This window comes from Ornithodoros turicata, chromosome 2 (genome assembly GCF_037126465.1).
Source record: "Ornithodoros turicata isolate Travis chromosome 2, ASM3712646v1, whole genome shotgun sequence".
NCBI classification, from domain to species: Eukaryota; Metazoa; Arthropoda; class Arachnida; order Ixodida; family Argasidae; genus Ornithodoros; species Ornithodoros turicata.
Genome location: NC_088202.1, coordinates 143342180 through 144495612, shown reverse-complemented (window position 1 = coordinate 144495612; position 1153433 = coordinate 143342180). Strand labels below are relative to the sequence as shown.

General features: G+C 45.8%; 7 protein-coding genes, 9 long non-coding RNA genes and 4 other non-coding genes across 20 annotated transcripts in view; 11 read left to right on the top strand and 9 right to left on the bottom strand.

Moving 5' to 3' along the window:
- Window positions 1–16423: 16423 nt before the first annotated feature.
- Window positions 16424–18101, top strand: LOC135385115 (uncharacterized). Its single transcript, XM_064614291.1, has 4 exons — window positions 16424–16741; window positions 16859–17208; window positions 17332–17413; window positions 17649–18101. Exons 1-4 carry the CDS (start codon window positions 16424–16426, stop codon window positions 18099–18101), a joined length of 1203 nt encoding a protein of 400 aa, XP_064470361.1.
- A 40116-nt stretch (window positions 18102–58217) lies between these two features.
- Trnaa-agc (transfer RNA alanine (anticodon AGC)) lies at window positions 58218–58290 on the bottom strand. The gene has a single exon. It is a non-coding gene; the product is annotated as a tRNA-Ala (tRNA).
- A 71467-nt stretch (window positions 58291–129757) lies between these two features.
- Window positions 129758–129830, top strand: Trnat-ggu (transfer RNA threonine (anticodon GGU)). The gene has a single exon. It is a non-coding gene; the product is annotated as a tRNA-Thr (tRNA).
- A 47093-nt stretch (window positions 129831–176923) lies between these two features.
- On the bottom strand, window positions 176924–179542 carry LOC135385114 (neprilysin-2-like). The gene has a single exon (XM_064614290.1). It carries the CDS (start codon window positions 179540–179542, stop codon window positions 176924–176926), a length of 2619 nt encoding a protein of 872 aa, XP_064470360.1.
- Window positions 179543–186801: 7259 nt separating this feature from the next.
- On the bottom strand, window positions 186802–189507 carry LOC135384202 (neprilysin-2-like). Its single transcript, XM_064613419.1, has one exon. It carries the CDS (start codon window positions 189447–189449, stop codon window positions 186855–186857), a length of 2595 nt encoding a protein of 864 aa, XP_064469489.1. The 5' UTR covers window positions 189450–189507; the 3' UTR covers window positions 186802–186854.
- Window positions 189508–196663: 7156 nt separating this feature from the next.
- LOC135385113 (neprilysin-2-like) lies at window positions 196664–199282 on the bottom strand. The gene has a single exon (XM_064614289.1). It carries the CDS (start codon window positions 199280–199282, stop codon window positions 196664–196666), a length of 2619 nt encoding a protein of 872 aa, XP_064470359.1.
- Window positions 199283–242549: 43267 nt separating this feature from the next.
- On the top strand, window positions 242550–454487 carry LOC135386285 (hemicentin-2-like). Its single transcript, XM_064616110.1, has 12 exons — window positions 242550–242695; window positions 352705–353055; window positions 412138–412245; window positions 421802–422011; window positions 424272–424561; window positions 426691–426979; window positions 433601–434061; window positions 435787–436030; window positions 437851–437881; window positions 437941–438013; window positions 448612–448747; window positions 454321–454487. Exons 1-11 carry the CDS (start codon window positions 242566–242568, stop codon window positions 448621–448623), a joined length of 2199 nt encoding a protein of 732 aa, XP_064472180.1. The 5' UTR covers window positions 242550–242565; the 3' UTR covers window positions 448624–448747; window positions 454321–454487.
- Window positions 454488–459472: 4985 nt separating this feature from the next.
- Window positions 459473–792067, bottom strand: LOC135384201 (hemicentin-2-like). Its single transcript, XM_064613418.1, has 13 exons — window positions 791958–792067; window positions 505472–505650; window positions 500253–500508; window positions 493908–494117; window positions 493083–493361; window positions 489286–489576; window positions 479053–479510; window positions 473420–473555; window positions 471453–471587; window positions 471335–471359; window positions 468419–468486; window positions 462995–463123; window positions 459473–460703 (listed from the first exon to the last, which is right to left on the bottom strand). The coding sequence occupies exons 1-12, from the start codon at window positions 792049–792051 to the stop codon at window positions 463044–463046; spliced, it is 2211 nt and encodes a 736-aa protein (XP_064469488.1). The 5' UTR covers window positions 792052–792067; the 3' UTR covers window positions 459473–460703; window positions 462995–463043.
- On the bottom strand, window positions 709751–714612 carry LOC135386284 (uncharacterized). The gene is made up of 3 exons (XR_010420653.1): window positions 714571–714612; window positions 709908–710316; window positions 709751–709837 (listed from the first exon to the last, which is right to left on the bottom strand). It is a non-coding gene; the product is annotated as an uncharacterized LOC135386284 (long non-coding RNA).
- A 57475-nt stretch (window positions 792068–849542) lies between the features above and the next one.
- On the top strand, window positions 849543–852392 carry LOC135384200 (neprilysin-2-like). The gene is made up of 2 exons (XM_064613417.1): window positions 849543–850040; window positions 850200–852392. Exons 1-2 carry the CDS (start codon window positions 849620–849622, stop codon window positions 852284–852286), a joined length of 2508 nt encoding a protein of 835 aa, XP_064469487.1. The 5' UTR covers window positions 849543–849619; the 3' UTR covers window positions 852287–852392.
- Window positions 852393–852881: 489 nt separating this feature from the next.
- On the bottom strand, window positions 852882–852954 carry Trnaa-ggc (transfer RNA alanine (anticodon GGC)). Its single transcript has one exon. It is a non-coding gene; the product is annotated as a tRNA-Ala (tRNA).
- A 175517-nt stretch (window positions 852955–1028471) lies between these two features.
- On the top strand, window positions 1028472–1031682 carry LOC135384199 (uncharacterized). Its single transcript, XR_010420285.1, has 3 exons — window positions 1028472–1028555; window positions 1029276–1029389; window positions 1031553–1031682. It is a non-coding gene; the product is annotated as an uncharacterized LOC135384199 (long non-coding RNA).
- A 6724-nt stretch (window positions 1031683–1038406) lies between these two features.
- Window positions 1038407–1049061, top strand: LOC135386283 (uncharacterized). The gene is made up of 3 exons (XR_010420652.1): window positions 1038407–1038496; window positions 1040238–1040405; window positions 1048919–1049061. It is a non-coding gene; the product is annotated as an uncharacterized LOC135386283 (long non-coding RNA).
- A 6333-nt stretch (window positions 1049062–1055394) lies between these two features.
- On the top strand, window positions 1055395–1063478 carry LOC135384198 (uncharacterized). The gene is made up of 3 exons (XR_010420284.1): window positions 1055395–1055502; window positions 1060600–1060713; window positions 1063366–1063478. It is a non-coding gene; the product is annotated as an uncharacterized LOC135384198 (long non-coding RNA).
- A 9219-nt stretch (window positions 1063479–1072697) lies between these two features.
- Trnaa-ggc (transfer RNA alanine (anticodon GGC)) lies at window positions 1072698–1072770 on the top strand. The gene has a single exon. It is a non-coding gene; the product is annotated as a tRNA-Ala (tRNA).
- A 994-nt stretch (window positions 1072771–1073764) lies between these two features.
- LOC135384197 (uncharacterized) lies at window positions 1073765–1074538 on the top strand. Its single transcript, XR_010420283.1, has 3 exons — window positions 1073765–1073865; window positions 1073952–1074093; window positions 1074193–1074538. It is a non-coding gene; the product is annotated as an uncharacterized LOC135384197 (long non-coding RNA).
- A 602-nt stretch (window positions 1074539–1075140) lies between these two features.
- On the top strand, window positions 1075141–1083104 carry LOC135386282 (uncharacterized). The gene is made up of 3 exons (XR_010420651.1): window positions 1075141–1075241; window positions 1079079–1079192; window positions 1082947–1083104. It is a non-coding gene; the product is annotated as an uncharacterized LOC135386282 (long non-coding RNA).
- A 10399-nt stretch (window positions 1083105–1093503) lies between these two features.
- LOC135386281 (uncharacterized) lies at window positions 1093504–1101224 on the top strand. The gene is made up of 3 exons (XR_010420650.1): window positions 1093504–1093610; window positions 1095440–1095556; window positions 1101078–1101224. It is a non-coding gene; the product is annotated as an uncharacterized LOC135386281 (long non-coding RNA).
- Window positions 1101225–1129436: 28212 nt separating this feature from the next.
- Window positions 1129437–1133947, bottom strand: LOC135384196 (uncharacterized). Its single transcript, XR_010420282.1, has 3 exons — window positions 1133916–1133947; window positions 1131155–1131280; window positions 1129437–1129581 (listed from the first exon to the last, which is right to left on the bottom strand). It is a non-coding gene; the product is annotated as an uncharacterized LOC135384196 (long non-coding RNA).
- An 11726-nt stretch (window positions 1133948–1145673) lies between these two features.
- Window positions 1145674–1153433, bottom strand: part of LOC135384195 (uncharacterized) — a 15575-nt gene continuing 7815 nt past the window's right edge. Inside the window, exon 3 of the long non-coding RNA XR_010420281.1 lies at window positions 1145674–1145854. This is a non-coding gene — a long non-coding RNA (uncharacterized LOC135384195). The remainder of the gene's footprint in view (window positions 1145855–1153433) is intronic.

Below are 1153433 nucleotides of genomic sequence, written 5' to 3'. Positions count from 1 at the left end.
GCATTGTTGACTACAAGTCGCTGGTTTCGGCCATCATCGAGCCGACATCGCCAACTTTAGCGGGATATCTGTCGCAAGAAAGGCATTGTCGGCACCATGTCGCCGCGAACCTGGAGGAAGAGGTAGTATACGCGCAAATTGATCGAAGACTGCATCCTGTCAGAAGGCGCAAGACACCACGGCCTCCCATCTGACAAGGTAGGGGTGGGGTACGATGCGACGGCATCGGCTTAAATGCCTTCCAAGTCATGTGGATAAATATAACAACAACAACAACAACAAATAAATTAATGATAATGAATGGGGAAATTCGCCACATAAGGTGCGGCCCACTACCCCAAGGCACAATGGGCAGGATGAGATGTGTCCTGATGAGGAGGTGATGAACGATGCTAAATAGGGATAGTCAGTGGAGTCAGTAAGACATCAGAACGGTAGGCAAAACCACAGCACACAAAAACACACACACACAGCACACAGGTACGCAGGCAGATCATAGGGTAGAGAGGAAACCAGTGTCCCGGAGAAAAAATCTTGAAATATACTCAAGAGCTTGGCGATGGTCGATCTGGTTAGATCAAGGGCCGAGAATGGTTGTCAATGTGTGATAAATATAAGGTGGTATATGTAGTGTGCAATTCTTAGCAAAAAAAAAAAAAAAAACGGACGATTCTGATGCTCTCGGGTGTTGTCGAATAAGACGAAAAGAATGCTTTAGTAAACATCGCTTCGGGGCACACTTTCTTCCTCCCAGTGGCGTATCTAGAGCTACCTGCGCCCATGGCAACATGGTTAACATGATGTCCTTGGGGATGCGTTTTCGTGTGGTCCGCACTAGGTTTCACGCTACAACCTCTCTAATGGCGGGTGCTTTAGATCATTTATGAATGTGCCAGGTTGAGTGCCCGACCTGGCACATTCACACCCGACCACATAATGGCGCCCCTGTTCACCTGGCGCCCATGGCACCTGTCCACACCTGCCACACCCTAGATACGCCACTGCTTCCTCCAAGCGTGCACGAATATGCACGTGTGTTTTCTATACCGATTCCGTTACGAAACTTTCAACGTTGTACTGTCATAGTCGGATTCATTGCCACCTTATGGGGCGCAGAAAGTGCTGCTGGCTATAATGCTTCTGTGGCTCCTTTAATGTCTTTGAGTAGTAAGATATTAATAAATAGAAAAATTGGGTTCCACTGGGTTCATACAGGAACGGCCTCGCGGGGGTATTCATCGGATTTAGTATTGGGTTCTACCTAAACAGATCATAATTCTGCGATCCCAAAGGAATGACATTTCCCCCATTTATTATGCGTGCCTTCCAAGGGGCTGAAGCTTATGGATTTTCCCACCTAAATTATCAGGTCGTAGAAATTGGCGCACGATGTCCTCCGTGGCAACCGCCTCCAGAATATAACTCCTCATTAACTCGATATAAAGAGCGCGATACTCCTCAAATTGTTCTCCAACAGGAATTTTATTCGTTAAAAGAACGTCTTGGAAAACATGTGGCATTCTTTACTGATGGATCGAAGACAGACATAGGCGTCTCGTGCGCAATGATGACAGAGGCCTGTACACAGACACGTCGTTTAGAGAACATCCTGTCTATCTTCAGTGCAGAAATGTATGGGGTAAGCCCTGCGCTTAATTACATACTGTGACATCACATAAAGTCATCGGTGATTTACACTGACTGCCTAAGCTCTATACAAGCCATCTGCACCTTAAGAAAAACCAAAAATGTCTTCGTCTTGAGGCCACGATGCTTTATCAGCAGTACAATAAACAAATGCCCTTAGGTTACCCTTAAATAAACAACAAGTATTTGTCCTTGTCAAATAAACAACAAGCTTCGACTGGTCAAAAGTAGTATAGGGAATGTAATGCAAAAGTCTAAAAATCGCATGCACGAAGTTAACCTATCTTGCCTGAGATAATGAGCCCCTTCACAATAAGTCCTATGGTATCCAGAAAGGTGAAGAGAGCTTTGAAGGGAGAGCGTTGGTGTGCTGGATGTTGTCAGGGACCAAGCAATTTTGAGAGAGAGAGAGAGAGAGAGAGATCGGGCGAGAGAGTCTAGCGAGCGGAGAGTACGGTTCGGGAAGGTTGGTAGTGTGAGTAATGGAGAAGAATGTGCTCCAGATCTTCAACAGCAGCGCAGTGACTGCAGTGGGCAGAGTCAACCACCACCAGTGTTGTGCGTAGCGGAGCTACTTGTAGCGGCACTACTTTTAATCGCTACTTTTTTTCAGTAGCGGAGGTGTAACTCCGCTACATTTGTTATTTGTAGCCGGGAAAGTAATTTCCTCTACGATTTTGAGTAGCGGAACCGCCTCCGCTACTGCTAGTTTTGAGGGAGAAAATAAAATACAGGGTGTTCCCCTATAAAAGTCTACCCGCGCCGGCATGCCGTGCTCGCCAATTACTCAATGCAGGCGGTACAATGTGTTGCCTACGTATAAAACTCATAAGGACATTTCATCATGGTAAATATAGAAGTGATTGAGCACCGTAACGCAAAGTTATAGCGCGAAACGTGAGATTCCCGTAGTCAAAACAGCCAAGATGGCGCCTGTCAGTTAGCTGACGACATCCCTTTTGGGTGTCGTCTGCTGAGTATGCGTCGGCATTTTTCGTTCCTCACGTTGCTTACTTCTGAGCGAAATACGACAGTTACACGAAAGCGAAATGAAAACTGCAGTTCCATCCGGCTGGCAGGATATGCGACACGTTGTCATGTGGGGAGCAGCATGTCAAGTGCTCTTCTCAACGCCGCCATCTTGTTTGTTTTGACTATGGGAATTGCACGTTTTGAGTTATAACTTCGTGCTGCGGCACTCAATCACTTTGAAATTTACCAAGATTAAATGTCCTTATGAGCTTTATATAAAGATCGCACAATATGCCACCTGCATTGAGTAATTCGCGAATACGGCATGGCGGCACGGGTAGACTTTTATAGGGTAACACCCTGTACATTAGACTCTAGAGTACAGCCACTGAACTCGCTGTCAGATCATGTAAGCCCGACTCAAAGAAGTCGAGCCGCGGTCGCGTCGCTGAGCCCTGAATCTGCCTGGCGTATATATGGCACATATTCATAGGCCATCGGCGAAAAAGTAGCGGAAGGGTAATTGCGCTACATATTTTTGGTAGCGGTATCGCGCTACAGTCGTAAATTTGTAGCGCCGCTAGTATCGCGCTACTTTTAAATAGGGTAGCGGGTAGCGGAATTTCGCTACCTAAATTGAGTAGCGGGCTCAACACTGACCACCACCAATGCACTGTCAGCAATGGTGCAATGGTGTAGAGCATCGCCCCTGGCGATGAAACTCCACAGTCATCATCTTGTAATAACGTCGTTCTTTTATCTTGCCTAAGGATTGGACATACTCATCTGACACACCGCCTCTTACTTCGCACTTAAGAGCCACCCCAATGTACCCATTGTGCGTACCGCACAATGGGTACATGGGGTACATGGGCCTGTCCTCGCTGCGCGTCCTTTATCCCGTGTCTTTCATATGAACCCCACCGGTGTCGCCACTTTTACGAATTTTACTACACTGATATTTACCAGAGTCGTACGTAACGAGTTACTAGTAATTGCGTTACTAGTAATCAATTCATTTTTCAGTAATTTTTTAACGTAATCAATTAATTTGGTGAGCAAGTAATTTTCCAAGTAATCTGATTACAATTTTCGGTAATCAATTACTGAGTAATCGATTACTTTTTTAACCTTCTGTCAACAATGGCAACACCTTTTCAGCGAACCAATCTGTTCTTCTGTTCCACCACGAGTTCGACTGAAGCAATGACGCAGAGGTCACTGTGACGTCACTGAGGTCACTGTCACTGTGAGGTCACTGTGACACCCGTCTCTAGTCCACACGTGTTCTATGCACAGCACAGTAATATGATAATCCCTTAAAACCGCGACCTACTGGAGCAACAGTAAAATAGGTGACTGTATTTATAAATTGTGCGGGCTGAACATAACAATAGTAACAAAACGAAGCGGATGTTTCGATGTTGTTTTAAATGTGTATATAAATCTGTAATAAACGCGTGTATGCGTTTTGTATGTTGCTTTCAAATGTATTTGTGAATTTCACTTATCATGTATGTTGGTGTCTCATATTAGAATTTGCAACAGGAGCTGGATGGTTGTATTCACTGCAGGCAGGCTTGCTATATGGCTCACAATTTAAAAGTAGCGGGAAAAGAAACGTGTTACATTTTTAATCGGTAACGTATTACATTTTTGATGAAGTAATTTGTACCGGTAAAGAATTACTTTTTGCGCTCTAGTAACAGTAATTGTAATCAATTAATTTTGTTGTAGTAACGTGTACAACTGTGATATTTACTGATATAACCTGCCACTTCACCCAGCACTATTGCTGGAATCCCTTTTGCCCTTTAGTAGAGTTCTAAGCTTTGTACGGATATTGGTTTTATAAGTGCCTTGTAATTATTCAAGCTCTCGCACAACTCTTTTTATTGTATCATTCGCTTTGTTTTTACCCTTCACAATTAGTCTTACTCAGGGATGGGCATAAATACATTTTTTTTAGTATTTAAATATAAATACAAAATACTTTGTTGACAGGGGTATTTAAATACTTTCATAAATAGTTTTCAACATGAGTATTTAAATACAAAATATAAATACTGTATTTAAATACCGTAACTACTACCATAAATACTGTGAGGAAGATGTCATCTGGAATTATAGAAATAATTATGATCATAAGGACAAATCAGCAAGATAGAATTGCATTTATTTGTTAGATTATCGTGGCAATTTTAATATTAGAAATTTCTCGAAGACTGCTTCTTTTAGGCATCTTCTGTTCGGCCGTACAATCAGATTCGCAAAGGAGAACAGCATCTCCACAGGTGCGGATGAACAAATGCTTGTATTAAATTTAACGAAGATGCTTCGTAGAACAATGTAATCGGGTAGTCACGACCGTTGTCCGCAACAACAGTGAAAAACTCGCCATCTAAAATGGTTTGTCGCATGCGCATGCTAGCGCAAACCCGGCATAATTACGCCCCAAACTCGCCCTTCTTCCCGAAAGGTCAAATGCAGGGCAACTTTAAGATATCAGTCAGTATATTCTGTATTTAAGAGTATTTATAAAGTATTTACAAGAATAAATACCCGAAAATTGGTATTTAAATATAATTATAAATACATTTTTCTAGTCTGTATTTGAATACAAAATATAAATACGTGTATTTATATTTTAAATAGTATTTTAATTACAATGTATTTAAATACTGCCCATCCCTGGTCTTACTCCCCACGGTCTTAATTGTCCATGGTGGAGCCCTGTATAACCTTGTACTGAAGATGCGTGATTAGAAAAGCCGACTTAAGCCCCAGGACGTCTTAACCGACCCTTCCACCCCGATGCCCCGAAACACACACGCCCATCTCATTCATTACTTCCATAGAGTTGTATATAATCGCCATGGTCATTCATACTTTCTTTTTGTCCTTCGCCGGTGATGTGGTATTTTTAACTCTAGTCTCGCGTTGCTCTTGCTTCGTATACGCGTTTGGCATTTCATTTGTCTGTCACCTTTTTTTTTTTCTTCCAATAGGGACTTTAGACCTCCTCGCCTGAGGTAAGTTGTATATTCGATACAGATAAAATGGGTAAACAGATAAAAACAGATGGGTAAACAGATAAAATTTTTGAGACTTTGTGTTGTGTCGTCTGTTTTTCGTCTTTTTCCCAGTCTCGGGTTTTCGTCATGGATTGTATATTCGATGTTCACGACATCTGTGCTAAGCGTAGTTTCTACGCAAAAGCTTGTATATTAAATATTAATTTCAATTTCATGATGTTGCGTTCTTAATCTGTACATTGCTATGCGCCATAAGCTAGATAGTTAATTTCTTTTCATCGGTGAACTTATCTTGAATAGTCAGCCACGGAACAGCGTATTTGCACAAAAAGAATCTCTTTGTAATTTAATGAACATCACAATTAACAGCTAATAACTATTGCGTTTCCGAGCAAGTGCCCTGATGAACGTAATAACATTGCGATGCTGTGCTATGCTTCCGACGTTGATTACCCAACGCTGCAAATTGTTTTACCCTCACAGCGGGCTAGACAATCATTGTTAAACTATTTAAAAAAAAACACGACTATTAAATAGTTATAGTTGCATCGCGTACGCTCACCACGTTACGCAACCACCTTTATGCGGCCAAAGCTGCGATGGCTCAGAGGAGATCAATCGCGAAGCAAAGTTACAGATTAGCAACATTAATGCGCATAATTTATGATCACATTCATATGCAGCAAAGAAGTCGGTTTTCCAATTCATTTCGATGTCATGTTATCTGGTAATACCCTCTCTCGTACATGCTATTAGCCGGCGTCAATAACCTGGCGGCGGGAGTTGAAATGATGCCTTAATCTCCAATCACAGAATGCAGGCAACGTCGGCGTCTTTGATCTGCATTGATGACATTTCGATTCCTGTGAAATGTGCAATCGTCTACACAGCGTGCCGCATGCGTCCGTCGGTGTTCATCTGCATAAATTCGTTTGATGTAATATTCGTTGCGTTGTTGCCGGAATGCACGCTGATACAGCGTGCAAATTTAAAGTGGTTGTGACATTTCGCCGCGTGCCACGCCCGAAAAATGTAAGAGGCGGTAATTTATATTGAGGTGAACCTGAATTCCAGGTTGCATGTATTTGACGAGCTACCCGTCGAAAAGAACTCGTTACGAGTTAAGTCACCGTGAAAAAAAATGTAACTAAGTTAATAACGAAGTTCTTCAGCCTGAAATGTAACTCGCAGTTACTGAGTTACTTAGAAAACAAGAACGAGTTACTGTAACTCAGTTCCTTTTTTTTTGTAACTTGTAACTTAACTCGTTATTTTTGCGCCGTGGTAACATTCAGAGGAACTCATTTTTTTTCGTAACTTTGCCAAAGTAATTTAAGTTCCAAGTTACTTTCAATTCGCTTTTCACTCACGTGCATAGATTGAGAAGTTACCCGTCAAAAAGAACTCGTTACAAGTTAAGTTACCGCGTGCTAAATGTAACTAAGTTAATAACGAAGTTCTTCAGCCTGAAATGTAACTCGCAGTTACTGAGTTACTTAGAGAGAAAGAACGAGTTACTTCCAAGTTACTTCGGACACAAAATAGCATTACGCAGGTGCAGCGCGCGTGAGCAGTTGAGTTAGACCTTCAGTTGCCTGCGAAGGAGTGCAAAACGCTTAGATCGTTTCCGTTTATGTCCAACAATAGACCTCTCCCTGTTTGTAAACAAATGAAGTCATCGTGTTCGACAGCGCCACAAATTTGGTACAGTTGAACTACGGTTGAAGATATACAGGTGAACAAGGTCGCGCCCGAAAGCCACGGTCTTGGGGGGGGGGGGGGGGTTACGACGGTCCCTGAAAGGGAGGCGACCTTCGGTCCTACTTTTCTTTCAGTGGGAGGCAGCGAACAAGTGCCCGGTCGTGGAACCAAGCCCTGTCCTTCCGAGTTCTTTCGGTTTCAGTCTGACTACCAAGGTCATGATGACGTCTCTCTGGTAGAGGTTTATTCGAACGCTTTTCATCTTACTCCCTGTGGGCGCACAATGGTTCAGCTTCATTTCAATTTGAATATCACGTTTTATGGCAAAAAATGCCATGAAGGAACCGGAGAGAACGCAAGAAAATATGTACACGTGAGTGAAAAGCGAATTAAAAGTAACTTTGAACTTAAGTTACTTTGGCAAAGTTACGAAAAAAAAACGAGTTCCTCTGAATGTTACCACGGCGCAAAAATAACGAGTTAAGTTACAAGTTACCAAAAAAAAGGAACTTAGTTACAGTAACGAGTTACCTCGAACTCTGCCAGGTTGTACAGCAAAGCGGGTAATAGACGTGCAGTAAGCCTGCACCGCGAATACCGAAACTATAATGCAGCACACAGATTTCGGAAGTTTTCACCTACGTCACGTTGTGACGTGGCATGCTCGTAAGCTCCTCCCACTGGTGGTCACTTTTCGTACTAGCGGTATTGAAAAATGACAAACTGCGCTATTTTTCAATGTGACCACCACAGTTTTCGTAAAAGAAAATGTGGGAACGACAGTGACGACGTGTCTACGGGATAAAAGAAGGGTACGAGCGTGACCGTATTTCAAAACACCATTCAAGGCTTCGGTTTCGAGCAAATGCTATATAATCTCGGCAGCTCAGCTCCACAGAAAAGTGACCACCACCATGGCGGCCAAAGGCGTTCGTTTGACGTCATGTGAAGACACCCTATAGGTAGGACCTGACTTTTTCGGGTTTTATTTTTGGCCAAATTCGGGGGGTAAATATCGGGTGATACTTTTCATTTGAAAATTCGGGTGTATTCGGGTTAAATCCCGTTACGGCATATTCTGTCGTCAGGAATTCGGGTGTATTCGGGTGATTTTTTTTTTTTATAAAAATTTGTCTTAACATGGAACCAATGTTTAGCAATGTTATCAAACTTTATTTTAATGCGCGCTTATGAGTGTGCCACGCGACCCGGATGTTTTCGGGTAGATTCGGGTTAAACCCGAATTTTACAGATTTCGTTCGGGGGGTAAATATCGGGCGGATACGGGTTTAACCCTAAAAAGTCAGGCCCTACCTATAGGTTATATCGGCGGCGTAGATTAACACATTGTTGCTTGTCAAGTTATGCACGTGACAGGGAACGCTAAATATATTTAACTTGCGAGTAAGACTGGGGTTAAGCCGACTCAGGGCGACGTCTGGTGGGAAACAATCGCAATTTTGTTGAGCAACTGTGATGTATTGTTCGCGACTGACTTTAGGTGTCATATCTCTTCTCACTTTTCGGAGATTTCTCTTCTTCGACTTTTTCAGACAATTTCCCTTTCGTTGCAGTGCGATTGCATGTGTTTCTCACATTACAATGTGCGTGTGCGCTCTTTTCTCGTTTTCAATTCAAGTCATGTATTTTTTTCTTTTCTTCATGTACAGTCTACAGTCTCTTTTGTTTTTGTTTTTGTGTGACCGCGTAGATCGTGTCTTGCTGTTAGTGCATACTGTATTACTGTATTTGTATGTATATTGTGTCCATATGTAGTGCATTGTATTGTATTTGTGTGCGCCAACATTAGGGTCGTCACGACCGTTCTTGGGCACCAATAAAACATTATTATTATTATTATCCCCCCCCCCCTGGTGTTCCCGAAATCCCAGTACACGGCATATCGTGTTTAACGTCCCCCGCGGAAAACGGCGTGCCAAAAAGCAACTTCTACCCAGGCAACAAGTTCCTGGCGTCCTCGGCTGGGTTCCAACTTGCTGTACACGTTACTTGACAATAACGCAGCAATACAGAGACAGGGACGAGAAGAAGCACACAGGACAGGGGCATACTCAAAGCTCGTTAAAATTTATTTATCCGGTGTCGTCACATTCGCACTGCAACGGTGGCGAGCGCCCTCATTGGCCGGCACGTCGGAGCTCACGTGATTTAGAAGACGACGGCACAGTCGGCACAGTTCCCTTAGAAGTCGGCCCAGGACGCACATTCCCCCAGGGCGTGAGTCGTGACGTTGCCCACATACGTGAGGCCGACAACGGCAAGCCCTATCACCACCACCACCACCACCTAGAAGACGACGGAGCCCGAATAAGCTATAGGGCGACCGTGATGGTCCTGCCGTGTTGCAAACGAACTAAAACCGCTAGGTTCCTGGCACTCATGTTCGGGTGGCAACGGTCACGTGATTCAGCTCGGGTGCCAACCCAGCAATTTCCGAGCGCTATAGGACGTGTTGCCATGAAATGAACACCTAAATTCGACATTTGTCTCAGTTCGCCGTTGGCAGTGTTCCGCGCGCGAGACCGTGCGTTTTATAGTGAGATAACATTTATTTACAGTAGCATATATGTTACAACGCGGGGTACACCCTGAGTAAGATGCCCAGCATTTATAGACGTAGAAAAAGAAGATACAATGCGCGGATCTCCATCTCCTCCGCATTCAACAGAGTATAGAATGCAACGAACTGAATTTCTAGCTTCTTTTTGAGGGGGATTTTCCAAATTTTGATAACAGACAGACAGACACGCACGCACGCACGCACGCACGCACGCACGCACAAAAAAGAAACACATAACGTCAACTAAAAAAAAAAAGGTATGAAATAAAATCTCATCGTGTACGGACGTATACCATCGTAAAACCAGGGATGGGCAGTAATAGTAATACTTTGTATTATAATACTATTACTGTAATACTTTTGAGTATTTGTATTATGTATTATAATACTCATTTTTGAAATGTATTTGTATCTGTATTATAATACACAAAACGAGGTATTACATGTATTATAATACTTTTGAAGGTGTAATACTTTCCCAGAGGTCGTAAGTTCGACCTGCAAAGTGTCACCCGTGCACTTTATCAGTAATTTTTCGGGTCCCACAAACATTTGAACACGAACAAGGCTCCTATTACAGTGTTCCCCTGCCCCAAATTATCCCAAAGCGAGTGACTTTGGGGCCAGAGGTGGAGGAGGAGGGTCGTTGTGAGGAACCCGAGAGGTCTGCCTGCCTGATTAGGCGGCATGTTTCTCGGGAAGGGAAAGGTGCTGGAGAGGAGGAGAGGAAAGGGTGAAGTGGAAGGGGGGAGGATAGCTGCGTCCATGGGCCGACTTCAGGGGAACTGTGCCGGCATACGCCTATTACACATCTGAGGGAAACCCAGGAAAAACCCCAGACGGCACAGCCGGCCCGCGGATTCGAACCGCGGACCTCCCAGTCTCCAAGCGCACGCGTTACCGCTGCGCCACCGGAGCTGGTGGGCCAGAGGTTACTGGTGGTTGGTTTCCTCGCATTCCTTCTACTTCAGAATCCGTAAGGATGAGTCATACCAGTACAAGCCCTTTGTCTTATGAAAGAGTGCGTGCAGCCAGTCACCCCTGTACGTGGTTGCACTATGGGCAGTCACAGGTTTTTGAACGGCCCACATTTTATCGTCCAGAGTGGATGAAATCAGGGCTCTGCCACAGTGAGAGCAAGTTGTTCACAGCGATCGAATTGATCAGCGCTATCTGATCTTATTCGGAAAGATCAGGCCATGTGCAAAAATGTAAGCGTGAATAAAACGTCATTGGAGAATGATTGTCTCGACAAGTAATGGGTATATATCTAAGTAATTCTTCTGTTCTTTTCCTTTTTTTCTTCCCAAGTTAAGTATATTACAAGCGTATTACAAGTATTACTCGTGTAATACACAGAAGTATTAGTATTATGTATTATAATACTCATTTTTGGAAATGTATTTGTATCTGTATTATAATACCGATTTCTAGGAAGTATTATGTATTAGTATTATAATACAAAATATGAGTATTACTGCCCATCCCTGCGTAAAACAATGTCATTTGTTCGTATCCAAATTCTCACGTACAGTGGCAGTTTCAAAAAATTATGAGTAAACGCGCTGTTCAGAACTGAAGAGAAGGGACATGATATAGTAGTCTTCGCATGGTGGCACCCGAATTTATGTTTGGGTTTTCTGAAGGCTTTCTAGACGAATGTTGCACAGTTCCCCTTGAAGTCGGCCCAGGACGCATATTAACCCCCCCCCCTGTCCCCCACTCCTTCCTGCTGTCCTCTCTCCATCTGTCACATCTGTACGCCCCCTCATAGCCACAGTTTCTTCGCGGCGCTGACGCAGAATCAAAGAAAAATTATGTTGTAAATGAGTATACCAAATAATAGATCAGTATAGTCTTTCGATGCCAAATCAAACTGAGCACCTGTTCTGTCCGCATGAAAAAAAAAAGAAGAAAAAAAAAAAGAAAGAACATATCACGTGTTAATCACCGAACTAGATTTGTCCGTAATGTAGATGCTTGCAACAGACGCCTATACAGGACGCACTGCTATACTCGAGTAAGGTTAAGATTCGGGCATATAGACCTGTTGCTCTGGGCAGACTTGTACGTATTTGGAGTATTGTATTTAAAATACGGTATTTTAAATACAATTTGCGGTATTTTGGTACTCTTCTCAATACTTTTTGTTTTGTGTATTTGTACTCTATTTAAAATACATTTTATGGTATTTTATACTCAATACTCTAATTACATATTTTGGGTCTCCCTCTCAAACTTGCTGTGTCTCGTCTTTACATTATCTTGCTTGTTCAGTGGAAATTTCCTGAGTCCCTCGGACTTGACCTGGACATTGGCCCTTCGTGGAAGTCTGCATTTAGAGATCCTGCCCCGTGTGTCTTAATCCTCTGCCAGTGAGGGTCCTATTATGTGTACCCTGACGCGGTGACGCCGAATTCTGACCTCGCCGAGCGGGGACCTGCTAGAATTTTGCTTTGTTCTGGGTCACATATACTTATTGGAGTTATGTGGTACCTCTTTGTCATCTTTTTGGGACTTGTGTTTAGATGACTCCTGCCACACAGCGGCGGCTTGCGCTAGTGCGCAGGGTTTTGGTGATTCATCTCACACAGCGACAATTTGCCGCATTGACCAGTGACCGGTGACTTTTTGCGTTCAAGGATAAATAGTATCTTAACTGTATTTCAAATACTTTTTGAAGTATTTTGTACTCTATCTTAATTACTTTAATGTTCATGTATTTATACTCTATCTTAATTACATTCTAACGTTAGTATTTATTATCTTATCTTAAATACATTTTTGAGTATCTTGTACATGTCTGGCTCTGGGCCAGGTGGCCCGAGTGAGCACCTTGTCAGCGCCCCAAGTTATTACAACACTCGGTAGTCTAGCAGACGACGCGGCACTTTCAAATACACAGTCTCAAGTTGTTCGCACTTTTCAAGAGGCACCGCTTTTTCTGTGGATTTCCTACAGCCTTTGTATAGCTTCCTTGGCATATCATACCGTTTGAAACACCATGCAAAACACGTTGATGAAACGACCTACTCTTGGGATCTGTAGCCGTTTGGGCCCGAAATGGCACTGTGCAAACTTCACCCCCCCCCCCCGCCGCCCCTGCAACAGCCCTCAGCTTCTCAGCCATACAATATTCAGCCGTATCAACCGCGGAAATCCCCCTGGCACAGAGCACACACACAAATTAGGTTTGCCACATGGTTCCTGCAGCATTCCAGTCCGACTGTGACAGATAACAACACGAAGGAAGGGTTGCGTCATATTGGTGTGGATAGTAGAACCTGTTTGCGTTATCGCATCATGGGAAACGAAAAGGGATGGAGAAGAAACACTGTCTGACGGTAAAGCGCTGTGCAGGTTTGTTGAATGGCGGCGATCTGATTTTGTGCGTGGACGTTTCGTTGGCAGTTCACGTTTTTGAGACTTTTTTTGCTTGTGCCTTTCTGGACGTGGCGCTCAGCAAGCCGAGGATATGCGTTGAAGGGTAGACAATCCTGTGAACGGGTAAGAAAATGTTAAAGGAAGTGCGTCCGGACGTTCGTTTTTTTCTTCAAACTATGGTAAGCTTCTCCCGTTTCCTTGCTGCGATTATTTCCTCGTTTTTGCCATGATAGTACTACAATAACGTTTATTTTATCGGCTTTCCTCGACATGGTATAACACATGGTACAAAATCTTTGGCACTAAGGTAATTTTCATGGGCGTTGCTGAACAGCTTTGGGGGTTAGTGATGGTGACCAATGCGTGGGGAAGATCATTCCAAAATAAAAATTAACCCATGGAAAGAGAGTATATAAGTTGAGCTCGGAAATACAGAGTATACGATTGATCTTCTGGGGGTGATCAACCCTGTGTGCATATATATGGGTATATGGGGTGGATTTTCCCCTTATTTTCCTCCACCAAATGCACTTCCAAAGGTACTATTTCGGAGGGTTTGAACACCCATAACTCCCCCCCCCCCCTCATCGGCTACTCCAACGCACTCAATATCACACAAAGCTAAGTTATCAGCATATTTTTAGAGCAGAATGCTTACTTCATATAACTATACGTGGTGCTTGAAAAAGGTATGTTCACACTACTATAACAGTCGTATAGATTCAACAATAAATGAAATACGAGCAAAGCGCTAGACCTAAAGCGCCTGTCTGCCGGAGCTTTTACGAAACTCCTTTACGCTTATAAATTTGAAACTGTCGACATTCAAAAAAAAGAAAACATGCACATCCCGAAAGAATGCCTTTTACTGAGAATGCCAATGGACTCTATAGGATCGACTTTGAGACGGCGATTACAAAATTCCGCTTATGGAATCCAGACTGTTATTCGTCCTTTGCAGCTTATTATGCTTTTTCCTGGCCCGAGGCGTTCTTCATACATATTTCACTTTTCACTCAAGTTATCGCTCACTTAGAGAAAATGCAGGCTCTTTTGATGTTACGATATAGACCCCGTGGGAGTTGTTGACAGTAAGTGGTTCGACGAAGCGTCATTTTATCGAGGCTGCTGATTATAATGCTCATGGTTGCGCACTTCACTGTGCCTGGTCAGACGAAAAAAAAGAAGAGAAAAGAAAAGAGGCCTTTCAGAAACAGGACACCTTTTTCCTCACGGTTTAATCTTTTTTGTTTCTTTCCTCTGTTTCGCGTGATGCTTCGATATTTCCTGTTTTTCTTTGCGCTTTGTATATTACGTTCGACGTGCTCGCTCTCGAACTACTCAAGGCAACGGTAATAGAAGAGATAACCTGATAGATAGATAACCTAATAGATAGATAACCTGAAGAAGTGCAGTCTCTTGCACGAAAGTTCTTGTTCGAATAAATATTAGTTGCTCGTAACCGTTTTTCATGTTACGTGTGTAATAGAATAGAATAGAATAGAAATAGAAAGAAAAAAATGGAAAGTACGTCGCGCCGGTGCGACCAGCTGTTCTAGGACGCTTGACGCGTGGAAGCACTGAATTAACTAAAAGATCATATCAGCACGCAGCAAGGCAACGGTAAATTGGCAGTCTGTTAGCGTGTTCTACCTGCGCACACATATATTTCTTAAAGTGCCACTATACGTGTAGTGTCGTCAGCTGAAGAAGCTGAAGACACGCAGCTGTGCTAGGCCCCACGTGGCAGCTGATTAAGCCCGGATGCCGTCATTCGGAAACCGGAGCCGTTCTGAGAACCACGCATGTACATACTTAGGTTGATTAAACGTCTTGTTTTCTGGGACTCCGCTACGCTGGCGACGAGGATTGTAAAAGATCCGTCTTCAAGCATTGCCTCGACGTTTCGGCAATCATATCCGATGTCGACAAAAGCAATACCCTGATTGCGCTTTTGGGAGCGTGGACTTTCAAGATATTGCACTCGTCAGCCCAAACCGACAACATCACCGATGCGCCTGTCGTCGACCTCCTGAAGAAGCTAGACGACCATTTCTCACCGAAGCGCTTCGAGGAGTTCGAACGTGCGAAGCTGTTCTCCGCGCACACGGAGGAGCACGAGTGACCGACGACATTCCTTACAAGGCTTAGGTCCATCATATCATTTTGCGAGTATGAAAAATAATTTGACCCACGGGCCTGTTCCTTACTCACTGCGTTCATTGTTGGTCTGCGGGACCCACGTATTAGAGCAGGCTTAGTACAGGAAACTGACCTCGACATCAACAAAGCATGGAGGATTTCTGAAAGCTGTCTGAGGGCCGAACAGGAATCTCGTCAGCTGGATGGGAAGAAGTCAGCTTTGTCGACCTTAGGCACCGTTAGCAAAGTGCGAAGTGGCGGCAACTGACCGCAAGAAAGGTGTTTCCGCTGCGGTAACACTAACCATGCAGAAGCGTCCTGTCGTTTCAACAAAGAGCGGTGCAGGGCTTGCAACCGAATGGGTCATATCCGCGAAGAAGAGACAGACTGCTCGAACAGTTTCTTCCCGACGCTCTCTGAAAACAGTTACAAGTGTCTTGGCTGTTGGACACGAGCAGGAGGCCTTAACATGTATCATCGACGGAATACCGATTCAGGTACGAGTGGACACTGGCTCCTATTACACGGTCTTGAGTGAAGACGATTGGCTCAAGCTGGGAAAGCATAAATTTGATTCAGCTCCTCAGAAACTAAAGGTGCTCACCGACTACAGGATACCGTTGAAAGGCATTCATCCAACGTCATTTCTAGTGAGCACTGTGAATCTATTGTTTTGTATTGGTTGTACATCTGTTGCAATATTTTTGCTATTTGTCTGTTTTTTTTTTTACATGCTTTGTTTCCTTGTCTTTTTCCTTGCCCCTCCGTTGTGTGATACCCCCTTGGGGGTCCTCAACGTATGTAAATAAATAAATAAATAAAGGCCAACGTTTGGTGAACGTAACCGTTGCCGGAGAAACGCAAGACCTTCAAGCACTTTTCACCCCTTCAAGCTCTTTTCGAGGACGTTTGTTTACTCGGTAGAGAATTGATTCGAATACGAAGGCCCGATCTCAATGCCATGTTTGCTGGACAAATTCAAACGCCCTCCCGAGATTTGCCACACATTCTTCACAACTACGAAGACCTCATTGAGGAAGGGTTAGTCCGTTGTTCTAAGGTCAAAGTGCAGCTGCAGTTCCAGGCTGAAGCAAGGCCCAAATTTTGTAAGGCAATACCTATCCCGTTTGCTCTTCGTGCAGCCGTCGAAAAGGATCTCGAGAGACAAGTCAATAATGGAGTCTTGACACCAGTCGAAGTTTCTCACTGGGCTACACCGATGGCGGCAGTACCAGAACCGAACGGACCAGTTCGTGACTGCGGCGACTGCAACGTCACTGTAAACCCTCAGCTTGACGTCGCGCAGTAGCCCCCGCCTCGCCCGGAATAATTATTTGCAAAGTTGAACGGAGGGAAACACTTCTCGAAATTGAACCTGTCAGAAGCGTACTTGCAGTTGGAACTCGATGAACAAGCCAAGGAAGTACTGGTTGTAAATACCCATACGGGGGAAACGGGGTCTGTTCCGTTTCAACAGGATGCCTTTTGGGACTTCCTCAGCTCCTGCGATCTTCCAGAGGAACAGGTTACTGCTGGTTTAAATGGAGTAGCCTGTTATCTTGATGATATCATTGTCACCGGAAACACGGATGCTGAACATCTCGCTCATCTGGACGCAGTACTGCAAAGGCTTCGAGAGTATGGATTCCGGCTCAAGCAACAAAAGTGCGGATTTCTTAAACCCGAAGTGGAATACCTCGGTCAAGTGATATCGGCAGAGGGTTTCAAGCCATCACCCAAGAAAGTGTAAGCTCTCCTGGGAATGCCAGAACCGTCGAACGTCGGAGAGCTTCGGGCCTTCCTTGGTGCTGTCCAGTATTACGGCAGGTACGCCAAAGCACTCGCCGTTCTGTGTGCACCTCTTAACAGGCAGCTACGGAAAGATGTAGCGTGGGAAGGGTCAACGCCATGCATCCATGCCTTTGAAAAGATCAAACGTCGGATAGACTCTGTGAGTTCTCTGACTCATTTCGACCCGAGCCAGACTATTTACCTCGCGTTTACCTGATGCATCAGCGATTGGCGTCAGCTTTGACTTTAACGCCTGCCCAACAGAAGTACGCTCAGATTGAGAAGGAGGCTTTGGCAATAATATTCGGTGTGAAAAAGTTCCAGCAATATCTCTGGGGAGAAAGTTTGTGTTATTCACCGACCATAAGCCGTTAAGAGCCCTTTTGGAATCAAAGAAAGGAATACCGGTCACGGCAGCAAACAGAATGCAGCGTTGGGCTCTGACTCTTCTTGGTCACGCCTTCGATATTCTGTACAAGCCAACAGCTCAATTTGAGAATGCAGACGGTCTTTCCAGACTCCCAGTTGCACCAGATTCTGACTTCGACGCGGCTATGTCGGACGTCCCCTTCGTCGGGGGAATTGGGCCTTTGCAGGTCTCCTCTGTCCTGTCAATGGCTATAGAGAAAGTTCCTGTGAAGGCGTCAGAAATCGCCAAGGCCACTGCAACAGACCGTGTTCTTTCCCGAGTGTACCGCTGTACGTCGTGGAAGGCCGGCCTTGTCACGAAAGAGATCCAGAGTTACAAGCATTTCACGCAAGGAAATCGGAGCAAACAAAAGAGAAAGGATGCATCGTATGGGGTATGCGAGTTGTCATACCTTCCCAGCAGCGCGACGTTGTCCTGAGCCTCAGTGCATGATGGTCATATCGGTCAGACCACAATGAAGATGTTGGCGCAGTCATATGTATGGTGGGCGGGAATGGACAAGGATATTGAACTGGCTTGTCGCTCATGTGGAGTGTGCCCGCTTCAGCAGATCACCAGGTGCCAGTTCCTCTGCATCAGTGGGAAGTTCCAACACAGCCGTGGTGCCGGATACACGCCGATTTCGCGGCCTTCGATGGGAAAAGCTATCTCGTGGTTGTCGACGCCTACAGCAAGTGGCCCGAGGTGAAGCTTATCACGTCGACCAAATCTACTGCTGCCATGTACTCAGTGATATCTTCGCTGCCCAGGGACTTCCCGTTCAACTCGTCACCGATAACGGTCCGCAGTTTACCTAATCCGTTTTCACGGGATTATTGAATGGCCTTGGCATCAAGCGTATCCTATCGCCGCCTTATCACCCCAAATCTGACGGGCAAGCGAAGAATCTCGTCCGCTCCTTTAAGCAGTTTCTTCGTCGGCAGAAGGGACGGAGGAACCAGGCAACGGGAGTTCGCCTTGCGTCGGAACGGGGGCTCGGTCTTGCTGAAGTACAGGGTAACACCGCACGCCACAACGGAACAGCCGCCATGCGAGCTGCCCAACAAAAGATACTTCCGCACAGAACTCGACCTCCTTCGCCCATACCATCCGAATACTTCAACTACAGCGAGGGATCGGTAAAAGCGTAATTACGATTCCCAACACCAGGGACCGAAGCTTTGCTGAGCGTGAGGAGGTCTGGGTTAAGGACAAGACACGAAGGAATCACTGGCTCCGGGGCACTGTCATCCGCTCGTTAGGGGGCGCAACATATCTTGTTACCACTGGGGATAAGAAAGAGCACAGGGTGCATGCGGATGATATCAAGATTCGCCTGCGGGATCTATACTAGACTTCGGTACATCACCCGACGAGTGTAGTTCCTGGCAATTCCGACCTTGATGGTGATGCTCATTCCGAAGACGTACCTCAACCCCGAAGGTACTCTGTCGGGGATCTTCGTCCTCCCCAGCGGTTCGGCTCAGCTTAGACGGGAGGAATGCAGTGGCGTCAGCTGAAGAAGGTGAAGACACGCAGCTATGGTGGGACACGTGACAGCTGCCGTCATTCGGAAACTGGAGCCGTTCTGGGAAGCACGCATGTAGATACTTAGGTAGGTTAAACGTCTTGACTAAACAGACCAAATCACGAGTCTTCAGAATCCTACCAAAGTTATGTTACTGAAACCTTCTTGCCTCACTTTACATTCCTGCAAAACATTTTGGCTCTACGTGGCGCGAAAGTTAGAGATAAGTAATTTTTATTTTTGAGAACTGTGACGTCATGTTAGGCTCCGACGGAGCGCCCGGCTCTCATCTCGCAACGTTGTTGCCCTTCGGGTCTTCCGGGGGGCTCACACTTTGCACTCCGTTAGCGGAGCCCCACGTGACATGTCCTCCGACCGCTTCGACCTTCGAGAAAACGCATGGAGGGGAAAACACTTCTCCCTTTTTCCCCCTCTTTCTATCAGCGTCACGTGACTTCTCCACCACGTGACCCTCCCATGACGCCGTCGTCGTTGCAAGGAGACCAGTGCCCTCGCCAGAACATGACATCATGGCAGTTTGTGGGCAAGACATGACGTCATGTGCTCCTCACGGCATCGAAAGTCGTGGAGGTCAGCAGATCTTCAAAAATTGATAGAAATGACAACGCTTTCAAACAGGATTGAAATTTCGCGTAGAGAATCATTGAGGTACATTGTTTTCATGGATTAGATAAGATAAACGCCGTTTTCCGACTCCGGAGTAGCACTTTAAGTCACAGAAATGTCTCTAGTTATCTGCTGGCTTCTTTGCACACGTTTAACAAATTTTAATACTTAGGTCGATAATTCCAGTTCAACATTAAATAAAGCTACCACCAGCCGAGCAGCAAGACAGTGACCGTCTTAGTGAATAATTTTTGCTTACCTCAAAGCCACATGAAGGAGCAATGCAACTACATTTCGGAGTACTCAAAACCCTATCGAGAAGCCTATGAAAAACGGCAATGCTGTACATTTCCTCTGAACTTTTGTGTTTCCTTTGCCTTTTTACAACAACTTTCCGAGCTCAGTTCTTAAAACTAAGAGGATAAAGTTGAAACTTCTTGGTATTCATAGTCGCAAACCCTAGTAAGAACAAATACCGCTAACCGCATGCCCCCTAGGTGGCGTGGACGTTTTATAATTTTGTGACGTGGTCGCTGTGACACCCTGTATAGAAACATGACGGCAGCAACGTTGGCGCCAACTCGTGGCGAATGCCTCTGGTCATTTTCGTGTAATGCAGTGTAGTGCGCTGGTGAAGGTTGAGTGTAGATGGTGGTGTTGACGAGACTGTCTCGCCGTTGTTGGCCTTACTCTTGTATAGGCAGCGTCGCGTCACAACTGTAGCCAAGATGAGATGGTATATGTGAAACGAGCGATGGAAGAGGCGCGGAAGCACAAATGAAACATCGCGCACATTGCACTGAAGGAACCAGTGTGGCATGCGCACTCAAGTCAGCAGAAGAATATTTTCTGGACTACAACGACCTGTTGGGATTCTGGTAAAGTTGTGGGGGATACAGAAAGGGAAACGAAAGACAATATTGATACACCAAAACAAAGGTCAATACACTTCCTGCACAGCGCTTCGTCGACATCCGACAGAGATAACATAGCGACGACGTTGCCTGACCCACCTTCTCTTCTTAATGTGTGCTTAGTCAGCACTTCACTTTACATGAATGTAACGACCCTCATCGATAATTCATGCCGCTGCAAGAAACGCTCTCTCAGCGCATCCGCCTTCGTCTGGCTTATGCCACTGTATTATTCATTTTCAGTGCCAGCAGACGGCCCAAGCAGGAGGGATTGTGCAATGAAAGGAGACGAAGTGGCATAGATGCCAGGGTTTCCGGTTTTCGGTGCTTATTTGTTCTAGAGAAACGGTGAAAAAAAAAAAAAAAAACGGTGGTTATTCCGCTCACCTCGAAGCGGTGGCTTTCGATTGAAATATTTTAAACATCGAGACACTCGGTGAAAATCGGCATGAAACGACACTGGCGCTAGCTATACGTACAGTAACAAAGCACTTTATTTTCAGGTTTACAAGAGTTATAACGGTTATGGCCTGAATTTATTGTAATAGATGGCCAGGTGCATGTTAAGAGACTCGGCAGACATCGCACACCGCTCTTTTCGCTGCAGAAATGCTAGGTGTGAGAACGCGCGTTGTACATTTTGCACTTGATACCAGAAGTGCATGCAAGTGCAACGCTGCGGCCGATATATAGCACCGGCCACTGTTCCTTGTGCGCCGTCCGGAAGCCGGCAATAGAAAAGTCACTTGTTGGGGTCACAGTCACCAAGAGATATTCAGCCAGTTCATGCTGGAGTTGTGGCAGGTCACTGGATGACACGACACACTTAAACGCGTGAAGAATGTGCTCAGCGCTACCGCCTACACTGTAAACTGGAAAACACCCTTATGGGTGTAAATGGCTTGTCCTATAACTGACACCTCTTTTTACACCGTACATGGTCTGGAACAACCTTTTTAGAGGGTGTATTCCGCGTAAATCACCCCTGGAAAGGGTGCTTTTCCTTGAAAATGCCGTCTTTTGCACCCTTTATACGCCTTTTTAGGAGGGTGTTTAACGATCTTACACCCTCCTAAAAGGGTGTTTAAAGGGTGCAAAAGAGGGCATTTTCAAAGAAAAGCGCCCTTTCCAGGGGTGATTTACACGGAATACACCCTCTAAAAAGGGTGTTCCAGACCATGTACGGTGTAAAAAGAGGTGTCAGTTATAGGACAAGTCATTTACACCCATAAGGGTGTTTTTCAGTTTACAGTGTACTTCGGACTTGTTGGTGGAATCAATAACCCTGACTTTGTACCAGAAGGAGTCGTCTGAAATGTCCATGGTGAGAGAAAGGTTCCTTTCCCTTGCAGAGATCCACTTTGTGCGCACGGTCTCGTAAAATCTACTGAATGCTGTCACGCACTGCTCCGGATGTAACTCCGCCATCGTCACCTAGAAGGGTTGTTGTTCTTGTTCCAAAATCCGAACACGGTGTTGCTTCACACCACGTCTGCAGTTTCGCTTCCAATCGTACACTCTAAAAAAAAAAAAGGAGCAAAACGGGGAGTAATTGCAGCTTCTACTCCCCTAGTCCGCAATTACTCCCCATTTTAGTCCCCTAACCCGACGTTTACTCCCCAGGACTGTGACAAATTGTCACTGAACCTCGAGAATGGTCTCTTGAATGCAACAGTCTACGTAAATATGTGCCCGTTGTCAATCTGAACGACATAAGGCTGTGTAACTCAGACAACGTAGCAATTTTTCAGCCACACAGAGTAAGAAACAGTTAGCGCATCTTTCTTCGCAAATTGTGCCCTAGTATGCCGCAAGAGTTTATATCACTCGATATATCACGGTTGACGGTTTGCTTCAAAGTATTTTCATGCATGCACACCAATTATGTTCCTGGGACTCTTACACCAGCGCCTGAAATGCGGTCTCCACTCTGTGACATTCATTTACTCCCGTGCATTTACTCCCGAAAGGGACTATTTTTTGTGGCAATGCAGTTAGTCCCCAAAAGGAGTAAAAGTACTCCTTTTTTTCTTAGAGTGTAGTCCAAGCACGTAGAAGACATCGGTTGCTATTGTATACGCTCTGACTCAATCAGTTTCATGATTTCGACAAGAATGCTTGAGGTTTCTGACAGAAAGGTAACCTTAGCATACCGTACTGCAGAGTCTCCCAACATCAGGTTCCTCATTTTCTCCGCTTTCTTGCCTTTGAGGGAAGTGGAGTTCATCAGTTACTCGAGTGCGATTCCCTTCTTTGGTGCAAAACCGAGCAGCCTGAGAAGGTCATCTACGGTGGCTATCGGTGCAAAATCTGTTTCCACCGAACATGAGAAAATTTTACCGGCGTACGTTTATCGGTGCTTTTCGGTAACTACCGAAAACCGGATACCCTATAAGGCACCGTAAAGTAGTAGAGGTGCCATCTCAGAAGATCCACCCATTCGGTAACCTGAGCCCTCAATGCTCTTACGGTGGATCACGCTGGATCATGCGCTGGATCATGCGCTGGATCACGTGACCTTTGCCACTCGGACGTGAGTGCCAGGAATCTAGCGGTTTTTGTCGCTTGGATCAAACTAATGTCACCGCGATCGCTCGTTTTCATGTTCCGTCGTCGGCAAACCCATGCGAACTGCGACGTGCGGGCCAATGAGGGCCCTCGCCACCCTCGTGATGCGAATGACGATACCGCTGCCCGGCCGCTTCGGCTCCGGGCGGAAAAAGTGCTAGCTGGCAAATTCATGGCGCTCGGAAAGCGCCACGCGAACATACGATATTGTTATGTTTTGACCGTTCGAACATAGTTGCTCAGAATCTGTTTTGAAAAAATCTGCCAGCAAATAATGACCACGCAAATTCGCCAATAGATCGCTATTGCTTGACGAATTGGGGGGATTATTTGTCACCAGCCGTCGCCTCGAGCCGTTTCATAGTTCAATTTTTAAGCAAATGAAAAATATTAAGCATTCTCTGTCAACTTGTTCGGTGGGTTTACGAAGCTTTTAACTGTCAGCTGTTTACTACGCCGTCAACATAAAATGCCTGTGTGCTGCGTCACGGCAGGGCAGTTATAGTAATGCTCGGCAACGAAAAGGAGACTTAGAAAATACTCTCGCAGAAACACTAAACGTGAGTCTACATATGAGAGCTTACTGCGAATAAAACCCGGTACAAGGAGTACAGACAAATTCTCGTTACACAGCAACAAGTTTAATGGAAGCAGACCTTATATACTCGAAAACCTCCTGAGAGGAGACAAAGAAATAAATGAGGGATTACTGACACAATTCCCTCGTCTGGCAATCTGCATTGACCAGTGCAGTTTGCTCAATCACCGTGAAGCCACATAAATGCATCGGTATTGCGTTTTATCGCAATTGAGAAATATTTCTGTGTGGTCCGATTATATATATATATATATATATTTTTACACACGGCGAAAAAAAAAAAAGGAAAGACGCAGATACTAAAAGACGTATACCAGACACGACCGTTCTACATGCAATATGTATGAGTTCTCATAAAATCAAGACTTATTAGAGAGTTTTAGGAAACCGTAGATGTTTTACGATAACGCTTCCGAAAACATAAGCCAATTGTCTGATTTCTTTTGGAGTGGGTGACGTCACGTTGATGATATCTGATTGACTGACAGCGACTCAGAATGGGAGGGCGCCTACGATTTCCTGAAACTCTCTAGTGTTCATAAGAGTAAAGTGCTTTCAAAGCTTTCTGCCATTGCGATGCCTAGGTGATGTGTTTGTTGCTGCCTTTGTTAATCAACTTCTGCCACCTGCATACGTTTTGCTTCCAACTGAGATACTCACCGTTTCTGTGAGTCCCAGCATGCTTAGGAAAAAAATAGGTGAGGATGTGGAGAGGCTGTACATGGGTTCTTGTATGTCAGCAAAGCTTAGCATGCTGACGAGGAGGCCACGCAACGAGACCATGCAAGAACGGTTTAAATCTGGCATCTCTGACCTAAAGCAACGTGAGCTCGAGTAACCGGCGTGCACATCCGCCTTGTCGACCGCTGTTCTGATGCAGACATTTCGTGAAAGCTAGAGTCACTAAATAAGCTTCGCTTCAGAGTATCGACACTGAGTTCCAAGAGCGAGCATGCGCCATCTTGTTTCCCCGCCACGGTAGCCACGATGCCCTCTATCGTGCGCGGGTGAAATGTTCCTTTCTCTTGCAAGCAGCTCATCAAGGTTGACGGTTTTGGGCTCACTTTGACGTCCTCGGGACACTCTGGCGGACAATATGTACATGGATTATCGCACAATAATCATACACGCTTCTCTATTCCAGCTGTCTTTGAGCCTCAACTGCATGGGGATGGTATACCGGTGTGGTGCGGAAACAAAATGGATTCCTGCTCTCCCTTGGACCTCAGTGTCGATACTCTGAAGCGAAGCTTATTTAGTGACTCTAGTGAAAGCTATCACATTTTCTGGTACATAATGCGCGCGCCCCAGAAAATTAGCAGAAAAAAAAGTGTTCGATGGGTACACCAACCAGCACTAGCAACCGACACCGGCTGTACTGCATTGGTGTTTTGCCCGGGAGTTTGCTCAGACGTTGTAAGGGAAATGTCGACACTGTTATCTACGAAGCCTGCCCGGGCATACGATCCGTCCGAGCAAAATGCCGCCATATGGGTAGGCGGATGGCTCGTCAATAAAACATCACCTGCCCAGCAACCAAAGGAAGCATGTCGACTCTGAGTATACTTTTTATTACATGACGCATGTTCACTCAGTGACTCAACGTTCATCCGAAGCCGTCAAAGTCTGACCTGACGGAGCCAGTGTCGTAGCAGACGTCACACTCCTTGTCGCTCTCTGTGTCTCATTGTCTCTGTGTCTCTGTGTGCATCTCTCAACAAGACTAGTCTTCTGAAACGAGTTCAGGATCAAGGACACCTCGACCACCTCATCCCATCGCTTCCTTGCTACAATGCTACCTCGCTTTGCTACATCAGCATCCTTGACGCGTCTGCCCGTTCTTCGTGTACGCGTGCTCACCACCTATCCTTCGCCTTTTTTCGCTTTTTACCGAACATGGCATTTAAACAAACGACGCACGTCCATGCAAGCAGTTTGTCCAAGACCTGAGGCTAGAGGTTTGCATGGTGTTCAGAACGGTTCCTTCGGGAGAATTTTCCAATGCGTAACACGAACTCCACTTCGCGCGAGTTGCACGCCGCAAAATACGGTAACACTTTCGAACAATACAAACCCACAAACGCGATTTGGAGTAGCCAGTCCTGACATGGTCGGAACTAACATCTCCATATATATATTTTTTTTTTCATATCGAATTTCATACAGTAAAAATGAGTTACGGCGTAGAACTTTCGCATCCTTTCTTTCCTTCCTTTTTTTCTTTCTTTCTTTTTTTTTTTTTAGGTGTACGTCGTAACCATCACGTGAACGTAACGTTACCGTAGTCACGTCTCCGTTCCATGTAATAGGGTTCCGTGTTTTCGGTTTTAATCGAAAAACACCGAAAAACATACGCCGGGTAAATTTTCCCTCATTCGGTTTTAATCGAAAAGCATCGAATACAGAGGGACATTCCAGGAACCACGACGAATAAATTGCTGCACATGCCCAGCTTAAGATTCCAACCAAGGGTGGGCAGTATTTAACTACATTGTAATTAACATACTATTTCAAATATAAATACACGTATTTATATTCTGTATTTAAATACAGACTGGAAAAATGTATTTCTAATTATATTTAAATACCAATTTTGTTGTATTTATTCTTTTAAATACTTTATAAATACTCCTAAATGCTGTATACACTGACTCATATCTTAAAGGTGCCTTGCATTTGACCTTTCGGGAAAAAGGGAGAGTTTGGGGCGCAGTTATGCCGTGTTTTGCGCTAGCATGCGACAAACTAATTAGATAGCAAGTTTTTCACTGTTGTTGCGGACAACAGTAGCAACTACCCAATTGCCTTGTTGTACGCAGCATCTTCGTCAAATCTAATACAAGCATTTGTTGATCGGCACCTGTGGAGATGCTGTTCTCCTTTGCGAATCCGATTCGACGGCCGACAAGAAGATGCCTGAAAGATGCAGACTTCGAGAAATTTCGAATATTAAAATCTCCATGATAATCTAACACACAAATGCTATTGTTCGTTCCTGACTTGTTATGATCATCGTTATTTCTGAAATTCCAGATGATGTTTTCTTCGCAGATTTTGTATTTAAATGCTCACGTCGAAAAGTAGTTATGAAGAGTATTTAAATACCCGTTTCAATAAGGTATTTTTGTATTTATATTTAAATACTCAAAAAATGTATTTATGCCCATCCCTGACTCCAACATACCAAGCAGGCTTTCCTTTATTACTCTTCTTTTCTTGGTATTTGCTATGGTTGGATGACCAACGACCGCATTGAGTGTTCCAGGGTCGATCCTTTTATCCACGGATCGTGCGCGTTGGTCAGAATCTTATTTTACTGCCATGGTAGGTGCTCCACCGCGCTTGTGAACCTTTTAGGGACGTGACGTCAAGTACAATCTCGGTCACCGGTCTTTAGTTGTTTAGCGGAGAGATTACGACAGTACATACAGCTCCACTTTCTACGTACGGCGGTCCTGTCTTACCGCGGCACCCAAGATTGGGAAGAAAAAGGAAGAGGGCCTCGGAAGGAGTGAGTGTGTGGAGGCGGGGTAGTTGGTGTACATTCATCGTGATTAAGCCTCGGACTACGTTTGCGAAAATCAAGATTTTGAACTCTCAGGCAAGGAGGATGTTGTCGTATGCAAGTATTGTCGCGTGACAGTTAATGTGGGCTGTGGAAGAGGCGCGGCGCGCGTATCGGGGCACGTGCAATCGGGGCGCCACGTGAATCTGAAGAATCCTCGTAACAAACAAAGATGAGCAAACACCTTCCGGTCGTTTCTTGCAGCACTTATAGAACTCGAACTGGTACTTCGTAAAACAGGTAATTCGCATAGGTTGTTGTTAAGGCTGCGTTAGACGCGCACAGCCCTGAAATTACACGCCAGGAAAAACATGGAAAAATTCCGATTTCGCGAAATTCAATAAACATCGAAAAACATACGCCGAATCCACCGAAAAATAAACATCGAAAACGCGAAACCCTCAAGTCCGGCCTGTGCGGCGTTTATTCGGACGAAATGACGCCACTTAACAAATACATTTACAAGTTATCTGCGCCAGGTTTACGCGAAATATTCTGTGAATAGCATTTGAAATAGGGTTAGCCTGTTTCCACGGGCCGCAAAAATGGCCGCTCATTGGTGGTGGGTTCGAACCCTATACCACCCGGACTGTGCTCTCTGAGGTTTTAACTGGTTATTCGGCAGACTTGTGGACGAATGTGCGCACAGTTCCGAAGTCGACCCTGGACGCATACTAACCCCCCTTTCCTCGGCTCCTTCCTGCAGTCCTCTCTCTATCTGTCCCCGTCCGTGCAGCACATCTGTGTCACTCATACCCACGGTTGCTTCGCGGCGTTAAAGCAGAATACTAAAAAAAAAAAAAAAACACAAAAAAAAAATGGACGCATTTTCCCGAGGACAAATTGTTCCCTAATTCAAATCGACTCGTGAACGGATGCTATACTCAACAACAGATTGCGACACTCTACTGTCGAAGAACGAACTTCTTCACAGCTTTGAGGCCCTTCTCTTTGTATACGGAGGCCATCAAACTTGCGGTCAGTGAATTTCGAAGTTACTCGAAAGCGCAGGCTGGCTGGTAAAAGAGGGTTGCCTTTCATTATTTTCCGATCGGTGCAGCAGCAGCAGTTCCTGCGCTGACAAGATTCCAGCGGCAGCTGCGGCATCCATCCCATGTGGGACCCTAATGCGAGGAGAACGGACAACGCATCCTGGTTGCCATACGGTAATGGAGGGATATTTCCATCCCCTAACGCCTTGCCGTTAGAAAAGAAAGACGAAAACCGTGAGTGAAGTTACCCTTGCCTGACTGTAAGGAATCCAACAAAAAAAAAGAGGTAAAATGATTTACACACTAAAAGCAGGACTATTAGAAGGCGCTCGACGACGACGACAACAGCTTTATTTTGTGGAAATAATCGTGTTACTCGAAAGGATCCTCTTGAAAGGGTTTGTCTTGGATGGTGGGAAAGGATGGGAGAAGATATCAGGCAGGTTGTAGCAAACCGTTAGTAAAGTTATCGTGCCTATATCGGAACCAATCGCAGTCTTGTGTAAACTCCGAATCTTATCCACGGATTGGTTCCGGTCGATGCGGTTCGCCGCAAGCCACGTTATCAACGGTTATCTAAAATTCTCTATTAGGCAGCTGTTTCACACGACCGTGTTTGTCTTCCGTATGCGTCAAAAATATATAGAACCAAATTGCATTTGAGCGGCGTAGAATCCAATGGGCCTGTTTTGGCTCCGTCAGAAACACCGGCGAGAAAGCTCGTTGAGGTGGTGGGTTCGTACCCTACCACCGGCTGTGCGGTCTGAGGTTTTCCCTGGGTTTTCCGAAGGCTTTCCAGACGAATGTCGGCTCAGTTTCCCCCCGAAGTCGGCCCAGGACGCACACTAAACCTCTTGTACCCCCACTTCTTCCCAGTGTCCTGTCTCCATCCATAGCGGTGCTTCCGGAGTACACTCTAAGAAAAGACAGGAGCAAAATGGGGAGTAATTGCAGCTTCTACTCACTTACACTGCAATTACTCTCCATTTTAGTCCCCTAACCTGACATTTAGTCCCGACATTTACTCCCCAGGACTGCAGATTGTCATTGAATTTCGCGAATGGTCTCCTGAATGCTACAGTCTACATAAATACGTGCCCTTGGTGAATTTGAACGGCATAAGGTTGTATAACTCAACAAACTTAGCAATTTTCCCGCCACACACAGTAAGAAACAGTTAGCGCATCTTTCTTCGCGAATTGTGCCCTATGTATGGCGCAAGATTTTATATAACTCGATATATATCACGGCTGACGGTTTGCTTCAAAGTATTTTCATGCATGCTCACTAATTATGTACCTGGGACTCTTACAACAGCGCGTGAAATGCAGTCTCCACTCTGTGACATTCATTTACTCCCATGCATTTACTCCCGAAAGAGACTATTTTTTTTGTGGCAATGCATTTAGTCCCCAAAAGGAGTAAAAGTACTCCTTGTTTTTCTTAGAGTGTACCCAATCAACGGATAAGATTCTGAGTCACCCTCGCTGCCATTGGTTCCTGTAAGTACGATAGATTCACGGTGACGTTATCAGCGACCTACCGACACACTCACCTCTGTGAGGCCGACGAGTTCTTTCATTAGCAACACCACCACCTATACTAACGCACTCTTTTTCTGGACCGGAGGCATGGTCCCGCGAAGCCATCGCCTCCTAACGTTGCAACAGTCTTGTAAGCAGTGGCGCGCCACACCCTAAAACAAAAATAAAGAATTTAAGGAGCAATTACGACTTCTAAACTAAAGTTGCGCTGTGGGGTAATTAGTAGGTGGTACAACGTAATGTTAAAGCGGGACCTTGGGCCTATAGATACAAAGACCACGAGCAGTTGCGTTGTCACATTATATCTGTCTGCGTCTAAGATGCTGCTTTCACATTATGTTGTACAACTTCTATAGTTCCCTAGATTGGAATTACTCTTCATTTAATCCCCCTTCACCGTGAAATTTATATCGGCACTACCGTAAACATTCCCTTAGGAACGTATCAACTTCCGTGTATTTAGTTCCGAAAGGATAATAGTTGTGTTTTGGCTTTTTAAATTTTTTTTTTAAGATCGATAGATTTTAGCGCTCTCCGACGGAAGTGGCGGTCACGTATGTATCGTCACTTGAACTTCTTCTTTTTCCTCTCTCGCTTTCTGTTCTAGCTTTTCGCGACAAACATGGTGTATGTACACCTTACTTCACCTCCAATTTTCGGATCAAAATAGCGCTCGATTTCTTTCAATTTGAGAAAAGCATTCAACCCGAAACTGCGTCGCATTGCATACTTCTATACGTGCATTTTTAGAACGTCGAACAAAGAGCCCGTATCGATAACACGGACACACAGAAAGCGCCTGGAATACGTTTTGTTGTGCGAGAACGTAGCGATATTCTTTTCCATCTGTTTCATTGGGCATTGTTGTTCGGACAGCGAGGAACGGACCAGAAACCGACGCGGCCATATAAGCAGCTGCGTTCCTTTTCTTCCGCATTTTCTTTCCCGAGTCATTGAAGGGAATACAACTGTTGTTCGCTTTTCCAGAGTTCCGCTTCAACTCACAGACTCGAAAGGAAAATGAGAACAGAGAAAGAAAAAATGGGAGAAAGGCCAACTAAAATTTAGCTAGGTGTGGGCACCGGGCGTAAAATTGAAGTTCAAAGCGTTTCTGACATTTAGCCCAAAGCTATGCCATATAAATGTGAAAGACGGTCACTTTAGTTAACCGCCGAAAACCCTGAATCCTGAAACTAGTCCTGCTGTGACATCGCGGCCGACATTACCGACATTCAGTGCATGAAAGTTGTCCAAGTAAGTAATTTCATGTTGTATCAGGGTGACGTGAAGGCTGTATGAAACATCCACCAGAGCCCTGTATAAAAGAGAGTCTGGCCATTAGGAGGAGCCGAAAAAAGAGGCTCGACCTGTCAATCAAACTTAAGCGCATTTCATAGGGTTGCTGTTTTCTATGGGGGCCGCAACGACACCAGAATTTCCCGAAGATAGCCTCGTGGCTTGGAACGGCCAAGCGAGAATTTCGTGACAGTTTTTTTCTCGCAAATTACTTAATTTAATTCTGCACGTTTATGTTCTTTTGTAGCCATCTTGAAAATCACCTTGAAATTACGCCCCAGTGTCGATATTTACGTGAAAAGAAAGCGTGTATGAAAAGAGGCCGTTGCAGCGGGCACACTTTCGCATTGAAGTGGGTGCCCGGACACGTCGGCATCAGCGGTAATGAAGAAGCAGACAGAGCCGCCTTGAGCGCCCATCAGCATGCAGCTTTTGCCCCGATAATGATGTCTGCGGGCGACCGAAGACACCTCCTTTCCACACTCATCAGCCCCAACATGCAGGCTCAGCGGCAACACGACATAGCTGACTCCCTTCTCTCGGATGTAGACCCCACGCTTCAGGCTGAGACACATGTACGACGAAATGTGCGGCCCGTCGTGCGACGCGTCGCAGCGCAAAGCATCCTGGGACGGATTCTGGAGAAATAGGTCGTCGCAGCAGCGCTGTGCGACAAGTCGCTGCGCGACAAAACTGCTCGGATATCTCCGCTCCCGCCGGTGGGTTGTCGTGCGGATGTAGTGACGTCATGAACCAAGCAGCCAATGATGCTGCCTCTCTGGTAGATGCGATGGATCCGAGAAAAAATGGCGGACAGTGTGTGTTCTGAATGCAAACAGTGGCTGATTTCGTTGTGTTGCGCCTTGAAAGACACGTGAAATAAGGAATGAATTGTTCTCGTTTACTGTGTTTTACAAGTGAGCACATTTGGTTATGTTAAATAAAGTGTAAGCGAGTGTATCTCTGGCCGCGCTGTTCTAGCAACACGGCGGTCCAGAGCGACATGTCGTAAGGATGTCGCCACCCATGTGTCTGCTGATGCAGCACGCGACAACTCGTGACACGAAACTGTGCGACTCGTCGCACGACGGGTCGTGCATTTTGTCGTACATGTGTTTCGCCCTTTCCTCTCGAAATTCCTCCGCGACAACCGCGCCCCTTTACTGCACTCTTCCACCGCACGAGGCTCAACGTTGCCTTTACACCTGTCTTTAAAAACCGTCACGGCTCCACCTCGTCTTCCTTCTGCCCCACTTATGGAGTGCACGGCGACCTCTGCCACGTCATCTTGGCTTGTGGGTTAATATGACCACCAGCGTGCACCGGTGGAAGTTTCTACGCAACGTATTGACAAGCGACCGTTCAACCTATAACGAAGACCCTCGTCCCGTTGTCGAACGCTGCCCACCAGATGAAAGGCCTTCGTCTTCTTGCGGGAGCACTTGCGCTCCACCGGTCTGGTGTCGGATCTTTGAAAGTGCTCCCCTCCCCATCATCATTCCCTCATCCGTTCCCAATGTGCAATAGGGCAGTGGTGCCCAATAGGGCAGGGCCTTAGCGGCGGTGAATCGCCCACCTCATCGTCATCATCAAATCTGTGCGTGTGTGTGTGTGTTTGTGAAAACAATGTTTCGTGGTCGTCGTTATGGTCTTATGCAGTAAAAATCGCGATCTCAAGAAAATCGTAAGAAAAACTGAACCGATGCGTAAAATTTCGCGTTGTACTACTGAATTTTATTTATATACACATGCGCAACACATATACATAGCTATACGCATATGGCATACACATATATGGCACTATACACATGGCTACTGCGTGACGTTGCTTCAAGTGCATGGCGCTTGCGTTTTGGATTGTGGTCAGGAAACCCTATTATAGAACACCCTCGCGCTAGCTTCGTCCGCGTCCGCTGCCACGTTCATTGGGTACGTAGAAATCTCGTCCCCTCTTCTAAAACGACCTCAGAATGGTAAAATTCTTGCCGCAGTTGCTCAACATGGTGGATATTGTCTGTACGAGATGGTTTATGTCCGACACCATAGCTTTTTGTTAGATTGCCATATCCGTTTCGTTTGTCGTTCTTTATCATGTTTGGCTGTTTGTCCTGTATCATCCACTCATAGCCAGCGTAGTTCTAAGTAAACTGTGCCGACATATATCTGAGAGCGTCTGAGCGCCTTAGAAGTCGGCCCAGGACGCACATTCCCCCAGGGCGTCAGTCGTGACGTTGCCCACATACGTGAGGCCGTCTACGGCAAGCCCTTTCACCACCACCACCACCACCACCACCACCACCACCACCACCACCAGCGTAGTTCGGTTCTCATGACAACATCGCTTCAGGTGTTGCGGAGTTGGCAGAAAGTACAGGCACAGATGTATCAACATAAATAGGAGACCTTCCGTGTAGCTCACACCGTGGTATAGCTGCAATGTGCCTCTTGCACTAAAGTTTCGTCCGGCGACCGCAGCGACAACTCCCTCCTCGTTTGCAGAGCGCCCTTACTAGACAGTCGTGTCCGGCTTGCTCCTTGCCTTAGTGCTGTACCGAGAACGAACTTTCTTGTGTGGAAATTATTGCGCCACATTTTTTCAGAGCCGCAGTGCAGGTGATACGTGCCTGTGTATACGGACAAAACCTCCGGCTACACGACCACAATTGGCGCCGCAGAAATGCAGAATACAGTTCGGGGCGCCCGCAAACGCCGAGCAACATGCCCATACACAAACCATGGATATAGAGGAAGGATGAAAAAGAGGCGCCATTCGAGAGAAGAGAAAAGTGGGGGGCAAGTGACATATGGACAGAGGGTGGGTTTTAACCTTGCTGAAGGCCCAGTAAGGGTCACGTCACCCGAGCACGCCAATGAGGAACCTCTGCGCACGCCACTCTGGGGGCCACTTCGACACGCTACGATCACACTTCTCCAGAATTCCGAAACTATTCAATGCACGCGACTGAAAAACCGAAACTGTGAGACTATAGCAGCGACGACGTACAGCTGGTCCTGAAGCCATTTGCAAAAGTTCCAGGGAGCAGAGCGCGCCCTGGAAGGACATGCCGGGAAATGCTGTGCAAAACGACAGCGACGGTACATACACCCGTACGACGACGACGACGACGATCGTACACGATAGCAAATCGCTGCGGTTTTCCACAGTATTTCCCTGCACGCCCTGCCAGAGCGCGCGCTACTCCCTGGAACTTTTTCAAATGGCTTGAGAGCCAGCTATTGGCCAGCTTCTGCGGGGCAGGGCGCCTCCTCTTATTCCTTACGGCGTGCCCTTTCTGCCCTTTCACCACCACCTCTTATTCCTTCCTCCATGACACCAACAAACCGTTTTTAACTTCCCCTCACATACGACAAGCTTCCTCAGTAGAGCCCTAGGCCACGCGAATGCAAAATCTCGCGAATGATAAATATTTTTATAGCAATATTTTAATGTTTTCCTTTCGGCAATGATGGAAAGCTAAAAAAAAACAGTTGTCTCAGATGTACGTATTTGCTACAGTGCTCTGATTCGTTTAAGTGAAAGCAGAAGACCTGTACTTGGCTATACGTCTTTGGATCTAGCTTGTTGCTCTTCTTCGCCGTCGGCTTTTCGAAGTGCCACCGTCTTCTCTGTGGCAACAGCACAAACAACGTCATGGTTTTCAGATGAAAAAGGAGCTGGGGGAGTCGCGCCGGATAAATGGTCCCGTGCCTTTTTATGTGTGGAGCTTCTTGCGGGCAAGTTTGCCTTTGCAATCAATAAAGGGTACGTTGAAAGGGCCCGCTAAGGCCAGGACAAATGTCCAGCGATCATGGCGCTCTCCTTCGGACACTTTTGTAAAGATGAGCCGAGATGACTTTCTCTGTTACGCGGAAAGATGTCCAGGTTCCAAAGCCAGTTACATTTGAAATGCTGTTGTCCACACGTGGTCGCAGTGCGCATCGAGCTGCGACAGATTGGATACTGTCATTTTTCGCAGGCACATTTTTCATTTGCGAAAGTTTATTGGAGCTTCGGTATTGAAGCTTTGTTATTGAAAAAAAAAACACACAAAAAAGCCCAAAGAGCGAGTATTTTTAATAGTTTGATCCGCTAGACATCCTCTTCTACGTAAATACCCGGTGACGACCAGGACAGCGTCATTCTGATGATGGGACTCGAATGGGACCCGAAACGTTAACTGTATTTTGTTATGTTTGTTGAAAGCCGGTGCGGTTCAAACTATTAAAGATATCTACTCCCGGCAATTGGACTATATTCAGAGCGAGTATTTCCAGATTCCCATGACGTTGTGAACGAGGTGTGTTATATTCTGTGCACCTTACAAATATTCAACGTTGGTTTGAGACAACGTAAAATCAAATTTGTGGTCACTGTAAATCAACCAACTTGGTAAATCCGCACGAGTAAATCTCCTGCTACACTGCTCGGAAGCCTGCAGGACTTCGGGACGTCTGACCGCTATAGCCAGGAACCCGGGACCTTCGCCAAGTCAGAAGGTCTGCTGTCCAGTGGGGTCAGGGGTGCCTTCAGGTGCTCTTGATGCTGATAATATTCCCGCACATTATGCGGTTAGAGGATTCCGCCTTCCTAGGTCTCTAGGTCTCTTCTAGGCAGGGGCGGATCCAGGGAAGATCCTCGGGGGGGGGGGGGGGGCACTAAAAAAAAGAGAGAAGACGGGGGGGGGGGTCGCCATGTAGCAGAAAAATTCGCCGTGGGGCAGGAAAATCTGCCGGAATGGGGGGTAGAGGTATGTCTCGGGGGGGGGGGGGCAGGGCCCCCCCCTGGATCCGCCCCTGCTTCTAGGGCACACCACTGGCTCTTCCACCTTATGGTGCGGCATGCGCAAAACGTTCTTGTTTTCGTTTAACTGTTGGAAAACGTTTCCGAAAACTCTCGAACGGTGCCTCATGTCCGTTCACCACGCCTTCCGGTTATCGAGTACGCTAACGTAGCACTCCCTACAGTAAACATCCAGGCTGTTCTTCTTGCATATAAGAAAAATCTGCGTGCAGACGACATCGTAGAGCTGCCGAACGAGATAGCGAAAACGTGGAGTCCTTGCAGAATGTTTAGGGAGCCGTAGTGGGTCCAAGAATGTACGCCTTCCTGATTCTTGTTGCCGAGTACAGGTATTATATCAGAGCTGCGACGCAGGAATAATTTCGTTTCTGCCGCGACACACCTGTCATGCTGCTGTGCCCAAATAACATGCAACGCGATTCTTCCACCAGGTGGTCTGTCGCATTTGCCACGCATCAGCTGCATGAATGCTTTGTCTAGGCGTATTGTGAGGACGCAAACTTCGTGATTATGTAGTTAGAGACAATATTCCATTTGTTTCGTAGCGAGACCGTAGACAAACAGTGCAGGAATAGTTGGTGTTTGCAGAGAGTGGAGGATACGGTCGATGGTGGCGCCTTCAATCGGAGAGGAAACGAGAGGAGAAAGAAAGGAGTACTGTGGTGACACGGCACGAGAGAATTGGTATTGAACAGGCATTGCAACACGTGGCACTCAAAAGTTTCTCTGAAGCCCGTAGCCGCCTGTAATATGTGACGGCAGCCCTGGCGTATTGGTCTATATACGCTTATTGGTGTAAATTGGAGGCTCAAAAGAGTGTCTCCTCACTCCCTCAAGGGAGTAGCATAACACCTTCTCCCTGCCTGGGAGTAACATTACTCTCCAGTAGGAAGAAAGGTGTTATGCTACTCCCTTGATGGAGTGAGGAGACACCCCTTTGAGCGTAATTGTACTCTCCAAAAGGGTGTTATATATGTGGCAAAAAAAGGAGTTAAAGTACACCTTTTTTTTAAAGAGTGCATGCTATGCCTGACGTATTCAAAGGCGATAGCGCACGATGCACTAAAACCTCTCTACCATCTTAACGAACTTGTCGACTATCGAATATTCCTATACAGTGAACCCTCGTTAATATGACCCCCCGATTCTGGTCTGATGAACAGCCTGTGAACTCAGTCGTGAAATCTCATTCTTCTTCTGTGATTCATCTCATCATTCCTTCACCGTTTATTAGTCATCTTTTTTTTTTGTCATCTTTGTCATTAATCTACCTCATCCTTCTTTGATCATCTGTTAGTTTTTCGTTATTTCCAAATTCCTTTTCTTTATTTCTTATTTCTTAATTTTCTTCCTTTAATTCTTTCTTATTCCTTCCTATTTCTTTCTTTCTTTAATTCTTATCTTTTCTTTTTATTTATTTATTATTATTTCTTATTTCTGGAATAGCAAGCCGACGTCCCGTTTGGCTGACCTTTCCCCGTTTTTTTTTCCTTTTCGTCTAATAAATATATCCCCCCCCCCCGATAATATGACATACTCACTTTATAACCGTTTTTTTCTTGGGAACCGTTCCGCCGCCATGTAAATCCATCTCGTTAGTATGACAATCCGCTTATCCAAACTATGACTGAGATTTTTGTCACAAGTAGGGTCAAATGCAGGTATTATCTTCTCGTTATTATGACCACGTCACATGGCCCGCAAAGTAAGGCCCCAGGGAGAGGCTACACACATACCTCGGGCAGAGGGTGACACGCGTTGAAGTAGGGCGCCAAGGCTTCTCAAATCTCTCTCTAAAACGGTGATGTATTTTTTTTTTTCAATTCCGTCTTAGCGCCGCGAAGCAACTGCGGCTATGAGCGGCGTACAGACGGAGACAGATGAAGAGAGGACAGCAGGAAGGAGTGGGAGCGACAGAGTGGTTAGTATGCGTGCTGGGAAGACTTCAGGAGGGAACTGTGGCGACATTCGTCTGGGAAGTCTTCGGAAAACCCAGGGAAAACCTCAGACAACACAGCCGGTGACAGGATTCGAACCCGTGTCACCTCCCAGTCTCTCGGCGTGGAAAGCGATCATCCTATAGACATTATGCCACGGGAGCTGGTATAGAACGGTGATGTCACGGCCGACAAGGGTATGTGTCCTTCCACGTCACCTCTTTTACAACACTTCGCGCCTGCTTGTGTTCACCGAGACGCAGGAAATGTCTCGGAGAATTATTTGTCCCCATATGTGGGCACGAACCTGCCTTATCGCCTCGGTACCAATACACGAGCGTCATTGTACGAGAATTGTATTGCATTGCGAGCTGTTGCATAGTAACAACAACAGCAACAACAAATAAATCATGACTATATGGCCTGGGGTGATACACCGCTTGAGAGGAGTACACTACCCCATTACACGAGAAACGTATGAAATGTGAAATATATGAAAATGAAGTTATGTGCAAGTACAATTCTTGAACTCCCGTCCTCTGGTTGCGCAACGTCACACAGAAGGAAGAAGCACATGAAAGAAGCGCCAATGGTCCTTGAGATGCAGGGGAGGACCCTACAGCGTCTGGAGCAAGCCGGTAGCCAAGAGGAACTCCAAGAACATCAGAAGACCTCGACGGTGTTGCACATGGCTCTGACATGGGCCAAGAACTGCAGACTGTTGCGTAGCAAGCGATTGTAGGCATTGGTAAAGGCACTTGCACTTGGTAAAGGCATTGGCACAGCGGCTCTCCTAAAAAATGACCAGTTCAATATGAGAAAGCAGACGGAAAGCATCGCAGTAAGGTATTAGGCGTCTTGGTACGAATCTAATATAAACGCTGTATTGTCTCCTTCTCGTCCGCTACCTTCGTAATGCTATACAGTCAAACCTCGCTTTACGAACACCCTTCGTTTCTCAGAAAATCGTTCGTAAATCGAGGTATTCGTAAATCGAGGTCCGAGGTGTGCAGTGCACAAGTACCTCACAAAACCATAGGAAATTGATTTGAATAAGTTTTATTTTTGAAAATACTGCGCAATTGTGCTTTGCGCCATACTTTCTGCAGGGTCTATCCTGTTTAGAAGAGATGACAGAAGTCTGACACTTGACTCATCCACCCGGTCCTCAAAGTACCGTATCGCGCGCGGATGAGACTGTTTCCAACGGCAAATATCACGCTTGTCACCGGCTGTCAGGACTGAAGGCCTTCTTTTGGAATGGCAAGATGTTTCCATCTCGGAGACCTGGTCCAAACTCACAACCGTTCGGCTGTAAACGTCCGAATTATTCTTTCAGGAAATGGTGAATCATGTTTATGGAACGTAGTGGCCATTGGGACATTGTATGTTTGACCTTGGCAGCATGTATTGAGGAACTTTCGTTATCCTCCGGTCCATTGGCCTGTCCTCTGTACGTTCATAACGCCCGTTCGTATATCGAGGTCAGAATGGCTTGGCTACTTTGGGTCCGTTCCCTAATAATCCGTTCATAGTTCGTATATCGAGGGTTCATAAAACGAGGTCCGACTGTAGCTAGATAAGCAAGTTCGGAAGAGTGCTCGGGGTTGTTACAGTTACACCAGGTAAATAAATGTAAACGAAGAAACGATGCGGGATGCTTCGCTAGATGTTACTTTCGTGAGGGTTACCGTTCTTGTGGGAAAGCGCGCTAGTTTCGTGTGCAGGCGTATTCTAATAACTTAAATTAAAGAGGCTGAATCAATGACTAGGACGAACGTAACATTTAAGAAAGAATGAAAGATTGAAACATGGCAGCTGTTGAAAAAGTCAGACGGCGGCAGGGATTGAACCACACACGTACTTTCTGATCGCCGGTCAGCACCACACACACACACTGGACATCGTTCGTTGGCCCGTGGCTTCCTGGCCAACTGCTCGACAGCATTTGGTCCTTTGCCTGGCGGATACTTCTGCGTACTGCATGCGTGGGACATCACATCAACTGAGGCCTGCCCGTACTGCGGCAGGGCAGAAACAAACTACCACGTGCTATTGCACGTGTGGCGCATTTCCCTCATCTTCTGGCACCCGCATCTTCAAACGGGAAACACCCTTCCTGCTGGTTCGTCAACTGCGCATTCTCGTGACTAATAGCTTGCAACAAGAACGCTTTGCACTCGGCGGCGACGAGTTTCTGCAGCGGTGGCGGTTCCACCCTTCGCTTTTGGTGCATGGGGGCTCCGTACCTCCTCCAAGGTGTCCCTCCGTGAACAGTACCCCTCCCATCACTCGTATCCCTCTTGTATCATGAAGCGTAGCAATGTATATATCGCCCCTCATAGCCTCATAGCTCATAAATTGTAAATATTGTTTTGAGGCGCTGTCCATGTACTGACCGTTCCACGTCGTATTAAATTTTCCTACAACAACACACACACTTTTATTTTTATTTTTTTTCGCTACACAGACATCGCGCTGTCGTAAACACATTGAGTCCTCATTCCAGAAAACACGACAACACATTCAGTCTGATCACATTTTATCTCACATATTGCTTCAGATTGTTTCCTCTGTGCGTGAATGTGAGAGTGGATGGAGAGATCACGGATATACTCGATATCAGCGCGGATCCGGTTGCGGATCCTAGAAGCACGAGTACATTTCGGTTGCGGTTACTGTCAATGTTATCGGGGTTTTTATTCCCCGCCACTTAAGTCACCAGGTTAATTTTGCTTGCCGTCGTCCTCATACATTTGACACGACGATCGACATGGATCCTCTAAATCTACGTGACATCAACATAAAGTATTCGGTCGAAAAGTCTTCGAGCGCGCCACTGAGTCTTCGTCGAAAGAAATTCGGGCTCGGCTCGCCCATATATTATTCCGCGCATTAACGAAGCTAAACTGAAAGGCCTCATCCTATAGAATTGGCCATTCAAGCACGCGTGTAACATCCGTGGCTCCCTAGCGCAGGTTTCAGTAATTATAAGCCCATATAGCCGTTCTTTCTTGCATAATTTACGAGATCGTCTGTCCCTTCAAAAGCCTTAAGAATCCCAGGTTGGAGATGGAGTAATTAAGGGTTAAGTATAGTTTAATGCTTACTTCCTGATTAAGCGAGTGCTTCTTTATCTTTCTTCTTAACTTGCGTTCGTCATGAGCGGGTACGCTTGTAATATTCAACGCGAGGTGACACTTATGAGTATTGGAGCCGTGCAAGAACCAGCAGTTTGATGTGGGTTAATTATGCTAGAACGTTTTGCTTTTGTGTGTCTAACTGATCAGGCTATATGGTCATCGCTTCGAAGTCAGTGAGCACGGGGAGTTTCCCAGCAGCCATCCCATCCCATACGGGACACCAGCAGTCCCCAGATATGAAAATCCCTGGGTGAGGGGGTGGTAACCACATTACGTTGTACTGATAATTTCGCCAAGTGTTGTACCCGCTACCAAAAGGAAGTAACGGAATAATTTACCCGCTACTCCACAAAAAAAAAAGTAGCGTAAATACTAGCGTCGCTACAAATGTGAAAACGTAACGCGGTACCGCTATCGCTACCAAATAAAAGTAACGTGAACACTATGCCGTTACTTTTCACCCTTGTCCAGGCAACACCTTACCGTATAGGCATCCTGTTGCCGCATGTTTCTAAAGACTTTTCAATATCTATGTTCCCTTACATAGCCGGGGGGGGGGGGGGCTATGTTTATTGTATAAAAAGATAGGAAGGAAAGGTTAGCCTGCGCTACCGGGGCTTCTATTTCCAGGAACGAAAGGAAAAAAAAAAGAAAGAAGAAAGACAAACAAAAAGAGAAACAAAGCCAGCATGTGCCATAAGGTATACCACTACTTACAGCATATTAAATAACAATATATAATATAATATAATAATAACATAATAGTATAATATATAACAATATAATAAATAATAATATAAAACATATTATTACACATTGATCTAGACCTTGAGATGATGCGCATTTGAGACACAAATCAATGCACATAGCGCAAATGTGGATGTAATAATCTTCCCGTCAATGCTTTTCTTCTTCTTTTTTTTACAATTTTTATGGAAATTCACTATTCTGTTCACTAAAACATTCGCCTATCCCAACCTCAAACGTTTCAGTCTGCTTGTACTGTCGACGGATTGATCAGTTTTCCTCCTGGTCAAGTGGCGCAACTGCCATCACAAGCGACCACTCGTCGAGTCGTCAGTAAGTAAGCTGCCAGGTGATGAAAATACCAAATGAATGGCATAATGTTTGCTCGAGCTTTCGCCAGGGCCAACGCCTCCACGAAGAACAAACAGCCTTCTGAGTGCTCTTGCCAAACTGCATCTTAGCTTATATAGGTCTCACAGGAGTTAGGGGCTACTGGAGTTGGACGGACTAAAAGTAATACGGAGAGGTTGAACTTGTCACCTGACAAGTTCTGCTACTCCGAGAAAAAGCAACGGTTACTAGGAAAAGCTAGGGTTACTGTTGTCGCCTATACCCCCTGCTTACAGCGGAAATACAGAAACGCTCGTTAAAGATCTATATGCCGTTCCGAAGTTTTAGACAACATTCGGGCGCGTGTTTAACTGGACGACAAATTTCACTACCAAATCATGCTCATCAGCGTGTCCCTTCCTATACAGCGGCACAGGCGAGGTATACACAGCGGTTCAGACATATATCTGTCTGAACACCATGAGGTCAAAACTGTTTATCTCGGGGTAGATATTGCAATGGCTTCTGAACAAAATTCATCAAATTTAATTCTCGAGCAATTGAATATTCTCAATTGATCTCAAAAATCTTCCGAGCCTCCTCACGTTTTTTTTTGTATTTTTTGTTTTTGTTTTTTGACAAACAGAAAGCTCATATCGGATTTTTTTTCTTTCTCAGAGTGTGTCAGAGCGGTCGTAACTTTGCGCGAACTGTCACAAACGTTTCAAATAATTAACGTATACATACTCAACTTATCTAACAAAGTACTACTAGAACCGCAGACGCCTCCGTGCTAGTAAACAAGGCAACATGAGGTGAAACTGCAATATCAGTAGCGGAATGTGAGCACACAGGAATGCAGATGAAGTTTCGGTTCGTTTGTCACTAGGCAAGCGCCAGCCGATTTTGTCGAGCGAGCACACGTCGAAAACAGCGGCGGACGAGTTCTTTGCATAAAACATGTCTTGACTAATAGACAGAAGCGGGGGCCTAAATTGCGTGACAAATTAATGAGAGAGCGCGCCGAGGTTTCCACACCTCCGTTAGTTGGAGGGCTTTCTTGAACGCCAACTTCCTCGTGGCGCGTAGCCGAGCGACACTTGAAGGATCTGAAAAAATCGCGGTTTTTTTTTTAGTTTCGGTAATGGTGTTTTATGTGTTCGGGCCATGAGGGTAAGAAATGTGACGTTCTTCTGCTGGACCACCCGTAAAGAGATTATTTATTTGATTTATCGTTTCTGAAACTCAAAGCTCCGCTTTCGGCCAAGCTGAGCTTTTGTCAAGTGGGGAACCATCGGAATATTATCAGAGATGGATAGTAGTTATCTACATGCATAGTTAAACTAAGGTTCAATAACTGATAAGCTCAATAACTTACTTACCAGACTGTTTATTGTCGGGTAACTCCCCGTGTGTTCCTTAGTAACTTATCGGTGTGTTAGTTGTCGGGTACCTTTACCCATGTACCTTTATTTTTACTTTTTTTTTAAAAATCGTATAACGATTTAAGAATATCTTATCACAACTAAACTGTATCTTTTAGGTGTTAATTCTTGAACTGTGTTGGGACTGCACTACTGGGACTGTACTTCACAATCCCGCTTGGTGTACATTTTTGCAACATAGACTAAATAAAGATTACCAAGGATTAAAGAACGTATATGGTAGCTAAGAAGTAGTTACATACCATTTGGGGGAATGTGTTTACGAACTACTATTGTTACTGTCGAAGAGAGAAAAAGTACACGAGCGAGCTGGTGTAACGTAGAAGTAGGAGGCATCACCTCGAGCATGAGGAGAACGAGCCAACCCTCAATGACCCTAACCCCCTCTCTCGGTGAACATCCTTTTCCCAACCTGATTTTGGTACTGCTAATGAACTGTTCACTTGCTGGTTCTAGTGTCACTAAATAAGCTACGCTTCAGAGTATCGACACTGAGTTCCAAGAGCGAGCATGCGCCATCTTGTTTCCACGCCACGCTACCCACGCGCACTGCGCACTGCGCACGTTAGCGCACGATGCCATCTATCGTGCGCTGGTAAAATGTTCCTTTCGTTTGCAAGCAGCAGTTGACGGCAGGTCCCCCAAACTCACCTCGGAAAAGCGTGCAACGAAGAAGGCCGCCACTAGATACCCCGCTGTTGCCGTTCCGGATCACTTCAGCGCGCTAAGTTTAGCGGCAAAATGTTTTTGTTGTTTCTGCGAATGAATCTAGCCTCTATATGTCCAAATAAAACGCGTATAACAACTTTCTGTGTCGTGTTTCACGTTTTGGTCCCGTTTTTAAACGTGTTGAGCGATCGGAAGGATCTAGTGCACGGCTGCGTGCATCACATAGCGTACCTGTCGTACCAGGCGCCGCAGGCGCAGTCGTCCATTTCTCCTTCGGTGACTTGGCCTGGCTTGGACTGTGCTTCAACTGGATCTTTAGCGCGCTACAATCAAACGCAAGCCAACGTCTGGTAACAATGGGGTATCTAAGGGCGGCCTCCGGCATTGCACGCATCGGGATAGGAACAAATACATGGGAAAATCGCGACCTTGGGGGACCTAGTTGACGGCCTTGAGCTCACCTTGACATTCTCGGGGCGCTCTGGTGGGCAATACATGGATTATCGCACAACAATCATACACGCTTCTCTACCTCACAGGGAGCATTATGTTAGCCGTCTTTGATCCTCAACTGGGGATGGTTACCGGTGTGGTGCGGAAACAAGATGTCGCTCCTGCTCTCCCTTGGAGACATGAGTGTCGATACTCTGAAGCGAAGCTTATTTAATTACTCTAGCTGGCTCGTGAGCCTCCTGTATATACTTCGTTCTCCTCATGCTCAAGGCGATGCTTCCTATACTTCGATCTTTACTGAACTTCTTGTAGTTCACTTAATGTGAACAGAAACTCCCAATTTAGGACACGTCTCGTTTTACGGTCGTCGTCCCGCTGTCCCACTAGCCTGCTACCATACGGCTGGCAAAAATGTTGCACATAAAGAAGTTTTTTCTACTTCCTTACATCATACGTAACATACATCACACATCTACTTTTTTACATCATACATAACACACATCCTCCATCTACTTCTTTAAATCATGCTGTAATCTAGTCAACGAGACGTTATGATGTGCTGGCTAACAAGCCATTCCCAGAGTCAATACTTTGTTCGTAGAAAGAAAACATCGGCTGCACACGCTCTTCGCTAAGCTGCTAAGCTGCTCCGGTGGGAGCAACGTCTCGGTATATAATGAAGCATCGCAGCACTGAAGATAGTGCCGAAATGGAAGCGCAAGTTCAACGAGTTCGGAACGAGATTTTCCGTTCATATCCGTAAGGACACACTAAACAGAATACACTTTGGTCAAAGTATCTGGTGCGCGCATTAGGCAGTACGTAAACTGCAAATAAATAAAATTATAAATTGAAAATCAATAAAAAATTAACAGCATTAGGTACGGGTAGCTTGGAAAACTACCTCAGCGTGAAAAAACGTTACCAACAATTCAACCCGTTGCCATCAAGCAGTGCAGTCGTGGAATGCCTGTCACCGTTGCCGGACAGATTTTGACATTACGCAGATGCAGGATGTCACATAGAATTTTTGAAAGTATGGTTGTTCTGAGAGCTTATTTTACTATCTTCCAATAGCAAGAATATGGAAGACGGGTGCGCTCGCCAGCAGCGAGCGCCGTGGTACTGGAGCAAGCAGTAGACGTATATGAAATGCAAACAAGTACACAGAATAGTGCTGAGCACGCTTGAAACATTTTCTTCTTTAAAGGTACTGTAAATCAGCACCGATCAAATGTCATTTAGTGTGGCTATTCGATAGTCCAAACCACCAGGACAAAAACTGCGCAAGTTTCATTCCAATCGACGGTGCAATTCATTAGAAAATTACAATTAAAGATTACGGGCAACACTGTACTAGGTATTTGAAATGAATCCGTACTCCTGACACATACGCCGGCAACCACATTGCATGCGTATAACACTGGGCCCGACATAACAATCCACCACAATCCACCATAAAATCCGCCCCTGCCCACACAACAATCCACATCTGAGGATAAACGGATAAGCGAACTGAAATGAAATGCTGAGCGGTTGAAAAAAATGTGTCAGACGTTCAAGAAGCCAAACAGCGTCGGGACTTGTTTGTTCACATAGGTTCACAGAGAGAGTTTGTTCGTTCGAAAGAGGCCGCGAGCAGAAGGAGCGCGCATGCGCAGCAGAGAAGTAGGAAGAGCCTCAATCGAACAGCGGCCAGCGCTGTGTTACTTCGCAAAAAAAAAAAAAAAAGAAAAAAAACATACAATAAAAAAAACACTGTAAACAGTGGTTACAGAATGCATAGGTAAACAGGGCAACTAATAATATGGCTACTAAAATAGCGAAGTTCCGATGTAATAGTGTGTAATACCAATGTTCAGTGTTGCCCGCTGTACAGGGGGTGGTTTGACACCAGGCGTCGCACCGCCCCACTACGCCGCACCTTTCTTGGCAAATTAAAAATATTTATGGCGCGTTGTCGGCCGTATGGTTCCGCATATGGTAGTTAGAAGCAACAAAGTCTCTAGTCACATCACCGGCATATCATGCTTGTCTACTGCTTTACAGAACCTTTAAAGGGACGGTCTCGTACAGCCGGGGCGATTCCGAAACTTAGCCAAAACTAGTTTCACGAGTACTGTACACATACAACCGTCAAAGTTTCATTCGGAATAACCAAGTCGTTTTCGAGGAATTTGTCGAAACGTGCCGTAAGAGCAGTCGACGAAAGCTGCGCTTCTCTCATGCATACGTCACGTATGACGTCGGCCTGCGGGTGCGTCGTCGTTGTCATGGTAATTGTAACTTGCAGAAACACCTTGGTTTGAGTAATCCCCTTTGCTCTCGAAATGGGGACACTCAGGCATATACCTCCGCGAGCGGAGAAGCCCGAGTAGTCCGAGCATTGACTGTGGGGTCTCCCATAATGTGGCGCACAATCGGATACGTGGAAGCTAAGTCACGTGTTTTCTTTCCGCGAGTATTTAATGCGATTTTTAAATAAACACGTTCACCTTCTCCATGTACGTCGTCAGCGACACTTCATTTCGAAGCATGATCAGTGTACAACGGGGAGTGTAATGGAAGCGCGTGTAATATATTTTTGGTCGGAGCTGTAATGCGACCGCGCGCGCCGATGGCCTGCGACTTCAGATTTGTGATTGTGGATGGGGTTGTTCTGCGACTTTTAACTTGTTTCTGAGGATTAACATAGTTGTTCTGAACCACCATGCTTGCCACTACTTAGAATGCACGTTTTTCACCAGAGAACTGAAAGAAAATGTACGAGAGTTGCCGCGGTGCCCAGTAACTTCTGAAAGTCGTCTGCTCTTGCCGATGCACTAGCACGCGCAAAAGCAGACGATTTCTGTATCCTATCACGGACTTACCCGGCAGGGCGACGTGGCCGTTCTTATTGTTGCCAACACAGATCGCGGCGTGCTCTGCAATCTTTATCAATTTAATTCGGTTATTTAATAACTGTGCCGTGTTTTGTCGGGTAAATTAGCAGTATTCCATTTTCAACAAAGGGCAATCGAGTGTTACACTTTATGAAAGGGGCAGGGGGTACGAGACCGTCCCTTTAAGTGTACGATTCTACGAAGGTGTCGTGTGCCGAACTCTTTTGGTAGGATCTTGTAGAGGATATGTGTCCCCTTATATCAGTCCTAATCGGCGGTGATAGAATATCACAGGGGCCCAGATGTGCTGGGGAGGAACTCAACACGTCAGCACGTGACACTTCACTCCAGGATGTTTCCGATAGAACGGAAACATTGTCCCGCCTCCCCCACCTCCTCAGACGCGGAGCAGCGCTTGCAGTTGTGGTCTGCGTCGATACGATGAAGAAGAGAATGAGGACGACACGTGGTTGAGGTACGGAAACAGCTCGGTACACGGCTTGGCATTGCAGTGGATGCAGCATCAATATAATGGGGTGGACAAGTGCAACTGGGTCATTCCACAATTACCGTCCCAAAATCGTGGCCCGACTCCCACGGTCTTTGACTTTTTTTTTTTTTTCACTGCTTCGTATCATCGAAATATGAATGTCAGAAAAATATTTCAGCGGAATTCCACGCGGCTTTCACGCAAGGCGGCGCCAAAGTCTGCGGGAGGGCCAAAAAGTAGTAGGGTTCGTTTACTGGCTTCTCTGCAGGGAACCCCGCAAGCTATTTGAGGTTTGTCACTTCCAGACTAATCAGGAAGCTCTGCCCCTTAGTTCTAAGCGAAAAAATTCGGATGACAACGTGTATTTAAGGCGCGCTACAGGCTATAATTGTTGCGTTTTTGTCGCATGTTTGCCATTTTTTCCCAATTAACTGGAAGCACGCACAAGTATGAAATTTGGTGTCCTGATAGATGTGGACATGGTTAACATGTAGAAAAAAATTCATTTCTTCAGCTAAAGGAGAATGCCGCGAAATATTGCGGACAATATGCAAATTTTCGAAAATTGCCAATATTGGAAGGCATAAAAAGTGAAATTGCCATCGTGACAGCGACATGCCGTCAGCGCTAAAATGAAGCTCAGCCTGTCAAACTTCAAAATATTAAAAAAATCTGCAGGGTACTTTTTTTTTATTTATTTTTGTAATAATTTTTCAAATCTCTGTCCCAGATGCAAGCGTGCGCACGCTCGGCGCGCCCACCCTCTTCAACTTGTAAGGCTTGAAACGCTACCGGTGTTTGTTTATTTGTCCGAGACGCGCTGATTTTGATATTGTCTGAGCATGTGGGTAGAAATTCTTAATGCGACACGGAAATTGCCTCCCCTCAATAAAGCAGCAAAAGGGTAATAAAATCGGGTACGCTTTTGCGCTGCCTCTCTTTCTCTCTCTCTCTCTCAGAATAAGCACGCAAACTGTGACAGATTCAAAGTAATCTTGATATAATATGGGACACAGAACACACACAGCGTTATGTCACACACAAAATACTCGGAAAACATTGACATTTGCATATACACAGTTAATGGTCAACCAGCACGTGTGATATAGTCTTTCCTGACATGCTAAGGTGCGCTCGCTTGTACTTGGCGTAGTGAAGTGTGAAGTTTTCTTCGGTGGATGCTGATATCACACGTACCTTCACTGTTTCAGTTGAGACGGCTTCAAAGTAATGAAGTTCTCGCGTTCCAGGAATGGCTCGAGCCATTTCATAGCGATCCTGCAACGCCGATACATCTCCAAAGGACACCCATATGGTCAATATGTTCTGAAGGCTTTCTTCAGCCCAAAGGAATAACTCCCGTGGATTTAATATCTGACGGACAAAATGGCCTCTGCAGACTCGCCTTTCCCGCCAGCCGCTAACAGTTCCACCAATCCAATCGCATGCACCTTTCCCGTGGGACGTACCAAAAAAGTTCCATGTTGCCGATATTCCAAAATCCTCTTCATGAAAACAAAGGTTCACAATATTATTTTTGTTCTTATATTGAGAAGGAGCGCCGTCCGAGAAATAGTGCAACTTTTTTATGTGTGCGTGAGCGGGTAGGAAATGCTGGAGGAACTTCTTTTGGTACAAGTCTATAGAAGCGTTGTCGTGAGTCAGGGATTCGGAAATAATGACGTAAGACAAATGCTGCAGGGTTGGGTCAGATTGGCAGCGAAAATACACCACTAGATGGCATGCACAATTGCCTGGGAAGTATCCCAGTAGAACGACTGTGGTGAATTTTGTACCAGAAAGGAGTAGTGTTCTGAATAATCCAGTTGAACAAGTCGCTTCACTGACAGGAAGGTCAGCCTTGAGCTGTCGCAAGTAAGCCGACTGCGACGAGCTGACGAAGTGATGTCTCGTTAGTGAATTTAGTTGAAGAATCAGCTTCTCGGAAAATTCCTCTATGGGAAGAAGTACTGTTTGAAGTGATGCTCTATCGCCAGGTACCCACTGCTGAAATGTGATGGTGTCCTGAAGCTCATCAGCATGGCCGAGCTTATCAGTGAGTTTGGCGCGTTGGGGTTCCAACCTCGGGCACTGGGTGCATCGTCCTAGCATGCACTCTTCCTTGTCGATGGCACAGACCATTAGCTGCAAAAGGTCTTTGTAGTTTTCCTGGATTCCCGCAGCATGTAGCATCTTCTTCACGTTTTGATGATAAGAGCACACACAGACTGAATGCGTTCCTGGGTCTCCAGAAAAGCACGCACCTCAAGGATGCAAATGTAGGAAATCCAGCTTCTAGAGCTGGGTTGCTTGCCTTCCATATGAGAAAAGCTTCCTTCAAGCCCGTAAGCATGAGCCTCTTCTGATGACCCTTGAGAACATCCTTTTGTCCTGGCATGCAATAGGATACGAAGTCATCTTGGTAAAACTTCTCAATTGATTCCTTGGTCACAAGGGACAACGGAGCCCTTCCTCTCGCTGAAGATGGCTCGTTCAGGACGCCCATCGTGTTTCTCGTGCTCGGCGATCAAGATGTTCTGAAGCTCCACACAACTGCATTGTTTGTTGCCTCGACCACGACGATGGGGCCAACGTTAGGATCATGACCTTTTTTGATTGGCTCTGTTCAGCCGAATATTTCTTCCTCAGCTCCTGAAGCAGGGATTCATAATCTTCCGCGGTGATAGGACATGACTCCCATGAAGTGGAAGCCATCGGTATGCTCAACGAAGTTTCCAGGGCTTTCCTGGCTTTGCACTCTATCCTACGGAGCTTCTCCTATGGGTACTTCTGTCTCTGGGGCAGAGCCCTTTTCAGTCTCAACGAAGTTTCACCAAGAAGTTCGGTGACCGATCAGGTGACCGACGGGACCAGATGTCTTCATTGGGACAACTTCATAGCTTTTATATTTAAAAAGTTAATTATTGTAAGTTAATTAAGACATTGCCTTAGGAGTTTGCTAATGCCCTCCTAAGGAGCGCCCTTCAACATATGCTATATTGCAATTGATTTGATCTTGGAAAAAGTGATATATATATATATTTTAAAAATATGTTCGCATTTAGCTGGGACACCCTGTATATAGTTAAACTACTAAAAATTAGTTACTGCCCATCTCTGGATAGTTGCAGCGCAATATGAGCGATGTCGGTAACAGGACGCAAGTACGATCCATAATTTGACAGTCAGTATGGTCATAATGTTATTAGGAAACCGTATAAAGAAAATTTGAAGGACGATTAATGTAAGCAATGCGCCGGAAATGCGTTAGCATTAGAGGTATTCTCATATGTGCCCGCAAGGGCGTTGGGGTAAAATCAATCAATAAATAAATATGTAACTGACGACGGTCGCGCACCGACTGCTCCGGCCCACAACCCACACTTTCATGTCCGCACTTTCATGTTGTGAATGTTTTGATTTCGCTCAATCTCATCCCCTGTCAAACGGAAGTCTCGATGGCCAATGAAGGCACTATCGATCAGTCTTGGGTAGTAACTGAGTTACTTTTAACTTGTAACTGTAACTCGTTACTTTTGGGGTTAACTAGTTACAGTAACTAGTTACATTTCCAGAAAAGTAGCTTTCAACTGTAACTAGTTACTATTTCTGTGAATGTAACTGCAAAATGTAACTAGTTACTCGAATAAATGTCGATCCTTGTTGACGTACGTACACATGTCGTATTTTTCCCAGTGGGGGAGCCACATATTGACTTATATAGCTTCTGGTTAAGTGCAATAATACTTTTCTCGCGCTTAAGTAAATGTAAATAAATGTATGTTTTTAACGATTGTATCACCCTCTCATTGTCATTTTTATAAAAAGTAACTGTAATGTAACTAAGTTACTTTCTCTCAGTCACTGTAACTCTAACCAGTTACTTGACTGAGAAACTAACTATAACTGCAACCCAGTTACTTTTTAGAAGTAACTTACCCAAGACTGCTATCGATTGACTCAGTTGGTGTTTAACGTTGTCGGACAGGGGCGGTTCGAATCACATCGGTTCACCGTGTGTTCAGAGAGAGAGGGGTCATTGAGAGAAGCCCGAAGAAGGATGAGACATGAGCGCCTTTCTATGGCAGGCGCCATGACACCAAAATTTCCCCATCACGAAGCTGGGCAATTCCCCAACAACGGAGCGGGGATTTCGTGACGTGATTTCGTGACTATCTGCAAGATCAGCTTCAACTTTCCCTCTGACATCATTATTTAAGCGCAAACGGTACATTTCGTCGCTGACGTAAGGCCTAGTGAGGCCCGTGATCCCAACAAAATAGCAGGAAAAACGCCACTGATGCGTAGAGCTTTGCATTGTGTTCTGAAATCGTATATATATATATATATATATGTATATATATATATATAAATACGATTTCAGAACACAAATCGTATCGAACTGAAATCATATATATATATATATATATATATACGATTTCAGAACACAATGCAAAGCTCTACGCATCAGTGGCGTTTTTCCTGCTATTTTGTTTATTTTGGTTTGGTTTGGTTTGGTTTGTTTTGTTGTATTGGTTTGCCAATCCCGAACGATGCGCAGCTACCCAGGGCCGACGAGCCGCAAACACGGCGAAACACGTGTCCTCTGGTGCTGTCGCATCGTTCAATGAGTATCTGTTTCTCTACGTGCAGCCATAGAAGCCATTTTAATCTGTAAGTTTGAATTTCAAACACGTCTAGCATCATTTACTTATTTTTCTAATGGCTTTTCCCCCCTCTCTATATATATATATATATATATATATATACAGTCAAACTCCTTTATAGCGAACAGCTTTTTAACGAAAATACCACTACAGCAAATTTTTTTTGCGGTCCCGCTGGAGCCTATAGGTCCAATAATGGGCATCCTTTTTAATGAAAATACCTTTACTGCGAATTTTTTTTTTGCTGTCCCCTGAGCTTCGTTGTAAAGGAGTTTGACTGTATATATATATATACATTTATGTCCATTTTTGAGTGTATCCGCTCATGTTGCGTGATTAAAAGTTCATACCGGCAGCCGTCTGTATACACAGAAGCGGTTCTGTGGTTCCCCCGGTCAGTCAGTTGTGCCAGCAGCCATGGCTGTAGTTCCACGTCTTCAGAACATGCCTCTCTCCATCCAGATGGCGTTGCTCCAACGAACAACAACCATCCGCAAAACCCATCGTTTTGGCACGTTGCTAAAGGGTATCCGTTTCAATCCAAACCAATCCAGTTTCCCCAGCATGGTGGCGCCAAGTAAATATGGGCGAAATATAACTATGGATAGCCTGCAATGATACGTAACAGAATTTCGACCGGTGATAGGCCAGACACCTGAAAGCTCCAGGTATAGGCAAGTCCTATTGATGACCAGACCCCCGTTTCTTATACACGCACTGTAAACTGAAAAACACCCTTATGGGTGTAAATGGCTTGTCCTATAACTGACACCTCATTTTACACCATATGGTCTGGAACACCGTTTTTAGAGGGCATATTCTGTGTAAAACACCCTTTGAAAGGGTGCTTTTCCTTGAAAATGCCTTCTGTTGCACCATTTACACACCCTTTTAGGAGGGTGTACAATTGTTTATCACCCACCTCAAGCGTGTATAAAGGGTGCAAAAGGCGGCAGCTTCAAGGAAAAGCACCCTTTCAAAGGGTGTTTTACACAGAATACACCCTCTACAAACGGTGTTCCAGACCATATGGTGTAAAAAGAGGTGTCAGTTATAGGACAAGCCATTTACACCCATAAGGGTGTTTTTCAGGTTACAGTGCGGCTCTGCATCGGTTCAGCTGTTTATGGTTCCATCGGTTCAACTGTCTTCTCTACTGTTCTTCTAGCTCATCAAGTTGTGAGTACACACTATCTCTCCACTCCATTTACAGAACGTACAACAACTTTATTTGAATGATGATCAGTGGGGAGTTTCATCGCCAGGGGCGATGCTCTACCGTGGTAATAAGTACGAGTCTTTCACCTTTTACAGAATGTATCTTCTTCACGTATGAGTACAAAAGGTTTGTTTACATCCCCATTTTTTTTCTTCTTTATCACATCACATCACGTCACATCACTGTGGAATGAAATTGCTATGGTCGATTTAAATGAAAATCTGGGCAAAATCCCCACGCAAACTCACTGTCGTTGCCATGGACATCTTCGTACTCTGTTTTCTGTAGTCTTAAGGTTTGATTTAATTTGATTTGAAGATAAAAATAAACTGAAGATTTTGACTTCATATTTCTCAAGTAAGTGCAATTGGAGTTCTTCCCGCGTATGATAGTGCAACGAAGACACTACAATCCACGCTGTTTTAGTTCAGCGATGAAAGATGAAAGTCACTGAAAAGGTTAGCCAGCTGTAGGGATCGAACCCACATCTTCTGGATTGCCGGTCCATGGCTCTACCAATTGAGCTAAGCTAACTTTTTTTTTTCCACCTTTTATTAACAAAACACACAAGTGCACACAACTACAGGTACGTCACACGGTCGCAACGCCGTGGGCTATTACAAAACGTCTAAAGAGGAAACTGAAGACCTTTTGAATTTGTACATACGATTTTACAAGTGCGTAAGGGCATCAGACAATGTTTCTAACCAATCAGGCAGCTCTAAACATCGCATAAGGCACAGCTTAAGTTGGGATATTTCTATCTTAAAGTATTTCATAGGAGGCATTAACGGTTCTTCGTTCCTGTCAGCCATACGAAGTTTCCACAGACAGTACAAGGCTATAAGCATGACAATATCGTACCTGACTGTTTCCCTCGGGTGTAATGGGAGAAACCGTATGGTGTGTGGGTTAAGCCGAAGTCGAGTTTTGAAAACTTTATACTGGAGATCGTCCCAGAAGAACTGGGCTTCTGTGCAGTCTAAGAAAAGGTGATCATGCGTTTCAGGAACTTTGCAGAACCTGCAGTCTGCCGACCAGGGCACGTATATGCCCTTCTGCGCGAGCCATGCCTTGACAGGTAGTGTTGACGTATGAAGTTTGTAAAAGAATGTCTTCATGTTTGGTTTGATTGGCATCCTTTGGACTCGAACCAAAACATCCTTGCCTGGCCAAGTGGGTGGAATATCTCGATAGACAGGCACAGGGAACAATGTATCGATCAAGTGGGCCGCCAGCGTTTTCTTGTTGACAGACAAGAGGTATTCAAGGGTAAACCTGGCTTTCAAAAACTGCATGCACTCAACGACCTCCTTGAAAAAGCCTGTTAACCGCATCGTTCCCTCTGTGAACGTGACGTGTAACTCCGGGATGTAATTATATGTAAGGATGCGTTTTACTCCCTCGAGAACTGGATGCAGCTCCTCACGAATGAACCAGAGTCTCATGACCAGTTGTTTGACAAAGAGGTGCTGTAGGCCGAGGCCTCCATCGCGAAGTTTTCGAAAAAGATAGTCGCGACGCATCCTCTCAAATGTAGAGCACCAGATTGTGGTGGCAAAAATCCTGTGACAGGCGTGCACTACTTTGCGCGGGCATTGCAAGACTTGCAAAAGGTAAACCAGTTTAGCAGCTAGAAACACGTTGCATATTGCCGCTCGCTGAAAAATTGAAAGGTCTTTCTTCCTCCAGATGAAAGCGTGTTTCCTTATGTTGTCGAGCCTCTGGGACCACATTCTACTCGGGTTCCTGGTTTCTTGCAACGGGACACCAAGATAACGAGGGTTTTGTTCCTGCCACGGAATTCCGCAAAAAGCTCCAGGTGTTGTCGCCCAGTGGCCGCACCAAACGCCTAAGGACTTCTCTTTGTTCACACGCGCTCCAGACGCTTGGCCAAACAAATCAACTTGTTCCATGACATTCACTACGCTAGGTTTGTCCTTGACAAGGAATGCAAGATCATCAGCATATGCGGCCACCTTGATCACAGTACCGGCCAGTTCGAATCCCTGGATATCATTCAGACGGATGACTCGCCGACACAGCGGCTCCAGGTACAAGTCAAAGAGCAGTGGTGACAGGGGACAGCCCTGTCGAACCGAGGATCGCAGCATTATCGGTGCGGCAAGAGTGTTGTTAATGATGAGGCTCGTGGCAACTTGCTCGTAACAAAGCTTGATGCGGCCGACAAAGCGAGCTCCCACGTTGACGTATTCCAGCAACGCAAACAAATATGTGTGACATACGCGGTCAAAAGCCTTAGAAAGGTCCAGCTGCAACACGGCCACATGGTCCCCCTCGTACCGACACCAATCCAGAATGGTACGCACCACATGGATATTCGTCAGTATAGTCCTACCCCTTATTCCGCACGTTTGGTGATCACCTATCAATTGAGGTAACACAAGTTGTAGTCGAGCAGCCATAACTTTGGCGTATATTTTGTAATCGACATTGCATAGGGTAATTGGCCTGTAATCAGTAACCTTTGCCGTCGAACCTTCTGCAACTTTTTTAAGAACCAGCACGGTGTGCGATCGCCGGAAACTGCCGGAAAAAATCCCGTTTTCTTCAGCCTCGGCGTATACATCCAGCAAAATAGGCACGAGATAAGCGGAAAACTTCTTGTAGAACTCGGCACATAGACCGTCCGGTCCAGGGGAACGATTTAAGTTCAGTGATGCAATTGCGTCGCTGATTTCTTGTTCTGTGAGCGGCGACGCTAACACTTCTTTATCCGGTTCCCCGAGCTTAGGCATTTCAGAGAGGAAAGCCTGGATACAACCCTGGTTGGCAGTGATAGCTGCCGTCCCAAACAAACTTGTGTAATATTGCACAAAATGGGTCTTTATGTCCTCGAGGTCAGTCACCACTTTCCCCTCACTTTCCAAGCACGTGATGAGCCGACCACCCGTGTGCTTACGCTCCTCTGCGATGCTGCTTTTCGTGGGAACTTCACCAGCAAGGAATCGTTTGGATCTGGACCTAACTCTTGCGCCTTCGTACCTGTTATGGTCGAGGAGTTCTAGACGAAGCTTAATGTCGCTTATCTCCTCTAAATACGATCCAGGGTTTCCTGCTTCCAACTGCAGTAGAGCTTGGTACGCCTCTTTCAACTTGTTCTCTTCATACATGCGTTGATAGGACAATACGTTACTTCGCTCAATTGCAAATGATCTGACCTCCTGCTTAAAGTACTCCCATTGCGCCGCCCCACATCTCGTGTCAGAGCTGATGTTGGCCAGCCTATCCACAACATATTCCACAAACGGCACGTCATCAAGGAGCATTGCATTCATTTTCCACAACTTCCAAGACCTTGAATCGCCCACGCCGCGAGCTCGATTTCCGACGGTGACGATCACGAGGCAGTGATCAGTAAAGTACACCGGATGAACTTCATACCGAGACACATCTTTGCGCTGATTTTGGCCTCGGGAAAAATATATCCGATCCAACCTTGCATGTGAGCTGCCCTGAAAGTGTGTGTACTTGATGGTTGCCTGCGTACTGAGCTCAGCAGCGTCCCTAAAACCGTATGCCTCTACTATGCGTTTAAGGCACTCAGCACTAGGGTCTTCTATCCCCCGGGGCGTGCTGCGGTCATTCGCTGACAGAACACAATTAAAATCCCCTAAGAAAACCATGTTACAATTTGCGTTGAAGTATTGCTCCGATGATTCAAAGAACGCACACCGCTGATTTACGTCGTTAGGCGCATAAACAACTAAAATCCTCCAAAGCTCTCCTTCAATGAGGGCATCAAGCATAGCTGCCCTACCCTCACTGTCTACCGCATGGTACACACAAGTATAGGAAAGACGCTTTCGTACGAAAAGCATAACTCCAGCCGAGTGACCTAAGCTAAGCTAAGCTAACACGCCTCTCCAGCGACTTTCGGGGTGCGTCATCTGAAGGGACGACAAACCAACCACTCACTCTCACTCACCCTCCTTTCACTCTTACATTTTTGCTCACTCATACACACATTCATACGACGGAAATCGACGCAAGCGGCACCTGTTGAAAAGAGATAAACTGATGTTCTGAGGCTGGAACAACATAGAAGGGATTGAAACAAACAAAGCCTCAAATTGCCTAAGAAATCAACGATGAAAGATGAAAGTCACTGAAAAGGTTAGCCAGCTGTAGGGATCGAACCCACATCTTCTGGATTGCTGGTCCAGGGCTCTACCAATTGAGCTAAGCTAACACGCCTCTCCAGCGACTTTCGGGGTGCATCATCTGAAGGGACGACAAACCAACCACTCTTGTTTTAGTTCAGTTTCGTTCTTTCGCAAAACGTAATGCAGCTCCGATAACCAGCAGGCTGGACTGCATGGAAGTAGAAGAACATGCTCGTATACTATACCAAGTAGCGACCTGCTATGTTGGTACTGCGCTAAACTACGCGTATAAGCAGATGGCTGGTGTAAGACCTATTGCCTATATCCCGTACGCGAGTTCACGCAATCGAAGCAATGCTCTTCACGATAACATTTATCTATTTGGCATACGATACATACATTTTGTAACGTAGGCAGCCTAAGACTCGCTCGTTTATAGGTGTTGCAGTTTGTGTAAGCCAGCAGCACGTTTAAAGGGGCAGTGAAATGACATGCCCGACAGATCGCAAAGTGAATGGCTACAACACAAATTCGCGAAAGAGGTTGTTCGCCTTCGGTACTTCTCATCGAGTGTGCAGATACATATTCGCGGGGACTTAAAGTTGCGACTTTTGTGGAGCACGCGAAAAAAAAAAGGTAAATAAATAAATAAGCGAGAAACAGTTTCACACAAAATAAAGAAAAGAAAAGGAGAGACTTCTACTGTATCAATTATTCATACTCTTTATACTAGTGTCAGTAATGAGAAAGATAAGCCGAAACGTTTTTTGTTATTTTATTTGTTATTTCCAAACTCTTTCCTCATCCCATATATCACCGTTCGCCCATTTGACGTCTCCATGAAAAATTAGCGGACACCATTACATGAAAGCGCCTTTAATGACGCGAGTAGAATATCACTCTCAGTGAATTTCAGGAGCAGTAGTTCCGGTAAAAGTACTATAAGGTACGGTATGTTGGATAATGGTTCTACCGAGTCATTCGTCACGCTGTCCTGCAAGAGAGATAATGGTTTTTCATTCTGCTCTCAAACGTAGGAGAAATCGTGTACATGCCTTGCCTTGCGACTTCAATAGCCCCTAATACGCTTTGAAACGGCAGTAGTGCGTTGTTTTGTTTGTTTTTTTTTGTACTTTCTCGCTTTCTAGATCATGTCGCGCACAGTACATGATGGTAATTAACCAAACTGGGGTTAGCACAAAAAAAAAAAAAAAAAAGAAATCAGGCCTTCTCGCAACCCACGTGCAAAGACGTAACAGCGGTAGCTGTATCGTGCACGCGCAATAAGTGCAAGATGAGGCTCACGGTTGTTGATTGATTGATTGATTGATTATTTAAAAGAAAACCAGGGATAAATTGAACTTGTCTCCTGACTAGTTCTGCTACTCCCAAAACAAAACAACAAAAAAAAAACAACCCCAAACAAAAGTACATTCCTCATCCCCAACAATAATGAACCTCTGTATGCAATAAGGGGATAAGTCGAAAAATCCCAAACCGAGAAAAGGGGCCTGATCTGATTGTCCGTCCCATTGACAAACATGCATTTCCCGTTTTTTACCGTCCTGTAGCGGGCCAATAAATTGCAATACAGTCCTTAATTTTCATTGACAGGTGCATACTGCATGGTATGTAGATGTCATTGCAGCAAAAATAGTAAAAAGGGGATAAGTCAGCTTATCCCCTTATTGCATACAGAGGTTCAATTAGTGTGTTAGTACATTAGGTGCAAGTGAATAAATATCGCTGGTTGTATTGTGCACGCTCATGGAGTTTTTTTTTTTCTTTTCTTCCTTTCTTAGAGTTTTCCGCACATTCTGCCGTGAACTCCCTGGCCGACAGTTGGCGGTGGTGGTGGTGGTGGTGATAGGGCTTGCCGTTGTCGGCCTCACGTATGTGGGCAACGTCACGACTCACACCCTGGGGGAATGTGCGTCCTGGGCCGACTTCTAAGGGAACTGTGCCGACATATGTCTGAAAGCGTCTGAGGAAAACCCAGGAAAAACCCCAGATAGCACAGCCGGCACCGGGATTCGAACCCGGGTACCTCCCAGTCGTTGGCGGTGGTGCCCCACGTCGGTGCGAAGCCACAGCCTATCACAAACATGTCCAAACTCGTTTTTCAAAAAAAGAAAGAATAAGAAAAAAACTGCCCTGCAAAATCAGCGCACTGGCTTCGGGTGCACACGTCTTGGACAGTTTACGTCTCTTGACCTGGGCCTCGCGTTCCCTAACATTCGGGTCTTCCCGCCTTCGTCTCATCGCAGTCGCTTTGCGCGTTCCCTCGCTGCTGGGTACTTGTCGTCGTCGTGCAGCCAATGCGCGTCTGATGGTTGCTTGTCCCCTGTCTGATGGTGTGCTATACCGATTGCGTTCTACAGCTGCGTGCCTATAGCCCTGCACTCCCTATCTGCAGACGCCTTACGCACTACTTTTCGTGGCCGCCACATGCACTGTAAACTGAAAAACACCCTTATGCATGAGGGTGTTTTTCAGTTTACAGTGCTTGTGAGTTATGGGACAAGCCATTTACACCCTTGAGTGTAAATGGCTTGTCCCATAACTCACATCACTTTTTACACCGTATGGTCTGGAACGCCCTTTTTTAGAGGGTGTATTCTGTGTAAAACACCCTTTGAAATGGTGCTTTTCCTTGAAAATGCCGTCTTTTGCACCATTTATACACCCTTTTAGGAGGGTGCTTAACAATCTTACGCCATCCTATAAAAGGGTGCTTAAAGGGTGCAAAAGAAGTCATTTTCATGGAAAAGCATCCCTTCAAAGGGTGTTTTACACAGAATACACCCTCTAAAAAGGGCGTACTACTGGGGGGGATAATCTACTGAAAGAATCACGTTTGGTTTTATTTAACGCCTAATCTCCGTGAAATGCATTGCGCAGCATTATAAAAAAAAATCGAGATCGCAGATTAAGAAAGGGAACCTCAGAAGGATAACTTATGTAACAGAAGAGAATATATCAAACAAGAAAAGTGTAAAGGAAGAGTAATAGTTGCCGACTCGGAATCTTCACCGAGAGTATCGTTTACGCTCTTGCATGTGTAACGGGGATTTTGGCAGAGAAAATCCACGCCACATGATTGGCGGTAATTAAACAGTGCACGTTCGATTCCCACCGCTGTCTGTCGTCTGCCTCGTTCTACGTACATGTCTGTGTGTTTGAGAAAAGTTGCTCATACTGTAGCGGCACTCCTAATATATCGCCGCTATAGGGGACAACCCTGATCCCTGTCTGTGTAGCATTCAGCTCATCCCCATCCAAAAATGCGACTCCTTGTCTTATGATCAGGGTGTCGGAGCGCGCCGAAAACCAAAACCGAAAAAAAAAAAAAAAACACGCTGTTTTGGTGCGAACCGGAACAGAATCGAAACCGTATACGTTTTTTTTTCGCTTTGGACTGAAACCGAAAAATTAATTTAACGGTTTTCGGTTCCAGAAAAAACTTTGGACTACGAATAGGCGAATGAGACTGACGTCACGTGTGTTCTGAAGTCATATCACGGATACTTTGCGAGGGATAGGTTACGGTGGAATGGATGTCGATATACGAATGGACGTCGTCCTTCCAATGGACATTCCACGTCGAGAAAGCCTATTTGAACAGACAGTCTTTCTTTGTTTCAGGATTGTTTTTCTTTCAAAGTTCTTAACTGGAGCCAGGAGCTACCAACTTCTCAGCTGCCTATTAATATTAAATACAATGTATGCAGAATAAACGCTTTTACATTTTGCAACATTGATTTTTTTTTTTTTTTTGCTGGGATGCATATGCCCACTAGGGGTGGAACCAGTTAAAACCGGTATGAACCGTTGTTTTTTTTTTTTTTTTTTTGCTCTGGAGCAGAACCGGCACCGAACCATTTATGATAGAACCGGAACGAAAAACGTTTCGGATCGACACCCTGCGATGTACTGCTCGCGACACGGTTGACTGAAATCTCCAGCCTGTGTGGCTGAGCGGTGCCCTATCGGCGGTGTCGCACACGAAGGAACTATACCAATACAGTCTCCTAGGGGAGGCCGCTAGCCCTCTCTCTCACTCTCTTGCTAGCAGACGACACCCGGGCATCCGAGGGTTACCTCTCCCGACAGGTGGCGACTGAGAGCGACCTCCCCTCGGAGTCGGTATTGGTATAGTTCCTTCGAGCGCGAAGCCGCCCATAGGGGACCGCTCCGCCAGAGGGCTGGAGATTTCAGACAACGGTGTCGCGAGCAGTACTTGTCCTGCTATAGGATATTGTACGCCCTCTGGGTCACGAGGAAATACTTGACGCTGATTACTGAATTGTAGGGTCATGGGATAGGCAAAGGCGAGTTGCCCGAGACCGGGATGGCCGCCTTACCGCCTGTCAGAAGGTTGTTGGGAAAGTAGGTTTTCGTCTTTAAAATGTTTAGCTGTGTTGGAGAACTTGTCGTACTTGTGCTTTTTTCCCTCTGTGTGTCGTGTTACTCGCCTTTGTGATCTACCGGCTCACCTGCGATCAGAGCTCGAGGTAACTCGTTACAAGTAACTCGTTACTGTATAACTAAGTTCCTTCTTTTGGTAACTTGTAACTTAACTCGGTACTTTTACGCCGTGGTAACTTTCAGAGGAACTCGTTCCTTTTTCAGGTAACTTTGCCAAAGTAACTTAAGTTAAGTTCCAAATTACTTTTAACTCGCTTTTCACTCACGTCCACATATTTTCTTGCTTTCTCTCCGGTTCCTTCATGGCATTTTTTTGCCATAAAACGTGATATTCAATCAATGACAGTATTTTATGCAGGAAGTATAAACCGCTACGATTGAAATGAAGCTGAACCATTGTGCGCCCACAGGGGGTAAGATACAAAGCGTTCGAATAGACTTCTACCAGAGAAACGTCATCATGACATTGGTAGACAGACTGAAACCGAAACAAATCGGAAGGAGAGGGCTTGGTTCCACGAACGGGCACGTGTTCGCTGCCTCCCATTGAAAGAAAAGCAGGACCGATGGTCGCGTCCTTTTAAGGGGCCATATCGTAATCCCCTCAAGACCGTGACTTTCGTGCGCGACCTTCACCTCTAGCTTCGAGCGTTGTTCAATTCTACCAAATTTGTGGCGCTGTCGAACACTATGACGTCATTTGTTTACAAACAGGGAGGAGGTCTATTGTTGGACATAAACGAAAACGATCTAAGCGTGTTGCACTCCTCCGCAGCCAACTCAAGGTCTAACTCAACTGCATCCTCACGCGCGCTGCACCTGCGTAATCCTATTTTGTGTCCGAAGTAACTTGGAAGTAACTCGTTCTTTTTTTTAAAGTAACTCAGTAACTGCGAGTTACATTTCAGGCTAAAGAACTTCGTTATTAACTTAGTTACATTTTCCACACGGTAACTTAACTTGTAACGAGTTCTTTTTTAGGGGTAACTTCTCAATCTATGCCTGCGATTTAGTTATTTTGCCGTTATGTGGTATATTTCGTAGAATGCATATATTCTCTCTACATGCATGGTACTTTCAGAGGGGTGGTGGTGGTGGTGGTGGTGATAGGGCTTGCCGTTGTCGGCCTCACGTATGTAGGCAACGTCACGACTCACGCCCTGGGGGAATGTGCGTCCTGGGCCGACTTCTAAGGGAACTGTGCAGACATATGTCGGTACTTTCAGAGGGGAATGCGCAGGGGCAGCGCAAACTCGTACTGGGCCTGCTTGATGACATGCCTCTCATAGCTCTTGCGGATCCAAGCCCTATAGCTGCGATACGAGAGGGTATTAGGATCTTACAATCAATGCCCGAAACGCCCAATAAAAACGTTCGGACCTTTCATTGTATTCTGCCAAACTCCGTTCAGCACAGTTATATTGTGCACTCTAAGAAAAAAAGGAGTAAAACGGGGAGTAATTGCAGCTTCTACTCCCCTAGTCTGCAATTACTCCTCATTTTAGTCCCCTAACCCAACATTTAGTCCCGACATTTGCTCCCCGGGACTGAAAATTGTCACTTAACTTCGCGAATGGTCTCCTGAATGCAACAGTCTACGTAAATATGTGCCCTTGGTGAATTTGAACGACATAAGGCTGTATAACTCAGCCAACGTAGCAATTTTCCAACCACACAGAGTAAGAAACAGTTAGCGCATCTTTCTTCGCAAATTGTGCCCTAGTATGGCGCAAGATTTTATATCACTCGATATATCATGGTTGACGGTTTGCTTCAAAGTATTTTCATGCATGCGCACCAATTATGTACCTGGGACTCTTACAACAGCGCGTGAAATGCGGTCTTCACTCTGTGACATTCATTTACTCCCGTGCATTTACTCCCGAAAGGGACTATTTTTTGTGGCAATGCAATTACTCCCCGAAAGGAGTAAAAGTACTCCTTTTTTTCTTAGAGTGTGCTATGTGTTCCACAATTCGTCGATTTTTCAATAACACCTCCGTACCAGCGCAGCACGTATACGTTTTCGCGTGTTATTACACATGGAAGGAACAGTTTTTTTGTTCCGTTTAACAAAGGGAGCAGTTTTTCTCTTTCTTTTTTTTTTTCTGTACGCCACAGTCAATCCACATTCCCCCATTGTCGAGCAGAGACCTGTCTATTATACCTCCTTGCTTTTTTCGGGCCATAATGTCACAAAATATGGTGTTTTTCAAGCAATGGATTTCAGGGAGGGAACTGTTGAAATCCAACACGAATCGATGAACCCCCTTCGTTCCCGAGCATGACCCACACGCTTATAGAAGACGGAGAATCATATCTTCTTGCCGCCGAATGCTCAAAATTCCCTCGGGGTTTTCGATCCGAAGGAAGAAAGGAGGTGAAAGAAATGAAAAAAAAAAAGGATGGCACAAAAGAAAGTATGACACATTCGGTTTAGACCCGTGCGAATAGTGGTTTGAAAATCGAAGCGAATACGAAGCGAATAATTGAAAAATTTCCAAAATCGCGAACGATTTGCACGCGTAGGCTGCCTGGAAATAAAGTGCAGACGTACAGGAGCTGTAAGCAGAGGAAAGATTTAATTTAAAGATTTAATTAAATTTTAATTTCCAGTGGTATACGAGCGCCAAATATCTGTCAGTATGCATTCAGAAGGTCCAGTGCATTTGAGGACGAAACAGAGCTCGGCGCCACCTTGGCTTAAGGAAATACCTCGGCGCCACCTTGGCTTGTTGGCTTAAGGAAATGGACAGGACGAGACCACTAATGCACTTAAACAGTGTCTCTGGCGGTTTCGCTGCAGAATAATTGTTTGTTCTGGCGTGGCTTTTGCGCGGCAACTATCCGAATACAGGGTGTTCAAAATTAAGCTTTCACGAGCGCTACGCAAACACAGCGATGACAGGAAACCGGAGGATAACTTTACTCTACTGTAAGAAACAGGTGCTGCTAATAACTGGCACCTGTTTCTTACCCAAAGAACAGAAAAAGTAGCACCAGTTTTCTTTTGTTCGCCTATTTATAAAGTGCTAGTGAAAGCTTAAGTTTGAACACCCTGTATATTCGGAATCGAAAGAGGCATTTGATTTAATTCGCAATTCGAATACCGAAATTCGTATTCGGTTGTGAATCGGAATGGAACATATAAGTATTTGCTTCGATATTCGAAAAATTCCAATATTAGCACGGCACTAATTCCGTGGAAACCTTCTCCCCCCCCCCCCCCTCACCGAAGGAATTTTAAGGTATGCTCTCTAAACTTTTTGTTCACAATAACACCTTTGACTGTTCTAAAAACTGTTAGAGGTCACGTATCCGTCTGCCCAGCAATTCATTGTACACAGACATGTGGCACCATATCTCCTTTCCCCTTCCCTTTCTTTGTACAGCAGTGTGTTTAGTCGTGTATATGTCTATACTATATATACTTATGTGTGTCACCACTTTACTTTGTACCTGAGGAAGCGTGGACCTCCACGCGAAAGCTTGTACAAATTAAAATTAAACAAAAATCTTCAGTGTCGGTTTCTGTATTTTGTTTAAACAATAAACTGACTAAAAGGGCAAGTGTTGTACCGTTTGCACACCGTTCGAAGTCTGTTTTGCTTCGCCGTGCCAACACGGAATATTTTCCCCCGTACACACGAATTGCTATATTCAGACTCCGAGAAACTCCATTGACTTCCCTGCGCGCAAACACAGAAGTGCAGAAAGTGAAAGTCTGATGCGCGAGCACAACGTGTCTTTCACGCAGCATTTCAAGCTTTCTGTCTCTCTGTCTGTCTTTCTGTGATCTGTCTCTTATTTTATTATAATTCCCACGTTCTCGCTCTTTTATGTCTTGTAAAGAATACCAGGACACACGTGTCGTCTTCGCTCCAAGCGAATCATCATCTTAAGATATGGGGCGAGTCGTAAGAGAATAGTCGGACGCAGTAAAAATGGAAATTGAGTACAGGGAGCACTCGAAGACGCAGCTGCCACCTGGGGGAAACGGGACCAGTCTTTCGAAGGCCATTCGACGAGGCCGTGCCGTTCTGGATTGCGGAGAATTTTACGAATGTACTGTACCCTTCTTTTTTTTTTTTTTGTTCTCCTTCTTCTCTCTTTCGAGTGTCTTTCTTTATTTTATTGTTATTACAACTCGTTTCTTCTCTCGCCCAGCTTTATTAGATGTAGAAGACAGTGTCTTCGTTGTTAGGTTTCTGCCGTAACCGCGCGTACGATCCTGAATGAGCGTAGAAAGACTGGATTGGCATATTAGTGCTAGGCTCGCTACAAAAAGGTTGTACGGATAAAACGAAGTTTCAGAAGAGGGTACTTGAGCACGGGGGACCCAGAACGCAAGCGCTATAATCCACCCAGCCACCTTTTTTTTTCCCCGCGCAAGGCTAATCGAATAAGGTTTTGTAACGCGAAGCGGTGCGTTGTGTTCGATGCTTGCAGCGTTCCTCATTCCTCCGAAACATATGTCGTTACCTTGAAACACAAAAGGAACAGGGTTGATCCGTTGCCGCGTTCGTGATTCGTGCGAACGCAACCGTAATGGACCATTTCCATCATTTCCATGTACGCGTCGCCCCTAGCGGCAGAATGGTAAACGTCGTATTTTATCCCCAAATAAACATGGCGACGCCCTTCAGACAGGCACGTCTAGAGATGCGAAGCCCCGGAAAAAAAGCTTTTTTCGGTTTTTTTCTTCGTCTCCGAAAAAATTTCCCAAAATTTTCAAGCGACAAAATTCAAAAATGTAAATTTTCGATTCGTTCCAACCCGCCAAGAGTGCCTTGGTTGCCTCTAATCCGCCAACAACCACCAACTTAGAGCTCAGTCTGGCTGCTGCAAGCGATCGCCATCGCGTTCACATAATGTCGGAGTTCTGGTCGGAGTGGACGGGTTGTTCCAACTACCTATCGCTCAGTAGACAGCAGTCTCATGGGATGCTCTGCTCTGTCTTTATGCCTCGAGCGTGAACACTAGCTAGCACTTTCTAGCTCATTGTTTGCTGTGGCTTGGCCGGCAATGCTTCGACTCAGCAGTAACCGCGTTTGTTTCCATTTTTTTCCAATTTTTCCGAAACCCCCCCCCCCCCCCAAAAGAAAAAAAAAACCTTTTTTTCGAGCGATTCAAAATTTCCGGAAATTTTGCATCTCTAGGCACGTCGCGTAGGAAAGCAGCAAGAGAATATTGCGAGAAGAATTCGGAAAGAGCGAAAGCGCATTGCAGTGAGAGTACAAATAATAATAATTGGGCGTTTACGTCGCCAGGCAACTGAACACGTGCAGAGTACAAAGCGTCGTCAAGTGTCCTTCCTCAAACGGCCACGTAACCTTGAGACCAATTATCTCCCCCCAAACTAACATGGCAGCCGCCTGCAGATGAATGCGCATGCGCATACGCTTGCTCGGGAAATGTCCATGTACACTTTCCCTCTTCCTCTCCTTCTCAAGAAGCGCGACGAAGCGGCGTCCCATTGGTTGCCTCAAACACTAGAAGTAGTTTCCTCAAAGCCCCGAGGCCGGCTGTGCTGTCTGGAGTTTTTCCTGGGTTTTCCTCGGACGCTTTCAGACGTATGTCGGCACAGTTCCCTTAGAAGCCGGCCCAGGACGCACATTCCCCCACCGCGTTAGTCGTGACGTTGCCCACCTGTGTGAGGCGGACAACGGCGTGCCCTTTCACCAGCTCCAGCACCACCACCTCAAAGCTTCCGTGCAGTCGCGTCTTGGTAATGAAAGAGTACACTGGGGCAAGCATGTGATTAACTACACTTGTGCGGTATACAAGTGCTGAAATAATGTTTTTGAGAGAACCTGTACGAGGGGCGTTCAAGTCAAACCGGGACTTTTCATTTTTCGCAAAAGTAAAATGAACTTACAGGCGAGAAATTAGTTTTATTTTTCAACGTAATCTCGAGCTGCACTAATGCACTTGTCCCAGCGTTTCACGAGGGCTTGGATGCCAGCAGCATAGAAATCCTTACCGACGCGTAGCAGTCATGATCCGACCGCATTCTTGACCTCGTCGTCGCAGCTGAAGTGGCGGCTTCCAAGGAACGCCTTCAGTGGCCCGAAGAGATGGAAATCGCTGGGGGCGAGGTCAGGGGCTCAATCTTGATGTGCACATAGCGATCGTTATAGCTATTTTTCAAAATTTGCGCGCTCATTCCGTCACGCGCATTGGCCGTCAACCGGGGAGCACGAGCGTTTAGCAAGCGTTACGGGATAGCGAAAAGTTCAAGATCTAGCCCCTGGACTGTAAGGGGGATGTGGCAGCAATTCCCAGCCAAGTTCCTGTAAGATGCGTGTCGTGAGATGCGCGGTATGCGGGCGTGCATTGTCCTGTAGGAGGAGGACCCCTTTGGTGATGAGGCCCGGCTTTCCGAAACTGGATGTGTTCATGAATGATAGTGTTCAACGTTCCCACAGAAAGGTCCGTGTTTCGAGCCAGTTCGAGACATGTTATCCGTCGATCCTTGAGGATCAGGCGCTCCACAAGTTGGATGTTCTCAGGAACTCTGACACTGGGCTCTGAGCTGCCCCGGCCGGGATCGTCCTGCACTGACGTACGGCCGTCTCGGAACCGTTTGCACCACTCAAACGCTTTGCTGCGGCTAAGTGTATCGTGGCCATACTGAGCCTGAAGTCTTCAGTGGATTTCAGATGACTTTACTCCTCCATTCACGAGAAACTTCATGACAATTCGCTGTTCGATGTGCGCGCTCACCTCGTTGTCGGCCATCTCGTCCAGCACGTGTCTTCTGTTTTGCACGAACTTTGGACCACCACGTGGTGAACGCGGAGGCCTGTCGCGTGTGAAAATGGTGAAAAAGAAGTAGCGGGAGCCATTTGTATACTCAGGAGACAGAAAGTCCCGGTTTGACTTGAACGCCCCTCGTATTTACTTGGCCTTCAGCAGATTGACGTTGGAGTTCTTGGACCAAGTTTATCATTTTACGCTTATTTTTTGCCTTCCTTCCTTATTGCTGTTTCTGTTTGCTGAGAGTAAACACTGTATCTTTTCCCGCTTACCTAGTAGAAGCTTTATATCAGGTATATATCTTTCTACCCAGGATGCAAGCACTGTGCACTGAACGAATGGTATTTGTTGCGTTTTATACGTTGCGTCGAAATGGGAGACAAAACAAAAACAAACAAACACTGTCAATGAGCCCGCGATGAGGGAATCACAAACGTGCCACTAGGTTTACTAAGAGCACAACTAGGAGCAACTAAGGTTTATTTGAACGAGAACTTTCGTGCAAGTGGCTGGACTTCTTCAAGTAAAGAAGTGCGATAAGTGGTAAGCGCTATCACGGAACGCGATATTTTGTAATGTATTGCATAAGTAATGTATAAGTAATGTATAAGTAATGTATAAGTAATGTATAAGTAATGTATAAGTAATGTATAAGTAATGTATAAGTAATGTATAAGTAATGCATAAGTAATGTATAAAGGAACTGATAGGGCTTGACAGGTTTCGATTTCTCGAATAGAAATGTGAAGTCACTGCACGAGCTGAGCGGCGCAGGTGCCTTCGCCGACCGCGTCTCCGCGGTCGGCCTGGCAGGACGGCCACCTGTTCTCGGAAGGCATACACACCACGGTATATGTAAACTGGCAGCGTAAGCTAGCGACAATACCAAGTCAGACCTATCGACACGGATATCTTCATGATGCGCGAGCGATTCTGGGTGTTGGGTATGGCGGGCTAGTGTTGGTACGGGAAGTATCTAGAAGTAAGAAGTATGCGTTGGGCAAGACCACCTTCGAGCGGCTGTGGTGTTCGCATCCCTCCGTTCGTGTCGTTGATGGATGTGTCATCGTGGAAGGCGCTCCTCCTTAACTGTACATATTGTAATTCATAAGATGCTGTTTATAATCCTTATTTTGTAGTAATTACCTGATCTTTCTGTTGCGGTTTTGCGCATACTTGGGCTAGCTTATGCCTTAATGTTGTACATAATGTACTTTCCTTTTGTTGGTGTCGCTGTATATATTTTCAGGCTTGCTGTTGCATGTTCTGTTGAGGTTTTACTACACATTGTTGGGTCAATGCCTTGCTGCTGTACATTCTCTATTCCTTTTGTGTGAGAGGTTTTGTTGTAAATATTCTGCTGTTTTGTTGTTGCACGTCGCTTGCCGAGATGTTGCGTGTAATGAACTGTATATAGTCTGATTTTACTGACTTGTGTTCTTTGTAGTTGTGGGTTTTTCTGTATGTATTGCTGTATGTATGTATTGCTGTTTGTTTGCTGTACTAATTGTCGTATTCACACTTGTATGCATTACCACGTTATATTAAATTTTCCTCCAACAAGAAGTAAGATCGTAAACAAAAAATGTAGTGTATTGTGTGTATACTAATAGTTTATAAATAATTTCCATGTAGGGAAACCCGTTTCGCAACTAATATGTATAGAACATGAATCATGAAGAGAACGAGCTCTTCCATATCCCGCTCCTTTGCGCATGTGGCATGTATCCACATGCTGTATGCTCATGCTCATGTATCCATGCGTCCGTGCACGCTGTTGGTTATTGTCACATGACAATTCAAGATGCAGACAGATATCACTAGGTGGCGTTCACAGCCCTGAGCACGACGGGCATCGTGATGGCCACACGAAAACTATGAAGGTTTACTTAAGGTCCATTTCTCACTTAGAGCTGAATAGTATACACGTAGAAGTCAGCCGTTTGCATTTTGCGAATGAGTGTATGGGTTTATGGCGAAAACATGACACCATGCAACGCGATATATATTTCCCTCATCTGTTCATACCAGGTATTCCTGGCCTACAGCTCCGAGAGACGTGAGCCTCGCCTCCTGTTAACAAAACGCAACGTTGCTATGGAACGATCCGTGGAGTTCCGACGCTCGGATAGCTTATGCACAGCGACGGTGGTTTTTTTTTTTTTTTTTGCTTTTTTTTTTCTTTTTGTTTTTTTTTTTGTTGTTTTTTCATCGTACCATTCTAAATCCACCGTTTTTCTTTTTATGTAGAGCGTTTCGAAAAAAAAAAAAAAAAAGTCATACTTAATGCCCCTGGTGGGATCTCCTAATGGTCGGAGAAGGTGATTCAAGACCGGTTAGCCCGAGACGACCATTATTTGACTTTTGTGTCCGTGATATAAAGAATACGTTGTCGGAGAGTTTAACGTCGAGTTTGAATGTGGCTGAACTGTACAAATCTGCGGTTAGTTTCGACCGCAATTGAATACAGGTTCCGCAAAAACGTGCGACAGACCTAGGGAAAAGTGAAGAGCACAAAGAAAGACACCCGACATCTTGCGGAGGCTCTCCATATTTTTCCTCTTTGTTCTAATATTAGACGAAGCGTATTCCTGCTTCGTGAGAAATGTGAGACTTTCTGGGAAACGTCGCGACATCCGTTTAGATGTATATCTGCTTGTTAAGGTTCTTCACCATTTGGTAGGGAACGACGAATCACGTGAATGATTTCTCGGTTGATAATTGCTCTGTTTTTCTACCGATTTCTTTCCTGTCTCTGTTCTTAAGCACTATCTATGATTTTCGGCTAACGTAGCTACCTAACCCAAACGCAACTCGCGCGCCTGCGCACGTCATATTCGCGCGTGACACAGTCTTTTTTCTTATTTTAAATTTTAAATAACATCGTTCTGTCCCTTCATTGGCTGCCATGATCTCACAGCTTTGTCTTCTCTTTCGATAACTCATTCAACACAAAAGAAATCTGGCAAGAATGTGTATTGTCTGAAACAGGAAAAATTGGTCTCAGAAGAGCGCGGAGGCAGTCGGGATCCCAGGGGCGAGGACGAAAAGGAAGAGGCGAAGAGAGCGGCGGATGGATTGCCTATATAGTGTATGTGCTTGTACTCGCAACTGTTCAAGACCAGCTCCCGTGGCTCAGTGGTTAGCGTGCTGGCCATGTCACGTCGAGACTGGGAAGTACCCGGGTTCGAATCCCGGTGCCGGCTGTGCTGTCTGGGGTTTTTCCTGGGTTTTCCTCAGACGCTCTCAGACATATGTCTGCACAGTTCCCTTGGAAGTCGGCCCAGGACGCACATTCCCCCAGGGCGTCAGTCGTGACGTTGCCCACATACGTGAGGCCGACAACGGCAAGCCCTTTCACCACCACCACCACCACCAACTGTTCAAGATCGGCTCCAGGGAGGACCCCAGTTGCGGTCACTGTAATCATCCGGAGACTATCGCGCATATCCTGACAGAATGCCGTGCATACCATATACTATGCGGGAAACTCATCTTCCCCGCGCCAGGCCTGGCATACTAACGGACGTCCTCTTCCCCGAAGGTTCTTATGCGGAACGACTTTCAAAATAACGCTTTCAAAATGCTTGCTTTCGCGCTAATGCTTTCAAAAACGCGCGGCCTCGTGCGCTTTCTTCAGGAAACGGGCCTCGCAGAACGACCATTCTAGTGCACCTCTCACCTACAGCCTGTATTGGCATCGGAGCGGAAGACCAGCCACCAGGTCCCCCAAGGTCGCCATCTTCCCATGTATTTGTTCCTATCCCGATGCGTGCAATGCCGGAGGCCGCCCTTAGATACCCCATTGTTACCAGACGTTGGCTTGCGTTGGATTGTAGCACGCTAAAGATCCAGTTGAAGCACAATCCAAGCCAGGCCAAGTCGCCGAAGGAGACATGGACGACTGCGCCTGGTACGACAGGTACGCTATGTTATGCACGCAGCTGTGCACTAGATCCTTCCCATCGCTCAACACGTTTAAAAACGGGACCGAAAAGTGAAACACGACACAGAAAGTTGTTATACGCGTTTTATTTGGACATATAAAGACTAGATTCATTCGCAGAAACAACAAAAACATTTTGCCGCTAAACTTAGTGCGCTGAAATGATCCGGAACGGCAACAGCGGGGTATCTAGTGGCGGCCTTCTTCGTTGCACGCTTTTCCGAAGTGAGTTTGGGGGACCTGCCAGCCACACAGACTGGCTCCCTCTAACGTTTCACACGGACTAAACTAAGGCTACGTAGATGCCAACTCTAGAGCAATATGATCTCTAGATTAATATCTGTGCTGGACGTTACCATGCAACGAACGAATACTCGCGGAAAGTTGCGAACGTGACAACGGCACACTCTGATTGGCCGCCTAAAAGTGAAGCACATACGTACCTACACCTACAGTGTGCCTCCGTTCCATCAGTATCGGTCATTCTGCCTATGCCTCGCTTTGAAATCGTCAACTCGCCCTCTCTCCCTTCTTGTTTTTTTTTCTTTTTGGCTATAGTCGTGACGATGCCCACTTGAGTGCGGCCAATAACGGCAAGCTACCTCGACCCCCCCCCCCCCCGTGCATTTTTGAATCAGTTATACCAGTCATAGAGTTGTCATACCAGTCATGAAAACCGTTCAAATACCCCAGTGCTGGGTAGAGGCATTTAAAAAGAATGAATATGCACCAACTTGAAAAAAAAAAATTAAAGAAAGCTCTTAATATGTACCAACCAGCCCAATTCATTACCCTTACTCATACCGTTTGCGTCGCTCGAAATAAACTATTGATTGACCATCGACGTACCGTTCGCGTCAAGCCCGACAACTCTATAGAGTTTGAGAACAGTTGTAGGGATTATCCTTATAGCGATATCCGCTTGTCTTACGACTTGCGGCCGTGTCAGTACAACACCCACTCCAAGATTATAATGGAGACTGGGAGGTGGTGAGTTCGAATCTTAGTAACGGCCTTATTGGTTTAGGTTTCCCCTGGTCCTCCGGCAGATTTTTAGACTGATGCCGACACAGGCGCCACGCCGCTCAACTCGACCAATGAAGCATAGTAACGCCCTGTCTTCCACTCGCTCTTGCTGTCCTGTCCTTAACTTGCCCACGTCTGCACACGGCTCGCAGTCACAGTTGCTTCCCGATGCTAACACGGTATACTTGTGGTACAGCTTGGGACGAAAGTTTACGGAACACGGCACCTGCGTATTTCTTCATCGGAGCGCTTCCCTGCTAGCTATCACGAAGCTATCGAATAGGAAACGGGTGGCGGGCTATTCTATCCATCTCTCAGTATGTATGTCCACTCCTTTTTGCTGCTAGGTTGTCGCTCCATTGGTGAAATGCGACACCCCGCTGTTCCGTAAACTTTTGTCCCAAGCTGTACGTGGCGTATTCCGCACCAAAAGGACCGCAGAAGAGGACGTCAGACCATGCATCGGTATTGATTAATGACGAGCAAGAGGAGGACTGGGACACGCGTCGACGCAAAACAGATTCAGTACAAGACACACTTTGCATTGCTGTGTTGCTAATGCAGACGGCTACATTTTCCGAGTTCGGTCCGTCTGATATCCTCAGACGGACGACACGCTAAATGTCAGTTTTGTAACTGTTGGGATAAAAAGGACCTTTGTGTCCGTTTCACACGGCAGAGGAAATGGCCTTTAGCAATAGCTGCATCATCGGCTAACGCTGTTCAGCGCTGTTGAGCGCGAACGATCTCCATTTGTATTTTGCTTACGCCCTACGTTCGCTTAGCTTTGTTTGTTGTTTTACATTTCTGTAGACATTATTTTCCAATACATTACAAGTATTATTTCCTTGTACTTATAAATAATTGTGCTGCATAGGGTTGAAGTGTTTAACGTGCTGAAGTACGAGGCAGGTTCCGATGATTGTTCGTTGCTGCGACACTGTTCTTACTGCAGGCCGTAATTCCCCAGAATGCCCACGCATAGCCTCCTATATACTGATATAGGAGGCTATATAGGAGGCTATATAGGAGGCGGATATAGGAGGCTCAGTATATAGGAGGCTATGGCCCACGCTGCTTCCCCTTTACATTAAAATATACCGCTGCGATGGAGGTCAAGAAGGATTAAAACTCTCTCTATGTACATCTTCTCTTGACGTGGACTGTCCACCTTGCATGCGAAGAGACTGTTTGGTAATCGGTATATGATCATCCAGGAATGTCAGTTAAAGTGTCTGACAGGTGTCAACCGTAAAGTAGAATCAACTAACACAAATTCGAGTTTACTGCTTGACATTTAATTCGCCGTCCTACAGGAGTATTAGACGAGGTCGCAAACATCTTTGTCAGATGGTATATACCGCTTGCTTGGGCACGTCGTTCTTCGTGAAAGACGAAGGATATGCGAGGTGTCGTGTGCTACGATTTCACCGCACGGTTAAAGAATCTTCGGAGGGAATTGATCCGCTGACGGTGATGCACGCTGATGAGAACGGCTGTCTGCCGACGCAATTTCCCCGAAATCCCATTTCGAAATCCCTATATGCTCTTCTTTTCCCTCCTTCCCTATTTTCCCCGTCCGCCCATCGCCCGCCGTGATGACACCAACAGGAAGAACAGCGTCTTACGGAGAAATTCTTCTACTCCGTATCGTGTCTTGTCGCAGACTATGTGGAATAATTACTTTTTTTTAAAACCACAGGAAGTACAAGCAAGCCATTCCTTTTCTTTTCTCCTTGCTTTCCTCTTCTTTATCTTGTTCCTGAAACCGCTCTACCTGTTCTGAATGAATCTAAATCTCTGTTAATATTTGAAATATCACATATTGAAGCATTTATTCTTGGAACCAGGGAAGGATAACGGACGTATTTTCGTTACCGTTACCGTTTCCGTTTTCGTTACTGCTATATTTTTGTTTCCGTTATCCGTTTCTAATACCAGCTTTTAGTTTCGTTTTCGTTACGTTTCCGTCACTGTTTCCGGTAATGGAAAGGCTGTCACAGAGCTGCGGGAGGACAGCAGGTCACGCACTGTCATCACCCTGTTTTGCCCAAGTGTTGCTTCGGTGTCACGCGTACACACTACACGAGTAATTTTACGTTGTTGGGATGCGCACACCTTGCAAGGTTTTTAAAGAAGTGTATAGGAACATGTCTTCAGTCACTCTGAGTCCAGCAACCCAAGATGGGCGTAACCTTCATCCAATGTCGCATTCATAAGGGGACGCTCTCAGTAGCACACAATACTGTCATATAGCCACGGTGAAATGAAGAAAGTAAAAAAATAAAAAATAAAAATAAAAAATCATATGCTGTCATGCTCGTGCTATATGGTGGAGTAGCGTGCGTGGAGTCTATGTAGTGTAAGTCTCATGTCTTGGTATTGTGTAGGTAGGTAATGTCACGAGTAGCCAAGCGAGTGATGCACCCTCGATATCCAATACTGCGCTTTGTTTCCATGCTCCCGTGTAGTATTTGGAGTATTACAGCGAATGGAGTCATTAAAATACAAAAATGAAATGAAAAGTCACTGAAATGTCATCGCACAACAGTGATAGCCATAACCCGAATTCGATTTTGTTTCCGTTTCTGTTTCCGGTTCTCTTTCCGGTAATGGAGAACGGTGGTATGCGTTTCCGGTTCTGTTATGGTTACCATCTCCAATTTCGGTAATATACCGTTTCTGTTTCCGTTACCATTATCGTTACCCTTCCCTGCTTGGAACCTATCGAAACGGTTAAAAAATGACATCTGCTACAATAACAGCTCCTTTCGGACATTCCGTTTTATAGGACGCTACTGCACGGCTGCAGCACCTGTTGCGTGCTCGAATCACCTTCGGCGTCCCAGTGCTGCCAGACCCATTTGGGCAGTATCCGTATATCTGTATCACAAGCGGGGAATAGTGCCGACTCATGTGCTGTGATTTTTAGCCCCCCTTTTCGCATCACTGTCATGTGGGGCTTACCAGTGGTGGCCACTAACTACTTCTGCAGTAGTTTAACTACTAACTACTTTGTGATTGAGTAGTTTAACTAGTAGTTCAACTACTTTTCAGGGGAGTAGTTAAAACTACTTTTTTAACTACTGCAATGTAGTTTAACTACATCTATAACTACTTAACGTTGTCCACCAACACCAATCCCTCGTAGTGTTATTTGGCCTTAGTCGCCCTTGTGCCATAAAGCACCAAAACACCAACACCAAAACACCTCGTAGTGTTCTTGGACACCTAAATATGAATCACAAGCAATAATAACCTTTGGCTCGAGCCATTGCTACGATCGTCAAATACAAAGCTTGCCGCGGGATTCTTTCTGTGCCCACGCGATAAACTAAGTTGCAGAATTATTTCGCAGCAAATGAGGCTTCACTAGGCAAGCATTAAAAGTGAAGATTTAGTACACATGCACAACACAATTGCTCTGCACCTCCGTTCTCACCAAACAAGTAGCTCAAGGTAAAAGTCAGAAGCACAATCGTGCCGTAAAGCAAGCGGCACAATCGGAAGTAGTTGGCGCCTTCAGTAACCTAACTACTGTAGTTAACTACTTAAAATAGTAGTTTAACTAGTAGTTGCCACTACATTTCTGCAAGTAGTTGATGACTACTTTTTAACTATAATCAGGTAATTTAACTACATGTAGTTAACTACTGACCATCACTGGTGCTCACACTAGGGTGTAGATGACAGCCTTGGGTGTACATGACATTATATGACATCCTTTGGCCAGGCGACAAGCTCTTGAGGCGGCTCTGCATCAGAACACCAGCTCCCACGGCATAGTGGTTACGGTGATGGCATTCCACGCCCGTACTGGAAGGTGACCCGGGTTTGAATCCGGGCGCCGGCTGAGCCGTCTGGGCTGTGTTTTCCCAGGGCTTTCCTCAGACATTTTAAGACAAATGTTGGCACACAGTTCCATATGAAGTTGGCCCAGGACGCACTGTCCCCCCTGACAAAGTTTTTGTTGTATTCAGCTAGTATCTGAGTACGTACGTCCTCCGAATAGGGATGTATGTTTGCTACATCTCTGTGGAACTCTTCTAATCAGTCCCATGGGTTCGGACCAGAATCTCGTTGATAAGCGTTCAAGTACTTGACCATGTCAACAATACAAAAAATGACGCGAAAATTCGCGCTCTAATAGTCACTGTTACGAGTTACGAGCGATGAAGTATAACTCCACGGGAGAGAGTCCTGAGGGTACCTTTTCTCCGGGGATGTTTTCTCCGGGGACGTTTTCTCCGGGGACCTTTTCTCGGGTTCCCTTGCGTTAGCATTACGCGCGCCACTTCAGTGCAACCTTATCCCTATTACCTTGTTGTTGGATATTGGTATTGTCAAGTTTATTTAATGCAGTCGGCGAATCGTCGTTTATGGGACGCTGCTGCTGCTGCTGATCTCGCTATCACCGAGCTCTTTGCCTGTCTGATATGGCGGCAAGCTGTTTAAGGGGGATTATGCATCCTGGGCCGACTTCATAGGGAAGTGCGCCGACATGCGTGCGTGAAGAACCTGAGAAAAATGCAGGAAAAACACGTGGACAGCACAACCGGCGCCTGGATTCCAAACCAGGCTGCCTTCCAGTCTGGTTGCGCAAGGCGGTTATGCTAACCAATCAGCAGCCTGAACTCTGATTTTTTAAAAATGTTTTTTCCGCGTTAGCCCCGCGAAGAAACTGTGCCCATTAGCGGCGGAGTCAGTAAGCCTCCTGGGTCGACTTCAAGGGGAATTACATCGACATCAGTCTTGCAAGTCTCAAACAAACTCAGAAAAACAATTTGTTTTCAGTGAAAAAGTGCAATCTGGCTTTTCGATTTTCACACGTTTTACCGGCGCAGGGATAATTCTGATCGCTGCACGCGCTGTGCGCGAGCCAACGCTTTCGCGGCGATCGTTATATCGATTGTCATTTCTATATCTACTTCAATGGGTGAGCTGACGGGAAACAGCAACTTGATCGTAGTATCAGAGTTATCGTTATATCGAAGATCGTAATAAATGGACTCGACGGTATAGAATTCTACTTCTTGCATCGTTCATTCAGGCTACTCTCTTGCGTCTGTCACATGGAGCTGTCTTGCCCCAGCACAACCCGTAGCAGAACCGGCATAGAGCAATACCAAAGCTTCTATATTTGCCCACGTGACCTCCACCCCGCGCCGGATATCGTGTATCGAATTTGTATGCGCGGAATCGAAACCGGGACCGAACTTTTTCTTCCGTGCATCATCGCATGGTACCGAACTGCAAGCCGAAGTTCGACCGCAAACTTCTCCTCCTATGAGTGCATGGATTATCTTATCTTACTGAGCTGGATGCTTGAAAAGGCATGTGGCATGCCTTTTCAAGCATCCAACTCAGTAAGATAAGATAATCCATGCACTCATAGGAGGAGAAGTCGCACACACGGCAACAGTCGACCCGGTTTGTACGTCACTGTTCCATATGGTTCTCCTTCCGGCTGAATAGTCATTCGATGCTTTCTACTTTTTCCGATTTCGGAAGCAAGTTTTTTTTTTTTTCGGACCAAAGCAGGTTTGACTGTTTTCATTTTTTTCATTTTCATTTATTGGAACATTTGTAAAAACCTGTACATCACAGGGTGGCCAAAAAGCAGCAAAAAAGCTGCTTGACTAGGGCACGACCCTTTATCACTCATCATTGATAGTTATATCAAAATCTAGCCGTAGAAAAACATATAAAGGAACATATACCCGAAATGCATGCACTGCACATTGGAAACAAGTCAGCATAATCAGCTACACAATGCACCACGTATGCTTAGTGTCCTTAGGAAGGACAATGACACATCATTAACGTGCAAATTCAGTGCGGAAAACCTGTTTAGTATAGGTTAGCGACTGGCGTCCGTAATCTGTCCTCAACTTAGGAATCTTCCATCTTGCAGTGTGGCGCGTACGCCCGGTGAAAGATTGAAGTGAAAGAAGCGATAGAAAAAAGGTATTATTTTGTTTTACAGCAGTTACATAGGTTTTTAACAAAAAGTAACTATATAGGTTTGTTGCCTTGATGATGTTAAGTGTACTTTCTTGAGCGATTCAGGTCTTATGAACAGCCTGTGAACTCCAGTCGTGCAATGTCACTCTTCAGTGCTCCACTTTCACCCTCAACGCATTAACCTGATGCTTTTCCTTATAAAGTCATCTTCTGTAATCCATCTCATCATTCTTTCACTGTTTGTTAATCATCTTTTGTTTTGTCGTCTTTATCTTTAACCCGTCTCATCCTTCTTTCAGAGTTTGTTGGTCTATCCTTTACTTCCCTGTTCTTTTCTTTTTTATTTATTTTATTCTTCTTTCTTCATCTTCATTCTTCTTCTTTTCTTTCTTCTTCATTCTTTTCTTTTTATTTATTTTATTCTTTGTCTTCATCTTCATTCTTCTTCTTTTCCTTTTCATATATTTTGTTCTTCTTTCTTCATCATCTTTACTTCCCCGTTCTTTTCTTTTCTTTTTTATTTTTCTTCTTCTCTCTTCATCTTCATTAATTTTCTTTTTGTTGCGAAATAACAACGTCCCGTTTGGCTGACATTTCCCTCGTTTTTTTTCCCTTTCGTCTAATAAATATATCCCCCCCCCTCCCCACCCCCGATTTCGGAACATTTCCGAATTCGGAATTTCGGAATTTGGAAGATATCTTGCAATTTCGAAATTTTTCCGATTGCTGCAAACTTCGCCAGATCCGACCGAGTTCGGCACGAATCTTCGGTCGCTGAAAAAAAAAAACCTGTCCCCATTTCGGTTCGGAAAAAAATTCGGACGGTTTTCATGCTGTGGCGGTTCACGCTTAAGAAGGACTCGCGCTGCGCTAAGCATTACAGGTGAGCCATATTTTCTCCCGCATATATAAAGGGCTGGAATTGAGAGTCCGCGGAGAAGTCTCATTAGCTGGGCAGCGGTTTCGGATTTGCCGGTTCAGCTTCGCCGCACTCCCATATATCCACATTAAGTGGGATCGCACGTGGACCGAGGACGCGCGGAATAACTTTAAAGATAAGCGCGCTGGATAATGCGAAGCCGTACAGCTGTCTTATCCAGGCGGACTTACATATATACTTGTATATCTGATAGTGCAACCATATTGAAAAGTTTGTAAAGTAGTACCAGTAATATTAAAGCTATATACATATAAAGTGATAAACTAAAAATATAATAAATAGAGCTAATATTTAGGTAAGATTATTTGACGACGACAGAAAAATAGGCTATGTCAAGTTGCCGGTGATGAGTAGATCAAACAGTGATATTAAACGGTAGCACCAACTTATTTATTTACACATGGTAACAAGACTTTCGTGCACGAGACTGTACTTCTTCAAGTTACAAAAATATGGTTAACTTTTGGTAACCTTTGTTTGGTAACCTTGGTTAACCTTTAAAATATAAGTTTAAGGGGTGGGTCTGATTGGTAAATTCGTGTGTATTGTCATCAAGCAAGATAACTACCTATTGGAGGTAGCCTCTTTTACCCAAACTCTATCTTACATACCAGATAACAACGCTCCAAATTGGAGATTGCTTTTTGTACGTGCCATACCCTGCGAACAATCCTGAAACTCCGGAAGAGTCGCTACGGGGGAGCAGTACAGTCCTAGTGGGCTTACTAGAACTTGATATGCCACTCACCTTGATCATAATCAAAGAGCCGAGTCGCTGTAAGCCAGCGGCGACAGCACTCCACAGACCCAAGTAATGACTGCTCACGGGTAATATGTGCACGCAGCCCGGCTCTCACTGCCTGAAAAATAGCCTGGCAAATTCGTCGAGCGCGGTAAAAGAGAGTGAAGTACTTCGACCAATTTGCTCATTGTATGTGTGCGTGTGTGTGTTTTTGTCAGAAATACAAAAATCGTGATGTGCAAAAAAAAAAAAAAAAAAAAAAAAGAAAGAAAAGACGTTGTCCGAGGCAGGGTTCCACAAAAGTAGGTGGGCTGTTTCAGGGCAGGGTTGAGAGCGCAGTGCGCGGTTGGGCTGTCACGTGATACTTTGTTCTTATTTCGCAAGCTTTCTTTTTAGACAGAAAAAAGAAAAAGAAAAGGCAAAGCTACACAAAGCGTATACATTTTTGGAGACAACCCAATCGGGAGTTTCTTACGCGCTATACAACTTTCCACTCTCCTCTTCTGGCCCTTAAACCAGTATTGTGAAAGTTTGCTATTTGTCTTATCTAATCAATTAATCTTGTACAAGAGAAAAAAAATACCGCTGACCACGATACACGACGGCTAACAACATTCCGCTCGTTTCATTCATTTGTTTTGGGAGTAGCAGAACTAGTCAGGAGACAAGTTCAATTTCTCCCTGGTTTTCTTTTAAATAATCAATCAATCAATCAATCAATCAATCATTGGCGTAGAATGCCGGATCTTTTCTTAAATCTTCATCCTAGTTAGGAAACCGTCACACGTATAGTTATCAGCTCCTCAGCAGTAGACGCAGACGTCTGCATATTTTTCTTACTATACACATAACGGTAACCAGGTTCAGCGCACTGTGGAAAGCGCTTGATCCTCAATTAAAAGTTTCGCTCGTCGTTTCGACTCAGTTTTAGCCCGGCGCTGAGTAACGAGCTCGACGAAAGTAATGGGAAACTATACAGGCAACAGTAATTTCTGAAGCAAATGGAAAGTTTTTAATGAGAAGCTGTCCGGGACGATGTGACGTCTTCTCTTCTTTTTAAGCGTGAAGAGACGTCTTCGTCGGAGTAAAAGAAAGCGAAGACTGCCAGGTAGATTTCGCGCAGATAATTCCGTCCACCGGCAGTATGTCTGGGGAAGGAGACATTTCGAGCTTTTAGGACGTGTTGGTGGTTACCGGTGTAAATACTTTCGTGGAAAACGCTTCTGTTCTATAGATGAGCTGAAAACTGCAAATAACTCGAGACAGTTCACAGTTTACATTTAGGGGGACACTGACTAGACACACTTATTAGATCCTGCATACACTGCACACAAGACCCTGCGGACGTCCCCAACGGAGAGAGCCCATTATTTTTTCGTCTTTTCTTTTTTGTGAGTGGAATAGCGAGACGAACGATGCCTTTAAATAATCCTTCCTATACTTCTTCGTTACGTACATACTTATTAGATCACCTAACGTGTCACAAGTAGAGATGCAAAGCCACGAAAAAAAAAGGAAATTTTGGGGGGAAAAGTTTTTTTCGGGTTTTTTCATCGTCTCCGGAAAAATAGCCCAAAATTTCCAGGCGACAAAATTCAAAAGTGTAAATTTTCGTGCCTTTCATGCGTTCCAACCCGCCAACAGTGCCTTAGGTGCCTCTAATCCGCCAACAACCACCAACTTAGAGCTCCGTCTGGCCGCTCCAAGCAATCGCCATCGCTTTCACATAATGTCGGAGTTCTGGCCGGAGTGGACAGGTTGTTCCAATTACCTATCGCTGAGTAGATAGCAGTCTCATCGAATGCTCTGCTCTGCATTTATGCCTAGAGGATGAACACTACTAAAGCTTCTAGCTCATTGTATGCTGCGGTTTGGCCGGCAGTGCTTCGAATCAGCAGTAACCACATTTATTTCCTTTTTTTTTCAATTTTAGTGAGAAAAAAAAAAGAACAGAAGAAAAACGGTCTTTTTCGAGCGAAAGATGAAAGTCACTGAAAAGGTTAGCCAGCTGTAGGACTCGAACCCACATCTTCGGGATTACCGGTCCAGGGCTCTACCAGTTGAGCTAAGCTTACACGCCTCATCAGCGACTTCCAGGGTGCGTCATCTGAAGGGACAAATCAGCCACTCTCTCTCACTCATCCTCCTTTCACTCTTACATTTTTGCACACTCATACACACATTCATACGACGGGATCGACGCAGGCGGCAACTGTTGAACATGAAAGAACTGTTGTCCCTTCTATGTTGTTCCAGCCTCAGGACATCAGTTCTTTCATGTTTTTCGAGCCATTCAAAATTTGCGGAAATTTTGCATCTTTAGCCCCAAGTTGTTGTATGTAATTCATTTTTGCAGTCCATTGGTACGAGGATGGACTTTGTAATAAGCACGGATAATGGAGTCACGGATAAATTAAACAAACAAATAATCGACTTAATATTAGTTAATAATGAAGACGTTAAAACTAAGCGAGCAAGACTAGTTACTTAATTAAAATTGAGTAAACTAAATACCGCGCACAAGACCCTGCGGACCTCCCCAACGGAGAGAGGCCGCTATTTTTATTTCTATCTTTTATATTTTTCAATGTAATAGCGCGTCGAATAATCCTCCCTATATACGTACCTTTCGCATAAATACATACCTCTTGCTCAAGGCGGCTTCATCATTCTCGATGCGGAACAATAGCTGATGCGGTTTTTCCTGTCAGTATCAGCCGTAGTGAGTGCGTATCTTTTATTTGCATACCTGCATGAGGCGATGTACGAAACTCCGTAGCTGGGGTTATTGAGTAAAACCCCGTACTAAAACACAGCGACTCCGTTATAACGGCACTCGGCAGTTTCAAGAGGACGCTGTCAGACTGAACGACCATCTCGTCGATGGATTTCGTTGCCACACACCACTGCTCGCGTCAAGAAACGTCCATTCTACACCGACTACGCCTTAATGCCGCCAGGACACCTCTACTTCTCTGTAAAATGGGTCTTCTCCAGTCGCCCAAATGCCCCACTTGCGCCGTTGAAGCTGATGTGCCACACCTTCTTCCCGACTGTCACAGATTCGACACCCCTCGAGCCAGGTTAAGACGACGCCTACTCGAGCTGCGGTGCACGGACTTTTCTCTGGCCACTCTGCTCGGCCCAGTACGAGATCACACACACAGCGGTCTGTGACCAAAGCAGTTCTGACTTTCTTGAGAGATTCAGGTCTGATGAACAGCCTGTGAACTCAGTCGTGAAATCTCATTCTTCTTCTGTGATTCATCTCATCATTCCTTCACCGTTTGTTAGTCATCTTTTCTTTTGTCATCTTTGTCATTAATCTACCTCATCCTTCTTTCATCATCTGTTAGTTTTTCGTTATTTCCCAAATTCTTTTTCTTTCTTTCTTATTTCTTAATTTTCTTCCTTTATTTCTTTCTTGTTCCTTCCTATTTCTTTATTATTCCTTCCTATTTCTTTATTACTCCTTCCTATTTCTTTCTTTCTTTAATTCTTATCTTTTCTTTTTATTTATTTATTATTATTTCTTATTTCTGGAATAGCAAGCCGACGTCCCGTTTAGCTGACCTTTCCCCGTTTTTTTTTCCTTTTCGTCTAATAAATATATCCCCCCCCCGTACTAAAAATAGCCACAGGCGAACAGATAAACCGTTCACTTCGTAGAGAAATAGGCTGTGAAACGCGGAAAGAAGTTATTATTGCGTTATGGGCGACTGGAGACAATAATTGCGTTAGCAACGATTTTAACAAATCTATAAAAAAAATAAAAAATTCTGGAATTCTGCAGATAAGATGCAAACGTTGCTCGGACGAGTACGTCTGGTTCCTTTCATTTCTGTTGCTTTTAGTTTCTCTCGGTGAATTTCCGCAGGTGTTCTATATACTCTTAAAAAAAAAGGGGTGTACTTTAACTCCTTTCCTTGCCACATATACCGGGTGTTTCAGTTAAATCCCCGGGCTAAATAATTCGCGAACCGGTGCACCAATCGAATAACTTTCTTTTTTACAAGTATCTGTCCAATACCGCCTACAAGATGCGCACCGCGTGAATGAGCGGGAGGCGCTCATTATTTAAATAAAAATGCAAATGAGTTTCGTAAAAACTAAAAACTTCTAAAAAATGGGTACTACCCCTTTTGGGACGTATTTTTGTCGCGGCTGGTCGCGGCGAAGCGCAAAAAGACGCTCTTTCACTCCCTTATCCATCAATGAATTACGTCCTTACACCAATGAATTACACCAATGAATTACGTCCTTTTGCGCTTCGCCGCGACCAGCCGCGACAAAAATACGTAAACCGAAACCAATTAATTACTGCAACAAATGACTTGCTTCGGTGGCAGATTTTTCTTTGAAAGGTGTCCACTGAAGGTCCCAAAAGGGGTAGTACCCATTTTAATACCGACAGCGCCCTGCTTTAGAAGTTACGCTTTTTTACGAAACTCATTTGCATTTTTATTTAAATAATGAGCGCCTCCCGCTCATTCACGCGGTGCGCATCTTGTAGGCGGTATTGGACAGATACTTGTAAAAAAGAAAGTTATTCGATTGGTGCACCGGTTCGCGAATTATTTAGCCCGGGGATTTAACTGAAGCACCCTGTATAACACCCTTTTGGAGAGTACAATTACGCTCAAAAGGGTGTCTCCTCACTCCCTCAAGGGAGTAGCATAACACCTTTCTCCCTACTGGAGAGTAATATTACTCCCCGGCAGGGAGAAGGTGTTATGCTACTCCCTTGAGGGAGTGAGGAGACACCCTTTTGAGCGTAATCGTACTCTCCAAAAGGGTGTTATATATGTGGCAAAAAAATGAGTCAAAGCACACCCTTTTTTTAAAGAATGATACAACATATCCATATTTTCTTATGAAGCTTGAAATACAACAACGATAGATACTCCCTTAATTCTGCAGCTTTTAGAATTCTCGTTTTCAACGTCAATGAGGCTTGCTTAACACGACCGTACTTGTCGTCTGTCGGCTTCAAAAATAGAACCATAAAGGCAGTCGAGCTTCGCGGGTTCCAGTGGGTCAGTTTTGGCTCTGTTTAAAACACGAATCAGAAGAACGTTTCTGTGAAACCAGCCTTATTGCTGTTGACAGGCCGTCATGCCCCTCAGTGAGGAGGTCATAGTCGTTCCGGAGTTAGTAGCCGTTCGCGTTCTGCTGGTGCTTCTACATTAAAACCTCGTTTTGTGGTACAATTTGTACGGTAAAAGGTAGAGACACCTCGATTAGGTAGCAAAGTAAGTAAGAGAAATGATAACACTCTTGCGTGACACCTGCAATTAAAAGTTAGTCTGTAGTACAACATTATGAAGAATTTCATCCGCAGATCTGGGTCAAAATTTTCATCAGCAGAACTAGGTGACGCGTGCTATATTCATTTTCGGGGAGGAGAGGCGAAAGCGAGGCAAAAGAAAAAAATAAATAAATTGAAGGTCGATTAATGTAATTAATATGGCGGAAATGCGTTAGCATTAGAGGTATTCTCTACGTATAGCTATACACAACCTCTATCCCCCTGTATCCACTCCTAACTATTACTATCACTAATCACTATCATCACTACTCATCATTCATAAAGGGCCTGACTTTTTAGGGTTAAACCCGTATCCGCCCGATATTTACCCCCCGAACGAAATGTGTAAAATTCGGGTTTACCCCGAATCTACCCGAAAACATCCGGGTCGCGTGGCACACTCATAAGCGTGCATTAAAATAAAGTTTGATAACATTGCTAAACATTAGTTCCACGTTAAGACAAATTTCTATTAAACAATAAAAAATCACCCGAATACACCCGAATTCCTGACGACAGAATATGCCGTAACGGGATTTAACCCGAATACACCCGAATTTTCCAATGAAAAATATCGCCCGATATTTACCCCCGAATTTGGCCAAAAATAAAACCCGAAAAAGTCAGGCCCTATTCATAATTAATCACCAATTATCACTCACCACTAATTATCATTTATCACTATCACCACTACATTACTACTATCTCCAAACTATCTACCCCCCCTACTGTACCCACTATCTACTTCCCTTCTCAAATCGAACACCCTATGTCTCAACTCGAGGCTTCACACATCCGTCAGACGGTCACGATTTTCCACCTTGGGGGGTACAGTGAACCCTCGTTAATATGACCGCCTCCGTTCCCGCAGATTTTGGTCATAAAGCGAATTGTCATAGTAACGAGAAAGCGGTCCAGTGGGGACCACAAGGCATGCACGGCAGAACAAAACGTACGCATGATGCTGTACAACAATTTATTTAATAAAAAAGTCTCTCAGCAATGACTGCTTGGAGTAGCTTGCAGTGACCAGCTTTTCTAACTGTACAACAGTATTATCGATCACGCAAACATTATTAATGTCATTGTATTGCTCAAAAAACAATAAGGCAACCTTCAGCGCTTCACTGCTTTAGCAATCCTAGAAGAGGTATGAGTAATCTCGAGGTCAACAACGCCTTGAGTCACCCTAATCCTTTGCGCCCCACTTTAACTGTGCCACTTTGTTCCTGAGAAACTTAAGCAGCCACTCAAAGGGGTGCGTGACACGGTCATAATAACGGGAGGATAATACGTGCCTTTGACCCCAGCTGTGCCCAAAAATCTCGGTCATAGTCCGATAAGCGGAATGTCATATTAACGGGAAGGACTTACATGGGGAAAAAACCGTTCCCCAGGAATTCGGTCATAAAGCGTGAATGTCAGATTAACGGGGGTCATAATAACGAGGGTTCACTGTATATACTAATGCTAACGCATTAAAAATTCGCTGCGTGAGGCAAAACTTTTGGACCCACAAATTTACGTGGGTTGCCATGGGGCAAAAGGAGCGAAGCGGGAGAACAGTCTTCAATGACCATTGAAGTCAATGGTCATTGAACATGCGCATAACGTCACTACATAGAATACAATTAACATGTAAATAAAAAATTGTAAAGAAAGGAAGCTTTAAACAACTGTAACCTTTGCTATACAGTCAAACCTCGCTTTACCAACACCCTTCGTTTCTCAGAAAATCGTTCGTAAATCGAGGTCCGAGGTGTGCAGTGCACAGATACCTCACAAAAACACAGGAAATTGATTTGAATAAGTTTTATTTTTGAAAATACTCCGTAATTGTGCTTTGCACCATACTTTCTGCAGGGTCTACCCTGTTTAGAAGAGATGACAGAAGTCTGACACAGTGACACTTGACTCATCCAGCCGGTCCTCAAAGTACCGTATCGCGCGCGGATGAGACTGTTTCCAACGACAAATATCACGCTTGTCACCGGCTGTCGGGACTGAACGCCTTCTCTTGGAACAGCAAGAGGTTTCCATCTCGGAGACCTGGTCCAAACTGACAACCGCTCGGCTGTAAACGTCCGAATTATTCTTTCAGGAAATGGTGAATCATGTTTGTGGAACGTAGCGACGTTGGAACATTGTATGTTTGACCTTGGCAGCATGTACTGAGGAACTTTCATTATCCTCCGGTCCATTGGCCTGTCCTCTGTACGTTCATAACGCCCGTTCGTATATCGAGGTCAGAATGGCTTGGCTACTTTGGGTCCGTTCCCTAATAATCCGTTCATAGTTCGGATATCGAGGGTTCGTAAAACGAGGTCAAAATACACAGAAAAAGTTTGGTTCCCTATGGAGCCGTTCGTAAGTTGAGGGAATTCGTATATCGAGGGTTCATAAAGCGAGGTCCGACTGTACTTCACGGGTATTTAATGCAATAGCTCTCTCCCCTTTTTTCCTGGGAATAGCAAGCCGCCATACCGGTGGCTAACCTTTCCCTCTTATTTTTTTATATATAATAAACATATTCCCCCCCTCCCTCTCTCCCTGGAAGTGTATCCCACTCTCTCAGTTTGGAAAAGGAAAACTTCAAACAAAGTTAATCGGCGCACCCTTGTTCATTATTAAACAAATGCAGTGGCAACACTATACTAAAGCGGCTTTTTACTAAAGCGGCATTAGCACCCTGTAGCATTTACTAAATTACGGTGCCGTTCGCGTATTTTTACTGGAGGTTTTACCTTGATGAGTGCACAGCATATTCAGCTCGTGGCTGTCTCAGTCTGTTCGCATGAATATTGGATTTGGCGGGTTCTTTCTTCACGTGGGGCCCTCTCTCTTTTTCCTTGGTCACTTGACCTCGTTAAGCCAGTCTTATCTTTGTTCTAACCGGATCTTCTTTGGCTATGGAAATTTTCTACGCCTGGAATATTTTGCTTTTTTCGATCCTTCATTTCATTCCTTTCTTTGTGGCTGTTTTTGCCCCCATGTATCTTTTTTTTTTATTGCACATTCTTTCGGTATGGACGCTTTTGCTGCATGAATCTCTTTTTATGATTCTTTCCCGTTGGACGTGCTTTCTTTCTAGAACGTGACTTCCGTCGATCTCCTTTCTGTCCTGACAAATTCATTGACATGTTGTGAACTTCACAAGAAGAATATCCAGGACCAAATCGCATATTTAAACTATAACTTGTTCGATCCTTACGCATACTTCGTTGTCAATCCGCTTTACACGCTTTCCACACGACATCATCATGATGCAGATGGACACGTTGTCGATGAACCTCTCAGCGTTTCTTAGACTTGCAATCGCGGAACCCGATGGCCACTACCTGGTGGCGCTACATGCAAACTTCCACTGGTTCCGTTCTTCAGGCGTAAAGAGTTCTTTGTCACAACCTGCGGATACTCCATGAACGCTCCAGCTATGCGCATGATAACACGATGTACTGAGCCCCAGCGTCTGCAGGGCATCATGTCGCGGCACCTGTACAGAATTTATGTTCAGTAAGAGCAGCCAATAGTATTCGGAGCAAACGTCCTATCGGAATAGGACAGTCGAAGGCCCTAATCTGTGCTATGCCCAGCTGGAAGCAACAGGCCAATCTGCGCTCCATCCGGCATCCTCGGGGACAAAACAACAACTTCATTACAAGATGGCTGACTGGGGAGTTTCATCACCAGGGACGATACTCTACCCCATTGCTGGCGGTAATGTGATGAAATGGAATAATGAGTCATCTCCCCAGTGAAGACTGAAGTCCTACGGTGTCCAAAAGTTTAGAAGTGCTTCTATTCAGTGATTTATCCAGATCACCCTACACAACCCTAACACCCCCCAAATGTTCAGCGACACCCCCCTAACTTTGTCACCTGTGTACCCCCTACAGGGGGATGCCCTTGCGATATGAGCTTTAGACATATGTCGATAATGACATGTTAAGCTGTAATGACATAACTATAATAATGACCCCCCCCCCATTTTTTTCTCACACCCCTCCATGCTTGGTATTCTGGATAAGCCACTGCTTTTACGGCAGAGCGTTGATGGGTTGGATTTGGCCATGGACCAAGCGATTTTGACATATAGTGAAAAGGTGAGAGTCCATCTGATTTAGAGGCACTGAGAGTGTGGATCTGAATGGTTGGCAGTGCTGGCAATGGAGAAGGATGTGCTCAAGATTTTCCAGGTCACCGCGGTGAGATCATCTAGAAGAGTCGCCTTGTATGGCAAGCGGTAACGCCACATGGTCTGTAAAATCCACATACGCTATACGAGAGTACGTCTCTGCGCATGAGAGAAAGAGAAGGGTTGGAGAAAGCACGTGACAAAGCGTCTGTCCACTCAGAAAGCGACAATAAGGAGGTATTCGCAGACGGGCAGCAACACTATGGTGTAAAAGATGAAGCAACGTGGTGGTGGTGGTGAAAGAGCTCGTCATTGTCGGCCTCACAGATGTGGACAACGTTACGACTGACGCCCTGGGGGAATGTGCGTCCTGGGCCGACTTCTAAGGTAACGGTGCGGACATATGTCTGAAAGCGTCTGAGGAAAACCCAGGGAAAACCCCAGACAGCACAGCCGGCACCGGCATTCAAGCTCGGGTACCTCCCAGTCTCGACGTGACGTGGCCTGCACGCTAACCACTGAGCCACGCGAGCTGGTGAAGCAAGGTAGACCTCACGTGCAGTTGTTGTGATACTTTAGTTGAGAGCGATCCAATGAGACCGTTCTACGTGCGCGAGAGGAAAGGGAAAAGCTGAGGCGTTTCGTGGGCACCCGGAAAGCGAGGGTTGGATCAACTCTTGGAAGCATCGATGAGGGGACAATGTCAGTTCCTAATTGGTGGGAAGCCAGGGGTGTTAAGTGTGTGGTCAAGTTTTCGGTGTCCTGCACCAAACCATGAAGCACACACACACACGCACGCACGCACGCACGCACACACACACACACACACACACACACACAGACAGACAGACAGACAGACAGACAGACAGACAGACACAGACAGACAGACACAGACAGACAGACACAGACAGACAGACACAGACAGACAGACACAGACAGACAGACACAGACAGACAGACAGACAGACAGACAGACAGACAAAGCACGACCTCTAATGAATTTAGTTTAGCTCCCCCAAGTGTCAGCGTGGGATTCGTTTCGCGATTTCCACGAAACCTCATTCTTTCCGCATCGCTCTTTGAATGCAAGAAGACAAAGCCTTCTTCGACTTGAAAGGTTTTTAGCAGAAGCTCTCTCCTGTTCACATAGCATCAAAAAAAAAAAAAAGAAAAAGAAGGAAGTCGGAATGACGAACGGCGTTCTCAAGATTCCTTGAGAGACGATATCTCCGGAGAGGACACGATGAGTTTACGAATTGAGTGGTCCTGGAGAATTGGAGGGGAGGAAAGAAAAAAAAAAGTCGTGAGAGAGTGAGGACTGTGGAGACACTAAGGAGAAATGAGTAAGGAGACGATAGGTAAGATTGAGGATCAGGCGACGTAGACGATAAGGAGGGGACGGGAAATGATTCAGGCAGGAGTAGAACTGTAAGTGCGTAACGAACACATCTTTTCTGGGGCGAAAACTGAAATGACATTTTCACGTAATGTTTTGTTGAGCTCTTGTTCTTGTGTTGGTTTGGAGTTAGGGAGATCAGTGACGGGTAGACTCTGTTGGTTGTTTGGAATAAAATAAACGAACAAGAAACCCTTACGCTTTAGCTGAGGACCAGCTGGTTCGCTGTAAACGACCCTGTCAAAAGTTTAGTTAAACCTTTCAAAAACGCCTTTCAAAAGTTCATCACTAATAGACGAAGTACTTTGCAAGTCCCATTTGTTCAGTACTATGGATTTCATGAAAAAACTTGAGAGTGTACGGCATTCACTGTGGTCAGTTACATCAAAGTTGTTAATGTTTGTCGTCTACGAAGCCTGAGTGGCTTTTTGCTCTCTCTGTTCCACCCAAAAAGGAAATAAATTGAATTCAAATTCAAGTATACGTTGTTTAGAACAATGCCGTACTGCGGATAGTTACATGGAATTGCTTGTTACTTGTAGTGTTAATGAACTGGTGAAAATCAAAACAGGATATGGCAACCTTGCTACTATCATTGATGACTTTATGTAGTCTTCCCTTTAGTTATTTCGTTTTCCCCACGACTGACTTTACCATTTGCTGTTGTGTCTACTGTATTTGATGTGTAGCTTCTTTATATTTATGCGTATTTGTGTTTGTCTTTGTTTTTTTTTGAATTTATTCATGTTTGGTGCACCATTTCCCAGACCTTCGGGTTGTTTATGGCACCTTATAAAAATAAATTATTATTCTTATTATTCTTATTGATTACTTGAGGAATAATTTACGGGGAGGGAATGTTCCTCCGATGCTATACGGTAACTACGCATCGTGAAAATGTCTTTATCTCTGCTAAAGCCGATCGTATGGCCATCGATTGCGAATGAACACACATTGAAAATGATATCTGATTCCCTTCCTACATTGCATTAACGCACTCCAGACCCCATGCCGTGTTACACGGAGAAAGCACAGCGGTATATTCCTACGTACCAGCGGGATGGCCGAGCGGATTAAGGCGCTTCCGGTCAAGAGATCCAACGAGTCAAGAGATCCAACGAGTCAAGAGATCCAACGAGTCAAGAGATCCATCGAGTCAAGAGATCCATCGAGTCAAGAGATCCATCGAGTCAAGAGATCCATCTCGAGTCAGGAGATCCGACCGGTCACGTGACAGGCGAGTCAAAAGATCCAAAGCGTCAAGAGATCCACCGAGTCGATGTCGATCTCTTGACTCGTTGGACCTCTTGACGTGGAATGCGCTCGTTGGTGGGAGATAAGGTCGTGCTGAAGACTGGGAGAGGTGGTAGGTTCGAATCCTACCACCGGCTGTGCCGCCTGAGGTTTTTCCCTGGGTTTTCCGAAGACTTTCCAGACGAATGTCGCCGCAGTTCCCCCTGAAGTCGGCCCAGGACCGCATACTAACCCCCCTGTACACCCCCACTCCTTCCTGCTGTCATCTCTTCATCTGTCCACGTCTGTGCGTAGCTCATTGCTACAGTTGCTTCGCGGCGCAAACAGGGAATAGTGAACCCGTCACAGGCAATTGACATTGACATTTTGACATTTGTTTTATTTAAATGCGCACATAACGGCATCGAGCCTCGTAATGTTACACATTGTAAACAAGAAGCATCCCAATAAAAACAACGTCAAACATTATAGAATCACTCTAATATAGCTCTCCTGAATCGAGCTCAGAATCAGAATCAGAACCTGAATCAGAACTCCTGAATCGAGAAAATGTGTTAAAACTATCAACATCGTGTGACATTATGGTTGTAAGTAATTTGTAACCTGGATGATGGCAAAAGCTTCAATTGATTTAATGGATAAAATAGCGAAATCTGTCGGGAACGTCTAGTCGGCACATGGAATGCTAGAGCACCAAGGAAGTCCCTATACAAAATAAGGCACCATTAACAACTTTAAACAAAAAGAGAATATCCCGTTCGTGTCTGCGGCTAAACAGTGAATAAATACCAAGCTTCCAACCAACAAAGTTTCATAATTATAATAACATGTACGCCCCCAAATATATGTCGTAAACAATGCGGACAAAGCGTGTCTCAACATTTTCAATTTTTAACAAATTTTAACGAATTTAAATTTTGGGGAGACAGTTCCATACCACCGAATGAACCCCACAACGTCGTCACAGGCTCACGTCCGGTTTCCGCTTCACGGGGACGTGAACATGACCTCCTAAGTAGTGGCTGGACGTCACGAGGATGTGAGACCAGTGCTAGAGGTCTGTTTTGAGGTACGATAAAACGTAATGAGGAAGTTTTGGTCTCAAATCGGAGACTTCCTTGCTTGGCGGAACAAAAACCGGAAGCTAGGGACACTGACGTCACGCCAGTCGAAGTGATAGCTTTAAAATTAATTCATAAATAATTAGCGGCGAATTTCATCGAAATATTGAGCACGATGACTCTCAATACAGGAGAAACCATGTGACATTCTTGTTTTAGCTTTGGTGTTGATTTGTCGCGTTAAGCGTTGTGCTTGTCTGTTTGTCTGTGCTGGGCTCGTCTTGGCTATCTTTCATCATTTTCCTGCTTCTCTTTGGTCTGCTTCTTCTTCTTCTTCTTCGTCTTTCTCTTTCATTTGCTATCCTCCTCTTCTCTTCCTTCTTCCCCGTTCTAATCACCTACTGTAGTGTCGAGGGAGGCTCTTAGCAACTTCCCTCGGAGCTAATGTAATTTCTCCAATTGGACTGGTCACGCACTAGGGGAAGAACAAGATTGAATGCTTTCGAGACGCCGTGATCAGATGAGCCTACGCCGGGAGCCATCGGTGTCAGTGGTGGTACCTTACCAGTAAGATTTTCTGTCTTGATCAGACGGAATGCAGAACTAGTCCTTGTACTGCGGATGGCTTTATACGAAGAGGATCATCGTAATAATTTATGGTTTAACAGAGGATGCAGCTATAGGATCATAAGCGACGATCTGTGCATCTATTTGAACCACACTGACTGCTCCTTATCCTGCGCCGATACCTCGCCACAGGGCGCGCCGTATTTCACGTCCCTCACTCAAGATGGCGTCACTAAGCAACTTGTACCCTGCCACCAGGTTGCTGGCATCCTCAACCGAGTTCGAATCCGCCGAAACCTTCTGGTTGGGTAGACGGGAACTGTACAAACTAATCAACCGATGCCGGTGAATGGGATGACTTCTCGAACTTACTGGTTCCCCGAGCATGGTAAAACCTCCGTTCCCTCTATTCTTTTTGTCTCGAATATTTCTGCGTGCGTTCTTTTTCTGAAAGTCAAACGCATGTTAATTGCGGTAGAAATACAGGGTGTGCGCAGAAAAACATGACCCGCATTTTTACATGTAACTCGTTGTCTACTTAGCCGAGGAACTTCCGGTGGCGCACGATGGCGCATTTATGCGTGCGAAATCTGTAGAAAAATTGTGGAAGCCATACCCAGCTTAAAAAATAAACGGAACAACGAAAACGTCGGCTTCCGTGCATCAGAATAGGGCAACATGGTGGACAATAGGGTGTATGTGAAAGGGCAACGTGGTGCACGTAGGAGAGTTGTGTTCAAGTACCGCTAGGGGAGCTATCGGTGCATAAATCGAAACGATGTCCCACATGGATGCTCATCGGCAGTACCCCTAGCGGTGCCTGCACATAACTCTCATGAGACCGAAATGCACTACCATGCACTGTCATGACCGCCCTATTCTAATGCATGGAAGCCCATGTTTTCGCGCTCAGTTAATTTTTTTACACTGAGTATGGCTTCCAGGATTTTTTTGTAGCTTTCGCACGCATAAATACGCCGTCGTCCGCCACCGGAAGTTCCTCGGCTAAGTAGACAACGAGTTACATGTAAAAATGCGGGTCATGTTTTTCTGCACACACCCTGTATATGCATCAGATTGTTGAAGGCCTAGGTGGATTGGTTGGTGGCGTGTCCGGCTTCTGATCAAGGTTGTGGGTTTCGAACCCAACGGAAGACTCCGGCAACTTGGTACACCGTCTTCTGCGAGGGCAGTTAAATACGATGTATCACGCGCTGAGATTTCTGCGCACGTGAAAGAAACCCTCAACTGGCCAAAATTAAGCCGCGGACCGACAATGTGGCGTCGGTAGTTGTCTCGGGAAGTAAAGCCACGGATTTTATTATTTTACTTCTGTTATTGTATTTTATTTTATTTATGACATTGGCTTTTTATTTATTATTTATTTATTTGCATTTATTTTCTGCGCTCACCAACAGCTAAAGCCTCTGTGGCCTCATTACGCATCCTTGCCAAATCCGGTGCTCGAGAAAACAACGTTACTGAACGTTAATGAAACGAAACGTTATTGAAACGCTTTCAAGAAATGGAGCAGCAGACCCCCGATGGGTGTCACTGGGCTCCAATGTCTGTAAATAAACAAGTATTCCTCTCTCAGTGTGACAGGAGGCATACGTTCTCAGTATATTCGGTACGTGCACGATGTATTAAATAGTATAGAGCCCGCATAAGGTGTTTTACTCAATTCTGCGGCACTACATAAGAGGATGCGAGAATACGAATCAAAGTCGTCCACAAAACAAGGCCACGAAGCAACACAACATGAATTGAGAGGGCTTAGCTAACAAAGAGTGTGAGGCTCATCAATAATAGGGACCTTTTCGGACAAACAACATAGCTCGGCTTTATGAGGATATAGAAGGAGTACCGTAAGAGTGAAATCCTTTGATTGCGTGTTACCGCTACTGCTTGCATCACCTCTTGCACGGAAAAGCCACGATGGGTTTGTTGTTCTTTTGAACAAGCGCGCTGACTTTGGAAGAAGGAGAACAAATAAGGTCAACATAGGGAGAACGGGGTTAAAACTTCACTGTAACGTATATCACTTCGATATGAGAAACACGTTAAAAAAAAACAAAAATGTTGGGAAAGTACTTTATATCTGCTTTGAAAATTCTGAGCTATACGTGGAAGGAGAACCTGCTATGAAAGCAGCAACGATGGACGAGATTGATCAGTTTCCAAACGCGTAAATCTTTATGTGCTATGACAGTCTGGCTCTGCTCATGAGATGAGCTGAACAGACACAAGGCACGTGACAAAGTCAAGTCAACAAGCAGTCATTGTTTCGATATATCTATCGCTTCTTTGGCTTTGGCTCGTTTTGTTGTCAACGCTGCCGCCATGCCAGATACCATGCCAGCCTAAGCTTGTTTCGTCCTTACTTGAAGCACAAATTGCGAGACCTTCGCAAACGGGCAAATGCGGATGCTTGAGGGATGCGCATTTTCTTAGCATAGCTATATCCTAAGCAAGCAAAATGACTTGTAAATCGCACAAGAAATCTGTGTTGCCTCCACTAGGATGTTTTTCTGAGTTTTTTATATGTTCTGAGGAATCTGTCATAAATTTCGTGTTTGTTTTAGTTTTTTTTTGTTTGTTTTTCCTCTTGTTTGGAGTTCGTCGTCTTTCAGTCATAATAACTCTGGCAAAAAATAGGCAATGTCCAGTTGCCGGTGGTGTGTAAATCAAAGAGTGATACATGGTAAACAAGACCTTCGTGCACGAGACTGCACTTCTTCAGGTTACAAAAATAGGAACATGGTACAACCTTGTATATATTTATAGACAGAACCATGTTCATATTTTCGTTACCCGAATAAGCGCAGTCTCGTGGACGAAAGTCTTGTTTACCATGTGTAAATAAATAAGTTGCTCCTACCGTTTAATATCACTCTAGTATATATATCTGTTAACATTCGAAGTTCAGAGATAAAACGCTGCAGCTGCGCAACGACATATTCACAAAAACGACGAGACGCTCCCCAACCCCACCCCACCCCCACCAAAATAAATAACTATATATATATAAAAAAAAAACGCTCGCTGTCACACTGCCGGACTTGCAGACAACGACGTCTATGCCACGATCATCCGGCGGCCTGAACGTTCAGAATTCTAATACGTATTCCTCTACATAATCGTTGGGCAACTTTCGCTTGCGTTCGATCATGCTGTCAGTGTCGCAACGTCGTGCTGCCCTGTCATGAAGACGTTTTCTATGCCGTCTGTGTTTCGTTAGCTACCTTGAGGGGAAAAGCTCTATGCGCTAGATGTTTTCCAGACCTGGGAAGCGGCTTAAATAACCTTAAAAAGAAATGCCCTAATGTCGAAAAGTGTCAGTTAATAAAGTGTCTTATCGAGTGACTCTAATGGCGAATTACCTCTAGGCAAGGATTGACTTCACCGCATTGCACGGATGTTTCGCGCGTTGCTTCGCGGGGATGCCTGGCGAAAGACAGCCTGCACGGTTTAACAGAGCCACCCTTCCTCGTGGCAGGAATTGGTAACCAGCGATGTGAGGTTATCTCCACAGCAAAGGGAACGATCCAAGTCAACCAATCATCAAGGCATGGAACACACAAATGCGGAGATTTTCGGAAAAATCCGAAGTGCTTCAAATTTTACCTGAGTCGGTTTTTCGGATAAATCTGATAACCCGGAACAAATTACAATAAATACTACGTTATGCTCTTAGGGACGAAGGACATCAAGAGAACACAGGAACACAAACAAGGATAACCGAAAGCGCTTTATCAACTGAAACTTTTTTTTTTTACAATTTTCTTTCATTTTACAGTTTTCTTTTTATCGCAAAAAAAACGGTGACGAAAAAAAAAAAAGCCAGACCTTTGAAAATTTCCACATGTTCCCACAGGTACAAGAATGTTCGAAATACATTTATATCATTCGGCATTTTTCATCAGGTAAGCCAAGAGTCGATGAATGTGTTACTGACACATTCATCGTGTTCCGCGTTTTTGACATAATACGCCTCGAGGAGTTCTGGCTCTAGCTTGCCTTTTGCGCCATGAAAAAGAGCCATGTTTGCGAACACCGGCTACAACCGCGGCTTGTGGTATATGCGTTTAGGTGTGCCTGAACAGATGATGATGATGATGATGTTGCAGCGTTCTGTCCTCGTGGACAGTGGACAAACGGAGACCTATTTTGGGTTGCACATGCGTAGGTTCTTGGTAAGTTGATCAGGGGCATCACCGAAGACAACTTATATTCGATAGCCCAAAACGCGCCGGCAGCTCCTTCACGCGTCTGGGCTACCCAAATAGCTATATGGAGGCACGAAGGAGATTTGGAAAAAAAGCAGGAGGCCAGCGGTCATTTCTTATGTTTATGGGGTATCCCATGCGGTTAAGAAGCTTTTCTCACTCACCCTTCTTTGGCCTTAAAAGAAAGGGATTCTTCTGTATAAATAGTTTCATTTGGTTGGTTGCAGAGTTGTGCCTAACTCGTTACTTGGTAACGGTAACTTTTTTTTTTTTGGTTACGAAGTAACGATTCAGTTACTTTTTAAAACATGGTAATAGTAACGGAATCAGTTACAAAAATTGGTACCTCGTTACTGACGTTACACGATCCTTTTCTTCAGCGCGGGGGAGCACATTTCGGCACTCCGTGTGGCGCAATACGTGGCCTGCGTGACCCACGATCACGTGTGACTCAAAGTATTATTGCCGTCCCTCGCTGGATGTGTTGTTGACGTGCTGAAACGTCTTAAACGAAGACCATTGTCTTTTCTCTTGTTTCCGTAATCTCCGACCATCACTCCTTCCCAATAATGGGCACCAATTGTGCTATGGCTACAAAAAAACGCGTTTCGACTTCTAGCCTTTCCTTGTCTTTGCTAAGCTGAGCTTGCTGAGCGCCCTAAATTATGACGCAGCCCCTCATCTGTTTTTGGGAACCGTTGGTGATCGGTGGCACGAAAACCGGTCTCTTTTCTTGTATTTTCATAATCTCCGATCACCCCCACTTCGGCAACAGATGTCTTCACACGAAAGAGAACGAAGATCACTGATGTAAATTTCGAGTATCAGCTTCTTGTGATGTGCAATTTCTCATTACTCATGAGTTGAAGGCGAGTGACGGCATGTTTGTTGGCTCCTTTAACTATGCGGCGGTAACGTAAAAGTAACTCGTTACCTGTGAGTACCGAGAACTCGTTACTTTTGTATGTTGGTAACGAGTAACGTATTCAGTTACTTTTTTTCTGAAGTAACGGGTAACGGTATTTAGTTCCTATTTTTTCGTAACGGGCACAAGTCTGGTTGGTTGGTTGGTTAAACAAAAAAGAAAAGTATAGAGATATTGGACCAACTCTACGATGGGTCGGCTACTCCAACGCTTCAGTTGATAGTGAGCTCATGCGCTTCGTTCTTAGGATGTCTTACCGACTCCCTCAGCTCACGTTTTGACAAAGTCATACGCTACTGAGTATAAGACATATAACTATAGCGTACACTTCTATGCTCTAAAGTCGCAGCAGATACTTCTACTTGGTGCAGTTCCCTGGTAATTGTGTTAGTTGAACATGTTACGCGGGATGTTGCTTAATTCATTACACATTTCTTATGCGGAGCTCCTAATTTCACGAAAGCTCCTAATTAGAGAGTTGATCGATGAATTATCGGTATATTCTTCTAGTACGTACATATTTTTTTTTAATACAAGCATGCGACGAATAAAAAAGAACACATTCTACGTCTGAGATACTGAACCTGACACCTCGTCATGGTGGAACCGGCAAAGTGCTCTGCGTAATAGATATATTATTCCGCGAGGAGTGAAACTAAAGCGGGAGGAGATTAATATTCATCACTTCTCATCCTTCCACTACTCCGTCTACTGGTCCCCAGATATCTTCCTCACACGAAAGCCAACCATCCATCTGCCGGGATAAAGCGATGCCCATTCTTTGCTTTCTGAATGCAGACGACTTCCTGCTGCCACTCGATATACGTCTTCTAAGATGGCTTCTCCTTGTTCCGGTTGTTGGCTTGCAGACTGTCACAACAGAGCCGTCTCCTTCACGCTATTGAGTACGTACTCTGCGGTATTTTCTGTAAACAAAGGCCTTTCTCCTCATGGGCTGTCTAACAATGTCGACAGGCGGGTATATGCATGCTGGCATGACGATATTGGTGTGTTTATAACAGTCTTGAAAGGTAACTTAGTTGTAAGGCAATTAACCAATAACTGTAATTAATAGCTCTCTCTCTCTCTCAGGCAGCAACTTTCATGTAGAGAGCGTTGTTGTCAGCATGTTGCCAACAGCAATTAAGTATTCGTCAGCAATGTTGCATTGCGAACAAAACACATAAATATATATGTAACTGTCTCTCGCACATTTCCTCTCAAGGCAAGTAAAGAAACATTTGATGTCTGACAGGCACAACAACATGACGATGGGATGAGGTGGTTTTGGCATGCAGGGATTTGGATAGACTACATAAATGAATGTAGGCTAATGTATGAGTGACAGGTACATCATTTATGAGCACACGTGACAACAGCAACAATAAATGGAGAAGTGGCATGTGAATATAAGTACGTACATCGTGAATCTGCGTCAGGTTACGCTACGCAGTCCTTGTTTCCCAATTTTTTTCGTTCCTTGGTGACCTCGGAACGCGTGGTGAACTACAGTTGCTGCGTTCCCAAGTGACTGGAAATTCCGTGCTGGAAGCGAACTCGCAACGAGCACTGCAGCGTTGCTTGTTGCGTGATTGGAACACTGATATTGGTCAGAGATACTGAAGGGAGCCCCCAATGACATCAGACCTTGCGGGGCTTCTTCGTGGAGGAGTAGGAAATATCTGTCTATTTCCAAACATTGGAGGTAGGTGACACCAATCAGGGGTCGATGCTGCTCCATTTCTTGGAACCATCTCAATGAGGCAAGAGTAAAATAATAAAGCTACAAACAGAAAACAGATACCCACGCAACAAATCACAAACAGGAAAAGTCTACAAGACTTGGGTGGGGGGGGGGGGGGGAATATTTATAAGACGAAAAGGAAAAAAAAACGGGGGAAAGGTCAGCTAAACGAGACGTCGGCTTGCTATTCCAGAAATAAATAAAGAAAGAAAGAAAGAAAATTAAGAAATAATAAATAAATAAAAAGAAAAGAAAACAATTAAAGAAAGAAAGAAGACAAGACTTGGGATGTGAGGATCACCCCGTGCTGAGGCGATTTAATTTGTTTACGTGCTAGTAACACGTGATAATGCGGACGTTGTTTAAATAGTGGCATACTGATGTGTGTATGTGTGTAATAGTCAATTGTAAGAAGGAAGCGCGCTGATCACAGCCCCATCCTGAGACAGAAAGATGTTGAATAGCAGAGAGCTGAATTTTGGCTTCAATGGTCTTAATGTACGAGTCCATGACAACGCCAAGGAAGCGATGGAAACATACAGGCGCAAGGTTCTTGGCACCGATCCACAGAGGGAAATTTGTCATAGCGTTGCGTGTGAATGCGAGCTCGACGCACTTCTCTGCGAAAAATCCATCCCAAGTCGCGTGAGGTACTTGTGGATGTTATTTAAAGCCAGCTGCAGGCGGCGCTGAATGGCAGGTCGTGGTTTTCCTGCTGTCCAAAGGGCAACATCATCTGCATCAGACTTGTGGGTAACGCGTTACTAGTAATTGCGTTACTTGTAATCAATTACATTTTTGAGTAAATTTTTCGAGTAATCAGTTACTTTTTGGAGTAATCGATTACTCAGTAATTGATTACTCTTCCGGCAGAGATTAACTTATCTTTCAGATGTTCTGCCCTAAGTCAAACCCCTCGTGCCGTCAGCCTTTGTTGGATCGTTCTACTATAGCAAGCGCAGGTCATTGTAATAACGTTCTGGAATTTCAGGGTCTCTCTTTCTAATTTCTTCCTACACCAATGTGGTGGTACCTGAAGCTTTGGAGGTTCAGTGAGTCATGGGGAAGTTCCAGGCAATGTTCTTGCACAATCGGGTCGACGTCTTCCCTGGCGATAAATACAGTAGACGTCGAGATCTACCTGTCCTACGCGTTTTTGTTTTTTGTGTTATTTCAGCTGTTCTGCTGTTGAACTTTTTTTTTCTGAGGCACACAAAGACTGGTATAATTTGCGTGAATGCAGAGTAACGACCGGAGTAACGCGTTACTTTTTTACTCGTTACTCGATTACATTTGGAGTCGAGTAATTGGTAACGGTAATCAATTACTTTTTGCGTAGAGGTAACGGTAATCAATTACTTTTTTTCAGTAACGGGCACAAGTCTGATCTGCATACACACAGAGCGCCACCCATGTATATAGACATGCCAAGATGTATTATAGACATCAAGAAGAGCTTGGAATGATCGCCAGTCGATGTTTCACAGTGCGGCATAGGTTTTTTTTTATCGGGTCCCGCGGACGAAAGCACGTTCACAACGCTGTCTCTAGCTCGGTTACAATGAAGTCACGGTCCATAAACACCGGTGGCCTGGGCGAGGCTCGGTGAATTTCAGCCGTGAAACTCTGCACAAAACTATTGTGTATCGGAGTCGCCGAGGCGTTCACCGGTGTCATTCACACCGCAGTGATGGTGTTCTGCGGTCCCCAACAACAACAACAACATAGATGAATGGATGATGATGATGTGGGATGTTTCCCTGCGTTGAGTGCAGGACCCTACCTCATTCCAAAGAGGTTCATAGGAGAGGATGAAGAGGGAAGGAAATCCCTACAGTTCGTGAAGGAGGCCGGTGGCCCTCAGAAAGGAAAGAAAAGCGCCAAGTGCACGGCACTGATGTCCATGGTTACTCCATGGGCCGAGAACTTTGCAGATGTTGAATGGCCTCTGATCGAGCATTTCAAGTTGACAGATGGGATGGGAGTGCAGGAAATTATTGTGCGTTTGTAGCAGACGTGAAAGTCACAGTACCACTCCTGAGAGTGTGAGACTGAGGTTGTAGTATCCTTTCTTGGTGTCTTTTGGTAGCGGCGGTCTTCACAGGACACAAGGAACAGGATACGGGATGCTGGATTTACACTTTGCACACTTTGGCTCTCTTTTAGAAGCTCAATGTCGAAGCAATGTCTAATGCAATCTTAAGATGTTTAGAGCGGTGGAACTGGATCCATCGACGATAGCGGGTTCGTTCCCAGAAAACGACCGTAGCAATGTGTGGGAAGCAATGTGTTGCTTCCAGCACCGTGCTTTTCGAGATTTCCGGCGCACGTTACAGAACCGCGGCTCATCGAAATTATCCGTAGTCTTACCTCCGCGGCACGTGTAGGATGACCGAACATTCAGAAACTGACTCATCCTATACCTATACACCAACTCCAAATCGAGCAACCGTAGGTCATAAATGAGAGGTTGAAAGTGTTAGGCCGGTATATATACAGTTTTTTTTAAATATAATTTACATATTTTTTATTGAAAAAGCTACGAGAATAGCATATATGTCGTTCTTGCAGTTGAGTTACACGGAGAGGCAGACATTCTTTCGAAGTACGGACAGGTAAGGTACAGGATAATACATTACCTAAAATTCATGAAAGGTTTTTGTTTAGGGGATTTCGGGGGAAAAAAGTGGGATAGAAGAATGGGAGACAGTTCCCGTCGAAAGCCATTCCACTTTTTCGATACCCACACGAGAACGTGCGTTGAAATACTCATCGCGGAATTTCGCTACGCAAATGAACCGAAACGGCGCCGATCAGGAGCGCAGGGAGGGCGCAGAACTCATTCCACGTCAGAAAGGCCACGTGCTTTGGAGCGATGAATATGATTGGAGCAGGTGCTCATCTGCTTGTCTGGTCAACTGGTTTGCGGCCCATATATTGCGGCCTCCGTCAGCTAAGGCCATGCGCTCCTGAGGCGCGCGGTTTTGGTTTCATAGGGCATTTGCGTAGCGAAAATTTGGTGATGAATGGCGCACCCTTCAGGATACTTACACGATAGAATGGCTTTCAACGAGGGTTGTCTGCCGTTTTGACGTCCCCAGATTTCCTAGATGGATGTCTGGACAGTTCGCACTGAAGTTGGCCCAGGATTCACATTGACCGCCTTCCTGCTGTCGTTCTGCATCTGTCAACGTCTGTATGTTGCTGATAATAACTCACAGTTGGTAGCTGCGCTGACGTCTTTTTTTTTTTTTTTGAGGAAGGTCTAAACCATCAATACCGCAGTCTCGCGACGTAAACACCCAATTATATATTATTATTATAAATATCAATACCACACTGTTTCAATATCACTTTATAGGACGCTCCAGGTGCTGCGTGGGTCAAGACCTATAGGTTCTATGTCGTAGTATGTAGTACCCATGTAGTACCCAGTATAGGTTCTATGTGGTAGTATGTAGTACCCATGAAGTACCGAGATAGTACCCATGGAATCCTACATGAACCCATTGGAGACCTATAGGTCCGACTGTAGGAGTATGTGGGAAAGCCTATGGGTACCTGCGGGGCCCATAGGGATCCACAGCTACCTACAGCACCCCATTGAAACCCATAGGAAATTTCTATGGGTATTTGGACCAGGATCCCCTAATTAAACAGTTAGAGGGGCTGGGACACTTTCATACGTGTGGTCCATTACATCATGGACGCATTGTACTGCATGCCAGAATACTGATTAAAACAAGAATTATTCTTCTACGTATATTACTTAGCGAGATACAAGCCCTCGAACACACTCTCAAGTGAAGCGCAGACGTCACAGAGCTCTGAGCTACGCCAATTCCCATTGGCAGCCGTAAGCACGTGACTTCGCGTGCGCTGCCTCACTGGCGGCGGGGAGCGCTGTGACGTCAGAGGCGCATCAGTTTCGGTATTCGCGGTGCCCATTTTCTCCGCTCCTATTACTCTTTTCGCCGTGAAACTTTCATTGCAGGTTCACATCGATGCAAGGAACCGTCTTTTACGTTTGCCTGAGATAACCTGGGGATGACCTGGCTTATCCCCTTTAATTAATACATTACATTCAAATTTGGCACCTATGCTGCTCTCATAGCTTTTTATAGAAAATCTGTAATACATAAAGAAAACGCAAACATGAAATGTAAAGCAATGAAACCGCTTTTAGGCGTCCCTTGCACCAAACTTGACCTCAGTTAACCAGTGCATACGGCGTTGCTAGAAGGCAATACACTAACACTGACTGTCTACTGCGTGGCTCCTCGCGAGTGCATCTCCCGTGAGAAGTTGCGGTCATTCAGCATGGCTAACGACAGCTGTGAAAGATATTGATCGGTGTCATTCCTTTAAGGCAGCACGCCCCCTTTCCTATCTAAGCGGCATAGACAGCTTTCTTACTAGGCAACACCCTTCTCTCCTCCGTCCACAACTACAGCAGGGATGAAGTGATGTTTAAAGAAAGATATGAAGATGTCAGCTCAGCAATATATATGGATCTGGCTACTCCGTAACACTTCAAGCTGGCTACTCAGCGACCCCTTGAGATCGAAGGGAGCACAACAACAACAACAACAACAATAAATGATGACGATGAGATGGGGTGTTTCACCGCGGTGGTACGGTACCCTACCCCATTGCACGGGGGAGGGGGGGATATGTTTATTAAGAAAAAAAGAAAGGAAAGGTTAGCCAGGCAAAGAGCCGGCTTGCTATTCCAAACAAAAAAAAGGCAAAGAAGGGAAGAAGGAAAGAAAAGGGGAAGAAAGAAGGAGAAAAGGGGGAAGAAAATAAAAATAAGAGAAGAAAAGGGAAGAAAGAAGGAGGAATGTTCCCATTGCACGGGAACATTATGTGACGATGATGAAGGAAGGATGAAAACACAAGAAAGAACTCAAGGCGTCTGGAGCAATCCAGTGGATGACAGGAGGTCCATGAACAGGTGAAGGACCCGACGATGGAGCGCAGGAAGGGGAGAAAAATTGGGATGTCACGAAGAAATAAGTTAGAAAGAAAAAAGTGCACAGCTACACTCATGTATCGTGTATTTTTTTTTTTCATAGGTTCACCCTGTATTGGGATCTTTGAAGGGAGCGCCGTATTGGCGGTTTCTCATCGCCAATCACGTCCCGGCACGATACTTATCCAAATTATGCAGAGCTCTTGCTCTTTGAGGAATCGAATCACACGTTATGAAACTGGTGGCGTAGAGTGTGGAGGTTGAGACTCCCTCCAATCAGGGAAGGGTAACGGTAATGGTAACGGAAACAGAAACGGTATATTACCGAAATTGGAGATGGCAGCGATAACGGAAACGAAAAAAAACGCATGCCACTGTCCTCCATTACCGGAAACGGAAACAGAAACGAAAATTATCATCCGGTATTCAATTCGGGTAATGGCTATTACTGTTGTGCGATGACATTTTAGTGACTTTTCATTTTCTTTTTGTATTTTGATGACTCAGTTGATGAGTGAATGAAGACTGAAGATATGTTCCTACATTTCTTTACGAAATCTAGCAAGATGCGCGCATCTCAACGACGTAAAATTATTGGTGTACTGTGCACTCGTGACACCGAAGCAGCACTTGGGCAAAACAGGGTGCTGACAGAGCCAGACGGGCTGTCCTCCCGCAGCTCTGTAACAGCCGTTCAGTTACCGGAAACAGTAACGGAAACGTAACGGAAACGAAAATTAAAAGCTGGTATAAGAAACGGATAACGGTAACGAAAATATAGCATTAACGAAAATAGAAACGGCAACGAAACCGTTATCCTTCCTGCCTCCAGTAGCTTCCCTTTATGTATTATCTAAAGTGAACATTATAACGTGGAAGATGCAGGGTCAGCTCGGAACAAGAACGTAACTCAGTTTTTTAGTCTATTGGATTGGATTGGATTGGAAAAGAAAGAAAAATATGGAGAGGTTAGTCCCGACCCAGTCTATGTTTAGTCTATGTTATCAACCTCTTAACTTACTTCCACGTTAAAGTGGTTGTTGTTACTTCCACGATGTACCTGAGGAGGCCGTTAGATTTGAGGAGTGAGGCTACATGCAATAAAATCAACGAGAAAGTGAACAAAATAGGCGCTACTCGGTGGTAGAGACTCATTTGCATGGAACCATGAACACAACATATACAACCACGAAAATTGCAAATTCAAGGAAAACGCTCGCAGCGGGAAACGTTGAACAGTATTGTCTGGTACGCTATTCTGAAAGCACGTGCATTATGCATTGCGGAGGGTTGTTAGCATATCAAAGCTAATAAGCACTTGGTTCCCGTCTATGCCAGCGTGATTTTGAGTACGCCCCACAATCTCTATTTTTCCACTTCCCTTTCCCTATTTCATGTTTGTCTACTTGTACGCACTTTCTACGTACAACTTCGTAGGAAAACAGTAAAGCAGAAACAGATTGGTCAGCACATTTGTCTGTAAACAGAACGGTACCTCCTTTTTCGACTTCATTCTACTTCCTAGTAAAACTAAATAGTGTCTTCCACAGCCGACGTGTTATACACCGATCCACGTCCTTTCCGTGACACCTCTTCATTTCCAGTGATGGCCAGTAGTTAACTACATGTAGTTAAACTACTAGTTAAACTACCAGATTGTAGTTAAAAAGTAGTTATCAACTACTTGCAGAAATGTAGTGGCAACTACTAGTTAAACTACTATTTTAAGTAGTTAACTACAGTAGTTAGGTTACTGAAGGCGCCAACTACTTCCGACTTTGCCGCAAGCTTTACGGCACGATTGTGCTTCCGACTTTTACCTTGAGCTACTTGTTTGATGAGAAGGGAGGTGCAGAGCAATTGTGTCGTGCATGTGTACTAAATCTTCACTTTTAATGCTTGTCTCGTGAAGCCTCATTTGCTGTGAAATAATTCTGCAACTTAGGCACAGAAAGAATCCCGTTGCAAGCTTTGTATTTGACTGTCGTAGCAGTGGCTTGAACCAAAGTTTATCATTCCGTGTGATTCATATTTAGGTGTCCAAGAACACTACAAGGAATTGGTGTTGATGGACAACGTTAAGTAGTTACAGATGTAGTTAAACTACATTGCAGTAGTTAAAGAAGTAGTTTTAACTACTCCCCTGAAAAGTAGTTGAACTACTAGTTAAACTACTCCATCGCGAAGTAGTTAGTAGTTATAGTTAAACTACTGTAGAAGTAGTTAGTGGCCATCACTGTTCATTTCATCTAGCCTCTATGCCCTCACGACAGCTGTTTTCGAAACGATTCTCTGTCAACAATGGTGCTGTCTTTCCTATAGAACAAGGACGAATGGAATGTTCCAGAATGTGGCTCACGGACGACCGGCACGTGGTGTACTTGCACCGACTGTGACGTCACTTATCGAACCTAATTAAGCAATGTGCAACCCCTGTATCCTTTTGTCCTGACGAAGACAGTGCCACTGTCGAAACGTTCTTTTAAACGCTTCGGCGTATATTATAATCTTTGTGTTAGATTACACACTAATTAAACTAGTTTTTGTTAACTTTCCTGTAATCTGTCGTCCGGGTCCTATTATTTTACTTATATTACTTTTATTTACGCGAGCTCAACGCCGTCAGCCTTGCTTGCAAGTGAAAGGAACATTTCACCCCCGCACGATAGATGGCGTCGTCCGCTGAAATGCGCGTGCGTGTCGCTACCGTGTCCCGGAAGCAAGGTGGCGCATGCTCGCTTTTGGAACCCGGCGTTGACACTCTGAAGCGAAGCTCATTTAGTGACTCTAGAGCAGACTAAGTCACACAATCGTTTTTGGAAAAACACACATTTATAAGTAATTAACATCGAAATACCCACCTATATGCGATCATTAGTTGAACACGAGAGAGGGATGTTGACTGAGAGTACTGTAGTTTCGGACAAACAACAACAACAACTTTATTGTGAGATGATGAATAGAGAGTTTCGTCCCGAGGGGGCGATACTCTACCCCATTGGCTGGTGGTGATGCTGGGACTGAAATAATGATCCCCTTCACACTAGGCATCGAAGTCCTACGGTACCCAAAAAGTTCGAGAGAGCAAGTTTCTGACGTTGCACAAGGACGACATACAAAGAATAAGAACATAACAAACTTGCGGTCAACTTGCGGGAAACGAGTACACGTATTTACAAAGCGGAGAGGAGGAACGCGACCATGGAGAGGTCAACAGCGATGTTCACACAACCGGTACGCGACAGGCTTTCACAACAGGACCCGCACATCGGCTAAGAGTAACTGGTTTACAGTGCCCAGAATGCGGAGTTGCGATATGTGTAATTTTTTTTTTTTTTTTGCATACTCGAGTGACTCAGGAAAGCACCAAGAAGGTCGGGCGTCTAACGTTTTTTGAAGAGCACGATAAATAAGCTCGCTACACTGTAAACTGAAAAACACCCTTATGGGTGTAAATCGCTTGTCCTATAATTGACTCCTCTTTTTACACCGTATATGGTCTGGAACACCCTTTTTAGAGGGTGTATCCCGTGTAAAACGCCCTTTGAAAGGGTGCTTTTCCTTGAAAATGCCGTCTTTTGCACCCTTTATACACCTTTTTAGGAGGGTGTTTAACGATCTTACACCCTCCTAAAAGGGTGTTTAAAGGGTGCGAAAGAGGGCATTTTCAAAGAAAAGCGCCCTTTGCAGGGGTGATTTGCACGGAATACACCCTCCAAAAAGGGTGTTTCAGATCATATACGGTGTAAAAATAGGTGTCAGTTATAGGACAAGCCATTTACACCCATAAGGGTGTTTTCCAGTTTACAGTGTAGCTGCATACTCGGATGGTCTGGGCTACGTTTTTTTTTTTTTTTTGTGGATCATAACCGGAAAATATTCGGCGAGCCATTTGGTGTCCCTTTAATGAGATATTGCTAGGGGGTGTGCTGCTTAAATGACCTCTATAGACTGTACTTTTCGACTGCCCCAACCTATTGCACTTAGTAATTCATTCCACTCTGAGCCCTCATTGAGAATTTCCCGAGCGCAACACAAGACAACCCATGCAAAACCTTCGTCTCCACTTGAGCCCATTCGAAGAGCTCTCCACTAAGGACATAATGTGTGGTCGCAAAGAGAATCTCATTGTTTAGAGAGTTCGATTATTTCAACGGTTTCCCTATTTCGGATATTATAGATAACTCACGTACACTCTAAGAAAAAAAGGAGTAATTTTACTCCTTTTGGGGAGTAATTGCATTGCCACAAAAAATAGTCCCTTTCGGGAGTAAATGCACGGGAGTAAATGAATGTCACAGAGTGAAGACCGCATTTCACGCGCTGTTGTAAGAGTCCCAGGTACATAATTGGTGCGCATGCATGAAAATACTTTGAAGCAAACCGTCAACGGTGATATATCGAGTGATATAAAATCTTGCGCCATACTAGAGCACAATTTGCGAAGAAAGATGCGCTAACTGTTTCTTACTCTGTGTGGTTGGAAAATTGCTACGTTGTCTGAGTTATACAGCCTTATGTCGTTCAAATTGACCAAGGGCACATATTTACGTAGCCTGTCGCATTCAGGAGACCATTCGCGAAGTTTAGTGACAATTTTCAGTCCTGGGGGTAAATGTCGGGACTAAATGTTGGGTTAGGGGACTAAAATGGGGAGTAATTGCAGACTAGGGGAGTAGAAGCTGCAATTACTCCCCGTTTTACTCCTTTTTTTCTTAGAGTGTAAGAGCATTTTCTCTTTGGTTGGAGCCTCGGTACCACTGTTTCAAGGACAAAGTCGCCAATCCACTTCTGCCACCTCTGCCTCCAGACAGTTGAGCAGTTTGTGCGTGATGTCTTCTCAATAAACAGCTCTACAATCATCGCAGATTATTTTTATAATATTATCTTTATTATTGATCTATGATTGTATTTCTATATACCTAAACACTAGTAAATGTAAAGTTCTCCATTTTAACCGCACTAGCCGCACGAGAACACATTCGTAAGTAATAGGATCTGTGCCTCTTTTTCTGAGAAATGAATACAAATACTGGGGTGTTTTATTCCAGTCTAACTTAGACTGGGAGGGTCACATTAATCAGGTTGTGTCCAAGGCAAGTCGTACTTTGTTTTTCCTTAGACGCATATTTTATATAATCCCCAGCAGGAATATTTACAGAAAAGGATTAAGGGGGTACAGAATATGGCAGCGAGGTTCGTGTCGGGCGATTATTCTTTTTTTATCCGCTCGCATAAACTTATTGCTGACTTAGGGCGAGACAACTTAAAAAATCGAAGGCGATATAATCGGTCGAAACTGCTGTACGATATTCATAGCGGAGACAGTGCTCTAAACAAGAATGATTCTCTTCTGCCACCTGTGTATGTATCGGCCAGGATGGATCACTCTAAAAAGATTGAACCACTCCGTTTTTCAACGAGTGTTTTTAGGCAATATTTCTTTTGTTCTACCATTCCAGAGTGGAATTCTCTGCCCCAAGAAGCTGTTAATGCTGCCAATAACTCTTTATTTATGGTTACGATTAGGTCTCTTATGCATTGATTCTTAGTTGTTGTTTTTTGTTATTCTTTTTTTGCAATAATGTTCAAATTCAGTTCAGTTCAAATGTTTTATTTTATAGCTTGTACAGAGGTAATGCCATACAAAATGGGTTAAAGAAATTGAATGCATTATACGGTACGAATTAGAAGGATCAAACGCCATAGGCGTGGAATTGATCCAATATTGTATGCATACAACTGAAGCTGACACACAACAGTGATCGCTAGGAAACACACACACACAAAAAATAATAATAATTAGTATTACAAACGACTCATACAGGACCAGGACCTTTCCATCAAAGAAGAAAACACCAATATCAACAACATGAAGAGTCAACACCTGATATGTAAAGCACCAACGACAATTACACAGTGTGTTTGACCTGCTGAAATTGATGCAAGTAGCATCCCTATTGTACGAGGGCGTTGAAGTCAAACCGGGACATTTCATTTTTCGCAAAAGTAAAATGAACTTACAGGCGGAAAACTAGTTTTATTTTTCAACGTAATCTCCAGCTGCACTAATGCACTTGTCCAAGCGTTTCACCAGGGCTTGAATGCCTGCAGCCTAGAAATCCTTACCGACTCGTAGCAGCCATGATCGGGCCGCATTCTTGACCTCGTCGGCGCAGCTGAAGTGGCGGCCCCCAAGGAACGCTTTCAGTGGCCCGAAGAGATGGAAATCGCTGGGGGCGAGGTCTGGACTGTAAGGGGGATGTGGCAGCAACTCCCAGCCATGTTCCTGTAAGGTGCGTGTCGTGAGATGCGCGGTATGCGGGCGTGCATTGTCCTGTAAGAGGAGGACTCCTTTGGTGATGAGGCCCGGCTTTCCGAAACTGGAGGTGTTCATGAATGATAGTGTTCAACGTTCCCGCAGAAAGGTCCGTCTTTCGAGCCAGTTCGAGACATGTTATCCGTCGGTCCTTGAGGATCAGGTCGCTCCACAAGTTGGATGTTCTCAGGAACTCGGACACTGGGCTCTGCGCCGCCCCGGCCAGGATCGTCCTGCACCAATGTACGGCCGTCTCGTAACCGTTTGCACCACTCAAACGCTTTGCTGCGGCTATGTGTATCGTGGCCATACTGAGCCTGAAGTCTTCTGTGAATTTCAGATGACTTTACGCCTTCATTCACGAGAAACTTCATGCCAATTCGCTGTTCGATGTGCGCGCTCACCTCGTTGTCGGCCATCTTGTCTAGCACGTGTCTTCTGTTTTGCACAAACTTAGTACCACTACGTGGTGAACGCGGAGGCCTGTCGCGTGTGAAAATGATGAGAAAGAAGTACCGGGAGCCATTTCTACACTCAGGAGACAGGAAGTCCCGGTTTGAGTTGAACTCCCCTCGTATTACCTCCAGAGATGGCCATTAACTACTTCTACAGTAGTTTAACTATAACTACTAACTACTTTGCAATCGAGTAGTTTAACTAGTAGTTCAACTTCTTTTCAGGGGAGGTAGTTAATACTACTTCTTTAACTACTGCAATGTATTTTAACTACATCTCTAACTACTTAACGTTATCCATCAACACGAATCCCATTCTATAGTGTTCTTGGACACCTAAATATGAATCACGAGCAGCGATAAAAGTGAAGATTTAGTACACATGCACGACACAATTGCTCTGCACCTCCGTTCTCATCAAACGAGTAGCTCAAGGTAAAAGTCGGAAGCACAATCGTGCCGTAAAGCTTGCGGCAAAGTCGGAAGTAGTTGGCGCCTGCAGTAACCTAACTACTGTAGTTAACTACTCAAAATAGTAGTTTAACTGGTAATTGCACACTAAATTTCTGCAAGTAGTTAACTACTTTTTAACTACTTATATATACTATATATACTATATATACTTATGTGTGTCACCACTTCACTTTGTACCTGAGGAAGCGTGGACCTCCACGCGAAAGCTTGTACAAATTAAACTTAAACAAAAATCTTCAGTGTCGGCTTCTGTATTTTGTTTATGTGATCTACAGGACTTGACTTCCCTCTTCGTATACGCATCTACAATCAGGTAGTTTAACTAGTAGTTTAACTACATGTAGTCAACTACTGGCCATCACTGATTACCTCACTCCTCTGGTGTAATGCCTTACGGCGCTGCATGCAGAGCTCTCTGAATAAATAAATAAATATACGATTATATTTAGCGTATTAGGAGGATCGCTCCATCGCTTTCAGATGAAACGCGATCGGTTGGGCCTTTAATTAAGTGTGTGCCCCACATATCGCTGTGTTATGTTGTACCAAAAATAAAACCCGGTGCTCATGCTCAATTACCACACTCAGTGCCCCTTCTCAGCGAGGGAAACCGATATCCCCGATCGCCTCGTCTCACGGAATAAATGAGGGTGCTAAGCCTTGGCCGTGAATCTCCGCAAGCTGCTTGCATGGGGAGTCCGATAATGTGCCGCCGTGGCTCCCATTGCCATTACCCCAGAGATTAGTTGCTCGTCACCGAAATCCCTAACCGAAACCCCTAATCCGACATCCCCTAATTCGAATCCCCAAAAGGCCACCGGCTACCAGGAGGTAATGACGTCGTCTCTTCTTTCATCTCTCAACCTGGTTAGAGGTTAGGAGGTAACTGACAGTTTTTTTCTCTCTATCTCTGTGTAGCGTGCTTCCATCCACTGTTAAACCCTTGTTTTCCGAAAGGTTACCGCAAATATTTCATTTTGCAGCGGTCCAGAACTCATAAAGAAGTGTTTCTTTTTCTTTTAGAACGTATCCCACTTTCGATTAGATTGTATTGGGAATATCAAAATAGCGAGACGTTGGCCTCAGTTATTATACTCTTATGGCAAACAACCCTTAAATAACACAGCTCTAAGCACAGCACATTAAGAGCTCTAAAGAACTACTGAACCAAAGTACAGAGCGTTCACCTGTCTAAACGTTGTCCAGCGTGATAAACTCCCTTCGTTCGAGTTGTTTGTTTTGTCCGTTTGTTCTGTTGGGCGTCAACGGTTTCTAAGTTTAGCAGCCAAGCAGACTGCCATGCTTGCATCACTATATAGTTTTAAAGCTGTCGACACGTGGAAAACCCAGAGGTCAGATGTAGGTACATCAAAGGAAGGGTATATTGGCTTTGATATATTGGTTTCAATATTGGAAGCCGCCGATATTTCAATACACTCCATTCAATATTCGGTGATAATAAACAATGTACTTTTGCCCCCGGATATTTTAATGTCAGCGAAAAGATCGCTTATCTTTCATGGTCAACCGATTTTACCGTTTAGGAAAAGAGTTCTTTTTTTTTTTTTTTTTCTAAGCAGCTTTTTTCCTGCATTCTCTAGTCATGTTCCTCAATTTATATATGCTTAGTGGATGTATAGAATGATTAGGAAAAGTGCTAAACACACTTCTATTTTACCAACCACCAACCAACCAACCAACACTTGTAGAACAACTAAAATTTATCAAGGGAGAAAAGTAGTAAAATTAACTAAAGCTAAAATTTAGTAAACTGAGCAAAAGTACTTTTTCTCGTGTATTTATTCTTTTTTTTTCGCTTTCTGTGCTGTCGTTACGATTCTGCGATTTCCGTTTTTTCTCGTCTATACTTCCATTCGACTGCCCCCTTCGTTGCTAACTCTCCAGGTCACCGACATGGAAAAACTACATGAACTTACGTCCCGAAGTATCTCGGCCTCTCTGTTTCGACCGTTCTGAAACTGAGTGCCGTCATCCTACCTCTTTTTCGCGCTTTCACTCGTTCTGCGTTTGGTGGTTTCACCTTTGCAGTGGAAGTCAATTTTCCGCTTCTGTGGCTTCAGATATTTGTGCCTCGATGTGAAACAAAACATTTCCGCCACTTCCAAGTAAATAAAGAAGTAAATAAGGAAAAGCAGAACAACTTACAAGATCAGACCGCATTGATGGCATTGAAGGCCTGGTTGTCGTAGACAAACTGTGAAATTTTACTTTTTACTACTTAGTAAAAAGTAAAATTTCACAGTTTTCCTAAACCAATCAGGCCTTCAATGCCATCTCCAGACATTCTGTGCAATGCCTGGATTTGACACTTCACCCGTAACATAACGACCGTTGCGCAAGCCCCATGTGTTCTGCAAGCCACAAGTTCCGTACTGTAACATAATAAAAAAATAATAATTGTAGCAGCGGTTTGATCTCGTACGTTGTTCTACTTTTCTTTACTAACTTGGAAGTGGCGGAAATGTTTTGTTTCACATCGAGGCACAAAAATCTGGAACCACAGAAGTGGAAAATTGACTTCCACTGCAAAGGTGAAAACACCAAAGGCAGAACGAGTGAAAGCGCGAAAAAAAAAAAAAAAAAAGGTATGATGACGGGACCCAGTTTCAGAACTCTCGAACCGAGAGGCATAGATACTTCGGGACGTAAGTTCGTGTGGTTTTTCCATGCCAGTGACCTGGAGAGCTGGCAACGAAGGGACCAGTCGGATGGAAGAATAGACGACAAAAACGGAAATCACAGAATCGTAACAACAGCGCAGAATAAAAGCAAAAAAAAAAAAAAATAATTATACGAGAAAAGTCAACAGAACAGAAGTATAGAATCGAGGAGCAGCATGGAGAAAATAGAGGCTATGGTGGAAACAGTAACGAAATTGCAGTGTAGAATAGGAGCAAGAAGATGGAAGAAAACAAGAGAAGGAATCGAATGCAGTGGAAAAACTTTAAACGGGATATTTATCTGTTGGGGAAGTCTATCGTTGAAGCTGGGTCAAACTTTTACTCCGGGAACGTGTAAAAATTGTTTCATTGGCAGAACCAAGTCGGTTGCCGAATGTTCCATTGCGGGAGGAAAGGCAGAACGCTTCCTCCTCGGGGCAATGCTTTTCGATCCACCAATTGGTATGGGGAAAATTCACCTCGGGAGAGGAGCTCCTTCTAATCGGCGCGTGCGACGTTTTCGTGACGTGTCCTGATGCTCTCCCACACGTCAAACTTGCGTATTCTCCGCACCGGAAAGCATAGAATTCTGCAACGCGAGAGAAGGAACGCCCACATCTCCTCGCTCTGACGCCGCCACACGTGATTCTTTTGCGCGAGTTTCAAAGCATCTCGACTCCAATTATTTACAATGCCGATAATAGATTGCGCAGCTCGAATCGGCGAGCGGTGAAGCAGGGAACACTCTCTCTGTGGAAACGACGCGATGGCGATGGGATTTCTGCGACTAAACAAGTCCGATGCAATGTCCTAAACACGCCCATTTACGTCACAAACGCGAGCAAAAACATGTTGTTCCACGACGTATAGCAAAAGCTTTTGGTCTGCTCTGCTCATTTGTAAGCCGAGAATTGTTTTCCCGCTAACTTTGACGGTATCCTTCACGATTACTTGTCGGTTAATGAGCGGAGCGATTACGACGCTTCCTATAACCGATTGGCGCGTGTCATTAGCAGACGACAGAGCTGTGACTTACTCCATTCGTGTATTCGCTTTGCTGTATTGTTGTCCCAGCTATCACGAAAATGCTTAGAGTGTGCTGGCGTTCTAGTGTTGCCAAACGAAGGGACGAAATATATTTATCAGCACGAAGATACGACTAAGGTAACTTTAGCCATGTCACGGTGTTTCACGTTTTCAGGGTCGGTCGCGTACTGTGTGGCATGGTGTAATATAAGAGGTAATTCTTTGGTGATGAGCAGCTGTATTATCTATAAGATTATTCACGCAAATTATACGTGTACACAGTATGTTGTCTTGCTCAATCTTTGCACACGAATAGAGTTTTTGTTGTTGTTTCCCTAAAACTTCGATTCTCTGCTGTTACGCGAAATTAGCACACACATTTATTGTTACAGTCAAACTTCGTTAATATGACACTCATTAATACGACATCCCCGCTTTGTGACCGTTTTTCTCGGGAACCGTTCCTTCCCAACGGACTCCGCATATAACATTTGTTTGTTAATGTGACATTTCGTTTATACGACAATGACCTGTATTTTCTGCACTACTATGTGCGAACACGTGTACTTTACCCTCATTACTATGACCATTGGTCACTGAACCGGCGGTTCTCATGACCTACGTCGGCCGAACCGCGGGCCCGCTTTCGGGGTGCGTCATCATGCCCCTATCTGACGTGATCCCTCCGTGACGTGACGTGACGTGACGTGACGTGAGTGTCCTCCGTGATATGGTCATAGTGACCTGCTGCAGCCATACGGCATTCATCGTCCAGTCTGAGAAGAAGCGCAAACGAACAGAGCCGATTGCCGGAATAAAGAAGCGAATACGCGTCAGATTGAGAGGTACACTAAGCAAATGTCTTTGTGGACTTTTAAAAAAAAATAAAGTGTCATTAATTCAAATGCCTTATTATTCATATTCTTTCACCAGCTTACGTAATTTTCTACTTTTCGAAGCTTACGTAAACGCTATGGTATACGATTCGTAACACGTGATATTCGTTAATATAACAATTCGCTTTATGACTAAAATCCGTAGGAACGGCCGTGGTCATATTAACGAGTTTCGACTGTATATCGTCCTTGGTTCGTTTACAGAGTATATTGACACGAAACAGTGTTGTCGTCTGGTACATCTTCCCATGACTGCCACGTGCTGCGACGTATTCAGTTGGGAAGAGTTTCGGGAATTACGCTTGGTTTCGTCACTTAGTTGTGATAGTATTAACAATAAAAAGAAGAAGAAGAAAAAAAAATGCAGACGGTTGAATAGCTTGGCATGAACAGTTCTATCATATGAACGTGGTGTCACTCACAATGTTTCTTCGATTTCATTTGTTCATAAAAGATCCTAAAAAAAAGTTGTAACCGAACTGCATGAACATCAACATACGTGTGAAAACTGCATGTGGAAACCGTTCGCATTCAGCAGAGCGCTAAATGTAACGTTCATGGCTATTTCGGTACACACTTTTAACCCTTACATGCTTTATGACACTGCTTCTACGCCGAAAGACATTTTCTGTTGTCGTCTGCTTTCTACAAAGGCGCTGTGATATCATTTTCTCGCGAAGTTACATGTACAAGTTCAATCGCACACCAAGAGCTCTACGAACGAGCACTCACAAGCTGTCAGTAATTGCATTGACCCCATCTGTCTCAGTAGCCTTAGCTAAGTGCTTCTAGAAATATGCACTTTGTCTCAGCAGAATAATAGATGTCGCAGTTGGCTCTGTCGTCTGCTACGAGGCATACCGTGTTGAAGTGCAGGCCGGGCATCGTGCCTTTCTCTACACTCTTAAAAAAGGGTGTACTTTAACTCCTTTCCTTGCCACATATACAACACCCTTTTGGAGTGTACAATTACGCTCAAAAGGGTGTCTCCTCACTCTCTTAAGGGAGTAGCAGAACACCTTCTCCTTGCCGGGGAGTAATATTACTCTCCAGTAGGGAGAACGGTGTTATGCTACTCCCTTGAGGGAGTGAGGAGACACCCTTTTGAGCGTAATTGTACACTCCAAAAGGGTGTTATATATGTGGCAAAAAAAGGAGTGAAAGTACACCCTTTTTTAAGAGTGTAGGCGCCTTCTGCTTTCGAAATAGGTTTTCTACAGGTGCCTTTCTTGTAGTGGAGTGTAAGTACTAGTATATAAATGGGTTAAATGAAATCAGGTGCATGAGTGTTGCAACATGAGCGCTTGTTCCTACAGCGAAAAGGGTTTAACTCTGGCCCTGGAGAACTATTTATTAGGTCTTTGGAAATTGACACCTATGCAGGCCTCCATGTATTACATCAGACCTGAACGATTCGTGATTCTCCCATTGCATTGTTTTCTTTCTTTTTTTCCTTTTTTTGTGTGTTTTGCAGAACTTAGTTTACTTACCTACCGCAACGAAACTCGGTATATGGCCAGAATGATTGTATGGAGCATATTGTAAAATGGAATATGTCTAGGAGTAATAAAACAGCGTCTTACAGCGTGCATTTTCAAGAATTTGAATATGGCGATTACACGAATATCTATGCGCATATAATACAGGGTCTTACCCTATATAAGTGTACCCGCGCCGGCACGCCGTGCTCGATAATTACTCAATGCAGAGGGCATATTGTGTGGTCTACATATTAAGCTCATAAGGACATTCAATCATGGTAAATCTCCAAGTGATTAAGCAACGCAGCGCGAAGTTATAACGCAAAACGTGCAATTCCCGTAGGCAAAGCAATCAAGGTGGCGGTGTTGCGAAGAGGAGTTGACATGCTGCTCCCCAGGTGGAGACGTGTCGCATATCCTGCCATTCGGATGGAACTGCGGTTTTCAATTCGCTTTCGCGTAACTGTCGTACATATTTTGCTTCTGAAGTGAGCAACGTGAGGAACGAAATTGGCAACGTAGTTAGCAGACGACAACCAAAAAGGGATGTCGTCTGCTTATACTGGAAGGCAGTGGAATAACATTACGCGGCAACGCCTCTGCATGCTAAAGCGACACGTCGCCGTCTTAAGCCCGAATCCCATAACAAGCGACACGCGGCAGATACACGCGAGAAGCGACAAAATCGACGTCACTGCCGCCACACGAGCGTCAAAAAAGCTCAGTCGCGGCTGAATATTTCTGCATCTACTCCCAGTAGCACAGGGGTGGCATCCAGTGTATTGCTCCGTAGACGAAAGCGTGCTGGGCGAACGCAATGCATCCTGGACAGGTCCTGGTCGCACGTCACAGCAAACGTCGAGGCACACGTGACCTTAAAGATGGCGGCGCCCGTGATCGGCGGCCAAACCGTTTGTAAACAATGCGGTTGTTGTTTCTGGACGATGTTTTGGCTGTTTTTAGATTACGGTAATTATTTTTATCCGATAATCTCGCAATAAAACGCGCAGTTTTACATATAAAGCCTCGTATTGTTGACAACTTCCAAAGATGTGATGACGACCACGCGTTAAGACTTACCGAGCCGATGCGATGTACTTAAACTAAGGTGAAATGGACTACCATGTTGCGGAAGAAGCACCGCATAGTTTACGCTGGCAAAATACGGTCATCCGTTGGTGTTACGGTGAAAATATGTCGGTAAGCGGCAAAACGACATGTAAACAAAGTCACATGACCTCAAAATGACGTTTCCTATGACGTGCGACCAGGACAAGATGGCAGTTTTGCCAAAAGCACCCGCTTGAGGGTAGTTACAACAATGGCGGGTTTGTGTCACCCCTGTGCCCAGTAGATATTTGTAGCATGTCGCTGAGTTCGTTGCCTGTTGTTTGACAAAACCAGCTAGATTTGACGGCGTGAAACAAGAACTGAACGCGTGGGCAAGGGAAATGGTGGAGAGGGCAACCAACAAAAGTAGCAGACGAAGAAGTGGGCGGGGCGTTGGGAACTTCAACCGCAGCGCCACTGCGTTACGGCGAATATTACATAGCACCTTCATTACAAGTTCTCCTCGTTTTGACGAATGAAATACTATTTTTGGTATATTTATGGCAATTTACAACTTAGCTCGAATAAAATAAGCAATGCTTCTCCAAAAACATCATTTCTCGGCGACGAAATGTCGCTGCTCAAATGGACCAGGAAGTCGCGCCATGACCAGACGCGACAGCGACAAATTCTGCAGCGCGTCGCGTGTCGCTTGTTATGGGGTCCGCGCTTTAGGAGCTGCGTCACAACTGCGCTTCGCAACGCCGCCATCTTGGCTGTTTTGACTAGGGGAATCGCACATTTTGCGCTATAACTTTGTGTTGCGGGGCTCAACCACTTCGATATTTACCACGATTGAATGTCCTCGTGAGTTTTATACGTAGGCAACACAATGTACCACCTGCATTGAGTAATTGGCCAGCACGGCATGCCAACGCGGGTGGTCTTTTATAGGGTAACACCCTGTAGAAAATGTGCGTCGTCGGAAATGTGCGTCGTCTGATCCACAGGCGTATAGAAAGTGCCGACCGTCGGCTAGCATTTAAATTACTCCCAATTTGTATTGTATCTAAAATTTCAAGAGATATAACGTGTAAAACCACAGCAGTAACGAATTACGCGTCTATATGGTGCACACAACGCTTTAAACCCAATTGAGGGGAAGATGCAGCGCATAGTTGCCAGGGGCGGAAGGGAGGTACCCTCTCGTATCTGATCGCGCTCTGGTTAACGACTTTTTTTTGGGCCATGTAGGCAGCGCCAATGTGACCAGTAAGTGAACTAAGTGTGGTACAGCCTTTTCTTGGGAGCTTTCTGACCCGGTGATGGAGGCCTAACACGTACTGTATGTTATTCATAGGTTATCCGATACATGCGCAGTTTTTTTTGTACACGCGTGCACACTGAAAGGGTAGGCCTCTCTATGCCATTTACATTTTGTTGTTGTATATAGCGGTTCCGGAAGCGCTGCTTTATTCCACTAGCAATTGAACTCATGCGTAACGGCCAAATGCCCATAAACTTACATTAATTTCCGTCTGCATGGTCGAGATGTCAAAAACAGGACCAATCGTAGAAACCGTTGAACATAACTTTTGCCGAGAAAGCGTATCGGTTTCTCTACACATGCTCAATATTAATTCGAGTTACGTAGTAACGAGGTCGTACAGATGCACAGTCTGTAAAGTTTGTTTTGCCACCAAAAGAGTCCTGACGTGGGAAAGCACGCTTTACAGGAGAGTGCTCTGTGCACGCGAACGTAGCGGGTGAATTGCGGGTGAATAGTTTTAGAAATGGAGTGTGCTGGTACACCGAAGTAGCAGCTCCAGTATGCTGAGTATTGACATCACCTGGATGTCGCTTGTGCTGAGTGGCAAATACTTCATTGTGCGTTCATTTGCAGTATTCGTTTCAGTCGAGCTCCGCTTTCGTTGTTGGTACGTACAAAGAAGGGAAAAAATGCTTCCTGACAATCGACAAGGAATTGGTGTCTTTAGAGCACGCATAAACAACGTTTTAAAGGAGCACTGAACGCATCCTTCATAATTGTTTCGTTGTGTGTTTCGGAAGATTGTACAACAAATAACATGCGCTCTTTCCCAAGAAGAATGAAGCGTACCTGATACCTGACCTCTAAGGCGCGAGAGAGGTCATTGATCTGCAGACCTTCTGGAGGAGAGGAGAGCCCGTAGGATGAATGAGGTTATGTTGTCGTCATTCCGTGACGTACAGACAATGCCACAAGAGCATCACGCCGTGTCGGCAGAATAAGACACAACGTCACACTGGTCTCATTACATAACGTCAGGGGTGTTGTCGGGCCTTAAATGTCACGACGCGCGCAGTTCATGACTGGGCTTTTGAGTGCGTTTTTTTTTTCTTTTTCATTGTTACCTATCATCACTTTACCTATCACGTTTTGACACATAAGCTGACATGGCGCATAGTACGAGACGATACTTAACCACCATGCAGTAACCACCGTGCGCGAAAAGGCGATCACGAAGTCTATACAGTTTCTGTCCCCTCAGTCGACGCGCGGCAAGTTCATGATATATATATATATATTTTTTTGTCTTTGTAAGTACACGTACGACGATATTGGCGAAAATTCGCTCCATCGATGCATGCAACAGTAAGGGTTTTGCAAACGCAATTTCAGCCTGGATAACATGTCTCCGTATCACAGCCAATGGAATATTGATCGGCTGAGTTGTGCACGTCGTGTGTTTCTGTATTAGAACAGAAAGGAAAAAAAAAAACGAAGAAGACGACGAAGAAAATGAGGGAGGAACGGCGCTGGTGGGCCACTTTGATGTAAATTGAAGGAGGATCACAGAAGGAATGACACGCCCGTCCTTTGGATAGTGTCACCCAATCTCGCAAAAAACGGCTCGTTCGGGGCTCCGCCGCGTGGGGACGCCAGTATCCGAGGATGGACGGAACCACTATACGTATTGGAGAACGGGTAGAGCGTCTGCCAGATGACCAAGTCGCCGCAGTTCCCCCGTGAAGTATGCCAAGGACGCACACTATAACCCTCTTGTCCCCTATACTCCTTCCTGCTGTCCTCTCTCCATCTGTCTACGTCCGTACACCGCTCATACGCACAGTTGCTTCGTGGCGCTAACAGGGAAAGAAAAAAAATGGCTGCCTGGAAAAGGACATAAATTCTGTATATTTTTGTTTTTTTCTTTCTTGATAACCTTTACTGGGCAGCATCAACGTATTAATAGTATTCTAAGATCGATAAAACCTCAGTGCTGGGTAAGAAAGGGACAAAGGACGGGTACGAGTAAGGACAAATAATGACTCCACTGATCTGCACTAACCGCGCTGTATGACTAGAATAGCTCGCGTAATGCATAGACGTATTTGTATTACGTATTTATATACCCCAGAGTCAGGGTGTTACTTATTAGCATTCTTATTAGTATTAGAATATTGTTTCTGGTAAGTTTTGAGAATTCGTATTATAAAACAACATATATAAGCATTATTGCCTATCCCTGAATCGTATTTGGCACGAATGAAAGGAACGTCAGAAGGGTAATCGTCTCGAAGCTTGCCGTCCTTCGCTATAACGGCATCAGGTGAATCATTTCTATGTCGTAATGTTACGCAAAGCAGTTCTGATGGGGGGGGGGGGGGGGGTGCACCCGCGCCGGACGGTGGGCCCCGAGAGCTAGGTTGGACAATAAAACGAGAATCAAATGAATTTTGAGCTCAGTACTATATATGAGCTTTTTCTTCCTTTTTGTTTACACGGCGTCTAGTTGGTGTGTGTGCGTGTTGTGGGGGGTGGGGGGCACCTCGCGTAGTCGTGCCCCATGCGGAAGGTCGCCATAGGAGGGTTCTGCTGTTACGTCATCGGAAAGTGATGAGTTTCAACAATGGCAAATGCTCGCTAAAATGGTTGAATAAAGGTGAAACCAGCTCCGGTGGCGCAGCGGTAACGCGTGCGCTTGGAGACTGGGAGGTCCGCGGTTCGAATCCGCGGGCCGGCTGTGCCGTCTGGGGTTTTTCCTGGGTTTCCCTCAGATGTGTAATAGGCGTATGCCGGCACAGTTCCCCTGAAGTCGGCCCATGGACGCAGCTATCCTCCCCCCGAGCGGATTCCGCTCGGTCTTCCACTTCACCCTTTCCTCTCCTCCTCTCCACCACCTTTCCCTTCCCGAGAAACATGCCGCCTAATCAGGAAGGCAGACCTCTCGGGTTCCTCCCAACGACACTCCTCCTCCTCCTCCATAAAGGTGAAGTGGTGGTGGCGTTGATGGACCTATTTGCCGTAGTCTGCCACACTCAGGCTGGCAACGTGACTCACGACTATCGCAGGGGGAAGGGGGCTCCTGCGTCTTGGGCCGGCTTCACAGGGACCTGTGCCGACATTTGTCTCAGAGTGTCCGAGGGAAACACCCAGAGAGCACAGCAGCCGGCGTCGGAATTTGATCCAGGGTCAAAGATGAAGTGCTACTGTTCGAAACCGAGTAAGGACCAATAAAAGCTAATGACGTCTGTCTGCCCAAGCAGCAAAATGCACTGAAAGTCGAGTGCAATAGGGGTGGACGGGTAGGTGAAAGGCCTTGAACAGATTCGTGAAACTAAAGGACATTGATAAGACACATACCGTCCACCCCTATTGCACTTGACTTTCAGTACATTGTGCTGCTTGGGTGGGTTGGTCCAGAGCCGCTATATTTAGCGCTACAGTCTGACGAAACCTGGTCTGTCGATAACAGCGGATGTCTGTCGCAATCAATTGGACGAAATTATGAGGGTGCTTGCGGTGAAGCAGTCAAAGATTTTTTAATACAAACAGGCCAATCATCTTCCAAGACAACGCTCGGCCACATGTCGCAAAAAACACGCTGCTCATACTACAGGACCATGACTCGATATCCACTGAAGATGAATCATGAACTTGTGTGAACACGAAGGAACAAAAGACAAAACACAAAATAGCCCAAACGAGCTAACGACTTTTTGCTTAGCACACGACACGAATTATATACGAGTACAAATTGTGGAAGAAAAAGATGAAGGAAAGTCAGAAAAGTGGTGCAGCCGGAAAGACAGGCCGCCACGCAGAAAAAAACAAAAAAAACAGGGCGGGCGAACCACAACTGATTTCTCACTGACGCAGTGCCCAGGCTACTGAATGGCTATAGATTTCTTTAGCAGACGTCTCTTTTTCACTTGTTGTCTGTCGATAACAGAAGTTTCATTTCAAAGAGGTTCACAGTTTTGGCATGACTTTAAGTGAACAGCTATAAGCTCGAATCCAGTTTTTGTTTTTTATACACTGGCCGCCCAACGTCCCGTTTAAACACTGAAGGTTTGTCCTATGTATATATAAAGCCACGCTTTAAAGGAACTAGCTGTATTCTTGACGCACGGAACAAAGTTTAAAGTTTTGTGATTCTTGCCGCAGCCCGAGTGCGAATTGAAAAACGGATTTAACCTCTATACAGGTAATGCATTTCTGATACAAGGTCTGATAACATGCTTATCAAAAATTAACTTTAAATTATGGACACATTATGAAAGAAAGGGCCTACGATGTTACGTTTTGACTCCTGTAAGCGTTTCGGCCAACAAGGAAGCTCGGAAATTAAATTTCTGATAACAAATTTTAAGAATATCTCGCATATTGATCCATCTCAAGGCCTGCTTAGAAAAAGCAACGGAAATATGACAAGACAACAACGTTTCCTCAAGACTATCTGCAATAAATTATCTATACTAAACTTAAAGGTACTGTAAAGCAGTAGACAAGCATGATATGCCGGTGATGTGATTAGAGGCTTTGACGGCTTAGATGACGGATTAGAGGCTACGACCAACACTGCAACACTGAAAATTGGTATTACACACTATTACATCGGAACTTCGTTATTTTAGTAACCATGTTATTAGTTTTCCTGTTTACCTATGCATTCTGAAACGTCTGTTAACAGTGTTTTTTTGCGAAATATCCCAGCGCTGGCCGCTGTTCGATGGAGGCTCTCCCTACTTCTCTGCTGCGCCTGCGCGCTCCTTCTGTTCGCGGCCTCTTTGGAACGAACAAACTCTTTCTGTGAACCTCTGTGAACAAACAAGTCCCGACGCTGTCTGGCTTCTTGAACGTCTGACACGTTTTTTTTTTCAACGGCCCAGCATTTCATTTCATTTCGATTATCCGTTTATCCTCAGACGCGTGTGTGGATTGCAGGAGCGGATTTCACGGTGGATTGAGGTGAATTGTTATGTCGGGCCCAGTGTTATACGCGTGCAATGTGGTTGCCACCGTATGTGGCAGGAGTACGGATTCATTTCGAATACCTAGTACAGTGTTGCCCGTAATCTTTAATTGTAATTTTCTAATTAATTGCACCGTCGATTGGAATGAAACTTGCGCAGTGTTTGTCCTGGTGGCTTGGACTATCGACTAGCCACGCTAAATGACATTTGATCGGTGCTGCTTTACAGTACCTTTAACCACTTTCGAATCATAACTTCTGGAAGAGAGGATTTAAAATGGCCCTCCCGTGTTCCCATAGACCAGGTACGGAATGCAAGGTTACATCCAAAAACTGCAGCGTTCGTATAGTCGGGCGCTCGACAGTGTAGGTCGACTCCAGTGCTGACGAGCGAATTTAGTGCTCAAGTAAGGACATGGACGAGGGCTACAATGATGAAATCGTCTATATAACGACATACAAACGCGGAGCTGTGACAACTTTCTGCCACCCAGTGTATCCATCAGACCTTGCACCAAATGAGCACCATTTTTTTTTCAGGCATTGAACTACTTCTTACTAGAAAAAAAGTATTTTCAACAGTCTGTAGAAAACACCCTTCATCGTTGCTACCGTTAAGAAGGCAAAAACTGTGTCGATAGTTTAGGTGAACACTCTGATGAATTGTAGTTATTTTTTATAGATATAATAAACCAAACTTTTGAATACAAAACGGGCATTTCATATTTAATGACCATAGCATGACCCCATGACCCCTTTAGTTTTTAACTTCTTTGATCCCATTACACCGTGGTCTGGCGTATTAAAGCTTAAGTTGCTTTTGCACTACTAAAGCTCAAGTCAAACCAACCCCCCCCCCAAAAAAAAAAACAATGAGCTACTAATTTAGACTATACAGTACTTTACAAACCTTCGAAGCATTACAGCAACCATCAGCAGCACGTCAGCTAGCGATAACAGCTTATCAAACAGAAAAAGAAAATAATAAGAAAACATCTGGATGAACGTTCTCCAGGTCTTCACATCATCTTAGCGAACTACTTCCCTGTCCCCATGGGAGACTAGATCAAAAATTCATTTTTCTACGACCATCTAACGTCTTGTGCCCGTGTGTAGTTTGCCGGCATCCATCACTGCTGCGAGGAAAGAGCCAGAAAGTCCAGGCGGTTATCGGAGGTCGCCAGGCAACAGTGTGCGCAGCGTCAGCTTCGGCTTCCAACCGCAGACTTCTGAGACGTGCTCGACTGCGTGTTTTTTTCTTTTCTTTCCTTCTTTCTTTCTTTCTTTCCTCGTGTTAGAGGCTTTGAATAAAAGAAGAGATGTTAAAGAGCCTTGACACCTCAATGTTACGTGTCCCAGTTGGGATGGGATTATCCGAAACAATGAGCATTCGTGTGCCGATCGAGAAGGATTAATATTAATGGAGGGGAAATGAATGAGCAAAAATGTAAGAGTGAAAGGAGGGTGAGTGAGAGCGAGTGGCTGGTTTGTCGTCCCTTCAGATGACGCACACCGAAAGTCGCTGGAGAGGCGTGTTAGCTTAGCTCAATTGGTAGAGCCCTGGACCGGTAATCCAGAAGACGTGGGTTCGATCCCTACAGCTGGCTAACCTTTTCAGTGACTTTCATCCTTCATCGTTGATTTCTTAGGCAATTTGAGGCTTTGTTTGTGTCTGTCCCTTCTATGTGTTCCAGCCTCAGAACACCAGTTTCTCTCTTGTTCAAAGAGGAACTCCTTCCGTCTTTTTAGGAGACTGCGTGGTAGTACATGTGGTATATGTGTGCGCATAGAGCGTAGCGTGGTTGCCTAAGTGCAAAAGATTTCACGCTAAAGACGAGCAGGGAAAAGCTCCCTCTATACATTTTTTCATTCTTGGCTGCGGTGGATCGTCTAACAAATAACAGAGAGCGTTAGTACACCGCTGATAACATCGCCGTGAAGCTACCCCCAACGACACCGGATATCCTCTGGATGTACGAATAATGTCCTAATGAATTCGTACGTCCCATGGATGTCCCTCGGATATCCATCGGACGTACGAATCTGTATTGGATATTTGTACATCCAGAGGATATTCGGTGTTGTTGGGGACAGTATCTACAGGAATTTTGCCATGACTGAAAATCTTATCTGTTGATTGGTTACGGTAGACAGGGTAGCTGAGAAGTTGCGGTATCACCGGTCTACTAACTCTCGCCAAACACCGCGGCAGACCTCTGGATAAAACGCTGGAGAAAAGGATCATGCGGTTGGGCCTTAGTTATCCTTTTTTTTATTTTTCTAGCCTCCAGTTAATATGACCAGACGCCCCGATATAGGGGAGGGTGCAGGTCCAGCATTTACGACCGTAGTCCCACTGTCCCACCAGAGTGCTTGCGGGGCAGCGTTTTGTCCAGCCTTTCGCTTCAACGACGACCGAATGAAAAAAAAAAAAGTAGAAGAAATCGGGCTGAATAGCGGAAGGACCTTCGGGCGCGTTAAGTAGCAGCTCCGGAGCGTGCCACTGTTTATGAACTCGTACTCTCCAACTTGCTCGGGGCGCGTAAGTTATGCTATGCTCCTTGACGTATGAAGGAGGGGGCAACTGGGAGACCAATGAACGGCCTTGGAGCCTTCGCCCGGGCGCGTATCGCATTCGTGGCTCTGACAGGCTGTTTAGTAGACGCACCGGAGTACGAAGGACTATGTATACCGAGCGCGTTGGAGCCTCTACTTAACGCGCCCTTTAACTTCTTCGCGCTCTCGCTCTCCCGGCTTGCATCACTGCACAGTCTAGTGCAGGGGTCTGAAACACGCTGCCCGAGAAGAGCTATTCTGTGGCCTGCGGGCCCTTGACCACCAAAGAGAACGAAGTTGCACTCTCCAAGAATTTAGTGAAAAATTTGGAATAAAACCAGGTTTTTCAGGGACTATTTTTAGCCCTGCCCGGCATATACAGGGTGTTCAAAACTAAGCTTTCACTAGCACTTTATAAATAGGCGAACAAAAGCAAAACTGGTGCTATTTTTCTGTTCCTTGAGTAAGAAGCACGTGCTACATAATAAGCAGAACCTGTTTCTTACACAAGTTGCGTAAAGTTATCATCCGGTTTCCTGTCATCGCTGTGTTTGCGTAGCGCTCGTGAAAGCTTCATTTTGAGCACCCTGTATATAGCTACCCTTCTCCATGTTAGTCAGAATATGCACACGTGTGTATCTCTAATGGCTCAGGAATCTCGCTAAGTTACGGACATACTAAAGTCGTCGCCGCGTGCACTTTGGTAAAGTTTCCATCGTAAAGTAATATGAAGATAAGATGAGCTCATCTTAATTCTCACACTAAGTCAAATAGTGACAGATAAAAAAAAATGTAGAGACGGAACAGCTATGTACAAAAGACATTCTACGTTTATCGTGGGGAGTCATTAAGGTAGCAAAGCGGTAGCAATCCATTGTCGATAATGTCAGCCTGCTGTTTCTCTCATATGTTTTCATTTATTTTTGCAACTTGAAACTGTAAGCAAAGACAACAACAGAGTGCTAGAAGGAGATAATTTGAGTGCACCTGAACACTCTCATCATCATTTGTAAAGGATTACATATTTTTCTCGAATCGTTTTTCATATTTTCAGTACCTGGTTTGAAACGCATTGGGGTATAGTGGGTCACAACCCAGATGGTGAATCTCCCCATTTATCATCATCAGCGTATTTGTTGTTGTTTTTGAAGGGCGGCTTATTGATTTCTCTTGGTGTGTCTAGTGAAGTTGTTCAGTAATGAATTTTGCACACACCGTCAGGCTATAGAGTAACTACCCTGCTCCTGCGTTTTATTCTTTTATATATATATATATACTTTTAAGTTATGATATATCCGCGTATTTTGCATGGTGGCATTTACCGTCACTTCTTTTGTGTGTGGCCCTCCATGATGTGGTCTGAGGTCAATGTGACCCGCGGCTCAATTTGAGTTTCAGGCCCCTGATCTAGCCAATGGAACGTTCTGACGAGCTGGCATTCGAAACACTTCGAGGGTCAATAATTTCTCTTAAGCAAAGCTCGCGTGCGCACACTTTGCTCATCGTGCTGTCTCGGTGGGTGCACGGTCTTGATATTAATTATCGATTATCGTATAGCGCTGACGAAAATGATAGCATTGATCTGCGTGTTCAGCGAGTTTGGGCTGAGATTTTTTTCCTTATTTCATGTCTGCAAGAATAAAGACACACTAAACCGAATACGTTCTGGATAAAGTATTTGATGTGCGTGATAGGTTACGTCAAAATGCGAAAAAGCGAATCAATAAACTAATATAAAGTGAAAATAAATCAATGAAATACCGGCATTAGGTCCCGCATTTGGGGCCAGAGGAATATGAAGCCTCCTCCTTTACGTACCATCCTCTTCTTCATTTATTCTAGTTCTTGTTAACGGATGTCAACGTAACGTGTTACGTTTGTAACATGTATGTATCAGTACCGCTTCTCGGGTTGCAGAATTCGCGATATGTCTTGTTTCCATCATTGCAAGTGCATGGGCTCCGTTCTCCCGGCGTAGTGCCTCAAGGGACTTGGGGTACAAAAGTAAATAAATAACGAAACAAACCTCCAGTTGCAGTACAGTGGATGAGACATAGTTTTATAATTCTTCTGATTCCTCACAAAGAGGAGACTCTTCCGTTGTTAATGAGGCTGCAATGAAGGGCTTCCTTGCATGCGTGTTATTTGCAACCTCTTCTTTTTTTGAATAACTTCGTGGTTTCGGGAGCTATGTGTTCTCCCTGGTGGGCACCTGCACCTCCATTTTTTTTAAGCTTTAGCGTAGGTGCGAAGACGTCTCTTGAACGTACGACGCTCTGAGGTGAGCGTAACTGTTTCCTTATTTCTCTCATTTTCATATCAGCGTGAGAGCGGCTTAATAGCGGTTGACGATGCCGCTGTCTTTTAAGAATGCGCAGAGGGATCTCATTACTTTCACTTGCTGCTTTTTGTAGCGCCAGTAACCAAATCATTTGCGGAAGCTGAAAGGTCGGGATTCAAGCCTATCGAGCACAACCTGAAGTCGCTCTCTGCGGGTTTTCTAAAATGGACACTGCATGATCATGTGAAGTCTGTCTTCCGGAGTGTTGCAGGTGCGACGTAACGAAGTTGATGTGAGCTACATTCTATTATGTATGTATGTATGTATGCCTTTTATTTCATTTCCATTGGAAACGAGGATCAGGTACAAAAGGGAGAAACCCTGATAGTAACGAAAATCGATCGGACACTATATACCGCGGCCGAAAGATCGCCCACCGAAAGAAAAAAGCACAACGTGTAGTCTATAAAATTCCATGCATCAAATGCAGCGCATCATATATGGGCGAGACAAAGAACTTCCCCGAAAGGCTACGGCAACACAAGAATGATGTACGGAAGTCGGACATCGAACGAAGCGCTCTCGCTGAACACTGTCAAGTTCGAGACCATCCTGTCGACTTTCAAAACGACTGCATCATCGACCTTGAGTGTAATCAGATCAAAAGAATGTTTGTAGAGTCCTGGCATATACAATCCACACCTGGGAACCTTAACCGAACTGTTGGAGCGTTGCCCAGCGTATACGTCAGCGGCCTCCGTCACGTGACTGAAAAACAATCCGGCGAATCACGAAATTCGAACCACGGCAAGAACGCTGCTGCCAACGGCCACTGGAGTCACCCCTGAGGAAGGCGCCGAACTGACTCCGAAACGTCGGTTATCCCCGTCCTGTACCTTGGTTGGAGATTTTCGTTACTATCACATAGTTCTCACCCAACAAGACACACTTGTGTCGAATATGTTCACTTTCGAGCTACATTCTGTACATTGCTGTGAATAAAGCTGACCTTAGGCGGATTCTGTGGATGCCTCTTTGCGGTTGGTCTCTCCAGGCTTCTTGGGACGGTAGCTGTCAAATTGGGATCGATGAAAGAGAGATAATCAGAGATAATCACCGGGGCACCCAGACCATTCCATTCCCATTCCTAGGACAGTTTCCGCCATTTCAATTCCATTCCGGGCTCTGTTAAATTTGGAATAATTCTGGAATCATTCCAACTCCGGAGTGGCAACACCGTAACTCTGGTGGGGACAACTATATTCCTGGCATAGGACTCTGGCACCACAAGAGTTGTCACAGCGACGTTGGCTAGGCTCCTGAGCGCCAGAAGGGCTTTGGCAGCGGGCGGCGACGCAATAGATATAAAAATACTGCCCTCCTTCGCAATACGGTGGCTATTGATTTGCTCATGAGTGGCCCGTAATACGTCCTTTGCAAGCTTGTTGGGATTTACACTGATGAAAGGCTCATTAAGGTTGACTGGACCTATAGTATGACAGGTATTCCAGCCTTTCGGTTCTTCCTGTGCACCACTGCGGTGAAGTCATCTCGTTATTTATGAGCCCGTTGGTATATGGCACATTCGGCAGCAAACACTTCCTAACATTCTCGATCTGCCAGGATATTTCCGGTTCCGAAAGAAACAAAATTTTTGACGACGCCCTGTATGTGGCCCTGTATATGGTCAGAATTCTGACATCAGACATCAGTTACACGAAATGGAGCCTTCTAGGTAGAGAAACCAGCCCTTAACGGAAATGTTGCGGAACAATGGGAGTAGTCACATAAAGTTGCGCAAGTAATTCCCAGTGGGAACACTTTCTCCTGTGGACGCCCGAAGTAGATCCCAATACCCACATCCGGTAATAAATGTCAGTCAGACATCTCTCGCGACTGCTTCAAGGATTGTCCGAATGAGGTCCCGGACGGGATGTCACATGGAGAATTTCTTGAGAGAGAGAGAGAGAGAGATACGCGCGTTCGTGTAGCACTAGGAGAGTTCGACTTTCGATGGAATTACTTCACGCTATTTACCACTTCAGTATTGTTTGTGCACGTCATCCAATTTAACTTCGACACGTTGCCTTTCGTTTTGAATCAGAGGCGAGCAAGTCTCTCCAATTTGCCGAATATCACAGAATAAGCAATATATAGTATATTTTCTGTTTTGAAGGCAATATGCCACTGGTGCACTTGCCACTGGTGAAGTGAGCTTTTTTTGGGTCCTGGGAGCTTTCATATTTCCCTTCTTTTTATTCGTAAAACGATGAAACGCCACGTTGTTGTCCATTGCGGAGAATACGAGGAACAAAACAATTAAGGTTTACAAATTTTTGGCGGCAGTACGTATCTTTAAAGGTGATGCATTTATTAAACCGAAACAGTTGAAAATTTGCATCTGCCTTTTGAAAACCACATAAACCAAACAATCATTGATGCACCTTACGTGTTCCGCATAAGGTGCCGTACACATCCACGAGGTATCCTTAAGGATTATTACAGGATGTGGACAAAATTCAAGAAATGCGGCCACCTGGATGTCCTCAGAATGTCCTGTGGACGAGCGCATTCGAAAACCATCAAGTCCCACAGACATCCCGATCTCGCAACGATATATATGTGGGATGTCCTATGGACTGCTTTGTTCCCTCTGGGAAACACTTTCATGTTCCACGTTTCTCTATGGTGTTGAGGAGCACAGCGCAGAGGAGATACGCCACTGTACGTGCTGTACGTGGCCATGAAAGTCATGCGCCGCAGGAGCATCTCAGGAGCAGGAGCAGTCCCTCCATGGCTGTGTTCTTCCGCAACACGGACACCTCGAAAGCCATCACGCGGGAGCAGTTGTCCTGCGAAAGCTTCCTTGAGGACCCCGTGCAACGCGATATGGCGTTCATGCACGACTTCCCCGACGCGGTCCTGTACTGGCACATCCGAAAGAAAAACTTCTTCGCCATGATCAGGAAACGAATCAGGCAAGAAGGAATTAAAGGCTTATGTATAACTCATTTCCAAAGGAGGAGGAAGCGAGTTGCCTCAGGACAGAAGCCGCCGATATTTCGAACAGAGACTGTTCTTCTTCTTCTGTTCTTCTTTAACGTTCCTGGTCACAATTTTGACAACATTAAACTATATATTCTAGAAACCGGGTTTAGATCCACACGTGACAGACGTGATAGGGAGTCTTATCTCATATACAAGTTCAACGCCCTTCACCCGTCCGGTATCAACAAATCACAAGGCACCCTAGAAACAGAAAGAAAAAAAAATATGCTTTTCCCTTCTACCTCCATTATCATCTGTTATGTTCTGCATGGCCACTGCTTTCTACTTCCTTTATTGCATGCCGCAACTTTGTATTACAAATATTAAAAAAAAAACTTTGCTCGTTCTGGAATTTTCCCCACGTAACCACTAACCTCCTTATCTTTCGCTATGCTTGCCAATTCTTGCCTGTTGTCCCGTTTCGTCCACGTGTTCGTGAACCTTCCATTTTTCTGTAGCCGGTCTGTAGCCTAGATCACTACCTTCACATAATCCCCTCCACACTCTAACAAAGCAGCCATTGACTCCGGCCGTAGAAACCCGTACGGAACCTTTCTTCCCTCCGGGCTGTTGACGCACAATACGCATGAACCTTTAAACACGTCACACCTAACCCTTTAAATACCATGCCAATGATGAGGACGGTGCCCAGTAGAAGAACAGTCTCTATTCGAAATATCGGCGGCTTCTGTCGTGAGGCAACTCCCTTCCTACATCTCTACCGGTTCGCTGGATTTCTACCCATCTACCTCATTTCCAAAGGGTTCACCAAGGGATCTTCTTGATTTATTCATGCTCATGACGCCAGTCCGTTCTTTTCTGGTACTGAAGCTTATGAAGTAATTATGAGGCCTAATACAATTCTCTCTGCTTTGTACAGGGCTCGCAACCTGCAACCAATCTCCCGTTAGCGTGACCTCGCTCCGATAAGCGCCCAACTGGCGGGAAACGTCGCAATTGGCACCGGGTCTGGCCCATGGTCTTTAAGGGGTGGCAGGATGTTTACATGCTGTCGCTTGTTGTCAACATGTGTGGAAACAGACACGGCAAAAAACAAAATTGGTATTATTGGCGGGGGGGGGGGGGGGGGGAGTAATCGGCTCGCCGTTGTGGGCCACACAGAAGCGGGCGTCGTCACTTGGTGGTGGCGGTGGTGGTGACGACAACCGGCTTGCCGTTGTTGGCCTCACGTATGTGGGCTGCGTCACGACTGTAGCCAGGATGAGATGAGATGGTGTGATAACAGATGAAGGAATGATGACGGCCGAAAGACCTAGGGCAGTCACTGCGGAGTTGGTGAGAAGTCCGAGCAGCTACTCACAGCCTTTGAGCGAGGCCAGATTCCCGGAGAAAGCAGACGAGGCTGCGAATTTTGGAGTGTCTTTTCGCGAAAGAGCCTCTGAGATGTAGGACATCATCCACCACACAGTTCCTGCAACGGCCAAGTTATTTCTCTCGCACCGCAGCGTATGCACAGCAATGGTGTGGGATGTGTACGGTAGTTTCAATTTGCTGACAATGTACGCCCTTGCGTTATCTAGAGAGCCAATCTTGAATAATTGTGATTTAGTGAGAGCGCTTCTTGTCCGCAACCTGAAGAGCAGAGCTTGTGTACTGCGGGAAAGTCCTTTCAGCGGGATATCAAGTCGATGAATTTTCCAGGATGTCTCGGATCCCAGGGTGCTGCATAAGGGTGCGTCGTCACTTGACCAGAGAACATTCCAGGGCCTGTCCCAATGAGAACCCTCTCCGAGAATTACGTCATGACGGCACATGTCATACCCGTGACACTGGCTGACACTGTCTGGCTGACCTTTCCCTTTTCCTCTTCTTTGTTATCATTAAACATATCCCCCCCAGCACGTGACACTTGGGCACTCCGAACGCCCTTTCGGGACAACTCTGCTAATAAGAATCTCTTTTTGGATAGCGGTCCGTTTTAAAGACACATCGACCTTCTGGTTTCGGACCGAAAAGTCGTAGCCTCGAACGCAGCGCCAGGCGATGATTGCCAGTTCACGACTCCCTAAAGGAAAATTGTATTCTTTCAAGATTTTAGTAGTTGCTAAAACAGTTTCCTAAGCTTATGAGAGCCCCATGGGCCCCTACGACGAGCAATTTCAGTTTAATTCACGAAGGTATTTGGCAGGTCCCCCAAGGTCGCCATTTTCCCATGTATTTGTTCCTATCCCGATGCGTGCAATGCCGGTGGCCGCCCTTAGATACCCCATTGTTACCAGACGTTGGCTTGCGTGGATTGTAGCGCGCTAAAGATCCACTTGAAGCACAATCCAAGCCAGGCCAAGTCACCGAAGGAGAAATGGACGACTGCAGCGCCTGCGGCGCCTGGTACGACAGGTACGCTATGTGATGCACGCAGCCGTGCACTAGATCCTTCCAATCGCTCAACACGTTTAAAAACGGACCAAAAAGTGAAACACGACAAAGAAAGTTGTTATACGCGTTTTATTTGGACATATAAAGACTAGATTCATTCGCAGAAACAACAAAAACATTTTGCCGCTAAACGTAGCGCGCTGAAGTGATCCGGAACGGCAACAGTGGGGTATCTAGTGGCGGCCTTCTTCGTTGCACGCTTTTCCGAGGTGAGTTTGGGGGACCTGGTATTCGGTGCACACCGCGAGACGAGACACGCCATTGCTGCGAATTACTTCCTAGCAGATGCGGTTCTGAGTTGTGTTTCCCTGCGTCGTCTACAACGTTCGCCAGTATGTGTTTCTGCTGTCCCACTACTTGTTTGAACAACGAATGTCGCAATTTCCTTCGGCGTTCTCTCTGAGAAACGCTCAAAGGAGATGGGCTCTGCGGCGTGTCGACGGCACGAGCCCTTTTCAACGAGGAGCCCTTCAAAGTCGTCGAGGACACTGGCTCAAAGGAGCTATATCGTCTGTCAAAGGGTGAGAGTGTTCGTCCCGAAGAAGGCTTACATTTCCCAGCAGCGTTCCTGTTAACCTCCCATTAACCGTTGCAAAAGGCTCCAGCCAGCACGTGGAAACAGCTGTTCTGGGTAATGAACCAACCTGAATTCGTTATGGAGTGGGAATGTCAAAGTGAGATGAGGTCGAACAGACAGGCCGTTGTATCTTCATCCAGGCTAAAAATGACATATCATAAAATAATATATTATATAATGATAATATAATATGATATGACAATCATAATAATATGACTAGTGATAATAGCATAATACAATATGACATGATAGATGATACGGTATGATATGGTAAGTAAAAACAACATACTGATGAGAACGGCCCACGCTGCCGAGTAATTGTCGTATCATCTCGTACATATCAGAATGGATCGGTTCTAAATGACAGATCGTATGTTATAGACCATCATTGGTGTCACGTAGTTTAGTTGCTTTTAATATAATACTATTATATGCGCATTTGTCACTGATATTTTTTGCAATGTACAAAGGATTGTAAACCGAGCCTTTAACCCTGAATTTTCTTAACAACTTGCTGATTCAGTTTGTTTGGGAGAAGTAACAAAGACACAAACTGATTAAGAAGATCAACGCAGGCATGGTATAGCTGTACTCACATGCGGTTACTAGCGCTAAACAGGCCACGACGAAATTTATAATATGTTTCACCTAAACGGATCAAGTTCATGTTCTTGAGTATTCATTCAGCTCCTGCCTCATTCCAGAAATACAAACTTTCACACAAGCTGTACACAGCTGTAAGTGTGTCAGGAGAATGTGAATATCTCAGCACTCTGTGCTCGGTGCTGAGTTTCTAATAGCGTACGCTGGAATATTGCGCCACAGCGCGGAACGTGTTCGAACTAATTACGGGAACACGGTAACGGGTCTCAAGACAAATAGAGATGATGCGGAACCCTCCTTCCAAAAAAATATTTTGCGCAAGTCAATGACGTAATCTCTGGAACACCTTTCACTCTCCCCCTTTCGTCGCTTCCTCGTTAATGGCAATATCTCACGACTTCCGGAAAGAAGATCCTCAAGCAGGTTTCCTTACGGTGATTCTTGGGACTGTAATTGATGCCATAAATAAATAAACACACATTAAATAAGGGGAAATAAGTAGTAGTGCGGGGAAGTTCACACGTTTTCTAATTTTACACCCGGCCTGTTCTCGTCTAATTACAGAGCCAATTAGGCCAATTAAAAATCTTACATTGACTTTTTCGTTTTAAAAGTTCATAAACCAACAGGAATGCAATTTTCAGTTATGGATTTCAATCAATTTCAATTCATTGTAATTAGAGAGAGCCCAAGTCAGAGCCCGTGGGCCCTTTCTGGGAAAATCGTACAGCAAGGGAACACACATACACGGAATGCACTTTGGAGACTAATTTAATTGTTAATAACTCATCAAAATCATAAAGCAAGAGCACCATCACTCTTTCCCCACAACTCTCGTCATCGGGGTGCCATTTTGGTGAACTCTTCTTCGTCCTCATGTGATATTTTTTCCCTTATATATTGCCTTTAAAAGCAGCATTACATATTGCTTGTCTTAAATCCAATCAACCTCACCCGACTTATTTGTTCCTGCAGTCTTCATTTTTGTTGTCTAGTTAACCTTGTTTTCTCTCCTTTATTGTACTCTTTCAAATATCGCCCGAAATATTGCGCTTTTGCAGTCTCTTCCCTATCAGTTTGTTATTATGTCCCCCATATATTTTTCATCTGTATGTATACTATATGTTCTTTTAACCTTCTAGTGCCTTGCATTAGTGCCTTCCTGCCATTTCCTTTATATCATTAACGTGTGTTGCTGTGTATATGTGCGCTACTGTAATTTGATAGTGCGCCAACACCTGGGCTCTTGCGGCCGTTCTTGCGCACAATAAACTCGTTCATTCGTTCATTCATCGTCAGGAGATGCCCGCACCCTCGCGAACATTGCCGCCAGAGGTCAGGACAAAAACGGCACTGCTCAAACAAAGAACACATCGAATCGCATGAAGTCAAAATAGAGAATGACTACGAACGTTCTCAATGTTCAACCTGCTTGTTGCTATAGGCGTGACATAAAAGGAAACCATGCACAAAGGAAACGCTCATGATCCCGCTCAACTCACTGCTAGAACGGAACTAGCATGAAGGAAATGTCAAAAGGTCCATACGAACCAGCTGAGCAAACCAAACACGACTTGAGGACGTCCTCAGAACGTTCAGCTCGGGACAATAACACTAGGTCATCCTCTATCGTCTCTGGGACGTCTCTGGCATGACCTGCTAATTGCCAAAGTCACATCCCCTTTAATACTGCAAACCCAACCAATACGGCATTTTACGGACCTGAAATGGGGCTCTTTCGTCGAGCAATGAGCGCAGCGCTTTATAGTGCAAAAACGGGAGGGAGACCATCAAGACGACACAGCTCACAAAGAGTAGGAAAATCTTTTGCATAGAGCAGTACTACGAGCAATACTACCGTTCGGTCGTATTCTAAGACACGGTCCATTATACACAGACATAGTACATATATAGACATAGTCAACAATTTTTTGCGGCATACCGCCAATACATTATTAGTGATCATTTCAGTGTATGGTAACAATATTAAATATATTGTCATGGTTTGGTTGTTAAAGGTTTGTAATCTCCAGCTTACACTCCTGTAAGAGCTTTTGAAAATTATGTATTTTGTGAATTTTCTACTTTCAGTACACGATGATAATCTTGTGTTTATAGTCTCATGCTTGTAAACATACATTTTTTCCCCTACTGTTCATGTGAGGCGTTACTGTATTACTCTTTTATTTTTTCTCTTCTTTTTTTGGGTGCAACTAATTCCTGAGACTATCTGCCCGGCTGCCTTTACCGCACTACGTATGAATTTAGTGGACCCGTCACTAGCATCAGCTAAGGGACCACACAGTTTCTTTTTTTTTTTTGCAATTGTAATGCAAACCTGAGGAAGCGTGGACCTCCACGCGAAAGCTCGTACAAATTAAACTTAAACAAAAATCTTCAGTGTCGGCTTCTGTATTTTGTTTATGTGATCTACAGGGACTTGACTCCCCTCTACGTATACGCTTCACTTGTAATATGGTGAAATAAATAAATAAATAAAGAAGGAACGCAGACCACATTAGCAAAGATGCTCTCAAACTAAGCAGGGGAAGGCTCACTTCTGCCTCGCCCAACCCCTCCACCACGTAAATACTCGGAGTTGAAGGGAGACCTCAGCTCATAAGAGCTGATGGTTAGTGGGCCGCACCTTATGTGGCGAATTTCTCCATTCATCACCATTAATTTATTTGTTGTTGTTGTTGTTGTTGTTGAGGACACAACGAACTTCCTTCGGGAAAGACACATTATGCACATTGCTGGCAAAGTGCTGTTCTAGTGCTGGCATGACGTTTCAGCAACAAACACACGCTACACATTGTTTGTCTCGCTATTTTCCACAAATTTGAGAGGCCTCTTCGCCTGCGAACCAACATGAAGGGTAAGGTGTCTAATTAGTCTAATTCAATTGCGAACACAAACAACACTGAAATGAGGAAATGCTCGGCATATTAGGTCACCATGAATATGACCTGTTTCTTACTGTTTTCGGTTTGAGACACTCAGTTGGTCCATAGGAAGTCAAACCTGCGCATTGCAAAACGATCCGCGTTTCTCTCACTCTCACTTGAAGTAATTGAACCATGTAACATCTCGTGAGGGATCTGATTGGGACTATTGATGATATAGCCGCAACGGACATCCTATGATTATACGGCTAGGGACGTCCATCAATGAAGCTCCCATAGCTGTCTATCGGACATCCATTTCTGAATATGGACATTGGGATGTATTGCAGGCCTCCACAGGAGAAAGTGTTTTGTCTACTTTCGCGCTTGTACTTGCAACATGTCATATTGCAAGGTAGCAGTGACCAAACTAGCCGCCTGTTAAACGAAATGCAGTCATAGTGTTTCAAATCTTACCCACGTCTGTTTTATGTTGTTCTGTTTTAAAACAGGCTCAGCACAGCAGTAATTAATGCATTATTCATCGCGAGGGTGAAAAAAACTCAATGTTTACACAAAATATGCTCGTATTTTTACTCCAAGTCTACCTCCGAGTTGGGTGTAATTTAAAATCCCAGTGACATCCCGATCAGACAACACTGGGACATTACTATCGACATTTTATGCACATCCTTCAGACGTCCCTGAAGAGTCAGGACGTCGGGATCATTTCAGGATGTCCTTGGAACATCGGTGGTTGTATGGGAGGAAGGGCACAAGGAAAACACTTCACGGCTTTACACAAGAATGCATTTTGCAAATTAATTTTATTGTAAAATGACACATCAGCATTAGAAAAACAGCAGCATCGTAGGCGCCATACCAGTGCCTTTCCTGTCTACGTGTGTCTGTGCATCCCCTACGTTCACGCCATAGCCCACAATATAAAAAACGTCGCCAGTAGGCATGGCGTTCCCGTCGTCATGTCAGCACCCGTCAAGTTTAGTTCCCTGTGCGCCAAGGTCAACCGACCGAAGAATAAACAAGGGTGTGCCATCCAACATAGGAACCCACATGTAGAATGCCAACAACGAGTGGTCTACCGGATCCCACTGCAGTGCGGACGCGTTTATATAGGGCAAACCGGAAGATGTCTTAACGTCAGACTTCAAGAACATGGGGCATCCATTAAGAAAACACCATCCGGGCACCTCGCTTTGCACTGTCGTGACTGTGGGTGCAAACCAGACCTCGCGCGAACAGATGTACTATCAGTACACAATGAGCAGCTAACGAGGGAAATAGTAGAGGCATTTTTTATTACGAAACAGGACGATGATGAATGCGTAAGCGCTCCGTCACTGAGCCTCTCCCCCGCGGAAATAAGTTATCTCGGGAACACGTTGCGGTGTAACCCGATGGTGTCATGTGACTAAGAGCAGGCACCAACCTTTCTTTTGTGTATAAACATGCTTTGTTTAGTAAAATCTGCCAGTTGAGAGTTAGCAGTCGTCCTGTCTTCCTTCTTTGTCCGCGTCTTTGTGCTGCTTTATCACGATGAATGTACACCAACTACCCCGCCTTCACACACTCCTTTCCTGTCTCTTCTCTGGCTCTTTCCTGTGGGCCGCCACCAACATCAGTTCGTAGCCTGAGAACACTTGTGAGCAGAACAGGGAACAGCAGCAGAGGAAACAGAACACTCATGAGCACGCGTAAGGCTCCACATTTCCTGTCATAACAACAAAGAAAAACATGCACAGCAGAAGCACTCATGAGCGGACTCAAGAATCTCAAGTAATTGCTAAAACAGAACCAAAGCTAAGCCCAAAGGAAACGACAAAAGGTTCGGACATTGTGGGGACCCAGTAAACCACAAACGTCTATTAGACATACGAGAAACATCCAGACATCTCAGACATTTGGGATGTCTAGTAGATATCCAGATATGTCCACAATTACATTCAATGGATGTTCCGTGGATCGTCGGAAGCTCGTCCGTAACTGTATAAATGCATGTCCTCTGGATGTACCTGCTGGACATTTGTCACGTCCAGTGGACGTGTTTGTGAGGCATTGCGACGTCTAATATTTATATACATTTATATATATATATAACAAATATATTATATATATATATATATATATATATATAACAAATATGACAGGCAGAGTATCACAGATTTTTAAAAAAAATGCAACTCATCCCTCTCTTAGAAAATCGAAGAAAAATACAGAGACTCTCATTCGTGTATCGGACATCCTATTTGCAAATGGTCATCACTCCTCAAGTCGAGTTGATCATTTACGTAAACTGCAAGCAGCTTTTGGCTACACTAATTACTTTTATTACTCCCCAATGCAAACATCCATTCGTGAGTGGAATGCCCTCCCTGCGAATGTTGTAGCTTCAGCATCTCACCATGAACATTTTGTGAAGCAGTGTCAAATGTTGTATTTGTTACGATTTGTTTCTTAACTGTTTGCGTGCTGCTTGTCTCATGTTCGTTTCTGTTACTATTTATTCCCTCTTTTGTCTGTTAACCCCCCCTCATGTAATACCTCTTGGCATTTGAGGTATATAAATAAATAAATAAATATACGTATATATACACTTATATGCATTTATATACAGTTATGGACGCGTTTCCGACGATCCATGGAACATCTATGGAATGTAACGTGGACATATCTGGATATCTACTAGATCCCAAATGTCCACTCTGTACCATCCTCTGGATGTTCATTAGACGTTTTTGGTTTACTGGGAAATCACGAGCAAAGCTCTGGACTGCTGCACAAAGCAAGCACTATAAGGAACAGATATGCTCATCCCCCAGTTACGTCGATCCTCCGAAGTATTTCCGCACAGAGAGTCTTTTTCAGCACCGTCCACAGCACGCAATCCAAAACAGACCACGCTTGTGTCGTCTAGCGGCTCATCATGAAATCTAGAGGGCCCGTCCGAGGAGGGCAGCCACATCATGACCGAATGAAGACGCTCACTGATTTTCCCGCAAAAGTCTTGAGACCTCCGCGTAGTGCTTGCTCATGGCGTTACCAGTTACGTGACACCATCCCTTTTAATGGTCGTTGTCGCTTGCAAGATAAGGGGATGTGTCCAGACTTAACAGTCCGTCTAAACAGTGCCGCATAAACAGTCTCGACTAGCACTCGACTTAACAGTCCGTCTAAACAGTGCCGCATAAACAGTCTCGACTAGAACTTGTCTCAGTTGTTGACTCAAGGATAGAAATAGGCAAGATACGAATAACAAGTGGGGTAACATGCGGGATAAATGGTTAGGGAAAGTTTAGGAAGATGAGCACGCAATCTTCTGTGGCTCATCTCATAGAGTCAACAATACAACGACTAGCACGGAAATCCGCATTATTTTTGCTCACAAACAATTATCCAACAAAAAAGAAGAAGCAAAAAATAAATAAACTGCGCATATGACACACATGCGCCGCTTCTTTCTCCTTGTTTTTCTTGCGAAGTTCGTTGCAGGCATCATTGACGCAATGATGCCTGCAGCAATTGAACTTTTCACCGGACGAAAGGACACTGCTGCGGCAGCCGACGCCGCGGCGAGACGAAACAAGAAAGGACTGTAGGAATGGGCGTTGATCGTGCGTACAACAAGACATCGGTCAAAGACATGGTCAAGACATGGTCGAATTAAGCCACTTGTAAAAAAGCCAAGTCTTTCTTCTCACTTTTCGGTTTGAGCTTTGTTCACTGAAAGCTTCCCCACTGAAACCTGTTTAAACTGAAGGTTCTTTGGGCTTCGATTTCAAGAGTCAGCCGTCCTGTGTAAGTGTTGTTTCTGTTTCTGTTTCTGCTACATAGCGGCTAGGACGCTACGAATGCACTCTGATACCCCTGTCAGGCGGACAAATTGAGTGTCACTTTCAACGAGTGACACTTGCATTTAGTGTCACTCGTGTGCTGTCACACGAAATCTTTTAGTGACACTCTGCAGAAAGTGTACTAACGATTTAGTGAGTTCCCCAAACTCACTTCACTTCTCTTTGGCTGATAGAGTGTGTAGCCTCGACGGCAGGCTTTGTGGCGAGGGGCCCAAACATCACAATATTTCTAAACAAACGTATTTTCAACAGCGCGTTTATTTTATTTTAGTAAGGTGTGACATTGTGCCGGAAAACATGTCATTATTAGAAAAGCGATAAAAGCCGATAAAAGCCGGCCAAGGCCGACGTAATCAACGAAGAGCTCGAAAGAACTTCTTTCGAAGAATCGGAACTTTCGAGGTTCGCCCAATTCGCGGGAAACGGCGTGACTGTTATGGGAAAGAGACACCTGGAACACTTTGTTGCTCGTAATGAAGTAGCCAATTTTGGTTGCCATTTCAAGTAAAGTGTAAACAGATGGAGAACAGTTGCGAAGGTGCTTTTGTATGTCTCAGGCATTTAGTAAACCTATTAACGAAACACTTTGTGAGGTGAACATGCTTAATGGTTACGTCGAGATGCCGCTCATCTACAGGGTGTCCCAGAAAACGTGTCATTGAATTATAACAAAAAAACTATGCCACCTAGAATCATGGGGCGAATGACATTTGTTTTTATTTGGTTTTTGCCACCGCCTGATGTGAATGTCATGTATCGTAAGTTTAACTATGTAAATATTTGCGAACTGAACTCGGAAATTTGCCAAGTAAAGGTCGCTTTTTGACCCCACCAATATGAAGAGCGCGCCCATTTCACTCAAATTCATGATAATTGACAGTGATATTCACGAGCTATCCCATCGGAAAAAATAGCCGAATATCATGCTTTTCGGGGCACCGGACCACAATGCGCGATGACTTTTTGTGCGCAATCGCTCTCAGTGCGACGAAAGGAGGTTCCGAAACCAGCCCACAGAGTGATACTAGAAAACAGTTCCGAAAATTGGGAGAGGGAAAGCATTATCCCAGCGAAAGTCGGACGTGATAAGCCGTGCCTGTTTTATCTCTTTGTGCGGTTGCGGGATGGGCTGGGTTTCCAACCTCCTTTCGTCGGACTGACAAAGATTGCCCTGAAAAATTCATCGTGCACTATCCTGTGGGAGCTCCGTACAGCATGATATTCGGCTACTTTTTCCGATGGGATAGCTCCTGAATGTCCCTGTCAATTACCATTAATTTCAGTAAATTAGACACGCTCTTCACATTGGTGGAGTAAAAAAGTGACCTTTACTTGGCAAATTTCCAACTTAAGCTCGCAAAAATTTACATAATTAAACTTACGTTACACAACATTCACATCAGGAGGTGGCAAAAACCCAGTAAGAACGAATGCCCTTGACCGCATGACTCTAGGTGGCGTAGTTTTTTTTTATTATAATTCAATTACACGTTTTCTGGGACACCCTGTATATTTCTGAGCTCTAACAGATGTATGTGTGTACTTTATTATTATTTTACACAGTGGCGGTTTCAATAAAGGGCGAACGTTTCTTATACATTCCTACGTCCCCAGTTCTACATGTTCTGAAACTGCTCGATGACTCTGTTGCACGGTGTTAGTGTGTACCCCGGAAGATTTGCAGTGTTGTTACGAACTTTCGAAGAATCGAAAAGAAAAGAAAAGAAAAAGAACTATAAGAAGGTTATTTTTTATTGTGGCTGCCTTGGCTCCCACCAGGGGGCGTTGTACGCAGTACTGTACCAGAGCCGTTTATGAAGAGAGTTTGGCCATTCTGGGATCTTTCGCCGCACGCAGGTGGGGAGCCGCCGTGACGTCAGACCCGTCATCGCTCCGCCCACTTGCCCTAGATGAAAGGCGAGCTACGGCGGCACGTGGAGATTTAAGGCTGGTCCTCTGCTCGAAAATGGCGGAATGGGAGATTGCAAGGCGATAGCTCTGATCTAAAATAATGCCACTGGCCTTGGCGCCGCCCGTCGTGTGACGTCAGGCGGTGGGCTTCGAGACAGGCCCCTCCCAATTGCCAAACTCTCGTAATAAACGGCTCTGTACTGTACATAAGCGTGTGTCTGATGCATTAAAGGTACTGTAAAGCAGTAAACAAGCATGATATGCCGGTGATGTGACTACAGGCTTTATTGCTTCTAAATACCATATGCGGAAGCGTACGACCGACAACGCGCTAAAAATATTTTTAATTTGCCATGAAAGATGCGGCGTAGTGGAGCGGTGCGACGCCTGGTGTCAAACAACCCCCTCTACAGCGGCGGGCAACACTGAAAATTGGTATTACACACTATTACATCTGAACTTCGTTAGTTTAGTAACCATATTATTCGTTTTCTTGTTTACCTATGCATTCTGAAACCCCTGTTAACAGTGTCTTTTTTTTTGTGTTTTTTTTTTGCGAAATATCCCAGCGCTGGCCGCTGTTCGGTAGAGGCTCTCCTTACTTATCTGCTGCGCCTGCGCGCTCCTTCTGTTCACGGCCTCTTTCGAAAGAACAAACACTCTCTGTGAACCTCTGTGAACAAACAAGTCCCGACGCTGTCTGGCATCTTGAACGTTTGACACATTTTTTTCAACGGCTCAGCATTTCATTTCAGTTCGCTTATCCGTTTATCCTCAGATGTGGATCGTTGTGTGGATTGCATGGGCAGACTTTATGGTGGGTAGTGGTGGATTGTTATGTCGGGCCCAGTGTTATACGCATAAAATGTGGTTGCCGCCGTATGTGTCATGAGTACGGATTCATTTCGAATACCTAGTACAGTGTTGCCCGTAATCTTTAATTGTAATTTTCTAATTAATTGCACCGTCGCTTGGAATGAAACTTGCGCAGCGTTTGTCCTGGTGGCTTGGACTATCGAATAGCCACGCTAAATGACATTTGATCGGTGCTGCTTTACAGTACCTTTAAAGTCTGTTATAGTCAGTTCAGTACCTCGCGTTTGTCTCGTCCCTTCGTGCGCTGGGTTCTTATCGCTTTTAAAATGTCATTACTGTCGTTTTCAGCTTGTGAGAACTTCGCTGTCTTTCCGATTCGGCGGCGGCCGTTTTTGTTGGGGCGCATGTCTGAGGTCAATCTCTTTCGTGTCAGAAGAATATGTGCAGGGGGTGCTTCTAAACTAAAGGAAAACATTCTGAGGAAGGTATTGTGGCGCACGCCTGAAAATTTCGTCGGCGTTTATAGTACTTATCTATCGTAATTGTCATCATCGCTTAAGTGACACTTACTGAAGCCGTGTAGCAAGCACGTAGTGAAAGTGACATTCGCTTGGTTGGAGTGCACATCAAGAATTCGGTTACTTTTTCAAAATGTACACTACCCAGTTGCTAATGAGATGTGTTCCCATGAGAGCTTGCGACGTATGTAGCTAAAAATTTCATAGGAGCAATTTACACAACGCGATGGCGTAGTCTAAAAAGCTGACTAGAAGCACGTCACATCACCGTTTTGGTTAGTCATGTGGCAAAGCTTCTGTGCTCTTCACAAAAACGACACTAAATTGGCCCGTGTGACAGTACGGGTTCCCTTTCCTGCCGAGAATGGTATTCACGAGGGGGAGGTACATACTCTTTGCTAGAGATGCTAAGCCTCGAAAAAAAAACAGGTAATTTTGGGAAAAAAAAACATTTTTTCGGTTTTTCTCCTCGTCTCCGGAAAAATTGCCCAAAATTTCCAAGTGACAAAATTCAAAAATGTAAATTTTCGTGCCTTCGATGCGTTCAACCCGCCAACAGTGCCTTGGGTGCCTCTAATCCGCAACCAACAACCACCAACTTAGAGCTCCGTCTGGCTGCTCCAAGCGATCGCCATCGCGTTCACATAATGTCGGAGTTCTGGTCGGAGTGGACGGGTTGTTCCGATTACCAATCGCTGAGTAGACAGCAGTCTCATGGGATGCTCCGCTCTGCATTTATGCCTAGAGGATGAACTGTACTAAAGTTCCTAGCTCATTGTACGCTGTGGCTTGGCCGGCAATACTTCGACTCCGTAATAACCACGTTTGTTTCCATTTTCCAAAATTTTCGAAAAAAAAACAAACAAAAATAACGTGTTTTTTTTTTTTTCGAGCGATTCAAAATTTCCGGAAATTTTGCATCTGAACTCCTTGCGTCCAGTGTCTTATATAAAAATGGAATCTCCCCATTATTAGACCTAACCATACCTGGATCTCCACCGATATCTTGAGGTGACTGGACAATCAAAATACAGATCCGTGTTATTACAAGCTACCCAAAGTTATATTTCGACTCTATTTACTGGTCGCCACCATGTTGGGGAATCTGGATTGGTTCGGATTGACACGGATATCCGTAGTGACTCACCAAAACAAAGGATCTTGCGGCCAGTTTTGTCAACGTCATCTGGATGGAAAGAGGCATGTCGGGAAGACGCAGAACTAATTGGCCGAGGCAGCGATAGACCCTCCTTCTTCGTACTCAAATTCGTACACCGACGGCTGCCGGTATGAGCTTTTAATCACGGATCATTAGCAGATGGAATCAGAAATAGACAAAGATGTTTTTGTAAATGAAATTCAATAATACCATTAAACATTGTATGCATATGTGGCGTCCGTCTTGCTATTTTCTTGGGATCGCGGTCCTCACAACACCTAACATCGGCGACGAAACATATGATATCCGCGTAAATAACGAGAGCGGAGCGAAATTTTGTGCTGATTTTCTAGGTAGCTACAAGAGGGTACTCGCAGAATGAAATTAAACTAGTTTATGACATTTTTTTTTTGTCACGAAATCCCCGGGTTCGTCGTTCCCACGATCAGGAACTGTTAGTGTCATGGCGGCCCCCATAAAAAGACATCAACCAATGAAATGCGTGCAAGTTCAAACGTCCATTTGCAAGCAATCGCTGGTCCACCTACCAGGAGCCCTTGAGTGTCCCGAGTGCGCTTCAGTCCAATCAGACGACTGCGATGACATTGCTGTTGAGTTTGTGGGATGTGCCTCTAGGTCGAAACAACAGTACCTCTAGGTCGAGTGAAGGCAATCAGACTGTACAATAAGAGAGGGCCACGGACCAGCTCCCATAGCATGGTGGTTAGGATGATCGCTTTCCACGCCGAGACTGGGACGTGAGACGGGTTCGAATCCTGTCACCTGCTGTGCTGTATGAGGTTCTCACTGAGTTTTCCGAAGACTTTCCATACGAATATCGGCACAGTTCCTCCTGAAGTCTGCCCAGGACGCATATACTAACCACCCCCCTGTCCCCCACTCCTTCCTGCTCTCCTCTGTCCATCTGTCGTCGTCCGTACGCCGCTCATAGCCAAGCGAATTTTAAAAGAAAGAGGGCCCCTGAAACGCACTAGACTCTAGCACAAGTAGCACAACATCTTGGCCCAATATTGGCACAGTATCGGTCCAATATTGGGCCGGTATTGCCAATATTGGTCCAATATTGGGCCAAGATCTTGTGCTACTTGGGAGGGATCCCTGAGGGTGGACCGAGGGCTCAGCGGCAGGAATACGACATCTTTTACAATACACAGAATGAAGGCAGTCTACTGAAAAATTAACTGCCAGGAGGACTATACAGTATAGGTAATACATATCGTGTTATTGTTCCGCACTGACGGAGAGAGCTAACTCTTGCACCTCTTTGTCTAAAACCTACCTCGAATGAAAGCACGGCTCGTGAAACAGGATACGATGTAGAAAGAAAGAGTGAAGCGTGTGGAAACACGCAGACATTGCGACAAGGCAAAAAGGGAACGAGACAGACGCCGATGGGATTACACGTGTCAAAAGTGAGGCACCGCAGAAAATACGCGTTCCTGGAAATTCAAAACAGGGCCGCTGCCTTCGAGTGATGTCTGCGTGCACACATGTGGAAACTATTTCAGCGTGCATGAGTATAAAAGCAGTATGTTCATGATGACGAAATAAATGCAGACGTGCCTTGCGTGTTATCCTGAACACTGGAAGGATCAAGAAAGAATAGCTGGAACGAAAACACTTCCCATTATGTAGGATCTCGCTGCTTGTTAGAGATTCGCTCTTGGAGACGGGAGGAGTTCCTTTGCTGTCTCGCAGATCATGTTTGATATCCTAGAGATAAGAAACATCTGACAACCGTTGTACAGCGATAGTGAGAGAGCGAGTTACGTCAGCTAACGGTTTTTACGATTCAGTTCCAGTTACTTCCTTGCATGGTTTTTCTCTCTTTTTTTCTTTCATACAGTTGAAGTGGAAGCTGACATGAGGAATGCAATACGTTGTTGATTTCTTTTGTACGTTACTGCATTTGAGAAGGCACAGGAGAGATATGTCTCATCGTCTTTGTCAGCGGCGCCAAATGACATGGAAACATTGCGAGAGCGCAGGAAGGCACGCTGAGCTCCGAGATCGAGCAGTGTCGGCGCGCTGCGGAGAAACGATGAAGTACCATTGTGTGGACGCGTCGTCTGCTTTTACACGTTTATTCAGCGTTCACTGCAGTAGGTGGAGCATTGGGGAACCGGAGAGTATCGTACCAGTGATTTTCCGGTGAATATATACTAGAATTAAAGGAAAAGAACTATCAATTCCGAACATTGGCCCACGTGTTATCCACACTAGAAGGGTGAGTGTTTCGCCCCCTATTGGTCGATCTCGCAGCGAATAGCTATCCTTGACGAAATGTGGGAGAATACGACGCGCATACGATAAACAATAGCTAGCACAGCTCACGCCTCAAAGCAGTGGTGTCGCGTCAGTGGTCAGCGTGCTGGCCATGTCACGTCGTGACTGGGAGGTACCCGGGTTCGAATCCCGGTGCCGGCTGTGCTGTCTGGGGTTTTTCCTGGATTTTCGTCAGACGCTTTCAGACATATGTCTGCACAGCTCCCTTAGAAGTCGGTCCAGGACCCACATCCACCCCCCCCCCCCCCCCCCAGGGCGTCAGTCGTGACGTTGGCGGCCACTGTGAGGCCAACAACGGCGATGCCCTTTCACCACCACCATCACCACCAGGTGTCGCGAAATTCCATACCCTATATATAACGTCTTTGGATCTCTAAAAGGGTAACGATGCCAATTAAATAAATAAACGATTTTACGAGACATGAAAATGTTCTCAATAAAAATTAAATAGCATTTACCACCAACGATGCGAAAGCTACCTGATTTGAACGCGTTCGGCACAATGCCCAAAGATGCATCAATTTTTTTTTCTCTTTTTTTTCTCAGTATGCCGTCGTCTTTTTGCTTTCTCCACTTTTCGCACGTCAAAAGCTTTGGCTGTGGCATACCAATAAACAAATAAAAATGTGCAAATGAAGAATGAGGACCGTTGGCGCAGAGTGACTGTAACCGGCGTATTCTGAACGAGCTGTTACTTAAACCGTATCCTTAAAGGCACCTAGCAGGCAGCTAATTGAATAGGGCACGAAGACCTCCTTGGCAAAGAAAACTATATATACTTGCCAGCAGAGGACAGCACAGGAAGCACCTCTGAGACACGAGCACGATATAATGTCATTTGCCAACAGAGCCCCCTATTTCAGCATGAGTGTCACAATAGCGTTGCGTCTGCCAGGTCAAACACGTCCAAACAGTCGCCATTTTGAGTTGCACCCGCGTCAACAAACACTCCGTACCTCCTTCTCGTTGACGCCGCGTTGCGTCCTTTTATGCCAATAGGATTGCGTCTGACATCCGCTCAAGGAGTTTTGAAATGATGCCTCCTGAAGGCGCGTTATTTTGTGTGTTGCACTAAGGTTATTTGTTTTATTCAAAGTGTCGTTTTCAATGTAACGCTTCCGAAGTGTTTGTGCAAATAGTATATAGCGAAGGTGATGTTATCCTTTCGGATCTCATAGCATATTCCGCCAATATTTGTACAAGACTTCGAGACATTCCACGACACGTTCTACGTGACTGCTGTCTCTACAGGGTCTTCAAAAATTAAGCTTTCACGAGCGCTACGCAAACACAGCGATGACAGGAAACCGGATGATAACTTTACGCTATACTTGTGTAAGAAACAGGTGCTGCTAATTATGTAGCACCTGTTTCTTACTCAAGGAACAGAAAAAGTAGCACGAGTTTTCTTTTGTTCGCCTATTTATAAAGTGCTGGTCAAAGCTTAATTTTGAACACCCTGTATTTACGTATTTGTCTCGAATTTCCCTAGTGTTTCCCGAGTATACGCGCAACGACGCGACTTAATAACAGCGTGAATCTCGTTCTTTGCACGATTTTCTTTGCTGCGTTACTTGTTGCGACATCGTAACGTTAATTCACAGGAAGAGAAGTTATTACCCGGGACAGGGGGAACAAGACCTGTCGCACTGGTGACGTCAGCAGACTAACGGTGACGGGAAAGAGAAGTTCATGCTGTACTATGTATGGCGTAAAACCACGTCAACATGTGCAGACGCAAGGTACAGGCGTGCCGACAGGTTCCCAGTGAAGTCTGCCCAGGACGCACAATTCCTCCCCCCGCCCCCACCTCTAAGATAACAACAACAACAACAACATATATATTGTGATGATGAAGTGGGGAGATTTTCCACTCTAGGAGTGGAACGCTACCCCATAGCTAGGGGTCTAATATGAGTGGTGACAATGATCAGTGATGACGATGAGAGATGACGGGAATGATCGAAGTGGCGATGACGATGCTGGACGTGATCGTGGTGGTGGGAGTGCCCGAGGGCGCTGCTGGGGTCATAGTGAGTCCTTTAGGCCTGTCGCCTCAAAGAAGTCAACCACGTGACGTAAGGGGATTCCTCCGCCGAGATCTTCCTGCCTCGTCGTGCCTCTTCCACAGACGTGACCAAGTCGAGGACAGAGTCTATCGAACTGCGGTGCCGTCGAAACCCAGCATGCCCTCTAAGATAAAGCCGTGACGTTCCCCCTCCAGTTCCATCACCAGCATGAGCTCGGCCCGATTGCACGAGCGTTGAAGAAATTCCTCAGCGGAGTCTTCAGTAGCCTTAGCAGTGCTTTATACGGACGAACATCTGTGAGGACTGTAGCGCGTGCAGGAAGCACTGATGGCGCCACCGAGGAATCCCGTCATCGTTCGTGAAAGCCAGCTGGTTCCAGGTGCTGTGCCCTAACTTTGCGTAAGGGGTAGTGAGATCTTGACGAATGTAGTTGCACGTACTGTTCATATTGCACGAAGATCATCGAGAAAGAATGAAACAAAACAATTATGCGCGTCGCTACAAAAGAATCGACGCAAACCAATGAACAAACTTCTACCTCGATGATGAAAGATGAAAGATGCAAGTAACACTGAAAAGGTTAGCAAGCTGTAGGAGTCGAACCCACATCTTCTGGATTACCGGTCCAGGGCTCTACCAATTGAGCTAAGGTAACACACCCACCCGGCGACTTCCAAGGGCGCGTCATCTGAAGGGACGCATCAACCACTCTTTCTCACTCATCCCCCTTTCGCTCTTGCATTTTTTTTTCTCACTCATACACACATTCATACGACGAGATCGACGCAAGCGGCATCAGTTGAAGATGAGATAATTGATGTTCTGGGGCTGGAACACATATAGAAGGACAAATACATACAGAGCCTCAAATGCGTAAGAAATTAAGTATGAAAGATGGAAGTCACTAAAAGATGGAAGTTATAGCTCAATTGGCAGAGCCCTGGGCCGGTAATCCACAAGATGTGGGTTCGTGTCGTACAGCTGGCTAACCTTTTCAGTGACTTCCATCTTTCATGATGAATTTCTTAGGCATTTGAGGCTTTGTATGTATCTGTCCTTTTATTTGTGTTCCAGCCTCAGAGCATCAATTGTCTCATGTTCTCCCTCGAGCTCTGACGTCAGAAGAACGAAAGCACCCACCATTCCTATTGGTTGCCGTAAGCGCGTGACCCCTGACAGGCAGACGCCTCACTCTTAATTTTTTTACACCCTTTAGGGTGTATAAAGGGTGTAAAAAAATTAAGAGTGCTCAGTGGCGGAGATGCTGTCGCGTGTGACGTCAGAGCCGAAATGAGTTGCAGTACTCGATGTGCCGATTTTCGACGCCAGTTATTACCTCCTTTGCTGCAAAACTTAATTGGAATGCAAATTTAAGGTCTTTATGATACACGTCATACGCCCTATAGTAAAATCGCCACAACCTTGTTTTTAACCTTGTACATACATCCTGTGATACGCATAAAAGACGTAAATAACATTAAACATAATATAAACCAAAATGAGCCAAGAACAAAAAGTACGGTGGGAGAAATGTCGATATATTTCTTGGGGATCATCCCATTGAGGTTGTGAAGTCAATGAAAGTACTAGGAGTACATTTTTCAGAAAATTTGTCCTGGGACTATCATACATCTTATGTTAGAGCAGAAATTTCTAAACCCATTGGGCTCTTGAATCGGCTCCGCGTTGCTCTGCCAAAAAGGATTAACTTGATCATTTACAAATCATTGATATTTTCCGTACTGCGTTACGGCCTGTCGGTTTGGGGTACGGGAACCCAGGTTTCCATTAACAGTTTGTTCATAGCACAAAAGCGCGCTGTTAGAATTATAGCTGATGTACCTTTCGACAGTCACACTGACGAACTGTTCATTACACTTAACATCACCAAGGCAACAGACCTATATAGCTATTTTTTGTTAAAAACCTATATGTAACTGCTGTAAAGCAAAATAATACCCTTTTCTATCGCTTTTTTCACTTCATTCTTTCACCGAGCGTACGCGTCACACTGCAAGATGGAAGATTCCTAAGTTGAGGACAGATTACGGACGCCAGTCGCTAACCTATAGCCTTCCACATATACTAAACAGGTTTTCCGCATTGAATTTGCACGTTAATGATGTGTCATTGTCCTTCCTAAGGACACTAAGCATACCTGGTGCATTGTGTAGCTGATTATACTGAATTGTTGTCTCCTATGTGCCGTGCCTGCATTTCGTGTATATGTTCCTTTATATGTTTTCTCTTTATCTAGATTTCTGATATAACTATCAGTGATGAGTGACAAAGGGTCGTGTCCTAGTCAAGCAGCTTTTTTGCTACAGGTTTCTAAAAATGTTTCCAATAAATAAAATGAAATGAAATGAAATAAAACGACTCCACGTAAAAAAAAAACGTAAAATACAATTGATTATAACCGTTGAGCACATTGAAACTTATAGTGAATACTGAAACTAAGGCGCAGAACACACATCATCTGTCTAGGAGGGTAGGTTGTTGCTATTTCAAAATGAGAAAGGTTAGTTAAATAATATAATAAATTATGTTAAATATACGCGATCGAGAAATAGTTCCACGCCTTGGTGCCCAAATAAGCCACAGAATTCGTGCTTTCAAGCTTTGCTTTACGAATATAGATGCACATGCACCTCGAACCGTCTGTGAGGAATCCTGCACGTTCCGAACTATGTCGAAAGCCTCCACGAGAGCCAAGTTTGCAGACTTCAACTTTGTGACGGAAGCGGGAACAAACGAGAAATTAGCTTCAATTAGCTTTTAACTTAGCTTACAAACGAGAAATTAGCTTTTCTTTGTACTTGTACCGTACCATTTCTAAGCAATAATAAATAAATAAATAAATAAATAAATAAATAAATAGTTGCTATTCTATTCTTCACGCTAGCGTCTTAAAAGGGTCGCCGCGCCGAACGAATGCTTGCGGCGTCCTTTCTTTCTCTCTCTCTCTCTCTCTTTTATTATTATTATTTTTTATATTTTTTTTTGCTGAGCTTGCTGACCACATATGCATAGTTAGGTATGTATAGTTTTAAATCGTGTCTATATACCTTGTATTCCGTGGCACGACGTTGCAAAAAATCGGTCCTCCAAGTAAAGCTCATCACAGACGTGACTAATGAGTAGCTTGTTAAGGAGAGTGATTAAGTTTCATAGACGAGGTCCGGACCTTTTAATTAAACTCCCGAGATAAAACGCCTTTGTCACTCTCATCACTTAATTAGAAAATTGCTGCATTCTTTAAATTGGTACAGCTTCTCACGTATGTGATTAGTCCTTCGCACTTTGTTGCTCTTTTCCTGTCAGTGACAAAGCTTTCGTGTTTGCCAAAGCGTGACATGAGAAACTCACGCACTCACATAGGAATACTGTGGGTGTACGCGCAGACTACATGCTCCGCAGGTAGATTTCTATGCAATATCAACAACAGGACAACAAGGAGGTTAGGTTGGGCTAGGGGTTACTGGGGCGTTGTTAGATTCCTTCTGGGTAGGAAGGCACTTATATACCGTGCCACACCAGCCTTCTACATGTAGAGGGGATGTAACAACACCAAGCAGTTATGCAACTTTCTGGAGGGAAATCTGCCTCGTTTGAATAGGAAACGTGCACGGGCATGTTCCGATGTGGTTGTTCTTGAACTCCCTTCGGGAGTTAGGCAAGTACTCAGCTTTTATTGATCGCTCGTTGTAAAACCAGTCCTCGTCGGTCGAGGAGGTTGATAATTGCTAGTGGGTACAGCTTCTTGTCATATTCATTGAGCATTGGACACGTCTTCCAGCGTTACCTGTACATTCTGTGCTCGAAGGCCTCGTCTCACGACAGGTGTGCGGTAGACGGGTAGATGGTGGCTACCACCTGTGTATTGGCATTGAGGCACCTGTGGCACGCAAGGTATCCAGGGAACTTCTATCGCCTTCGAGTTATTACGAGACGGCCAGAGGCGGAGGTAGAAGAAGAACAACAACATCCCCGGTGTGCACAGCAACAGCATCAGCCGGGGTAGCCGGGGGAAACCATAACCGAAGCAGACGACGGAGCAGTGTCCCTTAAGTTCCCATGCTGCTTTGCGGCGCGCGCTTGGTGGCGCGAGCATCTTTTTAAAGTCGTCTATTCTTCTTTGGTATATGTCTGTCTAGCAGGTTATAGCTATAGGTTATTCACAAAGTGAGATATAAGGAAATAAACCTTGTTCTTCGTTCTGTAGTTGATGTGTTCCAGTTCTTCGAGGTTGTATACGGAGGGTCGGATTTGAAACCACCCCGGCCGTGGATCCCACAAAACTTACAGACACATACTATCTTCTTGACACCAGTTGTCACGCGGTGCCAACACGAGATAAAAAGAAAACAGTTTCGCTGTGCCTTCGGTATAGCGTGTACCGATATACTGCATGCCCAACTCGATGCGTATTTGTTTCCATTAGTTGTGTGACGCAGCAGAAACACAGGTCAGGACCAGTATGAATTCGTTGTTTCCGCTAAAGCGCACGTCAGTGTGATTGATATTTTACCGATGACCCTTTATTTAACTCACGCGTTTGAGCCTCGGTGGAGCTGTCGCGTCAGTGGAGAGGGGCCCCTTCACTCTCGCGATACGCAGTCTCTCTCTCTCTCTCTCTCCCCCCTCCCACTCCTTTATTCTTTATATGCTCGGCAAGTAACCGAGCGTTCTGCGCATATCTCCTCTCCCAGTTACTCCACTCCGAAAGCCCCATTGGCTACGGCGGCGCCCTCCCTCTTCCCTCTCACTGCCTCCTCTCATGCGCAGAGACGCACTTGCGCAGCGTATTGCCCGCCTCGACTGAGAAGAAACGTTTCCGCGGACGGGGATTCAGCAGCTTGGAAGGTCATTACGATAGCTGTTCTTAAACCATCATAAGCCAAACACGTTATTCCTTTCAAGCGGCTGACATAATATTGTGGACCTTCGGTTTTGACGACTTCCTTCATTGTATCGACCTTCCTGTACTGTATTGACTTTTATTGTACCGTTCGCGTCGAGCGTTTGCGATCTGCTGAAACTTCGTAGTGTCTGCACGGCTACGTTTCGTGCAATGTAGTCAATGTCGTCCGACACCACGGGTGCCGCGGAGTTACAGGTTTAGGCGACGTGCTGCGGGGCATTCGTGCATCGCCGGAATTGAAGACCACCCAGACGGAATCGTCCCAGTGATGGCGTAATGTGCCACGCATACGCACACATGTCATACACGTAACGCTCATGGTCTTAGGAATAAGTATAGGGAATCTGCTGAAGATTGGGTACGGGGTTGCGGAATGGGGGCCATCAATTCCATTCCAATTGCATTCCGAGGAATGGAGATTTATGATAATTCCATTCCGTTCCATTCCTCGGAATGAAAAGGTATGACCAATTCCCACTCCTGGAATGAGCTTGGCAACCCCATTCCATTCCGTTAATTCCATCAATAAAAAGAAATGGGACCGGTAACCGTACTGTAACCCAGTACCCCGTAACCCAGCAGCCACCGGGGCGTCCAGACCATTCCATTCCAATTCCATTCCTGCGAAAGACTGCCTGCTTTCATTCCCATTCCGTTCCTAGGACAGTTTCCACCGTTCCATTCCGATACCATTCCGGGCTCTGATAAATCTGGAATAATTCCGGAATCATTCCAACTCCGGAGTGACAACTCCGCAACCCTGATGGGGTGGTTCATAACACTTCGGAAAACGTGAAACGCCTGATTCCTTCGAAGTGTCTGACATCGGGTTGCTGATCTTTGATTTGACAGCTTCCTTTACCGTTCCGTAGAGTGCTTCCGATCTGCTAAAACTCCAGAAATATGTGCATCTATCGCATCCGATATGGAATCGTTGTCCTTCGTCTGCCGTAATACTATCGCATTTCATACGTGCTTTGCAGTGCGCCAAAGAGTACACGCATTTTTTTTCGTTCGACCGGTACTTTCATTACTGGACCACTTCCGACAACGCGTATGCGCATGCCCAGCACTTGAGTCCGCCATCTTTGAGTGGAAAACGTCGCTACGGAACTTTTCCGAGTAAGCGTACGGGCATGCGCTGCCACCTGCGGGCGAGTGTCATGTTCATTGAGGAGAGATAATCGGTTTCAAGGTTACGCGCGGGCGTTTGAGGTCTACATTTGACAACTCTATTCTACTGGTAATGAGCACAATGCGCTTTCACTCTTTCCGCATTCTTCTTCCCAATCTTCTCTTACTACTTTCCCACGCACCGCGCCAGTCCGAAAAGGGTCATCATTGTTTATTGGGGGGAAAAGACACGACGTTCGACATTCCGCCGCCAGAGGCGACGCCAATATGGAAATGGTCCATTAACTTCGTCTTCACGCCAGATAGCAGCATGGATCCTACGTCGCTGTTTCATTTGAAAAGCATTCTAAGAAGTTTTGCTGATACTATTTTTGCAGTCATTCGCGAATGAATGGTAACAGCTAAGTTTTGCGAGGAATATGCACCGTGACGCAGATGATAATCAAATCACATGTTTGTAGCTCACCAAGACGCGCGGTGACCTCGACGCTGCTTGTGTGCGGCCTCAATAAACGCCATTGTCCGTGGCGTGCGTAACAATGGGCCCTCGCCGCGAAATATTTCGGTGTTCCGGGATCCGAATTCTGTGTCAATATGCAGATCAGCTCCACATCTGAGGCACATGCCCTGTGTTGTTTGCGTACATCGCTGCGCCGTCGACGGTGTTCTGTGTATTACTGAAAGGGCTGAGAAAAGGGTGACTGTGCGCCCAGCTTAGAGTCATGTACTTCAACACGAGTGTGCGCTCTGACAATAAGGAAGAAGTGATGTAAGAGCACTTTGCTTTTGTGCTTTTGATGAGGCAATTTTAGGGATGTATTGGGCTACGAAATTCAGAAACGAATGTCGGCCGCAGCTTAGGTGTCATCGTTTTAAGATATAATACGTAAGCGTAACACCTCATGCTTAAAGGGGCGCATAGAACCAGAGTCCGAGGTAACTCGTTACTGTAACTAAGTTCCTTTTTTTTGGTAACTTGTAACTTAACTCGGTACTTCAGCGCCGTGTTAATTAACTTGCTAATTAACGTGTTAATTAGCTAATTAACTTTCAGAGGAACTGGTTTCTTTTCAGGTAACTTTGCCAAAGCAACTTCAGCTAAGTTCCAAGTTACTTTTAATTCGATTTTCACTCAGTCCCCTTATTTTATTGCTTTCTCTCCGGTTCTTTTATGGCATTTTATGCCACAGAACGTGATATTCAGTCAATGACGGTATTCTATTCAAGAAGTAAGAGCCGCTGCCATATTGAAATGAAGCTGAATCATTGTGGGCCCACCATGGAGTAAGATGCAAAGCGTTCAAATTGTCGGACATAAGCGAAAACTACCTAAGCGTGTTGCACTCCTCCGCAGGCAACTCAAGGTTTAACTCAACTGCTCACGCGCGCTGCACTCGTGTAGCGCTATTTTGGGTTGAAAGTAACTTGGAAGTAACTCTTCTTTTTTTTTAAGTAACTCCTTAACTGCGAGTTACATTTCAGGCTGAAGAACTTCGTTATTAACTTATCACATTTTTCATTTTTCATGGTAACTTAACTCGTAACGAGTTTCAGTCGCATATATCCAGTCTACATTATCTCTTCGTAATAGACGACTTCAGAAAATCCCAGTGTTCTTCGCGTACGAATTGCATGCTGGGCGATTGCTGAGTGGGGGAACGCAGAATCATCCCTCACGAGAGAACTGATGTTCTGAGGCTGGAACAACATAGAAGGGACTGTCACAACACCTCAAGGTGCCTAAGAAATTAACGAAGAAAGATGAAAGTCACTGAAAAGGTTAGCCACCTGTAGGACTCGAACCCACATCTTCTGGAGTACCGGATAGATAGTGATCGTCCCAATTCTATGTTGTTCCAACCTCAGAACATCAGTTCTCTCATGTTCAACATTTGCCGCTTGCGTCGATCCCTGTCGTATGAATGTGTGTATGAGTGGGCAAAAATGTATGAGTGAAAGGAGGATGAGTGAGAGAGAGTGACTGGTTTGTCCCTTCCGATGACGCACCCTGGAAGTCGCTGAGAAGGCGTGTTAGCTTAGCTCAATTGGAAAGAGTCCTGAATCGGTAATTCAGAAGATGTGGGTTCGAGTCCTACAGGTGGCTAACCTTTTCAGTGACTTTCACCTTTCATCGTTCATCCCTCACGTTTCGCTTTCGCTGACCTTGACACGTCGTGGACAATGGACCGGTGGGGCAGACATCGAAACAGCCAGGAGGTCACCCGTTTCTTTCGTATTAGCAAACTCCCACAGTTCAAAGCGGCGCTAATCACTTTGGGATTTGCTGAACTCGTCTATTGAACTCAAACCTGTGCGACTGAATGTTTAATACACCGTCTTCGACCGGATGCACCTGTCGGTCGTGTTGCAGCTGTAATATATGTACTTGCTAAATAATAACAATAACTTAATAATAACTTTATTTTTGTTATGGTACCCAAAAGCAAAGCCAGGGAGGACAACGTCCCTTTGCCCCCCTCCCCTCCCCTCCCCCATGACGGCGTACATGTCTACCATTCATACCTCGTAGATGGGTTCACAAGCGGAGCATGATACAACCTCTTCTTTCACAAGTCGAGGTTTGACCGCATATTGAAAGTGCTCTGATGTAAGATGCAAGTATGGCACTAAGCAGAATTAACGCGATTAGTACTCCGTGACGCCACTTAATTAAGAAACTGCTTAGCAAAGTAGTTGAAGATATCGGCGAAACACGACATCAACAAGGTGCGTCATAGAGCGAGCTGTCCATGGAGTACGGCGCTTTACATATTGGATTACTTATGTACGTAGTCGCGCATTCGCTTGACGGATTAGCTTAAGCTCTTTCAAGAGCGCGTTGTAAGCGTCTTATGCCATTAAGCGCTCTCTTGTTGAGTGCATTTGCGGGCTTGTCGCTGAGTCGAGCACGGAGGTAGAACGACCGAGCCATTCCCTTCAAACTTTCGAGACACTATCATACTTTTTTTTCTTTCTGTGTTGCAGATTATACTCAATTCACAGGCTGGCTGGCTTAGTCCTTAACGGGCATGCAGTTGCGTTGCGTTGTAGTGCGTCTATTTTTTTTTCTCATTTTCTATTTCCTACACTCTAAATCTTTTCACACCTTTAAAGGTGTAACAACGTGCATTGGGCACGCCTTTTTAGGTGTAATTTTGGTAACATCATAATGGAGCACGGTTTCGCACAAATTTTCTTTACTCGAGTGTTGTCTGTCCTCCAAAAATTCAGTCTTGCAACATCTACACATTGTTCAACAGTATTGTAGACACTTGCGCGTGCTCGATTATCGATAGCGATGCATATATGGATTAGCTCGTACCTACGATATCCAAGACATAATGAAAGCAAGATTTGCACTGACACTTGACCTTTAGTAATGCTTTCCAAATTTTGTAAAATATCATCCTGGAGATGCAATGTTACGCAACCAGGTTGAATGTTCATAGCGCACACCTTTAAAGGTGTGAAAAAGTTTACAGTGTAGAAAGGCGAAAGTATGTGTTAAACACCTCAAGTATCATCACGAAAACAACAAGTATGTTTTTACAATACCTATAGGTACGAGATGCAGAGCAAAGGCGAAGACTTGGTGCGCACTAGAGGGAAACTGTGACAGACGGAAACCGCAAGCTGCTGCCCTTGTGGTAGATCCTAAAAGAGAAAAACTGACAGTTCCCCGAGCATGGGCAGAATAATAATAATAATAATAATGATAATACATGACGGATGGAAAATGCACCTCGACGGGACGCATATTCTGCGGTAGCGGCAGCCAGAAAAAAAAACATTGCGAATGGGGTTGCCACAAGGCCGGTATTATACCGGCAAGGCCGGTTATTTGCTCGCTCTGACGGTTGCCGGTAGGAAGGTGGTACCGGCAGGCTTTTGCTGGTACTTGCGGCCCACGATCTTTCATAGGGGCTTTTGCAGGGTTTTCCCTTCAACATGAATCCACTGCAACTTGAATAAATCTGGAGCACAGACCCAACTCTGCAGTCACCAGTCGTTTTCTTCGTTATTCATTATTATTATTATTATTCGTTGTTATTGTCAGCGTTCATGCCTGTTTATACAGGGTGTTTCAGTTAAATCCCCGGGCTAAATAATTCGCGAACCGGTGCACCAATCGAATAACTTTCTTTTTTACAAGTATCTGTCCAATACCGCCTACAAGATGCGCACCGCGTGAATGAGCGGGAGGCGCTCATTATTTAAATAAAAATGCAAATGAGTTTCGTAAAAAAGCGTAACTTCTAAAGCAGGGCGCTGTCGGTATTAAAATGGGTACTACCCCTTTTGGGACCTTCAGTGGACACCTTTCAGAGAAAAATCTGCCACCGAAGCGGGTCATTTGTTGCAGTAATTAATTGGTTTCGGTTTACGTATTTTTGTCGCGGCTGGTCGCGGCGAAGCGCAAAAAGACGCTCTTTCACTCCCTTATCCATCAATGAATTATGTCCTTACACCAATGAATTACACCAATGAATTACACCATGAATTACACCAATGAATTACGTCCTTTTGCGCTTCGCCGCGACCAGCCGCGACAAAAATACGTAAACCGAAACCAATTAATTACTGCAACAAATGGCCCGCTTCGGTGGCAGATTTTTCTCTGAAAGGTGTCCACTGAAGGTCCCAAAAGGGGTAGTACCCATTTTAATACCGACAGCGCCCTGCTTTAGAAGTTACGCCTTTTTACGAAACTCATTTGCATTTTTATTTAAATAATGAGCGCCTCCCGCTCATTCACGCGGTGCGCATCTTGTAGGCGGTATTGGACAGATACTTGTAAAAAAGAAAGTTATTCGATTGGTGCACCGGTTCGCGAATTATTTAGCCCGGGGATTTAACTGAAACACCCTGTATAGCAATTTCTAGTATCAATGATCCAGCCACACACAGGAACATGTGTTTCCTCGTATTATCTTGAGCGAGCACGCCCGCTCTTTTTCTCTCTCTCTCTCTCTCCCTGTGCTCGTCCAACCCTCACTTGCTTCTCCTCTCCTGTGAGTCTTTCCTCCTCTCTCTCTATTCCGCCTCCTCTCCTTAGGCCGGTATTTTTCACTGGGAAAGTTGGCAACCCTAATGTCTGCGAATCGCGAGCGCAGCAGTGCAGATCAGACTGCAGATGCGTGCACAGAAGAAGCTACAGCACTTTTGGGACTGTAATAAATAGCATTGGGTTGATCACCCAGCATAGCATGCTGTGCGCTTTTCAATAGGGTGCCGGGATTGAGGCACCCTAATTCTCAAGTTAATCTTTCGTATTGTATTTGTATGTTTCTATGTATATGTACGTTTTTCTCAACCTCAATATTGTCGCTCTTGAGCGAAGGAATGTATACGTGCCACATTGTATCTGACTCAACGCCGGATAAAATGAAGGTGGTTGTTACGTACATTCCCCGGCGGTTCCTGGAAATTTTTGTCGCGATCCAGAAACTAATGCCAGCATAAATGAAGGCGAATTGCGTGGACTGAAAACCAGGGAAAGGTAACAGAAACGGAAACGGGTATTATACCTGAAATACAGCAGGTAACGGATATCGCACGCACACAACACCAGAAACAGAAACGAAAACCAAAATAATTAACGGTAATAATTCGGGTACTGCAATATCATTTACGGTGTCACTTCGATAAATTTATGAAATTAAGCTGAATGAAGCGAACTACAATAAACCGAGGAAGTAAAGCTAAAATTAACTACCAAACTGTAGCGTATAAGTAAGTATAGTATATAGTAAACATAGTTCTTACACGCTTATGGTGACTTGCATGTTGCCAGCCTGAGCAACATTCGTGGAAACCATGTGCGTGCATATTAGCTGTTCAAAGAAACCACGCACTATATTTTTGGAATAAAAAAGGGTGTCCCTTTTGTGCACGTATACCTAGATTCCTCAAAATATTAAATTGTGACGGTATCCCAGCTTACCAAGAAGAAGAAGAAAAAAAAATGAGGGAAACAACAAACTGTTCGGCACCGAAAACCGAAACGTAGCGGAAACGAAAATAACAATGGTGCTAACGGAAACAGAAACGCGTATTGGCCGCTTCCCCTGCTGACATCTGTCGCGAGGCTGCGTGTAACAAGGACCGGGCAGGTCGGTACATATTGCTGACTGTACACAACCAGGTTGTTTATCCGGATAAGTGAAGCCCGGATGAACGAGGGTACGACTGTAAAGCATAGCACTAAACATCGAATATGCTTTCGTAATGATGAGGAATCATGGGAGATTAACCTAACACGCGCGCTAGTAACAAAAACACGTTCCACTTAATCCTCACGACTTCGACGTCTGTAGACATTGCGCAATTCCCATTCCAATTACAGCTGCGAAGGGCTCACAAAAGTTCACGTGGAGAAGCTTATTGCTACAGAAAAAAAAAGAAAGAAAGAAAGAAAAGGGATAGTGTAAGTAAACAAAGCGTCATTAATGCGTAACAGCCGCGTTTAACAGCGGCGGTCTAATTATGTGCGCGTGTATTTTGTTGGTGCATGATGGAGAATAAAGCCTTCGGAGCTTCTCGTTAGCTGTACCGCTTAGAGGGATGTGGGGTCCCAGTATAGAGAGTTTTAGGCCTTTCTTTTTCCTTTTATGTTCCAGGTCTTCCTTACACTCTAAAAAAACTGAACTTCACCGCATAGCACGCTCCTAGCCAACCATCATCTCGAATGATATCGTTTTGTCCCCTAATTTGTTGAAAAACGGGAGGCGTACGCCTTTTTTGTGACACTTATGAAGAGCATCAGTGTCACAAAAAAGGCGTCCGCCAAATGACGTCGACAAATGACGTAAACAAATGACGTCACAATGCTCGACAGCGCCACGAATTTGGTAGAGTTGAACTACGTTTAAAGCTAGTAGCGGACAAGGTCGCGCCCGAAAGCCACGGTCTTGAGGGGATTACGATGGTCTCTGAAAAGGACGCGACCTTCGGTCCTAAAAACAACGGCGAACAAATGCCCGTTCGTGGAACCCAGCTCTCCCCTTCCGATCTGTTTCGGTTTCGGTTTCGGTCTGTCTACCAACGCCACGATGACGTTTGTCGGGTAGAGGTTTATACAATTTTTTTTCCCATCACCTTACAAATTCAGCTGGTCAAGCTGATATGCCTGAAGGATGCGAGATCCCTGGGAGACTTTCCTGGCTTCAGCAGAGTTGTAACTTTGGAGACTATCCAGCTTGGATAGATATAGGATAGGATGGATAGGATATCCAACCTGCCCTCGTTCCAGCCCTTATTGATGATGCGTACTAAGGCCATCTGCGCGGTAACGTCCAGACTAGTGATGTGTTTGTATGTGATGCAGTCGGGACCCGCGCTAGGTTCTGTGATGGAAAAGGTCAGCGTCAAAAGACCTAGGGATAGAACGATATCGATATTCTTATCGATATTATCGATATTTTATGCCTGCGATGGGTTATCGATACTTTTAAAAGATCGATATTTATCGATAAAAATATTGATATTCACGTCCATAAAGATATTTCCTGCACGTTAGGGAAAAACTTTGTTAGTTACTAGAAGTTCGTAGATCGTCCGAGGCTGCATTTCGTGCCGAACAACCCATTGGAATGTGCAGAACGCATTCACGGAGCGCGCACCGTACCCGGCAGTCGAAAAAGAAAATTTTCTGTTGCTGGCGTGGATCCGTATTCGCAAAACATCCACCGCTCGAGGAACAAAGAAGGAGAAGCAGGTAAGCCGGTGCGGATCAGAAGAGGGTAACATCTTCTGCTCTCACTCTAAATAATTATTCCACGGTCTTTCTGACACGATAAATGAGGACGTCCAGTACAGGCTGCATACAAAAAATAAAAATAAAAAAATAAAAAAGGCTGCGTTACAACTGCAATACAACTTGGCGTTGTTCACGATAGGGACGCCCGTATGAAGTGAGTCTATTTATAAACATGCACGAAATACATATATGCCATAGAATGGTGCTGTCAGCAAAGTACTAGTTCATTTGGCGCCTTTTTGTGGTGCTTGTACCAGCTGAAGCTGCGTTGGTCTACGTCATGAGCCAGGTGCCAGGACAGATGGCTACGTCGCGACGTATCCTCAATCTTCCCTCATCCTAGGATACGCTCTTTCTAAGAGTGGAGTATTTCTGAAAGATGTGCGGAACAGACGCCTCGCGCGTGCCCTGCAGTGTATCCGTCGTTCCTTCGTAGGGGCTCGTTTTATTCGTTTTACTGAACATGCCGCAGCCTAGAAAAAAAAAGAAAAAAGAAAAAAAAATCCTGAGCATTATCGCAGCTTTAAATTACACGTCATATAGAGTTCGCCCACCAACCTGTCTCTTCTCACGTTCCTCTTCGCTTTCCTAGATCAGCCACACGTACAAAACCCATTTCGGGGACCGAGCACAGAATGGCTTCATTTAGCCTCGCCTAATGAATAGCACGTCAGGACTAACATACCCGAGATTTTATTTTTCGTTGTAATCTAATCTGACGGACTGCAAACGCGTGTGCAGAGCATGGACGCAGGAAACCAATCTTTGAACACTTTGTCTTACACAGAGCTCCATATTCCAACGAAAAATATGCTTGAAAAAACTGAAGGATGAGCTGAAGACAGCTATTTGCGTTTTTGCTGACGTGACCTCGTAAAAGTTATACGAACACACAGTTTTAACTTTCCTGTCAGAGTCATTCCATTTAGGCGACATTTGTATATGCGTAGGTCGGTAACTTCAGTCTTCAAACCATTTTTCCAGGGTTTTGTTGCACGATACACGTTAAGGTTCCTAAAGTAATGAGGCTCATAACGCAAGTAACGTCAGTGTCATTTCGGCAACGTGATCGTAATAACGTTTTGTACGATAGTTGTTTTTAACAGTGTTCCTTCCTACTGTCGCGCATACTATTCTTCTTCGAAATGAACAAGACACGTCCTGCTGAATACGAAAGACCACCAGCTGTGTTTCAGTGCGTCTCGCTTGGCAGGACTCGAAGAAGAAGACGAAGAAGAAGAAGAACAAATAGACATAGAAAGGAGAAGTAAAAATTAAGACTAGAAGGCCCTTGGATATATATTCGCACAGAATGTATGACAGCAGTGCGCGTGAGAGCTTTCAATCTCGCGAATCAGAAATGCTGCCAGTCGGCGCTTGGTCAAGTCAATCACGTAAAGGCGCGCGTCTTCTTTGTCCCTTCTTTCCTTTTGCAGTTGCATTTCGTGCCGCCTGTCCCCCTGGTGGTGGTGGTGGAAGGGCACAGAGGTGGGCAACGTCACGACTGACGCCCTGGGGGAATGTGCGTCCTGGGCCGACTTCTAAGGGAACTGTGTCGACATATGTCTGAAAGCGTCCAAGGGAAAGCCCAGGAAAAACCCTAGACCAAGCCGGCACCGGGATTCGAACCCGGGTACCTCCCAGTCTCGGCATGACATGGCCAGCACGCTAACCACTGAGCCCGTCCCCCGTCTTGACTGGTCGCTTTCACTAGCCAACAATCGGCAGCCAATAAAAAGTGCTGGCGGACTTGACGTCACCACACGCCAACCTAGCACGGGCGAGGCCGTCGCCGCTGTGCGCATTCTTGTAAATTTTCTCGGTGAATTCGCACTTCCCAAATGGAATATCTTGCGTAACGGTTCCTAAAGGTAGTATGTTCATATCACGTGGTAAAATAATATATGTTCCAAGTGCCTTCAAGGCTCCTTTAATTAAAGGGGCTGTGGTACTTTGATAGATGTGGTCAAAGCATCCTGCACGCGTTGTACGACACGCAAGAGCATCGAAGAAAAAAAAAAAAATTTTTCTACGTGCCGTTGGTTTTGTAAGATGGAAACTCACGAACGAAGTTTTTTTTTGTCAAGCTCCCAATTTAGAACAGCGAAACCTTCGGACATATCCATTGGTTCTCGAAACCACGTGATCTCATCCGTGAACCGCCTCACTGGCGGGGATGCGAGCCAAGAGATCTCTGTACCGGATAAGTTTCGGGATTCGCCCTGCCTACATTCTTCCGACTCCATCGTCCCCTTCGCCGTAAAACTTCGAATGAAACTTCTGTGTCAAATTTCACACCGGCTTGTACATTTATTCGGCACAAAGGCCCGTTCCGTCATACAGCGCTTTGCTCCAGAGCACTGGAGAACAGCGCTGTTTTCCCTCCTCTCCCGGCTGCGACTCGATGGAAAACAGCGCTTGGCGAAGTTGAGCTTCGGTGGACTTTCCCATCGCTGTCTCCCAGCGATAGGCTCCCTGAACCAGGTCCCCCAAACTCACCTCGGAAAAGCGTGCAATGAAGAAGGCCGCGACTAGATACCCCACTGTTGCCGTTCCGGATCACTGCAGCGCGCTAAGTTTAGCGGCAAAATGTTTTTGTTGTTTCTGCGAATGAATCTAGTCTTTATATGTCCAAATAAAACGCGTATAACAACTTTCTCTGTCGTGTTTCACTTTTTGGTCCGTTTTTAAACGTGTTGAGCGATCGGAAGGATCTAGTGCACGGCTGCGTGCATCACAAAGCGTACCTGTCGTACCAGGCGCCGCAGGCGCTGCAGTCGTCCATTTCTCCTTCGGTGACTTGGCCTGGCTTGGATTGTGCTTCAACTGGATCTTTAGCGCGCTACAATCCACGCAAGCCAACGTCTGGTAACAATGGGGTACCTAAGGGCGGCCTCCGGCATTGCACGCATCGGGATAGGAACAAATACATGGGAAAATGGCGACCTTGGGGGACCTGCCCTGAACCAATGAGAACGCGGCGCCGCGTTCACGTGACGGTACGATCACGTGAGATCACCAAGTACCGCGCTGGGACAAGCGCTGCAAGTGCGAACCCCACAGTGGAAATACAGCGCTGTTTTGCAGTGCTGTGGTGCAGCGCTGTGGAGCAAAGCGCTATATGTCGGAACGGGCCTTAACTTGCAGAAAAGCGTCTTATTTCCTTTCACCTTATTGGACGTATCAGTTACGTTTCCCTATCGGTGACAAGCTCGTGGATGAAATACATGCTTACATGCTGTCGAAAGCGCCGGCTTGTTGTTTATGTGAGGGGAACATTTCGCACGCTGTATCGGGTCACCACACTTCAGCTTTCACGCGTATACCAGTAAACAGGCAAAAGAAAAAGAAGACAAACGAACAGACACCCGAAAATCCTGCCGAAAGTAAAATTCAATGCGACAGGAAAGAAAAGGAATTGAATTGCACCACCTTCGCTAGTTCCCCTTTTTTTCTTTCTTGTTGTGTCCTTTTTTTCTTCTTTCTTGCAGTCACCGTTACTCCTCCTTTCTTGCTATGGGGCCATTTCCGTTTAGGACTGTGTCGAGTTGGGGGGGGGGGGGGGGCGGCAGAGGAAGTCGCAGCTTCAGCGGATCCACTATCTCTATTTTTCTTTTTCTTATCGTTAGGTGCTTTGCGTGCCATTTAGGAAGATTTGTAACATAACGCCAAGTGCCTCTCAAGTATTTGGCACCTTTCGTATAATACCGCAGATATACGGGAAATTGAGTTTCATTTCCAGCGAATGACATTCACACGGAAAATCCATTCGTTCGCGCTGCGTAGAAGTACACAGCGAAATGAAATGCCGTTCGCAAATGATGGCAGCGATGATCCATAAAGTATCAGTATACCAGATAATTATAGTCGCCGGTTTATAATCCAGTTTTTGTCCTTTTAAGAAAAAAGAGTTAGTAACATCGATAATACTAATTTTTCAGCCATATCTAATAGCGACGATATGCAGGTTGAAAGCAAGCTCAACAAATAAGTATGGCCGACATGAAACTCGGTGCTAAAGTCGACAAGGAACAAGAGTAGCTCTCTAGAAATTGTGAAGGCGTCCTTTTTTATGTAGAACATAAAATAAATAAGCTGGTAAACACCTTCAGGCTGATGACTTCAAGTTTACATTTTTGACTGCACCCCTGCCATCGAGGGTACTCCCTTGGTGCCAGAGCAAAAGCGAACCAACTCCGCAAACTGATTCGATCAGCGGATGTCATTACATGTTCCCGTATGGAGGCAAACTAATGGCATTTAGGGTGAATGTCATTCAAAATGTCCCGTGTGAGAAACAGGTATAAATGTCGTCTTTCTGCATGCACCTGCAGTATGCCAGTGTTGCAAAGGCTTGTAGTCACGAAGATGAGCAAGCGAAATGAGCAACATGCTCACATGCTTGCTCACTCCTGGTATCTATAAAATTCGTTCTCCTACAACAAGAATCAAAATCTACAACGCAAATGAGCAATAAAGGTGACACTGACTCGCATCCGATGAATCAACGCAGACGAGGTACAGTGAAGCCTCGTTATTATGACCATGGTCGTTCCCGACAAATTTGGTCATAATGCGGAATTGTCATATTAACGGGGGCACTTGCAGAGGTTTCTCTAAATTGTTCCCCAGGAGTGCGGTCGCAGAGCGCGTATGTCAGATTATCGGGGGTCATATTAACGAGGGTTCACTGTATATTTCGTAGCGTCCGGAGAGCGAGAGCTGGATCACTTCACGCAAGGATATATGTGGAAGAAATGTCAGTTGCCCAGTGACAACTGACACATAATAATAATAATAAAGAGTACATTTACACGTGCGACAACTGTCACAATTGCACTGGCTTAATTACTTGTACTTATATGCCTGCAACCACTGGTCACGCGCAATGTCCAGAATCCAGAATCCGTCTTGACCAAAATCCATTTTCAACTACGGGACTGAAAAACAAGTTTAAAAAAAACATATTAGCAACATTGCTAACTTAGAGGAGCAGTGAAAAGCCCCTCCTGTTTTTAGTTTTTGCTGCGGCGCATTGTGCGAGGAAAAAAAAAAAAAATCATACGAAGTGCGTCTCCCGCAGCAACGGCTGTACATTTTACTTCTCCTGACATTTTATTATTTATTGAGTGTTTTTGTTCCATGCTCCTTTAGATGCAAATGACGCCATTGCACCCGGCCACGTGTTCAGAAATGCGCACCAAAAGGTACAGTGACTTTAACAGGAACTGAACGCGTTTACAGGTGACACCGTGTCTTTGTACGAGGCCCATGGCATCCTGTGGCCAGGTCTGCCGTTGAGACGCATGTAAATCCAGCGCTTACAACACACGCACCATCGTCTGCTGGCTGCAATGCTATAGCATTTCGTTTTCGTACGCGAGCACAGCAGTAGATGGGAGGTGCACAGCATTGCATGTGCAATTTACGATAGATTAATGTTTGCGGCTGCTGCCATCAGAATATCACTTTCATGTTTCAATTTAACAAAAGCTTGCACATTGCGTCCACGGACGCTCCTTCTGATATTGAGGGATTTGTCGCAATATACCAGCAAGGTATGACGCGCAGCAGCAATTTCAGCGTCAAAACTCTCATAGTGAAACATTAATATTTATAGTCTGTAAAAAAAATCTGCATGTATACAAAAAAATCAGGCAGGAAATGACTCACATGTACGTGCGGCTCAAGTTCTCAATTTTGGAATGCACTATCGCTTTTGTCTTGTTTATGCCGCACTCTACCAGAGATGCAGTAATGGCCCCGTTTCGACAGCGTTGACAGCATTTTCAATAAAGTAGAAACATTGCCGCTACGCTTTTTATCGCGCAACTCCTTTAAATAATCTTGCCGCATGCATGTTAAGCCGGCGTTCACACGGGGCACCTTTTCCCAGCAACTCGAAGCAACTCAAACCAACGTCTTTTGAGCAATTTCGAGTCCGCGTTCACACGCAGCAACTCTGTAGCTCCACCCACAAGCAACCTTATGGAGACCGGACAATGTGGGTTCGAATCGAACTTGTGGAATCTTTTCTTTAGCTGCTGTTTATCAACTTTCAGTCAGTTTTATTGCTCCAATAGATCATTATTGCCGTCCAGAAGTGGCAACTGATATGTTTCCGTGAAGTTCGTAAAAAAGAAAAAGTTATTTTTTAGCTGCACCTCCAGGATTTGAACCTATGAACCCACGAACGAAATCCACAACGCCATCGGGAGTCACGTGGCAATGCTTCCCTCTCTGATTGGCCGATGCACGAGCAACTTCTCAAGTTTTCGGTCCGGGAGCGATTCGCAGCAACTCGGAGCAACTCGAGTTGCTGGAGGTTGCCGGCTAACAGCAACTCCAAAGTTGCTCATAGTTGCTGCAAAAAGTTGCCCCGTGTGAGCGCTGCCTAAGGCAGTTGTCTTCTCGTTGGTCCAGCTTGTTGGTCTCGCCTCGTCCATCGTGTGTTTGGTTACACAAACAATACGTTCCAACATGGGAGCTCGTCCCTGCATTCACCGTAGGATGTAAACTCAGAAAATATAACTGCGTCTGATTCAAGAGCTTTTTACTTCTGTCGGTGAACATTTCCAACCACTCGAGTGTCTCCCTCATCAGAAGATATTTGTCTAAGGTCATGATTATGAAACAATTTTGTACGGCACAGTAGGATGTGGTTTCATGCAATCTAAAATTGTTGCGCGATTGATAACACAAAATGAGAGCGAGATTAGGTATTTCATGGGTTGAGTTTTAGCGAGCCCAATGAGCCGAGCCCAGTGTGCTGAGAATGTCATCAAGACCGTCCATGTGACATCGCACGAATGACATTAAATTTGGCACATTAGCCATGTATTGTTTGTATGTAAGAAAAAAAAACAAGGAGAAATTGAACTCGTCTCCCGACTTGTTCTGCTACTCCTAACAAAAATTATCACCCTACCCCACCCCCCAAAACTACTTCCCAGGTCCTCTACTCTCGAGTTCGCTATTCACTGTTCAGAAGTCCACTATCCACATGTTCACTAGAAGTCCACAATTAAACACTATTCACAATTATCCCAAGATCATGCACACAGGATGCTAGAAGGTTGTATCCATCCCACAGCTCTGGACAAATTTCACAAGTACCGCCAAGGCAGCATCCCTCGTGTTCGGTGCCCAAAGTCCCAACACCTTCACCATATCGAAGACCCTGCTGTCTAGCCATGTATTGTTATTTTTCGTGCTCGTGTGGCATGATTATATCTTCAGCGCATGACATACGAAATAATAATGTGCTGCTTTTATAACGCGTAAAAAAAGATATTCGTGTCTCGAGTGAGGAGAGAGTGGAGAGAGAGAGAGAGAGAAGGGTATGGGAGAGGGGACGGAGTCGTCCCTCAGGCGCCCTTCATTACAGCAGTCTTGGGTAGTATAACTAATTTACAAGCAACTTGTAATTGTAACTATAGTTACTTTTTCGCAGTGACTAGTTACATTTCTACAAAAGTAACTTCCAACTGCCGCAGGCTGTCGCTTTTGGTTAAAATAACTGTAACTGTAACTGTAACATTTTCCACGTCTCAGTTCCCTAGCGTCGTTTTGCCAAGGCTTTAAGTACACTGCCGTTTTTACCGACCAGGAACTCAACAGATTTTTATCATCTCATACGCAGCCACCATCAGGGGCGGATAAACACCCTGTCCTCGGGGGAGGGGGCAGTTTCTTTGTCGGGCAGTGCTCTCCCAGAAGTAAGCAGAGGGCGTATACTAACCCCTTTCAGTTGTCCACTAGCTTTTGTCACGCCCCCCGGTACCAGAGCAATGAACCAATCCCTCACAATGCATGAGATAAGCTATGGCCTTCACGTTGCAAGCAAAGCGTAATACGAACACAATTTCCAGTTAAAAGTTGATTTATTGCGTCGATATCCTTCAAAACCACTCGCTATATTTTTCACCAGAACGGACAAGAACGCTTCGAATTCATGCGTGCCCCAAGCACACAGTCGAATACCTTCCCGAACGTCCTGAATTTCTTCAGCGGCCCGTTGACCCTTAGCTTTCCGGGGACAGATGTCTTGTATCGAAGCTGCTTCTTTACATATACTTCGCTGCGAACAGGCTCACAAAACGTCGACGCATAGTTGATGAAAAAAGCCTTCATCATGTTCACGGGGCTTGGAAGTGGGACCAGGCTCAGCGCGTCATCTTTATGCACCAACCTGAGAAAGATATTGTACAACGGGTGCAAGACCGCGATGTCCGCTACGTTCTCGTACAGAAACAACGATTCCTCGAGAGCGTTCTTGATATACTTTCTTCCACTCTTGATGAAGGTTCCCTGAATGCAAGAGGAAAGCGACAGGAACATGGACTGCGATGGCGGTGACAATAATTTACGCACAGCTCCGTCGGCACCAACGATGCTTCCACGGGGGTCGAGTGTGGAGAACATTCCACGAACTAACGGGGTTAAAAGGAAAGGTATGGAAGTCGCCTGGAGGCGGTTGGAAATGTTGGCAGCGAAGATGACGGTAGCCGGCGACAGAGTTAAAACGTTTCGCTGCGGATCGTACGAGAATCCCGGTTGAAATACAGATCCCGTTTGCGTCATCGGTTCTTGAAAGTATGTTGGATCCCCAGACGTCCAATATTTAGTGCGCATGAAGCGAACGAGATTGTAGTAGGTCATAAGCAGTGATCCTTGTCGTGGAGGTATATGTGAGAACGATGCAGGTGGCAGAGTCCGTTCTTCTTTCATTGGCAGTATTTCAATCCTCATTCGTTCTATCTTGGCGACTGCCATGCGAGATTCATTCTTTTTTAACCATGTAGCTGAAAGGGCGGCTGTTTTCATTTCCGACCGCGCGTCGTCCTGTACCATTTTGAAATCGTCTGCGAGGCTATCCAAGTTGGAGGAGAAAGTCTTGTTTATTGCTTCCCAGGTCAACACTCGAACGCCAAATGGATATAACCGTTCAAGCATGAACATGCAGCTTACGAGTCGAGCTGAAACACCGTTCGTTACTAGTACGGGATGACTCACTGAAAGCACGAACTCTGCCTTGCGAGCTGGAAGCAGAGGAGACATGTAGATGAGCACACGGTAGCCGATGTAGTTGATCAGGGTTCGACGATTAGCTTCGGCTAAGATGACCGCTAGTTGATCAATGTAGTTGCGATCGAGAATTACGATGTCCCTCAAGTCAATGCTCGGCGCTCCTTCGACGAAGTGGGAGAAGTACCGAAGCCAGTTCCAGTTCCGCAGTATCTTGAACTCGCCTAACGGTCTAGAAATATGGACAACAGGAACGCTTCGAGCCGACGGAGCTGCTGCCTCAGACATCATCTCCTCCAGCCTTACAATGTCAGACGCAAGACCGCGAGCGTTACGGGGAACCTTCTTCCGAAGCCATAACACCTTGTACACGAAATCTCTGTAGGTCCGGAGACCTGCAACTGGCCCGAGCGCCTCGAAACGCCGCAGAAAAATGGGTGGTGAGTCAACGTGAAGCTGCAGTTCCTTGTCCCATGTTCGCTGACGAAGCATCAGCGTCACGAACGTCGACGTTCCCAGCATCTTATCAGCGACCTTGGCAACGTCGTGTGGATCTACATCGGGTACATCACTATGGTAAGGCCACTTGGGTATGCCCAGGTCAGAAAAAATGGTGAGAAGTCTAGCCCATTTCTTGTCCTTCTGCCGTCCTTCTACGCAACCACGCGCGACGTATGCTGCCTGGTTCAGAAACGATGTTGAAGAAGCGTTTGCACTGTTTCTGCTCAGGTATTCCCACAGGCCTCGAAGGACAGCACCGGCCGCCTGGGATACGTACGCGGCTGCAGTCGAGTTATCCTGATACCAGTTAGAAGAACATACGTGCGAATAAAAATCGCTGCAAGGGTCCACTGAGTAGTTGAGGTTTCTATCCAAGTATTGACCTTCCCACCGACAGGTGTCGGATGTGCATGTAGTGAAGACATCCTTCGTAAATTGAGTTCTGTTGTCAATGCGGTCCATGTTTGACTGTTTGGGCAACGTCCTGAGCAATAAGAACAGGTTTCCATCTCCGTGTTCTTCCGCTGGTTCATGTACCATGAGTGCACCGGAGATTCCGAGCATCAGAAAAATAACAACTAGGATTAGGGAGAACAAGAGGAAGACCAAGCCTAGAGCACCGCATTTCAATCCAGGACTCTCCATCTGAGATTCTAGGTTGCTTTCTTCGACCGGGATGCTTGGCTCTGTGTCTTGTACAAGAGGCTCTTCCATCACGTCCGCCGTTGGTGATGAAGACAACGGGGACGCCTCTCGGAAATTTCTTCTGCTTGGAGCAACGGAACGCAGAATTGGACGGTAGTAACGTGGAACGGGGAAGAGGTACCTTGATGGTTGAGGCAGGAACGGTGGTGGTACAGAGTAGAATGATCGCGTACCGTACGGAGGCAGTGAGAGAGCCTGCTGTGATGGAATTGTCGTGTACGCCGGAGATTCCTGAATGTACGGCCCAGACTCGGCGACGAAGTACTGTTTCTCATCCGTGAGCCGTGCAGTCGACGAGATATCTGCCATGATTCCAGATCCGCCAAGATCCGCGGTGGTTTGATTCTGCCGCGTGCCACGCGGTCGCTGTGCACGTCGTAGTCGTCTTTCACTGCGGCATCTTGCCTAATCGGAAGCGACTTTTTGGCCCTTTTTTGAACGCGTCACAGCTGAAAGTAGCACAGAAGTCCTTTTAACACCCAGTTTTCTTGATATAAAACTGTTAAGTTTGCCATTAAGATGCACCATGCGAAGTAATTTACACCACAGAGTCATATTTATCGCGGAAATTGAATATAAAATACACCGCAAAAAGCGACCGTGCGCAACGGTGGTGAAGAGCAGTACCAGCCTGTGATCTGCCTGGAACCTCGCGCTGACGCTATAAGGAGAACGCTCGCTGATTGGCCTAGAGAAATGTTGTCTGCTACTCCGCTGTCGTCTGCTACTCGGCTGTTCGGGGTTCTGATAAAGCATTTCTCCTTGCCTCGGTAATGCTTCGGCTGCTCCTTCTATCCCCAATTCTCCGGGAAAACTGACAAAACAGGTTTATGGCGGCAAAGGGACAAGGCGCTGACCCCCACTGACCGGCGAACCAGAACGAGTCTCCTTATGCCGTCATCGGTGACGTGCCATCATACCTCCTCATCCTCGTTATAGCTGGAGTGGCGAGTTAAGGGTGAAGGCGCGGAGCTATGTTTATGTGAGTTTTTTTCTGGGAAACAAATTGCACGCATCAAAACCTTTTGCGCTATTCGGTATAATGACACACACACTTTCATCAGATGTCTTAATCTGAATTTTTTTTGATGGCCCTCAGTACTCCTTTAAAAGTAGTCCGCCGGCAGACTGTAAAACACAATTATGCATTTGTGTTTAAAGGTGCACTCTGTGGACTTTAATACTATACTCTATATTTTATTGGGTTTCGTAAGTGAACCTGGCTCGAAGAATCGACACACAAAATACAAAATACTGCTAGTGGACAACACCCACTTCCACGAACTTTTTAAATATCCAGCAGAATTTCGTAGTTCGTGATTCTCCCCGAGTAGATGACGTTACCATCCGGCGTCTACAGACCTTGTCCCGTTACTCTCAAACCACTAGTCTCCGTGCGCTCCTTAGCCTCGTTCCCAGCGACGACACAACAGGGATGGACTGCCAAATCGCTCTTCCTATTGGAAGGAATACTGGTGGCCGCCGTCTTTAATGAGTACGACTGACGATAGCGTAACATTCCATATAACTAGTGATACGATAAACATCAGAGTACCGTACCGACTTTCGAAAGATCAAGGAAAAAGAAGATTGCTTGCTTCCGCGTGCGATTGTTGCACAGTTGTTCACGTGAGCAGTGCTGGCCGGGGGTAGTATCTGTTCTACACCGGTTCCCGAGCGGGAGAAGATGAACCGGCACCCAGAGAACACGAACTGACACGAAACCCAAGCAGCACAATGTACTGAAAGTCGAGTGCAATAGGGGTGGCCGGCATGTGTCTTATCAATGTTCTTTAGTTTCACAACTCCATTCAAGGCCTTCCACCTACCCGTCCACCCCTATTGCACTCGACTTTCAGTACATTGTGCTGCTTGGGAAATGAACGAAGGCACACACGGGGGAAAAATGAAGAACTCGGCAAACAGCAGTCCACACGTGCACAGTTCGAACACAGAAACTCTGTGTTGAAGTCGACGAGGGACAAGAGTGGCCCTCTGCAAATTGTGCTCGTCCTTCTTGATGGAGAATATAAAATAAATAAACTGCTAAAGAGCTATAGGCCGATGACTGCGAGTTTGCGTTTTTGACTGCATCCCTGCCACTGATAGTACGCACCTGGTGTCAGAGCAAAGGCGAACCAGCTCCGCAAACTGATTCGATACGTCCCTTTGTCCGAATTGTCCCAAGATCGAATCAGAGTCTCACGTGTTCGACGACTGCGTTGTTGCAAGAACGTTTTGGACTCTCGTTTGCCGGGTTTTCCCGTTCCGCTATCATTTAGGGTACCGGATCAGGGACAGGTTTGTTCTTCTGCTCGTTGCAGTGGCAAGGTACGTCCCGTGGAAGAACAGATGCAGAGCGGTAGCTCAAGGCAGGCGCCTCCGCGTTCGGTAACCCTCTCCTCATGTCGCTCCACAAGCAGGTATAGTCATTTTCTTGGAGATCCAGTTTGTTACACTTGGAGAGAGAGAGTTCCTCCGAAGGTGGTCGACGCGGTACATTATATAGTGTCCACCGCGGATGTGTCTTCTTGAATTGACACCGGCTCCCTTAGTGGCGTTCTTTTGTGGGTTTCTTTGAGAATATTACGCGTCTTTTATAGTTTGTTTGGCTAGTGGAGTGTGACTTCTGTTGTGTAAGCATTTTGTGTATTTAGTTTGTGCTACATTATATTGAAACTGTATTGAATTCTATCGAACTTGTTACTTGGTTATATTCAATATCCTGATCAGAATTTCGTACGCGAGCACATTAGTAGATGGGAGGTGCACAGCATCGCATGTGCACTTTACGGTAGATTAATGTTTGTGGCTACTGCCATCAGAATATAACTTTGATGTTTCAATTCAACGAAAGCTTGCATTTTGCTCCTTCTGACATTGAGGGATTTGTCGCAATATTCCAGCACGGTATGACGCGAAACAGCGATTTCAGCGTCAAAACTCTCGTTCCGAAACATGAATCTTGACATCAGGAAAATAATACCTGCATGTATACAAAAAAATCATGAGACAGAAAATGACTCACCTGTACGTGGGGATCAAGTTCTCAATTTTGGAACATGCACTATAGCCTTTGTCTCGTTTATGCCTCACTCTATACTAGGGACGAAGTAATGCCCGCGTTTTGACAGCGTTGACAGCATTTTCAATGAAGTATAGGTACATTGCCGCTACGCTTCTCGTCGCGCAACTCGTCGAAACAATCTTGCCGTACAAGCTCCCGTGGCGTATAGTGGTTAGGATGATCGCTTTCCACGCCGAGACTGGGAGGTGACACGGGTTCGAACCCTGTCACCGCGGCTGTGCTGTCTGAGGTTTTTCCTGGGTTTTCCGAAGACCTCCCAGACGTATGTCGGCACAGTTTCCCCCTGAAGTCGGCCCAGGACGCATATACTAACCCCCTGTCCCTCCCACTCCTTGCTGCTGTCCTCTCTCCATCTGTCCACGTCTGTACGCCGCTCATGGCCACAGTTGCTTCGCGGCGCTAACACGTCGTTTGTCCACCTTGTTGGTTCAGCTTCCTCCATCGTTTGTTTGCTTACATAAACAATACGTCCCAACTGCGAGCTGGTGCAAACTATCACCGTATAGGCTGCTAACTCAGAAAGTATAACCGCGTCAGTCAGACGGACTAATTTAGTGTCACTTCCAGCGAGTGACGCTTGCACTTATGGAGTCATTCCTATGCTGTCACACGACATCTTCTAGTGACACTCGCCAGAAAGTGCACTAACGATTTAGTGAGTTCCCCAAACGTACTTCACTTGTCTTCGGCTGACAGAGCGTGTACCCTCGACGGCAGGCTTTGTGGCACAGGTAAAAATATTGAGAAAAAGCGAGGGGCCCCCGACACCACAATATTTTTAAACAAGCATTTTCAACATCGTGTTTATTTCACTTAAGTACAGTGGGAGATGGTGCAAAAAAACACACAAAAAGAAACGTGTGTTTACTCTCGTTAACAGACTGTGACAACTTCGCGGTCTCAGCAATCCAGCGGCGGCCATTTTTGTTGTGGCACATGTTTGAGGTCAGTTTGTTTAACGTTTCAAGAAAATTAACAGGACGTGTTTCTAAATCAAAGAAAACATTCTGAGGAAGGTACTATGGCGCACGCCTGAAAATTTTGCCGCCGTTTATTCTTCTCTATCATAATTGCCATCACTACATAAGTGATTAAGCGAATATCGCATCCGGGAACGTATGTATGATAACGATAGGATAACGTTCGTCACCGTTTGAGAGTCAACTTTGCCAAATTTCTCTTCCGAAAACAGCTTAGATATTAAGTCAACGAGTTTTAAAGGTCCGCATTCCATATGCAGCCAACATGATGATGACGTGAGCCAGGCACACGAATAAGAGCGCAGCGCGGGCGAACTAAAGCAAACTAAAATCGTTGCGCCATTGATAACGCAAATTGTGGGTGAGATTAGGGCATTTCATGAGTTGAGATGTAGCGAGTCCAGTGAGCCGAGCCCAGTGTGCAGAGAATGTAATCAAAACCGTCCGTGTGACATCGCGCGAATTACATTAAAATTTGACGCATAGGATATTTATTGCTATTTTTCGTGCTCGCGTGAAGTGGGTATAACTTCAGCACAAAATGTTGATGTTGATGCTGATGTTGAAGACATAGCAAATAATATGGCGCTTCTTCTAAAAAAGTACAAACATTCTTAATATCTCTAATGAGAAGTCAGTTGAATCCACTTAGAATAACGCAGAAAGAAATGGAACCCGGGATCCGACCTTGACATGTTCAGCATGGAAAGTTTATTGGCACGAACTCCCGATAGAAATGGATTTCTTTTAAATAAATACACCTCGTATAAGCCGCCTTGGGAATTGACACATCGTCATGCAAACAGGGGGTACTTTCTTAATGTTGCACTATATTATGCTCCCTACCGCGTGATATTTTCTATTTTTACGTCTGGTCCGAGGATATTTTCTTTGTCACGTAGCAGCGTTTGAGTAGACTGAATTAATCCTGCTGGGCGTCTCTCGGGGAATGGAGACGTCCCTCAGGCGCCCTTCGTTACATCACTCTTGGTAATAACTAAGTTACAAGCAACTTGTAAGAGTAACTATAGTTACTTTTCTACAGAAGTAACTGTAACAGGTTACCGCTTGTGGTTAAAATAACTGCACAATGTAACTGAGTTACTCAGGTACGGCAATATTTTCAACGTCTCAGTTCCCTTGCGTCGTACACTGCCGTTTTTCCCAACCAGGAATTCCACAGTTTTTACCATCTTATACGCAACTACGATCGGGAAGGGGGGGGGGGTCGGTTTCCTTGTCGGGACGCGTAGTGGGAGAGGGGAGAGAGGGAAATCCTATGCATAACCGCCACCGGGTTCCGCCACTGGCCCCGATGGCCTTAGGCTAACTCCAACCGTACCTTTAAGGCCTATGCGGCCTCTGTTTATAACCATGGTTATAATGACGTTCTAACCATGGCAACATAGTACGAGTGCTAAAATGACATTGATGAGATTTACGTTTACTCGGACTTTTCTACGCAGAAGTAGGTAACTGCAAAGTAGCTAAGGTAGTTTAACTTTGGAACTATCTGTATAGCCGGTGACATTTCAAACAGAGTATCTATTCCTAACTAACTCGCTTATTATTTCTGCAGGCCAACTGTGGCTGAAACTTAGTTACTTTTTGGAGTAACTTACTCACGAGTGCATTGCAGTGAGCCGTGCAGGGCGTTATTCGATGCTGTTTCTCATCTCTTTCCGTCCTGTGTCCGTCGATGTTATTTACTTTGGGTAATTAATTTATTTGGGTATTTGTTGTAAATCCCCCTGGGGACTGATTACGGTCCGGTTAAGGAACGCGGTGTTCGCGAGAATTGATAAAGGGATGGGTTGAACCAGAGTTCCCCGCACGGAAAAAAAAGAAAGAAAGAAAGTTCTGGGTGTTATTCTGCACACATGGAAAGGTTTCTAAGCTTGCTTGTTCCTACACTCTAAGAAAAAAAGGAGTAAAATGGGGAGTAATTGCAGCTTCTACTCCCCTAGTCTGCAATTACTCCCCATTTTAGTCCCCTAACCCAACATTTAGTCATTTACCCGACATTTACTCCTCAGGACTGCAAATTGTCACTGAACTTCACGAATGGTCTCCTGAATGCAACAGTCTACGTCAATATGTGCCCTTGGTCAATTTGAACGACATAAGGCCGTATAACTCAGACAACGTAGCAATTTTCCAGCCACACAGAGTAAGAAACAGTTAGCGCATCTTTCTTCGCAAATTGTGCCCTAGTATGGTGCAAGATTTTATATCACTCGATATATCACGGTTGACGGTTTGCTTCAAAGTATTTCCATGCATGCGCACCAGTTATGTACCTGGGGCTCTTACAACAGCGCGTGAAATGCGGTCTTCACTCTGTGACATTCATTTACTCCCGTGCATTTACTCGCGAAAGGGACTATTTTTTGTGGCAATGCAATTACTCCCCAAAAGGAGTAAAAGTACTCCTTTTTTTCTTAGAGTGTAGCAAGCGATCGTAGTCATCGCTGAAACATGAAGAAGAGGATACATGAAGTACTGTAGAACATTATCTAAGAGTGATATTAAACGGTATAGGAGCAACGTATTTATTTACACATTGTAACAAGTATTTCGTACACGAGACTGCACTTCTTCGGGTTACCTGAAGAAGTGCAGCATGGTTCATTCAGCATGGTTACCTTCAGGTTACCTGAAGGTAACCTGAAGCAGTGCAGTCTCGTGCACGAAGGACTTGTTACCGTGTGTAAATAAATAAGTTGCTCCTACCGTTTAATATCGCTCTTTGATCTACTCATCACCGGCAACTTGACATCGCCTATTTTTTCTGCCTTCGAACATTATCTACGTTAAGAAGAATTAACCATACACGATGCGATTTAGGATTCGCATCGAACAGTGATGTCTACCGTAAGTTCAACAGCGTGGATCACTAAGTGAGAAACTGCAAGAAATGGGGGCTGAGTTCATAGCGTTATAACTCTTTCGCCATGTGTCATCGTTTTTCTTTAGCTGGCGCAACTGTGCTCAGAATATGTTTATAAGTCCCAAACGTCGCCACACCAGCAATGGACAGCTGTTTCGGCCTTATTGGGCCTTCATCAGCAATGCGTAGGTGGGCGACGTTTGAGCGAGTGGCGTCGGAAGGTCACGTGGAACGTGATGTCCTCCCGTCAGGGTGAGTGGCTCACCTCTGAAAGCGGCAGCTTTAGTACAGCTTTAGTGCACGGTGCATATCACGCATCCCATTGCCATGCGTTGCTTGGTGAAAGCTCCATAGTCATGGTAAACACTGGGAGGTAGTAGGTTCGAATCCGGCCACCGGCTGCGTTGTCCGGCAGACGTTCTCCAGATGACTTTAAAACGTCATCCCAGGACGTACACTAACCCCCATGACTCAAACCCCTTTTCCGCTGTCCACCGACTTCTGCCAGAGCGCTCCCCTGTGCTATAACAACGAACCAATCCCTCACAATGCATCAGACAAGCTGTCGCTTTCACGCTGCAAGCAAAGCATACTACGAACACAATTTCCAGTTAAAAGTTCATTTATTGCGTCGATATCCTTCAAAACCACTCGCTATATTTTTCACCAGAACGGACAAGAACGCTTCGAATTCATGCGTGCCCCAGGCACACAGTCGAATACCTTCCCGAACGTCCGGAATTTCTTCAGCGGCCCGTTGAGCCTTAGTTTTCCGGGGACAGATGTCTTGTATCGAAGCTGCTTCTTTACATATATTTCGCTGCGAACAGGCTCACAAAACGTCGACGCATAGTTGATGAAGAAAGCCTTCATCATGTTCACGGGGCTTGGAAGAGGGACCAGGCTCAGCGCGTCATCTTTATGCACCAACCTGAGAAAGATATTGTACAACGGGTGCAAGACCGCGATGTCCGCTACGTTCTCGTACAGAAACAACGATTCCTCGAGAGCGTTCTTGATGTACTTTCTTCCACTCTTGATGAAGGTTCCCTGAATGCAAGAGGAAAGCGACAGGAACATGGACTGCGACGGCGGTGACAATAATTTACGCACAGCTCCGTCGGCACCAACGATGCTTCCGCGGGGGTCGAGTGTGGAGAACATTCCACGAACTAACGGGGTTACAAGGAAAGGTATGGAAGTCGCCTGGAGACGGTTGGAAATGTTGGCAGCGAAGATGACGGTAGCCGGCGACAGAGTTAAAACGTTTCGCTGCGGATCGTACGAGAATCCCGGTTGAAATACAGATTCTCTTTGCGTCATCGGTTCTTGAAAGTATGTTGGATCCCCAGACGTCCAATATTTTGTGCGCATGAAGCGAACGAGATTGTAGTAGGTCATAAGCAGTGATCCTTGTCGTGGAGGTATATTTGGGAAGGATGCAAGTGGCAGAGTTCGTTCTTCTTTCAGGGGCATCACTTCAATCACCATTCGTCCTATCTTGGCGACTGCCATGCGAGATTCATTCTTTTTTAACCATGTAGCTGAAAGGGCGGCTGTTTTCATTTCGGACCGCGCGTCGTCCTGCACCATTTTGAAATCGTCTGCGAGGCTATCCAAGTTGGAGGAGAAAGTCTTGTTTATTGCTTCCCACGTCAACACTCGAACGCCAAATGGATATAACCGTTCAAGCATGAACATGCAGCTTACGAGTCGAGCTGAAACACCGTTCGTTACTAGTACGGGATGACTCACTGAAAGCACGAACTCTGCCTTGCGAGCTGGAAGCAGAGGAGACATGTAGATGAGCACACGGTAGCCGATGTAGTTGATCAGGGTTCGACGATTAGCTTCGGCTAAGATGACCGCTAGTTGATCAATGTAGTTGCGATCGAGAATTACGATGTTCCTCAAATCAATGCTCGGCGCTCCTTCGACGAAATGGGAGAAGTACCGAAGCCAGTTCCAGTTCCGCAGCATCTTGAACTCGCCTAACGGTCTAGAAATATGGACAACGGGAACGCTTCGAGCCGACGGAGCTGCTGCCTCAGACATCATCTCCTCCAGCCTTACAATGTCAGACGCAAGACCGCGAGCGTTACGGGGAACCTTCTTCCGAAGCCATAACACCTTGTACACGAAATCTCTGTACGTCCGGAGACCTGCAACTGGCCCGAGCGCCTCGAAACGCCGCAGAAAAATGGGTGGTGAGTCAACGTGAAGCTGCAGTTCCTTGTCCCATGTTCGCTGACGAAGCATCAGCGTCACGAACGTCGACGTTCCCAGCATCTTATCAGCGACCTTGGCGACGTCGTGTGGATCTACATCGGGTACATCACTATGGTAAGGCCACTTGGGTATGCCCAGGTCTGAAAAAATGGTGAGAAGTCTAGCCCATTTCTTGTCCTTCTGCCGTCCTTCTACGCAACCACGCGCGACGTATGCTGCCTGGTTCAGAAACGACGTTGAAGAAGCGTTTGCACTGTTTCTGCTCAGGTGTTCCCAAAGAGCTCGAAGGACTGCACCGGCCGCCTGGGATACGTACGCGGCTGCAGTCGAGTTATCCTGATACCAGTTAGAAGAACATACGTGCGCATAAAAATCGCTGCAAGGATCCACTGAGTAGTTGAGGTTTCTATCCAGGTATTGACCTTCCCACCGACAGGTGTCGGATGTGCATGTAGTGGCGACATCCTTCGTAAATTGAGTTCTGTTGTCGATGCGGTCCATGTTTGACTGTTTGGGCAACGTCCTGAGCAATAAGAACAGGTTTCCATCTCCGTGTTCTTCCGCTGGTTCATGTACCATGATTGCACCGGAGATTCCGAGCATCAGAAAAATAACAACCAGGATTAGGGAGAACAAAAGGAAGACCAAGCCTAGAGCACCGCATTTCAATCCAGGACTCTCCATCTGAGATTCTAGGTTGCTTTCTTCGACCGGGATGCTTGGCTCTGTGTCTTGTACAAGAGGCTCTTCCATCACGTCCGCCGTTGGTGATGAAGACAACGGGGACTCCTCTCGGAAATTTCTTCTGCTTGGAGCAACGGAACGCAGAATTGGACGGTAGTAACGTGGAACGGGGAAGAGGCACCTTGATGGTTGAGGCAGGAACGGTGGTGGTACAGAGTAGAATGATCGAATATCGTACGGAGGCCGTGAGAGGTACGCCGGAGATTCCTGAATGTACGGCCCAGACTCGGCGACGAAGTACTGTTTCTCATCCGTGAGCCGTGCAGTCGACGAGATATCTGCCATGATTCCAGTTACGACGGTCGGTGTCGTGAAATAACCGCGATGGTTTGATTCTGCCGCGTGCCACGCGGTCGCTGTGCACGTCGTAGTCGTCTTTCACTGCGGCATCTTGCCTAATCGGAAGCGACTTTTTGACCCTTTTTTGAACGCGTCACAGCTTAAGTAGTCTGCCGGCAGACTGTAAAACACAATGATGCATTTGTGTTTAAAGGTGCACTCTGTGGACTTTAATACTATACTGCATGTATATTTTATTGGGTTTCATAAATGAACCTGGCTCGAAGAATCGACATACAAAATACAAAATACTGCTAGTGGACAACACCCACTTCCACGAACTTTTTTAAATATCCAGCAGAATTTCGTAGTTCGTGATTCTCCCCGAGTAGATGACGTTACCATCCGGCGTCTACAGACCTTGTCCTGTTACTCTCAAACCGCTAGTCTCCGTGCGCTCCTTAGCCTCGTTCCCAGCGACGACACAACAGGGATGGACTGCCAAATCGCTCTTCCTGTTGGAAGGAATACTGGTGGCCGCCGTCTTTAATGAGTACGACTGACGATAGCGTAACATTCCATATAACTAGTCATACGGTAAACATCTGAGTAGCGTACCGGCTTTCGAAAGATCAAGGAAAAAGAAGATTGCTTGCTTCCGCGTGCGATTGTTGCACAGTTGTTCACGTGAGCAGTGCTGGCCGGGGGTAGTATCTGTTCTACACCGGTTCCCGAGCGGGAGAAGATGAACCGGCACCAGGAGAACATGAACTGACACGAAAATGAACCGAAGGCACACACGGGGGAAAAATGGAGAACTCGGCAAACGGCAGTACACACGTGCACAGTTCGAACACAGAAACTCTGCGTTGTAGTCGACAAGGAACAAGGATAGCCCTCTGCAAATTGTGCTCGTCCTTTTTGATGGAGAATATAAAACAAATAAACTGGTAAAGAGCTATAGGCCGATGACTGGGAGCTTGCGTTTTTAACTGCATCCCTGCCACTGATAGTACGCACCTGGTGTCAGAGCAAAGGCGAACCAGATCCGCCATCTCATTCGATACGTCCCTTAGTCCGAATTGTCCCAAGATCGAATCAGAGTCTCACGTGTTCGACGACTGCGTTGTAGCAAGAACGTTTTGGACTCTCGTTTGCCGGGTTTTCCCGTTCCGCTATCATTTAGGGTACCGGATCAGGGACAGGTTTGTTCTTCTGCTCGTTGCAGTGGCAAGGTACGTCCTGTGGAAGAACAGATGCAGAGCGGTAGCTCAAGGCAGGCGCCTTCGCGTTCGGTACCCTCTCTTCTCATGTCGCTCCACAAGCAGGTATAGTCATTTTCTTGGGGATCCAGTTTGTTATACTTGGGGATCCAGTTTGTTATACTTGGAGATCCAGTTTGTTATACTTGGAGATCCAGTTTGTTATACTTGGAGATCCAGTTTGTTATACTTGGATATCCAGTTTGTTATACTTGGATATCCAGTTTGTTATACTTGGAGAGAGAGAGTTCCTCCGAAGGTGGTCGACGCGGTACATTATATAGTGTCCACCGCGGATGTGTCTTCTTGAATTGACACTGGCTCCCTTAGTGGCGTTCTTTTGTGGGTTTCTTTGAGAATATTACGCGTCTTTTATAGTTTGTTTGGCTAGTGGACTGTGACTTCTGTTGTGTAAGCATTTTGTGTATTTAGTTTGTGCTACATTATATTGAAACTGTATTGAATTCTATCCAACTTGTTACTTGGTTATATTCAATATCCTGATCAGAATTTCGTACGCGAGCACATTAGTAGATGGGAGGTGCACAGCATCGCATGTGCACTTTACGGTAGATCAATGTTTGTGGCTACTGCCATCAGAATATCACTTTGATGTTTCAATTCAACGAAAGCTTGCATTTTGCTCCTTCTGACATTGAGTGATTTGTCGCAATATTCCAGCACGGTATGACGCGCAACAGCAATTTCAGCGTCAAAACTCTCGTTCCGAAACATGAATCTTTGACATCCGGAAAATAATATCCGCATGTATATAAAAAAATCAAGAGACAGGAAATGACTCACCTGTACGTGGGGATCAAGTTCTCAATTTTGAAACATGCACTATAGCCTTTGTCTCGTTTATGCCTCACTCTATACCAGGGACGAAGTAATGCCAGCGTTTTGACAGCGTTGACAGCATTTTCGATTAAGTATAGGTACATTGCCGCTACGCTTCTCATCGCGCAACTCGTTGAAACAATCTTGCCGTACAAGCTCTCGTGGCGTGTAGTGGTTAGGATGATCGCTTTCCACGCCGAGACTGGGAGGTGACACGGGTTCGAACCCTGTCACCGCGGCTGTGCTGTCTGAGGTTTTTCCCTGGGTTTTCCGAAGACCTTCCAGACGAATGTCGGCACAGTTTCCCCCTGAAGTCGGCCCAGGACGCATACTAGCCCCCCACCCTGTCCCCCACTCCTTGCTGCTGTCCTCTCTCCATCTGTCCACGTCTGTACACCGCTCATAGCCACAGTTGCTCCGCGGCGCTAACACGTCGTTTGTCCACCTTGTTGGTTCAGCTTCCTCCATCGTCTGTTTGCTTACATAAACAATACGTCCCAACTGCGAGCTGGTGCAAACTACCACCGTAGGCTGCTAACTCAGAAAGTATAACCGCGTCAGTCAGACTTAATAATAATAATAATAATAATAATAATAATAATAATAATAATAATAATAATAATAATAATAATTTAGTGTCACTTCCAGCGAGTGACACTTGCACTTATAGTGTCATTCCTATGCTGTCACACGACATCTTTTAGTGACACTCGCCAGAAAGTGCACTAACGATTTAGTGAGTTCCCCAAACATACTTCACTTGTCTTCGGCTGACAGAGCGTGTACCCTCGACGGCATGCTTTGTGGCACAGGTAAACATATATAGAGAAAAAGCGAGGGGCCCCCGACACCACAGTATTTTTAAACAAGCATTTTCAACATCATGTTTATTTCACTTAAGTACAGTGGGAGATGGTGCAAAAATACAACAAAAAAACGTGTCATTACTCTCGTTAACAGACTACTGACAACTTCGCGGGCTCAGCAATCCAGCGGCGGTCATTTTTGTTGTGGCACAATGTTTGAGGCCAATTTGTTTAACGTTTTAAGAAAATTAACAGAAAATGTTTCGAAATTAAAGAAAACATTCTGAGGAAGGTACTATGGCGCACGCCTGGAAATTTTGCCGCCGTTTATTCTTCTCTATCGTAATTGCCATGACTACATAAGTGACACTTACTTAAGTCGTGTAGCAAGCACGTAGTGAAAGTGACATTCACTGGTTGGAGTGCACTATACGAAAATGACACTAAACCATCCCGTGTGACTGGACAAGTCTTCTGGACTGGACTGGACTGGACAAGTGACTGGACAAGAGCCTTTTGCTTCTGTCGATGAACATTTCTAACCACTCGAGTGTCTATTTCATCGGGAGATATTTGTCTGGGCTCAAGATTATGAAACCATTTTGTACTGCACGGTAAGATGTGGTTTCAAGCAAACTAAAATTGTCGCGTCATCGATAACGCAAATTGTGGGTGAGATTAGGGCATTTCATGAGTTGAGATGTAGTGAGTTCAGTGAGCCGATCCCAGTGTGCACAGAATGTAATTAAAAGAGTCCGTGTGACATGGCGCGAATGATATTAAAATTTGACGCATTGGACATTTATGGCTATTTTTCGTGCTCGCGTGACATAGGTATAGCGCACAATGTTGATGTTGATGTTGAAGACGTAGCAAATAATATGGCACTTCTTCTAAAAACAATGAGAAGTCAGTTGAATCCAGTTAGAATAACGCAGACAAAAATGAAACCCGGGATCCTACCTTGATATTTTCAGCATGGAAAATTTCTTGATACGAATTCCCGATAGAAATCGATTTATTTTAAATAAGCACATCACGTATAAGCCGAATTATTGGGAATTAAGGTCTTGTCATGCAAATAGATGGTACTTTCTAAATGTTGTACTTTATTATGCTCCCCACCGCGTGATATATATATATATATATATATATATATTTACTTTTACGTCTGGTCCGAGGATATTTTCTTTGTTGTAGCAGCGTCTGGGTAGAGTGGCTTAAGGGGGGATCAGTTCTGCGCTAGACAATAGAGAAAGTTTGTTCGCACACCGCTAGCAAACGGCGTAAAATATCGTAAAAACAGATGTACTGGCATGTTCTCCTTGCTTTACCCTCGTCAGTGACACATTTTGTAGAAATCCAGGACTATCCGTCGATTTGTATTGAGCCCGAATTCGCAAATATTTTAGTGCGCGACACTCTATCGAGATGGCAGCATATGTTCGAGACGCACCAAACTTTAAGCAATTAGAAATCAACAGCTCATCCTTGTCCTCTAAAAAATACGTCATTGACTAGAGAAAAGCTAAGAGAACGCGCCAGTACCAATCTCATGATGATAGTTTAGAGCGCTCACTTGTCTTGTGCGAACGAAAATAGCGCGTAGATTTCTGAAGAAGGGCGTCTCCCGGGTGTATGGAGACATCCCTCAGGCGCCCTTCATTACAGCAGTCTTGGGTAATAACTAAGTTACAAGCAACTTGTAAGAGTAACTATAGTTACTTTTCTACAAAAGTAACTGAATCAGGTTACCGCTTTTGGTTAAAATAACTGTTCAATGTAACTAACTTACTCAGGTACGGCAATATTTTCAACGTCTCAGTTCCCTTGCGTCGTACACTGCCGGAATTCCCAACCAGGAATTCCACAGTTTTTACCACGTTATACGCAACTACGATCAGGAGGGAATGGGGGCGTCGGTTTCTTTGTCGGAGCGTGTAGTGGGAGAGGGGAGAGGGGGAAACGCCACAGGCACCGATGGCCTTAGGGTAACCCCAGCCGTAACCGGCAAGGCCTCTGCGACCTCTGTTTATAACCATAGTTATAATGACGTTGTAACCATGGCAAGATAGTACAAGTGCTAAAACGACATTGATGAGATTTACGTTTACTCGGCCTTTTCTACGCAGAAGTAGGTAACTGCAAAGTAGCTAAGGTAGTTTAACGTTGGAATTTTCTATAGTCGGTGACATTTCAAACAGAGTATCTATTCCTAACTAACTCGCTTACTATTTCTGCAAGCAACTGTGGCTGTTAGTTACTTTTTGGAGTAACTTACTCACGAGTGCATTGCAGTGAGCCGTGCAGGGCGTTATTCGATGCTGCTGCTCTTCCCTTTCCGTCCTGTGTCCGTCGATGTTATTTATTTTGCGTTGTTGTAAAACCCTCTGGGGACTGATTACGGTCCGGTTAAGGAACGCGGTGTTCGCGAGAATTGATAAAGGGATGGGTTGAGCCAGAGTTCCCCGCACGAAAAAAAAAAAAAAAGAAAGTTCTGGATGTTATTCTGCACACATGGAAAAGTTTCTAAGCTTGCTTGTTCCCACACTCTAAGAAAAAAAGGAGTAAAATGGGGAGTAATTGCAGCTTCTACTCCCCTAGTCTGCAATTACTCCCCATTTTAGTCCCCTAACCAAAACATAATCATTTACTCCTCAGGACTGCAAATTGTCACTGAACTTCGCGAATGGTCTCCTGAATGCGACAGTCTACGTCAATATGTGCCCTTGGTCAATTTGAACGACATAAGGCCGTATAACTCAGACAGCGTAGCAATTTTCCAGCCACACAGAGTATAAGAAACAGTTAGCGCATCTTTCTTCGCAAATTGTGCCCTAGTATGGCGCAAGATTTTATATCACTCGATATATCACGGTTGAAGGTTTGCTTCAAAGTATTTTCATGCATGCGCACCAGTTATGTACCTGGGGCTCTTACAACAGCGCGTGAAATGCAGTTTCCACTCTGTAACATTCATTTACTCCCGTGCATTTACTCCCGAAAGGGACTATTTTTTGTGGCAATGCATTTAGTCCACAAAAGGAGTAAAAGTACTCCTTTTTGTTCTTAGAGTGTTGCAGTAACGGCCGATGTCGACGGGTGGGGGATATGTTTATTAAAAATAAAGGAAAGGGGGAAAGGTCGACGGCCTTGGTGATGTAATGGCGCTGTTCGCGCAAGCCACCTCCCCTTTCTTTAACGTCTAGAACGTTCTTCAGCAGTGAGTGGTACCTCGTTACATCCCATAGAGTCTACGACACTCTGTGACATTCATTTACTCCCGTGCATTTACTCCCGAAAGGGACTATTTTTTGTGGCAATGCAATTACTCCCCAAAAGGAGTAAAAGTACTCCTTTTTTTCTTAGAGTGTAGCAAGCGATCGTAGTCATCGCTGAAACATGAAGAAGAGGATACATGAAGTACTGAAGAACATTATCTAAGAGTGATATTAAACGGTAGGAGCAACTTGTTTATTTACACATTGTAACAAGTATTTCGTACACGAGACTGCACTCCTTCAGGTTACCTGAAGAATGCAGCATGGTTCATTCAGCATGGTTACCTTCAGGTTACCTGAGGGTAACCTGAAGCAGTGCAGTCTCGTGCACGAAAGACTTGTTACCGTGAGTAAATAAATAAGTTACTCCTACCGTTTAATATCACTCTTTGATCTACTCATCATCGGCAACTTGACATCGCATATTTTTCTGCCTTCGAACATTATCTACGTTAAGAAGAATTAACAATACACGATGCGATTTAGTGTTCGCATCGAACAGTGATGTTTACCGTAAATTCAACAGCGTGGATCACCAAGTGAGAAACTGCAAGAAATGTGGGCTGAGTTCATAGCGTTATAACTGTTTCGCCATGTGTCATCGTTTTTCTTTAGCTGGCGCAACTGTGCTCAGAATAAGGGCGGCAGCTTTAGTACAGCTTTAGTGCACGGTGCATACCACGCATCGCATTGCCATGCGTTGCTCGGTGAAAGCTCCATAGTCATGGTAAACACTGGGAGGTGGTAGGTTCGAATCCGGCCACCGGCTGCGTTGTCCGGCAGACGTTCTCCAGATGACTTTAAAACGTCATCCCAGGACGTACACTAACCCCCATGACTCTAACCCCTTTTCCGCTGTCCACCGATTTCTGCCAGAGCGCTCCCCTGTGCTATAACAACGAACCAATCCCTCACAATGCATCAGACAAGCTGTCGCTTTCACGCTGCAAGCAAAGCGTAATACGAACACAATTTCCAGTTAAAAGTTGCTTTATTGCGTCGATATCCTTCGAAACTACTCGCTATATTTTTCACCAGAACGGACAAGAACGCTTCGAATTCATGCGTGCCCCAGGCACACAGTCGAATACCTTCCCGAACGTCCGGAATTTCTTCAGCGGCCCGTTGACCCTTAGCTTTCCGGGGACAGATGTCTTGTATCGAAGCTGCTTCTTTACATATATTTCGCTGCGAACAGGATCACAAAACGTCGACGCATAGTTGATGAAAAAAGCCTTCATCATGTTCACGGGGCTTGGAAGTGGGACCAGGCTCATCGCGTCATCTTTATGCACCAACCTGAGAAAGATATTGTACAACGGGTGCAAGACCGCGATGTCCGCTACGTTCTCGTACAGAAACAACGATTCCTCGAGAGCGTTCTTGATATACTTTCTTCCACTCTTGATGAAGGTTCCCTGAATGCAAGAGGAAAGCGACAGGAACATGGACTGCGACGGCGGTGACAATAATTTACGCACAGCTCCGTCGGCACCAGAGATGCTCCCGCGGGGGTCGAGTGTGGAGAACATTCCACGAACTAACGGGGTTAAAAGGAAAGGTATGGAAGTCGCCTGGAGGCGGTTGGAAATGTTGGCAGCGAAGATGACGGTAGCCGGCGACAGAGTTAAAACGTTTCGCTGTGGATCGTACGAGAATCCCGGTTGAAATACAGATTCTGTTTGCGTCATCGGTTCTTGAAAGTATGTTGGATCCCCAGACGTCCAATATTTTGTGCGCATGAAGCGAACGAGATTGTAGTAGGTCATAAGCAGTGATCCTTGTCGTGGAGGTATATTTGGGAACGATGCAGGTGGCAGAGTTCGTTCTTCTTTCAGGGGCATCACTTCAATCACCATTCGTCCTATCTTGGCGACTGCCATGCGAGATTCATTCTTTTTTAACCATGTAGCTGAAAGGGCGGCTGTTTTCATTTCGGACCGCGCGTCGTCCTGTACCATTTTGAAATCGTCTGCGAGGCTATCAAAGTTGGAGGAGAAAGTCTTGTTTATTGCTTCCCACGTCAACACTCGAACGCCAAATGGATATAACCGTTCAAGCATGAACATGCAGCTTACGAGTCGAGCTGAAACACCATTCGCTACTAGTACGGGATGACTGACTGAAAGCGCGAACTCTGCCTTGCGAGCTGGAAGCAGAGGAGACATGTAGATGAGCACACGGTAGCCGATGTAGTTGATCAGAGTTCGCCTATTAGCTTCGGCTAAGATGAACGCTAGTTGATCAATGTAGTTGCGATCGAGAATTACGATGTTCCTCAAATCAATGCTCGGCGCTCCTTCGACGAAGTGGGAGAAGTACCGAAGCCAGTTCCAGTTTCGCAGTATCTTGAACTCACCTAACGGTCTAGAAATATGGACAACGGGAACGCTTCGAGCCGACGGAGCCGCTGCCTCAGACATCATCTCCTCCAGCCTTACAATGTCAGACGCAAGACCGCGAGCGTTACGGGGAACCTTCTTGCGAAGGAATAACACCTCGTACACGAAATCTCTGTAGGTCCGGAGACCTGCAACCGGCCCGAGAGCCTCGAAACGCCGCAGAAAAATGGGTGGTGAGTCAACGTGAAGCTGCAGTTCCTTGTCCCATGTTCGCTGACGAAGCAACAGCGTCACGAAAGTCGACGTTCCCAGCATCTTATCAGCGACCTTGGCAATGTCGTGTGGATCTACATCGGGTACATCACTATGGTAAGGCCACTTGGGTATGCCCAGGTCAGAAAAAATGGTGATAAGTCTAGCCCATTTCTTGTCCTTCTGCCGTCCTTCTACGCAACCGCGCGCGACATATGCTGCCTGGTTCAGAAACGACGTTGAAGAAACGTTTGCACTATTTCTGCTCAGGTATTCCCAAAGAGCTCGAAGGACAGCGCCGGCCGCCTGGGATACGTACGCGGCTGCAGTCGAGTTATCCTGATACCAGTTAGAAGAACATACGTGCGAATAAAAATCGCTGCAAGGGTCCACTGAGTAGTTGAGGTTTCTATCCAAGTATTGACCTTCCCACCGACAGGTGTCGGATGTGCATGTAATGGCGACGTCCTTCGTAAATTGAGTTCTGTTGTCAATGCGGTCCATGTTTGACTGTTTGGGCAACGTCCTGAGCAATAAGAACAAGTTTCCATCTCCGTGTTCTTCTGCTGGTTCGTGGACCATGATTGCACCGGAGATTCCGAGCATCAGAAAAATAACAACTAGGATTAGGGAGAACAAAAGGAAGACCAAGCCTAGAGCACCGCATTTCAATCCAGGACTCTCCATCTGAGATTCTAGGTTGCTTTCTTCGACCGGGATGCTTGGCTCTGTGTCTTGTACAAGAGGCTCTTCCATCACGTCGGCCGTTGGTGAAGAAGACAACGGGGACGCCTCTCGGAAATTTCTTGTGCTCGGAGCAACGGAAAGCAGAATTGGACGGTAGTAACGTGGAACGGGGAAGAGGTACCTTGATGGTTGAGGCAGGAACGGTGGTGGTACAGAGTAGAATGATCGAATACCGTACGGGGGCCGTGAGAGGACCTGCTGTGATGGAATTGTCGTGTACGCCGGAGGTTCCTGAATGTACGGCCCAGACTCGGCGACGAAGTACTGTTTCTCATCCGTGAGCCGTGCAGTCGACGAGATATCTGCCATGATTCCAGTAACGACGGTCGGTGTCGTCAAAGATTCGCGATGGTTTGATTCTGCCGCGTGCCACGTGGTCGCTGTGCACGCCGTAGTCGTCTTTCACTGCGGCATCCAAATCGAAAGCGTCTTTTTTACCCTTCTTGAACGCGTCACAGCCTAAGTAGTCCGCGGACACACTGTAAAACGCAATGATGCATTTATGTTTAAACGTGCACTCTGTGGACTTTAATACTATACTGTATATTTTATTGGGTTTCATAAGTGAACCTGGCTCGAAGAATCGACACAAAATAAAAATGCTGCTCGTGTACAACGCGCACATCCACGAATTTTTAAAATACCTGGATAAAATAGACTGGGAGGTACCAGGGTTCGAATCCCGGTGCCTGCTGTGCTGCACATATAAATCCAGGTCTGGTAATATATGATTGACAGGAGTAGAAGGGTGCTGACTATAGCTGGTGCATTACTGCGAAGAGGACGATACCCGAGACAAGGAAGAAACGGTCGTACACGCACACGACTGCGTAAGCAAACCTTCCCTTATTCCTGTGCTGTCTGGGGTTTTTCCTGGGTTTTCCTCAGACGCTTTCAGACATATGTCGGCACAGTTCCCTTACAAGTCGGCCCAGGACGCACATTCCCCTAGGGCGTGAGTCGTGACGTTGCCCACATACGTGAGGCCGACAACGGCAAGCCCTGTCACCACCACCACCACCACCACCACCACCATCATCCCTTATTCCTCTTCCCCCGCTACGGAGGTTTTCGAATAGGCTATATAAGTGTTTCTACTACTACACAGCGTCACGTACGATGTTTCTCGTCGACTGTGGTTTGCAGACTGTAGCCATAACCTGAACGTTCTACGACAGATGGATGGATCCCAACTTAAGATTGTTCATGCCTCGCGGCTTACTTTATCTGCTCAGACTCTTATTCACCGTCTTCGAGCTGGCGTCCCGTTCTGCCGTTCTCTACTGCAGAGCAGACTTGTGCCCGTTACTCGAAAAAAGTAATTGATTACCGTTACCGTTACTTCTGCTCAAAAAGTAATTGATTACCGTTACCAATTACTCGACTCAAAATGTAATTGAGTAACGAGTAAAAAAGTAACGCGTTACTCCGATCGTTACTCTGCATTCCCGCAAATTATGCCCGTCTTTGTGTGCCTCAGATAAAAAAAAGGTTCAACAGCGAAACAGCTGAAATAAAACGGGAAAACAAAAACGCGTAGGACAGGTAGATCTCTACATCTACTGTGTTTGTCTATTTGTCGCCACAGGGAAGACGTTGACCCGATTGTGGAAGAACATTGCCTGGAACTTCCCCATGACTCAGTAAACCTCCAGAGCTTCAGGTACCACCACACTGGCGTAGGAAGAGATTAGGGAGAGAGACCCTGAAATTCCAGAACGTTACAATGACCCGCGCTTGCTATAGTAGAACGATCCAAGTTAATGCTGACGGCACGAGGGGCTTGACTTGGAGCAGAACATCTGAAAGATAAGTTAATCTCTGCCAGAAATGTAATCAATTACTGAGTAATCGATTACTCCAACAAGTAATTGATTACTCGAAAAATTACTTTCGCAGTAAAGTAACTGATTACTCGAAAAATTACTCAAAAAGTAATTGATTACAAGTAACGCAATTACTAGTAACGCGTTACGCACAAGTCTACTGCAGAGGATGGGTCTGGTTGAGTCTCCGTTGTGCCCCGAGTTTGATGTGGTGGATGACGGCGGTCACGTCTTGCTGGAGTGCCGCCGCTTCAGATCTGAGAGACAGTCACTCCTTGCCGGCATTTTACGCATGGCGCACTGCCCAGTGGAACTGATTCATTTATTGGGTCCTCGGGATACTCCGCGCAATCAACGTAAGGCAATGTGTCCGCTGGTAGCCTCCCTCAGTGAGACCGGTCTCACAACTCTCTATTGTGAACAATAAGTGCGAACTCCCTTTTAGTGTGAACTCCTGACACCGTTTTCTGTAGATCTGTAGTGTGCCATTTTGTTTTCCCGCTCTATTCATTGAGTGCCCGTGAGTATGTGAGGGATCTCGCTGTGATTCAGGCTTTTGATTCAAAGTGTGTAATAGCTATACAGCTTTTGCGATGGAGCAGGTAGCACCCCTGGTGGGTTGCTCAAAGCTCCAAGGTTTACTTTATTTTACTAACTTACTAACTAAGGATTTCTCGTTCATTAAATTTTGTGTGCGTGTATGAGTGTTTCTTCCTTGTCTCGGGTATCGTCCTCTTCGCAGTCATGCACCAGCTAGTCAGTACCCTTCTACTCCTGTCAACCCCCTGAGGTCTCCTTGTTTCTCTGCTCCTGTCTTAAGGACGGCGTATGATGAGGGCCATTGCTGTATTACGTTCACCTGAACTCTTATTTCATTTACTCGACTCATTCATCAAGTGGACACTTCTTTCTGTCTTTTTTTTTTCATGCCTGTTGGTCATCTTGAGGTTGGTTTTTTTACTTTCTTTTCTATTCTTCTTTTATATTCACGAGTTCTGGAGTAGCCTGACCCGACTTTGTCGGGTCTCACTTCTCCATATTTTTGATATCTCAATCAACCTCGTTGTCATTCGTCAATATAAGTGCAACACGCGTGAGCTCTCGGTGCGATGGCAGCCTAGTCGGTATCATTCTTCTGCGTCCATGTGGAGGCAACACCCCGTCCATTGCTTATGGCAGTGTCCAACCTAGAGTGAGCCACAATGAGCTGGTTCACGCTTTGGTACCCTACGACGACGTATCTGTTTCTGCGTACCTGGGATCTACGTGCACCCGTTTGTATGCGTTTTAAGGATGTCGATGTTGTTTGTCTTTTTCAGGGTTGTACTTCTGTCATTACAAAGAAAAGGTTGGAGATCCGAGGTAACATCAAACTGTTGCAAGGTATGAAAGTGGAGGGATTCATCACCTTGAACACGAGGAAACGACTAGGAACAACACACAAGACGAGACTCTGAATCAGCAATGAAATTTTTATTTGTTCCGAGTGCTTCACACCAGCTCCCTTGCCTTGATATTCTTTCTTCGTATGAAAGTCGATGATGGCGGAGCAGTGCACATTCGAACTGGGAGATCTTCTTCGTCATTGAATCCTTCCGCGTACCGCCTATCCCGATCGTCTTCTTCTAAGGTGAAATTACTGGACGGGTGCTTGAACAAGTCAGTAGTTGACTGGACTGTAAATTTTCTAACAAGAAAGCTCGTTCTCTCGCGGTTATCGCCGGGTATTAGGAAATGAAGGATTAAAAATTATATTCGTTGTGCAACCTAGCTCCCGGGAGCTCAGCGCCCCTCTTGCGAAGATGACCGTGGCGGCTGCCCCGCTCGCCCCCGTCGGAACGGTCCTGGTCAAAGAGCTTTCGTAACGAAAAAGTAACTCGCTACTAACGGATAGCGAGAACGCGTTCCTCTTCGCGCAGTGAGTAGCGGGTAACATGCACACGCTGTAAACATGCACACGCTCTATTGCTATTTGTGTATTCAAAAAGCGTCCGTGAAAATAACACGTCATTTCTAGAACTATGTCAGTTAACAACGCTGACATCTACGTATTCTTTTCGACATAGGATTTGGTGTGTCCCATTGCATCGAACAAACTACGGCAAGCAGTCATTGACGTATATGTCACCATTTATTTTTAATCAGTTTGTTGGTACGTCGCCGGACCCATTGTTGATGTCAAAAGGAATGCTCTGTCGCTTTATGTTGGGTGTTTAACTGTTAATTGAGTCAATTTTGAACTGTTAGTTGATTTGTTTGTATCATAGGCATTATATTTCTTCTTTCCATTTTTCTCACTTGCTTATTGTTACAATATTGTTTTCTTTTTTTCTGTACGCTATGATCGTTACTGTATTGTTGCTGTAAATAGTGAACTTTGGGGGAGGAGCCCGTGTCAAGCCTCATGGGCTTTTTGCTACTCTCCCAACCGCAAGGAAATAAATTGAAATTGAAATTGAACATATTTCGTTGCTTTCCCGCGGTAACGAGTAACGCTGTCCGATTCATCCTTTTTTTTTTTTTCGGTTACGTTTGCAAGCCTGCCCCATCGTGGGACAAGGTTTTCCTTTTCAATGGGGTTTCGTCATTACCTGACTACCTCGTAATCCGGTAAAAGACTCCCTTTGCCATTTTGCGAGTGAAGCAACCAAACAACCAACCAACGGACGAGCATGAAGCGGATGACATCGTGTTACGAAATAACCTTTTACATCCCAAGAGGGGCTGCATGTCTGCCTGCGTGTCGCAGGAGGAACTGACAGGCAGGAAAGTGGGCCCAATGCATTTGGACGACAGATAACATGGATGTTATCGAACGGGTCTCGGCTTTCTCCCTCCCTCCATTGCGGGTCTGGCTTTCGACACACAGAGTGCGAGGCTTTTATTCCATCCTGTATTGAGAAGAGCCCCCATAGGAGAGGAGAATGTTTACATTGGTTGAGGCGTTCTCACGTGCTTGGACGTTTTCCTTGCGGGCACGTAGTTTGCTGGCGTTCGGTTAACCGTGCGACATGATTGTTTTAGTGCTGGTGAGGTCGGTGTATCAGAACAACTGAACACCTCTCTGTTTTCGTTTTGGAGATGTAGTTCGTTACCGGAACCACTGCGTTTTTGTAACAAAAAGAAAAATAACCAGGTAAATGATGGAAGGAAGGGAGTTGCCTCAGGACAGAAGCCGCCGATATTTCGAACAGAGACTGTTCTTCTTCTGGGCCCAGAAGAAGAACAGTCTCTGTTCGAAATATCGGCGGCTTCTGTCCTGAGGCAACTCCCTTCCTACATTCTACCGGTTCGCTGGATTTCTACCCAGGTAAATGATATGTTTTTACCTGAAGCAGGAGCAAATTAGTAAAACGAAATTAAACAGGAATGACCGTCGTATATTGCGTGACACGTATGAAAATTAAATTTTATCGCCCGTTTCTTGAAGGCGATCCGCCATCTTTACTGAGGGCCTTCTGACCCAACCCGATGCACAGTCTCGACGCCCGCACCGCCTAGTGCGTGCCTGGAGGGGAGAAGGGGTGCACCCCTCCCCCCCAACAGACCCGCCCAATCTGTAAAACCTAACCTAGACTAACCTCACTAAAGTGAGGTGATTTAGTCCAATTGAACGAGTCTACCTCTTGCAAGATGGCAAGTTTCCAGTCCGTTAGGCTTAACATTTCCGTGTTTCTCCTGCGCTAAAAGTGGATGAGATGGCGGTTGTTGAAATGCATATAAAAAAAAACTTCTAGTTCACAGAATTTTATAATTCTTAGATTTTTAGATTCAGTACGTGACCTTCTTCCACTTCTATGCGGTATTTACCCCTTTCAAACGCTTTCACATTTTTTTTAAAAAACGTGTGGTCCCGGTAACGAAATATACAGCCCATCTTGGTTGGCTGAATCAGCTAACAATACCATAAATCCAACTCACCATACCACTCACCAGTACCAACTCACCATAAATAGTGAGTAGCAGTATTTAATTTTCTCAACCTGATCATCATCTCTGCATAGCACTTTTTTTTTTCACAACGAACTAAGAATGCCTACACGAATACATTGTATAAACGCGCAGGGATTTAAAAGATGTTTTCAACTTCCTCGTGTCCCCCCCCCCCTTTTCGACACCACTTAGATACGGGAAGCCTGCTTACTCGTCGGCGTGACGTAACACCTAAGAGTCAGCCAATCAGAACTCTGTTTTCAACGGCCGTAACCAATCACGCACGTGCTTTCAGCGGTCGTAGCCACCGTTTGTCGCACGGGCAGCCACTGTCCTCTGCTAGTGGTGAATGTCCTCGCGTACCAAATGGGAAAACAAAATTAAGCACAATACTGTCCCATATTTTTCTCAAGACTAATTTTCTGGAAAGCGCGTTGCACCTTTAGTCTACGGGTTCAAATCTGCGAGGATAGCGGCAATCATTTGCGAGTTCTTGAATTCGCGGAATGGCGCATCGCCGAAGCAGACGATGTCTCACATTATGTGACCACGTAGCGCAGGGGGCAGAGGAGGCAGACCGTCCACAGGGGTGACACAAACCAGCCATATTGCTGCTGAGCGCTATAAAGTCGAGGACATACACTCTAAGAAAAAAAGGAGTAAAACGGGGAGTGATTGCAGCTTCTACTCCCCTAGTCTGCAATTACTCCCCATTTTAGTCCCCTAACCCAACATTTAGTCCCGACATTTACTCCCCAGGACGGCAAATTGTCACTAAACTTTGCGAATGGTCTCCTGAATGCGACAGTCTACGTAAATATGTGGCCCTGGTCAATTTGAACGACATAAGGCTGTATAACTCAGACAAAGTAGCAATGTTCCAGCCACACAGAGTAAGAAACAGTTAGCGCATCTTTCTTCGCAAATTGTGCCCTGGTATGGCGCAAGATTTTATATCACTCGATATGTCACGGTTGACGGTTTGCTTCAAAGTATTTTCATGCATGCGCACCAATTATGTACCTGGGACTCTTACAACAGCGCGTGAAATGCGGTCTTCACTCTGTGACGTTCACATACTCCCGTGCATTTACTCCCGAAAGGGACTATTTTTTGTGGCAATGCAATTACTCCCCAAAAGGAGTAAAAGTACTCCTTTTTTTCTTAGAGTGTAGAGGATTGTTGTGACTACCCTCAAGCGGTTGCCTCGAACTCGCGGGGGAACTCGGCAACGCACTGCTACTACCACAACCTGCCCAACCAGTTCGCCGCCGCATTGTTTCGGCTCCACACGTATAAAAGAGGTATAACGAAGGGTATAAATCAGGGCTACACTACCATATTTATGCCTCGTTACCACCGTCTATACCCCGTTTAATCCGTCTGGAAGGTATACATCATCGATGCTATACCTTCCACGGCAGCTGAGGGCATAATGAGGTACTTCCTTCTTACGTTTATACCTTCGGCGTTTTGTATAAATTTAGCTGTGCAACGCGTGGTACCACAGTAATATGCGGTGGAGACATTATCATCTCGGTTAAGCAGTAATTTAACTAATAAATACGCTCAGTAATGCAGTAGCATCTTAATTAATAGAGGGATCGAGTGATTTATAGCCGCGTGCTATTCCTGAAATGAGCAAATCTCACGGGCCCTCACTCATAGAGGCGTTTCCCTGGCGAAGGCGGCTCAACATTTTACGAGCGACGGTGTATTATATCTGTTGAGCGGCAGTAAACACGAAAGCGACGACACGTCAGAGTGAACAGGAACTTTACTAATAAGAATAGTGTGCGTGTGTAAGCACGCGTGTGTAGGTGCAGGTTTTTACTCCTGCTGTTGTTGTCGTCAGTCCAATAATATCTCTATCTGTTCTCTACCAAATACCAAACCCTCCCACGTTCCTTCTTGCGTGGAGAGTAATGTGCGCGAGCTCTCCTCTCCGGTTTATACCTGCACTTTGTGAATATGAGTTTGTGCGTAAGTTTGTGTTCGTGCGTATCCGGGTATTTTCTTCCTCTTTTTTCTTCTCGCGGTAGTTGTTGTTATGAAAGCACATGTCGTTCAGTATTATTTTGTTCTGGTTTGTTACAAGCTCGGTTAGGGGGTGGGGAAGCGACGCTCTGATATAGGGCTGAAATGAATCGAATACTCCCGTTTTCCAAGATTATATCTCGGTTTTAAACATACACCTTCGGGACATACTTCGTATGTTCATACCCTGAGGTGCAAACAATGTACATTCAGGGAGTTATAAAGTTACTATACGTTGAAGTAGGTATAGCATTTAGTTTTTATAGCGTTTCCATATACTTCCAGAGCTCTGGGAAAATATGGAAAACGAGTTTTTCACATTTTTGCCGGAAATTAATCGATTTTACGGAGTTTTGAAACCGATGTACCGCTATGTAAAGCCGCCAGGTTGCACTGCAAGCGCAACTGGCGGCGGCGCCACAGAAGCGGGTGGCGCCAGGCGGCGCGTAAACGGCGTGGCTCTTAGCTCTAGCTCGGCGTCTCTCCTCTCAGAACGCCGGATATGATCGTCTACTTCCGCCGCTTGCAAGCGACTTCGCGTCAGGCTTCATGAAGTGGGAACTGGGCATTACTCTAGGTGTGGACACTCTCGCCGTTCTCCATTTGCAGTTCCCCGCTCCGACAGCGCCAGCACGGCAGTGGGACTTAGCTGAAAGGGAGACTTCGCAAATATTCGCGGGACAAAAATAGGTGAATCTCATAGCGAATACGAACCACCCTTTCGATACCGAATGTAGACTTGACGGCCATTTTGCGCGAGTAATTCATTCGCAAATGGTGATAGTAGTCGAACCGAAACGGAATTGCGGAGAGCAGAAACCGGAGCTTACTGCGGTGGTTCGTCAGGAGGAGGATACCGGTGACGTCACCCGCGCCGTGACCGCGGCGCCCTCTGCTTAGAAACCTGCATTCTCCCTCGCGTTTTCAACAAAACAAAAAGGACATTCCACGTAGTTGCAATTTCCGTCGTGTAGCGAGATCTCTTTCCGCAACCACTGATGCAGCCTATTGAACCAACCATTATGGTGTCGATTACCGACGGGACAGGAACGAATTCTTCTAAAACACAAGCAGGAAAAAAAGAAGCAGTGTCGGAAGGGGCGCCGGGTGATGTCAGCCCAGTGTTGTTTTCAGTGATCTCTCGCGTCACAGAACCGGTGCGCCCGCTTCTTAATAAATTGGTTCGAATAAAATGTGCGCTGTTCTGGAGGGCGCTATTTCGTACACATGTTTCTGACAGCTGCAAGATTTCAAACATACCACAACCTTTCTGATGATTTTGCGGCCAAGTCGCACTTTAGAGACTGACTGTGTAAGTGTGCTCTTGAATTCGAAAGCTGAATCTATACTTGTGGAGTGGTATCGAGCTCTCCAGTGTGAATTGTTTTTCGAATTTCGTGTTAGCGCCGCGAATCAAATGTGGCTGTATGAGTGCCCTACAGACATGGACGGGTGGAACGCGGACAGCAGCAAGGAGTGAGGGACAGGGGAGGTTAGTATGCGTCCTGGGCCGGCTTCACGGGGAACTGCGCAGACATTCGTTCGGAGAGTCTGCCGGAGTACCCAGGGAAAACCTCTGACAGTACAGCCGGTGGTCGGATTCGTACCCCTCGTACCACCCCCCCAGTCTTCGGTACGAACTTATGGGTACCACCAACAAGTACCCGCTTTTACGGGCTCGGTCATGCTGCTGGCGTGATTATGTTTTTTTTTTCACGGCAATAGAAGACAATCTATTTCTTTAATGTGATGCTCCACCTGGTACCCGGAGACCTCCTTCTTGTCTCATGGCGAACTTTTTACTCCCACTGAGCGGTTGCGCGTCAAAACCAGCAATGTAACGTGAAACGCGAACACGAAATTGCTCACTTCCGTAATTTTATCGCAGGGAATATCATCTTGATTGATTGATTGATTGATTTTGATTGATTGATTTTATTTAAAGTGCGCACAAACAGCCGTGGCCTTTAGTGTGGTGCACGAAACACAATACATATTCTATATACAAGAGGGAACTACACATGCATAATGATGGCTAATTAAAGGTTCCGGGATGACTAAATTAAGAGAAAGATATACTATCGAAATGTGGCACGATCAGAACCATATTCATTATAAACTTTCAGTAACCGAGACAAAGGAGAAGCAACGTCTGAATGACTAATGTGGAACAAATTTATCTTCCCTCAGCAACCCTTTTCGTAAAACTCCATCTCACTCCTTTGAGAGCATTGCCCTCTGCCGAGGGAATAAAAGTAAAACGTCGTCATTCAGCATATGTTTACGAGCCCGAAAAAATATATAGAAAAATAAATTCCAAATAAATAAACGCAACATATCGGGAAGGGCAGCTCGGCGAATACTTACTACCTATACAGGCTGATAAATAACGAAGTGTGACGCACATACAGCATCGTTATAACCGGATAATTTGTTATACGAAGTTGCGCACTGTGGATTCAGCAGAACTGTATGAAGATGCTGCAGCTGTGTTTATTATTTTATTTATTATTATGTTATTTTTGATTTGTCATATATTTACCCTCATTATATAAAATGCCACGTTTTGCGGGTCACAAAGAAGATTCGTTAGCTTGATCTAGCTTAGGCTACGTTTTAAGAGTGAGAGTTGTAGGAAAGATATATTACCTCAACGTATATTAGGCTATAGCTCATTAACTCATCTCGGTCATAGCTACAGTTGCTTCGCGCCGCTAACACATATTAACTACGCATCGTGTAAACGCAAAACATGTCTAGGGTACATTGAGGGACCTGCCTAAGGTAGACCTTCGCTTATGAGCACGCTATGTCCTACACTGTAAACTGAAAAACACCCTTATGGGTGTAAATCGCTTGTCCTATAATTGACTACTCTTTTTACATCGTATGGTCTGGAACACCCTTTTTAGAGGGTGTATCCCGTGTAAAACGCCCTTTGAAAGGGTGCTTTTTCTTGAAAATGCCGTCTTTTGCACCCTTTATACACCTTTTTAGGAGGGTGTTTAACGATCTTACACCCTCCTAAAAGGGTGTTTAAAGGGTGCAAAAGAGGGCATTTTCAAAGAAAAGCGCCCTTTCCAGGGGTGATTTACACGGAATACACCCTCTAAAAAGGGTGTTCCAGACCATGTACGGTGTAAAAAGAGGTGTCAGTTATAGGACAAGCCATTTACACCCATAAGGGTGTTTTCCAGTTTACAGTGTACGGGGCGCTGAACTGAGGACAGCGTCCTGTTCGTTGCCCAAGATGCAAAATGCCGTGAAACCTTTCCCTCGGAACACTCCTTGGCCACGTGCAGCGAGTTAGCCAGCGGACTGTCACAAAGGCAGTGCTCCGGTTTCTGTGTGATTCGGGCCTCTTGGGCTCCCTGTGAGACGGGTCTTTTTTTAGGTAATAGCAAGCCGGCGTGCTGCCTGGCTGCTCACAGGTAGATAACAGACCTGAACTCTACTCCATTGCTTGGTCGTCGTAGTGAGGACTGAAGTTCAATGTTGTCCAGAATGGTTATTCGTGTTTTGGGGGCTGGATTTGACTATCAACCAAGTAATTTTATTAATCATCAAGAAAAAAACTGGCGTCTTGTAGAACTTGGAGCGTGATCTGCTGTGCATATGAAGTGCAGGAATCATGGTAGGCACGTTCTTTCGCATATGAGGTTATCGACTGCGGATTACTGTTTCATAGAAGTTCATTTATGTTACGTACATGTGAATTCGTATTTGGCTTGGCATTATAACACATATGTATTTTTTTAGTGTTGTTGTTGTTGTTGTTGTGTTCGCTATTCCTTCTCTGCGCTAAGAGTTACCGTTGCATATTCCCCAGCATGATTGGCGAGGATCATTATACCATCACACAGCGTCGCGTTGCTCTTTTGCCGTGTTCGATATTCTCATTCTGGATACTATTTTCTCCTGTCTCTCATAGCATCATCGATATGGTGTTTATCGAGAATGATGTTGTCGCGTACAGGCAAACGCAAAACCAAATCGTCGCGAAATCGTGTTTTGTGCGGAACTGGAAATCTCTAATCAACAGGAAAAGAAACGTCGCAACGTTGAACTTCCGCAAAGAAAATAAGATGCAGTGCTCAGCGAAGATGCGCGCGAACAGCAATGCTAAGGAAAACGCAACTCCCACAGTGCACCGCGCGATGTCTCGCTAATTGGCGGGATTTATGCCACTCATGCATTGCTTTTCCGAGTGGAATCTTGCAAGTTACGCCATAGGAGAATTCTAATGCGAAGAAAGCCCCGTGTAGTTAAAATAATAGAGCAAGACGTAGCTGTAAAACAGAATAAATAATAAAAAAAAAGAAAAAACACAAGGCAGACACTGAAAGATGGCCTCTGCTTTCATCCCTGTACTTACTGCCCTTCCACGCGATGACAAATAATCAAAAAAGGCAGCTGGAAGCCCGTGAAAACAGTCGCTTGGGGGATTCAGCTCATTTGGGATTCGTCCTCTACGAGGCTCTGCTACGGCCTTTCAAGCACTGGAGGAAAAAAAATGGCATCACGGAGCATACGTCACTGGCGGAGCATATAATGAATGGTACAATACTAGGTGGGAAGCATAAAATAGTTTTACACACTTAGGGTATAGTGAGAAACGTTAAAGCGCTCTAAATCTATGACACGCAGTATTTGTGCAGATTTGTGGACGTCAGCAACTTGACGCCAGGGTACCGGTGCCGTCGGAAGTTTACGGAACGCGCAAGCGGCTTACTCTTTCTTCAGCGCGACGCCCTAGCGGCCTGGGAAGCGGGCGTGCTCACTGCTTCAGTGGGGTGGACCTGGTGTAGCGACACACTGCGATAGCTTCGGTATTACGTCATCACTTGAACGAAAACTGCCGCCGTGTGTCGCTATGAGCGCCGCAGTCGTCCACGCCGTTGAACGGATGAAGGAGCCTCGCTTGCATCCGTCGCTAGGATGTCGGGCTGAAGAAAAAGTATGCGTCTCGTGCGCTCCGCAAACAGGATTGTGTGTGTGTGTGCGTGTGTGTGGTCGGGGGGGGGGGGGGTGTTTAGTAACAAAAAAGAAAGGAAAGGTCAGTTAGACTGAGGTCGGCTTGCTATTCAAAAAAAGAAGAAGATAAGGGGGAAAAAACGAAAGGAAAGAAAAAGTAAGAACAACAACAACAACAACAAAACACACACAAAAAAAAAAAACTAAAACTGAAAAATCGCACACCCGGTCACACCATCACAAGGCGTTGACAAGGTTCGAAGCGTGGAGAAAGTGGCGGAGCGCAGTGGTGACGGCCCACTGGGTCGGCCGAAGAACGGGGACCCAGTAAGGTAGCCAGCAGGTCCCCCAAGGTCGCCATTTTCCCATGTATTTGTTCCTATCCCGATGCGTGCAATGCCGGAGGCCGCCCTTAGATACCCCATTGTTACCAGACGTTGGCTTGCGTTTGATTGTAGCGCGCTAAAGATCCAGTTGAAGCACAATCCAAGCCAGGCCAAGTCACCGAAGGAGAAATGGACGACTGCGCCTGCGGCGCCTGGTACGACAGGTACGCTATGTGGTGCACGCAGCCGTGCACTAGATCCTTCCGATCGCTCAACACGTTTAAAAACGGGACCAAAAAGTGAAACACGACACAGAAAGTTGCTATACGCGTTTTATTTGGACATATAAAGACTAGATTCATTCGCAGAAACAACAAAAAACATTTTGCCGCTAAACTTAGCGCGCTGAAGTGATCCGGAACGGCAACAGTGGGGTATCTAGTGGCGGCCTTCTTCGTTGCACGCTTTTCCGAGGTGAGTTTGGGGGACCTGGTAGCCAGTGTTATAGTGCCGTAGCCAAGTTGCGAGACTCGACGACAGAGGGCGTCAAAGTGCAGAAGGTGTTGTCGGCAGTGTAGGATGCTGTGGGGAATATCAGAATCGTGGCTGTAAATAGCCAACTTTGGCTATGCTTTCGGATTTAGCTGGTGCCATAATATCGGAGTTGGCTATTTGGCTATCCTCCAAGGAGCTATTGAGGAATACTGTGGAGTGCAAAGAAAAAAAGAGATGCATTATATTTCACCTGGGGTTCAGTGTCTTGCCCTTCTATGAATCAGCGTTGTAGCGTGCATAATCTTACCCCCGTGAGGCATGGTCTGCGTATATTATGGCGAAACAGAATTTCTTCGTTCGTAGAATAACATTAGTTTCATGCGGTGTCTGGCACCTTCGCTCACGTATTTCCTTGTCAGGAACGATAGCAACAACTCTGTTTTGAGGACAAGAATGTGATCCTGCCGAGAATTGGGTAAATATTTGCTTAAATCTAGTGCTGACACTGGCGCTTGGTCGGTATATATGGTACTTTTTTTCCTGCGTCTCCTCCTAATTTTTTTCAGCTAATTTTTTTTTTAGATACCATCACAAAGTAAAGCTGCTGCGGGAAGGGGAGATGAGAAAATGTACATGATAAAGGCTTGGCTATTTTTCTTTCTTTGTCGTTTTTTTTTCCTTTCTTTTTTCTTTTTTTGCTACAGAGAGCCCTGCTTAGGTTGCCTTGCTATATTTTTTGCTACGTGGGATGCGAGACCGGCTACGTGCGGCTTTTGCTATCTGGCAACCCTCTACGTAAACTGTTATCTGGGGCTGTAGAAGTTGGTTAGAAGTCGTTCATGAGCGACGCTAAATACTGCGCGCCCTGTGTCGAGGTTTCGAAAAATTAATCCCCCAAACCGATCCTTATGGCTTGTCCCATGGTCATAATTGTCTCGCGGAGTAGTATTGGATTGGATTGGATTTGAAAAAGAAAGAAAAATATGGAAAGGTTATAGTCCAGACCCAGTCAGAACTGGCTACTACAAAACGCGTTTGTGGGTGAGAAAAAAAAAGATGAGCTAGGAAAAAGAGAAGCACAAACAAACAAGCAACCAAAAACAGGAAAGGGTGTGGAAAGGGTGTGTGTAGCAGGATAAAGCAGGAGTAAAGCCACGTGTTATCATGCATTGTTATCATGCGGCGCCGTTCCCGGAAAGATGTTCTCTAAAATCTTGCGTTATCATTTTTGTGTAATGCGTTTGAAACCGCAGCATGGGAAATGTTTTCCGTTCCGACCATTTCACACATATTATTACCCGCATTATACTGTTACCTGTATTGCTAACTGAAGGATGGGACACGTATACGCTCGATTTCTTCGCATGTTCAATGGATTGATTGTGTTGTCGTCAATGCAATATACTCAAGAATGGGGATGGCGTACCGACGAATGTTCTTCATAGTCTAAAGTGTGCTTGGGCACGTTGCTAGTCGACTGAAGTCATCATTACTTTTTTTTTTTTCTGTGTCGCGTAGTCGTTCTTTTTGTCCACCTTTTTAGCGCTTGACTTCAGTCTTCAGAGTGGTCCGCCTTTTTGTCCGTCTTTTTAGCTCTTTTAATGATGACATTTGTCTTTACAGTTGTTTGCTACTTAGGCATAGCGTCGTAGTTCATTTGTTTTTGTGCGTTTGGGAAAGGGAGACTCAGCGTGGCAGAATTCGTCGGGTGACAAGTTCGATTCTTAATTTATTTTGCCAATTTCCCTTATTAATGCAATCCAGTCATTGTAAACATGATCGATTGAAACATGACTCACTTTCGAATTCTACACTTACGTTTCGCACACAGTATGTTCCATATAAACCAGCCTGCTTTTTAAAAAAAAATCAACTATACGAGAAGAAGAGTTTCAAGCGCTACGTGCTCTAGTACTTAGCTAGCACTCGTCGGGGTGCTCTTTTGTAGCTCCTTCCGCTGTTTCGCGAAGCCACAAAGACAATGTGTGTTTCTCAAAAACGCGGACGCATTTTAGCGAGATTAAACATTTTTCATCGATCAGTACGAGTGGTTCCAGAAGATGCCATTGTAGGGGCCTGCTCAATTGTCCGTAAAAACGGCTTTGTCTGAAAACGAGGGCTTTATAAATGCACAACCATGCACTTATGCTAATTATATTTCGCGCGTAGTAGCGAAAGGATGCATGGGAACAAAAGCGATGTATTAGCAACGGTTCTCTACTGGACGACTCTGTGAGGTAATTAGTCGTAAAAATATCATTATAGCATATAATGACTAGATAAGGGACAATAAAGAAGTCGGACTACGCTAGCAAAGGAGCTATGACACTGAACCCCAAGCTATGTAGGATAAGTGTAAATGACATAATTTATATTCGTCGATTTCAGGTTTTACAGCAAAGCGGGTAGCAGACACGAAGACAAACCAGTACGCAAATGCAGAAGGTTATTCGGCTGTAACGTCACGCGTGACATCTCCGCTGTGAGGTGGACGCCGGACAATTAACTCACGTGCTTTCGAGAAATAATGGAAATGACGAAGCTTGCGCCCCTCTGAGGTCAGAGCATGACACAGCAGTTTGTTACACGGTTTCTACCTCGTCAACAGCACATATAAAAAAGAAATAACAATTTTTTCGTCATTACTCTACCTTGTGTCATGCATGCATGCATAATGTAATGAACCGCATCTACATAAAACTGTCACAGCCCCTTCAAGAGAAACGTTTAACTGTGTTCTGCTCTCTCATTCTCTATCCGGATAACTCCTGATAAGATACGGCATGATTCTCGTCTCGCCGGGTATTTCCCGCTCTATTTGCGGTAGTTTATTTGTGGCAGAGCAACTGTGGTGTGACAAAAAGGGCGTAGGAATTAATGAACTAGCCTAATGCCAATCTAGTGTTTATTTCGGACTACACTTGAACTTCATACAATTATTGTAAATGTCGAAAATAATTTGTCATGGCGTATCTAAACGGAAAAGGCGAATAAACCGTGCGTTAACATGGATGCCTCGTCAACGTATACCTGCGCGCTTCAGAATTGTGACCCAGATAGTCTTAAAGGGACTATTGCATCCGTCCCGGTCGATTCCGAAATTATAGTGCAGTTTCACTACGCGTTCATCACTGATGATAATGCCGAAAATCCGGCGTCAATTGGTGGCGTTGTTCCTGTGCAGTTTGATGTTACACATGGCAGGAGCTGAAGACGCGTATAGAGAGTGTTCCGGGATTCCCTCTCTAGAAACGTCACCCGCACAAGGCCAATCAGTGAGCGCCCTTTCGCGCGGACGGGGCCAATCAGGCAGCAGCTGGATGGACATTGGTAGCCTTGGCGACCGACTGCCCGACGGGCGGGCGGGCGGGTGAGCCGGAATACTAGGATACGGCGTCTGCTCTGTGATCGGCTTGCGGGATGTTGTTTCTCGTTAGCCTCAGACGTGTACGTACTGCCAGGAGCGTAACACCGTGTTCCGCGCAACGTGGTCACGTCATAACCCACACTGGTATGCGAAAGTCGGTGTTTTTGCCGATGACTTTTCACTTTGTGTATTGCGATGCGAACGCCAAGCAGACGACCTCGGAGACAATCGCCTGCGCCGCGCTCCAATTCGTGTGCCTGGATTACGTCATCGTGGTGTTAGCTGTAGAGGGAATCCTTGTGGGAGGGTGAGGGAATCCTGTGAATCCTTAAAACTTCCTTTATTTAACATGTAAGCTGTTTTCGGAAGGGAAACTTGGCCAATGTGAAGCGGTGACGAACATTACGGTAGCGGTCTCATAGCGATTTTTGCACGCGAAAATGCGTCGGGCGACAAACTCGAGCGAAGATATTCGCGCATCCAACCAGAGAAAAACGTCGTGCGCGGCGTTCTCCCAGTGTTGCACGAACGTCAAGGGGGCACCGATGTCACATCTCAAAATATAACAAGACGATCACTAAAGTAATAAATGCGTATTTAAAGTGAACGTGTAGTTGATAGTCAACGTGGCACTTATTGATTGATTGATTGACTATTACAGTCTTGATATACGCTACACTAATGTTCTTGCTAATTAAATGTTCTCTGTAACTAAACCACATCCAATGTCCGGGTTAGCATTTTTGTGCTCGCCGGTACGGACGTCACAAAGCATTCGTTTTGTTACGACGGGAATAAAGCAGGAACACAGAAGAACAGGGAACGCAATCGCGGCGAAAAACCGGCGTGTTTTTCTTCATCAGTCCATCCGTCAGCAATCGCCGGCGTGCCTAGGCTCCCTCTCGCAATCGCGCGATTGCTCCGCGAGCTCTTACTGGCGAAATTCCCTCCAAACTTTCGGCAGCGTCGTGACTTCCGATCGTTTTTTAACCTAGCTCTCCTTGATTGCGGATACGGATACACGGGAAAATCTGCGCATGCGCGTCAAAACTTCATCGCGCCGACGCCGACGCGCGCGAATCGCGAGCAAAATGGCCCCATGAGGGTTGGCCTTTACTGACCAGCCGGTTTGTAAGACGTCTAGAAGATCACGGTGGTCCCAAAGTAAATCGCCATAGGACGTGTTCATCCATTGCTTCTTCCCGTTCGCTCTGCTCTAGCTTATGTGTCCATCCGTTCCGTCAGCTACCCATCACTCTTAAAAAAGGGTGTACTTTAACTCCTTTTTTGCCACATATATAACACCCGTTTGGAGAGTACAATTACGCTCAAAAGGGTGTCTCCTCACTCCCTCAGGGGAGTAGCATAACACCTTTCTCTACCTACTGGAGAGTAATATTACTTCCCGGCAGGGAGAAGGTGTTATGCTACTCCCTTCTGGGAGTGAATAGACCAGTCTTGGGTAGTAAGTAAGTTGCTTTTAACTTGTAACTGTAACTAGTTACTTTTGGGGTTAACTAGTTACAGTAACTAGTTACATTTCCAGAAAAGTAGCTTTTAACTGTAACTAGTTACTATTTCTGTGAATGTAACTGCAAAATATAACTAGTTACTCGAACAAATGTCGAACTCGAACTTTTTTTACGTACATACACACGTCGTATTTTTCCATGTGGGAGAGCCACATATTGACTTATACAGCTTCAGGTTAAGTGCAATAATACTTTTATCGCACTTAAGTAAATGCAAATAAATGCACGTTTTTTAACGATTGTATCACCCTCTCATGGTCGTTTTTATAAAAAGTAACTGTAATGTAACTAAGTTACTTTCTCTCAGTCACTGTAACTGTAAGTAGTTACTTGAACAAGAAAGTAACGATGTAACTGTAACTTAGTTACTTAACCAAGAAAGTAACTATAACTGTAACTCAGTTACTTTTTAGAAGTAACTTACCCAAGAGTGGAATAGACACCCTTTTGAGCGTAATTGTACTGTCCAAAAGGGTGTTATATATGTGGCAAGGAAAGGAGTTAAAGTGCACCTTTTTTTTTAAAAAAAGAGAGTGCTTCAGAGGTGTGGATCCAGGATTTTTCATAGGGGGAGGAGGACAGTCCTGCCTCGAACAGCATCGTACTGCACTACCTGAGGTCAATTGAAGCGCTGTGTAACGACAGAAATTTATGGGGGTCAGGACATCAAGACCTCCCTCCCCTTAGATCTGCCCCTGCACCTACCTCTCCTCCGCTCTTATTATACTGCACAAACTGCTCAGTACTTTCCTACCAATAACTTTCTTTCCTTCTTGTTCGTGTCTGTTTCTCCTCTGTAAATGGCATGTGCAGCTAAATTAGCCCCACATTGGCGCACGCAACGCGAATTGGCGGGGCAACTTCCGGTTCTGCACGACGACCCATTTCTGTTATCAAAACCACGAACAAATCGTGGTAAACCAAACTCTGCGAAAAAAAAATACCGTAATTTCACGCGTATAAGCCGCAGGACGCGTTTTTTTGGGACGTTTTGAAAATTTTCTGGCAGATAAGCCGCACCCGCAGATAAGCCGCGGGCAATACGAGACGACTGATTTGTGCGACAAAGGAGACCATAGAGAAGGCCATAAACCCTGTGGTCCATACTCCGGGATCGGCACAGTGTACAACAGAGGACGTCAGTTCTGGAGTTCTACCAAGATAGGATTGTGCCCTTGTCGGGTGTTTTTCGTGGACTGATGGGTCAGTGATCTTCCAGAAGACGTGAATCACTGTCAATACTTTCCTTAAAGCTGCTTGGGGGAATGCACCACGAAGATCAATCTACTCGAATGTGGACCCGTCCCTGTTACGCACTGTTCGTGCATCGGCAGGGCAGTGCTGTTCCAGAGACACTGTCTGCCCTTTCGTTAAGATTGTTAAAAAAATGTTAAAATTAATTTCGTTAATATGCGGAAAATACCAGGAAAAAATAGTCATCAGATAAGCCGCACCGGTGGATAAGCCGCAGGGCGCCCGTGAGAGAAAAAAAATCGCGCATAAGCCGCGGCTAATACGCGTGAAAATACGGTACACACAAACTTTGTTCCCTGTGCATTTCGAATGGCGCACGACAGCATGAAGCGTATAGTTCCATCAAGCTACAGCAAAAGGTGTCGCACTATCACGGGTATTTCATTCCCTGATTTATGGAATCCCTCGTCACTATTCGCAGTCTTGCGCGGTATAATTTATTAGCGGATTTAAAAACCATTGCATTCACACGGTTTGATGCTTCCGCGAAGACAGACGATTGCGCAGCAACAGTGTGACGACATTCTGGCGACACGTGTGAGCTCCGTCCACACTCTAAGAAAAAAAGGAGTAAAACGGGGAGTAATTGCAGCTTCTACACCCCTAGTCTGCAATTACTCCCCATTTTAGTCCCCTAACGCAACATTTAGTCCCGACATTTACTCCCCAGGACTGCAAATTATCACTAAACTTCGCGAATGGTCTCCTGAATGCGACAGTCTACGTAAATATGTGCCCTTGGTCAATTTGAAGGACATAAGGCTGTATAACTCCGACAACGTAGCAATTTTCCAGCCACACAGAGTAAGTAACAGTTAGCGCATCTTTCTTCGCAAATTGTGCCCTAGTATGGCGCAAGATTTTATGTCACTCGATATATCACGGTTGACGGTTTGCTTCAAAGTATTTTTTATGCATGCGCACCAATTATGTACCTAGGACTCTTACAACAGCGCGTGAAATGTGGTCTTCACTCTGTGACATTCATTTACTCCCGTGCATTTACTCCCGAAAGGGACTATTTTTTGTGGCAATGCAATTACTCCCCAAAAGGAGTAAAAGTACTCCTTTTTTTCTTAGAGTGCGTCTGCAAGAGAACACGCGTGGAGAAGGTGCAGGAGAGGACGCTGACATGTGACCGTTCTGGTAGAAAGTCACTGTAACGTCACGAGGACGTACGAGGAGACACCCCTGCTTTTCTGGTCCCTGTGAGCCGTGGGCGCGGGTTCTCATGACGAAATACGCATACGTCTGGAAATACGTCGATTACGAGCGACAGGGCTTTCCGGGGAGTTGCTCGCAGTCAAACGCTCCTGTGAGACATATTTTTATTGTGCTAGGGAGTGAACTTTCCCCCGGGGTGTAAGAAGCTTCTGACGTAATTGTGATTGGACAACGCAAGCGCAAAAATAAAGCTCTTGAAAGTTTCTGGGAGGTACCCGGGTTCGAATCCCGGTGCCGGCTGTGCTGTCTGGGGTTTTTCCTGGGTTTTCCTCAGACGCTTTCAGACATATGTCGGCACAGTTCCCCTTGAAGTCGGCCCAGGACGCACATTTCCCCAGGGCGTCAGTCGTGACGTTGCCCACATACGTGAGGCCGACAACGGCAAGCCCTTTCAACATCACCACCACCACCACCTCTTGAAAGTTTCACTTGAGCCGGCTTTTGCTTCTTAACGGTAAAGCCTACGGTAATGCTGTTTTAAACAACAACAACAATAAATTATACTTCGAAAAGAAAAGAAGAAATATAATATATGTAACTATAACTTAGTTACTACTTCGAGTAACTTAACCATGACAGGTCTATCTCAATGTATCCCCGCATCAAAGCACTCTTCGCTACGACGCTCGCCTCGGAAAATGCGGGAGAATTCGCCTCCCCACCCCATCAATCTCACTCTTTCATGCTCAACATATGCTGTTCATTGTTTCTCAGAAGACCAACCGGTTCACGCTAGAATGTGGCGCGTGAGCCCGTTAGTCTCTCCTCCTTTTTTTTTTATTCACGACTGGAGTTCCCGGAACGAGAAAAAGAAAGATTACGAGCGAGACGGCTTCCCAGCACGTCTCCAAAGTCTGCGGTCGGACGCCGGAAGTAACCATGAGCACAATGTTGCCCGGTGAACTCCAGCAGCGCCGGAACTTCCTGTGTCTTTTCTCGTGGCCGTGATGGATACCCGACAAACCGCTCGAGGCTCCGAGATGGTTGTGGGAGAAGGAATTTTTTATCCGTTCTCTCGCAGGGGAGTAGAAGTCATTTTCTAGATTGCTGGGAAGACGCGGAAACAGAAGCGCAGAGTATAATGACAATATTTTTTTATTGCTGTTCGAAAAGTTGAGATTAGTAGCAGGTTGGTGAGTGTGATTGATAACGCACTGTTGCTTGACAGACACGTAACACTCCGGCACGGAAACTTTTTAAGACATGCATGTGTATATTTTTTTTTTATTTTCGACAAAATCAAATTATCCACCACACGCGTCAAGGTCGAGCGGTTACAGCACGATGGATTGGTTGGGAGGAAAAGAAGTAATATGAAGATATGGTATGACGACGACATTGCATTTGAGTTTGGGGAATAGTTACAAGAAGACACACAATAACGGGAGAAGACGACACGAGACTCAAACAGTTCGATCTCTTGTGTAGAAACCGGCCGCTGTAGAGGACATTCAATCGATAGCGACGCCACAGTGTTTCCACGGACCGCGGGGGGGGGGGGGGATATGTTTATTAAGAAAAAGAAAGGAAAGGTCAGCCAGACGAAGGTCGGCTTGCTATTCCAAATAAAAAAAAGGAAAAGAAGGGAAGAAGGAAAGAAAAGGGGACGAAAAGAAAAGGAAAATAAGAAAAGAAAAGGGAAGCCGGGCCGGGATAGCAATCCATATACCACAAAGGTCTCATCCTCAGAAAGAATGTTTTTCTTGCAGTTGCAATGTTTTTTTTTCCTTGCTTTTTGTTTGTTTTTTTGTTTTGTTTGTGTTGTTTTGTTTTGTTTTGCAGTTTGTTTTTGCAATGTTTTTCTTGCTGTTTTCCTTGCAGTCACTGCGTGACTTGGCTCCATCCTCTAAAGGGACGGCCACATCCAGGAACCAATCTATGAAACGTTTACCTCCATGTTCTGCATCAACCGACAATCTACTTCACTATTTTTTTCGTCTGAAAAGAGCTTCGATATTAACTAAATATCGGCGCTGGTTCCGCGGCCGGGGATGCTACGGTGACAACGACATCTGCGTTACGTCACTTCCTAAGAGGAGGAAAGAGAGAGGGCCTCGCTCAGAGGGAGAAAGGCGCCGTCCACACCAACGCCACCTAGATACAGAAGGCATGCTTAATGCCTCCTCTCCCACCTCCGTTACGTGCGCACATATAGTCAGAATTCGTCTGCGACCGCCGATTGGCCGTTCCGCGAATTGAAGAACTCGCAAATGATTGCAACGAACTTCTCATATTTGAACCTGTAGACTAAAAGTGCAACGCATTTCCGGAAAATCAGTCTTGAGAAAAATATGGGACCGTTTTGCGCTTATTATTTATTTTGTTTTCCCATTTAGTACGAGGGGACGTTGACTCAGGTCCCCCAAGGTCGCCATTTTCCCATGTATTTGTTCCTATTCCGATGCGTGCAATGCCGGAGGCCGCCCTTAGATACCCCATTGTTACCAGACGTTGGCTTGCACGGATTGTAGCGCGCTAAAGATCCACTTGAAGCACAATCCAAGGCAGGCCAAGTCACCGAAGGAGAAATGGACGACTGCAGCGCCTGCGGCGCCTGGTACGACAGGTACGCTATGGGATGCACGCAGCCGTGCACTAGATCCTTCCGATCGCTCAACACGTTTAAAAACGGGACCAAAAAGTGAAACACGACAAAGAAAGTTGTTATACGCGTTTTATTTGGACATATAAAGACTAGATTCATTCGCAGAAACAACAAAAACATTTTGCCGCTAAACTTAACGCGCTGAAGTGATCCGGAACGGCAACAGTGGGGTATCTAGTGGCGGCCTTCTTCGTTGCACGCTTTTCCGAGGTGAGTTTGGGGGACCTGCGTTGACTACTCGCGGACGACAGTGGCCGCCCATCCGGCTGACCCATGTGGCTCGTCTCCATGGTTACGACCGCTTAAAGGCCGTTCGTGATTGGCTACTGCCGTTGAAACACGATTCTAATTGGCTGACTCTTACTTGTTACGTCAGGTCGACGAGTAATCAGGCATCCTCTATCTACACTCTTAAAAAAAAGGGTGTACTGTAACTCCTTTTCCTTGCCACATATATCACTCCCTTTTGGAGAGTACAATTACTCCCAAAAAGGAGTCTCCTCACTCCCGTTAGGGAGTGAGATTACGCTCTAACTCCCTACTGGAGAGTAATATTACTCTCCCTTAGAAAGTACGGGATACGGGTTACTCCCTTGAGGGAGTGAGGTGACTGACTCCTTTTTGAGAGTAATTGTACTCACTAGAAGGGATATATAAACAAAATACAGAAGCCGACAAGAGTGGGAGTGATATATGTGGCAAGAAAAAGGAGTTAAGGTACAGTGAACCCTCGTTATTATGACCATGGTCGTTCCCGAAAATTTTGGTCATAATGCGGAATTGTCATATTAACGGGGGGATTTGCAGGGGTTTCACTAAATTGTTCCCCAGGAGTATGGTCGTAAAGCGCGTATGTCATATTATCGGGGGTCATATTAACGAGGATTCACTGTACACCCCTTTTTTTAAGAGTGTAGGTGGTGTTGGTCCAGACGCAGCATCGCCACGGCATCTCCTTTCTCAAGGCTGTGCTCTGATTGGTGGTGTAGGGAATGACGTTTTCGCCTTTTTCCGGAGAGGGAATTCCGGGAGCCTCTCAACATCCGGCGTCTGCTCCCGCCATGTGTTCCGTCGGATAGCAGTCGCTATTTCGCGTGGGATTTTCGATGTCGTGGTTTCCGGTCAACCAGGAATAACATGACGTCAGAGCTTGGAAATCGACTGGAACGGATGCGACTGGTCCCTGTAAAGTGATGACGTGTTTGTCAACGAGCGTCCACCAGAGCAACGACATGCGCCCGATGTTGGTGTCTCCAACCTCACGCCATAGACTGGGAAGCGATATGTTCGAATCCTATCACCGACTGTGTGAATTATTTTGTCGTACCTTTTCAACCCAGTTTGCAGACGGGTGTCGGCAAGGTTTCCCGTGTAGCCGGCCCACGAAGCCGTACTCGTCCTCGGTCTCCCACTCCTCGTTCCTTCACGTGACTTCGTCTTACACCACTTCTAGCTATGATTGCCTCGCGGTGCTTGGACGGAAGTAGAAAAAAAAATATATTTGCTGTGTACGCCATCAAGCGTAGCGTACACAGCTAACAGTTAACATAAAAATATTAAGTATCTATGTTATTCAGGCTTTACTTCGACAGGAAATTGCAGGCTGCCACAGTGAGTACTCCTATACTTTGGGACAGGCCAACTTCTACGGATCAGCTCCTCCCATGGGTCTTCGATTGGCTTAAACGGGCGCGTGATACCTCCGAGTCACAACGTAGTGCGCCTGCATGCTTCAGACTTTTGCTGATACACCAATGACGCTCGTCAGACACGACGTACATAGACCACATTTGCGTGATTTTATACCGAACATCATCCGCAATATTTCGCGTGTTATTACAAATACATCAAATTTACAGACACATATACATAAACGAACATAAACACAGGCACATACAGACAAATATACATCAATTTCGGCCTCCAACGGTCTCCTCGGACTCCGTACCAAAAACGTATTCAGCTAAAGGAGCGACATCAATCCGTGCCGTATGATATTTCAGGAAGATACAATTTCTCATCCCCGAGTGGCACAGATGATTAGAAAATGAATATTTTCCTTCGAGTGATTAGGCGTTCCTCCACGGAAAACCAGTCCAGCAACACTGGGCTTCACCTCACCGGTATTCCTCGTGTATGGCTTTCTGTAGGTTTTGCTTTTACCGCTGGCGAATATTGAAGAAGGAAATCGAAGAAGCAGATGACTCGTCATCCATGTGGCACGAAGAAATTTCGAAGTGTGTTCCCGAAAAACAGCCGGTGGCCCACACGAGACTACCGGTGACGTCACGCATGGTACAGAAGGTAGGAAAGGGAACCCGCCGAAGTTTCGGTTTCGTTTTGAGCTTCCCAGCTCTTTTGGCAACTAACGAGTCTCCGACTGCCAAAACGACTTTATTTCTCGTTTCGGAAGCATGCATCGAACTTAGTTACACAGCCATTATAATAGTTTCGGATTGTACCGGAGTCTCCCTTTAACGCGAACCTTTGGAAGGATATTGTGTCAGTCATCATATTCAGTTCTTTCTGATGCAGCAATGCTGTGTTCTTTTTCCCCCTTCTTCCCCCCTGCCTCTTTGCGTTTCATTGATTTATATTTGATTGTACCTGATAAAGCCTTATTGTTGATTGTCAGTCCATCTCGTCTTGGTCCGTAACGGACCAGAAACTCACGGCGGTGCTGCCGTCGTCGCGATATAAAGTATTCGCGTAACCAAAACTTATATTCTGCTGGGAATTACTTGTTCTGTTTTCCATGCACTTTCCGCGTCTTCCATGTTCTGTGTTTTCATTTTGTGTACTGAATAAATAGGGTATGTTAAGTTGCGAGACTAAAATAGTCATGACACAATACGTGGGAGTAAGCTTTCAAATACGCCGAAACATCTGTTAGTATTTAAATAGTAGACATCAGAAGTTAGATAGTAGCTCAAGCGTTGGGGGCGCCACTGCAGTAACGCGCTTGCGCAAGCACACTGTTCTCGATAGAAAATTGAAAGTTGTTCAAAAATGTAGACTTCGTTGTGTTTGTCCCCCTTCTCTGTGCCCGTCGTCTCGGCGTTCTTCAGTACGGACACTGTTCTTGTTAGTAAAGGCCTGTTCAGCCATGCAGAAGTTTGCGGCAGCCGAAGCTGACAGACAGGAACTACCGGACGTGGAAGTTCAAAATCAAGACGCTGCTGGGACGGGAGGTACCTTAGGCGTACGTGGAGCAAGCGCGTCCGGAAACCCCGACGGCAGGCTGAATTGCAGGTGATAACAAAGCGCAGAGTACAATCTGTCTGAGCAGCGAGGATGGCCAGATTGTCCGCGTCTGCAACTGTAAGGCGGCACGAGAGATGCGGGGACAGCTCCGGAAAGTACCCGAGCGGGCAAACCTCAGCAACAAGCTCTACCTACCGAGCAAATTATATCAGTCACATCTCGGTACAGAGGAGGACGTGCATAAAATTACATCTGGCGTACCTTAGAACGGGTGGAACGCCTCAGAGGGATCGGACAGGAGACCACAGATCTCCAGGTAGCTACTTTGCTCTTTAGTGGTCTGCCCGAGACCCACGAGATACTCGTGACAGCTGTTGACGCTCGTCTGGATGTGGATCTAACACTCGAGTACGGGAAAGGCAAGCTCTCGGACGAGTGCAAAAGAAAACAGGAGGCCTTGGTCGCAATATCCAATCCTGAGACACTGCGCTCCGAACCGAGGCGCGAGGGGCGCAGAGGGCTCCGGGTGCTGGCAGGGAGTGCTAGTATTGCGAGAAGTTGGGTCATGTCAAGAGAGACTGTCTCGCACACAGAAACGCAAAAGGGTCGTCTCCCTAACAGTCCACTAGGCAAAGGATGAGAGTTGTTACGTCAGGTGACTTGTCTTCCTCTGACGTTGCTTTCCTACGAGAACGAAGACCGCATGGTATATTGACTCAGGCGCTACGAGTCACATGTGCAACGACCGGAATTGTTTCACCAAACGTTCGTCCGAGAAGGTAGAGGAGGTCGCCTTGGCCAATGGTCAGTACATACCTCTTGCGGGTGCCTCTACTACGAGTCAGGGGACATATGGAAAAAGGTTCGCATTGCAAATAGCCTGTACGTCCCGTCTCTAGGAAGCAGTTTCCTTTCCGTCCAGAAGATATGACACAAATGGGAAATGTTGTGGCTTCTGCACTTGAGGAATCTTATTGCTTCCGACAACGAAAGTAAAACGTCAAGTTACACGTACTGTACAACATGACTAACTGAGCGGGAACTTACACGGGACCGTGAGTCCACAGCTATACGCTTCGGTTGGGTTGCAGATTAGGACCTTAAGTAGATGGTTGTCGAGCGGAAGTGTTGAACTGACGGCAAAAACAGTGTAGAGGAGGTGGTGTTCCTCTACATGAGTCCCGACCGGCGATGATGGTATGCCACTGAGAGGCGATGACGGTGGCCTATCTCCATGGCCGCGCCGGTGGAACTGAGGCAGGTGCTCCAGGCGCGTGACGATCTTCGTCGTTGTCCACCGGCCGCTACATCGCTCCCCCCTCAGACGCGGAGCGGCGATAAAGCAGATGATGTCAGCGACTTCATTGGAGGAGGGCAGCGAGGGCGACCGTGGTTAGCATGCACGGTTGAACAGGATGATGGCATGGCAGACGGTGGCGAAGCATCACAGCTGATGAGTAATCAGATCCGGTAGCCCGAGAAGAGCGAGGAAAAGAGTGAGGCGCTGGGGAAGTGGAGGTCCTGGGGTGCCGCTACCGGCACGGGAGCCGAAGCTCTGAGAGTCCCAGAGGAGGAGAGGATGAGGCTGTGGGAGTCGTTGAGAGAAGCCGAGACGCCGGCTGAAGCGTGCCGTGGCGTCGGCTGCCGCGACTGCCGCGATCGGTAGGTGAGCGCGAAGCTCGGGTGTCGCGGCCGGCAGTGAAGGAGCGCCGGGGTGCGGTGAGCATCGGGCTGAAGCGAAGGGTAATGAAGCTGTGAGGCGCGTGTGTATCGGTTTGTCGTGCTTTGTAGGAAGGAGTCAGTAGGTCAGTATGCAGCTGTCCGCTTGCCGAGCCCAGGAAGCAATTCCGGAATGAGCGGAGGGTGCTGAGTGCAAGGCACAGATGAGAGTCGTGGCAGCGGGTCTGGACAGTTGAGGTTGAGGATACCGCCGTGCCACGGAGCTACCGTACTGGTCGGATAGGTAGTAGTAGAGAGGCTTCCAGGCTGCGCGGCAGCGTGCATCGGTGCTGGACATGCGGGAAGGTTCCAAATTTGGGATGGAAAAAGGGCCGAATTACATCGAACTTGATGTTCATAGTTCGGGTCACCAAATATAGAGGAGGTGGAGTTCCCCTACATGAGTCCCGACTGGCGATGACGGTGGCCTATCTCCATGGCCGCGCCGGTGGAACTGAGGCAGATGCTCCAGGCGCGTGGCCATCTTCGCTTTAGTTCATCCGCACTCGCGCGCTTTCGCACGCACACTGTTCTTGTTAGTGAATACCTGTTAAGTCTCACGTGTACTCGCTTCCGTTCATTGCTGCCGCTGAACATAAAGAACACTCATGTGGTCAAAATTGATCCGTGAACTGAACACCGATGCACTGCTCATGATCATGGTTTTCCCTCGTCGCGTAAAACCTCGAATCATCCATTTTCCAATCCAATCCAATCCAAGTAAATCCAATTCGTTTAGTCTTTGTTAGAACTCGATGCAGTTTATCTGCAAGGTTCATGCAATCATGCCTGTAGCCGTTAACTAACTTATTGCTAACGAAGATTAAGGTCATTTCCCATTTACCAGCTTCACTCTTTCATGTTTAATTGTTACTTTTCCTTATTTACTATATCAGTGAACGTTCCTTTTCTTCTTCGCAAGTCGCGAAAGAACCTTTTCCTGGGTGTTCCTGTTGGTAGCGATTAGAAAACACCATTAACGAGAGGAACCAGAGAGTGCGAAAGAAAAGTAGCAGAAATTGCGCATTTGTATCCATGAAAGTTTCTACCGTAGACGGGCGCTTCACTTAATCCTCATTTTGCGTCGCACTAATTATCGGGTTGGTGTAATTAGTTTAAGCACGTACCGCACTGAAACACTCTATTGTAGCACACATGACAGCTGCTTATGGGGAGAGTTTGGACATTCTTTGATATTTTGCCGCCTTCTCTGCGCAGCATCTGCTGACGCTAGTTTCGTCACAAAGCCGGCGGCTGACATTGTCTCGACGCCATTTTGGAGAGGCCCGTCAGCCGTGTTCACGTAGTTGTTTGTTTGTGACGGCCGCACCCTTACTCACTTGATAATTCATACATCCTGCCGTACACTAAGTATACAAAAAAAAAAAAAAAAAACGTGCTGCGCAAGAGAAGGTGAGATTGTCGTTACGCTAACGCACAAAGTACCATGACTTGAAAACCCGAGACGAGGTAGGGACAAAGACAGACAACCACAAACACGGCCTGCTGAGTTTGAGACCGTGTTTGTGGTTGTCTGTTATCGTCCCTATCGTCTGTGTCGTCTGTTATCGTCCCTAACACTCTAAGAAAAAAAGGAGTACTTTTACTCCTTTTGGGGAGTAATTGCATTGCCACAAAAAATAGTCCCTTTCAGGAGTAAATGCACGGGAGTAAATGAATGTCACAGAGTGAAGACCGCATTTCACGCGCTGTTGTAAGAGTCCAAGGTGCATAATTGGTGCGTATGCATGAAAATACCTCGAAGCAAACCGTCAACCGTGATATATCGAGTGATATAAAATCTTGCGCCATACATATGGCACAATCTGCGAAAAAAAGATGCTCTAACTGTTTCTTACTCTGTGTGGCTAGAAAATTGCTACGTTGGCTGAGTTATACAGCTTTATGTCGTTCAAATCGACCAAGGGCGCATATTTACGTAGACTGTTGCATTCAGGAGACCATTCGCGAAGTTTAGGGACAATTTGCAGTCTTGGGGAGTAAATGTCGGGACTAAATGTTGGGTTAGGGGACTAAAATGGGGAGTAATTGCAATCTGGGGGAGTAGAAGCTGCAATTACTCCCCGTTTTACTCCTTTTTTTCTTAGAGTGTACCTCGTCTCGGGTTTTCAAGTCATGGATCGTCACCACCAGCTCGCTTGCTACCTAACTTTCCTTTCGTGCGCACAAAGTACTGTGAGAAACTGCATCTGTCTGCTGGGTAAAAGGCTCGATCCGGAACGGCGATGCCGCAAGTACGGGACCTTGTTGGGCCACCAGTCGTGTGACGTAAAATGGTGCGCTTTCAAATAAGTCACTTCAACTCACTTCATGAACGGCTGTGGCACACGCGACTAGAAATTGAACCACACGAGTGAACAACGTTTACGTCAATGAAAGAATGGCTAGGAAGCAAGCGAGCTGGTGAAGATGGTGCATAATGTAAAAAGCCCGAGACTAGGGAACACGAAGGGACAGACACAACACGAAGTCTTCGTGTTGTGTCTGTCCCTTCGTGTTCCCTAGTCTCGGGGTTTTTACATTCTGCACAACGTTTACGTGCTCTTACGCTTCCAGTTTCGTGGAACTCGTTATAATACTAACAATAATAGTAACTAGGACGACGCGGTGACACAGAAAAAGCGTTACTCTGAATTACCGTGGAGATGAGGCTGTGATCGTGATCCCTCTCGGAGGGCAGCGGATTTCCGCCAACGACAGTTTTTGTTGCGTCAGAAAGAAGGTATAACTTGAAGTGGAACTAGTTAAACAGGGACGGAAAGGAAGAACCAACACTATACACTGTAAACCAGGTAACACATATGTAACGGTTAGGTACCGCTTGGCCAAGACGTACATTTTTTAAAAAGTGTACCTCCTAGATTTAAGAGGTACACGCGTCCTCACATGCGGTACATGCAACGCATATTTAGGCCTACCCGTCAGGGTGTTTCCCCTCCTCTACGGTATATTAACAGCCCCAGGAAACTACGCTGTACGGTAAATATCACAAACAAATACCGTTATTCGAAAATTACATCCCTTTCAGGGGTGGATGGGGTTCGGTGGGGTTCGGTGATGGGGGATCGGTATACGGATGGGGTTTCGGAGCCCTTGGACCGCTTGAATTTCGCTGTGGTCGCGAACTGTACCTGCTGGTTGAGGACCGTACCTCATGTGCACCGCTTGGCCCAGGTGCGGGTCCTCTTTCATGCGGTACATATCGGGTGCCGGATTTAGAGTGTACGTTTATCAAAGACGATAGAATTCAAGTTCTTCTCACGCTTCACGGGCCAAGCGTGAGTATATGTGTATGATGTGTTTCCTGTATGATTCCTGTATGTTTCCTGTATACATATGTATGATGTGTTTCCTGTGAAATGCTGCGCGGCTATGGTGTGACTAAAACCGCTCACCTGTCTGATGTCGATCTGGAGACATCGAAGGCAAATTCAAGTTCCGGTTTTCAGGAGACATGTATTTCATTCTGGATGAAGCGGAGGCGTAGTTTAAAGGCAATTGTGGTCTGTGTAGATCGTGAACCGACCGTAAAGACTTGTCGTCGTCTGCTGTTGACGCTTCCGTTTCCCTGAGAGGATCACGGTATCTGGCAACTGCGAACTCGATTACCAAAGGTGCTGTGGCCCCAGCACTCGTCGAATTATCTTTCTGGGGACGGGGAAAAGGGCTGTGGCGTCCATTGCGGCGTGAGGGCTACTACGCCTTGAACTCCGCGGCCAGTTCAACCAGAGCTTCGGCGTCATCGACTCAAAACGGAAGGACCTTAAGATATCAATGATGATGAAGCCTGAGCTTTGGCCCAACAACTACAATGACGTAACGTGACAACACAACGTTACGTCATTGCAGTAGTTGTGCCCAAGCTCATGCTTCATCGTCATGGATATCGCCCACCAGCTTGCCTGCATATACAGTATTTAATCGATCTTAAGAGACACCTCTTGAAGTCCTGGCGTTGTAGTTGCAGATGGGGGTGCGTCTCGAACCGGAAGCTGTCCCGTGTTTTCTGGATCGGCGCCATGCTGTGAACTGTGCACTGCATACTGTGTTGCACCGCACGTACGGGATCAAGAATACGATGCGATCAGTGGGAGAAGGATGGGGAAGACCTTCATGGTCGGAGGAACAGGTATCGACTCCTTTGTTGCTGTGACCCGCATCGCCCCTGAGTCGGCACGCTCTGCCGCCACGCGGCACCAAACAGAGGTGCTGGAGGCACCACACTTGCTATAGCTGTCATGGGAGTACCATGGCCCTGATAGATAGGCCCTGATCAATCCCCCTTGTGGACAAGAAGATGTCGACGGAGAAAGATGAAGGGAAACGGGTGTGGCACCGGGGTCTATTATACCGTTGTATATTCAAAAGCGCAACCACACACGGACACAGGGAGAGAGACACTGGCGCTACTTACAACAGTTTAACAGCGAAAGAGCAAATCATTAAAAGAGAAACCAATAGAGAAACCGCCGCCGGGCGCTATCTACGTATTACGTGACCTCAAGAATGTATTGTCATCAAGCAGGAGAGCTACCTATGGAGGTAGGCTCCTTTACACTAGACGCGCACTATATGCTGAAAGGCAGGATAACAACGCTCCTAGGGAGATTGCTTACCTCAAGAAGGTTATGTCATTTTCCAACACGGCCACGGAGGGCGCACTGATATACACGCATCATCACACTTGTTTATCTCGTATGCCTCGATAATTTCCCTGGTGACTTTCGCTGTGCCTCGCAACGACTTTCTCTCTTTGTCCGTGTGTGGTTGCGCTTTTGAATCAACAATGGAATACCAACAAGCCCAGCACTCTACTCTTTTATACCGACATTCTGTTTTCTTCTTAGTTCAATTTGCCTTACTTTTTCTCCAAAGTGCACGTCAGAAACTTTTCGATGGTTCTCGACGGCAATCAGAGACGTTGCTTGCCATTTGAGCAACTTGTCCCGTTGTACTTTTTCTTCATATTTTTCTTTTTGGTCGGTAGCTGAGCTGTTATTGCTGAGCCGGCTGCCTGCTGTTCGCTCATTATTGCAAAAGCCTGGGTAGAACTCAATTTATTCAGGATTTGCCCGCGGGCGCACAACGAAGTTGGTCTTATACTACGTTAAGAAGAGAAAGGAGGAAACGTCGAACCGGAGACAGTTTAATATGAAGCCGAGAGGTAATCGAAGCTGAGAATTGAAAGTCAAAAGGTATTAGAGCTTCGTATGGTTTGTGTGCACTTGGATTAGGCTCTACGAGCATTGAAGTTCTATATGGCGCATATGTCCGTTAGAGCAAAACTCTTCAAGGAACACTGAACACGTACGAGAGGTGCACTTTTTTTTTGTTGTTGCACTGTGTTACGTTTCCTATGGTGAAAGTTTTCCAAAATTATTGGCTCTAACAAGTGCAGACCGCCAGCAAGTGTGCCCCGTTAAACAGACACAATGAAGGACGCTTATGCAATTTTTTTTTTTTTTTTGCAGTATCGAGCAGCGAGGTGATTTCCAAAACATTCTTCCGCATACTGCAAACCTATTTTTATTCGCGATGTATTAATTTTCGCGAATAGCATTTGGGAAATTTTCGGTATTTTTTTTTGTTTGTTTTTCGGTATTTTGGGTATTTAATTTCGCGATTCCAGGTCTGTTTCCTTTCGTGGGATCAATGTCAAGCCGTGTTCGGGAGTACAATTTTTCGCGATTTTTTAGCAAAAGCGAAATTTTCAGCGAAAATTTTAGCGAAATTCGCGAAAATTAATGAATCGCGAGTAAAAATACGTTTGCAGTAGATCCCGTAAGTCCGCAAGTTCCGACCGTGCCAAAGGCCCCTCAATGTTTCATTTTACACGCCCGCTATACTTTCATCGCTGTATTGCTCCGCATGAGGAGATGAATGTCCGACAATGCCTGCGAGCGGAACACTCAACGCCACAGCTTGTCACAACAGGGTTCGCTCATGGGCTGGGAGTCCGAAACGTCACTGATTTCTAGCGCCTGGAATGGAGCATTGCGATACGTGGGAGTTTCGTGATGTAGCCCAATCGCGCTGGGAAGGAAACAGATACCGTGTATTCACACGAGCGACATACTCAGGGAATATTCCAGCGGAAGAAAAAGCGAAACTACCGAAAGCGAAAATAGTTCCGTCCCGTGATGTGTTGAGCATTCACACGGTGCGGACTACCGGGAGTGGCGTATTGCGCATTTAGCAGACGACACTTAGCAGACGACGCCGTCAGCGTCTTTTCCTGTCGTCTGCTACGGAACATCTTGTGGCTGTGGCGCAGGATATTCCCCACGGTTAGCAGTGACAGCAGAAAGCTATGACGTTTTTCGCATCTGTTCGATTGTTTACTGTTCCTCTGAGGTAAGATAAGAAAGCGTGTAACAGCCAAGGTTCTCAGACGGGCTTACGTTGTCTGAAAAATAAACACGCTCAGTGTCGCTGCTGTCTCTTCCGTGCGTACAGCGCTGTTACAGTTATGGTTAACACGTACGGACTAAATGTCCTGCATCAAAAACGCGTCAGTTATTTACTTATTTGATGTACCTGATGTGTTTATTTCGCTAATTTAGTCCTTAATTTTGCGGCTAAGTGTTTATGTATTTACGCTATGCCTTTTTTTTTTGGCTTCCTTTGGCTCGCAGTATCCCAAAATAAATGCACACTTAGTTGCCGCTTTAGTGATATATGCTACATTACGCTAAACGTTATGAAATAATTTGTCATGAATGCACATACTGAAGTTTTGAAATCAAGAAGAATGAACTCCAATGCGACAGGTATTCGAAGCCTTACATTGTTAAAGGGATCTGAACACAATATTTCTAATGCGCTGCATTTCTTTTATACCCTCTTTCTTTCTTTTTTTTTCTTTCATTTATTTCCTTTATATTTCTTTTATAACTCTGTATTGTCCCTTGTATAATCCCTTCCTTAGTGGAGTACTCTCGAGTCTCCGTTGGTCAACTGTCTCTATGTAAGCTCCTTAGAAGGCGTTCTTCGTCCAGCAGTTGGAGCGCCACAACAGATATTCACATAAGCTTAACCTGCCACGCTGCCAACTTGCAGCTGTATCTCCTTGGATATTTGCCCTTTCCTGCATGAAACACATCTAAGGGACTTCTTTCCTTTTTACTACATTTTCCTTCACTTGTTTCGCCTCTGCGTTTACGACGGTGACCCAAAGGGAACAGAATGGCTGTGGTCAGGAAGAACAGTTTCCTTCTCTCTCTCTTTTTTTTAATTTTTTGCTGGGCTTTGAAGGAGCATAGTTTGAGGAGAGAGATTAGCAAAAATCTTCTGACCGTTGTAATTAAACCAAAAGGATAAATGGAGAGAGTACACTGCGTCACATTACGTGGCGACCTGCTCTTGTGCTTATTGAATCAATATGTTCCAGTTCAGAAGGGGAGACCGGGAAGGATTGTCACACGTTCTTTTTTTTTTACTTCCGGTTTCTCTATGGTGGAAGTACCCATACTAGGCTGCTGAAACCACTGCTGAAGTTGAGCGGGATCTCCTTGCTATACATCACATATTAAACGAGGGTTAGGTCAAACATTATGCAAAAAATACTTCGCGTGGAGGTTGTCGAGTGTGACTATACGTCTCACACGCAGAGAGGCTGGGGCAAGTCGTCTCATGTCCCTTGTGGTGTTCATTTTGGACACGTACCGAATATAACGCTTATTTGCAGTGCATATAAAAAAGAAACTAAATAAAGGGGACCTATTATCTTATGGTTTACATGCTGTTCGGGACTGTCCTAGCTGTAGTGTTTTCATGGGCACACTGCAAGCTGGTCGTTTTTGTTTGTAGGCCCGCAATGCACATGTAGAAGACGGACGAGAATGTTATAGGGTCCCTAAGGTGTCTTAGCACTTAGTCACTGAAGAAGTTTCTTCGGGGGACAGTTTGCAGTACTCATCGCTGTCCCAGTTCAAACACCCGGCGACTTACACCATCAGAAATTGAATAACCCACCCTGACAAAACGTAGACTACCTTTACTTAACCAGGTGGACGTATCTAACGTGTTCTTCCGCGGGATGAATAATTATTACAGTTTCTCCTCGGTGCTCTGTCTCGACATTGTTCAAGAAGTCGCAACAACCTAATGCTTCTCATTCGTTTTTCTTTGAGTCTTCTTCTTTTTTTTTTATATGCGACCCTGTTTGCAGAAAAATTAACGAGGCGTTGTTACGTTCTCCTTAACTAAGAGGCTTATTTTTGTTCGCAGTCGTGACATGTTGCGCCAATCGATTCATTTCACACTAACAGAAAAGACGAAACGAATCAACAAAACAAAACGGAATCACTGAAGTATCAAAACCTCTAAAGCAACGCAGAGTGAATTTCCCCGGCTGTTTAACGTTAAAGAAAAGCCTGGCTTTCGAAACTCCGGATGGTTTATTTGCTAAGCGACCATGGTTTACGTTGCGTTGAAGGAGATGTTAGTGGAGACTAGAGTCACTAAATAAGCTACGCTTCAGACTATCGACACTCAGTTCCAACAGCGAGCATGCGCCATCTTGTTTGCGCGCCACGCTACCCACGCACACTGCGGATTTTAGCACACGATGCCATCTATCGTGCGCGGGTGAAATGTTCCTTTCGTTTGCAAGCAGCAGTTGACGGCCTCGAGCTCACCTTGACATCCTCGGGATGCTGTTGTTGGCAATACATGGATTATCGCACAACAGTCATACACGCTTCTCCATCCCACAGTGAGCATTATGTGAGCCGTCTTTGATCCTCAACTTGGGACGGTACCGGTCAGGTCCCCCAAACTCCCCTCGGAAAAGCGTGCAACGAAGAAGGCCGCCACTAGATACCCCACTGTTGCCGTTCCGGATCACTTCAGCGCGCTAAGTTTACCGACAAAATGTTTTTTGTTGTTTCTGCGAATGAATCTAGTCTTTATATGTCCAAATAAAACGCGTATAACAACTTTCTGTGTCGTGTTTCACTTTTTGGCCCCGTTTTTAAACGTGTTGAGCGATCGGAAGGATCTAGTCCACTGCTGCGTGCATCACATAGCGTACCTGTCGTACCAGGCGCCGCAGGCGCAGTCGTCCATTTCTCCTTCGGTGACTTGGCCTGGCTAGGATTGTGCTTCAACTGGATCTTTAGCGCGCTACAATTCAACGCAAGCCAACGTCTGGTAACAATGGGGTATCTAAGGGCGGCGTCCGGCATTGCACTCATCGGGATAGGAACAAATACATGGGAAAATGGCGACCTTGGGGGACCTGGTACCGGTTTGGTGCGGAAACAAGATGGAGCTTCTGCTCTCCCTTGGACCTCAGTGTCCATACTCTGAAGCGAAGCTTATTTAGTGACTCTAGTGGAGACCTTTCACAGAGGCCCTAAGAGTTTTGAGCATATTGCCACTCCTTCTGTACTTAGGACCCCGGCGAGAACTGTTATCACACTCGGGTTGTACCGACTAACTTCTGCGGCAAGTTCGGCGGTATAACTTCTGGTTATGCGTTATACAGGGTGCGTGCAGATAAACCTAGGTGGCATTTGTACACGTGGCCTTGTTGTCTACTTAAAGTGCCACTCTGGACTCGCAAAAACAGCGTTCATTTTGTTTAGTACATAAAAAGAAGGTGCGTCAAGGAGTCTATACGCGAAATCTCAATCCTGTTTACGAGCGCTGTGCATATTTCGGTCTTTTTTTTTTTTGTAGATCCGCTGAGCCTCCACAAGTTTCGATGACGCAAACTTCGGGTGACGTAATCATGAGCCCACGAATTGCAATGATGTCATGTTCTGGAAAGGGCAGTCGTCTCCTAGCAATGACGCTGCCGACCGGGAGGGTCGCGTGGAAGAGAAGTCACGTGACGGTGATCGAAAGAGGGGAAAATGGGGCAGATGGCTTCTCCCTCCTTGTGTTTCTTCGAAGATCGTAGCGGTCGGTTGGGTATATGTCACGTGGGGCTCCGCTAACGGAGTGCAAAAAGTGAGCCCTTCCGGAAGACGCGAAGGGCAACAACGTTGCCAGATGAGAGCCGCGCGCTCCGTCGGAGCCTAAGATGACGTCACTGTTCTAAAAATAATAATAATAATTTACCTTAGCTTTCGCATTACGCACTGCCAAAATATTTCGCAGGAATGTAAAGTGAGACAAGGAGATTTCAGTGACATAACCTTGGTAGGATTCCGAGATTTAGTCCGTAGTGGAACTTTAACTGACGAACTTCCAGTGGCGCATGATGACATCTTTATGCGTTCGAAAGCTGTAGAAAAACCTTGGAAGCCATGGCGGTATCAGGAGAGTTGTGTGTAAGTACCGCTAGGGGAGCTATCAGAGAGGACACAAAAACGATGTCCCATATGTGGATGTTGATCGGTAGTGCTCCTAGCGGCACCTGCGCTCAACTCTGCTCAGGCAGCCATGTTGTGCTATTCTTATGCGCGCCCAAGCAGCACAACATCTTGGCCCTATATTGGACCAATATCGGCAATACTGGCCCAATATTGGACCAATACCAGCAATACTGGCCCGATATTGGTCCAATCTTGGTCCTATATTGGGCCGACATTGCCAATGTTGGTCCAATATTGGCCCAAGATGTTGTGCTGCTTGGGCGGAAACCGACGTTTTAGTCGCTCTATTTCTTTTTTTTTTACGCCGAGTTTGACTTCCACGATTTTTTCTGTAGCTTCGCACGCATAAATACGCACCACCGGAAGTTCGTCAGTTAAGTACAAGACGGGTTACGTGTGCAAATGCCACTTAGGCTTATCTGCACACACTCGATCTGTTCGTTCATCGTATACAATAACTAACCGCTTCGATCACCAAAAATACACGTATGCCGTTCCGCTCTTGTGCATCAGCTAACACAGCTGGTTTGCAGTTCCCTTCTCAATCCCAAAATCCCGAGATTTTTCCGAAACAGACCCGCGCGGGATTGGTAAAGCTCTGCGAAATCCTCCCACATAAGTTTTATCCCGTATCACGCATTATCCCCGAACAACATGAATAATTTTGTGTAGTTCACTCCATTAATCCCACCCTTTCACAGTCAGCATAAATTGTTTCGGAAAATCCCAAGTGGGCCACGCAAGATTGCGGTGCCGACGCCTTTTAATCCCATTTCTGTTATTCGAAGCTGGAGCCCATGCGACGAGGAAAAAGAATAAGGAACAGGCTGCGAAGTCGTCTCGAAAGTATGCGGTTGGAAGCCGGAAAGTCTCGCTGCGCACAGTGTTGCCTAGCGATATCCCATAGTTCGCCGGTATTTCTTACGCTTTTCTCTTGGCAGTGATGAATGTCTCATGAATTACAGGAGGAGAGAAAATGCTCTGCGGTTGCACGAAGGGGGATTCTTTGTCGACCACCCGGGTAAGGTGTCCAAGTAATTTTTTCAAATTGCAGCGAAGGTTCTGGGGGCATAAGGGCTCAGGTTACCTTTTGCTGCAGCTATAATTGACAGCTGATGTGTTTTTTAGAGGTTGGTGTCCTGAATATTTAGGATAATCGCTATCGTCATTTATGTATTAAATCAGGAAGCATAATTGAAGCGTGCAACGCGTGAAAAAAAAAACTATGAGTGGTTGCGGATAATGAACGTCTTTCCTTTACGGGCTGCTAGCGATTATTCTGCGACAGTTATTAACAGCAAATGCGGCCGACTAGAACCTAGATTCAGTTTATCCAGCTGTGTCCTTGATCCTTAGGATCCATCCATGCCCCAAGCGCACAGTCAAGCAGCTTCGTGCAATATCTTTTCAGCGAACTATTCAGCGCTCAACCTAGTGTTTCTCAAACATATTTTTAGTGTTCACTGCACAGTCAGACTGACAAACTGAGGTTGTTATGGATAGAAAAATAATGACAACGTCCTCGTCAAGTACCGTGTAGTCGTATTTTTAGAAAATTACGGCATCTACTCCCTCAGAGTGCATGCAGTTACTGCTTATGTTATCGTCTCACCGTAGAATTTGTTCATCAACACTTCATTAGTGTTTTGACAATAAATTTTCCTTCGTCGTCAGCAGTACAAATAGTCCCTAAGGTTCGCGCAAGTGGAACAACCCATAAAAATATCAACACATAAAAATATCAAGCTCATCTATATTCATTGTTTAACCATGTGTTTCAGAATAACAAGCACTTGCAAAAAATTACTTTTTTTTTCAGATAGTATATTCACATATAGGTCGTCTAAAAGAAATCTTCCCTTATTTGTATAACTAGTCCTCTCCTGCAACATATTGAAAATCTAGAGGTTTATTTTTCTTTAAGAAAAATTTAAAAAAATTGTCACCATAATGTGCTGCAGCTTGTTCCTCAGTTGAGGCCATCTAGGAAGCAAAAAAAAAATACATACAGCGTTACAGCGTTACACTCAAGTGCAAAAGCAATGGGGCAGAGTTTTAGAACTGGCCTCAGTTGTTGACTTGGTTGGGGAAAATAAAGCAAATCAGTAAATTAAGGATATAGGGAGTGGTAGGCTAAAAGATAAGGAAGATGGGCTCACTAATTTTGTGACTCATCTAATCAGTCAATAATACAAGAACCCAGTGCCTTACGCCCGATACGCTGTGGCACAAAGTTGAAGTCCTGTTCGGAGTGCCACGCATTCGGTGGGCTGTCATTCAAACGCTCTTTCAGCCTCCCGTCCCGCATCGCGATAGGAAACAGTTCCTCCTTCTGGCAGTTGAGATTAACTATCAGGTGTGGATTTCTCGCTGCATTGCAGCACAGGGTGGCCGCATCCCTAGTGTAGCAGAGGTGCTAAATCTTGTTCGAGCAGGGGTTCGTTGCGCTCTTCGTAGAGAGAGAGAGAGAGCTGTGCTGGGATCTGTGCACTTTGCGAGACGATGGCAGACATCTTCGGTCCTCTTTGAAGATGATAGAGGTACGTATGTGCTTCATTTTTAGGTGGCGAAGTACAGTGTGCCGTTGTCACGTTCGCAACTTTCCGCGAGTATTCGTTCGTTGCATGGTGACGTTCAGCACACATATTAATCTAGAGATCATATTGCTCTAGTGTTGGCATCTACGTAGCCTTAGTTTAGTCCGTGTGAAACGTTAGAGGGAGCCAGTCAGTGTGGCTGGTCTTCCGCTCCGATGCCAATACACTGGAACAAGCAGTTGGAACAACTAGGTAGGGCAGAGTTTTTAGAAGTGGCCTCAGTTGTTGACTTTGTTGGGGTAAATAAAGCGAATCAGTAAATTAAGGATATAGGGAATGGAAGGCTAAAACGATAAGGAAGATGGATTCACTAATTCCGTGACGCATCTAATCGGTCAACGATACAAAAAAAAAAAAAAAAAAAAAAAACAAGCAGCTCAAAGGCTAAACGGTAAAGAAAAGTTTAGCAAGATGGGTAGACAATCTTCTGTGGCTCATCTCATAGAGTCAACAATACAAACAAGCAGCGGTGCAAGCACAAGCAATACAGGCAGAGACGAAGCAGTAAGTGTCTGCCCTTCTTTTTTAGGACAAAGCAGCACTTTTTTAGAAACGCGATGTGGGTAAGCATTGCACTTGTCCTATCCTGCAGTTTGCACTACAAACACGCAGCAAAGAAGACAAAGACGTGAGAGGACTTCTCCTGTCTTTATCGTGCATGCTGCTTGTTGCACTCAATATGAACCATTGGGAACTGCCCCCCCCCCCCCTGTTGGTGGTGGTGATGGTGAACAAGCTCGCCGATGTCGGCCTCACAGAGGTGGGCAACGCCCTGAGGGAATGTGCATCCTGGGCCGACTTCTAAGGGAACTGTGCCAATATATGCAGTGATGACCAGTAGTTAACCACACGTAGTTATACTACTAGTTAAACTACCTGAGTGTAGTTAAAAAGTAGTTCTCAACTACTTGTAGAAATGTAGTGTGCAACTACTAGTTAAACTACTATTTCGAGTAGTTAACTACAGTAGTTACGTTACTGCAGACGCCAACTACTTCCGATTTTGCCGAAGCTTTACGGCACGATTGTGCTTCCAACTTTTACCTCGAGCTACGTGCTTGATGAGAACGGAGGTGCAGAGCAATCGTGCCGTGCACGTGTACTAAATCTTCACTTTCATTACTGCTAGTGATTCATATTTAGGTGTCCAAGAACACTACAGAATGGAATTGGTGTTGACGGACGACGTTAAGTAGTTAGACATGTAGTTAAAATACATTGCAGTAGTTAAAGGAGTAGTTTTAACTACCTCCCCTGAAACGTAGTTGAACTACTAGTTAAACTACTCCATCGCGAAGTAGTTAGTAGCTATAGTTAAACTACTGTAGAAGTAGTTAGTGGCCATCACTGGATATATGTCTGAAAGCGCCTGAGAACCGTCCCCCCCCCCCCCAAGAAAAAAAAACATACGTCGAGACTGGGAGATACCCGGGTTCGAATCCCAGTGCTGGCTATGCTCCCTCCTGCATACTTTAGTTCCTACAGGGGCTATTTTATTTTTTTGCGCACTAGCAAGTCGACATACCTATGGCTGAGCTTTCATCCTTTTCCTGCTTTTTTTTTAAATATCTGTTCTAATAAATTTGCAGTTCGCAATACACAGACTTCCGCGGATTTAGACCAGAAACAGAATAACAATTATCACAAGCGTGTAATCCCCAAAATGACTCATTTTTCCTCATTTTCCTCCTTTTTTTTTATATCTGTTCTAATAAATTTGCAGTTCGCAATACACAAACTTCCGCGGATTTAGACCAGAAACAGAATAACGATTATCACAAGCGTGCAATCCCCAAAATGACTCATTTTTCCTCATTTTCCTCCTTTTTTTTATATCTGTTCTAATAAATTTGCAGTTCGCAATACACAGACTTCCGCGGATTTAGACCAGAATAACAGAATAACGATTATCACAAGCGTGTAATCCCCAAAATGACTCATTTTTCCTCATTTTCCTCATTTTTTTTCCTTAGTGTAGCGTTGTTTCTGAAGGTGAGCGAACCCAATCCTCGCGCGCTTTCCCTAATACCGCCTGGCGTCCCCGTATGGCGCTCCAGCGCCGAGGGGGTGCGCAGCCGCGCTTGTTACTCGCTAAGAGGAGAATGAAAAGGCTCGGTATCTCTCGGACCGGCTCCGTGTCCGTGGTCGGAGAAATGCAACGTGCTCCCCGTATGTGTCTTGTGTGGGCCACGCCGAGGATAGTGCGTTGGACATGGATGTTTTCGGTGTGCGCATTCTGGATCAGTTTTGTACTTATGTCGCCCGTGCCGGAATCTTCTCCGGGTAAGTGGCGCCTTTCACTGTACAGTGCGTAAAAGAAGTTGTTGCCACGTTGTGGATAGCGGCTGCAGCAGGTGTAGCACGAAATCAATCAATCAATCAATAAATCAATCAATCAATCAATTAATCAATAGGACAGGAAGAATGCAGAAACAGCATGCGTACGGAGCAAATAGAACACACTGACGTGGACTTTGAAGAATGTCAAGAGTACCACTTGCATGACGCCTTAAACGAAGCAGAAGCTTTTTGTGTCGGTTTCAGAACGTGTTCCCATTAAATAGGTCGGTTCATTAGAGAGCTTTCGCATATTCCGTAACAACCTACGACAACGATACGATAAATGAAGCTGTGAAATAAAAAATCAGCAACGTGGTGTCATCCGCTTGAAAGAAATAATGCGACTGGCTTTTCATGTTTTCGGAACCCTTATGGTGGGCACCTCCTAATTTACTAAGACGCGCCATTGTCATATTTTATACTAACGGAGTAGTCTCAATAAAACGCAATTCTGGGAAGTTTGATCTCGTATAAACGAACACTCATATCGCAATCGTATGTCGGCCAGAAGACTTCTGCTGTGTTCCTTCTGAGCGTTTCGATGTTCCACATAACAGCAGGACACAAAGATGGATTCATGTGTCCTCGCTCTGAAAAACGCATACTGTCCTGGGAAAGCGTACACTCAGGTTGTCCTGCATGTGTTGGTGTATTTTGCATGCTCTTGACGTTTGTTCCGTCTGGTTGGCAAATCGACAACACGAATGAACTCATGTAACATACTTTCCGCGCATGCGGCGACTGAGTACAGATAAAGATCAGAACACGGGGGAACTGATGTTCTCAGGTTGGAACAACATAGAAAGGACAAATACATACAAAGCGCCTATGTCCTACTGCTACTATAGCCTATGTGCCTACTGTCCTTTCTATGTTGTTCCAGCCTCAGAACACCAGTTCTCTCATGTTCAACATCTGCTGCTTGCGTCGATCCCGTCGTATGAATGTGTGTATGAGTGAGCAAAAATGTAAGAGTGAAAGGAGGATGAGTGAGAGAGAGTGGCTGGTTTGTCCCTTCAGATGACGCAACCTTGGAAGTCGCTGGGGAGGTTTGTTAAGCTTAGCTCAATTGGTAAGAGCCCTGGAGAGCCGGTAAGCCGGTAAGCCTAAGAGCCGGTCATCCAGAAGATGTGGGTTCAAATCCTACAGCTAGATAACCTTTTCAGTGACTTTCATCTTTCAAAGATCAGGAAACAAGATCCAAAAGACAACGGTACTCAACTTTCTGTACTTCTCGTTTTTTTTAACTACGTCCTATTAGCAGGAATATTCTGCGACTCGCAAACGAAGATCAGAGCTCATTAATTCCGACTTAAGGATATTAACGACATTATATAAATATTTTTACGGGGGATCTAAGCATACTTAGTTGTAATGAAATCAAGACATTCGAGAACCGCTATCAGACTCAATGAAAAGACTACTTTGATTTTGATACACGTAATGTTTCAAAAATAAAACACACGGCAATGAATCGACGACTCGCTAAGCGAAACATATTAATCTTATCTAAGCTTGATCCATGTAACGTTGTTTGATCCTTCATATTGAAATTTAGTATTTTCTTAGGAATTTCTTGTTATGGTGGTGATAGTGTAACAACTTGCCATTGTTACCCTCAGAACTGTGGGCAGCGTCACGGCTGTAGCTGGAAGATGAGATGAGATGATGAGGGTGAGAGGAAGATGAAGGGAGATTAGGGGCGATGGATGGTAAACTCTCAGCTAGTTTAATCTATGATAGGTCCTAAGACTTGTCACAGCACATCATAAAGGCCTAAACGCATGGAGCGTTTTCCCGACGTTTTTAGGACGCGCGCGCGTGCTCGGCGTGCGCGTGACCTCGAAAAAAAAAAAACTGTTTCTCAACGCGCGCGGAAGGCCTACGCCGGAATCTGTCGACTACAGATATTCGCGCGCGTCTGTGGGCGCGTTTTCTGAGAAGTCGACAGAACGATGACCGCCGTGCGGGTGACAAGGTTGCGTATAAGTAGCTCGCATAAATTTTTGAGACATCATCCACCACACTTAATTTTTTTTAAATTCCGTGCACACTAAATTTACTTGTACCTTTTAATGATACGTGGAATGAATGAATGAATGCAGGCACCACCGGAAAGATGAGCATCGGCACGTTCTAACAGATATTAGTTGTCGACGAATACAGAAACGGTGGCGCGCGTCCTATGCGTTTCGGGTGGTCGCCTAGCGGGCGTTTCTTCGCCGCGTTTGCAAGGCCATGGCGTGCGCGCGACGTTTTGACGCTGGAAACGTCCCATGCTTTTCGGGCTTAAAGGTTTCCAGGCCAGTCCCATTTCAGGAAGGAAATGAGCCAGAGTCTGAGATCATGTGCGTCTCTCGGAGAGCGTGCCTATGATGTGCACCACGTCGTCCAGTCAACCGTTCCGGCAACCCACTAAATGTTATCGACAAGCGCCATTATAAGCGCAGCAGTCGCTTATACTAAGTATGGAATGATTTCAGGCTAACCACAGTGCTTGCAATTTGCCTCATCCGCAAAGCCGATTTTGTGGAGCAGCGAGCTGGTGACGCTGACACGGTTTGCAACCTATTTCCTTGGACATCTGTCATTCGTATCGGTATAGCAGACGATTTAACGTAATATGCCGAATTCTGAGGTGGTATGTTTTAAGTGTTCTCGGATGACAATTCGTTTACACTCAGGCATCGCCTAACTGGTTTACGTATAAAGTGTAACTAGGATTCCGGGTTTACGGGTTTAGCTTTAAAAAAAATCCGAAAACATAAACAGTAAAATTTAAATCAATTCGGATGTATCCGAAAAACTAAAACGCTTTATGGTTCGAGTACCGAGATCTCAGCAAGAAAATCCATCCACTGGCGACTGTCTGACGAAGTTCGCTTCCTTCTGTGTCGAGATTACCACAAGGCCCCCACGACAGGGAAGGGTGGTTGACTCTCTTGAAAAAAATCCACTGTGCAGCAGTCTTTCACTTAGCTATGAACTATTCATCCGTGTAATGCGGGAGGCCTTTATCATCAGGAGTCATCAGGAGGCATCAGGAACTCGGTCCGGGTATTTAGATATAAAGAGTGAGACTGATATTGAGACTATAATCGTACTCGTGGAGGTATTCAATTTTCAGTGCGACAGGGCCATGTGGCCCCTGATTTTCCGTGTTTCCGCCGTCACACGGCAAATTGAATGGCATTTCCAGCGAATGGCATTCGCAGTGAATGACACACGTTCCATGTCAGACGGTGAAACCAAATGGCAGTAGGTGCGAATGGCTTTCTCGGATGGTGGTTCCAGATGATGGTTCTCATTTCGCGAATGGTGTTCGGTATGATGCTCACCTTTTTCTTTTTTTTTTTCGCGAATCCTTGCGAAGTCTCCCTTTAAGCCTTGGGTCATTAGGTTGACGCAATAGACCAACTACTGACCAGTGGCATGACTGAGCGGGTTAATGCGTCGCGCTCATTGGTGGTTGCCAAGGTCGTGCTGAACACTATGAGGTCGTGGGTTCGCATCCTATCACCGGCTGTGCTGTCTGAGGCTTTTCCCTGCGTTTTCCGCCAGACTTTCCGGATGTATTTCGGCACAGTTCCCTTTGAAGTCGGCCCAGGGTGCACACTAGCCCCCCTCCCCCCCTGTCCCCCACTCCTTCTTACTGTCCTTCCTCTATCCTGCCCACGTCTGTACGTCGCTCATAGCCACAGTCGCTTCGTTGCGTTCTAACACGGAATCAAAATAAGTACAGTGAACCCTCGTTAATATGACCCCCGATAATCTGACATACGCGCTTTACGACCATACTCCTGGGGAACAATGCAGTGCAAACCTCTGCAAATCCCCCCCGTTAATATGACAATTCCGCATTATGACAAAAATTTTCGGGAATGACCATGGTCATAATAACGAGGGTTCACTGTATACTACGGACGCTCTCTACAAAGCCGAGAAAAGGCGACGTGAAAGACGTTCGCTGCGCTGCTGTTCGCTATTTTGAGAAACGGCGTGTAGATAGTTGTTGGACAAAATAACCGAGGAATAAGGAATAATACCCGGTTTTGATCTCTTCTATCTCACCACTTTTAGCCTCTTCCCCTTACTGTTTCTCTCTGTTACTCTTCCTGGCGGTCATCTTTCGTTTTACAATAGGGGAGGCGGAGGCGGGGTTATCTTTCGCTCGACGAGCCCTCGGGAGCCCTCTATGAAAGGGAGAAAGAGGAAATCCAGGAGGACATCGCAATGAGGATACCTGTATCTATACTGCAGAGCAGGACAATACAGTAGTAGCAGAAGATCGGAGAGATTTTTCGCATTTCGACTCTTTTCCGTGACGAAAGTACATAGTATATTAGGCTGCTGATACCTCTACTGGCGCCCAGTGGGATCTTTTCGCTGCACATGATATATATTAAACGAGGGTCATATGAACAAACAAGCATATTAAAACCACATTCCGCGGAGCTTGTCCAATGTGTTCATGTGCTGTCTAGACAGGGTGCATTCACCAGATTAAAAAAACAAACAAGAAAACTATGAGAACAGCATAAATACCGTTGCTGTATATATCCCTTCAGTTGCTTGTACTTGTTGATTTCCTTTTTTTTTCTTGTGTATTTATCTTATTTACTTTATTTATTTATTGTATGTATTTCTCACGTGTATTTAATCCTGGGTGGCCCCTCCTCTAGCTCTGCTACGGGGCCCCCGTTGCTGCCATTGTACCTCGTATTTGTAACGAACAAACAAACAAACGAACGAACCGTTTATGCAGTTTACCTATATGGCAGGGCGGGCATCCTCTTCAAGAGAGTATGTAATTACTAGATGACTAATTACTTAAATTCTTTATTTAATTAAGGGTTTCGTGCAAAAGTGGGGTAGGAGAATTCCGCTATCTCAGTTTTGCTCGAAAATCCGTAATTAACGAATTTCAGGTAATTAGTCACGTAGTTGTTACGTACTCTCCTCGAGAGGGTGCCTGTCTGACCTTATATTTCCACAGCAAGAACACTGTCTGTGTTGTCCTTATAGCTTTTTAAAATATCCGCAACGGGAATCAGAGGTACACCGAAGTGCAAAGTGGAAGTGAAGATTTGTGCCTTCCGTTTCCGTGAAAATACAGAAGGGACCGCTCCTTCTTTAATCCTGCTGTATTTCGTTGACAAGCGAAGGCTAATGAGCACCTCCGGATTTGTTTTCAAGCATTCGTCAACAGCATCTGTCATACACTCTCAGACAGAACACCATCTCCTACGGACGTCCGAAATAGATCCCAATGTCCATATCCGAAAATGGACCTCCGTGGGATTCCCTTGGGATATTTATGGAGAAATATCCGTAGCCGTACATCCGTTTGAAGTCCTGTAGAGGCTGTTTCACGGATTGTCCGAATCAGCTCCGTGATGGGACGTTGTATGGATCATGTATTGCAAAAGAGAGAGAGAGAGAAACGCGGGACGATGTGCTTGTCCTCGCGCTTCACCTGTCCCCAAGTAGGCCTAGACGGATCCGCGGCTAGAATAAGTTTCCCGTCTTTCGGAAACAATTGAAATATGACAGTCATCGAAAAAGCCATACATCGACGGGACTTGAACTACGCATCTCTCGATTACCATTCGAGTGCCAATGACCAATTCGATCACGGGAACAACGTAGAGCGTGTTCATTGTGAAACATATACTGTGGCCGAACGCAAGGTGAGACAGCCAACAAAGTGAGCAGCAAGTCTGTCACCCCTTGAGAGAATGAAGTCACCTTCCTTCGTAAGGATTTGGGGGCCAGCCTTGGTATTGAGGGTTGTCTTTGTGATAAACGTCAGTTGATGTTTGACGCTGCGTTTGTGCTGTCTGTCAGTGTGTCGTAAGTTCAAGAAACACTCTGTCCTCTCGTTACCGAAAGGAAGTCGACAACAGGTTGTAGCACAGTCAGGAGACACTTCACTGCATGTAAATTTTTTCTTGTCGAAAATCAACCTTCAATCGCAAAACAACCGCTAAATGAACGTCAGGAACTCCAACAGGACGAACAATATGCGTCACTTCCGTTGTCTGCTACGGTGGCGCGGCGACGCTCACCTGGGGGCTCAGAGCCCTCCCGCGGCCGAATTTTACATCGCGAGCATGGCGGCATTTCCGCGAATATACGTAAATCTCAGTCGAATTCTGCATTTTTTGGTACACATAGCAATATGAGATAAACAGCTTTGCAGCTTATTTTCGCTTCCGTCGTGCTTTAAACTACGCAAAACACTCCGCCTGTGAAGAAGACGACATGTCTTCAACTTGTACATCAAGCAGCCAATCAGCGTCACTCTTTCCTTATACCTCTCCTTGCCTCTCTCTCTCTTTTCTTTTCTCTTTTTTTTGTGTGTCTAGTACGTAAACACAGCGTATGCGTCTAGGCAGATCAATATTTCGTCGTCCACACGACAGGGACAATTTATTCTGTCCCCATATTGTATTTGCAAAATGTGTTCTCGGCGTGGGGCGATTCGGCAAATTCGCTCCTATAAAGAAACAAAACAAACATGTAAATAGGAAAACGTTTTGTGTGCGTCGAAGGAGCGGGCTCAATTTGTCGACTTTGTAATTCGTTTTCTCTCTCTTTTTTTCTTGCTGTCCCGAGATATTATGCTATACTCAGATACATTATGCACTAGGTAAGCTCTGCGACGAATATCGACCACCTGAAATTCCATAACATTCGACGGAAAGCGCGGGAACTAACCCGCAATTTTGAGCTGGTAGGCGAAACTGTAACCAATCTGGTTGACTGTGAGATATCTAGGTGCACAAATGTCACACCTGGAGGTAGTTCCAAGGCCGTGGTAAAGACTGGGACGTGGCGAATTCGAAGCTGCACCATCGACTCTGCTGTCTGAAGGTTCTCCTGCGTCTTTCGGAAGGCTTTTCCACACTGGTATTTGCACATTTCGTTCCAAGGTCATTCCGGGACGTGTGCTAGCACCCCTCTTCCCCCTCTCCACCCTTTACTGCTACACTCTCTACCTCTATCCGTATCTGTGCATCGCTCGTATAGCTCTAGTTGCGCCGCAGTGCTAACGTATATATGACGTTTGCTTGTGAAAAGGGCCGCGTCCGCTGAATTCACTTACCGTATGTTGATTGTGAACCCTGGGTCTACTTCATGGGGAATGTTTCCGACAGTCGGTGCCACAATTGAAACCTGGGATCCTCGGATCCCGCTTCCCTATCTCGGGTTACCCGCCTGGTCACCTCATAGTCTCGCTGTTCTGTGTAGACAACAACAACAACAACAACAACAACATAGATGAATGGATGATGATGATGATGGTGTGGGATGTTTCTCTGCGTTGGGTGCAGGACCCTACCCCATTCCAAAAAGGTTCACGTGAAAGGATGCGTGTGTTGACTGTGTAGACAGTAGGTAATGAACAAGTGCCATAATAATACTGCATGGAGCAAGCCGACAGAATAGTCATAGCGTATACGCTACGTTTGCCACGCGTACTCTCGCTTAAGCTTTCTCTTTTTTTGGCTTTTTGTACTTTTACGACTTGTTGCGATACTAAAAGAGACGGCGAGGCAGACGACTTCCTCTCCCCTGATTGGATGGAATTCCTTGGACGGGCAGTAATTCTTCGGAATGGAGACTCCTTAATGGAGAAGGGAGCGTATTTTTTCCTTTTTTTTCCCGAAGGGGTGTTGTTGAAGGAAGATGAGAACCTTTCTCGTTGTAGTTGAGTTGAATACATATATAAAAAAAAACGGGGGGGGGGGAGAAATTGAACCTTTCTCGTGAAATTGAGTAGGTCAACGATTTAGGTCTGCAGTTTTACGTTTCTTCTTTTCTGGAAGAGAAATCGTTGCGGGCCGCGGAGCTTAATCTGCGAAAAGCCCGCCGCCGTAGAGGGACGACATTTACTGAGCGACGTGAGAGGCATTAAAGAAATATATAGCCCTCCAATAACTGTCGAGAGCATTTTCATATGAGCGATGTATCGTCAAAGTTATTGCCGCGCGGATCAAACGTGGAACGCTTCTACTTTAAACGGCAGGAAATATTTAACGGTTAGTGCTTCCTTAAACGGGAGGAATTTTTTGACATTTTTTTTTTTTCGCGTAACAAAATGCGCGACGTTATGATTAATTTCGTTGAACTGCGTGACACTCATCTCTAGTGCTATATATATGAGATCGGCTGACGTGTCACGAAGGCGGTGCTCGCTTGCCTCGGCGAATAATAATGGTACCGCGATGTCACATGTAAGGTTTGTCTGCCGCAGGCTATAGGACTGCGGATAATTTCGACCATCTGCACTCTAAGAAAAAAAAAGGGAGTAAAACGGGGAGCCGTTGCAGCTTCTACTCCCCCTAGTCTGCAATTACTCCCCATTTTAGTCCCCTAACCCGACATTTAGTCCCGACATTTACTCCCCAGGACTGCAAATTGTCACCGAACCTCGCGAATGGTCTCCTGAATGCAACAGTCTACGTAAACATGTGCCCTTGGTCAATTTGAACGGCATAAGGCTTTATAACTCAGCCAACGTAGCAATTTTCCATCCGCAGAGAGTAAGAAACAGTTAGAGCATCTTTCTTCGCAAATTGTGCACTATGTAAGGCGCAAGATTTTATGTCACTCGATATATCACGGTTGACGGTTTGCTTCAAAGTATTTTCATGCAGGCACACGAATTATTTACTTGGGACTCTTACAACAGCGCGTGAAATGCAGTCTCCACTCTGTGACATTCATTTACTCCCGTGCATTTACTCCCGAAAGGGACTATTTTTTTGTGGCAACGCATTTAGTCCCCCAATGGAGTAAAAGTACTCCTTTTTTCCTTAGAGTGTGCTATGCAGGGTGTCCCAGCTAACTGTGAACATATTTAAAAAAAATATGTATAGCACTTTTTCCAAGATGAAATCAATTGCAATATAGTATATGCTGAAGGGCACTCCCTAGGAGGGCATTAGCAAAGTTCAAGGGCAATGTCTTAACTTTCATTAATTAACTTTTTAATTATAAAAGCTACAAAGTTGTCCCAATGAGAACATCTGTTCCTTTCGGTCACCTGATATCATGGCCGTTTTCAGAACAAAAATCCATTCGATAGATCGCCCGCAAAAAATTAGTAAAGGAACGCCATTTTTTTCTTTATTTTGTTCATTGCGCTTCTTAGAAGACGCGTCTTTCCTTCACCCCCAATGTGAGAGGGAGAAAGAGCACACTATCGCCTCTCGCGTCCCGGAAAAAGATTAAAAGGAAACAGAAAATGCAACCCAAGATAAGGCCAGTTCCGATAGAGTCACCCGATACGTTTGTTTTTGTTTTGTTTCCGCAAGTTAAAGCTCATCTTCGACGCATGAGGCGGCACTGTACTCCTTTCCCCTCTCACGTTGGAGATGAAGGAAATACGCGTCTTCTAAGAAGCGCAATGAACAAAATAAAGAAAAAAATGGCGTTCCTTCACTAATTTTTTGCGGGCGATGTATCGAACGGATTTTTGTTCTGAAAACGGCTACGATATCAGGTGACCGCAAGGAACAGATGTTCTCATTGGGACAACTTTGTAGCTTTTATAATTAAAAAGTTTATTCATGAAAGTTAATTAAGACATTGCCTTTGGACTTTGCTAATGCCCTCCTACGGAGTGCCCTTCAGCATATGCCATATTGCAATTGATTTCATCTTGGAAAAAGTGTTACATATATTTTTAAAAAACATGTTCACAGTTAGCTGGGACACCCTGCATATCAAATCGGCTAACGTGTCACGAAGACGGTGTTCGCCTGCCTCTGCGAATAATAATGGCACCGTGACGTCACACGTAAGGTTTGTCTGCCCAGTGTGGCGACATGTTGCACGTGCCGCAGGGTATAGGACTGCGGGTAATTTCGACCATCTGGGATTCTTCTGACGTGGGCCTCATATCGCCGACACACAGTGCTGGAAGACAATGTTGATGTCCTTCAGCTCAACAAGCCAACACGTTACCGACTGAGCATTCAAGATCGCGTGTTCGATCCCCGTCGAGGACGGTAGCAATGTGGGGGAGGGGGAGGCAAACATTACTTCCAGCAGTGTGTCGAAGATTTCGTCGCAGCGCACGTAAAAAGAACCCCTCGTGGTCGAAATTATCCGCATTCCTACCTTACAGCATGTCGCCACAGTAGACGGACCAGACACGTACGCTTCAATCTACTCCCAATTATTAAAGGGACTATGAAACGATTTTTTTCTTCGTTTCGTTCGAAAGAAGACATTTTTCTGAGTCTAGAACCGAAATTTTACTTTCGTCGCGCGAGCGGATTTCTCGGGAGCGAATTTAAACGGAGCGGCGAAGGGAGGACAGCTAGCGCCGCGCCGTGGCGAGCTGCCGAGCGGAGACACAACGGGCAACTTGACGCGACCACGGCCGGCTCAGCAACACGTCATCGTGACGTGTCGCCGAGCCGAGGAATCCCGCCAGGAGCATGCGCCGTAGGATCCCGCGTATGCGTTCATCGGGAGTGGAAAACTCCATGACAGCAGCTTTCGCGTGATCGGCAGATTTCGGCAGTGGCGGCAGCCACAGCGCGAGCTCGCGGCATTACTTGCCATTGTGCAACACCGGTGACGTAACGGGGAACCGAAGTGCGGTCCGTACAGTTACACCATCGGCAGGGAAATATGCGCGGGAGAGGAGGAACGCGGAAGAGACATTTCCAGCGCGCGCTCCTCGCAGAGTGGAGCGATTTCGTCCGGAAAATATTGTGGCATATTAGTTTATCTGCGGGAAGAACAGTTTCCATCGAAAAAAAAGTATGGGGGTTCGGGAAATTTCATAGTCCCTTTAAGACATTGAGCAACACGAGTAGCGTATATGAACGAGGCGTAGACCGTAGTATCTGTGAAACCAGAAAATAAGTGCTAGCCAATGACAGAGGCGGCATGTAAATTCTAATAATTACCACGTAAGACAATTTTGCGTATTCTACGCTAACTCCATATCACTCATAGATGATGTAATTTGTGACATTACAACCTAAGGCAGCTGTGATCAGGATCAATTGATGGATCAATGGATTAATTTGTTGTTCATCCGAGGGCTGCTTAACACGCGCTGAAATGTCAGAACGTCCCTTGCAGATGTGGGCTGTCTAAGCAACTTGTATAGCGTGAGAGAACTGATGTTCTGAGGCTGGAAAAACAAAGAAGGGACAAATACATACAAAGCCTCAATTTGCCTAAGAAATTAACGATGAAAGATGGAAGTCACTGAAAAGGTTAGCCAGCTGGAGGAGTAGAACCGTGTTGAACCGGCAATCCAGAAGATGTGGGTTCGACTCCTACAGCCTGCTAACCTTTTCAGTGACTTTCATCTTTCATCGTTAATTTCTTAGGCAAATTAAGGCTTTGTATGTATTTGTCTCTTCTTTGTTGTTCCAGCCTCAGAACATCAGTTCTCTCATGTTCAACAGTTGCCGCCTGCGTCGATCCCGTCGTATGAATGTGTGTATGAGTGAGCAAAAATGTAAGAGTGAAAGGAGGATGAGTGAGAGAGTGGCTGGTTTGTCCCTTCAGACGACGCACCCTGGAAGTCGCTGAAAAGGCGTGTTAGCTTAGCGCAATTGGTAGAGCCCTAGAACGGCAATCCAGAAGATGTGGGTTCGACTCCTACAGCTGGCTAACCTTTTCTATGACTTTCATCTTTCATTGTATAGCGTGTCATCAGTTACCTTCCTTGGGATCAGTTGTCAGACAAGACACCCAGAATAATACATTTTCCTCCGCTTTCCTAACCAGGCTATCTGCATCACGTTTAACTTTCAATGGCTTCTGCAGAGGATGACTCCCCACGATAATTAATTGGAGAAAGCATATTTTTTTTTTGTATTACACACACTTTTCAAGTGACCGCGATGTTACATGTACTCTACTAATTTAACCTTGAGGACACCTCACCGCTTTGTGCTTTCATGATTTCTCTGGGTTGTTTCTTGTTCAGTGCTGAGAGTAAAATCCATTTCATTCATTCAGCGGCTTCGCAAACTCGTACAAACTGCAAAAAGCTTTCATATCTCTTCAGTGCTTTGAGGAATCGCGGAGCTGCACATGACGCTTCAACTTTTTTTTTTCCTTTTTTCTTTTTCTGAACACAAGAGAAAACACGTGTATCTCGAAGAGGAAAGCACGGGAATACATTCTCGACGGAAAGCGAACGTGTATAATCTGGAATAAGAAACGAAGCCTTTCTGCGGTGCCTGGACATTTTTCAAAAGGAGATGCAAGGCTCTGAGGATTTATATAACACCGTCTGAAGATGACACTGATAAAATGCAAAAAAAACAAGAAAAAAAAAACAAGAGGCGTGTTGTTCACGTCTCTCCCGTGTCGTCTTTCGTGTCGTCTTTGGTCATCGTCTCACCGTCTCTCCCGCAAGACGAAAGCCGGAGGACCGTGAGCAACATGTGTGATTGCGCATGGTCACGAAATGGTGTTCATGGTCACGGTGTTCACGAGAATGTCGCGATGATTCACTCTCCCTGACTCCTTCGTCAGCAAAAAAAAGGCACATAGTTTCGCCATATTTCCTCGATGTGACTAAGCTGACGACGAAAGACGGAAACTCTTGCGTCTCACGCTTTGCGTCTCCTCGCGACGAGCAATTAGTCACGGCATGACCATGGCAGAGTGGCGAGCAAGCGGCCTCTTAGCGGAAGAGACGAACGGCCCCACGTGACTGCGCCGTTAGCATGGCAACGGAGACCAAAGACGACGCGGGGTTGCAGTGAACAACGCGCCCAAGGACTGTTGAATAACAGATGTTCAGGAATGATACAAGGGAGAGGACAAAGTGTTGAGATGGACTGTGACAAATGACTATACGTGAATACAACAACAACATAGATGAATGGATGATGATGAATACAATAGATACTGAAAACCGTGAATTTTGTACTGCCGTGTCATGATACATTGGGACTCAGAAAAATTTTCACACCTCTCAAAACCCGGTATGATGTTCTTCCGTGGTGCTGCGTTATTTTGCAGGGCTCGTGGAGGATGGAAGAGCACCTCTTCAAAAAGTGCATATTTACCAATTTTATCAAACGTACCAGTAGATTGAAATAAAACGTTCTGTCCGCATGCACAACGTAGTCGTCTGTAAAGCGTGCTTTACCACACGATGTGTCGCCTTGCGGCAGAGCTAACTGCACGCGGATGAGCAGGAGTCATTTAAGAAATCAGTATGCGCGATGTTAGATATTTCCCCCGAAATTAAAATAATCTTATAATAATAATCTTCTATCAATGCAGAAATATCAATTATTATTTCGGCTAACTAATAATTTATGCGGTGCCCAGTGTGCATTTCTATGCGAAACTAATTTTGATGGTATTGCAAGTAAATTTCCACCTACAAGCTCAGATGGTGTACAAAGCAGGTTTACAATTTCCCCGACTATTATTTCAAAATAACTATCAAAACTTCAACTATCAAAAGAATATGGGCACGTATTCCATTAAGTACTTCAAGCTTCAGTACAGAGCTGAAAGTGATGGCTTTCATTGCGAGATTCTGTGTAGTTGCAAAGCAAGCATATAGCAAGGCTGATGATGTAGTACTAAGAATAGATACTAATAATACAGAATGAATCAAATAAGTAAATGAAGACAATGTGCATAATAACAATAATAAATAATAACGAAATAATCGGAATCGGTAGCAGTAACGAAAAAAAAAAAAAAGAAAACACACAAAGGTTGTGGTCTTGATAAGGAAGCACCAAACACAGTGTACGTACAAAATTGAAATTTGACGTAAAGTAAAAGAAACGCGCTTGACAATTTTATATTGCGCGTAATGGGTTTTTGAGATATCGGTAAAATGTTGGAGCACAACTGCAAAGAGTTATGACGTAATGCTATAGAGAGGATAACACGCTGTTGGGATTGGCACGAATAAAAAGAAAATGCGGGGATTATTTAACATTATTCCCGCACTTCGTGTCACAAGATGGAAACTCAAGGAAATGTCGCCTCCACAGAACGTTCCGTTCCGAGGTCAACGGTACTGCACCACATGGACAATGTAAAATTGCCCACAAAAGCCGTTCGGAACATGCAGAATGAATATTATGTACCGTATTCCCACGACATGTGGGAAAGTGTACATATATAGGACTGAGGGGGGGGGGGGATGGGGCGCTGCCTAAACACACGAGACCTCTCTGGAAGGCCTCTGGAAACAGTACCCCAGCAGGACTCCCCCTCCTCGACACCTTGTCGGGATTGTGGGTGCAACCCCATTTTCAGAGGAAACACTACCGAAGGCAATAAAATCATTCTTTCCGCGAACGATGGTAGGGGGGGGGGGATATGTTTATTGAGAAAAAAAAACAACAAAAAAAGAACAAGGAAAGGTTAGTCAGGCAAAGGCCGACTTGCTATTCCTTTCGTAAAGAGGAACGGAAAAGGAAAGGGGACGAAAAGATAGGAAGAAAACGAAAAAGGGAAAGAAGGCGGCAAGAAAGAAAACGAAAAAAAACGAAAGAAAGAAAGCGAAAAAAAGGGAGAAAACGAAATAGAGGAAAGAAAACGAAAAAATAGAGAGAAAACGAAAAAAAGGAAAGAAGAGAAAAATAAGAAAGAAACGAAAAAAAAGGGAAAGAAACGAAAAAGAGGAAAGAAAACGGAAAAAGGAAAAAAAGGAAAGAAACGAAAAAAAAGGTAGGTTGGAATGCTTTATCAGGCGATGCTGTGTCCGTGGATTTCGTAAACCTGTTTGCGACAATGAGTCAGAACCACTTATGATACATTTGTGACTTGTGATTTGTATATGCTCGTAGTTCGCACGATTCCTTTTCTTTTTCTCGTTTTGTACCACTCCTACTTGGGCCTCTCGGAGGCTAGTAGTATCCGTAAATAAATAAATAAATGAAATAAAATTAAAATAAAAAGGCCAGGGAAGAGCTAGAAGGCAGCCCTTATCACTGGGCCTCCGGGTCGACAATGCTGCTTCATCAATAATTTCAGTTCTTACAAGAGTGACTGATAGTTGTAAATACCAACGTAAGGTTGACGTCAAAGAGTTTCAACTTAGATAACAGAATGGGAATCCTGTGGGAAATCTGTTTATTGCACGTCTACATACAGGATGTTTCAACCAACGTGATAAAAACTCGTATTAAAAAAACTACTTCTCTGAACATCATGGCGTCAACGCTGCGTATCTCGGGGGAGATTTTGCCAATACTGCTGAGCACTTTTATCAAATTTATTTCCCGTGAAACTGAATTTTCCCAATTGATCTCCGAAATTTGGGAAGTCAACCTCACGTCCTTTTCGCAGAAACAAACTGCGCACGTCAGACTTACCCCATTGCATTGGAAAAAAAGAAATAAAAATAAAAATAAGAAATAAAAATAAAGTAGAAAGAAGTAAAAAGAAATAAAAAAGAAATAAAAATAAAGTACCCGACGCGAGGGATACGGAAAAGGGGGACAAACACATAGAAGTCCGCACATTCTACTGTCAATACGTTCAGTACCGATACAGTACTACATTAGTAGTAATACATTACTAGTACTACATTCAGTACATTCCCTACTACTTTGATTACACTTAAAAAAAATGCGCAAACTGTCGTTTCGATGCGCGCAAATTGTCGATCGATTCCAGACCCTGAAATTCCAGAACGTTATTACAATGACCTCGGCTTGCTGTAGTTGAACGGCCCAACAAAGGTTGACGGCACGAGGGGCTTGTCTTGGGGCAGAACATCTGAAAGATAAGTTAATCTCTGCCTGAAAAGTAATCAATTACTGAGTTATCGATTATTCCGAAAAGTAATTGATTACTCGAAAAATTACTCAAAAAGTAATTGATTACAAGTAACGCAATTACTAGCAAAGCGTTACGCACAAGTCTGGTCGCTTGTTTCAGAGGTCAGAGCACGGCCGGCAACTTCCGCGCCTCGAAGCCACGGTTTTCGCAATTTTTGTCCGGCTGCTACCATTGTAGTAGCGAATGTATTTTGCAATAGACCGGGGTAAATCCGATGTGCGCCTTCTGGTTCTGTCAGAAAGCATGGGTTGACTTGGAAACTTTCAGAGTTCAATTGGAAAATTTCAGGTGCTCAGAAGTCATGTCAAAATCTCCCCCGAGATTTCAGTCGCGAGGCCCTTTAGATGACGACAAAGGCAGAAGAGGCGACGGTTCTTTCCTCTGCTTCGTGTACGGTTGAGAAAAATACGCATAATTCGATGCGCATCTTCCTCGACATGGAGGGAACGCACCAGGACAATGCAATCACTGGGAGTCGCTGAGTGCAGTTGCCCGTACAGACACAGCTGTAGCAAAGAAATTGTCCTCGCCATTCTTGCTTTGTGAGAAAATGACATTATTCAGGTTTTATGAGGAGCAGACGACAGTAGAAACCGGGTCTTTCAGCCAAGTTCCGTGGAGTACGTGAGCATTGCGAAGGCAGTAGCAATAGGTCTGCAGCTTATCTTTCTCGTTCTTGCACGGAAGCTTGAGCCAAGTCGTAAATAGAAATACAATACAATGTCTTATGAAACTCACATGCTTGTCTTGTTGTTTGTGTGATTGTCTGTCGTGAAGTGTATGTAAGGCCAAAAGACATTTTTCACCGCATCTCGTTTAATGCCTGCTTCACTTTCCCCAGTACATATTAGATGAACTTGGTAACTCATGAGAGAACTGATGTTCTGAGGCTGTAGCAACATGGAAAGGACAAATACTCCATTTTTCATCGTTACAATCTTTCATTGGTAACTCAAATTGATTTTTTTTTAAATGTACCTCTTAGCCAAGCGGTACACATGCGTTACCTGGTTTAGAGCGTACTCGTGTGTCAAAACAGAGCCTGAAATAACTGTAACGAACCCGCGAGAAACACACTACTAATGTGCAACGTCCTGCCAGGTAAAGGCTGTCTATTATCAGGAACAAAATATGTATCGTTGTTGTTACGTTCTTGTTACGGATGAAAACAGACGAGCGAGACGGCGAATAATCGGCGAACGCTTCATTCTAGCTGCTCAGCTCGCTAGCACAAGAGCGGTAGCTCTTAGACAGAACTAAGGTTAAAGAATGCTCCGACTGGGAGCTCACAAGCTTTTATACAGAGCGATGAACATTGTAGAAAACACGTGCCGGTGGAGAGAAGGAAATACAGAAGCCTCTCCAAGGTCGTCGGTCCGTCCTTGAGATTGATGCGAGCGAAGGAGCAGATGCTTCCAGAAGGATCGCTTGCCATGTAGCGCGACGTGTCGCGAGCCCCAGTCGTTCGACGCCTCGTTGCCTGTTGTTGTTGTTGCATGTGGTCGCCCCAAAGACGATACGTGGCAATATGTTAATCACCTTCGCAATACTACCGCTATTCAGATCAATAAAAATCAACCTCGACACTGTCCTTCCGTACGCCAGACATTCCTGCATATCGGTCCATTTTCATTGCTCCGTTGTATAAAGGAAAGGAAAAGCCTGAACTCGAGGAGGTTGTCTATCCTCGTGGCAACCTCCATCGTCGGAAGCTCATCCAAGGGGCTCTTCCGGACTTTTTCAAGGTCGTCGACTCACAAGGGCAACTGTAGGAACACGTGATGCATAGCAGCAGGTCCCCCAAGGTCGCCATTTTCCCATGTATTTGTTACTATCCCGATGCGTGCAATGCCGGAGGCCGCCCTTAGATACCCCATCGTTACCAGACGTTGGCTTGCGTTTGATTGTAGCGCACTAAAGATCCAGTTGAAGCACAATCCAAGCCAGGCCAAGTCACCGAAGGAGAAATGGACGACTGCGCCTGCGGCGCCTGGTACGACAGGTACGCAATGTGATGCACGCAGCCGTGCACTAGATCCTTCCGATCGCTCAACACGTTTAAAAACGGGACCGAAAAGTGAAACACGACACAGAAAGTTGTTATACGCGTTTTATTTGGACATATAAAGACTAGATTCATTCGCAGAAACAACAAAAACATTTTTCCGCTAAACTTAGCGCACTGAAGTGATCCGGAACGGCAACAGTGGGGTATCTAGTGGCGGCCTTCTTCGTTGCACGCTTTTCCGAGGTAAGTTTGGGGGACCTGCATAGCAGCAAATGTAATGTAACTGTTCTCCCTTTCCCCTCCCTCTCTTTTCCCTCCCCCCCCTGAGCAGCATGCCGCCAGCTAGGCAGGCAGACCGCTCGTCTACCCGACGTTACTCCCCCCTCCTCCCCCGTTGTGTGTTGACGTTGCGAAGTAAATGCGGCTGTACCGGAGAACACATCCATAAAACATGATTTTCTAAAACATTAATACGTATATTCCGTGAGATCTTCAAATCTCGTGTAGTAGCTGACGCCGATCGTGAAGCCTGTTAACTCGCTTTTCACTCACGTCCACATGTTTTTTTTTCTTTCTCTCCGGTTCCTTTATGGCATTTTTCGCCATAAAGCGTGATATTCAATCAATTAAGTATTTTATTCAGGAAGACGTGGCTTTGGGTGGTGGGTGCTACACCCATCCGTAACTGGTGGGTGTAGTTCCTTCAACAGTAACTTAGTGGTAACTCTTCAGTATCTCATTATGTTGCAAAAATTTATTTACATTGGTTTCGAGACTATCTAACCGGCCAAAGACAAGCCGACGGATACGGAGAGGACAACATGAAGGAATGGGAGAGAAAGAGGCGGAATATGTGTTTATTAAGAAAAAAAGTCAGGAAAGGTTAGCCAGGCAAAGAGCCGGCTTGCTATTCAAAAAAAAAAGGAAAAAACAAAAAGGGGAATCAAAAAGGAAAAGGAAGGAAAAAGAAAAAGGAAAGAAAGGGGAAATCCAAAGAAAGGAAGGAAAGAAAAAAGAAAAACGGGAGAATCAAAAAAAAGGAAGGAAAGAAAAACAAAAAGCAACAAAAAGAAAGGAAAAGGGAAGATAAAGAAAGAAGAGAATAAACACTAGCACAGCGTTACATGCAGTTCACGAGTCCTCCTGAGACTCGGAGAAAACCGAGGAGGGAAGAGGAGTGCTTAATATGAGAGGGGGGGGGGGGGCGTCCTAGGCAGACTTCAGGGAGAACCGTGCCGACATTCGACTGGGAAGTCCGCAACTCGGGAAAACCTCATGCAGCACACCTGGCGGTACAGGATGTCCAACACGCCTGAGTCTAGGGCACGCGCTTGGCGCTATACCAGACCTGCATCCGCTCGGTCATGCCGCTGCATACATATGAGCACATATAAAAGGGCGAGTAGCACTCAAAGCATTGGAGCCATAACTCTGGACGAGAATATCGCGAAGCGAAACGCCGATACAGCTAACTGGCTGCTCGTCGTCTGATAATGAGATACGCCAATCAGTTGCGTAGAAGGTATCCTAATAGCTGCGCTCATTAATCGACGGGAACGCTTCACGAAGAGCACGTACGCCCATCAAAGTTAGCCGGAAAACAGCAGCTCCGACTTACTAATGAACAGATCAAAGCTGCGTAAGTATCATGGCACATCAAAGGGCTCGGCTCGGACTCGCTTTTCGGCGCAGATAACACACACATTCTTCGTCATATGAATGCACATGTTTTGGACTTTGCAGAACGCTCGCTGTATTGGGCTTCGCCACATTGCGCCCTCATCACGTAAAGCAGACACACACAAAATTGATTGCGACTTTGGGCGTTCATCCAAATGCGGTTAAATGCAGTATCCTTGTAGGGCCTAGAGCCCTGCGCGGATGGGATTTTTGGCATCCGCACCCGACCCGCATCCGCGCACACGTTATCCGCATCCGATCCGCATCCGCACCATACACAACAGTTTACATCCGCATCCGATCCGCTGAGCAAAACGCATCATCCGCATCCGATCCGCAAAATCCGCACGTTTCGAAAGACGCGTAAAGACCGCCGGAAGCATGTTGGTATAATTTCGGATGCCTCCATGCTGTCACGGAAGGACTCAGTCATGACGACAAGCAAAGGTAAACCTATCAACAAACGCGATATGAAGAGACTTCTGGAACGCGTGGAACGCTACCTCGTCGGTGCTCGCGCGGTTCGAGACGCCAGAATGCCTCCTCTCCCGTCTTGCCGCCGTGCATGGTCAAAGGTGAACCCGAACATGCGCTCGCTGTCGGCTGTCGGCGCGCAATACAAATAAATTGCTGGTAGAAAAATGACAGCACGCGGTATATCCGCATCCGATCCGCTGCCTTCGTATCCGCATCCGATCCGCATCCGACCTCGCGCCATCCGCATCCGATTCGCACACCGCAGAAAATGCTAAATCTTCGTCCGAATCCGCAAGTATCTTGCGGATATCCGCGGATATCCGCTTCCATCCGCGGATGGTGCAGGGCTCTAGTAGGGCCCTCTTCTGCTCCTGGTCTTCATGCGCTCCCATTCATTTCGATCCCATTATACCGGGCGTTTCAGGTAAGTCCCCGGGCTAAGTAACTCGCGAACGGGTGCACCAATCGACGAACTTTCCTTCTTACAAGTATCTGTCCGATACCACGTACAAGCTGCGCACCGTGTGAATGAGTGGGAGGCGCTGATATTTAAAGTAAAATTCATATGAATTTCGTAAAATAACATAACTTCTTAAGCAGGCCGCTGTCGGCATTAAAATGGGTAGTACCCCTTTTGGGACCTTCCGCGGACAGCTTTTTGAGAAAAATCAGCCACTGAAGCGGGCGGGTCATTTGTTGCTGTAATTAATTCGTTTCGGTTTACATATTTTTGTCGCGGCTGGTCGCAGTGAAGCGAAAAAAAAAAAAGGGGGGTCGAAGTAGCTTGCCGTTGTTGGCCGCATTCAAGTGGGCATCTCATAAATATAGCAAAAAAAAGGAAAAAGAAAAAACGAACGCGAAAGTACGCTCTTCCACTCCCTTATCCACGAATGAATTATGTCCTTACAGCAATGAATTACACCAATGAGTTGCGTCCTTTTGCGTTTCACCGCGACCAGCCGCGACACAATATGTAAAACGAAACCAATTAATGGCAGCAACAAATGACCCGCTTCGGTGGCAGATTTTTCTCTAAAAGGTGTCCACTGAAGGCCCCAAAAGGCGTAGTACCCATTTTAATGCCGACAGTGCCCTGCTTTAGAAGTTACGTTTTATTTTAACACAAAACTCATTTGAATTTGTTCCCGGTGGCGGCTTACCTTTTTTGATGTCATCCTCGTAATATGTAAAAACTGCAGATAAATTGTCGAGTTTCATAAATACCACGTGCCATGTAAATAAACGCGCCCATGTAATAGTAATATATGAGCATTTTCCAATTTTCTTTTCGTGCGCATGAATAATTCTGCCCTCTACACGTAGGGAGCCTCAGAGTGACACGTGCGTAAACTAATTACCGCAACTTGATAATTACTTCTTGACTTCGTCTAATTACTCCTTAAATAAATGAAGATAAAGTGTGGCGCTCTCCCGAGACAAATCTTCCCTGGAGGTCAAAGGGGTACTCCTTGCAACTTGCTTTCCTCTCTTCCTCTTTTTCTCTCTCTCTCTCTCTCTCTCCTACCGCTCTTCTTTCGTTCACAGCTTTCTCTAACCATTCCCAGAAACGACGTCGGAAAATGCTCAGCTACGGGAAGTCAGCCTTCTCTTCAGGGTTGTAGGAAGACTGGGCCTGATGTGGGGATTCGCGAACTGTGTCAACGACTCCCTGAAGTAGCAAAAATCAACGGTGTCGTAGTCTAAAGGGGCCAAAACATGCACTCGGGAACAACATCAATCTTCATTAGATAAGAAATAAAACTGGGAACTTAGTGATCTGCTCAATATAGCGGGGAACGCTACGGGCCGTCCTCTCTACCCGCCCTCCAGCATGCCTTAAAGGTAACTGTAAAGCAGCAGGCAAGCTGTTAATATTGGCAGCGGCACTTGAAAGCTTATGCCGAAACAAACCCACAGTGCAAATTTTATGTGCGACAGAGAATTCTAAATGTTCTTAATCACTTCCGAAATTGCGCTGAAACAGAGCCGTTTATAGGGAGAGTTTGGCCGTTCTGTGATCTTTTGCCGCACGGAGATGGGGGAGCCGCCGTGACGTCACAGACGTCATCGCTCCGCCCACTTGACCGGGATGAGAGGCGACCCGCGGCGGCACGGGGGAATTTGAAGGCTGCGCCTCTGCTCCAAAATGGCGGAATGGGAGATTTCGACGCGATAGCTCTAATCCAAAATGGTGCCACTGGCCTTGGCGCCGCCCATCGTGTGACGTCAAACGGCGCGCTTTGGAAAAGGCTCCTCCCAATGGCCAAACTCTCTTAATAAACGGCTCTGCGGTGAAAGGACGCGGTGCGACGCCTGGTGGGAAACAATCGCCTATTCGTCGAGCAACAGTGTTACATGTTCCCAACCCTCTATCGGCTAAGTCATAGGCTAAGTAGCCGGCTTCGTGAACTTTCTTTTAAAAGTTTGTTCAAAAGAGGTAGTTCCTGTCTATCAAAATGCAAGAACATTGGTACATCGTGTAAATGAGTAACAACCTGCCAGCCGAATCACCATGAAAACCACCTACGCAAAACTGCACCACGTCCGGCAAGCCGGTGTGCTGATGGTAGCGGTCCACAGATGTCGCTGTACGCTCCATTGTTCTTTGCATGTTTATGTCGGCCGCCCTACATGGCGGGAACTGCGGAGTTCGTGTCGGGTCTTAGACACAGAGTTGCCCGTACTATTAAAACTTAATTTTCTAAAGAACTATGGGGTGGATTTGAACGAAATTTGTGGCGTTTGTCTACTGAGCACCCAGGCTGTCAAATGAGCCAACGATATAAAATTGTATGCCTTCTGCTTTACAGTACCCTTAAGCCAGGTGCGTTTCAAAGGGCCATCCCTTATTATTTCGGTCATGCAACTGTCTCCGTTGCTTCAATTGAATAATGGCACTTGAATAGAAGGCATCAGCAGTGGGACCTACTCATCTACTATTAGGTGCCTCATCTACTACTGCGTTTCTTTCTCCGTTGTGCAATCGCACCGGCCTCTCTTAACCTAACGACGTAGCCCGCAAAGTGAACAGGAATGTCGCCAGACTTTACGTTAACCATTAGGAGTAATTTCGTCATTAGTACAGCTCGCATCAGAGTTAATTTGAACCCCATTCTGGCCTACGGACCCTGCTCGTGCTTAGTATACAACAAATGGCGGAGGGTGTTTTGAACATCTGTTTAGAGGGGGCGGCCATCGTTATGAAGGCGTTGTTTTCTGCTCGGCGTTGCTAGGGTGGCCCTCTTCCCACTACACAGGCTGGAGCGGTGTTCAAGTTAAATTTGATGCGAGCCGTACTATAGGCTACTTGTTGAGTCGTTTTGCGAGCAGTTGATAAGTTTTTGCAAGCAAGCAATTTTTCGAGTACCGTAATTTCACGCGTATAAGCCGCACTCGCAGATAAGCCGCGGTAAATACGAGACGACTGATTTGTGCGACAAACGACACCATAGAGAAGGCCATAAACCCTGCGGCACAGTTCCCTTAGAAGTCAGCCCAGGACGCACATTCCCCCAGGGCGTCAGTCGTGACGTTGCCCACCTACGTGAGGCCGACAACGGCAAGCCCGTTCACCACCCACCACCACCACCCCACCACCGCCATAAACCCTGTGGCCCATACTCCGGGGTCGGCATAGTGTACAACAAAAAATATTTGTGTCCTTGTTGGGCGTTTTTCGTGGATTGATGGGTCAGTGGTCTTCCAGAAGACGTGAATCACTGTCACCACTTTCGTTAAAGTTGCATGGGGGAGTGCACCAGCAAGATCAATCTACTCGAATGTGGATCCGTCCATGTTACGCACTGTTCCTGCATCGGCAGGGGACTGCTGTTCCAGAAACACTGCCGGCCCATTCGTTAAAACCGACGTATGGGGAAAATACCAGGAAAAAAATAGTCATCAGATAAGCCGCACCAGTGGATAAGCCGCAGAGCGCCCCCGTGAGAAAAAAAAAATCGCGCATAAGCCGCGGCTAATACGCGTGAAATTACGGTAATCTGATGAGAATTTTGGGTGACCGATTACCGGGTAATCGATTACTTTGCGAGTAGAGGATTGTTAAAACAGAGAGAGGACGCTGACAAGCTGGTGCATACTTGAAGAAGGAGGAACCAGAGACACGGAGGAGATAGGGACGGACACAAAAATTCTCATTGGATTGGATTCTCATTGGATTCTCATTGGTGGATTGTTCATAGACAAAGCCAACCCACAGGCTTCGTCCTAGCCTTTCCTATCTGCTATGGTCCGCTGTTCCACTCCAATAAGTGGAGGCTACTGTAATAGCATTTCACACTTGCACTTCAATTCCTGGCTCCCGTAACCTACTCTTACAGTACTTTAACGCTTCGAACATGGTGGGCCACTCCTGAAATTACAACCAGATATTTAAGGTTATAGCGCGGCCGAGTCCTTACTATTGTGGAGGCCTTGTCACCGCCCCTCCTCCCTTGAGGGGGCAGGAGATCCACAGAGAAGGGGGGGTATGTTTATTACAAAAAAAAAAGGCAAGCAGAAAGGAAAGGTCAGCCAGACAGAAGTCGACAGAGAGGTAGCGCAAAACACCGAGTTCGTAGCTGCGATTGCCCTTCCTCGTCTTCGACGCTGAAATCTTGCTGGGTTCTGCAGGGGGTGTATTCATGAAGGGAAACGTTAGGTCTACACGAGTCGGCTTGCCATTCCCTTAAAAGTTCTGATTTACTGCAATAATTACAGTTTTCGGAGAAATCCTTAGTGATGGAGAGAAAAGTCGAAAACAAATTGTTGTTTAAATGCAGGAAACGGGCTTTCTTTTATGTAGACATGTCGTCTACATAAAAGAAAGCCCGTTTCCTGTTCAGAGGCGACGAACGCTCAGAAGGCGCGTCAAGCTGTGTGTAACTTGATGATATTTTCCCCACCTCTATGCATTATTATTACCGAAAGTAACCAGCTAAGTGCGCGTTACTGTTTAGCCATTACGTGATTCCATATCTTGCCGAGTTATTTGCAACTGTAAAAAAACACACACACACTTTAGCCACGAGCGTAACCGTAACGGTAACCAATTCCCTTTCCCGAAACATGTACAACTGTGAATGCCGTCACAGTAGTCCGCTCTGGTTGTATCTCATTCAGGACGCTCAAGGGCAGCTCCACCACGCACTTGAAGGGGAAAATCGGTAAGGGGTACGGTAGCATGCCGTACGGTACAGACTTTGATTTGGTAAACAATGAGAGAGTCATGAGCAGTGGCGTATCTAGAGTTACCTGCGCCCATGGCAACATGGTTAACATGATGTCCTTGGGGATGCGTTCTCGTGTGGTCCGCACTAGGTTTCACACTATAACCTCTCTAATGGCGGGTGTTTTAGACCATTTATGAGTGTGCCAGGTTAAGTCCCCGACCTGGCACATTCACAACCGACCACATAATGGCGCCCCTGTTCACCTGGCGCCCATGGCACCTGTCCACACCTGCCACACCCTATGTACGCCACTGGTCATGAGATACAGTCATGTGAATCATTGAAGATTTTAAGACGGCTCATGACTCATGAGCCGTCTGTAAGTCTTCCCCTGATCACGAGCATTCGCACCTGTCAGTTTGTCGACTACAGAACGGACACGCTTCGTTCCAGCTGCGTTCGTGTTTCTGTTCAAATCTCCCGGCATCCGACGCCGTCACTCGTCAGTATCTGTGCCTGGAGCACAGGATATCCGCTGCCCCCGTCTGACGGTGCGGAGCCCAAGAAAAAATGACGCGACCGAAATTCGCGGGTCAGGTGCAGTGACAAAGCAATGACGTGCTCCGCCGACTGACCGTCAGCCGTCAGAAAACTAACCCGTGTGAATACACAGTCACTGTCTGTATCTTCCACTTTTTGTTGTGCTAAGCAATCGAGCCGCCCATTCGAGCAAAACTTGCCGATTCCGTTTTAGCCGAAGCAGCCCCGCATCATCGTTATCTGAGTCGCACATCCTTAGGACGCTCGCCATGGCGCAGGGGGTGGTGTGGGGGGTGGGGGGTATGTTTAATAGAAAGAAAAGAAAAGAAAGAAAACTGGAAATGCCAGTCTATTCCAAATAAAAAAAAAGTAAGACACTCAAAATAAACATAACAAAAGAACGAAAAACAGCCAGTGCAGCACAGGCACAACATGGCGCGAGAAATACCGGTCACGAAGCGGGGCAGGGCTGTGGTGACGGTCCACTGGGTAGGCCGAGGGACGGGGCCAAGAAGGGTGGACATTGTGCTGCACCCAGGCTGCATTAGACGGCGACGGAGAGCTTGCCGTTGGGGAAGGTGCCGCTGGCAGTGGCACCTTAAAACGGAAATCGGATATGAACGTGTGCTTCATTGTTCCCGATTATCTCACACACTACGATGGCGTAATCGATGAAATTTTGCACATGATACCTACGCGCGACGTTCAGCGGAACATAATTATAATCAGTCAACAGGTCCAGACTGTCCCTTTTAAGTCTTACTCAGGGGCGCATCTAGACAGAGATCCGGATGTCCTGACCCCCGCCTCAATTTGTGTCTTCACATAGTGAATAATTTGCCCTAGATCGTGTGACTAGCATGCTCTCCATGGCTGGACCCCCCCCCCCCTCTTCAGAAAAATCCTGGATCGCATCTGTTCGCACTCAATGTTGCCGGGCTTCTTTGGCCACAACGAAGAAGACATCAGCTCTGCCATACCAATTCTGAACGACATCCTGCGAAGGAAACGGGATATATTGAAGGTGACAGATTCTATAGACGTCGATTCAGACTATCGCTTTCTGCTCGGATGCTGCCCCGTCGGCAGAGCGTCCAGTGTGATAACGGGGTTCCGTTAAAAGACATTCCTTTCAAACTGTCTGTGGAATGCTCCGTGATGTGTGTTATCGTGTGATAAGGGAAGCCCTCCTTTGCGTGGCCCCCTTCCGCATGTAATGCCGTGTTTTCACTCGAGCAGACATATCATTCAGTTAGATTAGTTAAATTAGGGTCGAAATGTCAGGATGACCCATCTAGTTCCACGCCACAGTGTGTGTCGGGTGACTTGGGCACATGTTAATGTCACCGTTAATCCTTAACGGTCTGCATACTTAAAGGGCTTCGGGCACTTCGATGTATGCGGTTCGTTGCAGTATTCACGTACTGTGCTGCAGGACGCCTTTTGTGGAAAAATGGAACGCGTTTTGTGAAATGGTTGGCAATATTCGAAGGAAAAAAACGCCGTTTTAGGCATTTGCCTCAAAATAGGCGCAAACACCGAAATAGACATTTATAGGCATAATAAAATCCATGATGCCGCGTTTCTCAACGCTCAATTCGTTTCCCCGTACTGAAAAGACGCTATTAGGACTACAGAAAAAAAAAAAAGTAGGCATTTGCCTAGAAATCCGGGGTCTACTATTGCGTACAGGCGTACATAAGGTTAGGTTACTAACGAGCGTCTCTGAAAGCGTTTTGCCGCGCAGGTATAATGTGGAACATATAAAAACGAAAAGCAGAAGAAAAAAAAAGAAAGAAAGAAAGGAGAACGTGCACAATTATGGCCATATGCAGAGCCGTTTATAGGGAGAGTTTGGCCATTATTTGATCTTATGCCGCCTCGTGGGTGTAGCCTATTTTGACGTCAAAGTCGTCGTTGCGCCGCCCAAAAAGCCTGAATCCATGCAGAATCCGCTTATCAGCCATCTGGTGCGCGACATATTGATGCTGTCCGTCAGCTTTGTTGTCGCAATGAATGCAATCTACAGGAATAACCCGCTTATGACCCACAGCCGCCTGTGATAAGAGGGGGGCTTTGTTGCCAAACTGAAACAGTTCAAGGACGAAGGGCTTTCGAAGGACAATGTACGCACGTGTCCTTCCACCTTCCATCGTAAACAACGATCAGCATCAATATGGCGTCGGCGAACGGCTGTCAACGGGACAACAATAGAGCACGGCGAGGGAGGTGGCTTAGCCGTGACGTCGCATATGACGCGCTCCAAGTTAGGCTCCTCCTAATGGCCAAACTCTCCCTAGAAACGGCTCTGGCCATACGGCCACATGAGCGACATCAAGTGTGCACTGTCGGAGCTCATGTCTTCGTCCTCCGCTTGACAATGTTCTTTCGTGGCAAGCATGCGATGGGACGAACGAACGGTTCCGCGTGGCTATCGGTCGAAAGAACAAGGGTGATGGAGATAGAAAGTGGACTGCGTTCGATAAGATGTCGTCATCGCGGTGTCCTCGATCGGCACGTACGTCCCATTCTTTCCTCTGTAACCCGAATATCGAACATTTTCTCCTTTTCCTGGGTTACAAAAGTTATTAAGAAAAGCGACGTCCGCGGCGCGAGATTTCATTACTCTTACACGACCACTTATCCGGAACGTTTTCAGCTACTTTTGCTTTTTAATACGTGTCTGCCTGGTAAGGGGGTATCTTTATGTGTCCTTGCTTCACCTTCGTCAAACCGCTTAGGGAGGGTCATTACTTGAGTGAGAGGAAAGTCTAGTAAGCGATAGGGAAGATTAAATGGATGGATGAGAGAGGCATTAGATGGATCACATGCTTTTTTTTTTAAATAATATTATCGGTAAAGGTTAAGACAGGTTTTTCTCTGTTTCGTTTTCTTTTCTTCATAGCGCGTATCTCAAGCTGTGCTATAGATTCAAAATTGATGTGCGTAGCTGGTTGTGATGTTTGGTTTGGTGTGATGAAAATACAATGGAGAATATGTGGCGCCCGTGAAGAGAGCCGGCTCATCCAGTTCGATTAAATATCCAGTAAAGTAAATAAATGATATTCTCATAAGCGCATTGTTTGTTTGTTTCAATTCAAGTGACTTGATTCTGTGTTAGCACCGCGAAGCAGCAGTGGCTATGAGCTCAAAGAAAACCACAGGTGGGCACGAAAACCCTCGCTGTGAGCATATCAGATGCCTATCAAGCAAGAAGAAGAAATAAAGTGCGAGATCGAGCGCAACAACCGCAAAAAAAAAAACATGCATAATCTGTGTGCGTTCGTAAAGTGACCATGAAATTCACCGAACACTCAATAAAATATTTGCTGAAGCCGGTTCCTCCTGTCGAGAAACTCTTCCATGAGAAATTTATCGTGATTAAAGCGCGCCGTTCTTTATCCACGCGCGGTTGCAATCGCCCTCGGGACCTCTCCACCACGGTCCTGCTTCCTGTCGTGTTGCTCTTCTCGCTTTTACGTGCGTGGTTGCGCTAGAAGTGTGCGCCGATAGAACTTTGACCGGCGGCGTCATGCCTATTTTACCGGCGGTGGCGTTAGCGGCACGAACAAACACAACTCAAAAATTAAAGTCCCTGGATTGGGAAGAGTAGCGACACCTTTTTCCCTTTCTCGCCTAGACCTGGGATCTTTAATGGCAGCCACAGCATAGGATTGCGTGGTACGACCACGACCTACTCTATAAGAACACGACCATGACACTTGCGCCTCTCTCCAGCGCCGGAGAAAATGTTTCTCTTAGTGGCCGCAGCAAGGTCGCGGCGCCACAAGTAACCCCCACAGCAGACGCCGCTTCACGTGTTGATACGGTAGTTTTCGTTCCTGACTTGGGTGCCTCTTTCTACCGTGTGAAGTTCTGGTTAGTCGCACGTAGTCCATTGAGTAGGTCGTGGATACGACAGCCATATGAAAGGTCCAACGACGAGGCGCGGCAAGATCAAGGGATGGCGGTACTTTTCACAATTCAGGGACGTTATCAAAAAGAGCACAAAACTGCCGCCTACCGTCATCGCGATTAGTAAATCGGCGAATACGTGCGTGAACGAGATGTATTTACGTCGTCTTTGAATTTCAACAGCTTCCCTGCCGTTAAAGCACACAAAAGGAAATCCAACCTCGCGAGATGGCTGCAATGCGCGACTTCGCGTCCGAAAACAGGTGCGAAGAGGCCCTCGGCGCGCTGGTTTGGAAACGGCGACAACGGCGGCGTACCGAAAGTTACCGGCGGCGGCGTAGCGCGGTGGCGATGATGAAAGGGCTCACCGTTGTCGCCCTCACCGAGGCGGGCAACGTCACGACTGACGCCCTGGGACGACTTCTAAGGGAACTGTGCCGACATATGTCTGAAAGCGTCTGAGGAAAACCCAGGAAAAACCCCGGAGAGCACAGCCGGCACCGGCATTCGAACCCGGGTACCTCCCAGTCTCGACGTGCCTTATGGCCAGCACGCTAACCACTGAGCCACGGGAGCTGGTGCGTACATGCTGTGGGCGCCTCCTTATGTTGTACTTGCACACGGCTCGCGGACAAGGGCATCGACCAATCATGGGCCTACCGTGCGGTAGGTGATGACGTCGTCGGTCGGTGGCCTAATCGGGCACAGCAGTCACAGAGTAAAGTTTCCCTGCACAACACTCCTGATGGCCGCTCGCCGTGGCGCGGCCATCCAGGTGCAGATACGGAGAGTTATACATTACATTTCGCTAATGAGTAATGCTAATGCTTAGCTTCAGCTAAGGTAAATGAGCAGGAAGGAGCCATATAACAGAACTTTAGCAGGCATTTGATAAAAGTAAGTAAACAAAACTGTAATAACGAGACTTCAACAGAAAGTCAATAAGAGGTCATGTTACCAGAGTATGTTGACAGTGCATAAGAAGTCAACAGCAGACTACACAGACATTCTGTAGAGAAACGTCTACAGAAAGTTGAGGGCCATAAGTCAACAAGAAGTAAACATATGCTGTCAACACGATGTCTACAGAAACTCTGAAGAGAGTTTGCTTCCCATGTTGACTGGGGTATGTAGAAAGTAAACAGAAACTAAACACCCATTTTCATAAGGGATATCTAACGGCATTACATTATGTTGCGATTTGTTCCCGAAACAGACGTCGAAAATCCCCAGTTTGACTTTTCCCACGCCTTTGTCACCGAGCAGGTCATCAAGAACGAAGACAGAATCCAAGTGACAAGTCTTTGAGGACCAACTTCTTCTGTCTTGCAATTAATATTACCTATACCCGATCATTTTATGCATATACCGTCCACATCTCTCGATGAAATCATGCATGTGTAGCGATTTTGCAGGTACTCTAATTACTGTCACCGGTATGATGCTTTATATTCCGTGTTAGCACCGCGAAACAACAGTGGCTATGGGTGGCATCAGAGGTGGATAGATTGAGAGAGTGTAGGACAGGGGACGTAGTGTGCGTCCTGGGCCACCTTCATGGGAAACCCAGGGAAAATCTCAGACGGCACAGCCGGTGGTTATCGGACGAACCACCTCACAGTCTTCAGTACGGCTTCGGCTAACCGGTAATCTGTATCGGATGCTTTGTTTCGGAAAGTCTTGTTCAAGCTAAGAACGGCACCTTAAAACCCCGCCCTACGCCTTTTTCCTATTGACTGCAATAGCTAGACGCATCACCCTACGTCGCGACAATCAGTGCGCCGATACCTAAACTATAGGAACTATAGGAGGCACAAGGTTGCGCTGCTGTATAAATTTCTTCGGCGGAGTAACGTTGTTGTGGATGACGGGCTACGTTTCGTGCAGTTCGGTAAAATCACGTCTCCTTACGGTACGCACTTCGAATACCACGTAGGACTGTGCTAAAGTCTTCTGGGAAGTGTTATGCCAAAGTAATGGGACTACTTGACGAAAGTAATAGCGTCAGCAATGGATTACTAAGAACCTCACCATCAGCATCAGAATGGATTACCAACCTCATCTCATCGTCATTCATGCAGTAGAAGTAGTAGTTGTTACTAAGAACCAAAAATAATGAGTAATATAATGCATTATTACAAAAAGTAATTTCCTCAACTCTTGTCCATGTGTGTGAGCCCCGCATAACTTGTGTGCTTCGTTTAAACCTTTTTGAAACTATTATTTGCCGAACGTAAAATTTCGGTTTTGTGTTTTCCCAAACATCTCTTCTGACAAATGAAAACCACGCATTTCGGCCTCAATCGCGAAGAAGCAATGGTGCGCATTGTTTTCACGGCTGTGTTCGCCACACACGCCGTGAAACTGTGAAAACACACCCTGAAAACGTGCGCGCGTGTTTGACACTGCGAGAGCGTGTGAAAGTGTGTGTGCGTGTGCGGCTTCTCATTGGGCTTCACTTTGTGCACGACGCCGCTCACGAGCAACAGCAGCGCGCTCCGCTATCCACTCTCGCTGTTCAGATGGGGTGCGCAGCCACAGGTTTATTCCCCCTTCCTGCGCTGCGATTGACTACAGCGTCGGCCAAAGGCGGTGCTGCAGGTGGTGTGATGTCATATGCGTCTGATGTCATTGGTAGCTTCCACTGTACCAAGCGATGTTGTGGCGTCATGGCGTCGTGACGTCATTTCGTTTCTGCTGCGCTCGCTATAATCACCGTCAGCGCCGCAAAACCTCCCTGATACAGCTGTCGCTGTAAAACAAGAAAAGAATAATTTCATAGTCCCTGTACGAACCAGCAATGGTAGTCCGGAAGAGCAGCTATGTGTTTCGTGATGGCAACTAATTCCACCGGATGTCGCGAGCGGGTTGAGCCGGGATCGAGAGCGAAGAGCTTTACGAAAGAATTGCTACGGAGCTTTTCTGCTGACGGAAATTTGCGGCTCTGTTTTCGTCCTGTTCGGAAATCGTTGAAGCTCGAACGCACGTCTGTAGTGATCCCCGGCCTTTTTTCTGCAGGCAATTTGTTCGAAGGGATTCTCGGAAGACATCGTCTGCTTGTTATTTGAGAAACGGGTGTTCCCTCGACGCCCTTCAAATTGCGCTCTCCGAGAATTTGGCATTACACGTGATCCCTGCCGATTTGCGTCGACGCTGAGAGGGTCACGTTCACGCTCTGTTTCTTTTTGCTTGACAAAGTAATCTCGTTTCGATAGGTTCGAGAATAATTCGACGTGCACCGACGTCTATTGCGAACACAGACATGTTTTTTCTTCTAGGTTCTCGTTTGTTTAACGACAGGTAAAACAGAAGCTCGCGCAAGACAACGGCGAACGTGGCGTGCCAGTGAACAATGTACCTGTTGGTGTGGGCCTGCGTGAATGTTCAAATTATTTAACCCATAAATATCGTTTCTCGCAAAAAATAGAATAAAACAATGATAAACACACATACACACACAAACTGTAAAAACAACTCTCCATTTTTCTTTCCATATTCTCTTCGTTTGACTGTCTCCTGAGACCCCCACCTCTGTCTTCACGTTCTCATGGTCCACTGGTCACCTTTGTCCTCATTCCGTCGACATAACCGCCTTTTTATCCCTAATTCCTGGAACGTCACCTACATGCGTTCTCGTCTCCTGTGTAATCCCTTGGACTCGTGTTATGTTACGCTTCTGATATCCCTGCGTTTGTATTTGTGTTCTTTTCATTTTTACCTGTATTTGCATCCTTTCCATCACCCTGTTACCCTCTGATGCCAAAACTCCCCAGTCAACTGTATATATGTTCCTGTATATGTTCCTGTTCCTGTTCATATTTTTGTAATTTGATGAAGTGCAGTCTCGTTCACGAAAGTCTCGTTACCATGTGTAAATAAATAAGTTGCTCCTACCGTTTAATATCACTCTTTGATTTACTCACCACCGGCAACTTGACATCGCCTATTTTTCTGCCTTCGTAAAATTTCATTAGGTAGATGCGAATGTATTTCCTTTCCAAATACAACGATATCTGGAAGCTGTTCTGGATACACTACTACTAACAAGATATATGTCCGCTCCCGCTTGAGCGGTTGATCGCCTTCGTTCCAATCAACTTGGAAATTATCGTGCCATTTTGCTCCTCGTTGACTACTAACCAGTTTATCGAAAATCCAACTCGAAATAGTGGCGTAGTTCGACTGCTATTCGGTGGAGGACATGATAAGAGGAGATGCATGATATTGAGAGCATGCCAGAATCCCCTCTATGAAAAAAGAAAAAAAAAAAGAAAAATCCGAGTAGCTGTGCAACCTTTGGTACCCGCAGCTGAAGTACAGCGAAACCTACTTGCAGCGGCGCCAAGACAAAGGAGAGCCCGGAGCACCGAAGAGGAGAGGGCACGGCAAGATAAGGCAGATCAGCGTAGAAGAGCTCATAAATAAATAAATATATGTATATATATCCAGATGAGTGTAGAAGACAAGGCTCGACATGCAGACGCGGAAAGAGAATCATCCCAACAACATCCCAATCAATCATCCCAATCAATATCCCAAATGAGCGAAGAACAAAAAGCACAACGAGACAGAAACGACGAGAAGGAGAAAGTGATATCTGCAGCGGACAGCGCACGCACGCTATCAGGTGCTCAACTCCGCATACAGCTGTCGCTGTAAACGGCGAAAACGTCATTCCCTACACCACCGATCAGAGCACGGCCTTGAGGGAAGGGATGCTGCGACTGTGCGGACGTCGGGACAGCGCCTTTCTCCTTGAGCGAGGCCCTCTCACTCCTCCTGTTAGAGAGTGACGTCACACGATTCCAATGAACTACAGGTGGCGCCCCGAAACTTTCAAGATGGCGGACGTATGAAGGACTCCGAGGACTCCTGAGCAAAGCGAGCGTAGGGAATGCAGTGTTGACCGAATTATGTTCATCTGTTAACAGTCTTTAATACTCACAAATTGACATGTTTCACGAAAACGGAATTAATTTTGTCTGCTGTTCGTCTCACACTGTGCATTTCAACTCAGAGAAGAGGCAAAAAGTTTCCGTCGTCAGAGTTTGTTTACATACGTCGGGAGTCGAGCGAACGAAGGAGGCACTTTAGGATCGAAGAACGCCAAGCAGGGATTAGTTGCTGAAAAGAGTGACATAGCATGTGTTTTGGAATGTGGATTAGTAGTTTTGAAGCAGTTCCATGTTTGAGATTCTCCTCCGACAGTCCCGTAGTATTTTCATGTGAGTGTTGCAAGAGATCAACAGCTCCGTTGGAAGTGTAGCGTCTCTAGAAATTAGATAGTTTTTGTCGAAACTTTGAGAAACAAGCAATCATAAAAAATTCTAATGCGCAAGTTAACTTTCACATCGGCATTGCCAAGAGAACACTTCTTCGTTTTCTGTGGTGATCACAAAACGTGCTCATATGACGTTAGCTCTGACCCTGATGTTTGCAGAGCTCTGTGACTGTATGTCAAACGTACCAGGACAATGCAAAAATTGAAAATCCTTGGCACACACGCGTATATGTGACACCTTGTCTTAACACAATACATGTGTAACTATTTAACAAGCCGTGTGCTGTGCGGCGAACATCTAGATAATCAAGATGAACAAGAGATGCTCTGGCAAAGTGAAGTATTCGTTTTCTGAACTGCTTTTCGTATTCACATACAACTTGGTGGGATATTTTTATCTTTGCGAGTCATTCGTTGATACGTGTACGGCACCAGACACAAGCTTTCTGTCCCAGAGACCAAACATAGTGAATGCTTGCGTCTACGCCGCATTACTACGATGATATTGTGTACTTCGCCTGAGGTCTGAAAATGCATACTTGTCAACGCGACAAATAAATGCCGGTTCCTCGTTCTGTATTACTAAAAATAATATTAAGATAAAATCGTGGCGACCGAGTTGATCGGGAAACGCGTGCGATGGGTCGACACATGGGACTTTGGTTCCGTTCTTCTTGATTATAGGAAACTATTAAAAGAAAGCGTGGGATATTTCGAACAGCCTGAGAAGAAATTACCGTAATTTCACGCGTATTAGCCGCGGCTTATGCGCGATCTTTGTTTTTCACCGGCGCTCTGCGGCTTATCCACCGGTGCGGCTTATCTGATGACTATTCTTTTCTTGGCATTTCCCCCATACAACGATTTTAACGAAAGAGTCGACAGTGTCTCTGGAACAGCCCTGCCCTGCCTATGGGCGAACAGTGCGTAAAAGTGACGCTCCTTTGTTGTACACTATGCCGACTCAGGAGTATGCATGGACCACAGGGTCTATGGCCTTCTCTATATGGTCTCCTTTGTCGTATTGGTCTCGTATTGCCCGCGGCTTATCTGCGAGTGCGGCTTATATCTGACAGAAAATTTTCAAAACGTTACTAAAAACGCGTCCTGCGGCTTATCTGCCGTGCGGCTTATACGCGTGAAATTATGGTAGTAGTGCCACTTTCCTCTTTTCGATTTCGATACATTCGTTGTTGCCTGCATACTGCCCATAAGCAAGAGAAACGTCGCTTCGCTGTCCGGACACGCTCTCGGACCTCCACTCGCAGCTTTTCGAAATAGCCGCCAGGTGGCCACGGCTTCGCTGGAATCGCGAACACCCAGGACATTCCGATGAGGTCGCGCGCTCGAAAGTTATTGCGCACCGGAAGTACGACACTGCGAAAGAGGCGTTTTTGCTCTCTCCCTTTCTCTCTCTCTCTCGTTCTCTCTCTCTCTCCACACAAATATAATACACATTGGCGCAGAAAAAACGACACGCTCTTCTCTTCATGGGAAACTGTGATGATGGGAAACTGTGATGTGTGCCTGTTTCGATACCACTAATCGACTAGTTATCCGCGGGAAAGTTACCCGTTTAGCGTCGTGCTATCTCTAACGATCTTTGGAAAGCACACCCCCTTTCTAACTATTTTTCGAATGTGCTCAGAACGTCAGTATGGATTTATGTAGCGAACATATATGAACGACAATATTCCGGGGGGGGGGGGGGTATATGTTTATTATGAAAAAAAGAAAGGAAAGGTTAGCCAGGCAAAGAGCCGGCTTGCTATTCCGAAAAAAAGGGGGAAGGGGCAAACGAAAAAGAAAAGGAAGGAAAAAGAAAAAAGGGGGATCGAAACAGAGGAAAGAAATAAAAACAAAAAGCAACAGAAAGAAAGGAAAGGGAAAGAAAACAAGAAACAGAACGAAAGGGAAGGAAAAGAAAAGAGAAACAAAAAGAAAGGAAAGGGAAAGAAAACAAGAAACGAAAGGAAAGAAAGGAGAAACACAAAGAAAGAAAAGCGGAACAACAAGAAAGAAAAGAGAAACAGAAAGAAATAAAAGAGAAACAAAAAGAAAGAAGAGAATAAACACTAGCACAATGTTACATGCAGTTCACGAGTCCTGAGACTCGGAGAAAACCGAGGAGAGCGGCGGTGACAGCCCACTGGTTGGGGTGCAAGACGGGGCCAAGAAGAGCGGCCAACCAATATTCCGGACAGCCCATTACACACACGCGGTTAGATATATGTGTCCGAACCCCATATCAAACCAGCTCCCGTGACATAGGGGTTAGGATGATCTCTTCCCACGCCGAGACTGGGTGGTGACACGGGTTCGAATCCTGTCACCGTCTGTGCTGTCTGAGTTAGTTTTTCCCTGGGTTTTCAAGACGAATGTTGGCACAGTTCCCCCCGAAGTCGGCCCAGGACGCATATACTAACCCCCCTGTCCCCCCCACTCCTTCATGCTGTCCTCTCTTCATCTGTCTACGTCTGTACGCCGCTCATAGCCACAGTTGCTTCGCGGCACTAACACAATTAAAAGAAATCAAAAAGGTCAAAATCATAGATTTACACGCGGAACCTAAGCACTTACCAACCAAGTCACCAACCATCCCCATTGTCTTTTCACCATAGCTTTGGCGCACTATGACCTCAGTTGTCCGTGCGCCATAAAAACCTGAATAATCATCATCCTAAGCACTTATCAAGCTGTCGGAAAATGCCCCAATCTCAAACACCTGTCTCTATGTGCAAACCTTCCTGATAGAAACCCATGAGCGATTCAGGTCTTATGAACAGCCTGTGAACTCAGTCGTGCAATCTCATTCTTCTGTGCCCTACTCTCACCTTCAACGCATTAAGTTCAAGCTTTCCTTTTAAAGTCATCTTCTGTGATCCACCTCATCATTCTTTCACCGTTTGTTAGTCATCTTTTCTATTCTTTTTTGTCATCTTTTTCTTTAATCCACCGCATCCTTCTTTCATCCTTTGTTAGTTTACCCTTTATTTCCTAATTCCTTTTCTTTTCATTTATTCCTTATTTTGAATTTTTGAATTATTTCCGGAATAGCAAGCCAACGTCCCGTTTGGCTGACCTTTCCCCCGTTTTTTTTCCATTTTCGTCTAATAAACATACCCCCCCCCCCCACCCCCACCCCCATGAACGAAGATACGCCAGCATACGTCCGTTTTGCGGAACGGCTGAGAGCGTGGCGGGACGCTCGGAGTAGGTTGGACAGGCCGAGGAGGCGTCCAACGGTTTCCGTACTACGGCGGACGAGTAGGTGGCACCTGTCTCAGGGCGGTGGCGTAGGTTGGTCTCGGTACTTCGGCGTCGGGGTTGACGGTTGACGACGTCTGGGTTGCCTGCGGAACCTCGTCCTTGATGATGGCACCGATCGAAGACAAAGGGTCTTGGGCCGTCTCTGGACAGAGGAGAGCGCGTACTTCGCGTACCAGCTCTCGAATCAGTTGTCTGAGCGATCCGACGTCGAGGCCAGCCGTCGTGGAGAAAGCCTCGTAGCCCTGGTGTCGTTGGTCGACAGTAGCGCGAGAGAGCAGGGCCCTCTCAATGCGGGCGGCTTCGTCCAAAAAAGCGTTGGTCGTGGCGGGTGGATTCCGGGACAGGGCGCGAAAAATTTCTTCTTTTACGCCCCTCATAAGTCGCTGAACCTTCTTCTCCTCGGATGCTTTGGGGTCAGCTCGCGGGAAGAGCCGCAACACATCTTCGACGAAGCCAGTAACGCTTTCATTTGGCAGCTGGATCCGTCTCTGGAGCAGTTATTCAGCGCGTTCAGCTCGTTGTTGAAAAGCGAACGCCTCGCGGAGTTTGCTTTTGGAGACGTCCCAGGACGTGAGCGAAGTCTCCCGGTTCTCGAACCATGTCTTCGCGGTGCCTTCCAGGGAGAAATAGACGTTGACGAGCTTCTGGCCGTCACTCCAGTTGTTGAACCTGGCGATCCGCTCGTAGTGGTCGACCCAATCGTCCACGTCGTCGTAAGACTCCCCGCTGAATGTCTTCGGTGACCGTGCAGGGGCTATGGGCGTGGCAACAGGTTGCGCCACTTGTGTGCTGGTCTACGCAGTCATCTTCTTCTTGCGTTTAGGGGGTTCCAATGGGCCGAATTCTGCAGGCAGGCCAAGCTGTCTTCTGCTTCGTCGCAGTTGGTCTTCCAGGCCGTTGAACAAAGGATGCCCCGCACCTCCACCAGAAATGTCACGAAGCGAAATGGGCCGGCGAGTCGTCGAATAAACAGCAAACGGTTTATTAAACTACTTGGTAGCAAAAGCACAAGAGTGATAGCTCTCTGAACATAACTGAGTCCAAAGAAAGAATGTTGCAGCCTGGAGCGCACAAGCATTTAAGCGTCGCGACGGAAAGTCAGCAGGTGCGTTTGCCAGAGAGCAGGCGATGTGTCTGGAAGCTTCTTTTCCTCTTCTTCAGCACGCGCCGGGATGAGATGTACCGTTTCGTGCCTGCCCTGGATGTTTCTCGAAGATGATTCCTGGCAATATCTGCATAGTCGAACTACTCTATAAACGAGTGTGCATAATCTGCAAGAACCACATTGAAGACAGAGATAGAAAAAATAAAGTTGTTGCTGTTCTTCGTTTATTATCAATACAGCGAAGTGGGCCGTGGGATATATAAGCGTCTGCCAGGGTTATGAGAGTCCGGCAGTCCGAAGGGAGAACGGTCATCGTAAAAGACGAACCCACAATGGAGGGAGGAAATCGTCTGCATTGCGAGAGTAGAACGAAAAGCATCGCTTTATCCTGACAGATGGATGGTTGGTTCTCCGTGTGCCTGGAGACAGTAAACACGTGAGGACAGTGGGACGAATATTAATCTTCCACAGCGTGCATTCTGGGATAATGTTTTAACCTAGCAAGGAACGTCGGCAGGTGACCTCTTGTGTTGTCTTGCGGTGTCCCATTCTTTTTTTGTCGTCAACGAGGCGAGCGAAGCTACAGTTAAGGTTCCGCGTTTGTGCTTTAAATAAAAACAAACAAACAAACCAGGCAAAATAGACATACTTCGATAAATGTTTCGCATATTTGGTTTTAAAAGAAAGACCGATTTCACATGCAAGTGGCTATCCAATATGAACGGATTAAAAAAGAAATTCCTTAGTTTCCGAAATGCCGGTAAAGTGAAGGACAGAGTAATCCCATCCCACTAGAACGGTAGATTTGTTTCGCGCTGTTTTTGTTGGGGTTGAAACACTTGAAGTGATCATGAATTTGTTTTTCGTGCTCCTTACGTGCGGCGCTAGCACTCGCTTACATTCTCGTTGTTACACGCTACAGCGCGGCATTTATCTTCGCGATATGACTTGACTATTGTAGCATTAAAGGGGCACTCAACTGGAAAAACAACTTGTTTCGACGTGAGGGTTCAAGTTTCAACAAACAACAACAGATAAACCGTGACCATGACATACAGTGATTCACCGCTGGAGAGCAGTACCCTCTCCCTTTACACGCGTAACGTTCGGTGTGAGATATGAGTAAGTAAGCAGTAAGTTTCACTAAGTAGAACTAGGAAGAAATCAATATTACTTGGAGCTGCTGTTTGTCATGAAAACATGAACGAAAAGCGCCATCGTTGACGGGTCAGGGAGCTCAAGAGGAGGGACTCAAGGGACAGAAACGGCGGCAGCCAATCGGGCAACAGAACGCGCGCTCGCTATCCTATAGACCTCTCCCCGTTTGTAAACAAATGACGTCATAGTGTTCGACAGCGCCACCAATTTGGTAGAGTTGAACTACGCCGGAAGCTATGAGGCGAACAAGGTAGCGCTCGAAAGCCATGGTCTTGAGGGGATTACGATTGTCCCTGAAAGGAACGCGACCTTCCGTCCTACTTTTCTTTGAGTGGGAGGCCGCGAACAAGTACCCATTCGTGGACCCCAGCCCTCCCCTTCCGATTTGTTTCGGTTTCAGTCTGTCTACCAACGTCATGATGACGTTTCTCTGGTAGAGGTCTATTGTATACTTTTGGGTCATTCCAGCTCAAACGTCCCAATCGCGTGGCTCGACCATACGACGTACGGTATTCCTGTGCATTCGGACCTCAGAAGTGCATAACAGACCAGGAAAGACCATTCCTCAATTTTTCGGAGCTTCAGGAAGACGAACAGTTAATTATACCAAACATCACGACGTGATGTGTAAACTATCACCAGCATATGCAAGTACCATTACGACCTGTATTTTGGCAAGTACACTCATTCTGTGGCGTCAAGAAATTGTGCTGACCACTTTTCTTCCCCTGGAAGAACGTAGAGGGAACAAAGTACAGTGAACCCTCGTTATTATGACCATGGTTGTTCCTGAAAATTTTGGTCATAACGCGGAATTGTCATATTAACGGGAGGGGGGGATTTGCAGAGGTTTCGCTGCATTGTTCCCCAAGAGTATGGTCGTAAAGCGCGTATGTCAGATTATCGGGGGTCATATTAACGAGGGTTCACTGTATAGATCTCAGTCACCTTGGCCCGAAGACTGACGTCGCGGGGCATGGCGCCTGGTGATCGCTTTTGTCCAAAGTGCTACATGAAGTGCTTGCACTTGAAAGATGAGGGGTCTTCTGCGAATGTTGAAATCAAAAGTTCTTTGACTTCGACCAGCCCTGATGATGATGAGTCTTTCCATTTTAAACGCTTCACTTGAGGTACTGGGCAGACACCAGTTAAAAAGAAGACGTCAATGGCGCAACGTGAAATAAATAAACAAATAAAAAGAAACGGAAATCGGCAACATGCTCAGTTTCGTACGAGAGGGTTAACAGAGATAAGCGCTCCGCAGCTTTGGAACGGCCGGGTTAAGCGCCAAAGCCCCTTTTATGAGGGCCACAAATGGGTGTTGGGGAAACCTTGCTTGCTTTATTATTATTTCCTGGCCAGGACCCTCGTCAGTGTCATAAATGCTTAAGCGTGCATCAGAGTTGAGTAACTGCTTGAAATTTGTCAAGGCCAGTGTTTCTGCGCTGACTTTTGTGCGGAATGAGGAGGGTGCCGCAAAGGAAGTCCATCTCGTGCGTCGCGTCGCGAGAGGCGCACCAGGGTGAACTTAAAAATTCGTCGCGCTCGTATAACAAAAAAACACCCTGGATAATTTTTTTTTACTTATAACTGGGAAGCTGTGCTACATTTGTGAGGGAAATTTCGTTCCTTTAGCGCGTCCGCCAATGCCACTTTTTCTTCGGCGAAGTTTTCAATTTTTCCTAAAACTACCGACTTCCGCATTTTTTTTACAGCCTAACGGTTTAATTTTCTGGCGTCAAACTTTTTCGGTGGAATGTACAGGTCCCGACAAAAGTTTACGGAACACTGGAATGGTGTATATAGTCATCCGAGCGACACGGTTGCTTCAAACAGGAGCAGATAGACTTAGAAACGGGTGACGGGGTACTCGGCGCACCTCTCAGTAAGTGTGTCCACTCCCGTTCGCCGCTGGGGCGTCGCTCCGATCGAGAAACACGTAGCCCTGTTGTTCCGTAAACTGTTGTCGGGATCTGTACTGGTAGGCCCCTACAAATAAAAAAATATAACTTAGCAATTTCTGGTCATGGTGTTGTTTTAGAAAAATGTTAAATTCGTTCGATTTTACGCCTCTTTCGCGGAAGCGTAACTCGCTATTTCTCCACTCGCGATGACTGCAAATCTGATGATAACTAGTCTTAACTTTTCGGAAATGCGTCCCGTTTGCATTTTTCAGATATGTAAAGCCGTTCACCCTCTGCGCCTGTTCAAACGCATTGCGGTTTTGGGTTCGGAGCGAAAGTTCGAAGCCCCCTAACGGCGATTCCGTGCGGATCCCGAAAGAAATATTTCACACAGAATTTATGTACGTCAGTGAGAAAGACATATATTTTTTTTCACGAAAATCGGAGATGGTCGAGCCACGCGATTGGGACGTTTGAGCTGGAAATACCCTTTTGCGTTTCGAACGTAGTCCTCCCGTGGTCTCCTCCTGGCCATGTCACGTCGAGACTGGGAGGTACCCGGGTTCGAATCCCGGTGCCGGCTGTGCTGTCTGGGGTTTTCCCTGGGTTTTCCTCAGACGCTTTCAGACATATGTCGGCACAGTTCCCCTAGAAGTCGGCCCAGGACGCACATTTCCCCAGGGCGTCAGTCGTGACGTTGCCCACATACGTGAGGCCGACAACGGCAAGCCCTTTCACCATCACCACCACCACCACCACATCCCGTGGTCTTGTGCGCGTTCCTGCATTCTGAACAATGACTTAATTTAGTTGCCGTCGGTAATAATAATGAGAAATGCGCCGATGCAGCGATGCAGCGTATTATCCGAGAATTTCTCCAGCATCTACCAGCGACCGATACGTTTTTACTTTACATGTCACACTATTCCTTTAAAGAGACACCACTCCGCAGTGGAGCACGCACGTCCGGCAGCGCAACTTCCAGATACACGAAGTGAACCCACGGTCGCGGAGTGGTTGCCGAGTTAAGGAAGAATTAGATTGAATTTGAAACGAAAATAAAATGGAGATTTCCGCTTCACTAGTGTCAGGCCAGCAACTCCACGTCACTTACACCAGTTACAATGACGAACGATATAGGGTAAGGTGGGGGGAGGGGGGGGATATGTTTATTGAAAAAACAAAAAAAAAATGCGGTGAAAGGTTAGTCAGGCAAAGGCCGACTTGCTATTCCAGCAGATGAGATGAATGAAGAAAGAAGGGAGTCACTGAAGAGGTAAGCCAGCTGCAGGACTCGAACCCACATCTTCCGGATTGCCGGGCCAGGGCTCTACCGAAGAGCCCTGGTAGAGCCCTGGACCGGCAACCTGGACTGGCAAGCCCTGGACCGGTCCAGAAGATGTTGATTCGAGTCCTGCAGCTGACTAACCTTTTCAGCGACTTCCTTCTTTCTTCATTCATTCACTGTTCTTAGGCTTTTGAGGCTTTGTGTGTTTGTCATTTCTTCTGTGTTCGAGCCTTAAAACCTTCATCCTTCATAGAGCCTTGGTTATCTTCCGAACGATTCAGAGCTCACTATAGTGCTTGTTGTATGCAGTACACCTGATGTATACAGGGTGTCCCAGAAAACGTGTCATTGAATTATAATAAAAAAACTACGCCACCTAGAATCATGCGGTCAACAGCATTTGTTGTTATTAGGTTTTTGCCACCTCCTAACGTGAATGTCATGTACTCCAAGTTTAATTATGTAAATATTTGAGACTGAACTCGGAAATTTGCCAAGTAAAGGTCACTTTTTTAACCCACCAATATGAAGAGCGTGCCGAATTCACTCAAATTAATGATAATTGACAGTGATATTCACGAGCTATCCCATCGAAAAAAATAGCCGAATATCATGCTTTTCGGGGCACTGGACCATAACGCGCGATGACTTTTTGAGCGCAATCGCTCCCAGTGCGACGAAAGGAGGTTCCGAAGCCAGCCCACAGAGTGATAGTAGAAAAAGTAACAGTTCCTAAAATTGGGAGAGGGAAAGCATTATCCCAGCGAAGGTCGGACGTGATAAGCCGTACCTGTTTTATCTCTTTCTGCGATGTCGGGGAAGGCTGGGTTTCCAACCTCCTTTCGTCGGACTGACAAAGATTGCGCTGAAAAATTCATTGTTCGCTATTCTGTGCGACCTCCGTAGAGCATGATGTTCGGGTATTTTTTCCGATGGGGTAGCTTCTGAATATCCCTCTCAATTACCATTAATTTGACTAAATTAGACACGCTCTTCACATTGCTGGGCCAAAAAAGTGACCTTTACTAGGCAAATTTCCGACTTAATCTCGCAAAAATTTACATAATTAAATTTACGTTACACAACATTCACACGAGGAGGTGGCAAAAACCCAGTAAGAACAAATGCCATTGACCGCATGACTCTAGGTGGTGTAGTTTTTTTATTATAATTCAATGACACGTTTTCTGGGACACCCTGTATATGTATCGTTAGGAAACAGTAATACTCTTGTCTACAATTCATATTGCTGTAAATAGTCACTGATTGCTACTTGTTTTATTCATTTTCGCTTGCATGTTGTGTCGGTCCAGCTGCCTTGTCAGGCTTCTGCCTTCAGCAGTTGGTCCACATTTCTGTAAGACCCGAAATGGAATATAGTAATAAAGAAAGAATTTCCACCGTGTTATCTCTCATACAACGCGGATGACGTTCTAGACTACGCCGTGCACGCCAGGAAAGAAATCAATTTAATAAGTTCATGAATTAGGAGCGGATGTTCTTTCTTCGCGTTGAAGGCGGAATGCTTGCTTCATACCTTCCGACAACGCCCCAGACACGTAAGTAATGGATTTCCTTGTTTGTGCTAGGGAATCGTGATTTTTTCTTCCAACAAACCAATCAACCTAGTAAATATAAGATTACAAAAGAGAAGGTGAGAGGGAATAATCAAACGTATCTGGGCCGCACTTTTTCTCAGTCCAAAGGAGAATGCGGAATAATAACTCTGCTCCAGAACAATGCAAACACTGCGAGAGAAGATGAACTTCACTGCTGAGTTTGAACGCGCGCAAAGCGTTATAAATGCGATATTTATACTTTCTCCGCTCGAATCCACTTGTCCAATTTTGGATATGAAAAATGTGCTGCTAGTTTTCACCTGTACTTGATGGCAAGGTTGTGTGTTCTCGTATTAAACAAAGTGGCGGTAGGGATAATTAACGGTCTTCCTGCTGATGGAACGAAGAGTAATGCGATATCAATCGTGGAACTTCTAGGGAAAATATCGGGATGATTTTAATTAGCTCGTAATGGTTTGGAGACATGGGTCACATGTAGAAGAACATCTGTTCTGAGTTATAATGTAACGCTAGGAAGGATAACGCGCTGTGGGGTTTGGCGTGAATAAAAAGAAAATGCGGGGATCATTTTAAATTGCGCGTAAGGCGCGGTCAAATGTAGGAGCAATGACTTACGATGTAATGCTAGAAAGGATAACGCTGATGGGTTTGGCGTGAAGAAAAACTTTTTTTGGTCGCCCCAAGAGTACCTTAAGGCGGACTCATGCGATCTAGTTACAGTTCGCTTCCGGAGGGTGTTTGCTGCACCGTCCCAAAGTAGTTTTCTTCGTTTTGCTTTTCTATAGCGCTCTAATGAAGAATAATTGGCGCCAGCGTGCAGAACATGCTAGCAAACGACAAAGGCATTATTTTCATTCGCAGGGATCTGCAAAACCGCAGCAAGCTTGTCGAATTTGTTGATTGCAATCAATTCCCAGACCGCTACTCTAGGGAATGACATCATTTTGGCCCAAATATGAAGGGCGGAGGGTCGCTCAATGAGTTTGAAGGTCGCACAACAAGGCAACCGTCCACCTTCCTCCTCGTATCCTTATAGGGGGACATAAACGAGATTCCTGCGTGTGACCTATGGGCGTGTCGCCCATGTTAAGGCGGACTGACTTCTTAAGAAGTGTATGGGGAATTTTTGTTCGCAGGGTTCTCGTAAGCCTCGCTAAATTTCTACACGAAACGGGTACAGGCGTGTTCCCCCGGAGTTTATCTAGGGAATGACGTATTTTTTTAACGTTTGACGCGAATCACTGATTTTTAGAGAATTAAAGTTTGTCAAATTTTCAATACATGGGAGTCTATGGGAGATGCAACAAAATCGCTTCTCACGGCACGCCCGTCCGCGATATTTAGGCCAGAAGGATGTCGCGCCCTACAGTAACAGTCGGGGAATTGATTTCAATCAACAAAATTTACAAATCAATCAATCAATCAACAAATTCGACAAGCTTACTATAGTTTTTCAGACCTCTGCGAATGGAAATAATGGCTTTGTCGTTTGCTGTAATGTTCTGCACGCTGGCGCCGATGACATTACATCGTAAAGCGCAGGAGGTAAACAAAGCGAAGAAAACAATTTTGCGACGGTACAGCCAACTCTCTCCGGAAGCGAGCGTCAACCGGACCGCGGGACTCTGCCTTAACTACAGAAACTGGTTCATTTTGTTTCCTAACAGCGGCCAGGATGACCTGTGCTCGTACCAAAGTAATACTATTGCATACTATTTCCGGTATACTTTACAGAATCGGTACGTTTCAGCGGGTCAAGTTCACACTCAACCTCACAGCCCATTGTCGTACCGTTGCCGGTAGCAAACACCTCCAGTGAATGATGAACACTTTTTTTTCTTGCCCTGTATTTCGAGAGCCATTGATCTTAATGATCTGCAGCATTCACATGAAACTAGCGGCGATGACGGCAGGCCTAACTGTAATGACTTATTGCAACGCGCCTACTACTACTACTACTACTACTAAATCATGACTATGGCCTGGGGTGATTCACCGCTTGAGAGTAGTACACTACCCCATTACACGAGAAGCGTGAGATGTGAAATATGAAAATGAAGTTATGTGCAAGTACAACTCTTGCACTCCCGTCCTCTGGTTGCGCAACGCTACGTCACACAAAAGGAAGAAGCACATGAAAGAAGCGCCAATGGTCCTTGAGATGCAGGGGAGGCCCCTACAGCGTCTACACAAAGGCCATCAACATGGGATGTCCGTGAACGGCAGGTTGTTCATGTCGGCAGGCCGACGCCACGACGCAGCAGGACGTCGCTCTCCGGGCTTGACGGTCTCGCTTGTAAGGTGTAACACAACGTAGCCTTCCAATGTCCGAAACTGCCTCGTGATAATCTCACCTGGCAGACACGCCTGGTGCTATGCTTTAGGCTTTGCTACGCACTCCTAAAGCCTCCAGCGAGCTGTATATTGGGAAAGGGGAAGAGTCATAAACTTGTCCGCGCGCATCGTTCCCGTTGCGCCATCTATCGTCCGAGCAAAGTTTTCAGCTCGGAGACATGGCAGTTTCTGAGGAGCTAGGGCAATAATGATATCGCATTATACATACATGTGCAGTAGTTTATTTTACGTGGTATTGCTATTATTATTATTGTTGTTGTTCTTATTTTTGTTGTTCTTGTATTTCGTAGGCTTTATTTTTAGACCGTAAAAAACACACACACACACACAAAGCGTATTTTGTTGGAAACGCCTGAATTGGAATGTTTCTCAAGACGCTATAAAACTTTGCAGTTGACACTTCGGCCCTTAAATAATTTCTGTGTGAGTGTTTCTTCCTTGTCTCGGGTATCGTCCCCTTCCCAGTCATGCAGCAGCTGGTCAGCACCCTTCTACTTCTTTCACTCCTTTCAAACAGTCTTGTCTAACTTTAAAAAAAATAAATAAATCGATATAATGACAGAAATACTGGCGACCAGGGTAGACGGTTACTTTAATAACGTCCCTTTGGTTTCGCTCTCGTCGAGCGCTCCGTCTGTTCTTTCTAATCTTGGTGATGCGTGTTAGTTGGGATACCCCGCGTAACATTCACTAAAGCCGGAACAACGAAGTCACGAAACATAATATACGAAGTTCCTCTCGTAACTATACGGGAATCCACGTTACACGAAACGCGCTTGTCTAGACGGTCTCTCTAAACATCCTCCGCGATTAATGCAATTAAGCCAGTCTTTTCGGGAGCTTCTCGGGCGCTTCTCAGGAGTGCACCATGGGTTTCCAGCAAAAGACGCGGAGGAGGTTCGGCAAAGACGACGGGGACAAATATAATGTTTCTTTGAAACAGCGCCCCCTATTGTAACACATGACACGTTAAATCCCGGCGGAGTGCCTGCGAGAACAAACATTTACCCAAGGAAGCCATTTTTTTTACGAGGACCCGTGTCAATAAACTGTGCGTCTTGTTCTTGTTAAGGTCGAACTCGCTGGGTTCCTTTGTTTTTCTCTGGCTTTGTTTTTTGCGCCAATTCTGTGTGGCTGCTCATTCAAAGGTTCCGGAGGTGCTTTCTTTTAAACACACAACATTAAACTGTCTGCTGTTCATTTACTTACGTTATGCAAGGTGACGTTGTCGGTGTGATGCTTCGATCTGTTTGTGTGAACAGTAATTACGAAAGTGTTGTGAAAGTGATATTCACTTATAACTTATGATTATACTTAGGGCCTGACTTTTTCGGGTTTTATTTTTGGCCAAATTCGGGGGGTAAATATCGGGTGATATTTTTCATTTGAAAATTCGGGTGTATTCGGGTTAAATCCCGTTACGGCATATTCTGTCGTCAGGAATTCGGGTGATTTTTTTTGTTTAATAACAATTTGTCTTAACATGGAACTAATGTTTAGCAATGTTATCAAACTTTATTTTAATGCACGCTTATGAGTGTGCCACGCGACCCGGATGTTTTCGGGTAGATTCGGGTTAAACCCGAATTTTACAGATTTCGTTCGGGGGGTAAATATCGGGCGGATACGGGTTTAACCCTAAAAAGTCAGGCCCTAATTATACTGTATACGTAAATATATGTTAATGCTGTCTCGCAGATATTAGTTTTCTTTTGAGAGATGTGCGTTTGTGCAAGAGGGTGCATTTTCTATCTTGATTATCTCACCTTTTGTTTTTCACGCTTGTCTTTCTGGTTTTCTAACAACTAAGTATGGATCAATTTTGATGGGAGTAGATTAATTTAAAGAGCTGATAAATATGTTCGGCATAGAACATTGCTCTTTAATTAACCATTCAGTCTACCGAATAACGAACAATTAGAATACCGAACGTATGCGAACATTGCAAAAACGAGGCATTTGAACGTTCATTCATTTAGTTGCAGACAGTGGAGGCTCCAGTGAAGCCCCCCCCCCCCAAGAATGACTATACATTGCAAACCAGTTCCTGTCAAAGACCTACACCTGTAACAGAATAACAGCGCAATGACACACTGAGCGAAGCTACTTAACGCGTCTTTTTTTTAACATACCCTATCCATTACTTAGATGGGTAGAAATCCAGCGAACCGGTAGAGATGTAGGAAGGGAGTTGCCTCAGGACAGAAGCCGACGATACTTCGAACAGAGACTGTTCTTCTTCTGGGCACCGTCCTCATCATTGGCATGGTATTTAAAGGGTTATGTGTGACGTGTTTAAAGGTTCATGCGAATGGTGGGTCAGCAGCCCGGAGGGAAGAAAGGTTCCGTACGGGTTTCTACGGCCGGAGTGAATGGCTGCTTTGTTAGAGTGTGGAGGGAATTATGTGAACGTAGTGAGATCACTACGTTCCCATAGTGAGATCACTACGTTCACATAATCCCTTTCACACTCTAACAAAGCAGCCATTCACTCCGGCCGTAGAAACCCGTACGGAACCTTTCTTCCCTCCGGGCTGTTGACCCACAATTCGCATGAACCTTTAAACACGTCACACCTAACCCTTTAAATACCATGCCAATGATGAGGACGGTGCCCAGAAGAAGAACAGTCTCTGTTCGAAATATCGGCGGCTTCTGTCCTGAGGCAACTCCCTCCCTATCCATTACTATTCGTCAGTAGTGCACACTTAACTCGAAACAACATTAAAAACGCCCGATGTCCAGTGGGGATCAAAAACCGCGTACTCGGCACAAGCGGATTTCCCCCTCACTTCCTCCGCGGATGCCGCGCACTTTGTGCGATGTGCGCATAAAATACACACATGATGTGACTAACGATCTCGGGGACATGAAAGATCGTGTGGGTTGGATAAAACTTCACTGGTAACGAAAATTGTGCTCTATCATAGCACGAGCCTGCATAGTTTTTTTTTTAGTTCCTTGCCGGCGAAAGGGATGTATACGGGTCCCCCATATTTGACTCCCCTTGAGAATTAACCAGTTTGTGATACTTGGCTCGCTGAAAAAGTAACACGCTGTATATACGCTCTTTCTTTTGTTGATGTAGGGTATCGGTACAAAGTGTCATAAATATTCATCGTATGAAGGCAGTGATGTTGACTAGTCAGATGGGCGGAAAATTGCTTCGAGGGAGGTATATTATGTGTACGCTCTCCTGTTTTTTAACGAGTAGCATGGGTGAAGCTTTAAAGATGGGGTGAGGTAGCTTTGAATTGCCTGCATTTATCGCGAGTACCGTATTTTGCGGTGTACAACGCGCAACGGAGTGTCACGTGCACCCTCGAAAATTAGCGGAATGCGATGTGTAGCGCACGCTGCGGAAGTGCATGAGGAGCCTGATTCTTGACATCTTCTCCTACATCCAACCACTGGCCCCTAGGACTAACAACAACAACAAATACATTAATGATAATGAATGGGGAAATTCGCCACGTAAGGTGCGACCCACTATCCCAAAGCACAATGGGGCAGGATGAGATGTGTCCTGACGATGAGGTAATGAACGATGCTAAATAGGGTCGATAGTCAGTGGAGTCAGTAAGGCATCAGGACGGTAGGCAAAACCACAGCACGCAAAAACGCACACAGGTACGCAGGCAGATCATAGGGTGGAGAGGAGACCAGTGTCAAGGAGAAAAATCTTGAAAACGACGATAAAAAACCAGAGACACGGAACAGAAAAAGACAACACGACACGAATCTTGAAATCTTGAAATACTCAAGAGCTCGGCGATGGTTGATCTGGTTAGACCAAGGGCCGAGAATAGTTGCCAATGTGAATGGTGCGGCCGTGATCGATTGCAGGCGACACTGCAGAGCTGCTCTTTGGTAGGTGTAAAGATGGCAGTCCAGGAGCACATGCTTGGTATCCGTCTAGGACTAAGGTTGTTCAACGCATAGTCTCAGATTCGATATTTGGTTGGCTATTTTCGTCGGCGCGAGGGTGGACTGACGATGCCTACGGTGCTTTAACCCATACTCCCCCAATCCTTCAAACCCATAGCCAATGATGAGGATGGCGCCCAGTACAGGAACAGACCCTGTTCGAAATATCGGCGGCTGCCCGCATGAGGCTTTCGCTTCAACCTGCCCTCACGGGAATCCAATTTTTTCTATTGATTGATTAAGAAATAAAAAAAAATCGGCTTTTCCATATATCTGATAGTTTTTGTGTTCTCATCGATGGTGTGATCTACACACGCTCATGCTTGTGCTCTGCTGATCTGTCTGCTTGCAGTAGCAATAAATCATAGAATACAATTGTGTTTTTATGTCATAAGTTTCTTGGGCGAATTGCGTTGTTATTGGTCTATATACACAGAGTGATGGCAGACGAGCATTGCGCCAGCTCTCACGGAGCCTCACGGAGACGTCTGATGCAGCTAGCGTGGCTCAGTGGTTAGCGTGCTGGCCATGTCACGTCGCGACTGGGAGGTACCCGGGTTCAAATCCCCGTGCCGGCTGTGCTGTCTGGGGTTTTTCCTCGGGTTTTCCTCAGACGCTTTCAGAGATATGTCTGGCACAGTTCCCTTAGAAGTCGGCCCAGGACGCACATTCCCCTAGGGCGCCAGTCGTGACGTTGCCCACCTCTGTGAGGCCGACAACGGCAAGCCCTTTCACCATCACCACCACCACTACCTTTCCTAGCTGAATGAGGAATAACAGACGTAGTCTACGAATAAAAAAAAAAGTCAACCAGGAAACGAAGACACAGTTTGCCGAGATGAGCGACGAAGAGGTTTAACTTTCCCTCTTTCAGAGCTTTCCTTCTCTCCTTTTCTCACAGAGACACTCTTCGGGGGGGGGGGGGGGGGGCGAGGAGGGTACCATATCGATCGCCGAGGCCGATTCACGCGACGTGAACCATGAATAACATGGGTTGCAATCTAATAAAATGCGGGAAGGCAAACGCATTCTTGAGTGCGCGGCGAACATTGATTGGCCCTCCCATTGAAAACTTCGCGGTGAAAACCTCGCTGAGCTTTACTGGAATCTGGACGTTCGTATACCATTGTAAGTTGCTTCACCATATACCTGAATAACAGCAGCAACAGGTACAACAACAACTTTATTTGAGATGGAGAGTGGGGAGGTTCATCGCTAGAGGTGATACTCTAACCGATTGCTGGTGGGGATGTGGGGAATAAAATAATGAGCCCCTTCACAATAACGATCGGAGTCCGATGGTGTCGAGAAATGTCAAAAGAGCTTTGAGCGCAGAGCGTTGCTGGGCTGGATTGGGCCAGGGACCAAGCAATTTCGATAGGGAGAAAGGGCGAGAGTCCAGCTGACTAAGGGACTCGGAGAGTGCGGTTCGGGAAGGTTGATAGTGAGGGCAATGAAGAAGAATGTGCTCCAGATCCTCAAGAGCACCACAGTGGCAGCAGGAGGGAGAGTCAAGTAACTTGTCTCAAGCAGTAACGCCACTGAGCGGTAAAGGCCACATCGAGTCGCATTCGGTGGATTAATGCAGCATCTTGACGGGAGGTGTTTCGTGGCATGCGGAAAGCGAGCGTTGGATCAACTCTGCTCAACATAGAGGGGGGGGGGGAGAATGTCGGTTGTCCATTGGCGGGAAGCCAGGGGTGTCACGAGGCGTCGCAGAATGGAACGCCGGTCTCCTCTCAGCACAACAATACTGGTCCGTTTCCAGCAACACGTACATGATAACAGTGCGAATGAATAAGCAGACATAATATAATAAATAGACATTGTTTGGGCAGGAGGTGTACTAGGTCACGTGCCAAAGGATAAGTTATAGCCTGCTACAGGAGAATGGAGATGGTTGCCCCTGAAATTGAGCGGCCTGCTATTCCAAACCGCTCAAAAGAAAGAATGAATGTGTTCATGTTTGCATGGTGGGTGCATGTACGTATGAAGGAGAGAGGGAAAATAATAATATTGATATATGTAGAGAAAGCCAGTATCTCTGCAAGGCTCTGGTTGCTCGTGAGCAGTAAAGCAAGGCGCGTTTTGTGTTTACCATACCATAGATATACAGTGAAATCGGTTCATTATGAAACAAATGTACCAAACTATTATTTTGAATTCTTTTATGAACTACAGGAGCCGTTTACGGTGTCGTTACGACGCATCCGTCGTCATGCATATTCATACGTCAATTCATAGCCCCGTAGTAAGCGGCATGGTACAAGTAGAGCTTAGACAAAAGTTACAAGAACGACAACTTTATTTTGAGATGATGAAGGGGGGGGGGATATGTTTAATGCAAAGTAAAAGAAAAAAGAAAAATAATGGGGAAAAGATCAATGGGGAGTTTCATCATCAGGGGCGATACGCAATTTTGAAGGATTAAGAAAACACTTAAGCCTCACAATGTCCGGTTGCAAGTGGCCTGTGTGAGCTCCATTAACTGGCATGTTTTGTACTCCTGTGTTTCGTTGGCTGCCAGCATTACTGCCTTACTTGAGAAAAAATTCCACCCGCCACGAGAGTGTTAATCTGTGTCAATGTCAAAGTGACTGGAAAACAATGTGTTCACAATGCGTGTCCCCGTATTTCTTAGCATGGCATACTATGTTGATGAGAGGTGCGCTATCAATAGGCGCTGTGCGGGGACTATAGAGGCGCTGTTGCTCCTCCTCCTGGCGGAGGAAGTCGGCAACCGCATTGTGAGGAATAGCAGACGACGGCGCGCTCTTCGTATCCTCAATGGCTACAACATCGCCGAGTGTTGTCAACATTTCTGTTGGATTCCCGCGAATAGTTTATACGAAGAATGACATATCCGACCGACCGTAATGGAGGATGGGAAGCCACGATAGGCGGCCGGCACGTGGAAGAAGTGAAGTGTCATTTCGATGATGACATCATCGTCGTAGTCGGCAAGTGCATCCCACAAACAAGTTTGAAGAAGTCCTCGTACGGTAGTACTATAAATGTAAATTCTGATGTCTGTTTTACGTGATTTATATGCGGCATACAGAGGTATGTGTACGAGTTAGATGTGTCAGTAGTGCCGTCGTGAAAAACGTGCGGCATTTTATCGAACGCAGTTGAAAGTACGCGCATGTGTGGCCGAACTAATTTCGTCCGCTGCATTCGAAACGAAGCGGTTTCTGGCGGGTTACGTGTGCAAATAAAAGTACATGCAGCATGTTTTGTCATGTGCTTCCAGGTAGACAGGGCTACATCGGCATTCAAGAACGCCACATGTTCGTTCAGAAACGGGCCCTGCGGTTGCTGCAAGCATATTGCGCCCGTTCTCTGCTATGTCAACGATGAAGACTACAGTTCTTGCACATCTAGAGAGCAGGCATGGAACAGACCATCTGTGAAGCAGCTCAACCTGTATAAGTAGAAGATACCCCATCTTGTTTATTTGTTTTCTGGTGCTACGCAAAAGGGAACCAAATCCCTGTCTAGGCGAGAACACCAGGACAATATCACAAGGTTACACGCGAAGTAACACAAAGTAAAACGCAAAAAAAACAGTAAAGATGCACAAGGAGGGAATAAAAAAAGAGTAATGTGATCATTGCATCAACGTCCGCATTATGTTTTTCTTGAACACAGCAAGAGAAACATTAGAAAATTGGTTACAATATTCATTGTAATACTTAGCTACTAACACACTTATCTTATCATGAGAGTAGTTAGTACGGCCAGTGGGAACTCGTAATTTATATGAATGTCGGAGAAGATAAGGCACAGAGTGAGCACTCAAACTGAAGGATGAAAAAAAGGATTCTCGATTAGGATTCTCGAAGTAGTGTGCAAGGGTGGAAAACATCCTGGCGGGCATAGACGCAATTCATGGTGCAACACCTCTACGAGTGAGAAAAGTGTTCCCCCCAAGACGTTCTGCAAACAGTGCCAAAAGAGATTCTGGAACTCAACTCCCCATTCAGTCATCTGCTGAATGCGGAGTCGTCTGATGCACAAGATGAGGAAAACGTTCCTCCATCACCACCACCGCCACCACCCACACCCAACGTTAGACTGGGACATCTGAGCAGTGAAAATTTGTACTCAAGTTGCAAGGACCTCTTGTCGACATTGTAGACCGATGCACTACTCTACTACCGAAATAACGTCGAGTGCAGTGTAGATGATATTACACGTATCATGAACTGGACAACAACAGATACGGTGCTATGGCATAAAGTTAGGTTGACGCGGCTGTCAGCGAGTGAGCCTCAAAAGATCAGGACAAGCAGGAAACCACACAGGCTTCTCGCGGAGGATATGCTTACAACGAAGGACGTGTGTACAGGGGCAATGATGTATGGTCGTGCCACACAGAGAATGGCTATTAAGACACTCACGCAACAAACCTGCAAGCACGTGGAACACATACAGGTAATACAGATGCAGTGATTCTCAGAGAGCAACCTTGGCTGTGCTGCACACCAGACGGACTCTATGAGGATGGCTTGCTTGAGGTCAAGTGCCCGGCATCACGTAAAGCATCCATTATTATTGACCATGATAGTAAGATGTCAACGCTTCCCTGTCTTGTGTATGGAGACAACGAAGTTCATCTGAGGCGACCTTGCAAGTACTATACGCAAATTCAAATCTCACTGTATGTTCTCGGGATGGAAAAAGGTCACTTTTACGTATATTCCTCGGTGCAGCAGGTACACACTTTTGACAGTGATTTTGTGACCGCAATGATACCGAAACTGGAGGAGTTCTATTTCGAGCATTTTCTGTCGTTACTAATTCGGCCAAGGGATATCGGTATTGATTAAGAGCAGCTACGATGGTGTTATTTTGCAGGACACATATATAGTACAAATGTTAAGCGAGTAGCTTGCAAGCAGCGTAAATGAAACGACAAGTCATTTATGCTTGTTTTATTCACAACACTTCAACTATCATCCAACCGAACATATCTGTACACTTTGCTAACCAAGCTTCAAAGCATGCACTGTGCATTTCACATACTCAAGTGGTCTTTATTATAGTCGCTTTGAGGTTGGCAAGTACGGCACAAACATGAATCAGTTTGTCAGTGTGTGGAAGCATATCGGCGGACAATTTTTCTGACAGTATGCGCTACAATTTTATTCTTCGAATGCACCGTTCCACATGAATTCGTACCTTCGCTATGTGGTACGTTTTATCCAGACCTTCAAATGAGAATGGCTCATTGGGCTTAGCAAATGGAGGCATCTCGCACAAAATACCATTGGCCTGCAGCTCAGTACGTATTTGAGGAAATCCCCTGTCAGCAAGGGTTAAATCATCCGCCTTAGGAACCCAGAATCAACAGTGATGGCACAGTCAGATGAACGCAGAGTTCGAGTTAACTCGTTACAAGTAACTCGTTACTGTAACTAAGTTCATTTTTTTGGTTACTTGTAGCTTAACTCGGTACTTTTGCGCCGTGGTAACTTTCAGAGGAACTCGTTTCTTTTTCAGGTAACTTTACCAAAGTAACTTAAGTGAAGTTCAAAGTTACTTTTAACTCGCTTTTCACTCATATCCACATATTTTCTTGCCTTCTCTCCGGTTCCTTCATGGCATTTTTTGCCATAAAACATGATATTCAATCAATGACAGTATTTTATTCAGGAAGTAAGAACCGCTGCCATTGAAATGAAGCTGAACCATTGTGCGCCCACAGGGAGTAAGATGAGATGCAAAGCGTTCGAATAGACCTCTACCAGAGAAACGACATCATGACGTTGGTAGACAGAGTGAAACCGAAACAAATCGTAAGGAGAGGGCTGGGTTCCACGAACGGGCACTTGTTCGCTGCCTCCCATTGAAAGAAAAAAAGTATGACCTAGAGTCGCGTCCCTTTAAAGTGGGACTCCGCAACAAAATCACCACAAAGATTGTGACATAGCAGTAACCCTTGGGGTATCAGGAACATACATACGAAAAATGGCGTTCCCAAGGTGCGCAGGTTTTATTCGAACGAATTATTACGAAGTGAGCGCTTCGCCTCTGTGACGCAAGAGGGCGCCGAAAGCAACACTGCTGACGTCATCCGGCATCGAAGAATGCAAGCTTCGTAGCAGACGACAATGCTGGGTGACGTCACAGTATCTTCCTCAGCGCGAACCGCTGCGCACTTTGCATTTTGGTTTCGGTTTGGTATTGTCATCATTTACGAATTAATTACTCGCACAACATGAACACAAATGTTGTATTCTGTATCAAGGGAGCGGTCCGTATTCGGTATGATGCTCACCTATTTTTTTTTTTTTTTAATCCTTGCAAAGTCTCCCTTTAAGGGACCATATCGTAATCCCCTCAAGACCGTGGCTTTCAGATCCGACCTTGTTCACCTCTAGCTTCGAGCGTAGTTCAATTCTACCAAATTTTTGGCGCTGTCGAACACTATGACGTCATTTGTTTACAAACGGAGAGCTCTATTGTTGGACATAAATGAAAACAATCTAAGCGTGTTGTTGCACTCCTCCGCAGGCAACTCAAGGTCTAACTCAACTGCTCATGCGCGCTGCACCTGCGTAATGTTATTTTATGTCGGAAGTAACTTGGAACTAGCTCGTTCTTTTTTTAAGTAACTCAGTAACTGCGAGCTGCATTTCAGGCTGAAGAACTTCGTTATTAACTTAGTTACATTTTTCACACGGTAACTTAACTTGCAACGAGTTCTTTTTGACGGGTAACTGCTCAATCTATGGATGAACGTCCCCCATATGCCTTCGACACAAAAGTCACACAACCATTTGGTGACACTGCAACAAGGAATTTAACCGTGTAATCGCCCTTGTAGTGAGAGTACATTAGTGCTTTTTCGTGTGGTGCATTTGGTGCAGCGCAGTGTACTCCAGAACAGTCAATGATTGCATTATACAATTGGGGTAGTCAAGCAAAAAGCACTCTGGAAGCGTTGATCTTCGAGATGGCCAGTATATCCAGCTGCTTGTTTCTTAATGCACAGAATTCAGAACTTCCGCAAAGTACCGTTAAGATGTGGTTCTATGAATCGAGAATATGATTGCTAGAGCAGAATAGGAAACGCTTAGCTTGACCTTCATAAGAAAGATTAAGAGCTTATTACAGCAAAGCTTTACTGCATCATGGTTGGGATTTGGCAGACAGCTCACCAGAATATGTTTTAGGCTCTCAAACACAGAATGCGTAACCCCGGCAATGCTTCTTAACACCTTTGTCTTTGATTCATCTTCCAAGCCCTGGATGCTTTCATAACCACGGAACCCAGTAGGTGGCCGAAGTAACTCCACGTTGACCGGGTCACAAGCTGCATCCATCCTGTCGAATGATGTCCCACGTGACACTTCTTTCGTGGGCAATGGAAGACTTGGAAGCCTGGAACGATAAGAACAAAAGGAAGACAGGGAAAATGAAGGGTGTCCATTTCAAGGCCTTCTGGGCTTTTTGGTAACATCAATGCAGAGATACAACCGTGAAAAAAAAAAAAAAGCAGCGAGCTATTAGTACTGCACAAAATTAATGCAGGGCATGTGTTTTACCACCGGGAGGGCTTTCCCAACAGTACTGCACAAATTATTGTCCCTGTTCGGGCATTATGTTAGGAGGCAGGCATATGGAGTGCAGAAACAAGGACGAAGAAAGGGGCATAGAGTCTTGCACAGCCATATTTCAGTGGGAGAATGAGTGTAATGGGCAAGTCCATTTGTTGCTAAATAGCACAAGAGGGAGTTTATCGTCTAAATCCCGAAAAACTTTGGCACAGCACGAAACGTGCAACAGTGTAAAATGGTATACCTCAGCTTCTGCGTTTCCTTAACTTAAAAAGCATGTAAAAACTTGGAACGTGGTAACATAAGGCACGGTATCCAAGTCCACTTGAGACGCAACCTGTATGAAAATATATGATCTCCATAACGAATACTAAGACTCGGAGAAAACAATGAACACGAGTCTAATATATATGTGGCGAAATGTATGCCTTAAAAGGAAGAGAAACATAATATTGAAACGGTTATATTGAACTGCTCTGCATAAGAGGAGGGGGAAATATGTTTATTAAGACAAAAGAAAGGAAAGGTCAGCCAGACGGAGGTCGGCTTGCTATTTAAAAAAAATGGAAAATGAGGGAAGAAAAGAAAAGGAAAAGAAAAAGAAGAAAGGAAAAGGAGAAGAAGGAAGAAAAGGGGAAAGAAAGGGGGAAGACAAAGAAGAGAAGAAAAGAAAAGGAAAGGACAAAGAAGAGAAGAAAAGCAAAGGAAGAACACAAAAGTAAAACTGAAAAGTCACACACACGGTCACACAATCACAAGGGTACTACATAAGGGCACTCTGTTGACGACATAGAGAGTAGAATAACTTACATCTCTAAACCTTGGGGCCTCTCTCAATGGCGATGTATCGACCACCTGATCTTCTTCAATATCACTAGCCAAATGTTCCACGTAGCTTTCATGGGGCGCCGTGGATTTCCTCGTGAGCAGGCTGACAGTGCAGAAAAATTAAGTTGACGTAAGGATTAAGCACGGTCGTTTACCTGTTTGGAGCTTCGAGACATTAGCAAATCAACAAACCGTTTATGGCGACTGTCGGCCGTTTTGCTCAGACGCCTGTATGCGGAAGGGAACAACGCAGGAACGTATAGGATAAGCTTCCTTCGTCTTCAGATTTGGCTCCGCCAACGAAATGCGCACTGCACACCTTCGACCACTTGGATGGCTTCCATGGTTTCCCTTCTGGACTGAACAAAGCATCAGCTGCTACAGTGAACACATCAGCCCGCAGGAAATCTACAGTTTTTAATGACTGACTTACTCAAGTGGGGTACCTGACAAGCAAAGGCGCGTTAATTGTTTTTGTTCCCACGAATCAGCACTGCTACTCAACACGGCTCTAATGTAGGCTACAATGTACGGATCCTATTTTCCGAATGGACCTGATTCACACGGGAGAAAAGGCGATGAAAGCACCATTGACGCTTTACCGCGGCGATCCATTTTTGCCGTCTCCCGTGCTCCCATGGCTTCTTTCCGGAAAAAGAATAGAAATGCATTCCCGGCGGCGCATTCCTGTAGGTGTTCTTACATCCAAACACACAACAATTCGTGTTGGACCCGGACATCAGTGCCACAAACTCGCAAGAACAGCCCGACTACAAGCAAACAAAGCGCACTTCCAGCCAAATTCCTCACAACCACTTTGCGCGATTTGCCCGCGGGGCGGCGCAGCAGTCGGCCTGCACACCGCCTATAGCATCTCTAATTGGAAATTGTAAGGTTTTCTCTGTTTGTTCGTTTGTAAGGAGAGAAAAAAGAGAGGAGAAATAGAACTCGTTCCAGTCCCACTGCTTGTGCCGTTTCGCCAACCGCCATTTTTTTAATAGCTCAGAGACGCCGGCTTTCGTGAGGGACGTTAAATACGGTTCCGCGTGCGCTGAGGTCTCTTCGCTGGTTAATTAACCCTCGGGAGGGCAAAAATTAATCCGCGGACCGTTGACCGATACGATGAGCAGGCGTAATCCGGTGGCTTACTGGGGGAACGCAGCCTCAGCTTATCTCGCAATGTCGTACAATGATTTACGCTATCATTATGATCCGATATAATGGATGCAGCCAGGTATCGATTGGCGAGTAGCGTTGGTGCGGTGTGGTGTCACCGCTGTTACGCTACCGCATCGGCAGGCAAATAGTTCGGAAAGTGAACGTCACACCCACGATAATCGGCTATGTCACTTGGCCGTATGGTTCTTCATTTACCTTTCGGGAAAGAACGCGTGTGCTTATGGCGTTCCTTCAGCCAGGCCATGTCCACCGCATCACACCTGCTAGTACAATCTCAAAGACCGTCTCTATACATTCTGTCGAGTGCTTCTTATGAAACTGTGACACCGACTTGCCTGCTTTTTAGTCGTTGTTTCAATAAAAAAAAAAAGAAGTGCTTCATTGTAAAGCTCAACGAGCGGTTCTCCGGTACGTCGCTTACACCTCGCATGCGTAAAAAAAATGCTGCAACCAATAAACGAAAGTTTGCAATTACACCAACATCGGCTCACGCAATGGCAATTTTAATGCAAGAGGATCTGATTTGATCCTCACAGAATGCAAAAAATACTGTATACTCCTAAACAGAGCGACCGCATATTGCTGGCATGAGCTCTTCTTCAAAATATTATTTCGCACGACTCATTCAATCTGCCCACTAACATAAAGAAAACGGGAAATGTCCTATTTGCCTGACCGCTGCAACAAGGCCAATCCTGTTGTCTGTGCCTTCACGATTTGCGTTGCCCACTTCCGTAACTGCTATATGCATTGAGCTATGGAGGATGCGGAGCATATCCTAGTTGTCAGTGAAAGTTAATCTCGCCGTTGATCCCTCTCGTTAATCTCGAAAGTTAGGCTCGCCGCCGCTCAAACGGAGTTGGCAGCACAGGATGACTGTTCTTACAGTGTCGCCATAATTATAGGACCGTGGAACTCGCATGGCAGGCAACGGACGTTCTGCGCTCTAGTCCAATATTTCTAACACACTGAGGTAGGCACGAAGACTTAGATCTTATGGATAATTCCAACTCATTTCAAGAGTTGAAAAGCACCGCGTATTCTGGGACCACAGCATACTAAGCCAAACACAAGCTAGCCCTGATGCGGCTCGAGTTAAGCATGCCGTTTTGATTACGAGGGCGTCAGCGCAGTTTATCGAGACCGTCACAGAAAACAAATGACATGTTGACTATCAACGATAAGCTCATGTTGAATATGCAGTTATGCTTTAACGATCGCTTTTCTATATATCTCACCAGTAACATGGATCTATGCTGTTGAAGGAACGCGCCGACGGCGGCGCTTTTTAGTCTCGCTGCACGCGGGAGCATATTCGCTGGCGTCGGCGACCAAGTCTGTCGCGAGCCGTGTGAAAAAACTGATGCATGTGTGTCCGGCTCAAAGACGACGTTAAATCGCGGTATAAAAATAAATCATGGTCGATCCTTCGGTAGATCCGAGGGAAATACGTTAGCATTGAAACTTGAGAACCCTTTGCGAACTCCCCTTCACAACGCTACACAACCCTTCAACGACCCCTCACAACGCTAACGCAACACAGCATTCGCAGCCTAACGAGCGTTAAGGGCTTACTCCGATTCAGCTTGGCGGCGCCGCTTCTTTTGCCGCCGCTCCTTCGCACAGCTTTCATAACTTAGGGCGCGCCCATGCAGACGCGTCTGAACCTGTCGACCACCACAGCTGCACTGCCGAGTGCCGATGCGTCGGCGCCGCGTCGCACTCTCCACACGCCCTCCCCTTCCCGCTCCACTTACCGTGTATGCACGCCCCACCGTGGTTACGGACAGACCACGACGCGGTTCTTGCGTAGCGACGACTATAAGGCTATAACGCATTAAAAACAATATCTGGGCGTGTAAGAAACCAAATCACTTCGCGAGTCAACTGCTGTGGCGTCGCTCATCATCATAATTATGGTCTCGCGGTGGGCCCACCAATTATCAGTGGCCAGGCGTGTTCTTGGACTCTAAATGAGTTTAGGAACATCCCAACAGCACTATGTGGACTGTCAACTCAAGCGTGATTCGCTTGCGAGAAGCCTGGCCTGGCCCTGTTGTATCGCATCTATTTCTGCGGAGCACAACATATGTATAGTCTAGCTGGCCGTGTTGTGTTGGACCACGTAGTCGCGTTGTTGCTGCGAGACAGTCTGGGACGCGTTCCAGACAACGCTGTACACTGCAATAAATAGCGCATCCGTTAGAGCTAGCTTTGCAGATATGAGATAAAGAACGTTTGTATCCTGAAACCCTAATTATCCATTTCTAATGAACAAGTGGCTCGCCTCATGTGTGCTCCGTAATAAGCAGAACTTCGCCGTATAACATGCTCCTAGGCAACCATCATTTCGAATGACATCACCCTCCTTTTCTCTCCCCTGATTTCTCGAAAACCGGAGGTGCACGTCTTTGAACAAGATGGCAATCGGTGGGAAGAGTGAGAGAGTGGTGCTTTGTCCCTTCAGATGACACTCCCCGCTTTTGGGAAGTTCAACTAAAATGTAAGGACGTTTACGCGAAGTTTAGGAATCTTTGCTGTACTGCTGAGTAAGCCTCAGGATCAGGGGATTAAAACGGGGAGTAGTTGCGATCTAGGGGGTCAGAAGCTGTTCTTTTTAATTCCGTGCTATAGGGCCGCGAAGCAACTCTGGCTACGAGCTGCGTACAGATGTAGAGTGAGGACAGCAGGAAGGAGTGGGGGACAGGGGGGGGTTAGTATGCGTCCTGGGCCGACTTCACGGGGAACTGTGCAGACATTCGTCTGGAAAGTCTTCGAGAAACCCAAGGAAAACCTCACAGACAGCACAGCCGTTGATGGGATTCGAACCCACCACCTCGCAGTCTTCAGCACGACCCTCTCGGCCATGCCGCTGGTATCAGAAGCTGTAATAACTGCCACAATTTGTACTTTTTCTTCTTAGAGCGTGCTCTTTTTTTAACCTTACGTGCAACCCTACTTCTAATGTTATTACCTTACTACCCGGAGAAAACGAATAGACCTCTACGGAAGGAACGTCACCGTGACGTAATCATGACGTTGGTAGACACTGCGAAACCGAAAAAGCGCGGACGGAGAACACCGCCGTTTCACAAAGTCGTATTCCTTCACGAAGGTCAAGGGTCACTTCTTTGTATTAAGGTACACGAAAATGGGGCCACATTTTTAGTCGCTTTGGTGTCTGCATTCGCGTTCCCATACCACCCAATGCCACCTATATACCTGAAGGCCTGCTCATTGCCTCCTTTCCCTCCTTCCCTGCTTTGACCGCAAGCACTTCTTCTGTGTGCCACTATAACTTTTCCATGTGTAGCAAAATATTTATCAGTTAATTTTACGTCAAAATTTAACACGGACTAACGAAACGCCCGCTAAGACGCCACCGTCCGCCGCAGTGGAAATCTGTGCATGCGGTTCGTCCCTCCGTTTTTCCGTCGAGTTGTCGTGCTGATGGGAAAGTGGGCCTTGGTCGAGAAATCGTCGTATACGGTTACCGCTTAACTGGCGGCGGACAGTGGCGCCCTAGCGGGAGTTTCGTTAGTCCGTGTTAAATTTTGACTTCAAATTAACTGATAAATATTTTGCTACACATGGAAAAGTTAGAGTGGCACACAGAAGAAGTTCTCGCGGTCAAAGCAAATTCGCGAAGCAAGCGCTACCAAAGTGCCCTCAGACAGCAGCGGGCGGGCGACAGCGTGCTTCTCAGTTCCCAGGTTGGTCATACGGGCATCCGAAATGCCCGCCACGTCCGCTCGTGGAACGATAGCGCGTCGAGCGGTCCTATTGGCTGCCGTCGAGCGGCCGCTTCCGCTCTTTTCCGCTCTCCGGATTTTTCCGCTTCTCCGGTCCTCTCCTCTTTTCCGCTCTCCGGAGCTTCCGCTCTCCGGATTTTTCTGTCCACCGCTGTCGTCGAGAAATCGGTGAAGTTCCTATTGCTCGCGTCGGCTCACCGGAAAAACGGTGACGGTGGCCGGTTTTCCGTCGAGAATTCGTCGTATGCGGTCAGAATTCGTCTGCTACTGCGATTCACCGTTCTGTGAATTGAAGAAACCGCAAATCACTGCGGCTCACCTGGAACCTGCAGTCCTAAATATTTAGACAAAAGTGCAAGACGCTTTCCGGAAAATCAGTTTTGAGAAAGATTGAGACGGTTTTTGCGCTTTATTTCAAAGTTTTCCAATTTAGTACGCGGGGTCGTTCAATCACAACTCGCAGACGACGGTGGTTCGTCTTCATGGCCACGACCGCTGAAAGCACGTTCGTGGTTGGCTGACGCCGTTGAAAATACGGTCCTGATTGGCTCACTCTTAATTGTTACGTCACGTCGACGAGTATAAGCAGGCTTTCTCTGTCTAGGTGGTGTTGTGCCAGTGCGGAAAGAATAGAAGGTTCCGGCCAATGGTTGGTTGCATCGTCTTGAAAGTCCGTGTTATAATCCTGTGCGGGATGTGGTTTGTTATTACGACTTAGTTCGCGCTTACTTTGTATAGAGACAGCACGTGCACTCCGAGAGCAATTCGTGCCCTTCAAGTCCCTGAAGATGAAAAAGCCCGGTAGCCATCTTTAGAAAGGGCTACCGAAAAGATAAGGCTACCAGTAGAATGAAGCAGAACAAGTCCAATCCAATCCAATCCAATCCAACGCCATACTATGTAATGAATTACATAAAAACCTTACAATTTGAAAAGCTATATTTAAACGTGGCTTTCTTGTGACGTACTGATTTTTTTGCAATACTATAGTTGCAGTTTATCAAGTTGGTGGCGCTGTTGTACAATCTGACGTCATTTGTTTGTAAACAGGGAGAGGTCTATTCCGTCAATCTGTCTAGAGGACGCCTTTCCCTATCTTTCTTATCTATGTACCCGTCTCCCAGGCAGCACAATGCACTGAAAGTCGAGTGCAATAGGGGTGGACGGTATGTGTCTTATCAATGTTCTTTAGTTTCACGAGTCTGTTCAAGGCCTTCCACCTACCCGTCCACCCCTATTGCACTCGACTTTCAGTACATCGTGCTGCTTGGGCTGTTTCTTTTCGTTTTTGGGAGTGTAAAACGTCTCCTTCACTTCCAAAAATAGAAATCAATGAAACCGGAAGCGGGACGCCCTGTTCCATCTCGTTCACCTTTCTCATGCTAATTGGAAAAGAGACCGAACAAACCACGAGAAAGAAATGAAGAAAGGCGGGTAGGAGGTTTTCTTTCCTATCGAATTCCGTACGTCGTTTTTATTCGCAAAAGGGGGCGCTCCGCAGTCGACAAAGCTTCGAGAGGGCAATCAAATAGTTCATTGTAGACTGCCTTCTTCCTGTCGCTGGAACTTATAAGCTGGAAGGATTAGTGAACACGCCACCTCATTATTCAGCCTTTCCAGCTTCTACTATTCCATAAGCCGGTGAAAATTACGGGGCGGTGCTTCAGATATGACTGTTGGTCAATCGAAAGCGGCGTCATTCCGTCCTCGATATTGCATATGCATGAGCAATCGTCTTGCCCGTACATTCACTGATTGGTCCACTCCGTCAAACGTCAACGTCATGTTTCTCCTGGTGTTGTGGAAGGGAGGTGTTCAATGTGCCCAACATCCACGGCTTGCTACACAGTGTTGTAGCCACTGCCGAAGCAACAACAACAAATCAACTTTCCCAGACTGACTTTCCCAGATTCGGGGGGGGGGGGGGGGCGCTATTTTTAAATCTGTAATTCGGGGAGAAATCGGGCGATAATTGTGCCTTCGGGTGTTCGGGTATTTTTGTTTCTCCTCTTGTCTATGAAGTCCTTTCCTAATCTCTCCTTTTGCCACTTGCATCACAGTGGGTCACAGGAGTGACAAGGGGGGATGGTGGGCATGGGGCAGCAGGCTTCATATACGCAGGGCTACTGTTATGGTGGTCACGTGAAATTATTACCTACATAGCGTTCAAGGTGTTTTTGAGAAACATCGGATCCTGAAAATACATAATTTATACATCCACAGACATTAGCGTCGACATATAGCTGATAGCGTTGCCCTCACCCGTTCACTACGGTTCAAAATGCGCCGCGTCACATCTCCCACTTGCCCCTGCTGCGCCGCAGAAGACGATATCTCCCATCAGCTCCTCCATTGTCAGCGTCATCGCCATCATCGTGCTCTGGCAGCACCTCTCACAGCTTGGATGCACGGACGGACGGACGGACGGACGGACAGATGTTTCTCTAGCAACGCTAGTTGGCCCCGTGTGCGAGCTACTCCACTGGAGTGTCACAAAAGCGGTGCTCTGCACAAAAGCGGTGCGCTTTCTGCGTGATCTGGCGCCCTGGGCTCCCTGTGAGCCTAGTGTCTTTTTCCTTTTTTCTTCTTGTTTTTATTGAATTATTTATTTATTTATTTATGTCTCTTTGTTATTTATATTTATTTCTTATTTATGTTTCTTTTTATTTTTCTTGTCTTTTTTTTGTTTAGGGAATAGCAAGCCGGCTTGCTGCATGGCTCACCTTTCTCCTTCCTTTTTATTTTCTTGCCCCTTTCTGCCTTTTTATCTTCTTCCCCCCCCCCCGTTGACATATAGAGCAGCCGTTAAAAATCAGGTGGCTGGATTTCTAGGCATGACAAACATACAACGCAAGACCCCCTACTACTATACTTATCGGGCATACCCCAGCAGTGTAGAAGATGTTGCGGTTTTCAGGCGCTCCAATATCATCTTTCGAAACCAGTTAATAGCACAAATGAACTACTATATGCAATGTGTCTATACCCGAACTTTTAAATCACTACCTCCGTCTAGACTACCTTCTTTTATGATATTCGGTGTTTTAGGAATAGTAGGCTACGTTTTCTTTTTCTTTTTTGAGTTTCTTTTTTCTTTATTGACGATGTCCCTTTTAATTACCCATTACGGAATGAACTGCGCGTTTGAGTGCTTGAGTTATATGCATTTCGTGTGTTCGAGTTATGTATACGTTTCGCTGTAATATTGGTGCTACAGAAGGCTTTAGCGTCTGTCATGTCCCTTAGAAGTCGGCCCAGGACGCACATTCCCCCAGGGCGTCAGTCGTGACGTTGCCCACATACGTGAGGCCGACAAGGGCAAGCCCTATCGCCATCACCACCACCACCACCACCACCACCATGTCCAGTGGACGTTTTGCTCACCCCCCCCCCCCCCTTCAAGAGTGTGTGTGAAGCAAATACAGTCAACGCTCGATTTATGAACCTTCGATTTATGAATTCCCCCGTTTTATGAACACGAGCACGAGGAACCAAACTTTTTACATGCATTCTACCATCGTTTTATGAACCTCGATATGCGAATAATAAATGGAATTTCTGGGAACCAACTAGGATTTGCCCACCGTTTTTGCCCTCAATTTATGAACGGATCGTTCCGAGGTCAACAGAAACCTTCAAAGGGATTATTCCGTGGTCTTATGAATGACACATGAATGGACAAAACGTTTTCCAGGTATTGCCAGGGTGTCGAACCGAAACGTTTTTCGTTCCGGTTTTCGTTCCGGTTCTATCACAAACGGTCCGGCACCGGTTCTGCTCCGGAGCAAAAAATAACGGTTCATACCGGTTTTGAACCCGTTCCGCTTCTTGTGGGCAAATTCATTCCCAGAAAAAAAAAAAAAATCAATGTTGCAAAATGTAAACCCGTTTATTCCGCACACATGGTATTTAATATTAATAGGCAGCTGTGAAATTGGTAGCTCCTGTTCCTGTAGGTGACTGTCTGTTCAAATAGGCTTTCCCCTTTCTTGAAGCGCATGATACAGACGGACTTCTTTGTCGTGATGTCATACGTAAAGTACTTTCTTGCTGGATTGGTGCGATCGCGTCCCATCCGAATGTCTGTTGCTGCTTCCTAGCCAGCAAGCACCACCGCACGAGTACGACGCAAATCGATGAACACCTTCACTCATAAACGCGCTCGACGGCTCCGTCTTCTTTTCTTCGTGTCCTGTCCACAAAAGAGGCACCACTTCGTACGCGCTTGCCCTCGCGGATACCTAAACGTATTAAACTTCGCTGTTCTCAAAGAAGGGACGCGTTGCGCGACATTACCGATAGAGCATTACGCTACCAGAACATTACGCAGCCCCCTTTGGTCGTGTTTAGTTCAGGAGGGTTTGAGCGGATGAAATTAAAATGAACACTACGGCACATTGGTAGAGAGTCACAACCGGTCACATGTACCTGAAAGTCTATGTGCACGAGGGGTTAAACGTTACCAAGGGGTCATAGTATACCGACATACATTCCACCGTAACCGTAACCCTCGTAAAGTATCCGTGACATGACTTCAGAACACACGACGTCAGTTTCATTCGCTCATTCGTAGTCCAAACCGGCAAAGCTTTTTCTTGGACCGAAAACGTTAAATAAATTTTTCGGTTTCCCTGCTGAGCAAAAAAAAAAAAAAAAACGTATACGGTTTCGATTCCGTTCCGGTTCGCACCAAAATAGCGTTTTTTTCGGTTTTCGGTTCTGGTTTTCGGTTCGCTCCGACACCCTGGGTATTGCACCCTCGGTTCTTAACCCCTCGAAATCCGAACAACAAACGGGTTTTCCGGGGTCGCACAAGGGGCGACCAAGTGTTTCTGACCTCAACTGATGAATAAGGTGGCCGCTGTCACTCGGAGATTAATACGTAAACTGATGTTAAAAAATCCCGGAGGAAATCCGACACCAGTCGAGTGCGAATGTGCTAAAGTCTGTTCTTTGTGAGATTGATACAGCAGAAGGCGTGGTCGGAAGCAAACTTACACAATACAGTGAACCCTCGTTAATATGACCCCCTTTAATCTGACATACACGCTTTATGACCATACTCCTGGGGAACAATGCAGTGTAACCCCTGCAAATCCCCTCCGTTAATATGACAATTCCGCATTATGACCAAAATTTTCGGGAACGACCATGGTCATAATAACGAGGGTTCACTGTATATTACATTATAAACACAATCCCAACTCGGAAATACTGTGCCATCTGCTCGATAGTACTCACTTCACGGATTTTTCGATTTATGAATCCCTCGATTTATGAACAATTTTTCGGGGAACCGAGGGTGTTCGTAAATCGAGGGTTGACTGTACTAGTAATTAAAAACTTGTCGATGAACTAGTCTTTGAAGTTTCTGTTGAAAAGCAATCGAGCCAGTTAACCATTAAAAGTTGTAATGTGTAATTATTAACACAGTTTAATTAACCGCGATTAATAACCACAGCACAAAACGTGCGTCTGCTCTGTCCGCTCTCCTACCTGCGTCCGCGTACATCAACTCCATGAAACCACGTTCAGATATTGGTGCCACTCCCTAAGCTCCACGGACAACACCCCTAAGCAAATGATTTAATCCTGTAACAACGTTTTCCACCCTTTGCAGGATACATGCGAAACAATACAAGCAGAAGAGTTAAGCCAGTTACCGGTTCATTTTGACGCCACAGATTACACAAAAACCGAAAAGCTCGAAAACACTCAGACACACACACACACACAAAAAAGAATCCCGAAGGATGCTTTTATATCTCAATTTCCATTAACAATGGACAGGCAACTTGCATCTTTCTATTACTCGCTGTAGGTACGTCTTCACGTTCCTTAGGTACGAGCATGTCCAAGAATTTGGAACAAAACGTAAAACAGGCTTCATATTTTACGTCTCCCATAGAGACATTAGGAATATAAAAGCGTGTGCAACACATTCCGCTGAGTGCGCTTTCCATTCGTACGCTAGGGGCACGTTGCCTCTGTGACGGCGAAGCTATCTGGTTAAATATCGGAACTTTCAAGATTCCATCGAGATTACATTGTCACCTTCCTTGCGAAGGAATTAAAGTCGCTCTTCCTGATGGGTTTATCGTTTAAATATCTTGTATACTCCAGTATTAAGACAACAAAGGAACACACAACAACTTTATTTTATGATGATGGTGATCATGATGACGATTGATATGATGAAAGGTCATTTAAAGGAGGAGACAGCTTTTGTAACCTGGTGGTCTTGGCGCATTATGGTCGTAGTTACCGCTGCGCCATTAAAACACGAATCATCATCATCATCATTTCTAACGTGGTAGAACGACCGCTTTCCAGGAGAATCTTGCAGCAATGCACATGTGTGGTCTTGCGGTTGCTGCCGCATTTACTTCGTTATTCACTTATCAGTGTTATCAATCGCGGGAGTTGGTTGCTGTCAAGCATCATCTTTCTTCAGGGGTTCGTATATCAATAAATTAATCGTGACATTTATTAGCCTGGATATCCGACATGTAGAGAGAGTTTATTAAGGTTGGCGTCTGACTGCGCAAATATGCTTGGTCGTATGCTTGCGCTCTCCGCCTCCTCGACCCAGTTGCTTCGTGACGCTTAGAGTCAACAAAGAAAAGTATTCTTGCACTCATTGGAATCTTCATATTACTAACCTTCAAGAGATTTCACGTACTGATTTGCGTTTTGAAACTCATGAAGGTTCGTAGTTCGAGTAGTGCTGGGTAGAGGAAGACCCTCCTACATTTCTACTTAATGAAGCGTGAGTCACGCTGCCGCCTTAGTGTGGCATGAAACAGTTAGGCATGGTCTCGCGGCGGGAATTCAGGTAGATTGGCTAAAATATTTATATAAAGCTGCATTATTAGGCGATGATGAATTGTTGGGCGGGTTCGCGCGAGCTAGTTTCCTAACACGAATGCCATTGATTTATTGATTAATATTATTTACTAACTTTAATAGATTTATGGGGCCCACCGACGTCGACAGCTGGGTAGGTCCGTTACCGGTTGTGGGAGAGAAGAAGAGAAGGACTAACAACGGCGCCGAAAAGGAACACTCGAACGTCAGGAACGGAACGTGACCGAAAACAGATGTACCACATTTAAACGCATTCAGCAGGTTGGTCAGATATGCAGCCAAGTTTTCTTATTTACACAGTTGTTGCGTGAAGTCCAGCTTTCCTCTAGTGAAGACAATTGCCCGAAGATCTTTGCGCTTTGCAGTGTAATTCTATAGACAGATTATGGTAGGTTGAATTACGACTTCCTTATTTCGTTACGAACGTGCTTTCATGAAGATTTAACCACGATCTATACTACGACACTCTATAGAGACAGACGTACGGCAATCGCCTATGGGAGAGCCAGGACAGGGGCTAGTTACGTTAGTGGCCGCTAGAAGCGCCACTTAGCATTATTATAGCATTATTGGGGAGAGGAAATGACATGCACATGTTTACTGCCGACGTCGTTCGAGAACCACCACCGTGTGTGTGTCGGAGATTTCCGACGCACATCAAATGAACACCAGGTGGTCGAAATTGTCCGCAGTCCTATACCCTGCGGCACGTGCAACATGCCGCCACACTGGGCAGACTAACCTTACATGTAACATCACGGTACCGTTACCATTATTACCGCCGTCCTTCGTCTGCTACACAGCCTTGTTGCTATGCACGCGCTACCCTCTTCCATATACCGTGTATTCACACGAGCGACATTCCCCCGGAAGCGGAAGATGCGAAAAGCGTCATTGCTTTCTGGTGTCACGTGAGCGCAAGCGCTCAACGTCGTGTCTTCACGTACACTGCTAACCGTGGGAAATATCCTGCTACGCAGCCACAAGATGTTCCCGTAGCAGACGACAGGAAATCACGCTGACGGTGTCGTCTGCTAAGTGTCGTCTGCGAAATGCGCAGTATGCCACACCCGATATTCCGCACCGTGTGAATGCTCAAAATAGCAGGGGACGGAACTTCGGCTCTGTAAGCAGTGTTTTCGCTTTTTCTTCCACAAGAATATTCCGTAAGGATGTCGCTCGTGTGAATACACAAATAGCATCTTCGTCGTCGAGACGACGGTGGTGGTGGTGGTGGTGATGGTCAAGGGGCTTGCCGTTGTCGACGTCACAGAGGTGGGCAACGTCACGACTGACGCTGCCCTGGGGGAATGTGCGTCCTGGGCCGACTTCTAAGGGAACTGTGCCGGCATATATGTCTGAAAGCGTCTGAGGAACACCCCAGACAGCACACCCGGCACCGGGATTCGAACCGGGGTACCTCCCAGTCTCGACGCGCCCAGTCCCAGTCGCGGCCATGTGTGGTGGGCCATCTCGACCTGGCCATGTCACGTGGAGACGGCCCACCACACATTGCCGCGGATTCGGCAAATCACATGGAACCAGCAGCGTCCCGCGTCAAGCTCGGTGGTTATAGCCAAGGTCGTGCTGAGGACTGGGAGGTAGTGGGTTCGAATCCTATACCACCGGCTGTGCTGTCTGAGGTTTTCCCTGGGTTTTCCGCAGACTTTCCAGACGAGTGTCGGCGCAGTTCCCCCTGAAGTCGGCCCAGGACGCATACTAATCCCCCTGTCCCCCACTCCTTCCTGTTGTCCTCTCTCCATCTGTCCACATCTGTATGACGCTCATAGCCACACTTGCTTCGCGGCGTTAACACGCAATGAAAAAAAAAATCACGTGATAACGAATAGTGCTAGCTAGCGCCAAATAGCATAACCAAGCGGAAACCGCGAGAACTACTACCGCACTGCTGGGAGTTTGGCGCTAAGTGACTTTGCTTTGCGCACGTTCAGGTCTCTAGTATAGTAGTTGGTCGTGGATTTAACTTTCCGGTAGTTTCTGTAGTCGAGCCAGTCACTAATCTCGCACACAACGCGTAAAGAACTATAGTAGAGATGAACAAAGGGGGAATCCGAAAACGTCGCTTCATCTCTCGCTCCAGAAGGCAGATGATTGATACGTAGTTCCCCTATCATGACATTCCTTATCTAACTACGGTGTCTGACTCTCCATCCTTGCCTATTCTGTCCGACAGAGGATGACAAAGTCCTTTTCTTCCTCTCCAATTCCCCTGAACGACTCAATTCCAAAGCTCGTCGTGTCGTCTGAGGAGATATCGTCTCTCAAGGAATCTTGAGCACGTCGTTCATCATTCCAATTTATTTAATGTTGATCGTGTTTGAAAAGGAGGGAGAAGTAAGGCGTTCCTAAGAGCCTCCCAAGTCAATGTCTTTGTCTTCTTGCACTCAAGGAACAGCACGGGAAGAATGGGGAGAATGGGGATCTCTTGGAAATCGAAAATCGAAAAACGTGTCCCACGTCGACCAGCCCGAACAAAACTTTAATTAGTTTTGATTTCCTTTTTTCTTTATAACGTGGTATAGTGCATGACAAGCGAATATGCGCTGCGCCGGGTGAAAGGATTTTCAGTCTTACCTTCGCTTCTCATCGCGGTGGAAACGCAAATACCCAGACAACACACAACAGACAGTATTATTATGGGTGTTGGCGTTTCCGCCGCCTTCATTATAATTTTGTACCAACCTGCTCAACTAGTCTTCAGTATTTACCTATGCTTCCCCTTGCCTTTGTTTGCCACGCATTCAGCTCATTTACAGTCAGCCCAGCCCTGAGGCGTAACACACGGCTGCGCGATGCTATGTGACGTCATACCCACTCCAGTCAGCGACAACTTTATGTATGGGATCCTGTGAGTGGGCACTCTGCCTCATTGCTCTCGATAATTTAGTGAAGACATAGTGGTGAGCTTCACTTTGAGGACTGAAGCCATGAAGAGTTCAGAAAGGTAAACAGTTCTTTTAGGGCATAGCGCGGGATGCGGGTAAACTGGATTTGACCACGGACCATGGAATTTTGGTCATTGCGAAAGGACGAGCGTACGGCTTCTTTAAAGACACTGTAAGTGTAGCCCCTAATGGATAGAAGTACAGTCAACCCTCGATTTATGAATTCCCTCGTTTTATGAAGAGCACGAGGAACCAAACTTTTTACATGAGTTTTTCCCTCGTTTTATGAACCTCGATATCCGAATAATGAATGGAATTTCTGGGAACCAACTAGGAGTTGCCCAGCGTTTTTGCTCTCAATTTATGAACGGATCGTTCCGAGGTCAACAGAAACCTTCAAAGGGATTATTCCATGGTCTTATGAATGACGCCGGAACGGACGAAACTTTTTCCAGGTATTGCACCCTGGGTTTTTAAACCCTCGAAATCCGGACAACAAACGGGTTTTCCAGGGGCGCATTAGGGGGGCCAAGTGTTCCTGGCCACAATTTATGAATAAGGTGGCCGCAGGTCGGAAGGATTTCAGATCATACTAGTGACGTGGTCCCCATCGATGTCAGCTATTGTGCGAATTATATGTTGCATTATAAACGCAATCCCAACTCTCAAATACTGCTCGATAGTACGCACCTAACGGAATTTTCGATTTATGAATCCCTCGATTTATGAACAATTTTTCAGGAAACCGAGGGCGTTCATAAATCGAGGGTTGACTGTATACCGGCAATGGAGGAGAATGATGGCAGTTGAAGAAAAGGCACCAACTGCCATCATTCAATTTGAGGTGTGCTACTGGGCTTTGTGAGGCTTACGCCTGTCCTTTTAGGTTTAGTTGCCTCATCCACTACAATGAAGAATGGTAAAGGAGGTTGTGTTCGGAATTCCCGTTCAAGCCACTAAAGTAGCAGCAACTTGAAGAGTCCACTTGTCGCAAGCCATAACGCAACTGAACAGTACAAGTCGCAACATAAAACATTAAAATCGAAGATAAAGCCTTGGTTGCCTATACGTACATTTTATTTCCGTGGAATTACAGATACTTAGGATGCAGGCGTTTTCGAAGTTCCTGGTCCACGCTAGAAGCAGGTCTGTTGCAGCGTCTAGTGCAGACTAGTACAGACTACAGGGTTATTCTAGCAAACGTTACACATTTCGATCGCACTGTAAAAATAGAAGACTAGGTTTGAGCCATGCGAAACTCTGCAGACTGATAGCCACTTATCTGAAGTTTCATTCTAATTTTTTGTAAGCGCTATTGTCATGTAGGCAGAAAATTAAAAATAAATCAAAATCTCGCTCCATGCGTTTTCAATGGCCTATCCCCCACAAACACCGCCAGTTTTTCTTGTGTCTGCTTCACGTTCACATCACTTCACACAGGTAGCGCTGCCTACAACAATGTGACATGCCGATTCTGACGTTATGCACCAATCCTCTTGTTCCAGTCTTGTTCTCTATGCTGATGCCACCTGTGTGTGGTGAAATGAAAATGAAGCGCACACAGCAGAAAATGGCGGCTTTTCAGTGAGATAGGCCATAGAAAATGCATAGAGTGAAATCTTGCTCGATTTTTAATTTTTCTTCTACAGGACCATAATGCTCAGAAAAAATTCCAACAAAACTTCAGACAAATGGCTACCAGTCTGCAAAGTTTGGTGTTGGATAAACCCAGTCTTCTATTTTTACGATGCGATCAAAATGTGTAACGTTTACGAGACTAACCCTGTAGTGACACTAGTGCAGCGTCTGTTGGTGTACACTCATCGTGACTACGCAGCACAAGGACGCGGACAATGAACGAAGACAGGACGACTCCTGTCTTCGTTCTTTGTCCGCGTCCTTGTGCTACGTATAGTTAAGATGATTGTGGAAATATCGTGCAGAGCTGCTATGCTCTTCGCGCCTGCGCTCTCTCACGTTTCCGCTCTGTTTTCTGGAAGACTCTCCACACGGGTGTCGGCACAGTTGTCCGTGTAGTCGACCGCTGACGCGCGCTGACACCGTTGTGTCCCGCTCCTTCTTGCTGCCCTTGCCCTGTCTGCCAGCGCGTCTCTGCAACGCTCATAGCCGAAGCTCCTTCGCGGTGCTATCACTCTAAGAAAAAAAAGGAGTAAAACGGGGGGAGTAATTGCAGCTTCTACTCCCCTAGTCTGCAATTACTCCCAATTTTAGTCCCCTAACCCAACATTTAGTCCCGACCTTTACTCCCCAGGACTGCAAATTGTCACTAAACTTCGCGAATGGTCTCCTGAATGCAAAAGTCTACGTAAATATGTGCCCTTGGTCAATTTGAACGACATAAGGCTGTATAACTCACACAACGTAGCAATTTTCCAGCCACACAGAATAAGAAACAGCGCATCTTTCTTCGCAAATTGTGCCCTAGTATGGCGCAAGATTTTATATCACTCGATATATCACGGTTGACGGTTTGCTTCAAAGTATCTTCATGCATGCGCACCAATTATGTACCTGAGACTCTTACAACAGCGCGTGAAATGCTGCATTTACTCCCGAAAGGGACTATTTTTTGTGGCAATGCAATTACTCCCCAAAAGGAGTAAAACTACTCCTTTTTTTCTTAGAGTGTAGAACGGAATAAAAGAAAACGTTAGTGCTCCTGGAACATCATGCAAACGACAGATACAAAGCTACGTTCCCATAATCGTTCTTCACACTGTGCTGATACCGTAGTACCTGAGGGAGACTATAATGCTGTCTTTGCATTGTGACAGGTTAAGGTAGGGGAATAGCCACTCCGTGCTAACCGCTATATCCTCAGCAGGCTAGCTGATCGTGACATTTTTAAAAAGAAGGAAACGTTTTAGAGTGGCTCCTTTCTGAGCACGTAGCGCGGTAAGGCGGTGATGAAATTATTCTTCATCCACGAAATGCGAAGGCCCAAACGTAGTGTCAAGGCAGTAAGATATCTTTACATTCCGACATTTTACACTCTCTTGATTGAAACTTTTGGAGTACTTGTTGAACTCCATCACTTTAACTCGTTGTTCTGTTCGTAATTTCTGTGTGTAAGTGTCCTGGGGTAGCCAGTTCGACTGCGTCGTGACTTACATCCCCTGTTCACATGACACACTCACATCACAGGTTCTTCTTGGGCTCCAATAAAACACTCTCTTATAAAAAAAACACTCTCTTATTTTCCTGAATCACATCACCATCACATCTTTACGTACTATAGAGGTGCTTTCGCATCTGTGCCATTCCTTACGAAACTTACGGAGCGATAAGGACATCCTAAACGGTCATAGTTTCTATTTTGTTCGAATCCAATGAAACGGTAGGGGGAGAGGCAAAAGGAAAACTGGGGGAGAGAGAGAAATGAGGGAAAGCAGTGGAGCTGTAAAGAGGCGATGCCCTCTCCCAGCGTGCAAAGTCCGGTAGCAACCATGATGGATTCGGCCCCACGAGCCTTCAACTCCCGAACGCCACTTCTCCTCACGATGCGGGGTATTCGATCGAATCCAAGACATGTTTTTCGTTTGTGCTGGCTCCATGTGTGCGATGAGCGTCTGTCTTGTCTGCTGTCATCGGGTGTACTTGGGTTCCTTCCTATTCCTTAAGGAAGGATGCGGCTTCTACCGTGAGAATGGCTTAACGTAACTTGTAGGAACTACCGTTCGTAACTCGTTAGGGCTACTGTATATATCAAGGCGGCTCAGTTTCTGAAATGTCCCCTATTCACCACCTCGGTTTCCAGATATTATGAGGGCTATACGGTTCGAATCGGGCTGTACGAATACTGAAGCGAACGAGGGCACCAAAGAAACAGAACGGTCAATATATTCCTCAACAAGGATAATGATAACTTCAAATACTAACTGTTGCATGTCTCCTCTACTTCTCAATTCATCTACAGCAGTGTTTCTCTACCGGAGTTCCGCGGAACCTAGGGGTTCCGCAAGTCTTATCTTGAGATTCCGCGAACACGATTCTGTTTAGCGCCCGTGAGTGTTAACTTGTCCGACTAGGCTCGCTCTGGAAAAGCCATGTCATTGGACACTGTTCGACATTTGACCGTTCACATTGGAATTGACATCGAGATAGTAGCACCGGACTGCCGCAGCTGACGCTCATTGCAAAGTGTAGAGCGAGCAGCTATCCCCAATAGTTTGTCGGCAGCACGGTCTTTTGTGTTTCGAAGGCATTTGAAGTACTTGGAAGGTCGGAGCTACTTCGGAGAAACTTCTGAGCTACGCTCCTGCCTAGATTAACTTGGGATTTGCAAGCATCAATGGCAACCCAGATTGCGTTATCTGCGGGTAAGTATTGTGAAACAGTTGAATGAATCCGGCAAACCGAAGGCGACATCTTGCGGCGAAAAAATAAATGATTAAATAAATTATACTTAAATAATTAAATAATCCGTTACACAGAGTAAACATTTGGTACTTGTACGGCGTCTAGTTCGTCTCACCTAGCTCTACACAGGTACCCCAGCGTCGTAGGTTCCATAAAGTCGCACTGGAACGCTGATTTGTGTGAAGTGGGTCAAGGTTTTTGAAACGTAGATTCTACGTTTCAAAACCCATCACAAACAGTGTAGCCGAGAGAGTCAGGTCTGATGAACAGCCTGTGAACTCAGTCGTGAAATCTCATACTTCTTCTGTGCCCCACTCTCACCCTCAACGCATTAACCTCATGCTTTCTTTTTAAAGTCATCTTCTGTGATTCATCTCATCATTCTTTCACCGTTTGTTAGTCATCTTTTTTGTCATCTTTGTCTTTAATCTACCTCATCCTCCTTTCATCATCTGTTAGTTTTTCGTTTTTTCCCCCCTACTTCTTTTTCTTTTTTCTTTATTTCTTATTTCTTAATTTTCTTTCTTTATTTATTTCTTACTCCTTCCCATTTCTTTCTTTCTTTAATTCTTATCTTTTCTTTTTATTTATTTATTATTATTTCTTATTTCTGGAATAGCAAGCCGACGTCCCGTTTCGCTGACCTTTCCCCGTTTTTTTTTTTTCTTTTTCGTCTAATAAACATATCCCCCCCCCCCCCCGTAATACCGTCAGCCACAAACCGCCGCGTGCCAGCACACATATTTTTCGACGTATAATCCTGCCGGCAGCAAATTCATGTTTGCGAAACCAAGTTTCCAAGCTTTACCTTCTTTCAGCCGTCAACAAATTTGTCACCTACCACGACAACACGTTACTGTTTCGCAACAACCGACGCGAGTCCCCAAATTTACTCTTCCATGCTTCCGCATAGCTGAACACGACTCTCTCTAAGCTCGCTTCATGCTTCGTTAAAACAGAGGCGTAACGGGAGGAAGTTTTAATGTACGAGCAAAGCAGTTTACTAGAAACGCTGTAGAACAACGAGGAACTGTGTGGCAGCTGTCTGCGCTGGGGCCGCTTGAAAGAGATGTACCACAAATTTCTCTGTTGTCGTCGCAGTTGAAATTCTCTGCCTGCCATGTTTCATCTCGCCTGGCAGGTCCGCGTAAATGGAACGTACTCTGTGAAAAACAAGCGAGATAAATTGAGCACGGGCTTGTTCGGAGATATGCGCTGTATGAAATTGCCAATCTCCGAGGAACTTCATTCAAGCATTTCTTTCGTAACGCAGTTAATAACGTTTTGCTTGTACACGGTCTGGAAACAATGAATAGCCTAGCGACGTAATGCTTGAAACTATACGAGATCGTTATCACTAACTTGCGCGTATTTTATTGGTGCGCTACAGCATCGTGTGACCTTCATAAGAACGTGCAAGTAGTACTTTTTGCAGATTTCGCCGTGGGTACACTGGGCAAGTACACTCTAAGAAAAGAAAGGAGTAAAATGGGGAGTAATTGCAGCTTCTACTCCCCTAGACTGCAATTACTCCCCATTTTAGTCCCGTAACCCGACATTTAGTCCCCCGACATTTACTCCCCAGGACTGCAGATTGTCATTGAACTTCGCGAATGGTCTCCTGAATGCAACAGTCTACATAAATACGTGCCCTCGGTGAATTTGATGGCATGAGGCTGTATAACTCAACCAGCTTAGCAATTTTCCAGCCGCACACAGTAGGAAAGAGTTAGCGCATCTTTCTTCGCGAGTTGTGCCCTATGTATGCCGTAAGATTTTATATAACTCGATATATCCCGGCTGACGGTTTGCTTCATAGTATTTTCATGCATGCTCACTAATTATGTACCTGGGACTCTTACAACAGCGCGTGAAATGCAGTCTCCACTCTATGACATTCATTTACTCCCATGCATTTACTCCCGAAAGGGACTATTTTTTGTGGCAACGCATTTAGTCCCCAAAAGGAGTAAAAGTACTCCTTGTTTCTCTTAGAGTGTAGGTTTCGTATGTGTACACTAAACGGTAGCTGACGGTGTCTTCGAGGCCATACAGAGTATTGTGAAGTAGTGTGTCCGAACCCCACAGCCGGACGAGCTGTTACATGTTTCCCCTGCATTTTTGGACAGACTGTCCTGCGGGTACGTGTGGGCATACGTCTTCTCGAACTCAACCTACACTCGAAGAGAAAAAAAGGAGTAAAATGGGGATTAATTGCAGCTTCTAGTCCCCTAGACTGCAATTACTCCCCATTTTAGTTCCCTAACCCCGACATTTACTCCCCGCCAGGAGTGCAAATTGTCACTGAACTTCACAAATGGTCTTCCGAATGCAACAGTCTATGTAAATCTGTGTGCTCTTGGTCAATTTGATGGCATAAGGCTGTATTACTCAGCCAAGTTAGCAATTTTTGACTCCTACAGAGTAAGAAACAGTTAGGGCACAATTTGCGAAGAAAGAAGTGCTATGTATATGTCGTAAAATTTTATATCACTCGACATATCACTGATGACTGTTTGATTCGAAGTATTTTCATGCATGCACACTAATTTTGTTCCAGTGCTACTCTTAGAACAGAGCATGAAATGCAGTCTCCACTCTGTGACATTCATTTACTCCCGTGCATTTACTCCCGAAAGGGACTATTTTTGGTGGCAATGCATTTACTCCCCAAAAGCAGTAAAATTACTCCTTTTTTTTTCTTAGAGTGTAGTCGGTATGCTAAGCGCCCTGTCTCTTGTTCCTTCCTGCTGTGCTAATCCATATGTCCACGATTGTGTGCTCCTCGTTGCTACACTCACTTCGTGGTGCTAGTACGGAAAAGGGGGAAAAAGATGAAGGATACTACCTGGCAATATAAAGACGCCTCACGCCTCTTGGCGCAGAGGTGCTGCGTCACACTCTCTTGTACACTGATAGCAAGTAACTGGGATAACAACAAATTGGGGATTATGTCTAATAGCCCTGCGAGACTGGCGCACTTACGGCCTTAACAGTTACGGCCTTAAGTGCGTACGGTCATTAACTTCTTGCAAGACGGTCAGCCATACGGTCTTTGCGACGAAGCTGAGATGTAAGGGCAACGGAATTCCCACAAGACTCTTTGCGGCGTTCCCTCAAAACTGCCAAGGCCTCCTCACCAGACGCGAGATAAAGTTTGAGATAAAATGTTTTTATTTTCAAAATAAAATAAAAAAATGCGGCGTGTTCTGCAACGAATAAAATGAGCTTCTGGAAAAAGAACGACGAATGCAGCGGGGAGGGGGGGGGGAATATACATTTATTAGAAGGCAAAGAGAGGAAGTGTGGTGCACGAGAGGACGAGGGCGAAGGGAATAAAATCATTCTTTTGTTCAAATTTTTCTGTTCAGATTTGTTCTGGGTCACATGTGCTTAGTGGTGTTATGTGGTATCTCTTTGTCATCTTTTTGGGACTTGGTGTTTAGATGACTCCTATCACACAGGGGCGGCTTGCGTTGCACGCGGCCTTTAGGTGATTCATGTCCAGACTTTTACGTATCTTGAGTACGTACTCAAAATACAGTATTTTAAATACTTTTTCCGGTATTTTGGTACTCTACTCAATACTTTTTTGCGACAGGTATTTTTAATGCATTTAAAATACTTTTTTCGGTATTTGCTACTCAGTACTCAAAATACTTTCCTTCCTCGTCAACCCATATCCAGCACGCTTCCCGCCGTGCCGAGATTTTCAGCTCACTGGAATTTAATCCCCTTTTTCTTCTTTTTCCTTTTTCGGGAATTCGCGAATCTGTCATATATCCTCTTGTACAATAGGCTGGTCCCAAGCCTGGCCTTGCTTGTCAATAGCCAACTTCATCATAAAACCGTTCCTATTCATATTGCCAGGTGAATCACCAGGGGATTAGGTACAAGATAATCCCGGCATTTATTTCCTTGGTCATCAAAGCAATAAACATGTGCCAGAGGTTGAAAAACAGGAACCGACACACAGGACGGATTACGAAGTTTTGGTTCAGAACATATCAACAAAGTTACTTGGGTTCACCAACATTACTTGACACCAAGACGTTGCAAATGAAAGATATGCATGGCTGATGAAGTTTATTCCCTGCATTTGTAAGGCCACGTTCAGAATACGCGTTTCACTTACTGCTAATACTAAAGTACTTTAAAGAGTATCTTAAATACTTCTTACAGTATTTAGTACTCTACTCAAGTTACTTTCAGTTTTGAGTATTTTGTACTCTATTTTAAATACTTTTTCCGTAGAGTATTTAGTATCTTATTTTAAATACTTTTGCGCAGTATTTTGTACAAGTCTGTTCATGTCACATAGCGGCGACTTGCCGCATTGTCCAGTGACCGGTGACGTTTTGCGTTCAAGGATAAATAGTATCTTAATTGTATTTCAAATACTTTTTGAAGTATTTCGTACTCTATCTTAATTACTTTAATTTCCATGTATTTATACTCTATCTTAAAAATTACATTCTAACGTCAGTATTTATTATCTTATCTTAAACACATTTTTGAGTATCTTGTACATGTCCCCAAGCAGCACAATGTACTGAAGGTCGAGTGCAATAGGGGTGGACGGGTAGAGGGAAGGCCTTGAACAGGCTCGTGCAACTAAAGAACATTGATAAGACACATACCGTCCACCCCTATTGCACTCGACTTTCGGTACATTGTGCTGCTTGGGTCTGCGTACGATGCACTAAAGCTCACTAATATCGGCAGTAATACTGCGATAGCATACCTTCACGGTATCGAGCGTTTTATCCTCACGCCCTCATCTTTGTTTTCTCATCATCTTGTTGTCAAACACTTTTAACGCACACGATAAAGTTCAAACACGTGCCACCACGCTTTCGTATATCTGCGACAGCAACGTTTTCTCAACCTACTACAATGAAACGAAATTATCTTTCTGTGAAACCTTAAAAAAAAAAAAAAAAAAAAAAGCAGGTAAGGAAGAAGCAAGGCATGGTCGCTTGCACTTCTTTCAAACGGAACTATTTGAATGCCACACCTCTACTCCTGTCAATTGAACGGATCTATAGAGAGGATAGGCAGGAAAAAGAGCGCGACAAACGCGATAGGAGCACATGCCGACCGTGGTTTTATGAGGAGGGAAAAAAAAAAGCGAGACGAGGAATCGATTGCTTGTTGTTTTCTGCGGGGAAAAAAAGTACCAGAGAAATCAACAACAAGACAGGCAACGCGGCGGAGGGGCTTTTTCGGGAAGGCGTCGTTCTTCTTCTTCTTCATTGTGTCATCATAAAGGCTGATGAAAGAATGCGGAAAACAGGGAAAGGAGATAGCGGAAAGACGACGGATGGCGAACAAGAGGGAAAGGACACAGGAAAGGATGCAATGGAGTTAATTAATGAACTTAGTTATTGGCGATCGATATTCGTCGAGCAATGTAGCATGCTCATAAACTGTTCTTACAAGCTAAACATCAACTCCAGAAACTGGCTTTCAGTACAACGACATACGTGTATTTCTTGGCGTTTTCGTGCACCTAACTCAGCGAATACTATTCATTACAGGCACCGAGAACATTTACATTCCTTTGCACGTGGTAGCTATTTGCAAATGTAATCTGTACAGATACAAATAAGCGAAGTTTAGCTTTCGGGAAAGTTTGTAGAGTATGAATATCGAGCCGAAGGAAAGCTGAACGAAAGTTTGTCTCTTCACAAATATTAGCCTTGAGATGTTATCCGCACAGAGCTGGTACCAAACCGTCAAATCACATTGAAATGATCTCGAATGCGACAGCTCTTCCCATGTTTTTTTTTTCTTTTTTTTTCTTTTTTTTGTCGTATTGACAAAGGCCAAAGTCAGGGAATCGAATAATCGTCGTCTCGAAACTCCGGTCTTGAATCTTCCTCTCCTACCATTAGGGGGATTCACTAGAAGCATTAAAAGCAACATTTTCGACAAGCGCTGTGCACAGAAAAAAAAAAAAAAAAGGACTGGTTTAGAATAGAAGGACGGGAGAAATATGGTCGCTGTGCATAATAAGCTAGACGAGCGTCGGAACTCCACGGCTCGTTTCGTGTAGGAGCGATGCTTTTCGGAAGCCGTCAAGCGTGCAGTCATCATGCGGGCGCGGTCGGTGCAAAAGTTTCTGCTTTTTCTCTTCGGTCTCTCCGACTGTCACATCTGTAACGCATCGCCGGGAATCGGACATTCGCTGTGGGGTGACGGAGACGTCGGGTAGACAATGGAGATTAAAAGAATGGTAGTCCACAAAGAGTGGCACCAGCAGTAGGAAACGAACCTACATAATCAGATTTACGTGCCGTTATTTAATTGAAATACTGTATACAACTGGGCCTTGTGACTGTCCTTCTTTGTTTCATTGCCTGAGCTACTATTATGTTAGGCTGGATAAATTCGCCTTCTCTTATGACTCGAAAATATGGTGCACACCGCAAAATATGGCCACGTTATGTTTATCGAGGTGTTTATATGTTTTACATATAACGAACCCTAAATAACGCGTCCTGGAGTAGCCACCTCCGAGTAGCCGCTTCCAGTTTGCGACTATCATCTCCATTTCTCTTTTATCAATGAACGAACGAAACGAAGGAACGGAACGAAACGAAACGAAACGAAACGGAACGAAACGAAACGAAACGAAACGAAACGAAACGAAACGAAACGAAACGAAACGAAACGAAACGAAACGAAACGAAACGAAACGAAACGAAACGAAACGAAACGAAACGAAACGAAACGAAACGAAACGAAACGAACGTGTGCGTGTGTTCTGCTTGCTGTTTGTTTTCGGGCCAATCGAGCTAAAATGCGTCAAATGTGCAATAAAGCGGTTAGGCTTTGAAATAAAGTATTGATGGCGAGCATTTGGTGCACATTGTGCTTACGTTGCCTCATTTATAATGACGCCTCTAAAACGTGCCCAGCTTCGCGGCTGAGCGATAAAGGCAGCCTCCTACAACAGTCGCCTACAATCAATCGACCCCTCGATGGACTTCTTTATTACGTGTCGCTGCGCTCGCCACCAGGAATCGCTCCTTCACCTCCTCCGTCTGAACGTCGCCCGCACACCGCTGCTTCTATTCAAAATGGGTCAATCCTAGCACTCCCCTCTGCACGAGCTGTGGCGTGGTGGCTGATATTCCCCATTGCATCTGTACGGGTTGTACAGCTACAGCGGGGGCGACAGTGGACGCTCGAGAGTTCGAAGAAAACCTCATTACCCCCCGGCAGACACGTACAAGATACTCAAAAATGTATTTAAGATAAGATAATAAATACTGGCGTTAGAATGTAATTAAGATAGAGTATAAATACATGAAAATTAAAGTAATTAAGATAGAGTACGAAATACTTCAAAAAGTATTTGAAATACAATTAAGATACTATTTATCCTTGAACTCAAAAAGTCACCAGTCACTGGTCAATGCGGCGAGTCGCCGCTATGTGACATGAATAACCTGAAACCCGCGTACTATGCAAGCCGTCCCTGTATGATAGGAGTCATCTAAACAGAAGTCCCAAAAAGATGACGAAGGAATATCATTTAACTCCACTAAGTATATGTGACCCAGAACAAATCAAACTCCTAGCAGGTCCCTGCTCGGCGAGGTCAGAATTCGGCGTTACCACATTAGGGCACACATAATAGAACCTTCATCCGCAAAGGATTAGTACATACGGGCCAAGATCTCTAAATGGAGACTTCCAAGAAGGGCCAATGTCCGGGTCAAGTCCGAGGGACTCAGGAAATTTCCACTGAACACGCAAGATAATGGAAAGACGAGACACAGAAGGTTTGAGAGGGAGATCCAAAATATGTAATTAGAGTATTGAGTAGAAAATACCATAAAATGTATTTTAAATATAGTACAAATACACAAAACAAAAGGTATTGAGTAGAGTACCAAAATACCGCAAATTGTATTTAAAATACAGTATTTTAAATACAATACTCCAAATACGTACAAGTCTGCCCCCCGGCACTAAATCAGGGAAGTGACGCCCGGATTTTGCACTGCTCAACGTTACGAGGTTGCACGGTTTGACAGCCGCGACCGTTGGCAGTAAATTTGGACCAGAGGGCGGGGGATTACGAGGTGACGCTCCTGTCAAATGTTTTAAAACAGTCCAATTAGGGCTTGAAACACTTTGAACCCCGGGGCAGTCGATTGGTGGTCCTGGGTTAAGGTTGTGGCCGAAACATGACCCTTTTAAGAAGGTGTCGGGGCCCGAAGACGGAGAGAAAACACTTGCCAAGGGTCTGGGACCCGTGTGAATTTTGACTCCAGCCTAGAGAGTTTTGTATGTATGTCGAAAGCCTTATACGTTTGTAGTGTACATAAGTGTAAATAAACCTAGTCGTTGCTGAGCTCCTTGTCCGTCAGACGTCTTCATGGAAACCAGTTCCCGGTCATCGGACGTCACTTCGAACCGACCCTCCAGCTAGAGCAGCAAGTGGAGGAAGAAATCTTACTGCATCATAGACTGCTGGCAACACCTTCTACACCGTGAAGCCCTCTGTCGTCGTGTGTCCCAACTTGGCCACAGCTAGAGATGCAAAATTTCCGGAAATTTTTAATCGCTCGAAAAAAGACGTTTTTTTTTCAGATTCTTTTCCAAAAAATTGGATAAAATGGAAACAAACGCGGTTACTGCTGAGTCGAAGCATTGCCGGCCAAGCCACAGCATACAATGAGCTAGAAACTTTAGTAGTGTTCACCTTCTAGGCATAAATGCAGAGCAGAGCATCCCATGAGACTGCTGTCTACTCAGCGATAGGTAATTGGAACAACCCGTCCACTCCGACCAGAACTCCGACATTGTGTGAACGCGATGGCGATCGCTTGGAGCAGCCAGACGGAGCTCTAAGTTGGTGGTTGTTAGCGGATTAGAGGCACCTAAGGCTCTGTTGGCGGTTTGGAACGGGCACGAAAATTTACATTTTTGAATTTTGTTGCCTGGAAATTTTGGGCAATTTTTCCGGAGACGAGGCAACAAACCTAAAAAAACTGTTTTTTCCCCAAAAAATTTCAGTTTATTTTTCAGGGCTTCGCATCCCTAGCCACAGCACCCAAACATTGGCTACCTAGCTAGGTCCCGTTCCTCAGCCAACCCAGCAGGCCGTCACCACTGCGCTCCTCTGCATACTCCACGCTTCGGACCTTATCAACGCCCTGTGACAGTGTGTGCGATTTTTCATTTCTTCTTCTTCTTCTTCTCCGACTTGCTTTACATGTCGCTGAGAACATTCTGTTTCTTCTGAAGGCGACGCGTGTATATTACGGATCACATTATTTGCAATAGAAGTGCGCGGATGTCTGAGAAGTATGTTGGACGTTACACGGATAAATATTGGCGTTGCCGGCGCACGGAGTACATCTTCTTTCCTCCTTGTGTTCGCCTCACCGAACGCGATGCTGTAAATCCGGGCGCAGCAGTCGTGTTTACGCAGCAAATATGGTGGCGCGGAGGCAGCCGACGCCGACGACGTTCGGAACTTTTCATTCCTTTATCTACTCCACGCGGAACACGACAAACACCACATATATAGCAGAGGGTTGGTCGAGACTCTTCACCGCTGCCCGGCGCTAGCTTCGCGACACGCGTTTCTGTTCTCGTAACTGATTTTAAGCATCGTCATCTAGATATATTCTCTTGTTTTTCCGCTTCTTTTTCGTTTCCGTCTTTCGTTTTCTTGCAAACTTTTGCTTTTAGTCTGTCCTGAGTGTCATTTTGGTCATGTATTGTTTGTATTGCGTGTTCTTTGTTTCCGAAGTTGCTCCACCCCGTGGGCGTTTCGTGCTGGTGGGCACGAGCTGATAGATGAATAAAAAAAACGAATAAATACGACATACGAAGGACAGAACGCGAGTGTTGCTGGGTCCTGGTTGCAAGGATCCTAAATAAGCAGCATGGGTTTGTAAGCGCAAGCTTCCCCATTCATCCTCATAAAAATAAAGTTGTTGTTGTTGTCTGCGACCCTGTAAATCGTCATTATTATTCATTACCCACGTCATTATTCACTCTACGTATAGATGTATTGTGGTGCAAAATTACTTGATTCTTCACGTTAAATGTAGGGGGCTTGTTCGCAGATTGTAGGTGCCTTTGGCGTTCTTTACGACACCGTGCGTCCAGTAAGACGATAGCCAGTTACTTGAGTACACTTTAATTTGGCAAGCTTTCCACTTTATAGACTATAGGTCACGAATATTACGGAACATTCCGATTGGTGGTAGGGGTCTTAAACTCTTCACGATAGAGGTGTTTGCAATATGGCTCATATGATGCTGGTGGGCTTCACCCCAGCGCTTCAGTGCAGGAAATGAAGCCTCTTTTACATGTTGAAAAAATTTGGAACCTAAATGGACCCTCGAAGATCCCGATATTCACCCGAGGAAATTGCATGACAAGTTTCGCCCTGCCACAGGAAACCTGCCACAAGAACGAGTGCAGAGCGCTGTCAGCGGAGTGTGTTGAACGCGCTTTGAGATTTCTAGTTTTGTAATTTCTAATTTAGGGGACGTAAACAGCTGAAGCCCGCTTTACGTTTTGTCCGGACTTCTTTCGCATGATCCTTTCCATCAGTGCACCCAGTCGGCACTCTTGAGCAGGCACACCGCACCTTCCCCACACGTCATCACCTCCCTTCCCCTCAGCGGGTTCGATCGGTGCCGAATTGAGGTTGCATTGCACTAGAGTCACTAAATAAGCTACGCTTCAGAGTACCGACACTCAGTTCCAAGAGCGAGCATGCGCCATCTTGTTTCCGCGCCACGCTATCCACGCGCACTTCAGCGCACGCTGCCATCTGTCGTACACGGGTGAAATGTTCCTTCCGTTTTTCAAGCAGCTCATCAAGGTTGACGTCCTTGAGCTCACCTCGACATCCTCGGGACGCTGTGGTTTGACAATACATAGATTATCGTGCAACAACCATACACGCTTCTCTATCGCACAGGGGGCATTATGCTATCCGTCTTTGACCCTCAACTAGGAATAGTACCGGTGTGGTGCGGAAACAAAATGGCGCTCCTGCTCAACCTTGGCCCTCAGTGTCGATACTCTGAAGCGAAGCTTGTTTAGTGATGCATAATGTAAAACCCCAAGACTAGGGAACACAAAAGGACAGACATTCCTCCTCCTATTGTTCTCCTCCTGACTCCTATTGTTCTGTCTGTCCGAGGTCCCCCAAGGTCGCCATTTTCCCATGTATTTGTTCCTATCCCGATGCGTGCAATGCCGGAGGCCGCCCTTAGATACCCCATTGTTACCAGACGTTGGCTTGCGTTAGATTGTAGCGCGCTAAAGATCCAGTTGAAGCACAATCCAAGCCAGGCCAAGTCACCGAAGGAGAAATGGACGACTGCGCCTGCGGCGTTTGGTACGACAGGTACGCTGTGTGATGCACGCAGCCGTGCACTAGATCCTTCCGATCGCTCAACACGTTTAAAAACGGGACCAAAAAGTGAAACACGACACAGAAAGTTGTTGTACGCGTTTTATTTGGACATATAAAGACTAGATTCATTCGCAGAAACAACAAAAACATTTTGCCGCTAAACTTAGCGCGCTGAAGTGATCCGGAACGGCAACAGTGGGGTATCTAGTGGCGGCCTTCTTCGTTGCACGCTTTTCCGAGGTGAGTTTGGGGGACCTGGTCTGTCCTTTCATGTTCCCTAGTCTCGGGGTTTAACATCATGCATCATCTTCACCAGCTCGCTTGCTTCCTAGCCATTTTTTCATTATTTAGTGACTCTACATCACGACCTACTCTATACTAGAGACCTGGACAACTGGCGATCGCCTATGGGAGAGCCGGGTCATGGGATAGTTACGGTAGTGGCCACTGCAAGCGCCACATAGCATTATTGGGGAGAGGGAATGACACTGTCACTCTTGCCACCATCTTTCGTGCTACACAGGCTGTTGCTAAGCAGGCGCTACACTTATTGCTTCGTCGTCGTCAACACAGCCTACCATGTATTGCCGCGGTTTCGGCAAGTCACGTGGTAACGAATAGTGCGAGCTAGCGTCCAAATCCCATAGCCAAGCGGCGATTGTCAGAACTACTACCCCGGTGCTGGTAGCTCTGCGGATGGCCAGGTCTCTAGTATACTAGTAGGTCGTGCTCTACATTGCACATATATCATAGGTACAGCTAGCTCGCAGTGCACTTTCAATCGGCTCTTTCCCACCAACTTAATATTGACTGTTATACCCCTGTCACACGGGCATTTTCGATCCTGCTCGACCGAACCTGCTTGAACCCAATGCAGATCGGATGGTGCTACACGGCCGCTTCCAAGCAGGATCGAACTTTGATCCTGCTTGACTCAAGACAGTTCCCATAACAGGATTGAGAATTTCAAGACGGCTCGACGGCCGCCATTTGCATCCTCGACCCCGGTGAACTGTCATAACTTAAGACGGACATGCGCGCGAAGCTACAAATGATGCTTACATCGGTATACGATAAATTACCACTAATATCGCTGTTATATAGGAAACGCGAAATTAACGAGTTCCGTTTATTCATTTGCACAGGTCAACCATTCAATGCGCATTGAAAGTGGCAGTGTAGCAGCGTCAAAACTCCAGCGTGCTCGGGAAGTTCGATGCAGATCGGATTCGAGAAGGATCGAAATGCCCGTGTGACAGGGGTATTAGATAACTGGTGCCGAAAGCATCACGTCGGCATGTGAAATTTAAACTTGGAACCTCCACTATCCTCCGTGGAACGTGCGTTAGAGAATGGAATTTGAAGTGAGACGGGAGAAAGGAAGCTCATTTGGTCTGCCTTGATTGGCCCACCAGCACTTACCTCGCCAACCCCCGTATGACTAACGACGCGATCGCACGGCCCGAAACTAATCGTAGCCTCCGAGGCCCCATTTTAGACCTCCACCTCCTCCTCCTGCGCTCATCAGTTTTAACGAAGTGGAAAGGAAATCATCACTCCGATGATGAAAGCGCCCCCAGACGGCAAACCTTCCGCTTGTCTGCACTTCACAGCGCGAAGGGGAAAGGTTTCGCAGTTCTACCGAGACGAGCGGCTGTCTTTATGAGGGTACCAAACGTACTTAGTTTGGGTATAGAGCGTTGTACCCTACACGAAGCATCAATACGCGGTTAAAGTGGTTTCGTTAGGCACATAGAAATATCGTTTGACGGATGCCTAAACATCACTCTATAACCGCGTGTAGTCATGCGTGCGTATGGTTTCCACCAGAGCGTCGAACCGAAACGGAAGCGAAACCGAAAACCGTAATTCACCGTAATTTTTAGCTGGAACTGAACCGCAACTGAACCGTAATAAACCTCTACCCGAGAAACGTCATCATGACGTCGCTAGACAGACTGAAACCGAAACAATGGACCATTTCCGACAACGCGTATGCGCATGCCCAGCCCTTGAGTCCGCCATCTTTGAGCGGAAAACATCGCCACGGAGCCACCTGCCGGCGACTGTCATGTTTATTGTGGGGAGATAATCGGTTTCAAGGTTACGCGGACGTTTGAGGTCTTGTAATGAGTACAATGCGCTTTCACCTCTTTCCGCATTTTTCTTCCAATCTTCTCTTGCTACTTTCCCACGCAACGTACGTGCCAGTTCGTAAAGCGTCACCATTATTGAAGGGAAAGACGCGACGTTCGACATTCGACCGCCAGGGTCGATGCGAATATGGAAAAGGTGGAGGTGGTGGTGATAGGGCTTGCCGTTGTCGGCCTCACGTACGTGGGCAACGTGGGCAATATGGAAAAGGTCCATTTGGAAAGGGAGTGCTGGGTTCCACGAATGGACACTCGTTCGCTGCCTCCTATTGAAAGAAAAGTAGAACCGAAGGTCGCGTCCCTTTCAGGGACCATCGTAGTCCCCTCAAGACCGTGGTTTTCGTGCGTGACCTTGTTCTCCCCATAGCTTCGAGCATAGTTTAACTCTACAAGACTGGTGGCGCTGTCGAACACTATGACGTCATTTGTTTACAAACAGGGAGAGGTCTATTACTAGCGCCATCTTGGAGCTGAAGCGGAACCGAACCGATCTAAAAAATTCGGTTACCGCTGCGGTTCGGCTCGGTGTGTGGTGGTCGTGGTGGTGGTGGGGGGTGGGGGTGGGGGTGGTGATGTGGGGATTCGAGGGGTCTGCCTGCCTAGATTGGCGGCACCTTGCTCGGGGAAGGGATGAAACGGGGTCCAGTTGGTCAAGAAACAGAAATAAATGCATAAAAAAACGTAACTGAGAGATCTTGTATCATTTTTAGTGACCACCTCTGATTTTGTAGCATATTAGAAACTCGAACCGGCCAAGAGACGAAGGTGGAAGAGCGAACAACGAGAGGGTCCGTGCTGGAGCTTTTCGCGTCTACTACTGAACAGGCACCACAACTCCATACCGCCGAAACAGGGAATCTCAGTTTCGGCGAGACAAGACCGTGTCAACACCTTACCACTACGGTATCTCGCATACGATTGGAAAAGTTGCGGCACAGCGCGAAATCATTGTGGTCTTCAACTGGGCGAACAAGCTGTCCCGGCTACACAGGAAAGTCGATTCCCCGAAAAAAAAAAAACGTGTGAAACGAAGTGCCGTATCTTATCATGCAGGCAGAACATGACAGGCAGGAAGCCAAAACACCAACTACTTTATTTCATGGTTCCTTTCCTTTTATACCCAACGAAACACCTCCAAGTGGTGGGTGAAGCAACAACTTGCAGTACAAAATACGACAAGAAGAATGCAATCGTATACTCTTGCCGCGTTCGAATACCTCGCGCCCGCGAAGCCGCCTGACTAGGCAGCTGAGTAGACCCCTTTGCTTGTCACTATTGGAACAGGCTTGCCTAGCCGAGGCGCCTGTGGCGCCATCTCGTTGCTCACGCAAGAAATGCGTACGGCGCAAGCCCAGCAGGACTCTAATGCGCTAAGTTTGTAGGACATCGTGCATAAACTGTCACCTTCACAACTAAACATGTGTTGCAACTCTCTACGCAGTTTTAAAAAAGAACATACCACTATGTGCAACTTTACATTTAAAGCCAGCAAAAACAGCGGGCACGCCGGTACCGTCAACGCGCGTCTCCATCCCGGCAGTCAGGCGTATAACTAGGCTGCATCGATGCGCACTAGGCGGTAGCCGACTGAATAGCGGACATGGCGAGATTTGGAACGAGACTTAACATGGCGGCACTTCCGGTTAGACCGCTAGGCAGTCGACTAACCGGGGTATTGGAACGCAGCCTCTGAATGGTCAAGCGGCATTCGTGTACGAAATCCATATATGGTGCGGCAATGTTTACATCCGCCAAATGTAGCACAGATGGAAAAATTGTTCTGAGGCTGGAGCGTACAAAGGGACAAGCACAACAGAAGTAGTGCAGATGACACGCCCGAGCCTCACTGGCTTCATAGCTAACGACGTAACACCGCAGGGAGCCCCTTGGACTGTACCAGTCCCACCCATCTTCGTGAGTTTTCCGGATCGTCCGGAACGACGAGACGAAATCCCCCCTCCCTAAGTCCTTACAGCTCATATACAGGGTGTCCCAGCTAACTGCTAACATATTTTAAAAATATATATATATATAAAACACTTTTTCCAAGATGAAGTCAATTGCCATATAGCATATACTGAAGGGCACTCCTTAGGAGGGCATTCGCAAAGTCCTAAGGCAATGTCTTAATTAATTTTCATTAATTACCTTTTTAATCATAAAAGCTACGAAGTTGTCCCAATGAGAACATCTGTTCCTTTCGGTCACCTGATATCGTAGCCGTTTTCAGAACAAAAATCCCTCCGATAGATCGCCCGCAAAAAAAATCGCGAAGGAAAACTTTTTTTTCTTCTTTATTTTGTTCATTTCGCTTCTTAGAAGACGCGTCTTTTCTTCACCCCCAATGTGAGACGGAGAAAGAGCACACTATCGCCTCTGGCTTCTTGGGAAAAGATTAAAAGGAAACGTAAAATACAACCCAAGATAAGGCCAGTTCCGATAGAGTCAGCCGATAAATTTGTTTTTGTTTTGTTTCCGCAAGTTAGAGCTCATCTTCGACGCATGAGGCGGCAATGTGCTCCTTGCCCCAGCCTGTATTTATGATGAGGTAGAAGAGAAATTTTCCATTTCTGCAGCAATATACGCCGATGACGCTTCCAGAAATGGCAAGTCTGTATCGGCGTTTTAATACCATCTGCACCTCTTTCGCATCCAACCTCATCACAGCTGTAGAACTCTATGCCATTGTATTCTTTCAACAGCACATGTAGTTGATTTTTGACCGCGAGAATGGACAATGTTCACCGACTCCAAATCTGTACTGCAAGCCATTGACAACACAGGCATACAAGGCTCCTCCGCACCCTTAGTGACGGATGTGTTAATGTCTTAACCAGCATACGTACCAAGCAGGACATAGGCTAGTTCTCCAGTGGGTTCCAGCCCGTTGTGCAGAATGAACAGACTGACAGCTCCGCAGAAGCAGCTCTCTCATCTAGGTGACGAACGAGTATTGCACTTCCGAGAGGAGACCGTCGTTCCATTCTTTGACGTCTAGTGGCAACTCTGGCTTCCCGCCAATTGACAGCCGACGTTCTCCCCATCTATGCTTGCAAGAGTTGATCCAGAGCTCGCTTTCCGGATGCCACGAAACACCTCTCGTCAAGACGCTGCATTAATTCATCGGATGCGACTCAATGTGGCTTTTGCAGCTCAATGGCGTTACCGCTTGCAACAAGTTCACTCTCCTAGATGCCGTCGCTCCGATGATTTGGAAGATGTAGAGCACATCCTTCTTCACTACAGGCACTGTCCTTTCATACCCGCACTTTTTGCGTATCTAATGTTGATCTAGCTAATGAAATATCATTGAAATATCGGATATGGAGCGCTTCCGGAGCAAGTGTTGCTGCTCCGCCGGGAGCAAGTCTGTTCTATTGGTGGTGGTCGTGGTGCCTGGGAAAGGGCCCGCCGTTGTCGGCCTCACAGAGGTGGGGCTACGTCACGACTGACTCCCTGGGGGAGTGTGCGTCCTGGGCCGACTTCTATGGGTACTGTGCTGACATATGTCTGAAAGTATCCGAAGAAAACCCAGCAAAAACCCCAGACAGCAAAGCCAGCACCAGGATTCGAACCCGCGTACCTCCCACTTTCGACGTGACATGGCCAGCACGCTAACCACTCAGCCACGGGAGCCGGTGACTATCCTCTACTATGCGCCTCGTTCGTACGACCTCGCAAAAGCTTTCACAACCGCAAACTCACCCATTATAGGAGCAACAGTAATTTATGTTCAGCCTATTTATCGTTCCGAAAACTCCAGGGGGGGGGGAGAAGAAGCATCGATCCTTGTCAGCCTCCCTCTTCCATTCTGCTTCCATCCTCCACCCGGTCATCTTTTATTTTTTTTCGATCGAAATCACCGAGCGAATTTTGAGCCTTTGGCTACAAAGAAGATTCTCGCACGGAGAGTCTTCTTCGCAACATCGATTGCCGACGCACAGAAGAGGACGAAGAAAGGAGGTTCAGCTGTATCGATTGTATCGTATTGGGTTTCCACAATTGTCTCAGTGAAAACTGTTATGGGAAGAACGTTGTACGTTTTTTTTACTTCATGGGGCGGAAGTAAAGATGTGGCGATCGGGTTTCTACGAGACAATGTGTCAGTATGGATGAAGTAGATAGTTCGAAAGCTGTTTTCTTCGGAGGGACACAAAGAGTGCGCTACATCACAATACGGGGAGGTGTCTGTTACGCTCTTATGGGAATTTAAAACCCTGAATTTGAGCAGTATTGTTCTGCAAGGTTACGGTAAGGCATGTAATGAAGGGTCTTGAAAGGGGCGTTTCCTTTGGAAATTTCCTGAGCTGCTGAAAGCCGATGAGGTTGTTCGCATCTCTCATTGTCTGAGATTTCAAAGTTGCCAGCATGCAGGTGCAAGCCAGCGGCAAGAACTCTCAAGTAAAACAAAAGGAAGAGCCGAAGAGCGGCGGATAGATGGATAGTTGAAGGAAACTACGGATATGGTAGTATGTAGTCAGTATATAGTTATATATATATATAGATACTCATTACTAGAGGACACGTGTCCTCTGGTGCTGTCGCATTGTTCAATGAGTATCTGTTTCTCTACGTGCAGCCATAGAAGCCATTTTAATCTGTAAGTTTGAATTTCAAACACGTCTAGCATCATTTACTTATTTTTTTAATGACTTTTCCCCCCTCGTTATATATATATATATATATATATATATATATTAATTGAAGAAAAATAGTATAGGTTCTTTGGCTGCACGTTGAACATATGTTTATCAGTCCCAAACGTCGCCACACCAGCATTGGACAGCTGTTTCGGCCTTAACAGGCCGAAACAAGGCCGAAACAGCTGTCCAATGCTGGTGTGGCGACGTTTGGGACTTATAAACATATATATATATATATATATATATATATATATATATATATATATATCATTCTTTGGAATTGTCTTGCATCACCATAGTATCCCATGCCTGTTGAAGACAGCGCTGCTGTCGAAACGTCGAATACCCCCTCTTAGTTTTTAATAAAGTTCCCGTTTTGTTCCTTGTCCTGTAGAAGCACTGTCTCCACTTCTGATCCTTATTGAATAGCTTTATTTTTCGTGGTCAACCGCATTCGTTCATTTCAACTTATATGTTCAACGGATGTTCCAGTTTCAACGGATGTTCCAGTGTTCATCACATATATATATATATATATATATATGTGATGAACACTGGAGCATCCGTCCCGAGCAATATCAGTTTAATGAATAATCCTGCCCATGCACGAGCGTGAGTTCCGTCTCTTCGTCGTTACGTCACATATATATATGGTAGTTCCACAGCTGTGGATGCTCTTGCTCGGTAACACTTCAAGCGGACTCTTCAAGTACCGCTAAGGATTGAAGAAGGAAAATTGGAACCTGAAGCAGAGATACGATGGAAAGAGTAGGTAAAGAAAGAGTACAACTTGTGTATTTGTCTTGTCGTCGAACCTGTTTATTACATTTTTGTTCACTTTTCCGTATTGTGAGATGAGCTATGAGTCATAACTCATTTCACAATACTTAAAACTGAACAAAAATGTAATAAATGTAAAAAATAATAATAATCAACCTCATGTATCAATGTATGATAACGTATGACACAGTGATCCATATTACAGTTTTTTGCATATTGCTCTGCACGCGAAGGTATTAAAGAAAAAGAAAGACAGAGATTTGAACACCCTTTTCCACACTAGCACATCACGAACAATATCCAGGTTCCACGGTTGGTGATATCGCTCAAATCGATCGCGAAACTTCGCACCATGTTACACTTGATGTTAACGGTTATTTGCGTCGACGTTGCATGATGTGATTATGGCTGCGTTCCAATACCCCGGTTAGTCGACTGCCTAGCGGTCTAACCGGAAGTGCCGCCACGTTAAGTCTCGTTCCAAATCTCGCGAAGTCCGCTATTCGGTCGGCTACCGCCTAGTGCGCGTCACCATCTGACAGCCTGACCATCTGACAGCCGGGATGGAGACGCACGTTAACGATACCAGCGTGCCCGCTGTTTCTGCTGGCTTTAAATGTAATTTTTAAAACTGCGTATACAGTTGCAACACATGTTTAGTTGCAGTTTATGCACGATGTCCTACAAACTTAGTGCATTACAGTCCTGCTGCGCTTGCGCCGTAAGCATTTCTTGCGTGAGCAACGAGATGGCGCCACAGGCGCCTCGGCTAGGCAAGCCTGTTCCAATAGTGACAAGCAAAGGGGTCTACTCAGCTGCCTAATCAGGCGGCTTCGCGGCAGCGACGTATTGGAACGCAGCCTATGTGAAACCGGCGAGTTACAGTACAGGGGTCCACGGACGCGTAGAGTATGGGCAACGTGATTAACGAAACTCTTTTGGCTGTGACATCACGGAAGGTATTTCTGCCAGTGATGCTGCCGGGGTAGAGGTCTCGTGCTCATGACAAGCAATAGGAATTGCTGAGGCTTTCCCTCCTCTGACGTCAAAACTGCACCAGGAAGTGTCTTCAAATATATCGGAAATATGTTTCTTTCGCCTACATGCTGGAACTATCTACTTCATCCATACTGGCACACTGCCCCGTAGAAATGCGATCACCACAGGAACCGAAGTCATTTTTAACACCCTGTTTTCTTCCTATAAAACTGTAAAGTAGGCCAGTAAGACGCGCCATGCGAAGTAATTCACACGACAGAGTCATAATTATCGCGGAAATTGAATTTAAAGTACGCCGCAAAAAAGCGACCGTGCGCAACGGTGGTGAAGAGCAGTACCAGCCTGCGATCTGCCTGGAACCTCCCGCTGACGCTATAAGGAGGACGCTCGCTGATTGGTCTAGAGAAATGTTGTCTACTACTCCTCTGTCGTCTGCTACTCGGCTATTCGGGGTTCTGAAAACGCCTTTCTCCTGGTTCGGCAGTGATTTGGCTGCTCCTTCTATCCCCAATTCTCCTGGAGAACTGGCAAAACTGGTTTACAGCGGCAAAGGGACAAGGCGCTGACCCCCACTGACCGGCGAACCAGAACAAGTTCTCATTATAACGTCATCGGCGATGTGCCATTATGCCCTCTCCTCCTCGTTATACCCGGAGTGGCGAGTTAAGGGTGAAAGTGCGGAGCTATGTTTATGTGAGTTTTTTTTTCTGGGAAACAAATTGCACACATCAAAACCTTTATCGCTATTACTTTCATCACACGTCTTAATCTGAAATTTTTTTGGATGGCCCTCTGTACTCCTTCGAGCGATGTCCGCAACCGTGAGAATGGAATATTGTTCGCGATATGCTAGTGTGCAAAAGATATTCCCCTTAGTTTACAATAGTTTCCCAAAAGTTTACCGAGCCAATTAGTAGACAGCGCTTTTACTCCAATCACGATGTTTCCATACCAAATCTGTCGTACGGTGCCCTCTTATATCTCTTATGTTGCACTTGCACTCTTGCACTACATACCTAGAACAAAACAATCCATGAGACATCCCACAGATATCGTGTTGGGAGATAGGGATGTCCATGGGACATAATTGTTTTAGAACACTTTCGTCTACAGGACATCCTGAGGACATCCATGTGGCGGCATTTGTTCAATTTGGTGGATATCCTGTAATAATCCTTACGGATAGCTTGCGGATGTGTATGGGACCTTATGTGAAGCCCGTATGGTACATCAATGATTGCTTGGTTTATGTGATTTCCAAACAGAAATAATCGATTTTCAACTATTTTAGTGGCAAAGAACAATGAGACAAGGCAAAGAACATGGAGATATAAAGGGATCTAGGACAATTAGGTGGCACATCCTTCGAAAGAGGAAACAGATATGTTCCTTCGTTCATGATCTTCCGCAAATTAAAGAGACTTGCTCGCCTCTGAGTAAAAATGAAGGGTGACGTGTTTAGGTTCAATTGGATTACGTACACAAACAACACTGAAGGCAGGAATTGCTTCGAGTAATAATTCTCTATCAGGGTGATGTCTGTGTTTCTTACTGCTTTTACTGATCTTGGTTTGAGACATTCAGTAGGTCCATCGAACTCGAGCAGTGCTACACGAACGCACGTCTATCTCTCTCTCTCTCCCTCTCCCTCTCAAGAAATTCTGCATGTGACATCCCGTCCGGGACGTCGTTCGCAGAATCCTTGAAACAGCCGCGAGAGATGTCCGATGGACATCCATTTCCGGACATGGACATTGGGATCTATTTCGCACGTCCACAGGAGAAAGTGTTCATTTTTATCCTTTACATAATTTTTATAATCAAAGTATGAGAGCTACCTAGATTATGTTTTCACAGGCGAGTTATGCGGCCAGAAGGACACCATGTTGTAAAGCGCATGTAACTACCTCAAAATATTCGTTAATTAACCATTTAAATACATGTTTTCGCTAAAATGCGAGGCAGCAGAATTGGAGGCCATCATTATTTGAATCCGCCGTCCTTTTTAAACATCGTGAGGCACGTACTTTGAGCTATAAATCACCAAATTTTCATATCCGAAATGCCATATCCAAATCCAAATCCAAATGCCAATGTGATCTAAAGGTGTATGAGCCAAAATGAGCCATAGTGGGTATATGTGTAAACGCTGCAGATAGCTCCATGGCCGTCCACTGCACGTGTGAGGGAAAGGAGCCATAAGCCACCCAAGCAGCGCAATGTACTGAAAGTCGAGTGCAATAGGGGTGGCCCGTATTCGTCTTATCAGAGTACTTCAGTTTCACGAGCCTGTTCAAGGCCATCCACCTACCCGTCCACCCCTATTGCACTGGACTTTCAGTACATTTTGCTGCTTGGGCATGTACCAGTCTCCCCGAATTACAAAAACACGATTCCATTATTATTGTCACTCAACATAATAAAATCTGATAAGTAAGTTATTTGCCGATTCATACTTATCACCACATGATTAGATAGTGCTCGCGCACTATCGTTCACTTCTATATGTTCGCGCCGCGAATGACTGCCGATGCCAGAACCAAAAACAATGTGACTCCACAGTCGGCCAAACTGTCATCAACGCGCAGATCATGATTGATCAGATTGATCAGATTGAAAAAACATGCCAAGTGATAAAATTTGGATTTATCGCTATGGTTCTGCGATATGCATAAGAGCGTCTAGTTTTCACTGCCTTACAGCCAACAATGGGGTATCGCCACTGGCAATAAACCTCCCCACCCATCATCATTTAAGTAAAGCTGTTTCTTCTGTTCAGCAGGTAAAGGACGACGAGAAAACTACACAAACATCCCTAGCGGCCAAATGTATTCTGAAGTCAAGTGTCTAGAGTTCTGTTCTGATAAAGTAGGTGATACGAGGGTGAGAAGAAAGACAAACATGGTGAGTTATCGCTAGGAAAACAATCGCAGAAGCACCAATCGCAAGGAGACGTGAAATATTAGGGGGGCATCAATAAAAGATGAAATGTATCTTTACGGCCGACTCAGTTGACGTTGTGTCCTCGTACTCAGTACAGGGTTTTTTTTTTACCCTACTTTTTTTAGTAGTAGTTTAGTGTTAACCCTACACGGTCCCTAGTTTAATCGCTATTCCTATTCCTAAGCGGGTTTCACTTCAGAAGATACTACCCCACGTCATAGTCACGACCTATTTGTTGTTGTTGTTGCACAATTTAATGCGTTGCGACACTTCGTCCCAGGTTATACCAGACAAACGTAAGAGGCGGGTATTTGCGTAGAAGTCAACCGTGCATTCCAAGTTTTGCACCAATCGGAGTAATAGACGCATACGTGCGAAATTGGAACTGCGAGTACGGAAACTTATTCGTTCGGACGTCACTGCACCTGTCTCCGCCAGTGACGCGGCGCGCGCGAGGTCACGTGCTTTTGACCACCAATAGGAATGGCCGTTGCTCTCGTTCCTCTAACGTCAGAGCATCACACGTACTAGATGTGTTCACGGGTTTATATCTCGCCAAGTGTGACACGTAGAAGGTTAATTATTCCTCAATAATTCATAATTACTAGAGTCTTCAATAATCCTCTCTTAATAATAGTTACTCACGAATAATCGGGCAATAAGTACAATGTCTCCATGATGTAATGAAAAAGATTTTATCAAAGAGTCAGAAGCCCTTTCACAACCGAAGACATTGTCCTGAGAGTTATTGTTTTAAAGTAAAGGCTTTACCTACCTCCTGTCTGGGCCCCATTTTTCAATGCGTTAGCACGAGAGTCCTTGGTACGCAAGAATCGTGGCGTGGTCTGTCTGTAGCCCTGGCGCGGCGCTCATGCCCGGTGAGTGGAGAGGGGAGGAGAAAAGGAAAGGGCGCGTGTAGAGCGCGACAAGGTGCGAGGCGTGGCACGGGCAATCGGCAGCGCAGCTGTGGCTGTGGTGGTCGACAGGTTCAGACATGAATGCATGGGCACGCCATAGGTTATGAAAGCTGTGCTGAGGGGCAGCGGCGAAAGAAGGCTGACTGCGACACGGCGCCGTCAAGCTGAATCGGAAGAAGTCCGAAAGAGGCTGAGGATGCTATCTTGTGTTAGCGTTGTGTAGGGTCGTGTGAAGGGTCGTTGAAGGGCTGCGTAGCGTTATGAAGGGGAGTTCCTAAAACGTTTTCAAGTTTTAGCGGTAACGCATTTTCGTCGGATCCACCAATGGATGACCATGATTTTGTTGTTGTGTCGTTGTTCTTTTGTTCGTTCTTTCCTTCATCGTGTTCTCTTATTCTTGCTTTGTATGTCTGTCTTATTTTAACGAGGCCTTCGAATTCGTATTGTTCACATTTATTTTGTGAAGTTGGAGTAACCCAATAATATTGAAGTAGCCCACCCAGTACGCGTTTGTACAAGCATCTTCATATATTTCTTTTACATATCCGGTCTAATGCGACTAGCGATAAATTGATAAGGTATTAACAAACAATACGGACTTATTGCGTTCTTCGATAGCAATAAGTGGTACCCACTAACGTTGTCGTGGATGAGGGAAAGAAACACACAAGGACGAACACAATACGGGCCTCAGAACATCCAGTTGAATAATTTAATTAGACGGTGCGGGTTCGAATACCACTGCTGGTGTCTTGTCTTCAACTCCCGACATTCAATTGAGGTATATCTATCCCATTGTTTTTCCTATGGGGTGGCTGCCTTGAAAAGCCAGTAGTATATGTAAGTAGCTGTCAAAGTGCGATGATTTCGACACAGAGAAAATCGCCAAAGAACGGTCCGAAGTCAGATATACGAAGCGACTAAGCTAAAAAAGAAGCCCCGTTTGGAAAACGTCATGGGCTATTGAAGTCATGACGGGAGTCCTTTCTTCATTCCACTGCGCGTTTGAGACCCAAATGGAAAACCATTATCCCCATTGCAGCACAGAGTGACGAATGACTCCGGGAGATCATTGTGGTACTGTACCTTATGGAATTTTCGCGAGAACTACGGTCTAATTCAGTGGGAGCTTTTGTTCAACTTGCGATATCGGAGAAGCTTTCATGCAGTGATGTGATCCTCATTAATGTTTCATGGAGACGTCAACCAAAGGGGGGTGGGGGGACGTGAGGTAGATGGCGTCAGGAAAACTGGCAAAATAGTGCTCTATGGCAAAATGGTTTTCGATTATATTGCCTTGCGGGATCGAATTCCGTCGAGGATACGCCAGGAACATAGCGGCGGTTGTTCACAACGTGACGTGGCGTGGCGTCGAAACAAAAGGGGCGGTCTACCTGCTAGAACGGCGGCAATGTTCCCTAAAACAAAGCAAGACAAAAAGAATAAAACAAAACACATACACACAACACACACATGGAAAGGCCCCGTACGGCAGTGAAGTATTCACATGTTCACACGTTAACTTGTTCTGCAAGTACTCTTTCGAACAGGTGACATATTTCGATACGACATCCCCATCTAGAAAGACACTCAAAATGGCGACACTGGTTGTTTCGGATATTTTACGGCAATTTTGCGATCGCTGGTCTGTATGACGACGAATTTGGAATGGTTTGCACGATGCATGAAGCGCACGGAGGTCTCTAGGACGAACACGGGTAGAAACCACAAGGACAGACGCTGACTCGCAACAAAGTTTATTCGTGAAGTTATTTGCCACGGTAAATAAAAGGAACGGTTAGAAGCATCAATATAGTTTAATTTGACAAGCTTTCGAATGGAGTCCGTCCTTCATCATTTGCGATACATTTGGCAGGTGGTGCACATATTTATAGAAAGGAGATGGTGGGGACGAAATAGGAAATCTTGTGCGAGAATATTGAAGGCGCGAAAAAACTAATAAACCAAAGAGCGCGATGTACAGAATACAGCGCGAGATACTGGAAGCATTCTTAATCCGAGAATGCAGACCGGAACTTTGCGTCGGTGCCCCATCCCTGCATTTACAAAAAAAAAGAAAAGAAAAAGGTGGATTATTTTAGACTTTATAACCGGCTTCCTTCAGCCCCACATAGAACTTAAACGTGCTATGTCTTCTCGTCCTAATAAACTTAGTGTTGCGAGTCAGTCTGTCCTCGTCGTTTCTATCAGTGTTCGTCAACAATAAGCTGCAACAACTCCAAACGGATTCAGATGACTTGGGGTGACTTCAGACGTCTTCAAGTGACTTCAGTCGTATTCACGTAACTTCAAGTGACTTCATGCGTCTTCAGGTGACTTCAGACATATTTGGGTAACTCCCTGTGACTCCAGACGTCTTCGGGTGACTTTAGATGTCTTCAGGTGACTCCAAATGTTTTCATGTGACTTGAGACGTCTTCAGATGACTTCAGACGACTTCTGATGACTCGAAACATCTTCAGGTGATTGAAAGTGACTTCAGACGTCTTCAGGTGATTCCAGACGTCTTCATGTGGCTTCAGGAGACTTTAGACGCCTTCATGTGACTCCAAAGGGCTTCAGATGGCTTGAGGTGACTTCAGACGTCTTCATGTGACCCCAGACGTGTCTGGGTGACTCCATGTGGCTCCAGACATCTTCAGGTGACTTCAGACACACGGTTCCATTACTACTGTTGGTATTGGGTTCGTCCTAGATCGTGCGCTGCATCCATCCTGCAAGACTTACACCAACTGTACCCCGTTCTCTGTGTTAGTAATGGTGATAAAATGTGAGGCCTTCGAGGAGCAAAAGTCTGTGAGGCACCACTGCGTCCTCCGTGGAACACTTGGCAGCTGTGGAGTAGACATAATCTCTTTCGTGTCCGCTATGCGTCAGTTTCGTTCGGGAACATCCGAGGGAGAACGATTGGGAAGTGAACCGACCCCCCATCCTGAAGCGGTCCGACCATCCCCGCGCGGGAAGTCCATATCCTTCTCTCCCAACCGATCCCACGGGGTGGACAACCGGTTCCCGAAAACTTCCCAAGGGCTATCGTCTGAGATAACAACAACAACAATAACGGGAGTACGTGCAGCAAGAGGAAAGAACGTTGCATGAATCACCAAAACATCCTAATCTTTCCCAGAAGTTCGGCCACAGTCAAAGTGCACCTGCGACCCTGACGCAAGATCACTTTGCTCGCATGCCACGTTATATATATATATTTACGTGTACGTGTATACACACAAGGAAACAAGTTCGCCGAGGGAACAGTAAGGACTCTGTAAGATAAATGTGAGTGTCAGAGAATATCAAGTGGGAAACATCGCGTCCTCATTGGAAAACTAATTTTTTTCGGGACTACGAGTGAATGTGAACGGAATAACAGATGTCCAGAATTGTATTTTCAGGAGAAAAAAGGAAAAAGAAAGGGAGCGTAGGATCTCATAAATTGAAAAGAAATAAATAAAACGATTTTTATGCTTGCGTGAAGGGACACAGTTGTAGTGGAACACACGATATGGACGGTCACTTGGTCCTAGACAACAAATACGAAGTTTTTATAGGTGTTCACGGCAGCGGTTCCCAGAACACCATATGCCAGTCGCACTACTCGTACGAAGTAGCTGAACAACAACTTGTTTCAATAGCTGCGGTTACATGAATGCGACACTAGTCGACTGAACTGAATATGTCGATGGATCCTTCGATGCAGCCATACAGGAAGAAAGGCAAACACGAGAGACACGCCACACTTTCAACCAGGTTTATTACATACACAATAAAGGTGGAAGATCTTCATAGGCACAAAACGTGTGATATCCGGTTACCCGATGGCTATCCGTACCAGGCTCCTGAGTTGATAAGGGCACGTTGCTTATCTGTAAGAAGCGCTGTTGACTTGCTCACGCAGTTGTCCCCTTCTTGCGCTATCGTTTTTGTTTCAGCCGCGTGGCGTGTGTGCAGATCTTTAGGAGGTTTGATTGCGTGCAAATCAACGGCGCTTCTTAGAGATAAGCAACGTGCCCTTCTCAACTCAGGAATCCGGTACGGATAGCGCTGCCATTGGATAACCGGATATCACATGCATCACATCTTCCACCTTTATTGTGTATGCAATAAACCTAGTTGAAAGTGTAGCGTGTCTCTTGTGTTTGCCTTTGTTCCTGTTTCGCTGCATCAAAGGATCATGTACCATCCTGCCCATCTACTAACGAAAGTCGATGTAAGCTGGTCTATATCGACTTAAAAGAGAAGTGGACATAGTACAGATAAGCCGCTCGGCTTGGGTAGTTCACACGACAAATACCGGCTGGACTCCGCTGTGTAAACCGGTCAGTCCACTTATTCAGCCACTTCGTCAGCCACGTCACTGCCGGATGCCCCGTCCTCCTTCACCTCAAAATAGAATAGGAGTATGACGGCTAGAGACGGAGGAAGAAGAAGAAGAAGAATAGCTGGCGGCATACTGGCGGCGCAGTACGTCTACGGACGTTTATGTTTATTCGCTCGGAGGCGCTCCGAGCCGTGTATTCGCTATGAGACCGAGCGCCTCCGAGCGAATAAACATGAATGCCCTATGGCGGGCTAGGAGGCCCATTCTAGTTTGCCATAGCACGTCCAAAGGAATACAAGTGACGGGCTTCTGGTTATGAAGAGACTGACGTGGCCGAAAGGCCGCAAAAGTATTTGGAAGTAAGAATTCACGCGGTGACAAAGTTGGGTGTAACGAATCTGAATTGCAGGTCGAAGATCAGTTGACTGAATTCTGCAGAGCACAATATCCTCGTCTACATGAACCCCATAGGAGCGGATCGAGTCCAACCCGACCCGACGCTGTTTAACTCGTTCCATTATGGCTTAAGTTGCTGATGCGCCACAAAAACACCAATTATCATCATCATCATGAACTCGTTCCAACCGGAGGCGATCGTAGCGGCTCCTAGCGAGTCGAGCGTCGAGCCTAGCACGATAATGTCGAGTCGAGTCAATCTACCCCCTGCTGTCGGGTTGACTCGACTCGACGCGACGTGGGGTCAACACGACCTGCCGGGAGTTTACATGAGCGAGTCGAACCCGACAGCCCAGCTCGACCCGCTTTTGTTGAGTTCTTCACAGTCGACAGTCATGTAAACCGTCGCCAGTCGACCTTAACCATCAGTTGACTGGGGCCTTCAGTCGGCATCTTCGTCCTTGTAAACGCAGCTTGATTGAGGAGTTTCATCGCTTGAAGAGACTCACATCAGGTTGTTGAGCTTGAATTTGACAACTTTATCTAATCGTTTTCTACTGTGCTGCCCATCTATTGAAACCCTCTAATGTGTCATAAGATATTACGTGCAACGCCAAAACTACCGTAATGGTGGGGTTGGCCAACAGGTGCCTCCTTTGGAACTCAGATAACGTATACCATGAGGAGGGACTAATGAAGGAAATGGCGGTCTACAGACGTCAGGAAAACAGAGTAGCTTTTCTGGTGCTGCCGTAATTGCTGCTGCGAACGCGTTGCTCCTTGCTTGCGAGGGGATGGATCTATTCATTTAGCAGGAAAAGCCAGCCAGAAAGAGACGACTTGCTACTCGTTAGTGAAAAGATTCCTTAGCAATCAAGCTCCAGGGGCAGTCAAAGTCATTCACCGAGAAGACGTTGGTCACTGATCTTCCGTCGTTCCATCCACGATTCCGCAGACTGCTGAGGAGAGTCCGACCTTTCCCAAATAAACGTATATCCATTACCATAACCAGGCATACGTGTTCCCACACGTCTCTGTACAAACACGTGACTTACGCCCTGCATATCCTTACTGAACTGCGTTAGTGTCGAGATACCTCTTCCGGTACACGTGCTGTGGTATACGTACGGGATATACGGTATACCCTGCATTCGTGTCTTCATATACGACCTCATATGGCGTGCCTGGTGGAACGTTCAGTCCCCACCTACTTCAGTATATAGTCCTGCCTGGTGAGCAGCTTAAAGGGGTTGCGACACATCACACACTGTACCTAAACGGAAGCGATGGTTATCTGCATCGATGTGAACCTGCAATCTAAGTTTTACAGCAAAGGTGGTACCGCAGACTAGTAGAAAAAAGGCACTGTGAATACGGAAACACATCGGGCTCCGACATCACTGTATAGGCATCTTCTCCAGTGAGTCAGCGACAGAAAGGTCACGTGTTCAATACTACCAAGTGACCGCAGCTTCTCGCGTGTGTGTGTGTTCAAGGGCTTATATCTCGTGATTAATTTTCTTTTCCTGAATACTGTGACATGCGTACAATGTGGGCAAGATGTAATGAACACCCTCTATGGATGTGTCACAACCAGACTTGTGCGTAACGCGTTACTAGTAATTACGTTACTTGTAATCAATTACTTTGTTGAATAATTTTTCGAGTATTCAGTTACTGTACTGTCAAAGTAATTTTTCGAGCAATCAGTTACTACTTTTCTAAGTAATCGATTACTCAGTAACTGATTACTTTTCCGGCAGCGATTAACTTAGCTTTCACATGTTCTGTCCCAAGTCAAGCCCCTCGTGCCGTCAGCCTTTGTTGGGCCGTTCTATTATAGCAAGCGGAGGTCATTGTAATAATGTTCTGGAATTTCGGGGTCTCTCTCTCCCTAATCTCTTCGTACACCAGTGTGGTGGTATCTGAAGCTTTGGACGTTTAGTGAGTCTTGGGGAAGTTCCACGCAATGCTCTTCCACAATCGGATCAACGTCTTCCCGGGCGATAAATACAGTAGGCGTACTTGTCCTTGTCTACTTGTCCTACGTGTGTTTGTTTTTCGTGTTATTTCAGCTGTTTCGCTGTTGAACTCTTTTTTTCTTCTTTTCTGAGGCACACGAAGACGGGTATAATTTGCGTGAATGCAGAGTAATGACAGAAGGAACCCTTTACTTTTCTATTCGATGTCCAATTACATTTGGAGTCGAGTAACTGATAACAATAATCAATTACTTTTTCCGTAGAAGTAACGATAACGCTAATCAATTACCTTTTTTGGAGTAACGGGCACAAGCCTGGTCACAACCCCTCTAGCGCAGCGTGGCCGGCAGAGCTCTTTCATATTTATTGCTGTTATAGCAGTGCAATATTTCAGATTCAGTGGTACGTTGCTGGATAATGTTTAGGGCTGATGATCCAACATCTCTACTTCTGCAGGCCCAGGTGTCCTACACGTAACAGGCGTAGACGGATCTCGCGTCACTGTTCCCTGCGCCGCAGCGAGCAACACTGCAGAGGACGAACCAGCCTTAGTGCTCTGGTACAGGGAGGGAGACGGCGCTGAAGCTACCCCGCGATACAGCGTGGATGCTCGCCGAGGTCCCGGAGGTCTTGCTGGGGGCAGACACGCAATGGCGGACGGCTGGGCGGGAAGGGCATACTTTAGTGCCGTCGCTCGGGTCTTAGAACTGGATCCAGCTGGACTGCAAGATGAAGGCCGCTACAGGTGTCGAGTGGATTTTCGTCGGGGACGTACCAGAACATCGCATGTTATGCTTACATTAATCGGTAAGACTTTCTTTCGTATTTTCCTTCTTCTTTTCTTTTTTTTACCGTCATCCCTTCCGATGAGGTTCACCACGCTCTCCCACCGGTTTCGCCGAAATGTGCCCTACAGCACACAGCTGCTATATGGGCTCCAGTTGTGTCTCCTCTAACTGCCGAATGTGTGGGTCGATTGAGGACACAGAGCATACCTTGCTGACTTGCCGACGATAACATGAGCATCGAAAGCATCCACAGGCAGCGTGTGGACAGCAGACCACTTCTGTTGACGAAGGTTCTGGGTCCTTGGCCTACGATGATGCCTTACAGACACCGCGATTCATGTTTGGTTCTTGACAATGGACCAAAATAGTTTGATTCGTTGAAGTTTATTCCTGGTTGTTAGGGAAGAAAGACCTGTTTCCAGTAAGAGATCCGTGGAGACGGGAATATCTATTGTAGACAAAGCAAATATAGCTATATGTCTTATGGCCGTCACAATTTCGGGAAAACCAAATTACTGCTGCATGCTCCAATACTGAGCGAACAAGTGTTTTGTATATTCGTGGAGTTTAGTGTTGCTGTCAGCATCTTTTAGGGTTCTTCTTAAATGGGACAACCTAGAATTTGCTTTCCCGATAGCCGTAGATATTTACTGATCCCAACACAGATTATTTTTATGTGTTTCCCCCAGGTATTTGTGTTCTTTAACAACAGTTAGTACTGCGCCATCAACTTTGTACGGGTAACCGAAGCACGATTTCTTGCAGGTGACACTCTTTTTGACGCTTTTCGTAGCATTGATAGACGTTTGCCAGCTTCGACACCAAGCGAGAACAGAATCTGAGGACTTTTGGAGATCAAGTCGATCAACTTGTGAAGAAATTTCCGAGTACACAATACAATCGTCAGCCAATAATTAACAATAACGTGGTATTCTCGATTACGTCGTTGATACCTATGTCAGAAACAATAGAGGCCCAATAACAGACTCCTGCGGGACTCCTGAGGTGACCGGTAATGTGGAGGAGTTTTTTTTTTTTTTTCTTTGGAATGACTAACAAACTGATATAACAAGAAAAAAAATGGCCAGGAAGCAACCGAGCTGGTGAAGATGATGCATAATGTAAAACCCCGAGACTAGGGATTGATAATGTAAAACCCCGGGACTGATATACATGATTTAAGTATACGATGCTAAGCATGAAATCCGACATGAATTTTGCAACAGAGCTCGCAGTTTTACTGGTAATAGTTTTGCGCGTGACTCCTTGTGGAACGCCTTTTCTGGGTGAAGAAATATCACATCCACTTGCTTACTTTTATTAAGGCACAGAAAAGTAATGTATAAACTCAACCAATAACAGAACAGTGGAAGAGCCTTTTCTGAAACCATACTGAGCCTTACTGATAAGGTTGTGCTGCGTGAAAAAAAAAAAAAAAACTGACAGGTGAGATTGCAGTACATGTTCGAAAACCTTGCAACAAAGCCACAGCAACAAGATCGGGAGGCGTGGTTCTCGACTGTGGTTAGATTGGGTTTCTTTGGCATGGGAATACCAAAGAAATCCGAGGTGCATATTTTCGTAAATTATAAGTTATAACAGTAAGCATTACTTTTACGTATACCGCTTTTTGTGACATAATGGCAGCGTTACACGCAAACTGTGAAACAAGTTATCGAACATGAGATAACTGAAGTTCTGAGTTCTGCTTCTAACTGAAGTTCTGCGTCGTTCCCTGTCGTAGGAATGTGTGTATGAGTGTGCAAAAATGTAAGAGTGAAAGGAGGATGAGTGAGAGAGAGTGACTGGTTTGTCCCTTCAGATGACTCACCCTGGAAGTGGTTGAGAAGGCCTGTTAGCTTAGCTCAATTGGTAGAGCCCTGGACCGGTAATCCAGAAGATGTGGGTTCGAGTCCTACAGCTGGCTAACCTTTTCAGTGACTTTCATCATCACAAGTTATCGAGTCTGCAGCAACAATATCAACACAATGTATCACGCCCACACTGATGCATGTTCTCCATGTCGACTAGCTACCTGTTCCCAGACTCCCAAAAAAACCATTCTACAGACTCACTTATAATTTTGTAATTTAATGTAACATGGATGAGTCATAAGACTCCCGTCCGCTCCACAAATCCCAACACTCATTTGCAGCAGCGTATCTGAACCACTGCACTTTCCTATAGACTAATGAATTTAATTAATTTTATTCTCTCATCCTACCGTGCAACTCTTCTCGGCAGAGCTGAACACCATGCATCATAATTCGGCAATCATCACACAGCCGCCTTATTGTATGCACACGCGTGAGAGCGTACATTAGTAAGGAAAATGATCATTTTATCGTGCCGTCATAAATCTCACGCCAAGATATCGACCTTATTGCACACAGAGATTATGGCGGCATCTTACGAATGTACCGCACGAGAAAAACAAAAGTTTTCGTTCGCGTGCTAATAGCTTCGCGTGCGACTCGTAATAAGGAATCGGAATCGGAAATGAGCTAATGGAGGATACGCACGCGATCGGGATGAATAGGGAAAACTTGCATATATATCGGGAGACATATAAGCTTTGTTATCGTGGTCTCTGTTGAAAGTATAGCCAGCGCAAGTGAGCGCAGTTTGCTAAACTTATCCTTCTCTTACACTCTTAAAAATGAACTTCATCACATAGAACGCTCCTAGCCAACTATCATCTCGAATGATATCGTTATCAGCCCTGATTTGTTGAAAACGGGAGTCGTACGCCTTTTTTGTGACACTTATGCTGTTCATAATTGTCACAAAAAAAAAGGTGTACGCCTCCCGTTTTCAACAAATCAGGGAGCTTAATCGCTTCATCGTCGTTACCGTCGTTACAAGGTAACGAGTGGGGGAAATTCAAAAGGGCGGGCGGGAAATTGAAAAAGGTGGGCACGTGATAAAACACGTGCATGGCGCTCTTCGCGTGATACGTGAAGGTCGTGGTACACGTCACGTGCAATGTGTCACGTGCCCACCTTTTTGAATTTCCCGCCACTCGTTAGCTTGTAACGACCGTAACGACGATGAAGCGATTAAGCCCTCAGGGCTGATAACGATATCATTCGGGATGATGGTTGGCTAGGAGCGTGCCATGTGGTGAAGTTCATTTCTAAGAGTGTAGACAGTTGGAGAGAGGACAGAGGGAAGGAGAGGGATACATGAGGGGTTAATATATGCGTCATGGGCCGACTTCACGGGGAACTGTGCCGACATCCGTTCTTGAAAATATGGAAAGGAAACCCAGGCAAGTCCTCAGATAGCACAACTAGCCTGTGGTAGAATTCGAACCCATCTCCTACCGGCCTTTAGCGTCACCTGGGAGATATTGCCAACGAACAGACAATACAGCGTTCTTGATGTATCCATTTGACCACGTGGCAGTTCTTCTGAACCACGATTGACGGACGAAATGCAACGGTGGATCCGCGTTTCACATCCGCCATTACGAGTTAACACATGTGCTCGCAGAATAGACGAAAAGTGTGTGCGAAAGCTAGACTACAGATGCAATTTCTTTGTAAGCACTGTTGAGTACATAATACAGGATGGGTATTAAACAGCAGAAGTACAGAGTAAGTCATAAAGTAGTAGTAAGTACATCAGCAGACAAAAAACGTGGAGGAAAGCTTGTGTACCTATGTGCCTTCACATGAGTCCTGATCGTAGGTGATGGAATATCCCTGTTGGGGAGCTTCTCATTTCGGGGCTGCCTCATTCCTGGCGTACGTCGGTAGAATTGAGCAGCTGATGCATTGGTCCTCGGCGGTATAGTAGCGCGTCGTCGTTGTCCACGGGCCGCAACCTCCCACCCCTCTCCCGGCGTCGATACAGGCCGCGTTGTCCGTGTCGGACGAGTAGCAGAGGCTGCATTATTATGGCTGCAGATATCGCCCACCGGAACAAAATGGCAGCGTGTATGACTCAAAATCTTATGCAGTGATTGGGTGCGGTAGATACGGTACTTCGCAAGCAAACTTATCAACAGTCTCTAATGCTTTGTATTATTTATTCATATTATCTAACCTAAATCTGAACCTGACTCGTCAGGGCATTCGACTGCTCTGCAGGAAGGACTGCCGTTTCCGCCATTTTCCTGCCATTTTGAGTCATTACGCGCTGCGAGCTCACATTATAGTTCCTACTGAGCTCGCTGGTTCATCGTTGAATAGTGCCACGAATCATCATCGCGAAACTTCCAGGGCAGGCACGAAACGCTACATCTGATCCCGGCGCATGCTGAAGAAGAAGGAAGAAGCTTCCAGACACATCGCCTGCTCTCTGGCAAAAGCACGTGCTGTTTCTAGACTTTTCGGCGCGACGCTTAAATGCTTGTGCGCTCCAAGCTGGAGCATTCATTCTTTGGACTCAGTTGTGTTCAGAGAGCTATCACACTTGTGTTTTGCTACCAAGTAGTCTAAGAAACCGCTCGCTATTTATTCGACGACTCGCCGACCCATTTCGCTTCGTGACAATAGCATGAAGATCAGAGTAGGTCGAACATATACCGTGCCTTTCAGGAAGGTTCCCCGGCTGAATAATTTGTAAACGGACGGCGCTATCAAATAACTTTCTTTTTGGTAAAGATCCTTGGGACATCGGCCATGAACTGAGTAGTGAGTGGCTCATTTGCATACGCTAACTAATTCAATAAACATCCTATTTTTTTTATTTTACTTTGCGCGCTTTCGGAACCACCGTTTTACATATCGGGACCTTCAGTTAACAATATACATACAATAATATTCGAAGAAAACAACCGGGTCTCCACTTAGTGATTTTGTCGACTAGTTCATCGGTTTCGGTTTTCATATTTCGTGCGCGGAGCTCTTTGGATCAGCTATCCGGCTTTCAATTTCGTGTTCATCCGCCTGGTTCACGCACGGGGGCGACGGAAGATAAGGAACAGCCGCAAACGCTTTGGCATTCGCGACTGGTAAACAGCGCGGGTGGTTCTTAAAGGGGCCATGAAATGATTTCCGCGAATTCCGAGTACTCTGCCGGAAAAGGTTCTCATGATCCCTCATTATCATACACACATCAACCTTTAACCGTATTCAGTGCACGGGGGTCGCAATTACCACGCAAAAACAGTAGGGCATGACCGCCGGATACATCTCTTCGAAGCGGGCTTACGTCATCAACGTCGAGACCTCTCGGCTAATTGTGGACTACCGGGAGCACAGACCCCGTGGGACCACGTGGGTGCATGGTTTCGGTTTGGACAGCAGCGACGTCGTATATCTGTCGTCGAAATCAATAGAAATATGGCGAAACGCAAATTGTCACCGATGGAGGAAGATATTATGCGACGGACACAGCGTCTGGGGATCGTTCCGTACGCAGCACCTCCCAAAAGGCCACTTACCGGAGGGGTGACACAAACCGGACATTGCTGTAACTACTGTCAAGCGGGTGCTTTTGGCAAAACTGCCACCTTGTCCTGGGGGCTTAATCGCTTCATCGTCGTTACGGTCGTTACAAGCTAACGAGTGGCGCGAAATTCAAAAAGGCGGGGGGGGGGAATTTAAGAAGATGGGCACGTGATAAAACACGTGCACGGCGCTCTTCGCGCGATACGTGAAGGCCGTGGTATAGCCGTGGTACACGTCACGCGCAATCCCTACGTGAGGCCGACAACGGCAAGCCCTTCCACCACCACCACCACCACCACCATCATGCGCAATGTGTCACGTGCCCACCTTTTTGAATTTCCCGCCGCTCGTTAGCTTGTAACGACCGTAACGACGATGAAGCGATTAAGCCCCCTGGTCGCACGTCATAGAAAACGTCATTTTCAGGTCATGTGACTTTGTTTACATGTCGTTTTGCCGCTTACAGACATATTTCCGTCGTCATAACGCCAAGAGATCAACTTATTTTGCCAGCATAAACTATGCGGTGCTTCTTCCGCAACGTTGTAGCCCATTTCTCCTTAGTTTAAGTACATATCGCATCGGCTCAGTGAGTCTTAACGCGCGGTCGTCATCACATCTTTGGAAGTCGTCAATAATACGAGGCTTTATGTGCAAAACTGCGCGTTTTATCGCGAGATTATCGGATAAAAATAATTACCGTGATTGAAAGACATCCAAAACGGTGCGCAGGAAGAACAACCGCATTGTTTACAAACGGTTTGGCCGCCGATCATGGGCCCCGCCATCTTTAAGGTCACGTGTGCCTTGAAGTTTGCTGTGACGTGCGACCAGGACCTGTCCAGGATGCATTGCGTTCGCCCAGGACGCTTTCGTCTACGGAGCAATACAGTAGATGCCACTCCTTTGCCACCGACGGAGACATTTTCTGACGAAGAAGAAGCTCGGAAAGGAAAACGTGCTCCTTGCTGCATTACAGTGTTACATTACGGCTACATTACACCTCTGGTAGGATTCTGTGTCGAGGATTATATACGATCTTAGCGCCAGGTCACATTAGAACATATTTCATGGCGAAGTTTGCTAGCTTACTCGCAGATTTTGCAAATTTGCTCGCAAAAGGCCTTCCGCAAATCGGCAACATCCGCTGTGATTGACGTCACGGGCAGTTCGCCTCGTATGCGGCCCGTATGCGGGTTATGGCAGCCGTCGTTCACGGCCGTGGTTAATGATGATGATGATGATTGGGAGTTTAGTGGCGTAACGACAACAAAGCGCCGTGGTAATATCGACTATTTTCGCTACTTGAACGATTTTCAACTTCATATTTCGGAGGATATATAGCGTGGCCTTATGATATATGATGACGAGTGCACCGCTGGCGCTGTGTCAACACCACCTAGAGAGAGAAAGACTGCTTCCTCGTCAACGTGACGTAAAAACTAAGAATCAGCCAATCAGGATCTTGTTTTCAACGGCCGCAGCCAATCACAAACGTGCTTGCAGCGGTCGTCGCCATGGAGACGGGCCACCGTCACCACTGTGTGCCAACGAGGCGGATGAACACGAAATTGACAGCCAGATAGCTTACCCAAAAAGCGCATTAGTGCACTGCTCCACGCAAGAAATATGTAGAGCGAAACCGATTAATTATTCGAAAAAACCATCAAGTGTCGACGCGTTTTTTTATTTTTTTTGTGTGTATGTTTTTTTTTTTCTCGCTCTCTCTCTCTCTCTCGGAATATTTTTCGCTGAAGTTCCCGGTACGTAAAACATTGGTTCCGAAAGCGTGCGATGTAAATTTTCAAAGTTAGGATATTTATTTAATTAGTGAGCCTATGAAAATGAGCCACTCACTACTCAGTTCATGGCCGATGAAGGATATTTACCAAAAAGAAACTTCTTCGGTGGCGTCACCTGTTTGGGAATTATAAAGCCGGGGACATTCATGAAACACCCGGTATACACTACGCTGTGCAAGTGCGTCTCTGCGCATGAGAGGAGGCAGTGAGAGGGAAGAGGGAGGGCGACGCCTTAGCCAATGGGGCTTCCCGATTGGAGTAACCGGGAGAGGAGATATGCGCGGAACGCTCGGTTACTTGCAGAGCGTATACGCTCTGTGGCAGCACGTGTTTGACAATAAACAGAACTTGTAGGTGAAGCGTGTATCCCATGCACTCCATCCTCCTATGCTCGTGCCTTTCAGTGGTTTTTATGTAATTCAGAAACCGTACATTAAATGACAGCAAGCTTATGGCTATACAGGTCTTGAAGAAAGAGGACCTACCCCGTTCCATGTTCAGAAGCAGTCATGGCGGGTGTGACCAGCATTGTTTCTATGCCGGACACTCTCCTAAAATCGGTACAATTCGATGAAATAAGAGCTGAGAGAGTTTCCCGTAACTAATCGGATTAAAGTTAAGCTTTTACGAAACCGTCGTCTTGTGAGCTGCGTTTGTCTTGGTTATCGTCTTCCGCCACAGTATCATGGGGTGTATACCTTTACTTTAAGGAAGTGTTTTGGCGCTCATTTGCCGTCTGCGGCGAAGAGCATTACGGGGCTCGTTGTTATACGCCCAAATAGCACCAGTTATATATTATACCAATATTATAAGCATCAAATAAACACAAATAGAGCAGACTTTACGCTAAGCTTAGCACAAAGGCGCACAACGTGCCAATCCAAACTTTCATGTTGCATTCCACGTTATTGTCTGGAGGAATTCTGTCACTATTAGCTAACTTAAAGTACGCGGTTGCTTCTTGTAGCGTATCGAAATATAACTGCAACATTCAATAAGAATTATTCTCAAGGAATTGCACGTGACACATTATCTCGTACATTGGAGAAAAAAGAAAAAAAAAGAAACCACGGCTCATCGCTGTCGTTATTGCACGGATTACTGTTGACCGCCTTGCCTTGGCTATACTTTGAGCTTCCGTAGCCTTCATCTAGACGAGTGTCGGTGTCTACGGGGCGAGGGGAGGCAATTGCCCCCCCCCCCCCCCCGTGAGTTCGCCTGGAGGGTCAACAAAAAGTTACCTTTCGGGCAGGAAGCAGACATGGAAAATCAAGAATATATGATGAGGGGGGGGGGGGAGGCAAAATTTCCACTTGTCCCGCAGAAGGCGAAATGTGGACGCCGGGACTGATCTGGACAGCACTGTACATTACCATTGTAGAACAACAACAATAAATGGGTGAAGGAAACGTGATGATGACATCAGGTTCTTCCTCGCGGTTCGCCCCTAGCCTGTCCTGAGAATATTTTTCCTTTGAGTGGGGTAGTCGCCAGCCCTTTACCAGGCGCCTGGGACTGGAGCAACGCATGAAGAACACAGGAGTGACTGACGGTGCCATACACCCGTCTGACATACAAGAAGACAGCCATCACTATTTGCCACCGCGCTTTCGCTTCCTCAACGGCATAGACTAAATCCATCACCTAATCCATGGAACTACGATGCCTGCAGAAGCCTGACATTTCAAGAAGGAAAACGACAGCAAATTCTTGTTGTTTCTGTAGAGCATTCGTTCGCATCCGGAGAGCGCGTGTTCAGTATTGGGGGTAACGTGTTTTTTTTTTCTCTTTCTTTTTTAAATCCGCTGCAGACTATCAGATAGTAATTTTGAAAAGCAATTATTCCTGCGAACTAATATGGCTTTTTGGTAACGCCATTTTCAACTGCACGCTCTTCGTGTTTCTTTGATAGTGAATTCCAACGGTGACGTCAAAGTATCTTGAAAGTAACGAGCTACTTCTAAGAGCATTGAGTACTTATCTATCGTATATACTTTTCAAGATTGGGTATTTAGTACTCTACTCAGTTACATTTTTTGCCCGGTACTCAGTAACCTAACTTTTTTGCGAGCATCTTGTACAAGCCTGTGTTGTCTGCAGACAACTTTTGTATAAGGAAGGGTCGTGGTGTGAAAGTAAATATCACTTGAGAGTTGCAGCAGGCCGTGTGTCTTGTGTACCAACTATACACCACACAGCCGTTACCGTGAAACGGTGATGGAGCGTTTATTTTGCATAGCGTATATATGACACCTACAGAGAGAGTTGCTGCTATGCTCAATGAGTTGCTAATTGTACCACGACGAAATGAAATTCCTATCTTTGTAGAACTGCATGGGTATGCTACCACCGAGTGATCTGACTGTAGGAGCAAACCCTCGTTTGAGAGAACAGGAAAGCTTTCTGCTGCAGCGCCATTTAACCACCTAAAAAAGAATGTTGATCATCGTAACACTTCCATGAGCAAGGGCGCAGCAGCTACTTTCGACTTCAACACTCCATCACCAGTTTCGGTGCCGTGCCACTTTCGTCACCCGCACGACGAAGGTAGACCTCCGTTCCGTTACTCGGATAATATCGATTAATTGATCGACAGATAATGCGTGTCTAACAGAGGATGACCATGATATAGGGCTGAGAATTAAGATGAGTCGCCCTGTTAGAGGAACCAGAGGAAGATACGATAGATCGATAGAAAGGAATCGTAGTATCACAGATACGTTCATGAGCTCAAGAATTAAGTTCCCGCCTTTTATCGGTCCCTCCAAAGCACGATAACCTTCCCACAGCCTTCTTTCTTTTTCTAGCTTTTCGGTTTTTCGTCATAAGTGCGCTCACCGCACTTAAGTTGGATTGTCTCTGCTAAAGCCAATACGACGTACTTATCTTTAACAATTCGATTAAAAAACTGTTCTGCAACGTGAGGTATGCGGTCTGCTGACTTCTACAGCTTCTTTCGTTCCCGTGCTTAAAAATTTATTCTTAGAGATCTAGCACCTGGATATCCGCGAGATGTAACAGATATGACAGATATAAAAATTAGAGCTGATGCTTGCTTAAAGAAGCCTGAGAATATATCGTATCAGTAGTATCTGACAACGCAGGACAAGCTGCTGTTTGTTAGAGCAGTTGGGATATGTATGGAATACCGGGTCATTTTCAGTCCTGTGATTCCGGGATACCTACCGGGATTAAGATGAAACAGAGACAGCGTGTAGAGGCAGCTGTAGTGTGGTAACTGAAGTTTCCCATGCGCGTTTTGTGCCTGTCTCCTCGGCACGCTGTCCCTACATGTCAACTTCGTCGTTACTTAATGTTTCCATAACTTAACGCTTCCACTATTGTTCAATATGCGACGCAGTTTGCAGATCGAACTGACCGCTGCCTTTTTCACGTCCTCCTGAAGTGACAAGTTTAGTTTTATTCGCGGTCGCCACGAGTAGCGGCCATCGATTTATTTTACATCGCAAGCCAGAGCGAAACCGAGCTGACAAGCACCGGAAAGTGAAAGCTGATGTTATGAAGAAACGTCTGTCTTTCGAAACTCTATATGATTTGTTTGCCAAGCGAGTGGTCCATGTTGTGCTGAAGGAGATGTGTGTGGATACCTTACGTAGAGTACTCAAAACTTTCCAATATTTTGTCACATCTTCTGCGCTTGGCGACCAGTCCATTTTCGGCACGCAAGAAGTAAAGCTGCAGGCTGTTGGCTCGCTTAACTTTTCCGGGAAGTCGCTTTGCTTGGTTTGCCTGTTCATCGTAAAAGTTAAACGGACTCCTCCGATGACTAGCCATCGATGGCATCGATAGCATTATTGGGCTGCCCCATCACAAATTCCTTTGGTCTGCGCCAAAAACTCATCTCGGACGATAGATGACGCCACGGGAACCGTGGGCGGAGAAGCGTTCATGACAAACTGCCAAGGCGGAAGAGCGACCTCATGTTTCTTCGTGGCGTGGGCCTGCCGCCATGAAGAAACGTACGTCTTAAGACTTCCCACGTTGGTACATAGGCGCCGACTTCGTGGGGGCTTGGGCGCCTGAACCCACCCTCCCGCAGGAGCTTTCCCATGGGGGCCATGCCCCCTCCTAGAAGTCTACCCAGCTGACACCCAGGATGAACATTTCGAGGAATATCCTGAGTATCGCGTAAGTTTCATGCGAGTGAACGTGAAAATCTTGTAAGATTTTGCTTCACAACGTCACAGCACGGAATCCCGGAAACACGCCTACCCGACCTCTGTGTATGAAGGGGGAGGGGGCGTTGTGCCTCTGCTCCCTCCGGGAGATTGAAAATTATCCGCCTATGTGTTGGTGGCCGCTGTCTGCGCGTTGCAATAAATCTGGTTAGGCCCGTCGTCATCCCCACAGGTTTCCTGTAAATGCTTCAGGTCATTAAAATCAATGGCTCTCAGACTCCACGAAAAAAAAAGTAAAAATAAAATAAATAGGATCATTGTATCATTTATACATAATTCACTCGAGGTGTCTGCCATCGGCAACGGCACGACAATCGACTTTGAGTTTTATTGTGAACTTGGCACGCTGAAACGTACCAATTCTGTAAAGCATATCAGCACTTATTTGCACGCAATAGTATTACACTGGTACGAGTACAAGTTCTCCAGTGACGAATTCAATATCTTCCCTTTTATATATATATATATATATAATCAAACTCAATCTCAAGTCCTCCAGGCCGCTGTAAGATTTAAAAAAAAAACAGAAGAAACTTCAGTAGTCTCTAATTGCGTCCAGGGGTCCCGCGCAGGAAGCTCGTTTATGGCCCCCTAAAAGGGCATTCAGGCAGAAACTTGCCGTTGCAGCGGAAGACAGGTGGTTGCCGTGTTGTGTGACCTTCAAACTCATTGAGGGCCAACTGTGCGCTTCCTTCACTCTCACATCGGGCGACTATTTCTTGACAAACGGAAAAGAACGCAAAAGTGAAAAGAGAAGAACACAAGCGAGCTGGTCTAACGTCGAGGTGGGAAGCATGACCTTGAGCTTGAGGGAAGCCTCCTGTTTACTTGTTTCCCTCAAGTTCAAAGTGACGCTTCCCACTTTCCGACTATTTCTTCACGCTAAACCCCACAGTGCATTATCCTCTCTAGCATTACATCATAACTCATTGCAGTTCTGCTCCTGCATTTGCCCCATATCTGCGAACCATTACGCGCAATTTTAAATTATCCCCTCATTTTCTTAGTAGTTCAACGATCGCTATCGCTATCGTTAAAAATAAATCTTTTCAGAATCCCCCCAAATCCACCCTACAGTTGCTAGAGTCATGTGGTATGGCCCAAATCAAGGTGAACTGCAAGCAAGGGGCTTAACCTAACCTCACAGGACCAAACTAGCCTAAACTATCCCAAACTAACCGAAACCAAACTAAACTAACCTAACATAACATGATATAACCCGGCGTAAATTGCAATCACCTCCTCCGTGCCAGATGGTGAGGGGATTTTGAAACAGTTTATTTTTAATGGTGGATTATTAAACGGTGATCTCTAAGCGGGGATATTAAACGGTTTATTTTAGGAGATATATTTTTAACCGTGTATTTTTTAAGCGGATTATTCTTGAATGTTTTATTCTTAAACGTTTATTCTTAATGGTGGATTTCGGGGACCCCCCAGAAGTAACATGATCCTCGTTGCATCGGCAGAGAGACCGCTCATTTTCTTCTCTCGCTTTTGCTGTTCCTCACCTGCTCGGCGCTGCAGTCGGCTCGACGCCGCCGATGCCTCTCGAAAGGGCAAAACAATGCACAAATCTTCGGCTCGTGCGTCGTCACAGACGCGAACAACCGAGTCCTGCTCACCGGCACCGCGCAAGGGATGAAATAGGCGTACGCTGTTAGGTTACATGAAAGGCACCTAACGAATTGTAGCCAATGCAAACCAGTGCTAGAAATTTAACAACTTATTCTTGTTCCAGAGTTCTTCGTGACGACTGTGCCAAAGGCATGGTTAATGTGCAGTACTCCCCTCGAGTACAGAAATTGAGGGAATTTTATTTGATAGAAAATCCCGGGATTGCGGTACGTGAAGAACAGCCGGGATTCTGGGATACGGGATATTTCGGACCCGACACTAGTTATGACGCTTTGCTATTGGTGGCTAATCACGTGGCGTGACACATTGTAATTTGTCCCAAGTTAATCACCAAGAAATAATTGAAACGCTGTGGATGGCGATAGTGGGGAGGTTCTGTTCTCTCTCTCTCTCACTTCCCTCCCCCCCGCTTTTTTTAGGGAGTAGCCGAATTCGTCGTGTGACTAATTGAATCTCTCCCTTTTAGTTCTTCACAGGGGCATCTGTATCGGCTCAGTTAAGCATCGCATAGCGTGCGTGTGCCGTGTTGTCCTAGATATCGCGGCGCGATGAGTCACGGAAAAAGCGCGCTGCGAACGTGGCGTGGTACGACGGGGGGGGGTATCACGTGGGGTGTGGTGATGCAGGTGGCGGGAGTGGAAAGCGAAATACACCAGGCCTCTCGCTAGGATTGCTCTGCGAGAATGGCTCTTAGCGACGGTTCTTGCTTGCAATACGAACTCGTTCAGAAAATATTGTAAAGTTATGGACCTGTTCAGATGTTTAGGAATCTAAAACCCGAAACAGCGCGAAACCGAAAAGCGAAACAGCTTGGGCGGAGAACCCCTTCCTTTCACAGAGCCGTATTACTTTACGAAGGTCATGAGTGTGTGTGTGTGTGTGTCGGGCGGGTAGGGGGAGGATAGGTTCAGGTTCAGGTTCAGGTTCAGGTTGCCTAAACCCTTCGGAATCAGGGCGGGCTCCGCACGCGAGCCACAGGATAAGGACAACACAGAAACAACATAAAAAATGGAGTCACTGTTCCACAGGATTCCACCTAGCTGGTAAACATCCTTCGTCTTCTAGGCGTCGTTGTGCGTTGTGTTTCGAGGCTCCGTCGATAGATGTCATTGGCTCTGATCGTTTGTCGCCCCTGGGCTGGGTGAGCGTTATCGGCGCGTTGTGGGATTCCTTTTCGTTCTGGTCGCTTGGGGCGTTGCCTGTCGTCGCAATTTCCCTCTGCCGCTGTGGATTGACTGAGATGGTGTGTTGGTCCGCGTTTGTTTGGTGATCTTCGGGGTTAGTGTTGGTCTGGTCGTGTGTTCTGGTCCGTTCTGGTCAGGATATGTTTATTAAGAAGAAAAAAAAGGAAAGGTCAGCCCGGTCATGGGTGGCTTCTTTGTATTAGTGGTCCACACAAATGAGGTCTCGTATTCAGTCACTTTCGTGTGTTCATTTGCATTCCCAGTCCACCGCGAAAAAGAAAAGGAGGCTTCATCCCAAGAGTTGCATCGTCTCGAACGTCAATATCGTAATCCTGTCCGGAACGTGGTTCGTTGTTACGGCTTAGTTCGCGCTTGCTTTGTATAGAAACACCACGTGGACTCGAAGAGATACTCGTGCTCTTCAGGTTTCAGAAGGTGGAAGAGCACGGTAGCCATCTTTAGAAAGGGCTACCGAAAAGATAAGACTGCCGATAGAGTGGAGCTGAACAAGGCCACACACCTAATAAGATGTAAGGAATTACGTAAAAAATCTTACGATACGAGAAGCCACATTTAAAGGTGGCTTTCGTGTGACTTATTCATTTTTTTTGCTACTGTATTGGCGCCGAGAAGTTTGGGAGTCGCCCCCTGGTGTTCACTGAACGAACCTTGTCGTGGGGATGTCCCCGGGCAGTATTCTCACATTGCATTCCGTATAAAGACATAGCAGGTGTTAAGGGCTGTCCAGCATTGATATTTCCTGGTGATTCATGAAGAAAACGACATATGTGTTCCAAGTAAATCGCATTTTTATTCCAATATGACAGTTTTTACTGTAAGTAACAGAAACGAAACCGAAACGGGGATCCCCACCAAGAGACGGCACAGTGGCGCCCCTAGTGAGGGTCTCGCCGCCAATAGTTCCAGTCTACCAAGTAGGCGGCGCTGTTCTACCACCTGACGTCATTTGTTTGTAAACAGGGATATGTCTATAGACGATTTCAGAAAATCCAAGTGAGCTTATAGCACCGCTTAGCACCGCAATAAAGTTGTTCTTGCTGTCGCTTATCAGAAAGGAGGAGAAGGTCTCCAAACTGTTTCGATTGTTCTCCCCCCCCCTCGACCCATTGTCCACGAAGCGTCACAGTCAGCGAAAACGAACCGTGAAGGACAGTTCTCCTTTCTTCGCGGCACTAATCTCCCAGGATGCAATGCGTGTGCGAGGGCCACTGGGATCGTCTATTACACGGTTGTTCCAGTCAAACCAAAGGGATATCCTCCCCTGTCTTCTCCGGTGCTCATCAGCGTCACTGAATATTGCGAAAGTACACACTTCGAATTACCGCCAAAGAACAGCAACCTATAAATTAATGATATACGAATAGGAGAATGCGCCTTTTTTAGGTATACTCTGGAAGAGGTAACTTGGGGTAAGCATTAAACTGTACTTGGCCCTTAATCACTCGAACTGGGCTTCGAAAGGACTTAGGACCTTTGAAAGGATAGACGAAGAAGATGGTCGTAAAATATTCAAGACGGCGCGGCTAAGTGCTTATATAATTACCGAGACCTGCACTAAGGGGATCAAGCATACGGCTATTACGCGTGTCATTCAAAGGCTAATTCTACTTAGAGGTCTTTCATTAAGGCTTTGGAAACGTTGGGGAATAATATAAGTTTTAAGCTGAGACAGTCACGCTACGTTGGAAGGATTGGTTTTGATGTCGCTACCTGTATATGAAGAGTTAGAACAGAGTTGCACATGCGGCTCGCTAATATGGTTTAAACGTGGGTTCGCGCTGTTAAGTGTGTTTGTGTGCGAATGCCTGCGGGCCTACATACGCGATATAACTAGAGGCGTTGCGCAGGTGCGGGTATACCGGGATGTTTCACGAAGGACCTCCGGCTGAATAATTCGTAATCAGGTGGACCATAGAAGAACTTTCTTTTCTGGTAAATATCCTTGGGACATCGGCCATGAACTGAGAAGCGAGCGGCTCATTAACATACGCTCACTACTTAAATAAAAATCCTAATTTTTCAATTTTACTTGTTTTACGTATCGGGACCCACAACACTAAAACTGTACCACGATTTTTTTATTTTTATTTTTTGTTGTTGTTAGTTTCAGTTGGTGGGTGGCTTGTTATACCAAGCGATCTGCTATACCTATGTCGGCACGGTTCCCTTAGAAGTCAGCCACACGGGATGTGGGCGAATTTACGCTTGTCCCATCCTACGGTTGGCAATACAAAGAAAAAAAGAAATAAACGAAAGAAGAATAAAATAAGTAAAAGACAAGAAAATAATTAGGAACTAAGTATAAACTAACAAAGGTGAAAGAAGGATAAGATAGATTAATGCGTTGAGGAGTGAGAGTGGAGAACCGAAGAACGGGACGGCACGACTTCAGTTCACAGGCTGTTCATGAGACTTGTGTAGCTCAGGAACGTCGCAACGCTGCTTTGGTCACAGACCGCTGTGTGAGATGTCGTACTGGGCCGATGGTCTCGTAATGCTTCAAAGTGCTCTAAGTTCCCATGAGCCCTTGCGTGCCATAGGTGAGGTGCCACTTGCTTTCCTAAAAAGGTGTATTAGAAACAAGACGAACATCTAATGCTAACTCGTTGTTATCGCATTAATTACATTAATCGTCCTCAAGATGTTATATATATATATATAACATCTTGAGGACGATTATTGTAATTAATGTAAAATTAATTACAATTAATTAATTACAGTTACTTACAAGTAATGTGTAATTAATGTAATATATATATATATATATACACTTGGTGAATGGGGTTCGGACGACCGCGAATATATGTAGCTGAAATGAAAATTGAAACGCAGACTACGAAGGTACGGGAAGTAAGAAAAAAGGGATAATTTATTTACATTTAAGATACTTGGAATGCTAAAAGGGTTGTCTACGTTACGGCGGAAGCTCCGCCTTCGTCAGGTCCTGACGAAGGTCGAAGCTCGTCGTCCTTCGAAGCTCGAAGGTCGAAGCCTTCGTCAGGTCCTGGTACCTGACGAAGGCGGAAGCTCCGCCTTCGTCAGGTTCTGACAAAGCCGGAGCTTCCGCCGTAACGTAGACAACCCTTTTAGCATTCCAAGTATCTTAAATGTAAATAAATTATCCTTTTTTTCTTACTTCCCGTACCTTCGTAGTCTGTGTTTCAATTTTCATTTCAGCTATATATATATATTTTTTTTTCTTTTTTCCATACTGACCCTGTCTTATACCGCAGCCAATCAAAGTCCCGTGTGCGTACGGAAAGAAAAATTTGACTTGATGCTGTAAGTGCTTCAGCAACGGGGGTAGTATTCTGTTACGACTGTCGATCAACTACCCGTGGCAACTTCAGCCTTGAACCTTGTTTGGCAACCTTGGAGTACCATGCAACGTCTTTAGTTGCCCGCCAAGGCTGGTTTCAGCCGATCCATCTGATATTGCTAGAGCCATATATTGTCTTTATGCGCCTACAATATAAAGTGCACTGATACAAATTCCATTTTTGCTTCAAGTTCTTCGTCTATCTCGTACCGGTTTATTTCGCCAACCTGGGAATCCTTTCTAAGCGTTTTATTTCTCACTGAATCGCTTCTTCTTCTTTATTTCATTTCCTGTTTTTTGTCCCGCCGATCATGATTTAGAGACAGCTGCTTCCCCGAACAAAGCAGTCTGTCGACGTGAAAATATGAAGACATATAGCTATTTGTACCGGAATAAAGGCTGTGCCCGGCCCATCTACGAATAAAGGATTCTTCGCACAAAATGTATCCTACACGTGTAGAGCAAAAGTGTTACGTACAACAGAAGCAAAATGGACGAAAACAGGACTTTGGTCCCAGCGGGGCGTCACCGTTTAGAAGGCAGACGTCGAAGACTATCAATATTTTACAACGTCGTCGTAAAAATAGCCGTTCGTAATAGCGGCTTTTACTCTACGCGCACTAGGCCATGAAAGTGGAAGTTGTAACACTCACGGAGCATGAAATATTTCCTTCGACCTTTCGTAGCGGTACTACGAATTCCGAGTACTCGAGGATGTAATTAAAATATGAAAGAGCGCGACATGAATTCAGAACACTATCACAAAAGTATTGTAGGCTGTAAAAACGTTCGATATAAGACCGTCGTAAAATTGTGTACGATTGTTTTCGTGTTAAATCTGTCTTGAAGCGTTTCATAGTCTTACGCTTAGCGCTGTTTGACGAGTCTGTGAATTTCCCGAAACCGACAGGATTGAATCTTTTCAACTTCATTGAATTGGGGACATTGCGTTGACTTCTTGACGTTTCCTGAGGGGGAAGTCATATATCCCGATGTATCACCCGATATTTACCAGGGTTCGTTACCGAAAATAATAATTGTTTCCGGTAACTGAAAAACTCGGCTTTTCGTTTCCGTTTCTGCAGCGTTAGCGGTTTCTGTTTCCGTTTCCGTTTAAGAATTTCGTTTCCGTTTCTGAGGTAATTTCGGTACTGGGTTCTGTTTCTCATCCGGAACTCGTACTGTCTGGTTTTGGCTTTTTCATGTCAGATATTCTAGTTACAGTAATAGATGCAAAAGGAGAGCCACACGAAACACAAACACTAAAGACTTTAATGCAAAGTTCGTCACGAGTCCATCTATCCATTCATCGAATCCATTCATCTATGTTGTTGTTGTTGTCGTCACGAATCTTATACACCGCAAGTAGATGCCTCTCTAGGTTTCGGAAATACGTGCCTTTATGTTTCAGTTGTCAATACAAGGTCTATTCATCCTACTGCTGGTGATACAAGGTCTATTCACTACGCACTCGCATTGCAGACTAATGAGCAAAAACCATATGTAGCCACCTCCCGAGGCTTATAGTGACTAATATGATTTCCTTCTACGTGGACACTGGGAAGTGACCCCTGCTCGGGTGTGTTGTCTGAGTGTTTTCCCTGGGTTTTCGTCGCGCGCTGCAAGGCACAGTTCCCAGCGAAGTCGACCTGGATCCCCCCAGCAACACGCTGTCACGCTGGCGGGCAGACCGCTCAGCAATATTGTGCCACCAATCAGAGGACAGAAAAACAAAAGAGAAAAAAAGAAACAGTATTAGAATTAAAGTATCGCTTCTAGTAGTAAGATTGTGTAAATGGGCTAATCTGACATGTCCCAAAGAAAGATATGCCGATCATGAGTTTTTGCTTAGAGTTGAGTCGAGTTGAGTTAATAGGAAAAAATGGAGTAATAGACACTCATTACGAGAGCCGGCTACTCCAGATCACTTAGAAAGACAAAAATGGCTAACCACAATAAGAACAATGAGTGACAAGTGCACTCAGTCAGTCACTCACACACACTGTCCACATACACACTTAGAAGGTTGCCCATGTGGAGGACATTGCATTACATGTCACCAGTGATGGCCAGTAGTTAACTACGTGAAGTTAAACTACTAGTTAAACTACCTGATTGTAGTTCAACTACTTGCAGAAATGTAGTGTGCAACTACTAGTTAAACTATGTTATTTCGAATAGTTAACTACATACGTTAGGTTAGTGCAGGCGCCATCTACTTCTGATTTTGCCGCAAGCTTTGCGGCACGATTGTGCTTCCGACTTTTACCTTGAGCTACTTGTTTGGTGAGAACAGAGGTGCAGAGCAATTGTGCCGTGCATGTGTACTAAATCTTCACTTTTATCGCTCCTTATCATACATATTTAGCTGTCCAAGAACACTATATAGAATGGGATTGGTGTTGATGGAGAACGTTAAGTAGTTAGAGACGTAGTTAAAATACATTGCAGTAGTCAATGAAGTATAGTTTTAGCTACCTCCCCTGAAAAGTAGTTGAACTACTAGTTAAACTACTCCATCGCGAAGTAGTTAGTATAGTTATTGTTAAACCAGAGTTGTACACGTTACTCGAAAAAAGTAATTGATTACAATTACTGTTACTACTGCGCGAAAAGTAATTCTTTACCGTTACAAATTACTTCATCAAAAATGTAATACGTTACCGATTAGAAATGTAACGCGTTACCTTTCCCGTTACTTTTAAATTGTCTCGCCTCCTGTCCCAGATGAGGACCACCGTATAGGCGTTGAAAAATCCGCTTCGTTTTGTTACTATTGTTACTGTTGCTCCAGTAGGTCGCGGTTGTAAGGAATTATCGTATTACTGTGCGTCCTCTGTGGACCTCTGCGTCATTGCTTCAGTCGAAGATCGGGCTTGCTGAAAAGTGTTGCCATTGTTGACAGAAGGTTAAAAAAGTAATCGATTACTCAGTAATTGATTACCAAAAATTGTAATCAGATTACTTGGAAAATTACTTGCTCACAAAATTAATTGATTACGTTAAAAGTTACTGAAAAAAGTAATTGATTACTAGTAACGCAATTACTAGTAACGCGTTACGTACAACTCTGAGTTAAACTACTGTAGAAGTAGTTAGTGGCCATCACTGCACGTCACACTGTTGCACACAACTACGTTCCATTTACGTACCACGCTATAAACTCTAACGTCATGGCGTCTAACAATATGTGACCTACTCTAGCTCACATGCACAACTTACTAAATCAACAAACAGCGTGCGATGCGCGACAGCCTGAGGGGCCGCAATTTAATTTCGGATGCAGGGCGCGTCGCATACGTGTGTGATACACAAACATCGCTACTGCTTCGCGCTGCCAATGCAGCTTTATATAGAGTGAAGTGGCTGGGTAGTAGTGTCTGTTTAGTGCGCATTCACATCCATTCGCTCGCCTCGGAACGGTGTTGATGCACATCACGATGGTGTGCGAGTGAACAACGTATAGCTCATCGCACAATGCCTCGGATGACTATTTACCATGATTTTTTTGTTTTGCTTTTTTCAAATTCAGTGCAGAGTTCCCAAACTTCGACGAATAAGCCTCTCACTGTTTTGCAAACAAGTGACAACTGCGCGGACAGAATGATAAAAGATGGTGCAGCAGCGAGCGCAGTCAGAATTGAACTGCTGGTGGACTTGAACTATTTTAGGTTTATAAAGGAAGGAAGTAACAAGAAGGCCACATTAAACTATAAGTCCCAAACGTCGGCACACCAGCACTGGACGGCTGTTTCGGCCTTACAAAATCAACGTCAGAGCTGAACGATCAAAGCAAAACGTCATAGCTCTCCGGTGCTGGTGTGGCGACGTTTTGGACTTGATAGTTTAATGTGGCCTTCTTGTTACTTTCTTCCTTTATAAACCTAATAGTTCAAGTCCACCAGCAGTTCAATTCTGACTGCGCTCGCTGCTGCACCATCTTTTATCATGTTCTACATGTTCTACGAGCCGCCAAAGAGCTTCGACTACTTTTCCGAACCCACATTAAAATATAGCATGTGATATGCTAAGAATTTGATGTGATTTCTTACATATTATTACTCGTATGGCCTTGTTTTTCTCCGCTTCACCAATAGCCCCGTTTTTTTTTTTTTTTTACAGTTTTTCGGAGGATGACTGCAGGGCTTCTCCAATGATCGGATGGCGCGAACTAGCTCGTATTAAAATGACGTTCGCATCTTACCCAGTCGATTTCGAAGCTATAGTGTCATTTAATTCCTCGCGGTCCACTGACCATCGTATCGAAAATCCCACGCGAAATACTGGAATAGTTGCACTGTTATTCGATGGAATATGTGACAAGAGCAAACCCCGGACGCTGAGAGTATGCCGGAATCTCCTCTCTGGAAAATTCGCCAAAACGTCATTCAGTAACCGGCCAATGATGGCACTCCTTTTAGAGAAGGAGTGCCGCCGCCGTGCTGGCGTCTCATTCAGTTACGGGGCATCTGGGCGGGCGCCTTTCCTCCTCTCACTCGCGCCGCCCTCTCACTCCTTCGCTTACGAAGTGACGTCATGCGGCTCAACTTCTGCAGCCCGCGGAGGCAGCGCTGATCTTTAGTTCATATCTATGCAGTTTTTTCGACTCTGACACCACGGCAGGCATCGCTGTCCGAAGAGACAGTCGCTTTCGCTAACCAGTAGGAATGGCTGAGATTCTCGCTGAAAAAAAAATATATCTCTCTATACCTCGCGATAATTATTTTTACCTAATCTATATCTAATCATAATCTGATATACGGGGTTAGTTTAGCAAACGTTACACATTTCAACTGCATCGTAAAAATAGAGGACGGGGCTTAGCCATCCACAAATTTCGCAGGATGTCTTGTTCCAGTTTTTTGTGACCGTTATGGTCCTGTAGGAGAAAAATTAAAAATCGAGCAGAATCTCACTCTATGCATTTTCTATGGCCTATCTCCACTCAAAAGCAGCCATTTTCTCCTGTGTGCGCTTCAATTTCATTTCACCACACACAGATGGCGCCAACGTACACTCTTAAAAATGAACTTCACCGCATAGCACGCTCCTAGCCAACAGTCATTTGGAATGATATCGTTATCTGCCCTGATTTGTTGAAAACGGGAGGCGTACGCCTTTTTGTGACACTTATGCTGTTCATAATTGTCACAAAAAAGGTGTACGCCTCCCGTTTTCAACAAATCAGGGCAGATAACGATATCATTCGAGGTTATGGTTGGCTAGGAGCGTGCTATGCGGTGAAGTTCATTTTTAAGAGTGTACAGAGGAAAAGGATTAGTGCATAACATGGGCACGTCACATCACTAGGCAGCGGTAGGCAGCGCCGCCTGTGTGAGGTGATGTGAATGTGAAGCAGACACAGGAAAAAAATGAGGTTTTTGCGTGAGATAGGCCATTGAAAATGCATAGAGCGAGATTTTGCTTGATCTATAATTTTCTTTCTACATAAACGTAGCGCTTACAAAAAAATCCAATAAAACTTCAGACAAATCACTATCAGTCTTCAAAGTTTGGAGTAGGCTAAACCCGGTCTTCTATTTTTACGATGCGATTGAAACGTGTAACGCTTGCTAGACCAACCCTGTAGTACAGCTTGGGACAAAAGTTTACGGAACACGGCACTGGCATATTTCTTCATCAGAGTGGCTCCCTGCTGGCTACCAGGAACACATCGAATAAGAAACAGGTGACCGGCAGTTCTATCCACCTTTCAGTATGTGTCTCAGCTCCTGTTTGCTTTTAGGGTGTCGCTCCAATGGAGAAATGTGACACCCCGGTGTTCCGTAAACTTTTGTCCCAAGCTGTACAAGACGTGCATAATGTAATAAGACGCATCTACCAAAGCATCACAACGTCACAATGTATATATATCACAAGTTTATTCTTTGGTGATTAATCTAGCACAAAGTACCAAATGCGTCGTTCATTAATCCCTTCATAGAAGAAAACATGAACGGATTGCGTAATTTTTCCTCTATACACAAGGCTAAAGAATTCTTCCCCATATCATGGCACTGATTCTGTCTGTAAACTCTTGCGATCGATAGTCGTAGTTCCGCGTACTCGTTATATATATATAGGATCCGAGGTTCCGCGAATATACTGTGTTGACACTTTTACACAACATCTGTTTCGTCACTTGCACTAGGTGGGATTTCCGCGTAAGTTTCGTTTCACGCGCGAAACGCAGCTTAATGGGCCGTTCACTCTGTAATACCTGCGATACTAAGCGCGAGAGATTTTGTAATGGCCTTTTTGCGGTGGATAGTCGCTGAAAGCACGTAATTATGAGAGCGCTTCGCACGCGTCGGTCGAACGGGTCTAGATTTTTTTTTGCTCGTTCTTCTAACACATTCGTTATGAACTTTTGATATTCAAGTTAGGACTCTTTAGGTGCGCATCCACGCAATTAAAGTAGTTTCCTACACAGAAGAAATTTTATGAACAACAACAACAACAAGTAAATCATGGCTATGGCATGGGGTGATTCACCGCTTGAGAACAGTACACTACCCCATTACACGCGAAACATGAGATGTGAGATATGACAATGAAGTTATGTGCAAGTACAACAACTTGAACTCCCCTCCACTGCTTGCGCACCGCTACGTCACACAAAAGGAAGAAAGAAACACATGAAAGAAGCGCCAATAGTCCTTGAGATGCAGGGGAGGACCCTACAGCGTCTGAAGCAAACCGGTAGCCAAGAGGAACTCCAAGAACATCAGAAGAAAGAAAGAAACACAAGAAGGAAGCGCCAATAGTCCTTGAGATGCAGGGGAGGACCTTACAGCGTCTGGAGCCAACCGGTAGCCAAGAGGAACTCCAAGAACATCAGAAGAAAGAAAGAAACACAAGAAGGAAGCGCCAATAGTCCTTGAGATGCAGGGGAGGACCTTACAGCGTCTGGAGCAAACCGGTAGCCAAGGCGAACTCCAAGAACATCAGAAGAAAGAAAGAAACACAAGAAGGAAGCGCCAATAGTCCTTGAGATGCAGGGGAGGACCCTACAGCGTCTGAAGCAAACCGGTAGCCAAGAGGAACTCCAAGAACATCAGAAGAAAGAAAGAAACACAAGAAGGAAGCGCCAATAGTCCTTGAGATGCAGGGGAGGACCTTACAGCGTCTGGAGCAAACCGGTAGCCAAGGCGAACTCCAAGAACATCAGAATAAAGAAAGAAACACATGAAAGAAGCGCCAGTAGTCCTTGAGATGCAGGGGAGGACCCTACAGCGTCTGAAGCAAACCGGTAGCCAAGAGGAACTCCAAGAACATCAGAAGAAAGAAAGAAACACAAGAAGGAAGCGCCAATAGTCCTTGAGATGCAGGGGAGGACCTTACAGCGTCTGGAGCCAACCGGTAGCCAAGAGGAACTCCAAGAACATCAGAAGAAAGAAAGAAACACAAGAAGGAAGCGCCAATAGTCCTTGAGATGCAGGGGAGGACCTTACAGCGTCTGGAGCAAACCGGTAGCCAAGGCGAACTCCAAGAACATCAGAAGAAAGAAAGAAACACAAGAAGGAAGCGCCAATAGTCCTTGAGATGCAGGGGAGGACCCTACAGCGTCTGAAGCAAACCGGTAGCCAAGAGGAACTCCAAGAACATCAGAAGAAAGAAAGAAACACAAGAAGGAAGCGCCAATAGTCCTTGAGATGCAGGGGAGGACCTTACAGCGTCTGGAGCAAACCGGTAGCCAAGGCGAACTCCAAGAACATCAGAATAAAGAAAGAAACACATGAAAGAAGCGCCAGTAGTCCTTGAGATGCAGGGGAGGACCCTACAGCGTCTGGAGCAAACCGGTAGCCAAGATGAACTCCAAGAACATCAGAATAAAGAAAGAAACACAAGGAAGAAGCGCCAATAGTCCTTGAGATGCAGGGGAGGACCCTACAGCGTCTGGAGCCCACCGGTAGCCAAGAGGAACTCCAAGAACATCAGAAGACCTCGATGGTGTTGCACATGGCTCTGACATGGGCCAAGAACTGCAGCCAGGATGAACGTCTGTCAGCTAGCACCACTCAGCTGAGCAGAGAGTTGCCGCCTCTCCGTTTCGTAGAGCTTACATTATGTTGGGACGTGCTCAATGTTCGCTACGACGCCACATTTGTAGCATTGGCTGCTGTCGCAGTATCCGATTCGATACTTGAATTGGGGAGTGAAGGCTACATTGAGACGAAGCCTGTGCAGGATGAGCGTAAAATAGCGTGGTAGACGGTCAGGAACTGATAAGGTTGGATCCACCGAATACATGAGAGACCTGTCAGTGATTTTACGTACAGATACATGTGGACATTATGAGTTTCAAAGGAGGAAGCGAAAGGATTCAAAAGTAATATTTTTGTTGGTGACGGGGAAGTCGAAAAAGAGTGAATCTATACCCATGTTCGACCCAGCAACGGCACGATGTGTAGTCCGTCGACACCACAGTTGCTTTACCAGAGAAAGTGTACCGCACCGCCACTAGGTGCCGCATGTAGAGTTTCTATAGTTTCGGCGTCGGCGCACGGCATGACGCGAGGCAGAGTGATGCGGCTATCTGTACTGCAAATAGGAACAAACGTAGAACCGTGCGTAAACAATCCCACCATCTTTGGTTGAGCACGGCTACGGAATATAAGCTTCATTTGAACATTTGGCGAGGCCATTGCAGCTGGTATGCCTTTAACTATGTGCCGCTTGAAGCATATTTAACACCGGAGCTGGAGCAGAACCACCCCAGCGACACTTGGAAAAGATAAAGGTTGCTAGTGTTCGGGAATTGTGACTTGCGAGTACGAAACGTGAAAAGCCCACGCTTAGTTAATTAGATACACTGGCTCACTCCAATGAATATAACTGCGGAAGCGCGGAAACTCGAACGGCAAACTTTTTCACCGTCGCTGCCTCTCAATTTGCATGGCGGGCTGAGCAGAAAGTGTTCCTTTGTTTCACGAACATAACGGGGTATACGGATTTCCGACTTCTTTTCTTGACTGTTTGTTCGGAACACACCGGGAAACACATCGAATAACAATTCTTGTTTGTTCGACTCTCGGGAGCTGCAAACAGAGACTCCAAACATAGCAAGCAGGCTTCGAATATGGTGGATAGAGATTCTAGCTATCTAGCCACCGTAGTTTCAAAGGTGGGAAGAGAAACAACGAGATGTTAATTCGGTGCTGAGAGAAAGGGCATTGTTAGAGGAAAGTGGGGTAGAAATGTGGGGTAGTTGGAACTTGCACAACATAGTATAGGATCGAGGTAGTTTAGGCGCGTTGGTTAGAATAAGCTATGATTGCGAGCGGGGAGGAACTGGGACAGAAAGGACTAGATACGGACAGGCACTCGCTTCAAGCAAAATTTAATGTGCAAAAACACCCCAAGCAGCACAATGTACTGAAGGTCGAGTGCAATAGGGGTGGACGGGTAGGTGGATGGCCTTGAACAGACTAGTGAAACTAAAGAACATTGAAAAGACACATCTCGAGCAGCACAATGTACTGAAAGTCGAGTGCAATAGGGGTGGACGGGTATGTGGAAGCCCTTGAACAGACTCGTGACACTAAAAAAACATTCATAAGACATGTACCGTCCACCCCTATTGCACTCGACTTTCAGTACATTGTGCTGCTTGGGATACCGTCCACCCCTATTGCACTCAACTTTCAGTACATTGTGCTGCTTGGGACGCTTCATATACGTGTATTGACACACGCGCCCATAGAGCGCTTCCAATATTATCAAGTTCTCTGTCAGTCATACAGATTAATTCCGTACTGAGACGATTTTCTGAATCCTTAATCGCCGTGACTTCGACAAGCTCTCCTTTTATCACATCAGATGACAGATGCAGAATTTCACAGTCCTCAAAGTCGGGTTTACAACCACTACAGCAACCAGCGGAATTACAGAAACACGTTATACACCGTTTTCCAGTGGACGCCGTCATACTGAAGGTGCAGCGCCGTCCAGCCGGGGAAGCACGTGGAAGACTGCTTACCGCCCAAGCCAGACAGAAGAAAAGCTCACGTGTCGTGTGCTTCCTCCCTGGTATCGATTTCCACCTTTCTGGCTTGGGCAGTACACAGGGCCTGCAAAAGCGGTTGGTGTGAGACCGTGTGGAAAACGGTGTAGGAACTACTGAAACTAATTACTTTATTTTACAATCACGTGATTTTCGCTGTATGCCCGGAAACTGTTTATTAACCATTTAACTGCAAACTATTTGTTAACTATGAACTATTCTTCAAGACGAATAATATGGCACAGTTCTTCCTGGAGTTGAACCAGGACGCACACTAACGCTTCGTTTCTCGCTCTCCACTCTTCACGTCTGCGTATGTGTGTGCTCGTTTGACGTCATGAATCACGTGTTGACAACCGTTTCCACCGACGGCAAAGCCCCAATACCCCGTTAGTATAATGATGCCGCGATTCGTCTCCTAGGCTCGTCACGGAAGGCTATGACGCTAGCGACTCAGCCACGGGAACTTCTGAAATAACCCGTCCTTCCGGAGCTCTGCGTCGTGTATCCATGCAGCTGCCACACAGTTGCCAACGTTCGGAAAATAAGCTTTCATATTGAGATCTCTAACAAACTTAAACCCACGTACCGACAAAACACCGGATCAGATAAGAGTAGGTACAGAGCCATGAACAAATTCCTATTAACTGGAAAAAGTCAGCTCTGCTCCTGAGTAGAAGACCGCCCGCAAGGGAGTGCTTTGATTGGTGGACCTTTCTCCTCGCCCTAGTTGGCCCTTCCAGTGTGTATCTTTTATTGATTGCGAAAGAAAATCTGAAGGAAAAAAAAAAAAGAACACACCATAAAAGGCACTCACCCGTTCATCCGAGGAGGCTACTTCGATCCTTTTTCTTCTGAGAATCACGACCTTGTTTGTTCGGCCGCAAAAAAGGGACGAACAACCATGACACTATGAGAGCCCAAATAAAACAAAGGTATACGAGAGCGAAAAGAAAGGAGGAAATTCATGAAGTTATCCTTGCCCTCAATAACGTCCCCATGCAGAAGCTGTCGTAGCAGCTGCAGAAGGCATGCACTATTTATCCAGCGACCTGCGTATGTCGTAGTTCACTCCTCTTTCCATCCAACACAGTGTTTTCCATTCATCCATTTTTTTTTCAACACGCATAACCCCTCACCCCAACATAGCAGATTTACTATCCAGTCCGATCTAGTATGTTTGGGTGGAATCAGCCGAAGACGAACAACTACATGTGGCCTCACTTCAAGCAGTAGAAGCATTCAGTGGCGCCCGCTTGTTTTTGCTAGCAACACACAACTAAAGAATGAAACAATGGTTAACTAACTGTGGAACCCACGCACTGATACACGGATACGGATATAAGATTTTCACCGATGGGTCGATGAAGGACACTCTGTCTACCTGTGCATTTGTCACGCAAACCAGTACGCAACAACTTGTCTGCATGTCACACAGAGCGACGGCTGCTGAACACCTGTGTATTGGTGAAGAAGATAATACACGACGACAGGTTAATTTTCAGGGATTTAGAAAACAGCTTTAATGGACTTCGTGGAGCTCAGAGGACAGGTAGGCTTGCAGTTAATCTACAGGACGTCATTACCATGGCGTATACAATGCAGGCGTTATACAAAGGGCTACACCATGAGCTTCCCGCGAATCCATGGTTATATCAACATCGGCGGAATGACGTAACTGATGGATGAACATTCCACGCGTCATCACTGGATGTTGCACCCCTATTGAGTGTGCTTTTATTATCCTCGTTGTACTCCGTTCCGCGGTGAGGGTCGACCAGCGCTGCTCTCCATAGATGCATGGAGGACTGCCCTTCACAGTCCTGGTGAATATTTCATCCCGTCCCCGACTTCATTAGAGGTGATCGAGCGTGTCTCGACGTAAGTGGAAGACCGAAGAGCAGACCGTAGAAAACACGAGAGTGAAGTATTTATTTCGAAGTACAGAAGAAGTCGCTCTCACGCCTTGCGCGCGACTGGCCTCGTCGTCCCTGCCTCTGACACCCCTTCTCCATTGGAGAAGTGCACTAAACCTATTTACACTTTATGGTCTGTGCCGTGCAGATGTGCTCGCAGTTACTCTGCAGCAACTTCATGTCGTTAGGGTTCCTTTACGGTCCTCCATGACCTCGTTTGCAGTATACTGACTGACCGAAACCCCTTCTCCATTGGAGAAGTGCACTAAACCTATTTACACTTTGTGATCTGTACCGTGCAGATGTGCTCGCAGTTACTCTGCAGCAACTTCATGTCGTTAGGGTTTCTTTACGGTCCTCCATGACCTCGTTTGCAGTATACTGACTGACCGAAACCCCTTCTCCATTGGAGAAGTGCACTGAACCTATTTACACTTTGTGATCTGTACCGTGCAGATGTGCTCGAAGTTACTCTGCAGCAACTTCATGTCGTTAGTGTTCCTTTACGGTCCTCCATGACCTCGTTTGCAGTATACTGACTGACCGAAACCCCTTCTGCATTGGAGAAGTGCACTAAACCTATTTACACTTTGTGATCTGTACCGTGCAGATGTGCTCGCAGTTACTCTGCAGCAACTTCATGTCGTTAGGGTTCCTTTACGGTCCTCCGTGACCTCGTTTGCAGTATACTGACTGACCGGAACCCCTTCTCCATTGGAGAAGTGCACTAAACCTATTTACACTTTGTGATCTGTACCGTGCAGATGTGCTTGCAGTTACTCAGCAGCAACTTCATGTCGTTAGGGTTCCTTTACGGTCCTCCATGACCACGTTTGCAGCATACTGACTGACCGAAACCAGTTCTCCATTGGAGAAGTGCACTAAACCTATTTACACTTTGTGATCTATACCGTGCAGACGTGCTCACAGTTACTCTGCAGCAACATCATGTCGTTAGTGCTTCTTTACGGTCCTCCATGACTTCGTTTGCAGTATACTGACTGACCGTCATGAGGCGACTGGGTTAGACCTCTCCATAATGCTCTGGTCGCGGTGTGATTGAGAGGTTGCAGGTAGCCGTCGCGGGGAGTATCAACCTTCACTCTGGTCTCCCTTCATAATACTTTTGCGGGATACCTTTGCGGGATAGCTTTAGATCTATTCACACGGTGCAACTTTACTGGCGCGCAGCTGGGTTGTGCAGCTAGGTAGCGTCGTGTGACCTGGTTGAGTAACCCGGTTTCAAGAGTAGCAGGACGAATCGCCCCACGAGTGATTCTTCTTGCAACCTGCCCCTTACTTGGCATCGCCTCCGATGTGGCTCATTCGCAATGGCTGGCTGTCGCGGCGTCACTTCCGAGACGAAATTCCACATTGCAGCTGGCGCGGGTTCAAAAGAAGAGAGTAGCAGCATGGAAGTTTCCCCAGGTGGTTCATGTAAAATATTTCGCGAGAATATGTTCTTGAATATGTCGTTGCAACGTTAACACTATTTTCAGTCTTCGCTCGTTCCCTCAGAAGTCGGCCCAGGACGCACATTCCCCCATGGCGTCAGTCGTGACGTTGCCACCTATGTGAGGCCGACAACGGCAATCCCTTTCCCCACCACCACCACCACCACCAGTCCTCGCTCTCGTGCGATTGCACGAAGAAGATGATGATGATGACATTTTCACGCGCCATCACACGAGTTCGTTGAACACTGCGATGCGCCGAGTTGCTCACCGTGTAAAAGGGGCTTTCCTCTGCAACTTCAATTGCGCGCAACCGTTACGAGAGCAAAGTTGCGGCAAAAGGTGCATCGTGTGAATGGACCATCATTTCGTTTCCATCGGGTCTGCAGGAACCACGTCCTAATACACGTGTTTAATAGCTGGGGAGGCGGGGTATGTAACCACATAACCGGTGCTCCCATTCGATCAAGTGTTCCATCGCACCTATATTAGAACCGCCGTGTGAGGAGACTCCTTCGGATGTCGCAATCAGTGGTTTAACCAGACCCCCCCCCCAACACCCCCGTCCCCTAACAACCCCCCCCCCCAATGTTTGGCAAGACCACCAATTTTTTTTCCTGCGTACCAGTGCACCCCCTTTTTTTGCAAACCCCACCCCCACCCCGAGCTTGCGCGGTCCTGGATAAACTGCTGGTCGCAACCTTGCCACAGGCGAGCGCAAGCAGTTGTCTGAGGAGAAATTCTCCAGCGCAAGCTCAAGCATACACAAAGCTCGTTTTCTATTATCCTATAGCCTCCCGTTGATGCCGATAAGCTGAGTATTCAATCTGGTTAAGCGGACCGCCAAAATTTCCCGCTTGGTTTCGAAGGCCTTTTCTAACCTCGTGTAGCACGACAGCGTCCATTTTCGTTTCCTTCCTACGCGTTTTAAATCCCAGTGTTTCCAGGCCATGCATTTCACTTCGCTATGACCGTCAACATCGATGGACGTAAAAGCCGAGCGCGGTCGTCCCGTTTGACCCGTCCCATTAGCACTCTAAAAGCGAGTAGCCGGCGACAAATTTTCGATGTCCCAGTTTAGAGTGCGAGGGTGCGGTACTTTCTGTGTCGAACATTCAAAAGATTCGCAGGAGGTGGCTTTGTGGCCGTTGTACGTTGGCTGTACGCGCGTTGCACTTCATATATTTGGCCACCTAACACTGTATCAGCCTTTGCTGCTCGTGGAGCGTCACCAATATTGCTTTGTTTCATCTCATAGCGTAGTCCGACGATACAGAGAGCTCTTACGGATTACTCCTTTCAGTGTGCAGGACAAGCTGTTTTTGCACACGACCCCCTCTTTTTTTTTATTCAGCATAGGGTCAAGTTAGAGGTGCAGTGTTGGAAATGGTGTGTGCAGAACACACAACTGAAATAGTGTTTCCAACAACTTTATTTTGAGATGTTGAACGGGGAGTTTTATCGCCAGGGGGCGATACTCTACACCATTTCTGGTGGTGATGTAGGCAATGAAATAACGAACCCCTTCACAATAAGGATTGAAGTCCTATGATGTCCCGAAAGGGCAAAATAACTTTGAGGGCTCTCCAGCTGATTAAGAGATCCGGAGAGCGCGGTTCGGGAAGGTTGGTAGTGTGGGCAATAAAGAAAAATGTGCTCTCAGATCTTCTAGAGCACCGCAGTGAAAGCATCTGGGAAAGCCGACTTGTATCAAGCGGTAACGGCACTGGGCTGTAAAAGCGACATCGAGTCGCCTTCGATGAATTAATGCAGCATCTTGACGAGAGGTGTTTCGTGGCATGCGGAAAGCGAGCGTTGAATCAACTATGCTCGGCATAGATGTGAGGAGAATGTCAGTTGTCCATTGGCGGGAAGCCAGGGGTTGGAACACATCTACAAGATAGGACACGTTCAGATCTAACCCTGCGAACGAGGCTTAGACGGAAGCGCAGCTGGTGCCCTGCGACGGTTAATCGTTTCGCACGCCGCAACGCTTCTGCCATTGCGCACCGACCTAACGGACGGCGTAACGGACGGATAAGTAACCTCACCTCACTTGGAAATTTACGAATAACAGCGTAATTCATTACTAGCGTACGCGCGACTTCCGGTTGGCCTGGTTCCCAGGGTCAAGGTGGCGGCCTGCCCCATCTTGAATATGTATGATTTTCGAAGCCATGGGTGGCACTAGGCGTCGAAGAATGGATCCACGGTCTCCTCTCAGCAGCTCAATTCGCGTCCGTCTCCGAGAGGAGAGAGCTGCTTCGGCCTGTTCATTCCCCACGACACCACAATAGTCTGGGACCCACTGGAGAACTAGCCTACGTCCTGCTTCGTATACACAAGGGGGGTAAGCCATTAACACATCCGTCACTAGGGGCGTGGATAGCCTTGTATGCCAGAGTTTTCAATAGCTTGCCGTGCAGATTTTGAGTCAGTGAACACTGCCCATTCCCGCGGGATAAAATCAACGATGTGCTCCAGAAAGAAAAGGATGGCAGAGAGTTCTGTAGCTGTTGATGAGGTTGGATGCGAAAGGCGTCGTTGCAGACGTAGAAAACTTCTCATCTACCACAGCATAAAAATGGGCCCGAAGGACTTGAAGAGGAACCTGTTCGGGGAGGGGGGGGGGGGGTGATTACAGAAGAAATATCGTTTTAAATGCAATAGGAACCCCCTGCAACTGTTCCCTCTAGCATATACGGTTTCAAATTGTGCTTTTTGTTGAACATACCACTTACCGTGTATTCACACGAGCGACATCCTCACGGAATATTCTGGTGGAAGAAAAAACGAAAACACTGCCTCACAGAGCCAAAGTTCCGTCCCGTGTTATGTTGAGCATTCACACGGTGCAGAATACAGTGAGTGGCGTATACTGCGCGTTTAGCAGACGACACTTAGCAGACGACACCATCAGCGTGTTTTCCTGTCGTCTGCTACGGAATATCTTGTGGTTGCGTCGCAGGATATTCCCTACGGTTATCAGTGTAGGTGAAGACACGACGTTGAGCGCTCGCGCTCAAGTGACAGTAGAAAGCTATATGACACTTTTCGCATCTTACGCTTCTGGTAGAATGTCGCTCGTGTGAACGCACGGTTAGAAGGATTTCTTCCACAACCCACTTCTGTATCGTGCGACACCTACACCATAATGGTGTGCGCTATAGAGGAAGACATTTTACACCCGAGAGACGTAAAAAAAGATTACTCTGTACTATCATGCAAGGACACGCTGCTATGCACTATTGGCAGACATAGAGACAGACTGGCAGACCCGGATAAAAAAAAAAGTACGTTGTGTGTTCTCCGTGGCAGTACAAGCAAATCCTCAATTGTAGCAAAGCAAATCCTTTCTTGGTGAGTTCTCTGAAACAATTTAAATGGTGGCCGTTGGGCGACATGACCGTCTCCGGTAGACGGCCATATCGTACAATGCTAGTAATAATAATAATTGGGGGGTTTACGTCGCGAGACAACTGAGATCATGAGCGACGCCACAGCGGCCGGTCTGTGGCTTGCTTTTGCTCACCTGAGGGTTCTTTAACGTGCGATGAAAGCTCATCCCACACGGCACCCCGTATTTAACGTCCCTCGCGAAAAACAGCGTGTCTAAGCAGCTTGTACCCTGCCACCAAGTTGCTGGCGCCCTCCTCCGGGTTCGAACCCGCGATCTCGGAATCAGAAGGCGAACACGCCACCGACTGAGCCACAGAGGCCGGTACACTGCTAGCAGACGTCATCGTGCTTTTTCTGTCATAGGAGCGTGTAAATTGGCGTCATGCCCCAATTGTTGAAATAATTAAATTCTCCAAACAGGCGTGCCATAAACTGTGATAGCATCGCACTGCGCCATCCATCGACAACCCCACCATTCGGGGAGAGGTGGGGGGGGGGGGGGGGGTTCGAGCGGGGCCCTGCATCGAGCACTATTACGTAATTGAATAACGTCCTGCACAAAGCTTTCTATAGGAGGAATGGTGAAGCTTCATGGCCTTTTGTAATACATGAGGATGGAGATATGATACTCAGTTCACTTACAGTGTGAGCTGGAATTACACCAGAACTATTGAGTGGCCTACACACAACAGCTAGCTCACAGTTTACAACAACAATGCAGATACATGAACAATACGGATACCTTGTAGCAGCGCCGAGCGGCGTTATTATCCAGGATCCTTTTGTTCTGCAGTTGCTACCCAAGCAGCACAATGTACTGGAAGTCGAGTGCATTAGGGGTGGACGGTATGTGTCTTATCAATGTTCTGTAGTTTCATGAATCTGTTCAAGGCCTTTCGTCTACCCGTCCACCCCTATTGCACTCGACTTTCAGTGCATTTTGCTGCTTGGGTATGAACGTACCTACCCAAGCAGCAAAATGTACTGAAAGTCGGGTGCAGTAGGGGTGGACGGGTAGGTGGAAGGCCTTGAACAGACTCGTGAAACTAAGGAACATCGATAAGACACATACCGTCCACCCCTATTGCACTCGACTTTCAGTACATTGTGCTGCTTGGGTAAGTATAACGCAATTACGAAATGAGGGGAACGTAATCAACGTCACAGTGCTGTGTTTGTCTGTCCTTCGTCCTTTTTGTTGTCCCCTCGCACTGGGGTTTTTTTATCGCTTTTAATACGTAATCAACACCCCCCGGGAGACACGTTTATTTTGTTTTTCATGTGCGATAACATTTATGAGCGAACCTTACACAGTTTATGTGAGGCGAGGTATGTAACCACATAACGCGGTTGTATGTATGGGTGAATCCTGCGCACTTTGTGCCCCGTGTCGCGATGTATCAATTGGTTGATGAGTTGGGTAGTTAATTAATTAATAGTTGATGCGGAATTATTTAGCTAATTAGTTAATTAATAACAAAATAGCTAGGTTACGAACGGTTGACCCATTATCTAATTAATGATGAAAATTAGGTGTTTATTAATGAGACTCCAAATTTCTTACAAATTAGCCGATTCATTACCTATTTACTAATTACTTAGCTAAATAATTACTAGATCACTAAATAAACGATTATTTATTGCGCATAAGCAGTTAGATCACCCATTGATTGGTCGATTGATGTATATAGATGCGGTTTCATACGTTACCTCCCACGAAGAAATATCCGACCCGTGTTTTCCCAGAAACAGCCGTTGAAATGCGAAAAACGGAGAATATCTATCATTTCATTGCGGAGGCTAAAACCGCGGTGATGAAACATGAATGGGCGACCACTTCCCAATCTTCAGCACGACCAATGAGGCTTGTGCAGTGGTGTCACGTTTGGTCACGTGACGTGGGAAAACATATTGCCCCAACCGGAGTCACAGTAGGAGGGCATGCGTGACTCGTTGCGGTATGCGCGCAGTGAACCATTTCTGGATACGCGTATGCGCATGCCCAGCCACTTCTGGCGGCCGCCATATTTGCTGGCACGAACACATGCTGTAGGCTGTGACACGAGTTGGCGAGAAGCTTTTTCTCGCAATGCCTACAATGGGTGCGTTTTCTTATTCAATTCGAGTAGCCAGGAGTTGGGTAACGACGTCAGAGCCTTTATCATCATGTGACTCCAGAGTAGCCACCTTTGGCCGTAATTTTGCGAACGGCTAGAGTTACTCTGCGCTCAAAATGGCGCACTGACCTGACGGGCGAGACGATGTGGAAGTGCTGGCAAACACTCTGTTTAACAACTTAACGCAGATGCGTGCACTCCAGCAGATTTTGCAAATGCTCGACAGTTTTTAACCAGTCCTACATTGCGAAATTGAACACCACCCATATTGTCTGTCAACAGGACGGTTGGTAGCAGACGACGCATCGTCGTCTGCTAGCTTGTGTGTGACGTCAGAACGACGGCTACTCTTCTTCAGAGCAGAGTAGAGTAGAGTAGAGTAGAGTCACTAAATAAGCTACGCTTCAGAGTAGCGACACTGAGCCGCCATGTTGTTTCGGATGACCTCCAGCCCCACCTCTATTTTGGCAGTAGAAATAGATGAAGGTGAAGTTCAGCAGTGGAAGAAGACGACACTTCGAAGAGCGCTAAATGGATGGCGCTGGAGGTCATCCGAAACAACATGGCGGCACAGTGTCGCTACTCTGAAGCGTAGCTTATTTAGTGACTCTAGAGTAGAGTTGTCACTCCCTGGCTACTCTGGCTAATTTTCGCCGCAGAGTTATGACGTCATTTCCGCTAATCTGGCTACTTTGGCTATGTTTCGCCGGCTGAGAGTAACTCGGAGTTGCCAGAGTTGAATAAGAAAACGCACCCAATGTGTCAACTGCCGAAACATGAAAGGCATAAATGTCGGTGTATGCTTCTTCCGTTTCCCGTCGTAAAAGCATCGCCGAACGAAGCGGGAGCTTTCCATTCGCGCTGTTGGACGCATGAAGAAAGATGGTTCCTAGTGGATGACGACTATAGCCCGCCATAATGACGACCAAGAACTCACGTGGTTAGCGTGCTGGCCATGTCACGAGACTGGGAGGTACCCGGGTTCGAATCCCGGTGCCGGCTGTGCTGTCTGGGGTTTTTCCTGGGTTTTCCTCAGACGCTTTCAGACATATGTCGGCACAGTTCCCTTAAAAGTCGGCCCAGGACGCACATTCCCCCAGGGCGTGAGTCGTGACGTTGCCCACATACGTGAGGCCGACAACGGCAAGCCCTATCACCACCACCACCACCACCACCACCAAGAACTCACGTGTCACGCTCTCTGTCCCCAACATCTTTCTCTTTGCCGGTGTTGGCGCATGCGCTTTGAAGCCGCTCGCAATGACTTTGATGAGTTGCGTCGAACTGCACGAGCGTTGCCATGGTGGTTGGCATGAAAACATGGCGTGTTATGAATATGCCTAAACAAGTTTTCGTGTTTGTGTGTGTGTGTGTGTGTGTGTGCATCACGTGTTGTGTGCTTCCAGAGGAGCAAGCTATACCATTCAAAACGAATGTTATCCTGCTATATCCTAAAAAAAATGCCAGCTACGCCTACGTGGTATTAATTTGTCAACATTGCTTCGTCGTCGTCTCATCATGTAGTCTCTCGCCACCAGGAGCGACGCGTACATGGAAACGGTCCATTACGAGAGGAAATTGTAAAGACACACGCTGCTGACTCGTTTGGCACATCCCCATGTTTTCTCCTGTCACGTGGCTCAAAGGATGCGCGTGACGTCATTTGCACGAGCCTCATTGGCTACCATGGAGGAGCGGATGCTTTTTAACCAATCAGCCGTGCCGCTGGCAAAATTTGGATTGAAATATGTGTATGAAGTGTACGGTATCAAAGTATAGGGTTCATCAACCAGTTCACTATTACACTGTGCACACATGCATGTCAAGCAAACGTAAAGATAACATCATCACCCATGAAGAAGACCGAAAGACACGGACACAGAAGGTGTGTGTGTGTGGGGGGGGGGGGGACTACACACGTAGGTTCTCAGACGCAGCAATACATTTATTGCTGTGTCTGTTCATCTCAACTTAAAGTTTTAAGTTGAGATGAACCAATAAATTTATTGCTGTGTCTGAGAACCTACGTGTGTCGTCCCCTTCCCCATTTCTGTGTCCGTGTCTCTCGGTCTTCTTCGTGGATAGCTAGCTTGGATAGCCTTGGATAGCTTGGATAGCATGGATAGCCAGCTAGCCTGCACGTACCTTTCCCTTGTTTCTTTAATACATCATCACGTTCTCGTGCTTGTGTAACACACGTTTAAAACGTTTGTGCCAGAGTGCATTTTCCCGAGCAGGTGCAGATAATATAATTTCTTGCAAGAAAACCTTTCTAACTGCTCCGCGTGTAAAAGACGATGATGTTCGCTTTTCCATTAGCCCTCGGAGTCGGGCAGGAGTGCGTGCGCTGCGGCACTCGTTTCGTTTCGTTCAACGAGGGAGCGATAGAAAATGGAAAGTGAACCGCTGCTACCATTTGGCAACGAGGAGCGCAGCCCGTTCTTTTCGCATTAGAGCCCCGCATGGGATGGTGGCGCTGCTGCAGCTGTAATCTCATCAGCGTACGAACATCTGCCTCGACGCCGATCGGAAAACAATGGTCGGGGTTTCCTTTATTGCCAGCCGAAGGGGACTTTCTCGGAACTCGGCTATTTCTTGACCAAACCGTTCATTACCTTCGTAAGAAGAGAAGAAGACCGCCTATAAAAGCCTTAAAGGGACTATCGCATCCGGGAACGTATGTATGATACCGATAGGATAATGTCCGTCACCGTTTCAGAGTCAAGTTTGCCAAATTTCTCTTCCGAAAACAACTTAAATATTAAGTAATCGAGTTTTAAAGGTCCGCATTCCATCTGCAGCCAACAAGATGATGACGTAAGCCAGGCACACGAATAGGAGCGCAGCGCAGGCGATTGTCTCCGAGATCGTCTGCTTGGCGTTCGCATCGCACTATACTAAGTGAAAACTCCTTGGTAAATACGCAGGCTTTCGCTTACCAGTGTGAGTGCAGACGTAACCATGTTACGTGAAACAAGGCGTTACGCTCCTGACTGTACGAACACGTTCGACACTAACCAGAAACAACGTTCCGCGAGCCGGTAACAGAGAAGACGCCGTTCCCTAGCATTCCGCCTCGCTCGCCCGCCCGGCCGCCTGTCTGTCGGTTGCCAAGGCTACCAAGGTCCCTCCGGCCGCTCCGTGATTGGTATTCTCCATGTCATAGGGCGCGCAGTGATTGGCCTCGTCCGTGTGACGTTTCCGGAGAGGGAACCCCGGAATGCGTCGTCTGCTCTTGCGAAGTTTTATATCAAACTACACAGGAACAACGCTGCCAATTCGCGTCGGGTTTTCGGCGTTATTATCAGTGATGAACGCGGAGTAAAACGGCACTACAGTTTCGGAATCGACTGAGATGGATGCGATAGTCCCTTTAAAAGAGATTCGTCGTTCTTCCGTACGACGTCCCACTCAGTCTGTGCACGGGACCATCTTCAGGGGTAATCTGGCCCCTCACAGATGCGTGTAAGAAGAGTATCACGTTACTTCCGAGGCTATAGGTGAGCACCGCACCCGATACCATAGGATGGTAGCGGGTGACTTCGAATTTCGAAACGGGAACTTTGAACGGCAAAAAGAAAAACTGAAGCGCCATTTTCCCTCGAATAGAGGCTGCACCTGGCCCAGAGTCATGCACAACTATTACCCCTGCCTCACGTGCACTCTTCAATTATCGTTGAGACCAACCGTCATAAAACAGGCGCGTGGCGCCATCTAGGGTGGTACGTGTCAACCTTTCAGGGAACATTGAATCCGATGCTTTTTGCGAAGTTGACACGTTATACGCTTGGTGGTGCCACGCGCGTGTTCAATGACCATTAAATTCAATGATCATTGAAAACTGCCCATGTTGCAGGGGTATATGTCAAGCGTCTGGATACAAGAAAGTCAAGAGAGTATGTTGGCCGATAGGTTGTGGCTGTCCATTGGCGAGCGATTTAAGTTGCTCCCGGAAGACTTAGCCTCATGGACCGACTTTATAGGGAATTGTACCGACATTTGCCTCGGAGCGTTTGACTTTAACCAGGGCAAGACACCCAGAGAGTACAGCAAGTGTTTCATAAGTTGTGATCATCGTTTCGCCAGGGAAGTCACTGAATAAGTCACAAACATATATGTGAGATGGCTGAAAGTCGTCACGAGCAGCTCATAAGAATGTCAATACGAGCCAGCACAATGCGATATTCACGAGGTGTTTCCTGTTTACGGAGAGAAGTATATGTCTCGTACATGGTGGTACACCATTGGGTCGACGAATTTTGTCAAGGGCGGTCAAAAGCTGCTGATGAGCTTCGACTTTGTCGTACTGTTCAGATTGCGACGGTAACCACTGTGCGGCGAGTGGAGGAAATGATCCGAGCTGACACTTCCAGAAACGAGGTGAAGATGTATGAATGCTGTCTCGTGCTGTGAAGCTGTGATGCTCTGGGCCGCATGTCGTAGGAAACATTCAGGCCTACTGAATAGAGGAGTACTCCTTAATTAATCTAGTTAACTACTAGTTAATTAATGAATTTTAGGTAATTAGTCATCCAGTAGTTACATGACCTTTACGACAGGATGTTTGCCTGGCCACATAATCCACCCGTGAAAACCGCGTGTGGCTAGCTCTCATAGACTTATCACAAACATCTTAGACTTATCCCAAGCAGCACGCCAATATTGGTCCAATATTGGACTCATATGGGCTGCTCAAACTGGGCAATATGGGGCCCATATTGCCCAGTTTCAGCCAACATGAGGGAATCTTGGCGAAACGGGCCCCATATTGGACTCGTATTGCGAATGGCCAGCCAATATGGGCCCAATATAGTGTGTCGCTTGGGATCACACCTATCACAGAGCCACCTGTCCGGTTATACATCCCAGACGACCGATTTACGGTTGCCTTTACTAGTGTCAGTCGACGCGTTATATGTACCCGTAGTAGAAAACACAAGCAATATATAACACACGGAGCACAGCAGCAAAATTATAACACAATCAGTAAAGACTGCTCCTACTTCGCAGTTGCGTGATTATCTAATCTGTCCTCCTGAAAACACAAGCTATGTAGGCCAATCGTAATCATCTGCGGCAATGAAATGAGGCTTCAACCGAGCACTTACTGTCAACAGGTCCTAGTAAATTTACGTTTACATCAACGACGCGTTCTTTGAGATAGAAATGAAGTTAAAATTGAAATATGCGCGAACATCTCCTGAGGGGCCAGGAAACGGCAGAGGAGGCTGCAGAGGAAGAACGTCTTTTATTAATGTCTTCGACAAGGTTTTACGACCCAGCAGTCAGTATACTTCCAGTGAAAAAAAAAATTCCGCCTCGAAGATATGTGCACTTTTGAAAGTCAACAACTTACAATTTATAAGGGTACGCGAAGTCGGAAAAAGCATTTGGGGGCAGCCCTTCCGTGACGCGCGTTTTAAGTCGAGAGCTTTGCCTGTATTTCATTCCGGGGCATGATTTATACGGGCGTTATAGTATTTGGAACTTAGAATTTCCCGTTTGTAGGACCCAAGCACTTCCTCTTAGATTTTCCTGTTCACCATGTTCTTGGTTATCCGTGAGTCATGTATGCTACCCTCGAGGCTTTTAGGTCTGGCTGACCTCTCCTTGCGTGGACGCCACCTCCTGCTTATTAAACTTATATATACCCCCCCCCCCCTCGAGGCTTTCGAGCTTGGAAAATTCTTTTGCAGCGAATATCTAGAGGAGGAAAGGGGCGTTAAAACACTTGTCTCATTACAATACACTTGTCTCATTACAATCATGTCTGGGGGAATATGTTTATTAAGAAAAAGAAAGGAAAGGTCAGCCAGACGAAGGTCGGCTTGCTATTCCAAACAAAAAGGAAAAGAAGGAAAGAAAAGGGGACGAAAAGAAAAGGAAAAGAAGAAAAGGGAAGGAAAAGGGGAAGAAAAGGGAGAAACGGGGGAAGAAAAGAAAGATAAGAAAAGGGAAGGAAAGGGGAGTAAAGAAAAGGGAAGTAAAGAAAAAGGAAAGGAAAAGAAGAAAAGGGGAAGAAAAGGGGAGTAAAGGAAAGGGAAGTAAAGGAAAATAAGAAAAGAAAAGGAAAATAAGAAAAGAAAGGATAGCACGGGAAGATAACGTAGCTGATTGTGAGCTAAGATAAGATCATTGCCTTAACAACAAAGAACGCACTTGAAAGCAAGCGATACATGCACGATTTATTTTTTTCAAGAATGCACATTTCCGTGCACGATGAGAATTCGGTTCCTTTCCTTAGCTGTTATGTTTTATTTCATTTTCATTTTGGTCTTTTCCTTCTCCAACGTTCTCTCTTTCGTCGAATCTAGATCATAGGGCTCTCAAGAAGAATGAAGGAAACCTACTTCCGTGGTTCCGCCTCTTTGTGCTTCAGTGGAAATCAATGCGGTTACATTCCCGGCCTGTTCGTTTCCGTTCTATGAATGTGGAGTAGGTTTCAAGTCCAATGTGTTTAATGTAAAAAAAAATGAGGCTGTACCCACCTCAAGGACAGCGGAAACTCTGCTCGTAGAGCGGAGAGGTAACGTAAAGTGGGTTTGACACATTGATGAATGTGATCCATTGCAACCTGCACGCGTTGTAGTACCGCATGGCACAATATTGGGGAAGATAGGATGATTTTTCTAACGTGTGGTAGTCGACGAGATAGAAACTCCTGGACGCACTTCAGTGCCGACGTCTGACGTCGGAGTGCCGAGCTCTGACGTCGGAGTGCCTCGGTCATTCAGATTGGTTCTTGTGAGCACGTGACCTGTCCCGCTGCTTCGTCGCTGCGGCAAAGCTCGCCGTGACGTCTAGATGAGTTTCGGCATTCGAGGTGGTGATTTGCTACGCGTTGTCATCAACGCGTCCCTCCAGGACTGGCAAGACAGAACAAATTATCAGAGGCGAGGCTCTTATTCTGCATCAACGATGCTGGACGAAATACACTCCTCAAAGAACACTAGGTCCGGCTTGCAAAAACGTTGAGGAGATCCCTCAGTACGTGGCTTCTGTTGTACTTCGAGCTCGCTTTACTGCATTAGCACTGCTCGTGCGTAAAGCATTGCCAAAAGTGCTGAGGACACCGCTGAGGAATCTCCTCAGCATTCGTGCAAGCGGACCGTGATCTGAACGCTCGCTCCCGCTTTCCCTAGAGTCACTAAATAAGCTTCGCTTCAGAGTATCGACACAGGTCAAAGGGAGAGCAGGAGCGCCATCTTGCACCGCGCCACACCGGTACCCTCCCGAACAACAACAACAAATAAGTTAATGATAATGAATGGGGAAATTCGCCACGTAAGGTGCGGCCCACTACCCCAAGGCACAATGGGGCAGGATTAGATGTGTCCTGATGACGAAGTGATGAACGATGCTAAATAGGGTCGATAGTCAGTGGAGTCAGTAAGACATCAGAACGGTAGGCAAAACCACAGCACACAAAAACACACACACAGCACACAGGTACGCAGGCAGATCATAGGGTAGAGAGGAGACCAGTGTCCCAGAGACAAATCTTGAAATACTCAAGAACTTGGTGGTGATCAATCTGGTTAGACCAAGGGCCGAGAATGGTTGCCAATGTGAATGGTGCGGCCGTGATCGACTGCAGGAGACACTGTAGGAGCTGCTCTTTGGGAGGTGTACAGATGGCAGTCGAGGAGCACATGCTTGGTATCCGCCAAAACAGCACAGCGAGAGCAGAGCATCGAGTCAGAGCGGCCGATCAGATGCTTGAAATGGTGGGGTGAATGCAACCCCAAGACGAAGCCTGTGTATCAGCGACGCAAAATGGCGAGGTGAAGAAGGCATGGTGAAGCCAAAGTCGGGGTCCACTTCACGCATCAGAACTCTTGATGGAACGTCCCGAGACCATTGCGCATGTGCGAGAGGCCTCACCACATCATTTAGGAAGGTTCGCCTGTCGCCTTTGGGGAGGGTAATCCGCACGCTTAATCGGGAATGATACGCAGCTGCTGCAGCCCCGTCAGCCTCTTCATTGCCGCGGATGCCGCAGTGTGCAGGAACCCACTGGAAGTAGATAGAGTGCCCGCTGATCTCAAGACGGCTTAGTTCCTCCAGTATGTCCACCACCACAGGCGCAAGTGATCCACGAATGAACCCATGTTCGCTATACACAGGAGAGCTGCCATGGAGTCGCAGTATATCACCCAGCTGCTGATAGCGGCGGATGCAATGTGCTTGAGGAAGAACAAAATGTCATGCAACTCTGCAGATGTGGATGAGGTGCGGTGCGAGAGACGGTATGCGTGGCACGACGACATAGTCGGGATTGTAAAGGCAGCAGTGGAGCAGTGTAAGTTGGTCGACTCTCCCGAATAGAGGATCAAAGACGGCTTGCTCCCTGTGGGATAGAGAAGCATGTGTCACTGTTGCGCGATAATCCATGTATCGTCAACCAGAGCGTCCTGAGGATGTCAAGGTGAGCTCAAGGCCGGCAACTGCTGCTCGTAAACGAAAGGAACATTTCACCCGCGCGCGATGTAGATGGCATCGTGCTCCAACGTGCGCAGTGCGCCTGCGCGTGGGCAACGCGGCGCGGTAACAAGATGGCGCATGCTCGCTCTTGGAACTCAGTGTCGTTCCTCTGAAGCGTAGCTTATTTAGTGACTTTAGCTTTCCCTAGATTCAGGGGCCTCCTGATGCTCATAACTTGGCTTGTACTTGGCTCATACAACGGCTTGTTACGTTGTCGGTGCCAATGGTGACGGGGCATGACATAACATCATCCATTATCCTCTTTACTGCAAAACTGTGAATTCATATTCGCATGCCCCAAGAACGCTCGCGATACTCATGACGTCCTCAAAGTGTCATCGCGTCCTCGTCCGTGATGGGATGTCCGGAGGAGATCCGGAGAGTGTCATCATGGGATCTTCCAGTGATAGTCATTTGCATACATCCTGCGGCCGACAGATACAGGAAAGTAAATTAGTTTAATAATACGATGTACATTTCTATGCCTGCGCTCATCAATTAGTGTTTCCGTTGTCCGTCATGGAAAAACGATCAAAAAGGAGAGACGGAAAATGACAAGCTGGTGGCCGATGCTGAAACCTACGAGAGGGAGTCCGTTTCCACTGTAAACGTCTGCTCACTTCTAAAAGTGAGAAATGAAAGCAGATTTACTGAAGGATTTTACATGATCCTATAGCGCTCCTGAGAGTATCCCAGTCTTGTCCCCAGCTGTTGTCCTTAGAACCATCTCTGGAGTCTCATTCTAACACTTTTCTAACAACTTGAGGATCATGTGGGGATATTCCCAGGATGTCACTGCTGTCCCGCAATGACATCCTCATGATGAGTGAGGGATGTCAGCGTGTTCTTAGGGTGGATGCAAACAATCGCCGTTTGGAAAACAAACACTTATTCGGCACGTGTCGCAATTTATCCGGTGGAATGTCGCAGCCCCCTTAACGAAATAACGCGAGTCTATGGGGAGAGAGTGCACACACAAAAGTGAGCGCGCGTGGCGCCTGCAGCCTCGCTGTATGTTTGCGCGTGGACGGAACGTGGAAATGAGGTGTCGTAAATCTTATATCTGCGTCTCTGACATTTATATAATACTACGCGTCTGTGTACTGTTGAGTATGTCCCGGCTAACATGCACTATGACTTGCGAAATGATGAAGCGAAGAATCCGAAATGTTACATCGTTAGCAGACTTGTGTCGCCCGAGAGATAAAATTATAGAATAACGCGTGACAAGGCACTCTCTGCAATCGCGGCGTGAGGGTGCGTTGTGACGTGGTATTTCTCTGTACGCATAGCGAACGTGGCAAGTGCACTCTGGATGAGCTAGACATCATTTTGCGAGTCAATAATTTGATTTATCTCAGTCATAATTCGCCGTAAATACGTGATATTTTTCATCAGACAAGATCTTCACTGAGCTAGGTAACAAAGAAAGTATATACCTACATATACGAAAGCATATACGAAACGGATGTTACGATACTGCATAGTGTTCAAAGCAGATTTTTGGCTCAAAAGGAGGCTGTAGATTTGACGTAGCACGGTGGATATTGCAGAACTATGCTGCAATACATAACCAGATTAAACTACAGTCAACCCTCGATTTATGAACACCCTCGGTTCCCCGAAAAATCGTTCATAAATCGAGGGATTCATAAATCGAAAATTCCTTTAAGTGAGTACTATCGAGCAAATGGAACAGTATTTCCGAGTTGGTATTGTGTTTATAATGCAATATATTGTGTAATTTTGTTTTCGACCATGCCTTCTGCTGTATCAATCTCACAAAGCACAGATGTTAGCGCATTCACACTCTGTTTATTATGCAATACTAAATAGTTTAATTTTGCTTTGGACGATGCCTTCCGCTGTGTCAATCTTGGAAAGAGGAGGTGTCAGCATATTCGCGCTCAACTGGTCTCGGATTTCCTCTGGGGATTTTAACCTACGTTTATTAATCTCCGGGTGACAGCGGACACCTTATTCATGAATTGAGGTCAGGAACACTTCTGCAAAAACCCGTTTGTTGTTCGGATTTCGAGGGGTTAAGAACCGAGGGTGCAATACCTGGAAAACGTTTTGTCTGTTCAGGCGTCATTCATAAGACCACGAATAATCCCTTTGAAGGTTTTTGTTGGCCTCGGTACGATCCGTTCATAAATTGAGGGCAAAAACGCTGGGCAACTCCTAGTTGGTTCCCAGAAATTCCATTCATTATTCGAATATCGAGGTTCATAAAACGAGGGAAAAATGCATGTAAAAAGTTTGGTTCCTTGTGCTAGTGTTCATAAAACGAGGGAATTCATAAATCGAAGGTTCATAAATCGAGGGTTGACTGTATAATGTAAACGTAAAAGAAGCGCATGAAATATGGAACAATGCATGCGCGTTAAACTAACTCAATAAATGCTGCGTAGAATTCTCAAGGTATATTTAAACAGGTAGCGCAACTCCCATAGGCCTCTGTGTCTTCAGAATGACGCCATGATTGAGACGGTCAGCGCCATCCATCCGTTGCGCGGACTACTACGATTGTAAATAAATGACGTCAGAGATGACGTCACTAGTATGAATAATAAGTAGTGCATAATTAGCCATGCACGTTTACATTGGCCCACTTCGCTTGCTTTGTATTCCCTTTTCAGCGCCCAGTCAACAATACCAGACGAGAACACAGAAAAATAAAGCATATCAGGTTTAATGAATCATATCAATTCCAAATACATACGGTTATCACAGATTTTGACAACTCCAAACAGAAAGGCATCGTGATGACCATACAGAAATTAGGAAGGCTCACGTAAGGCCCATTTCTCACCTAGAGCTATACGTACACCTAGTGATTAGACATTTGCATTTATTCAATGAGTGGCCGTTATAAGTCCATTGCAACAAAACACGACATCGTTGGTGCACAGTTGGTTCCTGCTAACACTCACACTATCATGGCCACTCGTCCCATGACGAAATCTTTTTTTTCGCGGGCCCAGCAACAGGGGATGCATTGTATTCACCTGTTTACACGTGTTAATCTTGGTCTACACTACGGAGATGTGAACGTCGATTCCTGTTTAACCCAAAGAGTGTACGAACTCCGTATTACAATGCACGGACACACGGTACGGATACAGAGACGCACGGATAAACACCCCCTACTGTGGCACATGCGCAAAGGAGCAGGATACGGAAATGTACTCGAGTGGTAGATGATCTCGTATATGTGCACGAGCGGGGCAACAGAAAGCTTTTTCTACATTGAAATTATGAATAACCTATTAGTACACACACAAGCGACGCCCATGTTGCAAAGTTTTTCTGTTTACAACAGTACCTCTACTGTCAACACCCAGGATCGCTCGCGCCTCTTGCTGGTGGCCTTGCCGATGGGTCTGATTTGGTATTTTCGCTAATTTTCGCTACCAGTTTAGATATACCTTGGAATTCTTCTACCGATCGCTGTCTCCAGTAGTATATGAGTAAGGCCTCTACGCGGGAGGCCCTTGACTGTTTTGTCTTGGCTACGGTCTTAGCTACTGCACCCTCCACCTGGATAGCATTTTAGACTTCCAAATGGTGGTGGGGTAAACTATTTAAATATTTTACCCAGCATATCTGACAACAACATATTGGCAGTGATGGCATATTAAGGCGCTATCGTATCGGAAAAATAGCCGAACATCATGCTTTTCGGAGCACCGGACCATAACGCGCGATGACTTTTTGAGCGCAATCGCGCTCAGTCCGACGAAAGGAGGTTCCAAAGCCAGCAAAAAGAGGGATAGCAGAAAAAGTAACAGTTCCTAAAATTGGGAGAGGGAAAGCATTATCCCAGCTAAAGTCATACGCGATAAGCCATGTATACGTTATCTCTTTCTGCTCTGCTTTCTGCTCGATGACTCTGTTGCACCGTGTTAGTGTGTACACCGCAAGAGTTGCAGTGTCGTTAAGAGCTTTCGAAGAACCGAAAAGAAAAGAAGAAAAAAGAAAGAAGAAAAAAGAACTACAAGAAGGTACTTTTTTGATCACGGTGCCGGCCTCGGCTCCCACCGGGGGGCGTTGTACGCGCTATTTTTTTCCGATGGGATAGCTCCTGAATATCCCTGTCAATTATCATTAATTTGAGTAAATTATACACGCTCTTCACATTAGTGGGGTAAAAAGTTACCTTTACTTGGCAAATTTCCGACTTAGGCTCGCAAAAATTTACATAATTAAACTTACCTTACACGACATTCCCATTAAGAGGTGGCAAAAACCCAGTAAGAACAAATGCCGTTCACCTCAGGACTCTAGGTGGTGTAGTTTTTTTTTTATTATAAATCAATGACACGTTTTCTGGGATACCCTGTATATTGCGCACCAGCTCCCGTAGCATGGTGGTTAGGATGATCGCTTTCCACGCCGAGACTTGGAGGTGGCACGGGTTCGAATCCTGGCACCGGCTGTGCTGTCTGAGGTTTTCCCCGGGTTTTCCGAAGACTTTCCAGGTGACTATCGGCACAGTTTCCCCCCGAAGTCGGCCCAGGACGCATACTAAACCCCGTATCCCCTACTCCTTCCTGCTGTCCCCTCCCCATCTGTGCACGTATGTCCACCGCAAATAGCCACAGTTGCTTTGGATGCTATAACACGGAATCTAAAAGAATCAATAAAAAATAAACATATTGCACTAGTAAAAAAAAAAGAATAGTTAAAAATAGTATAATTGATATCATGTTTAGTGTGACGTCACGAGACAACGAAACGAAGCCACAGAGGTCGGTCCGTGGATTAATGTTGCTCTCCTGAGGGTTCCTAAACTTGTGCAAAAATTTTAAACACACGGCACCCCGTATATAACGATCCTCACGACAATGATGTGTCAAAGCAACTTGCACCCTGCCGCCAAGTTGTTGGCATCCTCGACGGGGTTCGAACCCCCGACCTTGGTAGCAGTAGGTCGCAAGAGAGAGAGAGAGAAAGAAAAAGAAGATCCCTTATAGTCCTTTTGTTGTTGCCGATGGCGATGACAAAGAAAAGAAAAAAACAAGGGAACGGAATTCTTCACAAAGCCATGCTGACTTCCCCGGTACACCTGCACACAGTTGGTTTAAAAAAAGAAGAATGCGTACACACAAACAAACAAAAAAAGAGAGAAAATGAACAGGGAAAGGAGATGGCGATATAGACCCCTTGAGTTGGATTACGTTACGGTGCTCACGTTACTAAAGCTGGACTCTGAAGCCAAAAGAGACAAAAGCCGTTACGCGATACCAGAACTAAAACTGACAGTCAAAACACCCTGGAATCGCCTTTAGGGGAGCTATTTCCACCGCTATTCACCGCTATTCCGCTCACCGCTACAACGCCACATTAAAACGGCACGGCGCTTCCTCGGCTGGAATAACTGATATCCTCGCCGGATAGTAGAACTCCAAAAGCACGGTGCTGTAGCGAACAACACACGTCTTGATCAAAGCTTATACTTCCAGTAATGGCGTCATAAAGTGAGCAGACGACACTGTTCTGGCCATGATCACGAAGCGTCGGTCGTTCTTCTCACTCCCCACTTTGCAGCCATATACGTTAGCCGTGCTTTGTCCCCTTTCGTTTGAGTGTGATGGGAGCTGTAGCCGCAGTGGTCGTAAACCCCGCTGCGGAGCCAAATCTATTGAGTATCTTTCGATGAGCTGCTTATACGACGGGTAGTTAGGAAACGACCAGAAGGAAGGTCGTTCGCCCATGCTTACCGTGTTGGTTACTATGGTTACTATGCTGGTTAACCGTGTACTGTTCGTATGCGGTGTAGGAACCATGTAATGAGGGGCACTGTGTAAACGTGACTTCGTGGTTGAACTATGCCATGGATTTAGGAAACACAGGAGCGGCCGTTCCGAGCAGATTTCCGTGGGACCCCTCTGGCGGTCGCTTCTGTCAAAACCGCCATTACTTCCTGTCCACCACGTGATCCTCTCTAAAGTTTCGGTTTAGCAACGCTTTGTTGCTCGCGCTTCTTTCCGTGCTTGTATGCTTTACCAAGTCATTACTCTTAAAATTGATGAGGATTGATAAAATGAAAACCATTGAGGAAAAAAAGTTTTGTTAACGTGTTCTTACCGCGATTGCGGCTGTCGTTCAACAGAAAGCAGCTCTGTCACGGGAATAACGCTTCATTCGTAAGTACGTATACTTGATCGGTTGTTTCGTACCCCTGTCTATGAGAGAGTCATCTTGAATCGTTCGTTTTGCAAGCTGGCGCTGTGCTACAGCTGCAGATTCATTTGATTTCCTCCACAGTTGTACAAGTTTGATCACTGCATGGGCATGCTTTACCACTTCGGCAACGAACACACAAACGTGGCCACGTCGTCACACAAACGTCGCTGCCACGAATGATGTTTCTAGTCCTGCGTGCTTGTCCTACAGGCCGATATAGATCTTGTAGTAGAAGGGTAAAGTACACCTCCGAACACACACAAATAAAACTGGACGCGCGGCGTTCATCACAATGCAGATATATGAACTGCAAGACAATCACCACTCCACTCCGTCGTCCGTTTTGGAAGGTGGCCTGCGCATGCTCTGGGGTCACGTGAGCGGTCACATGGTAGACTGGAGCATCCCAGAATGCAATGCGAAGTCTAGCACGCCCGTCCCAATGGCAAAAAAGTTGGAAAGGCGGCCTCCTGTGTTTCCTTTCTCCATGAACTATCCGTTCTGTAGCAATTTCTTCCGTGTCTCAGATTTCCTGAAGACACAGAATATGAGAGAAGTACCTGTTGGTTGGTTGGTTGGTTGGTAGCATTTCATTGCCGTGTGGACGCCTGCTCAGCACATCCTGTACTTACCTAACCCCGAAACTTTCACCCTGCACCCCGTTCCGACGACAGTCGTCACGTGGGACCATCAACCGCAACGCAATTTCGACATTAACCCCCACCCCCTACCCCCCGCTGCTTTTTTTTTTAAGTTATTCCGCGAACAAAGACGAATGAAGGCGGCGCCTTCCCTCAACAACGGCAAAGTATGGATGACATCGTGCGGTGTATTTCAATTAATATTTTCTTCATTTATAATACACTGTGCAGAAGAAAGCTACAAAACTGAATACGTATACAGTAAGAGGACCCGTAATATTAAAATTATACTCAAATGACCATGAAGTTAATCAATTAGAACCAACATCGAATCTGAGAGACTGTGGTAACCCGTAGTGTATTTGCGTCACTTGCGAGAACACTGATTTGGAAGTTCGATGTCGTAGTGGGCTGAATTATCTTCCAGTCAAATGTCATGAACAGGATGTAAGGTGGTATACTGGTAGGGTACACCTTGCTGCAATTAGGTCAAATGAGCAGCACTTAAAAAGCACGGGATGCAAATTGCAATGTCGTATGACTGTCTGAGTCGAGCCTCCACCTCCATGTAATTTCTGCTATCATTATCATCATCATTATCATTTAAGCCATGTAAACTTGCCGTCTAGGGTTCATACTAAACGACACGCGCACTAAACCCGCGGGAAATGGCGTCAGCTGTTTACGAGGTGCCGTGAAATGGAAATTAACTCATCGTCGTAAATGACACGTGCGAATTACGGACAGGATGTGCATTCATGAAGACAGTTTTGATGGCCTTAGCTACAGTAAACCAGAAAGTTCTAGTACACTATAGCCTTAACTATGGATGACGTAAATGGAGTTGACGACCATAAACATAAAATATGGCGTGTGACCTCATAGCCATGCATCGCCGGTTCCTAGCGTCCTACAGTACGTCCCAAGTAAAGTGCACCGCGATTTTAACGGGAGACTGCGGAAGGCAGGTCCCCCAAGGTCGTCATTTTCCCATGTATTTGTTCCTATCCCGATGCGTGCAATGCCGGAGGCCGCCCTTAGATACCCCATTGTTACCAGAACGTTGGCTTGCGTGGATTGTAGCGCGCTAAAGATCCAGTTGAAGCACAATCCAAGCCAGGCCAAGTCACCGAAGGAGAAATGGACGACTGCAGCGCCTGTGGCGCCTGGTACGACAGGTACGCTATGTGATGCACGCAGCCGTGCACTAGATCCTTCCGATCGCTCAACACGTTTAAAAACGGGAACAAAAAGTGAAACACGACAGAGAAAGTTGTTATACGCGTTTTATTTGGACATATAAAGACTAGATTCATTCGCAGAAACAACAAAAACATTTTGCCGCTAAACTTAGCGCGCTGAAGTGATCCGGAACGGCAACAGTGGGGTATCTAGTGGCGGCCTTCTTCGTTGCACGCTTTTCCGAGGTGAGTTTGGGGGACCTGGCGGAAGGATTCGAAAAAAAATATGTGAGCATCATACCGAACGCGGATCGCTCCCTTGATACCGAATACAACATTCGCACTCATTTTGTGCGAGTACTTAATTCGTAAACGATGACAATACCAAACCGAAACCAACATGCAAAGCGCACAGCGGTTCGCCAGGAGGAGGATACTGTGACGTCACCCGGCATTGTCGTCTGCAACCAAGCTCGCATTCTTTTATGCAGGATGACGTCGGCAGTGCTGCTTTCAGCGCCCTCTTGCTTCACAGAGCTGAAGCGCTCACTTCGTAATAATTCGGTCGAATAAAATCTGCGCAGTTTGGGAACGCCATATTTCGTACGTATGTTCCTGACACCGCAAAGACGTCACTCGGCCATACCGCTAGTACAGCTTGGGACAAAACTTTGCGGAACACGGCACTGGCGTATTTCTTCATTTGAGCGGCCCTCTCCTAGATATCAGGAAGAGATGGAATTAGAGACGGGTGAAAGGCCATTCTATTCTATGCACCTTATGAAGGGTACATTTGTATGAGCTAATACATCGTCCGCCACTCATTTGTTCCATCATCAATTGTTCAAATCCATCCATCACGTCAAATGTTTCCGCGTTCGTTTCACCCGCATAAGCAGGTAGCCACCCAAAAGGTCACCGTTGACCAAGTCCCATAAAAAAGATTGCGAAGCGTCCTAATCATTACAGCCGCAAGAGCGAGTTATTTTTTTAATGGTATCCGTATATAAATTCCTTTGTGTCCACACCGTGGTTGCAAGCGAGAAGGCACTTTAAAATGTGCTTCCTTCGCTCATGGTGATAGATTTGCTTGTTTATGAATGAATGACCGAAACAGTAATATATTTTATTCTATACGCCCAGAATTCTAACACATAAACCTCAAAACTTATCATTTACCGTTCCATACCACGTATATTCTCAAAGACATGCAGTGGAATCCCAGTAGGTTTTATCAACCAAGCACAGCCGTCGGTGCTCAAAAAAAAAAGAAAAAGAAAGAAAAGTACAGCAGCGCTTCTAAACGTGCGTTGCAAATTGATCCACGGATCTGCATTGAAAGAAATACAAAAGAGTAAAACGTTATAAGGTAAAAGATTTCACTTACTCGTCCTTTTACTCTCCTGACCGTGAGGGTTACTCCCCAGTTAGGGCAGTAATCTGCGAAAGTTGGTATATATAGTGCACCTCTATGTAGGCTCACGCTGTTGGCGGGCACGTGAAACTAATAAATAAATAAATAAATAAATAGCTTAAATGGAGAAAAACAGTACAAAAAGAAAAGGAAAACGGTGGGGAACAGCAGGGGGCACCTGTCTCCTGTCACATCTCCTGTCACCTGTTTCGTCCCGTTAAGTTACTCCCTGCCACTGCAAATAGTCCAAAACTTTGGAGAGAGTTATTTCGTAGCCACGAAAAGTTAATGAAACGGTTAGAAGCACCAATATAGTTTAATTTTTAAATTACATTTTCAAATTGAACTGCATTGATGCTTCTAACCGTTTACATTTATTTTTCGTGGCTATTCCTTCCTGGACTTGACATCGTTTTTATTTTAATTTTTATTTTTTACTTCGCCATTCAATAAAGTTTCGTACTAAAAATGGAGTATAATGGCTGTGGCAATGACTCCGCCTTCCTTAGAATATGAACGTCAAAACGCAATTTACGAAGTTGGAAAAAGCTCCAGTTTACAAATTACGCGTCCGCTTTCTATCACTGTTGCTCCTGCGTTTTTTTTTTTTTTTCTCTCTCTCTCCCCTTTTTTTCACGATGCGACTTTTTATCAGATCCCGCACAATCCGCTTTTTCGGGCATCCGCTTGCGCTCGGGCTTCGAATGGAACTCGCTGCTGTTTCAATACTCCGAATTCCTCTTTTCCCGAAACGGCGCAAAACCGAAAAGAAGAGAATCGCCGCGCGAGTTTAAAAAAATAGAAAATATCATCAGTGCCATTTGGTGGTAGCGAGCGGAGGCAGTCGTTTTCGCATTAGGGGACGCGCTTTAATCTGTTGAAGCACTTTGCTGCCTCGCATCGGGAGACAAGGAAAGAATGGAAAAGTGAAGCATTTGGGTGGTCCGCAATATCTTTTACTCGTTTCCTTAGCCGCCTCCGTTGACCGGGACCGATTAAATTTACAGCAGCATCTCGGAACGTGCACCAGGGGTCGCTAATGCGATCAGCTTTCTTTTGATGCTGAGCGCGTTCGATATGCGCACACTCGTCTTGCTGTTACGCTATAATTTTTGTCCTGTTATTCATCTGGTTTGACGTAATGGTAGTCAAACTCATTTATAGCGAACACATTTTTTAACGAAAATACCACAACAACAAATTTCTTTGCGGTCCCGCTGGAGCCCTATAGGTCCAATAATGGACATCCTTTTTAACGAAAATACCTTTGTTGCGATTTTTTTTTTTTTTTGCTGTCCCCTGAGTTTCGTTGTAAAGGAGTTTGACTGTATTAACTGTAAAAAAAGAAATAAAATAAGGTCATAAAAAATCTTACTTAAGGATGGAAGACGTCCCAATTTCGGCGTGACCAGTCCCGCTTTCCGTCGTTCCATTTTTTTACGGCCTTTAGTCCCCCATCGGCTGCAACGAAACACGAATCGTCAAAAGATGGCGGCTAATCAACGGGAAGCCCGTGACCCTCTCCCGGCTTGCGCCTTCGCTGGATCCAGCCAATGTAGATTATCGAGCACTTAATTTGTTGGCTAACGAGCCATTCTTATAGTCAAGCTTATAGTCGTATACACAAAGCTCGCTTGAGCACGATTCGTTCAAATAGTCGCCTCGGCGGGAGCATGGACTAAGAATGATCATTCATCGCGGCACCGATGCTGGATGTGCTGTCTGAGTCTCTCTTTTCTTTCTTTTTTTTGTGGTGGTGGTGGTGGGGGGGGTCCCTGTGCAGTCGGTCGAGGATGCGTGGTCCCTCCTGCGATATAGTCGTGACGTTGCCCGCAAAAGCGTGGACGACTATACGGCAAGTAGTTCCACCATCGTCACCGGAACTGGCTCCCCCAAACACGCTAATATGAGAACACTCTGAAGAGTATTGGATAAACAGAAAAAGGTATAAGACGTATGCGTTTTAAAAACGAGTGGTGATCGACGGCGCCCTCCTCCACACGGATAGGAAATTGCTCTCTCAATCTCACCACATCTGAAAAAAATATTAAAATTTTATAAACACAATAAATTTCGACGCATCTAAAAAAAAAAAAAAACACAGAAAGGCATACGAAATTACCGAGAGATGCACTCAGAATCCAGTCGACTAACTGTCAGGCATTTGGCGCATGTCACTTTCAGTATACATGGTCCTGGCATCAGATGTAAGTGTCGTGCAATGTGCAGAATGGAACTAAATTAAAATTACTAATTTAGTAATTACTGTTACGAATTCTTCATCCCTCGCATATCTCGACTCGGGTATGACCTCCCCGGTGAGTGTGTTACCCTGACTGACCCAATTCATTTTAAGCAACAACCACAACAATTTTATTTGAATGATAATGAGTGGGGAGTTTCATCGCCAGGGGGCGATACTCTACCCCATTGCTGGTGGTGATGCGGGGAATGAAATTATGAGCCCCTTCACAATAAGGATCGAAGTGTCCTACTAGGTCCTTGCGCTAACTGGTAGTTAAGGTTTTGTATTTTGCGATATTATCCTCACTTTTGAGTTACTGCATCCTTGTATCTCTAGCTGTTGTGTATTCCGTTTATATGTGTATACCTTATAGCATCTTCTACGTTTTGTTTTTCTGCATCTTGTCAAATATCCATTTTATCATGCACTCTGTTTCTTCGATGAAAGATCAAAGTCACTGAAAAGGTTAGCCAGCTGTAGGGATCGAACCCACATCTTCTGGATTACCGGTCCAGGGCTCTACCAATTGAGCTAAGCTAACACGCCTCTCCAGCGACTTTCGGGGTGCGTCATCTGAAGGGACGACAAACCAGCCACTCACCTGGGTAGAGCCCTGGACCGGTAATCCAGAAGATGTGGGTTCGATCCCTACAGCTGGCTAACCTTTTCAGTGACTTTCATCTTTCATCGTTGATTTCTTAGGCAATTTGAGGCTTTGTTTGTATCTGTCCCTTCTATGTTTGTTCCAGCCTCAGTCCATCAGTTTCTCTCTGTTTCTTCTTCATTTTTTCTGTATCCCTACCGTGTGCCTTCCTCCCTAACCTCCGTTATGTAATGCCTTCGGGCTTTTCACGCATCAACAATAAATGAAGTAATAAATTGAAGTACGATGAACGCCTGACTTTCAGGCAAGCCAGATGCTATATTTGCGAAGCGTATATAGGATCAAATATACGGTCAATATTACGTTCGAGATGATGGAAGTAGCACAGAGCTAGGTGGGGCATATGGACAGAACCAAAATGGGTTCCTCAGCTGCTTTCACAAATTACATCACACGTACTTCGTGTCCAATATTATATATAGCGGTATGTGCACGACGACGCTGCGTCACAATCGCCGCGTATATATACGGTCGGTTCTATCGACGAAGTCCTGGGGCGACAACACGGGTTGAGAAGTTCCCAAGCATATCCAGCCCTCCGGGACATGCCTTTATCACCGGTCAGGACACAAATAGAGGTACAGGAACGCCGCCTCCTCTTGCTCCGTCGGAAACGCCATGCAATATATGCGCCGTGAAGATAGACATGCAGGAGAGAGCTGCGATGGCAATTGCTGCAAACCCCGGAAGAGTTGATATCCGCTAATACTGTCCACAGTGCGGGGTTGACAACATGTTCCACCGCAAACATCGCGCGAATAGGAAGAGTATTTTGCATTTTTGCGCAACATTTGCAAGGTCTGCGTTGTAAAGTGTGGTTTTCAGGTGGAACAAAACGATACTCTTTATAGGGCCTGACTTTTTCGGGTTTTATTTTTGGCCAAATTCGGGGGGTAAATATCGGGTGATATTTTTCATTTGAAAATTCGGGTGTATTCGGGTTAAATCCCGTTACGGCATATTCTGTCGTCAGGAATTCGGGTGTATCCGGGTGATTTTTTTTTGTTTAATAAAAATTTGTCTTAGCTCGGAACTAATGTTTAGCAATGTTATCAAACTTTATTTTAATGCACGCTTATGAGTGTGCCACGCGACCAGGATGTTTTCGGGTAGATTCGGGTTAAACCCGAATTTTACAGATTTCGTTCGGGGGGTAAATATCGGGCGGATACGGGTTTAACCCTAAAAAGTCAGGCCCTATTTATAATGCAGTGGTAGTACAACCATGTGGTACAGTTCCGTGTGTTTATTTCCTTTTATGTCGGGAGTTCATGTGATCTTAGCGGTTGGCCTGGAAGGGTTCTTCTTCACATTTTTTTTTTCAGACTTTACTGCATGATTACAGTAAACAAACAAAGCAGAGTAGCCACAGCTGCATATCTCATGTAACTGCAAAAGGGTATACTTACTGAACGAGGTAATATCGACTAATATGTGAGAAAAAGGGGTTTCTTGGTAAGTGTGCCGCACGAAGAACGTCGAAGGGTGGCATTCAGGTTGAGTCCTGCCCCGGAAGCTAATTTTTGGGACTTGCATGATATTGCAACTTTACGGAAACACCGGTGGCCGATGTTCACGGAGAAGCGAGCTAATGTTGAAGCAAGTTGTGGGGTAAAAAAAAGTTAAGAGCTTAAATTGCTTTTGATGCCACCGAACCGTCATACGTGTGACATTTCTTCTTTCTCTCCTCGCCTCTCTCTTGCTCGTGATCTAACTTATGAAGCCTGAAGTATTTATACTAAGCAGATTATACTTTCTACATTATATTTGTACAACGTTTAGAGATTTTAGCTTTCTTAAACCTTAGGTTTCTCTTATATATGCAGTGCCTCCTCACAACCTGACAATCACGGACGGAGGCGGAAATCGACTACAGAGCCTCATCGGACCTTACAACGAAGGAGATTCCGTTCGCTTCGTCTGTTCCGCCCAGGGTAAGGAACTTAAATACGACCTAGTCCCGAGATGTCCTCGCCGATGAAACGCCAAGCATGTGCCGGGATAACGCCGTACGCAATGGCAACAAACCAAAGTGGCGCCATTGTTGCTTCGTTCCGAATACTGGAGTTGCCGCCGTCGTCGCGTGCTGCAATGTATGCATCATGGAGCCCTCTAGCGTATAAACATGGAACCTAGAAACCACTGTGTCAAAAGCACGTCACGTCTGCTTCAGCCAATCACCGCGCCGGCAATTTAAAACGCAGGCTTTGTGTGGCTAGACTGCCAGCGTCTGCCCATGTGACTCATTGCAACGTGCCTCCATAAATACGGCCTCCAAACGCAATGGTAGTGGCAGGCGGATTCAATGACTATACGCCATGCCGTTCAAGCTTAGGCTTTCATTGTCTAGGTGGCATTGGTCACACCTATGCCTCCCTCTCGTATCGTCTTCTGAAGCAGACGACACCGTGCCTCCAGTCCACGTAAGAGGGAGAGGGGAGGCTCTCAAGCAGGGGCCTCCTTTATTCTAAACTCCGTTTGCTACGGCATGCTCGATTACGACCAAAAACCCCTTGCGGAGTAACCGAGCTCCGTGTAACAACTGTAACTGCAACAATAACTTATTGTAATTGTAGTCGCCTAGTGATCCCGAGGCTGCGGATCCGATTCCGGTCAAGAACGTCAGCAACTTCAAGGTACAAGTTGCACAGATACGTGGACGCCAAATACGGAGATTTCCGCGCGAGTTACAGCACCTGCAAAATTAATCCGCATCGTGGCGTCGCTCACGATCATAGTTTTCTCGCTCTGAATTATCATCGTGAAGCTGATGTTTGTGAAATTCGATAAAGACATTCGTTCCAGGATTTAGCAGGCTTTTCAGCGTGTGTTGCCTGATGAAAACTTACTGACGACAACTTCGAAAAACAAGTACCGTTTTAGAAGAGCACTGAGGCGACCCCCCAAAAAGTTTTTTTAAATTATTTTTGGCTGTGGCGTGTTCTGCATCGAATAAAATGAACTCCTGCGGAAGAACTACCGGCGCAGGTGATCTGCAGCGCGCGGGAAAGGCCTCTGTTCCGGACACCTTCCGCAAATCCTCCACTCTTGGAGAGAGAGCGTATTAGAGAATGAGGGAACGTCGTGACGTAGCATGGTCTCCTGGCACGTGACTCGTGACGTACACTGGCGCGGCTCAAGCGGGTCTACGCAGCGCGTGAGATGCGAAAGGCACGCACGGGGCCTTTTCGACGTCACGCGTGGATCGTCTCTGCGGCTGCTTTCTCCGGCTGCTTTCTCCGGCGGTTTTTGTAAATCTGATTGCGCAGTGACAATACACCGCACAGCGAAAATCTTTTGCATGTTGACTCCTGATGTTTGACATATGAGTTTGACAGATAAGATAGGGTTAATTAACGCGTAACGGCGTTATGCGTTACTGCGTGTTCGGGAACATTGCTTCGTCGTCTAAACTTGAAAGCTTGAACGTGCCTGCAGAATCCGGGAAAATCCCCGATTTTTTATTTTTTTTTCTATTCATCTCCAACATTGACAAGAAGGTCACATCGGCACCCACGAAGAACGCAAAAGAACGATTATTGATCTATCCTGGTTGAGATGTCACCTTTGTTTACCACTTCTATTTTTCACTCCCTTTGATATTTTTCGGACGAATGGGGCAAAAGCGAAAGAAAAATAGCCTCTACCCACTGAACAAGTAACAGAGTACCAAGGAATTTGCTGTTTGGATTTCTACTGTGTGAGATAGAAGGTCACCGTCTCTATCAATCTTGACAAGGAGCACTCAGTGGTCATTAGGTGTCCTCTCAGCCAAACGGGCGAAGCTCACAGATGAAATTTTTGAACATCAACTACTTCTGCGTTGCAATAAATCGTACATGTAAGTTGTGTTCATGCGTCACCCTTGTTTGTGCCCGACGTTACTAGTATTGATTTGTGGGGATGCACTTATGTGACTCAACCAAAAATGGTACATAATGTAAGGACATCATGATGAAGTAATGCAAAAGTAACAGCATTACTTATCAGAAGTAACGGCGTTAGTAACGCGTTACCTACTACCACAACAGTAACGAATAACATAACGCGTTACTTTTTGAAAAAAAAAGTAGCGAGTAACGTTAGTGCACTGCAAAATAAAAGTAACTTCCCCACCTATGCAAATCTGACATCATCGCTCCTTTAACGAAACAAGTATTGCCGTTGGGCGGTTCATGGAAATGCTGAAATGAAGTTTCAGAGAGAGTCACGTTTGTTCGGTCGGATTTTGCTTCTTATAAATGTAACGGTGCAGTAGCGAGATTACTTTGACGTGGTAACCGTAGGTGTAACTATAGACATTCCGGAAAAATGTGGAAAGTGTCTCTGCATCTCAGTTACTATTTTCACCAGTGATGGCCAGTAGTTAACTACATGTAGTTAAACTACTAGTTAAACTACCTGATTGTAGTTAAAAAGTAGTTATCAACTACTTGCAGAATTGTAGTGGCAACTACTAGTTAAACTACTATTTTAAGTAGTTCACTGCAGTAGTTAGGTTACTGAAGGCACCAACTACTTCCGATTTTGCCGCAAGCTTTACGGCACGACTGTGCTTCCGACTTTTACCTTGAACTACTTGTATGATGGGAACGGAGGTGCAGAGCAATTGTGTCGTGCATGTGTACTAAATCTTCCCTTTTAATGCTTGTCTAGTGAAGCCTGTGAAATAATTCTGCAACTTAGTTTATTGCGTAGGCACAGAAAGAATCCCGCCGCAAGCTTTGTATTTAACGATCATAGCAATGGCTTGAGCCAAAGTTTATCATTGGTTGTGATTCATATTTAGGTGTCCAAGAACACTACGAGGGATTGGTGTTGACGGACAACGTTAAGTAGTGATAGATGTAGTTAAACTACATTGCAGTAGTTAAAGAAGTAGTTTTAACTGCTCCCCTGAAAAGTAGTTGAACTACTAGTTAAACTACTCAGTGGCAAAGTAGTTAGTAGTTATAGTTAAACTACTGTAGAAGTAGTTAGTGGCCATCACTGATTTTCACTAGTCAGGGTTGAAAAAAAATCCGGATATTTTTAAAAAGATCCTCTCCAGTGGGCTTTTTTGGATAAAACCCGGATATTTTTGGAGAATATATATCCAAGCCTAGAAATGTGACACAGAGTAAAAACAAATGTGTTTTACTGTTCTTCTTGATTTCGGGTGACCTCTCATAGTTTCGGTTTATGAAACTGCCTGTCCCAGTAACATTGAATGAGTTTCTATTGTTTTCTGAAAGGTAAAGTCCCGTGCACGCGTGGGTGAATGGTGTAGATGCTACACGCCTTGATTAGCTGTCGTACTTGAGTTACAATGCCTCCATGAAGCAGAAGAAAGCCTCTCCCTGAATGGGCAGAAGTATTAGAAGAAAACGGGAAAAAAAAGTTAAATCTGAAAATTTGAAAAAGTCAAGGTAAAAAGTTAAAAACGTTAGAAGATGTTGCACGTACCTGGGCTTTTGTAAACAGCCAAACTACAATAAAATAAAGTGGGAGTTTTCCGATTGAGGTTGAATTATGATTGTTTTTCACATCACATCTGGCCAAAATCTATAAAAATACTGGATTAAATTGTGTGGATAAAATAGAAAAAAGTCCAGCGGATAAAATCCATGTGGATTAAATCCAAACAACCCTGTCACTAGTACTTCTGTCACGCAGTTACTTTTTAATGTAACTTCACCCATAACGAGGGTTATCACCCCAGCGCGCATGGACAACAGTGGAGCGGATATCGCGTAGCCATTTCGCTCTGCGTCGCCTGAAAAAGAAGACTTGAGGCGAGACTTTGAAATCGATCGTCTGGAGGCCGAGCCATTGAGGTACGCCGGCACTTTAAACTTGCACGTATAACACAATCGTCGGATAACTTTGAGAATAGTTGATAGAGAACCATTAAGAGGGTCATTAATGCAAAGCAGACAAAAGATCATAGGCTGTGCACAAAGGAAGAAGGGTCATATGCAAATTCGTTGATGACCATATAAGAGCTGGAACGAGAAGTATGTTTAAAAGTGAGCCTTTGGGTTCTTTCATAATGCTTTGCGCGGATTCCCCAGTTATTGTGTCGGACCGCACTTTTAAGTTATGTGCGATACCTCAAAAGAAGAAGCTATTTTTGTAATGCGATTTACAAACTGTTCCGTAATAAGCTCGTTCTTTCTGTGAAATGTACGAGTAGCAATCATATTTCGGTGGTATTATCGCACTTTTTATTTTCGTTATAACATGACAATGCCACTAGCCGTTGCTATCATTATTATGATTTTCGTAATGATTATTTATATTAATTTAATTACCGTCGCGATCGAAAGGGACAGTGGACTACCAGCTTAAAGGTGCAGTGAAAGCTGCATCCATGTTTTTGTTTCTTTCTCTCTCTTTTTTTTTTTTAGCGGACTGTGCAACAAATAGCATACTCTATTGGCCGGGAACTATGGTCATAGCTCACCTCCACCGCAAGAAGGAAGTATTTGATAAGAATTATCTCTTGTCTCTCTCCCCTCAACTTATTTGGAGAATCCGTAAGTAATTGAGTGATGTTAAAGGGACCATGAAGTGATTTTCGCGAATTCCGAGTACTCTGCAGGAAACCCTTCCCGTGATGCCTCACTATCGACGTTTAACCGTATTCAGTACAACGGGGGCGCAGTTACCATCCAGGCAAAGATAGCGGGGGCGTGAGCACCGGATACATGCCTTCCAAGCGGGCCTAGCTACGTCATCGCCATCCAATCCTCTCAGCCAACTGTGAACGAGGAGGAGGACACACCCCGCGGGACAACGTGGGTATACGTGGTTTCCGTTTGGACAACAACGACGTCGTATATCTCCAGTCAAAATCGGTTGAAATGTGGCGAAACGCAAATTGTCAGCGATGGAGGAAGAGGTTGTGCGACACACACAGCGTCTAGGAGTAGTTCGGTACGCATCAGCAGCTCGTACAAGGTCACCGACAGACATTTTCTGACGAAGAAGAAGTTCAGAGAGGAAAACTTGCTCCGGAAACCATGCTGACAGTAGCCGTGTTTACATGAATGCGACACAAGCGTATCGAATCGAGTCGAAACCGGAGAGAAGACGATACGCCACCGTTTACATGAATGCGCATCGAGCCCAGACCGGAGGTGGCGCCACGCCGTGTCATATCGGAAAGTTAGAGGCGCACTTCCGCAAATACTGCCGTTTCCGGTGTCCCACTACCTTCGCACCGAACGCTGAAACGTCGAAAACGTAGCATCTACGCCCCATTTTCAAGCGTACTTCAGAATGAATTCTGTTATACGGCTACAAGCCCTGCTGCTTCTGTTAGTGTAGACTATAAGCTACATATCCAAAACGGAGCGTGGCTGGCTGTGAACTCCCTAATATCATCATTTTGTGATCCCGACTAGGAGTAGCAGACGACGCAACTAGCCCGCAGCCGAACGCCGCTTCCCACAATCCTCTCTTCTTGTCTTGATGCGCATCGTCTGTATACATGCACAGTCTGAATGCGCATCCACCGTCTCGATCCACCTCTGTTTAGCGAATTGAATACGATACGCTCTCCTAGCGAATTGACGCGTTTACATGGGTGGATTCGATTCGACAACTGGATACGATACGCTAGTGTCGTATTCATGTAAACGCGGCTAGTCATGGGCTATATTGCATTTCTCGTAGGATTCTGCGGTTAGATACAATCTTGTCTCCAGATCAAATTAAAACATATTTCATGGTGACGTATGCCAGTTTGTTTGCAAATTTTGCAATTTGCTCGCAAAAGGCCATCCTCGAATCGATGTCGCGGGCGGCCAGTTCGCCTCGGAGGCCGGTCGTATAGCTTCTGCTGCTCACGTCCGTGGTTAATATAGAATATTTTCGCTATTTGAACTTTGAATTGAATTTTCAATTTCATATTTCACAGAGTGTATTCTTTAGTACGGAGGAACTAAATGAATATGATCATAGGCTCGTAAATATCATTTCATGGTCCCTTTAACAAAACATGCTGACGCCAAAAAGTACAAAGATAACCGCCCTAAGGCCTCTTTCGCAGGTAGTTCACTTTACTTAACGTGCCAACGCAAAGCAGCAGATAGATCGAGTGCTGTTGCAGTGCTGTGAATTGAAACGTTGCACTGATAATTCACCTGCCACCCCTTATTCACTATGGTCTCCTAAGGCCTCTGTACTGGCGCGCTGTTAGTGGTTAACTACGCTGATTGGCTCAAGTGAAACGGCTGCGATATTCTAAAAATGCACATCGAACTATCTCCAAAAAGCACCTTCATTCTCTGAGCTCCAGCTATTTTGCCAGGTGAACAAAAAAAAAACCTCCGAAAAGCAGCTTCACCCTCTCAGCTCCAGCTATTTTGCCACGTGAATAAAAAGAAAAGCTCCAAAACGCACCTTCACCCTCTCAGCTCCAGCTATTTTGCCACGTGAACAAAAAAAAACCCAAAAAGCACCTTCACCCTCTCAGCTCCATCTATTCTGCCACGTGAACAAAAAAAATCTCCAAAAAGCACCTTCACCCTCTCAGCTTCAGCTATTTTGCCACGTGAACAAAAAAAAAGAAATTCCCAAAAAGCACCTTCACCTTCTCAGCTCCATCTATTTTGCCACGTGAACAAAAAAAACTCCAAAAAGCACCTTCACCCTCTCAGCTTCAGCTATTTTGCCACGTGAACAAAAAAAAAGGAACCCCCAAAAAGCACCTTCACCTTCTCAGCTCCAGCTATTTTGCCACGTGAAAAAAGAAAAAAAGTGGTGGCTCGCTGAGACTTCCTTCCACTGCAAGGCATTGTTAAAAAAGACAAAAGTTATATCCCACGTTTTGCAGTCTTTGAACTTCTTCGTTCCGCGACTCGACAAGATGACCTGATCGACCTTGGTTTAAAACACAGCACGATAAACCTTTAACAAAAAAAAAAAAAAAAGCAGAAGCACGAAAAAAGCGAGCGGGCACGTTGGCAGATTAATAAAAAGGGACAACGCATCGAAGCAGACGAGGCGAAACTATTAGAAACTTTCAACGTGAAGGAGACGCCGCCAAAAAAATAACGGGTCTAGAGACGGAAAATTGAGAGCGAGAAGGAAAACTGCTGATGGTGGCTCCCTCTCCCACTCATGTCTTCGCGCGTGTGCGGAAAGCCTTTTTACTCTTGGGTGTTGTATGAGGATACTGAAAGTGGGACGTGCGCAAAAAGCAAGAGTTCCAGAAAGAGTCTGGTATGTGATAATGCTTTCTGGCAACCACAAAAAAAAAAAAAAAAATGAAATATGTACAGCGAGAATATTTTAATTGGATAATCTCTCGGCTGCTCGTGTTGTATTCTCGGGCTTTGGGGCCTGCAACTAGCGGCTCAATTGATTTTTCTCTCCGCCATTTTTTTTTTCGTTGGCGTTGCATAAAAGACTCTGGAGACGCGTAACGAGGTGAGTTGCTGCACATAATGGTTGCTACTGCCTATAGAGAAACTGTGTTGCAGCTTAAACGCGGTCTACGAAGAAACTAGTAGGTTTCAACGGCGTGGGAAAATAAACATCGGCGCAGCGTAGCGCGACCGCTGTCGCAAGCATCTTTGGGATAGACTGAAAGAACTTCATGACGGCAGGTAATCTACGGAGCACTTGTCCGTTCGAATCCGTTGCTCCCGGCTATAATTTAGGGAGACCGGGATGACATGCGCTGTTTCCGGAGTCGCGTTATGGGAGCGAATATTAAATTCTAAAGTACGCTGGGCACCCGTTCATCAAACTTGAAAGTTGACCCGCAGTTCGATACAGACGAAGAAATGCGGAGCACAGCGATTGTCACGTCAACAGCCATGGTCCACGCAAGGCTTACAAGACGCAGGACACGGTACTGGGCAGGATACACAGAAAAATTACTTCAATTTTTAGGCAATTGTTATTTCATATTCTATTCTATAATATTTTTTTTCTGTTAATGACTTCTAAGTATTTTCTACGGTAATAAACTTGTGGTTCCCTGTTGCAATTTATTGCAATTAATTAATTCTGAAAATTATTTTTGTATTCTTGTACTTATCTCGGTTGCGTCAATAATATTTCGTTATGCGGGACGAGTCATCTTTTAGATAGAACGAGGAGAAAGTAGGCGAGGTGGTGGTTAAAGACACCCATACTTAAAACCCTGATAATCAAGGACGTCCTTTTGAAAAGGTGTTTGTGGGAGAGACAACCAGGATCTGCAGTTACGGGAATGTCATTACCAAACTTTCCCCTGCTTACACTTTGCAGGTCGAAAACATTCCCCCTCTCCTACTCCAGCTCCAGTTGTGTTTGAGATTCGCGACCTGTTCATCTTATTTGCCCGCATACCCAAGGTTTCAACAATGGATGTTCGAGCTATGTTATTCATGAACATTAGTAGAAGATGCATGCCAAAAAGCCAGCTGGTGTGAACTTGAAGAGAGCAGTCTTTCTTTGAGTTTGTGAAACTAGGAAGATGAGCGGTGAGCTGGTATGACAAGGACGGACGGACGGACGGACGAAACGGACTCGGCAAAACAAACAAAAGTCATTGATGGCTTTGACAGTTCTCCAATTTTTGGAGGAATCATGTTGATTATGTGGGGATTCTTCTACCAAATATACAACATAAATTCGTATACTGATACGATCCCGCGTTTGGAAGTTAGGGCCACACAGAAGCATCTGGGCACTGCGAGAAGAGGCGCTTTCGTTCTCTCACCCAGTCCCCACGTTACCTGCGCGAGTCATTACGGGAAGATGCGAGTCGTACCTGCTCCCTTGGAACCGTCTGCTCCTCCGCCGGAAAATTGTGCGTTCGGCGTTGGGGGGCGCTCAGTCAATCCAGCTTTGGAATACGCGTGTTCTTTTTTTCTTCTTTTTTTTGTTATAACAAAAGCAGGGTGCTCAGGCGACATATATGGCATTCTCTATGGCACAAATGGACTACAACTTACAAACAGTGCACAATACCCCTGACACACGGGATAACTCCTTTGCGGTGGGAGTCCTTTACTGCTTTGAAGAAGGCCTTGCTAAAAGGAGTATGCGCCGGTGACACAAGACAGCGTCGATCTCCCTTTCGCTAAGTACCGCCATCAGAAATGTGTGACGAGAGTACTGCATTCATGAGCCTGCGCGAGGTGTTTATAAATTTCAGTTATTAAATTAGCTGCAAAATGACTTTCTAACTTCATCCGTAAAATAATTAAAATCTTCAAGTCGCGCATTCTTAATTTGGTGGTCTAACAATCGTCCACTGACCCTGTGTTCAAGGCTATACGCCTTTTCGCCCGTAAAGGAGACAATCAATCTCCTCTTCCGCAAACTGCTGTTTGCGAAAGGGAGTATTTCCGTTACCGTGTATTGGAAGCAAACGCCGTTCGGAAGGGTGTCCTTCTCTGGAAAGGCCTTTATGTTGCCCGTGTGGCAGGGGTATGAAACAGATGCGGTTAGAGATGGCTTCTCAACCTCTTTAAATGTCTTGCATTTGACCCATCCCACTCTATGCAGGTCGTCCTCCACCTATAGTGACATGGTGGCGAGACGCAGTGCTACTAGAAGACAGGTACGTGTCGTCTCCACCAGGCGGCGTTGAAGGAACGTCCCACAACGAACTCATCATTCCTCGCCTGGAAAGGCACCACCTGATGGCCCTGGTCACCTGCAGTGCCCGATGCGGGGACCTGGAAACCATGAGTTCCATCACATTGGATATGAACTGTGAGACGTGATATCAACATTGGACATATTTCCCTCACTAACGAAACTGACTTTTACGCGACAAAGCGACAGCCTGGGGCCTGTCAAAATGATTTTAAGACTAGAGTCGCATTCGACTGCAACTTCCGTATAGATGCCAAACGTCAAATTTGATGCAACAGGAGCGTCGGAGTGTGTGAGATAAACCAGAAAAGCGAACGGCATGTTGACATGTAGTTCCGGTTTCACTCTGACGTAGCATGAGCTGTCGACGGCCGCCACAAGCGTGTGCAACCGAGGTAACAAAAGATATAGGACTGGTTTGAAATACGTTACCATAGGTAGTTTTTCCACGAATAGTGTGGCACAAAAGAAACCGGAAGTTACTGACAGTGACTTCACGTGGGCGACAGTGCATGATATTTTGAATGGTGACTCCGAGTATCATCAGAACGCATGTGACAGCGCTTGTTTAGCTTTAGTTTGCGCACAAAATGGGGCTTTAAGTGAGTTTCGGACGATTGCAGTGCTCGTGCAGTACAAACTGCGCTACTTCATTCAATGAAGTAGCGCAGTTTGTACTGCACGAGCACTGCAATCGTCGCAACACATCGCACGCAACAGAACGCACTAGTCTGAACCATGCTTTACAATGAACTTCATTGTAAAGCATGGTTCAGACTAGTGCGTTCTGTTGCGTGCGTATGCGTGCGTTGTAAACAATTCGTTCCGCTGTTTACATACCTGTGCCGAATGCGTGCGTCACGAAACCGTAAGCCAATGAGCGCCGAGCGTGATTCCACACCTGTGGCCGCCATGTTGAAAACAGTCTCGCAGAGAGAAACTTACTGCGCCATGTTCGGAAGGCGGCCTCGCGATTCGTTCTCCGCTTGCGGGCTGCTGCGTGCGTCGGAAAAAGTTGCGCTCGGGCGTCATGGAGGAAGAAAACACAGGAGCGGCCGTTTCAAACAGATTTCCGTGGGACCCCTCTGGCGGTCGCCCCTGTCAAAACCGCCATTACTTCCTGTCCACCACGTGATCCTCTCTAAAGTTTTGGTTTAGCAACGCTTTGTAGCTCGCGCTGCCTGGCGCTGCTTTCCGTGCTTTTCCAAAGTCATTTACTCTTAAAATGTGAGCACCATTGCGGAAATAACATTTCGTTAACGTGTTATTACCACGGTTGCAGCTGTGGTTCAACCGACAGCAGCTCTGTCACGGGAATAACGCTTCATTCGTAAGTAGGTACTTGATCGGTTTGTTTCGTATCCCTGTCTGTGAGAGTGTCATCTTGAATCGTTCGTTTGCAAGCTAGCGCTGTGCTACAGCTGCAGATTCATCTGATTTCCTTCATTGTTGTACAAGTTTGATTACTGGCATGCTTTACCACTTCAGCAACAAACACAAAACGTGGCCACGTCGTCACACAAACGTCACTGCCACGAATGATGTTTCTGGTACTGCCTGCTTGTCCTGCAGACCGTGACCGGTCTTGTAGTAGAAGGGTAAACCGAGAGTAAACGTCCGAACACACAGAAATAAAACAGGACGCGCGGCGCTCATCACGTACAAGGCAGATACCTGAGCGTCTGAGCTGCAATCACGACTCCCGTCGTCTGCTTAGGGAGCTGGCCTGCGCATGCTCTTGTGGTCAGGTGAGCGGTCACATGGTAGACAGGAGCATCCCAGAGTGCAATGCGAGGCTGGCACGCCAGTCCCCATGGCAAAAACTTGGAAGGGCCGCTTCTGTGTTTCCTTCCTCCATGTCGGGCGTACTCCTTGCGTTCTGCTGCGGGAGGCCGCGCACGTATTTGTTGCCACGGTAACCAGCGCCCACACGCAGCCGAACGCAGCAGAAAGCATGGTTCACACTAGTGCGTTCTGCTGCGTGCGGGCGCCTGCGTGCGTATGCGTGCGTTGTAAGCGATCCGTACCGCTGTTCACATACCTGTGTCCGAATGCGTGCGTCACCAAACCGCAAGCCAATGAGCGCCGCCAACGCCTTCCGCTCCGGTGGCCGCCATGTTGAAAACAGTCTCGCAGAGAGAAACTTACTGCGCCACGCTCGGAAGGCGGCCTCGCGGTTTGTTCTCCGCTTGCGGGCTGCTGCGTGCGTCGGAAAAGGTTGAGCTCGGGCGTACTCCTTGCGTTCTGCTGCGGGAGGTCGCGCACGTATTTGTTGCCACGGTAACCAGCGCACGCACGCATCCGCACGCAGCAGAACGCGCTAGTGTGAACCATGCTTAATCAGTCCGCGCTTTCAAGTGATTCGTTCTCTTTCTAGTCCGTCCAATGGGGGTCCTAATCCGACGGAGGGATACCCCGCTTGTAGCCGAAACGTCGGCGCACATCGAGTGTGAGTCTTGGGGATCCCGTCCTCCGCCTTCGATCGCCTGGTGGAAAGGCTCCCAGAGCATGACGCGTTCCTGGGATCGCTTGTCGGTCGACGGGAACCTGACCACGAGCGTCCTGGCCTTCACGCCTGCAAGCGACGACCACGGAAGGCGTCTTCGTTGCGTCGCCTCTAACCCACATATCCCTGGCAGTACTCTAGAAGACCACGTCATTTTACAAGTATGTTTGACTTTCCTACAACAAAGTTAACAAGTAAGATGTCATCATCAATGTCGCATCTGGTGACCTGGTCAACAGAGGCTATACGCAAAAGAGAACGATCATTGCTATCGCTAGTAAGGTACGCCATCTCGTGGACGATCCCCTCTGACCTGCCTTAGCTATGGTGCGTGCTAGTACAATAAACCAATGATGTGAATAAATCAATGTATCAAAGAATGAATGAAGTAAATGAAAGTAAATACATTTTATATATTAATTTTGAACGTTATATTCTTTTTTCTCCTTATTTACTTATTTTTATTTTTGGGTCTTGACGTACAACTTAGCGCGCACATCAAACATACTTTGATCAAGTCAGTGAGTATATACAAATGAGCTTAGCTTGTCTTCATATTTGCAGACACGAAAAGAAAATCTCAGCCCAAACTGGATGAACTTGCGGTTCAATCTCTTTTTTCTTTGTTTTTTTTTTTGTTTTGTTTTTTTCATTATCGTCAGCACCACGGTGACTGATCATTGTACTAAGACCATGCTCCCACCGAGGCAGCTTGATGAGCAAAGCGTGCCAAATAGCGAGCCAAAATATATGAATTGGCTGGGCCATGGAAAGATGCGGCGAGTCCAAGCGACAGTCAGCGTTCTGTCAGTGGCAGTGGGACAGCGTGACTACGAGCGCAAAAGTGGGATCTTTCTCGTTCTAAATCGGGGTGTCTGTTCGTAACGACCTTCATGTGAACAGCATTGTGGACTCCCAACCGCAGATTGCATACATAGAGAAATATAACCATTCTTCGAGAGTTCCTCATAGTACGAGAATCTTTCTCCTAACTTTTCTGATATTCGAGAACGAAAAGTAGGCTAAGGATCTCCTTAAGAGCGATAAAAAAAAACCAGTGCCGTTGTGAGACAAGGACGCCAGAAAGGAAGGACATACTGTCTCCAAACGAAGGATCTCCTGGCGTCCATGTTTTTGAAGAACCTGCTAAAGGTGAAAGCTGAACTTCTTTCTCGAACGATTATTTTTCTGTGTGCACACGCTCTAAGTGCTTTGCCTGACATCGCTGACGTCAACGTAGTAACTTTTACCCATCAGAAGCAGATAAGGGAAAAGCAAGACACAATTAACAAACTTCCTGACGGACCTCGACTTGAGTTTATTAAAAATAGGTTCGCAAAGGTGGCGCTTTCGTTCTGCTACAATGCGTCTGGTGATCCAAAAATCGGATAAATTTCCTAAACAAAGGAAATATTTGATACTTCGTGCCTTTTCGTCGTGAGACAACCTTGGAATCAGTAGGGGACACACTACCAAGTGATCCACCGAGGACGGTAACGAAGTACTGAGCTATTGTGAAGGAAAACATAACCAGTTATAATCATAAAATCTAAAACGTCATCATCAGCGACTTTAATTTTATTTGTGAGCGTGTGGCCCGTAGTCACCCTGCTACGGGCACGCGCTACCAGCATCGGCTCCAATTGTATCGGCAACGTTTTGGAGTGGAGAAGAATATGTAATGTGACATATGTGTGACAGACATATGTCGCAAAGCGTGTGAGGAAAACCCAGGAAAAACCCCAGACAGCACACCCGGCACCGGGATTCGAACCCGGGTACCTCCCAGTCTCGACGTGACACGGCAAGCACGCTAACCACTGAGCCACGCGAGCTGGTGCATCACTTCGGCACGTGATTCGCCACGTGCACTTGCGCGAGCCAATCAAAGCGGCTTTGGAGCGCGCGAACTTTAAATATAACGATAACGATCGCTATGTGAAACTTCAAGATCGGGGTCCAGGACTCTTGTAGAGGAACATTACCTCTACAAGCGAATGCAAATGAGCCACTCTGTGGTTAGCCATCGGCCATCCTTGTGTCACAGCTTCCTGTGAAGTCGTCCCAGGATGCACGATCCCCCTGCGACAGTCGTGAGGTTGTGCGACTGAGCGTTGTCAGCAACACAGCCAGCAGTTCCACCACCGCCACCAAAAGGAAAGGTCTTCGGTAGCGTCATTGTCTAAGGACGTGTGCTTGAGATTCGTATTCGATTTGGATCGAAAACTGTACGCTTGTCCTGCGAAAGCCTCGGCTCATTACCATGTCTGTTGTGCTGTTACTCTTCTAGGTTGATTTCACACCTCTGGTGAGCATCCGCCTCGAAGGAGGAGGTTCTACCGTGACAGAAGGCGCCAGGGCCATTCTGCACTGTTCCATCCGTGCACAACCACCTGCCGAGGGTCCACCAGAGTGGCTCCGAGACGGCCGTCCGATCAGACCGGGTCGAACGGAGCTCCTGGACAGCGGGTCCTTGCTCATTCGCAAAGTCAACCGTAGGGACTCCGGAGTGTACACGTGCTCAGCACAGAATGTGCACGGCAGCTCACAGAGTCCTCCACTTCGAATGACCGTCCTCTGTAAGTGTTTGTACGAAAATATACCGTTTTAAATAAGTTCCGAGGTATATATAAACAGGTAGCGAAACTCATATAGGGCCCTGCGTCTTCAGATGGCGCCATGATAGAGAATGTCAGCGCCATCCATCCGTTGCGCGGACTACTACTCTTGTAAATAAATGGTGTCGCATATGACGTCAGCAGCATGAATAATAAGTAGTGCATAATTAGCCATGGCACATACGTTTGCATTCGCCTACTTCGTTTGCGTTGTATACCCTTCCCCTTTTCCTTGCCGAACCATATAGTCACCCAGGACAGCAATACCAGACGAGAACAGATAAGAATAAAGCACATCAGGTTTAATGACTCATATCAGTTCGAAATACACAGAGTTATCACAGGTTTTGACGAAGGGTACGTGGTAACCGCAAATTAACAGGAAGTGTTACTTAATGTCCATTCCTAACCTAGACCTACACGTACACGTAGTGATTAGCTGTTTGTATTTCTTCAACGAGTGGTCATAATGGGACCGTTGCAAAAGACATGGCATCGTTGGTGCACAGCTGATTCGCTAACACTCACGCTATCATGGCCGGTCTTGCCACGACGAAACCTTTTTTTTCTCTCGGGGCCAGCAACACGGGATGCATATAGCACTCATCTGTTCACACGTGTTAATCTTGGCCTACAGCTTCGAAATGTGAACGTGACTTCCTGCTTAATCCAAAAAAGTGTACGAACTCCGCATTAGAATGCACGGGTACACGGCACGGATAAAAGAATGCACGGACAAACGAGCGTACTGCTACGCATGCGCAGTGGAGCAGGATACGGAAACGTACTCAGGTATTAGATGATTTCGTATATGTGTACTAGTGGTGCAACAGATAGCTTTTCCTATACTTGAATTATGAATAAGCTATTAGTTTATACAAGACCCATGCGCGCGTCGTAAATATTTTTTGTTTACGACCGTACCTGTGCTACCAACACCTAGGATCGCTCCAGTTACGGAGATGACAGTGTTGCCGGGTCAGATTTTTTTTTCCTCGCTTTCGCTACCTGGGTAAATTTACCTTGTAAGTTCCCTAGGGACCTTCGGTGCCAGTATAAGAATTAACTGATTTCTTCACTGCTAATGAATGAATGGACCGCAAAAAGCAAGTTGGCTCCGCATTTCTGGAAAGTCCACCCAGCTGATATGTTCAGATAGCCACGAAACGTTCGAATCGTTGTGAAAGCACCGCCTTAAAGGACCAGTGATATATGCCAGTCTCTCAATTTTTGCGTTTTTGGTTGCGGCGTGTTGTGCAACACAAAGCGTAACCCCTTTCGAAGCAAGGACGAGAGAGAGGCCTTTGATCTGTTGCGCCCTCTAGAAACCCTCCACTCTTTCAATTAACACGTAAGTGAACGAGGGAAGTCGGCTTCACTTCGTAACGCTCAGAGTCCCGATGGGAGGCCCCACCAAATGACTCCACGTTGCCCACAGCGACCGATACGTTGCAGCAGACGCATTTTCCATGGCCCTTGAGAGTTGACGGCTGCTCCACACGCCTGCCTGATGCCACGCGGGTCTCCTGACGTCAATGGAAGATATCTGATCAGGCCAGTAGCTGCTTTCTGTGGGAGTTTCTCCAAATTTGATCGAGCAGTGACAATACACCGCCCACCTAAAACATTTATTTATTTATTTGAGAAGGGTAATTGGGGAGGGGATATGGTTATTAGACGAAAAGGGGAAAAAAACGGGGAAACGTCAGCCAAACGGGACGTCGGCTTACTATTCCAGAAATAAGAAATAATAATAAATAAATAAAAAGAAAAGAGAATAAATAAAGAAAGAAAGAATGAAATAGGAAGGAATAAGAAATAAATAAATAAATAAAGAAAATTAAGAAATAAGAAATAAAGAAAAAGAAAAAGAAGTAGGAAAAAACGAAAAACTACCAGATGATGAAAGAAGGATGAGGTAGGTTAAAGACAAAGATGACTAACAAACGGTGAAAGAATGATGAGATGAATCACAGAAGATGACTTTAAAAAGAAAGCATGAGGTTAATGCGGTGAAGGTGAGAGTGGGGCACAGAAGAAGAATGAGATTTCGCGACTGAGTTAACAGGCTGTTCAGGCTGGGGTAGACCTACACGTAACGTATATCAGCCTATTTCTGTGGCGACTTGCTGCAAGTCCCGGTCGGCACGGCTGCGGATAATTTCGACCACCTGGGATGGTCATTTATTTCAGAGCACCGTTTGTCCCACACATGCGGACCGAAATTGCGCACGGTGGTTGCATGCTATAGATTGCATGATGAATGAAACAATGACTCGAGACATGTAAAATGTCACTTGCTAGCTCTTGTAAGGCTTATTGTGTAACAATATCAATACTGCTACCAGATGTTTTCAGTGTTAGGCTTACAGAGACAGCAGCGAAGGCGTCCCTCTCTCTATGAAATTCAAGTACCGTAATTTCACGCGTATAAGCCGCACCGCAGATAAGCCGCAGGACGCGTTTTTTGGGACGTTTTGAAAATTTTCTGGCAGATAAGCCGCGGGCAATACGAGACGACTGATTTGTGCGACAAAGGAGACCATAGAGAAGGCCATAAACCCTGTGGTCCATACTCCGGGATCGGCACAGTGTACAACAGAGGAGGTCAGTTCTGGAGTTCTACCAAGATCGGATTGTGCCCTTGTCGGATGTTTTTCGTGGGCTGATGGGTCAGTGATCTTCCAGAAGACGTGAATCACTGTCACCACTTTCCTTAAAGCTGCTTGGGGGAATGCACCATGAAGATCAATCTACTCGAATGTGGACCCGTCCCTGTTACGCACTGTTCGTGCATCGGCGGGGCAGTGCTGTTCCAGAGACACTGTTGGCCCTTTCGTTAAAATCGCCGTATGCGGAAAATACCAGGAAAAAATAGTCATCAGATAAGCCGCACCGGTGGATAAGCCGCAGGGTGCCCGTGAGAAAAAAAAATCGCGCATAAGCTGCGACTAATACGCGTGAAAATACGGTAACTCAGGAAATAACTCTTCTCTCTAGATCTTTCCAGTTATCAGCCACCCTTGCCCTGATTAGCATATCTTTATTCGTGTTTCCATCAGGTTGTGGAGTAATTAACAGACACAACTGGACAAGTTTGTGAAAAGCATTTCGTTGAATAAAGGGCTGTCCACGCTAGCTTTAGTGGCACTGTTGCTAACAATACTATACGCTACCTCGCGCGCTCGTTTTTCGTGGAGGGCGTCAACATCTAAAAGAGTGCACATTGCGGAACAAATGCACTAATTGGGGAGTGCACTTTGGGCACACAAAGCAATTATGCAAATTGCTAATTCCAAATAGCGGCCGTATAGATTTTATTTGGGTGTTAAATCAGCACTCCAAAGACGCCTTCGTATATTTTTGTTCTGTGGCGCAACAGCTGGTTTGACTTGAAAAAAATATTTTCCTGGTACGAAAATTCGCTCGGTTAAATGAGACTTGCTTTCAGAACATGGCGGTGAGACAGCAGTGATAAGTTTGAAACACAAATGTCTGGTAAACATACGCTCGCGGATGGGCATTACTGTGTGCGTCTGCACGTCACCCCCTCAATGGATGCGTCATCACTCAGTTCCTTTTCTCTCTATCCCGCGCCTTCTCGTTGCAGCTCTGCGCGAACTGGGCCATGGGGGTAATAGTCGCGAGAGTCTCGGATGAGATTCATTCCCGACGAGAGGTTTGCGCTCCCGTGCGCTGTCCAAGTCAAGGCTGCATACGAAATGTACGTTATGCAGTGCACATCTCGTGGCTCTTATACAGGAGCTGTTCACTGCAGGATGTTTTGATTTCGTTGCGGCCACACTGTAAACTTTTTCACACCTTTAAAGGTGTGCGCTATGCACATTCAATCTGGTTGCGTATCATTGCATCTCCAGGATGATATTTTACAAAATTCGGAAAGCATTATTAAAGATTAAGTGTCAGTGCAAATCTTGCTTTCATTACGTCTTGGATATCGTAGGTGCGAGCTAATGCATATATGCATCGCTATCGATAATCGAGCACGCGCAAGTGTCTACAATACTGTTGAACAATGTTGAGATGTTGCAAGACTGAATTTTTGGAGGACAGACAACACTCGAGTAAAGAAAATTTGTGCGAAACCGTGCTCCATTATGATGTTACCAAAATTACACCTAAAAAGGCGTGCGCCATGCACGCTATTACACCTTTAAAGGTGTGAAAAGATTTAGAGTGCATGCTAGTGTGAAGCGGTGAGAATTTGCTACAAATGGCATCGGAATGAACGGGAAAGTTCAGGAAGGGGAACACCAAGACATTTTTAACGGGCACTGAGAAAATGATAATACAGAGCAGGGGACCTTGCCGTTTCCAGCGAAAATGTCCGTGTAGCGAGAGACCGGATAAATGAAACTCCAGACAAGATGCTGCGCTTAAACTCTGCTCTTAAGAACTTAAACTCTCTGCTTAAAAATACACGGTTACAAATATATCTCATAAAATAAACCGCTTACTATCGCCGCTTAGAGATCAGCGTTTAATAATCCACCATTAAAAATAAACTGTTTCAAAATCCCCTCACCATCTAGCACGGAAGCGGACTGATTGCAATTTGCGCCGGGTTAGATAAGGTTATGTTAGGTTAGTTTAGTTTGGCTTTCGGTTAGTTTGGGATTAGTTTAGGCTAGTTTGGTCCTGTGGTGTTAGTTTAAACCCCTTGCTTGCAGTTCACCTTGATTTGGGCCATACCACATGACTCGAGCAACTGTATGGTGGATTTGGGGGGATTCTGAAACGATTTATTTTTAACCACATATTCTTAACCGTGGATTCCTTAGCGCTTTTATTTAAACGGGACATTACTCATTACTTTTAACAAAAGAATCGACTGTGTGTTCTGTGTTGGCACTTGGCAGAAAGAGAGTTGCCGACTGGCGAGTTAAAAGGATTCCAGCGCCCACTATGAACGGCGACGCACGCAATCGGCGCAGATTAAAAGATGTCTTGTTTTTACAACGTAGTGCTGGCTGACAATGAATTTCCACATCCTCAATATCATTACGATTAAACTCACAGTAATGACTTTGTAATGTCATTACTTTTTTGTAGTAATTCTAATGTAATTTCATTACATTTCAGTTGCAGTAATGAGTAATGTAATTTAATTACATTTTAGAAGTAATTTACCCAGGTACGGCTGTCGTGTACAGCCGACAAGACATCGACATCGCCACGAAACCGGCCCTGGGACGGCCGCATCGGAAAGGTCCCAAGATGGCGTGAGGCAGCCGCTTATACCTGAAACGATCGCTTGGATATAAACACCTTTGTCGCAGAAAACTAAACGGCAAGCAGGTTGGATACGTCTAAAAGCGGTATTGTCGCTCTTGTGCTCCGCCCCCGTTGTCAAAGGCTGGTGCCCTGTTTACAATTAGAAAGTAATAATATTTTCTCAAACCCCGTTAAATACTGTCTTGGTCTTCACCTTCCTCAACTTGCCCCTTCATTCCGTTGGTATATACATAACTACGTTGCCTAGATGGGCGCATGGGCGTGATTATTTTACAACTTATAAGCTATTACTTTGAACGCTAACCTATTTCTTGCTGACGCGTTACACTTTTGTATAACTCGTACACTTTTACACTTATACACTTTTGCGTATAACTTTTTTGCTGCTCTAAATTTAAATCAGTTGTAGGGAAAGGACCAGGGTTCCCAACAAAGCTCTTCTGCATCAAAGCTTTGTTGGGAACCCTGGTCTTTTTCCTACATTACTATGTCACCGCTTGTGATGAAGAAATGAAAGTCTGGAAAACATAGGAGATGGAAATAGACAAGCTTGATAGATATCCAAGCACAAACCAATGACAAATCACGTTACACCAGTCGCAGCAGCAGCAACAACAACAACTTTATTTTGAGATGTTCGTCGCAGTTTACTTGTGTGTCCCTGAATTACACGTTACGTGGTTTCATCACGGGCTACACGGATGTCGTTAGCATAGAAATCGTAAGGAGAGGCTAGAAGAAAAGCTAGGAGAGAGAGTGATGGGGGAGAGCAAAGGAGTTGTACGAGGGCAAGTCCCTCTCCCAATGCCCAAGTCAGGGAGGCGCCATGATCGATATTGTGGATTCGGTCGGATTTGCCACAGCCTTTCCACGTGTGAAGACTGGGTGCGTTCGCTGCAATGGTATCCAATCCAATCCAAGCTTCCGCTTCCGCTGGGCCATAGCCTCCTATATACTGTATATCAGTATATACTGTATACTATACTGTATATACTGTATATACCTATATACTGTATATACCTATATACTGTATATACCTATATCAGTATATAGGAGGCTATGGCTGGGCTCCGTGTGCCTTGCTGTCTGCGAAGTGTGTTTGTTTTGTCTGCCATCATCTGTGCGCTTGGATTCCCCAGGGAATGAGCATTGTACGGTTTAAACCTTGTGCTGCGACACGAAAGAACGGCGTACGGAACTCGCAGGCGACACCGTTCGTAAGACTCTAGGCCTACCGCATTGATCATGGCGGCTCCCATGTTGAGATGCCCCCTCTTCGCTGGTTTGGTTTCTATAATTATTATGAGAATCATATGGTCGTTACAGATGCGCCAGTCTGCGCACCCGGTCAGACGACGGAATACTTCGCTGCCCTGCACGAACCCGTGTACGTTCAGTGCAAGATGAATGCCGAGCCCCAGGAATCGTCTTTCTCGTGGAGATTCAATAACAGCCGCGGGGAACTCCTGGCCCTGGTGTCCTTCAACTCTACTGGGAGTGACAGCACATCGCGTTACGTTCCACGATCTCCCCTGGACTATGGGACTCTTCTCTGTTACGCCACAAACCGCGTCGGAGCAACGACGGACCCGTGTGTGTTCCGTGTGAGCGCGAGGGACGACGCAGTGTACGTGCCTGAGCCACCGCTCTGTCGGACGGTGCTGCGGGTGGGACCGGGATTCCGGGTCCTCTGCGAGGCCGGGAGGGCCCGGGGATTTGTGTTGGAGGTTAGGGACTCTCAAGGTGCTTTGAGGAGGAGTCTAGCGGCGGATGCGCCTTCTTTTGAAGTAAGTGTTTCTGGTTGCACTAAAAGGCCACACGTAACGCTTATGCATGACTCATACTTTGTGCGAATGCGACACTGGGTACTGACGTAACAGCGGCACTATATCTTTAATGCGTGGAGAGCGAATACATATTAAAGCTGCAGCAGTCTGCCAGAGGCTAACAAAAACTGACTGCGCACTCTTAACAATGAGTAGGAGCCTCCACATGCCTCCACATAGGAGGAGGAGGAGGAGTGTCGTTGGGAGGAACCCGAGAGGTCTGCCTGCCTGATTAGGCGGCATGTTTCTCGGGAAGGGAAGGTGGTGGAGAGGAAAGGGTGAAGTGGAAGACCGGGGGGAGGATAGCTGCGTCCATGGGCCGACTTCAGGATAACTGTGCCGGCATACGCCTATTACACATCTGAGGGAAACCCAGGAAAAACCCCAGACGGCACAGCCGGCCCGCGGATTCGAACCGCGGACCTCCCAGTCTCCAAGCGCACGCGTTACCGCTGCGCCACCGGAGCTGGTACCACATAGCACGCTCCTAGCCAACCATCATTCCGAATGACAACGTTCTCGTCCCTGATTTGTTGAAAACGTGGGGTGGAGCCTATTTGGCGACACTTATGCTGTTCATAATTGTCAAAAAAAAAAGGCGTACGGCTCCCGTTTTCAGCAAATCAGGGAAGATAACGATATCATTCGAGATATGGTTGGCAAGGCGCATTCCCGAACTTCGTAAAGGTTATTCTTTACAATACATTAATACGGTCCCACCTTACCTATTGTCACCTCGTGTGGGGTACGACATCTAAGACTAACATTACTAAACTTTATCTATTACAAAAAAGGGCAGTAAGATTGATTGCAGGCGTTCCTTTTGATCATCACACAGCAAATCTTTTTGATGGCCTAAAAATTATGAAGGTACAAAATATTTACGATTTCCTCCTGCTAAAAACATACCTTAAGGCTGTAAAATATAACAATACGTTAATCTTGTCAATATGCAATCTACAACGTCAAATAGTTAGCAAAACACGTCAAGATCTATTTTGGAAAGTCCCAAGGACGCGAACAATATGCGGAGATCAGTCGCTACCCCATAACATCGCCAAGCTGTTGAATTCTTATTTAAAGAAGGGAATTAATCTTAACTCCATGTCGGCTGTTGCACTACGGGCCATGTTTATGCTCTAGTGTTATGTTCATTGTTCTAGTTAATGATGTCTCTTATTTTGCTTTTTTTTTCTATTATGATGTCGTATATATGTATTTATTCCGTTTCCTTGCTACACTATAGTATTTTTCACGACTAATATTGATGTTCACAATTAGTATATTCCGCTTGCTGTTGCTGCACTAAATCAGGGGGATGCGCCCTCGTCAAACAGCATGATGCTGTTTTTTGGCCACCCCTATGTAACTCTGACTTGTATTGAAATAAAGATGAATTGAATTGAAAATTGAATTGAAAGGAGCGTGCTATGCGGTGAAGTTCATTTCTAAGAGTGCATTTCTGAGCGTTATGCCAAACACGTTTAAATGGGCTAGCTTGATAGGGCTGTCGCTGGCAATGGTTGTTGGCGTCGTTGGTACGCGGTGGATGGGTCTCTCAAGCTATGGCTTTAAAATGCAAAAACAGAAGGTCATATGACTCATTGTGACACTGTGTGGCATCAATTTTTAAAGTTTCGTTTTTCCTGGACTGCTCGTACAACTCACTTGTCTTTGTGTACTCAGATACATGGTTTGCCTCCGGGTACGTCCTTCGTAGCCCGCGCATTCGCCGTGGGTGCCCGGGGCCTAAGTGCTCCTTCAGAGCCTCTGGAGCTTCCTCCCGTGCCTTCGTCCCCGTCTAGCCCGGGAGCCCGGACTAGTCCATGGAGACGACCTGATATTTGGGGAGGGGCCATCGCAGGACTTTCGCTACTACTGCTCACAACCACGTCAGCGGCGGTTTTCGTAGCCAGGAGAAAACGGTCCGGTAAGTGGAACGACAGCGTGACGTCGCAGTAAAAAGACGGCGGCACGGAGCGCTCGATACGCGCGTTAGGAATTACGTCGTTTAACTAGAAGGGTCGTTCAAGGTTGCCCGATACTTTTGTTTCTTTAAATACAATGAAAAATTCTGCGAGCACCAAACTACGTCAGTTTTTCAGTATATTCACAGTGCGCATCTAGACACCGCTGGCATCGCTGTGGTAACTCCTTGATGCCCTTGGCGTGAATGCCCTGATGCTCTTCATGCCCCATGGCATGGATGCCCTGCCTTTGATGCTGCTCTCGTAGCCACTGCACCACATCTTTCTGGAGGGCTTCATCTGTGTGGAACGTCTTTCCTCCAAAGTGCTCTTTAAGGGGCCCAAACAAATGATAATTGCATGGGGTTAAATGTGCGCTTTAAGGGGGTTGGGGCAGAACTTCCCAGCACATTTCGGCCAGGGTTGCTACTGTCAAATTCGCCGTGTGTGAGGCCGGCCATTGTCATGAAGGAAAACGACCCTACTGTACAACATCCCAGGCCTTTCATTTATTTCATTCTTCTTTCTTCATTAATTTTCTTTTTGCTGCGGAATAGCAAGCCGACGTCCCGTTCGGATGACCTTTCCCCCGTTTTCTTTTTTTCGTCTAATAAATATATCCCCCTTCACCCCCCCCCCAGACCTCTTCTTGCGCATTGCGTTTCGCACGGAACCCTTTATCAACGGTGAGTAATAATGGGCATTAATCGTGACCCCTTGCTCCGTGAAGTCCACATAGGTGACATACCGCATGTCCCAGCCGACAGTGACAATGATGCACCCAGGTTTTATCACATGTGATGACTGATTGCAAAAATTCGTCCCTCTCGGACTGAAATCAGTTCAGCAGCTGCTCAGAGACCGCCATGCGCGCGCCCCTTCTGGTCACAAGTGGAGTGTTGGGAGAACCCATCTTGCACATACTTTGCGGAACAATAAGTGCTCGTGAATGATTGTCCCAACGCTGTGAACACTAATATTACGCTGGGCTGCAATGTCCCGAACTGTTACTCACCGGTTCTCAAGCATGGCTTGCTCATCGCCTGGGATGTTCACTGGGGTGACTGCCAGTCAGACGAACGTGTCCATGTGGTTCATTCGTCACCATATCCCGTGCTTAACCGAACTGCCTGTACCATTTCATACACTGTTCGCCTTGACAACGTTCGCTCCCCATTCTGCGTCTGCACTCTTTGCAAAATCTCAGCCAATGAAAATCACAAACTTGAATGGAAGCTTCCGACGTACACAGACGTGCAGGAGCATTTCGGTGCACATCAGCGCGCTAGGCAGGCTCCTCTAGGCTAGGTTAAGTTAGGTTAGGTTAGGTTGGGTTGGGTTGGGTAGGGTAGGGTTTGGTTGGTTTGGGTAAGGTTGAGTAAGGTTGGGTTAGGTTAGGTTAGGTTAGGTTAGGTTAGGTTAGGTTGGGTTGGGTTGGGTTGGGTTAGGCTGTATGAGCGGCACATCATGGCGGCGTACAGGTCTAGCGTCACCAAACACATCATCCCGCAAGGTGCGTAGCGCCATGCTGCACACACTAAATGAAATGAAAGTTTTCGGATGGCTAAGTAGAGACCCTGGAGAAAAAAAGTGCGCCTTAGCCAGGGTCGTCGCTACATCCTCCACCACCGGAGGGGGGGGGGGGGGCGTACATGCTCCTTGTCTATGTTTTTTTTTTTTTTTGAACGCCCTGGAATTTCTGAACTTGCACGATTCAGCTCGATACCTGGAGAAAGCTCTCCTTTGAAGCTACTGACACTGATCCCGTTTCTAATCTTTCCAGCTCCCTATCTGAAGAGCAAAGAAGCTGAATCGTAAGTCGTTGTCTTGCTGCCTACATTATGTTTACATTGAAGTATAGAATACAACGCAGGCCCAGCGATGAAGATAAGGCATGCGCAGACGTGAAAGGCCCTGACGTCGTGCCAGGTACAACGTCCTTACAGGTTGGTACAGGACCCCTGGGTCAATAACCTCAACCATCTATATTATCTTGGCGTATTCTTAGTTGGTATCACATTTCGGCTGTTGTCGCTAATAGCTGTGTTTATGTGAAAGCGACACAAGTCGACCTAACTGAATAAGTCGATCTATTGTCTGCATGTAAACCAGTCTATATCGATTTAATGAGTTGTCAGGAGCACCGCTGCGTCAAGAGCGTTTGCGGAAACAGCCTAGCACACTAAAAGCTCTGTCGGACGTTGAACGGGAGGTGTCTTATCATAGCCTACGCTAAACGGTAGTGGCGTACTGTCCAGTGAAACTCTTTTATATCGGCGCTTGTTGTGTGTTCGTGCCTCTTCTCTCCGTCCAGTTGTTCCCGCTGTTTTTCCCTGTACTCCATCTTCCCCTAAAAACAGTCCAAGTACCGGGGGTAGACATTTACGAAAATACGAAGGCCACACCGGCAGCACAACAGGATAAAAACATGACTTAAAATATAAACTAAGCGTTAACGTTTCGGGGCCTATTCAGGCCTCATCTTCAGAATGAGGTTCATCCGTCACGCGTCAGCGATTTAAACAGGGGGGCGTAAATATCGGGAAGCGGACCCGGATGTTTGTTGATGCAATTTGGACTTGTTTTGATGTGCCAGGATTCTAGATTTTTCCTTATACTCCCCAGCGACCTTCACGAGCTAGAATATCGGCGGTATCTAGGTTAACCGCATGCCCGGTCTTTTCAACATGCTCGCATAACTCTGTTCGTTTGTTCGCGTTTCTTTCTATGTCATATTTATGCTCCTTCATTCTCGTGTTTACCTTTCGACCTGTTTCCCCTATATACGTTGCGGTGCAATCCCGGCATGCAATACGATAAACAACATCTCGCCTATCAGGCAAGTCCACACTATCTTTTGGGTGACTTAGCAAACTCTTAAGAGTAATCTTGCGTTTGAATGCTGTTTTCATGTTTACCGCAGCCAAGTATCCGTCTTATTGGCTCTGAAACGCCCTTTATGTACGGAAGGGTGACAAACGGATTTCTACTTTCTTCTCTTTCTTCCTGAAGCGTTTTCTTTTTTATCTGGTTGTGCACGTCATTCAAGAACGGTTCGGGGTATGGCCTGCGCTACAGATTCTCCATTACCACTTCCATCTCGGCCTGCATTGCACTCGGGTTCGAGGGTATATTACATGATCTCGAAATTAGCGAACGGGCTGTTGCCCTTTTATGTTCTAATGTGTGCGCAGACTCAATCTTCCCCTCCGAATGCTTTAGGAATACCTCGATATCCGGAAAGGATGTGACCAGCGTCCGCTCACGTAGTGACTGAAACTGATCGCGTATGATGCAAATTCGTTAGTGTAAAGTTTAGTGCAACCCATTTCAGCTTGAGTGAGGTGTAGTACTCTACATTGGTTCGATCTTCTTCTTTTTTTCTTTTTTTTACGGCGGAGTCTACACGAGGACAACGTGCCGCATTTGACAGCCCATTTTAGCAGGATGGTCCAGTCTGCAATGACGTTGTTTTTTTTTAAGATAAAGAATAACAATGTAAGTAACACTTGTATTTAAACAGCTTGGGTCAAAGTCATATTTCTCAGTGTATTTCGAGTACGTTTTGCGAGAACTTCCTCGCTGTGATAAATTTATGTGTTCTAATGGCTCGATAGATACCTCATTGTTAGGGATCGAACAAAGTGTTTACACACGTCGTACGTTAAGCCGACGTGCTACGAACAAGAACAGACTCTAATGAGTCTGACGGGAATGCTACCGAGAGTACATATCAAAAGAAAAAGCTGATCGGTTTTCTCTCTTTTTTTGCTAGTTCCTTAATTTTCCTAACGCCTTCACGATTCCAAATAATTCAGCCGTAATCGGGAATGGACCATGCCAGAAGCTTACATGAAAATATTTTCCTATCAGGATTACGCTTCCTTTTGCCGTTCTCTTTCAATAATGTTTGCCTTGTCCAATACACTCCTTATAAGATTGTCCCATGCTTGATCCACAACACTTTGGTTCACGATACGCTCATGATGGTATTAACTGGCCGGGACTATTTTTGCCAAGTGCACTGCGCCACAAAAAAAAGAAAAAGAAAGAAAGAAAAAAAAACTGTTTACACAGTAACACCGCGCGCTCAGAAGTTTTGTCATGATACAAAATCATTCACTTTAAATATGTTGCGAAAATTCGTATCAAGTGGTCAAGGATAAATGTAAAATACAATTGCCTCTGATGCGCCTCTGACATCACGGCAGGCGTCTCCGCCAGTGAGGAAGCGCGAGAGAGGTCACGTCCTTACAGCCACCAATGGGAAAGGCCGGAGCTCCGATGTCAGAACTTGACGAGTACGTGTCTTCAAGGCTTCATATCTCGCAAAGTACAACAAGTAGAAAAATAATTCTTGTTCCGTCGGTACTCTAGAGTGTAATGCACTGTGTTCATGATGTAATGAACATAGATTGAGAAGCTACTGGTCAAAAAGAACTCGTTACAAGTTAAGTTACCGTGTGAAAAATGTAAATAAGTTAGTAACGAAGTTGTTCGGTCTGAAATGTAACTCGCGATTGCTGAGTTACTTTAAAAAAATGAACGAGTTACTTCCAAGCTACTTCAGACACAAAATAGCATTTCACAGGTGCAGCTCGCGTGAGCAGTTGAGTTAGACCTTCAGTTGCCTGCGGAGGAGCGCGACACGCTCAGATCGTTTCCGTTTATGTCCAACAACAGACCTCTCCCTGTTTGTAAACAAATGACGTCATGGTGTTCGGCAGCGCCAAAATTTGGTAGAATTGAACTACGCTCGAAGCTAGAGGTGAACAAGGTCGCACCCGATAGCCACGGTATTGAGGAGATTACGATATGGTCCCTTAAAGGGACGCGACCCTCGGTCCTACTTTTCTTTCAATGGAAGTCAGCGAACAAGTGCTCGTTCGTGGAACCCAGCCCTCTCCTTCCGATTTGTTTCGGTTTCAGTCTGTCTACCAATGTCATAATGACGTTTCTTTGATAGAGGTCTATTCGGACGCTATGCATCTTACTCCCTGTGGGCGCACAATGATTCAGCTTCATTTCAATGGCAGCAGTTTTTACTTCCTGAATAAAATACTGTCATTGATTGAATATCACGTTTTATGGCAAAAAATGCCACGAAAGAAACAGGAAAGAAAGCAAGAAAATATGTGGACGTGAGTGAAAAGCCAGTTAAAAGTAACTTGGAGCTTAACTTAAGTTACTTTGGCAAAGTTACCTGAAAAAGGAACGAGTTCCTCTGAAAGTTACTACGGCGCAAAAGTACCGAGTTAAGTTACGAGTTACCAAAAAAAGGAATTTAGTTACAGTAACGGGTTACCTCGAACTCTGGTAATGAACCACATCTATGAAAACGTCACAACCCCTTCAACAGTTCAATTTCAGTTACGATTCAAACTTACCGTAGCAATGTTTAAACTCATTAAATGATCACTAGCTCGGTTCTTTTCAAAATCGCATCGTAACCCCCGGTCAGCTAATTAAATTTTCTCGTTATAGCGCGACAGCTATCAAAAATCACCGCGAAAACGAAACCGAAAAACTAAATGTCTCCAGACGAATTCTGCAGAGCGGCGCCTCTCTCTCTTGAAGCGGAAACGCGTAACGAGATTCGGTTGCCTTTTTTTTTTACTTCGCAAACGAGGCTCCGAACTCCAAGGTTTCTAAGCTGAAGACGCAACAAAAAGCACGAACACACGAAACTGTATACGTGAATGATGAAGGCTGTAATGAGGAGAGAATGCATTTGCCGCGGAAAACGGTAATGAATGCCGAAACGCAAATTAGCGTTTCCGACATGTGGGAATTAGCGGAGGACAAGATTCATTTCCTTCTTTTCCTGCGGGCGCCTCCTTTTGTACCGGCTTTGGGTTAATCCTGGCGCAGCAACTGCGTTCATGCCACTGCACTTCTGGGAAGGGCTATGCTTTATGCGCCACCCTCGTGTTTTCTTGTGTGTGTGAGTGAGAGAGAGAGAGAGAGTGGCTTTTCTCGTGTCCGTTGTTACAACGTAGAAGGAGCGTTAATGACCATCTTCCTCGTGTTTGTTCGTGTGGGTCGCTTTGTTGGTTAGATGACTGGGGAAAGTCGAAACGGTCTTTGAATGCATTGGGGGAAAGGTTGATTGATTGATTGATTTTATTTAAAGTGCCCACAAACAGCCGTGGCCTTTAGTGTGGTGCACGAAACACAATACATACTCTATATACAACAGGGAACTACACGTGCATAATGCTGGCTAATTAAAGATTCTGGGATAACTAAATTAAGAGAAAGATATACTATCGAAATGTCGCACGATCGGAACCATAATCATTATACACTTTCAGTAACCGAGACAAAGGAGAAGCAACGTCTGAATGACTTTTGAACTTTGACTATGACTTGACTTTGACTTTGACTTGACTTGACTTTGACTAATGTAGAACAAATTTCGTGCCCTTGTCCTCGTTGTACACAGAAAATTAACGGATGATAACGACATGGGACAGTCGATTTCACCGTTAATTACTTTTTCCAAAAATCGCAAATCAATACATAGTCTTCGACACGACAATAACGGAAGTCCTATATAATCAAGAATGCGTTCATAGTCATCGTATAACCTCCTACCAATATATCTGTCATAAACAGTAGTAACCAACTTACGTTGTACACGTTCGATTTGGTCTGACTGCGTTTTAGTCAAACGGTTCCAAACAATACTGCAATGTTCGAGTCTGCTCCTGACATGGCTCATATACAGCACTAACAAGCACCGAGGTCCAGTGAAGCCACGAGTAAATCGCAATCGTAAGGCGGGTGGGTATAGAGTGATCTAAAGTAACGGTCCCTGAGGTTCAAGACACACAAGAGACGTGTTTGAGAAGGGGTTGAGGATTTGGCTAGTATGGTAATGAGACATCCGTGTTCCTTGCGCTTTCAGTTCAGAAGAGACGCAAGAGACGAACACAACATAAGCATCAAGGTGTCTGAGAACATGAACGATTGAAACGCGGCAGCCGTCGAAAAAGCCAGACAGCGGCGGAAATCGAAATATGCACCTCCCGATTGCGTGCGCTGACCAATTACGCTACGCCGGCATCTGCTTTTCAAAGACTTGCCAAGGGACATCATCCAACTAATTGCGGCACGCAGTCACTCTCTTCACATTATCTCGAACATTCTTTCCCATACACGCACACACATATACGCGCGCGCACACGCACACACACACACACACACATATATAACATGAGTACGAGGCAGCGGCATCTAGTGGGCATGATGGAAAGTAACAGTTCTGCGGCTGAAACACACACCAGACGAGCACAACAGAAGCATAAAGGTGCCTAAGACCAGGAACAAGGACGAATAATACGTGTCTGAACGTCGTGGAATGAGCAGGCTAGCGGCCCACAAATATACAGGGTGTTTCACGAAAATCGCCCGGCTAAATAATTCGAAAACGGCGCCACCTGTCAGGAACTTTTTTTTTTTTTTTTTTGTGGTTAGCATGATTGTGACACAACCGTCTCTTGATCACGCTGTATATCATGAAAATAATCAGCATCATCAGCATAATGGTGATTACAAAGCTCAACAATAATTAAGTACACGGTACTCACATGATTATTTGATTTTCGATTTTAATGTCATTACATGCGTATTCCCCTCAGAACTCTCGAAACCACGGTTGTCAAGCTCGGTTTTCCATAACCGCGGTTAGCGGCGTACCCTCCGTTCGGTCGGCCATGTGATTGCTCCGAACCGTGGCAGAATACAATAACCGCTGTTGCCTTAACCTCGGTTAAGGCCTTAACCTTATATAACCGTATACCGTATATACCCGTATAACCTTAACACGAGCGACATTCCCCCAGAAGCGGAAGATGCCAAAAGCGCCATAGCTTTCTGCTGTCACGTGATCATGAGCGCTCAACGTCGTGTCTTCACCTACACTGCTAACCGTGGGGAATATCTTGCTACCCAGCCACAAGATAGTCCGTAGCAGACGACAGGAAAACACGCTGGCGGTGTCGTCTGCTAAGTGTCGTCTGCTAAATGCGCAGTACGCCGCACCCGATATTCCGCACCGTGTGAATGCTCAACATCACACGGGTAGGAACTTGGTCTATGTGAGCTGTGTTTTCGCTTTCTCTTCCACTAGAATATTCCGTAAGGATGTCGCTCGTCTGAATACACGGTAAGAAGACCACCTGCACCGCGCTTGGCAACGTGACGACTGGAAACGAGGGTAGCTCTCCGAAAAACAGTGTTTAGCCCGCGACCTACTAGATTATAACGACCATGTCACAATCAGAAAACCCTACGAGGAGCCTGTCCGCACGATCCGCCAGGGGCGCTACTGATCGGCACAACACGATTGGACGATGGAAATTTGAATTCTGAACGCGCAGAAGCGTGTGCACGACTACCGTAGCAGACGACAGCGATAGCCTTATGAAAACGCGTAGAATGATGATGATAATCAACCTCAGAATGAAACATCTGTGGAACGTCCACCGCTTGTACAGAAATACTAAGGTAAGCTGAAGTACAAAGTAGTGTAGAAGTTGAGGAAGCAATAACTGGGACGATCAGAAGCGCCACCGCTACCTTCCAAAAATGCGGCGCACAGAAGGGGTGCGCCTGACATGGTCGTTATAATCTAGTAGGTCGTGGTTCAGCCTTCCCTCCTTCGTGTCAAAACTTGTCGAATTCGTGACGAAATATTGGAGTGCAACTTTTCATTCGTCGTTCATTTCTTCAAACGGTTTATGATCGTTGTTTTCGCCACTTTTGCCACTCTACTGCGGGCGTAAGCTGTCGGTGCGAGAGCGAAAAGCGAAAGAGTTCCCCGAAAGTTCGCTAGGAATGATGTTTAGCTTGCCGTGCCACAGGGGTATTAGTTCATACATTTATTAGTACGTTGAAAATACTACTTTACTCCTTTGGAACACTTAAATGGTTACAAAAAAAGTCCGATTATGGGTGGCGTTAAATGTGGAGAAACATCACGCACTTGTCGGGCCCACTTATTGTACAAGATTTGGTGTTGCAGATGACTCCTGACGTCATCATTTCTTCCCTTCTGGTTTCTAGCGAATATTCTAGTGCTTTCTGAAGGGTCGTGTTCTCCATCCTGGCACGTTTGGAGTTCGATGGTTTGCGACGAGCACGCGTAGATGACATGTAGGCCTGTCAGTTTGAAAACATGTTTACATTGACCTTGTCTTTCAACATTTGACTGTGTCAATGACACTTGCTAATCGCAGGCATGATGTGCAACCCATTCTGACAGTATATAAAGAACTGCCCAGTAAGTGTTGCCTTGTGCACGGCACATTTGGCTACATGACTCCAATTGTTTATTGCTCAAAATTATGACGACAGAGAAAGAAAAAAAAAGAAAGAAAAACAACAGGCGCTCACAAAAACCTAGGTTGTCAGATTTTATCTGTCTCTCTGTGTTTATGGAAATTTTCCTCCGTAGGAAAGTCAGTTTTCACGTGCGTATATCTATTCATGGGATCGCAAAGAAATAGCGTAATCGACAAGTATGGAGTCAGACTAGTCAGACTATGTATAAGCGACGGAACGCATGGTCTTTGCAATTCAATTGGAAGTCAATAGATAATCTTTTGATATTCCTCATTAGAAATACGATTAGGAAAATCATATGAAATTCTTTTGACTCGCTATGGAGGAAACTCATTAGGACCCTATTTTCTATTGAGTTTCTATAGACTCAATAAAAATACATTTGGCTCTCTATAGGTACTCATTTGGCATTTTTGTAAGGGAATTGAAGGCTCAGCACTTAGCACCAGCCGTAGTCGATCGCTTTCGACTTCAGTCTTGTTCCGAGTGGCCCCATCGCTGTGCGTGAGTTTGGTGACAGATCCGATTGCTGAAAAATGCAGTTCGCAGACCTGTGGGGAGTATTAGGATGACCGTATTACAATCAACATCCCAAAGCGCATTCCTGATGCAGTGGTTTCAAGTTTACTCACGTGCCTTTGGAACGAATGCTCGGTTTAAATTCTGCGCGTGGAATCGCCTTCAGCTATGATTCCTTGAGAGCCTCATCGTTTGGAAACGAGAACACATGCACCTTTTGGGTCCCCGTCGTAGTTGCCTCGACAGGGAGGAACTAAGCACCGGCCCCTTGTGGAACTGAATCACCAGCATTGTTTCAGTTAACGGGCACTGCATGGCTGTACATACAGCTTTCCAAAAGACGGGAAACCTACCAATGCATTACGCGTCGCGCAGGCTAAAAAAACTCGCTTGAAACAGACACTAGAAGCATCAGGTCCCCCAAGGTCGCCATTTTCCCATGTATTTGTTCCTATCCCGATGCGTGCAATGTCGGAGGCCGCCCTTAGATACCCCATTGTTACCAGACGTTGGCTTGCGTGGATTGTAGCGCGCTAAAGATCCAGTTGAAGCACAATCCAAGCCAGGCCAAGTCACCGAAGGAGAAATGGACGACTGCAGCGCCTGCAGCGCCTGGTACGACAGGTACGCTATCTGATGCACGCAGCCGTGCACTAGATCCTTCCGATCGCTCAACACGTTTAAAAACGGACCAAAAAGTGCAACACGACAGAGAAAGTTGTTATACGCGTTTTATTTGGATACATAAAGACTAGATTCATTCGTAGAAACAACAAAAACATTTTGCCGCTAAACTTAGCGCGCTGAAGTGATCCGGAACGGCAACAGTGGGGTATCTAGTGGCGGCCTTCTTCGTTGCACGCTTTTCCGAGGTGAGTTTGGGGGACCTGAGAAGCATGGTGAGATGACCGGCAAGTTGGACAACGCTCGCATCAGCATGAATCAAGTCATCGAGCTCGGGCTCAGGCTCTGGCACCTACCGTTATGTCACACTCAGGTAGAAGGAAGCATGAAGAGGCCTTGTGTTATCTAGATGGTGTTGGGTGAAGAGACGGAAATCGACATTGGAGGAGCAACGTTGCCAGACGCCTGAGTAGATTCCATTGACGTCATAATTTCCTCAATCAGAAATTAATGTTTTGATACAGGGGCATCGCACAAAGAAACAATGTTTTGGGAGACACATGGATTCCGATGGCATATACATTCGCTGCGATTCTGAAGGCGCGCAGTGGCACTTTAAAGGAGCAGTGGAATTTCCTTCTATAAATTTTTCGCTTTTTGCTGCGGCGAATAGGGCTGATCCAGCAAAGTTTGCACAGCGCCATTTCGGGCCCAAGCGGCCACGGATCCAAACAGTAGGGAGTTCCATCAGCGGGTTCTGCTTGCTGTTTCACGGGGCATGCGCCAAGGAGAGCTACAACACCTGTAGGAAATCCGCAGAAAAAGCGGTGCATCTTGCCAAGTGCAAACAACTCAAGACGGCGTATTTGAAACTGCCGCGTCGTCTGCTAAACTAACACGCGTTGAATATTTTGGGGCGCCGATGTTGCTCTCACTGGCGCCACCTGGCCCACAGAAACAGCTCTATTGTGCATGCAAATAACGCGATATCTCTTTCACCTGTATGTCCTCTATAGGAAGCCCTCAACTTCTGAGAGCCCACAAGTGAACGAGTGATGCTGACGTCACTATGCGACGTACAGAGTGCACGTCAGCGCCACGTAGCGTACACGTCAGTACAGCGCCATGTCTGTAACGGGCGAATTTTCAGTAGAAAATCAGACTTCGCGGCTGCCCGCTACGCTGATGCTACGGTAGATGATGGGGCCGGGCTTAGCAGGGCACGCCGCGGTCTTCGTGACATGCTTCCGAGGTTACTTTTGTAAATAAAATTGTGCAGTGACGGGGCATCGTTCACAGAAAATATTTTGCAAGGTGGTTTCGGATAGAGCCCTGCGCGGATGAGGTTTTTGGCATCCGCATCCGACCCGCACCGCGCACACGTTATCCGCATCCGACCGCATCCGCACCATACACAACAGTTTACATCCGCATCCGATCCGCTGAGCAAAACGCACCATCCGCATCCGATCCGCAAAAATCCGCAAGTTTCGAAAGACGCGTAAAGACCGCCGGAAGCATGTTGGTATAATTTCGGATGCCTCCATGCTGTCACGGAAGGACTCAGTCATGACGACAAGCAAAGGTAAACCTTTCAACAAACGCGATATGGAGAGACTTCTGGAACGCGTGGAACGCTACCTCGTCGGTGCTCGCGCGGTTCGAGACGCCTGAATGCCTCCTCTCCCGTCTTGGCGCCGTGCATGGTCAAAGGTGAACCAGAGCATGCGCTCGCTGTCGGCTGTCGGCGCGCAATACAAATAAATTGCGGGTGGAAAAATGACAGCAAGCGGTATATCCGCATCCGATGCGCTACCGATCCGCTGCCTTCGTATCCGCATCCGATCCGCATCGGACCTCGAGCCATCCGCATCCGATCCGCACACCGCAGAAAGTGCTAAATTTTCATCCGAATCCGCAAGTACATTGCGGATATCCGCTTCCACCCGCGGATGGTGCAGGGCTCTAGTTTCGGACACACAGGTTGATGAATGAATCGGGGCTTCCAGAAATTCTAAGTGCCATTTCTTTGTCTCCTCGACAATTTCTGCAGGACTCCCTCTAGCATTCGGCTGTGTCAGCAGATATTTGCTGAGCTCGTCTACGAATCCCTTTCGGCGCTCTGCCAAATTTCTGCTCAAGTCGTGAGGGTCGCCACATCACCGGAAGCCGACCTCGTTGCCATGCAGGTAAGGAGGCTTCGTCCACGCTTACCTTGTTGGAACACCAAAAACATTTGCTGAATATAATCCAACCGTTGTTTAGACAAATGTTGAGATTCATATATGTAAAAAAAAAGAAAAAGAAAACATTGATATTGATTGTTGTCCATTGGTGGTAGTTGTGACCAGTTTTGGTCAATGCTTTGGACGACCTCCCAGTCTCGACGTGCTGGCCATGTCACGTCGAGACTGGGAGGTACCCGGGTTCGAATCCCGGTGCCGGCTGTGCTGTCTGGGGTTTTTCCTGGGTTTTCCTCAGACGCTTTCAGACATATGTCGGCACAGTTCCCTTAGAAGTCGGCCCAGGACGCATATTCCCCCAGGGCGTGAGTCGTGACGTTGCCCACATACGTGAGGCCGACAACGGGAAGCCCTTATCACCACCACCACCACCACCACCACCACCACCACCTTTGGACGAAGATGACGAGTGGGCACCAGATGAACTGCAGTAACCATGATGATATGCTACCAGTGATGGCCAGTAGATAACTAGATGTAGTTAAACTACTAGTTAAACTAGCTGATCGTAGTTAAAAAGTAGTTATCAACTACTTGCAGAAATGTAGCGGCAACTACTAGTTGAACTACTACTTCGAGTAGTTAACAACAGTAGTTAGGTTACTGCAGGCGCCTTACTACTTCCTATTTTGCCGCAGGCTTTACGGCACGATTGTGCTTCCGACTTTTACCTTCAGCTACTTGTTTGGTGAGAACAGAGGTGCAGAGCAATTGTGCCGTGCATGTGTACTAAATCTTCACGTTTATCACTGCTTTATATTTAGGTGTCCTATATAGAATGGGATTGGTGTTGGTGGACAACGTTAAGTAGTTGCAGAGGTAGTTAAAATACATTGCAGTAGTTAAAGATGTAGTTTTAACTATCTCCCCTGAAAAGTAGTTAAACTACTACTAGTTAAACTACTCCATCGCGAGGTATTTAGTAGTTATAGTTAAACTACTGTAGAAGTAGTTAGTGGCCATCACTGTAACCTAGTGCTATGCACGGTCAGCCTGCTCTGAAGTGACGGCTCGGTGCACCACCCAGGGGAAGGAGAAGAGGGGGAGGGTGAAAGAGGAAGGGGAGTGATGATGGTGGCACAGGAGAGGGAGGGCTGTGCTAACCCTCTCGCTCTGGGATTAGGGTAGTCCAAGAGGACTATACCCACCACAGAAAACATGCGAGCATCCCTCAGTAGTCATCATTGGGATGCTCTTTGTACCACGGTAACGGCCAGGATTATCGCGAAGTTACCCTCATGCCTCTCTTCGCTCTGCGTGCGAAATCGTGCCAGAGGAAGAAGCTACCCAGACATCCCGGTCTCTTCCTTTTTTTTTTTTATTTCGTTGGGAGAGGAGAAAGAGCCATCGTTGAGTCCGCGTCGCGGTCGTCTGGGAGCCCAGCTTCTCTTCCCTCTCTGTCCTTGGCTGAGCACTGGTAATGTCTGTCTCTGTTGCCGGAAGGGATAAGTAGAAACCCTTCCCCCGCAGCTAAAAGCTGTTGGAGTTCTCGCCAGATACACACAAACACGGTCATATCGATGAAAGATGAAAGTCACCGAAAAAAGGTTAGCCAGCTGTAGGACTCGAACCCACATCTTCTGGATTTCCGGTCAAGGGCTCTATACCTCGGTAATCCAGAAGATGTGGGTTCGAGTCCTACAGCTGACCTTACCTTTTCAGTGATTTTCATCTTTCATCGTTAGTTTCTTAGGCAATTGAGGCTTTGTACGTATTTGTCCCTTCTATGTTGTTCCAGCCTCAGAACCTCAGTTCTCTCACAGTCACATCGCCAAGCCATAAAGCTTGTATGGCGCGCACTCTGTTAAGTCCCTTAAGTGCATTCCTCCTGGCATTGAAAGGGGGGGAACCGGAAAAAAATGTTCCCGGAAAAAATGTTCCCGGAAAAAATGTTCCCGGAAGAAATGTCCCCTGGAAAATATGTCCCCCGGAAAAAATGTCCCCTCGAGAAACATCCACTCTTGGTACGCGTGGAATTTTTGCGAAATCCCCGGTTGCGATATTGCAGGTCTTGAAGTCCTCCGGCTCAATATAAATACTAAAATTCTTAACCACTTACTAAGGGTTTTTACTTTGAAGCTCGACCAACTTTCACTTACGATTTCTCGTAGGGAATACAATTTCACGTTCGTTGATACAACGTGACACGGGTTCGAATCCTGTCACCAGGTGTCCTCTCTGAGGTTTTCCCTGGGTTTTCCGTCGGACTTTCCTGATGAATGTCGGCTCACTTAGCCCTGAAGTCGGCCCAGGACGCATACTAACCCCCTGTCACCCTCCCTCCTGCTGTCCTCTGTCCACGCCTGTACACCGCGTACAGCAATAGTTGCTTCGCGGCGCTAATACGGAAAAACATTTTCTCTGCTAATTAGCACAAATGTGAACTGTCACAGAGAGTAGTACGCCGTCCAGTTTCAACAAATCAGGAGAGAAGACGTCATTCGGATTGACCAGGAGCATGTCAAATTCTTTTTTAGAAGTGTGCAGATCGACGTGCACGGTGATGTGTAAAGAGGAAAATAAAATGCGGGGGGAAAGCAACAAAATTGACAGACAAAAATATATTTCAATATGTCTAGCGATATCACATCTCGGGAGCACAATGACTGTACAGGCCGCATTGTTGCAAGACACAATGAAGTAAATTCACCAAAATTGACGCACAGCGACTACCTAGGCAAAGAAATGCTATGTGTGAATAGTCATTTTAAAATGGAATTGAATACGAATAAATCAAGTGACTCGTTGAATAACCGTAATTGGATACATATACAACATATATTGGAATACAAACATGTACGGTACGTATATGTATGCGTAAGTATAGCGCTTACTCTTTTTTTTTTGTTGTTGTTCTCCATGTGCCGGGTCTCTTCAAATATATTCAGTTTAGTAGAAGCATCAATTCGATTTGGAATTCGAACATTGAATTCCATATTTGATTAGGAAATGGAATAGGATATATGATTACTCGCTTCGGTGCTCAAAAATCCAAACATTCACACCGTCCTATATAGTAAAAAGTCAACGTCCGAAGTCAACCAGTCCACGCGTACCAAAAGTGAATTTTCCTCAGGGGACATTTTTTCCGGGGACGTTTCTTCCAGGGAACATTTCTTCTGGGGACAATTTTTCCGGGGGCATTTCTTCCGGGGACATTTCTTCCTGGACCCGAAAGGGGGAGGCAGCAGGTGTCTATTTGCTTGCCCCTTTGTTCGTCGCCGGACGCTCCTCGCATGCTTCCATACGATCGAGCAGCGACGTTTGGCCCAGCTGGTCGGGAGACGCCTGGTTGAGCGTCACAGTTTTACCAACTTCTTGAAACCTCCTCAGCGCAGTGCGTACCGCGCTTTGGAGACGAAACAGCGGATGGCGTAGCATACCATGCGCTTGCCTTCACCCTACGCTGAGGGAGCTAGAATTCAGGAACACTATAGGTCTCTTCGATTAGGCTGCACTCCTTGAACCTTGTTGAGTGGGTGCAGGACCTTCGTATTGGTTTCGCGAGTGTCGCGCGCTCTCTCTGCACTCTCGTATTCGTTTTGTGATGGTGCAGTACTAGTTCTGCACGAGTTCACGGCCGACCTGCACTTGATGGATAGGAAGCGCAGTACGAGTGCACGCGGAGCAGACGACATGGGTCCGCGGCAGCGGCATGGATGTTGGTAGGATGTTGGATGTTGATGGATGTTGATGTTGGTAGACTTCATGCAGCAACAGTGGCCATGTATGCCAGACAGCGGTCCAATGAAGTTGCATGGTGGCGATGAATACACGAGATAATTCGGGTATATTTTGAGACTTAACCTAACGAATTGCTCGAATTCTCGACTGCACGGGGTATAGTTATTACGCTTGTCTTCACTGTGCCGACAAATAACGCCAGCTTCGGAGCGGCTGGGAATAACTTTTTTTTAACAAGAATATACACAGTAGAAGGACCAAGTAGGAAAAACCAGGAAGAACTCGTGTTCGTAGTATCTGCCACAATGTTCTCGTGATAGCCAAGAACACGATTGCGAAAGTTCTGAACCTACACTTGCACTGACTCAGTCGGCGGCGCACGCGCGCTTGCACCACATCGGCACTCCCCTGAACTGGTGCTGGAGGTGCAGGCCGAATCGAAGAGAGCTACTATCTCCAACAGACAAGTAGCGCTCCTAGCAGCTACTATTCCAAATAGCGTTCAAAGCCCCAAATTCCCGCATACGATAGGAACCGTGCTCCGGCCTGTGGGTGTCATATATAGGCCCTCCATCATCTTCGATCGCATCCGCCTAAGACTTGTACGAGCATACGCGCGTCAATCTGCAAGAGTATTCCATTTCCAGAGTGGACAACTCAGAAGCGAAAGGGTCGTGCCATGCCACCGCCCTTTCACTTCCAACCTCCTTTCACTTGGGTAGGACGGCGGAAAACCTCTGACCTCTGACCCCACATCGCCTTACTTTAACTACACCAAGAATACCCACTAAGGAATTACTTAACGAAGAATAGCAAGCCGTCCTTTCTCGCTGACTTTTCCTGTCAAGATAAATAGATCCCTCCCCCCTATTTAACGATTTGTCGTCTGGAAAATTGGTGCCTCCCTCCAGCGAGCGTGGAGCAAGACAGTCCCAGCGCGCGTAATGCCTGCCCTTTTTGAATGAGGCGCTTCTCCGAAAACGCTCGCGTTCGGAGCTTTAAAAGAAGCGATATAGTTTCTAACTTTCACTTAACCTAACCCAACCTAACCTAACCTAATCTAACCCAACCCAACCTAAACCAAACCAAGCCAAGCCAAGCCAACCCAACCCAACCCTTACAACATCGTATCTGCAATGGTACGATGAGGCATCACGACCATTCTTCGCATTGTACGCCAACAAGAATTCTTCGCTGTGTACTTGCAACGTTTGTTGAGTCTTTAGTGGCAACAACTTGCGTTGTTTTTACATTGCAAGTGGTTTATTGAAAAAAAAAAAAGATTGAAAGTAGTGCATCACGTTTTTTTGTTATGTGCACGTCATGTCATCATCGCTGTCCATTCATTGATTGTCGTTGTTGCTAGTGGCGGTTTCTCACAAGGAGAGTGGAAGGATTCGTCAGAAGATATAGATATTAGGATTGCAAGACCTGGGATACATATTCGCGAAGAAAGTACGACTGCAGTGCGCAATTCTGGTGCGCAACCAAGCATTCAATGAGGCTCAGGAAGCCTGATTCCCTCGGCTGCCAGTCTACGACGTCATGTCCTCTGCGCTCAATAGCGGGTCTTCTCTTTCCTTTTGCTGTGGAAATAAGATAATACACTTACTTTACACTGACGCACCAAGATGCGAAGGTGCGCACTGAGAGTAACGGGATTTATCTAAACTATCGATTGCTCTCTGCTTTTTTCTTTTTTTTTGTTTGTATAACAGTAGCCAGAACGGCACTGTTCATGTGAGCATTATTGATATTTGCACAAACCGATTTTTTTTTCTAAAATTCCAGGTTAGCACCGCTAACGAACTAATAATTATTATCTTTCATTTCAGCGGGGTCGTTTAGCGGACATCTCATCTGGCCACCTGTACACTGAAACGGGCGTCCATTTCAATCGCTGTGATAAGCACAACATCAAATCAACGGGCGGATCTCTTGCCTCATCTATATATATATATACAGTTCCATATTTTCTGGCATCATCAGTGCATTCATTCAATCTTCACTTTATTACGGAGAATGCCAATACAACTACTAATAAAATATTTGTACAGTACCTGTTTCTTCCTCGAAGTTATACGGAGCTCGTTATGCTCAAAAATACGACCCTTGGCTGCACCATACCTTACCTGTCTGTTAGCTGCGATAGGAGAACGTGGGCAGTTACTTGGCTCTCGTTAGAGCTCTACGAGATTTCGCAGAGCTAGGGTGCCCAGAGTCGTGCATATAATGCCGAGTCTGGCCATTAGGAGGATCCTTAAAAGAGGCTAGACCTGTCAGTCAAACTTGAGTACATTTCATTGGTTCTTGTTTTCTGTCGGGGCCGCCATGATAGAAAAATTTCCCCCAATATGGATTACTACTCCGAATACCAATTTTTTTTATTACCTTCCCTATCTTGGAGGGCTTGCTTGGTGATGTGATGTGATGATTTCGTGACGAAAAAAAAAATCACGAACTACTTTAATTTCATTCTGTGAGTATATATCCGCACGTATACCTATCTGCAAAATCAGCTTCAGCTTTCGCTCCGCCATCATTATTTACTTAAAAATGATAAGTTTCCTCGCTGACGTTAGGGGTATAGTGATAGCCGCGATCCCACGAAAATAGCAGGATAAACGCCACTGATGCGTAAAATTTTGCATGCTTTGTTGAATTTGATTTATATATACTCTATACACCATTTTCTGTTTCTGATTCCATCTACTAATGTTACGCCGCGGGAACGCGAAGACCCCGACCAGGATAAAATATCCACACTGCCTCCTTGGCGCAGAGCCAGGTTCACAAAACACCATCAGGAGGACAAGCTAAACGTGTAAACCAAACTCATTCCGTAGTAATCAGTTAGTATGGTATCCACCAGGGTCGTGGAATGGCGTCAACCATTCCATTCCAGTTCCATTCCGACGAATGGACATTTGTGATAATTCCATTCCTCTCAATTCCTTGGAATGAAAAGGTATGGTCAGTTCCCACTCCTGGAATGGCTTGGCAACCCTATTCCGTTCCTTTAATTCCACCAATGAAAGAAAAAGGACTGGTAACTGTGCCGGGTAGCCTAGCAGTGCTAGAGGAGACTGACATTACCCAGCACGGAAAAAGCACAAAGACAATGTTATTTCAGGGCAGAAGGGGACAGAAACAACCGGGTTGAAACCAAAACCATTCCATCCCAACTCCATTCCTGCCAAAAATGCCTAATTCCATTCCCATTCCATCCCTACGACGGTTTCAGCCATTCCATTCCAACTCCATTCCAGGCTTTGATAAATCTGGAATGATTCCGCAATCATTCCAACTCCGGGGTGGCAACTCCGCAACCCTGGTGTCCAACAAATGTCACCACTTGTCCATATCTGCTTTGGAGACCGAGTAGCGCCGGTCGAAAACCGTCGATCACCGGTGATCGACGCTCTATGGGCGCGGTAAGGAAAGTATTACAACTGTGATGAGCCGACGTCACAACGTGGCAGAAGGAGCTGGGAGTCTTCGTCATCGCTGCGGGCATTCTTTTCAACTAATTAACTCAGTAAATGCGCCAAGGAGATATATCACGTGACAGATGCTGAAGGTTGAATGTTCATGTCATACGTCAAAAAAATATACATGTTCAAGCTGCCCTCCGTGCTCCCTTAAAAGAGCAGTGACGTGACCCCCAATTTACTTGTTTCCCCCCCCCTCTGGCTGCAGCGTTTTCTGCGACGAATAAAATGAGCGAAACCTGCGAAAGAATGGGACGCGTTAAGTGGCTGCTCCGGAGTGCGAGTGGTTGCCACTTCTACCGTTAAGTGGCTATGCTGAGTCTCGTGCGCGAGCGCTCTCTTCACCAACCTGCTTTTGGTGGGTGCACGAAAATGAGGTATCATGCTCCGTCACGTGACCTCTTCCCTTATAGTATAATAAAGAGATAGTAGAATAAAGAGAGAAAGAGAGAAACGGCGGCACAGCGAGCGTGTTCGAGCGTCCAAGTGCCGTTTAATAGCTACTCCAGGAGCATGAAACTCGGAGCGCCCGAGAAGGAGCAAGAGAGCACCTACTTAAGGCGCCCAATGAGTACAGGTAGTCTACAGAGCGCGCATGAGGCCTCTCTACCGCACACTTTTACAAAATTGTCGACCCGTGAAAAGAGCGTCAAGAGAACGAATGAACGTCATGACGGAAGGTGGTGACGTAAGGCGGTGACGTAAGGCCCGGTGACCCGGACACGTGACTCCTAGAGCGGCACAGCTCCAGTAGGTATAAGCGGCGCGTGAGCTGAGAAGAAAGAAACAGGCACAGGGACCTAAATACGTCACGGAAGGATCGTGTCGGCCGTTCGCGACTGCTTTCTCCGGCTGTTGTAAATTTGATTGCGCAGTTATAATACACCGCAGACCGAAAATATTTTGCACGGTGGCTCCTGATGGACAGCTTGACGAATGAAACAGGGTTTCGGGTTGCGTTAAATATCGCGTCATGATTGATTGATTGATAGATTGCACCTTTAAGGTCATAGAGGAGGAGGTCTCATTTAAAGGTTTTACCAGGAAGATATGTACCGGTAATTAATCGCTCTCGAGTAGGCTGTCCCAAGCTATGTAATGCCTATCGCTTTTTATTTCATCAATATGGCCATCATAACAGAGACGAAGAAAATCAACGCAATTATGAAAGACAGTTCTTTCTTGAATATGTAGTGGGTAACATGAAGGCACCCGAGGCCACACGAACAAAAAGACAGTTTTATATGTACAAAAATGTACTGTATAATACAACAGCACTTCGAGAGGGCGCTGCAAAAACCACGGAGTCTTCGTGGAGACAACTGACACGAGCTTTCTTCAGCCACTATTTCACTGGCGTAGTTCAGAGCTCCGGGCTCCTCATGCACAAAGGTGACAATGGTAAGATGAAAATATTTTACAGGCAGTAAGTTGTCGATGAACCGTGTCGATGCACACCCTAAGAAAATATAGAAAGCTATGCGAAATGTACCTCGAAGTCTGAAGTGATAAGAGCTCTGTCTATACGATGCTGCCGTCTGCTCGGGCTTCGAAGACAGGTTCACTTCCAGAGCCTTGACCACAGAAATATATGCGATGAAACGATCCTGGACGATTAATTTTTCTTCTCTCCATGAAGAAAATCCTACTCAGTGAGCAAACACAACTCACGCTTGCGATTTCGCTGAACACCATTCGAGACGGCGCAGCAGCGCCACCTATGAAACACGTGTCTTTATGTCTGTACAGCCAGCGTGATGCGCGCGAGTTTGATGATGTCAGAACGTCGACTAGTGTGTCTCTTCTTCTAGTCATAAAGCACCACTACTTGAGCTCAACCACCAGTCATAAATTAGAAAAAGGAAGAGGCATTTGAGATTCAGAGGTTTGAGAGTGTTAAAAAAAAGATGAGTTAACTTATTCAGTTGCGTTGCTGTTCACGGCATCAGAAAGGTATTGAGATCTGGGGAGCCAAGGGCAGTATTACAATATTGCCCACTTCACTTGTTGAGACGCACAACGAAGGGTACGCTCAACGAGACCTGGCGTGTCCAAAGAACGGCATATTTCGTAAAGATTTGGTTTTAAACCAGTCTTGGGTCAGTTGCTTTCAAACAGCAACTAAGGTACTGTTGCGGCTACGTTGGAAGAACGTAAAATGAGCTACAGCTACGTTTTCTGAAATGTAACTACACTGTTACTACGTTTAAGTTACTTTGTTACTTTTCAGTTACTCTTAAAGTAAAAAAAAGTCTGAGTATACATAACTCTTGAAAACCCTACGTTTCATTTTAGCACTTGTACTGTTCCAATCGCAATTACATCGCATACGCGTTACACTTAAGCAGTAGTAGTGCTTATTTCGACTTGATATAGCAGAAACGACCTATCAGGGTCAGGTTGACACATGCACTGTATCACATGGCGGAGAAACATGATGTGAAAAATAATCAATGCCAAAATAAACTTTTATGATAAAATTGTAGTTGGGAAGAGCAAAAGTTGGAAAAGGAGCGAGAAAAAACATTGCAATGAGCGAGCTGAAAATTCAAAATAAATAAATAAACAGATTAGCGGATGAGAAACGGCAACAACACAAGTAAACACAGATCTGGGCCCCGATCTTGAAATCTGACATTGCAAGCGCTCTCGTTATATTTAAAGTCCGCGCGCTCCAAAGCCGTTTCGATAGGCTGCCGCAAGAGCTCGTGGCGAATCACGGGCAAAGTGACGCGTTTAACGCGCTTTGTGGGGGTAACGGCGAGTCCAAGATCGGGCTCGTTGTAGTACAGATATTTCTCACACCGGCATGAGTGTGCATCAGGGTTGTGGAATGGGATCACCCATTCCATTCCCATTCCATTCCAATTCCATTCCAAGGAATAAAGATTTGCGATAATTCCATTCCTTTCAATTCCTCGGAATGAAAAGGTATGGTCAATTCCCACTCCCGGAATGGCTTGGCAACCCCATTCCATTCCTTTAATTCCACCAATAAAAGAATTAGGAGCGGTAACCGTACTAGCTAGCCCAGCAGTGCCATAGAGGAGATTGACATTACCCAGCACGGAAAAAAGCACAAAGACAAGGTTATTTCGCCCTCCTCCTCTCCTCCTCCTCTTCATTGGCATCATCATTACAAGAGTTTTTCACTAAAGTAACTGGTGCAAGTGATAAATGAAGAAAAATAGCATACGCTCTTTGGCTGCACGTTGAACATATGTTTATAAGTCCCAAACGTCGCCACACCAGCATTGGACAGCTGTTTCGGCCTTATTGGGCCTTCATCAGCAATGCGTAGGACGCTTGACGCGTAGGGCGACGTTTGAGCGAGTGGCGTCGGAAGGTCACGTGGAAGGCCACGTGACCTTCAGACGCCACTCGCTCAAACGTCGCCCACCTACGCATTGCTGATGAAGGCCCAATAAGGCCGAAACAGCTGTCCAATGCTGGTGTGGCGACGTTTGGGACTTATAAACATATGGTGCAAGCGATGTGGGGTTGCGGGCCTCACACTAGTGAAGCCAAAACCTCCATTTTATTTTTTCTTAAAACCAAACTAAACCATCGCCCTTGACCGTGTGGCACTCAGACCATTACATTCCAATGCCATTCCGCCTGCGAAGAAAAAAAGCCTAATTCCATTCCCATTCCCATTCCCAGGAAAGTTTCCGCCATTCCATTCCGATTTCATTCCGGGCTCTGATAAATCTGGAATGATTCCGGAATCATTCCAACCCCGGAGTGGTAAATCCGCAACCGTGGTGTGCATGTCACACTGGTCGCTTCAGTACGTAGTAGGCACGAAAACGACCGGCAGAATTCGTCATAAACGAGATGAGGAAAGTCAAGTAGCGATTAATAAAAAAAGCACAAGAGTCGTGGCAGGACGTTTGGAGTGACGTCATTTTTGTCGTGCCAGGGGGCGGCGAAATAGATTAGTCCGTACTGAAGGCAGAGCAAAAACACGAAAACAACAACGGACAAGATCATGTGAGAGTGGGTCCACTGTTGTTTTCGCTTTCCGCTCAGTATGTAGGGCAACAAACTAGCCCAACTTTCCACTCTGAGTTTATGTATTGTATGATATATCTTAGTTGGAGACGGCGAAGACAGTTAAATAACGGGGTACACCAGTAAAGAGGGCAAAACTGAAGGCAGTCGTGCACCTTGTATAGGTGTTCCACAAGAGCTTACAACGGAAACTCGGCATGTTTCTTTACATCTGCTGGAGAAAGAAGCCATCGCGTTTTTTTTTTGTTTTTTTTTCTTAAGGTATAGCAAGGGTTATGGAGTAATATAAAAGCAATTTTCACTCTCAAACCTCCGAACTTAATGCCAGAAGGGGATATCTTCTGGTAGCACCTGCCTATCTCGGCACCTCTTATCGTCTGAGGCTCTGTTCACTTTAACCGCTCACACCATCCGCCACCTGCCACTAGGGCCACACCTCACCACCACGAAGATACACCTCGAGGACCGGGCTTCCCACCTCGCTTCCATGGCGCTATAACTCTTCTACGACCGAAGAACATGATTTCACCACCAACACCACAGCGGTCTTCTGTAGAGGACCTATTTCGAAGCTTTCTGTTCCAATAGTGGCTGCTTTGCGGTTGTGGAAGCCTAGGGTTGAGCAGCAGGTACACATCGTCCCTGCCACGCGGCGTCCGTTCGAAGCACCAGATGTTGCTTGCAACAGTCGTACAGGGCTTGACTTGGGAAGCCTGCATAGAAAAAAAGTAGATAATATTTTTTATTTATTTATTTATGCTTGTTACGCTACATCGCCTTGAGGCATAGAGTAGCGGGGGTACAAAAACAAACAAATGAACATGAGCATAACACAGTGGCGTAGCCACGGGGGGGCTAGGGGGGGCTCGAGCCCCCTCTACCTGCCACGGACCGACCCACACAAATCGTGCAAATCCGAGAACATAATATATGTGGGGGGGGGGGGGGGGGACCAGTGTGACGATCGCGAAAGTTCTTGCAGTTCATGGCGTCTGTCTAAGAAGCACTCTTGAATGGTTTTCAAAGTATGAGCTTTTCAAAGTACTTCCAATCTCGTGACACCACCTCATTGGTCATGACAGCCTACACATGTAATCGTACTGTGAACGTCTAAATCAACTATTTTCGTTCCTTTTTTTTTTAATCCTCAGTTTGCAGTGTGCACAAGTATGTGTGTGTTGTCGACACAGAATCAGCGGGGGGGGCGAGTTTTCGTATCGAGCCCCCCCTATCTTGGAGGTCTGGCTACGCCACTGGCATAATATTACAGCAATCACAGCAATATCACACGCGTCGAGGCTGAGAAAACCAAACTAAAACTGATACACTTCACTGCCGAACACAGTTTTCATTAACCCAATCAGTACTCTTTGCATTATTAAAAGTAAAAATATGTCTTTTGTATGTGTGTGAACGAGGAGAGAAGTTTAGTCTACACTGTAATTCCAGTCGTATATAGTTTTCGGAAAAAATTAATGCTTAAAAGCGTCTGTTTTACAATGATAGGGCCTCAACTTCCTGTGGTGGTCTAATCTTGGTGAGATAAATGTAGGAGGACTCAGATACAAATCCTTAGAAATACCAGAGTTGTCATTTACGATATCCCCCAAAAACTTAAGTCGCAGTTGCCTTCTTCTCAGTGATAAGGTATCCCACCCCAACTTTGCCTTTAATTCAGTCACACTATTTGGGGCACCCATACAGTTGAATACCATTCTTGCAGCTATGTTTTGGACCCTTTCAAGTTTTTGAATCAATGTAACAATGTAACCATACTGTACAGGCGTATTCTAAAATCGGCCTGATCATTGTAGTATAAGAATCGCTTTTAGCCTTGAAATTAGCCTGCCTGATGTTGCGATAAACAAAATGTAGCATTTTTATAGCTGGAAGGAAGAAGGAGGTAATAATACAGAGCAAGTAACGTGACCTTTTGATTGGATGCGAAAATAGGGAGTCTTAGAATAGGGTACGCAAATGCAGAGTGCCCGGTAAACGGGTACGCCAAGAAAGGCAACGCGAGAGAGGTTTGAAATAGGGTGTTGTAGACTTGAATTACCGAAAAGCAATTAAGGGTAGAGGACGAGGACTCCATGGTACACATTGAGCTGTATTTCTGCTCCTTTGTTTTTGTTTCGATTGTGTTCTATTACGTCTCACGTGTGAGAGAGAATCAATTTCGAGGGTCTGAAACTTAGACATACAGAACAGTGCAGCTTCAGTTATTATTCAACAGAATGGAAATTTACATTTCCACAATAAACCGAAACTCGGTCGCTGGCGCCGAAACTCGGGTCCGATTGCACTGCATATTCACCATCGAGTTTCCTTTGAAGAATAAGCACGGTCCGTCTGAATATTCCTTTATGCATTCGCTATATCCAAGTTGCCACGGCCGTGTGATACCGCACCCAGGAAGTCCCTCGCATTTTTCAGACCTACACCCGCAAAATACTATACTTCGCACGTTTTACTGCACATCTTGTATAGCATGCGAGGTACACAGTGTATGGTACACGACCTGCTGGATTATAGAGACCATGTCACTTGCGACCGTTCCCAGCGCCACATTTGGACCCTAGCGGTGGCTCTACTCATTAGCACATTTATTGCTTCCGCAATTGCTGTAATACCTCGTGCTTCAGCTTACCTGAGGATTTTTGTACAAGTGGTGCACGTACTAAACGGAGATGCGTTATTGCTGAGGTTGTAAATTGGTTATCATAACCATTCCACGAAGTTTCGTGCGAAGCGTTGATGTCGTCTGCTACCGTCGTATGTCTGCTTCTGCACGTTCAAAATTCAAATTTCCATTATCCAATCATGATGGGGGGCCAGTGAGTAGCGCCCCTAGCGGATAGTGCGGACGGGCTTCAGCATAGGAGTTGCCGACTATGACATGGTCGCTATAAACATAGTAAGTCGCGGTACAGTAGCGATCACCCAATAGGCAACATACACGCATCCCCCAGCTGATACATGACAGCTTCAAGAAAGTGCATACCGGAGTACTGGAAATCACAGAAGTCGGCGTCTACCGCAAACCGCCTTGCTCACCGCGGCATGAGGGTATTGACCACACAGTGCTCCGGATCCAACGTTGCCAGGCAGAGGCCTTTGCCCTCTGGAAACGCTATAACGCAGGAATAAATATTAGTATCCTATAACAACATCGCCGGCTGTCTTTTACGACAGTGTAGCAACATATCTTCTATTATTTTTCGACCTGCTTCGTTCTCCCGTGAAAAGAGGAGAGGCCTCCGGAACGGAGATCATGCAAGAAGCATCGAAGTCGTAAAAACCGCGCTGCGCAGGCATAACATAAATCATGGGCTCGACGGCGATGCGAGTTATATTGTCGGCAGATGCAGCCGGCATGAGGAAGTAGGACACCCGCATACGTTTCGAAAGACGATTTTCCATTTCCTCGAGACTTCTGGTGGCGTGCTTTCGGGGTCTTTCAGAAATGCGAAACGTGCTTTACTGTTCCTTTTATGGGGTTGCTGGATGTTTGAAAGTGTTCCTAGCAAGAGGAACATCTATAGATTCACGTATGTGTATGTATATATTCATGTATGTATTCATGTACGGAGTAGCGAGCGCACGACATTGGCATTTAAAGGAGGTAAGCACTCCTTATCTGCAGGCATTTAGTTACTGGTGTAGTAGGTGTAATATTGTTCTTTTACGCGTAATTCTATTTACAATTTACTGTTCAATGCTTCTCCTTCATAACGTTGTGCAGAGTTAATACAGAAACTCACTTTTTTTTTCGGATACGGGCGAGCAGACGTGCCGCCATCCAGGTACCTCTATCCATTGTTACGTCATTTGAAGAATGACATCAAAGTAAAAAAACGGGCATGTTGGTGTTGATCTTGCATGATGAGCTCGCACATGGGAAGCCCTCTCCTGTCGTCTCTTCTCTCTGTTCCGTTCCCAGTGCTAGTTCATCATGCAACGTCATTTGAAGAATTGTAGCACCCAATCAGACGCCAACGCTGAGGCATACACAACGTTCCGCTCTACACTCTTAAAGGGAGGGTCCGCAACGGTTGTGCCCAAAATTAAGTGAAAGTTGATTTCAGCAGAGACCACCCCCCAGATGCTGACAACAGCCTCCGTTTCATATAAACGTGCGCGTATAATTTACAAACAGCGAAAACGATAAAGCGAAACCGAAACTATGAGAGCAGGCGGTGGCATCGGAATCGAGGAGCGCCACGCCGTGACGTCAGTCGCGAGATTCGTCTGCCGTGATTCCCATGTGTTGTATTGCATTGAAGACGCCAGGAAGCAAGTTACGCTCAACGTGCAGTCATGGAAACCGACTCCGCATCAGAATAGAACTCCACGGGACTTCAGCCCGATTCAGACGTGTATTCTAATGAGGAGAATGACTTCACCGCCACCATAAACCACAACGACTCGCCGTATTCGACGGACCTTGTACCAGTGCGCGCGTCGGTTGAAACCGAGGCCTCGGACCCATACACTGAAGACTGTCGAACTCGGAGTAACTAATGATGAGTTTCTAATAGGTTGTCGCACATTCTTATACAGGGTGTCCCAGAAAACGTGTCATTGAATTATAATAAAAAAACTACACCAACTAGAGTCATGCGGTCAATGGCATTTGTTCTTACTGGGTTTTTGCCACCTCCTCATATGAATGTCGTGTAACGTAAGTTTAATTATGTAAATTTTTGCGAGCTTAAGTCGGAAATTTGCCTAGTAAAGGTAACTTTGTAACCCCGCCAATGTGAAGAGCGTGTCTAATTTAGTCAAATTAATGATAATTGACAGGGATATTCAGGAGCTATCCCATCGGAGAAAATAGCCGAACATCATACTCTACGGAGGTCGCACAGAATAGCGCACGATGAATTTTTCAGCGCAATCGTTGTCAGTCCGACGAAAGGAGGTTGGAAACCCAGCCCTCCCCGACATCGCAGAAAGAGATAAAACAGGCACGGCTTATCATGTCCGACTTTCGCTGGGATTTTGCTTTCCCTCTCCCAATTTTAGAAACTGTTACTTTTTCTACTATCACTCTGTGGGCTGGCTTCGGAACCTCCTTTCGTCGCACTGAGAGCGATTGCGCTCAAAACGTCATCGCGCGCTATTGTCCGGTGCTCCGAAAAGCATGATATTCGGCTATTTTTTCCGATGGAATAGCTCGTGAATATCACTGCGAATTATCATGAATTTGAGTGTATTCGGCACGCTCTTCATATTGGTGGGGTAAAACAACAACAACAACTTTATTTGCGGCCTTGGAGAGTGGGGAGTTTCATCGCAACAGGCGATACTCTACCCCAGTGCTTGGTGGAATGGGGGGAATAAAATAACGTGTCCCTTTACAATAACGACCGAAGTCCGATGGTGTCCAGAAATGTCAGAAGAGCTTTGAGCGCAGAGCGTTGCTGGGCTGGATTGGTAAAAAAGTTCACAAATTCAACAGTTACAAAAAACAGTTCGCAAATATTTACATAATTAAACATGGAGTAATGGCATTCACATTAGGAGGTGGCAAAAACTAATAAGAACAAATGCTGTTGACCGCATGATTCTAGGTGGCGTAGTTTTTTTTATTATAATTCAATGACACGTTTTCTGGGACACCCTGTATAAGTGCCACGGGTGCACGCGTAATATGAAACATGTTGCAGGTGCACATGCGGTCGGTGCCTCCCGCAGGTGCCCGCAGGTGCCACTCCGAGTTCCCGCATGAGCCGTCTTTTCGTGTCGAACATTCCTGGCTCAAAATGATGAGAACATATCGTCCTCGAGCTGGTCTTCCTCCACTTGATTTTGCGCAGCGCCATTTCCCACTCCAAACGACGTTGTTTGGCCGTCGGAAACTGGAAATATGCTCCGTCTGTTGTTGTATCCGACCTGTTGCCACAACTGATTATACAGCATGTCTTACCGGCCATCGTGGTGGGTGTAAGATCAGTGTGCGACGTAACGAACACAATTGCTACGGAAAATTTCCTTCGTCAAAACTGCCAAAACACACAGCAAAGCAAGGCGGACGGCGCGGGATATCTCGCGACTTACATCACGCTCGATGTTGCTTGCAGAAAAGCGCTCGTGGCTCGCACTACCCTGTCACCGAGCGCGTCATAGAAGAAAATCATTTTTATCAAGTTTGACTCAGTTTTCGAAGGAGATATTTTACAGGCATGGTCGTTGATGGCTAAAGGTGACGAATATTCGAAAATCTCGGAAGGGACCTTATGCGGATTCTCCCTTTAAAAATGAACTTTACCGCACAGCACGCTCCTAGCCAACCATAATCCCCAATGACAACGTTCTCGTCCCTCATTTGTTGAAAAACGAGAGGCGGAGCCTATTTTGTAGACATAATGGATACATAATAGGCTCCGCCTCCCATTATCAGCAAATCAGGAGCCAGAACGTTGTCACTGGGCATGATGGTTGGCTAGCAGCGTGCTATATGAGGCGAAGGTACGGACCTATCAGATTCATGTATGCAAAAAGGTGTCACAGCCAACAAGTTAAAAGTTTGTAAAAGCCAACAAGTGTGTAAAAGCCAACAAGTCGCCGTTTGGAACCGACACAGTCGGCGGGCTAGCTTGGTAGAGTTCATAGCTCCTTTAAAGGGTGCTGTAACGACCCTGCCCTCAGCTTCCTCAACATGGGAATCACCGCAAGTCTCATGGGTATCGTCAGTGTGCCACGAGGAAGGTGGAACACCTGGTGGCGATAAAAGGAACCGGCGTCTGGCAAGCCGGGTCTTTCTGCTCCGGCTTTTGATGTTGCTGCCTCAGGGCTTTGATTAAACGTCTCACTTTTGTAGAGGTTGTCGTCATGCTTGCCCTGGAGGGTCACTACAGTGCGTAGTGCACAGTTGTACACTATAAGTTTCCCCGCGTGAATTTCACCATACACCACAATGAATGCCAACTCTTATGCCGTAACACTCCTGATTCGTCGAAAGAGCGGGGTGGTACACATTATTAGATTTTCTTTTTTTTTTCTACCAATTAATACAACGTCTACATGAGTGTTTTGACAAAGGGGGCACACCTCATGTTTTCAAGACATCAGGGAAGGGAACGACTCCATTCAGGATGATGGCTAGCTATATCAGTGTATTATGAGAGGAAGTTCTGCTGGAATAATCACAACCAACTGATTTAAGAGTGCGTGGTGGACGTCTCTACGACAATTCTTCCAGCAGAGCTGTTCGCCCTGTTCTGCAATGTTCTTTTTCGTGTTTTTTTTGTTTTGTTTTTTGTTGCTAACTTGGACTTGTGTGCTAAAGACCACGAGCTTTCGGGTACCCAGCCCTGATCACGTCCTCATCACGCCAGAACAATACTGGATCAGACGCCCAACTGGGTGATCCATCTTAGCCCTATCGTGTTCCTTTGATAGAAGAGTACAGTTGTAGAATTCGCCTTGCGATGTTGCTTGGACGTTGGACACATACTACACAAGGATATTGTTGACCATGTTGAAGTTGAAGGAATATATCTGACAACCATAGAAGGAAAGTCAGTATAATATTTCTCCAGACAGTATTCGCACGTTGCGAACAACAAAGGGCGATAACTACATGACTTTCAATATCTCGTCTTCTGAAGTACAACCTAAAGACAGAACTTGCACCATTGCGCCGAATGATGTTTGAGGAGAGAGCGAGGCATACGGATTTTTGTGGGAGTTCATGTATGTTGACACATTACCACAAAAAGGCGCACGCCTGCCGTTTTTTCAATAAATTAGGGAAAGGTACAATATCATTCAGAGCGACGGCTGGTTCTTATCGTGTTATCGGGTGAAGTATATTGTTTTTAGAGTGTAGAGGTGGCTACAATGCGTCATCCTGAAAATACGACCCGGAGAGAATCGACGCGCGAGATCGGGATGGCCTTTCCAGTGACGAGACGACAGGTTGGATATAAATAGCTCAGAAATTAATTAAAGCGACCAAAGGTGGAATTATTCTGTGTTTCCTCTAGTTTCTCTCTCTCTCTATTTTTTAATACTTTGTGCGAAATTGGTCCTAACCAGTTTTGGGAAGTAACTTAGTTACAAGTAACTAGTTACAAAAAATGTAATTATTGACTGTAACTTGTAACTTTAACTTAACTAGCTACTATTTTCGCGATGTAACTGTAGCTTTAACTTAACTACGTTTTCGCTCGGGTAATTGTAACTATAACTAGTTACTTTTCAAAGTAACTTTTCCCAAGACTGTCTGAAAGTAACTGTAATTTGGAACTCTAACTACTAACTGTAACTTAACTAGTTACTATTTTCGCGATGTAACTGTAGCTATAACTTAACTACGTTTTGGCTCGGGTAATCGTAACTATAACTAGTTACTTTCCAAAGTAACTTTTCCCAAGCCTGGTCCTAACAACGAGATGATTAGATTCAATCGGGAACTCACTCGCAAGTTCGCTCGCTTCTTCTCTGGAAATTGCTCTGTCAACAACATCCGGTGCTGGGCCCCACGTCCTGCAATAGATGATTCATAAACTCAGATGTAGGAAGAATATCCGTCTTCCAAGTGCCACTACGTAATAAAATCATTATATTATTGTACTTCGTCTTATAAATCAAGCTCGCGCAAACACTCAGTACGCAAAATACAAATGGCGTTCCTGAACGTGCTTCGGCGCATTTTTTGAGAGAACCTACAAAATTTCGTGATTTCAGATTTTCAACACTAGGTGACGTCACCACGAGCTCATAGCAATATCACGCGCAGCTTCCCGGTCTCAGGGGGCGTTCACACGCGCCAACTTTGTCCACCAACTATGACCAACTTTGGAGTTCGTCCGAGTCGGCCGACACCACCAACCACGACCAACTCGAGTTGGTCTGAATCGATCGCCGACCGAAAACTTGGGAGAGTTGGTGGTGATCTAGCCAATCAACGTGAGAAGCATTCCCACGTGACCCTGGACGGCGTCAAGCGATTTCGTTCCTGCCTTACAACCTGGCATTGGTTCAAATCCTACAGGGGTACTTGAGATTTTCTTCTTTTTTTTTTACTAGCGCCATACAAACATATCAATAAGCATTTTATGGAGATACTGGCGATCTTCTGTCGAAATAAAATGACTTCGCTTGCATTAATGAATTGATTTGAAAACAAAGTCACCAGCAGTTGGATTTGAACTCATACACTCCGATTACCGAGTTAGTACGTGCGAACACGGACCGTCTTGAAGTTGGTCGTAAGGCGTCGGTTCGAGTTGGTGCAGAAAGTTGGCCCGTGTGAACGCCGCCTCAGCTCACCGCACCACGTTGGAGGTCTCCCAGCATCTGTGGTGGCTGGTGAGGACATGGAGGAAGGAAACACGGGAGCGACCCCTCGCATAGTTTTCAATGGAGAGCCGACGTAGCCACCGCCCGCCCACCGGCGCATAGGACTGTGGGATACTCCTGTCTACAACGCGATCGCACACGTGACCCAAACCACTTGGCGACCTCCGTGGACGAAAAGGGGTCCGGGTGAATCTTGTGTTGTCCGGAGGTCAATATTTGAGGAATATGCTTATAAAAGGTGACATAGAATTAATAACGCGGACACGGACACACGCAACAAAGCGACGCAAACCGAAACCGAAAAGAAAGTCACGTGGTGGTCACGAAGTAAAGACGGTTTTGGCTCGAGCGCCCGCCAGAGGCGTCCCACGCACATCTGTGGCAGAGCCGTATATTAAAAGGGAGTCTGGCTATTAATGGGTCATGCCTATACCTGAAGCTCCACCCACTTTTTCAGCTTTCCGACCAATGAAGTCTTGAAATATGGGGCGCTATCAATCAGCCTATCCTCACTATTTGCCCCCCCCCCCCCTATCCAACACGGGCAGCGCCATTTTGGGTGGCAAGTGGATTGGATGGGATTGAAATGGATACCTCTCGCAATCTGCAGAAGTAGTGGATTGTTGGTGCAAATTTGATAAGCGCCACCTAGGGAGCTTAAGGCACGTCGGGAATTGTCGTCTGCTTCCGTCGTTTTACCGCTGCCGGCAGAACCACCTGCTGTGACACATTCTGTTGTCGGTATGATTTTTAAACAAATCTACATGAATAGTTGGAATATAAGAGGCAGGAATGTTTATATCCATGAAATCCATCTGTTAAATATAACATTGTACGGCACAGCGCCGTTTTTGTTACGATTTCGCTGTGATCGCCGTGTTCACCATGCCTAACATCGGCGACAAAACGTATTATTTTCGGTTAGATATCGATGGATGAGCGTACGTTGAAACTGATTTCCAAGAAACGTATTTGAAAATGTACATTTGCAGCGTAAAATTAGAGTAGTCCGAGAAAATTTTTTGTCGCGAAATCTCCGCTTCACCACTGTTTGTTTTAGTCGCCATTTTGGGTGGCAGTAAGGTGTCATGGCGACCCCCTCGGTAAACAGTAACCCAATTAGAGGAGCGAAACTGTGACTGACAGGTCGAGCTTCTTTTTGTGACTCCTCCCAATGGCCAGACTCCCTTTTAATATACGGCTCTGATCTGTGGCACACCGCCGCTCCTGCACTCTAAGACAGAAAAGAAGAGAAAGAGAAGGAGTAATTTTACTCCTTTTGAGGACTAAACGCATTGCCACAAAAATGAGTCGCTTTAGGGAGTAAATTCATGGCACTAAATGAATGTCACTAAGTGTGGACTGCATTTCACGCTCTGTTCTAAGAGTCCCAGGTACATAATTCGTGTGGATGCATGAAAATACTTTGAATTATACCGTCAGCCGTGATACGTCGAGTGATATAAAATCTTCCGACATATACATAGGGCATAATTTGGGAACAAAGAAGAGCTACCTGTTTCCTACTCTGTGTGGGTGAAAAATTGCTAAGTTGGCTAAGTTATAAAGCCTTACGGCATAAAATTGAGCAAGAGCACATATTTACGAAGACTGTTGCATTCTGAAGACCATTTGCGACGTTCAATGACAATTTGTAGTTCCGGGGAGTAAACTTCTGGGTTAGGGAACTAAAATGGGGAGTAACTGCAATCTAGGGGACTAGAGGCTGCTATTACTCTACATCTTGCTCCTCTTTTTCTTAGAGCGTGTGTTTCCTTCCTACATGGTTGAGGAGATAGGAATCGAGACCTTGGAGGAGCAATGTTGCCAGATGGATGCAGATTGCGCATACTGTGACGTCATACTCCTCCAAACCGGAAGTTAGTTTTTGTTATTATTATTATTCGACGTTACGCAGAAAAACTGCGTTTGGAAGAATACATGACATAAATAAGGTAGGATTATGAAGACTCGAGATTTAGAGCTTAGTGTCACTTCGAAAGTCCACTGAACTATAAAGGAAATTACGTACCTTTCACCCGGGCTGCTCTTGCTCGCTGTAGAAGGGCGAAGCAAATAGGAGGACGAGTAAGGACACACACTTGACATCTCAAGGATATGAGTCGCGAAGGAAGCTGGAGGCGACTTACGCGAGTCCTTGTGGAAGCCCTTTTGTGTCCAGAGCCTGACAGAGACGACGACAACGAAGGCGAGCAGCGCGAAGCCTAACACGACGGTCAGGAGCACAGCCAGCACTGGACTGAAGCTTAGCTGCCAGCCTGAATCTACCGAAACAGAGGTACACAAGTTAATGCACAAATGCAGAATATGTGATACATACATACATTAGAAACTGAGCGGGAAATATTTTTTTCCTTTTGCCGAATTTAAAATAAAAAAACTAATCAGCTCTGGTTAAGTGTGCGACAGAAGTCATCTGGTACTTTAGAGATTCGGTAATGTGATACGTCGAAAAATACCAAAAATCAATCATCAAACATATTTCTTTTATGCCGCAAAACAGCATACTGGGGCAGTTCGCCAAAAGGCAGTAGAAGCAGCTTGACTAAATAAAAAAAATTGAAACAAAACAATAAAACATTTGAACTGAACTGAACTGAAACTGACTATAGGGCAGCACCATTTTATACTTGGCGGAAACAATGACAAAGGATAATATCTAATCAAGGAAAACGATACGTATTATGTGTAATAATAAAAGCTCATAGAAGATGCTCTTGCGAGTGAGAACAAAAAAAACCTAACAGGAAACCTTACAAAAAAAAAAACATATTACGAATATTTTGGGGGATAATGAGAATATTTCTACTCAGGAAATATTTACAATTTAATTCCGTGTTTGCACCGCGAAGCAACTGTGGTTGTGAGCGGCGTACAGACGTGGACGGATGGAGAGAGGACAGCAGGAAGGAGTGAGGGGAGAGGGGGTTAGTATGCGTCCTGGGCCGACTTCAAGGGGGAAGTGTGCTGACATTCGTCTGGAAAGTGTGCCGGAGAACACAGGGAAGCCGGCCCAGACAGCGCAGGCGGCGCGCGGGCGTTCGAACCCGCCTCACCTCCCTGTCTCGGCGTGGAAACGTGGAAAACTAAGATATTTGTAATCATTGTTTTTGTACGTGTCAAAGGTTGTTTACCAGTACCAGAATTAATTCTACAAGAAGGTTACTGAACAACCAGCGAAATATTTTTTTACGTTGACGTGCAGCCGTTAGGTATGAGCGAGTTTACAAGTATAGTTATTATTCGCGGTCCTCATTAAAATTTTGCTGAAAAACGACAGCACACTTAGAGAAAAATTAACAGGATTTTTACGAAAGGACAGCGTGTCCTCGTATTCGCATTGCATACGTGTTTAGTCATTAAACGAACAGTGAAGTTCAATTTTACATGGCTCTAAACGCTGGCTCAATAAGGTCGCTCAATACTGCGCAAGCAATAACAACAATAACAACTTTATTGTGAGATGATGAATGATGGGGAGTTTCATCGCCAGAGACGATACTTTAACCCATTACTGGTGGTAATGTGGGAGATGAAATAATGAGTAAATTTGCTCAAGCAACTTTACAAAGAACACACTGGAAAAGCATGCTTGAAAGGAATAGGGTGGCGTTGCGTCTCCGTAGCAAGCAAACACTCGCGGAGCAGGCAGATCGCTGCGTTTCAAATAGCTTTGTTGTGTCATGGCGTCTTACGTTACATGTATCATCTCAACTCGATCTACGTCCTGAACAGCGACACTGGTGAGTATCTACAGCGTTATCTCAACAGCATTTAAGCATCATATGAAGTCAGCAGCAAGAGGAACACGACGCGGAAACGTAGAAGGAACACAGGGTTGCTTCCGACTATGTTTAAAGTTAGCACTTGTTCTGTATTCTTTCTACGCACGTTCCAGACTGGGAGGTGTTCGAGTTCTTGGGCGCTCTGTGCTATCCGAGGATTTCTCTGTGTCTCCTGGTAGAGTTTGAAATGTTTCTTGGCACAGTGATCCCTGAAGTCAGCCCAGGAGACATACCAACCCCCCTGTCCAGTCCCCAACATCTTTCTCCGCCTGTACGCCGCTCGCCGGATATAGTGTATAAGTGTGTCTTACCATCACCCTGCCTTAGTAGGCTTTCTGCGGCAGCTGGTAAAGTGCCAGCAGTTAGGAGGACAGGCGGACTCCTGCCCTTGGCGTTAGCAGCGTAAACCACCAGCACGAACTCAGTGCCAGCTGGAAGGTCAGTTACCTGCAAAGAATATCCATCGTTCATAGGTACTCGTGCGTAACAAGTAGACAGCATCAGATAATGGACTATACACTTACTTAAAATTACTTAGAGCTTCTTTATCTTTCCTGTCAATCTTTCAGTGTGACAAAATTACTTCGCCCAAAAGTACGTGGCGTAGTGGCAATCTTAGAGTATTTCAGAGATGCTTCTGAGATTGTCACTAAACCAAGTAGCGTCAGTGAACCCTCTAAGTTAACTTAACCTAACCCAACCTAACCTAACCTAACCCCCTTTAGCTTCCCGTGTTTTCACACCGCTGTAAGTCTACAGCTGAGTAGGTTCTCCTTTCCACCGACAGATATTGTATACTTTAGTTCTCTTCTATTTTATTGATTTTGCAATCAGTCAATCAATCGTTTCAGTCGCTGACGGCCTCCTCTTTGCTTCGTTTCCCTTAGCGGGAACCAGTGGACAAATTGTGTATCATGAATCACTTTCAGTTCCTTGTGAGACGGTAATGCAGCTGTCCCTTTCCTCCATTTAACCCTCCCTTGCCGCTTTCCCTTTTACGTATTTGTACCGGATGCATTAAAGTCGTATTGTTGGTTTCGAGTCTGCCTCGTCCTGTTCTTCAGTGGTTCCTCGTCCATTTCGTCTTTGTTCTGGAATTCCGCAAAAGCAGGATGCTACCGCTGACGCTACTCACCATTCTGCTGTGCAACGTAGGGATTCTCCCTGAGACGCTTCTGATTATATTTTCATGGAACTACATATTGCAATGGAGTACAACATAATCTATCATCATGAAACACCCAATTAATAATTACTACAAAAACAAAAATCATGGTCGATCCATCGGTGGATCCGTCGGAAATGTGTTAGCACTAAAACTTGACAACCCTTTGGGAACTCACCGTTACAAACGCTATACAACCCTTCATACGACCCTACACAGCGACAGCATTCACAGCCAAACGAGCCTTTCGGGGCTTGCCGGCGCCGTCTCGCACCCTCCTTTCGCCGCCGCTCCTTCGCACAGGTTTCATAACCAATGGCGCGCCCACGCAGACACGTCTGACCACTACACCACTGCCAATGACGCGACCACTACAGCTGCACTACCGAGTGCCGGCGCCGTTGGCGCGTCGAGCGTTGCACTCTCTCCGCGCCCTCCCCTCTCCTCTCACCGCGCACGCGCGCCGCGCCGTGGCTACAGACAGACCACGCCGCGATTCTTGCATAGCGAGGACTATGATGCTGACGCGTTAATCAAATGCTTAGAAACCGCCAGTCAGAATTCTACGCTGAGCTTTACGTTCGTATCAGGTGCAGCACCGATATACACTGCATATCGATGTTAGATAATTGTATTCTTATTTGTCCTATCCAACGCTTCGCGGTCTACTGCTAAAGCCAACCCCACGGCGTAGTCATGCCTCTACTTCCTCCAGGAAACGCGACTCGCCCGAAGGATCTAACCCAGCGTTTACTTACTCACGGGACTTGTCAACGATCTTAACAGTCAGCGGTCTAGTCATTAATTTTCCACCTTCATCCTTTCCTCTCATTTCTTATCATGTTATCTCACCCTGGCTAAATCGTGACGCTCGACCGCATGGGTAAGGCTAAAATCGGCACCGCGATCTAAAGGCCAAGCCAGTGAACGCCGGAGAAGACAACAGCAAATTATGATAATGCCGCAGAAGACGCTCCTAATGCATATTCCGGATTTTCTTTGTACAATAATGTCCCGGTCGCACTGGCGCAGGATCCAGATAGCGCACAAACGTCGTTTGTCTGCGATCGTGATCTCACCCGCATGGGTACCAACAACACGGATCTCAGCGCGGTAACTCTAGAGCGCTGACATTGGTCACCCGTACGTTCAGCTATAATATGCATGAGCGATGGGTACCCGGGAGGTACCCGGGTTCGAATCCCGGTGCCGGCTGTGCTGCCTGGGGTTTTTCCTGGGCTTTCCTTAGACGCATTCAGACATATGTCGGCACAGTTCCCTTAGAAGTCGGCCCAGGACGCACATTCCCCCAGGGCGTGAGTCGTGACGTTGCCCACATACGTGAGGCCGACAACGGCAAGCCCTATCACCACCACCACCACCACCACCACCGCATGAGTGATGGCTTCCGTGGGATCTCATAGGCGGTCTTGAAGATGTTGTGAATTTTGGGACGATGAAGGGCCGAATTCTTTGGCGAAATGTGATGTTCGTTGTCCGGGTCATCACACTGTTTTGCAAGTGAAGAGGCGACTAGGCTCTACAACATAAATGCTATTCAATAGCTGCTTTTGATGCTGCGACGATCGGCACCGCCTGGTTACAATCATGATATGGTGTGCATGAGATGCAGAGGTAGCGGATTGGCTACAAGGCTCTCCAGAATGGGACTCGTATCCTCTGGCTTGTATCTGAACCACATTCAGATACAAACGATGGCCCGGCAAGAAGACTCTTCAGATATCGCGAGTGGGTGCCTTAACCAGAACGGTACCTCAGCTAACGAGAGTCGGTTGGGTTACACACTCAGTGTTTCCGTTGTTCAATGGTACTAACAACGCTTTGGATTCCGACAAACGGGGTCTGAATACACGTACCTACGCTTAATATGTATTATTCTCTTTGTAATGGGGATTACACGTTGCTTGCTCTTTCGGGCGCTTGCAACATATTTCGTGTAGTGAAGTCGAGGGAGAGTTGTCACAGTTTTTACTTCTGATTGTGCTGTGACGAAAGTACATTTGTCAAGCTGATGAAACCAAAGTTGACCGCTAGTGCGATCTTTTGGCTACACAAAACGAATATTAAACTAAATCTGGCTTCAAAAATAGGATATAAAAACATTTGCTCGGGGGTCGTCAAGTGTGACAATACGCCCCAGTAGCCGGGCAGGTTGTCACACGGGCTGGAGCAGGTTGCCTCAGCTGCATTTTCTCGTAGTCTTTATTTTGGAGGTGCACCGAATGGAATACCAATTGGAAGTGCATCTAGAAAACAAACTAAACGAGCGGAAAAGAACCTATTATCTTAATGCTTGGTTCACACTGTTGCATTTTCATGCGTTACGGATACGGCGCGACACGGTTGTCATGACAACGAAGCACGACACTCCGAAAAGCACACGCACCGCAAGAGTTGAGCTCGACCGAACTCCATGCGGTACGGGCTACCTGCGGAGATGCAGCTGACCAATGAGCGAACGCGCTCCGCGCAACCTCCCCGTGCACGGCACGTTCCTGTAGTATTTGGCGAACCCACTGTCGTCGTCATTTTTTCCTTCTTTTCAGCAGAAGCGCTGCTGCTGCCATTTGAACAACAAGTGGCCAGTTTACGCGCTCTGTATGACGCAGATACGCTTCAATACACCTCAAAGTTTCGCCGACCACATCACGTTGCCCGTTCATGGCTGCCTGTGGAATGGAGACGTGGTGGAGTGGAGACGTGATTGGTCAACCACAAGCATTTGACGTATCAAGAACGCATATGTCTGAACAGCGTGTCGTACGACAGCCGCCTCCGCACTGGATCCGCACCGTAACCGCAACGGAGAGAAGTTGTAGTGTGAACCACGCATTAGCCTTGCATTTGCAGAATGTACACGTCTGTCCTAGCTGTACAGGATTCATGGGTGCACTGCAGCCTATCCATTACTGGCCGTAGGCCAGCATTGTCAATTGTAAAAAGCGGCACTAAATTATTACACGACCTCTAAGATGTACTGAAAAAGCTACTGAACCACATTCTCGTTTGCGCGGTCCGTCGCTTTACCAGTTGAAGTACGTGACAACTTACCCCACCAGATATGGGACAACCGACCCTTGCGACCCCCACAGTGACTTTACCTCAGCAGTGGACGTAACCATGGAAAGTATTCCGCTGAAGATTCGTGAAAATATTTCCGAAAGCTGAATAAATATTACGAACACGTGCACTGTTTAGAGCTTTAGTGTGCGTCGTACAAATTTTGAAAATTGCGTGAACGGAAAATTTTACTTTACTCGTCACTGAAACAAGTCTTTCGCTGTGTGCAGCTGTCCATACTTTCCATGACAATGAAGGTGTCCTCAGTTAGTGGTTGCTCGTGCCGATAACAAACAGCGGGAAAATGGCTAACCTGCTCTGCTTCGTTTTTCTTTAAGTAGCGAGTGTGACAACTGACAACTCTCCCTCCCTTCTTACTAATTCCTTTATCTCTATGTTTCTAATTTCTCATTTCTTTTTATTTCTGACCCTCTATACGTTCTCCTTTACTCCCCTTTTCCCCTTCCCCCTTCACAAAGGAGTGAAACTTGCGGCCTTTTCTGAGCAGGCAGACCTCACACCATCATACCACCACCACCACCACCACATCTCTTCCCTGTCTCCCCTACCCCTAATTGTTGTGTCATATGCATCACTACTGCTAGATTTGTTGTCTTCCTTTCTTTCAATAAATTTGATATGATTTGGGTTTTTCTGGCGCATTAGCTACCAAGGCCATAATGCTCCAAATACTAGTGTAAGTTTCATCTGGGTAAAATTTGTGCATTTACTAAAACAGTGTTGAGTGCTGGGTTAGTAATTAAAATCACAGATCCTTTAAAAACCCGGTATCTCTAAAAAAACCTATAGATCTTTTCAAAGGGTGTGAAACTTTCATCGCCCGGCAAAAGCGCCGGGTGGAGTGGTAAAAAGTTGCAATAAAATAAAACAAAATGACGTTCACGAAGATGCTGATACGCTCGGCATACAATGAGGATATGGAGGATTGAGAGTTGTTCCCCACAGTGACTGCATTCAGGAGCGTCTTCTTCCCGTAAGAGATATCCACGTGTTAAGTATGTGTGTCCCAAGCGGAGCCGACAAGGTAGCACCTCATGCAGTCTATTGGATACAGATCATACCTGGGTAAATTACTTCTCAAATGTTAATTAAATTACATTACTCATTACTCCAGGTAGAATTTAATTTAATTACATTACTCATTACTACAATTGAAATGTAATGAAATTGCATTAGCATTACTACAAAAAGAGTAATGACATTACAAAGTCATTACTGGGAGTTTAATCGTAATGTCATTGAGGATGTGGAAATTCATTGTCAGACAACACTACGTTGCACAAACGAGATATATTTTATTCTGTGCCGATTGAGGGCGTCACCGTTCATAGTGGGTGTTGGAATTCTTTCAAATCGCCAGTCGGCAACTCTGTTTTTGCCAAGTGCCAACACAGAACACACAGTGGATTAGTTTGCAAAAAGTAATGAGTAATGTCATTAAAATTACTGTACAAATGTAATGAAATTACATAACCAATTACATAATATTAAAAGTAATGCATGACATTACAAATTACTAGAAAAAGTAATTTATTACTGTAATCTCATTACAGTAATGACATTACTACCCAGGTATGATACAGATGCAGGAGGGCCTATCCTGGCTTTTATGATATGTAATTTGTTGCTTGTCTGTTTGTTGCCTTCTTTCAATAGAGGAAATATATAATATCTCACCTGAAAAGCAGGTAGCGACCCACTAAGGTTCGCCCTACATCGTCCACCTGCACTGTCGTGCAACTCCAACACAAAATGCTGTCTTAATCCACCGTGATGTCCTTCACTGCAGAGTATAACGAAGGAGTCCTCTGTCTGGTTGGAGACGGCGCAGTCGGCGGGCGACTCCGGTGGCCCAGCGGGCACCAGGGCGAACATACACGGCTGCCTCTGGGTTCCCACGGAGTTGCGAGCCCAGCAAGCCAACGCACCGTAGTCAGCTTCAGAACGTGCAACCACCGTGGCAATGGATCGGACGCCGGCCGACGAGTGGGGTGGGGCTTCAGCTGCCGAGCCGTTCAGCCGCCATTCAAAGCCCACGGTTGCTGGGTCAGCGCTCACTTCGCAGCTCACTTGAACGGCTTCGTGTCGGGCCGCACCGTACACTTGCTGTTGGCCTTCTACGCATACTGGGGCATCTGTAATATGCAGAGATTATGCGCTGCAGAATTCATCCTATTTATCGGTGGTACGAATTAGTAAACCTTTGTGTTTTTCACGTTTTATGTTTTTTTTTTTTTAAATGGGGGTAAAAATCGGGTTTCGCAAAAGAGGGTGCAATCAGGTGATAAAATGTGAAAAAGCAGATTTTGCCAGTATTTAGTCGTCCAAGAGGACGAAACCCACTTCGCAATTATGCAGCAGCTAGTCAGCACACTTCGAGTCCTATCGATGTTAGTCAATCCTCATCCGTGCCTGTATATAAGTAGCTGAATTTCCGCTTTGGCGATTTCGGTGTATTCGGGATCTTCTGGGTTTTACTCGGAGTGACAGTGATGCAAACCTGGGGTAAACATAGGAGAGGGGTAATCGCTTTTATCCCTGAAACAGTACGATTCATGAACTAATAAGGATTCAACCACCTTCCTTCACGCGGCAAGCGACGCCTGTCCTACATAGGCTACGGCTCAATTCAGCGCACAGCGCACGTCTTCTCTTCAAACTGGGAAAGCGAGACTCTCCGAACTGTAGTGAGTGTGGCGTTGAGTAGAGGACGGTAGAACACGTCCTTCTCAGGTGTCGGAAATACGTTGATGCTCGAAGGGTATTTGAGGCGAGCCTCTCTCGTGTGGACTCCCGAGCCTTCGACATCGCGAAACTGTTAGGTCCTCCGTCGTCCGACAAGGCGCTGAGGGAGCTTGGATGTTTTCTACGTACAACCGGGCTTATGGATATTCTATGACTCGCTGAATGTCTGCTGTGTGTGCCCCAAGCAATTCCGACATTTTACACTCACTTGGTCGAAACTTTTGAACTACATGTTGAACTCCATCATCATCTCTGTTCATCTCTGTTCATCATCTCTCATCTGTTTGTACTTTCTGTGTGTAAGCGTACTGGGGTAGCCAGTTCAACATCGTCGAAACTCACATCCCCATTTTTTTTTTCTTTATCACATCACCGTCATCATCACCCTTGGCTGGAAATCAGCTCACGATATCTTTTTTTATAGATCTGCCTTACTAGTAACTAGCCCTTCTTCTTTAACATCCTCTTCATGTTCTCGCGACTCCGAGTTGGCTAAGGGTATAACACTGTGTATAACAAACACTCCAGGCCTACGCCGTAATATAAAGCCCGAACACTTCAAAACACCACGATGTTTGCGTTGCGAACACATGTCGTAAATACCTCACTCTCTTGAGGGAGCTCTAAAGCTGTCTCAATACGCCCTCGCTTCGCAAGCTCGGTGAATACACGGCCCAAGCAGCTATAGGATGGCAGTCGTTATTTCTGGCAACGTAGCGCAGGAGAATGAAACCCATGAAACACCTCGAGTGCTTTGATAATCTGGGAGCTCACACAATTTATTAATAGTGCCGAAATTAGTTATTCGAATAAATATGTATCTGCCACCCACGTAGCAGAGTATAAGGTCCAAGTAGCATTTATGTGGCAAACGGATATGTCGTCGGATATTTGTTTGCTGTTGACGTAATATTGCAAGTTATTGCTGAAACGTGTAGAACGCCACTCTACTTCATAATCAGCCGCTCCACACGCCCTTCCGAAAGAGATCATCCCTAGCTATAGTCGCATGCAGAACAGGAACGGTGGATGTCAAAAGACCCAACGCCCCGAAGCGTGTCACTCAGGTATATGACTGATAGCTTTTTAGGAATAACCATCGTGTAGCTTTGTCCGTTGCTTTATGGCGCCAGTTTACACCGCGTGAGGGCGCCATCATGGCGTGAACCTCAGAGTGCATTTTTTTCGGTACACTGAAATAGTGTAACCGCCATAGTATCAATCGAACCAAATTAAACGATTTCACAAAACGTTAAAAAGCTTCCAATAGCAGTTTAATAGCATGTCAAAAAATTACGATGATTACGACACCTGTAACGCGAATTGCAGTGTCAGCTGTGTCTGGTTGAGTGAGGACGCATTGAAGTTTGTACACAAAGTGTTTATTTGAGTGTGATGACCACTGCTTTGTGGTCGTTCAAATGGTTGGCGAGATGTCTTGAACGAAGTGGGTGTTTTCAATGACCGAGTCTATCCACTATCCGAGTCTGATGGTGGGTTGGTGGACGTCGGTGCGTAGCGTGAGGTCTAGTGGATGAGGCATGTTTTCTGGAAACGCCACGTTCTTGCCCGCTGAAACGTCCACGTGGAAGTCCCCGACGAGGAGGAGCTTGTTAGTGCGGTAAGCTGTGAGTGCGCCGTAAACTATATAGCCACGCATCCGTTAGGTCGTGGCGCGAGACGAGATGTAACATACGGCTATCACCAGTCCCCTGGGCATTTGCACTGCATAAATCTCTCCAATGTTATCTTCACAGACGGGCACTTCGAGTGTTGTAGCGGCCCCAGCTTGTACTGAAGGAGGATGCACAGCGCAATGGGTTTTTCGACGACAGACTCCAGTAACGTGAATTCCAGCGTCCGCACGCCGGCATGATGGCCTCCTCTCCACGCGCCCTCGCTCAATCCGCTTTTTTTCCGCTTTCCTTTTCCGTCGCGGCTGTCGCCGTTTTGTGCGGAGCACGCAGGTCAGGGAACTAGCAGTAGGTCTTCACATAACAACTGCCGATGCAAAAGAATTTCGCCAAAAGATCACCGCCAGTAACTGTCCTATCAAGCTGTAGTATTTGAACGCGTTTGGCACAAAGCCCAAAGACCTCCTATCCCCCACAGTCCTTTCATCTGCCCTCTCTCCATCCCGTCCACGCATGTACGCCGCTCATAGCCATAGTTGATTCGCTGTGCCAACACGAAATTAAAAATCAAAATCCCAAAGATTAGGCATTTTTGTTTCTGTTTTCTGCTTCTCCGTTTTCTTGTCCAAGATCTGCCCCTATGCCGTAAGATGAGGCATCCACAGAAAGTGTCACTGGTCTTCCTGGGACGTAATAAGCTGAAGTTGGCGGTTTCTTCAAGTCATGCTTTATATTGTCAGAGGCTTCTGGCTGCCAGTTTCTCCAGAACAAACAGGACTTACTTTTCAGGAGCTTTCTGAGGGGCGTTGCTTTTTCAGCAAAGCCTGGTAGAAACTTCATCAAATGGTTTACCATCCCCAAAAATGATTTCAGTTCTCGTATGCCCTGCGAAGGGGGAAAATCCGTCACTTCTTTGTCTTGCTCGAGTCGATCGTAATTCTATCACGACTCAAAATGTCCCTCAAAACTTCACTGAAGTTTCCTTGATTTCGCCTCTTTTCTTATTCAGGGTTATTCCAGCCTCTTGAAGTCGACATAGTTCCTCGAAAAGCCTACGATCGTGCTCCTCGTCGTTTTTCGCAAGGACGAGGTTCTCCGAAGACTTTCGCTTTTGCTTTTCGTTTTCCTTTTTTTCGAAGACGAACGCTTTTCTTCAGTACCACCATGGGCGCGCACCACCGGGCAGCAGTGTGGACCTTTCGATTACGCCTAGCCGTTCCATGTGTCGGAGGCTTTTTTTTTTTTACTTGACCTTTTGGTAGTGGTGGTAGGGGCACGCGTCTTGGACACGATTGTGTGGAGCGCTTGGCTGCTGGTGCCAGCTTAGTAGTGTATGCTGTTTTCATTTGTCCTACCGGACGGAAGAGAGAAGGAAACCTCGCAGAACAGTTCTAGCTGTACAGTATTCCTAAGGCCCGTATAGCCAGTTTTCCTAGAAGCGGGTTTTGCAGTCCACCAACAAGGGATACTTTCATGTAGGTCGTTCCTCTGTATGCCTGCCTCTATTTTCCCTCATGTCCTTATGGGTCTGTATAGCTGTTTCCAGGTTTTCTTGGCCGGCCCCACTGTTTTTCTGCCGTAGACAGAGGTAGAGACAAGAGCGACACCTATCCCTGTATCGACCATGAAATGCACTAGCATCTGGTATGCACTGGTATTGACGAGATTCAGAGACTTCGCCAATGTACATTTTCTCCACAGCAATGCGGTTTCGCTTAAAAGGGTTGCCGGCTCAGGTTCTCCGATGCAGTTCCGATGCAGGCATGCAGACCATTGCGAAATGACCAAGCTTGTTGCAGTTCCCACAGCGTTTCCCATGCGCAGGACACTCGGTCCTTGGATGTTCTACGAGTTGCCCACGCCACCTGCGTGGACCCGTTTGATGAAATCTTTGGTCCCTAGGCGAGCCCCTTGTGTGCTTAGCATTCAGCGTTATTCGCCTAGAAGTTCGAACCGCGACGACGTCTGGCGTCGAAGCACTATTACTAGATTTTTGCGTAAGACCTTCTGCTGGCTGTTGACGGACCCAGCGTTTCTTACCGCACTGACAGCTGTTCGCATGGCAAGCTCCCGGTGATCCACAGATTGACTCACAGCCCTGTCGCAGAGCCCAACCATAAGCTTGTCCTGGACGAGCTCATTCTCCTACGTTCCAAAGTCGCACGTGTCTGAAAGCTTGTTCACGGTTTCGTGCACGGGGTGATGCCGCTGATTGAAGACTGCCCGTTCGTATATCATATTCCGGCGTAGAATGAAATATTGGTGAAAGGTTTCTGTTACCGTCTTGTAATCCTTCCAACCTGCGTCAGACAAGTCCAGAGACATAAGGACGTGTTTTCCGATTCTTGGTGAGTTCATGAATTTGTTTCTTGGTGGATTCATTGGGATTCATGCTAAGAAGTGTTCACGTGAGTGTCTTGCTCGATTAGTCCTGAGGTGACGCGGAAGGTTTTCCATCTCACGGGTGCCGGAAGTTCACCTTCCCGTGACAGCTTAGTCCAGAAGGGATTGAAAACCGTCACCACGTGCGGTATAGATGTCGTAGCGATGAGGGTCCCCTTAAAGGCATCGAAGTATTCCAACCGTAAGCCAGCGGTTCTGTTGTCGCCGCGCCGCCTTGTGGACGGTTTCAGTCTGGAGTCACCCCAGCTGCCACCACGTGGTGTCCGACCAAACTTTACTGCCGCGAAGACCAGGATAGAATAGCCAAAATCTAGAATTCAACAACCCGCAAACCTCGGCTCCCGTCGACCAATCAATCATATGCACGAGACATCGCAGTCATTACAGGGGCTGTCTCGGACAGCCCCAATCCTTTTCTGAAACTAGTTGCGTTCGATTGCAGTTTAACTGTAATGGGACGTATTATATACAAAACGTCACTTCGCAAAACCTTAGCTTATAGTCCTGAGAAAGTGAATAAAACTGCCGACATCCGCTTTCGGTTTTTCCTCTCGCATGTTTCTCGCCCAACTCCTTCTTCTGTACGTTACAGGTGACGTGAATATGACGACCCCCAGAGGAGCATGGCGTTTCTGTGCACAGGGCTTTGGCGCTTTGGCACGGTGGCTGCCGCTTGTGGGCGCCTGCAGCTCTAATTCTTTTCTAGGGGCTTATGGGGACCCGAGGTTGCTTGAGTCAATAGCGCTTACAGATATTTAAAGACGGTACTATGTTGCCAATAAATTCTTTTGTTGGAAGTCTAGCACCTGTCCTGTCGTCTCCTCTCTCTGTCCCGTTCCCAGTGCTAGTTCGTCCTGCAAGAGCGCTTATAGAAGACAGCTGTCGCTTTAAAAGGCACAGAGTGTCCCCTTAGTGCCTTCATTTTCTTCTTTCTACGTCGGCCACCTTCCCATGACCTTGTACTTGTCCCTTGACATATTCCTTGACACTTGTTTCGCGTTTTCTCCGGTCTAAACACAAAGTCTGCCAAATACAAAGGTAAAGTAAAACATGTGACAGCGTGCGCTGCAATTCCTGCACACGTGCACGCTTTTGCCTTTTGTGTGCTTCTATACTCTAAGAAAAAAAGGAGTAAAACGGGGAGTAATTGCACCTTCTACTCCCCTAGTCTGCAATTACTCCCCATTTTAGTCCCCTAACCCGACATTTAGTCCCGACATTTACTCCCCAGGACTGCAAATTGTCACTAAACTTCGCGAATGGTCTCCTGAATGCGACAGTCTACGTAAATATGTGCCCTTGGTCAATTTGAACGACATAAGGCTGTATAACTCAGACAACGTAGCAATTTTCCAGCCAAACAGAGTAAGAAACCGTTAGCGCATCTTTCTTCGCAAATTGTGCCCTAGTATGGCGCAAGATTTTATATCACTCGATATATCACGGTTGACGGTTTGCTTCAAAGTATTTTCATGCATGCGCACCAATCATGTACCTGGGACTCTTACAACAGCGCGTGAAATGCGGTCTTCACTCTGTGACATTCATTTACTCCCGTGCATTTACTCCCGAAAGGGACTATTTTTTGTGGCAATGCAATTACTCCCCAAAAGGAGTAAAAGTACTCCCTTTTTTCTTAGAGTGTAGGAACCCTCCTGCGTATGGATCCATCGCAAGCTCAACCATTATCTTCTTGCGCACTTTATTGCATTGCACCGAATATAATGCGCCGTATTCGGGGAAGTACGCGTACATTATATGTGCCCCAAACGTCTCAGGAACAAGTTTCGAAGTACTACGAGGCATCGGTATATGCATACGTTCCATTGTCGTTAGTTTCCAGGATCTTGCTGCCTCCCGAACAAAAAAAAAAAAAAAGAAAAAAAAATATGAAAATAAAAATAAAAAGTATTATCCAGGGAATTCTTTTCGACGGAGCCCCCGAGGAACGCGTAATTATTCCACGCTTCTATTCGATGTATCTTTCTTTGCCCCTGTCGAGAATCTAAACAAAAATTACTTTTGAATGAAGTTTGATATTCTCGCACGCGGCGAGATTCTTTCGTTCGGCGGGTGTCCGCTTCCAAATTAGGGTCGGTAATTCACTTTGAAATTGGGAATAAAATGTGGAGTTGAAAAAAAAAAGTCAGGCATATTTTTATACTTCGATATTTAGCGAGCTCACGTTCAAAGAGAATATTAGCTATCCCGGAAATAAAGCCACGCTCTACTGCTTTAATCAAGTATGTAAAAGAAACCGCGTGTTTCAAACGCGGTAACCTCATCTAACCATGTGAGATGAAGATGTGAGTCATGTATACATAGAGCACATTCCTATTTACGGTCATACGGAAAGATCTTTTGAATGGTGCTGAGCATACCTGGGTAGTAATGTCATTACTGTAATGAAATTACAGTAATAAAATACTTTTTCTGGCAATTTGTACTGTAATGCGTTACTTTTGATATTATGTAAGTTGTAATGTAATTTAATTACATTTTGGCAGTAATTTTAATTACATTACTCATTACTTTTTACAAAAGAATCGACTGTGTGTTCTGTGTTGGCACCTGGCGGAGGAGGACGAGGAGGAGTGTCGTTGGGAGGAACCCGAGAGGTCTGCCTGCCTGATTAGGCGGCATGTTTCTCGGGAAGGGAAAGGTGGTGGAGAGGAGGAGAGGAAAGGGTGAAGTGGAAGACCGAGCGGAATCAGCTCGGGGGGAGGATAGCTGCGTCCATGGGCCGACTTCAGGGGAACTGTGCCGGCATACGCCTATTACACATCTGAGGGAAACCCAGGAAAAACCCCAGACGGCACAGGCAGCCCGCGGATTCGAACCGCGGACCTCCCAGTCTCCAAGCGCACGCGTTACCGCTGCGCCACCGGAGCTGGTGCGGCACCTGGCAGAAAGATAGAAGAAAGAATTCCAACGCCCCCTATGAACGGTGACGCACTCAATCGGCACAGAATAAAATACGACTTGTTTTTACAACGTAGTGTTGTCTGAAAACGATTGATTGATTGATTGATTTGTAAAAGAAAAAAATGGAGATGTCTGACAATGAATTTCCACATCCTCAATATCGTTACAATTAAACTCGCAGTAATGACCTTGTAATGTCATTACTTTTTCGTAGTAAGTGTAATGTAATTTCATTACATTTCAATTGCAGTAATCAGTAATATAACTTCATTAAATTCTAACTGGAGTAATGAGTAATGTAATTTAATTACATTTCAGAAGTAATTTACCCAGGTATGGTGCTGAGGATGAAACGGGCGAACATGAGAAGGACGTGGGTAGGTCTAAATGATTTAAAACCAGCAATGGGGTAGAGTACCGCCCCCTGACGATGAAGCTCCCACCATCATTAAGTAAAGTTGTTGTTATGTGGCCGAACACCTAATTTGAATGGCAAAGGAATGAAGACCCGTTTCTGTTAAACGTTCCTATAGATGTAGTGGTCGCCAGTTCGTGCGAGAATTTTAACAACTTTTACGGGATATTAATAATTAATAACGAATTTTCTTTCTTTCTTCTTCTTTTTTTTGCGTATGTCTAGATCGATCAGTATCGTCAAACTGCAATCAACAACAACAGCAACAACAACAACAATAAATGGAGCAGGAGGAGGAGAAGGAAGGAGTACGAAGCGATTTAGGAATTCAACATGTCTCTATTATGGAGGACACTTACGAAACACGCTCGATTTCCGGAATAGTTCGAGTGTAATGAGAGTAGTTGTAATTGCGAAACGCTATATTCGTTTTGAGCGTTTGGATGACGACCTTTCGGGTCACCGACTGCTTAACTGGCAGGCTTTTGCGGCAGATGGTTGAGCGGGTTGTCTATTACAGGGACCATGAAAAGATATTTGACAAACCCACGATCATTGTTAATTAGTTCCCCTGTCCTAAAGTATTCACTCTGTGAAATATGAAGTTGAAAATCGTACAAATAGCGAAAATATTGTATATTTACCACAGGCGTGAACGGCAGCTGCTACGGCCCACCTCCGAGGCGAACTGGCCGTGACATCATACACAGAACATGTTGCCGATTCGCGGACAGGCTTTTGCGAGCAAAGTGTAAATTTTTCAAACAAGCTTGCATACTTTGTCATGAAATATGTTTTAATTTGACTTGGAGACAAGATTGTACCTAACCGTTGACACAGAATCCTACGAGAAATGTAATATAGCCGTTGACTGTCAGCATGGTTACCGGAGCCCGTTTTCCTCTTTGAACTTCTTCTTCGTCACATACCTTCGTCGGTGACATTCTACGAGCTGCTGCGTACCGAACGATCCATAGACGCTGTATGTGTCACATAACCTCTTCCTCCATTGCTGATAATTTGCCTTTCGCCATATTTCAAGTGATTTCGACGGGAGATGTACAACGTCGTTGTTGTCCAAACCGAAACCATGCACCCACGTGGTCCGGCGGGGTGTGTCCTCCTCGTCGTTCCCAGTTGGCTGAGAGGATTGGATAGCCATGACGTAAGCCCACTTCGAAGGCATATATCCAGGCCACGTGAGGCCGACAACGGCAAGCCCTATCACCACCACCACCACCATATATCCAGCGGTCACGCCCTGCTATTTTTGTCTGATAACTGCGCCCCCGTTGTACTGAATACGGTTAGAAGTCGATGTGTGTACGATAGTGATGGATCATGAGAACGGTTTCGTGCAGAGTACTCGGAATTCTCGAAAATCATTTCATGGTCCCTTTAATGATTAGTATGTGTAACTACCTTGAGTTCAGAATAATTCACAGAATAATAACAATAATTCAGATTAGTAGTAAATGACATATTTCGGTTTCAGACTGTCCTCTCTGGAACGGTCCCTGAGTAAGCGTAGCTCAATGACGTCCCACTGCAACGTGGCTCATGATCATTATTGTCCCGCAATAGAACACGCCAAATTCTTATCATTCAAACATTAAATCCAGTATAATAAAGTTCCTTGCTATCTCTCACTTAAACGTAATCAACCTCCCCTCCCTCTCCATATGTAGCTCCCTGTCCCAAAATATTATTTTCAGTACTGATTCTTCAAATACAGTTCACATACGCATAGACACACATATGAACGAATAACAAAACATATCAACATACACTGCACCCGCAGAAAAAGAGGTCGGCTAGTGGCTCTTCCGAGGAAGTTGGCAGCCGTGCAGGAGTATTCGCCTCGTGCTGCCCTCTGCACCTTCTGAAGCACGAGGGATCGGTTGCTGACGATGAGCCCAGCAGAGGTATTGGTGTGCAAGTCCTGACCCTCAAAGCGCCATCCCACCTCGGCCACGGGAGGGTTGGCGGAGACCGAGCACTCCAGGTACACGTCTTGCTGCTCCACGATGCCGTCCTCGCGAAGGCGGTTGCCCAGCCGAACGTGAAGTTCCGGAGCGTCTGCAAAAATGGGACAAAGTTTGGGGGAGGCAATTTGCTGAAGGTGTCTGGCAACGTTGTGCGACGAAACGAGCGCGGTCAACCCGTCGAATGCAATCGAGTCAAATGTCATATAGGTTTGTTTGTTCTTCCCTTTTTTGGGGCTCATTCTTTTTCACCCACAAACGCGTTTTGGAGTAGCCAGTTCCGACTGGGTCGGGCCTAAGGTCTCCATATTTTTATTTCTTTTTCCAATCCAATCTAATCCAATCACATCACATAGAACCCTCGAAATAACCGTTCAGGAGTAACATTCCGTCTAAATTTCGTCTATTCTATTCGCGCAATTTGAATTCAATCCAATCCAATCCAATCCTACAGCAAACTCGAAATAACCATTCAGGAGTAACATTCCAAGTTCCGTCAATTCTATACGCGCAATTTGAATCCTGTTTACGAGCGCTGTGCACTTCTGTCAATTTTGGAAGATCTGCTGAGCCTCCGCAAGTTTCGATGACGCGAGGAGCGGGTGACGTAATCATAAGCCCACAAATTGCAATGATGTCATGATCTGGAGCAGGCACTCTTCTCCTAGCAACAACGCCGGCATCCGGATAGGGTCACGTGGTAGAGAAGTCACGTGACACTAATCGAAAGAGAGATAAATCGGAGAGACGTCTTCTACCTCCTTTCTGTTTTCTCGAAGGTCGGAGCGATCGGATGATATGTCACGTGGGGCTTCGCTAACGAAGTGCAAAAAGTGAGCCTCCCGGAAGACACGATGGGCAACAACGTTGCCAGATGAGAGCCGGGCGCTCCGTCGGTGCCTAACATGACGTCACAGTTCTCGAAAATTAAAAAAAATATATTTTCTCCAGCTTTCGCGTCACGTAGAGTCAAAATATTTTACAGGAATGTAAAGTGAGGCAGAAAGAGTCCAGTAACATAACTTTGGTAGGATTCTGAAGACACGAGATTTAGTCCTTAGTGGCACTTTAAGGCAGTTGCGACACTTAACCAGAAGTTATCCTACACAAAATGTAAACGACCAGCTCGCGTTGCACATTGGTTAGGATTCATAATGTAAAAACCCCTTCTTTGGTTAGGATGTCCACTTTCCACGCCGAGACTGGTAGGTGAAACGGGTTCGGATCCCCGCACCGGCTGTGCTGCCTGGGGTTTTCCTCAGTGACGGCCACTAACTACTTCTACAGTAGTTTAACATTAACTACTAACTACTTCGCGATGGAGTAGTTAAAACTACTTCTTTAACTACTGCAATGTATTTTAACTACATCTATAACTACTTGACGTTGTCCATCAACACCAATCCCTTGTAGTGTTCTTGGACACCGAAATATGAATCACAAGCAACGATAAACTTTGGCTCAAGGCATTGCTACGATCGTCAAATACAAAGTTTGCGGCGGTACTCTTTCTGTGCCTACGCGGTAAACTAACTTGCAGTATTACTTCGCAGCAAATGAGGCTTCACTAGACGAGCATTAAAGGTGAAGATTTAGTACACATGCACGACACAATTGCTCTGCACTTCCGTTCTCATCAAACAAGTAGATCGAGGTAAAAGTCGGAACCACAATCGTGCCGTAAAGCTTGCGGCAAAATCGGAAGTAGTTGGCGCCTGCAGTAACCTAACTACTGTAGTTAACTACTTGAAATAGTAGTTTAACTAGTAGTTACCACTACATTTCTGCAAGTAGTTGATAACTCCGTTTTAACTAGAATCAGGTAGTTTAACTAGTAGTTTAACTACTGGCCATCACTGGTTTTCCATGGGTTTTACGACAGACTTTTCAGATGAATGTCGGCGCAGTTCCCCCTGAAGTCGGCCCAGGACGCACACTAACCCCTCTGTCCCCCACTCCTTCCTGCTGTCCTCTCTCCATCTGTCCACATCTGTAGGTCGATCATAGACGCAGTTGCTTCGCGGCGCTAACACAGAATATTTAAAAAAATGTAAAAGACTGTTTTTCCTAAGAGGTGTGCGTGGGTGCGGTAATCCGCGCTACGTCGTGGTTTGGAGAAAAAAAAAATCTAACGTTTCGAAATCCGCGTGGATAAAGTTAGGATAAAAAAGGGGAACCTCTGCCGTTCGCGCGGATTTCAGAATTTTATCTGCAAATGAGCATTAGTGTCTCTATCGATGTCCCCCTGGCGGAGCCATAACTGACGCAAAGAATACAAAGCGTGTCGAAGTGTCTTTGTATTGCCGTCTAACTGCATGTGATTGGACAATTCTAGACGATAGCATAATATTTCCAGAGTGGATTGCACGCTGAAAAATGAAAATGTGTCTAAGATAACGGTTTCGGCGTGTGAACATTTTCCTGCAAATACAGTGCGGATATACTTAATATCCGCGCGGGTGCGGATGCGGATACACCTATGCGAACTAGCGCGGTTGCGGTCGCGGATACTGTCAATGTTATCCGCGTTCATCTCTTGATGCCAACCTGCCTTCCAAGTTCTGCAGCAAAGGGAGTGACAGACACGCAGCAAGTCTGCACCGTGAATACCCAAACTGAACCGACTGTGACATCGCAGCAGACGCCTCACCCAGTGCGGCGGCCACGAGAACGGTCACGAGCTTGCGAGGACCAATAGGAATGCATCTCGCTCGCCTTATATCAAAGGGCGCGTTAAGTAGCGGCTCCGGAGCGCAGGGAGCGCGCTCCTTTTTACTACACGGTGTAACTCCTTTTCCAGATCGTGGTGCTCTTCATTAACTCTCCGGACTCTCCGCTGCAGCTTGGCAGGCCGGAGCGCGTAAGTGCTGCTTTGGCTCCGTGACGTATGGAGGAAGGGGAGGCCGGGAAACCAATGAGCACCCTTGGAAACTTCGCCGGGGCGCATATCGCGCTCGAGGCTGTGAAAGACTGTTTAGTAGAGGCACCGGCGTGCGAGGGACAGAGTGCACCGAGCGCGTTGGGTAGAGCCGCTACTTAACGCGCCCAAAGCTGGCCGCAGAAGTCTGTCCGAGGTATCGTATCTGACCAATGGTGGCGGGTACAAATTTGTTTTTCCTCAGTACTGAAGCGTGCATTCGAATCTGCGCGTGATGATAGACACCTGTTCAGACATAATTAAAAGGGCCTCGACGAAGGAATGTCCCGAAATGTAACGTCAATGAACGGAAGATGTCTATGATGAAGGAAGATGTCTACGTATGCGGTGCACGGACATGTGCTGTAGCTCTTGTGCGTGCTCATGCACAACGTCTGTCGTATGCACGTATTCTGATTTTACATCTACAACATAAAAAGAGCTAAAAAAAGAAAAACGTCGCCTATAATTTTTTTCGCTACAGCCGCCCGTTCCTCTCCATCACAGCGGTAGTAGTTAGCGTGAATAAATAGAGCGCGTAACCAAGTTTTAACGACACAGGAATACGTTTCGCGTGCAATTAGCCTTAAAAAAACTCGGACAGCGCGGGCAGCAAATTGGCGAATATCGTGCAAATCTCGCACGCAGCGTGCCCCGCACGGAAAGTAGAGAGATGCACCTACAGTGTACTTGTAGCGTGACGGCGTCCTCGAGGGCATCGTGTGCCAGACGCGGGTTGTGCGCCCTGCACGCCAAGCGGCGCCCGTGGTCGGCGCTCGTCGGAACCAGAGTAGCGGTGCTGGCAGAGTTGTTGGAGGTAGACGCCGGGAGGCGCTCGCTGTCTTTCCACCAGCTCAACTCAACCGTCGGGCGGGATCCGGTTGAGACGCAGGAGAGCTGAGCAGGACGACCAGCGTGCAAGGGCTCCATGCCGCCGATGATGAAAACACTGGTGGGGGCCACTGAAAAGCAGAATGGCGTTGTTGTTTTCATGTGCATGGTTGAAAGCGTATGTGTACACACCGCTTGATCTTATTCGACACGCAGAAAAGGTACAAGCACAAACCTCAGAACCTGAACACATAATTTCGTAAGTTTTACGTCTGACGACCTCCACGTATGTGTCGCTCCTAGTGGCGGAATGTCGGATGTCACGTGTTACTTTCGGTTGCACTTCCGCAGTGGCGTGTCGTATGGCAAAGTAACGGAAAAGTCATTCACGAAGTGTGAAAGCGACTATTAGACAGTGTCAGCCTAAAACATGCACGTAACCATGGGGGCTAAGAGAGACTTCGTCTCCTCCCAACGTGGCGACCGCCAGCAGGATTGCTGCGTAGGCCTATAAGCGAACTCATCAATTATCAATTCAATTATTCATTTGAATTCATTTTTCCATCAATTTATCCATGATTGTATGACTTGTGCCGATGTTGCGCCGATGTTCACACAGCTTAGATGCAGTGTGACACCCCAGTTCATCTGAGAAGTGGGATATGCAGAATACTCACAGTTGAGATCTAAAACCACCGTTGTTGAAAGTGGCTCCGAGACGTTGTTGTTTTGCGCTTGGCAGGTGACTTTGGTGAGGAGATCAGCCCTGGTGAGAGGACCGAAACGGATGCGGCTCACCACTCCGTCCCCACTCGATGTCGACGCTGATGGCGAAGACTGCACCAGTTCACCGTCTCGCCACCAGGAGAGCCTCGGTCGTGGTCGACCTTATGGCGAAATGTTACGTTATGGTCCAGGACGTGTCTGAGACTAAGGTCACAATGGGTGAATGCGACACGGTTTATGCCATGTTGTGTCATGTGAAGAAGGTCCATGTGACGCAATACAACAGCATGCATTAATACGGTATGTCTAGAGTCACTAAATAAGCTTTGGTTCAGGGTATCGACACTGGGGTCCAAGGGAGAGCATGAGCGCCATCTTGTTCCTGCAGCACACCGGTACCATCCCCAGTTGAGGATCAAAGACGGCTAACATAATACTCCCTGTGCGATAGATAGGTGTGTATGATTGTTGTATAATCGATGATGATGATAATGGTGGTGAAGATGGTGATGATGATTGTGTATAATCCATGTATTGTCCGCCAGAGCGTCCCGAGGATGTCAATCTGAGCTCAAGGCCGTCAGACTTGATGAGCTGAACGGAACATTCCTCCCGCGCACGATAGATGGCATCGTGCGCTAAAGTGCGCGTGCGCGTAGCTAGCGTGGCGCGCAAACAAGATGGCGCATGCTCGCTCTTGGAACGCAGTGTCTCTACTCTGAAGCGAGGCTTATTTAGTGACTTAATGTATGTCCACATTTCGTACATGAACAACTCAGACTTTTGCTTTACTATGTCTAGCTGCTCGTAATGCCGCTTGCACCGCTATGGCCTTGAACTACTGTCCTCCAACTAAGGTATAAGCAACATAACCACATCTCATTCAATTTCTCTTACGCCTAATGTTAAAGCAGCAACTTAGGAGCAGACACACAGACAACAAAACTGCTATTCTTTGTATCTCAGTCTAAGTTGCTTCCTGCTTTAACATTATATGTCGCACCGATACCAGTTCACAACTTTAGTTATCTTACAGGCTGCCCGCTTAATCACACAATAGGGAGTCTTCGTTAACCCTGCGTTATTATTTCGTGCAACGTCCGATGGAACAAGATCACCCCCCCCCCATTTCAAGATACCCACCCACAATCTCTTTCCACAAACGCTCTCTCCGCAAGAGTCTCGGCGAAACAGTCGTCTCCAATGACAGCTGCGAAATGGAACAACTGACAATACTCTATTAACCGAATTTAGTTTTGTAATCGTTTGCAATTATATTTTCGATTTCGCACCGTTGCCGTCGCGTGCTTCGAACCGCTTTCGAGCTTACTGCTGCGTCGCCTCCATGTTTATTCTCGAACAAGTCAGCACCCTGCGAAATGCTGTCGGAAAAATGTGTACCGTACGCACGCTATTAATGAATCCTCAAGAGTAGCGTGTACCCATATGGTGTCCTTGCCTATACGCCGCAGCGGCGCATACGTAATGGTGGCAACGTTATCTTATAGCGCACGCAAAGCAATAGCGTGCGATGCACAAAAACACTCCATTAGCATACGACACATTCGAATCTCGCAAGTACTGACAACGAAATGTTACATCCCTTCCATTCAGCACTGTGTTCAGTCATGTGCTGTCAGTAGATTTCTCTTTCGGCCCTCTACGTATGCTAGCGGTGTGCTGAACAGTCGAATAGAGGGTTTTACTTTCGTTCCGGGTGCACACTCAGACAATCTGCAAATGCTTCAAATATTGAAATCGAGCAGTTTCCGAAAAAAGCCAAACACCGGCAAGATCCGATCCTCCTGATCGCCAGTCAAGTGCTCTACCGATTACGCCCCACTGGCAGCACTCTCCGACGTTCTCTGAAGAGGGTGAGCGGGTGTCCTGTCCAACGGAAAGAGGGCACTTTGCGTGTCCTCGGGAAGTCGGTAGCACACTTAACCGACAACGTAAAAGTACGGGGTCGAGCCCTGCCGCCGTCTAGCTTTTTTGGACACCATCGGTCCTATTTCAATATTTCAGTGCGTTTAGGCATTAGGGTGGTTGTTCGTTTATCTATCTCAAGTTGGTTAATTACCATCACGAACAAATCTTTTACATTCGCTAACATCAATCTTAGCCAATCCATAATTCCCGTTGCCGTTATCTGCGTGGCTAGTAATGCGACCGATGGCCAATACTTTGTATATTGCAACGCCGCCATTGAAGCCACACACTAGAGCAAATTCATCATGGCTGACGTAGATTACCGTTCAACTTTCAGTTGTTGATTTGTCGGAGCGGGGCTATGCTTAGGAGACAATGTCCACATTTGACGGTGTACATTATTATTATTATTAATCTCTATCTATTAAAATATCAGTAAAATCTATATTAAAATCTATATTAAATCTATACAAATCTATACAACGTGAATGATGGAGGGTCAGATTGGATACTTTATGCGGGCATCGCTATATTGGTTAAAATAGGCTTAAATGGGCTTTAGGCTGTTGGTAGACACATATAAATAAATAAATAAATAAATAATAAATAAAATCAATTTAATTGCGACGTCCACATCGTCGTCTGCAAAAAAAGTTGATTACTTAGTTACAAAACGTTCATGGTTTAAAATGGTTTAAAATTCCCTGCACATATACAATGTGTAACGTTTTTCAAATTGCCGGCTTTTTTTTCAAAGCAAATCTTATTTCAAATTAAAACGGCTCGAACGACTGCGCTCCATTTGCAATGACCCGCCAGAGCGACAAATAAAAAAAGCTCCAAAACAACTTTATAAGGTGATGTTGTCAATTGAAGAATAGCTTTATAGGGCGAAACAGCACGTGACTGTCACCTTCGTTGCAACCTATGACCACGTAACGTGGACACGTCATATGGACACCTGGCGGCCCTATAAATCTCCCGCACTTTAATGAGTTTGTCAAAATGTCCAAAAATACAGGCAATCTTTTATACTAATTTTACTCTCCCGCTCGTATTCCTTCCACGAAATTACCCCGCCAAACGTAACGCTAATAGGTCGTCGAGTGGAAGACAGATGGCAGTTAGTTTCGCCCGCAAGCTGGTCATTATTGCAACGCTCATTACAAACATTTATTTACAGCTGACTCGTCCAATTTTCGAATATCTCCTTTACTACACCTCAATTCTATTAGCGCTTCGTTAACCCATCATTTTGTGCTGACCCTCATCCGGAGAGAATGCGCTCGCTTTTAACGCAGTATCCAACCCACAATTACGCTCCCTCGTAAAGCGGGCTTTCCCTCCATAAGGGTCTTAAAAAGGCAGAGCACCCTTTACAGGAGCTATACAGTCCGATAAACATCGAGGGAAGCGAAAGCGGCAGGTCTGGACGCACAGGGTTGTAACGTTTTGAACGTGTGTTGAAGCTGCGTTATGGGAAGTGACGACAGCTCTCTCGGATGATGTTCACCGCGTTGAAGCTGTCAACGGGTGTTGCCGTTAAACTAAAAGACGCGCGATGCGTGTTTTTGCGTTTCGACATGAACAGTGAAGGGGTCTTAAAGTAGGCTTAAAACGCTTCGCGTTTTTCTCTGCCACTAACATAGCGCGTGCGTTGACCGAGTTGGTGGACTGTCCGTGTTTTTGCCCTCTTGAATACCGTAAAGTTTTCAGAGTATTTGCATATGCCGGGTCGCCGTTGTTCCCTGTTGTTCTAAATGGTAATTTCCTCCAACGGCAAGAGAACAAGTTTTTGTTTTGTTTTTTTGTTGGTGTTGTTGTTCACCTTGCACGTTATGAACCACAGCGTGAATGTCTTGCGGAACAGCTTACAAATACCAGAGCCTGCTTCCATGAACGTTGAGGAAATTACGTGCCGACCTCAGTAGCTTTGCCAGTGACCTGCGAACGAGCAGCGAACAGAGTACGTGGCAGCGTGTGCTCGAAGCGCCACCGAAGCTATTGAGGACGCCACTGATGGAGTCCCACAACGTTAGTGCAAGCGGGCCTCCACTTGTAGCTGCATAGGTTGCCCCATTTAAAAAAAAGGGCGGAGCGCTTAACGCGAACGAAACCACCTGAATGTCTGCTAGCAGTCGTGAAACGAAAGTTGACAGTATTGTTTTCATTGTGCATAATTAATTAATTATACGAGAGTAATTACCTAACTAAAAAAATATTAGTGTTAAGGTCGAGATGTGAACTGCAAAGATGTAGATTGCCTCGAGAGACACCCAACCGAGCTGCTTCCAATAAGATAAAGCTTTGTGCGCATTATTTTGCCTAAAAAGGAAACCAGACAAAGTGTTCTTTTTGCGGAAACATCTCGGTCGTGTACTTGTCAAGATAATCTACATTTGTCCAGTGACACGTCAACCTTTAAACCAATAGACGACCTGCACTCCTAGGTCATTGATTACGTAACTCCACCGCGCAATTGCGCAATGCTTTGAAGCATGCGGGCGGGCCCTATCAGCTTTATCAGACTATCAGCCGACGTGTTTTTCTGGCTCCTTGCCAACCTGAGCAAAATATAACCTCGAACCGGTCTTCTCGTGATGCCACGTGTTTGTAAACAGAAAGTCGTCTATATTTTGCATGTTTGGTAATTAGTTTTGTATAATTATTTAATTACGCACAACGCAAAAAAAAAAAAAATAATGGTGACGACTATACACGGCAACTACTAGACGTTCAGTTCGCGTAAAGTGTACAGCCCTTTTTACTCCGGCAGCTGTTAACGGGAAGGTCTCGGGAAATCGCTGTGGCTGTATTTCACAAAACCCTCCGCTTCTTCTCTATTATACTTCTTCTTCTTCTCTGTCTCCTTCTATCTACCTTCTTCTTCTGTCTGTTGACTGTCGGTTTCGGTGATGCAAAACAGGTTAAAACAATCGAAAGCAAATAAAAGCAGTTTTGACATACTGAGAAATGGGTACGTTGTCACGGAAAGTGTCCCGATTTTGTCCCGATTTCAGTAATATTTTTATCCCGCTAATCCCAGCTCTACACATCTCCACTCACTTCACAGATCACAAGGCAGTACTCGTCACTCTATAGCAGTTGTGCATATATCAGCAATAAAAGTGTCAACATCCACACACATCAGCTACCGTTGAAATTCGCGTTCCACAATCATAATCGTCCAGTATGTTTCCTTTTTCTTTTCTTTTTTTTCTACAGCTTGGTGCACGCTATTTGCGACACCCTGTATGCTTAACACAAAGCACACTACGCAGGACAGCAACATGGTACCGCTCCAAATCCTGAAATACTGATGAAAGATGAAAGTCACTGAAAAGGTTAGCCAGCTGCAGGGATCGAACCCACGTCTTCTGGATTGCCGGTCCAGGGCTCTACCAATAGAGCTAAGCGAACACGCCTCCCCAGCGCCTTTCGGGGTGCGTCATCTAAAGGGACGACAAACCAGCCACTCACACTCACTCACGCTCCTTTCACTCTTACATTTTTGCTCACTCATACACACATTCATACGACGGAAATCGACGCAAGCGACACCTGTTGAACAAGAGATAAACTGATGTTCTGAGGCTGGGAACAACATCCAGAAGATGTAGGTTCGATCCCTGCAGCTGGCTAACCTTTTCAGTGACTTTCATCTTTCATCGTTGATTTCTTAGGCAATTTGAGGCTTTGTTTGTATCTGTCAGTGATGGCCACTAACTACTTCTACAGTAGTTTAACTATAACTACTAACTACTTCATGATGGAGTAGTTTAACTAGTAGTTCAACTACTTTTCAGGGGAGGTAGTTAAAACTACTTCTTTAACTACTGCAATGTATTTTAACTACATCTCTAACTACTTAACATTCTCCGTCGACACCAATCCCATTCTATAGTGTTCTTGGACACCTAAATATGAGCAACAAGCCGCGATAAAAGTGAAGATTTAGTACACATGCACGGCACAATTGCTCTGCACCTCCGTTCTCATCAAACAATCAAGGTACCAAGGTAATCAATCATCAATCAAGGTAAAAGTCGGAAGCAGAATCATGCCGTAAAGCTTGCGGCAAAATCGGAAGTAGTTGGCGCCTGCAGTAACCTAACTACTGTAGTTAACTACTTGAAATAGTAGTTTAACTAGTAGTTGCACACTACATTTCTGCAAGTAGTTGATAAATACTTTTTAACTACAATCAGGTAGTTTAACTAGTAGTTTAACTACATGTAGTTAACTACTGGCCATCACTGGTATCTGTCCCCTCTATGTTGTTCCCAGCCTCAGAACATCAGTTTATCTCTGAAATACTGGTTCCACTCCGAAAATACGCGCGATTTTTTTCGTTGGTGACTTCTTACCTCCTCGTGTTTCACACAGAAGATGCACGACGTCTCCACGGTTGAAAGTAGCGGTGCCGTTCAAGGCTTGCCCCGTCCGACCTCTAATGACGGGGTGCGAGGGCGGCACCACGACGAGCAGACGAACCATGCGGTTTGTCGTCTGCGCCTGCCGGAAGTCCACGCGGCAGACGTAAGTGCCGGCGTGTTCCGGCTTCACGTCTCCCAGCAGCAACGCCGGGGGGTTTAAGGTGAATCGGGCGTCCCATGCATCGTCCTTGCGGAAGAAAGTCAAAGGAGAAGGGCGACATTTTTAGTATTGTTATTTTTATATTTATTTGCAAATAATACACGCCCCTGTTTGGGGATGGAACAGGAGTCAGCTGCATAAAGACCACATAGGGAAATAAATGCGTAAGTGCAATGTGTATTCCACATCAAGAGGGCACATGGCCCTGAATCCCCACAAGAAACTACTCAACTTTTGTCGTTGAGTGTCAAAGTATATCTAATAGTACATTAAAGGAGCAGCACTATGCACTATGGTGAGCTAGCACTAGCACTATGGTGAACGCTATATATATGTGTATATACAAATGAAAAATAGCCGAAGCTCTGTAGCTGCACGTTGAGCATATGGTTTGTAATTCGATCGTGCACTCCCAGCCGCGGACAGCTGTTTCACTCTACTTGGAGCTCTTCAGCCCGGCGCAGGGAAGTGACACGATCTTGGGTTGGCGCTGATAGTGTGCCTCGGCGAGGCATCAATGTTCCACGGTGACGGCGCCACACCGCGCCGCCGCGGCCTCCACCTGTGGAGGCCGCAGTGCAAGACAGCAAGTACATATCCAATATACGTATATGTACTTGCTGTCTTCCACTGCGGCCCCCACAGGTGGCGCCGTCACCGTGGAACATTGATGCCTCGCCGAGGCGCACAGTCAGCGCCGACCGAAGATCGTGTCACTTCCCTGCACCGGGCTGAAGAGCTCGAAGAGAAAACGCGCCACTAAATAATAATAATAATAGAAAACTGCGCCACCAAGTTGGAGTTGGAATTAAAAAGAAAATTATGGAGGTGATGACTCCTACGAAACACAGGAGCCGGCTACTCCAAAACCTAGAATCACACGCTAAACGGCATCTGTTCTTGCTAGGATTTTGCCACCTCCAGATGTGGAAGTCATCTAACTTAAGTTTTATTATGTCAGTTTTTACGAACTGAACTCGAAAACTTGCCAAGTAAGGGTTCTTTTATTTTTATTTTTTTTTTCTCTCCACCAATGTGAAGCGCGTCTCGACTTTATCCAAGTTCGTAGTAATTGACAGAGATAATGAGGAGCTATCCCAACGGAAAATATAGCCGAACATCAGGCGTTTCGGATAACCCTAGAGCGTAGCGCTCGACAACTTTTTGCGCGCCCTTGCTCTCAGTCAGACGAAAAGATTTGCTAAACCCAGCCCACGCAGGGATAGTAGAAAAAGTGATTTTATTCACTTGCGTCTGTACAGGTTGGGACAAAAGTTTTTTCGGAACACGCGAGCGACGTGCTTTTTCTTCGGTGCGACACCCTAGCGGCTGGTGGTGGAAGCGGGTGAGTTCACTGCTTAGGAGGGGTGGAAGGTTGCGCTGGTAGCGACACACAGCAGTTGTGTCGCTTGGGAGTGCTTGGGAAGCACAGGGGTGGCATCGAACGTATTGCTCCGTAGACGAAAGCGTGCTGGGCGAACGCAATGCATCCTGGACAGGTCCTGGTCGCACGTCACAGCAAACGTCAATGCACACGTGACTTTAAAGATGGCGGCGCCCGTGATCGGTGGCCAAACCGTTTGTAAACAATGCGGTTGTTGTTTCGGGACGACGTTTTGGATGTTTTTCGATCACGGTAATTATTTTTATCCGATAATCTCGCAGTAAAACGCGCAGTTTTACACATAAAGCCTCTTATTGTTGGCAACTTCCAAAGATGTGATGACGACCGCGCGTTAAGACTTACCGAGCCGATGCGATGTACTTAAACTAAGGTGAAATGGGCTACCATGTTGCGGAAGAAGCACCGCATAGTTTACGCTGGCAAGATACGGTCATCTCTTGGTGTTATGACGGAGAAAATATGTCGGTAAGCGGCAAAACGACATGTAAACAAAGTCACATGACCTGAAAATGACGTTTTCTAAGACGTGCCACCAGGACAAGATGGCAGTTTTGCCAAAAGCACCCGCCTGATGGTAGTTACAACAATGGCGGGCTTGTGTCACCCCTGTGCTGGGAAGTGGACGCTACCGCTCTCTGTCTCTAACAGCGCACCCTTCCACCCCTCCGAGACAGTGAACTCACCCGCTTCCTCCAGCTGCTAGGGTGTCGCACGGAAGAAAAAGTACGTCGCGCGCGTGTTCTATAAACTTTTGTCCCAACGTGTACCAGGTAGGTCAGGCATGGCTTATCGCACGCGCGGCTTCCGCTGGGATCATGCCTTCACTCTTCCCATTTCAAGAACACTCACTTTTTCTGCTACCGTTTTATGGGCTGGATTGAGCAACCTCTTTTCGTCGGAGTCAAAGCAAGGGGGGTACAAAAAGTGGTCGGTTCTGGGCGCTCCGAAAGGCATGGTGTTCGGCTATTTTTTCGTTATCCGTGTAAATTATCACGAGCTTAAGTAAATTCGGCACGCGCTCCACATTGGTGGGGTAGGAAAGGGGCCTTTATTTGGCAAATTTCCGAGATCAGTTCGCGAAAGGTGACATAATAAAAGTTAAAACACACGAGGAGATGGCAAAGACCTATGCCATTGACCGCGTACAGTGAATCCTCGTTATTATGACCATGGTCGTTCCCGAAAATTTTGGTCATAATGCGGAATTGTCATATTAACGGGGGGATTTGCAGAGGTTTCACTGCATTGTTCCCCAGGAGCATGGTCGTAAAGCGCGTATGTCAGATTATCGGGGGTCATATTAACGAGGGTTCACTGTAATTCTATAGGTGGTGTAGTTTTTAGTTATAATTTCATGACACGTTTCCTGGGACACCCTGTATATCTCGGACGTTACCTTAGGCTCAGACGGTAATTTGCCAAGGTAGTACAGTGAACCCTCGTTAATATGACCCCCGATAATCTGACATACGCGCTTTACGACCATGCTCCTGGGGAACAATGCAGTGAAACCTCTGCAAATCCCCCCGTTAATATGACAATTCCGCATTATGACCAAAATTTTCGGGAACGACCATGGTCATAATAACGAGGGTTCACTGTATTCAACGTTCGGCTAGCGTATCGACATTGATGCCTATCATATCACGATTCGATACGGTAGATCTCTCTGTACATGTGCGACTTCTGACGCAGGAAAATGAGAGTAAAATATTCAGTATCAACGGGCGACAGATACATCAGTAATACATAGAGCAGTACATCAACAAGTGGAACAACAAACAACAAACGGGCGAACAGGCGCAACAGAAATGTGTTGCCCTGGATTTACCTCCCGAGACGTCTTCGAGGAACACTGCAGCCGTGCACTGCATCTTTAATGCACAGCGCAGGGCCGGAACGGAACTCAAAGGGCATACACGTGTTGCTTATTATTCATTCACTATATACGCTTGCATCAGGGACTGCGAACATCTCTGTTCATTCACGAGGAAAATAACGACGGCGATATACAGGGTGTCTCACGTGAAACGTGTGAAAAAAATATATATTTAAAAAACTACACGTCGGAAAATTATGGGGTCAATGGTATTCGCCTTCAGAGGGTCTTCTCAATCGTGTGAGGACACTTTGATGAATTTTTCGCCATGAGAAATTTAATTTTCCGAATTAAAGTCTGGAAATTGCGTAGTCAACCTAACTTTTTTTTTCGACAGATTCGGGAATTACGTGGCGGGTTTAGCAAAGCACGGAAACACGCGTGCGCTTGGAGACTGGGAGGTCCGCGGTTCGAATCCGCGGGCCGGCTGTGCCGTCTGGGGTTTTTCCTGGGTTTCCCTCAGATGTGTAATAGGCGTATGCCGGCACAGTTCCCCTGAAGTCGGCCCATGGACGCAGCTATCCTCCCCCCGAGCGGATTCCGCTCGGTCTTCCACTTCACCCTTTCGTCTCCTCCTCTCCACCACCTTTCCCTTCCTGAGAAAGCATGCCGCCTAATAAGGCAGGCAGACCTCTCGGGTTCCTCCCAACGACACTCCTCCTCCTCCTCCTCCTCGGTCTTCCGAAAGGGGCCTCAACATTGTGCGCTGAAATTTGAAAGCAGGTTAAAGAAAAAATCGCAGATGGGCAAACCACAGAACAACCACTGTGAACTAGGTCGGAAGAAAAGGTGGACTGGTCAGATCAGTCGATCGTCGAAGTCGTTGGGCTAATGCCGGTGGAGGACGCTAACAGTGCGTGCGAGGCATTGCTTTTTGCACTGTGTGTTCGATATTACCGGTGCAAGTTAAAGAACACTGGGTGTTCGAAGTCATCTGCCATCTTACTCGGCGGCATGTCGTGCATGTCGCCACACAAATGTAGGCTTAGTTACCTTAGGTATGAATCTACTCCCAATTATTAGTGGCGGCGGCCACGATCATAATTGGCCACAGTGACGGAATAGCAATTAAGGATTATTATTATTATTATTATTATTATTATTATTGGTCACAGGAATTTAGGAATTATCGCTCAAGTTGCTATGCCACTAGATCTTCAGATTTATATTATGTTCCCAGAATTTATACAAATTACGGGGAGGGTTATCGTCGTTATTATGTGCCGACCATATTCAACTTGTTACCTCAGGATGCTTTAAACTTTAATACTATCAGTGATGTTAAACAAGCACTTCATTCTTTGAAGTATAAGGACGTTATGAACCAAGCTGATAATTTTAATATCTAGATCGTTACTGCGTTGCTGTTTGGAAGTATTTCAGTCTGTGTTTTTTCAGTGTGTTTGTTTTGTCTCGCTAGTGCATAGTGTTTTGCCACTTGACCGCGAGGTTCTGCCCACAAGCCTATCGGTTTAGGCGGGGCCTGTATTATTGTCTATATTTAATATATTGCAATAAAAGTTCCAATTCCAATTCCAGTTCCAATTATTATTATTATTATTAGTAGTAGTAGTATTATCTCTTGCGTACTTGCTAAGAAGTGCACGTTACACATTTTGGTAACTTATACCCGACTGTACGCGCCTATAGTACGACGGCATGTGAAAAACAGAAGACAGACAGTATACGTGTCGTGAAATTCCTACCTTCCAGACCCGTGCCCGTGATAGTCCTCCTCCTCGTCGTGCGTCGGCGCTTAGGAGTGGAGTAGGGAATCCTTCTCGGAACCATAGCACCAGCAGGGGCTCGTCGTCTATCGGTTCACCCACCGCTGGACGCAAGTCGCACGGGAGGGACACTTCCCGTCCTGCAACCCCTGTCACTTCTGCGATGAACAGAAACAGACGCGGAAGCTTAACCACGGTGTGTACCACGAAAAAAAATATAAAAGAAGAAGCAACAACAACAACTATATCTTACTATATATAACTATATATATACAGGGTGTCCACGCTAAGTGTGAATAGATTTCTTAAAAATATATATAACACTTTTTCCAAAATGAAATCAATTGCAATATAGCATATGCTGAAGGGCACTCCCTAGCAGGGCATTAGCAAAGTACAAAGGCAATGTCTTAATTAACTTTCATTAACAAACTTTTTAATTGTAAAAGCTACAAAGTTGTCCCAATGAGAACATCTGTTGCTTTCGGTCACCTGATATCGTAGCCGTTTTCACAACAAAAATCCGCTCGATAGATCGGCCGCAAAAAATTCGTGAAGGAACGCCATTTTTTGCTTTATTTTGTTCGTTGCGCTTCTAGAAGACGCGTCCACAACGGGAGAGGGGGAAGGAGCATAGTGCCGCCTCATGCGTCGAAGATGAGCTTTAACTTGCGGAAACAAAACAAAAACAAATGTATCGGGTGACTCTATCGGAACTGGCCTTATCTTGGGTTGCATTTTCTGTTTCCTTTTAATCTTTTTCCAGGACGCGAGAGGCGATAGTGTGCTCTTTCTGCCTCTCACATTGGGGGTGAAAGAAAGACGCGTCTTCTAAGAAGCGCAATTAACAAAATAAAGAAAAAATGGCGTTGCTTCACGAATTTTTTGCGGGCGATCTATCGAACGGATTTTTGTTCTGAAAACGGCTACGATATCAGGTGACCGAAAGGAACAGATTGGGACACATTGGGATTCATTGGGACAACTTTGTAGCTTTTATAATTAAAAAGTTAATTAATGAAAGTTAATTAAGACATTGCCTTTGGACTTTGCTAATGTCCTGCTAGGGAGTGCCCTTTAGCATATGCTATATTGCAATTGATTTCATCTTGGAAAAAGTGTTGTATATATTTTTAAAAAATCTGTTCACACTTAGCGTGGACACCCTGTATAACTGCTATATATAACAACAACTATATATAACTACTCTGCTGAGAGGAGACCGCCGTTCCATTCTGCGACGCCTCGTGACACCCATGGCTTCCCGCCAATGGACAACCGACATTCTTCCCCCCCCCCTCTATGTTGAGCAGAGTCGATCCAACGCTCGCTTTCCGCATGCCACGAAACACCTCTCGTCAAGATGCTGCATTAATCCACCGAATGCGCCTCGATGTGGCTTTCACAGCTCAGTGGCGTTACCGCTTGAGACAAGTTGACTCTCCCACCTGCTGCCACTGTGGTGCTCTTGAGGATCTGGAGCATATTCTTCTTCATTGCCCCTACTACCAACCTTCCCGAACCGCACTCTCCGAGTCTCTTCGTCAGCTGGACTCTCGCCCCTTCTCCCTATCGATATTGCTTGGTCCCTGGCCCAATCCAGCCCAGCAACGCTCTGCGCTCAAAGCTCTTTTGACATTTCTGGACACCATCGCACTTCGATCGTTACTGTGAAGGGGCTCGTTATTTTATTCCCCTTATTCCAACCAGCAACGGGGTAGAATATCGCCTGTGGCGATGAACCTCCCCACTTTCCAAAGTCAAAATAAAGTTCCTCTTTAACTATATCTTCCGGGTGGGGTATCGAAAGATATATAAAAAGATAAGAAGGAGGGGGCGGTCTGCCGGACGAGCCGGGTGGCAAGACACACCAACAAGACACACGACACACAGCAACGATCCGTTCAGTGCAAAGTTCGATGGCTGTACCATCTGGTGGTCACCTTCGGCCTTAGTATTGGGGAAAAAAATGAACAATGGCTGCGTAGAGGTCCGGTGTGTGGAGCCTACAATCCAGTTGGCGAGAAAAGATATCGGAAGTACGTAAATTTGATACCTCACAGATTACCCATAAGTTCAACGTCATCTACGCAGCGCCCAATTCACGCCCTCACCCTTTAACAGGTTTCGCTCCAAATAGTTGAACTTTCGTGTTGAAATTGGAACACATCTATATTGCCATCTCTCATGTATTGCCCAAACTTAAGTTGCAAGCGATGTCCTGTGATGCCACAAGATATTTGGATATTGTCTATTATCCTTTCGGGACCACGTGTCCCACCATAGAGGGCGTCTTCTTGTTTTTTAATCCCTTACAGAGTGCTTATGATAAAACTAGGAGAGCTACAGAGATGCGGTATTCACAAGTGGGTTACATGGCCACGCGGACATCCTCTCGGAAGCTTACGTAACTACTGGACGACTAATTACCAGTGATGGCCAGTAGTTAACTATATGTAGTTAAACTACTAGTTAAACTACCTGATTGTAATTAAAAAGTAGTTATCAACCACTTGCAGACCAGCGGCATGGCCGAGTGGGCTAAGGCGTCCGCTCGTTGGTGGTAACCAAGGTCGTGCTGAAGACTGGGAGGTGGTGGGTTCGAATCCTACCGCCGGCTGTGCTGTCTGAGGTTTTCCCTGGGTTTTCCGAAGACTTTCCAGACGAATGTCGGCACAGTTCCCCCTGAAGTCGGCCCAGGACGCATACTAACCCCACTGTCCCCCACTCCTTCCTGCTATCCTCTCTCCGTCTGTCCACGTCTGTACGTCGCTCATAGCCACAGTTGCTTCGCGGCGCTAACACCCAATCAAAAAAAAAAAAAAACCACTTGCAGAAATGTAGTGCGCAACTACTACTTAAACTACTATTTCGAGTAGTTAACTACAGTAGTTAGGTTACTCCAGGTTACTCCAACGACTTCCAATTTTGCCGCGAGCTTTACGGCACGATTGTGCTTCCGACTTTTACCTCGAGCAACTTGTTTGATGAGAACGGAGGTGCAGAGCAATTGTGCCGTGCATGCGTACTCAATCTTCATTTTTATCGCTGCTTGTGATTCGTATTTAGGTGTCCAAGAACACTATAGAATGTGATTGGTGTGAATCGACAACGTTAAGTAGTTATAGATGTAGTTAAAATACATTGCAGCAGTTAAAGAAGTAGTTTTAACTACCTTCCCTGAAAAGTAGTTGAACGACTAGTTAAGCTACTCCATCGCGAAGTAGTTAGTAGTTATAGTTAAACTACTGTAGAAGTAGTTAGTGGCCATCACTGCTAATTACCGTATTTCAAATTCGTTAATTAACTTATTAGTTAGATGTTTTCGGGGGCAATGCGAAGTAGAAGATTCGGAGCCAGCCATTGTTCAAATCCACCCTCTTTATTTTTTTTTGTCAAACTGTCCTGAAACTAACACATACTTTGAGATATAAGCCGCCAAACTTGGCTATGCAAATGAGCCAAAACCGCGCACTCCTCGACCAACGGGCGTTCGCGCCGAAGAGCCACGTGTTTCGTAGAGACGGAGCTGATTGGAGTAGGCGTTGATCTGATGCCCAGATAGACTGCTTTCCCACCCAGATAAACCAACGCGATGTCATTTCTGCGCTCCAGAAGTGCGCAGTTCTGGTTTCGCCCCATTTGCATACCAAAGTTTGGAGATTTATTTCTCAAAGTACGAACTCGTTTCAAGCTTTTGAAAAAAAAAAAAGAGGATGGATTAAAATATTGATTGCCTCCAATTCTGCTGTCTCACATTTTCCCGAAACCATCCAACTAAAAAGTTACTTAATGAATTTGAGGTAGTTATTAGCGTCCAGTAGTTGTATGCGCTTTTTCACAGGATGTCTACCTGGCCGCGTAAGCCGCTCGCAAAAACGACATCAGTGATGCTCTCACAGCATGCACACCATGGACACCACCACCACCGCCACCAGCATGCACACCACGACCGCAGTGCAAGACAGGCCTGCACTGCCTGCACAAGCCTGTACACGCAGGCGTGCACTGCGGCCTCCACAGGTGGCGCTGTCACCGTGGAACATTCATGTTTCGCCGAGACACATTGTTGTTGCGGACCCAAGATCTTGGCACTTCCTTGCGCCGCGCCGATGCGTCCCAAGTGGGACGAAACGGCCACCCACGGCTGGGAGTGCACGATTCACTAGTAAACATATACCTGGTGTTTCAGTTAAATCCCCGGGCTAGCTAATTCGCGAACGGGTGCACCAATCCACGAACTTTCTTTTTTACAGGGATCTGTCCGATACCACCTACAAGCTGCACACCGTGTGAATGAGTGTGAGACGCTCATTATTAAAATAAAAATGCAAATGAGTTTCGCAAAAAAGCGTAACTTCTAAAGCAGGGCGCTGTCGGCATTAAAATGGGTACTACCCGTTTTGGGACCTTCAGTGGACACCTTTTAGAGAAAAATCTGCCACCGAAGCGGGTCATTTGTTGCACTAATTAATTGGTTTCGGTTTACGTATTTTTGTCGCGGCTGGTCTTGTAAAAAAGATACTTGATACTTGTGATACTTGTAAAAAAGAAAGTTCGTGGATTGGTGCACCCATTCGCGAATTAGTTAGCCCGGGGATTTAACTGAAACACCCGGTATATTGTCGGGGATTAAGAGGGAGCAACTCAGCGGGGCAATCGAGAGGTTTATTCTGACCGGCAAGAAGAGCCAGGCACGCGCGATCATTCAGATGCGAGCTTGATCAGGGCATCGTCTTCATTATCTTTATACATGTTTGTAAGTTCTCAAACGTCGCCACGCCTGTACTGGACAGCTGTTTCGGCCTTATTGGGCCATCATCAGCAGTACGCTGGCAGGCAACGTTTGAACGGATAGCGTCAGAAGGTCACGTAGCACGTGATTCCTCCCGTCAGGGTATGCTAACTCACCACTGAAAGCCCAGTGGAAAGCCAGTGAACTATATTAGGGTAAAAAATAGACAGAGCAGCACGCATAGCATATAACATTATATGTATATATAAAGAAGAAGAAAACAAAACACTCGAAAAAAAATCTGCAGCATAACCAACCGAGGAGAAAAAATTCATAAAATTAATAAAGACAACCTCACACACCATAAAACTACAGGGTGTATGCTATAAAAGGTCAGTCACATTTTCGCGGGTGGCGCGATAGCTACTCGACAGATAGACCTCCGCTGCCGCAGAGTGAAGAAGTTACGGCAGGAAACCCTACAAAAAAATCGTCGATATCAGGCACTGCGTAACAAAATAGATACGGCCACGCAAACTTTCGTCTTCATGCATTTCCTATGCGCTATACCGACGTAAACACGCCAGTCTGTTGATAGTTGTTTGTAGCTTCTGCATGGGGCGCTAGTGACGTTGAATCCGAAACAAACTCATGTGGGCGCATATTTCTGTTATGCACGGTACGTACCCGTGGTACTCATTGAGATTTACGTTTAACGAAGCTTGATACGATTTGTTTTAGATGTTTTCTGCACATGTTGCGGCTCCTAGCGAAACATTTCTGCTTCGTCTCTTAGCAGACGACAGTCTGTTTGCGATTGCTTTGTTGCGAGAACGACACTTTTAGCCGCCCTTCTAACGTTTTTATTTCATTCATTTTGTGTCTCTATATACTTTCATTGGACTCTATTATTCCTGTTATTATATTTGTTCGTGTTCCATTTGTTTCTGTCGTATTATGTATCCTTTGTGCCTTGCTGTGCACCAGTTGACAGTTCAGGAGCGTAAACCTGTGGATTCAACGTCACTAGCGCCCCATGCGGAAGCTACAAACAACTATCGATAGACTGGCGTGTTTACGTCGGTATAGCGCATAGGAAATGCATGAAGACGAAAGTTTGCGTGGCCGTACTTATTTTGTTACGCAGTGCCTGATATCGACGATTTTTTTGTAGCGTTTCCTGCCGTAACTTCTTCACTCTGCGGCAGCGGAAGTCTGTCTGTCAAGTAGGTATCGCGCCACGCGCGAAAATGTGACTGATCTTTTATAGCATACACCCTGTATATTCAGATAACATCTCACAATTTCCGACAAAGTACAATCGATAACACGTCCACGATTTTATAACCACGACTTTCGCGTATATATATATATATGAATATCATCCCGACTCCAGGCAAAGTTTTCAACAAACTCAAACGTCACACTCAATTACAGCCTCCGGGCAAAACGTCGCGGTAAAGAGCTCGACGTTGGGCCTAATTCACAGCAGACGTCGTCTTCTCTAGGTTGGTGAATCGCGACCGCGGCGCCGCCTATGAGAGGAACATGATATCAGCCAAAGTCAGATGGGAGGGTAAGAAAGCTGAGTCGGAAATTAGCTCGGTTTGCATCTCAAGACCCGGGATGCCGTGGCGGTTTCTCCCTAATTGCGTTTCTAAAGACGCTGCATAAATGTGTCTCGCGCGGCACAGGGAAGCAGTCAGAGCCGACCGCAGCTTGACGGTCAGCGGCTGTCCTTTAATTGCAGTGTCTCATAACCGGAGCAGCTGTGAGGTGCCAACTTGCCCGTTCATAACATTCTGGACGTATTAATGCTTTCGATGTGAGAATGAAACTAACGTTTTCAATTTTTGGGTAGCTAAATGTGGCAGTCAGCTAGGGCACATTAGTCAGCGAGTAATCGCGGAATATGTGCTCTAATCTACATGGGCGCACAGTGGCAGAGAAATTTAACCGATTTCGGTGGATCACTTTGTAGAGTGTTCACTTACAGCCAAAAAAAATGGGAAAAGCCTAGCACTCGCAAGTGAATAAAATATGTATTTAAAGAGATTGAAACATTTATTTTACTGAAAAACAAGCTTTCGGACGGAGTCCGTCCTTCATCAGGTGCGAGGATCTGATGAAGGACGCACTGCGTCCGAAAGCTTGTTTTTCAGTAACATAAATGTTTCAATCTCTTTAAATAGTTATAGTGTTCACTTACTAAAACCAACGTTGCGAGTTCGATCACGCCACTCTCAGAAAAAAAAAAGGAGCAACGGGGGAGTAACTTCCCACATTTACTCCATTTCAACTCCCCCTGTCAGTCACTTACTCCCTCTTTCTTCCTGCATTTACCGTGTAACTCCATCACTCCAAAACTCCTCCACTCCACCACTGTCAGCAAAAAACGAGTAATGGAGGAGTAACTTCCCACATTTACTCCATTTCCACTCCCCCTGTCAGTCGCTTACTCCCTCTTTCTTCCTGCATTTACCGTGTAACTCCACCACTCCTCCACTCCACCACACTGTCAGCAAAAAAGGAGTAATGGAGGAGTAACTTCCCACATTTACTCCATTTCCACTCCCCCTGTCAGTCACTTACTCCCTCTTTCTTCCTGCATTTACCGTGTAACTCCATCACTCCACCACTCCTCCACTCCACCGCTCTCAGCAAAAAAGGAGTAACGGAGGAATAACTTCCCACATTTACTCCATTTCCACTCCCCCTGTCCAGTCGCTTACTCCCTCTTTCTTCCCCGTGTAACTCCATTACCGGAAGTAGGTACTCCTCCTGCCGGTCAAATTTTAGTGGACAAATGACGTGTGACGTCATCCTCCTCCGCGTGCGGTGACTTTCGAGTTATAAACTTGAGTGCTATTGTGGAGCCATACATATATTGCATCATTTTTTGTTATATATTTCATGGTTTTGCACTAAGACTCTCAGTTGGTGAAGTCCTCACCGTTACGTGAGGACGCATCGTGAAACGTGACCGCACGTGACATTGTCGCGTCAGAACTCTCCTATTCGTGTGCCTGGCTTACGTCATCATGCTGTTACTATCGCTGGGGCTTCCATAGCCGCACAGCGAGTGCGAATCTTTGAAACTCGTTTATTTAATATGTAAGCCGTTTTCGGGATAGAAACTTGGCCAAGTTGGCTGTGAAGAGGTACCAAACAATACCGTATACAATACCGTACCGGTCTCGTACACACGTTTCCGGATAGGATATTTCATTTAAATAACTCTCAGGTTCAGGCAATGGTTGTCTCGAGACGTAGCGCTAATTATGTGTACAGAAAACGACCTGACCGCCGTTGTGGTAAATGGACGTCACTCTTTGAAACAGGCCCAGGATAAAGGTCCATCTTGTGCATCATCAGCTCTGAAGGTCCGTGGCTGCAACACTATCGTGTAAGGAGTGCGTTCAAGCAGGGACTTCCCTACACCCTCCTCCTAGTGGGGAGGAGCGTATACACCCCCTCTGGGTTTTTAACAACACCCCCTCCTGAATTTTTCTCAGATTGCACAATACAGCTCGATTGCCAATGCTCATAAACATGTGTCCATATACATGTACCCCTCGCCCACTAGGAAGCTCGGCACCCCCGGAGAGGTCGATTTCCGGGGAAATTACTGCAATTACTGCGTTCATGTCGCATACCATGTTCCTCAAAGGAGTGGCCAATGTTTCTGTGCATCAGCTTTCCGTGCCAGCCGTAGCGAGCACATCTTCATACCCATTAACTTCCCCTGATTCCAGGGCTACTTCCGACAAGGCGGAACGTAACGCCTCAGATTTAACTACGGGTACGAACAGACGGTTTTAGCTGACGGTGTTTACATTTCAGAGACACTTCCCCAATCATCGTCATTAAAACAAACTGGTTGTTTCAGAACCGAGCTCAAGCGGAGCGGTGCGCAGGAGGCCTGCTGCTACTGGCCAACCTCTTCCCAAGCCCCTAAACAAACAAACAAGCAAACAAACGAGTTTTAGCAAAGCGGGCATCCGCTCGAGCGTATCCCTGAAACGGGCGCCCGCAGACGGCGCCCTTTGTAGTTTGTAGTTTTGGATTAACCAAAACTACAGAACGTAAAAAAAAAAGAAAGAATATTTGAATCAAAGCTTTCGCTTCCGAATCAAGTAAACATGAGCCATATTTCATTCCCACTTACAGAGTCTTACATGAAAGCACCCCGTAGTTGTTCCTCATTAATTCGTGCGTTGACAGCACATCATCATCATCAGACAGTTCATCGAGCGAGCCAATAAAGCAGCAGGAAAAAAAAAGGGACATCGCCTGTAGCCTGGTGCAAGGATGTCGTTTAAGGAGCCGAGTAATTGACAGGATAATAACAAGATGTGATTGTTTACGTACTTTAGCGCCGTGCCAGAACCTAACATTGTATCGTTGTCGGCATAAATGAAGGTTAGGTAAGACAAGCAATACGTCATCTATTATTATCCTCGATACTCCGGAGTCAGGGGCCCCGTTTATAACGACCGTTCCCTCATAAAGAGAAGCGCGCATGATAAGTAGCTTGCACTTCCATTATGTGATGAACCTCATCGTCAGTGCATGCAAAAGCGAACTGCATGATGATCGGTCATAGGCACAGCGGCATGAAGGCGCGAGGCATAACTGGTCAGAGCTAGTTACCACGTTAGAAGTTGAGTACGAATAACTTAAGTGCGGTGTAGTTACTTTTATGGGTATGGGCACAAACATGCGCGAGCTCACCTCAAGTGCAAATCTACTCTGAAATATTATTACTATTATTTACAGAGATAGATTTACATCCGACAGAGGTCGATAGTTTTCAACTGAAAAGCTTTGCCTCCTTCTTTCATGCGAGGCCGAACAGAAAGGGCGTTGGAATTCCTGGCAAGCTGGGGTTAAAAACGTGTCATTTAATGAGGCAGAGATATTTCTTCTATCTCTATCGTCCGAGCAGTATTCCTTATCTTTATTGGCCCATTTCAATCCTACTCGTTTTAGCGCAAATAATGGAAAAACATATCGTAAAAGTAGTCACTGCCTTTTTGGATAAATTTGGCCTTTTGTCTGCATCTCAGTATAGGTTTTTGAGAAATAGGAGCCCTATTTGTCTGCTTGAAGATCTTGCCGATAATATTTACAGTGCCTTAGACAAAAATCTGGTAGCAATTGCTCTATCGCTGGATCTGTCGAAAGCTTTTGACACAATCAATCATACCTGTCTCTTTGCTCTTTGGGGTCCACAGGTTGCTTCTACAGTTGCTTTTGTAGGGACTTGAAGGAGCGCTCTCAAAGGGTCGTAGTGGATGGTGTCTTTAGCAGCAGCACAGTACTTCAGGGTTCTTGTTTGGCGCCACTTTTATTCAATATTTACGTCAATGACTTAGGAGGTGTGGTCGAGAAGTAGTTTAATATTTCAATATGCCGACGATGCCCTACTACTTTCAATCTATGTTTATCACCACGATAATATTGAATCTCTACAGAAAGATGCGGATCGACTCTTGGACTTTTTCACGACAATTCTACTGCTGTTAATCCGACAAAATCAAAGTTAATAGTGTTTTTGCAATCCCTTAACACGCTTGTCTAGTGATGTGCCATTTTACTTTCACATGTCTGACTGTTCGAACTGTTCATGTGTACCTCCATGAACCTGTTTCATCTATTAAATATCTTGGGCTTCATTTCAATTCTTATATGAAATGGGAAACCCATTTGTGTCAGGTTTTAATTAAATTGCGTGGAGCTGCTCGACTCCTATTTAACATTAAAACTTTTACCCCGTACATACGGTTCGTAGGCAAATATTGTAGTCACTGGGTTACTCGATCTTGAGGTACGGTTTAATTGTGTTCTTTAATTGTTCTTCTTCGTGGAAGAATAGAATCGACCGTATGCTCAACGCAGCACCCAAAGGGGTTTCCTTCGGAAGGTTTGCTCACTCGCAAAATTTATTTGTTGTAAATAAGCTACCTACGTTTAACAGCCTTTTAATGCGTTAGCATTGGAGTCCTCGCTACGAAAAAATCACGGCGTGGTCTGTGTGTGGCCATCGCGCGGTGAGCGGAGAGGAAGTGTGGAGAGCGCGGCGCCGGCGCGTCGGCAGTGCAGCTGTGGTGGCCGCCAGGTTCAGGCGTGTCTGCGTTGGTGCGCCATGGGTTATGAAAGCTGTGCGGAGGAGCGGCGGCGGAAGAAGGCCGAGGCTGCAAGACGGCGCGGCCAAGCTGAATCAGAGGAAGCCCAAAAGGCTCGTTTGGATGCGGATGCTCTCTGCGTTAGCGTTCTGTAGGGACGTGTGAAGTGTCGTTGAACGGTTGTGTAGCATTGAGAAGAGGAGTTCCCAAAGGCTTTTCAAGTTTTAATGCTAACGCATTTCTGTCGGATCCATCTATGGATTAACGATGTTTTTTTTTTGTCAGACAGTGGTGCTTAGGTATTATTGGACTGAGGACAACAAAATCGCACGTTCTTGTCCTAGAGTCCTAGGGAAAGGTCTGCGTTGCTATTATGTTCCTACAGTGTTTAACTTCCTATCGGCTGATCTTGCTGATGTTTTGTCTATTACTTCGCTAAAACTGATGCTTCATTCAATGTTTTATAAGTGATGTTTTCAATACATCTTAGCTCTTGCTTCCTATTATCAGTACCTACGTAATCTTTTACGCTCACTTGCCATTTATTGAAGTCTTTATACACATTCTGCTTTCCAGGGTTTCGCCTTAGAGTAGTATTTATTGCTTATTTTTGTCTTTCAGGTATTTATTATTGCCCAATGTGTCCATTTACATTTTTCTCCGTTTTGTAATTCATTTCTTACCTGTGTAAATTGGATTCACACAGACTGGCTTGCCCTACCGATAAGCTTGTTAGCTTCGGTGGGCCATCATTCTGTTTTACTGTATTCCTTGAACTAAAATAACAATGACAATAATAATAATGATAATTATTATTATTATTATTATTATTCGCACATTGCATTGCGTATCAAGACATTGCACGTGTAAGAGGCTCTCCAGCGTTCGTATATTTCCTCGTGCTTCATGACGAAAACGACATATGTGTTCCAAGTAACTCGCATTTTCATTCCAGTATGACAGTTTTTACTGCAAGTAACAGAAACGAAACTGAGACGAGTATCCCCCACCAAGAGGCGGTACAGCGGCGTCCCTAGTGAGCCAAAGCCGTAGCCGTAGCCGTAGTATGAAGCCGAAGACAGATCAGGACATCCACAACCGAGGAAAATGTTGAAAGAGTCAGTGAAATTATTCGATCAAACCGCCGGGAAATTTCCGAAGATCTGGGCATTTCTTACGGGTCCCTTCAACACATTTTGACCGCAGAGTTGAAGGTGAGGCGAGTGACTGTTAATTTCGTTCCACGTGTTTTCGCCGTTGAACAGGAATATCGCCGCCTATCAGGGGGCGCGTTGCTGCGTCGACTGAAGCATCGGAGCATCGTTAACGCCGTCCGTGCTCGTGCAATGAGCGGCGTTACGATGCCAGCAACGCGCCCCAGAGGTTCCTCGGAGTTGCGCGATTGCGCTGCTTCAGGAGCATCATCGTGACCACTAGAGATGAAACCTGGAAATACCTCCGTAACTTAAAAACCGGAGACTAGGGGGACAAAAAACGACAACACAGACAAGGTCTCAAACACAGCTGAAAGTTTACTGAACAGCACCAACAATATAAGGGGTTCAAGTTGGGTGAGAAGGAAGGGTGAGGAGAACGCAAGAACATCCTCAAAATCAACTGGAAGGTCAGGGAAGGTTTGCTGACACAGTTCCCAGCCTTCCCTGACCTTCCCGTTTTTTTGGGGGGATGTTTTTACCTCCTCCTCAGTCTTCTGTCTCACCCACTGGAACTGCTTTTATGTTTGTGTTGTTGAGTAAACTTTCAGTTGTGTTTGAGACCTTGTCTGCGTTGTCGTTTTTTGACCCCTTAGTCTCGGGTTTTTTTAAGTTATGCATCTATAGCGCCAGCTCACTTGCTACCTCTCTATCCTCTGGAAATACTGAAACAAAGGTTCAATGTTCTCAATGGAAGTGAGCGAGTTCTCAGCATGCGAAGAAAGCGTGTCAGCTCAGATCCACCATCAAGGTTATGCTGATCGTTTTCTTTGGCATTGACGGAATTGTGCGAGCCGGGTTTGTTCCCAGGAACACAAAGGTTTAAGAAACGATGTGGGCAGGAAGAGACCCGATCAATAGGAAAACTATTCCATCCTGCATCATGACAACGCGGCCTGTCACACGTCGCTTCAAACCCGGAATTTTATCCCGAATAAGAACATTATAGTGTGCCCTCATCCACCTTATTCCACCGATTTGGCACCGAGCGACTTCTGATTGTTCCCGAAAATCAAGTAGACCATGTAAGGGGAACGTTTCGCGTCAATTCGCGACATCGAGGCAGCTCTAAAGAAACAAGGGAAAGGGTGCAGGCTAGCTGGTATAGATCCATGAAGAAGACCGAGAGACACGGACACAGAAGAGAACCTGAGAACCTACGTGTGTCGTCTTCTGTGTCCGTGTCTCTCGGTCTTCTTCATGGATCGAGGCAGCCACACGGCAGCGTGGCTACACTCTTAAAAAAGGGGTACTTTGACTCCTTTTTCTTGCCACAAATATCACTCCCTTTTGGAGAGTACAATTACTCCCAAAAAGGAGTATCTTCACTCCTCCTAGGGAGTGGGGTTACGCTCTAACCCCCTGCTGGAGAGTAGCATTAATCTCCAACAGGGAGTATGGAGTAATGTTGCTCCATCCTGGGAATGAGGAGACTCCTTTTTGAGAGTAATTGTCTCCAGAAGAGAGTAATATATGTGGCGCACTCTCAAAAAGGTCTACTTTAAGGGTGTACTTTAAAAGGGTGTACTTTAACTCCTTTTTCTTGCCACATATATGACTCCCTTTTGGAGAGTAAAATTACTCTCAGAAAAGAGTCCTCTTTAAGGAGCCGCTCTAACTCCTACGGGAGAGTAATATTACTCTCCGGTGGGCAGCAAGGGAGTAATGTTACTTCCTTGAGGGAGTGAGGAGACTCCTTTTTGAGAGTAATTGTACTCTCCAGAAGGGAGTAATATATGTGGCACACTCTTTTAAAAAAGGGTGAACTTTAACTCCTTTTTCTTGCCACATATATAACTCCCTTTCGGAGAGTAAAATTACTCTCAGAAAGGAGTCCTCTTTAAGGAGCCGCTCTAACTCCTACGGGAGAGTAATATTACTCTCCGGTAAGGAGCAAGGGAGTAATGTTACTCCCTTGAGGGAGTGAGGAGACTCCTTTTTGAGAGTAATTGTACTCTCCAGAAGGAAGTAATATATGTGGCACACTCTTTAAAAAAAGGGGTGAACTTTAACTCCTTTTTCTTGCCACATATATGACTCCCTTTCGAAGACTAAATTACTCTCAGAAAGGAGTCCTCTTTAAGGAGCCGCTCTAACTCCTACGGGAGAGTAATATTACTCTCCGGTAAGGAGCAAGGGAGTAATGTTACTCCCTTGAGGGAGTGAGGAGACTCCTTTTTGAGAGTAATTGTACTCTCCAGAAGGAAGTAATATATGTGGCACACTCTTTAAAAAAAGGTGTACTTTAACTCCTTTTTCTTGCCACATATATGACTCCCTTTCGGAGAGTAAAATTACTCTCAGAAAGGAGTCCTCTTTAAGGAGCCGCTCTAAGTCCTACGGGAGAGTAATATTACTCTCCGGTAGGGAGCAAGGGAGTAATGTCACTCCCTTGAGGGAGTGAGGAGATTCCTTTTTGAGAGTAATTGTACTCTCCAGAAGGGACTAATACATGTGGCACACTCTTTAAAAAAAGGGTGAACTTTAACTCCTTTTTCTTGCCACATATATGACTCCCTTTCGAAGAGTAAAATTACTCTCAGAAAGGAGTCCTCTTCAAGGAGCCGCTCTAACTCCTACGGGAGAGTAATATTACTCTCCGGTAGGGAGCAAGGGAGTAATGTTACTCCCTTGAGGGAGTGAGGAGACTCCTTTTTGAGAGTAATTGTACTCTCCAGAAGGGAGTAATATATGTGGCCCACTCTTTAAAAAAAGGGGTGAACTTTAACTCCTTTTTCGTGCCACGTACTCTCTTGCCACATACTCTCCACAGACTCCTTTGTTGAGAGTACTCTCCAAAAGGGAGTAATATATGTAGCAAGAAAAAGGAGTTAAAGTACACCTTTTTTTTAAGAGTGTAGAGGCACTCACAAAAAGAAGGCTTTCGGTTCTGCTTCAGGAAGTGTCGGCAACGGTGGGACAAGTGTGCTCGAAGCAGCGGGTACTATTTCGAACGGGACTAATTTGAACTTGCCTCTTAAAATAATAAACGTCTTTGTACGTACACATGCACCGTACACTTTGATCACCCCTCGTACACGTAAAGTTTGTGATAAAACCCTTCATCTGTAACTCTATCCCGCATCGTCTACAGTGTCCTCGACGAAACGCATCGATTTCGATTCCAGCAGGCTGCTCCGTAAAAAAAAAAAAAAAAAAAGAAAAAAAAAAAAAACGATTGTTATCTTACACACAGAACACTTCCCGCTCAGATGCCGCTGCATACGAAGACGCACGAGCAAAAGACATCGTGCTCTGAAGAAGCAGATGTCGTTAGACGGACACAAAACACGCCATGAACAGTTGTACAAACAAAGAGGAGGATAAAGACTTGCCTGACGTTCGAAAATATTATCCCAGTAACGTAACATGAAACTTTTTCTCTCCGCAAACATCCTAAAGAGCTCTTAAATTTGTAACCCTGTCCGGAAATTAGAGACAACATCACCGAGGAAATGATTGAAACCTTCCTTTTATCGTCGACAGCGTCTTCCGAGTTACCCGTCTACCAAGAGAGCTTTGTGACGCGGAAACTAAGTTACCCACTGGTTGGAAGTGTTAGAAGAACTCCTTTCGAGTCGTCTTAATGTGGACAGCGGGCCGTCGGTACCACTTCCGAGAACCGGATGCACTTTTGCTCAATGGATGAACAACAAGGAAAAGAGAAACGATCTTGATCTAGCCGGCAGGTCTAGCTGCCAGGGAGGGATCACTCTTACACCGCTAACATATAGACTTGTGTGTTGCAACTGTGTTTGCCGCAACTACTAACTGAATTGTGAAAGACAGTCACAAATGGCCACAGTAATACGAACAAAAATAGGTTGCAGTGATGTGTCATGTGACACCAAAAGTACTGTAACGGCGTTAGGAGAGCCGTGACATTCAATCGAGTGGTAGCGACGCGAACAATAACGCGACTTGCAAAATGAGAGATCAGAGACAGGCGAACCGCACACGTAAATGTTGTTCAACTGTACAAGGTGTTTCAGTACTTACTTTACAACTTTCTAAGCTAACAGAAGTTTATTTAAAATATTCACGGCACTAGTTATGAGTCGGTTTTTAGCAAAACGCATCAGCCCCTACTGACGAAACTGATGGTTTAGTGATGTCTGGTATGAAGTTAATCATGTGTCAGGTCATAGTGTATGCACCTAACCTATGATAATCCAAAAACCGAAAAGGGCTTGGATGGTTACACTTCAATGGGTTGATTGGGAAAGGGAAGAAGAAGGCAGAAGAGCGCACTACTTGCAGCTAAAAAGTTCCCATGTCCTGATCCTGTTCACAGCCGCCCTTTCGTGTATATCAGATACATGACGCACTATGCTCTACAGAACGTTAGTTGCGAGGTTGCCAACCATTGTGCTGGCGAGCTCTTTCAGCAGCACTACCACCGCCACCACCTCTACAGCCAAGGTAAATCCCCATTTTATATGTGAATGGCAGTTGACCTCACCGCTGCACAGGCCTCGGGCTTGTAGCAGACGACACAGATGGCGTGCGCCGTGCGCACAGTGTCGTCTGCTGTCGTCTGCTGCAGTTCAGTGTCGTCTGCTACAGGCTCATACATGAACTGCAGAGGTGATGTGTGCAAAGAGGGGCGGGTGTTGAGAACGACTTCTTACCACCTTGGAAACAAAAGCTACTCACAACAAAATCAAAGAACAGCTGTGCACTAAACAAAAGAAGAAACACGGATACCAAAGTAAGCGAAAGAAAAACAATTACGCAGCGAATATGACCAACTCGATGAAATCATAAAACGCAAAATGCAGTTCATCGTTTGAGACGGAGGCCACTGCTGTGCGGAACGAAAGAAAAACAAAGCTTTCGGGCCGGGTTTTGATAGAGCAGCTTTGAAGAATTCACCTTTGGCGTTTTGTTTGCTTTATGGTCCGGCATCGTTAACTCGTTTTTTTTTTTTTTTTTTTGCTTTTCGCGTTTTCCCGAAAACGCAGGCGTTCCATTTCGACACACAAAGCCTCGAGGGGTTTAGTAATAAGACCCTTTGTACAAACACACTGATCTTCATTTTGACTTTGCGTCATGGCACTTTATTTCTGTCTCTGCAGCTGTCGTTTTGTGTCGTATACCCGGTCGTATTACCGGAAACGCGATCTGAAGTTTTCAGGCCCATCGTGGCAATACGAGACTTGCTTTTGCGGGTAGCGTTTTTTCATTCCATGTTAACACAGTGAAAGAAGATTGGCTGTCAGTGGTGCAGCGACACAGCATAGATAACGGAGCAGCAAATAAGACCATAGGGGGCAAGCACCGAAGGAGACGGACAAGATGTCAGCTCGTGTCCCTAGCCTTATATCCCTGCCACACGTGCACTCTTCAATGATCGTTGAAACCAATCGTCATTGAACACGCGCGTGGCGCCACCAGGCGATAACGTGTCAATTACGCAAAAAAGCATTGCATCCAGTGCTCCCTGAAATGTTGACACGTTACACCCTAAATGGCGCCACGCGCGTGTTCAATGACGATTGGTTTCAATGATCATTGAAGAGTGCACGTGTGGCAGGGGTATTATTTGCTGTTCCATGTCTACGCCGTCACGTTACCAACTACCCCCACTGCTGCAACGACACGGGACGGATGGAGAGAAGGCAGCAGGAAGGACTAGAAGATGCGGGTGATTAATATGCCTCCTGGGCCGACTTCAGAAGGAAACTGTGCCGACATTCGCCTGAAAGGTCCATGGGGTATCGTAGAGCATAACCGGCGGAGGGATTCGAACCCATCACCTCCCAATGTTCACCATCACCTTGGATAGTTCAGTGTTAAGTACCGTAATGTATTCTTGATACGTATATCCCTGTGAAAACACACGCAGTACAAGCACGATTAGAACATATAGCGGTGAGTCTTGGAATAGGGTTTCAAGTGCGTTGGAGCTGAATCCAACCCCTGTTACATCGGCAAGCGGGTGTTGTGCACCCCGCGGTCACCGTGCAGGTTTGAGGATATAGGATTTTTTTATAACAAGGGTCCGGAACGACTGAGAACGACCATAATCCTTTTCACGAGGAACACCTAGTATTTTACTTTATACCTACTTCATAAGCGTTCTCACGAGGATGATTTCCTTCATCCAGTCCGACTTCGCATGCGAAATGAAGCACGCTACCCATGAAGCAACAAAATATGAAAGGACATTGTGCGTGCCATTGTGAGCTCCTAACGACGCATACGTGCACTTAAGTATTGTGAATGCAGCAATACTATACCGCCCAGTCTCGAGCCATAAGGTACAAACTGAGTTTTACTTCAAACACTCAGCAGAAGTGGAGTATACCAGTTACAGTTAGCAACCACCAATAACAACGTTGTAGTACATGAGGCAATTAAACATAGAAGGATAAACACAATACAAGCCTCACAACGCAGAGTTGCATACGTCCATTGAATCCGTGGAACTATCAATGACAAGACGTCACCTATATTTCGAAATACTGACCTTACTACGTACACACCGGCATCAAGTATAGCGATACTAAACTTTAAAAAAAAATCTAAAACTTCCTTTAGGAAGGTAACTTTCCTGCGCTAATCATGTACTTAGTGCTAAATCTCGCGATTAAAATGTCTCAGACCCGGCCTCTGCTTACCATCTCGTTCACTAAACGCGTTCTTCGACAACTCCCCAATCCCACCGACTGTGTTTCTCCACAAACATTCACTTAGCAGTTAATCTCCTCAAAAGAGACCAGCAGTCCTCCCCAATAGTCGGGGACTTAACGATTCTGGCGTCCCCAACCGCCCAGCCCGGGCGACACCGGCATAAATGTGATGGCGCAGTCTGGTCTGGATGCCGCATTAGGGAAGGAACGTCCGAAGGGAAAATGGGGAAACAAGTCCTAGGATGAGACGACCACTAGCTCATAAATAAGGATGAGGATTCTTCTTCAGAAGGAAAAGGAACCAGCACTGCTACAATCGATGGCTCGGAAAAGCGGTCAGACAGAGTGCATGCGTGGGGGGGGGGGGGAAGATAGAGGGAGAAGGGAAGCATGGGGGGAGAAAGGGGGAAGTTGAGGCAGAGCAAGGGGTAGAAGCGGACGGCGCTCCTGAATTAAGAGACGGGCGTTTGGACGTGGAAAAGTGATTACCCAAAACATAGTGTACATAGCAGAGGTGCGGTCTTGTCATTTATTACGCTTCGCTGTTTGTAAGGGTGCCATGCCGTGGGGATGGTTGTGTTTGCTTCGCCTCGAGAGGCGCAACGTGACGTCTATCGAATAAATTTACCGTATATTGGAAAGTAACTCGGCTGTCGGATACTTTCTTCCGAAGCCGATGGCATGAAAGAGAGGAGGATTTACGAACATTATGTCGCACGGAGGGGTCACGATGTAAAGCTGCTTCTTTGAAGCCAGGAAGTCTTTTTGCTCGTCTAAGAAATAGAATTAGCGCGCGAGGTAGCATTAGTGCCAGAGTAGCTGGTACTGACCGGCTCGGGGAGGTTCCCATCTTTACCAAGTAGAAACGAGATGATGCTGTAGGCAGACGGCCACGCCGTAGAGAACATGTAACCCTAGGAACACACGCAATCCATACGCGTATCTGATATGTCAGGTTTCGAAGCAATAGAGGAGGCATTTGGAAATACATTATTTTCTAGCAAGCTTTCAGACAACACCGCTCGTTGACCTCTGCCACAATAATGTCAGTCGAATGATACCTTCCCCTAACACCGAATATCCTCTGAATGTACAAATGTCCTAACAGATTCGTACGTCCGGTGTATATCCGAGGGATATCCATGGGATGTACGAATTCGTAAGGACATTATTCGCACATCCAGATGACATTCGGTGTTGTTGGGGTTGCCCCTTGTGCTGGGATGGATGATTGCTTATGGTGTCTAATATAACTCAAATATATAACTAGAACCTGGAATGTTTTCGAGACACTGACTTCAAACCATTGAGAATTTTGTTGTCGCACTTCTCAGAAGAATAATCGAGTCCCTGGGTTTGCACTAGCACTTTCGTTGGCTCTAACAGATGAACGCGAGTGTGTTTACGCGCTGCTACATAGCGCAACGCTTTATTAATGCCCCGATAGAGCAGTTTAATTTGCCTAAAACGACATTAGGGTAACTTCGTTATACTGGTGTTAAATACTGATAACGCAGCTGCCTAGATTCACAAATACTCTGGACGGAGGCCCATTAAGCGTTCTAACGCGAACGATTGGAGGAAGGGAATGCTGTACTGATCGATAACAAGCAACAGCAATCTAGTAATATCCTGCAGAGAGCTACGTTAAGTTGGCTACAAACTCTATAACACCTACTTGGTTACTTGGTGGTAAACTATAAGTGTCATCCGTGCAGGGCCGATTTTTCTCTAAACCAGGACATGTCAAATGACTTACTAGATATTTGGAAGGTGGAATCTCGCTAAGAATGTAAGGTCACTTAACAGTACTAGAGTGGTCAATACAAGCGAAGTACCTCAACTGTTTACTGAACAAAATTATGCAAGACATTTGTGCACATGTAAGTGTGTGATACTTCCAGACGCATTAACAACTAGCACAAACCAGTGCATTACTATTAGTACACATTTGACGGAGGAAGGATTCTGCGATAATACCCGGATGACACGTCAGGTTTACCACGTTTTGTTTCTCGAGTCCGTCTGTCCATTTTTTTTTTCGACGAAAGTTATAGTGAACTGATAACTCTAACTCTTGGTCCTTTTTAATGCTATTCAACAAGCATTCGGGAACGCGGCATGAATTTGAGTACGCTGAGTACGTGCGACTCAAAATTTACGGAGTGGCACACATTTTCGAGTAGTTCAAATGTCCATAAACGTGGTACAAAATGTACGAACATGGTATGAGCAATGAGCAGTGACCGAGCAAGGCGGTCGACACATTTTGGCTTCCGTCGCCTCTAAAATGTCAAGCTTTGATACTGTTACTTCAGTTTCATCAATGCGGCTCGAATATGGCTCGAAGGAACCACCTACGTCAAAAAGCAGACGCCAACCTGTTTTCCCTAAGTGTAAGTTGGGCTCATGCATTATCCTGTTTACTCTTGCCGCGCAGAGCATCGTCGCCACGTGGCGTGTAACAAATGAGTGCATAATTACGCAAAGACAGTCTACATTATTCTGTGTCCCAAATAAAGTGGATCTACAGAAAGACGTGTGAGAGGAAAATTACATGATCAGAAGTGCTGAATACGAGCACATCCTTTTGTTTGTGGGCCTTTACCGAGTACGCGTATGCGCGTGCGAGGCCGCCATGTTAGGTTGCACGAACCAATCTGCTTCAAGGTTACGTGAGGCCGAGACTTGACGATCCTGTGCACTCATAATCTCCGAATGCGCTTTCGGCTCGTTCTGCCTTTCTCGTTCAATTTAAAACCGTTAAAACGGTGCTGGGTATGACGAGACGAAAAAGACACGACGACACAAACACTGAACTTCAACCAGGGTGCTTTCAGTGCTTTCAGTTTGTTCAGTTCAGTGTTTGAGTCGTCGTATCTTTTTCGTCTCGTCCCGTTCGTACGCAGCACTGGTATTTAACGATTTTGAACAATATATCAACCGACCTAATTTATGTTACTTCTCTTTCAAGTTTGCGGCACGGTCGCCATGATTACTTGGAATGATGGAATTGATGGAAGGAACTACTTGAAATTACATGATGGCACGGAAACGCGACGTTCGACATTCCACCGCTAGGGGCGACTTGAACGTCCCTCTTCTCTTAGATTTGAAACCAGGCTTTTCAGCTGGGGAACACAAGGAGACAAGTTGGGAAACAAACCGACCACTTCTACGTAACTTCATCGCGTGTGCGGACCTCCTTCGCCGGATGATAAATACCTGTTCTCCGGACATCATCACATAGCCATGACGTCTCTGAGTTTTAAATTTTAATTTAAAAATTTTAAAAAAAATTTAAAAATAAAAAAATTAAATTTAAAAATTTAAATACGCTTTCACGCTCTTTCCTCTTACTACTTTTACATTCCATCATGTAGTTTAAGCGTAACCGAAAACATTAGCATCCCCGCTGTGTCCTACTCCTTCCTGTTGGTCCTCTTTCCATCTATCCACGTCTGTATACCGCTCATAGCCGCAGTTGCTTCGCAGCGCTAACACGCAATTAAAAAAAAACAGTAGCGGATCAATGAAACGCAGTTACGACCGCAAGGATGCGTAGCCCCGGAGCCGTCCTTACATTAGCCAATGAGTGTGGGTGGGTTTTCTGGCTTTCCCCCTCGGGGAAAGCTCATTGGATTTGGCCCGTGCGCCGCTGTCGCCGAAAAGCGAGACAATGTGCCGCGAAACGGTACAACGGCAGAGTGGCTGTCGTCATGGAAACGTCACGTGCGCTGTTTCCGCTTTAAAGTGCATCTGGGTGCCAGAGTAGGATGTCGTTTCGTCTGCTACGAAGCCCGAATGACAAACAGGAAGCGGTTTGGAGATAGAAGTGGCCGCTTTCCTAAAAAACTCCTTGCCAAACACGCCTGTTCCTGCTATGGGTAATACCGAAGACGCAGACGGCTACATGCTTAGCTTTTCTTTCTGAACACCTTTTATTCGTGTCTTTCTTTCTTCTTTTTTTTTTACAGAGCTACGTTTTAGAAAAATGTAATAACGCGAAAGGGACGTATCTGTTGTTTGCGACGTGAAACGGAAAAGTGCGAAATGTATTTTAAACTCGAAGCGTTCCTCTGCAGATATGCCTTTCTTGTGTCAGCATGAAATGGCTGAGTGTTCCCAACGAAATAAACAATCTACCAAAAATCGGCTAGCAAAGTTTGAGCTAGGCAACCGTAGGTATGTCTGGCACTCACAGCGATAACAGTGATGCAAGGAGGGTAGAAAACGGTGATAAGAAACACGGTTAAAGCCTTCCATACATTTTCAGAGGAGTACGGCCTCCGACCACCAGTCGTGCAGACGCGCTGGTCGGTGCAATTACTTCGGCATCTATGTAACGTGATGTTTGCTCGCGTCATCAATTCTGTGGCGTTATTAAACATTCATATTTCAACGGTGAGCAAAAAAAAACAGCTTCAATAACCCCGTACCCGTCACGTTCCTGTTGCGAGCAGAGACAGAGACAGAGACATTCCTGTTGCGAGCAGATATTGTGGGACTTACTCTGTGGGACAGGTCATGTCGGTGACAACCTTGCACATCGAAATGCTATCTTTTTTTAATGTTTAAGTTTTAATGTATTAATGATTTTTAATGCGTTTCAAGGAAAAGTGTTGGTGTCGATCTGCGGTCAAAACGTGGAGAGGGAAGGACGCCGCGTGAGAGGGGAGGAGGGTAGAAAGGAAGGGAAATTACGTCACGGAGCGAAAGCCAATGTACGCGCGCCGTGACGTGCGACGCCACGGAGAGGAGCACGTATGCGGAAGCGGTCTTGGCGGCGTCCCAGATACCGCGGGCTAGTCTGAACTTGCGGTTGTGTAAGGCGCGTATGTGCCGAATTCAAGTACACAATTTTAGTGTGAAACGAGTACGAGTGCCGGCGCAAGTAGGCGCCAAAAGGAGAGTGATTGTGAGCGAAGGCGACGAGCTGCCGAAACCGACGAACAACGCGAGTAACGTCAGCCAGCGGATGCCGCTGCTTTTCGCCGAAAGAGGACGAACGAGATGGGGGAAGAGCAGGTCCCCCAAGGTCGCCATTTTCCCATGTATTTGTTCCTATCCCGATGCGTGCAATGCCGGAGGCCGCCCTCAGATACCCCATTGTTACCAGACGTTGGCTTGCGTGGATTGTAGCGCGCTAAAGATCCAGTTGAAGCACAATCCAAGCCAGGCCAAGTCACTGAAGGAGAAATGGACGACTGCAGCGCCTGCGGCGCCTGGTACGACAGGTACGCTATGTGATGCACGCAGCCGTGCACTAGATCCTTCCGATCGCTCAACACGTTTAAAAACGGGACCAAAAAGTGAAACACGACAGAGAAAGTTGTTATACGCGTTTTATTTGGACATATAAAGACTAGATTCATTCGCAGAAACAACAAAAACATTTTGCCGCTAAACTTAGCGCGCTGAAGTGATCCGGAACGGCAACAGTGGGGTATCTAGTGGCGGCCTTCTTCGATGCACGCTTTTCCGAGGTGAGTTTGGGGGACCTGGGGAAGAGCGAAAGCAAAATACGCTGCCGGCGTGGGTAAGAAGCCTTGCGCCACTGTTGTGGCTGTGTAATTACCATTACAGGTATTACAGGTATCTCGCGACATAAAGCCACGAAACATATTATTGCGTTCGTCTTTCAGTTACTCCACCTTAACAACAAAAAGGCAACGAAAACAACAAAGAGAAAGATGGCCGAGAAAGAAAACGTGATATTGTTAATTATCACTCAGGTCCCCCAAACTCACCTCGGAAAAGCGTGCAACGAAGAAGGCCGCCACTAGATACCCCACTGTTGCCCTTTCGGATCACTTCAGCGCGCTAAGTTTAGCGACAAAACGTTTTTGTTGTTTCTGCGAATGAATCTAGTCTTTATATGTCCAAATAAAACGCGTATAACAACTTTCTCTGTCGTGTTTCACTTTTTGGTCCCGTTTTTAGACGTGTTGAGCGATCGGAAGGATCTAGTGCACGGCTGCGTGCATCACATAGCGTACCTGTCGTACCAGGCGCCGCAGGCGTTGCAGTCGTCCATTTCTCCTTCGGTGACTTGGCCTGGCTTGGATTGTGCTTCAACTGGATCTTTAGCGCGCTACAATCCACGCAAGCCAACGTCTGGTAACAATGGGGTATCTTAGGGCGGCCTCCGGCATTGCACGCATCAGGATACGAACAAATACATGGGAAAATGGCGACCTTGGGGGACCTGTTATCACTACTGGAAGCAGCGCGAGCTAATACCGACATGCAGGAAACAAACGAGGTAAAATACGGAAGCTGGTGCAACTTATAAGCTACAATAAAGACGTCGAGAAAGTTATTGAAGGCTGTGACATTTTGGTATAGGCAGTTTGTTCATAATACACATGCGTTTTGCTTTTCTAGAGATGGTACGCAATAACAACTGTGTGTGACGTGCTTTATCACAACCCTAGGCCCCCCGTGCTGGTTTATCCTACCTTGACCTTAACAACACTTGAAGCGACACGCCGGACACTCTGTTTGAAAACGTTCCAGGCAACAATCTCCGGTAACTCGAAAATTATCCCTGAACATTGTTTACACTTAGATGGTACTTCCTCACTATGGAGCTGACATAGAATAAATATTGTTCCTTATATAGCTATAGGGTTTAATGTTTTAAGTACAGCTTTTTTTTTCCTCGTTGTGTTTGTGAATGGAATAAGATCGATGTCCATATGTTCGTGAGTTAATTACCTTCATCACAGTTCCTTCACTCCTGCTATAGCCTCAATTGAGGCTGCAGTATATGAAAATATCAAATAGTAAGATTTATAACACAGTTAGGGATTTGTGCAGATAATAAACCTAGACATATATTTAATCAAGATCACTACAAGCTATCAGAACCCCCCCCCTCTTTATCCCCCCATTCCATCCTTCAGGCGTCGCGATGGTCTTCAAATCACTACCCTTCTACATCTAATATTAACGCTGTAGCACCCGCGTGGCTCAAACGAGGGCTCCGGGACATTGGTTCCTTCTCTTACGGAGCCGATGGTGGTGCTGCTAACAAACACGGAATGCCCACGTCAATTCCTTTCCCGCCGGGCATAATTTTATCCCTCACATCCCTAAGAGAACGGGGGGGCATAAGGTAAAGGCAGAAAATGGAGAGAAAGCTCTTTTCCAGCCCATTTCGACGGGACTAAGACCAATTATTCATGAAAGCGAAAGCGAACTTTTTTTTTTCTTCTTCTTCTTTTTGGAAAGTATTTCTCCCGCGCACACCTGATATATATTCCGTACACCCTAAATTGCACCGAGGAATATCTTGAGGCATCGCTCGGGAGAGCTCATCTGTTCTCTTCATGTCAGCTGTCAGCAGAAAAGAGGGGTTGACTTTTGTTTTCTAGCCTTTTTTTTATGGCGACAACTTCTTCTCGAAGTAAGTTTTCGACTTGAAGGTTGTTATTGAGTTGCTACGGCATCAAGAAGAGCGTATATAGAAAGGTGCAGGAAGAAAACGGATCAGTCGGTGAAACTGAAGGTGAAGTCAGTCAGTGAAGTCAGTCGGTGAAGTCAGTTGTTCGACGGGTTATTAGTAATAATATAGCGGCTGAGGTCAATAAAACAGTGGAGGATGAACAGCAGACTTAAAGGTACTATAAAGCAGTCGAGGTCGAACCTATGCAATCAGCATAACGTGAGAATGATAGTTCAAAGGTTCAGCACAACAAGTAATATGCGCAGGAGTTTACTCTAAGTATTTTTAATTGGCAAATAAAAGCGCAGTCAAGAATGTCGGGGCGACGCCTGGTGGGAAGAAGTCCTCAATTTGTCAAGCAACCCTGTAAACAAGGAGACCGATAAACAGATGGCTTTCCTATTGGGATTTACAAATACTACCTTTTGAGAAAATGTAATTTGCGTGAAAGAAAATAAACAAAAGCCGAATCTTGCACTCAGTAGCTAAACGTCTATACCTGGGCCTTGTTTCAGCACCGTGGCGCTGCTATCGTACGTCGTTCTGTTTGGCCCAGAGTCGTGCGCATGAGACATTTTCGCCGCTGTACTTGGCGGAGTTGGCGTTTCGTCGGTCTTCTTCGCCACAGTGTTGCCAGTAGATTTAAATTTGCATTTTTTCGGGAGTTATAACGTCTATGTGAGAAAATTTTGCGGCATTTTACTCCTGAGCGCGTACGCAACTCAGGGCACACAAAACATGAGGTTGCACCTCGACTGCTTTATAGTACCTTTAAAAGGGGGAATCGCTTCTTCAGAAATCTATGGGTGATTTTCGTTCGCACACGACACGTGAACGTTCTAAACTATCATCAGAAGATTGGTACTGGCGTGTTCTCTTAGCTTTTCTCTAGTCAATGACGTATTTTTTTTAGAGGACAAGTTTGAGCCGTTGATTTTTAATAAATTAAAGTTTGGTGCGTCTCGAACATGTGCTGCCATGCATCTCGATAGAGTGTCGCACACCAAAATATTTGCGAACTCGGGCTCAATACAAATCAACGGACAGTCCTGGAATCCTACAAAATGTGTCGTTGACAAGGGCAAAGCAAGGAGAACACCAGCCAGTGCTTCTGTTTCGACGCTATTTTACGCCGTTTCTGAGCGCTGTGCGAACAAACGTTCTCTCCTGTCTTGCGCAGAAGTGTGTGTGTGTGGGGGGGGGGATATGTTTATCAGGAAAAAAGGAAAGGAAAGGTTAGCCAGGCAAAGAGCCGGCTTGCTATTCCGAAGAAAAAAAAATAAAAAGGGGGAAGGCGCAGAAGTGATTCCCCCTTAAGAGGACAAACTTGGACAAACGATTGACAAATTTGGCTCCGCCTATCGGTAAATAATGGACCGATAATCACACTTGTTCGATAGCCTTTGGAAATTCAAACTAAATAAACGGTGAGAACCAACATGGACGACACAAACACATAGGTCACCAACGCCCAAGAATAAATGAAATACCTCTCTCCTCAGCTATTTGAATTTCACATTGAATGTTTGTACCAAATAACTAGTATTTTTTTTTTCAAATTCACATGTCTTACATCGTTAAAGAAGTGCAGGAAAACCGCCAATCTTTGACACTGGTGTGAAGCACACTACTCATTTTTTTTTTATTGAACTGACAACATCGTAATATACATGGTAAGGCACTATATACCAGTCGGATCATAGCTACAAGCTAGTGCGATCCGATAATATTTTTCAACGTTTAGTTATTCAAACGCGGCAGTTACATTAAGAAAAAGATTGGCTGAGGAAACACACATTTATACAAGCGCTAAGATTACACAATAACAAAAATATAAATATATATCATCAATCCTTCTTACTGACATCACTATAACGATATATTCAACAAGAATCGAACAGAAACCTCCGGACGGCTAATTTGAAGTGTTTGGCTACAACGACATCAAGGGGCAAGGAGTTCCACTTTATGACCCCTTGGTGTTGGAGAAGGCGCTTACCATATATGTTTGAGAAACACTGTACAATAAAGTGATGTTCCAATACAGTACGGCTTGTGCGAGTAACTGAAAATAACTTGATACCATCAATTATTCCCTCATTTCAATTCCCTCATCATTATCATTCCCTCATCAATCCCTCATCATCATCATCATTCCCTCATCAATTATTCCCTCAAAAGCTAGGAACTAGCAATAGGAACGCCTCCATGTCGTCCCAGTGACGTCGCACGAGCAAGCAACAACAGCACTTATAGGTGGTGCGGTCCTTATTTATCCAAACGAAACATTTTCCGATCAAGCGAGGGCGCGGTTCTTGCGTTGGTCCTGTCTTTGCGAGAAACTGCTGAAATTGCGCCGACGTTACAAGCCTCGATACTCTCAGACTTTCCCCAGGGAGAATGATGCACAACCGTTTCGCGTACTCTGCGAGTAATACCCTTTTCGCCGTTCGGTAATTTGTTTCGAATTTTTGTACATCTGCCATTCCTTTATTTTTTTTATATTTTTTTTGTCGTCGCACATTTTCTGTCCACTCTCTTCTTTCTGCTCAACAAGAGCGTAAGCGCGGTAAGCATGTTTGGCACTGTACTTACTCAATTACTGAGCTGACCGATTTTCCCGAATACTGCGATTGTGATGAAACGGTGGACAACAACAACAACAAACGGAAGAATGTTTGTTTCTTGAACATATCTTTTGCAAGGGGAGACCACACGTTTTTCCCTAACACTTCAGAACACTATTCAAACTATTCAGATCATTTACCATTAACTGAAAAACAAAAAAAGATGGCGCTAGTGTCTCGCGCGACCTCTGCGGCATTTCATGAGAAGTTAAATAGCTTTTTATGCACGAAATTAAAGTGTGTTTTTTCGTAGCTCTATCCAGGACACTTGGTCCGGCGGTGACTGCGATTCAAAAATGTCACGCCCATACCCGTAAGCGGACATCCTATTGAGTCTTGGTTAAGAGTGTGTGTACAAAGAAACACGTGACGGTGTTAGTCCCAGCATTGTCGGGACTAGCTATACTCCGATACTTGAAGCTTGGGAGAAATCTATACGTTAAGAAACAAACAAAGAAAAAAAATATGAGCGATAAACCTCGCAAGAACACAGGCGCACAAAGCCAAATGATCATAATAAATCATAAAGGATGAGGGATACATAATGGAGATGTAAGAAAAACGAAACTAGAAATCGGTATAAAGCAAATCGGACGCCTCCTGTCGTTCCTGTGAACCGCATGCACAGTAGCTTTGCCTCAGCCTTTGCACAGCATGACTGTCACATTGTTTTCATTCGTAAATGTATTTTGCTTCCCCCCCCTGGACCCTTTGAAGTTATTCTTTCGAGTGACGCTGCGTATTTTGATAGCCTTCATCGTGTGTCTTTACATAGTTCACGCGTGGTTAGTGGAATGCAAGAAATGTGCGGCTCACGAAAGAGAACACGAACCTACATGTCGCTTCCCTAAGTAATGCTGGAAAAGAGTCACAGCGTTGAAACACGATCACGTGTACCTCGTCGTGCCTTTCTTATCCCGTTGCAGATTACGTTTTCCCTATTTTCCCATCTATTGGTAGGCGACGCTCGTAACAGAGGTCTTTTCTATTTTGTTTTTGTTCTCTGTCTATAGTTACTTCGTGTATTAAGCCTTCCACGATTCCGGCATGCATCCACATCATGTCACACGCTTCTTGCATCACTCGTCAAAGTCTTCCTATTAAAGCCTCGAGGCTTGTTCAATCCAATCCAATCCAATCCAATCCTTGAGTATTGTTCCGTAGCTTGCAATTGCCTCGGTTCTGTTCTTTCTTACACATTGAAAGGGTGTTGGAGGCTTAAGTGTTCGTGCCTCGGCTAATTCCTCTTATTAACGCTGATTTATATACAGGCTTTGTTTTGACAGGTATACGTAGGACGGCTGTACTACTATGAATGCAAATTAATTCCCAATTGGTGTAAAATTGAAACCTTCAAACCCAGGCGTAACAAGCGTGACCTCACATTCTTGTGCAAATTTACAGATGAATTATTAAATTGCCCAGATTTGGTCGGATGTCTTGTCTTTCCTGTACATCCCTCTGTTGTAAAGTGTGTGGCAGTCTTTTAGTACAAATAACCTGTCAAAGGACTGCGGTTACAGTTATTGATATATTTGCTTCTTTTAAGATTGTAAGATCAACGTTAGATGACATTATGTATATTATATACTTCAGGCGATGTTCCGACTTTGGTGTTTTTAGATGTTTGTCGCGCCATACAAGTACGCCTCGTGCTGTGTGTAGGTGACCAATATAAAATAAATAAATGAAAGCAATTTTTAACGGCTAATCAGAAGACAAGCACCTCTCTGAGCCTAATTGCGTTCATGCGTAGACAGAATTTCAACAAATGCGTAACTACTGAAACGGTAACTTATCTGAGGCGTGTTCAGGCACGCATCGATGGGATACGACACGAATAGCGATGAAATCGTTTTGATTTCCTCTTACCTTCGTGCGTTGCTGTTTAAAGAATAGTTAAAAAGAAACCTCTTGCTGCCCATTGCTGTCTCTGAAAGAAGAAGGTCCACAGCAGGCATTCCCCCATAAAGATACAAACTTAATACCATACTCCCGTAACCGTATCATCAAAACATCAGCACGTGGAAGTATTCCATGCTCAGGGCGCCGTAAATAAGTCCTCCGAAACCACCGTTTCCATCCCCCTCGTTCTGATTCCATCCCTCAGTCTCTCTCTCCCCCCCTCCACCACACCCTCGTCTTCCAATCCATCCCTAAGCGAATCTTACACAATAGGGCTTCTCCCGCCCCTCTTTTGTGCCTTTGTCTTCCCCATTCCACTCTCCTTCTCGTTTCACCCTCCCTGACTGTTGTTTGTAGCAGCGCGCCCTATAGTATATTTGAGCTACAGTTGAAGTTGCTAGAAACCGATTTTCACATGACTTATGGCTGCTGTAAAGAAAGAAACACAGAGCAGTACAACCTAAAGCAAGGTTGTGCTGTGATTGCGTTGCGCAGACCCATAAATCGTTGCTTCGCATGCAAACATGTCCGTTTCCCTCTCCTTTTATTCCTTTTTCCTTTCATCTTCTCCCACCAACCAACGTCCTCTTTGCGTTTAACTGTTCACCGTCCGAGGTCCCAGACTTTCCTTTTTTTTTAAATGAGAATAAATAACGGCGAATGCTACCTTCTTTTTCTTTCTTTATTTATTTATTTATTTTTGATGCCACCGTCTGCGGAGAAGGTTCGCCGCTTGTTTGGTGTGCCCCTCAGGTTATAAGAGCTTCACGCACTTTTAGATGTTTTCAATCCAATCCAATCCAATAGACGATTTTACATGCAGCAGCGCCGCGAGTGTCCGCGGCAAGGTATTGTGGGATATTTGAGGAAGAACCCGCCCAGTCGTTCAGCCGATAGTTTCAGTGACTGCCACGTGTTTTGCTACAGCCTATGCCAAGACAAAGAAAGACGGCAGGCGACCGTGCTGCATGCCGAAATGCACATTTGAGCTCCGCGACTTCGCACGTGTACTGTCACACGGCACTGATTCGACCCTCAAGATACCCACAGTGCCTTGCGCGGCTCACTTGAGGGCGCGCGCAACTTCGTAAAATCGTCTCCGAAAGTATCACGATAGAACAAGTAGAGGTATATGTCATCCTCCAAAGCTAGATTGGAAAGACTCTTGAAAGTACCGTTTTCTGTCAAAGTTTGTTGTGCTAACGTCACAATCGATACAAGTACAACGGTTTGCCCTTTGTGTTACTAAGAAGAAAATTATGAACAATTCTGTCGTGATCGTGCTGATAGAAATGCCAGCCAACTAGACGCTCGACGCATACATAATTCACACGCAAACGTTATCAAATCGTTAGAATACCGCGAAGCGAATATAATTGTGTCTTCGATGTAAATTGAAACAGAACATGGACTTGTATGTTCAAATTTCGAATTGAAGGAAAGTATCTTGTCAGACGGAATATATTCCAACGGTTCGAAGCTAAGTTCGCACGCGTAAGTTCGAAAACGAACAGAAAAGGCTATGAATGCTGCTTCATGCGAAGATCGCTTTGCATATATCATGTTTATATGCTGCATGCGGTTGGCTCTGATGCTGGTCCTGTCTATTCAGGATGTGGCTATCCCTATATTGGCTATCCCTATATATTGGGTGGGTGCTGGGAATCTTCACCCTTTTGGATTCATGGCTTCTTATAAGATTACTTATGAAGTCTAATGCATTCTAAGAAAAAAATGAGTACTTTTACTCCATTTGAGGACTAAATGCATTGCCACAAAAAATAGTCCCTTTCGGGAGTAAATGAATGTCACAGAGTGGAGACTGCATTTTATTGCGCTGTTGTAAGAGTCCCAAGTACATAATTCGTGTGCATGCATGAAAATAGTTTGAAGCAAACCGTCAACTGTGATGTATATGGAGTGACATAAAACCTTGCGCCATACGTAGGGCATAATTTGCGAAGAAAGATGCGCTAACTGTTTCTTACTCTGTGTGGCTGGAAAATTGCTACGTTGGCTGGGTTATACAGCCTTATGCCGCTCAAATTGACAAAGGGGCACATCTTTACTTAGACTGTTGCATTCAGGAGACCATTCGCGAAGTTCAGTGACAATCTGCAGTCCTGGGGAGCAAATGTCGGAACCAAATGTCGGGGTTAGGGGACTAAAATGGGGAGTAATTGCAGTCTAGGGGAGAAGAAGCTGCAATAGCTCCCTGTTTTACTCCTTTTTTTTTTCCTTAGAATGTGGAAGTATCTGTGATGATAATGGTTTGCGTTTCTATGACACCCAGACAATTATACAAGGGCCATAGAGAACCATCTCTTTTGCTCGTCGCGTCGACAGTGCTGCCGCTGAAGGATCCTTTTTGTTTCCTTACCCCACACGCCAACTCCAGCAAAGAGTTAATGAATAAGCTCGTCTCTGCCGTGTATTACCCTGCTCATTAATTAAAACCCTCGGAGGAGAACAAGCAACTATGTACAACGCCTATCTTGACACCGCAAAGCGTGGGAGGACAGGATAGATAACACCTGTCTCGACAGCAAAAGCAGTCGTGACGAGTAGCAGACACACCGACATGTTTCGCGCCTCGTCGCGTGGGGTCCGACCAGGGTCATTACGGTCGGCTACGCTTTGTGAGAGGCGCCCGAGGACGGCGGTGTGCTGCAGGAACCCATCGCCATGCACGGGGCGTCCGGAGGACGTGCCCGGGATTTTACGACGGCGCTCGTTTTTGGCCATGCAAAGCACGCGTGGACACAGCGGGGGGATTGCAAAGCCTCGGTTAAAGCGCTGTGGTTATCAGTAGTGAAAGAGGCAGAATGTGAGCTGGATACATCATAGTGGGTTTAAATTTTTAAACATTTGAGGGTGGTAATAATAGGTGACAAAAAGTATAGCGGCTGGGGAGGGAAAAGCCGACGTGGTGTGATTTGATGGGGGGCCAACAGGGAAGGAAAAGGATATTAGGGTATGGAGGGAGAATAATTCGTTCGAGGGGATAGGCCGGGAGGAGGTTGTAAAGCTCTGAGATACTGGGATGATAATGGATTGGCGCTGAAACATTATGTGGTACAGGCAGGCATCAATAGTGGACAGAACATCCATCAGTCTAGTGTGAGTTGGTACAGTCAATAACACGGGAGAAATGGGCATTTTGAACGCGGGACTTGCACCATATTGGGACGTATTTCTGCTAATATGAAACATTGAACGCCTTTCGATAAAAAAAGAAAAACGAAGTGCACGTTTTTACGTCTTACCGCTGTATTCCAGCTTAGCTAGAGATGCAAAATTTCCGCAAATTTTTAATCGCTAGAAAAAAAAAACCTTTCTTTTGGGGATTTTTCCCCCGAAAAATTGGAAAGAAATGGGAAGGAACGTGGTTACTGCTTGCCGGCCAAACCACAGCATACAACGAGGTATAGAAGCTTTAGTAATGTTCATCCTCTAGGCATAAATGCAGAGCAGAGCATCCCATGAGACTGCTGTCTACTCAGCGATAGGTAATTAGAACAACCCGTACAGTCCGACATTATGTGAACGCGATGGCGATCGCTCTGAGTTGCCAGACGGAGCACTAAGTTGGTGGTTGTTGGCGGATTAGAGGCACCTAAGGCACTGTTAGCGAGTTGGAACGCATCAAAGGCACGAAAATTTACATTTTTGAATTTTGTCACCTGGATATTTTTGGCTATTTTTCCGGAGAAGAGCAAAAAAAAACAAAAAGAAAACTGTTTTCCCCAAAAAATTTCCGGGTTTTTTCCTGGGCTTCGCAACTCTAAGCTTAGCCCTCAGGATCCCTAAGGCCACGTGTGTTTCAAAGGACCCTCTCTTATCGCTTCAGTCACAGAACTGTCTCCGTTGCGCAGTCTCACTATTTTATCTTAACTTAACGATCTATCCCACGAAGTAAACAAGATCGTCGGCGCAGTCATTCGCTGTGTTTGAAACTCACTCGGGGTAATGACTCACTTTCACGTACTGACTCACTCGGGACACACAAGGTGGTCGAGGTAGCATGGCTGACCTCATACGTCTTTCCTCAGTGATTCCATCTGCTTCGAAGTGGAGATTCACGCGGTCCAAGCCTTCGGCGTATTCGGATCGAACGGCTCGATGAGTCCCAGGTACATGACCGTAGCTCGAACGCCTTGAGACATGGAATCTCCGGCGGCATCAGAGAGAATCTTCTGTATTTCAATGGCCGCTTTGTCGCTCGTTGCGAACGGAATTGACCGACATTTCTTGAAAGCTGGCGTTGCCTCCTCTTCGATGTCCACAGAAACTTGTGGTCCCGTAAGCTTCAGCAGTCATTCCCCAAACACTGGGTTGCGCTCAACCCTGATCTTTTCTTTTCGATGATGGCGTGAAACCCCTTCCAGCTGAAAACCAATGTTTTCGAACCATGAACGCCTAAGCAAACAAGGTCCGTCACCAGGTGCTACTAGAATCGACTGTAGAGTCTTCACATTCTAGAATTGCTCGTCGACGTCGAGTGGCCCCAAGATGGGTATCTGCTGATGAGCCCACGTTCGTGGAATCGTCGATGATGGCTGCAGATTAGGAGGTCGACTCCACAGTTTTCTGTATGCGAACTCGCTGAGGATTGAAGGAAGAACTCCCGTATCCACCTCAATGGTTACGGAAGCTCCGCCTTTAGTTCAACGTCGACTTCAATAGGTTCTCAGTGTCTGGTAGACTGTGGCGGACCTAAATGATACATACTGTCCATCTCAGGCACATTGTCCTGCAGATGATGCACTGGAATTTGTGGTGAAGCTCTCACAGCAACGTTGTTTTTCTTGAAACATACTTGCTCCAAGTGTACCATTTCTTTTTGCGGAAGGTGCATGTTACATTTTTGAAACGACAGCTCTGGGCTTCGTGGCGCTGTCCACAGCGGGTACTGGTGTTCCCTGTCTTGTCCAGAAGTCGAAGCCTGGACTTCTGCGGCTCGCTTGCTCCGGCTTTCATGTGACCCGAAGTGTATAGTTGATTTGTCTCGTAGATTCCTTGAGCTCGGAAAAGATTCTTGTTAGCAGCCTCTGCAGCTAGGGCTAACTCCAAAGGAGACTTGAGTGTCAAACGACGTTCCGCGGATAAACGTTTATGAACCGCTCGATACCTGATGCCGCAGACCAGACGATCTCGAAGCGTGTTATCTAAATCGGTGAAATTATAGAACTCACTGAGTCTTGCGAATTTCGCCTACGCATTTCGCTATGTCGACGATTTCGAAATCGTCGAAGAATTTCCCAGGGTTGCCCGGTGAAATGTTATGCATTGATGGCCAGTAGTTAACTACATGTAGTTAAACTACTAGTTAAACTACCTGATTATAGTTAAAAAGTAGTTATCAACTATTGCAGAAATGTAGTGTGCAAATACTAGCTAAACTACTATTTCGTGTAGTTAACTACAGTAGTTAGGTTACTGCAGGCGCCAACTACTTCCGATTTTGCCGCAAGCTTTACGGCACGATTGTGCTTCCGACTTTTACCTTGAGCTACTTGTTTGATGAGAACGGAGGTGCAGAGCAATTGTGCCGTGCATGTGTACTAAATCTTCACGTTTATCACTGCTTGTGATTCATATTTAGGTGTCCAAGAACACTATAGAATGTGATTGGTGTTGATGGACAACGTTAAGTATTTAGAGATGTAGTTAAAATACATTGCAGTAGTTAAAGAAGTAGTTTTAACTACCTCCCCTGAAAAGTAGTTGAACTACTAGTTAAACTACTCCACCGCGAAGTAGTTAGTAGTTATAGCTAAACTACTGTAGAAGTAGTTAGTGGCCATCACTGATGTTATGTAAGTGCCCTGTGCACCTCGCTCTACGAGCATTCCTACAATTTCCGTGGAAGTCTGAGGTCCACACAGAGTTAAAAACACTGACATCTTACGACCTTTCTGCGTGATTCCATTCGCTTCGAAGTAGAGATACACGTGCCACAAGTATCGAGCATGTTTGGGTCGAACGGCTCGATGTGTCCCGACTCTATAATACTGTGGCTCGAACGCCAATCGACATGGAATCTCCGGCGGCATCAGTGGTCATCGTCGATAGTAACTCCGGATCCGTCGTCGCCGGCTGACCAGGTGCCCAGCAGGAGTCCAACTAGCAACCAATCGACCTTTATTAATAGGCCAATTGAAAAAGTTCCAGGGAGCCGCGCGGGTCCTGGCAGGGCGTGCCGGATAATGCGGTGCAAACGACAGCGACGGCGACGTGATCGGAGACGATAGGAAGAGCAAGAGGCACGCATGTTTTCCTTGACAACTCCCAACCAGGGTTGCCACCAGGCCGGTATTATACCGGCACGGCCGGTTATTTGCTCGCTGTGCCCGGTAGGAAGGTGGTACCGGCAGCCTTTTGCCGGTATTTGTGGCTCAAGACCCTTCATAGGGGCTTCTGAGGGCTTTCAGTTCAACATTCCACTCTAGCTTGAATAAACCTGCAGCACAGACCCAACTCCGCAGTCACCAGTCGTTTTCTTAGCTATTTATTATTATCGTTATTCATTAATTATTCATCGTTAAAATTATATATAAAATATATAAAATAATTATCATCGTTATTCTTGTGTTCGGAGGGGATAAGATCAGTGGCTGTGCAAAGCTGCTGGTGGTTGTGTCGAGCCAGCTAGAACTAAGGCCGTATACAACCATCATGAGAGCTCCGCCTCTAAGGGTTTGTCTGCGTCGATGCCTATTTCAAAGCAAGTGGCAGACCAGTCCGGTTGCTCCAATACGATCCAGTGTAGCGTTCATGCATGTGTATAGCAATTTGTAACATAAATGATCCTGCCACATACAGGGTTATCTTGAGTGAGCACGCTCACTCTTTCTCTCTCTGTGCTCATCCCCCCCTCGCTCACTTTCCCTTTCCCGCGAGCATTTCCTCCTTTCCCTCAATTCCACCTCCTCTCCCTCGGCCGGTATTTTTCACTACGAAAGATGGCAACCGTACTCCCAACCTGTACCGTGACGTGCGCAGTGATGACGCGTCTTCTTAACAAACACGTCTGACGCGTCGATGAACGCGTCGTAAAAAACGCGTCGATGACGCGTCTTCTTTGTTGTTCCAGCCTCAGAACATCAGTTCTCTCATGTTCAACATTTGCCGCTTGCGACGATCCCTGTCGTATGAATGTGTGTATGCGTGTGCAAAAATGTAAGAGTGAAAGGAGGATGAGTGAGAGAGAGTGACTGGTTTGTCCCTTCAGATGACGTACCCTGGAAGTCGCTGAGAAGGCGAGTTGATGATGATGATGATTGAAAGAGAAAAAAAATGAGGATGAAGGCGAGTTAACTTAGCTCAATTAGTAGAGCCCTGGACCGGTAATCCAGAAGATGTGGGTTCGAGTCATACAGCAGGTTAATCTTTTCAGTGACTTTCATCTTTCACCGTTAATTTCTTAGGCAACTTGAGGCCTTGTTTCTGATTGTCCCTTCTATGTTATTCCAGCCTCAGAACATCAGTTCTCTCATGTTAAAAAAAATCGTCTGTCGTCTCCGATCGTCGTCGTCGTCTTCGTCGTGCTAGTGTATGCGCCGTCGCTGTCGTCTTGCACAGCATTTCCCGGCATGACCTGCCAGGTAGCGCACTGCTCCCCGGAACTTTTTCAAATGGCCTATTCCTGAACGAAAGTAATTCTCCAAATCGCGCACGCCACACACGCGCTTGCTACCGCTCCTGCGGTGTTAAACCGCGGAATGTTTGAACACATACAGGGTGGTTGCCATAAAAGGTCGGTCACATTTTCGCGCGCGGCTCGACACCTACTTCACAGACGGACTTCCGCTACCACAGAATGCATAATTTGTGCCAGGAGAGCCTCCAAAAAAATGGTGGTTACTAGGCACTACATAACAAAGTAAATGCGACCACGCAAACTTTCGTCACCATGCATTTCCTATGCGCTATAACAATGTGAACACGGCGGTCTGCAAATTGTTGCGTATAGCATCCGCTGAGGGTCGCTAGCCGACGCGAATTTGTTTTCGCTTCTGACGCCGCAAGCGCCCCTAGGCGGAACCTGCACTCAACTAGTGGCACACCGCCGTGCTTATATCGGTATAGCGCATAAGAAATGCATGAAGACGAAAGCCTGCGTGGTCGTATTTACTTTGTTATGCAGTGCCTGGTAACCACGATTTTTTTTTTTCGGGGGCTTTTCTGGCACAAATTATGCACTCTGTGGTAGCGGAAATCTGTCTGTCAAGCAGGTATCGCGCCACGCGCGAAAACGTGACTGACCTTTTATAGCACCCACCCTGTACATAACAGCACCCTTGAATGGAAAGAACGACAAAAGAAGGCAGTGAAAGTTGGCACTGCTCTAAGCACACTTGACTCTGAGGGCCTCCGACGGTGAAGCGAGAATATACCGGTTAATAAACCCGAGATAGCCCGCAATCTTAGCACTGGAAAACATTTTTTTTTTCGACCTTGCTGTTTGATAATTTCATTTCGAAACACAGTCAACATTAAATAAAGTGTCGGACGCTAATCGTTGCAAGCAACATACATATGCCCTCCATTATCCACTATTCAACCAATTGAGAATTACAGAAGTGCCAGCAACGGCCTTCACACACACAATGCGGCACATTGCCATTAAAACGCGTATGTAGCTTCAACGATCGCAGCGCTACCTGGCTCGTTCCGGTTCCATTACTAAATAATGGCTGCGCGCGAGAAATTTGCCGACACAAAGAGCAGTTCTGACAATTACCAGATTATAGTGCGCTAACATGAAATACGGGTCCGTCTCGAACACCACCCACCCATTGCGAGCGACGAGCGCGGGAATGGAGCCAGATGTGTCGGCAGTGCTCGATAGAGAGAACGAACCGTAAAGCCAGGTAACATTGCATGAAAGTATACCAAGAACGGCGTCGTTTCAGATACATCAGCGCGAATGGCTGGAGAGTTACATGGCCATTGTGGAATGGAATGGGACACGCGAAAAGGGAGGGTGACACTTTCTGCATAGCGCTTCGGGGCCGTGTGAAGAGAGTTAGACCGAGGGAGGGTCCGGGAATTGTAACTCTATAATTCGTAAGTTGTCAGCACCTTCATATGTTTTTTTTAATATTATGAATATAAAAATATTTTTGAAACACGTTTCATTTGAGCTTTTCGGACCCTAATGATAGTTGCCTATTAGGCGGGTCTAAGGAGTATTTTATTTATTTATTTATTTATGACAATACCTCACGTGCCCTCGTGGGGGCGTTGTGTGAGGGGGAGGTTATATCAGCAAGTATATGATACAGAACACAAGCAATTGAACACTTTGCAAAAAAAAAAAAAAAAACACTTATGTGAAAACGTTATGAAAACATATGCGATGATAGGGAAATTAGACACCAAAACTGGCAGCTAGCTGGCTGCGAAAAACTGAAAAGTCGGAATTAGCTACGATAGACTGGGGAGGGTCGTTCCAAGCACTGATGGTTTTGGGGAAGAAAGAAAATTGGAAATGAGATGTACGACATGGAGTGTGGTCGATTTTATGGGCATGATCGATCCTAGAGGTCGTAGAGGTACAAAATATCGAAAATTCTTTGAACTTTGAACTTCGAATACTTTAAAAGTCGATAAATGTGGATATTTGAAACATTATGTCGATAAGCATCGATTAAAATGCCGCTTAAAAATATTGATACTTTACTAAATATGGCGATATTTACCAGTATAATAGGGATATTCTGTCGATGCGCAATAGCCAATAAAAATCAACAAATCAATAAAAATTGTTATTTATACCTATATACTTATATCTATGGTTATAAATCACATCGTTATACGATACGCGCGTCCATATACAACGTAATGCTTTAGAACACTGATAACATCGATTCGCAAAACTATCGATATTGCTTCATCTCTGCTATGAAGGGGATCTGACTACATTTAAAAGACTGCGCGTTTCATTTTCATCAGCATGTTTATGATATCTAAAATACGGCATTGCGTGTTCTTGGTTTTATATCTCGATATTACTAGATATTACCAGTCCCATCCGCGTTATCAAGTTGTGCAAGGCACTTGCTCGTAGCAGACTGGTGTTTTCTTCCGTGATATGGAACTCGCTGACCCTAATTCAGGTTTCGTGTGTTGAGAGAGTGAAGAAGAAGCTTATTGCCATTTCGTATGACAGGTACTTTCGTCGTACTCGCTGCTAAATGATTTTACAGTTATCTAATAACCCTGTCACACGGGCTGCCTTCAACGACCATTGAAAATGCACGTAGCGCCATCAAGCGTGTAACGCGTCCACTTCTCAAAGAGCATTGGATCCAATGTTTCCTGACAGGTTGACACATTACACGCTAGGTGGTGCTACCTGCATTTTCAATGGTCATTCATCTCAATGGTCCTTGAAGACTGTCCGTGTGACAAGGATATTAGCTTGCTTGACAGGATAAAGATACCCGTCCCGAGAAAAGGTGGTGCGTAATTTCCTATTTCTGCCCAATATTATTCATGGTACAATTGACTGTACTGCACTCTAAAAACAGAGCTTCACCGCATAGCACTCTGTGCGCCAACCATTGCCACGAATGATAGGGTTATCGCTTCTGATTCGAAGAGAGAGAGGAAGCGTACGCCTTTTTGTGACAATTTGAATATATGGTAATTGTCACAAAAAGGCGTACGCTTCCCCGTCTCTTCGAATCAGAAGCGATAACCCTACCGTTCGCGACAATGATTGGCGCATGCTATGCGGTGAAGTTCTGTTTTTAGAGTGCAGGTACTGGGAGGTACCCGGGTTCAAATCCCGGTGCCGGCTGTGCTGTCTGGGGTTTTTCCTGGTTTTTCCTCAGACACTTTCAGACATATGTCGGCACAGTTCCCCTAGAAGCCGGCCCAGGACGCACATTTCCCCAGGGCGTCAGTCGTGACGTTGCCCACATACGTGAGGCCGACAACGGCAAGCCCTTTCACCATCACCACCACCACCACCATCTGTTTTTAGAGTGTGGAGTCTGAGTCGGCTGCCAAATATCTCGTATATATGGAACGTGTTTAATGTTGCGTGCGTGCAACCCGCCATTTGCGAGAAGATGACGACGCATGCGCGTGACGGGTAGCAGATGTTAGCGGGAATTTGAAGAAGCAAAGTGGTAGGCACGTGAAGCAGAAGCTAGCATTCGAAGTAGGCCTAGTGCAGCGCTGCATCGACGAAACGATATCGCAACAAAACAGACAAAATGGCCTTTTCTCGTGTACTGACACGGAACACACGCACCTTTGTTTACCAGCTGCCCCGTCCTTTTTTCCCTGTGATTGAAAACTGCCGTGCACAACCGCAATCATGCAATGCCAAGAACCAAGAATGTCGAACAACATTTATCCCCAACGTTGGTAAACCGCCGTAAAAATCGTCGTGCACTGTCTAACGTCACTCCTTTGACATCTGAATGGCAACATACGGTTAATGCTGTTCCTCATCGGTGTCAGGCATAAAATGCGGCAAGTGCTTTAGAAAGTCGCGCATTACTGTTATCTGGCAGCTCGCTGACATGAATGCTGCAAACGTATTCCACCGTCGTAAGTGGAAATCTCTTCTTCGCTTGCCGTGAAAGTGGCATGTCCGAAGCGCGCAAGAAGTCCTGAATTTGCTCGGGGCTGGGCCACAAAAAAAAAAAAAAAAAACTGCTTACGATCTTCCTCGAGCTTGTGACGAAAGAATGAGTGTCCTAAGCGGATGATGTTGCTTCCTGGGGCTCCACGGGCTTGATATTAGAACCAATATAGCCTTCCATGTCCATCGTGGATACGGAGAGTGCCAACCACTTTGTTTCGCGGGTTGGCCGCACGGCGGCGCCAATCTTTTCTCAAACGGGGGATTGCTGCGGTGAAACATCTAATCCCATCGTAAGTCATGCGGTTGTTGTTGCTGAGTTTAATGCAACTTTTTCCGATGACAGTAAGGACATTTCTCGGCCTTTGTACATGTCTGAATAGACGAATTCAGAAAATCCCAGAGTGATTTGCGCAGCTTTGAACTGTGGGAGTTTACTAATACGAAAGAAACGGGTGGCCTCCAAACTGTTCCAATTTCTCCCCTGCCGGTCCATTGGCCACGACGTGTCAAGGTCAACGATTGGATTGGATTGGATTGGAAAAGAAAGAAAAAAAGAAAAAAGGAAAAAGGTGAACGAAAGCGAAATGTGAAGGATTATTCTCCGTTCCCCCGCTCAGCAAGCGCCCAGAATGCAATGCGCGCGCAAAGAGTACTGGGATTTTCTAAAGTCGTCTATTGGGCTTGTGCAGATTTCTGGTGGAGCAGGCTCGGGATGCGGAGTACTATCTGATCTTGTGCCTACAACATTTTATCTTTTGTTGATACTGAATTATGAGTCAGTGCATCACCTAGTAGGATATACTTCCTTTGCAGCCGCCTTCCCAAGCCGTTTTCTGAGTGATCCATTCTCACTTCAATGATTCATTTGCACAGAGCTAGGGCGAAGGAATCACCAAGTATAACGTGAGACAGCATAGTCTATAGGGAGTGACTTTTTCGGGTTAAATGCCTTTTTCAGATTCGGGTGGTAAAAATCGGACGCTATTTTTAAATCTGTAATTCAGGGAGAAATCGGGCGATAATTGTGCCTCCGGGTGTTATCGGGTGTTTTTGTTTCTCCTCTTGTCTATTAAGTCCTTTCCTAATCTCTTTTTTTTTTTTGCGGGATCGTGATTTTCCAGCGGTAATCCCCGAAGGCATAGACAGTGGTGACACACATGGGTGCATTGCTGGGAAAGTAAGCGACCCATTCTTACATGTGTTACGCGTAGCGACCTTTGTTTGTCTTCAGTGGAAACGCCACTTGAGGATTTCATAGTGACTGGAATTCGGGGAGAAATCGGGTTTAACCCGAAAAAGTCAGTCCCTATGCATAGACGACGTGAAGTTCTTTGACCTTTCAGCAGCTCATGAGAATGAAGTTTATATCAGTACTAAAAACGATGTCGTCCTCTGCGCGACATGGGGCTGAAGTGAGGAATGTGCGCCGGTCTCTAGGTGATGGCCGCGAAATTGCGGACAAACCCGTGAGGAATGCCGGAACTTCGGCTGACTTCACTTCACTTCTGAAAGCTCAAAACATTAATATGCAAAATTATGCCGGGTATATTGTCCTCCGTGGTCAAGAAGGCACGTCGGGGGTACATGGACGTCGTCAAGAAATATGCCGGACGATTTTCCTTGCTCTTGGCATCTTGTCGGACGCCAGGGCGTCCGATCTGAAACTTAATTAAGTGCCGTATGACCTGAGCCGTATAAAGGCCTGACGTGAGAATTAATCCCCAAGTGCGCGATGGAAGTGCAGCCATGTGCGGCGTGCAGGTGTGGAGAGTGTGGGGAACAGCAGGGTTGACTTGTGTCCTGGGCAGACTTCATGAGGAACGGTGTCGACGTCCGTCCCGGAAGTCTGACGGAAGACCATGGACAACGCTCAGGCAGCAGAGCCGGTGGTAGTACTCGAACGCAGCACCTGTCAGACTTTACGTTCATCATGGGGGTCGTATTTTCCCCGTACGACCTTGGGGGAAAATGCTAACGAACGGAGAATGTACCCACTCAGTCATGACGCTTCTTCAATGCAATTCAATCCAATCAATCAATCAATCAGTTTTCCCGCGAAGTCAAACCACGAATTATTATCACGAAGCCGATCTTGTCTCGCTCCCCAGTTGTGACTCCCTCCCCCAACAACGCCCTCCCCCCCTCCGCTTATTTTTGATAACTATTCTTTTGAATTTTGAATTTCTTTCTAATTTGATTCTTATTTATCATCGGGGCCTACTAAGCTACATTCCCTTACGGTCGCAAAAAAAAAAAAAAAAGAGAAATGAACTCTGCATTCGGTTTTCCTCAACTCACTTTCCTCAACTCACTTTGCTCAAGTGTTATCATAGCGCCCGAGTAAAGTGAGCTGCTCGCACTTTGCGGCGTACGCGTTCTAACGCAAGGTAAGCAATCCACGTCCAATGACTGAGATTGGCAGGTTGATGAAAACCAATAAGAGCGCGGTTGGGCAACGAGAGAAAAGGACAAGTGGAAGCGTTCGCCATCAGCTGAAAAATTTACTATGGCACATCACCCTGTTAACGAACTGAAAGTTCGAGGAAGGGCGGTATTGGGGAAGGCAGTTCCTCATGAATTTATGAACTGGTTGGGGGGGGGGGTATGAACTAGGAATGCTCGAAACGCAATTCTACCAGGCGGCATTCCTAATCTGATAATCCCATCCAAGGCTCAGAAACACATCCATCCTGACCTGCTTTTTTTTCGTATGATAGACGTTGAGAAATTCCCACTGAAGGCAACAACAACAAGTTTACGTTATGTAATTAATTTTATATCGACCCCAAAAGTGCGGTACTTGCGAATATCGCAGTAACCAATCTGGTTACTGCTCTGGTTCAGTTCAAGAAGTGCTTTAGAATTCGCGTATAGCTCATTCTGTGCAAAGGCAAATGTTACAAAAGTAACGGCGCAATTGTAAAATGCTGGCAGTATACCATGGTTTGAAATCGGACAATGATAAAATAATTATAATTCAAATAATGCCTGAAAAACGGTAAAAAGGAAACGATATGCTGTTAAGGCTGCATATATTTATAGGTATTCACACGTAGGGGAGAAAATTTGTACCTTTTTACAAAATATGCCGTTCTACGCATTTCTCTGAAAAACACATTTTTTCCTCTACGTGCTTGTACGTGCCTGTAGTTGCTTGTACGTGCTTGTACTTGCCGCTATGCTTTTTACAAAATATGCCGTTCTAGGCTGAACATCTTAGCTGTGTTTGAGATGACGTTTGTTCGTTCCCAGTACTGGGATCTTTGCTACACGGATAAATATTTCCATATTTTCCATTGCAAATGTCGATTGCCAGTGTCGACGTACAAAGTACAAAGCCCACAGAGAGAACGAGCTTTTAAACGGTACTCTGCTAAAATGAGGAGAGAGAGGTAAAAAAAAAAAAGAAAGCTCATTAACCACCCTCATATCTCGGTCTGATTAGGGCTGCACAAACGCAAGAAACGCGCAGAACTTACAGAGACCCTTTCAAAAACACTCAGCGCCCCAAACGCATTCTGTCGACCATAAGTTCAGCAAAACAGAAACTGCAGAAGAAATTCGTAAAGTTTTTTTTTTACTGCCCCATAACCGTTTCATGTCCCTGTAACGCGCTGTAAAACACAAAATTTTTTAACAAACGTGCAGTTCATTATTGAATATTACTCAATCTTAATGCACTCATAGCAGGTGCTCTTGAAGGCCTCAGCTTCACAATGGTTCGCTCGCCTATATTTAGGGGAGGTTCCTTCGATGCACTAAAAACATGAGTCGCCTCGCAGTTTCTGCCGGCGACTTCTTTTGTGCCTCCCCGCGATTTCTCCTCTCCCAATACCGAGTAAAAAGAGCGAGGACAAAATGCACGGTGATTAAGGCACTAATCGAGAAATCGATAGAGCTATTGATTCATTTCCCAGTCCTAATGACAGTGTGCGGTTCACTTTTTGGAACGACATCCTCCTATACGCTGACGACTCCCTGCCGTGACTTAGTTAATAATAACTAGTGCTCTCATCAACTACAGACAGCAGTGCGGGTGTGGCGAATTACAGGCTTCATGTAACAGACTAAAAATAGACGAGGAACGCGCTGATGTGATATTGGGTATAAAAGGGGTGCCCCGCTCATTTTTCAGTGTCACCGAGAAGTTTTCGCATAAAAAGCTATGAAACCACAGACTTATACGCAACGCGCGTTACAAGTGTGTGCTGTGCTGTGTTCCTTTTTGCTCCCTGTCTCCTTCAAGCAAGGGAATAGCAAACTGGCGTGCTGCATGGCTGACTTTTCCCTTTTTATCTTTCTTTTTCCTTTTTTTTTCTGCAAATAAATTCCCCCTCCCCCCTCTCTCCTCCCCTGGATTTCCTCCTTTTTGCGTTACAAGTAATTGCGTTACTAGTAATCAATTACTCTTGAGTAATTTTGCGAGTAATCGATTAGTTTTGTGAACAAATATTTAATCCTTTTTGCTCCCTGTCTCCTTCAAGCAAGGGAATAGCAAGCTGGCGTGCTGCATGGCTGACTTTTCCCCTTTTATCTTTCTTTTTCCTTTTTATTTTTTTCTGCAAATAACCCCCCCCCCCTGTCTCCTCCCCTGGATTTCCTCCTTTTGCGTTACAAGTAATTGCGTTACTAGTAATCAATTACTCTTGAGTAATTTTGCGAGTAATCGATTAGTTTTGCGAACAAATATTTAGTCTGATTACAATTTTGGGTAATGGATTCCTCTTCCACGAAGCTTAATTCGTAAAGGAAACCAACCCACAGCCTCCAGCACAGCCTTTCCTATCTGCTTTGCTTTCTACGAAAATAAGCGGAGGTCATTGTAATAGCATTCCGCGCATGTATTTTGAGTCTCTGGTGACGGCTTAATTTCTTCCTACCGCAACCTGCTGTATGTACAGTAGGCCCTACCATGTCGACTAGCTCTCCTGATTTATCGCAATGGCTTCAGCTTTTCGGAAATGCTTATGGTAATGGGGAGAAAAAACGAAAACAATGTTGTTTAAATCCATAATTGTGTTTACATATACAGATCCAATTCAAGACAACACCATTGTACAACAACACCATACAAGTTCATTGTACAATGGTAAATAAACGAATTTGAATTTGAATTTGAAAAGCTCCTATCCTGTACAAAGGCGACGAACTCCGATCTCAGAAAGCGGGTCAAGGTACGCGCACGTGTAGTTTCACGAACTTCAATTAGTCATATGACTTATTATTGTCGCAAGTAACGGTCAAAGTAGCGCGTTATTTTTTAATCGTTACTCGATTAAAATTTTAGCGGAGTAATTTTTAACGATAAAAAATTATAGTTTTGTCACCAGAATAATAGTAACGGCAAATCAATTACCTTTTTCGAGTAAGTGCATGCATACAGGTCTGCTCGAAACGAACTCCAGGGCATACATCAACCACCGAATTTTGTACCCAAATTAGTTTTGCGCTTCTTCGAATGGAACCCATTCGAAACGACACAGAAATCGCAGAAGAGTGACCAGCAGAAAAAACGGGGAAGAGGGGAGAATTGGGGGAATATAAATTATTCGTAAGAAGGAGATGCCATTTTTCACCAATCAACCTGTTCAGAAGCCGCAATAGTGTGCGCATTGTCATTATGTTAAAAAAAAAAGAAAAAAAAAGGAACTGCCTGTGGAGCTCATGGAGACGAACCACCGTCACCTGCGAGTAGCGTTTGAACCAGGGATCGGAACCGTTTTTTTTTTTCGATCCGGTTCGGGTTTAGCTCCGCTGAACCGAAATTATCAGCTTGAACCGGAATTCGTGTTCTGTCGGTCTGTCTGTTGTCAGGAACACGATGTTCTTCAGGAATATCGTGTCGGTTCTTGGTTCGGCTCAGGGAGACCCCCCTCCCCCCGCACATACACAGACAAACAAACAAAAAGTCGGTCAGCGGTCGGGACATTTACAGGGATTGGAACCGTTACTTTTTTCGGTTCCGGTTTAACCGGTTCATAAGCAGTAATTTTGCTACGTAAAAGCGAGCTTACGCTCCCAGTACCCGGTTGAGAAAGGTGTGAGATAACCGTTTCAGGTGAGTAAAAAAAAAAAAAAGTCGGTCAGTAGTAGAATTATTTCACCTGTGAACCGATTCCCGAACCGGTAACCGTATGAATGTTTTTCGGTTCAGTTCCGGTGGTTCCGTTCAGGACAAGCAAAAAAATTGTTCTGGTTCGGTTCGGGTTCGTCAGAAAATAACGTTTTTTTTTTTTTTTTTTCGGTGTTCGGTTCGGGTTGAGTTTCTGTTCCTATCCCTGGTTTGAACGACCCCACGTTCTAAATGAGAAATCCTTAAAATATAAAGCGGAAAACGGTCCAATATTTCTTTCTCGATATCTTTGAGTCCTAGGACTGATTTTGATTGATTTGGAGATGTTAGTCTCGAGTCACTCGGGACTGGCTACTCCAGGACGCGTTATTAAGAAAGGGAAAGGGCTGATTTTATGGAAAGCGTGTCGCATTCTTTGTCCACGTATTCAGGTCTAAACAGGTTCCAAGTTAGTTGCAATCATTTGCGAGTTCTTGAATTCGCAGAACTGACGAATAGCAGTAGCAGACGAATCTTGACTTTATATGTCCACGTAGCGGAGGGGGGAGAGGAGACAATGCGCAGGCCTTCTGTGTCCGGGTTATGTTGGCAGAATCCGTGCAGCATGAGGTCTCGGGCATGGCACATGCTCCACCTCTATTGAAGCGGATGTTCTCGTTACCTGAAGAAGCATATATCATTGTGCCCGTTACTCCAAGAAAGTAATTGATTACCGTTACCCTTCTAGCAAAAGTAATTGATTTTCGTTCCAAATTACTCGACCCAAAATGTAACTGAGTAAAGAATATACAAGTGACGCGTTACTTGGGCCGTTACTTTCAGTCCATGCAAAAATTTACGCCCCTGTGTGCTTCGAAAAAAATATAAAAAAAAAAGCAAGCAAATAGCAATACCATTTTTTTCCGCTCATCACAGTAGAATAGCCCAACAAAGCCACAGAAAATTTGTCACGGAACATTATTTTGAGTCAGACTCTACTTCAAAAGTAATTGATTACTCGGTAATCGATTACTCAAAATTGGAATCGAATTACTTGAAAAATGACTTGTTCAAAAATATAATTGATTACTAGAAAAATTACTAGATATTGATTACAAGTAACGCAATTACTTGTAACGCCTTACGTACAAGTCTGCATTGTAGCAGCGCCCTCAATCACAACATCAACTGCTTACAGCGATAGCACGTGAAGTCCTGAAGTAATGCTCACAGAAAGATTCAGTGTCGTCTTGTTGTATAGCACGTGTACTCATAACACATCAGCGCTCGAAAACATGAAAACGTCGACGTAATTTATCTTTCCTGCCTTCTGCGTGTCTGCGCTCTTACAGCCCTAAAGCAAACTACATCGAATCTTCTTCAAGACACAGGGCGAATCCCCCTAATGTGGTTATGTTACACCTCTCTTTTGCGCCACACTTCCTGATTAATTGAACGAGTTACCAAAGAAACATTAATAAGTTGCGCAAAATCTGCCTGCAGTTAGAAGACAGCGAGATTAGCGCTCGGTAGTAATTCCTCGCTGTCATGCGAGCCACTTGGCACGATAGCTGATTAACCCCAGCCAATGAAACGCACGTGTCAGAGTGTCACTGATAGCAAAGGCCCCGCTGTCCTTCGGATGTCGGGAGACTGTTGACGTGACAAAGCTTGCTTGCAAGCTGTTGCTAAGTTGCCAGACGAGCATCTTTTCTTTGTCGTTGCTCTTCTATCTTTTCCGTTGGACACAACTCAAGCTCCCGTGACACGTGTGCAGTGTTGCATCAATACCAAAAGCAACTACGTGGGTTGCGTCGGATCTACCGTATACTCAAGCAGCTCAACGTACTGAAAGTCAAGTGCAATGGGGATGGACGGTATGCTTGTCAATGTCCCTTAGTTTCACGGGTCTGTTTGAGGTCTTTCATCTACCCGCCCACCCCCATTGCACTCGACTTTCAGTACGTTGTGCTGCTTGGGTACACTGCAGTGCTAAAAGAAAACACAGGCGACAGAAAACACATGAAGTACCGATGATTTTTTTTTAAATTCCGCACTGGCGCTGCGAAGCAACCGCGGTTATTAGGGGCGTACATGGAGAGAGTATAGATGGAGAGAGGGAGAGAGTACAGATGGAGAGAGGGAGAGAGGACAGATGGAGAGAGGGAGAGCGATAGAGACAGGGGTCTGGTATGCGTCCTCGGCCGATCAACTGAAACTATCAATCAATTGAATCAATCTATTTATGGATCGATCGGATTGAACTATCGATCATGCCTCACGAAAGTCTGCCGGAAAACCCAGGGAAAACCTCAGACAGCAAGACCAGCGGGAGAATTGGAACCCGCCATCTCGCGGTCTACAGCACGACCTTGGAGTTATCCATAAAGCAGTGACGAAATTTAGGGCTTGTTTGTTTGTTTGTTTGTAAGAAAAAAAAAGCAAGGAGAAATTGAACTCGTCTCCAGACTTGTTCTGCTACTCCTAACAAAAATTCTCACCCCACCCCACCCCCAAAAACTACTTCTCAGGTGGTCTACTCGCAAGTTCGCTATTCACTATTCAGAAGTCCACTTTTGGCTGGAAGTCCACTATCCACATGTTCGCTAGAAGTCCCCAATTAAATACTATTCACAATTATCCCAAGATCATGCACAGAGGATGCTACAATGTTGTATCTATCCCACAGCTCTGGACAAATTTCACAAGTGCCGCCAAGGCAGCATCCCTCGTGTTCGGTGCCCAAAGTCCCAACACCTTCACAATATTGAAGACCCTGCTGTCTAGCCGAGCAAGTGTAGCTTTCAGTGTAGCTCTTTGAGATGCATACCTAGTGCAGTGCATTATAATACGCTCACTATCCTCCACTGTTGCACAAACTGAACAATTCGATGAGTCGGCTCTTCGAACAAATTTAGGGCTATTTAACCCCGTATATGTGCATGTGCATGTATACAGCTCTCTGTATAGGCATCTGCAAGTTTTACCACACACTGTGGTTCTGCATTTTAAACGGGTGATGAACACATTTGCAAAGACAACACATATCGAGCGAGTGGAAGGCTAATAAATGAAAAAGCAGAAATATTATATTGTTCAGTTCTATCTGAGAAAAGATTATGCCGAGTGAAGGGCTGGCGCGCAAATGCATTTAGATGTTCAATTTGTTCCTCTTCTGTTGCAAATGCTCACAGGTACCAAATGAGCGCATTTAGTTCTTGTTTGTATAGTTAATAATAATCAAGAGATGTTTATTTCACGAGCCCAAGGGCAGCACACGGCCCTATTGAGCATAGTGAGTTGATGAAGTCGTTCCGAAAATTTGCGTCGACAATATTTTCGAGAAACACAACGTTGTTTTCCTCCCTCTTTGCGAGCTGTTTTCTTTTTTTTTCTTTTTTTCTGGTTTATTTTCCTTTCGGTTCTCTTCGTTATTTGTGTTTCTCATTACGCGCAAGGAGCGACACATAAGCATGCTGGATTCTTCAGCGGCCTCCAATTTAGCTTCGATTTCATGTCGATAACTGCCCTGCAAAGAAATGCAGCTGTTAACTCTCGAGAGGAAAACCTATCTCGTTCTCAGATGCAAAACTTTTTTTTATGTATACCTATACAAAAGGCTGAATCGTACGCACTGCAGCATGCTGAATTCGGAGTGTTCTTGAGAGGCGTTATACCCCTGTCAGACGGGCAGGCTTAAAGGGGCCGTAAACAGGTACAAAAGGTGCACATTTCTTTGTGTTACATTATTGAAACTTATGCAGTGAAAACTCCTTGCAATTACTAACGCTCAAAAACAAAAGGCGCTTGCATACGGATGAAATATTCACTGCACTCTTTTGCATTTTAGCTCCGCCCCGCGCTCTAACTTTACGTCATTTTGACGTAGCGCTTTCCTCACCAATTACGATCGAGTGTTCCACGTATGATTTTATTTCAAATGCGGAATTGGACTAGATGAACGTGAATCCTCTTCTATTCAAAATCTAAACAGTTACAGCATCAAACTGAAAAAGCCCTAAAACGCTGAGGCCGTAAAAGAAAACAAAAAAAGAACTGAGACTGAAGCCATGCCAGGCGGCAGCGATAAGGCCTTCGGAAAAGAGACGGAGATCCCACAACTCCGTAACCTACAAACTTCGACTCTCGCAAGCAGAAAGAAACGAGCTACCACAGGGGAAAACCTGAGGGGAAAACCTCAGAGAGCGAGACCGGTGGGAGGACTGGAACCCGACACCTCCAACTCCACGTTCACTTAGGATCGAACTCGCTCAAACTCACGCGGAGGTTGATGAGTATGGGTTTGTACAATGTGCGAAATACGGTTGATACTGTCGTCTGTGAACATATCTCAGTTTGATGAAGTAGGACAAATCATAACTACACCAGGGCCAGAAGATGCGCCGCGAAAGATGAGGTCGCTGAAAAGACACGGTAAATGAAGACGACGAATTGCACGTGCACTTTTCTCGGATCCAATACGCTATGCCAGTATGGAATTGAATTGAAACTTTATTTCACATTGTAGCAAGTACAATGTGGGAGGCCCAGTGCAAAAAACTGCAAGAAGCAGCTCAGCAGTAGGTGAGCCTTTCGCGCTGCCCATGTCACGCCGAGACTGGGATGTACCCGGGTTCGAATCCCGGTGCCGGCTGTCCTAGTTGAGGGTTTTCCTGTTTTTTTCTGTGACGCTTTCAGACATATGTTGGTACAGTTCCCTTAGAAGTCGGCCCAGGACGCACATTCCCCAGGGCGCCCTTCATGGCGTTCCCGTCCATGTTGCTTCATCATTTTCATCATAGTGCTGTGGCCAGTCCACAACAATAACTTTATTTTGAGATGATGAACGCGGAGTTCCATCGCCAGGGGGCGATAATCTACCCCAATGCTGGTGGTGATGTGGGAAATGAAATAGCGAGCCCTTTCGCAACAAGGCCCCGTCTTCGAATGCCCCCTTATTCCTGCTTTCTGAGTGGGCAGGCGCTTTGTCACGTGCTTTCTCCAACATTTTCTTTCTCTCGTGCGCAGAGACGTACTGTCGTAGCCTATATGCTGTTTGAAAGATTTGCTAAGACTTGCAGCGCACGTTCGCGACCGCTACCGTCTATACTGTACTATGCCAGCCATATCAAAATCTATGACTCCTACGGGAGACATGTCGACGTATTCCGCTAGAGGCGCTGTATATCGGTCCACGCCATCTACACCGCTATTGGGCAGTTGAAATATGAAATTTTTGAATGCCATAAATCGAGCAAACCGTCCAATACGCCGCCATCTACGAGAATTAATATTTATCTACCTGGAAATATAATCCGCTATTCAGAAACTATGGTGGTTTGGAATTTAAATATACACCACTGTTTACGTCTAAGGACGTTGATACGGGTATCGAGAAGTAGCAATATCCGTAACCAGCCTGCCTGCGTCTACGCAATTTTATCTAGCAATATCCACTCTCAAGAACGCGTCGAGTTTTCATGTCATGCGGTAGCTGTTTTCGGTAGTTTGATGTTTATGAAACTTACAGCAGCAGCATATAAGTGATGTAGTCAAAGGCCCTCCCTACGGCATCTGCATCTGACAAGCCTTCACTTAACCGGAAGCACGACGATCAAGTATACCTCTGCTGTATACGCCAGGCGCAGCATGACTGGCGTTGTTTGCATTGACGTGAAGCTTGTTAATTACCTCTACCAGGTGTCGTGGCGTCCCCGCTGTTTGTGCAACTATTTCATTTTGCGAATTTACGAATAGTGTATGGCATACTCTTAGTAGGTTTCAAACGTCGCCAAATTACCGGGTGACTTGGCGAAACTGAATATATTACATTCTTAGTGAGAAAATACTGTTCGACGTCTGGCCTTACAGCAGACTTGTACGTATTTGGAGTATTGTATTTAAAATACGGTATTTTAAATACAATTTGCGGTATTTTGGTACTCTACTCAATACTTTTTCTTTTGTGTATTTGTACTCTATTTAAAATACATTTTATGGTATTTTCTACTCAATACTCTAATTACATATTTTGGATCTCCCTCTCAAACTTTCTGTCTTGTCTTTCCATTATCTTGCTTGTTCAGTGGAAATTCCCTGAGTCCCTCGGACTTGACCCGGACATTGGCCCTTCTTGGTAGTCTCCATTTAGAGATCTTACCCCGTGTGTACTAATCCTTGGCGAGTGAGGGTTTTAATATGTGTGCCCTGACGGGGTGACGCCGAATTCTGACCTCGCCCAGCAGGCACCTGCTAGAAGTTTGCTTTGTTCTGGGTCACATATACTTAGTGGAGTTATGTGGTATCTCTTCGTCATCTTTTTGGGACTTATGTTTAGATGACTCCTATCACACAGCGGCGGCTTGCGTAGTGCGCGGGGTTTAGATGATTCATGTCACATAGCGGCGACTAGCCGCATTGACGAGTGACCGGTGACTTTTTGCGTTCAAGGATCAATAGTATCTTAATTGTGTTCCAAATACTTTTTGAAGAATTTTGTACTCTATCTTAATTACTTTAATTTTCATGTGTTTATACTGTATCTTAATTACGTTCTAACGTTAGTATTTATTATCTTATCTTGAATACATTTTTTGAGTATCTTGTACATGTCTGCCTTACAGTAAGTTCTAAGCTAGGTGTTCTCTAACATTGAGTACGTGTTATGAGTGGAGAGCGGATTTCCAGGCACACGCCCTTTCGCCGGGAGACGTAAAGGTTTCTGCCTTTCAATGTTCGAAGCACGAATCAAATGCAAGGGGACCCACTAGTACCCTAATGTTAGTGTCATACTTTGCAATAAGTGCCCTTTCAAAAATAGGCGCCGATAAGTACTGTCTAGTACTGATGTCATAGTTTTTGCGACGGAAAAACAAAGTTCATAAGAGCCGAGGACACGCTTCGCTGCGCTACATCACAGAATGTAAGTGAATTCTTTTTTGCCTGCATTTCTTGCACACGGTGCAACACCATGTCTGTCCTTGCAGCTGTGCTTAGTGGTGACCACAGCTGTATAAGTGTGAAGTGAATGGACCTTATTCACATACGTGTCGTATCCTAGCGGCTGTCCAGCGAACTACGCTCGGAGCGCATGAAAACAACTCCAAGTGGGTATTCGCCTCTCCAACTACCTATAGAGGCGCTCGCGTCGTCCTCAAGATGGCGCAGAAAAGAATGATTGCCGATGAACAAATCACTCTGCTTCATGCCTTCTTCCACGAGACAGGCTTTAAAAATTGTCCAAATAACATAACTTGCGCGCGGTTTCCTGCTGTCTTCGTTGTTTTCGTTCACGCCCCTTTGAGAGTATCTTTTTCCTCTTCCTCTTGCCGACATTTAATATTCTTCTCCGCAGTAGTTTTGCACCGCGAAATTGAGCAGTTCTATTGCTGTTTGAGTTCTGTAAGCCGGGACACTCCATCGCACATGAAGGGAAGTTGCGGCAGTTTCGGGTCAGCGCGAAATATACCTGTCGTCTGCTGTTACTATCGTTCATTGAGTGCTTCTGTTGGGGTCCGCTAGGTGGCGAGCAGCCTGCTGGAGAGGCGAATATCATAAATGACGAAAACCGGCCCCGGAGTGGGACTGGCGAGCCGGCGCCTTTCGTGCGGTCTCCCCACTGGTCTCCACTTCTGTCGTCCCCGTACTGCGCCATCTAGTGAAGACGGAGGTAACCCTCTCTGGCGCCTCAAGGTCATGCGCATGCGCATAGGCCATCGACGGGCCGCTCAGTGAGAGTGTCCTTCAACGAACGAAGTCCGTCCCATTCAAAAGGCAAAAGAATGCCCCCGGATTACCCAAATTTTGGGTCACGAGCTAGGACCCGGGACCCTGAACACTCTTTAAAAGCGGCGGCCGCAGATGGACAGTGAGGAGTGCCCAGGAGAATCTCTGCCAGTCAATCTAGCGCTGTGAAATCTGCGAGCGAATGCACGGATTCCGGGACCTGCACTACAACCGTCGGCCAAGATGAAACGCAAGCCCGCCGACCAAGGAGCTACCCGGCCGGAGAGACTAAGCGAGCGCACCGATCCACAAAGGGATCCTCACGAGGTCGCGTGGACACCGTACTCGCCGAGATCGTCTTCTTTCCCTGTTCCAGGGCACGCGAGAGCCCAACAAGCGATGCGTTTATATGAATACGACACTACCGTATCCTATCCAGTTGTCGAATCGAATCCACCCATGTAAACGCGTCAATTGGCTAGGAGAGCGTATCGCATTCAATTCGCTAAACAGAGTGTGGATCGAGACGGTGGATGCGCATTCAGACTGTGCATGTAAACAGACGACGCCCATCAAGGCAAGAAGAGAGGATTATGGGAAGCGGCGTTTCGGCTGCGGGCTAGTTGCGTCGTCTGCTACTCCTAGTCGGGATCAGAAAATGATGATACTAGGGAGTTCGCAGCCACGCTTCGTTTTGGATATGCAGCTTATAGTCTACACTAACAGAATCAGCTGGGCTTGCAGCCGTAGAGCAGATTTCATTCTGAAGTACGCTTGAAAATCGGGCGTAGATGATACGTTTTCAACGTTTCAGCGTTCGGTGCGAAGGTAGCGGAACACCGGAAACGGCAGTATTTCCGGAAGTGCGCTCTAACTTTCCAATATGACACGGCGTGGCGCCACCTCCGGTCTGGGCTCGATGCGCATTCATGGAAACGGTGGCGTATCGTCTTCTCTCCGGTTTCGACTCGATTCGATACCCTGGTGTCGTATTCATGTAAACACGACTCATTGTAAACGAGGCTTACGAATATTTTCGCTTCTTCTTGTTCTATTTCTGCCATTTCAATGAAGTGTCAAAACACATCTTTGTTGTGTACTTTTTATTGTGTTATGACGCGAGAGTAACGCATAAAAACGATGTCAATCTTGTTGTTGGTGGCGATAGTGCTGGTGGTGTTTGTAATCTCGAAATTGTCTCACCGTTGTAAATTGCATCCGATGCACTTGGCCGGCAAATTGAATCCAAACAATGTCATCGTCTGCTTTCTTCCTGTTCCCAATGTGACTGTTAAGTGGTGCGACGGGATGATCAAACTAAAGTGATCCACGTTGAAGACTGTTACGTCGCGCAGCCTGCGTGTAGCGTAGTATAATACTGATAACAACAGCAGGTAGATTTATGGTGATAATGAACGTTGCATTCCATAGACTGGTCAAATGCGTGATTTACGGCGCCGTGCTTTTCCTCAGATCGCAGAGCCAAAATCTGGGCACAGCTGCGTATCAAATTTTTTTTTCCAGCAGCCCACCTTCATACACATTCCTCTAAAGATTTCCAAATATTCCCAAATTGTCCTTATATCAATCTCTTTTTTGTGTGTGACTGTACGTGGCAGTAATCTGTTGATACAAATGTCATACAGCCCTAAAGCTATCCAACCCCTGTTCCTTGTGATGTTCACCCAGAACACCATATCAGCATGTCCCTATACTGGCAGACAAACAGCTATGTACACGCCGAAACCGCGGCCCAGAGCGCTTGTTTAAAGTATATTTAGGCATCACAGTGGAGCTCAAAGTTATGTGTCCAAAGCTCAAGGTTATGTGAGGCATCATTCTATATTTTCTTTCTTGCTACGCAGCTACAAGATGCATGCCCCCCCCCCCCCCTGCGTGACCCACATTCTCCTATAGGCAGCTCACCTTTTAGGAACGTTTCATGAAATCGATTAAACGAAGGAACAATGGCGTGATGAGACGTCCTGTCCCTTTACTGCGACACATAAAATAGTTCTCCCGTTTTATTTTCATTACGCACACATTCGATGAAACAGAACAAAGAAAATAAAGCAGTGCAATTCCTCAAACATGTTGCCGTTGACACACGCGAGTCCAACCGCCTCACGCCCCCTTGCGGGTCCTAAAGGGGGTAGAAGCCAGCGTCAGCACACGTTGTAAAAGGTCGTTCTGTGTAAACTTGGCTCGTCGCTAAACTCTGACGGTGCCCGGTTTAACGGTTCTATGGCCGCCACCCCCCTGAGAGAGAGAGCCAATAAATAAGCGATTACATTTGCATGAGGCGCGGGTAGCCCATAATGCAACAGGCGACGCCAGACGTTTGTGGACTTTGTACGGACGTCTAATTACGGCCATAAAAGAACCCGGAGGAAAATTTAGAGCGTTGGGAATACGAAACAGCAGGAAAGGAGTAATTTGCTGAAAAGATGAGGGTCTTAAAGGTACCAGAAGCGGCATTTCTCGTGATGTTTGATAAGAGTGATCTTAAACGGTAGGAGCAACCTATTTATTTACACATGGTAACTTAAGTCTTTCGTGCACGAGACTGCACTTCTTCAGTTGCTCCTACCGTTTAATATCACTCTTTGATCTACTCATCACCAGCAACTTGACATCGCCTATTTTTCTGCCTTCGTATCTTGATGTTTTGATAGTTGAGATGAGCATTAAGAATATGCTTATAGTGAACAAAATTGGACGATGTTCAGACCCTCCCATGTCTACTTAGTTTTAAGAAATGAATGAAGAAAAACAATCTTCCGCGATTGAATGTTTTATTGGTGTTAATCTGCATGAACTTAATCTGCATGTTAATCTCCATGATGTTAAGCTGCATGTTAATCTGCACGTTCACCTGATGTTCATCTGCATGATGTTAATCTGCATGATGAAAAAGTCGTGCACACCACGCAAACGCATGGTGAAAATATGGCGCTCTCTCAGTAACTTAATTAGAGTTACAGCTGCCAATTACTTTAACCGAAATGATAACGGCGTTGTCACAAGTTACTTTCCGGGAAAAGTGACTCGTTTATTTATCTACCAAAAAGTATCCAGCTACAGGGTCAAGTAACTCAGTACTATTCGAGATTGCCCTACCCCATTCATTGTGAGATCATATATAGATGAGTGATACGTAAACTAAGCAGGAATAAGTTAAGTGCTGCACAGAACAGTTTGTGTGTCCGCAGGTTGCTACGCGGTACATCTTAAGAAAAATGTAGCACAACCAACTGTGTTGTCAGTGTAAAATATTCGTCACTGAGATCACTCACATGTAGCGTAAAAGTTTACACCTTTTTTCTCGAAAGCGTAAATCTTACACTGCCGTCCCTTTTTCGCTGGGGACTTCGTCCCTATTGTCACTGGGGACTTTCAACGCGGCGTGACGCCAGATCGAATGAGAGAGGAAAGCCTCGCGACTTGTAACTATTATCAAGACGGATGCTATAATATGCATGCAACATTACAATACCGTCAGTCTATTGCATCATACTTAGTCTTTGAACTTATTGAGCGCCTAAGCGTAGGTAGCCTAAGTGAGCGTTAGTGTCCCTGAGGCGCTCATGAACGAACTCAAATTTCTTAGTCATCGTTTTTTAAAGCCATCTTTTTCTTTAATCTATCTCATCCTTGTTTCACCGTCTGTTAGAGTTTATCCTTTATTTCCTAATTATTTTATTTGCTTTTTGTTTATTTTATTCTTCTTTCATTTATTTTTCTCTTTTTTTTGCGGAATAGCAAGCCTACGTCCCGTTTGGCTGACTTTTACTTCTTTTTTTTTTTCTTTGTTCTAATAAATATACCCCCCCTCCCCTTCCCGAGGCGTTCTCTAGATGAAGCCACAATGGACCTTTTTCACCACTCCTTACGAGCATGAGTTGCGGCGCCGATGACTTGGGTGCGCCGGACATGGTTACCTCCGTGTCCAATAGATGGCACTGGATGGGGACGACAGAAGTGGGAAACAGTGGGGACACGGCGCGAGCGAACGCCTCGGACCTACTCCAACGCCGGTTTTGGTTTGGTCCTTTGTGCTATACCCTCTTGGGTTTGTTTTGGCGCGCGCTGAGGGTGGTTCGCTGGAGACCCGCTAGGGTACGACGCGTATGTGAAAAAGGTCCAATCCAAAACGACGTGTTGAAGTGTGTCATCCGTCACGCTGTTCTGCATTCAACTGGTATCACTGGAAAGTGCGGATAATATCATGTCCCTGAGCCGTTTGTAAGCTCACAAGCAAAATCATTCGTCACCAATGCAGACACACCTATTTCAAGCAACGCGGTTGCGGGTACTATGACGGATCAGGCAAGGGTGGATTCCGTGCAGATGCCGATACTGTCACGATTGCCTTCGCTGCCCTCAGTGTATTACAATACGCCATTCCTTTGCATCGAGTCCTTTCTCACTGCAAGAAGAACGTGTTTCGTATGAAAGATGAAAGTCACTGAAAAGGTTAGCCAGCTGTAGGGATCGAACCCACATCTTCTGGATTGCATCTGTCTTCTTAGGCAATTTGAGGCTTTGTTTGTATCTGTCCCTTCTATGTTGTTCCAGCCTCAGAACATCAGTTTATCTCGTGTTTCGTATGTTTTCAGGACAAACAAGCCATGGGCCCTTCCGCCTTGCCGAACAAATTTCGGTTTTCAACGCGTTTCCTATGAACTCCCGCATTTATTAAATCATCTAGTTACCATGAACATTGACGTTACCACTGCAACACTCTCAAGTGTGATAACACTGTTTTTGTCTTAACTCGTTGTTTCTATTTTTTTTTATCACTAGTGCTTGCAAAGTTATGCATACAAATGTTATTTCACGTCATTTGAATTGTTGCTGTCTCTATCATGTTATATATATATTATACTGTTTGCTTGTCCCTTTATCTGTTTTATTTTTTTTATCGTTTTTATATGTGCTGTTCACCCTGCTGTCAGTAACAGGAGCTGAGGCCTAGTCAAGCCTTTCGCCTTTTTTGCCTCTGTTCCTCTCACACCTTCGAGCGAAATAAAACGTATGTAACATTTGTCGAGGACGTAAGGGGGAAAAGGGGAAAAACCACCAAGAGAACTCACACCACGGTATCGACCTTTGGCAGCCGACCCTGCAATCTTAATATTAAACAACAACATCAACAAAGCCCCCCCACCCCCGTAAACAACGAACAAAAGCTTCTCTCGCAGAACGCGGATTCAGGAATTGAGTTTCGTCCCCAACAAAAGAGTTATACGAACCGCAGCAAAACCAAGCGTCGCGAGCATTATCTTTCAAGTAGAAAGGAATCTTTTCTGTCTCTCGCATTTTTCACCTCAGCCGCCATTGTTTATTTCTCAGAAACGCCGCGCAATGGAAAGTCGAGCATTATTCCCAGCCCCAGCTTAATCTTTGTGAGTGTCAAAATGGCGAAGTCGTTCTTTCGAGATTCTGACGTCCGCTTTTCAAAAATTTTCCGCACGCAGTCGTTGTTCCCTTTAATTCCAACGAATATCCGTCTTGCGACATTCTCGGGACCTCGTTGTGATAGCGGTTTGCTATACGGAGGCAATTTATCTGGAATGAAATGTGGTAGTTGCGGAATGGGGGGAAGAACTCCGCGTTGTGAGACGAAACATTATAGCGTGTTTCTATATACGTGACGCTAATGCTAATGAGGGAGATTTCTAAGGCGTCCCCTGTGGGTCACAATGTGTGCATAATGAGTGGTTGGCAGTAACTCGAGCGTCATTCTGAAGACTGGCAGGTGGTGGGCTCGGGTGCTATACCACGGGCTGTTCTGTATGAGGTTAGTCTGCGGTACCTGCTCGAGGTACCCGCATCACTCGCGCAGTGATGTACTTGTACGTGCATTATCTGTTCTTCTACGGCATTATAGCAAGATAGCGTAAATATTTCGCTGTTTCTTTCTCAAATTCTACGTGTTTTTGCCGCAATGACATCCTTGCCTCGACCTGCTTCATATCTTAGCACGGAGAATGAGCAGGATTTGAAAAAAAAAACAAATACAGTGAACCCTCGTTAATATGACCCCCGATAATCTGACATACGCGCTTTACCACCATGCTCCTGGGGAACAATGCAGTGAAACCTCTGCAAATCCCCCCCCCCCGTTAATATGACAATTCCGCATTATGACCAAAATTTTCGGGAACGACCATGGTCATAATAACGAGGGTTCACTGTAGTCCTATATGTAAAACGGGCGTCGATGAATAAGGCGCGCACTGCAGTGGCGAAAATACTGACGCTAACATTATACAGAAATTGTGACCTTAGCCCATCGTCCTTAGTGTCCACAGCTTTGAAAGCCTTTGTGACTATGCGTAGTCTATGTCGCAGTATAGTCATCAGTCTCCCTTGCCCCCTCGGTGTCACACTCGTTCTCAACGATGTCATTCTTTTCAATCGGGATCGCTGACACCCCGAATGATGTCTGATGTCAAATCAATCTCGGGGGTCCGCTTGGCCTACCTCTGCGTACAATGCTTCCGTCCGGTGCACTGATGCGTGTGCTCACAGTCTGTCATCTACTCCTGACACAACACTGTGGAAGACACACACACTGTGGAGCTTGGCACAAACGACTCAAGCCAATGTGACGCGGCGGACGAAGACGTTACGCCAGAGGAACTTCGTCGCGGTCGTCCTCGTCTTCGGGAACGTCTTCGTCCCATTCGTAAGGACGCCCCGCCGGATAACGCGTGCTGCCTCTTCCGGACATCTTTTTACCACGCAGAACGCGCGCGTTTTATATCGGAAAACACGAAGTACCGTGTACATATCATGTTCCATTGCACGTTCAAAGAAGCACATCGTCTTTTTTCTTTGTTTCTCTCTGCCTGGTTCGGCCTGTCAGTATATACGCGCGTGCGTGTCTGTACGCGGCCGCGTATATATATACTCCTATCACGGTATGTCCGGGTTGCAAAGTAGAAATGACAACTGGCGTCCAATGTCCGACACGTTCTTGTTATCGATTTTTCGCCAAGCGCCGACTTCCCTCTGTCATTTTTCATTACGTTTTTCTTTTTTTTTTTTTCGCCGCCTCTTCTGCGACAACTTTGTTCGGCGACAACAACCTGCGGGCGTGTGGATGCCACGAAAAGCGAACAGCGTCAAGAGCAAGATGTGAAATGTCAAAAGTTGGAAACCTCAAGGAGACGCCTCCCTCAACGTTTTAGCTTTTGGTTTAGAAACGCCAACTGTGATGAAACGAAAGGAAGAATTGACTTAACTTCACTGCAGGGAAAATTTCGCTTCTTTTTTTTTTTGGGGGGGGGGGGGGGGGGTTTCTGCGAAGCAACTGCACTGTAAACTGAAAAACACCCTTATGGGTGTAAATGGCTTGTCCTATAACTGACACCTCTTTTTACACCATATGGTCTTAGAACACCCTTTTCAGAGGGTGTATTCTGTGTAAGACACCCTTTGAAAGGGTGCTTTTCCTTGAAAATGCCTTCTTTTGCACCCTTTAAACACCCTTTTAGGAGGGTGTTTAACAACTTTACACCCTCCTAGAAGGGTGTTTAAAGGGTGCAAAAGAAAGCATTTTCAAGGAAAAGCACCCTTTAAAAGGGTGTCTTACACAGAATACACCCTCTGAAAAGGGTGTTCTAAGACCATATGGTGTAAAAAGAGGTGTCAGTTATAGGACAAGCCATTTACACCCATAAGGGTGTTTTTCAGTTTACAGTGTGTGGCTATATGTGCGATGTACAGACGTGGACAGATGGAGAGAGGACAGCATGAAGGAGTGGGGGACATGGGGGGGGGTTAGTATGCGTGCTGGGGCCGACTTCAAGGGGAACTGTGCCGACATTCGAGAGGAAAGTCTCCGGAAAACCCAGGGAAAACGTCAGACTGTACACAGCCCCGGTGATGACAGGATTCGAACCCGTGTCACCTCCCTGTCTCGGAGTGGTAAGCGATCACCCTAACCACTATGCCACGGGAGCTGGTAGGAGAAGGAAAGTCGGGAAGAGAGAGCTACCATACAGGGAAGCGGAAAAGGCGCGAATGGGAGATTAATTAAGAAGGTGTTCGAGATAAAGCTTTGTGCGCAAAACAAAGTGAAAACTAACACGGAAAGCAACGAAAAAAATTAACGATCTCCCTGCTGATGCAAGGAGGAGCAAAGCGACAGCAACCGCTGAGCTCCTAAGAAAATTTAATGCGGGGATAATTTTAAACTGAGAGTAATGGTTTTGCAGATATGGACCACATGTAGGAGTAGAACTGCAATGAGTTGATGCTGTAATGCGACAGGGGATAACGCCCCGTGTGGTTTCCCGCACTATGAGTACCTTAATGATTGATTGATTGATTATTTAAAAGAAAACCAGGAAGATATGAGTACCTTAAGTAGTGCGCAGAACCATCTCGTTACATAGTTACCCGTTGTGAAAGTGAGCGCGAGCCCGCAGTTGGTCCTTCAAAGAGTTTGTAGGTCGCGCAACACGGGGACCTTCCAAGTTCCACCTGCATGTCCTTTTACCTTGTATTCACAGGAGCGACATTTCCCCCGGAAGCGAAAGATGGGAAAAGCGTCATAGCTTTCTGCTGTCACGTGAGCACGAGCGCTCAACGTCGTGTCTTCACGTTACACTGCTAACCGTGGGGAATATCCTGCTACACAGCCACAAGATATTCCGTAGCAGACGACAGGAAAACACGCTGACGGTGTCGTCTGCTAAGTGTCGTCTGCTAAACGCGCAGTAGGCCACTACCGATGTTCCGCAACGTGTGAATGCTCAACATAACACGAGACGGAACTTCGACAATGTGAGCAGTGTTTTCGCTTTTCTTCCACTAGAATGTTCCGTGAGGATGTCGCTCGTGTGAATGAACACCGTAAGGGGACCATATACCAGCTTCCTGCGCGGGTCCAGTGGACGCTATGTGACTAATGAAGTTTTTTTTTTCCTTCTTCTTCTTCTTTTCTTGTTCTTACAGCGGTCAAAGGACCTGTGCTCGTACCAGAGTAATATTACTATTGCATAAAAATAGCTGTTGATACATTTTACAGAATCGGGTTTTCCTCAGACGCTGTGATACATATGTCGGCAGAGTTGCCTGAGAAGTCGGCCCAGGACGCACATTTTCCCAGAGCGTTAGTTGTGACGTTCCCACATCTGTGAGGCCGATAACGGCGAGCTCTCTCATTAGCACCACCATCACCACCACCACAGAATCGTTACGTTTCAGCATGGCGAGTTCACAAACAAACTCAAGGTCGATTGTCGTGCTGTTGCCGGTGGGAAGACACCTCGAGTGAATGACGGACACTAAATCTTTTCGCCATGTATTTCGAGAGCCATTGATTTTAATTGTCTGAAGCATTCACACGAAACTTCTGGGGAGGATGACAGGTCTGAATGGAATTAGTGCAACGATTAGACGACGGCCACCAACACATAGGCAGGGGGTATTCTATGCCGAAGTGGACTGGGGCACAACGCTCTCCTCTTTCATATGATGACGATGATGATGATTAGTGTTTCGATGGCGCAGCAGCGACGAAGGCTATAATGCGCTAAAACGTTGTTAAAAGTGTCATCAGATCCCCTTTCATACACAGAGGTCGTGTAGGATGTCGGGGACTTCGTGTTATGACGTTGTGATGCGAATGTTTGCAGGATTTGTCATGTTCACTCTTACGAAACAGGGCGATTCTTAGGATATCCCTCGAAACGTTCATCTTGAGTATCAGCTGGGTAGATTCGCCGAAGGGACACGGCCTCCTGGGAAAGTTCCGTGGGAGGGGCTCGGGCCCCAACGCAGCCGGCACCTATGCACCGACATGGGAAGTACGAGAACGGCAGTTTGGTCACGTCGGCAGGCCCACGCCACGGTGAAGAAAGACATTCGCTCTCCCGCGTTAGCAGTCCGCCATAAACGGAGCTGCAGTCACGGATCTCGTGTCGCCACCTATCGTCCGAACTGATTTGCAGCGCAGACCACAGGAATTTCCGAGGAGGTGGCGCAATAATGCTATCACATTAATGGGTGACTAACGGCAGGATGAGGAGAGCTAGCTGCTTTATACGTGAATAGGGCATCATTTAATTGAGTTTGAGGCAAACAAGAAGACATGTGTCCTGTGACTTCGTAGTGTCTGTCGTCTTCTTGTCTGCCTCAAACTCAAAGAAGTAAAGTATCCTCATTATACACTCAGACGGTTAGTGACTGTTGAAGATGAGACAGGACAGAGAGGGATGACGATGTGTTTATTCCGTTAGAAGGAACTAGAAGGAGCGCGATGTCTGTCACGCGAGTGTCACAGACAATGAGTCATCATCTTCTTTGTTGACAGTAGAATGTTGACATAACATTCAACAGTGACTTTACAAACTTGGTCTTCAAACAGAAGAATACGTAAATAAATAATAACTAAAATGAAGTGATCATAAGAAAAAAAGGAAGACGAGAAAAAGAAAGGGAATACTTCAGGAAGGGCAAATGCGATTGCGAAAAGTTCGCGAATAGAAGAAGGACCGAGAAAATGAAGTAATAAAGAAAAAGTAGGGGCAGCCCTTGTAAAGTGCCATAACCATTATAGCCCATCGAAGAGCAAAGTCCGTTTAATACGATGGACTGGAGGCGAAAAATTGCACTTGGTACGCTTTATTGAATCATATATTGGGACATCGCGTGATCAAGCCGTCAATGTGCGCTAAGCGTGTTAAGCGTTATTTCGTTTAAATTGTAATCAGGATTTCCGTGCGTAGCAACGAACAATGTCCCAGTGCTATCCATACTCAGCGCTCCAAAGTGCGAAATAAGCTGGAGAACCTGGTAGATGTGGTTCATTGCATCATGCACGTGTTGCAGTACACGCCGGAGTACTGAGGAAAAAAAAGTATTTTCTAGCTAGGGCCATTCCCATTCGTAGAGGTAAGCGCGTGACCAGTCTCGCGCTTCCTCACCTGCGGAGACGCCTGCAGTGATAGCACAGCCAGATAAGCCCCGGTATTCACCCGCTGCCGATTTTCTAAGTCCATCGCCCTATCTGCTGTAAAACTTCGAACGCACACGGATCGCATTGATACAAATAACTGCCTTTGAATTAGTTTAACTGGAGTAACATGGACGGAGTGTCGAAACAAGTGCTGCAACCGTACCGATAGTATGATTGAAGCTTAATTTATAACTATGTCTCTCTCTTCTCTAGTACTCGTCTCACGTGCTTAAGGAATTTGCACAATGCCACGTAAGTGCTGGTGCCCTCAGCCATGTTTGAACACGGAACCCTGGCGTCAACAAGTAACCAGACGCTCTGGCCGTGCTCACTACCGCGATGTGATTCACATCTGTCCGATAGCTGCGAAATACCTAACCTAACCCAACCCAACCTAACCTAACCTAACCTAACCGAACCTAACATAACACAGCGCTTTTTATCCAAAACTCTAAAAACGAGCACACTTTGTCGCTTCCAACCTCAAAACTGCTTGAAAAACGAAACAGTTGTACAATGCATCGCCATGGCTAAGAAACCTCGTCGATCTATGCCTACCTTATCCAATTCTGCCAGAGGAAAAGCCTGGACAATTTTTTTTTGTATTCTCGCGAATTCACGAACCATCTGGCGTCATCTTACGAAGCTTCTGTGTACACCATTATGCAGACCTAATGGAACATGAACGGAACATGGAACATCCTCCCGTTCATTTTGCGCAGCTATATCGAACAATCAGCGTACGGTTTTGTTGAGACATTGACTGAGGATCTGTTTTGCGATTGGCACATGTCATTACACTGAGGGAAGGTAAAAGGGGTAGCAACAGTTTATTACAATTAACATGAACAAGACTTTCGTGCAGCGCCTGCGCTTCATAAGGTTAAAGAGCATAGCCTAACCCAACCTAACCTAACCTAACATAACACAGCGCTTTTTATCCAAAACTCTAAAAACGAGCTCACCGTGCTGGTGAACAGTATTGGTACATGTCGCTAAGTTGCTGTCAGATTTACGATACGGAACGCTTAAACCGCCATCCAGTCCGTGTTTAGTCGACTATATAATGCTGTCCGGATTGTAGTAGCTCGGACCGTAGCCGGAACAGCCAGTACATGGCGTATTACTGCCGATATGGGTTGTGCCATTTTGCGTAGCACCTACACTGCACCCCATTCCCATTAGCGAATCTGTATAGCCAGAATTCGTATACGTCCAACCCAAGGTTTCCCACCATTCACTTCTAATTCCAGTTTCCCCATACCCACGCCACATTCGACGTATCACCGTCATCATCATCATCACGGCAACTCAATTGCGCCGGAACTTCGTGTTCTACACAGCACGTTGCGCATCAAAAATTCAGAGTCGGTCCACCGTTGGCCAAGAGTGATCGATCTTGGTCAATGCAAATTAGAGCCCACACACTTACATGCTCAGGGAAGCCGACAATTCCCTAATTTCCTGTCTTATGCTAATTACCTGAGCGCGTTCTGCGTATAGCATAATTTGCTGAACCAGCCCGCTCGCGCGATTAGAATCATAATGACCCGTATTGGTTTTCAATGTGCGTGCTTACGCTAACAATAAGGGAAGCTGTTCGTGGCCTTTGATCGTGTACCGAGTGTCAGTCATGTGCCAGTTATTCGCCTCGAGATCGAACGGTGTCGCCACAGCGCGGCTTCTCCGTGAACTGCCCTTAGTGGGGATGCGCGGCTTGAGCCTGTGCTTGCGCTGTGGACATCGTGCTCGAAAACGTGTTTGGGGAGGTGTCGTTTATCGAAAGAAAAAAAAAGAAAGAAAGAGAAGGCAGTCTGCCTGCCGAGACGGGCGGCAAGTTGTCACAGAGGGATAAAAAAGGGGAAAAGAAAAAAAAGGAAAAAAAACGGGACACAGCAACAAGACGTGCTTGGAAGGCTCACTTTCTGGACATTTTAGTTTTTCAAATCACTTCAAAATAAGTGAAAATGACTTCACTTTTTCAACTTGTCTAGTTCCCATCACAAGCGTGCTTAGCAGGGAAGAAAACCTACAGAACGTGCATATGTTCCAGTATGCGGATTCTACTCGGCCTTTGTCATATAGTTGTCACTGTCTTCCTGTGTGTCAAACAGTTACCTAAAGCTAAGGTCAATGTTGCAAGATAAGTATAACGATGTCACAGTTATTTATAGAACGGTTTCTGTGCTAGCAGTTGGATCTTACTTCATAATGCCCAGTTATGATATTCTACGCGCGCTAAACACAAGTTGTGTCGGATGTATCGACGCTAACCGGGTCATTCTTGAAGCTGCTGTAATAGGCTCTGACAATGCTTGCGTCAGTCAGCCCTCGGTCATTCTCCCTGAGGCCCTTTGTAACCTCCTCTCCCTCTCCTGAATCTTTTGCCCGTTGCAATAAATATTTCATTGCTCGTTTGGAGCTTCGTCCTGTTAACTTCTTTGTGTCTCCTCTCGTTTCCTCAAGCTCAAGGTATGCTACCGTCGTCGAATACGAGGATGTCAGATTCTGTGTATTCGGTGCCGTCTTGTCATAGCAGGTACAAGCAAAGATACGCAAAATATATTTAATGATTTAAGTTCACAGTTGCGTGCCTATTTCTGGAGCCTTTAGTACACAATTATGCGCACTTTAGTGAATAAACTGTGTACACGGTATTAAAAACTGTGTTGCAAACAAACGCAAACCAATAAGAGAGCAGACACTAAGCAATCTTTGTGGGATACACTTTTAAGGGTATACATATACAGGGTGTCTCATGTAACGTGTCAATAAATTTTATTTAAAGAGAGCAATTAAAGAAAAAACGACCGTTACTTTCTGCTACTTGAGTTACAAACAGGTGATACTTTTGATGTAGCACCTGTTTGTAACTGAAGTAGCAGAAAAATAGCGGGTATTTTTCTTTTATTGCTCTCTATGTACAGTGCTGAACAAAAGTTTACGGAACACATGGCACTAGGCACATGTCTATAAGTCAGTGCGATCTCATCCGCTACTTGCGCGTCACTCTCCGTGTATTCACACGAGGGACATCCTCACGGAATATTCTAGTGGAAGAAAAAGAGGTAACACTGCTCACAGAGGCGAAGCTCCGTCCCGTGTTATGTTTAGCGTTCACACAGCGCGGAACATCGGCAGTTGCGTACTGCACAGTTAGCAGACGACACTTAGCAGACGACACCGTCAGGCGCTTCCCTGTCGTCTGCTACGGAATATCTTGTGGCTGCGTAGCAGTGTAAGTGATGACACGATGCTGAGCGCTCGCGCTCTCGTGACAGCAGAAAGCTATGACGCTTTTCGCATCGTGCGAATGTTGCATGAAATTGTGAATGTTGCATGTGAATGTTGCATGCGTGAAATGTCGCATGAAGGAATGTTGCTCGTGTGAATACAAAGTCTCAGGAAGGAATGCGCCAGTACCTGTTCCGTAAACTTTTGTCCAGCACGCTACAAATCTGCAAAGTACAGCGATTCCATGACGACAAATTGAAGCAGAAACTATACAGGTCGACAGCTGCCTATATTACCAACAGAGCCATTTTTTCTGGCGAGCTGTGCGCCATATTGTCTGACAATCAGGCGATGTACGCCACGTTATGTACGATGAAAGATGAAAGTCACCCTGAAAGAGCCCTGGACCGGCAATCCAGAAGATGTGGGTTCGATCCCTACAGCTGGCAGGCCTTTTCAGTGACTTTCATCTTTCATCGTTGATTTCTTAGGCAATTTGAGGCTTTGTTTGTATCTGTCCCTTCTATGTTGTTCCAGCCTCAGAACATCAGTTTATCTCTTGTTCAACAGGTGCCGCTTGCGTCGATTTCCGTCGTATGAATGTGTGTATGAGTGAGCAAAAATGTAAGAGTGAAAGGAGGGTGAGTGAGAGTGAGTGGCTGGTTTGTCGTCCCTTCAGATGACGCACCCCGAAAGTCGCTGGAGAGGCGTGTTAGCTTAGCTCAATTGGTAGAGCCCTGGACCGGCAATCCAGAAGATGTGGGTTCGATCCCTACAGCTGGCTAGCCTTTTCAGTGACTTTCATCTTTCATCGTTGATTTCTTAGGCAATTTGAGGCTTTGTTTGTATCTGTCCCTTCTATGTTGTTCCAGCCTCAGAACATCAGTTTATCTCACGTTATGTAGTTACGTAATCATTATTTCACGTCTGATCCTAACACGGACGTTATACCACACGCATAACTGCAAATCTATCTCGTACCTTTTTATGCCCGATATTGTACGTCTGATAATGCGCGCAGACAAGCCGTCCGCCCGCGCGCGGGTCCTCTCTCAAAGCCTCTAAACAATAGCTAATGGCCTGAGTAGCTCAACAACAGCGACTTCGCGTTACTGTTATGCAGCCTGCTGTCACAGCGCTTTTGCCGGCTTTTGTTCTGATGATGATGATGTGAGTGCGAGGCTGTACATATACGGCCGTTTTATGTGTTTTGTCAGCGCCCTGTTTGTTAGAGGGATGTCGCTCATAAAGCGGGCTTTGAGGATCTCGGTCATGTAGTGGGAGATGCTAAGTCGTTCGCTCGACGATAATGGGCGGTTTCAGCGGATGTGTCGTTTCTTTGCGGGGTTTGGTGGTCTGTTGCGGGGTTCTTTATTCATGGTTAAAGGCTTTCTCTTCTTTCCGAGGTGCTGATCGAATGTTGGAAGACGGAATATATCGGCTTGTGGTCGATATAGTATTGTTTTGCGTTTTGTTAGTAAGTTTTGTTAGTTAGTTTAGTAAGTTTTGTTCGTTAGTTAGTTTTGTTGTTTGTTAACGTACGATTTTTTCCAGTAACGTAATAATCGGAAATGACAACTGTTGTGCAGCAATCGACAGCTGCCGCTATTGCGCTGTCGTTCCGACAATATTCCGGTATCGACGCCAGAGAAAATGGGGATGTGTCACGCACACCTCATAGGATTTTGCTTCGTTTGGTTTATTTTATCTTCTTTTGTTTTTGGCATTCCAACGTTGGTAACCTATACTCTGCTTGAATTCTTTTTTGATTGGAGGTTTTCCCCTAATTCGATTGCGTCACGCACGAATAACCATTGGCGGTGCAATGTTTCAAGTCAGTTATCAATGACATAACGAACACGTAACGATATTGCATCTCGCTTCTTGGTGATTACAAACAGAACACTATGTTGGTCCTGGTCACCACTTTCGCTCAGTTCTCAGCTCGATCACGTGATACATGTCTCTTAAGCATTTCGTCCTTCGCGGGGGACGCCAAAGACCGATCGCTTAAAGGAGCAGTGAGAGCCGTCTCCATTTTTTTTTGTCGTTTCATTTTTGGCTGCGACTGATTTTGCAACGAATATCGTCCGTTCTTGAACAAGAGGTCGTACCTGACCTCTAGAGCGCGAGAGAGGTCATTGACCACCTAGAAACCCCTCAAGTCCTCGAGAGAGTTCGTAAATGATGTTGACGTCGCTCAGTCACGTATATAGAGTACGTCGCAGGGCGTCGCGTCCGTAGCGGGCGAGGAGAATTTGCGGGCCGACACGGCTACGCTGTACCCTTGATGGCACCATTTGGACGGCGCTTTCGCAAAATAAGTTCCGCAGTGATCAGACACGGTTGAGTCAAATTATTTTGCATTGTGGCTCCTGGTGGAATGAACGAAGCAGGGCTGTTTGCCATGGTCATTTCATTGGTCCTTTAATAACCGAGATTTCAGGGCTCGTTGAAGAAACCTGAAGCGTGTCACAGGAATCCACAAACACGTCACTATTGGATCGCCCACGGGCATGGTTTCCTCGTGACTTAAAAACCAACCCTTTTCCATGTGGTTGTAAGTGACTTCGGTATAACAACCGCGGCTGCGAGGGTTAGTTTAGAGAGAGAGATAATATCTGTTTATTTACAAACATTCGAGCTGAGTGACACCCATCAGGGGTCTGCTGCTTCATTTCTTGAAAGCGTTTCAATAACGCATGAAGTCCTGAGCTTGATAGCGCATACATGTATAAAATGCTCGATCAAGATTTGCACGTGTCCTTAAGACTAAAACGCCTGCCCAGGTTCGTACCAAGCCATAAAGATGCCTTCGCACGATTCCGTCGGACGTTTAAAATAATGATAGAAAATACTGAACCTAACATTTTCTCTTGTCAGCGAGCGGCTTTCGCGTTTAGCGAGACTCCAGAATGATACTCCAACTTCCCTCTCTGCCGAGCAACGTGCTGTCAGTCTAGGAAGGCAGACTGCTCGTCAGCCCAACGTTACGCCCCCCCCCCCCCACACACACACACTCCAGAATCATAGATTTCGGTATAAAGTGTAGGATACGGTAGTGTGGGATATAATGTGTAGGAGACTCTAAAAAATATTCACCTGAAGTGTCCATTTCGGCCTCATCTCCTGTGGCACGCGGCAAAGTGTACAGGATAATATCAGCGTCAGTTCAGGAAACTAAATGTTCCTATCCGACATTACTGCGAATTACTGAATGAAATGTTGCGGCCAGTTTTTCCGTATGACTTCCAACCTAACCCAACTCTAACCTTATCAACACGACGGCGTCTTATACGCAGTGATGGCCAGTAGTTAACTACATGTAGTTAAACTACTAGTTAAACTACCTGATTGTAGTTAAAAAGTAGTTATCAACTACTTGCAGAAATTTAGTGGCAACTACTAGTTAAACTACTATTTTAAGTAGTTAACTGCAGTAGTTAGGTTACTGAAGGCGCCAACTACTTCCGATTTTGCCGCAAGCTTCACGGCACGATTGTGCTTCCGACTTTTACCTTCAGCTACTTGTTTGATGAGAACGGAGGTGCAGAGCAATTGTGTCGTGCATGTGTACTAAATCTTCACTTTTAATGCTCGTCTAATGTAGCCTCATTTGCTGCGAATTAATTCTGCAACTTAGTTTATCGCGTAAGCACAAAGAATCCCGCCGCAAGCTTTGTATTTGACGATCGTAGCAATGGCTTGAGCCAAAGTTTACTATTGCTTGTGATTCATATTTAGGTGTCGAAGAACACTACAAGAGATTGGTGTTGGTGGACGACGTTAAGTAGTTATAGATGTAGTTAAACTACATTGCAGTAGTTAAAAAAGTAGTTTTAACTACTCCCCGGAAAAGAAGTTGAACTAATAGTTAAACTACTCAATCACAAAGTAGTTAGTAGTTATAGTTAAACTACTGTAGAAGTACTTAGTGGCCATCACTGCTTATACGTCCTCATTTTAGAGGTCACATAAAGGGCACGCGTCGTTCAGCCATATTTACGATGTATACCACAAGCGGATGGATGCAGTTATCCTAATATCGACCTACTTGAGTCCCCACTTTATCATGAACGCCATCTTTCATCTGGAAACGCTGCCCCGCACACACTTTGTTAACGCCGAGTCCTCCGATCAATTAATTAATGGCGCTATATTCGAAAGTTTCCAAGATTGGAAAACCCTCGCCTTCGAAGTCTCGGACCCGTTCCACTCGGCCGCAGGGGCGATCTTTAGCCTGCTGGCTCGCGGAGGCCCTCGCAATTGAGGGCCCCAATATAAAAGGGCCTGATGAATGGCGCACTCTCTGTCTTCCACTAATTGGGCCGGGAGAAGTAAAACCGGAAGAAAGTCCAGAATCAGAGCGTCCTGGAATTCGAGGGGATATATGGAAAGAGGAAAGTATATAGAAAGTATATAGGAAGTAATCTCGGCCTGTGTCCCTGTCCCTGTTTGCGGATGACAGCCGTAAATAATACATTTCGGTGATAAAGAACCGCGGAAGGAGATTTAGAAACGCAGTTATGAAGACGGCGAATGGGAGGGATCTTTACTTTATTTACCGTTTATTTACTGCGTGCTTGCGTGTTGCATTGCCTCGCAGCCCGGCACATGAGTAACCTCATCCCGTGGGGGGGGGGGGGGGGGGAATATGTTTATTAAGAAAAAAGAAAGGAAAGGTCAGCCAGACGAGGGTCGGCTTGCTATTCCAAACAAAAGGGAAGGGGAAGGAAAGAAAAATAAGAAAAGAAAAGGGGAGGAGGGAGGAGAAAAGGGGAAGAAAAGAAAAATAAGAAAAGAAACAGGAAGAAAAGGAGAAGAACAAAGCAAAGGAAAAGGAAAGGAGAAGAAATGAAAAGAAAAGGAAAAGAAGAAAGAAAAAGAAGAGAAGAAAAGGAAAAGAAGAAAGAAAAAGAAGAGAAGAAAAGGAAAAGAAAAACTGAACTAAAATACAAAACTAAAACTGAAAAGTCACACACACAGTCACACAATCACAAGGCGTTGACAAGGTTCGAAGGAGGAGTGTGATTTATGTCTCAGCACTTGCAGTAGTATAAGTCTCGCGCGAACAAGTTAATTAGGTAATAAGGTTAGGTTAATAAGGTTAATTATACAATAGAAAATTGTGAAATGTTAACAGTAGTGAACGATAAATTACTTTTTTTGTGTTATGTACCGCCCGCCGAACGTAGGTAATTTTATAACGTCTGTTGGAAAACTTTTATCTTTTGCGGAAGATAATGACGATAGGATATTTCTTGCCGGTGATTCGAACTTGGACCAAAATGTTACATCCTTATTACACGATCGTTTTAAACAAATGATCCTTTCCTACAATATTTTCAACACTGTTACGCTCCCCACACGAATCACTGCTTTGTCTTCAACCTCGATTGGTGTTATATTTATTTATTTATTTATTTATTTTTATTTATAAAATACTACAAACCCTGAAAGGGTCCAAGTAGGAGGGGCACAGAAAGTCCAAAATAATTTACAACAAGACACATATGTCACATCATGTAACTGCGTTTAAGCCTTTCACAAATGCCGTGACAGAGCGGTGTGAGACCTGAGCAGATGACAGAGAATTCCATTCTTCGACGGTTCGAGGAAAGAACGAATATTTAAAGCAGTCAGTCCTGCACTGGAATGGTTTGACTGTGCGCTGATGGCTTAGCCGTGTTGATCTGGGTGCGTGTGGAGTGATATAGTCCTGATGATTGATTCGAAATTGACCATTGAGTAAATGAAAAAGAAACTGGAGCCTATGAGTCTTTCTACGTTCTTCCAGCGGTATTAAGCCACTCCGTGCGTAAAGAGGAGTAACTGAGGTGAGACGATGGTAAGACTTAAAAATAAAACGTAACGCTCTCCTTTGTACGGATTCAAGAAGTCGAATATTCGCAATAGTGTACGGGTCCCAAACAATATCACTATATTCCAGAATAGGACGGACTAATGTTTTGAATGCCGTTAACTTAGTATGAGCTGTGCATTCACGAAAATGACGTTTTAAGAACCATAATTTCTTGTTAGCCTTCTTTGTTATGTACTGGATGTGCTTATTCCAGCGCAGGTGTGATTCGGAGACCCTTGAGAGATTCACTGAGTTAATACAATAATTGAAGGTGAGCGGTTTCGAATATATTCATGCCATATTAACGAATGCTATTACGAAAATCCGTTTGGCTGGTACTATGATGACTGATGTCTATGACCACTTACCTGTGTATTTAATATGTAACCTGAAAGTACATAGAGAGAGGTACATAGGATGCGGTGTTTAACAACAAGAAATAAATTAATGATAATGAATGGGGAAATTCGCCACGTAAGCTGCGGTGTTTAACGAAAATGACGTTAACCGGTGATATTCAGTCTTTAGTGAAAAATTCGTAAGTATCTATGAAAGACATTTTCCTTTTGTTAAAAGAACTATACAAAAAACATTAGAAAGCCTTGGATAGCCCCAGATTTGCATAGCATGGTAAAAGAGAAATCCCGGATGTTTCATGATTTTCTTAAAACATGTGAAAGCGAAAAAAGTACAAAGATATCGTCGTTTCCGGAATAAAGTTACCTCTACTCTAACAAAGGCAAAGACGGATTACTACTTGCAAAAATTTAACGAGGCGTCGAAACGCAGTGATCTAGTGTGGAAAACCCTAAATGATATTTTAAATGCAAAGCGCCATGAACAATGCGGTAACATTGAGCTTAATGGTAGGACTTTGTCTGGTGAAGAAATGGCTAATTCGTCTAATTATTATTTTTGTGAATTTATTTACGGGAAGTCCAAAGACCGGCGTAATGATTTCTCAAGAAATTATGTTAATGGATCGATTTTTCTGTATCCGACAGATACTATGGAAAATGCATTATTGAACAATGCGAAAAGGCGAAAAGCTGTGATATTGCTGATCTTCAAATACAGCCCATCAAATATGTCATTGATGTAATATCTCCAGTTCCTGCCTTCATTTATAATTTGTCATTGCAGAGTGACATTTTCCCTACAGAGTTGAAACGGGCTGAAGTTTCAATAATCCATAAAAGTGGCGATAAGAAAGAAATATCAAATTACCGCCTAATATCAGTCCTCCAGCGTTTTCTAAAGGCCTGGAGAAAATAATATATGTTCGCTAGACGAAATTTCTAGACAGACATATTGTAATAGTCGATCAGAAATATGGTTTCCTTGAAAAATAAATCAACAGAAATAGCCTTGCTAAAACAAGAAGAAATAATCATTAGAAATTCTGAGACAAAGCGCCTAACCTTAGGCGTCTTTGTATATTTCCGAAAAGCATTCCACTGGATGGATCATAATGTATTGGCCAATAAGCAAGAATGGTACGACATTCATGGTATTCCACTAAATCTAATAGAATCCTAGTTAAGCTTGCGTGAGCAGGCAGCTATAATAAATAATATCACGTCTAACCTCGCATGTGTCAAGTCAGGGGCTCCACAAGGCAGCATATTAGGCACTTTACTTTTTAATATATGCATTAATAACATAGCAACCGTGATGCAACCACCAACATTCTTCCAATTATTCATGGCGCTTCCAGATTGGATATTATTACATACGTGGACGATACAACATTACTTTTTTGGGGCAATCAATAACAGAAACCGAAGCATTAGCAAGTAACGCGCTGCAGAATTTGAACGCGTGGTCGGATTGTAATTCATTACGTATCAATACAACAACAACAAAAAAAAAAAACTTTTTCGCCCGAAAAATAAAGTTGTTAGCGATACACTCTACTACGATAATCGGAAGCTCGAGACAGTATCTTCCCTTTAAAAATTTGGGGGTGATATTTTCAGGCAATTTAACTTGGAACATGCACGTAAAATACACTACAACGAAACTAGCTGGCGTAAATGAAATATTAAGCAGATACCGTTATTTTTTTTTACCAGAAAACGTAAATTTCCAGATATATAATTCCTTTTCTTTTTTCTTTTTTTTTTTCGAGATATTTTGCTTCCTCGTTTTGGGTAAAACTACTACCGGAAATATAGGTGAAATGCAAGCTGTGCAAAAGAGAGCCTTGAGAGTGGTTGCTTGCATCGGTTCTTTACGTAATCAAGATTTTTTTCAAATATTACAGTGTGATTCCTATATCTAACTTCTATAAGTACAGATTAGCACTGATGCACACAGCATGCACTCGTTATTATTACGAGTGCATGATGAAGTGTTAACTTGAGCTTCTTAAAGTTACGTAATTTAAAGAAACGAGTATCTTCTTATTCATTTCGTACTGAGCAGTGGTGTACAACTACGTGTAGAATGAACTACGGCAAACAATCACTACAATATGCGTCCGCTTCAATCTTTAATCAGTGTGTTAGAATTACGACGGATCCTTTATTAATGACCAAAATGAACTTCACTAGCTTCATTCTAAACATGGTCTAATCAGTTCATCCTAATTGTGCATTTAATTTTGTTACTTTGTATCCTGCTACTTTCTTATTTTTTAATTTGTTACTTTGTATATTGTTACTTCCTATTTTGTTACTCTGTCATTTTCCACTGCCGCTGCACGGTGTACATTGGGAGGGTAGCCTTAGTCAAGCCTACTCGGCTTCCTTTTCCTTTCGTTTTGTTTCTTTTTGTTTCTTGTTTTCTTTCCCTTTCCTTTCTTTTTGTTGCTTTTTATTTTCTTTCCTTCCTGTGTTTCGATTCCCCCTTTTTCTTTTTCCTTCCTTTTCTTTTTTGATTCCCCTTTTTGTTTTTTTGTTTTTTCCTTCCTTTTCTTTTTTGATTCCCCTTTTTGTTTTTCTTTTTCCTTCCTTTTCTTTTTTTGATTCCCCTTTTTGTGTTTTTCTTTTTCCTTCCTTTTCTTTTTCGTTTTCCCCTTCCCCTTTTTTGCCTTTTTTTTGAATAGCAAGCCGGCTCTTTGCCTGGCTAACCTTTCCTTTCTTAATAAACATATTCCCCCCTACTCGGCTTTATGCTTCCCCTTCCAACCGAAAGGAAAATAAAATATTGAATTGAAAAAAAAATTGAATTAAGGTCTGACAGAAAAAATGTCCGCAGATTGGCACTCGGACGTTGCGGGTGTAATGTTGTCACCGTCACTTAGACGTTTCAGTGCCTGACATAGCTACAAGCCGCTCGGGGTGCAATCTAACGTCCCGTGCCGACTTCATAGGGAACTGAGCCGACATTTCCCCCTTATGGCGTCTCAACTCTGAACAACGCACGGTGGATATCTTTACCGAGTGAGAAGGAAATATTAGCTATAGAGCGGACCGGCTGACTCCCGTAGATGTGGCTCACCCGCATAAGTTCTCACTGTGAGGCAGAGTACTCTTTACAGGAGCAAGGTTCGCGTTACTAACATTCTGTGGATCAGAACAGAAAGGTGTGGATTCTAGCAAGTTAGGTGAGCGCGGCGATTTGCTCGAGCTAGTTTTTTAAAACTACAAACACAGTCTCCAGTTCAGCAATGCGCCTCCTTCGAAAGAGCAGTTTATTGCTTCAAGGCGGCAAAACGCCCTTCGGATTCAGACGCCCTTGCCATCACCTTTTGAGTCCACTGCCACCTGATCTTATACTACTAAAATTCCTCAATACTACATGGATCATTTTTACACGTTGGATGTGTCACTCAGTAAGTGATGTATATTGACCGGTAATTGCAACCGTATACGTAATTTATACTATGACAACTGACCAAACGAGCTAACGAATCCGGTCTGACAGCCAGGATGCAGAAAACGCAATAGGGAGTTTTAATGCATCGTACGCTATCGTCTTTGCGTACGTAAGAAATAGCGTTGCTAGTTATGCGCACACGCAAAGCATAAAGAGAGCTTCGCGCAGTGCGCGGAACCGATACGCTATCCCTTACGTACGCTAAGGCGATATCGTACGGTACAATTAAAACCCACTATCGTCTCAGAGTAAGACTTGCTTCGCGTACGCTACTTTTAAAGCGATAGTTTTCTAGGGCCTAGCAACCGTTTAGGTGCGTCCCAGTTGGACCAACCACCATCATACTGACGCCCAATGACCACGTGAATGCTTGATAAATCGAGCTTATCTAGATATGGTTGGGACAACATCCACGATGCCGCAAATAGCTTTAAAGATAATGTCGTTTCCACGATAAGTGACTGGTTAAGTGCAGCAATTGGTGCTTGCAAATGTATCCGCGCTTTATCTGTTTTCCACCAGCAAACTAGCTGAATCCGACTCATTCGGACGGAAACAAGCAAACAAGACGCGCAACAAGGCTGCCTTTTTTATGGTTTCTCTTTTGACACACTTGCGTGGCTCATTCTTTATGCCGCGCATCCTCAACCCATCTGCGTTGCTGCACAAAGAATCTCCCCTTTTTAAAGGCGTCGCGTTGCCCGTTTTATGGTACGAAAGCGACTGAAAAAGAAGAAAAGAAAAACAAGTGAGCATCTTTGAAATCTGGATGTTTCCGTCGTGTGTGCCGTCAGTGACTGCTAAAGCGCTGTCTGGGGTCTATCGATCCCCTTGGCGGTGATAAGCCCCTCTTTCCTCGATTCATCCACGATGCCTTTCCCCATCGGTCCGTTCAAGGCAGCTCCGCTTAGTCTGCTGGGCGATGTTTTGCAACAGCGATGTTAATAATGTGTTTCACTGCAGCGACCCGGAAGGAGGTGTGTGAGCTTGTGAAGTTTTTGCGTCATTGAAGAAGTTTTTTTTAAGAAACCGCGGAATAATTGGAATGCGTGTGCCGCGAAATGATATTGCACGCGTTCGGTTGTGAGCTGCGTAGAAGGTGAATTTGCGGCTGTGCTTCTTGTACCGAGTCTGATGCAAAGGAACGAAGGGTCAGTCGATGGCGATAATTTGTCGACTGACGCTGGGAAAGAAAAAAAGTAAAAGGGAAAATATCGCATTCATGAATTCGAGTGATTATGGACAACAACTACAACAAATAAATCATGACTATGACCTGGGTTGATTCACCACTGAAGGGCAGTACACTACCCCGTTACACGCGAAACATTAGACGTGAGATATGAGAATAAAGTTAAAGTTACGTGCAAGTACAACAATTGAGCTCTCCTCCACTGGCTGCGCTACCCTACAAAAAAGGAATGAAAAACAAAAGAACATGAAGGAAACAGCAACGGTCATTGAGGTAGTACGACTCTACAGCGTCTGGAGCAATCCGGTAGACAAGAGGAACTCCAAGAACATAATTGATTGATTGATTGCAATGTATTGGAGAAGACGTCGACGCTTTTGCACGTGGCTGTGACATGGGCCAAGAATTGCAGCCAGGTTGAACGTCTGTCGGCTAGCAGGACTCAACTGTGCCCAGAGTTGCCGCCTCTTCTTTTCGTGATTTTGAGGTCAGAATGCTAGTGCCGTAAGCTCGTATCTGGTTCGAATATACGTAATCTACTTTGCAATTTACTGCAAGTTTGCTTACACCTCGAATATGTGAAAGCTTTTCCCCGTGACCTTGAGAGCTTCTGTCATTCCTCGCCCATCTCGATCACGCACCAACAGATAATCAGAGTCGCGACATGAGCCACAAACCGAAGACACGAACGCTGTCCTCGCTTTCCTTTGACCGAAAAAAAAAAATTAAAGAAATATGCGCACACGGCTGCGGGCTTAATGCCCCCGTCACACGCCGCATTAAAACTCAATATTATGCGCGAGAGCCTTCTCAATCGAATAACCGAAAATAAAAGATTCAGCAGGAGGAGGGATGAAGCCGTCACATCGTTTCGCTATAAAATATGTTGTAGCTCGGTTCGTGAACGTCAGAAGCAGTTATCGCGTTTTTTTTTTTTACAGTTAAGTTATGAATATGTGGCAGGAAGTCTCGCTCTCTTGAAACCCCTCTCTGAAAAGGGCCTCTTCAGTGAGCAATTTAGTTTAGACAAACTCCCTCAAAAAGCAGCGTTGTACTGTGCGGCGTGACCTCTGCTGCATGGCTCGATCTCCTGGGGTGACGTCAGTTTGACGTAGCATCAGCGTAGCGAGCAGTGACGTGGTCTTACTGCCAAGTGAAAATTTGTCTGCTACCGGTACGGCGTATTCTGTACGTGATGGGTAGTGACGTCACTAGGGTGCGCGTCACCTGGTGCGGGAACTGCTTGCGGCACTCCCACCTCCTCCTTATCGTGGATCGCTTTCCATACTAGGTGATACACGATTTTTTTAAAAAATCACTATACCCTTTGGTTCGCACGTAAATTCGCGGTCTACGAGATGCGGTAGCATTGCAGCAGATGAAGGACGGTCCCTGCACTGTTACAGTACATGGTTACGTTACTGTTACAGTACATGTTACAGTACAGTTACAGTACAGCGCATGTTACAGTACAGTACATGTTACAGTACAGTACATGTTACAGTACAGTACAGTAGATTTACAGTACGATTTGCGAGCGGTGCAACGGTAAACCCGGCCATAGGTCTTTATTTCTTTATTTATTTTTTTATGACAAAAACCTCGAATGCCCTCATGTGACGATTCCGTTCCTAATTTTCGGTCCCCAAGTCTGCATCTCCCGCAGCAGAGTCACCGGCACACCTGGGAACTCAAAACGTGTGCGAATGCTCCGCAGCACACCGCCTACGCTGTAACTTCGTTCGTGTTGCCAGACGACATGGACGGCATAACGTAAGAGGCGCTGCGCAGACACTGAGCGACCGGCGCCGTGGCCCAGTTGTTAAGAGCGTCCGCTCGTTGGTCGGAGCCTAGCTCGTGCGGAAGATTACGAGGTAGTGGGTTCGAATCCCCGCACCGGCTGCGCTGTCTAAGGATTCCCTGGATTTTCCAGCAGTCTTTCTAGTCAGATGTCGTGCACAGCTTCCCCTGAAGTCGGCCAAGGATGCACACCAACCCCCCCTCCTCCTCCACCCACTCCTTCCTGTTGTAGTCTCGCCCTCTGTCCACGCCTGGACGCATCTCATACCCATGGTTGCCTCGTGGCGCTGACACTGAATCAAAAAGAAGTACACACGAGGGAGTTCCAGCACATCGGAAACGCTCTACGAAAACAATAAGGAAGCTGTCAAATCTAAGATCAACAACGTGATGTGAGCCACTTCGAAGGAATCGGGTGCTTGGCGTACCATATTTTTGGATAACGAGAGGATGGAGAGGTAGCAAGCGAGCTGGTGGGTATTGATCCATAACTAAAACTAGGTTTACCCGAGTCTCGGGTTTTTAAGTTACGGATTTTTTTTTTAATCGTTGTCGTAAAGACCTTCCAATCCGCTAAAGCGCTTCTAATCCTTCCCATCCTTCTAAGTCTTTCCACTGAACCGTCGGCGCGATGAAGAAACACACAAGGGGAAGCCGCGAGACGCGACACGGAGACCGAGGCCCCAAAATTGCGTTAAAGGAATGCTATCGCATTTACAACGCTATTATACCACACGCAGAAAAAAAGAAAGAAGGAAAGAAATCACGTGCTCGCCAAGGGTTCCTCACGTTGTCATCGCGCCGCAGCGAAACACGGGAGGTCTGGTGCGGACCGCACCCCTCGCACCCCTCCCCTGCCTCTTAGCGACGCCACTGGTCACGAGTTCTCTGAAGGAGTTGATGGGATCCAGTGGTTGAGGGTGTGCAGATGAAAGGTATATCGTGTGCGTTAGAAGTCAGCTACAATCATCATTCTTGCGCAAGTGCACGTGTTACACATGTTGCATAATCCGCCGCAGCGACACGGGGAAAAAAATATGGAGGGGGATTTCACTGCTCCTTTAAGCATTCAATATTCACAATACAATACAATTCACATTTGTGGTTGCCGTTATTTTACGTGTCACATAAGGTGATGAAGGATATAGACAGTGATGGCCCGCTGGTGGTGGTGCTTCTGAAATAGTTCGCTGCAGTCGGCCTCACTGATGTGGGGTACGACTAGTGCGTGCTGGGCCGGCTTCTAAGAAAACTGTGCCGACATATATCTGACAGTGTCTGGGGCAAAAACCACAGACAACACAGCCGGCACCGGGATTCGAACCCGGGTACCTCCCAGTCTCGACGTGACATGGCCAGCCCGCAAGTTCCACGCGGCATCGCCGCTTCCCACGCTCTTTGACGAGAATCTACGCACACTTCTACAGCTTGGGACAAAAGTTTACGGAACACGGCACTCGCGTCTTTCTTCATGGGAGCGTTCCCCTGATACATATCAATAAGCTATCGAATAAGAAACGGGTGCTCGGCTATTCTGTCCATCTCTCAATGTGTGCGTCCACCTCTGTTTGCTGCTAGGGTGTCGCTCAAATGGAGAAATGTGACAGCCCCGTGTTCCGTAAACTTTTGTCCCAAGCTGTACGCATTAGGAATAGGAAGTAAAAACCAGAGAGCCACATGTCAGACACCACTTCAGCATGCTACCGCCCGATGAGGCTACACCTGACTAAATATGCATGCCGATAAAGCAGTAGGTGATTGCCCTCCGTAATCCGGTCGTGAGCTAAGAGCTTCGTGATACATGACACTGGCCGAACGGATCGTGTAATCCTATTAGCCGGGGTCTGGGGAAACTTTTAAACCGATTACACAGGCGACGCTGCCGTATAAAGTGGTACCAGGAAGACGTTTCGTGTGGGGGCCCTCTCGTCCCATTATCGAATTAGAAAAGGGTTTCTCCGAGACGCTGAAACTAGATCTGGATCTTAGATGGAACGGGATGGAAGGAGAAGAAGCGAAAGCATTGGTGGTGGCCACGATTAGAGAATGGCGGAGGCGCCATCCCGCTGCACATATGAATTAATGGCCGACCTGTATGGTTAATCGGATAACCTGACCCATTAATTTCTTGGGTGGTACTCTAACTATTTTTAGAGCATGTTAACCGGTGTGTTGAGACGGGCGGTGAACTTCGTTCGCTCGACTTAACTTGTTGTCTGGGATACGATATCGAGTATACGTTGATGCCATTCGTACAATACCTCACGTTTGAATGTAAATGGGATGTATCTCTTAACGGTCCTTGTTTCGACCGTGACGTGACGCCGTGAATGGGAAAGCCATATAGCAGGCGAGCTAGTTGTGAAAGGTCTGAAAACTTTTCTGTCGAGACGAATGCATTATAGAAATAAAGACTGCGTACTTGGCAAATACTCATACTTGTAGTTCAGCCCAAAAGGCACGGATGGAGGCAAAGACACTACCAGAGTATGTCATTGGTACTGTCCTTGTCTTCGTCTGTTTCTTTTGGGCCGCGCTACAATATGAGTACTTACAAACTACACCGCCTTGGTAGAGTCCTTGTCTTCGTCTGTGTCCTTTGGGCAACGCTACAAGCATGAGTATTTACCAGCTGCACCGCCTTGGTAGAGTCCTTGTCTTCGTCCGTGCCTTTTGGACTGCGCTACAAGTATGAGTATTTACCAACTGCACCGCCTTCGTAGAGTCCTTGTCTTCGTCTCTGTCCTTTGGGCCGCGTTACAAGTATGAGTATTTACCAACTACGCCGCCTTGCTAGTGTCCTTGTCTTCGTCTGTCTCTTTTGGGCCGCGCTACAAGTATCAGTATTTACCAGCTACACCGCCTCGGTAGAGTCCTTGTCTTCGTTCCTGTCTTTTGGGCCGCGCTACAAGTATGAGGTGGATGCAACAGATAACATTGTAGTGCATGCTGCTGCTTTAGGCTATACAGTGAATGGTGTCCATTAACCAATAATAATTAATTTGCGTAGTGAGTCAACTCTGACCTTAAGCGACGTTATATTGTGTTTTCTCTTGGTTAATTTCCTACCTGAAGGCTTCTCAACGTTTGCTGAATATTAACGCACACGCTACGTAAAAGGAGGCTCCGCACCAGAAATGTGTTGAAGTAACAGTGCGACATCAATCCACACCGTATGATGTTTCAGTGGACGGAATTTCTCGTCCCCAGGTGGCGCAGATAATTAGGAAACGACTATTTTCCTTTGGGTGATTCGGCGCTCCTTCCACGGAAGAGCGACATCCTCACGGAATATTCTAGTAGAAGAAGATGCGAAACCACTGCTCACACAGCCGAAGTTCCGAGCCGAGCATTCACACGGTGCGGAATATCGGGAGTGGCGAACTGCGCATTTAGCAGACGACACCGTCAGCATGTTTTTCTGTCGTCTGCTATAGAGCCATATAGAGCTATATATCTTGTGGCTGTGTAGCACGACATTCCCCACGGTTAGCAGTGTACGTGAACACATGACGTTGAGCCGCTTTTGACGACGTTTACGCTTTTCGCATCTTCCGCTTCTGCGGGAATGTCGCTCGTGTGAATACACTGTTTGGGGATACATTGGGGATATGTTGAGAGCGTCTATAGGTTGGGGAAGCTGATATTGCTGCTCACTCGCGCCACCTGTCCCGCAGAAACAGGTCGACTTATTCAAAACTGACTTTGGATTCGGCTACGGGGCGGCAAAATAGCCACCCAACTAGAAAAATCTGACAACTATTCACCACCTTCGTCTTCACCACCCAGTCCCTACCTCTACATCTACAGATATCCACTGGCCAGTAGAGGTTACACACGCAAACGCGACGGTGGGTCCTCAATTATGATCCGTTTCCGGGCAAACGGCTTCGCACAAGCTCTCGACTGAGTAGGCAACGTGAAAACTAGAGCCAACTTGTGGTAACGCGACCAAACTTTTACTGCTGACGTGCCTTGCATAATAAACAAAATCTACCGTTTTCAAGAATAACATACAATCGTGTGAAGTTTTGTTAACCATTTCCTCCTCCGTCTTCTTCTTCTTCTTCTGTTGTAGCAGTGGAAATTACACTTTCCAACGAAATCGAGGAATCACGTGACTCGTAATCAATCTCGTACGAATAAGTTACCAACAGCGTGGCTGAAACCAAGTAAACAGCCGACGTCACTTGCGAGACTACCTGTGACGTCACGCAGGGTTTCAGGAGGTTGGAGAGAGGAGCCTTCAGGAGTTTCGGTTTCGATATAAGCTTCCCAGCTCTTTTGGCAACTCACGAGCCACTGATCGCCAAACCAACTTTGTTTCACATTTCTGAAGAATGTACCGAACTTATTTACACAGTCATAAAAATTTCAAATTGTCCCGAAATCTCCCTTTAACGTCCCACTCAGGACTACGTGTCTACTTAACTGTGGCGTGCCACCAATTGAACATGAGACAGTTGATGTTCTGAGGCTGGAACACATATATAGAAGGGACAAATACATACAGAGCCTGAAATGACACCAAGTCGCTTTCAACCGGTTTCAAACTCGCACTGTTGGTGACGAGGTAGCATTGAGGCTCACATTTCGCTTATCCAGGATTTTCTAGGTCATGTGAACATTACGCGCATTGCCTTGAACAAACTGTAGTTGCCAGCATTTAGTTCAACAGGCATTTCCTGCTTTCCATTACGAACGATACGAGGAATGCAGTTTTCCGGTATGTTATAAACAGTTTTGAAGATTGTGCCATTCTTTCGCTGGAGACCATCCAGTCCTCAGATTTAATGGCAAATATGTTTTTTTAATACATCCTAAAACGTGAAGGCTGAAGTTATGCTAGCTATTTCAATCACATTTTAGAATATCAGCGTATTCAAGAGCAAGGTTTTGATTGCGTATGCTGTTACCGGGGTATACTGTGTAATTTGTTCAGTTTGTATTCGCGTTGCGTTGTCCTGTCTACAGTACTGCGTTGTTTTGCTGTACATTTTACTGTACTACGTTGTTTACTGGGGGGTTTATGATCTTTTTCTTTTTATGATGGTAAAAGAAAATAAACCTCCTCATTCCTTCCGCATTATTGTAAATGAAAGAGGCAATTGGGAAAATGTCCTCTGTGGGTGCTAGAACTGGCTACTGGATACTTTTATTGGATACCTTTAGCTCAACGTTCCTTTTGGCTCGATCATGTTTTTAAAGTAATTTATCCCACCCATTAATGTATTCCTTACCGACAGTTTTGCGCATCTTGGCCTAGATTCTTTTGCATTTTGAAAGGCCAAAGTGTCATCATTATCACTAAAGCTACAGTTAGCGTTACTCCATTGTAATGCGTGCTGAATTTTGCAATCTTTATTTGTTCATTTATTTTTCTTATCTCCCAAACCAGGCAAATATCCTGCCTCTTAAACTTCACGAAAAAAAAAAAGTAAGGAAATACCACTGCCGGATATTCTTTCCATCATGGCCATTACTATTTACATCAAAGGAATATCACTTGAACAAGAGAAAGAACTGATCCTTTCGGAGAAACGCACCGTATATCCCAGAGAGGGCGTACCGTCTTTCTTTCTTTCTCCTCACAGAGACAGCCATAAATTGGTGCCCGTTACCAGTGATATATCTATGATGGCTCGTTCCCTGGCGTGCTGCAAATTAGGACAAAGAAGAACAAACACCATCAGGAAGATCCACAGGCGAATGGGACAGAGAAGAAAGGAACATACCGACACGTTTGGCAGCAATAAAAGGGGGAAGAAAATGTCGAAAACGGGATGCAATTACGCCAGTCTTCGTTAGTAGTACTTGCTTGGAATTTTGGCTTAGGATTATTCTTTAGAACTGGGAACCAGGTGAAAATGTTCATAACTGGGGACATTCGTATTGTCGATTACAAGAACATTCCTGTTCCAATCACCATGACTTTGTAGGGTCGTCGATATATATATATTTAAGTAAAATAATAAAACGTGGACGACAGACTACAGGAAAGCTAACAAAAACTAGCTTATTTAACCGGTAATTTAACACATAGATTATAAAAGAACGGTCGACGTTTCGACAGTGGCACTGTCTTGTACCTCTTTTGTCCTGACGAAGACAGTGCCACTGTTGAACCGTCGACCGTTCTTTTATAATCTATGTGTTAAATTACCGGTTAAATAAGTTGGTTTTTGTTAACTTTCCTGTAATCTGTCGTCCACGTCTTATTATTTTACTTTTATTCAACTTCGTAGCCGTCTGGTGTATTAACCTCTTTGACCTATATATATAAAGCTTTGAGCAATAGATCACGAGTAACTTATATGGCCAAGTGATTACGGTACTGATGACGGCCTGTTAAAGGGGCTGTCACATCCGGGAACCCATCTATGGAACCGATACCACTATATGTCCGACATCGGCCGAAAATCTACTTTTTTTTGCGTCCGAAAAGTGCTTAGATATTAAGAAAGAGAATTTTAAAGATCAGTGATGGTTCCGCAGAGGCTCAGAGCTGCAGAGGCTCCGGCGTCGTGACGTCAATCCCTAACCGGAAGATTGAGAGGGCGGCGCTCAGAGGAGAAAGGAGAGTTGTACAGACGTCTTGTAGCTCTGTGAGACGCCCGCGAGACTCCTGTTCTCAAGGACACGACCTGATTGGTTTCTGAGGGAGTGACACTTTCTCGTTTTCCCAGAGAGGGAATACACGACTTCAGAAAATTCCCAGAGAGCTTAGCGCCGCTTTGAACTACGGGTACTTGCTTATCAGAAAGGAGAAGGTCTCCAACCTGTTTCAATAGGGGATGTGGAAAATTGTTGGATATCTGATCTGGCAACAGTGGACTTTGTCGGCCATGTTGGTTATGTCAAGTGGGGGATGCAACACGCATGTGAAAGCGGAGCAGCATGGAAGGGGGAAGTTTTCCCGCTTCAGACCATGACATGTAGAGAAAATATTTCAGCGTGTTACCACTGCTGTCGGATAACAGGTTTGGAACCTGTGTGAGTCGACGGCGCCCTCCATTCGAGGTGTACAGAGCCGTATATTAAAAGGGAGTCTGGCCATTGGGAGGAGTCACAAAAAGAGGCTCGACCTGTCAATCACAGTTTCGTTCCTCTGATTGGTTTGCTTTTTACCAAGGGGGTCGCCATGACACCATACTGCCACCCAAAATGGCGACGAAAACACAGTGAAGCGGGGATTTCGTGACAAAAAATTTTCACAGACTAACCTGATTTTACGCTGCAAATGTACATCCCAATATAAATTTCTCAGAAATCAGTTTCAACTTATGCTCATCCATCAATATCTAACTGAAAATAATACGTTTTGTCGCCGGTGTTAGGCCTAGTGAACACGGCGATCGCTGCGATCACAACGAAATCATAACAAAAACGGCGCTGTGCTGTACAATCTTATTTTTAACAGCTGGATTTCATGGATATAAACATTCTTGCCTCTTATATTCCAACTATTCATGTAGATTTGTTTAAAAATCATACCGACAACAGAATGTGACCCAGCTGGTGGTTCTGCAGGCAGCGGTACAACGACGGAAGCAGACGACAATTCCCGACGTGCCTTACGCTCCCTAGGTGGCGCTTATCAAATTTGCACAAACAATCCACTAGTTTTGCGTTTTCAATCCCATCCAATCCACTTGCCACCCAGAATGGCGCTGCCCGTGTTGGATAGGGGGGCAAATAGTGAGGATAGGCTGATTGATAGCGCCCCATATTTCAGGACTTCATTGGTCGCAAAGCTGAAAAAGTGGGTGGAGCTTCAGGTATAGGCATGACCCATTAATGGCCAGACTCCCTTTTAATATACGGCTCTGGAGGTGTACACTAACCGTACACTATGCTTTCATCAGTCTACGCTGTACCAGTGTCGCAGTGTCGTATTGCACCTGAGAATGGCACGTTTACATGAAAAAAATCTAGACTTAGCATGCAAGAGGGGCTGTGCTAGTGACGAAGTTGGATGGGCGCGGTGCATGTACTTCGCGCGTGTGGTTGCAGACACGCGATGTTCGTTGCTAGTTGTTGCTCGAGCTTGCGCCAAATACATAGCGAAGCTGTGGCCGCAAGAACCTCTACCACGGTGCTGGGAGCTTTGAGTGTGTCCTAGAACATCGTGCTCCAGGTCCATGACTAAGGTCGGGACATGGTAGGCTCTAATCCTACCACACGGTAGTCTATCTGAAGACTTCCTCGTGTTTCTCGGTAGAGTTTCCGAACGAATGTAGGCACAGTTTACCCCTGAAGACAGCTCAGGAGGCATACCGACACTTCTGCCTCCCATTCCATCTTCCTGTCCTCTCTGCCCGCGTCTATGCACACTGTTCGTAGACACAGGTGGTGGTGGTGGTGGTGGTGGTGGTGGTGATAGGGCTTGCCGTTGTCGGCCTCACGTATGTGGGCAACGTCACGACTCACGCCCTGGGGGAATGTGCGTCCTGGGCCGACTTCTAAGGGAACTGTGCCGACATATGTCTGAAAGCGTCTGAGGAAAACCCAGGAAAAACCCCAGACAGCACAGCCGGCACCGGGATTCGAACCCGGGTACCTCCCAGTCGCTTCGTGGTGCTAGCACATAACAAAATCTCGTATCCAATCATGCCGTGTTATTCGTGTGCAGCGCGGTGCTGTCCGTACTTTGAAAGGAAGGCAGGTGCTCATGGCAGGAAACCGGGACATCTGGAAATCCGTACAATGTCGTCGTCTTGCATGAGCGACGCGGCCAGCGGTCGAAGCACCGTAATAACACTCCGCCATCGCAACTGAATCGCGTTTATTCTTTCTTCTTCTTCTTCTTCTTCTTCTCGATTCTTATCCTGGCTCCTTGAGTGCAAAGCGAGGAATGTCAGGGATTCTGCTTCCGCCGTGATATTTCTTCAGATGCGGTCGATGCCTCTGGATGCTTGCAGGAAAAACCGATTCTTTCAGTGCGCCTTTGTGTGAAGGTTGCCAGATTAGATTGATTCTCCCCTGTGTTACTTAGTTTTCATGCTTCTGTATAGACCGCTTCCGAGGGAGGTTACTTTTCTTTTGTATGACCGTTCGCTTGAACGGATTTAAGCTTACGAAGCAATCGCGGACGAGTTTAGAAACCATCGTTTCTTTCCTGGCAACGGTGATAGAAAAAATGTTGCGTTATAAGTGCGGTGCGAATTTCTCGGAGGAAGCGCACAGTGTTGAATTGAGATCTGGGTTCGGTTTTTCGTTTGCTGAAGGAATTTTAAGCGCAGTACTTGTAAGCAGCGAGGGATGGTACAGGGTATAATGCACGTGGAGGCCCCTGTGGAGGAAGAGAGACTTGCCGCTAGGAAAGTAGTTGTGGCTTCTATCCGCAGACATTACACTCTGCAATGGAACTGAACGCTAGATAAGGAAGGGAGTTGCCCTTGAGGGGGCTGTTCACAGCCATTCACTCCGGCCGTAGAAGCCCGTACGGAACCTTTCTTCCCTCCGGGCTGTTGACCCTCAATTCGCATGAACCTTTAAACACGTCACACCTAACCCTTTAAATACCATGCCCATGATGAGGACGGTGCCCAGAAGAAGAACAGTCTCTGTTCGAAATATCGGCGGCTTCTGTCCTGAGGCAACTCCCTTCCTACATCTCTACCGGTTCGCTGGATTTCTACCCATCTATGAACGCTAGATAAGTACTACGACATTTTTTTTTTTTTTTTGTCACCCGCTTCACCCTGACAGCATTTCGTAGGTTAAGCTGATTCGTAGCGCGTTCAAATTCGTCTTCTAGGTTTCATCAAAGTGAATGCCAGTGTATTCATAGTAGATGCTAATCAGGAGCTACATGTTAACTTTAGGTACTAGATGTTATCGGCTTACGCATGCAAATAGTGGCGAAAGATTACAGCTTCCTTCTACTGGTTGTAGTGTCCAGCGGTCACGCCTCTTTCACACCCAGTAATAACGTCGTGCGTTGCTAACGCATCCATGTGGCGAGCCACCTGAAACTGATTCGTTTTCTGTTTCATTTACAACCTAATGACGACCACGGTTTCAGCTACACGCGTATGAAATGCACAGCTTGTATAGCTACTTGCTTCTTTGTCACATTTGAAATATATGTGGGGATGAGTGAACTCAGTCATTCACACGTCACGCCGTAAAACCATCGCGTGTTATCGCGTCGTAAAACCCTTGCTTGTTAACATGTTAGGGTTTTACGAGGTTTTACGTCTGTGGTCATGCGATCTGTGGATACATTTTCACCCACACTTGGGAGTAGGGTTCGGAGCCCGGGATCCCGAAATCCCGGGATTTCAGCATAATTTCATGTCCCGATATCTCGGGATTTCGCAAGGCCAAATCCCGGAATTTCGAGATTATAAATTTCGGCTTTTTTGACAACAAATATTCGGTTGTACGAGTGAAAGGGGAAAGAACGGTGTCCAACCGACTTTTTGCTTCGAGCGTTCCTTCCCCGAAAAATATCATTTGCAATCCGAAACCGACCCAACCTTATCGTCCACGACACATGACAACGACATGAGCTGCTGACTCATGTGAACTACGCAAACCATAGCGGAGAACAGCCCTCAAGTGGCATAAAGCTCCCATGAAATCAGAAGGAGTCTTCCGATCCTATATACAACAAGAAATATTGCAGAATATCGATCTCTTTCTCTCTCTCTCTCTGCAGAATCTCTCTTTTTGCTGTTTTGATCCTCACGAATGCGTTTATTTGAAACGTCACAAACGTTGAGAGTAAAAAGATAAAATGGAGACAGCCTTTTCCGAAAATTATAGACTCGGCTGCTGCAGACTAGAACACAACAGTCACTGTGGATGAATGAAAGGCAAGACGAGCAAACCGCATTATTCCATGTATTCACACAAGCGACATTCCCCAGAATACTCCAGCGGATGATGCGAAATACGACATTGATTTTAGCGGCTGCGTATGTAGAATTGCTGTATACGTCATAAGCATGTATCTTCTCGCGCACTGCTAACTGCGGGAAATAGTCTGGGGCGCAGCCAGAAGATATATTCCGTATATCAGACGACAAGAAGAGAGGCATTTCAGTTGAGATTCTGGCACGGTGCGAATCTCCAATGTAATACGCAGGTTTTGCCCCGTGAGCAGTTTTTTTTTTTTTCTTCTGACTAGAATGTTCCGTGGGGATGACAGAAGACGCGAACTGTATCGCAATTTTGCTGGGTGATGAGGCTATCGTCCCTTTTAACAGCATTTTTAACTTCTTGAAAGACACCGGGTATAGTCAATTTCTTGTAATTTTATATAGCTGTTTTATGCATTTGTAAAGAAGCTTTTACTGGACGTCGCATAGAAGTTTAACTGATCACAAATTTAATTAGTCATAATTTCACCACAGTTTTGGCGCACTATGACCTTAGTTGTCTGTGTGCCATAAAAACCAGAATCATCATCATCATCATCATCATCATCGTATCGCAATTTGTGATAGCATGGTTATGCAAGTGGATACAGTCCTACACGACATCCTGGGTATAGTTGCGAAAAAATCTCGATCCCGTCCCGGGATCCACATTTCGAAATCCCGAAATCCCCGGAATTGTAAAACCGGCTCGGGATTCCGAACCCTTACTGGGGAGATCCTTAACAAGCGGCAGCTTTGACAGGACAGGACAGGCTTTGTTCTCGCTGTCCCACACCTATCATGTGTATCTAAAGCTCCAAATAAAAATATTTTGATTTGATTTGATTTGATTTGATACCTAAGCACACGGCCCGCGGTATCTAACGGACCTGGCGAACGACGACGTGCGTACCAAACTCGTAGCACACCAACAAATTGAGGTCCCGCAACGCTGGCATCACTAAGTGGAAACGTTGGAAACTGCGACAGCCGACGCCGGTGTGTGTTCCATCGAGTAAAACAGAACTCTCAATCAATAAATGAAACAGTCTTCGGTTACTGAATAACGCGACCCTTTCTAGTCATTGGCGTCCCCTTTTTACGTTATGAAAAACACAAATCACAAACCGCGCTGGCCGCCTTTAACTTCGAACAATCAGATATTACCAATAACGAAAAGTCTAGCTGCTGTCCACACGCAACACTCTACCCTCCTAAATGAACGAGGCTTTGAAATCCAGACAAGACGAGTCGCTGGTCAAGGAAGTGTCTCGATACTTCCGCTTTTGTGCAGTATTGGCACAGAAGAGAGAGGGATAAAAAAAAAGTTCTCTTTGCGAGACCATCCGTGGCGTCCAATGAGAGGCGACAAATGGGTCGTATCGGCGATGAAGCGATAGGGGATATAATGTTCCGTGTGCTGCTAACACTTTTTTTTTTTCCTTTTCATCGTTCCAAGGCTCCTCTATCGCTGTAAGAGGTTTTCGTCCATACGCGGAAACGACGTTTAGGACTGCTATTACGAATTAGAGCCGTCTTCTGGAAGCTCTGGTATCGAGAATATATCACCTAACGCGTTATTATTCTGAAGAAATTAAACGTAGGATTGTGAGCAGTCTTGGAGTTGCCAAATCTATGAATTAAATTTCTTACGAAATGTATTTTCGCTTTCCTTCTTTCATTTTCTTTTTTTGGCAAGGCGGTCATCACGTACACAAGACTTGACGCACATACAAGGAAGTAGAATGGGAGTCCTCGCGGAAACACAAGACTAACTGCATCTACAGATTCTTTTTTTTCTTTTTTTTTGTTCTTCAGCATGAGTTATACTAGTAATATTTACGTCGAAAAGGGGGAAAAAAATAAAACACTGTCAAGGAGCCCGCGAAGAGGGAATCACACACGTAACATGAAAAACGTAGTAATATTTAAGAAGAATTAGCAAGCTGGACTAATAAATGTAATCAGTAACAAAGGATACGTTTTGTCCTTAGTCGACTTCACGTCGCCCTTCGAGCATCATCACAAACTTTGGATATGTTGGCTGACATGTACCGTGCCAGTCAGCGTTTCCGAATAGGGGTCAGAGTTTTAGTGTGCCCAATAACCGGGACGTCCGGCAGTCGCAAATTCAGCCAACGCGGGAGTAATAGGTTTTACCATGCGTGCAACCCAAAAAGGCCAGCACCATGGGCTTGCAGCGCCTTTAAGCGGTAGCCACATCATTCATTTTGTGTAAGAAATAAATTCAATTTGAGAAATACAACTTTTGGTCCCAAATACTGTTGTTCAGTTTACTTTCTCTTTTACTTTTCCCTGGCTGTAGATCCCTCGAAAGATTTTGCGTCGCGCGATGTCGACGCAAGTTCACTTTGGGGGGAGTGACGCTGTGTTACGAAAATAACGTGCTCCTTCCAAGCTTAAAACAGAGATTGCGTCCTGGGCACGCTCGAAGTCGACGTCAAATTTGATTAGAGCCGCAAAGCCCTTGGGTACTCTATAGTCTAAAATTCTCTAGTATGACTATATGATAGAAGAGATAAGATAAGTTAGATAGGTAATGGGCTTTGGCAACTATTTACTCCACTCTCTTAGTAATCCCTGCGACAGGAGACTTTTTCGTTGAATATATTTATTCCAGAAAAAAAGAGGACGATCCGCTTTTCTTCCCTCACTAGTTCGCTGCGGTGTCCAGAATTCCATAGCTCTTCCATTTTCACTTGCGTGTTTTCGCAGTGGCTTCAATCACAGACATACAGACGAAACACACCCCGACGTATCATATATATCTATGTGGCTCGAGTAAACACCATTACCATATGTACGTCACTCATACTAAAACGACGACCCCTCATGCATAGAAGGAAAAACGAGGAACAGATGCCGTTCCTCCACGAGGACTATGATAGACGACCTCAACATCACGCATTCCCCATTCTTTCCCACTTCCCCATTTTTCTTTGCCATGCAGCCCTCATGTTGAGCCACTGCTTGCATGGCTTCTGTATACGGCAAAAGCAAACACCTTCTTGAGAACAGCCTGTATTTGCGTGTGCCTCGGGCCGAGTCACTGCATTTGTTCTTTGCTCTTACGCAGCCTCGACACACAAACGCTTGCTATCGCGTTGATTCCGTTTCGTTCGTTTATTATTTTGTTCTGACATCTTTTATTCGTAGCAAACATCTTGGCGAAAGTTCCAGTAACGCTGCGGCGTATTTCTCTTACATACCGGATGTGTGCAGAAGGAGCAGAATACCCTTTCGTGGCTGACTAAGGGATTCGTATGGTTTGAGCAAGGAAGATTTCGTAGCTGACTTTGATCCAGGGCTTCTGCACGCGCAATCTCATCCTATTCAACACACGTTGTGTTCTATAGGCTTAGGAGCTCAGGTTGAAAAAACAAAAAACAACAAAAAAACATTGACTTCCATTCTACAGTTTCTTTTGCACAGCAGCTGACAAAAGATTGGTTTCTGTTGTGTTCGTCATGTAGTTTCAAAAACGAAACAGGGTAACGCCGTTGTGAATGAGTTTGCGTCAGATGCAGTATTTTTGTAGTAAATGTAGTATTTTGTTATCTATTTTCATTAGATGCAGTTTGCTGCTCTTCGGCTTAGGCTGCTATTTAACCTAATCTGCGACTGAACACGTGATCAATTCATTCGGTTATTACCGACTAGATTTCTGGAGATGGTTTGGCAAAACGTGGTGCAACAGCATGGCGATATGCAGTATAACGTAGTACCCTTTTTATCCTTTATCAACTTTTCATGTACATTAGTTGCTTAAATAATGGTTTCGCATGATGGGCTCCGTAGCGAAGCTTGTACCTGTTCGAGTACATTGGAGCTGGAATCAGAATTAAAATAGACAGCAGCGGAGAGATACACTACCAGCAAATACTGATTGTTTTTCAGTTAAAACTTCAAATAGATGTATACCAATACAACGAAAATCTGTGCTCTGTGGAGCTTCTTTCGGAGTCACACCAAGACTGCGAAATCCAACCGCTATACCGACAGTCCTGCATTCTCCGCGATTATTTTCAGACTTCCATTAGCAGGATTTCCTACACGAGGCATGGGTACATGAAGCCGCAAGCATGTCGCAGTTATGCAGGTACACAACTTATATAGAGAGAGAGATAACAAGAAGGGAGCGCATGTCGCTTCCTCCGTCTTAAAAAAAAAGAAAAAAAGAAATGCTTGTAAGGATACCCTTAAGGCTCATTCACACATGCGTTTCAAAATGCGGCACAGCCTAAGCGTTCGCGGCGCAGTCGAGAGAGGCCTACACGCATAGCCGAGCCGCCACCCCGCAAACGCGCTTCGTTGTTATTGTTGCTACGTCAAGATCGTACCGACACTTCCAACGCTCTTTTCCTCCAAATTTATATTGTGAAGCATGTTATCTATTTCACCATTATTGCGAAGCATTTCTGATGCAATCATCAATCGTTGGGACGACACACGTGACAATACAGCACCGATGCAGAGAAGGAACGCCTGAAGAAGCGAGACACATGTTTACCTACCCACGACCAACATACGGTCACACACAAGTCGTATTTATTTTCGTCGATTCCGTGGTTTCTGCAAATTCTAAGCTCACCTTTGACAGCTCCGACCGCAAAAAAAACTATTGGTGACAAATAATTTACTCACGCGGTAGCACACAACACACACACACACACAGGACAAAAGATCTCAGCGCGGTATCGGGAGGCCCGCCGGCGCGAAAAGGAAGCCACTTCCAACCCTCCGAGCGCTCCGATTGGCTGAACGAAACAGCGCTCGTGGAATAGCGCTGCGAAGATGCAGCACGAAGCGGTTCTCGGAACGCCGCGCGACCGCTGCCTCGCAGTCTCAGAGTGCGCGGCGCCGCCTCAAGAAACGCATGTGTGAATGAGCCTTTAGCGTGGCAGAGGAATTTGTCGCTGAACCTCCTAATTATGGTGTACCCGAAAAGTAGCGTTAATATTCCCTAGTGCAACCCTATCAGTACCGAGACCACACAAACACGGGCCCTGTAGTATATCCAAATAAATAAATAATAAATAAAATACAAATATTCACGACAAAATACCTCAGAGGGAATACAACACGACTGCATATTACAATATATTGGTGGCTAATAAATTACTGAGTAATTCTTCTCCCTAGTATTATTATTTTTCGTCAACATCAACATAGACTGGGCAATTCTTATGCGTTTCTTATGTGTACAAAGTCGGCACTCATACTAACCATAATCGCTAGCAAAAGGCAACATTTCATCGCTCTGAGAGGTCTGACTTGCTGATGATGATGACGATGATGATGGGAACACACACACACACACATAAAATAATAAGGGTGTAAGTAGCTGTAGGGTAGGGCTGGCTACTACTTCAGTCTGAATTTTGCTGAGGTTGATGTTGGCGAACAGAAATAATAGGGAGAAGTTGAAGTCGTCAAACGACAAATTCGGCTACTCCCATAAACAGACCCCACCCCCTCCCAAAGAAAACAAGAAAAAAGGAAGAAACGCCGTTCAGTCCGCGCGCGCGTGAATTTTTGAGTTTGAGTTTGAGTTTGATTATAGAAAAAAAAACCGGGAGATATTGAATTCGTCACTGACGAATTCTGCTACTCTCACAAGGAGAAAGAAAAGGAGAAAAGGAGAAAGAAAAGAAAAGGTGAAAAGCTAAAAATAGAAACACATCACCCCTCCCAATCACCGAACTGTACGTGCATATGCGTAGCTACATCCCCTACAAGTGAGCTGAAGTGCATGAAACAAAACTGCAACGGGGAACTCGACGACACATGCCTAGCATGCGGTCCTAAAATACAGATTCCATCTCACTGCTCACTATGAATTTGACAAGCGCTGACAATGCCGCATCTCTCTTCCCGGGTTCCCATACACCCAGCACCTTGACTATATCGAAGGTTCTATTGTCCAAGCGGTCTAGAGCAAACTTCAATGTAGCCCTTTGGGATGCATATCTTGTGCAGTGCATAACGATGTGTTCCGTGTTTTCCACAGATGCACACACTAGACAGTTTGCTGAACTAGCCCTGCCGACTTTATGGAGAAACTGTTGACCGTACGGAACGTTAAGGCGAAACCGATGCAAGAGTGTTTGTATAGGTCGCGGTATGCTGGACGGAACACGGAATTTCAGATCCGGGTCAATCTGATGAAGCAAGGATGACCGCCTGTCGACTTGTAACCATTGCCTTCTGCAAATGTCTTCTGTCAGCAATTTTAACATGTGCTTCACATCTGACGTGGAATATATCACCCTGAATTTTGTTCTTCCGTATGTGAACCATCGTTTTAGGTGGTTTGAGCGGTCATACATTTATGGATGCCAGGCCTTTATTCGATGCCAGGCATCAGCACAAGGCTACGTCTGCATTCTATTCGACATACTGCTTCGATGTTATCGGATGAACAATGAAAAGCTCTGGCGTCCATTCATGTTTCGAAATCAATATTTGGAATTTCTCGTCAGAGCCAACCTTCCCTCTGTTTGATACTATCTGTTTCGGAACCATCATAGATACACTGCCGTCTGCGTTTCAGGGAGGGATAAGTGCATTGTAAATGTTTCGATCTGGACGCATTGAACCCGTCAATATTGACCGCGCTTCATGTGAACTGGTATCTCCGAATAACAGGAACCAGGAACGAAGGCCAGATACGAGAGATGGCGTACCAGGGTCCCTTTGTTCCTGTTTCTGCGTTACTGGGAGGCGATAAACAAACTCGAACAAATATCTATTCTGTTCTAAAGTTATCTGTTACATGTATTTGCACAACGTCAGCTTCGTATTGCGAAGAGATTTCTTCGCAGTGTCTGTATATGGATATGGATTTGATTACTTTTGTGTTACTCTTGCGTGAAAATACTGCGTTCCGCGTTTCGACCGGGGAAGATAAATCGCCCAGTAGGGGAGACTGGGGAGATTTGTCACAGTTTTTACTTCTGATGTGGCTGTGACGTTAGTACGTTCGTCAGGCTGATGAAACTAACGCTGGATTTTAGTGCGATCTTTTGGCTACACAACGCACATATTAAAGCTGGCTTCAAAAACAGCATATATATATATAAAACACATTTGCGCGGAGGTCGTCAAGTGTGACAATACGCCCCACTAGCGGGGCAGGTTGTCGCACGGCCTGGGGCAGGTTGCCTCTCAGCGGCATTTTCTCGTAATATTTATTGTGGATGTGTACCGAATGAAATACCAATTGGAAGAGTATATGGAAGACAAACTAAGTAAACAAGCAGAAAAGAACCTATTATCTTAAGCCTTAAATTTGCAGATTGTACGCGTCTGTCCTAACTGTACAGGATTCATGGGTACACTGCAAGCTAGCCATTACTGGATGTGGACCGTAAATGTAAATGTAAAAAGCGGCACTAAATTATTACACGATCTCTAAGGTGTACTAAAAAAGCTACTGAAACTCTCTCTCGCTGGGATAGTTTGCGCTGTCAGACGCTCTACCAGTTGAAACACGTGACAACTTACGCCACCAGATGTGGGACAACTGACCCCTACGACACCCACAGTGACTTTACCTCAGCAGTTTCATTTCATTTCATATTCATTTATATTTCCTGAAAGCGCCCTTGGGGCATTACATCAGGGAGGGGCGTGAAAGACTTGAAGAGTACAGCGAAAAATGTAATACAGGTATAGCATAACGTGATACAAAAAATACAACATAACATTTACATATATATAACTATATAAATACTATAATAATATATAATAAATAACTATTTGAATATATTCGGTTCCAAAGCTATACATTCTTTCTTTCTATTCAAAATTTGAATATATGATTATATGTCCGATTCGGAAGTTTTAGCGAGTACGTGATTATATGCTTCGGTCCTTGGAGAACACAGCCTGAGCATTGGGCAGCAAACGAATATGCTTCATAATTCGAAAAATCTTCATATTGTGGTGGAGCCCTGTTTGCGTCCCGTTAACGACCTCCCACGATTTCTCACTTCGCGATCATCAGCACCGACGTTACGAAAACAATTGGAATAGCGGCCACGTGTTCCTCCAAATTTCTCGCCAGCTGTCAGCTTTTCTTTCTCCTCATTGTCGGAATTGAATTTACGCTGTACATAATTACGTTCCGTGTAAAAGCACCCCGCTTTCACGTATCGATTATCTCCAATTTGCACGCCATTGCACAGGGTACTTCCTTTCTCTTATCACGGTGGAATCTCTGAATAAGAATACCAGCAGTCCCCTTTTTCTTTTGTTCCATCGAGGAACAATCGATTGTCGTCCATTTGGTTCGTCTCGGTACCGCCCCCCTCACCCACCCCTCTTTCTTCTAATTCTTGCGATGACTTCGTCGTCCGAATTGATGTTCGTACATCCCAATTGGATCCAAGGACCTCCTAAATATAGTTGCCTTACTTTGGTTTTTATCGGCGTCTCATTGCAAGCCTTTTTCCATTACACGACCCGCCATTGGGAGCCTCCCGTCTTTCGCCAGGGTAACCGGATATGGAACGGATATTTTCGGAGTATTTAGGGGAGAATAGACACATAGATTTAAAGTAGCGCAGAAGTCATTTTTAATACCCTGTTTTATTTTCTATAAAACTGTTAAGAAGGCCAGTAAGGTGCACCATGAGAAGTAATTCACCCCACAGAGTCATAATTATCGCAGAAATTGGATTTAAAGTTCACCGCAGAAAGCGACCGTGCGCAAAGGGTGGTGGAGAGCAGTGCCAGCCTGTGATCTGCCTGTGACATCGCTCTGACGCTACAGAGTCCCCGCTCGCTGATTGGTTCAGAGAAATGTCGTCTGCTACTCAGCTGTTCGGGGCTCTGAAAAAGCATTGCTCCTGGCGCGGTCATGTGTCGACCGCTCCTTCTATCCCCATCGTCGCTTATGCGCCAGGAAAACCTGAATCATCATCATCAACCTGAATCATCATCATCATCCTTCTATCCCCAGTTCTTCGGGGAACTTGCCAGACCGGTTTACGGCGGCAAAGGGACGGGGCGCTGACACCCCCGTTGACCAGCGAAGGAGAACGCGCGGACTGTGTAACGTCATCGGTGACGTGCATCATGCTCCTCCTCTTCCTTACTCCCGGGATTCCAGGTTAAGGGTGAATACGCAAATATATGTTTGTGTGTTTTTCTTTTTTTCTTTTTTCTGGAAGACAAATCGCACGCATCTAAACATTTCGTGCTATTCGGTAAATGGACCATTTTTTCTGAGATGTGGCGCCCTCTCGAATGTCGTCTGCTACTGGCTGAAAACAAATGCACACGAGGAGCGCTGCGGTTTCTGTGTCTTTTGTTCCAGCATACTTCGTGGATTCACTTTTTGAGTATCCATCTTAGGCTTCGAGGCCTATTCCTGCTGCTTCTCCCTGTACAAAGTGTAAGTGTCCGTTTGATGTATGCAACATGACCCTGGAGCAAATCCGTGTCCGTGTCATTCCATGCCAGACCAATAAGCTGTGCACAACTGTTTTGAAGAACAGGAAGCAGAAGATTCTTGCGCTTGTTGAGTGCAGTTATACCATAGTGCAGTGCAGTCATCCAGCACTAAAGCTATTCGTTATCGTTCCTGGGTCCTATCATACATTTCTGATGTCGAGAAGCGTAGCCTCACTCATTGACGGAAGCAATCCAGGGACGGGAAAACGGTGTATAGCAGCGTCAACGTAGTAATGGCTACGGCTGTTTTCAGCTATGGTTTCACCTATGGTTCCATTGTTTTCAACCAGAAGAGCAGAAGACGCGGGATTGCTCATGTGCACAGCGATCGCGTGAAAATGGCGGATTGACACACACACACACTTTCATCAGGCGTCTTAATCTCAGCATAGTCAAAGCCTCCTTGAACGCAGAAGGCCTGTTTGGTGTCCAACGTGACGTCACTCCTGGGGTGACCAGCTCGCGTGGCGTATAGTGGTTAGGATGATCGCCTTCCACGTCGGGACTTGCTGGTGACACGGGTTCGAATCCCAGCACCCGCTGTGCTGTCTGAGGTTTTCCCTGGGTTTTCCGGCACACTTTTTCGAGACGAATGTCGGCACAGTTCTCCCTAAAGTCAGCCTAGGAAGCGTTACAACCCTCCCTGTTTACCCCACTCCTCCCTGCTGTCCTTTCTCTATCCGTCCACGTCTGTACACTGCTTATAGCCACAGTTGCATCGCGGCGCTCACGCGGAACTCAAAGCAAAGCTGCTAGTGTGCAGCTTTCTTTTGTACCGTGCCAAACGATCGCGAAAATCGAAACATATGCACCAACATACAAGAGCACACTCGAGCCGGACACCGTTTTATGAACATCACTGCGTAGGAACTGTGGCTATGTTATATCCTGGCTAAATGGGAAAACCACAAGGCTTCTTGACAACGGCACGGTAAAAACTGCAGCTTCCCTCCTCCCCTTCTTCTCTAGGGGATGCCATCCTCACTCCATTACGAAATCAGTTTTGTCCATGGCCAAGTAGAGATGTCGTAGATACGAGCGCGTACGTATTGTCATCAAGTGTGGGAACTCCCTATGGAGGAGAACCACCCTTTAGACTGATAGAAGAAGAAGAACTGGGGAAATACAGCTCGTCGCGCGTACACGCACAGCGGTTAATCTCCGACTGTCAGCGAGGGTCCGATACTCTCTGTACGCTGCAAAGAAGGACCGCGAACATTTGTGGGTACCTTGCGCTTCGTACTGCTTTGACACTGAGTCTGTTACAACATCCGCTGGTTAGTTGTAGGTCCAAAATCATGAAGAGGTGATGGGCACGCGTGTCTGAGGCTTCTTCTGCCTTTACAAACAGATGTTTCACAGCAGATGTTGTGATAGCTGGCTTTCCTACAGGCATGCTGAACGAACTCTGGGACGTCACCCCGACACGTTCGCGTGCGTCTCAGGATAACTCATCAAACCACATTACCGCACGTGCACTATAGGGGTAGGATACCACAGCCAAAGCGGGGAAACACTGCATGGTATCATCATTCATAATTCAACCGTTGTTGTTCCCCCATGGAGTTAGTCCAGGACGCATTCTAACCAATCTGTATTCCACTTGTTTATATATACGGCCGGCCCTCGATGGACGGGTTGGTAGCGTGTCCTGTCTACTGATCCCACTGCGGGTTCGATCCTGGCCGAGGACGCCAGCAAAGTGGTGGCAGGGTACAGGTTGCTTAGACACCTCGTCTTCCACGAGGAGACGTTAAATACGGTGGCTGTGTGCTGAGCTTTTCCATGTATTCAGACGAGCGACATTCCCCCAGAAGCGGAAGATTCGAAAAGCGCCATAGCTTTCTGCTCTCACGTGAGCGCGAGCGCTCAACGTCGTGTCTTCACGTACACTGCTAACCGTGGGGAATATCCTGCTACACAGCCACACACATATTCCGTAGCAGACGACAGGAAAACACGCTTACGGTGTCGTCTGCTAAGTGTCGTCTGCTAAGTGCGCAGTACGCCACTCCCGATATTCCGCGCCGTGTGAATGCTGAACATAACACGGGACGGAACTTCGGCTCTGTAAGCAGTGTTTTCGCTTTTTCTTCCACTAGAATATTCCGTGAGGATGTCGCTCGTGTGTATACACGGTTCGGCGCACGTTAAAAAAGTCTCGGGTGGGTAAAAAAGTAATCTACACACTGTGGTGTCGCGTATGATTATACGTGTAGTTTTCTCGAGACGTAAAGCCACGAATTATTGATTAACAACTTGTGTCTGCTGTTGTCTCTCTATCAGTCTGCGTCTCCAGACCGGACATAGCCAGCGTTGTTCCGCACTGCTATACCATCGAATAAAAAGGGAACTCCTACTTTCTCCATAACCAGGCTGTACACATGGGCAACCTTCAGTGATGGTGGTGATCGTGAAAGAGCTCGCCGTTGTCGGCCTCACAGAGATGGGCAACATCACGACTGACGCCCTGGGGGAATGTGCGTCCTGGGCCGACTTCTAAGGGAACTGTGCCGCGCATATGTCTGAAAGCGTCTGAGGGAAACCGAGGAAAAACTCCAAACAGCACAGCCGGCACCGGGATTCGAACCCGGGTACCTCCCAGTCTCGACGCGACAAATCTTCAATGATTGAAACCAATGGGCAATTGAACATGTGCGGAGCCCCACCATGCGTGTTATGTGTCAACCTGCCAGGCAGCACTGGACCTAATGCGCTTTCAGAAGTTGACGCGTTAGACGCTAGATGGCTCTACGCGCATGTTCAATGCCCATCGGTTTCAAATATTGTTGAAAACTGCCCATCCGTGTGACAGGGGTACTAGTCAGACAGTTTACGTAGTTTACAAAGGAATAAATAAACAAACAAACAAATAAACTGGTAAATAGGATAAAGGCCAGCTTTGTTCCATTCCGCTTTCGCAGATTAATGTAATGTCGATCTGATTTCCACGAACTCGTAATATAAATGCACGACCCTCTCTGCCTTTGTTTATCTCCGATGCGTTTTATTTTATTTATTTATTTATCTTTTCTGCGCCATTCGGACCCCGCTTTTGCTGCAATGTCGAAATGTGGCAAGAAATACGCTGAGCTTGCCACCTGCTGCGTGGTTTCGTAGGAGGCAAATATTTTATTCCGAGAGTCGGTGCTCCATCACATTGTTCTGGCAGCCGTAGACGGAGGGTTTACTCTCGACGACAGGAGCCCGTTTTAAACCATTCATCCCAGCGTGATGGATACGTAGGCGTTATTTGACAGCAAATAACGACTCAGCACGATCTACATATCGTAGTGTCCCCAAGAAGCGCAGTGGGAACTAGGCTCTTGTTATCCCAGCAGTGATGTACTTATTACGGGAACCAGTGACATCTATATACAACGCGGGCTGCGTACACGGCGCTCTATATATTCAGAGGAGAGGAGTGAAGCCATTTTTCTAGAAGGAAAGCTTCTTCCAAGTGGTTATCGACGAAGTGGTCGCATTGAGGTGACGTCACGTCCTGGTGTACATATCGTCTGCTCTACTTTCGTGGTGGCTGGCCCTTGTTCGGTCGATTCCTTGATGGTCGGTTCCCCACGCTTTTGATGGTGAGTGCACCCTGGTGCACTGGTGGGTTACAAGTGGTTTACGAAACAATTTGTATTCGGAGCCGCTTTGGACCACTCTGTACGTAAGTGGCTTAAAGTGACGATTCTTTCATAAAACATTTGTGATTACAGACATTTATCACCTGGGATGGGGTTGCTGTTCTGTACCTGATGTTGGCTGCTGGTCATCTGCTGTAAATGCGTCTATTTTCGGTTTATCCAATTTGTCGCCATCTGTCGGCCGCTGTCTCCGCTCACGTGCGTCGTATCGAGGAAGCAGACGACAACTACTACCAACGGAAGCCCACCTAGTCGTACTTTCGTCGAGAGAGCTGACCTCAGCCCACTTGGTCCAAGTCACTGGCGTGAAAGTTCGAAGTTTAAGGAAACGGGACCTCGCAATTGTTACCACCAATATCAAACACCAATTATCAAAGCGCATCAAATTCAGTACGCCGATGAACGGGGGCGTGCAGTGTAACCAGCTCTTATGGACGCCTACAGTGCCACAACTCCCGTTTTCAATTTCCTGTGCAGGCCGTAAAAGGACAGGGACCGTGTCTCATCAATAGACCTCTACTTGTTTGTAAACAAATGACGTCATAGTGTTCGACAGCGCCACGAATTTGGTAGAGTTGAACTACGTTCAAAGCTAGTGGCGAACAAGGTAGCGCACGAAAGCCACGGTCTTGGGACGGATTACGATGGTGTATGAAAGGGACGCGACCTTCGGTCCTAGTTTTCTTTCAATAGGAGGCAGCGAACAAATGCTCATTCGTGGAACCCAGCTCTCCCCTTCCGATCTGTTTCGGTTTCAGTCGGTCTACCAACGTCATGATAACGTTTCTCGGGTAGAGGTTTATTCTACGATTGCTCTGTATAACCTAGCCCGTATCATTGCATCGCAGTCCATGTTCTAACACAGAAGTTTCTTTCTTCCTAATGGGATTAAAGGGGCATTCAAATGCAAAAACAAGTTGACTTCAAATTAATGTTAATTTCGTACTTGTTATCATATATTCGAAACTTTGATTCCGTTACGGAGCTACAATCGAAATTATACTGGGGCCCGTTCCTGGGGCCCGATGTTCAACTTGTCGTTATCCAATAGCGTTTATAGCCCTAGTAGCTTTTGCGCCAAAAAAACTTGAATCATCATCATCATCATCGTTATCTCATAACGAGCGTTAAATGCATCGCTTCGGCCCGTGATTCGCCACGGCCTCTTGCCCTAGCCTATCACAGCGGCTTTGGAGCGCGGCAGCTTTAAATATCACGACAACGATTGGTTCAGCATCGGGCCCCTGAAAGCGCGTGAGCGCCGTAGCATCGTAGTGCCGGTCATTGCAAAAGCACGGTCTGCGCAACGATGCTACGGTGCTCACGCGCTGCTAAGGCACACGCTCCTGAACTCTTTCTTGCGTCGGCGCTAAGCAGTAAACATAGAAATCATAAGTAGAAAGGCTAGAAGAAAAGCTGGGAGAGAGAGAGTGATGGGAGAGAGCAAAGGAGTTGCACCGAGGCAAGACCCTCTCCCAATGTCCAAGTCCGGGAGGCGCCATGATCGATATTTTGGATTGGGCCGGATTCCGCCACAGCCCTTTCCACGTGTGAAGACCAGGCACGTTCGGCGCAATGGTATCCAATCCAATGCAAGTCGCATCCGCTTCCGCTCTGCTCCGCGTGCCATGCCGTGTGCGAAGTGTGTTTGTTTCGTCTGCCATCGCCTGTGGGCTTGGATTCTCTACGGAACGAGTATCGTACGGTTTAAACCTTGTGGTGCAACACGAAACAGCAGCGCAGGGAACTCGTAGGGGCCACCGTTCGTAACACGCTAGGCCTACCGTATTGATCATGGCGGCGTGCATGTTGAGATCACGACCTACTAGATTATAACGACCATGTCGCAATCAGCAAGCCCTATGAGGAGCCCGTCCGCACCATCCGCCAGGGGCGCTATTAATCGGCACGCCACGATTGGACGATGGAAATTTGAATTCTGAACGCGCAGAAGCGTATGTACGACTACCGTATAGCAGACGACAGCGATAGCTCCTATGAAAACGCGTAGAATGATGATGATAATCAAACTCAGAATGAAACATCGGTGGAACGTCCACCGCTTGTACAGAAATACTAAGGTAAGCTGAAGTACAAAGTATCGTAGAAGTTGAGGAAGCAATAACTGGGACGATGAGAAGCGCCACGGCTAGCTTCCAAAAATGCGGCACTGAAGAGGGGGGTGCCCACGACATGGTCGTTATAATCTAGTAGGTTGTGGTTGAGATGCTCCTCTTCGCTGGCTTGGTTTCTTGTTATTATGAGAGTGCTATGGCAGTAAACGTCGTTTCAGCTCGTGCATCGGTGTTTTTAGTCCATGCTGTGCAGGTCCCCCAAGGTCGCCATTTTCCCATGTATTTGTTCCTATCCCGATGCGTGCAATGCCGGAGGCCGCCCTTAGATACCCCATTGTTACCAGACGTTGGCTTGCGTGGATTGTAGCGCGCTAAAGATCCAGTTGAAGCACAATCCAAGCCAGGCCAAGTCACCGAAGGAGAAATGGACGACTGCAGCGCCTGCGGCGCCTGGTACGACAGGTACGCTATGTGATGCACGCAGCCGTGCACTAGATCCTTCCGATCGCTCAACACGTTTAAAAACGGACCAAAAAGTGAAACACGACAGAGAAAGTTGTTATACGCGTTTTATTTGGACATATAAAGACTAGATTCATTCGCAGAAACAACAAAAACATTTTGCCGCTAAACTTAGCGCGCTGAAGTGATCCGGAACGGCAACAGTGGGGTATCTAGTGGCGGCCTTCTTCGTTGCACGCTTTTCCAAGGTGAGTTTGGGGGACCTGATGCTGCGCGTGCACGCGCGTGCCATGCCATGGAACAGTCGGGGTGGAAAAACATAGTACGCATTGCGAAGCGGACTGGCGTCGTTGTCCGAAGGACGTGAAGATAAATGTTGGCAGTGGAACATTCGCGAGAACTGTCGTGAGCTACAGTTAGTGAATAGGTATTGAAAAATGCAGCACTGCGCATCATGCCGCGCATATACGGAACACAACGAACGCACCCGTTCCAAATCCACACGCCCACACTCTAAGAAAAAAAGGAGTAAAACGGGGAGTAATTGCAGCTTCTACTCCCCTAGTGTGCAATTACTCCCCATTTTAGTCCCCTAACCCAACATTTAGTCCCGACATTTACTCCCTAGGACTGCAAATTGTCACTAAACTTCGCGAATGGTCTCCTGAATGCAACAGTCACCGTAAATATGTGCCCTTGGTCAATTTGAAGGGCATAAGGCTGTATAACTCAGACAACGTAGCAATTTTCCAGCCACACAGAGTAAGAAACAGTTAGCGCATCTGTCTTCGCAAATTGTGCCCTAGTATGGCGCAAGATTTTATATCGCCCGATATATCACGGTTGACGGTTTGCTTCAAAGTATTTTCATGCATGCGCACCAATTATGTACCTGGGACTCTTACGACAGCGCGTGAAATACGGTCTTCACTCTGTGACATTCATTTACTCCCGTGCATTTACTCCCGAAAGGGACTATTTTTGTGGCAATGCAATTACTCCCCAAAAGGAGCAAAAGTACTCCTTTTTTTCTTAGAGTGCACGATAGCTATTCGCGCACTTCTCCTGTGCTGTCTCATTGGATGCCGCCAATCTTTGCTTCCTGGGGATTCCATTCGTTGCCGCCAAAGGTGGTTCTCTTTTCATTGCGTTTTTCTTCTAAACGGTAGCGCTGTGTGAACACATTTTTGCTCGCATTATGCTAACTGAAACACGGACTTTCATTTGAAAGCAAGTTGATTTTCCATTTTAGTGCCCCTTTAAGAAACACGTGGTTCCAAGAAGGTAGATTCTTAAACGGAAATGTCACTGAAGTGGCCGTCAGGGATCGCTGACCATTGCGTGGTATTTTCTGGCCTGAGGTTCTCCTAGCATGATCGTCTTCGTTTCTAAGAAGTTTTATCGCAATTCACCATTAGTCTGGCGCACTGTAGCCTTAGGTGCTTTTGCGTCGTTGAAACTGAAACTGAAATCATCATTATCATAGTCTTAGGAGAGAGCTCGACCTTAAAGGTACTATAAAGCAGTCGAGGTGCAACCTCATGTTTTGTGTGCCCTGAATTGTGTACGTCCTCCAGGAGTAAAATGCCGCAAAATTTTCTCACATAGACGTTATAGCTCCCGAAAAAATGCAAATTTAAATCTACTGACAACACTGTGGCGAAGCAGACCGACGAAACGCCAACTCCGCCAAGTACGGCGGCGAAAATGTCTCATGCGCACGACTCTGGGCCAAACAGAGCGACGTACGATAGCAGCGCCACGGTGCTGAAACAAGGCCCAGGTATAGACGTTTAGCTACTGAGTGCAAGATTCGGCTTTTGTGTATTTTCTTTCACACAAATTACATTTTCTCAAAAGGCAGTATTTGCAAATCCCAACAGGAAAGCCATCTGTTTGTCGGTCTCCTTGTTTATACAGGGTTGCTTGACAAATTGAGGACTTCTTCCCACCAGGCGTCGCCCCGACATACTTGACTGCGTTTTTATTTACCAATTAAAAATACTTAGAGTAAACTCCTGCTCATATTATTTGTTGTGCTGAACCTTTGAGTCTAGCACTCTGACGTCATGCTGATGGCATAGGTTCCACCTCGACTGCTTTATAGTACCTTTAAATATCGTCTGCCCACCAAAAAAAAATGTTTGTTCATCACCTCCGCCTTCTCGCCTCCCTATTCAATGCCTCATCTGAGGGAAGAGCGACATGCGCATTTTTTCTCGTGTATATATTCGGGTATAGATGATGGATGCACTTTGAATTTGGCAAGCGGGCAAGGAAGGAACGGAGCAGCTGGTTCGCATAGATAGGAGTTCGGAGAAGGGAGACTAATGATGCGAATAAGGAACATTGTCCTAAAAAGTAGCTTTCCCCACGTCCCCAAAGATTATGAGGAAAAAAGGGCACGCATCGAATTAAAGAAGACACGCCGACAGAAGACTTTTCGTGGTACCGGCACCTGTGCCTGGAAGGAAGCGCAAGAAAAATGACGTTAAAAAAGTTAGAGCGGACGCGCGGAAAAAAATGAAGCAACAAACTTAGAAGTAGTACGGATAAAGGTAGAGTTAATGAGTATTGGTAGTGTTCAATGGGGTTCTCAGTACGACGTTGTTTTTGAGTGGGCCGAGAAGCAGTTTTAAGTCATTTATGAATGCAGTGATATATCTAACCATTTTTAGTTTTTGTGTGTCTATACGTTGTTGATTCTTCTTTATCGTATGTTAGTGGAGCGTTCAATTCTTTAGCACTATCGTTTAATTTCTTTTATATCGATTATGGCTTAGGAAGGGGCAGTGAATGCTACAAAGAGAAGCCAGTATATTATAGAAGTGCAAACAACATTGAAAGTTCAGAAGAAAAAAAAAAACAGGAGACGAAAAATTAATTTCTGCTGTCGGCAGGCTCCTGCGATTCTCAGTATTACCTTTGTCGTTGGTTTGGTTTGGTGGATAGGGAAAAATAATAGGGAGAATGTCGCGCTCACGAAGAGAGCCGGCAAGTCCAGTTCAGTTATATATCCAGTTAAGTAAAGAAAATGATAGTTGAGGCTTGAAAATGACAGGAAAAAAAAATTACGTGACGGCTACGACTCGTGTAACGCTAAATTCAGCATCCGCTGTGCGTGTAGTGAAATGCCGGATGAAAGTGTGTAGACAAATTTATTTAAGCGTGATGAGTATTGATTTGTGGCAGTGTTGTGCGTAGCGGCGCTACAAGTAGCGCCGCTTCTATAATCGCTACTTTTTTCAGTAGCGGAGGTGTAATTCCGCTTCATTTCTTATTTGTAGCGGGAAAGTAATTTCCGCTACAATTTTGAGTAGCGGAACCGCCTCCGCTACCGCTACTTTTGAGGGAGAAAATAAAATAAATTAGACGCTAGACTCTAGCGCCTAAAGGTGATTTTACTACAGGTACATGCTCCGTCTCGTATTCGACTGCGAAACAGGTAACGATACATGGTATTCACTTTAGGTTCGACCGATTAATGTCACACCAGAGCCTTCAAATCGCTGCTGTCTTAGTTCCGAGGTTCAAGCACTCATGGCTCAGGGATGAAAACCCACGAAAGGAAGTAACCAGGCTTAACCGTAAACTAAATGTTAAGGTGTTCGGTCGCCTCAAGTGCGTGCGCCGAGGAATCCACGAGCGAGCTCCATGCAGATGATTTCTTATCTTTTGGGGAATCAACTTCTACAGCAGATCAAGCTGATCGTGAGCTTACTCAGTACATCTATGTGCCAGATAACTTTAATTTGACATCGCTAAAGCAGGGTTATCCTAGAGTGCACGAGGGGTTCCTCAGGCTGAATACCGCCGTTCCGTCAAGTGCGTCTGCCGAACGACTTTTCAGTATTTGCGCCGATACGTTCGCCAAGAAACGTGTTAGGCTCAGTGACGGGAACTTTGAGCGGCAACTGCTCTTGAAGTTGAATGCAAGTGTGTAATGACTTTTTCAGAAAGTACTGATCGCAAGAAATAAAGTATCAGCAAGAGCACATATCTTTGAATGTATCGAATCGCCTATTCATAGGCCTTCGACGAGAAAGTAGCGGAAGGGTAATTGCGCTGCATTTTTTTGGTAGCGGTATGGCGCTACGTTCGTAAATTTGTAGCGCCGCTAGTATCGCGCTACTTTTAAATAGGGTAGCGGGTAGCGGTATTTCGCTACCTAAATTGAGTAGCGGGCACAACACTGATTTATGTTCGCGGAAATGGTTGGCGAGGTGAGTGGTGTCCTGAATGTGGGGGCTGTTCTGGAACACCAAGTGTATGCATGAGCCATCTCTAGTTGTGGGACGTACTGCGGGATCTTGCAGCTGACGGTTCTTTGCTGCTTGGCAGTTAGCGAGCAAAAAGACACGAACAGCACATGACGAGCTTAGTCGGTCCAGTTCGATGGAGGAACACATGGGGACACAAGGGGACACACACGGTGACAAATAAAGGTGAGGACAAGAAATAAACGAACTTAACGTGGAGAGATGGGCTAGTTGGTAAGAGGACATGGCGACAAGAGAGCAAAAAAGACACGAACAACACAGGAGCTAGTCCTGTGCTGTTCGTGTCTTTTTGCTCGCTTATCGCCATGTCGTCTTACCAACTAGCCCACCTATCAACGTTAAGCTTCGCTGCTGCCTATAGGCAGCTCGTACTGTGGGATCTTGACGCCGTTCACGCTTCGCTGCTGCCTCGGCGGTACAACAACAACAACAACAAATAAGTTAATGATAATGAATGGGGAAATTCGCCACTTAAGGTGCGGCCCACTACCCCAAGGCACAATGGGGCAGGATGTGATGTGTCCTGATGATGAGGTGATGAACGATGCTAAATAGGGATAGTCAGTGGAGTCAGTATGACATCACAACGGTAGGCAAAACCACAGCACACAAAAATACACACACAGCACACAGGTACGCAGGCAGATTATAGGGTAGAAAGGAGACCAGTGTCCCGGAGAAACATCTTGAAATACTCAAGAACTTGACGATGGTCAGTCTGGTTAGACCCAGGGCCGAGAATGGTTGCCAATGTGAGTGGTGCGGCCGTGATCGACTGCAGGCGACACTGTAGAGCTGCTCTTTGGGAGGTGTATAGATGGCAGTCGAGGAGCACATGCTTGGTGTCTGCCAAAACAGCACAGCGAGAGCAGAGCATCGAGTCAGAGCGGCCGATCAGATGCTTGAAATGGGGGGTGAATGCAACCCCAAGACGAAGCCTGTGTATCAGCGACGCAAAATGGCGTGGCACACGAGAAGGCATGGTGAAGCCAAAGTCAGGGTCCAAACGGGGGTACAAACCGGCGGTAGAAACCGTTTCATCGTCACGCCGACGCTTTGGTTTTTCTATCTCACTTTCCATGGATAGCGGTTGTAAACTGACGGGATTCTCCTCCTTACTCTCAGCGCTGAGCACACATGCGATAAGAGTTTTATGCGGACATGCGAATGCCGACGACGCCGACGCGGTCTCGGGAAAGTCTCCACTATATAGCTGACGCTGTAATAGCACTCCCGTGTTACATTACTTCACATGATTGTCACAGTGAAGTCACAGTACATCCACCAGCTTAGTGTCTGTGGAAAACAGCACGAACGCCCGCAGGGCTTGGAATCGTTTGGTCGGGGGCCAAGGACCCAGGAACTTCATTGCATCAAAAGGGCGGCTGCGCAGTTGAGCTAAGGTGGTCCTCAGACGCTGCAACTGCTACTGATAGCGTCGACAGAACTGTATGGCAGAACTCTATGGCAGAGCAGTGCCCTCTACCAGACCTACACATGGAGCAGTTAGGGGAGTCTCCTAAGTCTCTGTGTCCCCTGGCGACGGATCTCTGAAAGAGCTTCTAAAAGCATCATCCCCTCATTCTTTCCCAATGTGCAATAGGGCAGTGTACCGCCAGAGTGGCGGTGAGTCGCCCACGTCATCATCATCATCAAATGCATGTGTGTGTGTGTCCACTAGAGGGCGCGTTTTAGCGAAGTCGGTGAACCAAGGTGGCACACGTTCATCGGCATAGAGATACAATCAATATATTTTCGCATTTCTTTAACACGTATCCAAATTCACTAAAATGACTTCGGTGTTGTGTCAATGATTGGGACGAGTACAACACCACACATCGCATGAGCTCCCTCAAGAACAAAGAACGTTTTTTGAGAAGCCTGAAGAAGAAAGAGAGGAGGGCAAAGAAGGAAGTTTCTGCTAAAACCTTTAACGTCCTTTCTTTTCAGATAGCCACAGGTCATATTCCTATGTCCCACATATACACGTTTGCTTCATTAACATGTTTAGACCATTCGCTTCATTTGCTTCATTAACATTAAGATTTTTAGAGATATTGAGGAAATCCGAACTGAACGAAATCATTCTGTTAGTTTAATGCAAGGATTTTGTTCACTTAACATTCTCCCATTTCCGCAATGGTGGCTGTTATCGCGCTGGGAAGTGAGACCGAACTTTTTTCCAGTGTTATTGTTAAGGTTGACCGTAGCTGTACCAGTCGTTCATAAGATGCCCTCGTGGGCATCTAAGAGAAATGTTTTCGTTTCCTTCCCCTTACTATACACTTTCACTCCTTCAAACAGAAGAATAAGAATTTAAAAAAAAAGTTTAATGTCACGAAACAGCTATACGCAGCACCATGCAGCACGACGATATTGAAAGAGAAGTGCCTCAATACTAACTAACACAACAGAGTGGGCCAGTTGGTACGTCATTCTTAGAACAGATGGAGCTCACACACGGCAGACGAGGACAACAACAACACGGAAGACACCACACCGCTCCATACTATCAACTGCTTTATTGCAGGAACCAGAGCCGTTTATAGAGAGAGTCTGGCCATTAGGAGGAGCCTAACTTAAAGCGCGTCATGCGACGTCACGGCTAAACGACCTCCCTCGTCGTGCTCCATTGTTATCCAGTCGTCAATCGGTCGCCGACGCCATATTGATGCTGATCATTGTTTACATTCCAAGGAGAGAATACACGAGCGTACCTCTTGCTTGGAAAGCCTTTCGTCCTTGAACTCTCTCAGTTCGGACACAAATCCCCCCACCCCTTATCACTGGCGCGAGTGGGTCATAAGCCGGTTATTCCTGTAGATTACATTCAATGCGACCACGAAGCTGTCGACCAGATGGCGGACAGCATCAATATGGCGCGGACTAGATGGCTGATAAGGGGATTCCGCTCGGATTCATGCGTTTTGGGCGGCGCAACGACGACTCTGACGTCAAAATAAGCTCCTCCCATAAGGCGGCAAAAGATCAAAGAATCGCCAAACTCTCCATATAAATGGCTCTGGCAGGAACACACCACTAGCTCCATCTGCACAGGGAGCTAGTATTCAGGTACCCTATCTAAAAGACTATCGCAGCCGCTCAAAACGCGGCAGTGAAGGAAGAAAAACATGCTCTGGTGCGGGACGAAGAAGCAAATCCATTGATTTCAGCAATATTTCCCGTTTTGCTGCACTTTCATGCGTGAAAGAGAGCGTGGCGTTACATGGTTCGCCCCCGAGGCAACGTTAAATGTACCAGACGTTGAAAAAAAAAAAGAAGAAAAAAAGAATCCTAACCACGACGCGTTCGAGCTCTCCCGGCCTTTCACTTATTCGTATTTGCTGCTGGAAACTGATTGGCAAGAAGATAAAAACACGATGGAAATCGCTTCTGAGTGGATTGAGCGTTAGGAAACGCAACCAGCCTGCCCTCTCTAGACTGCCACTTTACGCCGCTGGAGAAACCGTGTTTTTTTTTTTCTTTTCGTTCGTGTGTTTTTCAGAAACAGCGATAAGCGAAGGACGTCTGGAGTATAACGCTAGTTAGTGTACGTGGTCGACGGCGTGATTGCGTAAAGAGGTTCACGTCACGACTCGCACGAAGAACGTAATCAGTTATGATGCCACGCTTAAGTGTGTTCTTTTCTGGTATGCTCCGTTTTGGATATGCTGTATACTGCACTTTCGTAGGATCAGGTTCAGTTCGTACAGGTGCTGCAGCTCTAGCGGCACTCAGACGTACTTAGACGGTTTCGCTATGTACAGTTTTATTTTTACTTTCCGCAAATTAGAATAATCAAAGAATGTACGATGCTCTTATGCATTCAGACCGTTTCTGTCCGTTTTTTTTTTTTTTTCGTTTTCTTGGAAAATCGGTTATCTCGTGTTACGAAATTCGCTGACATCAGTGCATTATTATTTTTATTTTTTTATTTTCTCTCAGTGCAAATAATAGTGTGAAAAGCTGGTTAAAAGTATATAGAAGTATACGATGGAGCTGCCATCTTGAACAGTCGGCCTATACGCAAAGGCGAATGTCCTGCTTCCTATACGGGATACCGAGCCTGTCTGAGTTCTTTTGCATATAAACTAAGAAGGACAGGCTCAGAGTTTGCATATAGCAAGCGTTGCAATGAGTGACAGCCCACGGAACCGAGGAATCCCGGTAACGTCTAGATAGAACGGCCTTTTTCAAACGCAAGCAAGAGGTGCAGACAACTACTTCTCAAGACATCGCAAATTTCAAGTGCTCTCCCATAATTTTCCGGCAAGCGACAGTCCGCGAGACTGCTTCTGCACCAGCTCAGGGTTGCTGCGGATTCTTGTTGTAGAAAAAAAAAAAAAAAAAATCTGAGGAAGAGAGTGAGAGAGCGAGAAGAGGAGAGCGTTTGAAAACTTGCGACTATTAAAAAAAATGCTGTAGTGTATATACGTATTTTTCCGTATTTTTTCATAATTCTGTATATTCTGTATTTTTCATTTCTGACTTTTTTCCGTATTTTTTCATAATTCTGTATATTCTGTATTTCTCATTTCTGATTTCTTTTCTGTATTTTTTTATAATTTCTGTATTTGTTCTGTATTTCTTCTGAATTTTTTGCTGTTATTCTTTGTATTTCCTGTATTTTTCTGTATTTTTTTCATAATTTTCTGTGTCTCAGCTGGTTTTATCCCCCTTTGTTTGCTTGATAGCTTTTGGGAATCGCAAGCCTACACCGTGGCTAACCTTCCCCTTCCCTTTAGTTTTTACTTTGCGTTAAGCATATCCCCCCCCCCCCCCCCCTCTCCAAGTGCTGTAGCAAGGCTCCTACGTCGTGTCTGGAAGTGGCGCAGGTGCGAATGCCGCCACCATTTATTCTTTCTGCCTTATTTCGTCTGGGTTTTCCTCCTGTTCCGCATTCGCAGGACACACGTTCACCTGTGAAGCCGGCCCAGGAAGCACGGTTCCATCGAGCAACGTGCCGTCACACCAGCATGCTGATCGCGAGGCAGTTATCGCCGCTACTCCTGTCCATCTTTCCAATCAATAATTCTCTAAGCGATACTACATCTTCGTTCTGCAAATAATACTGTACTTCCATGGTGCTTCTACGCATTCAGGCTGTGTATTTTAAAACTCCCATCTCAACTCTCCTAATTTCCATCGATCCTTAGCTATCAGGCGAGTCTGTGTCCAGTAGATGCCTAGTAGAGCGGTACACGTCCGACTTTACGCTTGTGAAGCCTCATTGTTTTTATACAGCCGTTCGCTCGTGCTAAGCACAAAGCTTGTTCACTGAGCGTAACCATTATCGAACAGCGCAGCAAGGAACACCGACACGGAAAGACGGAAAACATATATACGGTCACAGAACCGCCTTTTGTCCTTTAACTATCGTTTGGTCTTTCTCTTTTTTTTTCTTTTTTTTTTTGCCAGTGGCGCACGTGCGCCAACATTGGGGTCAACCTACTTCTTCCTCGCAGTCTCTCAAGAAGCCATTGAGAATAATGATGTTCAGGTGCCACAGGAGAGGCAGGATCATTACAGCCCTGATCGAGGAAGCCAATAGGACCGATCTATCGATTTCCATGATATGGGCCATGAGCAAGAAACAAAAAAAAAAAAAGAAAAAGGAAGAGACATCCACAAGCAGTGAGAGGCTTTACGAATGTTTTTTAGCCATTCATCGTCATCATTATAATTGCTATTTTTTTTAAGGAATGCTAATTAAATCAGACCTTTGTGGTAGCTGACTGACAAGCAATTTGTAACTAACTCAATGGGGCCAGTAGTTGCTTCTCAGGAAAGAATAATGGTGCCAAGTTGCCATTTTTAATTAAAGTAGCAGTACAATCAATGCAACTCTAGTATCAGTTTGTCAACGTCGTTTTATCCGTTCTTGTGAACGTTATAGCTAGAAAGTCATGGCGTCTTGAGCCTTATTGAGCGACTTTTTTTGCTGTGGGAGGGTCATTTGCGATTTCTAAACAAGTCACTGTAAATCAGTCCCTATTTCCATAAGTTACCTGTAACTAAAAAGTTAGTTACCTTTAAGCTAACTTGGTCATGACCGTGCTAAACGCCAGTATTTGGCAATTTCAATTAAATGAATATTTCATTCTCCTGGTACCAATTTATGAGCTTTTGATGCCACAGGTAGCACCGTATACAACGAAACCATGCGGTGTGCTCTTCTACCATTTTCACTTGTATGCGAGAGACAATTTCACGATGCATCAGTGTTTGAAACCTCTGCCCATCTTACACATTCTCATCTCATGCCCATCTTATAACAGATACCGCAAACATCATTTCAGCGAGTTTTACAAGTACTTTTTACCTTTACACCAAGCGCTCTTGTTGGGTGACTACGCTATTGTCAGTCAGTCAGTTATTTATTGATGTCAATTAAAAAATACAAGGTTCAATTGGATCGTGAGGGCAAGCCCCGTGATACGGTCCTGTCGCACCAAGAACACAATCATGTACACATAAAAGAAAGAAAGAAAAAAAGGGAAAGAAAAAGAAACGTGCGATAAACGTACGCTTTTAGACCCGGGTTTCAACGTTGTTATCACTATTAGACTCACTTGTTGTCGTTGTTATCACTAGTTCCTTTTAATGCAGTATTTAATTTCATGAGAGACATCGGAATTCTTAAACTGTTGTAATTTTAGAATGATGATTTTATGCATTCTTGAGATATTTTTACTAAACATGGGGTGTTTTCTTTTAGCTATAGCCATTCTTATCATTGCTGTGGCGCATTATGACCGTAGTTGTCAATGCGCAAAAAAAAACAAAAAAAACGAATCATTATCATCATCATCATCATCATCATGAGTGTTTAAAAGTTCCATGTTTCTGTGTAGGTGTTCCTATGGGTGTGACGCTTTTTGAATGTCAAATTTTTCTGTGGTGTCACCGTCAGAAAGGCTGAAATAACCCAAAAAGTGCGAAAAAAAATCGCATTAGAAGGTTGCCTGCTCGACACTCCTTTTGCGAATGCAGCAGCGCCGATTTCACATGCTGCATTTCCTGGGAAGGACTTCTCACGCAATCAGTTCAGCTTCTCTTTGCTGGTAGTAGTAAACTCTAGCATTCTAGCGCTCTAAACGATAGCCTAATTAAATGACTGCGTCTCAACTCGACACCCCGGACGCGAACTAAAGCTAAACAAACGTTGTCACACACCTTCTTACGATGATTCACCTTGCGAAATAATTTAATTCTATTTCGCAGCCAATATGAATGTGCAGTTCGCTTTATTTATTTATTTCCAAAACTGCAACGCTCCTCTGGACGGAATTCCATATTTAGCATCTGCACGTAGCTTGCACTCGAAGACGTCTCTGATCTTAAAAATCAGTCGACGGCTCCAGACTGCCCCCGCAAACGAGCGGGCCGTACACGCAGCAAACGCATGACTGGTTCGAATTTTCCATGCAGACACCGCGTTTTCTGTAGACACCTTCTTGTACTTTGTGCCACTTTTGTGGAAAGGGTGTGCGCAGCCAGATAATAACCCCCGAGACTTAATGAAACCCTCAAAAAGGCGGTAAGTGCTGCTCCTCGAGGCAGTCTGAAGAGCATAAAAGAGAACGCGAACGCGACTCCAAAGTAAGATAGAGAAAGAAATTGCGATAGAAAATATAAAATGGGCTGGAGGAGACCAACTTCGAAAAATGGATTAATGAGGATGAAAGTGCATGAAATATAATTTTTGTTCGCGTTTAAAAAAAAAAAAAAAAAACGAAGCAGCCGTGAGGACTCTTTCCTTTGACGTGGTAATTGGCTGCGTCAGCTTTTTGTCTCCTTCTTCTTCTTCTTCGTCTTCTTCTTTTTTCTTTGTGTGTGTGTGTGTGTGTGTGTGTGTGCGCGCGTGTGGGGCGGGGCGGGGGGTACGTTAGTTTCGAAATTTCTCGTGTGCCGCGCTAGGGAACGTCTAATGACATGAATCAGAAGCAGTTTTCACTTGCAGTATGTTTCTAGTTTGTAGTTGTTCGGTTGGAGATGTTTGATATGCTTCCAATATTTCATATTCGCTTCGCTCTGCAAGAGTATCGACATTTTTGAAGCTATGACTTATGCCTCATTTGAAATTCAATTACGTCGATAATGAATTATCCTATCGGGCAAAAAAATGTAAAAATATAACGTTGAGTAATGCCACTGCGAATCACTTAATTCGTCATTAATTGCGAATACATACGGTACTTCCAAAAGCTTAGAGAGCGAGCAACATGTGACGGCGCAACGGGCCCTGAAAATGCGTAGCGTTTTCTCCCTTCCAGTGGAGAGTTTTGAATACCCGATTGCTTTTGGAGCCCAAAGAGTAAGGAATTGTTATTACGCATTGTTGGATTCCGCGTTTGCGCAGCGACGCCCTTTATTACTTTGGGGACCGAAAGCGCTGAGATACCCTATTTTAAAACTGCCTAACAGGCATTTTTAGAACAGAGTACCCAATTCTTCGGGACCGCAATGGGTCGTCACTATACGCATGCTTTTAGGACAATTCGTGTTTTGCAGTTTCGGTGCGCACGCTTAGTTTCCGGAAATTGCGTGGTACGCAAACTGGCCCGAGAGTGACATTCACACTGCATGGCGTTCGCTGCCACGCGGGAAACACATCATGGCATTACACGAGAATGGCATTGGCTTACTAAATCAGTTGGTGAAACTCATTCACCTCTGCTCTCGCACGGAGGCAGTTCTCCCGATATCAGAGGGTTAATATGAAACAGCGACGTCAAATAGCGATAATAAGAAAATGTTTTCGGCCGATATGTGTTTTACACGTATATTTATTTTTAGCATTAAGAAGGACGGTTTCACGCAATTTTCGTACACCTGACCTCGATCGCAGTCAAATTCGCGGCCCTAGTTTCCGTCATATATATTTGTTGAAGGCAGGTCCCCCAAGGTCGCCATTTTCCCATGTATTTGTTCCTATCCCGATGCGTGCAATGCAGGAGGCCGCCCTTAGATACCCCATTGTTACCCACGTTGGCTTGCGTTTGATTGTAGCGGGCTAAAGATCCAGTTGAAGCACAATCCAAGCCAGGCCTAGTCACCGAAGGCGAAATGGACGACTGCGCCTGCGGCGCCTGGTACGACAGGTACGCTATGTGATGCACGCAGCCGTGCACTAGATCCTTCCGATCGCTCAACACGTTTAAAAACGGGACCAAAAAGTGAAACATGACACAGAAAGTTGTTATACGCGTTTTATTTGGACATATAAAGACTAGATTCATTCGCAGAAACAACAAAAACATTTTGCCGCTAAACTTAGCGGGCTGAAGTGATCTGGAATGGCAACAGTGGGGTATCTAGTGGCGGCCTTCTTCGTTGCACGCTTTTCCGAGGTGAGTTTGGGGGACCTGGTTGAAGGTGTTTTTAACCTGCATGTCACCGCGAGCGGTTGTGATGGCTATGAATTTTTACGTCCACATTGTTTCGGGTGGTTTTTAAAGAGAGAGAGAGAGAGAGAAGCAAGAAGGGAATGGACGATGATAGCGTGCTATAATGCGGCGTGATACTTCGATCGTCATTCCTATCATCTGCGATTCTTTTTTTTTTTCCGCTGCGTCGCTCTACTTAGCATGAACTGCCTCAGTATCACTCAGTCCGCTGACATAGAAAACGTTCAGCGACGCTTCATCTTTGTTTTTCATCTTCGTCATCTTGGCTGCAGCACTTACTATAACTACGATCATATACTGAACAAACTCTCGATCCCCACACTATCTCATCGCAGAACGATTCGTGACTGTCATTTCTTGTATAAGCTCATACATTCTGTCATCGCCTGCCCCGAACTACTATCGTGCATCAACTTTCGAGTGCCCTCACGTTCTCTGAGGTCTCATCTTCTTTTCTATCCTCACTCTTTTGCAAAGCTTCATCCAATCAATCGTTTACAACTAATGTTTAACTCCGCCTTACAACACCATGACATCGACATTTTCGCTCCTTCTCGTGATTTTCTTACTAGTATTAGTGCCATTGTTTCTATTTAACTTCGTTTGTTTCCCCGTTAACCTTGTTGGCTTTTTGTATATTTTACTGTCGTATTTTACTGTCGTTTTGTATATTTTACTTTCTTTTCTCACATGTATAACCTTAGTGGTGCACCAATTAGTAGACCCTAGTGGTTGTTTTTGGGTACCTTAACAAAAATAAAGTTATTATTATTATTATTATGAAAGAATAACGTTTCTTCCGAATGTCATTCACAGGAAATGACATTCAATTTCCCGTGAGACTGGTTTATGAGCCCTTACGTATGAACGTCTGATCGGTTCTTGATCACATTGACTCGCTCTTTTAGACAGCCTGTGCTCAGCGATTTCATCATCGTACAGAAACAACTGGTGGAAACAAAAGAAACAAGAAAATCGCAACCCCGCCACGGAAACCCCTCGCGCCCGGGGGCTTCCAACTTGATGGGGGGGGGGGGGCACAGTGCACCGCAGCGGCCAATCCAATCACTGCTGATTCGAAGTTCCTGACATCTGTTCAAGACCGAGATTGATCTCTTCCTCCGTTCGCGACAGAAAACAGCGTCCCGCTCTCAAGCGAATTAAACGCAAACTCCTCGTTTAATAAAAAAAACAGGGAAGTCTGCTCCCTCTCGCGTTTCCACGGTACGATGCCCGCATTAAAGACTGCCCGACACTCCAAGCGGCCGCTATTTACTTGGGTCACTTAGCTTCGTTTGAGGCACGTTCGCACGTACGTAGACGACAAGCCATTCCTCAGGTGATCCCCCTTCGCTTCCAGGCGACTGGATCGTTCGACCACGCCAATTAATTTCTACAGAGTCTCATTGGCCGGCCGATGTTTGCTCTCCGACCGATTTAATCTTGCCCTCCGTTAGCGGAGAATATTTATCTTTTCTCCGCAGATAACGTCGCAGGCGAATTAAACCGATGAGAGATAGAAGAGGAAGGCTGTTGCGCGTGGGTGCATTTGCCAAATTAGATTAGGTTGTGAGAGTATCGTTTTTTTTTTTCTCACTCTTTATTTACTTTTTCCCTCGCTCTGCTCGCGAATATAGGTGTAGAGGCTGTAAGTAATTAAGGGTGCAGGGCTGTCGTAATGAGAAGGGTTCTGTCACTTCGCCGCGAGTTCTGCCCAGATAAATGTAAGATAGAGTTATTCGCATCGATGTCGATGCGGTGCTGTATTACAGCAAACGTGGAGACACGAGTAGAAAGTCTGTAAGCGAATACCGAAACTCCGGTAGCCATGCTGACAGTCAACGGCTATATTACATTTCTCATAGGATTCTGTGTCAACGGTTAGGTACAGTCTTGCCTCCAGATCAAATTAAAACATATTTCATGACGTAGTATGCAAGCCTGCTTGCAAATTTTGCAATTTGCTCGCAAAAGCCCGTCCGCGAATCGGCAACATCGCTGTGTAAGATGTCACTGCTAGTTCGCCTAAGAGGCAGGTCGTAGCAGCTGACGTTCACGCCCGTGGTTAATATGGAATATTTTCGTTATTTGAATCATTTTCAACATCATATTTCACAGCGTGAATGCTTTAAATAGGCCTTGTATCGCCAACTGTAGGATGGGCCTCTTTGTATTGTTGACTCTATGAGATGAGCCACAGAAGATTGTGTACTCATCTTCCTAAGCTTTCCCTAACCCGTTTACCCCGCTTTACCATTTATCCCGCTTGTTACCCCATTATTCGTATCTCGCCTATTTCTATCCTTGAGTCAACAACTGAGACAAGTTCTAAAACATTGCCACATTGCTATCGCACTGAAGTGCAGCATCCCATCGTATACTCTCGAGGAGTGCCAACACCACTGTGCTTCACATTTAAACCGCCCCGCATATCTTACCAATTCCCTCCCCTGGAAAGCTTTCAAATGCTCGGGAAACATAATTTCATTCATACTTACTCGCTCAAGTGGAACTTGATGATCCCGTCCACCACTCTGAAGCCTTTGCACTGCCACTGTTTGAAGAAATTTCGCTGCCCCAAACGTAACCTTTCCCTCCCAAGCCACATGCGGACATAATAGCTCACAATATTTCTAAATTTCGCCTTGCTCCAACAATCACCTCCATGAACAACCCTACACCTATTAAGCCACACTTGATAGACAATTTCTGCGGCGACCAATAGATAGAAGCTCTGCTGCTTCTTAACTACTTGCCCGATATGGATCCCCACAGCTTGTTCAAACGTAAGACTACTTAATCCAAAATATTTTTTGAAGCATAACCACAGGTATGCAGGCACTTTACACTCAAAAATTGCATGTTTTACTGTTTCTGTGCGACTACAAAGCGCGCAGTTCCGTCTACTGGTCTTACCCCATAAATAGAATCTGTCTTTCACAGGTAGTACTCCATGCCCTATTCTCCACAACAACGATTTCCTTTTACTATCCAACCAGAAGCTATTCAGTCTTTTCCATCCCTCTCGTGTTATCTGGGAAGAGGAGTTCTCAACAAATTCTTTCCTCAAGTCTTTGTAGATTTCCACGACCTTGCAATCGCCATAGTCCTTATTATTGTTCAACTTTTTCAGCTGTACAAGAGCCTGTTTCGCTACTTTGTATAGTCTTGGCTGGTTTTCAGACATTGGGACTCTATGATCAATGCTTTCTTGCCTAAAAAGTTTTATGTTAGTGCCCAGCCAAAATCTCGATAAAAGTTTCCCGGAACCTTCCTGAGCTAGCATCCTGTAAGCTCCATGTACCGCGTATGCCTGTGCTAAATGTCGAAAGTCCGGAATTTGCAGGCCACCATCCTCTATTGGAAGCTTTAATCTTTCTTGCGCCACCCACTGAGTCTTTCCACTCCAAATGAAGCTAAAACAACATTTCTCTATTCCTCGGCATACATCCCGAGATGGGTGAATGACCGAGAACAAGTATGTGTACTTTGGCACCACGATCGCTTTGATGACCTGTGCTCTAGCCATCAGTGACATTGCAGGCTCGTCGTGATCGTTCATAATCTTTTCGACTGTTGCCTTCAAGTAGGACCAATTCTTGCAAGACGCTCCATGCTTATCAAATAGGATACCTAAAATTTTTACTTCATCAACAACTCTCAGCCCTAGATCTCTCCTTGGGTACTCGCCCCCCATGTACAGCATTTTCGATTTCTCTTTGTTAATTTTCGCTCCACTCCTTGTCCCATATTCTTCTAAAACCTGCAATGTGTTCTCCACGTCCTTTTCACTCTGAACAATCATTGACAAGTCGTCTGCATAGGCGACTATTGTCTTTGTCTGTGCTGAGCCAGGTATTCCCACTCCCTTGATTGATGAACACTCATAGAGCTCTCGCAAGAGGCGATCAAATGCCAGGACGTACAAAAGAGGAGAAAGAGGGCAACCCTGCCTTACACCTCTTCGAATAGTAAATTCCTTCCCTAGACTACCGTTGATGAGCAACCTGCTCTTGCATCCTCTATACATAGCTCCTATAGTGCTTACTATTTCATTTTCTGCTTCGACTTGTTCTAGCGTTTCCCTCAAAAACGCATGTTTCAACATATCAAAGGCCTTTTCTTGATCAAAGGCCATTAAAATACTACGTACGTCCCTCTCCGCTAACCACTGTATTACATCCCTGATTTCCCAAAGTTTATCCTGTATTTTTCGACCACCGACTGCTGCCCCCTGAAATGGCGATATCCAGTTTTTCATGTTTTTTTGTAGCCTCTTTACTAGAACCTTTGCTAGAATTTTGTAATCTACGTTTAAAAGTGTTATCGGCCTCCATGCTCCCAACTGCTCCTTTCGCTGGGGGTCCTTGCATAACAAAGTAACGGTTCCCTCCATAAACTCGTCTGGTAGTGATCCCTGTTTTAGAGAGTAATTAAGCACCTTAACCAGAGAGGGACCCAGGAGGTTCCAATACTGCTTGTAGAACTCAGCAGGCAACCCATCGGGTCCAGGTGCTTTTCTGTTTTTCAGGCTACGGACAACCTGAACAACCTCCTCGCAGTTCAGTTCAACACCCCTGCGGGTGTAATCGGAACTGAAACGGTCCGACTCTGTGAGGTCTCCCCCGTACAAGTCTGAGAAGAACTCTCTGGCCATTTCAGCTATTTGTCTCTGACCAGTGATTCTGCTGCCGTTTTTCATTAGAGCCTCCATTGGTGGCTGAGCTGAAGAAAGATGTTTGGAGAGGAGCCTTCGGGAGCACCAGGCTTCCTTCTCAATTTTATTTTTCGCCGCCAAGTACCTTACTGCCTCCCACCGCTCCTCCCTCAGGAGTGCCAGGTGATCGTTGGCAGAAGGAAATGTCACACCGGAAAGAAACCCAGTGCCAGTTTGTTGAAGTTGGCGCAGATGTGCCTGAAGTCTGCATGTCAAAGCACGCTTCTCATGGGCCTTTTTCCGGCCCCAGGCTCTCAGACAGTTCCTGATGTCATCTTTGAGTTTTACCCACCAAGCAAATGTACTGTCACTCTCCCGGACCGCTCTCTCAATTAAGGTCTGTATGTCCGCATGAATTTCTGGACACTGCAGTAATTTGGTGTTCATGCGCCAGGGGTGTCGGGAGCCTGGAAAACCCACTTTTGTCAATTCAACTAAAACTCCCTTATGATCAGAGATGTCAATGGTCTCAATCGTCTGAATATTTTCTACATTACACAACAAGTGACTTGACACATAAATTCTGTCTAGTCTACTTCCCCCCAATTTATTTAGTCGTGTGAACCCATTTCCTCCTCCTCTAGCAAGTGTCCAAGCGTCTGCCAAGTTAAAAGCATCTATAGCCTGCCGCAACTCTGCAGCTCCAGAAACGTTTTTATGTACACCCGATGCTGTATCTTTTGCGTCAATTACACAGTTGAAATCACCTCCCACAATGAAGCTGTAAGCTCCAATGAAATAGTAAGGAAGCTCATCTCTATAAAACTCCCCCGACTCATTTGCTTTATTTGGCCCATATATATTGATCAGTCTAAGCAACGTGCCATCATTATCTATGTCTACGGTTACTATTCTCCCGTGCAGGTCTTTCTCAAACTTGATAACTTTGACCTCTCTTGGTTTTAAGAAGATAATGCCGACCCCTCGTGAGTTATGAGTTCCGTAGCTCCAATAAGACAATGTGTTGAAACATCTGTCAAATTCTTTTGCCTCCAGCTGTTTGTGCCAATGCGATTCTTGAATGAATATACAATTCACGCCTAAAAACCTTGCTAGGTCTATGACTTCGTTTTGCTTCACTCTACTTCTAAATCCCCTTACATTAAACGTTAATAATTTGAAAGTCATTGACGAAGTCGGGGAAGGGTTCAAGAAAAACACGCCGGAGAACAGCAATCTCATCTAGACACGCACCTTAGGCGCATTTACCCGCCCTCTTCCTTCTCTTCGATATCCTCCTCCTTTTCAGAGTCATACCCCTATCATTCCTTTCACTACTGTCACTCACACGCCCTTCACTTTCAGATACCAGAGTAGCTACGCTCTCTCCACTATCCGACCCCTCGTTATTTGACCCAGGAGACGCACAAAGCGTTGGGGTGGTTGATGCGTCCGACACATTCGCTGGGTCACCACTAGAGCGATATTCGAGCACCTCAACTTCCTTTATGTCCACCCTACTACACCCTTCTACATCCGCCGGCTCCTCCGTACCCTGGCTTTCGTCATCCTCAGCATCTTGCTTGTTCTGATGCTGAAGCTGATGAACCACTGCACTTTCCTCCTGAAGTGCGCGCTGATTTCCTTTATCTTCTTTTCCCGCGATATTTTCCTGCATTTCTACCGAATTTTCACCGCCATCATCCACATCTACCGAATTTTCCACATCCTGAGCGACACCATTGTTCCCCTCCTTGTCCTTGTCCGTGTTTCCCAAACAAGGAAAATTCTCGTCGGAAATCCACGGAGTGTGAACAGGATCAGGAACTCCTCCCCACACCGAATCTCTAACGTCGGCTGGGACGTTCCGTTTCCTCTCCTTTGCTGCCTTACACTTCCCACATTCTCCTTCATAGAAGGAGCTACACCACCGGCATCTAAGGGCCTTACAGTCACGAGCTAAATGGTCTGTCGCGTCACATTTAGCACACCTTCGAGTAACCCCGTGGTACAGACATTCAACACGGGTCCCTCTCACCGTCAAAAAGTTGGGAAGTTCCCCTCTAAGCTCCATGAGAACGAAACGCGTACCCGTCTCGCAGTCGTCGTGGTCACCACCGTACTTCTCCCTCTGTGTCTTAATTACAACACCGTAGTTCCCAAGTTCCTTCTCTAAGTCTGTGTCAGGATAATCAATCGGGTACCTGAACACCGTGACCCTCCTCATCTTTGCTCCCAAATAAAACGCATCAACTTTTTTTCCCCCAATCACAACCGATCCCTCCTCCTTAAGCAACCTCACTCCTTCCAAATCATTCATTACCACCTCATAATAACCATACCCTTGATTCTGCGCACCACGAACTCTACCAGGCGCGACACGTTTACAAGCATCCAACACATCTTTTCCGAAATAACCCTGCGGGGCTCGCACTTTGAACACCAAGATGCGGTCATCTTGGTTGTACATTTTAGCTTAGCCGGTGTCTCAACCGGGAGACACGGCTTCGCAACAACAACCACAAAGTGCCAGTTACAAGCAACGAAAAGTGAAAAAAAATTATAAAGGAAAGAATTCGGTTAGGCCTAACAACAACAGAGCAGCAACAGTGCACGTCTTACCACCTCGTCGTCTTCCTCCTCTTTTGGGCCTCTTTACAAAAAACAAGCGCTGTGGTACGCTAAGCATCATGGGAACGTAGAGCGCCTTAGAGCATTACGAGACAGCCAGAGGCGGAGGTAGAAGAAGAACAACAACACTCCCGGTGTGCGCAACAGCAGCGTCAGCCGGGGTAATCCAAAGCAGACGACAGAGCAGTGTCCCTCAAAGTTCCCATGCTGCTTTGCGCCGCGCCCTTGATGGCGCTCGCATCGTTTTTCAAATCGTCTATTGAAAATGATCATAGGTTTGTTAAATATCCTTTCATGATCCCTTAGATTGGTCTCCTTGGTGACGTGATAGTGATACAAAAATGTCCCTCACCCTCAGCCCTCGGTCTTGTACCCTTACTAGACTACCGTATGCGTACATTGGAGTATACAATATGCATACGATGAAGAGATCACGGCCTGTTACAGGAAGCATGCTCGAATACAATACAAATACTAATGATGTTTCTAGTTTTAGCAATAGCAGCTGATAAACTTTCGCGTTAAATTTTAATGAGTAACGATACCTGGATTACGTTACTGTAAAAATTATGCAATATCGGCATTTTATTACATTTTGCTTAAGTAACGAGTATCGGTATCACGTTACATTATCTTGGTAACAGGAATAACTCTGGTGTTCTAAGATTCTTCGGAGAGGGGGCAGTGTTTGGGTGGGGATGCCAGAAAGGTCCCTGTCGTTGATGATGTCTGCAAGACGGACGCCACCTAAACAACCAAACCTCATGGCTTGTAGTACGTGATGATGATGATGATGGTTCAGGTTTTAATGGTGCATCAGGTACTCAGGCAATAATGCGCCAAAACGGTGGTGGAAAATGTAATTGTAGTCAGTTACAAATAACTGATTATGCTTAAAAAACGTGAGTATTAAAAGTCAGCCAATGATGAAAGTGCGTCTGGAAGCCGTAGCTATGGTGATGAGCCGCAGTAATCCGCATCCGTAGCCACTGGTAGCCACGGAACGGCCGTACCTCAAACGCGCGGCGATTGGTTGGGCATCCCGATGTTGCATGTCACCATGGTGGCCAGCGTGCTGGCCATGTCACGTCGAGACTGGGAGGTACCCGGGTTCGAATCCCGGTGCCGGCTGTGCTGTCTGGGGTTTTTCCTGGGTTTTCCTCAGACGCTTTCAGACATATGTCGGCGCAGTTCCCTTAGAAGTCGGCCCAGGACGCACATTCCCCCAGGGCGTGAGTCGTGACGTTGCCCACATACGTGAGGCCGACAACGGCAAGCCCTATCACCACCACCACCACCTGGTGGATGTGTCAGTGGAGGGAGGTGGGGGGGGGGGGCGTCTATTTATTTTGGCAGGAAAAGTCGGACGGAAAAGGCGGCTCGCTAGTCCTTAGTATAAAGAATTCCTCAATGGGTAATCAAGTTCGTGGGGTAGTCAGAGTCAGGCGATGTGGAGTCACAGGTCTTCCGACGTCCCCAACTCATGACGTCACAGGCTGCTGAGCAGAGCGGTATCCCGCAGGTAGTTCAAGAAGCGCTGCGATTATACCACCGCTGCGTGTGCCAAGTAATGTTGGGTTCGAGTTTCCGAGGCTCGTCATGCGAGGGTTGATCGCGTCGCGGAAGGTCCTGCAAAAGGCGGCAATCGAGAAGGTGTCCAATGTCGAAAAAGCGATAGAAACCGGGCGGTTTTGTGGTACATTTTAAAAGCGATGAAACTCCAGTGTAGGGGGACACGAGAAAGACGAAACACACACGACGTACACGCACTGACTGACAAACAAACCTTTAATGGAAGAGACAACGCTTAAGTGCACCACTGCTCCCAGCCGACCCCTAGTGGAAGCCAAGGCCAACATGCTGTAATCAAAAACCGTTATCACACAAACAACGCTGGGGGGTGTTTGCCTGGTTGCTCTTGTTTGTGTGATAACGGTTTGTGATAACAGCATGAATTGGCCTTGGCTTCCACTAGGAGTAGGCTGGGAGCAGTGGCGTACTTAAGCGTTGTCTCTTCCATTGAAGATTTGTTTGTCAGTCAGTGCTTCGTGTGTGTGTTTCGTCTTTTCGTGTCCCCTGCAGTGGGGTTTTATCGCTTTTAAAATGTCCAATGTCGTCCCCAACATTGCAGGTACAACATAAGGGGGTGGCTTGCTAGTTCATTTTTTAACAGCAGTGGCGGAGTACGGGCGACGTTAAGGCGGAGCCGATGGAGGACTGATTCTTGCCTCCTAACAGACACGAGTGAAGACACTATACTCAGCTTCGTGCTGACAGTAAGGAAGCGGCGTACTCGCAGATGGCAGGCGGATGTAGAGGTGTGTATTCCACCAACCGGCTCTAACGCACGGGCTCGTTTCGCCGCAGTATCTGGCATGATTGCCGACATGGCTCGTGACCCATCGAAACCACACAGTGTTGTCCGAGGGCAGAAGGCCACTGCACTGCGAGTGGAGGCATTGAGCAGGCTTTTTGTATCTAGGTGCCGTAGGCATAACCCACGTAGCATCCGGCTCTCAAAATATCCGAAACATGAAGAACGTCCATGTACGCCTAAAGATGTGCGCAGGAAGTTTGAGGTTGAGCCTACAGCACATTTTATGGAAGACAAGAGGCAAACCCCGAGAGGAGCCCCAACCTCGTCAAAGCTCTCCATGAAAACATTATACGGAACATTGTACCGCAATACCACTGAAACAGCGCCTTAGTCACGCTCGTCAGGGACACCGGAAGCGATCGGCTCGCCTATACGAACGACTCTGCAAGAGAACACCGAGAGGGCGCAGAGAAGGTAAGCATTTCCGCCGAAAAAGTTCTCATCAGCGTATTGCTGCTCTATACACTGGAAAGGAACAGTCTGGAAAAGTACCGAGTAACGTGTCCCGGTCATGATCACGTACCCCTGTGCACATCTCTATAACCCTCTACGGCAGTCACGTATCACAAACGGTGCCCCATTAAGGTTTCTCAGCAACCGGGGTCCCGACCCTAACGACCCGCTTCCGCCTGACGCTAATGACAACGAAGCCACCAACTGAACCGTTTTTTACGAGGCCGTAAAGCCAGCTCTGCCGATTCGAATATCCCAGGGAAAGCCGCTTGTGAAGCTCATAAGGACGTTCACCTGCGGCGAAGGCAGAATCGTTGGCACGTACTGATTAGAGAAGCTCGCCTGGACGGATTCGTCGAGTACGGGGTTGGTTCTGCTGGGAAGGTTTCCGGCTATACGACGTCGGATTAGATGCGTGCGTGGGTAGATACGCGGGGGAAAAATTATGCAATCGTCGGACGATGCTTTACTGTAAGTGGCTAATATGAATGTGCTGTAGGATGACGATTTCTAGTTGTTGTTTTTTTAGCATATCACTTCCTCAATGCGACATTCGCCCTCCTTCCGTTCCAACCATGTCCTCTTTGCCAAGTGTAGACCCAACGCTGTCGTACCGGCTGCCTGCATAGCTTCCTTGTCCCCTGAAGTTGTTCATCCATAGGCTGCGTCTGAGCGTGGCCTTCACTCCGTTCTATCGCTACCAGCTAGGCTTAGCCCTATTTGCAGCGAGTGTGGCGCACTTGCCAACGTAGAGCACATACTCCTCCGCTGTCAGACTTGTATCAACGAGAGGCGTACCCTGCAATCAAAGCTTGCCACCCTTGGTAGCCGCCCCTTCAACTTGTCGTGCATCTTCGGCCCTTGGGACACCGCGGCCCACTCCAGGGCGGCCTTACGTCATGTAGTTTTTTTTTTTTTGTTTAGGTGACTGACCTAAAGGACTCATTGTGACCCCGACAGCTCCCTCGGACAGTCCCACCATCACGATCAGGATCGCCATCGCCACTCCGATCATCATAGCCATCTCTCATCATCGTCATCGCTCATAATAGACGCCCTATCTATGGGGTAGCGTTCCACTCCTAGAGTGGAAAACCTCCCCACTTCATCGTCACAATATAATTGTTGTCGTTGTTCGCCCTCCTCCCAACCGCTTATGTACCAGCTCACGCGCATAGAGGCTGGGAGGGTTAGAGATGCGAAGCCCCGGAAAAAAAAAATCGTGAAAAAAAAAACAGTTTATTTCGGTTTTTTCCGAAGAGCGGGTCCTTTGAAACACACGTGGCCTTAGGGATCCCTGAGAGCTAAGCTTAGAGATGCGAAGCCCCGGAAAAAACCCGGAAATTTTTCGGGGAAAAAACTTTTTTGTTTTTGTTTTTTTGCTCGTCTCCGGAAAAATAGCCCAAAATTTCCAGGCGACAAAATTCAAAAATGCAAATTTTCGTGCCTTGGATGAGTTCCAACCCGCCAACAGTGCCTTAGGTGCCTCTAATCCTCCAACAACCACCAGCTTAGTGCTCCCTCTGGCCACTCCAAGCGATCGCCATCGCGTTCACATAATGTCGGAGTTCTGGTCGGAGTGGACGGGTTGTTCCAAATTACCTATCGCTGAGTATAGACAGCAGTCTCATGGGGTGCTCTGCTCTGCGTTTATGCCCAGAGGATGAACACTACTAAAGCTTCTACCTCATTGTACGCTGTGACTTGGCCGGCAATGCTTCGACTCAGCAGTAACCACGGTTGTTTCCATTTTTTCCAATTTTTCGAAAAAAACTTTTTTTTTTTCGAGCGATTAAAAATTTCCGAAAATTTTGCATCTCTAGGGAGGTGACGCGTGTTCGAATCCCTGCACCGGCTGAGGTTTTCCCTGGGTTTTCCGAAGACTTTCCAGACGAATGTCGGCACAGTTCCCCCTTGAGGTCGTTCGAGGTCGCATACTAACCTTCCCCCCCCCCCCTAGTCCCCCACTTCTCCCTGCTGTCCTCTCTCCATCTGTCCACGTCTGTACGCCGCTAATAGCCACAGTTGCTTCGCGGCGTTAACCAGGATTTTTTTTTTAAAAAATCGGTCAACGATCACAGCACATGGCCACAGTTGTTCAGCAGTGCTAATGAGAAATGCTCAATAAAAAACACTTCCTGTTTCCATTTTAATGCGTACCTAGTTTGCTGGCAAACCACACCACAACCTGCTGAGTAGTCCGGCGAATGGTAATCTCTGCATAAAATTTTTTCGCTTATCTGATTTGATTTGCAACTTTTTTTTTTCTTTTCTTGCTTCGTTCTTCTAAAACGGCGGCAACATACGAGAGGGTCGGAATAATGACGTCCTTCTACAATTTCGCTGCCAAAAAGTAAAAATGCGGCAAAATTTGCTCGAGATCGAGATTTCCTGGGCTCCTATACACTGACGCACCGGCACCAGGTACCGTGGCAGGCTATCCCCGTAGCCTTGACTCCTCGGACAAAAGGGCCCAATCAGCGGGTCCCCCATCCGATCCATAGCGTGAGCCATCGACTGATTTCTCGTGGGTGCCCCAGAAGTTGATTAAAAGGGCCCGGAGGCCCTGATGAAGCCTTCTTCTTCTTCAGGGGCCCCGCCACCACCTCAGACCATCGTCCCTCCGAGAGACATTGTGCAACACTGCTTGGAATCGACTCACGCGGAAGTGCTTCGGTTCATTAGGGCGATTCATGCCTTCGTGCCGTTGATGAAATAGCGCTAATGTTGTTTCGGACAGAATGAAGGAGGTGGAGAGAGTAGCTTCCTGTTCATTGCAGGTTTGGAGGAGGGAAGGGATTGTTCGAAATCGTACACCCTGTTGCCCTTTGAAACATTTTCTCAAACAAGTTAGCGGAGAGGTTGGCTGTGTGCGTATATGGCAGGGATGCATATCGGCATATTATTTGTAAATAAATTATTGAACTGGATTATTAATACAGTTGGATTACTAAACTCACCATCGGTGTTTTGTCCATTCGTCTTTTCAATAAACCTCTCACTATTTACGAAAAAAATGACGTCAGATAGTACAACAGCGACGCCTATTTGGTAGAAAAGAACTACTGTACTAAAAAATCAATGAATGACGCGAAAGCCACATTAAAATATAACTTTTCATATTCTAAGAATGTTATGTGCAATTTCTTACATATTATTTATTGTATGGCCTTGTCTTGCTGCAGTCTACCGCGGTAGTCCTATGTTTTCGGTAGCTCTTTCTAAAGGTGCTACCAGGCTCAACCATGCTCAAGAGTCTGAGAAGTACGCGTTTCTTTGGGAGCACACGTAGTGTGAATCTGCAGAGGGAGTAAGAAACCGCAGTCCGCACATGATTACGACATTGACGTTTGAGACGATGCAGCCTTTGGGTGGAACCTCCTTTCTTTCCGCGGGGGAATGGGAACATGAAACGCATGCTGGTGAAGACACCAAGACGACTCAAAACGTGACTTCATTTGCGTGTATCATTAATGCGAAGAAGCGACATTCGAGAAGGAATACGGCATGAGTGAAACGACGGCGTTCTCCGTCGGCGTTGTCTCGGTTTCACTATGTCTACCAACGTCATGACTACGTCACGGTGACATTTCTTGGGTAGAGATCTATTGGCTCGTAGACCTGCACCTGTTTTGAGAGCGCGGACACATCCGGTGCTTACAGGAACTGTGCTCTGAATGGCAGCAGTTGACGACACTTTGGTAGAGGTGGATCATCAGGTTGCAGAGGAACAGTAATCACGTCGTCGGCAGCATTCGTCATGTAGATGTGTGCGCCGATGGAACGTTGACCGGCAGCGGCGGCGGCAGTGGCACGAACAAACACAAGTCAACAACAGCACAAAGCCGCAACCTACCGTCATCGGCATCAACAAAAACAATTTCGACTTCGCGAGAGGGCTGCAATTGCGCATTTTCGCGTCCGAAAACAGATGTGAAGGAGCCCTCAGCGCGCCGGTCTGGAAACGGCATCGGCGTCGGCGTACCGAAAATTACCGGCGGCGGCAGTGTGGCGCGCATTCCCAAGCGCGTGACTTCTCTCGTGGTGTGTCACGGCCGGCAGTGATGCCAACGCCGCACGAGTTCCAGTATTCGATGTGTCGATTTTCTACATGTCTATTATATGCAATAGTTCATATTCACAATTCATATCGATTCATATCATATTCACAATTCATGTCGATCGTCTTTCACATTTATTTGCCATAATTTAATGATTATTGGAGTTATCACGTCATGAGACAACTATGGCCCCAAGCGACGCCACAGCGAACAGTTTGTGGATTAACTTGCCTTTCATGAGGGCCTTTTGACATCGTGTAGGAGAAGTGGTCCTCGGAGAAAATGACGCTGAAATGTATATACAGGGTGTTCAAAATTAAGCTTTCACGAGCGCTACGCAAACACAGCGATGATAGTAAACCGGATGATAACTTTACGCTACTTGTCTAAGAAACAGGTGCTGCTAATTATGTAGTACCTGTTTTTTTACTCAAGGAACAGAGAAAGTAGCACCAGTTTTTTTTTTGTTCGCCTATTTATGAAGTGCTAGTGAAAGCTTAATTTTGAACACCCTGTATATATACATATAAAAGTGAAATAATAAGACGTCGACTACAGATTACAGGAACGTTAACAAAAACTAATTTATTTAATTTAACACATAGATTAAAAAAAGAATGGTCGACGTTTCGACAGTGGCACTGTCTTCGTCAGGACAAAAAGGGCAAAGTATACACATATATATGTATGCTGGAAGAAAGAGGTACGGGCGACCGCGAAATTAAATAGGCACTAACAAAACCTGAGGCATACAACGAAGATGTGGGAAGTAGGAAAAGTGGGAGTTATTTATTTACTAGTGGAAAGTTAAAGGGGAAAGTCAACGTTGCGGCGGAAGCTCCACCTTCGTCAAGACTGAAGAATGACAAATCCTCAGTCCTGACGAAGGCGGAGCATCTGCCGCAACGTTGACTTCCCCCTTAACTTTCCACTAGTAAATAAATAACCTCCGCTTTTCCTACTTCCTACATCTTCGTTGTCTGCCTCAGATTTTGTTAGTACCTATACAGTCAACCCTCGATTTATGAACACCCTCGGTTCCCCGAAAAATCGTTCATAAATTGAGGGATTCATAAATCGAAAGTTCAGTTAACTGAGTACTATCGAGCAAATGCAACAGGATTTCTGAGTTGGGATTGTGTTTATAATGCCATATATTGTGTAATTTTGCTTTGGACCATGCCTTCCGCTGTGTCAATCTTGGAAATAAGAGATGTCACCACATTCGCACTGGACTGGTCTCGGATTTCCTCCGGGACTTTTAACCTCCGTTTATTAATCTCCGGGTGACAGCGACCACCTTATTCATCAACTGAGGTCAGAAACACTTGGTCGCACCTTGTGCAACCCCGGAAAACCCGTTTGTTGTTCGGATTTCGAGGGGTTAAGAACCGAGGGTGCAATACCTGGAAAACGTTTTGTCCGTTCAGGCGTCATTCATAAGACCACGGAATTATCCCTTCTGTTAACCTCGGAACGATCCGTTCATAAATTGAGGGCAAGAACGCTGGGCAACTCCTAGTTGGTTCCCCAAAATTCCGTTCATTATTCGAATATCGAGGTTCATAAAACGAGGGAAAAATGAATGGAAAAAGTTTGGTTCCCCGTGCTCGTGTTCATAAAACGAGGGAATTCATAAATCGAAGGTTCATAAATCGAGGGTTGACTGTATATATATATATGTCGCGCGTAACGTGTCAATAAATTTTATTTGAAGCATGTTTATTTGTTTTGAACTACCCCAACTGAACCAGAGAGGGAGGAAATTAATAAACTAATCGATGCTATCGACATCGTCATGATGTTATCGATCATCGTCGAAAGATTGACACGAGAAGCACTGCAGATCCCCCAACAGTTGCAAAAAGTTCCGTGTCACGAACTAGCGGTACTAAAAAACTAGCTGATGTCCGCATGTAGTGCTTTGCGCAATTTCAAGTATCACACAAAATTATCGTAAAAAAAACAGACATTCGCACTGATGATGTTGATAATGCCGGCACTGATAAGTTTACGAGCGTAAGACAGTGAGTACAGCAATGACTATGAGTTCTGTAAAACAGAGGACGTGTCTGTACTTTTCCAATATACGAGTATACCATCAAAACATCAATATAGAGGATGTGACGGCACACTTGGGAATTCAAATGTATCAAAGTGGAACTAGTCCGGCTTCGCTGCTCTATATTATAGTATCGCACATTCATGCAACAGTAATTTCACTCTCCCTTTAATATTTCCTTTGATCATTCTTCTTATTTGCATTCCAGATTTTCCGCGCTTCAGTCTCGCGGTCCTCTAACTGTTATGGAATAGCAGTACATAATATATATAATCTATCTATCCATCTATAATGTATACAGTCAACCCTCGATTTATGAACACCCTCGGTTCCCCGAAAAATCGTTCATAAATCGAGGGATTCATAAATCGGAAATTCAGTTAACTGAGTACTATCGAGCAAATGGAACAGTATTTCCGAGTTGGGATTGTGTTTATAATGCCATATATTGTGCAATTTTGCTTTTGACCATGCCTTCTGCTGTATCAATCTCACAAAGAACAGACGTTAGCGCATTCACACTCTGTTTATTATGCAATACTAAATTGTTTAATTTTGCTTTGGACCATGCCTTCCGCTGTGTCAATCTTGGAAATAAGAGATGTCACCACATTCGCACTGGACTGGTCTCGGATTTCCTCCGGGATTTTTAACCTCCGTTTATTAATCTCCGGGTGACAGCGACCACCTTATTCATCAACTGAGGTCAGAAACACTTGGTCGCACCTTGTGCGACCCCGGAAAACCCGTTTGTTGTTCGGATTTCGAGGGGTTAAGAACCGAGGGTGCAATACCTGGAAAACGTTTTGTCCGTTCAGGCGTCATGCATAAGATCACGGAATTATCCCTTTGAAGGTTACTGTTGACCTCGGAACGATCCGTTCATAAATTGAGGGCAAAACCGCTGGGCAACTCCTAGTTGGTTCCCAGAAATTCCGTTCATTATTCGAATATCGAGGTTCATAAAACGAGGGAAAAATGAATGGAAAAAGTTTCGTTCCCCGTGCTCGTGTTCATAAAACGAGGGAATTCATAAATCGAAGGTTCATAAATCGAGGGTTGACTGTATATAATACTCTCTCGCTATTTCTTTTTTTTTTATCAACTCCTCGAAATCTTTGCGGCAGCGCCACGTGTTTAAGGACTGGTTGGTGTCGAAAGTGGTACAGATACACAAGACTGGAAACAAGATCTTAGTCTCAAATAGTCTTGGAACACGTACGTTATAGCTTCTGAAATAATGAACTACTTAGAATCAGACCAGGTACTCGTTCCCTATCAACACGGTTTTAGACAAAAAAAAAAAAAAACTTATCTACTGTTAGTCAGCTGTCAACTGTTATACATGACTTTTCACTTGGAATTAATGCCCGATTACAAATTGACGCTATTTTTCTCGATCTATCAAAAGCGTTTGACCGAATGTCGCATGATCTACTTTTACTTAAGCTGAAGAACGTTGACATTGTCCCTAGTCTTGTGTGTTACACAGAGCCATATATCTGACCAATAGGAAACAGTATGCAGAAATCAGTGGTTGTCGTTCAGAGTTTGTTGACGTTTCACCTGGTGTAGCCCCAGGGCTCCGTACTGGGGTAATTACTGTTTCTCAATTCGATTTTTTTCTCTATATATCAAAGTTTCTCTATATCAATGATGTCGCCTCTGAACTTACCGGGTTGAGAGAGGTAATCCCAAGTTAAGTGGTGATGCGCTTTGTAAACTCTCGGAGTGGTGTTCACGGTGGTCAGTGGCTATTAACTTTGGCAAAACAGTTGCACTTCATTTCACCAATAAAAAAAACAGCTGATGACATTTCAGTGCTCCGTGGGCAACACATGTGTGCAAACCGGAACGAAAGTATAAAAGACCTGGACCTCATAATAACCACTAATTTTCATTGGGACCGCCACATTGAATATATTTGTGCTAAGGCTTTCAAAAAGCTATGTCTTCTGCGTTAACTGTCTAAAACTACACGAACTGTATAACTAAACGCCCATAGGAAACTAGTGAAGCCCATATTCTTGAGTATACGCCTCAGAGACCCTAAAAAAATTTAGAACATATCATAAACTGAAAGAATTCAGCGTTTATCAGCCCGTTTCGTAACCAGTGACTATCGTCGTATCATCCGTCACACAAATGTATAATCAACTTTAGAACCACACGGCGTAAAATTGCACGACTAAAATTTCAGTTCTCTCTATACAATGGGCATTTACAAGTAGATAAACACCAGTATCTTTTACCTCCCAGTATCTCCTGTTTTTTTTTCCTATAATCAAACTGAAACTCATCTTTTACTTCCTTCACACCATGCTAGGTTAAATCATTCCAAATGCAACCATTCCAGCCATTCATCCTACGTGTTGATCTGTTTAAATATTCTTTCTCTGCGCGTACTACCGAGGAGCGCAATTGCTGATGATGATGATGATGAGCATCATCAATTGCACTCCTCGGTGGTATCCGAGGTGTGCAATTGATTACCCTCCGATTGTGTGTTATCCTCCAATATAAGTGCATTTCAGCGGAACCGCAAGGACATTTTAATTTGTAAATCCTCTCCTGCTTGTACGGCAGCTGCCGTTTGCAGTATTCGTAAAATAAAATAAAATAAATATAATATAAATATAAGTCGAACTACCACCTCCATATTTTTATTTTCTATCATGTAGTACACTGTAATCTAGAGTACTAAGCGTGGTATTTGCATTCTATATCATCATTGCTTCTATTTCAGCGTTTACTGTCGAGATTATCAACAGCTTTCCGTATTACATGGTGCTATAATCTGCCGACCACCAATGTTACGCATGTATGCTACAAATAGGTGTATTTCGAATTGGTGTGTCATATTAAAGGTAGTTGTACTTAAAGCTCCAAGTCCAATTTTTCTTTCCGTACGTACAGAAGATTTTGGTTGGCTGCGGTATGAGAGAAGGGTCAGTAAATCAAAATAACAACAAAATGAGAGGGCGCTACGGGCCGGCCTTTACCCATCTTGGAATGACACAGCAGGGCGTTCATCGTCGACGTCCTGCAAAGACACCGTTCTGACGAACTCTGTTCACTCGGATTACTCTTACCCGGATCTGCTGTCACACACCATTGTTTGCACAACTTGCTCTTCAAGCTGTTTGCATTGTCAACGTGAAACTATGTTGATCTTGTGTAAAGAGCTTCCGATCGCTCACAGCGTTCTCGCCAGAACGGTGCCTGTGCAGGTCGTCGACGACGAACGTGCTGCTGTGCCATTCCAAGATAGACAACCTCGCGGCGATAACTATTAGCGAATTCAGCTGGTCGTTCGAGTGCAGGCCAGTCTAGTGCGCCGGTGTAGGGCCTGTGCAGGAAAACCGCGCCAGTGCTGCTTACACCGATCCGCACAGCCGATCATGCAAGACGGTGCCAGTGTCAGCCGAAAATGCGAAACCGCCTTGAACCATCGCTAAGCCGCACTGACAACACCGGCAGCGGGGGGACTCCTGCAACTGATGTACAAGATGGAGCCGCAGGACAACCGCTTTGATAACCACTTTAAACATAAACTGCATGGTAATGCCAGAACCCACATTCACAACCAACATTCATAACCAAAAACCATGCACATTATGCGTCATCGTCCAAGTAGCACGGAACATAGTCCGCAACGTATAGTTCTCCGCCTTTCGACGCTTCGCCCGTGGACAATAAAATATGTGGAACGCCTCAGCATAAAGCGAGGTGTAACTGAACTTGCTGAACTGAACTGAACTGAACTGAACTGAACTGAAAGGTGCTACTTTAAGCTGTGAACGCGACGAACTTGACTCATCCAAAGCATCCACACATCTCCAGTAGGTCTGCCGGTTCCATGGCGGCCATGTTGAGCAAGTGTAAACAATGAAAAGGACGGTGAGAAGGAGCGGAAAGCGGAACTTGAGAGCTCGTGTTCCGGTCCACACCGCCGACATCCTCAGAGTGGCCTGACCCGCACAGATTCTCAGTGCTCGCGAGCACCACCAGCGGAACATATTACGTGTTGCCCTGAAACCACCAGCAGAACATGCTCTGTCGAGCTAGCGCAACTTTTTCTGCACGAAAACGACCAGCTGAATTCGCTATATGGTTCCCTCCAAGGAGGCGGTCTCGTAGCGCTCTCTCATTTTTTTTTATTTATTTTTTTTTTTTTGGTCATACTGACCCCTCTCTCATACCGCAGCCAACCAAAATCTTCAGTACGTACGGAAAGTAAACTTGGACTTGCGGCGGCTTTAAGTACGAAACTACTTATGTTTTAATGTCCTTCTGATTTCCTCGCTGAAAAGGAACGCAAAGAAGGAAAGACAGACTACCGTCGCGACAGTCATAACAACGAATTTCACTACGATGGACGACGAAAAAGTTCACTAGCTATCTTCCATACATTCTCAAAAGTGAACCGAGCTTTCCCAGAGGAGAGCACTATCTTAACCCTTCTCATCACCGCACTACAAGACGACCAGAAACAACGCAGGCATGAGCAGGTGGGACCATAATGCGGAGCCTGCTCCCAATCCACTCTTTTTGAGCGGCACATTGGCCATTAGCCCCGGCGCGTTATCATGCGGGCTTTGCGAAAGAACTCGTGCCGCAGAGACGGAGCTCGGCAAAAACAAAGATACGGGGGAGGGGGACAAATGGTTGTCGACGCGCAAGAATACAGCGTGCCTGGCATTCCGGGCGCTTTCTCTGAGTGGTCGGTCTGACAGTGCTACGAGCTGGGAGATATATGTCCCTAAACGGAGGAATAAAAGGGGCGGGAGGAGTGTGGGGTAAGGCTTCGAGCGTTTATATAGGTTCACAGTTTTTGAACGCGTTCGGCGTGTGCCGGGAGCAGATATGGGGGGAGCACGAAGGTTGTTTTGGAGCCATCTTTTTCATTGTGAGGTTGTTGATTAGGTTTACTTCTCCTCTCTAGTTCTAGTCAGTGATAATTTTTGCTGTTTACATTCAATGGTGGCGCCGCGTGAATAGGGATAATAAAAATGAACTTTGAACAGGAATGAGTGCTTATAGCGGGAACGTAAATTCTTAGTGTGCAGAGCATGAACAAGTTTGAGGAAGGAATGTCGAAAATAAAATTATGAAAACCTTCTTTTATGCAACATTTGAGTTTGTGTGTGAATGTAAAAAAAAAAGTGAGGGAAATTGAATTCGTCACCCGAGAGAGTTCTCTTACTCCCAAAATGAACCGCTAAACGAATGAACGTCAAGCACTTCTCATTCCTCGAGCCACTGATCCTGTGTTTAAGCCGTCCAAGTGCCACGCAAAGGAACCGGGTTCGACTCCTGGCTTGTTCAATAGTGAGACCATTAGTGATGTTAATACAGTTATCAATGACCATATTGTTATCAAGCGTGAGATCACTCATTATCAATCATCCAATGACGTCACTGATTAGGTGACGTGAGAGTTGACGTCGTTATCTTATCTTTGGCTTTAATATTAGTCTACTCTACTACTGCACATGCATATCTCCCAAGCAGCACAATGTACCGAAAGTCGAGTGCAAGGGGGGTGGACGGTACGTGTCTTATCAGTGCTCCTTAGTTTCACGGGTCTGTTCAAGGCCTTCCACCTACCCGTCCACCCCTATTGCACTCGACTTTCAGTACATTATGCTGCTTGGGCTGCATCGCCTAGAAGTGCCAAGCCGACGTCCCGTTTGGCTGACCTTTTCCCCGTTTTTTTCCCCCTTTCGTCTAATACATATACCTCCCCCCTCCCCCCTAGAAGTGAACGGAATCGCGACAATGTAGAACGAGGAACTCTGCCAAACATGCCTTGCACGCGGCCCTAAAAGACGCTCTCGATATAACACTCACTATAAAGTTTACAAGTGCTGACAACGCTGCATCTCTTTTCTTGGGTTCTCTACACCCAGCACCTTGACTATATCGAAGGTTCTATTGTTCAAGCGATCGAGAGCTGATTTCAATGTAGCTCTTTGGAGAGCATATCTTGTGCAACAACAACAACAAATAAGTTAATGATAATGAATGGGGAAATTTGCCACGTAAGGTGCGGCCCACTACCCCAAGGCACAATGGGGCAGGATGTGATGTGTCCTGATGATGACGTGAGGAACGATGGTAAATAGGGATAGTCAGTGGAGTCAGTAAGACATCAGAACGGTAGGCAAAACCACAGCACACAAAAACACACACACAGCACACAGGTACGCAGGCAGAGCGTAGGGTAGAGAGAAGACCAGCGTCCCGGAGAAAAATCTTGAAATACTCAAGAACTTGACGATGGTCAGTCTGGTTAGACCAAGGCATTTTGTGCAGTGCGTGACGATGTGCTCCGTGTTTAGGCAACGTAAAAAGACCTTTGTCATTCGGAACGTATGTCAGTCACGATGGTTCATGCAGGCCGCAATGTCAATTTCTTCTCTCCATGCAGAAACGTTTGAAGTACCAGGTTTCGATGTCTTCTATGTCTAAAAGAGCTGCAGCCCTGGCTCCCACTTTACAGACGAGGCATGGCTGTCATAGTGAGGGAGCTGTCTTTATTATGTTTTTTTTTTTCTTGGCTGGTCATTTGCCTGCCTTAGCATTTTAGTCCACATCCAGATCTCTGGCAAGACAAGCTTTTCCCTTTTGTTCCGCTGAGCGCGCTGATTCGTGCAAGCCTTGGGGTGGGCTGCTGGGCAAGCCAAGATGGGCTGCGTGAAGGCGACGTAGTGTTGCTGAGGGAAAATAGTCTTCCTAGTCATATGTGGAAAATGGCCCGAGTGACTGAAACCTACAAGGGTAGAGATGGTAAGGTTAGATCGTAGTGGTGGCCGGTACCGGGGAGCTGAGACCAGGGATATTCAGGTATTCAAGAAAGGTGGTACGTAATGAACATACGAACATTGAATACGAAGAACAGTGAGCTTGACATGCGATGGAATGTGTCGAGACAAACACAAATGATGACAGAATGTACGCATTGATTGCTAGCCGTAATGTCATGTCAACACACAAAAAAAACTATGTCTGACGTATAGTTCATCAAACTGGGAACCGCGTATAGCTCCTGCAACGTCGTACACTGTAAACTTTTTCACACCTTTAAAGGTGTGCGCTATGAACATTCAACCTGGTTGCGTAACATTGCATCTCCAGGAAGATATTTTAAAAAATTTGGAAAGCATTACTAAAGATCAAGTGTCAGTGCAAATCTTGCTTTAATTATGTCTTGGATGTCGTAGGTACGAGCTAATGTATATATGCATCGCTATCGATAATCGAGCACGCGCAAGTGTCTACAATAGTGTTGAACAACGTTGAGATGTTGCAAGACTGAATTTTTGGAGGACAGACAACACTCGAGTAAAGAAAATTCGTGCGAAACCGTGCTCCATTATGATGTTACCAAAATTACACCTAAAAAGGCGTGCGCCATGCACGTTGTTACACCTTTAAAGGTGTGAAGAGATTTAGAGTGTAGCTTATTAAACTCTGCACTGCTTGGTGAATTAGGTTTTCGCTATGTTATACAGTCAACCCTCGATTTATGAACACCCTCGGTTCCCCGAAAAATCGTTCATAAACCGAGGGATTCATAAATCGAAAATTCAGTTAACTGGGTACTATCGAGCAAATGCAACAGTATTTCCGAGTTGTGATTGTGTTTATAATGCCATATATTGTGTAATTTTGCTTTTGACCATGCCTTCTGCTGTATCAATCTCACAAAGAACAGACGTCAGCGCATTCACACTCTGTTTATTATGCAATACTAAATTGTTTAATTTTGCTTTGGACCATGCCTTCCGCTGTGTCAATCTTGGAAATAAGAGATGTCACCACATTCGCACTGGACTGGTCTCGGATTTCCTCCGGGATTTTTAACCTCCGTTTATTAATCTCCGAGTGACAGCGACCACCTTATTCATCAACTGAGGTCAGGAACACTTGGCCCCTGAAAACCCGTTTGTTGTTCGGATTTCGAGGGGTTAAGAACCGAGGGTGCAATACCTGGAAAACGTTTTGTCCGTTCAGGCGTCATTCATAAGACCACGGAATTATCCCTTTGAAGGTTTCTGTTGACCTCGGAACGATCCGTTCATAAATTGAGGGCAAAAACGCTGGGCAACTCCTAGTTGGTTCCCAGAAATTCCGTTCATTATTCGAATATCGAGGTTCATAAAACGAGGGAATTCATAAATCGAAGGTTCATAAATCGAGGGTTGACTGTATTCCTAAGCATTACAAAACGCAATCACATCGAACAATGAGTCATGTCCGGAGAGCGCGCGCCTTCACCAATGGACCATGCCGAGGCGCCCGCAGTGCCGTGAGAAAATGTCCCGCATCGTGGCGCGACAGTCGCCACAAAATGAGTACGAAGTGGGTACGGCGCGAATTCTGGTCCATAATCACTAACGTTGTTTACAACACGCAACCGCGTGTACCGATCGACTAGGCGGCCTTGACATGCAATCGCGCGTTCCGCGCACGGGAGTATTTTCCCTGCCATCCCAGCTAGTTAAAAATGGATGAGAAGCGACGTTGTACAACGGCAGCAATAAAGCACCGTTCCCCACCAGTATCGAGGCCTAGTTTTAGGAAGCAAAGCGACGCAATGAGGTCAGAAGACGCGTAGGGGTGATTTGCAACGTGCAGAAAGCAGGCGGCGCAGTTATTGCAGACATGTACAAGATACTCAGAAATGTATTTAAGATAAGATAATAAATACTAACGTTAGAATGTAATTAAGATAGAGTATAAATACATGAAAATCAAAGTAAGTAAGATAGAGTACAAAATACTTCAAAAAGTATTTGAAATACAATTAAGATACTATTTATCCTTGAACGCAAAAAGTCACCGGTCACTCGTCAATGCGGCTAGTCGCCGCTATGTGACATGAATCACCTAAACCTCGCGCACTAAGCAAGCCGCCGCTGTGTGATAGGAGTCATCTAAACATAAGTCGCCGAAAGATGACAAAGAGATGCCACGTAACTCCACTAAGTATGTGTGACCCAGAACAAAGCAAACTTCTAGCAGATGCCTGCTGGGCGAGGTCAGAATTCCGCGTCACAACGTCAGGGCACACATATTAGAACCCTCATTAGAACCGGATTAGTACACACAGGGCAAGATCTCTAAATGGAGACTACCAAGAAGGGCCAATGTCCGGGTCAAGTCCGAGGGACTCAGGGAATTTCCACTGAACAAGCAAGATAATGGAAACACAAGACACAGAAGTTTGAGAGGGAGATCCAAAATATGTCATTAGGGTATTGAATAGAAAATACCATAAAATGTATTTTAAATAAAATACAAGTCCACAAAACAAAAAGTATAGAGTACCAAAATACCACAAATTGTATTTAAAATACAGTATTTTAAATACAATACTCCAAATACGTACAAGTCTGAGTTATTGGACACAAGGTATCAGAACTGAGGAGACAGGCATTAAAGGGACATACCCCCGTTCTTCTCGTAAAGTGCACTATTTGGTTGCCCATTGTTGAAAATGGAATGCGGCGAATTTGCCCTATAAAGTACGTTACGGTTATTAAATAAACGAACTCAATTGATAAGGATTGCACAGCTTACCGCGATCTGTGTTGGCAACAATGAGAACGGCTATGTCGCCCTGCGGGAAAGTCCGCGATTGGATGCAGAAATCGTCTGCTTTTTGCGCGCGCTAGTGCGCCGGCGTGAGCAGACGGCTTTCCGAAGTGACTGGCGGCTGTGGGAATTCTCGTACATTTTCTTTCTTCTCAAGCGAAAGACGCATATTCTAAGAAGTGGCCTACCTGCTGATTTTAAACATCTGTGTCAATCCTCAAAGACAAGTTAAAAGCCGCAGGCCAACCCCACCCACAAGTCTCAAATCGTCTGTCATTGGCGCGCGCGCGCTCGCATTACAGCTCCCACAAAAAAATATGTTACGCGCGCGTCCATTACCCTCTCCGTTATACACTGATCATGTTTCGAAATAAAGTATCGCTGAATGAAGTGCACGCAGAAGGAGTGCGTGTTTACATTTAAAAAAAACGCATTAAATACTCTTAGAAAAAAAAAAAAACACGTGACTTAGCTTCCACGACTGCTTAAATCCTCGGCTCGCGGAGATATACACTCTAAGAAAAAAAGGAGTAAAACGGGGAGTAATTGCAGCTTCTACTCCCCTAGATTGCGATTACTCCCCATTTTAGTCCCCTAACCCATACATTTAGTCCCGACATTTACTCCCCAGGACTGCAAATTGTCCCTAAACTTCGCGAATGGTCTCCTGAATACAACAGTCTACGTAAATATGTGCCCTTGGTCAATTTGAACGACGTAAGGCTGTTTAACTCAGCCAACGTAGCAATTTTCCAGCCACACAGAGTGAGAAACAGTTAGAGCATCTTTTTTTCGCAGATTGTGCCATATGTATGGCGCAAGATTTTGTATCACTCGATATATCACGGTTGACGGTTTGCTTCAAAGTGTTTTCATGCATGCGCACCAATTATGTACCTGGGACTCTTACAACAGCGCGTGAAATGCGGTCTTCACTCTGTGACATTCATTTACTCCCGTGCATTTACTCCCGAAAGGGACTATTTTTTGTGGCAATGCGATTACTCCCCAAAAGGAGTAAAAGTACTCCTTTTGTTCTTAGAGTGTACGTCTGTGGTTCAAGTTCTTATATGTTGTCTCTAAGCGTTCCCATTTCGAGAGCAAAAGGGGAGCTTATGGAGATGACTCATCCCACGATCCTTCTAAAAGTCGCAACTGCCATGGCAACGGCCGCAACTGCAAACAGCTGCTTTGCTTTTCGCTCAGCCAATGGGCGCCTTACCCGCGCGCCGATGTCATGCGTGACGTTGCATGAGAGTGAAGTGCAGGTTTCGTCGTCCGCTATTATGGCACGTTTCGACACATTCCTCGAAAACGACTTCGCTATTCTGAATGAAACTTTGACGGTCGTATGTCTACAGCACTCGCGAATATAGTTTTGGCTAAGTTTAGGAATCGCCCCTGCTGTACGAGACCGTCCCTTTAAAAATAAAGTTTGGTCACTGTTTTCTAGAAGAAGTATGTCGTCCCTTTCTTTCTTTTTTTTTCCACCGCGAGGCAACTACAGCTATAAGTGCCGTATACGGACCTCGACAGATGGAGAGAAGTAAACAGGAAGGAGAGAGTCATGGAGAGTCAGTATGTGGTATGGGCGGTCCTTACGGCTAAATGTCCCGATGTCTGCCTATACAAGGTCTGCTGGAAACCACAGGGAAAACCGCAGAGAGCAGAATTCGATTCCAGCGCCACCACCTCGTTTTCGCCATTACCTTCTAGTTACCACAAACGAGTTGTAACAACTTTTTTATTATAGCCGTTTGAATGCCTTAGAAAATGTCTCTGACGGTGCAGAAAATTGGCCTAAGATGAGGGCGTGAAATAGAAGAAACGCGGCGAAATATACAGTTTAACGACGTTACGCTCCTACAAAACAATGCAAGCCCTCATACGAACGACGTTTTAGCGGGCGGCCACTGGAAATGTTACCAGAGCAGCGGCCTTTTTCACGACTTTCCAGAAAGAAAAAAAAAAGGAACGGACCACGTGATTTTTATTTCATTTTTATGTGAAATTTTATGCGTCTTCCAACACGTGATTTACCTTAAGATGTTTATCTTGGGAAGGCCAGTATATATATATACCTCCCTAACACTGCGAACATTCTCCCGGAATCTGATAGATCTGCTGCGAGAAAAGCCTGTCCAAAGCTGAACTTTAACTTGGTGGAAAACAGCCTTGCGCTAGCCGGTGCTCTATATGTCACTCGCTCCGCTTCTGATTACCGCAGTGTGACGAACAACGCATCTTTGTCGTGACAGAGCAATAGATAGTGGAATTCGAACTTCAGAATCGCCGTTCATTTTTTGTGTATTCTTCGCTGTGTGTGAGGATCTGAGCACACGGCGACACATCACATTTGAACTCCTCGGCAAGGAAGGCGCCGGGTCCGAGCGACCTGTACCCTGAGTTGTACACGTTACTCGAAAAATGTAATTGATTACAATTACTGTTACTACTGCGCGAAAAGTAATTCTTTACCGTTACAAATTACTTCATCAAAAATGTAATTCGTTACCGATTAGAAATGTAACGCGTTACATTTCCCGTTACTTTTAAATTGTCTCGCCTCCTGTCCCAGATGAGGACGATCGTATAGGCGTTGAAACATCCGCTTCGTTTTGTTACTATTGTTATGTTGCTCCAGTAGGTCGCGGTTGTAAGGAATTATCGTATTTCTGTGGTCTGCATGGAACACGTGAGGACTAGAGACGGCCGTCACAGTGGCCTCTGCGTCATTGCTTCAGTCGAAGTAATGCTTGCTGAAAAGTGTTGCCATTGTTGACAGAAGGTTAAAAAAAGTAATCGATTACTCAGTAATTGATTACCGAAAATTGTAATCAGATTACTTGGAAAATTACTTGCTCACAAAATTAATTGATTACGTTAAAATTTACTGAAGAAAGTAATTGATTACTAGTACCGCAATTACTAGTAACGCGTTACGTACAACTCTGCCTGTACCGTACCATCAAGTTGTTGCTTCCGTCCTTGACCGGGATTAAACTGGCAGCCTCGGGAACATTTTTTTTTTTTTTTGAAATTCGTCTCTCCTCGCGGCTTTGAAACACTTTACATAGCTCTCATAACAGCGTACCATATGCGCATCCGCATACCTAAATATTTCCAACTTGGACGAGCTCAAGATTCATTAAAGCGCTAAAGATTAAAGGAATAAAAAAGCTAAACCGCGTAAAATGACGACAGAATCCAATTTGCATACGTCCGCAATTTTCAACGCCGACGACGTGACCTCCTCGCATATTTTTCTTCTTCCCTTTTCATCCTCTTTTGCTCCTCAACGACTTTTCATTCCACTCGCCAGCTTCCACTTCACTGGGTTCACTTAACTTGACTTTTTCCTCATTTGCTCTTTCCTTACTTTTTTTTTTTTTACTTGCAGCCTCTGCTCACACTCTCCGTGCCTCTTCCTGGTGGCAATTTTCGAGTTGAAGAAATTACTCTTCGAGCCCGTCAAAAGAGAAAAAAAAAAGGAAACAAAGACTAAACAAGCAGAAGCTGAAGCAGAAGGAGAGCCGTTCACACCGCCTAACCGTTAGGACCACATGCAACACTATCTAGTCTGAGAAGTTTTTTTTTTCCCAAGTTAGAGTGCCATAATGCTAAGATAATTACAAGAAAATTCACTGTACTCTTTGGTGCACTGCCAAACCGGGGGGGGGGGGATATTTAATGCAAAGTTAAAAAAAAAACAAGAGAAGAGAAAGGTTAGCCTCGATGTGAGCTTGCTATTCCCTAAAGCTTTCAAGCAAACAAAAGAAGATACAAACAGCTAGGATACAGAAAATTATGAAAAAAAATACAGAAGAAACAGCTCCTTCACTAATCGTTGCGCATAGGACGTATCAGAGAATGCCCAGGAGATTAGATTCCCGAAGGAATCGTGTCAGCGCAGACGTGACTTCAGCGTGCTGGGTAGGGCCAAGTAGCACCGCGAGGGGGGAAAGCTCTCGGTAGCCTAGATGAGCAAGGCGGCGCCGGAGACTCGATCGGTGATCTTCGTACCGCTGGCAGGCAATAGAGAATTTTAGCAGACCGTTGATAACGTGGCTTGCGTTGAATCGTATCAACCGGAACCAATCAGTGGGTAAGATTCTGAGTCACGCACCACTGCGATTGGTTCAGATAGGCACGATAACCTTATCAACGGTATACTAAAACTCACTAATGAGCCAAACGGGTACGAAATGCCATAGCATTGCAGAAGAAGAAGGATGGTCTCTGCGCTGTTACCGTGCATGATTTGCGTGCGGCGCAACAGCAAACCGGACCATAGGTTGCCATATGGGCCTCGCGGAGAAACACGGGTTTCGCATGCAACGCGTTCACTTTCTGTTAAGATGACTGTACTCTTTGGTGCGCGTTTCGCAACATCTGATCGAGTGTAATGGCAGCACGCTTTGTCACATGCCGCGTCCTTGCGTTATCAGCCGCACGCCGCTTGCGTTCCTCATTTTCGGCGATCGCGTCCGCATCTCACACAGCAATGGCGGCACATCAGCGAACTCTACGTGTACTTGCGCGAATGATCCGCAGCACACCAGCTACGCTGTAACTAGACGGCGTTCAAGTTACCAGACGACGTGGACGACATCACTCGAGACGTGTAGAGATGCGAAGCCCCGAAAACAAACCGGAAATTTTGGGGAAAAAAACTTTTTTTTCGTTTTTTTTCCTAGTCTCCGGAAAAATTGCCCAAAATTTCCAGGCGACAAAATTCAAAAATGTAAATTTTCGTGCCTTGGATGCGTTCCAGAAGAGGAACGAGGGAAAGGTCAGCCAGACATGGTGTCGGCTTGCTATTCCCCTCCCCCCCCCCCCCAAAAAAAAAAACAACACAGAGAGTACCCAGGCGGGCACTGTCCGGTTCACAGGGCGACCAGTAGGTCGGTTGCAGCGAGGTAACGGAGGAGCAGTCTGGTGAGGGTATATATGGGTATATGGGTATATTCAGGTATATCGGCTCAGGGAGAAGACCCCCCTCCCGCACATACACAGAAAAAAAAAATTCGGTCGGCGGTCGGGACATTTACAGGGATTGAAACAGTTACTTTTTTCGGTCCCGGTTTAACCGGTTCATGGGCAGTAATTTTACTACATGGTAGCGAGCTTACGCTCACCGTTCACGGTTGTAAGAGAATGGTGTGAGACAACCGTTTCAGGTGAGTCAAAAAAAAAAAAAAAGGTCGGTCAGTAGTACAATTATTTCAATTCTGAACCGATTCCCGAACTGGCAACCGTGCGAATTTTTTTCGGTTCAGTTCCGGCTCGGTTCAGTACAAGCAAAAAATTGTTCGGGCTCGTTTCGGTTCGGGTTTGTCAGAAAATAACGTTTTTTCCGGTTTTTGGTTTCAGTTCCGGTTCCGATCCCTGATTCCCACTAGTCACTTTTTTCATTTTCGTTTTTAGGAAATCGTTTCCGACGACTGGATGTGTAGCAGCAGGTGGTTCTGCCGGCAGCGGAACACCGACGGATGGAGACGGCAATTCTCAACGTGCCCAGCGTCGTCTAGGTAGCGTTCACCAGCTTCGCACAGATATCTACTAGTTTTGCAAATCGCGCCCGTCCAATCCACCTGCAGCGCAAAATGGTGCTGCCCGGGTAGGGTAGTCGGACAGACAGTGATGATAGGCTGTTTGATAGTGCACGGTATCTCAAGACGCCATTGGTCACGCAGCTCACAAAGTGGGTGGAGATTCAGGTATATAGGCATGTCCCACGAATGGCCAGACTCGGCTCGGCCAATAATACGAAGTAGCGTCTTATAATGACCATTACCGTAACCAACCCATAACGCAGAGTGCTGCCGGATGCAACCCGTAGAGTGCTGCCGGATGTCCAAACTCTATTCAGAGTAGCGGGCCGTGTCTAGAAGACCCTGTAATCAAAACCACGTTTGTGGAGGCCGTATAGTCATGGCGACTTGCCACATTTAGCCGCAGCCACTCGTAGCCAAAGGCTTTTTATTGGTTTTAGCCAAAGGATCTTTTGCGTTTGAAATCGTCCGCAGGGTTTTGGTGAGGCAAACGATACTGCAGTTCTGTGCGCCGACGGAAGAGGGCGCAAGTACACTCCAATTACGTCATGGAGGAGGGCGCAGACCTTGTTGGCGTCGGACAGAGCTACGACACCGTCTGCCGCACAGCTCAACGTGTGCCCCTTAGTGACTTAAAGCTCTAAATTACTCCCCAACAAAAATTATAAATAAAAAGTAAAAAAAAAAACAAGAGGAAAGGGACCGAGATGAAATGTGCTGTGACAGAAGGTTTCAGATTTCTCTTTTCGTCCACGTCTCCGTCTAGCTCGCTCGTTAAAAACGCATTAAAGGGGAAAAAATAAAACTTTCTCGCCCAAGTTCGAGAATTTGAGTTCGATTTACTAGTGGACATTGCGACAACTTGCGTTGATGTCCTCAGTTGGACGCGAGCAAGATTGGTAAGTTTCTGGGCGATTCCCCAAGCCGCTTTGATTTGTTTGAGATTTGAGTCGAGCTTGACACATGTAACCTTGAAGAAGACAAGAGGATAATGGCGCAAAAAGAAAGAGTTTTGCGGACGACCATGGGCTGTAACATAGCACTGTGAAGTGGACAGGACGTTTTGTCTTGTCCCCTTAGCCTCAAACTCAGGGAAAGAAACTCAGAGTTTGACGTGATCGCTCGGAAATTTGGTACACTGGAGCAGTGAAAACCCCTCCTCATCTTACTTCATTCTTTTGTGCCGTCGTTTTTTTTTTTTTTTTTTTCATTTGCGGTTGCTGCGACCGACTGGCCCTTCCAACTGTGATCGTAGCTGACCTTTTAGTGCACGAGAGAGGCTTTTGATCCGCATCACGTGTGGAAACCCCTGGACACGGGAGGAAGTTAGTAAATGAGTACCGTCGACGTCACCCGGAAACGCACAGAGTACGTTGATGATGATGATGATGATTGGGAGTTTAGTGGCGCATTGACAACAAAGATCATAATGCGCCATAAACTGAGGTATGGCCGAGACAGTGGTGATGTTATGGTTATTTAAGAGTAAACACGATGACTAATAAAAGATAAGTTTATATGTTAAGACTACAAAAGGCTAATAACGCCAACGTCTCTCAGGGAATCCAAGGCGCTTGTAAAAGGGACGAGAGCCTCGCCACCTAGCAATAGGGCTGGGTGAAGAGGTAAGAAGTGTTTATAAAATTCCTTGAAGTGATGTTTGCGATGGATTTCATGATGTGTGCGTGTGATGAGAATGTGTACAACAGACAGGAGCTGACCACAGTGCGCACACTGAGGTGGCTCCTCTCCCCGAAGTAAGAACCCAAGTGTAAAGTACGCATGGCCTATAAACGTAACCTTGTTCGTAAGGCTCGTGAAGGATGCCCAACATACAGTTCTATGTCGGTTCCAGTGGTTTCGGTTCGGTTTCCGAGCCGCACGAGCACTTTTTTCTGACCCGTCTGATTTTGACGACGCCAGGGCCGAAAGGGTTAACTGGCAGCCGCCCACACGCTCACGGCTCAGCTGTTTGGCCACGGTACTAAAGTTACTGTCTAGTTACTCTAGCTAGGCCTCTTGGAATCCTAACACACTACTGCGTTCACCATTTAGCTTGCGTAATACGTCCGCTGACAGCGAATCACTGCAACGGAACATCCTTCCGGATGGAACGAAGGTACACGTAAAACGCTCTGCAGTAATGTGTATCAGGCTTCAGAGTTACCAAACATCTGCTGTGTTTCGCAACTGGACTGCTTTTGCCCAACGGGCTCAGCGAATCTTTTTTTCTTTTTTTTGTCGCTGTCACTGTCGCTTCGCTTTCCCTATGATGTCATACGAACTACGAATACGGCGACATCAAAAACCAAAAATACGCGTACCACGCAGGGACCTCGGAGATCATTTATCTATATACGCTAATTGCCGGATATATTATTCTCATTACCGAAGTCTCTTTAATTAAGGCCCGAGTTACTCAAGACCCCGGCTGTCTAATTAGGGAGATATTGAAATCAGACGGGACTAGCGAGTAGGCCAAGCACAAAATCTCCCGCCCGCGAAGCATCGAACGTTAAAAGGGAAGTCGCGCAGAGTAAGACCGTTGGGCTTCGCACGCTTTTTCTCCATTCCAATCACGCCATCGCGGAGTTTTCTTTTTTTTTTTTGCTCTGTCTCCTCCGGGATGGCTTCGTTTATTTCGGATGCTTTGAATTCAAGCTTCGAGCACGAGAACGCCGATGCGAGAAAACACAAATAAAAAGAAAAAAAGGTGAACCCTTCAGGCATGGGGCTTCGTCCGATGGAATAATGAGGCCGTATTATGCTGCGAGCGAGTGCAGAGCAAATAAAGTTTCTTTCTCAAAGTGGAGCTCGGTAAATTTGTTTGTTTATTTTGCCGTTACGCGCCCCACAGGCCTCCCGACGTTACGTGGACAAAATACAGCACCCGAGGAGGAAAATGCAACATATTGGAAAGCGTTAACAGTTAAGTAGTGTGAATGATTAATAATAGCAGTATAATATTCTGGAAACAAGGCTAATACGAGCGTATCCAAAAATGAAGCGTACAATAATAACGGTAACTTTAATCGGAGTGGCTGAATGTGTCCGTGTATTGTCGAACGAGGCCCCGGTACGAAACGCGAAAGAAGACGGGAAACCAAAGTGGTTACAGCAACAAGAACAAAAAATATATATATATATATGTAGTGATGATGCAGTGGAGTGGGATATTTTTTCCGCTGAGGCCACACCCTATCCCATTGCTTGAGAGGGTGAAGATGGTGAATGATGATGAATGTTCACAGTTCACGCAGGACTACAGATGCAAAATTTCCGGAAATTTTGGATCGCTCGAAAAAAAAAACGGTTTCTTCGTTTTTTTTTTCTTAAAAATTGGAAAACATTGAAATAAACGCGGCTACTGCTGAGTCGAAGCATTGCCGGCCAAGTCACAGCATACAATAAGCTAGAAACTTTAGTAGTGTTCACCCTCTAAACATAAATGCGGAGCAAAGCATCCCATGAGACTGCTGTCTATTCAACGATAGGTAATTGGAACAACCCGTTCATTCCGACCAGAACTCCGACATTACGTGAACGCGATGGCGATCGCTTGGTGCAGCCAGACGGAGCTCTAAGTTGGTGGTTGTTGGCGGATTAGAAGCACCTAAGGCACTGTTGGCGGGTTGGGACGCATCGAAGGCACAAAAATTAACATTTTTGAATTTTGTCGCCCGGAAATTTTGGGCAGTTTTTCATGGGACGTGGAAAAAAACAAAAAATAATTATTTTCCCCCAAAATTTCCGATTTTTTCCGGGGCTTCGCATCTCTACGCAGGAGCTCTGTTGCTGCTAAGAAAGTGATGAGGGCTTGAAGAAAACGTAGCTGATGCGCTGGGTTGGTAGGAAGGGCAAGTGAGCGTGAAGTGAGGGTGGACGGTGCTTCAGATGAATGCTTCAGATGTGAATGACTTGGTGCTATTGGGCGGTGAAGTCCCCATTCATCATCCCCAAATAAAAATCGTTGTAGTAGCTGTTGTTGGTGCTCTCGAAAGAACTGGGTGCCATGCGAGCATATTATTCGGTGGTACTGGGCAGAGTCAAAAATCGAAGAGTGCTATTAAGCGGTCTAAATGGGTTCGCTTCCTCATTGTTGTGCACGTACATACCCAAGCAGCACAACATCTTGGCCCAATATTGGACCAATATTGGCAATGTCGGCCAAATACTGGACCAATATATTGGTCCAATATTGGGCCAACATTGGCCCAATTCCCCCTCTCCCTTTACACGTGAAACATTAGATGGGAGATATGAGAATGAAGTTAAAGCTACCGAAGGGCAGCACAACATCTTGGCCCAATATTAGACCAATATTGGCCCAATATTGGACCAATATTGGCATTGTCGGCCAAATACTGGACCAATATATTGATCCAATATTGGGCCAATATTGGGCCAATATTTGTCCAATATTGGGCCAATATATTGGTCCAATATTGGGCCAAGATGTTGTGCTGCCCTTCGGTAGCTTTAACTTCATTCTCATATCTCCCATCTAATGTTTCGAGTGTAAAGGGGGGAGTGTACTGCTATTAAGCGGTGAATCACGCTATGTCATATTCGCGATTTATTTGTTGTTGTAGTTCCTTTGTTACAGTTCTGTTTCCGCACGTTGTAGTGAATCGCGAGCATCAGTGAATCATTTTTATTCAGACGGTTCGGAAACAGTTTTGCTCTTGCCCAACCACGTGGTTAGGTTCTGGATATTTTCCCTTTTCCATTGGTCAGTCGAGATACCGTTCGCGTACCGCTTTAGCGCAGACGGTTCACTAAAACTCACTAATATTGTTACTACGGTGTGAGCTTTTGAAGTATGACACGATCGCCAGTATACAACCCAGCTGCACTCTTAAAAATGAACTTCACCGCATAGCACGCAACTAGCCAACCATCACCTCGAATGATATCGTTATCAGCCCTGATTTGTTGGAAACGAGAGGCGTACGCTTTTCTGTGACACTTATGCCGAATGATATCGTTATCTGCCCTGATTTGTTGGAAACGAGAGGCGTACGCTTTTCTGTGACACTTATGCTGTTCATAATTGTCACAGAAAAGGCGTACGCCTCGCGTTTTCAGCAAATCAGGGCGGATAACGATATCATTCGAGATGATGGTTGGCCAGTTGCGTGCTATGCGCTGAAGTTCATTTTTAAGAGTGTAGCTTATGTATCTACCACCAGTTGCAATTAATGGGCTCTAAAGGGGTTCGTGTTTTGTTGGGCTCATACACTCTTAAAAATGAACTTCACCACATAGCACGCTCCTAGCCAACCATCATCCCGAATGACAACGTTCTCGCCCCTGATTTGTTGTAAACGGGAGGCGGAGCCTAATTTGTGTCATTATGCACGGCACAGAATGGGCTCCGCCTCCCGTTTTCACCAAATCGGGGCGATAACGTTGTCATTCGGGACCATGGTTGGCTAGAAGCGTGCTATGTGGTGAAGTTCATTTTTAAGAGTGTAGGCCACAGGATGCAGGTATCGTCAGTACTCAATGCTCATTATTCCGAACACACTCGCAATGAAACGCAAGAAGAATAACAAGTGCGCGCTATTTCGCGATGCGCGCTGATTGTGAGCTTTGTGTAATGAGGAGTTTCACTATAGGTATAGCTTCACGTCAAAATCACGAATGGATACGTCGTAATGACGAAATGTTCCATCTGCCAATGAAGATATAACGTGTGGATTTTTGTCAATAATTGTCTCACTAGAAACCGCATTTTTTATTTTATTTTGTCTGGAATAGCATTGTGGAACGTACAATACAAAAGATGGACTTCATAATCGCATAAATAACGGCGTTATTATAACCATTCCAGCACTGCTCTATAGCTTCTGCTGCGCACGCATCTGCAATCTGATCCATACAGTCTCCGGCATCGACGTTGGTACACTCTTAAAAATGAACTTCACCACATAGCACGCTCCTAGCCGACCACCATCCCGAATGACAACGTTCACGCCCCTGATTTGTTGAAAACGGGAGGAGGAGCCTATTTTGTGCCGTGCATAATGGGCACAAAATAGGCTCCTCCTCCCGTTTTCAACAAATCTAGGGCGAGAACGTTGTCATTCGGGGTGATGGTTGGCTAGGAGCGTGCTATGTGGTGAAGTTCATTTTTAAGAGTGTAGGGCTAGAGTCACTGAATAGGCTTCGCTTCAGAGTATCGACACTCATGTCTCCAAGGGAGAGTAGGACCGCCATCTTGTTTCCGCACCACACCGGTATCAGCCCCATTTGAGGATCAAAGACGGCTAACATAATGCTCTCTGTGGGACAGAGAAGCGTGTGTGATCGTTGTGCGATAGTCCACGTATTGTCCACCAGAGCGTCCCGAGGATGTCAAGGTGAGCTCAAGGCCGCGAACTCGTGCTTGCAAACGAAAGGAACATTTCACCCGCGCACGACAGATGGCATCGTGCGCTAACGTGCGCATTGCGCGTGCGTGTGGGTAGCGTGGTGCCGAAACAAGATGGCGCATGCTCGCTCTTGGAGCTCAGTGTCGATACTCTGAAGCGTAGCTTGTTTAGTGACTCTAGGTAGGACTTCTCACGGTGACTGTGTGGGGCTCCGTTTCCATTAATTTTTGTTTTTTTGTTTGTTTGTTTGTTTTAGTTTTCAGTTTAGTTTTTCGAGCGTTGGCTATGATTTGTGTGTTTCATCACGTTGATGCACTTGACGGTTTTAGCGAAAGCTTGCGCTACTACAGGATATGCGTCCCGGCGAGGCAACTCCGGAAATATATTTCACTTGACAATTGAATGCTCTGAGGTCACGTGACCTTGACGTTTTGCGCCGATTCCTTGGAAGGAAAGAGGAACCTCCAAACTGGCTACTTTATTCACGTTTTAATTACAAACGGCGCAACGGGTGAATCGCGTTCCTTTTGCATTATTGTCATGATGACGGAATCTTTCATATCGCGTAGAGAAACTTTTGCACTTTAGTGCCCCTTTAATGCCACCTCTAAATCCTTAATAGACGAAATACTACGAAGGAAATCGCGTGTCACAAGCGCGGCGAACATAAAAGTAGGATGCAGATTCGAAAAAGGTATCATTACCCCCATAGTTTCAAGGAAAGCTATTTTCTTGTCCAGTGTAGTTCGTGTTCCAACTTGCTTTCTTCTTTCCCGCAGTCTCCAGCAAATGTTACTTTCTACAGACATCGATCACTGATTGGGCATCGACGAACATGATGTTTTGTCCGCAGCCTCCATATTGGCACAAATTTATCAAGACCGAACGGTGCAATTTCAATATGGACAGTATAATTTCATCGATTTTCAAACCTATAGAGACAATATCTGCGCGCCTTCTCCTCTACACTTCAGCGAAGCGGAACGCAATCAATGCTAACAGGAGGAGGGCCGCCGCGTTTCCCACTTGCATGCAACTGCTGGAACTGCAGCAAATCAACAGCACCGTCGCGGGGAATTGGGCGGAATGCAAATTTTACTATGGCGGTCGCGGCCGAGATTCGGATGGGTACCGGCAACCGGCGTGTATGATTGATCGCTTTCCTCTCTCGGTGATGCATCGACGAAACGGCAGCGTCTGGTGCTACTACTTTGTCGAGTGACGCTTTTCAAGGGCATACGGCTGCAACGCGATGTTAGTCCTCGATGTCATACAATGGCAGCAGATGGCATAAACCTGAGACCAGGTCCCCCAAACTCACCTCGGAAAAGCGTGCAATGAAGAAGGCCGCCACTAGATACCCCACTGTTGCCGTTCCGGATCACTGCAGCGCGCTAAGTTTAGCGGCAAAATGTTTTTGTTGTTTCTGCGAATGAATCTAGTCTTTATATGTCCAAATAAAACGCGTACAACAACCTTCTCTGTCGTGTTTCACTGTTTGGTCCGTTTTTAAACGTGTTGAGCGATCGGAAGGATCTAGTGCACGGCTGCGTGCATCACATAACGTACCTGTCGTACCAGTCGCCGCAGGCGCTGCAGTCGTCCATTTCTCCTTCGGTGACTTGGCCTGGCTTGGATTGTGCTTCAACTGGATCTTTAGCGCACTACAATCCATGCAAGCCAACGTCTGGTAACAATGGGGTATCTAAGGGCGGCCTCCGGCATTGCACGCATCCGGATAGGAACAAATACATGGGAAAATGGCGACCTTGGGGGACCTGCCTGAGACAGATCATGTTTTCTGTCACGCCAATTCCAGGATCTGCATCGCCGAGAGAACCAGTTAGCGTGTCAGTATGAAATATTCGAAGGACGACACCGTGAGGACTAATACCACTACCACGTGGGCAGTGTTCAATGATGATTCAAACCAATGACCATTGAACATACGCGTAGCGCCACCAAGCGTGCAACGTCTCAACCTGTCAGCCAATATTGAATCCAGTGCTCCCTGACAGGTTGGCACGATACACGCTTGATGGCGCTACGCTCATGTTCAATGGTCATTGGTTTCAATCATCATTGGACACTGCCCGTGTTGACTGGGGTGCAAGAACCGTTCAGAAGGAACTTGTACAGAAAAGTGTCAGCACGGTAGTACGTTTTCTTCCTAAACGTCAACCTATTTGCCGACTGTTCCCAGATAAGTTGACTTTCGTGCAGTGCTATATGCTGTCATTGCTATTGCCTGTCCTTGATCTTCTGGGATTAAGCACCATCTTCTCGGTTCCATTTTCGTCCGCATAAGAGATATCAAAGTATCAGAGAATGTCAGAGAAGAGAAGCACAAGTAAAAGTATCAGAGAATCAGCGAAGCACATTGTGCATGTGCTGCATCAAAATGGTGGCCTTATGTCGAAACGACTTCTTTATCCCATGTTTCCTTGCGAATGACGCTGACTGCTCCATCACGAATGAATTTCTCTAAGGCACATCGCACTCGTACCACATGGAACTAGAAAACATATTTATTTTATTTCGTATAGCAAAACAATCTCGCTCAAACTTTCGGTACGCAAAATATCAACGCAGCTAGCCTCTGAACATTACGGCACTTTCGGAATAACCCGTCAATCTTCATAGGTTTGGATACTTCAAAAGTAGATGACGTCATCACGAACTCTGACGTCAATCTTCTAGCAACAGCACAGACACATTCCCTGTCTGTATCTGCGCCCCTGTTGGACGACGGCCATCAGTTGGTGGTGGTGAAGAGAAAGTGTGGGGATGAGGAGAACCACGGAGGGGCAGTGTTGCCAGACTGCCGACAGATTGAGGACGTTATTGTCACGTCATGCTTCTCAAAACTTCAAAACACTTTAGTGATAGTTCCGCGTCATATTGTGAAACAATATTTTGGGACAATACAACGTAGATTGTGGTGGCATCAATTCGGTAGGTTTGTGAAGGCACAATATTTAGTCCGAAGAGGTGCTTTAAATATCTATTCACATTTATTCATGCCCCAGAAATGGAGACTATCTGTGTATTCACACCAGCGGCATTCTCCCGGAAGATTCTAGTGGAAGAAAGAGCAGGGCGGAGTTCCGTCCCGTGTTATGTGAGCATTCACACTGTGCAGAATACCAGCAGTGGCATACTGCGCGCTTAGCAGACGACGCTTCGCAGACGACACCGTCAGCGTCTTTCCTGTCGTCTGCTACAGAATATCTTGTGACTGCGTTGCAGGCTATTCCCCACAGTTATCAGCGCACGCGAACACTGCACGTTGAGCGCTCGCGCTCATAAACCTATGACGTTTTTCGCGTCTTTCGTCTCTGCGCTGGATGTCGCTCGTGTGGATACAGGTATACGTAAAAATAAGAAAGAAACGCCGACATATTCTCGACGGTGCTGTCTGTAGTCATTCTTTTTCTCATATTCCACGTCTTTCGCTTCAAAGGGTTTTTCATTGCAAAGGTAACAGTCCTGGGGGATCCAACGGAACCTCATTTCGCGTGAGGGAATTACGCCACGAACTCCCGTCTTTCCCACTGCCGCGCCTACAGTAGATGTTCTTGGTTTCTTCTGTAGTCGTTCTTCGTTTTGTGCTAATAAATCAGTCCGCAGAAGAAACAGAACAAAAACCCGCGAGAACCCGCGTGCTGTGCACGGCAGTGGCAAAATTATTCTTGTACAGCATTACTTTTCTTGTTTCGAATGGGTTTGCGTAAGTCATTGGACCCCACACAGTGACATGTAGATAACTTTGAAACCAGACGTTTTTCTATGATTAAACTCTCCACTCTCTGTGGTTCAGGTGGGGGACTACGAGATTTGAGCAAAACGCAAACTGTGCACACTCTAAGAAAGAAAAAAAAAAGGAGTAATTTTAGTCATTTCCTTGACAGCGTAGTACGTACAATGTTCAAGTATCCGGCGATAGAGATTCACGACAGAAAGGAGACGTTTGAGAGCATCTAAATTTTAATGAGACGAGACTTTCGTGCAGAAGGCTGCACTTCTTCAGGTTAGAAGTCATCTCATTCAGAAGACTTCATTCACAAGTATTTTCGTTCATTCAGTCAATTCATTCAGAAGTAATTTGCTGGACTATATGAGTTACCACAGCCATTCTTCCCTTTCAGGACAAAATGCTTGGAAATTCACATGAACTTTAGGGATTATTTGCAGTGCGAGGAAGAAATTTTCGAGGCCACGAAACTAAAATGGGGAGTATTTGCAATCCACAGGGGACTAGACGCTGTAATTAATCCTGGTCAAGTAACACTTATTGACGCACTTGAAACCGTTCCGAATAGAGCTGTTCGTTTCATCCTCGCTAACTATGTCAACCAACCGCAAGTGTTACATTCATGAAAGCTAACCTCCAGTTACTGAACACCCGGTACGCTGAAATATTCCGCCGCATGCGCCTTTTTCATAAAATATGTTGAATTGAATTGAATTGACCTTTATTATCTACAAACAGTGGTGGAACCACAGACAAAAAGATAGGTTCTATCTTGGCAAGGCCCTCAGCTCCCACAGTGTGGGCCACCGGTAGAGTCATGATTATTGAACAAATAAATAAAATAATAATAATAGAAACGAGTTGACAATCAATAATACACATCAAGAATAACGCTAGTCAAAATATATGATGCACACATCAGCACAAGACAAGGAAAAAAGAGAGACAATATTAGTCCGGAGACAATATTACTCCGAGACACAATAATTTTTCGGGGGTAGACTAGTTTCGACAAAGAAATTGTGCTGATTCAGAATACGTGGCATCATAGCAGAGAGACTTTGGTCGCCATACACCGTGCGTGCCTTCGGTGTTGACCATCTGACATCACGTCTAGCGGAATAGTGTCTGACCTCGAGGATTAATTTTATCAAGGACAATAAAATCAAGGACTGTAAAATGTGTTTTTTTTATTGCAGCTTTGTACATGCATAGACATTTATAGTGAAAACAATTTTGCGTTGGAACTATTTTGTACAGCCGAAAAATCCTACATTCCTACAAAAATCCCACAATATATTGCCATAATGATTCGCTGCGAACTAATTACTCCTTATTCCCACGCACATTTCCCCACCGCACTAGTCATCATCGAAAAGTACAAATTCCTCATTCACCCCCCCCCCCCCCCCCCCAACAAGCTTCGCTGATTCTTTTGTTCCAAGGACATCTTATGATTGGAATACCTTCCCGGGTTGCTTGCCAAGCGCCATTTGTGAGAATGAAAGTCGAGCGTGATTTTGTTATCTGTATCACGATTTTATAACCCAACGAGTTCCTCTTTATTCCTGTGCTTTAATTAACGAACTGTGCAACAAAAACATTATTGAAAGATAAAAAATATAAGAAAATAATAACAAACCGCTTCCCCCCTGTAATCCTCCTGCCTTAAGGCTAAAATAATTAAAAAAAAATAATTGTTCCGTAATTTACTCATACCCCCTCCCCCCCCCTCCGTCCCTCGCTTAGCTACGGTTTCGATACATCGTCATAAGAGAGCTCACGTGACTAAGTGGTGAGGATACCCACCCGATTCGAATACGGTGTCAACCCTGGTACCTGTTGTTGCCTGCGTTTTTCCTGTGTGTCCCCTGGCACAGCCGCTTTAACAAATATGTGACCATATATAGTTACAGTTTCAGTAACAAGCCACCTCTAGACAGTAAAAAACGTTGCATTATCACCTTCTCCCATCTAGTTGAAGGTGCTGACATTACGGGACAGATATAGAGAGGGTGGTACATATATAGCGATAGCTTATCAAACCAACGTGCATGTAAGTACTTAACTGATCACTAGCTCGAACTTCGTCGGTATAGCCGTAGCTTTACTACAAGGATATTTCTTAACCTGTCTGTCTCCTTAAAACCCACTATAAGACCGTGTACTTTGCATCAAACATCCTCTACTGTACAGTGCCTCCCACCAGTGGCGTGACGTCACGTTTCGTCACGTGACATGGGAAAACACACTGCCGCACCGGATTCACAGCAGAAGTTGTTGCGGTATGAATGCAATACGCTCTGCAAGTAACCCAGCGTTCTGCGCACATCTCCTCTCCCGGTTACTCCACTCGGGAAGCCCCATTGGCTACGGCGGCGCCCTCCCTCTTCCCTCTCACTGCCTCCTCTCATGCGCAGAGACGCACTTGCACAGCGTATTGAGAGAGAAAATTGTAAAAATACACGCTGCTCCATCGTTCGGCCTGCAGTGCGACGCCTGTTACGCGTCCCCATGTTTTCCCATGTCACGTGACTCAAGGGCTGCGCGTGACGTGATGTGGAGGAGCCTCGTTTGAAAGCACAGGGTGACACAAACCCGCCATTGTTGTAACTACCCTCAAGCGGGTGCTTTTGGCAAAACTGCCATCTTGTCCTGGTCGCACGTCATAGAAAACGTCATTTTGAGGTCATGTGACTTTGTTTACATGCCGTTTTGCCGCTTACCGACATATTTTCGCGTCATAACACCAAAAGATGAATGTATTTTGCCAGCATAAACTATGCGGTGCTTCTTCCGCAACATAGTAGCCCGTTTCAGCTTAGTTTAAGTACATCGCATCGGCTCGGTAAGTCTTAACGCGCGGTCGTCATCACATCTTTGGAAGTTGTCAACAATACGAGGCTTTATGTGTAAAACTCCGCGTTTTATTGCGAGATTATCGGATAAAAATAATTACCGTGATCGAAAAACATCCAAAACGTCGTCCAGAAACAACAACCGCATTGTTTACAAACGGGTTGGCCGCCGATCACGGGTGCCGCCATCTTTAAGGTCACGTGTGCCTTGACGTTTGCTGTGATGTGCGACCAGGACCTGTCCAGGATGCATTGCGTTCGCCAAGCACGCTTTCGTCTACGGAGCAATACATTGGATGCCACCCCTGTGGTAAAAACACACGCTGCTCCTTCGTTCGGCCTGCAGTACGACGCCTGTTACGCGTCCCCATGTTTTCCCATGTCACGTGACTGAAGGGCTGCGCGTGACGTGATGTGGAGGAGCCTCGTTTGAAAGCGTTCCCTACGATCATCATGACGACGACGAAGACAAGAGGGCCAAGAACGACGGTGACAATTATTATAACGATGATGATGATGATGATGATTTAGTTTTCAGACGGAAAAGCAATTACGCTATGGGATGACGATATCCGTCGAGTGGACCGGGTGGAGCCCTCACGGGCGCCCATTTTCCGACTCCGCGCTGAATCGCTCGGTCGTTTCATGCTCTGTATGGCGCCCTCTATAACCATCGTCCTTTATGATCTCTAGCCATCGAGGTCTCTCGCGGTACCCTTTCTTTTTTGTCGCTGTCAACCGCGTCACGTCAGGCGCGAAAAGGAGCGGCTGAGGAGGAAATGAGAAAAAAAAATGTTGCACGGAATTAGCTATAGCATGGAGGCGCCCGATGCCGCCCTTTCTCTGCTCAGCACAAAGATAGATTGGGAAGAGGACGTCACGGAGAGAGCAATCACTGAAGAAGTATGGAAGAATGATAACCGCTATTTGAAAGCGTGTGTACGTAGCAGTTTAGTGCCGGAATGTAGTACTTGAAGAGTTCATGAGAGGAAGATATTACGAGAAGTCGTTTGGCGAGAACAACAGCACACGTGCCGTATATATGATGATGATGATTGTGATTATGATGATGATGATGATGATTGAATTTTAATGGCGCGAAAGCAACAAAGGCCATAAGCGCCAAGAGTGTGGTAATGAATGTAACAGGATTAAGGCAAATCGATTAGGTTAAACATAAAGCATTTAAAAGGTGGCATAAAACATGACCGTATAAATTAAGAATCAGACAATCATAGTGCATTTAAAAGCCCAATGTCCCTAAAAAGAGCTAAAAGTTCTTGAAGGGGATATAACAAGTTTGTCACCCAGCAAAAGGGCCGGATGTAGTGGTGTGTGATATCGATAAAATTCATGAAAATGACGACGGCAATGATGCTCGTGTGATGGTATACATGAAAACGCTGTTTACGAGCTGAGCCATGTGTTGGAAGATGCTTAGAATTAATGTAAAAAAAAGTATTTTCGTTCTGTTGCTCTCAAACAAAACGTGAAAATGAACAAATAAAATAAGAAAAGAAGAAGACTATGGGCATTTAACATTTCCAACCACCTGTTTCACCTGCTAAGCCTCACATGTTGGGTTGGGTTGGGTTGGATTGGATTGAATTGGATTGAGAGTTTACTGGCGCATGAGCAACTAAGGCTATAATGCGCCAGCACCTCATATGGGAGGGATATTTTCGTAGGATCGTCAACCTGGTTTACGATACTTATTTTACACCTGCTACACAATGTACTTTCCTCGTGTTTTTGTTTTGAAATATATTATTCACAGTGGTGGTCGCGTAGCGGTCTTTAATAAGCATTTATCGAGTGTGAGTTCATTTCAAAGCGAGATTCAAAGCCATGACAGCTCAAGACGATGACGTAAGAGGCTGTTCATAAGCACGAGTTGTTCTTACCGTTTCCAAATTTGTAGAAGATGAGCTGGGACTTTGAACTTCATAATATTCGTGTAATGCATACATCGTTACAACCAGGAATCGAATTTTTAGTCGAGTAGCAGGTTGTCCTTGAATATGACTTACCCTTCCTACGTTTCTTCGATTAAACATATATTACCCTCATTTGACACGAATTTTAATTTTATTGAGAAAAACAGGAAACATTTTAACTTCCTTCATTCTATGCATTTGCATGTATGCTTGCATCTGCAATTTGCACATATGCACGTGCATTTAACTTCTATTGCATCTCTGCACGAAAGGAAAATACTTAGAGGAAAATGAACGGTTCGTAGTCTGAAATTACGTCTTTCTTTCTTCGTTTATCTCTATTATTCTTTGATTGTCACCCTGCCTAAGTATATTTACTCAACATTTTACACTTTGATATAACAAGCATTCTAATACCACTCACGGACATGTCAGAGCAAGCCTAAGAAGGAAATTGCTTCAGTTGTCGTAGAAACCCTGATTTTTGCTTCGGGTTCACACGATGTTCACTCGCTGTTTCAGCTGCAGATATGCGTAAAAGCTTTAAAAAAAAACAAGTAAAAGTACGATGAAAGATGAAAGTCACTGAAAAGGTTAGCCAGCTGTAGTCTGCTACAGTAGTCGTTTCCATAGGTTCTATTGCTGTCGTCTGCTACAGAAGTCGTTTTCCGAGAAGCTGTTGCTGCCGTCTGCTACAGTACTCGTACGAGACAGCGGCGCGATCTTCCGCGACGCACACAGTCGCCGTCCGCTGTCGCCGTATGTGTGGAGGGGCTGTTACTCGTACACGTCGCCATTTCTCGAAAATGCTCATCCTCTGCTTTCAATTTGAACTGCTCCATGTAAGCTCGTGCTTCTTTACATGATCACCGTACTTTTAGGGTTCCTACATATTGTTAGGGAGTGACTTTTTCGGCCTAAATGCCTTTCTCAGATTCGGGGGATAAAAATCGGGCGCTATTTTTTAAATATGTAATTCGGGGAGAAATCAAGCGGACCCGAATTGGTCGGAGGTCAGTTCGAGATGGGAGGGGAGGGGTTAAACCGGGCAGAATCCGGTTTAACCCGAAAAAAAAGTCACTCCCTACGTATTGTGGTTCATGCTCAAGTTCATGCTCATTCATAACACGGCATTCTGCCCTATGCCGCTCTGGTCCGTAAATTCCCATTCATGCTTCGTTTCCGAGCACCGTCTCTCTGCTCTTCATTGTACATTTTTTAACACGGTGAACGCGTCAGCAGCCCTCGTGAATGCGAGCGCCGTAAAGTATTTAATTAGCGAGTGTCATAAATAATGGTTGCAGCAACGACCATTCTTTCGTTGCTTGCTCTGGTATGCACTCGGTATACAATCATTCGTAAAAAGCGCCCTGCCTCAATGTCACGCTTTCTTCGTTCGTACAATGCAGCACGCATTACAGGAATTGTTGGTAACGGTTTGAAATTGTCGATACACTTTCTAGATACGTGTCCCCTTCGGCAGTACCCCATAAATGTAAATTCCAAACGAGAATAAGATTACGGGTCAAAAAATGGAACTAACAGCGTCCCATTCACCAGAAACGCAATTCGTCCCGCCTCCCCAAACCCCCTTCCCCGCTAAATAAAAAAATAAAACAGAAAAGAAAGAAAAGAAAAAGAAAAATGCTCAGATAATGGAGTGACCTGGAATACGCGACGTCAACCATTAAAAAAAAAAAAAAAGAACACTAAAAACGAAACTAACTGTACCAAGAACACCCGTTTCCCTAACCTAAGTGAAAGGATGTACCCTTTCTCCCGCGCTGCTTTGCCTACGCACAAAAAAAAAATAAAAAAATAAAAATAAAAAGGAACCCAGCGAGACACAATGCAACAATGAACACTTCCACGCTCTCGCAACTCTTTTCTATGCAAATAAGCTGTGCGCCCACGCGGATAAAATATGCCGGAGGTGAAAAAAACAAAAAAATGGGGGGGAAATATAAACAATGAGAGCATTTTGCGCGCGCGTTTTCTGTTACAGCCGCGAGACGAGCGCAAGTAAGCTCTGCACGCGCGCGACGATTTGGAGCGTCGAGGACATTATTAACGGAACCCTAGTGTCGCTTTTCACCCCCTTTTGCTGCTCTTTGAGTCGCTTCCGGATAAAGCCCGTCGTTCGACGTCGTTAATGCAGAGGCAGCGTCATCAGAGCCCAGAAGGAGCGGCACGTTTTGACGACCTGTATAGGCTACGCGAGGCGGGCCTGATTTGGAGGAGTCAGGTAAAAATTGAGGTAAAATCGGGATGAATACTTCCTCCAAAAGCATTCGCTACGGCACACAATTTCTCGTGTGCACTCCAAGAACTAAATGCATTGCCACAAAAAATAGTCCCTTTCGGGAGTAAATGCACGGGAGTAAATGAATGTCGCAGAGTGGAGACTGCATTTCACGCGCTGTTGTAACAGTCCCAGGTACATAATTCGTGCGCCCGCATGAGAATACTTTGAAGCCAACCGTCAACCGTGATATATCGAGCGATATAAAATCTTGCGTCACACATAGGGCACAATTTGCGAAGAAAGATGCGCTAACTGTGTCTTGCTCTGAGTGGCTGGAAAACTGCTACGTTGGCTGAGTTATACAGCCTTATGCCGTTCAAACTGGCCAAGGGCACATATTTACGTAGACTGTTGCATTCAGGAGACCATTCGTGAAGTTCAGTGACAATTTGCAGTCCTGGGGAGTAAATGTCGGGTCTAAATGTCGGGTAAGGGGACTAAAATTGGGAGTAATTGGCAGTCCAGGGGAGTAGAAGCTGCAGTTACTCCCTGTTTCATTCTCTCTCTCTCTTTCTCTTAGAGTGTATATGCTACGCGAGACGGACCTGATTTAGAGCAGTCAGGTAAAAATCTAGGTAAAATCAGCGTGAATACTTCCTCCAAAGCATTCGTTGCGGCCCACAATTTCTCGTGTCGTTCATGAAATATTTCGTTTTGAAGTACCGCGAGGTAAGTAAAAGATGCAGGTATATAGACTCCTATACAGCCGAGAAGTCGGCTACTTCAATGCACATATTTAAAAGTATAAAGTTTCGAACTGTAATCTTTTTGCATCTACTTGAACACGTGCACCTATTCGTTTGAACGCCTGCGTAGGCGGTACCAGCTCGCCTGGTGTATAGCGGTTAGCACGATCGCCTTCCACACCGAGACTGGGAGGAGACGCGGCGTGTTCGAATTCCGGCATCGGCTGTGCTATCTGAGGTTTTCCATTGGTTTTCCGGCAGTCTTTCCTGACGAATGTCGGCACAGTTCCCCCTGAAGTCGGCCCCGGACGCCTACAACCTTCCTGGGCCACGTGATCGCGCGTCACCGTAAAGCGCGACAACGCCTTTATCGTGGCACAAAGGCAGTCACTATTCTAGGAAGCCTAATTCTGCCTCTATGCGTCGATGCACTGACGAAAATTGTGCCTGCGACATAGATGCCCTTCAATCTATAATCTTAGTAAAAAGAAATATATAGGACCTTTATTAAAGAAAAAATAAAGGTCTTATATCTAAGGAAGCCGTATATTCTCTGACGGAAAGCACTCCGTCAAACGATGATCGTCGCGATGACGTCTGTTGCTATTCCTGCATGTGTTGACCTTCCACATGAACCTCTCCTCCAACGAATTTCGTCCTCGGCGTACATTAGCGGGTTTCTTCTTCTTCTTCTTCCTGCTTCTCTGAAGTGCGCATCGCGAATGCAGTCGGTTGCTTTTATGACGTTTTCGGGAAATTTAATCAGGCTGAAGGCGCATTAGGGAGCTGAAGACCAACACGAGAGAAAATAATCTCTAGGATGTTTTCGTCTAGAATTCAGCTTTAATCCCCTGCATACGACATCTTGACAAAAAAAAAAGAAAAGGAAAACGAGAAAAACGAAGGACAACAACAACAAAAAAAACAGAAAAACTTTTCAGGAAGTTTCCTTGCTTCCACATAGCACGGGGACCATGATTCAACTCATTGCCGATGTCCCTTAAAGTAACTTCTTCTGATGCCACGCACTAGCACGGGCATACTGGAAGTATCACTGCACACACGTACGCATGCAAACTTCCGTCGCATGAATGTGTGTATGAGTGAGCAAAAATGTAAGAGTGAAAGGACGATGAGTGAGAGAGAGTGGCTGGTTTGTCCCTTCAGACGACGCACCCTGGAAGTCGCTGAGGAGGCGTGTTAGCTTAGCTCAATTGGTAGAGCCCTGGACCGGTAATCCAGAAGATGTGGGTTCGAGTCCTACAGCTGGCTAACCTTTTCCGTGACTTTCATCTTTCGTTGGTTGTATCTTTTGCCCACATAATTCTTTAGGCTGGGTCACTGCGCCGATAGTGCATGCACATCCAGTTGGTCCATACGGAAAGTTTACTCCTTTCTTCTTGTTCCTTTTCCTTTCCAGTCTTTCCCTTTCCTACACTCTAATGACGGAACTTCTCAGCCATCGCGCCTAATGCTACAGTTCTCCCTTCGGGTTCGAAACGCAGCAGCTCCGGTGGCGCAGCGGTAACGCGTGCGCTTGGAGACTGGGAGGTCCGCGGTTCGAATCCGCGGGCCGGCTGTGCCGTCTGGGGTTTTTCCTGGGTTTCCCTCAGATGTGTAATAGGCGTATGCCGGCACAGTTCCCATGAAGTCGGCCCATGGACGCAGCTATCCTCCCCCCGAGCGGATTCCGCTCGGTCTTCCACTTCGCCCTTTCCTCTCCTCCTCTCCACCACCTTTCCCTTCCCGAGAAACATGCCGCCTCATCAGGCAGGCAGACCTCTCGGGTTCCTCCCAACGACACTCCTCCTCCTCCTCGGTTCGAAACGCACGCTCTTCTTGTGGCAATGTATTGTCATCGAGTAGGGAACCTACCTATTGAAGTAAACCTGTTTACATCGTGTTCGAACTCTATAGCCTACCTACAGAGGGTGCAGTTTCGTCTCGAGAGTTTCTCTTCACACATTCATCAGTCGCTTGTGTGGGGAACGCCCATGCGCTCCATTCACACTTCTATTTCTAGCTGTTATCGGTTTTTTTCCGCTTTCTTCTTTCACGTCCCTAATTTCCTTAGTTCCCCTCCCGGGTTTTCCCTCTCCCATTCCTCCCTCCTCTATGTCTTTCCTCCTTTTTTTTCCCTTTTTGGCTGCTGCACGTGCAGTATTATTACGCGCTTACCGCATGTACGACAATAAAAAAATAAAAGAAAAGAGGCAAGTCAGCGGAAGCACGGCTCCTATTACGTGACAACTACCGTGTCGCAGGAGTGGCCGACTGCTGTACCGTCGTATCGACGTCGGAGTAACACACCCCTACACGTCCGACAGGGGTTGTGGCCGTGCAGGTCGTTGGCTATAGATAAGAGTCCGTTGGGGTTCCCCACTACGAGTGCGTGACGGGGTCATTAGGGTACCACTCGGTAATTGGAAGCGGTGTACGTGCTTGCTCGGACAAGCCGCATTGCTATTGATCAGGCCGGGTATAGGCAAGCACGGCGCTGCGCGGGACCGCGTACGCGGTGTGACCTTTAGCTTGTCGTGTCCCGTATGTGTGTAAGTCAGCTCATTGGCTAAAGCCGTACGAGCCTGACTATTCTTCCACCACTCAGGTGACGTTGTCCGATACATTGAGTTGATAAGCATGGGAACACTCTAAAACCAGAGCTTCACCGCATAGTACGTTGTGTGCCAACCGTTGCCACGGATGATAGGGTTATCGCATCTCATTCGAGGAGGGAGAGAGAGGGGCGTACACCTTTTTGTGGCAATTTGAATATACGGTAATTGCCAGAAAAAGGCGTACGCCTCCCTCTCTCCTCTAATAGAAAGCGATAGCCCTACACTCTTAAAAATGAACTTCACCGCATAATCACGCTCCTAGCCAACCATTATCTCGAATGACATCGTTGTCTGCCCCGATTTGTTGAAAACGGGAGGCGTACGCCCTTCTTGTGACAATTACAAACATCACAAGTGTCACAAAAAAGGCGTACGCCTCCAGTTTCCAACAAATGGGGCAGATAACGCTATCATTCGAGATAATGGTTGGCTAGGAGCGTGCTATGCGGTCAATTTCATTTTTAAGAGTGTCATTCGCAGCAATGGTTGGCGCACAGCGTGTTATGTGGTGAAGTTCTATTTTTAGAGTGAAGTACAAGAGCCGATGTTACGTAATGCAGACGAGAACGCTGTTTATCTATGGTGTTTATCTACTATAGTTTATCAGTCTGGGTGTGTTATGCAGTCTCTTTCCTTATCGCCTCGGGTTATTTCTGTCTCATCTGCGTTCATTTTTGAGTCACTCTTGCGTGCGAAATTTGTGCTGCGATAGCAAACGCTTTCAGATAAGAGTTTGCTGGTGTTACGTTACTTCTTGAGCTCCTGTCTCTGGTGCTGCTTCCCTATTAGAGATGGCGAACGTGGTGGAGAAAGTAAGATAAATTGCAGAGGCTGATTAAAGGACAACGGTTAGGACAAACACAGCCCTTAAAGTGACAGTCTGGTCGAAAACATAGGTCTGGGAAACACCGCCTTATGATTTCTAATACTCCTCACAACAACTGTGCAAAATATTTCAGAAGAAATCGTATCGCACGATTTATAGTAGACATTTTTCTATGCCGCAGTTGGTCCCGAGTAAAGGCCGCAGTGAGCTCTCGCGTGACGTGCATAAGAGCAATGCCGCACGTGACTTGGGCATGCCTGCTTGCGCGATAGTTGATTGTTGCGTGCTAGCATTTGTCCATTATGATGTTTTTGAGTAGCAATCACGCGTTATGCAGACTAAAATGCATAGTAGCGTCAATGAAAACACAGGTATCACGACGTAGCCTTCTGTTCAGTACACTCATAGACAAAAACACCTCTCTGCATTCCCAGCAACGGCGCAGTCATCCGCTCCACTTTGTCCATTGGGGACGTCATGCTCACGTGATGGCTGACGTACATAGAGGATCCTCGGGGCAAGGAGTATGCGAGGGAGAAAAACGAAACCGGATGTCTTCAGATGAGTATTTTTTATTCGTTATCTCGAAAAACCACGCCATTTTGTGAGCTGAAACTTTCCACCCAGCATGTAAGCTTCCGTGGCAGTTGGAAAAAATCAACTTCCGGGTTTCTCGGACTGTCCCTTTAAGCCTTAAAGGGAGACTTCGCAAGGATTTGAAAAAAAAAAAATGAGGTGAGCATCATACCGAAGACGGACCGCTCAATTGATACCGAATAGAACATTCGCATTCATTTTGTGCGAGCAATTGATTCGTAAATGATGACAATACCAAACCGAAACCAAAATGCAAAGCGCACAGCGGCTCGCCCGGAGGAAGATACTGTGACGTCACCCAGCATTGTCGTCTGCTAGGAAGCTTGCGTTCTTTCATGCGGATGACGTCAACAGTGTTGATTTCGGCGCCCTCTTGCTTCACAAAGGCGAAGCGCTCACTTCGTAATAATTCGCTCCAATGAAATCTGCGCGCTTTGGGAGCGCGGTATTTCGTATGTATGTTCCTGACACCCCAACAGTTACTGCTACGTCACAATCTTTGATTTTGTTGCGGTGTCCCACTTTAAGAACGCCCAAACTGCAACGATTCCCGAAGGCGGCAGTTAACCAAAAGACAGCTATAGATCTGGCGGCATGAACTGAAACGACGCCTCTCTTAGTGCACGTCACTTAGTGCACGTACTACCATTACACTGCGCCGACCTTGGCCTCGACAATATTAAAGAGAGAGCGCGATGTTAGTGTATTTTTAATGGTAGCGCAATCTGAGAGATGCGGGCAAAGTGCAGCGCCGGCAGCACTCAACGCAACTTGGTGAGACTGTCGTCTTTGAAAACGGGCTGGCCGACTGAGAAGCAACAGTGGAGAACCCGCCATGCGTAATGATGATGGGCGTGACATGGTGGATGATGATGATCGTAGCCAGTCTGGCTACGCCGGGAGCCTCACGCTAGGTTACCCTGTCATCTGTAAAACTGCAAATATATTCGTAGCACGCATGGAATAGGACGTGAGTGATGACTAGAGCGCGGGTAAATTGCACTAAATACTCCCGAAACATGCGTGCAATAAACGGAGTAAACGGAGGGTAGCTGGTGGACGAAACCCATGACGCAACAAGCCTAAGCGTGGGCAACATGGAGAACACGGACAGACACGTATGTTCGTGTTGCCCATCCCCAGGCTTGTTTCGCCAAGGCTTTGCGTGCACCATGCCGATTAAAATGCGAAAACCACCAGTCTTCGCAACGACAAAGGTGAAGTACGGCACATCGGCCATGCACGCAGTAGAGTATGGAGCAGCCAAAATATAAAAAAAACAAAAAAAAGTGTGCTTTCACTCCTTTTTCTTGCCGCATATATCACTCCCTTTTGGAGAATACAATTACTCTAAAAAAGGAGTCTCATCACTCCCACAAGAGAGTAACATTACTCCCTCACTCCCTACCGGAGAGTAATATATCTCCAGTAGGGAGTTAAAGCGTAGGCTCCTTTTTGAGAGTAATTGTCCTCTCCAAAAGGGAGTAATATATGTGGTAAGAAAAATGAGTTAAAGTACACCTTTTTTTTTTAAGAGTGCAGGCTACGGGCTGAAGACTCCACTTTACTCCCCCCCAGCGAAATGTGGAAAATATTCGATGCCGACCAGAATTTTTGCGAAAGACGACACAACGTAGTCGAGAAACCTAACGAAAACATTCATGAAAAACGAACTAAGCTCTCGTACCTCAAAATATGGCAAAATGTGCAATATTCATGCACTTTCATGCGCAATGTGCCACAACGTGCAAAACGTGTAGTTATAGCACGATAGAATCGTTCTGATCAGCCCCAAACCAATACCAAAAGTGTATTTTCATATTGCATATACGAAACGATACCGAGAAAAAGAAAACATTCATTTGCATGAAAATCCGCGCTCTAGTGATGACCGTTAACAATTACACCAAGAACAGCAACGACAACAAATACACTGATGAGGATGAATGTTGAAATTCTCCACAATTAAACAGTACGTGCTTGATTATCTTGAAATCTGAGTGATGGATTCATCAAGAAGATACGAAGGCAGAAAAATATGCGATGTCAAGTTGCCGGTGGTGAGTAAACCGAAGAGTAATATTAAACGGTAGGAGTAACTTATTTATTTATACATGGTAACGAGACTTTCGTGCACAAGACTGCATTTCTTCAGGTTCGATTCATCAGCAGATTTTAACTAGAAAAAAAATTCCCAATTCTACGCTACGGGACGGCGCTACGGGACGTTCCCTACGACTGACATAACGAAGTACTATTCCAGTAGCTAGCTCCTTTCTAGACTCAGTGCCGGTCTCGACCCCCTATTGCTTACGGAACCTGCAAGAAGACAGAATCTAACGACAATACGCCGCAGAATAAGGACAACAAACAGAACATAACTTTTCATCCTATTAGCGTGGCGTGCTATGACGCGATCTGCGGGAAGTGCTACTTGCAAATGGAAGCCAGAAACTCCTAATTCCCCGCATTGACTAGATGTACACATTTGTCGGTGTAAATGAATAATGTCTTCGAGAGGGGGAACAAAAATGTCGATGACAAGATGCTGAAGTGCCATGCTTGGTGACATGATGATGCTGATGATGATTGGTGTTTTATTGGCGTAGCGGTAACTTCGACCATAATGCGCCAATACAGGCTTGGTGACATGCTTGGCACCAAAGATAAACTACAACAAACTACGTCGTCCGCGTGGAACGCAAAACACGGATGGCGTCTGTTGAGACTTCAGCGCAAGTTAAACAACCGTCAGGTGGGTCCCCAGAACGACAGCTGTGACGTCACTCACGGTAGCAGACGTTTCATGGCGCGAAGCCATCTATTATCATTTTTAAAAATTCGAAATTTCCCTTTATATTAGTCGGGTAAGGTCGGTAAATACTACCCTTGACTCCCAGAGTTTTCCTTATCAAATCATTATTCCAGCAATCGTTCCTGTAAAGCGTGCTTTGCCTGCACTGCTACTGTGCAGCAGGTGAAACCAGAAGCATGTGAGTTCCGATTTTGAAACATGATGGTGGACGGGAAAACAATGGCGTGATAAAATTGTGTCAATATGGAGGCTAGAGAATCCTCTTTCTTGCTATTCTCTTTATTTGAGTGGTATCTTATTCAATGAGTCCAACTGCGGATTTTGTCGATTTAATACGCAGCGCAGGCCAACGCGTCAATTGAACCGGTTTATGTCATTCTACTTCTACGGGAGGGACTAACTACTCGTATTACTTTCATTATAATTCCTATAGGGCATGCAAAAGCAACTTTCTACTACATGAAACATTTTCCTTCGCCTTCTCCCGAGAATCGATTATGCAGCGTTTCCTATCGAGTTCTTCGCACCGCATTATAATAGTCTCTCGGGGACACGGTGTATGCAAAAGACGGCCACAAATCCTTCTATCTCCGGAAAAAGGCGCGTACGGGATGAAAGCGGGACGCCTAACCCTGCGTTACGCAGCCTGTTTATTGAGCTTCTCGTATCGCCATTTCCTGCTTTCTATATAGTCCCGGATCATACTGCGTTGATGTCCTCACAGGAGGGGACTTACGGTTTTCTTCTCAGCGAAGCAAGCGCATGTCGGGTGGAGATTGTCGTCCCACAGCTCTGAGTACCTCGGTTTGCTGTCACTCCATGCCCAGAAGCTGTCATACAACCCCTCCAACAACGTCAACTCTACAGTGTTGGAGAAACGTGTGCAAGGCTTAAGAACGTGTCTAAGAAGCTTAAGCAACACAAGACAAGACAAGACAAGGCCAGTCGAGTCTTCGTGCAGCTACTACTTTACAGCTTGTAGTAGCTGCCATCAAAGACACTAGGCACAGGAAGAGATCCCACCACGGACGCAAACCTTACGGACACCACAGGTCTTAAGAATAGACTGGGAAGTGTTTTACAAAACGACGTATTTGTGTATTTTATTTCCAAACACTTCAGGCTCCCATTGGAGCTACGACATTAGGAAGAAGGTGAGAAAGTCAAATATGCGGGAAAGGGGAGGGGAGAGGAGGAGAGCCATGAACTTCCGCAGTGATGGTTACAGGTGGATCAACGATACAGTTTTTCAGGGGAGGAATGCCTCCCTCTCGTTTGGTCAGCCTTTCTAAAACTCTCAAAATATCTATTTTAGCAGATGTACTGTTCATCCGCAATTGTCTCACATACCTGTTACAGTTATGTAGTAGTTGTCATTCGAGGTTACCACAAGTAAGCTTCCGTCATTTCAGTCACAAACACAACCGTTCCTTCTAAAATGTCGTTCAAGATGAGCGCCAAAAGGAATGCTCGTGTCATCTTCGACATAAGAAATTCGTTCAGAGCATGCCAGCACGTTGCGCACATGGCATGACTCGAGTAACTTAAATGCGATTACATTTCACAGTTAGTTACTTACTGGAACAATGAACTCGTTACTGTAAAAAAAAAACAAAAAAAACAGTTAGTTAGGGCTACGAGTTACTTGTAATTCAGTTATTACGGAAGACTGTCTCTTGGGGCTTGCATAATTATTCTGCCTCCCAACCAGAGGGTCTTTTGCTTCCCTAGCGATGTTTTCAAGAACGAACAGCAAACTCCACATATTTCCATGATAGCAAAACCCCAAGACGACGGACAATGAGGAAGGGTGTACCTCGAAATAAAATCCCCGTTGTAAAATAAGTCACCGTAAATAAATCTTGTTTGCCTATAAAATGCACAGTCGAGTGCGCGAAACTGCCAACAACGAACTTAGACTAACCTGGACATCAAAATGCAAACACCGGACTTGAACTAACTAATAATAATAATAATAACTAACCTAATAATAAACTGACCCACCTGCTGTTCAGTCGTGTCCGCCCTGCTAAGCCTAACGAGCGCTTAAATTTGGCTTCGTGCGTAGTTCATGTACGCAATAAATGAAGGATACTTGAGAGAACTGATGTTCTGAGGCTGGAACAACATATAAAGGACAAATACATACATACAGTGTGTGTGTGAGTGTGTGAGTGTGTGAGTGAGTGTGTGAGTGAGTGTGTGAGTGAGTGTGTGAGTGAGTGTGTGAGTGAGTGTGTGAGTGTGTGAGTGAGTGTGTGAGTGTGTGAGTGAGTGAGTGAGTGAGTGAGTGAGTGAGTGAGTGAGTGAGTGAGTGAGTGAGTGAGTGAGTGAGTGAGTGAGTGAGTGAGTGAGTGAGTGAGTGAGTGAGTGAGTGAGTGAGTGAGTGAGTGAGTGAGTGAGTGAGTGAGTGAGTGAGTGAGTGAGTGAGAGGCTGGTTTGTCCTTCCAGATGACGCACCGTTGGAAGTCGCTGGGGAGGTGTGTTAGCTTAGCTCAATTGGTAGAGCCCTGCACCGGTAATCCAGAAGATGTGGGTTCGAGTCCTACAGCCGGCTAACCTTTTCAGTGACTTTCATCTTTTCATCGTTGGTTTGAAGGATACTGTTTAGCATACTGCTGTAAAGCTTCGTACGGAGCACACTTCCTTTCTGATGGAAGCGAAAATGGATTCACTTGCGACACGAAAAACGTGGGAACGAAAACAGGAAAGGATAATCGCAAGAGTTGTCCAACGGCCCGAGGAAAAAGTAAAGACCGGTCAGGATTTCCATAATCGACAGTCCACAAATTCGGAGTTTTCTGTATGAGTCCGAAACCGCAATGTTTTTACGGGCGAATATTTTGCGGTTTGTATCGAATTTATCCAATAACGTTGAGCCCTAACTAACGGAACCCAAAACGGAATCTCAAAAATCACTTAAGTGAAATGCCCCAAGAATGAGATTCCAAATCTTGCTTATGAAATGAACAACTAATTGGAGATGTCTTAGTGCACGAGAAATACCCCAGTAATAATTTCAACCCAGTTAATAATCCAGTTCGTAATACCTTACGAACGCCAGTTAAAAGTGACAACGAATCAGCATCTTTACAACAACGCAATTGCGCACCGAAGTGGCACAGTCGGACATTCCTTTTTAGATGACCTTGCAAAATATTTCTAGAAAAAAACTGTTCTAGCTTTATTGCCAGCCATCTCTCTCCAGTCAAGAATCCGTCACTACTTTCGGGTATTTGTTGTTCGACGCGTCGTCAAACACGCAAATAATTTAAGAATAGTAGAATAGACAACATTTATAAATTGGAGAATTTGTTTCGTATTCACATCACTAAGAGATCCGCAAATCCATGCCTTCTAATTAGAAGGCACATACATATGCACGGAAGCGACATCATTATTACGAATCACTCGAAAAACCGAAAGCCCAATGTCTGAATGTGATTCGTAATTCCTGTTCATCTTGAAAACAACAAATGATTGCACAGAATGAGGTTGCTCCTGGGATACAGCTTAACCCTTATAACCCCTGAACGATGTTGAGAAAGAGCGAGTTCGCCGAACACTGAAGGAATTCGCTAGGGAAGAAATCGCGCTGTATCTGTATCAGTGGAGCACAAAATCCTTTGAACGAACGCCACTTGAAAAGAAGCACAGCTGCCTTCGTTTAGTATCCAAGGATATGCGCTTTATTCTTCAGATAAAGATCCCAACCGTCTTCTCATTCAGGCAAATAACGATTTCGCTTCAATGAGAGATTGAATGACAAAGAATAACGACAAAATGTATGCGAACAAGTCTATAAGGCCGTCCTGTTTAAACCCGAGCATCGACAAGTTGTACCTAATGGTCATATAAAAATCGAACCTGATTTTACGGCGGTAAAATCAGGAGTAAAATTATTTGGCATGTACGCATTTCGACGAACAATTGAACTTGGACAATCATATTGCCAACTACGTTTAACACTCTGAAAAGTGGCAACTGTTTTGTTTTTCCTGAAAAAGCTAAATTCATTAAGTATACAGGAGGCTCACGAACCACCAAATGAACAGTTTATTAGCAACCCTCAGTTACCTTAACCCTCTCTCTCTCTGTGACCTCCTTTCCCCAACCTAAATTAATTATTTGTAATGTGCCTTTCCAAACTCATTCTTCAAACTATTCAAAGTATTTTCAAACTATTGCAGGTCAATACGGGTTACTACTACTCAGGAGAATCTTCATGCGCTATCTGTGCTTCAAAAGAAAATAATGTTCTGTGCGAAAGATGGTAACCACAGGAGACTGTCGCCCCCTTTTGGGTTGTCCACGGTTGTGGGAAACCGACCCCCGCATCAAAGCCAGTTTGCGCTGCGTATCTTGGTCTCGTGCCTGTGTGAAATTGGCGCTGACGATAAGTTTTGACTTTTATGCCTCTGTTTGCTTCTTTTGTATGTGTGTGATTTTTCTCTCTCTCTTTCTTTTTTTTTTTCGCGTGTGTGACTGCTGTGACTGTGTAACTCTTCGTACTTGAGTGTTTATACTCCAAGTGTCTATGTACGTTCATGTGGTCAAAAGTGTTCATGTGGTATGCAGTAGCCGACTCCCGCGTTGGTGGTGCCAATATCTCCATGTTTTTTTTCTTTTTTCACTCACTCACTCACAGGAGACTGACAGAGATGGAATGACAAACGCTGAAGGACGAGCCTTCCCGAATAGATGACCCGTAAGTGAAAACAGACGTTGACGTCGTGTACCTATCATTCATCATGCCCAGGGTAAGCTGCTTGGCGACACACTTTTCCTTTCAATGCAGGCCAGGAACAGATAGGCCAGGGGTTACGGAACCTTTATAATCCCAAGGGCCACATTTCATCCCTCTCCTCCCACCGTCGTATATGTTTTCCAAGGGCCGCAGAAGATATTTGAACCCATTCTAACCTAAGTCTAAATTAGTCTGCCGATCTTATTAATCGGTCGAACAAGCTGAACGTTCCTTTATAACTATTACTGTTTAATAAGTGTAACTGTAACGAACGAAAGCTTCCGCGTGACGCGCCGAAGCTATTACTTCACTAGCTAGTTACATCTACGAGCTATTCATAGCTCAGTTACTGCCCAAGACTGTTCGCAATCCCCGGGCCTGACCATGCATCCTTAACGACGGTCTTACACCGCCGCACAGTAACAATGTAGCTTTGTAACCTTATTAACATCGAAATTAACGCGGAATGTCCTTCGACTCGACAGCTCGTCCTTCCTAACGTTATGTTCACCCACTCTAAGACGGTCGCTAATTACATCTAGTGCGCAGCGTTCAAACCTCCGCTTCACGCATCGCGGACCAAACTGAATGAACGAGCGAAAGCAGCAGAGCCCGCCGCCGCCAAAACCGTGGCCAACCTCTGTATTAGGCGCGGCTACATCGGCAACATCGCAAGGCCGGAACCTACACGGACGTTACCGAGCTCATTGCTCAACAACAAAGGCACGCACGCGGCGGAGATAAGCCAGCCGGAACAGCATGGACGGCGGCAAACATTGATCCACCCATTAGGGACGCACCAGCAGACGACGCTGCTGCTGTGTCGTCTGCTTCGATAAGAGAACTGCACGGTGGCTATTTACCACTTTCATTCAAATGATAACCACTAATTGCGAACCGTTCGATCGAATACGAGCTTCCGGCTAACTTATCGCCTGGATAAGGTGGGGGGAAAAGACCTCCAGGCGTTCGAGAGTGCGGCGGCGTCCTTTGTGTTTAGCGGACTGCCTTCTTTGTTCCTCGGCACCGCGACGCGCTTGCAGATTAGGCTTAGTAATAAGCGCGCCGTGCTTTTGCGCCTGTCGAACGCTAGATGGCGTTTCGTAAGTAAGTGTTGCGGTTTATGCGCTAGGTATTGCTGACGTGGAAAGTTTGTAGAGGAGGAAATGACGGCAAGTTGGGAAGATAAAATGGTGACATAATGGCACTTGATGATCGGGTGGGCGGGGTCCCTTTTCTCCCTTCACTATATAACTACATGTTTACGAGGTGAAAACCTCGTAAACATGTAGTTATATAGGAAAAGCTGTAATCTAACTTCCTTACGCTGAAAAGCGTAAGGAAGTTAGATTACAGCTTTTGTGGTTGACAGCTGTTGTTGTTGTTGTCGGGCGATACATAACGTGGGTTTGAAGGAAAAATTGAATTCTTGCTTCAATGCAGGGTGCGCCACGCGAAACCGACCGAAATTTTCTTAGCTTCGTAAATCATTTTTCTCCTTAGAAAGAGTTGCTGTATAACGTTATCCCCAATATGGCATTCTTGAAGGTAATATTGTATCACTAACTAGTGTAACTCTAATTAAACAGCATAATTAATATCCTTAATAAGTGAAAATAGCTTGATAGTTTAATTGCAAAGTTGTAGAGCACAACCTTCAGGTCTCTAATCCGCAAAAATCCTATACCGCAGCAAGCTTCCGTGATCCGGTATGAAAGGTGCGAAAATGCAAAATCGTCCTGCGGAGTTTCGCTTTTCATGCGGCCGCTTTTTTCACATCCTCGTCCCTGTGTGACCCTCTCTCACTCTAAGACGCTGTTCCTTAATATGTGGTGCACTCCTGCTTTGTACTGCCCGATGAAAGAATCAACATCGTTATTTTATTTTTAGTTTCCGGCAGAATCCACGACAAAGGATTTTATTTTTCTTAGTGACATGTACATTTTTTCTTTAAGTTATTAGATTAGCCAATTTAATGCGTGGCGCTATCAGACGGAACTGCGATTTATGTCTTGAAAGGGTGTTGAGCAGGTCGCATAGTAGACCAGCTTACGTGCTCGTATCGTTTTCTATTTGTCTCCAGACAATACCAAACTATACACATGCACAGAAGGTTGACAGGGTACGTACTACCATTAGTCGGCGCTTCTGTCATCAAGATCTTGGTAGCCACCATAATTTCTTCGTAGTACCCTCAACCTGCACACTGTCCTTAAGCCTACATGCAGCTTCGAGAACAATAAGTGTCGAGGCGAAACCGGCGACGTGCTACGGCATATGCCATACGGTATTCTCGTGCATACGGTACACGGTATGCTACACGCCTGCAGAATGATTGAACACACATGCGCTGCTCGTCCACAATAGTGGTGCTAGTTTCCTAGGTTGGTGATAGCTACCTCGACGCGATATCGGCAGTATCAATCATGACGCCGTTCTCCTACATACAGAGCGTAATTTAGAACCGGTTGCGTCTGACAGTCGGAGACATGACATAACACCCAAAAGAGACCGTTACAACGCTCGACCCAAGAGAGACGTAACTGGCGCGGCGTCTTTCGATAACCACAGGCTTATCGAGCGATGACGGAGCCTTGAACATCGTGTACACATCCAGGACATTTATCTCCGCAAAGCGTTGTAGAGCAGGGCAGGCAAAGGTTGTCACTGCTCTGACTGTCCGTCTCTCCGAACCTAGGAAAGTAGCGCCCCGTGGACGGACGACTTTGCCTCATTGGGCAGGCATGTAGCATATTGGAGGCTATGGCTACGGCTACGGTCGCCACTCCTGACACGGAAGCGGACGTCCTGGCTCTTGTTCTCCAGGGTCCACGCCTGAGACATCGGTCGGCAGCGGCACAGACCGGGGTGTCTCCGTCCACTCTATTTGCGGATACTTCACACACACACACAAAAAAACAAAAAACATCCGTACCACGTTGAGGTGCACCAGGGCGCAGTTAAAGAGGATCTCCAGAAGCGTTTGGGCTTCGCGAACAGGTTTTTAATCAATGCTGACGGTGACTGTAAAACCCGACTCCCCCAGAAAAAAAATATTATGGACTGACGAAGCAAACATTTCCCGAAATGCGCAAGTCAGTTTGCACAATGCTCACTACTATTCTCAAGAAAATCCGCATTGGCTTGTACAGAGGAAGCACCAGTACCAGGTCTCTACGACGGTAGCCATAACGATGGCTATCGCTGCAAAGCTATCGCTATCGCTAACCTGCAAAGTTATCGCTATGATACATAAACAGCGCTAGAGTTAAGGCCCGTTCCGACATACAGCGCTTTGCTCCACAGCGCTGCACCACAGCACTGCAAAACAGCGCGGTATTTCCACTGCGGGGTTCGCACTTGCAGCGCTTGTCCCAGCGCTGTACTTGGTGATCTCACGTGGTCGTACGTGATCGTACCGTCACGTGAACGCAACTCCGCGTTCTCATTGGTTCAGGGAGCCCATCGCTGGGAGACAGCGATGGGAAAGTTCCCCGAAGCTCAACTTCGCCAAGCGCTGTTTTCCATCGAGTCGCAGCCGGGAGAGGAGGGAAAAACAGCGCTGTTTTCCAGTGCTCTGGAGCAAAGCGCTGTATGTCGGGACGGGCCTTGAGGGAAGCGCCATGGGATGCGGCTCTTTTCACCGCGCACATGATGTGCGGGTTCTTTTATAACATGCGTTCCGTTTCTTTTTTCATTTCAGCTTTGTGATCGCTGTGTTTTACGAATGCATAACATTTCCCCCCATTCCATTCCCTTAAGATTTCTCCACCGGTTCGTTGATTTTGTTCCGTTCTACTATGCGTACTTTGCATGATTGTATGTAGTTAGTACGTGGCCTTGTAGATGCCGCGCCCACGCAGTCTCCGAACTATACAAAAGGACGCATGAAAGGATCGACTAGTAAGAATCATATTCCTTGAGTATGAGGAGCACAGAAAAGGCACAGACACGGATCAGGAAACACAGGGGAAAAAAAAAACGGTACAACGCTCAACCGGACAACGCATCGCACAACGACACAAGGGACAACAACTCCACAACTCGGCGGGCAACGTGGCTTGTCTATTTAGCTTTTTAGCCAAGGCGAGACCGTAGCCAGAGCGCATGCGCAGAGCGACGGATACCTTCGTCTCTGCCCTCTGCGCAGACGCAACCGCCATTACAACGTCAGACTGTGGCGTCCTCTCTGAGGCGCGTGCGGAAGCGCTTTAGTGGATGCTTCAAACAGGTCCCCCAAGGTCGCCATTTTCCCATGTATTTGATCCGATCCCGATGCGTGCAATGCCGGAGGCCGCCCTTAGATACCCCATTGTTACCAGACGTTGGCTTGCGTGGATTGTAGCGCGCTAAAGATCCAGTTGGAGCACAATCCAAGCCAGGCCAAGTCACCGGAGGAGAAATGGACGACTTCAGCGCCTGCGGCGCCTGGTACGACAGGTACGCTATGTGATGCACGCAGTCGTGCACTAGATCCTTCCGATCGTTCAACACGTTTAAAAACGGACCAAAAAGTGAAACACGACAGAGAAAGTTGTTATACGCGTTTTATTTGGACATATAAAGACTAGATTCATTCGCAGAAACAACAAAAACATTTTGCCGCTAAACTTAGCGCGCCGAAGTGATCCGGAACGGCAACAATGGGGTATCTAGTGGCGGCCTTCTTCGTTGCACGCTTTTCCGAGGTGAGTTTGGGGGACCTGGCTTCAAACACTATTCCGCCGACTCCGGAATTTCCCCCACCCCTTTATACTTCCACTTTACAGCTATCGCTGTAAAACAAATGTCAATGTTACTAAAACTTAAACTGTACACATCGGAAGGCCTGTCTGCAATCAAGTTTAAGCCCGCAAGACAAAATGTGGTTATTGCGAACAAGACCGCTTCGACTCGATTTCGCCGGCGTCAGATGCGCACTTAAAATGTGGAAGAAAGTACGCAGAACACCTAATCGGAAACAGGCCCGGAGGGCAAAGCAGTCTCCCGTGATAGAAGTCATATATACGTCTGTTGGACGGTAAGTCTAGCGTTACATTCGAATGCGCGAGATAAACAGTGCTGAATCGATAGTCTTTTCTTTGTTGTTGCCAAAGGAGAAAAACTTACCTCTCTTGCCAAAATCAAATCTTTTGTTTAGAAAGCGACATGCGTTAGCCTTTCATCTGACACCTTGGTTGCACGGAAAAGAGAGACATGCAACATGGAGGACAACAGGTTCTTTTTTTTATTTGTAGTGCAGCATGGTAGTGTAAAGGCCTGTTCCGACATATAGCTGCGCGCTAATATAGCGCTACAAAACAGCACGCAAAAACAGCGCTCACTGTTATCGGACGGTTCATACTTGCAAAGCGGCGCAAGCGCTATAATTTAGTGGAAGTTATCGTTTCCGGTCTCTTCCAGCATGACGCCTCCAGAGTTCGACAGCGACGGAAAAATTCGATCAACTGACTGAACACCTTATCAAGAAGGACAACCAGAAAAATTATCAGACATTTGGGATGACACACTCGCCGGTTCCAATGCGGTCGCCATGCCGTGAAATGCGGAAGCAAAACAGCTCCACGACTTTCGCGACGTCGCCACTGAAGAGCCTCCTCATTGGCCAACATGAATGTAGTGCTAATATTAGCGCTGAAAAAGTTGACTGAAGCTCAACTCCGGCAAGCACTAATTTTTAGCGTTATCGAGCACTACGAGGAGGAAAATATGGCCCTATTTTGTAGCGCTATATACCAAATCGCTATATGTCGGAACAGGCCTTAAAACTAGCACTTTACTACAACTTGAGTGTCTTTACCTCCTCTTTTTTTTTGTTACATACTACATGTCCTACTGTAATTCTATACTCAATTCAAGGGGGGTAGGCAATGAACCAAGGGGTGGTAGGAGAGTAGTGCTTCCTTCCCACCTTTCACCGCTTGGGAATAGCAAGCCTACATCATGGCTAACCTTTCCCCTTTGTTTTTTCTTTTCTTTTTCAGCATTAAACATATCATCCCCCCCCCCACACACACACCTTTCACACGCTTTCTACATCACGTTGTCACGCTCTTTTTTTTTTTTTTTTACTTTCCCCACTTCCCATTGTCCTGTTGCCGTACAGAGTCGCCAAACTTGAACACCCTGGCAGCACTTCCCCACAAACGTCATTATACCCCCTCCACACAGATTCTCTCACAAGTCTCCTCCACAGGGAGCGCTGTGCGTCGTATCTCCTCCTCCTTCTCCACCTCCTTTCATCCTCCCGTCGTCCCCCTGCTTCTCTATATCCTCGTTCCCTCGAGCCAAACATAGGGACAAGAAGCATATATACCGTTCCGACGATTTACCGCAACGCACGCGTGGTTCATTCGACGAAGTGTGAACGACCGCTAAATAGACGTAAAAGAGACCGCTAAATACCGGCGCAATATATGCTCCAACATATTCCGTCTTCACCCACACGCTTCTCATTACTGATACAGTATTAATGCGCAGTGGTCGCGGAAAAGAAGGAACGGTCGGTTCTAAAGACGACGTGAAAATCAAATCTGCTACTCCGAGTGAGGGTACTGAAGCTTTGTCATGACGCATGAGGAAAAATGAAGACGACATCCTATAATATCCTCTCTGACGGCGAAATTCTCTGCTCCGCACAATCGATGGGTTTCCGAGCAAGGGGGGGAGAGAAGGAGAAGGAAGCGTTTGTCGAAAGCGTCATTCGTTATGCAACAGAGGCCTGTCATTATCTTGCAAGGAGGCGGTTGGTAGTTCGATCACGATATTCCTCTGCAATGCATGCAGCTGTATATGCCCAATTTATTGGAACTGTTGCGTTTCAAGGAAGGAATATTCCGTCAGCGCGGCGACTGGAAAGAAGGTAGTTGCGCTTGCGTGATGGAGAAACGCGCTGGAAGAAATCTGTCATGACATCTGCCTCAACGGCTGAACAGAGGCACAAGGTCACGCAGTAACTCAATGATCAGCAGGTAGTGCTACAAAATCATGCCATATAGTCATGTTGAATCACACAAGGATTTCTTGCCAATATTTTTTTTAGGTATTCTTGATGGCCGTATGTGAACTACTTCAAAGTTGTTGCTACACTTCCTCACACATTGTACAAAAATAGATTAGAAATGGAACTATTTGCGTCGATGCCAGTCTTTATTCCAACTTTCAGAGCAAAGACATAGCGACATAGGCAATAGACATAGCGTAGTACATCGGCATCACGAAAACCGAAACTCATTGGTGATGGCGATGGTGGTGGCGGTGAAAGCGCTTGCCGTTGTCGGTCTCGCGGTGGTGGTGGTGGTGGTGAAAGGGCTTGCCGTTGTCGGCCTCACATGTGTGGGCAACGTCACGACTGACGCCCTGGGGAAATGTGCGTCCTGGGCCGACTTCTAGGGGAACTGTGCCGTCGGTCTCGCGGAGGTGTGTCACTGCAGGTGTGTCCGCCAATGAGGCAGGTCGGGAGAGGTCACGTGCCTGCGACTACCAATGCGAATGGCAGTGGCTCTCCCTCCTCTAACATCAGAATTTGACGCGTACGTGTGTTTAAATATTTACAGTACAGTGCGTGAATGGTGTAATGAACCACACATATCAGAGTGTCGCGAGCCCTTCGTATCGTCGCGTACATGACCACAATGTTACCCTGTCATAAAACACGACATTACAATATTGCAAAACGTTTACGAGGCTTCTAAAGTATTTCGGGACTTTCCGCCAAAAGTCTAAGGTCAGGTCGCGAATGACATGCAATCACATAAAATTGCATTGCTGTACCTAGCTTGCGGTCCAAGCACTCTTTAACTAATTGGATCTCTAAAGCATGGTTCCCACTCAAGTATTTCACGGACCTCTTAAAGGAACTACGAAACGTCCCGAACGCCCCATACATTTTTTTTCTTCCTGGTAACGGTTCTTCCTGTCGAGAAACTAACATGCTTCGCTCGAATGCACGAATTCGCTCCCAAGAAAACCGCTCGCATGGCGAAGGTAAGATTTCGCTCCTAGACCCAGATAAACGTTTTCCTTCTGATGTAAACAAGAAAGAAATCGTTTCATAGTTCCTTTAAGAATCAGCAATCATTTCACCTTGATAAACACAGCCTATGGTCAGAACTTGAATATCTCACGAAAATATTAATAAGCTACAGCTTACAGTATCACACGAAAAAGTACTGTGACTGTACACTAGTGGTACGCTCCCAAACGTGATTGAGGAGTCCTGAGGGTTAAAAACCATAGGATAGAAAGGAAGACTAAGGGGCAGTGATGGCCACTAACTACTTCTACAGTAGTTTAACTATAACTACTAACTACTTTGTGATTGAGTAGTTTAACTAGTAGTTCAACTACTTTTCAAGGGAGTAGTTAAAACTACATTTTTAACTACTGCAATGTAGTTTAACTACATCTATAACTACTTAACGTTGTCCACCAACACCAATCCCTTGTAGTGTTCTTGGACACCTAAATATGAATCACAAGCAATAATAAACTTTGGCTAAAGCCATTGCTACGATCGTCAAATACAAAGCTTGCGGCGGGATTCTTTCTGTGCCTACGCGATAAACCAAGTTGGAGAATTATTTCACAGCAAATGAGGCTTCACTAGACAATTAAGCATTAAAAGTGAAGATGTAGTACACATGCACGACACAATTGCTCTGCACCTCCGTTCTCATCAAACAAGTAGCTCAAGGTAAAAGTCGGAAGCACAATCGTGCCGTAAAGCTTGTGGCACAATCAGAAGTAGTTGGCGCCTCCAGTAACCTAACTACTGTAGTTAGCTACTTAAAATAGTAGTTTAACGAGTAGTTGCCACTACATTTCTGCCAGTACTTGATAACTACTTTTTAACTACAATCAGGTAGTTTAACTACATGTAGTTAACTACTGGCCATCACTGCTAAGGGGTACGACGGAAGGCACCGTTCAGTTCTTGCGCTTCTGGTATACACAACGGCTTTCTATTACAATGAGTGCTAGGTCCTGTGCTGTCTTTTTGAAACCTAAGTTCCATCTCGGGATAAGCCGTGCAATTTGTACTGTAGCTTCGCTAGAATAAGAAGACTCAAAATCAAGAGTTTTCAATTATTGTGGGAAATTCCAGGGTTTTCCGGACCTTGAAAATCGCATTTTCGAATTCCGGGGTATTCAACAGTTTCAAGGTCCACTGGGAACCATGCAAAGTCTGTCGAGCTCAACGAGGATCGAAGCAGGCGCAAAAAGAAGAACGCCATCGAATGCTTCATACTCCAGGAAGGGAAATCGTGTCATTACCGTGCAAGGGGGCGTTGCTCGCTTGTCGTAGCGCGGCACTACAATTATGAATGCACGATGTACCTTTCTGTATCACATCTCTTGCAACAGTTGTTTCGTATAAGAAGCATGGTGCGTTAGAAATGATGAAAGGTCCTAGCTCGAATGATGTGATCCTGTAGTGCTCGTTGGCATCTTGCTAAATTACGTATTGCCTTAGAGTTCATTACACCAGCTCATAACCTCTTGTACTCCTGCTACACGGGCAGCCTTCAATTATCATTGAAATGAATGGCCATTGAACTAGGGTGCCTCAATACTAGCTCCCTCTGTATAGGGCGAAGACAACCGTGTCGTCTGCTACGAATTTCCCCCAACGTGAAGCCCAGAAGCAGCTCGCTCTGCGCTGACAAAGGTGTAGCTGTACACTTCGGTATACACTACACTTTTGAACTGAGCAAATAAATTGCAGATGATGTTTGAAGACGTCGGTGGGGTCAGCACACAACATTCACGCATGGGCTTCAAATGACGGCTTGGCGGCGTTCGCTTCTGCAAAAGATGACTCCACCCTACACAGAGAGAACGCATTTCAGGCACGCCCCCATTGAACATGCGCGTGGCGCCACCTAGCGCGTAACGTGCCAACTTGTCGGTGTACATTGGAGACTATGCTCTCTGATAGGTTGACACGTTACAAGATTGGTGGCGCTACGCGCATGTTCAACGGGCATTGATTTCAATGACCATTGAAGATTGCCCGAGTGACGGGGGTATTACTTCGTTGCTCTACGTATTGCTTTTCAGTGTCTTGCCATGTACGAAAAACGCAGACGTGGACATTAGGATGTACCACACACACACACACATAAATGGGATGATGATGCGATGGGGCATTCCCCGCCGTTATGGCGGTACACTGCCCCATTGCCACTGATGTACCACTTGAAGTATACTTACTTAACAATAACGCAGTCTCATCGGCCGACGCCGCGGCACGGCCACCCTTGCGGTGCTTGTGAAAGATATAGGGAAAGAGGGTTTGGCCTACTCAACTTGTTAAATGGGAGTTTGTGTGTAGTTGGAAGTTTAGTGGCGCGAGGGCAACTAAGGCCCAAAAGCGCCAAATCAATGACTAATGTGAGCTCAAGGTGAATTAATGGGTATGGATGGATTAATAAAAATACTGTTTAGTACGTCATAAAATAGATGCTCTAAAACTGTTAAATGATCCAAGCTTTTGCAGGCTACTTATCAGCTTAGTGGTTTCTAAAAATTTGATGACATTTATGTGTGGCACAACTGGTTCCTCACTCAGCAAGAGAGAATGGTGATAAGGGATGTGATATCGATAAAATGCCAAGAAGTAAGTGCGGCGATGATGTTCATATAAAGGACACGTCAAAAGAATATGTATTACTGTCAAAGGTTCGCAACAATGATGGCATTCTGGCTGTTCTTCACCTAACAGTACGTGACGATGTGTTAAGTTGGTATGTCCGATCCGAAGTCTTGCAAATGTAACTTCATACAACCTGTTTTTGTTGTGACTGCTACCCCATTCGTTAACTGTTGGCTTGATCATGTGTAACTTGTTTTGTATTTGTTTATTCCAGCTTTCCTGCCATAACGATAGCATGGCTCTATTGAGCACTGTTCGGTGGTCCTGGAATGGTATAGCCATAATTTGTACCTCAGTTTCAGCTCCTTTCGCCGTGGCGTCGGCAAGCTCGTTCCCTGAGATACCAACATGGCTTGGTACCCAACAGAAGTGTACAATATAGCCTTTCTGGATAAGTCTTTGGAGTTAAATGGGAGTTTGTCGTCAGCTAGATGCGCGAGCTCAAAATGTACGAACGAATGTTGTCTGCAGTTGTAGTCAACACAGCGGTCGTTGGTGTTTGTGAGGATCATAGAAGTTGCATGTTAGCTGCATCGTGGACAAGCGATCGGCAAGCGACGTGGCACCCGTACGAGAACAATGTCATGCACACGCATTCGTAACTAATGGAGTTGTTAGCGGAACGAAATTGAGTGAAGGAGGGTAAAGAGCAGCTCAGCCCTAACTTTCCCAACGGAAAACGGTTACGACTCTAAGTCAGATAAAAGTCTCAGTAAATGTAAAGAGTTTTGTGTTGTAGCCGAAGACTGCAATAGTTATGTTTGCATGTTGATATTCTATTGCATGAAAAGTATGTTAGTCCGTATTAGGATCATTTTTCGCGTACACCAGGTTATCTTAGACTTCAGAAGGCACCACAGAACGTTATGTGAGACGTGACACGACGCGACAGGTCGTGTGTGTATCGTGTATTTAAATATAGTTTCTTTCTACGCGCGGTCGTTGCATGGAACAATATACTATGGTTCACTACGGAACTTCTTTTAAATGACTTCTTACACAACGTACGCCTGCTCCCGCTGTAGCCGTCGAGGCTTCAGTACGTATACCTAAATGATATAAGTTTTTGTTTCGATATCTTGTTGGTAAGGTTAGGTATCATTATTCGTAATTACAACTGGGCTCACTAGCTTACTGCTTTATCGTCCCACATCGAATACATTGTCGGAGAATCGCAACGAAAAGTAACACTCGTTCGCTGCCATTACCGTGCCTCAGCACCTCTTTCCACGCGGAGTTCCGTCCAGCAGGAGTGGCGTAGACCAAAGGTTCCCTCCCTGTATCTTCCTCAAGCGTCGCTGGGGGAGCTCTGCTCTAGCTCTGGCTGACGAAGCCGCGTTATTGTTAAGCAGTTAAGTATTAGTACTACAGTCGACCCTCGTTTATCCGGACGCTGCCGTTCCCGGCGAAATCGTCCGGATACCGGGGCATCCGAATAAATGAAACGACCGAATAGAAACGTCCTACAGAGCGAGGTTTAATTAAAACGCAGAAATGTCGTCAATGACACCTGTTACATGGTAGTGTAGGCACTCGATTCCTGCAAACTTTTGCTAATTGCATAGAGTTGAGCCACGCTGTTGCGCTGCTCGAAGAATGCCAGTGCGGACGCAAAGTGTCAATGTCGGTGCCTTGTTTCTCACTGGCGTCATCGGCACCGTCTTGCTGCACATCATCGGAGGCAACAGCAGCAATCACACCGTCATCAGTCATAGCTGCACACGCGTCATCATCCTTATGAATCTCAATGTAGTCAGAAACCGCAGCATCATCTACGGCAGTCGCAGTGAGCCTCTGCATCAGGGATCGCAGCTCAGCTAGGGGAATGTCTTCATCGGCCAACGGGCCGTAAGCAGCAGGCCCTCGGGTTGGACTTTTCCCATCTAGAACCGGACAGTTGCTCAAGATATTTCCAAATGACTCGACTGGTCAACGTGACCCAACGCACACAAATAGAAAAGGGGGTCATCGTGCACGGTTGTCTCCCCTACGGAGGAATGTAGGTCCCTACATGTGACGGGAATAACCCCAACACAGGGAAAAGGGTGACGAAGCGTCTTGCGTCAGCGTCTCCTCTTACTCACGGTAGTCCGGATAACGGAAGCTGGATTACAAGAATTTTCGACTTTCGTTCCCTGGAATTATTGTCCGAGTCCGGAAGCTGAAGTCCGGATAAACGAGAACAAAATACACGGAGGAAAATCCGTTCCCGTGCCTTTTGCCCGGATACCGCGGGATCCGGATAAATGAAGTCCGGATAAACGGGGGTCGACTGTAGTTGGTAATTTCCCTAGTTATCGTTAAGTGTCTTCAAGCTGTATGAATCACCCCTGTGTTGCGTGGTTCATAAGAAAAAGAAAGAATTTATTCAAGAGTTGTGGTTCAAGAGTATATGATATGATATGATGATGAGCAGTGTTTTTTTTTCCGCAAGTCTTAAGCGCCGCGTGAATCCCTAATATACCCCAACACTTACCTTACGTACAGGTCCACACGTGTCGTCTCTTATACGCTTATATGTATGCTGTGTATCCGCTTTTCGCTTCACAACTGGTTGGATCTCAAAAAGCTTCCGAAGAGTGTCTCGACCACGTCGCCACTATGCGACGCTAGAGAGTGTTAGCAGGTCGTTGATGACGTCACCGTAATGCTACCGGAGCCAATGGCAGCGTGCATGGCTCAGAATGTTATTCGTTGATTGGGTGCTGTTAATACGGTACTTCGGAAGCTACATTTTCAACGACCAGTGGCCGAGTGGTTAGCGTGCTGGCCATGTCACGAGTACAGGAGGTAGGAGTCCAGTTTCGTCTCGACAGTGGAGGTACCCGGGTTCGAATCCCGGTGCTGGCTGTGCTGTCTGGGGTTTTTCCTGGGTTTTTCCTCAGACGCTGTCAGACATATGTCGGCACAGTTCCCTTAGAAGTCGGCCCAGGACGCACATTCCCCCAGAGCGTTAGTCGTGACGTTGCCCACCGAGGCCTGTGAGGCCGACAACGGCGACCTCGTTCATGATGATGATGATGATGAAGATTGCAGTTTTTATGGCGCACGAGCAACTAGACTATAATGCGCCAAAACAGTGATGTGGCGACCTCTTTCAGCAGTGACCACCAGCACCATCACATTTTCAACGGTTTACTAGCACTCACTATTGCATAAAGTTTAAAGTTGCCCAAACTTTATCGTTGTATAGCTTGGCCTCGAGGTTGATAAACCTACATGCACAGTTTTAAGTGTCTTCTCATGTTACTAACTGCCACTCTACGACTCTTTCTCCAACAAAAGAACGGAAGAAGAGGCTGACGAAATATATCGCGCTACACCTTAGTCTCCCTCGCATTGCATTAAGAACCGCTCAGTTTACCCCCATACACTGCGGGAACAGTGCAGTCTAAAGTACCAAACGCTGCGCGGACTGCTCTGGCAAACTATACGTCTCCGCAAATATGCCGCGTAACGAGCACCATAACACTGTAACTGAATGCGTTCATTTCACTGTCTGGCATATTGAACGAATAAGCTCTCGAAAAGTGTTACCTGAATAAAACACACTGTATCTCATCAGCATCTCCGGAAACAACCCCTTCAAACAGTTTCGCCGAAGACACTGTCCATGCGCCCTCATATCCATAAAAGTTTATGCATAGAGGTTTCCCGTGGCGGAAACCAGTTGGTGTCGTTTTATCAGCGAGCGTCCTGCACGCTCACATGGGAGGTTTGTTGCTGGGGAGTCTGTGCCTCCTCCTCCTCCTTTTGACTGGATGTTTGCTGGAGGTATGTCGTGACCTCATATGTCGCCTGCAGGTCCATTTCTTCGGGGTGGTACAGGTGATATCCACAGAAAAGTCTTTAGCATATGTGTCACTCTTGAGTGAATGACACGTGACACTTTCGCTTTGTGGTCCCATGTTTTTGAGTCCAGGTTTAGAAGCGGTCCGCGATGCCGCTTTCTTTAAGAAAAACGAAGAGGACTTTCTCCGCGTTCTTTTGCAATTTTGAGCATGGCCATTTGCCTACTTACAAAAACTGCAGGGGCGCGAGTCGAGCTTGCTTAGGACAGCTTCCAGCCTTTCTCGGTGCTGCTTGAATGCGGGGCATTGGATGATCACGTGGAGCGTATCTTCCCGCGTCTTCCATGTGGCGAATAGTGATGATGATGATGATGATGATGATGATGATGATGATGATGATGATGATTAGTATTCGTATGGTGCAGCAGCGGCGAGGAGGAGGAGGAGGAGTGTCGTTGGGAGGAACCCGAGAGGTCTGCCTGCCTGATTAGGCGGCATGTTTCTCGGGAAGGGAAAGGTGGTGGAGAGAGGAGAGGAAAGGGTGAAGTGGAAGACCGAGCGGAATCCGCTCGGGGGGAGGATAGCTGCGTCCATGGGCGGACTTCAGGGGAACTGTGCCGGCATACGCCTATTACACATCTGAGGGAACCCAGGAAAAACCCCAGTCGGCACAGTCGGCCCGCGGATTCGAACCGCGGACCTCCCAGTCTCCAAGCGCACGCGTTACCGCTGCGCGACCGGAGCTGGTCGCAGCAGCGGCGAAGGCTATAAGTTGCGCATAGTGACGATGCTGATCTCCTCACTTGGTAAAGAGTCGCATGAGTGTACGAATTATGTGCCCTCCTGGACCGACTCCGTGGGCAATTGTGCTGACATTTGTCTAACTGCGTCTCTACGAAGTAGAAGACAACAAGCAAACAAGCAATCCCGAAAGAACGCTTCCAGGAAAACCAAGAAGAGGTTGATCGGCAAAGCGCGGGTTGAGATAGAAACGTCAGGTGAACCATTTTCTTCCTCGGGGGGGGGGGGGGGGCGGAGTTTCGTGAAATGGAAGGCACGTGGCTGTGACAGATGGAATGCATAAAGAGCGCTCTCTGTCTCGAAATACCTGCGCACGAATATTGCGGGGCAAATGGGGAAAAAAGTACGGCGAAGAAAACATAGAAGAAGGAAGTTGCAAGCATAAGGACGAAACTGCCTTAGATCCTCGTGCAGACTAATATACTCGCACTTAATGCATGAGCGCATAAGGGAGATGACGAGAGTTTCAGTGTTGTTGATTTACCCACGAACTGTTCCAAAGTGAAGCGTACGTTGTGGCGTATAGTGTGTGACTGCGTCAGGGTTTTGAGCGAACTGTTGATGTTCGGTATCTTTATATCTTGTCCTTAAGCGAGGATATTCTTTTTGGTACCATTCATTTAGTGCGTTAGGGGCTCTTTGACATTTCCTTGTTTTCCTTTTGTGCTTTCTAAACAGAAATAAGGGGAGACTGCGGAACGTTGTCACACGGGTAACTTGTCACACTGCATACTAAAATAAAACGAAGAGGAGCACCAGTACTGTTTTCCCACTTTTTCCTAGCGGCACGAGTAACCGCTAACTCAACAAGCTTTCGCTGTCATCGAGAGCCTGGCTGAGTGGTACACAGCACAAAACATGTTACTGTGTTGAGCAAGCTCTGAAGGACACTCATATTCGTATCGTTTACAGTGAACCCTCGTTAATATGACCCCCGATAATCTGACATACGCGCTTTATGACCATACTCTTGGGGGACAATGCTGCGGAACCTCTGCAAATCTCCCCCGTCAATATGACAATTCCGCATTATGACAAAAATGTTCGGGAACGACCATGGTCATAATAACGAGGGTTCACTGTATTCAAGTTTTGGGACTTTTTTAACGGTTTTCAGCAGAATACGTTGGACAGTTAAGTCCCACTGTAGAGGTAAAAACACTGTGGGTTCTGTCAGGGTAAGTTGTCCCATATTTCTGGTGGGATAAGCTGTCACGCGTTTGAGCGAGTGACATTGCAAATTATCGCAAGCGACATCGTATGCTGGTCGCAACCGCGTAACTGACATATATCGGAAACGGAACTTCTTCACAGTCTTTTTTTTTTAATACACCTTAGGGAACGTGTAATAGTTTCTACCCGCTTTTTACATGTACAATGGCGGCCTACAACTATTAACGGCCAGCGAGCAGCGCTCTCATGAAACCTGTACAGCCACGGAACTCCTGTACATTGTGCAACATGTAGGCCTTAAGATAATATTGTCTTTCATTCTCGTTTAGTTTCTTTTTCATATGCACTACCAGTAGGTGTTCTATTCGGTAATCTCCACATTACGCGAGAATGCATACGAGTCGACCAGGGCCCCAAGCCCGCGTGACAATCTGCCCCGTTACTGAGAAATATTTTCGCAGTTGACAGCCTCCGCGCAGTGTGTTTTTTATACGCTATTCTTGAAGCCAGCTTCAACAACAACAACAACTTTATTTTCGACCTTGGAGAGTGGGGAGTTTCATCGCCACAGGCGATACTCTACCCCATTGCTGGATGGAATGGGGGGAATAAAATAACGAGCCCCTTCACAATAACGATCGAAGTCCGATGGTGTCCAGAAATGTCAGAAGAGCTTTGAGCGCAGAGCGTTGCTGGGCTGGATTGGGCCAGGGACCAAGCAATTTCCATAGGGAGAAAGGGCGAGAGTCCAGCTGACGAAGAGACTCGGAGAGTGTGGTTCGGGAAGGTTCGTAGTGAGGGCAATGAAGAAGAATGTGCTCCAGACCCTCAAGAGCACCACAGTGGCAGCAGGTGGGAGAGTCAACTTGTCTCAAGCGTCTCAAAAAAAAAAAAAAAAAAGAAGCCAGCGTCATTCTAATATGGGCCTTGTGTAGCGGTAAGATCGCACTAAAATCCAGCATTGGTTTCATCAGCCTGAAGAAAGTACTTTCATCTCAATGCAATCATGATGATGATGATGATGATGATGATGATGATGATGATTGGGAGTTTTGTGGCGCAGCGACAACACACAATGAAATCAGAAGTAAAACATATGACAACTCTCCCTGGTTCCCCCTCCCGAGACTTTTTTATGAAACAGTTATTTGCGCAGAGCTGTCTTCATACCTCGCAGTACTGCACTCATTTATTGCGTCAATGCTTATACCGTTTGGAACGTTCTGCATTTTCCCATCTCCCAAGTCGCAATATGTATAATTCTGGAAGACAATCTGATGTTCCAAATGAATAAATGAATAAACCTATCGAACAGGTTACTTGAGCGATTATTGGTCTGGACTACCGAAATTTTTTTTCTTAGTCACGAACTCATCGACGAGAAAACATGAAAAAGAAGTAGTTCTCTTTGTGGACGAATTTCTTCCTCCGCCGCCGCGTCCAGCCAAGTAGATCCGAGTCCTTCTCTCCTCTCAGAGCGTACCCATCGAGCCGTTATCGGAAGAGAGGGGGCATGAGCTTCTCGCGCATCGAACTATCGGTTTGGCATTTTTGCACTCACCAAAATTCTTCGAAATCTGCACGGTCCAGTGGATACCTTTATCGTACTGAGCTGGTCCCTTCTTCCGAACCTGGTTCAAATCATGTCCAGTTAGTGCCAATTGAGTGTGATACGTTCAGAATTGTGAACGAACACGCAGGCAATCTAGACAGAAGTTGAAGATAAAAATATCGAGCGGGAGACTTAAAGGAGCAGTTTTTTTTTTATTCGGTCTTAGCGCCGCGAAGCAACTGTGGCCATGAGCGGCGTGTAGATGTGGGCAAACGTCAGCAGGAAGGAGTGGGGGACGGGGAGGGGGTTAGGATTCTTCCTGGGCCGACTTCACGGGGAACTGTGCCCACATTCGTCTCGAAAGTATTCGGAAAACCCAGGGAAATGCTCAGACAGCACAGCCGAGCGGAACGCCTTAACCCTCTGGTCTTAAATTCAAATGATGATGATGATGATGATGATTAGAGTTTTTATGGCGCAGCGACTACAAAGGTCATAATGCGCCAAACACGGTTATAAACACACTTAAATTCAAAGGAGCAGTGATTGCCCAATCCGTGATCTTTTTTTTTTTTTTTTTGTTTTTCGTTTCTGACTTGATTTCGCGATTGTGCAGCAAATAACACGCGTTTTTTTTTGTTTTTTTTTTGCGAAAGAACGATGGTTGCAGCTTAACATCTAGTGCGAGAGTAAGGTCTTCGATTTGCACGCCCTCTGGTGACTCCTTGAGTGAATAAGCGATGTTGACGTCAATTCGTGACCAATGAAGTCCGCCGCAAGCAGTGCAGCAAGCAGCGCCGCACCGAGTCCGTATCAGATGCATTTTCAAGTGGGAAATGAGATATCTCGAAGCTGCTCGCTACGCCGTTGTTACGTCACACTCATCAGACTACGTCACGCCGGAAGATTGGGCCGGGTCTCCAAGGTCGCGCCGCCACGTTCATGTCTGGATCGTCCTTCTGTAGAATATATTGCGTAATGACGATGCACCGTTCGTTCAGTCAGAAAAAAAATTACACGGTGGATTCAAATATGGGGCTTTGTGAATGAATCAGGGTTTGCAATGCTACTGCCAATATCAATCCGGGCAATGCCAAGTGACATTTTATTGCCTCCTGTGGGCAAGATATGGGAACATGGAAAACATGCATAGTTCTCTCCTTTCGCAAATGCAGCGTGTCGGGCTGACTCAGAGAACGTAAAAAAAAGAGAGAGAGAAATAAGAAGAAAAACTCGAAGGAATTGCAGGTTGTTCTGGCAGAGTGTCTCACAAAATTTTTGAATGCACTGCTTCCATGCAGCGCCATCATGAAAGCTGTCGAAAATAATAAGCGGTACAAGTCGTGTCATATACCAGTATGGCTGGATACCTATCCCACAGAGCCTTAAAGGGGCAATAAACAGGTATACAAGGTGCACTGTTTTTGAATGTATCGTGATACGTTGCCGACGGTGAACGTTTTCAAAAAATTGTTGTCGCAAAAAAGTAAATAATGACGCCAAACCGACTGAATATTCAATGCACTCTTTCGCCCTTATGCTCCGCCCTGCGATCTCCTGGCGACAATAGCGACACGTCATTTTGACGTCGCGCATCATCAGCCATTTAGAATGTGGGACGCCTATACATCAATTTTGTTGTAATATCGAGAGGTGAGGCCAAACTCTAAACACATTCCCACTTGTCAAATCCAAGACAGCCAGTTCAAGCCGTACCAAAACCCCTCAATATTATATTTCACGTGCGCACTATGTTTCCGATGCTGTATTGCTCCGCGAGGTCACCGCGATGTCCCCACAACCGGTTCCCTCGCGAGCTGCAGCTTGTCTCAGTGGGGTCCGTCATTGGCTAGGAGAGCGAAAACTCCCCCACTTCCAGCGCCTAGAATTCGGTGTTGCTATACGCTGGAATATAATGACGTGACTCGGTTCCAAGGATAAGGAGAGACTCGCGCGGATTATGCTCTTTGAATGGCATTGTTTCGTGTTAAATACGCTCGCTAGTAGCAAAAGAATTTCATATTTGGATATCGTGAGCTATGTTCTTTCATTGGGCATAATAATTGGAGAATGTTCCTCGACCTGTTTTGTGCCCCTTTAACGAGAATATTTACATGTATTAGTCAGACAGATGAGTCAAAACAAGTTTTGACTGATCAGCTTATATATGTACGTATCATCATGTACGTTGCCTCCACTTCATATTATTGTCTTATCCTTCACTGTCTCTCTGGAGTTGCGGTGTCTTCGATTACGATGAAGCTATAAAAAGAAAAGAAAAAAAAACTCACACGCAATCAAGGTTGAAAACTTGTTCGATCCCTCAACTCACCATAGCCACATTCTTCTTCAATTTTTCAACCGAGTTATTTCTCCTCACTTCATGAGGTCACGCGGGCTAGAAGCCCATCACACGCAAGACGAACTCAAGTCCGAACATTCAGCGATGCTCCGAGCACCGAACGGACCATCGATTTCGCATTTTCTGGGACGTGAAATTGTTCGGAAGCTGGGCGTAAGTTCCAGCGATTGCCTTCTTCGGGGAGAGCGCTCGCCGCTCACTGCTATACTGACCAAGTCGTCGTCTTCGTCGTCTTCGTCGTCGCCGTAGTCCGCGCGGAATCCAATTTGTAAAGACCACACTTCTTTTTCTTCTCCACATCCGTTTCATCTTTTGAATCCCACATCCCCGAGACGATGCGCTTTTTTCCAGGTCCAGCACTCCCGCAAAGTGGTGCTTACTGGAAAAAAAAAAAAAAGCACGCAGTTCATTCTATACGTGCGACTCCCTCCGGCTCGACTCACGAGGGAAAAATGTGTGCTTGACTCCGACCCCGCTTTTGCTGTCGCAGAAGCTGTCGTTCTTTTTTTTTTTTTTTTCTTGTTGTTTTCGGAATTTACTCTCCTTTCATCCTTTTTCTTTGAAGTTCAATTGTGTGCTCGCGAGCGTCTGTGCAGTCTTTTGTTGGAGGCCTTTTGCATTCAGGGATGTGGTTGTTTAGATTCTGCTCCGGGAGAAGAAAGAAGGAAGAAGGAAGGAAGGAAGTTGATGGGTACGGAAAAGGTCTTGCGCGCGTGTCTGACTCCGGGACGGGTTGGTTGAGGCAGGTTTCGTGAATACTTCTTTCTTTGTTGTTGTTGTTGTTTTTATTGTTGTTGACAGAGTGGAGGTTGCGAATTAGGACTAGTATGACTGTCAGCATGAGAGACGGCGCAGAACAAAAACCTAGCTAGTGCCCGTAATTCCAAAAATACTCACACGTGTGGTCCGAGACAAGTACTATGCGCTAATTCTGAACATCCTACCTACTGTTTAAGTGTTCTTAAATTGTATTACATGAGGCTTTCTGTGCATTCGTTGTACATGTTAATGTTTTCAATGTAAAATAACAAAGACGGTTAAGAGCATCAACTATTTACTATATACATTAAAAAACAAGACTTTCGTGCAGTAGGCTGCACTTCTTCAGGTTTGAGGACTTGTTACAAGTGGTACTTGGAGCACCCGGCCGTTAGGTCAGGACAAGCTCGCAGGATAAGCCATGGCCTCCGCACAAGTACCACTTGTAACAGGTCCTAAAAACGGAAGAAGTGCAGCCTACTGCACGAAAGTCCAGTTTTTTAATGTATATAGTAAATTGTTGATGCTCTTAACAGTCTTTGTTATTTTTGATTCTGCATCGCCGGAAACTTGTACATTGTTTTTCTTCACGCTCTACGTTTTCAACGTAACACCGAAAAGTTGCGTTTTTACAACGTCCCACAGGAAGGAAAACGAATGAATGAGTGGTCTTGTATAACAGCCGCGGCTTCCGAACTGGTTTTCATTTTATGCTCGCATGTGCGGTTCGTTATGCGTGTGCTATCCTTGTTCGAACAATAGCAGGGTACAGATCTAAGAGGACACTCCAGTCCATCCAGTATAGGGAAGAAATATTTATGCTTCCGTTGGCACATCATATGAGGGGAAATGTAATGTATTCCAACAATGTTCTGCAACCGCAAACACAAATGCGTGGAGTGCAGGGAACAGTTTCGCAGCACGCTAGGGAAGAAAGAAAGGGTACATGTACTATCGATTGCGCTTATTAAGCCCAAACGCGGCTTTCATACCGCCCTGCATCCTGCGCAAAACTGCAAGTGCGGCGGGAGAAATGTGCTTACAACGGTTGCCGCACTGCCGTTCCAAGAAGAAGGAGGAGGAGGAGGTTACGGAGGAGGTATCTCTGGTCCGTTCCGCGCTAATTCATCGGATCAGATTGAATGTCGCTTTTTCCACACTCAGTTGCGCTATCGCTTGAGACAATTGAAGTACACAAGCTGTCGTCACCGTGGTTAATTAAAATCTAAAAAATCTAAAAAATCTAAAAAACACATCCTTGTTCATTGCCCCCACTGCCAACCTCTCAGTACTACACTCTTAAAAAGAGGCTGTAGTTTAACTCATTTTTTTTTGCCACATATATAACACCCTTTTGGAGAGTACAACTACGCTCAAAAGGGTGCCTCCTCACTCCCTCAAGGGAGTAGCATAACCCCTTTCTCCCTACTGGAGAGTAATATTACTCCCCGACAGGGAGAAGGTGTTATGCTACTCCCTTGAGGGAGTGAGGAGACACCCTTTTGAGCGTAATTGTACTCTCCAAAGGGGTGTTATATACAGGGTGTTCAAAATTAAGCTTTCACTAGAACTTTATAAATAGGCGAACAAGAGAAAACTGGTGCTACTTTTTCTGTTCCTTGAGTAAGAAACAGGTGCTACATAATTAGCAGCACCGGTTTCTTACAGAAGTAGCGTAAAGTTATCACCCGGTTTCCTGTCATCGCTGTGATTGCGTAGCGCTCCTGAAAGCTTAATTTTGAACACCCTGTATGTGGCAAGGAAAGGAGTTAAAGTACACCCTTTTTTTTAAGAGTGTACACGTACAGTGTCTATACGAAGAGAAACCTGCTTTTTTTTTTCAGGACTCAAGGTACTACTGAGCCGCACAGAGGTCACGCTCCCTCCCTGCCCCGCATAATGTAATCCATCGTACTCACTCTGCTTCTGTATTGGCTGTTAAGACTGGCCGTATGACAGTTCACTGCATCCGAAAGCGCGCTCCCCTAGTGATGGTGACCGATGCCGTACGGTGGCGCTGCAGTATTTCTCCTGGCGCGCTATTGAGTCACCTTATCTCCAGCGGCGTATGTAGTTGGCGGACTAGATTTCTTGTCGTTCTTAAGCTGAATACGACTCTATAGGCTCCCGCCCACTCCCTGTGACTGGATTTCTTGATCCATGATCAAATCCAGCTGTCCAACGTCATGCCTCAAAAGCGCTGCTCACCTTTCTGAACAGTGTAGGACATTACTCCTCACTGTGATGGTCGCCATAATATATTCACCAAGCGATCGGGAACAATGGGGTGGTGAACTGCCTGTAGCGATGAAGCATTCCACTTATCATCACAAAGTGTTGTTGTTGTTCCAGCAGATGTGAACAATAATCTTGTTGGCCTATGAGTGGCAAGATTTTTTTATTCGGTGCGAGCAGCCGCAAAGCAACGGCGGCTATGATATGTGTACGGATCTGGACAGATGAACTGAGGATAGTTGGAAGCTCATGGTCAGTTACGCGTCCTGGGCAGACTTCAGGGGAAACTATGCCGACGTCTGTCTGGAAGGTCTGTTGAATTATACGGGGTAATTCGGGGATACTGGAAGGGATACAAAGCGGGATACCGGGTACCTAAGGGGTACAGGGTAAACACACAGCCTTTGAGTCTTTAGCACGAACTTTGAGCGCCGCCGGCGAGTAGACAAAGCGAGTAGACTAGATTGAGTGGACAACCAAGACAAAATGGTGCGATTGGTTTCAACTAGTTTGGCACTGGTTGAGGATTGGTGCTAACCGGCGACCTCCTCATTTACAATCCTTGCACTAATAAGAAACGAACGCAACAAATTGAATGTCTCGTCCCTTTTTATGCGTTTTTGCCCGAAGCTCAGGCTTCACCCAACAGCTCGAATGGATATACGCTATTTTGTCTCATTACACCTTCTAGTCCCACAGACAGCCCCATTTTAGTCTCCTGACCCCGAGATTAAGTTTCCAGCTCTGGAAGTTGTCTCTGAACTGCGCATATACTTCCGCGCATTTAACGCCTCAGGTAACTCATAGTTGTGACGATTCATCTAGTCATCAAAATAACTTTCAAGTTACACTTTTTTTCTCAAAGCGTAACCATCGCATTTCCGGAACCTTCGCCTTACCGTGCATTCACACGAGCGACATCCTCACGGAATATTCTAGTGGAAGAAAAAGCAGAAACACTGCGTACAGAGACGAAGTTCCGTCCCGTGTTATGTTGAGCATTCACATGGTGAGAATAGCGGGCGTGGCGTACTGCGCATTTAGCAGACGACACTTAGCAGACGACACCGTCAGCGTGTTTTCCTGTCGTCTGCTACGGAATATCTTGTGGCTGTGTAGCAGGATATTCCCCACGGTTAGCAGTGTATGTGAACATCACCATCACCTCACCATCACCTCACCATCACCTCACCATCACCTCACCATCACCTACCGTGTCCTGCGCACACGTCTTAATACGTGCAAATTTAACAGTGTCCGGCTCCTGCATTATGAGGCAGTCGCTTTACCAGCTCCACTGCGTGCCATATAAAATCTGCCGATACTCAAACTGCGAAAGATAACAAGAAGAAATGAGCGAGGGTTGAGTAACAAAAAAGTAAAGCGGGACAACTTCGTTAATATACCACCGAAAAAAGTCTCCTAAAAGACATTAGGTGGAAGGGACGAAAAGCCGTAGCGCTGTTGACGTCAATTATGCAGAGTATCGGTAGGCGCTGAGGATAGGATTTTCTTCCTCTGGTGACTGTAAGTGCCCGCTATGGAATGACTCTTTAATGACGATTTCTGCGAAGCGGATCCGGAGTGCGCAGTGGCTTCGCTTTCATAAAGAAGGTAGGAAGGACGCTGCGCTACCTACGCTTTTGCTTTCTCCGCTCACTGGAAAAATGAACGTCCTAGTCACATTGCATGGTGGTCCGGTTGGCTGCAAATGGAGGCGAACAATGGTAAAGGTCAAGATGTAGGTTTTATTATGATTTACGGTAATGATAGTGTAATAGCATGCGCTCGCACTTCCTTTTTTGTTTTCAGTGCCAGGCCACTGGTTCTATAGTGAAAGGTCACACAGCTGCTGCTGCTGCTACTGATGATGATTGGAGTTTTTGTGGCGCATCGACAACAAAGGTCATAATGCGTCAACACCGTGATTAAAATGAGACGAGATTGAAATAGGTAACATGTTTAATATAAGACGAGAAGTAATATATAAAATGCGAGTCTAAAACTACAAAAGGGTTTACAATTCCAATGGCGTTTAAAAAATTAAAAACTCTACTGAAAGGGATGATAGCTTCATCACCAAGCAATAGCGCTGGATGAAGAGGCAAATAATATGTATAAAACTCTTTTAATTATAATAATTATAATTACTATAATTGCTATATTAATAATAATTATAATAATAGTTATATAGTAATTAAAACCTTATAATTTGTAATGTATTGAATGTCTAAATAAAGAACTTATCTATCTATCTATCTTTGAAATGATGCTGACGATGAGTTTCGTGGTGTGAACATGTGACGAGTATGCGGAGGACAGAGAGAAGTATATAACTGTCTACGCATATATATGTTTCAGTTTATAACTCAATGGCTGCCATATCAGCACTGGACGGATGCTTCTGTTTCATAGGGACCTCGTCGGCAGTGCGTAGATAGGCAACTTTCGAATATATGACGTCAAATCGTCACGTGGAATGTATGTCTTCTCGTCAAAGTGGGCTCTCACCCTGTATTGAGCAGCTGATGTATTAATGGCAGCCACACAGCTCGGGATCCTTATATTGTTAAGTGACGGCGGTACAAGGCACGAATCCGTTTAACTTCCCACACAGGTCATAGCCAGGGTTGATTCGCGGTACAGCTTGGGACAAAAGTTTACGGAACACTGGGGTGTCGCTTTTTTCCCTTGGAGTAATACCCTAGCAGCAAGCAAGAGTGGGCACACATACTGAGAGTTTGATAGCACAGCCGGTCATCCGTTTCTTATTCGACCTCTTCCCGATATCTAGCACGGGACTTCTCCGATGAAGAAATACGCATGTGCCGTGTTCCGTAAACTTTTGTCCCAAGCCGTACTAGATGGGTTAAAACTTCTTTTGACTGGTTAGGAGTTACGGAATAGGCGCTCCTGGCATGCCCCAATCAACGTTGTTATTTTTATTATTCTTTTATTTATTTATTTGTTATTTTTGGCGTGCTGCTGCAGAAGAAAGCATTGTAGAGGACTGGAAAATCAAAAGCATCACTTCTCGAGTAAGTGATGCGTTTCCTTCTTTCTTTCTTTCTTTTTTTTTTTTTGCACACATACCCCAGCTAGCTTTCCTTATCTTTCCTTCCTTCCTTATCCTTCCTTCCAAGCGTTCTCTTTTCTTTTTCTCTCACGTTTCTCCTCATCGTCTTTTTATTCAACCCGATCTCGTACATGATTACCAGCAAGTACTTAGTGATGCTACACACGTAGTGGACCTTCGACATTCCCTGAGCAGAGTAATCAATCCAACGAAGATTGAAGGCTGTAATTAAAAGGTTATTTCTGCTCGGAAAGCTTCCACAGCTTTTTCTTATCTGTCTTTCATACGAACACGTTTGCAGGCCTAACTTTCTTATCCCGCGCCCGATCACACCTCGGAAATGGCAATAAAAGAGGCGAACTTAATGAATCCTTCCTGTTCAGGCGGTGTATTTTTATATCCTGGAAAACAATAGTACCTAACTGTTGGGTGTGATAAGTAGGTAAGCATGGAGGAATGGAGTGAATAGAAGAAAAAGACGAAAGGAAGAGATAACGGCAGATATAGTCGAGTGTTGTTCCAGTAGCTCTCGACGTCAGACGTATTGGGAGCAGATCGCACGTGTTGTATTTAGTTACTGTTGCTTTCAACAATCGATCGAACTTAGTAGCTCTCTATAGCAGAGAGCAACCAAACAGTGTTATTTTTAAAATCGATTAAACCCTCAGTGCAGAGACAAATAGGACGACAGACACATATAAAGATCAACTTTTCTCGCCACTGAGGATATTACTGGTTCTAGCATGCCAATACCAAGACCGAGTTCCAACCATTTTTAACGTGGCATTTGTGTTACATCTACAATAATAATTTGTGTTTAGAATTGTGGTTTAGAATTAGCACACCATGTCAACACAACAGCTATGTCTTAGTAGTTGTGGACACGGCATCTCTTTCATATTGAGTCAATGATTATAGCTCCCACACATCCAATTTAATGCACCAATGATTTTCGTTTGTATTTGTAAACTCGAGGCACACGAAGAACTGCTTTTTCTTGAAGTATGCAAGAGTTGCTTTAAAGAGACCGTCACATCCGCAAACACATCTATGAAACCGGTACCACTATGTTCGGCATCGGCTACTTGCCTAATTTTTTCGACAGAAAAATGCTTAGATACAAATACACAAATTTTAAACATCAGCGCTGCTTGCACAGCTGCAGAGGCTCCGGCGGCGTGACGTCACACCCTAAGCGGAGGAGTGAGTGAGCTGCACCTAGCGGAGGAAGGCCAGGCACCCGCAGCATTCCCTCTCTCAAGGTCGCGCCCTCATTGGTTCTTAGGGAGTGACGTTTTCTCGTTTTTCCAGAGAGGGAATTCCGGCACGCTCCCAACATCCGTTGTCTGCTCTTGTCATGTATTCCGTCGAATAACAGTCAAACTACGCCGCTCTTTCGCGTAGGAGCTTCCGTACCGTGGTCAGTAGTCCACGAAGAATAAAATGACATTATAGTTTCGAAATGGACTGGAACGGATGCGACCGTCCCCTTAATGCCCATTAAATTGCTTTGCACAACGTCATGGGCCAATCTGGAGACGGCGACTGATTTTGAGATGAGAGTTGCGTTCCATGCACTGAGAGTTACACGTAAATGTCAAGTGCAAAAGTTAACCCAGCAGAGCGTCGTAGTTTTTGCGATAAACAAGAAAAATGAACGGCGACGTAAGCATAAGGTAAAGCACACTCTGAGAGACGCCGCAGGGATGTGCGACCGAGATAAAGGCGATTGAGGACTTAATATAGTGAGATATGGCAGGATGCAATCAGCAAGTTTTGTTTCCTATATCATGTCGCCTGATTGCTTGGCAGAAGAGAAACCGAAAGTTACTGGCAGTGACGCAGCGCGATCGTTGGCTATAAAATTTGATTACAAATAATTTGCTGCGAATTTAACTGAAATATTTTGCACGCTGGCTGTGAGCACCATAAGAAAGCTTTGTTTCGCTTTCGTTTGGGTCTGGACTGCAGCTTTAAGTCTGATTCAACGAAATAGCAATGGGCATACCGGAAGCAGCTGTCAATAGCGAGTTCTAGTAAACCAGTTTGCAACGTCCTGGTACTGTACACGATGCGATCATTCGAAACGATATCACGATACGCGAGACTGACGCTGTTGACATTTTAGTACACCGTGGAAGGAGACAGTACGGTTATTTATCAGCGTAGTGCTCCCGACGGCAAATCCCGATCCCGATGAAGCGTTTCAATGTTAACGCTGACGAGGACTTACGTTATTGCAATCCATGTCGTTGCATCCATCAAAGGGTTACCCGCAATCACATTGAGCAGCATAGTAATGCTACGGGAGTCCTCAGCACCATCTTGCTTCTGGCGTGTGGCTTGTCTATAGTTTTCTTCCTCTTCTCGCGAAGCTCCACAACCCGCGTCAGACCTCCTATATACTCTTATACTCCTATATACTTCTATACTCCTATGTACTTCTATACTCCTATGTACTTCTATACTCCTATGTACTTCTATACTCCTATGTACTTCTATACTCCTATGTACTTCTATACTCCTATGTACTTCTATACTCCTATGTACTTCTATACTCCTATGTACTTCTATACTCCTATGTACTTCTATACTCCTATGTATTTCTATACTCCTATGTACTTCTATACTCCTATGTACTTCTATACTCGTATATACTTCTATACTCGTATATACTTCTGTACTCCTATATACTTCTATACTCCTATATACTTCTATACTCCTATATACTTCTATACTCCTATATACTTCTATACTCCTATATACTTCTATACTCCTATATACTTCTATACTCCTATATACTTCTATACTCCTATATACTTCTATACTCCTATATACTTCTATACCCCTATATACTTCTATACTCCAATACTCTTATATACTCCTATACTCCTATATACTATTACTCGAGGAGATCCGTACCGGCGATACGCTAGCTGAGCTCCGATAGTGTCGTGCATGCGCTATGAGACCAACGTCGTGCCGGGTGTCGTAACGGAGATGGAAAAACGTTCTATAAAACTCTAATATGTAGCGTATGTATGTATGTAGTTCCATGTTTTTTTTTTTTTTTTTTGGCGCAAGGGCTACTTAGGCCAAAGAGCGCCAAGTCGCGAGTTAGCGTAACGACAACGTAATCTTGACGGTTTCCCGCGATATCCAGTTTTACATTACGCATTATTCATGTAATATGTAACATATAATGCGCGTGCATCCTAATTTTAGAAAATGTCACGGATTGTGAGTATTCCGCTGTAGATTTACGTTGTTAGACGTGTCTTTCAGTTGCTGTAGAAATGACACCGAAATGCCGTCAACAGGATTTGTGCAAGCAAGCAGAAACTGGTCGACATAGTGCCGACGAAGCCCAAGTTTCCGCAAGAGCTATTAAAAAGAAACGATGAAAAACTCCGATACGAAGACGCGTGCTTCAGTTGCTTCACAAAAAGTGATTTCATGCCAAGTCAGCTAAAAGCGGCAGAAACAGATTTTTGTGATGTGCAAGCGAAGTGAAGAGACGCATTCTCGTTAGGCCTCGTGAAATCGCAGGATGCTTTCGACTTTTCGCAGAATGAGTAATCCTATACTTCGAGTTTCAGCATTATGATGGTGTTTCTCTTCTTTTTCGTCTATCTTTTTTATATCGAATTGAACACATTCTAAATAAATAAGCTGAATGAAGTCTCCAAGCTGAATATGGGGCTCCCGAGTACTTTTATCGCTCACCATTATACAGGCTGCCATTCGCGATTGGAATTCACTTCCCGAAAATGTCATTACATCACAATCATATACATTGAACCCTCGTTAATATGACCCCCGATAATCTGACATACGCGCTTTACGACCATACTCCTGGGGAACAATGCAGCGAAACCTCTGGAAATCCCCCCCGTTAATATGACAATTCCGCGTTATGACCAAAATTTTCGGGAACGATCATGGTCATAATAACGAGTGTTCACTGTAACGATTTTGTACAAAACTGCGAGAGGTTTTCCCCTTATAAAATGCCTTCTGTAGGCACTTAAGGTACGTGAATAAATAAATGAATAAATAAAATAACAAGACGGTTGTGAGTATCTATACTTAATGTACAAAAAAACCTACACTTTCGTGCAATAGATTGCAGTTCATCCTGAGGAGATCAGGTTTGAAGCAATTGTCCAAACGACACGAAAATATATTACAGACACGTCACGTGGCAGAAAGCGAAAAAAGAAATGGAAACGGGTTGGGCAGCTCGCAAACGGACAGAGATACAGGTGTTAGAGAAAACTAAAGGAAACTCAACCAACTGACATCGCGAGAAGTGGACATCCCACGACAGCGAGAAAGGCGCACGGCGCAGGAACACTTCAAGACAAGACATCCGGGGTATTAGAGCAAAAGGTACAGCGCTACTTTACACAGATTATACACCTCCTACTTTACTAATTTCTAATAAATTACGTCAAACACACTTCTTCGACATCGGCGATACATTGCTGGAATTTGGGGATTCCCCAGAGCCGTATATTAAAAGGGAGTCTGGCCATTAATGGGTCATGCCTATACCTGAAGCTCCACCCACTTTTTCAGCTTTCCGACCAATGAAGTCTTGAAATATGGGGCGCTATCAATCAGCCTATCCTCACTATTTGCCCCCCTATCCAACATGGGCAGCGCCATTTTGGGTGGCAAGTGGATTGGATGGGATTGAAATGGATACCTCTCGCAATCTGCAAAAGTAGTGGATTGTTGGTGCAGATTTGATAAGCGCCACCTAGGGAGCGTAAGGCACGTCGGGAATTGTCGTCTGCTTCCGTCGTTGTACCGCTGCCGGCAGAACCACCCGCTGGGACACATTCTGTTGTCGGTATGATTTTTAAACAAATCTGCATGAATAGTTGGAATATAAGAGGCAAAAATGTTTATATCCATGAAATCCAGCTGTTAAATATAAGATTGTACAGCACAGCGCCGTTTTTGTTATGATTTCGTTGTGATCGCCGTGTTCACTAGGCCTAACACCGGCGACAAAACGTATTATTTTCAGTTAGATATCGATGGATGAGCATAAGTTGAAACTGATTTCCGAGAAATTTATATTAGGATGTACATTTGAAGCGTAAAATCAGGTTAGTCTGTGAAAATTTTTTGTCACGAAATCCCCGCTTCATTGTGTTTGTTTTCGTCGCCATTTTGGGTGGCAGTATGGTGTCATGGCGACCCCCTTGGTAAAAAGCAAACCAATCAGAGGAGCGAAACTGTGATTGACAGGTCGAGCCTCTTTTTGTGACTCCTCCCAATGGCCAGACTCCCTTTTAATATACGGGAGTCTGGCCATATACGGCTCTGGGGATTCCCGAGCAATGGCTGACCTCTACCGGTCAGTGACATTACATTACAGCTCTGTTCGTGAATTATATGACATCGTGTGCCGTATTTTCTAGAGAAGCTATAGCTATAACGCGAAGCCTCAGCCCTCAACGCTCGAAAACAATAATAAAACCGATAGTTTCGAAACGATCCCCATTAAAAATCGACAAAAGCTTTTCCGTTCTCCGCAAAACACGGGACAAAGGAATCTGATGCCAAATTTAGCGGGTACACAACAAAAGGTCCTTTTCGCCGGAAATGCATGGAACTCATTATGTATTCTTTTTTTTTTTTCGTATCATACAAAATGCACGCGCGATTGAAAATTCCGTCCAAATCGAACAACACCGGGAAAAAAATCGAAGTTGGAATACAAGGGACGCTGTCTTCTGCAACGAACAACGACGGGGAGAAAGACAGAACCGGTAAAAATGAAATACACGCAGAAAAATTACGGGAAAGAGAGGGTGTTATGCGCGGCACAATGCCTAGGGGGCGTTTCAGTGTTTGGCACATTGTTGGAAACTCGAAAACGACCAACTATAGGCTGGCGACGCCAATGGTGGTTTGCGACGCCATTGAAGAGGTTCCTGGATCAATGTCACCTATTGTTCTCGGAGGGGAACAATAGGATGCCGTTACCCCCTTCCTCACAATACTAAACAATGCCGCCTACTGGCGCAAAATAAAGAAGGAAAGGAGAAATTGCCTTTTCACGGGTTGCCGGGTTCTTGTGACCGCTTGAGATGAGAGAAAAGAAATTTGTCCGACCGGATTCATCGCAGCGGTAACTTTTGTCTTCTCCGTCCCTCATATAGTGTTTGGCACTCTATGGTGTTTCGCCTTTTTCATTGTGTCCCCTTCACTGAGTTTCAGAAACAAGTGATTTGCTGTTCGACGATCAACTTTCTGCGATCGTGTCAAGCGTCGCTTCATTTGCCTACGTAATGAATTAGAACAGCGTTTCCCAAACTTTGTTGTGTATCAGACTCCCAAAACCACTGAGAAGGACCCCCGTTAAGTACGATTCACGTTGATACAAATAAGGGACGCGAAGAAAGAAACGGTAAACAGACAAACAAACAAGGAACCGCCATGCAAGAAATGAGAAGGTATAGTATTTCGATTCGATAGTATATATTCGATATTTATAGTTTTACTCCCCCTCATAGACACACGTGATCAGCACTCGCCGAGACGGTCTTCAGGCTATTCCTATACTTCGTAATCGTATAGTTCGATCGTCGCGGACCCCCATAATCACCCTCGGGGACCCCCGGGGGTCCGCGGACCACACTTTGGGAACCACTGAACTAGAAGGCTATTAGATAAAGAAGTCGTGGGTACCGGATATGCCATTATCTTTTAGGAAATCAGTTTGTTGAACCCCCTCTTCCACTGCTCCGGCCCAAGCAGCACAATGTACTGAAAGTCGAGTGCAATAGGGGTGGACGGTATGTGTCTTATCGACGTTCCTTAGTTTCACGAGTCTGTTCAAGGCCTTCCACCTACCCGTCCACCCCTATTGCACCCGACTTTCAGTACATTTTGCTGCTTGGGTGGCTTCCTTTGTTTCTTCTTATTTTGCTGTTTCTTCTTCTTGACCCACAAGCCTTAGAGGCTTAGGTCAGCCACGTTATAAAACTGTACCTACAACTTGAATAAATACATGTTAAATGTTAAAATGTTATGTTTATTTTCTTATCGTTAGGTAATCTAGTACAGAGGTTATGGGGGCAACCTGTCTTACCCTGTCGTCGATTCGTCCTTCTCGTGTCATCTGAGGTGGGCACCGAGGCCACGAGACCACGAGGGCGTGCGAGGGTGAGGGTTTCTTCACCCTCACCTCACGATATTTGACGAGAGGTGAGCTGAGGGCCAATTTTTCTGGTGATTTTTAGGTGAAGTGAGGCTGGGGAAATCTTAAAATTTTGTTTTGAAGTGAGGTGAGGTGAGGAAATATTTCAAGAAAATTTTTGAGGTGAGGTGAGGAAAACTATGGGAAAATTGTAGGCTATGTCGTCATTGACTAGATGTACAACTCTCCCCCAAGTTAACTGAAACACAGGCTCTCGTCCTCGACCCAGATCAGAGCAACCCTACCATTTTCGGGGAATGTTAATAAAACAGAACCATTGGGCTTGGTGAGCTGAAGGGTTCTATTTTGCGTATACGGCCGCGTCTGTTGGATATGTTACCAGCATTGTATGAAAATCGGCATTGGATACTATATGTCTAAGGATTCTATAGAATGCCCAAAGTGAAACGGCTAATTGAGAAACTAAAAGTATTCCGTACCTTTCCTAAAGGCATTCTATAGTATGCCAATGCTGGGGCGAGGAAAGTATCACTAATTCTTTTTTTCCGCATTCTTGCGAGCCCCAACATGATAGATGCGTGTCCTGAATTATGAAAGAAATGTGGCGTATAACTTTTTGTGTGCGTTTGTATAACACACTGCATTAAGAGCTCCTGCTGCAGCAGAGCTACGGCTCCTCTATGCCTAACCGGGATCGGAGGCCGCCATATTGTGAACAGTATATGGAGAAGCGTTGGATAAGGTAAGCCTAGATTAGGTTAGCTCAGCCAAGCTATTTCAAGTGAGGGTTCTCTATAGGGCCCGAAGTGCGTCCTCCGCGCTCGCTCAAGGTGGTACAGGGATCAGTCTGTGTCGTCAAAGTGTCGTAGCCTCCTGAGGAAATATTGGCGGATCGTCTTTAAGATGCCGCAATGGCAATTTTTACGTTTCACACGAAACTGGACGTTCGTTCGTGGTTCTTTTTTTTTTTTTTGTATTTCACCTTCTTTCAGTTAAAAGGGTTTCTTTTTTTTTGTGTGTGTGTGTTCTCCTTTCTTTCTTTTTTTTTCATAAAAGCCAGAAGTCCGTACACAAGTATTTTTCATACTTTACCTAATAAGGTTTTGGCAATTTACATAATGACTAGGGATTGTACAGAGCGCCCAGGAAAAGCGTTTTTCTTATTTCGCGAAGTTTTTGAAATATCATAGTTTGCAAAAAAAACTTTCGTAAAATTGAAAGGATACAAAATCGAGTTCTGAGAGTCATATTTTCTTCGTACAATGGGCTAGTATCCGTAACTGACTTAAGATGCAGAGCGGAATTACGTACTTTAGAAAAAAACATAGGAAGATAGACAGGTTAAAATTGTTTTGTAAAATTTATATTCGTCAGTTGGGTATTAATGCAGAATATTATGTGACACCTAAACTACCAGAAATATCATTGAGGACCGTCCATCAGTGCACGTTGAAAGCCTTCCAGAGTCGAATAAATATTGTTAAGTTTTCATTTTTGTAAGTACACTTGAAGAATGGAACGGCCTGCTTGCTGATTTATTTATTACTGCACTTTATTTTTCAAAAGCGTATTGTACGCATGTAAAAACTTCTGTTACGGCCCGATAGGGCTCAGCCTTATTAAATAAATAAACAATAATAAAAAGAGTCTTGCATTTTATACAAATAAGAGCATATTATACGATGCCGGGATTTCACGCATCACCTGCAACCGATACACTGAAATTGATACGCTAATATTACTACTCTGATATAATGATGCTACACTGATATTCTAAGACATACTCGTAAAGTCTCCTTGTGTAACGCTGAATAGTCTTTAAGTAATAATAAGTAATTTAAATAGGTAATAACAGTTTGTTGTTTGATAAGTTTTAAAAAATCCGCTGCATCCGCTATACACTCCTGATATGCGCAATAGGAAAAAAATAGCCGGAGCTCTTTGGCTGCACGTATAGCATATGTCTGTAACTCAAACATCGCCATGCCAGTACTGGACAGCTGTTTCGGCCTTCTTGGACCTCATCAGCAGTACGCAGGCAGGCAACGTTTGAGTGGATGGCATCAAAAGGTCACGTAACACGTGATTCCTCCCGTCAGGGTGAGATAACTCACTCACTGAAAGCTCACTGCAAAACCAGTGAAGCAACGTTCTTTCAACGTTCTTTCGCAACGTTCTTTCAAACTAACGCAGGCTCACGTCTACGTGTAGTTTGCTTCTGCGCACCATTCGGATTACGCAATCCCTTTTAGCTGTAATAATTCGCTCACTAGAACACTTTAGCCGTGCCGAAATACATATTTGGAACGACTTTGCTCAACACACGATTTTTACCACAGGCGAGTGCATACGTCTACATCCGAAAGTCGAATGGTGTCAGCTAACTGAGACCAGTAAACCACCGGATGAAAACGAAAACGCGACATTTCCTTTAGGGGCACATATTCAAAGTATTTTCGCAACAGAACATACGTTTAGTTGATTATAAATCTTGACGCCTAATCCCGCCGGCAGACAGATAAATGTACTAACTGCAATAAAAGATGGAAGGAGCCAACGCTCTTCGAAAGAGAGACTTTTAATTCGATTAGTGACGGGTGGCTCCAGTTCATTCGGCAGTGAGCGAAGCACGCATCACGTGGTTTCCCCCCCCCCCCCTATCGGGAGGTCTGAGTAAGAAACATCATTTTAATGCACTTTTATTACATGCATCCAGGAAGTGCATGCCTATGCTACGTCGCACTTCCAGGAGCTGCTGTTCATACCCTAATTTGCCCCGATTGCGGATCGTGTTCTGGAGTACGGGGATGCACTTTCGGAAGAAGGAAGTAACGTGGAAGTGCGGTATTTTATTTTTGTTTCGACGTTTTCCAAGCGAATCTGCAACGAGTTCGGACGAAAGGCGGAGAGGTTGCAGGACACGGTGTGGCCGTTGCTGGTGCAATCGAACACTCTTAAAAATGAACTTCACCACATAGCACGCTCCTAGCCAACCACCATCCCGAATGACAACGTTCTCGCCCCTGATTTGTTGAAAACGGGAGGAGGAGCCTATTTTGTGCCGTGCATAATGGGCACAAAATAGGCTCCTCCTCCCGTTTTCAACAAATCTAGGGCGAGAACGTTGTCATTCGGGGTGATGGTTGGCTAGGAGCGTGCTATGTGGTGAAGTTCATTTTTAAGAGTGAACCGGAGGTGCTGGTACGCATTATCTGTGTGCACTATACGGTGGGTGGAAACCTTCCACTGACCCGTCCATATCGGATGTTCTGGTGTGACGCACACGTGTTCAACAACCGGTTTGTTAAAGGCGCAGATATATAGTCCGACGTAACTGTACTGCGCGTACACGCGCTGCACAGTTGCGCTATGCTGATGATGATGATGATTGGTATTTTAATGGCGCAGCAGCAACGGAGGCTATAATCTGCCAAAACATTGTTAAAAATGTCACTAGTTAAAAATGGAATGATAAGGTTAAAACCAGTGCATGATACAAATTAGCTCAAGTACTGTGTTTTCAGAAAATATCGTTAAAATTACAAGGCGTTTAAAAAACCAGTGTCTCTAATAAAATTATAGACTCTACTAAACGGTAGAAGAGCGTCATCACCCAGCAGTAGGGTTGGGTGAAGCGGCAGGTGATTTCTATAAAACCCCTGGAAGTGACGACGGCGAAGAGGTTCATACGATGCACAAGAAATAAGGATGTGTAGGACAGAAAGGAGTTCCCCACAGTGCGTGCACTCGGGTGGCTCCAGGTTCCCCAAGGTCGCCATTTTCCCATGTATTTGTTCCTATCCCGATGCGTGCAATGCCGGAGGCCGCCCTTAGATACCCCATTGTTACCAGACGTTGGCTTGCGTTGATTGTAGCGCGCTAAAGATCCAGTTGAAGCACAATCTAAGCCACGCCAAGTCACCGAAGGAGAAATTGACGACTGCAGCGCCTGCGGCGCCTGGTACGACAGGTGCGCTATGTGATGCATGCAGCCGTGCACTAGATCCTTCCTATCGCTCAACACGTTTAAAAACGGACCAGAAAGTGAAACAAGACAGAGAAAGTTGTTATACGCGTTTTATTTGGACATATAAAGACTAGATTCATTCGCAGAAACAACAAAAACATTTTGCCGCTAAACTTAGCGCGCTGAAGTGATCCGGAACGGCAACAGTGGGGTATCTAGTGGCGGCCTTCTTCGTTGCACGCTTTTCCGAGGTGAGTTTGGGGGACCTGGGTGGCTCCTCTCTGTGAAGAAGGAAACTATGGGAGTTGCGCTATGCCGGGGGAAATCACAAGCTCTATAGTCTAGTGGCTAGCGCGGCCGGCGGCAATCAAACGCGCTAGGACGTCGCCCGCGCAGAATAGAACATGTTCTATTTTTCGCAGACCGCGCTCGCGCAGTCAGATCAGCGCAGTCGCAGTCGCGCTGCTGCAGTCACAGCGACTTTGCGCATGCGCAACGGTCGCAGGCCGCTGCTGACGCGCGTATGACTATAAACGCATATTTCCCGGATCGCTTTGCTTGGCGTGTCTGACTTCGGCTGTCGCTGACTGCGACGAGTATATCTGCGCCTTAAGAGTGGACCGTGACGAGTGTCAATAACATCCCCTCCCCGTTGTCGAACTTTATAATTTGAAAAACAACTTCAGGCAACATAGTAGTACTCAATGAGCATAGACGCGGAGCGCTCCTGAGCTGCCCCGCACTCCGCTACGAAAACTAGTGCGTGGAAAAGATCGCACAACAATAGCTGGGGAAACGATAAGGCGTATTATTTACAGGTCTTATCTTCATATACAGCTACGCACACGTAACAAAAAATGTGTTTGCGTTACGTACATGTTCTTTGTGAAAGCCAAAAATATGAAATAATGGAAAAGTGTAATAGGACAATACTATTATAAATTATACACCGAACATTACATTGGCTGTTACGTTACTGCCCAAAGTTATGAGCTCCCGAAACCTGCTGCCTCCGTGACGCTCCCTATAGAGACGGCGCACGGGGCGTCTGCCCCTCTCGCCCATCTCACGGTGTCCTAGATACCGCCGGCCGTTGTGAGGTTTTAAGTGTTTCGTTCCTTCCTCCGTGTTTCATTAGGCTCAAGTGCAACTGCGATCTTACAGGGAGGTGCCCCCCTACCAGACTTGTACGTAACGGGTAACGGGTAATTGCGTTACTAGTAATCAATTACTTTTTTGAGTAATTTGTAACGTAATCGATTACTTTTGGGGCCCAGTAATTTTTTGAGTAATTCAATTACAATTTTCAGTAATCAATTACCAAGTAATCGATTACTTGGAAACTAAAGAATCCACATTGTTCGGGACGACGCACACACACATATATGGGATGATTCACCGCCGCGAGAAGACAAAACCAACTGCCCTCTGCAAGTTCAATGCAAGGCAGCTGTCTTATCTCTAGGACAACAATTACTTACCCGAGGACCCCGAGGTCAATTGCCACAGTGTTCCGCACGTGTAGTGTATTTTTGAGTCCACTGTCCTCTCCCTATTCATGTGTACTAAAGTTGAACACTGCTCTTAGGAAATAAATTCTGCTTCATTGCTGACTTCGTTTTTGCTTCGTTTCGCTTCGTTTTTGCTCAGTTTCCTTTTTTTTGTGTGTGTGGATATCTTTTTCTTATATATTTTTTTCTATCTCTTTTTTATATCGTTTTCTCAGATATCGAAAGTAATTGGCAAAGTAACGCGTTACTTTTCAAGGCGTTACTTCATTACTTTTTCCGGCAAGTAATTTGTAACGGTAAAAAATTACTTTTTCGTACAAGGTAACGGTAACGGTAATCAATTACTTTTTTTTAGTAACGTGTACAAGTCTGCCCCCTACCAGCTCTCGTATATACAAGTGTACTTGCTTGTCCTGTGTGTGGATATTTTGTTGTGCCCTTAGTAACAGGCATGTTTACACATGTTGTGTACATGTTTAGCGTGTTTAGGTATTGTACATAATGCCCTTGTACATTACTTATCATCCTCGCATTCTTTCATGACCCACTCCCTTTCTCGACGCCTCTCATTATGTACATATCTTTCACACTCTGTCATATCGCTTCTATAGTGTATGTCTGCATGTCCTAATACTATTGATTAAAAATTAGTTAAGAATTAAAAATACCAGCTCGCATGGCTGAGTGGTTAGTGTGCTGGCCATTCCAGCTCGAGAGTGGGAGGTCCCGTGTTCGAATCCCGGTGTCAGCTGGTGCTGTCTCTTTTTTTTTTTTTGTTATGGGTTTTTCTCAAGCGCTGTCACAGTTCCCTTTGAAGCCGGCCCAGGACGCACATTCCCCCAGAGCGGTAGTCGTGACGTTGCCCACCTTTGCGAGGCCGAGAACGGCGAGCTCTTTCGGCTGTACCACCACCAGGGGTCGCCTGCGTAGTTTGTGTTCGTCTGTGTGAATGTGAGTACTACTTGCAACTACCTCTAGCCACAAATGGGAGGACGATGGGTTCCAATCCCACAGCTGGTGTATTTTCATCAACCCATATTTTTTTTTCAACTTTTTTTAAAAATTAAAACACATTTAATACGACGGACGTATCACGTGCGCGGCATCCGCTGAGCGTGCTCATCGCATCGAGAACCAAAGCGTCCCGAACACATCTTCGCAATAATTAGTCACCGAGCAAATTGCTTAATTCATTCACCGAGTTTTTCAATTATTTAAATACACTGAATAAAATCGCGTCTTCTTTACTGCTTTTTCCTTCGTATTTCGTTTTGTCTGTTTCTTCGGTTGTGCTATAATGAAAGGTATGAAAAAAAAACTGTATGAATGCGTTTGTGAGTTCCTCGTTTCATTTAGTTGTCTTTTACGCGAGCCCTACTGTCATCTCCTGAGATGATGATCCTGCAAAATATTGTGAAACTTGATAACCAGGTTGGGTTGGGTTGGGTTGGGTTGGGTTAGGTTAGGTTGGGTTGGGTTAGGCTAGGCACAGAAGGAAAAATAGACGTAGATCCGTACGATCCAGATGCCTGGTACTTCCAGACACAGGTACATGCAGAAGTGAAAAGCATTAAAAGCAAACACGTACCACAGACCCTCCTTCACATTGTATCTCCTCCACGTATTTTAAGAGAAGCCATCGAATCACACCATATTAAACACCACACCTGCACACCAGATAGAAACATATTCGCATGTCTTGCGGCTCTCTTTGAACTTCGGCTTCCGGTTCAGACTTGTATGATACGTAAACGTCACATGATCCTTTTCTCGAGCGCAATTGAAATCCCGAGACCTTCCGTTTTAATTCCCCCCTTTTTCCCCCTTTTCCCATTTCATTCGAAATATTCCGCAGAGCAACATCAAAGCGAACAAGCGACTTGAAAAAGGTGGAGGTGGACGGAAAATGTCAGAAACATAGTCTCTATATCGTGGTTACCGGAAATTAGACGCCACGCACAGTGGGTATAAGAGTTAAAAACTCGGGAGTATTAAAAAAAGGGACATTGAATAAACGAAGGAGATATTCAGTTTCCCCCTTTTTTCCCCTTTATATTCCGTTTCAGGTTTTCCTTTTCGGCTTTCTAAGCGGAAATATAAGACCTTACACGATACGCCCTTTGCAGAACTAATCGTCCGTTGCGAGAGCAGCAGCTTCGGATGAAAAGGATACGCCTTCTCTGTGATAACACCACCGCTACGTTTTTCATTGTCAGCTTCTTTCTCTGTTATTTTATCGCTCTCTGTCGTTCCTGTTTCTGTTCGTAATCTTCGGCTGCTGCGATGTGTGACGGTAGAAAAAAAAAAGGTGGAAAGAAAAGAAAAGGGATATATAGCATGATACTCGTGTGTTTAAGGCTGGTCTGTCTCCGATCAAAACCCTATATACTTTCCCTTTCCACAGACACGGACGAGACACCAAATGCACTCGACTTGACCGCGTAACAGGCTCAGAGCGAGCTGTCTGATTCTATGCTGCTTTGTTGATGATGGTAGTTATACGCTCTTTTACAGCGATAGCTGTATGAGGGAACTTTTGTCAACAACAACAACAACAACAACAAATAAGTTAATGATAATGAATGGGGAAATTCGCCACGTAAGGTGCGGCCCACTACCCCAAGGCACAATGGGGCAGGATGTGATGTGTCCTGATGATGAGGTGATGAGCGATGCTAAATAGGGATAGTCAGTGGAGTCAGTAAGACATCAGAACGGTACGCAAAACCACAGCACACACAAAAAAACACACACACACACACAGCACACAGGTACGCAGGCAGATCATAGGGTAGAGAGGAGACCAGTGTCCCGGAGGAAAATCTTGAAACACTCAAGAACTTGACGATGGTCAGTCTGGTTAGACCAAGGGCCGAGAATGGTTGCCAATGTGAATGGTGCGGCCGTGATCGACTGCAGGCGACACTGTAGAGCTGTTCTGTAGAGCACTTTTGTCAAGGTGACGGCGTGGTTTCGCGCATTTTATTCGGCACACCATTGGTTGGCGCAGCAGCAAATCGGAGAGCAGATTTAAAAAAAAAATCAGTGGCGATTTCGCGGTAAATGCGAGAGAAATCAGTTAGCACTAAGCGCCTTTTCCGGTCCATACTTGACTTCCGGGTATCCACTTCGGGTCTAAACCCAATTTCCGGTTGTCCCCTTTCAGTCTAAACCCGACTTCCGGTTGTGTATTTCCCGTCTATACTTCACTTCCGGTATCCACGTAGGGTTCAACTCGACCTCCGGCTCTCCATTTCCGGTCTAACCTGACTTCCGGTTGTCCATCTTCGGTCTATACTTGACTTCCGGTTTGACACTTTCAATTACTGTATACAAGTCCACTTAATTAACTTTAATTACCCTCAATTAGTATCAATTACCCTGTAATTACCCTTTGATTACCGAAGCTAACCGCAGGTTACATGAGGTAGTCTTTAATTTCATTTAATTCCCCTTTATTACGTGTAATGGCTTTAATTACTTTCATTACCCCTCTAATTGACGTTAATTCCCTTTAATGATATTGAATTACCCCCGGTAACATTTGGTTACTTTCGGTAATCTTTAATTTCATTTATTCATTCTTTTAATTACATATATCCTACATTCATTACCTTTAAACTCAACTTTCTTTCTTTAATTGCATTTAATTACATCTAACTACCTTCGATTACACTTATCTCTTACTCTTAATTGCCTTCGACTGCTACAAGTTCAAATCATTTTCCTCCGTCGTACATTGACCCGGGCAGGATAGGTGCAAGATTCCAGAGACAGAGAGAGGGAGGGAAATATTGATTGATTGATTGATTGATTGATTGATTGATTGATTTTTAAAAGGACTGCGGCAAAACCTTCGCGAGACAAGTGCGTGCTGTCTAGAGTTTTATCAGACAAGGCAGGAGAATCTTCATAAGCAGTTAACGGTGTGCGGATCCGAATGGAGCCTCTTTAAAGCTCGCTCCCTGTCCTCTTTGTCTTGTTCGTGTATTCTTGTACCTTTAGCGCTTTTAATTTGTGTTTAAATAACTTTCCTGGCGCTAAGCTCGCAATTATTTCCTCCCAAAGGTTTGAGCCGGTGTCCAAGAGTTTTATCCTCCCCAGAAGGAAGCCTTCTGGAAACTAGAGTCACTAAATAAGCTTCGCTTCAGAGTAGCGACACTGAGGTAAAGGAGAGCAGGAGCGCCATCTTGTTTTCGCACTACACCGGTACCATCCCCAGTTGAGCACCAAAGGCGGCTAACATAATGCTCCCTGTGGGATAGAGAAGCGTGTATGATTGTTGAGCGATAATCCATGTATTGTCGACCAGAGCGTCCCGATGATGTCAAGGTGAGCTCAAGGCCATCAACTGCTACTTGCAAACGAAATGAATATTTCACCCGCGCACGGTAGATGGCATCGTGCACTGAAGTGCGCAGTGCGCCTGCGCGTGGGTAGCATGTCACGGAAACAAGATGGCGCATGCTCGCTCTTGGAACTCAGTGTCGATACTCTGAAGCGTAGCTTATTTAGTGGCTCTACTGGAAACAACCCTCGCTTAGGTACGTCATTAGGGTACTTTTATGTGAAGGGGCGGGCCAACAACTAGCTGAGGTCGACTGACATGCGCATGCAGTTTACTGTCGGCTTATTACGTAAGGCATCATAATGGATTCTCTCCCATTAATGCATCTACTGCGGTAGCCACTGCTTCCTAATCTGCCTGTGTATCTCTTATTCTGCTGAAAGCGTAGTTGGGCTACTACGCCTACCAGGTAGGGGATTTGATTGATTGATTGATTGGAATTTTTTGGCGCAAAAGCGACAAAGGCCATAGAGCGCCAAAAAACAGTGTGTATGTGCAGGTGGGGGAGCTGTACTTAAAGTGGTAGGTCGCTTTAGACATGTTCTAATTCGAACGATGACGACTGACAATATGGAGTGTGCATTATCATCAGGTTGGGGCACTACTACTGGGGTCAAATTCAGTGATGATGATGATTGGATTTTTGTGGCGCAAGAGCAAACAAGGGCCCATAGAGGTAAAATTCGGTGAACCGGTCATGAAATGTTAAGGGAACCGTCTTTACAAGCATTCCAAATCTATCCTATACACTGGAGAAGTGGAGAACAGCGTCAGGTCAGATTGGTGTCAGAATATCCAACAGTAATATGCAGTTCAGAACGTTTATTTACAACATGCATATTTACGTACAAGATGTTTATATGCTGGACAACGACGTCTGTATTCTCACAGAGTATGAGAACTACCTACGGTGGCGTACCAATGTAAGCAGACAGAAACAGCATCTCACATACCAAACAGGACGACCGCCACCTAGTGCAGATTGATGTCAGTAACAAACATTAATCTTTGCACTGTAGATTTAGAAGACCGTCACCAAAACATGTGTTCTTGTTCCTTAATTAAGGTTTGGCTCGTTTAGTGACCGATCGCCTCTATTTTGTACTTCAAAGTCAACGAGATGTCGAGGAAGGTGTCTCTGGTTTGGTATAGGTTTGTAGTGCACCAAAATAAGGCATTAGTCTGGGCTAGCTGGCTTGCTTCTTCACGCAGCAGGGCACATACTAATCACCCGTCTACTATTACTTCCTAACTACTACTTATTCCTACTAACTACTTCCTGCTGTCCTCCCTCCATCTGTCCGCAGTTGTTGTAGGTGTTAACGCTGAACAATAAAAACAAATAAAAAACAAGAGAACAGAAAGGAGAGAATACAAAGCAAACTAAAGACCGAACAGAGCGTCTCGTGGCAGAACACGCCTGCTTTTGATATCATCGTGGACACGTTTTTTCTTTTCCTTTTTCTTTTTGTCTTTCGTTGTAAGCGCCCTCGTTTCTTCTATTTATTTGTTACTTTCGTGTATGCTCGTCGTCTTCGTAGTTTTTCTTTATTATTCTGCAGCAACCATGTGCGACGAAGAGGGCATGACGGAGGGGGTGAGAGGAGATGATACGATACGAGATACATTTAACACCGCTTTTGTCGACGCCTATAGTATAGCGCACTTCTTTTCTTGACAACTTCGCTCATCTGCAGCCGTGCGTTCGACGGGTTCCATTCATGTGAGGCAAGCCCTGAAAAGCTTTCAAAGGGCCCTTTACTTTGTTGAGCTCCAAAGAGGCCACACCTAAATGGGCGAAAGAATATCGAGCTTATTTGTGGCTAAATATAGAAGCATGTAGCAGCGCAAAAAAAAGAAGAAAAAAAAAGAAGATTCGAGTATTCCTAAGAAAACGTGCGTTCTACGTCTAGTGAATATAAAAAGACAAACAAAAAGAAAATTCACAAAGATCAAGAAAGCACGTGGGAATTTTTTAGCGGGATGATGGAATAATCCGAGGGAAACTTTCACGTTCGCGTCGGGATGTGAGTGTTGTCTTCAGGCCCCGCTCCAAGTCGCTTTTGCCTCAGTGTCGATGTCGTGTATAATTAGTGTAACCTATAGCTCAGGTGGTTAAAAATGCGGATCAATTGGTAGGCAATTGGTATTTGACGTGGTAAACTAAACACTAATGAATAGTACCATCCGTTATGTTTATTTGTGTTCCTATTTGTTTTCAACGGTTCGACTGCTTCATTCGCATGCATTGCGATGAAGGTATTGGACTTTATGATGATGATGATGATGATGATGATGATGATGATTTTCATGGCGCATCGACAACTATGGCCTTTATGCAAGATATTTTCGTACGGAGATTAAAGGTTGCGAAGCGAAGGATCATCTGATCACGAGAAACTGGTGACTCAAAAAAAAAAGTTTTCTCCTGTAAAGCGTGCTTTCGCTGCACAACTTCAGTGCACGTCAACGAAGCAGACTTGTACATAACGCGTTACGAGTAATTGCGTTACTTGTAATCAATTACTTTTTTGAGTAATTTATCGAGTAATCAATTAAATTTTTGAACAAGTAATTTTTCAAGTAATTCTATTACAGTTTTGAGTAATCAATTACCGAGTAATCAATTACTTTTGAAGTACTGTCTGACTCAAAATAGCATTGCCCTGTGACAAACTCCATGTGGCTGTGTTGGGCTATTCAACTGTGGTAAGTGGCAAAAATATTATGTATTGCTACTTCTCACGCGCGAGTCTTTCGCGTTATTTCAGCTGTCCCAACCATTTGGGAGTTGGGGTTTTTCCTTCTTTTTTTTTTTTCGAAGCACACAGGGGCGGAAAGTTTTGCATGGATTGAAAGTAACGGCCCGAGTAACCCGTTACTCTTATACTGGTTACTCAATTACATTTCGAGTGGAGTAATTCGTAGCGGTAATCAATTACTTTTGCTAGAATAGTAGCGGTAATCAATTACTTTTTTGGAGTAACGGGCGCAAGTCTGCAACGAAGCCCGCCAAGCAAATGTGACTGCTCGGTTACAGAGTCTGCGGTTCATTTTCCTTGCGACCCTCGAACACTGCCAAGGATCTTGTCCTTTTGTCCTTTACTCTCACGACGACGACGACGACGACGACGACGACGACGACGACGACGACGACGACGACGATGATGATGATGATGATGATGATGATGATGATGATGATGATGATGACGATCGGAGTTTTAATGGAGCATCGACAACGAAGGTCGTAAACTCTCACAACGTCGTCCTTAGTCGTAGTACGCGCATCTAGCTTTGACAAGTCATGAAAATCGCAATTTATTCATTTTTTTATTTACTCTTTGAAACTCCGCGTAAGACTTTCTGAAATGATTCGTGTGGCAACTCCCCCCCCCCCCCCACACACACACACCATTCTAGCACCAAGTGGATCAAATGTACTCTTTTCCAGATGGTCGTCCATTTCTCCTCTCATGGGTACTCGAGAGCGAGCGAAAGTCGGCTATCGATTGGCACTGGGTCGTGCGGTTTCCTCCAGCTGTCACTATTGCCTATAGGTTTTCGGCTCATGCAAATACGACTGCTGCTCAGACGTTCGGCACACGTGCAAATGCTATATGGAAAAGAGACCCCCCTTTATACCCTTGGGTATTGTTTCATCTGTGACAACCCATTCAGCGGAGGATTAGCTAAACGGGAATTGTTTACGATAGAGGTATTCGGCTCACGGTATAGACGCGGGAGCGAAAAATTTAAATTGAAATAACAGAGGAGGTAGAAAAAGGCGAGACACATAAGCGCCCTCCATTTCAGACTTTGTGTTTGCTTTTAGAATTCCAAATTTAGCCTTGTTGAAGCACGCTCGATATTGTTCCGCTGTTTCGCAACAGGGATATCTGGCAGGAACGCACGCACACAAACAAACAATCTTATTAGATACGTTAAGGGAAGTGCCTCAGCGAGAGAGCCGCCGATATTTCGAGCTGGTTCTTCTTCTGGACATTTGATTTGATTGTAAGTTTAATGGCGCAGCGACAACTGAGATCATAGTGCGCCAAATACGATGATGATACATGAATGGGTTATGTTAAGAGCATAGTGATTTAACTAAAAGGACAGTTGTGTAACTACACTTCTGTGTAAATTGGAAGGTAAAACTGGTGAACTAAAACTTCACAACTGGTTGATTACATACACCTCTCTAAAAAAAAATTTAAAAAATTTTCAAAGGGAACGAGAGCCTCATCACCCAGCAAAAGTAATGGGTGAAGAGGCAAATAGTGGTCATAAAAGAAAGGGAAACACTGCTTACGATGTTCCTCAAACAAAGGGCAAGTGATGAGCAGGACACCATATCCTCCCTGGCAAGGCGGTTGTAACGTGTTAAGGGTTCGTGTGGTACTGTAGGTCAAGAGCTCGGTGGATAGGAAATATCCATCCAGTCTTTTACGACGACAGAGGTGAACAAGCGTCTGCGTCTGTGAGGCGCTTTGTTGGTGCGCGGAAGGGGATCACATGAACGAATGCATCTTTACACTGGAGCCGGTCAAAAAGATATGAAGTTCACAATGAAGAGCACAAACAACGCGACGACAAAGCAGACGTGGACGAACATTCCCAAAGATAAGGAGGTAAAAACCAGGTCCCCCAAGGTCGCCATTTTCCCATGTATTTGTTCCTATCCCGATGCGTGCAATGCCGGAGGCCGCCCTTAGATACCCCATTGTTACCAGACGTTGGCTTGCGTTTGCTGTAGCGCGCTGAAGATCCAGTTGAAGCACAATTCAAGCCAGGCAAAGTCACCGAAGGAGAAATGGACGACTGCGCCTGCGGCGCCCACTGGCGGCGCCTGGTACGCCAGGTACGCCATGTGATGCACGCAGCCGTGCACTAGATCCTTCCGATCGCTCAACACGTTTAAAAACGGGACCAAAAAGTGAAACACGACACGGAAAGTTGTTATACGCGTTTTATTTGGACATATAAATACTAGATTCATTCGCAGAAACAACAAAAACATTTTGCCGCTAAACTTAGCGCGCTGAAGTGATCCGGAACGGCAACAGTGGGGTATCTAGTGGCGGCCTTCTTCGTTGCACGCTTTTCCGAGGTGAGTTTGGGGGACCTGGTAAAAACCTATCACAGGATCTCCTCCTGAGGCACTTCCTTGAACTTATTAGATAGTTTCAGAACGGTGTGCGCAAGGGCTTCTGGGCTCTAAAAGGAATTCTGGGACATCACTGCGCATGTCCAGAACGTAATCCGTGTTCTAGGTTCAGGGGGAGCGCGTTATTTTTAGAAAATGGGTGTGGGTACACAAACTGCTCCGATAGCGACGTCCTCGTGCGGCGCCAGATGCTCCGAGAGAGCCAGAGCCAATGAAAAAAACATAAAAGAAACACATATCCTTTAGCGTAACATAAATTCAACAACGATATTTGAAACCGAAACTCGTATTTTTCAACTTGACTGAACGAAATGGCGCACAAAATGAAAAATGTGGCTACCGCTTGGTGGTGCTACAAGCGCGAAGTTTTCTTTTTTTTTCTTTTTTTTTTCGCTTTGCGTTGCGTTGCGTTGCGTAGTCTAGCGCCCACCTTACGTCCCGCTTATTGGGTACGCTAAGATTGCGCTTCTGTTCTAAAATTCTCTATTTTATCGTCAGTTTGGGTGATAACTTGCGACGCTAATTATTGCGGCATATCAAGCAGTCATCTGTACACTATCTTCTAAGCACGAGAAACAGTTGAGTGCGTCCGTCGCTTTACATTCGCATTGAATTAATTTCTGCGGATAGCGTCCACCCAAGGACACATCTAAGAAATATACTAGCCTCGAACAAATGCATTCCTGGTATGATGATAAAGATGATAAGCACTGGCTTTTCTGTGATTTTCACCCAGTTGTCTCCTTTCATGTTGAATGAAGGCGGACGCCGTCGAATCATGTTGACTCAGTCATCCGAGATCACACACAGCGGTCTCTGACCAAAGCAGTCCCGACTCTCTTGAGAGATTCAGGTCTGATGAACAGCATGTGAACTCAGTCGAGCAATCTCATTCTTCTGTGCCCCACTCTCACCCTCAACGCATTAACCTCATGCTTTCCTTTTAAAGTCATCTTCTGTAATTCATCTCATCATTCTTTCACCGTTTGTTAGTCATCTTTTTTTTTGTCATCTTTGTCTTTAATCTACCTCATCCTTCTTTCATCATTTGTTAGTTTTTCGTTATTTCCTAATTCTTTTTCTTTTTCTTTATTTCTTAATTTTCTTTATTTATTTATTTATTACTCCTTCCTATTTCTTTCTTTCTTTAATTCTTATCTTCTTTTTATTTATTTCTTATTATTTCTTATTTCTGGAATAGCAAGCCGACGTCCCGTTTGGCTGACTTTTCCCCGTTTTTTTTTTCCTTTTCGTCTAATAAATATATCCCCCCCCCCCCGTAAGGAGCATAGTAATTTCTGGGATACGATTGTCGTTTTTCTGATAGTTTTCTAATAGTTCTAACGAATGGTTTCACTGCACCTCCACGCAGCGGCGAGAAGAGATTTTCTACCACACAGGTATTCAACATGGATCCCTTGAGAACATAGTATTTCACCGTATGTAATGACTACCTATTGAAGTTCTAGTAGTTTAGTTGCAGTAGTCTTTCTGTTAGACTGCTTCTTGACACAACGTTTTTAAAAAAGGTAATATCTTGCTTTCTGGTTCATATTTTGAGTGAAAAAGCCGGTCGAGTCTTCTATAAGTTTAGATAAGTTCAAGTGTTAAGAAGATATTTTTTTATGTACCGCAACTTCTCTGGAAAGAGACCTCGCAACAGCGACTGCGACCGAGTTCAACCACCATCGTTACAACGGCCATTTTTACTGTAAACAAAGCTGATGATGATGATGATGATTCCAGTTTTACTGGCGCATCGACAACAAAGGTCATTATGCGCCAAAACGATGACAGTAATATGATTACATAAAATTAAATCATATTACTGTCATCGTTTTGGCGCATTATGACCTTTGTTGTCGATGCGCCAGTAAAACTGGAATCATCATCATCATCATCAGCTTTGTTTAAAGTACACTTTACACTTTGTTTAAGTACACTTTAAACAAAGCCTACCGGCGAAGCCGCAGCCTTAAACCTTCGCGAGGAGAGCTACCCCTTTTCTGCGTGATTACTCCAAATTTGAGCAGCAGCTGTTGCTGTTGACCACCGCCTGCTACAGTCAAAGATATAGCCACATCAACAAAACAAAATCACACAATGCTGAGAAGGCAAAAACCTTTCCTCCGACTCGTAGCAATAATAACCGTTTTTCACACAGATATTGTTCAAAGCCGTCGAGTCGAATATCGCGCAGCAAATATCTCCCATTTCAATCTAGGGCGTCTGTTTTCTGCTCGAGAGCCGGTGCGCCCCACGCGGTGGCGAAAGGAAACTGGTAGCAGAAGTCCGATTCCACCCCGATGCCAAGAACCAGCTCGTTCCCTCCCGCAGCGAGAGACGGGCATTTTTTCCGACACCACGCTCGATTGCTCCTTCGCCCAGTTCCTGTTATTAGATTTCGCCAGCTTCGAATTATCTGGCGGTTTATGCCAGCGTGCGCTACTGCAATAACGGGCTTCTTCTCCCCAAATATCAAATGATGCGACAGCTGCGTCGCGGTGGTTGCCGTCCGGGGATTTACTTTTCCGGGCGGACTGCTTCATGGCTTCGTCGCTTTGCGTGTGGGATTTTATGACTTCGCTTAAATGGCTCCGCGAGTTGTTGTGGAACGGGCGCTTTATTTATGCTGACTATTTAGTGTGACAAGGATTTCGGAATGGCATAGTGGCAGGTTATGCAGAAACGAGGCAGTTACGAGCTTGGTTAAGATAGATGTTTAATGTGTGATTACGTTCCTGATTGATTGATCGAGAGAAAAAAATATGGGGACGTGAGACCCGACCAAGTCGGGTCAGGCTACTCCAGAACTCGTGAACATAAAAAGAATAATGTAGAAAAATCAACTCCAACTTGACGAAGAATCATGAAAAAAGAAAAGCAGGGTACAGCTAATGAATGAGTTCAGTACATGAGATAATATTCCAAATGATCGTATACTAATTAAATAGATGGCCCTCAACGCACTGCGCAATGTACTCTGTCCTTAGGACAGTAGCCGAGAAATGCGGAGAGTTGACAGGGTGTAGAGAAGGTCCTCAATGTGAGGCTCATGGTTATATTTTCACAAAATTACCAAGCAATGAGATGCAGTATCGCCTATCGCCACGAAACACGCCAATCATAATCAATTAAAATTAAGCGTCGTCGTTGTTCTTGTTCATTACACTTTTAATGGGCCAACAACAGGAACTTTATTTCAAGATGATGAATGGGTAGTTTCTGTGTGTGGTTCTCCCATGGTAACCAACACGTTCGAAGTCGTGTATCTTCAGACCTTTCGTTCGTGGGTAACTTCGGATGATGGCCGCCTGTGCGTTAGAAGGCTTTTCGACAGCGTATGCGAAAAAAAAAAAAACCTTCGTTCCAAAAGACGTGGTCAAAAATTTGAAACTGCTTGTGATAGCAAAAGTCGAAGTAGCTATCACCGCTTTTGCAAGAGAACCCTCAGGACCTGTCAGACGAAGCCTAGAGCAGGTGAAGCTCCACAGCCAGTTCAATGCAAGATGCAGTTGCGCCTCTTCCCGAAAACCGCGTCAGAAGGACAGACCCGCTCACAGTCGCTGGCATGGCTGTAAGAGAGAGGAGGTGGTACAAAAATGTACTTGTGTCTGTTCCCATGAGCTGTCGCCGTCCATCCTGAACTCGGGGACGACTGAGTCTTTCGTGACGGAACTCTGTCGCTTCATCACACGCAGGGCGATTCCGAATATAATTTATTCAGATAACGCTGCAACGTTCAAGAGTGCATCTATGGAACCTACACAGTGCTGTAGGTAACCAGCAAACATAATATCACCTAGCCACCTAGCCGATACAGTGCTTCCGTCCGGATACGTCAAGCGTCCTGGGACAGCTGGTCGCACCAGTGCGACCTACGTTTCCATTTTTTTCTTTCTATTTCTATTGTATTCTATTATATTCTACAGTGGAAGTTCATCATCAAGCTGCTGCACGGTGGTGGTGGTGGTGGTGGTAGTGGTGGTGGTGGTGGTGGGAGGATATTTAATTTATTACACGGAAGGAAAAAAAAACGGGGGAAAGGGCAGCCAGACGGGACGTCGGCTTGCTATTCCGTGGTGGTGTCGCCGTTGGGAACAGATGGCTGGAACAGTGAAGACGACTTTGCGGAAGGTTCTTGGACAGTCCGACGAACTGGTAACACTGTCCTCAGAGATCGATGCGGTAGTTAACTCACACCCTATTACTTACGACTCGGGTCCCCGGTCTTCGGTATGTACCGAAAAACGCCGATAAACGTACGCCGGTAAATTTTTTTGCAAGCTCGGTAGAAATAGTTATTCACAGATTGTGGTCGAAATGTCGACTTCAAATGTCTTCATTTCATTTCCTGTCCCTTGGCTCTGAACTGGTTGGCAGCGGACAGTGGATGATGATGATGATGATTAGGATTTTAATGGCGCAAAGGCAACTTAGCGCACAGTGGACATTGAGGTCGTTCTTGAGAGAACAGATATTGCGTCTTTAGATTCTCACGCTGTCTTAATGTTGCCGATAGTCAGGATCCAGGCCAGGTCTGTTCGATCAGAGAGTGCCCCAGTTAGAGCCCATAGAGACCATGGAGTGTGGGAACTATTCGCACTATTCGAACCTGTGCGAACTATTCGCCTATTCCACAAACACTGAAAACTAGAACACCAACCGAATGAAAGACTTGCCTTCCACAGGAAAGCTCCGATGCTAATTCCTTACAGTGAAAAGACATGTGTACGACGTCACCTGCATCGCTAACATGTATCGAACAAACGTATCTAACCCTGGTTTTAACACTTGGCATTGCAATAATGATAGTAAAGAAAACACACACACAAGGACATCAAGCGTTGGTTCACTGCATGCATGGGAAACGCACGTTACGTCCCCCCCCCCCCCAGGTTTCCACCGGGTGTCTTCACGTTTCAAAATATTACCACCGAAAGACACCGATTCCTGGTGAGCGAAATACCGATTTCTCCCACCGAATCTCTGAAAAATTAAGCACCGAAAACCGGGCACCCTACTAATGACGACTGAGTAAACCTGAATCACGTAGTGCTGATACTAGAGCTCATTTCTTAATCGGTAGGAGGTTAAGTACCCTTCCCTATTCGCCCGTGTCCACGCATCCTGTCAAGGACATGACTAGAAATGGGTACAGACGCAGGGTAAAGTACCGCCAACAGCTATTGAATAACTTCGAGTTTTTGTGTTTTTTTTTTCTTTTTCACACCACCATCACCATCATCACCATCTGGAGAAAGTGGACAAACAGTTACGTGGCAGACCTACGGTCCGTGTACCGCTTCCCACCGGGTAAATAGGCTGCTGCTCCGTACGCGCATTCACTCGCGCCACAGAAAACGTTGCTTTGCATTTCGAGTGCGTCTGGTGTCGATATGCAACCAGGCACGCTCACTGTCGTCGTCAGGAATGGGATTTCCACGCACCACCTGTGTCAAATCTCTGTATGATATTGGGGTATAGCCTATCATACCATCCCAAGGGAATCAAAATGGGGTGTATAACAGTTATCGGGAAACAGGGGTCCACCCTCCTTAAAGATGAGTCTTGCAAGTATTGCCTTCGAGATGCATACACTGTGAAGTAGCCACTGGTGAAATTGTGGATATTTCATCAGCCATTCGGCTGGCGACAGAGTACAGCGTTGTCGGAGAGAGGCAGAGAGAGAGAGAGAGAGAGAGAGACATGATGACGATGATATGGGGAGAGAGGCAGAATATTTCATAGTAGTGCGTTAAACGTGGTTAATCCACGCAGGCAATACCATCAAATTCGATGTCGGCGTTTTTCCTATTTTCAAAACGGAATTGTAGCCCAGTTATTTTTTAAGAAGAAACTTACATACGACTGATTCTCGGAGACGACGCGGCCACCCTCACGCTTTCCTACCCTCGCATCTAACCTCCTTCCTTGCGGCTTAGGAAGTAAAGGCTGTCTATAGGGGGGATCAAAGGTCTGACCAGCGATGCGGAAGTCAACATGTGGAGGGTTGTCGCAAAGTCTGTTAAGCGTCTGCCGGGCGGATGCACCCAGCCGTCATGCGACGTGGTATCCGCGAGAAGGCACTTAACATTATTAAGCAAGGAATTAATGAGATGTGGTCTATTAAGAACCCTACCTACTTAATGGCGTTATTTCTTCCGAAATCTTGTTGAGATGCCGTGAAACAACTGAAACCGTAGTTTCGAGTCAAGTACAAGTAAGATGCAGAGGTTGTTAGTTCTCTTGAAACATCAAGAACAAACGCAAGAAGGATGCTCAATGACTATCCTTAATTCCTTTGAGTCCCCAAGGGGTTTTGAGCACCCTATTCCGATATGAATTTTTTTCTTTTTAATCTCCCGTTAGCGCCGCGAAGAAACTGTGGCTATGGCCAGCATACAGACGTGGACAGCTGGAGAGAGGACAACAGGAATGAGTGGGGACGAGGCAAGTATGCGTCCTGGGCAGACTTCAAGGGGAACTGTGTGGAAAGTCTGCCGGAAAACCCAAGGAAAACCTCAGTCGGCACAGCCTGTGGTGAGATTCGAACCCACCACCTTCCAGTCTTCAGCGCGACCTTGGCTACCACCAACGAATGTACACTTTCACCCGCTCGGCCATGCAGCTGGTCTATAATTTTTTTTACGTGTCTTCCGGGCTGCGCGGTAGGGGGTGCATATGGAAACGGTTCAAAATCCCTGTTGCAAGAGCGTGCACTTACGAACCTGTCTCTCCCAGGAGTTGCAAGCCCCACACGACGATTATCCTTTGAACGTAGGCAAAGTGCTGGCTTTGAGCAACCCTGCTACGGGTACGTATTCGTGAGTGACATAGGCACATGCTGAAAGACCTATTTGCTTTGGTCGATGATCCCGTAGCCATTTTTTTCTTTCTTTCAATCAATCAATCAATCGTCCCGTAGCCGTTGTAGTGGATCTCTGTGCATTAAGGGAAGTACGTGCGCGTTCCATGAAATATTCGTGCTGAAATTTCGATCCTCTTGAGACGTGTCTCTGTGCAGGTTGTGGGTATAGTTGTTACATATGCAACTCTTGCGATGCAGAAAGCACGCAGGACGCCAAAACGAGGTATTTCAGCGTACTACGTGCTCTCATTTGGCTGGTCCACATTTAGTTGACCTTCAGCCACCAGCCGAAGCCATCATTACCGAAGTACGCAATTACTACGTCGTTAAGCGAGACATATAGCACCTCCTAAAAACGGTTAGGGGGTGATATAATCGAATCATAAAACGCTGCAACCACCACCGCGCAAGTTTTTAACCCAGAATCTCAAGCACATAGGGATGTTGCAAAAAATTGGGGGCGGGGCGGGGGGTGGGGGTGTCATTCTCACAGTTATGTCAGAGCAGCTCAATGTAATTACTGCTACGTCATAACAGCTGAAATAGCAAGAGCCCCCCTTTGTACAGGTAAAAAAAGTGATGGGGGTGTCGCCAAATATCTTGGGGGTGTAGCGTAGGAGGGGTCTTGGTAACTCACTGCCACCGCACACCTACGTGAGCCATTACGAGATGTGCGCGGCCTTGCTCATACACTCGTGACGTAGGACGGTCGGCACGCACATTCTATACGATCTTCACATCTGTCGTCACGCGGTGACGTACTCACTCGTGACCTGTGACGTGAGCTATGTGAAAGAAAAAGAGCGTGTTTTTTTTTTTCGCGCGTGTGAGGAGCAAGCCTGTGTCGTTCGCTCAGTAAGCGTGCAACGCTCCTGCTACTGCTGCTGCTACTGATGATGATGATTGGAGTTTCTGTGGCGCATGGACAAGCCAGCCATTTTACTACAGTAGTAAAATCGCTTCCAGTGTCTATGCGCTGCTTAAACTCCTTAAAAGGGTTATGAAATTTCTCCACAACCCCATTAACTTTTTGGTGTTAAACGGTTCTTTCTGTCGAGAAATTCACACACCAGAAATTTATCCTATGTAAATTGCGCTCGTATTTTAACCACGATTTGGGTAGCAATTAACTTGTAGCTAGTTACTTTCCGCAGTAAAAACTTACTGTTATTGGTTATTTTTCTACACAATTACACAATGTAAAAAGTAATGCGTTACATTACAAATTACCAGGAAAAGTAATTCATTACAGTAATGACATTACAACCCAGGTATGAATTCGTCACTAGTTCGTGTTTGCACACGGTTTGCACGAAGGAGCGTTGGCCAGTCAAGGCCATACCAAGCGGTGAGTGGGACGTAATCGGGCACAATGGGTTTTCCCGTCGCTTATTGTTACGTGCGAGCAACGTCTTCGCACGATCGTTCACCCTCATAACACTACTGTTGCAAAATCCTGTCTTCTATTCGCGAAAAAGTGCAAGGGGCAATGCAAAGGTGCGTAAAATGAAGTGAACGACAGGCCCCGCTCTCGTGCAAATTACACTGAGCCCAATCGAATAGAAAAGTGTGAAGCCTAAAATAGTATTTCTCCAAGACGTCATCGTAGCTTTCCGAGCGTTTATTGTCGAAAAATTACCTTGAGGAAAAAACACAGGCCCATCTTAACAAAACAATGTCAATTGTGCTCCAGACCGATGATAAAACATCGCCAAAAACCACAGCTACCCTATTCACATCGCCTATACTCAACGATGCAGAATGTGCAGAATTTTCGTGAACTTAAAAGGTATTAAAAATTGGGCTGTTCGGTTTTCTGGAATCATGATTTAAAAGCGTTAAAACCCGGGTGCCGGGGAGTAACTTTCGTGAACTCGCGCTGGAGACAGCTAATATTTGCGTCACGTTGCGCAATGTTCGCTCCTTGACCCCACCCCCACCCCGTTTGCGCGTAAAGAATGGCGCGATCAGCATCTGTGAGTTTCCATTGGTTTAGCGCACAGAATGACGTCTAACGGGAAACTGTAGAACCAGACGCGTGAGACTTCCTCTTCGCCTACCCTCTCCCCTCACCCCCTTTCATCCTTTCCCCGAGCAACGTTCCACCAATCTAGGCAGGCAGACCGCTCGAAATCCCCCACGTCACCCCCCCTCTTCACGTCACTTCTCTCACGTTTTTTCTGCGGTGAAGAAATGCGGTGCGCGGTCTCCATAGAATTCTCTCCTTCATGGGTGACAAGGGCATGTTTCTCCGCGCGACACTGCTGCCACCGCTCGCCGCAGCGCGTCGCCTTCGTATAACTTCAGTTATACGTTTAAACTCTTTCGTGCGAAAACTGTCCGCTAAAGCTTCTCTTGTATGAACAGGGACATATCTTATGTCCAACAAATAACGAGAGCGATATATTTTCATTGTCCCTTTAATGTCCGAGACGCCGCGCTACTTTTTTTTCTCCTTTCCAGACCTCCGCCAAGCGCGACACCCTGTCGCTTGCACTTACACCGCGTACACGCCACTAAAAAAAAAGAACAGTATGAGCCACGTGCATGAACTTCAATTAACTGATACTTCGCGGTACAGAAACTAACGCAAGACAGAACCGGAATGACAGAGACACCGAAAATTAAATTCAGCACATTCCCGCGCATACCGCCCTTTGTGCTGGCAGTTTTTATGTCGCCATTCGTTATTTGGATTCTCGGCTGAAACCTGAGATCATAGGAAAAGACGGCGTGCATTTGATCAAAGTCGTCCAACCGCTGCATTACTCAAATACCTTTCCAGCGAATCTTCCTGTCCCGTTGCGTAGCAACTCTCCCTGGTGATCGGCGGTACCACGTTCTGTAGTTTATCCGGCTTTATATAGGGATACATATTTGCGAGAGGATCACCACATCTCTCATGACGACGTTCCGGGAAAAAGGTTTGCATGCAGAGTACTTAGGATATAGTTGAATGATTCGACGGTAAATAGGGTACATTATAATAGGGATCAGCCGGGATGAATCAGTTAAGGTAGGAGGATATCTCTTAGACTAAGATCCTGAGGGCAACGTCGTCCTCTATGAGACAGTTAAGATAGGAGTGAAAGACGTTCCATAAATTTTTCGTGTTCTGACGGATTGTCTAACAAATAACGTGCGATGTCGAGCAAAAACGATGACAGTTGCTCACCTCTAGTGGGTTAATGGAGGTCCTTGATTTACGCACACTCTAGAAACTACTGAGCTCCTTCAGAGAGACAATCAGTGGATTCGTGACGTCACTCAATGACGCATGCGTGCTGTGCGCGATCTGCGCCGCGTCGTGTCCGTACCATACAAATATTCATTGGGATATTGTACCTACAATAGCGGCTGCTCGCCACGTCACGCCAGGAGATTAGGCCGACGTTCACTTCACCTCACACCGCTCATGACTAGTTTTTGTGAATTATGTTCGGAAGTAGCAAGACAGCTTTCATCCCGACTCTTCGAAGTTAGCAATAATTTATTTCTCGTCCTAGAAGTAATATGTCCAGTAGAGAACCACGTGACAAGGAAGATTGACCGAGTCAAAAGAAAAATAATAATAATAAATTAATAAAAACGGAGATGTACGTGACAAGGTGCCAACATTTTGTCTTTCCCGAGCTTCTCGGTAACTTCATAGTCTTTGAACTAGACTGCATATGGCGACTGTCCATGTTGATGCTGCGCTTCTTCGAGTGCTAAACATTCCGGATAAATAGCCACGAGTGCGGCACATATTTCGTGTACCTCGTGTAGGTACTACATTGTACTAGTGCACTATATACAACCGACATCAGTTTCTCACACTATGAAGGGTTCCTTTACTTGAACCGTGCACAGCTGTTTCCGCCTCGCTGAAAGAACGCGTGCTAAGCCAACTCTAATCTTGTTGTCTCGACTGTCATCCGGCGCGATGTCGCCGCAGATGTCGTACATGTTATTAGCAATGTTGGCAAACGGGAAAATGGTGCTCACGATGTCAGCCACACGCGTTCTTGCCGAGAGGTAGCCGTTTTGGGAAAGCATCAGTAGACGCGGTTACAGAGTTTAAAGCTTGTGCGCACCTTGCAGAGTCCCAATGCATTTTAAGGACTATACGTTGCTGTACGCAGCGTGTTTTGTGTGTGTGTGTGTTTTAGTTTCTCGAGCGCAGACTTGTACGCAACGCGTCACCAGTAATTGCGTTACCTGTAATCAGTTACTTTTCGAGTAATTGATTACACTTTGTGCCAACTAACGTTTCAAGTAATTCGATTACAATTCTGAGTAATCAATTACCGAGTAACCAATTACTTTTGATGTACAGTCTGACTCAAAACAACAATGCTCTGTGACAAATTCATTGTGTGTGTGTTTCTTGGGCTATTCTACTGTATAGTAAGCGGGAAAATATATTATTGCTACTTCTCACGCACGAGCTTTGCGCGCTAGTTCAGCTGTCTCAATCACTTGGGGTTTCTTTTTGTTTGAAGCACAGAGGCGCGGAAATTTTGGGATGAATTGAAAGTAACGGCCCAAGTAACGCGTTACTTTTATACTCGTTACTCAATTACATTTTGAGTCGAGTAATTTCTAACGGTAATCAATCACATTTGTTTGAAGAGAAACGGTATAACGGTAATCAATTACTTTTTTGGAGTAACGGGCACAAGTCTGCTCAAGAGGAAGTTCGGCTTCCGTTACTTAAAAAAAAAGCTACGGTAGACTCCAGACTTTATTCGTTACACTATATTGGACCAGGTGAAAAATAAGGACAGAAAACAGTGATGCCAGGCCATGTTGGGGATAAAAGGGACTCCAATATAAGATCATTATAAGCCTCTGTGTCCTTAGTAGGACTTAGGCCCAGCAATGTTCTGCGAAGTGTTTCCTGATTTATTTCCCAATTCCTCTACATTATTCCCGCACTGTACGGAGATGAATAAGCGTATCGACACATTCAAGATATTCCCCCTCTCGTTGCATAATTTGTGCAGAAGATGATGATCTGAGTTTCTATGGCGCAAGGACAACTGGGTTCATATGGGAACATAATGTAGTTTCATATTCCTCAGCACGCATCTCAGCTCGGCGGATGTAGCGATGATTTTGCATCTAGTAGACACGTAGATAAAGTAATCGGAGCTTAGCTTATTTACGAGACAGATGCACTCTATGAAGTATAGTGACGAGGTGTAAGTGATGTTTCATATACCTTCTTCTTTTGATCGACCCCCTTCGACACCTCATTGCTGTGAGGAGACGGAAACTTTTAGAGCTTTTTTCTAACACAGACGTTTTCAATGCAGAATATTTCTGATTTCATCCAATTGTTCCATCCTCCAGCCTTCAATAGAAGATCAATTGAATAATAACGTATCGTGGGTTGACGTTGCCAAGGGACTTTGATCATGAGTGACGTCACAGTAGTCGTTCTGTGGAATAATAACATTTGTCACCTCATGGTTGTTCAACGTGCGCTCAAATATCAGCAAACGGCACACCGTACATACGTATAGCGTCGGAAGACAGCGTATCTAAGCAACTATTAACTTGCTTGGTCTCAACCAGGTCAGGGCTATTAACCTGGTTTCGAACCCGTAACCTCGCAGTCTGTATAGACGCGCTGATGATGACGATGATGATTGGTCTTTTCTGGCGCAGCGACTACAAAGGTCATAATGCGCCAAACATGGTTATGAACACAGATGAATCAAGTTATAAGAATAAAGTGAATGAAATTCAACCTAAAAATATACTGACGTAATTAAAAGAAGTGTGCATAAAGTTCTCTTGAGGAAAGTAACTAAAAAGTTATAGGCTCCCAAGCAGGCCTATGTCCCTAAAAAAAGTTCTGGAGATTATCAGAAGGAATGACAGGCTCGTCACCCAACAAGAGTGCTGGGTGAAGAGGTGTACAACGCTTGTAGCATTCAGTGAAGTAGCGCTGGCGATGAGGTTCGTGTTGTGGGCATCTCATGAGAATGTGAAAGATGAAAAGTTGCTCGTTGCAATGGGTGCACCGCGGTGGCTCCTCTCCACGAAGTAGGTGGCCGTGCGCCAAAAATGTGTGCCCAATTCTGAGCCTGCGACCTCCAGGAGACGTTGCTGGATTGCATGTACCTTATGCAATATGTGTGGTTTTATGAGATTAAGTTTGTTCAGAGCTTATTCATCCCGGAACTGCTGCCATTTTTTTCATTAATAGCCTTCTTTAATGCACGTCTGAAGTCATGGAAACAGGGAGTATAGACGCGCAAGGACACTTTAGAAAACCTTCTTTTGCCGTGGTTTTGTCAGCTGCAGAGTATACCACACTGTGTCGTATGCTCGTCCAATATCCTTCGCATCTCCTCTCTATCACCCCCCCTCCCCCATCACTCTTCTCCTCCTCTCCAATGCACCTTCTCAGAAACCCCGCTCTCCCGAGCGTCATTCAGTATCCTTTGATTTTGAAGCGAAGCTGCTTACCACAGAGCGGCTATTTTATCTTTTTTTTCCGTAGTGTTCGCTGCTCCCGAACTGAAAGCTTCGAACCCCTCCATTTTTATTTCGTCTTTTTATTTTTTTTTAGCATTCATTCGTACATTCCTCATACAGCGTAAAATGAAGTAGAAAGACTGAGTTCATTGAAAATGTACCCGACGGCCGTAATCGTACTGTTGCCATAATTCAGATAACAGTACTGATGCTTAATGAAAAATATTGATTACTGTGGATATGGTGCATCTATAGGAGGAGACTGCTCAACGTATGATGATGATGATGATTGGGAGTTTAGTGGCGCAACGACAACAAAGGCACAACGTATGGTTCACGCAGAACACCAACCATATACAGACTTGCCGTAGACAATTTTCGGGGTGACGATCGACGCCATTTCGGTTCAGAGTCGTCTGCCTCACTTGGGGCACTTCCTAATAGCACCCACAAGCGGAGCGAACCCGATCGCCCTTGATTTCAAACATGATTTTCTAAGCCAGCTGGCCTACGTCGTCGTAACGTATTCGATATGTGCTCGTAAAACATTAACAAGCACGAAGACATCGTACAGCACGCAGCTAAGGTGCGACGATGATGATGATGAGGATGATGATTCAGGTTTTCTTGGCGCATAAGCGGCGACGAAGGCCATAAAAGGTGCGACCAATCCTTTCGAGTCACAATAAAAAGTCAGTTATGCAGCGATAATGAATGCACGTTCGAAAATATTACACCTCACTTCTGCACGTATCGTCTGCCCGGGTCAATCTCACACTTCAGTCCGTTAAACTTCAATCCCCGCCGCATCGCGCTTGTACGGGTACCCGCTTCGATTCCCTGACGGTATTTTCAACTAATGATGATGATGATGATGATGATGATGATTGGAGTTTTAATGGCGCATTAACTACATAGGTCATAATTTTTTTTTTTTTTCAACTAATGAGATAGCCGCGCTGTGACCTATACGTAGTAGTAGATAACCCGTTGTTGCGGTGCTCTTTAGTCACTCGCTGTCCCTTAAAATGGGGAAATAAAAGAAGCATAGATATGTATAATCTTCCGGCGTTGATTGTTCTGCTTTTACGTTTCTCCGAACAGTTATTCATTTTGGTTCGATTCTGGGTAAGCGCCGCGAAGCAACTGTGACTATATGAGTGGCGTAAAAACGTGAACACGTGGACAGACCACATTAGGAAGGAGCGCGAAAAAGGGGGGCTAGTATGCCTCCTGGGCCGACTTCAGTGGAAAACTGTGCAGACATCCGTCTGGAAAGTCTGCATGAAGACCCAGGCCAAACTTCAAACAGCAGAGGACGTGGTATGGGATTCGAACTCCCCTTTCCCCTGTCTACAGCGCGATCTTGGAACTACCACAAAGAGCGGATCCTAGTATCCACTCCGCCTTAAAGCAGCCCAGAAAGCCATCCAAAATATTTTCTGTTTCGGGCGAATTACGAAAGGATGTAACCTGACGTGACAACTAACGCACACACAAAAAATATCTGTACGCAGTATTTTTCTGGGAATAAAATTTCCCGAACATCGACGCGCGCGTTCCCCCTCGACTCGCTCTGCCGCCTGAAACGAGGAGGAGGAGGATTGTGACGTCATCGGGGTTACAAGAGAGACTGCGCTCCAATCGGGGCCGGCGCTTTTCGCACATTTTTTTTTTTTTTTTCGTTTCTACTTCCAGTTCTCTCTGTGTGTAGCAGATGACGCTTCTCCAAACAAGCAAACCAGTTAGCGGGTTGCACCGCGATGACGTCAAAGCGACTCTGCCGGCTGGTTGCGGGCATTGCCACCGTTTCGCGCGGTCGCGATTTTCAAACTCGAATTCCGCGATACGTATGCATCTGTCGAGTTGATGATGATGATGATGATTGGTGTTTTAATGGCGCATTAACTACATAGGTCATAACATCTGTCGAGTGAATCATTTCGCGTGGTACGTTTTAGCAGTCGTGTTAACGGCTTCGTTTGAAAAAAATGGTCGTGACAGAAATGCTTTCTGCGCTCCTTTAATTACCGCTGGTTTTCTCTTCACATCTTTTTATGAACTTTTACGAAGCGCGCAGCCCCATGTGACGTCTTAATCATCCGGCCCGTTGATTCGTCATTATGCTTACATTTCCACGCGATGAGTCTATGGGTCATTATTCAAGATCAATATATGGTTACATCATGTGTATTGTCATCAAGTAGGGAACTACGTATTTAGGTTACATCGTGTGTATTGTCATCAAGGAGGCAACTACCTATTTAGGTTACATCGTGTGTATTGTCATCAAATAGGGAACTACCTATTTAGGTTATATCGTGTGTATTGTCATCAAGTAGGGAACTACTTATTTAAGTTACATCCTGTGTATTGTCATCAAGTAGGGAACTACCTATTTAGGTTACATCGTGTGTATTGTCATCAAGGAGGGAACTACCTATTTAGGTTACATCGTGTATATTGTCATCAAGTAGGGAACTACCTATTTAGGTTACATAGTGTGTATTGTGATCAAGTAGAGGAGCTTCGTATTTAAGGTTATATCGTGCAGGTGCAAAGGTGCAGACGGAGACTAACTGTGGTATGCAGCGTCATACGCACTGTCAGGTCTCATTCTAGAGGCAAAATTAACCCTATTTTGTTAACATGACGGTGGACGACGATCATGATACAACGTGTGATACAACGCAGAATACAAGAAAATACACCGAGGCAGTCTGTGAACATCACACAGGCACTCTGTGGAAACATGTTTCTACTTTGAGGTAACTGGTTTCAAAATTCATGGCTACCCTATATCCATCCGCACATTTATGGGCTCATTAACGCCTTAGCTGACAACGCTGGGCGGTATCGCGCTATGGTTGAAACGAGAGCGTCGCATAAACGACGTATGCGCTAATGAAGCTGAAAACATTGAGCTGCTTTCTTACGCTGCACGACTATACATGTTGTAACATTTCTCGAAGGGTATAATAGATATTCGAGATCAGTGCCGACGGAATAGCTTTTTAGACCCAAGGATCAGTGGTGGACACAAGTTTACGGAATAGGCTCTGACGCATTCCTTCCACAGAGTGACACGCAGGCAGCGAATAGGACCGTACGGACATTAGAGCCCTGCACCATCCGCGGATGGAAGCGGATATCCGCGGATATCCGCAAGATACTTGCGGATTCGGATGAAAATTTATCACTTCCTGCGGTGTGCGGATCGGTGTGCGGATGACTAGAGGTCGGATGCGGATCGGATGCGGATGTGAAAGCAGCGGATCGGTAGCGGATCGGATGCGGATATACCGCGTGCTGTAACTTTTCGACCAGCAATTTATTTGTATTGTGCGCCGACAGCGAGTGCATGCTCGGGTTCACCTTTGACCATGCACGGCCAAGACGGGAGAGGAGGCATTCTGGCGTCTCGAACCACGCGAGCACCGGCGAGGTAGCGTTCCACGCGTTCCAGAAGTCTCTCCATATCGCGTTTGTTGAAAGGTTTGCCTTTGCTTGTCGTCGTGATACCTTCCGTGATAGCATGGAGGCATCCGAAATTATACCAACATGCTTCTTGCGGTGTTTACACGTCCTTCGAAACGTGCGGATTTTTGCGGATCGGATGCGGATGGCGCGTTTTGCTCAGCGGATCGGATGCGGATGTAAACTGTTGTGTATGCTGCGGATGCAGATCGGACGCGGATAACGTGTGCGCGGATGCGGGTCGGACGCGGTGCCAAAAATCTCATCCGCGCAGGGCTCTAACGGACATCCAGTCATGTGCCCAGGTAGCCCTGTCCGTACTCTGCCTAGAGATGCGAAATTTCCAGAAATTTTGAATCGTTCGAAAAAAAAAAAACGGTTTTCTACGGGGTTTTTTTTCCGAAAAATTGGAGGAAATGGAAACAAACGCGGTTACTGCTGAGTCGAAGCATTGCCGGCCAAGCCAATGCATACAATGAGCTAGAAGCGTTAGTAGTGCTCACCCTCTATGCATAAATGCGGAGCACAGCGTCCCATGAGACTTCTTGTCCACTCAGCGATAGGTAATTGGAACAACCCGTTCACTCCGACCAGAACTCCGACATTATGTGAACGCGATGGCGATAGCTCGGAGCAGCCAGACGGAGCTCTAAGTTGGTGGTTGCTGGCGCACCTAAGGCACTGGTTGGCGGGATGGAACGCATCGAAGGCACGAAAATTTACATCTTTTAATTTTGTCACCTGGAAATTTTGGGCTATTTTTCCGGAGACGAGGAAAGAAAACGAAAAAAGGCAATTTTTTTCCCCAAAGTTTTTTTTTTTGGGGGGGGGGGGGGGGGGGGCTCGCATTTCTAACTGTGCCATTCGCTTCTAGCGTGTCACTCCGTGGAAGAAATGCGTCAGAGCCTATTCCGTAAACTTTTGTGCAGCACTGTACATTGCATTCGCACTGAGAGCGAGAAGAAGAGGCCGAAACGAGGAACTTATCCTCATTTTGTTTCATTCTGGACGCGGACAAAAGACGTATAATCTACTGTATGTTGACTTACTACACACTGTGTATATAACACACTGTTGTGAGATACTCATTTTTGCGTCAACAAAGTAAACCGTGGGACGCATAACATGGGATACCGAATATCGCTCGTACGTCCTACGTGTTGTCTCAATCGACGTGCAGCTGCTGGGCTGCTCCCTGGCGAGCGACAGAGTGTATCCCGTAATGACATTAGAAATGCTGTCTGTGTATACAGCGCACGCCAAGCTCACGTTAACATCCGCACGCTCTTATGTCTGCTTGTGGACAAACAGCGCCATCGGTCTTCCGTTTTCGACACCACACTACGTTAGGTGTGTACTCAAAAGCACGCCATGTACGCGCGACCTAGTGCTGCTTTCAGGTTTAATTGTTCCTCACGTGGACGAAACCGTAACGATTAGAAAGCGATAGGGAAGACAATGGAGTATGCCATGCTTCAACGGAGTTCATGCTCAACAATCGTCACAGAACCGTACTCAAAGGGGGGGTGGAGGGGAATCGCAGTAAATTGGAGAGTAATTACAGCGTCTAGTCAGTTAGATTGCAACTGCGCCCCATCTTAGTCCCCCGACCGTGAAAGCTACTCCCCAGATGCTGCAGATAGACCGTGGACTTCGCATCAATTAAAATGCATTTACCCGTATTTTCACGCGTATTAGCCGCGGCTTATGCGCGATTTTTTTTCTCATGGGCGCCCTGCGGCTTATCCACCGGTGCGGCTTATCTGATGACTATTTTTTCCTGGTATTTTCCCCATACGCCGATTTTAACGAAAGGGCCGACAGTGTCTCTGGAACAACACTGCCCTGCCGATGTACGAACAGTGCGTAACAGGGACGGGTCCACATTCGAGTAGATTGATCTTCCTGGTGCATTCCCCAAGCAGCTTTAAGGAAAGTGGTGACAGTGATTCACGTCTTCTGGAAGACCACTGACCCATCAGTCCACGAAAAACACCCGACAAGGGCACAATCCGATCTTGGTAGAACTCCAGAACTGACCTCCTCTGTTGTACACTGTGCCGGTCCCGGAGTATGGACCACAGGGTTTATGGCCTTCTCTATGGTCTCCTTTATCGCACAAATCAGTCGTCTCGTATTACCCGCGGCTTATCTGCGGGTGCGGCTTATCTGCCAGAAAATTTTCAAAACGTCCCAAAAAACGCGTCCTGCGGCTTATCTGCGGTGCGGCTTATACGCGTGAAATTACGTCTCGAAAAGGACTAGAATTAATCAGTCTTTTCACCGATTGTGCTCGAACACAAATGAGGGCTACATACAGAGTGTCCCAGCTAACTGCAAACATATTTTTCTAAAAAGATATACAACACTTTTTCCAAGATGAAATCAATTGCAATATAGCATATGCTGAAGGGCACTTCCCAGGAGGGCATTAGCCAAGTCCAAAGGCAATGTCTTCACTAACTTTCTCTAATTAACGTTTTAATTATAAAAGCTACAAAGTTGTCCCAATGAGAACATCTGTTCCTTTCGGTCACCTGATATCGTAGCCGTTTTCAGAACAAAAATCCGTTATATAGGACACCCTGTATATAGCAACAGTCAATTTGATCGTCCTTTCTTAGAAATTGGAGACACTCGTTAGATCAAGTACAGTCTGAACAAAGCAAATAGATCGCAGCTACTTCAGAGACTAGACCACACTTTTTTTTTTCTTTTTTTTTTGTATTCTGGGCTACTCCCTCCAGCTTTTCTGCACGCACGTGACGTCATCAGAGCGTCTATCGGCGAGGCTGGCAAAAATTGGAGACGAGTGCCACACGAAAGCTTCATCTGAACTTACAGAGCAGGACAGGGCTGTTGCAGCGAAGTTTGTACAGCGCCATTACGCACTCTAAGAAAAAAAGGAGTACTTTTACTCCTTTTGGGGACTAAATGCATTGCCACAAAAAATAGTCCCTTTCGGGAGTAAATGCACGGGAGTAAATGAATGTCACAGGGTGGAAACTGCACTTCACGCGCTGTTGTAACAGCCCCATGTACATAATTGGTGTGCATGCATGAAAATACTTTGAAGCAAATCGTCAACCGTGATATATCGAGTGATATAAAATCTTGCGCCATACTAGGGCACAATTTGCGAAGAAAGATGCACTAACTGTTTCTTACTCTGTGTGGCTGGAAAATTGCTACGTTGGCTGAGTTATACAGCCTTATGTCGTTCAAATTGACCAAGGGCACATATTTACCTAGATTATTGCATTCAGGGGACCATTCGCGAAGTTTAGTGACAATTTGCGGTCCTGGGGAGTAAATGTCGGGACTAAATGTCGGGTTAGGGGACTAAAATGGGGAGTAATTGGCAGACTATGGGAGTAGACGCTGCAATTACTCCCCGTTTTACTCCTTTTTTTCTTAGAGTGCGGACCCAAGCGGCCTCGGTATAGGTAGTTTGATCAGCGGGTTCTGCTTGATGTTTCACGCGGTATGGCGCCCAGGAAAGCTATACAAAACCCGCGAGAAACCCACAAGAAAAGTGCGTACAACTTGTCAAGTGCGAACAACTTGAGACCATGTATATTTGAAAGTGCCGCCGTCGTCTGCTAAACTACCGCGCGTTGCATATTTTGGGGCGATGACGATGCTGCTCGCTCGCACCACTTGGCCCGCAGAAACAGCGTATGAATAAGAAGTGGACTCAGACAAAGCGCGTGTACATGCGTCCGCGAGTCCGTGTGCTTTCAGTGCAATGGCATTGTGTACGAGAGAAGCGGCCATGTCTTGTCTTGGCTTGGCTTCTTCGCGTCATGTTGTGCTGTCGCAATAAAGTGCGAAAATCGTGCTGCGGTGTTTGCTTATATCCATACCTCGGAAGGACTCGTCGGCTTTTTGAATAGAACAGTGTTTGCCCATATGCGTTTCGACGTTACAAAAATATGTTTTCGCGCGTAAGAGCGCGACCATGTAAGTCTACGAGGATTGTAGAATCGTAATGCCAGCAAGGTACGAACCCGCAGCACGAATTGGAGAACTGTAGTGCTTAATCGTGAATATGAACAACAACAACAACAACAAAAATATTAAAAAAAGGTATAGAAACATAGCAAAACTTGCATAACGACTGTCTCATTTCTGCACTTTTAGGTCAACGGAGTAGAGCTAACAAAAGGTGTGTACTCATCACCAGAGACCATAGCGTTCGAGAACAAAAATATTCAAACTCCTTGCTAAAATATTGGAAATTGTGCGTTTTTCACAAAAGCGCGTCCCTGAAAAAAAATTACAGGTAATGCTGGCCCAGTAACATTCCCACCCATCAGGAACTCTCCTCTTGAAGGATATAAGCTTGAAACGTTACAGAGACTTTATTGAAATGACCTTAGGGTCCAACCAAGGTCAGATTATCCGTTTCCATCACCTGAGCACCGCTGTGAGATATAGGTCTACGCAGCCGAAAAATGTTGCGCTCTCGCGTTCTCAATATTTCTATGGAACCGCATCTTCCCTGACAATCCAACATTGCAAAGTAGAGCTACAGCAAGAGCTACAGCAACAGGCTAGATTATCAATATCATTATCCTGTCCACGGTATCAGCAGCACCGACCAGGGTTTGGGGAATGGGATCACCCATTCCATTCCATTCCATTCCATTCCGAGGAATGAAGATTTGTGATAATTCCATTCCTTTCAATTCCTCGGAATGAAAAGGTATGGTCAATTCCCGCTCCTGGAATGGCTTGGCAATTCCATTCCATTCCTTTAATTCCACCAATAAAAGAGTTAGGACCGGTAATCGTACCAGCTAGCCCAGCAGTTGCTATAGAGGAGATTGACATTACCCAGCACGGAAAAATCACAAAGACAAGGTTATTTCGCCCTCCTCCTCTCCCCCTCCTCCTCTTCATTGACATCATCATCATTACAGGAGTTTTCCACTAAAGTAACTGGTGCAAGTGACGTGGGGTCGCGGGCCTCAGACTAGTGAAGCCAAAATATCCATTTTATATTTTCTTCAAACCAAACCAAACCATCGCCCTCGACCGTGAGGCACCCAGACCATTACATTCCAATACCATTCCGCCTGCGAAAAAACGCCCAATTCCGTTCCCATTCCATTCTCAGGACAGTTTGCGCCATTCCATTCCATTTCCATTCCCGACTCTGATAAATCTGGAATGATTCCGGAATCATTCCGACCCCGGAGTGGCAACCCTGGCACCGACTGTATCTACAAGCTTCTTTAGCTCGACTGAATGGCAGACGCTTCGATGTTGTTAAAGTTCTGGGCGTTCAGTCACCGGATCATAAGTTCCACGCCATGCAGGTGTTTGTGCGATTTTGCGCAGACCCCAAGTTAGTGGGCGACCCTCTGCGTGAGTGACTGACGGAGTGTCTCTGTCATTCATTGTTCTTATCGTAGTTAACTATTTCGGTTTTCCTGAGTGGTCTGAGTAACCGGCTGCCGAAGTGAGTGCCGCCTCTTTATTTTTCTTTTCTTCTGTCTTTCAACTCAAGTCGACTCGGCTCAGACGCTGTCCTGGACAGCACAACAGAATTGCCGATTTGCTGAACCTCCGTCCGACGTCAACCGACTTGAAAACATGGGACTTGAAACATGAGTACCGTGACTATAGACATACCACGCGATCAAGCTTGTTGAACGAAGACATCCCGGAAACTACGGGTTGTTTCGCTCCGATAGAAAGGTATCTTGCAAATATTTCCAGAATATGCTGTTGTTCTATGGTGCGATTACGATTGGCTGCTACAACCTGCCAGAAACTGTAGTGAAGGAACAGCCTAAGATTCATGGCGGGGTGCGTAGCACTATATTCATCCGCATGGGATGATGATGATGGTGATGATGATGATCCAGTTTTAATGGCGCGTAAGCAACTCAGGCTTCGTCCGCATGGGAAAACACAATTCATGTATTTCGGCAGACAAACAGAAAGTTTGTAATTTTTTCTCTGTTTTTTTGTGTGTGTGTGTGACCAAACTCAAAAGTGACATTTTCCACGTTTATCCGCATTCTTAAAACAGGTGGTGGTGGTGGTGGTGACGGGACCAGAACAGAAACAGAGATTCACCACATAGTTAAGGCCAACCATAGCACAGGATGATACCGTTATCACTATAGGGCTCGGGAGATGCAAAATGCAATATGCGTTTCTCCATAACCCAGGTTTCACATAAACCCGCAATGTTTCATGTGTCATATAATTCCATATTTCGGCCGATTTCTTCCAGATTCCCATAGAATATGACGGTTGCATATTGTGTCATATTTCGGCGCCATTTCAATCAGCCTAAAACGTTCTCTTTGTTTTCCCGTTGGTCACGTTATTACAAAAGGAAGGTCATCAGCTAAGAACCCGTGTTCTAGTTACATCTCAGCTACTACGCTGCTTTTAGGCTGCTTCGCGCTACCTAATCAGTGGATCCGGATAGTACCACTACAGGACCAGAACGCGCGACAAGTAGTCAGTGGGTTCAAGTTGCGGTTGATAAAAATAAGGAAATCATATAGTATTGCAGTCTTGGAGCACCGTTCTCGAAGGCAATGTTCAACACAACGCATGTGTGCACATGGCGTAGGTGAGCTAGGTAGCTAGCTAATTCGTCGGAATGACATCCAGCGACATCGCGCACATTTTACATGGCTATCTTACGGGTACCTTGACGTACATGACTTTCTTAACTGACAACGGAATGACGTTTTTAATCATCCAACGTGAAAATGCATGTATAGGTGTGTGTGTGTGTGGTGTGTGGTGTGTGTGTGTGTTGATGATTATTCAGGTTTTTGTGGCGCACGGACAACTAAGGTCATAGTGCGCCAAAGCTATGGTGAAAAGATAATGGGGATGGTTGGTGACTATGTAAAAGCAGCAAGATTAAACTAAAACCATAGTTTTGGAAAGGTTTAGACAGTAAAACAAGATACATGAGCAGAGCTGGGTAAAACTATATTGTATTTAAATAGTTAAAAACTCTCGTGTGTGTGTGTGTGTGTGTGTGTATGCACTATCGAAAACCTGATTATGGTGGTCGGTGGTACCCCTGAAGGAGCTTGCCGCTTTCAGGTTAGTTAGTAACGGTGAGTATGGCTATGGTGACAAAAATGGCAATGACCAATAAATAATACTTTATTGCGCACGGGGGGGGGGGGGGGTCGAAGTAGCTTGCCGTTGTTGGCCGCACTCAAGTGGGCATCGTCACGACTGATGATGATGATGATGATGATTCAGGTTTTTATGGCGCACGGACAACTAAGGTCATAGTGCGCGCATCGTCACGACTATAGCCAACGTACATCCCAACTGCCAATAAGGAACGTCCATTTCCATTTGCAGAGCATATTGTTAGACAACATACGCATTGATACAGTTCCTAGTGATGCCAAAGTTTCCGGAGGAACATTCCCGACATTATAATATTGCGTGCATATTTAGACGTTTCGACGCAGGTTTGCATGCATATTTTTGAAGATTTTTGTTCATAAAGTCCCGGGCTCCAGTTATCACTCGTGGTCTGTAGATAGCGCCAGCTGTACGGCTTATTGTGAAACTAACATAAAAGCATAAGTGCCAAAAAAAAAAGAAAAGGAGCCCGCCTTCCATTTCCAACCGACCAGGACGCGACAAGATGTCGTCGTTCGGGATGGTGGATTGCTAAAAGCGCATTATGCGGTGCAGCTCTGTTCTGTTCCAATTGCCACATTCCTCCTTCCCCCCGTTCTAAGAATGTACGATACCAGGCTCATCACTTTCTCTTTCCCCGACCTCACGTAGCAACGAGCCTGCTCGGATGACTGACAGGATTATGCAAAGCTTTGTTAACACGATCGCATGAATGGGGAGGACATGCCCTTACGGTTCAAATGGCAGGTTAACGCTACAATGCACGTCCACTCATTCAAAACGGGGCATCTGTTTATGACGCCACCGCTCGCATACCTTCCATGCTCATTCGTCTCGCAAGAGGATTATATGAATTACAAAACAGTCCTCGATATCGTTCGACTTGGCGGTGCCGCGTTTTGAAATCATTAAAACTGCAATAGCGCACACAGCATTGGTCGACTTATCCTCTTAGCCTCATCAGAGGCTCAATTCGTGCGTAATCACGACATAAAGAGCTTGGGGAATGGTCCGCTCGTAATTGGCTCATACCGTTTTAGCACGCGTCCACACTTTCACGCAATTTGTACGTACTCCTGTTTCTAAGGCAGCTCCTATGCGGCTGTTTATTTTTTTTTCTTTCTGCAGTAGCACCCAGACGGGTGTTGCCCAGTGCCTACCACTCTGTAGGTCCGTCCACGGACCACGTGGTAACACGGCACGTGACAGATTTTGACCAAAGAAGAGTTCGCAAAAAATTTCCGCCAACGATGGGACTAGGAAGCTACCGCATTTACAGGGCGTTTGGACATAATTATCGCAGAAATTGAATTTAAAGTACGCCTTAAAAAGCGACCGTGCGCAACGGTGGCAGAGAGCAGTACCAGCCTATGATCTGCCTGGGACCTCGCGCTGACGCTACAAGGCTCACACTCGCTCATTCATTAAGAGGAATGTTGTCTGCTACTGCGCTGTCGTCTGCTACTCGGCTGTTCGGGGCACTGCAAAAGCGTTGCTCCTGGCTCGGTCACGATTCGGCCGTTCCTTCTATCCCAAATTCTCCGGGAGAACTGGCAAACCTGGTTTACGGCGGCAAAGGGACAAGGCGCTGACCCCCAGTGACCGGCGAACCAGAACGAGTTCCTCCTGTAACGTCATCGGTGACGTGGCATCATACCTTCTCCTCCTCGTCATACCCGGAGTGGCGAGTTAAGGGTGAACGCGCGGAGCCACGTTTAGGTGAGTTTCTTTCTTTCTTTCTTTTTTGTAAACAAATCGCACACATCAAAACCTTTACTCCCTATTCGGTAAAACGGCACACACACTTTCATCAGACGTGTAATACCCCAGTCAGACGGCATGCTCGAAGGACTTTGGGGAATTGTCATTTGCAAAAAATGACCTCTGACAGCCGTGTCAGACGGCAGCTCGAAGGACCTTTCTAAGAAATGACCATCAACGCGAAAGGAGGCCCCCAACGACATTTGAGGAGCAGAAAGGAGCAATCTCGACAACAGCGTTATGCCATTGTACCCTCGCTACCTTCGCAGCTCAATGTAGGAAAACCTATAAAATGCGGATAATGGAGTGAAACTGTGTAAACGTATTTAGATCCTATTTAGAGAAGTGCATATGGCTTCTGCATCTTGATTTGTGGCGCACAGACCAACTTCAAATTTCCACAGGAGACAGGGAAAACGAAACCGAAAAAGGGAGCCGGTGAGGACAGTCAGTTGAGGAGCACTCCTTCCCGCCTGTCTGGCAGGCGCCCCCGAACAAAGGTCATTTGAGAGGCCGAAGGCGATTCCTCGCAATTGACATTTGAAATGCTGTCTGACCAGGGTATTAATCCGAATTTTTTTTTGATGGCCCTCTGTACTCCTTTAACATGTATCGCAAAAGTTAGCGCTTCTTTCGAAAAATGACTCTATTGGATAGTGTTCCCGGAAACCCCTTTTTCTCAAAACGTTACTGACAGAATCCAGCTTTTATTAAGTAGAATAATTGTAATTAGAGTAGATTTACAGGTAATAATAACGTGCGTCCTCCTAGTGCATAGCGACATGCTGCACGTGCCGCAGGGTACGATTACAATGATGATGATGATGATGATTGGGAATTTAGTGGCGCAACGACAACGAAGAGGGTGCGATCACGGATAATTTCGACCACCTGGAGTTCCTTTGATATACCCAAACTCTATAAAAACAGGAATAGAGTAATCTCCTTTATTACTCCTTGCACGTATTCCAATACGAAATGCTCGTAGGTCTGGTTACCATTCTACGATGTCCTACGTAAAACAGAAAGAAAGCAGCACGACCGCCAAAGTATTGAATACATTGTGTGCGCACCAGACACCAAAGCAGGTTGTTTGTAGGTTGTTGTTTTGTTTTGGGAGTAGCAGAACTAGTCAGGAGACAAGTTCAATTTCTCCATGGTTTTCTTTTAAATAATCAATCAATCAATCAATCAACCAAACTTTTCCTACCCGGCTTCTGTTTACGGCGGCTTGCTTTTCTTTTTTTTTCTTTTTTTTCGCGGAATAAATTAATCGATTCCGCGGGGCACTGTGTAAAAAGAACACGGGCTCTGTTTTCCACCAGTTTGCGACCAGATAAGTTTCACATGGCAACGGCAAACGCAAGCCCCATTCCCGTTTCTGTCTTTTTCGTCGGAGGCACGCGAGGCCCATGAATTGCGAAGGACAGCGGAATGCTATCCAATCACAGCGCATGTTTTATCGAGCAATTATCGGCGATTTTAAGGTCTGCGCGCGAAGCACTGTCATTGATCTGGCCTTCCTGCACGCGGAAATCAATGAACCACCGCTGCTGTTCCCCCTCATGCCAAGCCCTCCGCCTGGCGCGCAGGGCACAACCCTTGGGATCCCTACTGATGAAGTACACGCGGGGTTATAAACAATACCTTTAAACTGGAAACGGGAGGACTACTTCGCAATCCTGCTCCTGACATCAAGCCCGAGGGCAAACTGTCTTCTGCGACCTTGGGGGGCCTTTGGGCCATTTGAGCCTTGCCTTTGGACGAACCACCCGAGATTAGGGTCGTCATGTCCATGTCACGTCGAGACTGGGAGGTACCCGGGTTCGAATCCCGGTGCCGGCTGTGCTGTCTGGGGTTTTTCCTGGGTTTTCCTCAGACGCTTTCAGACATATGTCGGCACAGTTCCCTTAGAAGTCGGCCCAGGACGCACATTCCCCCAGGGCGTCAGTCGTGACGTTGCCCACCTACGTGAGGCCGACAACGGCAAGCCCTTTCACCACCCACCACATAGGGTGCTTGATGCACGCTGTCGGCACAGAAGGTCGGACCACAGCGGGGACCCATTGAAATCTTGAGCCATGAACTACTTGTAAATAGATGATGATGATGATGATTAGGGTTTTTCTGGCGCAGCGACTACAAAGGTCATAATGCGCCAAACATGGTTACGAACACAGATGAATTTAGTTATAAGACTAAAGTGAATGAAATTAAACCTAAAAATATACCGATGTAACTGTCGTCTCTGATGTGTAAAGTTCTTCTTTTGAGGAAAGTAACTAAAAAGTTATGGGCTCCCAAAGCAGGCCTATGTCCCTAAAAAAAGTTCAGGACATTATCAAAAGGAGTGATATAGGCTCATCACCCAACAAGAGTGCTGGGTGAAGAGGTGTACAATGCTTGTAGCATTCAGTGAAGTAGCGCTGGCGGTGAGGTTCGTGTTGTGGGCATGTGATAAGAATGTGAAAGATGAAGAGTTGCTCGTTACTTGTAAGTAGAGCTGCAATGAAAGAAAATTTATCTCTTCCATAATGGCCAGAGTTCTCTCAAGCCACAATTTTCGTCCCAATTGCAAAACTACAATTAAAAATGACGGGCAACACTGTGTCGAAGTTCCCACCAATTCGTCAAATACGACGGCAAACCTACATTGCACGCGCTCTGAACATTGCGTCTGAAATGAACGAAGTCGGCTACGTAGACATCATGAGCCAGTCGGGAACATAGATCACTGTTGCTTGACAAATTCGGGATTATTTCCCGCTAGATGTCGCCCTGAGCCGTTTTACCGGAATTTTACTAGCAAATTAAAAATATTTAGCGCTCCTCGTCACATGTACAACTTGTGCTGGGTTTACAAGGAACAAATTCTTGAACTATGCCCGCAATATATCCTGTCGGTTTGCTACTTTACTGTGCCTTTCATCATTCCATACTGATTTTTCACTTGTTCATTGCCGTCATCACGTCACGAACCTCACCAATCTCTGGTGGTCTGTGCATTAAGCAGTTTTCATAAGTAGAAGTGAGCTGGAGTAAGCGCCTCAGCACTGGTGAAGCCCCATATTCTCCATATTCTTATTAAATCCAATTTAATCCAAGCCAGGACTGCTGCAACGTCAACGGAGCTCAACGATGTTTTGATAGACCGGTGGATGGGAAAGAATGAGAAAAATGAAGTCGTGGATCAACTGGTCTTACAACAACAACTTTATATGAATGATGATGATTGGGAAGTTTGCCCTATAATATATTATATTCGACCCCACTGCTGTGCTTGAGGTAATGTGGTGAAATTGAATAATGATTCGCCTCACAGTGTGGACCGAAGTCCTACGGTATCCCAAAGGGGGGGGGGGATATGTTTATTAAGAAAAAAAGAAAAGTGTGATGGATTTGGCCATGGACCAAGGAATCTTGACAGAGCGAGATGGCGATTGTCCAGCTCATTTAGAGACACTGAAAGTCAGTGATGGCCAGTAGTTAACTACATGTAGTAAAACTACTAGTTAAACTACCTGATTGTAGCTAAAAAGTAGTTATCAACTACTTGCAGAAACGTAGTGGCAACTACTAATTAAGCTACTATTTCGAGTAGTTAACTACAGTAGTTAGGTTACTGCAGGCACCTTCACGGCACGATTGTGCTTCCGACTTTTACCTTGAGCTACTTATTCGATGAGATCGGAGGTGCAGAGCAATTGTGCCGTGCATGTCTACTAAATCTTCACTTTTAATGCTTGTCCAGTGAAGCCTCATTTGCTGAGAAATAATTCTGCAACTAAGTTTATATATTTGTGCGTGGCGCACTGATCTGTGATGAAGGAGCCTGAGTGTAAATCTCGTACATGGTCCGTCGTACGATCTACGTCACTTTATAGCGGAAGCTTTCACTCCATAGAAAATATTTCCGCAGCAAGCTCTTTTGTCAGCGCATAACAAGAGACAGGTAGTGGATTTTACGACAGTATGTGAATTAAGCGACGTAGGCACAAGAGTATATTTTAAATATGATTATCACTGCTCGTGATTCATGTTTAGGTGTCCAAGAACACTACAAGGGATTGGTGTTGATGTACAACGTTAAGTAGTTATAGATGTAGTTAAAATATATTGCAGTAGTTAAATTAAGTAGTTTTAACTACTCACCTGTAAAGTAGTTGAACTACTAGTTAAACTACTCCATTGCGAAGTAGTTAGTAGTTATAGTTAAACTACTGTAGAAGTAGTTAGCGGTCTTCACTGCTGAAAGTGTGGATCTGAAATGTTGTCAGTGCGGGCAATGAAGAAAGATATGCCTTAGATCGATCTTGCAGATCAATGTGTCTAGGACAGTGAACTTGTCGCAAGCGGTAACGCCACTGAGCTGTGAAAGCCACATTGAGTCGCATCCGATGAATTAATGCAGCGTCTTGACGAGAGGTGTTGCGTGCCATCCGGAAAGCAAGTGTTGAATCAACTCAAGCAGGCATAGTTCGAGGTGGGGGGGGGGGATGTCTGTAGTCCACTGGTAGGAAGACAGGGGTGGCATTAGACTGCAAAGCTGCCGCATCACCAAAGCACAACATGGATAAGGAAACAACACAGAACACTGGACTAGACGTGTCCAAGTCGTGCCACTAGATGTCGAATATTCGAACGACGGTTTCCTCTCAGCAGTGCAATACTCGTTTCGTCTCGCAGATCAGATTTCAGAGCTGCTTCTACGACCCAGTCAGGCAGTTCATTCGACACGACACCACAATAGGTTGGAACCCACTGGAGTACTAACCTGTACCCTGCTTCGTATACATGCTGGTAAGTCATTAACACATCCGTCGCTACACTCTTAAAAATGAACTTCACCACATAGCACGCTCCTATGCACGGCACAAAATAGGCTCTTCCTCACGTTTTCAACAAAACTAGGGCGAGAACGTTGTTATTCGGGGTGATGGTTGGCTAGGAGCGTGCTATGTGGTGAAGTTCATTTTTAAGAGTCAGGGCGTCAGTCGTGACGTTGCCCACATACGTGAGGCCGACAACGGCAAGCCCTATCACCATCACCACCACCACCACCATCATTTTTAAGAGTGTTGGGGTGCGGATGAGACTCGTGTGCCTGCGTTCTCAATATAACCTGCAGTGCAGATTTGGAGTCGGTGAACCCTGTTCATTGTATACTGCTCCTATTCATGAGAGTGCTTAGACATAAGTTCGTTTCTCGTTGTTTGTATATTGATTATTGAGTAAAGTAAATTATTGAGGGCAAAGTGAGTAACGTCCTCTCGTTGGTAATGGCTCCACAGTCATGGTAAAGTCTGAAAGGTGGTGGGTTCGAACCCTACCGCGGACTGTGTTGTGTAAGGTTTTCTCCGTGTTTTGTGGCAGACCTTCCAGACGAAGAGTTCATGAAGAGTTTCCCCAAGTCTTCACAAGACACTCCTCCCTTCTGTCCTTTCTCTATCCGCCCACACTCTAAGAAAAAAAAGGAGTAAAACGGGGAGTAATTGCAGCTTCTACTCCCCTAGTCTGCAATTACTCCCCATTTTAGTCCCCTAACGCAACATTTAGTCCCGACATTTACTCCCCGGGACTGCAAATTCTCACTAAACTTCGCGAATGGTCTCCTGAATGCAACAGTCTACGTAAATATGTGCCCTTGGTCAATTTGAACGACATAAGGCTGTATAACTCAGACGTAGCAATTTTCCAACCACACAGAGTAAGAAACAGTTAGCGCATCTTTCTTCGCAAATTGTGCCCTATAGTATGGCGCAAGATTTTATATCACTCGATATATCACGGCTGACGGTTTGCTTCAAAGTATTTTCATGCATGCGCGCCAATTATGTACCTGGGACTCTTACAACAGCGCGTGAAATGCGGTCTTCACTCTGTGACATTCATTTACTCCCGTGCATTTACTCCCGAAAGGGACTATTTTTTGTGGCAATACAATTACTCCCCAAAAGGAGTAAAATTACTCCTTTTTTTCTTAGAGTGCACCTGTCTGTACTGGCGCTTAGTTCAGTGGTTCCCAAACTTTCCTACCCCGCGAACTATCAGAACTACTTTTTTTTTTTGGTACGCAGAATAGTGGGCAGAGTATTGTTTATGGATATCTCCTTTTTATAGTTTCTGAGCTGATTCGTGACCCTACGCTGAATCTGTCACGACGACCCCCTTGAGGGTCGCGATACACAGTTTGGAAAAAGACTGCCTTAGAAGCTTCGCAGGTGCAAACACAGCATAAAGAACCATGACACAATACTGAATACATATTAAACGCATCGCCATAATACATCCCAACACGCGCAAAACAGAACGGCATGTAATTCCGTATCATTTCCTTTTGCAGGACACATTCGATTCCCGCATTATTTGAACGAGAATACAGGAGCGATATCAATACACCGAAGGCATTAAATATCTTGTAGCGAATACCGTCACCTAAAAAATACATATTTTATGCACACTTTAAAAAAAAAAAAAAGAAGAAACAGCGCCAACGCCATGTCCCGTGCTCTGGATAACGCCATATACAATGCGAACGTTAGAGGAGGAGGAGGAGGAGGAGGAGGAGTGTCGTTGGGAGGAACCCGAGAGGTCTGCCTGCCTGATTAGGCGGCATGTTTCTCGGGAAGGGAAAGGTGGTGGAGAGGAGGAGAGGAAAGGGTGAAGTGGAAGACCGAGCGGAATCCGCTCGGGGGGAGGATAGCTGCGTCCATGGGCCGACTTCAGGGGAACTGTGCCGGCATACGCCTATTCCATATCTGAGGGAAACCCAGGAAAAACCCCAGACGGCACAGCCGGCCCGCGGATTCGAACCGCGGACCTCCCAGTCTCCATGCGCACGCGTTACCGCTGCGCCACCGGAGCTGGTGCGAACGTTAGAAGAGTCAGAAATAATGGCATTCGACAGACCGGGGACCACAGCCGAGGAAGGTAAACACGGTGTCTGCGTATGGTGCTGACGGAAGTAAAACGCTTTCTGTTCTCTTTGAATGATAGTGGGACACGGAATCTTTTGAAGATTCAAGCTCAGGAGAAACGCGTCTGTGGATGTTTCCTTTGCTGAGCTGATGATGATGATGATGATGATGATTCCGGTTTTTATGGCGCACAGACAACTAAGGTCATAGCCTTTGCTGAGCGCTTATGTGAATGTACATAGAAGATCTCATGTACGGCTCGTGATACGCTGAGTGTAATTAACAAGTCTGCTTCTAGATTTTCAGAGCGGAGACATTGGAGTTTCTACTTGAAAAAAAATTGCAGGATTTTGGCAGTTTTCGGCTGACGTTAATGGACACGCAGGTGCAGCACAGTGCTCGTGATCCGACGTTTTCCGACTTCATGAGCACGACATCGATTTTGCAACTTGATGGCCATTTCATTCCTGATAGTCGTCACAGATGCATGATGCTACTTGATGCCCGCACGATTGGCTGTGCACCTGATATGTGCATGATGCGCAGGGGGTGGTCGTGGTGGAAGTGACGATACAGGCTTGCCCTTATCCGCCTCACCCATGTGAGAAGGGCCACGACTGTAGCCAGGATGAGATGAGATAATGTGGTGGGAGACGATGACATTGTGATGGTCGAAACCTAAGTTATAGACCGGTGACTGCTAAGATTAATGAGAAGTCCCGTTAGCAAATGAATTCGCAGTCATAGTCTTTGGGGATGTAGGGCATCATGCAGCGTACAACTCATGCAGTGCACAAAGTATTTTTCCCACACCTCAGCCCACGTACGACAATGAATCGGGATGCTGCAATTTGCGTTATCCAGAGGGCTTATTTAGTACAATTGAAATATAGTGAAACGCTCGCAGTCTAAAGGGCAGGGGTTGCGCATTCCGGGAAAGTTCTTTCAACGGGAGATCTAGTCGATAATTTTGCAGAATTTCCCTGATTCCAGGGTGCTGTGTTTGTACAGCGCTGGACGAAACTTTACGGAACACACGCCTGCGCATTCCTTCCTCAGAGTGACACGATAGCAGCTAATGTGACTGTACGGGCTTACAGATACATGCCTATAGGTGCTGTTGCATTTGTGGATCCTTGTGGTAGCGTAGCGGAAGGTAGCCAGGCAGGGGTCAGTCTAACGAAACAACACAGGTTTATTGCATGACGAAGTCTCGAGGAGAACAGACAAGGAGGCCTTCCGGGGCCTTTGGTTTTATACAAAATTTGGGGGACGTGGCCTTCCAGACATCACGTGCTTCTACGATTGGTGTCCATTGTCCGGAGAGCTTGGCGACGTCCTGGCGCGACAAAGAAGTATTCTTGGCCCAGAGGGTTTCGTCTTGACCAGGGAAACAAGAGGAGGCTCAACGGCTGTGGCCTGGTTTTGTCCCACCACCGAGGGGATTAGACTAATTGTTCGTACTCGGGGTTTTGTGAGACGCCCTTGGACCTCTGACGGCCAAAGTTAGGAACGGGTCGCTTGGCCTTCTTTCGTGCACAGTTGACGCCGAATACAAAGACAAGGCCACGTGTATTAGCCGGTCGCAACAGTACCCACAGTCACCCGTTTTCAAGTCCGCACGGTACCATTCGCTGCTGACGAGTCACTCTGAAGAAGAACGTGTTCCGGAGCGTGTTCCGTACACCTTTGTCCAGCACTGTACTATCTCATTATAAGAACAAATTGTATGTCGCTGTCTCCACGGGTTGACAAACTGGGGCTACTGCTGACGTGACCAGCAGATGCTAGTTGGTCCGCTTGCGTGGGGTGAAGTGATCCACAACATGGTGCTACTTGATGCGCACACCAAAGGCGATTAAAATGGCGTGTGTCTTGTGCAACATGATGCGGAGAACATTGTCGGTAACTGCGGTGGTCCCGGTAGAAGGAAGAAGAGATATTGGGGTGCAGGAGGCGTTCGAGTGTGCAGCCCCAGGGATCTATCTGGCTACTGGGTCACCACCAGTGGAGCACGTTCTATACTACCTCAATCCAGGTGCAGGCTGTGCTGTCTGGGGGTTTTCCTGGGTTTTCCACAGACGTGGTGAGACATATGTCGGCGCACCTCCCTTAGAAGTCAGCCCTGGACCCACATTCCCCCAGAGCTTTAGTCGTGACGTGGTCTACCTCTGTGAGGAACGACAACGGCGCGCCCGTTCAGAAGCACTACCACCACCACCACCACCACCACCACCACAACAACAGTCACAGGGCCAACCGCTATCAAGAGAAAGTACCTCTCAGTCTTGCGTTTCTTGTGTGCGTTTCGTCCGCGCTTCTCGTATCCTTCATCACACCGGTCCATCACAGATACGCATGACGTGCATGATGCATACACGTGAACGTGACAATCAATATCGTCCACAGGCCGACCACTCCCAAGGAGCACAATGTACTGAAAGTCGAGTGCAATAGGGGTGGTGGACGGGTAGGTGGAAGGTCTTGAACAGGCTCGTGCAACTACAGAACATTGATAAGACACATACCGTCCACCCCTATATTGCACTCGACTTTCAGTGCATTGTGCTGCTTGGGCGGTGGCGTCGCTCATGATCATTGTTGTCTCGAGACATAAAGGCACGAATTATTAAGCAACAAAACAATTAACCAATCATACCAGCACGTAGCGAGTCCTGGACCCCGATATTGAACTCTCACATAAATAACGTTATCCTTATCGCGACGGCACGTGGAAACCGTTTTGGTATAGGCCGCAATTTTCAATTAAACGTTGTAATTGGTCCTCACGGGACAGCTCCTGTGGAAATTACGGGCGAAGTGCCCGTTCCCTTAGAAGTCGGCCCAGGACGCACATATCCCCAGGGCGTCAGTCGTGACGTTGCACACCTCTTTCGAGGCCGACAACGGCGAGCTCTTTCATCATCACCATCATCATCACCACCACCACCACGGGTGAAGGGGTGCATATAACACGCGTTACGGGACAACGACAAGTTGAAGATCTGGGCCCCTGGAAGAGTCCAGTATTGCTTTTCTGGTTGCTCGCAACTTTCGCGCTGATGGGAAACGGGAGACTGGTTGATAGTGGCGAGGACAGTACGTGCTTCCTGACTATAGTAAACACTGAAAACCTTACTTGTATTCTTCGATTATTTGAGATTAAAAACCAAGTGTGCGCAGTAGCAGAAGAAGGAACAAAACAACAAAAGAGCAACGTTATCGATAAATTCGTCGCTGACACGGCCATAGCGCCTTCCGTATCGGTTATGTTCTAGCAACTAATATCGGGTCGTCGCAGTATCGGTTTAAATAAAAAAAGAAGGAAGGAAAATAAATTCGGGAACGAAGGAAGAAGCTATCTCTATGTATTCCATTTTCGTTTTAATATGGCTGTTTGGCACCACCTGGCGCAACGCAATGCACGCGAGCCGAAGTGATGACTTAACATGTTTCTTTCGCGTGACACCATGCTGCGTTCTGCCGCTCGGCGTTCGATAACGCGCCGGACGTCGCCGGGTGGCGACACTGGGCTTCTTTTGCTGTGCTTATCCTTGCTTATCCTTTCTTGAGGACGAGGATCACCTTCGGATAAATAGGGGCATTTATAAAAAAAAACACGCAACAAAGTGCTATATGTACAGTGCTCAACAACCCAGCAGAATGTTAGCGTTTCTGACCCTGTGGCAAGAACAGAGGTAGAAGCCGTTGATGCACCATCACATCGGCACGGCTCACTGTGAGCACCGAAATTGAAATAAACCGAGGAAAAGGTGCCGATGCCAGAATTCGAACCTGGACCTTCCTGATTCCTGGTCAGGGATGCTGATATAGTATAAGTGCTAGCATCCCTCAGGAGCCTCTACGCTCGAATCCAGACGTCGGTAATTTTTTTTTTCCTAGGAAATGTTAAGCAGCCCATGTATGTCTGTGTCAAAGACCGTTAGAGAAAACGGCCATTGAATGAGGGAGATAAGTAACACATCGTTGAACTGAAATGGCGTCAAACTATGAAGCAGTTAAGTGGACGGATGTACACGAATTAAAATTTTTCAGTTACGATGCGGCGTTGTTTATTGCTCGACGGATGAGTCAGCTCTCAACGAGCGAAGTATAACTATATCTGAAGTCAACAACAGGATTGCCGCTTGAAAACTACCTGTTTTTCTGTCTGAACTCAAGTATTTTCAAGCACAGATGAAGTTCCGTTCAATATTATTCCGATACCGAAATTTTACAGCTGTAAGCTTCCCCTAACTTATTCAATAAGCGTTCGTGAAAATAAGACGACATTTCTAGAATTATGTCAGTTACCTATACGTTGACATCTATGTATTCTTTTCGACATAGGATTTGATGTGTCCCATTGCATCGAACAAACTATGGCAAGCAGTCATTGACGTACACGTCACCATTTATTTTTAATCAGTACGTTGGGACGTCGCCAGACCCATTGTTGATGTCAAAAGGAAAGCTCTGTCGCTTTATGTTGTGTACTTAACTGTTAATTGAGTCAACTGTGAACTGTTAGTTGATTTGTTTGTATTATCTTTCTTCTTTTTTCTTACTCTCTTTTGGCTATTGTTACAATATCGGTCTTTTTTCTTTTTTCCTGTACGTTGTGATCGTTCCTGTATTGTTGCTGTAAAGAGTGGAACTTGGGGGAGGAGCTGGTGTCAAGCCTCATTGGCTTTTTGCTGCTCTCCCAACCGCAAGGAAATAAATTGAAATTGAAATAAAGTCGCAGTAAATTCTCAGAACCAATGCCACTCCCCTCATCTCTCATCGCTCTGAAAGTAGAGCTTCCGTAATCCAACATCAACTCTTCCTTTCAAGACAAAGAATAAAAAATAACAAAGACGGTTAAGAGCATCAACTCCGACTCGTCTGTATGTCTGTCTGACCTTGTCGAGCCACCTACTACTGATTGCGTTTTGTTTTTCATTTTCATTTTTTTTTGTTGATATTTGTATCGCGTTTGTATTTCTCTTCACCCTTACCCTTTTGTCTTGTACCATGTGACTGGTTTTTGATATATGCTTCACCACTTGTAACAGGTCCTCAAACCTGAAGAAGTGCAGCCTACTGCACGAAAGTCTTGTTTTTAATGTATATAGTAAACAGCTGATGCTCTTAACCGTCTTTGTTATTTTTGATTCTGCATCGCCGGAAACTTGCACATTGTTTTTCTTCACGTTCTACGATTTCAAGACAAAGGACAGAAATGGAATTAGCCGCACATTCACGCTGAAGAAGCCTAGCCTATAGCGAGCGGCAGGTGCAGCCTGTGCAGAATAAAGGTGCAAATATCATTCGACCAGTAAATCATTACGACGCGAAAACGCACTACAAACGATGCTCAGCACAATAACACGGTCTATTATTACGTGCTGACGTTCGGCTAACTTCATAAAATCACTTCTAACGGCGCTAACAGCAGCATTCCTTAACCACGACATCCCACACACACACACACATACACACGCACACGCAGCCTCATTTTTCACAATCAACCTAAAACCAGTCTTGCGAAAACAGTTGCTCGGCGCGTTCGATGACGAGGGAGCGATATAGAAATAGTGCACGAATGCCGGCATCGACTGTAATAAATGTTAGCAAGAATTGCGCATACCGTCAATGGCGCGCGCGATGTAGAAAAATCGGCCTGTGGGCAATTGCATTTTCGTGGTCTGGTTCAACTGCGCCGGGAGAACCAAACCCAGGCGAGGCACGAAATGCTGCAAGCACGCCACCCAGTGAGCACGCAACGGGTGGAGAGAGAGAGAGAGAGAGAGGGAATTCTAATATAGGGGTGTGGAATTCCCAGCGCAATGTAGAATAGGGATATATACAAAGAGAGAGGAGGATAAAAAGGGGAAACGAAAGCAGAAATTGACCGTGTTCTTTGTGGACGCCGTGCGGTCAGCGCATTTATTATGTGTTGGTCACTAGCGATTGTGCCAGAGTGCAGCCCGTATGGAGCACGAAAATGATTCTTTTTTTTTTTCTTTTTTCTTTCTTTTTTTTTTGAAAATACGTGATGTTATGATCCGGAAGTAAAAAAAAAAGGATTGCTGCAATTATGATTATATCATTCTTTTATTTGTGTGTGCACGCGTGACGTTCACTGTCGTTTTCGTCAAAACCTCGTCGTTTCTTTTTGTGTAATTTTAGTTTCGATTTTTCTTGTTTGACTTTTACTTTCTACCTTTTGTCGAGTGCCCCCATCTCCTTTCGTATGCATTGGGAAATACGTTGTGCAGCTTGGAGAAATTCTGCAACTGCACGGACATCATAGATTAGATAAGATATATAAAGGAAAATTGTAGAGACGTTCCCTTCCGCTACTCCAAATTCACGTCCTCTGTAGAGAACTAAACACGAAGAAAAAAAATGGCGGAGGTTACTAAAAACAGACACACGGGCCAAGAAGAAGTGATAGCTCAAGACGCAAAGGAAAGGCTCCTAAAAGTCGCAGAGGAAAAGTTACACAACACGTAATCCGAAAGAAGTTCACAGCTTAGCAATAAAGCTACTTGCGGAGTACATTAGAGTAAAGTAGAGAAGCGGAAGGTCGATGCAGAGCTATCTGCCTGACATATCGACGGCATGTCGCATAAAAGGGGAAAGACGAGATAGGTATGTAAATAAAAGAAAAAAAAAGTGTTTGTTCGATTCAACAAACAAGATTTGAACTATTCCTTGCTTATGCGCTCAGTCATTCGCGATGCCAGCCTTGGAGTGCACAGCAGAGAGGCCTTTCTCGTCATGAGTGTCCGATGGGGAGATACGTAACTAGGAAGCATCGATTGGTTTAATATTGAAGGGCGTTGACGCTCAAATTTGTAGATCAGAAGAGCGCGGGCACCATACGCACGTGGATGAGAGTCTAAATGTAGCCTAATGTAAACTGTAATGCTAAAAACGTACACTGTAAACTGGAAAACACCCTTATGGGTGTAAATAGCTTGTCCTATAACTGACACCTCTTTTTACACCGTACATGGTCTGGAACACCCTTTTTAGAGGGTGTATTCCGTGTAAATCACCCCTGGAAAGGGCGCTTTTCTTTGAAAATGCCCTCTTTTGCACCCTTTAAACACCCTTTTAGAAGGGTGTAAGATCGTTAAACACCCTCCCAAAAAGGTGTATAAAGGGTGCAAAAGACGGCATTTTCAAGGAAAAGCACCCTTTCAAAGGGCGTTTTACACGGGATACACCCTCTAAAAAAGTGTTCCAGACCATACGGTGTAAAAAGAGGAGTCAAACATAGGACAAGCGATTTACACCCATAAGGGTGTTTTTCAGTTTACAGTGTAGGATTCCCTCCCATTGTGCCATTTCGCTTTTACCCAAGATCCTCCAATTAAACGGTACAAAAATTTCTGAAGAATTAAACACAAACACCCCGCATAACACCAGCATTATCTACTGATATTTTAATAATATGCGGTTTGACGTCGGGAGCCAACTACGATCACAGGCGACGCAGCACTGTGCACGGGTTAATTTCGGCCGCCCGAGAGTTCGTTAACATGCCGCGGATTCGCAGCGCACGGCATCCCGCTCTTAACTGCACCCGCGGAGGTACCCGGGTTCGAATCCCGGTGCCGGCTGTGCTGTCTGGGGTTTTTCCTGGGTTTTCCTCAGACGCTTTAAGACATATGTCGGCACAGTTCCCTTAGAAGTCGGCCCAGGACGCACATTCCCCCAGGGCGTCAGTCGTGACGTTGCCCGCATACGTGAGGCCGACAACGGCAAGCCCTATCGCCATCACCACCACAACCACCACCCGCGGAGGACGTAGCTGTCGGCGCGTCTTCCGCCTGCGTTGAACCCGTGAACCTGAGATCAGCGAAGGACATACGGTATCCACCTTGATCCGCTGAGGCCGATTTCAGCATTTATCAATCCACAATACGAAGTCCGAAAGAGGTACGATTGAAAACCTCATTGTTGACAACGGGTGCGTTTTTTTTTTATTCCACCCGGCTAACTCTGGGGTAACCCTTACTGGGCGAAAAATCGAGGGTGACGGAAGTGACGTCATAACCTACCGGCGAAAAAATTCAACTCTCGTCGCTCGAGGGTTACTCTGGGTACTTACTCTCACTTACCCAGCTCAGCAGGTGGGTAGCAGAAGGTTATGACGTCACACGACGCCAAGTGAGAGTCCCGCGTCTTTTAACTTCCGGATTCCGAGCATATTTCAGTGGCTTTAGCACGGCTGTTGTTTCGTTGGATGCATGCCTTTTTCTTCCTTCGTCATCATCTTCTCCTTCGTCATCATCTTCCCCTTCGTCAAATGCGTCAAGCAGCACAAGTGCCGCAACTTCTACAATCATGTCCTCGTCAAAAACGTCGCCTGCCTCTGCCACCATGTTCGCTGAGGGTGCGTTTTTTTATTCTACCCGGGTAACCCCCGGGTTACGCACCACGTGACTCGTGTGAGATGTCACGTGACCTGTGGGTCGGTACCCCCGTTTAGAAATTTTTGCCCATTACGAGTTACGCCCGTCTCAGCGAACATGGCGGCAGAGGCAGACGACGTTTTTGACGAGGATATGATTGTAGAAGTTGCGGCACTTGTGCTGCTTGACGCATTTGACGAAGGGGAAGATGATAAAGAAGGAAGAAAAAAGGCATGCATCCAACGAAACAACAGCCGTGCTAAAGCCACCGAAATATGCTCGGAATCGAAAAGTTAAAAGATGCGGGACTCTCACTTGACGTCGTGTGACGTCATAACCCTCTGCTACCCACCTGCTGAGCTGGGTCAGTGAGAGTAGGTACCCAGAGTAACCTTCGAGCGACGAGAGTTGAATTTTCGCCGGTAGGTTATGACGTCACTTCCGGCACCCTCGATTTTTCGCCCAGTAAGGGTTACCCCCGAGTTACCCGGGTACAATAAAAAAACGCACCCTGAGACGGGCGTAACTCGTAATGGGCGAAAATTTCTAAACGGGGGTACCTACCCACAGGTCACGTGGCATCTCACTCGGGTCACGTGGTGCGTAACCCGGGGGTTACCCGGGTAGAATAAAAAAAAAAAAAAAAAACGCACCCAACATCAATCGGATGCATAGTGACGCAGCTCCAGATATGATCCTGACCATGGCGCGACCGCCGTTAGCAATTGCAGCTCCGCGTGACTCATTCAAAATCGCTCTGTGAGACTACTCGCTGCGAGGGATCGATTGACTTTTTTTTTTGTTTGTTTCTCGTTCTTCATGACTGCACTTTCCTAATGAATGCAGAGTTCATTAACGAACACATTAGGCGGTAGCTGGGTAACCGTTGCGCAACATGCAACCCGATACCGTTGAAGATAAAGTTCGTGAATGCAAAAACAAGAGCTGTATAATTTTAAACAGCGCTCGAGAAAGCCAACACACACAGTTGCTGGTGCGGATGGTTGCGGAATGATTACGCTACATTGTTACGTTTCCTCGATGTGAAATTGTCGGTGCTTCGCTCCAAGAGAACAATGAACTCACGTTGAGACCTGTGTGACTTGCTCGCAGGCGGCTCAGCTCTGCGCGGCTTCAATATGCAGTACAGTATAGTGCCCGGTCTTCAACTTTATCGTTATCAACTTTATCGTTTATCAACGTTATCGTTTATCAACGTTATCGTTTATCAACGTTATCCCCCTTATGCGCGTTAAATGCGTCACTCCGTGATTCGCCACGAGGTATTGCGGAAGCCTATCAAAACTTTGGAGCGCGCGAACTTTAAATGCAAGAATAACGCTTGCTATGTCAGGGTTGCTATGTGTGTGTTTTCTTTTCTTGCTTTCTTTTCTTTTTTCTTGAAGCAAGTCGGCCTACGCCTGAATAACCTTTCCTCCCTTTCTTTTTTTTTTTTTTTCAATAATACCAAGTAATAAGAGCAACCGACTTCCTTAAATATAGATGCTTATAAGGATCATATAGGTATAAGCATAAGGTCATCCCTTAGGAATAAAAACCTTGAATTTTTATCCCTGTTCAACCTCATTTTGGATAACAAGCGTTATCCCACCAGGAGAGACGCTATGTGGAATTACCCTGGGGTGCGGACGTCACGTGGTGAGCAAAGCTTGAGTGTGTTACTACCCCGAATATTAAACGAGTTTGGTTTTTGATACAAATGCTACCATACCTACAAATGAAGAACTAAAAAAGCTGTTTTTATGAAACGGGAATTGAGCGTGGTGCAAGTCGGCACTCTTTGTATAAAGTTGTGTTCAAGTGTACAATTTGCGTTATGCAAACATTTGTAAATATCTTTGTTTCCTCCTATGTGTATACCTCTGATTGATTGTGAAGGTTGCTTCTGTACTGCTTTGGAGTCGGGGCCTTGCCAAGCTACATTGATGGCTTTTTGCCCAGCCTCCTCCACTTTGTGGAAATAAATAAATAAATGAATAAATAAATGAATAAATAAATGAATAAATAAATAAATAAATAAACATATCCCCCCGGCCCCTATGTCACGGTACGAGATCGGAGCCCTCGCCACTCGCAACCAAATCTTAATTCCATTCTGATATTTTAATTGGAGTTGCAAAATAATTTACACATTCCAGCTCTGTGTACTGTCCAGGCTCATTTTTTCGCACATTTAACTTGCTTTGGTGAACTTCGAAGTATTTTTAAATCGCTAAAATCTCCCAGTGCCTGGGAGCTAAAAAGACCACACACAACACTGACTGACGAAAGAAAGGTTTGTCACTCTCACACTCACACTGTCACTCACACTGTCAAAATTCACTCACACTGTCAAAATTCATTCACACTGTCAAAATTCATTCACACTGTCAAAATTCATTCACACTGTCAAAATTCACTCACACTGTTACTCACACTGTCAAAATTCACTCACACTGTCAAAATTCAGTCACACTGTCACTCACACTGTCAAAATTCACTCACACTGTCGCTCTCTCACTCACTCTCTCACTCACTCTCTCACTCATTCTCTCACTCATTCTCTCACTCATTCTCTCACTCATTCTCTCACTCATTCTCTCACTCATTCTCTCACTCATTCTCTCTCTCGCTTTGAAATTATTATTATATTTTTATATTCGCGCGGTTCTACTCATTGTATAACTTTGGGGTACGCAAAAAGGAAACTGAGCTTTTTAATTCTTTTTGCAATCCGTGCGTGTTAGTGCCGCGAAGCAACTGTGGCTATGAGCGGCGTACAGACGTGGACAGATGGAGAGAGGACAGCAGGTTAGGAGTGGGCAACAGGGCCCGTACTGTGCGTCCTGGGCCGACTTCAGGAGGAAATATCCGCCGACATTCACCTGGAAACTCTGCCGGAAATCCGATTGGATTTGCCGATTATGACGACCACGTCATAATCGGCAAATCCAATGAGGAGCCCGTCCGCACGATCCGCTAGGGGCGCTACCTATCGGCCCGCGACAGTGCCGTGTATGCCAAAGGGAGTCTGGCCATTAATGGGACCTGCCTATACCTGGAGCTCCACCCACTTTTTGAGCTCTCTGGCCAATCACGAGGTAAAATACAGTTCGCTATTAATCCCAGGCTATCCAAGCTATAAATTATCTGTATTCACTGGGTGCCGACATTTTCGGGAAACTGGATTGGATTGGATTGGATTGAATAGGATATTCCTTGACGACCAAGCAACATAATGAATTTTGCGTCCACTTTCAACGGCGCCATCGGGATGGTGAGGGGCATGTCGGGAAGACGCAGAATAGCAGAAGTAGCAGAAGCAGAAGTGCATGCTAGCAGAACTGATTGGCCGGTAGAACCGCTAGTTGGAACAGACTGCCGGTATTATACGTATTTTAAGTATAAAACATAACATGATTGAATCGAGAATGGGCAAAGGTGCGTACATGAATAAAAGTATGTCATAAAATGCAAATTTTTGGCAATCCGTTGCGTTTTGCTTGCTGTTTGCCTGTCAGTGCTGTCGTTACTAGGCCTAACAAGGACGACGAAACATGTTATTTTCAGGCAAACATTGACACTGGAGCGTAATTTAAAGGTGATTTGCAATATAATTGCAACAGAATGTACACTTACGGAATAAAATTGATGTAATTTGTGAAAAAAAAAATTGTCACGAAATCCTCGCTTTGCCGTTCCAAGCTACGCCGCCATTTTCGGGAAAATTTTGGTGTCATGGCGGCCCGCATAGAAAACAGCAGCCAATGAAAAACGCTCAATTTGATTGACAGGTCGAGCCTCTTTTTTAGGCTCCTCCTAATGGCCAGACTCCCTTTGGCATACACGCACTGGCCCGCGAGATCTGCATCACGATTGGACGATGGAAATCTGAATTTCGAACGCGCAGAAGCGGACGCACGGTTATCGTAGCAGACGACAGCAACAGTTCCTATGAAAACGCGTACAATGATGATGATAATCAACTTTAGAAGGACGTACCTCTCGTGGGACATTCACCGCTTGTACAAAAATACTAAGGTAAGCTGAAGTACAGAGTACTGTACAAATTAAGCAAGCAATAACGCGGCCGATGAGCAGCGCCACCGCTAGCCTCCAAATGCGGCGCCGGGAAGGGGCCCGTATGACACGGTCGCTATAATCTAGTAGGTCGTAGTCCACATAGACTGTGCACACCAGTTCACAAACACTGCAGTGTTTTTACATTGCTTGTGCTTAGTTGTAGCTGTAATAGTTGATGATGATGATGATTCAGTTTTTTTTTTTGCACACAGACAACTAAGGTCATAGTAGTAGCGTTAATAGTGAACCGAGTGAAGCTCCATATGACTTATTACGGGTACAAGCTTTCGTACAGCATAGAAGCGTTGTCATTTGCCTCATGCAGTGTAGTCAGATGCACAGGCTAAGCTTGTACCTGTATTAACCGGTTTCTGTGAAGCTTCGGGGTTATTTGTATTATTGTTACAATATCCTTCGTTAAAAGAGCAATGAAATGACACAGGGCCAATTTATTTTCAAAAACGCCCTAAAAAAACACTTGTTGAGCGGAGACCTCGTGTGACCTTGGAGCGTCATATAATCAGATCGCTGTGATGGAGCACCAGCGTGGTGTGAAGCAGCAGCTGCGAAGTCTCATTTCCCACTGGAAAGTTATCTTCGGATTGGATTGGATCGGATTGAGGTTTTACTGGCCCATGTTATGATCTTCGGGCACGGCGTAGCGTTACATGCGGTGTATCCCGCGTCACGGAGTGTGGTCCACTTTTTTTCCCCCTAGAAGTCGGCCCAGGACGCACATTTCCCCAGGGCGTCAGTCGTGACGTTGCCTACATACGTGAGGCCCACAACGGCAAGCCCTTTCACCATCACCACCACCACTTTTTTTTCTCTCTTATAGTTCTAGCTCTGTTGCAAAATCTTGCGCACGAACAAGGTTGTCCACTTGGGGCAAGTTTGGGTACCCAAGCCGTTCTCAAAAAATCGTGTTCGCTCACAAAGCGCAATAACGGGGATTGCGCTGTGAGCATGCGCAGCGACGACCTCCAATTTCTCTGGGGCTCCGACGCTCCTATGGTAGAACTCCTAACTAAAACTAAAAATGATAATCCTACGGTAAAACTTTGATTTCAAGAACCCATCTCACGCTCTCACGGCGTCTCACGCTCTCGGGATTCATCGTGTGTTCAATGTTCCAAAAATCCTATACCACGTACGAAGTGCAGTTACACATTGCGTTTGTTCACTACAAGATGATGATAATTAGGAGTTTCATGGCGCGACGACAGCGAGGAGTGTTCACTAAAAGGCTGCACCTTCGGAAGTGTTAAGAAAAGCCAGACCGAAACAAAGACAAGCTTGCACCATTAAAGCGCTCAGCGGAACCATGTTTGAAGGTGTTTTACCAGGTTTTCCACGCAGATGAGTGGGAGGTGACATGGGTTCGAATCCTGGCATCAGCTGTGCTGTCTGACGGTTTCCCTGCGTTCTTCCGGCAGACTTCCCAGACACATGTCGGCATAGTTCCCACTGAAGTAGGCCCAGGAGGCACACTAACCTCCTGCCTATACCAATCCTTGCTACTGTCATCTCTCTTTGTCGCATTTGTCAACGTCTGTGCGCCGCTCATAGCCATAGCTGCTTCGCGGCGCTAATACGGATGGTAAAAAAAAAACTGCTGAGACGTCGCAACGCTCCGAGCGGAAAGACTTTCACGCTACCGTTGCGGGGCAGATCTCCATGAAGAGTACATTACCAGTAGATACGCCGCGGTGAACCTACTTCTTCTAAAATTGACGGATATTTTGCTGTCATATATTTTTTAAAAAATATTTTCCCCATAGCTTTGAGACCGAGACTCATTCCTAAATTATTCGACGTTGATGCAAGCGAAAGCATCGAGCAATTATACGACTGCGGCTTAGAATAATATCGATTGGACAGCATTATCTAAACGAACACGGAATGATTCGAAAAAAAGAAAACGACGTTAAGGAGGAGTGGGAATTAGGATTACAAGCCCTGATACATGTATTCGCAAAAAAAATTGCACGAATGCAGCGCGCAATCCTGTTGCGGTTTTAATCTCACGGCTCAGAAAAGCTGATTCCCCGCGGCTGACAAATCATGCCAGTCGACATTCGGTGAAGCCTTATCCTCCTGCTTTCTATTTGGCGTGAAACAGGCTCTGAAACGGCCTCTGAAACAGAATAGTCGAGCGCTTTAGACACCACCTAGAGACAAAGTCTGGTCGCTCGAGCGACATGACGTAACAATTAAAAGTCCGCCAATCACGGCGTTGCTTTCAGCGGCCGTACCCACATGGAAACGAGCCTCCGTCAAGCGCATGGGCAGCCACTGGTAGACACAGAAAGCCTGCGTTTCGAAACCGTCTTCGGCGATTGGCTGACATCTTGACTGGCTCCTGCGATTGGTGGACTAATACATTACCTCCCCCCCCCTCCCCCTTGGCGGACTTTATATGTCTACGTGCGAAGGAGTGAGAAGATGCATTAAACATGCCTTCTGTATCCCGGTGGCGTTGCCATTTTGCCTCGCTTCCTTCCGTGCCAATAAGGATGCTCCATTGAGATGACGTCAGAGCGCGTCGGAAGGAGCTCGCAGAGAGTGCCGCCACTGGGCGCATTCTTCTAAATTAATTTTGTGATGAAATACCCGCTTCCGAAAGAATGTTTGTTTTTGTTTTTTGGACATTTTTTGATGGTAGTATGTTCGATGATGATGATGATGATGATTCAGGTTTTTATGGCGCACGGACAACTAAGGTCATAGTAATATGTTCCTGTTGCGGAAACAAATAAAAATTAATATTGTCGGGAAATACCCGCTTCCCAAAGAATGTTTTTCCTTTTTTTTTTTTTTTAGGGACATTTTCTGAAGGTAGTATGTTCGTATTACGCGGAAACAAATGAAAATGTCGAGGTGCCTCTCGTGCTCCATTAAAAGGTGGAGGACTGGCCGTGATTTTACAGTAGATTCGAATTTGCGGATGACGTATCCCTCGGATGACGTCAATCAATTGATCTCACTTGATGCAACTTCCCGTGGAAACAGAGGAACCTTGATCATTTTTACAATTCAACACCGACAACATCCACAGTGCGTTACCCTTGAACCCATAAACGCGTGAAAGCTGAAAAAAATATTTCGCGTTTTATGCTTTGTTCTGCCACATGCTTCGTTATAATGTCACTGGTGACATTATCCAAAAATTGTGGATAGAAAGATACGCTAGTTTGAACACTTAGGAACACTTTCGAGCTCTAATACAACTCAGCACAGTGATGTGACTGCAGAGTCAGGTTGCTCAGGGAAGCAGAGCTTACTCCACCAACAGCGAACAGTGAGGAAATGATGATGATGATGATTGGGAGTTTAATGGCGCATTGACAACACAGGGCATACTCAGTGAGGAAACAGTGCCAATTATGATTGCGCCTCAGTCCACTTGTTTGGAATTGGAGTTGGACGGACTAAAAATAACACTTGTTTATTTTTAAGGGAACAGCAAGCCTTACTCGTGCAGGGCCTTCCTCTTGTTCCTTACATAGCCCCTCTTTAGCAAGCCGGAATAGCAATAAAATAGCTTTACTTTTAACTTTAGAATAGCAAGCCGGCTCTTTGCCTGGCTAACCTTTCCTTTCTTTCCTTTTTTTTCTTAATAAACACATACCCCTCTCCCCTCTTTAGCCGCTAGTTAACCGTTAGCCGTTTGTTAGTCATCTATTTTGGACTCATCTTTGCATTTAATCTATCGCATCCTTTCTTCACCGTTTGTTATTTCCATCCTCTATTTCCTAATTATTTTCTTTCTTGTTATTGATTTATATTCTTTTCAGTTCTTTTTCTTTCTTTTTTCTGCGGAATAGCAAGCCGACTTCCCGTTTAGCTGGCATTTCCTCCTTTTTTCCCCCTTTGTTCTAATAAATATACCCCCCCCCCCTCTTCAGCACGTGCAATATTACCAGTGTGACTTTCTCGTGGCTTAAATCCCTCTTTTTTTCTTTTTCTATCACATCGCCTGACATGCAATGTTTGAAAGGAACAATATTATAACTTAAATTAACCAATCACAATCATTTATGCATTTCCTCACGAATAGCTTGTTATGGGTATATGTACGTGGACGTGCATTGTTACAATTATGAGTGTACGGAATCTGATCACCTGCAGTAGCACACGGCGAAGGCCCCTCGTTAGGAGTTTTCGTTCTTGACTCTTATCACTTTCTCGTGTATATCAAACGAACTGATATCGAAGTCACATTAAATAATTTGCTACCCAGAGAGTATGCGGGCGAATCACCACTAACGCTGCATATGTTGTAAGCATTTCTAGATTCTTCCTGACGTTTCCTTCCATGTTATGAAATGAACTGAAACGGTTTTACCGAAAGCCGCAGGACAACGAACGCAGAGCTGTCTCTACCACAGTTCACTCTCTGTGAGGAACCTTAATTGGGAAAACATAAATCTTGTAGGAAACAGCAGAAGCTGTTGCTTGAGACAGCAACAACAACAACAACAACATGACGATGTGATGAGGTAGTTTGACTATTGGAGCTGTTTGAGGGAATCGCTGTCTCGTTCCCCAGGAAAGGGAAAGGGAAAGTCGCCCGCTTTGAACGCAACGGAATGTGCTATTGCCTGTAGGCAACAACACAAGGTCAAGGGGCAACGTTGAGGACTTCGACAAAGATAATGAGGGTCTTCGACATTCGTGGAATATGTGCTGAACAGTTTGCAGCGTGCGCTCCTGAGGTTGTTAATTATCGAGCCAAGAATACGGGAGAGAAGCGCTTCAGAGTCCTACAGAGATGATTAAGAGAAGGAGTCTATAGGTTCATGCCCTATGTCACACTCAGCTGGGCGCCCGAAGGAGGGGAAGAAACGCTTCCGAGACATGACGGATAGAAGAATTATTCCGGAGGTATATAAAGTAATGTCGTTTGCGGAAGCAGAAAGCGCGACAGAATTATTCCTCGTCGGCGGAGGGAAGCCGTCAATGTCTGTGTCAGCTAGGACAATTCGAAAAAAGAAAAAAAAGAAAAAAAAAAGAACAAGAAGCGGGTGAGATATCGGGCAACCCTAAAGCACACCACAGCCATCCGTGACAGGAAGTTACTCTCGCCCATTACAAAGAAACGGACAAAGGAAGACCAAAACGATTGTACATGCTCTCTGACCGAAGTAGGATTACGGATCCTTCGATAAGGGTAACTTGCACACAATCCCTGTGGTTATCGTCCTGCAAAGAGCTCCAAAGAGTTCCAACGAACGCTACATAACTATATACCCTGGAAGTCGCTGAGAAGGCGTGTTAGCTGGGCTCAATTGGTAGAGCCCTGGACCGATAATCCAGAAGATGTGGGTTCGAGTCCTGCAGCAGGCAAATCTTTTCAGTGACTTCTATCTTTCATTATACGGACATGTTTGCTGGGTAATTATTCGGGGCTAAGCCAGCAATGTGATATGGCGGAGTATAGTTGGTGTACAAGGTTGGTGTACAGGAAGATCACTACATACAGGATACAGGAAGATTACGTATGTATGTAGGTTGAGGTTTCTTGGCGCAAGGACTACTTGGGCCAAAGAGCGCCAAGTCACTGATGAAAAAAAATCATGAATTATGTAATGAGTGATTCGTTTAAAATCAGGAAAACATTAAAATGTAGGCATATGTGTAAAACGTATCTCTAGAGGTGTCTGGTAAAGAGTAAAATACCAATGACGACTAAAAGACATATATATACTCTGTAAGATCTTGATACAATCTAAAAACATTAAAACCTTCACGTGAGGTACTATGGGCTCATTTCCAAGCTAAAGCCCAGGATGAAGTGGCATGCAATACCGATAGAATGGTGAAAAATGGGTCACACGATACTGCTCATGTGGAGCAGGAGATAACGTAAATTGCGAAGATTTATTCGACATTTAGGATATACATAGAAGTTAAGCCTCACCGACACCCAAATTGCAACGATTGCCAACGATAGCAGTTGACGAAAGGTAAGCTTGTGCAGGTGGCGGTATTGGAACCCGCATATATCCGATTACCGGTTAGGTGATCTAGCATTACACTCGAGGAACGACGGCTTGGTACGTTGATGAGATCATCAGACCATCAGCGATGTGCGGGTTGGATTTCCGCATCTAGGACACCATGACGTTTCGTCAAGCGCCCTCTTCGGAAAACTGGGAGGATGGCTGAACACGTGGTTGAAAGGAGCCCTCCTGGAGATACGCCTTCAGGACAAATTATGGCGCGGCTGTGGATGCTTGTCGTCTTTTGATCATGCGAGCGGAATAGCGGTTCATGCTAGTAGGGCTGCTCAAGTGTGACGACTCTTCATATCTACTCGTTGGGCAACCGGCAACCTGAATCTTTTTTTTTTTTCAGCTGCCTTCTTGCTTTCGTAGTTAGCATATCTTGTTGCCAGCAATGCCGGACATCAGTGGACATCAGTGCCGTGCACTTGGCGCTTTTTTTTTTCTTTCTGAGGGCCACCGGCCTCCTTCACGAACTGTAGGGATTTCTTTCCCTCGTCATCCTCTCATATGAACCTCTTTGGAATGGGGTAGGGTCCTGCACTCAACGCAGGGAAACATCCCACATCATCATCATCCATTCATCTATGTTGTTGTTGTTGTTGTGCCAGCAATGCGCCGCGGTGACTTATCAGACGATATACGGCGGGCGATTAGTAGCTTGAATAACTTGTTTAAAGGAGATACTAAAGCGGGTCTCTCCTTATAATAATTTCGCTAGTTGAGTGTTGTCCTGTTCATGCCTACTCTAGTCTGTCTTTTTTTTTCTTTTTTTTTGCGAACACAGTTATGCCAAGACTATTCAAATCCCACAGTCGGGGACCTCACATCCCATCGCCCTCCCACTCTTCATACTGTCACTATACTGGCCTTTTCCTTCCTCCTCTCAACTCACGTATATCAGCCTATCTTCCTGATGCATCTAGCCGCTAATCCGAGGCATCCTTTTCGCACGTTCCCCCACAGGATTTGGGGAGATAACTTAAGATAGTGTTAGACAAGTAGCGTGGTTTTCTTAAGTTTTGTCATGATACGCAAACAGAGACATAAGAGTATAATCGTAACAACAACGCGTGTTGTTTGTGCAATGGTATTCGATAGACGAAGAACAGAAGGCTGTTTCCTGTTTCCAGTTATTTGCTTCACTCGTTACGCAACCAATCGAACTGGGGTTTAGCAGTTACGGACACTTCAAAAATCAAACACAACAACGATTGTGCCTTTAGACACCCGAAAGAAGAAGAAAAAAAGAAACAGTAAGAGGGCATGCTAATGTGACGTGTTTCACCGGCAACAAAATGACTTTTCCACCTTCTGTATATCGATCAAATATTCCGACATCAAATCAAAAAAAGAAAAAAGGAAAATATCGGATTGCAGTTATCGACATCGACTACACAGACACGACGAAAGATCTTTCAAATGTGAAAACGCTAAACGTCATCTCAACCAACAACACCGAAAAACAAAATGCAGCAGAAATACATTCTGAACGAATGTATTGTAGCACCTACAGTTCTTTAAAGTACAACGCCGAAGGGGGAAGAAATGAATGAAACACATATCAGTCGCTCAAAGGAGTGGATTATGTCACAACTCATCCCGCTTGGAAAAGCCGAAACGCAAAGGCAAGGCGATCTGCAGCGCGGAAGTAGAAAATCATATAATGCCGTGAGAGCTCTCACAGATGCGTGGAAAGTGTTACTCTGTTCAGACGAAAGACGAAGCTCGCGCAACGGTTACATGGGAGCTTTCAAACTTTGTTGGGTCAATGGCAGTTCAACCAGACTGCCGTTATACGTGGTGTTGCACGGCAACGCCAACTGCCATCCACATGTGAACGGTAGCTGTCTCCAACTCAATCCCGCAATCTTGGTTCAACCAGTCAAATGGCAAGATGGCGTCCACACTGAGATGAGCGGAGACCATGCATCCAATAATTGCTTCTTGTGGATGATATGGGTTGGCACCTCGACTGGATTGACTTGGCTTGGTTTAGTTGTGCGCCTCGGACGCAAAGCGCAATATATTGGCAAAAAATTGCACCACCCGCTATGAACACACAAGAAAATGACTAACAGGCTACGTTATAACTTTTATATTACAGCGATTACATTGACGATATCCCGTCAGAAAATATATGAACCCGTCGTACAGTTGGAACGTCGACATGCGCTCTCCCCCGACGGTAATGGATAGTGCAGATGTAAAATGGGTATAGTATAGTAACATGACTGAGGTGTCTAGAAGTGCGCGACACAAGCAACGCAATAATGTTGACAACAACGAAAGGTTTCACTGTAGGTACGCGCGAGCAAGGTCGAACACCGAAGCCTTACGTTACAGGAAATTCGTTTCTCACCGACTCAACATTAAATCCGAGATAATCTGCACGCGCACATTGCTTAACCGCAATCAACGCAGAATATAGCGCAGTCATGCGACGCCTGCATCTTACAGGGTGCACTATAACAAACCCTTGCACTTTGCAAATACGTCCGTAGTATTCAGAATTCGTCGTAGAAGTTAATACAGCCCCACGATTCCCCCGCAACAACGCGCAACTTTACATACCGGCGCCAGCGACACGCACTTAAGATTCCCGCACGTCTGAAGTACAAAAGGGTGGACTCACCCAGCACGCTGTCGTCGGGGTATCCAAAAGGAAATGCCGCTCGGAGCGGAATCAGAACACAAGCGATGATCAAGCAGGGCCCCGAGAGCGCCATGCTTGTCGTCCACTAGCACAAACGGCTGCAGCCGGAACTGGCCCGCCAGCGAATGCGTGCGCGCCGGCGCGAAGAAAAACCGCGTGCGCGGGGCTTCGCGCGCGCGTCCCGAGCGCCGCCGCTATCGACGCAGCTGATTGCCGCAACGGACGCTTGTTGTTGTCGTCGTGTCACGGGAAGGCGATAACGAAAGTTGTCGATACACACGCAGGTAGATGTTGTTCTTCCGTCGGGGGGGTGTTTCAACACGGGTTTCTAGTGGCCGCAAGGGGATGGAAATCAGCGTAGATACGGAGCATGCGAGAGTTTGGGTGGTGTGATTGCCACCGGACTTGCGGGGTAGATATTGTTGTTTCTGTATCAGTGTCGTTGAATACGGATCGATAAAAAGGTGTGGTTCTGTACACAAGGGAGGAGGAGTGACACAGCAAACATTTGTGAAATCGATTATCACTCAGGAGATGCCAGGAGCTTGTCAACTAAGGGCGGAAGAAAATAAATCTACGTGCGAAAAACACTATAAAGGTACATCATACTTCTTCAATAAAATAAGTAATAGATAAATACATGTAAATGATGCACATGACAGTGCAGATTAAATATATTTTGACCCACTATTAACGTTGGTAACGATTGGATCAATAATGCAGGTTCGAAGTATGCAGTACGAGTGGAAATTTGTGTGGGTGGTAACGCGTAACCGATGAAATGAAAAGCGCATACAACAGACAGACGTGGGCGGGATGTTTTGTCCTGTATCCTACGTGCACTTTTCATTTCGTCAACCATAAATACAACCATCTGGTGAAAACTCTTTTCTAGCACGAGCTAAATTTTATTAGGTTTTTTTCTTTCCCTTACGACGTCTGATGTCTTGTTAAAATTGTACAAGACAGTGCAGTTCGGTACATCAGCATACCAGTAGCTTGTAAAGCGCGGTAGAGTGGTACTTGCAGTCGTACTCTAAACTAACAACGCTTAGGTATTCAAGTCAGTAAAAGTAATTACGTTTGAGGAAGAAGTGTTCACGCAGTTAACTATGCGCAGCAAAATAAGTATACTCTAGAATGAGAGAAAGTACTTCATGAACTCCTCGTCAAAAATGACCTTTAATGTAATGGCCTTCAATGTGTTTGCCTTTTGAAAATCCTGCATAATGCGCTATGTGTTCCAATATTACGTACAACTAGTTTGAGATCAAAGATCGATTTGTCGGTAACGTGTTAATTCTTGTACGTCAACTCTAGTGCTCCATGATTGGTGAACTCCGATTGGTGAACTGTAAAGTCCCTTTCAGAAAAGCCTGTCCAGAAAGAAGAACATGATTTTCGAAAGTTATTTTTTTACATTGTCACCACTGACCCGCTTAGGGTTTTTCAAAGACAACTACCGCCCTCTACGAATGACACCACCCTTGAATCACCAACGTTATCACCGTAAGTAATTAATACGATCAGTACTATGTTGTAAATAGTGTACCAATCGAATGAAAAAAAAGGGTTCTGGTGAAAGAAATAAACCCATTGCAGAGTGTGAACGCCGAAAAGGCTTGTGAGGAAAGAAATATAATTGAAAAAATATAATAAAAATAATGATCGAGTGAGGAAAGTGAAGAAATGAAATACCGAAATCAAGCGGTGGACACGGTACTATAAAAAAAAAAACCATTCATGGTCACAGTAAACCCAGGAGCTATAGGTGTCCATAAGAAAACCCCACAAAGGTCTGCGGTACTCGGAAATGATTGATCATCAATACAAAAGGTCTGCTGTCTAATCGGAAATTCAGTCGATTTTGACGATATCATCGGCAACACGGCACTACTGGTTCTGTGCCCTTAAAAGACGCACACATTCATCTCATCCACGTCGGCCAGCCTGAGAGTCCACCTTCATATGCTGACATAGTATAGATGTCTCCTGTAAGGGGCATTTAAAAGAAGCCGGTGAAACAGCTTGCAAAAAGAATAATTGCCTATATCTTTGCACCGTTTTCTTTTCTTCTTTTTCCTTTCCTTTTCTTCTTTTCCTTTTCTTCCCTTTCCTTTACTCCCCCTTTCTCTTTTTTCTTCCCTTTTCCTCTTTTCCTTTTTTTTGTTTGGAATAGCAAGCCGACCTTCATCTGCTTCGTCAAGCTACCCTTCCTTTCTTTTTCTCAATAAACATATTCCCCCTCCCCCGTGTGAGTATTTGCGCGTGAGTGGAGGGGGGATATATTTATTAGACGAAAAGGGAAAAAAACCAGGGAAAGGTCAGCCAAGCGAGACGTCGGCTTGCTATTCCAGAAATAAGAAATAATAATAAATAAATAAGAAAAGATAAGAATTAAAGAAAGAAAGAAATAGGAAGGAATAAGAAATAAATAAATAAAGAAAATGAAGAAATAAGAAATAAATAAAAAGAAAAGGAATTAGGAAATAAAGGATAAACTAACAAATGATGAAAGAAGGATGAGGTAGATTAAAGACAAAGATGACAAAAAAAAAAGAAAAAAGATGACTAACAAACGGTGAAAGAATGATGAGATGGATCACAGAGGATGCCTTTAAAAGGAAAGCATGAGGTTAATGCGTTGAGGGTGAGAGTGGGGCACAGAAGAATGAGATTGCACGACTAAGTTCACAGGCTTGTTCATAAGACCTGAATCTCTCAAGAAAGTCAGAACTGCTTTGGTCACAGACCGCTGTGTGTGATCTCGTACTGGGCCGAGCAGAGTGGCCAGAGAAAAGTCCGTGCACCGCAGCTCGAGTAGGCGTCGTCTCAGCGTGGAGGGGGGGTATATGTATGCTATCTCCTATAGTGCTGACACATGAGCGACGCCACTAAGGATGCCAGTGTGGCCATGCGCAAGACGTGAAAACACAGTTCGTACGAGTATTGGGACAGGCGGCGAAACATCCCAGTTTCGCTTGTTCGAACCATTCGGACAGTTCGAACCATTGACGAACATTGGACCAATACTGGCAATGTCGGCCCAACATTTGACCAAGATTTCGCCAATATTGCCAGCATTGGTCCAATATTCGTCTGGTATTGCCAATATTGGGTCAAGCTAACATTGGACCAATATTGGCAATTTTGGCCCAATGTTTGACCAAGATTTCGCCAGTATTGCCAGCATTGGTCCAATATTGGTCTGGTATTGCCAATACTGGGTTAAGCCAATATTGGACCAATATTTTCAATGTCGGCCCAACGTTTGACCACGATTTGGCCAGTATTGCCAATATTGGTCCAATATTGGGCCAAGATGTTGTGCTGCTTGGTTGGGACAAAAGTTTACGAACACCGTGTGTCACGTTTCTCTATTTGAGCGCCACCCTAGCAGCAAACAGAGACGGATAACCTACGTGACATGACCGACGACCCTGCATGTAGACAATGTCACACAAGCGAAGGCGACATCCATATAATAATGCACTGCACGAAATATGAGGACGAGAGAAAGATCCTCGAAAAGCGTCTCTCCACACTGAACAGCTGGCCACTTACCATTGCAATGATTCTGGGTGCATGGTCTATAAGACAGACAATTGCCGCAAGGTGGCAGGCTACCTGCTACAATTCCTCAAGACCGCAAACCTGCGTGTGTGAGTGTGCGTGATTTTTTTTTGTCCGGGTGAGCCTTCCTTTTTGAAGAGTAGCAAGCCAAATATTGGCTGACCTCTCTCAACACCTAAAAACAACTACATCATCCACTACATCATGATTACTTATTTGTTATTGTTGTTGTTGTTGTTGTTGGGTCACCTCAAGGGAAACTGTGAAAACCATGCTGTCTGAAAAAGTCTGCAGTAAAAGATTAAATCCTCGCACACCGATGCCGGTGGCTGGACCACTACTAAACCTTTTTGCATGATTCCGGGGCCATTAAAAACGGGATGATACATTTCCCACTCTGCCAGGCGCCGCTTTTTCTGCATGCACGTGCACGTGCACGCACATTAAGCGCAAGAACAAAATTCAAGAACACGAACAAGATGACTTCCGACGGATCCCACACACGCGTACCGAATGCATAAATATTGGCAGCTGGCCGTGCTATGTACACGTAGAGTTCAAAACGCACTTAACAATAACGCATCTTCATCAGCTAGAGCATATAGGCACCCTCGTGGCGCTTTGTAAAGATAAAGGATTAAGGGGCTAGCTATACCGCTCCCGTTAGATGAGAGTCTGTCGTGAACCAGGTGCACGGGCTCGGAATGGAGCGAACAACAGTACCAGTTATCAATGCGGTGCATAACGTCGTTGCCGAACCGATGCCACTTCATTGAGGGCGGGGGTATGTTTATTGAAAAAATAAAGGGAGGAAATGTGAGTCAGGCGTAGGCCGACTTGCTATTCCATAAAAAAGGAAAAAAAAACAAACAACAACAACAACAAAAAACACAAACACACACACACACACACAAAAGAGGACCTAGAGGCTGGTCGAGAGGCCGGAGGCATCAAGAAAGCTCAAGAGGGCAGTCGTAACCGCCCCCTGGTTGTGCAAGACTGGACCGAGGAGAGCGGCCAAAGAGACGTTGGGGTAACCAAGTTGTCGCAAGTGGCTTTGGAGGACGAGCCGTCAAGAGAGATACCGGTTGCAGTATTTATTTATTTATTTATTTCGTGGTACGTTAAAGGCCCTTGGGCACTACATAACGGACGGCGGACACAGCATATATAATAGCCTACTATGTACATACTATATGGGTTAACACGGCTTATACAATTATAAATTTACGAAGGCACGAAAAGTACCGACTTCAGCTACACACTGTTCTTTCGTTGTCCCCTAGTATAATAGACAGTGCCCAATGTCGGCTTCCACGCAACTTCGTTGGGAAACGACATCGCTTCGCCACGATGTCAGCTAGCATGCACCCAAGCAGCACAATGTACTGAAAGTCGAGTGCAATAGGGGTGGACGGTATGTGTCTTATCAATGTTCCTTAGTTTCACGAGTCTGTTCAAGGCCTTCCACCTACCCGTCCACCCCTATTGCACTCGACTTTCAGTACATTGTGCTGCTTGGGCAGTCTGCATAGCCAGCACGAACAGCGATAATCGCTGCTGTGATAACCGCAATGAAAGGTAACCCAAGCAGCACAATGTACTGAAAGTCGAGTGCAATAGGGTTGGACGGTATGTGTGTTATCAATGTTCTTTAGCGTTATGAGTCTGTTCAAGGCCTTCCACCTACCCGTCCACCCCTATTGCACTCGACTTTCAGTACATTGTGCTGCTTGGGAACAGTTGTTGGTACTACATTGCGAGCCCGTGCATCTGGCTCTCGTAAGAATGCGGACGGTATCATTTGCTTGAGCTTAAGGAGCTGGTAGACACACGTAGACAGGTCTACCACATCCCTACCACCACTTCATGCTCAAGGAAATGATACCGTCCACATAGATACACAAGCTTGTTTGCATTTTAATGTTCCGCCGTCGTAAGAAACCCATTTTTCAGGAATGGTGCATCCCAGATCCCCTCTTCCTAAATATTTCTCAATCACCGCTAGAGTGACGCTGCTCTAGCTCTGGATGCAGAAACTGCAGAAGTCCGAGCGGTACCTGCAATTTTTTATGATCCAAGAATATCGCAGCTTTAATTTCATCCTTGCATCAAAGCGGAGCTAAAAGGTATTGCGCTTCATGCTCCAAACTTCTAATGTTTATGCAGTATCCAACGTGTAAACAGGGACACACATCGGAGTGTGTTCCGCTATTCTTACGTAACCTTGTTCAACATCATCTACGCGTCGCGTGGATTCAAATATCCCTTACCCAAACACACCTTTTGATCCAATCTTTCAGACGAAGGCGACGAACCAAATCGGCTTCGGAGTACTGGATGAAATTTTCAATTTCAAAATCGATAAAAAAAAAAAAAGAAAAGGCTACGGCAGCTTCGGCGCGATCTTCGCGCTCAACCTACGATGAGCGTAAGGGTGATTTATTTTTTCTCCTCGGGGATTCGGAGCACGCCCCTAAAGCCCGGAGCTACAGGAGGTAACTCGATGGCACTTGGCATCCGGCCGATATGAAAAGAGCGAAGCCGAGATTGAGGCGAAAAGGAAGGTGCAGCCGCTGGCAATGATCTTCGTGCGCATCTAGATCTGTTCTTCCTTCACACGAAGGGGTCATGCAAAGCTTCATGCAGAGAGCGTTCAGTGTTCTGCGCCTTGTAGTCCTCGTACAGAAGCATTATTCGTATTTGTATTTAATTTTTGCGTGCCAGTAAAGCCAGCTTGTCGAAACAATATAATCTGATCCTAGTAAATAATTCGCTACCTAATAAGCTAACCTAACATTTCACCCCGTTGCTCCGGCGGAAAGAGCAAAGGCTGTCCTGCATGGCGGGCAAGAAACACAGTTCATCATCATCCTATGTGTGTGGGTGTCTTTACTTGGTTGGTGATAATTAGTGGATAGCTGGCAAAGTCCAGAAAAGTTGGTGACATCCTTGGCCGGGTAGGCGGTCACGCTGCCAAGTAACTGGTCCTCGGAGGCTGTTTCTTTTTTTCTTTTTTACCTCGTAATGTCACACAGTAGTGAGTTTTACTATATCGTGCGCTATCGCCTTTGCGTACGTACGGGATAGCGCTAGTTTTTCTGCGCACGCGCACGACATGATGATGATGATGATGATGGTGATTGGAGTTTTAATGGCGCATTAACTACATACGCGCAAGACACAAACAGAGCTCGGCGCATTACGCTGAACTACCACGCTATCCCTTACGTACGCAAAGGCGATAGCGTCCGATGCACTAAAACTCACTATTATGGATTGGAAATAGAAAGGTGTCTGTACTCAGAGTCCTATTTGGGGGCAAAAGATAATAAAATCCTGTTCGCCTATCTCTGCAACAACAAAAACAGGTATTAGTTTTTTTATATGTTATTGTCATTCCTCATTGTCTCATCATATTATATCGTTCGTTAGTCTTGCCAAAGCTAGAGTACTGCTCTGTTGTATGGAATTATATTGGAAATGTTTTTGCGTCGACCATAGAAAATGTACAACGCCGATTTATCAGAATTTACTTTGATAGGTACCTCGGAAGACGATATTTTTATGAGTATAACAGAATACTGAGTCATTGCAATTCGAGACATTATATTTTTGCGCAAATGCGTTCATGCCATTTTCGATAGCCAGTGTTTGATCGAGTCAATTAGTTTTCATGCACCAATGAGAACTTTCCGCCAGTGTCGCGTTCTTAGTGTTCCGAGATTGAGCTCACGAAGTCCTCTGGCCCGTGTGCAGCGTCTTTATAATAATGAAATTTGTGACATTGACGTTTTTGATTGTACAATGTTTCACTAATTCATGTTCCACTGTTTTGTACTAACCATTGTACCATATTAGAAGGCCATCGCGCTGTTTATGGACAAGCTAATAAAAACTATATGTTGCCAATTATATATTGCTGTTAACAACGCATATATTTTTAGAAATCGCGATTCTTTTTTATTGCATTATTTCTGTCATGCACCAACTGGCCCCATACGGCGTGAGTCTTTAATGCCGTTGGTTTTGAAACTCTGTGTCCGTTCTAAGCGGCAGCGGTGCTGATATCGAGGAACGCAAACCGCCCAGCGTTACGAAAAATCTCTTTTAAAGAAACCGTGCGTGGGGAGAGACATTATATAGCGCTCCCGTTTCTAATCCCTTATTCTCACGCACCCTATTCGAACACTCTCGATAATTATATCCATATATAATTACTTCCGCGTCTTATATTACTAGAATTTCGGTATAATACGCAAAATAAGTAAAGTCAATGTTAGCGACGCCAATGTTTCGAGACAAATAGCGACTTTCGCGCTTGCGGTAATTTGAACGCGTGTACGTATTTCTCCCCTAAAGGCGAATAAAAGTCTGTTGCGCTGGGAGCGTCGGAAGACGTCAACAGGACAGGATACCCCGAATGATGCTAATAGGACAACTTTGTTAGTTCAATAAAAGCATGTTTTACAACAACTTTATTTTTATGAAGATGAGTGGGGAGTTTCATCGCCAGGGGCGATGTTTTGGAAGGTTGTCGTGTCTATTGAATGCTTATTGTAAACAGTGTGTGGTGTTACATTTCCAAGTATTCTAACGTCATCCTCCGATCTGGTGGCGGCGAATATGCCTTTGTGTGTTGGCGCAATATCATTTTCGGCGTGTAAGAATTCCATACCGACCACGTGCACCCCCCGAAGGAATTGCTTAGCGGACGATAACGTTAATAAACGCTCGATAGATTATGCATTGTGAACGTGTGTAAATCTGTTCTGTGATAACCAGAATGTCGAGACTTCGTTTGTTCAAAACAGAAAAGACAGGTGCGTGAGGCATGTAATCAATACAGTGTCCTAGTAAAGACCCCGTGCCGCACCAGTGGCTGATTCATGGTGGGGCGGGGGGTGGGGGGTGGGGGCAATCTCTCTCCCCCATAAAACATGAGTTTACCCATGCAGCACAATGTACTGAGAGTCGAGTGCAATAGGGGTGTACGGTATGTGTCTTATCAATGTTCCTTAGTTTCAGGAGTCTGTTCAAGGCCTTCCACCTACCCGTCCACCCCTATTGCACTCGACTTTCAGTACATTGTGCTGCTTGGGTAAGCATCAAGATTCTCCTCTCCCCACTATGCGGTTCGGGGAAGAGACCGCCGCTTCCTACCCCTAAGTGACAGCCGCCACTGAGCCCCTGAGCCACACTCACAGCAGCGTTGATTTGGTTACAATCTCAGGATTTCATGCCCCATTGACATTATAAATGTAGTAAAATTCATTGGACTGTACTTCCAAGGGTCTCTCTCATGGAACAAACAAGTTGAAATTGTCGCCTCCAAACTTTCAAGCACTGTAGGAAAAGTATACAGAATCCGCTGTCTGCTGCCCACTGAGGTTAAAATATTACTCTGCACCACATTATTCGTGTCGCTACTCAGTTGTTCGTACTTGGTATGGGGTAATACAACTGCTGCAAACTTAGGAGTCTTCTACACCACGCAAAAAAAGATTCATGCTCATTATATATAGGGAACCTCTCCTACGGTCAACCTGGTGATGTGATTTTTAGGCTGTACATAATAGTTCCAATGCGAAACTTTTTTTCACTATAAACGTCTATGCACGTACAAAGTTGCACTAAAAAAAAAAACAATTACACAGTTGTTGTCCTTGATAAAGTTAGGACCCGGTGTCAGACACAATTCCGCCAGATGTGATGTTTGATGGTCAACACCGAAGACACGCACCATGTATGGTGACCGAAGTATGTCTGCTACCATGCCACGTATTCTAAATCGGCACAATTTCTTTGTCGAAAATAGTCTGTCCCCGAAAAATGAACCCAAGCCGTTTTGTGTAACCGAAACAGCATGACTAATATTGTTTGTCTTCCTTTTTTTCTTTTCTCGTCTCGTGCCGAGGTGTATCATATGACATACTTTGACCAATGTTCTTCTTTATGTATATTATTGACTGTCAACATGTTTTTATTATATCCAGCTTTTTGCCCTTGGCTCCGTCACTGCTTGTGTATAATAAAGATCAATTCAATTCAATTCAATTCAATTCAACATTCTGTGACGCGATTGGGGGCCCGGTGTGAGAAAAGGACAACGAAGGATAGGCAGAAAGGAAGAAAGACGAGGAAGCTGTATATATAGTTTTTGTTATTGTGCGAGCCACTAAGGACTGAGGTGGTCAAATGGGCCCATTCCCTCTTGGGGGCATTTTCGTCTCATTCAGACCACTTAGTCCCCCTTTTAGTCCCCTAACCCGGCATTTAGTCCTGGCATTTACTCCCCAGGACTGCAAATTGTCACTAAACTTCGCGCATGGGTCTCCTGAATGAAACAGTCTACGTATACATGTGCGCTTGGTCAATTTGAGCTGCATAAGACTGTATAACGCAGACAACGTAGCAATTTTCCAGCCACACAGAGTAAGTAACAGTTAGAGCATCTTTCTCCGCAAATTGTGCTCTATGCATGGCGCAAGATTTTATATCACGCGATATATCACGGTTGACGGTTTGCTTCAAAGTATTTTCATGCATGCACACGAATTATGTACTTGGGACTCTTACAACAGCGCGGGAAATGCAGTCTCCACTCTCTAGCATTTATTTACTCGTGTGCGTTTACTCCCGAAAGGGACTATTTTTTGTGGCAGCGCATTTAGTCCCCAAAAGGAGTAAAAGTACTCCTTTTTTCCTTAGAGTGTACTCTGGTCCTTATGCATCAAACGCTGAATGATTATGGTTCACTCCAAACATATTAAAGCGATACCTTTATGTCCGTTTCGCTTTTTTTGTGTTTTTTTGTGTTTTTTTGTGTTTTTAACAAAAAGTTTACCGCCAAAGAGGGCCCAATGGAGCTATCACATATAAAAGCGTTTTGTACAATGCCCAATGATGCAGCCGTTCTAATTCGGGTATTTGCGGCCTTACGCACTTCAAACGTTAGTGCACGTAATGATATACAGCTAGGGCAGTGGCGTATCTAGGGTGTGGCAGGTGTGGACAGGTGCCATGGGCGCCAGGTGAACAGGGGCGCCATTATGTGGTCGGGTGTGAATGTGCCAGGTCGGGAACTAACCTGGCACATTCATAAATGATCTGAAGCACGAGGTTGTAGTGTGAAACCTAGTGCGGACCACACGAAAACGCATCCCCAAGGACATCGTGTTAACCATGTTGCCATGGGCGCAGGTAGCTCTAGATACGCCACTGAGCTAGGGAAGCGACTCTGGTGACGTAAATTTGTGTCGCCGACCTCCAAAGCCTCCCATAGATGTAGTCTTCATTACCCCCTTACTTAAAGAAAATGCATCGCAACGCCAAACATTTTGCGTCTGATTATACAGTTTAAGGAAAGTTTAAGGAAAAACTCCCGCTGGAAACGTCTCCCCATTTCTATCGAAATGTTCATGCCTGTGCTGCTGCTGCTGCTGATGATGATGATTGGATTTTATTGGCGCAAAAGCAACTCATAATCATCATTCCTGTGCGATGGGGCACTTGTGTGGCTGGTGATTCTCCCCACCACCACCTTCAATTCGCCAAGCGAGTACAACATCAACACCACCGTAGGCGCTGTACCCATCACCTTCAATACCCCAGGGTGCTGCGCTGCACTTTTTACCGCTGGTTGGTTCGACGATTTAATTTCGGCGGATTCTTCAACGTACTTTCAGGCCTACGCCTTACAGAACCTCTAACTCAGCTATAGACTCGCCCTCTCATTATAAAGAAATTGCTTGGTGAATTTCAAATACAACTCACTAATAGCGTGCTTATTTTTCTGGAGAACGTAGAACTTTTATCGTCACTCTGGGACTCCTCATTATGTTTTCACCAAATTATCTCTAGCAATGGGGCAATGTACCGCTTGTCCCCATCCCCAACATCCCCAAGGTCCCTGGTGACGTGGGCCTGTCCCGTAACTGACGCGCAGACGCGGCTGCAATACGCGCTGCCGCAGCTGCCACGCCTGCCACTGCATGCATGTTTGCCCTTTACCGTTTCGGCTAGCCATGTATTTATTAGCTGCCGCCCGTGCCCATTGCCGGTGTCCAGATCTGAGGTTGCCTCCTACGGCAGTCACATGCAGTCCATTGACACCTCATTTGCCTTCTTCAATGCGTGTCACTACACTTCCTATGAGGAATCACTTTTGCATCGCCTTCGTCTCAACGTTTCCCCCACTCCATTCCTTCTATACAAAATGGACCAATCCAGCTCCCCCTTGTGTTCCAGCTGTGGCGAGGTGGCTGATAATCCTCAATGTCTCCTGCACGGCCAGCAGCACCTTCCTCAACGGCAAGCCCTCTGTGCAGCTTAGGTGCAGTGCAATTTCGATGGCCACTCTCCTTGGCCCCGTCCCTCGGCCTTCCCAGTGGGCCGTCACCACAGCCCTGCTCCGCTTCCTGCAATATTCGGGACTTGCGTCCACCCTCTGACCGGGATTTCCCCAACGGCAAGCCCTCTGTGCAGCTTAGGTGCAGTGCAATTTCCATGGCCACTCTCTTTGGTCCCGTCCCTCGGCCTACCCAGTGGGCCGTCACCACAACCCTGCTCCACTTCCTGCAATATTCGGGACTTGCGTCCACCCTCTGACCGGGATTTCTCCAACGGCAAGCCCTCTGTGCAGCTTAGGTGCAGTGCAATTTCCGTGGCTACTCTCTTTGGTCCCGTCCCTCGGCCTACCCAGTGGGCCGTCACCACAGCCTTGCTCCGCTTCCTGCAATATTCGGGACTTGCGTCTACCCTCTGACCGGGACTTCTCCAACGGCAAGCCCTCTGTGCAGCTTAGGTGCAGTGCAATTTCCGTGGCCACTCTCTTTGGTCCCGTCCCTCGGCCTACCCAGTGGACCATCACCACAGCCCTGCTCCGCTTCCTGCAATATTCGGGACTTGCGTCCACCCTCTGACCAGGATTTCTCGTGCAATGTCATGCCTGTGCTGTCCTGACTGTTTTTCTTTTAAATGTTTGTTTTCAGTTTTTTTTTTAAATAGCAAACCGGCATCAGCCTGGCTGACATTTTGTCGTTTCCTTTCTTTCTATTAAAAATATCTCCTCCTCCCCCCACCATCGTCATTCAAATAAAGTGTTGCTGTTTGTCGAAATCCAATAAACAGCACTCCACATTTGACATCTCTGGATATCCTCAGGTGTGCTCCCTGAGATCGGTTGCGCTAACCGTGCCGTTGAAAACCACCTTGTTTTGTAACATGATTGTCCCGCGACCAATTCATTCACTTATGTTCAATGGAAGATGTTTCATGTTTGTACGTGTTCCTGGAGCAGAAACAGAGCTTCCACTAATACGCAACACAACTTCTCTATTCCCATTGTAGTACGGCTTTACACTATAATGTCGCTAACGAGGGATTCTTAGTTTTCTTTTTGTAGGAGCCAAAGAGAGAGATTTTGTAATAATCTAGGATCGAGAGTCTAGCCGACTTGAAGTCACTGCAAGTATAGTCGTGAGAGGCAGGTATTCCGTATTCTGAATAAAAAAAAATGCGTTCCAGCTTTTCCCAAGTCCCCGCTTTGACAGTAGCTTCGTCAGTGTACCTGTCGCATTGCATAACACTGTACGCCTGTATGCCACTGTCAGCGTCACGTACCACCATCATCGGGCCGTGCTCTGGCAACACCTCTCAGAGCCTGGGTTCACGGACGGACGGACGGACAGGCGTTTCACAAAAGCGGTGCTCCGCCTTCTACGTGATACGGCAGGCCTCCTGGGCTCTCTGTGAACGGAGTGTCTCTTTCATTTTCTTTTTCTTGTTTTTATTTAGTTATTTGTCTTTTTGTTACTTCTTTTTCCTTCTTGTTTATATTTTTTTCCTTTCTTTTTCTTTTTTTTTGTTTAGGGAATAGCAAGCCGGCGTGCTGCATGGCTGACCATTCCCTTTTCTTTTTCTTTTTCTGCCAATAAATTCCCCCCTCCCCCTATAGCACTGTTCCAATTCAACTCAAACAAACAAACAAACCCAAATGACCCAATAAAATCAAAATCAAAATCAAAAGGATCAGCCAGGTCGCGTGGCGTAGTGGTTAGCATGATCGCCTTCCACTGCCGAGACGGGGAGGTGAAACGAGTTCAAATCCCGGCACCGCATATATATGCTTGTCTTATAGGGTTACCTTGGGTTAATTTTCTGGCAGATTTTCCGGGCGAATGTCGTCACAGCTTCCCCTGAAGTCGGCCCAGGACGCATATGTTCCCCACTCATCCTTGCTGTCCTCTCTCCATCTGTCCACCTCTGTAGGCCGCTCATAACCACAGTTGCTTCGCGGCGCTAACACAGAATAAAAACAAACTGAATTCGCGCGCCACGTCTAAAAATTCCTCTTCATTCCGCTCCCTGCACCTACTCCAATTATTACTATACCGGCCCATTCGGTTTCGTTCTGCATTCTGAAACATTCTTCGCTTTTCGACTGCCGGGCATAAAAACTGTTTGCCCTCGACCCAGCTTCTTAATTAGGGCCGAGTTCGTCATTAATAACTCTGTTAATTAGACGTCGTCGCAATTGACTCAAGTCGTCCGGGGAATAGCTCTTCCAGCGCGTTGCTCAAGGAAACCGCCCTCTGCACTAGAAAGAAAAATGCCGTCACAGAAACAAGAAAACAGGAGTCGTCTAACACACACTTTGCATGAGGGTGTGCGTGCGTGTGAAACAAAAACATCTTCACGGCGTCAACTACCCCGTTGTAACGGCAGGCAGGTAATAAGGGCGGTTATATACGCCGCTGCTGCTGCAGCGATAAAGACTCTTCTTGAAGGGCGCAAGCGTAGTATATTTCCCCTTTCGAGCTTTACATTTTTTTCGTTTTCTCCGTTTAATGGTGCCTGTAAGGTACACGGCGTGCGGTTTATCTAGCTTAGGATCTGTTTAACCTCAAAGCTAGAAAATAATTAGCTGTCTCGGGTTTTGCAGCAAGCTACTTTTTTGGTCGCGTTCAAATAGGTTCCCTCCACTTTCTTTCCTTCTTTCGTACTGGCTAAAGACAAAAATATGATGGATTTCAGTACAAATTATAAATTGTTGTACGGCTGCTTTAGTTGGATAGCCCATGAGACGCCCCAGTCATCTTTATGATCACTAAATTAAAGTTGTTTCTGTTTGTCAGTTGCATCTTCGCTTGATCCTAATGTTACGCAGCCAAATAACGCCTCGAGAACAAGCTGTAGGTGTCGCGTCGATCGCCGAAGTAGTGAGGATAAGAGAACGTGCCTGGTGTTCCGAGTGCATGGAGTTCGGACGTCCTGCGCACTTTTTCCGGTTGTAATAACGGTACCGAAAGCATGGTGTCGTTCTGTTCGGTACCGCAGCGTAACCACATGGAAACGTCGGGTCTATCGTCATTAATTGGTGTTGCCGCGAGGAAAGGCTCTGTCTCTTCTCAAGGCCTAGAGTCACTAAAGAAGCTGATGATGATTCGGGTTTTTATGGCGCATGAGCAACTAAGGCTATAATGCGCCAATACTGTGATATATGGTCTCTTTACCAGTTAAAAGATAACGATTAATTTAAAACTGATATAAACATAAAAAATATATGTGAATTCAGATATCTCTTAGGGATCCAGTGTCCCTAAAAAACTTGTAAACTCTGCTAAAACTTAAAAGCGGTTCATCGCCCAGCAAAAGGGCTGGGTGAAGAGGAATTCTATACCAGTAGAACTCAGAGCAATGAGTTTGGCGATGATGTTCCTGGAGAGGGCAGCTGATGAGAATGTGAAGAATAGACAACTGCTCAGCACAGTGCACACACTGAGGTGGGTCCCTCTGGAGAATTAAAAACCCATGTGTGAGAAATGTGTGGCCGATACGCAAACGAGACATGACTACTTCATAAAGCCTCTCTTTGAAATCTCCTGCAGGCTTACCTACATTGCACTTGATCAAATGTAATTTATTATTTGTCTGTGTGTCCCAGTCATGTTGCCATTTTAAGTTAATTGCTCTACGCAAGGCAGATCTCAGATCCTGTGCTGGTACGTCAAAGGGGGTTATGTCACCTGAGAATGCGTTAGCAGCCGCTGTGTCCGCGAGCTCGTTACCGGGTATCCCGCACTAAAGAAGCTACGCTAGCTAAGCTACGCTAAGCGTAGCTTATTTAGTGACTCTACTCAAGGCCAATAGGGCTAGCTGTGAGAGCGCAGAATTTCAGCATTGCGCATGCCGCTCAAGGTACTAAACTTTACATCATTTCAGCTATCTGTGTAATAGGTGTACAAGGTGTTCAATAAAGCGTTCATTATAAGACACCTAACTGCTGTTACGGTCCTCGTCATCAGCAGCGTCGCCGTCATCACCAGAGTCTCCACTTAGCCTGAAATTAGCCTGTCGCCTGATTACTCTAAGGCACTGGTTCCTAACGCCGTTTACTCCATGTGCACCTATTTTGCCATCCGACAAAGCGTTGGCACCCCGCCTTTATAGTGACTGAGAAAGTAAGACACATATTAAACCTAACAGCGTTTTATTGTTTCTTTAGGGACACGGCGCAAGTCACTCTTACACGCAACGCGCAATCTGTGACCTGGGGACGAGATACGAAACAGGTGAGAGGGCGCATACACAGGCACGGGAGCGGAGACGAGTGATAAAAATTGTCGCAATTCACATGCGATAAGAAATGATAATCGCTGTGTAACTGAAACGAGCCCCACCCATGCGTTTTTACGCGCTCCCCCTACGAACAGACAATGATTTGCAAGAGTGCATCCATAGCTCGTCCACAGGTGCTTGAATCACTTCAGAGGCCCCACTTAACGCGTTGCACGGAAGCGTGATTTGTGCTGTTAGGTGCCGCCGTGTCATTATTATTACTACAACTATTACTAAAAAAATATCGCGTTATGGAATCAGGGGCCCGGCGCTTTCGGTCTTATCGTCATATTTAGACAATAGATACGAGAGAGTTGTTATAAATGGCCAGTCCTCTGCACTTAATAACACAGCCGTGGTGTTCCACAAGGTAGTTTGCTTGGTCCTTTGCTCTTCAGTGGCTATACATAAATGATATCGTGGTGATTACCAAGGGAGATAAGTTTATCATATATTTGCCGACGACACGAGTTTGTTAACGGTTCGGACCCTGACGGTCGTGTACTGGAACTGTTAAGGTTTTGATGTGATCTCAACTGTTTCGAAATGAACGCCAGTAAAACTAAGGTGATTTTCTTCAATGCAAAAAATAGACAAGTTTAGCCCTCAGTAAACCTTGTAATAGGTAATACAGCTGTCGACATAATGGACAATACCAAAACTCTCGGCGTAATTTCTTCCTCTACACTCTCTTGGCCTTGACACGTAAATGACGTACGCACCAAGGCGTCGCGAATCCTTGGATTTTTATATAGATTTCGTACGCACATAACTAGAAAAGTCATCATGATACTTTACTACTCATTAATCTATGCACATTTTAACTATTGCTTCTTGGTGTGGGGAACCACCACAAAGTCTAATTTAGATAAGTTACTTGTGCTACATGTTGATTGTCTACCATATAAGCACGCCACAACTGGTCTGTTTGGACGGCACTCCTTGATTAATATCATCAATCTATATAGATATAAACTTTTGTGCTACTTCCGAACTCCTCGTAGAAAGTCCCTAACTAATCACTGTTTCCCTCAAAGAGCATAGTTATCTTTATCATCATCGCGCCCAGAGTTTTTGTCATATCCCCCACTGTAGAACAAGACACGGTGAACAGAGTGTTGCATAAAAATATTACCATGCCTTTCCATCATCATCACTTCCACAAGCGCAATGGGGCAGTGTACCGCCATATAAGGCCGGGAATGACCCACCGCATTCCATTTATGTGTGTCTGTGTTTGTTACCATGTATCTTGAAGGAATCTTCAGTTGACCCATTAACAGCGTCAAAGAAATACATTCATACTGTGTATGTTTAGATCACATGCTCGCCTGCAGTCGATCACGGCCGCACCATTCACATTGGCAACCATTCTCGGCCCTTGGTCTAACCAGATTGACCATCGCGAAGTTCTTGAGTATTTCACGATTTTTCTCCGGGACACTGGTCTCCTCTCTACCCCATGATCTGCCTGCGTACCTGTGTGCTGTGTGTGTGTTTTTGTGTGCTGTGATTTTGCCTACCGTTCTGATGTCTTACTGACTCCGCTGACTATCGACCCTATTTAGCATCGTTCATCACCTCACCATCAGGACACACCTCATCCTGCCCCATTGTGCCTTGGGGTAGTGGGCCGCACCTTACGTGGCGAATTTTCCTGTTCATTATCATTCACTTATTTGTTGTTGTTAGTCCACATGCCACGGATGTTTTTTACGGTGCTTAATTAATGCGAATTTTGTACGGGAGCCGTGAGCCCGACACGGCGCCACTGCGCCTTTTTGCACAGCTCCCATCCCAATATGATTGGAAACAAAATCTTTCATTCATTCACTCATTCATACCTTCGAGGAGCTCCTGACGAGGGTGATGCTCCAGTCCTTTGAACGATATGTTACGTGGAATGTGCACAGGGGTCGATCTGAGGATAATGGTTACGTCGGCGTCATTCCCACATTACACCCTCAAATTAATCCCCGCTTGAGAACCCCTGCTCTAGGGGGAATCGCAGCGCCGCGTAATCGCTTACCATCTTTCTCTTGCCTTTTCTGAAACACACATGCGATTTCCAAAGTGTTTTAGAAAATGATTTGTAGAATAAATCTTCGTCGCCGAAATTAATTAGTGCATTTTATATTATCAATCCGATCGCTCCGGCTGTTCCAGGGACTCGTTCATAGCGATATCTATATTTTTATTCACACCAATACGGCGTACAGTTCGCCCTGCTCTTGTTGAGAGCACCAACCTCGGCTAGAACTGCACGCACACCTTTAGACGACGACGTCATTGCCTCACATTGCACGATACAATCACCACTGTCGAACTATCTGAGACGGGGACATGCAGTGGGCGAGGAGTGACAAGGCGCGTGCTGCGGTAGCGTGACTGCCGCATGATTGCAGGAGAGGGTTTTCTGTTTCATAGGAGAGAACGGTAGAAAGCAGTGTTGTACCCGCTACCAAAATGAAGTGAAGAAATACCGCTACTCGCTGCTCCACGAAAACGTAGAGCAATACTAGCGTCGCTACAAATTTGATGATGATGATGATGATGATGATCGTAACGCGATAAGTAACGCGATATCGATATCGATACCGATACCAAATAAGCGTAACGTAAATACTACGCCGATACTGTTCCGCAACCAGACCCTTTCCCTATAGGCATCTCGATGTCGATTGTGTCTGTGTGAAAGATGGATATATACAAGACTGTGTCACTGATATGCGCGAATCCCAACCTCAAACTTCGCCGTCTCTTGTTCAGTTTTCCCTGTTGTCAAGTGACGCAAATGCCATAGTAAGCTGATGATGATGATTATGATTATTCAGGTTTTTATGGCGCACAGACAACTAAGGTCATAGGCCATAGTAAGCGACCACTCATCGAGTCATCACTAAGTGACTACCAGATGGTAAAAAGATCAAACGAATGACACAATGTTTGCTCTCGCCAAGAAGAATAGACAGCCTTCCGGGTGTTGTTGGCATACTGCACGAAAGTTTGGGGCTCAAGTTACTGTTGTTTCCTACTCCCTGCTGGTCAGGATGTTGTTTATGTTCTCAGGTAGATACTACAAGGTAGACATAGCTGCATTAAGACACTCACAATCCGATGAACCTAGGGAAACCAGTAAACATGCCCGACCACGCGACTGTTCCTCAGAGAAATATAACGGGTAGACCAGTGGCGCAAGAACTCTACTTCACCTAGCACCACCAGTCGTGCCTGTAAGTGCACCACAATATACTTGTGTAACGACCAAATAAGAGGGAACATCACACGTATGCTGCGACTCTGGGCGACGGCCCTGGACCTGTTGCGCCACAACACGAAGCGGGCAAAATATACCACTAACAACTAAAACACTGTCGGAGACGCGTCTCTCCATGCGGCGCCCAAAGGCGAAAACACGACAAACTAAGGACCAAAATGTCTTAGCTTCCTGCTTCCATTCTTCCAGCCACGTGACGGCGTCTCTTACAAAGCGTTTGACTATACGAAAAAACGAAGTTCAATACGCCTTTTCACCGAGTATGAATTCATCAGGAAGAGTCTACCCGTGTGAGATCACCTTCGCCAGAGAAAATCTAGAGGAAACAAATCATGTAACATTTCCCTAAACACGTCAAGCCGGGCTGGCCCCACGTTGGGCGCCAACCTCGGGGCGTCAGTCCGTCCGTTCCGTCGCCGAGGAAGACACAGCAACCAAAAAGGTTCGAACAACAAACAAGTGTTTATTTCATGAGTTACACGAGAAGCCACCAACACCGTCAACCAGGAGCCAGGAATCCCGACTCATTCGAACGGTGCCCGCGTTTTTATCTTTCCTGACTACGCCCCCTCACAGGTGCGGACGATCACCAGTTTGCCACCTGGTGGCGCACCAAGGAAAAAAGAGAAACGCCTACAAACGCTGTGAACAATTTAAAGCCTGATTCGCTACCTTTCATATTAACTGCTGTGAAGTGGGGTAGGGTCCTGTGGCTACCACGGGGAAACACCCCATGTCATAATCACTTCTCCTTCATTTCTTATTGTTGTTGTTGTTGTTGTTGTACCTTTAAAGTTAATGGCATGTGTACGGCCACAAAGCAAGTGTGCATGAGCACTATTAAGCATGTTCGCATGCACAGATTCCCGGCTAATGTTATTATTTCTTCATTTTGTGTGGCTCCCAATGGCTCACGTACCTGCAGGGTAACGTATTTATGGTGAGAAAATAACTATATCCCGTTCCGCAACCTGTGTAAGCTAAGGTTGTTGTATGAGTGCTTCACCTGTACGGTACAAACACCTTAAAGGAGTACAGAGGGCCACCCAAAAAATTTCAGATTAAGACATCTGATGAAAGTGTGTGTGTCATTATACCGAATAGAGCGACAGGTTTTGATGTGTGCAATTGATTTGTTTCCTAGAAAAAAAACTCCCATAAACATAGCTCCGCGCCTTCACCATTAACTCGCCACTCCAGCTCTAAGGAGGATGAGGAGGTATGATGGCACGTCACCAATGACGGCATAAGGAGACTCGTTCTGGTTTGCCGGTCAGTGGGGGTCAGCGCCTTGTCCCTTTGCCGCCGTAAACCTATTTTGCCAGTTCTCCCGGAGAATTGGGGATAGAAGGAGCGGCCGAAGCATTACCGAGCAAGGAGAAAGGCTTTATCAGAACCCAAAACAGCCGAGTAGCAGACGACAGCGGAGTAGCAGACAACATTTCTCTAGGCCAATCAGCGAGCGTTCTCCTTATAGCGTCAGCGCGAGGTTCCAGGCAGATCACAGGCTGGTACTGCTCTTCACCACCATTGCGCACGGTCGCTTTTTGCTGCGTATTTTAAATTCAATTTCTGCGATAATTATGACTCTGTGGTGTAAATTACTGCGCATGGTGCATCTTACTGGCAAACTTAACAGTTTTATAGGAAGAAAACTGGGTGTTAAAAATGACTTCTGTGCTACTTTAAAGAAAAGTTGGCGTACCTTTGGAGTTTGCACAACGACTATAGCGATATCTCATTGCGTTTCCGATGATACTTTCGTCTTGCTGTCCCAAAAGACGCTTTGTTTACCTGCTCCAATCAATCAGGTTGCAAGACAGTTTTAAACACGTGCTATCAACATGAACGATATGACAAGATGCAGAACAGAACACATCCTTCTCAGGTGTACGTTGACACTACAAGGGCTTTAGAGGCGAGGTTGTCTCGTGTGCACTCCCGGTCCTTCGACATCTCGAAACTGTTAGGCCTTCAGTCGTTCGACAAGGCCCTGATGGCACACGAATATTTTCTACGCACAGCTGGGCTTATGGACATTCTATGATTTGCTGAGTGTGTGCTGTGTGTGCCCCCAAGCGATTCCTGTGTTTGTGTGACATTGTACACTCACTCGGTTGAAACTTTTCAAGTAGGGTACATGTTGCACTCCTTCACTTTAACCCGTTTATCTGTTTGTATTCACCATGTTTAGGTCCTCGGGTAGACAGTTCGACTTTGTGAGGACTCACATCCCTATTTTTTATTTTTTCATTACCACATCACCATCACGATAGTTTTGCAACTGATTGTATTACGGAAACTAGCTTCGTAGCCCATATTACGCAGTATATGTTATACATACCTGCTTGTGTTTTACGAATGTGAGCTAAAAAACTTACATGAACATGAAAGTTAGTGAAGCTAAGGAAGATCGTCACATGAATCTGCCTGATAAAGAAGTAACTGAAAGGTTGATGATGATGATGATTAGACTTTTTTTGTGTTTTTTTTTGTTTGTTTAGCGCATCGACAACAAAGATCATAATGCGCCAAAACATTGGTAGTGATGTGACTAGTTAAAATTAAATATAACTAGTGAGGAAAAAAATTAACTGAAAGGAAAAAACAGAAAAAAATTTGGATCGCCGTTATCTCGCTTGTTTTTCTCTGTGTATTCCAACTCTTCCATATTATGAAAAGTAGCGGTAGCGGTAGCGGAGAGGACTCTGCCGCTACCCATATTTGTAGCGCAAACACTTTACCAATGTAAAATGTAGCGGGATCGATACTCCGCTACTGAAAAAAAGTAACGAATACGGCAGGGGCGCTCCTAGTAGCGCCGTTATGTACAACAGAGAAAGTAGGAAGGGGGACGGCAACCCGCTGCAGCTAAAAGATCATGTGGTTTTCTTTCAAATAATCAATCAATCAATCAATCAATCATGTCGACTTGCAGAGTGCGTCGGGGTGAAAGGAGACGGTGTTACTGTATGCCACTCGGAGAAACGGAGACACATTCTACGTTAACATTATTTCATTTCTCCCTTCTACCCAAAAGCGTGAGAAGGCCCGCTTAGGCTCTGTTGAAACGCCGTAAAGCGTGCTCTGCCACTACATGAGCCCTCTTGTGGCAAAGCTTACTTTACGCGCAACGCTCAGCCATACTTCAGTAGTTCTGCGTGAAAGCGCAGTGCCTTCTACATACTGATCATGATCATGATCAGAGTTTTTATGGCGCAGCGACTACAAAGGTCATAATGCGCCAAACACGGTTATAAACACAGATGAATCAAGTTATCCGAACAAGGTGACTGAAATTCAACCTAAAAATATACTGATGTAGTTAAAAGAAGTGTGTGTAAAGTTTTCTTGCGGAAAGTAAATAAAAAGCTATAGGCTCCCAAGCAGGCCTATGTCCATAAAAAAGTTCTGAACATTCTCAAAAGGAATGACAGGCTCATCACCCATCAGTAGTGCTGGGTGAAGAGGTGTACAATGCTTGTAGCATTCAGTGAAGTAGCGCTGCCGATGAGGTTCGTGTTGTTCTACATACTCCCGTATGACTTGTACACAGAAGCACACAATCTGTTTGACACGTTGAAATATGTAACGGGTACATTAAGTACAAGTTGGTGAAATATGTTTATTGCGTAATATTTAAATTGTATCGGAACGTGTTACATCAATATAATATGTTTATTTACGAGTCCGAACCAGTACATGCACAGTATGGGCGGGATGCTCTGATGTTCGGACCGCGACAGAGTGCGAGTGAGATGATACACAAGCGCGACTGCCGGAGGTGTACTCTCACCCGACGTTATCGGTGCCCCTTTGTGAGGAACGCGCCACTGACACGCTGATGATGATGATGATTGGGAGTTTTGTGACGCGTGTGTGTGTGTGTGTGTAATTGAACGTTTTATGGCACAAGGGCAGCTTGGGCCAACGAGCGCCAAATCAATGACTTAATGACTATGAATGTTTACGATGTTGACCAATATAAAAGCTTCTGTTCTCATAAAAGCATGGTAAAAACGTAAATGCTATTAGCGTTTTGTGACGCAGCGACAACTCCATTGGCGCGGATGACGAGACAGTCGGCTTATCAGTTGCATGTCTTGCGCTCAGATATACGCACCCATACAAAAAGATTACGTCCGGATTTTAATTCGACAACGAAGTTTGAACTGTTCTATTACTTAATTTTAACTGCATAACACGTGACGCACGTTCCCTGAGCCGCGTTCAAAAGGGCCTATGAGCTGCGTCACGGGGTAGAAAGAAACTACAAAATGAAACAATAACAACATATAACGCGGCTCCTTTCCCCGAAATAGCGGGAGGCAACTCCACAGTGTTTTTGCATCCTCACCCCGACACGTTCTCGAAGACGACGTGATTGCCGAGCTGCAGCAGCTTCCCGCTCTCCCCCTCTCCTCCCCCTCTCCTCGAAACCAGAAAACACTCTCTAAGAACACGTGACAGTCACGTGACCACTGCCACAGAGTCCCGTCCACCTTTCCGCTCAGGCCAACCTCCCTTTCCTGCCAGTACATGGCGGATACTATGCCTTGCGGTTTTTACGATGTTGGCAGTTTCGTGGGGTAGGGGCGGGGAGAGGATATTCGACGATTGTGTCAACGTCCAAAGATGTATCTCTCCCCTCACTTGCAATAAACCTCTACCCGAGAAACGTCATCATGACGTTGGTAGACATACCGAAACCAAAACAGATCGGAAGGGGGAGAGCTGGGTTCCACGAATGGGCAATTGTTCGCTGCCTCCTGCCTATTGAAAGAAAAGTACGACCGAAGGTCGCGTCCCTTTCACAGACCATCGTAATCCCCTCAAGACCGTGGCTTTCGGGCGCGGCCTTGTTCGCAACTAGTCATTGGACGTAGTTCAACTCTACCAAACTCGTGGCGCTGTCGAACATTATGACGTCATTTGTTTACAAACAGCTAGAGGTCTATTCTACTCCGAATTATATAAAAATAATTATTGGGGGTAGTAGAGTTCGCCCAGTTTTGTGGCTACATGCCGCACGTTGCGCAGGGTAGGACTGCGGCCAATTTCGACCGCGTGATGTTCTTTAAATGTGTACCAGATGTCTCAGACACACGGTGGTGGAAGTAGTCGGCCGTTCTGCCAATTGCATGTATGTAAAGATGTATGTACTGCGCGGCTGCCTCGGTAGTGTCTTGATTGATTGATTGATTGGGGTTTTTTGGCGCAAAAGCGGTAGTGTCTTGGAGCACGTACTCGATACGCGTGCAGGAAGCGGTATCAAAGTTATTGAAAGTGAATAAGTATAAGTATTTAAGTATTTAAAGAGAGTGAAACATTTATTTTACTGAAAAACAAGCTTTGATGAAGGACGGACTCTGTCCGTCCTTGGCCCTCCGGCAGGTCCGTCCCGGCCGGCCGGCCGGCCGTCCTTCATTCGTCCGTCCTTCCCCAATTCCCCATATCTGTCCTTCCCCAATAATTATTTCTACCAAGTGTTCAATGCATCGCACGTTCAATGTATCGCAGGTGCGGTACATTGAACACTTGGTAGATATATTTATACTAATGTACATCAGAGAAAGGGGAAAAGAAGGTGGTGAGGAGGAAATACAAATTCTTATCAGAGAGGACTGAGGGCGCGAAAAATAAAGTACAAATGAAAGCGATGTATATAGTAGGAGCGTTACCGGAGACAAAAACCGTTGAGAGATCGAGTTTCGTTATTGAAAGTGAGTCTAACGCTCTGACATTTACGCAAAGAACCCCCCGATCTTCTGAGGCAGCAATGAAACTTGGTTTCTTTCCCTGAAGCTGACGACTTTTCGACACAAGTAAACAACTCTGCTTCACCTTCCATTCTTCTAACCTCTTCTCCAGAAACCGAGCCGCACGAACACGAATTCCGCTCCCTGAATACAACCGCCCGCAGCTATGCCGAATCATTCTGGGCTTCAAAGAGCGGCATAAATCGAAGAAGGAAAGCAACTTGTAATGGGATTATGGGAGAGTCTTTGTCAGGTGGAATCTCTGAAATATGGAGAGAAAGAAAATTTTCTCTCTCAGAGTTGAATAGTCATCGAAAAAATGAAAGAAAATGAACGCTAGATATTGCGAACGGCACTCGCGGCAAAGACACCTCGTACGTATAAAAAGAGAAAAGCAAATAGGAAAAAAAAAGAGAAAAAAGAAAAAGTTTTAAAAGCAGCGCCTTTCCGAGAAGGCTTAAGAGTCACACCTCCAGAAATTGATAACGGTGTCGGTTTTCTCTCTGCTTCAAAGGAGAGCTGTTTTCTAAGGCGAAAAGGAGATGCGCAATAATATTCCAAGCGGGTCTAACCAACGTTTTCTGCTGCTATCCCTATTACATCCGTCGCGTTAATGCGCGAATTTATTCGTATATTAGAGGGTTTTAGTTCACAGTACTCTATCGTCTTTGCGTACGTAAGGGATAGCGTTGGCGGTATCTGCGCGCGCGCAATACGTAAAGAGAGCTTCGCGCAGTGCGCAGAACCATCACGCTATCTCTTACGCGCGCTAAAAGGCGATAGCGTAACGATGCGCAAAAACTCGGTAATAGAGAGTTTTAGTACATCGTACGCAAAGGCGATAGCGTACGTAACAGATAGCGTTGGTGGTTCTGCGCACTGCGCGAAGCTCTCTTTCTCTTATGGGCATGCGTAGAACCATCAACGCTATTCATTACGTACGCAAAGGCGATAGCGTAACGATGCGCTAAAACTCGGTAATAGAGAGTTTTAGTACAACGTACGCTATCGCTTTTGCGTACGTAATGGATAGCGTTGAATGTTCTGCACCCGCCCATAACAGAAAGAGAGCTTCGCGCAGTGCGCAGAGCCACCAACGCTATCCCTTACGTACGCAAAGGCGATAGCGTAACGATGCGCTAAAACTCGGTAATATCTAACAGGAGGTGCGTTACTGTAAGTTACTTTTTTTCTTTTTACTACTTTTTTTTTTAGTAAGTTAGAGTTTTTTTTATATATATATATTCTTCGAAACTCCGACGCCACGTGTTTTACCCTCTCTCTTTTTCTTTTTTTTTTCTTTCTCGCAGGGTGGCTGCGTAGACGAGGCGAACGCCTTGGATGAGCGCCTCCGTCATTGATTAATGGCTGCGCGATGTCCATGATTCGGCAAGCACAGAGAGAGCAGAGTCAACGAGCGGATGGACAGCCACGCTGTGAACGCGTGACGACGCGCACGGAAGGTTGGGGCTTCAAGAGGAACATGTTACCGAAGGGTTCTGTGGCAGGGAGGAAAAAAAAAAGAAAAAGAAGAAATGTTCTTGCCGGACAAGGCAGGCACACGTTGGTGTGTAGATAGGGGATTGACGAGAGAAGGGTAGGATATTTCGGGGATAAGGATGCTTGACAGAAATGTTGCTTCCCAACAATAACAGTTGCTTTTGTTGCCAGTTTGTAACAGTTGTTTGCCAGTACACTCCTTCGCAGCAAAGGTCACGATAAAGAAAAATCATGATATGTCATGATGATGAAAATATATATATATATACATATATATATATATATATATATATACAGGGTGTCCCAGAAAACGTGTCATTGAATTATAATAAAAAAACTACGCCACCTAGAATCATGCGGTCAAGAGCATTTGTTCTTATGAGGTTTTTGCCACCTCCTAATATGAATGTCATGTACTCCAAGTTTAATTATGTAAATATTTGCGAACTCAACTCCGATATTTGCCAAGTAAAGGTCACTTTTTTACCTCACCAATATGAAGAGCGTGATGAATTCACTGAAATTCATGGTAATTCACAGTGATATTCACATTTACATGAGGAGGTGGCAAAAACCCAGTAAGAACAAATGCCATTGACCGCATGTCTCTAGGTGGTGTAGTTTTTTTTATTATAATTCAATTACACGTTTTCTGGGACACCCTGTATATATATATCAAAGTGAAATAATAAGACTTGGACTACAGATTACAGGAACGTTAACAAAAACTAATTTATTTAATGGGCAATTTAACACATAGATTTAAAAAACTTTTTTTAATCTATGTGTTAAATTGCCCATTAAATAAAATAGTTTTTGTTAACGTTCCTGTAATCTGTAGTCCAAGTCTTACTATTTCACTTTTATTCAACTTCGTAGCCGTCTGATATATTAACCTATTTGTTCTATATATATATATATATATATATATATATATATGAAAATCATGATGATATCATGATCAGCTCTCTAACGCTGACACTCACAGTCAGTTCTTCCGCACACTGCCGCTTCATGAGATACCATGCTGCCCTATCATGGAGTGTACCCGTTTACGGTTGCTGACTGCCTTTTTTTTTTTTCAAGAAAAACAGAAAGTACAGCTTAGAGACGGACATTTTGAAATCAACTACTACTACGAGCAGATACAGACTATATGCTCAAATTAAAAATAACATCGATTGTGTCTCTGACAACCGATGATCAAGTGTTCTAGATGCATCTTTGAAGTAGCCTACTCTACCATAATAGACGACTTGCATGAATCCTGCTCGCCAGGACGCAACCGCGCGCGTCACTGTGGCAGCTACGTTCTCCGGAGCTTTGTTAACCACTCGCATCTTCGACGAGCCTTGCATGATGTTCTCCTAGCGGACGTACACACGCGTGAGGTTTTTATTCAACCTGATTGCGCTCAAAGGAATTGCCGTTCTGCTCAAATTTCCCACAACTACGTACATTGGAGTTCGACTTGGAAACGTGCACGAGAAAGGAAGACAGACTTTGAAGGACAGCTCGCGTACACAACGACGGTTCGGTTTTACGTTTGCTTGTATGAAACGGTAATGTATTCGGTAAATAACATATCGACTTTAGACTTACGACTTCAGATACGACTTTAGACTCATACATGCGACTTTAGACTTACACATACGACTTTAGACTCATATATAGAGGGTGGGTGCAGATAAAGTACCCCCACATTTTTGGATGTATGTATTCCCTGCTTACCGTATGAACTTCCGGTGGCGCGGGATGACGCAGTTCTCGGATGAAAGGGAACAATAAATATCGTAGTAACCAAAAAACTTATGCATGCAAACGTTGCTCTTAGTGCATCCCGATTTTCCTATGCAGAAGTCACTATGGCGGTCACGGCATAGTTGCGTCTAGCTACCGCTAGGCGTACCAGGCCTCGTTTTGTTTCTGCGTGAGTGGCACCCCCAGCGGAAGGGCGATGCAACTGTGATCCATTACCATGTACCATTGGAAGTACACGGAGCGAAGTTCGCCTTGCTAACGATTTTATTGCGCAAAGTTTGGTTACCCACGATATTTTTCCCTCAATTTGTACCGCATAAATGCACCATCGTGCATCACCGGAACTTCGTAACGGTATATGCACTGAACGCGCTATGTGAGAAAATGTGGGGCTACTTTATCTGCACCACGACCTACTAGATTATAACGACCATGTCACAATCAGCAAACCCTATGAGGTGCCTGTCCGCACGATCCGCCAGGGGCGCTACTGACGCACCCTGGCAGACTGGCGCACGATTGGACGATGGGAATTTGAATTTTGAACTCGCAGAAGCGTATGTACGACAACCGTAGCAGACGACAGCGATAGCTCCTATGAAAACGCGTAGAATGATGATAATAATCACCCTCAGAATTAAACATCTGTGGAAGTCCACAGCTTGTACAGAAATACTAAGGTAAGCTGAAGTACAAAGTATTGTAGAAGTTGAGGAAGCAATAACAAGGACGATCAGAAGCGCCACCGCTGCCTTCCAAAAATGCGGCGCATGGGAGGGGTGCGCCTGACGTGGTCATTATAATCTAGTAGGTCGTGATCTGCACTCACCCTGTATATGCACTGCTGCTCCGAATCTGCATGCCCAACTTGGACAACGAGGAACACGATGTGATGGTGTGAAGGTGTCGATCGCTGACCGTCAATTTGTTCGGCGTACAATAGCAATTTTTAGAATTCCATTATGCGCAACAGATGGCGCTACACGCTTTGCAGGTCGTGTATTATTTTCTTTTCAAAGTGTTTGCACTTTACCTTAACAACGTTCTGTCTTCGGATTTCAATATCGTATTTAAAGGAGCTATGAACTGTACCAAGCGAGCCCGCCGACTGTGTCGGCTCCAAGCGGCGCTTTCAACGTGTTGTCTGTGACACTTTTTGTATAGGTGAATTTGATAGGTGCGTATCTTCAGCACATAGCACGCTCCTAGCCAACCATCTTCCCGAATGACAACGTTCTCGCCCATGATTTGTTGATAACGAGAGGCGGAGCTTATTATGTATCTATTATGCACGGCTACAAAATGGGCTACGCCTCCCGTTTTCAACAAATCAGAGACGAGAACGTTGTGGATGATGGTTGGCTAGTAGCGTGCCATGTAGTGAAGTTAATCTTGAAGAGGGTGAAGCAGAACGTTATGTGTACCTCCGCGTTGGCGTCTGATTGGGTGCTACAATTCTTCAGATGACGTAACGATGGACAGAGGTGTCTGGACGGCGGTGCGTCTACTCGCCCGAATACGAAAGAGAGTGCGTTTTTGTACTAACGCTGCACAACTTATCAAGGAGAAGAATTGACCAATAAATTGTAAATAGAATTACGAAGCGTAGAAGAACAATGTTACGTCTATTGATGATGATGATGATTCAGGTTTTCCTGGCGCATAAGCGACGAAGGCCATAATGCGCCAAGACAATGGTAAGAAAAGTACAAGTTAAAAGTATATTGATTTAGTTAAAACAAAACTTTACAGTTCGAGTATCAAAGGACATAGAAATCAAATAACGAAAACTACAATGCAGTTAAAATACCAATGTCTTGAAAGAAGTTAAAAACCCGTTGAAATGGTAAAAGAGCCTCATCCCCCAGCAACAGGGAGGGATGTAGAGGTGTATGGTATGTGTACAGTTCGTGAAAATGGTGAAGTCGGTGTGTGTCGTATGATGGACATGTAATGAGCACGTGAAGGACTGTTACGTCTATTAAACCCGTAACAAAATACATGCAGACAGGAGTTCTTACCTCCTTTAAATACTTTTTTTTACAGCGCACCTTACACGTGTCCACGCAACAAGGTATCCCATGCGACCATCCCAGCGGCACCTTTCTTTAACGACGCACATTCGTAGAATTACAGAACATATCTTACAGCGCCTTCATGTCCACAAACCTCCGGAGGCAACGCACGCGAAAGACTATATTCCCGTCCCCGTAAGCAAGTGATGAATACTCCCCGTGCTATCATTAATACCGCCAGTATCGCGTTGTGCGATTTGCACTGATGGTGGCATGACAATGAACGCTGCACTGCGCCCTCTAGTGTGAGCGCCCGCTAATGGTGCAGCGACTGGGCGTAACGAAGAGGAGAACGGGCCCTAAATAAGTAAGCAGGACGACAAGATGCATTATCACAACATTCTCATTAGAAGGCGTGCGTCTTCTTCGTTAGCTGCTGCTCTAAGTTTTTTTTTTTGTCTGCTCCTTTGTTTCGACAGGGTCAAAAGTAAAAGTGCAATTTAGGAGAAAATCCTGTTAATGGTATAAAAGGCAAAAAAAGCAGATTCGATCAGATTCTACCACTTCCGAGATTAAAGTTGTTCGCAACACGAAGAATGTGCAAAAAGATTTTTTTTTTCCCGAAACGATAGAGCAAGGCTGTACATGGGAAGCTCGTTTATCAGCGATTAGATCCAAAAATATCATTTTGTTTCGAGAGGCTTAAAGGGTCATTAAAGTGGCGACGAAGTTTGTGTGTGCTGTTGTGTGTTTATCTCTATAATGAGGGAAAAATTTTCTGTAACGATTATTTATCTTTTAGCGTAAAGCAATGGACTGTGAAGCTCACACTCTTAAGTTTTCTGTCGGTAAAGTACCGTCCCTTATTTATTATGAATGCGTGCGTTCTTTCGGTCCGGTGGGCTCTAATAATTTCAGTATTCCCACTTGTGTTTTCGTGAATTCTTCGAAAGTGATGATGATGATGATTTGGGTTTTTTTGCCGCAAAAAATTCTTCGAAGGTGTCTGTATGTTCCAACATAGTAGTCTCCTCAGTTGAGACGTCTCCTCCCTCACTGCATCCACCAGTGCCCTCTCAGTTCTCTTGCACGATGCGCACATAAAAAAAAAAAAAGTGAAAAAAAGCGCATCCACACTCACATCCTGGAGTGCGTGATGTCAGTATAGAATATATGCAGAAAAGTTATTTACGTGTGTTTATGTACGTTTAGAATAACTTGTCTGCAGTATGTAAATATTTCCTTTTCTCCCGCCAATAGCAAGGCCGATCAGGTGACGCACAACGTACGAAGTCCGCTGCATGCAAAATGAAGAAGCTGAGATCATGAGTAGACAGCTTGATGGCAGTTCAGGAGTCAACAACCTGAAAGTGATATGCAGATTTCAATAAATATGAGTCCCAGTCCTAGCTTGTTACGCGAAGGAGAGTTTGTACAGTTTGCAGGATTCGCATAACAGCGGCAGATTACACTGGTAAGGATAAAACAAGAGATAACGACTGGAATTTGCGATTAGATAAAGCTTCAACGGCACAAAATTATATGCAGCAGTTAGTGACCACTTGTGCAGCACACGTGAGCAATTCGTCATGGGATTACGATATGGTCCCTTAAAAGGACGCGACCATCGGTCCTGCTTTTCTTTCAATGGGAGGCAGCGAACAAGTGCCCGTTCGTGGAACCCAGCCCTGTTCTTCAGATTTGTTTCGGTTTCAGTCTGCCTACCAATGTCATGATGACGTTTCTCTGGTAGAGGTATATTCGAACGCTTTGCATCTTACTCCCTGTGGGCGCACAATGGTTCAGCTTCATTTCAATCGCAGCGGTTCATTGTCATTGATTGAATATCACGTTTTATGGTAAAAAAATGCCATTAAGGAACCGGAGAGGACGCAAGAAAATATGTGGACGTGATTGAAAAGCGAGTTAAAAGTAACTTGGAACTTAACTTAAGTTACTTTTGCAAAGTTACCTGAAAAACGAACGAGTTCCTCTGAAAGTTACCACGGCGCAAAAGTACTGAGTTAAGTTACAAGTTACCAAACAAAGAAACTAACAGCAACGAGTTACCTCGAACTCTGCTCACAACTAAACAGGAATTCTACATTCAACAATAGACGAAAATGTCTTGAGGGTGCAAAGTTTTTGCTGAACCAAATTAACAATAATAATAATAATAATAATAATAATAATAATAATAATAATAATAATAATAATAATAATAATAATAATAATAATAATAATAATAATAATAATATAATTTTTATTATTACGATAGATGGCTGGTTAAGCCAATTGGTTTGTTGAAGCTTGTGAGCTTTGTGGGGTTTATCAGCACCGTTAGGCACCAGAAGGTATGTGACATTTCTAAATTTGAAACCAGCAATCATACATCGGTTTCCAGGTAAGCCACTACGTTCTAGATAGTTTATATTAGACATGACTTCCTAATAGTCACTGCTTGCGGAAGGCAAAGCCGCGCAATGTATTGGTATTTCAAGCGAATGGGGCTGGTTTGCAGGTGTCGTATCAATGCTGCACGCGAGAAACAAAAGAAAAATGAGCTGGTCTGAACCCTTCGAACAGCGCAATTTCCCCAGAAGTCGCCCCTTGATGCACACTGACACCCCTATCTGCCACTCCTTCCTGAACTCCTCCTAGCATGGGTTTAAGAACTCACCAGTACATTATGTCCTTAGATGTGTTCCATATGAGCCTGTTATGCAAACGCTTCTGTGGATACCTTGTGCACCAGGTAAGATTAGAACATGAGCAACAAGGAAGCGATGTATGGTTTACGGAACGGAACGTGGTTCTGCAGAGGTAAGAGAGACGAAATTAGAATCTGAGACACGATTTGAAATATATTTGGTAAAGGAAGTACCGAGTACAAGTCAGAAATGATAGAAACCACGTGAGTGGCGCCTGCACCTGGTGTGAGCGCATTTCAGACACGTCCACTTACGTGCTGTTCACGTACCATGCGACATATTTTTGCGAATATTATTCAGCCTACGATTCGAGACTCAGGCATTACTCAGAAACTCGAGACTCAGGAACTCGAGACATTACACACGGAACAGTTTTCTTACATTATTATTATTTTTTTCCTTCGGAAGAGTTGCTGCATATAGCCCTAAATATAGACGCGATATGGCCTACTTAACGTAAATTCGCGTCAGTAATTATTGCAAGTCTTAATTCACTCGCAGAGTTGATATTTTTAACTAGTGAAAAGAGGTTCGTGACTTAATCTCAAAGTGGTAAAGCACAACCTTGATGTCTGCAGTCCGCAGAAATTGAAACCGCAGCGAGTTTCTGTACTCCCGTATAGAAGATGCGGAAACGCAAAATCTTCGAGCATCTTGCAGAGTTCCGGTTTCGATGCGGCCGCTTATTCCTATCCTCCTCTCGGTCTGTGTGTCGCCCTCTCTCACACTGATGACAGGCTGTTCCTCAATGCGTGGTGCGCACCCGCTTTTGTACGTCGCTGTGGGGTAGGGGGAATGTCGACATCGCGTTTGTATTCATATTATATTATTGTGAAACTGTCGCCCGTAAGCTGATATTGGGCTGCTTCAACCCTCTTCCTTTCTTTTGTTTTGCTGTTTTTCAGTGATTTGATTTGATTTGATTTGATTTGGTTTTATTGTGCCCATTAACAGCCCATTAAAGCGCCTTGTGAATGGTGCACATACATGGAAAAATGGATCAAGGAAAAGAAAAAAGAAAAGGGAGCACATACAGGGAAAAAAGCAGAACACTGTTAGGCAAAAACACTTCGAACAGTATGATAAAAATTCGTACTCATGAACATATCAATCTCATTAGATTCTAGAGTATTAAACATTAATTCACTCCTGATCACAGGTGAAGACAATAAAACACGAGCAACGTAAAACAAATTAGCATTTCTCCGTTGGCGAGAAGGTACGCAAAACGATACAGATGAGAGTAAGTCTGGACAATCAATGGAACTGTTTAAAATTTTGTGCAAAAACAACACATCATGAATATCTCTGCGATAGCTCTGTGATAGCTTTCTTCTTATTCTTTGGCTTATTCTTTGAAACCATGACCCTCAAGATAAAACTGCGAACTATACATGACCTGTGATAGGACGATGCATATGTTTTTCGCAGCTGATGATAGAGCGTTTTTGTAAATCGTACGCTATCACCTTTGCGCGCGCGCGTAACGGATAGCGTTGGTGGTTCTGCGAACTGCGCGAAGCACTCTTTCTGTTATGGGGGTTGTAAGAGTTGTACATTTTAGAAACCTGGCAAATATTGTACATTTCCAACTCAGTGGAATAGCCACCCGACAGAGACTCGGGGAAGGCACGTTGGACGGGAGACACTTGACACCTCAGGGGGTCTTCGCGACCAGATGCTCGCTGGCAATAAATCAGTAGAGTGGGCCAAAGAAGATGCACTGTCCAAAGTTGCATGGTGTACGGATTGACAGCTTGGTCCGTTACCCATAAATACCGAGTAGTGGGCGGACAATTAGGAGGTGCCTGGTTCGTTCTAAATTCAAACTAGGCCAACCATGAGTTGGAGACGTTTGAACCGGGCTCCTGGGATTGGTGTTTGCTGGCGGGAGGTTGTGTCCCAAATGTCACTCTTTTAAGCGGAGGACACACGAAAATCCGTGTGTGGAAGCCGCAACGACTTGATGAAGACGAGGCGAAAGCCCCGTGACTTCAGTCGCTATAGTATTGTCTTGTATATAGTTATGTAAATAACTATGTAAATAAAGCCCAGTTATTGTTCGGGAATACCGCCTCTCGGACGTCTCTTGGGAATATTTCCGATCTGTGAGCACATGAACGGACCATCTTCCAGCAACAACGGAAGAAACTTTACTGGGGTGCTCAGAACTATCGACGCTATCATTTACGTACGTAACGTACAATGTACTATAGCTCTCTATGGTCTTTAGGTGAGCATACGCAATTGACATCCTCCCTTTCCACCAAGAGCTCGTTGCTGGCACTCTCCGTGTCTCGTCACTCGCCGTTGTTGCAATCGCGACGGGCCTGTCACGTGACATCTTTCGTTACCGCTCCTTTAAAGGAGTACAGAGGGCCATCCAAAAAAAATTCAGATTAAGCCATCTGATCAAAGTGTGTGTGTCATTATACCGAATAGCGCGAAAGGTTTTGATGTGTGCAATTTGTTTCCCAGGAAAAAAACTCACATAAACGTAGCTCCGCGCCTTCACCCTTAACTCGCCACTCCAGCTATAACGAGGATGAGGAGGTATGATGGCACGTCACCGATGACGGCATAAGGAGTCTCGTTCTGGTTTGCCGGTCAGTCGGGGTCAGCGCATTGTCCCTTTGCCGCCGTAAACCTGTTTTGCCAGTTCTCCCAGAGAATTGGGGATGGAAGGTGCGGCCGAAGCATTACCGAGCAAGCAGAAAGGCTTTATCAGAACCCCGAACAGCCGAGTAGCAGACGACAGCGGAGTAGCAGACAACATTTCTCTAGGCCAATCAGCGAGCGTTCTCCTTATAGCGTCAGCGCGAGGTTCCAGGCAGATCACAGGCTGGTACTGCTCTTCACCACCGTTGCGCACGGTCGCTTTTTGCGACGTATTTTAAATTCAATTTCTGCGATAATTATGACTCTGTGGTGTAAATTACTTCGCATGGTGCATCTTACTGGCCTACTTAACAGTTTTATAGGAAGAAAACTGGGTGTTAAAAATGACTTATGTGCTACTTTAAACGCCATTGCTGGCCCCGTCTCTTTCGCTACGATGTTGAAAGGAGGCTGTCACAAGAGGGCGCCGTCATTGTAAAGCAAACCAGTAACGTTCGCAGGCGCCGTTGCTGGTCACGTCGCTTTCGTCGCGATCCACAGAGGTCGTCATCCCGAAACGACGAAGTCTCTGTAGCGTTAAACTTACCGTCATCTTGTTCGAGCGTCGTCGTGAGCAAGGCGGGCGTCCGCGTATTTTTCGCTAGCGATGACTCGTGTAAATTAGAGAAAACCTCGCGTGCTTCGGCGGCATCACTTTGCTGACAGAACGACGAGTGCTGCCACGGAAGTATTTGACGCCACTGCAGTTGTCTTATGAAGGTGATGATGATGATTTGTGATTTATGAAGGTCCGCGTACCGAATACATTTCTTCGTTAAGCAAATACTTAAGTGTGGTACTCCTACCACATTCTACCTGACATTCTACCGTTATTGAAAAGCTAAAACGAAAGGCAAATAGGCGAAGCACCATTTACATCAGGAGTTTCAAATGCTCTCGACACCTTCTGCGATATGTAATGATGATAATGATGATGCAATGAAGCTCCCCAATGATCATCATAAAATAAAGTTGTTGTTTTTGTTAGTTTTAGTGGGTCCTAAAAAACGTATGATGTAGAGTGGTGAGGTGCTCGTTAGACTAGCTAGCTAACTCCGTTAGCTTCATTAATTTGACACGCTTAATCAAAGTCATGTCTCAAAAAGTCTAAAAACTCTAATATAATGAATAAACTGGATTACACAAGTTAGCTGAATTGGCGCGGTTAAATTGGTTACTCAGCTTGATTATAGTGAAAATAAATTTAGATTACTTCAACAATAACGGGGATCGTTTGAAATGCTCTTCACTGGGAATCCCGAACACCCATAGCATAAAAATTTACATCTAAATATTAACATCTCAGTAAATCCTAAAATGGAGGAATTTTTAGAACGCAGCAACGGCGGAAGCGCCATCCTCTATATGTTGTTCAAGGGCGTTGACGGCGAACAGCTTCTGTGGGAATTGTGGCTCTTTGTTGTTGTAGTGTGTGATCGGGACATGATGGACGAAGACTGATTATGCGCTCACGGGGATTTGGCAGTAGGATCAAGCTGCAGGAGCATCTTTCAATGATACGTCCCCGATGACGTTAACACGTCCCAACGGCACCTCTGAGTAAAAATGTTTTTGATTGCAACTCCCGCAGAGTGGTACAGGTTGGGACAAAAGTTTACGGAACACGCGAGCGGCGTACTTTTTCTTCGGTGCGACACCCTAGCGGCCGGCGGAAGCGGGCGAGTTCACTGCTTCGGAGGGGTGGAAGCGTGCGCTGTTACCGAAGCACAGTGGTAACTCCGGTGTCGCTTGGGGGCTTGGGTGTGTCTGGGAAGTGGAAGCTACCGCTGTGTGTCGCTCACAGCGCACCCTTCCACCCCTCCGAAACAGTGAACTCATCCACTTCCGGCGGCCGCTAGGGTGTCGCACGAAAGAAAAAGTACGCCGCTCGCGTGTTCCGTAAACTTTTGTCCCAACCTGTAGCTATAGAAGTGTTAAATTGTTATTTCTGCGACGCTTACGATGTTCCTTTAAGGCTGGAAAACGTCCCACCCGCGTAGGCGCTTTTCATTGTAGCTCTCGTGTAGTGGCAGCTCGAAGCGTAAATGTGTACTAGTTAAGAGAGGAATAAATTATCTATCGTCTGCGACTATATATACCAGTGGCTATGACACTCGGGGCGCAAATGACTCTGCGACAGGACTTTCCAAAGGATATCAAGTGCAGTAAATTATGCGAGAGCCGGGAACATTTCCAACTGATTTTCGAAGTTTCATGGGTCTATGTGACGCGGCAAACCACACACGGCAGTTTATTGCCCTTGGGGGTTTTCAGTTGTGTGTAACCGCTGAGAACGCGAATGTCCCGCAGCTTATGCACGTGTGCGCTGAAAGCTATGGTGAGAGGGGATGTGAGATGATGAAAGCCGGTGGTGACGACGACGAATGGCGTTGGCGGTGATGGTGATGTGATAACGGTGTTACGAAACGGTGTTGTGATGTCTTGGCCAGCAACGTGCCCATGATGTCGTGGATGACCTCGTATTTCAGCGGCACAATAGCGTTCGAGAGTAGAACTGGTCGAAAAATTAAACAACCTAATAACACGCGAGAATATGAGTTTAGCTTTCCAACTGACTTGGAGTGCCAGAAGCCAATCTACTGCGGAAGGCCTTTTTAATATATCATTCGCTAAGTACTTATTTTATTTTATTTTTTCTCGGTGCTTTCACAACCTACGGCGTGACCTCCACAGATCAGGTGAAGCTTGATTGATAGATTGATTGGGTTTTTTTGGCGCAAAATCGACGAAGGCCATAGAGCGCCAAAAACGGTGGGTATGTTAATCAATATGAGGGTAAAAATTAAAAGTAAAATGATAACATTAAGAACAAAAACACTGTGTATCGTGCAAAATGAATTACTAAGAAGTAAAAATTTTACAACTTGCCAGCCAAGCCAATATCCTGCAGGAAGTTAAAAACAGTCTCGAACTGAACTAGCGGTTCATCGCCCAGTATCTGATGAAGCTTTGTTCAATTGAAATGCTCCAAAATGTCTCCTACGGTTGCGATGCAGTATTGGCACCTAGCCATCACCTGCTCGAAGCTTCCTAGTACACTCTAAGAAAAAAAGGAGTACTTTTACTCCTTTTCGGGAGTAATTGCATTGCCACAAAAAATAGTCCCTTTCGGGAGTAAATGCACGGGAGTAAATGAGTGTCACAGAGTGAAGACCGCATTTCACGCGCTGTTGTAAGAGTCCCAGGTACATAATCGGTGCGCATGTATGAGAATACTTTGAAGCAAACCGTCAACGGTGATATATCGAGTGATATAAAATCTTGCGCCATACTAGGGCACAATTTGCGAAGAAAGATGCGCTAACTGTTTCTTACTCTGTGTGGCTGGAAAATTGCTACGTTGTCTGAGTTATACAGCCTTATGTCGTTCAAATTGACCAAGGGCACATATTTACGTAGACTGTTACATTTAGGAGACCATTCGCGAAGTTTAGTGACAATTTGCAGTCCTGGGGAGTAAATGTCGGGACTAAATGTTGGGTTAGGGGACTAAAATGGGGAGTAATTGCAGACTACGGGAGTAGAAGCTGCAATTACTCCCCGTTTTACTCCTTTTTTTCTTAGAGTGTATCCTTTCCATTGAAATGAAGTGACTGACATGAAGTGTCCCGTACCTTTTTGCTTCAAGATTTCTGGTCGCGATGTCTCGTCTTCGTAAACAACCTCTTTTATGGCCCCAAAATAAGAAGTTCAGTAGGTTGAGGTTAGGTGACCTCGATGCACAGGTAACAGGTTCTTCACTTCCGATTCGTTACTCAGTGATTCTAGACTTCAGCCAGGTCCCCCAAACTCACCTCGGAAAAGCGTGCAACGAAGAAGGCCGCCACTAGATACCCCACTGTTGCCGTTCCGGATCACTTCAGCGAGCTAAGTTTAGCGGCAAAATGTTTTTGTTGTTTCTGCGAATGAATCTAGTCTTTATATGTCCAAATAAAACGCGTATATAACAACTTTCTGTCTCGTGTTTCACTTTTTGGTCCCGTTTTTAAACCTGTTGAGCGACCGGAAGGATCTAGTGCACGGCTGCGTGCATCACATAGCGTACCAGACGTACCAGGCGCCGCAGGCGCAGTCGTCCATTTCTCCTTCGGTGACTTGGCCTGTCTTGGATTGTGCTTCAACTGGATCTTTAGCGCGCTACAATTAAACGCAAGCCAACGTCTGGTAACAATGGGGTATCTAAGGGCGGCCTCCGGCATTGCACGCATCGGGGTAGGAACAAATACATGGGAAAATGGCGACCTTGGCGGACCTGACTTCAGCCATTCTTGTGCTATGACAGAGGTACGTGGCGCAGCGCCGTCATGTTGAAACCACCTGCTCCGGCATTCTGAGAGAAATCCGCTTCAGGTAATCCTCTTAAGCTGAATGCGGTACGGATGAAATTTCGCCTTGTGAAGTACCCGCAACACAGTGGACGGAGGCGCGTCGGTCTGTGCCGCTACCGACCGTTGATTCAGGTGTGGATCCTGGAGGACACGAGCCAGGATGTCCTCGCCGCCTTGTCAGGGGTGGTGACTGTACAGCACTTGGTCGACTTCTCCTCGACACTTCTTGTTCTCGAACCTGCATGTAGGCTTCAAGGACTGTGTTCAGGTGTGGTGCAAGTAGAGGATACCACGAAGAAAATATACTGGCTGCCCATCTCTTGTGTATAGTTTGAGATTGTCAGGAGACAAATACAAAACGACACAAGCACTTAGCATCCAAGCAGGGGTGGGCAGTAATACCCATATTTTTGTATTATAATACTAATACATCATACTTCCCAGAAATCGGTATCATAATACTAATACGCAATACCTTGATTCTGAGGTATTGAGAGTTTGAGTTTGATTATAGAAAAAAAACCGGAAGATATTGAATTCGGCACTGACGAATTCTGCTACTCCCACAAGGAGAAAGAAAAGGAGAAAAGGAGAAAGAAAAAAAAGAAAAGGTGAAAAGCTAAAAATAGAAGAGGTATTATAATACATAATACTAATACTTGTGTATTACACGAGTAATACTAGTAATTGATACGTGACTGCAAGAGAAAGAAAGGAAAAGCAGAAATATATACAACTTGAGCAGTACTCATCGAGACAGTCGTTTTCTAATCATGTTTTATTTCTGGTGCTTACAGTTTTAGCATGTTCTCAGAGGGCAGTCCTCTGCAGTGTATCACCTTTTCAAAGATGATGAGTTAGATGAGTTTTAAGATGATGATCAATTTGATCACAGTGAACAGCTTTCTCTCAGTGTGGCAGAGTCTTGATTTCGTCTAATCTGGACGATAAAATGTGGGCCGTTCAAAAATGTGGAACCGTCCATAGTGCAACCGCGTACAGGGGTGACTGGACTGGACGCACTCTTTCATAGGACAAATGACTTGCAATGGGATGACTCATCCTTGTGGACACTGAACTGGAAGGAATGCGGGGCAGCCTCCGGTAACCTCTAGCCACCAGGTTACTCTCATTGGGATACTTTGGGACAGGGGAGTGATGATGATGATGATTAGGATTTTTCTGGCGCAGCGACTACAAAGGTCATAATGCGCCAAACCATGGTTATGAACACACAGGAGAGTAATGACAGGGGAGTAATAGGAGCCTTGTTCTTGTCGAAATGTTTGTAGAACAGGAAAAAAAAAATACCGATAAAGGACGCTCACCAAGTCGGACTTACGACCTCTGGAGAAGTATTACACTTTCAAAAGTATTATAATACGTGTAATAACTCGATTTTGTGCATTATAATGCAGGTACAAATACATTTCGAAACTGAGTATTATAATACAAAATAGAAATACCCAAAAGTATTACAGTAATAGTATTATAATACAAAGTATTACTATTACTGCCCACCCCTGCCATCCAAGTAACCTGGTCCACTATTCGACAAGACACAATTTTTCGGTTTCCTCTGGTAGCATCACGTCATAAATCAGCTAATCTAATAACCGACAAACAAACACGTCGTTAACAAAAATAAAATCACTGGTTCCCATATTTATTTTTTTATTTAACTATAATGCCAGCCAACTGAGGTCGGCCAAGGCATGAATGTACATACATCATTCAACGTACAACAACATTTCACTAAGTCGTATATGTAGCATATAATCTATCACAAAAAGACTGCGACGACTGGGCACATACAACACTGTTTGGAAGAGCATTCCATTCAATAGCGGTGCGGTGAACGAAAGAATACTGGTAACAGTTCACCCTCGGTCGAAAAGTGTCTACATGCCGGCAATGGCGAATTCTGCTCTGTTGAGTGGAACTCAGCGAAAACAAATTTCGATAATCAATTTTCAATTCGCCAGCTAAAATCTGAAAAAACATCTTCAGTCTATGCAATTTCCGACGGTGTGCCAACGGCTCAATACTAATCTGTTTGTATAGAGCAGTAACAGATGATCGCATATCGTATGAGCCGCAGATAAAGCGAAGGGCGAGCCTTTGCACGCGTTCCAACTTCGTAATATTGGACACTGTGTAAGGGTCCCAGACCACGTCAGCATACTCAAGGATAGGGCGGACGAGTGATTGGTACGCTGCTAATTTTGTCGTACGGGTACTGTGTCGCATGAAGCGTCTAAGGTACCACAGACGCTTACTTGCTCTTCTCGTGATGTAATCCACATGGTTATTCCAACGCAGGTCTGAAGATATTATAACTCCGAGATACTTGTAAGTATCGACAACACGGAGTAGCACGTTATTTAGGTTAGGTTAATTAGGTTAGGTTAGGTTACGTTAATATGCATTAGGTGGTTCGTTCATGCGGATTCTGGCGGAAATCACCTACTGAGGAAGAGGCTGTCATCAGAGTGAGAGAGGGTCACACCGAGAGGAGGACAGCAAAAAGGGGCCGCACGAAAAAATGGAACCCCGTATAAGACGCTCCAAGATTTTGCCTTTTCGGGGCTTTTACACCGGAGCACGCAAGCTTGCTGGTGTTTCGCACAAAGTGCATCAACGTGATGCCCTACAACTTTGCCATTAAACCACTAGGCTATTTTCACGAATTAAGGATATTAATTAGGAAAATTTAATTAACACTTGCACGACAGACACAGATTTTTTTTTTGATTGCGTGTTAGCGCCGCGAAGCAACTGTGGCTATGAGCGGCGTACAGACGTGGACAGACGGAGAGAGGACAGCAGGAAGGAGTGGCAGACAGGGGGATTAGTATGCGTCCTGGGCCGACTTCAAGGGGAACTGTGCCGACATTCGTCTGGAAAGTCTTCGGAAAACCCAGGGAAAACCTCAGACAGCACAGCCGGTGGTAGGATTCGAACCCACCACCTCCCAGTCTACAGTACGGCCTTGGTTACCACCAACGAGCGGACGCCTTAGCCCACTCGGCCATGCCGCTGGTACAGACACAGATGATGAGGTGATGGGCGATTCACCGCCGCTGAGGAACGGATGAGGGGATGATGATGATGATGGGGGAAGCACTTTCAGAGATCCGACACCAGACCGATGGAGCGCAAGTACTCCGCAAGAAGACGAAGGCCATTCATCTGGTGGGCAGCGTTCGACCACGGTCCGAGGATCTTCGCGAGGTTAATTGAACGGCCGCTGTGAATACGTCGCACAGAAACTTCCATCAGTGCACGCTCGTGGTGATACTGCCTACACGACAGACACAATTTTACCTTTAAGTAGGGTCTCCTTCAGTAGAGTGGCTGCATATAGTTAGTCCTAATATGCATATTAGGACTAACTATATGCAGCAACTCTACTGAAGGAGAAACGATCCACGAACTTCGGAAAACATTGACGAGTTTCTCGTGACGCACCCCGTGTAATAAGAGGAGCTTTTTCCAACAAACGTCAAATGGTGGTGGTGGTGGTGAAAGGGCTTGCCGTTGTCGGCCTCACGTATGTGGGCAACGTCACGACTGACGCCCTGGGGAAATGTGCGTCCTGGGCCGGCTTCTACGGGAGCTGTGACGACATATGTCTGAAAGCGTCTGAGGAAAACCCAGGAAAAATCCCAGACAGCACAGCCGGCACCGGGATTCGAACCCGGGTACCTCCCAGTCTCGACGTGACATGGCTAGCACGCTAACCACTGAGCCACGGGAGCTGGTAACAAACGTCAAAAGCTTCCATATGAGCACCTTTAACACAAACAGCAAAGACCAATAGAGGAGAAGGTTGACGACGACGATGATGATGATGATGATGATGATTGCAGTTTTTATGGCGCATGAGCAACTAAGGCTATAGTGCGCCAAAACAGTGATGTGCGTTTCTAGGTAAAACTAACTGTTCAATTAAAACCGAATTATCTCAGAATTTGATACGTAAGCCACAGTAAAAGCGAAAGTCATTCACTTATAGGGCATTTAAATAGCCGATATATCTAAAAAAAGTTGAAAGTTCTCATGTAGGGTAAAAGCGGTTCATCCCCCCAGAAATAGAGCGGGGTGAAAAGGTACATGATATTGATAAAATTCTTTGAAATGGCGACGACGGTGATTTTCATGCAATGGACATGTGATGAAGAAGACATTTTTTCACGATCTCGTCTCATCCTTACCCCGTTCGTCCGTGTCCGACCTCCTCGCCTTCACCACAAGGTCACCCACTCGCTTGGACGCGACTGAGAAGCATCGCGATGGGCATCGCGCAGCCATTAATCAATCGCGGAGGCGCTCGTCCAAGATGCTCGCCTCGTCTCCACGCACCACACAGAGGGACAATGCACTTCTCTTTCTCCGAGTATTGATCGTTGGCTGCCACTAACGAGCCGCTTGCCAAGCGAGCAGCAGAGGATAACGGAGATGCTCGTATTTTACAACGCTTTCTTTCCTTCTTTTTTTCTTGCCTCGTAAACACGGCTCGGGTTTCTGCTTCCAAGTCAGATGTGATCAAAGGAGGTCCCTGATGAGAAAGGGCGAAGGAAAGAGGATGATGGTGATGCCTTTTCGCTGGACTGCAGGAAGCAGATGGAGACGATACGCGAAAGACGATGCCCAGATGCCGATGGTCAGACGACGCCGGTCTCTGCGAGCGCGCCGTAGTAGTAGAATCCACGGTGGACTGCCATTGCTTTATGCCATCGGTGAGCATGGTACTTTGATTGATTTATCATTGATCGTTGATTTAAGACTGGTAGGTCTAGCAACACACGATGGAAATGGAAGGAAAAAGAAAAACTAAAACATTTGGAGAAGTGGGCTCCGTCAATATAGGAGTCGGCTACTCCGTAGCTCTTACGATGATGATGATGATGATGATGATTGGGAGTTTAGTGGCGCAACGACAACAAAGTAGCTCTGATGGCTTCATGCTAGGGTGAAGAAGTAAACATAAGAATTGCCTGCCGCTTTTGGCTTTCCGCAAAACGCGTCTCAATGTAGTACGAGGTTGTAATTCAAACATCCCACTACCAGCACTGCACAGCCCTATAAAGAAAGTTTGTTCTACAAATGACACAATCTTATGTTAATACCAACGCTACACGTCGCATTAAATACAAAAGCAGGACGCGTACTAACCGTGCAGGCTACAGAGACTTGGTAAAACCCAACTTTACGACTTACACATCTCATTCTACACTCTAAGAAAAAAAGGAGTAAAACGGGGAGTAATTGCAGCTTCTACTCCCCTAGTCTGCAATTGCTCGCCATTTTAGTCCCCTAACCCAACTTTTAGTCCCGACATTTACTCCCCAGGACTGCAAATTGTCACTAAACTTCGCGAATGGTCTCCTGAATGCAAAAGTCTACGTAAATATGTGCCCTTGGTCAATTTGAACGACATAAGGCTGTGTAACTCACACAACGTAGCAATTTTCCAGCCACACAGAGTAAGAAACAGTTAGCGCATCTTTCTTCGCAAATTGTGCCCTAGTATGGCGCAAGATTTTATATCACTCGATATATCACGTTTGACGGTTTGCTTCAAAGTATATTCATGCATGCGCACCAATTTTGTACCTGGGACTCTTACAACAGTGCGTGAAATGCGGTCTTCACTCTGTGACATTCATTTACTCCCGTGCATTTACTCCCGAAAGGGACTATTTTTGTGGCAATGCAATTACTCCCCAAAAGGAGTAAAACAGCTCCTTTTTTTCTTAGAGTGTACAAGTGTGATTATATGATATACTTCGAAATCAAGCCACACAGAATGGAACTCCGTTTGACCTAGACCGCAATATAACCGGGTAAGATTGTCAACAGTATCTTCGCGACTCCGAAAGACACGAGCTTGCAGCGGTACAAAGGTTCGGCAGCGAAATATTGCGTACCATCTAGCCCGGCGTGGTGGTGCTTATCCAGCCCGGCATGAACGACGTTGGCCCACAGGGCCCACAGGGCGAAGGCACTCACGCGGTCTGTTAACTCTGTTGTAGCCACCGTCAAAGAGAGATATCACAGGAATGCCTACACTACGGGAGAGGTGCAGTCAGCACAACCGCGCTACACGGCACAGTGCAAAAATGTGGTGAGTCGTCTCACGACCGTGCACATTGTAGGTCCAGGTATACCCTAAATATGGAGAGGGTCGCGGGCAGACAGAACGCCCAATGCAATTTTCCATCCGAGGTCTTTCGAAACCTCACTGAGCCGTCCGTGGGTCGAACAAGAAAATCGGAGACCCAAGCGTTCCTAACGCCTTCGCTCATCTCCTTCTCATCAAGCGAAAGTTGCCGTAACACGTATTCCATTACCCAGACCCACGTCATTCACGGGCACTTGGAAATAAATACCTGAAATACCGGAAAGACGTATCGGTGGCAATTGGTGGATCTCAGCTGCACCTAGCAGGTCACTCAGTCTTCGAAAGAGCTGTATAGTGCTATCGCACAAGTGGTGACGGCTTTCTGCTACGACATAACTTGTTTCGGCATCGCCGCCGAAACCTCATGTAGGAGGATGCTGAACCAGTAAACAACCAGGTGAGAAAGAGAGAAAAAAAAATAAAATAAACGTTCCAGGTGTCATCCACGATACAAAAGTGGTAGTGGTAGTGGTGGTGGTGGTGGTGGCGACGGTGCTCGCCGGTGTGGGCCTCACAGAGGTGGGCAACGTCACGACTAACGCTTTGGGGGAATGTGCCTCCTGGGCCGACTTCTAAGGGAACTGTGTCACATAAGATCAGAACGAAGTTTCCGAGGAGGAGCGTCTAGCGTAGCATGTTAACATCTGGCACGCTCCAGCCATTATGTCGCTCTGAAAGTTGAAAAACTGTACGAGGAATTAAAGAAGTTGGGTTATACCCAAAAAAGCCCGAAAGTATCGAATGAATACGGGCTGTAATCGCCGGTGTCGGAGATTGGGGGAGCTTGTCCTAAATGCCAGATGCGAGATAGACCTGAATAAATAAGGCCCTTCATAGAGAACGTGAATGACATCATTCTAGCAATCCCCACCTTGTAGGGACTGTCACATCCGTCCTGGTCAGTTCCGAAACTATAGTGCCGTTTTCCTCTTCGTCGATCACGGAAAATAACACCGAAAACCCGACGCGAATGAGTGGAGTAGTTTCTGTGCAATTTGATGTAATGTATGGCAAGAGCGAGACGACGTACGTTGAGAGTATGCCGGAGCACCCTCTCTGCAAATAGGAGAAAACGTCGCTCGGACAGGGCCAATCAGGGAGCACCCTTCGGCGCGGACAAGACCAATCAGGGAGCAGCCGGGGGGTGTTTGGCGACCGGCGAGAGGGCGGGTGGGGCGGTGTCTGCAGGTCGCGGAGAATCCGTGGTCCAGTGTGATCGGACTGGGGAATGTCACTTCGGGGTTAGCGTCAGACGTGTTCGTACGACCAGGAGCGTAACATAGTCGCCGTATTTACCGAGCACTTTTTACTTAGTATATTGCTGTGAGAATGCGAAGCATACGAGCTTGGAGCCAATCGCCTGCGTTGCGCTCGCATTCATGTGCCTGGCTTACGTCGTTATGATGTTACTATCGCTGAGGCTTCGCTGGGCTGCAGAGGGAGTGCGAATCTTAAAAAATCGTTTATTTAAAATCTAAACTATTTTCGGAAGATAATCTCGGCCATAGTAGACTGTGAGGCCGTGCCGAAGATTATCGTATGGGTCTCATACACACGTTTCAGGTAGCCCTTCAAGCTCGTCGACGAGTGTCCCCCAGGCTTAGAGAGGAACACCTTGTTCAGTTCCCAAGATCGTGACAAAATACTTTCGAGATATTTGGGAAGCGAAAGACCTGGCCGAAAAGACCATCACATAGGCACGTTTCGTCAAACTAAGAAAAACACCCGATAGCAAACGTGAAAGTCATCTAAGGCATCGTCAAGCTCCTCAGGTCGTTCGAGGAACACCGTAACATCATCAGCTTGCGCTGTAATCAGGCATCGAGTTGTGCGCTGCAAAGGTAGGCCCCGAATTAAACGACCATACGAAGAAATAAATATCATAGATTGATTTCTTCGCTAGCGTGAAATAATTATTCACGTTGCTGCTCCAGCCACACTTTGACTGACGCATGCGCAGTTACCAACTTTAGGTGTAGCTGACACAGACATCGACAGGCAAACTGGTCAAACTGTCAAATCCGCCACGGCTGGCGCCGCCTGCGCACTGTTGCCAGCCGTGAGCTGCTCTCGGTTTCGCGCACGATCCCCCGCCCCAGTCAAGAATGCGTGGCGATGATGAACTACATTTTGGAATCACGAGTACCAATGAAGCCAACTTCCGAGCCAGGTACACCAGATTGGTGCTTATTGGAGTCCCAGCACTAATTCTCATCGAATTTCACTGCGAAGGGTACTGACACGGATGTCCATACGACTTCATCTATCCACCCGAAGGCAGTTATATAATTTGGGGACACATTAGATATCCTTTAAGGGTATCCTACGGAGATCTATAGGACATCGATTCAGGCAGTTTGTTGTGGGACGATAACCGGACATCCGTAAGACGGATGTATATTTGACTGGGTGTAGTTCAGATCCACCAAGTGGCGTGTATAAGTGTTAGTGAAGCTTTCGTTTGATGAGAGTGAGACGCGCAAAGATGTTCGGAAGGCGTGTATTTCTGATTTTGTGGTTTGTTGGATAGTTCTCCGAGGGACCAAGAGACATCGGTTGGAAAGCTGCGTGGGGTGTTGTTGCCTACCTGCGACACATTCCATGTTTGCGGTACGCCTGGACCTACAATGTGTGTGGCCATCCTGGGACAACTCGCCATATTTGTGCACCCTGCCGTGTGGCACGGCTGTTCTGGCTGCACATCAGTCCTAGTCTAGGCATCCCCTGTGGTATCCCACTTTGATGATCACTACAATAGAATTAACACACCGCGTGAGCGCATTCGCCACCTAGTGGCTACTGTGGATCAACGTCATTTATTCCGGACTAGATGCTACGCAATATTTCGCTGCCCGCAGTTTGTTACGCTTCGAGCTATTTTCTTTCTGACTCAGGAATATTGTTGTCAATCTTACCATGTTGTATTGTGACCTAGGTGAAACGAAGTTCCGTTCTGCGTGGCTTGATTGCAGAGTAATTCACCAATGTAACGACGTAATCACGCTTGTAGAGCGAGATGCGTTAGTTGTGAAGTTGGTGTTTTAGGAAGGCTCTGTAGTCTGCACGGCTCTGGCTCGTCACACTTTTGTACTTAAAGGGGTTGCGACAGTTCATCCCAGATAAACGTAAAAGGCGCTTCTTTGTACCGGTGTGAACCTGCATTGAAACTTTCACGGAGAAGAAGGTGATAGAAGCGTAGAAAATGGGCCCAGCGAATACCGAGACTGATGCAGCTCTGACGTGACAGCTCTCACCGCCACCAATGTCCCGTGCTTACGGCTGCCAATGGGAACGGACGCAGCTCTCTGAGCTCTGTGACGTCTATGCTTTGCTTGGGAGTGTGTTCGATGGCTTCTATCTCGCTAGGTACGACACGTAGAAAAATGATTCTTTTTTTCCTCTGTATTCTGGCGTGCAATACCATGCGCCCATGATGTAATTAACCACAACTGTGAAGGTGTCCTAACTTTGCTCTGCGTAGTATGCAAAGCAAACTTTCTTTCAACAGCTGTCCAGTGCTTGTAGTGCGAAGATTGCTATATTAACTCATACGCTAAGTGCAGCCAAAGAGCTTCGGCTCGGTTTTTTCCGCCCCTCTGAATGGGGTAGTTTTACAGGTGGTGGTGGTGGTGATGATGATGGTGAAAGGGCTCGCCGTTGTCGGCCTCACAGAGGCGTGGAACGTCACGACTGACGGCCTGGGGGAATGTGCGTCCTGGGCCAACTTCTAGGGAACTGTGCCGACATATGTCTGAAAGCGTCTGCGGAAAACCCAGGAAAAAATCCAGACAGCACAGCCGGCACCGGGATTCGAACCCGGGTACCTCCGAGTATTACATGGCAGCAGGTCCTGATCTTCCGGCGGCCAATCTCGTTTCACTCTCATTATTGTGCCTTCTTCTTCCTTCGTCGCTTCTTCTCTCTGAACAACAGATACAGACGGACCTACATATGGCTATCGACATTGATGGGTCGTATAAAGCTATATATATATATAAAAAGTACAAATAAAAAAAATAAAAAATAAAAGAAGTACAAAGGTTGAGAAGAGCAGAAAGAAGTAGATAGATTACATAGTGATAGATTTGTGGCCTTTCCTCGTTCTTCTCCACCCTCCTTTTCCTTCATCTGTTTGATATATAGTGAGCCCTATATTAACGCATCTGGAGTAGCCAGTCTCAAGCGTCTTGGGACTAACATGTTCACCTTTTTTTCTTTTTTCCAGTCAAGTACAGATAGCGTATACAAGTGAAGAAAGCTACATCTGGCAGAGACTGGGATCAGTCGCAGGTACAAAAAGGAACGACGACAAGAACCCAAAAGCAAACAATAAAAAAATGTTTGCCGAATAAATCGGGTGTGTTGCTGGGAAAGATATACAGTAAGACCTCCGGAGTCGGACACCTCCCTACCTCGGACAACTTCCCATGTCGGTCAAGATATCACTGCACAAGCGGGCTCCCATTGAAAATACATGGGGACAAAATTCGCTATGTCGGACACCTCCCCCTGTCCCGGAAGTAGGACAGGGTTTTCCCTGCTAAGTCGGACAGAAGCCTGGCCAAATCATCTCAATCTCGGTCCATCTTTTTCGCCCGAAAAGACCCAAAATGAGCCAGTGCCCTTGACTTTCACTTGTTTTTTTTTTCCTATACTAATGTCAGCATTTTGTTCTAGTTTTTGGAGTCCAAAAAGGGGTGCTGTCAGTCTACATTGCAACTATTTTTTAGTGTGAGCGCGTGTCTTCGGTTTGTCTGGAGCCTTTGTACGTGCACTGCACCAATGCAATCAAAAGTGGGATGACGGTTCAGAGACAAGTCCTGCAGATTAATTCCAAGTGGGTTTAAACTCTCAAGAAAGCTGCACGCTGCTCGAAAAGCTCCAAAGGTAATGCCATTGAGTGGAGTCCGCACGGAATTGAATCAACCAACATCAGAAATAATTATCAGTGAGAGTGGGTAAGGTATCAGGTACCACTAATGACCATGAATTGAAGAAGGGGGATATTGCTGGCAACACAGCTGTGTTCTTTTCCATTTCTTGTTTTCCTTGTATTCTATAACTCGGACACAAATCCCTAAGTAGGACACATTTCGGCTGCGCTGCGGGTGTCCAAGATAGGCATGTATCACTGTAGATATATAGTGATACACCTCTTACAGATACAGTGATACAGTGTACAGTGATCTCTTGTACATAGATGATAGATTGACCTAGCAAGTGAAAGGATTTCTTCGCAGCGCTGAAATGTGTGGGGAAAAAGCCGCCCAGTGTGCTGTTATCCTGCCGTGGGTCTAACAGTCTAATAGTCGTTCTAATAGCCAAAATAGATCCCTTACTGCCAGAGACTCCGACACAGAAATGGACCAACTCACGCATGTTGAACATGAGGCAATTGATGTTCTGAGGCTGGAACACATAGGAAGGACAAATACATACAAAGCCTCAGTGAGGAGGTCCTCCAGTCCTCCTGTCGGCTCCAGTCGGCTCCTGTCCTTTCTTCAGGAGGTACGTGACGTCACTATGTAGGTTTCTCCTCCACTCCCGAACAGGTAGTGCGGAGGACCCCACCTGGTTCAGAGTACTTGAGCTTGTTTTGTCAAGCCCCAAGGAGTATGAATGGAAACCTGGTCCTCATGGTCAACGGTCTGATGGTCTGATCCTGGCCCTCCAATCACACCCACACTTTTGTACATACTTCATCTCTGGCATGTATTCTTGTGTCATCCCTCTCAACCTCTCAATCACATGACGCACTCTTGCATTGTAAATGACATCTACGTCTTGAACTGTAACAGTGTGAAATAAAACGTTCTTTTTTTAAAAAAAAAGAGTGTTAGCTTAGCTCCATTGGTTGAGCCCTGGGCCGGTAATCCAGAAGACGTGGGTTCGAGTCCTACAGCTGGCTAACCTTTTCAGTGACTGCCATCTTTCATCACGCACGTTGTTTATTCCATGACTTGCGCGGTCCTCGTCCACTTTTCAACAGTCGTCCTCTTACCAAAAATCGTCTTCGTTGTGACCATGGAAAAATCCGGCGGCCTAAGGCCATTCTGAAGCCGCTAGCGACAGCGCCTCCAACACGGGGCTCGTATGGCGACATGCCCACAAGTAGCACCCAATGCATCGCTGAAAGCACACGCAGCTCGCTTCACTAACGATGTCCCAGCCGTTATTGCGTTACCCTTTTCAAGTTGGCGCTTGTTAGTTAGGCAGACGACGTTAAACCGGAACACGAAAAGACTGCATAGTAGCTACGCCCAGAAGAAAGGACGTGCTGTATGTAAAGAGGATTGGAAGAACGCTTTATTTTCCGGTGACGGTGATGAACTGCAAGAGAAGAGGAAATCAACGTTGCCTGGACATGTCACGGCTGATCATGGGAGGTACATCAGCCATTAGAGCAGGAAAAAAAGTAGAAAGGGGAAAAAAAGGGTAACGTTAAAGTGGTTGTGACACGTTGATATATGTTGTTCGTCACATTTTCATGTATTTTTACCTTAAGAACCTTCATGGGAGTCTGTCAATCATGAGGAGGCTAGCACATGCGACATCATGTGCGCATTGTATTGCACGGTGCAGTCTTGGGAAAGGAATAACTATTTCCCTACTGTGACTTTGATGCATGTGGTTTATTAGATAATGCACTCACTGTAGTGCACGCCAGAGCATCGACGAAAAAAAGAACTTATTTTGGGGTTTGTGAGATATAAGCCCTTTAGTACACTTCCGGTCCACCTCTGACGTCGAAGGAGCGAGGGCCTATCATTGGTACTATAAGCACGTGACCCCTTCGACAAAAACACGAACGTTCAACGTTGCCCGCATCTGAACCGACATCTCAGCAGCGCAGTTTGCCTTGTGAAACCTCGATACAGCCTTCGAAGCACGTCCTCCTGGGCAACGGCCATATGACTTCAACGAGGCAGAAGGCACTCGATCAGGTCAGCTTGTTCACGGTTCGGCTATACATTCGCTTATACTTCATCGACTGGTGGCATTTGGGGGGTGTACTTCCGCACGCGCACTTATGAATTTGAAAAGGATAAAAAATACAGAGCGCGTAGAAATGAAGAATGTTCCTGCGATTGAAACAGCGTTACATACAGAACCGAAAAATGTAAGACTGACGCGAAAATGTGGGCTAGAACCTGTTTGATGTGGGTTTGTGTCACACTATAAAGCACAGGTGAAGCGGCGTTGCTAAGCCTGAAGCCATCATGTTGTGCAAGGTGAGATAAAAATGAGTTTTGAATTTCTATTAACATCTTGTTGACCCCTTTTGTTCGTCAACAGAAACTCAATAGAATGTTTGTGCGAATTGAGTGCGCTGAAAAGAAACACGATACAATTTTTATTGCCCGATGCTCAACACAGACTCAATTGCAGAATCGCTATTGCTTTTCTGTTGGGCTTTAGCAGTCTCGAGCTGACACAAGAGGAGCCCAATGGGATATTTATTGAACGTTATTCAATATAATATATGTTGAGTACTTTTTATTTGCTTATCTCTTCGAGCTTAACCTTCATCATACATTCTGATTGATTGATTGATTGATTGATTGATTAAGAAACATATGTAGCTGTGAGACCCGACAAAGTCGGGTCAAGCTACTCCACGACACATGCGCAAGAGAAAAGAAAGCTGCTTATTCTTTTTTATGTCTCTTTGTCATCATCCATTCGCACGTGACTACTGTGACTTCAGTGTGACACAGTTTTGTGATGCACTGTGACAGTTTTGCCAAAGCGTCAACTTATCGAGCTAGGTTTTTGATGCAACGCAAAATTTGGAAACGCAATGGAGTATTTACACGATTAAAATGTTAATTTACATGACGATTGCAATGGGAGGTCAAGCAACATAAAAGGCTGCAACATTTGCGGTTCGCTGCAGCATGTACGGATTGTACTGCACGTCCAGTTATTTATAACTTTTAGCACAGTGTTACGGTCCTTTTAAAGGAATACAGAGGGCCATCAAAAAAAAAAAAAATTCAGATGAAGACGTCTGATGAAAGTGTGTGTGTCATTTTACCGAATAGCGCGAAAGGTTTCGATGTGTGCAACTTTTTTTCCCAGAAAAAAACTCACATAAACATGGCTCCGCGCCTTCATCCTTAACTCGCCACTCCGGGTATAAGAGGAGGAGAAGGTATGATGCCACGTCACCGATGACGTTACAGGGGGAACTCCGTCTGGTTCGTCGGTCAGTTGGGGTCAGCGCCTTGTCCCTTTGCCGCCGTAAACCAGTTTTGCCAGTTCTCCCGGAGAATTGGGGATAGAAGGAGCGGCCGAATCATGACCGAGCCAGGAGCAAGGCTTTTTCAGAACCCCGAACGGCCGAGTAGCAGACGACAGAGGAGTAGGAGACAATATTTCTCTGGACCAATCAGCGAGCGTTCTGCTTGTAGCGCCAGCGCGAGGTTCCAGGCAGATCACAGGCTGGTACTGCTCTCCACCGCCGCTGCGCGCACGGTCGCTTTTTGCGGCGTACTTTAAAGGGACTATGAAACGATTTTTTTCTTCGTTTCGTTCGAAAGAAGACATTTTTCTGAGTCTAGAACCGAAATTTTACTTTCGTCGCGCGAGCGGATTTCTCGGGAGCGAATTTAAACGGAGCGGCGAAGGGAGGACAGCGGGCGCCGCGCCGTGACGAGCTGCCGAGCGGAGACACAACGGGTAACTTGACGCGACCACGGCCGGCTCAGCAACACGTCATCGTGACGTGTTGCCGAGCCGAGGAATCCCGCCAGGAGCATGCGCCATAGGATCCCGCGTATGCGTTCATCGGGAGTGGAAATCTCCATGACAGCAGCTTTCGCGCGATCGGCAGATTTCGGCAGTGGCGGCAGCCACAGCGCGAGCTCGCGGCATTACTTGCCATTGTGCAACACCGGTGACGTAACGGGGAACCGAAGAGCGGTCCGTACAGTTACACCATCGGCAGGGAAATATGCGCGGGAGAGGAGGAACGCGGAAGAGACATTTCCAGCGCGCGCTCCTCGCAGAGTGGAGCGATTTCGTCCGGAAAAATTTGTGGCATATTAGTTTCTCTGCGGGAAGAGCAGTTTCCATCCAAAAAAATTATGGGGGTTCGGGAAATTTCATAGTCCCTTTAAATTAAATTTCTGCGATAATTACGAATCTGTGGTGTGAATTACTTTGCTAGGTGCATCTTACTGGTCTACTTAACAGTTTTATAGGAAGAAAACAGAGTGTTAAAATGAACTTGGCTTTATGATTTTAAGATGCTGTGGTTTTTCGTCTTTGGTTTTCCCTGTCTCGATTCTTTTACCTTCTTTCCGACCCGAGGTAGCGACGAGCAGACAACGTTCGCACCATTTATCCACTGCATGTAATTATATTCTTTTTTTTTTCTCAATTTCAATCTGAAACCGCAGTATACTGAAGCACAGCGAACGACACTTCAACTCAGAATAATGAAATCTCTATACTTTTTAGTAAACTAAACGGGGGAACCATGACCGCTCCATCAGTTGGCTTTATTATGTAGCCGATAGTCAATCCAGTAGCACTCGTAGTTTTGGTTGCGCTTGTTGGCCGTTGGCGTCATTATCGAATGCATTGTCATGTGTGGTTTCTTGATCGCCGTGTAAAAGTTCAGCGTGGGAGGTGGCTATCACAATTCTGATGATGATGATGATGATGATGATGATGATTGGGGGTTTTCTGGCGCAGCGACTACAAAGGTCACAATTCTGATGAAGTGAACTTTCAGAAAGCAAATGGGGTTTGTACGACGTCTAGGCCTCGACAACCCAGTCATTGGGGCTTCGTTTGCTCGCACAAGGGATGCCATCAACGGCTTGCTCTGAACCGTTGTAAATATATTTTGGAAACAAAGAAAGCCTGCCCCTGGGAATCCCCTTGACTTCGGTGAATATATTATTTTTGTTCGGATATTAGGTTTTTGCTTACGTTTCAATAAGCCATCAAAGATTGTGGTGCATATACTCGCACGCTGTCACGCAAACGGTAGACGTTAAACAAGAAAATTAAATTACAGACGCGGCTGTCAACGATATTTCGATAATTTTTATAGGCCCTCATACATGACGTTCCATCTTTCTTTTTCCAGCCTACAGCAAGTTTCCCCAGCCAAGTGTCACGTACACTAAAAACGGCTTTGGCATCTCTCCTGGCCCAGGAACTAAGGTATCCAGCAGTGTGTATAAAGTATTTGTACACATTATATGTATGATTTTTGTATGACTTAATTGTAAATAAAATGTACACATTGTGAATGTTTCATGTTTTCTGTGTTTCGTAACTCTATTAACATTTTAAATAATTTGTCTTCAGGTAGTCAACAAAAACACGTCCACAGCAGCATGCACTGTATTTCAACTTAACGTAAATGGAAATGCTACACATTCACACACAACAGGGACTCAACAGAATTTCGGAAGCTACGTGGCGGCCACTTTTCAATAGCTGTCAATAGGCCGTCAACAGGTTTGGCAATAAAAAGTTAATACTTTTTCAATAGAAAATCAAGAAGGTCCTATTGAGGCAGTTCAATAGGTTTTCAACAGAATTTCAATAGTCATTTTTATAAGTGGCAGTGAATGTCCCGTCAGGCCAGGTTAGCTTAGTATGGTAGGTTAGTCCGTGTAAGCTTCCTCTAGAATCTCGGGGTGAGGGTCGACTCCCTCCCCACCCCACCCCACCCGGGGCAAACTTTATAGGGTGTCGGCGTCAGACTGTGCTGCCTTTCAAAATACGTACAGCGGGTTCCATCGAGAAGCTGAAGAAAAGCTGAAAAGCGGTGAATTTTGTTTTTCGTTGTTTATTCATCACATTCCTTGGTGATTTTTTTCGCCATTTTTGCATTTTTGTTGATGATGACTGGAGTTTTTATGGCGCACGTACAAGCAGCTGAGGCCATAGCGCGCGAGGACAACGGTGCTTAGTGACTAGGTAAAAGCAGAAATATTAGACGAAGTCTTTGTTTTCTCCAACTCTTTTGTTAGAGCCATAAGTGCACGTACAGAATTCCGTCCGACTGTGGGTACAGCAGCAGTGCGTCGAGTTTCCTGCAACGGCATTCACGTTTGCCTCGTTCAACGATTCGAAACTTTTCACCCGCAAAAAGACAACGAAGACCCCCATAATAGGCTCACGCGAGGCGTGCCACTGATGCGTTCGGACCCTTTCTGTCTCATTCAACAGTTCTACAGCGTTTCGAAGCAGTTTTCTCGGAAAGATGGCCGGTAGTCGTAATGCACCAACTCGACCGCCCACTCACGACAGCGGGTTCTTCGGTCCGGAAGCAGGCTTCTTTGCCCAGGAGCCACCTGTCTGGCCAATGAATGGCTTCTACTCACAGCCACGTCGGGTGTTCCCAGCGCCTGCTTTTAACCGACAACTGTTCCGTCCATCTCCGGAGCTGTACGCCCGCCCTCCATCGGGATACTGCTTTGCGGTTCCTCGCTACTTTCAGCGGAGTGCTCGGTTGGTGGTCCCAAGCAACCGGAGTCTTCAAGGGACGTATGCAGATCCTTTGCAGTCGGTTTCACAAACGCATTACTCGACGGACGAGCAGGAGCTTGATGAAGTAGCGCTAAGCGTTCCCACAGAAGACAATTCCCAAGAGCCTGAGACCGAAGAAGCGACCAGATGGAAGGGTAGAGGTCTTGGATCGTGTGTTGTTGTACTAACTCTAGTATTGCTGCTTATCTTACTGCTATTGGGAATATCCAGGGCGGTGCTACGGGAACCAGGGGCCGAGGATAGTGAAGATGGGAACATGTTCCTGATATTTAAGAAGTTACCTATACTTTCAGACATGGGCCGCAGAGCCAACACTACCCAGTTGACCACAGGAACTACGACAAGCAAGCTCCCACCGTGTACTAGTGAGGCGTGTCAATCGGAGGGACGGTACCTGGGAGGGAACCTGAACAGCTCAGTGCACCCCTGCGATGACTTTTACTCCCACGTGTGTTCCTCAAATTGGTATAATGGAAGCACAGCCGGCACGTATGTTTCCAGGGCGTCCAGAGTCGTCTTGCACAGCTTGTGGTCTTACCTGAAGAGCGAACCAGTCAACATGTCGTCAACTTCGTTCCTGAGCCAAGCTGCCTTTCTTGCCCGTGGCTGCATGGAGGGACCGAAGAGGGACTCAGAATGGGCTGCCTTTAAGACCATTTTATCGGACCTAGACATACCTGGCTGGCCTTACTACAGTGACGTGCCGAACATAAACCCCCACGATGTAGCCAAAGTCGCCGATAAGCTGCTTGGCATAGCGACGTTCGTGACACTGGTGCTGCGACAAAGATCGTGGGATCACGAACTCGAGCTCCACGTCGACTCGCCTCACATCTTCCTCAGGCGTTTCGAGGCGCTTCAACCACGCGGTAATCTTACTACATACACTGAGTTTGTATATAAGGTGCTCTCGCTTCGGAGGCTGGCGTCTCGTGAGATACGTGATCTCGCTGCCGAGATAGTGAAGCTTGAAGAAATGATGTCAGAAGTCGCGGCTGATTCGATGCGGAGCGTTCCTGTCGCTCATGCTACGAGGCCTCTGAGATCATTCAAGACCGTGCGAAACTGGGACTGGTTTCGGTATTTTTCCTATTTCGCCGAAGGGACACCTAGCGTTCCTTTGACGAACGTCGTGGTTCTGGACCCCGTCTACCTCGACCAGCTCACGGTCATTCTCCCAGAAATTCATCGTCGTACTCTGATCAACTACATCGGCTATCGTTTAGCCATCTACCTATCTCCCCTCCTTCCGGCTAACAAGGCACACTTCATACTTCCGATCACTCACCCGATCGCGCTGACGAAAGATGCTTCAGAACGACTAGCAGCGTGCATGTTTATGCTCGAACGCGTCTATCCCTTCGGTGTCCGAAGTATAACGTGGTCAGCGCTGATGCAAAAGGGGCAATCGCCAAACCTCGACGATGAGGAACTAGCCGACGATCTCAAAAGGTTGCAAGACGTCTCACGCTTCGAAATCAAACAAGCTGCTCTTTCAGCCCCTTGGCTGAATACGAACGAGTCTCGCATCGCTTCCCTGAAGATCGAACGCATGGAGATAGAGCTGATGCCTTCGAAAACCGACCTCACTCTGCCGGCCTCGACGTTTTCGCCATCCCTCCCAGAACAGCGCGAACTGCTTACGACTTACTACAAGCTGCTTCGCTTCATTAGGACGCAGTACTGGTCAGGTGGCGACCCAACGCACTTCCAGGCACGCATGTCGCCGTCGGAGTCTGTGTTCCGCCCCGGCTTCTCGTACGACCCACAGCGTAACGTCATCACGCTGTCGCCAGCAACGGTTGTCTTCGGCGCGAGACTTTCGCGTCGTATCGAAGCCGCTTCGGTTCCATTCCTCTTGACTGCGCTCATTCGCGGGATGCTTTCTGCAATTGACATTCGCGGCAGCACTGTAGACGGCGACGGAGCCGTTCGCAAATGGTGGTCCATGAGCTCGCAGGGAGCGTTCCTGTCGCGTTCCTGGTGCATCCAGGGAGAGTTTGTCGAGAGCGTAAAGACGTACGTTAAGGAACCCGACGAATCCCTGTTCCTTTACGAGAACGTGGCAGACAATGCGGTCTTGCGACCGCTGTTCAATATATTTCAAAAATTCGCACATCGAGAGAACAGGCTGGTTGGCGTACCGGGACTTCCAGATGGAACGACGAACCAGAAGCTATTTTTCATGGACTACGCCTCCATGTTTTGCGAGCCCACCCGAAGCGTAGTACGGAAGAAAATGCAGCTTCGGTATAAGATCTCTGCCCCGGCAAAGTTCAGAGTGAATGGTCCATTGAAGAGATTCAAGCCGTTCGCAAAAGTGTATGAATGCGCCGAAGGCACGAAAATGAATCCCAGCCGCAGATGTACATTCTGGTGAAGGACGCGTGCGTAAATGTGCGCGAATTTTGAGAACACTGAGGACCCGTCGAATGGTTTTGTAAATTGTTTTCATTAAGAATTGTTTTAAATTGTTTTAAGCTATCTGTGTCGAACATGCTTCACTTTTTTTACCTACCGGTGGCACATCATTAGTTTTTGCACCATTCCATCAATCAATGTGGTCAATCAACGGTGTCATTCGGGCATGACCATGACCATGCTTGCTTTGTGCTCTACTATGTGAACAACAACTTTATTTCAGGATAATGGGTGGGGAATTTCATCGTCAAGTGCTTCACTCTGGGGTGCGCGACATGCTCCTCAGAGAAAGGTTCTGGATAATTCGCGCTTTGCAGCAGATCAAGCAAGTGAACAAAAATTGCGTGACATGCAAGAAGAAATATTCCAGAAGCATGGCTCAAGTAGACAGTCAGCTTCCAAGAGATCGTATAGTTATGTGTCATCCCTTCAAAGTCATAGGCGTTGATTTTACAGGACCCTTGACGCTGAAACGAAGGAATACAAAAGGGGTATATTGTTCTCTTTACGTGTGCAGTATATAGCGATGAAAGATGAAAGTCAGTGAAAAGGTTAGTCAGCTGTAGGACTCGAACCCACATCCTCTGGATTGCCGATCCAGGGCTCTACCAACTGAGCTAAGTTAACACGCCTATTCAGCAACTTCCAGGGTGTGTCATCTGAAGGGACAAACCCGCCACATCAGTTCTTTCAAGTATATAGCGATAATGCAAAGACGTTCAAGAGCGTGGCAAAGGAACTTCGAGCCATTTGGAGCATATTAAGGGACCCAATGATTCAAGACTATTCCTCTGCAAGAGCGATTCCATGGAATTTTTTCGCTGAACGAGCCCCATGGTGGGGAGGCTTCTATGAGCGGTTAGTACGGTCGGTAAAGTCAGCTATTAGGAAGACCCTCTCAAAAAGCGTAATAGACTTCGTAGAGATACAGACTCTTCTTGCCGAAGTGGGAGCCATAATAAACACAGTCCTAAAGCCGTAATAAACACAGTATGTGAAGTCGTATATGCACATGGCACAAGTAGAAAAAAATATCTCTTCCGTCACATAGAACGGTATAGGGGTATATTCCCGCTGAGAACGTGAGTTGATGCCATGAATATTTGACGGTACCGATTAGGTGCGAAATAAATATTGCCATTCTCTCAACTGAAACTTTATGTTTCAGAACTTGTAGGGAATAATTTTGCGTCTACATAATTTTACCAATTAAAATATTTCGTCGCATAATGAATCCAATAATTTTAAATGAAATTTGGTAAACAGCTGTTACTACTCACATCCTGACTTGTAAACAGTCTTGTAAGCGTCAGTCCAGAAAAAAAAAAGAAAGAAAGAAAAAAATCGTGAAAAACGACGACTCCGTCAGCCTCGACGTTCAACAAAACAGCTAAGCCAAGACAAGCCGATACCCCCACAGCGTACACGGTATTTTTTTTTTTTTTTTGCAAGGCACATATCACTTTAGAAAAAAAAAGAAATGGGAGAAGGAACAACAAACCTAACATCAGCACGAAGAAGACATAACAAGAAAAAAATACTATCTGCCGAAACGATATTGCCCTTATTGCGATAACACCCGTGCAGTTTCTCTTTCAGCCCCCCCCCCCCCCCCATGGGAGAGGGAGAGGCACGGAGGGAGCGCTTATAAGAGCCACTGTATCAACTAACTGTATTTGGGCCGAGTACGGAGAATCCTTGTTCCTCCGAAAGCAGTAAATCTTCATTTTCAAGTCGCAGACGGCAGAGACGCTTCATCGCCAGAAAGAGATGATCGTTGCGAGATAGTTGTTACGCTCACACACTGAGTTTGCTTCGCTCTTCGAAGTTATTCTTTCTTTCCTTTTTTTTTTTTGTCATTTGTATTTCTTGCTCGTTTCTGTGTTTGTCTAGAAGAAGGCATTGCCAGCCTTGCATGCATTGAGAAGGATGCGTTGAGAATATAGATGTGAAATTCAGTGGCAGCGAAGAAACTGTAGCGTTTCGTAATAAAATTTGAGCGGACGCTCTCGAGATACATGAAGTGCATTTCTTATGTATTCCGTGAACAGCGGAATGAGACTCGCCGAGAGAGAGAAAGAGAGAGCGACAGTGAGAGAGCATGTATCCAGAATTTGATCATGAACGCAGCATTGTGTAGTATCATAATGCGCATAGTAATAATGCTCAATATGTTGAAATAGTGAAATATTAGCAATTATTCGCTGTAGTATTGCTACTAGTTGCGTTAAGATGATGATGATGATGATGATTGCAGTTTTTTTGGCGCATGAGCAACTAGACTATAATGCGCCAAAACTGTGATGTGTGTGGAAAGGTAAAACTAACTGTTCAATTAAAACCGAATTTTCTCAGAATTTGAGATGTAAACTACGGTAAAAGAGAAAGTCATTCACACTATAGGACATTTAAATAGCCGATATCTCTAAAAACGTTGAAAATTCTCATGTAGGGTAAAAGCGGTTCATCCCCAAGCAATAAAGCAGGGTGAAAAGGCACATGATATTGGTAAAATTCAGTTGGGTTAAGCATGGTTCACACTAGTGCGTTCTGCTGCATGCGGGCGCCTGCTGATGATGATGATTGCAGTTTTTATGGCGCATGAGCAACTATACTATAAGCGGGCGCCTGCGTGCGTATGCGTACGTTGTAAGTAATTCGTTCCGCTGTTCACGTACCTGCGTCCGAATGCGTGCGTCACCAAACCGTAAGCCAATGGACGCCGAACGGGATTTTCAACGCCTTCCATTCCGATGGCCGCCATGTTGAAAACAGTCTCGCAGAGAGAAACCTACTGCGCACGCTCGAAAGGCGGCCTCGCGATTCGTTCTCCGCTTGCGGGCTGCTGCGTGCGTCGGAAAAAGTTGAGCTCGGGCGAACTCCTTGCGGTCTGCTGCGGGAGGCGCGCACGTATCTGTTGCCATAGAAACCAGCGCCCGCACGCATCCGCACGCAGCAGAACGCACTAGTGTTGATGATGATGATTTGGGTTTTTTTGGCGCAAAAGCTACTAGGGCTACGCACTAGTGTGAACCATGCTTTAGGATTGTTCTAACAGGGGAAAGTAACAGCAGTGTCGTAACGTTTCGTGTCGAGGTAACTTTTGTGAACCTGTAAATTTGAATATAAAGTAATATTTCCTTGGATGCAGGGTGGAAAAAGAGGTGCGCACAGAGGACGAAGTACTGTGGAGAAGACTCAAATACAGCATTCTCGTCCCGTGTACTTCGTACTCTCGCTTTGTACCCCCTCTTTTCCCTGAACCTCAAGGGCATATATTACCTTATTCGAACCACGTCCAGCGCGCTTGCGTCCAACTTTTGTGGCGCAAGTGCTACTGCCCTGTGCTAGTGCCCTGCAATGTTACAGGCATGCATATACTTACGGCAGGCTTCTATGTATTGTATTGAATATAGTACAATTGAATTGAATTGAATTGAATTGAATTGAACAATTGTATTGAATATAGTACAAGGGGAAAGGAAATGTGCCGTGGAAAGTCAGGGACATGAGGTGTGCACAGATAAGGTGTGAGCAGAAGTACAGCAGGGCACGTCTGCTTCTGCGGCGTAGAAAACTTTTGCTTACGTTTTTTTTTGTTTTTTGTGCTTTTATGCGGGCATTTCACGAGGAACGGAAAACCCACACCGGATTGGACGCCTTTGTGTATCGTTCTTGTTTCGGTTCAGAGCATGATTTCTGATAGCGCCCTCTCACCACGCTGGTGTCATACACGTGACATTTAACGGGGCCGCTTTTATCAGATAATAATAATACTACTACTAAAAGAAAAAGCAGAATCTCTCACACACGTGTCACCAATTGCAGCTGGATACGCTACGCATATGTTGTCCTGTATTGTCCCCCGTTGAGCGACACGAAGCCCACATTTAAATTTTCTAGACGAAACATCATCATGTCCTTACGAAGACATGCGATAATGATGGTGATCATTGGTGTGTTTATGGCGCACGAGCAACTTAGGCCATAATGCGCCAAGACAGCGTTAAATGAAGTACCAGTTGGTGAAAACAAAAATTCGTAGGTTAAAACCGAAACATGGCGAAGGGTAAATACAAACTGAATGACACAATAAAAGAAATGCAAGTCTAAAATTACAAGTCAGTTATAAAACCAATATCCATGAAAAAAGCTTAGAACTCTACTGACGGGTAAAAGTGGTTCGTCTCCTAGTAATAGTGCACGAAGACATCCGCACGCACCCAATCATTAGCGTAAAACAGATAAAGAATGACTTTGGTTTCGTATAACCTACGACCTGACTAAAACTAAAACCCAACCTAACCTTAACCTATACCTAACCTAACTAAAACTAAAGCTGAAACCTAACCTAACCTAACCTAACCTACCCACCTATACCTAACCTCACCTAAACCTATACTTAACCCAACTAGAACTGAAACTGAAACCCAACCTAACCTAACCTAACCTAACCTAACCTAACCTAACCTAACCTAACCTAACCTAACCCAACCCAACCCAACCCAACCCAACTCGACCCAAACGGATCTAACCAGAACACTAGAAACAGACTCAGCTACAACCCTTTATGTTAAGCGTTTGTAGCCACATTTTCCCCCGAACGTAGGTTCAAACATTCGCAACAAACTTCTTACACATCGATGAGCACGCCTGGCAGAATGCGTACCGTTGCTCTCAATTTCTGATGGAGGGGAGCTTTTAAATGTAAAACTCCGCTCAAACCCCATCCAATAATTACGCTTGGCAAACTTCATCACGCTCAGGAGCAGCCATTAAACGGGAGCACTCTATACGACTCGGAGGGTCGTACCAGAGAGGACGACGACGATTCTAGGCTATGCTCCACTTGACACGCTGCTGTTGGAAAGATGACGGCAATCATTTTAGAAGGGAAGCTGTAATGCTCACTCTGGGAATCATTAGGTAATTAAATGGACTCTCAGGAGTCTCATTTGGGGCCTTTAATTAGACCAGCCATCTACACTTGTCGTGGTGAAGCCGAAGGGGGCGCTGTATACGAGCCAATCGTCCTGCTGGTCTGCAGCGACGCTGTATTGCTGATGGTGTATACATCGTGGCGTTATGTCCTGAGATAGCTATGGGATGGAGGGGCCTTATATGGACGTCGGTCGCAGCGGATTAGTTTTGCAGAAATGGCAGCACAAGACATGACGTGTCTAACGTCCCTCTAGAAGAATGAGGATGTGCTCATAATATGCCGTAATACGTAATACCGTAATAATAATGCCGTAATGTAAAAGCTCGTCTGCATATCCGCCATCTTGTCATAATGCCGTGATACAAACTGACAATCTACTATAGTTACATTGTCAATTCTGTATTACGGCACCGAAGTGCTTGTTGCCAGACTTTTGCTCTAGAAAAACCCGTGAGTAAATGTCATTGAATAAAACCTTTCGGAGGACGAAAAGTAATCCTTCCTCTGGTGAGCAGCATTTTCAACACGCCCGGTAGTGCACGTCAGCAGCGGCAGTTATCACGGCGGCGAGCAGTGTATCTGTGGGTCCTACGTGGCTCTGGAACGGCCATGTCTAACCAACTTCCTCGTAAAATAGAACGTCAAATCAGCTGATATTTTTATTGCATTTTTATTTTATTATTACAGTATGGGGAACAAACATGATGATGATGATGATGATGATTCCGGTTTTTATGGCGCACAGACAATTAAGGTCATAGTGCGCCAAAACTGTGGTGAAATTATGACTAATTAAATATGTGCGTGAACAATGATAGGGATGTGATCAGTTAAACTTCTATGCGACGTCCAGTAAAAACTTCTTGACAAATACATAAAATAGCTACACAAAATTACACGAGATTGACTATCCCGGTGTCTTTCAATAAGTTAAAAATGCTGTTAAAAGGGACGATAGCCTCATCACCCAGTGTAGGGGACCGAGAGACACGGAACAAGAAGGAAGAATAATTTGTTGCCAGTCCTTATTGTTGCGTGTCTCTCGGTCGCCTACCATGAGTATATTCACTCGTGTCAGGAAGTTGAAAGCTTAACATTGTTCACAAGCCAAAAAAAAAAAAAAAGCCCTATCGCCACAGCGAGTGAACCCAAAGCCTGCGTTTCTTGCGTCTGCAATGTTGATTCCGCAAAAGCTCGGATGTGAGAACGGAAACGTTCACTACAAACAATAGCTCGACTTCGCTGTTGTTCGCCATCTTGTCGAACACGGTATCCGAAGCTCTCGCTGTGGAGAGTCGCGGGCGGAGACAGAATAGCTGGGGCGGCATGCAAACGCGCCGCAAGCGGCAGGCGGTTGTGTGCGTGTAACTGAGGGTGGCGCAAGGGCAACTTGGGCCAAAGACCTCGAAAACAAGACCGCCAAAACAAGACCGCCGACTACAAAATCCTGACGTCTGCTTTGGGTCAAAAGATCCAGAACGTGCTCCCGTCAATCATTCATCCCTCGCAGTCGTCCAGTGTACCAGGTAGAAGCATGTACAACAGGTTGTCCGGCCTACGGGATATCCTCCGCTTTGTGTCATCTACTACCTGTCATCTACCTGTTATCACTGGACCAATAAGCAAAAGTGTTTGACAGGGTCGCTCATTCTTACCTCGTTTTTGTACTTCGGGCGTATGGCTTTCAGGATGGGATACTCAGCAACGTCGGACGCCTGTATAGCAACAGTCGCAGCTGTCTCTGTCTCCTGCGAAGGTTTCCTAGTCCGTTCCCAGTAGCCAGGGGTGTCCGACAGGGGTGCCCTCTATCCCCAATCTTGTCTTGGCGATCGACCCACTATTGTGGAACATTTACACCAACGTTCGCGTTCGTGGTTTACCCATTCCAGCGTCCGGCGCTTGGAAAGTAACGGCCTAGGCAGATGACGTTACCGTGCTTCTCATTGACATAGCGTCAGTGGCAGAGGGTCTACACGTGTATGATGAGTATGCTGCACTTTCCGGCGGCATGTTGAAGCAAGATAAAACAAAATCAATGCAGCTTGGCGGCAGCGCTACTAATGTAAGCCTGCCCCTGCGTAGTGCCACTTCTCCCACGATTCTTTGCGTTTTATACCCCTGTCACACGGACATTTTCGATCCTGCTCGACCGAACCCGCTTGAACCCAATGCAGATCGGATGGTGCTACACGGCCGCTTCCAAGCAGGATCGAACTTTGATCCTGCTTGACTCAAGACAGTTCCCATAACAGGATTGAGAATTTCAAGACGGCTCGAGGGCCGCCATTTGCATCCTCGACCCCGGTGAACTGTCATAACTTAAGACGGACATGCGCGCGAAGCTACAAATGATGCTTACATCGGCATACGATAAATTACCACTAATATCGCTGTTATATAGGAAACGCGAAATTAATGAGTTCCGTTTATTCATTTGCACAGGTTAACTATTCAATGTGCATTGAAAGTGGCCGTGTAGCAGCGTCAAAACTCGAGCCTGCTCGGGAAGTTCGATGCAGATCGGATTCGAGGAGGATCGAAATGCCCGTGTGACAGGGGTATTATTCGACCGAAACGGTTCCATGCACGACAACTGGCTTCTGGCTCTGCAGGAGCCAGTCCAAGTGTCAAGCCGCAGAACCCTTCGACCTCTCGTACCTTGAGCGCGCCTACTTAGTGCGAACTGTTTTCTGTGGGCGAGTATGGCACCTGAGCCACTTGTTAATCGCACCACACCAGATAATAGCGAGGCTGCACTCCGCGACGCTCTCGTTCTTCTGGAGGAAGCGTCGCAGGCCAGTTTGCACGGATCTTGCTGTCTCTCCCTTCTTCGCGTGGAGGAGTGTCACTTCCTGACATTGGCATTATGAACAGAGGAATCGCTATGAGAACTGTGCTTCGTGTTCTAAATAGCGAGCCGTCGCCAACTCAAGTTTTATTGCTCTACTGCATGGGCCGCCTCGCACAGGACCTTGTTGCGCATGGCTATGACCCAGTGGCTCCATCGGCTGCGTCACCTCCACAGTTTCATGCAGCCGTGCACTCCTATCACCGCAAGCTGTCCTCTGTTCAACCAAGTCATTTGCTGGCTTCTTCTCATAGCGTGCTGTCGGAAGCAGTGGTTTGCCATGAAGTGGACAACAATGGGTCCGATAGCGGGCGACGCCCAAGACACATGTCGTGGTCGGCGTTGGTCGGCTCGTGGCTCCCTGGACCCCTGCGTGATGTGATGATGATTGGGAGTTTTGTGGCGCAGCGACAACTAGGATCATAACCTGCGTGATGTGATGTGGTGGTTTGCCTGGGACATCCTGCCCACACGCGATCGCCTCTTGTGGAACCTGGTGCCGACAAACACTTGTCCATATTGTGCACACGTCGAGAAGAACAGTCATCTGCTCTACGAGTGCCACACGGCGAGGATCTTTCGGTGTCTTGTTCGCCGTCACACAAATGTCGTTTGCCCTGTGTCATTCGACTGTCGCCGTCCGTCTCACAGCCTTAGTATTCTCGTGACAGCTTGTGGCGCCGACATATTGTGGATAACGCGCTGTAAGGCAGTGGCATAACGTCGGAATCGCGCCCCATTGTTCTTGTTGATGCGACGCTTGCGCGTGAATGTGACGAACTTCCTGCAACGGGAACTAGGGGTACTCGTGCTCGGACGTGATCGTTTCGACAGGCTATGGGGAGCACACCCCTCAGTTTGTGCATAGGACGGCCACGTATCCATCGTGGGAGCCCCACCTTGACTGTACATAGTGTACATAGTATACGTCGTATAATTTTCTCTTTGTACTTTCACACGGTGACATGGTATAGCCTACAGACTATATAACTGATGAAATTTAGATGTACAGGGTCTTACCCCATAAACGCCTACCCGCGCCGGCATGCCGTGCTCGGTAATTACTCAATGCAGGGGGCACATTGTGTGGTCTACATATAAAGCTCATGAGGACGTATTCAATCATGGTAATTTTCCAAGTGATTAAGCAACGCAGCGCGAAGGTATAACGCAAAACGTGCAATTCCCGTAGGCAAAGCAATCAAGGTGGCAGTGTTGCGAAGAGGAGTTGACATGCTGCTCCCCAGATGGAGACGTGTCGCATATCCTGCCATTCGGATGGAACTGCGGTTTTCAATTCGCTTTCGCGTAACTGTCGTATGTATTTTGCTTCTGAAGTGAGCAACGTGAGGAACGAAATTGCCAACGTAGTTAGCAGACGACAACCAAAAAGGGATGTCGTCTGCTTATACTGGAAGTCAGTGAAATAATATTACGCGGCAACGCCTCTGCATGCTAAAGCGACACGTCGCCGTCTGGGGCGCTGCCTCACAACTGCGCTTCGCAACGCCGCCATCTTGGCTATTTTGACTAGGGGAATCGCACATTTTGCGCTATAACTTTGTGTTGCGGTGCTCAATGGTTGAATGTCCTCATGAGTTTTATAGGTAGGCAACACAATGTGCCACCTGCATTGAGTAATTGGCCAGCGCGGCATGCCAGCGCGGGTGAACGTTTATAGGGTAACACCCTGTATATAGTGTGCATAGTTGTATAGTAGTTATATAGTTGCATCGTGTGCATATATTGCCTGTGTTTTGCGTGCCGATAGTCCTTTAGCGTAGCCATCAAATTACTGTGTGCTGAGGACCGCTTGTGTATTTCGTTCATAATATTTTTTTCCTTAACAACAACAAGACCGCCCAATCAAAAGCGGCAGGCGGTTGCGCACATCTCTACATGTAGGTACTCTCGCATGTAGGTAGTGTAGGTAGCATGTAGTGTCTCGCATGTACTCTCGCATGTAGGTACGCTGCCTAATAGCCACATCGAGGCGCATTCGATGAACTAATGCGGCATCTTGACGAGAGGTATGTCGAGGCATGCGGAAAGCGCACTCTGGATCAACTCTGCTCAGCATGGCTGGGGGGGAGAATGTCAGCGGTCCTATGGTGAGAAGCCAGCGGAGTCACGAGGCGTCGAAGGACGGAACGACGATCTCTCTCTCTCAGCAGCACAATACGCGTCCATCTCCGACGGGTTGAGTAAGCCATCCTCGAGAACCGGAAAGTTAACAGTTCGGGGCATTGCAGTACAGCGTTGCATTAGTGTCGGCAGTGCGGAGAAAATCATTCACGAGCACTTACTGCATACAGCATAGTCTGTGCATGACGGGCTCCACGACCCCTCACTTGTGACCAGGAGGGAGCGCGCATCGCAGTCTCTGGACAGAGGATCGAGAGAATCACGCCCCGGGCGCCCTCGCCAGAGAAGGACGTCGAACGGCAGGCCCTGGCAGGTTGGCTGGACAGAACAAAGCGGGGAACGAAGCAAATTTCAATGTCCGATATCGGCAGTGCAAATAAGCGTTTTCATTCCTTCGTTTACAGGGCCTCTGACGGCAGTGGGGGAGGGGGAGTGGGGGAGGGGCGCTTCAGATTTACCATGCCCTGGGCGCAAATCTTGCCTCCGCTACGGCTCTGCATATGTGACGAGACCTGGATACGTCATTTCACACCACAGACAAAACAGAGCAGCATGGGATGACAACGTAAGGCTTCCCCGTCGTTAAAGAAATGGAAGATGCAGCGATCTGCTGGGAAGTCCGTGAGAACTGTCTTCTCGGACATGCAGAGTGTCACCCATGTGAACTTGTTGGAAGAACGGGTCCCGATTAAGACCCAGTATTACTCCACGTTGATAAAGTGTGCCACGCGAAACGCAATTCGGAGGATGATGATGATGATGGTTGGATTTTTCCGGCGCAAAAGGAAGAAGGGCCATAGAGCGCCAAGACTGTGGTAGTGAATGTAACACATTAGGTTCAAAACAATGAGGTTTTAAGTGATTAGGTTAGAAATAAAACATGTAAAATGTAGCACATACATGACTCTATAACATAAAAGATGGAAAATTATAGTGCATCTAGAAACCCAATATCTCTAAAAAAAAGTTAACAACCCTTAAATGAGGTATAAGAGGTTCATCACCCAGCAAAATGGCCGGGTGTAGGGTCGTGTGATCCCGATAAAATTCATAAAAATAATGACGACGGTGAGGTTCGTGTGATGGACAGCTGATCATGATGCGTAGAACAGGGAGTTGCACCCCATAGAGTCACTGAATAAGCTACGCTTCAGAACAGCGACACTGAGGCAATAAAGAGCCGCCATGTTGTTTCGGATGACCTCCAGCCCCACCTCTATTTTGGCAGTAGAAATAGATGAAGATGAAGTTCAGCAGTGGAAGAAGACAATGCTTCGAAGAGCCCTAAATGGATGGCGCTTGAGGTCATCCGAAACAACATGGCGCTCAGTGTCGATACTCTGAAGCGTAGCTTATTTAGTGACTCTAGCACCCCACAGCCAATTCGCATGAGGCCTGGGATGTTTTCCGGAAGGGTCGCTCTTCTTCATGACAATGCCCAGCCTCAGGGTAGCAACCGCGGCCGAAATGCACTTACAGCCCAGATTTAGCCCCAAGCAATTACGGTTTGTTTAGGCCCCCTAAAGAGCACCTTGGAGTAAAGACGTTCCACGCAGATGAAGCCCTCCAGAAAGATGACCTGCAGTGACTTTGACATCACCCACTTCTTTCTGAACCAATGGCATCGAAGAGTTGCCACAGTGACGGCAGCAGTGTCTAACGCGCACCAGAGCCGTATATTAAAAGAGAGTCTGGCCATTGGGAGGAGTCACAAAAAGAGGCTCGACCTGTCAATCACAGTTTCGCTCCTCTGATTGGTTTGCTTCTTACCAAGGGGGTCGCCATGACACCATACTGCCACCCAAAATGGCGACGAAAACAAACACAGTGAAGCGGGGATTTCGTGACAAAAAATTTTCACAGACTAGCCTGACTTTACGCTGCAAATGTACATCCTAATATAAATTTCTCGGAAATCAGTTTCAACTTATGCTCATCCATCGATATCTAACTGAAAATAATACGTTTTGTCGCCGGTGTTAGGCCTAGTGAACACGGCGATCACGACGAAATCATAACAAAAACGGCGCTGTGCTGTACAATCTTATTTTTAACAGCTGGATTTCATGGATATAAACATTCTTGCCTCTTATATTCCAACTAATCATGTACATTTGTTTAAAAATCATACCGACAACAGAATGTGTCCCGGCAGGTGGTTCTGCCGGCAGCGGTACAACGACGGAAGCAGACGACAATTCCCGACGTGCCTTACGCTCCCTAGGTGGCGCTTATCAAATTTGCATCAACAATCCACTACTTTTGCAGATTGCGAGAGGTATCCATTTCAATCCCATCCAATCCACTTGCCACCCAAAATGGCGCTGCCCATGTTGGATAGGGGGGCAAATAGTGAGGATAGGCTGATTGATAGCGCCCCATATTTCAAGACTTCATTGGTCGGAAAGCTGAAAAAGTGGGTGGAGCTTCAGGTATGGGCATGACCCATTAATGGCCAGACTCCCTTTTAATATACGGCTCTGACGCGCACGATTAATACTTCGAAAAATTGACGCAGTTCGGTCTTTCTCGAATTTCCCATTCTATTTAGAGAAGTATAAGGCTCAGTAAACCTTGAACGTCACGTTGTGTAAACTAGTGAGGTGCAGCGGATAGTTTTTAGTAGAGGGTATAGACACGTGTAGTTTTTCAACATTTCGTAGTTCGCAAGGTGGAAACCCGTGAACAAAGTTCCTCTGTCGTGAGAAGAGCAAGACACTCGGCTATATTCCATTGGTTCCCGAAAGAACGTGACGTAGCACTCCGGCCTCCTCACTGGTAGGGATGCGAGCCGTCATGGATACGGGATGAGTTTGGATACCCGAATTGTAAATTTTGGATTCGATTGGATTGGATTGAGGTTTACCATAATTTTACAGACTATAATGCGCCAACACCGTGAGGTATGATCTATTTACCAGTTAAAAGAGATGTGTCAAATTTTCTACGCGTCTATCACCCCTATCGATGTAAAACTTTGAATGGAGGCTCACCCCCGCACCGATGTAAGTAGCCATCTTTTACATTTATTCTCTATGACTCACGAGCTAGTGTCACGACCTCTTTCAGATAAAATCACGCGTTTTGGTGTTTGAGCCAAGGGTGAGACAGTTCCCTAACAGGTGTATGCAGGGTGAACAATGGAGACCTTGCCTGAATAGCTTCAATGTCGGTAACCACGTAGGACAGGAAGCGCAGCAGAACATGATGTGAGGCTACTTGGACCTACAGACACTGCAAAGACCCCGGGCAAATAGGGCAACCCAAGAAGAAAGATGAAAGTCACTGAAAAGGTTAGCAGCTGTAGGACTCGAACCCACCTCTTCTGGATTGCCGGTCCAGGGCTCTACCAATTGAGCTAAGCTAACACGGCTTCTCAGCGACTTCCAGGGTGCGTCATCTGAAGGGACAAACCAGCCATATTGTTATCCCAAAGTTATCCCACCACTTATCCCACAAAGTTATCCCAAACCAGAGTTATCCCAAAGCCACTCTCTCTCACTCATCCTCCTTTCACTCTTACATTTTTGCTCACTCATACACACATTCATACGACGGGATCGACGCAGCCGGCAACTGTTGAACATGAAAGAACTGATGTTCTGAGGCTGGAACAACATAGAAGGGGCAAATACATACAAAGCCTCAATATTGAGGCTTAGAGCGCAATAGACTTAGGTCGTGACTGTCCGCTACGCGGTACACTTCTGACGGCGAATTCTGCTGTTGGCTCTGGTGCAGCGCAGTGTAATGCGGCAGTGGTGATGGAACGGCTTGGCGTAGCCGGTCATGCTCAGGCGGAAAACGGCATGACTATCGCAGGGTGGGGGTGGGGGGTCATGCGTCTTCCGCCGACTTCACAAGAAATTGCGCCGACATTTGTCTTAACGCGTCTGAGGAAAACCCTGGGAAAACACCCAGACAGTGCGGCGTAGTGTGCCGCTGAGGATTCAGTGTAGAAACGAATTTCACGACGAATGAAACGCGACTCGCACGTTGCACAGAAACGACCGGTGTAACATACACGTTCGAGCCACGAACTTTTACTCCACTATAACGAGCAGCGGAGTTCTATGACATAGAGACGGGTACACACCCGTTGCGCAAATACACGTGCCACCGAATGGCAGCAAAGTCTGTGAAATCTTCCTGAACTTCACGTACTCGTGAGTGAGGGCAACATCGCTCCCTGTAAGGAGCACATACGAAAGTGCGTGTTATTCTCACAAAGAAGCAGCCAACAAAACGACGCCGCTATCGCGCGGAGGTAACATCGATTCACGGTTGTCAACAGGTGAAGTGACAAACAGGAAGTGAAACTAATCTCGTCGCCCGTAGTAGGTCAACAACCTTTGGCAATCCTTTAGCGGCATGAAGGAACCAATGAGGTGTGAGTGCACAGCCTTTTGTCCTGTTTGCTCTGCGGTGCTTCACAGTCTTTTCAGTCCGTGTCTTGCGTTCGATACATGCGCGAGAAAAATTCTTTTTCTCTCTCTCTATACTCAATGCATGCAGAAACCTGGGGCCTCCGATCGAAACGGTGTCTTCTTTAAACCGATATTATTCGAATAGTTCTGAATCTGCACTGATGAGCCCGAAACCGCCTGGAGAGAGTGTACGTAAGTCGTCGAGTAAGAACTTTTTGGTAGGATATCACGGACATAAAAGCGCTAAAATAGACGAGAGGACGAACAACACACGCAGGTAGGTGCTCAGCAACAAATTGATTCCACACGAAAAACGCGCTAGTTCTGATACCCCTGCCGCCACACGTTCACTATTCAATGATCATTGAAACGAAACGTCACTGAACACGCGCGTGGCGTCATCTAGGGTGTAACGTGTCAACCTTTCAGGGAGGATTGGATCCAATGCTTTTTGCGAAGTTGACACGTTACACGCTTGGTGGCGCTACGCGCGTGTTCAATGCCCATTAAATTCAATGATAATTGAAAACTGTCCGTGTGGCAGGGGTATTAGACAGGTTCTGGGAGGGTAGGGAGAGGGGAATTTGGGAGGCGTTGTATAATCGAGGCACTGTGTTAGTAACCCGTCCATTGGTTTTTCAAGGCAGGGATCTTTTACCACACCGAGACTGGGAGGTGAGCCGGATTCGAATCTGGGCACGAGATGTGCTGTCGGGGAGTTTTCCTCAGACGCTTTAAGACGAATGTCGTCGGCACACTTCCGTGTGAAGTCGGCCCAGGACGCACTATCACCCCTGCGATAGTCGGGACGTTGCCCGCGTGAGTGTGGCCGACTACGGCCAGTAGTTGCATCACCACCGGCACCACTTCCTCCACTCTTTTAAGCGTGACGATGATGATGATGATGATGATGATGATGATTCGAAATTTCATGGCGCAAGGGCAGCTTAGGCCATAATCTTTTAAGCGTGTTGTTCGTGTTTGATGCATTTGTTGTTAGTGCGCTACTTGTGCGTGTTATTCGCCTTCTCTTCTATTAGAACTTTTAATTCGTGTTGAAGACAGAGTGAAACATGCTGATGATGATGATGATGATTGGTATTTTGCTGCTTCATGGAGTGCTGCTTCATGGAAAGTTCCTGGAGCGTACCATATTCACATACGCCACATATTCGCACATGCGGTGCGCATGCGTTAGATTCAATTGCGTGAACCTTCCATTCCGTTTTAGAATTATTATTCGAACAGTCCTACACGAAGCTAGAAGGCAAGGCACGTAACACCCCGTCCATTTAGCAGGCCCATTTAAGATCATTAACGCTAACGAGGGCATATCAGGTATGTAACAATGAACTCGTGTCTAGGTGATGTTGGAGGATGCTGCGTTATCTCCACGCAGTTCCCTATAAAGTCGCCCCAAGAGTCAACAACAACAACTTTATTTTTGACCTTGGAGAGTGGGGAGTTTCATCGCCACAGGCGATACTCTACTCCATTTCTGGTGGGAATGGGAGGAATAAAATAACGAGCCCCTTCACAATAAAGATCGAAGTCCGATGGTGTCCAGAAATGTCAGAGGAACTTTGAGCGCAGAGCGTTGCTGGGCTGGATTGGGCCAGGGACCAAGCAATTTCGATAGGGAGAAAGGGCGAGAGTCCAGCTGACGAAGAGACTCGGAGAGTGTGGTTCGGGAAGGTTGGCAGTGAGGGCAATGAAGAAGAATATGCTCCAGGTCCTCAAGACCACCACAGTGTCAGCAGGTGGGAGAGTCAACTTGTCTCAAGCGGTAACGCCACTGAGCTGTAAAGGCCACATCGAGGCGCATTCGGTGGATTAATGCAGCATCTTGACGAGAGGTGTTTTTGTGGTATGCGGAAAGCGAGCGTTGGATCAACTCTGCTCAACATAGAGGGGGGAAGAATGTCGGTTGTCACCCAAGACTCCACTTACAAGCAGCACGCAGATGTCCGGTAAAAAGAATAATCAAAGAACGCGCATCAGGAGAAGGGATTGCTAATTTATACGTCACTTGGAATACAGTGAACCCTCGTTAATATGACCCTCGATAATCTGACATATACGCGCTTTACGACCATACTCCTGGGGAACAATGCACTGAAACCTCTGCAAATCTCCTCCGTTAATATGACAATTCCGCATTATGACCAAAATTTTCGGGAACGACCATGGTCATAATAACGAGAGTTCACTGTATATGGTATGAAAAAGAAGAACTTGCCAAGATCACTGTTGGGGCTGAAAAGTACTTTAGACTTATAAATGTATCTTTACGTTATTGTTACTTTCATTAGTACCGCATTGTTCCGATTCATGCATTCGTCACACAATAACGTACCAAAGAAAATGGAGTGACTCGACAGGAGCCGCGTTTACATGAACTCGACAGGAGCGGGTTGAGTTGAACTGTCGAGTTAACTCGCTCATGTAAACGGTGTGTGTGTTGACTCTGCGTCGTGTCGAGTTCAGTACACCCGATAGCAAGGGGTGGGTTGACGCGCTTGACTCGACAGGCGAAGTGCATGTAAACGCTGTCGGGCCGAGTTCGCCGGACGCGAGGAACTGTGGGATCGAGTACACATCGCTCTACGGAGGCGGCGTCTGGCGGGAGCAGAAACAGGAACCGGAAGACACTCTCACTGCGCTGGCAGCTCCATTCGACACCGGTCGTCGCTGCGATCGTCTCCCGTTGGAGCGAGTTCATGTAAAACAGCGTCGGGTCGAGTTCAACTCGACTCGACAGTCAACTCGATCCGCTCTGTCGAGTTCATGTAAACGCGGCTAAGAACTAATATTGTTCCGCGCGGCATTCGTCCACTACTTTTGAAGTGTGATCAAGTCATATGGCTTGAGTTAATCACAATCTTGCAGTATTCATATAATTGTGAACGTTACGAAGCTCTTAAAGGAGTCTCTGCACCAAAAACGTGTTGATATAACAGTGCGACATCAATCCTTACCGTTCAGGGAATACAATTTCTCATCCCCAAGTGGCACAGATAATTAGAGAAGGAATATTTTCCTTTGAGTCATTACTCGCTCCTCCACGGTAAAGCAGTACAGCAACACTGGGCTCCACATCACCGATATTCCTCGTGTAAAGCTTTCTGTAGGTTTTGCTTCTACCGCTGGCGAATATTGTAAAACAAAAAACCAGGAAGCAGATGACTGGTTGTGACTGGAAGAAGTTACAAAGCGCGTGCCCGAAAAACGGTGACGTCACGAGGGTACAAGAGGTAGGAGAGGGAACTATCAGAAGTGTCGGCCTCCGTTTGAGCTTCCCAGCTCGTTTGGGAACCAACGAGTCGGCCAAACCCACTTTATTTCTAATGTCGGAAGAATTATCCAGGAATGTATCGAACATATTCACACAGCTATTACAATAGTTTCAGATTGTCCCGGAGCCTCGCTTTAACGCGCCCTAGTGACTAAATATCATGCAATTCAGATACCCGCTAAATTTATGCCATTGTCTCGCATGTTGCCACACACGTTGCCACATGTCTCACACTGTAATATCCAAAAATATTGTTTCCTTACATGGCGTAGAAGTACCATAAAATTATTTTATAGTTTTGAGAAGGATGACGTCACACGGTGCGCCACGCGTCTGACAACGTTACTCCTCGAAGGTCGAGTTCCCTCTCCTCACCACAGCTACTGGCAGCCTTCCAACGTGGATCAGAGAGGAGAGATCCAGGTGACGTCACCGACCGAGGAGATCAAGGTGCGCGCACTGTTGCTAGGAGACAGACGCTCACGGTGACGTCACCTACGAGTTGGAGAATCCGAAACTACTAAGTTGTTCCGAAAGTTCGTTGAAGAGCGTAATGTTAATCGATGACATTTATATTTTTATTTATATTGATGATGACGATGGTTAGGGTTTTTCTGCCGCAGCGACTACAAAGGTCATAAAGCGCCAAACATGGTTATTTATTTATATTGACCGTTTTAGCGAATCTGGGCATATATACGAAATGACATCAATATAATTTTAGTCCGCGCTGGCCCTTTAACCCAATAGAGAGCTGATGTACCAGTAAAACTGTTAAGGAAATGGATGTTCCCTTCCACGATTGGAGTCTTCTATAAAAAAAGAAGACGATTGAGGAAGAGATTATCTCCAATTCAACATTATATAGATTCCAACCTACCGATTTCTTAACGGAACAGATTTGCTTGTACAAAAAACAACGGCGGCACATTTCGCTTCACGGATGTCATAGCACGCGACAAGACAGGCGTTCCTTGCTTTCCTTTCTCATCTGTCGTCTGCGAAAGAATTACGGAAGGAAGCGAGGCATGCTACCATGTGCTATGGCGCATTACATTTAGATATCAGCTCGTGTAAGATGATTGATTAGCCGTCCTTTTGGAATATTAAGGCTCTTACAAGAGGTGTAGTCACGAAAGGAGTCATGAACGCATCGTCAGCTTTGCAGTCTATCCCAGAGCCCATATTTTTTTCTAAGCGCCTCGCTACTACACTCGCTCTACTAGCTTCGGTTATATAACGAAGCTGTTATAGCTTTGTTAACTAGTAGACATATCGTATTCTAAAACAAACAGCAGTCGATGGCGAATAACCTCAGATGCGGAACGAAGAACACGTGTTGAAGTGTTGGAGAACTTGTGTTTTGTCGTCCTGTTCTTCATCGTCATGCTTCACCAGCTAGCCTGCGCCTTGTCTCCAAAGTCGTTTATGCACGATCGTGTAGGAGATTTTCCTGCCGGTGGCGTGATGTGATGTGATGTGAATAAAGAAAAAATGGGGATGTGAGTTTCGACAAAGTCAAACTGGCTACCCCAGTACACTTAATACAGAAAGTTCAATCCGATCCTGCCGGTGGCACGATAGTACCGTCGCTTGCTTTGCAGGCTGCTGAGAGACAGCGTAACGTTGACTACGCGCCTTGCGCATGTTCGAGAAAGGGCTTATCTATACCGAACCTATTCATTAGAATAGGCTTATGTCGTGCGTGTTCTTACGCAACATGATGAAACACGTGAAAGGGGCTTCAGAGAAGCATGACATATTTCTTTTGTTGACTCACTTTCTGCCAACCGCTCCCGATGCTGTGTTCCTCTTCTTTCATATTATTTTTTAACGTAAATACCGAGCTGCTTACATAGTACCATATTCACCCTATATAGTTTTGCGTGATGCTAGTGCAAAACGACAGGAACGCATGTAAACAGCCAACACGAACACGCACTGATGTTTCAGCCATATCCCTGTCGTTTTGCACTCCATCATGCAATAGCTATACGAACGTGCCGGAACCTTTCTGTTACCCTATAGTTCTTTCCGCAAATAACAAATCGTTGCGTGGACGTTCTATTTACGTGATTTGGACTCCCATTTCAGCGTTGCCTTTACTGCTTCTAAGAGAACTTCTTACACAACAGCTGCCTCTATTCGGGCTGCAAAATAAATGCATAGCGTCTACGGATTAGTTGCATACATATTGCACAAGTTCCGCAGCACTGCTCCCTTTAGCGGCTCTTTCATGAAGGATTGCTAGGGATTTTCGTGTGGGAAGCTGGAAGGATGTAAGGATTTGCGATGATGTAAAATGGAAAGTATGATATGATGAGAGAAAGGAGAAAAAAAAACAGAATCAAGAAAGTACTGCTACGAAAAATATAATGGTATCCGTGAGCGCACAGGTCTTTTCAGCGCTTTCTAGGGGCTAGTTGAGGATGAGGACGGGACTGACCGTCAGTGCTAATGCCGGTGCATGTGATGGTTGAGGGACTAAGATACGAGATAAAGGAACATTATATCATGACACAAGGTTAATCAATAACGTAAAGTCCACGCCCGGCAGCGCTTATGTACCGCATGAACGAGAGGTAACATTTTTTAAATGTACCTCTAGATTAAAGAGGTTCGGCGTACAGGGCTTGTCACACTTAACTGTAACGCGCCAGCACGTGGCCCGCGTGTACGCCAGCACGCAGCACAGTCGTAAAGCGGCGACGCTGGGTTTGAGACAATCAATGGACGACTTCAGAAAATCCCAGTGCTCTTTGCACACGCATTGCATTCTGGGCGCTTGCTGAGCGGGGGGAACGAAGAATAATCCTTCACATTTCGCTTTCGCTCACCTTGACACGTCGTGGACAATGGTACGGTAGGGGAGAAATCGAAACAGTTTGGAGGCCACCTGTTTCGTTCGTATTAGTAAACTCCCACAATTCAAAGCGGCACTAAGCACTCTGGGATTTTCTGAACTCGTCTATTGAAGGCCACGAGCGGCCTCTTGGGACGGTGAGAGGTTCCACCGTCGGTCCCATTGAGCTATAGTGCTTCCTGTAGAATTACGTATGCAGCACACATTACTGGTCGTCGCGCGTGCAACAAATTGCCGTTTCCAAACAGTGAGCGAAATTTGAATGTGAATTGAGTGGAAAACACGCGACGTACGGCACCGCTTGCTGTGAAATAAATAAGGCGGCTTTGACACAACGATGCCTGCAGGCGCACAATGAACCTCTACCCGAGAAACGTCATCATGACGTTGGTAGACACACCGAAACCAAAACAGATCGGAAGGCGAGAGCTGGGTTCCACGAATGGGCAATTGTTCGCTGCCTCCTATTGAAAGAAAAGTAGGACCGAAGGTCACGTCCTTTTCAGAGACCGTCGTAATCCCCTCAATATCGTGGCTTTCGGACGTGACCTTGTTCGCCACTAGCATTGAACGTAGTTCAACTCTACCGAACTCGTGGCGCTGTCGAACATTATGATGTCATTTGTTTACAAACAGGTAGAGGTCTATTCTTTGAACACCTTTCTGATGCGTTTCTGTGACACGCAAATTAACATGGAATCAATTCAAAAACCGATCTCTCCCGTATATACAGGCCTGAAAGAAGGTAATGCGTAGCGCATGTGACAACCCATGGTCACGATACCGGAAAAACTTAAAAACACACAATGCGTTTCCTCTGACACAACAGCAGGTTATCTTTCTGGTCCACACCTCTTCTCGGGGGAGGAGGAGGAGGAGGAGTGTCGTTGGGAGGAACCCGAGAGGTCTGCCTGCCTGATTAGGCGGCATGTTTCTCGGGAAGGGAAAGGTGGTGGAGAGGAGGAGAGGGTGAAGTGGAAGACCGAGCGGAATCCGCTCGGGGGGAGGATAGCTGCGTCCATGGGCCGACTTCAGGGGAACTGTGCCGGCATACGCCTATTACACATCTGAGGGAAACCCAGGAAAAACCCCAGACGGCACAGCCGGCCCGCGGATTCGAACCGCGGACCTCCCAGTCTCCAAGCGCACGCGTTACCGCTGCGCCACCGGAGCTGGTAGGAGGAGGCTCTGCACCAAACCTGCGCGCATTTTGCAGTTCGCTTCTGGCGTAGATAATGGAAATACGCTATGCAAGTGAGTCAGCCTTTCGCGCAGCGGCTCAGCTTTTCCCTTTCCCTTCGTGCACGGACAACGGTCTCATTGGGTCGCTCTTAAATAATACCCCTACCAGACGGGCAGTTTTCAATGATCATTGAGTTCAGTGGTCATTGAACACGCGCGTTGCGCCACCAAACGTGTAACGTGTCAATTTCGCAAAAAGCATTGGACCCAATGCTCCCTGAAAGGTTGACACGTTACATCCCAGATGGCGCCACGCGCGTGTTCAATGGCCATTAGTTTCAATGATCATTGAAAACTGCCCGTCTGGCAGGGGTATTAGGTACCACAACAACTACATGTGAGGGGCTCCAATCCCCGTGCCGCCTCTGCTGTCTGGAGTTTACCACAGGCGTTCGCTCAAACATGTGTCGGCAGAGTTCCCCCAGATGTTGGTCCATCAAGCGGTGGTGGTGGTGATAGCGGTGGTGGTGGTGGTGGTGGTGGTTGTGAAAGGGCTCGCTGTTGTCGGCCTCACAGAGGTGGGCAACGTCACGACTGACGGTCTGGGGAATGTGCGTCCTGGGCCGACTTCTAAGGGAACTGTGCCGACATATGTCTGAAAGTGTCTGAGGAACACCCAGGAAAAACCCCAGACAGCATAGCCGGTACCGGGATTCGAGCACGGGTACCTCCGGTGGTGATAGCACATTCCCCCAGAGCGTCAGTCCAGCCAGTCTGTGGCGTTGCCCATCTCTGTGAGGCCGACTACATCAACTCTTTCACCAGTACCACCATCACCAACAACCACACATGAGGTCCAAGTTGCGTCATCTATTTCACCGTAGTCTTGTGGCCCGTCTGCGAAAACCCCCTTACTGCTGCTTTCTCAGTGAACAGGCGTTTTGTCACGTGCTTTCTCCAACCTTTTCTTTTTCATGCGCAGAGACGTACTGTCGTAGCGTATAGGTGAGGCACTCTGCTGCAAAAGCAACACACCCAGACGTGCTAGAAAGAGCACAGGGGTGGCATCCAATGTATTGCTCCGTAGACGAAAGCGTGCTGGGCGAACGCAGTGAATCCTGGACAGGTCCTGGTCGCACGTCACAGCACACGTCAAGGCACACGTGACCTTAACGATGGCGGCGCCCGTGATCGGCGGCCAAACCTTTTGTAAACAATGCGGTTGTTGTTTCTGCGCGACGTTTTCGATGTCTTTCGATCACGGCAATTTTTTTATCCGATAACCTCGCAGTAAAACGCGCGGTTTGGCACATAAGGCCTCGTACTGTTGACGACTTCCAAAGATGTGGTGACGAGCGCGCGTTAAGACTCACTGAGCCGATGCGAAAAATGGGCTACCATGTTGCGGAAGAAGCACCGCATAGTTTACGCTGGCAAAATACGTTCATCTCATGGCTTTATTGCGACGGAATATGTCGGTAAGCGGCAAACCAACATGTAAACAAAGTCACATGACCTCAAAATGACGTTTTCTATGACGTGCGACCAGGATAAGATGGCAGTTTTGTCAAAAGCACCCGCTTGAGGGTAGTTACAACAATGGCGGGTTTGTGTCACCCCTGTGGGAAGGAGGCAGCTCTGTGGAATGATCGAGTGTCTCGATGACAGCGCGTTCCCGCTCGCGGCGCTGGCGTACAACACGAAGCCCACGCGCTCGCGCGTTACGGTTAAGTGTGGCGATCCGGTACCTGATGAAATAAGGAGGTACCTCCAGGGCCGACGTCTACCTTTTGGTCCTGGGTGGAGGGGGCGAACTCCGAGATTTGCGCCCCTCACCCTGCAAAAAAAAAAACAATTGCTGGTGGGAGGAACGCCCACGTACAGTAGTATAGGAGCAGCAGCACTTGACCGTGACAGTCGGAGGCGAATTTATTGTTGAGTAATGCCAGAGTGAAGAGTGCAACCGTCCAGGCGCCGCCGAGACGCCTTCTGCTTGCGGTGACCGCGGCGCGAGTGGCACGCAATAGCAAAACATTCTGAGAAAGTGGCACAGTCAAACTCCTTTACAACGAAGCTCAGGGGACAGTAAAAAAAAAAATCGCAGTACAGGTATTTTCGTTAAAAAGGATGTCCATTATTGGACCTATAGGCTCCAGGGGGACCGCAAAAAATTTTGCTGTAGTGGTATTTTCGTTAAAAAGGTGTTCGCTATAAAGGAGTTTGACTGTATACAGGCGAAAACTACAAATTTTAGGCTGCCACGTGGATCGATAACGAGAATTTTTACTTAATGTGCCACATACGCACGTCGGTTCAGAACAACGTGCATTTATTATCCGCTGTCATCGGTTTCTGGGAGCCAAACACCGTGAATTCCCAGCTTTTTTTTTTTTTTTTTTTTTGCGTCCCCTCAGCTGACGTTTGCAATGCCCCCTAACCTCATAGATTTGCCACGTGACGGAGGAAGCTTGCACGAAAGAGCTGCTGATGCTGCTGCTTGCTGTTTTTATGGCGCACGAACATCTAAGGCTATAGCGTGCCAAAACAGTGATATGCGTGAGAAGGTAAAACTGTAACATATTAATGATGATGATTCGGGTTTTTATGGCGCATGAGCAACTAAGGCTATAATGCGCCAATACTGTGATATATGATCTCTTTACCAGTTAAAAGATAACGATGAATTTAAAACTGATATAAACATAAAAAAATATATGTGAATTCAGATATCTCTTAGGTATCCAGTGTCCCTAAAAAACTTGTAAACTCTGCTAAAACTTACAAGCGGCTCATCGCCCAGCAAAAGGGCTGGGTGAAGAGGAATTCTATACTGGTAGAACTCAGAAAAATGAATTTGGCGATGATGTTCCTGGAGAGGGCAGCTGATGAGAATGTGAAGAATAGACAACTGCTCAGCACAGTGCACACACTGAGGTGGGTCCCTCTGGAGAATTAAAAATCCATGTGTGAGAAATGTGTGGCCGATACGCAGACGAGACATGACTACTTCATAAAGCCTCTCTTTGAAAACTCCTGCAGGCTTACCTACATTGCACTTGATCATATTAATAGGCGATAACATATTAATAGGCGAGTTCAAAAAGTCCCAGTGCTCTTTGCGCACGCGTGGCATCCTGGGCGCTTGCTGAGCGGAGGAACGAAGAATAACCCTTCACATTTCGCTTTCTCTGACCTTGACACGTCGTGGACAATGGACCGGTATGGAGGAAACCGAAAATAGTTTCGAGGCCGTCCGTTTATTTCGTAATATTAGTAAACTACCACAGTTCAACGCGACGCTAAGCACTCAGGGATTTTCTGAACTCGTTTATTAAAACGAGATCAGACAATAACGTTCGGTTGTCGGGTCACATTCGCCCGTGCCATTTCGATGCTTCCAACTTGCCGTAGAAAAAAAGGAACCGTGCTGTCAAATTTCAACGATAGTTAAGTTTCACTCACTAAACACGCGCATAAAATACACGAACGAAGTGATGCACTGCACAACAGACTATTTTATTCTGAAAATACACACCTTCAAAGTGGTATCCGCTGTTGACGCAATCATGCAAAACATCCCACGCACACTGTCGGGAAGTGTTTCACGCGTACACATGTTTCAGTGCCAAGCTCTTGCACATGCGACTCACAAACAATGTGACTCCCTGCAGTTGGAGTTCTTCTGGTGACCTACGGTAAATCAAATACATTTCAACATCCAATTTAATTGCGGCATTAGAAAGCAAAGTCTCTGAAGCACTGGATGGAAAGGTGTCTGATATGGAGTGTTCAATTAGAAATTAGTCGTGTTCGAGCCAGGTCCCCCAAACTCACCTCGGAAAAGCGTGCAACGAAGAAGGCCGCCACTAGATACCCCACTGTTGCCGTTCCGGATCACTTCAGCGCGCTAAGTTTAGCGGCAAAATGTTTTTGTTGTTTCTGCGAATGAATCTAGCCTTTATATGTCCAAATAAAACGCGTATAACAACTTTCTGTGTCGTGTTTCACTTTTTGCTCCCGCTTTTAACCGTGTTGAGCGATCGGAAGGATCTAGTGCACGGCTGCGTGCATCACATAGCGTGCCTGTCGTACCAGGCGCCGCCACTGGCGCCACATGCGCAGTCGTCAATTTCTCCTTCGGTGACTTGGCCTGGCTTGGACTGTGCTTCAACTGGATCTTTAGCGCGCTACAATCAAACGCAAGCCAACGTCTGTTAACAATGGGGTATCTAAGGGCGGCCTCCGGCATTGCACGCATCGGGATAGGAACAAATACATGGGAAAATGGCGACCTTGGGGGACCTGATTCGAGCCGTTAGTGAGTAAAGTGGTCACAACAACAAAAAGTTGGTTCAACCAGCTTACCGTTCCACAAAGCTAAGCCTGCAAAATCGAGACTGAAATTAGCAGAAACAACACCGGCCACGAATTTATTATTGTACACGCTTACCTGACAAGGTGCAAGGCTGCAGCCACTACTGGATAGGAAATGCAGCACAGCACAAGAGCCGTGGTAGAATATCAATGAAGGCTGACCACACACACTTCGGGAGAGCTGAGGGTTTACCACAGAAGGCGTTCCACGGAGAGCTGTCGGCAAATTCCTGAGCCCATCCAAACAATTTGGAGCAAGACCAACTCTACTGTGTTAGTGGTAATACTTTCCATTGTTTCCAAGTTTTGTTTTCGATCTATATTGTAATGCATAGAGTAGAAACGGAACAAACCGTTAATTTTTTCTTGATGAAAGATGAAAGTCACTGAAAAGGTTAGCCAGCTGTAGGACTCGAACCCACATCTTCTGGATTGCCGGTCCAGGGCTCTACCAATTGAGGTAAGCTAACACGCCTTCTCAGCGACTTCCAGGGTGCGTCATCTGAAGGGACAAACCAGCCACTCTCTCACCCATCCTCCTTTCACTCTTACATTTTCACTCACTCATACACACATTCATACGACGTGATCGACACAGGCGGCAACTGTTGAACATGAAAGAACTGATGTTCTGAGGCTGGAACAACATAGAAGGGACAAATACATACAAGGCCTCAATTTTTCCTAAATTTTTCTCCCCCGCACTTTTAGCCTCTTCTATATTCTCTCCCTCTTCTATGTGTATCGCTATCAGTTTCCCTCTCCCATCCTTTACCCTTCCTCGTCTGCCTTTTTAGACTGCCATGGTCAACGGTGGGGGGTTACCCTAATACTTCACGTAATGACGCACAAATATCAAAGTGTCAGAACCCCTTTAAGGTCTCTCAGGTTATAATTTTGCGTGAGCTTATACAGTGCGACGTTGTGCTCTAGTTTCCGCACTGTCTCATTCCTCTATCACTTGGAAAAGTCACGTGCAATGCCCTTGTTTTTTTTTTGTTTTTTTTCTACGTTTAATCCATTGGACTCACCACGTTAATGTCTTTCAACTGACTCGTGCCTTCGAGTCAATTAAGCGAACGCGTGTGTCCACCATACAAAGAAGAACGTTTTGGCCGTCCTACACGAATCCGTATTGGTCCGGGGAGTGCAATGAAAGTTTCACCCGAAAGGACGAGACGTGACCCCCATAGGTAATGGCTGCCGTGGTCACTCACTTGTGACCCCGCAAAAGGATGTCGGTTGAACTCGTGTACGCTCGTCAACTGGGTTACGTTTTTACTGCTGTTCTGGGAAATTGAGCGCCGCCGCATTCGTCTGTGTCAAACATGAGGGGGTGTTCCTGCTTGTCTAAACATATTTTTGTATGCCTGAGATGAACACTCGCTTTGGACCTCAAAATCCACAATACCGAAATCGCAAAGTAAAAAAAATCAAGGCTTATACCTGCGATGTCTGAGAATGACCGCGTTTCAAAGTAGGATATACCAGCTACGGAATGCAATCCACCGAGCACTTAATACCACATTTCCTCAACACAAGGAGCTACTTGTTACATGACTGGGGGAATTAAAACCGGAGCACGGAACACGGACAAGAACACACAGACGACACTTGCTCCACTATCAACAGATTTTTTAATGGCAGCAATCCTTAAATAGGGGTTGCCGAGGGGAAGGGGGAAGACCAAACAAGTCACTTTTCATGTCCTACATCTGCCTTCTAGATACTTAAATTCTTCACGTGCAGTGCCACAGACGGTTCGCTGACACAATTATCTGTCTGTGGCTCTGACACGTGGCAGATGTAGGACATGAAAAGTGTCTTGTTTGGTTTTCCCCCTTCCCCTCGGCAACCCCTATTTAAGGATTGCTGCCCTTAAAAAATCTGTTGATAGTGGAGCAAGTGTCGTCTGTGTGTTCTTGTCCGTGTTCCGTGCTCCGGTTTTATTTCAGTCATGTACCAACAGGCCCATTCTACCATTTTGATGTACTTGTTACATGCTTGCACAACACTGCATAGGTTTAAGCAAACATTAACAGAACGATTAGTACATAACCTTGCATAATAAAGTGACACCTTGTTAAATGATTTCCTTACTAATAGTTTCCTTTTCTGTCTTGTTCGAATAATTGTGACACAATTATGTAATCAAGTGCACTGCCACGACACCTCCTTGTAGGGCCAGCCGCCCAGTCAGGGACCTTTCCCTTTTGCGGCTGGTCCACATTTCTACTCGAAATGGAAATAAATGAAATGAAATATCAGTGAGCAACGTGCTACATTCGCGCGTTTTCAATGTTCATGAAAACTCATTTTAACGAAAGACATGCGCATTTTAGCAGAAGTGGCTGTAACTAGTTTTTTAGTACTAAATACTGCGCCACTTTGTAGTTCAACTATACTAGTGTAACTGCATCACGGTCGCAGTAGTTAAAACTACTTTGCAGCTACTAGGGTGTAGTTGTTTGACTACATTTCTAACTACTCTGATATATTTCTGCGCGTCGTTATATCTCTGATCGCTGAGGCGTAGAAATAGTGTGTGGGTGCATGGGGAGCGAGAAGACATTGAGCTCCCACACTCGGAATAATCATAGCACCAGCACGAGCCCCTCCATGCAATACTCATGTAGTCATATGTCATGTAATTATACAGCCATGACCTCCAATCGTGTATGTATCTGTGTAGTTCGAGTTTTTTTTTTTTTTTTTGGCGCAAGGGCTGCTTAGGCCAAAGTGCGCCAAGTCACTAATGAACAAAAAAAAATGGATTGAGTGATTTGTTTAAAATCGGGAAGACATTAAAATGTGCGCATATATGTAAAACTTATCTCTACAGGTGTTTTGTAAAGAGTAAAATACCAATGATGACTAAAATACTTCTATACTCTGTAAGATCTCGATACAATCTAAAAACCTTAAAACATTCACGTGAGGTACTATGGGCTCATTGCCAAGCAAAAGCGCGAAATGAAATGGTATGCAATGCTGACAGAATAGTGAAAAGTAGATCAAACGATACTGCTCATATACTGGACATGCTATTAAAATATGAATTACCGTTAAACGCTTTTGACAGTATCGGCACTCTGGCTGCGGTTGTCCAAGAAGTAGGTGCTCATGTGTCAGGTGCGTGTGTCCTATTCTTAGTCTAGAAAATGTGACTTCAAAATGGCGATTTCTGTGATAGGAACTCTCCCACTCTTTAATTACAGGCTTTACCAAATGCAACTTGTTACTATTTTCTGTATCCCATGTCAGCTGCCACTGTGATACGAGAGCCTTTTCTCGAGCTGGCCTGTAGTCCTGAACAGGGATTTGCATACTGTGTGGACGAGACAGTAACGCAGCCTTTGCTGCAGCATTAGCTGGCCTCCAATCTTACGATGGAAGGGGCGTAAGCTTTTTGAATGTGCTGTGCGTGTCGATCCTTATGTACCCTGATTAACACAAAAGGCATACTTTCTGCACATGTGGCGTCGCATTTCTGCACGCGAACTTGACAACGAATGTCTGTATTCCGCATCTAACCAGTCTAAATCAACCTGTTTGACCGATACTCCGACAGGCGACGGTCCTGTACCAACAGGTTGGATACTGTCCTGAGTACCTGTCGAAACCCGTTCTCGCGCCACGCGTTCTTGCGCCTGGCACAGCAAGCGTCTCTGTGCACCTGTGTTGAGCACCGCAGTGCGTTATGCAGGCTCCTGGACAAAAGCTCACCGAGGCGGGGGAGGACAAATGCTCACCGCATCGCCCGCCGCTTTTTAAAATGGAACATTTATTTTCATGGACTTAAATACGTAAAAGGCTCTTCTTGCCTATTCTTGGTCAGTCTCGACGGGTGCATATTCTACATGAACTGACACACTCCCCAACGTGTGAAATACGTAAAAAGCTCTCTTGACCGAACCCTGGTCAGTCTCGACGGGTGCATATTCTACATGAACGGATCCACTCCCCAACGTGTGGAATACATAAAAGGCTCTCCCTGGTCAGTCTCGACGGGTGCATATTCTACTTGAACTGATCCACTCCACAACGTGTGAGATACGTAAAAGGCTCTCTTGACCGAACCTTGGTCAGTCTCGACGGGTGCATATTCTACATGAACTGATCAACTCCCCAACGTGTGGAATACATAAAAGGCTCTCCTTGGTCAGTCTCGACGGGTGCATATTCTACATGTACTGATCCACTCCACAACGTGTGAGATACGTAAAAGGCTCTCTTGACCGAACCTTGGTCAGTCTCGACGGGTGCATATTCTACATGACCTGACCCACTCCCCAACGTGTGAAATACATAAAAAGGCTCTCCTGACCGAACCTTGGTCAGTCTCAACGAGTGCATATTCTACATGAACTGTTTCCAACGTATGAAATACGAAAAAACGCTCTCCTCCCCTGACCTATCATCGGTCAGTCTCGACGGGTTCATATTCTAAATGAACTGAAACACTCCCCAACGTGTGAAATACATAAAAGGCTCTCCTTGGTCAGTCTCGACGGGCGCATATATTCTACATTAACTGATCCACTCCACAACGTGTGAGATACGTAAAAGGCTCTCTTGACGGAACCTTGGTCAGTCTCGACGGGTGCATATTCTACATGAACTGATCCACTCCACAACGTGTGAGATACGTAAAAGGCTCTCTTGACGGAACCTTGGTCAGTCTCGACGGGTGCATATTCTACATGAACTGATCCACTCCACAACGTGTGAGATACGTAAAAGGCTCTCTTGACCGAACCTTGGTCAGTCTCGACGGGTGCATATTCTACATGAACTGATCCACTCCACAACGTGTGAGATACGTAAAAGGCTCTCTTGACCGAACCTTGGTCAGTCTCGACGGGTGCATATTCTACATGTACTGATCCACTCCACAACGTGTGAGATACGTAAAAGGCTCTCTTGACCGAACCTTGGTCAGTCTCGACGGGTGCATATTCTACATGAACTGATCCACTCCACAACGTGTGAGATACGTAAAAGGCTCTCTTGACCGAACCTTGGTCAGTCTCGACGGGTGCATATTCTACATGTACTGATCCACTCCACAACGTGTGAGATACGTAAAAGGCTCTCTTGACCGAACCTTGGTCAGTCTCGACGGGTGCATATTCTACATGACCTGACCCACTCCCCAACGTGTGAAATACATAAAAAGGCTCTCCTGACCGAACCTTGGTCAGTCTCAACGAGTGCATATTCTACATGAACTGTTTCCAACGTATGAAATACGAAAAAACGCTCTCCTCCCCTGACCTATCATCGGTCAGTCTCGACGGGTTCATATTCTAAATGAACTGAAACACTCCCCAACGTGTGAAATACATAAAAGGCTCTCCTTGGTCAGTCTCGACGGGCGCATATATTCTACATGAACTGATCCACTCCACAACGTGTGAGATACGTAAAAGGCTCTCTTGACCGAACCTTGGTCAGTCTCGACGGGTGCATATTCTACATGAACTGATCCACTCCACAACGTGTGAGATACGTAAAAGGCTCTCTTGACGGAACCTTGGTCAGTCTCGACGGGTGCATATTCTACATGAACTGATCCACTCCACAACGTGTGAGATACGTAAAAGGCTCTCTTGACGGAACCTTGGTCAGTCTCGACGGGTGCATATTCTACATGAACTGATCCACTCCACAACGTGTGAGATACGTAAAAGGCTCTCTTGACGGAACCTTGGTCAGTCTCGACGGGTGCATATTCTACATGAACTGATCCACTCCACAACGTGTGAGATACGTAAAAGGCTCTCTTGACGGAACCTTGGTCAGTCTCGACGGGTGCATATTCTACATGAACTGATCCACTCCACAACGTGTGAGATACGTAAAAGGCTCTCTTGACGGAACCTTGGTCAGTCTCGACGGGTGCATATTCTACATGAACTGATCCACTCCACAACGTGTGAGATACGTAAAAGGCTCTCTTGACCGAACCTTGGTCAGTCTCGACGGGTGCATATTCTACATGAACTGATCCACTCCACAACGTGTGAGATACGTAAAAGGCTCTCTTGACGGAACCTTGGTCAGTCTCGACGGGTGCATATTCTACATGAACTGATCCACTCCACAACGTGTGAGATACGTAAAAGGCTCTCTTGACCGAACCTTGGTCAGTCTCGGCGGGTGCATATTCTACATGAACTGATCCAGTCCACAACGTGTGAGATACGTAAAAGGCTCTCTTGACGGAACCTTGGTCAGTCTCGACGGGTGCATATTCTACATGAACTGATCCACTCCACAACGTGTGAGATACGTAAAAGGCTCTCTTGACCGAACCTTGGTCAGTCTCGACGGGTGCATATTCGACATGAACTGATCCACTCCACAACGTGTGAGATACGTAAAAGGCTCTCTTGACGGAACCTTGGTCAGTCTCGACGGGTGCATATTCTACATGAACTGATCCACTCCACAACGTGTGAGATACGTAAAAGGCTCTCTTGACGGAACCTTGGTCAGTCTCGACGGGTGCATATTCTAAATGAAGTGATCCACTTCACAACGTGTGATATACGTAAAAGGCTCTCTTCACGGAGCCTTGGTCAGTCTCGACGGGTGCATATTCTACATGAACTGATCCACTCCACAACGTGTGAGATACGTAAAAGGCTCTCTTGACGGAACCTTGGTCAGTCTCGACGGGTGCATATTCTACATGAACTGATCCACTCCACAACGTGTGAGATACGTAAAAGGCTCTCTTGACCGAACCTTGGTCAGTCTCGACGGGTGCATATTCGACATGAACTGATCCACTCCACAACGTGTGAGATACGTAAAAGGCTCTCTTGACGGAACCTTGGTCAGTCTCGACGGGTGCATATTCTACATGAACTGATCCACTCCACAACGTGTGAGATACGTAAAAGGCTCTCTTGACGGAACCTTGGTCAGTCTCGACGGGTGCATATTCTAAATGAAGTGATCCACTTCACAACGTGTGATATACGTAAAAGGCTCTCTTCACGGAGCCTTGGTCAGTCTCGACGGGTGCATATTCTACATGAACTGATCCACTCCACAACGTGTGAGATACGTAAAAGGCTCCCTTGACCGAACCTTGCTCACTCTCGACGGGTGCATATTCTAAATGAACTGATCCACTTCACAACGTGTGATATACGTAAAAGGCTCTCTTCACGGAGCCTTGGTCAGTCTCGACGGGTGCATATTCTACATGAACTGATCCACTCCACAACGTGTGAGATACGTAAAAGGCTCTCTTGACGGAACCTTGGTCAGTCTCGACGGGTGCATATTCTACATGAACTGATCCACTCCACAACGTGTGAGATACGTAAAAGGCTCTCGTGACCGAACCTTGATCAGTCTCAACGGGTGCATATTCTACATCAACTGACACAGTCCCAACATGTGAAATACGTAAAAAGCTCTCCTCTCCTGATCTATCCTCGGTCCGTCTCAACGGGTGCATATACTACATGAACTGATCCACTCCCCAACGTGTGAAATGCATAAAAGGCTCTCCTTGGTCACTCTCGACGGGCGCATATTCTACATGACCGGACCCACTGCCCAACGTGTGAAATACATAAAAGGGTCTCCTGACCTAACCTTGGTCAGTCTCAACGAGTGCATATTCTACATGAACTATCACACTCCCCAACGTATGAAATACGTAAAACGCTCTCCTTCCCTCACCTATCCTCCGTCATTCTCGACGGGTGCATATTCTACATGACCGGACCCACTGCCCAACGTGTGAAATACATAAAAGGGTCTCCTGACCTAACCTTGGTCAGTCTCAACGAGTGCATATTCTACATGAACTATCACACTCCCCAACGTATGAAATACGTAAAACGCTCTCCTTCCCTCACCTATCCTCCGTCATTCTCGACGGGTGCATATTCTACATGAACTGAAACACTCCCCAACGTGTGAAATGCATAAAAGGCTCTCCTGACCGAACCTTGGTCAGTCTCAACGGGTGCATATTCTACATGAACTGACACAGTCCCAACATGTGAAATACGTAAAAAGCTCCCTCTCCTGATCTATCCTTGGTCAGTCTCGACGGCCGCATATTCTACATGAACTGATCCACTCTCCAACGTGTGAGATACGTAAAAGGCTCTCTTGATCGAACCTTGGTCAGTCTCGACTGGTGCATATTCTACATGAACTGACACAGTCCCAACATGTGAAATACGTAAAAAGCTCCCTCTCCTGATCTATCCTTGGTCAGTCTCGACGGCCGCATATTCTACATGAACTGATCCACTCTCCAACGTGTGAGATACGTAAAAGGCTCTCTTGATCGAACCTTGGTCAGTCTCAACGGGTGCATATTCTACATGAACTGACACAGTCCCAACATGTGAAATACGTAAAAAGCTCCCTCTCCTGATCTATCCTTGGTCAGTCTCGACGGCCGCATATTCTACATGAACTGATCCACTCCCCAACGTGGGAAATGCATAAAAGGCTCTCCTGACCGAACCTTGGTCAGTCTCAACGGGTGCATATTCTACATGAACTGACACAGTCCCAACATGTGAAATACGTAAAAAGCTCCCTCTCCTGATCTATCCTTGGTCAGTCTCGACGGGCGCATATTCTACATGAACTGATCCACTCCACAACGTGTGAGATACGTAAAAGACTCTCCTGACCGAACCTTGGTCAGTCTCACGAGTGCATTTTCTACATGAACTGTCACACTCCCCAACGTATGAAATACGTAAAACGCTCTCCTCCCCTCACCTATCCTCGGCCAGTCTCGATGGTTACATATTCTACATGAACTGAAACACTCCCCAAACTGTGAAATACATAAAGGCTCTCCTGACTGAACCTTGGTCAGTCTCGACGGGTGCATATTTTACACGAACTCACATACTCCCAACACGTGAAAGACGTAAAAAGCTCTCCTCTCTTGACCTATCCTCGGTCCGTCTCGACGGGTGCATATACTACATGAACTGATCCACTCGCCAAAGTGTGGAATACATAAAAGGCTCTCCTTTGTCAGTCTCGACGGGTGCATATTCTACATGAACTGATCCACTCCACAACGTGTGAGATACGTAAAAGGCTCTCTTGACCGAACCTTGGTCAGTCTCGACGGGTGCATATTCTACATGAACTGACCCACTCCCCAACGTGTGGAATACATAAAAGGCTCTCCTGACCGAACCTTGGTCAGTCTCGTGTGTGTGTGTGTGTGTGATTGAAGGTTTTATGGCGCAGGGAACTTGGGCCAAAGAGCGCCAAATCAATGATTTAATGACTATAAATGTTTACAATGTTGACCAATATAAAATCTTCTGTTCTCATAAAAAGCATGGTAAAAACGTAAATGCTATTACTTGAAAACTGTCGTCACCTGTGAAATTCATTTCATTACAGGACTAGATGTATTTTATCAACTTTGTAGAGTCTAAAAAACCAAGGATACTGTCATAAGAGACAATCCTATCGTCACCTAGTAAAAGAGACGGATGATATGGTAAGTGATATCGATAAAATATCGGAAAATGAGCGATGCGGTGGCGGTCATACAACGGACAACTGATAAGAATATGCAGTAAGGTCAGTGGTTCATTACAGTCTTGACACACCGGCTGTTCCTCGGCCCAGAGTAGATAATTATGCGTAAGGTGGGAATGCCCAATTCGTAATCGTGTTAAGATTACGTCATGGTGTCTGTTACCATGAGTGAAACTTCCTCGCTCTCTTATGACTGGCTTTACCAAGTGCAACTTATTAGCTGCTTCTTTGTTCCACCTCTGCTGCCACTGCGAGAATAATCTGTGTTTGATGGTAGCTCTGTGATCTTGAAACGGTATTTGCACTGTGCTCTCTGCAACAGTTGAGGTTGTATCTCTCGCTACTCTGTCAGCTAGTTCGTTCCCAGCAATTCCAGCATGGCTTGGGACCCAACAGAAGTGAATCACATGTCCATTTTTATGGAGTTTATGAAGCAGCAGCAAGAGATGATGAAGAAGAGCGTTCTTTGTTGGTTGCCGCGTTTTCATTGCCATCATGAGGCTCTTGGAATCTGTGTAAATCACTGCCTTCTTTGTTCTTGCACTTTGTATCATTTCGAACGCTAGTAAGACCCTAGTAAGACATAAAAGGCTCTCCTGACCGAACCTTGGTCAGTCTCAACGGGTGCATATTTTACATGAACTGACACACTCCCAACACGTGAAATACGCAAAAACCTCTCCTCTCTTGACCTATCCTCGGTCCGTCTCGACGGGTGCATATACTACATGAACTGATCCACTCCCCAACGTGTGGAATACATAAAAGGCTCTCCTTGGTCAGTCTCGACGGGTGCATATTCTACATGAACTGATCCACTCCACAACGTCTGAGATACGTAAAAGGCTATCTTGACCGAACCTTGGTCAGTCTCGACGGGTGCATATTCTACATGAACTGACCCACTCCCCAACGCGTGAAATAAACAAAAAGGCTCTTCTGACCGAACCTTGGTCAGCCTCAACGAGTGCATATTCTACATGAGCTGTCACACTCCCGAACGTATGAAATACGTAAAACGCTCTCATCTCCTGACCTATCATCGGTCAGTCTCGTCGGGTGCATATTCTACATGAACTGATCCACCCCACAACGTGTCAGATACGTAAAAGGCTCTCTTGACCGAACCTTGGTCAGTCTCGACGGGTGCATATTCTCCATGAACTGACCCACTCCCCAACGTGTGAAATACATAAAAGGCTGTCCTGACCGAACCTTGGTCAGTCTCAGCGGGTGCATATTCTACATGAACTGACACAGTCCCAACATGTGAAATACGTAAAAAGCTCTCCCCTCCTGATCTATCCTTGGTCAGTCTCGACGGGTGCATATTCTCCATGAACTGACCCACTCCCCAACGTGTGAAATACATAAAAGGCTGTCCTGACCGAACCTTGGTCAGTCTCAGCGGGTGCATATTCTACATGAACTGACACAGTCCCAACATGTGAAATACGTAAAAAGCTCTCCCCTCCTGATCTATCCTTGGTCAGTCTCGACGGGCGCATATTCTACATGAACTGATCCACTCCACAACGTGTGAAATACATAAAAGGCTCTCCTGACCGAACCTTGGTCAGTCTCACGAGTGCATTTTCTACATGAACTGTCACACTCCCCAACGTATGAAATACGTAAAACGCTCTCCTCCCCTCACCTATCCTCGGTCAGTCTCGATGTGAGCATATTCTACATGAACTGAAACACTCCCCAAAGTGTGAAATACATAAAGGCTCTTCCTGGTCAGTCTCGACGGGCGCATATTCTACATGAACTGATCCACTCCACAACGTGTGAAATACATAAAAGGCTCTCCTGACCGAACCTTGGTCAGTCTCAACAGGTGCATATTTTACATGAACTGACACACTCCCAACACGTGAAATACGTAAAAAGCTCTCCTCTCTTGACCTATCCTCGGTCCGTCTCGACGGGTGCATATACTACATGAACTGATCCACTCGCCAACGTGTGGAATACATAAAAGGCTCTCCTTGGTCAGTCTCGTCGGGTGCATATTCTACATGAACTGACCCACTCCCCAACGTGTGAAATACATAAAAGGCTCTCCTGACCGAACCTTGGTCAGTCTCAACGGGTACATATTTTACATGAACTGACACACTCCCAACACGTGAAATACGTAAAAAGGTCTCCTCCCCTCACCTATCCTCGGTCAGTCTCGACGGGTGTATATTCTACATGAACTGAAACACTCCCCAACGTGTGAAATACATAAAAGGCTCTCCTGACCGAACCTTAGTCAGTCTCGACGGGCGCATATTCTACATGAACTGATCCACTCCACATGATGATGATGATGATTCGGAGTTTAATGGTGCAAGGGCAGCTTAGGCCATAATGCGCCAAGACACATGTTGAGCATGTACTTAGACTAAAATTATAATGATTATATTAAAACCAGACAGAAATCAAGAAGGCACAGTGAAAGAAAGATCCACTCCACAACGTGTGAGATACGTAAAAGACTCTCCTGACCGAACCTTGGTCAGTCTCAATGAGTGCATATTTTACGTGAACTGACACACTCCCAACACGTGAAATACGTAGAAAGCTCCCCTCTCTTGACCTATCCTCGGTCCGTCTCGACGGGTGCATATTCTACATGAACTGAAACACTCCCCAAAGTGTGAAATGCATAAAGGCTCTCCCTGGTCAGTCTCGACGGGCGCATATTCTACATGAAATGATCCACTCCACAACGTGTGAAATACATAAAAGGCTCTCCTGACCGAACCTTGGTCAGTCTCAACGGGTGCATATTTTACGTGAACTGACACACTCCCAACACGTGAAATACGTAAAAAGCTCTCCTCTCTTGACCTATCCTCGGTCCGTCTCGACGGGTGCATATACTACGTGAACTGATCCACTCGCCATCGTGTGGAATACATAAAAGGCTCTCCTTGGTCAGTCTCGACGGGTGCATATTCTACATGAACTGATCCACTCCACAACGTGTGAGATACGTAAAAGGCTCTCTTGACCGAACCTTGGTCAGTCTCGACGGATGCATATTCTACATGAACTGACCCACTCCCCAACGTGTGAAATACATAAAAGGCTCTCCTGACCGAACCTTGGTCAGACTCAACGGGTGCATATTTTACATGAACTGACACACTCCCAACACGTAAAATACGTAAAAAAGCTCTCCTCTCTTGACCTATCCTCGGTCCGTCTCGACGGGTGCATATACTACATGAACTGATCCACTCCCCAACGTGTGAAATACATAAAAGGCTCTCCTTGGTCAGTCTCCACGGGCGCATATTCTACATTAACTGATCCACTCCACAACGTGTGAGATACGTAAAAGGCTCTCTTGACCGAACGTTGGTCAGTCTCGACTGGTGCATATTCTACATGAACTGACACAGTCCCAACGTATGAAATACGTAAAACGCTCTCCTGACCGAACCTTGGTCAGTCTCAACGGGTGCATATTTTACATGAACTGACACACTCCCAACACGTGAAATACGTAAAAAGGTCTCCTCCCCTCACCTATCCTCGGTCAGTCTCGACGGGTGTATATTCTACATGAACTGAAACACTCCCCAACGTGTGAAATACATAAAAGGCTCTCCTGACCGAACCTTGGTCAGTCTCAACGGGTGCATATTCTACATGAACTGACACAGTCCCAACATGTGAAATACGTAAAAAGCTCTCCTCTCCTGATCTATCCTTGGTCAGTCTCGACGGGCGCATATTCAACATGAACTGATCCACTCCACAACGTGTGAGATACGTAAAAGACTCTCCTGACCGAACCTTGGTCAGTCTCAATGAGTGCATTTTCTACATGAACTGTCACACTCCCCAACGTATGAAATACGTAAAACGCTCTCCTCCCCTCACCTATCCTCGGTCAGTCTCGATGGGTGCATATTCTACATGAACTGAAACACTCCCCAACGTGTGAAATACATAAAACGCTCTCCTGACCGAACCTTGGTCAGTCTCAACAGGTGCATATTTTACATGAACTGACACACTCCCAACACGTGAAATACGTAAAAAGCTCTCCTCTCTTGACCTATCCTCGGTCCGTCTCGACGGATGCATATACTACATGAACTGATCCACTCCCCAACGTGTGGAATACATAAAAGGCTCTCCTTGGTCAGTCTCGACGGGGGCATATTCTACATTAACTGATCCACTCCCCAACGTGTAAGATACGTAAAGGGCTGTCTTGACCGAACCTTGTGCAGTCTCGTACAAATCGTATTTTTACATCGTAATCGTAAATTTACAAAATCGTATTTTGTATTCGTTGCTGCTACTGTATGTTTCCTTGCAAATGGATGTGTTCCTAGTTAATAGTTTAAGACTTTATAGTTAGTTTCAGATATAGTTAAGCTGATGATGATTATTATTATTAGTGACAATTCGTCACGCACGACAGCATGATACTTGGTTGAACAAGATGGAATGTGTACTTTTTGACGACCTTTGAAGTTATACAGAATAGTAGGATGGCTCTGAAGCAAATAATTCGACCAGAGCTTGAGAAAGTGCGAGAAGATATTCCGGAACAACAAGGTACCTAAAGTAGATTAGAGAGTTGCTATCGCCTTTGAATACATAAGGGATACCGCTGATGATTCTGCACACGCCCATAACAGAAAGAGAGCTTCGCGCAGTCCGCAGAACCTCCAAAGCCTTTGCGTGCGATGCACAGAAACTCTCTAATAGAGAGTTTTAGCAGACCGCTGATAACGTGGCTTGCGTCGCATCGTATCAATCGGAACCAATCAGTGGATAAGTTTCTGAGTCACGCGCAACTGCGATTGGTTCCGATAGGCACGATAACCTTGGCAACGGTATACTAAAACTCTATAACATCAAGCTGCACGTAACCTAAATGTTTATACTGTGCAATATCTGTGATTACTTCCACTAAAACGCGTGGTACGCGCTAGACGTCTTTCCCTACATCATTTAAAGTACAAGTTTTCGTTCGACCACCAGGACGAGATTTCATTTTTATGCGGTCAGGATCATTTGATTGTGTGTGGTATGGGAGAGGAAAATCTGTCACGAAATCAAAACCACAACAACAACAACAAACACGCAAACAAAAAGCGAGCGCCCAGCGATATGTTTTTAGGCCAACTCTGGATTGTACAGACGGCTAGCTGCGCTGTCGATTACCTGACAATTTTATTTTTCCTCTTCCATACTTCAGCCAATAAAATCTTCACCACCTCAAAAGGAAATCAGTTCTCGGAGTTGAAACCCGTGTTTTCCTCATATTACGTCGAAGGGTAGTTAAACCCATTGTCGCTGAAGAAACCGCCTGCAAAAAGAATGCACTCCTCTTCGAGCTATATAGGACGAGCGTCTGTCCCGCGCTCTAGGCAAAATAGCTACCGTGCTGTCCGCCCGACACGAAAAGTCCATTCGTCGCCAAGTGGCAAATGAATACATATCCCTCCCGAGTGATTCGCAGCTTTGAAGCCGCCCGCTTCGCCCGCTCTTCGGAAGATGCCAGCGTACAAATGACAAAAACCCTGAATCACAATTTCCACACACCGGAGTGTCGAAGCTGGACACGAACTCCCAGTCAGTAGGTTGCAACAGACACTGTTATGTTAGACTATAAAGTTAAACTAGGGAGAAACTTTAGAAGAAAAAAACAACAATCTTTCCCTGCCAGAGGACGGATTCTGATGATGATGATTGGATTTTTCTGGCGCAAAAGCGACAAGGAAGGATGGGTTTTGTCATCATGAGATAAGGAACATTTCATTGACTGCAGTACACTTCCGGAAATAAGGTTCGTTCACCCTCATTCAATCAATTCAATTCATTCAATCAATTACTCCCCAGTAATTGATTGAATGAACCCTTATCTCCTTAAGTTCATGACGGAAGCCCTGAAAAAGGTCACCGCCGCAGCAATGAAATTCTAATAACGAGTAAGTGATCACGCAGCAGTTTTGTGGCATTCCTCGTATGTATATATGTATATTGTCCGCGTATTTCCCTTCGATTGCCGACGCTTATAGGATTCTTCGTTTTTGAGTTAAACCCGATTTTTCACTGTAGTTCTCCCCCCCCCCCCTCCCCGTCCACGAACAAGTTTTCAAGAATTCGGGTAAAACCCGATATCAACCCGAAATTCTTCCGGTTCTTCAACTTGTTGTTCTATGTAAACCGTCCGAAAACTTAATCATGATATCAGTAAAGAGCTACAGGGTTAGTCTAGCAAACGTTACACATTTTGATCGCATCGTAAAAATAGAAGACGGGGTTTATCCTACACCAAACTTTGTAGACTGGTAGCCATTTGTCTGAAGTTTTGTTGGAATTTTTTGTGAGCATTATGGTCCTGTAGAAGAAAAATTAAAAATCAAGCAAAATTTCACTCTATGCATTTTCTATGGCCTATCTCGCTCAAAAGCCGCCATTATCTGCTGCGTCTGCTCCATTTTCATTTCACCACACACAGGTGGCACCAGCATACAGAACAAGACTAGAACAAGAGGATTGGTGCATAGCGTCAGAATCGGCATGTGACATCGTTGTAAGCAGCACTACCTGTGTGAAGTGATCTGAATGTGAAGCAGACACAAGAAAAAATGGCCGTGTTTGCGTGGGATAGGCCATTGAAAATGCATGGGGCGAGATTTTGCTTTATTTTTAATGCCTTTTCTACATCACCATAGCGCTTACAAAAAATTCAAATGAAACTTCAGGTATATGGCTATCAGTCTGCAAAGTCTAGGATGAATCAAATCTAGTCTTCTATTTTTACAGTGCGATCGAAATGTGTAACGTTTGCTAGAATAACCCTGTATTTGTAACGACCTATTTGTCCGCCTTTGATAATCCCCTCCTGCAGGAGAAAAAAAGAGGAGAGTTTGCGGAGCTCGAATACTGCGGTCATTCACTACCTGAGTTCCAAGCGGAACTATAAAGTCGTTGTTTATCGTCCCACTGTCACGACAGTGGCTTGTTACATATGCCTGTCGTTTCACCCGAACATTCCCCGATGACCAGACTTGTGCCCGTTACAAAAAAAAAAGGAACGAAATACCGTTACCCGTTACTTCAGAAAAAAGTAACTAAATACGTTACTCGTTACCAACATACAAAAGTAACGAGTTCTCGTTACTCACAGGTAACGAGTTACTTTTACGTTACCGCCACATAGTTAAAGGAGCCAACAAACATGCCGTCATTTGCCTTCAACCCTTTATTAATGAGGAATTACGTTTCCTAAGAGGCTGACACTCGAAATTTGTCGTCCGTCCTTCGTGTTCCGTGCCTCTCGGCCCCTTACCATGATTCTATATCACCTTGCCTGGACCTTCTCCCTAATTTTCCAAGTCGGGGTGATTGGAGATTATGAAAACACAAGAAAAAACACTTTTCGTGCCACCAATCACCAGCGGTTCCCAAAAACAGACGAGGGGCTGCGTCATAATTTAGGGCGCTTAGCAAAGACAAGAAAACTCTGGAAGGCGAAACGCGTTTTTTGTTGCCACAGCAGAATTGGTGCCCATTCTTGTGAAGGAGTGATGGTCGGAGATTACGGAAACAAGAGAAAAGACAACAACACATCCAGCGAGGGACATTGAGTCACACGTTGTCGTGGGTCACGCGGGTCAAATCTGCACGCATTGCCCCACGCGGAGTGCCGAAATGTGCTCCCCCGCGCTGAAGAAAAGGAACGAGTAACGTCAGTAACGAGTTACCAAGTTTTGTAACTGATTCCGTTACTATTACAATTTTTAAAAAAGTAACTGAATCGTTACTTCGTTACCAAAAAAAGTAACCGTTACCAAGTAACGAGTTACTTGTAACGAGTTAGGCACAACTCTGCCGATGACATAGCAAATGGAGATCGTAGCGGCCGATTTCTCCACGAGTTCTCGAGTGTAAATAGCACCCGATTCCACAGCTCCTGGAATTAGATGATTATTCAGGTTTTTTATGGCGCACGGACAACTAAGGTCATAGTGCGCCAAAGCTATGGTGAAAAGACAAATGGGGATGGTTGGTGACTATGTAAAAGCAACAAAATTAAACTAAAAACCATAGTTTTAGAAATGTTTAGACAGTAAAACAAGATACATGAGCAGAGCTGGGTAAAACTATATTGTATTTAAATAGCCAATATCTTTAAAATAGTTAAAAACTCTCATGAAGGGTAAAAGAGGCTCATCACCCAACAACAAGGCTGGATGAAGTGGCAACTGATATCTGTAAAGCTCTTTAAAGTGATACTGACGATGAGGTTCATATGCAGGACACGGAATTAGAAAAAATCATTAAACCCGAACCCGTCATTTACACTGTACAATGAGTCATGCTTCATGTGTGTGTACTTGCTCCCATTCGTCTCATTCCTATCTCATTCGTATACAGTTATCCATATGTAATGAGGTATAGGGTGACACAATTCCTGCGGTGAAACACCGGATGTCGCCGTCGTCACGTATCGCTTGCTGTTGTTGCGTTGTTTAGAGAAGGATAAATACGGAGACGACTGTCCAAGAAGGTGAGTCCGAGCAGCTCGCTGCGCGATAGCTTTCTTTTTATCTTGCACGTTACTGTGCTGCGCGTTAACGACGCATACGATGTTCCTCTGATGAGTATATATACATCTGCAGCGTAAAATCCCTCTGTGTGCAAGCCGGCACTTGCCTGGCTGACATCTCCTTTTGTGTGAATAAACATATACCCCTCCTCCTCCTCTGTGTAGGGAAACTGCGTGTCACCCTCGTGGACGTTTTCGATTATGACTCTCCCGTATATAGAGGCATCTGGAAATGTCAAATTTTACAGACGATACAGGAACAAATTAAAAACCGTTCAAAATTGTCGTGACTCTCACGTGGCGACGGCTATTCTGCGAATGTTACATAAAGCGACGTGTCCTTCTAAAAACCGAAGGATATCAATGGCGAGAAAATATGGTAGGAACCATCCAAAAGTAAAAAAAAAGCAAAAGAAGCCATACAAAAGTTTCGTGGGCCTACTGAAAGCAACGCTCTAGAAACGGTACTCCATGCATTGCATTCGGAATTGACGCACGTGACGCTGTTGGCTGGTGGTGTGCAAGTCCCTGAATTGCGAATCCAATCCAATCGAATCCAATCCAATCCAGGGACTTATTTAGATGGCGTGCAGAGCCGTATATAAAAAGGGAGTCCTGCCATTGGAAAGAGTCCCAAAAAGAAGCTCGATCTGTCAATCACAGTTCCGGGCCTACAATTCCTCCAAGCAGCCTAGGTTGCGTTTATCAAATTTGCACCAAAAATCCACTAGTTTTGCAGATCATGAGAGGTATCCATTTCAATCCCATTCTCTCCACTTGCCACCCAAAATGAAGCTGCCCATGTTGGATAGGGGGGGACAAATAGTGAGGATAGGTTGATTGATAGTGCCCCATACTTCAAGACGTCATTGGCCAGAAAGCTGAAAAAGTGGGTGGAGCTTCAGGGAGGCGTCCTGGGCCGACTTCGCTGATGACTGTGTCGACGTTCCTCTTACGGAGTCCGAGGAAAACCTATAGAAAACATACAGCCGGCCGGTGCCGGGATGCGAACCCGGTACCCCTCCCAGTCCCGGCGGGGTAGGCTATGGTCTCACTGCACTGGAGCTGGTCATGTTGGAATCTCATTGGAATAAAAGCTAGTCCAAACACTGGAGAAGAACATGTGCACTATATAATACACCGGTGTGACGCAAAAAAGTAAAAACAACAATATACTTCACGTTTCGGAACTCATGCGACTTCCCTAATTACTTCCATCATCTACTGCTCATGGATGTCGATATGACCTCCGAAACGTCAAGTATATTGTTGTTTTTACGTATTTGCGTCACACCGGTGTATTTTATATACATTTTTCAACAAGAATCGTTAAAATTTCATCTAACTATTGCCCCTCCACCCAATGCTTCTGCTGGGTGATGACAGCTTTGTTCCTTTTGAGAACGTGTACAGGTTTTTTAAAGATACGGGGTTTTTAAAGCATCTGTGATTTTAAATACTAATGCACAGTTACTCACATTTTAGTCCTACACCATGTACCTTTTAGCTAACTAGTCTTCAGTGGTATTTGGCGCATTATGGCCTTTGTAGCTCATGCGCCAATAAAACCCGAATCAAATCAAATCAAAATTCATCTAACTATACGGTACACTTTTCGACATCGTCAACAAGCATCGACTCTACGCACTAGGAAATACGGCAAGCTTTCGAAACTCACAAAGCTCACTCGCCGAGTTCTGACCGAACAACGCTTCAGAAGGACGCGGAAGAGAATTCCAATAAGATAATGACCAAGCAGAGCTTGAATCTGTTTCCTTTCTTCGGAGACGGAGTGGTCGGCAAGGAAAACTCGTATCCGAAGCCACCATCAAAGGCATAAAGCCACGAATAATGCGCGACATTCGGAAATAAAAAAAATCGTATCTAAACACGACTGAAATAAAATAGTCGGAAGAAATGAAATAAAGCACGACATTTTCCGCATTAACTCTCGCTCTCTTTCTGTCATTTTTCCCGGAAGCATCAAAGGAAGTTGCCGCACGTTTCAGCGAAATGAAATCGACTCAAAACCCTCCCGGGATTTTAACTGTAACAGCAGAAGCGCTTAGATCGGCTCCTACTATGCACAAACGCGTTACTGCGAGATGATGCGAATTCGAGAGAAGATCCGGTTGCGTTTAGTGAGGAAGAAGGGATAAGCAGATTAGAAACTCGTCGAAATGTGTTTGTGACATTTTACGAAGGTTTTATTACGTGTTTTGAGTGGATTAGCGCTGGAATTCTGTTGAGGTTCACCGATCCTGTCACTCTGTTATATCATACAGTCAAACTCCTTTACAACGAAACTCAGGGGACTGCAAAAAAAATCGCAGTAAATGTATTTTCGTTAATGTAATTAATAACTTTCGTAGGATGTCCATTATTGGACCTATAGGGCTCCAGCGGGACAGAAAAAAAATTTGCTGTAGTGGTATTTTCGTTAAAAAGGTGTTCGCTATAAAGGAGTTTGACTGTATAACAGAGTGACAGGATCGGTTTTCCTTTAATATTCATACAACATTCGATATGCCACATAACTTATCTTCGTACTTATCGCACTAATTAATTTTGAACACCTTTAGAAAATGAAAGATGGGGACCCTCAACGTTCGCAAAGGACGAAGTTGGAGTCGGCCCCGGATTGGCGGACAGACATCACGTGATACTGAAGCACAACGTAACGCATTTGAAGACAGGTTACTAATTACATTAGCCTTTGTTTGAAGAACTGCACCTATTCTTCAGAAGTTTGTTAACTGTCGTAACGTCCGAGTTCCGCGCCTGTGAGGTGATCTGCGCCCTCTGTTGGCCTTTCTCTCGAAGTTGCGCGGCGAAATATGAAGGCAGGCGAACTATAGTCGTGTTCAACTTAAGAAGGAAAAGAAATCTAGTTCGTGAGGTCTCAAAATATTACTGCGCCGCGGATAGGATAGCTGAACGCAGAGAGGTCACGCCCTCTCGCTGCGCCATATAATGTAATCCATCATAGTCACTCTGCTTCCGGATTGGCTGTTAAAGCTGGCCGCATAACACTACGCTGCAGCATAAAGTGCGCTTCGTTACTGATCGCGCATGGTGGTGCTGAAGTATTTCTCATGGCGCGCTATTGCGCCTCCCTATCCCCAACGGCGTATGTAGTTGACGGACTCAATTTCTTTTCCTTCTTAAGTCGAACACGACTATATAATCTACTCGTCTAAGGAACTAAGGAACACTGAACATTGTATACAATGTTTACCAGTCAGTGGATAAGTTGGCAGCGTGTTCGCCTATCATCCCAAACCCAATAATCCCATATAATCCCAATCTTGCGGACTCGTTCCCGGTCGAAAACGTCCTGCAGGAATTCGGTGACACAGTACACGTTCCTGTGACACACCGTTTCCCACGAGGGACGTTAAAATACGGCATGCCCCGGAATGAGATTTCGAAGCAGGTTAAAGAATCTTCAGGTGGGGCAAAATTAAGCCGCGCGGGTTGACCGCCGTAGAATCTCTCATCATCATAAATGTCTCGCGGCGTAAAAGCACGGATTATAGTTTTCATTCTCATTAGGACGTGAATTTTACAACACGTTGTCAGTAAAGAGTAGGATCCGTGTGGTTATATATTAGCTCGGCTAATGCGAGATTTCGCATGTTGTACAACCGCTTTGCACCATGTAATCAATAGCGGATGGCGTAATATTTTTGTAGCAGCCGCGCTGTTCAAATTGACGGAACATAGCGCTGCGGATACACCGAAAGCGCCCTTTAATTAAACTATTTCTGGCAGCACGAGTTGTAGAATAGGGGTTTGCGTGTTGGAGATTACGAATTCATTAGGTAGTTCTAAGCCGCGGAGAAAATTGGTAATGCCCGACAGGCGCTCGCACAATGCATGCGTTTCAATATTATGACAGCTGGGATAATCCCAGCTGGGGCGCGCGTTTTACGGGTTCGTTTTGTTCTGCGATGTTCCGGGAAATCCTAACATACTTCAGGAATGAAAACATTACGATCACACAAGAGATAACTAAGGGAGCATAGAGATTACTGTCACTGCGCCGTGCTATTTTGGCGTGGAGAAGTATGTCGTTTCGGTATACCGTGTGCCACACATAAACAGTGTGTGAAGAAGACAGTATACAGTCAACCCTCGATTTATGAACACCCTCGGTTCCCCGAAAAATCGTTCATAAATCGAGGGATTCATAAATCGAAAATTCAGTTAACTGAGTACTATCGAGCAAATGCAACAGTATTTCCGAGTTGGGATTGTGTTTATAACGCCATATATTGTGTAATTTTACTTTTGACCATGCCTTCTGCTGTATCAATCTCACAAAGAACAGACGTTAGCGCATTCACACTCTGTTTACTATGCAATACTAAATTGTTTAATTTTGCTTTGGACCATGCCTTCCGCTGTGTCAATCTTGGAAATAAGAGATGTCACCACATTCGCACTGGACTGGTCTCGGATTTCATCCGGGATTTTTAACCTCCGTTTATTAATCTCCGGGTGACAGCGGCCACCTTATTCATCAACTGAGGTCAGGAACACTTGGTCGCACCTTGTGCGACACCCGAAAACCCGTTTGTTGTTCGGATTTCGAGGGGTTAAGAACCGAGGGTGCAATACCTGGAAAACGTTTTGTCCGTTCATGCGTCATTCATAAGACCACGGAATTATCCCTTTGAAGGTTTCTGTTGACCTCGGAACGATCAGTTCATAAATTGAGGGCAAAAACGCTGGGCAACTCATAGTTGGTTCCCAGAAATTCCGTTCATTATTCGAATATCGAGGTTCATAAAACGAGGGAAAAATGAATGAAAAAAGTTTGGTTCCCCGTGCTCGTTTTCATAAAACGAGGGAATTCATAAATCGAAGGTTCATAAATCGAGGGTTGACTGTATAGGACAGATAAAATAATGTCAATCGGTAAAGTGCTGGAAATTTACAAGTTAGACACTACGAGTCAACAGGCAAACGATAATGAAATGCACAGGAGATACACGAAGTTATCGATATGGCGAGACGTGCGGAACTACACACGTTTAGAAACAAATTTACTGAAAATAAAAATAAAAAGGGCGTTGCCTCTTAGTTTCAATATTTCAATATATTTATTAGTCAACTCTATTAGAAAATACATACATATTTACATACAGGTGGAGAACCCAGTGGGAAACAAAATCCCTGTTAAAGGGTTCTCCATAGTGATTAACAAATACATCAAAGACAGTTCACCAAGCATTAACACACATTACACTTCTAGAAGTTGCTACTCTTTAGGCATGGGCGAATATTCGAATTTGCGCGAATATTCGAATCGAATAATTCTGTATCGAATTCGATTTCCGAATCGATTAAATGGAATACAGAATTTTTTTTTCGAATTTCGAATCAAATTATTGTTTCTTCCAAACCAAGTATAATCGAATGTTGAACATAGAACTAAAATGCAAAATGTATACTTGACGTTGGCGACATGTCCCCGAGCTTGGAGGAAGGACAAAACACAGGACAGACACACACACACACACAAACAAACAACAACAAAAAAAACAGCGTGCTGTAAGTTTTTTGTGTTTTGTCTTTTGTTCTTCCCCCAAGGTGAGGAACATGTTGCCAACGTTATATATTGGAATGGTTCCGCAAATGCACCCGTAAGGTCGCCTCAAGAGATGACACAAAACAGAGTTGAAGATGATGATGTTGATGATTAGTATTTTTATGGCGCAGCAGTGACGAAGGCTATAATGCGCCAAAACGATTTTAAAAGCGTTACTGGTTAAAAATGGAATGATAAGGCAGAGTTGAAGACAATTGATGATGATGATGATGATGATGATTAGTATTTTTATTGCGCAGTAGCGAGGAAGGCTATAATGCGCTAAAACATAATTGTTAAAAGTATCATGAGATATAAATGGAGTGAGTTGAAGAGAGTGAAGTGAGTGAGCGCCACTTCACGCCCTGATCCGTAAATCCCCACGCGTCAGCCCCCACCCCCCCCCCCGCTTTTTCCGAAAATGTGCTGCATATGTGTATGCGTTCCGTTTATACAACTACTTCTTATTCTTCGTATTCGGTGGAGTTTGATAGCTATTAGCTTAGTATTTGCTTTGGTTATCTATCTATTACAAAAAGAAACGGCTATACAGGAAAGCTAAATCATCGAACAATGCTGAAGACTGGGCGAGATACAATCTTCAAGCTGTAAACTACAGGCGCGCACTTTCGTTGCGTAAAGACGAGTTCTTTTCCAAGGAACTTCAAGCCATTCTTACATCCAATCCAAGTAAATTCTGGCGTCTTGTAAAACGTAAGGAACACAACGACATCAGGCTTTGTGATGTAGATAGCTCGGCTGTTCCCGATCACCAGTGCCCTGATATCTTTAACGATGCATTTGTTGGCGTCTTTCTTCATAGCGAACCTGCTAATATCGCTACTCTTTCACTGCTTTATTTGGATCGCCCGCCGGATTTCACTGTTTCTTGCAACGGCATCTGTAAGCTAATTGATTCCCTCAAGATGTCAGCATCATCCGGCTTGGATGGTCTGAACACAAAAATACTAAAAAGTACGAAGTTCACATCATGTTACTTCCTTACAGATATTTTCAACCAATCTCCCTCAAGTGGGGAGGTACCTAGCGACTGGTAAAGTTATTCCTCTCCATAAAGGTGGTTCTAGAACTAGTCCGCTTGACTACCGCCCTATATCACTCATAAGTACCCCATGCAAACTATTAGAACACGTGATCTTTTCGAAACTTACCGATTTCCTAGAATCCCGCTCTTTTTTCTTCCCTTTCCACTTCATCATCAGAATATATCTGTTGTTGTTGTTGTTGTTCCAACACGGTTTCCGTCGCGGCTATTGGTGTACCACTCAACTTGCATCGTTCATACACCACCTTCATTTTCATCTTGATAAGGGTACAAGCAGTGACGTTATCTTCCTGGACCTTAAAAAAGCATTCGATAAAGTTCCTCACAGCAGACTGCTTGCTACACTATCTCAACTAAATCTACCGGACAATCTAATGCAGTGGTTGTCGAATTATCTCCTCTCACGGATGCAATGTACACATGTTAACAATTCTTCTTCCTCTTTATCTCCTGTTAAGTCAGGAGTTCCTCAAGGCTCTGTCCTGGGGCCTCTACTATTTCTCATATACATTAATGACATTTCACGTAGCCTCAGCTCCACAGTTCGCCTTTCTGCCGACGACTGCGTCATTTACAGACACATCAGTAATCCAGCTGATCGAACACTTCGACAGAACTATCTTCAAGCTGTGGAGTCCTGGTGCTCCACACGGCTGATGTCACTTAATCTGTCTAAATGCACATACCTTCACGTTGGGAAACATCAAGACGTCTACCCATACCAGACTTGTACGTATCTTGAGTACGTACTCAAAATACAGTATTTTAAATACTTTTTCCGATATTTTGATACTTTACTCAATAGTTTTTGTGACAAGTATTTTTAATGTATTTAAAATACTTTTTTCGGTATTTGCTACTCGGTACTCAAAATACTTTCCTTCCTCGTCAAGCCATATCCTGCACACTTCCCGCCGTGCCGAGATTTTCAGCTCACTGGAATTTAACCCCCTTTTCTTCTTTGTTTTTTCGGGAATTCGCGAATCTGCCATATCCTCTTGTACAATAGGCTGGTCCCACCTTGCTTGTTAATAGCTAACTTCGTCAGAAAGCCGTTCCTATTCATATTGCCAGGTGAATCACCAGGGGATTAGGTACAAGAGAATCCCAGCATTTATTTCCTTGGTCACCAAACCAATAAACACGTGCCACAGGTTGAAAGACCGGAACGGACATACAGGACGGATTACGAATTCGTTCAGAAATACGCGTTTCACTTACAGCTAATACTAAAGTGCTTTAAAGAGTATCTTAAATATTTCTTAGAGTATTTAGTACTCTACTCAAATTACTTTCAGTTTTGAGTATTTTGTAATCTATTTTAAATACTTTTTACGGAGAGTATTTAGTATCTTATTTTAAATACTTTTGCGCAGTATTTTGTACAAGTCTGACCCATACACACAGAGCGGCACACCTATCACCAACAGTTCATGTCATAAGTACCTCGGTCTTCACATGACGTCATCCCTCCAATGGCATGCTCACATTAACCACGTTATCAATGATTCGAACCGATGTCTAGGGTACCTCAGACGCAATCTCCATCATGCACCTCCACAAGTGAAGCCTTTGGCGTATACAACGCTCATTCGTCCAAAACGGGAATTCGCCTCATGTATCTGGCATCCTCACCAATCCATCCTGTCTCGATCCATCGAATCCGTCCAAAATCGTGCCGTTCGATTCATCGCCAATGACTACTCCTCTTCCACTAGCGTCACCGGTCTGAAATGCACTTTTGACCCTCGACCCTTTAGAGCACCGCCGAGCTATTCAAACTCTAGATTTATTTCATAACCTTTTCCATTCTTCTGTGCCCCTAACCTCCTACATTCGCCAAGCTCATTATACGAGCATGCGTGTCAACCATTCCTACAAGTGCGAGCCATTTTTCTGTCACACAAACGCATTCTTTCACTCCTTCTACCCGCGCGCCATCAAACTTTGGAATTCATTGCCCGAGGGAATGATCATCCATGATCATGATGACATCCATGACATGATCATCCATGATCATTCATCCTTCAAATCTGCAGCAGCGCATCACCTTTCCTCGCAGCGAAAATAATCATCTTATTTTGTACTTTAAATTTTGCACTTGTCTGGGCTGTTTGGCCTCCCAGTCACATTGTTTATTCATTATTGTTACTGTTGTTATCGTGATTGTTATAATTTTCTTCGTATTCCCTTCACCCATGAAATGCCTTCTGGCCCTTGGGTTACTAACAATAAATAAAAATAAATAAATATTAGCTTCGCGTTCGGTTCGGTTTTAAAGTACCGTAATTTCACGCGTATTAGCCGCGGCTTATGTGCGATTTTTTTCTTCTCATGGGCGCTGTGCGGCTTATCCACCGGTGCGGCTTATCTGATGACTTTTTTTTTTTCAGGTATTTTCCCCATACACTGATTTTAACGAAAGGGTCGACAGTGTCTCTGGAATAGCACTGCCCTTCTGACGCACGAACAGTGCCTAACAGGGATGGGTCCAATTCGAGTAGATTGTCCCCATGCAGCTTTAACGAAAGTGGTGACAGTGATTCATGCCTTCTGGGAGACCACTGACCCATCAATACATGAAAAGCGCCCAACAAGGGCACAATCCGATCTTCGTAGAACTCTAGAACTGACCCTTTGTTGTACACTATGCCGATCCCGGAGTATGGACCACAGGGTTTATGGCCTTACTCTATGGTCTCCTTTGTCGCAAATAGGAGTCTTCTCGTATTGCCCGCGGCTTATCTGCGAGTGCGGCTTATCTGCCGGAAAATTTTCAAAACGTTCCTAAAAACGCGTCCTGCGGCTTATCTGCGGTGCGGCTTATACGCGTGAAAATACAGTTGTTATTCGCACATGCCTACTACAGGTACACTCTTAAAAAAAAGGGTGTACTTTAACTCCTTTCCTTGCCACATATATAACACCCTTTTGGAGAGTACAATTACTCTCAAAAGGGTGTCTCCTCACTCCCTCAATGGAGTAGCGTAACACCGTCCCCCTGCCGGAGAGTAATATTACTCTCCAATAGGGAGAATTGTGTTATGCTACTCCCTCTTGAGAGTAATTGTACACTCCAAAAGGGTGTTATATATGTGGCAAAAAAAAGGAGTCAAAGCACACCCTTTTTTTTAAGAGTGTAGTTGCTAAACGATTTCGTGAAAACATCTCATTAATACGCAAGACTACGCCATGTTCTGGAACCGCTCTTAATCACGAAACGCAACAGCAAAAAAACACAACAAGAGACGGGAAAATATAAAAAGCGATGGACAACAGAGCAATATGCAGATGGAAGCACCCTCACATGCAAAGATGATATACACATTCTCTTTTCCGGTATGACAGCGAATGCGTTTTGAAACGCACGCGCAAGGGTTTCGTCTGTGCTTTATTAGCGAAAGAAATAGCTGAGCGCATAAAATTTATGATCCCGCTTCAACCCTCATGTGGTAGTGCCTCCCGTTTTACTCTTATAAGGACGAGTTCAGGTGTATCAGGAAAAGTTTTGAACATTAGAGAACATTTTGTGAAACGGATAATGGCGAAGTTGTCGTTTCTCTGTGCAAACGAGAAAGAAAGATAAAATATGTTGTTTTTGGCATTTTCGTTATTCTTTTGGAAAGTCTGTATGTGATGTGTTATTTGTTACGCCCTTTTGCACTGCCAGAGCAAGATCACGTGGGCGTCGCAGTTGGCTTCTTCTACTTTTTATTATTATTATTATTATAATAAAAGGCCTTATTATAATAAAAAAACGGGAGGAAGGCCTCCGTGCCGTGGAACCGCGCCGCGCCAACAAGGCACTATTCGTCAGTGATGGCCAGTAGTTAACTACATGTAGTTAAACTACTAGTTAAACTACCTGATTGTAGTTGAAAAGTAGTTATCAACTACTTGCAGAAACGTAGTGGCAACTACTAGTTAGACTACTATTTTAAGTAGTTAACTACAGTAGTTAGGTTACTGAAGGCGCCAACTACTTCCGATTTTGCCGCAAGCTTTACGGCACGATTGTGCTTCCGACTTTTACCTTGAGCTACTTGTTTGATGAGAACTAGGGTGCAGAGCAATTGTGTCGTGCATGTCAACTAAATCTTCCCTTTTAATGCTTGTCTAGTGAAGCCTCATTTGCTGTGAAATAATTCGGCAACTTAGTTTATCGCGTAGGCACAGAAAGAATCCCGCCGCAAGCTTTGTATTTGACGATCATAGCAATGGCTTGAGCCAAAGTTTATTATTGCTTGTGATTCATATTTAGCTGTCCAAGAACACTACAAGGGATTGGTGTTGGTGGACAACGAGTAGTTATAGATGTAGTTAAACTACATTGCAGTAGTTAAAAAAGTAGTTTTAACTACTTCCCTGAAAAGTAGTTGAACTACTAGTTAAACTACTCAATCACAAAGTAGTTAGTAGTTATAGTTAAACTACTGTAGAAGTAGTTAGTGGCCATCACTGCTATTCGTCACCAAGCTCCTTCCTGCGACAACTGTAGACGACATCACTGCATTCGTCGCACAGAAAACTGACTCCTCGTCTATCAAGTGCGCTAAGTTAAAATCACGTTTCGAAACCTACGCCTCGTTCCACATCTCAACTGACGACGCTGCTTTCGACCTCCTTCACGATCCTGCGGTGTGGCCCTCTGGCTGCTTAGTCAAGCAGTTTAGGGTTCGGCTCCACAGCAGCATGATCTACAGTTCCGACCAACATGCTCCCACGGATGGCAGTCAAGAATGAGTGGGCAAGTCTCTACGACCAAAACGTGCGTGGTTTGCGTACGAAGAGTTCGAGTTTCTTCTCTGCTGTGTGTGAGTGGATGCACAACGTATTGTCTATATTCTTAGTGACGCACATTCGTTTCGCGACACCAATGACGGGGGGGGGGGGGAATATATATTTATTGAAAGGAAACACCAATGAGGTTACTACATAGGATAAGGTGGGGCAATATGAGACACGGGGCAAGACGAGAAATATTTTGCTCGACGCCGCCTGTCTCAGAGATGCGTTGCTCCATGCACTTTAAACTTTACTCATTGGTGGCTCTGCATGCCCGCTTTATTGCACTTGAGAATTGTTCGGATTGATGTGTGCGTACCCCTTGTGTACCCCTGTATGTACCCCTTCTTTCACTGTGTGTATAGACAAACTCTGGCCAGCGGTTACGTACCCCTTAAAAGCCACCCACCAGCCCAAAGACGAGGGGGGGGGGAGGGGAATATGTTTAATGCAAAATAACAAAAAAGGGGAAGGGAAAGGTTAGCCACGGTGCAGGCTTGCTATTCCCAAAAGCTATCAAGCAAACAAAAGCAGATACAAGCAGCTGAGACACAGAAAATTATGCAAAAAAATACAGAATAAACACCTCGAGGAGGAGGAGGAGTGTCGTTGGGAGGAACCCGAGAGGTCTGCCTGCCTGATTAGGCGGCATGTTGCTCGGGAAGGGAAAAGTGGTGGAGAGGAGGAGAGGAAAGGGTGAAGTGGAAGACCGAGCGGAATCCGCTCGGGGGGAGGATAGCTGCGTCCATGGGCCGACTTCAGGGGAACTGTGCCGGCATACGCCTATTACACATCTGAGGGAAACCCAGGAAAACCCTCAGACGGCACAGCCGGCCCGCGGATTCGAACCGCGGACCTCCCAGTCTCCAAGCGCACGCGTTATCGCTGCGCCACCGGAGCTGGTGGCACTAATCGTTGCGCATTCGAAAGCCCAAAGAGGATGTTATTACAGATGGTCGAGCGTTATTGACTACCCTGCTAAAGGAACAATGAAATGCTGGAAGGCTGCTTCATTCGTGCTGCTGCTCCTCTAAGCTCTGTCCAGTTGTGTTTTATGTCTCAGTCCCTACCACCTCCTCATGCTCGAGCAAATGATTACGTCCACCCTATCACGTGAGCGACTTGTTGATCGCTTCTTCGTGCACAGAGTGCGTTATGGCATCACCAAAGCGAAATTATTCAGTCTGAAAATGATGTCTGATCCTCGATTAGAAATTGTTCGGTACCGTTAGCACGCAGTGCGTACTTTTCGTTGCTTGGGACGCTCACGAAATAAAAAGCAAACACTGTGAAAATTAACGATGAAGACAAGTAAACTATATTACAATACAATGGGTAATTGAGTTATGCATGGCCTTCGCTGTCAAGGATCGCTATAGCAACGGCGAATTCGCCCCCCGAAAGGACTCGCACCCAGCTCATTGCCATTGATTTTCTCATCGCCGACGGCAGCCGGTGGATAAAATTTTGCTGTTCGTCGTCGCTGGACTTGAAGAAGGCGGAAGGCGAGGCGAAAAAAGGAAAAAAAAAAAAAAAGAACAGCCATGTGCGCCCGACACGGTCAGTTTTGGAGCGGAAGGGGCCTAACAACAACGGCAGGAATCTGTAAGCGACTCTCCTGGTGGCGTCCGTCGATAACCACGGGAGAACCCAGGGTCGTCATCTGGGAATGTGGTACTTTCGATTGAGAGCTACAAAAATTGAGAGAAGGTAGGGTTTTTCTCTCTTTCTTTTTTTTTTTCGTACAAGGGGGATTTGTGACGATCGAGTGACAGGAGAAGAGAGGGCTTAACCTGGTCGGCATGGATAACGTGAATGATTCTGGTGGGGTGTCTTTGCATAGGAGGGTGAGGTAACGAGCGCGAACTGTGCCGAGGTTACATCTGCAAACGTTTCTCGAAACATTATGGCCATTGGTGGTGGTGGTGGTGGTGATAGGGCTTGCCGTTGTCGGCCTCACGTATGTGGGCAACGTCACGAGTCACGCCCTGGGGGAATGTGCGTCCTGGGCCGACTTCTAAGGGAACTGTGCCGACATATGTCTGAAAACGTCTGAGGAAAACCCAGGAAAAACTCCAGACAGCACAGCCGGCACCGGGATTCGAACCCGGGTACCTCCCAGTCTCGACGTGACATGGCCATTATGGCGATTACTTGCGTGACCGACAGCATAGTGACCAATAAAAGCTGGACGGGTTCCACATGGCGTGCGCAGCCATTACTGGGTGCAGATAAGACAATCATAAATGATATATCGTGACTTCACGTCGCGAGACAAGTACGATCTTAAGTGACCCCACAGTGGGCGGCCTGGGCACTAACGATTCTTAAACGGGGCCCTCACCTCTCAGCACACGGCACGGCTGATAAAAACTTGCGTTATATACACATGTAAAGATCTGCGGGAGGTTGAATGCAGATGAGACTTCGAAGTGATTGAGGGGAAGACACACAGACACACATAACTGATGATGATGATGATGATGTGGTGGGGAATTCACCGCCGCTATGGCGGAAGGGATGAGAAAGGGATGATGATGGAAAAGCGTCCTATCAGAGGTCGTCCATTAGTCCAGTGCTGGAGAGGAACTCAGCAACAACTCGTAGGCTTTGCATCAGATGTGAGGGGTCCGACCATAGCCCCAGAATTTTGGCTAAGTCGAACTGGCGTTGATCGACGCGTTGCAGAGCAGTTTTCATGAGGGCGCGTTCGCGATCGTATACTGTCCGCAGACCAGGAGGGTGCGACGGAAGTCACCGAGCACACCACATCGTGGAACAGAAGCTGGATGCGCCGACACGGAGGCGATGTTTGAAAGCCGGTTTAAAAGCCACATTAAGTCTCATGCGGTGGAAGCCTGTCGTAAAGGAACGTGGCATTCGGCGGGGGAGAGTAAGGGACAGTGCGGGGTCAACGGAGGAAAGCAGAGGGGGGGTAGTGATGTCATGTTGCCACTGAGAGTGCATCTTGGGCCGGTGAGGCTTGGGACGAGGTAACGGCGATCCGCCCAAGAAAGATGATGGGGACACGGCGGGTGTATTAGTGCGCGCCTAAGGCTGCTCCAAAGCAATTGAAATGGCGGCTCCTCATGGAGCAGTTGAGTCGCTACTCTCCAAATGGCCACGCATGTGCGTCAGTGACGCGGAAAGTCATACAGAAGAGCCAGGCGGGTGGAACCATCGTACTCGCAAGTAGAAGACGTTGATCGAGTTCACATTCGAATACATGATCCTGTTATTTGTTTATCGAAAGTATCTCTAGAGGGCATACATAACCCGCCTTCAGGTCCCCCAAACTCACCTCGGAAAAGCGTGCAACGAAGAAGGCCGCCACTAGATACCCCACTGTTGCCGTTCCGAATCACTTCAGCGCGCTAAGTTTAGCGGCAAAATGTTTTTGTTGTTTCTGCGAATGAATCTAGCCTTTATATGTCCAAATAAAACGCGTATAACAACTTTCTGTATCGTGTTTCACTTTTTGGTCCCGTTTTTAAACGTGTTGAGCGATCGGAAGGATCTAGTGCACGGCTGCGTGCATCACATAGCGTACCTGTCGTACCAGGCGCCGCCACTGGCGCCGCAGGCGCAGTCCTCCATTTCTCCATCGGTGACTTGGCCTGGCTTGGACTGTGCTTCAACTGGATCTTTAGCGCGCTACAATCAAACGCAAGCCAACGTCTGGTAACAATGGGGTATCTAAGGGCGGCCTCCGGCATTGCACGCATCGGGATAGGAACAAATACATGGGAAAATGGCGACCTTGGGGGACCTGCCCGCCTTCAAGCTGTTAAGTGACTCAGCCTACATATGCGTGGAAACATACTGCACACGCCTCAGAGTATATATACGACTGCGGTAATTTCGACCACTCATTTTTTTTTAAAGGGGCATTGAAATCACTTGGAACACACATTTTTCTACTGCGTAATATGAGCGTACTACCTTCAGGAAGCATCACGCAAAATATTTCATTTGAGAAGTGCGAATTTACCGAGAAAATCGCGTCAGGTCACAGAGCACCTTTCACTGACCAGCGACAATGATCTGTTTAGCGAGAGCAACCAGTCGAGGTTTTTCCTGGGTTTTCCTCGGACGCTGTCAGACATATGTCGGCACACTTCCTTTACAAGTCGGTCCAGGACGCACATTCCCCGAGAGCGTTAGCCGTTGACGTTGCCCACCTCTGTGAGGTCGACAACGGTGGTCTGGCTCGTGATGGAACGGCAACATCGATCCTGGACACTCGTTGGAGGCTTTTCACTGGTGGCTCCTTCCTTACACTTGGGCACGTCGCACCGACAGCTCGTCCCGGATCTCGGTGCGCTGGCCCGGAATTCTTCCACAACAGCAGTCCCTGGCTCCGTGTACTCAGTCTCGGACTTGGTCCCCATACCTGGCCCTGCGGCGTCCGGCTTGATCCTCCCAAAGCACCATCCCAACCTTACGCTCCCACCAGTCCACTTACTAAACAGTAAAACCTTTCCTGTCCCGTGACGACTTTGTCTTATGCTGGCTCTAGGTCACGGAGGAGCAGCCTGTCGTCCTCCGCTAACGGAGGGATTGTGAGCACGCCTTCCCTTGTGCAGGTTTTCTCACAGGCCCCACAAGGTGCTTTAATCCCCTCATCCCAGTTCAACCTCCATCGGTTGCACAGTTCTACCACATGGCCTCGTGGAAATCTAAATATGATAAGGAGGATACATGTTCTACTTTTTAGAAACAAACATAACAATGCTAACATTTTACAAGACCTATATTGAAGCACCAGGGGACGCTTTTCACAATGTCCACAATCTACTTTCCACGGCAGTCCTCTCGTTGTCGAGGTCCCGCAGATAAAGAGCCTAATCCCAACGGGCAATGACCCCTCATGACCGGCTGGTTATCAGTGCAGGCGGTTATCAGAACGCGTTGTGCCCTCAGGCAGCCCATCGCTCCCACATCCACAAAACGAAATACCCCGTTCAACAAATCGAATAATCAAGTCCTTAGCAGGTCCTCTGGTAGATTCAGAATGACGTCGCCCTCGATGCCGTCTTCTTCTACTGAATGCCTGATACCCCTGCCACACGCTCACTCTTCAATGATCATTTGAAACGAAACGTAATTGAACACGCGCATGGCGCCATCTAGGGTGTAACGTGTCAACCTTTCAGGGAGGATTGGATCCAATGCTTTTTGCGAAGTTGACACGTTACACGCTTGGTGGCACCACGCGCGTGTTCAATGCCCATTAAACTCAATGATCATTGAAAACTGCCCGTGTGGCAGGGGTATAAGACAGCGTGGGAACGCGACGTTCCAACGGTGCTATTGTGTTGTCTGTCCTGAATGTTATTTCGCACAATGAAAGCAAAAGGAGTTCAAGCGTCTCCTTTTCTTTTCTGGCCGCTTGGAAAGCAAGCTTTCGATCAACGTCGCGGCTATACGCTCTGCAATTAACCGAGCGTTCTGCGCATATATCCTCTCCCGGTTACTCACACTCGGGAAGTCCCATTGGCTAAGGCGGTGCCCTCCCTCTTCCCTCTCACTGCCTCCTCTCATGCGCAGAGACGCACTTGCACAGCGTATAGCAACCGTCCGTTGGCTCTCTCCACAGCATTTCGGCCTGCACTAGAAAGAAAGAAAGTAGGTCGTGCAAAACTGTGGCACTTTCCACCCCTTTTCAACCTTTTCAAAATGTGACAGCATTTCTTTAACACCCCTTTTAAGGCCCCGACGTAGCCGCGTCGCGTCGCGCTCGTTGGAGACGGAGAGGAATCGCTATGGGCACCAGGGTTGCGGAATGGGGCCACCAATTCCATTCCAATTCCATTCAAGGTATGGCCAATTCCCACTCCTGGAATGGGCTTGACAACCCCCCTTTCATTCCGTTAATTCCATCAATTGAAAGAAAAGGGAACGGTAACCGTACTGGCCAGCCCAGCAGCTACCGCGGAGGGCCCAGACCATTCCATTCCAGTTCCATTCCTGCAAAAAACTGCCTACTTCCATTCCCATTCCATTCCTAGGACATGTTTCCGCCATTCCATTCCATACCGGGCTCTGATAAATCTGGAATCATTCCGGAATCATTCCAACTACGAAGTGGCGACTCCGCAAACCCTGATGGACCCTCACCTCAGACAGCACAGCCTCTGCGTGGTAAGGATCCGAACCCTCCAGCTCCCAGGCTTCAGCACGACCATGGCTACCACCACCGAGCAGAAGCATTCACCCACTCAGTCATCCCGCTGGTCGTTCAGTATCTGCACAGCGCGTCTTTCGTGATGTCGCCCACGTCGTCTGGCCACGCGTCGGGTTTCGTCGAGTCGCTGCTGCAGGCAGCGTACCACGCACGCGCATATTCGCCATGGGCTGCAGCGCTGCACCATGGCCTGTGTTCGAGAAAGATGAGCTTTGCGGTCGTATATGGTACCTTCCAGGGTTGCTGATGATGATGATGATGATTGGAGTTTTAATGGCGCATTAACTACATAGGTCATAATGCGCCAACACTGTGATTAAAATAAGACTAGCAAGAAGTAGGTGCAGTACTTAAAAAAGAAGAGAAGTAACCCTTCCAGGGTTACGAAATGGGATCACCCATTCCACTCCAATTCCATTCCGTGGAATGGAGATTTGTGATAATTCCATTCCTTTTAATTCCTCGGAATGAAAAGGCATGGCCAATTTCCACTCCTGGAATGGCTTGGCAACCCCATTCCACTCCTTTAATTCCGCCAATAAAAGAAATGGGACCGGTAACCGTACTGGCTCGCCAAGCGGTGCTGTAGAGGAGATTGACATTACCCATCACGGAAAAAGCACAAAGACAAGGTTATTTCGCCCTTGACCGTGTGGCACCCAGTACCATTCCATTCCAATTCCATTCCAGGCTCTGATCAATCTGGAATAATTCCGGAATCATTCCAACCCCGGAGTGGTACCCTGCAACACGCATAAAGGGCGGATCCCATAACCCGCGACAAGCGACGGCTACACGCGCCAAGCAACAAATTCGGCGGCGGCACCCGGCTCTCGCGACAAAATGGCGGTGTCGCGGCTACATAATCCTGCATCTGCTCCCCGTAGATATTTGTCGCTTGTCGCCAGTCACCGTTGCACGGCGCGTGCCCAAAACTCGCTAGATTTGGCGGTATGTAGCTGGAGCGAACGACAAAGCATAGAGATGCGGGGAAAACAGCGTAGCGTGAGTGTCAAGTCACCTTTGTTTTAATGAAATTTCGAGATTGTAGGGGAAAGCAGCCGTTCGAGTCGATGGTTATCGCGTATGGCCAAAATCTATTGCACATTGTGTGGAAACGGATGGAACTGCAGCGCCACCACAGGCAAACATATTATAACAAACTTACGGTAGTATAAATTTCTCTCGGTGTTTATCTTCCTGCGGCGTTTCAGTCGAAATTTTATGATGTTTTTGACAGATAGGCCGCATAATCAATTGAAAAATACGAATTCTTCCCTCGCCAATATAGTTTTGTCGCCTCACAAATGGATCGGGAAGCTGCTCCCGCGACAACGGCGACAGCGACAGAATCTGTAGCGTGTCGCTTGTCGCATGTTATGGGATCCGCCCTTAAGACATTACGCGCTACTTTCTCTTTCACTCGTTCATTTCCCTTCCTCTCACTTCATCATCAATGCCACCAACCCCAAGTGGTCCTTGCGCAATTGATGCGTGCGACCTTGTACGACTAGCTCCGCGTTCGTGCAAATAGAACCTCCATACAATTTCTCTTTCCAACCCACTCCAATCCTATCATAAGTGCATAATTGTATTATTAATTTTAGTTGTTTGTGAATTTACATTCCTCAATTTATGCCTATATAGCTGCATAACAATTTTAAGCACTTTTGCTCACCGGCTATTACACACTTAAAAATCTCACCAAGACTAATATCGACTTCACTCCACTCCTCCCTGAACTTGTCTCGCGGCTTAAAGTCAGAAATTATCATCATCATCATAGCTCCCTCGACAATACGTCACCAATCATTTTCCCTCTTTCCAGGTACGCTTCCCTGTTCCCTCTATCATACATTCCCTACAAGTCCAACAACGACAGCGCTACCAGTACCCCTTTTTTCCCTCATTCGATACATCTCTCCCTATCGTAGACAAGAACAACGCTCACGATACTACGATCACCCGCCTTTTCAGGTACATCCCTCCTTTTTTTCCCCCTCTACTAGATTCCCTGCCAGATGTGCGGCCTATATAGAAGCAAACAGCAGTGAGTTAGGACGCTATCAAAGAAAATGTAGCGCGCCGTGGGGACTTTTCGATGCTCTAATATTGAGGAGGGCCAAAGGCAGAGGACAGAAATGATGGGCGAGCAGGATTTGAGGCCCTCAGATGGCGAAGAGATAGGGTTATAGAGGTATACAGTTGCTGCGTTCCCTGGGGAGAAGGCTTAGGCAACGCGTCGGCGGGTGACCAACGAGCAAGCCGTCCATCATGACATGGATATACAGTTCGAGCTCCTTGCGAATGGGGATTCCTGTTTGCCAGGTCAGTCCAGTCCTATGGAAGGTATCCGTTTACATTAGGGAGTTTTTTTTGTTTTTTGTTTTTTGTCGGGCATGTCGTTCTTCTCAGCTTTTTTTCTCTTATCTGGTTGTGGCTGCGAGTACACTGGAGGTCCGTTACGTGTTACCGCCGCACTTCAAAGAAAAGTGAGTGACGTCTGGGAAAAGAAACACTGGCGGCTTATCTGTAGATTCCCAACGAGCCGTAATGCGACAGCATTGCTGCTAATAAGCCTCCACCTGAGAAACGTCATCATGACGTTGGTAGACACACCGAAACCAAAACAGATCGGAAGGGGACAGCTGGGTTCCACGAATGGGCACTTGTTCGCTGCCTCCCATTGAAAGAAAAGTAGGACCGAAGCTCGCGTTCTTTTCAGAGACCATCGTAATCCCCTCAACACGGTGGCTTTCGGGTGTGACCTTGTTCGCCACTAGCTTTGAACGTAGTTCAACTCTACCAAATTCGTGGCGCTGTCGAACATTATGACGTCATTTGTTTACAAACAGGTAGAGGTCTATTCGCTGAACTACTGAGAGATTACGCGGATAATAATAATAAAAACACTACGCAATGGTTTGTAGATATAAATGAAATGTAACAGTGGAATCCTACTGATTTTCGTTGTAATTACTGGCAGAATACAAAAACTGTTATTACGTTCCACGCCAAAAAAATTACGCGCGCACATGTTTGTAACTTGTGAATATTTTGTTTTTAAATCAGCTTCGAATGCTGCTGCGGTTCTTCACTTTTTCCGCTCATAGTCAACGTAGTACAGGCCGTTGCATAATAGAGAGGACGACGACGTTGAGCGGGTTATTATTGGGTTACCCAAAGCGTGTTATGTTACGCGAGCACGTTGCCCACCTCTGTGAGGCCGACAAAGGTGAGTCCTTTCACCCTCATCACCACCACCACTACCACGTGTAAATCTATACTCCAGATACATATTACTACCCATATTACGTGGTTCGGCTTCTTATTTTTTTTTTTCCGCCCAACAGGTGGACGTTACCGCTAAGGTACATCGCAGAACACATTTGGACGACTACCATGTTTCGATCGTCATGTTTTTAGGCACCTTCAGTCTGATGTCGTATTTGTCTGTTCGTGTGTTCCAGCCTCGCGAGAGCGACATTCCATGTTCACCAGATTCCATTGCCAGATGTCAAACGGTTTTCGGTTGGCATAACCTTCGGTTGGTCTGGATCCTTTACTCATCACAGGCTACTGCGAGTGGTATTGACTCCATGAGTAAAGACAGAGTCGATCGCTGTGCATTTCCGGATAGTTCGATACCGTTCACAAACTGGAATCCAAACGTTGCCCCCGTGTATCCAAGAACGATTCGAGACATGGCGCCGATGCTCCGCGCCCTGCTCCTGTTCAGATAACTGTGCATTGCAACCTTGCTGCAGTGATCAGCAGAAGCATGGAAAACGAAAAGTGAAAGGGCACTTCCATATGGCCCTCCTCGCATCGCTTTCGGAGGTCTGAGCGCGGAGGCCGGAATTTGCGCGCTCCAAAGGAAGGTCTTCGCATTTTTAATTTTTTTTACGGCTTTTGCCAAAGTGTTAGTAAATGGGGAGTAAATCCAGAATGCGCTTTCTCTGTATGGCAAAAAAAGAAAAGAAAAAAAACAAGAAGAAGAAGCACTGTGACGTTGACTGGACAAGTTTCAGAGGTCAATTCAGACAATTCAATTTCTCGTGAATTAAAATTGATAAGACAGCAACGAAGTCGTGGCAAGAGCTCCCACAAGATCAACATCTTTGGCCACATAATTTCCGGATAGCTAGGTTTTCAACAAAATTTCATGACACGTTGCGTGAAACACTCTGTTAATTTACGTGAACATGTAGGTAGATATTATAACAGAGCAGTTTTTTCTGCTCTTTGCAAGGCTTGGTAGGTGCACTTCGCAGGAGTGTGATCACCGAAAGTAGTTTTTTTTTTTTTTTATGATCACCTAAAGCAGCGTTGTACAGAAATGTTCGTCTAAAGTCATCTCACGTCAAGTACACATCGAAAAAAATAATAACAGTGGAAACTGCGATTAGTTTCGAGTTACATTTCAAACGATTTATGTTCATTTTGAACGCAGTGCGGGGTTATAGACATTTTACAATGGAGATTAACAAAAACGAAGGCTACGGGCATTCGAATTCCTTGCCTAAATAGTCACGCCACTGATTTTCATTTCATTATGCGTGGTTCACACTACAACTTCTCTCCGTTGCGGTTATGGTGCGGATCCAGTGCGGAGGCGGCTGTCGTACGACACGCTGTTCAGACATATGCGTTCTTGATACGTCAAACGCTTGTGGTTGACCAATCACGTCTCCACTCCACCACGTCTCCATTCCACAGGCAGCCATGAATGGGCAACGTGATGTGGTCGGTGAAACTTTGAATCTCTGAATGAATCTCTGTACTCGGCTCGGCGTGGGTCGTAGAGCCACGGGTATTTCTCGACCTCTGAAATTAGAGCTTCTTGTTTTGCCAACGTGCTTTCACCGGAGGCTGCCATGTTGGAAAAGCACGCGACAACACAGCAGTGATGCGCTTGCGCGGAGCGCGTTCGCTCATTGGTCAGCTGCATCTCCGCAGGTAGCCCGTACCGCATGGACTTCGGTCGAGCTCTACTGTTGCGGTGCGTGTGCTTTTCGGAGTATCGTGCTTCGTTGTCATGACAACCGTGTCGCGCCGCATCCGTAACGCATGAAAATGCATCAGTGTGAACCAGGCATTAAGTGTAAATGTGTAAGGCTAGAGTGTACAGTTAGAATGCCCATAAGTCGTATCTCCTCCTAGCGTAATATTTAATTTTCGTTTCAAAATCGGCACTTCCCCCTGTCTTGTCTCTCCTCCTTCGTCGTCTTTTTAAACTCTTCGTCGTACATGCGTGAGTATTTTCCTCTGCCCGAAGCTCGGAGCTCCTGCTGTTAACCCCTGTTTCGATTTTTATGACACCCGCCTGGAGCACAAACCCGTCATCGTACGTAAAATACGCGCCGCGTTTGCGGCAGAGTTTCCTTCTCTGGCAAAGTAACGACCAGTCGAGCCTTAAGCCTAGACTTTAGTGGAGGGGACTTCGCTGGTTGATGGTGCAACTGTTTTTGGAGCACGACGTCGTATGTTCCTCTCTCTCTCTTTCTCTCTCTCTCCCTCTCTTTTTTATTTTCGTTGAGAGGATTTTTGCTTTTCTTTTGCACGGTTACTTACTTTATTAACGTGCGCGCTTTGTAAAAGAAAAGCGACGTTGGCAGCAGCGTTCTGTTCAGGAGTGACATGTGACGTACAGGGTGTGTGCAGAAAAACATGACCCGCATTTAGGCACATAGCTTGTTGCCTACCTAACTAACGAACTTCCGGTGGCGCACGATGGCGCATTTATGCGTGCGAAATCTGTAGAAAAATTGTGGAAGCCATACCCAGCTTAAAAAATAAACGGAACAACGAAAACGTCGGCTTCCGTGCATCAGAATAGGGCAACATGGTGGACAACAGGGTGTATGTGAAAGGGCAACATGGTGCACGTAGGAGAGTTGTGTTCAAGTACCGCTAGGGGAGGTATCGGTGCATAAATCGAAACGATGTCCCACATGGATGCTCATCGGCAGTGCCCCTAGCGGTGCCTGCACATAACTCTCATGAGACCGAAATACACTACTATGCAGTGTCATGACCGCCCTATTCTAATGCATGGAAGCCCATGTTTTTGCGCTCTGTTTATTTTTTTACATTGAGTATGGCTTCCAGGATTTTTTTGTAGCTTTCGCACGCATAAATACGCCGTCGTGCGCCACCGGAAGTTCGTCGGCTAAGTAGACAACGAGTTACATGTAAAAATGCGGGTCATGTTTTTCTGCACACACCCTGTACTTGATGAGGAACCACAATTTTCCGATTTGTTAGTCATGGACTCATGGTGTACGGTACTTCTGAACCAGTGTTCCTCAAACTTTTCCAGTACTTTCAGTAGTACTAAACCCAGTGATGGCCAGTAGTTAACTACATGTAGTTAAACTACTAGTTAAACTACCTGATGGTAGTTAAAAAGTAGTTATGAACTACTTGCAGAAATGTAGTGGCAGCTACCAGTTAAACTACTATTTCGAGTAGTTAACTACAGTAGTTAGGTCACTGCAGGCGCCAACTACTTCCGATTTTGCCGCAAGCTTTACGGCACGATTGTGCTTCCGGCTTTTACCTTGAGCTACTTGTTTGATGAGAACGGAGGTGCAGAGCAATTGTGCCGCGGATTTTACGACAGTATGCGAATTAAGCAACGTAGGCACAAGAGTATATTTTAGATATCATTATCACTGCTTGTGATTCACACTTTGGTGTCCAACAACACTACAAGGGATTGGTGTTGATGGACAACGTTAAGTAGTTATGATGTAGTTAAAATACATTGCAGTAGTTAAAGAAGTAGTTTTAACTACTCCCCTGAAAAGTAGTTCAGCTACTAGTTAAACTACTCCATCGCAAAGTAGTTAGTAGTTATAGCTAAACTACTGTAAAAGTAGTTAGTGGCCATCACTGACTAAACCTACATGACCCCCACCTTTAAGCCTTAGGAAAATTGACTTTTTTCAATGACGCAGATACACTTACATTGTATAATTTATTTAAAAGATATTAACCACAGAGAGACCTGCCAAAAATACATATTTATGTTGTTTTTTTTAAACAGGGATTGACTGAATCATGTATTTTAATGAGAAGGATGTACTTCCATTCGTGATACAAGCAAACCCATATGTTGTTATGTGTGGCTCAAGACATGTCGCTTGACTGCTTGGCCAGTCCATGACCCCCAGAAAAAGGCTCATGACCCGTTTGGTGGTCATGACGCGCAGTTTGAGAAACACTGCTCTAAGGAGTCTACCACACCTAATCGTTATCTATTCATTAACTAGTTACAGTAGCTGTACTTACCTTCCTGAGAAGGTGACTTGTAACTGTGAATGGTTGCTACTTTTGGTGAAAGTGACCCTAAAATATAACCCTATAATGTAACAGTGATTAAGTTACTGGGATACTGCCACCTTTCGATGATCCGCCCGCGTGCTCTGAACGTCTGACAAACAGAACCCGTTTCCGATGTGGACACTATGGACGCCCTTGTGCCGTGCCCTCGAAGGACGGTGACCACCGAAGCGATCGGTCAATCGATGGGCCGATATTGGTACTGTCTTCCGCAGTCAATAAGATGCCGCGGTGATATACTGCAGGCCATCCATCAGCAACCTTCTCTAATGTTACCATTGATCCTTGAATGCCGTCCCATTCCTTATACGGGGTATTTCACGAAGGTCCTCCGGCTGAATAATTCGTAAGGAGGTGGCGCTATCGAAGACCTTCCTTGTCAGTGAGCATCCCTGCTGAGATCGGCCAAGAACTGAGCAGTTAGCGGTTCATTTTCATACGCTCATTAATTAAGTAAAACTCATAGTTTTTAACATGAGAGAACTGACGTCCTGAGGCTGGAACAACATAGAAGGGACAAACACATACAAAGCCTCAATTCTATGTTGTTCCAGCCTCAGATCATCAGTTCCCTCATGTTCAATAGTTGCCCCTTTGGTTCGGTCCCATCACCTGAATGTGTGTATGAGTGAGCAGAAATGTAAGAGTGAAAGGAGGATGAGTGAGAGAGAGTGGCTGGTTTGTCCCTTCAGATGAGGCACCCTTAGAAGTCGCTGGGGAGGTGCGTTAGCTTAGCGCAATTGGTAGAACCCTGGACCGGCGATCCAGAAGATGTGGGTTCGAGTCCTACAGCTGGCTAACCTTTCCAGTGACTTTCATCTTTCATCCTAACTTTTAAATTTTTCTTCGGACGCTTTCGGAAGCTTTGTTTTACCGACAGGAACCTTCAGCGAAAAATGTTCCAGAGAAAAACCCGCGTCGACACTCTGTGATTTTTAGGGTAATTAACTGGTTTCGGTTTACGTATTAAATAGCATAAAAATAAATACCACGTTTTCATTTAAGCAGAACTTAAAGTTAATGCTTCTGGCAGAGCCATAGCGTCTTTTTCTTTCTTTTTCCTTCTCTTTTTTTTTTCTCTCGTTCACATCGTCATTGTTTATGACTTATGTACATGGCGTCCATTAAGCACAGCAGCTTTACGTTGCAATGTGTACGGGTGTTGTAATTATTATTTCTCTCTTTTTCCAGTTATGTGATATGGTAGCCCCTTAGTTTTTGAAGAGTCACAAGAAGTGTTTCATTTGTGTTTTTGTACTGTACATAATCGAGACTGCCTAAGAGGCAGACGGACCAGCAGACGCACTGTGGGTGTCCTCATAAAAGTCGCAAATTTAGTCACATGGCACGGTGCGTCGAAGACAACTGCCTCAGCAGGCGTACGAACTGGCTGCATCTTACACTGTGAGGCGACAGAAGCCGATACTGTGCCAATATGGCACACGAATCGACAATGATGAGGCTTCTTTCTGGTAAAGTGCGAGACTCCGCTGTTACTAAACGTTAGAACGTCTACGGAGAGACGAACTCTAATGGATTAAGACTAAGGACGAACTCTAACCGGACACCTTTCCATCATCATCACTTCCTCATCCTTTCCACAAGCGCAATGGGGCAGTGTACCGCCATAACCGCGGAGAATGACCCAGCTCATCTTCATCCCGTTTATGTGTGTGTGCGTGTGTGTGCCTGATTGCTCTTCTTCGTTTTCGCCGCGAAGGCAGAGCCTTGGTAGTGCACCATGTCTGAACTGTTTCTCTTTCGACTAGCCACCATAAAACACAGCACAGCACACAAGCACTTCCCTAGCCATCTCGCAGAATGCCGTTTGGATCGATGTGGAGGCTTCGCACAGAAGGTATGAAAGGTAGGAAACACCGTAGCGCCCAACAAACCGCAAAACACACGAAACGTATGGGGCATTCCCTACTGCTTACCTTTCTTCCGTTTGCACGAAGAGCGAATGGAGGGCCTGGCTAGCCCTGACGAATGGGAGCACGGCACGTCACCGAGCGCGTCATTTTACACCCCCGCGCCTGTTCTGCTGCTAGGAACCTGTGTGTGTGTAATTGAAGGTTTTATGGCGCAAGGGCAGCTTGGGCCAAAGAGCGCCAAATCAATGACTTAATGACTATGAATGTTTACGCTGTTGACCAATATAAAAAGCTTCTGTTCTCATAAAAAGCATGGTAAAAACGTAAATGCTATTACTTGAAAACTGTCGCTACCTGGTAAATTCACTTCATTACAGGACTAGATGTATTTTATCAACTTTGTAGAGTCTAAAAACCCAAGGATATTATCATAAGAGACAATCCCATCGTCACCTAGTAAAAGAGATGGATGATATGGTAAATGATATCGATTAAATATCGGAAAATGAGTGATGCGGTGGCGGTCATACCAGGGACAACTGATAAGAATATGCAGTACGGCCAGTGGCTCACTACAGTGTTGACAGACCGGTTGTTCCTCGGCCCGGAGCAGATAATTATGCGTTAGGTGGGAATGCCCAATTCGCAATCGTGTCAAGATTACGTCATGGTGTCTGTTACCATGAGTGGGGCTTCCTCGCTCTCTTATGACTGGCTTTACCAAGTGCAACTTATTAGCTGCCTCTTTGTTCCACCTCTGCTGCCACTGCAAGAATAATATGTGTTTGATGGTAGCTCTGTAATCTCTGTAATGCTAGGAACCTACTTGCGGTGCGTATACATTCCAAGAAGTAACGGTGTGCGATGCTTTCATTTTTGTCTTTATAAGAGCAGTGAAATGACACTTAGCGCTTCTCGGAAATCGTCCTCACTCACGAAGCTGACTGTCACGAGACACCACGAGAAATAGTTTCGCTAAATGGTGTGTCGTCAATGGGCAATTCATTGTCCGAGATACGCCCTCAAAAACCAGTCACGAGCGTCGCGGCGTGACCTTCCATGCCCGACTAGATCTGCTGGCATGACGTAATCAGATCAGTGGTGACGTCAACGCCAACGTAGGGAGCAGCAGCGACGTCTCATTTCCCGCGGAAAACTCGTCGGTTGGTTGCAGGCTCGACGCCACCAGCTCCGGTGGCGCAGCGGTAACGCGTGCGCTTGGGGACTGGGAGGTCCGCGGTTCGAATCCGCGGGCCGGCTGTGCCGTCTGGGGTTTTTCCTGGGTTTCCCTCAGATGTGTAATAGGCGTATGCCGGCACAGTTCCCCTGAAGTCGGCCCATGGACGCAGCTATCCTCCCCCCGAGCGGATTCCGCTCGGTCTTCCACTTCACCCTTTCCTCCTCTCCACCATCTTTCCCTTCCCGAGAAACATGCCGCCTAATCAGGCAGGCAGACCTCTCGGGTTCCTCCCAACGACACTCCTCCTCCTCCTCCTCCTCCTCCGGCTCGACGGCGCGATATTTGTAGCCTACTGTGTGCGTCACGGAGTGACGTCAGCGTCACTCACTCACTCACTTACGGGATCTCCGAAGAAGTTATCGGGTTTCTAGAGGGCGTATACATGTCGACGACCTCTCTCGCGAGGTCAGCCCCGCAACCAAAAAGGTGAAGCTTATGGAGACGGCTTTCGCTAATACCTTTAACGAGCGTTACCTCTAGAAATCCAATTATCCTTCGCCGAGTGCACTTCAGTCGTGCATCTCCTCTCTACTTGTGTCTTGTAGAGTTTCATGCGGCTTCCACTGCCAAGTAATAAGTTGTATTATGAATTTTAAGCCACTTAATTGGCATCGGTGGTATGCACACTGACTCCTCGTAAAACCAACGCTTCACATGTAAAGCAATGAAGACGTCTGTATAACAAGGCGAGATTCCGAAATGAAAAGGCCTCACTCAAAATGAACACTCTGCACTCGATCGGCAAGCCACTCAATTTCCGGGCAAAAGTGACCTGGAAGTGAGCTTCCTTAATTGCTTTCCCCCTCGAAGTCCTAGCTCATAAATGAACAAAAAAAAAACAGGTTAATAAAAAAAACACACACACACACACAAACGGAGGGGCTTACTAGGTTTCTCTGATTTCCCGAGAACATTAAGCAAAAAATACCTGGTGTTGACGGATGGTAATCTTATCAAGTACTGTCGTTCTCCACGACGAGAACATTTTCACAAACTACAACGAGGGATCAGACGACAAGTAGGTCATCTGACTCGAGAACGCTGTCGTCTGCTTCCGCCGTTGAGAAATAAATGATGATGATGATTCAGATTTGTATGGCGCGCGGACAACTAAGGTCATGAAAAATAAATGAGCAGTTGTGGTATAGCCCTGCTCATAGATTGAGAAGTTACCCGTCAAAAAGAACTCGTTACAAGTTAAGTTACCGTGTGCAAAATGTAACTAAGTTAATAACGAAGCTCTTCAGCTGACGATGATGATTTGGGGTTTTTTTTTTTTTTTGCTTTTTTTCGTGCAAAAGCTACTAGGGCTATAAGAAGTTCTTCAGCCTGAAATGTAACTCGCAGTGACTCAATTATTTTAAAAAAAAGAATCAGTTACTTCCAAGTTACTTCGGACACAAAACAGCATTACGCAGGTGCAGCGCGCGTGAGCAGTTGAGCTAGACCTTGAGTTGCCTGCGGAGGAGTGTAACACGCTTAGATCGTTTTCGTTTATGTCCAACAATAGACCTCTCCCTGTTTGTAAACAAATGACGTCATAGTGTTCGACAGCGCCACAAATTTGATGATGATGATGATGACTCCAGTTTTTGTGGCGCATCGACAACAAGGGGTGGTGGTGGTGATGGTGATGATGGTGAAAGGTCTCGCCGTTGTCGGCCTCACCTATAGGGACAACAAGGGTCATAAAATCTGCGACTGGAACACTTGCGCCCCGCTTGAAGTTTAGCCCTGGCCAATCTCCCTTGGTGAATGACGATCAGAGGAGACTGAGGAAGAAGAAAAAGAAGAAGAAGAAGGTACTCGTGTTCCACTACAACCCCCATGTTTTGCACCATGAAGGTCCTCCTAATCTACGAACGTTGCCCCCTGGTAATGTCTGCCTGATCGCTTTCTTCAAGAAGCAAAATGGCCAACGTATACGACGCGAAATACCAGTCACGGCAGAAACGGATGGCGCAGCGGCCATGTTAGCGAAGAAGAGACAGGAAATAGGGAGCGCGAGCGACAAGGTGATACGTCACGGAGAGTTCCGGTTTAGTCTGTCTATTTTGGCGGAGCAGTCTGGGTTGCTCCTTGGAGCGACCTTAGCTTGAAGGCCGCCCCAAATCTCCAATTGGAAGACTCCGTCACTGTTTCAAGTCTGCCAATAGAACAGACTTGCTCCGGAAACGCTCCGAATCTGCTATTGGAATTCAACGTAAGTTCCGAACAAAAGAGATTCTCGAAATCTTGCGCGCTCGCTCCACCTCCTGCGGTAAGTAACCGCGGCATGTTTGAACCACGACCTACTAGATTATAACGACCACGTCATAATCAGCAACCCCTATGAGGAGCCCGTCCGCACGATCCGCTAGGGGCGCTACCCATCGACACGCGAGATCTGCATCACCATTGGACGATGGAAATTTGAATTCTGAACGCGCAGAAGCGTATGTATGGCTACCGTAGCAGACGACAGCAATAGCTCCTATGAAAATACGTACAATGACGATGATAATCAACCTCAGAATGAAACATCTGTGGAACATCCACCACCTGTACAGAAATACTAAGGTAAGCTGAAGTACAAAGTATCGTAGAAGTTGAGGAAGCAATAATTGGGACGATTAGTAGCGCCACCGCTACCTTCCAAAAATGCGGCGCTGGGAAGGGGTGCCTATGACACGGTAGTTATAATCTAGTAGGTCGTGGTTTGAACACATACGTAACACGCACATCGCAAAGTCTGCATCGCAGCAGACTTCGTGAAGTGCGCCTTTGTTGACGCCTTCCAGACTGTTATGACGGGACATGGTGCGAAGTGTACCGCATAGTATTCGAACGTTCCCCTGGACAACACTTACACCTTGTGGACTACAGACAATTAAATAAGTATTCATGTTCTTGCAAACGCGAGTACTCCTCAGGCAGACTACCACGACACAGAGTGCAAAACACCACCCATATCCGTACCCTATATGAATCACAGTCGGCTCTAACACTACACTGTATTTCACTTAATTTTCCCGTCGTATGTATGTCCACGCGAGCAGTAGAGTAGAAAGAACAAGTGTGTTGTAGCGGAAAGCGTCGTGCTCTCTCTCATTGTGGGCGGACGCGGACCCATTTTTCGCGGCGTCTGTTTCCGACGGGAGAACAGAGGAAAGTACTAAGCATCAGCGGAGCGTGTTGCTGACATCCAGCCCAGGGCTCGCTGTTACCCATTGTGCACGGGGCATCATTTGCCATCGTTTTCTTGTCTCGCTATTGACTTTTGTATGAGCTCGTTTGCGGATTCAATGCTGGGGTCGCTCGGAATGGCCTCACAGCAGAAATGATATGGCAAGTATGTACAACGATCGCTTGACACATGGTGTGGGAGGACGTCACACGTGGCGTGAGATCTCGAACGCGTTTGGGAGAGCCATGTGACTGTTGGGGGAGAGTTGTCACACACACACGCGCGCACGGAGAACGGTTTGTCTTTTTTTTATGTTTTTTTTTGTATGAGTATATTGCTGTAATCATTCCGAGTTTCACGTCGCGAGACGTGACCAATTGCGTGATTGATATGACCTGCGTGAGGGTGCTTTAAAATGTTACTCCGAACATCACGTCTCCAGGACCGTACCTAACTTTGATAACTACAGAGTGAAGACGCGCACAATCTTCCTCCCGTCTACCCCCCCCCCCCCCACCCACCACCACCACCACTAAAGAGTTTCTTGGAAAAGTATACCCACAGAAACGGCTGCCGGCTGAGTCAACTGTGCGCAAAAACTAACTGCCGGCCTTGTATAAAAAAGCATTACATGAAATGCGGCCGTCTCTTGCGAGTGGTCCGATGTGGGCAGCTGCAGACAAGACGATAGCTAATCTAATCGAACGAGCAGGCAGAAATTTCGGAGGTTCCGTTACCCCTTGAGCCTGTTATTACGAGATGGGGTACATGCTTAGAAGCTGTCGATTTCTATGGGACTCATTGTGATGGCTTCAAGTGCGTCGTGGACATCCCGAAGATAGTGACGCCATTAAAAAAAATCACTCTTCAAAGAGCCGGCGCCTGCTATTGAGGTTCGGCTTGTGCAAGGACAGTTTGTCTTTCTGACCAAGTGTATTAGAAAGCTTGAAGCATCTGGAGGGCTGCACCAGTGCATTTCAGATATTTGCATACAGTCAACGTCTTCGAAGTGCAGGAGAGAGACATTTTACTGAAGGCACGGTTCACGTGATTTCAAAGTTCTTCCGAATGACTAGTTGCCATTAAGACACAGGTAACAATATCGTTACCCGTGTTTTAATGGATAATAAAGTAACAATTAATAAAAAAAAATCCTTAATAAAGTAACATTACTTCCGTACAAATCTATGCGCCACATCTTGCGATGTTGGCAACAACCGTCCCACAAGATGGCGACACCCCGTTGTTTTACTCGGCGAATAGGCTCGAATACATGGCAAGATGGCGACTTTGATCCATCTGGTGTCTGCACAGCGCGTCTCACGTGATGTCGTCTACGTCGTCTCTCAACGCGAACGGAGTTACAGCGTAGGCGGTGTACTGCGGAGTAGAGTCACTAAATAAGCTACGCTTCAGAGTACCGACAGTGAGCCGCCATGTTGTTTCGAATGACCTCCAGCGCCATCCATTTAGCGCTCTTCGACGTGTTGTCTTCTTCCACTGCTGAACTTCACCTTCATCTATTTCTACTGCCAAAATAGAGGTGGGGCTGGAGGTCATCCGAAACAACATGGCGGCTCTTTTTGCCTCAGTGTCGATACTCTGAAGCGTAGCTTATTTAGTGACTCTACTGCGGAGCATTCGCGCATGTATACAGTTTGTGTATATGCAGGAGACGGTAAGCGGCGTTGAAGGTTTTATGGCGCAAGTCCAACTTGGGCCAAAGAGCGCCAAAATCACTAACTTAATGAAAATGAATGTTTAGGATATTGACCAACAACCACGGAGTAAGAAGACTAGGAGATGAAACTTCACTCTGTCCCGCGACCAGAGAATGTACCAGGAGCGCGTGCTCGGCGGGCCCGACCCGCACTGCCATCTGTTGCACGAGGACGCAGAATTTCCGAAGCATGCGGTCACGTGATACTGTCGCTTGTCCGGCGGCGTGACTAAAACACGTGAAAGCACGTGAATTAAACGCTAGAGAATTACTCCGTGCCAATAACCATTACACTCGGCCAGATGTTCAGAAACTCACCAAATAAGAGGAGTACACCGACTGCAACAAGAAGTGAAACGCGTTCGCAGGCGAAACCCGTATTTCTTTACGAGACCTACGGCAACCTATGGTACGGCTTGCCGTTGCGCCGCACACAAATCATGTACGGTCGCAGCACAGGGACCGCCCTTCATCTGCTGCAATGCAATCGCATTTCGTAGGCGTTTGGCAGAGCGCCAAAGAATACAGTCAATTATTCGATAGGGTTTGAGGCAGCTTTTAGATATTGCGGCGAACTTTTTGGTGACATGAAGAGCTATCTATGCCTATTATTTGTAATAGACTATTACGAACACAAGAAACAATCAAATGTCTCTCAAGGGCGTGGGCGAATGGATAGAGCATCCGCTGGTTGCGCGAAGGTAATGTCGCAGACTGGAAGGTGCTGAGTTCGTCGGCAGTACTATCCGATGTAGTCCCTGGTATCCCCGGTGGGCTTTTCACACGGATGACGGCACAGTTCGCACAGACGCCGACCCAGTTGGACGCATACTAATTCCCCTGTTTCCTACGCCTGACTGACCATTCCTCACTTCCCTTTTTCAATAAACATATCACTCGGTTGTTTTCCTGTTGTCCCCCTCCTCGTCTACAGTACAGTTGTCTTGCACTGTTAACCATTAACCAAAGAAACAGAATAAGACATCATATTCGTGGTGGCAAAACCAGCCCGCCACGTAAAGCGTGGAGTTTGTCGCTGAGCTCGATAAGCGTGGCCCTTAACACAGATAACACTCTGTATATTATTCACCCTTTCCCTCGGGCACTACTCTTCCAGAAAGTGACGTGCACTACTTAGCGAACATTACTCACAAGGGGCATCGCTCCAAACGAAATGATCGCTCACAAAAGAAAGGTCGGAGCCTCGCAGCGAGTACTTAAGGCACATCGAACAACTTCACCGAAGTGTTTCTCCGCCCGGCGGCTGCAGAACCGATTGGGAGACGCGGGGAGATAACGCACTTTCGATGAACCACTAACGACTCGCCGCCAGGGACCCAGACATCTTGACGCTCTGCCGACGAGCTTAGGGAGCGGTCTTAAGCGACCTTCTTTTCAAGTATCGTGTTGGAGCATGAGGCAGCAACACTATAACCAGTTCTGCGTAATAACCTGGGGCGCGGGACGCGTGTTATCATTATTGTGTTAGACATCATTAGATATCTTTATGTTAAAGCGGGATAAATGAACGGACGAGCTTTTAGTGCCGTTTCAATATTCAACAGTATATGGGGAAGGCGCACATGCGCGCTCAAAACTGTATGCGTCGACCCTCACTCTGCGCTTGTTGTATGGAAAGAAGGATGCAAGGCCAAAATGCTCGAACTGCTTGAGATTAAGAGTTCGGCGAATTCCTTAATACCCCTGTCACGCGGATGGGCAGTCAATGATCATTCAAACCAATCACCATTGAACATGCGCGTAGCGCCACCTGGCGTGTAACACGCCAACCTGTCAGGAAGCATTAATTATTACCTAGATTAGGAAAAATCGTACCAGGAGCAGTACTACCACGCGACGATTCGGCCGTATTCCAAGACACGGTCCACCAAGGCAGACAGCGTTAATAAAGCATATATATACAGAAAATTTAGTTTTTTGTGTTGTTGACTGATTTATTTACACGTAGTGGGAGATGAGGAAAAATCGTTCCAGGAGCAGCACTGCAAGCAGTACTACCACGCGGCTGTTTGGCCGTATTCCAAGGCATGGTCCACCAAGGCAGACAGCGTTAACAAAGCATATATATACAGAAAATTTCGTTTTTGTATTGTTGACTTATTTATTTACACGTGGTGGAAGATGAGGAAAAATCGTTCCAGGAGCAGCACTGCAAGCAGTACTACCACGCGACCACTTGGCTGTCTTCCAAGACATGGTCCACCAAGGAAGACAGCGTTAACAAAGCATATATATACAGAAAGTGTCGTTTTTGTATTGTTGACTTATTTATTTACACGTGGTGGAAGATGAGGAAAAATCGTTCCAGGAGCAGCACTGCAAGCAGTACTACCACGCGACCATTTGGCTGTCTTCCAAGACATGGTCCACCAAGGAAGACAGCGTTAACAAAGCATATATATACAGAAAGTGTCGTTTTTGTATTGTTGACTTATTTATTTACACGTGGTGGAAGATAAGGAAAAATCGTTCCAGGAGCAGCACTGCAAGCAGTACTACCACGCGACCATTTGGCTGTCTTCCAAGACATGGTCCACCAAGGAAGACAGCGTTAACAAAGCATATATATACAGAAAGTGTCGTTTTTGTATTGTTGACTTATTTATTTACACGTGGTGGAAGATGAGGAAAAATCGTTCCAGGAGCAGCACTGCAAGCAGTACTACCACGCGACCATTTGGCTGTCTTCCAAGACATGGTCCACCAAGGAAGACAGCGTTAACAAAGCATATATATACAGAAAGTGTCGTTTTTGTATTGTTGACTTATTTATTTACACGTGGTGGAAGATAAGGAAAAATCGTTCCAGGAGCAGCACTGCAAGCAGTACTACCACGCGACCATTTGGCTGTCTTCCAAGACATGGTCCACCAAGGAAGACAGCGTTAACAAAGCATATATATACAGAAAGTGTCGTTTTTGTATTGTTGACTTATTTATTTACACGTGGTGGAAGATGAGGAAAAATCGTTCCAGGAGCAGCACTGCAAGCAGTACTACCACGCGACCATTTGGCTGTCTTCCAAGACATGGTCCACCAAGGAAGACAGCGTTAACAAAGCATATATATACAGAAAGTGTCGTTTTTGTATTGTTGACTTATTTATTTACACGTGGTGGAAGATGAGGAAAAATCGTTCCAGGAGCAGCACTGCAAGCAGTACTACCACGCGACCATTTGGCTGTCTTCCAAGACATGGTCCACCAAGGAAGACAGCGTTAACAAAGCATATATATACAGAAAGTGTCGTTTTTGTATTGTTGACTTATTTATTTACACGTGGTGGAAGATAAGGAAAAATCGTTCCAGGAGCAGCACTGCAAGCAGTACTACCACGCGACCATTTGGCTGTCTTCCAAGACATGGTCCACCAAGGAAGACAGCGTTAACAAAGCATATATATAGAGAAAATTTCGTTTTTGTATTGTTGACTTATTTATTTACACGTGGTGGAAGATAAGGAAAAATCGTTCCAGGAGCAGCACTGCAAGCAGTACTACCACGCGACCATTTGGCTGTCTTCCAAGACATGGTCCACCAAGGAAGACAGCGTTAACAAAGCATATATATACAGAAAGTGTCGTTTTTGTATTGTTGACTTATTTATTTACACGTGGTGGAAGATAAGGAAAAATCGTTCCAGGAGCAGCACTGCAAGCAGTACTACCACGCGACCATTTGGCTGTCTTCCAAGACATGGTCCACCAAGGAAGACAGCGTTAACAAAGCATATATATACAGAAAGTGTCGTTTTTGTATTGTTGACTTATTTATTTACACGTGGTGGAAGATAAGGAAAAATCGTTCCAGGAGCAGCACTGCAAGCAGTACTACCACGCGACCATTTGGCCGTATTCCAAGACATGGTCCACAAAGGAAGACAGCGTTAACAAAGCATATATATACAGAAAGTGTCGTTTTTGTATTGTTGACTTATTTATTTACACGTGGTGGAAGATAAGGAAAAATCGTTCCAGGAGCAGCACTGCAAGCAGTACTACCACGCGACCATTTGGCTGTCTTCCAAGACATGGTCCACCAAGGAAGACAGCGTTAACAAAGCATATATATACAGAAAGTGTCGTTTTTGTATTGTTGACTTATTTATTTACACGTGGTGGAAGATAAGGAAAAATCGTTCCAGGAGCAGCACTGCAAGCAGTACTACCACGCGACCATTTGGCTGTCTTCCAAGACATGGTCCACCAAGGAAGACAGCGTTAACAAAGCATATATATACAGAAAGTGTCGTTTTTGTATTGTTGACTTATTTATTTACACGTGGTGGAAGATAAGGAAAAATCGTTCCAGGAGCAGCACTGCAAGCAGTACTACCACGCGACCATTTGGCCGTATTCCAAGACATGGTCCACCAAGGAAGACAGCGTTAACAAAGCATATATATACAGAAAGTGTCGTTTTTGTATTGTTGACTTATTTATTTACACGTGGTGGAAGATAAGGAAAAATCGTTCCAGGAGCAGCACTGCAAGCAGTACTACCACGCGACCATTTGGCTGTCTTCCAAGACATGGTCCACCAAGGAAGACAGCGTTAACAAAGCATATATATACAGAAAGTGTCGTTTTTGTATTGTTGACTTATTTATTTACACGTGGTGGAAGATAAGGAAAAATCGTTCCAGGAGCAGCACTGCAAGCAGTACTACCACGCGACCATTTGGCTGTCTTCCAAGACATGGTCCACCAAGGAAGACAGCGTTAACAAAGCATATATATACAGAAAGTGTCGTTTTTGTATTGTTGACTTATTTATTTACACGTGGTGGAAGATAAGGAAAAATCGTTCCAGGAGCAGCACTGCAAGCAGTACTACCACGCGACCATTTGGCTGTCTTCCAAGACATGGTCCACCAAGGAAGACAGCGTTAACAAAGCATATATATACAGAAAGTGTCGTTTTTGTATTGTTGACTTATTTATTTACACGTGGTGGAAGATAAGGAAAAATCGTTCCAGGAGCAGCACTGCAAGCAGTACTACCACGCGACCATTTGGCTGTCTTCCAAGACATGGTCCACCAAGGAAGACAGCGTTAACAAAGCATATATATACAGAAAGTGTCGTTTTTGTATTGTTGACTTATTTATTTACACGTGGTGGAAGATAAGGAAAAATCGTTCCAGGAGCAGCACTGCAAGCAGTACTACCACGCGACCATTTGGCTGTCTTCCAAGACATGGTCCACCAAGGAAGACAGCGTTAACAAAGCATATATATACAGAAAGTGTCGTTTTTGTATTGTTGACTTATTTATTTACACGTGGTGGAAGATAAGGAAAAATCGTTCCAGGAGCAGCACTGCAAGCAGTACTACCACGCGACCATTTGGCCGTATTCCAAGACATGGTGTACCAAGGCAGACAGCGTTAACAAAGCATATATATAGAGAGAAAATTTCGTTTTTGTATTGTTGACTTATTTATTTACATGTGGTGGAAGATAAGGAAAAATCGTTCCAGGAGCAGCACTGCAAGCAGTACTACCACGCGACCATTTGGCCGTATTCCAAGATATGGTAAGATAAGTTCGTAGAGTTCTTGAAGTGGGTCCGCAGAGTCGTAGGAACGGTTCGCGGGCCCGACGCTACGTCGACAGGTTACGAAAGGAGGAGTCCACGGGGACTCGACGTAGAACACCAATAATATACATTTATTACACGGAACTTCGAGTTACAACTGCTAGCCCAAGTGGCAGCGAGACCATCAGCAATCAACCCCGCCAACATGCGCGGGTGCCTTTTTAAAGGAAAGGCCACCTCTCCTCCACCAATCAGCACCCACAAAACTGATGTCAGTGCTGACATTACACTACACGACAAACATGTATGGGAAAAGTAAAAACCGTCCACTTAAGTGCTTCCGACAGTTCAGTTATGGTTGTGCCGCCTGACGAGCGGGGACTTTTCGTCGCAATGTCCCAAAGCGACGAGAACCACATGGTCAACCTTGGATTACCTGCCTTCCGCCCTGGTTCGGCGTCACTCGGACGCTTGCATTGTTATAAACGTCCCACTGTCCTTGGAGGCACCCCCGTGATGTATCGACGACGGCAGTCCAAAGGTTCCCTAATTCCACAATGCCTCTGGGTGCAGGGTTCCCATGTCGGCGAATAGACGCACTTCCGATTCAAAGTCGCCAAAACAAAACACAAAGAGGCTGCGCGCCCGACATGGTCCACCAAGGCAGACAGCGTTAACAAAGCATATATATACAGAAAATTTCGTTTTTGTATTGGTGACTGATTTATTTACACGTGGTGGAAGATTAGGAAAAATCGTTCCAGAAGCAGCACTGCAAGTAGTACTACCACGCGACCATTCGGCCGTATTCCAAGACACGGTCCACCAAGGCAGACAGCGTTAACAAAGCATATATAAACAGAAAATTCATTTTTTGTATTGTTGACTGATTTATTTACACGTGGTGGAAGGTTAAGAAAAATCGTTCCAGGAGCAGCACTCCAAGGAGTACTACCTCGCAACCATTCGGCCGTATTTAAAACCACGGTCTACCAAGGCAGACAGCGTTAACAAATCATATACAGTCTAAACTCGTTAATATGACCAAGTCCGTTCCCTCCGATTTTGGTCATAAAGCGAAATTGTCATATTAACGAGAAACACACACACATGCACCTGTGTGGATCTACTACTACATGCTGTACTAAAATGAAGACGATTCACTTGCTGATTTACAATTTATTTGCGAAAGAAATCCGTCAGAATTGTCTGTTTCGTAGCACTTTCAATTTGCAAGCTCTCCACTGTCTCTATTGCGTTACAAATTGCATGCACATTTTGAATGTCCTTCTGCTGCTCGAAGAATTGCAAAGCCATCTTGAGCGCTTGGGTGGCATCCCTTACGATGACGAGAGCAGGTGCACATAATTCCTCTTCACTGCTTGTGTCTACAGTCGCGTCTCCGGCGTCGTCTGCTGGTGGCGGAGCAACAAGCTCCATAACCGCTTCTTCGTCCCTGCAGTCAGCTCTGTCCGCTTGCGCTTGTTTCCAGCCATGCTCATCGCGTTGCCCGTATGCACGATAAACCCAAAGGTCAAGGGAGGAAACGTCCTGGCCTTTTAAGCGCTGCTTTCGGTGCAAGACTATGACTCACTAACGAATTCTGAAGACGGGGGTGTGCTTTGTACGACGTTGTCCACACATGCGTCACACGGGGCCACTGATATTCTCGGTGGATCACAAAAGCCGCTGGGTCAACAGTCGGTGGTCACATTGGGACAGAACACCGGGGTTTTCCGCCGTTCGTTCTCGAGACTTTGTTCATGGTCGACGAGGTCAACAGTCGGCGGTCATATTAACGAGGGCAGAACACACGTGTTCTCCTTGGTCCGTGCTCAAAATTTCGGTCACAGTCGGATTAACGAGGTGAGGTGTAATATAATAACGAAGGTGAGTTACATGGTGTTTCTATGGGGAAAAAACGGTTCCCTAGAAAACCGGTCACAAAGTGAGGATGTCGTATTGACGAGTGTCATAATAACGAGTTTAGGCTGTATATACAGAAAATTCCTTTTTTGTATTGTTGACTGATTTATTTACCCGTGGTGGAAGATTAGGAAAAATCGTTCAAGGAGCACCACTGCAAGCAGTACTACCTCGCGACCATTCGGCCGTATTCCAAAACACGGTCCACCAAGGTAGCCAGCGTTAACAAATCATATACAGGGTGTCACAGAAAAAGGTGTCATTGAATTATAATAAAAAAAACTACAACACCTAGAGTCATGAGGTCAACGGCATTTGTTCTTACTGGGTTTTTGACACCTCCTGATGTGAATGTCGTGTAACGTAAGTTTAATTACGTAAATTTTTGCGAGCTTAAGTCGGATATTTGCCAAGTAAACGTCACTTTTTTACCCCGCCAATGTGAAGAGCATGTCTAATTTACTCAAATTAATGCTAATTGACAGGGATATTCAGGAGCTATCACATCAGAAAAAATAGCCGAATATCATGCTCTACGGAGCTCCCACAGGATAGCCCACGATGAATTTTTCAGCGCAATCGCAGGAAGAGATAACACACGCATGGCTTATCGCGTCAGACTTTCGCTGGGATAATGCTTTCCCCCTCCCAATTTTTGGAACTGTTACTTTTTCTACTATCACAGTGTGGGCTGGCTTTGGAACCTCCTTTCGTCGAACTGGGAGCGATTGTGCTCAAAAAGTCATCGCGCGTTATGGTCCGGTGCTCCGAAAAGCATGATGTTCGGCTATTTTTTTCCGATAAGATAGCTCGTGAATATCATTGTCAATTATCACGAATTTGAGTGAATTCGGCACGCTCTTCATACTGGTGGGGTAAAAAAGTAACCTTTACTTGGCAAATGTCCGAGTTGAGTTCGCAAAAATTTACACCTTAGGTTACATGGCATGCACATCAGTAGGTGGCAAAAACCCATCTACCGTTTTGACCTTTGACCGAATGATTCTAGGTGGCGTAGTTTTTTTATTATAATTCAATGACACGTTTTCTGGGACACCCTGTATATACAGAAAATTTCGTTTGTGTATTATTGACTGATTTATTTACAGGTGGTGGAAGATTAGGAAAAATCGTTCCAGGAGCAGCATATAAGGAATGCTGCCCTGCGACCGTTCGGTCATATTCAAAGATTTAGGGAAAAAAATTGTTCCAGGAGCAGCATTGCAAGCAGTACTACCCCGCGACCATTCGGCCGTATTTCAAGACACTGTTCACCGAGGCAAGCGGCGCAACAAAGCGCAAGATATGCAGGGTGTTTGCTCTAACGTGTCCAGAAATTACATTTAAAGCGCGCGATAAAAGAAAAGCGATTGGTACTTTTCTGCTACTTGAGTAAGAAACAGGTACTGCTTCACTAGTAGCACCTGCTTCTTAGTCAAGTAGCTGAAAAGTAGCGCTCGTTTCCCATTTATTGATCGCTTTAAATAAAATTTCTGGACAGGTTAGAGCAAACACCCTGTATACAGAATGTGTATATAGTTTTGTTGTTGTTTACTGATTTATTTTTCAAGTGGTAGAAGATCAGGAAAGATCGGTCCAGGAGCAGTACTGCAAGCAATGCTGCCCGCGACTGTTCTGTAGTATTCCACTATTTAGGAAAAAATTCATCCGTTCGTGCTGTGTAGAACTACACAGCAAAAAAAAAAAAAAAGAAGAGAAAAAGAAAACAAGCACTCGCAAATTATGGCAATGACGCCCAAGTAGGGTTTTGTGACCGCATTATAAAGGGGTGTAGGCATCCATTTCTTGTTACCTTTTGTCGCTTTTCAAGGAATTGCAAAATAAACATCGTGGAATCGAAATTTTCATCTATAGCTGCTCGGGATGATATTCAGGTTGAAAGCACGCTGAACAATCTAATATGCGAAAGAGAGTGAGAGCCAAATAAGGGTGTAAGCCTGAGAGAGACGCCGGCTAGCTGGTGATACATGACACTCAACAACTTAAAAATAACAACAACATGACACTAGAGCTAACATGGCCAACACGAATTTCGGGCGGTCGGAATTAACCGGAACCAGGATTGCCCTCTGCAAATTGTGTGAGGTCCCCCCATTTAATGTACACCAACAACAAAAAAAAATAAAAAGAAAGAAAAACTCTTAACCGTTCGATAAGGTCTAATTTGAGCATTCTACAGGTAACACCACCTAGGCGGAGGTGGGCCCTGTTTAAAATACTATTTCGGATAGGTTTTCTAATTACATTTTTTAAAACTCTGTCAGAACTCTTCAGTAAAGTATTCAGAATATAAAAGTGTGTTTTTGGTAAAAATACTGCTTTTTCACACTGAAAAGTGAAAAAAAAAAAAAAAATCTGTGCACGCTGAACTGTTCCATTATAATTTTTACAAAGAAAAAGAAGTTGCGTATCCTCAACTCATCAAGTATAGTTCGGCCTGTTCAATTAATGCGTTCGATATGCCTACTTTAAAAAAAAGGCTCTTTTCTTTAAAAGAAGAGAAACTTTCTCATAATTATAGTTCATTGTTTTACGTTGCGAGTGAACTATAACCGACAGCGCCGCAGCGGTCGATCGGGGAATGAATTTTCAAACTCGAGGGTTCTCCAACGCGCGCCACAAGTTGTACTTCAAACCGTATACTTGACGTTCCATGTGGCACACCACATGCCCGAGCAACTTGTGTTGTGCCCCCAAATTACTAGCGTCTTTCTCGGTCTTCTTCAGTGGTCGCGGGCGTGAAATTATGTGGGGGGACGCGAGCAAAGCGACCGTTACGAGGCCTAACCACTGCCTTCCCTATCCCCCTTGACAACCCTTTCCTGCGCATTCCATACGGGACCTGTATTCGTAAACGGATTCCCCAGCCCCCTCCCCCGCTAACATGAGGACCTACACTGTAAACTTTTTCACACCTTTAAAGGTGTGCGCTATGCACATTCAATATGGTTGCGTAACATTGCATCTCCAGGATGATATTTTACAAAATTCGGAAAGCATTACTAAAGATCAAGTGTCAGTGCAAATCTTGCTTTCATTATGTCTTGGATATCGTAGGTACGAGCTAATGCATATATGCATCGCTATCGATAATCGAGCACGCGCAAGTGTCTACAATACTGTTGAACAATGTTGAGATGTTGCAAGACTGAATTTTTGGAGGACAGACAACACTCGAGTAAAGAAAATTTGCGCGAAACCGTGCTCCATTATGATGTTACCAAAATTACACCTAAAAAGGCGTGCGCCATGCACGCTATTACACCTTTAAAGGTGTGAAAAGATTTAGAGTGTACAGTCAACTCCGCCATATAGTGCTGAGTGCTGATCCCGAGAAACATATTCCACCAGCACGCAGTATGGACGAAGTGAAACGTGTCATCTGTTTTCAAGACCGACATGCAGAGAGGAGACCCCCCCCCCCCCCCCCCCCCCCAGCCATGAATGTCACATTCTTGAAAGGAAGGCTGCAAGCGTCTTCTTTCCGCCTTCGAGAGAAAACGACGTTCCCTACTCATTGATCCGTGATCGTGGCAGCGCATTTGCAATGCAAATGGCGGATAAACCAATCGATGGGGCATTATCCCTGCGCTGCCAGTTGTTGGTTGAGAGAAGTCTCCGTACAGCAGCCACATACAAGGCACACTGGGTTGCGCATCATTTGGCCCGCGAGTTTGTTTGGATATGCAGAAAGACTTTTCGTTGCGAAATTGCAGCCAATTTAAATGTACGCCTGTATCGGAGCTTTCGAAATCATAGGCCGTGCCAAGCGGCATTAAGGAAGAGTGCTGCATATAGCTATAGGACACAGAGATCACTAGCGGGACTGGCGTAATCAGTGTGGAACAGTACTGAAAGCTCAATACTTCTTAAATTGTCGCTGTTATCTTCTCTTCCAAGTAGAATATAAAGAATCTTTACTGCACTTTCGTCGACGTTGCTAAGAGCGCAAAATCATGTTCGCTGGTCTGAATGCCTCGTGCGACAAGCGACGATACAGAACAATTTTAGTTTCAACAAATAGAGTTTCAATACTATAGATACATCACTGATAATTAGCATTAATAGAAAAAAGCATAACTGATATTTACGTAATGGCATTTCTGATCTAGGGTTATATCGTTACCTGCTACGCGTATATTTTACTTCACCATAAATGTGTGTTGACCACGATATGTTGTTAGGTGCCTATACTATGTCATATTTTTTCCGATAGCGATCTTCCCCCCCCCCCCATGTGTTGGTTTTAAAGTAATTATCACTCATGTACGGTACATCGTGCCCGTCCGTCATGTAATGGCTTCTAAATAAATAAACAAATAAATAATGATCCTTTCAAGGGAGACGCTGTAGCATTGGCACCGCAGCGCACGTGCGGCTATGGGTATTCTACAGATGTGATCAGATGGAGAGGGAACGATTCGAAACGATTCGAAACGATTCGAAACGATTCGAAAGATTCGTGGATTCGCAGAACCTTCATTGGATTCGGATTCGAAAAATTCTATTAATACTTCTTATCAGAAAAAAAAAACAATCAAAACACAGATTTGGCTCGTAAGCTATCACTTCCTTTCACGGTAGACTGTACCCTAAACTGCTCATCTTTCATTATGCTCCGCAAGCTCGACTGCATCCTCGTACACCCCGCAGTGGTTTTATAATCGGATTAGTGTTCCATTAGTGGGTAAGAGCTTAGGTAAATGGCAGCTAATTAAAAGAACAGGGCATTTCATGCGCTACGCAATCTCATTTACCTGTAAAGGACACATGTTTTTGCGTTGTAGACTTCGTTTCCCCGGGTAGTGTTTGTCGCTAATACGGAGGGAATCAAAGGGGTCGCCCTCTGCGATTGAAAAGTGAATCTGAAACTGATGATGATGATGATTAGGATTTTTATGGCGCATCGACAACTATGGCCATAAGAATCTGAAACTGGGGCCCATATATGTGACGTTCGCTACATTTCCGACTTAGGTTTTGCGCATTGTTGTTAAAAACGGAATTTCTGGATCCGTCAACGTGTTTCGAGGAGTCAATTTACGTGTGTTCGCATGAGGCGGAATGAGGAGACGATGATGATGATGATAATAATTGGGGGGGGGGGAACCCGAAATCCACCATTAAAAATAAACCGCTTAAAAATGCATGGTTAAAAATATATATTAAAAAAAATAAACCGCTTACTATCCCCGCTGAGAGATCACCGTCTAATCATCCACCATTAAAAATAAACTGTTTTGAAATCCCCTCACCATCTATAGCACGGGGGCGGATTGATTGCATTTTGCGTCGGGTTAGATCAGGTTACGTTAGGTTAGTTTCGGTTAGTTTTGGATAGTTTCGGATAGTTTCGGATAGTTTAGGCTAGTTTGGTCCTGTGAGGTTAGTTTAAGCCCCTTGCTTGCAGTTAATCTTCCTTTGGGCGGTGCAGACATAAGACTTGAGAGCCTGTTTCACTTCACTTTTTAAATATATATTTTTAAGCGTAGGATGGCCTTAGTAGCTAATGCGCCAGAAAAACCCAAATCAAATCAAATTAAGCGGAAGTTTTTGACGGTTTAGTATTAACGGTGGATAGTTACGCGGTTTACCTTGATCGTGAATTTATTTAAGCGTATGTTCTGGACGTTTAATTTTTAACGGTGGATACTTACGCGTTTATTATTGAGCGTTTATTTTTAACAGTTTCAAATACGCCACATCCGATGAAGATTTTTGTTGCAGAACCAGCAGAACGCGACGGAAAGTGATGAGGTAAGGGCGCGACAACTCAGAATGGTAATGTCTGAAAGTGTTTATCTTTTTATTTTTTTTTTTTTTTTGTCAGGTGTCTGTTTTCGGTGCTGCAAAAGTCAGCGCTCCACTAAGACAAGAACACTACTATACATAGTAGGTTGCCTTCCGAGGACGCAAGCTGGGACGACAACGCTTGGACTAGGAACTTGAACCTCACTCATCATCGGGGCAGGAGGAGGCGCACGCATGCACACATTGGGGGTGAAGGAAAGACGCGTCTTCTAAGAAGTGCAATGAACAAAATAAAGAAAAAAATGGCGTTCCTTCACGAATTTTTTGCGGGCGATCTATCCAACACGATTTTTGTTCTGAAAACGGCTACGATATTAGGTGACCGAAAGGAACAGATGTTCTCATTGGGACAACTTTGTAGCTTTTATAATTAAAAAGGACGGTGCCGGTAGAACTGGCTGCCAGGCACAGTAGCTCGTGGCAGCAGAGGCGCGTCGTCGTCGTCCACGGACCGCCACAGATGCGACGACCCCGCCACCTCCCTCTTTGTCGACCTTTTGCTGATTGGACGCTGTGGCTACGCGGCCGCGGTACTAACTTTATAACATTCTACGAATTTTTTTATTATTTCGATTCCGTGTTAGCGCCGCGAACCAACTGCGGCTATGAGCGGCGTATAGATGAGGACAGATGGAGAGAGGATAGTAGGAAGGAGTCGGGGGACAGGGGGTTTGTATGCGTCCTGGGCTGACTTCAACGGGATCTGTGCCGACATTCGTCTGGAAAGTCCGCCGGAATACCCAGGGGAAGACCTCAGAAGGGCACGGAGGTAGGATTGGAACCCACTACCTCCTAGTCTTCAGCACGACCTTGGCTATCAGCAACTAGAGTCACTAACTAAGCTACATATCAGAGCACCATCAACGAGGCAAGAGGGTGAGTTCGAGCCGCCATGTTGTTTCCGTTTGAGCTCCAGCCCCACGTCTGGTTTGGCAGTAGAAATATATGAAGATGAAGTTCGGCAGTGGAAGAAGACAGCACTTCGAAGAGCGCTCTATGGATGGCGCTGGAGGTCAAACGGAAACAATATGGCGCCCTTTTGCCTCAGTGTCGCTACTCTGAAGCGCACCTTATTTAGTGACTCTATCACCAACGGGCTAAATGGTTTAACCTGGCTTGGCCATGCCGCTGGTATACTACGAATCCGACTGACACAAAGACCTAGAAACACGCGAACTTCGGTCAGTAAATAACGACACACGCATAAACAAACATAGCCAAAAATAAAGGAAGACACACTTGAATTTGTTTAAGGCGCAGCGTCTTCTCGTCTCTTTTATCCACATTTTCCACGAGTAAAATGGAGAGTTCGCAGTTCCCTGCTCCGTTCCGATAACGCCGTATAAACCTCGCATAAAGCAGCAGCAGCAGCAGCCAAGCCGCCTCAATAATTTTACCTCCGCATAAAAACGGGCTCCATACACGGTAACATATTTTTAGTTGCGAGGCCGGCGTTGACATTCGGCGAAGCGAAAGTCTACGTTTCCTCCCGGCTTCTACGGATGTAGAAGAAATCCTTCCGGCCGAGTCGCATTTTTGCTTCTGGTCGAACCTAATCCTCGGGCGAACAGAAAATCCGGAAACGTGCCTAAGACGGATTTGGTCCCTCGCAGCTTCTCGATGGAATTGGTGGTGGACCATCGATCAAATTATATGGTGCTCGTTGTCAAGCTGCGGCCTTCTGAAAGCACCGGCTTTGGAGTAGGCGAGCGCGATGAGGATGTTATTCGCTGGAAATTATTGGGGGTACCTAGTCTGGAAGTTGATGTTTGTTTGTTTGTTGAAACATGACACGTTCATCCGGGGACGTATTTACCAGTACGTTAAGCCTAGAGTGTCCTAAGCCGCAAGCTGACCGCCATTTTCCCAGTATTTCCTGGTTTACGGCAGCGGTCATAAAGGTAGGAAACTCTAAGCTGGGCGCGTTCATCGTACCAGTGCTAAAAAAACCATTGTGGTGGGTTCGAAAGGACCAATTGATTGAGTCGATCAATGTGCATGATTCAACTACAATGAGTTCTAGAAATGCCGATGGTCCACTTACTGCGGCTGCACTTCTCCAAGCGCTTACTATTCTAAGAACAGTTGTCGTACGGCATATACGCAAATTTACCGTTACGCGTTACGCTTACACAACGACGTTATGCACAATGTTTGCTGCTGCTGATGATGATTTGGGTTTTTTTGGCGCAAAAGCTACTAGGGCTGCACAATGTTAGTGTCGCGCGCTTCCTCATTTGTTAAAGTCATGACGCGTTATTCTTGGTTGCATCTATACTGACGGCCGGAAGACACCCTGTAGGTGTCGATGCAGGAACGAAGGTTGTCATTGCGAGTAGTATGAGAGGCGGATCTGGGGAAGGGGGAGGTTCGGATGTCCTGACTCCCCCCTCAATTTCTGCCGTTGCATAGAGTTCCAATTGACATTAGGTATAGTGTGGTATGGTGCTGTTCAAGACCGGACCACTCCCAGAAAAATCCTAGATCTGCCTCTGCCGGCATTCCAAGTTTCGCAATCTCTTCGGCGAAGGTTTAGCTGATGATGATGATTCAGGTTTTCTTGGCGCATAAGCAACGAAGGCCATAATGCGCCAAGACAATGGTGAGGAAAGTACTAGTTAAAAGTATAGTGGTTCAGTTAAGATAAAGCTTTACAGTTAGAGTATCAAAGGACATAAAAATCAAATAGCTAAAACTACAATGTGTTTAAAAGACCAATGTCTTCAAAGAAGCTAAAAACCCGATCAAATGGTAGAAGAGCCTCATCACCCAGCAAAAGGGTTTAGGTTGAGCGCAAAAAAATAACGCTACACTATACTGTATGAGGCTCACAAAACGCACAAGAGAGGCGCTATCTGAAAGGCCGCTTCTTATTTCTGTAGCGAATGATGACCTGAATGTCATCAGTATCAACGACGAGTTCAAGTGACTTCGAAAATATGTTTCCACTATTTTTTCAACAATGTAGATCGGTGAAATAAATACAAAAAAAAAAGGTGTTGTAGAGTTTGTGTCCTCTTTCTTAGTTCCGATGTCACCCGCGATATGTTACTATGTAAAAAAAAATTTTTAAAAATAAAGAATGAAAGAAACAACTGAAAAGGACTCGCACAAAAAAGCCACTTTACCAGCTTCGAAGAATTCCAGTACTGCAAAGCTCGCCTTCAGAAAACTGGGACGAGAAATGTAACTAAAAAAGAGTAAGACGACCCAAGGAAGAAAAACAAAACAAAACAAGTAATACGTTCGATTTCGGTCCAGTCGAGTCAAAATCTGAGGCACGCGTGCTGATCGAGCGAAGTCTCGAGAATTTTCTTCCAGAAAAGTCGGGCATCCATTTGAAACGAGTGGCGGCCAGCATTCGTGGAATCCCACCTCACATATCCAAGCTCGAGGGAAGACGGATGCCCAGCCATCGCTTGGCCGGATTGTGCTGGACGCCGGGCGGCCACCCTCATCCGTCAGGCTCGCATTTCGCGGCTAGACGGGACGATCTTGACTCCACCGTTGAACTCTCTCTCCCTCTCTCTCTGTCTCTCTCTCTCACACTCGCTTGGAACGCCGATGCCAGCCAAGCAGGCACTTAGAGGTCCGCAGACGAATGACACCCGATCTTCCACAAAACGGTTGTTTCTGCGGCGCTTTATTTATTTATCGAGGTGGACTCGTTATCGGTGGAAGAAAATGTTGTTGTTCTGGAAAGATGCAGACAAGTCGATATTTTTTCACGAGAGGCACGGGAGAAATGGTATCGACCCCCCTGGGATGCTCCTTTTTGTCGCCCTTTGCTGTCTGTCGGTATTAAAGGAACTGTAAAGTGAAATATAACTACATTGTCTCAAGCATGGGCGTTCCCAGGATTTTTTCCAAAGGGGAACAAAGCGCTTCTGGGGGTGTGGAACAAGAGTGCAAACCCCCATCCCCTACCACATCTTTTTCTGGAGGCGGACGTTGCTGCTGCTGATGATGATGATTCGTGTTTTAATGGCGCAGCGGTAACTACGACCATAAGGAGGCGGACGTTGGGCACTGTGTGGGTGTTCAGAGGTTCCTATTGGGACATCCGGGAATAATAATCATTACGACCTATGAGTAAAGAGTGCACTATTTTCACAAGCGACCTTGGAGTTCTAGAGGGGGGGGGGGCACGGCCCCCTTGCCCCCCTCTCGGTACGGCCATAGTTTCAAGGTACCATCACGTAGAACTTGGCTGTGTGATCACACACACACACAAACACACATGTCATCACCTCTCTGTTCTGCATATATACTTTTCGCACTAAGTCATTTTGAACACTTTTAGAAACTGAAAGGTGGCGACCCTAAACGTTCGCAAAGAACGAAGTTGAAGTCGGCCCCGGATTGGCGGACAGACACCACGTGATATTGAAGTATACAATGCAACGCATTTGAGACAATTTATTATCTACCATGAGACTCTTCCTTTTCTTCTTTTTTTTTGAAGAACAAGAGCAACTCTTGCGAAGTTCGGTTGAAACTGTTAACGGTTGTAACAGGCGAGTTCCGTGCCTGCGAGTGCGAGGTGATCTGCGCCATATGTTGGCCTTTATCTCTCTCTGCGTCGTCTGCTCGCTGTATTTCTGCTGTCTGCAACACCTCTCATCCAAGTGACTTAAACGAATGACTCGTTTGCGTTCTTGTGTTCCGGAATACACAAACCGTCCACCTTCGCAATGAAATGCGTACTGCACTCGCGAGAAACGCGCGGTCTCGCCTCGTCTAGTTGCTTGCGTTCTCAATATATGGCGCGCGAGTCGCGTCAGGGTTGGGGCGCTTCTGGAATCCGCTAGCTTCTTTTGCGCTGAAATCTTTGAAATTCGATCGCTCAAAAAGTGTTCAACAAACAACAGAACTATTATGTATCTGACGCGTGCAAGTTACAAGCTTTCAAAAAAAAAACATAAAGCTCCTACAGGACTGCCATTCACTTTACAGTTCCTCTAATTTTTGGAAGCTTCTATCATTCTTTTATACACTGCTATACAGGCTCCCATTTTCCATCACGTTACGCTATGTACGTATTTCAACCTCCCCAATATGCTTAATCGAAAACGTCGATAAGACTTTATAAACCTACTAATTTTCAATTATGCTGTTTCATTTAATAAAATACTAATACGTCTTTTGTTCTCTTTACTGTAACCTCCACGCGGGAGTCATTTACTGATTACTTTTCTGTATTTTGTGTGTTTTGTCTATGTAGTGAATAGACAGGTTTCAGATTTGATTCGGGTTTTAGTGGCGCATCAGCTACTAAGGCCATAATGCTCCAATTACCACTGGAGACTAGCTAGTCAAAGCACGTGCAGGACTAAGATTGGAGTAACTGTTACATTAGTATTCAAACTCACAGATCTTTTAAAAACCCAGTATCTTTAAAACACCTATACAAGTTCTCAAAAGGAACAAAACTGTCATCACCCAGCAGAAGCATTGGGTGGAGTGGTAAAAAGTTTATATAAAAGGGAGCAAAGTGATGTTGAAGTGAATAGGTAGGTACAACAACAATAAATGATGACGATGAGATGGAGTGTTTCACCGCGGTGGTGTGATACCCTACCCAATTGCACGTGGAACATTATGTGAAGGTGATGAAGGAAGGATGAAAATACGAGAAAGAACTAAAGCGTCTGGAGCAATCCAGTATGGACGACAGGAAGTCCATGAACAGGTGAAGAATCCGACGGTGGAGCACAGGATCTTCATAGGGGCCAATGAGTGCAGCTAAGGTGAGCGGCGCCTGGCTGATGAGGTCAAGCTCACCGCACAATCCGCCTTTGCGGGCAGTAGAGTGCACATTCCATAAGAATGTGCTGTGCGGTCGCCACGACACCGCAGGTGGAACAGAGGCCTGTGTCAATAGGTAGGCGGTAGAAAAGAAATTAGATATGGAAAACAGTAGTAGGGAAAGTAAGTTGAACTATTAAGACAGAGAAGTAAGTTAGGGGGAGGTTGGTTAACAGGGGAGTGTCCACGTTGTCGATGGGGCTCCGCCATATTCAGGACAAAAACTTACAATGATCTCTTAGTGCTTTTAAATGTTAACGAACGAAGGAGGTGGTAAGAATAGAGTTCGAACGGCAAGGAGTATCCAGTTTTATTAATGAGCTTTCGTGCAGAATCTTCATTTAATCAGGTGAAAAAATTGACCACGCAGTGGAATACACATATAGTAAACAATGAAAGAGAACACAAAAAATAACAAAAAATCGTAAAATGACGAAAGGGATAAGACACGACGCACAACAACAAGGTGATGACAATGACAACGATGATTCCGCTTGTTTTGGCTCAAGAGCAACTGTGACCATAATGCGCCAAGCTATGGTTGATGTGCATAACAACAGCAAAAGCTCACACAGGGAGTATGGTAGGGGTCGGACGGGGGGGGGGGGGGCACGTATAGTCAAATGACGTCATGATCGGGAAGGTCGCACCAGCCGGAAGTTTTACCACCAGGTCCAGAATGCTATTCAGTGAAATGCACAGGTGATGTCATAATGTGTGATGAACATATATGCGTACGCCGTATATATGAGACAATGGGTACATAAGTGAGACTTTGAAAGACGTTTATAGGGGAAATTATAGAACGTCAGTAATGTGTTGTTGATTTAAAAAGGGGTGGGTAATTAGTTCATGCAAAAGCGCAGTTACCAGCACACGCTTCGGTGGAAGCTCCTACTTCTTCGGAAGAAGAGTCAATGACCCACACGTCGTAGCTTATATTGGCTTATTATATCGCTGCCTTTGTATAGCACAGTGAACCCTGGTTAATACGACCCCCGATAATCTGACATACGCGCTTTAGGACCATACTCCTGGGGATGCAGTGAATCCTCTGCAAGTCCCCCCGTTAATATGACAATTCCGCATTATGACCAAACTTTTCGGGAACGACCATGGTCATAATAACGAGTGTTCATTGTATATAGTTGTGTCGCAGTCGATTTCTCGTGGACGCGTTCTTTACGTTGTACCGCCATTACGGGACTGTATGCAACATATGAACGACAAATAAGTAAATAAAAGTACAACGAAAAGAAAGGAGGAATGCGCTTGAGCAAACAAGACGGGAGAAACTTGTTAAAATACGACTGGAACGTAAAATGTCAATGCTAGCCTTGCACTTGCGGACACATTGAAACATTTAAAAGAAAATTATGGCGCTCATGAGCCCGTGACCTTACATAATCAGCAGCATAATTTCATGCGAGGATCTGCTCAGTCGTGCATACGATAGGCCCGCTTTGTAAGCGCTTCAATTATGCAAGCACCCCACGTGCACTGCGGCGCAGTACCACATGCCGGCAAAGCATATTTTCAACTTATGAATAGCTGACGTCGCACTCTTTTTAGATGGCTCTCACACGCTGTTACATGAATCTTGATATAATGAAAGCATGTCCCATGTCAAGTACCATAGTAAAGGTTCGTAAGTCGCGGAGGTTTCAAATAATGCTTGCTTGACATCGTTTGTGATTTCAGCGCGACGTGCTATGTGACATCATGCAAGACAGCTGCGCATTGGCGGTGCAAATCTCTCCAATCATATTAGAGCGGATGACCCGAGTTGTAATGTTTCAACTGGCTGTAGGTTGGTTCGTTGGAAGGGGTCTTATTGCCCGGTCGTGTGCGTACCCATATAACCCCACGTTTGTATAGTTCTGTTTCTGTGGGCCAGGTGGCGCGAGTGAGCAGCAACGTCATAGCAAATATGGAACGTGCGGTAGCATACGACGTGACACTTTCAAATACATAGTCTCGAGTTGTTCCGCACTTGGCAAGATGCACCGCTTTTTCTGTGGATTCCTTACAGGTTTTGACGCATACCGCTTGAACCACCACACAGGGCCCGCTGACGGAACTCCCTACTGTTTGGATCCGTGGCCGCTTGGGCACGAAATGGCGCTGTGCAAACTTTGCTGCAACAGTCATCCGCAGTCGCAAAAGAGAACTTCAGCACATAGCACGGTGAAGGCCAACAGTTGCACAGAATTATATCGTTACCACTCCTGATTTGTGCAAAGCGTGAGGCGTACGCCTTTTTGTGTCAGTCCCATCACCACCACTACCGCCTTGTGACAATTATGAGGCCAACAATGGGAAGGCAGTCACGTCACCACCACCGGGTGTAGAGGGCATCGGGTGCGCTTGGTTCATTTCATAGGGAACCGACATGTTTGAGTTTTTTTTTTTTAAGTCGGAAAGCAGGAGTTCAATCGTGTGTGTCCTCCGTCCAAAGAAACACTGTAATACAGAGGACAGCTGATGATGATGATGATTGCAGTTTTTATGGCGCGCGAGCAAATAAGGCTATAGTGCGCCAAAACAGACAGAAGACAGCGCTAAGAACAGACGACCACTCAGAAGACGTAGACGGGACTTCTTCTGAGTGGTCGTCTGTTCTTACCGCAAATCTTCTGTACCGCAATGCACCAACTAGCCCGACAACGTATACTGCTCAGAAACACTGCAAAACCCTTAGTGTTCGCGCATCCCTAATTTTCGAGATTTTAGGGGCGCGCGAAAATTTCGAACAAGAATCTGTGCTTGGAATACAATCGCAAACTTCATTTTCACTATGAAAGGTGAAAGTCACTGAAAAGGGTAGCCAGCTGTAGGACTCGAACCCACATCTTCTGGATTACCGATCCAGGGCTCTACCAATTGAGCTAAGCTAACACGCCTTGTATGTGAGTTGTTCCAGCCTCAGAACATCAGTTCTCTCATGTTCATTTTCACTAGTTGGTTGCTAGTAAGCATTTGAACTGGCTTAGCCACTCAGTCATGTGCAAAGCTCCCAGAATTAAATTTAGCTACGGTACAAGGCCAACCTCCGGTGTATCACAAAGTACAAACTTCGAAGTTTAGCATTTAGATTCTGGATATTGTTTAACTACTGCGTAACGAGTTCAAATTTATTTTGGTACTTTGACACCCCAAACAACATGTCGCTGTCGTACACTTTTCGTCATCATTCTTGTGCGTCGTGAATAAATTGTTTTTAACAAGATAGGTCGTGATAGATGAACAGACGCAACACACATGTACACGCATGTACTTGTGGCCAAAGTTGCCTTTGCGCCATTAAAATCCTAATCATCATCATCATCAGCAGCAGCATGTACTTGTTGCCGGAAACCGTCGCGGGAAGTCGTTACTGTAAACGGAAACGAAAATTGTGCGCCACGTCAGTAAGGCAGGCCCAGAACCAAGATCAATCTTCTCGACTGCTTCCGGAAGAGGAAACCTACAACAATTCGTTACCCCTCCTTGCAACGCTAGCATCGTAAACGCGCAGCATAGAAACCACAAGGAAAGAGATTAAAAGAGAAGCTGGGAGGGGAGGTGAACAAGAGGGAAGAGCAAAGAAGATGAACGGAGGAGTTTTCCAGCTCATCGGCAAAGGGGCAGGTCGGCCACATTGTAGCGGTACCCTACCGGATATGAGCCCGAAAAAGCTCTAGTACTGATATATCCAAGCCGATCCATGCTGTAGACGCACGCGATCTATTTCGTACTTCTCGACTATAGACTACCCTGAAATGCTATTGTCACAGCAGGACGGTTTTGACTGCAAGACGTCCCTGCGCCTGTGGAAACCTTACGTTGCGTACAACCACGCAATTCTTATCAAGTATCGCCTAATGTACCGTATTTTCACGCGTATTAGCCGCGGCTTATGCGCGATTTTTTTTTCTCACGGGCGCCCTGCGGCTTATCCACCGGTGCGGCTTATCTGATGACTATTTTTTCCTGGTATTTTCCCCATACGCCGATTTTAACGAAAGGGCCGACAGTGTCTCTGGAACAGCACTGCCCTGCCGATGCATGAACAGTGCGTAACAGGGACGGGTCCACATTCGAGTAGATTGATCTTCCTGGTGCATTCCCCCAAGCAGCTTTAAGGAAAGTGGTGACAGTGATTCACGTCTTCTGGAAGATCACTGACCCATCAGTCCACGAAAAACACCCGACAAGGGCACAATCCGATCTTGGTAGAACTCCAGAACTGACCTCCTCTGTTGTACACTGTGCCGATCCCGGAGTATGGACCACAGGGTTTATGGCCTTCTCTATGGTCTCCTTTGTCGCACAAATCAGTCGTCTCCTATTGCCCGCGGCTTATCTGCGGCTGCGGCTTATCTGCAAGAAAATTTTAAAAACGTCCCAAAAAACGCGTCCTGCGGCTTATCTGCGGTGCGGCTTATACGCCTGAAATTACGGTAAATATGTCTGAATATAAACATCGTGACTATGGTTGACTATGTTGACTAATAATAATAATTGGGATGTTGACTATTTGACTATGGTATGGTTCATTCATGGGTGCGTGGGGCTAGTCTTCGTCGGAACCTGATGCTGCAACTGGAGTTCGTACACGTGCGATACAAATATGCATCAAGGTACTCATCAAGGTACTCAGGTACTCATCATGGTAGTTCAAGCCAGTTATAGTGAAGACATACCCTGGTGTGCTCCGATTCACACTGGCGACAGCCACTTACAAATACCCCAAAAACATGGAACTGAAATGTCAGGCGTATTTACTTTGACATGTTGTGATGGTAAAGAACCATAAATAACCGCAACAGGGGGCAAATTAACTCCACCCCCCCCAGTAAATAAATATATAGTATAACAATTGCAACGCAACAAAATATAGCGCAAACCGCACCCTGAAAGTGAATGAAGTAAAAGAGAGGGGTGGCAAAAAACAAAACTTAAAGATGACACAGCTGTCCGAGTGTGCCAAACATTTTTTTTTTATGCATTGGTACGAGCAACTCATTGCTGCTAGTTTTTCTTATCACTTCACATTCTTGCAATTTTTGAGGACTGCATGGTGTGTGCTCTAATGCACACTAATGCACTAATTGCACTAATGGACCTGTTTCACATACGCATCGTACCCTTGCGGCTCTCCAGTGAACCACGCTCGGCGCGAGCCAAAACAAATCCAAAGGACCAAACACAACAAACACAAAGGACCAAAACCGGTCCGGAGTGGGACCGACGAGCTCGCGCCGTTCGTGCTGTTCCCACTTCTGTCGTCAGAGCCATTTATAGAGAGAGTTTGGCCATTAGGAGGAGCCTAACTTGAACCGCGTCATGCAACGTCACGGCTGAACGACCTCCCTCTCCGCGCTCTGTTGTTGTCCAGCCGTCAACCTGTCGCCGACGCCATGTTGATGCAAAGCGTTGGTCACGATGCAAGGGGGAAGACACGTGCGTACCGCGCCCTTCGAGACCCCTTCGTCCTTGGATCCTTTCAGTTTGGTAACAAAGCTCCCATTTCACAGGCGCTTGTGGATGATAAGCCGGCGACCCTGGTAGATTACATTGAGCGCGACAAAAGTACAAGTCGACCAGCCGGTGAACTGCATCAAGATGGCGCCTACCTGCTGGCTGATAAGCGGATTTCGCTTGGATTCAGGCTTTTTGGGCGGTGCAAACCGATTCTGACGTCAAAACAGGCTCCGCCCGTGAAGCGGCAAAAGATCAAAAGATGGCCAAACTCTCTCTATATACGGCTCTGTCTGTCGTCCACATACTGCGCCATCTAGCGAATACGGAGATAACCCTCTCCGGCGTCTCAAGGTCATACGCATGCGCATAGCACGTTGTGAGAAAGGTCCATTGCTGCACTCTTCAACCGAACTTCACCACACAGGACGCTGACGGCCAGCCACGCTATCACTCCTCATTTGTGGAAACCGCAGGGAGTACGCCTTTTTGCGACAATTAACGTTACTGCGTAGGTGTCACAAAACGGCGTACTCCTCAAGTTTTCAACATATCAGGGATGAGAACGATGTCACTCAGGATGGTATGGTTGTCCAGGCGCGTGCTACGCGGTGAAGCTCTGTTTTAGCTTTTCTGTTTCTTTCCTGTTTTAGCCCGGTGTAGTTCAAGTACGTGTCTCACCAGTGTAGTAGGCTAGCCCTCTGTTACGAAGTCATTTGTACGACACGCTACATAGCACACAATTGAAGCCCAAACTCCTCATATAATTTCAGATAATAATTAATAATAATATACATAAAAAATAACAAATAATAACTAATACATGATCATGAGGCAAAGAATGCAGTGTGACATATAAAAATTTGTTTGTGAAAGAACTATAAACGATAAAATATTTGTATATTATCAGTTTGCACGTAACTGGATTAATCCATATGTAACAGTCCTTATGGTACACATCAACCTTTTGTCACTATATTCATTTTTCTGTGTGGTGCATCGTAGTCACCCATACAGCTAGCATTGCAAGACTTGAGAGAGATTTTATTAATGTGGTATCCTGGCTGCTCTGTGATAAGCCAATCATTTTTCTGCAAGCCAGCGAATTTCCAGTATTGTTTATCCTATCATGCATACACATCTCTGCATTGTAATTCGGACAGAAACACATCAACGTAGTCATTCATAGGACGTGTCATCCGGTATCTTTGTGAATCATCCTGTGGCCCATCCAGTCCATCAGGTCCACGAGCTCCCTAGTTCCGGAGACGAGGTATGCAATGATTGCAAAAAAAAGAAAAAGAAAGGACACCAACGCACACAAAGGCAAAAGGCGTAACTTAACGCGCTAGAACATCCTGCCCATGTTCTGCGCGACGAGGAAACACTTGGTGTTTACGCCCGCTTCGTCAGTCGGCCTGTCCATCATACCTCCGAGATATCTGTGCGACTTCCCCATCCACGAATGTTGACGGTCAATCAGCCCATCGCACATGAGACTATCCCTAGCGCTGCTGTTGGCTACATGTCAACTTACCCTGGACCACATTCACGCCTTCCATATAACCACAGAACGGACATGTACACTGACGGGTTTGTGCAGCACGGTGCCTTGTCAGTGCCGTACTATGTCCCTAGCGAAGACTTCGAGCATGCGTCCCTGCTTCCCTATGAAACACCGTCTGTAGAACCTGGGCTGTACGCTATTCTTGACCCCTTGATGCATACGTCTACTTCTCCGCCTAGACCTTAGGAGTCTGGACGGTACTTACTGACAAAAAAGCAGTCCTAGCTATCGTGGTACCTTTATTTTGTGGTATGAAGCTCGACCAAAGGCCAGGAGACATGATTAAGACTTGAGACGTACACTGGTTTAGCATAACATGACAAGTTTACTGCAACGTCTCGACGCCCCCATGCGGGCATCATCAGACTGAAAACTAACGGTACCGTCTGTTTTCCGTCTGATGATCAAGTCCACGTGGGCGTCGAAACGTTACGGTAATATTCTTATGTTATGTTACAGCAGCACGGAAGGCACTTGAAAGTTGAAACATATACCTTCTTACCGCGTCATATGAGCATCTACCTTCAGGACCCGTCACGCGAAATATTTTATTTGGGAAGTGTGAATTTACTGAGAAAATTGGTAATGATGATGATAATTGGAGGTTTTTGGCACAAAAGGCTGAGAAAATTGCTTTGAGAGAGAGAGCGCAGCGGCGACGACCTCGCCCAGCGGCTCCTCGCGGCTCGTGACGTCAGGTGGCAGAGCGTTTTTCATTGGCCACCGAGAATCGTCTGTTAGCGCGGACGACCAATCGAGACGCGGGACGGGCGGCACTGCAAAAAGAAAGAAAGGAAAAAGAACGCGCTCGCCTCAGTACTGGCAAGGCACAGACGTTGCAGACTGGCAGCCGAGGGGAGCAGGTTTTCTTGCCCGCGACATTGAAAGCTCTCTTGCGCTGCAGTATTACACCCTACACTCACAGGTTTTTGTGCGAATGTGTGCCACAGGGCTTATAGTTCTCCCGACATATTTGTTCTCGAGTCTTTCCATGCTCAATATACGTCTCATTTCTTCATCTTCTAGTATCTTTACATTTGTATTCTCTGTCAAGATGATCTGCGATGTCCATTTGATGATCCTCCTGTCTAAAATGACCACCTGTCCTTGAGCCACACTGTGTGGTTTCAGTGGGTCCCGAGTCAAAATAGGCCTGCCCACGACAATATACGCGTTACGTTGGAGCCGATGGGTGGTAGGTACATCTCGACATCCGTCTGCCGTCTGCAGCAATGCCGCTTCCTCACTGTCAGCGCGAAGATCTTTGTCCAGGACGTTGCCACGACCAACGCCTTCTTCGGGGTCCATAGATACAATGATGAATTATATAGCCTGCTGGTCAGGACACAGGGTGAGCCTCCAGTGGGTTCCGGCTGACTGTGGCTTCGGGAATGAGCAGGCTGACGGCGCCGCAGGAGCACCTCTTACGTCTAGTAGCTGGGGGAGTGTTGCACAGGTGAGTGGTGAATGTCGTTGCATTCATCTACGGTGGTGGTGGTGGTGGTGATGGTGAAAGGGCTTGCCGTTGTCGGCCTCACGTATGTGGGCAACGTCACGACTGACGCCCTGGGGAAATGTGCGTCCTGGGCCGACTTCTAGGGGAACTGTGCCGACATATGTCTGAAAGCGTCTGAGGAAAACCCAGGAAAAACCCCAGACAGCACAGCCGGCACCGGGATTCGAACCCGGGTACCTCCCAGTCTCGACGTGCATTCATCTACAATTAATGCTAACCCTTGGCTACCGCCAGTGGGTAACGGACATAGTTTCAACATCGATGCCTGCAAGAGTTGATCCCACGTTCGCTTTTCGCATGCCATGAAATATATCTCGTCAGGACGCTAGTTTAATTCGTCGATTGCGAGTCAATATTGCTTTCACTGCTCCTTTCGAAGACACCGTCACTGTGGTGACTCGGGAAACATAATGAACGCATCCTACTGCATTACCTCCGCTACCAAGCTAGACACTGGACATCTCCCTATGAAAAAATTATTTCGTCCACTCAAAGTAGTCAATCAACGCTCCGCCGTGTGTATGTAGTTGAAAGCTTAATGGCGCAAGGGCAACTAAGGCCAAAAACCGCCAAATCAATGACGAATGTGATTTTGATTTGATTTTGATTCGGGTTTTATTGGCGCATCAGCTACAAAGGCCATAATGCGCCAAATACCACTGAAGACTAGTTAGTTAAAAGGTACGTGTGTAGGACTAAAATGTGAGTAACTGTGCATTAGTATTTAAAATCACAGATGCTTTAAAAACCCAGTATCTTTAAAAAACCTACATACGTTTTCAAAAGGAACAAAGCTGTCATCACCCAGCAGAAGCATTGGGTGGAGGGGCAAGAAGGTTCTATAAAAAGGAGCAAAATGATGTTGACGAAGATGTTGGTGCGCTGGACACGTGATCAGGATGTGAATGATTGAAAGCTGTTCCCCACAGTGGTTGCAAATGACGAATGTGAGCTGAAGGACGCTCCGCCGTAAATGCACGACTAACCTTTCTCAACAACGTAGGACTTCGATCATCACTGTTGAGGCGCATCATCACAAAAGTTTCACAAAATCACCTCGAGCAATGCGGTAGAGTATCGCCTGTGGCGACAACAGACACCAATCATACCCATGACGCTGATTCGGGTTTTCCTGGCGCACGAGCGACGAAGGCCATAACAAACATAATCACCAAAATAAATTTGTTGTTGCTTTTGGAATGAGGACAGTAATGAGACTAATTACACCGTACGCCGCAGTTACAGCAACGTTCAGATACTCTTATCAGACGTGCCTGCATAAGAACAGGCCATGTCACAAAACCTAACAGTTGCGTCTCTTTAAAAAAAAAAATGCGACAGCACTGGCGCAAGCATTGCCCCTCGACTGCCTGCCTCGCGGGGGCGATAAATAATCCACGTGGCTCCACTTATCACCGCAAATTGATTCTACGTTTTGCTAGGAAACTATTGGGTGGGTGTCCCCAGGTGCGTACAAACTTCCCCGCGATCGTTCGTAATGACCCAGGCGTTGATTACTTCAAACGAGTTCCCGATGATCACTCTCACTGAATGCATTCGGGACTAAATTGTTCCGGGCTATTGGAAAAGTCGAGCGGCGTTGCTCGGAAAGCCCCAGCTGAACTTCGTCTCCGAGCAGCCCGATGGAGTGATTTGAAGGCGTTTTGAAAGGGAATGGTGTGTTGCGGTTGTTAAGCGGTATGGGGCAGTTTCTGAATATAAATCGGCATAATCGGAAGCACCGCATATCTTGAACTTTTGGCGCAATCACTCGGGCGCGAAAAGGGGTCGGCAGACACAAGTAAGTAAATAGTGTAAATAATCACAACCAATTTTTCAGTCGAATTTTGCCTGATATGTGTACATACGAACGGTAGATTGTACATACTTTTAGCAGTGTGACATTCTTGTAACGATAGTTCACACGCAGAACATCTACGTTGTTATGGTGTTACTTACAAGCAAAGTGTAACTTGAGAAGTAACTTGTGTACTTAGATAATTATGTTAAATAAAATATTCTGATCAGTAAGTAAATCAATGACACAATGGATGAATTAATGGCTACAATGAGCCAACAATGAGAGGAAATGCGAATTTCTGGATTCGTGGTAGATGTTTTGCAGTTTGAGGCTCCGCGAAACGCAGGTAATGACAATAAAAAAATACTAATATTTTGGAAATAATGCTGCAAGGTGTTCTCCCGTACATGTGTTTGTATTCTACCTTTTCTTCCTGTTTCTTTTCTTTTCTTTTTTTCAGGGAGTGCAGTTAGTGAAGCAAGCATGGATTGACAATAACGAGGTTCGAATGCAGTCCAACCACAACGCTGCTTAAAGATGCTTCGTTCGCTTGTTTTCCTTTTTTTCTCACGCTACTCCCGTAGTCTTTGTGCTGCCGTCATCGAACGAAATTGGACGTAGAAAGTGCACACAAGGACGAATGTCGGTTTCCTTATTGACATTCCACCGCTCCTTTCAGCATTAGCCAATATGAAACGTCCTAAATGACGGTACAACGTTGAGCCGGTACGTGCAAGGAGGAAAATGTACACAACAAACAAAACCATGCTTAGGCACAACCAGGGAAAGGTAACGGTAATGGTAACGGAGACAGAAACGGTATATTACCGAAATTGGAGATGGTAACGATAACGGAAACGGAAACGCATACCACGGTCCTCCATTACCGGAAACAGGAACGGAAACGAATTTGTCGTCCGGTATTGAATTCGGGTAATGGCTATTCCTGTTGTGCGATGACAGTTGAGTGACTTTTCATATTTTCTTTTTGTATTTTGATGACTCAATTCCGTGTAATGCTCTAAATACCACACGAGAGCGTGGAAAGAAAGCGCAATATTGGATGTCGAAGGCGCATCCGTCGCTAACCTCGTCCCACCGTCCTCATAACTCCATGACATCAACACATGACTCAACTCCACCATATATAGCACGAGGGTGACAGCCTACGATTTTTAGTTACTCATTTTGTATTTTTTTTCTTCATTTCGCCGTGGCCATGCCGGTACTATTTACTACCGAGAGCGTCAGTTTATAAATACGGCATTGGATGAAGGTTACGCCCATCTGGAGTTGCTGGACTCCGTGTGACTGAAGGCTGAAGACATGTTCCTACATTCTTTTATTTATTTTTTAATCTTGCAAGATGCGCGCATCCCAACGACCATTTTAGAAAAGCAAGCGCCACCTGTGGTACGCAAGGGCTCATGGGAACTTAGAGCGCCTTCAAGCATTACGATACGGCCAGAGGCGGAGGCAGAAGAAGAACAACAACATTCCCGGTGTGCGCAGCCACAGCGTCAGCCGATATGAAGCATATCCGAAGCAGACGACGGAGCAGTGTCCCTCAAAGTTCCCATGCTGCCTTGCGCCACGCGCTTGATGGCGCGCGCATCTTTTTAAAATCGTCCATTACTTGTGTAGTGTGCACGCGTGACTCCGAAGCAGCACTTGGGCAAAACAGGGTGCTGAGAGAGCCGGAAGGGCCGTCCTCCCGCAGCTCTGTAACAACCGTTCCATTACCGGAAACAGTAACGGAAACATACCGGACACGAAATTGAAAGACCGGTATCAGAAACGGATAACGGAAACGAAAAATATAGCAGTAACGAAAATGGAAACGGTGACCAAGATATGTTCGTTATCCTTCCCTGGGCACAAAGCGCGAACTTTGGCTTCTGACGCGATTCGAGCACCTGGTGACGGGATACGGAGCCAGTCGCACAAACCCCCGCACGCTGTACTGAAATTTCAAGGAAATACAAGTGGCTATGGCAGGTGTGCTATCTGTCCGTTTCTTCATTTCACAGATCTGCCCACAAAAAAAAAAGAAAAAAGAAAGAAAGAAGAAGCAGAAGAAGAAAAAGTAGACGGCCTTGATCTACCTCTCCATTCCTGTATTATTATTATTATTATTATTATTCCTATGCACTCACTCTTTTAGTACATTGTGCTGCTTTGGCGCTATCTGTCTGAAGGGGAAGGCATAGTATACACACAGAGGAAAAGATAAGAGAATAAGGTTGATAAGTATATGCTTGCACTGGTTCGCCCAGGGATTCTAGAACTTCTGCTGCTTAATTTAAGCACATCACATATTCGTACCTTGTCACGGAATAAGCGAAGAGCAACAGAACTTAAAAGGAAAATGAGTACGCAAAGCAAGACAATAATGAAGAATCTGCTATCGCAAAACGTTGAATTTTTTTTTTTTTACTTTCGTATTTATTTCCAAAGGAAAAGGGAGGTGCAGCTTGACAGCAACCGTACCCCCAGATACCAGGGTAACAGCAACAGAAAACACTCTGTACAAATCAATAGCCTGTCAATCTACGCAACAAGCATTAAAAATATAATGGCAATGCACCACACGCTGCGCGCGCACATTTTGTACACAGTCTTATTGAAACAGAACTGCATCTGTAATAAATAAAAAAAGAGAAATGTTTAAGCGTAATATCCTGACCTACTTCACCCCTGTGGCAAAGTATTTCTTTAGTTCTCTCGGTGGCATTACAGATATGGCTGACCCGGCGTAAAGGTATGTATTTAATATGCGTGGAATATTGTAAAGTAACATCTGTTTTCCGTATTCAGTTCTGACTGTTGGGGTAACCCACCTGCATTCTTGTCGCGTGTTATATGTTGTAGATGTTTCTCGTACATCTGCTAACCTATTGACATAAGAAATAAATACATCGCCCGAGAAGCGAATTTTTTTAGTAAGAAGAAAATTATAAAGGTCGCGAACACGTACTAGTCTGAATTCATTATAAAGTGGTTCTGTAAGCGCAGTGTAAGCAACATTCGCAACACAACGAATAACCTTTTTTTGTAGCAGTGTTAGACGTTCAATATTTGATGCAGTTGTGTTTCCCCAAACCAGATGACAATAACATATATGTGAGTAAAAAAGGCTATTATATATAAGTAATTTGACACTTTTTGGTAGAATTGAACGACATCTACACATCAGCCCTACTACGCGACTCAACGTTGTACATAGGTATTGCACATGAGTGCACATTTTCGCCCTAAATGTGACCTGGGTTAGGGAGTTATAGAACAGGGAAACCTATGGGCTTTGGAGCCACAAAGAAATAAGAACTCGTCACTGCGCATTGGGCGAGAAAACACTGTTTGGGTTCTATAGATACGGTAGCTAAGCTACAAGTAGCGCCGCTATGCGCAACACTGTCTCGAAGAGAAGAATAGATTCTCCATCACCCATTTCTTAACTCATCTGAACTCTAAACTAAGCTCTAAACAAAACTCTTCGAACTGCCCCGTTCGCGGTGTGATGATGACGATGATGATTTGAGTTTTTTGGGCGCAAAAGCTACTGGGGCTATAATGCGCCAAACAACAAGGTAATGTCAATATGTCATGAACTTAGTTAAACCTTGAAATGCTTATGTTAAAAGAGCTTCCGTGTGTGGCGACTTAAAAACCATGAAAGCGTAAGACAATAGCTCATTGTAGATTCACAGTTCATTAAGATAGCGAATGTCCTTAAAAAAAAAATTATATACTCTCGTAAAAGGAAGAATAGCCTCATCACCCAGCAAAACCGATTTGCGGTGAAGAAGCGGAGGAGCCACATCTCCTATTGGACCGTCGAAGATACGCAGGTCCTTGTGGCGCTCTCAAACGGCGTCTAGCTGATCTGGGGATGGAGGGAGGGGGGGGGGGAGGCTATGATGTTTCCTTTGGCGATATTACCCGTCCACCATAAAGCATCTTTCACAGTGGAGAGTGTCAAAAGCAGTACTCCACTTCCTGAAGAACGCAGAACTTATGAACATGCTATGAATAAGTGAACCACATAAGTGAAGCAGTGACAAATCACCCAGCGCGATTTTCTTTTCTCCGTTCTCCTTTTTCGTTCACTGTCCGTACTTCTTCGTTTCTCCTTGTTCTTTTCCAATGGAATACCAAGTCGTCCCCGCATCTAACAGGCGTTTCCCTTCTCTCTCTCTTTTTTTTTCCATAGAAAAAGCATGTACGACTAGCACTGCGCACGACCTTTAAGATACTATGGGGGCAGCAGGAATGTGATGATGATGATGATGATGATTGGGAGTTTAATGGCGCATTGACAGCAAAGATCATAATGCGCCATAAACTGAGGTATGATTGAAACAGTGGTGATGTCATGGATATTTTATTTTATTAAGACTGATGATGATGATGATGATGATTCGGAGTTTAATGGCGCAAGGGCAGCTTAGGCCATAATGCGCCATGACACATGTTGAGCATGTACTTAGACTAAAATTATAATGATTATATTAAAACCAGACAGAAATCAAAAAGCCACAGTGAAATAAATGGGATGGATTACAGATTATGCAGTTGACCGATGTCCTTTAAAAACTTAAAAACACGTACGATGGGTAAGAGAGGTTCATCCCCCAGCAAAAGACAGGGATGAATTGGCAAATTTTATTAAGACTAAACACGATGACTTATAAAAGATGAGTGTATACGTGTAAGATTACTGATACTAAGATACTGAGATACTTACTGATACTAAGACTACTGTGAGACTACAAAATGCTAATATAACGCCAACGTCTGTCAGGAAAGCAAAGACGCTTGTGAAAGGGACGAGAGCCTCGTCACCAAGCAATGGGGCTGGGTGAAGAGGTAAGAAGTATTTATAGAATTTCTTGAAGTTATGTTTGCGATGGATTTCATGATGTGTGCATGATGATTATGATGATGATGATGATGATGAGTTGGATTTTTCTGGCGCAAACGCATGCATGACAATGATGCACCAAAACTAGGTGAGTTTGTGACTAGTCGAAACTGGTGGTGTGATCAAATTAAAATTATGTGGTAAAAGGTTTAATGTGGACTAAAGCAGGACGGAAAGCAAGGTATAGGGTGTATCGAACTCTTCAACGGCCGCTGTTACAGGCATTCTTTGGTTACGTTAAATTACGTATATATGAGACCGTTGATGTTCTGGATCCCTTCAGATGACCTTCAGATTCAGATTGAGATTTCCTTCAGATGACGCACTCTTGGAAGTCGCTGGAGAGGTGTGTTTAGCTTAGCTCAATTGGTAGAGCCCTGGACTGGTAATCCGGAAGAGGTGGGTTCGAGTCCTACAGCTGGCTAACCTTTTCATTGACTTTCATCTTTCATCATTAATTTCTTAGGCACTTGAGGCTTTGGATGCATTTGTCCTTTCTATGTGCTCCAGCCTCAGAACATCAACTGTCTCATGTTCAACTGATGCTGGTTGCGTCAGGTCCCCCAAACTCACCTCGGAAAAGCGTGCAACGAAGAAGGCCGCCACTAGTTACCCCACTGTTGCCGTTCCGGATCACTTCAGCGCGCTAAGTTTAGCGGCAAAATGTTTTTGTTGTTTCTGCGAATGAATCTAGTCTTTATATGTTCAAATAAAACGCGTATAACAACTTTCTGTGTCATGTTTCACTTTTTAGTCCCGTTTTTAAACGTGTTGAGCGATCGGAAGGATCTAGTGCACGGCTGCGTGCATCACATAGCGTACCTGTCGTACCAGGCGCCGCAGGCGCAGTCGTCCATTTCTCCTTCGGTGACTTGGCCTGGCTTGGATTGTGCTTCAACTGGATCTTTAGCGCGCTACAATCAAACGCAAGCCAACGTCTGGTAACAATGGGGTATCTAAGGGCGGCCTCCGGCATTGCACGCATCGGGATAGGAACAAATACGTGGGAAAATGGCGACCTTGGGGGACCTGGGTTGCGTCGATCCCGACGTATGAATGTGTGTATGAGTGAGAAAAATGTAAGAGTGAAAGGGGGATGAGTGAGAGAGTGGTTGGTTCGTCCCTTCAGATGACGCACCCTTGGAACTCGCTGGGGAGGTGTGTTAGCTTAGCTCAGTTGGTGGAGCCCTGGACCGGTAATCCAGAAAATGTGGGTTCGAGCAGCTGGCTAACCTGTTCAGTGGCCTCCATCTTTCAACGTATATATATATTTATTCTGAATATTTGTAGTGCTTCTCTATACCCGGGTAAAGAAAACCAAAACTGAACAATTGCGACAGGGTGTTATACACTCTAAAAAAAAAGGCAGTAATTTTACTCCTTTTGGGGAGTAATTGCATTGCCACAAAAAATAGTCCCTTTCGGGAGTAAATGCACGGAAGTAAATGAATGTCACAGAGTGAAGACCGCATTTCACGCGCTGTTGTAAGAGTCCCAGGTACATAATTGGTGCGCATGCATGAAAATACTTTGAAGCAAACCGTCAACCGTGATATATCGAGTGATATAAAATCTTGCGCCATACTAGGGCACAATTTGCGAAGAAAGATGCGCTAACTGTTTCTTACTCTGTGTGGCTGGAAAATTGCTACGTTGTCTGAGTTATACATCCTTATATCGTTCAAATTGACCAAGGGCACATATTTACGTAGACTGTCGCATTCAGGAGATCATTCGCGAAGTTTAGTGACAATTTGCAGTCCTGGGGAGTAAATGTCGGGACTAAATGGGGAGTAATTGCAGACTAGGGGAGTAGAAGCTGCAATTACTCCCCGTTTTACTCCTTTTTTTCTTAGAGTGTACATGGGCTAGACTACAACAGCAACCGCTGCCACTGTATTATCATCCTGTGAATAACCCTGTTATCTCGAGTATACCTTCAGCGCAGTTTTGCGCTGAAGTAGCATACTTAGAGCCTACTTAGCCTTATTACGTTGCGAAGTTTGGAAGCCTGACAGAGGCCCTAACTGAGTTTATGCTTCTACGACATAAGCTGGACCGAACCTCGTCATTATTTTACCATTATGGAAATCTCGTTTAGCCGACAGGAAGGCAGCAGCCATATTCCCTGTGGGATTGGTAGTGTGCGGTTACCTGTCATTGGTGCGACAGGTTGGTAATTGGTGCGAGCAACAGTAAAGTATACCGCTTATGTGATTTATACAAATATACGGCTAAATAGCGAAAATATCTTCTATAGTCCGGTCTTGGAACTTATCTTTTTAAGTTGCCCATATTCAAAGTTAGTTTCTTTATTTCTATTATATACACACTCGCAGCGTTTCCAATCTTACAGGTGCTTATTTTTATTCGATACAGATTTCTTTTTTTATAGACAGGCCATGTGCGCACCGTGGATGCCGTTTTCGCAAGTGGGTTACACGGCCATGCGGACAATCTGTCCAAGATAATATGGTAGTAATATAGATTTCTGTCGAAGATTTAACTAGTAGATCAGTGTTTACCGAAAATTCATTAATTAAGATTTTGATTAGAGGCTTTCGGGGAAATGTGACATAGTAGAATTGAAGTCAGTCATAATATAAAGCCGCCCTATTTATAAAAATAAAAAAGATTAAATTGTGAAACTGGGTGATGATGATGATGATGATGATTATTATTATTATTAAGGTTTTGTTTGGCGCATTAGGTGAAACTGGGACTGAGCTGGCGTTGTGCTTGCAACGGCTCATCCTGACTTCTGACATTGTGCTCATCCTGACGCGAGGACATAACGTTCCACGTGACCTTCTGACGTCGCCCACTCAAACGTTGCCACGCGCGTCAGGCGCGCTGCTTTTCTCGATTTCGGGACGTGGGAACTACGCCGGAACCCGGGATTTTGGGATCTCGGGACCCGTACCCAACCTCCAATACGCGATCTTTCGGTTTCAGTTGGTCTGCATTGGGAAATTCGGCGATGGATATATTAAAGTTACGCACTTATGGCATTTCTAAAAATTGGGTGTTGTTAAATAACGGCACTATTTCACTTTTTTCCCGAACACCTCGATTAAAAAGTAACTAATGCATTTTAAGTACTTAGTCATCCAGTAGTTACATATTCTCTTCGGTATAATGTCCGCCTGGCCTATAACCCGTATTTCAAGAACGGCATCTGTGCTGTTCTGATAGCTTCTGTTAAGGCTGCACGGAATAAAAATGCCCTGTGTAAAAAAAAAAAGAAGAAAGAAAAGAAAAAAAGAAACACCCGGCATAACGGATTTTATGTAGCAAAAGGTTGAGCGGGGGTGGGGGTGGGGGTGAATATGAAGCCTTATTAAATTAAATAAGAGGTTGGCTTGTACGACGGCTGAAGCTATACGCCTCGTTCATATTCACATTCTGTCCATCCAAATATTTCTGCCCGATGTACTTCACTCGTCCCATAGAAAAAGAAATTACGACTGGCGCAGTTCACATCAAGAATCAGAGCTAAGATACCAACAGCCCTAGAGCTTTGGAGTAGATGTTAGAAGCAAGTTGTCTTCCTGTTCAGCGAGGGATGTCAACTATACGCGATTTCCTGGTTCTGACGTTTCTGCAATAAGAGTGCCTTTCTTCGTTTTTGACTGTGGCGGAGGACACACAAAATGCGTTCTGGTACAGCGATGACGACGATGATGATGGAGGTGGTGGTTTGTATTTTTATGAAGCATTAGCAACTTATGCAGCGAGACATTGTTGAGGAGAGTACTGCGGGTACAACAACGGTGATCGCAGCGGATCATCTCGTTACGTCACGGCAGCAGATCCTACCGGACGTCTGAGGTAGCACCTCATCGCACATAGCCGATTTTTCAGAGCGTTTTTTGTAAATAAAAAATTGCGCATTGATGAGAAACCGTCCAACGAAACCAACAACAACAACAGATTAATGATGATGAGCCGAAACTGTTCTGCATGGTGGCTCCTGCCTACTGTTTGTTTCGTGAAGTGCGGTCTCAACTATGCTAAATGTCATTTTACTGCTCTTTTAAAGGAGCAAATCCATTACGCAAACTTTCCAGCGTCGCGTCGCTCACGACCACAGTTTTTTTTCGCGGCGTCAAATTCGCGAGATTATTCTCATTGCTATCATCATTACCATTCCAGACTAATGCAGTACACGGGCGTTAATTTATCGGCTCGGCAGGGCGCGTACCCGAAGCCACGTATAGCCTTACTCGACGCGGCTCACTCGAGAACTCAGCCCGGCCCAGGCCTGGCCCGCTGCCGCATACGATCTCGCGCACTCCTCTCTCAGAACCCGGCCCGAGAGATTTGTAATGTCATCCGTTCAACTAATCGGATCCAGAAGGACGCATACTAGAAAGATACCCCGGTGTCGTAATAAAAGGCTTACACAGCAGAAACGTCCAGAGGATACTGGAGTAACTGGGAGGGGGGGGGGATTTATTGGTGGTAAAAGAAAAAAAAAGGAAAGATAAAACGGAAAAAGGTCAGCCAGGCAGCACGCCGGCTTGCTTTTCCCTAAAAAAAAAGAAAAGAAAAGAAAAGAAAAGAAAAAACTAGGTGGCGTGCGGTTATGTGCTCCAACCAGCCTGACACTGCAACAACCTCCTGCTACCTCAAGCTACCAGCTCCAGACCGACTCAGGGGGCCTAATCGCTTCATCGTCGTTACAAGCTAACGAATGGCGGGAAATTCAAAAAGGTGGGCACGTGACACATTGCGCGTGACGTGTACCACGGCCTTCACGCATCGCGCGAAGAGCGCCGTGCACGTATTTTATCACGTGCCCACCTTTTTAAATTTCTCGCCCGCTTTTTTTGAATTTCCCGCCACTCGTTACCTTGTAACGACCGTAACGACGATGAAGCGATTAAGCCCCCTGGGTCTGATTACTGTGAGACTGGACCCTGACCCATGCCCGTGCAAGGAGTGAAAACAACCCGTGAGGCTCCAACACGGCTCGCGGGTCAAGCTCGGATTGTTGGGCCAGCGCAGCTCCTTGCAGTGCTGACCATGTTCCAGACCCTGTTGAACTCCAGGTCTTTGCATGCAAATTTTCTTTTACTACTCCAACGATCACCATCGTCATGATCATCATCGCTACTATTCGTTGCACTAAATCGCGAACTACCTGTGTCTTCCAAGCAACCTTCGTCTCGGTCTAGACTGTCGCACTCCTCCTTACTCAATTCTCATGCCCGAGGCAAATGAGCAGACAAAGGACGACGATGAAAATCGAACGTCATTTCAACATTCCAGCTTTATTTAGTTTCTATTTCAACAGTCTTCAGTTCGACTAACTAAGAAACTTTACATATATGCGAAACGTAACTAAGAGTTTAGTACGAGTAAAAGAAAAAGAACAGAGTACATTTGCTCGTGGAACTCTCCTGAATGGCACAATATAATCGGTGACAACATGCTTCTTCTGAATTTTTTTTTTTTTTTCGGCGGGGAGGGGGGGGGGGGCAATACTAATTAACTCCCGTTCGCGAACAGCTCGGTGTTCCGTCGTCAATGGACAGGTAATAATTATCTGTCAAAATTGCTTTGTATCTGTCCCTACCATGTGGAAATTCGTGCTGGATTTTTCTTTTCAATTTCATTTTTATTACTTCTTTTAATTTTCATCTTTCGTGTTTCGAAATCGAACATGGAAAATTACGACTGCACGGGGTCGAAGCGCCTGACTCGTCGAATAACTAATTGAATATTCTGGAAGGAAGTGCGTAGAAATTTTATTTCGAACGCATTATAGTTAAGATAAAGATAAGCCCCTGCGTGAAGCTCATAATGAAGCAGCCAGCTATGCAGCTGACCGTAGCAGAAATCGATCTGCCGAAAGTGATAGCGTTGCTGTCGTCTTACACAATGTCTGCGTTGAATGTGCTGGTCTTACTGTAGCACTATAAGGGAGTAGCATCAACACCACCACGAGACAAAGCCTAATCGCCATAGCGACATGACGTCAGAGTTAAGACTCCGCCAATGACAACCGTTCTTTCAGTTGCCATAGCTATACATGGAAACGAGCCGCCATCGACCGCATGGACAGCCACTGGTTATCCACAGAAAGCCTGTGTTTCAAAATCGTCATCGGTGATTGGCTGACATCTTGGCTAGCTGCGGCTATCGGCAGACTTTATATGTCTAAGTGCGACGTTCTGTATCTATAGGTGGCGTTCGTAGGCTTGTCTAAAACAGAAGGTAAAAACAAGGTAATTAGAGTAGATTTACACGCAAGGGGCATGAGCATATTTGTGTGGCGACATGATGCACGTGCCGCAGGATAAAACTGATTATGATGATGATGATGGTAATGATGATGATTCAGGTTTTCCTGGTGCACGAGCGACGAAGGCCAGGATAGGACTGCGGATAATTTCGACCACCTGGGATTCTTTTGACGTGCGCCGGAAGTCTACCCGACACAGGTAGCTGGAAGCAGTGCACAGATCTTCAAGTGATCTAACAACAGATCTTTACCACGTAACACGCTCATGGCGAATCACCACCTCAGAATGTTTTATATATCTCTGTCTCCTCATTGTTGAAAGCGGGAGTCACACGCCTATACTCTGTAACAATTTACACGTGCGTAAAGTGTTACAAAGCGGGGAGGGGGGAGAGGGTAACGTCGATTTTGGTTCTCCGTTATTTGCTACACTCAAGCGGCACACTGACTACATTGACTACATAGCCAGAAAGGGATGAGTGGGTGGAGGGTTGGAAGCGAGGTACAGCATAAATAAATCTGATGTGCAACTGTTAATGGGGAGTATACGTTAAGGGGGGGGGGTCTTTGCGCAACGCCCGTTTCATGGAGAAAACGCACGAAGTGGCGAGTTTTTTGCGGATTCTTTAGCATAAGAACCTCCGGGTATAGGATATGCTCCAACGTGCCAGTCCTCGAGTGTGCAAGGTATAGGTTTCCCGCATAGTGTTGTATGCGCGGGAATATAGTGTTCATGTAATTATAGCATCAGTTGGTTGTGCACCATTAAAACTGCATCATCCTTGTTTCTTTCACTGGACGAGGGGGCGTACGCTCGTCGTCCTCAGCAAAATGGGAAGAGAGATGGACATCATTCTGAATGCTTGATTGTATAGGTCATGTCTCGCTTATCCTGAATTCAGATATCCGGAAAACTCATTATCTGTACTACATTACCGGAAACGAACCTGCTACCATAGGCTTTTGACTCACTTCCCGAATTCGTTAACCGTATCAAGACAGCATGTACGGGGAACAATGTTTCACAGCCTCCGTCATTCTGATTCGCTTATCTGGAAATGTGTCAACGGCCTCTGTGCTTGGCGTGTGCTCTGTTCGCATTGTTCCGGAAATAGGTTACATCTCACCGCGGCCCTCTGTTCTGTTTCGTTCCCATTTCCTGTGAGGTTACTTCCTTTTGACGAGTGCAAAGCAGTGTCCTGATTAGGCTGAACAGTGCTGACTGTCACAACTTTGATGGTCTGGAGCTAACGAACTTCAATCTCCTCTGCTTCCCACCGGACGCTACATATCTCATATGCAGCCCATAGACGCTGAAATGTTTCGGGCGTTCAAGTCGTACTACCGAAGAGAGCTTGTGCGTGAATACATTTAAACTGCCGAAAAAGGGAAACGGCAAATCGTTGACTTGAGGTGCCGTCTAAGAATCATTGTTTCTTCTTGGAAAGAGGTTAACAATGCAGCATTAAGAACTGCTGGCGACGATTTGGGCTTTTGTGCTCGTTCCCACCAGGAGTGGAAGATGAAACTGAAGGCAACATTATTCTAGGTGGGCTTTAACGAGCTATCAGCACGTTGTTCCGAGAGGCATCGGAAAGCAGAGCAGAAAACTTCGTTGCGGAAGACTACACAGCCGACATATCCTTGCTTTATTGGAGGACGACGGCGTCCTAGTTCGGGTGCAGTGTGATGACGTCGAAGACGAAGATCAAAAGGAAAATATTGAAGATCCGGGCTTATACCAAAATCATATGCGCGGGACCATCTTTCTAAGACGATGATGGTGATGATTCTGGTTTCTGTGGCGCGCGGACAACTAATCTTTCTAAGATGTTACACTTCTTTGAGCAGAAGGGTGCCTCGACGGTGAACAAACTTCTGTCACACGTGTCATAGTAGCCTAATAATTTCACTCTCTCGCTATAACTAACTTTTTCTAATATCCCTGTATTGGCTGGATTTGGCAACCTGCTTTCCTCGAATTAAGAGCGAGGGCGCGCAAAATGTGGTCGAGCGCTAGGCTATGAACGCTCCGAAACGCATGATGATCGGCTTTTTTTTTTTTTCGATGGGGTAGTTCCTCAATGGGGAGTTTTAGCGAGTCGTTTTCGCTTGAACGGAACGGCCGATTCGAGTGTCGCGCATGCGCATTACGAGTCGGTGAGCCAATCCTGGGGAGCTCTGTTTAGTACAAACGACCCACTCGCGCTGGGTCGACACGTTGTATTCGGCGAGCACGACCGATTGACATCGTGAAACAAGATGGCGGCTGTTTGCAGTAGCAGAGTTGCAGTGTGACTACCAGGTGTTTACTGTTGTCGACGATGTCTATCCTCTGTGGTAAGCTGTTGGATGTAACGACGTATTCTGTGGAGCACTTCACACGCGTCAGCGACCAGTTGTGATGATGATGATTCAGGTTTTTGGGCGCATTAACAACTAGAGACCAGCTGTGGTTCCAGAACATGTGCTCCGTGTGAAAAAGTTCGTGTGTGCATGCAAGGCGCATTAAATGTACGCAAAGTGCTCACCCCGGTGTCGTCCTCTGTTTGGTCTAACTATCGACAGAGGCTAACACGCGGGTAATTAATCATTTTCAAAACGAAACTGCCTCCTACATCCTCCCGATTCATCAACGTGAGATCGAGTCTCAACTGTGCCGGCGTCTGCTTGACAGTACGGGGACAGACGTAGTTCGTCTCAATTACAGTTGAGGAATGCTGTTCCACTCTACATGGCGCTCACCAGCCCGGTGCATACATATATAGGTATAGGTACATGCATATACATATATAGGTCGAGGGAAGTACAAAAATTGAAACGGTCACGAAGTTTAACAGTGTGTAACCACCTGCATATCTTTTGTCCTGACAAAGAGAGTGCAACTGTCGAAACGTCGACCCTTTTTCATTTAACTTTTAATATCTGCCCATTAAATAAATTAGTGTTCCTAAATTCCCTAAAATCTGTTGTCCGCATCTTTTTTCTTCCACAACTATATATATCTCTACATGGTGGTCCACCAACCATGATAGAAATTCATAGTAAAAAAACGTAAGCACCGGGGAGACATGCGGTAAAGGGATTTATTTCTGCCAATAACTTTTGCCACATATTGGTAACATTTTTATTTCATTTCAATTGACGGAAAGTTAATTTCTTGAATTGAACTCCGAAATTTCCCAAGGCAACCTAACGTTTTCTTTGCGGAAATTGGCTCCCCGTGGTCATTTTACTCAGTATAGCACATAATTCCGCTCGTAATGCAATGGCAATTGCCGAAATAAATTCGCCAAAAATCCGTGGAAATGAGGCCTTGGCTCCGCCTCTTTTTTGACGGCTCATAGTTTGAGCGCAAAGCTGCGAAGTAAGGAGGTTACATTGACGCGCCACACGAGGGGTGAAAGGGTTACAAGCCGTCGGGTGACCTCATTTTTGATAAGATAGCTCTGATTCCCGCACTCACCGCGCGTTGTTCCGTGGGTAAGGCTTGTAACCCTTTTCCCCTCGTGTGGCGTGTCAATGTAACCTCCTTTCTTCGCAGCTTTGCGCTCAAGCTACGAGCCGTCAAAAAAGAGGCGGAGCAAACGGCTCATTTCCACGCATTTTCGGCGAATTTATTTCGGCAATTGCCATTGCATTACACGTGGGATTATGTGCTATACTGAGTAAAATGACCACGGGGAACCCATTTCCGCAAAGAGAACGTTAGGTTGCCTTGGGAAATTTCGGAGTTCAATTCAAGAAATTAAGTTTCCGTCAACTGAAATGAAATAAAAATGTTACCAATATGTGGCAAAGTTATTGGCAGAAAAAAATCCCTTGACCGCATGTCTCTCCGGGGCCCACGTTATTTACTATGAATTTCTATCGTGGTTGGTGGTCCACCCTGTATATATATATATATGTGTGTGTGTGTGTGTGTCTGTGCATGTGTCTTTGTGATTAAAAAACGCCCTATATACGAGGGTGGTTAAGTTTCCGGGGCGAGGTAGAAAATGCGCGCGAATTTGAATGTGCGATTAAGGATGCGTTGCGCCATCTGTTGGAGGGCCGGAGCACCACCCTCAACCCTCTCCATGCATTTGTCGGTTGGAGAGCGGCATTTCAAACAGCCAGGGTGCACTCTTCAGTTAAAATGGAAAAAATCGAGTACCGCGCTGTGATAAAATTCTTGACAAAAGAGGAACTTTCGCCTAAAGAAATTAAAGCGCGACTGGACAACGTGTACAGGGAAGCCTCTCCGTCGTACACAACGGTAAAAGACTGGGCTAACCAGTTTCGACTGGGGCGTGAGTCCATTGAAGATGATCCACCCGATGGTCGTCCAGTGGAAGTGGTGACGCAAGAAAATTTGTCTCTTGTCGAGGAGGAAGTGCTGAGTGACAGGCGTCTGAAGGTGAAGGAAATCTCAGAAAGGCTGGGGCTTTCCAAAACAACCGTTTTTCGCATCATCGGCGAGGGCCTTCACATGAAAAAGGTCAGTGCGAGATGGGTGCCACGACTTCTCTCGTCAGTTCAAAAGCAACAGCGCGTCGTCTGTGCCAAAGAGTTTTTGGAGCTCTGTCAAGAGAACGAAGAAGAAATATTGAAGTCAATTGTCACAGGGGATGAGACTATGGTGCTCTACTATGATCCTCTTGCGAAAAAGGAGTCGATAGAATGGCACAAACCAGGAGAAGCACTCCCAAGAAAAGCCAGGGTCACACTATCCACAAAGAAGATCATGGCAACAATATTTTGGGATTGTCACGGGATCCTCCTCATCGACTTCAAAGAGAGGAACACCACAGTGAAAGCGACTTATTATGCTTCACTCCTGCACCGACTGCGAGACGCCATCAAGGAAAAGAGGCGCGGCAGGTTGAGTCGAGGTGTCCGGTTGCTCCAGGACGGTGCCCCTGTCCACACGGCTTCTGTTGCCAAGGCTGCACTGAAGCCTCAAGGCTGCACTCAGCTGTCAACTGGCCTCGAGTATTCAGCCGCTGTAGTGCTGTGCTGCGAGAACTTAAGTTTGTTGAACTGCCAATCACTTTTCGGGCACGGCTGTTAGCAGCTTGGTATTATAGTCGCTTGTGGTTTTTAGCGGCTGTTTCATCCCCGCCGGCGGTAATACAAGCAGCTATCACACGACACGCGTTCCGTTTTCTGTGGGGCGGATCCGTTGAATGGGTCTGTAGGTCTCAACTCCACGGAAGCCGTGATCTGGGTGGCTTGGGAGTACCGGCTGTGCCAGAAAAGTGCTTGGCGCTTTAATCGCGTATTCTCTTTGAGGCGCTCCGTGCGTCAGAGCACTCGGCCTGCGCATTAGTGCAGTATTTCCTAGGATACGCCACCAGGTGGTTCCTCCAAAGTCCCGAGCTTCGCCCCAGGGCGGAAGTACTCCCTGCTTATTTTTGTGCTTGTGTTGCTGTCGTGCCGCGCTTGCGTGTCGAACGCCCAGATGAGGACATTTCCTTGTGGAGCGTCCGTGATTTCTACGCCGCCTACAGGGAAATGCGACCGGGTCCCGCAAGGCCAGCAGTGCCAACGAAATTCGCCTGGCGGCGTATCACTGCTGGCTGGCTTGATGCACGGCGCGCTAGTCTCCAGTGGAAGCTGGCCCATGGTGTCCTCCCATTGCGTGAACATCCGCACCGTTTTCGGATATGTCGCACGGACGATTGTCCATCTTGTGGCATGTCTGAGACAGCAGAATATTGTTTTTTTTTGCGATGCCATATTCCACTTTTACTGTGGAGTAGGGCGGCGCAAATATTTGGGCTCCCAGCAGTTGATTGGGTCACCGTAAGGTACCTGGAGCCGTTGCCGGTCGCACGCGCAGAGCGCAAGCAACTAGCATTGCTGATTTCGGACATTAACTTCCAAATTTGGATTCGCCGGTGCCGGCTGTCCTGGTGGATGACGGCCAGAGACTGGGAGGTACCCGGGTTCGAATCCCGGTGCCGGCTGTGCTGTCTGGGGTTTTTCCTGGGTTTTCCTCAGACGCTTTCAGACATATGTCGGCACAGTTCCCTTAGAAGTCGGCCCAGGACGCACATTCCCCCAGGGCGTCAGTCGTGACGTTGCCCACCTACGTGAGGCCGACAACGGCAAGCCCTTCCACCACCACCACCACCACCAGAGACTTAGGAAGAAGAAGAAGAAGATGGTACTCATGTTCCATTATAACGCCACGTTTTGCAACATCAGAGCCCTTCTAATCTCCTAACGTTGCCATTGTTATGTCTGGCTTATCGCTTCCTTCATGAAACAGAATCGCCAACGTACGACGCGAAAGACTAGTCACGGCGAAGACGCGTTGCGAGGCGGCCATGTTGCCGAAGCAGAGACAGGGAATAGGAAGCAGAAGCGACAAGTGACACGTCACATAGAGTTCCGGTTGAATCTGCCTATTTTTGGCGGAGCAGTCTGGGTTGCTCCCTGGAGTGACCTTGGCTGGAATGGCGCTCCGAAGCTCCCATTGGAAGACTCCAGAACTGTTCCCAATCTGTCGATCGAACAGAATTGCTCTCGGCGGAGTAAACAAAACTTGCTCCGGAGGCGCTCCGAATCTGCCATTAGAATTCAACGTCACAATATTTACGTTTCCGGAACTGTTGGCTCCGTCCAGATATTCTCCCTCCTGTGCAAGTTGAAGACAAACCGCACCTCAATCACACCTTTTGTCCTTATCAACATGTCTGTCATCAGCCGCCAGCCACAGATAACGACGGGTTGAGGCCCTGCATTGGAATGAAATTTCAGCGAGCATGCTTCGGATAGCGTCGAAATTTCGGATCTCAAATTGTTGTACAAATCTTGCGAAAAACTCCGTGATTGCAAACTGGAACAGTGTGTCATGGCAATAGGCTTCCGAATTCATGAAGAAAAACTGCTACATAAGCAACTGTGGCATTTTTATTCATGAGTTCAATTGATGATGCAATTTGAGAGTTCAATTATTAAAATTACTTTGGTTAATGCGCGGCACGAATGCAAACTGGAGAACGCAAAAGCCTTTATAAGTGCATCCAAAGTAGTTTCATATATGGTGAAACGTATGCAGTGAAGCGAACTTATTAGATGAACACATCGCGTGGTTCGTATCGTTATCATTCCATCCATATCCGTGAGAAACTATCACTTTTACACTGTCCAGATGTTTTGCAGTCTGAGCACAAGCACGAGCACCACCAGGCGGCGCGCAGTTCAAATGCTACACATTATGTAACACTTTTTTTAAGCGGACGCGCCGGATATGCGCGCATGTATTGCAAAATCTACATGGTTTCAAACCTCAGCGCTTTTTCTGTTTTTGTTTCTTTTTTTCTTCTTCTTTTTCTTTAGTCCTTGAACTGAGCTTGCGTTTTTCTGTTGTACAGCGACCATCTACCAATCCAGTAGGAGACAGACGCCAGGAACCCATCTCGTCTTATCTCGACAGAGGCGAGACTTGGAAGAAGTCGTAGTCGAAAAATCGTTTCGACTTGACGCTAAGCGAGACAAAAACCAGATAGAAGAGTCTGATAGACACTCGGGGAGGGAAAAACGAAAGAGGTGGTAGTGCATGTTTCCGTTGGGAAGAAAATGAAGAGAAGGGCATCTTGGAGGCAAAAGGAAGGAAGTGTTGTACTACATCGTTCGGAAACGTCTAGACTTCTTCGGGCGAAGACAAAACTAGTGGCAGACATGGAAGAATGGGCACTGTTGTGTACGGTCACCGAGCTTTCGCTGTCTTCGAGCTAGAGTTAAAAGGGTTGTGGAAGGATTCTTTGGAGGCGTCATGTTGATGGTATACTTGGGTCTTTCTCCTGAATGTACCACGCAGACTCATATATACCAATGCGAGAGAGGTACTTTCGCTCTGTTTCTCAATACCCACACATGTAACGGGCATTATCGCAGAAAATGACGCCGTCGCCTTTTCGTGGAAAGGAGCGAGGCGTCCCTGCTCCCATGGTAAGTGCCTGTCCTTCGCAGGTAAGCTTCCCGTTCGGCGTCACGCTGTCTGTATCGATCTTTGGAAAGCACGTTTTTAAAAGACGGACATTACAAACGCAGCATACTCCGGAGACAAGTACGGACGCGTTAAGTAGCAGATTCACAGCGCCGGCAGCGCGCCCCTTTTTACTAAACGTTGCGCTCTCAATGAATTCTCACGCTCCAGCATGCAGGCCGGAGCGCGTAAGTTCTGCTCTGCTCGTACAGAGGAAGGGAGAGGCCGGAAAACCAATCAGCGATCTGGGAAACTCCGCCTGGGTGCGTATCGCGCTCGTGGCGCCGAAAGATCGTTTAGCAGACGCACCGAAGTACGAGGGAGGGAGTTACACCGAGAGTGTTGGTTAGAGCCGCTACTTAACACGCCCTATGACCTTGTGTCTCGAAGGCAATGGCATGATATCCCAGCGTTCAAAATCTCCCCCCCCCCCCTCAGATATCAAAATCCACAATATTAAAACCCCAAAATGCGCTACCAAAACGCGACCTGCGAGGTCTCACCGTATTTCCCAATAGGATACTACTGAGTAACGCGTATCGATGTCCTTCGTAGTCGTGACAAGATAAATATGATAAAATAAATATCAAGGATATATGATAAATATATCGTATCATCATATCATATAAACCATGATGATGATGATGATGAGGATGATGATGATGTTTCAAGTTTTCTTGGCGCATAAGTAACGAAGGCCATAATGCGCCAAGACAACGGTAAGGAAAGTGATGATGATGATGATGATTCGGAGTTTAATGGCGCAAGGGCAGCTTAGGCCAGGTAAGGAAAGTACTAGTTAAAAGTTACAAATCATGAATGAATAAAATATCATCTCGTATTATAAATCAACCTCCTTCAAGAGGCCCAGTCATCAGTGAACATTACGCACTTAAGATTACGCGTTTAGTGTTTCCATCATACAGTCATATATTTCGCTTGTAGCTTCGTGCTGCATAAACAATACCTTCATGCATACTGTAAAACCCCGAGACTTGGGAAACCGAAGGGACAGACTTCGTGTTGTGCCTGTACTTTCGTGTTCCCTATATAATCTCGGGGTTTTACATTATGCATCAATTTCACCAGCTCGCTTGCTGCTTAGCCGTCTTTTCATTGTCAAAAACCTCATGACAGCCCGAAGTGCGAGCTTCGTAAATTCCATGCTTGTAGTTTACATGGTTCCGTTGATAGTCCCGAGCAAGATTACATGCTTCCCGTTACAAACCTACATGGTTATTGTAACAAACGTTACACATTTCGATCGCATTGTAGAAATACAAGGACTAGGTTTGGCCCATCGCAGACTTTGCAGACTGATAGCCATATATCTGAAGTTTCATTCTAATTTTTCTTTTTTTGTAAGCGCTATGGTCATGTAGAAAGGAAATTAAAAATAAAGCAAAATCTCGCCCCACGCATTTTCAATGCCCTATCTCACACAAACACCGCCATTTTTTCTTGTGTCTGCTTCACATTCATATCACTTCACACAGGTAGCGCTGCCTACAGCGATGTGACATGCCGATTGTGACGTTATGCACCAATCTTCTTGTTCCAGTCTTGTTCTGTATCCTGATTCCGGCTGTGTAGCAGGATATTCCACACGGTTAGCAGTGTACGTGAAGACGCAACGTTGAGCGCTCGTGCTCACGTGACAGCAGAAAGGTATGACGCTTTTCGCATCTTCCGCTTCTGGGGGAATGTCGCTAGTGGGAACACACTCTTTGGGGACGTATATGTATACGTTGGGGATACGTTGAGAGCGTGTGTATATGTATATATTCAAAACTGACTTTGGATTCGGCAACTGGGTGGCAAAATAGCCACCCAACTAGAAAAATCTGACCACTCTTTAGAAAAAATCTTCCCGGAAACAACACCGCAAGCGATGCTGCCCCGACGACCGTTTTATGGGCCGCGCATCTGACCACTATTCACCATCTTCATCTTCACGGCTCGGACGCTACACCTCTGCATCTGCAGAGACCCACTGGGCAGTAGAGGTACACACGCAAACGCTTGGCTGTACCCAGACGCTGGACAATCCATGTTATGTTTAGCATTCACACGGTGCGGAACGTCGGGAGTGGCGTACTGTGCGTTTACCAGACGACACTTAGCAGACGACACCTTCAGCGTGTTTTCCTGTCGTCTGCTACGGAATATATTGCGGCTGTGTAGCAGGATATTCCCCCCGGTTAGCAGTGTACGTGAAGACACGACGTTCAGCGATCGCGTTCACGTGACAGCAGAAAGCTATGACGCTTTTCGCATCTTCCGCTTTTGGGGGAATGTCGCTAGTGTGAACACACTCTTTGGGGACGTATATGTATACGTTGGGGATATGTTGAGAGCGTGTGTATATGTATACATTCAAAACTGACTTTGGATTCGGCCACTGGGTGGCAAAATAGCCACCCAACTAGAAAAATGTGACTACTATTCAACATCTTCATCTTCACGGCTCGGACCCTACACCTCTGCATCTACAGAGACCCACTGGCCAGTAGAGGTTACACACGCAAACGCGACGGTGGGTCCCCAAATATAACCACTTTCCAAGCAAACTGCTTCGCGCACGCTCTCGACTGAGTAAGCAACGTGAAAACTAGAGCCAACTTATGGCAAGGCGACCAAACTTTTACTGCTGACCCGCCTGGCATAATAAACAAAACCTGCTTTTCAAGAATGCCATACAATCCTGTGACGTTTTGCTAACCATTTCCTCCTCCGCCTTCCTCTTCTTCTTCAAACCCGTGAGCAAACTCTGGAAGCGTTTTCTTCTTCAACCAGTTTAACCAGCGAGTTCGGTAATGACTTCGGAGCCTTCGTCATCACGTGACTCCAGAGTAGCCACCTTTGACCGGAATTTTCGAAAGGCTCTGTGTTCCAAATGGCAGACTGATGATGATGATGATGATTAGAGAGTTTATGGCGCAGCAGCGACAAAGACTCCAAATGGCAGACTGCCCTGACGGGCGAGACGATGTGGACATACTAGCATTCTCAAGCTTCCAAAAATGGCTAAAAATTGGGCTGTTCGGTACAGCATACTTTATCTGTGCCTGTGTGTTCTGTCGTCTGTTGACTTGTTCCCCGGCACGGGGGTTTTATCGCTTTTAAAGTACTCAAGCTTCCTTCTACTGGAAATCGTACTCGGATCGTACTCGCTCACTGTGTCTGTGTTGGAGGAATCTTTAGACGACGACACCCACGAAACGGAAGGGCAAGCAGATCGGTGTGGCAGTTCTGTTACAGTCTTACTTAAATATTTGCGATTTTGCGGAGTACGCATAGAAAATTTGCGAATATGATGAAGAAAGCATTCGGGATATGTCATCGGATAGCTTTAGATCGCACTTCCGGTTGCTGTCGAACACTATTGGAGGTTTGTCCACGATCCCGGGGCCCCTATTGGGGAAAGGCGAAGTTGGTTGTGGCCGTCCGCAGGTGCCTTTCTCAATACCCACACATGTAACATGTATTATCGTAGAAAATGACGCAGTCGCCTTCTCGTGGAAAGGTGCAAGGCGTCCCTGTACCCATGGTAACTGGCTGTCCTTCGCCGGAAAGCTCCCCGTTCGGCGTCGCGCTGTCTGTATCGATCTTTGGTAAGCGCTTTTTTTAAAGAAAATGACATTACAAACGCGGCATACTTCGGAGACAAGTATGGACGCGTTAAGTAGCAGATCCACAGCGCCGGCAGCGCGCCCCTTTTTACTACACGACGTCACCCGTTTTCCGGAGCGTTGCGCTCTCTATGAATTCTCACAAGAGTTGCGTAATTAAAATTCCGGAATTGGAATGATTCCGGAGTGATGCCCTGTTTTTAGCGCACTGGAACGGAACGGGAATGGAGTTAAGTCACCAGCTGTCGGGAATGGATTGGATTGGATTGGAAAAAGAAAGAAAAATATGGAGAGGTTAGTCCCGACCCAGTCAGAACTGGCTGCTCCAAAACGCGGTTGTGGGTGAAAAAAAATAAAGGATAAGGTTAGCTACGAAAAATAGAAGAACAAACAAACAAACAACCATAAACAGGAAACAAGAAAGGGGTAGGGTGGGTGTAGCAGGATAAAGCATAAAGGAAAACGGGGGAAAGGAAAGGGGGTGACGTTCGACGCCGAGAAACACTCACTGCACAATGTCAGATATAGTGCGAACACAATGTCACCGAAGTTTTCACAGAGTGTCAAAAGCAAGTCCGAGGCCGTAAGGAAGTCCACAAGAGCGCGCAATGCCGGCACCTGGTGTTGGGCAGGCCAGCGGCCTAGAACCTTCCCAACGGAGAAAGGGCGATTGTCGAGGCGGGCTAGTGCCGCCTCAAGGGAAAGACGAGGCTCTCTGTATCGAGGGCAGGCTTCTATAACATGCTCTGTGTCCTCCAATACCCCGCACTCGGAACAATTCGGTGTGGAAACCTTCCCATGTTTAAAGAGGAGGCGGCCGGTATATGGCACATTGAGACGTAGCCGGTGAATGGTGGAGGTAACGGCCCCGGGGAGCGCTGGGGGCATTAAAAACTGCAGGTCTGGATCCACTTTGTGCAGCAGTGAGTTAACTGGGACGCATCGACGCCAGTGTTCCCCGCTCAGACGTTTCACTACCGCGTTTATCGTGCTCTTTGCATCCCCTCTTGTGAAGTCGACGGGGTGGGTGCGTGCGAACGCCACGCGCTAGATGGGCACGTCTGGCAGCTGCATCCGCAGCCTCATTTCCGAGGACACCGCAATGGCCAGGGACCCACTGCAACTGGATGTCATGTCCCCGTGATACGGCAGAAGTGTACACTTCAAGGACGTTCATGCACCATTGGAGACAGACATCCCGATCCTGTAGAGTAGAGAAGGACTTGTAAGGCGGCTTTGGAGTCGGTGTTGATGGACCACTGAGCTGGGGATGGAGAGGTTGCAATGAAGACACGCGCCATACAAATCGCGTGCAGTTCCGCCGCCGCCGCCGCCGCGGACGTGCGGTGTGAGAGTCTTGCACATCCTTCAGCTGACAACTGCGGGATCACATAGGCGCAAGCAGAGCCGGAACGCGTCGTTGATGCGGCGGTGAAAACCTGAATCATCCCTCTATCGCTGTCAAGCACGGCCAAGGTGAGCTGCCGTAGAACAACCGTCGGCGCAGCTTTCTTCGAGGACACTCGGGGTACCTCGACACGGACAGGGGGTGTGGGCAGGGCCCATAGTGGGTCAGGGTGCTTCGGCAGAGATTTGTGCTTGGGGATGATGCTTCGGTGGGCAAGAACGGCTTGGCTGTACCCAGACGCTGGACGATCCGTGTTATGTTGAGCATTCACACGGTTCGGAACGTCGGGAGTGGCGTACTGTGCGTTTAGCAGACGACACTTAGCAGACGACACCTTCAGCGTGTTTTCCTGTCGTCTGCTACGGAATATATTGCGGCTGTGTAGCAGGATATTCCCCACGGTTAGCAGTGTACGTGAAGACACGACGTTCAGCGCTCGCGTTCACGTGACAGCAGAAAGCTATGACGCTTTTCGCATCTTCCGGTTCTGGGGGAATATCGCTCGTGTGAATACACGGTTTGGAGATGTAGAGGGTGTGTGCAGAAAAACATGACCCGCATTTTTACATGTAACTCGTTGTCTACTTAGCCAAGGAACTTCCGGTGGCGCACGACGGCGTATTTATGCGTGCGAAAGCTACAAAAAAATCCTGGAAGCCATACTCAGTGTAAAAAAATAAACAGAGCGCGAAAACATGGGCTTCCATGCATTAGAATAGGGCGGTCATGACAGTGCATGGTAGTGTATTTCGGTCTCAGGAGAGTTATGTGCAGGCACCGCTAGGGGTACTGCCGATGAGCATCCATGTGGGACATCGTTTCGATTTATGCACCGATAGCTCCCCTAGCGGTACTTGAACACAACTCTCCTACGTCCACCGTGTTGCCCTATTCTGATGAAGCCGACGTTTTCGTTGTTCCGTTTATTTTTTAAGCTGAGTATGGCTTCCACAATTTTTCTGCAGATTTCGCACGCATAAATACGCCATCGTGCGCCACCGGAAGTTCGTTAGTTAGGTGGGCAACAAGCTATGTGCCTAAATGCGGGTGATGTTTTTCTGCACACACCCTGTATATGTATACGTTTGGGATATGTTGAGAGCGTGTGTATATGTTTACATTCAAAACCGACTTTGGATTCGGCTACTGGGTGGCAATTTGCCACCCAACTAGAAAAATATAAACACTATCACCATCGTCATCTTCAATGCTCGGACCTTATACCTCTCCATCTACAGAGACCCACTGGCCAGTAGAGGTTACACAAGCAAACGCGACGGTGGGTCCCCAAATATAACCACTTTCCGAGCAAACTGCTTCGTGCAAGCTCTCGAGTGAGTAAGCAACGTGAAAACTAAAGCCAACATATGGTAACGCGACTAAACTTTTACTGCTGACCTGCCTGGCATAATAAACAAACCCTGCTTTTCAAGAATGCCATACAATCGTGTGACGTTTTGCTAACCATTTCCTCCTCCGCCTTCCTCTTCTTCTTCAAACCCGTGAGCAAACTCTGGAAGCGTTTTCTTCTTCAACCAGAGTAGGCAGCGACTTCGGTAATGACTTCGGAGCCTTTGTCATCACATGACTCCAGAGTAGCCACCTTTGACCGGAATTTTCGAAAGGCTAGATTTATTCTGCGGTCCAAATGGCAGACTGATGATGATGATGATGATGATGATTAGAGTTTCTTTAGACGACGATGTCCATGAAACGGAAGGGCAAGCAGATCGGTGAAGCAGTTCTGTTATAGTCTTACTTAAATATTTGCGCTTTTGCAGAGAACGCATACCGAAAGTTTTGCGAATATGACGAAGAAAGCATTCGGGATATGTCATCGGAGACCTTTAAATCGCACTTCCCGCTGCTGCCGAACATTATTCGAGGCTTGTCCACGATCCTGGGGCACCTATTGGGGGAAGGCAAGGTTGGTTGTGGCCGTGCGCAGGTTCCTTTCTCAATACCCACACATGTCACATGTATTATCGTAGAAAATGACGCAGTCGCCTTCTCGTGGAAAGGTGCGAGGCGTCCCTGTTCCCATGGTAACTGCCTGTCCTTCGCAGGAAAGCTTCCCGTTCGGTGTCGCGCTGTCTGTATCGATCTTTGGTAAGCGCTTTTTTAGAAAATATGACAAACGCAGCATGGTCCGGAGACAAGTATGGACGCGTTAAGTAGCAGATCCACAGCGCCGGCAGCGCGCCCCTTTCTCCTAAACGATGTCACTCGTTTTCCGGAGCGTTGCGCTCTCAATGAATAGCACGGTTCACACTAGTGCATTCTGCTGCGTGCGGGCGCTGGTTACCGTGGCAACAGATACATGCGCGACCTCCCTCAGCAGAACGCAAGGAGTTTACCCGAGCTCCACCTTTTCCGACGCACGCAGCAGCACGCAAGTGGAGAACGAATCGCGAGGCCGCCTTCCGAGCGTGCGCAGTAGGTTTCTTGCTGCGAGGCTGTTTACAACATGGCGGCCACCAAAGTGGAAATCCTGCTTGGCGCTCATTGGCTTAAGCATGGTTCACACTAGTGCGTTCTGCTGCGTGCGGGCGCCTGCGTGCGTATGTGTGTGTTGTAAGCAATCCGTTTCGCTGTTCACATACCTGCGTCCGAATGCGTGCGTCACCAAACCGTAAACCAATGAGCGTCTAGCGGGATTACCCCTCCGGTGGCCGCCATGTTGAAAACAGTCTCGCAGAGAGAAACCTACTGCGCACGCTCGGAAGGCGGCCTCGCAATTCGTTCTCCGCTTGCGGGCTGCTGCGTGCATCGGAAAAAGTTGAGCTCGGGCGAGCTCCTTGCGTTCTGCAGCGGGAAGTCGCGCACGTATCTGTTGCAACGGTAACCAGCGCCCGCACGCATCCGCAAGCAGCAGAACGCACTAGTGTGAACCATGCATAATGCGTTCTGCTGCGTGCGGATGCGTGCGGGCGCTGGTTACCATGGCAACAGATACATGCGCGACCTCCTGCAGCAGAACGCAAGGAGTTCCCCCGAGTTTAACCTTTTCCGTCGCACGCAGCAGCCCGCAAGCGGAGAACGAATCGCGAGGCTGCCTTCCGAGCGTGCGCAGTAGGCTTCTCTTCTTCAACATGGCGGGCACAAGACCGGAAATCCCGCTCGGCGCTCATTGGCTTACGGTTTGGTTACGCACGCATGCGCACGCAGCAGAACGCACTAGTGTGAACCATGCGCTTCAGCATGCAGGTCGGAGCATGCTGGAGCGCGTAAGCGCTGCTCTGCTCCGTGACGTAGAGAGGAAGGCAGGAGGCCGGAAAACCAATGAGCGAGCTGGGAAACTTCGCCTGGGTGCGTATCGCGCTCGTGGCTCCGAAAGATCGTTTAGGAGACGCACAGGAGTACGAGGTACAGAGTTACACCGACCGTGTTGGTTAGAGCGGCTACTTAAACGCCCTATATGACATTTTGTGTATCGAAGACTATTCCGCGATATCCCAGCGTTGACAATCCCAAATATCAAAATCCGCAATACCAAAACCCCAAATTGCGTTATCAAAACTTATATCTACGAGGTCACACCGTGTTTCGCAATATGATACTACTGAGTAACGCGCCAGCTTCGCGTGTTATCGATGTCCTTCGAAGTCGTGACAAAATAAATATGATAAAATAAATGTGAAGGATATATGATAACTATATCATATAAATCATGATGATGATGATGATTCGAGTTTTCTTCGTTCATAAGTAACGAAGGCCATAATGCGCCAAGACAATGGTAAGGAAAGTACTAGTTAAAAGTTATAAATCATGAATGAATACAATATGATCTCGTATTATAAGTCAACCTGTTTCCAAGGCCCAGTCATCAGTCAACATTGCGCACTTAAGATTACGCATTTAGCGCTTCCATCATACAATCATACATTTCGCTTCGAGCGTTATGCTGCATGAACAAGAACTTCTTGCATAAAACCTCGAGGCTAGGGAACACGAAGGGACAGACTTCGTATCGTTGTTGTTGTTGATGATGATGATGATGATTCAGGTTTTTATGGCGCACGGACAACTAAGGTCAACTTCGTGTTGTGCCTGTACCCTCGTGTTCCCTATATAGTATCGGGGTTTTACATTATGCATCAATTTCAGCAGCTCGCTTGCTTCTTAGCCATCTCTTCATTGTCAAGAACTTCATGACAGTCCGAAGTGCGAGCTTCGAAAATTCCATGCTTGTAGTTTACATGGTTCCGTCGATAGTCCCGAGCAAGATTACATGCTTCCCGTTACAAACCTACATGGTTATTGTAACAAACGTTACACATTTCGATCGCATTGTAGAAATACAAGGACTAGGTTTGGCACATCCCAGACTTTGCAGACTGATAGCCATATATCTGAAGCTTCCTTCTAATTTTTCTTTTTTTGTAACCGCTATGGTCATGTAGAAAGAAAATTAAAAATAAAGCAAAATCTCGTCCCATGCATATTCAATGCCCTATCTCACGCAAACACCGCCATTTTTTCTTGTGTCTGCTTCACATTCATATCACTTCACACAGGTAGCGCTGCCTACAGCGATGTGACATGCCGATTGTGACGTTATGCACCAATCTTCTTGTTCCAGTCTTGTTCTGTATCCTGATTCCATGATTCCGGCTGTGTAGCAGGATATTCCACACCCTCACGTGACAGCAGAAAGCTATGACGCTTTTCGCATCTTCCGCTTCTGCGGGAATGTCGCTAGTGTGAACACACTCTTTGGGGACGTATATGTATACGTTGGGATTATGTTGAGAGCGTGTGTATATGTATATATTCAAAACTGACTTTGGATTCAGCCACTGGGTGGCAAAATAGCCACCCAACTAGAAAAATCTGACCACTCTTTAGAAAAAATCTTCCCGGAAACAACACCGCAAGCGATGCTGCCCCGACGACCGTTTTATGGGCCGGGCATCTGACCACTATTCACCATCTTCATCTTCACGGCTCGGACGCTACACCTCTGCATCTGCAGAGACCCACTGGGCAGTAGAGGTACACACGCAAACGCTTGGCTGTACCCAGACGCTGGACGATCCGTGTTATGTTGAGCATTCACACGGTGCGGAACGTCGGGAGGGGCGTACTGTGCGTTTAGCAGACGACACTTAGCAGACGACACCTTCAGCGTGTTTTCCTGTCGTCTGCTACGGAATATATTGCGGCTGTGTAGCAGGATATTCCCCACGGTTTGCAGTGTACGTGAAGACACGACGTTCAGCGCTCGCGTTCACGTGACAGCAGAAAGCTATGACGCTTTTCGCATCTTCCACTTCTGGGGGAATGTCGCTCGTGTGAATACACGGTTTGGGGATGTATATGTATACGTTTGGGATATGTTGAGAGCGTGTGTATATGTGTACATTCAAAACTGACTTTGGATTCGGCTACTGGGTGGCAAAATTGCCACCCAACTAGAAAAATCTAAACACTGTCAACCAACTTCATCTTCAACGCTCGGACCCTACACCTCTCCATCTACAGAGACCCACTGGCCAGTAGAGGTTACACAAGCAAACGCGACGGTGGGTCCCCAAATATAACCACATTCCGAGCAAACTGCTTCGCACAAGCTCTCGACTGAGTAAGCAACGTGAAAACTAGAGCCAACTTATGGTAACGCGACTAAACTTTTACTGCTGACCCGCCTTGCATATTAAACAAAACCTGATTTTCAAGAATGCCATACAATCGTGTGACGTTTTGTTAACCATTTCCTCCTCCTTCATCTTCTTCTTCTTCAACCCCGTGAGCAAACTGTGGACGCGTTTTCTTCTTCAACCAGAGTAGCCAGCGACTTCGGTAATGACTTTGGAGCCTTTGTCATAACGTGACTCCAGAGTAGCCACCTTTGACCGGAATTTTCGAAAGGCTATATTTACTCCGCGTTCCAAACGGCAGACTGATGATGATGATGATGATGATGATTAGAGTTTTCATGGCACAGCAGCGACAAAGGCTCCAAATGGTAAACTGGCCTAACGGGCGAGACGATGTGGACACGGTGGCATTCTCAAGCTTCCTTCTACTGGAAATCGTACTCGGATCGTACTCGCTCACTGTGTCTGTGTTGGAGGAATCTTTAGACGATATTTATCTTTACACACGAAACGGAAGGGTAAGCAGATCGGTGTAGCAGTTCTGTTACAGTCTTACTTAACTATTTGCGATTTTGCAGAGAACGCATACAAAATTTGCGAATATGATGAAGAAAGCATTCGGGATATGTCATCGGATACCTTTAAATCGTACTTCCCGTTGCTGCCGAACATTATTGGAGGCTTGTCCACGATCCTGGGACACCTATTGGGGGAAGGCAAGGTTGGTTGTGGCCGTGCGCAGGTTCCTTTCTCAATACCCACACATGTAACATGTAATTATCGTAGAAAATGACGCACTCGCCTTTTCGTGGAAAGGTGCGAGGCGTCCCTGTTCCCATGGTAACTGCCTGTCCTTCGCAGGAAAGCTTCCCGTTCGGTGTCGCGATGTCTGTATCGATCTTTGGTAAGCGCTTCTTTAGAAAACATGACAAACGCAGCATGGTCCGGAGACAAGTATGGACGCGTTAAGTAGCAGATCCACAGCGCCGGCAGCGCGCCCCTTTCTCCTAAACCATGTCACTCGTTTTCCGGAGCGTTGCGCTCTCAATGAATAGCACGGTTCACACTAGTGCATTCTGCTGCGTGCGGGAGCTGGTTACCGTGGCAACAGGCACGTGCGCGACCTCCCTCAGCAGAACGCAAGGAGTTTACCCGAGCTCCACCTTTTCCGACGCACGCAGCAGCCCGCAAGCGGAGAACGAATCGCGAGGCCGCCTTCCGAGCGTGCGCAGTAGGTTTCTCTCTGCGAGGCTGTTTACAACATGGCGGCCATCAAAGTGGAAATCCCGCTTGGCGCTCATTGGCTTAAGCATGGTTCACACTAGTGCGTTCTGCTGCGTGCGGGCGCCTGCGTGCGTATGTATGTGTTGTAAGCAATCCGTTCCGCTGTTCACATACCTGCGTCCGAATGCGTGCGTCACCAAGCCGTAAGCCAATGAGCGTCTAGCGGGATTTCCCCTCCGGTGGCCGCCATGTTGAAAACAGTCTCGCAGAGAGAAACGTACTGCGCACGCTCGGAAGGCGGCCTCGCAATTCGTTCTTCGTTAGCGGGCTGCTGCGTGCATCGGAAAAAGTTGAGCTCGGGCGAGCTCCTTGCGTTCTGCTGCGGGAGGTCGCGCACGTATCTGTTGCCACGGTAACCAGCACCCGCACGCAGCAGAACGCACTAGTGCGAACCATGCATAATGCGTTCTGCTGCGTGCGGATGCGTGCGGGAGCTGGTTACCGCGGCAACAGGCACGTGCGCGACCTCCCTCAGCAGAACGCAAGGAGTTTACCCGAGCTCCACCTTTTCCGACGCACGCAGCAGCCCGCAAGCGGAGAACGAATCGCGAGGCCGCCTTCCGAGCGTGCGCAGTAGGTTTCTCGCTGCGAGGCTGTTTACAACATGGCGGCCACCAAAGTGGAAATCGCGCTTGGCGCTCATTGGCTTAAAGGTCAGCTCCGGAGGAAACTTACTGCCACGGATTACACCAAAAACTCGCAGGCACAAAGGTTGATGCCTACTGAATGTACTTCCAAAATAGTTTCGGCGAATACCCTGTATTTACTGCGAAATCTGTTTTTTGGTTTGCCGTCCGATCGTCCGCTTGAACAGCTGACGTCACGCTCAGCTTTCGCTTTGGCTCCTCTTGGCTTGTTTGCTGGCTCGCAGTTTCGCAATCGCCAGCAATCACAACTCGTCAGGCTGAAAGCGAAATCGAGAGTCGTGTACGTGTGGGCACCTTTCTCCGCGTCTTAATTTGATCATCTTTTTACTCCGGCTAGTCAGTACACACAACCTCATCTAAGTTGTCACTTTGTGAGAGATGCAGCGTGAGTGAATTGTGAGAATGCCGTGCTTCTCGCAGTACGAGCAGGTACGCTACTAAGAAAGATGTTTCGTGCCAGGTTCCCAGTTGATATTGTGCGTGATTGAGTGGTACGAAACCAGTAGTTGAGTGCTCTGAACTTATCAAGGCAACTGTCGTGTGTGCACGAAGCATTTTGCATCAGAATGTTACGAGGTCGTTCACTTGACGGCCGATTTGGACTGTAAAAGTCGCTGGAAAGGGATGCGGCACCTGCCTCGTTCGACGACAACAAAGAGGAGAGGATAGCAACAAAGGACCAAAGTTGCGGGTAAGTGTCCGCACGAACTTGCACTATGGCTTGCACACAATGTAAACATGTGAATGACAAATATGGGACTGCTAAATCCTATAATCCGCGGTTGTATGTAAAACTACGCAGTTTCTCAGAGAAGCTGGTTGAGAAATTACATGAGTTTGGAGAAGTCTGAGCTTGGGCACAGGGAAGACAAAACAGTCACAGCAGCTGAAATCAGCAACAACTTAGGAGTTCCTGTTTTGAGACACTCTGTGTCTGTCTGGACTTCTGTGATCACATTCAGCCATTTCCCAACCATGGAACCACACCATATCCTGCATACATGGTAGCATATTGTTGTTCCTCTTTAAAAGCCGGGCTGTGTCTGTGAGTGCCGTGTATTCATGTTGTAATGTAAAGTTATTACGTGCCAGAAATTCCATTCTGTCCTTCTATACTAATGAAGTTGATTCCAGCAACTGAGTACCTTGACCAGTAAGGGATGACGATCAGCATGCTCGTCACAGATTATCAGAAATAGGTGAAGTCATGAGAAAGGCTCATCTACCTGTGAATCATCGTTTTGACACATGGCACATTGCAAGAGGGCCACATTTGCTTTGTAGCACACAGTTATAACACACATGTATGCTGTGCATTGGTTGACAACATATTTCCTATGAGAAGGGGTATAGCTGGGGGCAAGCTATGCTGTCAACATTGTTGATCACATTTTGTAGCTCTTAAATATGTAGATGCTTTTTTGCACTTTTTCTAACAATATTAGCCCTAACAGGTATCATTATAATTTCTGCTTCTCCTTTCTCAGGCCCCAGGAAAGAGGTACATACAGCAGCACTGGTGAAGCAACGTCTGGTGCTACAATAATGGTGCCACAGTATCGTGAACATGTACATGTGTGCACACATGGACAACCAATGATAATGGCAACCTGTTTCCGGTAAAATGGCTCATGATACTCTGGCATGTCATGGATATTTGGATCATAACGTTGCTTCACATATTCATGAGCATCAAAGTCACCATGCAAGATGTGCAGATCAAAACATTGGGAAGCTGCTTTGGCCCCACGAATGTGATTTACAGTATTTCAAGCTAGCAGCGATTACTAAGCAACTGTCCTGCATTCCTCACTTACAGGAACTGGAACATTCGAAGTGTTGTAGGGGATAGTGGGTGTACTTCCCCTTCTGAAGGACATCCCGCCATTGTGTGCACTAAAAGTTTCCTTGTCTCAGTGCTGTTACTCGGTCATGTATCAAAGTATGTCATGGTGAGTAGGTCATGTATCACTTCCACCTTATCTGTGTGCCACATATTGTATCTACACAAAAGGAATGTGTGTGAGAAAACTACTGAAACAGAGAATTGCATTGCTTCTTTACTGCACAAGCCTGTTCTGTCTGTTTTAGGAATTCTAATAATGCTAATTTTCATGTCAGGTTATGTCCAGGGGCTTTCTGGTGCTCTGCTCGATCTCTGTGGACGATAGCTGTTCATGAGCCCCCGAACAGAAGGAAGAGACTACACAAGGGGGGCTCACCGCAAGAGTTACAGTGAATGAGTAAACGCTAACAACTCTGCAAGGCATTAAATGCAAGTCGACAGCAGAAGGGCTTCGGCGAACATGTACAAACAGTCACATACCTAGGAGTTTTAGTTTTTGGCATTTCATTCGCCATTAATCGGTGGCTTCTGTAGAAGCGTAGGGGATGGGGAAACAAACACAAGATTTTGGAGCACACAGTAAATGGTACTCCATGTTCCTTAGTCATTTTTACTACATGAAGTGCCAGGGAAAAATCAAAGGGGTTGGGACGCTTTCATAGACGTGGTTTGTTACATCATGGGTGCGTCATGCATTGTGCTCCATAATGCTGATCAATCTGTTTTTTTTTTTTTTTCATGTGTCATACTTCGTGAGATAAAAGCTCTCGAACAGATGCCTGACTAACGCACGAATGTCAAGGACCTCAGAAATACAGCCAATTCCACTGATAGCCCTGAGGTCTGTGACGTCAGAGCTGCTTGAGCTTTGCTATTCAAGGTGCCCATTTTCTACACTCTATTCCAACCTTGGTTTGACACACATTGGTACGAAGAAGCTTTTATGTTCATGTGGGATGGTGGTGTTGCAACCCCTTTCACTGGTTTGTGGGGAATGACCTGATTCTGCACCTAAGACTTACCACAGAACACCTGAACTGACACCTGTGTTCTGTCCATCTTGCAGTGTGCTTGTTTACCTGTTGCGAGGGATTATGGGGGGAGTCAGATAGTTTTATGATCTCTGTGTATTCAATAAAATTATGGTATATTCAGTGTTACGTGTAAAATTACAGTATCTGTGGAATGTGTGGAGGTGTGCATTGATTCAAGAAGTAAATCGGCTCCTGAAACCAGCATGCAGATCCAGATGTAATACTGGTGTCTTTCACATATGGAAGCAACTCATCTTCATTTCTTTTCTCTTTTTTTTTCTTTCTTTTTTTGTGGTTGATTAATGTGATGACTCATGGCTGCACTGCACTAGTAAACCAGCCGAAATAAGGTGCAAGATATCCCTGATAATTACACTTGCATGGTGTCCTTGTACTGTGCAGTGTATTTTTGTGTTCGTTTATTTTTTCCTTCCTTTCTTTTTCTGTTCAGCTCTCATAAGCCACGTATGCCCTCATGTAAGTATCTTGCTCTTGTATCTGGTGGTTGCTCTCTCGACAGTGTAAAATTTCGGCAAATACGTTCATCGCGAATCTACACTAAGGTTGTCATTCAAGCCTAATTCTTACGTACGTAGTACCTGCAGTGTGTATACGATAACATGGCGTTGCCAAACACAACTCGTTCACCCGGTTATAATGCCAAGAAATGCGATTACTGCTCCTGTAACGTCAAACGCCTGGAACGTATTCGAGAGTGAGAAAGATATGCGCAAGTGATGCAGCAGTGGTGAGCCGTAACTATAAGAGAGTGAAGTCTTCAATTAAGCGATGAATTGACTTACTTTATCAAAGACACCTACAATGCGAATAAAAATATCTTTCGTATGTAGGCGTAGCACAGTTCCGTTGACAATATACGTGACGTTCATTGCGTTCTTAGCCAGTCTGCCGCTGGCCGGAACGCGACAGCATAGTTGCACGAATCCTAACTGCACAAGTGGTATCAACAGCGTGTTTTAGCATTGGCAGATCATCCCAAATATTAAGAACGCGATGCGATCAAGAAACCTACGTCGATCGAGCAGACGCTCCCTGCCACCATCGCCTGTTTACATTCCCGTATGCTCCGTAGAGAGGGAGGGAAGTCTTGAAGAACACTGATATCACTTACGTCGGCGATATAGACCGCGTGAACAGCTGCCGTCATAAAAATGGCGGCCCCCATGTCTGTTTCGAAATGGTTAGTTTACGATTATTTAAAATGTGGGGCTGTTTTGTGGAAATGAAGGGTGCTTTCAGACACAGTTCGATATGGGCTTCCAGAATATTGTTACAGTTTCAAGAAGTCAAGGTATCTCCGGAGCTGACCTTTAAGCATGGTTCACACTAGTGCGTTCTGCTGCGTGCGGGCGCCTGCTTGCGTATGTGTGTGTTGTAAGCAATCCGTTCCGCTGTTCACATACCTGCGTCCGAATGCGTGCGTCACCAAACCGTAAACCAATGAGCGTCTAGCGGGATTTCCCCTCCAGTGGCCGCTATGTTGAAAACAGTCTCGCAGAGAGAAACCTACTGCGCACGCTCGGAAGGCGGCCTCGCAATTCGTTCTTCGCTTGCGGGCTGCTGCGTGCATCGGAAAAAGTTGAGCTCGGGCGAGCTCCTTGCGTTCTGCTGCGGGAGATCGTGCACGTATCTGTTGCCACGGTAACCAGCGCCCGCACGCAGCAGAACGCACTAGTGTGAACCATGCATAATGCGTTCTGCTGCGTGCGGATGCGTGCGGGCGCTGGTTACCATGGCAACAGATACACGCGCGACCTCCCGCAGCAGAACGCAAGGAGTTCCCCCGAGTTCAACCTTTTCCGTTGCACGCAGCAGCCCGCAAGCGGAGAACGAATCGCGAGGCTGCCTTCCGAGCGTGCGCAGTAGGTTTTTCTTCTTCAACATGGCGGGCACAAGACCGGAAATCCCGCTCGGCGCTCATTGGCTTACGGTTTGGTTACGCACGCATGCTCACGCAGCAGAACGCACTAGTGTGAACCATGCGCTTCAGCATGCAGGTCGGAGCATGCTGGAGCGCGTAAGCGCTGCTCTGCTCCGTGACGTAGAGAGGAAGGAGGAGGGAGGCCGGAAAACCAATGAGCGAGCTGGGAAACTTCGCCTGGGTGCGTATCCCGCTCGTGGCTCCGAAAGATCGTTTAGGAGACGCACAGGAGTACGAGGTACAGAGTTACACCGACCGTGTTGGTTAGAGCGGCTACTTAAACGCCATATATGACATTTTGTGTATTCGAAGACTATGCCGCGATATCCCAGCGTTGACAATCCCAAATATCAAAGTCCGCAATACCAAAACCCTAAATTGCGTTATCAAAACTTATATCTGCGAGGTTGATGATGATGATGATTAAGGTTTTTTTGGCGCATTAGCGACGAGGGCCATAGTATCTGCGAGGTCACACGGTGCTTTCCCAATAGGATACTACTGAGTAATGCGCCAGCTTCGCGTGTTATCGATGTCCTTCGAAGTCGTGACAAAATAAATATGATAAAATAAATGTGAAGGATATATGATAACTATATCATATAAATCATGATGATGATGATGATTCGAGTTTTCTTTGTTCATAAGTAACGAGGGCCATAATGCGCCAAGACAATGGTAAGGAAAGTACTAGTTAAAAGTTATAAATCATGAATGAATACAATATGATCTCGTATTATAAGTCAACCTGTTTCCAAGGCCCAGTCATCAGTGAACATTGCGCACTTAAGATTACGCATTTAGCGCTTCCATCATACAATCATACATTTCGCTTCGAGCGTTATGCTGCATGAACAAGAACTTCTTGCATAAAACCCCGAGGCTAGGGAACACGAAGGGACAGACTTCGTATCGTTGTTGTTGTTGTTGATGATGATGATGATGATTCAGGTTTTTATGGCGCACGGACAACAAAGGTCAACTTCGTGTCGTGCCTGTACCCTCGTGTTCCCTATATAGTATCGGGGTTTTACATTATGCATCAATTTCAGCAGCTCGCTTGCTTCTTAGCCATCTCTTCATTGTCAAGAACTTCATGACAGTCCGAAGTGCAAGCTTTGAAAATGCCATGATTGTAGTGGTAGATGGTCCCGTTGATAGCCCGAGCAAGAATTTCTTGTTATTTATTTATTTCTTAATTTATTTCTTATTACTTTCCTTCCGGAATAGCAAGCCGACGTCCCGTTTGGCTGACCTTTCCCCCGTTTTTTTTTTTCCTGCTCGTCTATCCCCCCCTCCCCCAGCAAGAACATATGAAAAGGAGGCTCATTGTACTGTCCATAGGACTGTTGCAGCGAAGCTTATACACAGTACAATTTCGATTCCAACCGGCTTAGTGTCCAAACAGTAAGCAGTTTCATCTGTGGGTTCTGCGTGGTGTTTCAAGCAGTGTGGCACCAAGGAAGACGTGTAACCTGTAAGAAGCCCACACAAAAAGCGGTACATCTTGCCAAGTGCAGACAACTCAGTGACGTACTGCGCATTTAGCAGACGACACTTAGCAGACGACACCGTCAGCGTGTTTTCCTGTCGTCTGCTACGGAATATCTTGCGGCTGTGTAGCAGGCTATTCCCCGCGGTTAGCAGTGTACGTGAACACACGATGTTGAGCGCTCGTGCTCACGTCACAGCAGAAGGCTATGAGGCTTTTCGCATCTTCCGCTTCTGGAGCAATGTCGCTAGTGTGAACACACTCTTCGGGGACGTATATGTATACGTTGGAGATATGTTGAGAGCGTGTGTATATGTATACATTCAAAACTGACTTTGGATTCGGCTACTGGGTGGCAAAATAGCCACCCAACTGGAAAAATCTGACCATCTGTACACGGTTCGGACCCTATTCTTCTACATCTACAGAGACCCACTGGCCAGTAGATGTTACACACTCAAAGGCGGCGAAGGGTCCCCAAATATAACCACTTTCCGAGCAAACTGCTTCGCGCACGCTCTCGACTGAGTAAGCAACGTGAAAACTAAAGCCAACTTATGGCAAGGCGACCAAACTTTTACTGCTGACCCGCCTGGCATAATAAACAAAACCTGCTTTTCAAGAATGCCATACAATCGTGTGACGTTTTGCTAACCATTTCCTCCTCCGCCTTCCTCTTCTTCTTCAAACCCGTGAGCAAACTCTGGAAGCGTTTTCTTCTTCAACCAGAGTAGCCAGCGAGTTCGGTAATGACTTCGGAGCCTTCGTCATCACGTGACTCCAGAGTAGCCACCTTTGACCGGAATTTTCGAAAGGCTATATTTACTCTGCGTTCCAAATGGCAGACTGATGATGATGATGATTAGAGTTTTTATGGCGCAGCAGCGACGAAGACTCCAAATGGCAGACTGCCCTGGCGGGCGAGCCGATGTGGACATGGTGGCATTCTCAAGCTTCCAAAAATGGTTAAAAATTGGGCTGTTCGGTACAGCATACTTTATCTGTGCCTGTGTGTTGTGTCGTCTGTTGACTTGTTCCCCGGCACGGGGGTTTTATCGCTTTTAAAGTACTCAAGCTTCCTTCTACTGGAAATCGTGCTCGGATAGTACTCGCTCACTGTGTCTCTGTTGGAGGAATCTTTAGACGACGACACCCACGAAACGGAAGGGTAAGCAGATCGGTGTGGCAGTTCTGTTACAGTCTTACTTAAATATTTGCGATTTTGCGGAGTACGCATAGAAAATTTGTGAATATGATGACGAAAGCATTCGGGATATGTCATCGGATACCTTTAGATCGCACTTCCCGTTGCTGTCGGACACTATTGGAGGCTTGTCCACGATCCCGGGGCCCCTTATTGGGGGAAGGCGAGGTTGGTTGTGGCCGCCCGCAGGGGTTCCTTTCTCAATACCCACACATGTGTAATTATGGTAGAAAATGACGCACTCGCCTTTTCGTGGAAAGGTGCGAGGCGTCCCTGTTCCCATGGTAACTGCCTGTCCTTCGCAGGAAAGTTTCCCGTTCGGCGTCGCGCTGCCTGTATCGATCTTTGGTAAGCGCTTAAAAAAAAATGATATTACAAACACAGCATAGTCCGGAGACAAGTATATGGACGCGTTAAGTAGCAGATCCACAGCGCCGGCAGCGCGCTCCTTTCCACTAAACGATGTCACTCCTTTCCCGGAGCGTTGCGCTCTCAATGAATTATTACGCTCCAGCATGCAGGTCGGAGCGCGTAAGTACTGCTCTGCTCCGTGACTTACAGAGGAAGCACTAAAGGTGACAAAATAAATACGCTAAAGTAAATTTGAAGGATTTATGATATATATATATATCATATCATATAAATCATGAATGAATAAAATATGATCACGTATTATAAATCAACCTCTTTCAAAGGCCCAGTCATCGGTGAGCATCACGCACTTAAGATTGCGCGTTTTGTGTTTCCATCGTGCAGTCGTAGATTTCGCTTGGATGTCGCTTTACGCTGCGTGTACAAAACTTCACGCATACTGTAAAACCCCGAGGTAAGGAACACGAAGGGACAGACTTCGTGTCGTTGTTGTTGTTGTTGTTGTTGATGATGATGATGATGACGATGATTCAGGTTTTTATGGCACACGGACAACAAAGGTCAACTTCGTGTTCCTTATAGTCTCGGGTTTTTACATTATGCATCACTTTCACCAGCTGGCTTGCCTCTTAGCCATCTTTTCATTGTCAAGGACTTCATGACAGCCCGTGTGCGAGCTTTGAAAATACCATGCTTGTAGTTTACATGGTTCCGTTGATAGTCCCGAGCAAGAATGTACGCTTCGCGTTACAAACCTACCATTGATCTTCTTCTTCGTTTTTTTTTTCGTTACAAACAAACAAACAAACTTCTTCTTCGTCTTGCTCTATATCTACGATGTGTTCACGTACATGGAACAAAATCGGGCCGAGAAGTTTTCCACACGCCCTCGCATAATAACGCCTGTGATGATGATGATGATGAATCGGGTTTTTATGGGTCACGGAAAACTAAGGTCACCTATCGTGTAATAACATATACAGGCTGTCTCACGTAACGTGTCAAAAAATTATATTTAAAAATCTACACCGTCGGAACATTATAGGGTCAATTACGGTATTCGCCTTCAGAGAGTTTTTGCCATCGTGTGAAACACTTAGGAATTTTTCACCATGAGAAACTTAATTTTCCGATTTGATTTGATTTGATTTGATTCGGGTTTTATTGGGGCATCAGCTCCAAAGGCCTTAATTTTCCGAATTAAAGTCCGGAAATTGCCTATAGTGAATCTCACATTTTTTTCGACAGATCCGGGAAGCATGGATCGGGTTTGGCCCACCAAGGAAAAATTGATTTCGTGGCACAAAAGTAAGGAAGGGAAAAAAATTGGGAAAATATCCAGTTTCGGGCCTCGCCTTTTGCATCCCGCCACAGCGCTTCGTGAACCGACGCATAAAAAAACAGTCGCCCCGCCCCTTCGCAATCGGCCCTTCGTATCATGCAGGTTGGCGAGCCATATCACGAAAGCAAACGATAAAAAAAAGCGAAGAGTGGAACAACAAAAGAAGATAAACGCAATCACCAAGTGAACCTGTCGCTGATAACATCAGGACGTTGAGATTGGAATTAAAGGGGCGGGGCGACTGTTTTTCACGAGTTCCTTCCCAGAGCGCTCTGACGGGATCTGGCGAGAGGCATTTTGCGTATAGAACGAAATCGGATATTTTCCCAATTTTTTTTTTACCGCTCCTTACTTTTGTACCGCGAAATGAAATTTTCCGTGGTGGACTAACTTGACTCGTGCTTCCCGAATCTGTCGAAAAAAAATGTTAGGTTGACTAGGCAATTTCCGGACTTTAAATCGCAAAAATTTAATTTCCCATGGCGAAAAATTCATAAAAGTGTCACAGACGATGGCAAAAATTCTCTGAAGGCGAATACCGTTGACCCCATAAATTCACGACGTGTAGATTTTTAAATATAAATTTTTGACACGATACGTGACATACACCACATGCCTCGCCACAGCAAAGTAAGTAAGTAAGCAACATAATAATTTAATAATTGGGTGTTTACGTCGCGAGACAACTGAGATCATGAGCGACGCCACAGCGGTCGGTCTGTGGATTGCTTTTGCCCACCTGAGGGTTCTTTAACGTGCAATGAAAGCTCATTACACGGCACCCCAAGTAAGCAACAACATCCGAAGAAATTAAAAGAAAGATGGTTGTTGGACCTTTCTGGCGCAAAAGCATCAAGGGCCATAGAGCCCCAAGACTGTGGTAGTGAATGTCACAAATTAGGTTAAAAACAATGTGGTTTTAAATAACTAGGTTAGAAAAAAAAAAACGTAAAATGTAGCATGAACACAGCTGTATAACTTACGAAATCTAAAATTATAATGTACTTAGAAACCCAATATCCCTAAGAAAGCTAAAAGTTCTTGAAGGAGGTATAAGAGGTTCATCACCCAGCAATAAAAATTAAAAGAAAGAAAACAGCCTCGGAGCAAGGTGGCTGTCACTACAGGCGCCTGCAGTTCCATGTCATTTGGTTCGGTTCTGCCTCAGAGATGAAAAAAAAAAAAAAAAAAGGGTGTTAAAAGCGGCAGTGTATGCGCCTATCTTTTAGGAAGGCGCAGATTGCCTTCAGAGCTTTTAACTTCTTGGTCATGTGTACGCCATCTCCCCATCAGTTTACAAAAGGAGAAAGGCCTTTGCTCGAGTGCTCCCCACATCGTTTGTAAGTATAGTTTTTCCACGGCGCTCTGTCTGGTATAGTGTTCTTGCCCTAAAACGAAATGGAGGCTCACTGGACTGTCCATAGGGCTGTTGCAGCGAAGCTTATACACAGCGCCATTTCGGGCTCAACCGGGCACGTGCCCAAACAGTAGGGTTTCGCATCAGTGGGTTCTGCGTGGTATTTCAAGCAGTATACGGCACCACGGAAGACCTGTACCCTGTAGGGAATTCACACAAAAAGCGGTACGTCTTGCAAGTGCGAACAACTCGATATCATGTATTTAAAAAAAGGCGCGTATTATATATTTTCCGTATATTCACACGAGCGACATCCTCACGGAATATTCTAGTGGAAGAAAAAGCGAAAACACTGCTCACGGAGCCGAAGCTCCGATCCGTGTTATGTCGAGCATTCACACGGTCCGGAACATCGGGAGTGGCGTACTGCGCCTTTAGCAGACGACACTTAGCAGGCGACACCGTCAGCGTGTTTTCCTGTCGTCTGCTACGGAATAACTTGTGGGTGCGTAGCAGGATATTTCGCACGGTTAGCAGTGTCCGTGAAGTCGCGACTTTGAGCTCTCGCGCTCACGCGACAGCAGAAAGCTATGACGCTTTTCGCATCTTCCGCTTCTGGGGGAATGTCGCTGGTGTGAATACACAGTTCGGCGATGTACAGGGTGTGTGCAGAAAAACATGACCCGCATTTTTACATGTAACTCGTTGTCTACTTAGCCGAGGAACTTCCGGTGGCGCACGACGGCGTATTTATGCGTGCGAAAGCAACAAAAAAATCCTGGAAGCCATACTCAGTGTAAAAAAATAACCAGAGCGCGAAAACATGGGCTTTCATGCACTAGAATAGGGCGGTCATGACAGTGCATGGTAGTGCATTTCGGTCTCTGGAGAGTTATGTGCAGGCACCGCTAGGGGTACTGCCGATGAGCATCCATGTGGGACATCATTTCGATTTATGCACCGATAGCTCCCATAGCGGTACTTGAACACAACTCTCCTACGTCCACCGTGTTGCCCTTTCACATACACCCTGTTGTCCACCATGTTGCCCTATTCTGATGCACGGAAGCCGACATTTTCGTTGTTCCGTTTATTTTTGAAGCTGAGTATGACTTCCGCAATTTTTCTGCAGATTTCGCACGCATAAATGCGCCATCGTGCGCCACCGGAAGTTCGTTAGTTAGGTAGGCAACAAGCTATGTGCCTAAATGCGGGTCATGTTTTTCTGCACACACCCTGTATATGTATACGTTGGGGATATGTTGAGAGCGTATATATGTTGGGGATATAATATTGCTCCGCACTCGCGCCATACCTGTCCCGCAGAAACAGGTCTACCTAGGGCGTTAATGTTTATTCGCTCGGAGCAGAGCCCGAGCTGAGCGGAAGTGCGTCACCGAACCGGAAATCGATCGGTCAGGTGTAAAGCGAGGAGAAAATTAAATTCCATACGCGACCGAGCGACAACGGCTTTGCGCTTGCGCAGGATCTATTGCTGTGTCGTCTGCTTCCGTTGGTGTTCGTCCTAGGGCACCGTTTTTGCGTTAGTGGCTTGAAGGTTTCGCTTCTGTCAGCTTTTCTGATTTTGTGTTCCTTCTTTTGTACATCATTTCACGTTTCATTCCATGTTGCACGTAGTGCGTAGAAGACGACGACGACCGATTTGCTTGCCGTTCACGCGGGACCACTCGCGCGTTCGTCCATCACGACGCTGGCTGCAAACTCTGCATCAAAGCCTATAGTTTCTCGACATCTGTCAGATACTTTTACATTTTCAAGCACTAATTCCACAACTGGTTCGTGTGGTACGGCGGTCTAGATTGTCTGGATGAAAGCCATCTTATGTTGAATTCCAATGGCAGATTCGGAGCGTTTCCAGAGCAAGTTTTGTTGCCCCGGCGAGAGCAAGTCTGTTCGATTGGCAGATTGGGAACAGTTCTGGAGTCTTCCAATGGGAGCTTCGGAGCGGCATTCGAGCCAAGGTCGCTCCAGGGAGCAACCCAGACTGCTCCGCCAAAATAGGCAGATTCAACCGGAACTCTACGTGACATGTCACTTGTCGCTCGTGCTTCCTATTTCCTGTCTCTGCTTCGGCAACATGGCCGCTTCCCGACGTGTCTTCGCCGTGACTAGTATTTCGCGTCGTACGTTAGCAATTTTGTTTCTTGAAGAAAGCAATAAGCCAGACATCACCAGGGCAACGTTAGGAGATTAGGAGGACCTTGATGTTGCAAAACATGGCGTTGTATTGGAACATGAGTACAATCTTCTTCTTCTTCTTCTTCCTCCGTCTCTGGCCGCCATTCACCAATGAAGATTGGACAGGGCTAAACTCCAAGTTGGGCGCAAGTGTTCCAGTCACAGATTCGGATCACTTGCTCCAGGCCAGATCAAGCCGCTCCACTGCGGAATGTGCCACTTGCTCCGACTTTGCCATTGGAATTCAACATCAAATTTTCAAAAGAGCCGCCATCTTTTAGCTCAGGAATTGTGGGAAGGATCTGCGAGCTCGCCCTCCAAGCTCCGAGCGAAGCGAGCTGCCTCGGAGGTGACTCTGAGCAAATATCCAAACACAAAGCGGGCGGATCTGAGCCAATTCTCATACGCCCTCGAGCCAGCTCTGTGACGACATATCCGCTCCGAGCACCTCCGGGCAATTAAACATAAACGCCCCTATTAAAAACTGACTTTGGATTCGGCTTCTGGGCGGCTAAATAGCCACCCAACTAGAAAAATCTGACCAGTATTCGTCATCTTCGTCACCCGACAGACCATACCTCTACATCAACAGAGACCCACTGCCCAGTAGAGGTTACACACGCAAACGCGACGGTGGGTCCCCAAACATAACCGCTTTCCGAGCAAACTGCTTCGCGCACGCTCCCGACTGAGTAAGCAACGTGAAAACTAAAGCCAACTTATGGTAAGGCGACCAAACTTTTACTGCTGACCCGCCTGGCATAATAAACAAAACCTGCTTTTCAAGAATGCCATACAATCGTGTGACGTTTTGTTAAGCACTTCCTCCTCCTCCTCCTTCTTCTTCAAACCGGTGAGCAAACTCTGGACGCGTTTTCTTCTTCAACCAGAGTAGCCATCGAGTTCGGTGATGGCTTCAGAGCCTTTGCGATCACATGACTACAGACCAGACCGTCTGAAGCGTGTTGTCCCACCTCCCACATCCCCCGTATCGTATGGTCCCGGTATCGTATGATCGTATGGTATCGTATGGTATGGTAACGTGGGCGCTCGACCGACCTCTCATATGCACATTCATTCATGGCCTCGGGCAAAAAAAAAAGCGACACGCCAGCGGGTGTAGCACATCAACTTGCCCTGGAACACCTAGCCTCGCTGAACCATGGAAGGCAAACCCTCTATACCGATGAGTCTGTGATACCTGGTAGAGCAACTGCAGCCTTCTATGTGCCCCAGGAAGATTTTGAGAAAGCGTCCAAGCTCCCCAACGAGACGTCATCAACGGAAGCAGAGCTATTCACCATCAATATGGCCCTTCAGCACATCTCGTCCTCCCCACCTGCAGAGTGGACGATCGTCACCGACAGCAAGGCAGTCCTGGAGATCCTGACTTCTCACGCCACCAAAAATCATCGGCGACCTCCACACGGCTATCACGACCACATGCGATTCTGTTTGCCCCTCTGGCCACGGTGTGCGGCTACAGTGGGTTCCCAGCCACATACGCCTCAGTGGGAACGCTCGAGCAGATGCCGGGAGGCGTGCCCGTCAAGACGACGGCCCGCCAGCTAGAATGCACGCTCACCATCGTCCGATTCCCTTACAAAGATCTTTAAGAGCTTTAAGCTTAAAGAGCTTTAACTTTTTGGTCATGTGTAGGCCATCTCCCCATCACTTTACGAAAGGAGAAAGGTCTTTTGCCCGAAGGCTCGCCACATGGTTTGTAAATATGGTGCTACCACTGCCTGGTAGTGCTCTTGCCCTTAAACGAAAAGGAGGCTCACTGTACTGTCCATGGGGCTGTTTTGCAGCGGAGCTTATACACAGCGCCATTTCGGGCTCAACCGGCCACGTGTCCAAACAGTAGGCAGTTTGATGAGTGGGTTCTGCGTGGTGTTTCAAGCAGTATGCATAATGTAAAAACCCCGAGACTAGGGAACACGAAGGGACAGACACAACACGTGTCCCTTCGTGTTCCCTAGTCTCGGGGTTTTTACATTATGCATCATCTTCACCAGCTTGCTTGCTTCCTAGCCATTTTTTCATTATCAAGCATTATGGCACCAGGGAAGACCTGTAACCTGTAAGAAGCCCGCACAAAAAGCGGTACATCTTGCAAAGTGTGAACAACTGGGTATCATGTATTAAAAAAAAAGGCACGAGTTATATATTCGCCGTATATTCACACGGTCGACATCCTGACGGAATATTCTAGTGGAAGAAAAAGATAACAATGCTCACAGAGCCAGAGTTCCGATCCGTGTTATGTCGATCATTCACACGGTGCGGAACATCGGGAATGGCGTACTGCACACTTAGCAGACGACACCGTATAGACACCGTCAGCCTGTTTTCCTGTCGTCTGCTACCGAGTATCTTGCGGCTGTGTAGCAGGCTATTCCCCACGGTTAGCAGTGTACGTGAAGACACGACGTTGAGCGTTCGCGTTCAGGTGACAGCAGAAAGCTATGACGCTTTTCGCATCTTCCGCTTCTAAGGGAATGTCGCTCGTGTGAATGCACGGTTTGGGGATGTATGTGTATACGTTGGGGACAGGTTGAGAGCGTGTGTATATGTATATAGCATGTATATATTCAAAACTGACTTTGAATTAGGCTACTGGGCGGCAAAATAGCCACCCAACTAGAAAAATCGGACCACTATTCACTATCTTTGTATTCACTGCAGAGAGCCTACTTGTACATCTACAGAGACCCACTGGCCAGTAGAGGTTACAGACGCAAACGCGACGGTGGGTCCTCAAATAGAATCACTTTCCGAGCAAACTGGTTCGCACAAGCTCTCGACTGAGTAAGCAACGTGAAAACTAAAGCCAACTTGTGGTAACGCGACTAATCTTTTACTGCTGACCTCGGTGGCATAAGAACAAAACCTCCCTTTTTCAAGAATACGATACAATCGTGTGACGTTTTGTTAACCCATTTCCTCCTCCTTCTTCTTCTTCAAACCCGTGAGCAAACTGCGAGTTGTGCTGGTTTTTGGAGAACTTTCACTATAAATTTCGCATCTGGTACCCTGAAAAAAATAACTGGTCACATTTAAAAAAAAATACAGTATTATAACTCACCGAAAAATATATACATCTGGCAAAAATTAGTTCGAACTTTTTTCACCCCTGGTATAGTAAAGACCTACGGAGGCTGTGCACTAAAAAAAAGCGTCTTTTCAGGGCAGCCAAAGTTTGCCACTGCAAAAATCAAATGGGAAAAGCGCAGCGGCCTCTCGATACAGAAATGCTTTAACGAAGGCCAAGTCTAAGTTTTTTTGTTTTTTGTTTGCCGGTACTCTCCCGGAATTACTAAAAATAACCCCAAACAATTCTATAACACAGTCAGCCAGGAGAAACAGAACCCTTGCATGACCTTAACAAGCTCGTCTCACACAACACAGTTCCACAGCATGTGTGCGCCGATGTTGATGATGATGATTAGAGTTTTTTATGGCGCAGCGACTACAAAGGTAATAATGCGCTAAACACGGTGCGCGCCGATGTACGAACGACGTTTTTTTCTATGGCCTTCTCACGTCCCACGATACATGATCCACCCCTTTCTTTCAAATACTAAATGCGTCATTAATTACATCTCTAATACTAATTACATCACACACCGCAAGCGTTACATCCATGAAAGCTAACCTCCAGTTATCTAACCTTGCAGTGCGGCGAAAAAATTTCCCGCCTGTGCCTTTTCCGTATTAGAACAACGATTCGCTGCGAACTGATCTACTCTTTCCACGTACATCTCCCACCGGACTAGTCATCGTCAGAGTGTACAAGTTCCTCATTCATCAACTAGGCGGTTCGCCGATTCCTTCATTCCAAGGACATCTAATGACTGGATCCACCAGGTCCCCCAAACGCACCTCGGAAAAGCGTGCAACGAAGAAGGCCGCCACTAGATACCCCACTGTTGCCGTTCCGGATCACTTCAGCGCGCTAAGTTTAGCGGCAAAATGTTTTTGTTGTTTCTGCGAATGAATCTAGTGTTTATATGTCCAAATAAAACGCGTATAACAACTTTCTGTGTCGTGTTTCACGTTTTGGTCCCGTTTTTAAACGTGTTGAGCGATCGGAAGGATCTAGTGCACGGCTGCGTGCATCACATAGCCTACCTGTCGAACGAAGCGCCGCAGGCGCAGTCGTCCATTTCTCCTTCGGTGACTTGGCCTGGCTTGGATTGTGCTTCAACTGGATCTTTAGCGCGCTACAATTCAACGCAAGCCAACGTCTGGAAACAATGGGGTATCTAAGGGCGGCCTCCGGCATTGCACGCATCGGGGTAGGAACAAATACATGGGGAAATGGCGACCTTGGGGGACCTGGGATCCACCAACCCGTTTGCATCAGATCCATTTTGATCGACTAATCTATTGGAAAGTGCCATTTGTGACCATGTAACTGAAGTGTCATTTGGCTATTTTGTGTCCGTTGTTCGCTATTTTCCTTTCAGCTTTTACGCAGTTTTAACACGAGCTAAATGTCGGTATAGTGTGTATTTCAGGCACTACAAAGGGAGACTTCGCAAGGATTCGAAAAAAATTAGGTGAGCATCGTACCGAACACGGACCGCTCCCTTAATACCGAATACAACATTCGCATTCATTTTGTGCGACTAATTAATTCGTAAATGATGACAATACCAAACCGAAACCAAAATGAAAAGCGCGCATCGGTTCGCCCGGAGGAAGATACTTCGACGTCACCCAGCATTGTCGTCTGCTACGTCGTCTGCTCGTCTGCTACGTCGTCTGCTACGTCTACGTCGTCTGCTACGTCTACGTCGTCTGCTGTCGTCTACGTCGTCTGCTGTCGTCTGCGAAGTTTGCATTCTTCCATGCCGGATGACGTTGGCAAGTGTTGCTTTCGGCGCCCTCTTCCTTCACAGAGGCGAAGCGTACATACCGTAATAATTACTTCGAATAAAATGTGCGCACTTTGGGAACGCGATATTTCGTACGTACGTTCCTGATACCCCAAGGGTTACTGTCTATGTCACAATCTTTGTGATGATTTTGTTGCGGAGTCCCACTTTAAGACACTGTTTCTACTTTCAGCAAAAGTAGCGGATAAAGTATAACGTTACTTTTTAATTGGTAACGGTAGCGGAATTCCTTTTACTTTCACGTACGTGTATCGAACTCGGGATTTCGTTACTTCTTTCTTCGGTGGCGAGTATCGGTATCACGTTACCTTTTCTTTGTAACGGGTTCAACACTGGGCTCTAATGTGCGTCCAGGGCCGACTTCAAGGGGAACTGGTCCGCCATTAATCCGGAAAGTCTGTCGCAATACCGAGTGAAAAACCAGGGAAGAGTAACACTAATGGTAACGGAAACAGAAACGGTATATTACCGAAATTGGAGATGGTAACGATAAATGGAAACGGAAACGCATACCACGGTTCTCCATTACCGAAAACAGAAACGGAAACAAATTTATCGTCCGGTATTGAATTCGGGTAATGGCTAATCCTGTTGTGCGATGACATTTGAGTGACTTTTCATATTTTGTTTTTGTATTTTTATGACTCCATTCCGTGTAATGCTCTAAATACTACAGGAGAGCATGGAAAGAAAGCGCAATATTGGATCTCGAAGGTGCATCCGTCGCTTACCTCGTCCCACCGTCCTCATAACTCCATGACATCAACACATGACTATACTCCACCATAGCGCGAGGGTGACAGCCTACGATTTTTAGGTACTTATTTTCCCGTACGAAAATCCCAGATCACACCCAGATCCCGCGGGATCTGGCAGATCTGGCCAGATCAGGGCTTAAGTCTGGCAGATCTGGCCAGATCAGGGCCCAACTCTGGCTGATCTGGCCAGATCAGGGATGAAGTCTGGCAGTTCTGGCCAGATCAGGCATCAAGTCTGGCAGATCTGACTTGATCAGTGTTACATGGAGGTCCAGTTTATTACTTTAGAAGCAGATACATCAGGTACGTGTGTACCGGCAGATAGTTCGAAGGAGACTGCGCCTTAGCGTTCGTCTTACGTTTACACTAGAGTGCGGGAGAATAAAGTTCACTTGACAGCGTCCGGCCTCAAGTGTTTCGGGCAGGTGTGTGTGTCTCGAATAACTGCTCACATGATCGGTTGTGCTAACTCCCATGTTACATCATTGCATTTTTCGTTAAACTTCTCATAAGCTCTTTTCATCCACCATCCATATTACGAAACGCTTCTGTCCTTGCGATCAGGCTTTGGGAACTTTTCAGAAAGGGACACCGATCAAATACGAAATTTACATGTTTTGAAATGTGCCTAAAGTACGTAGTGATACAGTTTGGACCCACTATTTGTACAGCTCTAGCCAGTCGAATAAAAAATGAAAACACAATGTGGTAAATTCGACAAAATAAAATTAATGAGATAATAAAACACTATGTAAATGCCATAAAAGTCACTTGCAATCACCGCACTACACGCGTCAGTGCACATCACCTACATTTCACGGCCGGACTGCTGGTCACCACAACCTGCGCATGCCTCCACATGGTCAGTAGACACTTCTTCAATCTTACCGCCCTGTTAGAGTGATATGCTTGGCAATATTCCTTAGCCTCGTCTCTTTTCCTTCCAATCGCAGCTTTGACGAAGGAAGTAGCAACCTCTAAGGGCTTCGCGAGTACTGTGAGCAGAAACTGATGAAGTCGCTCGGAACCCTTATGTCCGAGATGCGCAATAAATTGTTTGTATCCTGAGGTCTGTTTTCTTCTCCGTACATGTCACATAGACCATCACCAAATCCACAGCTCTCCTCCGCCTCCGACACAACTCCTAGGTGTGTCACCCAATTTGCATGGAAGCTGGCAACTAACATTAGGATACCAGATCAGGCCAGATCTGGGAACCCTCCAGATCAGGCCAGATCTTGGAAGCCTTCAGATCAGGCCAGATCTGGGAAGCCTCCAGATCTGGCCAGATTTGCCCAATTTCAGATCTGGCCAGATCAGGATTTTTCAGATCTAGCCAGATCTGCCATTTTCGTAAGGGTTGTACTTTTTTTTTCATTTCACCGTGGCCATAGCAGTATTATTTACTACTGAGAGCATCCGCTTACAAATGCGACATTGGATGAAGGTTACGCCCACCTGGAGTTGCTGGACTCCGAGTGACTGAAGGCTGAAGACATGTTCTTACATTTTTTTTTATATACTTATCTTGCAAGATGTCCGCATCGCAACGACGTAAAAGTACTTGTGTAGTGTGTACGCGTGACACCGAAGCAACATTTTGGGCAAAAAATTTGTCTCCAACCTCCAACGGTGCTGAGAAAGCCGGAAGGGCCGTCCTCCCGCAACTCTGTAACCGTTCCATTACCGGAAACAGTAACGGAAACGATGATGATGATGATGATGATTCCGGTTTTTATGGCGCACAGACAACTAAGGTCATAGTGCGCCAAAACTATGGTGAAATTATGACTAATTAAATATGTGTGTGAACAATGATAGGGATGTTATCAGTTAAACTTCTATGCGATGTCCAGTAAAAACTTCTTTAAAAATACATAAAATAGCTATACAAAATTACACGAGATTGACTATCCCGGTGTCTTTCAAGAAGTTAAAAATGCTGTTAAAAGGGACGATAGCCTCATCACCCAGCAGAAGGGCTGGGTGAAGAGGTAAATAATGTGTATAAAACTGTCTAAAGTGATGTTTACGATGGGCTTCGTGGTGAGGACATGAAATGAGTAAGTGTATAACAGAGAGAAGTTCACCGCAGTGCTCGCACAGTAACGGAAACGTAACGCGGAAACGATACTGAGAGGCCGGTATCAGAAACGGATAACGGAAACGAAGATATAGCAGTAACGAAAATGGAAACAGTAACCAAAACACATCCGTTGTCCTTCCCTGCGAAAAACCTCGTACAGTACACCCAGCACCTCCCAGTCTCCGGTACGACCTTGGCCATCAACCAACGCGTTTACCCACTCGGCAGGTCACGCAATATCCGGCTGCACAGAAGGAACCTTACTCGCTTTTGGCCGCAGCGAGAAACGTGTTCTTCCCTCAATAGGGCGAAGGGAACGTTCATTACCGACTCCCGCTTGAGTGCCGGCGCGAGCGGCAACTTTGTTTTCCCGCTAATGGTCCCGTCGTGCCCCGCCGCTGTTCGTAGCCCTGGATATGTGACCCCATCTGTTGCTTCATTATCATCGCGTTTCTTCATCGCGTCGGTAACACGGTATTCTTCCCAAGTACGGGGTGAATTTAGCAAAGGTGACATATTTCGATCGGCGTCGTAAAAATACGAGATAATATGTCTCTGGGGCTTCAAACTTTGCAGACTGATAGTGATTCGCCCGAAGTTTTATCCCTATTTTTTTTCAAATGCTATCCCTTTGTAGAAAAAAAAAAGTTAGAAGCAAAGCAAATTCTCACCCCATGCATTTGATGATGATGATGATGATGTTTCAGGTTTTCTTGGCGCATAAGCAACGAAGGTCATAATGCGCCAAGACAATGATAAGGAAAGTACTAGTTAAAAGTACAGTGATTCAGCTAAGATAAAACTGTACAGTTAGAGAATAAAAGGACATAAAGCTAAAACTACAATGCGTTTAAAACACCAACGTCTTCAAAGAAACTAAACACCCGTTCAAATGGCTAGAAGAGCCTCATCCCCCAGCAAAAGGGATGGATGTAGAGGCGTGTGGTATGTGTAGAGCTCGTGGAAATGGTGAAGTCGGTGTGTTTCATGTGATGGACATGTAACAAGCATGTGGAGGACAGACTTCATCTCGTCGCATCGAGTGCAATATGGAGCCTCTTCATTGCTGAGGAGGTGACTGTGGGTCAAATAAGTGTGCCCAATTCTCAACCTGGCAGAAATAACTTCATGAAGACGACTGTTAAAAATCTGTGTCGGTTTTACAATGGTGGGCTTAACCAGGTGAAGTTTGTTGGTGTGTAGTGTATCCCAGTGCTGCTGCCATCTGCTATTGATGGCTCTCGTAAGTGTAGGTCGGAGGTCTTGGGATGGTACATCAAAAGGATTCACCTCAGACGAAAGAGCAGCTGTCCCCATGCATTTGCTATATGGCCTTTACCGCAGGGATGATGATGATGATTGCAGTTTTTATGGCGCATGAGCAACTAGACTCTAATGCGCCCAAACTGTGATGTGTGTGGAAAGGTAAAACTAACTGTTCAATCAAAACCGAATTATCTCAGAATTTGAGAGTTTACCGCCAGAGGGAAACCGCCATTTTTTTTCCTCTGTCTTCTTCACGTTCACGTCACCACGTATAGATGGCGCCGCCTCGAAAACCCTGCATCTGACCCATCTGGTTGTTGGTTGTTCCATAGGTTTTAGTTTTACTTTGGTCTCCAGGCAGCGCCACCTACAAGTGGTGATATGAACGTGAAGTAGACAGAGGAAAAAATGGCGATTTTCGGGCGGTATATAGGCCATAGGAAATGCATGGGGTGAGAATTTGCTTTGCTTCTAACTTTTTTCTACAAAGTGATAGCATTCGAAAAAAAAAACAAAAAAGAAAAACAACATATGGTTGAAACTTGAGGCGAGTTACTATAAGTTTGAAGCCCCAGAGATATTATCTTGCATTTTTACGACGCGACCGAAAAGTGTAACCTTTGCTAAATTCACCCTGTACAGTGAACCCTCGTTACTATGACCATGGTCGTTCCCGAAAATTTTGGTCATAATGCGGGACTGTCATATTAACGGGGGAGATTTGCAGAGGTTTCACTGCATTGTTCCCCAAGAGCATGGTCGTAACGCGCATATGTCAGATTATCAGGGGTCATATTAGCTTTGATTTGATTTGATTTGGGTTTTTCTGGCGCACTAGCTACTCAGGCCATAATGCGGGTCATATTAGCGAGGGTTCACTGTATACAATGGTGTTCTTTGGCTGCGGTTGAGACGGCTCCTGAGCGTATACCGCATATACCGTATATACCTTTGCCCGTTCCCTGTAGGAGTTTTTTTTTTTTTTTTGCCTTTCGTCCACTTCTCCATTTTCGACCTTGGAAAATAAAATCGCTATCCCGCGAGCGCATATGAAACTGCCGACTCATGGTAACGACGCGGGATCTTTTGATTCTTGGAGTCTTTGAGTGAGCTCCGATTTCTAATACGAAGTAAACTATAGTCGGTATATAGTCGCACTTTAATATGAATGTTTACGTAACGTAGTTTCTTGTGACAATTTTTGTACATGTTGCGAAATTAGCGACTTAGCCGGAGGAGCATATTCTTGCTCTCTATTTCTTGTCCATCCCTCGACACATTTTCTTTTTTTTTTCTTTTTTTCAGTGCGCTTCTCTTCGCACTCCATAAGGACGGAAAACGTCATCCATCAACCTGTGTCACGCAACATAATTGCTTTTTCTGTAAAATTCTCCGAGGAGTTCCTTTATATCCTCGCAATCTGTCTCTCTCTCTCACACACATTGGACTCCTTTTCCCTCGACTGTCCCCTTCTTTTGCCCATTTGTTTGTGCATGTCATTAGCATTCGTGGTAGTGATTGATTGTGCCGAAAAGTATGCGCCGTCATGGACTAGGGGAAGGCCTTCAACAAGTGCCTAGCTTTAGTTTCAAATGTCGGTGCTCTCTAGCTTTTTTTTTTTGTCCGTCTCTTTTTCTTTTTTTTTTGTTACCTACTGAGTAAGTCGAAATAAGCTTCCCGACCGGTATACATTAACAACGCCTTCTAGAATCAAGAATTCTTGTGTAGTACCTCCTCTATACGGGCGTCACTAGAGTGAACCCTCGTTAATATGACCCCCTGATAATCTGACATGCGATTTACGACCGTACTCCGGGGGAACAGTGCAGTGAAACCCCTGCAAATCGCCCTCGTTAATATGACAATTCCGAATTATGACCCAAAATTTTCGGGAACGACCATGGTCATAATAACGAGGCTTCACTGTATATATATAGTGAACATACAGTGAACCCTAGTTAATACGACCCCCGATAATCTGACATACGCGATTTACGACCGTACTCCGGGGGAACAATGCAGTGAAACCCCTGCAAATCCCCCCCCGTTAATATGACAATTCCGCATTATGACCAAAATTTTCGGGAACGACCATGGTCCTAATAACGAGGGTTCACTGTATATACGTGCAGTCGCGGTGTCGTATGCTCCAGCAGCGCCGCAGACGATTTCAAACATAGACCAACTGTGGCTTCGTGCGATTCTGGTGATGATGATGTTGATGATGATGATGATGATTGGAGTTTTTATGGCGTACGAGCGACTCAGGCTATAGTGGGCCACGATAAGATGATGGTGTTGATGATTTTAGTTTCTGTGGCGCACATGTAACTATATAGGATCGTAGTGCCATCTGAGCTACAAAGGGGCAAGTTATTTCATTCCCCACATCACCACCAGCGATGGGGTAGAGTATCGCCCCCTGGCGAAGTAACCCTCCATTCCTCATCTTAAAAATAAAGTTGTTGTTAGGATCGTATATAGTGCGCCAAAACAATAATGAGGGTGCGGTTACTTAAAAATAAACACGATGTCTTTTTTAAAAAAAAAGGTTGTGATGATGATGATGATGATTGGTATTATGGCGCAGCAGCGACAAAGGCTATAATGCGCCAAAAGATTCTTAAAACTGTCACTAGTTAAAAAAAGGGAAGGATAAGGTGAAGAACGTTTCATGATGCAAATTATCTCAAGTATTGTGTTTTCAAACGGTTTTCTTAAAATTACAAGGCGTTTAAAAAAACAGTGTCTCCAATAAAATTATAGACTCTACTAAACGGTAAAACAGCTTCATCACCCAGCAGGTAGGGCTGGGTGGAGCGGTACGTGATTTCTATAAAATTCTCGGGAATGACGATGGCGAAGAGGTTCATACAACGAACAAGACATAAGGATGTGTAGCACAGAAAGGAGTTCCCCACGGTGCGGTTATGCATGCACAAGAACATCGCTTTAAAACTACAAAGGATAACAATCCCTCTGTATCTCAAGCAATTAAATGTTCACCTAAAGGGGACGATGGCCTATTACCGTAATTTCACGCGTATAAGCCGCACCGCAGATAAGCCGCAGGACGCGTTTTTTGGGACGTTTTGAAAATTTTCTGGCAGATAAGTCGCACCCGCAGATAAGTCGCGGGTAATACGAGACGACTGATTTGTGCGACAAAGGAGACCATAGAGAAGGCCATAAACCCTGTGGTCCATACTCCGGGATCGGCACAGTGTACAACAGAGGAGGTCAGTTCTGGAGTTCTACCAAGATCGGATTGTGCCCTTGTCGGGTGTTTTTCGTGGACTGATGGGTCAGGGGTCTTCCAGAAGACGTGAATCACTGTCACCACTTTCCTTAAAGCTGCTTGGGGGAATGCACTAGGAAGATCAATCTACTCGAATGTGGACCCGTCCCTGTTACGCACTGTTCGTACATCGTCAGGGCAGTGCTGTTCCAGAGACACTGTCGGCCCTTTCGTTAAAATCGGCGTATGGGGAAAATACCAGGAAAAAATAGTCATCAGATAAGCCGCACCGGTGGATAAGCCGCAGGGCGCCCGTGAGAAAAAAAAATTCGCGCATAAGCCGCGGCTAATACGCGTGAAAATACGGTATTCACCAAGCATTAGACACGAACGTATACAACACCTGACAGTCGTTAGACCTTCCTGACATAGACTGCCGAGCCTGTTTTGGACACGTCCGCGACTATATATTCGGCGCCCAGAAGCTCTAAGAAGTATCACCTCAGCAATCGTCATCGACAGTTGACCCAGGTGCTATACGATTATAACGTCTCGGGTGAATGGAAAGTAAGAAGGCTACATTCAGGCATGTTGGGCACACATACTTGAGATATGGATTCCTCGTAGTTGTCGTCCTTAGGGCAAACGGATGGCGGGAATTCGTGACTTTGATAAACGATCCCGGTCATTAGGCGGACAATGACTGATCATTCTATGTCGTCCATCGCTTTCTGTGTGTCTAATGTGCCCATGGGGGTTCTCGGTATGGGAGGACGCGTATCTCATATCGCTATAGAATGACTGCACCCGGAGAAAATGTGTAGTAGGCGAATCGATGTAATCCAAGAAGCAATGTAGTCGCAATATTAATCTCCACGTTGAAAGCTGACTATGAATCTTTGATAGCAGTGTTTCATTGCGTTATTATACGATACAACGACTTAGCATTACCACTACACATTTCAATTTCATCGGAGGTATTCATAAAAAAAATACGCGGCCAAAAAAGGCGACTACGGCGACCCGAGCGCTGCCTGCACGACGGAGAAACTAAATGAGACGTCAGAAGCAGGTGACCTTCACGGCGGTAGACTCACTTTTGTTTTGCGCATGCTTGCGTTGAATACAGTATGGCAAATATCGGACATATTTCAGATAAAAGTCCTCATTGAGGAGCATTCTCCAGCGAAAACTCGCGTTTTTTCGGAAAAATCGATTTTTTTGGGAATCTCTCTATCGCTTCTTTAACTGACCTTCGATCAGTGATAATTCGTTGTTCTAATTTGCGAGACAACTGCGATCTCGAGTGATGCCTCGGTGTCTGGTTTGCTGTTAAGTTTCCATCTGAGGGCTCCTTGAAAGAGCGCTAAAACACCCTCCACAAGTTCATTTGAAATCGATGATCATGATGAATGGAGTTTCAATGGCGCATAGACAACAAAGGTCATAATGTGCCAAAACTCAGTTGACATTACCTTAAGGACTTCGTCCATTTCAACTCAAAATCTCCGTTCACTTACGGAATCGCACTTAAAATCGTACCGACCTCTTTCTTGTGAATGATGAATGTCACTGAAAAGGTTAGCCAGCTGTAGGAATCGAACCCACATCTTCTGGATTGCCGGTCCACGGCTCTACCACAATTGAGCAGCGCTAGCACTTTTTTTTTTTTCAAGAACGTTTTATTTCACGCTGTTACAGTTCAAGACGTAGATGCCATTTACAATGCAAGATGCAGTATGTGATTGAGAGCGTGAGAGGGATGACACAAGAATACATGCTTGGGATGAAGTATGTACAAAAGTGTTGGTGTGATTTGAGGGCCAGGATCAGACCATCAGACCGTTGACCATGAGGGTTGACAAAACAAGCTCAAGTACTTTGAGCCAGATGGGGTCCTCCGCACTACCTGTTCGGGAGAGGTGAAACCCACACAGTGACGTCTCGTACCTCCTGAAGAAAGGCCAGGAGCCGACTGGAGGATCATTGCGGTCTCTAATACGACGAGATATCCACAACGAGTACAAACCTAACAAAATAAGTACGTCCCACGGGAGCTCGCCGCCTGGACGGATCGGGAGGTACACCGAATAGCCCGCGCACTCAGGTATATATGTTCCTCTTGGAAGGCACGCTGGCACGCTAACACACCTCCTCTGCGACTTCCAGGGGAGCGTCACCTGAAGGGACAAACCAGCCACTCTCTCTCACTCATCCTCCTTTCACTCTTACATTTTTGCTCACTCATACACACATTCATACGACGGGATCGACGCAAGCGGCAACTGTTGAACATGAGAGAGCTGATCTTCTGAGGCTGGAACAACATAGAAAGGACAGATACATACACCTTGTATGTATCTCTCCTTTCCATGTTGTTGCAGCCTCAGAACATCAGTTCTCTCATGCTCTTTCTTGTTCCATCCTTCCCATTGTGCCTTGGGGGTAGTAGTTCGCACCTCATAGGGCGAATTTTCCCATTCATCATCATTAATTTATCTTGTGTTAGTGTTGTCACGGAGCGACCTCGCGACCGAGACTCAGAGGTCGGAACTTGTACTTTCATACGTGCATCCACGCTGCGGAGTGGATAAAGTGGAAGCTATAACGCGAAATCGTGTCGGGCACTGGAAGCTGCTGGTGAGATAATCCTATAGATAATCGACACGGATAGAAAGTCAGAGAGATAATTGGTGTGTATGTGTGTGTGTAATTGAAGGTTTTACGGCGCAAGGGCAGCTTGGGCCAAAGAGCGCCAAATCAATGACTTAATGACTATGAATGTTTACGATGTTGACCAATATAAAAGCTTCTGTTCTCATAAAAAGCATGGTAAAAACGTAAATGCTATTACTTGAAAACTGTCACTACCTGGGAAATTCATTTCATTACAGGACTAGATGTATTTTATCAACTTTGTAGAGTCTAAAAAACCAAGGATACTGTCATAAGAGACAATCCCATCGTCACCTAGTAAAAGAGATGGATGATATGGTAAGTGATATCGATAAAATATCGGAAAATGAGTGATGCGGTGGCGGTCATACAAGGGACAACTGATAAGAATATGCAGTACGGTCAGTGGTTCACTACAGTGTTGACAGACCGGTTGTTCCTCGGCCCGAAGCAGATAATTATGCGTTAGGTGGGAATGCCCAATTCGCAATCGTGTCAAGATTGAGATAATTGGTACGCATAGATAATCGGAGAGATAATTGGCACATATAACCATATCATCGGAACTTTTTTTCGTTAGTGTTAACAGCGGCAATTAAGGAATACCTTAAAAAATAAATAAAAGAAAGGTGCGTATGCTGCGGCGTACTCACACAAGAACTCCGAAGGCTCATGCTTGGCTGAAGTCGTTTCTGTTCCTTCAGAATTGCCGTCGCCACCGCAAAAGATTTTACGTGGATGTCTCGATAGCGTTTTCTTGACTCAAAGTGCCGCCGAGTAAATAATTTTGAGCATAAAATGATGATGCGAGCCCATTGGTGTAAACATGACGTAGGTGAAAGAAGACAGTTGACGGCAGATCATGGCTTGTGTGTTGGTGAGGCTTAAATGCTGTTTTTACCGTTGCTCCTTCGTTTATATATCGTTTTCCTTTGCGTATCGTTTATATTGCTCGTTCGGCCGTTTGAATTGATGTAGAGTTTTGGGGGGACGAACCAACAAAAGAACAACACAGGACACTATACGGTGTTGTACGTTCGTTCGTCCTTTTGTCTTCACCCCAAATTCAGATATACGTCAAACAATTTTGGTTGCCTAGCACTTACAGAACCTCCAGCTTTCATCTGGGAACAAGTCGTGTCTGTGTCTTCTTGCTCCTTTAACGTTCGCTGAAATTTGAGCACTTGAGAGTACGTTTCTACGCTTGGACGCCGGGGAGGACGAGCTGATATTGATCGATCTCTCATGTGCTCATGTACACAACAGTTGCGATGCGGGATAATTGATACACGATCACACTAAACAAAAGCAGCAAAAAAAGAAGCCCAAGAAGAAGTGGTGTCTCCCTCTGTGTCCATGTTCTTTTTGGCTGCTTTTATTTAGTGTGTTCTTAGGCTACATTTCAATCCTCCTCCTTGAGATTAAAGGAGCAATTAGGAGGCAAGAAAGCAATAAAGGAGCAATCCTCCCTCGTCCGTCACGCTGACCACCAGGAGTCACCACGCAAAATATGTTCGCTCCGCGGTGCGTTATAGCTGTGCAATGGAATTTACAACAACAAAAAATACGGTCGGAGAAAGCAGCCGCTGACGGGCGGCACGATCCTCGCGTTACGGGAAGAATGCCCCGAGCCTTTCTTCTTTGTTTTTTTGTTCTTCTCAGCTCACGCGCCGCGTATACATGCTTGTGTTGTGCCGCTGTACGTCACTGATCACGTGAGGGTAGTAGCATACGTCACGACGTCGTCTCGTTCTGCGATGCGCTCTTTTCGTGAGGAGAACGATTTTTCAAAGGTGTACGGAACAGAGTCCTCGCGCTTGCTTTGTAGGTTACTTGGGCTCATCGTTCTTTCGCAGGAACTCATTTTATTTATTGAAGAACACGAAAAACGAAACCGAAAAACGAAAAAAAATCTTGGGGGTCAACTCAGTGCTCCTTTAATAGGGGGACGTCTTGTCAACCACCAGACACATACTTCGTGTAATGGCGTTGTAACTCTGCGCTTACGCAAGAAATTAGTGTCACTCGCACTACGCAAGCGCCGTATGCAACATGCGCCCAGCGCGCGTGCGCTCTCTTCGAGACTCTGGTTCACACTGCTGCGTTTTACGCTTGCTTTACGTGCTTTTCGTCGCGGAACAGGTTCACATTGTCGGTTTCGCAGTCGCCGTTCACATCACTGCGTTGGGCCGTTACGTTCCTCCAATGAACGAGCGCCGTTCACAACGCACCCTCCAGGGAGAAAAGGGAAACGCCGCAGATACCGTGAGCTCCCCACGCATAGAGTGCGCATGCGCTATATCCTCGCCTGCTATTGGGCACTTGGCTTGCGGTGCTTGCATGGAGAAGTTGGAGTTGGCTCAGCTCCTTCCGTTCCGCTTACGTACTGAGTTTGCGGAGAGCCGGGCTCTGTTGCCATGGCGATGATTCGCCGCAAGCGCAACCGTAAACGCGGCAGTGTAAACCAGCCTTTAGCGCACTTATACGCTAGCCCGCTTGTGCGCCACTGTTGTGGCATGTGAGAAGTATTGCAACTGCACGTGCGCTGTTTGACGATGAAATCATTCACCGCCTGTACACTGCGAAGGTGACGCTGAATGTCCCTGTGCCCCGATCTTGAACTTTCGCATAGCGATCCTTATCGTTGTATTTAAAGTTCGCGCGCTCCAAAGCCGATTTGGTATAGGCTCGCGCAAGAGCTCGGGGCGAATCACTGACCGAAACTCACGTCGAGACTGGGAGGTACCCGGGTTCGAATCCCGGTGCCGGCTGTGCTGTCTGGGGTTTTTCCTGGGTTCTCCTCAGACGCTTTCAGACATATGTCGGCACAGTTCCCCTAGAAGTCGGCCCAGGACGCACATTTCCCCAGGGCGTCAGTCGTGACGTTGCCCACATACGTGAGGCCGACAACGGCAAGCCGTTTCACCATCACCACCACCACCACCACCACCGAAACAATGCATTATGGGATAACGACAAATTGAAGATCGATCTGAAATTGATCGAAATTGAAAATCCAGGTCGATTCTCTAAAGGATCACGTGTTGGATTATGTAACTGATATGACTTCGCTGTTACTCTGTGAATAAAGTTTGCGTTAACACCTACACTGATCAATTTATCTTTGTGAAACACTACAGTTGTTCGTGATATGCTTATCTCATGTATACTCGCAGCATAGGTAAAATCAAACTGAGTCGTAACGTGTACCTCCAATGCTTCTTTTCTGCATGTTCAATATGTTTCACCAGTTTACAATCTTAAAAGATTTTCTTGGTACCTTTTTCGCAAGTTCATCGGTGTTCGCAAGTTCATTGTGGGTTGCTGCGTTTCTCCGTGAAGTCGTTATATTATTTCGTATTATTATTATTATTTCTTTTTCTTTTCTTTTTTACTCTTTACGGCAGATGGTAGCCCTAATGGTTTGCCCGGGTCTGCACACCGCTGCCCTACACGTGTGCGCGCACCATGAAAGGTCTGCGAATCGCTAACCGTTAACGCGTACACTCTAAGAAAAAAAGGAGTAAAACGGGGAGTAATTGCAGCTTCTACTCCCCTAGTGTGCAATTACTCCCCATTTTAGTCCCCTAACCCAACATTTAGTCCCGACATTTACTCCCCAGGACTGCAAATTGTCACTAAACTTCGCGAATGGTCTCCTGAATGCAACAGTCTACGAAAATATGTGCCCTTGGTCAATTTGAACGACATAAGGCTGTATAACTCAGAGCAAGTAGCAATTTTTCAGCCACACAGAGTAAGAAACAGTTAGAGCATCTTTCTTCGCAAATTGTGCCCTAGTATGGCGCAAGATTTTATATCACTCGATATATCACGGTTGACGGTTTGCTTCAAAGTATTTTCATGCATGCGCACCAATTATGTACCTGGGACTCTTACAACAGCGCGTGAAATGCGGTCTTCACTCTGTGACATTCATTTACTCCCGTGCATTTACTCCCGAAAGGGACTATTTTTTGTGGCAATGCAATTACTCCCCAAAAGGAATAAAAGTACTCCTTTTTTTCTTAGAGTGTACCTGATGAGATCACTGGAGTTTCAATGGCACAAACGTTCCATCCCTATGCAATACAGCTCGCCAATATTCGAGGGAAAAACACAAAAGAGAAAACAATTCGAGCCAAGCATCCGTCCGTGCAACTGTCGTGTCATATGCAACTCTCTTTTTCGTTGTTCTTCAATTCTGCACAATTCTATTTCGATACCACTGCGTCCAAGACTGACTTCATCTTCTTGATGATGATGATGATTCAGGTTTTTATGGCGCACGGACAACTAAGGTCATAGTGCGCCAAAGCTATGGTGAAAAGACAATGGGGGTGGTTGGTGACTATGTAAAAGCGGGAAGATTAAACTAAAATCATCGTTTTAGAAAGGTTTAGACATTAAAACACGATACATGAGCAAAGCTGGGTAAAACTATATTGCATTTACATAGCCAATGTCTTTAAAATAGTTAAAAACTCTCATGAAGGGTAAAAGAGGCTCATCACCCAACAACAAGGCTGGGTGAAGCGGCAACTGATATATGTAAAACTCTTTAAAGTGACAGTGACGATGAGGTTCATGTGCAGGACACGTGACTAGGATCTTCATCTTCTTGAGTCCCATTGTTGTCAACATGCTATACCTCCCATTTTCGCTGTATATGTCGTATCAGCGCACCCTGATGTGTTACGAGCTGTTCTATCGTCCCTGTCCACTCGTGTGAGACATGGAAGGATAAGAACTCCCACAAACACTTCAAGTACGCTGATAACCACTCCTGTGGCAGGGCTTTCTGGAAAAGCAACCGTCCGCTTGTCTCTCCTCAATGCAGTGCAAAGGCGGCGTGTGTGTCATTAGCGCATTCTCCGACGCCCATAGTGGGTCGATGGCCCCAAGCCGGGGCTCACCGTTCGGGCTTGTGTATATATACTGCTGTCTGACCGCGCTCGATATCGGCCTCCGGGATTCGCTCTGGCACCCAAACGATCTTCCTTCGATCGAAACCAACTCTCCGGAACGGTGAAAAACTTACCAGTCGTTGGTAATAATAAGTAAGACATTTCGGTATCTCTTCTCCGACGTGGCATTTATTTCTTTTTCTTTTTATTTGATCTACTCACGATTGAGAGTTAAATTACGACTGTCTAATGAACTGTATTATGCAGAGTTCGAGGTAACTCGTTACAAGTAACTCGTTAGTGTAACTAAGTTCCTTTTTTTTCGGTAACTTGTAACTTAACTCGGTACTTTTGCGCCGTGGTAACTTTCAGAGGAACTCGTTCCTTTTTCAGGTAACTTTCAGAGGAACTCGTTCCTTGTTCAGGTAACTTTGCCAAAGTAACTTAAGTTAAAAGTTCCAAGTTCCTTTTAACTCGCTTTTCACTCACGTCCCCATATTTTCTTGCTTTCCCTCCTGTTCATTCATGACATTTTTTTGCCATAAAACGTGATAATCAATGAATGACAGTATTTTATTCAAAAAGTAAGAACCGCTGCCATTGAAATGAAGCTGAACCATTGTGCGCCCACAGGGGGTAAGATGCAAAGCGTTCGAATAGACCTCTACCAGGGAAACGTCATCATGACATTGGTAGACAAACTGAAACCGAAACAAATCGGAAGGAAGGCTGGGTTCCACGAACGGGCACTCGTTCGCTTCCTCCCATTGGAAGAAAGTCCGAAGTAACTTGGAAGTAACTCGTTCTTCTTCTTCTTTTTTTTTTTTTTGAGTAACTGAGTAACTGCGAGTTACATTTCACGCTGAAGAACTTTGTTACATTTTGCACACGGTAACTTAACTTGTAACGAGTTCTTTTTGACGGGTAACTTCTCAGTCTATGCTATTATGCTCAACAACTGGACGCTGCAGAAAACCGGCTTCGTGGGGGGACACAAAATGGAAACACTGTCGTCAGCTCCACGCCATTGAGCGCGTACTAAGGAAGCGTTATGACGGCGCGCGTTAAAAGGAGGACGTTAAAAAGAGGACACCATATCCCAAAGAGGGATATGGTGCACGTCAGAGGTATACGCTTGGACACCTTGATGATGTACTGTGTCAAGTCTTTAGAACCCTCATGGCTTGATCTAGCTGATGATGATGATGATTCAGGTTTTTATGGCGCACGGACAACTAGGGTCATAGTGCGCCAAAGCTATGGTGAAACGACAATGGAGATGGTTGGTGACAATGTAAAAGCAGCAAGATTAAACTAAAACCATAGTTTTAGAAATGTTTAGACAGTAAAACAAGATACATGAGCAGCTGGGTAAAACTATATTGCATTTAAATAGCCAATATCTTTAAAATAGTTAAAAACTCTCATGAAGGGTAAAAGAGGCTCATCACCCAACAACAAGGCCGGATGAAGTGGCAACTGATATCTGTAAAGCTCTTTAAAGTGATACTGACGATGAGGTTCATGTGCAGGACACGTGATTAGGATGTGCAGCACAGACAGCTGCTCTCCACACTGCGTACATTCCGGTGGTTCCTCCCGGCGCAGTAAAAAACCGTGTGTGAGGTGTGTGTGACCAATGCGTAAGCGACTGAAAACTACTGAATGGAGACGATTTTTAAAACTCGCTTGATCTAGCGCCTTGGAATATCAGTCAACCATTGATCGATCCTAACCCCCCCCCCCCCCCAATCCTCACCTCATATAATCATGCTTCCTTACCTTCCAACCTAACTCGTGACGAAGACTACAACTGCGACTTTCAGCTGCGTACAGACAATAACAGATAGAAAGGGCATATAGGAGGAAGAGGTGGAAGACAGGAGGTTTAGTATACGTCCCAAAGACGTCCTCGAACCCACTATCTCCATGTCTTTAGCATGGTCTTGGAGGTACAACTATACCGAGTGGTTGCTGTACCAAGTCCTTGCCCAAGTCCTTCTTGTACCAAGTATCTTGTCGCATCCGTTGAAAGATCGTGAAGCTGTTCAAATATAGCTCCACGCTACGTCCAAAAAGGGAAATAGATCGCCAACCCAGGGAGACGTCCAGGACACGGCGTCATTGTTGCCCAACATAGGGATCTTGCAACGAGCGTATTTTACGCAGGCCCATGTCATATAGCGTGCAATCCGTCTAAGTAGGTAATAATGTTTACACATTCATATTGTTTCTTTGTTTTTGTTTTACGCCCAACGAAAGTATAAGAAAGAAAAACGCGTCCTCGTTCAAGACATATCGGAGCAGATCTTGGTCAGTGTTGAGGTCGATCCCGATCAACTTGGGGGATTCATCCGGGTCAACCTGAGAGCTGCTCTCCATAAACTTGGGAACTGATGTGGCTCAACTTGGGAGCTGCCCTAGATGAGATTCATAGCGCATGTGAACCAACTCGATGGCTGATGCACGGGTCGGTGTCGCTCTACGACCGCGCATCTAATGTAACCATTTCCATCCTCTAGTGATCGGGTATTCGAGGCGAGACGTTATAAAATAACAGGGCAAGATGCAGCAAGAGACTTTTCAAGTCATGTGAAGTGGAAGCGCCTCAATTCAGAAATCATGTAATCAATCATGTAATCAATCAGTAATGCGTACGAATAATGGCAGCCTTCATAGTTTTATCATCAAGCAATCATGCAAGCAGTCATCATCAATCATGTAAGCAATCAGTAATGTATACGAATAATGACAGCCTTTATAGTTTTAGTATCCTAAGGATGAAATAAAATTGAATTGAATTGAGTTTATAGTTTTGTAACGCAAAGATATTTTCAAAGCATTACCCTGCCTGCTCATTTTAATGTAGGTGGAATCAGATAATGATAACTTACAAGCACTCACGCCACTAATTAGTTTTTCACAGACCTGAAGAATATAACAAGTTCGTACCTACAAATCGCACACTATAGAAAAAAGCTATTTTTGCCAAAACGCGCTTCTACATAAATCTGACTGCGGATGCCATCGATAACGATTAGTCGCGCTATCATTGCATATTTATACCTCTTTGGTCACGACGATGTTACGGCGGCATGCGATCATTAACACCATTAATCTGCAACCTAAACTACAACGGGCAATACTCATGTACGAGCACTTTGCCGAAGCCAAACACCATTTATCAGTAAGCACGACTTCACGCGCGGCTCGATGCGTTGAATGTCGCCAGCTTTCTCATTCGAAACTACTTCGTGGCGACATACTGAATCGATGAACATCAAAGGCGTAGCTAGGAGTCTCAGTGTGCAACCAAATGTTATTGATGTCCAGCGTGGGTTTATTATACGAACGGTACTAGCTACCGCTGAACCTGAACTGTCTCTGCACTTTTCCGTGTGAGTATGGCACGTACAAAGAATAGGATGAGAAAAATGTTCTGGGGTCTGTCTACTTGGATGACGTTGCAGAAAACACGCTGCCAGATGAGGGAGTGTGATCATGATGATGATGATGATGATGATGATGATTCGGGTTTTTATGGCGCATGAGCAACTAATGCTATAATGCGCCAATACTGGATCATGATGATGATCAGGGTTTCTCTGGCGCATCGTCAACTAAGATGAGGGAGGTTAATGAACACGAGGTGTTGAAGCACAAGCCGAAATTAATCCTTATTTCATATTTAATGTGGTATGGTTTGATTGATGTCATGGATTGATTATGATAATGATGATGATTCGAGTGTTTTTTTGCGCATTGATAACAAATGTGCCACAACTGATCATGGAATTGATTTTAATTGAAACACTCAGACGTTTTGCACTCTGGCAGTCGGCATCATCAAAAAGCAAGTGGCAGCCTCCTCGGTAGTCCAGTCGGTAACGTGTTGACTTGCCGAGCTGCTGGCTTGGACGCGTCCATTGCCACCGTCCGAGGAGGGTGGCAATGCTGCGGAGGTAAACATTGCCCCTTCCAGCACCGTTCCTCAAAACATAAAAGCGCTAAAAACAGGACGAACACAAGACACACACAACATCGGTGTCGTGTTCGTCCTCAGCATCGTTCAACATCGTGTTCGTCCTGTTTTTAGCGCTTTTAAGTTATGAAAGTCTGTCATCAACAAGCCCAAAGGGATGTTTTGGCTTCCAGCATCGTATGTAGGAGATTTCCGGCGCACGTCAAGAGAGCCCCAGGTGATCGTGATTGATTGATTGATTGATTATTTAAAAGAAAAGCAGGGGGAAATTGAACTTGTCTCCTGACTAGTTCTGCTACTCCCAAAACAAAACAACAAGCAAACAAACAACCCAAAACAAACAAAAGTACATTCCCCATACGCAGTCCTATATACCCTCGGCACATGCTGCTGCTGATGATGATGATTCAGGTTTTTATGGCGCACGGACAACTAAGGTCATAGTGCGCCAAAGCTATCGTGAAAAGACAATGCAAGCCACATGCAACATGTCGCCATACTATATGGGCAAGCTAGAGTCACTAAATAAGCTACGCTTCAGAGTAGCGACACTGAGCCGCCATGTTGTTTCGGATGACCTCCAGCGCCATCCATTTAGCGCTCTGCTGAACTTCTGCTTCCACTTCTTCTTCCACTGCTTCCACTGCTGAACTTCACCTTCATCTATTTCTACTGCCAAAATAGAGGTGGGGCTGGAGGTCATCCGAAACAACATGGCGGCTCAGTGTCGATACTCTGAAGCGTAGCTTATTTAGTGACTCTAGGGCAAACAAACCTCACGTGTAACGTTGCGGCAGCATTACAGCGTGCTTCTTTTTGTTTTTTTTTACTCGAAGCCCTCGCTAGGGGTCCGCACTGTCGCTTTAAACGAAGCAGAAGAAGAACGAGAGGATCATGGGAAGGGCGCTCCTGCAACATATCCAAGCTGCGGCTCTTTTTTTAACGAGGGCGAAACACATGTTGGAAAGAAACAGTTTGCTCATCTTCACTCGCTCTAATTATGATTCTTTCGACAGTCATCGTGAACGAAAACATCAAGTACGAGCAACAGCGCAAACCAATAAACGTTGGAATGAAAAAAGAAAGAAAAAAACGCTCCACACTGCCACCTGTTGCGAGCAATTAAAAAAAAAGGCCTGCATCTCAAGTGAGAACGGGTGTCATTTACTTCTTCAGCCATTTTAAGCAACGGTCCGGTCACAGGACTCCATCTTACTCGAGAAAAAACGAGGTACATTTTTATCTAACACATTTTTTTCTTCTCCTATCGACTATACTTCCGAATTTTAGGCGTACCATTATCATTTTCCTATCATTTCCTTGTACCTAAGTTACTCTCTAGGTTTCTGGCCCTTATCAGTTTTTTGTAAATTAATCTGAGAATTGTGTTAACTGTGTTATCCGAGAAGTATGTTAATGCGAACAAAATGCGTTCCATTTTTGGGCATTTTTGGCAGTAACCTTACAAGTCCCTCACGTGGCTGCACCATGTGTATCTCTATGTGTGTGTGTGTGTGTGTGTGTGTGTGTGTGTGTGTGTGTGTGTATCTTCACACTTATGTGTTTTACTTCCGAATCACCACCACCACCAATAATGATTATCATGATCACCCTCCTTCACTACTCATGTTGGTGATGATGATCATGATTGGAGTTTTGATGGCGCACAAGCAACTGAGGCCATAATGCGACAAAACAATGGTGGTTAGTGACTAGGTAAAAGCAGAAAGATTAGACTAAAATTGGCATTTCACAAAGACTCAGACATAAAACATGATATATGAGCAAAGCTCGTTAAAACTATATAGCATTTATATCCGCCAATATCTTTAAAATAGCTATAATTTCTCATGAACGGTAGAAGGGGCTCATCACCCAACAACAAGGCTGGGTGCACTACTTATGTAATGGGTATTGCTGATGGTGTTTATTTCATCTTGAAACCACACAGAATATGATCCTCGCCTGGCGCCTAGTGCTGGTTGTCGCTATGTTGACGCCAGTGGTCATGGGATATCCCGGTGTCTCCCAAAGAGCTTATACGTGTCTTCTGTGGGAAGATCCGGTAAGCTAATTTTTTCTGTAAACGAGAAGAAAGTTAGGTAGCAAGCGAGCTGGTGGTGACGATCCATGACTTGAAAACCCAAGACGAGAGATGGGAGGGATGATGATGATGATGATGATTGGAATTTTTTTGGCGAACGAAGGTCATAATGCGCCAAGGTATGGGAGGGATGATAAGAGACAAACATTAACACGGTCTCAAAAGAGACCGTGTTTGTGTTTGTCTGTTATCGTCCCTGCATCGTCTCGGGTTTTCAAGTCATGAATTTTTCTGTCATCGTGACCACTCGTTGAGGATTCTACGTAGTACGAGCTTTACAGTTGTTGTTGGTGATGATGCAAGCTTATAACTGTGTCTACGTACCAGGATAGAAATCCAATACTGATGCGGCTGCGATGTGTATGGGTCCCTATCTGAATCCATGGCACATTTGCACACCTACACATGGACTTATAATGCTGTGTGTAATACTGTACAGTGGCCTACTGGCACAGTGGGCCTAGATCCTGACTTTGCAGGGCATGTGTGTTTTGCAGTTTGTCTGGTATTTCGTCATATGAGGCAGATTTGTAGAGGAGTACGGGTTCGAATTAGGTTGGAATTAGAGGACTTGTGCGTTCACCTGTACGTAATTTGCTAACTGGAGGTCTTCTTACACAGCAAGAAAAAAAAGTCTGCTTGTCCGTGTAAACATATTCACCGGAGTCTCCGTTAGTTTTCCCCTCTGACAAAAAAAAAACATTCGAAACCCAAATATGCATATTATTCATACAGAGAAGCACTAGTCGCTCGTTAATTATCTGAATGCAGTTAAAAGGAAGGCGTTGAAATCCAGTTGTAGCCCTTTCTGCACTGCCTTGCAGCATGCGCCGTCCTCCTTGCGCCCTTTTTCTGTCCATATAAATGGGACAAATACAGGGACATGCGTGAGCCATAGACTGACTTTGAGATTAGACTTGAACGTTGTGATATACGTTCAGATGTCACATGCAAAATTTAACCTAACACCTACAGACGATAATAATGAGTGGCATATGCATACCCGTCTTCTGCTTGACCCTGATGCCCTCAGGACGTCTGTATTAAGTGTACTGGGGTAGCCAGTTTGACTTCGTCGAAACTGACATCCCAATTTTTTTTTCTTTATTCACATCACATCACATCACATCCGCAGGAGATAAAGATGAATGATGACGGCCTTGAGATATCATAATCATTAGCAAGTTTCGTCTCGAGCGGATGGCTCGATTGTCACTGACCCTGACGTCATTGTGGAGAAAGACCATGTAATAAGATTCAATTATAGTTTATAAACAATTAGCTTCGAGTGTAGCTCAAATATATCCTGCACGGAGAGACTGTACGGCATAGGTTGTTGATGATTTCTGGTTTTCCTGGCGCACGAACGACGAAAGCCATAATGCGCCAAGATAATGGTAGGGAAGGTACTAGATAAACGTTGATGATGATGATGATGGTTGGTATTTTCCGGCACAGAAGCAACTTAGTCTATAATATGCCACGCTCTAAGGAAAAAAAAAAAGGTAGAATTTCTACCCAAAGTTGCAGCAGGATAGTACTTGTACCATTTCGTGCCTATCCACACGCGACGTCTCCCCCGCGGGTATACGCTGTGCAAGTGCGTCTCTGCGCATGAGAGGAGGCAGTGAGAGGGAAGAGGGAGGGCGACGCCTTAGCCAATGGGGCTTCCCGAGTGGAGTAACCGGGAGAGGAGATATGCGCAGAACGCTCGGTGACTTGCAGAGCGTATACTTGCTCCTCTCTTTCACGTTTGCTCCAAGAGAAAAATGGTAGAACTTCCTACCCAAGCTGGTATAACGACAGTTTCTACTGTGCAGTTTGTTTCTACTCTGCAGTTATACCCAAAAGGAAAAACTGGTTGGACTAGAAATATGGTTGCAATGCAGTTCTACCGAATTGGGTAGAAAATCGTACCTTTTTTTTCTTACAGTGGCAGGCTGAGCAAGCTGACACGTTTCGTCAACTTAGACTTAGACGTTTCGTGGACAATGATGATGATGATGATTAGGATTTTTCTGGCGCAGCGACTACAAAGGTCGTTTCGTGGACAATGCTAGACAATCTACGCTCCTCATTTGTGTCTCTTCCGCCTATATACGTGGAACTTTCTCATATACGCAGTGCGAGCGGAACTATGAATGCTGCAGTTACAAGTGCGAAGTCGTCCTCTGGCTAAGGGAGAAGCGGTGTCTCTGAAGGACAAATCAAAGATTTCACACTTCAAGCTTACGAATAAAGTATTTTGACTAAGTGCTTGTTCTCCTATAGGTTCAATAAACGCGTTCATTGCAACAATATATTGTTTTTCTTTGTTGTCGTCTCACACTGCATATTGTTAATGATACGCCCCTTATACCCGTGGCATGATTTTTTTTAGTAAGCTGTGTATTACGTACATAATGAATTTTCAAATGACAGCTGGAACACAATCACACTCGTTTTTCCTCTTTTAACCTGGTAATATACTTCAGGTAAGACCACGACCTAGTAGATAATAACGACCATGTCATAGGCACCTCTTCCCAGCGCCGTATTTTTTTGGAACGTAGCGGTGGCGCTACTCATCGTCCCAATTTATTGCTTCCTCAACTTCTACAATATTTTGTACTTCAGCTTACCTTAGTATTTCAGTTCAAGAGTTGGATATTCCACAGATGTTTCATTCTGAGGTTGGTAATCATCATCATTCCACGCGTTTTCATAGGAGCTATTGCTGTCGTCTGCTACGGTAGTCGTACATACGCTTCTGCACGTTCAGAATTCAAATTTCCATCGTCCAATCGCGATGCAGGTCTCGCGTGTCGATGAGTAGCGCCCCTAGCGGATCGTGCGGACGGACTCCTCATATTGGTTGCCGATTATGACATGGTCGTTATAATCTAGTAGGTTGTGGGTCAAACACGCCGGGTGTATAGGATAAATACTTTCGTCAGTTTAATTTGAGCGACACAGAGCAACTGTGGCTATGAGAAGAGAATACTGACGATCCCGCTCTCTTTATGTCTTTAGCGTCCAAAGGCCGACACGCATGTGACGTTTTCTCGACGGTTGTCTGCTCGGCTCCGAAACCAATCTATGGGTCAGACCTGTCTCGCCGACGTCTGGAGGAGCAGATACTTGATGTGAAAGGCGGAAGTGACGCGTGTGTCTTGAACAGTCTGCGCCTACCGGAAGCGGTCTCCGGCACAGCAGTGTGCAAGCGCCTTCGTGGATACGCTATGAAAGTAGCAGGCAACCAAGTTGGATGATGATGATGATGATGATGATGATTCAGAGTTTAATGGCGCAAGGCCAAGATGGCGTACAGGCGAAGTGGGCAACACAGTTGGGACAAAGTAGCATTCCTCTTGTGGAAGGAACCAAAAATGGTCGTCCCAGTTACAAAGCAAGGATATCGCGATGGCTGCTTCCTTCTATCTTCTATTCTTGAAAGCCATAAGGTCCTACAAAATCGGAGGACTGTCTTCGCATTCTTCGTCTTTCATGTTAGTGGGCTTCTGTTGTCAAATTACATGCATGCCGTATAATGGTGTTTTATATTGTAACCGTGGAAACGTTAGAAACATAGCGGGATGTACTTCACATCCAGAGTCATGTGTATTTTATCTATGTGTGTTGTCGCACGTGTCTTCTGTCCTGTATAATATTTTTAATTCGTGCGTAATTGAAACGTTTTCAAGAAATGGAGCAGCAGACCCCTAATTGGTGTCACCCAGCTCCGAAGTTTGTGAATAAACATATATTCTCTCTCTCTTTCATCTGTTTTGGCGCATTGCAGCCATATAGGAGCTCGTGCGCCATAAAAACTACAATCATCATCATCTTCTCTCTCTCTCTCATCTATGTTGTTGCTTGTGACACTAAAGAGCTTGAGGCTCCGAATGCGAAGCGTCGCCGACGCCGCGCAAGGAATTTTCCAGAAATCGCCGTTCGCGAGTCGGCCCGATTGTTTTCCGCCGGGCTGACCCCAGAACTGCGGAACTCGGCGCTTTTCCGTCGAGAGGACGTTGTATGCGGGTCCCGCTTTAAGAGCGCGACACATGCACAGCTTGGTGATGATGATGATGATGATGATGGAAGTTTTATGGCGCCCAAGCAACTAAATGCACAGTATGGTGACAGACTTTTTACGGAACACGGCATCTCCCTATTTCTTCATCGGAGCGTCAGCCTGCTGGCTATAGGGAAGAGACCGAGTAAGAAACGGCTGACATGCTATTCTATCCATCCCTCAGTATGCGTGTCCCCTCCTGTCTTCTGCTAGAGTATAGCTCCAATGGAGGAATGCGACACACCGGTGTTCCGTAAAGTTTTCTCCCAAGCTGTACACTGTACGCGTCATCCTCTGTGGGAACTCTATGTTGGGAAAGGAATAAGCTAGAAGTGTGCGCAGTCCCCTGATGTACCAGACTGGCGTGTCGCCGTAGGCCTCCCTGAGATTAGCAAACGCTGTACGGGCTCTGGAAACGACGTGACGGTAAGCTCAAATTTTACATTAGTAACCGATAGCTGCTCAACATCTTGACCCTTTCAAGAACTATAGCGCCGTCTGAGCTCGCGCGTATGTGCAAAAATTGAAGTTGGCATGCAGGTTAACCTTGATCTTTAACTCTTTGTTTCATGATGTTACACACGTGATACATTCCGTTTCCACCCTTATGTATCTATATCTAAGTGATAGGGCCTAATTTCCTGAACTGTGCCATTATTCCTAACAACATTATACGACACTGTGCAAAGACACACCCATCTGTTGTGCCATTTGTGAAGCGAGCAATTCCAAGAAGACGAAGAACTAGCACGTAAGGCAGAATGAGACAGAATGAGAATAAATATCAGAAGCGCAAGCGCTGGCACGCAAGGGCTCATGGGAACTTAGACCATAAAGCATTATGAGACGGCCAGAGGCGGAGGTAGAAGAAGAACAACAGCATTCCCGGTGTGCGCAACAGCAGCGTCAGCCAGAGCATAACCGAAGCAGACGACAGAGCCCTCAAAGTTCCCATGCTGCTTTGCGCCGCGCGCTTGGTGGCGCTCGCATCTTTTTAAAATCGTCTATTGATATTGGACTTGGAAAACCTTTTTTTTTGTGTGTGTATTTGTATGTCTAAAGGCTATATAATATACTATAGTATAGTAGTAATATATAATATATAGGTATGTATTGCAGATGGTATACTCTATGCAGTTATGGCAGTTGTTCTTTGATGGAATTCCGCAGTCTTTCGGTGATTTTTTTTTTATGTTTTGTGCAGTATTTTCCATGCGAAGTAGCAGTGAATGCGAACTGGTATTTTCCCGGATCACCCGCCATGGCTACACCTTTCCTTTTGTTTCTTTTCTTACTAATGTCTTCGTATGACTTCCTATTCTTCATCGGCTCTAAAATAGATATTTAGAGAGTTATACGGCTAATAGGAATTAAGTAACTAATCAGGAGCAATACAAAACATCCAAACTTGCGCATGACGACTGTTAAGCACATCCACCAGCCTTCACTGTTAAGTCTCACCATCGTATGATTCCCCACCATCGTATGATTGTTGTTAAACCTTTCCTCAGGCTAATTGAAACACCCTTGTACACATAGGCAGACGCAGACACGTGACAGGAACATGGCACATATATACTCGACAGCAATTACTTCCTCCGTTGGGTTTTGCCAGCTAGGTCGTAAGGCGTAGTGTAAGTACGGAACACGTCATAGTTTTTATAGCTACTCTTTTTGTTTCGTTGCGGAAGCAAAATGTAACGAACGAAACGCGTAAAAAAACAGGCTGTATATAGTTCCGAAAGTGGAATAAAGAGTCTCAACGCAGCTGTTCTGAGTTATTACACGTGTCATCCCTATACTGTTCCAACTCACTCCCATACTCATTTTTTCAAGAGCTGTAGAAGAAGAGTAACATACCACTCTACTTCATCGTCAGGTAAGTAGTATATAGTTAGATTAGGTTGGATTAGAGCCAGGGTTCGCCGAATGGACCCAGTTTAAAAAAAAACCACCCGGGTTTTTTTGGGTCCACCCGGGCTGAAAAACCCAATAAAGCCCACACGCGGGTGAAATACAGAAAAGAAGGAAAAAAAGAAAAGAAGGAAAACGTTTCATCTATGGTGAAAAACGTTTCATCTAACGTTTCACGCTATGGCGAAACTCGCTGTCTCCGGGATTTGCCTCTTCGTTGCTATGCAAGCGTGCGCTTTATCGCGTGCAGTCGTTCCATAACCTACATTGATGGTATTTTTTTTCTAATCGTTGTCGAGGGGACGACTGCTTCGGAGGTTACTTTACCGTAAATTCTACAGCGGCAAACAATTATTTCTTCCAGAAACACGAAAAATAGGTGGAGAACGGCTGTTGCGTGTCATATGCAGCATTTCGAAAAAAAATCCCAGCACCCGAAAAACCCACCCGAAAAACCCGAAAAAACCCACTGGGGCGGGCTTTAAAAAAAAAACGGGTTTTTCCGAACCCTGATTAGAGCAGGCGGGAAAATATGGAGAGTCAACAACAGATGTGACCGTGATGAGGCGTTGTGATTTCATGGCGCATAGACAACTAGGGTGATAGCGTGCCGAAGCTGTAGTGTGGTTATATAATATATATAATTATTATATTAATATATTACATGTATATAATATAAATATAGCAGGAAGGGGTGGAAAAACAGGAGGTTTAGTATGCGTCCTAAGGCGACTTCATGGGGAACCGTACCAGCATATGCGTCTGGTGATGATGATGATGATTCAGGTTTTCGTGGCGCATAAGCGACGAAGGCCATAATGCGTCAAGACAGTAAGCGAGTAAAAGTATAGCGATTCAGTTAAGATAAAATAGGACGTAACGAAGGACGTAAAATCGAAATTTAAAAGCTACAATACATTTGAAAGACCAACGTCTTGAAAGAAGTTCAAAACTTGTTCAAACGGTTGAAGAGCCTCATCCCCCCGCCAGAGGGATGGGTGTAGAGGTGTATAGTATGTTTAGAGCTCGTGAAAATGGTGAAGTCGGTGCAGATGGAGGCGTGCCTATCTCACGTTTCATAGCGTATAATTTGTTGCTTGTCTGTTGGTCCCAAAAGCTCTGCCAGTGTCTGTTGCATGCTGCTTTTTAAACATAGCCCGAGATCTTCTGATGGAATGTCCAGCTGAGCAGCAGCTGCTCGATTGGCCTTTTCATTTCCGGGCATCCCAATATGGCTGGGTACGCAGCAGAAAAGTCACCGATAAGCCCTGTTAGCCATAGTACTTCCGCGATGGACAATGGGGTCTTTTGTGCAATGAATGCTACAGATAGTCCGTAAGGAACTCAAAGAATCTGTGTATACGACAGATGATTTGATACGACATTGTATGGTATAATTGAGGGCTAAAATTATGGCATACACTTCTGCTGTGACTCAACACCATTAATCTGCAACCTAAACTATAACGGGCAATACTCACATACAAGCGCTTTGCCGAAGCCAAACACCATTTATCGGTAAGCGCGACTTCACGCGCGGCTCGATACGTTGAATGTCGCCAGCTTTCTCATTCGAAACTACTTCGTGGCGACATACTCAATCGATGAACATCAAACTCGTAGCTAGGAGTCTCAGTGTGCAACCAAATGTTATTGATGTCCAGAGTGGGTTTATTATACGAACGGTACTAGCTACGGCTGAACCTGAACTGTCTCTGCACTTTTCCGTGTGAGTATGGCACGTACGAAGAATAGGATGAGAAAAATTTTCTACGCTCTACCTACTTCGATGACATTGCAGAAAACACGCTGCCAGATATGGGACTTTGATGAAGATGATGATGATGACCAGTGTTTTTCTGGCGCATCGCAAGATGAGAGAGGTTAATGATGTTAATGGTTAACGGGTTGTTGTAGCACATAACACAATTGATATTTATTTCATATTTAAAATGATGTGGCTTGATTGATGTAATGAATTGATGATGAAGATGATAATAATGATGATTCGAGTTTTTTTTTTTTTTGCGCATTGGTAACAAATGTGCCTCAACTGATCATGGAATTGATTTTAATTGAAACACTTAGACACTCTGGCAGTCAGCATCATCAAAAAGCGAGGTGACAGCCTCCTGGGTAGTCCAGTTGGTAGCGTGTTGGCTTGCCGAGCTCCCGGCTTGGAACCGTGGGTTCCGAACCCGTCCGAGGACGGCAGAGATGCTGGGGATGTAAACATTATGCTTCCAGCACAGTTTTTAATGGCATAAAAGCGCTAAAACCAGGACGAACACAAGACACACACAACGTCGGTGTCGTGTTCGTCCAGTTTTTTTTTAGCGCTTTTAAGTTATGAAAGTCTACCAGCAACAAGCCCAAAAGGGGTGTTTTAGTTTCCACCGCCGTGTGTCGTAGATTTCCGGCGCACGGCAAAAGAACCCTAGTGGTCGAAATTATCCGCAGTCGTATACCTTCGGCACGTGCAACACGTCGCCATACTATAGGCCTGTTTCTCTGGGCCAGGTGGCGCGAGTGAGCGGCAACATCAGCGCCCCAAATTATGCAACACGCGGTAGTTTAGCAGACGACGCGGCACTTTCAAATACACGGTCTCGAGTTGTTCGCACTTTTAAAGAAGCACCGCTTTTTCTGTGCATTTCTCACATGTTTTGCAGCTTTCATTGGCACCATACCGTTTGAAACACCATGCAAAACCCGCTAATGAAACGACCGACTGTTGGGGATCCGTGGCCGTTTGGGCCCGAAATGGCGCTGTGCAAACTTCACTGCAATAGCCCTTACAGCGTGGTCTTTTTTTTTTTAACGAGGGCGAAGCACATGTTGGAAAGAGTCAGTTTGCTCATCTTCACTCGCTCTAATTATGATTCTTTCAGCAGTCATTGGGAACGAAAACACAGGTATACGAGCAACTGCGCAAAGCAATTAAAGTTTGGAAAGAAAAATAGCTCCACGCTGCACGTGTTGCGAGCAATTAAAAAACAAGGGTCTGCATCTCAACTGAGAACGACCGTCAGTTTATTTCTTCGGCCATTTTAAGCAACGGTTCGGTCACAGAACTCCATCTGGCTCGAGAAAAGACGAGGTACATTTTTACCAAACACATTTTTCCTTCTTCTATCGACTACTTCCGAATTTTAGGCGTCCCATTACCCTTTTGCTATCTTTTCCTTGTGCCTAAGTTACTTTCGACGTTTCTGCCCCTAATCAGTTTTTTTTGTAAATTAATCTGAGCAATGTGTTAACTGTGTAATCTGAGAAGTATGTTAACGCGAAAAAAAAAAAGTCTTCCATTTTTTGGGCACCATGGCAAACGCGTCTAAATGCAGTAACCTTGTAAGCCCCTCACTAAGCTGCACCATGTGTGTGTGTGTGTGTGTGTGTGTGCGTGTATTGTCACACTTATGTGTTTTACTTCGGAATCACCACCACCACCAATATCATCATCATCATCATCATCCTGATTGGCATCACCACTACAGGAGTTTTCACGTATTGTAACTGGCGCGAGCCATGTGTAGTTGAGGGCCTCACAGAAGTCAAGCCAATTTTTTTTGTTAAAACCAACCAACAAACACTTATGGACTACTTCAGATAACACACTACTTATGTTGATGATGATGATGATGATGATTGGAGTTTTTATGGCGCACAAGCAACTGAGGCCATAATGCGACAAGACAATGGTGGTTAGTGACTTGGTAAAAGCAAAAATATTAGATAAAAAATTGGCATTTCACAAAGACTGAGACTTAAAAACATGATATACGAGTATGAGCAAAGCTGATGATGATGATTATTCAGGTTTTCATGGCGCACGGACAACTAAGGTCATAGTGCGCCAAAGCTATGGTGAAAAGACAATGGGGATGGTTGGTGACTATGTAAAAGCAGCAAGATTAAACTAAAACCATAGTTTTAGAAAGGTCTAGACAGTAAAACAAGATACATGAGCAGAGCTGGGTAAAACTATATTGTATTTAAATAGCCAATATCTTTAAAATAGTTAAAAACTCTCATGAAGGGTAAAAGAGGCTCATCACCCAACAACAAGGCTGGGTGAAGTGGCAACTGATATTTGTAAAGCTCTTTAAAGTGATAGTGACGATGAGGTTCATGTGCAGGACACGTGATTAGGATGTGCAGCACAGACAGCTGCTCCCCACACTGCGTACATTCCGGTGGTTCCTCCCGGCGCAGTAAAAAATCATGTGTGAGGTGTGTGTGACCAATGCGTAAACGACTAAAAACTACTGAATGGAGACGATTTTTAAATCTCGGTATGCTTCCCAAAATTGTGTTTTTTGACAGCCAAAGCTTGTTGTTTTCTCCTGTAGCCCACTCTCGTTGCCAGTTCACATTAATTTTCCTCCTCAGGACTGACCTAAGGTCTTGAGCAAAGCTGGATAGCATTTAAATCGCCAATATCTTTAAAATAGTTATAAATTCTCGCGATGGGTAGAAGGGTGACGAAATCTGGGCTTGTTGGTATGAGACCATATTGCTGCAGAGCGCTATAAAGACAGTTCGGTCTTAACCGGACACCGGACTTAAGAAGGAACACAGCACATGCGCGCTAACTTCCAACACTTTAATGAAACATGTCGTATCAGCTGCTTAAACGCTCCTGGCCACCTGCCGGCTCTTTCTACTACTACACGTGTTGAGGACTGGCAGGTAGAAGGGGCGCATCACCCAACAATGATGATGATAATGATTCGGGTTTTTATGGCGCATGAGCAACTATCACCCAACAACAAAGCTGGGTGCACTACTTATGCAATGGGCATTACTGATGGCGTTTATTTAATCCTGAAACCAAATAGAATATGGTCCTCGCCTGGCACCTCGTTCTGGTCGTTGCTATGTTGATGCCAGTGGACATGGGATCCTCCCAAAAACCTTATTATCCTGATTATCCTGATTATCCTGATTATCCTGAATTTCCTGATGTCCCCGAAAAACCTGATGGATGTCTTCGTGCGACCGCAAAGGTAAGCTAAATGTTTATGTCATTGCGACCAGTCGTTGAGTATTTGAACGTAGTACGAGCTTTGTTGTCGGTGGCGGTGTTGGTAGTGGTGCAAGTTTACAGCTATGTCTGCGTCCTAAGATACAAATCCAGCTAAGTCCGCTACGATGCTTATGAGTCTCTACCTGAATTCAAGGCACATTTGTACATGGCCTTACACATGGCCTTATAATGCTGTGTATAATGCCAAACAATGGTCTACTGTCACAGTGGCCTATAGCTCCCACTTTTGCAGGCATGTGTGCTTTGCAGTTTGTCTGGTATTTCGTCATATGAGGCAGATTTCTAGAGGATTTGTATGTGCACCTGTACGTATTTTGCTAACTGGAGGTCTTCCTACACAGCAAGATGACGATGATGATGACGATTTGGGTTTTTGATGACGCACGGACAACTAAGGTCATATAGTGCGTCAAATCTATCTACACAGCAAGAAAAAGTCTGCTTGTTCATGTAAATATAGTCACTGGAGTCACCGTTAGTTTTCCCCTTTGACACACACACACACACACAAACAAAAATATTCGAAACCCAAATATGCATATTATTCATACAGAGAAACACTAATCGCTTGAGATTCCGTCGTATGAATGTGTGTATGAGTGAGCAAAAAAATGTAAGAGTGAAAGGAGGGTGAGTGAGAGTGGGTGGCTGGTTTGCCGTCCCTTCAGATAACGCACTCCGAAGGTCGCTGGAAAGGCGTGTTAGCTTAGCTCAATTGGTGGAGCCCTGGACCGGTAATCCAGAAGATGTGGGTTCCATCCCTACAGCTGGCTAACCTTTTCAGTGACTTTCATCTTTCATCACTAATCGCTTGTTAATGATCTGAATGCCGTTAAATGGAAGACGCTGTAATGGAGTTGTAGCCCATCTGCACGGCATGCAGCATGCGTCGTTCTCTCGCGCCCTTTTTCTGTACATATAAATGGGCCAAATACAGGGACAGGCGAGAGGCGTGGACTGACTTTGAGATTAGACTTGAACGTTGTGATATACGTTCAGATGTCACATGCAAAATTTCACGTATCACCTACAGCCGATAACAATGAGTGACATATGCATACCCATTTTCTGCTTGACGCTGATGTCCGCATGAGATAAAGATGAATGATCACTGTCTTCATGATGATGATGATGATGATGATGATGATTCGGTGATTCCGTGGCGCATCAGCTACTAAGGCCAAAATGATTACTGTCTTGAGATATCATAAATTTAGTTATCAAGTGCCACTGACCGTGACGTCATCGTGGAGAAAGCACATTTAATAAGATTCTATTATAATTGATAAACAATTAACTTGGCGTTTAGCTCAAGTATCTTGCACGGAGTTACGGAGCACGCCATAGGTTCATGACGATTCGGGTTTTCCTGGCGCACGGGTGACGAAGGCCATAATGAGTGAGTGATTAAGGTTTTTCTGGCGCATGAGCAACTACGGCTATTATGCGCCAAGACAATGATAAAATGTTATCTATTTAAAAAGGGAAATAATTCAATTAAAATGTAGTTTAAAGGTATTTGATGCAACCGACATCGTTTAAAAAATTGTATACACAATTAAAAGTAACCAGGGGCTCATCAGCCAGCAAAAGTGCGGGATGGAAGGGAATGTTATATTTATAAAAGACGGGAAAGTGGCGGCGACGGTGAGCTTCGTGCAGTGGGCACATTACCAGAATATGCAGAACAGAAAGCGGTTCCCTGCAAGGCACACACTGGGGTGGATCCTCCTCCCGTAAAAGGAATCCGTGTGTCAGGTAGGTGTGGCCAATACGCAACCGAGCTGACAGAATTTCGTGAAGCCGGTTACTGAAAGCATGTGTGGGCTTGCCTATCTCATGTTTGATTAGATGGAGTTTATTAGTGTTCTGTGTGTTCCATTGTTTTTGCCATTTCTCATTAATCGTCTTTTGTATGACTGAGCGCAAGTCTTCAGCTGCCACTTCTGTAAATGCGAGGTCGCCGGACAGTGCCTCGACAGCGGCCTTGTCGGCTTGCTCGTTGCCACGTATACCTACGTGACTTGGCACCCAGCAGAGTGTTAGAGAGAAACCTTTGTTTGTAATTCGGCTGAATAAATGCTGGGCCTGTTGCACAAACGGGTTCTTTTGTTTCCGTAAGCTACATATAGCTTGTAGACAGCTCAGGGAATCAATGTACACAACTGACGTATCAATGTGAGAGTGTAACACATGATTAAAAGCAAGGATCACAGCATATACCTCTGCACTGAAAATGGAAAAAGTGTTTGGCAGACGGCGAGACACAACAGACGTGCCTGTGACCATTGCACAGGAAACCTTTGAGCCCGCTTTAGAGCCATCCGTGTAAAGGGCGACATGGTCTCCAAAACTGTCCTTTAATGATAAGAACTCCTGCTGGAGCACAACTGTAGAAGTTTCTTGCTTTTTATATTTTAATAACGATGTGTTGTGTGTTGGTGGTGGTTGCCATGGGGGAAGCCTCCCACCACTTGCTACTAGAGTCACCCTGCCCTGGTCAGGGAAGCCGTAAGCTTCCATTTCCAGGGACAGTCGCATATTAAAAGGAGGAATGACAGAAGGTCTGTTAAAAACAGCTGCTGGAAACGGGTTTCTGTGGCACAGGCTAGGGCAGGGTGCTGCGGGTAAGATCTCACCTTCATTGCATATGTAAAGGCAAGATAAAATCTCCGTTTTTCCAGCGACCATTCATTGCACTCTGCATACAAGCTTTCAACTGGTGATGTTCGAAAAGCTCCTAACACCAGACGGAGACCCTGGTGGTGAACTGGGTCTAAAATCGCCAGGGCAGACCTCCGTGCAGAGCCATAAACCAAAGACCCGTAGTCAAGCTTTGAGCGAATGACGGAAATATAAATACGACGCAGGACTTCGCGGTCTGCACCCCAAGACCTGTGCGACAAGATCTTGAGTATATTTAAGGCCTTCATTGACTTGACTCTGAGATTTTTTATGTGAGACACGAAATTGAGCTTTTGGTCAAAGATGACACCAAGGAATTTGTGTTCATGCATGACAGTAATATCCTGGCCATTCATTTTGAGTGTGGGCTCAGGAAACACACCCCTCACTCTTGAGAATGGGACACAAACAGTTTTCTCAGGAGAAAACTTGAAACCGTTTTTGGTGGACCAGTCTGAAAGTTTGTTTATGGTGAGCTGGAGCTGTCTCTCACACCCAGAAACGCTTGTGGAAGAACAGGATATTTGAATGTCATCCACATATAAGGAGTACGTGACAGACGGTGGAATTGCATGGACGACAGAGTTCATCTTTACAATAAAGAGTGTTACGCTTAGAACAGACCCCTGCGGGACTCCATTCTCTTGTGTGAACAGGCGGGACTGTACAGTTCCCAGCTGCACCCTAAATGTTCTCCCCTGAAGAAAGTTTGCAACGCAACGGAAGAGCCGACCACGTATCCCAAAAGAGTGTAGGTCACGAAGGATGCCATACCGCCAGGCGGTATCGTACGCCTTTTCGAGGTCGAAAAAGATGGATACACAATGCTGCCGTCTGACAAAGGCCTCCCTAATAACAGTCTCCAAACGTAATAGCTGGTCTGTTGTTGAGCATGCAGTTCTAAAGCCACACTGATATCGGTCTAGGCATTCATTTTCTTCAAGGTAGTACATAAGCCTGCAGTTCACCATACGTTCAAAAGTTTTTCCTAAGCAACTGGTAAGGGCAATAGGCCTGTAACTGCTTGGATTGGAAGGACTTTTCCCTGGTTTTAGCAGTGGAATGATGATCGCCTCCTTCCAGCGGGACGGGAGGCAGCCCTCATTCCAGAGAGAGTTAAAGAAGCATAGAAGGGTTTCTAGCGATGAAGGTGTTAAATGCTGCAGCATAGAGTACGTGATGCGATCTGGCCCTGGAGCTGTCTGTTTTGAAACGCTCAGTGCTCTTAAAAGTTCTGTTATGGTAAAAGGCCTATTGTAAGCGTAGTTGTCGCCAGTACCACATGACAGGGTGCACTTCTCGGCAGAATCCTTGATCTTCAAGAACTCCCGTGTGTAATGAGTAGAAGAGGAAATGTTTTGGAAATGTTCACCTAAGGCGTCAGCCTGGTCTTCGATGCTCTGACACGTGCTTCCATTTATTTGCAGAAGTGGAACAGAGAAGCTCCTGTAGTCGCCTCTGATTTTTTTCAGTCTGTCCCATACAAACTTGGATGGAGTGCTACTATTTAGGGTGGATACGAAATTTTCCCAAGATTGCCGTTTCGCTTGTTGCCGTGTCCACCTTGCTTTCGCACGGGCTCTTTTAAAAGCGAGTAAGTTTGCTGGGGTTGGGTATCGTCTAAACTTACCCCATGCACGGTTCTGATCCCGTCTGGTGTTCGCACAATCACTCGTCCACCAGGGCTTGCAGCGTCTAGGAAGACGACCTGAAGATTGCGGAATGGATTTAGTGGCTGCGTCAATAATAATGTCTGTAATAATGTCATTTGCTTCATTAATGCCGAGTCCATGGAGTGATTCTGCTGACAGAATGGCTTCTTGTTTAAAGGAGCCCCAATCGGCAAATTGTGTTTTCCAACGGGGTGGTCGGGTAGTGAGGGTAGCTGCCAGTTGATTGAGTTTTAATACAAGAGGGAAGTGGTCGCTACTGTAAGGACTGTCGGCAACTGTCCATGAAATGTCTTGGAATAGAGATGGACTACATAGTGAAATGTCAATAGCTGAGAAAGTCTGTGAAGCCGAATTGACATGTGTTGCACTCCCTGTGTTGAGAAGGCAGATTGGCAAAGATGTTAGCATTTTCTCTAACATCCTACCTCGTGTGTCAACTTTTGAGCAACCCCACAGAGGATGCTGTGCATTAAAATCTCCAAGCAGAAGAAAAGGCTGTGGCAGCTGTCTGAGAAGGTCTTGAAGTTGCTTTTCTTCAACCTTAGCTGATGGCGGCAGGTACAGAGAACACACCGTCATCACACGGTCAGTGCAAATCTGCACTGCAACAGCCTCAAGATTTGTAGAAAGTTGGACATCTCTCGTGGGAAGTGTTCTGGCCGTGAGAATGGCCACACCTCCGGAAGCACGTGCCGTGTCTGTTCGGTCCTTACGGTAAACGTTCCACCGTCGGAGGTGGAAAGGGGTGTCTGGAACCAAATTTGTTTCTTGGAGACAGAAACAGACAGCATGATGTTTGTCTGCCAAATCATGGACATCATCAAGATTTTTCAGCAAACCCCGGCAGTTCCACTGAATAATGCTCTGAGAACCCATAAGAAATGCACAGAAGAGGAAAAAGAATATGGACTGAACGACTACTCTAAGGCGTAAAGACCTTGTGGAACAACTGTCCATGAATGCGGAGGGATTAAGGAGCTTGTATGCTCGGTGGAGGAATCCTTTGTTGTTGTTCCTTGGCTTTTCCTCCTCGTCCTCGGCCAGCTTTTTTCCCTCTCTGTTCCTTGCCCATGGAAAGACTTGGTAGACTCGAAGACGACTTCTGAGAGCAGCAGTCGTCGTCATCGAGATCCATGCTCTGACTCGTGTTTTGGGACAGGCCCATGGCAATCCCGTCCCAAACGGAAGGGGATGCAACAACCTCCTCTGAGGTTAACATTGCATCTCCCTGGCTGTTCGTCTGAGAGGCCACTGGAGGAGAACCCTCAGTGTCCCTCTCTTTGTGTTGGGGAGTGTGGAGGGGAGCCCCAGAGGTCTGGGTCTCCACCGATACTCTGAGTGGTGCCACTCCCCTGCGCACCACATCAGAGAAGGTTCCTTTCTTCTGGAACGCCAATTGTGCCTTTGCTGCACTGTATGTAATATTTTGCTCAGTTTTCAGCTCGAGGATCTGTTTCTCCTCCTTCCAACAAGGACATGATCTGGAGTAAACAGGGTGGTTACCCTTGCAATTGGCACACTGAAAATCATTGCTGCACGACTCTGACGAATGGTCTTTGCCGGAGCACTTAGCACAGACGGGCTGCCCACGGCATACCTGAGAACCGTGGCCAAACCGCTGGCACTTGTAACAGCGACTCGGATTGGGGATGTAAGCCCTCACATTGCAACTGAGGTAACCGGCCTTGATTGTGTCTGGCAGCTTGTGGAGCTTGAAAGAAAGGATTATGTGCTTTGTTGGGATTTCTTTCCCATCCCTACGCATGACTATTCGCTTTACAGCTACCACACCGTGCTGTTGTAAGCCTTCTTGAAGTTCCGATTCCGAACAGTCAAGAAGGTCGCTCTCAGAAATTACTCCTTTAACAATGTTGAGACTCCGGTGTGAACTTACTGTGACAGATATCCCATTGACGCTTGTCAGTGAAAGAAGTGCACTGCTTTGCTCTCGCTTTTCAACGTGGACTTGGATATCTCCAGAGCCCAGTTTCTTGGCATTGTATTCTTTACCTATCAGCTGTTCAAGTGCTTTCGCTATTACAAAAGGAGATACCTTTGACAGTGGTTTTGTGTCGTCATTCGAATGGACAACCAGAAACTTTGCAAACCATGGTTCGGGTGTTGACGTATTTAGATCAATTTGCTGGTACTCGGTGCGGAACCGTTTCCGATTCCGATCTCGGGGTTTTAAGGAAGAGGAAGCCATAAAGGTGACAATACAATTCGATGCAAGGGTCCTGCCGCCCACCACGGAGCCCAACCAGGGGACCGCGTTTGACGCAGTAGCAGGTACGCCTACACTATACCCAAGTGCAGCTTCTGGAGAGTGAAAGACTGCCCAAGGTTGACCCTTGCCGCCAAAGAAGGTGAAAAGAGGAAAAGGAGAGAAAGAAGGAGACCAAGGAAGAGAAAGTGATGAAAAGGGAGATGGCGACTAGCTGAATAATCCTGGCCGGGCCTTCCAGGACCACCCGACTATGGGAAGCAGGGGCCAAAGCGGTGTGTTGTTTTCCCGGAGGGGCCCCGAAGGGTCCAAACCAACCTCCGAGTCCACTCAACCGCCAGGATCCCCGTTTCCCCAGACACGGGAAAGCCACGCACAGCTATACGTGGGGGTCTCCCTCCTGCGGCGACCCAACCGTCAGTGCAGGAGGGGGCTACTGCGGCTGCTGCCGGGCGGTGGGGGCGCCATGTTCCCGACGCCGGGAAAGGCCATAATGCGCCAAGGCAATAATAGGGAAGGTATCGGTAAAAGTATAGTGATTCAATTATGTACGCCACAGGAAAGCGCATAATAGCGTTGTTTTGGTTTGATTTGATTCGGGTTTATTAGCGCATCAGCTACAAGGGCCATGCATAGTGTGCCAAATACCACTGAAGACTAGTTAGTTAAAAAGTACATGTGCAGGACTAAAATTTAAACTACTGTTACGTTAGTATTTAAAATCACAGATCTTTTAAAAAAACCAGTATCTTTAAAAGAACCTATACACGTTCTCAAAAGGAACAAAGCTGTCATCTCCCAGCAGAAGCATTGGGTGGAGGGGCAAAAAGGTTCTATAAAAGGGAGCAAAATGATGTTGACGAAGATGTTGGTACGCTGGACACGTGATGAGGATGTGAATGATCGAAAGCTGTTCACCACAGTGGTTGCATTCCGTTGGGTCTTCTCGTAGAAGAAACCCATGCGTCAAGTATGTGTGTCCCAAACGAAGGCGGGAAGATAGCACTTCATATAGTATTGATCTTTCCGCGTATTGATCTTTCGCCTTTAGGGCCAGGATCTTTCGCGGTGGAGGGAGGCGAAAGGGAGCCGGTCCTTCATATTTGGAGAAGGGCCCCTTGATAACGCGGTCCGCCCCTGGGTGGGCCGTGTCCTTGAACGCGCGGCCGATAACAAGGTCGTCGGGGCAGTACCGCTTGCGGTGCTGTTCCGGGAAGATCTTTTCTTGATCTTCATATAGTCGACTGGACATACCAGGTGAACTGGAGCCTACATAGGTCTTGATACTGCGTAATTTATTATTGGATTGCCGGTCCCAAGATGTTTGCCAGTCATTACTGATGCATCTTTTCAGACGTAGTTTGAGATCTTGAAATGGAATTTCGAAAGGGGTTATGTCACCTGTTAACGCAGCCGTAGCAGCATGATCAGCTCGCTCATTGCCAGATATGCCAACATGACTGGGTACTCGTTGTTTTGGTTTCGGCCAGGACTGTTGCTTTAGGTGCACCAAGCCTGGAAACTGATGATGATGATGATTCGATTTTAATGACGCCGAAGCCGGTAGCCTCCCTCGGAGCTCCCCCCTCCCCTTTTTGGCAAGAGGCTTCCGACGCCCTTGGTTTTAGAATATGCACTCAGCGGATAATCTCAGCTATGCAGAAAGTCCCATAACAAAAACAAAAAAAACTAACAAACAAAAACACTCCTTTTCGTGATGAATGTGATGATCATCGGTATTTTCCGGCACGGAAGCAACTTAGACTATAATGTGGCAAGCTCAGACGTTTTGTCAACTTCGACTTTGACGTCTCGTGGACAATGCTAGACAATCTACGCTCCTTATGTGTGTCTCTTCCGGATATACTTGAAACTTTCTCTTATACGCAGTGCCAGCGGCACGAGGAATGCTGCAGCAAGCTTTGCTACTACCACTTCATGCACCCGGAAGTGCTGATTTGCTTCTAATGACTTCAGGCTTACGAATAAAACTTGTTCTCCTCTACATCGAATAAACGTGTTCGTATCAACAATGTATTGTTTTCCTTCGTTTTCGTCTCATACAGCGCATGCTTATTAATACGCCGCTATAAATCACTGTTTTCTAGAGCGTTACCCGTGGAACGTTTTTTTTAGCAAGTTGTGTATTGTACGTACATAATGAATTTTCCGAAGACAGCTTGAACACATGATGATGATGATGATTGGGGGTTTTGTGGCGCAGCAACAACACAGGTCATAATGCGCCAACACTGTGATTAAAATGTGACTAGTTAAAAATAGGTGCGATGTTTAAAAAAGAGAGAAACAACTGATAAAAAGCAAGCCTAAAACTACAAAAGATTCACAATTCCAATGTCTTTTAAAAAACTGAAAACTCGACTAAAAGGGATGATAGCCTCATCACCGAGCAATAGTGCTGGGTGAAGAGGTAAGAAATATGTATAAAATTCCTTAAAATGACGATGACGATGAGTTTCGTGATGTGGACATGTGATGAGTATGTGCATAACAGAAAGAAGCTCACCACAATGCGTGCATTGAGGCGGCTCCTCTCTGTGAAGTAAAAACTTGTGTGTAATGTATGTATGACCTATCCGTAATCTTGATTGTAACAGACTACACAGACAATTTTCCGGGTACTCTCCATGACTTTGAATGTGAGGTTTGATCAAGTGGAGTTTGTTGCATGTCTGTGTATCCCAGAAGCTCTGCCACTTAGCGTAAATTGATTTCTTGAGTGTTGACCTAATATCTTGGATGGGGATTTCAAATGGGGTAATGTCACTGGAAGTTGCAGCTGCAGCAGCCTGGTCTGCTAATTCATTACCCAATATGCCAGTGTGGCTCGGCACCCAGCACAGGATAACAGAATAACCCCTCTTCTGTGCAGAGCTGGCCAAGGATTGTGGGCGTTGCACAAGGAAATTCTTTTGTTTCTGCCTGCTACAAATGGCATTAATGGAGCTCAAGGAATCACTGTATATGATGGCTGATTTTATGCAACCTTGAAGAATGTAGCTCAGTGCAAGGTTAATGGCATACACCTCTGCAGTAAAAATGGAAGCTATATTTTTTATACGATGTGACCTTGTGCATGTTCCAGAAATCATGGCACAAGTCACTCCTGCGCTAGACTTTGACCCATCAGTATAAATTTCAACATGGTTTCCAAAACTTTCTTTCAAGTGTTCGAATTCCTGTTGTAGTGTTGATGTAGCAGTTTCCCGTTTCCTGTACTTTGTCAATGTAGTATCGGACCTTGGAGGTGGTTCCCAAGGTGGGAGCCTTTTACCACACTTCAAAACTGGGGTGTTATAGCAAGAAAATTCGTGATCCAGAACATCCCCCTCAATGCGCATAGAAAAAGGAGGGACTACCGAGGGTCTGTTTATAAAGAGTTGCTTAAAGGGACTATGAAACGATTTTTTTCTTCGTTTCGTTCGAAAGAAGACATTTTTCTGAGTCTAGAACCGAAATTTTACTTTCGTCGCGCGAGCGGATTTCTCGGGAGCGAATTTAAACAGAGCGGCGAAGGGAGGACAGCTGGCGCCGCGCCGTGACGAGCTGCCGAGCGGAGACACAACGGGTAACTTGACGCGACCACGGCCGGCTCAGCAACACGTCATCGTGACGTGTTGCCGAGCCGAGGAATCCCGCCAGGAGCATGCTCCGTAGGATCCCGCGTATGCGTTCATCGGGAGTGGAAATCTCCATGACAGCAGCTTTCGCGCGATCGGCAGATTTCGGCAGTGGCAGCAGCCACAGCGCGAGCTCGCGGCATTACTTGCCATTGTGCAACACCGATGACGTAACGGGGAACCGAAGAGCGGTCCGTACAGTTACACCATCGGCAGGGAAATATGCGCGGGAGAGGAGGAACGCGGAAGAGACATTTCCAGCGCGCGCTCCTCGCAGAGTGGAGCGATTTCGTCCGGAAAAATTTGTGGCATATTAGTTTCTCTGCGGGAAGAACAGTTTCCATCGAAAAAAAGTATGGGGGTTCGGGAGATTTCATAGTCCCTTTAAACCGTGTACTTGTGACAGAAGTGAGTGCTGGATGTTGCGGAAAAGTTCTTATTCTTAGCGCATATGATGCTGCGAGGTAAAATCGCCGTCTTTTTAAGGAATATTCATGAGATTCGACATACAGGCTTTGGACCGGTGAGGTTCGGAAAGCACCGTGAACGAGCCTGAGTCCCTGGTGATGAATAGTATCTAAGGATCTCAACACAGACTGACGGGCAGAGCCATAGACGACGGACCCGTAATCTATCTTCGAGCGAATGCAAGATGTATACACACGGCGGAGTGTTTCCCGGTCAGCACCCCAGGATCTGTGAGAGAGGATTTTCACTAAATTCATCGACTTGAGGCACTTCACCTTCAAGTTTTGAATATGAGACTTGAAGGAGAGCTTAGAGTCGAATATGACGCCAAGAAATTTGCTCTCCAATTTTACAGGTATATCTTGCCCATGAAGTTTGAGCGTGGGTGGTGGAAATGCTCCTCTCATTCTCACGAAGTGGACACAAACTGTTTTCTCTGTGGAGAATTTAAACCCGTTTAGTGAAGACCATTTGGCCATTTTATTTATACACAGCTGCATCTGTCGTTCACATCTTGACAAGCTTGCCGGGCAACAGGATATTTGGATGTCATCCACATATAAAGAATATGATATGGAAGGTGGAATGACACTGACTATAGAGTTAATTTTGACCAAGAATAATGTGACGCTAAGAACGGATCCCTGCGGGACACCATTCTCCTGCACAAATGTACGGGATAAAGTAGTTCCTAGTTGGACTCTAAATGTTCTTTGCTGAAGGAAATCAGCGATGCATTTCAAAAGACGACCCCTTATACCCAAGGAATACAGGTCCTGCAAGATACCGTATCGCCATGCGGTATCATACGCTTTTTCCATGTCAAAGAAAACTGACAAACAGTGCTGCCTCCTGACAAAAGCTTCACGAATAGTTGTTTCTAGACGAATGACGTGATCCAGTGTGGAACACCCCATTCGAAAACCGCATTGGAATTGAGATATACGGTTATTTGTTTCTAGGAGATGAATCAGTCGGCTGTTCACAATTCTCTCAAAGGTCTTACCTATGCAGCTTGTAAGAGCAATAGGACGGTAACTGCCTGGACTCGAAGCTTCCTTCCCTGGTTTCAAGAGGGGTATTACAGTGGCAATTTTCCATGCAGATGGAAGTGTGCCCTGTATCCAGACATGGTTGAAAAAGTCAAGTAAACATTTTTTTGAAGAGTCAGACATGTGTTCAAGCATCGAATATGTAACTCGGTCTGGGCCTGGAGCAGTTGCTTTGGCAGATAATAAAGACCGTGAAAGTTGTACCATGGTGAATGGTTGGTTATACGCAAAGCCATCACCATCACGTAACGGAAGTTTTTGTTTTTCAGCTCTTTGTTTAGTCTTAAGAAATTCACTTGTATAGTGTGAGGAGCTTGAAATGTTTTCAAAGTGTTCACCAAGGACATTAGCCTGTTCCTCTAGGCTTTGGCATACCTGGCCGTTGACTTCTAGAAGAGGAACAAGGTGGCTGAGATGATCCCCACGAATTTTACGGAGCCTGTCCCACACCACTTTGGATGGGGTATTAGAGGACAGAGAAGACACAAAGTTGTGCCAAGAGGACCGCTTTGTTTGTTTTCGCGTCCATCTGGCCTTTGCTCGTGCCTTTTCAAAAAGTAAGAGATTTTGTGTTGTGGGGTACCTCCGAAAAGTGCCCCACGCCCGGTTTTGAAGTTTGCGACTTTCCTGGCATTCACTATTCCACCAAGGCTTCGGTCGCTTTGGGAGATTACCAGAAGTTTGGGGAATGGACGCAGTTGCTGCATCCAGAATAATGTTGGTAATGAGGTTGTTAGCTTCCTCTATTGTCACCACATCAAAGGGGATTAGTGAGAGGTCGCATTTTTCCATAAATTTATTCCAATCTGCATATTGCAATTTCCACCTGGGTGGTCGTGTTGTTAGACTGTTCACAGACTGGTGATGTTTTAAAATGACTGGGAAGTGGTCACTTCCATAAGGGTTCACATCCACAGTCCATTGCAGGTCCTGAAACAGAGATGGACTGCAAAAGGAGAGGTCTAATGCAGCGAAAGATTGAGTGGTTGTATGCACATATGTTTGTAAGCCGGTATTCATGAGACAGCTAGACGATGACAACAAACATTTTTCTAGCATTCTTCCGCGACTGCTTCTTTTTGGCCAGTTGGACGGCTGACCTCCGTCGCAGCTGGGGACACCTGGGTGTCCCCAGCTTCATGTTGGGGAGTGTGTAGTGGAGGCTCAATAACCTGCGAGCAGGTTTGAGTCTCCACAGATTTCCTCTGTGGTGCCACTCCCCTGCGCACCACTTCTGAGAAACTGCCTTTCTTTTGAAATTCGTGTTGCATTCTAGCCGCTTTATAGGAAATATTCTGCTCTGTTTTGATTCTGATTACTTCTTTTTCATCTTTCCAGCGCGGGCATGATCGTGAGTATACTGGATGGTTACCTTGGCAGTTAGCACAACGGTATTCATTGCTGCAAGACTCTCCTGTGTGGTCTTTGCCAGCGCACTTTGGGCATGTCAGATGTCCGCGACATGCAAGTGAGCTGTGCCCAAAACGCTGGCATTTGAAACCACGCCTCGGATTTGGCACGTAGGGTCTAACATTGCAACTCAGGTAACCTGCCTTTATGTTAGTGGGTATTGTGTGCAGTTTGAAGGACAGAATAACGTGTTTGGTGGCAATTTGCTTGCCGTCCCTTCTGATCATGATTCGTTTTGCGCATATTACGCCTTGCTCACTCAAACCCTCTTGAATCTCAGCCTCTGTACATTCGATCAGCTCGCCCTCTGAGATCACGCCCTTCGTCATGTTCAATGTACGATGTGTGGTAACAGTTACAGTAATATCCCGAATGTTTTTCAATGTTTGCAATGCAGTGCTTTGTCGTTGGTTCTGAACTTCAACCTGGATGTCCCCAGTGTTCAGTTTTTTTGCCTTATATGATTTTCCTATGACTTTTTCCAGCTCCTTTGCCACGGCAAAAGGGGAGATTTTTGTCAGTGATTTTCCGCCTTCATTTGACTGAATGACAAGAAACTTGGGGAACCAGGGACCTGGGGTATGGTCAAGAAAATTCTGCGTAAGCGTTTCGGTGCGGCTCCTTTTCAGGTGCCGATCAGTTTTTTTTTAGTTTTCGTTATCCATATATTTTGGTTTTGCATTCAGTGCAGTAGGTGTGTCGGCCACCACCGACCCCAACCAAGGGAACGAGCTCTGCACACTAACACATCCTTCTACACTATACCCAAGTGCAGCATCAACGGAGATTGAAAGAACTGCCCAAGGTTGACCCTTGCCGCCAAAGAAGGTGAGTAAGGAAAATACAGGAAGGAAGAGTGGATTAAGGGAGAAAGTAAGGAAAATAGGAGATGGCGACTAGCTGAATAGTCCTGGCCGGGCCTTCCAGGTCTACCCGTCTATGGGAAGCAGGGGCCAAAGCAGTGTGTTGTTTTCCCGGAGGGGCCCCGAAGGGTCCAAACCAACCTCCGAGTCCACTCAACTGCCAGGATCCCCCTTTCCCCAGACACGGGAAAGCCACGCACAGCTATACGTGCGGGTCTCCCTGCTGCGGCGACCCAACCGTGAATGCAGGAGGGGGCTACAGCGGCTGGTGCCGGGTGATGGGGGCACCAATTTTCCCGACGCCGGGGATTTTTTATGTTTTGTGCAGTATTTTCCATAATTATTTCCATTAGCAGTGAATGCGAACTGGTATTTTCAGGGATCACCCGCCATGGCTGCACCTTTCCTCTTGTTTCTTTTTTCACTAGTTTCTTCGTATAATTTCCTATTCTTCATGGGCTCTACAGTAAGTATATAGTGTTATACGGCTAATAGAAATTAAGTAACTAATTAGGAGCAATACAAAACATCCAAAGTTGAGCATGACGACTGTCAACCACATCCCGTTGGTCTCACCATCGTATGATTCCCTTTTGTTTTTAAACCTTTCCTCAGGCTAATTGAAACACCCTTGTACACATAGGCAGACACGTGACAGGATGATGATGATGATGATGATTGGGAGTTTAATGGCGCATTGACAACAAAGATCATAAACACGTGACAGGAACATGGCACATATATATACTCGTCAGCAATTACTTCCTCCGTTGGGTTTTGCCAGCTAGGTCGTAAGGCGTAATGTAAGTATGTAACACGTCATAGTTTTTATAGCTACCCCTTTTGTTGCATTGTGGAAGCAAAATGTAACGAACGAAACGCGTAAAAAACAGGCTGTAGTTCTGAAGGTGCAATAAAGAGTCTCAACGCAGCTGTTCTGAGTTATTACACGTGTCATTCCTACTGTTCCAACTCACTCCGATACTCATTTTCTCAAGAGCTGTAGAAGAAGAGTAACATCCACTCTACTACATCGTGAGGTAAGTAGTATATATTTCGATTCGACTGGATTAGAGCAGACTGGAAAACAAAATATGCAGAGTCAACAACAGATGTGACCGTAATGAGGATTTGATATTTCATGGCGCACAGACAACTAGGGTGATAGCGCGCCGAAGCTGCAGTGTGGTTATATAATATATATAATTATTATATTATATATATTATATATATATATATATATAACATAAATATAGCAGGAAGGGGTGGAAAACAGGAGGTTTTGTATGCGTCCTACGGCGACTTCATGGGGGACTGTATCAGCATATGCGTCTGGTGATGACGATGATGATGATTCAGGTTTTCGTGGCGCATAAGCGACGAAGGCCATAGTGCGCCAAGACAGTAAGCGAGTAAAAGTATAGCGATTCAGTTAAGATAAAATTGGACGTAACGAAGGACGTAAAAACGAAATTTAAAAGCTACAATACATTTGAAAGACCAACGTCTTGAAAGAAGTTAAAAACTTGTTCAAACGGTAGAAGAGCCTCATCCCCCAGCCAGAGGGATGGGTGTAGAGGTGTATAGTATGTTTAGAGCTCGTGAAAATGGTGAAGTCGGTGCAGATGGAGGCGTGCCTATCTCACGTTTCATAGCGTATAATTTGTTGCTTGTCTGTTGGTCCCAAAAGCTCTGCCAGTGTCTGTTGATGACATGCTTTTTTAAACATAGCCTGAGATCTTCTGATGGAATGTCCAGCTGAGCAGCAGCTGCTCAATTGGCCTTTTCATTTCCGGGCATCCCAATATGGCTGGGTACCCAGCAGAAAAATCACCGATAAGCACTGTTAGCGATAGTACTTCCGCGATGGACAATGGGGTCTTTTGTGCAATGAATGCCACAGATAGTCCGTAAGGAACTCAAAGAATCTCTGTATACGACTGATGATTTGATACGACGTTGTAAGGTATAATTGAGGGCTAAAATTATGGCATACACTTCTGCTGTGACTCAACACCAATCATCTGCAACCTAAACTATAACGGGCAATACTCACGCACAAGCGCTTTGCCAAAGCCGAACACCATTTATCAGTAAGCGTGACGTCACGCGCGGCTCGATACGTTGAATGTCGCCAGCTTTCTCATTCGAAACTACTTCGTGGCGACATACTCAATCGATGAAAATCAAACTCGTAGCTAGAAGTGTCAGTTTGCAACTAAATGCTATTGACGTTCAAGTCAGTTTATTATACAAACGGTACTAGCTTCGGCTGAACCTGAACTGCCTCTGCACTTTTCCGTGTGAGTATGGCACGTACGAAGAATAGGATGAGAAAAAAATTTCTACGCTCTACCTACTTCGATGACATTGCAGAAAAACGCTGCCAGATATGGGACTTTGATGAAGATGATGATGATGATCAGTGTTTTTCTGGCGCATCGCAAGATGAGAGAGGTCAATGAACACGGGGTAGCACACAACACAATTGATATTTATTTCATATTTAAAATGATGTGGCTTCATTGATGTAATGAATTCATGATAATGATGATTCGAGTGTTTCTTCTTTTTTTCTTTTTTTGTTGCGCAATGATAACAAACGTGCCACAACTGATCATGGAATTGATTTTAATTGAAACACTCAGACACTCTGGCAGTCAGCATCATCAAAAAGCGAGGTGACAGCCTCCTGGGTAGTCCAGTCGGTAGCGTGTTGACTTGCCGAGCTCCCGGCTTGGAAGTGGGTTTGAACCGTGGGTTCCGAAACCCGTCCGAGGACGGTGGCGATGCTGGGGAGGTAAACATTATGCTTCCAGCACCGTTTTTCATGGCATAACAGCGCTAAGACCAGGACGAACACAAGACACACACAACGTCGGTGTCGTGTTCGTCCTGTTTTTTTTTTTAAGTTATGAAAGTCTGTCAGCAACAAGCCCAAAAGGGATGTTTTAGTTTCCATCACCGTGTGTCGTAGATTTCCGGCGCACGGCAAAAGGACCCCTGGTGGCCCAATACATTTCTGCACTCCATCGACCCAAAAATGCAATACGTCCCTCCCCCAAACATCACGAGGAGGGAGGCGTCCGTTATCCACCGTCTTCGGTTAAGCGTGGCTCGAACGCCAACACGGCTCTTCCAACTCAACACGCTTGACACCCCTACATGTGCAGGCTGCTCTACCGAGGGCACCACTTCCCACCTACTCCTCCACTGTCGCCTGTTCGCCGCTCCCCGTGCCACTCTCATGGAGCGGCTAGCTGCCCTATGGCTCAGGGAGGTCACGCTGGCAACGCTACTGGGCCCTCTGCAACGCCCCATTCAGTGGCGCGTCGGAAGGGAACTCGTACGCTTCCTTACCGACACAGGGCTCGCGCTGAGCCTGTGACTGCGCCGCCTCTTTCGCCCTTTCCGATTTGTCTTTCTTTTTTCTTCTTTCTCTTTCTTTTTCCTTTTCTCCCTTTTCCTTTTGTAAGCGGGAATAGCAAGTCGGCTGCTGGAGCCTGGCTAACCTTTCCCCTCTTTCGTGTTTTTTGTTTTGTTTTGCAATAAACCTATATCCCCCCCCCCTGGTGGTCGAAATCATACGCAGTCGTATACCTTCGGCACGTGCAATACCATAGATGATGATGATGATGATTGGGAGTTTAATGGCGCATTGACAACAAAGATCATAAGCAATACCATAGACCATCGCCATACTATAGACCTCTTTCTCTGGGCCAGGTGGCACGAGTGAGCGGCAACGTCAGCGTCCCAAATTATGCAACACGCGGTAGTATAGCATGATGATGATGATGATGATTAAGGTTTTTCTGGCGCAGCGACTACAAAGGTCGGTAGTATAGCAGACGACGCGACACTTTCGAATACACGGTCTCGAGCTGTTCGCACTTTTGAAGAAGCACCGCTTTTTCTGTGAATTTCTTGCATTTTTTCTAGCTTTCATTGGCACCATACCGTTTGAAACACCATGCAAAACCCGCTGATGAAACGACCTACTGTTGGGACCCGTGGCCGTTTGGGCCCGAAATGGCGCTGTGCAAAGTTCACTGCAACAGCGCTTACAGCGTGCTCGTTTTTTCTTTATTTTTTTATTTTTTACTTGAAGCCCTCGTTGGGCACGCACTGTCGCTTTAAACGAAGCAGAAAAAGAACGAGAGGATCATGGGAAGGGCGCTCCTGCAGCGTATCCAAGCTGCGGCTCTTTTCTTAACGAGAGAGAAGCACATGTTAGAAAGAATCAGTTTGCTCATCTTCACTAGCTCTAATTATGATTCTTTCGGCAGTCATTGGGAACGAAAACATAAGTACGAGCAACTGCGCAAAGCAATTAAATTCGGAAGGAAAAATAGCTCCAGACTGCAACTGTTGCGAGCAATTAAAAAAAACAGGGTCTGACAGGGTCTGCATCTTAATTTATTTATTTCTTCGGCCATTTTAAGCAACGGTTCGGTCACAGGAATCCATCTCACTCGAGAAAAGACGAGGTACATTTTTACCAAACACATTTTTCCTTCTTCTATCGACTACTTCCGAATTTTAGGCGTCCCATTACCCTTTTGCTATCTTTTCCTTGTGCCTAAGTTACTTTCGAGGTTTCTGCCCCTTATCAGTTTTTTGTAAATTAATCTGAGAACTGTGTTAACTGTGTAATCTGAGAAGTATGTTAACGCGAAAAAAAAAAGTCTTCCATTTTTTGGGCACCATGGCAAACGCGTCGCAGTAACCTTGTAAGCCCGTCACGTGGCTGCACCATGTGTGTGTGTGTGCGTGTATTGTCACACTTATGTGTTTTACTTCGGAATCACCACCACCACCACCAATATCATCATCATCATCATCATCCTGGTTGGCATCACCACTACAGGAGTTTTCACGTATTGTAACTGGCGCGAGCGATGTGTAGTTGAGGGCCTCACAGAAGTCAAGCCAATTTTATTTGTTAAAACCAACCAAGAAACACTTATGGACTACTTCAGATAACACACTACTTATGTTGATGATGATGATCATGATGATTGGAATTTTTATGGCGCACAAGCAACTGAGGCCATAATGCGACAAGACAATGGTGGTTAGTGAGTTGGTAAAAGCAAAAAAAAGATTAGATAAAAATTGGCATTTCACCAAGACTGAGACTTAAAACATGATATACGAGTATGAGCAGAGCTGGCATTTAAATCTCCAATATCTTTAAAACAGTTATAAATTCTCACGATGGGCAGAAGGGTGACGAAATCTGGGTTTGTTGGTTACGAGACCATATTGCTGCAGAGCGCTTTAAAGACGAGGACTTAAGAAGGAACACAACAAATGCGCTGACTAACAACACTTTAAAGGGACTATGAAATTTCCCGAACCCCCATACTTTTTTTCGATGGAAACTGTTCTTCCCGCAGAGAAACTAATACGCCACAAATTTTTCCGGACGAAATCGCTCCACTCTGCGAGGAGCGCGCGCTGGAAATGTCTCTTCCGCGTTCCTCCTCTCCCGCGCATATTTCCCTGCCGATGGTGTAACTGTACGGACCGCACTTCGGTTCTCCGTTACGTCACGGGTGTTGCACAATGGCAAGTAATGCCGCGAGCTCGCGCTGTGGCTGCCGTCACTGCCGAAATCTGCCGATCACGCGAAAGCTGCTGTCATGGAGATTTCCACTCCCGACGAACGCATACGCGGGATCCTACGGCGCATGCTCCTGGCGGGATTCCTCGGCTCGGCAACACGTCACGATGACGTGTTGCTGAGCCGGCCGTGGTCGCGTCAAGTTGCCCGTTGTGTCTCCGCTCGGCAGCTCGCCACGGCGCGGCGCTAGCTGTCCTCCCTTCGCCGCTCCGTTTAAATTCGCTCCCGAGAAATCCACTCGCACGACGAAAGTAAAATTTCGGTTCTAGACTCAGAAAAATGTCTTCTTTCGAACGAAACGAAGAAAAAAATCGTTTCATAGTCCCTTTAATGAAACTTGTCGCATCTGTTGCTTGAACGCTCCTGGCCACCTGCTGGTTCTTCCTATTTTTACACGTGTCGAGGACTGGCGGGTAGAAAGGGGCTCATCACCCAACAACAAGGCTGGGTGCGCTACTTATGTAATGGGTATTACTGATGGCGTTTATTTCATCCTGAAACCAAATAGAATATGGTCCTCGCCTGGCGCCTCGTTCTGGTCGTTGCTATGTTGATGCCTGTGGTCATGGGATATCCCGATGTCTCCCAAGAAGCTGATACGTGTATTCCGGATGACGCTTCGGTAAGCTAAATGTTTATGTCATTGCGACCAGTCGTTGAGTATTTGTACGTAGTACGAGCTTTGTTGTCGGCGGCGGTGTTGGTAGTGATGCAAGTTTCTAGCTATGTGTGCGTTCTAGGATAGAAATCCAGCTAAGGCGTCTACGATGCGTATGAGTCTCTACCTGAATTCAAGGCACATTTGTACATGACCTTACACATGGCCTTATAATTCTGTGTATAATGCCAAACAATGGTCTACTGTCACAGTGGCCTAGCTCCCGCCTTTGCAGGCATGTGTGCTTTGCAGTTTGTCTGGTATTTCGTCATATGAGGCAGATTTCTACCGGATTTGTATGTGCACCTGTACGTATTTTGCTAACTGGAGATCTTCCTACACAGCAATATGATGATGATGATCATTCGGGTTTTTATGACGCACGGACAACTAAGGTCATAGTGCGCCAAATCTATCTACACAGCAAGAAAAAGTCTGCTTGTTTATGTAAACGTAGTCACTGAAGTCACCGTTAGTTTTCCCCTTTGAAAAAAAAAAAAACACATTGGAAACCCAAATATGCATATTATTCATTCAGAGAAACATTAATCGCTTGTTAATGATCTGAATGCCGTTAAATGGAAGACGCTGAAATGGAGTTGTAGCCCATCTGCACTGCATGCAGCATGCGTCGTCCTCTTGCGCCCTTTTTCTGTCCATATAAATGGGACAAATATAGGGACAGGCTTGAGCCACACTCTTAAAAATGAACTTCACCGCATAGCACTCTCCTAGCCAACCATCATCTCGAATGATATCGCTATCTGCCCTGATTTGTTGAAAACGGGAGGCGTACGCCATTTTTGTGACACTTATGCTGTTCATAATTGTCACAGAAAAGGCGTACGCCCCCCGTTTTCCACAAATCAGGGAAAGTAACGATATCATTCGAGATAATGTTTGGCGAGATAGGAGCGTGCTATGCGGTGAAGTTCATTTTTAAGAGTGCATAGACTGACTTTGAGATTAGACTTGAACGTTGTGATATACGTTCAGATGTCACATGCAAAATGTCACGTATCACCTACAGCCGATAACAATGAGTGGCATATGCATTCCCGTTTTCTGCTTGACGCTGATGTCCGCATGAGATAAAGATGAATGATCACTGTCTTCATGATGATGATGATGATGATTCGGTTTTCCGTGGCGCATCAGCTACTAAGGCCAAAATGATTACTGTCTTGAGATATCATAAATTTAGTTATCAAGTGCCACTGACCGTGACGTCATCGTGGAGAAAGCACATTTAATAAGATTCTATTATAATTGATAAACAATTAACTTGGCCTTTAGCTCAATTATGTTGCACGGTTGCCAACTATGTTGCCATAGGTTCATGTCGATTCGGGTTTTGCTGGCGCACGAGCGACGAAGGCCATAATGCGTCAAGACAATGGTAGGGAAGGTATAGAAGAAGGTATAGAAGAAGGTATAGAAGGTATAGGTAAAAGTATAGTGATTCAATTATGTACGCCACAGGAAAGCGCATAATAGCGTTGTTTTGGTTTGATTTGATTCGGGTTTATTGGCGCATCAGCTACAAGGGCCATGCATAGTGTGCCAAATACCACTGAAGACTAGTTAGTTAAAAAGTACATGTGCAGGACTAAAATTTAAACTACTGTTACGTTAGTATTTAAAATCACAGATCTTTTAAAAAACCCAGTATCTTTAAAAGAACCTATACACGTTCTCAAAAGGAACAAAGCTGTCATCTCCCAGCAGAAGCATTGGGTGGAGGGGCAAAAAGGTTCTATAAAAGGGAGCAAAATGATGTTGACGAAGATGTTGGTACGCTGGACACGTGATAAGGATGTGAATGATCGAAAGCTGTTCACCACAGTGGTTGCATTCCGTTGGGTCTTCTCCTCGTAGAAGAAACCCATGCGTCAAGTATGTGTGTCCCAAACGAAGGCGGGAAGATAGCACTTCATATAGCCACTCCATTTGATGCCAATACACTCATATAGTCGACTGGACATACCAGGTGAACTGGAGCCTACGTAGGGCTTGATACTGCGTAATTTATTATTGGTTTGCCGGTCCCAAGATGCTTGCCAGTCATTACTGATGCATCTTTTCAGACGTAGTTTGAGATCTTGAAATGGAATTTCGAAAGGGGTTATGTCACCTGTTAACGCAGCCGTAGCAGCATGATCAGCTCGCTCATTGCCAGGTATGCCAACATGACTGGGTACCCGTTGTTTTGGTTTCGGTCAGGACTCTTGCTTTAGATGCACCAACCCTGGAAACTAACGATGATGATTCGATTTTAATGACGCCGAAGCCGGTAGCCTCCCTCGGAGCGTCCCCCCTCCCTTTTTTGGCGAGAGGCTTCCGACGCCCTTGGGTTTAGCATATGCACTTAGCGGATGATATCGAGCTATACAGAAAATCCCATAACGGCAAAAAAAGAAAAAGAAGAAAGAAAAAGAAAAAAATCACTCCTCTTCGTGATGAATGTGAGGATCGTCGGTATTTTCCGGCACGGAAGCAACTTAGGCTATAATGTGGCAAACTCACACGTTTTGTCTCTCGTGGACAATGCTAGACAATGTACGCTCCTTATGTGTGTCTCTTCCGAATATACTTGAAACTTTCTCTTATACGCAGTGCCAGCGGCACGAGGAATGCTGCAGCAAGTTCTGCTACTTCTCCTTCTTGGACCCGGAAGTGCATTTTTGCTTGTAATGACTTCAGGCTTACGAATAAAGTATTTCGACTAAGTGCTTGTTCTCCTCTACATCGAATAAACGTGTTCGTGTCAACAATGTATTGTTTTCCTTCGTTTTCGTCTCATACAGCACATGCTTATTAATACGCCGCTATAAATCACTGTTTTCTAGAGCGTTACCCGTGGAACGTTTTTTTTTTAGCAAGTTGTGTATTGTACGTACATAATGAATTTTCCGATGACAGCTTGAACTCAATCACGCTTGTTTGTCCTCTTTTAAACCGGTAATATATTTCAGGTAAAACGCGCTCCGTGGATAGGATAAATACCTTCTTCGGTTTAATTTGAGCGACACAGAGCAACAGCGGCTGTGAGCCGAGTATGCTGACGATCCCGCTTCTTTGATGTCTTTAGCCTCTAAAGGCCGACGCGCATGCGACAGTTTTCTTGACGGTTGTCTGCTCCGTTCCGAAACCGCGATCAATGGGCCGGACCTGTTTCGCCGACGTCCCCAGGAGCAGATACTTGAGCCGAAAGACGGAAGTGACATGTCGTCTGTCTTGGCCAGTCGGCGCCTACCGGAAGCGGTCTCCGGCACAGGGGGGGGGGGGGGGGTAGCTTGCCGTTGCTAGCCGCGCTCAAGTGGACATCGTCACGACTATAGCAAAAAAAAAAAGAAAAAGAAAGAAATGAAAGGGGGAGAGGGCAGTTGAAGACTTCAAAATGATGCATAGGCAGGATGACCGGAGGCACACTGTAGATGAGAGGAGGAGTAGAGTGGTCTTTCCGCGAGGCCCGTTTCTTGAAGAAAGCGCACGGGGCCGCGAGTTTTTGAAAGTCGTTCCGCATAAGAACCTTCGGGGAAGAAGACGTCAGCCAGTATGACAGGCCTGGCGTGGGGACGATGAGTTTCCCGCATAGTATGGTATGCACGACGTTCTGTCAGGATATGCGCGATAGTCTCCGGATAGTTACAGTGACCGCTAGTGGAGTCCTCCCTGGAGCCGATCTTGAACAGTTGCCAGTTCGTGAACGCAGATCCCGTGCGTAATCGATGGAGCATTGTCTGCATAACACGGGCAGTATCTTTCGTGGGAAGAGAGGGTCGGTGATTCTGCATGATGTCCTCTATGCCAGGATGACGCACCTCTACTACACTCTAAGAAAAAAAGGAGTAAAACGGGGAGTAATTGCAGCTTCTACTCCCCTAGTCTGCAATTACTCCCCATTTTAGTCCCCTAACCCAACATTTAGTCCCGACATTTACTCCCCAGTACTGCAAATTGTCACTAAACTTTGCGAATGGTCTCCTGAATGCGACAGTCTACGTAAATATGTGCCCCTGGTCAATTTGAACGACATAAGGCTGTATAACTCAGACAACGTAGCAATTTTCCAGTCACACAGAGTAAGAAACAGATAGCGCCCAAATTGTGCCTTAGTATGGCGCAAGATTTTATATCACTCGATATATCACGGTTGACGGTTTGCTTCAAGTATTTTCATGCATGCGCACCAATTATGTACCTGGGACTCTTACAACAGCGCGTGAAATGCAGTCTTCACTCTGTGACATTCATTTACTCCTGTGCATTTACTCCCGAAAGGGACTATTTTTTGTGGCAATGCAATTACTCCCCAAAAGGAGTAAAAGTACTCCTTTTTTTCTTAGAGTGTACTCTGTTTGACGACCATGTGCCTGTCAGTGCCGGCCGGAACTGGTAAGGATGGGCTGCAGCTGTGGTGTGCTGAGGATGCTAGCTCCTGCACGGCAGTGTGCATGCGCCTTCGTGGATAGCCAATGGGCTGCGCATTAGGTTCGTGCTCCAGGAACGTTCCCTCTTAAGGGGGATCACTTAACCACCTCCATGGCGTCTTCCGGTGCACGTTCTCGGAATCATCGGATGTCGGCGGTAAACGGTGATACGATTCCAGAGGGCGGCTATGGTGTACCGCTATGTTTACTTCAAAGCAGACGACAGAGGAAAGCTCGTTAGGTGGAGCGCGCGCTCAGCGTTTGTGGCGCTCGGCTTAGCCTCGGGTAGCCTCAAAAACACCAAAATGGAGACACCATGCAGTCACTGACATATCCCAAGCAGCACAGTGTACTGAAACTCGAGTGCAATAGCTGTGGACGGATAGGTGGAAGACCTTGAACAGACTCGTGAAACTAGAGAGCATTGATATGACTCATACCGTCCACCTCTATTGGACTCGTCTTTCAGTACATTGTGCTGTTTGAAGAACCTGGGATATGTATCACGGGTTCTCCCTTGGGGTACCCTTGGTCCCCTTGGGAGACCGTTGGTACTTCCTGGGTACCTTGGTGTCTCCTTGGCACTCGGAGGCCTGCCTAACGCGCCCCATGATAGTAGCAGGCAATCAAGTTGGCGTACGGACCAACTGGGCAATACAACTGGGACAAGAGGAGCATTCCTCTTGGGCCGGATTGTGCTGCTACATTGCTGCTGCTTGCTACAGTACTGCTGCATTGCGCTGCTTGGGCCGAAGCAGTGAACGGGCCCAAGTTTGTGAACGGACTGGTTTGCGAAAGCGCCTTTATAATGCAAAGTGTAGCAACACAGCAAGCTATAATAATGTGGCGTAATTTATCGTGCACGTCCTTTTGTTTATATGTATTTATTTATATTGTCGTATGCCGTATATGCGTGCCGTACACCCCAATCTCACAGAATAGCAACTGAGCTCTCAAACAACAACCATCAGTTGAACAATAAACTGAGTGAGATTAATATAAACTCGCTCAAAGACTCGTACACAACGCTGGACCCAAAAACCTTTTGCCGCCGACGCCGCGTATCACGGTCACGAGACCATAACAACGCCGTGGAGAGCCGCCACCGAGAGCGTCTGTCCTGTCGCCCCCAGCGCCACCACAGCCTTGCACAAGGGGGCGCTCTATTTCGCATCGCCTTCCAATGCCTCCCGCTATCTCTCACCATGCTCTCCGAAGGAGCAATGACGTCATCGGCGGAATGCGACAGCAGCGGCCCCTGGTGGTGAGGCGTCGCTCGTAGCGCCCTCTAGTGGTGTACCCTACACAATGGTTAATCCTTCTATTAATCGGAGATAATCCGTCTATTGGGGGCTGCATTGGAGACAACACCCCCCCCCCCCCATCGAGCGGCAGCAGCCGCAGCAGCCCCCTCCTGCACTCACGGTTGGGTCGCCGCAGGAGGGAGACCCCCACGTATAGCTGTGCGTGGCTTTCCCGTGTCTGGGGAAAGGGGGATCCTGGCGGTTGAGTGGACCCGGAGGTTGTTTAGGACCCTTCGGGGCCCCTCCGGGAAAGCAACACACCGCTTTGGCCCCTGCTTCCCATAGTCGGGTGGTCCTGGAAGGCCCGGCCAGGATTATTCAGCTAGTCGCCATCTCTCTTTTCATCACCTTCCCTTTCTCTCCTTCTCGCTCTCCGTTTCCTCCCTTCACCTTCTTTGGCGGCTAGGGTCAACCTTGGGCAGTTCTTTCTATCTCCTAGAAACTGCACTTGGGTATCGTGCAGTGGCAAGTGCTAGCATGCGTAGCATGTTCCCTTGCTGGGGTCGATGGTGGCTGGCACACCATCTGCACTGAATGTACAACAACCTTCATGGATTCTAATCAGTTCCCCCACTTAAGACGTGATCGGCCTCGAAAGAGGGGCCGCAACGAGGTTCAAGCCATGCATCTCTTTGAGAAAAACAAAGAACCATGGTATCCAAAAACCCTGATAATGAAGTCTGATTATGAAACAAAGTCACTTGATAAGGTATCCCCCTTCATCGTGGCTAAATCCCTTGAACACGTGATTGGAAAAACATGCAAGGCCAAAAAGTTGAGAAGTGGAGAGATCCAGATCGAGGTTGAGACCAGTCAGCAGAGTTCGGGTTTGTTGTCGATGAGGCTGGTTGGTGAGATCCCGATCTCAGTGACAGCACACCACACTCTGAATACAGTAAAGGGTGTAATCTCCTGTGATGAGCTACTTTTGTGCTCCGAATCAGAGATCGAAAAGGGATTGAGTGATCAGGGTGCCGTGAGCACAAAGCGGATTGTTATTCGTAAGGAGAACAAAGAGATCCCCACCAGACATCTTGTTCTCTCATTCCAACTTCACAGTCTTCCCTCCGAGTTGAAAGCAGGCTATGTAAACTGTCCTGTGCGCCACTACATACCAACCCGCACAAATGTTTCAAGTGCCAGCGTTTTGGGCACCATTCGCAAGTGTGTCGTGGGCACCTAGTCTGCCCAAAGTGTGCCGGCGACGGGAAGGAACACACACCAGAATGCTGCAAAAATAGTTTTTGTTGTTCTAACTGCCACGGCAATCACCCTGCCTACTCAAGAAGTTGCCCAAAATTCCAAGACGAAAAAGAAATCTTGAAAACTAAGACAGAACAGAACGTGAGTTATAAGGCAGCTAGGGCACAGTTGGACTTCCGAAAAAAAGGAAAAAGTTTCGCTGAGTCGGTGCAAAGGGGAGTGGCACCGCTCAGTGTATCCGTGGGGACCCAGACTCTGGGGCCTCAACCCCACACTCCCCCCCAAAAAACATGAGGATGGGCAAGTGTCGCGTTCCTCCTCCCTGACCAACTTGCCAACTGGTCAGGAAGAGGTGGCCACGGCCTCCACTGAGGCTGATGGCACGCCTTCAATATGGGATGGGTACACAAAAAGCCCATCCCAACCTGTCACGCAAGACATGGATCTCGACGATGACGACTGCGCGTCGCAGAAGTCATCGTCGAGCCTTCCGTGCACTCCTTCCCAGGGGAAGGTGATGATGATGATGATGATGATGATTCGTGTTTTAATGGCGCAGCGGTAACTACGACCATAATGCGCCAAGACCATGATAAAAGCATTAATAGTTTAAGAGAAAATTATCCAGTGATTCATTAAAAGGTATAAGCATCTCATTAAAACTAACGAATTACCAATCGAAAGACATAAAAGAAAGCTGTAAAACTAGAGTGCATTTAAAAGACCAATGTTTTGGAAGAAGTTAAAAACCAGTTCAAACGATACGAAAGCTTCATCCCCTAGTAAAAGGGAAGGATGGAGAGGTAAATGGTATGTGTACAACTCACGGAAATGACGGTGTCGGTGGGTTTCATACAATGGACATGTGATGAGAAAGTGGAGGACGGAACTGTGTGCGCCACACCGTGTGCAGAACGGGGGATCCTCCCTACGGAGGAGGTGACCGTGCGTCAAATAGGTGTGGCCAATCCTCAGCCTTGCGGAAACAACTTCATGAAGACGATTATTAAAAACGTACGTTGATTTCCCTATAGTGGGTTTAACTAAATGGAGTTTATTCTCATGTTGTGTGTCCCAGTGCTGCTGCCATGTGCTACTGATGGCCCTCATAAGTGTAGGTCGGAGGTCTTGGGACGGTACATCAAAAGGATTCACCTCAGATGAAAGAGCAGCTGCATCAGCGAGTTCATTACCGGCTATACCCACATGACTGGGTACCCAGCAGAATGTTAAAGAGAGACCCTTTTTTATTACCTTAGCAGCAAGGCACTGTGCCTTTTGTACAAGAAGATTTTTTGACATCCCTATGTTGCCTACTGCTTGAAAAGAACTGAGAGAATCTGTGTAAATGACCGATGACTTGGTGTGACTTTCTAAGATGTAGTTCAGTGCCAGGATTATTCCGTATACTTCGGCATTAAAAACTGAGAGCATGTGAGGTAGACGATATGACTGTGTGAATCCATCGGTTACCATTGCACATGCGACTGAGGTACGTGTTTTGGAACCGTCAGTGTAAAAAGCTCTGTGTTGCCCAAGACTTTCTTTAAGGGACTCAAACTCCTGCTGGAGCACAACAGGTGGTGTGTTCTGTTTCTTAAACATAGTCAGGGAGCTATTGAAACATTGAGGTGATTGCCACGGCGGGACCCGTGGGCTATCCTGTACTATGGTGAAGTCATCATGTCGGAAATTGTAATCTTCACATCCCAGGCGAACGCGCATGCTAAATGGGGGAATAACGCTGGGTTTATTAAGAAAGAGCTGCTTGAAGCGTGTCCCTTTAACGCAGGAAATGCCTGGGTTATTGGGATAACCTATTACCCTCAAAGAGTACGAAACAGACAAGTAAAATATCCTCCTTTCCAGTGACCATTCGTTACTCTCAACATAGAGGCTTTCCACTGGCGACGTGCGGAAACCACCAGTTATCAAACGCAGTCCCTGGTGATGTACTGGGTCTAAGGTCTTCAGGACAGATTTCCGAGCAGACCCAAAGACAACACATCTATAGTCCATCCTAGACAGCACTGTGGACACATAGACCCTGTGCAGAGGGTCACGATCTGCACCCCAAGATTTGTGGGACAGCACTTTCAATAGGTGTAGGGATTTCATGCATTTTGTTTTAAGGCTCTTGATGTGAGGTAAGAAGGTGAGCTTTCTATCAAGGATGACCCAAAGAAATTTGTGTTCACCCTTAATAGCGAGGTCCTGTCCGTTCAGCTTAAGAGTGGGTGGGGGAAACAGTCCTCTCATTCTCGAAAAATGAACACAAACGGCTTTCTCATGTGAGAACCTGAATCCATTCTCATGCGACCATTTGGTAAGCTTATTTAAAGTTCGCTGCAACTGTCGTTCACATGTTGCTAGATTCGTGGAAGAGAAGGAAACCTGAATGTCATCAACATACAGTGAATAAGACATGGAAGGTGGGATTATACTAGCTACTGAATTTATTTTCACGAGAAACAAAGTGACGCTAAGGACGCATCCCTGCGGCACTCCATTCTCTTGGATGAAGGGACGGGATAGCGTTATTCCGAGCCGCACTCGGAATGTCCTGTCTTCGAGGAAGATTGTTATACACCTAAGGAGGCGCCCCCTGATCCCAAAAGAGTACATGTCTTGTAGGATACCATACCTCCAAGCGGTGTCATATGCCTTTTCAAGGTCAAAGAACACCGACAGACAGTGTTGCCTACGGACAAAGGCTTCACGGACCATTGCTTCTAGTCGTACGAGGTGGTCAGTTGTAGAACATCCAGCGCGAAAACCACACTGGAGTTCCGAAAGACATTTGTGTTCTTCAAGGAAATGGACCAGCCGAGCATTGACCATACGCTCAAACGTTTTGCCGATGCAACTCGTGAGAGCGATGGGTCGATAACTGGCCGGGCTTGAAGCTTCCTTTCCAGGTTTTAACAAAGGAATTACGGTGGAAATTTTCAAGGCTAAGGGTAATTTACACTGAAAACCAAACCTGGTTAAAAAATTGCAGTAAAAGCTCTTTGGATGCCTCAGACAGATGGATCAGCATACAATACATCACCCTGTCTGGGCCTGGTGAAGTTGTCTTTGTACGCTTTAAGGAACGATTTAGTTCTACTTTGGTGAAACGCTGATTATATATCAAACTGTCTCCACAATGCATTGGAATTTTCTTCATCTCTGCACTACGTTTTACTTTGAGGAACTCATTGCTGTAGTTGGAGGAAGAGGGAACACTTTCAAAATGCTCACCAAGAGTATCAGCTTGTTTCTGTAAGCTTTGTACTGGCTGACCGTTAACTACTAAAAGAGGAGTAGCACGGCTCATGTGTACACCTCTGATCTTATGAAGGCGATCCCAAATAAGTTTAGAAGAAGAATTGGAAGACAGGGATTATACAAAACTGTGCCATGAGGACCGATTGGCTTGCTTACGCGTCCACCTGGCTTTGGCTCTTGCCTTTTTGAAGAGAACAAGATTTTCACTGGTGGGGTATCACCGAAATCTACCCCACGCCCGATTTTGGGCTTTTCGTGTTTCTTCACACTCCTTGTTCCACCAGGGTTTTGGTCGCTTAGGCAAGCGACCAGAAGTTTCAGGAATACATTGTGTTGCTGCGTCAAGGATGACATTAGTTATGACGTGGTTTGCTTCGTCAGTTGTCATCCTATCAACAGGGATTAAAGACAGGTCGCATTTTTCAGAAAAAAAGTGTCCCAGTCGGCTTGTTCAAGTTTCCACCTGGGGGGACACGTTGTCAAGATATCTACTTGAGGCAAGTACTTCAATACCACTGGAAAGTGGTCACTTCCCAATGGATTATCTTTTACTGACCACTCTAAATCTCCAAAAAGAGATGGACTACATAGAGAAAGATCTAATGCCGAGAAATATTGTGTAGCGGAATGTACATACGTAGGAGATCCTGTATTTAAAAGACAGACGGAAGATGATAGCAAGACTTTTTCTATCATCTTTCCCCGACAGTCGGTCCTTGTACTACCCCAGAGTGGGTTGTGCGCATTAAAATCGCCTAAAAGAATGAAAGGAGTTTGAAGTTGGCTGCATAGACCTTCTATGTCGTTTTGCGTGATGAATGCTGTTGGCGGTAGATAAACGGAGCAGACAGTGACCACTCTGTCCAGGCATACCTGCACTGCTACAGCTTCCAACTGTGTATTGAGGTTAACTGCCCTGGATGGAACAGACGCTCGTGCGACAATCCCCACACCTCCAGATGAACGATTCGTGCCATTTCGATCCTTTCGGAATATGTTGTGTCTACGTAAAGCAGTCGGGGAGGTTGTATTCAAGTACGTTTCCTGGAGACAAAAGCATGCTGCATTATAGGTATCAAAAAGATCACTTACATCATCTAGATTTGAAAACAAACCACGGCAATTCCACTGGAGGAAGTGGTTCATAATGGCGGGAATTCCAAGAAGAAACAAAACGAAGCGGAGCACTTGGTTATGCCGACTGAGTAGCACTTGTTTCATTTAGGAGGTTGGACCCTTCGCCGGGGTGGCTTCTGTGGTATCGCTTGTCTTTACTCCTCTTCCTCTGCCTTTTCCTCGTTTTTCTCTTGGATGCATTTCAGGGAGGCTTGATGATGACAAGAGATAAACTGGTGTTCTGAGGCTGGAACAACATAGAAGGGACAGATACAAACAAAGCCTCAAATTGCCTAAGAAATCAACGATGAAAGATGAAAGTCACTGAAAAGTTAAGTTCAGTGAGTTGACTGAAAAGTCAACCTTTTCAGTGACTTTCATCTTTCATCGTTGATTTCTTAGGCAATTTGAGGCTTTGTTTGTATCTGTCCCTTCTATGTTGTTCCAGCCTCAGAACATCAGTTTATCTCTTGTTCAACAGGTGCCGCTTGCGTCGATTTCCGTCGTATGAATGTGTGTATGAGTGAGCAAAAATGTAAGAGTGAAAGGAGGGTGAGTGAGAGTGAGTGGCTGGTTTGTCGTCCCTTCAGATGACGCACCCCGAAAGTCGCTGGAGAGGCGTGTTAGCTTAGCTCAATTGGTAGAGCCCTGGACCGGCAATCCAGAAGACGTGGGTTCGATCCCTACAGCTGGCTAACCTTTTCAGTGACTTTCATCTTTCATTGATGATGACGTTTGCGTCATTCTGTCGTCATCATCAACCTCCATGCTTTGAGTGCTTTTTTGGGTGGGGGTTGTCACGCCTCCGTCCCAAATCGACTGCACACCATCGGTTTTAGAAAGAGCCGTGGCTTCTTCGTTTTGGCCAGTTGGACGGCTGACCTCCGTCGCAGCTGGAGACACCTGGGTGTCCCCAGCTTCCTGTTGGGGAGTGTGTGGTGGAGGCTCAATAACCTGCGAGCAGGTTTGAGTCTCCACAGATTTCCTCTGTGGTGCCACTCCCCCGCGCCACTTCGGAGAAACTGCCTTTCTTTTGAAATTCGTGTTGCATTCTAGCCGCTTTATAGGAAATATTCTGCTCTGTTTTAATTCTGATTACTTCTTTTTCATCTTTCCAGCGCGGGCATGATCGTGAGTATACTGGATGGTTACCTTGGCAGATAGCACAACGGTATTCATTGTTGCAAGACTCTCCTGTGTGGTCTTTGCCAGCGCACTTTGGGCATGTCAGATGTCCGCGACATGCAAGTGAGCTGTGCCCAAAACGCTGGCATTTGAAACCACGCCTCGGATTTGGCACGTAGGGTCTAACATTGCAACTCAGGTAACCTGCCTTTATGTTAGTGGGTATTGTGTGCAGTTTGAAGGACAGAATAACGTGTTTGGTGGCAATTTGCTTGCCGTCCCTTCTGATCATGATTCGTTTTGCGCATATTACGCCTTGCTCACTCAAACCCTCTTGAATCTCAGCCTCTGTACATTCGATCAGCTCGCCCTCTGAGATCACGCCCTTCGTCATGTTCAATGTACGATGTGTGGTAACAGTTACAGTAATATCCCGAATGTTTTTCAATGTTTGCAATGCAGTGCTTTGTCGTTGGTTCTGAACTTCAACCTGGATGTCCCCAGTGTTCAGTTGTTTTGCCTTATATGATTTTCCTATGACTTTTTCCAGCTCCTTTGCCACGGCAAAAGGGGAGATTTTTGTCAGTGATTTTCCGCCTTCATTTGACTGAATGACAAGAAACTTGGGGAACCAGGGACCTGGGGTATGGTCAAGAAAATTCTGCGTAAGCGTTTCGGTGCGGCTCCTTTTCAGGTGCCGATCAGTTTTTTTTTAGTTTTCGTTATCCATATATTTTGGTTTTGCATTCAGTGCAGTAGGTGTGTCGGCCACCACCGACCCCAACCAAGGGAACGAGCTCTGCACACTAACACATCCTTCTACACTATACCCAAGTGCAGCATCAACGGAGATTGAAAGAACTGCCCAAGGTTGACCCTTGCCGCCAAAGAAGGTGAGTAAGGAAAATACAGGAAGGAAGAGTGGATGAAGGGAGAAAGTAAGGAAAATAGGAGATGGCGACTAGCTGAATAGTCCTGGCCGGGCCTTCCAGGTCTACCCGTCTATGGGAAGCAGGGGCCAAAGCAGTGTGTTGTTTTCCCGGAGGGGCCCCGAAGGGTCCAAACCAACCTCGAGTCCACTCAACTGCCAGGATCCCCCTTTCCCCAGACACGGGAAAGCCACGCACAGCTATACGTGCGGGTCTCCCTCCTGTGGCGACGCAACCGTGAATGCAGGAGGGGGCTACAGCGGCTGGTGCCGGGTGATGGGGGCGCCAATTTCCCGACGCCGGGGATTTTTTATGTTTTGTGTATTTATGTTTTTGTTTATGTTTTTGTTGTTTTTTTTATTTATATATTTGTGTGTTATGTGTGTGTTTTATGTTATGTTATGTAGCAATTATTTCCATTAGCAGTGAATGCGAACTGGTATTTTCAGCGATCACCCGCCATGGCTGCTCCTTTCCTCTTGTTTCTTTTTTTACTAGTTTCTTCGTATAACTTCCTATTCTTCATCGGCTCTACAGTAAATATATAGAGTTACACGGCTAATAGAAATTAAGTAACTATCATTAGGAGCAATACAAAACATCCAAACTTGCGCATGACGACTGTCAACCACATCCCGTTGGTCTCACCATCGTATGATTCCCCATTGTTGTTAAACCTTTCCTCAGGCTAATTGAAACGCCCTTGTACACATAGGCAGACACGTGACAGGATGATGATGATGATGATGATTGGGAGTTTAATGGCGCATTGACAACAAAGATCATAAACACGTGACAGGAACATGGCACATATATATACTCGTCAGCAATTACTTCCTCCATTGGGTTTTGCCAGCTAGGTCGTAAGGCTTAATGTAAGTACGTAACACGTCATAGTTTTTATAGCTACTCCCTTTGTTTCATTGCGGAAGCAAAATGTAACGAACGAAACGCGTAAAAAACAGGCTGTAGTTCTGAAGGTGCAATAAAGAGTCTCAACGCAGCTGTTCTGAGTTATTACACGTGTCATTCCTACTGTTCCAACTCACTCCGATACTCATTTTCTCAAGAGCTGCAGAAGAAGAGTAACATCCACTCTACTACATCGTGAGGTAAGTAGTATATATTTAGATTCGACTGGATTAGAGCAGACCGGAAAACAAAATATGGAGAGTCAACAACAGATGTGACCGTAATGAGGATTTGATATTTCATGGCGCACAGACAACTAGGGTGATAGCGCGCCGAAGCTGCAGTGTGCTTATATAATATATATAATTATTATATTATATATATTATATATATATATAACATAAATATAGCAGGAAGGGGTGGAAAACAGGAGGTTTTGTATGCGTCCTACGGCGACTTCATGGGGGACTGTATCAGCATATGCGTCTGGTGAAGACGATGATGATGATTCAGGTTTTCGTGGCGCATAAGCGACGAAGGCCATAGTGCGCCACGACAGTAAGCGAGTAAAAGTATAGCGATTCAGCTAAGATAAAATAGGACGTAACGAAGGACGTAAAAACGAAATTTAAAAGCTACAATACATTTGAAAGACCAACGTCTTGAAAGAAGTTAAAAACTTGTTCAAACGGTAGAAGAGCCTCATCCCCCAGCCAGAGGGATGTATAGTATGTTTAGAGCTCGTGAAAATGGTGAAGTCGGTGCAGATGGAGGCGTGCCTATCTCACGTTTCATAGCGTGTAATTTGTTGCTTGTCTGTTGGTCCCAAAAGCTCTGCCAGTGTCTGTTGATGACATGCTTTTTTAAACATAGCCTGAGATCTTCTGATGGAATGTCCAGCTGAGCAGCAGCTGCTCAATTGGCCTTTTCATTTCCGGGCATCCCAATATGGCTGGGTACCCAGCAGAAAAATCACCGATAAGCACTGCTAGCGATAGTACTTCCGCGATGGACAATGGGGTCTTTTGTGCAATGAATGCCACAGATAGTCCGTAAGGAACTCAAAGAATCTCTGTATACGACTGATGATTTGATACGACGTTGTAAGGTATAATTGAGGGCTAAAATTATGGCATACACTTCTGCTGTGACTCAACACCAATCATCTGCAACCTAAACTATAACGGGCAATACTCACGTACAAGCGCTTTGCCAAAGCCAAACATCATTTATCAGTAAGCGTGACGTCACGCGCGGCTCGATACGTTGAATGTCGCCAGCTTTCTCATTCGAAACTACTTCGTGGCGACATACTCAATCGATGAAAATCAAACTCCTAGCTAGAAGTGTCAGTTTGCAACTAAATGCTATTGACGTTCAAGTGAGTTTATTATACAAACGGTACTAGCTTCGGCTGAACCTGAACTGCCTCTGCACTTTTCCGTGTGAGTATGGCACGTACGAAGAATAGGATGAGAAAAATTTTCTGCGCTCTACCTACTTCGATGACATTGCAGAAAAACGTTGCCAGATATGGGGCTTTGATGAAGATGATGATGATGATGATGATCAGTTTTTTCTGGCGCATCGCAAGATGAGAGAGGTCAATGAACACGGGGTGTTGTAGCACGCAACACAATTGATATTTATGTATTGATTGCAATTTCCAATTGATATTTCATATTTAAAATAATGTGGCTTGATTGATGTAATGAATTGATGATAATGATGATTCGAGTGTTTCTTCTTTTTTTCTTTTTTTGTTGCGCAATGATAACAAACGTGCCACAACTGATCATGGAATTGATTTTAATTGAAACACTCAGACACTCTGGCAGTCAGCATCATCAAAAAGCGAGGTGACAGCCTCCTGGGTAGTCCAGTCGGTAGCGTGTTAACATTAACATGTGTAAACATTATGCTTCCAGCACCGTTTTTCATGGCATAAAAGCGCTAAGACCAGGACGAACACAAGACACACACAACGTCGGTGTCGTGTTCGTCCTGTTTTTTTTTAAGTTATGAAAGTCTGTCAGCAACAAGCCCAAAAGGGATGTTTTAGTTTCCATCACCGTGTGTCGTAGATTTCCGGCGCACGGCAAAAGAACCCCTGGTGGTCGAAATTATACGCAGTCGTATACGTGCAATACGGCACGTGCAATACCATACCTTCGGCACGTGCAATACCATAGACCATCGCCATACTATAGACCTGTTTCTCTGGGCCAGGTGGCACGAGTGAGCGGCAACGTCAGCGCCCCAAATTATGCAACACGCGGTAGTATAGCATGATGATGATGATGATGATGATGATTAAGGTTTTTCTGGCGCAGCGACTACAAAGGTCGGTAGTATAGCAGACGACGCGACACTTTCGAATACACGGTCTCGAGCTGTTCGCACTTTTGAAGAAGCACCGCTTTTTCTGTGAATTTCTTGCATGTTTTCCAGCTTTCATTGGCACCATACCGTTTGAAACACCATGCAAAACCCGCTAATGAAACGACAGACTGTTGGGACCCGTGGCCGTTTGGGCCCGAAATGGCGCTGTGCAAAGTTCACTGCAACAGCGCTTACAGCGTGCTCGTTTTTTCTTTATTTTTTATTTTTTACTTGAAGCCCTCGTTGGGCACGCACTGTCGCTTTAAACGAAGCAGAAAAAGAACGAGAGGATCATGGGAAGGGCGCTCCTGCAGCGTATCCAAGCTGCGGCTCTTTTCTTAACGAGAGAGAAGCACATGTTAGAAAGAATCAGTTTGCTCATCTTCACTAGCTCTAATTATGATTCTTTCGGCAGTCATTGGGAACGAAAACATAAGTACGAGCAACTGCGCAAAGCAATTAAATTTGGAAGGAAAAACAGCTCCAGACTGCACCTGTTGCGAGCAATTAAAAAAAAACAGGGTCTGCATCTCAACTGAGGACGACCGTCATTTTGTTTCTTCGGCCATTTTACGCAACGGTTGGGTCACAGAACTCCATCTTGCTCGAGAAAAGACGAGGTACATTTTTATCCAACGCATTTTTCATTATCCTATCAACTACTTCCGAATTTTCGGCGTCCCTTAACCCTTTTGCTATCTTTTCCTTGTGCCTAAGTTACTTTCGAGGTTTCTGCCCCTTATCAGTTTTTTGTAAATTAATCTGAGAACTGTGTTAACTGTGTAATCTGAGAAGTATGTTAACGCGAAAAAAAAATGTCTTCCATTTTTTGGGCACCATGGCAAACGCGTCTAAATGCAGTAACCTTGTAAGCCCCTCACGTGGCTGCACCATGTGTGTGTGTGTGTGCGTGTATTGTCACACTTATGTGTTTTACTTCGAAATCACCACCACCACCACCAATATCATCATCATCATCATCCTGATTGGCATCACCACTACAGGAGTTTTCACGTATTGTAACTGGCGCAAGCGATGTGTAGTTGAGGGCCTCACAGAAGTCAAGCCAATTTTTTTTGTTAAAACCAACCAACAAACACTTATGGACTACTTCAGATAACACACTACTTATGTTGATGATGATGATCATGATGATTGGAATTTTTATGGCGCACAAGCAACTGAGGCCATAATGCGACAAGACAATGGTGGTTAGTGAGTTGGTAAAAGCAAAAAAAAAGATTAGATAAAAATTGGCATTTCACCAAGACTGAGACTTAAAAACATGATATACGAGTATGAGCAAAGCTGGATAGCATTTAAATCGCCAATATCTTTAAAATAGTTATAAATTCTCACGATGGGTAGAAGGGTGACGAAATCTGGGTTTGTTGGTATGAGGCCACATTGCTGCAGAGCGCTTTAAAGACGAGGACTTAAGAAGGAACACAACAGATGCGCTGGCTAACAACACTTTAATGAAACTTGTCGCATCTGTTGCCTGAACGCTCCTGACCACCTGCTGGTTCTTCCTACTTTTACACGTGTCGAGGTCTGGCGGGTAGAAGGGGCTCATCACTATACAACAAGGCTGGGTGCACTACTTATGTAATGGGTATTATTGATGGCGTTTATTTCATCCTGAAATCAAATAGAATATGGTCCTCGCCTGGCGCCTCGTTCTGGTCGTTGCTATGTTGATGCCTGTGGTCATGGGATATCCTGATGTCCCCGAAGAACCTGATACGTGTCTTCCGTTTCCGGCTCCGGTAAGCTAAATGTTTATGTCATTGCGACCAGTGGTTGAGTATTTGTACGCAGTACGAGCTTTGTTGTCGGTGGTGGTGTTGGTAGTGATGCAAGTTTCTATATAGTTATGTCTGCGTCCTAGGATAGAAATCCAGCTAAGGCCGCTACGATGCGTATGAGTCTCTACCTGAATTCAAGGCACATTTGTACATGACCTTACACATAGCCTTATAATGCTGTGTATAATGCCAAACAGTGGCCTAGCTCCCGCCTTTGCAGGCATGTGTGCTTTGCAGTTTGTCTGGTATTTCGTCATACGAGGCAGATTTCTAGAGGATTTGTATGTGCACCTGTACGTATTTTGCTAACTGGAGGTCTTCCTACACAGCAAGATGATGATGATGATCATCCGGTTTTTATGACGCACGGACAACTAAGGTCATAGTGCGCCAAATCTATCTACATAGCAAGAAAAAGTCTGCTTGTTCATGCAAACATAGTCACTGGAGTCGCCGTTAGCTTTCCCCGTTGACAAAAAACAAAACAAAAAAAAATAAATAGAAACATTGAAAACCCAAATATGCATATTAGTCATTCAGAGAAACGCTAATCGCCCGTTATTGATCAGATTGCCATTAAATGGAAGACGCTGTAATGGAGTTGTAGCCCATCTGCACGGCATGCAGCATGCGGCGTTCTCTCGCGCCCCTTTTTCTGTACATATAAATGGGCCAAATGCAGGGACAGGCGTGAGGCGTAGTCTGACTTTGAGATTAGACTTGACCGTTGTGATATACGTTCAGATGTCACATGCAAAATTTCACGTATCACCTACAGCCGATAACAATGAGTGACATATGCGTACCCATTTTCTGCTTGACGCTGATGTCTGCATGAGATAAAGATGAATGATGAATGTCTTCATGATGATGATGCGGTTCTCTGTGGCGCATCAGCTACTAAGGCCAAAAGGATTACTGTCTTGAGATATCATAAATTTGGTTATCAAGTTTCGCCTCGAGCGGGTGGCTGGATTGCCACTGACCGTGACGTCATCGTGGAGAAAGCGCATTTAATAAGATTCTATTATAATTGATAAACAATTAACTTGGTGTTTAGCTCAAGTATCTTGCACGGAGTGACTGTACGCCATAGGTTCATAACGATTCGGGTTTTGCTGGCGCACGAGCGACGAAGGCCATAATGCGCCAAGACAATGGTAGGGAAGGTATAGCAGAAGGTGTAGAGGACGATGGTATTTCTCCACATGAGTCCCGACCGGCGATGATGGTATGGCACGGAGAGGCGATGACGGTGGCCTATCTCCATGGCCGCACCGGTGGAACTGAAGCCGGTGCTCCAGGCGCGTGGCCATCTTCGCTGTTGTCCACGGCCCGCTACAGCGCTCCCCCCTCAGACGCCGAGCGGCGACAAAGTAGTACGATGACCTACTTCAACACCGGAGGAAGAGAGTAGGAGCGACCGTGGATGACGTGAACTATTCATGTGTTCGTGGCACGGCACAACACCCGTTGGCAGAAACTGTCGATGAGCAGGGCAGATGAGGGGTGATATCGTTGGGCGTCAGAGCCGAGCGTGAGAGTCGTGGCCTGGGGTGCCGCAACCGGCACGAGAGCGAGAGCTCGTAGGGTCGATCCCAGTAATAGCGAGGCTGCGTTAGCCGTGTCGGCTGCCGAGACGCCGGCTGAAAACGGGCCGTCGCGTCGGCTGCCGCGACTGCCGAAACCGCCAGCGAGCACGTTGCTCTGGTGTCTCGGCCGGCAGGGGATGAGCGTCGAGATGCATGAAATAAAGCGGTGGGTCGTGAGTGTGCCGGAGGCCGTGGATAGCGCAGGTCGGTCCCTGGAAGTCCTGAATCGATGGTCGGTGGGCGGTTGCGATGATCAATGAGCGGTCGGGTCGTTGCGTGGTCGGTCGGTCGGGTCGGCAGCGGATCGGAAGCGTGGACGGAAGCGGGACGGGAGCGGTCGGCGTGTTGATCGAGAGGCGAGCAGCGGTCGTGATGTCGTCGTGATGAGTCAAGTAATGGCGGGGGCTTCCAGGGAGAGCGTGCCGTGGTAGTGCTAGTAGTCGATGGTGTTGTCAGAAATTTGGGATGGTCAAGGGCCTAATTGCGCCGAACGTGGTGTTCATAGTTCGGGTCACCAAATGTAGAGGACGATGGTATTTCTCTACATGAGTCCCGACCGGCGATGATGGTATGCCACGGAGAGGCGATGACGGTTATAGATGATATAGATAGAGACGGCGATGACCCGCTACAAGGTTATAGAAGGTATAGGTAAAAGTATAGTGACTCAATTATGTACGCCACAGGAATGCGCATAATAGCGTTGTTTTGGTTTGATTTGATTCGGGTTTTATTGGCGCATCAGCTACAAAGGCCATAATAATAATTGGGTGTTTACGTCGCGAGACAACTGAGATCATGAGCGACGCCACAGCGGTCGGTCTGTGGATTGCTTTTGCCCACCTGAGGGTTCTTTAACGTGCGATGAAAGCTCACCACACGGCACCCCGTATTTAACGTCCCTCGCGGAAGACGGCGTGCCTAAGCAACTTGTACCCTGCCACCAAGTTGCTGGCGTCCTCGGCCGGGTTCGAACCCGCGATCTCGGGATCAGAAGGCGAACACGCTACCGACTGAGCCACCGAGGCCACAAAGGCCATAGTGTGCCAAATACCACTGAAGACTAGTTAGTTAAAAAGTATATGTGCAGGACTAAAATTTGACTATTGTTACATTAGTATTTAAAATCACAGATCTTTTAAAAACCCAGTATCCTTACAAAACCTATACACGTTCTCAAAAGGAACAAAGCTGTCATCTCCCAGCAGAAGCATTGGGTGGAGGGGCCAAAAGGTTCTATAAAAGGGAGAAAATGATGTTGACGAAGATGTTGGTACGCTGGACACGTGATGAGGATGTGAATGATCGAAAGCTGTTCACCACAGTGGTTGCATTCCGTTGGGTCTTCTCCTCGTAGAAGAAACCCATGCGTCAAGTATGTGCGTCCCAAACGAAGGCGAGAGGATAGCACTTCATATAGTCGACTGGACATACCAGGTGAACTGGAGCCTACATAGGGCTTGATACTGTGTAGTTTATTATTGGTTTGCCGGTCGCAAGATGCTTGCCAGTCATTATTGATGCATCTTTTTAGACGTAGTTTGAGATCTTGATATGGAATTTCGAAAGGGGTTATGTCACCTGTTAACGCAGACGTAGCAGCATGATCAGCTCGTTCATTGCCAGGTATGCCAACACGACTGGGTACCCGTTGTTTTGGTTTCGGTCAGGACTGTTGCTTTAGATGCACCAACCCTGGAAACTGATTGATTGATTGATTGATTTGGGGTTTTTTGGCGCAAGAGCAGCTCTGGAAACTGATGATGATGATTCGATTTTAATGACGCCGAAGCCGGTAGCCTCCCTCGGAGCTCCCCCCTCCCCTTTTTTGGGGAGAGGCTTCCGACGCCCTTGGTTTTAGAATATGCACTCAGCGGATAATCTCAGCTATGCAGAAAGTCCCATAACAAAAACAAAAAAAAACTAACAAACAAAAACACTCCTTTTCGTGATGAATGTGATGATCATCGGTATTTTCCGGCACAGAAGCAACTTAGACTATAATGTGGCAAGCTCAGACGTTTTGTCAACTTCGACTTTGACGTCTCGTGGACAATGCTAGACATCTACGCTCCTTATGTATGTCTCTTCCGCATATACTTGAAACTTTTTCTTATACGCAGTGCGAGCGCAGCGATGAATGCTGCGAGAAGATTTGCAACTACCACTTCATGCACCCGGAAGTGATGGTTTGCTACTAATGACTTCAGGCTTACGAATAAAGTATTTCGACTAAGTGCTTGTTCTCCTCTACATCGAATAAACGTGTTCGTGTCAACAATGTATTGTTTTCCTTCGTTTTCGTCTCATACAGCACATGCTTATTAATACGCCGCTATAAATCACTGTTTTCTAGAGCGTTACCCATGGAATGTTTTTTTTTTTAGCAAGTTGTGTATTGTACGTACATAATGAATTTTCCGATGACAGCTTGAACACAATCACGCTTGTTTGTCCTCTTTTAAACCGGTAATATATTTCAGGTAAAACGCGCTCCGTGGATAGGATAAATACTTTCTTCAGTTTAATTTGAGCGACACAGAGCAACAGCGGCTGTGAGCCGAGTATGCTGACGATCCCGCTTCTTTGATGTCTTTAGCCTCTAAAGGCCGACGCGCATGCGACAGTTTTCTTGACGGTTGTCTGCTCCGTTCCGAAACCGCGATCAATGGGCCGGACCTGTTTCGCCGACGTCCCCAGGAGCAGATACTTGAGCCGAAAGACGGAAGTGACATGTCGTCTGTCTTGGCCAGTCGGCGCCTACCGGAAGCGGTCTCCGGCACAGGGGGGGGGGGGGGGGGTAGCTTGCCGTTGCTGGCCGCGCTCAAGTGGACATCGTCACGACTATAGCAACAACAAAAAAAAAATTAAGGAAAGGGGGAGGGGAGTTGAAGACTTCAAAATGATGCATAGGCAGGATCAGGCGGAGGCACACTGTAGATGAGAGGAGGACTAGGGTGGTCTTTCCGCGAGGCCCGTTTCTTGAAGGAAGCGCACGGGGCCGCAAGTTTTCGAAAGTCGTTCCGCATAAGAACCCTCGGGGAAGAAGACGTCCGTCCGTATGACAGGCCTGGCGCGGGGACGATAAGTTTCCCGCATAGTATGGTATGCCCGACGTTCTGTCAGGATATGCGCGATAGTCTCCGGATGATTACAGTGACCGCTACTGGAGCCGATCTTGAACAGTTGCGAGTTTGTGAACGCAGATCCAGTGCGTAATCGATGGAGCATTGTCTGCATAACACGGGGAATATCTTTCGTGGGAAGAGAGGGTCGGTGATTCTGCATGATGTCCTCTATGCCAGGATGACGCACCTCTACTACACTCTAAGAAAAAAAGGAGTAAAACGGGGAGTAATTGCAGCTTCTACTCCCCTAGTCTGCAATTACTCCCCATTTTAGTCCCCTAACCAAACATTTAGTCCCGACATTTACTCCCCAGTACTGCAAATTGTCACTAAACTTTGCGAATGGTCTCCTGAATGCGACAGTCTACGTAAATATGTGCCCCTGGTCAATTTGAACGACATAAGGCTGTATAACTCAGACAACGTAGCAATTTTCCAGTCACACAGAGTAAGAAACAGATAGCGCCCAAATTGTGCCTTAGTATGGCGCAAGATTTTATATCACTCGATATATCACGGTTGACGGTTTGCTTCAAGTATTTTCATGCATGCGCACCAATTATGTACCTGGGACTCTTACAACAGCGCGTGAAATGCAGTCTTCACTCTGTGACATTCATTTACTCCTGTGCATTTACTCCCGAAAGGGACTATTTTTTGTGGCAATGCAATTACTCCCCAAAAGGAGTAAAAGTACTCCTTTTTTTCTTAGAGTGTACTCTGTTTGACGACCATGTGCCTGTGAGTGCCGGCCGGAACTGGTAAGGATGGGCTGCAGCTGTGGTGTGCTGAGGATGCTAGCTCCGGCACAGCAGTGTGCATGCGCCTTCGTGGATAGCCAATGGGCGGCGCATTAGGTTCGTGCTCCAGGAACGTTCCCTCTTAAGGGGGATCACTTAACCACCTCCATGGCGTCTTCCGGTGCACGTTCTCGGAATCATCGGATGTCGGCGGTAAACAGTGATACGATTCCAGGGGGCGGCTATGGTGTACCGCTATGTTTACTTCAAAGCAGACGACAGAAGAAAACTCGTTAGGTGGAGCGCGCGCTCAGCGTTTCTGGCGCTCGGCTTCCGGATAGCCACAAAAACACCAAAATGGAGACACCAAGGGAACGTTTCCCTGAGAACCCGGGATATGTATCCCGGGTTCTCCCTTGGGGTACCCTTGGTCTCTCGAGGCACCCTTGGTGTCTCCTTGGCGCTCGGGAGCCTGCCTACGCGCCCAATGATAGGAGCAGGCAATCAAGTTGGCGTATGGACCAAGTGGGCAACACTACGGCGACAAGAGGAGCATTCCTCTTTCAGGGAACCAAAAAATTGTGCAAAATGCTAGGAACGAAACGCTTAGGAAACAGGCTGTAGTTCAGAAGGCGCAATAAAAGAGTCTCAACGCAGTGGTTCCGAGTTCTTACGCGTGTCATCCTTTGTGGTCCGCTCACTCCCATACTCATTCTCTCAACACTTATAGGAGAAGAGTAATATCCACTCTACTTCACCGTTAGGTAAGTAGGAGTTTGATTACATTGGATCAGAGCAGACTGGAGAAAAAAACGTCGAGGAGCAACAACAGATGATGACGATGGTGATGATGATGAGCTGTGTTCTCACGACGCACGAACAACTCTAGGTTCATAGCGCGCCAAAGCTGCAGTGTGGTTAGAGACGGAATGTTTTTTCGACGCAAGAACCCTTGCGGCCACTCGCGCGCTGACGGTTAAACAAATGTAACTTCTGGGTACAGAGTACCGACGGGCCTGTTTCACGACGTTTGGGGGCGCTCAGGTCCCCCAAGGTCGCCATTTTCCCATGTATTTGTTCCTATCCCGATGCGTGCAATGCTGGAGGCCGCCCTTAGATACCCCATTGTTACCAGACGTTGGCTTGCGTTTGATTGTAGCGCGCTAAAGCTCCAGTTGAAGCACAATCCAAGCCAGGCCAAGTCACCGAAGGAGAAATTGACGACTGCGCCTACGGCGCCTGGTACGACAGGTACGCTATGTGATGCACGCAGGCGTGCACTAGATCCTTTCGATCGCTCAACACGTTTGAAAACGGGACCAAAAAGTGAAACACGACACAGAAAGTTGTTATACGCGTTTTATTTGGACATATAAAGACTAGATTCATTCGCAGAAACAACAAAAACATTTTGCCGCTAAACTTAGCGCGCTGAAGTGATCCGGAACGGCAACAGTGGGGTATCTAGTGGCGGCTTTCTTCGTTGCACGCTTTTCCGAGGTGAGTTTGGGGGACCTGGGGGCGCTCCAGACTGTATTCTGCACCGCCAACTGTGCACCCGGAGGTTGGTCCGTACACACAGGCATGTATCGCCTATACACTGCGGCTCTGAAAAACCGTAGCGCAATGATTTCCGCAAAAGCGAACGCCGCTCCCAGTACGGTGGTGAGGCAAGGAACGCGCTGGGCACGGCAGTCATTGGCACTCTGCACACGCGGAGGGAGTTGGCGCCGCAATCGTCGGGCGAAACTTGACTGCAACAAGCCCGTTGTTGTAACAACCGAATAGTGCAGATCGGTTACTTTGTTACACTTTATTGTTTCGCGTTCTCTTTCTTTCTCTTTTTTTTTTCTCGACTGTTAGCAGACTTAAGGCGAAATATTCGCAGTGTAAATGACACTTTTCAGACGGCCAAACCTGCGCTCAGGAGAAACAAGAGTGAGAAAAATGACCTTCGCAAGACATTAATTCTGTGAAAGATGAAATTCACTGAAAAGGTTAGCCAGCTGTAGGACTCGAACTCACATCTTCTGGATTACCGGTCCAGGGCTCTACCAATTGAGCTACGCTAGGACGCCTTTTTTCTTTTTTTTTTCACGCCTTCTAGAAAATGTGGATTCGAGTCCTACAGCTGGCTAGCCTTTTCAGTGACTTTCATCTTTAATTTCTTAGGCAATTTAAGGCCTTGTATGTGTTTGTCCTTTCTATGTTGTTCCAGCCTCAGAACATCAGTTCTCTCTTATTAATTCTGTATTTATTTCTGTATTAATTCTGTATTTCTGTGTCAACTACATGCCCCGGAACCCTCCAGCGGATGACGCGAAAAATGCCATAACTGCTGCCACCTGAACGCGAGCGCTCGATGTTATGTCTTTTCGTACAGTGCTGACTCTGGGGAATATCCTGCGGCGCAGATATAAGATATTTCATAGCAGACGACAAGACGAAGACACGGACCGCATCGTCTGCTACGCGAGTACCCGCTGCTTGAACACCGTACGAACGTACAACGTAACAGGCGGCGGAACTTTTTCTCCAGTTGTAATTTTTTTTTCTTCTTTACACTACAATATTCCATGGGGATGCCCCTCGTGCGAATACCCGGTAAAGGTGTGCTACCATGCAGTCACTGACATATCCCAAGCAGCACAGTGTACTGAGAGCCGAGTGCAGTAGGTGTGGACGGGTAGGTGGAAGACCTTGAACAGACTTGTGAAACTAGAGAGCATTGATATGACTCATAACGTCCACCTCTATTGGGCTCGTCTTTCAGTACATTGTGCTGTTTGAAGAACTTGCGATATGTATCACGGGTTCTACCTTGGGGTACCCTTGGTCCCCTTGGGAGACCCTTGGTACTCCCGGGGTACCTTGTTGTATCCTTGGCACTCGAAGGCCTGTCTAACGTGTCCCATGATAGTAGCAGGCAATCAAGTTGGCGTACGGACCAAATGGACAACACAATCCGGCCCAAGAGGTGATGATGATGATTGGGAGTTTAATGGCGCATTGACAACAACCGGTCCAAAAGGAATGCTCCTGTTGTCCCAGTTGTGTTGCCCAGTTGGTCCGCCCAAGCAGCACAGTGTACTGAAAGTCGAGTGCAATAGGGGTGGACGGATATGTGGAAGGCCTTGAACAGACGCTTGAGACTAAAGAATATTGATACACATACCGTCCACCCCAACTGCACTCGACTTCCAGCACATTGTGCTGCTTGGGCACAACGTACTGAAACATTGAAACGACCAGACTATACATTGAAACATTGAAAAGACAGACTATAGTCTGTGATGTGGTCGGGCCCTATAGCTATCGTTAGCAACTAAGGTCCTAAATTTTCCGAACTAACTCAGATTGTGGTCATTTTGCAGTGTGCTGAGACAGCTTTTGTACGGGTGTAGATACACTGCATAACGCGCAACCTGAAACCAAATCAGAAAATGTTCCTGACTTGGCGCCTTGTGGTGCTCCTAGCTGTGTTGATGCCTGTGGTCATGGATTCTTCTGATTCTAACCAAGAGAAAGAGTGGACGCCACGTAGCTTCTCGGTAAGGTGAACTTTTAGCTCAATGTGCGCATGTCTTCTAACTGTTCTACTCTTGTTTCGATGAAAAAAAATCGAAGATGCACGCGCCAAACCTGCGTTTTAAATATTTCAATAAGCACACAAAAGTTTGAAGGGTGATGATGATGATGATGATAGGAGGGAAAAAAGTGGAGATGTGAGCCCGCTCACTGCTGACAAGCTACTCGACGTCTAGTAAAGAAAACAGAAGACGGGAAAGACTAGTGTATTTCTTCTCAACTCTATAAGTACCACGTACGTGTCACGGAGCTTTGGCAAGAGGGGCACCCCTCGCCTGGACGAAGGGCGCTACAGCACTTCCGGTACAGTTAACGTCAAAAGTTCCACACTGCGTTAGCTTCTTCTTGCGATTGTTCCCATGTTCCCCCCAAGGGCGGTGCTTAGGAGCAAGGACAGAGATGATGATGATGATGATGATGATGATTAGGGGTTTCATGGCGCAACGACAAGGAGGATCATAATGCAAGGACAGAGATCTTACATTGTGAAAGATAAGAGTAGTCGTAACATCGTACAAGAAGACCGAATGTCGAAGCGCGATATTATTCTATTTTGGAGAGCCAAAAAGTGAGAAAACAGAGGCTACAGTGCCTGAAGTGACAGATGACGTCCCACTGTCGTCATCTTCACGGGACTGCCGCAGACGATTTCAAGCACAATTAAACGGCATATATCGGCTGAAGGCGTCTTGTTCCCACGGCTGTGATAGATAGCGTAATCAGTACGCCTTCGCAGGTGCGGCTCGCTTACGGGAAATACGTCATTTAAAGGTCATCGAAAGGAAGCAGGAAGGACAAAGTTCGACTGCGGTGCCCAATGGCTCGCCCGGAGGTCAGCGTCGTCTGCCAGGCATAAAACATGGCAGACGACATTAAGTATAGCAGACGGCCCATCGTCAAGGTCTCGTATAGATACAGAAGGCTTGCTTAGTGCCCGCTCTCACTCTTTCGGCACGTTTGCGCATAATGTCCGGACGCCGTCTGATCAGCCAGCCAAACGAATAGACGGACACAGGCTTTTGTGTGGCCACATGTTTTGGTGCATTATAGCCTCAGTCGTTGCTGCGCCATAAAAACACTAATCATCATCATCATCGTCATGTGGGCACAGTGGCTGCCCATGTGGCTGACGGCGGCTTGTCTCCAAAGGTGCGGCCGCCGAAAGCGTGGTCGTCATCTGCGGACTCTTAATGGATTTCCGTATCCTGGTTGCCGTTGCACGGTCCGGCTTCGTTTATTTGGAGATTTTTCGTTTATGAAGTACATTATTGTTAAGTATGGTCAATCATTTAATGTTTCTTTTTTGTTTGTTTTTTGCAGTTCCCGCTTCTTGCTTGGGGTAGAGTTCGCTTAAATGATTTTGGTAGAGTCGAGTGACGTCTTCATAGCGTGCGATATTTGAAATGACGTTACTCCTTCGTTATGTGCAAAATCGTTTGTTGACGATTATTAGGATTTTACTGGCAGAAAGACAACTCAGACCATAGAGCGCTAGCAACATCATTTGTCTCGTGTAGGCAAAGAGTGCTTTACTTGGCACAACTGACAGCGTACGTTGTCGAGATTTCACTTCTGTGCTTTGATCACGTTCCTCCTCCGCCTGAAATGAAGAATGCTGCAGTACAAACTGCAAGTACCAAAATCCTCGTGTTGGCCGCCAGTGTGAGTGAAAGACATCTTCAATGGACCCCAGAGTACACGCTGACGAATAAAAGGTTTCAGTGCTGTACGTTTTTCGCTTGCTTTTAGCACCGAAAACGTGGACAACAATACATTGCTTGCTTGTGTTTGAAGGACATGCGAATACTGAAGTTGTTGCCAGGACGTGCCGTTCCGTGACACGCGAAACGAAGACGCGTTTAAGAAAGTGACGATCCACAATACTGTGATTTGTATATCCCTGGGTTTCGAATGCACTGCTTCTTCGACCCGTGTTCGAATCCAGGCACGGCTGTGCTGCCTGGGTGTTTACCTGAGTTTTCTTCTGACACTTTACAGACAAAAGTCCACACAGTTCCGTGCGAAGTCGGACCTGGACGCAGGATCCCCCACTCTGGGAGAGAGTCGTGACGTTGCCTAATGGAAAGTGACCGACTACGGCAAACAGTTCCGTCACCTCCACCGTGTCTTTGCATTCCATCTCTTTCTGTGCTCTCTTGTATTTAACTGAGTCTAGGTGTTTGGTGTTTTGGTGCTTTATGGCACAAGAGCGACTAAGGCCAAATAGTGCCAAGACACAAGATTTATTCTTCGTGCTGTGTTTTGCATGTTCTATGCTGGTTTGAAACAAGAAGGATATTATGTGTCATTGGTTTAAAAGGGACTGTGACTGTTTTTGTTTTGACTACAGTGCTAAGAACGAAAAAATAGGTTTGTTGTTAATTTTGAAGCAAGGCACGGAGGAGTATGTGGGATTTAGCCACGGCAATATACTGCCACTAATACCCTCCGGCCTCCCTTCTGTGACTATCGCATCCATGACGCCCACCGCACTGCGAGGGCCCAGAAGTTTTGGGAAAAAGTCTCTGGCGAGACTGAGTCTGGAGTTTTTCCTGGGTTTTCCTCAGACGCTTGCAGACATATGCCGGCACAGTTCCCTTAGAAGTCGGCCCAGGACGCACATTCCCCCGGGGCGTCAGCCGTGACGTTGCCCACCTCTGTGAGGCCGACAGCGGCGATCCCTTTCACCAGCACGTCCAACTGAGTCGATGGTTAGTAGTCTCAAAATCTTTCGATTTAACAAATGATAAACGCTTCTTGTTTTCTTTTTCAATTCTGTATTAGGGCCGCGAATGAACTTTGGCTACGAACGACGTACAGGTGCGGGCAGATGATGATGATGATTCGGGTTTTCATGGCCCATAAGCAACGAAGGCCATAAGCGGGCAGATGGAGAAGGGACACCAGGAAGGAGTGGGGACAAGCGGATTACAACGCGTCTTTTGCCGAGTCCAAGGGGAACATTGCCGACGTCTGCCCGGAAAGCTTGCCGGAAAGCCTCAGACAACACAGCCGGCGTTAGGATTCGAACCCACCACCTGCCTATCTACATCACGACCTTCGACCTACCCCAAATGAGCGGATGCTTTTATCCACTCAGTCGTGCTCGGGTAACACTGGTAATGTGGACTACTGCTGGACTACATGAGACTATCTCTTCCCTATCACCTCCTAATTCATTACTGTTCTCTGGTGCGAATCTCAACATTAATCGATTTGTTGATGCTCGTGGAGAACGATGGGGATGCAGCAGGCCGTGGACGACGGAGAAGATGGACACGCGCCTGGAGCACCCGCTCATTCAGTTACACCGGCGCGGCCATTGAGATGGGTCACCGTCATGGCATCTCCGTGGCGTACCATCATCGGGTGCGGGGGCTCCAGGCGCGTGTCCATCTTCGACATTGTCCACGACGGCCAGCTACAGAGTCACCAGGCTGAGGACACGCGCCACCACAAGAAGCTTCAGTTCTATTGCCAACATCCTGCAACTGATGATGATGATGATGATGATGGTGATGATTCGGGTTTTCCTGGCGCACGAGCGACGAAGGCCACAATGCGGCAAGACGATGGTAGGGAAGGTATACTCGCTTTAAAAGAATAATGATTCAGTTAAGACAAAAGTGTACAGTTAGGCGTCCAGGAGCTCCCCTGTACATCCGGCCATCTGGTGAAGTACAATACATGTACTTCACATTTACTGCTTCATGTACTTCTGGTACAATACATCATCGTCTTCAGCACATGTGTGGGGGAACTCCACCTCCTCTAAAATGCCATTGAAATGTTTGTTTCTAGGAACACGCGGTGTTTTCTAAGTTCCATGCACGATGCGATTGTCCATGGTTGCTCGAGTGGCGACTTCTCCGCGGGTGCGGCGGAATGTTGCTCGGGCGGTCGTGGGACGTGGAACGAGTTCACAGGAAACTTTTGCTCGAGGGGCATCGTGCGACGTGGGCCGAATTCACAGGAACGTGTGCCGGAATTTGCCTTAATTCGCTAATGCCTTAAATTAGGCAAATGTCAGAGCTTGTGGGTAAGCCGGGGAAAATGCACAGCGGGTGCTGAGACTGAGTTCAGTGAATGTTGGTGTCGGTAGAAAACGTATGAAGGTGTGAGACATCACTTGGCATTTGACCGGCTATTGTAAGGGCGATTTAATCTGGTAGCGTCCTCGTTGTATTAGCCTGGTCTTTTCATTGAGACTTATGTCTGATTACGAGCATATGTTGGGGGCATTGTGGTTATTATTTCCTGCCGCCTTGCGTCACGAGCCTCCGGGCTTAGACGGGGTCGCTACTATTACTTTACAACTTGCCAAAGATGCGATAAATGAACTGAATTGAATTATTATTATTATTATTAACTGATGAGAAAATTTCCACGTAAGCTGGGTCAGTCTACATATCCGGTTGTGTTGTGATAACGACACTTTTGTTATTTATTAGTCCTGTGTTAGTTAGTAGGACGCTGAATATGTGGCAAACAGCCAGTATTGTTTGAGAAGAACTCGGGAAAATGAGCAAGTACTACTCCGTTGTGTTCAGAATGTGGCATAATAATAAAAATAATAATAAAAATAAAAATAAAAATTTCTACACATGAAAACTATATTATCCGGTCATGAAAAAAAAAGAAAGAAAAGACGTGATTCCCTCTTTCTGATGATGGGGGAATATCATCGCAAGAAGCGATATTCTACCCCCCATTGCTGGCGGTAATGTGGTGAAACGGAATCATGAGACGCCTCAGAGTGAGGACCCAAGTCCTATGCTGTCCAAAAAGTTTAGAACTGACCTCAGGGCAGAGCGCATAGGGTAGGGCAGGGCACGGCTGGATTTGACCAACAACCAAGTACTTTTGACATAGCATGAGGCGTGTGTTCTGCTGACTTAGAGACAGCTTGGTGGTTCTGAAAGGTTGCTAGTGCAGGCAATGGAGATAGAAGGGTGTGCTCTAGATACAATTTTTGTTCATGAGTGGCAGTCATGTAACTACTGCGTGAACAAATTCACGGTGAGGGCATACGACCTCAGGTAACCACAAGATGTGAGGTTTCTCTGTTTGTGTGTGTGTGTGTGTTTTATGGTTTCGGTTACCCTCATTTCGTGCGACAGCTATTCTTACAAACACGTAGCAGGGCAAAACTACTCAAGAAAGTCGAGCCTGTAGTTATGACGTGTTCGAGACATGAGGCTCCAGAGGGCTGCCCGATGCAGCTGTTGTGAGCAATTAAAGGGCAAGCACATGTGCTCCAGTTCATCGCCATTCTTCCACCGTCCATTCTACGGAAGCACACAGTAAGCTTCGTGAGAGCACTCAACTTCGGTGAGTCTCAGAAACTGACATTCGCCCCACATTCATTCTTTGTTCTTCCTTATTATTACGAATTGGAGAGTGTTAGATTATCACATGTTGGATGTGGGCTTTGTTGGTGGACTGGATGGTTGTTGCATGGATCTTCTTTGAGCAGGCAGCTCCATGTTATGCGAAATCGGTCTCGAAACGCTGAATGCCCTGAAGACAACGTTCGTTCCCCAGCGTAATTGAAATTATTACATCCGTCAGAAGTTCGAAAGGGTGTCCCATAAAACTTGTCATTGAATTATATAATAAAGAAACTCAATGTCATTTGTTCTCACTCGGTTTTTGCAACCCCCTGATGTGAATGTCAACTGACTTAAATTCGATTATGTAAATTTTTACGAAATGAACTCGAAAATTTGCTAAGCAGGTCATGATAATTGAATTGGATATTGACAAGCTATCCCATCGCAAAAAAGACCGCACAGGCACATCATGCGTTTAGGAGTCCCCAGAGCGTAGCGGTCGACGTGTTTTTGGGCGCCCCCGTTGTCAGTCCGACGAAAGGCGGTTGCTAAACTTAGCGGACGAGGCTACAAAAGGAGTCCACTCCCTGACACGCAGGAAAATATACCACTAACCAAAGACGACATCAAAAGGGCAGCAAAGGGAACGGCAGATCTGGAGATGAACAAGCTCCTGGACAACTTACACTGGGAATGAGGAGACTCCTTTTTTTGGGAGTAATTGTTCTCTCCAAAAAGGGAGTGATATATGTGGGAATGAAAGGAGTTAAAGTACACACCCAGAAAAGGTTTCTTCTCAGCCGACGCGGTGTAATAGAGAGAGGAACAAGGAGTTCAGTGCACATCGCGAAAGTGACGCCACCCCCCCCCCCCCCCCCCGTTCAGAGAGTTCCACGTCAGAAAGTTCGAAGCTCACGAAGTTCACGCCAGGTGAAAGGCAACGCCCCCTTATTGTCCAATGTCGTCGCAGTGACGTCGCACCTCTCCGCGGGGGAAGTTCAAACCGTCTTGACTCCAATAAGGTATGACGCTGATAACGAATCACACCGCTAAAATCATCGAAAACTAAAGCGCAGAAATCGGGTTCATAAGGCAATGACACTACCTGTGGAAACGAATTGATGGAGGGAGCGCGAACTATCCATTTAAATCTAATTTAAATGAATTAAAGGGAGACTTCGCAAAGATTCGAGAAAAAAAAAAATAGGTGAGCATCATACCGAACACGGACCGCCCGAATACAACATTCGCTTTCATTTTGTGCGAATAATTAATTCGTAAATGATGACAGTACCAAACCAAAATACAAAGCACACAGCGGTTCGCCCGGAGGACGATACTGTGACGTCACCCAGCATGTCGTCTGCCACGAAGCTTGCATTCTTCCATGCCGGATGACGTCAGCAGTGTTGCTTTCAGCGCCCTCTTGCTAAAACAGAGGCGAAGCGCTCACTAAGTGATAAGTCCGCGCACTTTTGGAACGTGATATTTCGTATGTATGTTCCTGACACCCCAAGGATTACTGCTAGTCACAATCTTTGTGGTGATTTTGTTGCGGAGTCCCACTTTAAGTACCATTGTGAGAGACACACTTTTGTCTATTATGACGCATGGAATATACGAAGAAGATTATGAATGATGATGATGACTGGAGTTTTTATGACCCACAAACAATATCGTTCCAATTTACGATGTTCTTACTTGTGGTCTTACGGAACAATACTTCTTTTCGTTCTATCATCATGACCCGCTTGAAGCAGGACCAGCTGCTACGTGATCGAAATATTTTCATAATTGTACACCTCTGACCCTTTTCAACAAAAACAGAATATGATCTTCATGTGGCGCCTGGCACTCTTGCTGGTCGTGTTGACGGCAGTGGTCGTAGCAGCCCTTCCCTATCTGGGTGGTCGAGCATATAACTGCTATCCTCGTACGTTCCCGGTAAGTCAAACGTCTCAACCACTGTTAAGACCAACCTCCATGGATTGAATGTTCTGCGAAAAAGCTGGGAACTCCGTTCGGCATCGGACGTCCTGCGCGGGGCGGCAAGAATGGGAGCGTTCGCCGGCGATCTACCAATGCCAGACATTTTCGCTCAGCGTCCGCGATTCCGGAAGCGTCAACTGTGGATGAACGCGAGGCTGGCCAATCAAAGCACTCTTCCGCTATGAATCTGCGCCAGCCGCGCTGTCATGTCGTCTGCACACGTTGTCCAGACCACGACCTACTAGATTATAACGACCATGTCATAATCGGCGGTCCGTCCGCACGATCCGCTAGGTGCGCTACTCATCGACACGCGAGATCTGCACCACGATTGGACGATGGAAATTTGAATTCTGAACGCGCAGAAGCGTATGTACGACTACCGTAGCAGACGACGGCAATAGCTCATATGAAAACGCCATGGAGGTAAGAAACTAAGGAGATGCCCTAAGCGCCTCTCCCAATGCAAGCGAGCGTGCTGTGGCACGCGCATGGCATTGTGGTTAGTTGCCCACACACGTGATCCATAAACGTCACGGCAAGACGTCATCAAACATGGCGTCCTTCATGTCCGCGGCGTATCTTACATGAATACAGAGACGAGCTGCTGCCTAATAACTTGTTTCCGCTTTCATAACATCTTTGGAGTTAGAAGTTATCACACCCGTTGAAACACAAGATAGATCATCTCAGTGTGGAAGCAATGGATCACTAAATCGCTAGAAGACGTACGTACGTCATCGTGACATTGCCTGGCTTCTCTTCTGTTTTGCTCAACTTTTGCTGTGATTTATCACGCGGCAAATGTTGAAACAACCCATAACCTTCGAAGTATTGTGCGAATGGACTCCTTGAAGGTAAGACGTTCGCTGAAGATGAGGTTTGCTAAACTTCCAAGCCTCCGCGCAGATCGCCATAACGCCGAAACATGTGGGGATCACGTGACCGGGCAACTAGATAGGCGTGGTATTGCCAGGAGCGACCGCTAGAGGGGTCCCACGGCCCTCCGATCTTATAGCCCTCTGCTTAGTTTCTTACCTCCATGGAAAACGCGTAGAACGATGATGATAATCAACCTCAGAATGAAACATCTGTGGAACATCCACCACTTGTACAGAAATACTAAGGTAAGCTGAAGTACAACGTATTGTAGAAGTTGAGGAAGCAATAACAGGGACGATGAGTATCACCACCGGTGCCTTCCAAAAATGCGGCGCTGGGAAGGGGTGCCTATACGACATGGTCGTTATAATCTAGTAGGTCGTGGTGCGGACTCGTGAATCGCCGCCGCCTTCTTCCTGCTACGGGGTGCTGTCGTCTGCTGTCCTACTACACCGCTAGAAGTACGATTTCTCTGCCAAGAAACATGTTTTCTGTTCGCAGTATTGAATAGGCCTTTCGGTACATTACTGCGCACACTTTTTTAGATAGCCATTGGCTTTAGTTGCAAAATTTGTAAGATTAAGTGCATTTCTTTCGAGCAACTGATCCGACTGAGCTCTCACCTTGTACTATGGCATCGGTGACATCCAGAGCATGAGCTTCCAACGCCGTCCGCTGGTTTTGCCAGCTCCATTTTACCAGCTCCATTCCCCGAATGGAGCTGGTGCCGGCGAACAACTGGTGGCGGAAGCGCGAACTTCGTTGCAAGAAATCCGCTCCGTGGAGGTTGGCCTTTACACCCAAAGACCGACAAGAACTGCGGTCTGTCAACCCCAACGTGGATAAATTACGATGCCGCCCATAGGGCTCCTGAAACTTCACGGTATGTTCACGGTCGGAGCATATTAATGCGGTTACCCATTCCAGCCAGTAGGAAGAAGCACCGGCTGAGGATTAAACGCTGCGTTCTTGCCTGAACAGGTTTACAGAATCCCGAATACGCGTCTTACAACATTTGGACAGTGTGTCGCGTTAAGAATCACACGTGGTTGTCTAAACTTGCTTCGCCCTCTTTAGTGGCAGAAATCGGTGATGATGATCATGATGATGATTATCGAGTTTTTTTTTTTTTTTGCGCATTAGCGGCAGAAATCGGGGATACACCCAAAATAGTATTTGTCCTTGGGGCGAGTGATAAATACAATATGTCCTAAAGCAGCAGTTTACAAGCCTCGTTTGATTGCCGATTCTATGAATCGGTGAATTTAATAACTCGGTGAAGGGATGGTTTAAAAAAAAACTGGCCTATTGTGTCTACTACACATTAGAAATTATCTTGTACATGTGGCGGCCCATAGGTGGCGACGAAGACGTGTCTCTCCAGGCGCGCGCCACTGCGCTTGCCCGTCTGTTCTACAGTCGCCATCCTAGCCTGCGCCGCTCCCATTTGTGCGTCGGGCTTACGTCATCATTACGTCATCTTGATGCTAGAATCGCTGGGGCTTCCTTAGCTCTGCAGAAGCAATGCGAATCTTTAAAACACTTTTATATCATATGCAAACTGTTTTCGTAAGAGAAACTTGGTCAAGTGATGATGATGATGATGATGGTGGTGGTGGTGGTGGTGGTGGTGATGGTTAGGGTTTTTCTGGCGTATGGCCATAATAACTTGGTCAAGTGCACTGTGAAGGGGTGCCGAACATTGCTGTATCAGTCTCATACACACGTCCGCGAATACCATGGCAGGGATTGTAGGCAACGTTTATACGGATGTGATGATGATGATGATGATGATTTGGTTTTTTTGGCGCAAAAGCTACTAGGGCTATAATGCGCCAAACAACAAGGTAATGTGATGAACCTAGTTAAAAACTGCTCATGTTAAAACACTTGGCTAGTGGTGGCCTAAAAAAAACATGAGAGGGTTAAGAAAGGAGCTCACTGTAAATTCACAGCTTGTTAAGATATCCAATGTTCTTTAAAAAACTATGTACTCCAGTAAAAGGAACAATAGCCTCATCACCCAGCAAAAGAGCTGGATGAAGAGGTAAAGAGTAACGATAAAATTCAGTGAAATGATGCTGACGATAACTTTCATGTAACGGGCATGTAATTAGAATGTGTTGGACAGAAAGGGGCTCTCTACAGCTCACGCACTCAGGTGGGTCCTCTCCACGTAGCAAAAACCCGTGAGCCATGTATGTATGTCCAACCCTTAACCTGCACCTTAAGACATCGTGTAACCTGTTTTCAAGACTTTGTGAGCGATTTCCTATTTGAGGCTTCACCAAGTGCAGCTTATTCTGCTCTTGTGTGCTCCAAAATTGCTGCCATTTGATGTTGATAGCATTCATCAAAGATAACCTGAGGTCTTGAAAAGGGACATCAAAGACTGTTATGTCAGCTGAAAGTGCAGCTGCAGCTGCACGATCCGCATTTTCATTACCCTGTATGCCCACGTGGCTTGGCACCTAGCAAAGGGTTAAACGATAGCCCCTGATAGCTATTTTATTAGCTAGACATCGTGCTCGCTGCACAAGAAAATTTCTTGATTTTTGCACTGAACATATTGCCTGTAAGCTGAGGGAATCTGTATAGATGACTGATGACGCAATGCAATGTTGTAAAATATAGTTGAGTGTTATGATGATCGCATAAACCTCTGCACTGAATATCGACATGATTTTGTGTAAACGATGAGTTACTGTGACTGTCCCAGTTATCATGGCACAAGATACACCAGCATTAGTCTTCGATCCGTCCGTGTAAAACGCCACGTGCTTTCCAAAGCTTTCCCTTAAACAACTCTCGAACTCCTGCTGCAGCACAGTCGTGGAAGTATCGCTTTTTCTGTACTTGGTCAGTGACGAGTTGGAATGTGGTGGTGGTTGCCATGGAGGTAGGCTCCCACCAAATTGCAAAAGCTGGGTGTTGTAGTGGGTAAAATCATAAAATTCAACTTCTCGTAAAACTCGCATGCTAAACGGAGGGACGACTGAAGACTTGTTTATGTTGTTCAAAAGGCGTCCTTGTAGCGCATGAGAGCGCCGCATGTTGTGGATAAGTACGAATCTTTAGTGCGTACATGACACTAAGATAAGCTCGTCGACTTCCTAAAGACCACTCATTGCATTCGACGTATAGGCTTTGAACGGGTGACGTTCGGAATACTCCGAGGACCAGTCGCCAGCCCTGATGATGTATGGGATCTAAGCACTTTAGGACAGACTGGCGTGCTGATCCATAAACTGCACATCCGGAGTCCAGCCTGGACCGAACTGTAGACATGTAGACCCTGTACAACGTTTCTCTGTCTGCCCCCCAGGACCTGTGAGACAGGACTTTTAAAAGGTTCAATGACTGCACGCATTTAGCCTTCAAGATTTTGATGTGGGGAAGAAAAGTAAGCTTTTTGTCAAAGACTAGACGTAGAAATTTACATTCTGTCCCTATAACAAGATCACTGCCGTTCATTTTAAGTGATGGCTCGGGAGACATTCCTCCAACTCTTGAAAATGGTACACATATGGTCTTGTCTGGGGAGAATTTAAAGCCATTTTCACTGGACCATTTAGTTAGCCTGTTAATTGCGAGCTGCAGCTGTCTTTCGCACATGGCTAGGTTGCAGGAAGAATATGATATTTGGACATCATCAGCATACAGCGAGTACTCGATAGAGGCAGGTATAACCTTAGCGATAGAGTTCATTTTCAGAATAAATGGAGTAACGCTCAAAACAGATCCTTGAGGAACACCATTCTCCTGTACAAAAGGACGCGAAAGGATTGTGCCGAGTTGGACCCTGAACGATCTTCCTTGTAGGAAGTCGGCGATGCAGTGGAACAGACGACCACGTATTCCACATGAATGCAAATCAAGCAAGATTCCATATCGCCATGCGGTATCATAGGCCTTTTGAAGGTCGAAAAAGACAGACACACAATGTTGTTTTCGTACAAAGGCTTCACGTATAAAAGTTTCTAAACGAACAAGATGATCCGTAGTGGAACACCCCGTCCGAAATCCGCACTGATATTGGTCAATGCACTCATTTTCCTCAAGATAGTGTATGAGACGGTTATTTACCATTCGCTCAAAAGTCTTCCCAAGACAACTTGTGAGTGCTACAGGCCTATAGCTTGATGGATCTGACGCATCTTTTCCTGGTTTTAAAAGCGGGATAACGGTTGCAACCTTCCAGCGAGAAGGGATATGCCCTCTTTGCCATATAGTATTCAAGAAATCAAGAAGACTTTCCAGAGAAGTGTTTGACAAATGCTGTAGCATGGTGTAGGTTATTCGATCTGGTCCAGGCGCTGTGATTTTTGATGATGACATTGCCATTAACAATTCTATCATTGTAAGAGGCTTATTGTAGGAATACTTCTCGTAAGCTCCACTAGGAAAATTATGTTTCTCCTTCTGTTGATGATGATGATGATGATCGTTTTTTTTTGTCGCAGCGACTACAAGGGTGATAATGCGGTTTATACAGATGCGTTGAAAAGTTGCTCCGCTCATCTTTACATCGTTTACACGACGGGTGTAACGATAATGTTGTTAACCTTGCAATACAATTTATTGGTACATGCAGTGCAGATGGAAGACTGAATGCTGCAGTGAACAGTGTAATCTCCAGGAGTCCTGGGCCGGCCGTTGTGAATGAAGGGCAGACCATGGGCAGATTTTTTTTCCCCAGAACTGGCATCAAGTTCGGAAATAAAGCTTTCACTGAAGTATATGCATTGCGAGTCTTGTTCTGGAAGGCATGACGTTATACTACACATCCGAACGGCAACACACTTCGTGTTTGTCTTGCTATAAACGTAGCTAGCGTGCTTTATCTTTACTATTTCCCGATTAGCACCACGAAGAGTGTTTCATTGTAACTCTGATTCCTGAAACAGCTATAAGAAAAAGAGAGAAAGAACAGAAAGGAAACCGGTGGGACAAAACGTTCAAAGCCGCTGTCCTACCTGGTTGATGACGCACACAAAAAAAGAAGAAGAAAAAACGGAAGAAGACCTCCCTAGCAATTAAAGGCTTTTCCGTTCGTTCGGATGGCCCTTCTTGGAGTTGACACGTTTAACAACGGTGGCATTAGCTGGACAGAATCCTTGGTACGAGATTTCGCAACGTCATCTTTTTGTAAGTCCAAATAGGATTATTTTATTAGCATATAGATTTCTCCCCCTCTCAGTCACTACCAGGGTTGCGGAATGGGATCACCCATTCCATTCCAATTCCATTCAGAGGAATGGAGATTTGTGATAATTCCATTTTAGGATCCTCATTGTCGTTGCGCCATGAAGCCCCTAATTATCATCAGATAATTCAATTCCTTTCAATTCCTCGGAATGAAAAGGTATGGCCAATTCCCACTCCTGGAATGGCTCGGCAACCCCATTCCATTCCTTTAATTCCACCAATAAAAGAAATGGGACCGGTAACCGTACTAGCTAGCCCAGCAGTTGCTATATAGAGGAGATTGACATTGCCCAGCACGGAAAAAGCGCAAAGACAAGGTTATTTCGCCCTTGACCATGTAGCACCCAGACAATTTCATTCCAATTCCATTCCGCCTGCGAAAAAAAATGCCTAATTCCATTCTCATTCCATTCCTAGGACAGTTTCCGCCATTCCAATTTCATTCCGGGCTCTGGTAAGTCCGGAATAATTCGGGAATCATTCCAACCCTGGAGTGGCAACTCCGCAACCCTGCTCACCACTATACCCTGAGTACGTCGGAATTCGCACATTATCCGCGATGGGAATAATATAAAATACAAGGTACAGTGAACCCTCGTTAATATGACCCCCGATAATCTGACATACGCGCTTTACGACCATGCTGCTGGGGAACAATTTAGTGAAACCTCTGCAAATCCCCCCCGTTAATATGACAATTCCGCATTATGACCCAAATTTTCGGGAACGACCATGGTCATAATAACGAGGGTTCACTGTATATCTAATCAGGTAGAGTATAACACGCATAGGCCCCTGCGTCTTCGGAATGACGCCATGATAGAGACCCGTCAGCGCCATCTATGCGTAGTGCGGCCTACTACGATTACAAATAAATGACGTCAGAGATGACAACCGCAGTGTGAATAATAAGCGGGGCATAATTAGCCATGGAGCGTTTACATTCGCGCACTTCGTTTGCGTTGTATTCCCTTTCCGTTTTCCTGACCGAACCATACTAATCACCCTCGGCAACAATACCAGACGAGAATAGAGAAAAATAAATCATATCAGGTTTAATGGCACATATCAATTCGAAATACATACAGTCATTACAGATTTTGATGATGATGATGATGATAATTAGGGGTTTCATGGCGCAACGACAACGAGGATCATAATGCGCCAAGACTTTGTTGAAGTTTAAACGACATTTAACTTAAAAATAAGCCGACTAGTTTAAAACAGGGTTAAAAAATTCAGGGGTGTGAAACACATAAAAGTGGGGAAATAAGACACTACAATTCGTTGATGATGCCTATATTTCTTAAAAACTGAACGATGTTATCAAAATGAATGAGGGCCTCATCCCCCAGCAATTCATTACAGATTTTGACAACTCCAAACAGGAGGACATCGTCGTGGCCACGCAGAAATCAGGAATGTTCACTCAAGGTCCATTTCCCGCCTATACAGCTGTATGTACACGTAGTGATTACACGCTTGCATTTGTTTCAACGAGTGGCCATAATGGGTACATTGCAACAAAGCATGGCATCGTTGGTCCGCAGCTAATTACAATTGCAAAGCATTACAATGCACAGACACACGGCACGGATACAGAGATGCACCGATAAACAAGGCCACTATGCAGGGGTGCAGGATACGGAGACGTACTCGGGTGGTAGATGATTTTGTATATGTGCACGAGTTGGGCAACAGATAGTTTTTTCTACATTGGAATTATGACTAACTCATTAGTACAAACACACGCCATGCTAAAGGTAGGTAGGCGCCATGTAAAGGTTTGTTTGTTTGTTTGCTTGTTTGTTTGTTTACTGTCGTACCTCTTCTACAAACTACAAACACCCAGGATCGCTCGCGCCTCATGCTGATAGTCTTGCAGGTGGGTGTGATTTGGAATTATAACTTGTTTTCGCTACCAGTTTAGATATACCTTGGAAAATAATCCGTATCCTACTTTTTGTATTATAAACTGTAAAAGGAAGGGACAAGCACAATGTTTGCCCGTATCACGCTTCAAAAATAATACCGCTCTCGCCCTCAAAACGAAGAGCAGGCTCTCACTGCTTCGTCTCCCTCCCCGGCGAACATGAAAGAACGCGGATATGAAGGGAGACAGCAACAGCTGTTTCGGCCTTATTGGGCCATCGTAAGCAGAGCCTTTTGCGTTCAATTTTCTTTTATAGCTCTCAAGGTGAAGTGTAACAGCGTAAATCTCGCGTTTAATTCAATAGATTTTAGGAAAAGATCTCCCCCCGGGAAATGCACCGCAAGCGGGAGTTGGAATTAAAAAGAAAAATATGGAGATGGTGGCTCCTACAAAACACAGGAGCCGGCTACTCCAAAGCACCGCAAGCGATACTGGCTCGGCGACCGTTTTATGGGCCGCGCATTCGCCGCAAGGGCTCATGGAAACTTACAGGTCTCCACATCTTTTCGAGACGACCAGAGGCGGAGGTAGAAGAAGAACAACAACGTTTCCGCTGTGCACAGCTGCAGCGTCATCCGGGGTAAACCATAACCGAAGCAGACGACAGAGCAGTGCCCCTCGAAGTTCCCATGATGCTTTGCACCGCGCGCGTGGTGGCGCGTTCATCTTTGTAAAATCGTCTATCATTTCTTTTTGATAACCGAAGACAGTAATAAAAAAAAAAAAAACACGACACTTCCTTTGCTTTGATTTCTACACGTGCTACATCCACGGTGACTGTTGGGCAGGGACTGCCATATTACTCGATCGTTATCGATATTCTGATATCGATCCTGATACTGATATTAATCTACAGGGTGGCCCACCAACCATGATAGAAATTCACAGTCAAAAACGTAGGCACCGGAGAGACATGCGGTCAAGGGTTTTTTTTTTCTTCCAATAACTTTTTCCACATATTGGTAACATTTTTCTTTCATTTCAATTGACAGAAAGTTAATTTCTTGAATTGAACTCCGAAATTTCCCAAGGCAACCTAACGTTTTCTTTGCGGAAATGGGTTCCCCGTGGTCATTTTACTCAATATAGCACATAATCCCACATGTAATGCAATGGCAATTGCCGAAATAAATTCGAGGAAAATCCGTGGAAATGAGCCATTGGCTCCGCCTCTTTTTTGACGGCTCGTAGTCTGAGCGCAAACCTGCGAAGAAATGAGGTTACAATGACACGCCACACGAGGGGGAAAGGGTTACAAGCCGTCGGGTGACCTCATTTTCGATAAGATAGCTCTGATTGCCGCACTCACCGCGCGTTGTTCCGTGGGTAAGGCTTGTAACCCTTTCCCCCTCGTGTGGCGTGTCAACGTAACATCCTTTCTTCATAGCTTTGCGCTCTGGCTACGAGCCGTCAAAAAGGAGGCCGAGCCAAAGGCTCATTTCCACAGATTTTCGGCGAATTTATTTCGGCAATTGCCATTGCATTGCACGTGGGGTTATGTGCTATATTGCGTAAAATGACAGCGGGGAACCCAATTCCGCAAAGAAAATGTTAGGTTTCCTTGGGAAATTTTGGAGTTCAATTCAAGAAATTAACTTTCCGTCTACCGAAATGAAATAAAAATGTCAACAATATGTGGCAAAAATTATTGGCAGAAAAAAATTCCTTGACCGCATGTCTCTCCAAGGCCTACGTTTTTACGATGAATTTCTATCACGGTTGGTGGACCACCCTGTATATTAAGACGTCATGCGTTGACATATTGCGTCAGGCATATCCGTACTAGAGTAATTTCCCTCTTCGTTCGCAGTTCGGCTTTATATAATTTCTTCTCCACATTCCAGTTTTTCTCATTCGCTTTTCTTTTAATATCCCAAGTGGTCGCTGATCAGTCAGCTTTAAGTGTCACGGAGTAGAAGGGTCCACATTTTGCAGAACTGATGATGATTGGAGTTTTAATGGCGCATTAACTACATAGGTCATAATGCGCCAACACTGTGATTAAAATAAGACTAGCAAGAAGTAGGTGTAGTACTTAAAAAAAAGGGGAGAAGTAACATCTAAAATACAAAAACTAAAAACTACACATTTTTTTATTTTTTTTGCGGAACTACATTCTCCAGATTTTTGTTTAAACATCCATCCGTATATCGTTCCTAAATGCTCGCATTGGAAAACTTATACGAGTGAGTCAATGGCAAGGATATGGATTTAGGGATATGAATATGGATTTACCAATATGGACTTAGGGATATGAATATGGATTTACGGATATGGATTTAGGGATATGGATATGGATGTGGATTTAGGGATATGGAAACGGGCGTAACGCGAGACGGGTCGTCGTTCGTCAACGATAATTTGCTGCGTGCGGTGGAAGAGGCAGTTTATTTAAACAAGAACGCCGACATCGTTTTCGGCGTATTCTCGAAGATGAAAAACAAGATGAAAACAATCGAGACAATGTGAAGCAAGCGGCGAGCACTTGACTTTCATCTATAGTTTTTACAACAGGTGGCGCCAGCGCACGGTCCGGGGATGCAAAACCTGATGTCCTGCTATGACAAGTACCGCAATAATGGTAAAAAGTGCGTAGAAATGCAATTTATGGCACAAGTGTAACCAAAAAAATTGAGCATATTTTGAAAATGGGTTTTTAAGAGCAAATCAGAACTTACTTCCCCGACACCGCTCGTGATATCGAAACCGGTCGTGAGCACTGGACCAAGGCAAAGGTAAAGGGTGTATAGCACAGAGAAAAGCCTGGTCGAACTGTTACCAGTTCCCATGGCTTAACGGGCAGGTGATGGCATTCACACCGAGACTCAGAGGTTAAACCCAGTTTGAATCCGGGCACCTGCGCAGTTCCAAATGCCAAATACAGTGCCAACTGCCGGCACAGTTGCTTGTGAAGTCGGCCCACGGTTCCCCCGAGCTCGGAAATAGAAATACCACCATCTCAAACTGTTCAGGATCTTTCTCTATGTTGTACTTTCTCCCCATATTAGATTCCTTCTCCATAACGTAAAAGCGCTAAAACCAGGACGAACACAGACACACACAACATCGAGCGCTCTGTGTGTCTGTATTCGTCCTGGTTTTAGCGCTTTTACGTTATGGAAATCTATCACCAACAAGCCCAAAGGGATGTTTTAAAGATTCCTTCTCCTCCTCCTTCTTCTTCTCTTTTTTTTTTTTTTTTGGCTATGCAAGAAGATACAACCACCAACAAATTTACACTGACCGCTCACGTATATCTCGCAGCTACGACTTAAATAATAATGGCGCAGTGATGTTACACGTAAAATTTTTCTGCCTGTACGTGTGGCGACATGTTGTACGTGCCGCAGGGTAGCACTGCGGATAACTTCGACCACCTGGAATTCTTTCGACGTACTCCGGAAGTATTCGACAGACGGTGATGATGATGATGATGATGATGATGATATGGGTTTTTATGGCGCAGGGACAACTAGGTCATAGTGCCCCAAACTGTTCGACAGACGGTCCTGGAGGCAATGTTTACCTCTGCAACAATGCTACCGTCCTCGGCAGGGTTTGAACCCGCTATCTTGAGCTCAGCACACACGGATTTTGAGCTCAGCCACGACTTGTCGTTATGAAAATTTTTCAAATTTCATAATTTGCTTTTAAATAATAGTTGAAATAACGTACCAACTTGAGAGTGATTCCGATTATGCTGCTTGTCATCAAAGTATTTTATTTTAATGTCAAAGTATTAGGAGAGAATCAAAGTATTTTTCGTCTCCGACTCCGCGGTGTGCTTGAGGAGGGAGACCATCTATGTAATTGTATTCATTGGCGTTGTGATATTCTTCACACACAGGAAACAGAATACGCGAACTGCGAGCAAGCTATCTGTGTACCAGCTGCTGTCCATCCTGGACCTGTCCCTCCTGGATTTGAAGTTAATTTACAATAGACCACCCGATCAAAAGCCTTTGAAAGGTCTATAAATATCACTTCTGGATGCTTCCGTGAGTTAATTAACGGTCACCGCAAGACTGTGCATGGCGAACCGGGGAGAGTTTTCACAGTTTTTACTTCTGACTTTGCTGTGGCGACAGCACGTTTGTCATGCTGATGACACCAACGCTGTCTTTTAGTGCGATCTTTTGGCAACACAACGCACACATTAAACTAAAGCTGGCTTCCAATAACGGTTTATAAAAGAGATTTGCGCGGAAGTCATCACGTGTGACGATACGCCCCAGTAGCGCGGGGCAGGTTGTCACACGGGCAGGGGCAGGCTGTCTCAGCTTTCATTTTGCTCGTAATCTCTATTGCGGAGGTGTACGCCGAATGAAATGCCATTGGAAGTGCACATGGAAAACAAACTAAGCAGAGAAGAACCTATTATCTTAAGCCTTACATTTTATATTTCCACGTCTGTCCTAGGTGTACAGGATTCATGCTAAGCTAGCCATTACTGACTGGTAGACCTGCATTGTAAATGTAAAAAGCGGCAGGAAATTATTACACGATCTCTAAGATGTACTAAAAAAGCTACTGAAGCGCTTTCTTGCGGATGTAGTTTGCGCTGTCAGTTGCTCTACCAGTTGAAGCACGTAGCGACTTACCCCGCTTCCTACGGGACAAATGACACCTATATGACACCTGCAATCACTTTACCTCAGCAGGGGACTTAACTGTGGTGAGTATTCCGCTAAAAATCCGTGAAAAGGTGTCCGAAAGTTGAATAAACATTACGAACTCGTGCACTCTTTAGTGCTTTAGGGTGTGCCGTGCAAAATTGCAAGAACGGAAAATTTTACTTACGCGTGACAGAAACATGCCTTGTGCTACTTTGCCATACTTTCCATGACAATGAAGGTTTCTTCAGTTAGTTGCACATCATTATCATCATCCATTCATCTATGTTGTTGTTGTTGTTCAGTTAGTTGTTGCTCGTGCCGCTAACAAACAGCGGGAAAATGGCTCAGCTGCTCTGCTTCGTTTTCATTAAGTAGCGAGTGTGACAACTGACTGCGTGACAACCATAGCTCGGCGTTTTGGGCTTTCGAAGCTCAAGATCACAATCATCCGATAAGGCGTGAGTTCGGCCCTGCTACGCACTCACGTGAAGGTAGAAATGGCGTATCGGTGAGCTTGATCATGCCGCATATTAACGCACTCACAAGATAACATCACATCTGTTCTGTTTACAAGTGCTATGCAATCCCGTGAGCGCACTAATATGCGTCATCATCGAGCACACCGATACGCCACGTCGACCTTCATGTGAGTGCGTAGCGCGATACGTACTAGGATTTCACTAGCAACGGGTAATAGAGTATTCGAACTGAAAAAGAACAAGAAATGTCGCCGTAGCGTAATTCGCAGCACACCCCACCGGCAATCAGTGCGGTGTGGGTTCGAACACTGCGGAGTCAAACCTTACGTGTGACATCACGGCACCATTGTCATTAGCATTATTTGTGGGTTCAAATCCCGCCACCTATTGTCGCTGACTTTTCCTCAACTGAATTTTTAAGTGCACACCACACCTGTCTTATGAGACAAAGGACCCAGTGGAAAAGTGTTGTCAACAACATTTTCGAGGGAGTCTAGATTAGATTACGTTCGATTAGAGCGAAATATATCCCAAGCAGCGCAATGTACTAAAAGCAGTGTGCAATAGGGGTGGACGGGTATGTGGAAGGCCTTGAACAGACTCGTGAAACTAAAGAACATTGATAAGACACATACCGTCCACCCCTAGTGCCAGTGATTTACCCGGACCCCCCCTACACCCCCCCACCAAATGTTCAGTGACGCCCCTCTAATTTTTTCACCCGTGTACCCCCTTCCAGGAGGTACCCTTGCAATTTCAGCTTTAGACACATGTCGGTAATAATAATGACTCCCCCCCCCCCCAATTTTTTAAAACACCCCTCCATGCTTGGGATTCTGGATAAACCCCTGCCTATTGCAGTCGACTTTCAGTACATTGTGCTGCTTGGGATGGTAACAAACGCGAAGCAACACGAACGCACACAGGACGCGTCCTCTGTTCCGCCCGTCCGTGTTTCGTCGCGTTTCTTCCCATGGGTATACCCCTGCCACACGGCAAATTGAATGTCATTCCCAGCGAATGATATTCGCACTGAATGACATTCGTTTCGTGTCACACGGTGAAATCAAATGGCAGTACATGCGAATGATATTCGCACTGAATGACATTCGTTTCGTGTCACACGGTGAAATCAAATGTCATTCCCAGCGAATGATATTCGCACTGAATGACATTCGTTTCGTGTCACACGGTGAAATCAAATGGCAGTACATGCGAATGATATTCGCACTGAATGACATTCGTTTCGTGTCACACGGTGAAATCAAATGTCATTCCCAGCGAATGATATTCGCACTGAATGACATTCGTTTCGTGTCACACGGTGAAATCAAATGGCAGTACATGCGAATGATATTCGCACTGAATGACATTCGTTTCGTGTCACACGGTGAAATCAAATGTCATTCCCAGCGAATGATATTCGCACTGAATGACATTCGTTTCGTGTCACACGGTGAAATCAAATGGCAGTACATGCGAATGATATTCGCACTGAATGACATTCGTTTCGTGTCACACGGTGAAATCAAATGTCATTCCCAGCGAATGATATTCGCACTGAATGACATTCGTTTCGTGTCACACGGTGAAATCAAATGGCAGTACATGCGAAGGATATTCGCACTGAATGACATTCGTTTCGTGTCACACGGTGAAATCAAATGTCATTCCCAGCGAATGATATTCGCACTGAATGACATTCGTTTCGTGTCACACGGTGAAATCAAATGGCAGTACATGCGAAGGATATTCGCCCAGCGAATGAGTTCGGGGAACTCATTCGCTTTTCTCTCTCGCACCGACAGCGTACCCTCGCAGTAGAGTGGTATCAAAAACAACAACGATAAGCAGTTCGAAGAAACGAAAGACGAATGAAAAGTTATACTTTCATATTTTATCACGAATTTGATAACTTTTGACACCAAGGAAGCAAGGCTAAACACAGTTTTTCGGAGATCTACCCTCGTTCCCAGTCGCCACGTTGCCAAGTGCGGTGCAAATAGGCTTCTTAGTCGTCTTTGCTTGTGGTACTTAGCCAATTAAGTGCCTTTGAAAAGGCAACGATGTTGTTAAATAATATAATGTTTCGCTAGGTTCGAGCTTAAGAAATAAAAATATAACTAATGTGTCTGTATAATGCTTCAGATGTTCGGCCCTGGTGTCGTAGTTATCGACACTGACATTAATTTGCGAATGACATTTTGTTTCTTCGTGTAGCTCGATGTAAGACAAACGAATGACATTCGGTGCGATTGTCATTCGCTGGGAATGTCATTCGGTTTGCCGTGTGACACGGATATTACTCAACCAACACGCCTTATCTTCTCTTCTTATCTTCTCTTCTCTTCTTCTCTTCTCTTCTTATCTTCTCTTCTTCTTCTCTTCTCTTCTTATCTTCTCTTCTTCTTCTCTTCTCTTCTTATCTTCTCGCACTTCTGTCGCGATAGAACGAAAAACATGGTAGCTTTTTCATACTGAAGTCCATCAGTTCCACGTAGCCCGCGGATTCACAATCTCACCATACTCGATCAGAACCTGGAAACCACAACGGTCGACAGCTTAAATCCGCCCTCTACACAAAACACGTCCCACTCTTTTAATGAACTAACTACGAATAGTGGAGCAGCATGACCCTTCATTAGTAGTCCACAATGTATTACACATCGACGGCGCATAAACACACGGCCTCCGTTACCAGAGACCCCGGGCTTCCCGTGTCCTTCATGAAGTATTCATGGAAGAGGCTTAGAAGGGAGGAGGCGCCACTTTGTTGACTCGCACACCGCCAGAGGTCGTTAGAGAACGTTTCCGCATGCAGATCAAAGCAGCCACTTTTACTATGCGACGGCGACTCTTGTCAAACATAATCAACACATAAATCGATTGGAAAGCAATATCCTGTTACAACTTAATCAGCATAGAGTAGAATACTTATATTTAAAGCAAAAAATAAAGTTTCGCCTGTAACCTTTGGGTTGGGCTCGTCCCCGCTTGAGGTGGTAGACTAGGTAAAATATCCTCCGGTATATTTCTATGAAACAATCGCATGCAATACATATGTTGGTCGTGTTCTATCCAAATTTCGCGAGATTCGCTGGTGACATACACAAGAAGTAAAGCGGTTACTACACAACACACTATTCCTGGATGGCTGGTTATACGAAGAAAAATAATGCGATGATAGTTCCACAGACTATTCCTGTATCTATGTATGTAGTTGAAAGTTTAGTGGCGCAAGGGCAACTAAGGCCAAAAAGTACCAAATCAATGACGAATGCGAGCTCAAGGTGAATTAATGGGTATGAAAAGATTAATGAAGTACTGTTTAGCACATCATAAAATAGATGCTCTAAAAACTGTTAAATGATCCAAGCTTTTACAGGCTACTTCTCAGCTTAGTGGTCTCTAAAAATTTGATGACATTTATGTGTGGCACAACTGGTTCCTCACTCAGCAAGAGAGAAGGGTGATAAGGAATGTGATATCGATAAAATGCCGAGATGTAAGTGCGGCGATGATGTTCATATAAAGGACACGTCAAAAGAATATGTATTACTGTCAAAGGTTCGCAACAATTATGGCATTCTGGCTATTCTTCACCTAACACTAACAGTAAGTAACGATGTGTTATCTTGGTATGTCCGATCGGAAGTCTTGCAAAAGTAACTTCATAAAACCTGCCTTTGCTGTGACTGCTACCCCATTCGTTAACTGCTGGTTTGATCATGTGTAACTTGTTCTGCGTTTCTTTATTCCAGCTTTCCTGCCGTAACGATAGTACGTCTCTCTTAAGCACTGTTCGGTGATCCTGGAATGGTATGGCCATAAAGACTCACTTCCTTCCTCTCACTTCTTCGTTGTGCACACCTAATATCGGATGCTACTATATGGCATGTTCATACGTGTAATACGGAACTTTCCTCATCATTGCTCTGTCACTGGGACTCTCATCCCACTCGGCCCACTTCCACCCCTCTGACGGCGCCCATGGTGGTGAGGGTGTGATATCTTAAAGGCGAGGAACGTTCCTCGTGATGATCGTATGTCCTGGGCCGACTTCACAAGGAACTGTGCTGCCGTTTCTGTTAAACCATCTGAGGATAACCCAGAGAAACACCGAGAAAGCACAGTCGGAGCCTGGTCATATTCTGTAACATTCTACTATGGTGGTGGTGGTGGTGGTGGTGGTGGTGTCACAGAACTGTTTCCTATAGCCGGCCACGCTCATGCGGACAACGTCACGGCCATTGCACAGGGGTCTCATGCGTCCTGGGCCGACTTCACAAGTAACTGTGCCGACATTTGTCTTAAAGGGACTATGAAATTTCCCGAACCCCCATAGTTTTTTCGGTGGAAACTGTTTTTCCCGCAGAGAAACTAATATGCCACAAATTTTTCCGGACGAAATCGCTCCACTCTGCGAGGAGCGCGCGCTGGAAATGTCTCTTCCGCGTTCCTCCTCTCCCGCGCATATTTCCCTGCCGAAGGTGTAACTGTACGGACCGCACTTCGGTTCCCCGTTACGTCACTGGTGTTGCACAATGGCAAGTAATGCCGCGAGCTCGCGCTGTGGCTGCCGCCACTGCCGAAATCTGCCGATCGCGCGAAAGCTGCTGTCATGGAGATTTCCACTCCCGATGAACGCATACGCGGGGTCCTACGGCGCATGCTCCTGGCGGGATTCCTCGGCTCGGCAACACGTCACGATGACGTGTTGCTGAGCCGGCCGTGGTCGCGTCAAGTTTCCCGTTGTGTCTCCGCTCGGCAGCTCGTCACGGAGCGGCGCCAGCTGTCCTGCCTTCGCAGCTCGGTTTAAATTCGGTCCCGAGAAATCCGCTCGCGCGACGAAAGTAAAATTTCGGTTCTAGACTCAGAAAAATGTCTTCTTTCGAACGAAACGAAGAAAAAAATCGTTTCATAGTCCCCTTAAAGCGTCCAAGGAAAATTAACAGAGAAAACACCCATAGAGTACAGGCACCCGCAGGCACCCGGATTCGAACCCCTGTCAGCTCCCAGTCTCGGCGCGTTGAATGCCATGAGATGCCCCTTCTACTAGAAAAGGGATGATATCCTCACCGCCAAGCAATAGCGCTGGGTGAAGAGGTAAAAGGCGTTTTTAAAACTCACTGAAGTGATGCGGAAGTTGTTATTCCTTTTAAAAAAGAAAAACCGCATAAAAACACAAAAAGTGGGCCATAGAGACTGGTCGAGAGGCCGCAGGCATCAAGAAAGCTCAAGAGGGCAGAGCCGTTTATTAGGAGAGTTTGGCCATTGGGAGGAGCCTGTCTCAAGCGCGCCATATGACGTCTCATGAAAATGTCTCATGCGCACGACTCTGGGCCAAACAGGGCGACGTACGATAGCAGCGTCACGGTGCTGAAACAAGGCCCAGGTATAGACGTTTAGCTACTGAGTGCAAGATTCGGCTTTTGTGTATTTTATTTCACACAAATTAAGACAGTATTTGTAAATCCCAACAGGAAAGCCATATGTTTATCGGTCTCCTTGTTTACAGGGTTGCTTGACAAATTGAGGACTTCTTCCCACCAGTCGTCGCCCTGACATTCTTGACTGCGTTTTTATTTACCAATTAAAAATGCTTAGAGTAAACTCCTGCGCATATAACTTGTTGTGCTGAACCTTTGAGTCTAGCACTCTCACGTCATGCTGATTGCATAAGTTCGACCTCAAATCCTTTATAGTTCTTTAACCACGAGAACCAATAGGTATGGCGAAAGCCCTCTGACATCAGATGATGATAATGACGATGATTCGGCTTTTCTTTGTGTGTGTGCATGTGTGTGTGTGTGTATGTACAAGGACAAACTCTAGACATAATGCACCACACTAGGTGGTGTACATGAATGGACTATCAAGATTAGAATGATGAGCTAAAAGTGTGTGTGTGTGTATGTGTGTAACTGAGGGTAACGCAAGGGCAACTTGGGCCAAAGAGCGCCAAATCAATGACTTAATGACAATGAATGTTTAGGATATTAACTAATATAGAAATCTTCTTTTTTATAAAAAGTCTTGTAAAAACAATCGCTGCCTGCGAAATTCATTTCATTACAGGACTAAATGTATTTTAGCAACCGTGCAGCGTCTAAAAAACCAAGGATACTGTCATAAGAGACAATACGATCGTCACCTAGTAAAAGAGATTGATGGTATGGTAAGTGATATCGATAAGATATCGGAAAATGAGTGGTGCGGTGGCAGTCATATACAAGGGGCAACTGATAAGAATATGCAGTACGGTGAGTTGTTCACTACAGTGTTGACAGACCGGTTGTTCCTCAGCTCGGAGCAGATAATTATGCGTCAAGTGGGAATGCCCAATTCGTAATCGTGTCAAGATTACATCATGGTGTCTGTTACCATGAGTGCAACCTCCTCGCTCTTTTATGACTGGCTTTACCAAGTGCAACTTATTAGCGGTTTCTTGGCTCCACCTCTGCTGACATTGCGTGAATAGTCTGTGTTTGATTGCGGCTCTGTAATCTTGAAAGGATATTTGCACTGTGCTCTCTAGAGCACTTGAGGTTGTATCTCTAGCTATTCTGTCTGCTAGTTCATTCCCAGCAATCCCGCCATGGCTAGGGACCCAACAGAAATGAATCACGTGTCCATTTTCATGGAGTTTATGAAGGAGCAGCAACAGATGATGAAGAAGAGCATTCTTTGTTGGGAGGTACGCGGACTGTGTCTGTGTTAACAACAACAACTTTATTGAGAGATGACGAATGGGCAGTTACTCCATTGTTGGTGGTGATGCGGGCAATGAAATGCGGGCAAGTATATGTGTTAAAAGTCTGTAAATATCGTTATGAAAGTAAAAATCCTATAAATCGTGTGTTTACCGCCAATATTAGCGTTACGAGATGAGCGTGTAATGAGAATATGTATATATGGACAGTTGCTCTCCGCATTGTATTCACTGGGGTGGTTCCTCCACGCGGAGTAAGAATCCGTTACGGTTAGTCGGGTATGCCCAAATCCTAATTGGGGTAGCATACAGTACCCTAGTGTACCCTAGTATATAGTACCCTAGTCGGGCGTGGCCTATAGTGGATGACCAATGTGCCGGGTTTCCTATCTCGGGTTTATTAAGCTTGAGTGAGCGTGTCCAGGGTTGCTATCATGCTCACTACAACACTACGAAAAATTATTATTTTCCCAGTTCTCTGACGTATGAGGCAACAACCACACTCATCAAAGTGCCCCAGCCCCTTTAACGAGCACCTGTCCACGAGGACACAAAGGACACTGAGACGTAAAGGCACACTTCCTAACTCGAGCGTCCCACACTTCAAGGATGCTAACCAGAATGGTTGGTAATCATGGCCCATACAATAGATGACGCTTCATTTCGTCCAAAGACTACACAATGAAGGTCCCTCGCCGGAGGCAGTCTCAGTTGTGGGTCCACAATGGCGTCGAGCGTCATATTCCTAAAGCCTCTTTGCGCATCCTTGATATGTCTCCGATACCACGATTCGCTTCCGGGTTCGCTAGCCCATCAGTTAGGGTTAGAGGAACGAGGAGTTCAAAAGAAAGAAAAGTAACGATGATGTCGTGGAAGCGAGTGGTTCTTGCAGAAATGAATAGAGGCTTCGAAAGAGGTTTTGGCTTCAGCGGTTTCTTCCCTGCATTGTTTGAGAACAAATTGAGAACAGCGATGTCCATCGTCACATAACGATGAAGACACGCATCTACTGTAATGCCAGGAAGTTTCGCGTCATCCTGTGTCTGATCTGTTTGTCATTTGTTTCGATGAGATTTAGATGGCGGCTCGTAGTTTTGAGCGCGTGCTTGTGAAGACCAAAAAACGTCTCCTTAAAGGGAGACTCCGGGGCAATCCGAAACTATTATACTGGCTGTGTCAATAAGTTTGATACATTCTTCCGAAATGAAAAATACAGTTGGTTTAGCAATCGAGGACTCGTTAGTTGCCAAAAGAGCTAGGAAGCTCAAAACGAAACCGAAACTTCTGAAGCTACCCTCTGCTACCTCCTGTACCATGCGTGACGTCACCGGTAGTCTCGTGTGGGCCACCGGCTGTTTTTCGTGCACGCGCTTTGTAACTTCGTGTCGCATGGATGACCAGTCGTCTGCTTCCTCGATTTCGTTCTAAAATATTCGCCAGCGGTAACAGCAAAAGCTACAGAAAGCCGCATACGATGAATACCGTTGAGGTGAAGCACAGTGTTGCTGGACTGATTTTTCGTGGAGGAGCGCCTAATCACTCGAAGGAAAATATTCATTTTCTAGTCATCTGGGCCACTTGGGGATGTGAAATTGTGTTCACTGAAATATCATATGGTACGGATTGATGTCGCACTTTTACCTCAACACGTTTTTGGTGCGGAGTCTCCCTTTAATGTCCTTCATTGTGAATATACATATAGGCGTATCTTACAGTGTGTGTGCGCTGACAACTTTACAAAATTATGGCAGAAGAACGAGAAAGCCTTAGGACCTAAAATTAACGTCTATGCGAGGATATAAATCGTATACTTGTGCTCCTTAGTGGTAACAATAACGATAGGGGTGCGCGACATCCTGCCGGACATATAATGATGACGATGACGGTTGCAGTCGATGATGATTGATGATGATGATGATTTAGGTTTTATGGCGCACAAGCAACTACTAAGGCTATAGTGCGCCAAAACTGTGGTGAAAATTATGACCAGTTAAAAATGAAACGATTACGCTAAAACAATATCCTTTGTAAAATGTCACAAACCGTGATCTGATGCGGTAAAATCGTATATAAGACTATTTAGCTGATAGGCAGTCAATGTCTCTAAAAAAAGTTGTAAATTCTTAAAAATGGCAACCAGGGCTCATCACCCAGCAGGAGGGCTGGGTGGAGAGGTAAAGTATGTTTATATAGGGTGTTCAAAATTAAGCGTTCACGAGCGCTGCGCAAACACAGCGATGACAGGAAACCGGATGATAACTTTGCGCTACTTGTGTAAGAAACAGGTGCTGCTAAATTATGTAGCACCTGTTTCTTACTCGAGCAACAGAAAAACTACCACCAGTTTTCTTTTGTTCGCCTATTTATAAAGTGCCAAAGATTTATATACTGCTAAAAGTGCTAAAAAAAGCTTAATTTTGAACACCCTGTACAGGGTGTTTTCACGTGACGCCAAAAGAAAGCGTTTGGCTGCCATGGTGGTCGTCACTTTTTCGGCGCAGCTGCCGAGATTATCTAGCATTTGCTCGAAAACGAAGCCTTGAATGGTGTTTTGACATCCGGTCGCGTCCGCACCCTTCTTTTATTCCGAAGACACTTCGTTGTTGTCGTTCTCACATTTTCTTTTATGAAAATTATGGGTTGTCGCACTTAAATAACGCAGTTTGTAATCTTTCAATGCCTCTTGCACGAAGAGTGACCACCAGTGGGAGGAGCTTACGAGCATGCCACGTCACTGCCACGTCACAATATGATGTAGGTTGACGTTGACGATCGGGCTGATGTAGGGTTCACGTGATAAGAATGTGGAGTACAGAGAGTTGTTCCCCACAGTGCGTATACACTGAGGGGGCTCCTCTCTGCGAAGAAGAAATCCATGTGTTAGGTGAGTGTGTCCGATCCGCGATCGTGATGAGATGACCTCATGTAGACGACTGTCAAAAGTAAGTGTCGGCCCTCCCTATACAGCTTTTAACGAAACGGAGCTTGTTGCTATCTGTGTTTGTCTCAGTGTTGCTGCCATTTTTTATTGATGGATTTTTTTTCATACATGATGATGATGATGATGATGATTCGGAGTTTAATGGCGCAAAGGCAGCTTAGGCCATAAGGTTTTTTTTCAGGACATGCCTAAGGTGATGATGATTTCATGATGATTTGAGTTCTTTTTTTCTTTTTTTTTTTGCGCAAAAGTTACTAGGGCTATAAAGGACAGGACAGGCCTAAGGTCTTGAGAAGGAATATCAAAAGGAGTTATGTCACTGGAAAGGGCAGCTGCAGCAACTGTATCGGCCTGTTCGCTGCCAGGTATCCCAACATGATTACGTACCCAGCCAATAACTAATTTATAAGATCTACTAGTCACTATACTTGTTAGGTACCTCGCACGATGAACAATGAGATTATTTGTTCTACGAATGCCACATATGGGCCCGTAAGGCACTGAGTGAATCTGTGTATATAACTGAAGATTTGATGTGATGCTGCAAGATGTAGTTGATAGCTAAAATAATTGCATAAATTTCTGCTGTGAAGATGGACATGATATTTTTCAAGCGGTGAGATCGTGTACCTGTTTGAGAAACCATTACGCATGAAACACCAGCGTCTGTCTTTGAGCCATTTGTGTATAGCTCCACATGATTTCCGAAGCTTTCCTTTAGGGTCTCAAATTCTTGGAGCAGGACGGTTCTCGGGGTTTCACGCTTGTTTCAACTTTGTTAGAGGCTTGTCGCATTTCAGGGGAGGTTGCCATGGAGGAATTATTTTGCTGGTTTCTGCAATCATAGTATTATACAAAAAAAAAAAAACGTAGTCCTGAGTCATTTGTGACACACGCATGCTAAACGGAGGTACAGTACAGGGTTTGTTCAGGAAGAGCTGTTGGTAGTGTGTCTCCTTAACACATCGAAGGGCTGGATGATATGGATAACCTCTTATTATTAGTGCATATGAAGTGCTAAAATAGAATCGACGCCTTTCTAAGGACCACTCATCACATTCCACATAGAGACTTTCCACAGGTGACGTTCGGAAGGCTCCAAGGATCAGACGCAGTCCCTGATGATGTACGGGATCAAACATATTCAGAGTAGATGGTCGTGCTGATCCGTATACTACACATCCATAGTCCATCCTTGAAAGGACAGTGGAGGAATAGATTCGATGCAGTGTTTTACGATCTGCACCCCAGACCAATGTGAGAGTACTTTTTGACAGGTTTGATGGTTTCATGCACTTTTTCTTCAAGTGCTTGATATGTGCTCCAAAAGTCAGCTTTGCGTCAAAGACCAGTCCAAGGAATTTATGTTCAGACTGAACAGTTATATCTTGTGTGCCTATTCTAAGTGTAGGTTCAACAAACAGTCCCCTAACTCTTGAAAAACAAACACAGACGGTCTTCTGGAGAGAATTTGAAACCATACTCGTGGGACCATCTGACTAAACTGGTGATTGATGATGATGATGATGATGATTCGGGTTTTTATGGCGCATGGACAACTAAGGTCATAGCTAAACTGTTGGATGTTAACTGTTGTTGGCGCTCAGATATAGCAAGGTCAGATGAGGAATAAGATACCTCAATGTCGTCAACATATAGTGAATATGTGACTGATGACGGTATGGCATTTGCTACAGAGTTCATCTTTACGATAAAAAGTGTAACACTTCAAACTGATCCCCGCGGAACACCGTTTTCCTGGATGAAAGGACGTGATACAGTATTTCCCAACTGAACTCTGAAAGTTCTTCCCCAGAGGAAATCCTCAATGCAGCGTAGAAGACGACCGCGTGTTCCAAAAGGGGTAAGGGGTATGCGACCGCGTGTTCCAAAAAGGGACCGCGTGTTCCAAAAGGGGTCACGCAGGATTCCATATCGCCATGCAGTGTTGTAAGCCTTTTCTAAATCGAAAAAGACAGACAAACAATGCTGCTTCCTCACGAAGGCTTCCTTTATAGTTTTTCTCTAACCGTACGAGATGATCGACAGTTGAGCACGCAGCTCGGAAACCACACTGCTACTGGCTGAGGCACTGATTTTCGTCAAGGTAATATACTAGGCGGTTGTCTACCATCCTATCAAAAGTCTTCCCTAGACAACTTGTGGGAGCGATTGGCCCGTAGCAAGTGGGACAGGAAGGATCCTTCCCCAGTTTCAAAAATGGGATTATTGTTGCTGCTTTCCAGTGTGGGGGAAGGCGACCGTCCTTCCATTCCATACCAAGTTGAAGAAGTCAAGTAAAACTTCATTTGATGTTTCAGATAACTGCTGCAACGTAGCATACGTAATGCGATCTGGACCTGGTGCTGTTTGTTTAGATGATAGTAATGCTCTTGACAATTCTATCATGGTGAAACGTTCATTATACGAACACTTGTCACCAGTGTTGCGCTGTTTCAAAAACTCCTTACTATAATTTGGGGAACTTGACACACTTTGAAAATGCTCGCCAAGTGCGTTGGCTTCTTCTTCGAGGCTCTCACAGACAGCACTGTTGACTTGTAACAGGGAAAGGGAAAAGTTGGCATAATCACCCTTGATTTTTTTCAATCTGTCCCACACAAACTTGGACGGTGTATCAGAATTGAAGGATGATATAATGCTTTCCCAAGACTCGCGCTTAGCTTTCCGACGAGTCCACCTTGCTTTTGCTCTGGCTTTTTTAAATGCAATCAAGTTTGACGAAGTCGGGTTATCTTCCGAATTATCTTCCGAATGCTCGATGTTGTTCCTTTCTAGTCATTTGACATTCCTCTGTCCACCAGTGCTTTGGCCGCTTGGGGAGGCGACCAGAAGTTTGTGGGATAGATTCAGTGGCAGAGCTAATTATGGTGTTTGTGATAAGGGCATTTGCTTCGTCAGCTCCCAGTTTATGGAAGCTGGAAGTCATGATATATGTGCTTTTTGTTGAAAGAGGTTCCGGTTCGCCTCTGACGATTTCCACCTAGGCGGACGTGAGCCTAAGTTATTGGGTGGTTGATTTAACTTTAAGACTATTGGGAAATGGTCATTGCCATGAGGCTTGCTCTCAACTGCGCACCCGATGTTCTGAAACAAGGGTGGGCAACAAAAGGAAAGATCAATTGCTGAGAAGGACTGTGAGCTACTGCTTACGTATGCACATAGACGCATTTGTCTTGAAAGAAGCACCCTTTCTACCATTTTGCCACGCCCGTCAGTTTTCCTGCTGCCCCACAGGAAGTCATGGGCGTTGAAATCTCCCAGTAAAAGGAAAGATGGTGGGAGTTCATCTATTAAACCTTCTAGCATGTTTTGATTTACCATAGTGGTAAATCACAGTACGTCACGGTACGTCAGAAATCACGGTACGTCACAGTGGACGGTGGTAGGTATAAGGAACAAACAGTTGGGACCCCATGAAGACATGTTTGATCAGCAACTGCCTCCAGTGTTGTTTTCAGTGGAAAGTGCTTTGCAGGGAGGGTTTTCGATGTAAGAATAGAAACACCTCCAGACGAACGTGTTGCATCAAAGCGATCCTTTCGGAAAAGGTTCCACCGCCGGAATGTGTGTGTCTGTTTTGGATTCAAGTAAGTTTCTTGTAATGAGACACAGAATGCATCATATATGTCTGAAAGATCGTTGATGCCACCGAGATTTGTGGAAAGCCCTCGACAATTCCACTGCAGGATAGCCATAACGGAGGAAATAAGGGAGATGTGTACGAGACGTGCCTGCATTATGGAGAAGAGTGTACTGTTCAACGAAAGTTTTTTATTTTTTCTTTGGGTCCATCGTTGGCTGTCTCGGAGTTTTCTTCCGAGCAGCCGCTAGTTCCTTCGGCGATATATCAGGGAGTGAGCCACTCCCTGAAATATTGCCCTTAAGCTTCTTTTGCAATTGTGAGCTCACACTCGTGAACGAGCCTTGTGAGCTCATGTCATCCTCGCATTCCATGGAGCTTGCCTCCACGGATTGCGATGACAACGGTGGCGTCTGTGAAAACGACGCCACATAAGATTGGATTGGATTGGATTGAGGTTTTACTGGCGCATGAGGAACTGAACCACAGAAGAGGATTGTGAAACTGTGGTTACCTTTACAGGAGGTGGAGTTGGAGAAAGAGGTGTACGTGTTTCGTCAAACTGTGTTGTCTCCTGTGTCTGTGTTGAGTATAAGACCATCCTTGGTTTCTCTTTAACGACAGATGAAAAGGATTTCTGGAACAGGAATGGAGATGCTTTCTTCCTGGCTTCTGGATAGCTTAGTTTCTGTGTGATTTCGATGTGCACGACCTCTTTCTCGAACTTCCACTTTGGGCAGGACCTCCAGTACGAAGGGTGGTCACCTGCGCAGTTGACGCAGTGATCAGGCCCTCTGCAATCTTTGGGGCTGTGGTCCTCCTTGCTGCAGCGAGCACAGCGTGCAGACCCTCTACAAGCATCAGAAGGATGGCCAAGGCGGTTACATGTGAAACATCTAAGTGGGTTAGGGATATATGGCTGCACCTCTGCGGTCAGGTATCCTACCTTCAACCTCTCTGGTAAAATCTGGCAGTCGAATGTGTTGCGTGTCGTTATGTACTCATTGTTCTTCCTGATTTTGTTCCTGATGTTCTATCTGTTTAGTTTTAAAAAGTGGAAAGGATAGGACACATAGTGTATGGGGCCAGTTGGTACATATCCCTTGGCCAGGCGACAAAAAGGAACGTCGTCATCGCTGTCTCGTTCCTTTCTTTTGTCGCCTGGCCAAAGGATAGGACAAGTTGACTTTATTGCATGGTAAACTACTATTATGCGAAGCCAGATGGGTAGAAATCCAGCGAATCGGTAGAGAAGTACGAACGGAGTTGCCTCAGGACAGGAGTCACCGATATTTCGAACAGAGACTGTTCTTCTTCTGGGCACTGTCCTCACCATTGGCATGGTATTTAAAGGGTTAGATGTGACGTGTTAAAGGTTCATGGGAATTGTGGGTCAACAGCCCGGGGGGAGGAAAGGGTCCGTACGGGCTTCTACGGCCGGAGTGAATGGCCGCTTTGTTAGAGTGTGGAGGGGATTATGTGAACGAAGTCATCTTGGCTCCAGACCAGATACAGAAAATGGAGGTTCACGAACACGGGGACGAAGCGGGACAACAGGCAGGAATTGGCAAGCATTTCGAAAGATAGGGAGGTTAGTGGTTACGTGTGGAAAATTCCAGAGCGAGCAAAGCATTTATTTCGAAGATGTGCATTCGTAATACAATGTTGTGGCATGCAATATAGAAAGCAAAAAGCAGTGGCCATGCAGAACATAACAGATGATAAAAGGGATAGAAGGGAAAAGGTCTGAGACCTTTTCGTCCCCTTTCGTCCCCGTGTTCGTGAACCTCCCATTCCTGTAACCGGTCTAGAGCCAAGATCACTTCGTTCACGTAATCCCCTCCATACTCTAACAAAACGGCCATTCGCTCCGGCCGTAGAAGCCCGTACGGACCCTTTCTTCCCCCCGGGCTGTTGACCCACAATTCGCATGAACCTTTACCACGTCACACCTAACCCTTTAAATACCATGCCAACGATGAGGACGGTGCCCAGAAGAAGAACAGTCTCTGTTCGAAATATCGGCGGCTCCTGTCCAGAGGCAACTCCCCTTCGTATTATGCGAAGCCGGCTTTCTGTGTGGTGCCCCTGAATGGGTGGCTTTCAAGTGGAGAGGTGGGCGCTACGCACGCTCGGACTTCGAACTTCCGGTCCAAAATTACAGCTCTGCTCCATTGGAGCAAAGCAAAAGTTCGTGAACTATGGCTTGATTTTGATTTGATTTGGGTTTTTCTGGCGCATTAGCTACTAAGGCCATAATGCGCCAAATACCAGTGTAAGTTTTATCTGTGTAAAATTTGTGTATTTACTAAAACAGTGTTGAGTGCTGGGTTAGTAATTAAAATCACAGATCCTTTAAAAACCCGGTATCTCTAAAAAATATATAGATCTTTTCAAAGGGTATGAAACTTTCATCGCCCAGCAAAAGCGCCGGGTGGAGGGGTAAGAAGTTTCTGTAGAATAAAACAAAATGTCTTTCACGAAGATGCTGATATGCTGGGCATACAATGAGGATATGAAGCTGAGAGCTGTTCCCCACAGTGACTGCATTCAGAAGGGTCTTCTTCCCGTAAGAGATATCCATGTGTTAAGTATGTGTGTCCCAACTATGGCTTGAACAACAGTCAACATGAGTTCGGCCGGGAACGCCTTGCCTCCCAAGCAAGTAAGTTACTTCGAAAATTTTTTGAGGGACAAACAGTGATATCAGGCAACATCAATCAATCAATCAATTAATCAATCAATCAGATGTGATATAACAAAATGTATGGCCGGTATTTTACGCAGCCACCATCTGGACCCTGACAATCGTACGCATGTAGTCGTTTCCATTTAGTTTCAAAGTTGTTGCTTTAACGAAGTCCCACACCTGCTGCTTTTGTGGCGTTTTTTATTTGTTTATTTTTTATTTTTGTTATTGTTTGTTTTTCTTTTTTTGCCTTTCTGGCCTGAATTTTGGGGCTGTTAAATGAGTGCGTGGCTGCTGGGAAAATCCCTCCGCTTCTCAACGCGGGGTTACGTCCCAAGGTAACGACGGGTAACGGGTCACATTGACACGTGAGCTGCACATCCGCAGGGAGTACTGAAGATGACGTGTTACGTCCTCCGAAGACATATGCCCGTCCTTCATATTACCAGGGGTTCAAACCAGGGGTCACTCAGCGACCCTGCGAGTGACCCCTGGTTTGCCAATTCGGAACGATGCGCAGCTACCCAGGGCCGACGAGCCGCAAACACGGCGAAACACTTGTCCTCTGGTGCTGCCGCATCGTTCCATGTATATATATATATATATATCTATAGCACACCGCTTTTTCTATAGGACGCATTGCAAATGCGGCTTGATTAGCACACCTTCTATTAAACTGCTGCTGCGTGAGTTCGAGTATTTGGGCCCAGTTAATTGTATGCAGTTTGACAACAGTAGAATGAAAACAAAACAAAGAAAAAAAAATGGTGGCTGGTGCAGATCTTAGGTATGTGTCTGATTATATGTTTCTGATTATTCCTGTCTGTTGTTACGTGTCATTTGTATTCAAGTTGTGTCTGGTCATATAAACCTTCAGTTGCGAGTTATCAGTTGTACAATGTATGCTCTGACCCGGTCCGCGTGTTTTTTTTTTGTTTTTTTTCTGCTGCATTTATACCTGTCCACGCTTGAGCATTACAAGCATACCTGGGTAGTAATGTCATTACTGTAATGAAATTACAGTAATAAATTTCTAGCAATTTGTAATGTAATGCATTACTTTTGATATTATGTAATTGGTAATGTAATTCAATTACACTTTGGCAGTAATTTTAATGACATTTCTCTTTACTTTTCACAAAAGTATCCACTGATGTGTTGTGTGTTGGTACTTGGCAAAACGAGAGTTGCCGACTGGCGAGCTAAAAGAATTTCAACGCCCACTATGAACGGTGACGCACACAATCGGCACAGATTAAAATATGTCTTATTTTTTACAATGTAGTGTTATCTGACAATGAATCTCCACATCCTCAATATCATTACGATACTAGCACAAATGACTTTGTAGTGTCATTGCTTTTTGTAGTAATTCTAATGTAATTTCATCACATTTCATTTGCAGCAATGAGTAACGTAATTTAAGCGTAAGTAACGTAAGCAACTCAGGTCATAATGCGCCAAAACCAAGGTAAAATAATTCACAGTGTCATCATCACCGTTATTTAGCTTTTGTGGCTGGGAAGCTGCCGAAAGAAAAAATATAAATAAATAAATAAATGTGAAGACTGGTGAGTGGCACCTGAAGTGTAGGACATGCTGAAGGGTTCCTTTCATAACTCCCTTACTTCACCAAGCAAAGAAAGAAAACATTTGCTTCTAGCAGAACGGTAGAAGGAACACAGTATATTCGCCCTACGTTCCCTTCACAAGCACAGACGTCATGTTCTTAACGTACACAAAAGAAACGATGATAAGATGGGGCAGCTAAACGCTTAGCGTAGTAGCACAGTTGCTCATCAGTTTGTTGCAATTTAAAGCACTGCAAGCTGTAATATCCAGTGATGGCCACTAACTTCTACAGTAGTTTAACTATAACTACTAACTACTTTGTAATTGAGTACTTTAACTAGTGGTTCAACTACTTTTCAGGGAGCAGTTAAAACAACCTCTTTAACTACTGCAATGTAGTTTAACTACATCCATAATTACTTAACGTTGACCACCAACACCTATCCCCTGTAGTGTTCTTGGATACCTAAATATGAATCACAAGCAATGATAAACTTTGGCTCAAGCCGTTGCCACGATCGTCAAATACAAAGCTTGCGGCGAGATTCTTTCTGTGGCTATGCGATAAACTAAGTTGCAGAACTATTTCACAGCAAATGAGGCTTCACTAGACAAGCATTAAAAGTGAAGATTTAGTACACATGCACGACACAATTGCTCTGCACCTCCGTTCTCATCGAACAAGTAGCTCGAGGTAAAAGTCGGAAGCAAAATTGTGCCGTAAAGCTTGCGGCGAAATCGGAAGTAGTTGGCGCCTTTAGTAACCTAACTACTGTAGTTAACTACTTAAAATTGTAGTTGCACTAGTAGTTGCCACTACTTTTCTGCAAGTAGTTGCTAACTACTTTTTAACTAAAATCAGGTACTGGACATCACGAGTAATATCCCTCGTTACAGTTGTGCTTCATCAATATTTTTCGCCAAAATATAGAAGAACTACACAAGCATACCTTGTGATGAAAGCCAGTGACGACGGCTGTTCCAAAGGCTTTGCAGGAATTACGACGAAAGTGAGCGGATACACGAATTCGTTAATTCCGCAGAACAGATGGCTAACCTATATGACTGGAACCGACTATAGGAATACAGCTAGTACGCTTTGCGCATCAGGACACATCACATCCTGCCCCATTGTGCCTTGGGGTAGTGGGCCGCACCTTAAGTGGCGAATTTCCCCATTCATTATCATTAACTTATTTGTTGTTGTTGTTTGCGCAGCGGTTCATTTTCACTTACTTTTTTTTTTCCCGTTAGGATACGAGGAGAGCGTGATGTTTATACTGACACGTGATGTCTGTTCTGCCCGTGCTTCTTTTGTGCTGTTTACTCACGTCCATTTCCTGTGTGTTTCTGACGCTAAGCGATTTCTAACTATCTTGAAACATACACGTATGTGTGTGACTAATTACAAGGTAAACGTTTCCATAGAAGCAGTGTGTCGAAAGAGGCTAGATGCCCACATACCCAATGCGCTGTTATCACTATTCTTCTTTCTAAAACGCACTCCCCAAAAATAAAATCACGTACGTATGATTTATTATTATTATGTATCCGTACACACAGTAATTAATTACTGCAGCCCAAATCGGAAAGACCTTGAGCTTCCTGCAACGGCCAGCGGTAGTAGTTCTTTGGTGTACGAAAATTATTTAGTGTAACAAAATACAAGCTAAGACAGTCCTGCAGTTGACGGTACAATACAAAATACAAGATTTGGCCCTAGAAATGTCGTTGTTGCTTAAAAATAAAGTTGTTGTTATTTTGCTTTTCGTTATTCTAAACCAAGTGCGCGCTGTGAGGTCCCGCTGTGAGTGTCTTTTTCAATTTTTTCTTGTCTTTATTTAATTTATCTATTTGTTTATTTTAGTTATTTCCTTTTATCGTGTTTATATTTTTCCTTTTCTTCCTTATTTTTTCCTGTTTGCTGAGTTTCTTTTTCACTTTTTCTTGTTTTTATTCATCTATATATTTATTTCTTTTTGTTATTTCGTTTTCTCTTGTTTATATTTTCCTTTCTTACTTTTTTTTGTTGTTTAGAGAATAGCAAGCCGGCGTGCTGCATGGCTGACTTTTCTCCTTTCTTTTTTTATTTCTCTTATTTTTTTTTTTCTGCCAATAAATCCCCCCCAAATTATCTCATCGGAGCCAGGAAAACCGAGGGTACCTTTTTTCTGACACCTTGTTTTCGCCCAACGTGCAGCGCTTACCTACTGCATGGTAGATGAAGGTATCCAGAAGACGCGAGATGTGTTTTGGCATGGACGACGAACATCGTTGCTTCTTTATCTGAGGGCCCTTTATAGGAAGAGCCTATAAAATCTTCTCTTCGGCAGTTATGTATACCACATGAACCATGTCATTTCCGTCATCACCCATAATACCCGTGATAATAAGTCTTCAATGGTGATTGAAACCAATTGCCATTGAGCATGCGCGTAGCGCCATCGAGCGGGTAGCGTGTCATCCTGTCGGGAATCATTGGACCCAGTGCTGTTTAAGAAGTTGACACGTCAGACGCTTGGTGGAGCTACGCGCATTTTCAATGGTCATTGAAGGCTACCCTTGCGACAGGGGTATTAGAGGCTCCAACCTAGCACATCCACACACTCGAGGCAACAAAATAATATTCGCCTAACTTATTGCGCTCTCCCGTACCGTGTAAACACATGTATAAATAATAATAATAATAATAATAATAATAATAATAATAATAATTGGGGGTTTACGTCGGGAGACAACTGAGATCATGAGCGACGCCACAGCGGTCGGTCTGTGGATTGCTTTTGCCCACCTGAGGGTTCTTTAACGTGCGATGAAAGTTCATCACACGGCACCCCGTATTTAACGTCCCTCGCGGAAGATGGCGTGTCCAAGCAACTTGTACCCTGCCACCAAGTTGCTGGCGTCCTCGGCCGGGTTCGAACCCGCGATCTCGGGACCAGAAGGATGTATAAATAAGATGTCGTATAATAATAATAATAATAATAAATAATAATAATAATAGTAGTAGTAGTAATCGAATCGAATCAAATCTTTATTAACTTAAAGTGGACAGTACATATCAGGCGGGTCCGCCTAAGCCCGAAGGCTTGGTAGTAGAAGGAATGGTAGTAGTAATGGTAGTAGTGGTGGTGGTAGTAGGAGTGGTAGTAGTAGTACCATACTGTCAAGTTTGCAATACTACAAGAAAATGTTCATGTCAATGTTGGAAGACTTTATTAGCAATCTCGTTGAAAGCGGGTGAACGATTTCTTTGTCCTTCACTCGCAACGGGTCACATACGAAGGATCGATCTTGTACTTAACCGTGCAGCGTTTACTGCAGCAATCTTCATGCAAATCACACTGCATGAAAAAAAATATATATTAACGTTACGTTGCAGAAGAGAACTGAAGCAAAATCGTCGTGTCAGGAACCGGCGATATTTCGAACAGAGACTGTTCTACTGTTCCAAATATCGACGCCTCCTGAGGTGAGGCTTTTGTTGCCATTCATCTGCATCACTGGACTTTACACTTTACTAATTACACAGGAGCGTTCCTGAGATATTTGTAGGACTGCAGTTTACATGGGAGCTGCTGTTGCTTTCTACTGGGTCACCCTCTACGAAACGGAGAGGTGGCATCCCTGTGCTCAGCTGAATACTGCTACCAGAGAGATATACAACCTGGCTGCACTTAGTGGCCCATGTGAGAACCACATGCAACAACATGTCGATGCGATGTAATGTTTTTGGAGCTCCTCGTGTGTACCGGTTTGCTCCAAACGTTGGTGCTTCTTTCGTGTTCTTCTTCTTTTCTTTTTTTTTCCTGTTCTTCTTCATCATCATCATCATCGTCTTTTGATCGGCGTGACGCAGCCAGTGGAGGACAGCTCAATTGTTGCGCTTGTACATAACTTTAACTTCACTCCCATATCTCATATCTAATGTTGAATTCCAATGGCAGATTCGGAGCGCTTCCAGAGCAAGTTTTGTTGCTCTGCCGAGAGCAAGTCTGTTCCATTGACAGATTGGGAACAGCTCTGGAGTCTTCCAATGGGAGCTTGGGAGCGGCATTCGAGCCAAGGTCGCTCCAGGGAGCAACCCAGACTGCTCCGCCAAAATACGCAGATTCAACCGGAACTCTACGTGACGTGTCACTTGTCGCTCGTGCTTCCTATTTCCTGTCTCTGCTTCGGTAACATGGCCGCTTCCCGACGCGTCTTCGCCGTGACTAGTATTTCGCGTCGTACGTTAGCAATTTTCTTTCTTGAAGGAAGCAATAAGCCAGACATCACCACAGCAACGTTAGGAGGTTAGGAGGACCTTGATATTGCTAAACATGGCGTTGTATGGGAACATGAGTACAATCTTCTTCTTCTTCCTCCGTCTCTGGCCGCCATCCACCAAGGAAGATTGGCCAGGGCTAAACTCCAAGTTGGGCGCAAGTGTTCCAGTCGCAGATTCGGATCACTTGCTCTAGGCCAGATCAAGCCGCTCCACTGCGGAGTGTGCCACTTGCTCCGACTCTGCCATTGGAATTCAACATAATATTTCACGTGTAATGGGGCTAGTGTACTGCTTTCCAGCGGTGAGTCACTCCATGTCATAGTCACGATTTATTTGTGTTGTTGTTGTTCAACAGAGCTACAAGTGCGACAGTGACGAGCGGCATGGCGAAGTGGGTAAACGTATCCGGTCGTTGCTGGTAGCCAAGGTCGTAGCCAGGGTCGTAGCCAAGGTGGTAGGCCAATGTGTGCGCCGCTCGTAAACACAGTTCCTTCGCAGCGGTAACGCGGCATTTTTTAAAAACCAATGCCCGAGTCCTCCTCAACACCACTGATGTCTACTTCTGGCCTGCTTCTCGAACCACACTATTCTACCTTACATTCTAAGTGTCATCTTTAAATATTGAGATGTTAAGAAATTAGGCTTACTATTAAACCTTTTTTGGTGCACGGCCAGTTTTGGTCGGAGGGCTCCTTGCTGATGGTTCCCATGGCCGACGGCACGAAGATAGCCAGAAGCAGCATTAGGTGCCAGGACCGCAACATCTTCTCTTCCTATTTTCATGTTGAGACAGATAGCATTAGTACTATCCCTGTTAGAAAACTAAGCACAAGAGGAGACTAACCATCGTATTCTTACTCCGCACTCCAGTATCCGCCTAGAAAAAATGTGCTTCAAGGGGCCCATTGTGTAATCTGACTCTCTTTTCTTGACCTATCGATATACTCCCGAAATGCAAGGACAATGGTGATGATGACGATGATTCGAGTTTTGGATTGGATTGGATTGGATTGAGGTTTTACGGGCGCATGAGCAACTACGGCTATAATGCGCCAACACTGTGAGAAGATATGGTTCGAGTTTTGTTAACACAAGGGTCATAATGCGCCAGAACAGTGATAGTGATCTGGCTAGTTAAAATTAAACATAACTAGCGAGAAAAAAATATCTATAGAGCATCAGTCTAAAACTGCAGAACGCTTAAAATTCCAATATCTGTAAAGAAATTAAAAGCTCTGCTAAAAGGGATATTACCGCCTCATCACCAAGCAATGCGACGACAATGTCTCCACAGTTATATGCTCTGTTGAAAGTTCACTTGGGACACTCATAGGGGATGCTGGAGTGTAGGCCCATCGCTGGCTTGCGTGCGCGAACAGCAAGCGAACGCGCTTCGGCAGAGTATGCCTCGAGAAGCAAAGGGAGAACCCCTCAAGACGCATGCTTTAGGGATCCTCGAGGACAGAGAGAGAATACGGTGGAAATACAGGCACTCCTAGAAGGGGGAGCAATAACAATTGGGATTGCCGAGCTCTTGGGATTCCTGAAGGCAGAACAACGGCGATAAACAGTATGCGATGGCAATTCATGAAGTGGTGTGTACGGTGACCTCCATCACGTCCTCCTGGTCTGCGGACAGTACGATCGCGAGCGCTCCCGCATGGAAACTTCTCTCCAACGCTTCGATCAGCGCCAGTTCAACTTAGCCAAAATTCTCGGGCCATGGTCGGACCCCCTCACATCTGTTGCAAGGCCTACGAGCTGTTGCTGAGTTCCTCTCCAGCACTGGACTAATGGATGGACTCTAACAGGATAACTTTCCATCATCATCACTTTCTCATTCCTTCCACCAGCGCAATGAGGCAGTGTACCGCCATAACGGCGGAGAATGACCCACCACATCATCATCCCATTTACATCCCATTTATGTGTGTGTGTGTGTGTGTGTGAAGCATGGTCTGATTAGGTACAGCTTGAGAAAAAAACTGTATGGAACACGGCACTAGTGTGTTCCGTCATTGGAACGTTTCCATATTGTAGCGAACGGGAGCGGACATAGGTGACGGGACAACCGAGGCACCTGTTTCTAACTGTTTGTAGTTTCGTTCGATCCTGTAAGCAACAAGTGTGTGTGGACACTCCGACGTAGAAATGCACGAGTGCTGCGTTTCGAAAGCTCTCGTACGAAGCTGTACAACAATTTCTGTTTTAAAAACATACCCTAACCTTAAAGTAGCACAGAAGTAATTTTTAACATGCAGTTTTGTTCCTATAAAACTCTTAAGTAGGCCACTAAGATGCACCGTGCGAAGTAATTTACACCACAGAGTCATAATTATCGCGGAAATTGAATTTAAAATACGCCGCAAAAAGCGACCGTGAACAACGGTGGTGAAGAGCAGTGCCAGCCTGTGATCTGTCTGGAACCTCGCGCTGACGCTATAAGGAGAATGCTCGCTGATTGGCCTAAAGAAATGTTGTCTGCTACTCCGCTGTCGTCTGCTACTGGGCTGACCGGAATTCTGAAAAAGCCTTTCTCCTGACTCGGTAATGCTTCGGCCGCTCCTTCTATCCCCAATTCTCCCGGAGAAATGGCAAGACTGGTTTACGGCGGCAAAGGGACAAGGCGCTGACCCCCACTGACCGGCGAACCAGAACGAGTTCTCCTTATAGCGTCATCGGTGACGTGGCATCATACCTCCTCATCCTCGTTATAGCTGGAGTGGCGAGTTTAGGGTGAACGCGCGGAGCCACGTTTATGTGAGTTTTTTTTTATTTTTTTTTATGGGAAACAAATTGCACACATCAAAACCTTTTGCGCTATTCGGTATAATGACGCACACACTTTCATTTGATGTCTTAATCTGAAATTTTTTTTTTGGATGGCCCTCTGTACTCCTTTAAGAGCTTCATTCTCCAGTTCGAGCACCGGGCTCGGTAGCTCAGTTCGTAGCATGTTCGTCTATGCTGATCCCAAGGTTGCGGGGTCAAACCCGGCCGAGGGCACCAGCAACTTGGTGGCACAGTACACGTTGCTTTGACACACGTCGTCCTCCGGGAGGGGACGTAAAATACCGCGCGCCGCGTGCTGAACTTTCGGTGGGCAAAAGGTGGGCCTTAGGTGGGCAAAATTACTGTGGCGCCGCTTATGATCACAGCTGTCTGGCGACGTGAATCCACGAATCATTACTACCTGCCATTCAGGCGCTTCTAACTGGCTAGTCACTCACAGAAACCCTTACTTCACTTCATGGCAGTATAGGTGTGGAGAAACACATTTTGGCGTGGTAACAATTTCATAAACTTTTTGATGAAGTCGACAACTGTGTGTGGTGTCTTTCGTCTTTCGTATAGCGCTACCAAGTTACGAGTTATAGTTCAGATTCGACGTGTCTCGTAGATTCTTACCGGGCACATAGTCCAGTAGCCGTCGTTTACTCTTTAGGGTCGTCGGTAGAATGAGGATTAGAGTAAGTGCCGTACGGTCTACGTTTAATTATTCGCAGCAGCTGCGCAGACCGGCACGACGAGAACTTGTCTCGGGATAAACAGCTGCGATATTTCGCACCTCGCTTCAGTGTCGGTTGTGCTAGATACGAAGCCACGACCATTTTTTTTTAAACACTAACTCTTCTTCCGTTGTCTAGTATCATTTAATATAAAACGTGCACGTCCAGCGTCATGTCACAAATCATTCAAAGCGCCATTGCTTTCCTCGAAACTCTGTTGTGTTCCCAGTTTTGCGTTAATTGCGTTCTGGCGTGTCGGTACAGTCGTATCGGATGCGTTATGGGGATGCGTATACGGAGTGCGAGGGGATGGGGGATGTGGGGGTTGCAGTGTAGTGTAGTGTGTGTCTGTGTGTGTGTTTGCGTGTGTGTTTTCGTGATTGGTGGTACGGCGGATGACGATGGTGATGAGACAGGACGCTACAATGCGAGTCTCCGCATTATGGCAGTAGCAGACGTCTAGACAATTCCGAAAAATCCCAGTGCTCCTTGTGCACATTCATGGGAAAGAGGAAGTAAGCCTCCATATTTAGCTTTAGCTGAATTTTCATTCGCCGAGGAGGAGGAGGAGGAGGAGGAGTGTCGTTGGGAGGAACCCGAGAGGTCTGCCTGCCTGATTAGGCGGCATGTTTCTCGGGAAGGGAAAGGTGGTGGAGAGGAGGAGAGGAAAGGGTGAAGTGGAAGACCGAGCGGAATCCGCTCGGGGGGAGGATAGCTGCGTCCATGGGCCGACTTCAGGGGAACTGTGCCGGCATACGCCTATTACACATCTGAGGGAAACCCAGGAAAAACCCCAGACGGCACAGCCGGCCCGCGGATTCGAACCGCGGACCTCCCAGTCTCCAAGCGCAGCGCGTTACTTCATTCGCCGAGAGAGGAGAAACCAAAGGATTTGGGAGGCACTCTCTCTCTTCATATCTTTTTTGTTCTTTTTTTTTCTTTTTTTGCCGATGAGCAAACGAAAAAGAAAGCCCCATAGTGAGAAGAAACCAATACAAAACCCAGGGCTAGGCTCTCCGAAAATTTCGGAAGTCTTTCATTCGTACCAGCTCCGGTGGCGCAGCGGTAACGCGTGCGCTTGGGGACTGGGAGGTCCGCGGTTCGAATCCGCGGGCCGGCTGTGCCGTCTGGGGTTTTTCCTGGGTTTCCCTCAGATGTGTAATAGGCGTATGCCGGCACAGTTCCCCTGAAGTCGGCCCATGGACGCAGCTATCCTCCCCCCGAGCGGATTCCGCTCGGTCTTCCACTTCACCCTTTCCTCTCCTCCTCTCCACTACCTTTCACTTCCCGAGAAACATGCCGCCTAATCAGGCAGGCAGACCTCTCGGGTTCCTCCCAACGACACTCCTCCTCCTCCTCCTCCTCCTTTCATTCGTCGGGTGAAGAATACAATTTTTCGACTTGTATCTTTCTTTTTCACACAAATAAAAGTAATTCCGCTGGGGCACGCTGCTTCGCGTTAACCACGTACGAGGCATACGTGGACAGAGGCTCCGTAGCTGACGGACTGCCCTACACGTAAGACCCTAATGAGCACACCTTTAGAGGCTGTTAAGCAGAGTTCGAGGTAACTCGTTACTGTAACTAATTTCCCTTTTTTTGGTAACTTAACTCGTTACTTTTTCGCCGTGGTAACTTTAAGATGAACTGGTTTCTTTTTTCAGGCAACTTTGCCAAACTTAAGCTAAGTTCCAAGTTACTTTTTATTCGCTTTTCACTCACGTCCACATATTTTCTTGGTTTCTCTCCGGTTCTTTCACGGCATTTTATGCTATAAAACGTGATATTCAATCAATGACAGTATTCTATTCAGGAAGTAGGAACCGCTGCCATTGAAATGAAGCTGAACCATTGTGCGCCCACTGGGAGTAAGGTGCAAAGCGTTCGAATTGTTGGACATATACGAAAAAGACCTAAGCGTGTTGTATTCCTCCGCAGGCAACTCAAGGTCTAACTCAACTGCTCACGCGCGCTGCACCTGTGTAGTGCCACTTTGCCTCCGAAGTAACTTGGAAGTAACTCGTTCCTTTTTTTTAAAGTAACTCCGTAACTGCGAGTTACATATCAGGCTGAAGAACTTCGTTATTAACTTAGTTACATTTTTCGCACGGCAACTTAACTCGTAACGAGTTCTTTTTCTCGATCTATGCTGTTAAGCATGTAACCAGACTTGTGCGTAACGCGTTACTAGTATTTGCGTTACTTGTAATCAATTACTTTTTAAAGTAATTTTTCTAGTAACTTGGCTCTCGCTAACGCAACTTGGCTCTCGCTAATCGAGATCAACGACGTTCGCGAACAGGATTACACCTCAAAGAGAGTTGGCCCAGGCGCAGTGCGATATGGCTCTCCCTTTCCCCTTACACCGCGAACCTTGGCGCCATGTGTTCCCAACGTCAGTCTATCTATTTCACTTATAAATGCATTTCATTTAGCCAAACACTGTCTGAACGCGATGCGTTTCACAAAGTCAGTTCCAAATGCGGTTGGTTCCCAAAAACGAAAACCTGGATTCCGAATGTCAAGAGCGAACGGCAAGGTTCTGTGAAATGACGTTGCCTCGATCACGATTGAGCGCTACAGTCTATACGTACACAATGCACAACACAGCGTCTGGTATTCCATTCACTTACTTCCATTATCATCTCTGTTCGTCTCTGGACATCATCCTTTTGCGTTTTCATCATCTCATCATCGGATTGAACTTTCTGTATTAAGTGTACTGGGGTAGCCAGTTTGACTTCGTCGAAACTCACATCCCCATTTTTTTTCTTTATTCATATCACATCACATCACTTACTTCGGGAAACCAGACTGACATCGAGCACCCAGGACGGACGGTATCAGGTCGTTACCGCTGTCATTCCAAAGACAGTGGGCAAAGAAATATGGAAGGAATGACAAAACTAATGAAGCGTCTCAAAACAATTTTAATGAGTGACGAGCTTTCGTGTTGACTATGCATTAAAGCCACGGGGTAACTTGGAGAAGGCTCACATTTGTGTGCAGTTATCATTTGCGCCACTCATTACTCCTTCATGGCTTCCTAACATCCTCTTATCTCATGACATCACCTCACCTTAGCATATAGGCATCCTTAGTGACGCTGCCCAAAACTGCGAAGTCAACAAATGACCAGATAACGTAATGACCACCACAATCGCCACCCGACATACATAGATACGTTACATACCCGGCTAGCCACAGGACATACGTTGTATCGAACCCACGTGCAGAAGTGAAGCACTGACGAGTGACACCCAAACGCAAAAGAGACACGAACAGAGCACCTGCCCTAATTGTCAACCAGATGTGAGACCGCTATGGTCCGGTGGAGGCATCCTTCCCGGCACGGGAGGGTGTATCCTCACGGTAGGTGACACTACGGTCCTCTACCATGAGTCCATACCAGCTTGCCTGAACTCTCTCCCTTCTTTCCCTGGGAGGGTGATTGTGGGAATCATGCACGTTGACATTTCTCATATGTTACGCGAGTCGAACATCAGTGAACCTTGCCACAGTTAAGGTCGCCCTTCTAGCTAAAGGCTTCACAAGTTATACATTGGGAAATGTTAACTCCTACAGATAAACCCCGCCCATAAATCTAAAGTCATCTGTGATAGGCTTAGACAGGAGCGTGACGCCTTCGACGCATTGTTTGACGCGTCTGGGTCTCCCTCGGATGCTTTCAGACGCATGTCTACACAGTTCCCTTAGAAGTTGGCCCAGGACGCACATTCCCCAAGGGCGTCGGTCGTAACGTTGCCCACCTCCACCACCACCACCAGTCCCAACGTATAGTGCCACAGCATGCTTCAAACTGTTGAGTCTTAAGATGATTATAATGATGACGATTGGTGTCTTCTGGCACGAAGGCGACTTAGGCTACAATGTTGAGGTTTACCTAAGATTCAAGATTTTTTTTTTTTTTTGCATCATACACACAAATTAGATGTGGGACTGCTAGGTCAAGCCTGTGATGCAGTCCCAGATTTACACATTATTAAAACGAAATAAGACGTAAAATGCATCTTGGGGTTAGCCACGTGAACAAAATAAATGAAAAGAGAAACACGCAGTGAAAAATTCCTATGACACGGTGAATGTGTGATGTGTCCTGTGTGCCCCCGGCGACTCCGCCACTTTACTCTCACTTGGGCGCAGCTCTTGCACTTTTGACCTACATGTTGAACTTCATTATCAACTCTGTTCGTCTCTGGACATCATCCCTTTGTGTTTTCATCATCTCGTCATCGGTTTGAACTTTCTGTATTAAGTGTACTGGGGTATCCAGTTTGACTTCGTCGAAACTAACATCCCCATTTTTTTTCTTTATTCACATCACATCACATCACATCACATCACTGAAAAATTGTACGCATATAATAAGTTGGACAAATTCGCTTTTTCTTTTTTTCCCCCTTTCTTTCCCCTTTTGAAATTTAAGGCACAACAGATCACGGGAATGAATACACTTGAGAACCCTCACGTAGGTCCGTGTTTGGGCTGAAGATAAGGGGGACGAAGCACAAGCTGTCTAACGCATTCCTACAGTCTATCCACCCATTGATGGAGTTTGTCGTCGCTTAAGCCACTGCAGTCGTAAAGAAGAATCCCTTCTCCACGACTCAATGTTGCCAGTACTCCCTCGCTTCTCTTCAACATGGGTCGGTTAAGTTTTCCGAACTGCACTGTCTGCGGTGTAGAAGGTGATGTCCCACACCAACTCCTGTATTGTCAACAGCACCTTCACCATCGGAACACCTTCCGGTATCGCCTACTCCAGATGGGCTGTAATGACTTTTCCTATAGGCCACTTTCCTTGGCTGTGTCCTGCACCCCAACCAGTTGGCTGTCACTGCCGCTGTCCTCTGTTTTCTCAGAGCCTCAGGACTCATGAACTGTGTGTGACTTTGTCACGTTGTTATAGTGTCTTTTTTTTCTTTCTTTCCTTTCCTTTCCCTTTTCTTCGTTTCGGTTTTTAGTTTCCTTTCTTTGTAATAGCATGCCGGCTCCTTGCATGGCTAACCTTTCCTTCCCCCTTTTTTTAAATAAACATACCCCCCCCCCTTTGGTCATCACGTATAGCAGCCAAAAACCAGGTACAGACACAAGAATGAAAGACGAAAAATTGAAAGGGAAAAAGCAGCACGAAAAACTGAACGGAGAGAAGAGACATGTACACCAACTCGCCCACGTCACTGCCTTAACGAAAAACTGCTATCCGCGAATCCGCGCGACATCCTTGCTTCCGGATAGAAATATAATATCTTGAAGACTGCGCGGATAAAAGGCGCATAAAACCGCGCGCGCACCTGCAGTGCCCGCGGATATTAGCATCTTATCCGCAAATAAGCATTAGTGTCTCTGCCGATGTATCGTAGGGGGAGCCATAATTGAGTGCGAGCAAAGAGAATGAATCAAAATGACCTCGAAGTGTGCCATTGCTTGCTTGCAGTACTCTTAAATGCTGTCATGTGCTGACTAACTATTGTGCCATTAATTACAACACAACGGAGGGATAACATATACCGGTAACATGAGACAATTGATGTTCTCAGGCTGGAGCACATGGAAAGGACAAATACCTTGGACCGGTAATTATTATTTATTTATTTATTCATTATGTACTGCTAATCGTCTCTTGAAGATAAAGAAGATGTGGGTTCGAGTCCCACAGCTGGCTAACCTTTTCAGTGACTTCCATCTTTCATCATAGCGGTAGCGTTCCTGAGACAGTATTGTATACAATACTACCCCCAGAGGAATAACAGTTAACCATGTAGGGGCAGAATTCTCTTCACACTCAGGGGTAGAACTGTTCCACCAGTGTGGTAGAAAGTGAGGGGTAGAAACACTTCTACCCCTTCATTTCTACCCAAAAAGGGTTGAGAATCTGTAACAACGCACTTCTACCCCAAAAGGTAGAAAATTGCACCTTTTTTTCTTACAGTGTATGCCGAAAAACACACATTCATGACATAACATTTTGTTGATGATGATGATGATTCGGGTTTTTCTGGCGCATTGACAACAATGATCATAATGCACCATACATTTTTCTATTGGCTATATTTCCTATACAAATGCAATAACTGCCGATGTGAGGTATACTCGATATGAGCGCGGATGTGGTGTACCTATTTCAACAAGTCCGAATGCGGTTTCAGATCATGCGCGATAGCGTGTGGATATGAGTACGGTCAACCTTATCAGCGCTCACTTCTACGTATAGCCACATGACCTCTCAGGCCCACATTCTCTCGACGTCGTTCAACTGTTGATTGCTTTTAACGCCACAATCTTTTTTTCCCTCTCTGCCTAGACAGGGTGATACATGCTTATCAGGGAGCCTCTCGCAGGAAAGGTCGAAAACCCCATTCTTCTTCCGAACTGTGATTAATGTTGCGACTCAGTGAAACCGAAGTTTCTCTTCTTCTTTTTCGTCTTTTTTTTTTAAACCTTTACTCGCGGATCACTTAACTACCATTAAGTTTGCAGCAATTCGTTCGTTTCTTTTTCTCGATGACACTTTGCTGGAAAGGGTGGGGGTTAGCATATAGGCTCCGGTTACTGGGCGGCGTGATTGGATTTTGGTCAAAGTTGTAGGTTGCCCTGCCAGACTGTCATCGTTGTGGCCCTATAAAGGAGCTGGAATGTGATATTTAACGTGGCTCGAAAGCATGTTTCATTAAAGAAGCAGTTTCTCAGGAGCCAGAATGCTCAATATTTCCGCTGAGCGGTGCATCGTCAATGCGCGCAATCAAATTTACAAATGCCCGGGGTCGACACGGTCCGATTCCCTGGCGTGATGTCAAGAGACCAGTGCACCATCAGGCATGCGAGAGAAGGAGCAGCAATATTTTTACGGCCGCGGTGTTGCCACTTTAGCGACGTTGTCGCTAAATTTAGCAACTTTTTTTTTGTATACTGGGTTTAACGACTTCCTCCAGCAGATCATGAGATATTTAGGGACAGTGAAAATGTGAAAACGTCGGTAAAAAATCGGTTCCTGCAGTATTGAAGACTTCATGACGTCGGTTTGGGGGAACGTGGAAACAAGAAATGAGTAATATTGAACGCTTCTGGTCGGTATGCAGCTTCAAGCTTCTAAAGCCAGCAAAATTGATGTGCGGTCCTCCAGGAAGCAATGTATCAACGCGTCCCCCCCCAATGAGTAAAGGCCGACACGCATACGACGTTTTCCCCGACGGAAAAACGTCAAGAGCTCGACGGTTTTCCGCTCGAGTTCGAAAACAATAGGCGCAGACCTGTTTCGTCGACGTCTAGGGTGAGCAGATACATGAGGCCAACGGCGGAACTCACGCTCGGCCTTGAGCGCCTTGACCATGCGGTGCTTGCCGGAAGCGGCCGCCAGCACAGGCGGTGTGCTCGCGCTGGCGTGGACAGACAGTGAAAGTAGCAGACGACCAAGTTGGCGTACGAACAAAGTGGGCAACACAACTGTGGACAGGGGAACATTCCTATCAGTTACAAAACACCTACCCAAGCAGCAAAATGTACTGGAAGTCGAGTGCAATAGCGGTGGACAGGTAGGTGGATGGCCTTGAACAGGATCGTGAAACTGAAGTACTGTGATAAGACGAATACCGACCACCCCTATTGCACTCGATTTTCAGTACATTGTGCTGCTTGGGTAGGTTCTTGCGACGGTTGTTTCCTGCTGTCCTTGAAAGCCCTACGGTTCCACAAAACGGGAGGGCTGTTCTCTACATTCTTCTTTTCCTTATTGGTCGGTTTGTGTTACCAAATTATACGCACGCGGGATTGTGTTTTACATTCTAAACGTGAAATCGTCACCCACGTTCTTACCCGTGACAGAAAACGCCGCTAGCGGCCCCGGAGCCAAGCATCGCTGACGCAGCGCAAGGAACTGTCGAAAAATCGTCGTTTGCGGATGGGCTCGGCGCCTTTCCGTCGAGAAAAACGTCGTACGCGGGTCCCACTCTCCCAATGAGTAAAGGGTAACGGCGTGGCTCATTGAGAGAGAAGACAGCGCTATCAGCGCACCTTGGGCCTGCCCGTACACTCTAAGGAAAAAAGGAGTAAAACTGGGAGGAATTGCAGCTTCTACTTCTCTAGATTGCAATTACTCCCCATTTTAGTCCCCTAACCCGACACTTAGTCCCGACATTTACTCCCCAGGACTGCAAATTGTTACTGAACTTCGCGAATTGTCTCCTGAATGCAACAGTCTACGTCAATATGTGCTCTTGGTCAATTTGAACGACATAAGGCTGTATAACTCACACAACGTAGCAATTTTCCAGCCACACAGAGTAAGAAACAGATAGCGCATCTTTCTTCGCAAATTGTGCCCTAGTATGGCGCAAGATTTTATATAACTCGATATATCGCGGTTGACGGTTGGCTTCAAAGTATTTTCATGCATGCACACGAGTTATGTACCTTGGACTCTTACAACAGCGCGTGAAATGCGGTCTCCACTCTGTGACATTCATTTATTCCCGTGCATTTACTCCCGAAAGGGACTATTTTTGTGGCAATGCATGTAGTCCCCAAAAAGGAGTAAAAGTACTCCTTTTTCTTTCTTAGAGTGTACACGGAAAAGGGGGCACGGAGAGTGGCCCACATTGCAAGACGCCCATATAGAATGTGGTGCGCGCTGCTCATGTAACCAGCATGCGTCAAAGTGCATATTGAACATGAGCTTCTTTCCTCTGAACAAGCGAGTAAGTGTGAGTGGGATGACAATATATAGTGAAGGGGGGCTAAGAGAGTGTTTCCCGGTGTGCATCCTTGTTTGTAGTTATTACAAGTCTTAAATACCAGGTTCTACACCAAATCCGCTTGCTATGAGATTGTAGTTTCTTTTAATTTAAATTTATTGGTGTTACGTATCCATACATTACAGATACAAAGAGGTGAAAGAGCCAATAGGAGTGAGCTTGCAGTACTTGCTGTCATATGACTCTTTCTTACGTGTTTAGAGTCCCCTATTTTTTGGCACTTGTTGAAACTCGTAATCTCCCTTTCTTTATCTCTCATCTAAGCTAATCTATTATCCCCTAATTTCTTTTCTTTTGTATTGCCTTCTAAAGGCGTCAGTACTGCGCTCAGTACTCAATGCACAAGTAAACAAAGTTTCCCCCCTATATCATAGTCCTCAACAAATCACGTTACTCGTGTTACTATGACGTTCCAAAGTCAGTGCAAAATGGAGCGCAATTAGAGCAAGAGATTTCACCACGTATTTTATGGTACGCGCCAATAACTGTATAATAACGCAAAACTGCTTAGTCCATTCTATAGAGCATTGTATGCAGCCAGAAAGGCTCCCCTTCCACCCCAAAGATGTTAATCAGACTGTTGGGAAGGCAGATAATTCGTTAAAGCTACCAATGACAGTAATTGTTGGTATTTTTGAGTTTGATTGTGAGTTTAATGGCGCAGCGACAACTGAGATCATAATGCGCCAATAATTGTTGGTATTATTACGCGCCTATTTTAAACTTGGCGTCTTATAGAGACTTTTCCCCCAAATTTTTCGAAATTTAGCGGCTTTTTAAACCAAATTTAGCGACTATACAAGCAGAAAAAAAGTGGCAACACTGGCTGGCTACTCCTACGGCGCTTCCGCCGCGTCGGGTTACGTCAGGAGTCACCGGATCGCATGGAAGGGCAGTACTTGATGTACCCAGTACTCAAGTAGTACTTGAAGTACATTTCTGAATCCTTGTACTTCACTTTAAGTACATTTCCAATTGTGCACTTTGTACTGCACTTTTCAGTACCATTTCTCTTGTTCTTCCCATCGAGCACTCAAGTGCCCAACTGGACATGCGTGTGTGTGTGAGTGTGAGTGAGTGTGCGTGTGTAACTGAGGGTTTTATGGCGCAAGGGGAACTAACAGGACATGCAAAGACAAAAAATTTAAAGTATCCAGTAAGTATTGTGCCTAGAAGCAGTATTTTTGAGCAAGAAAATTGATTGCTGACCTCTTCCTTTTACTTTTCCCGGTACTTTGTACTTTACTCTAAGTACATTTACATATGATCCTTTGTGCTCTATGGTACATGCGCGTTCTTAGAAGCAGTGGTGTGTTTCTAGGGGGTGTGCAGACCCGGAGCCTCTTGCGCGCTACAGGTCCGTGGCGTTGCCCGTGGTTCCTTCTAAAGTTCATGCCATGTTCAAAAGCGTAAAGTTTATTTCACTGCTCCTGCAACAGACAAAGGCTTCAAGGAAGGCAGTGGTGGCGCAAAGGCCTTCCCGCACGCAGCATGGCCAGCCATAACTGCCTTTCCAGTGGAAGATTCAGAAAGCAAGCGAATACACACAAGGAAATATGGACGCGTGAAGCCAGCTGAGGAATTTTATCGCATAAAACTACAAAAAAACAATATCTTTTTTCTGTCAGCGTTCTATAGGTTATTAGTCCAGTACTTGTTTTCGGCTTGCGCTTTCGGAACTGCTGTCCAGAGTGGTCAGTTTTGCTCCGGAAGTAATAAACAGGTTTCGCGAACTCTGCTCCTTTTGTGTCTCCTTTTCCCTTCTAAGGGCTTAATGCCGCTGTCTGGCAAGACCTCAGTCTTGCTTTTTGTGTACTCCCTCTGACAGATGCATTGATAATGGTGGTGTGCTGCGTTGTATACAGCCATATGCCTTTATCACTTCCTTTTACTGAGATAAACGCGACACGACATGAATTAGATTGAGTTGAGTTGGAGCGCTATTGGCTCATGTCTTTACGGCTTCCGCAGGGCTCTTACGGGGTTTCTTTTTAAGCTTATTTTTTTATTTAAAGAATGGTGTAAGAGCAGCGCTGATGCCATTTTGGCATGCGGGATACGCGGCCGGGCGGACACCCTGTAGGACGGACAGTGTATGCAACTACTGGACAACTAATTAGCTATATCAAATTCACTAGTTAACTGATTCATTGGATGATTTCTGTGAAACGCGAAATGGCAGAATTGGAGACAGCCATTGTTCAAGTCCATCGTCTTTATTAAACCCCCATGAGGTGCGAACGAACCTTGATATCTAAGTTCCCAAATTTCGCTATGCAAATCAGCCTAAACCATCGCTATACGCACTACCCGAGCCGAGAAAGATACGACATGGAATCCATGTGAGAGGGCCACCTGCTTTGGAGCGATGGCGCGCTGCTTGGAGTAGGCGCTAATCTGTTGGCCATATAGACCACACTCCGATTTGGCCATTACTCCCAAAAAGGAGTCTCCTCACTTCCTCAAGGGAGTAGCATAACTCCCTTTCTACCTACCCTTCCCTTTTCTGTTCTTCTTTTCCGTTACTTCCGTTTTCTTTCTTCCCCTTTTCTTTCCTTCTTCCCTTCTTCTCCTTTTTTTGTTTGGAATAGCAAGCCGACTTTCGTCTGGCTGACCTTTCCTTCCTTTTTTTTAATAAACATATCCCCCCTCTCTAGAGTTTAAGACTCTTTTTTAGAGCAATTGTACTCTCCAAAAGGGAGTGATATATGTGTCAAGAAAAGGAGTTAAAGTACACCTTTTTTTTTTTTAAAGAGTGAATGACAGGCGTACTGTCAACAGTTAATTTCTTGCTGAGCTGCGATCATCGCGATCATGTCCATGTCTTCAGCACGATCTACGAGTAAACCACCAAGGTACAGATCCTCATATCCATTCGACCACCACTCTGAGAAAAAACATTTATTTCGAAATCATCGAAGCAGAAAAGAACGCCTTACTGGAGCTCTTTCACTGAACTTCTTTATGAGAGCATTCTACGAACCGCTCCTCAGAAACAGCGCATGGTGTAAGGCGGGTAAGTACTGGGACGGCAACGGCCACTGCAGCAGGAAGCGTCCTTGTCGCACTGCGTGCAGAAAATTATTCGCATCACACTGCAGAACAGAAACCGCAAACGTATTTCATTCTTTAGCAACAGATCAATGCATAGCGCTCATCCCGTGGAAGCACAATGAGTTACACGCACGGTTTATTGACACAAGCTTCCGTGCAGAACACGTTTTCACCTGATGAAGTGCAGGTTCTGCACGAAAGCTTGTGTCAACAAACAGTTGAAAGCTTCACTGCGTGTACTTCGTTGTGCCTGCATATTTTGGACGCAGACTGCCCCTTGGATTCCAGACTGGTGCCCGTTACTAAAAAAAAAAGTAATTGATTACCGTTACCGTTACACTTCTAGCAAAAGTAATTCATCACCGTTAGAAATTACTCGACTCAAAATGTAATTGAGTAACGAGTATAAAGCTAACGTGTTACTCGAGCCGTTACTTTCAATTCATGCAAAAATTTCCGCCCCTGTGTGCTTCGAAAAAAACAAAAACAAAAAAAACCACGCGTGAGAAGTAGCAATATTTTTTTTCCCGCTTACTACAGTCGAATAGCCCAACAAAGACACAGGAAACTTGTCACAGAGCATCGTTATTTTGAGTCACACTCTACTTCAAAAGTAATTGATTACACGGTAATTCATTACTCAAAATTGTAATCGAATTACTTCTTCAAAAATGTAATTGATTACAAGCAATGCAATTACACGTATTACGTACAAGTCTGGATTCGCCGCTGTCTTTCCGTGAAATGGACCTTTTCCATATTCGCGTCGTCCCTGGCGGCGGAATGTCGAACGTCGTGTCTTTCCCCCCAATAATGGTGACACTTTACGAACTGGCACGTACATTGCGTGGGAAAGTAGCAAGAGAAGATGGAAAGAAGAATGCGGAAAGAGTGAAAGCGCATTGTACTCATTACCAGACCTCAAACGTCCGCGTAACCTTGAAACCAATTATCTCCCCACAATGAACATGACAGTCGCCCGCAGGTGGGTTCATGGCGATGTTTTCCGCTCAAAAATGGCGGACTCAGGGGCTGGGCATGCGCATACGCGTTGTCGGAAATGGTCCATTAAGGTGTCACTCAATGTGATCTTGAATTCTATACGACAATCACGCTTACAACGATGTCCACGTTGAAAGCCTGCGAGTGTTCAGTTCTCGCACGCGTAGACGAAGTGACCGGAAGTGGTTGTCGTTCATACGCTCTGTCCGATACGTTGTCTTGGATATCGTGCCACTGATTTATGCGCATATTAGATGTCTCTCACGGTGCGTTACAGGTAAACACTTCATGGTCGATGCAACTTAAGGCTGAGTGAGATTCAGCAACTTCGTGTGTTCGGGCTGATGCCAGTGGTTTATCCATCGCGGTCACGGGGTGGTATGCCAAAAAGTTGGGGGGAGGGGGGCATTATTATGGTTACGTCACAACAGCTTAATGTATCATTACCGAGAGGTGTCTGCCTGTCGGGGTCCTACGCACCCTTACACGGGTGCGCAGGAATAAAAATTAGGGGGGGGTGGGGGTGTCGCCATACATTTGGAGGTGTTAAGGGTCTGAATAAATCCCTGGCAGCATTATCTATGGAGATATTAATATATTTATTCTAATCACAGCAACGTATTACAACAGCAACGCCGTAGATAGGAATGTGAAGGGGCTCGTTATTTTATTCCCCACATCCCCACCAGCAATGGGGTAGACTATCGCCTCTGACGATCAACCTCCCCACTCTCCATCTCAAAATAAAGTTGTTGTTGTTGGTGTTGTAGATAGGAATGTACCTCTGAGCCCCTATGAAGTTGTAACTTCCTTTTGAAGGCAGGTAGGGACAGTAGAAAGCCCAAGTCGGTCTCTTTACTGAGAGCATCCCAGATTGAGATAATTAGTAGTAAATTCTGTACGCTCGTCCCCGACAAGAGCGGAAGTCATGTAATTAGTCATGTAATAAGTCATGTAATTAACCTGTCATGTAATTAGACTCTGAGATACGGCATGGATCTCTCTCTCTCTCCCTCCACCTAAAAAGTAGGCAAGCACTATGGGAAGTGGTGTTTTGGTGTTTTATGGCACAAGAGGCACTATGGGAGAGAGAGAGGCAGGCAATCTCGCCTTTCCATGGGTGTTCCCACGATTTTTTCCAAGGGAGAGCAAAGCGCTTCCTGGGGGGGAGGGGGCAAGAGTGCAAACCCCAACCTCCAACCCCATCTTTTTCTGGAGGCGGACGTTGTGCACTGTGTGGGTGTTCAGAGGTTCCTATCGTGACGTCTGAGAATAATCATTACGACCTATGACTAAAGAGCGTACTATTTTCGCAAGCGACCTTGGAGTTCCAGGGGAGGGGTGGGGGGGCATTGCCCCCGTTGCACCCCTCTCGGTACGCCCATGCGTCTTTCCCTTTCACGTGCAACACCCTAAATATCATTCCATTTCTAATATGAACTAATATGTATTATAGCAAGCATGTGTACTCAAAGGCTTTGTAGTCTTGTTTGTCCAGCAAAACAAATATACGTGACCGCAATTAGGGAAATAATGGTATTGGTTGAACGGCAGATAAGGTCGCAGGCAATGCGGGGGGCAGTACACGTCGAGACTGGGAGGTACCCGGGTTCGAATCCCGGTGCCGGCTGTGCTGTCTGGGGTTTTTCCTGGGTTTTCCTCAGACGCTTTCAGACATATGGCGGCACAGTTCCCTTAGAAGTCGGCCCAGGACGCACATTCCCCCAGGGCGTGAGTCGTGACGTTGCCCACATACGTGAGGCCGACAACGGCAAGCCCTATCACCACCACCACCACCACCAATGCGGGGGGCAGGGGCAATATGTACAACACATAGCGTGCACTTCCATTGGTAAGCGAGATTCTCATTTCAGTTTCGTATTTTTTGTCAGACATTGGATAACCGCATCGTCGCAATCGCATGTTTATCACTATACCGACAATAGATCAAAATTCGTAAGAAGATACGGGCTACACATTACGCAACATCTTTCCAGGCCAGCAACCTAGCTAGCAACCAGCTAGCTTTAAATATAATTTCTGGACAAGTTATTGCAAACACCCTGTATAAGAGATTGAAAACAAAACAGTAATGGTAGCGTAAAGATAAGGACAGCAGGGGTTGCAGAATGAGACCACCAATTCCATTCCAATTCCATTCCGAGGAATGGAGATTTGTGATAATTCCATTCCTTTCAATTCCTCGGAATGAAAAGGTATGGCCAATTCCCACTCCTGGAATGGGCTTGGCAACGCCATTCCATTCCGTTAATTCCATCAATAAAAGAGAAGGGACCGATACTGGCTAGCCCAGCAGCCACCGGGGCACCCACACCATTCCATTCCATTCCAGGGCATTTTTTGCCATTCCATTCCAATTCCATTCCAAGGAATGGAGATTTGTGATAATTCCATTCCTTTCAATCCCTCGGAATGAAAAGGTATGGCCAATTCCCACTCCTGGAATTGACTTGGCAACACCATTCCATTCCGTTAATTCCATCAATAAAAGAAAAAGGACCGGTACTGGCTAGCCCAGTAGCCACCGGGGCGCCCACACCATTCCATTCCCATTCCATTCCAAGGAATGGAGATTTGTGATAATTCCATTCCTTTCAATTCCTCGGAATGAAAAGGTATGGCCAATTCCCACTCCTGGAATGGGCTTGGCAGCACCATTCCATTCCGTTAATTCCATCAATAAAAGAAAAGGGACCGATACTGTGGCTAGCCCAGCAGCCACCGGGGTGCCCACACCATTCCATTCCCATTCCACTCATAGGGCAGTTTCTGCCATTCCATTCCATTCCATTCCATTCCGGGCTCTGATAAATCTGGTGATGATGATGATAATTAGAGTTTATTGGCGCAAAAGCTACCAAGGCTATAGAGCGCCAAGCAATCTGATAAATCTGGAATCATTCCAACTCCGGAGTGACAACTCCACAACCTTGAAGGACAGTAACTGGCAGACACTGAATTAACCTGTGCAATAACAGTAACAAAAAAGGTCAAGAGAAACCGTTTCCGCCGCTCCTTTCATAGCAGCACCGCAATGCAGAAATGATGATTATGATTAGAGTTTATATGGCGCGCAAGCAAGTGGGGTTATAGTACGTCTAATTTCTGTTCTTTCGAAGTGTCCTACTTGTTTTATTTATCAGTTTACTTGATGTCGCGGCTAGCTAGTTGACACATTGGCCTTGCGCCAATTTTATTACGTGGAATCTTCTATTTTCTAGTATTCTCGTTCATTCAAAATTTAGATATTCGTGTATAGAGTTAACCGCCCGTACCAGATGTATGTATGTGCGTGTATGTAGTTGAAAGTTTAGTGGCGCGATGGCAACTAAGGCCAAAAAGCGCCAAATCAATGACTAATGTGAGCTCAAGGTGAATTAATGGGTACTGATGGATTAATAAAAATACTGTTTCGCACGTCATAAAATAGATGCTCTAAAAACTGTTAAATGAACCAAGCTTTTACAGGCTACTCATAAGCTAAGTGGTCTCTAAAAATTTGATGACATTTATGTGTAGCACAACTGGTTCCTCACTCAGCAAAAGAGAAGGGTGATAAGGGATGTGATATCGATAAAATGCACCCCCGGTACCAGATGCTAACACACATCATTAGATGCGTTCTCGTAATTTCACTGAACAAAAAGCAGAAGCCAAGAATCGGCAAGCCACCATCATAGCCAATTACAGTTTTGTTCTCATTCCCGTTATCCTCATTCGATGGATTTTAACCAAGAGTTTATCGGAGCTTCACTGCTTTGCTTGCATCAACGCTACATATTTCACGTTACAGAATAATACGTGATATAAGCGACATGGAAGGCATTATCCTGCTCTTCCATACCTGATGTCTCCCAAAGTTGCCTGCCTTCCATTCCTCTATCTTTAGTGTGTCTCGCTAAGACCCAATGCAGGGATGATTGCATATCACGAGCCAATCAATCCCACCTCGTATCCGGGCAACCTGCAGCGAAGCACGTTCGCAGACTGTTAGCAGCATTACGGTGCATCGAACTGCGTAGGCCAAAGGAAAATGCACAAGCGTATGTACCCTTCAGGTTGTGTCTTACTCAGATGGAATCTCCGCAGGACTCTTCCGAGCACATGCACGGGAAACAAAAGAGTCACTTTCCTGTGTGTGTATGTTTCGGTCTTCTTTTTGTTTCTGGGCTCTGCAGAAGAAGCTTTGGCGTAGTGTCATCGCTCCGTTAGGAGGATCAAACGAACTCTCGCTTTACAGCGACCTGTTTATAGTAATACCTCGTTTATAGTAATACAATAGTGCCTCACGTCCGGCGTAGAGGGCGCATTGTATGCCGCATTACATCGTTATATACAGAGTGGTCCACCAACCATGATAGAAATTCATAGTAAAAAACGTACGCCCCGGAGAGACATGCGGTCAAGGGATTTTTTTTTTCTGCCAACAACTTTTGCCACATATTGGTAACATTTTTATTTCATTTCAATTGACGGAAGGTTAATTTCTTGAATTGAACTCCGAAATTTCCCAATGCAACCTCACGTTTTCTTTGCAGATATGGGTTTCCCGTGGGCATTTTATTCAGTATAGCGCATAATCCCACTCGTAATGCAATGGCAATTGTCGAAATAAATTCACCGAAAATCCGTGGAAATGAGCCCTTTGCTCCGCCTCTTTTTTGAGGGCTCGTAGTTTGGTCGCAAAGCTGCGAAGAAAGCAGATCACATTGACATGCCACACGAGGTGGGAAAGGGTTACAAGCCTTACCCACGGAACAAACACGCGCTGTGAGTGCAGGAATCAGAGCTATCTTATCGAAAATGAGGTCACCCGACGGCTTGTAACCCTTTCCCCCCTCGTGTGGCGTGTCAATGTAACCTGCTTTCTTCGCAGCTTTGCGCTCAAACTACGAGCCCTCAAAAAAGAGGCGGAGCCAAGGGCTAATTTCCACGGATTTTCGGCGAATTTATTTCGGCAATTGCCATTGCATTACGAGTGGGATTATGTGCTGTACTGAGTAAAATGACCACGGGGAACCCGTTTCCGCAAAGAAAACGTTAGGTTGCCTTGGGAAATTTCGGAGTTCAATTCAAGAAATTAACTTTCCGTCAATTGAAATGAAATAAAAATGTTACCAATATGTGGCAAAAGTTATTGGGAGAAAAAAAATCTCTTGACCGCATGCCTCTCTGGGGCCTACGCTTTTTACTATGAATTTCTATCATGGTTGGTGAACCACCCTGCAGAAGGAAACACGGTATTAGTGACGGCGATGAAAAAAAAGCGTACCGAAAACACCCTAGTGATTCTGTTTCAGACGCCATAGAAATACCTGGTCCCGCTGACGCAAAACCTTTGCGGCGGGCACGAGAACGCCAACGGAAGCGCTGAACGCGCGAAGACTCAGCTCGTCGTGCAGTCGATGCCGCAAACAAGAGAGCGCGACGTCAGGATGCCAACGTGCTAGCCGACGAAGCTGAGGCAAGCCGGTCTATGCGGCAAGACCCTGCAGCATGTGCAGCCGAAGCGGAGGCAAAAAGGATTCAGAGGCAAGCGAAAGCCGAAGGAACCACGAAGGATTGGATTGGATTGGATTGGGGTTTTACTAGCGCGTAAGCAACTAAGGAGCCACGAAGGAATGCACTAGGCAATTCGGGGAGAACCCAATCGGGTACAGTTGGTCGGAGTGCGAACGCTTGTGGTTCAAGAATGATCTCACCGCTGCCATCGACTTGCCTTGCGTTGCTTCGACTAGAATTTCAAACTGCCCTTCTTACCACCTACCGCTTGTGTGCATCGTGTCTCCAGTCGGTCCGCGCTAGAGATGCAAAATTTCCAGAAACTTTGAATGGCTCGAAAAAAACGATTATTTCGGGTTTTTTTCCGAAAAATTGGAAGGATTGGAAACAAACGCGGTTACTGCTGAGTCGAAGCATTGCCGGCCGAGCCACAGCATACAATGAGCTAGAAACTTTAGTAGTGTTCAAGCTCGAGGCATAAATGCAGAGCAGAGCATCCCATGAGACTGCTGTCTACTCAGCGATAGGTAATTGAAACAACCCGTCCACTCCGACCAGAACTCCGACATTATGTGAACGCGATGGCGATCGCTTGGAGCAGCCAGACGGAGCTCTAAGTTGGTGGTTGTTGGTGGATTATAGGCACCTAAGGCACTGTTAAGACACTGTAAAGCTGGAACGCATCGAAGGTGCGAACATTAACATTTTTGAATTTTGGCGCCTGAAAATTTTGGGCAATTTATCCGGAGACGAGGAAAACAACACAAGAGCAAGTGTTTTTCCCAAAAAAAATCCGTTTTTTTTTGTTTCCGGGGCCCCGCATCTCTAGTCCGCACCATTGCAGGTGAAGGGCTTTCAGTATAGCTGCATCTCTCGACGTCACTGCAGGAACCGCGCGGCCGCAGTGGCGGCCATTTTTCTTGCTTCCTCTTCTGTCCCTTGATGGCATTTTTTGCCATAAAACGTGATATTCAATCAATGACAGTATTTTATTCATGAAGTAAGAAACCGCTGCCATTGAAATGAAGCTGAACCATGGTGCGGGGTACAGGGACTAAGATGCAAAG

Bases quoted from the DNA above. Each gene is read 5' to 3' on its own strand.
- LOC135385115 (XM_064614291.1), top strand. From the start codon at position 16,424: ATGTTTGCTGGACAAATTCAAACGCCCTCCCGAGATTTGCCACACATT. The intron at 17,209-17,331 runs GTAAGCTCTCCT...ACCTCTTAACAG, and splicing joins AAGCCATCACCCAAGAAAGT to GCAGCTACGGAAAGATGTAG. The intron at 17,414-17,648 runs GTGAGTTCTCTG...TTGGAATCAAAG, and splicing joins TCAAACGTCGGATAGACTCT to AAAGGAATACCGGTCACGGC.
- LOC135385114 (XM_064614290.1), bottom strand. From the start codon at position 179,542: ATGGCAGATATCTCGTCGACTGCACGGCTCACGGATGAGAAACAGTAC.
- LOC135384202 (XM_064613419.1), bottom strand. From the start codon at position 189,449: ATGGCAGATATCTCGTCGACTGCACGGCTCACGGATGAGAAACAGTAC.
- LOC135385113 (XM_064614289.1), bottom strand. From the start codon at position 199,282: ATGGCAGATATCTCGTCGACTGCACGGCTCACGGATGAGAAACAGTAC.
- LOC135386285 (XM_064616110.1), top strand. From the start codon at position 242,566: ATGCAACGTGCTCCCCGTATGTGTCTTGTGTGGGCCACGCCGAGGATA. The intron at 422,012-424,271 runs GTGAGACGTGAT...TTCTCTTTCTAG, and splicing joins CATCACATTGGATATGAACT to TCCGTCCAATGGGGGTCCTA. The intron at 437,882-437,940 runs GTAAGTCGTTGT...AATACAACGCAG, and splicing joins AAGAGCAAAGAAGCTGAATC to GCCCAGCGATGAAGATAAGG.
- LOC135384201 (XM_064613418.1), bottom strand. From the start codon at position 792,051: ATGGCGCTCTCGGGGCCCTGCTTGATCATCGCTTGTGTTCTGATTCCG. The intron at 473,556-479,052 runs GTGAGATATTAT...TATTCTTTGCAG, and splicing joins GGTCGCTACCTGCTTTTCAG to GTAACTGACCTTCCAGCTGG. The intron at 468,487-471,334 runs GTACGTAATTTC...CATCTATTGCAG, and splicing joins AAGAGCAGCCCGGGTGAAAG to GACGTGGGGCCCAGCACCGG.
- LOC135384200 (XM_064613417.1), top strand. From the start codon at position 849,620: ATGGCCGGTAGTCGTAATGCACCAACTCGACCGCCCACTCACGACAGC. The intron at 850,041-850,199 runs GTAGAGGTCTTG...CTATACTTTCAG, and splicing joins AGAAGCGACCAGATGGAAGG to ACATGGGCCGCAGAGCCAAC.